General features: G+C 43.4%; 2 protein-coding genes and 1 non-coding gene across 7 annotated transcripts; 1 reads left to right on the top strand and 2 right to left on the bottom strand.

The window, feature by feature from the left end:
- Positions 1 to 448,029: 448,029 nt before the first annotated feature.
- Positions 448,030 to 922,109, bottom strand: SEMA5A (semaphorin 5A). 5 transcript variants are annotated; one of them, XM_042953245.1, is made up of 23 exons: positions 921,675 to 922,109; positions 813,794 to 813,872; positions 755,058 to 755,253; positions 708,543 to 708,642; positions 692,806 to 692,851; positions 625,555 to 625,617; positions 614,996 to 615,094; positions 613,372 to 613,585; positions 595,872 to 596,157; positions 592,667 to 592,802; positions 585,377 to 585,581; positions 555,335 to 555,542; positions 537,159 to 537,276; positions 526,494 to 526,675; positions 519,912 to 520,055; positions 509,807 to 509,954; positions 473,104 to 473,329; positions 469,638 to 469,856; positions 461,914 to 462,084; positions 460,238 to 460,393; positions 458,749 to 458,796; positions 454,183 to 454,394; positions 448,030 to 451,515 (listed from the first exon to the last, which is right to left on the bottom strand). In XM_042953245.1, exons 3-23 carry the CDS (start codon positions 755,176 to 755,178, stop codon positions 451,396 to 451,398), a joined length of 3,222 nt encoding a protein of 1,073 aa, XP_042809179.1. In that variant the 5' UTR covers positions 755,179 to 755,253; positions 813,794 to 813,872; positions 921,675 to 922,109; the 3' UTR covers positions 448,030 to 451,395. The 5 variants fall into 5 exon arrangements, with proteins under 5 accessions (XP_042809179.1, XP_042809206.1, XP_042809189.1 ...); XM_042953272.1 differs by having other exon boundaries at positions 458,749 to 458,793; XM_042953255.1 differs by lacking the exon at positions 921,675 to 922,109 and adding an exon at positions 921,408 to 921,453.
- Positions 922,110 to 925,018: 2,909 nt separating this feature from the next.
- Positions 925,019 to 925,089, top strand: LOC122203020. The gene has a single exon (XR_006195023.1). It is a non-coding gene; the product is annotated as a small nucleolar RNA SNORD123 (small nucleolar RNA).
- Positions 925,090 to 998,788: 73,699 nt separating this feature from the next.
- Positions 998,789 to 999,685, bottom strand: TAS2R1 (taste 2 receptor member 1). Its single transcript, XM_042908332.1, has one exon. It carries the CDS (start codon positions 999,683 to 999,685, stop codon positions 998,789 to 998,791), a length of 897 nt encoding a protein of 298 aa, XP_042764266.1.
- Positions 999,686 to 1,153,433: the final 153,748 nt, after the last annotated feature.

Genomic DNA, 1,153,433 nt, shown 5'->3' with positions numbered 1-1,153,433 from the left:
GAATTCAACAGCATATAAAAAGAATTATTCACCATGATCAAGTGGGATTCATTCCTGGGATGCAGGGCTGGTTCAACATTCGCAAATCAATCAACGTGATACATCACATTAATAAAAGAAAAGATAAGAACTGTATGATCCTGTCAATCGATGCAGAAATTTACATTTCAGAGAGAAAAGCATGTTAATGAGTAAACAAGTTGTGTGTATAATATACAGATGGATGACAGAGAGAGAGAAACTGGGGGTGATGAGTTGGAGCTCGTCTTCAATAGGATTGTCAAGAGAGATTTCTGAGTTCTCTGAGTCGATGCCATTTGAGCGAAGGTTAGAGTAAGAGAGCGAGCGAGCCTTGTCAAGACTTTAAGGTGAAACATTATAGAGATACGCTGTGCTGTTTGCTTCCTAACATCGGATGATATTCATAATTATGGAGACTTTGAACCCTGCATATACCACTACTGTATACTCTGTTTCTCTATCACTTTTTGATGCGGCTGGTGATTGCACACAGTTCTCTTTAAGCGCGTTGCCGATTCCTGTACATCCGTGACTGCTGGTCGAGGTTTTGTGAGCCACCGTGACTTCTTGGAGAAGATTGTCTTCCCGTCTGAGGCACGATTTGAACACTCTCCGGTCCTTTTTATTCCAAGTCCGAAACTAATGCCAGAAAGAAAATGCACACTCACACACATTTTTGCTTAAAATTCTAGGCCCTCTGTTAAACAGTTTTTGTGAATTATCTCCATTATTCTTCACAAACACCCTATGATGCATCTAGTATGAAAACTCTGAGATTTGGCTCTTTTCTCTCACCATTAGACAGGACTCCAGCCATACAGCAGTGACTAAAAGGCATCTCCTGTCTTTGGCTTTTTTTCTTGCGGTGTTCGTGACTGCTCCATGGGTTTTAGGGATGGCTGGCACATTTATTACGGATGCCTTTTAGAATGATGTGAAGCAGACATGCTTAGGAAAGATTTGGGTTTGGGAGGACAGTGTTTTGGCGAAATTAGTACTTACCTCCACCGGTCTCAGGGTAGATGGATGGCAACCGCCCAGAAGAATTCGTGTATTGAGAATGCCAAACTTACAAAGAGCAGGGTGGTAGCAGGAAGGAAGCCTGGGCAAACACAGCCTTCCAGGTCTTTCTACGGAACACGAGGCATAGGAAAAGAGCATCCTTCCCAGGAAGTCAGCCTTCTGGTGTTGGTGTGTTCCAGAAGATCACATCCAGGGATAAAATACCAGCATTTTGTTCTCTTGTGGATTACCGTCTGAGCTAAGATTTTTCTTCTAAATTTTCTTAAGGCCATAGAATTTTCTTCAAATTTCTTTTATTTCTTTCAGTTATAGTCTCATTTAGTTTTGTGACAGCACTGGTTGTTTTTATCCTAAAGAAAAAGTGTTTGTTTTTTTTTTTTTTTTAAAAAAACATTTGGGGAGGATACTTTTTTTTTTTATCATCATGACCATTATTAAGTGGCCACATAGACATATAACTGGCAAACCCCATAAATAACAGTGTCTTCCTTTATGCAATGTCGCAGGTTTGAATTTTATTCTCTTTGCTGACTTCCTAGAGATGTTTGAGCAAACAATAAATTCATTTAGCATGGATAGGTAGATATATGTGCTGTCACAGAACCTTCTTACCCAGTAAATTGCGACACTTAAATTAAAGACTTAATTCCACTCCCTTTACCTAATTGACCTTGATAACTCATGGTAATAGCAAATGATAGAGGTATCGATAGTGATTACGTTTAAAATATGGATCAGTTTGAAATAACTTAATTCAGTTCCATGTAATGGTCAGAGAGAGCCTCACACACGGAATCACATGACCTGTATTCATATCCTGCCTGATAAATGCTCACCCCTTCTGGGGCATCGGACAGGAATATTTTTCAAAGTCTGTAGGTTTCAGCATTCTCGTTTGTGAAATAAATCCTCAGCTTTTTTCCTGGCACCACTAAGAAAGCCTCACTCAGTGACTCAGCAGCCCTGTTACAATCATACCCACATCCTGCCAAAAATCATTCGAGGACACCTTTGAAAGATAGGTGAGAAACCAATACCATAGGTTGTCTTCAGGGAGAGGAATGTCAAGACTGGGAGGTAAGAGTGGACGGGCAATTTTTCACCGCATCCCATAAACCTTATCAATTTTGTCCACCTAAATTCACTACCTGTTATGGCAAATAAATAAAAAGCAAAATTATAAATAAGGAAAAGTGACCTGAGAGGGGAAAAAAAATCTTCCGTTGTGCTCTATTCTATGGTTACAGTGACTGGAAAAACACTTTACCAAAGCCCTAAGGGAAGAAAAAAATCATTAGATTTTTCATTTTTTTCCCCTTTACTACTCTCCAGTAGGGAGAAAGGCTAATGAGTAACACAATAGCCAGAAGGAGACTAGAAAAGTTGAATAATACATATTAAGCCTCTCAGCATTGGAGACTTGCCTCTCTTCAATATTTACTTGATCTGTATTTTGTATTTCAGCTGAGAACACTGGTAACTCTACAGCTAACACTTGAGACGCTGACATTTCGCACACACCTCGCGAAGACGTTCCATAAAACCTTCGCTTCCTCGGGTGTCACTGTGCTTTAACTGGACGGTCACTTCGTGCCAGACACTGTTCTACCTCCCGTTGGTAAAGACACTTGAAAACATTTAGTTATTTTTACAAAGATTTAAGGCATAAAATGACACAATTTGTCTTCAGGTCCTGGGAAGCAAAATCCAATGCAACACTAACATTTTTATCGCTTTGAGGAAATAGACACATTTGTAGGCATTTTGTGTGTTTTCAACAAGTAATCATGTTTGTTTGTTTTTTTCAAAGTATTTTGGAGGAAAGTGGTGTTTGCGCACTCTTTTGTGGAATTGACAGATGGTGGTATTGAGTGCACAGTATCTACTCTGGTCATTACTCATTCTGGCGCAGAGGCATGGAAATGTTTTGTTTTGTTAAGGCTAATTAATCTGTACTGATACTCACAGAAGTGAATATAGAAGAATCATATTTTAAAATGCACTTTAATTCTGGAAAAAATATCTTTTGCTATGGACGGTTAAACATATGTTTATGTAAATACAAAGAGTACAAAAGTTATAATACGTGAATTCTACTCCATGAATTTTTTCTTGTCTTTGTCCTTCTGTATTTCTTTGAAATTTCTAGTTGACGTACAATATTATAATAGTTTCCAATTCATAACGTGGCGACTTGACATTTGTATATATCACAAAATACCGTGTAGTTATTGTCTCTCACCGTACAAAGTTAGTACAACATTATTCACCGTATTCCCTCTGCTGTACTTTTCATCCTCATGACTTATTTATTTTATAACAGGAATATCTATTGTAAAAATATTCCTGAATATTAATATTTGTCTTTTACCAGTGTTTTCATTGACGTTCTTACTTTATTTTATTATGATGATTATGTCTTATGTAATTTATTGTCAAGTTGGCTAACATACTGCGTATACAGCGTGCTCTTGGTTTTGGGGGTATTTCCCATGATTCATCGCTTACGTGAAATTTTCTTAATTACGTGTGTACTGAGATTTAAACTTCAAAAAACAAAAAGCTTTGTTATGACATAAAAATTGAACTCCATAGGTTTACACCCAGACCCTCTGCAATCTCAATACCTCCCACTATTTTCTGAAAGTCACAAATCCACCCCACCTTTGGGAGAGGAACAAAGCATGGGCATCTAGTTCAGACCCAGACAAGATAAAGTGAACCTTTAGCTTTTAAAGAGTAGATGATCCTAGGTTCACAATTTAGATAAGATTTTTAAAGTATGATTTGAAGATGAGTATTTAGTGAGAAAATCTTAATGAATGCTGTCTCTTCTTTATGACCTTGGCTATCACCCCTGCCCAGCTGGAGATTCTCATTTTAATGAGGCAATATTGTATTTCTGAGCAGCAGGGCCCTGCTTTGAAACAGTTCTGCTCTCTTCTGAAAGCTCAAAGCTGCTTTCATGCAAGTGCTATTGATTAAGAAATTACTCTTTCAAATGAAGACCAAAAAAAAAAAGTTCCATAAGGGGCTTAGCATTGAGAAAGTTTAATTTTAAAGGAAAAATTCCTCCCTATCTCCATTCTTCCTGGATGTCCTGACTTTTAAGGCCCCTCCATTGTTCCAAACTTTGTGTCCAGTCACCATTTATTTTTTCTGAATCTGTAATTTGCATTTCATAAAGATAACAGGCAAAGGGCATGTCTGGCTTTCTGAATAATTAATCAAACCTTCCAATGGTTCATCTCAAAAGGCCAGGAGGGAATACGTATTCACGACAAAAATGGAAGAGTAGGCATGAAACGTACCGAGTTCTCTGTTATTCAGACACTTTCATGGATCACCTAAACTTGGAAGTTTATGTAACCCTAACCCAAGCCCACATCCTTACCCTAACACTTAACCCCTAACGCCTAACCCCTAATCCGAACCCAAACTCTTATCCTGAGACTAAATTCTGCTGCATAGTTTCGAGCTTGAATTATAGCTAGCTTTGTATCTGCTTCACAGAAGAACGGTTTAAGTGTTCTTTTTATAGTATAATATTCTATTGGTCATATACAAATGGCTTTTTCAAAGAATGGCCCCAACAAATATGGCATGAGACCATTTAGATTCCTACTCTACTTTGGTATGAACCATTATAGTTATTTTTAGATTCCGGAAACAAATAAATTATACAGTATTTATTTTTGAAACTTCTACAAGAGAAAACAGTGTATCTTACACATATTACATATATAAAAAATTTCATTCTGGGGCACCTGAGTGGTTCAGTTGGTTAAGTGTCTGACTTGAGCTCAGGTCATGATGTCGAGGTTCACAAATCCGTGCCCCTGTGTCAGGCTCTGTGCTGACAGCTCAGAGCCTGGAGCCTGCTTCAGATTCTGTGTCTCCCTCTCTCTCTGCCCCTCCCCAGCTCATGCTTTCTCTCCCTCTCTCTCTCTCTCTCTCTCTCAAAAATAAACATTAAAGGGGTGCCTGCGTGGCTCAGTCGGTTGGGCGTCCGACTTCGGCTCAGGTCATGATCTCACGGTCCATGAGTTCGAGCCCCGCGTCGGGCTCTGTGCTGACAGCTCAGAGCCTGAAGCCTGTTTCCGATTCTGTGTCTCCCTCTCTCTGCCCCTCCCCCGTTCATGCTCTGTCTCTCTCTGTCTCAAAAACAAATAAACGTTAAAAAAAAAATAAATAAACATTAAAAAATTTTGATTCCATTCTAACTTTGAAACATCCTTGAAATATGTTTGTCAAATTGTCCCTACTCCTTCCTTAATGTAAGGGTGATCCAAATGAAAATTAAGAAGTTTAATTCTCCTTCTTGGAAATAAGGAGACGTCTCCCCCTATTTTCTTAGATCAATTACTTAAGAAATCATATAACTGCAAGTCCTATCTTTGTCTCTTGGAAAGGCACATAAATCTTTTGAGAATCTAAGTAAGTTTCTTACCAGCTTTCTGACCCTGGACTTTCTTAAGGACCTGGGAGCCACCTCTTGGATGCAATTGTCTAGGAAGAGACGTGTCTACCTTCCAGATTCAGAGCTGAGGTAGGAACCAAATTGCTGAGCACCTCACCCCAAGTTGCAAAACCGCCTCCTGTCATAAGGAAATGAAAACTTGATTTTTCCTCTGGATGAAGCCAATTAAGTAACAGCTGTGGTCACCCCCAGTACCGAGTATATTTAGGATGAATTATGTGTGACAAATAGTACTGTGTACTTGAGGACTGTTGTTTATCTCGAGAACAAGTATGTCGTTGCCTGTGTCTGCTTGGTTATATGAAAGGGTGACATTCTTTCTTTGCAACCTCTTAGCAGATTACCTGTGATGTACATCGTATTGTGGTTTAACAGTAATTCAGTAATAAAACTTTTCCTTCTATGACCTTTAAGAAGACGGGTTTTGTATAGGTTGGAAGATTTATTTTTTAATGTTTATTTATTTTTGAGAGAGAGAGAGACAGAGACAGAGCGTGAGCAGGGGAGGAGCAGAGAGAGAGGAAGACACAGAATCTGAAGCAGGCTCCAGGCTCCAAGCTGTCAGCACAGAGCCTGATGCAGGGCTCGAACTCACAAACTGTGAGATCATGACCTGAGCCAAAGTCCAGCGCTCAACCAACTGAGCCACCCAGGTATCCGGGAGATTTTGTTTTTAATTACGGTTTCCCGACATTAACAATAATGATTCCCCCCCCCCCACCACCACCACATACAATTACACAATCCCCACAGAAATCGCCTGCCACAAACCTGGGTAATGAGGGAGGCAGGAGTTCGAGTACTGGGTCCCTGACTCCTGGAGTGGTGACCTTTGTTATCCCTCACGCTAATGTGACAGGGCCGAAGAGAGTGACGATCAGTAAACATGTGTATCCTACCCTGAGACTGTGCACATGTGGCCATGACTTGTCCCGATACCTAGTGGCCACTGGTGGCAAGATGTGTTCCTCCTCTCTGTTTCTGAGATGCTCACACGGAATGAGTTAAATATGAACGATTTTATGTACTTTTTTTTTTTTTTAATTTGTTAACTTTTTCCTTCCATGTAACACAATGTCCCCACTTGTTCTCAGTGGCGGTAATAATAATAATAAAAAAGACAAAACAAAGAAGCCCAAATGTTTTGTTTTGTTTTGTTTTGTTTTGGCAAATGTATCCCCCTTTTCTGTTTCGCGTGAAATCCCAACGAAAGTCGTCTGTGTGCACCTTCAGGATAAGGGCGATTCCTCATCTGGAACCAGAAATGACAATGTTCCCTGACAGGCAACCTGGACGTGTTAGGATGTGTTAGCCAGGGAGTTTGTCTCTCCCAGAATGGAAGGGAGAGAAATCTTACAAGTCATTATTTTAGGAAGTCTTAGCAAAGCAAGCACAGTCATTGAGCACAGTGAGAGACTATCTTCCTTTATTCTGTACCAGATTTGTTTTCTTTCTGTTTCTTTCCGCGGAAGTGAATAGGTTGATAGCTCCTTCTTTGGATTCAATTTTAAAGAACTTGCGTCCGCTTTTAAACATCTTAAGTCAGGCTCAATCATTAAAGCAGATGCTGACCACTCAGAGGCTGTCAGATGGAAACTACTTAAGGAAAAACTACTCACCCCATGGTGAGCCTAAGTCCTCCAGAGATGGAAATTTCTGGAAATATGTCTGGCACTAGCCCCTAATGTGCACTATTAAAATACTAAATAAAAATCATCTGTTTCTCTTAGGTTTGAATTTCACATATCATCAATTCAAAGAGGAGGTTGTTCTGAAATGCGTAGTCAGCTAGGAACGTTTAGGAAGAAATGCTTTATCCAGAGAATTCAATTATCTGTCATTTGGCTTTCAAAATACCTGGGTCCTAATAAATCCTAGCGTATATACTCTTAGAAGAATATGGCTGTTTGGAACTCTCTTACCTTTATAGAACCATCTGGTTCTGATTTTCCCATAGAACCTCAACAGAAAAAGAAATCTGAATGCTGTATCAACTCTGAGCCACTCTGCACTCAAACTTCTGAGAGATGTTATCGAGGGCTTTGGCCCCTTAAAAATAATAGAAAAATGGTTACAAACCCATTCCAGCTCCAAACTACCTCTCAGCAACGTGATATACAAATCTGTCCTTCCGGAAGCCCTGCTTTAGTGTTGCGATTTCGCTTTGGAGCACATTTATCAGAGACCATTTCTGATAAAGAGATGAGGTTTAACTTAGATCTGCAGTAAGAGGCTTAAAATTGGTTTTGTTGCCAGGCTCTCGGTTGTATTCTGCTCTGATGAAAAGATGGGAGAATAAAGTGCCGGTACACCTGTCCCTTTTTCTTCCAGGGGCCAGAGCTGGTGGGGTGGCAGTCCCATTCTGTTTGAAGAGCATCGTGCCCCTTCATCAACCATTGTGAATTCACTCGTCCATTCCACAAGTCAGCTAGGGATGGGGGTCCCAGGTCTGTACTAGTGCAGGGGGTGAGGATACAGCGATGGTATATGCATTGTTGACCTTGATAGTCTAGGGACCTTGAAGTCCAGAGAAGCAGAGCAGCGTGTGGGCCCGGGAAAGGGTACGTGGGAGATGGTGCACAGGGTCAGGGAGGAAAAACAGACAATAAAGCTACAGGGCACTGGTCAAGTAGAGGGGAGCACCGGGGAGAGGCGGGAGCAACGGATTCCATAGAGAAGGAACTTGTCACATTCAGCAGACAGCAAGAGGGCTCCTTGGAAGGAATAGAGGCTGCAGAAGGGTTAATAGTCTTAGGGGGCCTCAGAGGCTCAGTCATTTGGGAGTCCAACTTCGGCTCAGGTCACGATCTCACAGTTCGTGAGTTCGAGCCCCGCATCGGGCTCTGCGCTGACAGCTCAGAGCCCGGAGCCTGCTTCGGATTCTGTGTCTCCCTCTATCTCTGCCCCTCCCCCACTCAGCTCTGTCTCTGTCTCTCTGTCTCTCAAAAATAAATAAACATTAAAACATTTTTTAAATAGTCAGAAATAGGCAAAGGCCAGACCAGAAGGGCATTATGTGACATTCAAACCCCTATGTCCAGATGATGATTTGCTTTCTAGATGTTTGGCAAATAAGAGTGTACGTGTATTAACTTTAGCAATATGCCCTATTCATAGGTGATAATGAATAGTGATAACACCAATCTTTTAAAATGTCTGTAGTCCTTAAGACACTATGTGTGTTTACTCTACGCACATACAGTTGACCCCTCACAGCTAATAGTAATGCAGAATCACTGTATACGTGTATACGCCCTTACGTTGTGCATAGAGATATTACAAACACTAAATCCACACGAATTTCTTTTCCTTTTCCTTTCTTTTTAAACTAGACGTAAGACACTTGCTGTTTGTAAATCTGGGAACACAACACTCTTTTTTTTTTTTTCTTTTGCCTTGTTTGAAAAGCATGTTCTATGGCTGAATCCTAATTGGGAAACACCACTCATTTCACCTGAGGGCTTCTGATTCGTCTCAAGTCCACTTTCGTAACCACTGCCCTTTGATGGTGCAGCGAACCAGACTTGAGCGAAACGATGATAAGTAGGTCTCTGAGCCTGATTTGCGCTCCCCTGGCAACCCCAGGGCCCTTCCTAGGCAATATCTGATGGTCAACCCCACCTGCTCGCGGGACTGGACAGTGACGTCCCGTCCTGACCATTTGAACCAGCTGGGGGGCTTTTAATATCCGATCGAAAGCAAGAGAGAAAAAGTAAAAGTTTTTTTTTTTTTTTCCTTTTTTTTTGAGAATGATGTTCTCGGAACAGAAATACAGCAATTTGGGGAGACCAGTTAGCAAATGTAACCTCAAGCTCTACCATTGATCATTTCTGACCTGTAGCATCAAGTCTTTGTTAGAAAGCTGGCAGATGGAGTTCTTGAATTATGATTTACTTAAGCTAAGACCTAAAAGGAATTTTTAAAGGCATGGAAGCTAATAGCTTATGTATTGACCTATAGGGTACTGGATCAATGGAATTCACAACAAATTCACACTGAGCTTGCAAAAGCACATTGTGCTAAACAAGATTCATCCATCTCAATGTCTTGTTTTAAAATTTTTCATCTCAGGGCTCCTGGGCGGCTCAATTGGTTAGACGTCCGACTCTTGGTTTCAGCTCAGGTCCTGGTCTCCCGATTTCATGAGTTCGAACCCCACATAGGGCTCTTTGCAGACGGTGCAGATCCTGCTTGGGATTCTCTCTCTGTCTCCCTCTCTCGGTCCCTCCCCGACTCATACTGTCTCTGTCTCTCTCTCTCAAATAAATAAACTTAAAAAAATTTTTTAAATAAAAAAATAAAATGTTTCATCTCTTGGGGTGGCGCCTGGGTGGCTCAGCTGGTTAAGTGTTCAGTTCTTGATTCTGACTCAGGTCCCAGGGTCATGGGATCAAGCCCTGTGTTGGGCTCAGTGTGGAGCATGGTGAAGCATGCTTGGAATTCTCTCTCTCTCTCCCCCTCTCCCCAGCTCGTGGCCTCTCTCTCTCTCTCCAAAAATATTTTTTTCATCTCTCATCATTCAGGTGGCCTTTAATGAATAGCCTGAAATGACTTGGAGGCATAGAGATTGTAAATAATTAAAAAATAAAAAAAATAAAAAAACCTAGCTCTTTCCAAAGCTTTATTATAACTACTTATTTCTGATTGTTTAAAATAGATCATCTTGGTCATGCTAACTCTGAGTAAATTCATTAATTCATTTCAAGAATAAAAAAAAGTCTAGGGGCGCCTGGGTGGCTCAGTCGGTTGAGCATCCGACTTTGGCTCAGGTCACGATCTCACAGTCCGTGAGTTCAAGCCCCGCGTCGGGCTCTGTGCTGACAGCTCGGAGCCTGGAGCCTGCTTCGGATCCTGTGTCTCCCTCTCTCTCTGCACCTCCCCCACTCGTGCTCTGTCTCTCTCTCCTTCAAAAATATATAAACATTAACAAAAATTTTTAAAAAAAGAACAAAAAAAATCTGGAAGACAGTATCACTGCTACTGAGCAGATTGCTTATCACGCTTTTTAAAGATGGAAGAACACCGGACTAATAAATAACCAGCCACTGATACATTTCGTGTTGTTTTGTTAAAAATTCTATTTTATTTGAGTAACTATTTGAAATCAAGAGATAACCAGCCACTGATAACATTTCGTGTAGTTTTGTTAAAAATTCGATTTTATTTGAGTAACTATTTGGAATCAAGAGATAACAAGCCACTGATAACATTTCGTGTTGTTTTGTTAAAAATTCGATTTTATTTGAGTAACTATTTGAAATCAAGAGATAACCAGCCACTGGTAACATTTCGTGTTGTTTTGTTAAAAATTCGATTTTATTTGAGTAACTATTTGAAATCAAGAGATAACCAGCCACTGATAACATTTCGTGTTGTTTTGTTAAAAATTCAATTTTATTTGAGTAACTATTTGAAATCAAGAGATAACCAGCCACTGATACATTTCATGTTGTTTTGTTAAAAATTTGATTTTATTTGAGTAACTATTTGAAATCAAAGGTAAGAAGAGGATTTTGATGGAGATATTGGAAATTAAAGTATAATACTCATTTATTATTTCTATAAATGATCTCCCTTTCTCTTTGAAGTAATGGTGAAGAAGGACACAGTCAATGACAATCCTTTACAATTTCAATAATCCTTTACAACCTCCAGAGGCTGTTTAGGAGGGCCAGTTCAGATGTAAGTGTGTAAACGATACATTTTTAATAGTCTTCAATTGGGACTGTAACAATTAGGATGCAGTCAACGGCAGGCAACACGAACCCCAACAAACGGTGGCTGAATCCTAAGGATACGTTGTTTATCTCTCCAAAAGCTAAAGACAGGTGGTCCCTAGTATTAACTCTTCCACAGTGACAGGACTGTCACTGGTGGTCAGTATCTCCATGATTCTTTGGCTCTCCCTGTCATGATTCCAAGATGGCTGCCATGAAGCAAAGCATGATTTCTCATGTGGACATGTGTGGCAGGAAGCAGCATGGTTGGGTGCTAAGAGATTCTGCTGGTGACTAGGATGGAACGTGAGGCTCCCTGGCCTCTGTGGTTGGTGGCCAGCCAGCCAGGAAGGCATGGGAAAACCTGGTGTCTACCGTTCCTACAATGTGTGCATATGGAGACTTCTGGAAGGAAGCATGCTTTGGAAAACATTGAGCACACCACTATAGTGTGAATGGAATCAGCAAGTAGATCCCCAGAACTGTTAAAATAAACATGTTTCATGATTCTCTCTTTCTTCTCTGCTCTGCCCCCTGTTGGTAGGTCCTACTCCATCACCCTCAGAGTATACAATCCATTTGAAGGATGTTTGATGAATTTTTTCTGTCTCCAATATTTCCTGCTTTTAATGCTTGTTGCAGAAGCTTGGATATTACATGGATGAGGTCTCCCGTCACAGAGGCTGCATTTCCACCCACCTACCCAGCTCAGGGGAGGCCACTAGAGGCGTGGCTCTGGGTGGGCAAAGGCCAGGTGGCAGGATTAACCAGTCCTGAATTGGGGCAACAGATTAGATGCATCATTTGGGAGGAGAAAATGCATAGGTTCCTCTTGACTGAGGAAATTGATTTTCAGTGCTCCGCAACCCTTTTTTAGGACTTCATTACTTCTTTCCAAGATAATTGTCACAGACTCTTCACCAGTCAGTCTCACCCATCCTTCCTGCCTTCACAGGATATTGCAAACATCTACTGAAATAACATAAGACCGATGATTATCAGGTACCTTAAATGGCCTCCCATGTCTACAAGATTAAATCGAACCTCCTTTTCTGGCGGCGATATGCTTTTCCACTCTCTGGCTCCAACATGCAATTTCAGCCTTAGCTCCCATCACACTCCAGGCCAGCTGGTCTCACCATCCCCTTCCTGTCACCTGTCATTGTCCATCTGTTCCTCCGTCCTGGTTCCTGGAATGATAGCCACCATGGCCGGATGGAAAAAATCCTTTCCGTCGCATCGCAAGTGGGAAACTGCCCTTTTTTCTAGGTCCAACATGCGTTTTCATTTTCAGAGAATAATATTCTAGGTCCAACATGCATTTTCATTTTTCAGAGAATAGAATCCTAATTCTGGTTTGGGGAATGCTCAACCCCATCCCTCTACCATTTGGATCATGATTGATCGTGGTGAAGTCATTACCCTGCCAACAGGCAGTGTGGGGCCCAAGGCGGACTTGGGGACTCTTCCAGGGGTCTGTTCAGCAGGTGGCACCAGGGACAAACTGTGCTCCCCCACTGAGGTGAATCGCCCCAGTGGCAGGTGCCCCGATGTGACTCTGTTGATTTTCCTTTCACTGCGGCTGAGCCCAGCCTCTGGCCGCCTCCAGGCTCACCACCTTTCTGGGCTGGCAGTTTATTCTGTGAGCTGCCTCCCCCTCCACCTGTACAGCAGCTTGTCTTTGTCACATTTATTAGCCAGAGTGGATTTTCGTTTCATGTAAGCGAAGGCTCTGATCCCCTGTCTCCAAACGAGTTCTCGGGGAACTTTCCTTATTGTTCTGGACAGACATGCCTTCCCACTCTGCATGATTTGTGTGTGGCTCCTTCCACTTCCTCATTGTGGCCCTCCTTTGTGCACTTTATTGTCGTTTTCTGGCAAGGATGTGATCGATGTGCGTCTGTCAGAGACGGAAGCCACATCTCAGTCACTTCTGATCCACAGCAGCTGGTCACCACCATCGCTGCTCCGGAGCTCCTGGCAGAAGGATGAACACGGACAGCTTTTGCCAAGACTCGTGCTTTGATACATTTCCTCACGAGGTCATTTATTTCCTGAAAGCGCGGTGCCTTCACGAAGTACACATGTCAGTACGTCCATGGCTGCTGCGATGGATTACCACAAACTTTGTGGCTTAAAACAACACACAATACAGCGCTGAAGTCACGAGTCAGAAATCAGCCTCACTGGGCTAAAAGAAATGTGCCAGGAAGGCTGGTGTCTTCTAGAAGCTCGAGGGGAAAATCATTTCCCTGAATCTTCAGCTTCCGTGGCTGTATTCTCTGTTGCCCGAGCCCTTCTTCACCTCACTCCAACCTCTTGCTCAGTCACTAAGTCTCCTTCTTTCTATTCTGACCTACTAGTCTCCCTTTGACAAGGAGCCTTGTTGTTGTGTTGGACCCGCCCGGAGAATCCAAACTAATCTCCGTATCTCAAGATCTTTCACTTCATCCAACCTGCCAGGCTCCTTTTAACATGCAAGTTCATCTTCACAAGTTCAGAGATGAACAGGACCTAGTGATCTTTGGGGACTAACGTTCAGCTACCTCATGTGGAAGAGTAGGGCCAGAGGGATTCAGGGGAGGAGAGGGAGTCTGGGATCCAGGGAAACACAGACAGAAACAAAAATCAGGCCCCTAGAACCTGCCACACACACTTCCACTTATACTCCTTTGACAATAGCTTGGTATCATTGTCATGGCATCCCCATAAAGTGAGTGCTGTCACTATTATTATTTTACAGATGTCAAAACTCAGGCCCGAAGAGTGTAAGTTGCCCGAGATCGTGGAGCCAGCACTCCACATGGCTTCAATGTGAGTGACTTCTTCTCTGAAGAGTTTTCAGTACTTGTCCTGCTGTTCTGCAAATTATCAAATTCTCTGTCAACAAGGTGAGGCCCCTGTGAGCAGAGAGCCTGTTATTTATTTTGTAATCCTGTTGCCTAACCCATGTGTACCCATTCATATTGTAAGAAGCGGTTTTCATGTTACTGGCAGGAAGACCACCCATTCTGTCCCCAACAATGGGTTCCCAACCACCCCGTTGTGCAGAAGTCAGACATTAAGGCTGGGGTTATTGCCGCCATCTTGGACCATGAGGCTTAGAACCAAACCCCTGGGCTACAAGGCATCAAACATGAAAGAACATGATGGCAAAGTGCTCTACCAGCCCGGGATCACCTGTTGTAGGGCATTTATATGTGAGAGAAATTGCTGTCTTTTTAAAGCCATTTAATTTGGGTTCTGTCTTCCCAGAGGAGGAAACTTATCCTCACTGTAATGGAGGATAGGTTAGAAGAGGTGGGTGGGTGATTGAAGGAAATAGGAACTAAGCTGCGAGGTGTTTTTTGGTCATCTGGGAGAGTTCTTATTTTAATGGACTACCAATAATATTTTCACGATGGGCTCAGAATCAGAGCTTGATGAGATGATTCAGGGGGGACGATGAGTTTGGGACCACTTTAGAAGAGGGGTGGTCACATTGGTCACGGGACTGAGGTGCTGGTGCCGTAGCACAAATGAGAGACACGAGGACCGGGGCCCCCACGGCGTTCACGTGGAGAGAGGACACGGTCCCGAACCCAGTAATTTCTGAGGTAGAAACCCAGGACTGAGACAGGTAAAGGAGAAAGGACAGTCAGCTGTGAAGAAGATGTTCACACTGCAGTCAGGAGCCGCCTAGGGTTCCGCAGTGCAGGGATGAGTGACGGGCGTTGGGCAGGCTCTTTCCCTCTCTGCGGGGGCTGTTTGGCTGAACCGTGTCCCCTCAAATCCCTCCGTTGAATACCTCAGAATGTGACTCGATTTGGAGGTGGAGCCTTTCAAGAGGCCATTGAGGTAAAAGGAGGTCACTAGAGTAGACCCAGACTCAATTTGTCTGGCGTCCTCGTAAGAGGACATTAGGAGGCAGACACACAAAGGAAGACGAGCGTGAGAGGACTCATCTAACTGCAAGCGGAGGAGAGAGGCTTCAGAAGAAGCCAGCCTTGCCCACACCGGGATCTCGCTCAGATTTCCTGCATCTAGACTGGTGAGGACATAAATGCCTATTGTTTGAGCCACCCTGTCTCCGATCCTCTGTTACGACAGCCCTAGAGCTACACATTGAATGTTTGTGTCCTCCCCCAAAATTCGTATGTTGAAACCAAATACCCACTGTACTCTTATTTGGAGGTGAGGCCTTTGGGAGGTGATCAGACCACGAATAGGATTAATGCCCTTATAAACAGACCCCAGAGAGCACCCTTGCCTGTCTGCCATGGCAGCACACAGTGAAAAGATAAGCCATCCCTGAACCAGGAGTCAAGTCTTCACCAGACACCGAATCCGCGAGCACCTTGACCTTGGACTTCCAGGCTCCAGAACTGTAACAAGTAAATTTCTGTTGTTTACGAGCCACTAGTCTATGGCATTTTGGTACAGCAGCCCAGGCAGATTAAGGGGCCCAGCTAACGAATGCAGGGGCATAGTGTGTCCTTTAGAGAAACTCAGTCAAACCCCAATCGTCCCATTGGCCGAACTGGATGACATTGCGGAGACAGTTTGGGGAAGGTCACTGAAAAGACACAAACTCTGATGGATCCGTGAGCTGGCCCCGGGCACTGGGAGGCTCTTCGTCCCCCGCCCCTAGCCCTGGAATGTGGGTTCCGCTGGCCTTTTCTGTGCCCGGAATCTGCTCCAAGTTCTCAGCCCTGAGATAATGATGTGGCCTTGAGAACACCTCCCTGCACAGCATACGCGACTGAATCCAGTCAAGACCTCTTCATAAATGTTTGGGGCTTGGGGCTGCCCAAGATAAGCCTCAAATATCAGTTCCCTTTGCTTATTAAACTGTTCCCTGCCATCCTGGAGGGTCTGTTTCTGTCTTATGTGTCTCCCTGCCCTTTGAGTACAGGGTCCAACTTCAGATTACACCTGGGAAGCTCCCAAGGAACGTGGAAACCAACAGATGAAGACAGACGGCATAGCTCAGTGGTCACTGAGACACAAGGATTTCCCCCGCGTCATGACAAGTGTCCCTGGTTCAGGAACCCAAGGATTTCCAAAACCTTGGTCAGGGCTGGTTCACATTTGGTTTGGGCTTGGCCTGCAGGTAAAATTCCCATAGCTTGTGGGTCTGTACAGGCTCGATGACCAGCAAGTATAAAATACTTTTGTGTGTGTCTTTGTGTATCTCAAAAATAATAATAATAGACAATGCTTGTGATGGAACACAAGAGGCATTGCTCAAAACTAATCTATACGAAGCAAGCTTTTAAAATGCATTTTTTAAATGAATTTTTAAGATGTGGGTGCATAACTGTATAAGACTGTATTTTAAGTTCTCTGCAATGTAGTCCGATTAAGTGGTCTCATGTTACAAGGTCATGAAGGATGTTGTCACATATGTGCATAGCCAAGTTATCTTGAGGTTTTCGTTCTTTTTTTTTCCCTCTCTTTTTTTTTTCTCTCCTTAGGGAGGAGACTTCATAACAATCCTTTGCTCCTTTCATGAGTTCATATGAAAGGATGTAAAGCCATGCTTCCTTAGGCACCATTCTTCCAACAAAGTGGTTGGGGACAGTGTGAATAAGCATGCATTCCAAGGGGTGAGTTACAGTTAGCACGTCCAGGGACGGGCACTTCTCTCCTGTGTCATTGACTATTGGGTAGGAAGCACCAGGAGCAGGGTCTGAATGTGTGTCCTGATCCCAGAAACATCTAGAGGGACTTATTAGGCCTGAGTCCCTTAAGGTTTCCATTTATAGCAATGCAATACAAAGAAATACCCATTCTCTTGACGATAATACTGACAAACAGAAAATAGGCAACCTCTCAAGTTCTCCCTGGAGTAGCAGAGAGCGCCTCCAGACCTTGCTTGTAGGGTGTCTTGTGGTAAGTGACTTAGGCAAATACGCCCAACATCTGGTCCCTTTCTTCCCATTATAGCCTCACGTCTGTCTGTGAAAACCAGTGTCGTAAGCTTGCCAGACATTGGTGGATAAAACAATGGGGAATAAAACAAAGGGTTCTGCAAAATATCAGCTATAAAGTTTTCAGTGCGGACCCTGTGTCAGACAGCATTCCGGGCACTTTCCATGTGCTTTATTTTCATCAGCCAAGTGAGTATGAGTAGATCCATTTTACAGATGGAGACAGGATGACATAATTGGCAAAGGCACATTCTAAGTCAATATGCGCCCCCCCCCCATATGTCACAGCATCTAAGTGAGAATGGGGTGTTGGGGAATTAAGTGGCTAGTGGATATTGGGCCATCACGGTTGAATCATATGTGAATATGTGTTTAATCTTCTCTCTACCAGACTTGGGCCCCATTTTGGATGACAATTTACCACTTCCCTCTGCACACATGGTAGGAGCTCAAGGGACCCAGAGAAGGTCAAGCCATATTTAAGGATGAATGACTGTGTGAGTTTTCAATTCTCCTAACACCTCTCCTGAGAAGATTGCCTTATACAGCAACCTCTACCATGGAATGAGTCAAAATCTCTTTGCTCTTCTGTCTTGCACTGATTTACTCTTGTTTTCTTGACTCCCGTCCACAGTTGGCTGCTCTGTCTCCTTTATTCCAAGGCACCTGCCTTCCCGTCCTGACTTAACACTTGTGATAGTATTTGGGAAAGAGGGTGCCCCCTGTGTGCTTTCAAGCCCAAAAGTTGTCTGCAGAATCTTGGGCATCTGTTCCATGACCAGTCTCAACCCTCTTTGAAAGATGGCCAACACCATCTTTGTGACACAGGTCATGCAATCTTCAGAGCTCAGTGTCCCTTGTGTGATGTGATCTCTTGAAATCAGACATGGATGCTCCCTGACCTTCCAGGGGGGCACACATCAGGCCCCACTGAATTCTTTTTGCTTGTAAGAGTAACAGGTATGACCCATTTGGGGCCGTGTCCAGAGGGTCATTGGTGGTAAAACAGAAATGTTTTCTATGGGCAAGAGAGCTCACCATGGCGAAACAAAACAAAACAAAACAGAGCCTCTCCCCAAGAGTCCCATGACGACCCACCCGCCCAAGATGAGGGCTTGTCAGTAGACAAAGCAGTGTCTTCTTATACTTCCTTCACTTCCAGATCCTACCCCATGGACCTTCTGGACACAAACCAGCAGCAGCAGCCCCTGAAAAAGTAGCATGTGTCTGTCACAAGGAGCAATGCTAACCTTAGAAAGTAAAATCGAGTGGTGTCCGTTCAAGACTCAGCTTTAAGCTTGCTTACTGCCAACTCACTGATCTTCCGATGAAGAGGGTGTGTTTCTACCAACCATCTTTGCCAATGTTACTGGAAAATACAGAACGTTGTCAGGCTAAAGAGACTAAATAATGCCAAGAGGTGATGATAACTTACCTTTTAGACACAAAAGACTGAAATGAACCCAAGTGCTAATTTGGGATGGATTTTCCTGAGTTCTGTTATATACAAGCAGGTGAATTATGTACACACTGTATCATCGTGGAAGCCACTTGCTGGAGGAGCCCACAGGGGGTGGAGGGGGGTCACACAGTTACCCTGGAGAAGCCTGATGACTGGATTACATAGCTAGAACATTTGCAGGGGTAGAATCTCTTCCCGTTTGTGAATTATGTTATTTGTCACAGTCGTGCAGCTTTTCCTTTCAATATTCTTCTGGGATCACATTTGTTCTTTGGAATGTCCAGCTCATTTAGAGGCCCCTTGCCTCCTGTGCATGTAGCCTCAAAGGGCTGTGTCCCTGTGGCTTGGTTCAGTCCAAATGCTATTAACCATCCTTTTTTTAATTCCTTATTTCCCCTGCCCCTTTTCTTAAGTGCTCCTACAGTTTAGCATCCTTAGGCAACCAGGTTAATGAGGCACTTTGCTCCTGCAGATTACCTGGGTTGTAAGGAGAAGTTCTCTCACCTCCGTGGGGTTAATACCCCCTGTCGGCTTTCATATTAGGGTAGGAAATGTAGGGTTGAGGGCGGAGATCTGCCTCTGCTAGATCTAGAGGGAGCATTAAAGCAACTGGTGAGGACTTCTTTGTTTTGGTTCTGTGTTTCTTCAAAGGAGATCTGGCCCATGCCTGTGTGAGCTCCCAAGCTCCCTTAAATCCTGCCGGGGCAGGACAGAGCTCCCAAGCTCCCTTAAATCCTGCCTGGGCATCCTGGGGTCGGGGCAGGCCTCAGGAGCCATGACCTTAGCAGTGCACAGGGTCCCACAGATTCTGTAGCTGGCTCTGCCTGCAGTCCAGATCTAGGCAACCCCCCCAACCTTAGAATGAGTCCTAATTATTTCTTCCACCCTGACTTTGTACGAATCTTCGAGTTTCTCAGTGGCTTTCCCTCTGGAACTCATTTCTTGCTTTCTCAGGATTTCCATTTCCTTTGGGTGGCATGAGCTGGGAAGTTTGTACTCAGAATAATCTCAATTTTTTTTTTTAACATTTGTTCATTTCTGAGAGATAGAGAGAGACAGAGTGCAAGCAGGGAAGGGGCAGAGAGAGGGAGACGCAGAATCTGAAACAGGCTCCAGGCTCTGAGCTGTTAGCACAGAGCCCGATGCAGGGCCTGAACTCATGAACCGTGAGATCATGACCTGAGCTGAAGTCGGATGCCCAACCGACTAAGCCACCCAGGCACCCCTCATTGTCTACTTCACTAGTCTACTTCAGCTCCAGTAATGGGTCCTTCATTTATAGTGATTAATTTTTAATGCTGAAGATTAATATAAGAACCTGTTTAAACACTTGTCAGGAGCTAAGAAAAATAATTTAAAATAATTGATTCAAAGGCCTGCAGAGACACACACATCAGAGCCAGATGAGGCAGACATTCGGCCACTGATCTGAGGTGTGGCTCAGTCCTGAACACGTGGGGTGGATCGTCACCGTGAGACGTGCTTCAAAGGGCAATAAAATCCTGCGCCCAGAAGTCTGTTACATTCGGATGCTGCGGAGGTCACTGGTGTCTTACCTTAAAATTTCCACAGTTACCTGGTTAACTATGTTTTACCTGTGCAGAGTACTTTTTTTTTTTTTTTTTTTTTTTGAAGAGTGAGATAGAACTACATGGCCAAGATACAGGACTATTTTATTTTATTTTATTTTATTTTCTAATGTTTTTATTTATTTTAGAGAGACAGAGAGAGACGGATACAGAGAATTTGAAGCAGCTCCAGGCTCTGAGCTGTCAGCACAGAGCCCGCCGCGGGGCTTGAACTCATGAACTGTGAGATCGTGACTTGAGCCGAAGTCGGACGCTTAACTGACTGAGCCACCCAGGCGCCCCCAGGACTATTTTAGAAAAGAACAAGGCAGAAGTGTGTGGAGTTTGATTTTATGTTTGTAACAATTTTGAAAAGAAAAAAAGTCACATAGATTTGTAGTGGCAGGAAATATTGTTCTGAATGGAGACATTAGAAACCCAAGTGGTGGTTAGTTTTATGAAGAGATTTAACTTGGAGTTTTTATTCATTATAGTTTTTTGAGCTATTTGGACTTGCAATTGTCAGCACAGGTAACATTTTTATTAACATCAATATGGCTACTTAATGTATGCATCCAGGTCAAGGTTATGCTGATATAGCCCCGACATTTCCAGGGCTTCATATCACAGAAGTATACTTCTCAATCCCAGAACATATTCCCTGTGGGTTGGCAAGCGGTCTCAGCCCTCATCACGGAAATCCCGCTATGCAGACCATGTGACCCTCTCAGCCTGGTGGCAGAAGGAGAAAGCAGAGACTGGGATCAAGACGGACTCTTTGCTATGTAGCCAGGAAGAAGTGAGGAAGCACGACCCTCCTGCTCAACTTTCATTGGCCAGTGCTCCTTCCAAGACCCTACCCAATGCAAGGAGGCCTGAGAATTATAAATGCCCTTTAAATAACCTCCACCTTTAGAGACATCGCTATGTCAGATACATAGATATTGCCTCTGAGACTACAACAGATGGCATAAAAATGTTTCCCAGGAGGGGTGCCTGGGTGGCTCAGTCGGTTAAGCATCTGACTTCAGCTCAGGTCATGATCTTATGGTTTATGGGTTCGAGCCCCACATAGGACTCTGTACTGACAGCTCGGAGCCTGGAGCCTGCTTCGGATTCCGTGTCTCTCTCTCTCTCTGCCCCTCCCCTGCTAGTGCTCTGTCTCTCTCAAAAATAAATAAAAACATTAAAAAATTCCTTAAAAATGTTTCCCAGGAGGGCCTCTGAGAGCTGGCCTTTGCTGCTTATGGCTATGCAAGTGTTTCAGGTTCTATGTCCTGTTTACCTATTTCAGTGAGGATATCTCCATTTCATGTATGACTCCTCATGGCTACAAAACAGTTGCCACCTCTCTTGGGATCACATTCTTATGCTACGACATTAAAAGGTAGGATGAAAAGATATTTACTTACCATTCCCTACCCGCATATTAATAGAGGTTAGGTTCAACTGTATGCATCTAAAAACTAAATTTCATACTGGCTTAAATACACAGGAAATAATTTATCAGGTTGTTGGGAGCAGGGATGTTCTTACAGTTGTATGATTCTATCAGAGTCTAAGATTTCTTCCATTATTATGCTCTGTTAGCCCTCGACTGCACAGTCCATATGCTGGTTACTTGAGTAGTTACGTTGGCTTTCATACAAGCAGGGAGAAGAAAAGAGACTAATAAGAAAGAAACTGGTCTGTATGTGCTGTCTTTTGAGGGAGATTCCCAGGAGTTTCAACCATCTTCTTTGTTTATTTACCATTTTCCAGAACCCTGTGATATCATCCTATCTAGCTGGAAATACATTTATATAACTACATACTACCATAATGTTTGTGCAAGCTGCTTAAAAATATTATTTCTATTTCCTATTTTCAAACATTAACCTGGCCTTTAACTAGACAATTGTTGTGATATTTAGTGAAGCTGATTTCAGAATTGTACCTCTGTGTTTCTGTAGGACTTCTTTTTTAAGATTTTTTTAATGTTTATTTTTAAGAGAGAGAGAGAGACAGAGGGTAAGCAGGGGAGAGGCAGAAAGAGAGGGAGACACAGAATCTGAACCAGGCTCCAGGCTCTAACCTGTCAGCACAGAGCACGATGTGGGGCTCAAACTCACAAACCATGAGATCTTGACCTGAACCGAAGTCAGTTGCTCAACCGACTGAGCCACCCGGGTGCCAAATGTTCCTGCAGGACTTCCAATACTAACACTTACCAACAAGTACAGCTTTCAAAATAGAAATTCTCAAGATTTTTTGTCTTTACTCAACAGGAGACTATGGGGGAAGGGAAGGGGGAAAAAAGTTACAGAGAGAGAGGGAGGCAAACCAGAAGAGACTCTTAAGGACCGAGAACACACTGAGGGTTGATGGGGGGGTTGGGGGGGAGGGGAAAGTGGGTGATGGGCACTGAGGAGGGCACTTGTTGGGATGAGCACTGGGTGTTGTATGGAAACCAATTTGACACTAATTACATTTAAAAAATTCTCAAGATTTTAAATGATGAAGAATATATAAATTAACTTAGTTTTTTTGTTTGTTTGTTTTTTTGTTTTTGTTTGTTTGGGTTTTTTTTGGCCAACAAAGGTCTATCTATATCTAAAGCTCTGCCAGATGTTGCAAACAGAAGAACATCTTAATGCCATGTAGAGTGATTTCACTGAAGGTCACATTATGTCCTTTGTGTATCGAGTCCTACATGCTGCTCTCAGTATCATATTAAATGGTAATAATGAGATACTAGCTCATAATGTACTCAATAATAACAGTTGTCTTCACAGAAGATGAAGTGGGTTAAATAAATGGCTCTGGTAATGTTTAAAGAAATCCTATATACAGCCAAAGCAGTTAAGTCTGGAAATTCCTGATCATCAAATCGCAGTCATATCAACCAAACGTTTACTGAGTATTCTGAAGACAGCATCCATATACAGATAACAAATGCCAACGGTATAAAAGCTCCAGTTCATTGACTTCATGTCTCCAGTAACCTCTATCTTTTTTTTAAGCTTTCAATGTCAGGGGAGTTGGAATCAGCCTTCCAAGATATGTCTAAGATACTTGCTTTTCTCCTGGACTTTTCACCTAGTTCCACTGAGGAGCAAAGGAGGTAGAGAAAAGAAACCCTGACAGATGTCTGACATTATGTGCGCACTCATTTTTAAAAATTTGAGCCCAATTAAATCTAGTTATTGATTGGCCCAGGGGTCCTGGATCATAACGATTTTCCAGCCATGCATTTCTAACAGGACCAGGACAGTTTTTTTTCATGTTCGCTTTCAGAACAAAATGACACATAACAGAGAATGATTTAGCCTATAGAGTGAAAGTGTCCCCATTGGGTTTTATTTTCAATCATGAAAAAAAAAATTGAAATTTAACGTAGATCACTCACCCCAGATGTTTCTTTTCCAGCGGTTTGCGCTGAATAGAATTCAGACACTTTAGAGGGCAGTTGAATGTGATGATGGTCATGAACTCAACTTAAAAACCAATGATATATTTTTTTAAGTTTACTTAGTTATTTTGAGAGAAAGGGTGAGTGGGGGGAGGGGCAGAGAGAGGGAGAAAGAAAGAGAGAACCTCACGCAGGCTCCACGCTGCCAGTGCAGAGCCCGATGAGGGGCTCGATCTCACCAACCCGCGAGATCATGACCTGAGCCAAAATCAAGAGTCAGACGCTTAAGGGACTGAGCCACCCAGGCGCCCCGAGAAACTAATGATTATCAGTTGGAGTAAGAGATGCTTATCAGGAGACTTCACTGGCTGATACCCAAGGGACTGGGCTCCATGAGCACCGGAGGATGCTGGAAGCAGAAAGCCGTCATTCTGAAAGTCCCACGAAAGCAGCAGTGAGCCGCTGACCATAGCTGCTCATCGGTGGTTCTCCATTGGCAGCTACGCCGTTGGTCGTCTGTGCAGTGGACGTCCCAGACAGGACCGCCGCATGCTAATTAATTGTAGTGTCCCCAGAGTGGGACAAAGAGAACTCATCTGTCTCCTCGTAATGACGTGGCTCAGAAGCACTAATGGGACAGAAGTTTGGGGCCATCACTGCCCGGACCCCGTGGACTGAACGCAGGAAGGGGTGTCTCGCACAGCATGCATATGCCAGAGTAGGGACCCTCAGCTCAGGTCTCTCTGAGAGCGCGTGTTGTTGGGCGTGGCAGTGTGTCAAGGCCACATGGCCGTGATGTAGATGGTGAAAATAACCGGGGCCCCAGATGGGCATAGTCACAGCCAACTTACTATGAATCATGAGAAAATGCAAATGATAAAGTCCTGCAATTGAACTTTATAGATAATAAAACTTTATGCATCAAAAGACTGTCATTTTTTTTTAATTTCAGAGAGAGAGAGAGAACACAAGCAGGGGAGGGGCAGAGAGAGGGAGAGAGAGAGAAAGAGAGAGAGAGGAGAGCAGGCCCAGCACAGAGCGTGAGGTGGGGCTCAGTCCCATCACATTGGGATCACGACCTGAGCAGAAATCAAGAATCCAGAGCTCAATTGACTGAGCCACCCAGGCCCCAAACACCACCCCACCCCCCCCGCAAAAAGCTGTAATTTAAAAATATGTCTATTTTGGGCACCTGGGTGGCACATGCGGTTTGGCAACTGACTTTCGCTCAGGCCGTGATCTCACGGTTCATGGGTTCAAGCCCTGCGTCCCGCTCTGTGCTGACACCTCGGAGCCCGGAGCCCGCTTCGGATTCTGTGTCTCCTCCTCTCTCTGCCCTCCTCCGCTCATGCTCTGTCTCTCTCTGTCTCTCAAAAATAAATAAACATTAAAAAAAATTAATAAAATATGGCTATTTTACATTGAAGCCAGTTAAGGGACAGAAAAAGAGAATGAGCAAAGATTCTTAGTGTTGCCAGGGACTGGGTGTCCCTTGGATTCCTTCAATGGAAGAAGAAGGTTAGGATATGGGGTGGGGGGTTAGCGGTGGTGGTGATCCTAAGAACATAGGAGGAACCAGGAAACCTTGATGTCATGCCCAGACCCATCAGAAAGCCTCCACTATGGTGCACCAACAGCTTCCCCGCGACACTGGCCAGTTGTGCAGACAGAACGCAGAGGACTGAGGAACGTGGTTCGTGTATCACCACGGCCTCAGTCCCTTCTTAGAATCCAGCAGGGGCTCCCTTCTACCCGGAACAGAAGACACAGGACCTGCGTGATCTCAGTCGCCTGGAATCCTCTTCATGCCCTGGGCATGCACGCTTTCTCCTCCTGGCCACCCCACCACCTCCCAGCGAAGTTCCCTGTGCTGGAAACTTCCTCCCGAGTCAGCCCGAGGCCCCACCCTCGGTTCCCGGTTCGAGGATCTTCTCCTCCGGGATCCTGGCTACTCTGCGAAACCCTCCTTTCCCCGCGTTGTCACCATCCACAGTTCATGCCTAGCACACCTCTCGTCCTAGAATCTAGAATGTCGTCCTAGAGTTACCAGTAAGATTTTTCTTTTCCGTGAACCCGCCCCTGTGTAATCGGACAGTGCGGGCACAACGTGAAGGAAAACACAAAACAAAACAAGGACGAGAGCCGCCGGGGAAGGAGCAGGATGGCAGGCGGGTGTCATGCTGTCGGTGATACGGCAGGACTCTGCAGAAGGATGTGCCTTTAGCTGATGGGAGGGAATGAGGCTCGTTCGGGGCCTAACAGCTGCTTCTGGTGAGTGGCATCTGGGTAGATCGCTAAAGTGCAAAGCATAAAGTGAACGATGTTATCAGAAGTAATAGTTCTGCAGTAATTAAGAGGGAAAGGCCGTAACAGCCATTCCGTCCCGCGAAGCCTAGATTTAATAAAAACTTGCGTGCGCACAGTAGCAGTCAGGCTTTACGGTTATGCATTTATAGCCACTGAAAACATTACCGAGTAATTTCCCACAGAAAACAACTTTGTTTCTATGGGCCTGAAATGCTCTTCAAACCCCTTTCAAGCCACTGTTTTTATCATTTTATTTGTGTAACTTTTTCTTCCGCTGTCATTTCACATTTACGGAAACATTTCAAGATTAGTGCAGGGAACTTTTGTAAACTCTACTCAGCAGGCAGGAATTGTTTCCTTTGCCCCATTTGCTTTCCCTCTCTCTTATTGTCTCTCTCGCATATATACACACATACATCTAGGTTTTTTGGAACCCTTTGGGAGTGATGTGGGGACATTCTATATTCCCTTCTTGAACACCTCCGCTCGTCCTGATTCCCGGCCTGGCAGAGTCATCCAGACCTGATTCCTGAAGGCCCCTGGCCATGCACAGTACCCCCTGGCTGGACCCCCTGGTCCTTCCATGGACCTTTGTCACAGTCCGTGAGAGTACTAATCAATGCCCGAGATGATCAGCAGTCCAGACAGCCTCCTTCCTCCCTCCTCATGTGGTAGGGACCCACCCTCTGCTTCACAGCCAGGACATACCCCAGAGAGCATGGTGTGACTCCCTCTCTGCCACATGATTCAGAGGCAAGAGAGTCTCAAAGTGCCCAAGAGACAGATCCAGCTCAATGGACTTTTTCTTTTTAACGTGTATTTATTTTTTTGACAGAGAGAGAGAGAGAGAACGAGCATGAGCAAGGGAGGGGCAGAGGAAGAGGGAGACACAGAATCCGAAGCAGGTTCCAGGCTCTGAGCTGTCAGCACAGAGTCCCATGCGGGGCTCGAATCAACAAACCATGAGATCATGACCTGAGTCGAAGTGGGCGCTTAACCAACTGAGTCACCCAGGGGTCCCTCAATGGACTTATATTTTACGTCCCCTGGTGAAATCAATTATTCCCTTTGGACTTAAGACCTCTAGACCAGCAGAACCTCAAATGATAGCAGATGAGGCAGATAAGCCAACAGGGACTTCAGAGTAAGGAGCACCTGTTTCTCTATAAGGTAAAATACCAAACGTCAGGGTGTGCTGGTGCATGATGGCAATGAAACGCTCAGAGCACTGGACCCAAGAGAAAGGCACAGCTCTGAGTCGCAAAAGCCCCATGTCAAGCAGTGATTAAAATTAGGGCTGCCCTTTCTAGACAGAGAGATCAATACTAATGAGTGTAAGACTTGCCTTCCAGGGGGGAAACAAATGCAGCAGACGGCTTCCAGAAGACTACGTGGAACTGTGAAGGGCCCACGTGTGGGGTCGGCTGCATTCGTTGTCATGCTTACGCCCCGCAGGCCATCTTTAGAGCCGCACGTGAACAAAGTCAATCTGGAAACCCAGTGAATCGACCACAGGGAAGTTTAAAAGATTAGAGTTCTGTCGTTTCTAATTTTTAATCCCTCCGTTCACTTTTCATTTTCAGTAGAAACCTGTGTGTTTCTATTTACCAGGCAGAGTGGCCAAAAATGATCAAAAGTTCAGTAACAACGGTACTTTCTGAATTAAAAATGAGTAGAGCTTTATTGTCTTACAAAGACAAAGTATCAGGGAGTGTAATAGTGTGAACAGGTAGGCCTGAGAAAGAGGTGTGGAAATGTATGTGATGTAGGCCACACACCCAGGGGTCTTGAGAATTGCTACTTTTTTAATTGAATTTTTATGTATATAATTGTAGATTTGCATATGGTTGACAGAAGCAATACATAAATATCCCGGGAACCCTTGGCCCAGTTCCTCCCACCGGAGGAAACTGTCACAACCAAGATATTAAAAAAATAATAATTTTTTTAGGTTTATTTAGTTTTGAGAGAGAGACAGAGTGTGAATGGGGGAAAGGAAGAGAGAGACAGAGACATAGAGTCTGAAGCTGGCTCCAAGCCTGACGCAGGACCCGAACTCACGGACTGTGAGATCGTGACCTGAGCCGAAGTTGGACACTTAACCGACTGAGCCACCCAGGAGCCCCATCAACACTGATATAAATCACTGTTCTTATTTGGATCTCCTCAATTTTATATGTACTCCTGTGTGTGTGTGTGTGTGTGTGTGTGTGTGTGTGTTCATTTTATTTCTATACAATTTAATCATGTGTGCAATTTGTACTTCATTCTGAACGGTTCCATCATCCTGAGGACCTCTCAGGTTGTCCTTAGCAACCCCCACTCTGCCATCCCTCACCTGTGGCAATCACTGATCTATTTTCTGCTTCTAGAAGTTTGTCAGTTCAAAAATTGGACCTTGAGGGCAGCATGTTAAGTGAAATAAGCCAGTCAAAGAAAGACAAATACTGTCTGATTCCACTTCTGTGAGGTCTCTGCAATAGTCAGGTTCACAGAAACAGAAAACAAAATGGTGGTTGCCAGAAGCTGAAGAAGGGGAAATACACAGCCATTGTTTAATGGGTATAAAATTTCAGTTTTGCAAGATGAAAACGTTCTGGAGGCTGGGTGCACAGTAGCTTGAGCGTCCTTAACATTACACTTAGAAATGGATAACATGGTAAGTTTATGTTATGTGGATTTTTTTTTACCATGATTTAAAAAAAAAGAAAAAGAAAAAAATGACCAGTTAGCATACTTGTGTGGGTCTATTCCTGTGTTGTCTATGCAGCTCCGTTGACCTACGGGTGTTCCCCCCCACCAGGGACTACTGGTGATCACTATCTATGCAATGTCTTCAAATCATGGAGACTGATTCATCCCACTTTATTCTTTGTTGAGATGGTTTTAAGTATTCCATCGTTTGACATTGGGAAAAACAGAGACACAGGTCTTTACTTTTTATAGTCACACGACAGCCACACTGTTTTCCTTTGATTGCTCTGTGTGCATTAGCAGGACCTCACGTGCATGAGACATTCAGGAAATACCGTGTACGTTTTTCTCAGGCTTCACATCCTCGGCGGGGAGCACGTCGTACTCACTGAGCTGTCCCAGTGGGGAGGACCCTCAATGTTTGCTTTCTGTGGAGGGCAACGGTCGCAGCAGAGGCGAAGCTATGTGTTTGACCTCTGTCTCCACACAACGGCCAGTTGACAAGTTAGGCTTGACCATTTCCAAGTGATCTCTCCCGTCTTAGGGCAAACATAACGGCTCTACTCACAATGGCCAAGATATGGAAGCCACTGAAGTGTCTCAAACGGTGGATGGGTCAAGACAATGTGGAATGTAGGTAATGAGATACTAGTCAGCCTCAAAAATGAAGAAAATCCTGCCATTTGTGACAATGTGGGCAGACCCGGAGGTCTGGCACAACGTGCTGAGTGAGGTAAGCCAGACTAAAAAAGAAATTCTGCAAGGAGTCACTCATATGTGGAATCTAAGGCAAAGTCTAACGCATAGAAACAGAGTATACAAGTGGTCGCTAGCAGGTGCGGCTGGGGGAATTAGGGAGAGGTTGGCAAAAGAGCATGTATTTTCAGTTATCAGATGCATAAGATCAGAAAATCTAAGGCAAAACTTGGGGGCTGTAGTTGATGCTGCTGTATTATATAACTGAAATTTCCTAAAGAACATAAATGTTCTCACGCACTGCACGGTAAATATGCGAGGTGACGAGGGTGCTAATGAACTTGGGATTCTTGCACGACGTATACATTTATATAATCATCATGGTGTGCACTTTAAATATCTTGGAATTTTATTTGCCAATTATGCCACAATAAAGTTGAAAAGAGAAACCCAGAGATGGGAATTACACCAGAGGGCAATTGTAAATTAGTCCCTATGCTGGTGGAGGGGTGAGGCTTTCTATTTTCTTTTAATGTTTGTTTATTTATTTATTTTTATTTGGAGAGAGAGAGACAGACAGAGAGACAGACAAAGGGCAAGTGGAGGAAGGGCAGAGAGTGAGGGAGACACAGAATACAAAGCAGGCTCCAGGCTCTGAGCTGTCAGCACAGAGCCCGACGCGGGGCTGGAACCCACGAACCGTGAGATCATGACCTGAGCCAAAGTTGGACACTGAGCCAACTGAGCCACCCAGGTGCCCCTAGGCTTTCTATTTTTTAAGTTACATTTAGGGGCACCTGGGTGGCTTAGTTGGTTAAGTGTCTGACCCTTGATTTTGGTTCAGGTCATGATCTCACGGTTCATGAGATCCAGCCCCGGTGTCCGGCTCTGACCTGACAGTGTGGAGCCTGCTTGGGATTCTCTCTGTCCCTTCCCTGCTTGCTCACTCTCAAAATAAATAAATAAACATTAAAAAATAAATAAATAACAGTTACATTCAGACGTAGCCGTGAAAATCGCCTGGGTGGGGACACATGAGTAAGTTACTTTTAAAGTAACCTTATTCTCTGACTGAAGCCATCCCCTCGCTGCTTCCTGAAACTTGGAGGGTAGGTGACCCCATCTCCATTTTAGGAATTCCTTACCCTCCAATTTTCACCCTGTTTTTTTATCCCTCCAAAGTAAATAAATAAAAGCTAACACTTACCTTGGGTTTTCATATCAGTGTCCTGTCTTGTTTCCATCTGGATCCCGCCCAGCAGCTGATAGGGAAAGATGGCCACAAATCCAATGACTGAACCGAACAAATCCAAGATGAGAAACAGGAAGAAAAGATAAGGGTTCAGAATATATGTTTTCTGAGATTTCAGACTTTCTTCAGAAAAGAGAGCAGAGCAGTAATCTGTGCTGATTGGTAAAAGCGGTCCTCAGTTTTCACTGAAACCTTGGAGCGGCCACAACCTTACACATACTCACTGTCCTCATCAAAAAATGCAAACAGTTATCGTTTGGTCTAAGGGAAATACAGATCTATATTTTTATATGGAAAGTATAAAAAGCTCACTCTCATATTACTACTATTAATGGAAAGGTTCCTAAGCTTGAGACTGAGACCACTAGCGTCTCTTTCACGAGTAAAATATACACTTATTTCATTAGTAACTGAGCATATTTTATGTTCTAGGCACTGTTTCCGGCCCTAGACGTAGAGCAGTAACCAAGCAGATAAAAATTCTTGCCAGCACGCCACTTGCCTTGCCAGGTTATGTGCGGGAGTTAAAACCAAAGAGAGATATAAACATGAAATACCTTGTATTGGGGGTGGTAGCTATAAAGAGGAAAATGAAATTGGGAAGGGGATAGGATTGCGTGTGTTTGGGTAGGAGGATAAAACCCAAAGAACAGGCCAGGAAGGTATGACTTGAGAAGTCGGCACTGGAGCAAAGACTTGAAGGAGGAAAGGGAATGATGCGTAGGCGTCAGGAGGAAGATTTCTTCCAGAGGCAGGGAGCGGCCAGGGCCAGGAACATGTGTTGGAAGTGCATCCAGCTCAGTGAAGCGACGTCACTGAGGGCTCCAAGGTGAAGTGGTCCTCAGATGCCATTGTCAGGCCTTATTTTTATTCAGATCGAGGTAGAGACCATTGGTGGGTCTTAGTTTTGGGGAATAGACCACGGGGAGGAGGAACCGAAGAAGAGACACCAATCAGCCCGAAAAGGTGTGGCCATAATCCAATGACAGATGCTGGTGGCTTGGGCCAGGGTGGAAGCAGTGGAGACAGTGGTAGGTGGTCAGGTTCTCAATCCATTTGGAAGCTAGGGTTGGCAGGAGTGGATAACAGTTTGGGTGCTACAGCTGAGAAAAATCTGAGTGTTTAGGATGACACCAAGTGTTCAGGATGCCCGAGCCCCTGGATGAGTGGCATTCACAGGTATGGAAGGGCTAGAGCGAGGCAGGTTTTCTGAGGAAGACTGAGACTTCCATTTTGAATGTTTTATGCCTCAGCCATCCAGGAGAGGAGCCAAGCAAGCGGGTAGACTTGCAAATCTGGGGCTAAGGGGAGAGATTCCAGTTGGATATACGACCTTGGGAATCCTCAGAACATGCTGTAGGTGATACAGACTGTACTTTCCATGACTTTATTACAAGGCTGCCATGAATGATGACATAGGCCTCCGTAAAGAGAGGGTAGCAAGTTAGAAAGAAATAACACACGTCGTATTTCTTTCTAACTTGGGAGATATATTACATCTTCCCGGATTGCCTTGACTCCATCTCAGAATTTGGTTCTTTACCATGTTACATCCACACAATTCACTTTATGAGCCTTTGCGATGGAAATACATTTCTTTGAGGCGGATGTCATGTGTGAAAGACGAAGTGTGCCTCTGTATCATTTGGGCCAGAATATACTCCCCAGTAAGACTTAAAAGTCCCAGACTTCTGCTTCCACGTTTCCAAACTTCTCCGCCAAACTGCCCCTTTCCTTCCATCCATCAGGATACACATGGATAGGAGGAAAAGACAAGGAAGAGTCAGTTGGATAACTTGCCCACCACTTCCGAATGAAGACCAAACACGAAACTGCAAAACCATCCATCAAGCACCACGTTTCCTGTGAGAGGAGTGGAGGTAAGTCAATAAACGTGGGATGGACCTTCTCTCTCCTTTCCCATTCTCTCCCCTGTAACACCTCTTTCATCTGCTCAGTGACTCCTAAAGTCACTCGGCAGATCATCCAAGGACTTGAGCTGAAATTCGTGTCAGATAAGGTAGTGCTAGCTGTGGTAACAGGTAGTCCCCACACTTCAGCCATCGAATGATAAATAGTCTTTGAAGTTGGAGGTGGGAGTTTATGGATGCAGGCTGATTGAGGCTCTGAGTCTTAATTATGTGGTTTCTAAGGTCCCACTGGACACTATCATCCAACTAGGGGTTGGGAAAGAGAACACAGAGAGAACGGGCTGCTTTCAAACATCGCAGCCTGGACAGGATATAGTCCATTGATGAGAACTTTTGACATAGTTCTTCCAACAGCAGAGAGCATCCAAAGGTGGGGAGTAAGGAATGCTGAAGACACGGGGGGTAAAAGGACAGAACCCACCAGTGTACTGAGATGAAGAAGGTGGACAGGAGGTGAGCCAGCCAGGCCGCCATCTTGTGTGGGCGTTCTTATTCCAGGTAGAGGATTTGTAAACTGTATTCATTCCTTCACTGTGATCCCATTCGCAAGGAAGTAGAGTATGTTTCCTGCGTTTGAGGGTTTGGAGAAAGTACAGGGCAAGCGTCACAACTCAATGAAATAAATGTTGGCGTGGGGGTGGCTGGAAGGTTTGGCTGTGAAGCTGACTTTTCCACAGAACTTCCAAGTCTGTTTTCTGACTGCAAAGCATACTCAGAAGAAAAAGAGAGGTACAAATAAGAACGTGTTCTTTCTTCTATCTGTATAATTGGAAAATTGTTCCTATATTATCAAATTAGATTCCATTCCCCAAGCGACTAAGGGTCAGTCACAAGCAGACATTGAGGGCAACATTGAGCCTGGAAATGATTTTGAAAAGGCAACCAGAAGGTGCATGTGGATGAAATTCTGGTGAGTAAAAGTAGTTGTTTCTTTTAGATTTTTATATTTGTTTTCCTTGGATTTTCCATTTCCAATTAGCTTTATTGCATTTGATGGAATTATTAAATATTGTCTGATTCTTCTGATGTCCCAGCTTTCTTCCTTCTGGACCGTACAGCCTTTTGTTTGTTTGTTTTTTAACGTGTATTTATTTTTGAAAGAGAGACAGAGACAGAGAACACAAGAGGGGGAGGGGAAGAGAGAAAGGGAGACAGAATCAGAAGGAGGCTCCAGGCTCTAAGCTGTCAGCACAGAGCCCGATGCAGGGCTCGAACTCACGAGCCATGAGATCATGACCCGAGCTAAAGTCAGGTGCTCAACTGACTGAGCCACCCAGGTGCCCCTGGACCATACAGTCTTTTAAAGAGAATGAAGTGGGATATCTTCATGTTTTCTTATTACTACAATCCATGGGAAATTTGTTGTATGTAGAAATTGTTTTATAGATATGATGAATTTTACTGTTTTGGTAGGGTTTTTTTCTGTCTATTTAGAAAAAGGAGAGCTACTTTTATTTGATTTTAAATTTAATGAGACAGAGAGGTTGCCTTGAAACCAGCATTGGAAATATCTAAAGTTCGTGATAAACAGGTGAACTTCTCACCCCAAACCTTTAGAATCAAATTATCAGGGCTTAGAGTCCCAGCATCTATAGTTTAAAAGAATGTTTTCACCAGGTTTCCAGGAATTTCAAGCACACAGTGAAGTTAAAAACTACTCAAAACCCATGGGAATGACTGCAATTTTTAAAGTTCAGGTCACATTTTCGGGAAATCTGAGAAGCAAGTGTGTTATCTTTGCTAGCGTAAGGAACTGCATATGGCACTCATAAGTAGTAGGATTCACCACACAAGAACCTGCACCAGGATGTTACCAAGAGCTTAGTTCATTATTGTCCCAAGAGCCAAGATGTCTTTTAGCAGTTGAATGAATAAGCTAGTATATCTGTCCAAGGGGATGTTATCCAGCACCAAAGAGAAATAAGCCAGTAAGCCATGAGGAACATGGAGGGAATGCATATCACTAACTCAAAGAAGCCAACATGAAAAGGCTACATATCACATGATTCCAGCTATATGGCATTCTGGAAAAGGCAAAACCATGGAGACAGTAAAAATGCCAGTGGTTTGCCAGAGGTTGGGGGTGGGGACTAGGGATGAATAGTCATACCCAAGAGGATTCTGAGGCCAGTGAAGCTACTCCATCTGCTATCATAATAATGGGGACGTGCCATTATACATTTGTCCAAACCCATGGAATGTACAACACAAGAGTGGATTCTAATAAACCATGGACTCTGGGTGATTATGATGCGTCGATGTAGGTTCATCAGTTGTAACAAATGTACCCACTCTGGTGTGGGCTGCTGGTAATGGGGGTGGCTGTGCATGTGTGAGGGCAGTGGGTATGTGGGAAATTTCTGCACCTTCCTCTCAATTTTGCTGTGAACCTAAATGATCCAGTAATCGCACTACTGGGTACTTACCCCCAAAATACAAAAACATGAATTCAAAGGGATACCTGCATCGTTATGTTATAGCAGCATTATTTACAATAGCCAAATCTTGGAAGCAGCCCAAGTGCCCATTGACAGATGAGTGGATAGAAGAATGCAACCTAGTTAAGGTGTACAGAAGGCTTGCCCTTCACTGGGTGCTCTTCTCTGGCCGCCCAGCAGGGAGCAGACTTCGGTCTCATTTCCACATCCCTGTCTTGCTCACGGAGCCTTCTCAGACCCTAACGATCACAACCGTCCAAGATTTTTCATTGGCATCCAACTACTATTGGCCTGATATAAATGGGGATGACTGTGTATTTGCAGGCAGTCGGCGGTTTATGCAGAAGTGGATACTGTACACACATTTATAAGGTGCTATTATCTCCTCGAGCACCAGGAGCAGCCTCCCCCAAACGCCTAGATAAATCCGCAAGCATTCATTTCCACAGCTGAAGTTGAACATGTTCCAAGCTATGCTCTGGGACTAAATAAAGACTCCTGTCTGCCTGTGGAAAAGGCCTGGTGAGTTGGATAAAGCAGCTCAGAGCAAATAAAATTGGGGGAAAAAGCACTACTCTGTAGAGAGAACAGATAAACAAATTGAACACTTAAAAAGGAACCCAGAATGCTGCCCTGCTGGGCATTATAGAGGAAGAATTTTAGGAAGATGAAACCATTCTCTTAAGAAAATAGCAATACTTAGATGCTGTAGGTTAAGCCCTCACAGTTTTTGGGTTTTTTTGGTTTGGTTTTTCTTTTCTTTTTAGGATGCCAGTGCCTGACTTAAGCTTTGTTGCCTAATGCAACCATTTCAAAGAGGGCTGTCCCCAATAAACACACCGCCAGCCACACACTAGATAGAGAGCCAGGCTGCCTCTGCCACTGGGGTGACTTGGTTTTAGAGATTTTAGATGATTTTAATAACTGACCATTTGGACTGCTTGCTTTTTTCTCTTCCTGCACATTACATCCCCGCCCTTATATTTTCTTTAAAAATTTTTTTTTAATGTTTTATTTTGTATTTGAGAGAAAGAGAGACAGAGGACGAGCAGGGGAGGGGCAGAGAGATGTAGACAGAATCCGAAGCAGGCTCCAGGCTCCGAGCTGTCAGCACAGAGCCTCACGGGGCTCCAATTCACGAACCATGAGATCATGACCTGAGCCAAAGTCAGACACTTAACTGACTGAGCCCCCCAGGCTCCCCTCCGCTCTTATGCTCTCAATTCACAAATAAAGATTGAGCCCGTGAGAGCCTTGGCCCCAACTCTAGACCCCAATATTAAGCAGAACCCCAGACCCACCCTCCTTTCTACCTGTGACCTCACTATGTGGCCTCAAGGATACCAGATAATTTCCAGTATATCTCGTAAGTGATAAACGTTTATTTTTTTCAGTTTCCTGCTGGTCGTTGCTGAGGGCATCTTGCAATCATAACAGGAACCACGGGGGCTGGTCCAACCACAACACTGTTTACTTATAGGTTGAGACGAGCACACAACCAATGGTTGCTGAAAAAACAGAAAAGCAAAGAAAAAATGAGACTCGATTTCTCCCTCTTCGGTAATTGTAACAGAATAAGAGTAATGCGACCTCCAAATGGTGATTTAGCAGTTACACTGAAAGATAAAGATGAAAAAAGTCCAAAATAGCAGTGAGACAGGGCTCCCTAAATGCTACATTCTTCCTAGCTGCTGTCCAGATTAGCAAGCAAATGGTACCCTTATCGTTAGGGATGCTTTCGTAATCTCTGTGAACTCTGAACTGATGAAACAATTCTATAGAGGGAAGCATAGTCCTGTCCTTATTTAATAAATAGCGTGCCCTCTTTCTCCATATCTCTTCAAGGGAATCATGTATAATTTTATACCTCTCGTTCCCTGAATTAGTGGTTCCAGTGTGCAGTCCCCAGATCAACATCACTACGCGGGAACTTGTCCCAAAGGCAAACTCTGTGCCTCTGCCCCAGGCCATTTGAATGAGAAGCTCAGGAGGGTCTCTCAGCCATCTGTGTTAATAAGCCCCTGGGCGTTGCGGATACCTGCTCAAGGCCGAGAAGCATGGCCCTACATCATGTCCATTTTCTGCTTTCAAGTCTTTCTGAAGATTATGTAAGAAGAGGAATATCATAGAACAGGACTGGATGCATTATAATTCACACTTCTAAGGGTTGTTTGTTTGTTCGTTTTGCTAATTTGTCTGGAACTATAAAACCCCGGGCCACATTGACACCTTCTTCACTCCAGGAATATTAGTACTTACAGTCATGCCCTGGGAATTTCAAGGCAAAAAGAAACCATGGATGAAGAGCAAGAGGGAGTATTTCATTGACAATTGTCACGTTGCCACAAAATGAGATGATTTTAGAGGGCTTTTCTCTGGGGAATCACGTCTCCACTGAGAAGGAGGGCACAAGAGAGATCATGTTTAATACAACACAGGTTAAAGGATGAATTCACAGATCGGAGCCCTCTGTTTGGCCGGACTGGGATTGGAAAGTGGCTGGCAGACTAATGTTCTCATGGTGACGTTATATATATGTCTATTCACTACACTCTTCCTTGTTTAGTAATTTTAATTATTTCCCCCCTAATTTCCTACCTGTCAAGGGCCTGATATTTCTAGGGATTTTCCTCTCTTCTCCCCTCCCCCCATCATGTTTCAGTTTATTTCAGAATGTATAAAATATATAAAAATATATTTCAGTTTATTTAAGAATTTTTCAAAAGGACGCTTTTTGCACATTGTGAGAGCAGTTCAATTGAACGTCCTTTTAGAACGGAGATGTGGTTCATGTATCGCAAAGTTGCCCTTCCAATGCGTACCATTCGGTGCCAGCGTCACCACCACGTAACTGTAGAATGGATTTCCTTCTCGTTCTTTCCTGAGAATCAGGAGACGCTTCTTTAGGGTCCTCGTGGGAGAGCCTCAGAGAGTCGAGTGAAGCCGGGTCCACCCCCAAAGCCTGTGGGTGTCGCTTCACTGGAAGCAGTGAGTTAATGTGAAAAGCACAGGAGCATCGCTTAGATAATAACCCGAGTTATACTTGGCCTCTTGTTTCCTGTACTTGAGTGTAGAAATTCCAGGAACGTTTTGTCAACTGTTCGGCATGATGTTTCGGTCTTCTTTTGGTACAGAACTTCAGAGATTCAGAGAAATGCTAAACTCAGCTTCGCGGAAACAAGAGGAAAGATGAAGAGACCCCCCCCACGCTTGCCACCTTCTTCCAGATGTTGGTTATTAACTAGCTCTTATCAGACAAGAAGGCCACCAAGAAACAAAGGCACGTGGGGAAGGGAACTACCCTGAGGCCACGAGATCTGAGTCTGCAGCAGGGGAAGGGAGCCAGATTGCATCTCTCCGCTTCCTGACCCCCTCCCCCCCACCCTGCACGGCCCACATCCTTCTGGAACACAGAGCTGCAGATCCCTGCGAACCCCGGCTTCCCTCTCTTGGAGTTAAGACCCTGCCAAGTCTCATCTGACCAAATGGCTGTGAGCTTTGATCCTGCCTAATTGATTCGGGACCTCTTCTCTGAATCCAGATGAGGCAACCTCTCGGGGGAGCCCTACACCCAAAGTCCAGACTTCTGAGAGTTTCCCCAGTCCTCCTGGAGGCCGGGTGGCCAGACTCTGTCCGAGGGGTCCACCTGAGAAACTGAAACAGGGGGGAGATCCATTTTGATAAAACACAGAGCGAGGGGGTGTGGATGTCGGCATAAACGAATACAGAGAGATACAAACCATGGCCGGCCTCACCATCTGGTCTCAGAGGATAAGTAAGAGTAATTGCTTCAAGCTGTGTGATCAATCCACCAAGCTGCAAGGTCACCCCGGACATCAAAGAGGGCCAGGGCTTCTGAGGGAAGGCCAGGACATTCCGCATCCAAACCCTTTTTCCAAAACCACACGGAGCGCCTGACTGCTGCTGCCTTAGAGACATCCGAACCACGGGATCATGTCCTGTGCTTCTCTCGTGAGGGAACAGCAGACCGGGCTTGCTAATCTGCACAGCTCAGAGACCCCAAGGCCACCCCTGGGTCCCTAGTCCTTCTACACACACACACACACACACATACACACACACACACACAGTAACTATGTGAGAAGGTGGACATATTAATGAGCTTAACTGTAGTGTGTTTCACTGTGTATATGTGTACCAAACTATCATGCTGTACCCCTTAAATATATATAATTCTGATTTTAAAATTTTATCACACATTTATAAACACATTATATATGTTCAAATATATGCAATTTTTAATAGATTTAAAATGAGTCCAAAATGATGATCTCTTTGGCATCCCAAGTGACTTCAGAATATTTTTATTGGGACAAAGTAGCTTTTCCACAGGGCTGGTCTCATTTAATGTGTGTGCTATGAGCATTGTAAAATAATTTATTTTGGAATATTTTGCTCTGTCCTGTGCTGTTTTGAATTTGATACCTCAGGGGCTTTCAATCTGATTTGTTTCTTAAGTTTTAAAATCCACTAAAATTGAGGAAATAACAAAACCTTTTTGCGGCGGAAGATTATTGACAAATTAATCTCAGAGACTCCATTGAAGGCCTCTATTAAAAGCTTGAGGGGACTGGAGAAATTCACTTATATACTGAACATCAGAAATACCCCAGCAGGTCGGACTGATGGTCCAGCCAGCCAGGAGTGTGCCCATGTTGGACACCAGGATGGAAAGTCTGCGTCCCTATGCAACATATTATGGGGACGTCACGGCATTTCAACGCAATTCCCAAAAACGTTATTTTGATTTTCTGTTGAAGTTTAATTAATTGAACTGACAATAACTGTATTACAAAAGAAAGGAGTTCTTTGGAAAACTGAAATTTTAATGGGGAATTTTATTAAATACATCATCTTGATTTGCAACCTTATTATGAAATTTTAAAAATTCATATTCTACATTTGGATTGTCCATATGTTTCTTTAATAAGCTGCAATAAAAATAGAATTTAAAAGGAATGCAGCATCCCATCACTTTTATCTTTTACTTAATTAAACTTTCCTGGCTTGTTAAATCATATAATTCCAATCATACTGATCCCAGCGCGGGTGGTTTTTAAATTTTTTTTTCATTTGTTGAGCCCCGTTGTCTTTTTAATACGTTTTTTTTTGTTAATTGTTGAAAACTATTTAAGTGCTGCGTTTCATTCTAGTTTTATTTTATATACTTTCTTATTGTTTTATGACCAGCAGAAAGCTTAATTTATTGATATTGGTAGGGAAGTTTTATACAGGCAAAATAGAAGAGTGTAATTTAAATTGAACGCAAAATATAAACGTAACCATTCTAGACATCTAAGTAAGGAGGCACTATAATTACACCAATCTTTGGTCAATCTTGACCACCAGTGGGTGAAGTCAAGGAGATAAAGCCATCATCACAATTCAGAAAACCCAACTCCTATCCATGTACATAAACCCCACCCAGAACAGAAGTAGGTAACCCTTTCCTGGAATTTATACTTGCCAGTAATATTCCCTGGATAAACAATGGAATTACTCTAGGTAGTTCTACTTTTCAGAATTTTTTCAGAACTTTAACTTGTATTCTTGGTTATGGCGTGTGTGTGTGTGTGTGTGTGCACGTGGGTACGCGCAGGGATGAAATTCTTTGGGTTTAGGAAATGCACTTTCTTATGTAGGTATATACAGAGATTTGCCCGGCTCTATGTTTATGAACTGCAGAAGCTGAGGTTAAGTGGCTGCTTATAAATACTGTCCTAGTTGTCTTTAACCTGAACTGGAAATTCAAAAAGCTTATAAAAACACCAAGGTGACGAAGTGTCCCCAGAGTGAACGCCCCTTGCTTAGATTTCAGCAAAACTGCAATATGCCTCTTCCAAGTTGAATTTGTGCTTTAAGAAAAAGAACAACAGTAGTGCTGAGAAATTCTACTCGGCCCGGGAGGCTAGTGACGGGATATGGATCGCACCTCGCCAAGGCATCAGTTTGATTCAATCCAGAGTGGCAGTTTCTCGGGACATCTGCTGTCTGATTGCTCTTTTGTGGCCAGCAAATGAGGGAACCCAGATGTCCTTAGTTGAATAGAGATCCCTCATTTAAAAAGCCCCTAGTGCTTGGATGTCCCTTTATTCCCAAAATTCAGGTGCAAACGGACTGAGGACCGACTGCAAATCACTGAGAACCCTGTCTCCCCCCAGAAACGACATGTCCGGTGGTGGATGTGCTGGCCTAGAGGCTCCTCACGTGACCGGGGGGAGACACGCCTCACCTCTGAATGGCCCACGTCCCGGCTCTGTGGAGGTGAAGGGCATCATTCCTGCCCTGCTGGAGAGCAGATGAGTAGGAATCTGGGGAAAAGCCATCTCCGTTTTTATTTACTGGAGCTCTGTCAATCCAGACACACACGAGTGCTCTTTGGTGTTCTTCCAAAGAAATGCTTTCTCCTGAAACTGTCTTCCGTGGTCTCATCCAGTGAAGGAGATTACTTTGTGGTCACCTGTGTCAAGGCTATCAAGTCCCTCTTCCTAACAAAAGGGGGTTCAGATGCCAAGACCGGTGATGCTATCCACATGCACTAGGAGGTTATGCCAGGACTTAGGACTCACAGTTACTGATGCTTTCCCGGGAGGGCAGCACAGGCTCTCAGGCAGGTCTGGAGTAGGGCGAGGAAGCAGGAAAGGTAGTGGCCTTGGGGTGAACAGTGGTTATGGGGTGGGGACAGGGCAGCTGAGTCTCGTGTGTTTGAACTTCCTGGCAAGCCCAGCGTGGGTGTCATGGTTTCTCGTCGGTTTACCGACGATTTGGCGCAAGAGGGAAAGCAAGAGGGTGGAGCTTGAAAGCTTTCAGCAAACAACTGAGTCAGAAGTTTAGGATGATGGATATTAAAAGGCATCTAGTCTAGTTCTACTTTTTCTTTCCTAAAAAGTAGATTTCAGGGGTGCCTGGGTGGCTCATTCAGTTAAGCACCTCACTCTTGATTTTGTCTCAGGTCACGATCTCACAGTGTGTGGATCGAGCCCTGCGTTGGGCTTTGCCTCGCAGGTGCAGAGCCTGCTTGGGAATCTGTCCCTCCCTCTCTCTCTCTCTCTGCCCCTCCCCTGCTCTTTCTCTCTCAAAATAAATACAAATAAAATTTTGTTAAAAAGTAGATTTTACCACCATCATCTTGGAAAGCAATGACTCAGTCATAGCCACCCATATCGACATCCCCAGCAAGTAGTCTAGAACCTATAAATATGAGGAATGTTATTGATTGGGGCTGGGCTGGCAGACGTAACTATTCTGATAGGAATAGTAATGTGAAAAATTCCAAGAATTTCAATCCGTAAAAGCCAATATTCTTATCCCTGCAATGCAGGTGCAAGGGCCCTGAGGGAAGTTCTGGAAAAGGTCCCAAGAAAGGACGGACCTTCTGGGTGCCTGTGGTTATCAACTAAGTATAGAAAGGGATATTTAACACTGATATTACTTTGACATTTTGGCTACATATAGTATACTCGATTTATAAAGGTAATAGAGGCTTGTTCACAGGAATGCATAAGTAGTTTGCGGACATTTTTCATACATTTTCATATTAAAGTTTGGGTGAAGAAATCCCTGGTTTTTTAAAAAAAGGGGGTGTTTGGGGCACCCAGATAGCTTGGTTGGTTGAGTCCAACTCTTTTTAAAAAAAATTGTTAACATTTATTCATTTTTTGAGAGACAGAGAGAGAGAGAGAGAGAGTGTGAGTGGGGGAGGGTCAGCGAGAGGGAGACACGGAATCCGAAGCAGGCTCCAGGCTCTGACCTGTCAGCACAGAGACGGACACGGGGCTCGAACTCACTGATTGTGAGATCACGACCTGAGCTGAAGTCGGATACTTAACTGACTGAGCCACCCAGATGCCCCAAGAGTCCAATAATTCTTACAAAGTTGATTGGTAACTTTGTAAACATAGGGAGCTCCCCACCACAATGTACCCCCTAAACCCTTCTCCCCCAGATCATGTATATTCAACAGTTTTAGCTGTTATTTGTTAGTTTGTTTTGTTTTTTTGTTTTGTTTTGGTGTTTATTTCCAGGTCACTAAGAATTATGCTTATATCCTTGCTCTTTATCCTTTGGTTTTCAACCCAATCTGCCGACGCACCCTGTGACAGAAGCAATGGGCTCTCCTGCACACGTCCTCAAGCTGACCTTGCCTTTCCTGCATACACATATTCTCCTTGCTTTAATCTTTCAAATACGCTTGTGTCATAATTTTGCTTAGGTCGATATTTATTAGTACTTCCGTCACATTAGATGCCTGCTATTCATAGGTTTTTGTATAGTACATTTCAATTATTTTTTTCTTCTTGCGTATGATCTCATTTTCATCTCTCCCTTATGTGTTTATCACTTTTCTACCCCAGACTCTTCTTCCCTTGTATAAATCTGTGTTGCTATGTTCCAAGCCACTGTCAACTTCATGCTCCGAGCCCTCTGACCGGCTCCCGATCATCTGGACTGCTTCCTCTCTAGGTGTGCTGCCCAGGCCCCCGTCCTGGGACCCCCTTCCCCTCCCCCTAATGATGGACACCCTATTTCCTGAACTTCCTTGTCCATTCTTCCTATTTTCTTGGATTTTGTAGAGCATGTTTTCTAGTAGCTTCCTGGGACAAGGTGCAAGGGGCGTGAAACCTTTGAGAACGTGCCTGTCTGAAGTGTCTCGATTCCTCTCTTGCACCTGACACACAGTTTCCCTTGCTGCAGAAATCGAAGGTGATAATACTGTTTCCTCAGAACCTGGAAAGCATTCTTTTCTGTACCTTTAAGGGGTTTTTCGCTTCATTCTTTACAAAACCAAAGCAAAACAATGCTGTTTTCCTCTTTGTTGAAGCTTGTTGAGCTTCTCTTCGTTCTACTCCCAGTTCTGAAAATTCACAATGTCATCCCTGGTATGGTTCTATTTTCGGCTATTGTGCTTTGCAAGCCATGGTGCATTGAAATTGAGAAACTCTCATCTTTCAAGTCTGCACAGTTTTTTCTTAGTCGTCTTACTGATAGTTCTCGCCTGTTTTCTCTGTTCCTTCAGCCATCTTTAACTGAAAATCTAAAATTCTGTTTCACTCCTGATAATGTCTTTAGATCTAATTTGGGGATACCTTTAGAACTGGCCAGTGTATCTTAACTACGGTATAATATTGCACTGCATAAATATGTCTTATTTAATAATACATTAACAGACATTCAGACTGTTTCTCTTGTGAGTTTTTGGAAGCAGTGCTGCAGTGAATATTTTTGTGAGTCTGCTCTTGAGCCCATGTGCAGTTTCTGGAGTGTAGACCACAGCTGGGGTACAGAAAACACACATTGAAACGAGACGCCATGACTGTTTGGCTCCAGGGCAGCTCCAATTTATACCCTTATTTGCATTTCCTGACACCTCATCAATGCCAGATATTGTCGAACCTCTGAAATGTTGCCAAAATGATGGGTGAGACATTGTTTCTCAACTGAATTTGTGTGTATTCAATACCCATCAAAGTTGGAGATCTTTCCATCTATCAGACACGCAAGTTTCCTCATGTATGAATTGCCTATCCATTTGCCCGTGAGCTCTCAATGAAATTAAATTTCTGGATATGACAAAACGCATACCTCAAAATATGAAAACAGAACCAAATCTGAACTGCACAGGAAACACGTGATTTGTGCATGATGGCATTTTGCAATTAACAGGAAATATCCGGATTCCAGTGATACGTTTAAATAAAATGTGTTCATAAAAATTTCTATGTCACTTAATTATTTCAAAGAGAGAATGCTTTCCTGTTTTAAAATTAAAATGGCAAATGAGTCATCACATTGATTTACTTTTTACATGTTCATCTATTGACCATGTCTCAATCCTGCATGGGATACTGTTAACAAGTCTTGTTAGCAAGCTAATTTATTTTGAAAGTTATAAGCATAAATATATATGAAAAATTTTCTATCTTCAAAGTAGAAAAGAAAAATTCATAATAATCTCCCACCTAGGAAAATCGGTATTAATGTTTCATAGATATTTTCATTACTCTTTAGGTAAATATAAGCATCTTATATTTTAAATATGAATATTTGTACAGACCAGCGTGCCACAGTTTCCGCTCAATATAACAGGATGAAAACTTTTTCTACCCTGTCAAACATTATTTTGCAACAGCAATTTAAATGGCTGTAGAGTGTTCCATTATGTGGATGTGGGGCAATTTCTTTAAATAGTTCCTCACTTTTTTGTACACATGTCTCGCATTTGGATCACCACTCTCAGAAGCATGAAATAAAGACAGAAGTCATATCCTCATTCCTTACTGGAAAAACTACAGAACAATAGTAAAAGTCCCTCATGAGTGCCTAGTCTAGAATATTTTTTCATTCTTACTTTCTTCTATAATAGTCTCTGAATACCATTTTTATTTCCCATTCTCAAATTATTACAAAACTTTTATACCTTATTTTTCAAGGTTGACACATACATGCACACACACACACACACACACACACACACATTTTCTGGGTCCTTTGGTTGAAGGATTAATGTCCTAGTCAATGGGATCAAGTTTGGTGTGACAAGATACTCAAGACCTCTGGATGCTTTGTTTGGCCAATTTTGTGATCAATCAAGAACATGTTAATCTAGCTTGGTTTCCTTGCATAGTGATTTCAAAAAAAAAATTAATATCAACACTAATGTTCAATTGCATGAGATGGTGTCTTCATGAGTAATCCTTTGAACTTATCACCATATCACGGGGATTTCATATTGGCCCCTGGCTTACATGATTCAAGTGTCACATAGAGGGGGTAAGGAAATTAAACGTCGTTTCACAGTGAGGTGTCAAGATTATCACTGAAAACCCCCAGTGTCATAGTTTACTGAATCTAAAATGAGTATTTTCTCACATTTAACACTGCAAAATTAAGGTGATCCTACAACCAATTGTATTTTAATATGGTTATTGGCAATTTTGCTTTCTTGGTGCTACATAAAATAACAGCATATCTCGTACTTTATGGCTTCTTCCATTCTTTGACTAAGAGTCTATAGATAATGCAGTAAGTACCCTTTGGCATGGTTCCCAATGATTCCCACCTCCTGGTAGCCATACACTATGTAGCCCAGTCCCCTTGAGCCGGGGCTGGACTGAGTATATATAACACTGCCGAAGCTATTGGATCTCACTTCCAAAATTAGGTTATAAGGGTTATGAACTTTGTCTTGCCGGCACTCTGTCTCTGGTTGCTCGTGCATGGTCGTGTGGATGGAGAGGACAGCCTGACGAAGACCTGAGTGGCCTCTGGCCTGAATACATCAACAGCCTGAAGACAGTAGTAGCTTTGGAGGATGGCTGCATCTCTCAAATTAGAAATATCTAAATACCCACCAATGGTTGAATGACTATAACAATTTTGATGTTATATACAACAGCATACCCCACATCAATGGAAATGAGAGAATTAATTCCATGGAAGACAACATGGGTGCATCTCACAGATGTGATGCCGAGTGAAAAAAAGCCAGATATGAAAGAGCACACATGGACTGTTGAAGCAAGTAGGCAAAGCAAATCCATGGTGTTAGAAGCTGGGATAATCATTAACTCAGAGAGGAGAAAGGGGTTAAGAATGGAAATGTGCATAAAGAGTTTGTTCTGATGCTGGTAATATCATATTTCTTGATCTGCCTGGCAGTTATATGGTTGTGTTCATTTTGTGATAATTCAGAAACCTGAACATTTATTATTTGTGTAAATTTTTCTACGTTTTTTTTTTCCCTTTGTGTCTTTCTTATCACTGTGGAAAAAAAGAGAGAGCTGAATATCATGCACCAATTCTTACATGTTTTGGACCAAAACAGAGAAAGTTCTATAGAGTCCATTGGCCAGAACTTGTCTCAAGTCCCCATCTAATTGCATGAAGCTAAGGATTTTGGCCTTGAGTGTGCTCCACATAGAAAGAACTGGAAGTCATCAAACTGTAGTAATGTCTCCTCTATTAAGCTACTTTCTAAGGTCACCTGTCTGTTAAATGGCAGAGCCAGCATTTAAACCCAGGCATTTGGACTCTGGTATTTGGGAACCTAACATGCAGTGGACCACCTAAGAGGAAAAGTAGCTTGTTAAAAACTTATGTCACAGACACAGTACTCAAATCCAGGTGTCCCCATTCCATTCTAGTGCTCCTTCTACCTAGTTAGATACTTTTCTGACTTTTATTAATCAATTCATGTAATACACATAAACACTTTTTTAGGAAACTTTGTCTAGCAGATACTGTGTACCAGTCTTGGAGATTCACAATGTTTAGGAACAGTCCCTCCCTGAAGGATTCTATGGCTGAGAAGGACACATGGACACTAAAAGGAATTAAACTAAATGTGACACACATTTACTTGGGCCAACAGCTCCTAGAAACTGGACTAAAAAGTAGGGATTCAGCTATGGACAAGACATGAAGTATGTCCTCAAGGATCACCATTTTATGGAAGAGATAGAAAATGGAAAATAGAGGAAGAAGAAGAAGAAGAAGAAGAAGAAGAAGAAGAAGAAGAAGACAGAAGAGAAAGGGAAGAAGGAGAAGGAGAGAAGGAGAAGAGAAGAGAAGAGAAGAGAAGAGAAGAGAAGAGGAAAGAAAAGAAAAGAAAAGAAAAGAAAAGAAAAGAAAAGAAAGAAAAGAAAAGAAAAGAAAAGAAAAGAAAAGAAAAGAAAAGAAAAGAAAAGAAAAAGGCAAGCTGGGCTCATTGCAATATAATATTAAACATGTAAATGGCAAAACTGTGGGTGAACCAAGCTGGCCAACTAGGGCTTCAGAGAGAAGCTAAGATTTTTTTCTGGACTGATAAACATGAATAAAATTTGTAGGGAAGATAGGGGCACAAATGCCAAGAAGAAAATGCCATCTGTGAAAAATGCATGATGTGATCAAGAGACTGCTTGGCTCGGCGTGAAGTGCAGGGGTGGTCAGTGTGAGGGGATCTCAGCATGAAGGACATAAGGTTTTACAAACTAGAGGGCAGTCAGTAGTTAAGGGTAAGTGGAATTATCATGGACTTGGATTATGGTCAAGAGATAATTCAGAAACACAGTCTATTGTTGGAGTGAAAGAGGGAGGGACTCAGGGATGATGCAAGGTTTTGGCTTGAGCAAATGGGTGCCACTAACAGATGAAGGAAGGAGTAGTTGTAGAAATGGCCGTGGCTGTGGAGCCTGTTTTGGACTTAGTCTAAGTGGCCTGTGGAACATTTCAGAGGAGAGTCCATTATGACTCAGCTGTGGAGTAGTTTGTATATTTCTTGCATCCTTCTCTCTGCGTATTATCAAATTCTCTTTACTCTTTAATTTGTATCTACATAGAAGAGAAATTCAAGCAGAGATGTTTTTACAATACCCCCAAACTAAACAACCGCTAAGAAGACTTTATTGATGCTGAATGCTGCCCCTGAGACATTACTGTGAAATTAATTTGTAGAAGTTGAAAGGGAACTTGCCATTTTATTAAATTTCTTTCATATCTATCTTCAAATACAGGGTGAGACTTTTTTCTTGTTTGGGGTGGTCATTTGTCAACATTAAAACCTGTAAAACAGGACCACCAAATTGATTTACCAGCTTTTCTGTTTGTTTTTACCTTTGTGTTTTAATAGCATAATTGAGATATAATTTACATGTGCTATACAATTCACTCATTTAAAATATACAATGAAATGTTTCAATGCATTCACAGTGTTGTGTAACTATCACTAACATCTAACTTTAGAATATTTCAATAACCTGAAAGAAGCCTTGTACTCATTAGCAGTCTACCAGGTTCTCTTAATATTTCATTCAAATTGTACTCATTACTGTAATCACTTGTCCCATTATTAAAATATTTATTTTAAGAACAATGAAATAAGATATTATTCATTAATTCTATTAGTATAGGTTCTAGATTCACTAGCAAAAACTCATTAAAAATCAATGATCCAAACAAATAATAAAATGAAAGGCATAAATGCTAGCATACTGATAATTACATTAAAAGTAAATTATCTAGGGGCACCTGGATGGCTCAGTCAGTTAAGTGTCTCACTCTTGATTTCAGCTCAGGTCACGATCTCATGGTTCGTGAGTTTGAGCCCCACATCAGGCTCTCTGCTTGCAGTGCGGGCTCTGTCTGGGATTCTCTGTCTCCCCCTCTCTATGCCCTCTGCTCTTTCTCTCTCTTTCTCTCAAAACCAAATAAACTTTTTAAAGTAAATTATCTATACACACAGAAATTGTCAGAATGAATTGAACAAATGACCCAGTTGTAGGATTTCTATAAGAAGCTCACTTCAAATAGATCCATGTAAGAAAAAGAGAAAAAGATTTTTTTAAATGTTATACAAAAACAGATCAAACAAAAGCTGAAGTTCAGACTCATTAGACTTTAGAGAAAAAAATATTCCAAGAAGGAAAGGACATTCCGTGACAATGAAAGTGCTCTTCATTGAGAAGATCTAACCATACTAAAGGGTATGCACCAAACAACAGAGACATAAAACACACAAAGGAAAAACTAACAGAAATGAAAGAAGAAATAGATGAACTCACAATTATGTTTGTGCACATGAATAACTCTCCTCTCTGTAACTGATGTATGTAACTATCAGACTGAATATCAGAAAGTATACAGAAGAACTAACACCAGCACCAACAAATGGGATAAAACTGATATTTATAGAACCCTCCAATTAACATAAGCAGAACAATATCTCTTCCATGTGCCCAAGGGATAGTCACCAAGATATGCTTTATTTTGGGTCATAAAACAAATCTAAATGGGTTTTAATATTAGAAAACATAAAAATATGTTCTCTAACCATAATGTGATTTGATCAGATATCAGTACCAGAAAGATGAGAGGAAAACCAGCAGATGCTTGAAAAGTAAACAACATGCATCTAATTATCTCTGTGCCAAAGAGGAGGTCTCCAAGGAAATTTGAGAAGCATATTGAACTGAATGAAGATGAAAATACAAAATATCCCAATATGTGGAAAATAAATTTGGTTGTGCTAGACGGGAAAACTAATGCTCATGGACATGGAGAGGAGTCTGAAGTTGGTGACCTATCTTACTAGAAAAAAAGAATGTGAACAAAATAAGCCAAAAGTAAGACAGAAGTGAGTAAAAAATAAGAGCAGAAATCAATGAAAGTGAAAACAGAGAAGTGGAGAGAAATCAGTGAACCAAAACCAGACCTTTCAAAGGATCAGTAAAACTGATAACATGGCTAGCAGAACTGACAAGGAAAGAGAGAGAGCACCTAAGTTACAAACACTTGGAATGAAGAGGGACTATCACTCCTAATCTCACAGACTTTAAAAAGATACCAAGATAATACTATAAACAGCTCTATGTGCACAAATTAGATAACTGAAACAAGATAGACCAATCCCACAAGCAGCACAAACTACCCAAGCTCACCCAAGACAGAACAGATTATCTGAATAGTCCTCTGTTAATATAACAAAAATTTAATTAGTGGTTAAAAACCTTTTTTAAAAAAAGAAGAAATTAACAGGTTAGATGATTTCACTGGTAGAGCCTACCAAACTTTAGGGAAGGAATAACACTTCTATGTAATCTTTTCCTGAAAATAGAAACACACACACACACACACACACACTTCCAAAATTATTTTTTGAGTACAGTATTTTCCTGATGCCAAAACCAGGAAAAGACATTACTTTATTAAAAAGAAGTAAAATTATAGACAATATACCTCAAGAACATACACATAAAAATCTTCAACAAAATATTAGCAAACTAAATCTAAATCTATTGTCTATCTATCTATCTATCTAATCTAAAACTTGTTGGCACCAAGTAGGGGTTTATTCCTGAGACAAAGGCTAGGCCAATATTTACAAAAATACTCAATATAATTTACCATATTAATAGTCTAAAAGGGAAATACCACATGACCATATGAGTTGATGGAGAAAAAGTATTTGGCAAACTACAATATCTATTCATGATAAAAAAAAAAATCTCAGCAACAATCTAGAAGCGAAAGAGAATTTGCTCACCCTGATAAAGAGCATCCACAAAAAACTGGCAGCTTATATCACATGCATGTTTTAGGGTGTAGGTGACAAGGAAAAAGCTCTGGATGGTCAACACTCGATAGATGTGGCAGAAAGAAGAAGGAAAGAAAGAAAGAAAGAAAGAAAGAAAGAAAGAAAGAAAGAGAAAGAAACTTCAAATTGTAACCCCAAGTACAAAATAAATATTCATGAGTCCATACTAATATGAATAACTGAATAAATAAATTAGAGACAAGAGACCGATTTTACGTGCAGAAGAATGCCAAATGATTTATATAGATTCTCCATCCTCAAGAAGAGAGAACATAAACTCCATTCCTTACATATGGGCCGTGTGCAGTGACTTCCTGCCAAAGAGTACATTATGGGAAGTGAAGAGTAGAGTTACTTTACTGAGGAGAAACCTAAAAACATGATCTCCAACAGTGATCAAGGTCAAAATCAACAGTGATAAGTCATATTGGTAATATGCGCCCATGTTGATATGATGGCATAAAAATGACACTCAGCCTCTATGGTTTTCCTCCCCCAAATCCATAACCCCAGTTCAATCATTAGAAGAATACCAGAAACATTCAATCACAGGGACATTCTATAAAATACTTCACCAATACTCTTCGAAGTGGTCAAAGTCATCAAAATCAAGGAAAATCTGAGAAACTTTTATAGCCAAGCAAAGCCTTAGGAGAAGCAGCAACTAAGTGTACTGTCCGGGGTGGAATTCAAGAACAAAGTAGAAGGGCATTAGGTTAAAAACTAAGAAAATCTAAATAAAAGATAGGTTTAACTAACAATAAAATATCAATATTGATTAATCGCAACAAACGGTACTTAAGGTATTATTATTAATACCTTAAGTATTATAAGTATATAATATTATACTTATAAGTATAATATACTTAATTATAATATATACTTAATTATAATATATAATTATAAGTATAATGTACTTATAATTATAAGTATATTAATAAGGTATTATTAAGGTATTAATAATAGGGGAACTGGAACTGGCTGCAGGATATATGGGAGCTCTCTGTAATAGCTTCTCAAACTTCCGGTAAACAGAAAGCTGTTCCCCAAACTACAGCTGACTTAAAAATCAATTAATCCATTTTATGAGAATAAAATATCTTGTATGCTTAAAAATAATTTGACAAAATCCGACACCCATTTATGATAAAACCTCTCAGCAAAATTGGAACAGAAGAGAACTTTCTCAACCTGATAAAGGGCATATGTAAAAAACCCTACAACTAACATTACATTTAGTAATCAAATATTGAATGCCTTCTCACCACCACGACCAGCCACAAGACAAAATAGAGTTCTTACTTCTATTACACATAAACAACAACAACAAAAATGGACCAGAGATTTGAATAGACATTTCACAAAATAATCCATATGGATGGTCAATAAACACATTAAAAAATTATCAACTCCAATTGTCATCAGGGAAGCCTAAACTAAATCCATAATTTGATATAATCTCACACCCCAAAATGGCCACCACGAAGGCTAACCTTTAAAAGACTTCCGACACCAAATGTTGGTGAGGAATTGGGACGGCTGGGATTCTCATGCGATGCCAGGAAAAATGCAATGTGGTGCCATCACTTTGAAGTGTTCTGACATAGAACGCATTCGGACAGTCTCTTTAAAAGCCAAACACATACCTTTTCTATGACCCAGAGTTCTACTCCTATTTATTTATTCAAGATAAATAAAAAACAGGTTCACAAAAAGACTTGTCCCAGAATGCCCAGAGCAGCTTAATTTATAATAGCTGAAAACTGGAAAACATCCCTGGCGTCCTTCAGTAGATGAATGGTCAAACAAACGTGGGCATATTCATTCTTACAGTGAAACACCACTCTACAATAAACAGGAACAAATGTGTGAGACATGCAAAACAAGGATGAGTCACAAAAACACTCGGGGCACAAAGCCTAACACACAATAGAATATATAGTTTCATTCCATTTACATGAAATTCGACACAAGCCAGACCAATCTTGGTAAACAAATTTGAACAACGGTTGCCAAACTGAGTGAAGTAGGAGTGACTATTCTCTGGGGTGGGGGAAGGGTTGGGGAACTTTCCCTGGTAAGATTAATACTTCATATTTTGATAGGGGTTGGGTTTACAAGTGCATACAGTTGGGAAAACTCATCAATTGTACACTTCTTATCTGTGCCTTCCATGGTGTATATAATTTGCGTAGATCCTGTAAACGTTTCAATCGGATTAATGGCTACATACACAAGCATTTAAAAGATTGTGTGCTGATGTCTGCAACTTACTTTGAGGTGCTTCAGAAAACAGATTAAGTGATGAATATACAGAGACGGGTTTGTGGACATGTGAGAAAGCAAGTAGAATAAAATGATAAAGGTAAAATCTAGGTGGTGGCTACTTGGGTATTCATTGTAAATGTCTTTCAGTTTTCTGTGTTTTGAAAAGATTCGTAATAAACTCCTGAGAAAATTACAATTCTTTACACAATGTCATTTTCCCACCCAAACAGAAAATAGGCTGATGCAGAAGTCACTTTAAATCAGCTCACTCCATCTTAATAAGGTCACCGAGCTCATTGTTTGTCATTTTATAATTCTGTATTTTAGATTCATAACTTTCCTTATTTCTCCACACTGCCACAAGCCAACAATGAAATGTGTGCTCTTAACGACTCTGATATCCCAGGACACTTCAGGCTAGTAAACTGAATTGTCTAGAAGGCACCTGGGTGGCTCTGTCGGTTAAGCATCTGACTTCAGCTCAGGTCATGATGCCACGGTTCCAGCCCTGCATCAGGCTCTGTGCTGACAGCTCAGACCCTGGAGCCTGCTTCACATTCTATGTCTCCCTCTCTTTCTCCTCCCCTCCCCGACTCATTCTCATTCTCTCTCTCTCAACAATAAACACTAAAAAAATTATATATATAAAAAAAGAAGGCTCTTTTCATTGACTGATCTGTCTTTGTGTGCAATGTGCATATGGGGTTAGAACATACACACATCAATAATCTACCACGAGGAGATACATTTAATCATGGCCGCCAGGGGAGCAAAAGTGTTTACAAGGTCTGCTCCCAGCATGTTCCTCATTCACTGTAGGGTCTAGTAACAGGGGTCTCCCTCTCAAGGTCATGTTAACCCTGGCCCCACACAGACGCTCTAACCTGACAGGGTTAGTGGAATTAATCCGCATTTCTGATTTTTCTGAGCATGTCCTCAGGAGGCGCATTTGCATGGGCCCCGAGTAGCTGGGTTTTGGCTTATTTCTAGGAAGTGCGATGCTGTGGACAATAGCACCATTTGCCACTCAGCTGTGTGTCCGTCAACCTAACAACTGCTGTGAAGCTGTCTCAGTCCTGCCGAGAGCAGTGAGGCTGTAAGGAAAAAGAAATCAATTTAAAGCAACCAAAAAAGTCTACGGTTTTGCCAACGTTGTTGTAACAGAGTATTGGCGACCGAATGGTTTCAACCACAGAAATTTATTTTCCCAACGTTCTGGAGGCTGGAAGGCCACGATCGAGGTGTTTGTGGGTTGGTTTCTTCTGAGGCCTCTCTCCTTGGCTGTCTCCTCCTTGTATGTGCACATCGTCTTTCCTCTGTGCGTGTCTGTGTCCAAATCCTCTCTTCTTATGAAATCACCAATCACAGTGGATTAGGGCCCGTCCTCATGACCTCACTTGAACGTAATCATCTCTTTAAAGACACCATCTCCAAGAGCAGTTGCGTTCTTAGGTCCCAGCGATTAAGACTTCAATACCTGAATGGGGTGGGGGGTAGAGAGACACAGTTCCGCCCATAAAAAACAAAGTCCTTTTCCTCAAAATACTTGAAACTTTTGAGACAAGAATGTGTCACTTTGACGAACAGTACAGTGCCCAGGAAGCGGGCTCGCCGGCCATAGGTTATGCTCCCCCAGGAACACAGACGACTGCCCCAGGGGCCTTGCTGGTTGCATAGCTTGTTGGTTTCGGATCTATTTTTCTCTTGTCCTACGTGTCACAGGGCGCCAACAACAGGTTCTGTTGCCCGGGTTGCCTTGTTGTCTGGCTTCCCTTTCGGTTCGACCGATGGAAGGCACTGCCAGGAGACTGAAGAGGAGAAGAAATGGAGACCCCAGAGTATTTCTGTCCTCCCCCAACCCCGTTTCTGCCCCAGGTCATGCTTCCAGTCCTGGCCGCATCCGCCTTACCGCTCTAGATCCTGCTGGAAGCCCTTAGCACCATGGTTCCGAATTCGGCTGGGCTGCTCCAGTCTAGTGTTCCAGCTCATCAAGGTGTCCCTTGTTTTGGGTTACTGCCAACGCTACCTCTTCCCGTGGCCACAATTTAATGGCAGTTAAATCGCCACACGTAAATATATGCCTGTGGACCTTTCCATCACCTAAGCGACGAATCCTGTTTTAAAACTCCCTGAATTTAGAATAACCGGAGTGTTTCTTGCTCGAAGGTCTGGGCGGTGGCTCGAACACTCTATCAAACACTCACTCACTAATCAGGTGGAGGTCAGAGTCAGTGGAATTTGGGGACTTAGTGTGCAGGGAGCCATAGGGTATACGAGAGCCGGGTTTGATTATCTCTTGCTGTTAGAATATCCCCTTAAAACTCAATGGCTTAAAATACAATTATGTACAGATGGTTCTGCAGTGTGGGCAGGGCTTAGAGGGGAGAACCGTTCTCTGGTTTCATGGTGTCACCTGGGTGGTTCGATTGGTCTCTAGCATTTACTCCCAAGAGGGTCTTATTCATGTGGCCAGCAAGTTGGTTCTGGCTTTTGGCTTCTGATACCGGTGGGGACTTGTTTTTTCCTGTGTGTGCCGCCAGGGGAAGCGGAAGTCTGACCTGGTAGCTGGCTTGCCCAGGAGCAGGAGAGTGAAAGTTGTGAGACACTCTTAATACCTACGCATGCAAGTCCCAGAACCTCACTCTGCCGTGTTCTGTTGTTGAGAGCCTTCGAGGGCAGGGCAGGTTCCCAGGGAAGGGAAAAAACTCCCACCCTTTGAGGAGACAAGAAACTTGCAAAAGAACATATAGGAGGGGAGACAGCGTTGTGGCCCCTTTAATGCCATCTGCCACGTCGGGGAAGTCAGGCTTTAATACATTAATATATTTGCCATGCTCAGGTCGCCTGGGTGGCTCAGTCAGTTAGACATCTGACTCGATTTCAGCTCAGGTCATGAGCTCACCGTTCATGAGTTTGGGGCTCTGAGCTGGCAGCATGGAGGCTGCTTCGAATTCTGTCTCTCTCTCTCTCTCTGTCTCTCTGCCCCTCCCCTGCTTGCACTCTCTCAAGATAAATAAACATAGAAATATATATATATATGTAATATATTATATATATAATATAAATGTAATATATATAATATAAACATACAGAGCTGCAGACAAGCCGGTTAAACCAGGATACCAACAATTATTCTCCGGCTATAATTCTCCAGAGGCACATGAGCCTTCTTCCCACCCCCCCTCTCCTCCAACACCCCACTTGCTGGGCTCAGCAACACTTGGTCTCCACTTTTAAAAGTAGACATAGTTGCATCTTTGTTTCACCTTAACTTGTAAATATGGTAACTTGGACGTCTGAGCGCAGGGCTTTCTGTCTTCCCTCATCCTTCCATTACACTCTCTACTAGCTTTTGCTGCAGGCCAACAATATTGCCCTTTGGTGACTCATGCCTCAGCCATCTTTCTAATCAGGAGGGGTTATATCTTCCTAATATGTAACCGCTCATTGAATCCTAGGTCAGGCCAGGGGGCGGCGGGGGGAAGGGGTGTCCGAGTTCCCGAAAAGACACGGGTTATGTGGCATCACGTGCATTCTTGAGGGCAGTTGAGCCTCTAATGGTGAAGAGCGAGTGGCCCGCCCCACCATGAGCTCCTGAGCACCTGCCCCCCCACAGCCAAAGCAATAAAGACATCAACCACCAAATGAGAGAGGGAGAGAGGGAGATTGTTATTCAATTAGAATAGCCTTGCAAATTGGCCCCGAATTTCCTCAGGCTTCTAAACTTCCAAGAAGCTCAACTATACTCTTAAGATCATTATCAGCACCCTCTATTTCTCCTCTTTCACTTGGTGAAGGGAAGAAGCAGTGTCTGCCAACGGCTGAACTCCCTACAATATTCCCCACAATTCACCTCGGGCTTGTTGTACACGTGAAATCGTGTACAAATGAAAAGAGTCAAGATTTCTTGTGTCTCTTAGGAAAGACCACCCACAATGGGTGGAAGGTTTTAGAAATGGTGAACACGCACCATGGAGACAACACTTTTTCTTATTCTATAGTTTTGCTTCTTCTTTGTAGCCAGTCTTTGCCCCATCGTGAAACTGGTGATCTGGTGTTTTCACTTTGCCTGGCTTCTCATTGTTAAAGGAAAAAGAAGTGAGAGGAAAGAGGCCCTGGAAAGTAATCTTTATTACGTTGGCGAGCCAATCTGGTTACTTTACACATGCACACAAATGCACACACAAAGACACACAAGCATATATGCATGCATTTGTTTTCCTTTGCTCTCCTCTTTCAAAGAGTATTATTTTTTTTAATGTTTGTTCATTTTTGAGACAGAAAGAGACAGAGCATGAGCAGGGGAGGGGCAGAGAGAGAGGGAGCCACAGAATCCAGAGCAGGCTCCAGGCTCTGCGCTGTCAGCACAGAGCCCGGTGTGGGGCTCGAACCCACCAACCATGAGATCATGACCTGAGCCGAAGTTGGACACTTAACCAACTGAGCCACCCAGGCGCTTTCCCTGCTTCTTTCAAAGTTTAAATACCTTTGGTTATCCAATTTGTGTGCCTGGAGCCTCAGGTACATACACTGGGGAGGGAGGAAGGGAAACTGGGGTTCACACACCTGACAGTCTTCATTAGGCAGAATTGCTGATCACCCTGGGGAAGAGAGACCGAGAATAGCGTGGCTTAAGCAGCGGGACACAGACCGCTAGCATTTCAGAAGGGAAGGCAAGGAATTGGGCTAACGGACTGAGCTTCCCCTGGAGACAAAAGCAGCAAAGTGGAGTGACCCCTAATTCCCCCTCTGAGAGGATGAGGACCCAGCATTCACTTTGGGGGCCCTTGAACGGAGGCATGCAGAGATGGTTCCCCCAAATCCACAGTGCCTGGAAGAGAAGAGAAGGGAGAGAGTGACAGCAGAGCAAAGAACCTGGGCAGCTCAGTGGGTTGAGTGCCCTAACTGGCCGCAGGTCATGATCTCGAGGTTTGTTAGTTTGAGCCCCACATCGGGCTCACTGCTCAGAGCCCGCTGTGGATCCTCTGTCCCCCTCTCTCTGCCTCTCCCCACCTTGTACTCTCCCAGAAAGAAATATATATATTTTTTACATATAAATATATATAATATAATAAATATATAAATAATATATATAATATAAATATGATAATAAAATAAATAATATAATAAAATAATATATATATATATTTTTTTTTTTTAAGAAGCAAGAACAGACAAGATACTGCAGGTGCCTATGAGGTGGCAGAGGTGAGGCTGCGGGAGAGCAGGGAGCCCCGGGGTGGGGCAGGGCTGGGGCTTGTGTGGGGGGGTGCTGCCTGCAGCATCCACACAAAAGGATCAACTCTGCAGCCTGAGACAGAAACTGCTGGGGCTTGGGCAGCAGAGGTTGTCAGTAAATTATTACAAAATAGCGGCCTTCGTAGAGACATTGTGATAAAGCATATCAGGGGGTGCTTACAAATCCTCAAAGAGTTGCTGTCTGTTGTTTTGGAAATTGCTGCAAAACTGCAAAGGGAATACCCACAGGCTTACAAAGAGAAATGAAATTTGAATATCGTCACATTTTATGGTTAAAAAAAAAACACTACATTCATATGAAGCTTTACATTATTAATCTATTATTAATGAGGAAGATCATTTTAAAATTAATTGCCACGTTATCTGATACAGTAATTGACCGCCAAAACGGCTGTTTTGTTATGTGTACAAATCATGGATCCACGTTTGAGTGATTGTATTATATCCACAGGTTATAGGAAATGCAAGAGGGGCATTAAAACAGCATCATGAACATTTACCTTTAAAACTACATCAGTCAACACAAGAACTTGTACATGGATGCTTATGGCAGCTTTATTCACAACTGCCAAGACTTAGAAGTAACCAAGAGGTCCTTCAGCAGGAGACTCGATCAATGAGCTGTGGTTCATCCAGATGGTGGAATGTAGACGCTAAAAAGAAATGAGCTATCAACCCCTGAACAACATGGAGGAGACTTAAACGCATACTACTAAGAGGAGCCTTGAATGCATATTCCAGTGTGAAAAGGCCTCTCATTGTATGATTTCATCTATATGACATTCTGGGAAAGGAAAAACTATAGTTACAGTAAAAAGGTCAGTGGTTTCCAGGGGTCTGGGGGAGAAACGGGTAAACAGTTGGAGCACAGAAAATGTGGGACAGCGAAACAATTCTGTACGATACTGTCATGGCAGATACATGTCATCATACATTTGTCCAGACCCATAGAAAATACAATAATGAGCCCTATTGTTACGTACGGACTTTGAGTGATTATGATGTGTCAGTGCAGGTTCACTGATGGTGATGAACGCACCCCTCTGGTGGGTGACGTTGGTGGCAGGGAAGCTGTGCACGTGCGGGGTCTGGGGGTATATGGGAACATCCTGCTGAATTTTACTGTGAAGCCAAAACTGATACAATATATAATGTCTATTTAAAGAAATACATATCAAAACAATTCCATTCAAGCATGCAGCTCATTTATATGAGGAATTAAATATTTTTAGAAACATTATAAGAATCGACACCTTTACCTGTAGTAAAATGTATACTTCAACAAAATTCAGCAGAAATATATCCCAGTGTTGCCACAGTGTATACATCATGCTCTTCATTACAAAGTGCAAAGATTCTACTCAAAATTAAAATGTATCAGAAATTACTTGTGATCTTACTCTTGCCAAGAGCAAGTGATGTGGCTTTTGATCTTATCAATAGAAGATGAAGTTGCCGTGGGCTCACGTTTCAGTGATTTAGGATGTGAATTTTCAGACAAGTGAGTCATAGAAATCCTATGCTCAATCAAGATATCACATTAATGAGGTATTATTATTACTTATTATATAAAGTTATTACACTGGGAGAGTTTTTGCAATTTATGAGTTTGGGTCGTTACTCATGTATAAAATTACCCGTATTGTATTCCACTAATAATGTAATATTTCTAAGTAAAAAGGGTCTATTTCTTAGTACTTTTAACTTGACTTCTTTATCTGCTTTCTGAACAGTGGCCCACATTTTCATTTTCGCGTGAGCGCCACAAACTATGTAGCTGGTTCTGTTTATAGGGGTCCTAAATCCACAGAATATATGTATCTGCTTATCTCAAATGTATTTTATTTTCCTTTAGGAGGCACTTTTAAGCTTCTCAGCTTTCCTCACATTACTAATAACTTCTAATATTCTCTTTCAGATTAATTACTCAGAATCGATTGTAGAAGCTTGTAGAATAAACACGCCTAATGATTTGTAAACTTCCCCCAGCCTTCTGTGTGCTTTACTGTCTCTAATGGAAACTGTCACCATTTAATTTACTGGTTCATGTTTGTGACCATTTCTCTCTCTCGCGGTGAATACAAGAGCTCGAAGCCCATCACCCTGACATGAGTGTGGCCTAATTCCCAGTTTAAAGGTGAACTTGTAGAGGGGTGGTGCTGGGTCATCCCTAGGACTGGCTCTTGGGCTCCCCAAATGGGTTTTCCTCTGGAGTCTGTGGGCCCCAAACCTGAGAATTTCTCTAAATGCCACTTTGATGTTAGCTCTTCTCTGGCCTGCAACGGATGCTAGTTATGTGCCTTCTAGTTCACAATAGGCCTCCGCCATCTTTAGAACACGCCATTGTCCCTTCTGATTGTGAGAGACCCCGCCACAGCCTGGGTCAGCAACATGGCTCTTTTAGGGGGCTCAGGAAGAAAGTATATGGATAGGGTTCCACAACCAACCTTCCCGGGTGTGGGTTAATACAGAGTCTGATTAATTGCGGTTGTTATTATTTTAAGAGAAGGGAATAGATGCTCTGCTCTACGGTTTAGGGACTTCTTGAATGAGTGGCCATCTTGGAATCTAAAGTGCACTGTTGGGGGAGGAAGAGGGGTGGTACTAAGAGTGGATTGAGGGTGACACCTGGGTATCTCAGTCGGTGGAGCGTCAAACTCTTGATTTCAGCTCAGGTCATGATCTCAAGGTTTGTGGGTTCGAGCCCCACATCAGACTCTGCAGAGCAGGGCCTGCTGGGGATTCTCTCTCTCTCTCCCTGCCCCTCCTGTGCTTTCTCTTGAGGGATCTGAGTGTCTCCATAATCTCTCACTCATTCCCAACCATGGTCCTGAAAAAATAAACCTGCAATAGAAAAAATTTAAAAGGCACAGGATGTTTTCAGATGAGCATCCCTGGCCCATGCAGTAGTCCTTCCATGCAGACTACTGTCCTAAGCCCCTTCTATACAGAAATTCTAGAACAGTCCTGGGGAAGAGGACTGGCAGGAAGGTTGGGGGCAGATGGTGTTATTCCGCACAAGTATGGCTCCCTGGTGTTCTGTGATGTGGAACGTTCTGGGGCCAGGCCTGGGGGAGGAGACTGGCACCTCCTCCACCGTCCAACAGAGACGGAGGTCTCGACAGGATCATGCAATGTTTGCTCAGCATGAGGCTGGTCTTCCTCCCAGACATGATTTGGCAATCGGCTCACAGTTTTCTGTATTTTCCAAAGACATAACTGCCACTCTTTTCTTTGCACTGGATGATTAACTTCAGATGTTTAGCTAAGAAGTGCCAATGCCTTTCCTTTGACTACATACCATGCATAATTTATTTGTAACAAATCTCTCATATCATCTCTTATTATCTTGCTTGGCTTTGATTTATGACATAAGATGTACAACCATATCTTTTACTCAACTCTCTAAGCTGATGACAGTCTCCCCATTTAGTAATAATGTTAAGTCTTGGTTTCTTAAGAGAAAGTTTATTAAATGTGATCTAAATAAACAGGGATTGTTGGGCGATCCATTTTCTTCCTGTCGAGAGAGCGGACCAACCGTTTCTTCAGCATTCTGCCTCCAGGTAAAGGAGTTACGCCTCTGATTGGTCAGTTTGGGAGAGTAACTGCGCATGCTCAACCTCTCCTCCCCACCCCTTCTTTGTCTTGAGAACAGGCCAGCCGGGCTCCCCCAGCCCAATGCTGATAATAGATGGCAACATCTGTTTAATTCTGGAATTTAGCAAGCGCTCACATAACCAATGTCTTCCGATTCAGCCCCTATTGATAATGCAGCTTATAATTTACCCACTGTGTTGAATTTCTAAATAAAAAAAAAAAAATTCTCAACTTGTTCATGTAGGGGAGACATGTAGAGGGATGCTATTTGTGGGCTAGCCCAACGAGGGTTTTTTGGCTAATGCAGTCAGTCAAACCCCACCCCCCATTGCTGCTGAACTCTGTAATTGTCTCTTGAGTCAAGATTAATTTGACCTCCAATTGCTTAGTGTTCCTCAGGATTGTTTACATGGGAAATATGGTTTACCTATATCTTGAGAAATCCCTAAGGATGCTTCTAAGGCTAGTTAAATTTCTAGGCAATTTCTGGGCAATTCAGTTGTGAAGAATGTGCTCGTGTTGGCTGTGTAGCCTCTGGGTCTTTCCCACCTTCGGGGTTTCCGGCAGAAATTTACGATGAAGACCGCTATTTGTGGACTGGTGATTTCTGGGTTCAAGTGTGTGTGGTGACCCATACATCACCCCTACAGGGACACGCTCTGCTACTTGGAGATTGCCATTATTGTATTTCGTTCATCCCAGGATTTCAGAATTAATCCGTGCCTCATCTAAATGCAAAATAGGAGATAGGACTGCAAATGAGCAGGAAGCCAAGAGGAAAAAAAAAACAAAAACAAAAACAAAAACCCACAGCGACCCTAAGAAAGGGTGGGTTATGGAGATAAGCTTTTGATAAATTATAGAGCAGTCTCAGCAGTAACGTCACGATTAATGAATCACTTGCTGCCGTCCTGTTACTTTGTTTTTACTCTGAAAATGCGGTCCATCCATTGCCATTCAGAAGGTGCTCTTAGATTCTGGGGACTCGTGGGTGTAGAAAAACTCACCTCTGGGACTGACGCAAATAGAGATCTACACTTGAAGGAGCTCAGCCAGCGATAGGCAGAAGAAATTTCCCAGAGGCGATTTTCACTTCTGCTGATGAAACTAGGGTGTCTTTTAATCCAGCCAGGAGCACAAGGCGGTTTTTAAAATCTATGGCATTCTTGCATTCATTTCCCAGTGACGTGTCACTGACTACCACAACGTTACCATGACTTATCCGGACCCTCTGGTCAGCGTCTCCCCGGAGGAGGATGAGGAAGCCTGTTTGCCTGCGCTCTTATCTGGAGGCCTGACCGGGGAAGAGTCCTTGCCCGGCTCATTCAGGTCGGAAGGGTGCATCTCCGTATGAGTGAGGGCTCTGGCTTCCTAACAGGTGTTGAAGGGAGGCTGCCCCCAGTTTCTTTTCCTCATGGCCCTTTCTATGGGGAGTCAAGACACCGCCGTTTGCACCTTCAACAACGGAAAGATGGTTTCTATTTCCTCGCACGATCTCCAGTCCTTTTTTTAAGCACCTTCACCAGATTAAGTCAGAATCACTCAAGGTCATCTCCCTTTGGCTTACCTCAAAAAGTCAGCTAATCTGTGATCTTAATCATCCGCAAAATCCCACCACTTCTGCCCTAAGGTGTGACTTAAACAAGCGACTTAAATCTATTTGTTTTGCCAAATCACACAGTCTAATCAAAGAAGAGACATCCATCACATTCGTCATATTCTGTTGGTCAAAACCATGCCACTGTTTCTGCCACACTCAAGGGAAGGGAATTATCCAAGGGCATGAATCCTTGAGTGTCACCTTAGAATATATCTACCACAATTCTTTTTTTTTTTTTTTAAGTTTATTTATTTATTTTGGGAAAGAAAGAGAGAGAGAGAGCAAGAACAGGGGAGGGGCAGAGAGAGAGGGAGAAACAGAATCCTAAACAGGCTCCAAGCTGTCAGAAGAGCCTGATGAGGGGCTCAGACTCATGAATCATGAGATCATGACTTACGCTAAACCAAGAGTCGGATCCTTAACTGACTGAACCGCCGTATCTGTCACAGTTCTCAATAGTTTACCATATTTGTTATCTAGTGAATTCAATATATTTTAGAAAAAGAAAATTATGGTCTTCTCAGATGTACCCAGTCAGTTCCAGAGAAATGGGGATTTGACTACAGGACACTTTTACTGATTATCTGGACAAATAAATACTGCTTAAGTTTTCCTGGATTAATGGACATATATCCCTCCAGAGAGTCATTTTCTTCCAACCCGTTTCTGCTCACCAAATAACCTTGGAATGTATATTTTTGGTCTCCTGAATCAATGTCCCTAACACACGGAGGTGCTCTGAGGAAACTAATAATACCACTGGCCCTAATCCTGTTGTAAATGACTAAAGCGACACTCGTTTCTCTCCATCTTGAAAGTTTGTTGGGATACTCACTCCCTCCTTCTTGGTCAGTTGGGGTAAGCCAACATTTTTTTTTTCCCATGGAAACCTTATGAGGTGGGTTTGTTGTGTGGCCCTGCCTGGAGTGGCCCATGGGCTCTCCTCTTCAGCATCTCTCTGTCCCCACTACTGCCTCGTGCATTAACACTACCTTTGTTTTTTTCCGTCAACACAGATTCTGAATCCATATTCTTCCGTTAGGGTAAGGGTCTCCCAACATGGCCTTTTAGCAACGGAAACATCTCCTGTCATAGAACTGTTTCTAGGCTTTGATAAAGGAGATCGATCAGCATAAAGGCAGACACCCCCAAAGGAGGAGAAAAGTGACTGGGTCTGGCTTGAGAGCTGCATATCATTAAGACACCAGTGGACTATTTTCCTCCATCCGGCTCTGTTGTTCCCCTAAGAACAAGGGTGCCCTCCCCACCCCAGAGTTGCCACCCTTGTGAGTCATGGTAGCCTTGACTTGTGAGGTTTGGAAATGCTCCAAATGCTTCTCCGTTCATTCCATGGAAAAGCTCCTTCTAGAATTCATGACAATTTCAGGTTTGGTGGAAAGGGCTCAGTCTCTACATCCTGCACAGGGCACTGGTTGACTAACAAGAGCCTGGTTCCAGCTTTTTTGACCCGGAAGTCTTGGTTTCTGCCCCACCTACCCACATCGTTCGCTGGCCTAAGATTTGTGAGTGAGAAATGCAAATCATTTTAATGCCAATTCACCAGCTCCATTTCACCTTGGCCTCTGAGAGCCCAGCCCAAGCAGCTTCATCAGTAGTAAACTACATAACTTTCCCATCCAGTCCTATCTCCGTTCCTCAGGGTGGGAAAAGCTCTGGAAACCCGGCCTGCCTGATATGTCAGATAGGACCTTTCCTTCTCCAATCCATGGGCTTCAGTCTGCGGGTAAAATTTCTGTCATCCTTTCCCCTCTCATCTTCTCCTTTTAGTCATACTAATTAAATTTCCCTTGTGTTGAAGATAAATCTCTCTAGCCGTAGTTCTTGTTTAGGATTTCTTCCTTCCCTCATCGAGGGAAATACTTCCGATGGTACCCAATGCAGGAGGAACAGGCATTAAGCAGGATTCTTTCAGAAGTTTTTTTTTTTAAAGACTTTAAGAATATCATGAAGGTGTTCACTGACTTTTGCCCTTCATCTATGTTGCTAAGACATCATATTAAAATATCAAACATCCTGCAATATGCCATACTGACAATTGATGTCTTTCTGAATGCATAGGATTCTTAACATCTACGTTCATTTACAATGAAAAAAGAAATTTCATTTTCTACGACTAGATGAGATAAACGGTCAAAACCAAACACCAGGAACAAATTTCTATAAAGTAAGGATTTTCTAAGAGTTTTGAGATAAAACTAAGATCTCCCTACGACAAAATGCCCAACTCAAATAATGCAATATTGATTTCAATCAAGATAACTTTTTTGAAGGTCAAAGGGGAAAGTAGGCACAGAGCTACCTCCGGAAAGTATTATTTTCTCATTTTATTGAATGACATGAGAGAATGTCTTAGCCCATCCATCACAAAAAAATTTGGAAATTCTCCCTCTGCACTCAATCACAGTTAAATGAAAACTACATGAAACAAAGGGAAGAGCCAAATTCAATGACTGCCTATATTGAAATATTCACTTCTGTAATATTCTTTTCCAGAATACTCACTTCTGGATGCTTATAAAAGAAAGAAAAAGAAAGAAAAGGAAGGAAGAAAGAAAGACGGAAAGAAAGACAGAAAGAAAGAAAACACGATTGGCCCAAGTTCAGGAGACTTCCAGGAAAACACCATCATGCACTCTCACTGCGCAGGAGCTCTTCGGCGACTCTTGGGACACTAATCCTGAGGCACTAGTTCCCCAAATAGGTTGTGTTTGGGTATAGTTTTAATTTACTCTCACCTCACTTAGCATGAGAATTGAAATGCCACATATCTCTAAGTAATCATCTGAATTCAGGCTTTATTTTGTGCTTTGGAGTCTGACGGGTAAAGCATTCTCTGGTGCAGAAGATTCTGTGATTGCTGTTGTCTGGCAGAGGAGTCCATAATCAACCAAGCCATGTGCCATGTTCAAGGAAGCATGAATGCCAGCTCAGAACAGAAGAATTTATTAGATGGAGCAAAGAGTGAGCCTCTGTCTGCCAGAAGCTTCTGGTGAATTTTGTCCTTCGGACTCTGTTTTTGACAATTAATTTTTGACAATAAATATGTACTGGGCTTCCATTATTAAATATCTGCTACATTTCTACTGTGTTAATGGCTCCAAAGGGAACATAAGATATATTGATAAGACATACATAATGGTAACTGCAAAAATAATCCCAGAGATGGTGTAATAATGGCCACCTCTCTTCATTACTTTCCTTCTAGGTGTTAGGAACTCTTCTGGGTTCTTTCCAAATTATTGGGGAAACTGCAAGTTGGGTAATACCAGCCTTCTTTTAAAAATAAGAAAAGCAAGGCTCAGAGGAAACTTACCCAAATCTTCATGGATAATGTATGAACAAGAATGCATTTCATTATATTAATTACTATGATGATATTATCGACAGGTAGTTGGTATGAGTTATTAAGGCAAGTGGGATTATCTGATAATAAGAAGAGAATTTGGTGAATCAGAATGGAAAGATAGATTTGAATAAACTGGTTCATTTATTTTTTTTTTTTCAGGCTGAAATGGAATCGTTTCATTCTTGGGAGAATGTTTATCTAGCCATGGTCTTGGTAGGGAACATAGGTTACTTATATCTGCTAGACAAACTGCTTTCCACTGAACCGGATAAGAATGGGCAATTTTTATGTCTGTGAGTATGTTTTTTTTCTTTGTTTTAGGACACTTTCACTTTTTGGAATTAATGATTAAAAAGAAAAAAAAATGAAGATACAACCAACGGCAGAGCTCACTGTAGGTCATTTGCCAAAAGTCTAAGAGTGAACAAGGGAGTCATACTCCTTACACGTTATTTTCCTCAACTATAGAGAAGGGAAAATAATAGCTAATGTGTAATATGGGAAAATGTATAAGGTAATAAATGTACAGTACCACTGAGGTATATAGAAAGATAGAATTAGTAAATATTACTTTTAGAAGGGAAAATAAGTCTCTGGCTAATTGCCTTCAAATTCAATCATCGAAATAAAAGTCCTTGGATAGTTTCTTAATTCATCTTCCTGGCAAAAACCGTATCTAAAATAATTCCTCCAATACCCCTAAGACTGGTCACACTTTGTAGTCAGCTTTTCATCCTGTTCAAGTTTCAGCAAATACAGACTTCTCTAGAAATGTCTAGTATTGAAGAGTTTTGCTCTCAGTGGTGCTGTTTATCATCAACAAGTTTAATATTATTCACTCTTAGGAGTTCCTGGCAAGTAATAAATCACACACACACAGTTAAAACATGAAAAAGAACGAAGGCTTTTTAAGAGTTTTAGGGACCCAAGCAAAATGTAAACCTGTTTCCCACTGGAGTCTTTTCAGATTAGAAATAATTATTGGTGCCTTCTGGAAAAAAGTAGAATAAGGTTGCAGCATTCTGGTATCTCTTTCTACTCTTGCCTTCAAGCTGAAAGTGATGAGCGCTGTAAATAAAACTTTGGATCTTGGTTAATGGTTCTGGGAAAGAAAGCTTTGGTGCTGACCCAGACAGTTCTCAGTCAAATTTCTTTCTCATTAGGCAGGCACAATATCCCACTTGAATAGAATTAAATTCAGAGAGAAACTGGTCTTTCAGTTTTGCAGAGGAACAAACTCCAACTTAATGCCATGATGTTGATAATTTACAAGATGACATTTTTGTGGAAACTTTTATTAACGATTTTTTAACGACAACTTTGGCAAACAATCCTTAAATCCAGCAGAGCCCTTTAACTGATGGATTAGAATATTTTGTTACTTTGCAAAAAAAAAAAAAAACTTTAATAGCTGTTGAAATATTCCTTACCAATTCCATTGAAACTAGGAAGTACCATGCCCCCTCCCCCATCGCACCCCCCCCCCCCCATCTCACCAAGGAAACAGAAACAGAGTAGTCATTCTCAACTTCAAACTTGCATATGCCATATGATTGGGGAACTTTTCTGTATATTTGTTTTCTTCCATGAAGAATCCAAAATGTTAAGAATTGGGTAAAGAAAACCCATAAAGAAAGGACGTATTATAACTGATAGGATTGAAAAGTGTAGACCAGTTCTGCTTCTAGATGATTCTGGATTTTTCTGAGCTCCTAAAGATTTAGCTACCAGCTTGTACAGCCCAGAATCTTATCACACGTACATGTTAGGATTATGCTCTGAAACCAAACAGAGCAAAATCTCAAAGAGTGGACAAAAAGATTCCTAGAAGAATATTGTTGACTCTTGGTTTAGATCAGTAGTCAAGCTATCGAAAAACCAGCCTCTTCACTGTGTACTAGGATCCAGGAGGTCTGAAGTCCTGGTCTCAACACACCTAATTTTTATTTTATAAAATGAGACCAGCCTCAAAGATGCTTTGCAGTTTTATAGCATCACAGTGGAAAAACGTGCATGACTCTAGTGAGCTATTTCATCCAACACACGCTTGTTCAACATCTGCTACATAAAAGGCTGGACAACATAAGATTAAAACATTTCTGCTGCCTTCTAAAGCTTGTAGCACAGTGGACTCTGTTGCAAACTATCATTGGAAACCTTAGTCATTTTCTCAACTGCTACTCTTAGAATACATTAGCATTTCAGCTTATCGCTACGTTAAAATAAATTACTTTCTCAACTTTCTTTCCATGTATGTTACATTAACAAGCGAAATTTAAGAGGGTCGTTAATGTAAATTAACCAGATATCATAGCCAGGTTAGACATTATATATATGTGACTGAAAATTTAGGATTTATCACATCCCTCCACTATTGGGGGCTACTAAATAACCAAAATACTAAATAATTTGCATCTAGGAGACCACATGCTAGAGCAGGCAAATAAGAAAGATAACAAAACTACAAGCCTATAAATAAAGATCCCCTCACAATATGACTTCACAAAGGTAATCTGCTCTCTGATGGGAGGTGAGGACACCAATTATACAAGTCAAACCTACACCTCGGAGAAGAACCTGGAATCTGAGAAGCAGACCCAGAGTGTGTCTGGAATGTTCTTGCAAGAATGAATGAATCTCTTTTCCCTTCGTCCGTGGGCTATTCCAGAAATGTCACAGTTAATGCACACAGGTGGAGGTCAGCTCTTGTCCAACCAGATGAGCTCTATTCCCTGTGCTACTTTAAGAGGGTGCTGCCCTCCTGCCCACATGAAGCTTGGAGAGCAGCTGGAGAAAGGAAGAAGTATGTGAAATCTCTAAGATATAAATTACTATAAAGGATAATAATTTTGTTTCTTAAAAAAGAAAAACCAGTGATACAACATTACATTTTTTTTTTTTTAAGAAATATGTCTAGGCATTGTGTTGGTTGTCAATGACTTAATAAAATGGGAATGGAATAAAGTCCCTTCCAATGCTGACATTCTGCAGCTTGAAGATGAACCGGGTGCATTCAAACAGAAATGTTTATAAACCGACACTTGTAGAAGTGATTGGTTCCGTGTCTTCCCGTCTGCAAAATTTCTCTCTCTGTCCAGTTCCTCGGAGAGACTGGGAAATCAGAACTCATCTATCTCCAGAGGAGGACGTTTTCTCTACATTCTCTAAAGCTGCTGAACCACAACGGACTCCCAACTGGGTGAATAGTCAATAATCAATAAATCGATAATCAAATGAATGCTCTGGATGGTTAAATGACTGACATGATTCGTGGCAGTTTTAAAGCGGGCTGACTTCGCCAGGTGTTCCTCCAATATATGCAATACTTTTTGTAATTGTAAGATCATAGAAAATGTCCAGTAAGAGCCTCTATACTGTGTACGGCTTTCTCCAGGCAGGTGAAACTCGGGAGGCAGCCTTCCCTGCCGCTCTCCTGAGGTTCCTTGCAGCATTCCGCCTTAAGAGTTTGCAGAGAGCAGACATTCCAGGAATCCATGCGAATGCTGATGGAAGGAAAACAAGCTTCAGTCCTTAGCTCATTAAGCAATGTAATTTGGAAGTTGATAAGATCAAAATGGAGGTTAAGAGTAAGCCAGAGATGGAAAGGCACAGTTATATGCAGTCTGGAAACTGTCCACAACTTTCGTTTTTTTGTTTTGTTTTGTTTTGTTTTGTTTTTGAATGTTTCTTTGTTCTAATTAAAGTCATCAGTTTGGGGGCACCTGGGTGGCTCAGTGGGTTGAGCGTCGGACTTCAGCTCAGGTCATGATCTCATGGTTCTTGAATTTGGATCTGTGCTGAGAGCTCAGAGCCTGGAGCCTGCGTCAAATTCTGTGTCTCCTTCTCTCTCCGCCCCTCCCCTGCTCATTCTCTCTCTCTCTTTCTCTCTCTCTCAAAAATAAATAAACATTTTTTAAAAAGTCTATTTGAATTGCTGAATAGAAATAATCTAATTCTTTTTCCTTAATTTTAATTAATTAATTAATTTATTTATTTATTTATTTAAGAGAGAGGGGGAGGGGAGGAGCAAAGAGAGGGAGAGAGAGAATCCCAAGCATGCTCCACAATGTCAATGCAAAGCCCTATGAGGGTCTCGAACTCACAAACCGTGAGATCATGACCTGAGTGGAAATCAAGAGTCGAACGCTTAACTGACTGAGCCATTCAGCCGCCCTGAAATAGTCTAATTCTAAACCTATTTTTTTTAATAAAATTTTATTTTATTTTTATTTTTTTACCGTTTATTTATTTTTGAGATACGGAGCGTGAGTGGGGGAGGGACAGAGAGAGAGGGAGACAAAGAATCCGAACCAGGTTCCAGGCTCTGAGCTGTCAGCACAGAGCCTGATGCGGGGCTCGAACCCACAAACCACGAGATCATGACCCGAGCTGAAGTTGGACGCTTCACCGACTGAGCCACCCAGGTGCCCCGAAATAAATTTGTACTTTAAAATAGAATTCGATTTACGGAAAATTTGTGGAGATAGCGGAGTTCCCATATACACCATACCCAGTTTCTCCTGTTAATATCTTACGTTAGTAATGTACGCTTATCACCATTAATCAGTATTGATCATTTTATATGAGCTAAAGTCCATTTTGACCTAATGTCCTTTTTTCTGGTCCAGGATACCACAGTACATTTGTTTGTCCTTTCTCTTCAGGCTCTTCTTGGCTGTGACAATGCCTCAGTCATTTCCATCAAGTCATATCTATGGGGCATACTGATATCTTCACTATGTAGATGCGAATCCTGATCGCCTCCCTGAAGTCGTGTTTGTTAGTTCTGTATGGTAAAGTTACGCCTCTCCCATTTCCACACTATACTCTTTGAAAGGAGGTCACTATATGCAATCCTTACTCTGGAAGTGGGGAGTTAGGCCATTACCACCTTGAGTGGTGACATAAATTACTTGACATTTTTCTGAAAGGAAATTTATCTATTATCCGAATATTTTTTTCTTATACATTGATTTGTATCAGTATGGCCTCATGGATATTTAGTTTACATTTTGGGTTACAATGTAATACTTCTTAATGAATTGTGTTGCTTGAATCTTTCCATTTTTACCAGTTGGGAGTCATGTCGGCTGCCTCCTGTGTCTCTGATACGTTCTCATCACTGGGGGCTTTTTCAAGGCCTTCCTTCCTTACTGGCATTATCACATGCTCCAGAGTTATGCAGAATCAGAAAGTTTTCAAGTATCCTTTATTCTTTTTACCGGAGAATGATAGTAGAAAGCAAGATCTGGTTGATCAACCAGTAGATATGGTAATGGTGTCACATTTTGTAACCTGTAGGGACAGTATTTACATGCCAGACTCCACTAATTCCCAACATGATGAAGGTCATCGCCGCTTCGTCCCACCTATCAGGGAGATTGTATCACACATTTGTACACAACAGATACTTTTGTCACTGTCTACATTCTCTCCTGGATCTCCTGACCTCCTAAGGGAGTTTTTATAATTTTTTTAATGTTTATTTATTACTGAGAGGCAGAGAGAGACAGAGCATGAGCAGGGGAGGGGCAGAGAGAGGGGGAGACACAGAATGGGAAGCAGGCTCCAGGCTCTGAGCTGTCCGCACAGAGCCCGATGTGGGGCTCGAACTCACAAACGTGAGATCATGACCTGAGCTGAAGTCGGACGCTTAACTGACTGAGCCACCCAGGCGCGCCTCCTAAGGGACTTTTTAAAAACTGATATACATTAAGGTTACTCTGTGCTAGAACATTCTGACTTTTGACAAATGCAGAGTGTCATGTATCCACCATTAAAATATAACAGAACTGTTCACAGTACTAAAGTCCCTTGGGCTTCACCTAATCAACCCTTCCCCAGCCCCAAACTCCTGGCAACCACCGATCCATTTACCATATGATCTAGAACGTCATATAATAGAATGATATAGTATATAGCTATTTCAAATGAGCCGGGTTTTTTTGTTTGCAATATGCATAAGACACACCCACAGCATTGCATGGAGTGGAAGCTCATTCTTTTAAATCACTGGATACTATTCCATTGGTTTTTTTTTGTACCACATTCTGTTTATCCATTTATCTGATGAAGGACATCTTGGTTTCTTCCAGTTGGGGGTACTTATGAATAAAGCCACTATGAATATTAATGTGCTTGTTTTGTGAGGACATAAACTTTCAAATATTTTAGGTAAATACCTGACAGATCATATGACGTGATTATGCTTAGTTTTGTAAGAAACTAGCAAACTGTCTCCCAAAATGGCAGCACCGTGTTGCATTCTAACCAGAAATTGATGAGATTTCCTGTTTCTCTTTATTCTTGCCAATAATTGGTATTGTGGGTTTTTTTTTTTAACTTCAGCCATTATAATAGGTATATAGCACTATCTCGCTATGGTTTTAGTTTGCATTTCCCTAATGACAAATGATGTTAGCATCTTTTCATATGATTATTAAGATCAGTTTACTTTTTTTTTTTTAATTTTTTTTAACGTTTATTTATTTTTGAGACAGAGAGAGACAGAGAATGAACGGGGGAGGGGCAGAGAGAGAGGGAGACACAGAATCGGAAGCAGGCTCCAGGCTCCCAGCCATCAGCCTGTCACGGGGCGCGCCGAACTCACAGACCACGAGATCGTGACCTGAGTTGAAGTCGGACGCTTAACCAACTGAGCCACCCAGGTGCCCCAAGATCAGTTTACTTCTTTGGTAAGGTGTCTGTTCATGGTTTTGCTATATTTGGTTGGGTTAGTTGTTCTCTTGTTGAATTTTAGTAGTTCTTTATATATTTGAGGTGCAAATCTTTTTCTCATGTATGATTTTTATGAATATGTTTTTCACAGTCTCTAGATTGTTGTTTTATTCCTAACAGTGATTTTCCCTGAGAGAAATTTTGAACTCTAGTACTTTCAACGTATCAAATTTATCTTTCACAGTTGGTGTTTTAGTGTCATATCTAAAAATTCATCACCAAAACCAAGGTGGCCTAGAATTTCTCCTATGTTTTCTTCTAGAAGTTTTATAGCTTTGTATTTTACTTTTTGGTCTTTGGTCCATCATGAGCTAATTTTTGTGTATGGGGTAAGATCTGTGGCTAGTTTGTTTGCTTGTTTGTTGCACGTGTTAGTTGAAAAGATGATCTTTTCTCCATTAAATTGCTTTTATGCCTTTGTCAAAAAGCAGTTGACTATATTTGTGGGATCTATTTCTGGGCCTTAATTTATTCCTTTGATCTATGTCTATTCTTTATACTACGGTGCTATCTTGACTACTGTAGGTTTACAATAAGTCTTAAAATAGGATAGTGTGTGGCCTCCAGTATTTTGCTTTCAGTACCCTTTTGGCTATTCTAGGTCTTTTACCCTTCCTTATAAAGTTTTAGAACTAGCCAATATATACAATATATACAAAACAGCTTTCTGGGAGTTCATCTGGCATTACACTGAATCTATAGTTTAGGCTGGAAACAATTGCCATCTTCACAATATCAAATATTTTCACCTGTGAAGATAATATGTATCTCCATTTATTTAGATCTTCTTTCATTTATTTTATTGGTGTTTCCTAGATTTTTAGTGTACAGATGATGTACATATTTTGTTAGAATTATGTCTAAGTAGAGACATGTTGGTAGCTCAGTTGGTTAAGCATCTGACTCTTGTTTTTGGCTCGGGTAATTATCTCGTGGCTCCATGAGTTTGAGCCCCGGGTCAGACTCTGCACTGGCAGCACAGATCCGGCTTGGGATTCTCTCTCTCCCTCTCTCTCTCTTCCCCTCCCCCATTTGTGCTGTCTCTGTCTCTCTCAAAATAAATAAACCTAAAAATTTTTTTTTAAATAATTATGTCTAAGTATTTCTTTTCTTGGAAACTTACAAGTGCTACTACTTTTTTTAAAATTTCAGATTCTAGTTATTAATTGCTGGAAATCAATCAGCTTTTGTATATTGGATTTATATCCTGTGACCTTGCTACACTCACTTTTTAGTTCCAGGTTTCTTTTTCTTTCTTTTTTTTTTCTTTTGGTAGTTTTTTTCAGATCTCATTGCCAGTCTTAGAGGAATATATCCAGTTTCTCATAATTAAGTATGATATTATCCATTTTTTAAGTTATTCTTTATCTAGTTGAAGACGTTCCTCTTTAGTCTATATTTGCTGATAGTTGTTATAACAAGTGAGTATTGTTCTTTATTATTTGCTGAATAAAATTTGTTAATACTTTTGAGGACCATTTTATCCATATTCATGAGAGATATTATTTGGCAGTTTTCTTTTTTCATAATGTCTTCATCCAATTTCGTTATTAGAGTAACGCTGTACTTAGCTAGAAAGTGTTCCGCCTGCTTCTATTATTTTTTTGGAATAAATTGTGCAGGATTGGTATTATTTTGCCAAGTCTAAAGCCAAAAGCACTTGTCTGAGCTACTTTACTAGAAACCGTTGATGAGATGTATCAGATTTGTTTTCAGTGATACCAGATTCATAATGTATAAGAGTCACTCTTGGTTCTCATTTTCTGAAAGGATTTGAGGTTAGTAAGAGGAGAAAAGCAACTTCACATTCTCCCCTGGATTTTAGGAATGTGTTTATTTCAGGGAAAACTTACAGGGATTAGTCTACTTCACGTTCTGTAGTTCGGCACAGGAAGCAGGAAGTGAGGATAAGTGCTTAGCTAATACGTACTTCATACCTGAAAGGCAACAGTGAGCAGGTCACATTCTCTTGGGTCAAAACAGAGTGGCCTTTCATCCTGACGTACCCAGTACGGGCTTATTTTGCCTAATGTCCAACTTGTCCAATTTTGGCTTTGCCTTGGATTTTTCTTTTCTTATTTTTTTTTAGAGTGTTGTTAGTAGTTCTATGACAGTAAGTTGGGGTGTTTGAACCAGACTTCCACAATGTACATCCAGAGCATCCTTTGGCCATCATCCAAACGCCTCAGTAAACTTATTTGTCCTACAGTGACACTAAACATTTTTAAGACACAAGTCCTATAGGTGTTGGTTGTTTTTTTTTTTTTTTAATTTTTTTTTTAACGTTTATTTATTTTTGAGACAGAGAGAGACAGAGCATGAACAGGGGAGGGGCAGAGAGAGAGGGAGACACAGAATCGGAAGCAGGCTCCAGGCTCTGGGCCATCAGCCCAGAGCCCGACGCGGGGCTCGAACTCACGGACCGTGAGATTGTGACCTGAGCTGAAGTCGGACACTCAACCGACTAAGCCACCCAGGCTCCCAGGTGTTGGTTGTTTTTATTAAAACCTAATGAGAGTGGTGCCTGGGTGGCTCAGTCAGTTAAGCCCCTGACTGCAGCTCAGGTCATGATCTCACGGTTTGTGGGTTCAAGCCCCATCTCAGAGCCTGGAGTCTGCCTCAGATTCTGTGTCTCCCTCTCTCTCTCTGCCCCTCCCCCACTCATGCTCTGTCTGTCTCTCTCTCAAAAATAAATAAATATTTAAAAAATTTTTTTAAACCTAATTGGAAATATTTGATCAAATATTCAATTAAATAGTGGATCCAAAAAAACCATAAAATTTTATTTTTTTTAAATTTTCTTTTAAGTTTTTATTTAAGTTTCAGTTAACATACAGTCTTATGTTAGTTTCAGATGTACGATATAGTGATTCAACAACTCATCCATTACTCAGTGCTCATCACATGTGCCCTCCTTCATCCCCATCACCTATGTCACCCACCCCTCTCCCCACCTCTCCTCTGATAACCATCAGTGTGTTCTCTATAGTTGAGAGTCTGTTTCTTGGTTTGTCTCTCTCTTTTCTTCCCCTATGATATTTTGAAAAAAACATAAGCCTTTAAAGCTTTGAGTGAGTTCCAGTTGGGAGGGGGGGGAGCTTGCATTCAGAAAACATTTATCCCCACAAAAATAAGAGAAAAGCTAAAACATACAATAGGAATTCAAGTGTCCATAGCTTAATGTTTATGTTCTTAATCACACCTTGGAATATCTCACCTTGTGGGAAGAATCTTTTGGTGGTGTTCTCATTTTTAATTTGATATATTTATACTTTGTGTCACAACGGCACAATATTAAAATACCAGTGAATTTTCAGCGTCGAGATTTGACAAAACTTTCCAAAGAATCATAAAGACTAAACCTAGAACTCTGGAGAACTGAAGAAGCTATCAGTACATGGAAAATATTTATACATTTCACCTTAAAATATCTTAGTGTTGGGAATATTCTCCATTTAATGGACTAGGCTTTCAGGTGAACAGGTATGATAACACTTAGAGAAATCATATTTTCTCTATTATAAGCTTTATGGTCTATAGAAAAGAGTCAAAGTCGTCAACGATTTCAAAATTATTAACCACAATGTGGAATTGCAATTTCCAAGTTTCAATTTGGAAAATTAAAACTAATATGATTATGTTGATAAAACGTGCTTTCTCTTCCTCTCATATTCTAATTAAGCGCTCTTGATATTGTCAGCAACAAGTAATCTCATCAAATGGATCAGTTCTTCTCCTATTTCTCCGAAGCGACTTCTTCAGAAAATAAAACCCCAAATCACTGACATTATCTAATTGGCCCTGTTAATGACCTCTATCTACTGCTTCGTCTCCTACCACTTAGGTGTTTGCTCACTTTGCCCCACGTGTATTTTCTATTTCCCGAAATCCAACATGGCCTCCCATGTCCCGGTGCCTTCACACCTGCCCCCTACCCGATTGCTCCTCTGCCCTGCTCCACCCAGCCAACTCCCACTCGTCCTTCGTGCGTCAACTGATGTCGCTTTCCTCATTTCCCCGCATCTGAATTCCCTCAGACCATTATTGATTCTGATACAGTTTTCTAGTTTTACTTCACACAATTTATTCCCATCTTAGTTAATACATCGTGTGACTACGTGTTTCACATATTTTGCTTTTAGATGGAAAGTTCTACCGCGGCGCAAGAAGGAGTGAGAGGAGAGGCCACGCCAGCCTTGTTGACTGAAGACTTGAGAAGACCTGGGTGGGATTGCAGTCTCAGCAGTGTTCCCCGGGAAAGGAAACTCTTTTTGGCGCTGTTAGAATCACCGGCTCGTCAAAACCATGGGGAGGTTTCTACTTTCTGTTGGTTTCATCACTTCCTCTAAGGCCTTTCATCAGCCCCTCCAGAAGCTGATAGAATCCCGAATCTAAATCGGGAAAGTGTGACTGTTGACTGAACACCTAACTTACCTTCCAGACAATACGGATTGTATTCTCAATTTTGCTTTTAATTTCCTCTGTGGTCCTGAGCAAAGCAGCAGGTATTTCCAAATGCAAGTTCGTGTCTTTGGCAAACTGCTGCCTTAGCTCCCTGGGGAAATACATTATTATAATCTGTCTCAGATTTTTTAAAATGGTATTGAAAGGCTGAGCAATTACTTTCTAATGATGTAATATTGATCATAATGTGGCTACCTTATTGACCCAATGACATATCAATTATTGATGGAAATTGTCTGTAAAATTCCGATTCAATTAAACATAGCCGTCATCCCCTCATGGGAAGGTTGCATTCATCCTCAGGACTGCTCCCTGCTAACCAGTTTGAATATCCTGCCCCGTGCTGCTCTGTGAGTAGGTTGCTTTATAACTGAAAACCAGCCAGAGGATGATAGGCTTGATTCTAGAAGAAAGTAAACCACCCACTCTGATGCCTCACCAGATCTTTCCTAGGATGTGACAGGCACTGTAAAACATCGAACGCTTAAATGACTTCTTCCAAATACTTCGAAGAAAAACAAAAACTTGGCTGAAGGTACACCTTGTGTGTCCCCAAGTTCCTGTAGGCGCACAGTTCTTCTAGAATTGATAGAATATCGTGACTTAGCAAAATTGTATGCTAAGGAGATTGAGATTGGATAAAGCAGAGTACCTGATTTTATTTGTATTGTCTCATGGATTCAAGTTTGTTAACAGAAAATACAATGCCAGAAAATCATTGGTGTAATAAAAGAAAACAGGAAAAGCTAATGATATTATGGGTGTATAACCAAATTCATGGTAAAAAAAAAAAAATAATGTTCTCTTGACAGGAACTCTCTCATGCACCATGCAATTGACTTATTTCAATGTACAGAAAAGTCATGTATTTTCCTCAAATCACGTTAAACACTGGCTGGCAGTCTTCTTGAAGGCAATCAGGCTTTGCTAACAGTCTCTTCAAAGCGAGTTCATTAACACTCTTCCCAATGTTCTTTCTGCTTTTACTCCCTGCTGGCCACACTGCCACCCCCGCTTGTTGGAGAACTTGCCTTATGACAGCACTTCCTTTGTTTGTACCCACATCTGTACCAGTGACCCACTTTTGTGTCACAAACCGCCCCGAATTCTCATCATTCATAATCTTGTCGTCTCTGGTGGTCAGGAATTCAGGGGCAACTTGGTAGGGAACTTCTCCGCCTTGAAGTCTCTTGCGAGGCTCCAGCCAGGTGCCAGCTGGGGGTTGAAGTTGTTCGAAGGTGTGACTGGGGCTGGCGATCCCTCTTTCGAGATGTGTCCCTTACACCGCTATGAAATAGCTGTGCGCTACTGGCCAGGGACCTCCTTGGCTCTCCACAGAGGCCTCTCCGGGAGCTGCTTGAGTGTCCTTCCAGAACACCATATGGTTTCCCCCAGAGCGAGTGCTTTAAGATGGCAAGCAGTGTAAAAGGCTTCACTGCCTCCATAGAGCTTACGGGATGGCTGTGAGGCCCGCTGGGCATGGACTGTGGGAAGGCATGAGGACCGCACGAAAGGCCTGAAGAACACGCGAGATTTTCTATGGCTGCAGGTTATGCTTCTAGAAGTTCAGAAGAGTTCCGCCCAAGAAGGAGCAGGTGGTGGGAACAAACCTGCATGGGGCGGGGCGGGGGGGGGGGGTGGTGGGGGCGCTGTCGCTCAGAGGAGTGTGGTCAGATCTGCAGTTTGTGGGTGACTGACTCTGCCATGGAAATAAGGGGTGATCCACAGTCACGTTACTGGGTTGAGATGGGTGTGTCCGTGCACCTGTGTTTCTTAGTTTTGTTTGTTTGTTTTTTAATGTGAAATCTGAGTGCCAGTATTAAGTTTCACCCAATCTTCCCTAACGTTAACATCCTATACAACCGGGGCACATTTGCCACAACTAAAGAATTAACTAGCAGGGTGCATTACTATTCATTACAAGTCGGACTTTATTTGGATCTCACCAATTTTTTCACTCATGTCTTTTTCCTGTTCCAGGATTTAATCCAGAAAACCGCATTATATACATTATATACAGATAGTATAGTTTTGTTTTGTTTTTTTAATGTTTATTGATGTTTGAGAGAGAGAAAGACAGAGCGTGATCGGGGAAGGGGCAGAGAGAGAGGGAGACAAAGAATCCGATGCAAGCTCCAGGCTCTGAGCTGTCAGCACAGAGCCCGACGCCGGGCTCGAGCTCATGAAACGTGAGATCATGACCCGAGCCCGAGTCAGAGGCTTAACAGACTTAGCCACGCAGGAGCCCCAGAGACAGTATACGGTTTTGAAGTGTAGTATCCAAACCTGCCTGGAGGAGACCCGAATTGTCACTCTTACTCACGTGTAGGCGGAGGAGAAGGGGAGTGACTGATCAGAAATCGCTCCAGATGTAACCACTCCGAGGTCTGATACAGCCCTCATAGATTCTTTCCAAGTTCTCGTTCTTTCTCTCTCTCACTTCCTTTGTTAACACCTTACTAATCCATTCCTGAGGAAATCTGGTAGAGATGAAAGGAAGAGCTTTGTGCTGGTGTTTGTTGTTGTTGTTGTTGTTTTTTAATAAAAATGCAAAATAAGAAAAGTAAAGCCAGGGTTAAGCCCTGATATAAAGTTAACACACAAACACAGTTGATGAAAGGTGGGTTGAGAATATTATTCTTAGCAGCTTAAACAGAGCAGGAAATGGGAGCTGTTTTATAACGGCCCTAACTAAGAAAGAAAGATAGTTTACATAACAGAAACATGTCTACTTCCGGTACTTAAGATTCCTGCGACCCTTTTCTCCCAGGGGCTCAAAGGAGTGACTAAAGTGCTCTGGGAGATCTCTGCAGGTAATCCTGTTGAGTGCCCGTCTCAGCCTGTCTCTAACCACTGTAGAGGCTATACCGGCCCTTATGGTTCTTACGACCGCAAGATGACAAAAGTTTATTACTTTCAAGTCCTGGAAATTGCACAACACACCTGGGGCCCCATGCAGTGAGGTCATGGCAGGGGTGGGGGGTGGGGAGGAGGGCCTGGGGTTCTGCTTTTCTGGAGGGTTGCGGGTGGGGGCCCAGGGTTTCGTGGGCTTGCTCTTCATTAGCGAATTTAAAACTTAATGGGCAGTTCAAAGTGGAGGGAAGAGAAAGGATGAGTGGCCCACACGGTCATTTGTTAAAATTAACCACAATGCCTGAGACAAAGGAGCCTGATACGGGAGGCCTGGCTCTTTATCCAGGCCTGCGGCTGGCGGGGTTTATTCCAGACAGCCCTCTTTGAAGTGGGTGTCTTGACAGCCAAAAGTTTAAGTCAAGCCCTTGAGTTGCTTTACCTAAAAGGAAACTCGAGCAGTCAAGATTTACACTACAAACAGCTGACACGATTCCTCTGACCCTTTCTTCCAGGATAAAGGCACAGGGCAGTTCCGTGTATGGGGCACAGACAAGGGTCTAGTCAATGCGTTAGAGACTCAAAGCTCTGGTTGTCTCAGAGAACCGGGGATCCCCCTCAGATCTCTTCCGACGAGAGGTGTGCCAGCCCCTGGGACAAGCTGCACAGGCCACTTCATATCTCTGAGTCTCGGTCCACTCATCTGTTGGGGGTAACGATAGCTACCTTGCGCGGTGGCTCAGCAAGTTCGCATCGCATGCGTGTTGTGTTCTGTATTTCTCTGTGGCAGCTCTTGTCGGCGAGGCGGTGGCGGGGAGGGTCTTCACGGTCATGATGATGAGGGGTATCTCCGTTTTGTAGACTCGCGTGGGGCAATGAGTTCAAGGTGATGTTCTCCGGTACCCAGTGGAGAGCAGATAGTCGATGTTGTCCTTTTAATTTCGGGCCTCCTTATGGTTACTTGAGCTTGAAATGGCCTGGGCATCTTCTTTGGGAAGTGAGGACGCCCAGGCAGGGGAGGTGCCCATCCTCGGTGGTGGACAGGCAGGGACACGCCCATGCGTCCAAAATCTCCTGCTGGAAATCAATAGCTGCCCCTACTTATCTTCACTCTTAGGGTGCTATTAAATTATGATCAAGTTTCAGGTATTTCCTTAAGCCTCAAAAATAAGTTAGCCATTGTATTAACCATTTTTATTTGCCCATGTGAAACATGCTCAAAATTTCAACAGTTTACAAGGGTCATGGGTCTGCAAGTAAGCTGTGGTTACACCGACCTGGGCTCGGTTCGGCCGCGTCGTGTGCTCCCAACTTCCGGAATGTTTCGGGTATGCTTTCCCTGTCTCCATTCTGGAACACAGGTGGAATGGGGCAGGGGCTGCCGTAGCAGACACAGGTGGACAAAAGCCAAGTCAAACTTCGCAGGTGTGTTCAAAGCCTCATCCAGTCAGATTCACTAATGCCTCCTTGGCTTCTGTAAGCCACGTTGGCCAAGCCTACCATCCGTTGGGTGTAGAACTACACTCCACCACAGAGAAAGGCACGGCTGTGTTACCTCCGCAAACAATTCTACTGTGATGGGACAGGAGAGAATAGAGACACCAGGGAATCTGCCACGTCAGAGTATGGTTACGAGGTTGGATTCTGAACGACCGCTGTGATCAATGAGCAGTGAGCAGGAATCTGGGATTCTTTGTCTAGAAGCTCCCAACTCATCTGAAGCATTGTCTCTTTTATCAGCTAGACGGGGGTCCTCCAACATATGTACTGTGCCTGGTTTCCTCAAATCATCAACCATTTGACAGTAGTGTTACCCTTTTCAGGGTATTGGATTTCATCTTTTCAATTTAATTTTCTGTGGCTTGTTTCTGATGTGGCCTGTACGTGTCTGGGTGTACAAGTATACACATGTATTGGGGGGTTGGTGAGATGGTGTTGGGCAGCTACCTGACCTTCTGCTGAAGTAGGTACTAATAACATGATTCTCACGTTTTAAGGACCCGCTCAGTTTAAACCATCAGCAACCCACGGGTAGTGAAAACTCACCAGTGGATTTTGAAGCACCAACAAAACACAGATTAATGACCCAACCCTGTTCTCACGACCTTGAGCAAAGATGTACTACAGAACAATTATCAGGGGTAAAAAATGGAGAAGAAATGACCACTTGACTCAGTTCTAAAGCACATCAGATGCCAGTAAGCATAGAGTTGTCCCTATAATGTAATCTATGATAGTCTCTAGGTTAAAAGAATGAAACCATTTCTTCCATATCTAGTTCTCCATATTATATTTTAGATTATATTTGACCCAATAGACTGGCTTTCTAATTCCATTTACAGGAGTTTCCATTTACAACCTATTTCCCCACATCAGTTCTATAAAAAGCCCTACTTTACCAGGGCATCCGTAGGCATGATCACTCCCTAAAAATGTTACACATATTTGGGAAATTACTAAAACAAATTATTTGTTGTGAGTTCAGTCAGAAGATTCCATCAACTTCTCAAGGGCAGTCACCTATATTCTCTGGACCCAAGACTCTTTTCTTTGGGGTGCACCTTGGGAGATAGTTTTCTGTAGAGTAATAAGGGAAAGGCTTCTTTGAGGTACATGACTTTACCCCACCCCCACCCCCACTCATATACAGCTGAGGTGGTGACTAATCTCTAGTGAGGCTTCCCGTTGGGAAAGCAATGGATGCCCGGGCCTCGCGCGACTGACAGGGTCCACCCCACTCGCATGAGTATCTTATGGACGGAACTTCATTAGTGAGCAACAGTGTAGGGGAGAGGGAAGGAGCCTAGAACAGGATCCTCAACCACGGCCCATAGCCAGCAGGCATGATTCAGGTGGGTTCCCCAGGGGAAGGTTTGCCCCTTCACCTGCATTGCATTTGCTTCTGCTCCCAACAGACCTTGAAAGCCTCGTCGCTGAGCCTTACCTTTCTAGATTCGGCCACTGCCTCTTATAAACACAGTTACTTTGCAGACAGAATAGAAGCCCATGTTCCCCTCTGTACTTAAATTCTCCTTTCTGCTGCGTGCTTGAGCCCAAACAGTGAAAGATCTCATGGTGCAACTGTCTCAAAGTCAGACAACCAGGTAGAGTGAGGATGATTCTCTTGATCCCTACGAAATGAGCTATCACCATAGATGAAAGCCGCAGGAAATGCTTAACTGAACAAGATGAAGGTAGGTCAGGTAGAACATTCTACGCAGGAAACAGGGGTCGCACAGGTAGCTGGCGGACAAGGAAGGACAGCAAACAGCCCGTTCCCCAGCAGGCGGTACCGTGCTTGGCCCAGCCTCAGTGGTCTGTTTTTACATCGACGATAAATACAAAACACTGAAAATTTTCCAGCAGAAGCCTCAGGCTTACTCTGATGAATTTCGTCGGCAATGAAAGAATTCTATCTCTGAGTAAAATTTCTAGGCCACGTGTGAGGTGGTTTGCTAAAGAGTGCTATTGATCTTGATAAACTGTAATGTTCTAAAAAGGCAGGAAGGTATGGACAACAAGATCATGTCCCAGGTAATCAAGGCATGCAGAGACTGTCACGAAACTGGCAAATCGTGACACTTGGATGTGGATATGCAAACCCAGGCAATCTTCTGACTTTAGTAATCATAAACTGACAAGCAATTAAAGTAAGAGAAAACTTGACTCAATTAGGACTTTGACACGACTCAGAAACGTTCAAAAGCAACAGTTGCAAAACTAGCTGCACAAGAAATCACAGCCTTGGAAAAACAAGCCAATGTTTAAAACATACTTGTAGTACGTTGAAATTCAAACCATAATTCGGAATCTTAATGAAAAAGTATTTGTACGTGTGTTTCACCATCTGGAGAGTCATCCTGATCCCAATGGCCCCCATCACGCCCTCTGCTGGTGACCACTTTATACAGCGTCCGCTGTCTTGATTCTTCAGATCGCTGTCATTATGATGGTAATCGCCATAAAATAATGTATGCTCTATGCTGATATATTTATATATTCTTATGTATTTATATCGCATTCTCTACCTCAAACATAAACAGTTTCTCACATGGGATGAGGAAGAGAGAGAGAGAGATACAAAATGTGTGTATAATTTACAGCATTTTGAACATCCCCTCAGTCTACTTGAATACACACACCAAATAAATTATGAATTACACTTCAGATTGACTCTAATCTTTCTCAAATTGGGAATTTTACATGGAGCGAAACAAGTATCATTACTGTTCTGAGACGAGTATCAAGTTACACAAAAACTGCAGCCTTCCTGCTTGATGAAAATTAAAAAAATAAATACATATAAATACATATATATGTATATATATATAATACATATATATAACAAATATATATAATATGTACATATTATAATATGTACATATAATACACAATATGTATTATAATATGTGCATATATATTATAATATGTACATTATATGTACAAATATATATGTAATATGTACATATTATATAATACACATATATAACAAATATATATATGTACATATAATACGTACATATATATACATATATATGTATATATAATACGTACATATATATATACATATATATATGTGTATATATATACATATATATGTATATATATATATATATATATATATATATATATATATATATATAACAAATCTAGGTTAGGGAATCTAAACACACAAATTCAATATGAAATTCAAATTCAAATTTAAGTACCCCACATGATCATGTGTGTTTTTTTCTTCTTCTTTTCTTGAACTGCTGTGATGCATTTTGCAGAAATTCAGGGTTGCTGTTACCTCCATAAAAATAGTTGCCGACAATTATACCCCCACCAGCCAACACTACCGTGGAGTAAAGAAAATGTCAGACAGAAACTTCCAACACGTTCTGGGTGCAAGCACACGGAATCCATTTGTTGCTTGGTCCCACTTCCTGTCTCAGATGTAGAGGTGATGGAACTGGTGTCTGTGCTTCTGTGCATGTCACACTTCTGTGTCGGGGTTGGCCTCCTGCCCAGTAGCCGCCTTGTGGGTGTGATCCCAGCCCCGGCAGGCTGTGACACCCTCCTGCCAGTCTCTTGTTTTACCATTGTGTGAATCCTTACTGTTTCAGCTCTGTAATCTTATAATTTATAAAAGGCCATTGTGGTGTGGATTATTTCCAACGGCTAGGGTAGGACCCGAGACTTTTTTTTTTTTTTTTTTTTTTTTATTGGGACAGAGAGAGACAGAGCATGAACGGGGGAGGGGCAGAGAGAGAGAGAGGGAGACACAGAATCGGAAACAGGCTCCAGGCTCCGAGCCATCAGCCCAGCGCCTGACGCGGGGCTCAGAGCCTGACGCGGGGCTCGAACTCACGGACCGTGAGATCGTGACCTGGCTGAAGTCGGACGCTTAACCGACTGCGCCACCCAGGCGCCCCAAGGACCCGAGACTTTTTAACAAATGTCACTGTGGTTGGGTATTCTCCATCCCTCTGAATGATGTTTTTAATAAATAAGACCAGTGCTAGAGAACAGCCAGACCCTTCCCTGAGGGCATGGCGGGGGTTGGGGGTCAGGGAAGAAAGAAGGGACACGTGAAAGTACCAGGACACAATTTTTCCCCTTTGGAAGGTCTATCTAGAAGCTAGCTCTACGCAGTCTCTTGAACGTTATGAGGAAAAACAGATGAATTCAGTTCATAAATTGGTCTAAAAGACCATCTTCTAACCAGACTGAAAAAGGAGTTGGGCTTCCTTCTTAGTCTCACACTTGTGGAAAGTGGAACCATGCTTTTGGTCAGCATGTCCACTTGGGAGACACTTCTATTTAAAAAATATATATTTATTTATTTATTGAGAGAGAGAGAGAACTGGGGAGTGGGAGAGAGAGAGAGGGAGACACAGAATCTGAAGCAGGCTCCACACCGTTTGCGCAGAGCCCGATGCGGGGCTCGAACTCACAAACTGTGAGATCCTGACCTGAACTGAAACCAAGAGTCAGATGCTTAACCAGTTGAGCCACCCAGGTGCCCCTCCACTTGGCAGATACTTCTTATGGTCACACATTTTTTTTTGATGAGGTCACCGGCCATTTGGGACTGACTGCTCTGTTGCTCCCACCCTGCCAACAGGGCTGTGAATCAGAAGGACTGGAGGTTTCTTTGGACAATTTGGACTTTAACGCAATTGGGAAAATGGCCTCTTCATTTGGTCGTATTGTCCTCTGATGCTGCTAACACTAACACTTGATATAATTCTTAACGAGAACATTTGGTACAGCAATTATTAACAATCTTTGGTCAGAGTTGACATTGAGATCAAGTAAGAGGAAACAGAACCAATAGCAATTAGGGTCCATGTCAAATGCCACTAATCCAAAAGGAACAAACAATGAATTAAGTAAGAGATTTTAATCTAAGAAGTTGCAAAAGACCTGTCCCAAACTGTAGAATTTAAAAAAAAAAAAAAAAAAGGAAGAAGGAAGGAAGGAAGGCAGGAAAGAGGGGGAAAAGACCCTTTATAAGCCTTAGAGACCATCTGGTCACAAGGTTTATAGGTTTATTATACAACCATGAACTCCTGATTTCAGTTATTTGGAGATTTTGTGAAAACTTAACTGTACTTTAATCTTTCCTAAGCAGATATTTCCTATCTGTTTTCATTTCAACGCAAAGCAATATTGGCTCTGTTGCCATAGTACTTAATTTAGAGTGGGTGGTTTCATAAATCCATTAAGATTACAGGGGAAGGGAATCAATTTGGTTATTTTCTTCTTTGGGAAATTATAGCACACTGCAGTGATAATGAGATGCTCAGCCTTGAGTGGTCCTTACTCTCTATCCTGAGGGGCCAGCATTTTTTGAGAACTGTTTGCTTTATCTTACCATCCAGAAAAGGCTACCCTTATATGACTCCCAGAGGGAGAAGGCATTAGTTCTAAGGAAAGGAAGTGTAACTTATTCAGGGAAGGGAGGATTTCAATTTGTAGGTGTGTTAGGACACAGTGGGAATCAGCAGGAATGCTATTGACATTTTGGGAAGTACATTCTTCACGGCAGATTACTGTCCCTCACATTGTAGAACTTTTAGTAAACCTATCCCCCTTTCTAAAATAGCACATTGCGTCCCATTCAGGCATTATAACAACCAAAATACTTCTGCATATTTCCATATATCCCACAGAGGACCAGTGTGAACCATGCTTGGGATTAAGCTTCTTGGTAGGACCAGGCCATGTAGATCTTTTGACCATGTTGGTTTAGAACCTCTGGGAAAGGCATCTGAAGCCACGGGCTACATGCTATTTTATTTCAAATGGTCTCTACAGGTTCTTGCTCAATGTGTTTGGGTCAGCACAGGCCGTAATAAAGGTGTGGGGCCAACCGTAGACTACTCATTCTCAGTGAAGCCAAAATGGCACTTGGGAATATCTTGAGGGTGTCCATAAACAATGGTGGGAATGCCTAACTTTAATGGTTGTCACCTAACTATGAACTTCAAGGGAAAAACATTGTCCCATGGGGAACCTGAATAGACTTTGGTTGGCCCCAGAGGGCTTAGTAAGCAGGTGCACCTAAGACAAGGCCTTTTGGTTGAAATGCTTAAGGAGATAATCCCTTCTTCCCCATCTCACACCATGGGAGAGCTCAGCAATGCTCGTGACTGGGTGGGAAATTCTGCCTAATTCAGGAGTTCAGTATTAGAAGGCCCATTTTGCTATCCCAGCTAAGACATATTCTCCAGCAGCTCCTAACCCTGCCCTGTCCAGCAGCACGCTGACTGCATAGATAGTTGTACACAGTTACTGTTAGTCCATAAACTAACTGGGCTCAGTCTCCACCCCTGCAAGAGTCCTCTTTGGTGGGAAAGGCTGCAGGGTTGGGCGTGATCTCAAAGCTCCACCAGTCTCTGTGCTTATTATAGATTCACATTCTCTAATCCACGTAAACAATTGCGTATACTGTGTCATTCAATTAACCTAAAATGTACTCCAAAACTCTTGGGTTTTGAGGGCTAGCGAAACTCCTAGAAATGTTCCGGGGAACATTGTGGCTTCACAGAGGAAGGAATTAAACTAATGTCATTACGTAGGAAAGCATGAGAGTTTGCAGAGAATGCCAATGGTTTCATATTAAATTGTTTCCTTATAAAAGTGATTTCAAAGACTACAGATAACATCTGACATGAGACATAAAAGAGAGTTACAATGTGAGTTAAATATAAACTTCATGAGTTTATATTGCTTTATTTGTGTCCTTATATACCAGGTACACGGAAGGACCAAATCACGTTTTGGGAGAATAGCTGTGGAATTTGGTAATAAAGAGTTTTGTTTCACTGAATTGTTTGAGGCTATTCTGAGACGACTTTGGCTATAGTATTATCAATTTTACCTGTGATCCAGCTAAGAATGACGCCCCATTTGATGGCAGGATATGTATTTTCTGGAAGGCGGTCACACAGCTGGACAGTTGGTTTGGTCTGGGGCTGCTAGAGGGATAGGGATTAGTGTGTGCCTAAATTGGCCTTGGAACAGATGTAAGGGACCCTTTCAATCAATTGTCACCAATTTCCCACTTGCTCATATTGTCTTGGCCATATTAGCAATAGGAGTATAAATATTCACAGGGGTTCTTGGCTGGCTCAGTTGGGAGAGTATGTGGCTCTTGATCTTACGGTCCTGAGTCCAAGTTCCATGTTGGGTGTAGAGATTACGATAAATGAATCTACATATATGTATATAGAGAGATTCATAGTATTAGCTTTCATAATCAGTCAGCATGCAGTATTTCCTCTTCCTACTGATATTAGTAGTTATTATTATAGACTAGCAATTGTGAAACACAATTCAAAGGGTTTGCTTTCTAATCTACAGAAGAATAGTTTAAAAAAAAATCCAGAGTATAATTTCCAAGCCTCAGTTACAGCAATGTCTATAGAAGCATTATTGACAATAGCCAAATTATGGCAGCTCCTAATAAGAGCTTAAATGTCCATCAACCAATGGATAAAGAAGAGATGGTCAGTGGAATATTAGTCGGTGGTGAAAAAGGATGGAATTCTGCCATTTGCATCAATATGGATGGAACTGGAGTGTATTATGCTAAGCAAAATAAGTCAGAGAAAGACAAATATATGATTTCACTCATATGAGGAATTAAAAAAACACAACAGATGAACCTAGGGGAAGGGAAGGAATAATAAGATAAACAAAGAGGGAGGCAAACTATAAGCAACTCTTAAATACAGAGAACAAACTGAAGGTTGCTGGAGGGGTGTTGGGAGGGGGGATGGGTAAATGGGTGATGGACATTATGGAGGGCACTTGTTGGGATGAGCACTGGGTATTATATGTAAGTGATGAATCACTAAATTCTACTTGGGAAACCATTATTACACTATATATTAACTAACTTGACTTTAAATAAAATTTTAAAAATGTTTTCTCATGTTGTCTCATAGGCTAATCCTCCAGAATCCCACCAAGGATGGGATCTAGTGATCACTCTACACGACTGCTCTGAAACTTACACTTCCTGTTGATCAAAGTCACCCAGATCTAAGAGGCATCATCTTCCCTGGCATGGAAAGACAAACCCCAAGTGTCCCATGGAGACTTCTAGGTTCTGGACTGAGACCAGGCCCTGAGGGTTTAGTGCCATTGGAGTTTTGAGATGATGAGAGTGTGTTCCCGAAACAAAGACCTTTTTCTCACCATCCTCCAGGTGGTGCATTCTTTAACCTTTGCCTTGGAAAAAAAAAAATGAAAGCATGGATATTTCCGGTCTTCACAAAGAACAAGCTTCATGGGGCTCAGGGTGGGTGAGCCATCCCGAGGGGAAGCTTATGAAAAGCCCTTTAAGACAAGAAAATGCTAGTGAGGATTGCTCATTTCAGATGTGCGCAAATCCTTTATGAAATGGAAAAGACACAGAGAGTTTTTGCTAATGTATACAAATTAACACAAGGAGAAAATCATTTTGGATGTATGCCCCATTTAATCGTGGTGCCTTGTCTTAGTCTGCTCAGGGTAACCATAAGAGAATCCCACAGACTGGGGAGCTTAGACAACAGAAATCCATTTTCTTTCAATTCTGGAGTCTGGAAGTCCAGGATCTAGGTGCCAGCAGGCCTGGTTTGCCTGGTTTTCTCTTCTTGCCGTGTCCTCATGTGGCCCTTCCTCTGTGAGCACACACTCCTCGTGTCTCTTCCTCCTCTTATAATGACATTAGTCCTTACTGGCCTGGCCCTTAGTTCCTATTTAGCCTTAATTACATCTCTAATGGCTCTATTTCCAAATACAGTCAGGATGGGGATTGGGTTTCAACCTATGAATTTGGGGGGGGCACAATTCAGTCCATAATACCCCTCGTGCCAAGGCCTTTCTGCTTGTGCGATATGATGGGCTCACACTGAGCTGTGTCAGGCTGTGGGATTCACTCTCATTCATGCTCATGTAGGAACATTATGCCAAGTAGCAGATTAACAAGCTTGTATTTTTCTATCAGCCTCAGATGATCTGAGTTGTATAGGGGCTGACAGGAAATGTAATAAAACGAGATAGAGAAATAAATTCCAAGAGTAATTCTGAGCAAGTTAGCCATGTCATAGCATGTGGGTCAGAGCCCGGTATTAGCAGGGCTCTGAAATTGGAATCCCATATGGATCAATGAACTTCTCAGAGATGCCAATTCTGGTGCATGTGTCCAGAAGGCAGCACAGATGGAAGCTGTCCTTCTCAGAAACACCTTCTCAGAGCAACTGAGTTAGTGGAAGCTGATCCATCACACTACCTTAATAAAAACCAGAGGTATACGTCCTTGCAATGATAGATTAGTAACATCATATCTTTCTTCGGTTGAAAATTCCACTGGATCGTTTACAATGGGACAAATCTGTCACAGAGACAAACGTGGCATCCAGCTGTCTCTTTGTCTCTAGTTCTGCGTTCCAGTGGGACTTCGGGGTCAACCTGGCATCTCTCAGGGCTTAGTTCTACGCTAGATACGAGACAGGCTGCACGTAGTAGGTAGACTGTCCACATGCTCCATTACTCCCCGTCACCTGGTCCTTTACCATCATGGAGGGCTCAGGCCCTGGGGTCCCTCTACCCTTCTCTGCAAGTCCCTGCTGGATTCATTTCCTTCCCACTGGCGGTGTCTGCCTGACAAACTCCAACCTTGGAGGAGCCCCTTTCTCTCTCGGCACATGGACTGCTGAGCCCCTCTGAGAAACGGATTGATCTATATGGGATCCCGATTTCAGAGCCTCCTTAGTCCCAGGATCTGACCCATGGAGCTAAACGTGCCCATGACTTAAACTTGTTTCGACATACACTTGCAATTTTCTTCCTCATCTCAGGCTATTACCTTCCTAGTCAGTCCTTGTACAACTCAGGTGATCTGAGACCAATAGACAAATACAAGCTTGTTAACCTACTGCTCCTCATAATGTTCCTCCAGGAGCACAAATTAGACAGAATCCTACAGCCTGGTCCAGGCTTCCCCTCACTTCCAGTGTGGGAACATCATGTTGCACGGGCAGAAAGACTTGGCAGGATGGGCCGCCATTAAATGAACACACGTTAAAAATGGTGCCTACCGTTTTGTCTGTAGAAATGAATAAAAGTCCTCTGATTTTTTTTCAATCTCACAAAGGATTTGGAAACATGTGAAACAAGCAATTCTGCTTCAAGTTGTCTTTCTTTAAAAAAAATTAATGTTTATTTATTTTTGAGAGAGAGAGAGAGAGAGCATGAGCAGGAGAGGGACAGAGCGAGAAGGAGACACAGAATCTGAAGCAGGCTCCAGGCTCCGAGCTGGCAGCACAGAGACTTGATGCAGGGCTCGAACCCACGAACTGTGAGATCATGACCTGAGCCGACGTCCAAGGCTTAACTGCCTGAGCCACCCAGGGGCCCCTAAGTTATCTTTCTTTAAAGAGGTGTTCCATAAGGAAACCCCTAACCCCTGAGATGCCCCCCACTATGCTTACTCACCAACTCCATCACCACCACTGCGTATAACCTACTCTGCATAGCTGTTCAGTTTCTCTCTTCTCCTTCACAGGGAATCTATGTCCAAACATTTCCAATATCATCAAATCCTTGACGCCTCTGTTCCCTTCACTCTCGGCCCACAGAGAAAGCAGAAACCATCCAAAGTGAACACGTGCAGTTGCCCTTTCCCAAACCTTTCCTGTGTCTCTCCCTTCAGTTACATGGATCACGCATGTCTCCTGCCCTCTACAACCAATCCCTCCTTTGGGACTAGAGCCCATAATTGGTCCAGACTTATTTAACTTTAAAACTTCCTAATAATGCTATTAGAGTAAATGATTAGTACTTGAACAGCAGGATGAGAGATGCATACTTTTTGAGAATTTGGGTATGTTTTGGCAAATGGCTTACAGGTAATTCAGTTTACCCCACTCTGGCTGTGTCCTTATATGCTCCCTAATTCACTACGTGTGTTGCAATTAAAAAAAAAAATGCCTGCTCAATAAGGAGGAACTAATCTTTCATTGTTTAGAATTTGTAACAGTTTACCAGGGGTTCACTTTTTCCAAGGACTTATTGACCTTCATTGACTTTTTCTCTTCTGCCTCTTACAATCTTTGCCCCCTCTCCTCTCCTAGAACACTTTCTTAAAGTTCCACACTGGCAACGATAAGAGGTTGAAGCATATTAGAAACCAGACATTAACAATTATTCTGGGTTAATTATGTTCCAGGCATTGTGCTTAGTGTTTTTATTCTATTATCTTATCAATATAGTAATAACGAGCATAGCTGACATTTTTCCTCTTATCAGGTTTCCCCAGTGTGCGTATAATTGGCCCCCATACTGACCACTACTTGCTTTTCCAAGTTAATTTATACTAAATCTCCTTTTGTCTCATGAATGAACAAGTCAATGTTAAGAATGGTACGGACTTTCACGTGTCATGGCCAGCCAGCGTCTATTTTCTTGTCATCCTTGGTATGACTCATCTCACTGGCCAAATTAAAAATCTCTATGCGATTTCTGTGAACGTTATAGTCATTCAACACAACTTTTTCTTCTTCTTCTTCTTCTTCTTCTTCTTCTTCTTCTTCTTCTCCTTCTTCTTTTTTTTTTTTTTTTTTTTTTTATGGGACCAAATAGGCAATATGGTGTCTAAGGTTTACATAAATGTATCTATAGAACAGACCAGGCTGCCCTGTTGTGGAATCTTAGCGTTGCTCTAGAAACTGTGCCCCCTTGGGGAACACTGGGGTATGGCACTTTGCTAAAAACCAGCAGATGGTCTGCTCTGGGCGGTCTGCTGGCAGGCGTGGACACAGACCTCCAGCTCTGAGTATAACCAGAACTTTCTTTATTGGTTTGCAATACTCTGGGCCTTGGGTGCCTGCGTGGCTCAGTCGCTTAAGTGCCCGACTCCTGACTTCGGCTCAGGTCCCGATCTCCCGCTTGGTGGGATAGAGCTCTGCCTCAGGGAGTGCGCTGATGGCGTGGAGCCTGCTTGGGATTCTCTCTCTCCCTCTGCCTCTCTCTCTCCCTCTCTCTCTCTCAAAATAAATAAACATTTTTAAGAGATACACTGGGCCCTGACTGGCTAATAGGAGAGCAGACATACCAAAGGGTGACTGAAATCTTTGTAGATAGCATGAGTTTTGCCACTTGCAGAGTTAACAGTCAAGATCCCATCACCTGGGCAGTTTCTTCTTTCCCAGGGCCGGGTGTGGCCTTGGAGAAGGCCAGTCTCCTTCCGCCTCGGCTGTGGCTGCAGCACCTCGCCTTGCAAATATGTCCCCAGAACTGGGGTGGGAAGGGGAGTAGCAGGGATCTCACTGTGGGAATGGCTGTCCAGGCCCTGAATTTTAGTAACAGGGAGAAAGTCGCCCAGGGTGGGACGTGTGTCTTGACTCCCGTGGTTCAGTCCCCGAGTCCGTCTGAACCCACTTCTCTGGACCCTGAGGTGCCCACAGCCTCCAAGGACCCTGGCCTACACTGTCCCCAGCCCACAGTGTCCCCGGCCTGTAGTGTCCCAGTCCCGAGCCCTCCTGGTTCTCAGCCCGTCAGCCCTGCAGGGGGAGCTCTCTCCTTGAAGGTAGAAGCTTTGGGAAAAGGTGAAGAGCTCAGCCAGGCCCTGTGCCACCTCAGGCTCTCAGGGCTTTGTCTCTGCTGTGTCCTTTCAAAGAGCACACACTTCACCTAATTAATTTTTAATATTGCAACCTTACCTACTGCCATTTCAATAAAGGACCACGGCCAAACAACCTTTACAGGTAATGACTTTATCAGATAAAGTTGACTCATTTTCCTGTAAAGTTCAATTGTCAAATTCTATTGCAGCTCAAGGCTTTCAAATAGATTTTTTAATGGCCTCCTAGTTGTTTTTCCCTCTTACCTTGTGGAAAACTGCCTTGTGTGGAAAGGAAAGTTCCAGAAGAACTTCCCCACGTGAGGTGTTTACACAGCAGCAAGGGTCTGACCCTTCCATGTGCCAGGCCTGGCGCTAACCCCTGAGCCTCTGAATGGAAGAACGTAAAAGTGGAAGGTGTTAACCTCACACCGAGATAACCGTCACCGTTTGGAAATCGTGTATTAGAAATTACAATGACTGATGCTTATGGTGTTTATTTCTATAACTATATAAAAGGAGGAAACCCTCCAGTCCCAACCATTGTTGTTTATTCAGACCTAATACATTGAAACACTTCAAATTTGGAAATAATTGCATTTATGTAATCATTCTGTAAATATTTTTTTGAACACCTGCCTTGTGTAGTGGCACATCTTTGGGCAGTAGGGTAGTTTATCTTTGACCCACAGGATCACAGGTTCCAGCGCATTCCTGACCCCAGTGGGAACCAGCTCAGCCCTACAAGACTAATGGCCAGACCCTCACCCCCTCCTTACATCATGTGTCTGAAGTCAAACTCAGGTGCTCCTACCAGCCCCCATCTGCCAATTGTGTAGTCATTTCCTCTCTCAGTGTTAGGATTTCACATATGACCAGGATTTTCCTTCATGGGAGATCAACTGATCAACTGTAATTCAGCTTTTCCCTGCACTCCTGCTCTCTATATCCAGAGAATTCTTCATGTTCTCTTTTCCTTCTGTAATTTTGGCCCCTCCCATCACCCCAACACTTACCCTGCTACCAGGATCATTGCAGGGATCCTTTAATTACCCCCACCTCATCCTTATTCCTCCAGCTCTCCTCCCTGCCCATGCCCACCCCTCTCCCCTTACTTCTTAATCAGTCTATCCAACGTGCTGCAGTCCACTTGATCCCCTTTGATCATCAGGTTTAATGTCAACAGATTTAGGACCATTTACAACATGGCACCAACACTTATTTTTATCTTCCTTTCCTCACTCTTCCTTCCACCAAACCTCTGCTTCAGGCTCATTGATGAATCTGTGGCCCTTACAATATGCCAGGTGTTTCAGTCTGTTCTCTAGACTTTGGTGCCTTTCTCCTCCCATTATTTTTAAACTTAATCTTGTTCACACTTTAAAAGTTTATCCATCTTGAATAACCTTTATTTTCCAGCCCTCCATTGTTGTCCTCTTCTAACCTCTACATGATTGTCTGCCCCATTAACAGCCTTTTCAGTCATGCCCCTGTGTTTTTGTAGCTTCTGTAGAACCGCAGAGGAGAGTTCTGCATCATTGGGTGGTCTCAGACTGTCCTGTTTCCATCCAGGGCTGTGAAACTTAGTCTCCACTCATCATCATCACCGATTTATACTGCTTCATTAGCTTAGCATACATTTATTAGGCATTTATTGTGGGATAGTCACTCTGCTAGGTACTGGAGTTAAGAGTAAACACAGCAGATGTCCTGGTCCCAGGACACTCACAATGTAGTAACGACCACTCATATAAAAATAGGGTACAACTCAGCGAGGAAACAATTTAGCCAGGTGCTGTGGATCTGGCTTGGGTCTGACACATCTACGTTTAAATCTCTGAGCAGAGATCATTTATTATTTCTACCTCACTTAGTATCTGTGCACCGGTCCTTCCTCTGTAAGGTGAAATTAACAATACCTCTATTATAGGAAGGTTGTGAGGATGAGTGTGATAATCTTAGCCCAGCACCTGGCATTGTGTACAAACACAACAGTCGGTCCAGATTGTTACTATAACTCAGCCCGGGCACCAGGGAAACTGTCTGGGAGGGAGGCAGGGGATGTTTCCCACGTGATGATGGAGCCATTAGGGCAACAGGGTAAGATTTGAAGACTTAAGTACGCTGCTTTTCTCCATTGCAATTCTGAAAAAAAAAAATGCTGCTTGATGGAAGGATTTGATATAAAATATAAGAAAGAAAAAATGATGAATCAAAATTCAATTTCTGAACATTCAGTGTACTGGGGCATCTGGGTGGCTCAGTTGGTTGAGTGTCTGACTCTTGATTTTGGCTCAGGTCATGATCTCAGTTTCGTGAGAGCTCTGACAACGCAGAGCCTGCTTGGGATTCTCTCTCTCTCTCTCTCTCTCTCTCTCTGCCCCTCCTCCACTTGCACTCTCTCTGTCTCTCTCAAAATAAATAAATAAACTTAAAAAAAAAAGAAGGGAATTTTCCAAATCTCTGTGAAACTCCCCTTAGAAATATTAAGGAGTAAACTTGGATAATCCAATATACAGAACTTCCCTCTAGTTTGAAAACATACCGCTCTTCCCTCTTATGAGAGTAGAAGTCAAAGAGAAGTCTATGGTTCTCTGGCCAAAGAGTTGTAGAAAGGAGAGGGAGAGAAAGGGGTATCAGTTCTGTTTCTCTCACACCTGGAAAGACCAGGCAGGGAAGCCCCTCCTCCAGTGCTACATAATATGTGAGTTGAATATATGTCCTAGATCCTGGACTTTTGTAAGACAGAGAAATGGCGGGGCAGGGTGGGGGGGGGGGCACAGCCCTCAGAGACTGAGCACTTTCTGTCTGAACTAATTAATGAACTAATTAAGTTGTTGATAAGATGAAGATTTAAGCCTTTTGGTCACAGATTAAGTCTTTTGGGTGTGAGGCTTAACGGGACCACAGAGTACGCTATGGACAAAGAAAAATTAACATTTTTTGGCACATATTTTTCTTACCGGAATTTGTACCATCACTCCACGGGCAGACAGAGGTGAAAAATAGCATGATGCTTATGGGAAAACCATCAAAGGCAGGAGTGAGGCTGGTTGCGTCATCTCACACGGTCAAGTCAAATGTGTAAATCCTTAAGCGGCGACAAGAAGAGATTTACTGAGAATATGTGCTTTGGGCACCTGAATGCTGTGCTGAGTTGTATTTATGTTTATTTTACAACTTCTGTTGGCAATCCTAAAGTAAGAAAATAGGTTCCCGTGTCATCCTATCATGATTTGTCTCTTTTCTAATATTTTGCTTGATATTTTGTTTCTAGCCTGATGTATTTGAAGGCCAAGAGCACTGATGCACCATTTGAGGGGAACACAAGTTATAAGAAGGAAGGAGATAATTGTTCCCAAAGTTGGAGCCCTACCTCACACCACACATAAAATGAATCAAAGACCTAAATGGAAAATCTAAAACTATAAAACCCCTAGCAAAAGTATAACAGTAAATAGTTATGACCTTGCACCAGGCAGTCTTAGATATTACATCAAACCCACAAGAAACAAGAGAAAAAAAAATAGCTAAGTTAGACTTCATCAAAATTAAAAAACTTTGTGCTACAAATGACACCATTAAGAAAGTGAACAAACAATACAAAGAATGGGGGAATTACTTGCAAAACATATATCTATCTAATAAGGACTTGTACACAGAATATATAAAGAGCTCTTACAACTCAATAAAAGAGGCAAATGACTCATGTATACATAGGCAAATGATCTACATAGTTATTTCTTCGAGGAATGTATACAGATGGCCAATAAGCACATGAAAAAATGCTTGATGTTATTAGTCAACCGAGAAATAGGACCCAATCACAATTGAGTATTCTATCACTCCCCCTTGGATGTAGCAACACAAAACAAAACAACACAGATAATATCGAGTATTGATGAGGATGTGGAAAAACTGGGATTTTCCTACAAGGCTGGTGGAAATGTAAAATGTTGAAGCTACTCAGGGATATAGTCTGGAAGTTCCTCAAAAACATAAATAGACTTACCATATGACCCAAAGTTTCACTTCTAAATACATACCCAAGAGAAATGAAATATATGTTCACACAAAAATGTGTACGTGTAAGTTAACAGCAGGATTATTTAGAAGTGCCAAGAAGTGGAAGAAACCCAACTGCCCATCAAGTGCTAAGTGTAAAACTCAAATGTGGTAAATTCATAGAAAAGAATATCTTTCTGCAACAAAAAGAAATGAAGTCCTATGTATCTTCCAGCACGGATGAACTTTGAAAACATGCGAAGTGAAAAAAATCCGTAAGGCACAAGACGTACTGCTCACCCTATGATTTTCATGCCTGTAGCATGGCGGCCATTTCAACCACAATCGGTGATCAAATGGCATTATCGGTTTAGTTTTTACTTAACTGTGAGAACAAAGTACTACAGTGGACAAGATAAAGACTGCATTTGAATGCAGAGTGTGCAGATAGAAATAAAGAGGCAATGAAAGAAAGTCAAATTTTTCTCAGGACAATTGATCCTTTCTTAATTTAATTTAAAACAATGCCTACAGCTATGCTGATTTCTTATTATTCTGAATTTGAAACTCTCTCTTCCTCTACATTTTCCTCTCTTCCTCTACTCTTTGTGGATAAAACCTATAATTACTGGTTTTAATCCAAAAGCGATTGGGTCATACATTCTCATGAAAATCAAAGCAGAGTAAAATGACCACATTACAAAAATCTCTAATAGACAGGCGCAAGCTATCTTTTCTAAACTTTAGATATGAAGAGAAGGAACTTAGTGCAGGCATAAATGTTCGTATTTCCATGGACACCAGTCCACAAAACCTATTTGTCTAAATCAAATTGAATGATGGGCATGAGAGGTGTTCTTAATAAGCAGGCACGGAGTGAATTGAATTATCTATTCTGGATTTCCCATGAATATTTCTCATGGTATGTGGTCATGTCACCTTTATAGAGGTTAATAAAAAATTAAAGGGCTGGCCTCTGAAGCGTGAATCAGAGCAAAAGTCAGGTGCAGCAAGAAAATAATTCTGGGCAACTCAGGACACAGCAACTCCAAAGAAACTCTACTGGATTCTCAAGAGTGCATTCGCGTGGTGCATGTTCTATATTTGGCTTTTCCTAGCGTGAGCCCTTGAAAAGATACCAGCCACTCTGTCAACCTAGTGTCTCAGGTCCCCACGTTGAACAGTGGGCACAACTTCCCCAAGAGAACGTTCTCCAGCTCCTGGGACTGTCGGCATCCATTACCATGTCTTGGTGCCACACTTAGAAGGGGAAAGAAGGTGGCTGACATTGGCCTCCTTAAAATACCTGAAAAGTAACCACTTTTTGGGCTCATTTTGTAATTAAAGTCCCCCCACTTCTACCAAATTTACCCCAAATGGCAAATACATAAGCTCCGTTTCTCTCTGCTTCTTCATTACAAACATTATTTTTAAAAATGTTTCTTTCAATGTTTCTTACCTTCTTATCAGAAGGTAAGTTGCCTTTACCTTCTGATTCTTAACTCTGAAAGGCCTCAATGGGAACCATATTGTGACAGTTAATGTGTCGACCTGGCGGGGCCCTGGTGCCCAGATTTTGGACCCAACAGTAAGTATTGTGGATGTTTCTGCGAAGTTTTTTGTTTTTGTTTTTGTTTCGTGATACTAACATTTGAATCACTGGACTTTGAGTAGAGTAGGTTACTCTCAGTGAAATGGTGGGCTTTGGCAAATCAGTTGAACAATTTAAGAGAACAAAGACTGACTTTCCCAGCCAAGAAGGAATTCTATTAGTATAAGGCCTTTGGAATCGACCTGAAACTTTTTTCGGAGTCTCCAACCTGCAGGCTTGCCAAATATATTTTGGACTCTCCATGACAGAGTGAGCCAATTCCTAGAATAAATCTATCTATCTATCTATCATCTATCTACTATCTATCTATTGTCTATCTATCTATCTATCTATCTATCTATCTATCTATCTATCATCATCTGTCTATATCTATCATCTATCTATCATCTATCTACTATCTATCTATTGTCTGTCTATCTATCTATCTATCTATCTATCTATCATCATCTGTCTATATCTATCATCTATCTATCATCTATCTACTATCTATCTTCTATCTATCTATCTATCTATCTATCTATCTATCATCATCATCTATCTATATCTATCATCTATCTTCTATCTATCTATCTATCTATCTATCTATCTATCATCTATCTACTATCTATCTATTGTCTATCTATCTATCTATCTATCTATCTATCTATCATCATCTGTCTATATCTATCATCTATCATCTATCTACTATCTATCTTCTATCTATCTATCTATCTATCTATCAATCATCATCTATCTATATCTATCATCTATCTACTATCTATCTATCTATCTATCATCTAACTATCTATTCATCTATCTATCTATCTATCTACCCATCCTGTTTCTCTGGGAAATCCTGACGAATACACGTATGTCTTGTGTTTTCCTCCCTGTTTATCCTGTCTCTACCTCCTTCAATACCTCTGAGCCCTTAATGCCTCACTTTCTCTCGGAGCCTGGGAAATGCCGTCTCCCTGCAGAAGAGGAGGCTGCAGAAACCAGGCCACACGTTCACTATTCCTGCCCAGGAACCTGCTTCTCCCTGCTGTTTTTCATGACACCTGCCCATCCCTAGCTTGACTCCTTCTCCTGCGCTTCCCTCTCCACTTCTGCCCCCTGGAATCTATGTTCTTTATCTATTCCACTCCCCAGGCACTGTCCCTGGTGTGGGGCACATGGAGTTCAGTTCATTCTGGTCGGGACCAATTTAGGTCCACCTGAAACCAGCCCAGGTAGGTATTTGCTGTGAGCTCTTCCACTTTGCTTGCGTCCTGCTTGCTTAGGGGTTAGTGCCAGCTACCTCCTGCTTCGTAAGTCACTCAATGGGTCCTCATGCTCCTCTCCCATGACACTGTTCTGAAAAAGTCATGCTGCATGAGTGGTTTCCCAACCTGCTTCTCCAGCGTGTCCTTGGCGGTGGGCTGTAAGGGCCCTGGTGCTCCTCTGTTTCCGCGTGGAAGCGTATAAAATGACACTTCCGTGCTCTGCTTTGCAGCAAGTTATATTTTACACACTTCCCAGCCAAATCCCACGGTGATCCTGGACCTGCTCATTCTTCCCGGCCTGAGCCTTTTCTACAGCCACGATCTCAGCACTGGGGCGGGTGAGGCTTTCAGGCATCGATAACGGAACCCCCACTGACATTTTCCCAGTTTGGGATCCTAATTATCCCCGAAGCCTCCCCCTTAATATTGGTTTCTTTGCAGACACACAAATCTCAGCTCAGATACCTTGTGCCCAGGAATAAGATTCATGGTAATTAGGTTCTTAGGGATTAATTAATCCAACTGATAATTCTTGGAAGCTGGCCTCGTGTTTGTCTGCAAACTCCCCAGCCCGTGCCAGGAAACGTTTCCCTGCTGCTTCCCAGCCCCTCCTGTTTCCTGCACGTTTGGGAGAGAATCCGATGCACAAAGGGCAGCGTCCACTTTCTTCTCTGTTTGCTCTCCGTGCTCCGTGTTTTACCGTCCGGCGTCCACGCTTCTTCCTGGCACCCTCACCATTCCCTGCTCCAGTTGGCATAGCCATCCCCGTGGTCGATGCTGGGGAGAGGGTCTCTCGGTGTGTGGTTCCAAATGTCACAGCCGTGTTCTCTATGTCGTCACCAGCTCCGCAGAGCCTCCCAGCAGCCTCCACGGCACACAATCACCTGGCAGCTGGGGACCGCAAGGGACCGAAGCGACAGCATCTGAAGGATATTTCAAAACGAAGATGCCGAAACATGATTCTGAGGGGGAGGCTTCTCTCTCTGAGCGAGAGGCTGTTGTCCTGGGGGGCAGCGGTGGGCCGGGGCTGACCAATGACAGCTCAGCGCTGGTTGTTCAATATCCAAGAGGTTGGCAAGCTGGCTGTGATGTCACAGACCTCAGGTCCTGTCCACCCAAGTCTTAGATGGGGTCATCAGCTGTAGCAACCACCCCCACCCAAACACACACTGTTGTGATCACATGGTCTGAAAGCTGTTTACTGGCGTAACTGCCTTAGCTGAGTGACTGTGACCACCCCGGAGGCAGAAATCCCATTTTCTTTGCCTTTAAATGTGCACAGCCTTACTCTATGTCTGCATCTCACAGACCCTCATTAAGTGTTTCATCAAAAGCAGGGCGCCTGGGTGGCTCAGTTGGTTGAGCATCTGACTCTTGGTTTCGGCTCAGGTCACGATCTCATGGGTTCGTGGGTTTGAGCCCCGTGTCGGGCTCTGTGCCGACAGCGTGGAGTCTGCTTGGGATTCTCTCTCTCCCTCTCTCTCTGCCCCCACCTCTCTCAGAATAAATAAATAAAAAAAAATCTCATCAATGAAGAAGCATATAAAAACATAAGAAGAGAAAAAAAATGGTAGCAACGGAGCCCCTCATGCTGGGAAACAAGGAAAGACTGAGGAAATTCCAAGGGCACCTGTGAGCCCCAGCAACCCTAACGCAGGGAGAGCAATGGCTACTTCATCAGGAAAGAGGAGGAGAAACCTCCTGCAGGTTGGAAGAACCCAGCCCGTCTCTGCAACCAGGGAGGGACAGACTTCACCCAGTTTCAAGCTTCTTGCATGAGAAGAAATTGTGGGCTAAGTGAGGTTCATCTTAATCTGTCTGAAGTTGCTTTTATATCAGTTACACATGTTTAATTTAAGTGAGTCGGCCACCTTAAATTTCTTAATATCTGCAAGCAAAATGTATCATCAAGCAGGCCCATTTTGTTAAATGTAACCGGTTGCAAATTGATCGCAACTTTCAACTGTCTGGCCACGTGCTCATAGGTATTGACCACATCTTGTTGGGCAGGTCTACCTGTGCCATTACCTGTAGCCTGAGTGAACGATGGCCGGGGCGGGCCTGGGGTAGAGTGGTATCCTATCTGTGTAACTCTTTATCCTCCAGAAATTTCCTAGTTTTGTCTGCATCCTCCTTGGCTTACCACCTCTTGCCCTATCTGTACACCTGCTGTGCTGGGCTCCATTCCCTCTACAGGCTCTTAACTTTCACGGCCTGCCTCCCCCCTCCGCCCCCCACCGCACACATGCTCCGCCTGGCTTGCTGATAGCTGGTATTCAGATGATCAGTGCAAATTCTAGAAAAATTGCCATAACTATCTCCATTCAGTGGATGATAAAACTGAGGGAAAGACTCACCTCACTACCTATAGGGAGTCAGTGACAAAACCGGAAATGTTACTTTTAATCCTTCTACTCTGACACCTGTTTGTCGCCAGGTGCCCGCACGTCTCTCCATCCAGGCTACTAAACTCGAAACTTGCAGGACAAAGTCCCTCTCTCTGTGGATGGCAAAGAATCATTACTTCTTCAAAGTGACGCAAAACCCGTAAGCCTACATTGCTCAAGACCAGCCTTTGAAATAAATGAATTATAATTGTCTCTGTCTTTCTGGTCTAGAATGGCCAAAAACCATGAGGCGATTTTGTGAGAATATTTTTAAAAATCAGATATATCGGTATTTGTTATTCATCTTATGAAGGATTCTCTGTGGCTTCTCTCCAGCTCTTACATCTGTCTTTAACTGGATTGCGTATTTGGAACTAAATTATCATTGAGCAACGAGTTAGACTGATTATGATTTTTCACAACTGCATCTGAACAGAAATCAATTTGTACTCCACTGGCTATGGATGCGTACAAATGAATGGAGTCCAACCAGGGCCAGCCTAAGGCTGGGACCTCCTATTGGCGGAGTCCCACCTGCTTTTTGGGGTTGTATATTTTCTGCAAAGACCAAGGGATTTGGAGGTATAGTCTGTGGTTCAAAACAAAAATTTACATTAATGCATAGATTTGGGGATAGAAGCTCTAAGTCTTCTAAATAAGTGGTAAACGCAAATAGGCACACACATACAGTCTCGTGTACATAACTTCAGGCGCACAGCCTCCCCCCCACCACCCCGCCCCGGCACACACACACAGCCTCTCAGCTGGGTGCTTACACACGTATTCACATGCATAAACCCCATGCTGTTACACTGTGAAGGAACACTAAATTACAGTTATTATGAGAAACTAAAAAGAATACTAACGATAATCCTCAGGTAGGACAACAATACTAAAACAGGCTAAACCTGAGTTCAGGGGGACCTCTCTGCCCTGGCTTTAATCCTAGTGGACATGAACTTGGCAGGCCCAAGTTCATCTGGGAAGCTCTCACACTTATCTATAAGCTCCTTTGAAGACAAAACATAAATATGCCCTTTCCCCGCTTGTCCCTTTACCACAAATCTACATTTCACGTTAGAAAATAATCCGCCTTAATGGCTTCTCATGGGAGATATCTCTAGATTTATGCATTTATTGAGAGAGTAGGTCAAATGGAAATTTAATCTAATACACATTTAAGTGGAAAGAATAAGAACAGGCACATTCATTCTTTCTATTTATCTCCAAACCAGCTAGGCTGATGTTATTTTGAGATCTCTACAACTGAAGGTTTTTAAAAATATGAGTATGAAGTAAAATGGGGCTTGCATCATAATTTAATGTTCCTGCTAATGTGCTCCTTGATTCTAATCTACTATAAATTCATGGCAATTAAGTGGTGGAATTATGTAATGTGATTTTGCCTGTCTGAATCCATTATCATTTGTCCACAAGAAGCTGTCTGGCAAATACCAAGAATGTGTATCACTGACAGGCAAATAGATTTCCTTTCTCAGCGAAGTGTAATCTGTAATTTCAATTCATTATCTGGGAATGTAAGATCACATTAAATATATAGAAAATAATCTTCCTGGTCAGAAGCAGTCTAATTTTCACTCTCAAAATATGTCGAATCTCTACCACAATAACACTTTCTTTATCTTGAAAAGCAGAAAAAAGGTGCCAGTTTCATCGGATTCACCCCCTTGTATTGATTAGACCCTAGTGTGTGTCCTCCATTTGTCCACAAATCTCCAGAATTGAAACCAATAAAGCAGGCCACGCTGTTCCCTCTTTGTAGCACATCGGGCTGGACTTTGGGCCCCTTTCTCCTACCCCTCTCTTTGCCATGAGCACCAACATCCCAGAGACCATTAAACCCCAATACCTTACCAGTACCGAAAGCAGGTAAGTCAGCTCTTCAACATACCAGACTTCCATTCAGGCTACTTCTCTTCAGTTCTAGAATGCTCACGTGGAAAGAGACTTTTACAAAATCTGTCCACGGTCTTATTTACCACAGAAGAACACGGAGACCAAGAATCGGTAAAAGACTCGCTCCTGTGTGGAAACACAGCAGTATTGAGTATTTAGCATAATTTCCTTTCTTGGGCCTCCTCTTTATGGCTTAACCGACCAGCACATTCTACCTGTCCTTTGCCATTGTCCCTGCTGAATAGATAATCAGCACAAACCTTTCCACCTGAGGGCTGCCTACCTTGGGGAAGACCTCTGTGATCTCAGAGCGCGGTGACCAGTGGCACAGGGGACCTCTCGGCAGCCAGGGCTTGGGGCTGACCTTCCCCACGACGCCCCGGACTCAGCTCGCTCTGTCGTCTGCCCACCTGGAGCGGTTCCCATGCCCTGTTGGCCAGTCACTGTCCCCAGTGACACCCCCAAAGGGACACTCACACAAGCGTCTTGCTGAGGCCCCTGCTCACAGCTGCAGGCTTACATCCATCTTTTGCAAACCAAGGCTTCTCGAAGGAATCCCTTCAAAACTCTCCGCAACTAAACAAATGAGAGCCACAGGCACAACAGGCTCTCATCCCATTTCTTCATTCAGAGAATAATTATTGAGCAACTGCTGTATGCCGGGACTGGATTAGGCTCTGGGGATGGGCATGGTGGTGAACGGGGCAGACAGTCCTTCTGTCATAGGGGCGTGGAGGCAGCAGGTCACAAACTAGTCATTAAATAACAGTATAATTGCAGGGGTTGTACGTTTCTGGAGGAAACCGTCAAGATGAGGAAGAAAGACTGAGGGAGAAGACCCTGCATTTGGTGGAAATTTCTCCAACTCCAGCCACTCTCACTTTTGCTCATGAATCTCCTACCACAGTGGCCTCCATGGAGAACCTCAAATCCCCAAGGTCACGGCTGCCGGAGGGCTTTTGCTCTGTTTCTCATTTCCACAGTACTCCCCAGAAACCTCAAGGTCAGTTCTTCCTCATTTGGTTCTCAGGTTCCACGTGATCTCCTCAGAGAGCTGGGCCTCTGCTTCTCCACCCAGGTGCCCCTTGAGATCGAATCTTGATAGCTTCTACTCCCAGTTTCTGTCAAGATGTTTTAAAAAATTAGCTACTATTTGGGGCACCTGGTGGCTCAGTCTGTTGTGCAACAGACTCTCGATTTCAGCTCAGGTCATGATCTCTTGGTTGGTGAGAGAGAGCCCCATGTGGGGCTCTGTGCTGACAGTGTGAAACCTGCTTGCGATTCTCTCTCTCCCTCTCTCTCTGCTCCTCCCCATCTCTCTCTCTCTCTCTCTCTCTCTCTCTCTCTCTCTCAAAATAAATAAATAAATAAACATTAAAAAATGAACTTTTATCTAGTTCTAGTTTAAACTAGAATTTCAGCCAAGTTTGGATTAAAGATACCGAGATCTTATAATTTATTTTTGGACCACTAAGAACCATTAAAGAAACAGGGTGATGTTGTTATCCGGTCACGTTGAAGGGGAGCAGAGCCTACAACCCAGCCACTCTCCTAAGTAGATACCCTGGCAGACTTTGTACCCCTGCACAGGACCCATGCACAAGTTCATATGGGCACTGGGGAGGCAAAACCAAACAAAAATGGCAAGTGACCTAAATTATCAAATAGAAAAAAACCTTAGCATTTATTTCTTCATGTACAAAATTCTGTAGAGGAGTTGGTTAAAGCTAGCTATACACATCAACGTGAATAATGTCACAAATGCAGTACAGAACGAATAAAGCAAATCCCAAAAGAATATGTGTGTAAAACTCAAAAACCTTCAAAACATTGTATTTAGCTATATAAACCTACACAGATACATATTTTATGTGACTACCATGTACTGAAAATTAAACAGCAACACACACACACACACACACACACACACACACACACGCATACACATAAAATTCAGGATGATGGCTCCCTCTGGAGGCAGGAAGCTGGATAAGATTGGGGAGGTATACAGAGAGGGCACATCTTCCATATTGTGTCGTGCGGATGGTATGTGAGCCTGTGCTGTGTTATTGCATTATTTGCATATGTAATTTATTGAAATTATTTTTATTTAGGAAACATTTCACAATGAAAATGGGAACTGGAAAAAGAGAAACCGGTATAAGAGCTTTGAGAATACAAAATGCTGAGTTAACCCTTAAATTTGTGTAGCTAGATAAGGATATACAGAGACTGCATGTATCAGCTCTCATAACAAAATACATTAAATCTCTAGCTTCCCTATATCTGGTCTTTGGTTCATGTTGTTAATTAATTAATTTTTAAAAACATTTTATTTTTTTTTAAATCCTGTTTTTATTGTAACTTTTTGGTGTAAAAGCAATATTTTCTTTTAAATTGGGGTATCTTTGACATAGAATACTTTATTAGCTTCAGGGGTAGAACATGATTCATTATTTGTACACATTGCGCTCTGATCACACATTCATTATTTGTACACATTGCGATCAGTAAGTCTAGTTAACATCTGTCACCACAGAGAGTTAAAATTTTTTTTCTTGTGTTGAGACCTTGTAAGATTTACTCCCATAGCAACTTTGAAATATGCAAGACAGTATAATGAACTCTAGTCACCATACTGTACATTATACTGCCGTGACTTAGTTATAACTAGAAGTTTGTACCTTCACCCACTTCGCCCACCCTGTTCCCCCTTGCCTCTGGAAACCACCTTGTTTGTTGTATCTCTGATTCTTTATTAGAATTTTTAAGTTTTAGATCATATGATAGTTATCATTCTCTGTCTTATTTCACATAGCATAATGTCCTCAAGGCCCATCCATATTGTTATAAATGGCAAATTCCATTAGCTTATGGCTGAATAATATTCCATTAAATATATACACTATATTTTCTTTATCTTTCATCCATGTATCTTCTTATTAATGTTGAAATTCTTTCTATATCTATTACCAAAAAGGTGAAGAAATTGCCTGTAATATTGTAGTGTTAGTTTTAGTATTTTTTAAAAGTTTACTGATTTATTTTTAGAGAGGAGAGAAAGCAGGAGAGGGGTAGAGAGAGACAGAGAGAGACAGAGAGAGAGAGAGAGAGACAGAGAGAGAGAGAGAATCCAAAGCAGGCTCTGCACTGTGGACACAGATCCCAATGTGGAGCTCCAACCCCTGAATTGGGAGATCTAGACTGAGCCAAAGGCAAGAGTAGGAAGCTAACCGACTGAGCCATCCAGGCACGACCTTGTTTCAGTATTTCTAAAAACTGCGTTGAAGACTAGAACCGTTGACTTGTAACATCAAGGTTATGGTGCAATTTTGCAAAAACTTTTATCACAGAAAAGTGTATTTGTTCTCTTAAATGCATAAACCGCTTTGCTTTTGAGTTCATTTTGATCACCAACCTTCTAATTAAGTGGAGAGAATGGTTTCTCCACTCTAGTTAAAATGAATTCAATTAGCGTATTAACAGGCTTTCATATCTTTCAAAAATTTAGTTTTCAGAAATAAATAACTGGCTATCTCAGATTACCTGCAAAGTGAGTGCTAACTCTTGATCCTCTAGAGCTCATATCCAATATTTTCATGTTTATGTACTAGATTAGTTTCTTCTTGCCACCCCTCATTGGATGTAGGCATCACGAGAGGAAGCTTCTCCTACAACAAACTCTTCAAATAGCATCTAGCACCTGATAAACACCAGAATGAAAATCTCTTCAGAGATTTTCTAGGTACTGGAAATATCTCAAGGGAGTCAAGTAAAACCCAAGTCTGTGCTTGTCAAACACAGAGATTTAAAAAAAAAAACATTATCAATGCTGAAGTTTCAATGAATTCCCTGGTTCCTCTTGACCTTCCCCTTATGAGTAAAGGACGATGTTTCTGATATTCTTCATCTGAAGAACTGTAATTTTTCTATTAACTTTCTTTTTTTTTAGTTTATTTATTTATTTATTTTGAGAGAGAAAGACAGAGACAGAGAGAGAGAGGGCGAAAGAGACTTCCAAGCAGGCCCAACACTATCAGCAAGGAACCCTACACGGGGCTTGGACTCATGAACTGTGAGATCATGACCTGAGCAGAAACCAAGAGTCAGGTTCCCAACTGACAGAGCCACCCACACACCCCAATAACCACTAACTTTCTAAAGGGTCAATGACCATTATCACTGAGGCCAAATATCAAGCAGTATATTTTTATAGATGTTGCTACAGTAAGCCTACCCTCCTCACAAGTTATCTTATCAGTATTTTCCCATACATTTCTACTGATTTTCCTTGTGTGAATGCTTTCTGATTCTTTGTTACCAGGTTCAGAGGGGTCAGCACTAGCTCTTGAGTCACACCCACGCTTGGAAGATCTACCTTGCTTAGCCCCCAGTTCAGACGCTAACCCAATGAATGACCCGTGAGAGCTTTGAGAGAAAGAAGCAGAAGCTACCAGGGGTAAGAGAAATCACAAAGGACTCCCACAAAGGACATTAAAATAAATCAAAATAGACATCCCAAAATGCTTTTGGCAGACAAAATGGAAGGAGTTGCCATGGCTGAGCACAGCAGCTGGCCCTGGGGCTTTGAAGTCACTGAACAGGTAAACGAGCAGAAGGCGGATGGAAATGGTCACTACAGAAAGGGCTGAGCTTTTAAAATGGCAAGTTTAGAAGGGTCCGGGATGAGAAAGCAGATATTGGATAGACACTCATAAAACTGGCTAATGTCTACAATATGATAAGTTTGGACACATGTGTACACCATTACCACAATCAAGGTAATAAATGTATCATGGGTCTGTGCATGCGTCCAAACTCTCCAAAATGTATACATTAACTACGTGCACATTTTTTTGTATTCAACTGTATACCTCAAAGAAGCTGTGCAAAAGAAATTTGGATAAAAAGAACCTTCTTTACAATGAAAAAGACTCTACATTAATTATCATCCTCTTTTCCCATGGCAGGTTCGTCGAGAGTGACGGCATAGAGAGAAGGGAAGACTATGAGAGTTTCTCCTAGTGGAGGCGCTGAGGCTCCTGCAGGTGGATTAGACTGTATGGAAATAGTCTCAGGAACATCCACCTTACATTCAATAATTTTCTTGGCACTGATGATGAACATCCTTCTTTACGTTAAAAATTATGCATTTTAGTTGTAGAATTTTCATAGGATTTGACTCATTTAATAACAAAGAGCTGAATTGAATATACTAATTGTTAAAGGTTAAATTGTTTCCTCTTAAATTTATATTTTGAAGTCCTAAACTTTAGTACCTCAGAATGTGATCTTATTTGGTATAGCATCTTTCCAGAATCCAGTTAAAATGAAGTCATTAGGACAGGCCCTAATCTAGAAATTGTTCCTTAGAAGAAGGGGAAAGTTTGGGCACCTGGGTGGCTCAGTCCGTTAAGCGCTAGACGTCAGCTCAGGTCATGATCTTGTTGTGCCTGGGTTCGAGCCCCACATCAGGCTCTGTGCTGATAGCTCAGAGCCTGGAGCTTTCTTGCTCCAGGATTCTGTGTCTCCCTCTCCCTCTGCCCCTCCCCTGCTTGCGCTCTGTTTCTCTCTCTCTCAAAAATAAAAATAGACATTAAAAAAATGTTTTTAAAAAGAAGAAGGGGAAAGTTGATACAGGGAGAACCCAGGTGAACAAGACAATGAACATCTGCTAGCCAGGGAGAGAGAGGCCTGGAATAGATCCCTCACTCGCAACCCTCAGAAGGAATCTCTTCTGCCCAAATCTTACATTTAGACCTCTAGTCTCCAGAACTGTGAGACAAGAAAATTATATTGTTTAAGTCACTCGGTTGACAGTACTACCTCAAAAACTAATACACCAGTAATATTTTTTGCAGAAAGAACTTTGCTTCATAAAATTACACTTGTATAGGTTGTGATTTAAAGGGGCTATAATGAATTTTGAAGTACTTACCAAGTTCACATTGTGATCATTCTCTGAATACTCACACCTAGCAAATTAGGAGGCTTGCAATTTTGAACTGGTATTTCAAATATTTTTTTCTGGATTATGTTGTTACAATCCCCCCAAATGAAATACTTTGGTATAGACCTAACAAAATATGTATAAAATCTCTGTGAGGAAAACTACAAAACTCCAAGGCAAGAAATCAAAGGAGAATTAAGTAAATGCAGAGATAGTCCATGTGAATGGATAGAGCTCATGCTCACGCTCAGTATTGTCAAGATATGACGACTTGATCTATAGATTCAGGGCAATCCCAATCCAAATATCGGCAACAAATGGATATCCTTGGCAAATGGATTCTAAAGTTTATATGGAGAGGCAAAAGACTCAGAATATATAATATAATGTTGAAGGAGAAGAACAGATTTGGAGAATTGACACTACTCAATTTCAAGACTTACTATAGAGCTACAATAATCAAGACACATGATATTGGTGAAAGAATAGACAGATAGATTCCTGGAACAGAATAGAGAACCCAGAAATAGACCCAGGTAAATGTTGTCAGCTTGTCTTTGACAAAGGAAAACTAACTCAAAAGAGATCACAGTCTTAAATGTGATGCAAAAGAATAAAACTCCCAGAAGAGCACATAGGGTATGACATAGATTATCTTGAGTATGGCAAAGACTTTATAGGTACAACACCAAAGGCATGAGCCATGAAAAACTTACTTGGTAATCTGGACTTCATTAAAATTAAAAATAACGTCAAGAAAATGAGAAGATAAGCCACAATTAGGAAAAAAAAAAACACTGGCAAAAGACGTATCTGATAAAAGGCTGCTGTCCAAAATATACAAAGAACTCCTAAGACTCCATAATAAGAAAAAAAATCGATGAAAAAATGGGCCAAAGATCTTAACAAACACTTCACCAAAGAAACAGAAGGCAAATAAGCATTTGAAAAACTGCTCCACCTTCTATGTCATCAGTGAAGTGAAAAATAAAACAATAAGATGCTACCACACACCTATTAGAATGGCCCAAATCCAGGGGCGCCTGGGTGGCTCAGTAGGTTGAGCGTCTGACTTTGGCTCAGGTCATGATCTCACAGCTTGTGAGTTCGAGCCCCGCGTCAGGCTCTGCGCTGACAGCTTGGAGCCTGGAGCCTGCTTCAGATTCTGTGCCTCCCCCTCTCTCTGCCCCAACCCACTCGCTTTCTGTCTCTGTCTCTGTCTCTGTCAAAAATAAATAAATATTAGAAAAAAAAAGAATGGCCCAAATCCAGAACACTGACGGCACCAAATGCTTGTGAGAATGTGGAACAACAGGAACTCTCATTCGCTATTGGTGGACATGCAAAATGGTACCGAAACTTTGGAAAACATTTGAAAGTGTCTTAAAAAACCACACATACTCTTATATGATTCAGAAATCACGCTTCTTGGTATTTACCCAAAGGACTTGAAAACTTGTGTCCACACACATACCTATACTTGGATGTTTATAGTAACTTTATTCATAATTGTCCAACTCGGAAGTAACCAAGATGTCCTTCAGTAGGTGAGTGGATAAATACACTGTAATTCATCCAGACAATGGAATATAAGTCAGCGCTAAAAAGAAATGGGTCATGAAAAGACAGAAAGAAACCTGAAATGCATCGTATTATGTGAGAGAAGGCAATCAGAAAAGGCTACTTCGTGTATGATTCCAACTATATGACACTCTGGAAAAGTTAAAACTATGGTGACAGGAAAGATATCAGTGGTTGCCAGGAGTTGGAGGGGGGTTGGAAGGACGTATAAGGAGAGCACAGAGGATTTTCAGGACAGTGAAAATGCTCTGTGTGTTACCATCACGGTAGATACATGTCACTATACATTTGTCCAAACTCATGAATACACGACACCAGGAGTGAACCACAACGTAAACTATGGACTTTGATTGATTATGATGTATTAGTGTAAATTCATTAATTTATAACAAATGCACTTCTCTGGGGGAGAACGGGGGAGTTTATGCATTTGTGAGAGAGAAGGGCATAGGGGAAATCTGTACATATTCTCCCCACTTTTTCTGCAAAACTTACACTGATCCAAAAGAGTAAATTCTTAACAAAAAAATGCACTGAGAGGCTTGCTAAGTTGTTTGTCAATAAGAGTAAGACTGAATGGAATCACAGAAATTGTTTCCGAGTTGTGTTTTCAGTTGTTGTGACATTTGAAAATACCATATTTCATATTTTGCCCTTCGTACTTGCAATATTATGGTCAGTACGGAGGTTATTCATGGTCATGGCCATCAAACTGGATGTCTATGAGAATTCCCTTATTTTATAGTTGGCGTCTGTTTCTTCCATCTCTACAGTCTTGTTTGATAGAAATCTCTAATAGTAACGTTGGTTTCATCCACCGTCTCTTGAACGCTTGCTTGTGCAAAAGGTTTTGTATACTTCCGTTGCTAATTTCTGCTTCACTCTTGCCATTTCGATGTCTAGGGAAAGCAGTTTGAACTCCCGCTTTTCAGGATGAAATGTAAAACCTGAATCTGCCAGAATCCCCATAGGTCCTCTGACAACAACCCATTATATTTCTGTTTTGTGCAACTTTTATGTCTGACATATGTCGCCCATGCGTTAAAATACGTAATGTAGGTAGAGCAGCGGTCCTGCACCTGATATGTGGATTTTCATCCTGTGTTACTGCTACACTTTATGTGTTTCAAGATATATAACACACAAGCCTAATTTTATTTGTCAGTAGCTACTAATTGTTTGCATTCTACTGTCTATGCCTATAATTAATTATTTGTTTCAATAAAGCATAAATATCCTAAAGGTAGTCACTTATATACAGAGACATTCTACATATTATTCAATCACTTTAGCACTGGGAATGGCTATTAATACATTGAAGTGACTGAATGGAAATATACTTTTATAGTAATTGGGACTAATGTAAGATAGCATTAGATGCAAAGAACAAGCATGCTTAATGTAGTCCTACTTAAACAAATATGTGTGAATTTGCCTAGAAATATATTAATAGAGTGCATCTATTGGAAATGGAATTGGGGTGGTCTTTTCTACCTCTTTATGGTGTTCTGAATTAAGGAAGACATACCAAATCTACCATATACTATTTAGGGAACTCAACACCTAGAAGTTTTGCCGGGAAGTCAGCCCAAGAGAACAATCTCTGTTCTGCTACGTTTTTGAGAATTGTGATCTTTAGGATTCTTGCAACAGCTTCCTGGGGTTATATAGTGTTCCTAGGTTTCTTTTTCTAGACATAAATGGTCTTCTTCAAAGAGATTTTTAGCTCAAGCGTCTCAATAAACTTACTACAGCCATTTGAAAGCAAGTAAAACTCTTGAAAAGAGATCAACCTTCTGGAGTACAGATGCCAGCCACAGAAGTCTAAACAGGGTTAGAACGTGCTCTTAACTACCACTACTTGTGGATTGTATTCCCTCACCTAGCACAGAGCAGCTCTCAGCGTAGATCCACACGTTTTATTTTATATTTGAGTCACGTGAGTGTTCTATAAACTTCGTATCCTACTTAACACCATGCTGTCCGGTCGTCTGGAGCTATCCAACAGCACTGCGCTTTGGCTCAGGGTCTCCAGCTCTGCAGAACACTCTCCTTGTTCTGCTCTTACTTTGCAGTCACACCTGCCGGGAGGTAACAACCTGATTCTAGCCCCAGGGCCTCCTGAAAATCCTTTAATTATTCTGAGCCTCAGTGTCTATATTTGCACGATAGCACAACTATTTGATGGGAGTACAACTACGCGTTCCTAACACAGCTATATTCGTTAGATGCGTAATTCCCCTTTAAAGGTGAACATCTAAAGCCCTGAATGGAAATCTGCCTGATTCACTTGGAGAGCTGGGGCTGAAGCCTCACCCTCCTTCTCCTAACCTGGGGGTTTTGTAGCGTGCTATCTTGGCCCCTGACTTCTTGTGGAATATTTGGTACACAGCATAGTTGGTACTCCTTAGGGTGTTACGGAACCAGGCTGGAACGCTGGTGGAAAAACCAAGCGGCACTGGGAGATCTTGGTGGATCGGAGATTGATTTAACACCGGCAGGCTCAGAGGAGACCATTTCTCCAAAGATCTGAGCCCCGAAAGGTGGGGGGGGGGGGGTACTTTATAATTGCCAGCTTCCATCTCTATGGGGGTTTTCGCGCTCATGGCAAACAGGACGAGAAGAACCCAGAAGAGGGGTCTCCAACTTAGAGACCAGAGCTTGTTTTAGTCCCGTTGGCCATCTTATGGTGTAAAACTTTATTCGTTTTCCCAGCAAGGGTTCTATTCATTTTTATAAAATGTTGGCGACAGATTTGATTGAGTCTCCTTAAGAGCAGGTATAAGGATCGGACGATGAATCCTACTCAGACAGACTGCCCCCCTTCCCCATGACACAATGAGCCAGACACTTGGATAGAGTTTTCTCCCATTGTGTCTACATGTAAGCAGAGCAATTTTTACTGAAAGAAAACAGTGGCCACTTAGAACACAAGACGCACTAGCTGTGACTTTCCAACAGTATGAATAAATAAATGCTTCCTATTTTCATGGCAGTGATTATGCTATAGGTCATTTCAGCAATCCATGCATTTATGAATCTTCGATTCTTTATACTAATTAAATTCATGACTTTGCTTGATTTGCGTGGCCTTGCAGATGTTCTCACGCGCATTGGCTCTTGATTATCCTAAATTTCTTTGGCTTTTGCTATCAGTCGCAAAACGCAGTGCATTATCTTGTATTATTTTATCATTGATATGCATGGTTTGCCAGTTGACTTCTGTCTGAGTCTTATCACTGAAACTACACCAAAAATCTCTTCAGAAGCTTAAAGAGTCTAGAAGAACATCACTGTCTTCCACTGGTAAAAGCTTCTAAGCAAACCATCACCAATCTCACCATCTCACCTCGGTCACCCTTGAGGAGGATCGGGAAAAGCAGCCTGAATTTTCTTTATTGTAGTTCTTGTTCAGAAAATTCTTGGATTAATGTTAATAGAAGGCAACAAGCTCTTAGCAGAAGAAAATAAGGGATTGTTTCAGATCAGGTCACATAATATCCTGGGATAGGCTGAAACTATAATTAAGCCTAGATTTGTTGTTGGGCGGTGGGGGTGGAAATCGGCCCAATTTGGGCTTGTTTTGTTTTGTTTTCCTTCATCAATACTGGTGACCAAGATTGACTTCCTTTTTCTTTCAGCTTGACCTAAGTTAGGTGTGATTTTTCCTGATTCCAGGTCTGACTTCCGTTTTCCTAAAGCATTTACATTGAAAGACTGGCAGTTGCAAATTATTTCTCTGATTCTTTGAGATGTAAACCTTTTTTTAAAGTCTTCTGCCAGTTTTGCAATGCGGAACGCCTTTCTCAAGGACCTGGGACCAGATCCTTGAAACAGTTCTGCAGGATCATGCCCCAGACCCCTCTCTCACAGCCTCTGTGAGAGGGGAGGAGCCTAATTTAGGCAGGCTCCTAGTCCCAAGTTGTCAAATTACCTCCTCTAGAAGATAGAAGAAAGTCTCCATTTTGTTGGGTGCTTTGGAACATTTCCCAGTTTCCCCCTCTCCCACCCTTCCCAGAGACAACAGCCCTCATGAACCCAGGCACTGTTTCTGGTGTCACTGGGCAAGAGGAGAAAGAGAGGCAGCCTGCAGACCAAGGTGACAGGGATGGGTCCTGAGCAATGTCCACACCCTGCTGGGTCAGAAGAGAGGGACCCACTGCCCTGGCAGAGGGCAGGCTCCAAGGTGGTGCCTCCCCCGCTGGCGTCCCTCTTTTGTCTGCTGTTCTCCAAGGACCCTTTGAGTTGAGAGATGCATTGGGACGCTGTCCTTGTTGGAACAGCACCACCTAAAAACCTGCTTGCCCTGGGTCTGGGGCCTCGGGGTCCCTGTAGGGTCTAAGCAACCCCAATTCTTTGCAGGGGAGCCCAGTGTCTCTGAAACAAACAAATGAACAAACAAACAACAACAACAACAACAACAACAAAACATCTCCTGTGAAGGTATAGCTGGCTTCCTGTTGATTTGAATTTGGGCCAGTTGATTAATTAGGGACCAATGTTGAGATACTGTTCCTGGATTGACATCCAGTCGGGGATATTCTGCCTTTTAGAATGGATCTGAGGATGGGCCCAGATCCACAAAGTTCAGTTTAATATGTATCCTTATGTCAACCTTTGGATAATTCAAAACAATGGACAGCCTGCACTTTGCCTGCAGGCAGAACCCTAGGGGAGGCCAAGTGCCATCCCACATTTGTCCCACAGGGGTGAGTTCTGGGAGTACCAGGCTGGGACCAGGTCCCCTTATGATCCCGGGCTGTACTTCCTGCCCCTAGGCCTCTGTTCATCAGTCCCAAGGGTCATCCTGGAGTCCTGGCCCGAGAGAGACAGCTCCTGTGTTGGCAACACTGTGGCTTCCTCCTTCACTGATCTATTTCCAAGGCCTTAACATTCATCTATTGAGTCCTTTGAAGTTCATCCACCGCAGGCATTGGTGTGAGTCACAAGACACAACAGAAACACTTGAACAAAATTCTGTGTTTACAGCAGGATTTCCTGTTCTGTTCTCGGGATAAGCAGGGAAAGAAAAGAACTCTCACTTCCTCCACTTTGCTGCCTCCTCGACCCCACAGTGGGCATCTCTCACTTATCTCCCCTCAACTCCATGGGACAATCTCTGCCCCCGTGAGAGTTTTCTGGTGTCAGTTGATAAGGTTTTTGGGGTGACAGTGGGGTTCGAAGGGTCTAGAGCTGACAGCCAAGAAAGAATTCTCGAAGACATCTTTGGTGCAAAAAGGTGATTTTATTGAAGCAAGGGAACAGGACCTATGGGCAGGAAGAGCTGTCCCGGGGACCATGAGGAGAGACTGGTTTTATAATATGGAGCTGGGGGGAGGTAAAGTCCAGGGGAAGTTTCCAGTGAGATTTTCATATGCTAAGACTCCCAGGATACTGGAGGCCTAGCTATTGTCAAATCTGGGTTGTTTGCCCTCTAGCAAAGCATTAGCATTAAGACATAGGGAGTTCCTGGAGAAATGTTTTACTCTGCCGGCCTCAAGTATCTACCAATGGGTTGCAGGTTATAAGGAAACTTCCTTTTATCTGCCATTTCCTTCTGCCTTTGTTCCCACATCACTATGGAGGGGTGACAGAGACTTAGGTCCTACAGGTCTATGATCTCAATCAGTTAACCATTTGTTTTTCCCCTTTCCTTTGCTTTGGGGCAGCCAGGAGTGCCAAGGAATATCACATACATCCCACCTGGGGTTGGGGAGTGAGTGTTTGCAGCCTGTCAGCTTGCCTTATGCTCCCTCGTCACCAGTGCTGTGCTCCCACTCTGGTTAACTCACGCAAAGGGGAAATTTGTTATGACTCAAGGTGGCTGTGTAATCAGTTTTCAGAAGGTCCAGAGCCAGGGAACACAGGCGCCCTGGGAAATGAGACACATGGACAATACCTTTGGGGTGCAGAGTTTCCAATATTTTATCCTTGATTCTCTCTCCCAGCCAAGATTCAAGTTACAAAAGAGAGAGATTCTGATGGGCTTAGTGTGGGTCACATGCTAGCTCCCTTGATGGGGCCAGGGGTCAGGGAGAAGGCAGTTCGATAGATATTCTCATTGAATATGGTTTGGGGGAAATGGGGTTATCAGTTCTTCCCGATTTGTCTTAAAATTATCTCCTTTTATTCCTAAAAGCCCTATATCCTAAGAAAGCTTTCGGTTTCATGAAAAGTGGAGAAAGTCGTCCACCCTAAGGAGGGCTTAGGAAGACTGAGGCATTATTATAGAAGGCAGGGTGAACGTTGCACTGCCATGGCAGAATAAATTAGGTGTTTTTACTAGACTTATGGACAACCTTGGGCAAACCAAAAATGGCGAGTATTGACATCAACCCTTTTTTTATTTCAGTTTGAGTTTCTAGATTCTACTGGGCCACTAGAGTAGGAAATACGGGAGAGAATGAAAGCTCTAATATGTGGATCTGGTTTTCCATCCTTGTCTAGGAAGCCTGGAGTCCTTTTAAAGGAAGGGATTCATTAATTACACGGGAATGTCACGGCACTGTTATGGCCTCTTCCCTGGGGTCTTTCACTATGATGTTTTTTTCTGATTCCAAAACCAATGTTCTTCTGAAGCATGGGTTTGGGAAGGCAGGATGTACAAGTGGCATGTTGACCACAGTATTCTGCCATGGAATTCCGGCTATACAAGTTCTAGTTGAGCATTTATTCAATATAAAATTTTAAATAATTTTAAATATTTTTTAAATAAGTTGACTTTTAAAATAAATCACTTTTCAGTCCGGAAATTCCCGTGCCTCTGCACAGATGGCTGAGCTCTAGACCTCACCTCTGGGGGCGTGTGGTTGAGTGGCCCAGGTCACGGAAGCCATTTCTCCTGGGGTCAGTTAACTTTGCTTCTCTCCGCAGCCACAGCCTGCACTTCCCACTCCCTGCACACCTCCCTCCACTGAGTCTTCAGGAGTCCAGAGGAAAGAGTTTCCACGGGTCGCTGAAAATCTGCCACCTCTCCTGGGGACTTTATAGAACTCCCATTCTCCTTAGCGTAGTCTGTGAATGTGGACCGCTCCATATGTCCGTTGCATAATTAAGTGTATTTCTACACCATGATTAATACGTGACCAATGTTGAACGCTTCATCGACTCCACGTTTCATCCGAGCCCATTTCACGTGTATCTCCTATTTCATTAGAAAATTATATTCTAATAGGTACAATTGCAATAGCCACATTGGGGATACTTAAATCCCTGAGCGCTATTTTCATGAAGCCACATTTTTAAAAGCCACCTCTATGGTTGTTTTTTTTTTTTTTTCCTTTTTCAAGTTTTAACTTAAATTCCAGTTAGTTAACATATGGTGTAATACTAGTTTCAAATGTGAAATTTAGTGATTCGTCCCTTACATACAACAGCAAGGGCTCATCATAACAAGTGCATTCCCTAACACCCACCACCCATCTAGCCCATCCCCCACCCACTTCTCTCCATCAACCTTCAGTTTGTTCTCTACCTTTAAGAGTCTGTTTTCTGGTTCGCCCCTCTCTTTTCCCTTCCCCTTTTGTTCACCTGTTTTGTTTCTTAAATTTCACATAGGAACGAAATCATATGGTGTTTGTCTTTCTCTGACCGACTTATTTCACCTAGCATAGTACCCTCCAGGTCCATCCACGTGTATAAATTATGTATAGTATATATATCCACGTATCATAATTATATAAATTATCTTGCTCCAAGAAGATTTTGGAACGTAAGAACGGAAACATCCTTAGCGATTCCTTTTAGGCTTACAGGAATTCATTCATTTTTAGCTGAGTCCAGATGCTTCTTAGTTGCTGATGAAAATATTTACATTTTTCAATCCTAAAGACAGGCACATTCCACATTTGTAGGGGACGTCCCAATTTATATCATCTTCTGCATCAACAAAATTAACCAGCGGTTCCCATCGTTCAGCATTTGAGGCGCATCTCATGGACAACCTCTTGCAATAGAAATGGTTGAAGTTGGGGTTTTCGGGGACGATTGTCCCAACTTTTGTCTTGGGAGAAGACGATGGTCTTCTCTACGTGTCTTCCCAAGGAACTGAGGCAGAAGCTACAGCCATCGCTCTGCCTGAACGGCAAGTGGGTACAGCCGGCCTGATGATGAGCTGCAGCATGGAGGACGTACTCTTTTCTTTGCATTTTAGCGAACAAAGATTCATAACACAGTAAGAGTATACAGATCCAGCAATTAGCCCGCACGTTTCTGGGAGGCAGGTAGGTGCTCACGATATTACTTGGTACTGATATGCCCCGATTCGAGAGACCCCCCAAAAACAAACCACCAGAGTCCAGAGTCAAAGCCAAGCGGCAAGGGTCGTTTATTGCAAGTTCGAACCCGGTCCTCCGCGCACTCGTTGCCGGTGACGCTAAGAGGCCCCGAACAAGGATCTTACAGCTTCTTTTATAGACAGGCACAAACAAGTTAAGGATTTTTTGAGGTTACAGAGCTGTTATTGGTTGACATTTAAATTTGAACGCTCAGCAGAACTTGATTGGTTCCCGCCTTTATTTCAAACCACTCAGCAGAACTTGATTGGTTCCCGACTTTATGTCAGACTACAACCGGCACGCCCTGGCTGGTTTCGGGAATGGTGGGGGGGTGGGGGGGGTGGGGGGGGGAAGAGGTCTTTTCTTTGCAGTTGTGAGTACACCTGGTAATTTTTCTCTTAGTCTCTCAGTACCAGGGAGATACAACAAACATGTGGGACACGGTGCTTCGTGTTATGGGAGGAAGGTTGTCCTCCCCAAAAGAAATCGAAGCCCTGAACCCCAGAACCTGTGAATGTGACCTTATTTGGAAGCCGGATCCTTTCCGTTGTAATCAAGATGAGGCTTTTAGGGTGGGCCCTAATACAATACAACTGGTGTCCTTATAAGCAGAGGGAAACTCACTCACACACACACACACACACACACACACACACACACACAGACCTGGGATGACAGGCGGCAGGGATTAGGTCTGATAAAGCTACAAGCTAAGGACATTAACAGTACCCACCAGCACCTAAAAAAAGTCCAGGAAAGATTCTTCCCTACAGGGTTCAGAGGGAGTGTGGTCCTGCTGACATCTCGATTTTGGATGTCTAGCTTCAAGAACTGTAAGACAATAAGCTTCTCTCATTTAGGGCATCCGGCAGCCTAGGAATCTAATACACCTTCTCTTCAAAAACCACCATTACGCAGAGATTTGTCAGCCACCAGCTCCTTACTAGACACCGGGCTTATTTCTAGGGATGCAAACGCAAACACAATGTGGCAGATTTCTTGGAGAAGAGCGTATACGCTAACTATGTGGGTGTTTTGGCACAGCTAAATGATATGATAGCAGATGGAACCCCTAAAAGGCAGCCTTGATTTCCTGCGGTGGTAGTACACTGTAAAATAACGACTGAATTGTAACCCTCTTCAGACTGCAGGATATTTCAAAAAGATGCAGATTGATAACGATAAGTCCTAACAACGGAATGTTATGCAAACCGTAGTTTCAGCTCCCATATTTATTAAGGAACCATTTCTGGAGGTGGGTAGATTGAGGGTGGGGATCCTAAATCATTGCTTCTGTCCCTGCTCCTCTGTAATCTCCTGTAGGTCTCCAAAGGAGAAAAATCTTCTGCGAACTTTACTGCTGTCTGGTCTCAAGTCTATATTTCTTGGTGGTAATTGTTCTTGAGTTTTGCATAGCAGCTTTGTGAAACGACTCCTTTTTTAGTCAAAAGTGCAATGTGTTTGATCTTAGGAAGGCATTAGTGGTAACTGGTAAATCAGGATGTCTGCATTTAAAATTATGTTAAAGACAAGAGCATTTCCTATTCTCTGAGGCTTTTTAAAATTCCAACTATCAGTATGTTTAATTGGAAAGAGAATCTGAGGATAAATCAAACAGTGTAAGGCTTAAGAGATTCTGGCACTATTAAGAGTACGGCTTGAAAATTATTGCATGGATTCTTTTGTTTTTTTAAATTTCCCAGTGATGCTATGATACCTAGTTCACAATGAATCAGTCTTTGTACCATATGCTCTCATTACTTAATATTAACATCTGCCCTGGGGTCCTGTAAACTAACCATAAAATTTCCTTAAGGAATAAGAAAGGTTAGCCAGTTTTTCTTACCTCATTTTATGCAAATGAATTAAATGAAAAATGCTGAAAAAAATTAGGAAGGATATCTAATCAACTTCTATGTCATTCACTGAGCAAATTAAAATTTAACAATTGGAGATACTCTGTAACTACAGGGCATTGAACTACCTTCTTTCCTTCGTTCCTTCCTTCCTTCATTCCTTCCTTCATTTTTCCCTTCCTTTCTTCCTCTCTCTGTCTCCTGCATTCTTTCTTTCACAGTCAGATCTAGAAAACCTCAAAGAAGGAATGAGATATTATCCTCTTACACTCCTCTATTATAAAAGAGAAATATCAAGCCCAGAATAAAGTGACTTTTTATGATTATAAAAACAGTATATATATTTAAACTGACAGTGTCATTTTTAAATACGCTCTGAGATTTATTTGGGGTCACCCATGACATGCAGTATACTCAAATTTAAGAATGTGACATATAGTTTTCTAGAGACCTATAATAGAAGAAAATGTATTCTGAGAATTCTGCAGGAAAACTAAATTGCGGCTAAATGCATACTTTCATGTTTATAGTTAAAGCTATACTTAAAAAAAAAAATTGTGAGGCACCTGGGTGGCTCAGTCAGTTGAGTGTCCGACTTCAGCTCAGGTCATGATCTCACAGCTCAAGATTTCTAGCCTCGTGAGTTCTGGCCCCGCCTCGGGCTCTGTGCTGTTGGCTTAGAGCCTGGAGCCTGCTTCCGATTCTGTGTCTCCCTCTCTCTTTGCCCCTTCCCCACTCACGCTCTCTCTCTCTCTCTCTTTCTCTCTCTCTCTGTCTGTCTCTGTCTTTCAAAACTAAATAAACATTAAAAAATAAAAATAAATAAATAATAAATAAATAAATAAAAATGCAAATTGTATTTAATGTTGACCAGAGTGTATCAAATCAGTGGCATCATTATAGCCAACTCCTACACAAAATCCTGGGGACATGGATTCCAGGACGATGGAACATGGAATCCTGGGGACATGGAATCCAGACGATGTCTGCACAAGGCAGAGCTCCCCAGTGGGCAGGGGGAAGCTGTCAAGCTACATTTACCAAAAAGGGTGATAACATTGCCCTGCCCCATAACTCCATTGTCAAACACCATCTGACCCAAGCACAAGGACTGGTTCCTTTAAATTCTGGTCCCCTGTGGCATTTGACGATGGTGGCGTTCTCAGGGACTGATGTCACAGGAGTCATTTAAATTCTCACTTTTTCAATATGTGATGAGGGTACAATATCAATTTGTTACCAACTTCTATCAGAGCATATGCAGAACTCAGCAGCTTCTGCTTGTTTGTTCCTAGTCCTGAACATGACTTTTCAAGCTCAGAACAAGTTTCACATTTTGCAGAAACACAGAGGAGGGGCCACGACCCTTAACCTTCTAGGTCTCCCGTTCAGCATGACCCCTGGCAACATTGTTGGATCATTACATGCTCCTTTGGAATAACTACAAAATCAATTTAAAAGGTTGCAGCAGCATTTAACTTATGTAAAATATTTTTTGGTATCGCTAATATATAACATTGACATCTATCAAATGTTACAGATATTTTGAAGCATTCTTCTTGGCTTTGAGTTGTTTTATCCGTTTGATAAACCACTGAACTAAATGAGATACAAATCAGATGTGGAAAGAAGACAAGAAAGAAGAATTGGGATCTTAGTCAAAACAAAAGCATTTAACTTCATAAAAAATATACAATATGCTTACCTGGTAATTGGAAATGAACATCAGAGCAGTGTTTAAATAATATATTTGCTAGTTTACCACAATAATGTAGAGGTCAATAATTATTTTGGAGGATTTCTGTTATTAATATGATCCCTTAAAACCTCTTGCTAGGAAACAATAGTGTTCATTATGAAATTAAATAACTATGTAATCGTTGCTGGCTAAAACCAGTCTGAATTCATTGCACCTATAATTAAAGGAAATATTTCTTTTTTGGTTTGTTTACAGATTTTATTTAAGTGATAGTTAACATACAGTGTAATATTAGTTTTTAGGATTAGAATTTAGGGATTCCTCACTTACATACAACACCCAGTGCTCATCCCTAAATGTGCCCTCCTGAATGCCCATCACTCATTTAGCCCATCCCCCCACCTGCTACCCCTCCAGCAGCCCTCAGTTTGTTCTCTGTATTTAAAAGTCTCTTATGGTTTGCCTCCCCCTCTCTTTTCTTTTTCGTTCCCCTAGGTTCATCTGTTTTGTTTCTTGGATTCCACATATGAGTGAAATCATATGGTATTTGTTTTTCTCTGACTGATTTAATTTTGCTTAGCCTAATACACTCGAAATCCATCCACACTGTTGCAAATGGCAAGATTTCATTCTTTTTATAGCTGAGTAATATTCCATTATATATGGAATATATATATACACACACATATATACATATATATGTGCGTGTGTATATGTACACATATATATGTATATTTATGTATATATATGTGTGTGTGTGTGTATATATATATATACATATATATATATGAGAGAGAGAGAAAGAGAGATACAGATAATGTGGTATACATATAAACCACATCATCTTTATCCATTCATCAGTCTATGGACATTCGGGCTCTTTCCCTAATTTGGCTATTGTAGACGATGCTGCTCTAAATATCGGGTGCATGTGCCCCTTCAAATCAATATTTTTGTACCCTTTGGGTAAATACCTAGTAGTACAATTGCTGGGTCATAGAGGGAAATATTTCTAAGGAGATTCTGATTCATTAGTGTTAACTTTTACCTTAAACTATAGTCTTAAATAGATTGGCATGAATGAATACAGACAGTATTAATGAACATATGTCAAAGTGTATTCTCTAGTAAGTTACCTAACATCTATTAATATGTAAAATGGGGGTGAATAACTATGAGGGGTAAATGAGTCAATATGCTGGAGCAGTACTGGTTAGTATTGCTACTGACCAAAGTGTGTGTGTGTGTGTGTGTGTGTGTGTGTGTGCGTGCGCGTGTAGTGTGTGCAGGTTTTACATAAATAGGTTTGCACGCTCATTTTCACTTATTAACATACCATATGCATTTCCTCATCACTGCTACCTATGACCCTTCTGTTAATATCTTTGCGCAGAAATATTTTAAATTTGTCAAAAGCAGATTCTTAGATTTAGCTTCCCAAACAAAATTACTGGACCAAAAAACATATATATATGAAAAAAATTTAGGCACCTAACCATGTTGCCCCATCACATTAAAATTTTTTGTAACCGTATATATGCATTTCTCCTCTCCTTCACTGTGGTGAATATTATCTTAATTTTAACATTTCCCCTGTTTCTAAGTAGAACTCTCATTTTAATTTTCAGACGTTGAATATTTTCTCATCCATTTCGTAATTGCTGTATTATTTAGATGAATTTAATTCGGTCTTGGAAACACTGTGCTTTCTCAGTGTTGAGACAAAGGAAAATAATGAGTTGATCATGGAGGCACAGCTAATACACCGTCTAGGTCTGGATGTGGCTTAGGTCGAGTGTGCAGCGATTGGCCAATGTGGGTGAAGGGGCTGACCTGAGGGCACCTGCTCTCTCACGTCCCCTCCATCAGTGCATCCACACTGGGGTCAATGCCACTGACAGCTCTTTGATTGGGTGGTGGCCCACAGCTCTTTGATTGGCCCACAGTTTCTCTAGGGAGATAGCTACCTCATATTTACCTTAATTGAGTCTGTCTGGTGCCCATTCAAGTCCCAAGAAGTTGGACAAGAGGACAGACAAACTTAAATGGACCAGACATGTGTGTGGCCGGAGGTGGTCATCAGGTTACAAAATGACTGGACTTTGGCGGGTTCTCCTGAATGAAGCAGGGAGTTCTCGGAAGCCACCGAATAAAGTTGTGGGAATAAAGACCACCTAATGAGAAGAAACAAGGGGTCCTTATTCAGAGCTCCCTGGAGCAAGGGAGACCTCACCCTCACTTGCATTTGGCAGGGATGTTTTGTTGTTGTTGTTTCTTTGTTTGTTTTTATATAAATTGGACTTCATTGAAGTTAAACACTTGTGTGCATCAAAGGATATAATCAACAGAGTGAAATGGCAATCCACAGATTTTGGAGAAAACGTTTACAAATTATATACACACTCAACAACAACAAAATGACCCAAATTTAAAAAAGGGCAAAGCACTTAAATAGACGTTTCTCCAAAGAAGATCTACAAATAACCACTCAGCACATGATTTTATACGGAAAATAGGCAAGGTTGCCCGGATTGGAGGCTGGAGCTGGAGAAGGGCTAACCAGAAGCTGGGCATCCTGTGTGATTGGTGCTGGGTATGCGTTTGGCTTCCTGTGGTTGGTCCAAAGTTGGAAGTGGGACAAAAATCAGGGAGGCTGTCCTCTATTCATCAGGTCCTGGCCACTTGGAATCTGTTATTGCAGTGGTTATTATTTGTCTTCCTAGATAATTACTAGCAATAGTGGGCTGGCTTCCTGGGCTGGTTCCACACGTAGTGGGTGGGTTTCCTGGGTCGGTTACAAGAGTTTATGGCTCAGAGTTCTTTTTAAAAATTTTTTTTTAACGTTTATTTATTTTTGAGACAGAGAGAGACAGAGCGTGAACAGGGGAGGGTCAGAGAGAGGGAGACACAGAATCTGAAACAGGCTCCAGGCTCCGAGCTGTCAGCGCAGAGCCCGACGCGGGGCTCGAACTCACGGACCGTGAGATCGTGACCTGAGCCGAAGTCGGCCGCTTAACCGACTGAGCCACCCAGGCACCCCAACAGAGTTCTATCTCTGTACATGGTCTGGCTACACGGCCATTCAGTCCCATTCAGTGCCTTCAGTCCCTGAGCATGAAGTCAGTGGAGACTCCACAAGGGACAGGATTGGGGTCGGGCACGTATGTCAGACCCTGCGGGTGTCATCACTTTGTCTTCTGTTTGAAATGGCTTCTCCACGCAATGTTTGGGGCTCTTCACACTGAGAAGCTGAGATCCCAGAACTTCTCTCTCTCTCTAGCTTGGAAACCTGGCCCTGGAGAAGTAAATATGTCTCTGAGGAGAGATCTGTTTATTCAAATGCCGAATCTATTGACAGATTGAAAGGAAGGCACACAAATATTCTCTCCTTCCTTTGAGGAGTTTACTGATCAGGTTTTCATTCAAAACAACAACAAAATCTCAGTTCTCAGCCGAGCAGGCTCACCTCATTTCTAGCAAAATGAAATGAGTTGGTTTGTGAGTGCCGATTTACATTCCCCCACATCACCTGAATTCTTAATCCCATTACATATGTGATTAAGTGATTTTCCTCCAGACTGAGGAAAGAGTAGATCATGGCTCATCTCGTGGGTTCTCGTACCAATGTGCTTTGTCTCTATCACGGATGCTGAAGCTCACAAGTGTGGCATTCTGACAAAACGTTTGACCCCGTTCTTGATGATGCTCATTACTGGCTTGTTTTGTCTGGGTTTCTGTGAGCTGTGCCTGGACAGAAGGCATTGAAACACGGCTGAAGTTTGTGAGCCTGTGCGTGCAATCTGGCAGTGACCTAACGTTGACACCTCTGGGCCGGGATCCTGCTTTCAGGAATGTGATCAAAAAGAACATGCCAGCTGCATGCATTCCAGACTCCTATCAAACACCACGTATGAGTTGCTGAATAATTTTCACAGTCTCGACTCAACTGCATGATGGTTTGGTGTCTACACTGCCATCCTCCCTAGGACACAGTGTCTGTAAGTGTAACATCCACATGCCAGTTTGTGTAATTTGTGTGCAATTTGTGTTTTCTGAGGCTCAAGGCAATAGTCACGGTATTTGGGATGTGGCTAAATGAGATGTATTGATATCTTCCTCTGGGAAACCATCCAAAGTCACATTTCACATTTTCCCCTTAGATATATTGTTGGAAATTCATTGATCTGTGATATGTACACCAATTGTCAGTCTCTTTCCAAGGACTTTTCCCTGATCGGAATATTAATCTATTGAATAACTTCAGCCAGGAACCAGCTCCGAGAGGTGACATGAGAGGTGAAGCAAGAGGGCAAGAAACCTCATGGAAGAGACTCACATGGGGCAGGACCCAGTCTACATGCTTAGGGACCAGAGTGAGCAAAAGAAAAGGCATGAAATGAGTGCAAAGTTATTCTATAAAAATCAACAGGCGGATAGAAATATTCTGTGATGAAATCAATCATCAGGGCAAATGAGCAGAACTGAGTATTCCATTCATGTGATTCATTCAGATGTCAAATATCACCCATGTGTTGGGCACGTCTAGGCACTGTGAGGGATACACAGAAAAGACACACTAGCTGATTACAAAGAAAGTGCAAAGGTTTAAGGGGGGGAAGGAGAAACTTGTGTCCAAACCTTCTCTAAAAGCCAAGTTAAAAAAGTTGGAGAATGGGTAGCAAGACTTGTTTTAGGAGTCACCAAGTCAAGAATCCTACAAGGTCCTGGGAGAGGTGATATTTGAGACAGATCTTGAAGATGAGGTGAATTTCAATGGACAGGATAGGAGGAAGGGAACAGCCAGCATTCGAAAGACAAGGAATGGAATGAGCAGACGCCGAGTCAGAAAAGTGAAAGCTGGTCGAGATCGCCACGTTGTAGGTGATATGTAGGGTGTGGGTACAGGAAGATTCTCACCTGTCAAACATTTACGTGGCACCAATATTAGAATAGTCACACAGGACAGCTTTCATACCTCAACTGAAGCCATGCTATTTTTTTTTTATCCCAGTCCTTACTATTTGACTTTTATATTTTACACTCTTTTTGTTGTGGTCAAAACTTCGTACGTTGAAATGCACATCTTAACTTCGCAGATTGGTAAACGCATCTTCCCTGATACAGAACATTTCTGTCTTCTTAGAACTCTCCCTCCTGTTCTCTCTCAGTCAACCCCCACCAGGGGCAACCACCATTCTTACTTTTTCATCTTAGATTAGTTCTGTATGACTGTAAACATACCATGTGGACATTTCGTGACTTGCATGTTTCACTCAACATTTGTCTGTGAGATACGTGTGCGTGTGGTTTTGTGTACCAGAAGTGTTGTTTTCAAGGACTCAGTAACAATTCATTGAATTACGAAGCCCTCCTGCTGATGGGCGTTAGCGTTGTTCTCAGTTTGGGGGGGTATTATAAGTAATGCTGACAGGTATTCCTATACAAGGCACTCTGCAGAATATTCTCCAAATATTAGTATAAAGAGTGCGAGCTTTGTTCATGTTTTTGTGTGTATCTGTATCAGTTCATTTTTATCGATAAGTAGTGTGGAATTGTATAGAACACTACAACATTTTTAAATTAATTAATTTATTAATTTATTTTTGAGCACGCACGCACGAGAGAGAGAGGGGGAGAGAGAATGCATGAGTGGGGGAAGGGGAGAGAGAGGGAGAGAGACACCCCAATCTGGCTCCGCACTGTCGTCACAGAACCCGATGCGGGGCTCGATCTCACGAAGCATGAGACCATGACCTGAGCCGAAATCAAGAGTCAGACGCTTAACTGACTGAGCCACCCAGGTGCCCCAATATACCACAGCTTTTTAATCCCCTTATCAGTTGATGGACATTAGAGTTATTTCTGGTTGTTGTCTATAAAGATTGCAAATGTACATATACACATGTAATGCGGCTACCTGCTTTCATTTCTCCCAGGTAAATGTTGACGAGCAAAGTGTTTGGATCTCACACACATGTTTAACTTTGTAAGAAACTTCCAAATGGTTCGCCACACTGGCCGTGTCACTGGGCATTGCCACCGGCAATGCCCGAGAGTTCTAGTTGTTCCTTATCTTCACCAACACATGGAGTAGATCAATTCTAATTGTTCTTATTCTAACATTAGAGGTGGATTGTGCTACCTTACCGTGGTTTTAGTTTCTGTTTTCCCACAACTAATGATGCTGAGCACCTTTCAATATGCTTGTTGGCCATTCTCATCTGAAATATCTCGCCTATTTTGTAGCAATTGAGTTGGTTGTTTATCTTCTGATATATTTTTAAGTTTTTTTTAATGTTTATTTATTTTTTAGAGACAGAGAGAGACAGACCATGAGCAGGGGAGGGGCAGAGAGAGAAGGAGACACAGAATCCGAAGCAGGCTCCAGGCTGTGAGCTGTCAGCACAGAGCCCGACATGGGGTTCGAACCCACGAACCGTGAGACCGTGTCCTGAGCTGAAGTCAGACCCTTAACCGACTGAACCACCCAGGCGCCCTTCTTCTGATTTTTGAATAATGAAAATTCCTTCAGTGTATTCCTTCTGGATACAAGTTTTTTACCTCTTATGTGCTTCACGTATTTTCCTCCTAAACTCTGGCTGGCCTTTCTTTACGTAAAAGTAACTTACCAAGTGCAGAAGGGATTAGTTTTGACCAACAACAGTTTGCCTTCTAAAAAATGTTTATAATTGGTGCTTTTGGTAGACTTTCTAAGAAACTTTTGCCTAGTCCCGCGTGGCAAAGACATTCTTTTATGTTCCCTTTAAAATGTTTTTACTTTTTAGCTCTTACGTTTAAGTATCTGATCCATCTTGAGTTAGTTTTCAGACATATATCATGTGAGGTAAATTTTGTCCGTATAGATACAGCAGTGCCTCCTTTATTTGTGGGGGATGTGTTTCAGGACCCCCAGTGAATGCCTGAAACGATGGTTAGTAATAAATGCTAGATAGATAGATGATAGATCGATAGGTCGATAGATCGACAGAATGTTTTCTTCCTTATATATACTATCAATGATAAAATTTAATTTACACATTAGTCACACTAAGAGATAATCAACAATATCTAAAAATAGAACAGTTATAACAAATATAATAAAAGTCTTGTGAATGCAGCCTCTCTCTCTCTCTCTCTCTGAAAAAATCTTACCGTGCTGTCCTCCCTTCTTTTGGTGATGATGTGAGATGATCAAGTGCCCATGTGATGAGACGTAGTGAGGCAAATGATGCAGGCGCGGTGACGTGGCTTTAGGCTACTGGTGACCTTCTGACGGTACATGAGAAGTAGCTGCATCTGTCCCCCGGGGGGGGCGGTTGACTGCAGGTACTTGAAGCAGCAGAAAGTGAAATTCTGAACAAGGCAGGATTCCCTAGGCCACTGTTTTCATACCGCTTGTTAAGAAAACTTACCTTTGGGGCGCCTGGGTGGCTTGGTCGGTTAAGTGTCCGACTTCGGCTCAGGTCATGATCTCACGGTCCGTGGGTTCGAGCCCCGTGTCAGGGTCTGTGCTGACAGCTCAGAGCCTGGAGCCTGTTTCAGATTCTGTGTCTCCCTCTCTCTGTGACTCTCCCCCGTTCATGTTCTGTCTCTCTCTGTCTCAAAAATAAATAAACGTTAAAAAAAAAATTAAAAAAAAAAAAAAAGAAAACTTACCTTTTCCCCTTGAATATCTTTGAAACCTTTGGTCACAAACGACTGTCATACCAAGTGTGGATCTAGTTGCAGACGCTCGGTTTCTTCAACCCTTTTTATGATCCTTTCGCCTCCATAGGATTTTCACTGTTTCCTTCATCAGAGCAGCTCAGAATATGTGTCTTTCGATGATGAACGCTTTAAAACCTTTGCTCAGTGTCTCCATTCATTTATGATTGACTTCTCGGGTTCTCGATTTCTCTAAACGAACATATTCAGGTGGAATACGGACCTAAGTCTGTAGCCCTGAAGTTAACTTTTATAGATAATAGAATTTATTAATTATTTATCTGCCACTTTGAACGGTGTGAGATCGTATTATCTCTTTCGTTTGCTTTTTCTAAAATTAAGGAGTTCTTTGGCTCAGCATTTCTTACTGTTTTCTTAGGCCATTCATCGGTTTTAGTGTATAAACTCCAGAAGAAGTGCCTGGTGGCCCAGCCACTAGGTTGGAGTCAGGGACAAAATAGTGCTTGGGGCCGTGAGGAGGAGGGCGATGTCATTGCAGATAACCTAAAAAGCCTATCTGAGATCTGGATTGACCTCTGGTGGAAAACATTTTAGAACGAGACACGAGTGCTCAGGAAGAGACCTTGAGAAGGTCATCAACAGAGAGAGGCATCTTTTTGATGGTTAAGTTTATGTGTCCATTTGGAGGGTGTTTTGGGATGAGATTATCATATAAATAGGTGAACTTTGGAGAAAGAAGATTGTTCTCCATAACCTAATAATCTCAGGTGTCTCTCACTCAGCTGAAGGCCTGACTAGGACAAAAAAAGCAAGCTCCAGACTTTAACGGCACCATGGGCTCTCCCAGGTGTCTAGTCTGCCAACCTACACTTCAGATTGTGTGTGTGTGTGTGTGTGTGTGTGTGTGTGCGCCCGTGCACACGCGTGAGTCCTAGCGTAAATATGGTTGTCTGGAGAACACTAATATAGAACTTCCTAGATCTCCCTTCAAAGAAGGGTTTGCCGCCTCGCTGCAAAGACTGTACGTGGCAGAATGAGCTAGAGTCAGATCCTTCAGAACCCACCTCGGCTACAGGCAGCAACCTCACTCTGTGTCTGTCTTTGTGGGTAGTATCCCTGGAGACTGAACGGGGCAGGCGTATACTGGCCCGCCATCTTGGCCTGACGCACACTACTTGTGCCAGAATTCCTCACCGGGTTGACCGGGGCTTTGTTGATCCCTTTATACCCAATCCGCGACTTCTCCATTCCGGTCGTCGGTGTCAACCTGTAATTCTGATTTATACCTCGAACCTCAACCAAGCTCCTCATTCTGAAGAAATCAAACTAAGACAGAAACGTAAACGTGCCGCATGGAGTTTTCAAGTGGGACATTCAGTGAAATCCCCTTACTTCATTCATCTGTAACAACTTCACCACCAGCTCTTGCCACTAGTGCTTTGGGCAAATGACCTGTTCTTTTGAGGGAGGGGGCAGCTACATCCTGTCTTTGACACGGAAAGATGAATTGTATCTGTGGGCTCTAAGCCACCTTCCATGCTACTAGCTTTGACTCACTGACCAGCCAGGCTGCCAGACAGCCTCTCTGGGGCTGTGTTGCAAACTGTGCTGTAGATGTGGATTACATTTGGAGTCATCGTGGCCCTTTCACTGCTTTGACTTAAAATGCATGTGTTCTAAGATTGTCTAAGTGTTTGAGAACAAACGAACCAATGACAGACAAGGCATCAGTTTTCCTGTCAATGATTCACTGAATTATGGCAAAATGTCTCTTGGATCATGGATGCTGGATAGTTACCTTCTTTGTAATACACCCTTGTACCAGCCTGAACATGGACCATAGTGGAGAGGAAAAAAAGTCATGAGTAAGGCCAGCTTTGCTTGTGAAGATACACCCAAGGTGTCATCGTCTTGTGAGGTGCACATCTCTCCCCATGTTGCAATGATTTCATCACCATCTGCCCATCTGATTTCCTTGCCCCCCTCCCCCCAACACTTGAGTTCGACAGGTACTTGATGGGCCCCATTCTGGGAAACACCATTTCAAGTGGCGCTCCCACACCCCTCACCCTATACTCCCCATCAAAGGGGAGGGGAGACCAATGATAAGTCATGGTTGACAAAGGAATCAGAAACTTAAGGCTCCTATATGAGCATAGCAAGTTTCGAAAACACATTCTGTGACAACTTTAACAAGGAAATTTAATGCCAACTAGAGAATTAGTCCCAACCTTGAAGAACTTCCTCCTAGGTTTGTTTTTATAGTATATTGTTTTATTTTAATTCCCAAACCACTGATTGGGCAGCTCAAAAGAATTTCATTTTTGCTATTTTGGTGATGGGCTCTGAACAAAAGTTTGGATTAATTTCTGAAGGCATCTCTTTTGGAGTGATATGAGAGGAAGATCATAAAGAAATCACTTATCTTTGGATACAATGAGAATTCAAGGAGCATCATTGCCCAATACACTGGGCATCATTGGAGAGTATTTATTCGAGGCCCAGACTATAAACTCAAACGTCTGATTTGGGGGATCCAATAATTACTTTTCATTAGTTATTGAAAGGGCTAGGCCTCAGTGACACCCTGGATGTAAATAAAATATAAACAGGAGACATGAGGGACCCATTTTCCTGAACCCAATCCACTGCCCAAGACGTCCATTTTTTTGAAAAACAACAGAGGTTACATTTTTAAAGATTTAAGGCAGCAAGAAAAATGAAGAATAAATCACAATTTTGTGGCTCGGGAACTGTGAGGGGATAAAGCATTCTTGGATTTATAATTACAACCACATTCTCATATTTATTTCCATAGGTTAACGCTGGGTCCTGGAAATCATGACTTTTCACTCTCTTTTTAGTACTGTAGGGTATGTGCTAACATTTTTCACATTTTCACAGCTACTAATGACCTGCAAAGTATCTAATGTTTAGAGCAAATATATTTAATGATGCTGTAATGCACAGTGAGCCCCTGGTCTTCTTGTTTATAAATATTCATTTCCTCTCATTGTTCTTCAGGTTTGCTACCACAGGGCCAGAATATGGACAGTTGGTTTTCCAGTAATGAGGGGACCATCGATGCCTTTAGCATGTGCCTGTGGGGGAATGGAAATTGAAGGGTGGGAACTATCCTTCCCTTTCACGGAAAATCTTTCTCATCTAAAGTTATGATGCATGAAGAAATGGGTCTGGTGTTCTACACGACGAGGACACTCATGATGAGGTAGCAGGCAGCCCTGACACTCCTACTAAACTGTATTACCTACTAGAAGGTATGTGTCATTTTCAAATCAGCACTAACATTTGTATAAGGCTCTGCATCTGTGGTAGATAATTATGTGTCATTTTGAAAGGGCTTAGAGATGCCCAGATAGCTAGTGAAACATTCTTTCTGGGGCGTGTCTGTGAGGGGGTTTCAGGAGGAGACCAGCATTTGAATCAGCAGGCTGAGTAGAGATCACCGTCACCAGGGTGGGCATCAGCCGATCCGTTGAGAGCCTGATGGAAAAAATGGTGGGCAGAACAGTGACTCCACTCTCTCTGTTGAGCTAGGAAGGCCATCTTCTCCTGCCCCCGGACATCAGTGTTCTTGGTTCTTCAGCCTTCGAACTCTGATCAGGACTTACGTCATCCGCCCCCCTGATTCTCAGGCCTACGGGCTCTGATTGAATGTCGCGCTGTTGGTTCCCCTGGTGCTCGGGCCTTTGGACTTGAACTGAATGACACTACCAGCTTCTTGCTCATTCTCCAGCTTACACATGGCACAGGGTGGGACTTCTCAGCCTCCATGACCGTGTTAACCATTCCAAAAATAAAGTGCCTCCTATATGTGTGCATGTAAATATATATATTTTAATATGTATGTTAATATATACTTATATATGTAATTTGTTTTGTTTCTGTGGAAACCTTAACACAGTGTCTCACACCTTTTCCTACGTACCTGGCCTCCTTTGACTCCAGGGGCCGACACGGAGCAGGTCTCATTATTATCCCAACATTGAGGGGAGGAAATAGATCAGAGAACTTGGGAGCCTGTCCAAAGGAACTCAAGACCTCTGACTTCATGTGTGAAAACGCCCTCAACAGGCTTGGGAAGAGTTCCTTCTCCCACTGCTGTGACCAGCCCAGGCCAATAGCAAGCCATTGCTACCTTCCTCAGGGCAACGTTGTGGGGATGCAGGGTTTCTGCAGCAGGACCTCCAGCATCAGCCCTCAGGGTCTAGATAGAAGAGATGTTGACTCAGAAAGATAGGGTTTTAAGGAAAGCACTACAGTTATTCACAATGAATTAATGCCCTTGTTTTTCACTGCAAAGTTTTATTTTGTTTATCACAGTTTCCTTTTTATAAGGATATCAGTGGATGATTAGGGTGTGTTTCCTTTCCCTACTGAAATAAATACCACTGTTTGAAATTTTATTTTGTAATGAATAGCAACACATGAACTTTGATTTTTGGTATTACTTGTTAGAGCCCTAATTTTCTTGTGATATCAAGGAAGATTTGAAAACCTCAGTAGCACTAATTTTGGCTGGCTGTACTTGTTTGTGGGAAACTTCCTGGCTTATCTGTTCCTGCTCTGTTTACTCACCATGCTTATGTGTATTATTTTTCCTGGAGAATACTATTTGCCATGTAACCTGATACTTCATCCTGTGCCTGAAGGGTAACACCAGATCTCACACAGAGACAGAGACAGAGACAGAGACAGAGACAGAGACAGAGTTGAAATTGTTCTGTATGCCACGGACCCACATCTCCATTTCACCATGTATCAATTTTATTCCCATCTGCCCGGGTTTTGAGCCACCCCACCCAGTGTACCAAAGTTCAATAACTTCATGTAATCTATTTCTTTTGGACCTTATTTGCTTCTTGAATATATATATATGTATATATTATATACATATATATATATTCAAGAATATATATATATAAATATATATTATATATATATAATTATATATATATTTATATATAATTGTATATATTATTTATATATAATTATATATATTTTTTACATATATATTATATAATATATATTTATATATATATAAATATGTATATATATTTATATATAAATATTATATATTTATATATATATATAATTATAAAGAGAGAGAGAGAGAGAGGAAGAGAATCCCAAGCAGGCCCCACACTCTCAGCACAGAGCCCTATGCAGGGCTCTATCCCAAGAACCGTGAGATCAGGACCTGAGCCGAAATAAAATGTTGGACACTTAACTGACTAAGTCACCCAGGGGCCCCTGCCTCTTGGATATATCTAGTCCTTATGATAGTCATTGACTAATATACTTCTTTTTAATTAAAAATGAGTGAGGTAGGTAGAATGAAGCCCCCCTCCACCTTAAAGATCTCCATGCCAAAATGTCCAGAATTGGTGAGTATGTTATGTTACCTGGCAAAAGAAAATTAAGATCGCAAGTGAAATAATGTTGCTAAGAAGCTGATCTTAAAATAGGGCAATTCTCCTGGATCATCTTAGTGGACGCAGTGTAATCACACAGGCCTTCGAAAGCGGAAGAAGGCAGAACATGCATCAGAGAAGTGGGACAGTGAAAGGGAAGCGGGGAAAGTGACAGGACATGCCATCACCGGCTTTGGAGGTGGAGGAAGGGAGCTCTAAGTCTAGGATGTGGGCAGCCTGGAAAAGCCTGGAAGAGCCTGGAAGAGTGAGGAAGTGGGTTCTCTCTTGGAACCTCCAGGAAGAACCCATCCCAACTGACACCTTGATGTTCATTCAGTGAAACCCGCTGCAAACCTTTGACCTCCAAAATAGTAAGAAAATACATTTAACTTGTTTTCCGCTCCCCAGTCTGTGGTCATTTACTGAAGCAGCCATAGGAAAGTAACCCAACGAGGAAGCTAAAAGCACACGGAGATGGGGCCATTCATGATTAAACCAGAGCTTTCCAGTCCTGGGTTGGCATTGCTGCCTGTGAGTCTGTCCCGGGGAGACAGCAAGGGTACCGAGTCCGCGGGGACATGGGTTTGGGCACAGGTGCGCATCATGGGAACATGTGAGCAAAAGCCTTCAAATTAACCTGATCTTCTCTTAAAATGATATATAGTCCTTCTGTCTGTGTGTTTGTATGTGTGTGTGCATGGGTGCGTGTTCTGAAATTTCGTTTTGGCATCCGCGTATGTTTATAATAAACCAGGAGCCTAAAAGCCGAGAGTGCAGATGCTCTAAGATACCTTGTCTGGGCATTCCTGAGTGTCTCCCTCTTCGCAGGGCCAGCCCATCAATCTCTGAGTGTATATATTGCACAAACTTCACAGTGGATTTATCAGGCACATAAGGACAAAATCTGTAGTGTACTTTCTTCTTAGCTTTAAGGAATTGTTTTTTTTGGGGGGGGGTTTTGTGTGTGTGTGTGTGTGTGTGTGTGTGTGTTTGATTTCTGTTTTTTTCCTGTCTAACCACACACAGAGCTACAGACACAACTTCAGGCTCCTTTTCTGTGTTTCCCTCTTGATAAAACAACGACAACAACAACAACAACAACAACAAACCCACATATTTAAATAGAAAGCCTGAAGAAATTTACCAAGTCAATGTAATCATCTTTGCAACCTAAAATATGTGATAAATCAACTGTTTCTTCAAGCAATAAACGCATATGATTACGTAGAGAGAGTGGTAATTCCCTGACTTTTAAATCATTATGTTGAATTAAACCAGTGGGAAATATCTCCTGCCATATCTCCTGCCATAGTGTACTCTGTTTATAGTTTCACAGAAATTTAGCATTTTTTATGTTTGTTTAAAATAATTATTCTTGAAGTGCTCCATACACGTTCCATGTTCTGGAAACACTGCCTGTGTTTGTGTTGTTTTTAGTGAGCACGACAAGGACAGCATGCTGCTGTTGCCTACCCTGTATCTTTTATTTATTTTTTTTAAGTTTATTTATTTTGAGAGAGAGAGAGAGAGAGAGAGAAAGGCAGAGAGAGGGAGAGAGAGAATCCCAAGCAGACTCTGCACTGGCAGCTCAGAGCCCGACATGGGGCTTGAACTCACCAACCATAAGATCATGACCTGAGTGGAAACCAAGATTCGGGCACTTGATCAATGAGCCACCCAGCTACCCAACACAGTATCCTTTATTGAGCTAAGAAAGTATGAATGAGTCATATGATACTATACTTATGAATATTAATGAAACACAACATGATTGGTGACACCAATTTTTTTGAAATCTTTCAGAAACAAGTTTCGTCCTTAAACACTTGCTAGTATTCTTATGAAAATTAGTGAGAAACGTGTATAACCCCTTCACAGCAGATTGTAGTTCTGTGTGGACATCTTTTTAATAGTAACTTACTGGGATGTTGAGTTTTATTTTTATCATATACAAATGAGTGAATTCATTTTTCAGATATCCATACGATCCAGTGACATAAAGGAAATAAATGTATCGAGGATTTTAGAAATTTGTATGTTGTGGGGAAGAAGCTTAGGAATTCCCTGAGCTTGCACTAATGGGGGTTAACAAGGCATAAAGAAATAGAAAGCCACAGGATGTACGCATCCAAGATTAGGTAAAACAGATTAGGTAAATGGGGCAAAGTCCCCCAGTATAAGACAAAGGTATAGGAATAGGAAATCTCAGAATGGAAGCATCCAAGATGAGGTAAACAAGATTAGGTATTCAGGGCAGAAGTGCCCCCCAACTTAGTACAATAGCAGAAAGCTGCTTTCATAGGAAGGAAGGACCAAAATAGGTAAACAGGAAAACAGGGCTACAGACTACAGCAGGGTGAAGTTGCCTAATTAGCAAAAGAATGGTGCCTTGTTGACCCTGAGGTAGCCTGCTCTATCTTTCTTGTCCCCTAGAGCAGTTCAGGTAAATAGAGGTGGTGCCTCATGTTTGCTGTAAACAGCCTTCCACCCAGCACCAGAACCTTATTTTGTATTGACCCAAACCCCTAACCCCGCATGTCCCCCAAACCCCCTTTTCCCTGTGCCCATGAGTTAATGTTCATGGTTTCGTCATCTCTTTGTGCACGCCCAGCATGCTTGTAAGCCTTCTGATCCTAATAAAAACGGAACCTTTTTTTTAAAAGGTCCTTTAAAAAAGGACCCTTACTCGGGGCCCTCATCTCCACCCGGGCATTAGCCTCCGTCGCATTTCAATCCTGCATCCCACTCTCTTGCTGGACAAGAGAGAACTCCAGACCCAGAGTCTACAACAATATGTTACTAGACTTTAAGGACTGAATTGTGTCCCCACCTCCACTGCACTCCATATGTTGAAGACATAACCCCTTCAATCCTCAGACCATTTGGGGGACTAGGGGCTTTAAAGAGACAGTTGGGTTAGGTGAGGCCATGAGGGTGGGTCCTAACCCAATATGAATCTCTTCTTAAAAAAGAGATCAGGACACAGCCACTCACGGAGGAAGACAACACGAGGAGGGAGAAGATGGTCGTCTACATGCCTCCTGGAGAGGCCTCAGAGGAAAGAACTCTGTGGACACCTCCATCTCAGAGTGCCGGCCTCTGTAATGCCGAGAAAACACAGTTCTGTCGTTCAAATCTCCCAGTCTCTAGTGCTTTGCGAGGGCAGCCCTGGGACACTAACTCACTGGATCTGGCCCTCAAACACCAGCACCTGAGCTTCTCCAAAGGAAGCAGAGGATGAAATTTATAGTCTCAATAACTACCGTTTCTTCCAAGCAGTTTGCTGAGAACATTGGCAGCATAGACAATGATTTTGCAACCTGCGTATCAAATCGTGTCCCGAAACATTTTTAGAATTTTTAACTTACCCGTTCATATTTCGATTAATAGACCCTTGAAATGGAGTCCCTGGGTGGCTGCAGCTGTTTAAGCATCCAACTCTTGATGTCTGCTCAGGTTATGATATCATCGTTCGTGAGTTTGAGCCCACGTTGGGCTCTGTGCTGACAGCACGGAGCCTGCTTGGGATTCTCTCTCTCTCTCTTTCTGCCCCTCTTCCACTTGTATGAGCATGCACATTCTTGCTTCTCTCTCTCAAAATAAATAAATAAACTTTATATATATTATATATATATGTCATATATATAATATATATAATAATGTATATATATGTATTATATATAATATAATATGTTATATCAATATAATATGTATTATATATAATAATATATGTCATATATAATATATAAATATATTTATATAATATATAATATATTATTATATAATAAAATATAGTTATAATTATAAATATAAAATATATTATATAATAATAATTAATATATATAAAATATATATAATAATATATATAATATATATATTATATATAATATATGTATAATAATATATATAATATATATAATATATAAAATAATTAATATATTATATAATATATTATATAATAATAATTATTATATAATATAGTATATTATATTATAATTATGTAATAATATAATATATATAAATAAATAAAATATATAAAAATGTTACTTTTTTGTAATATATGTGTGTGTATATATATATCCTTGAAATACATTCAGAATTAATTAGAACTTACAGATGTATATATTTGACATGAATGTAGCTTACCACTGTTTTCCTTTACATTGCCTTTCCTGTATTACATTTTCTTAATTTGGTGGATCGCTTCTTTATCTTTTAGATTTCAAGTTTACATTTTTGTCCAACCTTTGGATTTCAGAAATGCGTCAGCAAGAATAATCTGGGGAAACCAGAATCACGGTTAGCTGTATCTTTGCAAGTGTTACATACCTGTTTATGGAGTTCTCATTTAAAGCAACATAGATGAGGGGCGCCTGGGTGGCTCAGCCGGTTAAGCGTCTGACATCAGCGCAGGTCATGATGTCACGGTTTGTGGGTTTGAGCCCTGCGTCAGGCCACAGAGCCCGGAGCCTACTTCAGATTCTGTGTCTCCCTCTCTCTGCCCCTCCCCTGTTTGTGCTCTCTTTCTCTCTCTCTCTCTCAAAAACGAATGAACACTAAAAAAAACTTAAAGTAACATAGATGAGGAGAGTTCCCACACTTACTTTTTCTTCGACTATGTTTTCTACATTTTCTAAATATAGATAATAAGATTTGCCACAGGACGCTAGAAATCACTGGAAAATTAAATGAGAGAAAGTAATAAATTGGAAAATGGCAGGAGTTGAGGGAAGTACATGTACTTTGGCATAAGCACTTCAAAACTAAGCCAATAACGGACAATAACTCTCAAAAGTTGCTTTCTTATTCTCGTTTGGAGGAGTATCAGCCTAGAATCTTTTATTTCTTCATTCTTTTCAAAATTCCTAGAACATTTTGGTCGTGTAGCTATTTTTACACATTGGGAAAGATTCTCTAAACAGTTGTTCATTGTCTCAAAAACAACCGGTTTTTAAATCATACAGATGTTTTTAGGGGGGAAAAACACAATAAATAGAGGCAAGACTGAATGTTAAATAACATATGCTACAAACACTGCAAACACATTTCACTGACTGTTGGCTTCCATTTTGTTGATCGTTTATCTGCTTGTTTTGGGCCATGGGGAAGAAGAGTAGTAAGTGTTAGTGTGCGATCGATTGCCTCCTTCAGGTAGGTTGTTAAATTTAGTCACGTCTGAGTTATACTCTTTTTCTGACCTTTAGAGTAATTTATAATCAATAGCTACCTAGAAGTTTTAAAAATCCTGAATATTTAGTGTATAACAACTTCAGTGTTCAGTCAATTAGCCATTTTACCCTGACCCATGGATAAATGAATTGTTAAAAAAAATACATACACACACACACACACACACACACACACACACACACGGATCACCTAGGTGTCTCAGTCGGTTAAGCGTCTGACTTCTGCTCAGGTCATGATCTCACAGGTCACGAGTTTAAGCCCCGTGTTGGGCTCTGTGCTAGCAGCTCAGAGCCTGGCGCCTGCTTTGGATTCTGTGTCTCCCTCTCTCTCTGCTCCTCTCCCACTCATGCTCTGTTTCTCCCTGTCTCAAACATAAATAAACATAATTTTTTTTTAAATTGTTACTCTGGTTTGGTCATCAGGCCTGTGAATGTGAGTTGTTTTCCCTTTAATGTGTTTCCATGAATTTCTAAAATGAGAAGGCTGCCATGTACCATTCCTTTCCCAGTAGTTTTTTTGACAGACAAAAATTAATTCTGTAGTTCCTTTGGTATTATGAAGGGCTGCTGTTACCATAGACTATGGCATTGGAAAAGTGGGCAATCCTGACGAAAATAATACATTTATAGGTGAATATGTGAAATGAAATAAAGGATTTTATTTAGTTTTAGTTTTCCGATGAACAAAAAGAAATCCGATGTATATAACTCTGAAGGATGATGTAGGATGCTTGGAAAGTTCTATGTTTGTCTTTAAATGTTGTCTTTTGCAATTCTGAGTTGCAATTTTGCTCTCAACTTGTATTCATTCATTCAATTATTTGTTTTGAACACCTACTATAGTCTTCTAAGTTCTCATAGTTTCCTTAAAATGTACCAGTTCCCAATGGGAACAATTTAAATGGAAGTAAGAGGAGTATCTGATCATCTGTCTAAACTTATTAGACTCTCTAAGTTGTCCTGATGGATTTGCGGATGTCCCAGCCAATTTGCCTCTTTTCATTTCCAACAGAGTCATGGAAAAGCTCCAAAATTGATTATAGATTAATATTGCCTCTTTTCATTTCCGACAGAGTCATGGAAAAGCTCCAATATTGATTATAGATTAATATCTTAGATTACAGGAAGGGACTCTAATTCAGTAAGGATATGGCAAAGTGTCTCAATCAGTATCTAATGTGAAGTGGTTTGTTTGTTTGTTTGCTTGTTTTTAGGATACCACCAAGACTTAGGGAATGAAAGAGACTTTTTAGACCCAAATGCATGTGAACTCTTCAGGACTGGAAAATAACAACCAGACAACAGTATTAGAGAGACAGATTTGATTTCCAAAGACAGAAGTATATAATTAGATCAGGAAAAGTTGGGCAGAGAAAGCGGAGCTGGAAATCGAGATTAGTTCTGTGTTTAGAGTAAAGATTTGATTTAATTGCTGATGTTTATTTATTTTTTCCTCTGTTGACATTTCTGGTCATAACCTAGCATGCATGTGGAATTAGCAAGATAGACTCGGTGTCTGCACTTAAATAAAGGATCCCATTGGAGAATCCAAGAAGGAAGAAAATAAATGTGGTCCAAGCATTTGTTTACAACATTTTTTTTCACTTAAATCTTCATTTTGTTAAAAAAACACATTATATTTATTTCTATATCGTTTGCCATATATTATTGTTGTCAGTAATTAAAAAGGAGAAAAGAAATGAAATAAAATAAATAGAGACATTCTTAAGACATCTTCGCATTCAAGGTTGACTTCCAAATCACTTTTTTAAATCCACATTTTATTTTACTTTTTATTTTATTTTATTGTGGTAAGAACACATAACTGGCAGTCTTCCCTCTTAACAAAGTTTCAAGTGTATATTATGCTATTGTTGGCTGTAAGACACAAGGCTGTTTTGCAGGTCTCTGCAATACATTCAACTCGCTTTAATTGAAATTCTATGTTCATTGATTACCAGCTGCCCTTTTCTCCTTTCCTCCCGTCTCTGGAAACTGCTATTCCACTCTTTGATTGTATGAATTTGACTATTTTAGATACCTTATGTAAGTGGAATCATGCCTTATTTGTCTTTCTATAACTGGTTTATTCCACTTAGCAGAATGTCCTCAAGGTTCGTCCATGTTATCACATAATGCAGAATTTCTTTTTGTAAAGGCTGAATACGATTCCGTTGTGTGTTGTATTAGAAAAAAACTACATTCTCTCCATCTAAGGGGGAAAAAATCCAGTTCTTTCCTCTTGTCTTCCCCTTCTGTGTGTCTCCTTTACTGCTCACACAAGATACTTCACCTCTGGATACCAAATATGTTCAGGTTTTTCCCAGACCAGGTAATTCTCTGTGACACCAGCTCGTTGTCATACAATGTAACTCAATTCTAACACTATCTATGTCGAGATAGTGTCAGATCCCATAGGTTAAGATTCGATCCCTTGAGGCTGCCCTCATTGTCCTTCAGATGTGCTAGAAGCGGGTCCCCAGGTTACCCACAACTTCTGTACAATTTGGCTACAAATAGGAGGTTCCCATGACCCCCTCCTCAAGTTTAATTAATCTGCTAGAGCCATTCACCGAATTCAAGGAATTCACTTACTTTCTCTTACCTGTTTATTAAAGGATACAGATGAACACCCAGAGGAAGGGATATATAGGGAGAGTTTAGGAGGCTATCAGTTACAGGAACTTCTGACCCCATGGAACTGGGGTGCATCACTCTCCCAGTGTGGATGTGTTCACCAATCTGGAAATCAGCCCCTCTGTCCTCTTTAAAGAAGCAGGGGGTGAGACTGAAAATTCCAAGCTTCTAATCATGGCTTAATCTTTCTGATGACCAAGGAGCCATCCCAGAGCCCACCCAGAGTTACCTCATGGAACCAAAAGATGCTTTTTGTAATCTGATCACTTAAGAACTCACAGGGGTTTTAGGACCTCTGTGCCAGGGAACTGGGGGCAGAGACCTATACATGTATTTTCTATTATCCCACATATGCATACACTGTATTTTCTTTATCTTTTCATCTATGGAAAGCCATTTAGGCTGTTTCCATTCTTGGATAGTATGAGTAGTGCTGTAATGAACATGGGAGTGCTAATATCTTTATGAGATTCTGATTTTAATTCTTTTGGAAAAGTACTTTGATGTAGGGTTGCGGGATCATGTGGTAGTTCTCTTTCCAACTTTTCGAGGAACCTCCACACTATTTTCCAAAATGGCTGCACCATTTGCATTCCCACCAACAGTGTACAAGGATCCCAATTTCTTTATGTCCTTGCCAACATTCGTGTCTTTTGGGGTTTTTGTTTTTGTTTTTGTTTTTGTTTTTTTTTATAATAGCCATCCTAACTTATCTGAGGTGATATCTCATTGTGATTTTGGACATTCAAGACCTGAAACCAAAACTCCTGATGAAAAGGACGGGGGGGGGGGGGGGATTTTCATGACATTGGTCTCAGTAATGGTTTCCTGAATAAGACACCAAAACACAGGCAACAAAAGCAAAAATAGACAATTGGGACTAGATCGGATTAAAAAGCTTCTGCACAGTGAAGGAAACAATCGACATTAAAAAAAAATTGTAGGTAGACTTTTCTTTCATCTCCAAAATATAGTTAATTACTCCTAAGGGAAATGTCGAGATGTATTTTACTATATCTAAGTGACTGCTTTATTTTTTTTAATATTTATTACACTTATTTATTTTTGAGAGACAGAGACAGGCAGAGCACAAGTGGGGGAAGGGCAGAGAGAGAGATCGAGGGAAACACAAAATTCCAAGCAGGCTCCAGGCTCCAGGCTCCGAGCTGCCAGCACAGAGCTCGACGCGGGGCTCCACTGCGGGCTCCACGCGGGCTCCACGCGGGGCTCCACGCGGGGCTCCACGCAGGGCTCGAACTCACAGATTGCGAGATCATGACCTGAGCTAGAGTCAGACACTAACTGACTGAGCCACCCAGGCACCCCACTAGGTGACTGCTTTAGATGAAGATATGAGATCATGGAGAAGAAAGAATAGTCAAAAACAGAAGAACTCAAGACATGTTTTGGGAGCCAAGAGTAGCTCTGTTGGTCTTAAGACTAAGTAAAATTAGGTATCCCTGGAGAAGGCTGGCCTGTAAAGGGGGCTGCAAGACAAATTGGGGAAGGTTTTCCATGTTAAGTCCATGAGTTTTTGTCAGTTATGGAAGCACTGAAAGTTTTTATTGGGAGACCTTCATTCATCCATCCACTCATTCCTTCCTTTGACAACTATTTGCTACACACTGGAACAAAGGGGAGAAAGTCATAGTTTCCGCCTGCTTGAAACTGAGTCATGCAGAGACAGGAAGGTGAATAAATAATCACAGTTCTGTGAGTTAGGTATTTAATAAAGGACGTGAATAGGAACCCCAAGTTCTGGGATGGGCTCATCCTGCAAGACCAAGTAAGTGCCCCGTGCATTGTGTGGGTTACCCTGTCTCCCCTGCTCCGTGTCCAATCACAAGTTCAATGTGAACATAGGCCCTGAAACAAATACCCTTGCTGTCCTCAGCTTACAGGTGAGGAAACACCACAAAGAAGTCAGACTTGCTGCCCAGGTTCAGGTAGCCCATCAACAGTGCAGACAGAACATGACACATGAATGTTCATGGTAGACCTCAGAGCCTACTGTGTTCATTCTTTCCTGGGAGAGTAAATTTCAGGTAAACTACAGAAGTTTAATGTTTACATGGAGGTTTTTGATTCCACAATGAAGTTCGCGAGGTGCTGATAAAGCTGTTGGACCGTTTTATGGCCATATATCCTAGAGCAGAGGTCAATGCCAATTCTTGGAGGAAGATGTTTAAAAAAAAGTTATCAGAATGGGTGATGAATTTTTTACCCAATATTCAATACCTCTTTTGTTTCTCGTGTTGTGTTTTAGACAAACTGAAATGCAATACTGTTGGAAAGATGAAAATTGCTTTTAACTCAATTATCTTTTTATCTCTGTCTGAAATACCTACAGTTTCTTAAGGGGTGCATACGTTTCTGGTGGAAGAAAGAGACATGTCTGTCAGGAAGAGGTCAGAGGGCTGCTAAAACTGCTGAGACCTGAAATTGGTCCAGAGTGTGGGTGCTGAGTCAGAGGGGCAAACATGGAACCTGATGGTCCAGGGGGAGAAGTTTTGGGTGTACAAAGAGCTGCTCATGAGTTATCCTGTTTATTCCTCATGATAACCCCACAAGGTATGGGGGTTGGTCATCTCTTTGTGACTGACCTGGACTGAAGAATTCTGAAGAACACAACCAGGCTTCTTGGCCAGGGAAGTGTGGCTCAGGAAGGGACATGGCAATTGGAGGCAGGGCCGTGGGGAAGGGCTTTTGGAAGGACGCCACTGGAGGGAACGTGCTGATGGCCAACGCTGCCTCACTGATGCAGGCTATACTGGACCTTCCCTGCGTGCCCAAGAGCTTCTAGTTGGAAAAACACTTGCATTTTTAGTTACCAGTTAGATGGTCTAATTACAAGAGTTTCAACATTCTTTTTGCAAAACAAAAACAAAAACAAAATGGATTACCGCTATTTTGATCGCATAATCTGTTGTGTCCCCAATCCCATCGGTGGCCTATTCTGAACTACAGGGTTAAAGAGTTTCCTCCATCAACCACACCATAGAAGGTGTTTTCTTGTTTGGGCCATACATTGGACGTAAACTCAATGTTTAAAGGCCAATATATATTTTAACAAGTCCGTAAATATAAACTCTGCCCAATACAGTGTCATATTGGCTTTAAGGAAAACAGTAGCATTCAATCAGTTTGGGATATGCTCTTTTTAAACATTGCTCTCTGTGGTGACCATCTGCATCAACCTGGCCAAGTTTTCATTGGCGCTGGGATATTTCTCTCAGGAACTGGACACCTGTGTATTTCTTGATTAAGCAAAGTCAAGATCAAAATAGGCTAAACAATATTGCGGGCGATTGTGAGGACATTTCTGTACCTAGTTACCCACGTCTCAATCACGTCTCATGCGGATTTTAGTATTCAAAGTAAAAGCTAGAAGTAAACATCCGCTCTGTGGAGCTCGGCTAGAGGTCACGCTGGTGGGAAGACACATCTGTGAGCCCCCCTTTGACTGGATTTCCAGGTGTCCTTTGATATGATGGGAGTCGGAGGTGGGGAAATGCAACTATGAAGAATCTTTTGAAAGTGGAGTTTTCTGTATTAAGATAAAGAACCAGCAAATCTTTTGTTTCATTAAACGGAGTATTATCATGAGTCAAATAGTTGCTAAATCGGAGTTTGAATTCCTGCTGAAGACCCGGGACACGTGAAGGCCATCCTTGGTTTTCTCCACGTTAGGGACATCTGGGGATATCCTGAGATTTGCAAACACTGCTGCAGACACACTGTCACCAGGAGGGGACAGGAGTTCGTCACCTGCTCCCCTTAGAAGGCAGCCTGTGCCCCAAGGGTCAGTGGGGCAGAACGGCGCACCTCTGTGGTGTTTTGTCTTCACAGGGGGCTCTCAGGTATGGTAGGTCAGTGGACACATAGCCTGTCTTTTGTTAATCTTCCCTAACTGTATACAGAACAGGGATCACCAGTACCTTTTACGAAGGCAAATACAAATTATGCTTGGATTAGTTTGAGCCACGGCTGAGAACAACAGGATTATTTGGTGGGAGATGGAGAAGGTGCCCCCATCTGTCAGTGCCGGATCATGGGAGGGCTTCAATTGTCATTGCATCTTCTTACCTTCTAGAAAGTTCTTTCTTCCATTTCATCCCAGATTGTATTTTTAAAAATTTTTTTAACGTTTATTCATTTTTTGATAGAGAGAGACAGAGCGTGAGTGGGGGAGGGGCAGAGAGAGAGGGAGTCACAGAATCCGAAGCAGGCTCCAGGCTCTGGACTGACAGCACAGAGCCCGAAGGCAGGCTCGAACTCACAGAGTGTGAGATCAGGACCTGAGCTGAAGTCAGATGCCCAACCGACTGAGCCACCCAGGCGCATCTCATCCCAGATTTTAAAAAAGCATCTGTTAGGTACCAATGGTTCCCCTTGTGTTTAAATCAGTCTTTCTGGAGTCTTTTTTTTCTTGTAGGGCTGAGTCACTGTTCTTCCAAAGACTGGAAAGCAACATGTGCACCGGAGAATTCTCTGTCTTTAGCAACAATACTTCCCTCTTCTTTTTCACCTACACTTTCCCTGCGAGACCTGTTCACAGAGCTGCTCCTTCGTCTTAGTAAAGTTTGCCCTTCCTGAAGACAAAGATCTGTCATCCCTGTCATGGTGTGGCAGGCCAGAGAGAGCTGTGATTTAGCACAGAGACACTGGCTGGTTGGGGCCAGAGAGCAGGCAGGGGGACCTCAGGAGCAAGCAGTGGGGCGACACTGCTCAGGAGTTGGAGGGAGATGCCTGCAGCAAAGGAGAAAAAGTGTCTTAACGTGCACTTTTTTCTGCATATAGGAAAGTGTTATTTTATGCGACCTTGACTCAGGAAGAAGGCAGGAGACTCCTCGATTCAGACGAAAGGTGATGTCAATGACATCGAGCACCATATTCTCTCTCTTCCTCAAACCACCTATATTATCAGATCTCCCCATCCCTATCCTGCTCATACAAGCCTTCCTTCTGGAATATTCTCTCCTACTTTACCAACTACTAACCTCTCTGCGATCTATCAGTGTTTGTGGAAGAGGGCACTATGATGTGCGTATTCAGAGCTAAGTGCTCACCTCTCATAAATCATGCAGAGGAGACAGAGGTTCCCAGTTAAGACGTCTATAGCAAAAATAGCACCAAGTTATGGGTGAGTTGGAGCTTTACTTCTTTCAGTGGGAATAGCGAAGATACAACACTGGTATTTATATTACACATGAAGTGTCAAAACACAGCAGTTTGGGACATCTCACGGGACCAGCAGCGTGGCAACCTGCGGTTGATATGATGTGACCTGACACGTGTTCAGCATGAGAGACATTGCCAGCATCTCTTCTCCCCCGGGGAAATGTGCGGACCCTCCCATCTGCCAACCAAAAAAGGTATTGCATTAAGACCAGGTGACCTTCCCCCACCTTCCAAGCTCTCCTGGGGTTGCAGACTCCACTGCTCCCAGAAGTGCCTGCACCAAGTAGAAAACAGGACGTCCTGCCTCTCAACCCACTCCGCAATGGAGACCTATGAACAGGACAGCCGGTGTTGAAGTCAGGATGCGTCAGCACGCATGGCCACACAACCAGCGGAAGCTGCACTGTGCGCAATCTGGTTTACTTTCAAAAGCTTCCTCCCCGGCGGCCAAGGCACTTTCCTCCCTCGTGCCCACTGGCCTTCAGTCTCTTCTGGGCATTTCTCCCCCAGCCAGATCATCTTTCCTCTGCAAAGAAGAGCAAAGAAACGAACAAGCAAAAACAAAGACCGAAACATCTCGCTCCCACTCATTTTCGTGGTATCAGTGGCCGAGAAGGTGCCCCATCTGAGGTCCTGCTCTTTGGAGAGTTCCTTCACAGCGGCTGTGACAGATATGTAAATAAGAAATAGCAGATGTTCTGGCGTGCTCTGCAGAGTCAGTTAAAATAACAAACATCAATGTATTTAACGTTTTTGTGTTTCAGAGCCTTGGAGGCAAGCCCTTTGAACTTCCTGGAAAAAGAAAATATACTAAGTTCCCAGCCAGGAACATGCGTGAACTACACTTTGCCTTAGAAGGGATTGCACCCTTTCCTGTAAATTTGGGTGGGAAAACAGGAATCGTGTGCACTTATTTAGATAAAGGTATAAAATACCCTTTCCCCCTCCCCCCACCTCCCCGCCACCAACTGACTGACATTCTTTGGGTTGATCAGTAAATGAGGTGAGATAAAACCAGGTTTTAACTTTAGATTCAACTCTGTAATTAGCTGAATTTTTCCTAAGCTGACTTGACTGTTGATCTATCTGACAGTCCTATAATCATTATTTCTGAAAGAGCTTTACTCACAAAGAATTGTCATCCATTACATGGAAAAAAAAATAAACAGATACCTATAATTTTGATCAAACACAAATATATAAAGCATTCTAAACAAAGTTTATGTTTCGTAGTACAAAGAGCATCTCTATTCCGTTTCTAACTGCCGAACTTGAAAGAATAATGGCTCGTGTAATTTAAAAATTTCCCCAACGAGAATGCAGCTATGTTTCTGTAGATATAAAGGCTCCTTCTACTTTCTGTAAATTTTATAAACATATTACAGGCCACCTTCCTTTCTCCAGAATTCAGACGTTTTACAGTATTTTTGACAGAATTCTTTTCACCGACAAGGAGAAAAGAAAAAGCATTGGAGCAGTGATTACAGGAGCTTTTATTTTGGCAGAGAGAACCGACGAAGACCATTGAGCTGTATGCTTTTGCAAATCTTCAAGTCCCCCTACAAGTGTCAGCCATAGATTCGTCCCCTGCTGCTGTTCGGAAGGTAAACATTATGCACAGTTGCACAGCGACGATTCTTCTTCTTTTCTCTTCATCTGTATTTGATTTCTCTTGGGCTGGAGATCCATAAGGAAGGTAGTATTCAAACGATTTCATGCATCCCACGTTTTAAAAAAATTCTTTTTAACATTTATTTATTTTTTGAGAAACAGAGAGAGAGACAGAGTGTGAGCAGGGAAGGGGCAGAGAGAGAGGGAGACACAGAATCCAAAACAGGCTCCAGGCTCCGAGCTGTCAGCACAGATCCCGACGCGGGGCTCGAACTCACGAACCGCAAGCTCATAACCTGAGCTGAAGGCTGACGCTCAACCGACTGAGCCACCCAGGCGCCCCTTTGCGTCCCACGTTTTAAAAATCTGTCGTAAGATCCACTTCTGTAATGGCGATTCAGTGACTCTCCAAAATCTGCTCCTTCGTGTAAGCAGCCAAAGCACTAACAATAATTGCCCAAACCCACATTTCAAAACCCTAAAGGTTAAGCAAACTCTTTTAAAATCGAAAAGGCTTTATTCTAGAAAATAGCTGGATATTGGTATCGACAGTGATATTCCTAATGATCTAGCTCACTGCATTCTTCTCACCCTCGTCTTAGGTTCGCGAAACTTCAGGATCGCCTTAAAAACCAACGCCCCGGGAAGCACAGTAGCAACAGTATTCTGGAAGCCACTCAAAGGGGCAGATCGAGTTTGGAGTTCCCCCAAATCCTATGCCATACAACTGTGACTATTTGACCTGTCTTTTCCCTGGATCCTTCCAACTGACAGACCCACTCCTGACCGAGAGTTCCGTTAGTATAAACAGTTTTTCCCCTGGGATTTTTTGACAATAGTTGTTAAACATTGCCACTGCCTAAGTTGGAGCAAACAAGAAATTGTTAGCCAAAAATTTAAAGGGAAAAATTGCAGAATGAGATATCCATAGGGACCCCGTAAAGGCCTCACATATTTCTGCGGAACTAGAAGTCACGTACATGGGAACAGCTGTCTGCATGCGTAGGGAAGACCTGAGAAGGCTCCGATCTCATATCTGTAACTTCTCTTGAGGCCCTGCACAAGTAGGAATTAAAGGGCAGGACAGAGCTGGGAACTGCCTGCTGGAGCGATTGAAGGCACATGCCCCAACAGGTGCACAGAGCTTTGCAGCAAAGGTGGGAGACTCACTGTTTCCAAGCGTGTATGGAAATTTCTACTGGATAATTGGGTGACCACAAAGCTTACTAAGTAGAGACTTAAGTTGTTACACACAATAAAGAATAGGGACCTTCCTGAATTAGTTTAGGAAAGTCAGTAAACAAACAAAATAGCAGTAACAACAGCACCAACAAACTCTTGGGAAAGGGAAGGATCTGATTTTCAGAGTTGCAAGATTATATTATTTAAAACATCCAATTTTCAACAATAGATTATGAGGTATGAAAAGAAATTAGAAATTGTCCCTGAGGATGCCCAGATGTTGGACTTACTAGACCAAGACTTTTATTGCCGTTTCGTGTTCAGAGAACCAGATGAAACTATGTCGAAAGAACTGAAGGAAGGTAGGAGCAAATGAAAATAATAGAAATCGGGGGGAGGGGTGGTAGTTGGAGAACCAAATAGAATTCTGGAGTAGAAAGTATATAAGGTAAAGCTCAAAAAAAGGAAATTGAAGTAAATACAAATAATGCAATAATAAAGCTAAAAAATAGAAAGAAATGAACTAGAGAATGGAAAACAGGAAAAAAAAATCAATGTAAGCAGAAGTTCATTTTTTGCAAAGATCAACAAAATGGATAGACCTTTTGCTAGCTTGATGAAGGAAAAAAAGACCCAAATTTCCAAATTCAAGAGTAAAAGAAGAGACTTTGCTCATGACCATTCAATAATTGTTAAAAAGATTATAAAGAAGGACTTTGAATAACTGTATTCCAACAATGCTTAAGTTGCATTTAAGTTAATTATCTCTATGAACCTTAAGTTCCATTACAAATATCTTTATAAGAGAGAGGCACACACACACACACACACACACACACACACACACACACAGAATGTCATGTGAAGACAGAGGCAAGAGTGATGTGGACACAAGCCAGAGCATGCCAATAGCCGCCAGAAATTTAGAAAACCATCAGGCAATTCCGCCAAAAGTTATACATACAGTTAGCACGCGACTGAGAAATACCATTCTTAGTTACATATGCAAGATAATTGAAGGCACAGGTCCACGCAGGTGCACAAGTGTTCGTAGCAACAGGATTCATAATAGCTTCAAATGGGAGCAACCCCAATGCCCATCAGTTGATAAATGGATAACCAAGAGGTGGTTTATACACACAATGAAATATTCAGCCATACAAAGCAGTGAAATTCTGACATATGCTACGACATGGATGAACCTTTAAAACGTTATGCTAAACCGAAGAGGCTAGATCCAACAAATTACATACTGTCTGATTCCAGTTATATGGAATGTCCAGAAAATGCAACCCTGTTAAGAGACAATAGCAGGTTACTGGGGGAGGGGCAACCAGGGACTGACTGCAAATAGGCTTGGGGTGACTTTAAGAGGAGATAAAAATGTTTAAGAAGTATCGACTCATTGGACTTTATTGGAATAGCGTAAGATAGGGTTTTCCTGTCCCAAAACTTACTTCGGGGTGTGTACAACAGATGTGCTGGGAAGGGCTGGAGAGGTTTCTGGCATCCGGAGGGCGTTACCTCCCACCAACATCTGTTGAAGTCCTACTCAAGCAAAACAGTAAAACAAAAACAAGAATGAAACTCAAGCTTACAAATTGTATTTTGGAAACTCCCAGATGAACATAAACAGAAGTCTAGTGTAGTCTCTAAATAATGTCATAGAGTACTGAGATGTGTGCGTGGTGTGTGTGTGTGTGTGTGTGTGTGTGAGAGAGAGAGAGAGAGAGAGAGAGAGAGAGATACACGTGGGGAAAAGGAATTTTCCCCTGAAGACTCAGACTTTGAGATTGGGAACTCCAAGCTGCCTGTGACATTGGGAATCTTTCTTGAGTTGTCCTTCATGATTTCTTCTTGTTGGACAAGAAGAAAGCGAGAGCTAAGCCGCCAGAGAAGACAGAGGAAAGGGGGAGGGTGGAGGACACACTTAGAAGGGGGAGGAGGGGGGTGGGCTCCTGGCCTTGGGGCAGTTAGAGACAAATGAGCCCCCTTCTCCTGCTTCCCACCTGCACACACCCCCAGGTAGACATGGCCTAAGCCAGGACCCTTTCCTTTCTTCCTTCCTCCCTCCCTCCCTTCCTCCCTTTCTTTCTTTCTTTCTTTCTTTCTTTCTTTCTTTCTTTCTTATTTTTCTTCCTTTCTTTCTTCCTTCCTTTCTTTTTTTTCTTTCTTTCTTTTCTTTCTTTTTCTTTCTTTCTTTCTTTTTTCTTTTCTTTTCCTCCTTCCTTCCTCTTTCTTTCTTTCTTTCTTTCTCTTTCTTTCTTTCTTTCTTTCTTTCTTTCTTTCTTTCTTTCAAAGTTTATTAACTTATTTTAAGACAGAGAGAGAGAGAGAGAGAGAGAAAGGTGACTGGGGGAGGGGCACAGGAGAGAGGGCAGATTGAGAATCCCAAGCAGGCTTCCCACCGGCCAACCCAGGGGCTCAAAGGCCTAATTATTGAGATCATGACCTGAGCCAAAGTGGCTTAACCAATTGAGCCACCCAGGCACCCCCAGGACACTTTGCATTACTGATCAAGATTATATTTTCACCTTCCAAGTTGGAGGCCTGGCCTCAGGAGTCCCACTCAGGACAGAACAGCCAGGAAGCCCCCAACGATGGTCCCTTGGAGATGTGCAGGATGGGTCCCGGGCTCCTGGCCCTGAACTGATGGTCCCTGAGTGGCTGCTACCGCTGTGTCGGGTGGTCGCAGTCTGGGCACCACTGGTCCACAGCCCCAGCCCAGGCCCCCCAACCCCTGCGGGGTCCAGGACCTGGAGCCCCAAGCTTAGAGGGAGCCTCCTCTCAAACATGAACACCCTCACCAGAGCCCCCCTCTTTGCAGGAAGAAGGGATACATTGGGCACCAGAGTCCCAGGACACCTGAGCTTCATTTGAGATCAGGGAGAGGGGAGGGCTGCATGCGGGGAGCTGTTTATTCTACTGGGCCTGGGTCCCTTCTTTGAAGTCACCTGCCCTGCCCCCCGTCCTTGGCTGCGGCATCCCACTCTGGCTCCCATCTTTGTGCTCCCCGCTCCGACAGGACCTCTGCCCTCTCCCTCATCAACCTGCGTCCCGAGGCCCCCAACCAGGACGCCCGATTTCTGCACGCAGCTCTCCCACTAAGGGTTTGCTCCTGCAGACGTTTGGTCTTCCCGGGGGTGGCCCAGCAGAGCTGAGGCTCTGGGACAGGTGTGCTGGCTGTGCCGTGGGAGCTGGGGGGACCCCCAGGAAGGCAGAGGCCCCCCAAGCCTCAGACCCCAAGTCTCCCAAGTCCTGGGCTCTTGTGTATCAGACAACATCGAAGCGTGGCCTCGTGCACACCGCCCTGATGCCCTTTCCACGTCCTGGGGTCCTGAACAATTCTGTGCACATAGAGCCGGTGAAGCTCTTACAAAATCAGTCATTAAAGTCCAAAATGAACAAACAAAACAAACTAACAACAAAAAGCTGCCTCTCTCACCTCACCTCCTGGGTCACTGATTTCAACTCCTGGGTTCCCGGCTGTCCACCGTAAAATGACAAAGTCCTTTATTCAGTGAGAGGAGGACATTGTTTAGATCCAAGATGACTGCTTACCTCCAGATCTGCTGCGTGTGTGTGTGTATGTTGCTCATTGCAGGCGGGAAACTTTTTTTTTCTTTATTTTTTTCCAATTGACAACGGTACCTCCATTTTCTACAATATGAAACAGCAGAACCTCCTGTCGCTTCTCGTCAATGACTCGGCAGAGGTTTAGTTACCAAGATCCCCGGTGTCTCTCCAGGCCTCAGTATGTGGGTGCACAGACCCCCAGGAAGATTTGGAACGTAATTACACTGCCTTTATTTAAAACATACGATAGTGTTAAAAGATACCTAAATATTTACCATAAATAAGCCATCAGGTGACTTGAGTGTTTTCTAGATTTCACTTTATGATAAGCATAGACATGTTCTCAGCTGGTTTTGTGGCCAGAGAATTGTAGATGACTTGGAAATGGTTGCCGAAACCCAATGTCTAATTCATGAAATGTACAAAGAGGGAGAAAAGGCCCTAGTAATTAAATCCCCTCTGAATCCTATGAATGGAGGCAGTAAACATTATCTTCAGCCTTATCAGCAGCCCAGCTGCCTGCTGTGGCCGACACATCTGTCACTCCTCTGTGACACAGAGCTTCTCCTGCCCCCTGGGTCTTTAATTGAAGAAAACCAACACTCCGAGCACCTATTGTTCATTAGGGGCTGGGAGCTGTCAGTCACCCCTTTTGGATTGTTTGGGTTCCTTCTAACCTTGTGCCTGTCCACGATTAGCTCACTTTTTATGCGTGTCAGCATTTCTCTTTAAATTTTCCCTTTGGTATTTGGAATTTGATTTCCTTAAATGGCAGAAAACAGGGAAACCCACTCATTCAAAATTTAATGACGGCAGACTAGTTTAGTGCAGTAGCTGGATGGATGGGCCCCACGAGAGACTGACTGGCTTCAAAATATGACCTGGACTTCCTAGCTGTGCAACCTTGAGAAAGTTACTTAATGTCTCTGTGACCGAAGGTTAATTTTACGCTTCACCTTGGCTGGGCTGTGATGCCAAGTTGTACGGTTAGACACCATTCTAGATATTGTTGTGAAGGTCATTTTAAGATGTGATTGACATTTAAGTCACTACACTGAATAGTGCCGAGGACCGTCCCCAATGTGGGTGGGCCTCGTCCAATCAGTTGAAGTCTTTAAAGGCAAAGGCTGATGTGTCCTGAGGAAGAGGGGACTCCACCTCAAGACTGCAACGTAGAAACCCTACCTGATTTTCCTCCCTAGTGCCCTGCAGCCTAGTAGCCTCCGATTTCAAACGTGTTAGCCCCAAAATAACAGGAGCAATTCCTGAAAATCTCTCTTTTCCCCTCTTCTTCTCCTCCTCTTCCCCCTCCTCCTCTTCCTCCTCCTCCTCCTCCTCTTTTTCTTCTTCTCCTTCCTCTCTCTCCCTCTCTCTCTGTCTTGCAAAGGCATACAAAAGAGTTGAAATCATTTGCTTCCATTTTATTTATTTATTTATTTTTTTAATTTTTTTAATGTTTATTTATTTTTGAGACAGAGAGAGACAGAGCATGAATGGGGGAGGCGCAGAGAGAGAGGGAGACACAGAATCGGAAGCAGGCTCCAGGCTCTGAGCCATCAGCCCAGAGCCTGACGCGGGGCTCGAACTCCGAACCGCGAGATCGTGACCTGAGCTGAAGTCGGACACTCAACCGACTGAGCCACCCAGGCACCCCAGCTTCCATTTTAAATTAAGGAATAAATTGGGAAGACCATACCAAGAGTTTCAGCTGCTATGTTTAAGGACACCTGGACACTGACTGCTCTCTCCACCAAATGGAGCTCTTATTTGGTAACTCGAGGGGCTCCCCACGTTTGCAGACCTCTTAAATGATGTGCATGGGTGTTTTGCGTAAGCTCCCCAGTGGGGATGGATGCCCCGAATAAAGGCACCCTTGCTGTGGCAACAACAGGACTTCCCAGATGTCACCAAACCCTCCCTGCTCCCACAGTGTCCCTCCTGAGTTCACCTCCATCAGGACCTCCATGGCCAAGGAAAGATGCCCTGAAATGTTGGGGGTGTTCCTCTACGCAGCCACCTCACTCCTGACGACGTTCCTTATTCTTTGCTAAGTGAAAAGCAAACGGTAAATTCACTGGGAAGATGGGAGGGAATGTCTCCTACCCTCACTTGCCCCCTCACCTCAAACCCCATTATTCCTTCCCAGAAGCAATGTAATGATATGCTGCCCTCATTTTAAAAACGGTCTTCTCTTATTCTTTTAGGTGTTTAAGTTTATTTATTTACTTTGAGAGAGAGAGTGACAGCGAGCCGGAGAGGGGCAGAGAGAGAGGGAGAGAGAGGATCCCAGGCAGGCTCCACACTCCCAGCATGGAGCCCAATGGGAGGCTTGAACTCACAAATCACAAGGTCATGACCTGAGCTGAAATCTAGAGTCAGTCGCTTAACTGACTGAGCCACCCAGGTGCCCTAAAAAACTGTCTTTGCTTATGCACGAAAACAAACATTTATGGGACGCAGGATACAGATATTCAAGATCTGATGAAACAAGAATGACCATAATCCTACCTCGAGACCTTGACATAGACAAGGGTTAATGATTTCATCCAGGCTATTGTGTATCCCCCTTTGCTCTCCCATTGCCTGCAGGTAAGTTGGGCTTTCTTCATAACTGAATTGATGAACACAGAAAATACAAATACGGAGTCTTCAGCATGCAGGTGGGACCAGAAGACAGAGTGAGAGGGGATGAGAAAGGGAGTCTAACACTTGAAGGGCTCTCAAGTGAAAGCCAGTGGAGGAAGCAGAAACCAAGGAGATACGGGGAAGATACTGATCAGATCAAGGGAAAGGTTGTCACGTGTCACCAGAATTAAAACCTGAAATGTGCTTTCAGTTCTCACAATAAACTGACACAACACAAATGGAGGGACACACGCAAGGGAAAAGAAATCGTATGAAATGTTCTGTGGCCGCCATCATAACGAAGATATGAGGTGAACAGGCTGATGTCATTGCCAGGACCCTTCAGAGAATCCAAGGCTGTTTGTGCATGACCAGGAACAAAGGATGAAATGATGTAGAAATCTCACAACTCACTAGTCTCTTCATTTTGCTGGTCTTAGCGTAACTGTCTCGTGCAGAAAGATGTAAGTAGCAGGCATTGCTTTCATAAGAACACTTCACCCAGATAGAATAGCAGAACCAACTCTGACGTGTTTCATTATTTTAATATGTGCTTTGGCAAAAATAAAGGCTGTTTTATGCAGGAAGTGGTCAGAATGGTAGTTCACACTAAAGTTGTAAAAATTAAAATATGTTCCAGCTATCTTTAAAAAGTGACAGCGTTACCCTACAAGCCACAACTTTATTGACACCTGACATTTATTTCAAGATACTTCAGCGATATTCGTAATAACGTGGTCGTAAGTTCAAAAATTTAGCGTGTTGTATTGAATTCCCCTAGCAATTTTGAGCCTAAGTATGAGCACAAATATTATAAACTTTCTCAAAGAAACCCAGTACAGAGTTTTCTACCAAATATAACATTGGTGGACTTCTTGTTGATATTTTCAACAAGTAAATGTGATTCATATGGCAAATTCAAGATCTCTATGTTACTATGTTTAAATCCAAGAATAAATAGTAATACAATTCCAACAAGAAATTTCTACTTAAGGATTAAAACAGGAAAAAATAGAATATTCAAAAAAATTTTGCAATGTTTATTTATTTTTAACAGAGAGAGAGAGAGAGACAGAGCATGAACAGGGGAAGGGCAGAGAGAGAGGGAGACAGAGAATCCAAAGCAGGCTCCAAGCTCTGAGCTGTCAGCACGGAGCCCCACGTGGGACTCGAACTCACAGACCGTGAGACCGTGACCTGAGGTGATGTTGGACTCTCAACCGACTGAGCCACCCAGGCGCCCCAGGAAAAAAATAGAGTATTTTAAAACTTGGGCTGACTATTTAAAATACTGAGCACTAAGAACCAAATATTTTAAAAATAATTTTAAGTATTTTTTATTAGGAAGTCTAAAAATCTCTAACATTGAGGATAATTTGCTGTAATGTAATCTATATTTGATAGCTATTGTGAATTTGGTAAAAAGAAGTTTAAAATGTATTTTAAATAAATTTTGGCAATATTCTGTAAGGTTGAAATTTTCATACCCTATGGCCCAGTGATTACATACATATATAAAATTTAGCTGATCTCACCAGGAGTTAAGAATATTCAAGAGGTTGTTCATAATAGGAAATAATCCAGATGGCAACGGGGTCATGGATTTACAGCACAGAATATTAAACAGTGCTGAAAAGGAATTTACAGTAGCTGTAAGCCATAGTGTGAATTAAATTTTGTAACAAGATCAAGGAACGAAAAAAGCAAGGATAGGAAGACCACATATGGTATGTTAGCTTTGTAACGATATTACACTAAATGATAACACAACTAAGCGATATTCCTTTAGGCAGACACACACGTGTGGCCAGAAAACAAAGTTTTTGAAGTTTACTCTTGGAAGAAGAGAAGCGTCTTTGGTGCCCCAACTGTACCGCCTCAGTCCAGCTTTAGTTGTAGCCAGATCTGTGTGAACACAGCCCCCTGTCTTTTAGGAGGACAATAGACGAAGCCTTCTGTATGCTTCTCTGTAGGTCCTAGTATAATCAAGTCCCTGCGACGTATAGCTGTGAGTTTCATAATTGACCCCTAAGACTCAATTTGGGTTGGTTGGCATGGGTTAGGAGTGGAATGGAAGGCGTGATCTTGTAAAGGAATAACCATTGACATAGTGTAAGAAGAAGAAAACAGTTCTGCAAGCAATAACTATCAAAAAAAGTTTACAAAATTTCTAAAAGGAATCCCAGCTGAGCATGCTGAGAGCTTTTTTTTTTTAAAAAATATATATTAAACTATGGAAAATCTGTCTATTCCCTGAATATATGGAGAGGTGTGTAATCTTCCCATCTGGGCAGACTCAAGAGTCAAAGAGCAATCCTGTACTAATTCTAATATAAAATCACCAAATTTTGATAAAAACTTTCCCAGGTGCACTTTTATTTATCTTGATAATCTAATTATAAATTCATCTGGAAAAAAATCTCCAAAATAATCAAAGACATGTAAAACAATAAGGGAATGTGTCTTACCAAGTATCAAGGTGCAGGATAAATCCAGGGTAATTAGAACATTTTAATATTGATGTAAAAATACATAAGCCAATCACTGAGACACAATAGATAATATTAAGAGATCATATAGATATGAAATAATTTCTCATAAAGGTGATATTCAAATCAGTGGTGGATAAAGGAATCACAAAAATAAATTTCAGAAACAATCAAGTGATAAACACAAAACAAACTTGTAAATGTATTATAGGAAAATTTTTTTAAATATATATTTTTTTAACATTGGTATAGGAAATAACCTTGCCAACAAATCACAAAATGAGAGTTTTTCCCTTTATGGCAAAAAGCATCATGGAAAAAAGGTAGATAGACACCATAAAAATATGCTTAAATGTGACAAAGTCATTGTAGAATTAAAATGTAAGCTTAACACTTAAGAAGCATTTGCTGCATGCACAGCAATAAAGGATTAATATTTAGATTATACTTAAAAATCTATAAATACTCAAAAAACACAAAAACCCAATTGACCAGGGCACCAAGGTTAGACGTAGGGAATTTAGAGAAGAGAAAATCCTAAGGATGTGTGAAAATCACATTGGGCTATAATTTTTCTCCCACAAGATTTTCAAGATTGAAAAATAAAAGGATGACACCATCTAATTTTGTTGACAATGTAGGGCAACAGTTACTGTCTTTTCACTAGGGCATGGAAAGGTCCAGTCTTCAAAGGACAGCTTGTCAGTATTTCCTGACATCCTCAACGTGCTTCACTCCTGACACATCGTTACTTCTCAGGATCAAATCCTTTTTAATTTTTTTTTAAGTTTATTGATTCATTTAGAGAGAGAGAGAGCGAGCGAGCAGGGAAGGGGCAGAGAGAGAGAGGGAGAGAGAGAATCCCAAGCAGGCTCCACGCTGTCAGCACAGAACTCGACTCGGGGCTCGAACTCATAATCTGTGACATCATGACCTGAGCCAACACCAAGAGTCAGATGCTTAACCGACTGAGCCACCCTCAGGATCAAATCTTAAAACATATTCACATGGGAAAAAGCAACAAGGTCACAAACCTTTTCTTATGTACCTGTTCACTTATTAAAACATGGGATGGGGTAGGGGCGGGAGCACCCCGACATTGGTCCTCTGGGGAATGGTTACCCTGCCCTGCATCACATGGCGAAGCTTCACTTAGCACATTGTCCTCATGGGGCAGCCCGACTCCAGTGCCAGTCTCCTCAAAGGCAACCCTGCTCAAGTGTGGTTTCTGTCTTTGAACTTTGCCAGTTTTTTCTTTGGCAGTTATATATACATATGCATACATACAAATTTATATGTGTCCACATAAGTGTATGCATATAATCATTTATGTATATACAAAGGATTATATATACATAATAATTTTGCTTTGTATATGGTTTTCGAAACACAAGACATGTTGCTAACTATATAGTCTAATAATTTGTATTTTTAGTTATTAATAGGTTGTGGAGATATTTCCTTAATAACCCATACCATTTTTTCTTATTTGTATTAATCTTGGTTTGAAAACTACTAATTGACCTTAAGGAGACTAACGGACTACAGGAGAATGATGCTGTGTGCATATGCGTATGAGTGTGTGTGTGCCAATTCACATGGATACACGCGCGTGTGTGTGCTTGCGTGCGTGTAGACGATTTTTCAAATGATAAACCGAACTTGAATTCCCCAGACGAACCCAAATTGGTCATATGTATTTTACTTTTTGTTCTTTTTTTATATTAAATAGAATTTACTGTCAAATTGGTTTCTTTTTAACTCGCTGACTTAGTTGGTTGATATTCTGTGCAGAATTTTTGTAATCACCTTCAAGAGAGAGAGTGGCCCGTGGGTTTCTTTTCTAGCACTGTTCTTCCTAGTATTAGCAGCCATATTGTAAACGCCACCTTTTTGTATATTCTTCATGATATAACAGAGGCTTATGCTTATTTACTATTCGATTTATTTGCCTGTTGCTTATTTGTGGCATAGTACTATTAGTATATATCATCATTAGATTTTACCTATACTAATATTAGTGTTAAGATTGATATTGGCCCTGGAATTCTTAGTTTGTGGAGGTAAGGTTATTTATGTTGCTTTAACCCTGAGCACAAAATCTTTGCTCTTGTGAGTTCCTTCCTTCTGTGTGGATTTAATGAGCTCTGTGTTACTGTCACAGCCAAAACATCACACGCTGCTTTGAACAATGGGGGCAAAGGTGGAAAATAATTACTATCTATTTTAAGCCTAGAGGTCTTTGGGTGATAATCGGAAGAGGAAAAGGCAAAACAGGGTAATGAGGGAAGGACTTTGCTCAGCAGGACTCTGGCTTAATTGATTTACCCCAGATTAACCTGGAAAGAGTTGAAATGGACTCAAAATGCTTATGTTCACACACACGTATGTTTAGTTGCTAAGCTCCTCATTGGAAATTTTGCTTTACCTCTGTAAATAACAAATCTAGTTATTTTATGATGATATTTTAATGATTTTCTATTTTTAGGAGAGAGAGAGAGAGAGCATGCGTGCACGTGCATGCACACAAGTGGGGGCGGGGACAGAGAGGGAGACAGAGGATCCAAAGCTGGTTCTGTGCTGACAGCAGAGAACAATGCGGGGCTTCAACTCAAGAACCGCTAGATCATGACCTGAGCTGAAGTCAGAAGCTTAACCAACTGAGCCACCCAGGTGCCCCTCAAATATAGTTATTTTTAATGAAGATGTTCTATAAACTTGCAGCCAAAGAAGAAAACATACTTACTTACTCATTTTAATCTATTTACTCTTTTATTTCACCAGATGATAAATATTGACAATCAAGATATAAAGAAAGAAATAAAATGGAGGCGAGATAATTCTACATTGGCATTGTTCCAGCAGTGATAATGGCACTTTCTTCTCCCTGCTTTGCCAAGATGCCTCATATGTGATTTTCAGTTATGCTTATTTTTTAAGTAGTATCTTTGTGACTGTTTCAGTTAGGACCCTGGAGAAGCAGTCAGTTTTAAAATCCCACGTATGTTTCCAAGATCCCTGAGTGATCAGGAGAAATATGAAGAGTGCTTTAGTAATTCCAAGGAAGGGAAAAATATTTAAACAACATATGAGCCCTGCAGAGAGATTTGTCATTGGGTTCGTGGATTTTTCTAGGAAACAACCTCCTGCATAGTTTACAACCCAAGACAGCATCAGAGTGAAGAGGGAAAGGAGTTATCATGATGTCTCAACGGGAGAGGCTCTGGGAAATCCAAGAGTGGGAAATCTCCAGATCTCTTTCCGTCTCTATCCCTGACCTGGACAACTTCTCTGCAGCACCTTCTTGTGTGCAGACCTCTTTATTGAACACACGTGCACAGCACACACTTCAAGGAACACATACAGGGCTGTGTGATGGGCCCTCTGTTGGTAGAAGAAGGGAAACGAGAGATGAGACGCACAGGTAATCCCAGAATCGCTTTTCTCACCGTGTCCCTTCACGAAGCCCTTGGAACTTTCCTAGCGTTGTTCTCTCCACGATGGGCGGGAATGATTAGTCTCACTGAATAAGATGTTTAGTCAAAATGACCTTATCTTAGAGAAGGTTGCACACTGTGATAATGTAATTTTTTTAAGTTTATTTATTTATTTTGAGAGAGAGAGAGAGAGAGTGCGAGCGCACAAGTGGGGGAGGGGCAGGAAGAGAGGGAGAGAGAGAGAAGCCGAAGCAGGCACCACATTATTAGCGCAGAGCCCGATGTGTGGCTCGAACCCACAAACCTCGAGAACATGACCTGAGCCGACGGCGTTGGGCACTTAAGCAACTGAGCCACCCAGGCACACAATAATATGAAGTTTAATTAGAATACACCAAATACACCTAAATTGACATCTCAAGTTGATGCTCTGATGTGTGGTTCCCAACCATTTCTTCTGAAGAACGGGTATTGGATCTTAAACTGGGCCTAAATCCAGGGATACACAAGTGCGCCTGGGGCTTCCTATGGGTTGGGGGTGTGTTTGGGAAGGGGAGCGTACTGATCCTAAACCAGAAAAAAAGATATCTCTACTTCCCTTCAACTACTGAGATGATTGTGGATTCATGCGCATGGGCTGCTGTAACAAAAAAGCATGGACCAGGTGGCTTAAACAATAAACAATTATTCTCACAGTCGCTTAAACAATGAACAATTATTCTCACAGTTCTGGACTCTGAGAAGTCCAATAACAAGGTGCTGGCAGGTCCAGAATTTGGTAAAGGCTCTCTTCCTGGTCCATAGACGGCCATCTTCTCATGTGACCTCAAGTGGCAGACAGAAGGAGAGAGGGCATGAGACTGATCTTGGTTTATGGTAGAGAAATTTGGCCTATCTTCTTTATTTTCTTTACAACTCCTGGACAGGGATAGCTGCTCTCTAACTCTTCTGACATATGAGTCCCAGATTTTGTAAAGACTACTCTACGCAGAGCATCACTTCTGGGCCAGGATGTGGCCATCTGCCTTCCTAAATGCCCTTAAATGACATCTAAGCTGCTGACAACCGTCACTCCTCACCATCCCCACCCCTGCAGAGAAGCACCTGTTTCCACACTACACGCGAAGCCCGATCCTCAATGCCCACTGGGCTGACCCAGGAGCAACTTTGGTGCCAACTCCTGCAGGCCCGCATGGACCATGCTGGGAGCTGTCTTCGGATGGCAATTATTCTTGGCTGCAGCCATGGCCCCATTAAAGCCAGGACTCTGGAGATGAAAAGTCCCAGATCCCATTATCAGTCCTTACTTCAAACATGAACTCTGGGTCTTGAAGGCTCTTCATGGGGTTTCCACAGCTTAATGACACCATTAGCATCTCCTACCTGAAGGCAGCACTAATTAAGGCACTAAGATGCACAGCCATATATTAGTTAATGGAGTTCATTTGCTGGTTTGCAAGAAACACAATTAATAAAATAAGTTGTGCGTGTCACGTTTTTTGGCAGGTCAGCTTTGAAGCGGTATCCGTTTGACTGATTTACTCTGAGTAAAATGAGAAAAAAATAGTTCATGCTGAACTATTCATAGGCAGAGGTGACGAACATATGTTTCTAATTCTGAGCTAAGAGAAAAGCAAAAATACACAAATTTAGCAAATCTTAGTTCTTGACAACCACTCACAGGGTATTTCAGCTAAGAAATGAGCATATGGCTCAGGGAATAAAAAAACTAGCTGGCGGGATGTGGAAATGAAGCTTCTAGGCTCAGTTTCGTGACCGTCATGAGGGCATTCTTTCTGAGATGGGGAGTGGGGTGGGGAATATTTTCTGTGGATTCTCCCATCAGTAAACAAATGTTTCTTATCCATGCAGGTGGGTTGCGTGGGGGTAGAATGGGCACCTTGTTACCTTACATCGCACTTCATGGCGGATGATTTTCACCAGGAGAGGATTAGGTCTCTTCGGACCTGCTGCATCTGGAAGTGATCAGGTGGTTAGAGTCGTTTCCGGTAAGTGCGATGGCAGAGGGGTGTGGATGACCTTCTGCCCTGTATGGAAGTGTCAGCTCAAAGTAGAGAAAGAGTTTGGCCACCATGCCTCTTGTTCAGCGGAAATTGTTTTATTATAGTTAGACAATGGGCAATTCATTTCATTTTTGGCACATCTGTGCCATCTGTGGGGCACATTTTTGGCACTAGCTGATAATGTTTTTATTCCTAAGCCTGAGCGCACACTAGTGGCTTTGCATTGTCATTTACAGATAGCACACGTTCTGAGCGTTTCTCTGATGACAGAGTCAGGCTCTGAGTTGCATGAGATCCTCAGCTGACCCCTGTTCACATTCAAGTTGGGGCATTGCTGGCCACGGGGAGGAGTCATAGTAACAGCCCTGGTGTTCCCACTGTCATCTCTTAAAGGGAAGCTGAGAGGGAGGGCTGGAGCGGAGATCACACAGAGGAGTTGGGGACCCACAGGGGTCATGACGCTTTGGCCTCAGCCTCTTGCTTGGTGACTCATCCTGTTGGTGCTACCTTAAGTATTGCCCTAGGGCTTGTCAGCCTCCACAGATCACAGTTCATCAAGCTACACACCCTTTCCTTCCAAGTAGCATCCTTTAAATGCCACCCGTCATCCCAAAGGTGAGGGGCAGGTATGTTCTTTTTTTTCTTTTCTAACATGCTAGCCCTTCTGAGACCCTGGGGAACTTTTATGAAGCTGTTTTATGCTCCTCTGGAGCTACAAGGGAACTCTCGTCAGAAGCTTATCTTCTTCCCTGGACCACTCATTGGAATGTATACCACGGGTTGGACACCGCTTTAACACAGTTTCTATAGAGTCTTTGCAGGTGGCTGGAGCTAGGCAATAGATCCCCAAAGGCCCTTTCGATCTGGCACTTACCTTTTCCAAAGTTTTCTGTGTCTCTGCAATTTGTTAGTTGAAAAATATTTTACTGGAATCTGCCACTCCATCCAGGCAGGAGCAGTCCCATTTTGTCTGCCTGGATGCCCTCTCAGATCCTTCTGTCCTGGCCTGTGCACACACTAACTTTAACAGAATTCCCTCCTGATCTGGAAGTCAACTGCTGTCTCTGTCTCTCGCCTGTATCGAGATGACCATAGGGAAGAAGAAACAAATATGTGGGTTCTTTTTTTTTTCTTTTTTGTGGGGATGTTATTGTTTCAAGTTTGTTTCGCCCGTGAAGATTGGACTAGCTGATATGAGTGATTCTACCATCGACAAGGTTAACTCTGCCAGCCATGTTGTGTAGACTTTCCCCTGACAGCTTGGCATATTTTGAGTTTTAAAGAAGTGCTCCTAGACGCGGGGTGGGTAGGAGATGAGAGGAAAGACAGAGCCTAGACCAGAGGGCCTGTGGCTTTCTCCAAGGGCCGAGTCTGGATCTGTCCCAGGTCCAACATAAGTGCACTGCCTACGTAAGAGGCGGCTGGTTAGTATGTGTGAGGTTAACCTCATTCCAACTGTCCACTGGATTACTTGGTTTGGAATGACTTTTGAGCTGGGGGGTTACTTGGTAGAGAGGTTGCAGCTTAAATGATACTTGATTTTCTATTGTTTGCTGTTCCCGAAGTGAGTAGTGGTCTCCCCTCAGGCTTGCAGGACAGGCTTCTTCCTGACGATGGTCAGCACACCTGCTGACTGGGGGTGCAGGCTGATTGTGCCCGTGAGGGAGTGCCTGGCTCCCTAGGGGAGGCTGGTGTGCTTTGACTCCAATGCAGACATGCAGATCCCCACTCATGGCTCACACAAGAGTTGAGACCTCCCTCGTAGGCAACAATAGCCTCCTACTTCCCGGGAGCAGGGAGGTAAACTTTCTAGTTCTGTCTCCCAGCTCCTCACAAGGCAGGAAGGATTCACTTTTCCTCAGACCTCCAATTACACAAATTCACCATAAGATGTGTCAGGCTTTATCTTAACTAACCCTAGGACTGAGCTTTCCAGATAAAAAAAAGGTGTGGAATTTGACCTATGTAGCTTTTCATAAACACATTCTCTCGAATAAAACAGCCTGCCATCTGACTTCTGGTCAGTGGCGTGAGGGGTCTTGTCTCACAAGTAGAACCGGAGTAGTTTGTGCTCCACAATGGACCTCAGGCTGTGTTACAGGATGTTTTTGCTGAAGACCCCGTCACCCCACCCCCACCCCATGTGCTCTGCAGATCTTTCCTCATCTGCCCAGAGCACTCTTCACCTCTTCCCGCCTGGGCCATGAATCTCCTTTGTGCGAGACAGCTGAACTGCTGACACAGTTTGCTGAGGAAAGTCCCCAGAAACCAAATTTGCGAGAATGATCTTCCCATCCATCAGCCTGGCCCTACAGATCATCCACGCTAAATGGCCTGGACAAACTTTGTTGGAATCTCTCACCAGCCCAAGGCACGCACCTTGAAAAACGAGCAAGAGAGAGGACTTCTACAGGCAATTGGTATTTCAAGGGGATTAGAGGCATGGCTGTGTTTCTCGTCCCCGTCCCCGCCAATAAAACTGACTCGCGATCTGTCACCTCTGTTTCATAGACAGGAGACTGGTGTCTGTAGTGGTAAACTTAAGTGCCCAGAGGTTCATGAGAGTATAAAATGCTTGTTGGTCTCTAAACAGGCTACTGCGGAAACGAACTGGCACTCTTGAACGTGGCAAGAGTTGATGGCTAACCCGCAGCCTTGAAGTACTCATCCTCATCCCAGGGAAACCAATCATGGCATAATTGAGCCACGGAGGTTGCTTTTAGGTCATCGAAAAAGTTGTCCCCTCTTCCCACACAGCAAGACCAAATCTTGTAGGAAAACACCTCTGCTTACAAAAATTCCCAGAGATTCTAGATGTAAAAATCAACTTCTGCTCTGCCTTTTGTATTTCAAAAGTATATACCTTGAAACAAGTCATCCTTCTGTAAGGATAGATACCTTGCCACATAAGCTATCTAAGTAGAAAAGTGACTTAATATCTGCTTCTGTATCTCTTCTATTGAAGATAAGTGAAATTCTGAAGAATAATTCCTGATAAAGGAATTATTAGAAGGTCTTCATGTGTCAGTAAATCTGGGGGATAGCTAAAGGCTCTTCCTTTAAGGATGTCTTGATTTCATCTCTTTTATGAGGTGTTTTTAAGGTTGTTAAAGTTGTGTTTGTGGGATATTGTCTCAAGGTTGCACCCTTAAATCACCTTTATTTAAAAATAGTTCCCTTGTCATTTTTTAGAATGATCATATGAATAACTTCATAGTGTGATAGTCTCACTAGGACGCGATAATGGAGAGGTAGAAATAAACTTCAATGCATACATCTGATGAAGAAGTTTATGTAAATGATGATAACAGTAGGTCTGTGAAGGATCAGGGGGAAATACTAGGTTTATTAGCAGTACTAAATCAATTAATTTAGCACTTTATTCAATGAAATGTAGTTGGGTTCAAGTATGTTGTGTTCACTACTGGGTATAAAAATATGGAGACCACGATCTGTGCCCAGAAGGAGCTCTTAGTTCAGCATTATTCAAACTCACCACTGGTGATATTTGGGACCAGGTAATTCTCTGCTGTGGTGGGGTGTGTCCTGTGCACTGTAGGATGTTCAACATCATCCCTAGCCTCCACCCCCTGGAGGCCAGTAGAATCTTCTCTCACAGTTGTGACAGCCAAACTTGTCTTCAGAGTATGCCAAATATCCCCTGGGAGGTCAAATCGTGGTTAAGAAGCACCGTCTGGTAGGAGAGAGAACTCGTTAAGGTCCATGAGATATGATAAATGTTGGGTGAGCACAGGGTATCTACTAGTCGCTGTGGACTAACCCCACACAAGGTCAAGGAGTCCAGAGTGGACTTGATGGCTTGTTTTGACGTTAGTTCATTCAGTAGGAATAGGCTAATTTTTTTTACTTAATCTGGTAGAAAATATGATACCTTTAAAGCTTTATTCTCAGTGAAGTGACAAGATAAATAACATTTTTACTATCAGCCAATTTCTCTATGTTCTGAGATTTGTAACTTGTTTATGACTTTCAGATGGGGAAAGATTTTTTTAAATATAGTCCTATATTTTTTCACAAGTATTCCACAGCTTTGTCGTTTATATTCATTCAACATATTCTATCTGAAGGGTTTTCTAACAGCTTTAGATTGAAGGATTAATCTAATTTTATTTTCTTCATACGATGAGCAAGTTTTCCCAACCTGGTGATCTCAATTCATGGTGTGTAGGCTCTAGACAGCCGTGGGTCACAATCCAGGTCCAATCTCCTCGCCTTTCATATTGGCCTATTTACCTATATCTTTGGGAGTGCCAGCCCCTGGCTTTGTAATATCTTTTATATAGAAGGATATGTCTTCTTCTTCTTTTTCAGAATTGGTCTATGAATACATAGAGATCTGTACTGTCATAAGTTTTAAAAGCTGCTCATTCCCCCATCCCCAAATGTGACTCATCCAGAGTCATGTTAAATTTTCTTGTTTAGTTTGGGAAGGATTGATATCTTAATGTTTGCCCTTGCCCCTTTTATATCCTCTTTTATTTCACTAATTGATTTAAAATATATTCTCTGGGGAGCCAGTATACCACGGGTAATTTCTGGCCATGTGATAATCTAATGTTTGTGCAACTAGTATCTTTTTTGTGTTTTTTTTAAATTTTTTTTAACATTTATTTATTTTTGAGACAGAGAGAGACAGAGCATGAATGGGGGAGGGTCACAGAGAGAAGGAGACACAGAAGCTGAAACAGGATCCAGGCTCTGAGCTGTCAGCACAGAGCCTGACGCGGGGCTCAAACTCACGGACCGCGAGATCGTGACCTGAGCCGAGTCGGACGCTCAGCCAACTGAGCCCCCCAGGCACCCCACATTTTTGTGTTTTCTAATTACGTTTTCTTCATCTTCTTAGATTTTTGATCTTCATAGTCACCTTGTACTCATATTTTATCATGAACCTTTCCATTGATTCTTCTGAGTTTTATACACATATTTCAGTATCTCCTGCAAAGAATGACACAATATTTGCCTGTTTTGTTCTCATCCTTATGTTATATGTTACTCACTAATGGTATCAAGTATAAATATCTACAAAATGGAAACCTTTATAGATTCAGTTATATGATAACTGAAAAGTAACAGTATAATTAAAGACAAAAGGAGGCAAGTGATCAACCAGGGATTTATATGTGTTATACAACTGACAAATAACTGTTATATAAAATGTCTTAGTACCTCCTAAAATCAACAGGGATAGAGCAACATGATCCAGTTGAATCTGAAAAGATAACATGACACATGTCTTGAAAAATCTGATTTACTTGATAAGTATGCTTATACGCTTATTAATGAGAAGATAAAAATAGCCCGTTAGGTCTCCCGTTGCTGAAGTTTTAAAAAGTTAGACACGACACATTGGCAATGAGAAATAATGAAATATGGCCTTTGGTAGCCACGTGGCTGGAAATGGAGAGTGTTATGCTAAGTGAAATAAGTCATACAGAGAAATACGGATACCATATGTTTTCACTCTTATGTGGATCTTGAGAAACTTAACAGAAGACCGTGGGGGGGGGGGAAGGGAAAAAAAAGTTAGAGAGGGAGGGAGCCAAACCATAAAAACTTAAAAACTGAGAATAAACTAAGGGTTGATGGGGGGTGGGAGGGAGGGGTGGGTGCGTGATGGGCATGGAGGAGGGCACCTGTTGGGACGAGCACTGGGTGTTGTATGGAAACCAACTTGACAATAAATTTCATATTAAAAAATTTAAAAACAAAGACAACTCTAAAATCAAAAAGAAAAAAAAGTTAGATACAAACTTTACTGGCAACATGGAAAACAAAGTTTTAGCAGGGGCCTAAAGTAATGCAGCAATCTTGAAGAAAAGTTCAAGCATGTAATCAACGGGGGGTATGTTTAACTCAGAGCCCAGTGGTTCTACCACCAACGTGCATATTCAAGAGGAGCTCTCAGTGAATAATTCATGAGCAGAGTGGAAGGAAAAGGAGTGATAAAGAATATCTGGTCTATAGCAGTGTGACTCCCCCAGTCAAAGCTGGGCACCTACCTGTTCACCTTCCCAGTGGAAATCTTACACAAGTTCAAAAGGACTTCTAAAGAATGCTAATCTCATCATTGTGTCTAATAATGAAAAGCAAAAAAGTCTAGACCTATCAGAGTAATGAACCAATAAATTGTGGTATATAAGTATCTTGAGAGATCATGGAATAGTCCAAAGTGGTATGTTATCTACATATCAATATAGCTTTATCTCAGAAGCAAATTTAGAATGAAAAATTCTGTGAGATTCTACATTTGTATAATATCCATGAACAACAGCACATTTTGCTCATTACTTACATATACATTAGTATCTTAGTCTGCTTGGGTTGACCTAACAAAATACCATAGATGGGGTGGCTCTAAACCACAGACATTTAATTTCTCTCTGTTCTGAAGGCTGCAAGTCTGAGATCAGTGTGCCCGCAAGGTCAGGTTCTGATGAGAGTTCTCTTCCTAGCTTGTGGATGGCCGTCGCCTTGCTGTGTGCTCAAATGGCCTTTCTTCCATGGATGAGTGTGACGAAGGAAAGATCTCTCTTCCTCTTCTTAGAAGGCCAACCCTCTACAGTTAGGACCCCACCATTATGACTTCATTTCACCTTGATTTCTTCAGGAAAACCAATGATCACATTGAGAGTTGGGGCTAAGCAGGAATTTGAGTGGGGGGACAAAATTCCATCCATAGAATGTAGTAAATTAGATTTATATTCATTTATTTTTCTTTTATGAAGACTTCTTATATAAACCTTTTATAGGAATGCTGGTTGTTTATATATAAGTACATAGTAAATGGGAAGTAGATTAGGATTAAATACACTTGAGTTGCTGTCCCTGTAGAAAGGAAAATAAAACTAAGATGCAGGGGTGCCTGGGTGGCTCAGTCAGTTGAGTGTCTGACTCTTGATTCTCTCAGGTCATGATCTTGGGATCCTGGGATGGAGCCCCTGCTGACAGTGATAATAACATAGAGCCGGCTTCAGATTCTCCTCCTCTCTCTCTCTGCCTCTCCCCTGCACTCTCTCTCTCAAAATAAATAAATAAGCTTCAAAAAATTAAGTTGCAGATGAAGGGACATAAAATAAGGCTATCCATGGACGGACTGATAGGCGACAGTGTATCTTATCCTGAAGTTTATAGTCGATAGCATACATTCAATTCTATACCGATGAGGACAAGCAGGTTACATACATGCAAGATTTGGGCCCATTTAGATGGGCCAAATCTTGTAATACTTGTGGGATTACAAGTATTATTACTGGGACAAATCCAGTAATACTTGTGACATTTGTAGCAGCTAATGACTTGATGACGATAAAATGTAGGTAAAATAAGAACGGCAATTCAGGCATTGCCACGTGTGATGTGACAGAGGCACACGCTTTCTTCCATCCAGGACCGTCCTTATCAGCATTTCAAATGACCTCCATATTTTCACATTCAATGGCTTCTTCCCTGTTTTCATCTTCAGTGTTTTGTTTTGGTTTTTTTTTGGGGGGGGAGGTTGTTTTGTTTGTTTGTTTGTTGACACGGCAGACCTCCTTCCCAAAATATTTTCTTCTCTTGCATTTCTGCCGCATAACACTTTCCTGGTATGCGTGTGTGGTCCAACCCCACGTCCGTATCTGTGTCCTCCCAGTCTCACCTGCTGGCTGTGTCCCTCTTCCAAACCTGCCTGGGGCCCCTGTTCTCTCTTCTGTCTTCACTTCTCTGCTTGCTTTCTCAGTGCCATGGTTTAAATCCATCTTATGCCCGTGACTCACAAATCAGTATCTACAGCCGCAACTTTCTCTGGATCCCCGGTGTTTCACAGACAACTGCGTGCCTGATAGCTCTCCTCCGATGTCAGATAAGACCATCATATTTAACATTTCCCATACACAGCTCTTGCTACATCCATCTAAACTACTAGAATCGGGGGACTTTCTCAGACTCCAAGCTTGGTTCCTCTTTCCTGACTCCACTTCTAACCCATGGGCAGCCTGTCTCATCCATTATGTCCTGAACCATCCATCTTTCTGCCTTCTGCCCGGCTGTCTCTCTGGACAGTTCTCTCCAACCCAGACTCCTGACTCGTAGTCAGGCTTCCATACCTGCCTCCTCTGTGGTCTCCCCTTCATGCAGTGCCCAGAATGACCTTCAAAAATGATCATCAGATAATATCATTCTCCAGTTTCGAAGCCCACCGGGGCTTCCGATCACATTTAGAATGATCAACAGTCTCTACCATGAAAGTTATGGGTCTGCATTAGTTGGCCACTGTCTGATGTTCTGACCTTTGTTCATTTAGGTCTCCGCTGATGTTAGGTTCCGGGCACACATGGCCCATCAGTGCACCATTGGGTGGTGTTCCCTCCTCTAATTCTTGCTGCCTGAAGGCATTTACCCTTCCAGGTCTACACAGGGGACTCTGGTCATCATTCAGTTCTCCGGCCGATCATTGCCTTGAAGAGAGGTCTTCTAAATAATCCAGTTGAGGGCAGGACCCTTACAGCCACGTTTCTACATCCAAGTTGCTGTTGCATTGCCTGAATTTTTTTATGTTTCTTCTTTCTTTCTTTCTTTCTTTCTTTCTTTCTTTCTTTCTTTCTTCTTCTTCTTCTTCTTCTTCTTCTTCTTCTTCTTCTTCTTCTCCTTTTTTTCCAATCACAGTCATATTGTTTACTTTGAAAAATTATTTGTGGTCTAGGGACGCCTGGGTGGCTCAGCCAGTTCAGTGTCCGACTTCAGCTCAGGTCATGATCTCACAGTTTGTGGGTTCGAGCCCCGTGTCAGGCTCTGTGCTGACAGCTCGGAGCCTAGAGCCTGCTTTGGACTCTGTGTCTCCCTCTCTCTCTGCCTCTCCCTTACTTGTGCTCTGTCTCTCTCTCTCTCTCAAAAATAAATAAAATGTAAAAAAAATAAAATAAAAGAAAATAAGAAGAAATTATTTGTGGTCTCTCTAATCCACTGAAATTAAATTTCACGGAGACAAGGACTGTGTTTTTGTTAATAGAACCCCATTGCTCACAATGGGTCCTATCACATGCAGACGCACGGAAAAGTGGATACATTTGAATGTTACTATGAACCAGACATGGATCAGAGTGTTACATTAAATCACCTACAGAGGAGAGAACTAAGAGCAGACATGTCCACTGGCTTGCTGTGTATATCGTACTACTAATAACAGGCAGGACTGGAATTTGAACCCAGTACATCTACACCCAGGGCCTACAGTCTTCATAGTATGCTGTTACTGTTCTTAAGTGTAATGACCTATGTTGAGTGAAAGAACAAGTAGAAAACTTATTCATATTGTTGTATTGTGTTATTTTAAGACTCAGCTCAGATTACCGAGTACCCTCAATGTTAAATGTTGGAGATTCTCCACCCAATGGAGTTGGGAATGGTACACATTTTATAATCAGCTCAAACCACAAAATCCATTGATAAAGTACTATGTATAGTAATTTTCCCATGAAAAATTAGAAACATTGAGTCCAGTGGGTTTATACCCACTGTCTCTCAATTTATCAGCCAAGATCCCAGAGCCCTGAGATCCTCTGCCTAGGTGTTTTAGGAATATTGTCCAGAGCATAGATTTTCTTTGGACATGATTATGTTGTCTCATGAAAGATAGTCTTCAAAGCTTCAAGTGGTGACAGTGTCTTAGTTGGGTGGTGAGCCAAGGCATAACTTATCCTCTTCCTTTCGTAAGATCAGCTCAGAACCCAAAATGGGGCATGTGTTTATGTTTCTCATGGTCACCAGCAACGTACCTTTCATGGTTACCGGTCATTACAAACAATCCCGACAGGCGGATGCGTGAATACCAACTTGCACCTTGTAGTTCATGATTTATGCCTTGCATATTAAGATGCATATTGTGTGGATCCCCTGTGGCCTTTCTGCTCTGCTTCATGGGTTTTCCTTGCTACGTGCATAATGGTGTGGAAGTCAGACAAAATGGCATTCCTGCTGACTCCTGAACTGTAACAAAATCCCTGTACAGCTGCTTATATTGGCATAAGTTTCCATTCTTTTTAGCCACCAGTTAATAACATGTATCATCACAATAAGACACTCCAGGTTTACAGAACCTATTTGAGACTGAGGCATAAGACTTCACCTTTACTGAAACAGCAATTTTCATCTTAAAGAATATTGGGAATATTGAAGTTTGAAAGCTCTCTTCAATGAGTTTTCGTGATTGTATAAAAAGGGGATTCTATTAGGCATAAATCTATCTCTGCAGACGCGTTTGCTTTTACTGAGCCTTGCCTTATTTCCGAGTATGTATTATTAATCCTTAAGACGAGGTTTATGGTTCCTTCTCTGTGTTGGGCTATTTCTGAAGGATGTCTCTGAAGTGAGATAAGGTTAATGAGAAAAAAAAATATCACCTGCAGCAGCTGAACGAGCGAAGGGACATAACCTCATGTCGATGATAATAACTTTTTTAAAGTATGACTAAGGAAAGAAAAACATTCTGGCGAGGTGCAGATAATACAACATGGGTGTGTCCCATTTGTGCCATGGACCTGTACTGTGAGGTTATTAATCCCTGCAGGGCTCACCAATAACTCAGACTTGGGAATAATCAAATTGAAGGTTTGTGGTTAATCTTTTCCTGTTCTGGGGAGGAAATGGGTGAAATTGAGGAAAGTGGACAAGGCCGCTCTCCTCTGTCCGATTTGAGACTCCAAGGCTCCATGGTGAATTGGGAAATGATCTGAAATATCAGGGTATGACCCATGGACACATACACATTTGGTCACAAACACAGCATAATGTATGGTGATGACCCGAATTTAGGATATGTAATAAACTCATGACCAAGGCCGGGGGATCTAAGAGAAGAGGAGACCATCACAGTGGGCTCCCTCATCTGCAGTACCCCAGTCTCTCCCCAGGCTACATACATGTGCGCTGTAGGATGGGAAGAGTCGTGAAGTCAGCACAACACCTCAAGAGAACCAGTAGGATTGGGTCTGCCCAGTTTCAATCATCATGAACAGGAATTCATGCTGAAATTGCAAATAGAGGGCACTGGAAAATGGACATCATGGAGAATAGGAGGGAACCACTTAGAAGGAAACTGAACTCAGACTTGGAAGGCAAATGCTCTTAATTGTTTCCAAATATGAAATTCAGTAAAATCATTTATATTAAAAGGAGCTTAAATAAGATAATAGCAAAATGAAATGCAAAGGGAGATTTCCAGAGGGAAAAATAAAATTAGATTTCAAACACCAGGATGATAGGCCGAATAATGAATGAGATCAAGGAAAAGGACAATCTTATGAAATATAAAATTACTAACCTAGACGAAAGATTTGCGATAATATAGGAACATATTTCCTATAAACATACAGGAAAACAAACTCAGAATGTGAATAATAAGGAAGATCTAAGGTATTTGTTGTTTCTAAATTATGAATCCCAGAAAATGAAACAGAGCTATACTTAAAGATAAATTAATTTTCTCTACAAATTCTGAAATACTGAATCAATAGGCCAGTTAATACCATCATGGTTTCTTGATGTAACACACTAAACACTGGCACATATTCAAGTTAAGCAATTAAAGTTCAAGGAAAAAAATTATTGATGCATCTGGGGAGACCATTAGTCTGGTCTCATTGTCTAGATTTCAACATTGCTCTAGGGGCCAAATCTATAAATTCCTGAGTGTGTGTGACTTGAGGACACTTTGTATGGCCAAGCCTGTAATAGCTCAGGAAGCGTTATTCTAGAAACCCTTGGAAAGGCAACACTAACTGAACAATGAAATCCATTCAGTTAGGGATAAAGCACAATAAATGTTTCAGAGATGGAGAAATCACAAAAGGATGGATTATAAATTCATTTCAAGATGGCATTAGAATATATTCACATGATACGGGCACCTGGGTGGCTCACTTGGTTAAGCGTCCAACTTCGGCTCAGGGCATGAACTCACAGTTCGTGAGTTCAAGCCCCATGTCGGGCTCTGTGCTGACAGTTCAGAGCCTGGAGCCTGCTTCAGATTCGTGTCTCCCTCTCTCTGTATTCCTCCCCAGTTCCCACTCTGTCCCTGTCTCTCTCTCTCTCTCTCTCAAAAATAAAGATTAAAAATTTTTTTAAAAAGAATATATTCACATGATATCTTAAAAAACAAAGAAAATAAAATTAACATTAACACTAAATTATATAGCATTTACAAAGCTAGAGACATTATCGCTATGGAATGAGATTGTTCAACAGTGATCACAGATCACTTCAATAATTGATTATATTAAACAAAGGAAAATGGAAGCCAACATGCCAAAAATATTCTAGATGTTGGGAGTATAAGTCTTTATGCTCATCTATTTAACTTCTAAAAGAGAAATAGAGATTTAGTTAGTTTCAGGAGGTCACTTAGCTTTATAAAAACTGATGTTAATATATAGATTTCTTAGAACAGGAGGGAGGGAATAGTCAGTGACAATTTCACAGCAATTGGAAATCACAAATAGCCAGGTTATAGGAATAAATGACCTTAAATATAGGCTTGGTCATGCGTATATGAATGACACGTGTCTGTGTAGAATGTAGAGGTGAAAGCTACTTTTTCTCAACTTTGCAACCAACCAGTTAAATTTGCCTGATTAGCGTGGGGGTGAGCCTTGCATCCTATGTCGTTACACAGTTTCTATTGATTTCTTTTGTGTTCCTTGTCAGGGTTGTTACGAAGCTTTGGGGGATATGAAAATAACACATAGGGCCCTGAGTTTTCCAAAATAACTGTATCCTGTAGCCAAATATTGCCACTATTAGGACCACTCATGGTCTGGTGAGTAAGAAAGAGAACAATATTTCCAGAAGTCCACAGTAAACTAACACTTTTTTATGTATTACCCACATATTTACCGGAATCCATTATTTTATTAATAGCAACCCATTTCTGAACCTGTTGAAATATTGAACTTGTTTTAAAACTTGGGTACCTCATGGGGCGCCTGGGTGGCTCAGTCAGTTAAGCGTCCGACTTCAGCTCAGGTCATGATCTCACGGTCCGTGAGTTCGAGCCCCGCGTTGGACTCTGGGCTGACAGCTCAGAGCCTGGAGCCTGCTTCGGATTCTGTGTCTCCCTTTCTCTCTCCCCCTCCCCTGCTCTTGTTCTGTCTCTTTCTGTCTCAAAAACAAATAAAAATATTTAATAAAAATAAAAATAGTAAATAAATAAGAAAGACTTGGGTACCTCCGTAGGATTGCCTCAAAACCAAATTAAGGGGCCATTAGTTACATTGGCCTCCATCAAGAGCTAGCATCTGGATCTAAAACCATCACTGCCCACCCAGCGGATGGAAGGCTGGTGTTCTTTCCAGCACTAGCCTCAAAACTACTGCTCTCTTTAAGTTTCCACTGAATTTGTTTAAATCACCTTGCATCTATTGAGGTATAAATATTTTGCAAAAACTCAGTTTTCTGTTACAAAAAAAAGACCGTGTTTTTTTTGCTTTCCCTTCCTAAATCCATTCTGGGAAATGAGTGAATCAGAGATAAACTTAAGGAATTTTGCTTCCCACCAGTTAAAAAGAACTTTTACACAAAGTTGCCTACCTTCAAGTATTACTGAGAGGGCTCAGTAGAGCTACACCAAGTAGGCACCGACCTCCGGCAGCTTTATCTTCCCGTCCTCCCATCTTTTTCCATCTCTCTCCAGTGACCCTGCATCCCGTCTCCAAGCTGAGGTTGGGTTGCTTCTAGGCCTTAGCTGCCGCCTATGGTACGCCAACCCAGTCACCTGAAAATGGGCTCCCAACATTCTTGGCGAGCTAAAGCAAATATTACACACTGAAGATTCTCCCCCGTTCTTTTCATCCCGTTTTAGTCCTCTTCCTTTTGTAAATTTCTGGAGCACTGAGTTGCCCTAGTGCCTCCCGCTTCTAGGTCATGTGCTACTTTCCATTTCCTGCTGCTTCCGGTGGCTTCTGTCTTAGCGGCGAGGCCACACCTAGCAGAGGGGAGGACCGGGGACCATGTGTTTCCTGGGTACCCGTACCCCTGAGCACTGCTGGGGCCGTCTGGGCACTAGCCGGTCTTCACATCGGCAGGACTTCAAGCTAACAGCTGCCACCCCGCTGAGACTCTAACAAGGCTGTCATCAAAATGCAGGAGATAAAATGTTAGCACCCAAAGCACGCAACTGTAGACGCTTGTTTTAGGTAACATGTGATCGGCTGTAGTCCTTGTTCACAAATTTGCAGCGCAAAAGAATTACCCAACGGTCTTGAATCAAGAACCCGTTCTCCTTTGGGAGGTGTCCTATTACATCTTGGAGGCAGGTGCATCACGTCCCCTTTAGAATCTGGTACTCAGCAAGGATGCAATTTTATATTTGTTTGTTTATAGATTCTGAGCATGGTTTATGAAGGAAGGGAGGGAAGTTGTCACAAAATATGAACAATCCCCCCCCCACCCGACAGGAAAAGGAAACAAAACAACCCCGGGGGGGGGCAGGGGGGATATGCCATGTGTATCATGGTAATGTCAGGTGTCTATAGTCTATAGTAAAAATGTTAAAATTCGCAACGTTTGTAAATGATGAGTCTTTTCACTTATTAGTCTCGGTTTTTCCTCCCTCAGGGAAATTTAATCTCACAGATTTGAATGGGAAACACACTTGGAAATAAAAAAAGACACCACTTTATCTTTCTCAGAAAAGCTGTCACTTGATTCTCTGCAGGAGGAAAAAAAAAAAAAAACTTGCATTAGTGCAGACCTGAGTTTGCAGGTGGCAAATGTTACCCTTTTAAAAAAGAAACGATTTTCAATTTTTAAATGGTATTCTAGAATTTTCTTAGGAAAAGACATTTTAAGTTTTTGAAAATAGCTTAGAAATTACAGCCGCCTAAAATCTTTAGAGCTTTTATTTCTGTGTTTTTCACCCGTTTCTAAGGACACAATAGGATTTGATCAACAGCAGTGATTTGTTAAGTGCCTACTGTGTGCCGAGTGATACGCTGCATGCTAGTGAACACTATCTGTCATCTTCCTGGGTGACAGACAATGAAACCTGCAGTCACTCGAACACGCCATCCGTCCTGTCATAACAGGAGAGGCACAGGGAAATGACAGATGTAAGGAGAGCCAACTCAGCCTGGTCTGGGGTCAGAGGAGGGGACCCTTATACAGGGACATTTAAGCTGAGACCTGAAGCAGGGGTGAAGGATGCAAGTGGGGAAAATTGTTCCAGGCGGAGGATGGGGCAAAGGTGAGAGAGAGAACATGGCGCCTTTGGGACATTTGCTTTGGGACAAATGAAGGAGGTGAGCAAGTTCGAACCCTGGAGAGGAAGAATAAGGGTTATGAGGGGGAGGAGGGGCCAGATCTGGACAACTTGAGAGCCAGGTGGGGTTTTGTTTGCTTGTTTGTTTGTTTGTATCTATTTTTTAATGTTTATTTTTGAGAGAGAAGAAGAGAGAGAGAGACTGCAAGAGAGAGAGAGAGGGAGGGAGGAAGGAAGGAAGGGAGGGAGGGAGGGGAAGGGGCAGAGAGAGATGGAGACACAGAATCCAAACTGGGCTCCAGGCTCTGACCTGTCAGCACAGAGTCCCACTGGGAGCTCGAACCCACGGACTGTGAGACCATGACCTGTGCCAAAATTGGATGCTTGACCGACTGAGGCACCCAGCCACTCTTAGAGCCAGGTGGTTTGTACATAATCTGCAGTGATGAGAGGCCATTAAAGAGCTTATGTACCATACTTACGCCTGCCCATAAAGTCCCTGTGGCTGTAGATTTTAGAGAGGCAGACCACAAGATAAGTCAGAGCTGGATCCATAGCCACGAAAAAGAGGATTATAGGTCCTCCTAGGAGTTGGATGGGGAAGATGGATAGATGCAAGAGATATTCCAGAAGTGGAGCCAACTATATTTGGTGATTGTCTGAGCTTTGACAGTGAGAGAGAAGGAGAATACCAGCATACCCTGTATCACTGTGCAGGTTGTGTATTGAGAAACTCGGGGGTTTCACTGCTATCTCATCTATAAGAAACACTCTTAGGGCACCTTGGGTAGCTCAGTTGATTGAGCTTCCAACTCTTTTTTTTTTTTAATGTTTATTTATTTTTGAGAGAGAGAGAGAGAGAAAGAGCACAAGCAGGGAAGGGGCAGAGAGAAAGGAGGACACAGAATCAGAAACAGGATCAGGCTCCGAGCTGTCAGCACAGAACCTGATGCAGACCTCAAACTCATGGACCGCCGAGATCATGACCTGAGCCGAAGTCTGTCGCTTAACCAACTGAGCCACCCAGGTGCCCCAAGCGTCCGACTCTTTATTTGGGCTCAGGTCATGATCTCAGGGTTATGGGATCAAGTCCCACCTTGGGCTCTGCGCGGAGTGTGGAGCCTGCTCGAGATTCTCTCTGTCTCTCTTCCTCTGCCCCTGTCCTCCACTAGTGTGCTCTCTCTCCCTCTTGCTCTCTCAAATTGAAAAAGAAAAAGAAAAAGAAAAAGGCTCTTGACGAAGTTGCGCAATACGGTAGAATGTGAGAACCCAGTAATGACAAGAGTGTCTTGATCTCTACCCTGGTGCCATTTATTATGACGTAGGAGGAAAACCAGAGTTTTGATAGGCAAGTGGCTCACGGTGGCAGTGATGAGGGGACATGAGGAGACGAATGTGAGCAGCTCACCTTTGACTGAATGGATGTCACTCGCACTTGTGTGTCTGCTCCTCAGGACAATGGCGTGACAAGGTGTTTGAGAAATCCTGCGTTTGGGTGATGATGAAAGCAAGAGAGTTTGCTGAGATTCGAGAGTGTGCTGTACGGACGGTCTAAAGAATCTGTGGGCTTTCAACATTTATTGTTAAGGGAGAAGCAAAGAATGAAGAGTTGGGGGTACGACCTAAGAGACCACGAAGACTAGTGACACAGGGTCCGTGGAAGAGAGGAAGGAAAGGGCAAAGTAGTGGCCTCATTGGGAAGAGGGGCAGAATCCAGGCCACAATGCCTTGAGGGTGGAGTGAAAAACACCAAAGTAGAGACAGGAAGTGTAGACCACTCTTTCCTGTGGTTTTGTTGAGGACATTAGGGCCACGAGGACAGCAGCAGAGGGAAAGTTAAGAGTAAAGGGCAGTTTTAAAAATGCGAGGCAGGAGTGCTATTCTTTCAGGAGGTTAAGCAAGCAAAATGGAAGCAATCAGCTTCCCTTCGAAGCAGAGGTATGCCGTTGTGCGTCATAAGAGTGTGTTCTCGCACATACTACTCACTTCTGTTTTGCTTGAGCTAGCTCAAGTCAAAAGGATGTGAGCTGATACAGAAAGATATTCAGGGAAGAAAATTTTCAGGAAACATCTGGAAAATTTATATGTTCCCTAATGCTATTACTATTTTGTCACTTTCTAGAGAAAGTTCTCTTTCCCTTTTCAATTTACCTGTTCAGTGGCTTAAAAAATTTTAATGTTAGTGGTAACAGGAAAATCAAATAGTGATGCATACATAAAGTAGGAAAGGAATATGAATCCTGCGCCAAATTAGTTATAGAAATCTTGAAGCTGAATTTCAAAGCAGTAGCTGGATTCATAAAAGAAAGCCTTCCTGCTATCCACCCCTAGCCTGGCAGCCAGAAGTCCATGTTGAAAATATTTAGGAGAGAATTTTCAAAATCCAAGTTTACAGCTCACTCTAAAACCTCTTAAATGCTACAAAAAATCTGAGATTGATAACCTGTATTTTTCAGGTTCATTGCTTTAACAAACTTGCAACACATCCTTCACAGGTAAATTAACCTTTCTGTTGTCTTAATTATTCAAGGTCTGAAAATCTAATGTAGTCTTACTGAGGGTTATGTGTTTTGCACATTTACACTTGAACTAAGGTGCACATATTAGGTATTCCCTGTTATGTTATTCTTTACAAGTTATTCTAGATTCGCTTGAATGTATCATTATCACTGATTTAAGTATTTAAATATTTTTTTAAATTACTGCTGTGGACTGAGTGGTATCCCTCTACTACTCCCAATTCATACGTTTAATTTTGCGATGGTATCTAGAGATGGGGCTTTGGGGGATTACTCAGGTGTGGATGAGGCCATCGGGGCCATATTAGTGCCCCTATATAGGAAGAGACACTGGAGAGCTTACTCTCCTTTGCTAGAAGACACCATCTGGAAGAGTTCTCACCAGAAGCCAGCCATGTTGGCACCCTGATATGGGGCTTCTGGCTCCCAGAACTATGGGAGATAATCCTCTGTTGAAGCCACCCGGTCTATGGTATTTTGTTATGAGAGCTTGAACAGAGTGATACGATTGTGAATCGTGTAGATAATCTGAACCCTAAATTAGGCTATAGGGATTTGTTATGTCCCTCTAGGTTGGGGGTTTGGGCACTATTGGCATTTTGGGTCCATACGTCTTTGTTAGGGGGCTACATTGCAGAGTATTTCACTATTCCTGGCTTCTACCCAGTAGATGAGAGTAGTATCCCCTTACCCCCAGTGGTGACAACCTAAAGTATCTCTAGACTTTGTTAAAGATTCCCTGGAAGGGAACGTCCTCCTGTCTCCTACACGAAGATGCACCTTCACCCCTGGCCAGGATGACTGCACTGTGTAATGTTTAAAGCAAAGATATTCACTTAGCTTAGTCTTAAATAATATTCTCTTCTCCCATCCATAAGCCCTGGTTAGTTCTAAACAACGAACACATTATTGTAGCTCAAGGAACTGTTATGAAATGCAAAAACATGAAACTTAAACATACTTATCAAAGCCAACACACACTTTTATTAACAACTTTATTAAAAACTTTTTAAAAAGTAGATGTAGAAATACAAATATATTTGTATGTGTTAAGCGCCTGCCAAAAAAGGATAGCTTCTTATGTTGTTCTTTTATCATGAAACGGGCTTAAATTTGAGAATCAATTTCTTTGTCTTCATGGTTGTTTTTGCTGCTTGGATTTTATAATTGTAATTATCCCCCTTCTCTCTGTATTGTGCTTTGAGAAAATCTAGATTGGTTTATTAATCTCTGTTCAGTTTCACTCAGTGTATAAACTTTTTCTCTAAAGATTTTGAGAATTAAGAGTATCTTTTGAGGAAATAAAAAAAAATGCAAAGTGTTTATAACGAGCATGTCAGCCTAAAAATCTCCTTAGAAAAATTCCAGTTATATGATATGGGGATTCTCAACCTTTGGCCCATGGGAAACCAAAAGGTGTTCATGAATGGACACATAGGGGTCTAAGTTCAATTCCACCCAAAGCCACGGGTGTGTAGGCACTTTCCACTGAAGAGGAATGGTTTTAATCAAATTCTCAAAAGCGTCCAACATGAAAATTAAAAACAAAACAAAAAACAAATAGCAACTGAGTTTAACAGTAATAAGAGTTTAGACACTAAATTTATCTTACAGTATTCTAGTCACATAAGCTTTTTCTCCTGTTTAATAGGAACTATTTTTGGGACACCTGGGTGGCTCAGTTAGTTAAGCATCTGACTCTTGATTTTGGCTCAGGTCATGGTCTCACAATTCATGAGCTCGAGCCCCATTTGTGTTTCTCTCTCTCTCTCTCTCTCTCTCTCTCTCTCAAAAACAAACAAACAAATAAATAAACTCTTAAAAAATAGAAACCGTTCCTACTTGTCATAAGGCATAACTAAAAGCATCATATTCTTGAGGAAATGAGATCTTAACATATTTATTCTTTCATCCTGTCAACATTGACTGGAACTCAATTGAAACCATGATGATCAGGATGGGTTCTCCTCATTCAGGAATAACAGATGGTTAATGTGTGAACACTTGGCAAACATCACCACCCACACAGTCTTCCCAGGCCAGGAGGGTGCTGGGTATTCTTCACCACGGTGAGCTTTGTCAGGGAGGACGAAACCTACCTACCTGCATCAGGAAGGAGAGATACACCTACCTGATGTCCCTCCAGACTATTCTCCACAGACTATCAGAGATCCTAACGTGCAAAGCTGATGATGATGGTCACCTGATTAAACAGTTTCCATGATTCTCAACCATATCGTCTCTATCTGCGTGTGCTCTAGGCAAGGGCTGATTTCCCTAAATGCACGTCATCCTTTGTATATAATTCTCTTCTATGAAATCAAGACCTGGTTCCTTCTCGCTATAAGTTTATGAGCACTTAAAAACAGCTGTCAACGTTTCGGGGAAATGGGAATGTTGAACCACATAAATACTGAGGCAGTAACTCAGATGCATAGCAAGGGAGTTTGCCAAGAGGAAAAAAAAAATCTACTATCAATGGTTCATATGCTGTGTGATTCTATTGATGTATCACTTTAAAAAATGACAAAATTACAGAGATGGATGACAGGAGAGTGGCCGTCAGGGGGTTGGAGTTTTAGGAAGCATATTGTTGTTAAAAGATAATACAGGGGGGGCGCCTGGGTGGCGCAGTCGGTTAAGCGTCTGACTTCAGCCAGGTCACGATCTCGCGGTCTGTGAGTTCGAGCCCCGCGTCAGGCTCTGGGCTGATGGCTCGGAGCCTGGAGCCTGTTTCTGATTCTGTGTCTCCCTCTCTCTCTGCCCCTCCCCCGTTCATGCTCTGTCTCTCTCTGTCCCAAAAATAAATAAAAAACGTTGAAAAAAAAAAATTAAAAAAAAAAAAAAAAAAAAAAAAAAAGATAATACAGGGAAGTTTCTTTGAGGTGATGCACTAGGTCTCTTTCTCTCTCTTGATTCTGGTGACCACTATTCAAATACATACGTATGCTAAAATCTTAGAGCTATATATCTTTACCTTTTCCTTCCCGCCTCACCTCCCCCTGAATGTGAGGGCATGTTAAAAACAAAACAAAACAAAACAAAACAACAAAAAACTGGTAAAATCTCAGTAACATCCGCACAGGGTTTGATAGTATCATACCAACCTCATCATTGTGGTTTTGACAATGCACTGTGGTTATATAAGAGATATTGTTGTGGAAATCTGGGTGAGGGTATGCAGGAACTCTCTGTACTCTTTTGGAAAACTTGTATGAGTCTTAAACTATTGCAAAATAAAGTTTTTAAAAAGATCGTTCCAAGAGGATCTCTTTTGCATTGCTGGTGGGAATGCAAACTGGTGCAGCCACTCTGGAAAAGAGTATGAAGCTTCCTCAAAAAATTAAAAATAGAACTACCCTATGACCCTGCAATTGTACTACTAGGTATTTACCCAAGGGATATAGGTGTGCCGTTTCGAAGGGACACATGCACCCCAATGTTTATAGCAGCGTTATCAACAGTAGCCAAATTATGGAAAGAGCCCAAATTTCCATCAATGGATGAATGGATAAAGAAGACTTGATATACATAGAGAGTATTACTTGGCAATCAAAAAGAATGAAATCTTGTCATTCATAACTACGTGGATGGAACTAGAGGGTATTATGCTAAGTGAAATTAGTCAGAGAAAGACTAATTGATTTCAAAAGACATATGATTTCACTCATATGAGGACTTTAAGAGACAAAACAGATGAACTTAAGGGAAGGGAAGCATAATAATATAAAAACAGGGAGGGGGACAAAACATAAGAGACTCTTAAATATGGAGAACAAACAGAGGGTTCCTGGAGGGGTGGTGGGAGGGGGGATGGGCTAAATGGGTAAGGGGCATTAAGGAATCTACTCCTGAAATCATTATTGCACTATATGCTAACTAATTTGGACGTAAATTAAAAAATAAAATAAAATAAAATAAGATTGTTCCAGAGCTAAGTAATGTCATTGGGATTTTACGACATTTAGTTAGTGATTTTAGTTACTGAAATTCTTACAATATTTCAGGAAACAGCAAAAATGAGTTAAAAATAGAAATCAAACAATTTTATGATTAGAAACTACTATTAGAATATTTTCAATAGTTAATTAAAGGAAGGGAGATTATAAATATTGTATTTATCCTCTCAAGGAATTAGCCAGGGAAAGAGTGTTTCCAATGAAAAGTAGTTGGGAAAGCTTTACAGATTATTTTATGACAACAGTGTATACAAAACTTTTGAAAAAAAGTAATTTTGAATAACCTGTGATTTCTCCTGTGAGATATTTCACAAGGAATTTCCACATCAGAATTGATGAAACTGTATCTAATTTCTTATTGATCGCAGGTCCCAAAGCAGTAATTCTGTATAATTAAACACTGTGAGATTACATGTTTGTTTTTTCAAGCCATTTTTTTTTTTCCGGAAGATTTTGCAATAACTCTTGCTCTCTCAAATGTATGCCTTCATCATTTATCACAAAGCTGCTGTATTCAATCAGCCCAGGGAACTTGAGGGTCTTCCATATGGTTCATTTTCAGTGTCTGTGTTGGTACATCCACCTGAGGGTCCATTAGCTGGGAAGCATCCAACATGTCTGCGTTTGGCATTTCAGTCACCTGAAGCACCACCTGTCATGCTAATGTGCTGGCATCCTTTCCTATCACAATCAGGTCACAAAGTCTTACTCTTCTTCATTAGTGTGAAGAGATACAAACTTCTCTTGAGATACAAAATTTCTTCAGTTGATGTTAAAGACCCTTACAAAAAGCACCTTAGTATGTGGCGGATGGAATAATAGAATCCGAGATTTCCTTCCAAGCCCTCAGAGACGCCATATTGGCCAGTAAATTATTTTTATTTCATAGAAACTGGCCCATTCTGTTCTTTATTTTTCTCCTGCAGTGCCTATGAAATTTTGTTTTGATACGTGAGGTGGCCAAGTTTGAAAGAAGTGAGACTATTTAATGCTAGTGCATAAGAAAACTCATTGTAAATAATTAGTGGATAAGGTGATGCATTTGTTATTGCCTAATTATTGGGAAAATTGCTCATTCCTTATTTTTACATTCTGGCTTTCTTATGCATTTTTTTGCAGGGCTACTCTCCAACTCCACGAAATGTCAGCATCATTACTGTGAAATTTTGCATATGAATGCAAAGCCTTTTTCTCTTGGCCCTCATCACCTGACAGAGTCTGTTCATGGCTCTACAACCCATAATAATTGCTTCTAATTGACAGGAAACAGTAGGATTTTCCCTCCTCCTAAAATTGAATCTAAGGTAATTTTTCATTCCCTGTGTTAGAACTGTTTGATATTCTCAACAAAATCTACTCATATTTAAGTAACAGAATCAAGGAGGCAAGATGTTTCTGTATGTACCATATATGACATAATATGTATGCTACCTTTGCATACATATGATCCTAGATTTTTTTCCTTAAATTAAGCATGCAATACAATGTATGAAAGCCTCCTGAAGCATACTAATCAATGTCAGTCAAAGGCACATTATTTCTGCAGAGTGCCTCTCAGTTGAGAGGGACATATTCATTCTCGCAGTGTTTCGTACCATCTGGACGTCTTACGAATCCAAATGTCTGCATTTGTTCTCCAAATGCAAGTACTCCCACAGTCGACAGAAAGGCAAGGCTGGTTTTGGGGGTAGGATGACAATCCCTGGCCCCATTCGCCTCTTTTACTAAAAGGGGGCTCTTACCAGCCCCTCCTCTACATTCGCTCACATTAGGCAGGACTTTTGGTGAAGGCTGAGCCTTAGGGAGAATGCACACGCTGGTCCCACTAAAACTAATGTTCACATTTCTGTGATGTTACCACCCGAGACTTCGTGGGAGGGAATTAAGGGAGCAGAGGGACACTGTCTTCTCAAAAGCCCGAAGGGGATTTCACGTGACTCACCAGAGGGCAGCATGAGGAGGATCCAGGGTATCAGCAGGGATGGCAGGAAGCAGGCACTCACTGAAGGAGGAGATGCCGAGGACAAGTATGAACAGATTTTGCTGTGATAATTAACACAGAACCTCAAGGCTTAGCACCGTCAAGTCTCACCCCTGGTCGGAACAGCTCCCCAGGGCATTTGTTGGCCCAATGATGCAGGCATTCTCCATCTTGTGATGCCAATACCTCAACATATGGCTTTGAAGGAAGACAGAGTGTCACTCAGCAGGTGTTATGTGTTCAGGCTCAGAAGGCACATGGGTCGTTGCCGCTCATATCAGATTGACCAGAATTAGTTGCATGTCCTTTCGTTTTATTTATTTATTTATTTATTTATTTATTTATGTATTTTGAAAGAGGGAGAGAGAGAGCGTGCAAGCAGGGGAGGGACACAGAGAGAGGGAGACACAGAAGCTGCAGCAGGCTCCAGGCTCCGAGCTGTCAGTGCAGAGCCCAACGTGGGGCTCGAACTCCCAAACTGTGCAATCATGACCTGAGCCCAAGTCGGTCACTCAACAAACTGAGCCACCCAGGTGCCCCCTTCGTGTCCTTTTCATATACAACTTTTAAAAAATTACTTACTGTTTGTGACCTAGAAACACCCAGATTATCAGTTTCAAGACTTCAAAACCGCGTGTCGGCATTGGATGATTCTGTCTGGTGGCTCTTGTATGGTTCCTTCTGGACTATTCTCCAATATTTAGCGATATTTTCTACTCATTGCCACCTGCCTATTTTTTACCTTTCAACAAAGTATACCCTCTTTACCAACAAGTATACGTGATTGGGCACAGAGATGGACATAAGGCCAAATGATTTCATGACTCATGTGCTTTTCCTAGCAATGATGGTATGAGCAATGGCAGATATGATCTTAAATGACTCCTCTTGGAACAAGACCTGGCCACCTTGTATCACAATTTTTAGTTGCTGATGCTGCTCGTTCAGGAAGTGAGATTTGAAGGGAAATTTGGCCTTAACACGTTGCCTGAATGAACAGGAAGCATTCCCTTATGAGTCCCACATGGCTTTCCAGGTTGGGGCTGCTTCTCACTGGACACACTCCTTTCTTCCTCCATTTCAAAGCAAGGGTCCAGTTAATTGGAACAGGATTTGATTCCCCTCTGATTCTTCTCTAATTCTGCTTATTATATCAGTGCTGTGGTGGGATGGGGGAAGATTGGGGAATGAGCTGGTGAGGAGCCTTGTGCCTGGTGCATAGAGATATCACATGTGTATCATGGACTCCACTGCTTTGTCTCATTTAGGGAGATAATTTAGGCAACGTTGTGGATTTTCTTCTGGGTAAGACTGGTTTTAGGATCCACCATTAATTTAATCAACTGTTGGCTGGGAGAAGAAATATACTACAAACAATATATCAATTATTAGGTACCATCCTAAATAAAAAAATATATTAAGTACTTTTAGAAAGTGTGTATTAGAATAAAGAATGTGCAATAGTGAAATGAGGACTCATTTTGATTCAAGATATATATATATATATATATATATATATATATATATACACTCAGATATACACTCAGATATATATATATATATACACACACACTCAAGATATATCTTGAGTGTGTGTATATATATATATATATATCTTGCATGTGTATATATATATATATCTTGCATATATATATATGTATCTTGCATATATATATATATATATATCTTGCATATATATATGTATCTTGCATATATATATATATATATATATATATATATATATATATCTTGAATATATATGCGTGTGTGTGTATATATATACACACACACGCATATATATTCAATACCTATCCACTATCTGAGTTCTGGCATTTCAGAGAAAAGGTATAAAAACATATCTAGGCAAGGCTGGCTACATAATTTGTAGGACCTAGTATGAGATAAAAAAGCAGGTTTCTTATTCAAGAAGCAGGGAAAAATATGTAAAGCACTAAAATGTCGGGTTTTTTAGTGCAATGTCATTCTAAGTAATGAAAATAAATTTTTAAATTGTTAGGAATTTTACTATTCATTTTCATATTATGTAATACCAGTTTTTAATGTAAATATAAAAACATTTAATTCATTTGTAAAGTCACCAACTTTATAGAATTCACACTACATGGCTCATACACACATGTGTGTTTTGATCTTACAGAAGAGGAGAGACCCTGCACAACATCAAATCACCTGCCTTTATGCTTTTGTTTTTACTTCCTGTGTGTACATTTTACCACCATTCTCTACTTTTGGTTCATTAAAGAATAAGGAAGGACTGAAAGGAAAAGCAACTACACATTATTCTATTTTTCTCTTTCTTTATCATCACTGTTAGCTTAAGTGGCTGACATGAGAAAGTAACATGGGTTAAAAAAAATCTTGGGGCACCTGGGAAGCTCAGTGGGTTAAGCGTCCCACTTGGGCTCAGGTCATGATCTTGTGGTTTGTGAGTTAGAGCCCCATGTCAGGCTCTCTGCTGACAGCCAGGAGCCTGGAACCTGCTTTGGATTCTGTGTCTCCCTCTCTCTCTCCCCCTCCCCTGCCTGTGCTCTGTCTCTCTCTCTGTCTCTCAAAAATAATTAAACATTAAACATTTTTTTAAAAATCTTTATTTTACCTCCTATATTTCTATTTTTGGAGACAATAATTGCTTGCTTCCCTGACTCTTTCCATCCTCAAAATAACTCTGTAGATTAGTCTAATTAGTTTTTCTCCCCCACAGATTGGAGAGGAGCAGAGTGAAAGAGAGAGAGAGGATCTTAAGCAGCCTCCACGCTCAGTGCAGCGCCCGATGCAGGGCTTGATCCCACAACCCTGGGATCGTGACCTGAGCTGAAATCAAGAGCTGGATGCTCAATTGAATGAGCCACCCAGGCGCCCTAGGTTGGTCTCATTCTTAAATGTAGTCCATTTCGGTCTTTGCTACTCCTTTCCTATGATCTCAGCTTGGTCCTAATTTTCCCCCTGCTGTGGTTGTAAGAATCTGCATCTGCGACCATCTGGCTCTAGTCTTATGCCTAATAAGTCCTTCACATTTTTTCTAAAATAATCCTTAGAAGACACAAATATAATCATGGAGTCTCCCCCACCGAGCCTACCGGAAGCTCCCTGAAGGACAGTCTTCCGACATGTCTCAGGAGGTCCCTTTTCTCTAACCTTATTGCTTACGGAGTCTGAGCCCATCCCTGTGACTCACCCACAGATACCAGTCCTGTCAAACTTCTCCGTGTTCCCTGGATATGCCAGACAGTTTAATTGCTTCCTGTCTCCCCATGGGTCTTCCCCATGCAGCGGCAGCTGAATTTCTAAAGCTCCGAGAGCTTCTTCCTCTAAGGGGACTTCCTAGGGTCTCATTATCCTCGGGAAGGATTGACCGCTTTTGGTGTTCCATACATCCACTGCTGGTGCTAGACCTGTGTGTGTGTGTGCACGGGAATGCACACATACAGCCTTTGTCCTAAGTAGACCAGATGCCCCAGATCTTGCTCATCCTGAGCCACTCATGCCAGTTAAGCTGCTGTCCGCGAGTAGGCACATAGCATCACCGAAGACTGGATAATTATCTGAGCCCTCTTTATCATAAACATTCATTACTACTCAGGAAAAAGAAACATGCCAGCTATTTTCAGGAGAAATTAAAGACAAAATAACTGTGAAATAAAACATGTGTAGACAAGATGTTGTTTTCATTCCTTAATTTTTTTTATTTTTTAATGTTTTATTTTTGAGAGAGAGAGAGAGAGAGAGCATGAATGGGGGGCTGGAGGCAGAGGGGGAGACACAGAGTCCGAAGCAGGCTCCAGGCTCTGAGCCATCAGCACAGAGCCCCACGCGGGGCTCGAATTCACATACCACGAGGTCATGACCTGAGCCGAAGTCAGTCGTTTAACCAACTGGGCCACCCAGGCACCCCTCCTTTTTTGATATAGATATATCCAGAAAAATATTGTGGGGCTATTTTCACTAGTCAGATAAATAAGGTAAAATGATTTGTATCTGTTTCAGATGAAGCCATCTATAATGTTTTTATTTTTTTCATTGTTCAGAGCTGGATGCTAAAATAAATACAATAATTTATTTCTGAGTTTGAATTGGAATACATCTACAGTATATGGAGAGTGATAAAAAATATAAGGGCATGAATGAGTTAATGTTTTCACTTGTGTGACCTCATACACATTTCATAAGGTAAAGTAATATATTTTTAATTTAAAAAGAATAAGAAGGTACACTTTTGGATATATATATATATATATATATATATATATATATATCACACACACACACACACACCAGAAAAGACAAAGAGGTGCTTTTAGCCACAAAGATATGAAACATGGAAATAAGAAAAGAATGAAAAAATTTAGAATTTTGTTAAGTAAACATAAAAGGCTGAAACTTATATTCAGTCTCCAGGCAAAAGGGAACTGGGTGGTTGGTGAAACTGAACCTAATGTATGTGATTAGGCAGCATGTGAGGTGTCCTCACTGAGTTCACTATAGGTAAATGCAGGTAAATATGACGGCTTACAAAAGCCTTGAGTTCATAAAGTAAGCATCTGAAAGAAGGTTTCACGTTTTGAAAATAGAGTAAAATCTGACAGCTGTTGGTGTTCAGGAATGCGATGATATTCAAAAAACAGTACAATCCACAGGCCCCACGCAATCTTCTTTAACACATACAGAGTCCTTGTGTTCTGATTATTGAATTAAATTGCAGTCTGCGATCGGTGTTAGCAAAGTAGCCTGACTCCATAGATTTCAGCTGAAGCACTGGAATGAGGCCTGCCAACCAGTTTCTCCAGAACACTCTTGATCCCATTGGGTTGGCTGGGTTGTCCTGTTTGTGGTTGAGTAGGATTCTGTGGTTACTTTCAGGATCAGAATGGGATTTACTTAACACTTAGAAAGGAGGATGTGGAAGGCGCTGGAAACCGCTAAGAACTAAGTATTTGCCATCTGTGTTCTAGGTCATTTCTAGTGTTATTTTTATGTATTAGTCCAAAACTATGTATTTTTTTAAAAAACTGCCTTATGAAACATGTATGAGATCACATAATATCAAGTATAGCGTATGAAACAAGGATTTGAACAGCAGACATCTGCAGAATGATGAATAAAATATTTTTAAAAATCAAAACTTAAGTGAGAGGGATTTTTCTGGCTGTGTATAAGATCTCTGATAACCATTAAAGAAACTGGAGCTTACTGAACAAGGGATTATAGCCAACTCATAATTCTACCATAAAGCTTTGACCAGGAAAACTTGAGTATTTTGATCTCAATATCTTAGATTGCCATATATTTCGAAGGGTACAAAAAAAAAAATAGGCAAGTCATTCTATAACAAATCGAGAAAACAAGAATGTAAATTAGGTTTAGTTTTCTTTATTTAATTGACATTTAACCTACAAGGGTGATCTATTTAATAGATATTTAAAGTGAAACCATCATATGATAATAGTTGGTAATATTCAGAATGGCTCTCATTTCTTAAAGTGAGCATATAGGTACAGATATGAAAAAACTGGAAAAATGACGTTAGAAAATACTGAACACAGGTCAATTAAATAGTATCTTGTAGCTAGGAATTTTGCTTTTAATATAAGCAAAACTCAAAGACATCTGGAAGGTTTTGAACAGAGGACTTGCATGATGTCATTAGGTCCCTGGAAGATCACTCTAGCTACTGAGCTGCCAGGAGGCTCCGGCAGTTGGAAACAAAGACCATTATTATTGTTACATGAGCCATTTCAGTAATTCACGTATGTAGTAATCGTGGCTTGACCTTGAATGATAGCAGGGAATGTGCTGAGAAGTGGTCATATTGTGGGTGTGTTGTGAAGATAGATCTGCCAAGGAATATTTCCTGAAAGATCGGATGTGGAGTGCTAGAGAAAGAGAGGAGCTGAAGATAAACATCAGACTTGTTTTCTTGGTCAAGTGGATGGCGTTACCACGAACAGAAATGGGGAAGGCAGGGAAGACATGGGGTATGATGGAGTTCCATTTTATACACTTAAGGTTAAAATGTATAGAAGATGTTCCAATGGAAATGTTGAGCACAGAGTCAGTGATGTGACCCTGGGAGTTGAGAGGGATGTGACCTAGTACACAGATGGTTTTTAAAGTCGGGAGAGTAGAGAAAATGTAGGGAGGGTCTGTTGATAGAAAAGCAAAGAGAACCAAAGACTTGGAACCTGGAGTTGCTCCAAATTAAACATCAAGGAGAGGGGCACCTGGGTGGCTCAGTCAGTTGGGCGCCCAACTTTGGCTTGGGTCATGATCTTGTGGTTCACGAGTTCGAGCCCCATGTCGGGCTCTGTGCTGACCACTCAGAACCTGGAAACTGCCTCAGATTCTGTGTCTCCCCCTCTCTGTCTGCACCTCCCCTGTTCATACTCTGTCTCTCTCCCAAAAATACACAAAACATTAAAAAAATCAAGGAGAAAGGATAAAGCATTAAGAGATACTGAATGAGAAAACTAAGGATGTGATGCCCTTAACATGATGCATTAAGGATGAAGGAATTATCAGCTAAGTCAAAAGTCGCCAAATAGTGTGAGGACTGAGAATTGATCCTTGGAGTTCACAAGATAGAGATTATGGCTGATTTTGGAGAACAGTTCCGGTGGAGTGGTCAGGCAAAGCTTACTTGGAGGGCATTAAAAAGACAATAAGAGCATGAGAATCCAAGGCAGCATGTATGGAAAATTCTTTGGAGGAATTTTGTTATCACGAGGAGCAAGGAAAGGGGCAAATGTTGGTGGGGAAGTAGAGTAGAGAGAACATTTATTAAGATGGGAGACAGGACACCGTGTTTGTGTAATAATGTGAATGATCCAGTAGAAAGAGAAACTTTGATGTGATAAAGGGGGCGAGGGGCACCTGGGTGGCTCAGTAAGTTAAGTGTTCCAACTCTTGATTTCAGCCAGGTCATGATCTCATGGTTCATGGGAGCTAAATAGGAGCTGTATGGTTTATATCTGTCATAGGAGGCTGGGGTATGTGGGTGCAGACGATGGTTGATGTGGGTGCAATTGCCATGGGTGTCTGTGAAGTTTCTCTTTCTATCAGCAAAGAGTCATGGTCATCTGCTGAGTCAATGTGGGAAAGAAGTGGGGCATTGGGCATAAGGCATGAAATGGTCACATGAGCATGGAAAAGTAAGCAGAAAAGGACGTGTAATCTGATCACCAGATAGCTCTGAGGACCCAGCTGATGTTGACGATCATGAACGAGAGAGAACACCAGCCAGGGCGTTCTTGCCTTTTTATCCAGCCCTGATCAATTGCATGGGTGCCGTTGCAGAGCAGAGCAGGGAGGAAGTTGCCAACAGAGCACCGAGCAAAGCAAGAAAGGAGCAAGAATGAACAAGTTGCATGACGCATTAAGAATAGAATTCTAGGGGCGCCTGGGTGGCTCAGTCGGTTAGGTGTCCGACTTCGGCTCGGGTCATGATCTCGCGGTCCGTGAATTCGAGCCCCACGTCGGGCTCTGTGCTGACAGCTCAGAGCCTGGAGCCTGTTTCGGATTCTGTGTCTCCCTCACTCTGACTCTCCCTCATTCATTCTCTGTCTCAAAAATAAATAAACGTTAAAAAAAAAATTAAAAAAAAAAGAATAGAATTCTACTGTCCTGGTTTACGATTATATGTTTAATATCATCCCTTGTTTTATTTCTTTCCCTTCAATCTTTTGGTCCTTTCAGAGTGGCATACTGTTCTTTTAGAGATGCCAAGCAGCTCTAGGAAAGAGACTGTCCTCTCTGAGAGTTTATTTGTGAAGATTTTATTTTTGTGTTAGTCTTCTCTATTTTCTCAGTAAATTGTTTTTCCTCATTTTCTTCAGCTAACTTAAAATAAGGCATGATGTCTCTGACCAAACTTGGTAGGTATTATCACAATGCACCTTGGATCTGTCCTGATACATGGTTGATAGCTAGATTCTCTTCAATCCACAGCTACAGAGAGCCAGATGCATAATCACGGCTCCCCATTCTTATTACCAATTTTTTTTTCACATACATTAATGGTAGTAGTTGTTATGTCTAATAGTCCCTGGGTCCTTTTGATATTGCTTTTAAATCACTGTTCCTGTTTCCAAGGGTAAGAAGCACCAGTCAGAGGCGTTAAACCACCCTGTTACCTGCTCAGAAAGCTCCTGTATGACAGAGGAGAGATTTTCTTTTTGCTCTGTTGATAATCACACTCTCTCTACAACCATTCTATAATATTTTTTTGTCTATAATTAGATTCACAATACCAAACCTTTAAGTTGGTACCACCCGCTGTGGTCTATGCTGACCACAGATCGCCGCTTTGGGGCCAACTTCTCAGCTCTTGGCCAGAGATAATGTGCTTGGCAGATGTCCTCTTGCTGCTTTCATAGTCAGAAGTACTCTTGAATCCTCTCTTATTCTGACTTTCACTGAGTAAGCATATGCTCATTTATCATTCTTTCCCAAATACTGAATAATGTCTTCCTATTATGTGGGATGCCACTTTTATTTTTCAAATTATGAATCATTCTTTTCAACCTTATTGCCTTGAGTGAGAATATTTATTCTATTTTTTTGTTGTTGCTCTTGCCAAATCAATGAGTCTCAGAATATAATGATAGCAATTATTTCTTCCCAAGTCTTCTGGACATCTGATCGTTTGGCTGCAGTGTGCATGGTGTTTCACTGTGTAACATAATTTTGCAGTAAAATGAGGATGTTTTGGCAAGATCACTATGGAAAAGCCAACAGGATTTTGAGCCTGTGTAGGTACCACTTGGTTTAAATTCTTGTCTAGTAATTTTAAATTTTGAGACTGAATGTTTAATTGGCGCATTATATCCAGACACAATGAACATAATGAAGCTATAATTAAAACTTAATTATAATGAAAACTCATTACAATTAAAAGAGGAAAACAGTCTGCACATTTATTTCAATGTTCTGTTGCATAAAATTTTAAATTATTTTTAGTTTTCACTTGAAGAATAGACTTTCCAAATGATGAGTAAACTTGAAGATCAATTGGACTTGAACTTTTTTAAAAGGAATTTCACATGTGTTTGTTTTTTGCTAGTTTTGCTGCCTGTTTCTTAGCTCTTGCTTTGAAAAAAAGTTTCTCCTGCTTCTTTGTTCCTCTCAGTCTCTGGGTTTATAACTTTGAAGTCAGGGGCTCTGACTCCCTTGAGCGTGAGCATCTGAAGTGAATACTAAACACGACCAAGACCTCGATACGCAAGAATCTCAAGAAGCTAACGTCAAAGATTTAATCTTCATACGTTCAAGTTAAGACCACACAAATGAACATGAAACAAAATGATATGTACTGTTCAAAATCACATCTGATCCCTCATGACTACCAAAACTACATAAGAAACATGCCTGCGATACAATGGTGTGATCATGTCCTTCTAGCCGGTTTCTCCAGGTTTTTTTGATGATAAAAATTAGGTCCAATTAGATTTACTTGTTCTTCTCATTCTTTCCTGTTTAACAAATTTCTCCGAATGTTGTTGCACAAAAATGCTCCTTTGCTATTCTCAGGGATTCCATTGCCCAGAGATTCAGGAAGTCCACAGTAGGGAGGACAGTCTCTGTCCTGAATATCTGTGGGCTGGGGGCACAGCCGAGAAGACCCTCGTGGCTGGGAGATGGGACACCTGGAGAGGGAGCTCACTTGCAGGATGGCCTCTACACCCACAGTTCTGACACCTGGGACTAGCATGACCTGAACGAAGGCCGGTACAACTGGGGACGTTTGTCTGAGCATACAATTGCGGCCTCTCCAGAGCACCTGTCTGGCTCAGTTGGTAGAACATGTGACTCTTGATTTCAGGGTCATGAGTTCAAGCCCCACATTGGGGATAGAGTTCCCTTAAAAACAAAAACAAAAAACAAACAAATGCAGCCTTTCCTCATGATTTGGGCTTCTCCCAACATAATAACTGGACTCTGGACTCTGGGAAAGAGCATGTTGAGGTGGGCCTCAGGAAAGAGCTTCCCAGTGGCACCAAGTAGAGGCTCCATGACGTTTTCTGACCTGGACTTAGAATTCACAGGTTCGATTCCATCCATCACACTCTGATGGTCACAGCAGACAGAAGCCCACTCCAGATTCAAGGGAAACAGACATAACTCCACCTCTTGCTGCGAAAAGCGACAAGGTCACCAGGTACAAGAGGATGTGGGAAGGGCAATAATGTTGCAGCCGCTCAGAAAATACCATCTACAGCACTCGAACATTTTTACCATTTGCTTTCACCTCCCGGTGTCTGTGGTCACGTGTATACAGAACACGCTGTGTGGTCACACGTATACAGAACACGCTGAAACACCACGTATCAAACCATGCCTATGAATATAGCACAAGTATGCTGCTCTCTGCCGTGATCCCTCTGAGGCTGCTACGTGCTACTTGACATATACTTGGCATATCTTCTGAAGTATTTATAAGAAGATCCATAATGAGTTATGCCCTGACAACACCTTTCTTGAGCAGGTCAACAACACATTTAGAGCAAAGTTGTAGCACTGGAGATGAAATTCATGGCCAAGGATCTTAGTTCCAGACAAAAAGTGGTGAGATAGCTTTTAAAGTGAAATGAAACTAGCATGCTAGAATTTATAAATATATATATATATTTTATATATTTATAAATGTATAAATAAATGGCGTGATCACCATTTATAAATATATATAAATATATAAAAATATAAATATATAAAAATATTTATAAATAGATAAATATATATAAATATAATATATTTATAAATATAATATATATAAATATATAAATAGTATATATTTATAAATATAACATATATTTATAAATATATGAAATATATTTATAAATATTTATAAATAAATATAAGTATGCAAATACATACTTATAAATATATATTTATATATGCTAGAATATATATGTAATATGTATATGATATATATATATATATCATATATATGTCATTATATATTAAGATACAAATCTCATGTAAATATGTAATTATATTATTAAGAGGGAACTTATATTATTAAGATATGTGATATTTTGTAATATTGGTGATATGTCAAAAAATCTATTATAAGAAAAATATTCACCATCCTGTTACAACATGTGTTTGCCAACTTCCATGTCCATATGCATGAAGAATTTGAGTACACAAGGGTGTCTGCTGAGAGCAATTTGCTTTGCTTAGCTTGTACTTTTTAGTGTACAACATAGAATTTTAAAAATATGTAACACACATTGGATCTCTGGAAACATACAGAATCCTACCGTGCTATCTAGTTTTTACCAAATAAAGTTCCCTTCCCCTTTTGGAAAAATTTTGTAGATCAAGTGAAGATATGCATGCAATTAACTTCATTGCCAAAATCTGATTTATCTGATAAAATAGATGACAAAAATATATTTATTGAGATTAAATTGCCCTTTAGGGTACCGAATAAAATAGTAGAATTGTACCTGCAATTGGCCTATTAAAATGTAAAGGGTAATAAGTAAACAACAACAGCAACAACAAAACTATTATAATTAGATACACTGATTACATCTAAGCCTAACTGAAAGCAATAAAATATTTTTTTATTTAAAAAAAAAATTTTTAACATTTATTTATTATTGAGAGAGAGAGAGAGAAAGAGACAGAGTGCGAGCAGGGGAGGGGCAGAGAGAGAGGGAGACACAGAATCCCAAGCAGGCTCCAGGTTCTGAGCTGTCAGCACAGAACCCAACATGGGGCTTGAACTCACGAACTGCGAGACCATGATCTGAGTCGAAGTCAGATGCTTAACCGACTGAGCTACCCAGGTGCTCCAATAAAATATTTTTTATGAAGGAAAAATTTATCACTTCTGGTATGACATCTTTACTGGAGATTAAAATTCATGTGGACATCGGAAGTGTCTAAAGACCACCTATCTTTTCGAAACTAATTATCCAAATAAAACTCTGACGTAGCACTTCTTCTTTTCAACTGGGTAGAGTCAAAAGTTACCTGGGCTGATCTCTCTTCATCTCTATTTTATTACTGTGTATACCATATGCCATAACATGGTATTACAGTTCATATACGTGTTACTGCCCTTGATTATTCATTGAGGTTAGGTTCATTCCTTGAAGATCTTTCCATCTCCAGTGTTTACCACCATGAATAACAATTTTCTATCAACAGGAACATTCACTCAAATATAATATTTGGTTGAATGAATGCACATTAACTCACTTCTGAATCTGCCACAAAAACTGCCCTCAGTTTTCTAAAAGTTTTTGTCTAGTAAAATTCACCTTATTAAGTAAATTCGCATCGTCCAATTAGATAACTCCATAAAAGCCACGTTTCAGGCATTTTGTAACGTAGGCTTGGAAATCCAGTGAGAATGGCTTTATAGAATCACAATGCTTCAAGGCTTTCAAAATGATATGGTCTTTACCTTTCATTAATAAGTGAGACAGCTGAAAATGTATCTCCTATATTCACATTTTCCTACGTGGACTCTTTGTTCACCTTGCTTTTTTGCACTAAGTACACACAGATGATTACACCACAAGACGGACAGTTGTTTTCAGTCATTGTCATGCCTTCCGAGTTCTCCACTGGAAGAATATACTGTTGTTCATGTCACACATGCACCTCCTTCTCACAGTTTTTGCTATTATGAATAGTGCTGCAATAAACAGCTTTATGTATACATCTTTCATTTTCCGTAAGCTTATCTTCGACGTAGATTCTCAAAGAAAGGATTGATCGCGTTCTAAATTGTGCTCTGTGTTTCAAACTCCTTTTCGTGGATAAAGACTCAGAAGTGGGATTGCCGGATAGTGCAGGTGCTGTATTTTTAGGTTTTTGAGGACTCTTCATACTGTGTTCTATACTGGCCGCACGGTCTAGCTTTCCCACCAATAGCGTGTCAGCGTTCCAGTTCCTCCACATCCTCATCAACATTTTTCCTTTCTTTTTATAAGAGCCATTCCTCACAGGATATAGTACGTGCCTTGTGACACTTGGCTGTTCTGTTGTATAACGCAAGTGTCTGATCGCGAAATCGAGAGGGGAAGAAGAACCAGGAAGTGAAGTGTCTTAAGGGTTTGGGATTCCATCGTGGGGGAGGGCAGTCTACCTATTTCCAATAGGTTGTACACCTATTGTTAACTAGACAGCACAGCTTTTATTTGGTATTTCTGAAAATGAATCCTCTCACTTACTTCTGATAACAGGCAAAAGGGAAATGTGGATACAATTACATGTCCTTAAAACCTGCAGCCCATCGCCAAATACTTGATGTTGGCAGCGTATAACATTCCTCCAGGAACTCCCAACTGTCTTCAGGTTAACGCGTTGCTAGAAGGAAAACCAACCTTAGCTTGACAATAACTAGGCCTCCAGGATCCGGAGAGTCTTTTTTAGCATATGATATTCCTTTTGGAAACTTCCCCTTGCCTTTACCTCCCCCAACTCCCAGGTATATGATCAGTCACTGTTCACAATCCCAGGGCAGCTCTTTCTGCCCCTGGGTTCTGTCCTCCTGCTTTAATAAAACCACCTTTTTGCACCGAAGGTGTCTCAAGAATTGTTTTTCTGCCATCAGCTTTGAACCCCAACATTTTCCGCATGACTAGCAACAACGACCCATGAACGATAACCAAGATTGGGCTCTGCATGTTTTCAATTGCCCGATCAATCCAGTTAGTGGCATTGCCTATCAGAGAAGAAGTTTATTAAGTCCATTTATGGGATAACAGGAACCTTGTATTTGAGCAGGTCTTTTGCAGGAAATAAACCAATGGGCTTCTCCATGCTTGAAACACAGCTCTGACACAGCTGTTTCCCACGATTTGTTTAACCCTTATTCACTTTGTTAGTCCTCATTTTCTCTGGAAATATATAAATAGATATAATTCATTGAGCATGCTACTGTTGTGCTTTTTGTTCCAATGTTCAGAAAAAGCTAAACTATCATCATGTTTTCAGTTAAAATCATAAATACCACTTTTTACTTTACTGGATATGTAGATACTTCTATGACTTCATTTTCTTTTTTTTTTTTTTTTTTTTTTTTTTTTTAATATATGAAATTTACTGTCAAATTGGTTTCCATACAACACCCAGTGCTCATCCCAAAAGGTGCCCTCCTCAATACCCATCACCCACCCTGCCCTCCCTCCCACCCCCCATCAACCCTCAGTCTGCTCTCAGCCCTTAACAGTCTCTTATGCTTTGGCTCTCTCCCACTCTAACCTCTTTTTTTTTTTTTTTTTTTTTTTTTCTCCTTCCCCTCCCCCATGGGTTTCTGTTATGTTTCTCAGGATCCACATAAGAGTGAAACCATATGGTATCTGTCTTTCTCTGTATGGCTTATTTCACTTAGCATCACACTCTCCAGTTCCATCCATGTTGCTACAAAAGGCCATATTTCATTTTTTCTCATTGCCACGTAGTATTCCATTGTGTATATAAACCACAATTTCTTTATCCATTCATCAGTTGATGGACATTTAGGCTCTTTCCATAATTTGGCTATTGTTGAGAGTGCCGCTATAAACATTGGGGTACAGGTGGCCCTATGCATCAGTACTCCTGTATCCCTTGGGTAAATTCCTAGCAGTGCTATTGCTGGGTCATAGGGTAGGTCTATTTTTAATTTTCTGAGGAACCTCCACACTGCTTTCCAGAGCAGCTGCACCAATTTGCATTCCCACCAACAGTGCAAGAGGGTTCCTGTTTCTCCACATCCTCTCCAGCATCTATAGTCTCCTGATTTCTTCATTTTGGCCACTCTGACTGGCGTGAGGTGATATCTGAGTGTGGTTTTGATTTGTATTTCCCTGATAAGGAGCGACGTTGAACATCTTTTCATGTGCCTGTTGGCCATCCGGATGTCTTCTTTAGAGAAGTGTCTATTCATGTTTTCTGCCCATTTCTTCACTGGGTTATTTGTTTTTCGGGTGTGGAGTTTGATGAGCTCTTTATAGATTTTGGATACTAGCCCTTTGTCCGATGTGTCATTTGCAAATATCTTTTCCCATTCCGTTGGTTGCCTTTTAGTTTTGTTGGTTGTTTCCTTTGCTGTGCAGAAGCTTTTTATCTTCATAAGGTCCCAGTAATTCACTTTTGCTTTTAATTCCCTTGCCTTTGGGGATGTGCCGAGTAAGAGATTGCTACGGCTGAGGTCAGAGAGGTCTTTTCCTGCTTTCTCCTCTAAGGTTTTGATGGTTTCCTGTCTCACATTCAGGTCCTTTATCCATTTTGAGTTTATTTTTGTGAATGGTGTGAGAAAGTGGTCTAGTTTCAACCTTCTGCATGTTGCTGTCCAGTTCTCCCAGCACCATTTGTTAAAGAGACTGTCTTTTTTCCATTGGATGTTCTTTCCTGCTTTGTCAAAGATGAGTTGGCCATACGTTTGTGGGTCTAGTTCTGGGGTTTCTATTCTATTCCATTGGTCTATGTGTCTGTTTTTATGCCAATACCATGCTGACTTGATGATGACAGCTTTGTAGTAGAGGCTAAAGTCTGGGATTGTGATGCCTCCTGCTTTGGTCTTCTTCTTCAAAATTACTTTGGCTATTCGGGGCCTTTTGTGGTTCCATATGAATTTTAGGATTGCTTGTTCTAGTTTCGAGAAGAATGCTGGTGCAATTTTGATTGGGATTGCATTGAATGTGTAGATAGTTTTGGGTAGTATTGACATTTTGACAATATTTATTCTTCCAATCCATGAGCAGGGAATGTCTTTCCATTTCTTTATATCTTCTTCAATTACCTGCATAAGCTTTCTATAGTTTTCAGCATACAGATCTTTTACATCTTTGGTTAGATTTATTCCTACAAACTGATTTTATTCTGCCTGCCTACAGCTCTTGGACTTTTTGTCCCCCCCCCAACGCTCCCCCCAAAAAAAACACATGCAAGAAGTAAGCCTGTTGGAATTAATTTCAGCTTATGATTAGTTATACATACATATATATATATATATATATATATATATATATATATATATATACATATATATCATATTATTTCACCATTTGAAATAGTTTAATTTTTATTTATTATCTGAACATTGAATTTTTTCCTACAGTAGGTATATAAAGTCAATATCCACAATATTAACAGCTCTGAATTAGCTAGCCTTACATTTGTATCAGTTATGGCTGGGTAGTATTTGTTCTCATAGCTAATAAAGCCATTACTTACGGGGGGTTCTTGGGTGGCTCAGTCAGTTAAACATCTGACTGTTGATCTCAGCTCAGGTCTCGATCTCAGGGTCCTGAGTTCAACCTCTGTGCTGGGGATAGAGCCTACTTAACACAAAAAGGAAAAAAAAATACTGTTACTTATAGACATTAATGACATATCACCTTTTATTTTTATGGTGTTCATCCTTGTTGTTGTTCTGTGGTTGTGGTTATGGTTTCTATCACTATTTTCCAAGTCATTGTGCCATTATGATCTATGAACACTGGCATGTGTTCATATGCCAGTGTCATGAACATTCTTTTTCATTCCATGAGTTAATAGCTTTCATTTTTAATTTTACCTCCTTTGGAATTGGAGAGATTTTTTGGTATTAGAAAGAAATGACCTTTCCATTAGAACAACTCAAAGGGAAGCATACTAAAATCAACACTATAACTAAGTTTCTTTAATTAGTACATTAGTCTCTATCCATGCTGATAAGTGAAGTAAAATTGCATTTTTCTGACCTTTAACAAAGGCATAGGAGAAAACTTCTTGCTTCATTAGAATTAAATACTTTGGTATGTACCAATATATTCAGTGGCTATTCAGAAAATTATGAAATTTTTATGACAACCGTTAATTGTATCTGAAAAAATTCTACCCTACACTGATGTGTCAGTATTCAACTGCAGAAACAGAAGAGACCGGAGATGCTAGATCGTTACCCCTGTTGCCATCATCATTATGAGATTCTTGTTTAGAATATCTTTAGTATCCAAATTAGTCTTTCCCAGCAGCAATAGTTTGAATATGCAACACCTGGCGTTTTCTTGCCGGTCACCTTGCTCATTGTCCTTTGTCCCGGGAAGGCTCCCGTCTTAGAATTCCAGAAGTTCTTTTACTGTGATAGCTTTAAGCATGGCTGTGAAGTCTTTGGAGCTCCTTCCATCAACAGCAGAGTCTAATTTCTCTTTCCTTGAATGTGGACACTTGTAATGAAAACAATGAAGCAAAATTAAAATTGCGTTACTTCTAAAGATAGGTGAGAAGAAATAATACTGCTTTTGCAAGGCACTCTCTCCCTCTTCAGATATGTGCTTAATTAGGCCAACATGGAAGCACTCGGCCTGCCCTAATGCCACCATGCATGAGAGGCCCCACAAGGAGGACATGTACAAGAGATGCCCCAAGTTCATCAGTGCCCTGCTGATTGTCTGAGTATCAACTGTCTTTAGCTCCTTCCAGCCCCGGGATTCAAGGCTGCCATAATTACTGCAACTTTAGCAGAGATGACACTATCCTCTCTTCCTTGTCCAAATTCCTGACCTACAGAATCTGTAAGCGTCAGAGATGATCATTATATGCCAGTAAGTGTTAATTTGTTTTGCAGTCGTAGAAATGGAAATTCCTCTAACATAGGTTCTTAGAAACCTTACCAGTCCATGGATACCACAGGTCCCTTTGCCCACTCTTTCTCCCATACCTTATTTTAAATCAATTTGCTGGCCCCTGGGTAGCTTAGTTGGTCAAATGCCCGAATCTTGGTTTTGGCCCAGGTCATGAACTCACGGTTCCTGGGTTCAGGCCCGCATTGGGCTCCATGCTGATCGTGTGAAGCCTGTTTGGGATTCTCTCTCTCTACCCCTCCTCTCTCTGTCTCTCTCTCTCTCTCTCTCTTCTCAAAATAAATAAATAAACTTTAAAAAGGAAAATAAATCAATTTTGTAATCAATAATGGCATAGTAAAGCACATATGTGAACATTAAAATAACTCCTATTTTAGAAGCTAAGTGTGAAGTTAATGGATTTTTTTCCTACGCTTTCAATGTGTTTAATTCCAATAAAATATAACTTTTGCTTACATTTTAAAAATAATTATTTCCTTTTCCTTTTTAGTCAATGATTGTGATGGGATAAAGTCCTTAAGTGTCTCCTGAGACAAATTTTATAAGCAAATCCTCCTTTCTAAGTTTATCCTTCCCTCATTATCCAGACAGGTGAATGTTCAGCAATGAGTACCAAGTGCTGTTGGATGTTTACAAAGGTGAGGAATGGCAGAGACTGCAGACCATTTGACATGGCTGGTGGTAGCCTTGGTGAGGCACCCTTAAATGAAATTTCCAGAGAACCAGTGGATTGAAGGATTAATAAGATAGGGAAAATTAAGGGAGGGAGCAGAGCTACATCAAGATTTTAGCCGCGAGGCTGAGAGGTAAAACCACAATTTTAAGCAAACAGGGAACCAAAAGAAAGCATTGATTTTTCATTTTGCTCTTTCTTAAGATGACGGGTCCTTGAGGATATTTACAGTTTTTATTGTAGGACTCAGTAGAGACAGGGGTTGGCAATATAGGACGTAGTAAAGACAGAAAAGAGATCAAGGTCCCTTGACTAAGGGTAAATGAACCTCCTATTGAAGGGTTTGGTCTAGACACCAGAAAGGGCATCCCTTTGGTTATAATAGGAAATGAGAGTAAATGTTATTAAATATCAACTAGAACGTTAAACCTAACTTGGCAAAAATATGAATCTTAAAGTATTGACAAAATGAAAGGAAATAAAGGACAATGTAGAGAATGTTTACCAAATTGGAGGACCTGCACTAGAAAAGTAAGGAATAAGATGGGAACAATTCCTATCTCCTGCTCTTCCAAGAGAAGACAAATACAAAGAAATAGAAATATGTAGGAAGCACAGCCTCCATGGCTCACCAGGAGGCCTTGCTGCAGAAAGGCCTTCTTTCTGCATCCCATCAGATGTCCTTCTTTCTTTTCTCCCGATGAAAGAAGCAAAAGGATGTTGGCATACCTTTACTGAATTCAAAGCCCCTCTATTCCAAGAATATAGTCCTACCTTCTCGACACGCCTCATACTTCTTTGACACAATGCAAATAGGTAAATCTTCTAAATGCAGTCACATTTGCCACTTTTTGTCAGGGCATATATAAAGATCGTCCACCTCACATCATCCATTTTATAGCTACGTAATGTACATTCTGTGAGTGAACCCACAAATCTATGAGTATAAGTAAAACATAAATGTAATATTTTCACTTGCATTCAATTGCTTTGACAAGTAAAGCTAATGGGTTAGTTTACGTTCCAAGAGAGTCTGTGGGGAGTGAACAAGTACAATAATAGAGTGACCTTTCAAAGCTGTTCCTACGGCGCATACAAATTCCTGCAGTATCTCTTTTCTAACTGGGTTTACCTCATCTCAAAAATATGATGGAAAACATGAGGTTCAAAACGTCTTTTTATTGTCTTCGCTCTGTGTTAAATTGTTACCAGAGTTGATTAAAAGCTCCAACACTAACAGAGAAGCCAAATCATGAAAATTTCACACTTGAGACTATCAGCATTTATGAGGCTCTGGTTTGGAAATACTCAGTTTTCCCAGCTTGCATTGTGCCATAGAAATAACTGTCCACCTCCACCAAATATCATTTGGACATTAGTATCTAAAGAAGTATTTGTTATCTAGATAGTCATTATTTTTCAAGCATAAAGTAAATAATGTTAGTAATTTTTTTTTTCTGGTGGTCTTTATTAATATTACATTTTATTTCTTTTTTTGTTTGTTTTGGTTATTTATTTACTTATTTATTTATTAAATTTACATCCAAATTGGGGCACCTGGGTGGCTCAGTCAGTTAAGCATCTGACTTCAGCCCAGGTCATGATCTCACAATTCATGAGTTCGAGCCCCGCGTCAGGCTCTGTGCTGACAGCTTGGAGCCTGGAGCCTGCTTCGGATTCTGTGTCTCCCTCTCTCTCTCTGCCCCTCCCCCAGCTCATGCTCATACTCTGTCTCTGTCAAAAATAAATAAACTTAAAAAAATTAAATTTACATCCAAATTAGTTAGCATATAGTGCAACAATGATTTCAGGGTAGACTCCTTAGTGCCCCTTACCCATTTAGGCCATCCCCCCTCCCACCACTCCTCCAGGAACCCTCTGTTTGTTCTCCATATTTATGTGTCTCTTCTGTTTTGTCCTCCTCCCTGTTTTTGTATTATTTTTGTTTCCCTTCCCTTAAGTTCATCTGGACTTTTGTCTCTTAAAGTCCTCATACGAGTGAAATCATATGATACTTGTCTTTCTCTGACTAATTTCACTTAGCATAATACCCTCCAGTTCCATCCACGTAACTGCAAATGGCAAGATTTCATTCTTTTTGATTGCCGAGTAATACTCCATTGTATATATATACCACATCTTCTTTATCCATTCATCTCTCAATGGACATTTGGGCTCTTTCCATACTTTGGCTATTGTTGATAGTGCTGCTATAAACATGGGGGTGCGTGTGTCCCTTCGAAACAGCACACCTGCATCCTGTGGATAAATGCCTAGTAGTGCAATTGCTGGGTCGTTGGGTAGTTCTATTTTTAGTTTTGTGAGGAACCTCCATACTGTTTTCCAGAGTGGCTGCACCAGCTTGCATTCCCATACATTTTATTTCTTAAAGTTATTCTGCATGAGTGACAGGAGTCTACTGAAGATCTAAGCCATGGTCCATACCAAAATTCCCAAGTATAAGTACTTTGTGAAGTAGAACTGTAGTTATCAGCATTTATCCGTACTCCCCCCATGTTACCCCTGACACACACACACACAATATTCGAGGAATAAAACAAAGATAAGGTGTAGAAAACTGTCGAAAAATGAACTCAAGTAAAAGGATGAGGTAATACCAGAAATTCAGGAGTCCCATGGACGTGCACGGTCTCGTAAAGGCAAGGTGGAAAAACATCAGAACAGGTGTAGTGGCTATTATTTGAGAGGTAAGGACTATTACCTGTGTGTGCAAAGGTAGCCAATCCATCTACAGGGTGCAGGATAGATAAGGCTCACCTACCATTAGAAGGTGGCACCATTGGAAGAGCCATTGGCTTTTCAAATAATTTGTTGTTACAATCAGCAATTCACTCAACTCTTTGAAGCTTAGTTTCTTTATCTACAGAATGCCAGGGATTGATTAGATATTTTAGAAGCTTCTAATATATATAAACCCACTTACATGTATATATATTTGACTTACTAAAATTTTTAGAATATTTGCCTCTGTTTATAAGGGATATTGGTCAGTGGATTTCTTTGCGCGAAATTTCTTTTTCTGGTTTGGATATCAGAAGATTTAGCATCATAGAATGAGTTGAGGAGCACTCCCTCCTTTCCAATTTTCTAGGATAGTTTGCATGGATTTAGTATTACATCTTCCTTAGGTGTTTCTTAGAATTTTCATTGAAGCCATCTGGACCTGGTGCTTATGGGAAGGATTTTAACCACAAATTCAACTCCTTTCATATGTAAAGTTCCACTCAATTTTTCATTTCTTCTCATATATGTTTGGTTATTTATTTAAGTAATTGTTCGATTTTATCTAAGCTAAAAAATTTATTGTTGCAAAATTAATTGTATTATTTCCTTAAAATTCTTTTGATACTTAAAGATTTTATAGTGATATCCCGTTTTTGAGTATTTTGATAATTCTTATCTTCTCTTTTCTGCCTACACTGTCTAGCTAGAAGTTTATCAATTTTATTGATATTCTTAAAGGACCAGATTGTTTATTTCATAGATGATTTCTTTTGTTTTCCTGTTATCCAATTCATTACTTTTGCTTTTTATCTTTATTATTTTTTCTATTTAGTTAAGTTTGATTTGTTTGATGTGATGTTTTCCTAGTTTCTTAAGGTAAAAGCTGAAGTCACAGATTTTAGGCCTTTCTCTTTTTCAATCAAGAATTTGTTAGTGTAAAATTCCCTATATATACTGCTTTAGCTGTGTTTTTATTTTCTTTCAGTACAAAATAATCTTTAATTTCCCTTTTGGTTCCTTTTTGCCTGGTGCGTTTTTCAGAAATATATTTAGGTTCCAAAGGTTTGGTGATATTTTTTCTGATGCTTTTCTGTTAGTATTTTACAATTTATTTTCGTTTGAGTTCTAAAGCATACTTTGTATCATTGAAATCCTTACAAATTTATTGATGCTTGATATTGGCTTACCACACGATTTATTTTGGTAAGTATTCTGTGTTCACTAAGACTGTATTCTAATGTATGTAATGTTCTAGAAATGTCAGTCAGTTCAAATTTGCTGCAAGTTTGGTCCTTGATTTTCGGCCTCCCTGGTCTATCAATTACTGGGGGATGGGTGTTGAAGTCTTTACTATAATTGTGTATGTGTTTCTCTCCTTTCTATGGCCCTGAAATTGGGTGTATGGATGTATAAATTATTGAGTCATCTTGATGATTAGACATCTGAAGGTAATCAGAAAAAGTGAACAGAAACCTATTATCTCAGTTGCCCTTGACTGAAGTTCAGCATATTTAAAAAGAAGGTGTTCCCTCTTGTTTTTTGTTTGTTTGTTTGTTTGTTGTTGTTGTTGTTTCCTGTTGAATTCCTTGAGTTCATAGAAACAAATTGATGATTATGGAGAAGCAATTTAAGTTTCTGGGGGAAGTCCTGAGGGCAGGTGGAGGAGTCAGCATAATGGGGAGGGTTCTCCTGAGAGTTGGGATGAAGAGGTTGTCCAGTGGCAGGGTGGCCAAAATGGGACCTTGCAGAGCCGAAATATCAAAGATGAAACTGGTATTATCTGTGGATGTATGACATAAATATTTCCCATATTGACTCCTCAAATCTACATTAAAGTCTGCTTTTATGTCAGTGCTCCCTGTTCAAATAGCATCTTTTTGCTCAGTTCAGAAAAGTTTTCAGTTTCAAGTCTGAGTCACCATGGTGATGCTGAGACGAGGCCCGTGTGCAAGAACGTGGTCAGTGTTGGCCATCACAATCGGGGTGCCTGAGAGTTTAAGATAATTTAGGAAGCTTTGGACTTTCCAAAACCATGGAATTTAGGTCTGGTGGCATTCACATCTGTCCCAGGTGGGAGACAAAATTTCGGCAAAGACAAAGATTTTTCATCATTAAACACGTTAGATTTGCCTTTTTCCGGAAGTGAGTACTATGAGAAAGAAATTTAATTTAACTTTTTTTAATTTAAAATAAAATTCCTACAAAATGTACTGCTTTCTATGCTCACTATAGGAAATCCCAAAGGTAAGGCATACCACTGGTGACATTGAATAATTTGCCATTTGTCTGGTCAGATGTTTTCTGGTTATAGTTTCGAGAACCACAATATATAGGTTTATACATTTATTACGCTAGGATTTCCACACATATGCCTACAATGACTCATAGGGTCATTTGAAGGAAATTTACATTTAGCCGAAGGAAGCCCTTAGAGCCTTTACTTACATGGTTTGAGTTTTCTTTACAGCTTTCCATATGCCCGGACTTTAACAATCTGTCACACAGATTAAAAAAAAAAATCATTTGCAATTGCCCAAATTTGCTTCAGCATGGAGAAAATCTACCCGGAAATGTTTGGAGAGAATTAAAATGCAAACCAGCATGTTAGGGCACACTGAGTATGAATTAAAGTATGCTACCTTCTTTAAATGGGAATTTTCTGAGGAACAGTGGAGCTCTTTTCTAAAGTCAGTAGTATTCACTGAGCTACAGGATCCTTGAGTCATTCAGGGCAGCATGTGGGGAGCTGCCAGGGGAAAATGGGAATGGGTGTGTTGCCAGCAGTGAAATGCCCCCTTGAGATGGAATAGCCTCAGAATAAAGGGTAAAATAAGTAAGAGCTACTAGTAACTTAGAGAAGTCTTGAAAAACTCTTCAAATTCAAAACCCATCATCCATTGGGGAATTGGGACTAGTTATGGACAATACAACTTTCCTGAATCTGAAATGTACAAATGAAGTTTAGAAACTGGCCAGACAAGGGGCATCCGGGTGGCTAAGTCGGTTACGTGTCCAACTCTTGATCTCCTCTCAGGTCCTGATTTCCATGGGTTGTGGCATTGAGCCCACGTGGGGCTCTGTGCTAATTGCGCAGAACCTGCTTAGAATTCTCTCTCCCCCTGTCTCTGCTCCTCCCCTACTCAAGCTCTCTCTCTCTCTCTTGCTCTCAAAATAAATCAATACACTTAAAATAAAGAGAAGACAAAAATTCCCAATTCCCAGAAACCGATATATGGGAAAGGTTAAGGCACTGGATTCATGCCTGCGGTAATACAGCTTCATTATTAGGCCCATTATGTCACTTCTCCGAGCATCGGTCCTTCATCTAGGAGACAGAGATAATGATGGTGCCTCCTGATGAGGTTGCCATAAGACTAATGAAACAAAATACGAGTGTAAAAATATGCAGAACTAATCACTGCTCAAAGCCAATGTTCAATAAATGTTTGCTCTTATGATGAGCCAATTCCTGACCAAAGGAAGAACCTTCAATACCTTCTCAACTGGCTATGTGTGTGTAAATGTATCCCTTCTTGCCAGTCCACATAGAGCGGGGATCGTTCAACAGTGCCTGGTTAGTGGACTTCATGGCTCGGATGAAGCGTGCTTTTCTCTGGCCGAAGTACATGATAAACTATCACTGTCATGTGATGGCAAGTTGTCAGTAAAATCTAAGGTTCATTTAACTCAGCTTTTGATTGATAGTCACATTTCAAAGTTCCCTAGTTTTCAGAAAGGCACCAGAAGCCACCCACCCCTGCACCTCCTGGAAGGGTGACCCTGGTCTCAGTGGGGTAGAAAAGTGCTCGATGACTACACCGGGGTTGACATGTTGGTGGTGGTTCTCGCCCTCTGCCAGCCCAGGTGACCTCCTCCTGGGCTTGGCCTTAGGACTTCCTGGGAGCCAAGGACAACTTGGGGTGAAAAGTCTGATTCCCAACTCTCTCATTTGTCTACACAGCACAGACGCTTTACGGGAGAGCTGAGTGCCAGCCCGCGCCTAGAAACGCTGTCCACATTCACAGGGGACATGTTTTTCACACCCTGCTCTTCTCAGGGTGCCATTTTTATCATTCATAATTCTCCACCTATATACAGGAAAGAAATACAAAATAATCGGAAGAGAAATATTATTTGCATCATTTGGGATTTCCAAACAAATCATTGAAGGAAGGAAGGAATAAATGAATTTGTCTCTGATCCACTGACACATTTCTGGCATTGAGGACAGTGCCTGGCACAAAAAAAAAACGAGCTCAAAACCACCACGTGCCTGAATCACTGGATAAGTGATGTGGTCTGAGCACAAGCCTAAGGGTAAGTGTAATGCCGGCCATTTCCCCACGATGACAGTGCTTTGAGGATCCAAAGGTGATTAAGACACGATCCCTGCCATCAAGCAATTAATTCTCCTGAATTACACTGTCCAAGCTGTGGTTTTAAATCACTGTCTTAAGTTGTCATTTACATACCAAAATTCCACCCACTGAAAATGTACCATTCAGTGAGTTTTAGAAAATTGAGGGAGTCACGCAATCTTTATAGCACAACTCAGTTTTAGGTTTCTTGTGTCTGTTTTTCAGCTAATCCCTATTGCTCACCAAACCCTTCGCCCGGATAACCACGAATTTGGTGGCTGTCTCTATAATTGTGCTGTGTCTCGACATTTCGTATTAGTAGAATTCTACAGTGGACAGTCTTTGTGACTGGCTTCTTTCCCTTAGCATAGTCTTGTGGAGGCACTTCTGTGTTGTTGCACGTATCACTAGTTTGTTCTGTTTTGTTGATGAGTAATTATAATGAGTAATTATAGCCTCCCTAGTGTGTATATAAGGGTATTTCATTGTGGCTTCAACTTGCATTTCCCAAGTGACTAATGATGGAGTACGTATTTTCATGTGCTTATTAGCTATTCTCATGTCGTCCTTTGTGAAATTATTTTCAAATATTTTACTTATTTTTTAACTTGACAAATTTTTTGAATTACAGTTATTGAATTGTAACAGGTCTTTATATATTCTGGCTATGCATTCTTTACCAGATGAATGAGTCGCAAATATTTTCTTCTAATTTGATGAAGCGCAGTTATCAGTATCATTTTATAGATAACGGCTTATAAGGCCACATCTAAAAAGTCCTTGCCTGTTCTGAGATACAATCAATTTCCTCCTGTTTTATTGTAGAAGCCAGGAAGTTTTAATCAGTTACAGTCCTGTAGCCATCAGTCGCCCCTTAAACTTTTGTCTTTTCTCTCATCTACCACTTGTTCTTTGACAATTCTTTCTCAGATTTTTGTAGCCCAAGAATGATTGGGATCCCTGTCTTTATTTTATTTTACTGATTGATTGATTGATTTTTTCCCTGTCTTTATTTTAAATAGAGCGACTGTTGCTGGAGACCAGCTCCAACAACCAGGGGTTCCCGAAGGAAGAACGGCGTCGGTGAAAATAAAACAAAACTGAAATAAAAAACTAGAAAATAAAAAACTAAAGTAAAAAACTAAAACTAAAATAAAAAAACTAAAATAAAAACAAAAAATAAAAATGGACACAGACAACGCAGTGGGTTGAACTGGCCGATTTATTGTAGCAAACGTGGCATTATTTATGCTAGTGATTTGCTTGCGGCATACGACATCTATGTTTTTCTAACATTACCTGATTTTGACAATGTTCCTATGTGTAAACAACCTTTAAGAAATAACATGGTGGGGGCGCCTGGGTGGCTTGGTCGGTTAAGCGTCCGACTTCGGCTCAGGTCATGATCTCATGGTCCGTGAGTTCGAGCCCCGCGTCGGGCTCTGTGCTGACAGCTCAGAGCCTGGAGCCCGTTTCAGATTCTGTGTCTCCCTCTCTCTCTGACCCTCCCCTGCTCATGCTCTGTCTCTCTCTGTCTCAAAAATAAATAAACGTTAAAAAAAAAAAAAAAAAAAGAAATAACATGGTGATTTTCCCCTAACTTTCCCTCATACCCTTTGATTATAGATTAATTTCTTACATTATTCCATTATGCATCTGCGCTTACCTATAATTATTAGTCTATAAAGCATTTGCTTTGCTGTTCTCGTGAAAGGCCCTCCATTTCTCAACACCTCAAGTGGAACAGTGACAGGGACACGACCTCCTAACCGCATGAGGCCAGAAGAACAATGTGTCTGCCTCGGTTCGAGGTGCCAGAAAGGGGCCGAAAAGGCCTTAGAAACCCATGCCTCATACATTCTCAGAGAGACAATGCACCGAGGAACCAATGAACAATTCTGTAGCTTAACAATTCTGTAGGTTCAGTCATCATCTGGAATGCCTCCGGGGGGCCAGGTGGGCCTAGGGGTTGAAGTCACCTGTGCCCAGAGATACACTCCTTAGTTGCCAGAGTAGGGCTTTCAAATCCATATGTCTCTCCTTTACAGGCCCTCTTTGCTGGCAAATGCATGAGGCTATCCTTCCTGCAAGAAGAGGAGTCTCCATAGGGGATGGCAAAGGCTAAACATAGGCCGCACAATCTCTTGCGGAACCTTATTTTCTTCCCTAACGGTTCTTTTCCCAGGGGGCCTGCCGAGGGCAATTCCCCGACTGACAGACGATACCCCAGGTACTTTTAAGGCCAAATTACCTCAAAGCCGGAGGACAAGAAGCTTCACTGTCGGGGGCCGCCCTGCAGTCACCAATCCGTCCACAGCCCGGGCCCTGCCACTCAGGCTGGGATAGCTCGGCTTCCAGCAAACTATCTTTCATTTTTGTTTGCTTCCTGTCTCTGTCATAGCGAGACATTTCCTTGACGCAGCGGCAGCCCCCACCATGTATGACAGCCAGGCTCCCCCCGGGGACCATAGACCGCAAAGGCACGTCTCCATTAATCTAGAAGAAACACATGTGGTATAAGCATTTATATATTATGGTGAGAACACTGAAGAGGTACTCCTTTAGGAAATTTCAAATGTACAATACAGTATTAACTGTTGTCCCCACGCAGTGCCTATAATCTCTATAATTTACTCCTCCCTCGTAACCAAACTTTTGTATTCTTTGGCCAACATCTCCCCATTTTCCCCACCCTCAACTTCTGGCAACCATAATTTTATCTCTGCTTTTATGGACTAAACTTTTTTATATTCCACACCTAAGTGGAATCCTGCAATATTTGTCTTTCTGCGTCTGGCTTATTTCACTCAGCCGAACGTCCTCCAGGTTCAGACGTGGAAACAAGGGGCCGTTGATGGATAAATGATACACACATGATCTGTGGTTTGAATTTAAAATATGCAGCAAGAAGCAAGGGGAAAGAGAGGCAAAGGAAAAGAGAGTGGGATGCAGGCATGGTGTCAGTAGTTCGGCTGAGCGGAGAGGGAGAGAACCAAGCTGTCAGGTGTGGGAGTGGCTGATTCCAGCAGGAAGCCCAAAATGAGCAAGGCAAGCCTCCATTTCCCCGATGCAAATGCACATCAGTCCCTATTCAGGTGCGTCAGTGACACGTGGGGTCGTTTTACTTCTGGAAAATCCCAAACAAAAGGCTCCAGAAACTTCACGGGCCCTGAGGCAGGGAAGGGCTCCGAGTGGAACAGTACTAGGCACTGAGTCAGAGTGGAGAGGTGTCTTCTGGGTTTTCTGTTCATTCTCCCCACGAGGACACCTCAACAGGGTCGGAACCCTGACTCCTCACAGGAGGCCTGCGACGTTCTTGGGTTTTCTCTTTCCTTCCGGCACTTCTACCTTTGCTGATGATGTCCTCGTTGATCAAAGTGACTCAGCAGAAGGAAGGTGTCTGTAACCAGCACTCCGTGCTCTACCCCAGAGACGCACAGGCATAATAGCCCGGGCTCACCAATAACTACATGAGCCACAGCTTGTAGCTGAGCGTCCCAGGTGGCTGACACGTGGAGCCAGATGGATTTTACTGGAGGGTGACCAGCTTAAGAATGACACAGCTTTCAGTCTGGAGGTGATAAGGTCAGTGCCTTATGCAGAGACACGGTTTACTTGGTTCATCCATTCTTCCCTGTGGAAATCTAGCACAGATCTGGCATACCTTACAAGCTACTTCTACGTTTCAGCAAAATGGAATATTCCATCATTTCAAGATCTTGGAAGAAAACCCACTGTTGCCCTCATCTATGAACAAGCCTCACAAGATTTTGTCAAATTACTCTGACGGTGGGTAAGAAGCACATCAGAATAAGCTTGGATTCTTAACACTGTAAAATTAAAATTAAAACTCTAAAAAGGTAGGAGTAGACATCTGTCTACATAAGCAATTCAAGGAGATTGGAAATATGGAATGAAGAGAAAAATTTTAAAACTGCCTTCATGTGCACCTGCTAATTTGAAATTTTACTTTGTTAAACAAAAACAAAATGACATATGGTTTTTTATTCAGGTAGAGAGAAGAACGTAGCAACGAGAAATAAAAAGGAATTACTGAAATAAATGTCCAAAGGCAGTGGGAACATGTGGTATCTTCCGATAGCCTGCAGTCGCTTCAAAGTAAATCTTAAGTTTTTGTAGAAGGAAGGGGAAATTAACATGCATATGGCAGGACTGGAGCACGTGATTTATTTGGGCATGTACCGACATTAGTCTTGCTTCCACAGGAGAGCTAAGACAAAGTCTACATAAGACCTTCAGAACTGGCACCTCTTTCTTCAAACTTGAATGTCTTTCTCAGACTTTCTGACGTACTTTCGAATACACATATAATAAATGACTTTCCCCAAAGTATTACAGCCCTGGGTATGGTAATTAGAGGGAAACAAATTGCAGTGGTCATTTAGTAAAATGATGAATTGGTCAGAACCAATGAGAGGCAGAAAACTCAACACTAAGACTGTGATGAATGGCTAAACGATGTAAAGCTTTTCTCTGAGATGCGGCTCGAGAAGAACTCGACTTCCAGCCACAACCGATAAACTCTTCAAGGTGGAACTGGGGATACACACGAGAGGTAGGGAGAGGTCTTTGTAAATTTTAATATATCATGTCAAGTACTTCATTCTATGGCAAAAAGAACATCGTTATTTCCTCAACAAATTGCACATATGTTTTTAAAAGTGTATCCTTGGGGCGCCTGGATGGCTCAGTCAGTTAATCCTCTCTTAATCTCGGTTCATGATTTCACAGTTTGTGAGTTCGAGCCCCTCATGGGGCTCTGCACTGATGGCAAGAAGCCTGCTTGGGATTATGTCTCTCTGTCTCTCTGCCCCTCCCCTTCTCTCTCTCTCAAAATAGATAAATAAACAACAACAACAATTCTTAATTGTATTCTTTTTCTTGTTTTTTTTTTTTTCTGGGAAATTACTTTTGACTTTTATTTTTTAAACACAATATCTTGTTTTAGGCTATATTTCAATTAATATTGTATATTAATATATCCATTAAATATATAGGAATATTAAATATAAATAAAATATATTTATTAACATTGAATGTTTTAGAATTTTATCATAACTTTACTTATATTTACTTATATTTAACTAACTTATATTTAACAAATATATCTTACTTATATTTACTTACTTATATTTAACTTACTTATATTTACTTACTTATATTTAACGTACTTATATTTAACAAATATATTTACTTATTTATATTTAACAAATATATCTAACTTACTTGTATTTAGCAAATATATCTTTATACCTTCCTTTATCTTCTAATTTTATGCCTTATTTTACTAAATGAATCACTTCTAATCAGTGAAAAGTTGAATTCTTAAAAATTCAATCTGTCTTTTTATTCCTTTTCTTAAAGTTTTTGTTTAAATTCCAGTTAACATACAATATAATATTAGTTGTAGGTGTACAATATAACGACTCAACACTTCCATACAAAACCCAGTGCTTGTCATGACAAGTGTGCCCCTTCATCCCATCACTTGTTTCACCCACTCCTCCCCCACCTCCCCTCTGGACACCATCAGTTTGTTCTCTATACAGTGAAGAGTCTGTTTTCTGGTTTGCCTCCCTCTCTTTTTTTCCCCCATGTTCACCTCTTTTATTTCTTAAATTCCATATATGAGTGAAATCATATAGTATTTGTCTTTTCTGACTTATTTTGCTTAGCATAGTACACTCTAGTTGCACCCATGTCCTTGCAAACGGCAAGATTTAATTGTTTTTAATGACTGGAGTGATATCCCATTATATATATATATTATATATATACATATATATAATGTGTGTTTATACTCCATTATATATATTCCATTATATATATATATATATATATATATATACACTCCATTATATATATATGTATATGTGTGTATATATATATATTCCATCATATACGTTTATATAAATCTCACATCTTATTTATCCATTCATCAGATGATGGGTACTTCAGCTTTTTCCAGAATTTGGCCAATGTTGACACTGCTGCTATAAACGTTGGGGTGCATGTACCTCTTTGGATTAGTGTTTTTGTATCCTTTGGGAAAATACCTGGTTCCTCAAAAAGTTAAAAATGGAACGACCCTACTTTTTTATTTTAAAGCAAAATGCCGTTCCTTGAGTTCTTATTCCTTGAGTTCCCTACTTCTTTAAAGTTTTAAAATGCATTAAATTCCTCCACATCCCAACACACAACTTCGGTGACTTTGCACCACGAAATCACTTTTAATCTTATCCAGTGGAAACCACATTAAGATCATTAAACAAAATAAGCTGACGGCACAAATTTCAAACATATTGTGAATCTAAAAGAGTTGGCTAATAAATGTGATTGTAAGAAGGGCAAAAATGCTATTTTTAGAGTGTTAGTTAAAATCTCAATTTTTTGTTCGATATTGACTCATATGCTGTCGTGAGATGCATCAGAAAACTCAGATGTTTATTCCCAAAAGGCGAAGTGACAATTTAGAACTTGGCCTGGAAAAAAATCAGAGGCTTTAAAATTTTGACATACCCTGTTTTTCTGTATTTTTATCTTCATTTACTCTCTCTTACTAGCTCTAGCTAGATCAGCTCATTTCTGATTGTCTATCATAGTTTCCCCACCACATACCGTAAACCATATGCCATAAAGCTCGTGACTTAGTGATCAACTAACTTCTACGCACATGCGTGTGGTAGTAAGTCAGAAATATCTACTGGCCTTCTAACATGTGCGACACAAAGACTAAGCACTCCCTCCCCCTCGCCCTCACTTTGAAATGGTAGCAGTGGTGGTAGTAATAGATAGCAATGTTATAATTCGATGCCAGTCTACGGCTGGGTTTGCCCAACTTCTTCCGAAAAGAGCTATGTAGTAATTATTTTCGACTCTGGGAGTCCATACGGTGTCATAGCAGCATCATGGCCCCTTCAGACAATGTAGAAATGGAGGGGTGTGGCTAGATTTGGCCCTTGGGCCACGGCGTGCCTACCCCCAGTCTAAGGCAATAACACAAAATTTGATGATACGTGGATGGCAACTTAATGTGTTCTGCAGCCGAAATGTGATTAAAAAAAAAAAACAGATAAGATCTCTGTCAAGATGATTCCTGGAGGCTTCTTAAAAAAAATAAAATAGTGTTACAATTGCTGCCTCAGAGCAACTGCTAAGCTTTAATAGTAATTGGAGAAAATATAGGTATTCCAGGTAAGAAGGCTCACTTGTTTACCAAATATTTTCTGGGCCTAGACTGAGCCAGATAAAGAGTCAGAGGCTAATAAACAAAGGTAATGTCTATCTGTGCTCTTGGGTAGATAACCAATACAAAGGAGTAGAAGGATCCAGCATGATCGCTCATCAACAAGGCCAATTGGACAAAGACACTGTTGGAACGGATACTAGAAAGACTAAGAAGCTAATATACCAAGACTATAATAAAAGCAAGAGCTGCTGTTCGTTAATTTCTGCAAGGATTATGAACTTTTCCCCAAGTCTGATGGCCCTGCGAGTTCCGAAGTTCATAATTTCCTTTGAACTGAGTGTAAGAGCTGACGTCTCACATAGCAATGCAACTATTAGGCCAAAGTATGATAGGATGTTTACATTTAGACAAATGTAATAATTGCCATACTGCTGATCATAGGCTGGCCTTTCACAACATCAGACCTCTGTAATTAGAAGAATTTATCAACACCTGTATTTCTTTTATATTTATCTTTCACTGTATATAGAAATACCACCTTACATAGAACGTTAGTATATGTATAAGTACATTATGGATAGCATCACTGCTCACCTGCTTTTATCTATCTATTATTTTGTAAGCATACAGAATTCTCTTCCTGTTAGGACTTTTCTGCAACCTAAATCCTCTCTTTCTTCTCACTAGTGGTGGGTATTTCTAAGTCCTGCTTTATGAGAGAAAAAAAAAAAAAAAAAAAAAGATGATCCTTTGCCCAGATTTCCATTCCTTTTGTTTCTTTGTTTTGTGTTTGATCAGTACAGTCATGGACTAGTAAACAAGCAGAGACATTTAAACAAGTTATTCTTTCCCTTCAAGTCATTTGAACTGATGCATGACCAGCCTGGAATTATCTTGATTTACCAGTACAGTATCTTTGGTGTTTCTCATAATTCTCCTACGAAAAGATGACATATGCCAATAGACTGGACTGAACTATTTTAGATACAAATATACCTGTATCCTTTCAAATAAGCATCATCATCCATTACCAATAGTACCTTCTGGGACTGAGAAGAGATTCAAGCTGATTCAAATCAATCTCTTTCACTTGTATCTATTTTAAACTGTAAAACTATGTGTGGGTAAAATTATCCACAGAAGCGACAGAGTAATAAAGACTAATATTTGAAAATGCATAGGAATTTAACTATTTGTACTCATTATTGAAGTAACTGAAAGTAAATTACATCAGCTGTCACTTACAAAAAGGTTCACGTCCCCACCTCCCCCAGGGTTACTGCGAAAAAAGCCATAGACATGCAGTGAATGTCAGCTCAAGCTCTGTGATTGAATAAAATATTATCAAAATTAATCTTCATTTAAAAGTAGAAATGTAGAGCCAATTTCCATGTCTCTTACTCATTTTTTTTCATGCTTATATGAAGAAAATGAAATTTTCTTAGCTTATTCAGGTAATTAATTATATCTAAATACGGATACCTTTAGATAAGTCCCCCAGAGATATTAAAAATGTTACCATACGCCACTATTTCTCATAGCTTTCTCTACTATGGCTATTATAACAAATGATCAAAAAGTAATTCAATGATTAATTTTAAACTTTTGAATTATGGCTCACAAATGAGATACTGGCTGGTGACTCAAGCAGCCTTGTTGATGAATGTTTAGGGTTTTGGGTGCCATAGTCTACATTTAAACTTTCCTTACCAAATATTCTTCTATAACATATTAAAAGCAACTCTGAAAAGATAAGAAACACGTGAACATCACACACAAGATAAAAGGGGCCTCGTGGCTCGGTCAGTTGAGCATCTGACTTCAGCTCGGGTCGTGATCTCCCGGTTTGTGAGTTTGAGCCTCGCATTGGGCTCGCTGCTGTCGGCACAGAGCCTGCTTCGGGATCTTCTGTCCCCCTATCTCTCTGTCCTCCCCTCACTCCCCACCCCCGCTCATGCTCTCTCTCTCAAAAATAAATAAACATTAAAAAAAAAAAGATAAAAAGGGGCCTAGACAACAAGGTAAAGGCCCTGATAAGCTATCAGCATTCTGATTTCACTACTTTTCTATGAACAAGAGTGAATAGTTCATTAAAACTCTGTTTTCAAGCAAAGTTGCCGGAGGATAGAGTTTCGGTTTTGCCCTGGATAATCTTTAGGAACTTACTTTACTTGGCATTTTATTTGGTCACTTTCCTGTCTTCAAGTCTAATCAAATGAAAGGCTTAAGTATCTGTAAGTTAAAAAAAAAAAAAATTGATATCCTTGGCCTCCTGAAATTAAAGGACCCAGGGAATTGGGAATTTTCAGAACTGACCATGGACCTATGAATGCTGACTCTACCCATAAGGATTTGTTCGGGCCTTCCGGTTATGCCGTAGGACTTTTAGGCAACGTGATCCTAGGAAGGGAGCCCTAGCTGGGTGACACGTGAATTCAACTTCATCCCGCGGCACCTCCCCTGGCAGGTGAACACTCTGTGGCTGGGAACGAGAAGATGCAGGATGCAGATGGTCGGGGAGGTCTTCAAGTCCTGAATCCTGTCATTTTCTCTTCCTAGCAACTTGCAGAAGGTGTGGAGGGTGGCAGACCCACAGAGGACGCTTGTCATACCAGTCCGTTACTCCCCAGCACCATAGCATCGTCCAGGGCCAGCCCCTCAGAACTGGAACTCTAGATGATGTATTTCCCAGGGCTGGGCGCGCCCAGAGCTGAGCTTCTCCCAGCACACCTTTCCATCCTGACCTGCCCCTGAGTCCAGGGTCTTCCTGACCACTCTGACGATGGGGCAGAATCAGTCGGGAAATGAGCCCCGTCATCCAGAGCAAGCGGGAAGGACCCAGAGCATGCTGACCCTTCCTGATGAAGTTAACGGTGCTGACTATTCCTGCCAAGCTCTGGCGTTGGGCAAGTCTAAATTTCATCTCTGTACTCTCAGAAAGGTCACTTCCTTATTGGGTATGATCTGGGAAAGCAAATAAATAAGGAGCACAGCACGAAGCAGGAAGGACAATGAAACACTGAATGCCCCCTATTTTACATTGTAAGACCAAATTCCAGTCAAGAGAACCAGAGACACATGAACCCACTGAGTGAAATCAAATTATGTGATTTACTCTTTGCATGTTAATCTTGATCTGGGGAGCAATTGCCTATGAGAAACTGGGAGCACTAATTCCTAATCAAACTTAGAATGAGGCTAAATGCACAGTACCACTCTTAACACTTCTGACTTTGCTAGAAAGATTGTATTTAGAACGCCCTATTAATTTGGAGCACTGCCCCATGGTGGTCAGCTGGGGTAAATAAATAAACCAGGTAAGCAGAATAATGGTTATAAGCGCTTCTCACCGGTGATTCTGTTTCACTGCCGAGAGAAATTTTCTAGTGAAAAACAGAGTTAATGAGCTACTGGGCTCATCTTGATACTCTCCATTCTCTGGAATAAGCTGAGAGGAAGGTAGTCAACCAGGCGGATTATCCCAATTTTACCGCCTCACTAATACTCAGCTGCCTGTTCCTGTCATGCGTCCTGGGCACCCCCTTTTTTTGCTTCATCCCTTCAACATTTTCACAGCTGGCACTCCTAGGCATGCCACTGAGCTCCCATCCTGTGTAGGAAAGAAACACACAACCACTTAAAATGGCGTTAAAGCAGGCAGCTCATCAAATTGTTTATCTTCCAGTTTTGGTCATTCCTCTTCCAACTCTCTGTCCCCTGGCCTCATCACGGTTGATGTGGGGCTTGTGTTTCCTCACACCAGCCCCAGCCGTGCCCCCTGTTGTCCTCATTAACCACCACTCCCCCTCCACCTTTGCCCAACTGTGAAAATTGTTGATCTGATGATCACGGTCTACTTTTTCGTACAGATGTAGGGGCTGGTCCAGTCACTCTTCGTGTGGCCTTGGACAAAGTAGTTAATCAAACTGTGTCTGAAGGAGACGATAATCCCAGTGTCTTGAGGTGGCTGAGAAGATGAAATGAGTCTGTGCGTGCAAAGAACTGACTTCTACCTGTATGTCATTGCCTATCATCGAGCGCTCCCTGTCCCTCCCCCCACCCAACAATGTGTTTTGCTCCTGCCTTTTCTGGGCATCCTTAACAACTTCATTGCTTCAATTTTATGCCTCCCTTCTATCTTGCAGGCTTTCTTTGAAACCTCAGCTCCCGCTGGCTTCTCAGTTCCTTGAACTTCTACAAAGATGATGGCTTCTAACTTTACAGCTGATTCTATTCTTCCCATAGTCCTCAATCTGTGTTGGCTTCATTCAGGGATGTCTCTAGGCAAAACCAGATTATATGATGTGGTTTTCATCGGCCTGAGTAGGTGCTGGTATGCACCTTAGTCCCTTAGTGCCCTCTTCTGTTGGTAGGCTCTCCTCCTCTTGGGCAAGAACACATGTTTTAACCTCCCTTGCTTATTAAAAATCTACCTGTAGTGGGAATCATTGGTTCATCTAGATTTCCTAGGTGAATGTTACCAAGCAGACAAGATGAAATTTGTTCTAGTAGATTACTCATGCTGAGGCATCAAAAGCAAGTGAAATTTCAGGAAAGATCAATATGATAAACTTTATTATAACCACTTGGGTAACTGGCATCTAATCAGAATTATATTCTTTTAAGTATGTTAGATATACCAAATCATGGTATTTGATTACAGGTAGCCTATGTATTATGTCACTTCTTATAGTATTTTTTCTTTCAATTAGAATTATATCTTGGGGTGCCTGGGTGGCTCAGTTGGTTAAGCATCCGACATTGGCTCAGGTGATAATCTCGTGTTTTGTGGGTTCGAGTGCCACATTGGGCTCTGTGTTGACAGGCAGCCTGCTTTAGATTCTCTGTCCCCCTCTCGCTCTCTCTGCCCCTCCCCCTCTGGTGTGTGCATGTGCTCTCTCTCTCTCTCTCTGTCTTTCTCTCTCAGAAATAATAAATGAATAAACTTGAAAAAAAATAAAAAAATAATTATATCTTATTGTCATGAGTTTTTCTTACTAATGTAGGAGGAGTCACCCTTCAGGAATAAACTAAAAAATACATAAATGATTACAAGTTTTAAAAGTGCTTTCTACTATTATCTGTATAAATATGTCGCTAATGCCATTAGTTGCTACATTAGGGCCAAAAAGTAACTTTATTTGAAATTTCTCAGAAATACAGTCTCTCCAGACATAAGCAACTTCTAAAAGCCAAATAATTACTATTGTCCAAAAGGTCTTTGATAATTTTTCTGCCCTTGCACAAAGGGCTATAAATAAATCTTATTCAACAGTCACAACACCCTAAGAATCATGAACACCTTCCACCATCGCTTAGAGGCCGTGAAGCAACACTCAGGCTGAAACAGCTGGCTGGTCCGGTTGTAGTAAAAGTTCATTAGGGTAGCACACATGGAAAAGAGAAGGCAAAATTGCCTTTTACTTTATCACAGAGACATATTTTATATGAACACACATCTTATTTTATAGATTGTGTGTATATCTTATAAGGTGTATTCCTACTTATCTGCTTTTGTTGGCTTTGAAAATAGATTCTATTATTTCATTGTATTTATGAACTGTTTCTACTTGGGAAAGTCACTAATTTCGGCACATTAATTCAAAATCCAGAATTTTATTATTTAGTCAACAGTTTTTATGTGAATTTTTTGGCTATCTCATCTATAGTTTTATCTTTCATAGGCACTTATTTGCAAATGATTCATTATCTGTTATTTTTCAATAGGCAGGTAGCATAGGCCCCTTTGCTTTTGGACAACCATTGTTTTTTTATAAACTCACTGGATTCTGGTTCTATCTATTATTTTTGCCACGTCAATTAAAAATGTGATTTGAGAAAATCTCATTGAGAGTTCCTCTTCACTCTTTCCAAGTTCTTTTTTTACTTCAAAGGAGTATTCTGTGAATTTGTAAGGTAATTCTCTTAAAATAATTAAGACTGTTCAAGAAAGAGATTTCACCTAAGTATTAGGATATAGCATAGTGCTTTACCTTATAAACATTCAAAACTAAGACAGGCTAAAATAAGAACGGTAAGTGGCCTTGTGTGTGCAAAGAATTTAAACTACGTGTGCGTGAGTTAAAGGTTCGGGCTATGAACCATTGAAATTAGGAGAAGTTGTTTAAGTACATAGCTTAGAGAAATATTCAAATTCAAATATGTATTGGTCTTGAAAAAGGACACAATTAAAAGTCAGCAGATGTGCTGGATATTAGGAGGGTGAACATTTTTATTTTACTTCGAAAACTGCTTTGAAATTTTCTAAAAACGTTGTGTTGTCTTTTAATTAGGTTAATGCTACAGGGGATAACCGATGCACCTAAAATGTTAGCAGCTCTCCATAGAAGTTGTTCATGCATTTCAGGGGCCGATCTGGATAATGGAGGCCACGCTACGCATTTTGGGTAGAAGAGGTTTAGTGTAAGAACTGGCATCTTACATGACTTCTGAAGACCAGGGAAGCCACCACAGGCATCTCAGGCAGCCTGATGCCCCCAAGGGGGTGTTTCTCAGACTCACCGGAAGCTGCAGAAGTTCTCAGGAATCTCTGAGAAGCTCCTGTCAACCGTCCCGTTCGGTCACAGTGAGGAGGGGCTCTGCGGAAGCTCCCCGGGGAGTCGCAATGAACCCTGCATCTGCCCAAGAGTCTGACTGCAGCCAGCTCTGGGGGTCACCGCTTCTCCTCCAATACTGTCTTCCCAAATCGTGTGCATGTTGTTTTGATGACAAACTCTAACCTGGACCCGGGCAAGGAAGGGAATGCTGTACCTCAGCAACACATAAATGGATGGCAGGCAACAGACGAGAATGCAGACCCACCTAACAGCGCAAGGGGGGTGTGAGCCATCCTGGTGGGTGTGCGGTTTTGTCCTTGGGAGAATGGAGATGATGCTCTGCGCCGCCTCCCCATTCACGTTCCATTGACGGGGACAGGTCACATGGCCCACCCGGCGGCAACAGAAGCTGCCTCTCCGAGGCCCCCCCTGGTATGCAAGGAAGAACATTAATATGGAGGAAAAGTCAGCCTCACAAATAAATTAGTCACAGGAAAGATTCAATTAACCTTCACAACTGAAAAAAAAATAATGTTGGATCCGGAATGTAACACGAAATCAGAGTTTATCGACATAAGGCATGGTGTTGACAGCTTAGATCTTCTTATTTGTTTATTTATATTTTTTATTTTATTCAAAAAAATTTTTAATGTTTATTCATTTTTGAGAGAGAGACAGACAGACAGACAGAGCATGAGCAGAGGAGGGGCAGAGAGAGAAGGAGATACAGAGTCGGAAGCAGGCTCCAGGCTCCGAGCTGTCAGTACAGAGCCCGAGGCGGGGCTCGAACCCACAAACCGTGAGATCGTGACCTGAACCAAAGTCAGATACTTAACCGACTGAGCTGCCCAGGTGCCCCATGAAATCATAGCTTATCAACATAAGGTGTAGTGCTGACAACTTAGATTTTCTTATTTACTGAGTGATTACTTGTCAATACCTTTGAAGCATGCTAGGTTTTTCCTAGGATACAAATATCAGTGGTAAAATAATTCCTAATTTTATTGTATGAAAGCACTGAACTAATGTATTAACTTTTCTCTACTGATGGTCACACTGATCCTTGTCCTGAAGTAAATGGTCACATCACTGGGAATTGGCAGAAAATCTGCATCTACTAAAATATGTTGAGGGATCCGAAGTTTTCTGGGAGAGTAATTTTTATATGAACATAGAGAAGATGCTTTTGAGTTTTACTCAATCACACATAGCATGCTTATGTAGATTTACAAATATATGCATTTTATAACCTTGTTTGGGCTAAAAAATAGTCTTGGTTTGGGGCGCCTGGTGGTGCAGTCAGTGAAACCTCCAACTCTTGACTTCGGCTCAGGTCATGATCTCAGGGTTTGTGAGTTCAAGCCCCAAGTCTGGGTCCACGCCGATGGCTGAGAGCCTGCTTGGTATTCTCTCTCCCTCTCTCTCTGCTCCTCCCCTGATGGCGCGCTCTCTCTCCCTCAAAATAAATAAATAAACAAAAAAAAATAGCCTTGCACTCAGGATTGTGAAAAAAAAACTAGAGGTTACCTGAATCTCTACAGGAAACTTGTAATATGCAAAGAGAAAACAAACACATTTATGTTTTCTGAAGCACTTTGTATTAAGTTCAGTCTGGAAGGTGATTTGAGGAATTCCTTAAAGTAGGAGCACGTTATACGTTTTACTCATCTAAATAAATCTCTCTGAATAACCTCTGAGTGAACGAATGAAGTGAATTATTTATGCCACGTGTTTACTTCTCTTACTCAACACCAGGCTCTTAAAATCAGCTATTTTCACTACAGGCACCTAACAGTATCTACCACATTCATTTTTGTGAATGAGTAAAAGTGGAAATTGCTGTCACGTGTGCTTGATCAGCCCTTTTCTTCTAAAATAAAAATGCTAATTCTCCGTGCAGAAGGATCTTAATTGGGCATGCATATCATAGCAATTCTCTTCCCTTGCACCCTAGCCCCCTTACGCTATTGAAGCTCTAATGAAATTCACATCATGTGTATTACCCAGTCCCCTACTCTCTCTTCTGTTGGCAACGTCACATGCATTTTTACTACAGAAAAAGAAAGTTACAAAGATAGAAATGCTGTGTTTCCCCCAAAGAGGCATTACTGTTTTAAAGGCACAAGAAGAGTTTCACTGTAAATATCTCCAGGTCAGCTGAGTTCTCACCCAAATAGATTTAACCATTATTAGCTGCCTGGATTATGGTTTCTTCAGGGGTTATCTGCAATTTGTTTAAAATTTGAGAACAATTAACAGAAACACCATACTATTCTAGGCAATAGTTATGGCTCTGACAAAGATCTTTTACAGATCATGTATTTTCAATCACTTTTCGTGCTCTAAAATAAGCTCAGCACAAAAGGTCTCACCTTGTAGATGCATCATCTAAAAATTGTAGGCAAAGTGTGTTTAAAAGTAAATGAAACCGCAAGAGAATAAAAGGCGTATTTCTGTATAATCTAAGGTTTAGAGTGGCCTTTTAATTTGGGCAAAGCAACTTTTCATGCATGGGGTTTTCAAGTATAATGCAGTTTGCAATGACCAGTGGAAGAGGCAGGTGCAGAATTTGTGAATACTCCTGTCAAGGACTATCTTCGCTTATAGGAAATTGGGAAGCACTGGGCACTGACACGTAGTTTTTGTATAGGAAACCGACAATGAAAGATAAAATAGAAATTGAGCGGAATTCAAAGGAGCATGAGATGTGTGTTGTGTATAGGCTTTGAGAGCAGGTGCCCTCTTCAGCCTTCTCAGAATTGTACTGCTGTTAGAATAGAATAGGGCTCCTGGGTGGCTCAGTCGGTGAAGCACCTGACTCTGATTTTGGCTCAGGGCATGACCTCACAGTCTGCAAGTTCAAGCCCCGCATCAGGCACTGTGCTGACAGTGCAGAGCCTGCTTGGCGTTCTCTCTCTCTCCCTCTCTCTCCCCGGCCCTCCTCTGCTCTCTCCCCCTCTCTCTGGCCCTCCCTCTCTCAAAATAAATACAATAAACTTAAAAAATTGTTTTAAAAAAAGGAATGAAAGTATTTTTTTAAAAAAGAAGAAGAAGAAGAATAGGGATGCCTGAGTGGCTCAGTGGGTTGAGCGTCCAACTTCAGCTCGGGTCATGATCTCGTGGTTCGTGGGTTCGAGCCGCACGACAGGCTCTGTGCTGACATCTTCGGATTCTGTGTCTCCCTCTCTCTGCTCCTCCCCGCTCATGCTCTGTCTGTCTGTCTCAAGAATAAATATACATTAAGAAAAAACCAGAATGGATTCCCTAGGGCACTTTCCATTGAGACTGGCAGGTACAGAGGCATTTTCTCAGGATAAGTGGTAGCATCTTTGGCGTGACTGAAAATGGTGCTAATCAGCTCTTTTTATAACAGCTGCATTCTTTTTGGTCAAGGAACAAATTCTGCATCTTAAAATCAATACCACATACGAAGTAAACTATATATATATATAATTGAGTGGGATTAATGTTGTTATTTTAATCTAAAATATAGCTGATAATGTTTTCTCTCACTGGCACACATGTTAATTTGGCACTAGGTCTCCATGACAAGGGAGGAGGTCAGTTCCCTGCTATGTGAGATATCTACACTTTTTCTCTAATTAACTACGGCAGAAAACATTGTTATGCAAGGTATGCAGGAATAATTAAGTCTTGTCATTTTATCTCACAGAGGACTAAACATTTTGAAGACTCAATTACATATTAATGAAGAAAATACAGATATTATTGAAAGGTATGCTATACCAGATCGTTGTACCTGTTAATCAAACACAGGAATTTGGTATTTGTCCACCAGGGAAATACCTTGCTTTATGCAGCCATGAAACATCACACAGAAAACAATAATGTCTTGATGAATCAATGAAAGTTGATGTTTTTATACTTCAAATCGCTGGCCTACTTTTTATTTACATTTGATAATATTTAAAACATCAATGATAGTTATGCTTCACTGTTATTATGCAAAACATAGTAGGCCAACTTTCTGTTCTTTGGTAGATTTTTAGACTAATGAAATAATAGCATAGCATTTATTATAGTCCTACATTTCCTACGGCAGTAAAACAAACTGGTGAAGTTTCTTACTTCAAAAGCCTCCAATGCAGGGGCACCCGGGTGGCTCAGTCGGTTGAGCATCTGGCTTTGGCTCAGGTCATGATCTCATGGTTCCTGGGTTTGAGCCCCGAGTCGGGCTCTGTGCTGACAGCTCAGAGCCTGGAGCCCGCTTCGGATTCTGTGTCTCCCTCTCTCTCTCCCCCGTCCCCGACTTGTGCTCTGTCTCTCTCACTCAAAAATAAGTAAACATTAAAAAAAATTTTTTAAAGCCATCAATTCAAATGACTGAAAGTCAACAGAAAAATCTAGATAGAATGTGCAACTCGGATTGTAAGTACTCCAGCAGACTCAATATCAGTATCATTTCCAGTCTGCATCAAAGCACTACTAACTAAACTTGACAAAAACCTCATATGCAAATAGATGAGCTATTCAGTGTTTACTTCCTCCTTTTGTGTGCATTCTACTTTCCGAAGTATATTGTTGTCAGTTCCTTAGTGTATTTGCATAAGAACCCTTTTTTTTTCATGAATTAAGGCAAATGTAAAATTCCTTAGGGACATTATGTTAAAAAACATCAGAGCCGTGTTAATACCTGGCAATAGAAGGGTTCAACCTGCGGGAACAATGGAGATTTCAGACAACTCTCCAATTTTGCCTGATGCTAAAATTTTTATGGATACTGGTGGGAGTTAACTTTCAAAAACACTATTTGTGTTTCTTTGCGTTTCAAATGTTTGCGTTTTCCATATTAATTCTATATGTTTTTGTCAGTTGACGATGTCATGCACTTATGGATGGCAGAATTTACATTCTTTTTTACAAAGAAGGGACCCACACTGACTTGGGATTGAGACCCATCTTTGTTAGCACACTACTGGTAAAGCCAAAAGGAAGGGATGCTGGGTAAGAGAATGAGAGAGAACACAGAGATACAAGGAGCCAGGAGACGACATGGCGGCATTGTGCCTTCACTTTTATTAACTTGAATGATAACCATCCCTTCCGGAGAGCACTCTGTCCGTGTTCTGATTGCTGCTTGCTTTTAAAACATCTAGAAATGTGGTTTTTCTCTTCCAACACCTGCATCAAATGACAGGGTTGGTGGTTGTTTTCTTTTTCCTCCAGAAAGTTAACTGTTTTCTTGTAATACCCAATTAGATTATTATTCCGACCCTTTAGAAGTGTGATTTCTGTGAGACAAGTTTTGCCTCTTAGAGACATTTGAAATAATATCTCCCAAATGGCTCTTATCTAAAGGGATGCCTACTCCATATTATTTGCTAACAGAGCTAAAATTTAGTTCTATTTTCAAAATCATCTCTTCAGAGACCAATCTTGCCATTGTAACAGTAAAATAAATGTATTTACTGAACCACCTTGAAGATGTTTAAATTCAAACCCAAACACACTGGTGAATTAAGCCATTATTTTCTATTTGTTTTCCTTATCAACAAATACACTGAAATGTTTGCTATGTTTCACGTGTTTTTGGAATTGTAGGTTTTTCAATATTTTCTCCTAAATCGGCCATATTATTTAATAATTATTTAGAATGGAATTTAGCAAACAGTTGATGTAGAAGGATCAGTCGAGAAGAAAAAACAGCTAAATTTCATACTGCCCCGACGTAAATTTCATGCTGACCCAGGTTTTTATGTTCAGATAAAGATGTGTCCTTTCATAAAATTCTCTTACATTTTGTCCTTTCTTCATTTTGTCAAACAGCTTTTTAAAAAAGTCTCTGTGGATAGTGTTGTTTGGGGGCCGTTAGCTATAAACTGCTTCAAATTATTTAAGTAAAAGTGATATAAATATACAAAAGTGACTGACATTGTAATAAATGGTTGGAATATAAATTTTTCAATTGGTGTCTCATTAGCGGCATTTTGTACTTTAACCTTCCATCCCCAAATGGGGCTGGGGGTTGTTGCATGACATGCGTGATATTTCATGCTCTATGCGCTGTCATGAGAGTTTGCTCTTTCTTTCTTTTTTCTTTAAAGTTTATTGATTTTTGAGAGAGAAAGAGAGACAGAGCATGAGACGGGGAGGGGCAGAGAGAGAGGGAGACACAGGATCCGAAGCAGGCTCCAGGCTCCGAGCTGTCAGCACAGAGCCTGACACGGGGCTTGGGCCCATGACCCGTGAGATCATGACCCGAGCCGAAGTCGGACATTTAACCGACTGAGCCACCCAAGTGCCCCTTGTTTGTTCTTTCTTTTAACTACCCCCCCTGCCCCCGACACCTTAGTGGCAAAATGAGAGAGGCATATATAATCTGTCTCTCTCGGACCCGAAGGAAACACTTTCTTCGGTCTACATATTTTTGAAATCTGGGACAATGTCAAAACACGACTTGCCTCACTGATTCATTTTTCAAGGCACACGTGAGGACAACCTCCCTTCCACACTGGGATGTTGTTTAGAGCTGTAGGGTCTCAAGAGGAGTGGTAATTAGACTATATGTTCGGGTAAGAAGATAAACATCCAATACAGTTGGTGTTTTCAAATGATTATTAATGTGTAAGTCTCTCGCCATCCATTTTTCTCAGGAAGTAATATTTTAAGTTCTCGCTAGTAAAGAATGATGCTTTTTTAGACGGGTATTTTATAGTTTTCCAAAATAAGGTCAGGAAACCATCTAACTGCCAAATACATTATACAATCATTACGCTCTAGAAATTCAGAGTAAAGATGATTTTTAGGAATACTTATTTACGATTTTCTGGTCATGACGTGTTATGTTCCCCAAGGTAGTATTTTACTGTGATGAGTTCAGAGACATGAAGTCACATTTGCTAGTGACTTACAAAGACTTACTTGGTTAGCTTCCAATTTTTCTCTTTTTCCTAGATAAAGATATTTTTAAGTCATCTTAGTTACAATTGCAGTTTATATGTAGTCTATGTGTAGTGCTCTGATCTTTCTACATCAGGTTCTGCATCCACTCTTAGTAACAAAACCTGACTTCAGAGGCCTGTACTCGTGAGGATTTATTCTCTCGCAATAAAGGGACATGAAGTCAGGTGTCCGGGGCTCAGAGAACAGCTCCACGAAGTTGACCAGGCTCCAAGGTACTTGAATCTTCCTCTGTACTTCAGCCTGTAGCACGAAGTCCTAGAACACCTCACGTACCAAAACGGCAGCCAGAACAGCAGCCATCTTGCCCTCACATCAACATTCCTGGCGGGAAGAACTCTGTCATCAGCATATTCCTCCATGTGGACACCGAGACAAATATTTATAGTGAAAATGAACATAATGTTGAAAACAGATTTCCTGCGCTAAGGTTCTTAAAGGAGTAATTAGATTAAAGGTAGAGGTTCCTGAGAAAATGATTTCACTTTATTAGAGGCAGATAGCTTTCCAGATTTAGGTTTGTAAACCTGGTATAGAGAATAGTGGTTTAACAAACCATCCCTGTGGTATTTTGAACACCCCCCCCCTTTTATTTATGAAACGTCAGACCTCCTATGTCAGTACTACCAAAAATGATAACGAACTAAGGATGGCCTACGGCACGGATGAGTAGTATGCGCACTCTTTCGTTAACGATCTATTGATTCCATTCAGCAATAAGAAAGTTCACCATTACTGATTGATGGTACATCGGCACCATTAAGAGCGGAGCATACCTACAGCCCTAGCAAACTGATTTATTCCTAAAGTTACATATTTATTCATAAGATTTATTAAGAACTTTACACCCATCTATATGCAGGGTATAAAGCTTATAGTGATTGGACTATTAAATTGCTATAAAGCGTCAACAACTCATAGAAATTAATTGTCTTTAATGGCCGTTGATTTCCCAATAAAGGCTTATGATGCACTTCAGCGTCTTGGTGAAATATGTAACTGTTAAAATGGATATTTTTGTAGTAGAGGTAATGATGTTCTCAGCAGCAGCGTTGTAAATTACTTGTGATTTGTAAGCATGTTTCTCCCCACATGCTTCTGCCACAAATACTTTATTAATGCATTAAATCTGCTATTAAAATAAAGTGACTAAATCACCCAAACAGTACGATCCCTTCAGTTATTCATCCCACTGACTATTTTGTACCAAGAGGAAAGTTAAATTAACACTCTGAAACTCATGGAAACCATGCCCCCAATGGTTTTTCATGTATTATAGTAAAAACGCCATGATACAAAGTGTGTGTTTTATGTATGGTGTAAATCTTGGATTCTCTGAAGGTTTGAGCTGTCAATTGCTTCATTGAGCCATTTGAAATCCACAACCCTTCTCAATATTTCCTTCATGAATTAACTGAGAAAAGATCTGGGAATTGCCTTCTTAATGTAGTTTGAGATTTTACTGCTTTGAAAAGGGATCGTAGTGAAGCCGTCAAGTCCAAAGAATTCTGCTCTTGGGTTGTCTTGCCTATAAGCAAATTCTATTTCATAAGATGCATGCTTAAGTGCTTTTAATGTTAATTGGGCCATGCAGTCAGTCAGTTAACATGTATTGACTTGATATTTGCCTCATGGGAGGGACAACGTCCGCATCTACACGGCATCTTCAGTATTGGTCTGAATTGTCATGATAAGCCCCACATCCAGGCCGATCTAAACATTTACTCCCTAATGACTTACACACACCTCTAGGGCAACGTTGGGGTATCCCTCACCCAGAAACCTCCATACCTCGCAACATAGCCATCCAGAAACTGCCATGATGCCACAGTTGTCTTAAATTACTCTGAATCACGTTTATCCAACTATATATTACATTTGCTATTGCGAGGGCATAAATTTGTATGTAAAGTTTGAAGTTCTGAAAATTATTATAATAGTTTATAAAATGGATTGTATTCCTTAATTCATGGGGTTCTCAGGGTCTTCATATAACATAATATTACACACAAACTGATGCTTGTCATGTCTGTGCTTTAGACGTTTCTACTTACCAAAGACCAAGTCTTCCGACAAGCCCAACATGCTCTTGGGTAGAGGGAGGAGAAAACAGATTTTAAGTGCTGGACAATAACTTGCCATTTTCCCTGACTTCTCACCCAACTTTGTCTTTGGCACTTGTCATGTTGAATGAAGACACTTGACATTAATTATACTTTTGTGATCTGTAACTCCTCTCGTTGGAAACAGCCAAGCACTTCAGCAGGTGAAATGGCACTAAGAAAATCTATGAGATCAGTTCATCTTTCTAGTGCTGCCCATTCAAATTCTAGTTCCTTTAGGAAATTTTTAAAAGGGACTTCATTGTCATTTCAGCACCAGGGTGCTGAAAGATTGTTCATTTCACAGAAAATAGAAGAAACGAAATTACATGTTTTCTTCAAGCCATTTTTAACAATGTCCTCCACGAGACCTTCCTGGTCCATCTGTGCTTTCGTGGCATCCTTACCAGACTCCCGGTGGGGTATCCTGCTATGGGATCATCTTGTTTGGTATCTGTCTCCAAACCAGGGTTATCATGTTATTTTTTGAGGGATTATTATATATTCATATTTACCTCTCCAAAATTTAGCATAATATTTGGAGTACAAAAAAGCAACCCACCCACACAGAACAAATAAAGACAAAGTTACTGCCACACAGTATATTTATATGCCTGATTTTAACTGATTGGCCAGTTGTCATTCCTAATTCAGTTTAGGTAAATTACTGTTTTTTTATTAATGCAGGACCGATGCAGATTTGTGCCTTTATATTCATATTTGGTGTGCAGTTCAATTCCGGTAGTGGCTGAGAATAGATACTAACAGGTTTCTGCTCTAGCCCAGCTCTGTGTACCTGAGCTTCTAATCTGTGTCTAAAGGTCTTTAAAGAGGAGAGGCAGTCTAGATAGGTTTCAGCGTGGCAGCCTTATTTCCTTCGGATCCTTGGCTTTAACGAGAAACGTTGTTTTCTTTTACTGTGTGTTACGTGCAAGGATGGGCGTGGAGTTTGCAATGTAAACTGAACTGTTGCCTCCCATTAATGACTTTATTAACACGGGATCCTTCATGCTTCTGAAATTAACGTCACTCTGTCATTACACACCACCCTTTTAATATCTTCCTGGAGTCCATTTTAAAGGTTTTTAAGGATCCTTGTGTTTATATTCGTAAACGGCTCTAGAGCATGCCTTCCCATGATACAAGTTCAGATTTTAATGCAGGCTTACATTAGTCTGGATAAGCTAGACTATGTTGAAGTAACGAATAAGCCCCCGTCTCAGTAGCTTAACCGAAGAGGGGTGGGTTTTTAGCTGGAGGAACACCTGCAGAGCTGTTCAGCTGGGGGGTCCGCTCCACCAAATCACTGGGGGACCTGAAGGGTCACTCGTATTCACCATCTTCCGGCCACGTTGCCCAGAACGTGAGACCTTTGCCATCACCCAGGCAGAGAGAAAGCATGGAGATCTTCCCCTGGCTCAAGCCGTGCCAGGCAAGGCAGCCAAAGGTCATGTCTTGTAGCTCGTTGGCCAAGACTAGGTACGTGGCTCAGCAAGAGGCTGTTGTGGGTCACCTTTCTCGTGCCTCAATGCGGAATTGCATAAGAATACACCGTAGTAACATCTAACGCATGTCTGTATTTGTCGTGCTCTGGTAGGGCCGTGATACAGCAGGGGAGCCCGCTTGTGGGATTTCTGTGAGGATCAAATAAGTTAATATGGGTAAAGGGAATAAGGTTGGACACACGGTGAGTACTATGACCTGTGTGCTTTTATCATTATTACACGAATTTAGTAGTACTCATAGTGGTAGTGAGAGTGGTTGAGATAGTTGCAATAGTCGCCTCTGCAATAGTAGGTCACAGCGTCGGCGACAACAGCAATCGTTGTAGTAACAGCACTCGGGGCGGGGGGGGGGGGGGGGTGGGGGGGGTGGGGACAAATAGCAGCAGTGGCAGCAGCCGTGGTGGTAGCATTGGAGATAGTGGGGATAGTAGTCTCAGGAGTGCGATTTCATTCCAGGCTGGCTCTGAGCTGACTCAAACTCGGGTTGCAATTCTGAAGCCCCTGCCTACCACCCCCCACCCCTCCCCCCCAATTTTCCCCTGCAGCCGCTGCACAGCTTCCGAATGCCGAGCTTGGAGGCCACGATGTAGCCAGAGTTCCAGACACACCTCAGGCACACAGCTCCGATTGCCATCTCCTCCATGTTGGAAACCTACCAAAAGCGACTCCTGAATGTTGGGCTTTGGTCTACCTAAAGCTCCTCACACACCCCACCTGTATGGGGTAAGAATTTTGCAGGTGCTTAGTGGGGTGGGGGTGGGGGCACATCAAGCAAAGTGCAAGCTTATCACTCCACACGTTTTTCTCTAGGGTTCTGTCCTCTCGAACCTAAATTGTCTACCATTTTGGTTCTCATGATGCCTTCTCATGATGCATAAAATCCTGAAAGAGCAATTCTTGAGGAGAAAGCCTTCACGCTAATGAGACTTTGACACATGTTGCCAAACTGCCCTTCACAAAGATTGAATCCATTCACTCTCCTACCAGAGGGTATGACATAAAGTGCATTTACTTGGGAAGTGATTATTTACTAGAGTGTCTTGCATCAAGATAGGCAATAAATGAAGACAAGCAAAATTGAAGAAGTGGTTTTATCTGTAAGAGAATTCTTCCATAAGTAGGAGGGGAACTGTAGTGGCAGAGAATTCTCTTGAGCTTAATGAGAGAAAATAAACTAATGGCTCTTCCTTGGTGAACTCTGAGCATTTTATACAGATGACTATAAATTTCCATGAGACGGCATATCAGAGATTAATGTCACAGAGAATTGATAACTTCACTCAATGGTGAGAAGAGATGTCTTTGCCTTTCTTTCTCCCAATTTGTGGGTACTTTTCTATCAAGGCGTAGATACTAGTTTACGTATCTTAATAGACTCGAAGTGAGTTGAGGTATGGGACTCTATCACTCTGCTTGCTGTTTACGTGTAACGTCACTTGATTCACTGTGGAGACTTAACGAAAGTGTGTTGAATGCGTATTTCCTGAAGTTTGGAGCAACACCCCCCCCAAAAAAAAATCTTTAACATAAACTATGACTCCATGTCTTTGGAGAGGAGCAAATAGGAGCCTCTTCTGTTGTCAAAACAATTCCTCTGTGCCTCTAAGGCACCGGGCTGCCTGGACCAGTCAACACAGGTCAACCCCGATTAAAGAAAGCCCTGCAATTCATTATCTCAATGATCTTGTTAAATACACTCTCTTCTATATTTCAGTTTCAGAATATCCTGCTAGTGCACCTAATATCCAAGAAAGGAGGAATTGTTATTTTTACAATATTACATCTCAGACTCAGAAGCTCTGGCACTCTCATGATTTATGCCGTGGTGTTACCAGGATCTATAAAGTGTAGACACAAGGACACAGACCATGCATGCCCCCTGTGGTGGAGTCTGGTGGTCTGAAGAAGTAGTTATAAGTACGTTCTACAGAGCAACGGAGCCCAAAGTATGCAGGAAACTATTCATCAAAATGACATCCCTTGAAACTTTCAAGTTACTGCATTTAATATTCTTGTGACCGTCATAATTTTAAAGGGCTTCAACTTCCCTTTTTTTATCAAACCAAAACTCTTTAAAATTCTCAACGACTGAGTGTTTCAAGGGATAAAGAGTCTCCTGAAATATAGGCATTTTGCAGATGATCAAACAGCGGCCAGCCTTAAGGGATGATCCCTTGCAAATAACTAACGTAACCATGTTGGGGGCCGATGGCTTCTGCCTCAATGACTCGGTCACTGTTTACACCTTTGCTAAACCAGGTAAAATTTAGTTACTGCTGCAAAGCACCACACCAGGTTAAAAAGTAAAATGGGACACCTTTAGCAAAAATATTTTTGGAACTTGTTAAATGCCAAGCTGTGAGCTGTACACAGTATACAGAATAAAAAGAAGTAAAAGAAATCGGGACATTGTAGTGTATAAAAAATGTTACTGAGAATATTGATGTATTTTCTGAGAAGCTGAGCATGGCTGTCCAAATGACTGAGATCTGTTACTTTTATATGAGTAGATAACATTTTCTTTGATTAATTTCAGTTACGTACGATATACACACCTTACTATATAAATGATTTTTAGTAGGAAGTGTCAGTGCATCAGTAATCATGGACAACTAGAATTGATCTATAAAGAACATTTCATTCATTTTTCGTGTTACTTCATCTATTACTAATATATTTATACTGTTGTGTGTCTTTTACTTTTATGAACCATTTGAAAATATTTTCAATATCGTGTCCTTCTCTCTGATTACTTCAGTGTGCATTTTCTAAGAACATAATGTTCTCATCCGTAACCACAGTATCGTTATCAACTTCAAAAAAGGTCATATTGACTTAATTTCATCTACTCTACATTCCATGTTCTAATTCCTTCATTTGCCCCCAAAGCATCATTTTTAGGATTCTGTTTTTCTCTGGGAAAGATCCAGTCTAGGATTATAAATTGCTTTTTGTCATCTCTCTTTCGACTCTTTTCATTTTTCAGATTCTTATTGTCTCTTGACTGATATTTGGAATACAGTCCAGGTAGTTTATAAATTTTTTTCTCAATTTGAGGGGGACCTGAGTGGTCCCGTCAGTTAAGTGTCCAACTTTTGCTCAGGTCCTGATCTCACGGTTTGTGGGTTCAAGCCCCGCATTGGGCTCTATGCTTATAGTACAAATCCTGCTTGGGATTCTCTCTCCCTCCCTGTCTCTCAGGCCCTCCCCCACTCACACTTTCTCTTTCTCTCAAAGTAAATATACAAAAAAAATTCTCAATTTGAGTTTGTCTGATATGTCTTTGTGACTTGTATGACCAGCTGGATCAGATGTGATGATATGCCCACGTTCGCACTGGTAATCCGAATTTTGTCCATCTGGCTGAGATCTTCTTTTTGTTCTCCAGTGTATATTTACTATTTTCCCCTCACTATTTCCACAGCAAGAAGCCTGGATTGTAATAACTCTTTCACATTTGCTCATTTACTCAATTCCACAATATACACAAAATAATTACAGAATCATTGTATCTGTCCAACCACAAAAAGAACCCTACTAATAAGAGGCGAGATTTGTTCGCACATGATTCAGGTGATGAGAAATCTTGGTTAATTTATGTTGGGTCACATTTTAATTATTTTATGTTTTTTTATTTATTTTTTTTAAATTTTTTAATGTTTATTTTTGAGAGACAGAGACAGAGACAGAGCATGAGAGTGAGCAGGAGAGGTGCAGAGAGAGGGGGAGACACAGAATCTGAAGCAGGCTCCAGGCTCCAAGCTGTCAGCACAGAGCCCAACGTGGGACTCAAAATCACAGACCATGAGATCATGACCTGAGCTGAAGTCGGACGCTCAACCGACTGAGCCACCCAGGCGCCCCTATTTTATGTTTTTTTTAAAGTTCACTTGTTTATTTTGAGAGAGAGAGCTTGTGTGCCCACAAGCAATCTAGGAGCAGAGAGACAGAGACAGAGAGACAGACAGACAGAGACTCCCAAGCAGGCTCCACACTGTCAGCATGAAGCCCCATGCAGGGCTCAAACTCATGAACCATGAGATCGTGACCTGCGCTGAAGTCAGAAGCTTAACTGACTGAGCCACTCGGGCGCCTCTGTTGGGTCACATTTTAAAGTAATTCTGATCATCTCTCCTCATTAGAAAACTGACACAAGCTTTAATTTTACAGATTCTATGTACTAGTTTTCTTTACTGTTCATCTTTACTACTTATTTTTAAAGTATTTAATCTCATTGCACCACATGTATCTTTGTAAACTGATAAGCCAACTGGCTACCTGTGTGTAACAAACCACACACACACACACACACACACACACACGTCATAAGAACCACTTAAAACAAGAACCATCGTTGGTTTGGCTCGTGATTCTGTGATTGAGCAATTTGGACCTGGCTCATTCTAATAACTCTCCTGGTCTTGGCTGGACTGGCTCACACACATCTGTGTTGAGCTACAGAGGTGGTCAGGTACGGGCCGGGCCAGATGATCTCATTTGTACGCTTGGGAGTTAGCTGTCGGCTGACCAATAAGAGGTGACCGGGGCAAGTATTCTTATCATCCAGCCGTGTAGTCAGAGGCTGATTAGGTGGAAGGGGCGATTTCCAAGAGAGTGAGCACAGTGTGCAAGATCTCTTGAGGGCTGGGTTTGGAACCAGCTCACCTTCATTGTACCCAATCCTGTTAGCCAAAGTATGCCATGAGACCAGGGCAGATTTGACGGGTAGAGAAGTACAGTCCACCTCTTGAAGAAGGGGGTGTGGAAAGCTACATGGCGGAGGGCACGAATGCAGAGAGACATGAAGAATTCTGGCCAATTTCACAATCTGCCACAGGCTCCTTAAGTCTTTTCAGGAAAGGATATGTCTTAAAACAAAACCAGACAGAAAGAAGCAAAAAGGTCATTTTGTATACTAGTGCAAATACATTGGTGGTTAAGAAAATGGATCTAAAAATCCACATGTGAATGAATTATGCTATTTTGGCTTTTTGATGTTTCCCTTGTCACTGTTTTTTATTGTCTTGGTTATGTAACACAAATACCAAAGAGGCTCATACCACCTAGGAGGGTCTATTTGAGGAGTGAGAGCCCCAGGAAAAGATTAAGTTTCAACTCTGATATTATCCGTATGTAAATTACCAAAAGAAAATGTCATCATTTTATCTGTGGGGGCATTGAAAAGATCTTTTAGTGATGATTGCATGAGATAATTCTAAGATTTTTTTTTCTTCACTTAAGATCTGTTTATATTCCTCTGTGATGTCTTTCACCTTCTGTTGTTGTCTCTCCCTCTCTCTCTCTCTCTCTCTCTAGCAGTTGATAGGTAAGGTAGATAAACAATGCCAAACACTGAGAGGGGACAGAGTTTTCAACTGTTTATTTCAAATATTTGATAAAGTAGCTGGGAAACTGTGAAGCACTCAATTTTTCCCTCCACCTTTATTGATATATATCTGACGTATAACATTATATAAGTTTAAACTACACAGTGTGATGATTTGACACATATACATAATGCAAAGTGATTACCATTATATGGCCGGTTAACACCTCTGTCACATTACAGAATTGCCATTTTTGCCTGCAGTGAGAACATTTAAGATACACTTTCTGAGCAACTTTCAGGTACAAAGAACTGTTGCCTGTAGGCACCATTATGTACATTAGATCCCCAGAACTTATCCATCTTACAACTGGAAGTTTGTACTGTTTGACCAATGGCTCCCCATCTCTCCAACCCTTCACCCTGGCAAATACCATTCTAGTCTCTGTTTCTACCAGTTCTGCTTTTTTAGATTCCATATAAAATCAGATTATATAGTATTTATTTTTCTCCATCTGGCTTATTTTGCTCAGCAGAATGCCCTCAAGGTCCGTCTAAGTTGTTGCAAATGGCAAGATTTCCTTTTTTTATGGCCGAATATTACTTCCAAAATAATAATACACACACACACACACACACACACACACCACATTTTCTTTATCAGTTCATCTATCCATAAGCAATTAGGTTATCTCCACGTCTAGGCTTTATGAATAATGTTGCAAGGAACATAGGAGTACAGACATTTTTCCAAGATAGTGATTTCATTTCCTTCAGATATAGAATCCTTCATAGGGAATTGTAGGATCATATGCTAATTCTATTTTTAATTTTTTGAGGAAGTGTATAGAATATTTTTGAAATCTGAATATATCTCTCATATATACATTAGATTTTTACATGGTTCCTGGTCTTATTCCATATTTTCTCCACTGGTACATAAGATATTCTTAAATCCTTCTAAATATAAAATGTTTTCTCTACTTCAATTGGTAAGTGTTCATTTAGTTCTTCCAGTTAAGAACTCATTAAACATGGTGATAAACACAAACAGAAGAAAGTAATCCTTTGCTTGGTGCGGTCAGTGGATACATATGGTCTATGTAAGTTTGTTGTTTTTTTTTAAACCCGGATACTTCCTTCTTCTAATTTCATGTGCTGAGGCTTTATAAGTCACCAGCTGAAAATTACACATCAAAAGTATTCCTTTGTTTAATATACCCGTTGCAGCCAGTTTCCTATTACGAAACTTGTTTATAAAATTAAAAAGACAAAGTACTTTCAAAAGGATATTTTCTTGGAAATCTTCCATATTTTGAAACAGTGGCATCTAGAACAAAACTACAAAGAATGAGAAGTCAAGAATGAGGGGTTTTTGAATTTTCTACTGGGTTTCAGTGTCACATTTTAAGCAGGTGACTTACGATCTTAAATCAAATATGACAATAACATGTATTTTGAAGATAGATACTTTATGTTAAAGTTCTGGGAGCTTTTTAAAGCTGCTCTCCCATTATTATAGACTGCAGAGGTGCTATTTTAACGTTACTGTGTGGTGATACACATGTTTTCAGACATCCAACTTAACTGCTATCCCAATGGAGATTCACTGAAGTTAAAAAGTTTTCCTGATGAATGCTAATTTCCTTACATTGTCTGTATTTCGTGAAAGTTATCCAGCCTACTTGAGACAATGTTAACTATTTTTAAGATAAAATGTCTTTCTGGGGCTATTTGGAGTGTCTCTACATATGGTTGTCAGTAGAATAAAAATAACAACTTTGACACAAAAATATCGATAAATGAGTCGATTCTCTGCTCTGCTTATACTTCCAATTTAAAAAATCCTGTTTTTTAAATCAAATGTAGTCAATGAATGTCGCTTCACAATCTAATTTATAAAATTAGGTCCTTGCCTGAAATCCCCACGTTAGACGCAACCCTCCTTCACTCCAAGTGTATGAGGTCTCAGGCATTGTCATCAAAGGGATGGTAGTCCTTGCTGGGGTAACGTGCCTGCATAGAAGGACAGGTACGTGGGCATCCCAAGCGAGAGGGAGAACAGCTCATTTGTCTTTCGCTGACAGTGAGAGGCAGTAATGCTAGGTTCATTCACATTACAGCCACCGACTCTGGGCCACCCAGGAAGTCCAAGTGACCAGATGAGTCACTGCCGCTCAGTTGTCAGACTGCAGAGACACTTTGTAATGAGACCGCATTTCCCATCGTGTTCCTTTGTGTGATGTCAATGATTTGGGTTCTTGGGGGTCCATGTGCCACTAACCAAGTCTAAATTCCTCTTCTTTGCTAGAACTGACACCTGGTGTCCCGAGGCTTGTGACACCCTCAGCCACCTATTGTGTTTCTAACTAGTGTAGAATGGGCAGTCAGTGTTTATGCATCTATATTATAGGACTATTTTATAGATTTCATGGTGATAGGTGCAGGCATTCAAAAGTGAAATGCTATTTCTTTGTGCTCTTTGAAGCCACTGCTACATCTAAGTGCTTGGAGAACATTTGAGGGCTCAATGTAATGTTTATACTCCCCATGTGTTCGCCCCCCAAAATGTGCATTAACTGATCCTATCAAAAGCTACACTCAAATATCTCACTATAAACTTTCTCCTTAATATTTACTTAGGTTTGCTTTTGGGCAGCTAATGAAACTACATTAGTTTGTCACTTTTATGTCACCATATCCCAGGAAATCAAAAAGGGAGGCAGTGAGAGAGGAATGGTAGAGAAATCCAGTCCGACCTCCAAAAAGATGATTTATTAAGGAACACGTTTAGAAAGATATCTGTTCTTTCCAGCTGGCGGGGAAGACAATCTGACTCAATTTCTAATAAAGTTTTCATGATTAATAAATCTGTTGCTAAATGAAAGTCGGTCAAAAGCAGGAATGTTTGCATTATCTTGATTTTTATACACTAAGATGCGCTAGATAATTTTAAATATAGTGAAAACATACCCTCTTTGCATTACCAGTGTCAAAAACATTGCCAGGTTAATTGCTTAAATTAAACAGAGCAAACATAATTCTCCCCTTCCTTAATGACTTGAAGATGTTGCTATGGAACTTAGGTTTGGTGACGTCTTGAGAGCTGTAGGCCTTTCAAATATGCCCCAGTTCTCATTAGCTTGTATTTACCTCTGCTCTTGAGCTACCTCAGCCCATATTCTCAACCTCCCCACCACCAAATTGAATCATCTAGTTATTGTGGACTTGCTTCCCACATCATCCCACTGGGCATGACCTTATCAAATGTAAGTTGATATAATCAATCTCAGTGGTATAATTATACAGCGGCATATGTTTGTTTTATTCTGATATCATGTGACTGCTGCCTCTGGCCATTCCAGATGTCAGGAGGACATTACAGTGGAGACATCAGGGGGCAGTTTGATGCTTTGGTCCAGGACTCACAGAAGAGGTCAAGGCTGGAGAAGTTACCAATAGAGAGACAGTATTTGATGCCCACACAGAAAGCATTCAAGTCATTGGAGAGCGTCTTAGTTCAGGCTACTGTAACAGAATACCATGGAATGAATGGCTGAAACAACAAGCATTTGTTTCTCACAGTTCTGGAGGCTGGAAGGCCGTGCTGGCCTGGAGCTGGTAATGGCCCCCTCCTGGTTCACAGACAGCTGACTTCTCATTCTATCTTCCCTTGGATAAGGAGAGCAGAAAAAGAGCAGACTGTCATGTCTTCTCTTAAATGGATACTAATCCCACCATGGGGACTCCACCCTCATGACACAATCACCTCCCCAGAGACCCGCTTCCTAATAATAGCATCACATTGGGAATTAGGATTTCAACACACGGATTCCAGAAGGACACATCCAGTCCAGAACAGATAAAATGTGATTTCCTACGAGAGAAGAAGGCCAGGTCTGAACCCCAGGTGACACAACCATGTAGAGGTTTTCTGAGGGGTTGGAGTAAGCAGAAAAGCCTCTTAGCATCTGGCCAGTGAAAACAGGGAAAACCAAGAGAAGAGGTCTCAAACAAGCCGAAAGAAGAAGTGGTTCAGGAGAGAAAATGAAGTCAAATGTTGAAGACACTGACCACTGGGTTTGGTAAGATGGTGATTAATGGAGACCTTGAAAGGGAGGAAGAAAATCTACTTGGGATTTGCTGACGAGCTAATGAGAAGTAGGAGGTTTAGATAGTTCAGAATAGCAAGGTAGACAAGCCTACTTCATGTTGGTGATGGCTGACAGCACAGAAAAAGAACAGTGGTTGCAGGATGTCATTGTGGAGAGGAATGTGCTATGGACTGAATATGTCCCCTGAAAATCTGTAGTCTGAAGACTTAATCAACAATATGATGGTATTAGGAGGTGGAGCCTCTGGGAGGGAATTAGTGAAGTAATTATGTGAAGTCATGAAGGTGGAGTCCCCATGATGTGATTAGTGCCCTTATAAGAAGAAAAAGATATGCCACAACTCTTCTCTCCCCCGTGTGGAGATATAGTGACAGGGTGGCCATCTGGAAGCCAGGAGGGACCCTCACCCAGAACTGAATCAGCTGGCATCTTAACCCTAGACTTTCCAAGCTCCAGAACTGTGAGAATAAGTATCTAGTGCTTAAGCCACCCAGTCTATGGTGTTTTGTTATTGCAGCCAGAGTTGACTAAGACGATGTTTATGGGCTTATTTTTAAGATGATATTTATATGAGGTGTTAGAGAGAGAAATATTGAGAATGTGGTAGAGAGGAAAAAATATAGAAAGCAAGTCTGAGTAGAAGAGGGAATCAGATCCACAAGAGAGCAGAAGCTTCTAGAAAACCTCCATTCTAACAGGTTTGGGGCACCATGTGTGAGAATTGATGCTGGTAGTTTTATACAGAGGAGAGTGGGAAAATGAGGTGGTTCTTACCTGGCCGTATCTTCATGATCCATAAAGCAGGAAGCACAGCCATCTGCCAGGACTGGAGGGAGGGAGACAGTGTCAGAAGTGTGAAAGGAGTAAAGGACATAGGACACAGGACACAAGAAAGTCCACTCACAAGGAAAATGTTGAACCGGCGGGCTATGTGGATGGTGCCTTTGAGATGCGTGGTTTTACATGTAAAGTGAAATCAGTCAGTGGGATTTTGTGACTTTTCTCTTTCTATTCACACGCATCTGCTGAGAAGGTAGATGGCTTGGTCCAATCCACACTGGTGATTACTGAGAATTTGCTACATGACTATCACAGAATGAGAAAAACGAGAAGTTGCTGCAGACATTTGTGAAGTGCTCATTGTGGCACCAGACCAGATCATCTGGGCTGGCCAAGGAGGAGCTTGGGATATGAGAGGGTGCCAGACAGCGACCACCATGGTAATGCCTGTGCAGTTTGAGGCAGCAGCTCTTGGGTATGTGAGCTGGGAAAACAGGAGGTGGGTGACAAAGTGTCATCATGATGCAGTTTCTAATGAGGACAATGGTTACAAATTTGCTGAGATGGAAACATTGGGAAAGAAGGTTGGATTTGAGAAGAGGAAGAAAGACATTGGGGTTTTGGAGGCCTCCCAAACCTTCCCACATCATGGCACACCTAGAAGAAAGACACCTCTGTGCACAGCACGCTGGATAAGCGGATGCCATCCTGAAGCCTGAGGAGGTCACCCGCTTGGCACGTCTGTGACATTCCAGTGCACCAAGGGACACCTTTTAGAAGCTCATCTATCTGGATGTTTACGTTGCCAACAATAAAGGTTACATGCTAGGAGGTACAAGATGACACGAAGGCAGTTGGTGCCTCACCATACAACCCTCCTCCCAGTTAGAAAAAAAGGCGAACATAAGAAATGAGAGGAAAGGTAGTGCTTATGGCTTTGCCACCTGCTTTTTCTTATCAACATGCTGCCTCTGAGAAGGTCTACTCTGGGGCGCCTGGGTGGCTCAGACGGTTAAGCGTCTGAATCTTGATTTCGGCTCAGGTCATGATTCCATGGTTTGTGAGGTGGGGCTCTGGGCTGACAGTGAAGAGCCTGCTCGGGATTGTCTCTCTCTCCCTCTGCCCCTCCCCAACATGCTTGGTCTCTCAAATCATGTTTTAAAAATGTTGTTTAATGTTTATTTTTGGGAAAGAGAGAGGGAGAGAGAGACAGGAGTGAGGGAGGGAGGGTCAGAGAGAGAGGGAGACACAGAATCTGAGGAAGGATCCAGGCTGTGAGCTGTCAGCACAGAGCTGGATGTGGGGCTCAAACTCAAGAACTTTGACATCATGGCCTGAGCTGAAGTCGGATGCTTAACCAACTGAGCCACCCATGTGCCCCTATAAATATTAAAGAAAAAAAAAGGTCTACTCTGGGGTGCCTGGGTGGTTCACTCGGTTGAGCATCCGACTTTGGCTCAGGTTGTGATCTCATGGTTCATGGCTTCAAGCCCCATGTGCGGCTCTGTGCTGACAGCTCGCAGCCTGGAGCCTGTTTCAGATTCTGTGTCTCCCTCTCTCTCTGTCCCTCCCCTCCCTGTGCTCTGTCTCTCTCTCTCAAAAATAAATAAGCATTTAAAAAAATTTTTTTAAAGGCCTACTGTGCTCTAAATGAAATTGTGTCTTCTTAAAAAAAAAATGTTTATTTATTTATTTATTTTGAGAGAGAGAAGGATTGAGAATCCCAAACAGACTCCACATTGTCAGCACAGAGCCCAACATGAGGCTCATCTCAGAACCATGAGACTGTGACCAGAGAGGAAACCAAGAGTTGGACGCCCAACCAACTGAGCCACCCAGGTGCCCCAACATTGTGCCTTTGATGTTTGAGGAAAAACAGCCAATTGTGTTCACTTCTACACCTCTCATCTATCTGGTGACCGACCCTGTCTTAAGTCAACCAGTGTCCTTCAAGAGCTTCCCTGGGTTCCTGCCGGGCTCCCACAAAGCCTTCCACCTTGTGCTCTATAGTGTGGACAGTGGCCCTGCTTCTCACACTGCTCTGCTGTCCTCTCTCCATTCCACACAGCCTCTCCCCATTGAGGTCTGCTCACCTTTGTGGGGGTTCCTCCTGGGAGGGACTAAAGAGGGTTTTAAGCCAGAAAAAGTGAAATCATTCTCCTGTAGGCATTGGTATTCTGTGTGACTGTAGACACACACAATGAAAATACCTACTATTATATTATAAAATATAGTATACTCTTCTTCTCATTAATTTACATGATTATAAACCTATCCCTCAGACGTATTTTCAGAAAATGTTAGTTGTAAGTTTTCCTAATATATTTCAGAGGCTAGAGGCCAAGTCTGGAAAGTATTTATTGTTGTCCACACCATCTCAGCGCCATCAGGCTGTGTGAAAAAGAGCCCGCGTTGACACGCAGTCAGGTGATATTCAACAAAAGCCAAAGAAAGAGTGTAAATGATCGTTGGGATGGATGCAGGTGGCATAATGGGACAAGGGAAGAGATGAGACTCACTTGGTCGTCCACTGATTGCATCGAGGGGCTTGGGTTGCATCCCCACGGTGTGAGACAGAAGGAACATCCTTGGATGTCAGTCATAGATCAGGTTCTCCGTCTACTTGATCTCTTCTGGGCCACCTGACATGTGCCAGGCTGCTCTCTTGTCCTGTTCTCTTGCCTGTAAAATAGGGGAAACTACATCCGCCTGAAGTGTTTGAATGTGGACTAAAGCAGATATTTTGGTGACAGGTCTAAAAGGGCCTTCAGTTAGGGGCGCCTGGGTGGCCCAGTCGTTTAAGCGTCTGACTTTGACTCAGGTCCATGGTCCCATGGTTCCTGGGTTTGAGTCCTGTGCTGGGCTCTGTGCTGACAGCTCGGAGCCTGGAGCCTGTTTCTGATTCTGTGTCTCCCTCTCTTTCTGCCCCTCCCCCACTCACGCTCTGTCTGTGTCTCAAAAATAAATAAATATTAAAAAAAAAGTAAAAAAGTAAAAGAGCATTCAGTTATCGCTCAATAAACATCCCTGTCCTAACACATGTTTCCAAGTTACTAGAATAATAACTACACTGGTATGTTTCTAGATAAGTCAGTATAGTACATTCCTCTGACCAGATCCACCCTTCCTCATAATCTCCTATAACCCTGTCAAATATTTATGGAAAGTAGTTTGCCTCTTTGTCTCCTCTCTTCTGTACACTATGTCTTAGTTTCTGTACCCTCCAACTCTCAATATTTTAGTTCAGCATTTATATTTCTGTGCTTATACAAATTGATTGAACAGGATGCACCCAACTCTGGGATGACAGATACTATGATAAATGCAGCCCTCCTTTCCAGGAATGCTTAAACTTCTCTGACTTCCCCCAAATAATTAAAACATGGGAATAAACTGACTGCCTCAGAGTAACAACACCATTTCTTAAGTTTATTTATTTATTTTGAGAGACAGCAAGAGAGCACAAGTGCGGGGGAGAGGAGGAGGGGGCAGAGAGAGAGAGAGAGAGAGAGAGAATCCCAAACAGACTCCAAGCTGTCAGCACAGAGCCTGATGCGGGGCTCGAACTCATGAACCGTGAGATCATGACTCGAGCCCAAATTGGATGCTTAACTGACTGAGCCCCTCAGGCCCAACAACACCATTTATTTATTGAACACTTTCAGTTTGTCACAAACTGGCTTCCTTAACCTATGCTGTGGACCCTCTTCTGTTACACCCATCCCACAAATAAAGAAACTTAGGTTACAGAGGATGAGGATCTGGGTCGTAAGTACATGCTTAGAGTGAAGACAGAAATTTAAGTTCATTCAAACCTTAGGCTCTGGTCACCGGGTGTAGATTCCAGAAAACATGAAGACTACATTAAGCTAGCCAAATGACAAAAAAGCAAACAAACCCTAAAAACCAAAAGCAAAAAGCTCTTGCACCCCTCATTTTATTTTACCCTAATAGCATGCATTTAGGGGTGTTTAAGATATCACATCTGCAATTTAGATCTGAGCACCCTGATAATATTGAGAAAAATTAGGAGGAAAACTGGGAAGAGCTGCATAAACGTTGTTCACATTAACTTGAAGTTATTCTTAGAAATCTGTAAAAGAGGTATATACTCACAGACAAGGATCACAGAGAGTTGTCTTGTGCAGCACCTAGACTTATTTTTTTTTTTTTACCAGTTAATATGATCCATTTCAGACATAGGAAAAGTTATCTTGGTTAATACTAATTTGACACTCTTACGAATGAGTTTTTGTTGTGTGGCCCCTGGGTAGCTCGGTCGGTTCAGCCTCAGACTTCAGCTCAGGTCACGATCTCATGGTTTGTGGGTTCGAGCCCCGTGTCAGGCTCTGTGCCTGCTTCGGATTCTGTGTCTCCCTCTCTCTGCACCTCCCCCTCCTGCTCACACTCCATTTCTCTCTCTCAAAAATAAATTAAAAACATTATTTTTTTTAATTTAACAAAAAACAATGAGTTTTTGTTGTTATATCTTCTGTCATTTCACAGCCAAAATCCACTTGGGTAATTTTATTATTATCATTTTTTTTAGCGTTTATTTATTTCTGAGAGAGAGAGAAAGAGAAAGAGAGAGAGAGAGTGAGAGAGAGGGAGGGAGGTTCACAGACAGAGAGGGAGACACAGAGTCCCAAGCAGGTTCCAGGCTCAGAGTCAGGCACAGAGTCCCAAGCAGGCTCCAGCTGTCAGCACAGAGTCCAACATGGGGCTCGAACTCACAGACCGCGAGATCATGACCTGAGCCGAAGTCGGACACTCAACTGACTGAGCCACCCAGGGGCCCCTATTTGGGTTATATTTTTAATGTGAGACCCTAAATAGGGGGCTCAATTAGTTTTACAACAGTGCACCCCATAATTGTCTGAATTTTTTTAAAGCCTTGTCTTCATTTAAACTCTCATTTAAATTTCATTATAAGAGATTGGATTCCAAAGTCACTTTTCATGAATGGAAGAAACAACTCGACTTTCCAGGTGTGTGGGATGTTTGTACTTTGACATTTAACTGACCAAAAAATAAACATTATCATGGGTAAGGTGCCAATCACCCTTGTCCATTTGCGTCCATTTTCATGGAAGATTTGGCTCAATCTGCCTACTCTGAAAAATGCTTTGTTGTCCATAGCGTATTGTTAGAGTGCCTTCTCAAAGTCAGAACTAATGCTGTGATATGCGTTTGCTCTGATTGAATGTATTATAATTTCCACCCAGCTTACTTTTAGCTTTGCAATGATTATCGTTATATCGTAAAGCCAAATAGCATAGACCATCTTCATCCACACAGTTTATAATCAAAGAGGAGTAATCATCCTTGATGGGAAAGGATGTCCCATTTCTCATTTCAATGTTAACCTTAGATAATCAGCCATGTTTCCTAGTTCATATTTGGATGGTACTGTCATCTATGTGTCTGAAGTTAAGAATGAGTGAATGGATGGATGGATGGATGGATGGATGGATGGATGGAATAAAAGATAAGGAAGCAATGCCTACCTCAGTTGTCCACCATAGAAGTATCATGCAATCATGATGTGTTTTCTACCTGATAACACAGCATACTTCTAGATGTGCACATACATGTACAAACGTACAGGAACCCTAGAGGATGTTATTCTTGCGTATATATGGGTGTATGTAATCATTTCGTAGGTACTGTTTTCTATTTCTCCATCAAATATTTCATTCATCTTTAATTCTTCTTATAACTGTTTATGTTCCATTGAAACTGCAATTGCCATCTCTACACAGTTCATCTTGGGCCCCTTGGCCGCGTCTGCCATGTTGGGGAATCTACCAGGAAGGTAAGTGGTGTTATAGACTCCCTGATCTCTTCTGCTCAACAGCCGCATTATCCCCCAGTTCACAGTGTATTTAATCTAATACGCAGACTCATGGGCCCTACTTTTGAAGGACACGTTTCTTTTAATCACCTTCCTCTTGGACACAAGACTCAATTATATTCCTAACTTACAGATGTTTTGTCCTTTGGTTACTCAGAGTGAGAGCGATCAGGGAGGAAGGCCCACACGAACAGAAATACTAAAAATTTGCAAATCTTATTTCTGTTCCTGGGTAACAGCTTTGCAAAGGATAATTCACTTGTGATGCTAATCATAGAAACAATTTATTTCCTTAATGAGTATTGTCACTGACTTCTAGTTGTAATGATTGTTATTAAAGTTGTAGCTCCTATTTTGTGTGCCTCGAGAGGTCCAGTTTTGTTTAAAATTTTCTTTATGGGGCGCCTGGGTGGCGCAGTCGGTTAAGCGTCCGACTTCAGCCAGGTCACGATCTCGCGGTCCGTGAGTTCGAGCCCCGCGTCAGGCTCTGGGCTGATGGCTCGGAGCCTGGAGCCTGTTTCCGATTCTGTGTCTCCCTCTCTCTCTGCCCCTCCCCCGTTCATGCTCTGTCTCTCTCTGTCCCAAAAATAAATAAAAAACGTTGAAAAAAAAAATTTAAAATTTTCTTTAATGTTTATTTATTTTTGAGACAGAGAAAGAGCATGAGCAGAGGAGGGGAGAGAGAGAGAGGGAGACACAGAACCCGAAGCAGGCTTCAGGCTCTGAGCTGTCAGCACAGAGCCTGACGCGGGGCTCGAACTTACAAGCTGAGATCATGACCTGAGCCTAAGTCAGATTCCCAACTGACTGAGCCACCCAGGCACCCCACGAGAGGTCCAGTTTCGTAAAAACTATTGGTGTTTTTCACTGGGAAATCTGTGCTTTATTATTCACTAGTGCGTGGACTTCTTTGCTTCATGATTAAGAATATATGTCATGTAAATCTAAGGCCTCTCCTCTGTCTTCTTCCCTCTCTGTGACTATGTTTCTCCACCCCTGTCTCTGTCCTCTTTCTCTACTTATTCTGACCTTCCAAATGCTTCTCCAACCACTGCTCTTAACCATAGCACTGCTCTTGGGCATGAAGCGTTCCCAGGTTAGGAATAAGGGAATAAATCCACTCCAAAGGACAAAAGACAGAAGGTTCTCTGAGAGGACAGAGAAAAGAGCAAGTTGGGCAATAGGGTACAGAAAAGAATGATGTGCTGCCTATGAGCCTAGTCAGATTTGGCAGTTCCTTATCTCTCTGCAGAACGGTGAACACTAGTCTACCCCAAGGTTAGAACCAAAAGTAGTCACCTTACACTGTCTTCAGGCAACAAGATCCCCAAAAGATAAAGCACAACTTTTTAACTTCCCCCAAGGTTAAAACATAGATCAAAGAAAGTGAGTCAATTTATTCAGGAAGAAGAGTCAAAAGCAATTATTTTCTTTATTAATATAAAAATGTTTATTTATCATACTATTTCTTGACTATTATGCATGAATCATGTTATTATTTTGGGGGGGGACACGAATGGGGGAGGGGCAGAGGGAGAGATATAGAAAGAGAGATACAGAGAGATAGAGAGAGAGAGAGAGAGAGAGAGAGAATGAGAGAGAGAGAGAGAGAGAGAGAGAGAGAGAGAATCCTAAGCAGGTTCCATGCTCGGCGCAGAGCCCAACACAGGGCTGAATTCCACGACCCTGGGATCATGACCCAAGCCCAAATCAAGAGTCTGGCACCCCACCAACTGAGCCTCCCGGGTTCCCCACATTAATCACATCATCAACCTAAGAATCCTTGTGCTTACAGTATAAAAGTCTTGTATAATATGCACAAAATGAAGTATAGTGAGTTTATAAACATATGTTTATGAGTTTGATATTTAACATTTTACAAATAAGGGTATGTGACATTTGCATAAGCACATAATTTTTTTGTAAATTACAGAATACATATCATAGGCTGCAACTGATATATTTACAATGCATCACATCCAGTTCCCATTTACATTTCTCTCGTCATCCTAGGACTTTGGTTTATGTAGCATGTTTTTTAAATTTTTTTTAATCTTTATTTATTTTTGAGAGAGAGACAGAGTGTGAGCAGGGGAGGAGCAGAGAGAGAGGGAGACACAGAATCTGAAGCAGGCTTCAGGCTCTGACCTCTCAGCACAGAGCCCAACGCAGGGCTTGAACTCATGAACTGTGAGATGTTTAACTCATACAGAGAGACCTTGAGAATGGTGAACACTATTCAGTCTTCAAGGACATTGAGCTTGGCTTGAGCATGCTGGGTTCTCATATCTGATATCACCATCAGTTAATGGTTAATTTGAAAAAGCGTATCTTAAGATGTAAGTAGACATTGGAACTTGTGTTATACTTGTACCCAGTGACGATTATGTGTAAAATGGCTCAGCCTTCAGGCATTTTCATATTATCTGGTGGGAATTTTTAACTCTGGCATTCACATGCAACAAGCTATTTGTTTTCTACTTCTATTGATGTCTTTGTTTTGGCTATGAAGTTTATGCTTCTACTGATTGATTTTTGTTTTGTTTTTATTCAAGTATAATTGCCATACGGCGTTGTATTTGTATCCGATGTACAATATAATGATTCACCAATTCTATACATTTCTCGGTGCTCATCAAGATAAGCGTACTGTTTGGGGGCCTGGATGGCTCAGTCAGTTCAGTGTCTGGCTCTTGATTTGGGGTCATGTGTTCGTGATCTCACCGTTTGTGAGTCTGAGCCCACATCAGGCTCCATGCTGACAGTGCAGAGCCTGCTTGGGATTCTTTCTCTCCCTCTCTCTCTCTGCCCCTCTCCCCCGTCAAAATAAATAAACAAATTTGAAAAAAAAGATAAGAGTATTGTTAATCTCCACCACCTATTTCGCTGATTCCCTCCACCTACCTCCCCTCTGACAACTACCAATTTATAGTCTGCATTTAAGAGTCTGTTTTTGTCTCTTTTTTCCATTGTTTGTTCATTTGTTTTGTTTCTTAAATCCCACGTAGGAATGAAATCATATGGTATTTGCCTTTCTCTGGCTTATTTCACTTAGCATTATGCCCTCTGAGTCCATTCATGTTGTTGCAAATGGCAAGATTTCGTTCTTTTTTATGACTGAGTAATATTCCATTATATCTATCACATATTCTTTACCCATTCATCTATCTGTAAACACTTGGGTTGCTCCCATATCCTGGCTATTGCAAATAATTCTTCAATAAATATACAATAAATATACAATAAATAAATATATAAATATACAGGTGCACATCTTTTTGAATTCGTGTCTCCATTTTCTTTGAATAAATACCCAGTAGTAGAATTACTGGATCATATATAATTCTACTTTTAGTTTTTTGAGGAAACTCTGCACTGTTTTCCACAGTGGATGTACTAGTTTGCATTCCCATTAAGAGTGCAGGAGGATTCCTTTTTCTCTGCATCCTTGCCAACCTTCCTTCTCTGCATCCTTGTTATTTCTTATCTTTTTGATTTTAGCCATTCTGACAGGTGTAAGCGATATCTCATTGTGGTTTTAGTTTGCATTTCTCTGGTGGCTGGCGATCTTGAACATCTTTTCATGTGTCTGTTGGATATCTGTAGGCTTTGGATTCAATAGGCTGTTAACATAAGGAATATTATTTTTCTCAAAAACAAAATTACTTTTCCACTTAAGATTTCTAATTGTACCTTTCAAACGTTTTTAATAGTTTTCTAAAGCTTATTTATTTATTTTGAGAGAGGGAGAGAGAGAGCATGACTTGGGGAGAGGCAGAAAGAGAAGGAGAGAAAGAAACCCAAGCAGGCTCCATGCTGTCAGTCCAGAGCCCTATTCAAGGCTCGATCTTACAAACCATGAGATCATGACCTGAGCCAATGTCAAGAATTGGAGACTCAACCAACTGAGCCACCCAGGTACTCCCCCTCCTTTTTAATGTAAATGATTGCTTGTATGAATGCATTCTTAGTAGAATTGGTCACTCTAGCCTTTGAAAGCTCAAGGATGTCAAGACACATGTCAAATATTGAATGGTTCCACAATGCAAAAACAGTCTCAGGGGCTGTTGGTCCCATGCTGAAGCATGCCATATGATGATGCTCCTTGAGTTATTACATTTGCTCTTTAGTTTTTCTTCTCCTCTGCATCCCCCTCCTCTTCCTCCTCCTTCTTCTCTCCACTGACATTTCCTGATGTCAAGCATATTTGCCTGTTGAGGGATCTCTCAATGGTATACCAGTTCTGTTCTGGGAAGCCACATGAGCAAACTAAAAGTACAGGAAGGAAGGAAGTTAGATCTAGCCTATCAGAAGAGGGCTCAGAGTACCGTGTATTTCCAGAAAGTAAGAAGGTACTCAAAAGTGAAACAACAACAACAACAACAACAACACTCATTGCCAAAGGAACATAGGAACCAATGAAAAGAGCTCCTAATGGCCAAAGCTGGAATAATTTGAGCAAGAAAAGAAGAAAGTAATGGAACATAACCCAAAGTATAAAATAAATATCCACAAGTATGCTTTAAGGTAAATAAATGATTGAGTAAATAACTAAATGAGAGAAAAGAGACAAGTCTCCCATGTAGAAAAATTTGTTGATCCTCTGCCTAAATAAATTATGTTGATCGTCTGCCCTATTTGAGATGGCACATAACTCCTGACTCCTTAGGTGAGGGTTTCACATAGTGACTTCCTTCCAAAGAGTAGTCTAGAAAGAGGCGGTGCAACAGTTACTTAACAGTAGAGAATCTGACAAACTCTATCAGTTGAATTAAGGCCAAACAGCCATAAGTAATTTGGTATTATATACCCTTGATATGATGGGATTAAGACGGTACTTTACCTCTGTGGTCTTTGTTCTAATAATTCATAACTCCTCTATAACCATGAGGAAAATATCAGACAAACCCACACTGAGGCTTATTGTGCAGATTACCTGACCAGTACTCCTTAAAACTATCAAGGTCATCAAAAAACAAAGAAAGCCTAAGAGACTGTCACAGACCAAAAAAAAAAAAAAAAAAAAAAAAGCCTAAAGAGTCATGACAGCTAAATATGGGATCGTAGATAGGGCCTTGGGAGAGAAAAAGACATTGGATGCAAAATAAGGAAAATTTTAAACAATTGTAAAATCTGCACGAAATCACTTCAGTGAGGAAGACTCTATTAATGCTGGTTCATCAGTGGTGATGGATCAATAGAAGGTATTAGCAATAGGCAAAATGAGGTTGGGATATACAGAAACCCTCGATACTATCCTTGCCCCTTTTGGTTAGTCTAAAACTATCTTAAAATAAAAAGTTTGTTATAAAAAAAAATCAACAGTTTATTTCATAATTGAGTATATTAAATCCCCTTATAATTTATTGGAGGTGTTATATGATCTGTCTCTTTAAATCAGTGGTTCCCAAACTCTAATCTGTGTGAAAGTCACCTACGTCTATTAGATTCTTACAAACAGTTGAGAATCTTGCTGTATGTTGGCTTTCCCTCCAATACCACCTATACCTGGATCCCTCACTGAGAGTTTCTAATTTATTTGCTCTGCTGTGCTGCTGGACAACAGGATTTTTAAACACTCCCTGGTGATTTCGATTATGTGTCCAAAGTTGGGAAACCTTTTTGTTTAATATTTAATATGGCAGATGTTAGCTCTGTTTCCCCCCTCAAAATGCAAATAGCTGACCAATTATATCAGCATCTCGAGAGAAGCTTGTTAAACATACAGCTTCCTGGTTTCTACTCCAGCAGTTGGGATAATGATCTCAAGATCTGGGGTCAAGAAATTCAAATTTAGCAGCAAATAACTCAGCGGCATGCAAATTTCAAATGGCTAGTAGTGTCTCATTATAAAAAGAGACGCAGGGAGGGAGAGAATGATTCTGGCCAGGATGAAAGTGGAGGGGGGCCAATGGGGAGCTTGAAGGAGTGAAGATAAGTTTTAAAGAGTGAGACAGAGAAGAAGAAGATGAGGGGAAAAAGCAAAGAAAACAAAATAAATGCTCCATCACCAGCTTTGTGATTACCCACTGGCCATGCATATTTTCAATATACTTTCTTATTAAATTCTCACAAAACCCCCTCTAGGTTGGTATTGTTTTACAGATGAGGGAGGAGACCCAGCGAGGGTTGGTAACTTGCCCTGAGAGAGTGTGAATACCCCAGAGCAGAGCACGCAGGGGGCAGGGGCAGGAGGGAGACATGTGAGGCCAGGGTTGCCTGCTCCCCAGGAGATGACAGCGGTGTAGATGATGCGGCTGCACAACTTGTATCACCGAAACCATAAAGCCACGGCAGACCCAGGGCATTTTCTGAGTCTGAGTCAGTGTTTCTATGGAGAGCTGCTCTTCTAAAGTCAACATACCCACTCAATAGTGCATTTTAATATCGAAATAGCATGCGTTTGTCTTGACCTTTCATTGGTGTCTTCCCTATGTTGTTGAGTATTTGCTCTCTGAAATAATGTTCTATGTGCTTTCAACCTGTTGCTATACCCTCCATTTTTCCAGGAGTTTCTACTGGAGGACCCGTCGAGAAGTGGGGTAATGGGGATCTGTACCCGGAAGAGGCCATAACCCAGTTCGAGGCCCCTAACACCTGGGACTGCCCATACATGATGTCGGCGTAGGTCTGCGTGGGTATGCATGTTTCAGGCTCCAGTGCCAAACTCCGAGAATCAGGAAATAATGTTGCTGAAAAGGCCACGCTATCAAATGGGAATATTGAGTGAGGCTGTAGGATATGTAGCCACAAGTGGCAGATGCAGAACATCAGAGAAAACACCTAATACCATTTGGGAATGTTACTGTGGTGGCACATGGTTTATGGAGGACGAGAGCTGTAGTCCCAGGTAGTTTATCTGCACAGAAAACAGGAAGAGGAACCCATGCTCTGAATCAGGCAGTATCGTTGGATGATGAGGAGGAGCCCCAGACGTTGAGGGGAAACGCTCTCTCCTCAAGGGCTATTGTTGCACCTGCTGTTTGAAGATGAGACAAGGGTCTTGACGCAGAGGGCAGAAGGGAGATTAATGGGCTGGCTGCCTGAATGACTTCAGAAGAGACTCTGTCACAAGGCACCAGAGAGTGAAAACCCTATGGTAGACATTAAGGTTTAATTCACTACATTCTGTGAAGTTGCTAATTGTTCACGTAGAAAGAAGTGAGTCTCCAAATGGAAAAAAAAAAAAAAAAAAAGCAAATCAGCAGATTGGGGAGCAAGGCAGGAAAAGAGAAATGAAAATAAAACTTCACAGAAATAGGAAATAGGAAATTTATATTTGTGGACATGTTTTCCAAAAACAATGGATGCTGGAGTGATTTCAGTTAGTTTTCTTTTTTCTTTTTCTTTCCTTTCCTTTCCTTTCCTTTCCTTTCCTTTTCTTTTCTTTCTTCTTGTTCTTCTTCTTCTTCTTCTTCTTCTTCTTCTTCTTTTGTTATTGTTTCCTACTACTTGCAAAACTGGTATGTTTCAGTTCACCCCTTTGAATATAGCAGTGTGTGACCTTGATTTTGAATTAAAGTTCTGGGAGTATATGACAATGATTGACAGCCATTTCCAGACTGCAGACCTGTGAACTGTTCCTTCATTAACAGTGTCAAAACAGGGGCGCCTGGGTGGCTCAGTCGGTTAAGCGTCCGACTTCGGCTCAGGTCATAATCTCGCGGTCCATGAGTTCGAGCCCCGCGTCGGGCTCTGTGCTGACAGCTCAGAGCCTGGAGCCTGTTTCAGATTCTGTGTCTCCTTCTCTCTGACCCTCCCCTGTTCAAGCTCTGTCTCTCTCTGTCTCAAAAATAAATAAACATTAAAAAAAACTGTGTCAAAACAGTAAGAGTTTTCTCCAGCTGATCTGGGTGCCATGGCAGAAATGGACAGGGGACATAACTTTGGGCACGCCCCCATTTAGAGGTCTAGTGTCATGGTATGTGCGTACCCTCTGCTGGGCCACTCGGGACAGCTTGCCCTGTGCCCACTGATAGACAAGCCTTGGGACTATCTTCCAAACCCAAATGACGAGATTCTTGTGTGTGTGTGTGTGTGTGTGTGTGTGTGTGTGTAAGAAAGATAGAGAGGGAGAGAGAGATTGACTCTAATTATCAGCTAATATCAAATGGATTTCTTCAAATTATCAGCCTCCATTTGACTTCCATTTTACACTGCCTTCAGTTGGTGACCTAGCAGTTCCTGGTTCCTGACATAAGACAGCATTAACTAAGTCACTGTGACAATTTGTTTAATATATTCAACAATGGGTTGAAATAACAGAAGTAATACCACTCACTAATCTAGTGATCTGCCAGCATTACCAGTAATGTGCTGTGTGGCTTGTCCATTTCTCTTGATGTATAAAAATATTTGAGAAAATAATATGAAATAATCACTTAGAAAATGCCACAAGCTATTTAATATTAGAATTTGTTCAGGTAACATTTTGACCATATGGTTAAAAATGATTTGGACCAAAAGGCCTCCAAGCCAATAGAATTACATTTAATTTGTTAAAGTAGGACCCTTTATTGTAAGTATTCATATTTAACATGCTCCATGGAATTTTGAACTTAAATTAGGTAATGTTAAACCCTAAATCATTTTAGAGATCAACCTTGTGTTTCTGTATTTTATGTTCTGAGAGGTCATTTTTTCATAATTAACTTTGCTGGGGTATAATTGATATACAAGAAACTGCACATATTTAAAGTATACAACCCAGTTAACCCAACATACATATGCACCTCCAAAATGAACCATAACCAGTCAGTAAACATATTCATCACCTCCAAAATTTTCCTCGTGCTCCTTTGTGTTTGTTTTCATTTTGCTTTCTGATTTATTTTTTGTGACTTATTAACATGAGATCTACTCTTTTAACAAAATCTTGTTTGTTATTGTACACAACATTGTACATCAAATCTTTGTGCTAATGTACACAACATCGTACATCAGATCTTTAGACTTTATTTATCTTACATGCTAGAAACTTTGCTCCCATGAGTAGAATCCCCCATTCACCTTCCCCTTAGCCCCTGGCAACCACCATTTCATTCTTTGTTTCTATGAACTTGGATGTCTCAGGTACCTCATACAGGTGCAATCATGCAGGATTGGTCTGTGACTGGTTTACTTCACTTAGCATAATGCCGTCCAGGGTCACCCTTGTTGTCATATATGGCAGGCGCTCCTCTTTTTAAGGGCTGAATAATATTTCATTGTATGTACATACCACATCTCTTTATCTCTTAACCCACAGATATCCATTTAGGTTGATTTCTTAAATATGACACCAAAGGCACAGGTGACTAAATAAATAAATAAATAAATAAATAAATAAATAAATAAACAAGCAGGACTGTGTCAAACTAAAAACGTTCCATGCAGCAAAGGGAACAATGAGTGGATCGAAAAGGCCACCTATGGAATGGGAGAAAATATTTGCAAACCATCTATATGATAAGGGAGTAATATCCAAAATATACAAGGAGCTACTACAACTCGAGGGAAAAAAATAATAACAAAACAAAACAAAAACAATCAATTAACCCAATCAAAAAATGGGCAAAGGACTTTAGTAGACATTTCTCCAAAGAAGACATACAGTTGGCTAACAGGTATAGGAAAAGGTTCTCACCATCACTAATTATCAAGGAGATGGAAATCAAAACCACAATGTAATATTGCTTCACACCTGTTAGAATGCCTATAATAAAAAAAAAAGTTAAGTGTTGGTAAAAATGTAGAGAAATTAAAGTCCTTGTATGCTATTGGTGTGAATGTAAAATGGTGCAGTCAGTATGGAAAAGAGTATGGAGGTTCCTCAAAAAATTAGAACTACCACCATGATCCAGAATCCCACTTCCAGGGATATCCCTAAAATAATTCAAATCAGGATTGCAAAGAGATCATCTGAACTTTCATGTTCATTGCAGCATCACTCACAACAGTCAGGTCTCCAGAAGATCTTGCCATCACATGAGTTCAACATACTTAAATCCGAACTCACAAGTTCATGACCAAACCAGCTCCTAGACCAACCTCCTATTGACCACAAATTTCCTGCCTGAATACCTCTCAGGTTCTCTCTTTCTCTCTCATCTGTCCCCTCCCCACTGCCCATTTGGACCCTGTTGGAGCAGGTAAGGATTCAGCCCAGATGCCAGCACCCGTAAGAGCTGGTCATAGTGGACAGGCAGAGAGGGATTGATGGTCGTATTCCTAGGGTGGTAACAAACTTGCTAGAAGGTCAGCACTATTGTGTATACTACAGGCGTATCTTTCATAGTCTTGGAGCAAGCATACTTAGGAGTCCATACTTCAGAGTCTGTTTCTTGGTATCTAGCTCTCTCTCTCTCTTTCCCTTTGCTCATTTGAATGGTTTCTTAAGTTCCACATATGAATGAAATCATATGGCATTTGTCTTTCTCTGTCTGACTTATTTTGCTTAGTGTTATACTTTCGAGCTCCATCCATGTCATTGTAAATGGCAAGATTTCATTCTTTTTATGGATGAATAATGATCCATAGTATATATACAACACCTTCTTAATCCATTCATGTCCATCAATTGATGGACACTTGAGATGCTTCCATATTTTACTATTGTAAATAATGCTACCATCAACATCGAGGTGTGTGTATCTCTTTGTATTCATGTTCTTGTATTCTTCGGGTAAACACCCAGTAGTGCAATTGTTGGATCATAGAGTATTTCTATTTTCAACTTTTTGAGAAACCTCCATACTGTTTTCCAGAGTGGCTGCACCAGTCTGCATTCCCACCAACAACGCAAGAAGTTTCCCCTTTCTCCACATCCTTGCCAGCATCTGTTGTTTCTTGTGTTGTTGGTTTTAGTCATTCGGACAAGTGTGAGGTAATAGCTCATTGTTGTTTTGATTTGTGTTTTCCTGATAGTAAGTGATAATGAGCACCTTTTCATTTGTCTGTTAGCCAACTGTATGCCTTTGGAGAAATGTCTGTTCATGATTTCTTCCCATTTTTAATTGAATTATTTCCTTTTTGGATATTGAGCTTGATAAGTTCCTTACAGATTTTGAATACTAATCCCTTATTGAATTCAATTGAACTTGAATTTATCTACGTATCTAGAAATCTATTCTATACCTATCTAGATATATCTAGAAAAAAGTTGCTATGGCTGATGTCAAAGAAGTTACTGTCTGTGTTCTTCTCTTACACTTAGGTATTTAATACATTTTGAATTTATTTTTCTGTATAATGTAAGAACGTGGTTCCCATTCTTTCTTTTGCATGTTGCTGCCCAGTTTTCCCAGCACCATTTGTTGAAGAGACTGTCCTTTTCCCATTGGATAATCTTTCTTGTTTTGTTGAAGATTAGTTGACCATATGGCTGTGGGTTTATTTCTGGATTTTCTGTTCTGTTCCATTGATCTTTGTGTCTATTTCTGTGCCGGTTTTGAATACTACAGCTTTGTAATATGACTTGAAGTCTGGAATTTTGATGCCTCCAACTTTGCTTTTTTTTCCCCCAAGATTACTTTGGCTATTTCAGGCCTTTTGTGATTACATACAAATTTAGAATTGCTTTTTCTAGTTCTGTGAAAAATGCTGTTGGTATTCTGATAGGGATTGCATTCAATGTGTAGATTGTTTGGGTAGTATAGACATTTTAACAGTGTTTGTAAAGCACAGGCTTTTTAGGAACAAGGAATAGAAACAAACCCAATCTGGCTATAGGAAACTGGTTATAATCACGAGGAATAAAGTTCTATATCGCACTGCGGAACTCATTATTGTAAAGTAAATCTCTCAGAAAATTTTTCATAACATGAATGACACCATAAATCATTTTTACAAATTCAAAACTGTAACATTTTACTCTCATAAAACCAGTGATCATGAAACTCTCTGTTTCACATATACTGAGAATCACCTCCCTGTCCATTTGTGATTGTGACTTAACCCAGATCATTCTTCATTGATAATACCAGGGCATTATCTTCATAGTTATTATCGCCTGCCTTGGGTGAAGAGAATGAAAGATGGTTCTAACCTCACCTAGCGGATTCAATACCACAGTTATTGACATAAGTTCACCACATTAGCCAGAGATTCTTTATCCAAACAAGAGCCAGGGTTGGAATCCTCTGAAAATGTGCTGAAGGACGGTAAGAGTTGCCATAATCTATGAAATAAATGGAACTTCTACACCCCTCCCAAGAAAGGCTGCCTCTGAATCGGTATTTGGGCATTTGTTGGATTATGTACAGTGTCACTGTGGAATAAAGAGTGTCCAAAGTATAAGAGAGGGGAGTCGGAGAAAAGAGGGTCAAGACACTTGGGGGGTAGAGGGTGTTGGACTCATTGGTCCTGGGACTCATTCGGTAATTTGTTCTACCGGTTAGTTATTTAGGGGAAAATGGAGAAATCTTTACTTCAATAGTTGCATTTCTTTTTAAATATGACTCAGTGATGAAAATAAATCAAATAAAATAACGTATTTTGTTTAAAATAGGTAAAATGTAATGTTCTCTCCCAGAATGATCCAAATATCTGTATATTGATATACTTATCTTGAGTGAAATGCCAGCTGACCTCATATAAATATAGGCTATACAGCCAATGACTCATGAAAGATTCTGAGTGATTACAGGTCTCCTTCTTTGTTTTATTCACACGGTAAAATCTCACTAAATGCTGAATAATTGGCAGAACCTGTGGACGGAGACCTTGAACTAAAAATCAATTCCACAGGTAATATTTTCTTTTTGCCGGAAGATTCCTCCACACTCCAGGTCCTGAATTGAGAGGAAGCTCTCAGAGGGAGATGTCAGTGTCCTCGAGAGGATTATTTACATTTCCAATATAGTCGGGGTTAAAAGGCCCTCAAAGAAAAACAGCATGTAATAACCTGGGCCCCAGGGGGCCCCATGGGAGGATGGCTGCCAGAGTTAGTTATTTGAAGAATGTAAGGCAAATACCACCCTGTCAATAATGCCCCGGCTCTTTCAGAAGATGAGTTGTGGGAGAATAAATCATAAATAGGTTTTCAGGTGTCAGTCAGGAAATAAGCTATTACTTCGTCCAAAGTGAAGCAGCTGGGGACAACAGACCAGAATATTGCAGGTCTGGATGCTTCTGTGAGCTCCGCAAACCATGACAACCGGGCCAGGGTGGGAGGAAAAATCATTCCTGAGGGTAAGTGGATCACAACAGGTTTTCCTCCTGAGCTCAGAATGCAGAGGCTGAGGCAGAAAGGGATCATCCACTTCCCTAACTCCATGCGTGACACCCCGGAGAATGTGACCGCTATTGAACGGAGGCTATTGAGCAGGTGCAGGGGTAGGGGGGCGCCGAGGGAGACCCTAATTCAAGCAGTGTCTTTTCCTGCCCTCGCTGGGCGAAACCTGGCAAATCACACGCTGCATAAAAAGCACCGATGAGAAGCTCTACCAAATGCTGCCGGCAAGCAAAAATTAAGAAACCGAAGTCCAGATATTTGAAAATAAAACACCTTCGGATAACTCTCACATAGAAGGTGCGTTATTTACTATTATAATAGGAGAGATATTTTTGAAATCCTAAAAGCTTTCATGATTTACCCATCATGTGATCTTAGGAACAAAAGGATGTGTGTGACAGAAGGTTTTTCCCTTCTGTCAGTTCTTTGGTTCTTATTTTTAAGTGGTATAAACACATTTAAAAAAAAAAAAACAAACTCTTGGGGGGCGCCTGGGTCCTCAGTCGGTTAAGTGTCTGACTTGACTTTGGCTCGGGTCATGGTCTCACAGTTTGTGAGATCGAGTCCCAAGCGGGCTCTGCACTGTCAGCACAGAGGCCGACTTGGGGCCCTCTCTCTCTCTACCTCTCTCTGCCCCTCCCCCTCTTGCACTCTCTCTTAAAATAAATAAATAAACACAAAAAAAAAACCCTCAGATCTGGATGTGTGTAAACACAAGTGGCCACGATCAGAATAAACCACATGGGGATTGAAACTCCACTGTGCTCTGCGACCTTCCTTCTATTACAATTTCTCTGTTTTTCTATTACAACTGCCACCAAAGTGGCAATCTGCCTGTTGAAGTTTACATGAACCAGTTTTAGGCGCGGTCAGGATTACTTCACAGTCCCTTAAAAAAATGCTTTTGAAATTCTTTTTTCTAGACCTTCTCAAACTGTGGCTACGATTCTGCACACCGTTCTGAAATGTGGGGTTTTCCCACACATTGAGAAATTCTTGGACTACCTGGGGGTCCTGCAATTCAACTCACTTGTGACACTATCTGCCTGTGGCTAGCACCAGATTCTACATGTCTTATGCCCCTCCCCCCTCCTTTTCAGATGCCAATCCCTCATCCAGGTCGTCACCTGTGCTCTGACCTACTAACTATAGATTGGAGGTTCCAATGCCCTCCTCTATGGATTCCATTAATTTGCTAGAGTGGCTCATATAACTCAGAGAAACACCTTACTTACTTGATTACTGGCTTATTTTTTTCAAATGTTTATTTATTTTTGAGAGGGAGAGAGAGACCACAAGCAGGGAGGAGTGGGAGGGGGCTCAGAATCCAAAGCAGGCTCCAGGCTCTGAGCTGTCAGCATACAGCCTGGCTTGGGGCTCGAAATCATGATTAGTGAGATCATGAGCCACCCAGGTGCCTCCAAGATTACTGGCTTATTATGAAAGAACTCAGGAACAATCAGATGCAAGAGAGGCGTAGAACAGGGGATGGTGAAAGGCTGTGGAGCTTCCGTGCGCCATGAACATGCAACTGTCTCCAAATCACAGGTTGGACAACCCAGAAGCTTTCTGAACCCTGTTCTTTTTGGGTTTATGGAGGCTTTGTTACCTAAGCACGATTAATTAAATCATGGACCCCTGGTGGTTGAGCTCAATCTCCAGCCCCTCCCCACTTGCCAGAGATCAGTGGGTAAGACTGAGCGCTCCTAGCCCTCCAGTCACATGGTTAATTCTCCTAGCCACCAGACCCCCACCCCTAGGTGCTTTCAAAAGTCACCTCATTAACATAAATTCAGGTGTGGTTGAAAGGCATTCATTACGAGTATAAAATCCAAGGGTTTTAGGAGTTTTGTGCCGGGAATGGGGACAAAGACCAATGCATATTTTTTTTTATTGTAAATCACAACATCACCGTGGTTTATATGTTTCTGTTGGTGCATCGCATATTCTCAGGTACCAGAATTCCATCAAATCCTTCTTTATCAAGTTGTGTTTTTAGCTCATTGAGAGTCTTCCCCCCGACCCCTGTATATAAAGAAAAAAAAAACTGTTCTTTTTAAATTGATAATATGTGTTGAAAGATCTTTTCGTAAAATAGGCCCTTAGATTCTTTGGTTAGTCTCTTGCAAAGTGAGATTATATGGCCTTGCTATTTTATTTTCCCTTTAAACGAAATATTCCTCAAGTGTGGGGAATTCTGTACACATTTATGTCACCCCTTGTTCCCAGAACTTTGGCATATAACTCAGTAATACTAAGCAGCTTGCCTAGTAATGTTAGCCAGTATATTTCTAGGAGTTCAATCTAACAGTCTTTCATTTGGCCATACTCCTAAATACTAAAATCAACAGTTGCTAAAATTTAGTCACAAAAGACTAAAACTAAAATCTAACAGTAAAATCTGACTACTGTTGGGTAAGTATCAATCTTTATGTGTATAAATGCAAAGAGAAACAGTATTTCTGATTTTCACTTTCAGTGTTCATCAGTATGAACAGAGAAAAAAGGATATGACTAAAGCAAAACAAAGCGATTAGGAGGTGAATGAATAAACAGATGTCTGTTGATTAGTTGGAAATCCGTTTCAGCGTTAGAATTAAACCGAAGCATTGGGAGACTATTTTCCACGTGTTTCTCAAGTTTCTGCAAGTCTGTGAACAGAAACAATAAATTACTTCATTCTGGACTATCTTCCCAAGACTGTTTGTGTAGCAAACAACTTGGGAAGATAGTGGAAGTTACTTACCAACTACAAAAATAAAGCGAGCATCTTCCTACAAACATAGAGAGGCATGTTCACTGCCTATTATAAAAGACTCAGGTTCCCTAAGTCCGGGATTCCTCTCCTTTGATGCAACACATGAGTGTGAAGACACCATCTGACCCTCCTTACATCTTCCCCTTGCAAGTGAAAAATACACGCTTGAGGTTATTTCATATTAAAAAAATAAAGGAACTGGAAAAATTTTAAAAGAGTATATAGCTAAGGAATTCAGCTAATGCAGTTATACTATGATTCCAAAGATAAGCAACTAAAGAGTCTTTCAGGAAGGTCATGGTTTTTAGAAATTTTGAGTTGACTGGCATTGAATTTCCTACTTCTTGAGGAGATATGCCTTCCGGTCTTTAAGCAGAGGCTACATGACCATGTGAAAGGATGGGATCTCTGCCTCTAGTGGCATTGGGTCAGCGAGTCCCAAGAGGCCTCCTTATACTCCTTTATTCTGTGGTTGGATGACCAGGCTATTAAGAATTCGGGAGTCTAAAGTCTCAGTGCTCAGACCAATCTGCTCTGCATATCCCATATTAAAGCACATTCAGCCACTGAAAACACTACAAGGACTCGCTGTTTTAAGGATGCTAGTAATGTGCCTGTGTTCCTTTCATGTCACTTTTCACAAAATCATCACTAATAATCTTTCTTTCCCTCTCTTCTAGATATATAATCGGAAACATATTTGTATTGAGAGGAAGGTCACTCAATGAAACGTGTCATATGCCATTGATCTGTGATTCTCTATCGGGGATTGTCCTTGTGGTTGTACAACTCAATGCATTTGTCAGAAATATATGAGAAAAGTAAATTCTACTATATGTTAATTAACACATAAAATGTTTAAAGGCTGTCTTCTAAAATTTCTCCCAGTTATTTTTTTTTAATACTTACTCATTTTTGAGAGAGAGAGAGAGAGAAATAGGAAGGGAGACACAGAATCCAAAGCAGGCTCCAGGCTCCAAGCTCTCAGCACAGAGCCCGATGCAAGGCCTGAACTCACAAACCGTGAGATCATGACATGAGCTGAAGTCTGGCACTTAGCCAACTGAGCCACCCAGTCACCCCCCAAAATTTCTCCCAGTTCTAATAATCTTTATTTAAAGGAAGAGTTTTCACTTCCCAGAAATTCCTACATTTTAATGGAAAATGCGTTTAAGGGTTTGTCTTTGGTATGACCCCAACCTACACAGGAGATCTTATTAATATTGAGAGAAGTCTGTGCCATATTATCGTGGGCTAAGGGTTTCAAATCCCAAATAGTTATGAAATTGGCTTTTAAAGGAATGATGTCACTTACTGAGTTGAAACATCTTCCCTAGGAGTTTGTAGAACTATGGCATCTTTACTCGATCCAGAATAACACCTTTATTTCCAGGAATCACTGTAAAGAGAAATTATGAAAATGTTACATTAAATAAGTCTTGGTATTTACCAGGCACCATGCAAAATGCCTCATGTGTATCGTGACTCTTAATCTTCACAAGAAACTTAATACTGAATACTATGTTATTTTCATCTCTTTTTTTTTTAAACAGAGGAATACAATAAATTTATTATGTGCGCGAGCATTTAACCAACTAATGGGCAGGAGTGAGGTTTGAACACTGGGCATCTCAAAAACTCACCTTCTCAACTAGATGCGGTTTGTCACACGTGTCTCCACTTTCCTCAGCTCCATTTAAATTGACTCTGAAACTCACTCAGATGCAGGATAAATTTCACAACCTTTGTGGAAACCAACAAGAGTCCACTCCTCTGTTAAGCATAGGATTCTACCAATGGGGTCTGGAAATACCACTATCTGTGACTCAACTCAGTGTTTAATTCCACGATTGTAGCTGCCCATTGGAAATAAGAAAACAAAGCACTATTTGGGAATGTGAGTATTCTCATCTTGTGTCTTTTGTGTGAGGTCTGGTGTCTCTGTGATTCTCCTAAAGGCAGATGTGCCGAGAGGCTTTTGACAGGTTCTAGGGCTGGGATGAGAAGTCTGAAGGGGTGAAAGGCAATGGAGATTTCTAGCTCTCATCCTCAGTGACTTTGAAGTTCGTGTGTTCTGATGCCATCACCCAGACAGTGGCTTCCCCTCGATTTTCCTGGTAGGGTGATTGACAACAGCAGGAGGTGACCCATTAGGCTGCCACAGGGTTCAGCCAGAGTTTTACTTCTATACATTAAATTTAATCAGAAGTCACTCTCCTTCTGTATCTGTCATATTAAATTATCTTAGATTTGAATAACTTATTCCTGGAAAAGTTGGCTATGAGTGGGTTGTGAACATCATATTTTTTTTTTCTGATCTATAGGCAAAGAAGTTCTGTTAATGATTCAGTGGGAGTGGGATGGGCTCTGACTTTGACTGTGAACCCTCCAGGTGGTGATGCTGTGCAGTGATGGAAAATGAAATTACTGACCTTGGGAATGAATCTGTGTTGCTATTAAGTCACTTTCATGCTATTGCTTTAGGAAGGTTCCAAAAAGTCTTCTTTGTGCATTTTCTATAGATTCCGTTCCTACCATTATAGTCCATTTTCCCTATAAAATCAGTGTCCATGTTGCTAGTCTTTAGGAAATTTAATTAAATACAGGTAAAGCTTTATTATCATTTTGTTTTCTTTTATAACAATCTGGCTTGTGAAGCAATAGAAAGGAAATATTCTCACTTAAGGAAAAAGAATAAAGTCACCCCAATCAATTCAATTTGTTAGTATCAAGGTTTAGGTGCAAGGGAAAGAAATGACTTAAAGTATTTTCCTTCTACAGAATTATGTCTGCGTGTCTCGTGGCCCTTCGATCAGACACTATCTAGAAACCAGACGCCACTCCAGAAAATGCGTTGCGTTTACTTTGGGGGTGGGGAGACTTCCCCGTGCTTAATTTGGAAATGCTGCACGCTACAGAGGTTCCGAACAGAACATGAAAATCAGAGGGCTGTGAAGCATGAGCTCCTCTCCCTCATTTATCACTGATTCTCGTCGCCATCGTTCTCTGACATTGAGCATCTGTTCAGGAGATCGTGGGTCCCAATGCGCCGCCCCCAGAGCTTTCCTGGAGGGACAGCTACAGGCCTGCATGAAGAGCGGCCGCAGTGAAGTCCTGGGGGTTTTCCTTTTTTTCAGCAGCTGCTGCCTGAGCGACCGTTGGCCCAACAACTTAGAAATAGAAAAAGTACAAAGTGATAATGCCACAAAACACAACTGTTAGCTGAGTCTCCTAAGACCCACAGTTTCACAACTTCGGTGGAGAACATTAACAGGGAGTTAATTAGCCATTGTTGTGACTGATAGTTAAGTTCACGATTTTTCTCTCTATGGGACTGATGTGCTATCTGGGCTCATCTGCAGAAGTTTAATGAGCAGAGGTTTCACGACAGCGTGAAAAATAAATCATATGTGATGAAAACCTATTACAAACATCCCAGTAATCATTCTGCAAACTGCCAGAGCCCAAACCACTAGAAGCCATCAACAGATAATAACCCTCCCCCCCCCCCCCCCCCCCAAAAAAAAGGATCCTTTGAGAGCTTCAGCTAAAATTCTGTATTTTAAAAAAGGGGACAGCTGTCACATTCCGACTAGGATCAGGAATCTTAGCAACACAAGGCAGGTGCAGGCACGAAGGGCAAGCGGGGGCTCACGGTCCCCAGGCTGAGGGGCGGGGGCGGGAGGAGGGTCCCAGGGCGGCCCCGCCCACGCAGGGACCCAGGACGCAGCCACACCCCCTCCAGGCACCTGCCGGATCCCTGAGCCAAGGCCTTGGCGTCTCCCACCTGCAGAGAGTCGCAAGGATCACGGAGGCGCTGACAACCTGCAGCGTCCTTGACACGCACCAGCACGAGCCTCGGGGAGCTCTTTGCGCTGGGTCTGCGCAGTGACCAGCGGCGAGGGCCTGACAACCAGGCCTGGACTCCAGCCTCCCGTGACCTAAGGTCAGCCCTGGCCGCTGGGATCCACAAGAGGCGGTGCAGGGTCGGAGCCCACCGGGCCACAGTCTCCGCACCGCCCCCGGGGTCCCCGTGTCGGGGGTCTGCCTTCCCAAGGGAGCCACCCTGGCTTTCTGCACCGCAGTTGTGACAGCTGCACCCTGACTGCGGACCCGTCGGCCAGGCTCCACAAGCCAGGCGACGGGTCTGCCCCGCAGGAAAGAAAAGACAGTTAGTGTTACCTTAGTTCTACCAGGTTCCAGAAAGTGAAAGACACTGGGTATGATTCCGCCTCTACCCCCCACTGCCGTCCTGAGACTTGAACTTTATTACCTGCCTCTGACCATAAAGGAAATGAGATTCTTGGACCAGCTTGTCCAAGGTCATTCACCTCAGAGCCCACAGCCGAAGGGACCCCCATCAAGATGCATCTGATCCCAAAGTCCGGGCCCTTCTACTGCCTCGTGTCGCCGTCTGGAAAACCCTGCTGAACGTCTGGTCCCCACCCCACCCCCCACCGAGACTTTTCCCCATTTCTCTAGAAGCAGACACTCTCCACCTGTGGACAACCTCACCCAATCCGTTCCCGCCCAGCGCACCAGATAGTCACGTTACCGAGAAAAAATAGAATAAAGCACAGTCAGGCAGGGGGTGACGACATTGTCTATGAGGGACAGAACCTGCGTTAAAATACTCAGTTCATCAACCCAAGGTTAAAGAAAATCAGAAAACTATGTTTTGCAAGTTAAGCACCAGACTTTAACTTGACTGCTTTAACCAGGCTTTAATTTGACCGCTCTGAACCCCTGGTCTTCTCAAGTATCTGTCCTTGGACTATTACTCTAGAAGAAGAGACAAGCTACGCATTAGAGGCATCTTGGATGATTCTGAGTAAATCCCTTATAATCATTCAAGAGCTACTGTCTGTATTGCGATTCTACAACGTTCTCGTGGGAAAGTTAATAGAGGCAGCTCCCCTGGTAGAGCGAAGAATAGGAGTCCCAAAGATGCACTCACTTCAGCAACCAAAATTATGTAGTGGCACAGGGAAACGTTTCCGCAGGGTGATTCAGGCAAACCCGTGAGAAAGCGGGGCGCTTGAGCCGCGCCATGAATCATGAGAGAAGTCACCACTGTGGATATTTGGGGCATACTTGGAGGAAAAGCATTTGTTTGCAAGGAACGGTGAGTGCAAAAGCCCTTAGACGGGAAGGAATTTGGCATGATTTAAGGCAGAAAGGAAGCCGGCAGCACTGGCTGGTGAAGGCAGGGTGGCATCCAAAGCATCAGGACGGGAGACGGAGGCAAGCCCGCGTGAGTCCTGTTAGACGGTGCAAAAAAGCCTGCCTCCTGTTCAACTGGCAGGGTGGGATCACAGCGGTGCGTCAGTTTCCATTTGCAGTTTAGGGAGGTAATGCTTCCTTCTGGACGGACTGTGGGTCTCAGGGAGGCAAGACTGGAGTTGCACGGAGACTTTAGGATGCTGGAAGAGACCCAGGCCCCACAGGCTGCTGGCCTGGACCAAGTCGTGAGCATTTGCAGTGTGACAAGTGGATGCGTGATGGACACATTCCAAATGCAGAGCCAACTAGAGGTGCGGCCGAAGCAGATGTGATGGGGCGCCGGAAAGAACCAAGGACCGCTGGGGTGTCAGGCCAGAGCAACTGGACTTTTGGTGTTCGCAGCCGAGATGGGAAGGTCTGCGGGGAGCAGACTTGAACGTGTGCCAGGTGGGGCTGGGGGAGGAGGGAAAAGAAAGCTGAAGTGCTGTAGGAAAGCAGGAGGGAAGGTAGCTTCCTTCCCTATTCGCGGCCTGCATTCCTCCACGAGGACGGCTGATGGACACCAGCTCTGATACACCCCTTGGACCCTGCCACCCTGCCCCGCTTCGGCAGCCACTTCCCACGTAGCCATCGTCTTCTTCCCACCCGAGCATCCAACTCTGGGCCTCCTGTTCCGCATCCCATGTTTCACGCAGCAGCGGGATCTTTTGAAAATGCAGATCGGATCCTATCGTGTTGCCCCTTAAAACCCTCCACCGGATATTGAGCCCAGTTTGGGTAAATGCCACTCCCTGGCTTATCAAGGACCCGCACGTCTGGTTCTGCACTTCATCTGCAGCCCTAGCACCCGCCCCTCTCCCACGGCCATCCGCCACAGGAACCTTCTTTTTCTTCTCAAAGAGCCCATTCTTAGGGCTTCGGAAATAACTGTTGCCTCTGCCTGATCTCTACATAGCTGGCCCCTTCCTGTTACTCACGTCCCAATTGAAATATTATTCTTCGGAGAAATTTTCTCTGTCCACACGGTATAAAGGGGCCACGGCGTCATATAACCCGATGGGAATTCTCATTCTTGTCATCATTACCGGCATGATTATTGAGAATTTGCTACTTCTGGGCCACCTCTCCCAAGTGGAATTAGAGTACGTGAAAAATGGCTCCGTTCTCTTTGATGGAGCTGGACAGTGTCTGACGCCCAGAAACTCAAAACGTATTTGAAGGAATTAATTGCTGTTTCCACCTTGCAGTTGCCCTTGGCGTGAAGCAGATGTTCGGTGAAGGTTTTGAAGGCTTGGGGGTTATTTTGCAATAAATGAAGGCAGGAAGCAAGAGACCAAATGGGACTCCAGAATCACCCGAGTGTCTCATGTCTCTTCACTGTATCGCTTGCGTAGACAGTAACAAGTAATTTTCTTAATCTTTCGATCAAAATACCGCTGTGATGGCTGTCGGCCGGGTACTCGGATATACCTAATGTTTTCCTTAAGTTTTGAATTCAGAGGCATTATCTCAGGGTTTTCAAACCCAATTTGTCACGTATTGTTAAAAATAGTCGCTAAGTGTATCGTTCCCCACGAATCAAAACCATTTGTCCCGTTTGCCTCCGAATGGAGACGAGTGCACCTGTCATCATCACAAGAAGCTTAGACTTCTCATCTACCGGAGGCATTTCCTTCTCTGCCGGGGAACGTTTCACGCTAAAAGATGGAGTCTCATTAAAAAGATAGCAGCCTTTTTGTAGATGGGCCGCAATATCAATCCATTTCAGAATAAGTACGTAAACGAGGTGGGTAACCTTCCTTTACCTCCCCAAGGAAGACAAAATGGTAGTTTGGTCTGAATAACAGAACCGGTTCTCACTAAACCAACCCTTTCTCCAATTGTCTCTGTTGCACTCATGCCCCAGTTGGTCCACATACAATCAGCCTGACTTTAATATGTTGCCACAGTTTGGGGGCTGATGGAGGAGAAAGGAAACGGTGCTGAAAATGTCATCACCCAACTGGGGCATCTGAGTCTAAGAGTGCAGTGAGGTGGCCAGCAGTCTCAGGGTAAGCATGGTTTATTATGCTGGAGCACTGATGGCTCTCAAAGTTTTGGATAAAATGTTAGGCACTGGGGGCGCCTGGGTGGCTCAGTCAGTTGGGCGACCGACTTCAGCTCAGGTCATGATCTCATGGTCTGTGAGTTTGAGCCCCGCATTGGGCTCTGTGCTGACGGCTCAGAGCCTGGAGCCTGCTTTGGATTCTGTGTCTCCCCCTCTCTCTGCCCCTCCCCTGCTCATGCTCAGTCTCTATCTCTCAATAATGAATAACCGTTAAAAAAATGTTAGGCAATTAAACTTACAAGTATTAAGAGCATCATCCTTTAAAATTAAAATGATACCAGGATGCTAACAAGCAGAAAGCATGTGTACACGAACTGATGTGACAAAAGATGGAACTGGAAAGAGAGATCCTTTAGGCATGAGGACAGCTTAGGTTATATCATCAGAACCTTGGAGTGTCCCCACTGCCATTCAGGTGCCACTGCTATCAGGGATTTGGGCAGAAAATTTTGAGAAGACCCAGGATGAATAAGACCACCTTCCTAGTGTCCCCACCCAAGTCCCAATACACATGATCCACTTTCCAGGCTGTTCTTTCTTCCCTGTCATGGCAAGACGCAAGTGACTCCTCCGTGGCCTGCTGAAAAACACTCCTTCAGGGAAATCTTCCCAGATGGCACCTATGTAAGGTGTCTGTCCCCTGTGTTATGAGCCTCTGAGACTTGTCTATCCCACTAACCTTCAGGATCCACTCTTCTAGCAGACTGTGAGCTCCTTGATGACCAGTTAGTAATTACTCACCTTTTTCTCCCTTCTGTCATGTTGCAGATTGTTCCTGCCCCCATATGATGTAAATTTCCTGCCCATCTTCCTTTCATTGACCCCATTTCCTCAGCCAAAGGTCTATTGTGTCTTTACCTTCCACTGTCCCTTACTTCCTGCTTACTGGCTTTTAAGCCAGGTACATAATACAAAACCCAAACAGTGCTCCCCTTCTGGTTTGGGGCTTTTGTCCCAAACCATGCCTCCTCTCTTAACATCTCATTCTTTATGTGGATTTAGAGGTGATATTTTTTAACGAAGGTGTGCTCCATAGAAGTGAACAAATCAGAGGGCTTTTACCGTGATTCTGCGAGAGTTACTGTTTTCATCGGTCCAGGACCGCTTTTTATGAGACAGGTCCAGCCTGTCTCAGGCTGATTCTTGACCCATGCAGGCAATGCAAATTCAGACTCTACAGCTCTGTATGGCAAGGGCTCGAAAGAGAATTTTTCAGAATTCAACTATTTACTGAGCACCTACGATGTGTGAGACACTGCTTTAGGTGCTGGATACAGCAGTGGAACAGAGTCAACAACCCTGTTCTCAGGGTGTCTAAATTTCCAGAGGGGAGTGGGTTGCTTACCGTGGAGGCACAGGAAGAGAGCAAGCTCTTTTGGGGAGGTGGTTTTCGCTGTACAATTAGATAGATAGCATTGAAAGATCCCAGATGTATGCCAGTGAGTCAGCTTTCGTTCCCTTTCTTGGGTGGACTCAAGCCCACAAAACCCGTTTCCCCCCATGAGATTTAGGATCTTATCCTTGGTGTGCCTGTATCCAGTTCCTACACCACCTTGCCTGAGTTCCCTAACACTTCCTGACCGTGGTATTTCCCTCGCTTTTAAGCTAGCTAATGTATTAAGGTCATTTTTGTTATGGTTTATTTAGTGCATCTCAGGGTGTCCATAAAGTCTGGAACAATAGATAATTTTTCATATTGATGATGTCCTAAATGATGCGTCTATATTAACCTATGTTTTCAGTCTTTAAGGACACATCTGTCTTCAGAAAGCAAGTTGTGATTCAACTCAGTCCACCCATCTACTGAGAACGCGTGCAAAATGCCTGCCATCTTCACGTATGGGTAATGCCTCCACCTTCCCATGTGTCACTGTAATAAATTGTTACTGTGGATTAATAGATAGACAAGGAAATGAGTCCCAGAGCCTGTCCCGGTGAAGCTCTACTGCCATACACAATGTAAGGAGCTGATATTTTCTCTTTCAAGGTTTGTGTCCTCTGAGCTCCCCCATTGTACGTTCTCTATTTTGTTGCGGTGTTTGTTCCGTCTCTGCCGCCTAAGCGTCCGTGTGGTGCGAGACCTGATCTGCTTTGCACTCCACTGAGTGCCTAACAGTGGGGTGCGCCCAGCATCTCCTCCCTCCATCTTTGATGAAGAGCATGACCATCTCCACAAAGGGAACGCCTTTCTTCCCCCTCTGTGGTTGCTGGTGGGACTGTTACCATGGGTGCTCTGCCCTCCATGACAACGGGAGGGGACACCTGAGCCAGCCTGGACCATCATACGGCAACGCGGTGGATGCTATTTCAGATACCGCTTCTGTGCAACAGCCAAAGCTTAGAGCCTTAAAACTACCTCATTTTATATTCAGTCTGTTCTGTGGGCTCATAGGCCAGTCTTCTCCTCTAAGTGGTGTGGGCTGGTGCCAACAGGTGTTCCCCCCGAGACCTCTTAGTCTCCTCACCTCTCAGTTCCTACCTCCTCAAGGCGATTTACATCCCTCAGGAATTCTCATGGCACCAGACTCCTTCCATCTTGCTGCCCTTCATCTTCTCCCACCCAAATGTTGGGCCACGCTGTTGCCATGGTGATATCTCTACTGCACAGATTTGATCGTGTCCCTGGCAGTACAGACTCCCACAAAGTCTCCCCTTAAACCCCAGAGTCAAGTCCAATATGGTGGCGTAGCACGGAAGAACCTACCTTCTGCTCATGCCCGTGGTCTCTTCCAATCTCACTCCCGACCACAGCTTCCCTCGCTTCCCCTGATCTTCGCCCACTCCGAAATTGCCCCAATTATCTAAGTGTAGGACTCTTTCTTTAGAGACAGAGTTTTGGGGCTTCTGATCGATTCCTTTTTTGTCATTTCATCCGACCCCACTGAGATCACTGGAAGGCTGGTGCCCGGGATGGGAGGGCGGTTGGTAAGGTTGAGGGGGGAGATGGGAAGGAAACTGAAAGGTGAAGAGTCATCCAAGATAAAAATGCATTCACACTTGGACTCAAAAATTGCACTTCTAGTCACTTAATAGTAGCTCCAAAATGATTTCATTGCAACATATTCCCGCACAGCAAAAATTGGAAATAACCTAAATATCTTTCCAGAAAAGACTGATTAAAAAATATTTTGTACACTTATGCAATGAAAGATAATCCCAGGCCCCTGCTCGGTCCATATGTAATGACAGCACTAAGAGAAAAATTATCTTATTGAAGATCATGAAGACAGAGGGAGTCTAAGCACCTGGGAACATGGCTTACAAGAGACTGTTACTATCTCTGCGTTGATTGGCATTTTATTTTTTGTCATCAGAAATACATATAAATACCATATAATTACATTTACATAATTTATAATTTATAAGATTGTATAAATATGTAATTTCTGGAACAAAGAGGTAGACCTCCGTTTAGATGTATCAGCAAATAAATTTAACTTCTGGGTTTGAGTGAGAAAACTTTCATCTTATAATAAAAATTCTCCATTTTCTCCCTTAGAGTGCTTTGTAGTTTCATTTTCTGCCTGCTTTCTGTTGCTAAGGTGCATGAAAAGTCTATGAAATACAATTAGCTATGTTTGAGGAGTTACTTTTATACTAAACTCTTGTTCTTACCCCCTTATAACTTCGTGGGGGAAAAATAGCCATCGGCCTAAAATTTCTCTGTTTTCAAGCCAACAATGAATTTTATTTGGAAAGCTTAAGGGGGAAAACACTCAGCTCCTTTCAATTATTAATATTTAAAGCAATGTAGTTCTTAATGCACTGAGAGAGAAAAAGAACATTCAAACACTTTTTGTTTATGGGTAATCTGAAAAGGTTTCCATTGAATTGCCCTCAAGTTGGCATGGCTGCCGTTGGAATTTTTTTTTTTTTTTTAACATTTTCTCTATTCGTACCCGCATCCAGGTGAGTAAAGTGAGTAGCTGCCTTCGCATAAGGGCCTCGTGCCTTTGTGGCCTTTCTGTATAAACATCAAATTCCATGTGGATCCACACAGTCTCCTCATGGAACCAATTTCAAGAGGAAAAGCGAATGCTGCCCAACTGAAAGAAGAGAGAAGGGGGCAGGGGAAAGAGAGACAGGGAAGGAGAGGGGGCGGGGAGAGAGAGAGAAGGAAGGTGAGAAGGAAGGGGAGAGAGAGGGAGAGGAGAACATTATATAAAAATATAGGAAATGCCTCACTGGTCTGCTGCCATAATTAAAGACAAACCTAAAGGGGCGTCTGGGTGGCTCAGTCGGTTAAGCATCTGACTTCGGCTCAGGTCATGATCTCATGGTTTGTGGGTTTGAGCCCCATGTTGGGCTCTGTGCTGACAGCTCAGAGCCTGGACCCTGCTTTGGATTCTGTGTTTTCCTCTCTCTCTGTCCCTCCCTGCTCATGCTCATGCTCTGTCACTCTCTCTCAGAAATAAATAAATATTAAAAGAAATTTAAGAAAAAATAATTAAGAGCAAACATAAAAAAATGACTTTTCATAAGGAAAGACTTCTACTGAAGTCAATTAGTTAAACGTTCTGACTCTTGATTTCTGCTCAGGTCATGACCCCAGCGTCGTGGGACAGAGCCCCATGTGGGGCTTAGGGCTAAGTATGGAGCCTGCTCGAGATTCTCTTTCTCTCTCTCTCTCTCTCTGTCTCTCCCTCCCTCTGCCTCTCAACACCCCCCCCATTCTCTCTCTCTAAAATAAATAAATACATAAATACATAAATACATAAATGCATACATATATAAAGATAAATAAAACTACTTCTAGTAGTGATTTCTGGAAGGAGCTGACTTAATTCTGGAGTGTAAACCCAGACAGTCAGGTTTTTCTTTAATGAAATGTTAGTGCCTGACTGAAGCTTTGATTGCCAGGCATTGACTTCAGAGAGGGCTGTCTGGAACAAACACACTGCCAGGCACAGGACTAGATAAAGATCAGGGCAGTCCCCCTCCCCACCACCTTGATCCCCCAGGCTCCTCTGTTTTAGACGTCTTGGCTGATTTCCATAACTGAAATTTTGGCCACTTGTTTTTTTGTCTTCCCATGCTTTAATTTTCTCTCTTATGATTTAAATTCACCAATAAAACATGAGTCTGGAGGCACCTGGGTGGCTCAGTCGGTTAAGCATCTGATTTCGGCTCACGTCATGATCTCGCAGTTTGTGAGTTCGAGCTCCGTGACGGGCTCTGTGCTGACAGCTCGGAGCCTGGACCCTGCTTCTGATTCTGTGTTTCCCCCGCTATCTGCCCCTTCCCTCTCTCTCAAAAATAAATAAACATTACGGGGCACCTGGGTGGCTCAGTCGGTTAAGCGTCCGACTTCAGCTCAGGTCACCATCTCGCGGTCCGTGAGTTCCAGCCCCGCGTAGGGCTCTGGGCTGATGGCTCAGAGCCTGGAGCCTGCTTCTGATTCTGTGCCTCCCTCTCTCTCTCTGACCCTCCCTCATTCATGCTCTGTCTCAGAAATAAATAAAATTTAAAAAATTTTTAATAAATAAATAAATAAATAAATAAACATTAAAAATTTAAAAAACAACAACATGAGTCTGCAGAAACCCTAGACTTCCACCTTCCACAGTGATCAAAGCAAACCCCCAGACCTACACTCTGTGTCTCTCCTACTCTCTACCCTCCCCCTCACTGTGTTGCCCCGGGTGTGTTGTGTAATTTCTGGGCCCCGTGAGTATTAAACTATTTCTTCCCCCAGCATCTCCTGATGGTTGTTGCTGAGGGCATCTCACCATGGTAAAAACCACAAGGACTGTCCAGCCACAACCATGGTTGTCGATAGGCTGAGATCAGCACCCAAGTTCTAAGAGCTTGAATTCCATCTTCCAATTTATCCTTGAAGCTGTATATAATCTTTAAGATGAGTGCAAAGTAACTCCTTTGCAAGTAGCTCTGAAAGACTGAAACGGGCAAAGAACATCTAACTATGACTGCCACAGGTTATTCCTTATTATTTTAGGTGGAAAACAAATTAAATTCTGCAGAACTGTACACAATACACAGAACAGTATTTACTATAATAACAAACAAAACATATCCCAGAGCAGCACTTCCTATGATATTGGAAAGGTTAAATGAAAAAAATCACTTAATCTCTTACATTATAAGATGCATAGTTAAAGCAAACCTATAAAGTGAAAATAGAAACTAAAAGAGAATTATTTAAGGCCTGTGCATGGGGAAGATAATCATTGGTAACTTCCTAGCTCCCAGGTACTTGTTTTAAACCATGAGCTAGAAGAACATCTGAAGTGACTTTTATAATCCATTTTTTATTATCCAATTCAAGTGCTCCTTAAAGTACAATTAGAAAATTATGAGAATGGAATCAGACACCATTATAGAATAAAGCTGATACCTAACTTCTAATTTACAGACTTTCAAACTTTTAACCTTCTGCCCTTTTTATTGATCAAAACTTGTATTCTTCACTAATCCATATGGACAAGCCATTGAGCTGCAATTTGTCATTGCTAAATACATCTGCAAATCCTTCTACCAGTTTCTCGTTGATGCACAGATGTAAGCCATGTGAACATCCGCTTTGAAACGTTCTGAATCAAATGTATCTCTCGATAACTAATCGGTGTATATACCTATATCTGCATCTGTATTTAGCGATTTCCCTGGACTTCTGCTTCCAGAAATATGGCACACCGACCATAACACAATTAGGTCTTGGATAAATTGAAATAAATACCCAATTTGAATGTATTCTGGAGCTCCTAGACGTAAGGCAAATATATTTAAAGAGCAAGAAGATATTTGAAATTTTAGGAAAACACATTCAGGCTGGGTTTGCCCTGAAAATATGTTGACCCCAGGTCTGGTTTTAGGAAATCAAGCCAGTACCTGTGAAAGGTCTAGAACTAAACCTCATACTCTTTCTGTCAGACACAGCGGCACACTGTGGCCCCTCGGTGCATTCCAAAATGAATAAACTCTATTTAAAGCCTTCAGATATCAAAATTACAACCATAATGTAAAGTGCTATGTGTAAAATATCTAAAAACTAAAATATGAAATCAAATATTAAGGAACGGATCAGCATGCCACGGAGCTGCTCAAGGTGTCAAAAGACAAATGTGCCCTCAAGTTCATCAAGAAAATGGTGGGAACACAAATCCATGCCAAGAGGAAGAGAGAGGAAGCCATGAGGAAAGCGGCAACCAAGAAGGACTGAGCCCCCTCCTCTTTGTAATAAAGCCTTCTTGGAGCTTGAAAATAAAAGAGGATAGAAGGATCACCTAACGAAACAATGCAAAGAATGACACCTTGGGTGCAAAAACAGAAGCCAAAAAACAGAGAACTATGTCACCAAAGTGCTGAGAGAAAATAAACCTCATCCTGGAACTGTCTATACAGTTAACACTGCCTTTTATTAATGAAGGTGAAATATATTTCAGATTATCAAAACCTGAAAAAAAATCACCACTTGTCAATCTTGATAAAGAGTTTTAAAGGAATTTTTTCCATAAATTTTCAGCTTTATTAAGGTATAGTTGACCCGAAGGAATTACATGCTCAAGGTGTAACTTGGGCATGTGTATGCCTTCAACACGTTCAAGGCATACAACTTGATGTGTTGATATATGTATACACTACGAAGGGATCGACACAATCAAGCTCATGAACATACCCATCACCTAAGTCAGTCACCATTTTCTTTCTCTGGTTTTCTTTATCAATTGATTTTCACCATTCCTTACTCTATTTATAAAAAGTCTTCATTTGGACTCAGTTATATTATGATTTATTTGTTCATTAAGGCTTTATTTTTTTAGAGCGGTATAAAATTCAAAGCAAAATTGAAGGGAGGGAATAGAGCTTTCCCGTATGCACCTTGCCCTCACACCTATGGAGCCCCTCCCATTATTAATATCTCCCACCAGAATGGTGTATTTGTTACAATGGATTAATCTATGGTGACACATCATTATCACCCAAAGTCCCTATTTGATTTTACAGTTCCCTCTCAGTGTTTTGCATTCTCTGGGTATAGACAAGTGTAAAATGACATTATCCATCATCATACTATCATACATGGTATTTCTGCCACCCGAAAAATCCTCTACATTCTGTATATTCATCCCTCTTCCCCAACCTCTAGCCTCTAAAACACACTCATCTTCCTACCATCTCCGTAGTTTTGACTTTCCCAGAATTTTATATAAGGCATACACGATGTAGCATTTTCAGACTGGTTTCTTTACTGGTAAATGCTGTTAAGATTCCGCCATGTCTTTTCATGCCTTGGTAGTCATTTCTTTTTAGTGCTAAATAATCTTCCCTTATCCAGATGTACAACCATTTCTTTTATCCATGCACCTACCGAAGGACATCTCGGTAGCTTCCAAGTTTTACCAATTATGAAAAAGGCAGCTATAAACATCTGTGTCCAGGTTTTTGTGTGCATATAAATTTGCAACAAATTTGGGTAGGTACCCAGGAGCGCAATTTCTGGATTGTATGGTAAGAGTATGTGTCGTTTTGGAAGAAACCACCCAGCTGTCTCCCAAGTGGTTGTACCGTTTTGCGTTTCCACCACCAGTGAATGAGTGTTCTGTTGCCCTCCATCTCTGCCAGCATTTGGTGTTGTCAGGGTTCTGGTTTTGGCCACGTAATAGGCGTATAGTGGTTCTCATTGTTTTAATATTAATTTTCCTAATGAACTATTACGTGGAGCATCTTTTCATATGCTTATTTTCTATCCTTATATCTCATTGGGTGAGATATCTGTTAAGGTCTCTGGCTCACTTTTAAATTGCGTTGTTTGCTTACTTACTGTTGGGTTCTAAAAGAGTCTCTCTTTTTTGTATATTTTGGATAATAGCCCTTTATCAGATGTGTCTTTTGTAAATATTTTCCTCCAAGTCTGTGGTTTGTCTTCTCATTGTCTTAACAGTATCTTTCACAGGCCAGAAGTTTTTCATTTTAATGAAGACCAGCTTATCAGTTATGTCTTTCATTTGGCTAAATGAAATGCTGTTGGTGCCGTGTCTAAAAGGCCATCACCCCGGAGCACCTGGGTGGCTCAGTCAGTTAAGAGTCTGACTCTTGGTTTCTGCTCAGGTCATGACCTCGCGGTTAGTGAGTTCAAGTCCCACATCAGGCTCCGTGCTGACAGTGCAGAGCCTCCTTGGGATTCTCTCTATCTCCCTCTCTCTCTCTGCCCCTCCCCTGCTCATGCTCTCAATCTCTCTCTCTCTCTCAAAAATAAATTTAAACATTTTTAAAAGCTAAAAAATAAATAAATAAAAAGGCCATCACCCTACCCAAGGTCATCAAGTTTTCTTCTATGTTATATTCTAGTTTTATAGATTTGCATTTTACATTTAAGTCTGTGATTCATTTTGAGTTCGTTTTTGTGAAGGGTGTAAGGTCTGGGTCTAGATTCATTTTTTTTTGCCTGTGGATGTCCACTTGTTCCATTTGTTGTCCATTTTGTGTCCATTGTGTTGTCTTTGCTCCTTTGTCAAAGACTAGTTGACTGTATTTATGAGGGTCTATTTCTAGGCTCTCTGTTCTGTGCCACTGATCTGTTTGTCAATTCTTGATTTGTCTCTTTGTCTATTTCTCTATCTGACCTATTTGTCTTTATCTTGATTACTGTAACTTTATAGTAAGTCTTGAAGTCAGGTGTCATCCGTCTTCCAAATACGTTCTTCTCTTTTAGTATTGTCTGGGCTATTCCGGGTCTTTTGCCTCTCCATATAAACTTAGAATCAGGGGCGCCTGGGTGGCTCAGTCGGTTGAGCGTCCGACTTCAGCTCAGGTCACGATCTCGCGGTCCGCGAGTTCGAGCCCTGCGTCGGGCTCTGGGCCGATGGCTCAGAGCCTGGAGCCTGCTTTCAGATTCCGTGTCTCCCTCTCTCTCTGCCCCTCCCCCGTTCATGCTGTGTCTCTCTCTGTCGCAAAAATAAATAAACGTTAAAAAAAATTAAAAAAAAAAAAAACAACTTAGAATCAGTTTGTCAGTACTCACAAAATAATATGGCTGGGAGCTTGGTTGGAATAACATGGAATCTGTAGGCCAGGTTGGGAAGCAGTGGCTGATGGAACCACGTAAGGCCTGCCTCTACCTCTTGCAGGGAGAGTCCTTTGGAACCAGCAGACTGGGGACTAGAGCAAAGGCGAGGACTGGGGCAAAGGTAGAGGGCTGCCTCAGGCTCTGGGGTGGTGGAAACAATGCCGGCAGGGAACGCCCTTGACCCTCGGGGCCTATGGCAGTCACGATCCTGGAAACCTCAGGGTTCCCTTGCTCAACATGCGTGGGCTTTTCTTCTCCCTATGTGCTCACTGTGAAGCTGAAGGTCCAGGCAGGGTGAGAGGGAGGTGCTAAGCCCACTCATGCATTTGTCTATTGGCTGGGCTCCCGGTCAAGCCTGTGATTCTACCTCTGGTCTCACGCTCAGAGCCGGGTGGGCACATAATGGGTGCGGATGAGGGGCAGCGGGGTGGCCCTTCTGCATTGGGCAGAGTCACAGTACTATTCCCAGGTGATGAGGTTTGGGGGAGAGACTGCAGGATTCTTGGAGTCTGGAGCCGATGACCAAGAAAGAATTCTTGAAGACGTCTTTGGTGCAAAAAGGTGATTTTATTAAAGCCCAGAGACAGGAACCTTGAGCAGAAAGAGCTGCCCAGGGACCATGAGAAACTGGTTTTATACTATGGAGTTGGGGGAGGTCAAGTCCAGGGGAAGTGTCCAGTGAGATTTTCCTATGCTAGTGGAGGCCTAGCTATTGTCAAGCTAAGGTGGTTTTCCCTCTAACAAAGCATTAACATTAAGACAGTAGGGAGTTCCTGGAGAAAAGTTTTACTCTGCAGGCCTCAAGTAGTTGTCAGGTTGCAGGGCTGACAGGTTATAAGGACATTTACTTCTATCTGCCATTTCCTTCTGCCTTTGTTTCCCCCCAAATCCTGCCTTTTGTTTGTCCAAAAAAGGAGACTTTTAGGCCCTCAGGACTATGATCTCAATCAGTTAGCCATTTGTTTTTCCCCTTTCCTTTGTTCTTGGGCAGCCAGGAGTGCCCGAGGAATATCACACATATCCCACCTGGGGCAGGGGTGTTTGAGGCCTGTAAGCTTGTCTTCTACTCCCTCATCAATAGGTGCCTGGACTAGGATGTTGGGGGGGTGGGGGTGGCAGGCGTTTGGCGCTGAGGATGCTGAAACCACCCCAGGTATCTGGGTTGCTGACCTCGGGAGACAACTGTGAGAGAAAATCTGGAAGAGCTTACGAAGTGGCCACCATCTCTGTGTTGAGGTGAGGGAAACACAATTCTAGAAAACATCCTACAACATAGGAGCAGACATCACCAATCATTCTTTTCACGGTGCTTGTGTCGATATGTAAATGAAACCCAGAATGAATCGCCTGTTGAAAAGCCGCTTTATTCTCCAAGGTTAATTCAGCTGTCTGTACATGGATAAGAAAGCAAGACTGGTTCTATCTTCACCTTTCCCCCTTTGGAGTTTTTTGTTGTTACCACGGCAACTTAGCCCACAAATTTGATGATAATTAAAAACTAATCAGGAGAGCATCTTCACCTACTGGAATCGGGAGATAAATCCCGAAAAGTCCAAAGAAAAGAAAAGTAGATACCAAGCCAGCAGCCAAAAGAAATAAAAACAGTCGGGCAACTTGCCGCATTAGGGAAACGTATTAATAAGACTTAGTTGTTCAAGGACTCACTAAGTTAATGCCGCAAAAATAAATGCTTGTCAACCACAATATGAATTAATAAAATGTTTTGACTCAACTCAAAAATATTGTCTGAGGTTCGGGATGTGGCACATTTTTGATTTACAAAAGTAAGAGGTCAGTATGCCATTAATTAATCTGTTGAAAGATACAGACATGGGAAGCTGGGTGGCTCAGTTGGTTAAGTATCTGACTCTCGAGTTCAGCTCACTGGTTCGTGAGTTCGAGCCCCGTGTTGACCTCCATGCTGATAGTATGGAACTTGCTTGGGACTCTCTCTCTCTCTGCCCCGTCCCCACTCATGCTCTCTCTACAAACAAACAAATAAACAAACTTAAAAAACAAAAGAAAGGTATAGATGAGTAGGTTGTAACCAAGGAAAAGTCCACATTCACTCTTGTTACTCTTTTTTTTAAATTTTTTTTTCAGTGTTTATTTATTTTTGAGAGACACAGCGTGAGTAGGAAAGGGCAGAGGGAGAGGGAGACACAGAAATTCAAAGCAGGCTCCAGGCTCTGAGCTGTCAGCACAGAGCCTGACGCGGGGCTCGAACCCACGCGGGGTGAGATCATGACCTGAGCAGAAGTCAGAGGCCCAACCAACTGAGCCACCCAGGCGCCCCCTTGTTACTCTTAATATCCAACTACTGTAGTGACTCAAGCCCCTTGTCTAAGAAAAGAAAAAAAGCAAACAAACCAAAACCCACACTTAACAATTTCTGGTGTGTGTGTGTGTGTGTGTTGCGTATAAATATACATCGGGACTTCACAACCTCACGCTGTCGATATTTGGGGCTGGATCATTCTTTGCTCTGGACTGCTGTCCTGTGGGATGTTTGGAAACACCATGGCCTCTACCCTGGAGACATAGCAGCATGCTCCTTCTAGAGCTGTGCGGACCCATCTGCCTGCAGATCTCATCCACTGAGACTACAGCCCTAGAACAATCTCCTTGACCTCATTTCGCTCGTCCTCCGCTCACACTTCAGTGGGGATGGGTTCCCTGCAAAAAGGTGTGGGTTTCCCCTCACGGCTGAGATGGTCACAGGCCAGGGAAAACGTCCCAAGACCGTGCCACGGGGGGCATCACGTCTCATAACGGCATATTTAAGAATTTTAAAACTCACCTGAAAGTTGGGGCCGTGTAGCCTCACACCATGTCTTGTATGTACCACGGGAGCTGGAAGTTGTCCTCACTGGACCGAGTTGGCTGTGATCTGCTGGGAATGAAGAATAACAGAGATTCTTGCTATGGAGAACCAGAGCTTACTTTTCGAAATTCAGCCAGCCTCTAGGAGACTGCTGATGAGAATATGAATTGATACAACTTCTCCGAAGGGTAATTTGGAAATACATGTGTCACAACTGCAAATGCATAAGCCCTCCGATCTACCAATTCCATAGAGCATTCTCTTAATATTCTTGCACACATGTAAAACAATGTATGTACGAAGGTTCTCAATAAAGCATCGATTTGCTTGTGATAGCACAATGTGAGAGCCAACCTACATAGTCTCAGCAGGACTGCTTAAGTAAACAGATTATATCCATAAAACATAAAGGTAACAAAATCACAGTTCAATGTATATCCGTTTATACTGTATGAATTTTAACATAAAGCAAATTCATCACCTGTATCACTTTTTCGCTTTCATTTTTGTTTCTCTTGTTTTGTTATGTCTGTTTTATTTATTTGTTTGTTTGCTGCAATTGGGGAGTTCTTTCCATATTCTGTTACAGGAATACATTTTGGAAATATTTTCTCCCAGTCCGTGGCCCTCTGTGCTTTTTATTTCATAAAACTCAGAGACCAGACGTGTTTAGTTGGTTGAACCAATGTTGTTCCTTTAATGGCTCATCCATACAGTGTTCCTGAGAAGAAATCTTTAACCCAAAGTCATCAAAATTCTTAAAAAAAATTTTTTTTAGGTTTATTTATTTTTGAGACAGACCCCAAGTCAGAGAGGGAGGCGCAGAATCCGAAGCAGATTCCAGGCTCTGAGCTGTGGGGCTCGAGTCCGTGAACCGTGAGATCATGACCTGAGCTAAAGTCAGACGCTTAACCGACTGAGCCACCCAGGCGCCTCGAGTCATCAAAATTCTATTCCATATTTTAATAAATTTTATAATTTCAGGTTTTACATTGAGGCCCCTGATCCAATTTTAGTTCATTTTTATGTAGTGTGAGGCATGAATACCCACTGATTCTTTAGCCATACTGTTTGCATCATATTTTGCAGTGATTGTTTTTGAGATTACAATATGCATCCTTGATTCTTCAAAGACTACTTAGAGTCCTACTCAAAGGACCCTCACAAATAATACCTTCACTTTTTGTAAATATAATAATCTGGGAACAATAGACTTTCATTTTAGCATGCCTGAATTTTTACGCTTCAGTTGCCATATACATTACATGTTCATATCAGATAAACTTCAAATACAATGTCATAGTTGTTGCTTTTATAGTTATGTGTTTTAAAGAAGTAGAGTGAAAAATTGATAATTTTACATGTATCATGTTCCCATGTTCAGTGTTATTTATGTTTTCTGGAACATTCAGGTTTTTATCTGGTTTTGCTTTTCTTTAGCCTGATGAAATTCCCTTTCACATTTCTTAGAACGTGGTTCTCCTGTTCATCATTTTGAATGAGATATAAGCCGCTTTTCGTATCTTCACTCCTCTGCATGGTATGTATGATTTTTTTCTGTCTACTTTCTATAGTTTACTTTGATCTTCATCAGTTTACCTATTTTGCCTCCAAGGTGATTAGTTTCCTTTTATTTATTCTGCTTGGGGACTGCTTTGCATCTTGAAAGTATAAATTTTGTATTTCACAAAAATAAGTTATTACTTCCCTGATTTTATTTTCTACTTCAGTTCTTCTCTTTCTGGAGCTGCAATGTTATCTACCTTGGACTGCTTGCCATTGTCACATGGAGCACTGTGGCTTTATTTATTTATTTTTGTTCAAACTTTTATCCATCTTTCTGTCTTCAAGTTGAATGATTTCTATTGATCCATCTCAAAGTTAACGGACTTTTTATTAATTCTCCTCCCAATCTGTTGTTAAGCCCATCTAGTGACTTTACTTCAGTTTTTGGTATTATTTGCTTCTCGAATTTCATTAGATTTTTCACGCTTTATCTTTCCCTACTGAAATTTCGTATTTGTTTCCTTATCGAGAGTATATTTTTCTTCAGTTCTTTGAATATTTTCCTTTAATTCTTTGAACACAATGGAAATAACCATAATAAACTTTCAGTGTCTCCACATTGATTTCCTATATGTTCATTCATTAAAATACATTTTCTTTATGTCCTTGAGTGTAGTTATAATATATGTCTTAAAATTTGTATTTGTTGAGGGGCCCCTGGGTGGCTCAGTCAGTTAAGCATCCAACTCTTAATTTCAGTTCAGGTCATGATCTCTCTCTCTCTCTTTCTCTCTCTCTCCCCAAAAATAAATAAATCTAAAATTTAAAAAAAATTGAATTCATCAATTTCAATGTCTGGGCCATGTCTAGTTTATTCTCCATCGACTGGCTTTTCTCTTTCCTATGAATTACTTTTTTTCTTTTATTATGTGTGTATTAGTTTTAAATCAGACCCCAGATATTGTGAATGATAGCTTGGGGAGATTGGATTCTGTTATATTCCTCTGAAGATTATTGATTTTATTTTCTCCTTAACAAGATTTTACCTCAGCTGGACTCAAACTCACTTCTGTCTCCCCTATAATTGTCAGAAACTAATATCTACTAAGTTCCTTTAGCATTTTCTGGGTTACTTGGAGTTTATTCTATACAAGTTCAATTAAGGGGACAACCAATGATTTGGTCAGATATTAGACAGAATTTGTTATTAACCCCCTCTTTGGCTAGCTTCTGTGTAGAATTTATCTTCTCACTTTCCAAATGTTGTGGTCTCCTCTTACTCCGTGCTCTGATTTGTCAACCAGTAAAACTGTATGTAGGTTTTTACTAGGACTTTAACACTCCACATGGGAACCACTCTGGTCTTCCTTCAGGCAATACGCTACAAACTGGAAACTTATCCAGTGTTATTATCTTCTTTGAAATGTCAGCTTCCTTCCTACTTGCTTTAGATTGTTCTTCCTTTATATTTTTTTCATTTTTTCCCCTAAGAGTTTATCATTTTGTTTGAGGGTGAGTTAGTCAAATATCAGCTACTCCGTTATTATCTGAGACAAAAATCTTTATGACATTTTATTTTTTATGGAAGAATATTCTACTACCAAGTGTATTAAAATAGTTTGTTTCAAGAAAGATAGTAAAGGAAGAGCAAATTGATGATTTCCCAGGGACAAATAATGTAGCAGTAGATTGCAATGATAATTTTGTAAACAGAATCGACTTTTTGTTCATCTAAATTTACTTCTGTGAAACATGACTCATGAATATTCCAAGTGTGTTTTGGGGTTTTTTTTTTGGGGGGGGGGGTTGGAAAATGGGTCTGTACTTCTTAAAAGTATATAGAGTGAGGGGCTAATGCTGGGAAATGTACAGCGACTGGAATAAGAATGAAGGTAAGTTTTTCAATAAATTCAAGAAAAGAGAATTAAAGAAAACAATTCTATTTATTTCAGCCCTCCATTGAATTTCTCATTTTGCATAAGCAATCACATAGAAAATTAATTTAATACATGATTAAAATTTTGAAATGTTTCTAATTGTTTTGTTCTTCACTGACTCCTTAAGTGCTTTACGATAATAAAATTCATGGTTATAAGTATCATTACTATGCATAAGATGAAAATAGGTGGGGTTTTTTGTGCTATCCAGAAATTGCATACTGTATTCCTAATCCACCTAAGGCAGTTATTAGAAATATGCCTGTACATTGTCAAAGTGTGTCTGCCTTGATATGACAGTAATTATTCTTCTCTCCTGTGACATAAGTTTTAAGTTTAGTCAATGGAATTTAAATGTAATAACTTCCAGATTCCCCCTATTCGATTAATACTTGGAAATATTTAAATTTATAAAGCAGAAAAAATTACCATTTCTTTTGGGAGGATGACAAATTCTTTTGACTTACCAAAATATAAAATCATGGTTAGGGCATGCATTTTATCTCAGAGAAATAATATATGTGGTATATTGTAGTCAATTTCTATTTACACAAAATTCTTTTTTAAAAAAATCAGGGGCTACATCATGGCATTTTGTATTCACAATGATGTTTGTAAGGCCCTGCAAAACCTTGACTCTTGGGTAAATCAGTGTTTCTCAACGTGCCAGTTCCCTCAGGGTCTCAATTAAATAAGATCTACTGAAAATGGGACTCAGACATAAATATTTTTACATTTTTCCATGAGGATGATATGCAGACAAGACTGATAATTACCGAAAAAGTTCAACAAATAGAGATGTGTATTGTACCTTGATTGTTAAGGTGTTTTTTCTGATAATCTTCATATGATGTACATAGCAACTATTCATCAGAAATGTAATCCCAACTCACTCTGAAAAAGTTTGTATTTGAAACTTATTTGTTTGACAGAATTAAGAAAATAACATTCAAAATTCAAGATTTAATATAGAATAATGGGGTAAAACTAGAATTCCGGAAGATATACAAGGGAATAAATGTAATCTCATTGAATCCTTCCAATAACATTATGAAGTGAATGACATTATTATTGCCATTTTACAGGCGAGAAAACCAAGGCACCAAGTAGTAAAGTAAGTTGCCCAAAGCCACAGGATAAGAAGGAGCTGAAAATGAACACAGACAGTCTGGCTTCAGAATCCCTGCTCCTACACTTACATCTATACTTTTCTATACTAATAGCAACATTTTTCAGTGAAAAATAATCTTCCTGGAACATCCATTCCAAAGATACCTCTCTTCTCTCTGAGCCTCATGACTCCTGAGCTGTTTTCTATCCCTACCTTTTAAGGAAACCAAGAGGAAAAGTTTTTACTTTTTTTCCTCAAAGACAGTGTCCCTAAAGTCATGGTTCTTCTCATTTCTATATTATAGTCTTTACCTATCTACCACGTGCACACGGTTCACCAAGAGCTCCTTGAAACACTTTCTACTCTTGGCCAACGTGAATGTGGCAAATGCTTCAGGTCCCCACCTATGTTCCCTCAGCACCCCCAGAACATACCTACAGCTTTGGAGGAGTATTTGGAGTTTCTAAATACACTCTGGTGTCATTCCTCATGGACCCATATCTTCTGCCTAAGGGCATTCCATGGGCACGGGAGCATCTAGATGTGCATAAAAGATGGGTGAGAAGTGATAGGTAGCATATGTTCCATAAAGCAATTCCTTGCCATCAAGTGATGGAGAAAAGTAGATAAGGACCCCAATGTCCTTGCTCCTCAGTGGGATAGTTTGGGTTGTGTGTTATAGGCTCGCCACTCATTAACTCCCCCCTTACTGGCTAACCTCCCTTTCCAGCATACTTTCCCTATTCCTTTTTGTGTTTCCTTGGATCACCTTCAGATAAATTGCATGCACCAAATTCTTGATTCAGGGTCATCTCTTGGGAAAACTCAAACCAAGAGGATGATAGAGCATTCTTCAACCTCTCTCCTCAGGCTCCTTTTTGTTTTTTTTCTCCACCTCCTAAGGAAGATCCACGTCCTCTGCTCATCACTTAGAGAATGGTATTCTCAGGAAGCTGCATGGATCCTACTCTCATCTCACTTCCAGAGGATCTCATCTTTTCCAGATCTTTTTTAAAAATATTTTTATTTATTTTTGAGAGACAGAGAGAGACAAAGCATGAGCAGGGAGGGTCAGACAGAGAGGAAACAGAGAATCCAAAGCAGGTTCCAGGCCCCAAGCTATCAGCACAGAGCCCTATGCGGGGCTCAAACTCACAAACTGTGAGATCATGACCTGAGCCAAAGTTGGAAGTCGGATGCTTAACCAGCTGAACCACCCAGGCGCCCCATTGTTTTTTCCAGATCTTAAATTGCCATCTTTATATTGATTGTTCCAAAATCATTAACTGTAGCTCACATACTTCTGTCATAGTCTATATACTGTTTTTATTCCACAGTATTCATCACACATCTACTCTTCTGCTAGCACCATTTCAGGCCATGAGTATAAGCTCTTCAAACACAGATCCTACTCAAGGAGCTCACGTCCTGGTTGGGAGAGATAAAACACGGACAGACAAAGTGTAACTGACACGATTAGTGAGCATAATGGAAATAAAATGGAAATTGTGTTAGAGATTCATGAAAACGAAGGAGAGCTTTAGCAAAGTTGGCCTGGGAAGGCCTTCTGCATACTGAACCCTAGAGATGAAACCTGAGTTCACACCTCCCCACTGAACTCCCTCATTAGGTGTCAGATTGCCTTCTTGAGAGCTCTGTGTCTGTCTGATTTGGAGGCTGCATTTTTCCCCAGTGACCTTACTTCTCTGAGGAATCTAAGAAGAGTTGTTAATCTTTCAGATTGGTCAGCTTCTCACTTATTGTTAAGGAGTAGTGACTTTCAATTGCATTACATACCAGACTAGAGACCAAAAATCTCCTATTCGGCTTTGACTTGTATGCTACATCATAGACCTATCTTTGTATAAGTAAAGGAAGGCAATTTATTATATGGACTCATTGTGTTTGAATATTGTTATTAAAGAGCCATGAGATACATATACAGGTTTCTTGGTTGTTTTTATTTTATTTTCTAGTATCCTGTATATGATTAAAAAAAACTATGCAATTTAGTATTTATCAGTCTTGGTATTGAATATATGTTCTGTTGAGCCCCGTATTATGCTTATAGCTGACACTGAAGAGTAACTCATAAGACTGTATCCAGTATCATATTATAAAAAAATATATAAATTACCTTTATCTTTTTTAGAGTCTTTATATACCTAGAGTCCCATAGCAGAATTGGAAGGTATAAAATCAGGGTCCCTTGGGGCAACTGGGTGGCTCAGTTGTTTGAGCGTCAGACTTCGGCTCAGGTCATGATCTCGCAGTTCATGAATTCGACCCCCACGTCAGGCTCTGTGCTGACAGCTTGGAGCCTGGAGCCTGCTTCAGATTCTGTGTCCCCCTCTTTCTCCGCCCCACCCCTGCTTGTGCTCTGTCTCTCTCTGTCTTTCAAAAATGAATAAACATAAAAAAAAATTTTAAATCTGGGTCCGTTTTGAAACTTGATTCTCTTTAAAATGCAGACTTTCTTCAAATTAGGCACCAAGTTAATAATCAGATATATTGATGAATAACTCTATGTTAATTTTAGAAAGAGGCTTAGCAAAGGAGGGCATTTCTTTAGGGAAATATTATATCTTTATGGATAGTGCCACGGTAGAGCCCGGTGTCCAAGAAAAGGGGAGAATTTTCCATACCGGGCCACTCTCAACTGTGGATTTAATTCAAGTCAAAAGAACTTCTCTGAAAAGGAAGTTCCCAATTGTACTGTCTCTTTAAAAGTTTTTGGCACATTTAACCACAACCTGAGTTGAAGTAATGTATCCAAAACACAAATGGTTTAAAAAAGAAAACCTTTGGTACAATATATAAAGAAATCAGAATAATGATTTATTTAGAGCATCTTAAAAGTGATGGCCATATGTGGGTACATAATTGTTGACCTCCCCTAAAACATCTTTGTACTTTAAAGACAAGATGCAAATCAATGTTCTCATTTTCAACCACCTCACTTTGCTATCTCTTTTCCTTGATTTTCTTCTTCTCTCTCTCTCTCTATCTCTCTCACGCACACACACACACACACACACACACACACACTAGAAAATCTAATCAAATTCATCTCCTTGTACGTCTTATATTAATTGTTCAAAAGTGGTAAAAAAAAGTTTATGTGGTGATCACTGAGTTATTTAGATAAAAATAAACATTTTCTAATTATATTGTGTTAAATTTAATTAAATTTATTTAATAATCTGATTTAATTATTTTGTGTCACTGTATAATTGACTATACAAGACGAATGCAATGCATTGATCACCTGAAGTCCTTAATTTGATCCTTCATATGGTGAATACATATGAAATATGACTTTTAAAATATTTAGGCTTGCATCATCCAAAAAAATTCAAACATTTTTAAATTTTTAATGTTTTAGTTTTTAATAACAATATTGAAATATATGTGACTATAGGAAGTTTAGGGTGAAATTCTTTATATTTATTCAAATTACAAAATTTTATATCACAAAAATATTTCACTAAAATATATTAAAGGATAAAATTATCTTTCTGGTTGATGCTACCCTTTAATGAATAAGCCACAAACTCTGTAAATGCAATTTAATATGCAAAACAAAAAATAGAATATTTGTTCACTTACATATATCAACATTTTTATCTCAGACTATTTTTGTATTTAGCTATATTTTGATTTCATTTTGGGCTATAAAGTCAGTTGTAATACCACTTAAAAAGAAACACACCATAAAATAACAATTGTTAGAGCACGAGCATTTAATAACTAAGAAAAGTTTCTGTGGAAATGCATATATTACTAAACTGAATACTTCTTTAGGTTCATGATGTGGACTTGTTGATGAGTTATTATTTATCACTGGGGAACACATCCAGAAAATTTCTCCTTAGTGACTTTTTCCTCACTAATTAATTACAGAGCTAAATGCTGATGCAGTTGGAATATTTCCTGCTTCCATATTTTTCCCCAAGGGTAGCTTACCGATACTTACAGTGTAATCATTCATTTAAATAGCTCGTATCACAAAATTCAAATTCAGACAGGACACACTGAGCTGCTCATCGTTATAGCTTGGTTGATTGATTGACACACGAAGTATGTGTCTTCAGAAAGGCTTTGAGGAAGTTCACACAAGATACACGGTGTAGTAAGGTTAAAGTATGATTGAGGGGCACCTGGGTGGCTTAGTCAGTTGAGCGTCTGACTCTTGATTTTGGCTCAGGTCAAGATCCCAAGGTCATGGGATTGAGCTCCACTTGGGGCTCCGCACTGAGTGTAGAGTCTGTTTGGGATTCTCTCTCTCTCTCTCTCTCTCCTTCTGCCCCTCCTCCCCACTCACATGTGTGCCCTCTATAAATAAATAAATAAATAAATAAATAAACTTAAAAAAAAAGAAAAAAATTCAGCTGGATCTAGGCAGCGGGCTATTCTATCACTTGTGTGTCCTTATGAGTCCCTCAGTCACACAGTATTAGTTAAACACCCATACTCTTTGAGGATTAAAAAAAAAAAAAAAGATTTATTGAAGTGAACCCAATCATCCAATCTATCTAGCTACATCGTGCTGAATGTTCTGGAATTTCAATTGTGGGCATTATGACCACCTGTGGGTCTGCACTGGGGGCAGCTTTGCATCTGGCAGACGTTCCACATGAGACCTCCTAACCATTCTTTTGGTATAACTCTTTATAGACTGTGGCGTTGCTTTTGAAAGTGAAGATGCTGTCTTCCTCATCACAAGCTCACAGAGAAGACAAAAGAAATGTCATCTGTGATACTATTATTGTGGGGGCTTGAAAAATGCCAACAGACATGCTGAAAAATTCTCTGGTGTCAGACAAGCGCGTGCTGGGCCTCCAAGATAAGTGCCCATAAACACTGTAAACAACACAGGAGAAAACCCACAGCTTGGGGCCAGCCCATTAGGTTATTCACTCTCTCACAGAGATTCAAATGGGGCTTAATCTAGGGTAATTTATGGCTACATACAACTCCTTGATTTGTCCTATTTGATAGCATAGAATCAATGAAATTATAATCAGAAATTGTGTGTGTGTGTGTGTGTGTGTGTGTGTGTGTTTTAAATAAAAGTTTCTGTTACTTTGGCAAACTTACTTGCTTCCTAAGTGTGTAGTTTTATGCCAGATCTCAAAAGAGACACAATGAAAATTTTCACAGGCTACACATTGTCCATCTTAACAAATCAGTGGCTGCCTTTTCCTTTTTCTAAAGCTGATAACATGAGTGGAGCCCAGAATCCTTCGTTAGACTTCTGGGTTTTCCCCACATTCTGTTCTGTTACTTCATGCTTGTAGACCCACCAGTCAATGGTTACCAGGTGCTTAGAATGTGCTAGACCAATGCTGCCCCCAAGCCATAAAACCTACCAGTACCCAACCCAAAGTAGGTGCTCATGGACCTCCAGGTCCATCAGGGATGAACAAGGAAGTAAATAAATAAACAGGGAAATAGTTAGAAACTATGATGTGTGCCATAAAAGCAATAAATATCTCTGAGACAGAGAATACAAGAGTGGGAGCCGTGGTGTGGAGTGAGCCACACAAGCCCCTTGCAGGTTGGGCTCCAGGCTGGGCTGGGTGTTCCCCAAAAGAGAAGGAAGCCAGAGGGAGATCTCAAGGGTTCAAGAAAAAGTGACTTCTATGATTCTGGGCTGGCAGCCTCTGACTCCTTCCCTCACACTGTGGCTGTGAAACCTGGGATCCGGGGCAGTAGGAGTGAACAAATATCAACAGTCGGTTTACCTCCCTTTTATCTGCATTTACAGTGCACTTGTTGCCTCCACGCATGCTCCAACCTGCTGTTTGTCTCTATTCTGGAAGAATTCACGGAGTCTGACCCGGGACCCATTTTACCTTTTAAGTCTTTTCTAAGGTGATGCCTCAGAGAACCCCATACATGAGTTCACCTAATGCAGGAGATATGCTGAAAAGACTTCAGCCCAACTTCCCCCTGTCAATGACACAGGAGCATCACAAGCCGGACTATGATGGGAAGCAGTCCAAAGACCATTGTCACCTCCAATGCTAGTATAACAAACCAAACAACGCATGGCCTGGGGCCATTCCCGAGATACTGCTCTATGGATGAAGATATATCATTGGTAACTGAGGATAAGCCACAATGTGGCTTCGAATCACAGGTGATCTAGGGTCATCAGTTCTGCTGTTACTCATACCTTGTCCTGAAATTTTAAGTGTGATATACACTTACGCCCACCACTGGTGGTGGTTATATTTTTACCATGAGTTTGTGTTATAGGAGGCATAATGGCCCTCAAAGATGTCCATGTCCTGATGCCTGGATCCTGAGAATGTCCCCTTACGTGGCAAACTGGGGACTTAGCAGATGTGATTATGTTAAGGACTTGAGATGGGGATATAATCCTGGATTTCCCAACTGGACCCCATCTAATCCAATGAGTCCGTGAAAATAGAGAGCCTTTCATGGCTGTGGTTGGAGAAATATGTGACCATAGGAAACAGGTCATGAAGATACGGTGTTGTAGGCTTTGAAGATGGAGAGATGGCATTTTGTATTTTTTTCATGAGGCAGTCAGTCAGGTCCCCAAAAGAGAGGACACGGGAAGATGCAGGAAAACAAAGTTTGTTCCACTCACAGATCCCGGAGAGACAGAGTCACTGAGCTCTGTTAGGGGCCACGTGCAGGGAGTACCAAGGGAACAGACTCACCCAACTGGTGGGGATCCCAGGGTGAGGACCCTTAGGCAAGTGCCTTCGCTGGGGTCAGCGTGAAGTACGCCAAGCATGAGAGGGTTTCCTGGTGTCTGGGAACAGTCACCAGGTCACAGGAGAAGGCAAAAGAGAATTGGAGGCAGGAGCCACTCTTACCACCTGGGAGCGCTGGTCACCTGGGAGGAGAATTCATAGTCTGTTTGTGGCGATACTGGGGCAGCAAGAAAATATGGAATTTTACAAATTATAATACAATGGACCTTGTGGGGCCACCATACCAATGATGCTGGTTAAGATGGATAACACTTGTCACCTGGGTTGTGGAGATGTTAAAGGTGATGGGGACAGCGTGACTCAGTCCCTGAAAGGCAAACTTTATTGAAGGTGACAAGTAGGAAGAGTCCTCTCAGGCACATGATAAGGGTTTGAACCTACTTTACAGTTTGTGGGAAAAAGCCCTAAGAAGAGGTCAGGCTCCTCCGGATTAAGAGAATCTGTGGAAGATTTGGTTCGTCATGAAAGACCTTTACCTGTTGGTCTATTCCTCGTCGTTAGGTCCGCACCTGCCCAGAGCTGTTAATGTATATGCAGCAGGAGGAGCCCTGAATGGCACAAAACTCTCCTTCCCTCACTAATAAATAGTCAAGAGCCAGTCTGTTACCCATGACTGGGTGGCTCCTGGGGACCCTGGCAAGGGTGGGAGCCATTTACAGAACCTCTCTGGGTCTTACCTTGTCAGCTTTAAGGTGGGCATAATGGATAGTGTCTCCCTTCTATTTTTACCGTAAGAATTAAACCAACTGATATTAGAATAATATCAGAATAATAGTGGGCATAGAGTTAGGACCAGTCGACCAGTGTTGCCATTTCTGTTTTTCTCCTGGTAATTACAGCTCCCGACAAGTATCTCGAAGGGAAAACTTTGGAAGAAAAACATAAGCAGCCAATTAAAAGGCATTGATTTGGATGCACACTACTTAGGGACAGAAAGAGCCTTGGGTACTATGTGATCCAAATTCCTCATTTTCTGAAACAAGGAGAAAAGTACTTGTTTTGTACCGAATGCCCTCAGTGAGTTAGCAGCATGGCCTGGCTAGAGTCAAGAATGGAACAGAGTGCTGGATCAATGCGCTTACTATGGCAATGTGACCTCTCTGTGTAGACTCTTCTGTCAGAATCCAAGTGGTGAATTTATTTGAAAACCATCAAAGAAAGTCAAGAGAATAGACCAAGTTGGCAAAATGTACATTCTAGAAGGATACTTTTGCTTATTTTTCTCTCCTATAACTCACTTCTTTTTTATTTTTAGTTTTCTGCCTGTGTTGGAAAGCAGGAAGAATTACTTATTATCAACTGTTGCACATTGTAAAGAGGCACTAACTTATTTATAAAAATCTCATAAATCTCAGCCTAGATACAGAAGGATCATCTAAGTTAGTTATCATCAAAATTTTTACCCTCCATGGCATTCCCACTTGTGACAGGTTTGTAAATGCCATGGGACGGAGACTCTCTTGTCGCGCATTGGGTTCAATGGATCTTTGAACTCTTCAGATAAGAAAGGCTTTTTTAAAAAAAATCTCTCAGACACCAGGACGCACACAAAGACAATTATGCTGAGAACACAGTTAGAATTGGACAGTCTGGTTCTCATGCTGGCCACTTACCAAGAGTGTTCTAAATAGAATGGGCAAGTAGTTACATGATGAGCATTCAGAGATGTATCAGAATTGCCCTTTAAAAGCCAGAGATTTCCTTTTGCCTTTAAGGACATAAAAATTTGCTTCCTGGGTACCTAGAAGCAGAGGACAGGAGGGAGGGAGGGCATGTGTGCAGAGATGGCTTTCCTGAGTAGGATTATCCTGGTAAGCTGGGGTTGATGAAAATGTATCTCTTACCCCAGACACACAAATCCCCAATGTTAAATTCCATCATTCCCAGGGCACAATACTTCTGTCCTTCCCAGGCCCTTGCTAAGGTGTTAAATGGCATCCATGCACACACTGTCCTGTCTGTCTGTTCCTCTCTCCTCGGCCAAACTTGGCTCAACCCCTTTTTGTTTGGTTGGCTTGGTTCATTCCTACTTGTTTCCTAACATCAAATTCAAGTATACGTCCTGCAAGACACCTCTGCTGACCCTTACTGGAGCGGGTTAGGGAGCCTCCTGTGTGAGACCCTGCTCAAGTGCTATCACGGCAACTGTTAGGTTGTGTCTTCATTGTCTTCTTATTCTTCTCTGGCTCCGAGCGGTGAGCTCCTAGAACACAGAAGCTGAGACTTCCATTTTTATCTCCCTGGCACAGAACACATATCCTGGAGCAAAATGGATCTCCAATTGATGTTTGGAGACTTTAATCAATGAAACTCCAGCCCTCCCTGTTCTCTGCCACCATCAGGGCATATGCTGGCTTCCATAGCAACCTTTTATTATCCACTCAGGAGAAAATATCAGAATTGGAGTGAGGGAGTGTCATGTTCTAAGGATCACACTCAATACACTGCAATGTATAATAAACAAAGGGGTGTTACTGGATGATTCTAACTAGTAGCAAGTGGCCTAGAAAGCATCTCATGCCAGATTATAATTTACAAGTATTGTCCCAATCTGGAGTTGATTAACCGGCACCCATGGGTCAGGAGGAAGAAAGTTCTGTAGAAAAGATATGTCCTCAAAACACATGAAGACAGGAACATAACCTGGGCTCACGTGAATGACTAACAGCTACATCTGTATCACTGAAACCCAATATTTCCCAACATTGTCCATGTTGAACACAGGGATAGCTAGAAGGGGTGAGAGAAGAAATCCAAGTTAAATGTTACAGTAAGGTAAGAGCATCCAACTAAAGCAAATATATACAGACCCCCTTCAAGGGAGGCTAAGTATCAAAGGGAAAAGGTATAGTAAATTAAAGAACCACTTACTGCTTCCATCAAATAAGTGTCCGAATTATTTGAGAGCCACATCTGCCCTGTTTTCCTGCTGAATTAGAAAGCTAGCACTCTTTACTTACATTGTAAACACAGATTACAGTCCTAGTTCACAGAGCTACAGTAGAAGCTGAGTAAAATAACGTGAAGAATTAACATCAAGAGAAATTTTACAAGATTAAATCCAAGTTAAAAAGAAACATTAGGGGCACCTGGGTGGCTCAGTCGGTTGAGCATCTGACTTTGGTTTAGGTCATGATCTTGCAGTTCATGTGCTCGAGTCCCGTGTCGGGCTCTGTGCTGACAGCTCAGAGCCTGGAGCCTGCTTCAGATTCTGTATCTCCTCCTCTCTCTGCCCCTCCCAACCTCATGCTCTGTCTCTCTCTGTCTCAAAAATAAACATTAAAAAAATTTTTAATAAACAAATAAAAATTAAAAGAAGCAACATTACATCTTTGTACCATGGTTATTCAAGTGAAATTTTTACATTTTCCTTTGAGTGCACCAAATGAACACACATGTGCAAGGATCCATCTTGTGCCGAGTTGTCTCCTGGGTGTTGAGTGTGTACAAAGAGCACCAACTGGAAGATGTTGACATCCTAAGAAAAAGCCAGATCCCATTGCAGGGGGTTAGAAACAATGCTGGCAAAGAGAGAGAGAGATGATGCCTTTTGAAACAAAATGCTTTATGTTGTGATAGATTTTTTTAAGTTTATTTGTTTATTGTGTGTGAGAGAGAGGGAGAGAGCAGGGGAGGGGCAGAGAGAGAGAGAGAGAGAGGGAGAGAGAGAGAATCCCAAGCAGGCTTCACATTGTCAGCATACAGCCCGATGTGGGACCTGAACTAATGAACCATGAGATCAAGACCTGAGCCAAAACCAAGAGTCAGATGCTTAACCAACTGAGCCACCCAGACACTCCCTTGTGATGGATTTTTAAACATGGACTTTTTCATGGAGGTCAGTACTGATGGCATCCCCCATAATAACTCAGTCTTGTAAAACCTGAGTACTTAACACACAATTCTCTTGTGGTGCATGTGCTCATCACCCTCTATGAGAGTGTGGTATGTAAGCTGGCCCCACATTTTACAGCAGAATCTGGGGAGAGGAGTTCAGGCAGGTCTGCATTGAATACTATGCAGTGATAGTGAGAAACAGTGAGGTATCCTGGTCCAGAGATCCACCTGAGAAAGACATCTGCAGGAAGCCCCTAGCGTGTTTGAACCAAGGCTGGTATGAGAAATGTCCATTGAGTCACTTCTCAGCCTTTTGGCTAAGATCAAGTGGAGAAATGGACATTGAGGGGCACCTGGGTGGCTCAGTCAGTTAAGCATCCCACTCCGGATTTTGGCTCAGGATATGATCTCACAGTTTGTGAGACCAAGCCCCATGCCAGTCTCTGGGCTGACAGTGTGGAGCCCTCTCTCTGCCCCTCCCTTGCTTGCATTCTCTCTGTCTCTTTCTCTGTCTCTGTCTCTGTCTCTCTCTCAAAATAAACAAACAAACAAACAAATAAACATTAGAAAAAAGAAACGGACATTGACAAGGGGTAAAGGATGATTAAAAGTGTCAAATATAAACAACCAGGGTGCAGTTGCACCTATATTGTTGCACTACTGTTCCTCCAGTAAAATCTGTGAGCAGGAAGTCTACACCTTATGGCTTTATGAGACTCACAGGAGGGAAGCCGGGTCACTCATAGTTGCATCGTCTTCCGACATATCCAGGACTTGCTTTCATTTGTTTCCAGGTGAGGTGAATCATAAGACTATCCCTTTTCTGCATTGGTGTCCCCATGGACCCTTGTCCAAACCAATGCGAGCAAAGATTTAATATCAGAGCAGTGACCAGCCTTCCATGAATGTGAGTGGCTAGCTCCTGGACAATGGCTGGGAGTACTATTGACTTGCACATCTATTTTTCAGTTTTTTATGCAAAAGTCATATAACATAACATAAAAGGCATCTAATTAAGCATAGTTTGTATTAACAGAAGGCATCATTCTACATGTAATAAAACTTGTGCCAGTGCCCTTGCAAGAATAGAGCCCATCAATAAAAGCCCATAATTTTCCTCTGAAATTACTGGGTAGAAAACAAAGTAAACATGAGAAAAAAAGGGGAGATATGAGAGAATACAATAATGTTTAGATTTTTGATTTATACATAATTATTTTTGTATGATGTTAGGTAGATATTTTTCCATTGGAATATGGAATTGGTCCAATATTTTTATTGAATAATAGATACATTATGAGATCTTCATAATATATGTATTAAATATTTTTATCCTATAAGCACTAAAAAAATTCATTGAAATATTTTATTAGAAGAGAGACCTGATTAAATTTACTCGTAAACCTACAATACTATCCCCCAGAGAGTACAGAAAGTGGATTAGAGGGTCAAGAATGCATATGTTATTGGATGAGACCATTTTCATGTTTCTCTTTGGCATTAAATATTCTATGTTAATATTAATTCTAATGTGGGAGTCTCAATCTTTTTTTCTTCTACATTAGTCACATGAAGTTGACCAAAAGTTACATTATGTGAAAATCCTTCAAAGAGTGGTATTAAATTTTCCAAAGATACAAGGAACAGCTCTGAGTTGGTAAGATATCAGAAATTCCAGGAGACCAACAACAAATTCAGTCAGGGTGTATTCAACAAATTCTGCATCCAACAGGGTATTTTTATTCTGTTTTGAATGTCTTTCAGGAGGCCGAGATTTCCAGAAAGTTTATGGGACAATTGCAATGACTATATTGCATTGTAGTCACCTTAGGAACTCCACGACCAGGTGATCTATAGAGGTCATCTGCCAAAACTAAGAATTTCAGTAAAGGTCATTTATTAAAAAGAATGAGTTTATTAAACCATTTATTAAAAAGAGTGGATGAACAAAGTTACTACTTTCACTGGACCAAACTCAAGGTGAGTGTGTTAGTCCTCAGATGTACATTCCTCTCGGTCAATCAATTATGATGTGGTGTTCTGGTTATTTACTGCCATGTAACAAATCATCCCCGAACTTACAGAATTAAAACGACGTATTCACGTCTCTCGTGGTTCTGGCACTTGATGGTTCATCTGGTCATCTCCTTCTTGGTGTCTCCATCACTTGAGGCAGGTCAAGGCTGAGACTTAGAGACAGCTGGAGCCCTCTTCACTCACATGCCTGGCATCAGATCTGGACCTGGGATGGCTGGAAAAGCCGGGGTAGACCAGGCCCCCCCGTCTCCGTGTGACAAAACACCTTGGCTTAGTAGTCTCAAGGTAAACAGATTTCTTACCTGGCACCTGGATTTCCCTAAAGCAAGTGGTCTGAGAAATCATAGCCAAAGTTCAAGAGGGTCATTTATGTTCCTTATACATAAGTCTCAAAAATCACACAGCATCACGAATCTCATATTCTCCTGGTTACACAGGCCAGCCAGATTCAATGTGGGAGGGGGCTACCTAAGCGTGTGCATACCAGGAGGTAGGGTTCATGGGGCCAACTGGGAGACTAGTTACCAGGAGGTTACATTGATGTACTGGGGGTAGTGATGGAGAGACGAGTATGTGACAATAAGGGACTTTAGGATTTTCAGCCCAATTCCTTTGAATAAGAGGGCTGTGTGTGACACAGCAGATCAGTGCTGTGATGGCTCATTGAGCAGACACTATACAGGAAGCCAACTTAATTAAGGAGAGAATTCACATATTATCATTATTTGTTGACTTTTGGAGAGGAAGCAGGACAGAGAGGAGCATGGGCACTGAGCATTGTTATTTCTTGCTCCCAGAAAAAGATTCAATAACTGAAATGTCTTTGCAGTCAGTAGGTTAAATTTACTAGATAGAAATTTCAGGAAGTTATTTATTGCCAGGAAATGAAGGACCAGACCAGTGCTTAGGACCTATTAGACCTCTGCATAGTCCCAGAAATCAGGGAAACTACTGACTGATTTATTTGGAAACCAGAAATATCACTTTGCCTCCATCACAGATAAGAAAGGTGTCTATTTGAGAAATCATAAAATGTGCTGCCTGATATAAATTATCCGTAACGAACAGACCTGTTTCTTCCCTTTGACCTTGTTCTTGATACAACTGGACGCAGGAATTGCTCCAGCAACTTCAAAAGCCCCGTGGCCTTGTACTAAATCCCAAGGGCATCTAAACCCTTATGATTATGAAGCTGAATGCCAAGAGCAAAAGAATGATTCCGAAAATGGTCTAAAAGCGCCTCCCTGTTAACTTGGCTGCCAGACAAACCAGTTCGTGTCCAGCAGAAGCTTTCAGGGCAGTGTGGCCGCTGTTGAGGAGCAAAAAGTGTCCCCAGGCCACAGTTTTAACCAGGAAAGAAACACGTCCCTGTGAAGGAATCACAGGCAGGAGAACCTCGTGGGCAGCAGGAACAGTGTCAGACCCTGGGGAAGGGCCAAGGAGCCCGGAGGCCCCGAGAGGAGCAGGAGGCCCCCTGCTGGAGGCCCCGAGAGGAGCAGGGGTTAGAGGCCCCGGGGTTGGGGGCGGGGGGGGAGCTCGGCCCTGGAGGCCCCCTCCCCACCACCGTCTGGGCCCTGGAGGGGGGACGCAGGTGTCGCCTGTCCCCTGAGGCCCCTGGAAGGCGGCATAAGCAGCAGGACCGGGGCAGTGTGACAAATGTCGCAGCAGGTAAAACCACCGAGGTGCCCTCCCGGGTGAGCGGGCTTCAGGGACAAGACTCGGGGCCTCAGGACCCGGTTGCAGACTCTTGGCGACTGAGAGCCTTGGGGGTGGGGGGGGGGGGGGACTCCGTCCGCGTGGCTGCATCCTCTGCAGAGCAAAGCGCGGGGTTCGGGCGTCCGCGACCTTCCGTGCGTTTGGCTGAGACCGCGGTGGATCGCGCAGCGTCACCAGACGAGTGTCCGCTTCGTTCACTCCTCGTTCCCTTAGGCCACGCCGGGTGACAGAGGTGACGCGGTGCAGCCCCGGGCCTCGAGCCGCCCCCACCACGCGAGGAAACAGGTGCGCGACCACCTTGCATGACGTGACCCGTTAAGGGCGGCCGAGGCTCGCCGTTCACGGGAAAACGCAACGAGCGCGGACGCGACAGTCACGGGGCCGCATCGCCGGGTTCCCGGGGCTCAGCGTCCACACCCACAGCCCCGTCGCGACGGGAGGCCGCCAATCGGCTCCCCCGCCGGGCGGCCAGGCTCGCGTGTCACCTCCTCCGCCCGCCGCGCACAGGCCCCGGGGTCCCGGCCAGACGCCGAGACGTCCGCGGGGCGCCCCCAGACGGAGACTTGCACACAAGCACGGCAGACGCCCCAAGCGACACGCAGCACGTCCCCAGACACTGCCTCGCGCGGCCCTGCACTCGGTCACCTCCTGGATGTGTGCGGTGCGCAGAGGAGGACAGCGGAGGTTCCCGGGGTTCAGCTCTTCGTCTCCGATCTTCTCAGCTGGTCAACGGCGCCCGTGAATGTCCCGTCCCGACTGTCGAGACAAAGGATGCCGACCCCTCCGTGGGCTTTGCTCAGCGAGTGATGACACGGGAGCTCGGGGACTGGCGCTAGGAGGGACATGGCTGGCGTGTCTGAAGCGCTTTCCAGGGAAAGCAGGGGCGCTGGCCCTCCGCCACCCCGTCCCTGCACACGCGTGTCTTGCCGACCCGTCACAGCGCCCCGCGAGCGGGAACAGTTACACGCAGCCCTGGCCCTTCAAAACGGACCACACGGTCCCCTGTGAACACAGCGTGCCCATCGTCTATCCTGCCCTTGCCCTTCAGCGCCTTCGTCTCGGCGGCCGCTCTGCCTTCCGCGTGGGTTCGCCGCCTCAGGGGCGGGACGGTCAGCCAGAGACCTTTGTGCAGGGAGATCTCTCCTCCCTGTCACTTCTTTCTTCAGCCCGTCCTTAGCCCCCCTCCCCGACTCTCGGAACACGTGGGGCTGATCACTCCAGGCCAACAACTTTCCAAGAGAAATGATTTGGAAAAAGTCTGTTGGCTAATTTTAGATCTGCTTCCATACACCTGTTAAAGCAACTTACATAACAGAATCAGCAGAAGAGCCCAGAAGGATTTCTGAATTTGCCGTTCCTGCTTTGCCCTGAAGGCACCTCCGTAATTGGGCGCTGAGAGCTGGTTTGAAAGTCCTAACCCGGCAGCCCAGCTGCATGATTTTCCCTGGCAGGCAGAACATTCCTCCTCCGCAGGGGAAGGTCTGCCTTGCACGGGGCACTTGGAAGGGCGGCCGTGGAGCAGGGGAGGACGGCCATCAGAGCCCCATTCTGCCAAATCTCTAGAGAAAATGAGCGGTGTCGGCTCACAGGTCCCAAGTCGGTTTCTTCCAACGGGAGAAGTAGGCATTCGCTCACCGAGAGAAGCCAACGGTGCCGTGACAAGGAAAGAGGATAGACGGCTGGACCGTTCCATGGATGAGAAGCTGGGGCAGGGAGTCAAGATCCAAGTCTTTGTCTTCAGGCTCTCAGCTCCAAATGTTCACGTTAAAAAATAAGGAAATCCCGTATAGATACATGCAAGAATTATTTGAGAAGATTGTCTTATTCCATGAGCGTCAACGATGACATTGGGAAGCTTGTTTTCTACCCACTTGAGACCCAGACTAAGAGCTGTCCGTGGTAACACCTCAGGCGCATGAGCTCCTGGGACAGGGAGGTTGAGCTACAGCCCCAGGCAAACGGGGATGGAGACATTGTCTCTGGTCCTTTCTGCAGCTCCATGCGGTGGCCCTGCTGCCATGGTGTTGGGGGATAACCCTACAAAGAGAAGAGACAGAACCAAATCAAGGGGCTTACCAGTTCCAGAAGCTGTGACCCCACACTCTTACTACAGGGTGTTGGCTGAATTTTCTTTCCTGAAAAATGCAAGTAATGCCTTTTATTCATACCAGTCCATGTGCCCTATCTATTGATATGGTTGATCCAACTGGAAGGATATTCCTCCTGATTTGTTTTCTTTTATGGATTTTCATTTATGTGACCTGCATGGTTTTGTTTTTTTTTTTAATTTTTTTTTCAACGTTTTTTATTTTTGGGACAGAGAGAGACAGAGCATGAACGGGGGAGGGGCAGAGAGAGAGCGAGACACAGAATCGGAAACAGGCTCCAGGTTCCGAGCCATCAGCCCAGAGCCCGACGCGGGGCTCGAACTCACGGACCGCGAGATCGTGACCCGGCTGAAGTCGGACGCTTAACCGACTGCGCCACCCAGGCGCCCCGTGACCTGCATGGTTTTAAGAGTAAACACAAAGCAAAGGGAAAATACCTGGTAATAGTGTAAAAGATATTTCGCTGTTAATTTCTAACACTTTAAGAAGCCAAGACATTTTCATTTCCAAGAACAGCCCCTGCGGCGGGGACTCTTGCCTGTGAGATTTTCCTACTGACTTAAACTAGAGACCTGGCAGGATTTTACAACCTCTTGATTGAAGGATGTGGGGGGAGAGTACAGTTCCCCATATTAATGACACCTCCGGACAATTATCTGGGTCACCGTGGAGGGCCTGTCTTAGTCTTTCTACAGGAACACCCACGGACAGGAGCTGGTTTTCCTCCAGCATCAGAGAAGCAACCCGATAATCTTCTCTGCTCGGCATGTGCCGCAAAGAATTGAGAAGGAAAGAAGGAAGACAGAAGCAAGAATTCACATGGGACATTATAGTATTTTTAATTATTAGGTCAAAATAGTCACATGGTGAAAATTGCTATATTTCTTAATGATGATCAGCCTTTGATCAAGTCCAATGAGAAATGCATCTCCTTCAATGAGTCTGAATCAAAGTGATTCCGTGTAAGCTGCTTTGATTTATTACTCATTGAAGAGAAACCAAGTTGCCAGTTCTGAGAAAATGCTGATATTGATCAATCAATGTCAAGTTTAGATTAAAAAAAAAAAGTCAGACTTCCAAAATGGTGTATTTAGGATTCACAGAATTTAGAGGAAGCAAAGGGCTTTTGGTGAAAACTAGGGCCAAATTTAAAAGTGTGCATCCTGTCTCGGTTGAAAAGATCTTATTTGGGGGGGGGGGGGGGGGGTAGGGTAGATGGAAAATGTAAGCACAGCATTATGTCAGCATACTAACACAGGGGCCGGAAAAATGAGGAAAAAGAGGAAAGATCGCTTTCAGATTGAAATATTAGGAGAGAAGACACATGAAGTGAAACAAAGCCACCTAACTGCCAGCTAATTAGCCATAAATTAAACTCCCATGTAAACAGAGGCACGCTTTTTAGGTAGAACAAAAAATAATATTTCTTGTGGGGCACCCGGGTGGCTCAGTCCGCTCAGGTCATGATCTCAAGGTCCGTGGGTTGGAGCCCCGTGTCGGGCTCTGCACTGACAGCTCGGAGCCTGGAGCCTGCTTCGGATTCTGTGTCTCCTTCTCTCTCTGCCCCTCCCTGCTTGCACACTGTCCCACTCTTTCTCAAAAATAAACAAATATTTTAAAAAAGAATATCTCTTGTATTACTCTGAATTACGGCAACCGTTTTAGTTTTTTGTTCTCTGCCTCCTTGTTATTTTGGATGACTTAATACTGGCTCTCTGTATTCTGAAACAAGTAGCTGAACTTAAAACCCGTGGTTGCATACCGCGTCCTTCCTACACTCAGAAAAGTGCCGCCATGGCGAATTCGCTACTCCCAAACACACCTTCATGCTGCTGCACTTTTTAGCCACGAATCGAAGATTGCTCGGTGGAAGATGGACCACACTGCTTAGATATTTCTATCAGTTTGGGATAAATGAAAAATAAAAACAATACGGGTATTGTATTCACTTTAGTGTTGCTGCCATGACAGATTACCACAGATGTAGAGGCTTAAAACAGAAAATGTATTGTCTCACAATTCTGACCAGAAATTTCTGGTCGGAAATCCACATGGTTTGGCTGATTCCTTTGCTCCTGTCCTCACAAGATGCCAGCACAGCTGTTCCTGCTGGAGGCCGAAAAGCATCCACTTTGGGACTCATGCTGGTTGATGGCAGAGTACGGTTCCAGGTGGAGGTGGCATTGTGGTCCCCATTTGCTCATTAGCTTCTGGCCAGAGGCTCTAGAAGATACTTGAATTCCCTGGCTCATGACCACCTTCATTTTCAAAGCCAAAGTCAAGTTCCTCCCGGGCTTGAAATCTCTCTGGCATTCCTGTCTACCTCAGCTGGAGAAAGTTCTCTGATTTTCAGGGCTCATGTGATATGATTGGGCCTAACTGGATGACCCAGGGTAACCACCCCATCTCAAGGTCCATAAATTTAAGTACATCTGGTAAATCGTTTTTGGGGGGGAAAAAGTGCATTTCTTCATTAAAAAAAAAAACGGAGAAGCTACGTCTTTACATAGGAATTATACACATTAACAAAGCATTTCTTATGGTTTTCTAAAACTTATTATAACAGGCTGCTATTTACCAATTAAATAGGTTAGAATTTTAAAGTTAAAATGAAATCTCTGAAACTACTGGATATGCTACACTTTTCCAAAAATAAATGAACCGAGAATATGAATATGGTTTGCGTTCACTAAGTTTATTGTTAGCTTTGTTGCTAGGAGTCCTTAGGATACAGCTTTATTGTGCCTTTTTGATCATGATACATTTCTTTAAAAACTGGTCAAGTTTTCCATATATATAGTTTTACATGATAGATTACAGTGCAATACTATTCTTGTTGCATAATTATAGGGATATTACAGAGACCAAGAGGACAGGGTAAGCAAAACAAATATAATCCTGAGCCATCTGAACAAGACGTGATATAACAAATTTACAGGTTTCAGAGATTGAGGCATAGACTTCTTCGTGGGGTCAATACTCTTTTTATTTCAGCAAGTTTTCAAATAATACAGAAAGTTTAAGAGTTGTCATAATATAAGTATCAGCCATTTGAGAACTAAATAATAGAATTTTGAGCTTAAATTATTTGGAGTTAGTTGATACTGAATTACATTGTTTAAATATTTTGGTCACAATATATGTCCCATATTGGTTCATTTGCTTATGCTTTTTACTCTATACATATGCATATTTTTATGTCTGCATTACATATAAAATACTGTGTATATATATATATATATATATATATGTATATGGCGTGTGAATAGATTAATGTATACATTTTAAAGGTATGAAATGCATTTCTCTTATCTGTATTGATTATTTCAATTTTTGGTGATTCGTTACTTTCTTCTTTCTACTGCTCTTGGATGTTTCTTTGCTGTTTTTTGTTTTAATGATTGGCAGTTATTATCTAAGTCACTAGTAAAACTTTTAAAGGCAGCTTCACTGGGGGAAGAATAATTTGCTCAATAAATATAAAGCAGATCTGGCTCTCTTACTCTATATATTTCCCCCTATAATATAGTGAACGATTTGAGGGCTTTTCCAAAATGTAACGTACATCTCAACCCCAACACTACAATTATGAATAGGGGAAATTAAAGTTACCAGTGGAAACTAAAATGATTATGGTTTGCATTTCATTTATCTTTACAGCGAATCACCTCATTTTTAAGGGCATTAACCTTTTGCATTCATATATACCAGAATCAAATATTTAACTTTCAATTTGCAAGCTAGGTTGATTTCTAAGAAACATGTTCTGATACGGTCCCTTGAGGATAGGTGGTTGTAAAACCCGGACCAGGTGCGAATCCACAGTGCTTCAGAAAGCTTCATTCCAAATCAATAACTAAGAGAGTAAGCACTTTTCTCAGGCAACAGAGAAAATATACCCAACCTCTCAAACTCTGAAGTGGTTTTCATTCCTCTAATAATTTGTCATGGTTAACATCAGAGAGGAGAAAACTTTGCTCACGTTAGTCCTCGTTTCTTTTTGCTTTTTAAGTTTATTTAATAGGGATAGCACGAGTGCGGAAGGGACAGAGAGAGGGAGAGAGAGAATCCCAAGCAGGCTCCACACCACCATCACAGAGCCCTATTTGGTGCTCAAACCCATGAACCTTGAGATCATGACCTGAGCCAAAACCAAGAGTCAGACGCTTAACCAACTGAACCACCCAGGTGACCCTAGTCCTCATTTCGAAGCAGTGAAATTCAGGTCACCACATTACCAATACTGATTATGTTCCTTTCTTCTTTTATAAAAAGTAACCTTGTTGTTAAACAACAGCTTGCGATTTCTTTTCAAAATAAAAGGCTGACTTTAACTAATTTGCCAAGGAATGTTTCTAGTGTAAGATAAATTTAGAACAAAATAAATTTGTTTTATTTCTTCCAACACATGGCTTAGCAAAGATGAAGACCTAAAAAGAGAAAATTACAGCACAAAATGTTATGTGAAAAAGAACCATGAAAAGAATCTGAGAGGAAATATTAAACATGAGAAAATCTGCCCTGAGCAAATACTGTACCTTGATGTCTTGATTTTTTAGCATTTCAATATCATTTGTAAAGATGTTCTACAAATTGCCTTTAATATTTTCAAAGGAATTCAATAGATTGAGGCAAAGTTGAGAGACCACCCACCAGTAGAAGCCATGGCACTCGGTGCTGGCACCAGAATCCACATCATGGCCTCAGGTTCTGAGTCTCTGCCCGGCCAAGGGTCCTCTCCTCGGACACACACACACGGGCGTGACATTAGCAAGCTGCAGCCACAGGCAAGTGACGCCACTCAGGGCAGGGTGAGGGCGGGGCTTGGGCTTCAACCTCGCTCCCAGAACTGAGGGCACACAAATCAGTGCGGTCGCGGTCCACACTGTTCTATCTCACCGTGACAGGCAGTGGGGTGATGGGGAGACCCAGGGGTTGGCGTCAGATGGGGCCCGAGCACACTGCACCTGTTCCCCTGCCTGGGCTCTGCACCAACTGGGGAGTGATGGGCAGATGCTTGATCGGCCATCACGCCCATTTCCGACAAAGTCTGGATGGGAGACACTGGCTTCTAGGAAAGAAGGCTAACGAACCCAGGAACCAGCGACTCTCCCTTCTCTGGCCCAGAACAAGGACAAGACCTGCGGGAGAGACACACTGGGGCAGACAGGTGCTCCCAAAGGGGACAGAGAACAGGATGGCACTGAGCCACTCAGATCATTCTTCCTAGAGTTTAGACCCAGCTCTTTCCTGGGCACAGTGAGGAGAGTGAAGAGAAGCCAGTAGTCACACAAAGGGAGCTCCTTTCCCAGGATGGAAGAATCCCAGGTGGCCAAGGCTCTGCCCCAAGGACAAGGTTTTAGAGTGGGACACCTCTGGCCTTGACTCTGGCCCCCAGACTTACTAGCCATATATGGTGGGCAAGCTGCCTAATTCTCATGCTGTGCTGTTCCTCATACACAAATGTAGATGCAGTTAAGCATGTGTATTATGTAAGATGAGATCAATACCTGGCACATTCTCAAGTAACAGAAACTAATATAAATATTGTCATTTTGAGCCAAATGCGTATTTGGTCAGTCATGTTTCATTGATAGTTATTCATTTATTAACATTGACTGGTTAGAGTTACAGCACACAGCCAGTCCACTCCCTCTGTCTGTAGTTATTCTGAAAGAAATCAAAACATCCTGGACAAGAATAGTGGAATATATATGATCAGATGTGAGCAAGGTGAAACCAGGATATAGCCAAATGCAAAGACCAGATGTTTTCCCACCCCCAAATTCATATGTCGACATCAGATTCCTAATGGAAAGGTATTAGGAGATGGGGTGTTCGGGAAGTGATTAGGTCCTGAGGGTGGGGCCCCTTGAATGGGATTAATACCATCATAAAAGAGACCTCAGGGAGCCCCCTCACTCCTCTCCCAAGGTGAAGACACAGCAAAAAGATGGCCATCTCTGAACCAGGAAGTGGTCTCCACCAGTGTCTTCGTCTTGGACTTCAGACCTTCACACTGTGAGGAATGAATTTCTGTTGTTTATAGTCTACCCAGTTTATGGTATTTTTGTTACAGCAGCCTACGTGGACTAAGATACCAGATTAAAAAAAAATCCTTCTGTCAACTTCACTGTCTTCATATGGCTCAGATTTGTTTACCTCTTTCCATTTTCCCACATACAGTGTTGGTGCAGGCACTTCTCAACTGTCCTCTGAAATAAGCTCCTGGTCACTGATCTATTTCCTTTAATTTCTACCCCAGCTAATTGAGAGCAGTTCTTCTAAAAATGCACATCAGTTCAAGGACTCCCTTTTGCCTCAATACAAAATCCAGGCTCTGCTTTGGATTGCAACTTTGTCAAACATAGTCACCTCCTGGAATCCTGGGCTCCAACTATCCTTGCCTTGAGGCTGGGTGGGTTTTCCCACTGTGCCCACCCTCTGGACCTTTGCAGCCTCTCATCTACACACTACACTCGTTTTCTGGCCTGACTTTTACTAGTTTTTCACATAAGTGAGTATCATCAGTCCTCAGATTAGACGTGACCTTCTCAGGAAAGCCTTCTTTGATCTCCCAAGGCTAGAATAAGCACCATTCAGGCCATAACCTCAGATTTCACATAATGTTATAACTCAATTTTTAGCTGCCTCTCCTACTGGACTGGATACTCCTCCACAACACAGAGCAAATTACTTCTTGAGTATTCTCACTGCGAAGCCCAAGGCATTTATTGTGTCTCAAATAAACATTTCTCCAATTGACTCAATGAATGAATGAATGAATGAATGAATGAGATGAGATGAAAGTACATGACATTGTGTCGGCGACTCTCCTCTGCTCATATTCAGTATTCCTATCATCCCAATCCCTGCCTTTCCCATGCCCCAGATGAGCCACTACAATCCTTTACATTCATTCCACACCTCCTTTTAATTAGCGGCACTCACTTCTTTATCTGGAATGACCAGGATAACACTCAAAATCAAGGTCACTATGAGACACGATGGTGCAATTAGTAGATTCTCAGTGTAAAGACTAAGACTTGTAGAATCCACTTGGGGAGTCCCTTTGAGAGCCTTTTTTCTTAGGGTTTCTTCTTCTTTGATTCTTTTCTTTGCGATCTTATGTTTGTTCTCATTCCTTATGACATCATACTCACCCCTCTCTTTTGGCTCTGCTAACTTCAACATCCCCTTGGCTCTTCTATATTGAGTTCTCAGGTAAAGCTGGCTCCCTCTGCACAAAACCGACGTCTGGCACTCTAGAAGGGACAGGCAGAATCCAGAGGAAAAAAGGAAACAAATCTAAGGCTTTGACCAGCATCTCACTCCCATGAGAAATTTGTTTTCCTTCTCCCCACTAAAGTGAGAAAAATATGGAGGACAGAAAGAACAGGTGTGCCTACGTGTGTGAAAGAAGGGAAAGATGAGTGGTTTTCATTCATGGAGCATTCTGTCCAGTTGACGACATTTGTGCACCTCACATCCAGTCTAGACTGGCCCATCAGGCCCAAGTCATCCATGCTGGGCTTCTTTATCTGAGACAAATGCCATACGTTAATTAACTATTTGTTCCATCTTCTCTGCTGGTTTCCTTCAGATCCTTGTAGAAGTTGGAGGCAGACAACTAGCAGATATTTTAAGAATCTCGCACCCCACCATTTTTTTTCATATAGTTCCAGGTAGACAATAGCATTGCTTCCGGACCAAGGCCAGTCCCTCTCTAGTACGTGTGACTTTATCTTACCTTACACCAGTAAGCATGACTTCGATTGCTTGTGTCTTCTTTCTCCTGCTTGAAGGCAAGCTCAATCCATCATCATCTCTGAAAGAAATCTGTCCAAATATTCCCATCAATTCTCCCTCTCATGTAGTTGACTTATCCCTGCTCTTCCCTTTACTTCCAAATGTCTATATAGAGCCGTCTAGAGCCGCTCAATCTAATTCCTTACCTCCCATTCATTGGCCAAGTTGCCAAGTCACCAAATTGGTTTCTTTGTTATTTTCCAGAAATTGCATTTGCTAAGCTAACAGTGGCCTGTAATTTGCCATATCCAATGAAACTGTTTTCCTTCCAAGAGACATTTTAAAGTCAGCTGTTAAAGTATGTTTTGGGAGCCCCTTGCCCTTTCACAATTATCACCAAGTCTCTGACACCTTTTCCTGGTAACACTTCTTCACAGTTCAGCTCTCCATAGTCTATATCTTCTTCTCCTCCCCACTCTCTCCCATTATCTGCTGTTAACTCAAAAGTCTGACAAGAGGCCCAATTTCTCAGTCCCCACGTTGTCTGCAGACACTACTATTCGTTCCTGTGTCTTTAGCTGCCAATGACAACTTTTAAATGTCCTTCAATGCTTTGACTTTTTTCTGGGACTTACATCCACATTTCCAAACTATATACAGAACAATTTCATGAAAACATCCTAAGGTGATTGAAATTTAAACTTCTAAAACCTGATCTCATTATCTATCTCTAAACACACTCATCCTGTATCCTTTATGGGACCAAGATGGTCTGGGTAATGATTTATTAATTATTTAAATCCACTACCATTTTCTATAGAGAAGATACTATAACGGGGGAGTTCTCATTGATCTACAAAACACTTTAGATGGCGTGAAGCTTAGTTTACCAATGAAAGCTGAGGTGACTTAAATGCTTGGCATAACAAGAATTGCAAGTCTCCAGGTCCTATCCCAGAGCAAGACAGTGAGGCATGAATGCAGGAGTGAGGAGGGAGAGAAAAGAGCAGTTAGAACAATGAAGTAGGGTCTACACTACTATTGTGAAAATAAGTTAGTAACAGATTGTGAGCGTTAGGGGAGCTAAAAGGAGACACAGGGCATCATAAGTTCTATCGCATGCAGTGGGCAAGGTGAGCCCACCCAGCTCTCCAGTAAAGCATCTTCTACCCACATTTATCAATAGCCTTAGATGGGTGAATAAAGTGTAAGCAATTGTTTCTTGGGTCTGGAATGATACGAGGACAACGATAGAAGGACCATCTTAAAATATAAAAGACAATCGAATTCACAGAAGTAATAATATATTGACAACAAACATGGGGCGAATGTAGACCCTGAGGTAAGTTTGGAGAGATATGGGAAGTCAGAATTACACAGTTGTTGGAAAGAGGGTTGGAATCATTTTTTTTCCCCTTCTGATTAGGAGGTCAGGAAAATTCCTCCAACAGTGAATTTCCTCAACTGCATTAATAACTTGATCATGATCAGCCGTCTGAACCACATTAGACTCTGGGATAATCATCATGAATTTCTCCCTCTCCCTCACCTTGGATTGCTCCTGGACTTGTTGGTTCTCATCCATTCTTCCCCTTCCTGCCCCCTACTCTCCATCATAGGGACCCCTGAAAGATGTATTTCCCATTATCCCATGACAGCTTTGTTCTGGCAGGATCTTGACAGTAGGAAGCTACAACAGGATATGGGAGGGTAACGGAAAGGGAGAAACCAGAAAGTTTCTTGCTCTCCCTCAATCTTTGATGGATCCTTTGGCAGTAGCTGTATCTCATCTGTGTGGCCAGACAGAATTGTGTGCTTTCCTCTGCCTTCGGGTGACCCCAACCCTGTCCCTGAGCCTCCAACCTGGGCAAGAGTAGCATCCTGTGTGGTTCATCTCTGGACGGCTTTACCGACTCCTTTGGGTTCTCAATGTTTCCAGAGTATGTTAAGCAGCATCGTTTTAATGGTCTCTGCTTTAAACATACAAAATAGTTTTCATTTTGTTGTTGTTGTTTTTTATTAGACCCTCACTGATAAATTACATGAGAACATGTGGCCAAACATCCCCAATGAGCCCTAATGAGAAATATACACTAGGGTTTCATTTTGGATGTTGTATTTCATTCAGCTGATAACATTCCTTGATTTTAATATTAGAAGGACATCTAAAATATTAAGTGCATAATCAGTTCTAAACAAGGGTACACCAAGGATAAAATAGCTATAGAATATAAAATGGCTTGTTAACACTTTGAACAAATCAGGGAAAGGCAAAAAAAAATCATTCATCCATTCATTTCTGCACGTACCCATTCGTTTGACAGACATTCACTGGCATGTTCCATGAATCAGATGTTCTCTTTTTTTCTATAGAGGAGGAATTAGAAGTGAGTGGATGGGGATAGAAAGCCATAAGCAACAAACCCGGCTTCTGCCTCTGAGGAGCTCAGATTCAATTGCAGGAGAAGAGGGTAAACAAATAATTACTGTAACTCCAACCAGCTTCTACAACGCCATATACATCTATGTCAGCTGAAGAAGGAAGGACCCCACAGTCATTTCTCATTAAAAACACAGAAATGTTATTTTTGAATAAGTCCTTATCTCCCATGAGTTTATTCTTAACTGAAAATCTGTTTTATCCTTCTTCTGCTTGACTTTTCGTTAGCTTGCTCGATGCTGGGTTTGATGCAAGCCTTGCCTTCTCACAGCTACTGGGGGACTGGCAGCCATGTTTTTGTGTTAATTTGATTGATCGTACAGGAAATAAAAACGTACTCTGCCAAAAATAGCAGAGCAGCAAGACAGCAAGACCTGTTTTTAAATCGACTACATTATATGTTTCTTCTTTCCAATTCACTGCATATTTCCCAAAGCAGAGATACATTTAAATTTGATATTCCATAGACTTACCCATGTACTACCCCAAACAATACTTCATTTAATTTAAAAGCCAACTGCCGTCTACGTTGTAACCCACATCTTTTATGAAATGTTACGGCGTAAAGCAAACCTTAACGAATCGCAGATTGTGAGTGATGTCGTGTGGATCACCTCAGCATCTGGAGTGTCACGGGAGAGCCAGAGAAATCTCCATGATCCGCAGCTCTGAGCAGAATTTAAAAGAAGGGGCACAGAAACATTTTTAGAAATCAATTATGTGGAAGATTGGATATACAAATGGACAATTCCAGACCATATAGGAAAATGGAACTCTGACCCATAATCTGCAGCAACCAGCCAGCAAATCAACTCATCTACACAACCAGGCCAGGAAGCCAGCCTGCTCTCTATGAGTCAGGCTTGTAAGAAGCCAGACCACTATCTCCAGGGACTGGTCCCCCAAACCAATCAATAACCCCTGTAACGATTGGCCAAATGGGGCCAGAACTTAGTTAATACCTGACAGCTTCCCTGATTTTTGTTCCTGCTTCTAACTTAAGACCAACAAGATAAAGCCAAATAGGTACCCTAACCAATCATAGAGGATGCCTGTGTCTGCTTAGCCCACCTCCAGGTGGGCTTTTCCCCTTTTTCCCCACTGTGCAACTGCCCACTCCTCTGCCTGCCAGGTCTCTGCTAAAAGACAAGTGATAGTGGCCGACTCCTTGGCTACAGTAAGCACTGAAGAGACAGCCTTTGCTTTTCTCATTAGGTTGATCTTTATCTCCACCTATAATTAGTCTGCTTTTATTCCATGTGCATTTATTCCACGTGTTTATTCCACATGCATTTAGTTGGCTACGTGAAGCATCACTGTGACGAACAATGCACTCGGGTTTCTAGAACCAGACTAATCATTGGAGCTTCACCAAGCCACTTCTGAGCCAGGTTCGGAAACTGCGTGTCAAGAGTTTTAATTCTAAACCTCAGTGCATCCAAGAAATCCATAAAACCGCTGTAAGAGAGTCCCTACCAAGGCCGATGCCATTTGGGCTAAGCAGAAATGTAGGTTCTGATGGGGACAAAAGCTATGAGCTAAAATCCGTGTGCCTGGAGGACCACTATGTCATAGAAAAGAGAATCGTGAACAACTCTAATTCCTCGGGAGGGTGGGCAGGACATCACCTGGGGACTGGGTCAGGAAGTTCCAGTTACAACAAGAGATGGTCAACTCGTAGCAGAGATCTAATACGGATTTTATAGCCTATAGCACGCACTTAAAAGAATGTGTGGCTTGAAGGGCAGGGTGGTCTGTTTTAGGATGCTCTGGAATACAAACATTGGCCCTTGAGTGTCGATGGAGAAAAAAATATACCTTTAACATTTAATGTATTAATATATTCAAAATATTTTAAATGCATGATTTAGGGTTGGTGTTAGACTGGATGATTTCTGGTCTTAAATGTCTCTAAAATTTTATGATTCTGCTCAGCTATAATTACTATACTGAGATAATAAAGTAACCAGATATTTGCGCTGCAAATCTCCCGACTAGCGTTTTCCCAAAACAAAACCAGGACAGTGTTTGGAATTCAGGGAAGAAGGTTGTCTCTCAACACTAAAGAGAACTTGCTTATTTTAAAAAAGCATGATGAATAAATCTAATGTTTTATCCTAGATGAGGTCCTGAAACAGAAAGGACATTAGGAAAAAAGTAAGAAAATCAAATAAAGTATGAATTTAAATTAACAATATATCATATTGGTTCCTTAGTTGGGACAAATATTCCACAGAATGCAACATGTTAACAATAGTGGATAGAGTGTAAGTATTCAGGAATTCTCCAAACTAACACTGTAACATTCTTTTTAAATCTAAAATTATTGTAAAAGTAGTGTTTATTTAAAAAAATTAATGCTCTTTAAAAATGCAAATGGCTGAAAGAATGTAAGTTTTAATTTTTTTCTCCTTCCCTGGGAATATTCAGGCAAGAACATAGGCAAAGGTATATCAGATCAGATATAGTATATCACATTCAAATCTAAATCTGCGAGTTGGGAAATACAAATAAAGTGAGCTTAGCTCATGCTATACAGACAATTAATTCACAGTAGTCTTCAATCTATTTAAGATAGAGTTAAGAATTGGAGCGCCTGGGTGGCCCAGTTGGTTAAGCATCAGACTTCAGCTCAGGTCATAATCTCACAGTTTGTGGGTTCGAGCCCCTTGTCAGGCTCTGTGCTGACAGTTCAGACCCTGGAGCCTGCTTCAGATTCTGTGTCCCGTCCCCCCTCTCTCTTCCCCTCCCCTTCTCTCTCTCTCTCTCTCTCTCTCAAAAATAAATAAACATTAAAAATTTTTTAAAAAAGAAAGTTTTAAGAATCAGTCGTTATCATGCTTTCAATCCCCAAATCATTTTCATTTACTGGGTTTTCCATTGCTCATGACCAATGTTAAGGTATGGGAGTAGAAATATTTGTTACGGAATGTATGAAATATTACAAAATGGGCAGGTTCTTTCATGGAATTTCACGTATGGATTTGGATTTCCTTTCTGAATAGGGTGGGAATTTAAGCTTTGAGTCGCCACTAAACAAGCCGTTGTAACCAAAGACTCTAGATAAAGGCTTGTTCTTTAATAAATAACCGCTAACAATATGCAGTTATCAAGTGATGACAAAGCAAAGTGTAGCATCTGCCGGCTCCACTGGATTAAACATCATGTTTTACTCAGCAGGATACTACTTTGAACAATTAGTTACCCATTATAAATTAAGCTTAATTAAAGGTTAAACACTAGAGAGAAAGGGGAAAGAAAACCAACAAAAATATTTGCAAGCATCTCAAGCATTGATGCTCCAACTATGGGTTGGATTAGGAACTCATCACAGAGACATTTTGATATACCAAAGTTAAATTACAGTAAACAATTAAATAAAGATGACTTATTTATGCATTATGAACTATATGTGTTTTTTTAAATGTTATCGAGGTATAACTGATATACCATAGACCACATATATCGAAACTGAAACAGGTGCATAAACATAAAACTATCACCACAATCAAGAGAGTGAAGATATACACCAAAGTTTAACAGTCCTCATGCCCTTCTGTAACTCCTTCCTCCCTTCAGCACTCTGATAACCAGGCAAACACTGACCTAGGTTTTGAATTTTCTGAAATTATATGTAGATAGATAGTGATGGATGGATGGATGGATGGATGGATGGATTGATAGACAGACAGACACACACACAGAGGACACACTTCTTTCACTCAGGGTATTTTATTACTTATCAATGTTGTTGTGTGTATCAATACAGTAGTTCATTCTTTTTGACCGTGGAGCAAATATTTCATGATATGGATATTCCAAAGTTTGTTTATCCGTTCACCTGTTCATCCAAATATCTGGATTGTTTCCAGTTTTTAACTATTGAAAATATAGCTTTGATGAGCATAGGATAGAAGTCTCTGCCTGAACGTAAGCTTTCACTTATGTTGTCTAAATACTTAGGAGTGCAATGGCTAGGTCCTATGACAGGGGAATGTTTAACAGGTAAGACATTGCTAAACTGTCCTCCAAAGTGATTGTGGCATTTTATGTGCTCCTCAGGAGTGCATGAGAGTTCCAGTTACTCTGCATCACCAACTACATTTTTGATAGGGCATCTTTTTACTTTTAGCCATTCAAACGGGTGCGTAGTGTATTTCACTATGGTTTCAATTTTCATTTCCCTAATCACTAATGAGGTTGAGAATTTTTCAAATGCATACTGGCTATCCATTTATCTATCTTCCTTTGTGACGTATCTTTTGAATTCCTTTGCCCATTTCATTGGTTGTTTGTTTCCTTACTATTGAGTTTCGAGAGTTCTTTATATATTCTGGATACAAGCACTGTATCAAATATGTGTCCTGCAAATACTTCTTTTCAATCTGCAGTGTCTGTCTTCATTCTTTTAATATTGCCTTTCAAAAACCAAAAGTTCTTAAATTGGATGAAGTAATCTTTATCCTTTTGTATACATATGAAAGAATAAATATATATACATACAAACATACATATATATGTGTATATACATTGTTGTTGTTTATTCGATTTTACCTGACATCTTCCTCAGTCTCCAGGAATGCTTAAGATCGCAAAAGACCAATCTCCTCCTCTTGAGGAGGTGGAGTGTATTTTTGCATGCATTTTTTTAAATTTTTTAAATATTTATTTTTGAGAGAGAGAGAGAGAAGAGGGAGAGCACTAACAGGGGAGGGGCAGAGAGAGAGAAGGAGATACAGAATTGAAAGCAGGCTCCAGGCTCCGTCTGAGCTGTCAGCACAGAGCCCAACGCGGGGCTCAAACTCATGAACCATGAGATCGTGACCTGAGCCAAAGTCAAGAGTCAGAGGCTTGACTGACTGAGCCAACCACGCACCCCAGAAGACAAACCCTACTGTATGCAGTGCTTTATTTATTTATTTTTTTGAGAGGGAGAGAGACAGAGCATGAGCTGGGGAGGGGCAGAGAGACAGAGGGCAACACAGAATCTGAAGCAGGCTCCAGGCTCTGCACGGTCAGTACAGAGCCTATGCCAGGCTTGAATTCACGAGCTGTGAGATCAGGACCTGAGCCGAAATCAGACACTTAACCGACTGAGCCACCCAGGCACCTCACATGCTTTCACTGTGGGCTGCATGTAGCATCTGCCTTCTTAGGAGTACAATTTTGAAAAAGGAAAAAAGAGTAACTTCAGAGTGTAGAGAGCTAACAAGCACTACCCCAGCCAGTCGATCAAAATTCACACCAATAGTGATTAGTCATGGCGATAGTCTACACCTGTGATAGGATGTGATGAAAATGGCACTTTGTCTGTTAATTGCAACAAATGCACCATGCTAATGTAAGAAGTTAATGACAAGGGAAATGGTGTGAGGCATATTGGAACTCTGTGTCCAATCTTCCACATTGTGCCTTCGATCTAAAGAGGTTCCATTTTCAAAACTATACTTAGAAAAAAAAATGTCTAAGGACTTGGATTTATGTAATACATTTAAGCTCTTCTTTGGATATAGATATTATAAATTGAAGGATCGTTTTCTATTTTTATTATAATATAAATTGGTCACCTTCTGCCATAAAACTGCTGATTATATATTTATAAGAGAGCAAATGTTCCCTTTACTGCTCCTTTGGTCCAAATGAGTTATTGTGAGAAGTCACTGAATACGATTTACAAAAGTAGATAAATATTTCACATCAAAGTCTTCCATGGCTTATAGAATTTTCTGTGCTTGAGTGGTTTCTAAGGATGAAATTCAAGTTGGAACAGATATTATAGTGAAATCTGAGTGAATTTTGAAGCGTTCCGAAGGATTGAAAACGGTTAGTGAAACAGAAGAAAAATGCCCCAGGAAATGCTAATGGCAGACATTTGGGCTGAAGGAAGAACGGGAGGCCCGTTGGCAGGTTGGATCTAGAGGCAGCCGTGAGGAGCACCATGAATGGGAAATGATTAACTGTAAAAGAAGGTGTGCTCTTTCTTCTAGCACTTAATTAAAAATTACTAGTTTGTATTTCCTTGGATAATGAATGCTGTGTAAAATATAACCAAATACTATACTAAATGCCTTTAATGGTATTCAATATTTTGACAGTTCTATGCTCATCACATGAACAGGATGTGAGGATTTAATTCTACAATTGCTATAAATTACACATTTGCTCTAAATCATTGCTGACAGAGTGGTGATAACAGGAAGAGATAGTATAAGGTGGCAGGTCAGATTCTGGTCTTGAGTCTACTTACTTGCTGTGGGATTTTAGGTGAGCCATTTAATCCTTGAGGTGCATTGTTCTGTTCTTCTGCAACTGAGGGGTAATCCAGTATCCGCCTCATAGGACCCTTTACCTATAAATGTCTGAAAACCTACTTTCTAGTGTTATTTATTCTTTTAAAAGTCAGATTTTTTTAGTTAAATCCAAGAAGAAAGGGCACACCTTTTACAGTTAATCATCATTCCTCATTTATGGCGCTCCTCACAGCTGCCTCCAGATCCATCCTTCTAACTGGCCTCCGGTCCTACAGCCCAGTGTCTGCCATTAGCATTTCCTGGGGCAGACCTGCTGGCAGCAAATTGTTCCCCCCTTTGTTAACCTGAACAGATCTTGATTTTTTCCTCATTTTCAGAGGATATTTTTGGCAGACAAACTTAGTTTTTAACATCTAGTACTAAAAAAAGTGTATTTCTGTTATCATCTGTGAAATCAGCAGTTATTTTTATCCTTGCATGCCTGTGAATAATGTGGCTTTTCTTCTCTGGCAGCACTCAAGGTCTTTCTTTGTTTTTTTGTTTTGTTTGTTTTTTTTTCTTTACCTTTGGTTTAAAGCATTTGGGTTATGGTGCATCTCGGTCCAGTCCTTCTGATATTTATTTTGCTTGAGTCTCGCTGAGATTCTTGCCCACATAAGTAAATTTTTTCATCAAATCTTGAAACGTTTTAACTATGATTTCTTCAAATATTTTTTGTGTTCCAATTTTATGCTCTTCTGAAGGACAATTATATGATAGCATCTACAACTTCCTGAGGATCTGATCACTCTTTTTCAATCTACTTCTCTTTTTTCTTCAAACTGGAAAATGTCTGTATTTAAATTTAAATTTTAATATTTTATATCTAAAAGTTTATTTACTTCAATGTATTAAATATTATAACAAATATTTAACATAAAAATTACATATCACATATATAAATATTATATATATATTACTTTATATACATTATTTATATATTATATATACAGGTGACCCTTGAGCAACAGGAGTTTTAACTGCATAGATCCACTTATACATGGATTTTTAAAATAAATACAGTACAATACTATAAATGTATTTTCTTTGATTTTCTCAATCATTTCTTTCTAGCCTACTTTATTGTAAGAATACAATACATAATACATGTAACCTACAAAATATGTGTTAACAGACTGCTTACATTATCAGTAGAGCCTTCAGTCAACAGTAGGCTATTAATAGTTAAGTTTTTAGGGAACCAAAAGGTATACATGTATTTTCTGCTGCACAGGGGTTGGCATCCCTGACCCCTGCATCATTCAAGAGCCAACTATATGCTACATAGATACTATAATATGTAATAAATATATATTATATTGCATATATAAATATAAAATATATAAATAATATATCATATTTTATATATTCGATTACTTTTAAAATATGTAAGTGTATAGACAATACATATTTATAGATGCAGTGTATAATATATGGTGTATACATATAAATTAATATAATATATATACCATGTATTATATATTATAACATATACTTGTTATGTGTTGTACATAATGTGTACATTATTGTATTGTATTGTACATAGTTACATTGTACATAGGTACATTGTACATAGGTACATAGGTACATTATATTGTACATAGTTGATGTGACACATAAGATACATATTAGAAATAAAACATGAATGTATGATATCTATATATCTTATATATTTAATATTTTCTATATTTGATGTATATAATTATTTATATTTATTTTATACCTATATAAATAGAGATGTTGTTAGGGAACAGTATGCATGCACGTATTTCTGGGATATTTTGCTTTTTTCTTTAACTGAGGGTCAGAAGCTGACTCTTTTTTTGAGTTTACTTATTTATATTGAGAGAGGGAGAGAGAGAGTGTATGCGAGCAGGGAAGGGGCAGATAGAGGGAGAGAGAATCCCAAGCAGGCTCCATGCTCATCATGGAGCTCCTTGCAGGGCTCAAACCCACAAACCGTGAGATCGTGACCTGAGCCGCAATCAAGAGTCTGTCACTTAACTGCCTCAGCCACCCAGGTGAATCAATTTTTGCTTAAATATCATAAATTGATCTATATTTTTCTATCTAGAAGACTCAGTTCCTCTATCTTTTGGCAGAATAAAACAGTTGTCACTGTCCTCCCTCAGTAGAATTTTATTTCCCCGATTTCCTGAACTCACACACGGCAACCTGACTGTCTTTGGCCAATGAAATGTGAAAGCGACAAGTTACACTTCCAGGCATCGCTCTATGAGGCGATGCATCCTTCATCATGTGCTCTGTTCTCTCTCTGCCTTGACGTCCATCAGTGTTCCAGAAAGCACAAGTGTCATCAGGCTGAGTTTGGCATGAAAATGACAACCATGAGAAGCAAAGATCTATGAGGATCTGAGGGAAAATAAACATTTGATATTTCAATCAATGAGGTGTGGGTGTCACTCGTTACTGTCGCAAAATTGGTTTATCCCGACCGAAACCACACATAGTATATGTATGTATGCATTACAATTTTAGAATAGTCCCTTTTAACAATATTCTCTTAGATTTGGGGGAAAATGGAATTAATCATATGATATCATTCAGAGTGATAGACATATTCAGATTATTGAAGTGTCCTTTTCAAGAGCATAATGTGTCTTTCTATTTATGTAAATCTTCTTATGTCACCAAAGAGGCATTTCAGTGTCTACTATAGCATAATTAATGTCAACCTTGTTCTAATGAAGAGTAACCTATTTTATCTTTAATCTATTAATAGTAGTATAATGAAATATTTTGCATAAATATTTGACATGACTTAATTAATCCCACATCACAAATGCATAAAGTAGGACTAGTAAATTGAAGATAATAATGGTCTTTAAATTCTTAATTACTGTCAAATAATATCTTAGAAAAATTACAGGAATTTACTCTCCCACTAGCAATATATTTATAACGGTAATTTAATGCAATCCTGCCACTAATACATTTTATCTTTTCTTCAGTAAAACATTCAGATGGATGACAGATAGACAGATAACATACATGCATTGTGAATGTTGGTGAAGACACCCACAAATAAATTAAAAAATGCATGCATATATACATATGTACACACACACATAGTTACACACATATATTTTAACCAAAAGAGTGAAATACCCAGACATGCACTCATACATATATTCACATACACATATGCATGCACACACATACAGGTTTTGACTATTCCTGAGCTAGAAATTATTATTTAGACCCTCTTGTTTTATCGGTACCCTCTAACTTGCCATACTCTGTAGTCTTTTGGAGTATTTTAATAAAAAACCCCGAACATGATAACATTTTACCCTTAAATTCTCCACAGTGGACTCTCTAACAGAAAAGAATGCATATCGTTATTGCCATCGACAAAATTATAATACTTCCTTAATGGAAAGAAGGCAATTAGCATGCCTGTGCATAAATCCTTGTAGGTGTATGATATAGTTTATCTTCATTCTCCAGATAAAAGTGGAATTGTGGGGCCATGGAACAAATGCATCCTCTCCTTTTATTTCATTTATTTTTGAGGGTGCTACATAATTCTCCAAGGTGTTTATATGTATTTATCAAACTGCTAATAGGAAATGATCATTCTTATTTCTTATTGAGATACATCCTAAAATTTAGCTATAACGCTGATTCTGCTTTCTCTAATTATTAACGCAACTGAGAATCATCTCATGTGTTTATTAATATTTTTGTGTTCTGCTTCGATTGTTTAGATCCTTTGCCACTGTTTTCTAAGATTTGTTTTCTTTTATTAATTTTTAAGGTACCTCTATATATTCTGAATACAAATCCTTTGCCATAAGTATTACAAATATTTTTTCTAATCTTTGTTTGACTTTTGCTAAAGTTTAATATCATATAGAAGTCATTTTCCACATTTTAATGCAATTTTTTCCTTTATGGTTCATGCCTTTTGTTTCCTGTACAAAAAGTATTCCATATTACAAGGTCATAAAGATAGTTTATGTATATTTTTAGCATTTTAAAATGTTGCTTTCACATTTAAGTCTTTAGCCTGTCTAAAATGCATTTAGAAAATTCCCCACCTGGATAGTCACTTTTCTCAAAATCACTTTTATTTTTCCCTAGGAACTTATTAAATTTATATATTATGTCAGATAAAATTAATGTCTTATTTGGATTATTCCCACATTTCTCCATTGTATTACTCTTCTTTCATTTTTTAAAAAATAACATCACAATTTTCTCCAGATGTTATTTCCACCTTTTTAAATTTTTTTATTCCTCAGTGACTGCGATAGACATTTCTACTTCTTACCCATACTCTCATTTTCTTCTCCAGACCCGTGGAAGGATTAAACTACCCCGCCTGGAAGTTAGCTGTGGATATATGTCTTGATTGGATCACTGAGGTGTAAGCGAAAGTGATGTGTGTCATTTCTAGATGGCAGCATTTAAGAACCAGTATCCCTTTTCCCAGGATCCTACAACAAACTCACAGCAACTGGGGATGTCTCATGTTACACATGGCAGCTACTGGGAGTGGATTCTCCATTCTCCAGCTTGGAATGTTGGTAGAAAAAGGGGTATCTAGGGTAGTTGACCTGGAGACAAAATCAGACTTAACAATGGACACTGAATCAGCACGAAAGAAGCCTTCTGGTATTAAAGTTCTGAGATCTGGGCATTCTGCGCCCTAATTTATTCTAAGCTGATTGATCCAGTACCTTCCTAGTAGATTGTTGATGTACACTATCATATCTATAGTAAAATTTTGTTTCTTTTTTGCATCCCCTACAACACTTATACTTCCCCCCAGTCTCCTTGTATTGAAAAGAGCCTCTTGTGCATTACCGCATATGCACTGAACATCCACTGGATAATGAGGGGATGGCAGGTGTCTTGGCTTGCTTCTCTGCTTAATGGAACGGCGAGTGAAGTATCTCCACACAGTACTACGTTTGCTGTAGGTCTTTAACAGCTGAATTTGTCAAGCAATAGAATTTCATTTTTATTTCTACCTTATTTGCTAAGATTTTTAAATCAAGAATGAGGCTAAATTTCATCAAACATCCCTTACAGCTGTATCATAAGACTTGGAATCTGGTGGTTCTTATTCAAGGTGGTTTTGTCTTCTAGATCCTTTCCATTTCCACGGAAAATTTAGAACGGACTTGAGAGTTTCAACAACAAAAATAGCAGCAGCAACATCGACAATTCCCACTGTGATTTTGAGTCCATAGATCTATGTGGGGGGAATCAATGGTAATGAATAACAATTCGGGATGTTTGGTGACTTCACTAGACATCATTAGTTCTGTATCAGAAGACAGTGGACGCTAGGATTTATGTGTTCTGTTTTGGTTTTGCTTTGTCCCCAGAGAAGATTATTCCTCTCCTATTAGGCAGCTATGATGAGGGGCTGACCTCAATTCAGTCAAGACCTGAAGTTGGTCTGAGCCAGCAGTAGCTTTAGAAATACTCAGTCCTTGTCTGGTTTCTACGATCCCTACTGTGAGCTCTGCTCTCACGTTTGCTGCAGGAGCCTCCCTCTGGAGGGACTTTGTCTCCTGGTCCTGGAAACAATGCAGCCCTTCCCCCTACCTTCCCTCACCAGCCCAACACTCAGCACATGCTCCCTGGAGCAAAGCAGCCTCCTCGAAGACCCCAGCAGCCCGCACAGCCTTGCCGACTCTGCCGGTTTCTTTTTCTCGCAGAATCCTGTGCTCTGAGCCAAGCGCCATGATGAATCCCTCCAAAAATTGTCAAATGCCCCCAGGAAGATAATGTCCAGGATCTCAGTCCACTAAGTGGGGGTGGGGGGGGTGTCTTCTCCATAGAGAATGTTAGTTTAACTACTCTTCTCTCTGAACCTCTTTCATCTTAAAAAATTTGACTTTTCTCTGGTTTATGCAGTTGGGAGGGGGAGGTTGTCACCATTTACTACATACCATTTAGAAGAGAAGGTTCTTACTACATTTTTTAATGAATTCTTTGGCAATTTTCAGGAATTCTTTTATGAGTGCTGGTATTTTAAGGTCTTCCTCTTCTTGAGCCAAATATGGTAATATTTTTATCCAAGAGACGTCTATTTATACTGTTACCCATTTATCCATTGAATCTCTTAATTCTATCAGCATAGAAATCTACATAGCTGTTTCCTATGATATCATCTTGTTACAAATTTAATCCATACTTTAATTTTTGTTATCTTAAATTAACCAGTGATTTATTTGTTCAAAAATATTAATCTCTGTCCATATTATTTTCAATTCACACTTCGTTTTCAGTGTTTATTTCATTTCATTGTTTTAACGTCTTTGATATCATTTTCTACCTTTTAAAATATCCCTATCTGTACAATATAGAGCAACAACTTCCTTCTTTTTTTTTAATAAATGCTTATTTATTTATTTTGAGAGAGAGAGAGTGCGCATGAGTGGGGAAAGGGCAGAAAGAGAGAGGGAGAGAGAGAGAATCCCACTCTGTGATGTGGGCTCAATCTCACAACCTTGGGATCATGGTCTGAGCTGAAATCAGGAGTCAGATGCTTACCCAACTGAGCCACCCCTAGAGTGACAATTTCTGCCCCAAATAACGTTTTAAACATTAAATGAGATACTAAGGTAAAGCCCGGAGCACAGGGCTTAGCCAATGTAATATCGCAGATTATAATGGTTTTATTAAAGCCCATCTTTGACCTGTTCTTTATGTGGATACATGTCATCCTCATTAGTCTTATCATTTTATAAGTGATAATTCAATCCTTAGTCCATTTCTGAAACTAAAAAAATATATAAACTCTTTCCCTAAACTGTGTAATTTATATTACATGCATATGCATAAAGAACAGAAAAGTTACAAGTAAGAGAAGCTTATGTTCGATTGTTCCTCTTGCAGGATCTCCCTGTGAACATCCTTCATGTGGCTCCTCCCTTCAGACCTCTGCTGTCTTCAGCTGGACTGAAGTTGCCTTTCCTCGCTCCTTGGCCCACCGTGTCCCAGCACCGTGTCCCAGCCTCTCTAAGGGGCTATCCCCTCGTGCCCCGCAGCCGGCTTTCTATTCATTATGATTTCCGGAGCTTGCTCACTTGTGTCCTTTCCTTACTCTTACCTTAGCAGGAGGACGTATTCCCTGTTTTACTTACACCACACGAAATGGCTTTTTGGATTATAAAACTTTATGAAAATTGTAGGTGTTCTTTTTCAAGCCATAACGAAATGTTGAAGTTGATTTCTGTCCCCTCGTGCAGGAGGTCTTCGGAAATGGAGGTCTTCACTCTTTATCAAGCCCCCAATCCCTAACCACATGCAAAATGTCCCTTCCTACTTTCATTGCCCCGGAAACCACCACTCTTACGCCCTCTTCCTCTGGGAAGGTGGGAACGTCCTGACCCTCTATGATAGACTAACCCCAGTTGTAAGCAGCTAGCCGAGCACACCATGCTGTCAGCTTACTCAACCTTCTCTGAGCTGTGTGCTTTCCCTTCTGGTCCCCTCACGTCCTTTTCCTACTCAGGATGCAGTTCTCCCTTCTTCGGGAATCCCGGAAATACCATGTTACCGGGTTCAGACATATCAGCTGCTGGAAGCCCTTCCCCACCCCAGCCAACCAGTCCCCGCTCCTTCATGCGAACGCCTCTGACGATCACACCTCTCCAGGGGATGCCAGCCACCTGGAAGAGAATCAGGATTTATGAATTCCCACTCTGCTCTTCTCCCAGGGGCTGAGGCCCCAGGTCACAGTCAGTCCTTGCTTCCCCACAACTTTCACTGCAGGGCTGCTGTGGGGGAGGACGGTGAAGACAGCCCTGTAACCTCAAGTCTGGTTTTCCCAACATTCCCCCACGCTTCGCAACACCCAGGCAGCACAGAAGGAACCCCCCCCTTGTGGATGCCACCCTTCCCTCCTATACATAGCAGCCGTGCAGACTCCTGGGGGCTACTGACCTCTGAATTTGCAACCCAAAGTCACCGGGGGGCACAGAGACCATTACGTCCTTATTGCAAAATGCCATGTTCAAGGTGGAGTCTATATTCCCTTCAGCCAGTATTGGGCCAGGAATGGATGCTCGGTCCTAAGTAGAGAAAAATCCATGCCTTCCTTTTCTCTTATCATGAGGCAACCATGTTCTCACGGAGCCAGCTTCCTGAAGGGTCAGACAATCAGGCAGAATATTACAGGTTGAAGAAAAGAAAAAGAATTCAGGGGCCGAAGATGATTCAAAGCTAGAGTGTAAACCTACCACCCTTCAGGACCTCACTGCCCAAATCCCTTCTCAGGACCAGGGTGCCCTTTTATCAGCTGGGACGGCAGCACGGGCATCTCAAGGACCCCACACATGAGCTTTGGACGAGGGGTGAGGGATAAAGGTAACCGGTGCACTCAGGCTGGAATGTTGCAATAAAGCAGCTGCAAGAAGCTCGGCCAAACATTCAGACCTTCTGTTTCCTCCCAGTACATCTTCCAGAAGGCCCGATAAGAGCAGCAACTTACAGGAGAGGGAAGCTTTCTTCTGACCCAGGTGAATTTATGGCTCACCTGGGCATTTGCTGAAGACACCACAAGAAGTGAACTAGTGTTCTCCTGCTTTCTGGTTTTAGCCACTGGTTGTTATTTAAGACATCTCAGCTCCACTTTGAACAGATACAATGGATGGCTTTCCAAGCTGCCATCATTAATCAAGACTTCTCCTTTGAACACCTGTTTCCCTGCAGCAGGATTATCATTAGAGTGTATCAGCCATAAGGAGACATCTTGTGCCCTAAACTAGAATGCTTCTGGAGAGCAGTCCTTCATGTCTTTGAGGGTTTGGAAAAACGAAATCTTTCCCTCCTTGGCATCTCCCTCTTCACGACCTTTCCAGAGTGAGGTGACTCTTGCGTATTTCCCTATTCCCCTGGAGAGCACAGTTGGCTGTTGACCATACGGAGTGACCGCAGTATAGCCCAGAGTCTCAACTTTCATCCCATCTATTAAAAAATAAGCATTTACCCTGTGTCTAGTCAGTTTGTTCAAGAGATCAATTTCTTCACCTTAAGTAAGAAACTTAAGAAACTTTTCAAAAGTTTCCAGACCCTAATCTCAGGGCAGAGAGAGGTACCGGGGTAAATATTGGGAATATCAGAGAAACTGAAATTCCTAGTTGAACCCTCATGCTTCACTTGTAAATGTCTTGTGAATTTTGTACCATGAGCTGTTATATACTCATTTTGTGGAACCCTCTTCAAGCAAAGTAAATTCTACTTGAAAATTCACTATCTTTATAGCTTCCTGTTCTCCCTGACATATGTGGGTCCCGTTCTTAAAATTAAAAGCGCATGGTCTTAGTTTTCTTTCTTGGGAATACCCCTTACTTGGAAGATCATGGCACGGGTTATCAGTCACTTACAGCTTAGTGTAAATGAGTTTGATAGATCTTTCCTAGGAGAGTGTTAGCAGACGAGAAAAGACAGTGCAGTTTTGAGGATGTGTCACACAGAATGAAGACAATGATATGAAGCCAACAGGAGAACCACCAAATGAACATGAAACAACACGTGTTCAATTGCTGTTTTAGGAATTAGTACTCAGGATGGAGATCTGGGCTTCCTGTCAAAGTAAGGCAATTTTAACAACTTCAACAGCAATAGTTCTTGTAATCATACAGATCACATTCCTAACCACAACTGGCAATAAAAAAACACTTTCCCTACCTAAAACAAGAAGTGATCTAATAGGAACCTGATAGGAATGACTGAGGCAAACACAAGGTCACCTGAGTATATTTCACAAGGTTGATACTAAGAACCCTATTCAAAAGTTCAGAGACGCCCAGGTGGCTCAGTCGGCTAAGCGTCTGACTTCAGCTCAGGTCATGATCTCACGGTCCGTGAGTTCGAGCCCCACGTCAGGCTCTGTGCTGACAGCTGGGAGCCTGGAGCCTGCTTCGGATTCTGTGTCTCCCTCTCTCTCTGCCCCTCCCCTGCTCATGCTCTGTCTCTCTCTGTCTCAAAAATAATAAAAACATTAAAAAATTTAAAAAAAAAAGTTCAGCCTGGAACTGTGTTCATGAAGAAAGGAACACGGAGCTTCTTTAAAGGATGTGGATATGTTTAGTAGCCACGTGTGGACAGTAACAGCATAATAGATGGATAGGGCTAGACAATATAAAGTTGTAGTGGAAGAAAGCTCATGACACATTTGGGAAAACAGCAATTTTTTAATAGACTTTATTTCCTAGAACAGTTTTAAGTCCATAGCAAACTGAGGCAGAAAGTACAGAGTTCCATAGATTCCTGTCCTCCCACACAAACAGCCTCGCCCATCATCAACACCCCCAACCAGGGTAGCCACTTTTGCTAGAACTGATGAACCTACACGGATGCATCTTAATCTTCCAGAATCCATAGGTTACATTAGGATTTACTTTTGGTGTTGTACATTCTAAAGGTTTTAACAAATGTATACTGACAGGTGTCCATCATTATAGTGTCATACAGAATAATTCCACTGCCCTAAAGGCCCTCTGTATTCTGCTTATTCATTCCTCCCCCAACCCAATCCCTGACGACCACTGATCTTTTTACTATCTTCAGTAAGTCTTCTTTTTTTAATGTTTATTTATTTATTCAGAGAGAGAAAGATAGAGAAAGGGGGAGAGAGAGAGGGAGGGAGAGCATGAGAAGAGGAGGGGCAGAGACAGAGGGAAAGAGAGAGAATCCCAAGCAGGTTCCATGCTGTCAACACAGAGCTCAGTGTGGGGTTTGATCTCATGAACCATGAGATCATGACCTGACCCAAAATCAAGAGTCAGATGCTTAACGGACTGAGTCACCCAGGTGCCCCATTCACTGATCTTTTTATTGCCTTTTCTAGAATGTCATATGGTTGTAATCAGACTGTGTGTAGCTTTTTCACTGAGTAATATGCATTTAGGTTTTCTCTGTGTCTTTTCATGGCTTGATAGCTCATTTCTTTAAAGTGCTGAATAAAATTCCACTGTCTGGATGTAGAGGGCTCTATCCACTCACCTATTCAAGGGCATCTTTTTTTATAGACCGGGTTTTTGGCCTTATATATAAAGCTGCTATAAACATCTGTGTGTGGGTTTTTGTATGCACATAGGATTTCATCTGGGTAAATACCGAGGATGATATTGCTGGATCATAAAGTAAAAGTATGTTTAGTTTTGTAAGAAACCACCAAGCTGTCTTTCAAAGTGGCCGGGCCATGTTCATTCTCACCATCTGTGGATGAGAGTTTCAGTTGCTTCACATCCTTGATAGCTTTTGGTGTGGTCTGTGTTTGGGATTTTCATCATTAAAACACAAATCACCCATTCTTAACTCAGCTGGAAATGTGTAGGAGAGTCGTGGGGGCTAAATGCATAAATTGAACCCAGACTGTAAATGGTCTTAACAGCCTTTCTAGAAAGACCCACTGTTCAATAGACACAAGATCTAACTGTTCTCCTCTCCTTTTTTCAGAAGTCAATATTTCTGGGTCATAAATAGAAAGAGGACAGTGTTTCTCTCACAGACTACCAGTATGGGGCTCTGGGCTTGCTTTCAGACCCACTTGCTCTCTCTCTCTGCACCTCCCAACCTGTCCCTACCCCTCACTTTTTCCACCCAGCCTCTCTCCACCCATTCCCTCCCCACCAGATCCCTTTTTGGCCCCTTGCTAAGCTTCTCACTGTTCCCAGCCTGATCTCATCCCACCTCTGTATGACCTCCCTGCACCTGCTGATCTGTCCCTATACTTCCCCACCCCCTCAACTGCAACTTCCCCACAAGGATAGAGGTGGTGCAGGAGGCTACTCCCCTGCATGTGTAAAGGGAGGGGCCCTCACTTGTCTTGACTTCTCTCCCTTTATGCCCTAAAACAGAACCCTACCGAAGGCTCCCAGGGGGTCAGGGCACACCCCAATTCCTAACCATGAATTTCTTCCTCTTCACATACCCATGGCTCTTGGAGAAAGGGCACTGCCTCAAGTCTATGGGGAATGGTCTTTACCCACCTTTCCGGAAATGGAACTCAAAACTCCCAGCGGTGGATTTGCCCAATAATCCATCCCCACTCCCAGAAGTCCACATCAAAGTCTGAGTCTAGAATGCCTTTTGCCAGGGCGCCTGGGAGGATCCGTTGGTTAAGCATCCAACTTCGGCTCAAGTCATGATCTCGTGGTTCATGAGTTCGAGCCCCGCGTCGGGCTCTGTGCTGACAGTTCGGAGCCTGGAGCCTGCTTTGGGTTCTGTGTCTCCCTCTCTCTCTGGCCCTTCCCCTCTTGAGCTCTGTCTGTCTGTCTGTCTCTCTCTCTCTCAAAAAAAAAAAAAAGTAAAAAAAATAAATTAGAATGCCCTTTGCCATCCCAGGGGCCAAGAATGTTCCAGGAAGAGTTTTGTTGCTTCCACTACAGAAAAAGTTCGCAAAGCTGCCAGGGATAATGACTGTCCACACTTCTCGGGTGCCACGTTCCCTTATCTCTGCTCACAACCAAGTGTGAGCTACAGCAGGTGTGTCCCTGTATGCCCCCGAGAGCTCAGAGGGTGAGAGATGAATTAGATTCACAGGCACACACACACACACACACGCACCCACGCAGATGCGCACAGACGGGCGCATTTTGACACACACCTGTCAAAAATGATTTTCAAAATAACAGAAACTGTTCTCTCACTTCTATAATCTTCCTGGCTATGACTCTGACGGTGGATCATTTTTCAAATTATTAAGTAAGTTACAAATTTATTTTCTTCATCCTATGCTATCACATTGTGCCTTCCTATCTGGCCAGGGATAAGAAGCAGGGCCATTTATTCATTATGGGTCCCTCTCTTACCTGCAAGGGGTGGCTGACTGCTCACCAACACTCACGTACCCTTGGCCTCTGTGGTGTTAGAGGAAACGGGGAGCCAATGCGAGTCTCTGATCCGGGAAGTGAAGTTACCACACTGGCATCAAACAAAGGCCGTGCCAGTTGAAATGTGCACTGGGGCTGCCGGGAGGGGGTCTAGAATGCCCTGTGACACAGGTCAGAACTAGTAGGAGAACCAGGGGGTCCGTGTGAGGTTGGGAAGGCTCCTTGTGGTTACAGGTGTTGGTGCTGGGGGGGGACAGGTTACAAGCACTGCCCCAGCTTGCTGTGGGGCATAGGACACCTGTGTGTGGCGATTTGTCCCCAGAGCAGACATTGGCTGCTGACGGCCGGTTCATCTGCATTTTCCCCTGCTGCCTGAGGGCCACCGGTTCCGGTCTGGGCAGTGGCTGTGAACCCCACTTCCATCTGGTGCGAAAGGTCCCCATCCCAGTGACACTGGTGTCCAGATGCTGATCCCTTCCTGGCGTTTCTAGCCACAGCTATTTCGTGACGCCCGGTACATCTGTTGATAGATGTGAAAGCAAACGTTGGCGTGCCTGCCCTGGTCTGCCTGGATCCGGGCCCCTACCCATTGGTTAGAGATCATGGCGTGGCTGGACAATAATTGAGGTCAGCAAGCCTCGCTGGCCAGTCATGCCGGGACAGTGGCTCTGACTTACATTTTCTCGTATAGACTTTAGCCTGCAAGAGGTCCCTGGGAACCCTGTGATCCCTGGGAACCATCCATATTCTCAGGGACCTCCTTTAGAGGATCCCCATCTATTTGAATAGTTCAAGCCTTTTGCTTGCAAGAAGCTAAATTACATTCTAGGAAAAACACATTTTTGAAAAGCAACGCTTTCTCGTTAGGTGGTCAGCTGAGGAAGGTAGCAAGTCTGTTCCGGGCTGGAAGGCACAGGAGCCAAGAACACAAATCCATTCAACCCCTGGAGTCACAGAGCTTGAGGCTCCGTTACCATGGAGACCGTCCACTTCTCTCCAGTGGTGCACCTGTGACAATTAAGATTAACTATTGCTATTGTACTTTTGGTCCTTGAATAGACATCACAGAGAATTTGTGTGAGGGAATTTACACAGTTCAAATCCATAGTGGGCTGCGGTATTCCCACATCCGGGCCCCACCCCCAGAAATTTCGGTTTACTTACTTGCTCTGTGATCTTCAGCCTGGACATCGGGACGATAGAAGCGTAGTCAGGATTATATAGCCCTGATGATCAGGCAAGGTGGGTGTTGAGCATCAGGCAGTCGTTCCCAACGTTCTTTCTCTCTTCTGGGACTTGGTTTGAAGACTGATTTTAAAAATAGTAAGGCAATTCTGTTCCCACGTAGTCTCCAGGTCTCCAATTAGCTTTGGATAAACGCAAAGTTCTCTGGGTGCAGTGGGATGATGTTTTCTGTCCTAGCACCTTTCTTTTGCCCAGGAACGCCCTTACTCCTTGCCAAGAAACGGGACCCCGAGGAAAGCCACCAACCCTGAGAAGTGAATGATGTCTCCAGGAGCCGTGAGGCCATCTGAGCCCTGGCCACAGAGCTGTGTTGTCCAGCGCTCGTGGTTTCTCAACTTGGAAACTCAACTTGTAAACTGCACCGCCATGAAGTTCCTTCCCAATCTGCGTTTCTGCCAACAGTCTAACGATGTCGTAGTCATTCCAGATATTGCCTTGCCCGCCTTCTCCCAGCACATTTCACAGCTGAACTTCCTTAAAGGGGGCTGGCAAGGAGCTCGGTCTGGCCACTGGCATACCAATGGAAGCGAAATAGCAAGACTGGGGGGTGGAAGCTGTAAGAACCACTGTGTGAACACATCCCAGCACACCTGCTGTAGAACCGTGATAACCTGTGCTGAGGGGAGTCTTCAGTTGGTGCGAACATCAGAGGATTACTCTGGGCACAGGGTCCTTGCCAATTCACACCGCGTAAGCCACAAAGAAACCTTAACTGTTTCCGACCACTGAGGTTTTGGATTTATTTCTTGTCAGAGCACCGCATAGCTTTTCTGACTGAAACAATAGATCCTAACTTCTGAAAATTCCATGAGGGCTTTTTGTTTTTTATGTATTTCTTTATTTTTAAGAGAGAGAGAGAGAGAGAGAGTATGAGTGGGGGAGGGACAGAGAGAGAGAGAGGGAGACCAGAATCCGAAGCAGGATCCAGGCTCCCAGCTGTCAGCACAGAGCCCGACGTGGGGCCTGAACTCGTGAACTGCGAGATCGTGACCTGAGCAGAAGTCAGACGCTTAACCGACTGAGCCCTCCAGGCCCCCTTCCATGAGGGCTTTTTAAATGCTTTGTGATCTATTGAGAATGACTTAGTCAAGTGTGTGACCGTCCTGCTCCTGATAGACTTACAAAAATGAAGATTGTCTTTCACGGGTGACAACTACAGAACATGTTTATGACTTCATTTGGCAATTTCCGGGATTTGGCCAGTGTGATCTACAGAGGCTAATGTGATCCAGAGATTTCTGATTCTGAAGCTAAATTTACAATGATGACCTTTACGGATTTTGATCCAAGTGACAGCTGTTAAGGACACAGCGTGAGCTCCCTCTGCAATTTAGTGGCCAACGGTTTGGACGTCCGAGACCACAGACCTTGTACGAGCAGCTTCAGAGGAAGTTAATTTCTCCCTCTGAGATTCAATGTTAATAGGTTTCACTGAATTCCATACCTGAGATTTGTTATTAGCTTATATTTGTGGCAATGAACTGGGTAGATGGCATTCAGCTGAGATCATATGCACAGAATTACATGAAAAATCGGAATATCAAGGTTCATTTAGCCCAGCTGCTTGCTAATGAAGACACATTACTAATGAAGAGATTTATTCTCTAACAGGAACTTCCACCTGAGCCTGCAAAAATCCAGAAAAGATGAGTCAACTCAAACAGAAACGGGAGGAATTACCCCCAGTTAAACATCAGTGAGGCATTTGCTGAACCCCAGATACCGCAAGGCAAGTTCGAAGGTTGAAGAGGAGAACTGAGCCCCCCTGCCCCCGGCTGATACCATTCTGGACTAACTTGAATTTGAAATTGCCAGTGTACTTTGCCCAGTGTTTCTGTCATTTTAAAATGTGTTTCCTTCTGTCTCTCCTCTTTGTTGATGCATTCCAAAATAGGGCATCGAAATGCCAAATAGTGCTCAAACTTCAGAAAAACAGCTGGGACGGCAGTGAACACATTCGGCAAAACTGTTCTCTTTCTTGTGCTGAAGATGCTAAAATACTGTCACCTGCCCGAGTGGAAGCAGAGCCTATAACTTGTCTGGTGGCTGAACGTGCGTCTTTTTACTTTCAACACACTCAGCGGGATGGAGCTGTGTTATAGAAACACGGAGAAAAATAGAGAAGAAACACAAGAATCTATTTTTGATATCCCAAGGGACCTTTCAAGAATAAGTACAACATAAAAAAGTAACAAAAATGGCAATCACCGGGGCTGTTCTATTTGAGGCAGAAATGCACACCACAGACAGGCCACCTGAGCCAAGGCGGAGAGACTGGTCCCGTAGGGAAGGCACAAGTGTCAGGAATTATGCTCAGCCCAAGGGCAGCGGATTGTGGACTCGCACACCTTTACAGGGTGGTCTGATGCCACTCACACACTGGGCTGTTATTCAAACAGGAATTGGTTGCAACTTCCTGAAAGTTTCCGTCAAAGGTTTTTTTTCTACACCTCAAACGTCGGCTCATTTGTTGCGCGTGCAGAGTTCTCCCGTCCGCCCCAGCCGAAGGTCAATGCCATTTTGGGTACTGATGTTCGCCCAGTTCATCATGGGCATTCTCTGTGTGCCTATGTGCTAGAACTGAGGCTAAAAAGCAAACAAGGTCAAGGCCTTTTTTTTTTTTTTAAGAGATAAATCTGGGTGGCCCTGTTCTCCTTGCGTTGGGAGCCCAGCATTGAAATAACATAGCTGGACCGGGTTATTTGGACTGAACAGACGGAAGCCAGCCACTGCTCACCCTTCCTGACAAGGCAGCTTGTCGAACCCTGGGAACATCTGCTGGTGATGTCACACGCAGGTGTCCCCTGCTCCCTGACCCTATGAACACGGGGAGCATCGGAGGAACTGACACTGTGCACCAGGAGATTGGGCGGGGGGAGACCAGGGCGCGGCAGGGACAATTCAGTTGTGTGTGTTCTTGTTCCGGGCACCTAAGGTCTCCCTGCAAACCTCAAGTTCCACCTGCACCACGTGCCCGTGCTGTTGGAAAGCAACCCCCACCCCAGCAAGGCCCAGGAGGGGCACAGAAGTAAACAACCACCCCAGGCAGCTTTCTGTCGCTCTGCAAGGAAAAGAGCGCTAACTTCCCCTGCGGCCTCCAGATGGCTTCACAGAGGGTGTGGTGGTTCGATGGGGCCCTGAAGGCCGAGCAGGATTCGCACAGATCCGGGAGAAGGAGTCCGGGACGAAGGCGGGGGCGCAGGGAGAGTGCGGGGTGTCTGGGTGCCGAGAAGCCCCGCAGGGTTTGGAGGTCGGTGCTCTCAACGGGTCACATCTGCCCAGATGGCGAAGGGCTCCCGGAGTGAACGACACCTGAATCAGGTGATGCCACGGCCCTCCTGGGAATACCCACGGCGGGAGGACAGTGGTCACTAGGCGGTCCCAGAACGTGGAGCCGAGGTGGACAAAGACCCGTTGGGATAGGACTTTGGCTTCGGGGTGGTTTTCCACCTCTCCCTCAACACTCTGCTTCCTCTAAAGGGGACAGTGTTCAGCTCCTAAGTACAGTACCCTTACAAACAGTATTAAGCACTCATTTATTTTTGCTTAATTATTTTTTAATGTGTATTTCTTTATTTTTGAGCAAGAGAGAAAGAAGGATCAGGGGAGGGGCAGAGAGAGGAGACAGAGAATCCCAAGCAGGCTTTGTGCTGCCAGCAGAGCCCAATGTGGGGCTCAAACTCACGAACCATGAGATCCCGACCTGAGAGGAAACCCAGAGTCCAACGCATAACCCACAGAGCCACCCAGGCGCCCCAAGCATTCATTTCTTTTAAAAGACCACATTTGACGAAACATTTCTCATAAATTTTGGTTGGCCTTTGATGTTAATGGCTGGGTGTCCCTTCTTCTCCTGCAGCACATGGTTTCGTGCTTTTTCTTCTGGAAGTTCCGGAGCTTGCAGAGAATAGGTTCAAAGTTGCCAGTGCCAAAGAAGAAAAGATGAGTTCTCTTTAAATTTTCTAAGAAAATTTAAACGCCAGCCATATGTGTTCAAATGCCAACTATATAATAATAATAATGTGACATTCTGCAAAGAATTGTCATGTTCTAGCAAGGCTTACTAATATCACTTCAGCAGAATAAAATCTGGGGGGAAAAAACTAGAAAGGTCATCCAACTGCTTCTGTATATATTCTGCTCAAAAACGTACAATACCATTGAGTCAGGTAGAATTTTTAATTTAACTAAAAATCTCTTTGGACTGTTGAGCAAAGGTTTTAAAGGTTTGAGGTTAGGTGAACATTATAAACTTAATAATGCAACTCAACTCGAAATGCCCTAGCTTCTGCTGATGGGAACATGAATTGGTAAAAAGGGCAGTTTTCACATCGAATTAAACGTGGAGTTAATGCTTATTATCTATCCTCTATCCAACTGCTTTCTTTTCTTGACACACAGTTCCCATTGACTTTCTCAAAAAACTGTTCCCAGCAGCTGGACGAGGTTCCAGGGAACATGACACAGTGGGTCTACAAAGCAGAAGGAGGGGGTGCCCACCAGAAGTCCCATCCAGCTACATTTCCATCCGGAAGGCAAAATGAAGACATGGTTAGTCAAACAAGAACAGTCAAGTTTTTGCAAACACATCTTCTCTAGAAGATATGTTAAAGAAATTCCTTCAAGTAGAAGGGAAATCATGCCACATGGAAACTTGTCTACATAAAGGAATGTAGAGCCTTAGAAATAGTAAACATATGAGAAAATTAAGAGATTTATTTTAATGTATTTAAAATACAATTAACAGTTAAAAAACAATTCTGAAAAACTTTTGTCTCAGGACACCTTTACCGTCTCAAAAATTACTAAGAATTGTTAATGTGGATTATATCCATCAAATTTGCCATCATAGAAATCCCAACGGACATGCATGTTAATACACATTAATGAAAACGTGTATTAATTTGTTTTAAAGTACCGACGATAAACCTGTGCTATGTTAACAAAAATAATATCTTTTTTAATAAAAATAACTGCATCTTCCAAAAAAGAAAAAAAAAGATAGTGAGCAGAGTGGCTTTGTTTTATATTTTTGCAAATCTTTTCAATGCCTCACTTAACGAAAGGCAGCTAAAGTATCAGAAGTGCTTTCACATTCATTCTGTTGCAATGCAACATAATACAGCCTCTGGAAAATTCTCCTTATGAAAATATGAAAGTGAAAACAGCAAGCGCTGATTTATAGCTATGAAAATAGTTTCAATCTGGTGGATATCCTAACAGGACCTGGTGGACCGCAGGGGACCCCAGGCTGCACTTTTGGAACCACTTGGTTAAACGAAACCTTGTGACAACCAGCTGGAAGGTTATAACATGTAGAAGGGAAACGCCCGAAAGCACTGGCAGGTTCACTGGAAGCAGGAAGCGCAGGTCAACGCATGGCTCACACACTACGTTTGAAATGGTCAAATATAATTAAGAACTAGCCCGTGACAATGACAGTATATACAGCACAACCACTAGAGCTATTATGAAAAGTAAATACATGAAACGGATGTAGTAAATTGTCCAAAAGTGGAGGAAAAAATAGAATATTACCTCGGACTCGCTTATTCTCAAAGGAGACAGGAAAAAAAGGAAGAAGGAAGCACGGACACGCGGCACGAATGGACGCCAGGTAGTAAGAAGACACACGTAAGCCCAACAACATCAGAGTGTATTACATGTAGAAGGTTCATGGTCAGTAATAAGAGCTTCCACCTTGAGAAGCTAGAAAAAAGCAAGTGTGGCCAAAATAAGTATGCGGAAGGACACAATAAAGAGTACAAACAATGAGGCAGAGACAGTAGAGAAAAATAAAGAAACCAGAAGCTGGATCTTAGAATATATGAATATAATGTATAAAACTCTCGCTATACTAGAGAAGGAAGAAAGAGAGCAAACACAAGGCTGAGTGCTGTCTTCTTCTGCTCAGGCCGCCATCACTAAACGACACAGGCAGAGGGATGAACCGACAGAAACATATTTCCTCCCAGTTCTGGAGGCTAGAAGTTGAGGGTCAGGGTCACATCAGGTTGGGTTTCTGGCAAGACCTCCCTTCCTGACCTGCAGGCAGCTACCTCCTCTCCGGGTGCTCATGGGACCTTTCCTCTGTGGGTGTGCACACAGTGACCTCTCTGATGTCTCCTCCTCTCCTTATAAGGACACCAGTTCTATGGGATTCAGGTCCCACACCTATGACTTTGTTTCATTGTGTACATATAGGCCCCATTTCCAACTATAGTCACATTGGGGCTATGGTTTCAACAGGAATTTTGGAAATACACAATTCAGTCGATAGCAATCACCATGAAAAATAAAAGAAGTTCTCAGAGACCCTACAGACAGTAGGAAGATACAAGGTAATACTATGAACAGATTTACTTATTTTTTTTTAATTTTTTCTTTTTTTTTTTACATTTATTTATTTTTGAGAGACAGAGAGAGACAGAGCACAAGTCAGGGAGGGGCAGAGAGAGGAGACAGAGAATCCCAAGCAGGATCCAGGCTCTGAGCTGTCAGCACAGAGCCTGACACGGGGCTCGAACTCACAAATCATGAGATCATGACCTGATCCAAAGTCAGACGCCTAACTGACTGAGCCACCCAGGCGCCCCCAGATTTACTTATTTAAACAGACCATCTAAATAGGTAGGTATGTTCCTCAAAAGATAAAAATAAGATTGACCCAAAAAAAGAATATTTGAATTGCCCTATATCTATTAAATACATTGAATTTGTAACTAAGAACATTTTTACAAAGACACAGCAGTCCCAGATGGCCTTACTGGTGAATCCCTCCAAACAGTTTACAAAAAATAATACCAATCTTACTCAATATTAAAAAAAATAAACTAACAAAACATCTACAAATCCTCTTATGAGACTGGTGTTATTACCCAAACCAGATAATATAAATAAATATAAATAGAATAGATCAATATAAATAAAGCTACCATTCTTAAGAACACAAAATCCCTTTACAAAATATTATTGTACAGTGAAACAAATACAGAAATACAGAAAAAACTTAATACCTCATGGCCAAATGAAGTTATCCCCAGGAATGTGAAGTTGATTTACCAATCAAAAACCAATTAAATTCTCTGTATGAGGGGTATATAGAAGGAAAACTATATGATCATGTTTACAATTTTAAAAATCCCTCCCCAAACTGGAACTAGAGGTGAACTATCTCACCTCAGTAAAGGTCACTTACAAAAAACAAAAAGCAAACACACACACACACACGCACACACACGCACACACACACACAAACACCTTATACCTAACATAATACAGAATTGTGGAAAAAGAAATACTTCCTCTCTAAGTTTGGGAATAAGTCAATTGGGACTGCTCTCACCAGGCTTGTTACACATCATATTGAAGACCTCAGCCATTGAAATAATGCAGGGAGAAGACCTTTTTAAAATATAGAATGCAAAAGAAGTAAAGTTGCCCTTATTCAGAAATGACACGAACTCTTCACCTAGAACAGCCTAAAGACTCACTTAAAAGCCGGCAGAACTCATGGGTGATGTTCGCACAGTCACAGGATCCAGTCAACACACACAATAATGATATTATACACAAAAAGACATTGTATATAGAGAGATACAAGAAAGTGTTTGAAAAAAGAAAGAAGTCATTCAGAATTACGTGAGAAACATGAAACAAGGACACCTATAATGAAGGTATTAAAGATCTATACACTGATCACTATAAATCATTGGTGAGAGAAATTAAAGAACTATGTAAATGAAAAGACAATATTTTCTCACTGGGTTGGAACGCTCAATATAGTCAAAATATCGATGCTCCACGAAGTGATCCATGGAGTCAAGGTAATTCCAAATCAAATTCTGACAGGTTGCTAAGGATATTTGATAAACTATTTCTTTGTTTAAGTTCATCTGTTTGTTTCTTTATAGAGAAAGCATGGGGGAGGGGCAGAGAGAAGGGGAGAGAGAATCCCAAGCAGGCTCCCTTGCTTTCAGTGCACAGCCCAATGATTAAAACTGGGAATAAGATTTTGTAAAGGTGTATATAGACAGGATTCTGTTTCCAAGCGGTCATTTTATTTGGCCTCAAATGGTATGCTACTGTATTTTATCGACCTGTAAGCATATTCCAGTCTTTCTAAGCATTAAATGGGCAATTCATATGTTCTCACACAGAAGGTAGATAAAAATCTTATCCTTGTTTGACTTCATTTTTTAAAAATGTTTATCTACATATTTTTGAGGGGGGAGAGGGACAGAGACACGGTCTTGAACTCATGAACCGTGAGATCATGACCTGAGCCAAAACCAACATTCAGATGCTTAAGTGACTGAGCCACTCAGGTGCCCCAGATAAACCATTTCTAAATGTGTGTGGAAATGCATATAAATTACAATATCCCAAACAATTTTTCAAAAAGGACTACCAAGCTGGACAACTTGCACGACTTTGTTTCGAGACTTATGATAGACTTAAAAGGCACTGGCGAGGGATCAGGAACGAGGCGGGTGAACCCACATGAAGCTGCATGTTAGCGATGAGGCAGCAGAAATTATGAAGGTTGAAAATCAGGATTCTAGAATTCAGGACGCAGCCAACGATAGACTGGGAATAGTAACAGATTGACGTGATGGCTGTGGCTCACCTGTGCTCACTGGGCTCCAGGCCGCGCCAAGTATGGTCGGGGGTGGAAATGCAGAGGCCCTGGCCCTGGACACCCGTGGGCTTTCATGCACCTAAACGTCCTTACTAATCTCTCATACCTCGCCTTTGGGGTCTTCCCAAAATTTTCTGACTTCTAAAGAGTTTCCTTTAAAAATTGCAGAGGCGTGTTTTCTGCATATAAAACAAACAAACAAACAAAAAACCCATAAAGGAAGAAAGTAGGATTTGGTTACTGAATAATAAGAACAAGCTCCGTAATATTCTTCCAAAACCATGAGTAGAGATATATGCACATGGGAGACAAATGTTCGATGACTATTTAGAAACCGGTTTGGACTTAGCTGTAGCGATAGAAGTCAAAATAGTAGTTGCCTTCAGGAAGGTACTGAGCAGGAGGGAGCACCCAGGAGCCTCCAGGGTGATAGGCATGTTCTCAGGGCACAAGTCCGTGAAAATACATAGAGTTTGTTGAGTTGCATCTTGACGATTAGTGTACTTCACCCTACACACGTCTGCCTCAATAAGAGAGCGAAAGCAAACGTTTGGTGGCATTTATCTTGCTGGGTATGCGGGTTGAGAGGAAATACAAAATTAAATTTGGAAATATTTTCTTTTCCTGGAGGAATCTTTCCTCTCTTAAATAGATCTAAACCTGGGGTAAGGAGCAGGCAGGCTTTGGTTCGTCACACTGCTCGGTGGTCATGCAGGATCCAATTTAATGAGAAGAGAAATAAAGTCATCCCTCATCAATGAAAGCCCCCCCACCCACCCAGGCCTGGAGCTCGGCTGAAAGGCAGCAGTGTGCCCAATGAGCATGCTGTGTCTGTCTTTATTTATGACAGCTACCCACTATCTTAACACAGGCATCCCACGTGCAGGTTGTATGCGCCGGCAGATTTTTAATCGCCAGGATCACTAGGGATCATTGGATGCCAGTTCTCTCTCTGAGAATCAGTCTTTCACCTTTAACTGATGCTGCATTCGAAAGAAATACTCAAAGCAGCAGCAAATTAAGGAAAACCAAAATCCACATCACTGCGAGGCTCTCTCCACAGAGATAGGTTTGTCTGTTCTCCTGTATTACGAAGCCAATGAACAATAGAACTAGTGAATTTGGCAGATCCGAATGGGACTGTGGATTATGATGACCGACTCAGGGAGAGCCCGCCTCGCTGGTATACCCTAGAGTAGGGAGATCCTGAGCTGTGGGAGCCAGTGGTCCTACAAGGACACGTGGTTAACAGTTCGGAGTGAGCAATGAACTGCTATTTCAAGACAAGCAAAATACTTAAAGAACAGAGGAAACTGACATGTCAGTGACTCAGCATAATAGGAAGTCGTTGCTTGCTCCCGGAGAGTACGATGGATGCGTTCAACCTCTTGTGGTCGTTCAGAGGCCCACACCGTTGGAAGCTCTGCCACCCGCAAGCGTCCCTGGGTCACACTGCAGTGGCGACCTCCCGGCTGACGGAGAAAGAGAAGGAGTGGATCGCCCGTCCGAGAGCTTTTAAGGGTCAGAACTGGAAGAAGCATAAATTACATCCGCCCACCTTCAGTTTGCTAGAAGCCAGTGTCCCCGTTTGAATAAAAAGGGGCCAGCAAAAATAGCTACGTTATGGACGAGGTGCATGAGTGTTTGGCGGCCAGAGAGCCGTCCCCACCAGAGACCTTCAAGTACTGTGTGAAATTCTTCACAAGACTCGCAATGCAGCTGAAGACCTTTCAGGGATCCGAACCAGAAAATGCTCACGCTGAACATCAAAAAAAAATCCAGTCATCATTAGATCAGATTGCGCGAAACAATCTGCCAGAGGGAGTCGTTTGGGGGATAAGATACTCTCCACTTTTAGGGAAGGGAAATAAGTGAAATGTAATAGGATGTGAATAGAGACAGAAAAGAGGGAGCAGATGCCAATATTTCCTAATCAGGGAGAGTTCTGAGTTCAGATGATGTTTAACGAATTTCTTTATTAGGATGTCTGAGCAGAAATTCTAAAATATGTACAAAATTTATTTTCAAGTGGCTGTTTTATTGAAATGTAATATACAGAAACTGCGCGAATCGTAAGGGTGCACATCAATGGATTTTCACAACAGGAAGGCCCCCCGCAACCAGCACCCATCAAGATAAAGTACATGGCCAGTGCCCCCCTCCCACAGCCTAAGCCCTCTTCTGCCCCACACAAATCACAATGCCAAATAAAGTTAACGGCTCTCTTGGCTCTATCTGCTACATGCCCCAGGCCGCTCTGCAGTTAGGTGTGGCCATATAACTGGGTGTCAGCCAATGGCATGTGTGTCTTAGGTCTGAATGTATAGTTTCCCATAGGAACCTCTCTCATTTGATCCTTCGGGCCCTTTCCCCCCATCACTAAGCAGGTGGATCTCAGAAATCGCACGTTCGAGACGGCAGAAGCACAAGATAAAAGGAGGCTAAGGTTTCTGAACCACCCGTTGAAGGAAAGCCTTCTGCCAATCGGGAATACCAGATATGGGATTCACATGAATGAGAAGTAGTTTTTTAATTCATGCTTGAGCTATATCTGTGTGCTTTCGTTTGCTCCAGCAGTGAGGGCCACCTTAACGAGCGTACCCGCCACCCCCTGACATCTCCCCTGTAGGTTTCAAAGGCTCCTCAAGTTTGGCAGGTCCAGAATTGAACCTGTTTCTCCTTCCTCGCCTTAATCTATTTCAGTTCACTCTGTATCAAATCCACCCACACACCTGGAAGTCAGCCCGGAGCCACTAGCCCCCTGGGGTTAGCCACTCCCCATTTTTGTGGATTCTTACCCCCGAGTATCTCTTGTGCCCATCTCCTTCTCTTGCCCCTCGTCCCCATTGCCTAGTGTGAGTCCTTAACATCTCTCATCTGAACCTCCTTGGTATTTCTGCTCTCTGATTGCTCGCTGTATCAGTCAGGGTCCTCCAGAGAAATAGAGCCAATGGGATATATATGGACACATAAGAGGATATTTATTATGAGAACTGACTTCTGTGATTATGGAGACTAAGATATGCCACCTGCATAGCCAGAGAATCAGGAAAGCCGGTTGTATAATTTAGGCTGAGAGTGAAGGAAGGAAGAGGGATCCCTGGTGCAGGACCCAAAGTCTGAAGTTCTAAGATCCAGGAGCCCTGGGGCGCCTGGGTGGCGCAGTCGGTTAAGCGTCCGACTTCAGCCAGGTCACGATCTCGCGGTCCGTGAGTTCGAGCCCCGCGTCAGGCTCTGGGCTGATGGCTCAGAGCCTGGAGCCTGCTTCCGATTCTGTGTCTCCCTCTCTCTCTGTCCCTCCCCCGTTCACGCTCTGTCTCTCTCTGTCCCAAAAATAAATAAATAAAAAAAAAAAAAAAAAAAAAAAAACGTTGGAAAAAAAAAAAAAAAAAAAAAGATCCAGGAGCCCTGATTCTGAGAGCAAGAGAAAATGGATATGCCAGCTCAAGAAAGAGAGAATTGTCCCTTCGTCAGCCATTTTATTCTAGCCGGGCTCTCAACAGATAGAAAGAGATCCACCCACAATAGTGAGGACACATCTTCACTGGGTCTGCTGATTCAAATGCCAATCTCTTCCTGAATCATCCTCACAGCCACACCCACGAAGAAGGTTCTACCAGCTGAGTGGGCATCCCTTAGCCCAGTCATTTGACACGTAAAATTAACCATCACACTGTCTATCAGAATATTCTTCCTATAATCAGAAACATAAATCAAGACAAACTTCAGAGACCCTCAGTGGCCCTCAATTTCCAAAACAAAGGCTGAGTATACAGGGCTTTTTATGATCCATGATTATTCTCCAAAGTTGTCTGTTTACACTTTTCACCCACCTTTCCCCATGCCTAACCCCCTACCACATCCTGTGACTCCTCAGGGCTAATGGACTTTGTCGGATGCCTCATGATGTGCATTTCCTGGAGGCTTTCCTTATTCTGTGTTCTCTGCTGGGCACAGTAGGCATCATGTTGTGAACTTCTGGGTAATCTACTCAGAGCTACCCATTACCATGATCTCCTTTCCTTAGAAGGAAGTCAGTGGTATTCAAATCATCTGCTTCCTGCCTTATTTTTAATTTTTTTGCTTCCTATTTTATTGCTTTAAGTTGATTTATTTCTTTTGAGAGAGGGCAAGGGAGGGACAGAGAGAAAGGGAGAGAGAGAATCCCAAGCAGGCTCCGCACTGAGAGCGTGGAACCCAACGTGGGGCTCGAATCCACGAACCGTGAGATTATGACATGAGCTGAAACCAAGACTTAGGTGCTTAACTGACTGAGCCACCCGGGTGCCCCTGCTTCTTATTTTTAAAGGATCTCTCTCTTCCTCCCTTCTTCCCTCCCTCCCTCCCTCTCTTTCTCTCTCTTCCTTCGTACTCTTTTCCTTGGCATGTTCCCTTTTCCCAGCATTTCTGATCCCGGAGTCCCATCCAGCTTCACTTTGCTTTGGATTCACACCCAAGCTATTCAAGCCACCATCCCAACTATGAGGTTCCATCTTTCTTCATTAATAATTCAGTTCACAGCAACCTGGCTTCCCTGTCTCTTTCATGCCCAAACATTTCCTTTGATTTCCTAACATAAACATTTTTTTAAACTGCCTATAGTCCTCACCATACATCATCTCTTTCATCCGTGTCATGGAAGACTTTAATTCCACCCTGAGCTCAATCCCAGCCGCAACGACTGAGCCCTCTCTGCGTCGGCTCGGGACGCTTGCTGAGGCTTCGCTTCGGTGGCTGGCCCCCAACAAAGACTCTCTCTCATGCCCCGTCCCTGACTCTCTAGGTGTCATGTCTGTGGGTCAAACAGCACCTGCGTCATAGAAAATGGGTACTGCAGCCCTCCGCTGGGCTCCAGCCACCAGGTGCCGAAACTCATCAGATCTCAAACGAAACCCACTTTGTCTCCCTGCCAATGTCCGCCACCTTCCACTCAGCTTTTCAAGCCCTAACACTTAAGCCTTCAACCTTCTTCCTCCTCCCCTCCCCCACATTCCTCTATGTCTCACATCTCTCTTGTCCTTCCGCCTCTGCCTCCATTCTTCACCACATGAGTCTCTGCCCAGATCACCTGTCTCCCAGACTACTACTTTTGTTTCCCTTCAACTCCCAAATGGCTGCCAGAAACATCTTTCTGATTTGAAGCTGGGGACTTCACCATTCTGTCTACAGTGTTCTGTTGGCTCTCTATTGAATGCAGGGTAAATATGGCGAATCTTAGAGTAGTTTGGGGGCATCCAACTAAGTAACAATACCAGTATTTGAGCCCTGTATTTGAATGATTCCCTGCTCTGCTCACCTTGTGTGTTCTACCCCAGAGGCCATCACAGTATTTTACCTTCATCTGAGCTCACCATGAGCATTCTCATATATCCTTCTGTCTAAAACCCTCCAAAAAATGTCTCTGGTGTTCCTTTTAAGTCTCCAAAACATTTTTTTAATGTTTATTTATTTTTGAGAGAGAGAGAAAGAGAGACAGAGCATGAACATGGGAGGAGCAGAGAGAGAGGGGGACACAGAATCCGAATCAGGATCCAGGCTCTGAGCTGTCAGCACAGAGCCCGACACTTTTCTCGAACTCACGAGCTGAAAGATCATGACCCGAGCTGAAGTCAGACGCTTAACTGACTAAGCCGACCAGGCACCCCTAAATCTCAAGAAATTTTTAAAGACGCAACTCAGATATCACCTGTGATGCCTTTTTATCTGTCATTTTTTGTAGAACTGTAGCACTTTATTAACATCCTTACTGTAAGCAATGACACATATACATATCTGTTTCACCTTCTAGAATATGATCTCTTCAAAATTAAGGACACCATATTATTTACCATTGTATTCTCAGTGCTTAGAATAGTGAAAAGAATATTACAAATTCTTTGTATACATTTGGCACTTCTATTTTGTGTTAAATTTTCGTATTGGAATTTAAGATGCTTCTAAAGCAAAGCCAAGAAAATTTGTATGATGTCATTATTAACTTGAAGAAAATGTTCTTTATTTACATTATTTTTTTAGGGTCCCTTTTTCCTCATAAAGGCTGTAAGGTAACAATCAGCACAAGATGCCTGACTACTGTGAACTCTGAGCTAATGGTTTCTGAATGAGATTTTAGGACATTAAAGTACTTTCTACCCTGAAACAAGATGACTGACGTATCAAAAGCACACACACAGCATTTGAAATTGAAAATTCAAGTCAAGTGAATCGCTTGAAATAAGCAGTAACTTAATCTATAGATAAATAATGGCATTGGTAATGGCAGTGTTAAATATAATTTTGTGTACTTTAAGTCCTTAGCTATCCACTTCATCAATATGGAGAAACCTATGACAAGTACAATGAAATCCAGTGAAGAGAAAACAGTAATAAAAAGAACAAAAGCAATGATAGTCAATTAAATCAGGTTCATGAGAAAACCATCTGAATATTCTTGCTAAGACTGACGGAGGAATGTATATAAGGAACAGCCAATCCCAGGCAATCTACAAAAGCAGAGACTCAACCCCAGGAGAATTTAGATGTAGTTTGTACACCAACCAGGAGAGAAAGAAAACCAGGCTGAGTCACAAGACCTTGAAATCTTATCCAAGTAGGATGTGAACGTTCCTTGCCTGGAAACCATCAGAACACATAAAACTAGATTTTTGCCAAGAATTCAAGTCTTGAGCTATAGATACCAAGCATTCAGCCTCTCGGTAGCCTATGTTATGAAGGAGAGAGCTTCATCATATCACCTTGTTTCTTCAACAAAAATGTACTGCTCTGAAAAGAAGTACAGAGAAAAATTCTTCAGCCTGAGCAACTGTACATTTTGTCTCCCTGCATAGTGTTGTCTTCCACTACTATTTCAACTAAGTCACATTTTCTTCCTAATCCTATGCTTGGACCCTCATCCACCAGGATGACATCTTTGCCAACACCTGTTGTTTCTTTTGTTGTTAATTTTAGCCATCCTGACAGGTGTGATGTGGTATCTCACTGTGGTTTTGATTTGTATTTCCCTGATGATGAGTGACACTAACCATCTTTTCATGTGTCTATTAGCCATCTGGATGTCTTCTTTGGAAAAATGTCTATTCATGCTTTCTGCCCATTTCTTCACTGGATTATCTGGTTTTTGAGTGTTAAGTTTCATAAGAGCTTTATAAATTTTGGGTACTAATCCTTTATCAGAGATGTCATTTGCAAATGTTTTCTTCCATTCTATAGGCTGCCTTTTAGCTTTGTTAATTGTTCCCTTCACTGTGCAGAAGTTTTTTATATTGACAAGTCCCAATAGTTCATTTTTTCTTTTGTTTCTCTTGCCTTTGGAGTCATGTGTAGTAGAAATTGCTATGGCCAATGTCAAAGAGATTGATGCCTATGTTCTCCTCTAGGATTTTGATGGTTTCCTGTCTTGTATTTAGATCTTTCATCCATTTTGAATTTATTTTTGTGTATGATGTAAGAAAGTGGTCCAGTTTCATTCTTCTGCATATCACCGTCCAGTTTTCCCAACACCATTTGTTGGAGAGACTGTCTTTTTCCCATTGGATACTCTTCCCTGCTTTGCTGAAGATTAATTGACCATATAGTTGCAGGTCCATTTCTGGGTTTTCTATTCTGTTCCATTGATCGATGTGTCTGTTTTTGTATAATAACCAGTATTATATAATTGAAAAGGTGTGCATTTCTTTTCTTCTATTAATAAGTATGATATTTTTCATCTTAGTAATTGAGTTTTTTGGGTAATTAGTTTTCAAAGAAAAGAACTGGTTTTGTATACACTATTTTAACTTGATTTTTAATTGACCTGAAGATTCTTCATTTGTTCCTTTTTAAGACTGCAGACTAATCTGCATCATTTTCTTAAATGAATCGCTACGATTTTCTGTTAGAAATCTTTACAATAGTTTTGTCCCGTAAGCAAGTGGCTCAGAATCCTCCATTATTAACTCTGTTGACTTGCTTCTTTTCCTTCAATTCATTCTTGCAGCTTCCTGGGGAATTTCTTACAACCAGTGGATGGATAAAGTGAAGACTCAAGCCTGGTTTACAAAGGGAGCTGCACAGTATTGTAACTGATAACACTTGGAAATCAAAGCTTCAGTATTACAGTCCCGCTTGGAGAATTTTCTTCTACCACTGTCTTTCAAGGTCACCTTTAAGTTTTGTGGGAGGCCCCCTCTCACTCTCACCTCTGCCCAGCAACAACCTACCTAGATATCCAGCAGCTTTGAGAACTTCTGTGTGTTTTCTTACGAACTGAGGCAGGAGGAGAGTCCTTGGGGCGCTGTGCAGTCAGTGTTCTAGTCAGTGGAAACCTTCTCAGAGAGAAGGACACATAGGGCATCCCCGAAGAACTTCCAGAAATAACTGGGGACACCTGGGAGGAAGGACTGCTACTCAATCATTAACACAGAAGGGATTTATTAATGCAAAGGCTACTTATTTCACACAACCATGTCACTGTTCCAAGAGTGGTTCCTGTGACCTCAGTTGAGATGGTTAGCACCATTCATACAGCTGGGCTTCACTTTCTCCTCACTTGGAGAAAGAGTGGAAACACAAATTGGCATAACCTTTCTAAAAAGCAATTTAAAAATGCAATCAAAAGCCTCAAATAAGTGACTGGGTGCGAACCCATAACTCCACTCATAGGAAATGTCTTAAGACATACTTTCACAGCTATTAATCTCAGCCTTGTTTGTACTAATGACACTGGGAAACCACCTCACTTCCCACAAGCAAGGATTTCACATTCTTGGCATGAATGTGACATGAATGAGGCCCCTTGACATGATGGGGAAGAATACCTAACAACTTATTGCGTGAAACATTTTCACAGAGTGTTAAGAGATGAAAAGCAGGTTAAAGAGCTCCCTATTTATAAAATGTGGATATATCTCCAATAATATACACATTCCTCACTGGAACAGACACATTCTAGATATGAATTTACCTTGACCGCACTAATTTATCATCATGATATTCTGCACGGTGACACATCCAATCAGGAACTCACTTCACTGCAGTAAGTACAGCAATGGGCTTACATCCATGGAATGAACTGGTCTTGTCCTATATCCCAGGACTTGGGAGCAATTGGACTAATTCAATGGTGGAGCGGTTAGCTGGGGCTCCTGTTATGGCAGCAATTTGAACACAATATACTAAGAGAACTGTGTCTGTCTTACAGGACGCAGTATTTTCTTTGAATCAGAGACCACTATATGATACTTTCTCCCCCACAGTCAGAATACATGAGTCTGGGAAGTCAGGGGTAGATTATGCCTCCTGCCAATGTTATTCCTAATAACTCACAAAAGTTTTACTTTCTGTCCCAGAGACATTGAGTTCTGCTAGTTTTGATGTCTTATTTCCCAAAAGACGCTGGTTATACCAAGAGAAACAACAATGGTTCATTGAATTGGAAAATGAGCCTGCCATCTGGACATTTTAGTCCTTTTATGCCATTGAACCAACAGAGATAAAAGGAGTTACTCTACTGGGTGAAATAATTGATTCTCATTATCCCTGCTACACAATGGCAGACAGGGAAGACTGTGTCTAGAACCCATAGGGATTCTCTGGGTTAACATCTAATACCACCATACTCAACTGTAAAAATTAATAGAAAACTGCATTAATCAATATGGTCGAACTTTTCAGTATCAGTACTATACAGGGATGAAAGTTCAAGGTGCCTGAATAGCTCAGTTGCGTAAGCAAGCATCCGACTCCTGATCTCATGGTCTGTGAATTCGAGCCATTTATCGGGCTCCATGCTGACAATGTGGAGCCTGCTTGACATTCCCTCCCTCTCTCTCTCTCTCTCTCTCTCTCCTTCTGACCCCTCCCCCATCAAAATAAATAAAAATTTTTTTTTAAAGAAAGTTTGGACCACTTCCCTAGATAGGGAACCCGGACAAGCTCCGATTATAGCTGAGGGCAAGAGAAATGTAAAATTATCAGTGGAAGGAAAAAGCCAGAGATAATCAACAACAGTTTCATGATCAATTTTAAAAATTAGGATTATCATATATTTCTATATTTTATCATACTATATGTGTTTGTTTTTTCTTTCTTCTTTCCATTTTTGTCCATTTTTATTTTTTATTTTTATGGATCAGTTCTTGGAGGTAACTTTACTGTCTTTAGTTGTCATCCTGAAAGAGGAGATTATTGGTCACAGATATACTCAAAGTTTCAGTCTTAGCCTTGGGGGTGGGGCGCTGAGGGTCTTCCAAGTTCCTTCCTTCCCTCAGCCCCAGAGTTAGTGGTTGCAATTCACATCTCTTATTCTTATATGGCTTAAGGTTCTCTTTACCCCTCTTAGAAGTCAATCCAGGGGCACCTGGGTGGCTCAGTCGGTTGAGCGTCTGACTTCGGCTCGGGTCATGATCTCGCAGTTTGTGAGTTTGAGCCCCGCGTCCGGCTCTGTGCTGACGGCTTGGAGCCTGAAGCCAGCTTCAAATTCTGTGTCTGCCTCTCTCTCTGCCCCTCCCCTGCTCATACTCTGCCTCTCTCTGTCTCTCAAAAATAAATAAATGTTAACAAAAATTTAGAAGTCAATCCAATTTCACCATTCCTCGTGGATGGATACAAGAGCACAGCATGCACAAAGAGATAGAGACATAAAAGCAGCGTTAGGGTTATGTCAGCAAAAATGCCACAGTAAGGGCTTCCAAAAGTTTTCCCTTCTAGAAAAGCAGGGAAAAATCCAGAAAAATGTGTCAAAATCAACTATTTCAAGAGTCTGAAATTAACTAACAGCTTGCAGTAACCCTGTGAGTGTTTGGGCCAGAAAAACAGCCAAATCTCAGGAAGAACAGTGCACTTTGTGGCACTTCGTACCTGCTCCCACCCCTGCTGCCCAGATCCACAACAGCCTTGGAAGATAAAATCCCAGCTCCCAGTACCAGAGGGAGCAGAGTGGGGCTGGGAATCTTTCAGAGCCTCACTCAAAATGGGCACCGTTACCTGTTACCTGATCTGAGTGGTGTTGCACTGGAAGAACCAGAGGTTCCAGGCAATTATGGGAATCTTTTTGCAATCCTTAGCTGACCGCTGAGATAACGGAATGAAGACTTGAGGAAAGATACAGACTTTACGGAAATAGATTTGAAAGTCAATAAACGATGCCACCACAAACAATGCCAGCAACACCAACAAACCTTGAAAAGGAGTGACAAACTGATTTCCAGAGTTGCCAAATTATATTATTTGAAATGTTCTATTTTAAACAAAAATGACATGGACAGAAACAAGAAAGTATTGCCCACAAACAAGAAAACCAGCAGCCAATAGACACCATCCCTGAGCAAGCCCAGGTATTGGCCTTTCTTGACAAACACTTTAAAGTAGCCATTGTAAACATTTTTTAAAGGACTTAAAGAAATTGTGTCTAAAGAAATAAAGGAAAGAATGGGGATATGTCTCTCCAAATACAGAAGGTCAATAATGAGATGGAAAATTCAAATGGAAATTCTTGAGCTGAAATTCAACAAGAACTGAGATTTTAAAAAGTCACTAGAAGGGCCGAGCAGAAGATGTGAGCAGGCAGAAGAAAGAATTGGCACGTTTGAGGATAGTTAACTTGAGAAACAGAAATTTAAAAAAAAAATTAATTGAAATAAACAGAACTTTAGACGCCATCAAACTTCAGACACCTATGGGACATCATCAAGCAGAGCAACATACGCACAATAGGAGCTGCAGAAAGGGCAGGAGAAAGGGGTGGAGAGGATATTGGAACAAATGATGGCCAACGGTCAGAAGACAAGTGTTGAGAGTGCACCTACCTAATCACTGAACACCTGCCTTTCTCTCTTTCCAGTGCCTGGGTATCAGTCTGTTAGACCAAGAACAAAATTCATCCCATGTGCATGTTGCCTTGCAAAACATGCAGTGGCAGAAAAGTCACATTTCTCTATTTCACTGAAGTTAAATCTGCTCAGCCCTTCACCTGCTGGTTATTGAGAAGTTCGGCCAATTCACTATTCATGTTCTTTGCCCTGATCCCTCCCTGTACAGGTTCTACAGAAACCCTGGTATGTGTTACCATAAGCTTGCTGACAGATTCTAAATCCACCATTGTTTCTTGAAGATATGGACACAGACGGAGTCTGTTCCATTACAATCAAGAACTTCACTCCTCTGCACCAACTATGGGCTTTTTTCACGGCCCCTGAGTATGTGAACTCCTCCCACACATCACAGCACCTGTCACCTCAGTGCACACCAGCACACTCAGTTCATGTCCCAAGTTCAGGATGGCCACGTTCCACATCCCGAATCAGGGCCACTTCTGCTACCTCAACGCTAAGCATGCATCTTGCTTCTAGAAAAATCCAGGATGGCCTTTAATGGACCTGAACCACCGAAGCTGTTCCCCACTGCCCACCCTCCACACCGCAGACCTTTAGAAACAAATGGAAGCCTTTAAATCATAAGACACGAGTCAGGGATAGTACTGCTTTATTATTCCCAGGAGAAGCCCCAGCTCTCCCAATACCGCCACCACCAGTGATTAAATAGCGTTAGTTGGTGTTCTTTCTTTTTGATACTTCACTCAGTCACATGCATATAGAGATGGCTGCATGTAGACGCATTTCATTTACCTCATGCCCAGCATCTATTTCTTCAGCTAGTCCTCATTACCAGAACGTTACTTTTATTCAGGCAGTCATGTTCAGGTGATTTATCAAAATGCGATTCTATCCATCACCTATTCATTCATCATCCACTCCTTTAACAACTCTTTCCATAGTCCTGACTAAGCCAAGTCAAGCAGGTTCAGCCCATCCCCATTGTCACTGTTTGGAGCTGGAGTGGAAACATGGCCGCCCTGGACCAGTGAAGCGCAAGGAATGTTTGCTGCTTGCTTCAGAGGCGACTCCTGTTTCTCTCCTGGGGAATGCCCAGAAGGAGCTCTTTCCATTCACAGGTTCGCAGGTATGAATGAGGAACCCTGGGTCCTCGGGTCCTAATGATCCTACCTTCAGGGAACCGACGCTGGCAGGAGCTGGACTGTGGTCCAGGGACTGGAGAGACAGAAGACCTGGCCTTCCCAGGAGTGAGCCTGGGGGCTTCCTGATTTCCTTGCTAAGCAGTTAGAGGTGGCTTTCTCCTTCTAATGGTTGATACCCACCCACCCCACTTGTGTCACAGGCCTCCGAGCTGAGAGAATCAGGGTGTTCTAATTAAAGGGACAATGTACTTTGATAAACAGAAGGGCCCAATGGACTAAGTCTAGGAAGTTTGCTCTAAATAGGAGACCTGCTTCCTGAGACCAGCTTGCCTTTTCATTACAGGCAAATTCATTATTTCCCCTGTCTGTGCTTTGACCCTTCCTCAGTGTTCACATTCATAGGGAAGAAAAATTCCACGGTCTTGGTGAACGTGCAAATGAATGTCAATACCGCCACAAAGTCAATTATAATTAAATTTATCATGCTTGGTCTGATTCATTATGGTAAGTTTTTACACAACTCTGAATTAATTCTAGACTAGAATTTTGGTTTCCAGCTCCTTCCCTTAAAGCACTAGTAACAGTGAGCCAGCGGCTGAGATTTAAAATGCATTTCATTGGGAAGCCAGCTAGAGGAGCTCCCCGACAGGACCAAGAGGAAGTGAAATAACTTGGCATTTTCATAGGCCTCTATCACATTGTATATCAGCAACATCTCTCTCTCTCTCTCTCTCTCTCTCTCTTTCTCTTTTTTTTTAATGTGGCTAAAACTCAGCTTCCCAATCGGTTGATCCTTGTCTGGTCATGTTTCTGACAAATTTCTTGAACTGGCCCATGTCTTCCCAAATTCATGGATGAAACCTCTCAACCTTCAGCAGAAAAACGTCAGGTCGCCATGCAGCTCAAAATACACAGCTCTTACTGGTTGGCAAGAGCCAGGGGCAAGCTGATGATCATCCTTCAGGCTCACGTGCCTCTACCCTATAACGGGAAAAAATGACCAATTTCAACATTCACGGGATCATATTTATAATACAGGCACCATGGCTGTCTCACAGTAGCTGTGTAATTGCTATGTGCGGTTCACCTTCTCTGCTACTCACAAACTTTCAAAACTAGCATCTACTCAGTCTAGTACCCAAGTAGGTCCTCAGCTTGGCTCCAGTGCAGGCCTTTAACTTCACCTTCAACTTTTCTCCTAAGTCCCCGCTGTCTCCAGAACCAACTCTGTACCATTTTCCGCTCCTTTTCCACCTCCAGCCAAGCTTCTGTTCTCACCATTCTCCCTCCCTGGCAAGCCCTCCCTCCTCTCAGGCTCATGGACCTTGACAAACCAGTTACCAGCCTGCTTCTTCATGAAGGCTCTTCCCTCCCATGCAGCAGTCCATTGGGCCTTTCTTCATTGTTGATCACTCGCTGTGAGTCCTTCCTCCTCGGCTGTCCGCACTCCTTCCTGTGGTCCCACCCTGTGGCTCAACTTTGGAGGTCTGTTTTCTCAATGACTACACACTAGGTTTCTTCACAGCAGGAAAGAACAATGTAATATTCTCTCTCTCACAGTTACCACAGGACCTTACGGTGTTTCTCTCTACTCATTAATGTTTTCATTCCTCAGCTATTCCCCAATAGGACAACAGACAAAGTAATTCATTCTCTCTCTCTCTCTCTCTCTCTCTCTCTCTCTCCTTTATTAATTGAGCAGGACATTCTTTATTAAACCTGGCAGAATTGAAGAAGACAACATTTTTCTTAACTTGGACCTCTATATTTAAGAACCACAAAATAAATTTCTAAGATCAAAATTGATAATTGGCTTCAGAATATATAGTTTCATTTTGAAACTATTTTCAAAATGATAAAAGAAACTGAGTTTTTTGTGATCCCTGGTATTTTGTGGGCATAATCATCTCACTGCGATGGCAAGCCCGGGTAAATGGGATAAACAGGGTAGGCTGGGGATCTAGAGCATCTGGTTTTAAACTAAGCTCTAATTGTGTGATTTGGGCAAGTTCCTTAATGCTGATGAGTCTCATGCCCTTAGCTCCAAACTGTGGTGATTATAATATGTATCTCCTGGGTTTGCTGTGGGCAAGAATCAAATGAGTGAACCCACCTGAAACCCTCAGAAACAGCCCTGCAGGTAGCAGGTGCTCAGTGATGTCAGCGCCCAACACTGTGCAATGACACGGAACCTCCACTAGGGGCCAAGTGACAGATGGCCTACCCCAAGGCTCTCAAGGAAACAGGATGGAAAGATCTGAAAGTGGGCACCTCCTGATATACGCAAAATGCCGCAGCTATCCACCAACGACAGCAAATAGGTTTCTAGAACAACGCAGATGGAAAATAATAAAATAATAAAACAACGTTACATTACCTTCAGGTGTATGACCTAGTGACTCCCACATCTATACATCATGCTCTGTCCACCACAAGTGCAGCTACCTCATGCAACACTGTTACTCTATTATTGACTATACTTTCTATGTTGTTCCTCTGTTCCCATGATGTATTCATTCCATAACCGGAAGCCTGTACCTCCCACTCCCCTTCACTCATTTTGCCCACCACCCCCAGCAACCATCACTTTGTTCTCTGTATTTATGGGTCTGTTTCCAGTTTTTGTTTGTTATGTTTTGTGTGTGGCTTGGATGGACTTAAAGGGTAAGTGAAATAAGTCAAGGAAAACCAAATACCACATGGTTTCATTTGCATGTGGAATCTAGAAAAATCAGTATATATTTTTAATTAGCAACATTATTCCTCCAGAAAACTCAGAAACTTATAATGAATGAAAAAACAAACTGCCGACTTTCCCTGTTAATTGTATTATCTAGTCTATACAACATAGTTTAGTAGGAAAATATTAACCTGGACTCTGAATCTACCTTGAAAACTAACTGAACACACGACCTTAAAAAAGGAATTTCCCATCAAGAAGCTCATTGTCTTTATTGAACACAACACAAATTAAGCAGATGCCTTTACCACCCCCGTGTATTTATTGAGAGTTTGGATTGGAATGCTTTACATGAAAGATGTGTGAGAACTTTGAACTACAATAGGTCTATCAGGAAGCTGAATTTACAGCAATGCATTTAAATTAAAATGTTCCTGGCAACAGATTTTCACTAGATCAACTGCTCAAAGTTTTAAACAGAGCAAAGTGTTATTACTTTAGTCCAGTTATGATGCTGGCTTTTTGGAATTCACATTCAAATCAAACCAGATAGTAGGATGAAATATGGCTTTTCCCTTTCAAGTCTCCTTAAGTTGGTTATTAATGAATCAATTTTGATTTGGGTGGTTTTATGTACAAATAAGACGCACAGCCATATATGTGCATGTCATGGCTCTCCTGAAAACCCATGGGAAAAAAACGACATATGCTTCTTTGAAAGCACATGAAGAGTGATCCAACAATTGTTTAAAAAGCAAAAAAAAAGAAAAAAAAAAGAATGCACGCGATTCGGGATCTTCCACTCTTCTTACTGTTTCCAGCTTCCCGTGCCCAGCAGGGTTTCCCTTCACAGCACACCAGAGTAGCCAGTGTTATGGTGGTGTAGTTGGTTCTCCTTACCTGCTGTGAGCAGGGGCCAAGAGGCAGGAGGTGACAAGAACCCAAAGAGAAGCAGTGTTGATCTGTGTCTTTCTGCTGCTCATGCTCTGTCCACGTTGACAGAAGTTGAGAAGAGTCGCCGTGCTGATGAAGACCTGTTTAGCAATCCTGACCTCTGTTGCCTCATCTATGACATGGGCATGATGGGACCATCCTTCACAGCACTGCCGTAAGGACTAAGGAGAATACACAGTGTCATGGGAATCCCATGTCTGGGTTCTCTTTCCTCTGCACCTCCCTGGACACGCACTGTCTGACTGCAGGTACCTGGTCTAGACAGGATGCCCAGATAGGAGGCACCAGAAGGTGCATCCGCCATGAAAAAAACGTGCTGTCTGTATCTGTGTTTTCCATCAGGGCTTCTTCCTTTTAAGTATTGCAGAGCATGTAAAGCACTGGGCAGAAGTGCCTTCCTGGGGTTTTGTCCAGAGTAAAACAGAACAGGGAGCAGTTCTGTCTGTCCCCACAGCAGGAGATAGAGAGTACAGGAGAGAATCAAGAGGGAAATGGAAAGAATTGTAATCCCCAGACACTTCCTTCTTCCATTAAAACCTCCCCAATGGTCAGTCCAAGTGGGATTATGGTTCCTCCTGGAAAGAAGAAATTGGAATGGATAAATGACTTTCCCAGAGTCACATAGACAGTATATGCTACTCCTGGTTGGCTGGCCTCAGACTAGATCTTTTGGAAGAACCTGCATCTCCCTGGAGAAAGAGGGGACCGGCCCACCTCCAGGCACCTGGTCACGTGGGTGAGATGAAGGTGGGCGTGGGGGGCTGGTTACTCTGTGGAGCACAAAGTTTTGGCTTGGGGAGACTATCTCCTTTGTTGGCATGGGCAAAGGATGTCTGTCTTCCTTGCTTCCTGTCAAGGTCTTTATCATTGTCATCAGTAGCTTGGAGCCAACAGAAGGTTGCCCAGCCCGTGTAGCTCAGAATGAATTGACAGGTGGCGCATCGGAGGGAAGGGTTTTGATGAAATGTGTCTCAGTCAGACCACTCACCTGGTAAAATGTTGCCTCCTTCACCATATGTCAGGCCTCAGTTTGCCAAAACATCTCTTGGCCAAAACAAGAACATGCCTTTACGTGAGAGATTCTTCCTCATTGTTGGAAAAGAATGAGAGAAATATTCATTTACTGAATTTGAAACTACAGAAAATGGGACAGAAAATTGGCCAATTTAATCAAATTTACTTGCACATTTATCACAGAACAACTAAATTTATTCTGGATATTGCAAGAGGATACTATTATAGGAAAATTTATTTTCTAGTTGAAACTACCTTCTACATAGAATGCATTTGTTGGCCGCAATGAAAGTCTTTCAAACCAAGAATATAGTGATTTGTAACTTCGCCAAATTCCGAAGTCCTGCTTTAGTGAGATGCAATCAGTCTCGATGTGGTTAGAACCTGAGCCTCAGAATGGTTTACAAATCAAACTGACAAGCGATTGTCTCATCCATATATTATTACTATTAAACATTTATAATTGAATTCTTGATTTAAATGTCTTTCAGTTACATGCATTGAGGAACACTTCTCGTAAATGGAGAAAAACACTAGACAATTTGGATCTTATGGCATACATGTTTTAATAGGTTTTCGGAACACTGTGAATTTGCAGAGGTGACATTTATAGCTTAACATAAATTCTGAGTATAATAAAATAAGATGTACGGCTTCGGAGTTTGTATACTTAAATATTAATCTAAGTTGCATGATACCAAGTAAACAGGAAGAGCAGATACCTGATACGTCCAGGGCTGCAAAGCCATGATACACAAAACATGAGACCCCTTCCGTAGAAGTCACAGGGAGACTGTGCTGACTACCTGGAGAGATGAGAGCAACAGTCTTTGTATTTTCAGGACAAAGAGGCAGTAATGGCACATAAAAATTACATGCGGAGCATATGCCCGGCACGGCGCTAAGGCATGTTGCATTTAATCTCCAGGAGTTCTCAGTGAAACAAAGGCAGACATCAGCAACAGTAGGAGAAGGCAACCAGAGACTTGGCTTAGTGAAATGGTATCAGACATGATTCCCTGCCATCCAGGAAGAAAAGAAAGAGTTTCTCGCTGGACAGCGTATCTATGTGCCAAAGAGTTTCAGTTATTCTGAGCAACCTGCGAATTAGTGAGGCATGGGCATAATGAATAAACAGAAAAAGCACTCAGGAGGAGAGAGAATTCAATAACACTGGATCATAAAACAAAGTTGAGGACTCCCTTGACTACACCCCAGCAAATGTCAAGTGTAGATCAAACACATGAAATTCTATCTCGTTATGGTGTCATATGTTCGGTTGGGTCAATGGTTAATTGGAGCCGAAGCTGAGGATATGTATTTTTTTAGGTTTATTTATTTATTTTGAGAGACAGCACGAGGGGAGGAGGGGCAGAGAGGGAGGAAGAGAGAGAATCCCAAGCAGGCTCCGTGCTGTCAGCACAGAGCCCAATATGAGGCTCAAACTCGCAAAACTGTGAGATCGTGGCCTCGGCCGAAACCAAGAGTCAGACGCTTTACTGACCGAGCCATTCAGGCACCCCCAGCCCCGTACCTGTATTTTAAGTTTCGGTCATCCGACGTTTGGGTGCGTGGCAGATGGAGGTTGTTTGGGGAGACAGGTAAACCGAACGTAGGTCTTGTGTGCACGCCTAAGGAGAGTCTGTACTGCGGGATTCCCTGGTATGTGAATTCTCAACATGAAATTTACATAGTGCTAAAATATTCAAAGTATCGGATGACTTTTTTAATCTCACAGCTTATCCCAGGAAAAAATGTGTTGGGATTTTCACTGAGGATATGACGCACTGATGTATAAAACCCTTGGCACACGCATCACCCGTGCTAGCAGATGCTGCATTTCTCACTGCTGCCTGCTCCCACGGGATGCAAAAGGTTATACTTAAGAGGGTCCTAAAAATTATTAATATTACCAAATCTTGACCCTTTAGAATATATATATCCTCTAAAAAAATATTTTGGGTGTTAAAATGAGAAATGTAATGGCTTACCCAAGAAAAATCACTTGTGTGATTATGTGAGTTAGAAAGTAAATCACATAGTAGCTATTTTTCCACAGCACCTTTTGTGTTTGGAAAAATAACTGACAGACCAACCATGGTTATTCAAACATAGATATTTGGCAGTTATTTTCTTCAACATAAAGTGAGACATTAGCTTCAAGGGAAACAGCTGACAATATTTGTTTCCCAGGATAGGATTTGAGCTTTCAAGTGAATATTCGAATTTTGGAAAAATTGTGTCTGCCATGGTAAGCTTGATAATTTCCCAATGTTTAAAACGTGTTCTTAGGAGATGGACAGTCGTATTAACAAACGTGATTGTTTGTGCTGTGTTCGTAACATGGCAACTATCAATGGATATCACACTCATTAACAAAAGCTGTTTGAGAAGATTTGTTAACTTGTGAGGAGCACGAAGAGGTCCTGAAATCCAAACAGTGGAAAATCTGGGTAGTACGCTCTCACAGGAAGACAGAAGAGGGTCGCTGGAAACTAAGCTTTGATCAGACCAACCAGAAGAGCAACAATTTTCTGAATTCAGTTTGGCTAAGGGTTTTCATCAGCACTGTAGTGAGGAAGAACTAGAAAGGCATATCATCACCAACAGTATCTTTTTCACATGGAGCCATTTTTTATATGAATACTATTGAATCAGTGTTACCTGTGCCCGAGGGAAGGCGTCCTCAGCGGGTGACATGGACTCAGTCTGGTCTGGGGGAGCCACACTGACCAGGGGCGTAGGTGACCTGGCAAACGGAAGCACAAATGTCAGGATAGGAGGTACCGATGCTGGCGTCCTGACTCTGCCGATAGCCGTTCTGTGACTTAGACGAGCTGTGCCAACACCAGTTTTCTGCCTTTATTATAGGATAATATCCGTACTTAATTCCTGGGGTTGTGGGACAATGAAATGCAATGCTCTGACAAGAGTACCTGAAATAGAGCGAAACACCATCGATGCTCTCTGTTGACAGCATTTTAGTGGCCAGAGTGAACCGAAGCAGAATCCATCTTCCTTACAGTGTGGTTGTCAAACTTGAATGTTTTGGCACCCTCAACAGGACACACCAGGCACCTCATAATCTGGTGCCCAGCTCTCTTTGAGCCTTCGCTCCCACCATACTATGGTATAAACAGACTTGGCGTATCCTCTGTCTGGCTGTTCCCGCTCCCCGGCTCATGCCCTTCCCCTCCTTCCTGGTTCCGTCCAGTTAAAATGGAGCAGCTGTATTAGTTCATCAGGAGCCTCACTTACAGCCAGAATCAGTGCCCCATCTTATAATCCATCACTGCCCCCCTGTGATTCCTTGGTTACATAATTGTTATAACGTGCGCCGTTATTATACCCGAACATGGCCGACATGGTACTTGACACACACATGACATTCTAGAACTATCCTTGCACCGCATTGAGAACGTTTTCTCAATAAAGTGGTATATTATTAGAGAAGAGAGAAACAAGATCATGTCTTGATAACAGTGTCATTGCTATTTAAAGGTGCCATGCCAAGCCACAAGACATTGCAACAAACTGTATTGCTTTTTTTGATTAATACAGGAAAATATTTGAATGCAGAGACATTTCACTCTTTTGATGCAAGTCCCGTGTAATGATGGAAGAAACAAGGAACAAATAGACTCTTAAAACATTAAACAAGCCCAGGCGCCCGGGTGGCTCAGTCAGTCGAGCGTCTGACTCTTGATTTCAGCTCAGGTCATGATTCCAAAGTCATGGGATCAAGCCTTGTGTCGGGCTCTACACTGAGCATGTAGCCTGCTTGAGATTCTCTCTCTCCCTCCCTCTGTTCCTCTCCCCCACTCTCTCTCTCTCTCTCTCAAATTAAACACACACACACACACATTAAATGAGCAATAATATTTATGTTTATGTACGCTTTCAAAAAGCATTTTCTGAATTTTGGTAACTTACAAAACTATTGCATTATGTCCAGTCCCTGAAATACCAGCAGTTCTTTGGAGGCCAGGTTTTGTATGTATAAAAAGATAAAAAACAAGTCAACCGAAGATGTGATGTGGTTGCCTTAATTCAACCTTGTTTTACTTCACATCAAAACCAATCATTCTTGGGCGCCTGGGTGGCTCGATTGGTTAAGCATTCAATTCGGCTCAGGTCATGATCTCACCGTTGGTGAGTTCAAGCCCCATGTCGGGCTCTGTGCTGACAGCTCGGAGCCTGGAGCCTGCTTCGGATTCTGTGTCTCCCTCTCTCTCTGCCCCTCCCCTGCTCTCTCTTTCTCTCTCCTTCTCAAAAATAAATAATAAAACATTTTTAAAAACCCCAATTATTCTCAATCAAGTAAAATATGATTTATCTTGTTTAATACGCAGGTAAACCAGTAGACACTGCTGAAAAATCCAGGGTCATATCTAGGGGACATGTAGAAATCAAGTGTTTTATGGGATCATTCTCTGATTCACCGTAAATGCATTTGGTTCAGCTGAACGATTCAGACACATGAAAGCTTATTCTCACAGGCCTGACATTATGTTGCTTATGACAATTTAGAAATCTGTATGGATTCTTTTGCACAACAGACCACACTGTCCTAGAAGGAAGTCACTACCCCTACATGGCTTTTGAACACTTGAGATGTCCCAGTTCAAACTGAAACGTACTTATAAGCATAAATGACACATGAGATTTAAAGACCAAATATGAAAAAAAGAGTGTATAATATCCCATATACTTTTTATACCGAACACATGTTGAAATTATTATCTTTGGATATATTGGGTTAAATAAATAAATATAAATAAATAAATAAATAAAATACAACATTAAATTTTTTTTAAAGGAGTAAATATGGGCTTTGGATGAAGTCACGGACACCTGTCTTCACATTCTAACCCTAACTTGTACAACCACTCGCAATTCCAGTCATTCCTCTGACTTGGTTTTCCTCATCTCTAACTGGAGATGCTTACTTCTTGCCTTGTTGAGGGAACTAAACGTGATACAATATTCAAAGGGCCCAGCAGAGCAATCATTGCTTTTTATTCTTTGTTTTTTCTGTTTTTTGAATGTCACGGACTTGTAGGATCTCAGACATTGTAGAGCCCAAATGGGTGACCCCACTTCCTTCCTTATTGATACATTTAGAATATGGTGCTGACATTGGAGGCAAAGGATGAATCAAAGAATGACCAGTATTTACTCATTTGCAGTCATTGCTGTAAAGAAAACTACTGGGCATGCACACAAATAAGCTGCATTTGGGACTTCTGTAAAATGGGTGTAATTGCCCATTTTTTCTTCACGGATATTTGGAAGACGCGAGAAACAAAGGCACTTTTAAATACACACACACACATACGTATGCACATGAAAGATATTGATTTTATTCTAAAAATCAAAGACAAATTATATTATAATGTAAACAAAAACTATGCAACAAACTATAAAAAATAACTTTTCATAATTTTCTATGGGTTCTCTTGAGGAGTCTAAAATATCATTATTGAGCGCTCATATCACGCATTCCATCAACCAACTATTTAGCCCACTCTACACTGGACTCAGTGAGAGGCAGGATATCCACCATTACTCTGCCTTCAGAGACAGGCAGAAAAGAGGAAGTTAACCAAAGAAGAGAAACATTTTTCGCAGTACGTTGTGGTAAGTCTTATAAACAGGCAGTTATGAAAAGTAATACTTGGTGTCGGGGCCCTGATTTTAGACGGGGGTCAGGACTGTTTCAGCCAGGACCATATTCACACTGAGCCGGACAGGATGGATGGGAGGGAAGCAGGAGGGGGAAGGGGTGATATAGGGAGGAGGAACAGAGGAAGAGGGGGTGTCAAGATGTGGGGGCAGTGAGAGGGCTGGGCTCAGCCGTGCATGGCCTTGAAGGGCACATGAGGGATTATTTATTTTAGCACACTTGCAGTGGGAATCCATGAAGAGTTCACAGTAGGGGACTGGCAGGATCCAGCCACGGGTTGACAAGGTCACTCTGGCTGCTTTGCCCAGAGCACCCAGGAGGGGAGCAGGTGGTTGAAGGTCAAATCAGGGAAGATGGCTTCCCGAATACCAGGTTTGAGAGAAGAAGGACAGCATCTCGCTGCTGGGAGGGGTCGGGGGAGGATGGCATTCTGACTACTGGGATAGGAGGAGGGAAGACCAGACCCAGAGGGAGGGAAGGAAGTAGTGGAGTGTGGATATATTTTGCAGGTAGAATGGCCAGGTTGGTTTGCTTAAACGGTAACAAACAGGCAGCACGGGTCACCTTCCTATATGGAGAAAGAAATGGTGTAAACAAGAGGAAATAACAAGAATCTTTGCAAAGAAAAGGTCTTGCTGGACTAATGCCTTTGAAAATTGTTTGCAAATATGTTTTGAAATGATTGGGTAACTCTCCATTTTCCTCATAGGAAAAAATAACAAAATCCTAGCAATTTTTCAAAAACAAATATCAGCAGAGTATTGGGCGATGCTAAGAGAGGTTATTGGTAATTATTGTACTCAATATTATCATTTCATTTATTCTACATTGAATTACAATCATCATAACTCTATCATAATCATTTTTATTGTATCAGGTTTTGTGATTATACTTCAGCTGCATTATCATATGTTTTCATTTGCTACTTAGACTTTTCTTTCCAATTTCCCTACATATATTTTATAGAGGTATTTATATGAAGTATCCCGTAGTCATATGATCCACACTTCTGTTGGTGTTTTTATCTTCTTTTCTTTTTTTTTTTTTATTTGCTTTCAGGGAAACACATTACAAGAGATGGCAGGTTTTTATAACCATTTTAAAGTAGGTGTTTGTAGGACAATGTTTCGATGTAATTTTGATAAAACAGTAATAGATCTATGACTAGTTTGCCAAGGAAGGGAGTGAGGAAAGAGTACTTTCCACTATAGATACATAAATCATATGCATAAATCACGCAGGATTTTAAAGTAAATTGACCAGCTAACAGCGTCTGCAATAAACGTCTTCAGGTTTTAGTCGTCATTGCATTTAAGCTTGTTATCTCCTCTGCATTATTAACATAAACCCAATTTTCTCTCCTCCAGGTTTATCTCTGTGCATGGTACTCCCTTTTGGGGAGCTGGACAGGGAGGAACGATGCCTAGTCTCTCATATGAGGTGCTTAAGCCACCCATAATTCCTCGTTCTCTTGGCGATTTTCTCCCAGTAAATGTTTCCATATACTCCTTCCTTTTCAACTCATCCTGCGGTTGATTCTTTCTGGAATGTATCTTTCATTCACCCAGGCACACATAAAAATAATTGACAGTTTAGTCTATGGCATCAATAACAGGACCACTGCTTCTATTTGGTGCCACAGAAGACGCTGCGTGTCACCCGATTCGCATGAAATGCATTCATAATAGCAGTAGAACTAGACAGGTTTTATATCCGTTTCATGTGTCTTAAGATCTTGAATTGTGGCCAGAACAGCAAATAATTAAGGATCACTTAACTCTGTGGAGATCAGTGGTTTCCTTTTTACCAAGAATTTCATGAACCCCCCTTAAGGTGCCAGCAATAAGTCTTCCCGATTCCCAAGAGCTTTAGTCCCTGACTTTGTTGGCACACTCAGCCCTCCCTGAGGGGCACTCTTGAGGAAGGAAGAACCAGAGAATGAATCATCTTGGTCTCTCTTTGATGTTTTCAGGCTGGTCAGAACCAAGAAAGCCTTAAGCCACTCTGCTTAGGATCAGGGACATCAAATGCGTTTATCTTCCCTCTGAGCCCTTTAAATTCATGTAACTTCAAATACTGGGGGTAAAAGTAGAGCATGTAGGGTAGCCTTGGCTCTATAGATAATATAAAATTACCACCCCCAAAAAAGATTTGCTTCTTCTCATTCTTTCATTCTCTCTGCGGAACAACACAAGTATAAGGAGACACTGAACATAGTTTGTCTTCCACTAAAGACAAAATTCTACTCAAGATACAAATTAAAAGTACAAACACACTCTGCATAATTCTAGAAAGGTGGTCTAGACCTTATCAGTCTCTCATTTTTATTTTATCCACCTAGCAGTGCTGTGAGGAAGGTCGATTGGTTGCTGGCTCTATTCCACAGATGAGGAAGATCAGACAGGAAAGTTGTGTGGTCTCCTAAAGAGCTGGAAGCTCAGAAGAGGCAGAGACGGATTCATACCTAGATGTCTGACTCCCAGTTATGCTCTCTTTCCACAGAAACTTGAGCCTCCTCACCACCCCTTACTCCCCATTGGTTCCCAGTGCTTTGGGGTAGGGGACTCACATAAATTCTGCTGGATTAAGGGATAAAGGTACATGACAATCACAAATTTATTTAAATGATATTAGTGCCTATATTCATTATCCAACTTTGTGCTGACTTGGCTAGGTTTCCAAGTTACCAGTGAATTTTCACTCTTCTGATAATTGTGGATGAACTTGTTGCAAGGCACCCCTCCCATTGAGAACAACTAGACACAAGGAGGTATGTGTTTGAAGGCTTCCAGAACTACCAAGACAACAGAAGGCAAAACCAGAAACAAAGTACAAATAATTACATTCACCATGAAGCATTATTTTCACCTGGTTCAGGAGCCAATCAGGTCACCAAAGCTGAGAGGTGAAGAAGTTGAACAAAGCTTCCAGAAGTCTCCTTGCATTACGAGACTAAAAATGGAGTTCATGTCTCAGCAGAGAAGAGAATGCCTGGCAGTTAACCAGGCATTCAGTGGAAATCCTTGAAAGGCTACATACATGAGGAAGAACAAACTGAAATGGACCAAATATCAGAATAATGAAGGCCAGCTTCTAATCTGTCAATCCCTCATCAGATTTCATTTTTGACTGGCTTCTGAACTACTAGGCTCTAAATTTTTAATTCACAAATGTCTCTAGGGGAAAAATGGTGCTTAATGATGATTTATCAGAAGTAAAAATAGAACCTCTTTAAGGGTGTGAGCAAATTATCTTTATAACATTTTAAAATATATATGGCATTAAATTAAAAATTACTTCAGAAACCAGAAGATAAGACCAAATGACAGAAAACAAAGAGAAGAAAAAAGAAAACAGAGACTCTTTAGAAATTCAAATATTGATATTAAAACTATCAGACACAAACTTTATATACATACACATACTAATATGATCAAGAAATTAGCTGGCAAAAATGGAGATTATCAACAGAGAAATTGAAGCCATAAAAATTAATCAAGGGGAAAAGAGAAAATTAAAAATACTATAAATATGGCACACTTGGGTGGCTCAGTCGGTTAAACGTCCACCTTTGGCTCAGGTCATGAACTCACAGTTAGTGAGTTCAAGCCCCACATTGGGCTCTGTGCTGACAGCACAGAGCCTGGAGCCTGCCTCAGATTCTATGTCTCCCTTTCTTTCTGCCCCACCCCTGCTTGGACTCTCTCTCTCAAAAGTAAATAAACATTTAAAAAAAGTTAAATCCTATAAATATAATTGAGAACATCACAGATTGATTTGACAACAGGATATTGAGAGCTGAAAAGAAGGTTATTAAACTGGAAGACAGATAAAAAAAATAGCTTTAAAAATGGGGAAAACAAAGTTAGGGGGATAATAGTCCCTTATAAAAACAAACAAAACCAAAACAAACAAACAAACAAACAAACAAACAAACAAAACCCTAATGCATGTTCCATTAGAGTCCCAGGAAGTAGTGAAGAAGGTTAATGGAGAAAACCAATAATAGGAAGAAATAAATGACAGGAACTTTCAAAATCTGAGAGGCACTATCAAACTCCAGATTCATGACATAAAATACATACCAAGTGGGGTGCCTGGGTGGCTCAGTCAGTTAAGCAACTGACTTTGGCTTAAGTCATGATCTCATGGTTTGTGAGTTTGAGACCCGTGTCAGGCTCTGTGCAGACAGCTCAGAGCCTGGAGCCTGCTTCAGATTCTGTGTCTCTCTCCCTCTCTCTCTGCCCCTCCCCCTGCTCACACTCTGTCTCTTTCTCTTTCAAAAATAAATAAACATTAAAATAAATAAATAAATAAATAAATAAATAAATAAAAAATGCCTACCAAGAAAACAATTACGAAGAAAAACACACATCAGCATAAACGTTTTTAAAATTTAAGACAAATAGGAAATTGTAAGAGCTGCCAGTGGAGGGGTGGAGGGCATAAAACCTTCAACGAGGACAAAAATTTTCACAGAAGACTTCCCACTGAAACAATGCAAGCCAGACAACTCGATAATAAGATCTTCAACTTGTTGAAATTAAATACATGCCAAACTAGAATTCCGCATCCATCTAAAATGCCATTCATTTTTAAAAGGCGAAAGATTTATGCGATCTGAAGAGAAACCAGAGTATAAAATGCCATTCATTTTTAAAAGGCAAAATAAAGAGACAAACAAAACTGATGGAATTTGTAAGCTTCATACTGAATAAAATTGCCCAGAAAATCTATATTTCACAGAGATACCAGTAAGAATAGAGCAACAGAAAGAATAAATATGTGGGAAAAAATGCTAAATGAACATTAATTTTCTAAAACAATGATAACGTTTTGAGTTTTAAGTATCTAACGTATTAAAATATATAGCAACAGTAGTAAAAAATATAAGAGGAAAGTAAATGGAAGTAAAATATTCTGAGTTCCTTGATGTATAGAAGCTGAAATCACACATTCACGTTGCAACTTCTATAGTTGTTCTCAACCAGGGATGATTTTTGCCTCTCAGAACATATAAATAGCTGTAGGCGTTTTTGGTTCACACCGCTGGAAGGAAGGTGGTTGCTTCTGGTATCTACTGGGTAGAAGCCAAGGAGACTGCAAAACATTCTGCATTGCAAATAACAGTCCCCTAAAACAAAAAGTTTTCAGCCCAAAATGTCGATAGTGCTGAGGCGGAGAGACCTGCTCTCTCTAGAGTTTCCACTAAAGATTGATTAGAAAAAACCTGATCATATGCATGTGCTATCACTTGGCCAAGTTTATACCTAGATTTACACCCAGCAGTAATGTGTGCCTATGTGCACCAAGAGATGCATATAGGAATGTTTTAGCAACATTATATGTGAAAGGGGAAAAAAAAACTCTGAAAATAACCCAAGTGGCCATCAGCAGTAGAATGTCTAAACAAAGTAAGTATGGTTTATTTATTCACACGGCAGAAAATTACACAGCGATGAGAATGGACAGAAAACAACAGGTATGAGTCTGATTAACACACAAAGCACAAGAGAGTACATCCTTCACTATTTTTTAATAAAGATTTCAAGAACCATCAAAGCTTAGCTACGACATGAGAAGTGAAGGTAGTGTTTTCCACCTCTGGGAACAGAAAAGGCACAGTGCCAGGGAAGGGCAGAGGGCAGTTTCTGCTTTGCTGCAAACGCTCTATTTCTGAATATGGGTGACACTTACACGGATGTGTTCACCTTACGACAATTCATTACATGGAATACCTGTGGTTTCTGCACTTTTCTGTACAGATGGTATACTCCAATTAAAAAAACAAGTAAAGATGTCTTTGAAAACTAGCAAGGAATGAAAATCTGAGGCCCCTGATTCCCAGAGTAGAACCTGTTGTCCTTTTCCAAAAGGCACAGCATTTGTACCATGCTGGAAATCCTGCTGCACCTGCTGGAAAGTTTGGATGTGTTTTCCCCCATAATGATACGTTATCTTTCCTGTGGTGCTGAGGGAAGAAGGAAGGGAAAGACGGAATGAAAAGAGATACGTGTGGGATTGCCTGGAGTGTGAAACGTGTAGTGGAAATTTCCCACCTGACTGGCTTAGCGCTGTGCTTATAAGGCAGTTAATTAGAATACTTTGGTGTCTGTTGAATAAAGTGCTTCAGAATTCAACTTATAAATTAGAACAGTATTGGGGCACCTGGGTGGCCCAGTAGGTTGAGCGTCGGACTCTTGATATTGGCTCAGGTTGTGATCTCAAGGTTGTGGGATTGAGCCCCACGTCAGGCTCCTTGCTGAGTGTAGAGCCTGCTTGAGATTCTCTCTCTCCCTCTCTCCCTCCCCTACCCCACTCACATGCTTGTGTGTGCACGCGAGCACTCTGTCTCTCTCAAAATAAATAAACATTAAAAAAATAAAATAAATTAGAATAATATTATTGATACTTAAAGCAATATTGGTATTACTCACTTATAAATTTACTTCCCTGGGAACAACATCCACAGTGCAAAAGTCAGTGGAAATGACTTTACAACTCATTAGCAACTGAATTAAATGATGAGAAATCAACCACTGAGATTTTTCTAGGAAGATATAAAATAGAAAATACATACAGGTTCCAGTATTTCTCACCAGGATATTATGAGTAATACTTTTATAAAGTTAGTTTTTTCCTTAACCTTTTAAACATCCTTCTCTCTGCCCTTTTTAAATGTGGGATCAAAATAACTGAAGCTGTTCCTCCAAATGAAAAGTAAAGATTGAACTACATTATTGTGAGTTTGTTCTTTTGCGTCTTTTTTTTTTTTTTTTTTTTTTTGGTCTCTTATGTATTTGTCCTATGAAACCCCTGGGCTTTATGAGTCAGGATAGAAATCAAACTCTACCAGTTTCTTACAAAAATAGTACGTGGGAAAATATACAACCGGTCGACACAGAAGCCATATCATATTCAGAGGACAGTTTCTTTGTATATTCGTTCAAAATCATTACTAAAATTGTGAATTTAAATAAATGGTGTCTTTTACAGTAAAGACGGCAAATATTTAGCAGAAGACGCCTTTTAGATTAAAATACACATCCCAGAATAAAATGAAATTTTATTCCCTTCTAGGCCATTTGAGTCTCTGAACTATAACAGACTCATTTTTCCATTCTCTCGATTATTTTCAGTATTTTTCCTTCTGCTAAAACTCTACCTCCATTTCTCCAGAAGCTCTTCTTTCTACCATCACTGGGAATTTAGCCATTATTGGATCTATGTTAGATTTTTATCAGCAGTCCATTACAGAATTGCTTTCATTTGTTTTCACCATTTTCTTCTTCTCTCCTATTGATTGGGAGCAGGTGCTCCTGGCTTAAGCTAAACTCCTCCCCAGGTATCCATCCTGCAGACCCATCTACACTGACACGCCCTCTGTTCTTGACAGCCTTGATCTAGCAATTATCTTCTTTCTGCCCTATCTTTAATCTCACCCTCTTTGTCCCTTCATCAGCATTAAAATGTCAATACTACCCAATGCAATCCCAGTCAAAATTGCACCAGCATTCTTCTCAGAGCTAGAACAAAGAATCCTAAAATTTGTATGGAACCACAAGAGACCCCAAATAGCCAAAGTAATGTTGAAAAAAGAAAACCAAAGCGGGAGGCATCGCAATCCCGGACTTTAGCCTCTACTACAAAGCTGTAATCATCAAGACAGTATGGTATTGGCACAAAAACAGACACATAGACCAATGGAATAGAATAGAGAACCCAGAATTGGGCCCACAAATATATGGCAACTAATTTTTGGTGAAGCAGGAAAGAGTATCCAATGGTGGGGGGGGGGGGGTGGGAGGAACAGTCTCTTTAGCAAATGGTGCTGGGAGTACTGGGCAGAGACATGCAGAAGAATGAACCTGGACCACTTTCTTACACTAGACACAAAAATAAACTCAAAACGGAAGAAAGACCTAAATGTGAGACAGGAAGCCATCAAAACCGTAGAGAAGAAAACAGGCAACAACCTCTTTAACCTCAGTTGTGGCAACTTCTTACTTGACATGTCTCCAAGGGCAAGGGAAATAAAAGCAAAAATGAACTATTGGGACCTCATCAAGATAAAAATTTTCTGCACTGCAAAGGAAACAATCAACAAAACTAAACGGCAACCGAGGGAATGGGAAAAGATATTTGCCAATGACATATCAGACAAAGGGTTAGTATCCAAAATCTATAAAGGGTTAGTATCCAAAATTTACCAAGCTCAACATCCAAAAAACAAATAATTTGGTGAAGAAATGGGCAAAAGACATGAATATACACTTTTCCAAAGAAGACATCCAGGTGGCCAACAGGCACATGAAAAGCTGTTCAACATCGTTCAGCATCAGGGAAATACAAATCAAAATCACATGAAGATACCACCTCACACCAGTCAGAGTGGCTAAAATGAACAACTGAGGAAACAACAGATGTTGGCGAGGGTGTGGAGAAACGGGAACCCTCTTGTACTGTTGGTGAGAATGCAAACTGGTACAGCCGCTCCAGAAAACAGTGTGAAGGTTCTTCAAAAAATTAAAGATAGAACTACTCTAAGACCAGCAATAGCACTACTAGGAATTTATCCAAAGGATACAGGAATGCTGATTCATAGGGGCACATGTACCCCAAGGTTTATAGCAGTGCTTTCAACAATAGCCAAAATTATGGAAAGAGCCCAAATGTCCATCAACTGATGGGTGGATAAAGAAGATGTGGTTTATATCTACAATGGAATACTACTTGCCAACGAGAAAGAATGAAATCTTGCCATTTGCAACAACGTGGATGGAACTGGAGGGTGTTATGCTAAATGAAATAAATCAGGCAGAGAAAGACAGATATCATATGTTTTCACTCATATGTGGAATTTGCAAAACTTAACAGAAGACCATGAGGGAGGGGAAGGGGAAAAATAGTAGCAAACAGAGAGGGAGAGAGGCAAACCATAAGAGACTCTTAAATACAGAGAACAAACTGAGGGTTGGAGCGGTGGGGGTGGGGGCAGAGGAGATGGGCATTGAGGAGGGCACTTGTTGGGATGCGCACTGGGTGTTGCGTGTAAGCGATGAATCATGGGATTCTACTCCCGAAACCAAAAGCACATTGTATACACTATGTTAGCTAACTTGACAATAAACGTTATTATAAATAAATAAATAAATAAATAAATAAATATGCTCAGGAGTCTCCTATCCTTAAAAAAAATGCCCTTGGTCCTATATATTCCTCCAGTTACCCACATGCTTCTCATTTCCCACCAAAAACTTGCCAGTGTTGATCCCCTTCCTTGCTTCAGCATTACTCCCAAATCACTCATACCTCTCTTTTCCCCCAACACACAGTTCACCCTGCCATACGTAAGGCCCTGGTGACTCTATGGAGCCCCAGTGAATGGGTCACATTATCTCCCACCCCGAACTTGATCCTTCTTTCCCAGCTTCACCAGGCTCTACCCAGCTGCTGAAGCCAGAAACCTAGCAAGGAGCGCCACCGAGATGGGAGTAATTATCATCTCCCTCTTTGGGTGCCTGTTCCTCATGGAATTCTGCTATGGGGTAAATGCCAAGCACATTTTTAAGGTTTTTAAAATACTTTGCCAGTTATCTCTGAAAATGTTGTGTCAGTTTATCATTCTCCTAGAAGTGTACAAAAGGGCTAAATTTGACATCAGGATATTTTAATTCTGTTTTGTCTTGATCCACATGGTGTGTGAGAAACGGTTTTCTTTGTTGTCTTTTCTTTTTCTTTTCTTTTCTTTTTTTCTTTTTCTTTTTTTGAATCACAGTACAACTTGATTCTTTCTCCACATAGCTATTGGCCCTTTGTGTTTGGGTGTTTGCATTTTTACCCTTGGTTGCTTCATTATTCTGTCAATTGCATATTGTTTTGTAAACACTCTAAAATTGATATGAATCTTTTGAATGTTTTGTTTACCAATGTAATATACCCAAATTATACACTGTTTTAAGTATATATATATACATATATACACACACACATACATAAAACTATATAAATATATATTTATATTCATATAAATAAATATAAAACTATATAAATATATATTTATATTTATATAAATAAATATATAACTATATATTTTATATATACACATATAGATAAATATATACATATACATATATATGCATATACATATATATATATACACATAAAATTAGCTCAGTGTATATTAGAACTTCATAATATTGTCCTTAAAAAATATTAGCATTACCTTAATCCCAGTTTTTGGGCTGGGTAGGCAGAAGTAGGGCCATGAATTATGGTCTTTCTCAGACTGTTTTACCGGTTCATTCTAGGACACTCTATTGCTTCTCAGTGAAGCTCAGAGTTATTGGTTATTGATTTCAGTCAGTCTTCGAGGCAAGGAGATTGTGGTCTCACTTTACAGTGAACTGGGAGGTGCTTCCAACCTCTCCCACTTGGGTGGACCTGTCCCTTTGATGAGTGTCCCTCTGTGCCTCCTGCTGGTCTCAGGTGGGGACAATATTGGATGGTGGGGGGCAGGCTGCAGAAATGAACAGCAGGGCCGTCGCATCAGCCCCCGGTGCCCAGGACAGTCTAACATTGACACTTCCTTTACAGTTACGTAATCTAAGTGCTAAGAAGCAATGATACGCAGAAATCTGCACTAAACAAGGGATAGTTTTCAGCTCTTGTCAGGTGGTTGCCCTCACCCCAGCTCCCTCCACCTGCTGTCTAGAAGAGGCCTCTGACCTCCAGCCTCCCTGCCTCCTCCCAGCCTCCCTGCCTCCACACTCCCTCCCAGTCCCTTACAAAGTCATCTGGGAAGTCTTCCTAAACCCTGACTTTGGTGCTATCACTCTTTATACCCCAAAGAACAAGAAGGATCGGTGTAGGAAACGTAGTGCCATGGTTGTGGTTATTCCACAAAGACAGTACTAGCTCCTTTCCCAAACTTTTAACGATAATAATTCCATGAACCCTCTCTTTTACACATGGGTTTTGAAGCATCTCAGGCCCCCACTAAAAGGCCTTCCGTCACCAGAGATGATTGCCTCCCTTTCGCAGACATGGCCCCCGGTCCCCACCCACCCGCCACTCCTAAAGGACCTCGCTGGCTCTGTCTTCACCATTTCCAGGGGTCCTGGCGCCTGACCAGGGCCTCACGCCTCAAGCCAGGAAGACCCTGTGTGTCCTTCCTCACACACCCAATGCTGCTTTTCCTCGAGCACCCCCATCCCCAATGACCCCACACACCCAGCACAGCTGTGACCCCGGACCCCAAATCAGAATCTAACAATGTCCCCCGGCCACTCTCCATGTGTGACAGAACACTTGTCCGTGTTTTATTAACTACTTGCCAGAAGGGCAGCTCTCGGCAGGCCCCCTCTTTTCCTATGTTCCTGGGTGCTCCAGGTCTGGGCAGCAGTCACAGAGGCAAAACTAGGTCCCCAACCCTGTCCCTCAGCCTCACGGATGACAGGTCACACAGCTGCCTCCTCGTCTCACCTGGAGTTTGGTCACCTGGGTGACCACCCCCTACTTGGATTCCCTCACGTCCCTCCTGGGTCCCCAGGTGGGATCCCATCTTCCTACATAGTCTGGCTTAGTCTGGACTCAGCCACTTGTGGCCCTGATCTACCCAAGAACCCACCCTGGAGCTCATGGCTTTCCAGGTGATGAATAAACACAAGCTTTATCTAGGTCACCCCCGCTGAGGCAGGGACCCTAGCCACAGGGTTTCTGAGAGCCCTAGAGCAGAAGGGGTTTGGTGGGGCCGCCTGCCTTCACTGAGCACCTCCTGTGTGTGGAAGAAGGCAGTAGCTTGAAGAAGCTGAAATCATAGGAGCATCCTTTCTCTGAGGCTCCTTCCTCTACACGACAATACAATTAGAAAACACAATCTGAGGAACGCCTGGATGGCTCAGTCGGTTAACGTTAAGCGTGTCTGACTTCAGCTCAAGTCATGATGTCACAGCTCATGCATTCGAGTCCCTCATCAGGCATTGGGCTCTGTGCTGACAGCTTGCAGCCTGGAGCCTGCTTTGGGTTCTTTGTCTCCCTCTCTATCTTCCCCTCCTCCAGTTGCATTCTCTCTCTCTCTCTCTCTCTCTCTCTCTCAAAAATAAAAACTTAAAAAAAATTTTTTTAAGAATAATAAGAAAGAAAGAACAATTTGAGCAACCGGAGAATCTAAGCTTTTATTTAGGATTCTGATCCAGCAAAGATGGCTTATTTCAGTGAGACGATACCACTTTCCTGAGTAGGGGTGTGCAAAAGCAAGCTGTCATTGCTATAAGTTCTAAATATCCCTAAGATTGGTGCGAACACTGTAGGCTTTCCTCTTCCTCAAATAAGAAGTCTAGGGGTGCAGTCTGGTTGCTCAGAGACCAGGGGTCCTTCTGACTGTCCATTCCAGCATGTGCCTTCCAGCGTAGGGGGACAGGACAGCCAGTTCACATTCTGGGCAAGGCAAACTGCAGATAGTTTTCTTCCCCTGAACTTTGGTGGCTCACTTTGGGCATTGTGCCTGACTGTCCAGATATGTGTCTCCGGCTCGCACAGGTAAGATGGATGAGTATTTTAGCTGGGAACATGTTACACACACCCCTCACTCCGGAAAAGAGGGTTTTGTTAATAACAAAGATGGGAATAATGAATACCAGGTAGGCAGAAGCAGTGATTGCCACAATGGGCTTACTTTCTTCCACCAAGTTGACAAAAATGGAACTCGTGCTGTTGTAAAATTTTATATTGCCTATGACACTATATTAAAAATATGAATACTGTTACATTGTTTGTGTGTGTCTGTGTCTGTGTCAGATAATTTGGCAAACCTCCAAGTTTATATTTAGTCAATGGACACCATGTAAAGAACGATATTCTTCGTTTTAGACCCTTCACACATGTAACATTTCCAAGGTAAGACATGTATTTCATTTCTGTTGTTCGCTAGCTCTTTATCTTTTTCAACCCTTAAACTTCTTATTTTGCTCATGTATTTCTCATGAACAGATGTGGAATTGTGATTCCAAGAGAAAAAGGAGAAACAAAATTCCCACTTTGCTACTCTACATCCTACCTCTTGAAGCCGCATACATGATTCTTAGCAAAGAGGAGGCAGGTATGAGTACAAAGGAAAAAGCAAATGGCAGAGTTATTCAATGTCTGATTCATGTTGTTTTGAGCATGGTGAAAATTGCTTAACTCATTCAGATACAGAAGGTGCTCTGATTAATTCTTATACAATTTTAGCACATGGAACACGAGTACAATATTTGGTTTATGAGTTAAGATATCACACATTTATAACAGTTTATATACATACAGATCAATTCGTAGTGACTTCTTCTGAAGGCTGATTAGATCAAACTGAGGAAGAAATTCTGTAATCATGCAGTTACTGTCAAAGAGGGTAATTGCCGAAATGGATAATTTAGGTAAAGATGGCCTCCATTTCAGGCCTCAGTTATCAATGTTCACTGGTCTTTATAATTTGTGTTTAAGAGGACAAAACAGAAAATGATTCAGTCTAACCACTTGACAATAAAGACAACTGCTAAGAATTTGAGTTCTTTCTGATTTGGGCATGTCCTTTCTTCTTTGATTTCCCTCAAAGAGAATGGGGAAAAGGTTTGCTGTTTTCCTCCAACATCTGTCTCACCAAGCTTACAATCGTAATAACCAGTGAGACTATTGAGACTATTATATCAAGAGAAGATAAGATGGGTGTGTGTGTGTGTGTGTGTGTGTGTGTGTGTGTTATAAAAAGTTAAATGCAACCAGAGGGAGTTTAAAGAAAAATTGAGTAGATAGCAATTACCCTACATCTATCTAGCTCTATGTTTCCTCCCTGACTTAGCTTCTAAGAAGTACCTATGGTCACATTTGGTTGCTTTCTTTCACGATGATTATTAAGATGTCCAGAATCTACTTTTCCTCAGATTATTTTTTACATTTTATCTGAGTTACCTTCCACTGCAAGTAATATAAATTGAATGAAGTGATTCAACCAATTACGTATTCTCCACAGGCAACAGAAGGGTAGAGGTATATACTCTGGATGGAAAGAGTATCTCCAAACTGAACTAGGGAACCATGTTCCTCCTACGTTTCTGATCTGTGATCCTTAATGTTTGACTTTCATCCTCATGCTCACAGAATGGCTGCTGTGCTTCTATGCATCACATCTGTATTTCAAGCAGCAAAAAGGAAAGGAAGAAAGGGCACAAAGAGTGTGATAGCTAAGTCTGACCCTTTCTATGAAAGAAAATAATGGCTTTCCCAGAAGTCCCACCACCCGCCAAAAATAGTCTGATTATTTCTTATTGGAGAAACTACATCACATGGTCACCACTGGGAAGAAGGGAGTCTGGAAAATTGAGATTATTAGCTGAACACAAGTCTGCTCAAGTAGCATAGGAGTTTCTTTAGAACTGGAAGAATGGTAGTAAATATTGGGTAAACCAATCAGTGTCTTCCACAGTTTCCTTTGTGGTTAGGGTATAGTTATATATTCATTGTTTACTTAAATAATTGATACTGGACATGGATTAATAACGCATAACTGGGGCACCTGGGTGGCTCAGTGAGTTAAGTGGCTGACTCTTGATTTTGGCTCAGATCATGATCCCAAGATCATGAGATCAAGCCCTACATCAGGCTCCGTACTGAGTGTGGAGCCTGCTTGGGATCCTCTCTCTCTCTCTCTCTCTCTCTCTCTCCCTCTCCCCCTTTACCCTTCTCCCCCACTTGTGCACTTGTGCTCTCTCTCTATTATATATATATATATATATATATATATATATATATATAGTACAGTATATGAAGATGTACAGTATATGGGTGTGTGTGTATATATATATATATATATATATATATATATATATATATATATAAATTCTCCAGGGTGCCTGGGTGGCTCAGTCAGTTAAACGTCTGACTCTTGGTTTTGGCTCAGGTCACAATCCCAGGGTCGTGGGACCGAGCCCCATGTCGGGCTCCCGCACTGAGAATGGAGCCTGCTTAAGATCATCTCTCTCCCTCTCTCTGCTCCTCCCCCACTTGCACATGCACATGCACTCTTCCTCTCTCTCCAAATAAATAAACATTAAAAGAATGAATCACTAATTACTTCATAGTGAAAGCTAAGATTCACAACACTTAGGGTATTGTGAAGGGGGAGCTGTGATCTGGAAAGCAACTCTCAAACAGGGACTGACTAGTCAGCAGGTGGGCGCCGGGAAAGGCCTCGATTCTCCGTCTGGGCTGTGATGACCGTGTTCCTCAGGTACTGTGGTGCAAGAGTGGGTGGGAAGATGGAAGGAAGGTGGCAGGGGCGAACTGAGAAAGAAGATGCACGAGAGTTGCCAGCTGGAGGGGAGAGATGTACAGTATATGGGTGTATATATCCACCCAGGAAGCAGGGCAGGGGGAGATGGGGAGACAGAGGTACCCACTGAAAAGGCCAGAACCCCTGATTTTAGTGATGCCTGATGCTATTTCTGCTCTGGGAGCCACTGAAGTCTCACTTCCCATGTTAAACTGCGTTCAGCAGGTACCTCTTCTCCCCCAGTTGCAAAATGGATAACCAGCCGTGCACATTTCCCTTTGAGGGATCCTTCTTTCGGCATACACGGTCCACCCCCAAAGGAGGGAAAAAGAACAAGTCAAGAGCAGCTCACACAAAAAATAAATGTGCACCGATTCACTAACACACAGTTCTCAGCCATCAGAGAACTATCCCTGCAGGTGTCTGCGTAGCTAATTTTGAAGTCATGATTTGGAAAAATGGATTCATTCTCTTTGCATCTGGAAAATGTGCTCACTTTCCTTTTATTGGACCTACTCATTTCGGTTGTTCTTTGTCAACGGAAGACAAATTAGGATTCTTCGGATAGTTGATATTGTCAGATCACAATTAAATAATTTTGCATCAGGAAAATTAGCGGAGCTTCAATCTCCGGTAAAACACAAGATCTTTCCTTCCCACGTCGGTCCTGATACGAACAGGTCACACGGCAGCTGTTGTCTAGGCCGGCACCACAACACAGATGACATCTTGAAAGAAACTCATTCTCTCCCACCTGGCTTGCTGTGAAGTCTTCTCCTCATTTTCCATCCCCCTTTGAGAAAGAACTCAGCTTTCTCGCTATGTCCTTACATGTAGTCACTTCAAATATAACCAACTTAGTCTATGTTTAAAACATCATTTTAAAAACTTTTATAATTTTTGGAATTCGTTGGTCATGTTTCACTCTGACAAGAAAAGCGTCTGATTATATGATGTATATATATATATATATTCCATATTCCATACATAAATTGCCAGTCTTATTCTTCAGAAAGTAATTTAGGAGCATCAGTTAAGGACAAGCACATTTATACATCTAGAAATAAATGTTGAATTCTCTTACGCCTTGAGTAATTTTCCAAAATTATTTTCCTTGTGTCTCAGGACTTTAAATCTGATGGAATGAGCCCCTTATGCCCTTCTTCCCGCACCTGTATCTACCAGGGAAAGTTTAAATTTCTGTTAATCGTCTCAAATGTACCACTGCCTCCTGGAGCATTTATTTCCGACCAGAACATTATACGCTCTCACCAAACTTCCCTCTCTGTTGGCACTTAGCACCCCTCGGATCCGAAAGCAACAGCTAATTTACAGGCCATATTGCTTCTGCTTCTAACTAGTTCTAGCACCAGATTTTAAGAACCGCTTAACTAAATTACTGTTGAAAATCATCAACCTTAAACTGACACTATTGGAACCAATTATTAAAACCACAGTCGGCGATTTGTCTTATTTTCTTTGGGGCTTCAAGAGGTAGAAAGGTTTGTGTGTTGATCATTCTCTGATCTTCTTTCCCACCGTGTGAAGGTCATATAGCTAGTCGGAGGTCATCTACATTGTTTCCGAGCTGGGACATCACTCTGATACAGGTGAAGACAGCCATATTCAGAGTGGAAATGTCCTACTTGGGGAATCATCTGGAATGTGTGTATCAAGGTCTCGTTTGCGTGATGCTTGAGAAATCTGTGAGCTCCAAGTGAACTTTTATTTGGGAGTCTGCCAAGAATGTGGCTATAAAGACATAGTTGTGGGGTTTCCAGCAATTATCTTTGGAAAATCTTTGGAAAAACAAGTAGGATCCAAGAGATTGGTAAAGCGTAGAAAAATACACATTTTTTTATGAACTATAAAGACATAGTTGTGGGGTTTCCAGCAATTATCTTTGGAAAATCTTTGGAAAAACAAGTAGGATCCAAGAGATTGGTAAAGCGTAGAAAAATACACATTTTTTTTATAAAAGGAAAAAATGGCTAGAAGGAAAATCTTCAAAAAATCTACACATAGATGTTCAAATTCACACGTAAAAATACTGGAATGAACTGTCAAAGACCCAATCTATTCATACTTTCAATATCATAGCGGACTCAGTTCAGAAATCCATGGAACTTTGTGACGAATGTGTCCAAGAAGCCCAAACCAATTTACTCCAACACACTGGACAAATATGGGAAAGTTTGTCCAGAAGAAACAGCAGACAGGACCCAGACACGTAGGAAAGTCATGGTTTCCTCTTATGGCTCCCTGTCCTGCTGAAAGTTACAAAGTTTGACCTTTAAGACTTAGAAAAGAAACACAAACCTACTGTAAAAGTAACCAATACTGCAAAGCCAATAAGTTGAGAATGTAAACTGGATAGGATTCCCATCCACTATTTACTAGGAACATCAACATTTGTCAAAATACAACTAATTTAAGAAGAGTTTCGCAGTAATGTCTGCAACGAAATCAAGCAAACACACACCCCATAAACTGTATTGTATTAATATAACTCTATTGGGACATCTTCTGGGATTTTAATGACTTAGTCAATTTGGGGCACCTGGGTGGCTCAGTTGGTTAAGGGTCCAACTTCAGCTCAGGTCATGATCTCACGGTTCATGTGTTCAAGCCCCCCATTGGGCTCTGTGCTGACAGCTCAGAGCCTGGAGCCTGCTTTGAATTCTGTGTCTCCCTCTCTCTCTTCCCCTCCCCCACTTGCACTCTGTCTCTCTCTCTCTCTCTTTCTCAAAAATAAATAAACATTTAAAAATATGTTGAAACAATGACTTAGTCATCTTCATTCATCTTATATTTTAGTCAATAATTCAATAACTTTGTCATTTTTATTATTATCAATAATATTGAAGCAATATTACTATCTGCCATTTCACATACAACTTAATCACAGTAATGATGCTGCCACAATTTCTGATTTTACAGATGAAGGATCCAAGACCTCATTAGTTCCTGTAAAATGTCCAAAATGTACATGGTGGGTGGTGGCAGGGATCAGAGTCAGGTGGGCTGACCCCAATCCAGGCTCTGCACACCTGTCTGTCCCTGCCTCTCAAGTCCCCATTGCCTATTTCCTGGGATTGAAGCACTGGGCAGTGTCTTGAAAGCAAGTTCTTTAACTCTACCCTTGTTGGGTATTGGACTTGCATAGTTGTAGAAAATCTGCCCTCTGAGAGTGTCCCCCTCTTAAGATGTGTGAATCAACTTTTATAGCAGGGATTCAAACTAAGCAAGTGATTGGTTGGTGGGAGAGGCCAAAGGGCAGAGAACATGGTACTGGGAATCAAGAGGTGGTGTCGTACCCCAGTGCTGACACTACCTGGCTGTCTAACCTTGGGAATATATTGAACCTTCTGGGACTAATTTTTACAAGATGAGCAGAGATTAGATGATCCCCAGGGCCCTTTAGCTCTTACAAAGTGAAGTTAATGAAGCATCTAAATAATGTGGCCCAGAGGGGAACGGAGCAGTGCTCAGTCATTGCTGGGCACATAGTAGCCTCCTCTGCTCGGTCCCGCAGGGGTCCAGGACATGAGCTCAGAGTTACCACAGCTCAGAAGCTGACCTCTGGCGGCTCCCACACATGGGCTGTGTCCTCCGACCCAAGAAGGTGAAGACAAATGTACCAGGTAGAAGAAAGGTTTTGCCCTCCTCCTCCCCACTCTTCCCCACAAGGGCTGTCCTTGTCTTTCACTGCAATGGCAAAGCATGATGTGTTAACTAAACGTCCACAAACTAAACTAAATGTCAGGTGGGTAACCAGCATGTGTGAGTTCCCCGGACCTAAGAAGATACAAGAGTGGAGAGGTCAGTATCCAAACACACACACACACACACACACACACACACTACCCAAGCATTCAAACACACTTCGATATCACTACTGCAATCAAAGAGAAGCCTTCTGAAATCCAGGTTGTTCTTGTGGGCAGGGACTTGTGACCCTAGATCTGATGTCTGCAGTAAAATCAATTGGTAAAACGGCTCAGTTAAAATTTTGCTCAAAGCACAGATAAGGAAGAAGATTCAGACTTTGAGGTATGTTTGTGAATGTTCCAAATAAGTACAATGTGAATAGATAATCTTGTACAAGATTGAAAAGGAAAAGTATTAGAATGGAAGAATAAAACTGGGCCATAACACTGATGGGTAATGAACTAAAAATTGGGTCATATGAATATTCTAATCAGATGAATTTTTTTTAATACTGTCACTGCTCCAGAATTCTAAGTTCTCAGAGGTTAAAATCCTTTGTTCTTACCTGATGAGAATGACCTACAATTGTTAAAAATGAAACACTAGTTGTGCCAAAATGGAATATCCCAACTCATGCAAACCCCGTGAGCATTTGACTCTATTCTGTGGCATGTTTACTGAGGACAACAAGATTGTTCACTTCCATAATTCATCTTTGTTTAAATTGTACAATAACCTGGCGATGTGTCAAAGATGATGAGGGATTATATTTACCATCATATTGAGGTGCAGTGCAAGTGTAGACCTGCAATTGGGATGTACCATCATGATCTCCCCCAGTCATTGTTTTGGAAGGAATAGCATTTGAAATCTGGACTTCAGCCTTTTCTTCTTGTCTATACCTTACCTCAGGAAAACATTATATTGGCTACTTGAATTCATACCAGTTTTCTACTGCAAATGGAAAAAGGAGACATAGAAAGAGGTAGGATTGTATCAGAGGTTGTCCAAATGCAGACAGAGACATGGGGGAGAATGCCATGCGAGTTTAGGGATTGGAGTGATGTATTTATTCCAATGTATTTACTCAAAGAATGAGTATTATTGTCAGAAAAGCACCCAAAGTAGCAAGGAGCAAAGGAGTGTTCCCTTACAGTTTTTGGAGGGAGGATGGCCATGCCAACACCTTGATTTCAGACTTTTACCTTCCAGAACTGTAAGACAATACATTTCTGTCGTGTTAAGCCACCCAGGATGTGGTGCTTTGTTGTGGCATCCTGGGAAACTAAAGCAGTGGGGAAGCACAAATGAACCTAATCTATACAATTGCCCAAAACATCACATTTGACATTGGCTGTCTTGATACGGTCTTTACTAACATTCCTTAACTCTCAAAAGTGACCCAACTTGGATGAAAGCATTAGAGACTTATTCAATGCTTTGCATCTAGCCAGCTTCAATTAATCTTGAATTTAAGTGCCCCCCTTCTTAAACCTGTGTGAGTGATGTGTAAGGAGAGTTAAGACATCAAGTGAACATCATCTTGGTATGAAGGGGTAAGTTTTTTAAATCTCTGTGGTAGAAGACAGGTATAGACCATGAACACTCAGTTGAAGTGTAGGAAGACTGGTTGCTTCAATTCTTAGTTCAGTTCACCTGCTTGTGAGTGGCCGAGCTCTCTAGAGACCCAGTAACCGTGAGCTGAAACTCAGATGAAGGGAAGAAGACTGGTTGAGTTCCCATTTTTGACAGCTTATAGGTGAGGGCAGGCTTCTGCCAGGGCCATGCTGGGCATCTAAAACTCAGAGAAAAACACAAGGTCTTGCGAGCTTGAGAAACAAGAAGACAGAGTCCAAAGCAAACATGGCAACAGGAAAGAGAGGAAGGAAATCCTGAGAAACCACAGTGGAGGTGCCACATTTCTGTGCATCAACTCTGCCCACATCCCTGGTTGATGCCTGACCTCCTCACGTGTAGCTCTATGTGTAGACTGAGTCAGCTCAGCTAAGAATAAAAGAACAGACCAAAGATTTCAAATGCTGCCTATTTCTGGGGAGACAGGAGGGAATTTGAATTTAGTCAAAACAAAGAAAATTAAATTAACAGTTTTGAGAGAAACATATGAAAATTCATAGTTGTTATGACGTCTCAGTCATAATATCCAGTATGCAATCCAGAATTTCCAGATGTACAGAGAAACCCATGCTCAAGGGAAAAGGCAACACACAGGGACGTTATTGCTTTCAGCAAAGAAAAGTGGCCGGAAGCAAAGCCTCAGCTAAAACCCTGGAACTCTCTGCCATGGAGCAGCTCGGCAGGGCCCTCAGGCTCCGAGTGCCCGGGACATCCTGCTTTCTCTTTGGGAGGGCCATGGTTCAAAGGCCCTTAAGTACCCCTGGTCATTTAACACATCATGCTTTGCCATTGCAGTGAAAGACAAGGACAGCCCTTGTGGGGAAGAGTGGGGAGGAGGAGGGCAAAACCTTTCTTCTACCTGGTACATTTGTCTTCACCTTCTTGGGTCGGAGGACACAGCCCATGTGTGGGAGCCGCCAGAGGTCAGCTTCTGAGCTGTGGTAACTCTGAGCTCATGTCCTGGACCCCTGCGGGACCGAGCAGAGGAGGCTACTATGTGCCCAGCAATGACTGAGCACTGCTCCGTTCCCCTCTGGGCCACATTATTTAGATGCTTCATTAACTTCACTTTGTAAGAGCTAAAGGGCCCTGGGGATCATCTAATCTCTGCTCATCTTGTAAAAATTAGTCCCAGAAGGTTCAATATATTCCCAAGGTTAGACAGCCAGGTAGTGTCAGCACTGGGGTACGACACCACCTCTTGATTCCCAGTACCATGTTCTCTGCCCTTTGGCCTCTCCCACCAACCAATCACTTGCTTAATATATTGAATGTAATGTTTATCACATGCCTACTAGGAACCAAGAACTGTCCTGGCGGATAGAGGTGCATTCATGATTGTGATAGAGGAGGTCTGTCCTCAATCTACATTTGCCCCTGTCTTAGAAGCTATACATATGCGACTTGGAAGCTGTCTGTCTCATTTAATCAGTGAATAAATACAGTATTATAATTTTCCCCTGCTATAAAGGAATTCCATTTGTTGGTATGCCTAATGTGTTATTCTGCTGCCTCTGTTTATCTAAAAGAAGTTAAATAAGGGGCATCTGGGTGGCTCAGCCCGTTAAGCATCGGACTCGTGATGTTGATTCAGGTCATGATCTCACACTTTGTGAGTTCAAGCCCCATGTGGGGCTCTGCACTGACAGTGCAAGATTCTCTCTCTCTCTGCCCCTCCACGGCCTGCCATCTCTCTCTCGCTCAAAAAATAAACACATAAACATAAAAGAATAGGAGAGGAAAGGAAAGAAAAAAAAAGAAGTTAAATAAAACTAAAAATTGCAAAGAAAGGTCCCTGTTAAACTTTAGCTGTAACTGGGCCTGCTTCTAGGCATTACTCCATTTATGCTGTACCTGTGAGTCACTTATTCATGGGACGTCTGACCCATAGGGGCAATATGAGTGAATTAATCCTCAAATGACTCTACCCTTTGGGCCTCCCATATGAGGACCTGGATATCATGGAGAAGAGATCAGTTGTCCCCAGTGTTCACTGTTTAAATTCCAGACCCACAGAATATGTCATCATAATAAATGTTTGCTTTACGCTGCTGAGTTCCAGAGTACTTGTTCCAAAATTTTAGTGACCATTCACAATTTCATGTCTTTATAATTCGCCTAATGTTGATTATTTTGGCCTTCACAACTCAGGACAAGAATATGAATTGCTACTTTTCTCCCAACATTTTCTTTTCTTTTTTTTAAGGTTACTTATTTATTTTGAGAGAAAGAGATGGGGCAGGGCAGAGAGAGGGAGAGAGAGAGAGAGAGAGAGAGAGAGAGAGAGAGAGAGAATCCCAAGCAGGCTCCATGCTGTCAGTGCAGAGCCCAACACGGAGCTCGAAGATCTCCAAACCAGAAGATCATGACCTGGGCTGAAATCGAGAGTCAGATGTTTAACAGACTGAGCCACCCAGGTGCCCCCATTTTCTTTTCATTAGAAAATCATGCAAGCACATATACACGTATTTGCTACTTAACTTTGGATAAGTAAATTACAGGCATGTTTTCATAGTCAGGATGTTCAGAATATTTTTTCCTTAAGATATATTATATGTATAAAATACAGGTGAGACAGAGAGAATGTTTTTCTCACACCTGCTCCGTCTTCCCCACAAGTCCAAGGTTTAATTGGACTCTGGTGTCTGTATAAGCACACGGAAATGTGCCCTCACTGCACTGATGCTCTGCCTCCATCCACGCATAAACTCTTGTCTTCAAAAGAAATAGAGTTCTAAGACTGAATCTAAGTAATTTCCATATCAACCAGAAATCATAAGGTATGTGGAAAGTGAATTCAAGTCGAAATACATAATCTTTTTTTTTAATTTATTTGAAAGTGGGCTTTTCTATGAATTCTAGAGTCATATAAAGACATTGCAGACTGCTTTTTGGATAGTCTTATTTCTATGAATAAATTAATATTTTTGGAGTCCTTTGGCATTTTTGTCATAATGCCCTTTATTCTGAAGGCAATTCAGTCACCCGAATGGCATCCCAAAGTGCATGACGGTGGTTACTTGTCAGCTGCTGTTCCTGGCTGTATCTTTTTCATATTTTCATTAGACTCAGATTTCTCTCTAATTCACTGACTTCGCATAATGTCCATTTGATTTCCTCATCTGAGTTGTCAAGTACGCATTTCTGTAGATGAGAACATGAGACACAGACTCTTTCAGAATAGACTTCAGGGGGTCGATTTTAGTGCTGTGCTAAAATCATGGTTCTTATGGGTTCTGCTGAGACCAATTTCGCTTTGCTGGCATCATACTTTACAAGAAACAGTGATATAAAATGAGATCTGGTTGAACACCTGGGGTGTCTAATCAGGGTGATAAAGATGGAGCGAGTCAACTTGCCCTTGGTGTTAACGAAGCCTGGACATTTAATTCCTCAGTTCGGGTGATGAACGTCTTTCTCTAAGGCCTAATAGTATCTCTCCTGTTGTGACTGGTTATGCCATTGTCTTCGCTGTGGGGAAAAAACATCCATTTTCCCTGCAAGTTGCCCATGTCAGTGTTGTGTCTCTCTTGAAAAGGGTTCTAAATTGTCTCCAACCTTCTGTGTATTCCTACCTGTTTTCTACTCCCATCTTTCTTTTGCGTCAATTAAAAACCATCTGGAGAATTCAAACAACATGACTATACGCCATCTTATCTAGGAAGAGGCAGGACACCGCCCACCATCAGGTAATACCCCTGACGACTCCATGGGGCGCATCTACAATGAGCTGGGTAAGGCCAGTTGTAGCAAACTGTCAACTTGCAAGGCGAGTATAACTCAAGCTGGTGTTGCCAGGGACTCTTATAATATGATTCCAAAGCATTGAATGGTAGATCACTAAAAGTGGAATCCTACTCTATTTATTCTATTTTTTTTTAATTTTTTAAATGTTTATTTTTGAGAGAGAGAGAGAGAGAGAGAGAGGGAGAGAGAGAGATACAGAATCCGAGGCAGGCTCCAGGCTCTGAACTGTCAGCACAGAGCCCGATGCAGGGCTTGAACCCATGAACCGTGAGATCATGACCTGAGCCAAAGTTGGACGCTTAACTGACTGAGCCACCCAGGCGCCCCAGCTTATTTCATTTTTAATCTAGCTTTCTGAGAAGACCTGTTGTGTCTTGTATTAGACACGTTAGATGTGAAGGAAATAAGAATAAGATAAAATCTTTTCATACAAACAGGGTCTAAGAGAGCAAAAAGTAGATGTCAACTAAAGAGTTAATAATGTACAGGTCAAAGCTCCCTTATATCACCCCCGTGCTTCAGACAGCTCTTTCATTTGCCTAAATTCTGTAGCAGTGTTGGTCTTGCATCTGAAGTGATGGGCATCTGTAATGGAAATGGGATGGAGGTCATCACAGGAGCTTGGGAAAAGGATTATCACTGGAGATAAAAGAAGCCAAACCAAAGGCATTGTATTAAAACCCAATTTAATATCTTAACATCAAGTCTATTCAAATATGCTCCCTTATTTTTAAGCATTCAATGTGTATTTCCCTCAAAGTGTTCTCATTCACCATCTGCTCCAAGACATCCATTGAGATGATCATTTCCCGGTGAGGAGGGACTATTCGTGTGATGACTTTCTGGAACTGTGGGGAGCATCCGTGTTTGACACTGGAACACGCAGGTGAAACTCTCTTCCTTACATGAAGTCTCAGGAAAGCTCATGGTGTGGTTAATCTCTTCTGATCAATTTTGCTGAAATCGGGAGATGTGAGGGAATGGTCTTCTCTCTCCTTCTACATGGCCCAGTGGGAAGTCAGCTGGCTGCCTCTCCTCTGCATCAAGCTAGCACTTTTTGCCATTCTCTCGGAACGTGTCAGTGTCTCTCTTGCATTCTTACATAAGCACGTAACGAATCGTGGCTGCTGGAGAGCAGAGTCTGTGCTCATCTCGGATCCCAAACAGCCCCTGTATGAATGTATCAATGCTTTGTCCGCAGTTGACTCCCCGCGGTGGCTTCTTGAATGTGAAAGGATTAGTTCCAGGATCCTCACAGATGCTTTTAATCCCCATCTGTACCCTTACCAGAGCAATAGCAGCCTAGGAACGGTTCCCTTGTATTTAATAAAATCTTTCCAAAACATGAAAAAAAATTTTTTTTTTTACTTGTCATAATACCCGATTGTGCAGTAAAGCTCTGCTCTCTGCTCTGTTGATAAAATATACTTTACCCAATCTACCAGCTTGTATTGGTGGCACGCTCTCCATTTCAGCACTCCTGGTTCTCTATGATACTGCAAACCCACGTCAGGTGCAGCAGAGCCCCATGAACTTGTGACGGCCCCAGGAGACAGGTGTATTGATACATCTCCATAATCCAGCCAGAAGATCAGCCTCGTCTACAGGCAACTAGGGTCAGAATAAAGACAGGGCTGAGTACAGGGCATCGGTATCTGTGGCTTCATGTGGTTTGGGGCACTTCAAGCCCTTGGCCTGGCTGAACAGAGAGGGGACCTTCTTGGGGACCTGGATGTCACCAGTAAGGGACAGCCGCATGGATCCTCACACATGCTAGGACAAAGACACACTCAGAAGACCTCATCCCAGGACGCTGAATGTAAGAAGGTGGGGTCCCAGCCCTGACTCTGGCCCAGTGAGGTCTGTGACCTGGAAAGTCACTTTGCCACTCCTGCCTCAGTTTCCCCAAGAGTGGAATGAGTGGGCTGTATCTAGATTAGCTCTAAAGGCAATGCCAGCTTTGGTACTTTGCTCATTCAAACATTAGGGACAAACAAAGGTCATCTTAAATCCAAGAGGTTTAGGACTGGAGAAGATGTCCCTCTGCGTAGGAAAAGAGCCACCTCAAGATGTGTGTGGCCACGGCTGCCAGTTTCTTGTGACCGAGAAGTTCGTAGATGAAAGTAAAGGGTCACATGACAGTGAGGAAGCAAAAGGCATAATGTCCCAGGATTTCTATTTTCCTCCAAAGATTTTAACAGAAGCCAAGGCCCATAGCTTTTATTCTCAAATCAGACAAAAGAGAGGGATGTTTCCCAAAGCAGCACAATCTGTTCTACCAAGTAGTTATTGAAATAAAGTTGGGAGTTTAATTTAGGGGAAGCTTCTTTTTTTTTTTTTATGAGACGAAAGGATTCTAGTTCACTTAAATGGCATCACCTCAAAATCCAAGAGAAAAGCTCCAAGGTGACAGAAATCAAAGAAGCATTATCAAAATATATTTATTGTATGTTTGGTCATTCTAAAGCATAGAAAGAGTTAACATTGATTTTGCTACAGATGTCACTCTTCCTAATGATTATGAAATTTTACAGCCTATAATGTGGAATTCAGTTTTCTTTAAAAATATAAATCCCTGGGCGCCTGGGTGGCTCAGTCGGTTAAGCGGCCAACTTCGTCTCAGGTCATGATCTCGCGGTCCGTGAGTTCAAGCCCCACGTCGGGCTCTGTGCTGACAGCTCAGAGCCTGAAGCCTGTTTCAGATTCTGTGTCTCCCTCTTTCTCTGACCCTCCCCTGTTCATGCTCTCTCTCTGTCTCAAAAATAAATAAATGTTAAAAAAAAAAACAAAAATATAAATCCCTAACACACACTATGTTTAAAATATAAGTGCTATTAAGCATATGATGCAGCTATTTATTTTGTAATATTCTATGATTCAATTACAGATGCAGTAGATTCTTACAAGGCACTTTGATGTTCAAGACATTGCTCAATGAGGTGATTTAAGGATGCTTGTTGCCACCTCGGTCTTTCTTCTGAATTATTACAATCTGTGAGAGATATCGCACACATATAACCACACATCTAGCCACAAAACAGGGCAGTGAGAGAAGACTGCAGATAATGGTGTTTCCTGGTCTACATCGTTTATTATTAAACATTAACTTTATGAATCTCTCTACAAATCTGTAGACGACAAAAGAGTGGATGATCGTGTTCCAAATTTACCAATGAAGATGTAAACTCTAGTCACCCGAGGGCAGAGTCATCAACTAAGAAATGCAGGGTTTTACTTGCTCCCAGGACACCAAGCCATACTTAACAGCTCCGAAGTGAGGATGGTTATTATATGCCCTGTCAAGATTATAGTAATCAGAGAAAGCTTTTGGTTTGAGTCAGAAGGAAGAGTTGTGAGTTATCTTAATGGAGGGGAGGGTATGGAACATTCCAGACGGAGGAAGAAGCATGAGCAAAAGGACACAGACGATAAAGTTTAAGGGGCTCCTCAGGTTACTTACAAGAAAACCACTGACCAATGTGTGAGGTACCTGTGAGGTACCTGGCGAGGAACAGTGGCAAAGAAGTATGGAAAGGAAGGTAGCATGTGTTGGATCTGGAATGTTAGGTGGAATTGGAGATGCAGATTTATTCCATGGAGATTGAGAATCACTGGGAACATTTCAGCGAGTGAGCAATCAAATGAGTGATCTGGGAGGCATAACTTGTAGAAGCGTAACTTGCATCTTGTAGATTCACCTTGAAATAATCTAGCTGGTGGACACAGGGGGAGTGAATTGGGAATTAATAGGCACGCAGGGTAAGAAACTCAACTGAGATCAAGTAGCAACCCAACACGAGCTCCACTTTTACATCCAGATGTCCGCCAAGTCTTAACCACTCCAGAGGTAAAGTTGGCCAGTCCCAGTTGGAGAAACTGGGTTTATCAAACATTTGCCTTTCCTGCTTAAACAAATAAGAAACCCATTTTTACACGTATTTTTAGATGTTGGATGAATATTCGATTTTACCTCTTCCTCTGACAGCTGAGGGTTCCACCAGAATTCTTCAAAGAGCTTTATTTGGTGTCATTTCAAGAATCCTGAAGTAGTGGGAGATATAAGAGGGCTTTCTTGATCCCCAAACTTTGACAGGCCTCGAAGTACTCATAATTCTCTAAACAATGGTATCAGATAAGATCTGACTTTTTCATTGTGCTGGCATTGCTGAATTTATTTTTTTATTCTGTGATTTCTTTAAAAAATAGGTCTTTGGGGGCGCCTGGGTGGCTTGGTCGGTTAGGTGTCCGACTTCAGCTCAGGTCACGATCTCGCGGTCTGCGAGTTCGAGCCCCGCGTCGGGCTCTGTGCTGACAGCTCAGAGCCTGGAGCCTGTTTCGGATTCTCTGTCTCCCTCTCTCTCTGCCCCTCCCCTGTTCACGCTCTGTCTCTCTCTGTCTCAAAAATAAACGTTAAAAAAAAAATTTAAAAAAAATGGGTCTTTGAAAGGAGGAATCTGACCTTTTTTTTGGGGGGGTGCAATATTTGGTAAATATTTTCACTATCAATCTTTGTATTTCCCTACCACTTGCTTCATTTTCACTTATTGTTCCTCTGTACCAAGTCTTGTCTTGCATTTCCATTTTGTTCTATATTAGGTCTGTTGAGCATATAAGGGAATGATCCATACATAGAGATAGAGGTGTTGGCCAAATAAGCCTCTATTCAAGTGCATCCCACGGACTGATGGTTGGAGGTCTGCAAGAATGGCAGCAAATTTGTGCAAAAGCGATCAGTCAGTAATGTTTGGGTCCCTCTGTCCCCATCCCCCCCACCAACCAAATATATGTGAGGACATTCTTTGTCTTATCACATCGTGAAAGACAACTTTGCTAACTGCATATTCTGAGGTCAGTTTGCCAGCTCGCCTATCCTATGGCTTCTACCTAGCCTGTATTCTTTGAAGAACCAAGACAGCATCCATCAGACCTTTGACAGAGTATAGCTTCATTTGTGTTCGTCATGTATTTGCCCACATCCAAGCCACAGCAGAACTCCTATTTCCCATATGACTTCTCAAAATAATCCTGGTGACTTACTACCCTGATAACTGGCAGTGGTTCACCAAGGAAGACTTACACTTATCATCGCCCTTGGGGAGGTATTTTGATATACAAAGGGTACATTTAAAAGGAACTCTGGAAAAAAGACAAAATGTGAAACAGCATGGCAAGCTCTCTCTGATTAGATGCTGAAGGCTCAAAAGAAATAAAGATGCCAGGAGAGTCTCCCTCAAAGATTCTGTAGGGGGAAAAAAAAAAACAAGAGAAATAGTTCACTGCTATTCAAGCCCTCTGAAATTACCCTCCATATCCGGCTGTGTCTTCGCCACCTACTCACAGCATCTCGGTCCCTCCTGCTCATCCTCTTGACCTTCTTGAAGTCGACATTCCCCTTCAGGATTCTGTGTGTGTTTGTACTTCTGAACAGGAAAAATCACATTGAATTATTTCCCCTTAACCTTTCTAGATCTATAGAAGGTGAACTCAAACCCTAGTTGAGAGAGGAGTTGTGGGCTTTAAAAAGTGTTTTCCTAACTTTAAAAAGTAACTCTGCCTGTTTCATGAAGACAGACGAATCAGTGACAGAATTCGGGATTTTGTTAGGTAACTATTGTTCTCGATTGTCATTATTGCACCAACTAGCTCCTCTCATCTTAGGCCCCGAGATAGGGAAAATGGTTAGAAGCAGCACAGTGGGACATGCCAGGAGAGGATTTAATCTGGATGTGCATACATCTAAAAATGGCATTAAAAAGGAAATGTATTGTGTAAGGCCATTTCTGAAGTCTTTCCCTTAAGTTCAGATTGGGCAAAGACACAAAATTATAAACGAAATAATGATGAATATCTTTTAAGATGGACTTCAGAAATATTTCAAACAATATTCTGGGGGTACAGAAAGAACTGAAGTAAAGACAGATGCGTTCCTTTTTAAAAGTGTTTAAATATTGGTAAGGCTTAAAAATAGAATTTGACATTGCCAACCTAGAAGACTTGGAACACTTGGATGAATATTTTCAAAAAGTCTTAGAAATTATTAGCAAATCATTGTCTGATAACACATTAGTATTCAAAATATATAAAAACTCCTAAAACTCAGCAATGAGATGACAAACAACCCAAGTCACAAATGGGCCAGGGACTTTAATAGACATTTCTCCAAGGAAAACATACAAATAGCTAATAAGGACATGGGAAGTTATTCTGCATCACTATGCGGGAAATAGAAATCAAAACTGCAGTAAGATACCACCCCACACGTATCGGGATAGCCATTATCCAAAATACAGAAATTAAGTATTGGTGTAGATATGGAGAAATCGGGACGCTGATGGCGTACTGCTGGAAATATAAAATAGGGCGGTCACTGTGGAAGACAGTATGGCATCTTCTCGAAAGAATTAAACAGCATTATCACATGATCCAGCAATAATTCTTCTAGCCACACGTCCAAAAGAATTGAAACCAGAGACTCAAGCAGAATGTCGTGCACCAGTATTCACCAGTATTATGTGCAATGATGAAAAGGTAGAAACAACCAAATGTCCGTTGACAGGTGAATGGATAAGCAAAATGTATATACATAAAATGGAACATTATTCAATCTCAAAAAGGAATGGAGTTATGACGTATGGCACAAAATAGATAGAACTTGAAAACATCAGTGAAATAAGCCAGACACAGGAGGATGAATATTACACGACTTGACTTATATTAGGTATCTAGAATAGTCAAATTTATAGAGAGAGAAAATAGAACAGTGGACACCGATGCGAGATCGTTGAGCTCAAGGGTCAAGAAAGAATTCTTGAGATGTTTTACGGAGCAAAAAGGTGCTTTTATTATAGCTTGGAGACAGGACCTGTGGGCCAAAAAAGCTGCATTGTGATTGTGAGGAATGACTGATTATATGGGGTTTTCTCTCTTATGGAAGCGAAGGTGATGTTAGGGCTCCAGGAAATTGAGTCTCTAGGTTCCTGGAGGTCTGACTATTATTGAAATTGTGTTGTTCTTGTAAATCTTTAAGATGGTTACAAACTGTAGTGGAGTTTCATGTTCTGCATGCCTGCGATCTTTATCAATTGACCATTTGTTTCTCCCCTTAGTTCTTACAATCATGTGAATGTACCTAATGACACCGAATTGAACACTCGGAAGGGATTAACTGGGTAAATTTTAGGTCGTGTATACTTTACCACAATCTCTTAAAAAAGACTTTTTTAAAACAGCCCTAGAAAATAAGCAAGCTAGGAAACAAAACAAATATAAAGCTTTATGTTTGTTTTCTTTTCTAGGTTGATATATATACATAATATATATGTTGTGTATATAAACATTATCTATATGTTATATATATAAACCTGGATGCCAAAATAAAAACAAGACCAGAAGGTCCTCTGCTCTTTAAGAATTAGGAGGCTGTGAATCAGGGTACTCATGGATATGATCATCACAAGGACTACAGGAAGGACTCGTGTCCCACATTGTCTAAGAAAGAGAGGACACAGAGATTCTATGCCAAAGAACACATCGGCACCCCCGGATTCCATGTCTATAATCCCACAACCTCACGTTGAATTGTTTATAAACGTAAGTGTAAAATAACATGACTTTCTGTTGGCATGAGTGCCTCTATATCTACCATCTATCTTGATCGGTGATGACTTAAAGCATCACTGATTTGTGCCTAGTCCTTAATTTATAAAAATGGCTTAATGAAGATACGCAGAGGTCAAAGCCATTGAGAGAAAAGTTTAGTGTTACCCACAGTTCCCCTAGAAGGGAGAAGCGTGCTTGCCATGCAGGGCCACCATGGGAAGCACCCGGAGACAGAGAGAAGAGAGGGGAAGGAAGCATAGACCAGAGCCTCTATTGGAGTTTCCATGAGAAAGGCAAGGCGGAGAAGAGTAAACAGTTTAGGATTTGCTAATTTTAGTGATTGCAACTGGCTGTAGATCATAGGGGCTGTCTTTAGTTGTCTAGTACCGGCACTGGGTGGATTCAGGGCAGGGACAATACTGGCTTGGTATATGAGTGTCCCATGTGGGAGGTGGTTGGGGGTGTGGACTTGGAAATGGGGGGGTCCACATATGAAAGGCAGGCTTACTTCCATGTTGTTTGCTGTCTCTAGGAATTAGGTAGCCCTGGGGGGGCGGTCAGCGACTCTCCACCCAGATGGCCCCCCAGAGATTTCCAAACATCATATCATATAGAAAACAAGACACATGATTAGCACAGTCAGATTCCTTAGAATTCTAAAATCACTCGAGGAGTGGAAATTTCTAACAGTCCTGTCTTTCTTCTTGACACAAACTGTAACTGTTATTTTGGGCTCATTATCAGATGAACACAGGGTCTCCTGAAGTACAGCCTCTATAAAATTTAATGAGTAGAGATCTACTCTGCAAAGGAAACAACGAACAACATGTACCGCAGAAGGACTCATTTTAGAATGTGCCAGAAAGCTCTCCTACACCTGGTCAAATTATAGCCAATCTAGATATCAATATAATGACATTATATATGATTCAAAATATAAACAAAGAATAAGTGATAGTCCCAGAAACCCTATAAGCAAGACTTCTCAGAACTAGGCAGAATGATTTCTAAAAGTCCTTAGAACACCAGACTGATTTTTTCCCAGATAATCATGACCATTCTCACTGCATAGCACATGAAATATTATACTCTGCTCTAGGGGGTGTGAGCTCAACAACACGGAAATCTCATAATTGTTATTATGGTTCTGAAATCTGATACATGCCCACTCCCATAACAGATACATGGGATACTTCCATACAAAATTCTAACTTAATATTGGTTGTGTATTTTAAAATGAAAAGAGATAATATCAGACTTATTCTGCAATAACACTCCCAATTCCCTTGTGGAATCAGGCCTTTATGAGATTACAGATCATCTCACATGGCTGAGCCTATGGCCTTCTCTGGGGTGTATTAAATTGTTAAGAATAAAAACGGTAAATATACACACGTAGTCTATGTGCTTTGGGAATAGTCCATGGCTTCAGAATCCTGCAGAAACAGTGTTCTTAACTTCCTTAGGCACCCCAGTGAAAACGGCCAAAAAAAGTAAGAATTAATTGATGTTTCAATAATAGCCCCAAAACTTATGCTCATAAACTAGACGTCCACAATGAAAAAAAAAAAAAAAAAAGGAAGAGGAAATAATTTAGCAGACCTCCATGCCAAACATGCCCTTTGGACTAAAAAGCTTTTTATAGAAAAGAAAGAGACATTCATGGAAAAACTGTAAAAGTGAGACACTGTCTATAATCATAATTTAAGGGATCGTCTCAGCAAATACTTCCAAATGGATTTCATAACAATTGCCTCCTTCCATGGGCTGTGGATACAGACTAGTCAAAATATATGTATTTTCTTAGATAGGTTGAAACAATCTCCTGTTTAAAAAAAAAAAAAAAAAAAAAAAGCCCTAGCACTCACAGTCGTTTAAAAATGATAATATATGGTGTCTTCTATTTAGGGAGTCTAGGTGCCTGGGCGGCTCAGTCTGTTGAGCATCCAACTCTTGGTTTCAGCTCAAGTCATGATCTTGTGGTTCATGAGACTGAGCCCCACATTGGGGCTCTGTGCTGTTACCTTGGGATTCTCTCTCTCCCTCTGTCTTTGTCCCTCCCCCACTCACGTGTGTGTTCTCTCTCTCTCTCTCTCTCTCTCTCAATCAATAAAATTTAAAAAAGAAAAAAAAAACTTATACTATCACCATACAGCGATAGACCGAAACATTTTCTAGGAAACTGATCTGTGATTTAGTCAAGGCTCCCTCTGCTTATCAGAAAATCCCTTGCCCTTATAACCCGAGAGCCTCTGCAAAAGTGGAATGAGCAAATAGATTCTTGAAACTAAAATTACTTAAACTCTCAGGCACCTTTGAAATCTCATTACCCAAAATACTACCCTTAGCTTTCATGGCCCTGCATCATTCCCCCTCAGGAATTTATTTAGTTTCCCTCTTTGAACTGATCATTGGCAGGCCCACGCCTAAAATCACCTCCCCTGACACTCCGTTCCTATATTTCACCGCTGATGTAGCTGAATGCTGCAAAGGAACACCCTGTATATTGAGTCTTCTCGTGGACTTTCACCGCGTGTTTTTCTTCACCAATCATTTAATTAGCCCCTAGGCGATCTCAAAGTAGATGATTTGATGTTCTGAAAAAGACATCAGAGAAGGGCTATCTTCTGACCCCACTGGTAAGGACCACACCCTATAATCATGCCTAGCATAATAGTAATTAAATTTGCAAGGAATTAATCTTTAAATGCACGTTTCCCAATTAAACCAATATCCCCCATTCTCAAATGACAAAAGTGAGAAGATTACAGCAATTAGTGATCTTGAACTGAGGTTCTCCAAGAAAGCCTGGAAGCAGATGTTCCATGGGGGTTTAATGATGACATAGGATCTTCAGAACAAGCAGACAACTGTATGAAGTCCGCAATTTCTGCCTAAGACTATCAGAGCAGATCCTCTCACATTCCTAGAGTCACTGTCACCTTCTCCTTTGTGTACTTCCTTTGGACATAAACTTGAAACCGTTTATGTTACACACGTTTGACTTAAATGACAGCAACTTACCGAAGGCTGTGTTTTACTGCAGACAATCACTACCCTAACTCTGAAATCCCGATTTCACAAGTTATTGCTAGCACACTCTTAAGAATTGTCAGCCACATCATTCCTTGCCAATTCTTAGGAAAATTCACATAACGGCCATAGTTTCAGGAAAGGCTATCAGAGTACATATTCATCAAGGATATTCTAATGATTAATTATTCTTAACAAATGGTAGACTGATTAACACTCAGGACAGGGTGGCTATAATTTTACTTATATAAAAACCATAACTCAACCTGATTGTGCAATTTTACCTATCTCTTACCATACTTTGATGGTTATTCATGGTGTTTTTCTTGTAATAAAATTACAAACCAAACTCCCAAAAGACTCCAACATTTGCAGCCACGTCTTTTGCCATAAAATGACAGAAATATAACAATGTATTCAGGCCTATGGGAAACTAGAGAATGACATAAAAATGTGTCTGCCACACCAAATGATCCAGTAATGTTTCAAAGGCAAATGCGGGGTGAAATGTTGGCCCACAAAGTATAAATCAGACATCTAGAAATGAAACCTTAACGCTGAGGACAATCAGCACCTCTGGTTATAATTTAGGACAAGAGATGACCTAAAAGGCAGATTCTGAATGAAAATCCTCTTGCCCTGGGGAAAACATGGAGTATCCTGCAACTATGATGACAAGTAATCACCAGAGAAGTTTTAATTTTTTTAGTTTTTTTTTTTAAGTTTATGCATTTATTTTGAGAGAGACAGAGTGATAGCATAGGGGAGGGAGAGAGCGAGAGAATCCCAAGCACCTTCCATGCTCAGTGCAGAGCCCAACACGGGGCTCCATCCCACAAACCATGAGATCGTGACCTGAGCCAAAATCAGTCGCTTAACCAACTGAGCCACCCAAGTGTCCCCACCAGAACCAGTTTCACATGCATCTCAGGGTCAGTGCCAACTCAGGGTCATGATGTCACTTTTTAAAGCCAGTCAACCAGGCACAGGATACATTTCTGAAAGTCCACCCACTGGCAGCACAAATCTGTCAGGAGCCACCCTCGTGAAAGCCCCTTGTCAGCCCCATATACACACCACTAAGTAACACGAATTACCGGGATCATAAAACCAAATACATGGCTTTGGGCTCCACCTTTCAAAGGCTACCAATCTCTTAACTTACACTCTTCTCCGAATCCTATAGGAGATTAACTCCTTGCTCTACCTGGAGTGATTGTTCCCACAAGCGTAGTTTTCTTTGACTTCAGAATGTAAAAGTTTGACTTCACTGAATGTGGCCCTCCTTCTTTGTCAATCTCATTTAAAGATCTCATAGATTGATTTAGCTTTTTATACGGAGGATGTTGCGCTCCTGCCTTCTTTTAGTTTTTATTTTTTTTTACTTTTTTTTAACGTTTATTTATTTTTGAGACAGAGCATGAATGGGGGAGGGTCAGAGAGAGAGGGAGACACAGAATCCGAAACAGGCTCCAGGCTCTGAGCAGTCACCACAGAGCCCGACACGGGGCTCAAACTCACGGACCGCAAGATCATGACCTGAGCCAAAGTCAGCTGCTTAACCGACTGAGCCACCCAGGTGCCCCATCCTGCCTTCTTTTAAATGTGCAGACAGTTAATGCAAGACAAGGAATGGTAGAGAACATGTCTACAAACTGGTGGATAGATCCCTCGAATGTTTTGAATTTCCCCAAGGAAAAACCATTCTCTTATTTAAGGGAAGGGGGAAAAAGCAATACAAAGGTACTGATTTTATTATAGAAGGTTCAGAAGCACTTGCCTGGATTTCTGTTAAGAGAAACAAGAAAGCAGACATGTCTCAGAACAGCCCTACCTTCAGGGTATTTCAGGTTAACATGCTGACCACCCTTAGTCCTTTTTGAGGTCTTGTCTTACACGGCTTTCTACACCTGAGCTTTGTGAGCTCAGAGTTTATCTGTCTTCCTTTACAGCTTGGCCTGAGTTTACATGAGGGAAAGGCAAATAGTAAACTTTAACATGCAAGAAGATGATTATATATTATATGATATCATATGTCCCAGATATTTTTTCCTAGAATAACCACTGCTTTTTAGATCTGAGAACACACAACACCTTGCCTTCCCCTCCATTTTCCCAACACACAAGTTATAGACAGGTAACTCATTCAAACTCTTACAGAACAGAAAAAACATATGACATTTAGACTCCTTTTGAAGGAAAGGTATCAAGGGAGCAACAGAGGATCATCTAGTAACTTGTGTTAAATACTCCTGGACCTTAATCTATTTGTTGTTTATAGACTCATACCTGCTTCTATAAAATGTGAAACACCAAAAGCAAAAGAAGAGATAATCTTATAATAACAAAGTACAAAGCACTTCCCATGGTGGGGTAAGAATTGAGAATCATTCACATGATGCACAAATGAAGACCCATTAATATGCTATTTCTTGTAAGTTAAAAGTAATATAGTCATAAAACATTTCCTTAAATGTTATTCAAATGTAATTTAAGTTTTAATACCGGCCATTTTCTCCTGATCTCTAAGTGATTCATAATTACTGATTATGTGATATGGGAACCAATGAGTCGGCTCTCTCTGTATTGGCATAATTTAAGAGATAGTAAATACATTTAATAATTTCAAAGGTTTCCTTAAATCCTGGTTAACATTCTTCCTTTTAAATTGCATTACTCCTTAGAGAATATGCTTCAGTATAGTTTTTCCCTCCAAACTCTATCATAACAGTTTGCTCAATTAAAACTAGAGCATCTAGAGCATAAGCTATTCCTAAAACTGTAGATGGAATAGGAAATATGCAGCTTGAATGGAAATACAAAGATACTACATATTCCTTGTTTATTGCAGGTTGACCTTCTTTGAGACCCCAAGTCCTGGTTGGCATTGAGTACAAGACTATGCATGATAGAGCCTTTAAAATTGATAGAAACAGAGGACACATCTTTCTGAGGAAATAAACAAATTACCATTGTGTGTAAGTTGTGTATTTCAGAAAGATGGTGTGTACTTTCTGTATCAGTTGGTGTCCTGAAATGAATCAGATATCACAATGACATGGGATATTTATAGTGATGTGTGCAAGGTTAAGTAAAGCCAAAAGAGATGCTTTAGCACCCTGAGTTTAACAACTGCAAGGACCTAAGACCAGACATATGTATTAGCCATGGGGAGAAAGCTGCTTCCAGAACTTAAAGAGGGACACCTAAATGAGGCAGTGACCTTCGGTGAAGGATCAAAGTCACTGTCTCCGCAGGGACTGGCAGGTAGGGAACCCTAGGAGCAACTATTCAAATCTTCTCCCAGATTATCATTTGCTCCATTGCACAAGTTCAGTTGGGAGCTTGAGGACAAGGGAGCCCATTCAAATAGTCCATAAACGTCAGCCCAAGAAGGCAAAGCACAGTGGGGAAACCAGGTTTGGGGGAGCATATGGGGGATTCCCAGCACACTAGCTCTGCTACGCTTAAAGAAACAGCAAGAAAGCCGCCTTTCCACTGAGGCTGTCTTCTCTGAAAGACCAGCTGCTCTCCCAGCCTTTGTACTGACCACACTGTGTTGTTTCTCTCTTGCTCAGTGTGAGTCACCGTGAACAGAAACACTATCTCATTATCCGTGTCTTCCTAACATCTGGCAGAATACCTGGTGTCAAGGGTGTACAATGAACGTTTGTTGATTGAACAAATGTATAATCTATTGGCATAACCATTTTTTGGTTGTTTTTTGGGTTTGTTAGTTTTTTGTTATTGTTGTTGTTGTTGTTTAGGTAGGCTCCACGCTCAATGTGGGACTTGAACTCACAACCCTGAGACCAAGAGCTGCATGCTCCACCAACTGAGACCCTGGCATAATCATAGTTTTCAATATTAATTTTATAAAAGAATTTCTCATTAAGTGGGGAAAAAATGCACATCGTGGAACTTGGTTCTTCCAGATATGTGACTAGCGCTGTGTTTACTTCAGGTGATAATCACAGTGTTTTCCTAAGATCCATTTCACAGGGCTTTCAGGATATTGTGTTTCCCTGTCATCCATTACTATTACACATCCTCAATCAGAGAGAATATCCTCATAAAATTTATCCATGATGAAGAAGCTCCAGGATTCCTATTTTCTCCTAAGTCCCGTCCAAGACCCTGTTTGTCCTTTGATCCTGGTCTGGTGCTGTGCCCCCCCGACTCATCACTAAACACAGAGTATACTCCTTCAATGGTCATCAGATTCATTTTTGACCAGTCTCTTCGAATCAAACTAACATTAAGGGAATTTTCAAGGAAATGCCCTAAGTGAACGATTGAAGGATCCAAGTCCATTGTCTGCACACTCAACTCTAGTAGTTTTTCCGGCTAAGCTGGGGTCTCCTACTCCTGGGCCTCAGGGCTCCTCTGTTCCTTCGTGGGTTTCTCCCAGAGAATTCTGAAGCCCTCTCTCTTTTATCCCCCTACCCGAGCATGTTTCCAGAGTGCCACTGGTTACTTGAAGTGGCTTTTTTATCAACATATTTCTTCCAAACAGACATAGCATGAAGCTCAGTCTGATGTAACTGCCAATGGCTATTTAATTTGCAGATGAAATAATAGCTTACATTTATCTAGTGCCAGCTTCTTTTTTCCAGTTAACTCATCTAATACTCATCAGCCACCCTATCCAATAGATGCAACTATTAACTCCATTTTTTGAGATGAGAAACTGCACATAATCAGTGAATTCCATCACAATGACACACATTGGCTTGGCCCAGCCTGAATCAATACCCAGCAAGAGGAATGAATGGGTGACCATGAACGTTGGTCCTAATCAGGACCCACTCCAGCTACTTGATCAGGAAACCCACTCTGCAACTGGGTAGGAGTGCAATGTAATTAATGCCGAGGAATGAACAAAAACATCTCATTTACAAGTGTCAGAGTGCTGTGGCTAGGAACCGACTGTGGGGCAGGTCTGCCTGGGTACAGATCCTGGTCGCCTCACTTACTAGCCATGTGACTTCAGTAAAGTTATTTAATGTCTTGGAGCTTCAATGTTTTTCATCTGAAAGTGAGGATTATAATGAGACATACCTCAGTAAGCGTGATGTAAGAATTAAATTAGCATATGTGAGTTAATATTGACAAACAACGTATCGCCTGGTACTGTGTAATTCCCAATTCAATTTTATTTACCACGCACATATATAACATTTATTGTCTCCGTTTGTTAAATGCTAAAGTGGAGATATAGCTTCAGGCTAGCAATAAAGCTTCTCAAACTTTCACATTTTAAGAGTCTCTAGTATTTCTCACAGAAAGGAAAAAAAATCACAAATGAGGGTCTTTGTCAGCCAAGTGGAAGATAGGTCAGGAGAGTACATTTTCATGCTACAAACTTGAAAGTCTTTAGCAAATGCTCTCCTGTTACATAACCTCATTTCCTACTCTTACAAGCCAGGAACTAGAAATGATTCCCATTTTAAAGATAAGAAAACTGGGGCTCCTGGGTGGCTCAGCTGGTTAAGCGTCGGACTCTTGGCTGCGGCTCAGGTCATGATCTCATGGCCTCATGGGTTCGAGTCCTGCATAGGGCTCTGTGCTGGCAGCACGGAGCCTGCTTGGGATTCTCTCTCTTCTCTCTCTCTCTGCGCCTCCCCTACTCATGCTATCTCTGTCTCAAAATAAATTTAAAAAAATCTTTGTTTAAAATAAATAAATAAATAAATACATACATACATACATACATACATACATACATAAAAAAGTAACAGTTCCAAAGGATCAGAAACTTCAAGTACTAGATACAGGACAAGATGGGAGTAACATCTGGTGTATTGGTTTCCTTGGGTCCATCTCTAGGCCAGAGATTGAAAACTAGTGTCCCACCAGCCATTTCAGCACTGAAGACATGTAGAGATGTTCTCTTTCTCGTGAGTGATTTTTATCTTTTTTTTTTTTTCAAAATTTTAAATCAGTTCATACTGAAAAATCAGGAATCCCAGGCTCTTTGCAAATAAACGTCATGTGATAGTTGTCTGGCAACACTGGTCTGTTTTCCTGCAAGATGACAACACGCAGAAGCCAAAGAGCAGCGCCCCCAGGTGATGGGAAAATGCTACTCAGTTTTGGTTCTGCTCCTTTTATACCCAGCCCACTTAACGGCCAAGGTAGGTAGATGTTCACACCTGGGCTAATCCACCTTATTCTGGGCTAATATCCCAAAACAGTCCAAAGACAGGGGGCTCCATCCACAGCCTCCCTATAGAAGGGAGGAAGGAGGTAAAAAGAGGGGAGCAAGCCTGGGTGCAGCTTGTAGGCAACTGTTGAAGAAACAGTGGGGATTGCCCACCTGGGTTTTGAAGGACACAGGGACCTTAGGAGAGGAAAGTTTGGGGACCCAGTGTGAGAAGGTCTGAGGCATGTGCTAAATGAGCCAGGAAACAGAGGGGCTAGAAAGATTGGGGTTTTACTGGGTTTTTTTTTCAATAATGAATCAGCTAAAAATAATAACTTCTAATAGTAACTGAGCATTTCTAGGTGTCAAACTCTTCTTGGAGGTTTACAGGCATTAGCTCATTGAATCCTCCCAAAAGATGTTATGATGCAGCTTATAGTTTTATCCCTTTCAATAAGGAAAATTTGAAAAATTTTAGGTGTTAGGAAAATTTGTCAAAATTATAGAGGTAGTAAAAAGAGGAAGGAAGGGAGGGAGGGAGGGAGGGAGGAAGGAACGAAGGAAAGGAGGAAGGAAGGAAGGAAGGAAGGAAGGAAGGAAGGAAGGAAGAAGGAAGGAAGGAAGGAAAGAAGGAAGGAAGGAGAAAAAGAGGAAAAAAAGAAAGAAAAAGTAAAAGAGGGCAGCTCTATCTTCTAACGGTTCTGCTGCACTGTGTGCCCCACCGTGGCTCCCTGCTACGCGGTGGCCTTTCTTATACCTCCAGGTAGCTCCAAAGTGAAAGGACAACACTAGTCACGTCTCTCCTTTCATTTAAAACCTACTCCATTTATCGTGGGTTCACCATATTTTACTTTGCTCCTTTGCCAGGCGAATCCTGGGAGAGAGCACTTGCCGAGGGCATCTGAGGAATTTGCAGAGGCAGAAGAGAAATCAGGCTGCGGGCAGCTACGCATGAGAGCGCACTTGGCTCCAGGTGTTCTCGAGTATCAGTGGCCCACGCGAGCCCTCAGTAGGATCCTTTCTTTTCCATTTGCATTCATGGTGCTCGATGTGGCAAAATAGGAGGTGGGGGGAGGTTCTGACGAGGGAGAAATAACATGGGAAGAGAACTCTGAGGAGTGAGGGACATCTGCTCACCCTGGGGTCTCCTCTGCTGGTTTAAGCCTACAAACAAGAGAGCTTCAGATGCTCCAGATCGCTGACGTGTCTGAAGGACTTTCTTGCTCGGGCTGCCGAGCAGCTAACCTTCTGCCCAGAGTTGCAGAGTGAAGCGCCAGGACAGAAGAGGCCCCTCGCCCCTCCCAGCCCCTGCCCTGCCGCAGACTGCAGCCTGGAGCTCCTACAGCTCTGAGACCTGCTGGGAATCTTCAGTGTTCTCATGAGATGGAGACAGACCGCAAGGACAGTCCTCCGGGGGCTTTGCAGGAAGAGAGCATAGGACAGCGGGGGGTTGTCCTGAGAGGAGGACAAAGGGATAGGCTCATTTATTTGGGGGACACGTGGAAGTCCTTGGAGGACTTCCAGAAATCACCGGGATGGGAAGGGTCTTTGGAGCAAAGGAGTGATGCACCATCACTAATATAGCAGGGATTCTGCAATTCAAAGCCTGCCAACTAGATAAATATTCCATCTGCTTGCACTGCCCCACGAGCGGTGCCTGTAATCTTTCAATCGAGACGGTTTGCACCAGTCAGGCACTGGGCCTCAGCTTCTCCCATTTAAGTATCTGTTTCTTTTTAGCGGCCCCCACAATTTTAGAAGGATTTCACCAAGGAGATTTGCTTTAAATGATCCCCCCCACCCCAGCACTAGTGAAGGTACTTGGAAACGGGATGGAAATATAACTCAGGGTAAATTTTCTGCAGGGCAATTTAGCGGGGCACCTGGGTGGCTCGGTCGGCTGAGCGTCCCACTTCGGCTCAGGTCATGATCTCGTGGTCTGTGAGTTCGAGCCCCGCGTCGGGCTCTGTGCCAACGGCTCGGAGCCCGGAGCCTGCTTCGGATTCTGTGTCTCCCTCTCTCTCTACCCCTCCCCCGCTCATGCTCTGTCTGTCTCTCTCTCTGTCAAAAATAAATAAACATTAAAAAAAAATTTAAAGGGCAATTTAGCAATCAAATCAGAAGCCTTCAATACGTGCCTAACTCTGACCCCGTAACTTCATTTACAAGAAATATCCTCAGCCATACTTACAAAGATACTCATCACAGCCTGGTTTCTAACAACACTTGGACACCGCCTAAGTTCCCCCAAACAGAGATCCTACATTTCTGACAGGGGAACTGGAAGCCAATTACCATGATGGAGACGCAAACAGCTTGCTGCCTGGGCCATATTCCCACTCAATGTTCAGAGAAGAAAAGTGGATGTGAAAAGTACTCGTATCCATATTTATAAAAATATTTGTTGACTCCTAATAAAATGAGCATTACATGTTAGCAATCACCTCTGGATGGCAGGTTTATTCCCCCAAAGAATCCTTCCTTTGTTTGGAATTGCAAGGTGCCAGGTAAAGACATTCTCCAACCTCTCTCGCACCTGGACGTTTCACCACAGGGGACGACGAGGCAGTGCGGCGGTGGTTCTCGGGAATCTTTTCATCCTCACCCCCTCACCGCTTCCTGTCTGGAGTAGAGACAGCACTTGAGTTGCCAGGACGGAAAAGACCACTTGCCAAGAAGAGCAGAAACATTTCAGACGCCAGTGCTGCAAACATTCGTGCACAGGTACTTGTGTGCACATCAACCTTCATTTCTCTGGGAATGTGGTCTCTGGCTGAAGTGGAAAATGTACACGTAATGAGAAATTATAAGAAAATGATAAATCATTCTCCCCAGAAGCTGTACCACTTTGCCTTCCCATACCGCACCCGTTGATGAAGGACTGGGGCTGAATCTGCTGGTGGCTAGTCCAAAGCTCTTTCTTCAAAATGACCCTCTCCTAAATTTACTTTTCAGGATATTCGTATGTCCTGTAATCCAACATTTTCACATAACTCTACTGCGTGAATGCCATAAAATGACCGACATTTGTTGTTATTTTAGTATATTTCCACGTGGAGTCACCCGCACCTTCTCATCTCCTACATCAGTGACTCAACATCATTTCTATCTTGTCCACATTGGAGAAATGCAGTGAGGCAAGCAGGTGGATGCCATGGCGGCTTTGCAGTCAGTGGCAAGCGAAACGTGGCGAGATCTAGCAGCTTCTGTGAGAGTTGGTAATTAATGTTCCTAAAACCTCAACTCACGGCTTCAATCTTTAGAAGATTTTTCTCCTTTGGGCTCCTGGGTGGCTCAGTCAGTTGAGCTCCCAAGTCTTCATTTCGATTCAGGTCATGATCTCACAGGTTCGTGGGTTCGAGCCCCACATCGGGTTCGGCTCTGCTGGGGCAGCCTGCTTGGGATTCTCTCTTTCTTCCTCTCTATATTCCCCTCTCCACGCAAGCACGCTCTCTCTCTCTCTCAAAAATAAATAAACATTAAAAAAAATATATATTTTTCTCCTAAAAGTCCTTAAAGTATCTTCTTAGTAGATGCTGAAAATTCCTCTATTCCATTTCTCATCAATTCATAATTCCCATGAGCCCAGCAGTGATCTTTCACAGGTGCTTGCCATTCTAGGTACTGGAATAGGTTCTGTGACCTTGGGCATTTCAAAACCATAACATAAAATCTCAGTGCCTTCAAGAAAATAACAACTTTTTTCTTTTTCTAATAAGGTACTTTGATTACTTTGGGCAAACATTTGGAAAAACATACAATGCACAAGATCAAGTTCTGTTTCTGAATAGGAGCCATTTTCCCCCTCATTTATCCCTGTTGATACAGCAGGCAGAACTTACTGAGCAAACAACAGCCTTGAAAAAGGCTACAATTATCTTCTAAGAAGTTCAAAGGGGTAAATTCCTAATAGAGAAACCATGCTTCTTTTTTTTTTTAAAACATGTTTCTATAGAACTATAGAAACATTAAATGATGCTTTGGTCACATTTAGGATAAGCTGATTTGTTTAACAAATAGACCTCACTCTGCATGATGGTTCAAACACCACGAAAGTTTAGTTGTTGTGCACATATACCCTTTCAGGTAAACACGCAGGTGTTGGGCTGTGGGGGTGGGAAAGGAACCGTTGATATGTCAACAACATGAATGACCCTCAAACTGGTCATGCTGGGTCTTTTAGGGCTCCTGGTGGCAACACCAATGCCTCAGCCAACATGTGACCTTCTAAGGACTCACAGCGTACCTTCAACTGGTACATGAGCGAGGCTGGGAGAGACTCATAGCAGTAGAGACACATAACATTTTCTTTTCTTTTTAGAATTTTTTAACGAAGCACGAGCAGGGGAGGGGCAGACAGAGAGGGAGATACAGAATCCGAAGCAGGTTTTAGGCTCCGAGCTGTCAGCACGGAGCCCGACATCGGGCTCAAACCCACGAACTGTGAGATCATGACCTGAGCCGAAGTGGGACGTTCACCCGACTGAGCCACCCAGGCGCCCAACACCTACCATTTTCCACTGTTCACGTTCCTGGCCATTTAAAGGCACTAGGATAGGGAAATAAGGCCCCTCCCTGGGTAGCCACTGTCTGGGGATGACTATGGTTGGGGAATGGCAGTCTTTGATGGACAGACAGTAATCCCTGTTGGACAAATTACTGTTCGAAGAATCTGTCATTTGTTTGGTTGATTTCTAGAATATACGGGGACATCAAGACAGGTCTTGGGATTTTTTGCCCCTAAATCTTTTCTTCTCTATTTTTTCCATACGTCTAATGGTTTCATTTTTATTAACCGTAAGCAATCTAGGCAAGATAGTATAAGCTGGTACCCGACAGTGTTTTTAGATCTCGCTAAAAGAGATCCCTTACTGTCTTTCTCTATTCCCATCTTCAGCCTTAGGTGAACATTAAATCCTCTCTATCTTTATGTGATGACTCTTAACTCTCATTAACTCTGGTTCTGTTTGCTGTATGTCCTCAGTTCTATCCTCTAATTACAGACTTCCTGCCAGTAATATCCAATTTATCATTTACCCTTTGAGATTTTTTTCCCGAAAATTACAGATTTTTTTTAATTTGATGATTTCTCTGAATTTCCCTCTTCTTTGTCCATCATGCCCCATTCTTGACTTAAAGATTCTACCCTATCTATTAACTTTTCAAGTATATTAAGCATACTTCTTTTTAAATCCTTCCTTGAGATTTAAAATAGCTGCAAACTAGAAATAACCCAAATGTTCACCAACCGAAGGCCGTATTCCTCATGGAGGGATGTTCTCTGTGTGCTTATGTTCTTTCTTTACCTTATGGGTTGGGGGGGAGCTGTTTCAGGGAGGTAACACTTCGTCTCTAGTTGTGGAAACCTTGTAGTGAGAAAGTTTTACATTTATCTCTGCCTGGCCCACAACATTTTATCAGTTCTGGACTAATATTTTTTTCCCCAGCAGCAATACTGAGATATATAAATAATACAAAATGAACTTCCAGGGTAAACTTTGATAATCTTTGACAAATAGATACATTAATGTAACCATAAAAGTCATTTCTATTACCCCTGAAATTTTCCTTGGAGATGATGTGCTCCCTACCCCAACGCCAGGCCCCCGGCAACCCCAAATCTGCTTTCTGTCACTATTATTTTGCCTTTTCTAGAATTTCATGTAAAGGGAAAAATAGATTGTGTAAAGTCCCTGTGTGTGTCTTGTTTGTTTCACTTAGTATAATGCTCTTGAAATTCATTTAATGTAGTCGTACGTATCCGTAGTTTCTATTCCTGAGCCATATTTCATTTTATAGATATACCACAATTTGTTTAACATTTGCTAGTTAGATGCTGGACATTTGGGCTGTTTTCACTGATTTGCCACTATGAACAAATGCCCACAAATCTTTGTATCGACAGATTTTCTCATTTCTTCTTGAGTAAATATCTAGGATGGATTTTTGGGCTTCATAATAAACATATGTTTAGTTGCATAAAAAATAACTGCCCAACTATTTTCCAATATGGCTATTCCATTTTGCATTTTCACCAGTTATGAAACAGTTTTCCTTGCTCCACATTCCAACCAATACATATTGCCAGTGTTTTAAATTTTAGACATGGCAGTGGCTGTGCAGGAGGATCTCCGTGTGGTCTTAATTTGCATGTCCTGGTCACTAAGATGTCGACTATTTTTCCACTATTTTTGTGAAAAAAATGTCTCTTGTGAAGTGCATGTGCAAATTCTGTGGCCTATTTGTTGTTGTATCTTGGCTTTAAATATTCTAGATACAAGTGACTCCTTAGATGTTTTTAGCACATCTTTTCTTCCGCAATGTGGCTTGCCTCTTTCATTTCATTGACCGTCTTTGAAATAGTAAGTTTTAAATTTTGACAAAGTGTCATTTATTACAGTTCTCTTTCACAGGCTCTGCTTTTTAATCCCAGAAATCTTTTGCCTAATTCAATGCCACAAAAAATTTTAGCCTAGAAGGTCTGTACTTTTAGCGTTTGCCTTTAGATCTGATATGTTTTGAGTCGGTTTATGTATAAAGTATAATTAAGTATTGTGGCTTATTTTTCTATACGGATATATCCAATTGTCCCTCAGTCATTTTTTGGAAAGGACTATACAAGTTTGTTTCATAGAAGACCTTAACTAGGAGTCTAATTCTGGACCTAAATAATATATTTCCATGTCCCTTCCTCCCTTCCACTCTGCTGCCCCAGGCACTGTATACTATTTTTACACATGTAATCAACATGTAACACATTGTTCCTATTTTTACTTTAAGCGGTCATTTATCTTTTAGAGAAATAACCAATACGAAAAATATCTTTCCTATTACCCATGCATTAATCATTTCCAGCCCTCAACATTGCTTTGTTTAGAACCATTTCCCCCAGCTGGTATCCTCTTTTCTTCTTTTTGAGGAACTTTCTTTAACATTTCCTGTAGTGAAGGTTTATTGGCAAGGGATTTCCTCATCTTTCACTTGCATGAAAAAGTGGTTTTTTTGCCTGTTTTTAAAACATATTTTCCCCATGCTAGAATTTTCAGTTGATGAAATTTCTTACCAGTAGTTCAGATGGGCCACTCCGTTCCCCTTGTTTGTATAGTTTCTGTCCAGAAGTCTGCTGTTCTCTTAGTTTGCTTCCTCTATCTAATGTCTTATTTTTCTCTAGGTGCTTTTAAGGTGTTGTCTTTATTCGTGGTTTTCAGAAATTTGGTTACGATGCTCCTTGTCATTTTCTTCAACTTTCTACTTCAAGAGGTTTGTCGATCTTCCTGACTATGTGGGTTTGTAATTTCCCTCAAAGGTGGTACATTTTTGGTCATTATTTTTTTCCCTTCTTTTCTTCTATTCTTTTCAGACAATGATTATGTATAAGTGAGACTATTTGATATGATGCACAAGCCACTGATGCTTTGTTTATTTTTCTAGTCTTGTTTCTCTCTTTTCCTCATTCTGGATGCCTTCTATTCACTAATCTTTTCTTCTGACACATTTTTTATTCCAGGTATTGTATTTTTCATATCTAGAAGTTTCATTTCTTTTTCATATGCTTATAATTACAGCTTGCATTACTTTCCTCATCAAGTATGTGCTTCCCTTTATATTCTTGAGCATTAAGGGTTATTTGTAGCTGCTGCTTTACTTTTCTTATCTGCTAATTTTATTACCTATCTCTGTAATTTGCAGGGCGATTGTTAATTAATTTATCATTCTCCTTGCTCTAAGTCATGCTGTCTTGCTTTTTTGCATGCTTGGCATTTTGCTAATGGGTGTTGAAATTTGTGAATCCGTGTTGTCTAATTTTGAATTTTATTTTGGTCCTGTATAGAGTAGTGGGACTGGTCCTGATCAATTGTATTATTTTAGGTTGGCTTAATCATTTTAGAATTTGCTTTTAAAATGTTGTGAGGGTGTGTACAGAGAAGATCTTATCATTACAGGCTGGCTCTAGGAATTTAGTTCTGTATTAGTCCTCACAGGGAATGGGTTCGTCTTTCTCATGGACAACCCCACACAGGCATGAGGTTCCTATGTGTGAGCACAGGCTGTTCCTCTTTACGTCGTGGATAAGGCTGCCTTCCTAGCTCTTGACTCTGTACAAGAGGTGCATTTCCAGTTGCTTCCAACACAAAAATACAGTCCTTGCAGAAACCCCTTCTTGTTCCAAGTGTGCCCCTCCACCTCTCCCCAAGGGTATCTACCCCCTCAATTAGAACATGCACAATCTTCCATTTTAACAAAACACTTAATTTAAGGGACATTAGGGATTTGGGTAGCACTTTCTGGATGGTAAAGTCTTAAGTATGGCAACCTCTTCTGTAAATTCATTGAATTTCCTCAGAAATACTCTTTGAGTATGTCCAGAGTGGGCAGCATGAAAATGGGGGATTTGGGACATACAGGTCACGCTATTCAGGTATTGTAAGAGCAACACAGAACAGCTTTTTCCAATGTAATGTAACAAACATGATAATTATCGTTTCAAAGAAGACTGAATATTGGCAATATTCCCTCTAATGAATCATTTGTGAGTTTCCTGTGTTAACCTGCTTAAGGCTGTCAAAATTTTGCAAGTAACAATGCCCAGTTACTGAAGTATGGATGTAGGAGTGAGACATACCTGGATTCCCCCCCTAAATCCCTTCCCCTCCATTGTTTCCAAGCATCTAATCCTTTTCTGTTCATTAGCCACATTGAACTTGGCAAGGCGGTGAGCTGTCACCCCTCAGGGTACTAGAAACAGATTCAAAGGGCATTGTCTCATTGTCTCACCAAGAGTAACCTTTACAAGCCCCAGAAACTTTTTATACAGTCCAACAATAGGAATTAGTGTTACCTAGGCCCCATTTTATATTTTACTGCACTGTTGAAACTTGTTTTCTGAAGAGCTTCCAGAAAATAGCCTGACTGCATTGGGAGGCTAAAGTCATGGGTTGGAAGATACACAAGACACTTGGCTAATTTTCTAGGCACTGAGCTCACCGCACATCCAGCTCCCCAGGTTATCAGGGGGACAGCTGCTGACTGCCAGGGACGGAGGGCCCCTCCTTAGGGAATGCCCCAGCCCTGCCCAGGGCCCTTCATTCCCTCCCCACCTCCCCTCTCTCCTTCTCTCTCTCTCTCTCTCTCTCTCTCTCTCTCTGTCTGAAATTGCAAATCCTCTTAACTCCGGCGTTGCCTCGGGGTCTGCGATGCACCACCCTTCCCAGCAGGGCCTCCCAGTCTGCGGGGTCCTTCCAGAGCTGACCGGGAGGGTCACCTTGGCCCTGGTAACAGCGCAGCAACAGCAGGTGTCCCCGCGCCTCAGCCATACCCGCCCCTTCACTGCCCTGCACCCGTGGTTGTTTTGGCTTAAAAAGAAACGAGCTGCCCAGCTGACAAGGGATAAAGCCGCTGGTCCACAGGGTGTAAGAGTCGTTTTTGTGATTTGACAAAGCTGCTCCCCCCCCAACTGCCCCCTTAGGGGCTCCTCCTGATCTGACTCCTCCTGGCTCCTCGCCCCCTGCCCACACACTCGCTGCTCCCTCAGACCCCCCCCACACACCCGGCCCCCAGCCTCACTGCACCGCCTGGGGCCCCAGGCGCCCTGCTTCCTCCCACCCTTCTCCTGCTTTGCCAGAAAAGTCCAACCACTGGTTTGTAGCCCCCCTCCCCGCATCCGCCCTTCATCTGAACCATCGCCGACTTTTCAGGTCAGCGGCCCATTCCCATCTCGGGGATCCCCCTGCGCCCTGACCCCCCCACCCCGCCCTCGCGGTCCCCGAGGCCGGCACAGAGGCCTCCGCACCCGGGCTCCCCCTCAGCCCCCCTGAGCACACGCGGCAGGTGGATGCCGCCCAGTAACGAATGCCCAACCCGCAGCTGACTCCGGCCTCGCAGCCTCGGTTCCACGTACCTTTCGGGAAAGACGCGGATTTTCAGAAAGGCGTCTTCCTAGGGGACTGCTCCCACCACACAGGAGATCCGGGTTTAGACCCGGCTGCTGCGAAAACGTCGGTTTGCGCTAAATTCTGTTGGTTCAAGTGGGTGCAGGTGCCTCCTCGGAGCGGGGGCAGCTGGACGAGGTCGGCGGCCGATGCAGCGAGTGGCCCCCAGTGTGTGAAGACGCGAACGCGGGGCGGAACACGGAGAAGGAGCAGCTCTGCCCTCAGGTGCTCCGTGACGCGCGGGGGCCCCATCTCCGCACAGACGGCGCCAAACCCGGGGACAGGGGTGTCGTGCCGGCCTCACCCACCTGTCACTTCCAGGAAGGGGCTCTCGGGACCCCCCCCCCCCCCCCGGGCAGTGATGGGTCGTCCGCTTCCGGACAGACCCTCCGATTCCTCGACTGCACGTGGCGAGCAGGTGCGGTTCTCCCGTGACTCCGGGGTTCACGCGCGTTCACACTCACGTGCGGCTGACAGGTGCACGTTCTCTGACCCGGGCCCTTCCGCGGGGAGGTCGGCAGCAGGTGGGCGGGAGCGGGTGCGCGTGCAGCTGAGGGCCACCCGTGGGTTCCCCATTCACACCCCGCCCGCTCGGAAGATGCTGCCGGGTGCTCCCGGGGTGCTCCTCAGGTGCTGCACACGTGCTCCATGGGTGCTCCTACGATGTGCAAGGGGCTCCTCGGGTGCTCCGCAGGGACTCGGGGTGCTCCAGGGTGCTCCTCTGATCTGCACAGGCTCCGCAAGTACTCGGGGTGCTCCGTGAGTGCTCCGGGGTGCTCCACAGGTACGCGGGGTGCTCCGGGGGTGCTCCTCCGATCTGCACAGCTGCTCCGTAGGTACTCGGGGTGCTCTGTGGGTGCTCCGTGGGTGCTCCGCAGATACGCGGGGTGCTCCGGGGGTGCTCCTCCGATTTGCACAGGTGCTTCGCAGGTACTCAGGGTGCTCCGTGGGTGCTCTGCAGGTGCTTCTCCGATCTGCACAGGTGCTCCGCAGGTATGCGGGGAGCCCCGTGAGTGCTCCGTGGGTGCTCCGCAGGTACTCGGGGTGCTCCCGGGGTGCTCCGGGGTGCTCCTCGGATCTGCACAGCTGCTCCGCAGGTACTTGGGGTGCTCCGTGAGTGCTCTGTGGGTGCTCCGCAGGTGCTCCTCCGATCTGCACAGGTGCTCTGCAGGTATTTAGAGTGCTCCTCTGATCTGCACACGTGCTCTGCAGGTGCTCCGCAGGTACGGGGGGTGCTCCCGGGGTGCTCCGGGGTGCTCCTCCGACCTGCACAGGTGCTCCGTGGGTGCTCCACAGGGCTGCTCAGGGCTTGCCCAGGCGCTCCCGCGCCGCTGCCACGTGTCGCCCAGGACAGCCGGAGCCCCGGGGCCGTGTTCACCGGCGGAGCCAACCCGCAGCCACATCACAGGAAGGGCCCGTTCTCCTCACCCGGGTCCGCCTCCCTCCCTCAATCCGGTAACGTCCGCCCCTCCACCTGCCGGGAGTTGGGCCGCCGCACACACCCCTCTGGGAAATCCAGCGGTGTCACCGAGGGTGCTGACGCTTGTTCCCTGGGCCCCAGGGCTCGGCGGACAGAGAGCTCTGGGTCCCACATACAAGCGGAGACAGCTTCCTGTGCCACTCATGTCACTCCGCACTGCGACAGCGAGCCTGGCTGAATTTCCGCTGAGGCTCGCACAGCTCTCACGGAGAAGGGCTCCTTGAAGCAGCACCCCAGCAGGGGTCTCGGCTCCAGGACTGGGGAAAGGCCACATGTACCCTGTGTCCCGTCTCCCTGCTTCCCACCCTCTCCTGCCAGCATCCCCATCCAGCCTCCCTGACACACGGCCAAGACTCCAATGCACCTCCACCTTTCCCTTAAAATACTCAAAAAAACGTATAAAGCCACACAGGGAACAGTTACACACAAGAGCCACGTGTTTATCTGCCGCCGAGGCCTCTGATCTCGTGGAGATTCAAGGTCAACATTCCATCCAACCCGTTCTCTACCTGGCCACCCCTACCTGGATCCCTCCCACCTGCACAGCCCCTTGGACTCTGTCCTGGCTTGTCTTGTGCCATCTCGGGGCCACCTGGTTTCTCACCACAGTGGGCCCAGGTCCCTGGGGCCTCCACCACTTTCCACAGCAGGAGCCAGCAGGGGGGGCCTCTGTGGCCCTGGACAGACTGCACACGGGAAGGACTTGGCCTCCTCTGGCCTCTCCCTGCTTGCACGTGGCTGTGAGCCCTTAGTTCAAAGGGCACAGGTGACAAGGGGGGGAGGGGAACCACAACAGAATAACTGGAAGAGAAAAATGGAAACTAAATTACTGCAGAAGTATTATCCAGGTTCCATTGTCCCTTTCAGAGAAGTCACTGAACCCCTTTCTAGACCCAGGATTCGGGGTCTTACCCACATTCCCACACTTTACCCCACAACCGCTCTCATTCTCCTAAAAAAACCTCATCTCCCAGGTTCCAGAAACTTGCCAAAGGCTGAGTGGCATCAGCCGTGCAGCTCGAAGCCAATGCCGCTATCCGTCTTCAGGTTGGTTCTGGATCTGGTTCTGTCCCGGAAGGGCAGAATGGCCTCAGCGCAGTGAGGGTCCGCATGCTTCCGTCTTGGCTGGCCACAGGTATCCAGACTTTTGATTCTTCTGTTGGTGCCTCTCCTTTGGACTGTATCACAACAACTAAAAACGCATGTTTACGTTTATTTTTATTTTCTAAGAAAGTCTCTTTTTCCGCCGCCCTTGAACACCAGCATTTGGCGAAGGCTACTTTACGCGTATGCTAGCGTGTGCAAGGAGAATCCCGCCGATGCTTTCGTCTGGCTGTGGGTGAGATGTGCTCCTTTCCTCTGCAGCTGACTTTGTGTTTTCACATCTTGTCTCTTACTTGCGGCCCCCTTCATCCCAGTAACACCCTTCTGGTAAATGCCACGACCCGTGCGGTCTGAATCTGGGAATACTTTGCAAATTTTCCCAATCGTGGTTACTGGAAAACTTTGGAACATACGAAACGGTGAAAACGCAAAGTAAAAAGGTCAAGTGAGAATTCGTACATCCTGACTATAAAATATGGTTTCATTGGCGGATTTTCCTCTCCTTTTTCGGAGCAGTTAGGTGAAGTGATGAGGACCTTAGTCCCCATGTTCTGAAGGGAAGTTCGGAGGCTGGATTTTAGGCTTTTTTGTTTTTCACCCCGAGGGACTTTCCGTCGCCATTTCTTTTGACGATAGAAAAGGAGAATAGAAATGAACACTCAAACCACCTGTCTTCAAAAAAAACCTTCTTTCTCTGGTTATCTCAAGGGCTGACAGCCCAAGCTAATTAGCAACCTTAGCTTCTGACCACAGAAACTCCATCTGTTCTGTAATTCTTGAACAAGTTAAAGTATCACACACTCTTTGTTTAAATAATTCATGCTAAAGGAGAATGTTACCTTAGGTATAAAGAAAGCCTTCCTTCCTAAGAGCTGTAAGAATGGTACGTGTTTGAACAGGTCTTTCTGTCACAATGCGAAGACAGGGGACAGCTTTCTTCGAACAGGTTATTCTCTCTTCCACAGAACAATCGAGAGTCTAAACGTTCCCCTTCCCACGGGCACCTCTCTACTAGATAATCATAACTTATTTACGTGTTGTGGAACTCTTAAACAGTCCCCCAGATATGCATCTGACCAAACTGATTCACTATTTCCCCATCATGGATGCGTACAAAAGCACATTTCCCCTCTTCCACCGCCATGGGATTAAAAAAAGTTTTTTTAACTGTGCTGTACAATTTCACTGTAACCGGGGTGCCTGGGTGGCTCAGTTGGTTAAGTGTCAGCCTGTGGTTCGTGAGTTCGAGCCCGGCGTCCGGCTCTCCACTGACAGCATGGAGCCTGCTTGGGATTCTCTCTCTCTCCCTGTCTCTGTCCTCCCCCGCTCATGTTCTCGTTCTCTCCCTCTCCTTCAAAATAAATAAATAAACTTAAAAAAATTAACCGTACAACAGCCCCAGGTGCCAGAGTGTTTCGTGAAATTCTTCATGTATTATCCACACGATTCTCTCACTCATAATAAAAGCAATGATAGCAATGACATATTTGTTGAGCAATTTGTATGTGTCCAGGCCTTATGCTACATGCTTTCCTTGTATTTGCTCAATGAATCGTCAAGGGAACCTTATGTTGTAGGTGCTCTTATTATCTCCATTTACAGGTGAGAACTTGAGGCACGAAGAAGTCAACAGCTCCGAAGTCACCAGCCACTAAAGGGCAGAGCTTCTGGGGGAGCCCAGCCCAACATCACCTCCCTGCCATCAGGGGTCCAGGTCTCCTGGAAGAGAACTGCATGTACATTTCGTTGTCCTCACCAACTCTGACTTCTCAACATCCAGCCCGGACCTCACACCTAGGGGCGTACAAGCGGGGGCTCCCGGGGCCTCACCTGCACGCGGCCGTGTGGTCTTCGAAAATGTGGTCAACGATTCCACTGCCGTGGAGATCCCTCCCCCATTCCGTTCTGGTTCCCTCTCTCTCCATCACATGTCTGCTTGTATCAGGAGGTGCCGAAGCGGCTGGCGGCATTTCTGGAAGGGGGTTCTGTCGGGCGACTGAGATGGGGATACATTCAGCTTGGGCTTGGAGACACGTGTGCACGAGGCTGGCAGTCACCTCCGTGTCACCTCCCTCTCTCGTGTCCTCCACGTGCCTGATGCAAAGGTGAGGGGTGAGAGGGCTGTCCTGGGCACAGCCCCTGAAGTCTGCCAGTAGTGGAGGAGAAAGATCCGGTCTGTGTAAGTAATCATCTGCTGTCTCAGCTCGCACAGAAATGAAAGTGGACAGAAGTGTTCCAAATTTGGAACCCTTGAGAAATTTTAGAAATGTTAGAAAATTTTAGAAATCAAATCCTAAAATTTCACCTGTGATTCCACATAACACACGTTACTGATAAAGATAAATCAACTTGGCTTAACAATTATTTTCTATTCTCACGATGGAGAAAGATATTCCAAGCGTTATTGTATGCTGGGTCCAAAGGCATGCAAGCAAGACATATGGGAAATTATTCTAGAATGGGTTGCCAGGTGATTAACACAAGCGCTCTGTTGTTGTTTTTCTTGACTTGATCAGATAAGCGGTTTCTATCTTTTTTTTTTTTAATTTGAAATTTGTCACGCTTTCTAAAATCTAAATAAATACTTTTTTTCACGTTTGATTTTGCACTGGGAATTTTGTCCTCCTTTCCTTTCAAAAGTCCCCTTTAAGTTATATAAGCTTCAGATGCTCTAAACGTGGGATCTGGGCTTAGGTATGTGCTTAAAAATGTTGTATTTTAGGGACGCCTGGGTGGCTCAGTCGGTTAAGCATCCGACTTCGGCTCAGGTCACGATCTCGCGGTCCCTGAGTTCGAGCCCCGCGTCGGGCCCTGGGCTGACGGCTCAGAGCCTGGAGCCTGCTTCCGATTCTGTGTCTCCCTCTCTCTGACCCTCCCCCGTTCATGCTCTGTCTCTCTCTGTCTCAAAAATAAATAAAACGTTAAAAAAATTTAAAAAAAATGTTGTATTTTACGGTGAGTTAAGCTTAAGTGACTACAAGTCCATGAAATATGTTTCTCCAAATTCATAGAGGAGCCCTTCTCGCTGTCATGCTTACGTGAGCGAGTGTGTGTTCCCTTTGTCCCTGCAGCAAACAGGAGCACGTCCTAGATTCAGAACAGAGACTTTCCAGCTGTCACGCATATCTGCGGGTGTGTGTAAACACCCACTAGTCTTCTCTCCGCAACCCGTCTACCCAGAAGACATCGCCTGGGCACCTTCTAGTGCTGGTGTGCAGCGGGCCACCAGGTAGAAACAAGAAAAAGGTAGGTGGTAGCCCCGTGGGGGCTCCTGGTGTAGAGGGGCCGTGAATTTCAGGATCACACAGAGAAAGCTATGGCAGCCACGAGGATCCTGGGGAAGAGAGGAGCCAGTGCTGAGGGGACCTGCCCCTTCCTCTTTGTTCCCGCGCATTCCCACACTGCCTTTCTCTCTTGTTCTGGAGGAAGTTTCTAATTCCTGGAGCCCAGACTGTCTGATTCTCCATCAGTCTGTCTGTCTATCAGGCACTGTCTCTTTCTCTCTGTACTCTTTTTACGGTCTCCCGCTACCTCTTCCTGTTTTCTTCCTCTCAGGCTGACCTTTGAAAGCACTTCACATGTTTTTAAACACCAGGCCTGTTTAGGGTTCAAGTGCTCAGACAGTTGTAGGAAAGTTTTGATCTAGCCATGGGCAACCTTGGCTTTGCTGTGTGACCTTAGGAATGTCACCAAATAATCTTCACTCCTAAAGGGACAATCACACCTCCTTCCACGAACCATACTCTGAAGATTCCATTCCTTAAAAGATATGCGTATGCACTTTGAAAGAGTTAAAAATCTATCATCTATTTATCATCTATCTATCCATCCATTATCTATCATCTATCCATCCATCCATCCATCCATCTACTTAACATCTAGCTATAATTATTATATTTAGTGTTATCGAGGACATGCAAATAATTTTTTGTTTTTTTCTTCTCAAATAATTTAAACAAAGGATGGTAAACTAGTTTGAGAAAATTAATATGTTTCACAAAAGTTTGGAAAAAATGTTTCAGAACACACGAACTTAATACTCTCAAGCTATTAAAATGTGAAGTATTCCAAAGGCCTGAACTCACGTCAAAGAACAAACTGTTGGGGAAATTAACCATAGGTGTTGGGCAACCCCATCGCTCCTGACCTGAGCTTCCCACAGCGGTGTGATTTTAGCCATGTTGTATTATGTTTCATGCACAGAGTCCCTCTCTCCCCTTGCATCGTGAACTTTCCGAGGGCAGAAAACTGAATGTTTTTCCCTATGTTTCATCACTGTTACTCCTGAACGAATAAAAGTCTGCATATTTGAATGGACTCAGTGGCCTCTCTTAACATACCTCAACCTAGGAGCTGTCCAGCGTCTTTTTCCAGTCTGGTCAATTATCTTGCTCTGGTTGCCATAACAAAATAGCATAGGCTGGGGGGTGGGGGTGGGGGGTTAAACAAAAGACATTCTTAAGGTCTGGAGGCCAGAAGTCCAAGATCAAGGTGCCAGCAAATTTGGCTTCTGGTGAGGACTCTCTTCCTGGCTGCCTGGCCACCTTGTCACCGTGTCCTCTCATGGCCTCTCCTCAGTGAATGTGCAGAGAGCGAGAGAGTTCTCTGGTGTCTCTTCTAATAGGAACCCTAATTCTGTGGGATTAGAGCCCCACAGTTATGAACTCGTTAATTATTTCCTTCCAGGAACCATCTCCTGATACAGTCTCACTGGAGGTGATGGCTTCAATAAATGAATTTGGGTGGGGGAGAAAGAAGCCTTCGGTCCATAACAGCTAAGTTGGCAGAATCAGACACAAGGTTGTATTTTCACATCAAGCTGAGACTTGCGATGTGTCTCCACCTCTACCGCTCCCGGGACTTTGCTGGTACAAGTTGTTTTTCAAATTCCCCCAGTTTTACTCAGGGCCAAAAACCACTCAGAGGCAGAGCCAGACATCGACCTCATCACGGACGGGGGTGGTCTTGCTCCCAACATTTGACATTTTTTCTATATCATTCTTTTCCAGTACAACCCTAGTCCTCTTCCTGTCTCTAACCACAGACACACATTCCCAGGTGCCACCATATGTCAGCCTTGGTGAGGTTGAAGCCGACAGCTTCTTCCGGGAGGTTGAACTGATGGGAGACTCCCCAGCCTGGCACACAGCTTAGAAGATGCCTTCCAAGAGCAATAACACATATGGTTATTTTGCAATCGCCTACGGGTTCCCTGGATTATGACCTACTGGGTTTCAGGGAGCCATTTTCTTCTTCTCCCTTGGTCCTTTCAGGCTTAAACACTTGGTGTCCTCAGCAGGTTTGACCACCTGAAACTTGTCCCCTCTCTCAGGTCATCGGAGAATGCAATGATACTGCCTGTCGTGCTGACACCTGTAACCTGTCACTGTTAACTATGTGCTCTAGGAACTGGCCATCCAGTCAGACATGGTTTCTTCCTCACAGACCTGTTTAAAATAAACAGTTTTCTTGTCTATCACTATGTGGATTGCATCTTCCTTAGTCTCTTGTGAGGGAGTTCACAAAAATCTTTTAAATCTAGAAAATGGTGTGTTCCCAAAAACATTATGTCTCCTGAGCTTCCCTCAGCCACTACGTCAGCGTCAGAAGTTCAGTGATATATTAATTTTAGAAAACTCAGCATTCTCAATGTTTCCACTTTATTACATCTGTGTTGGCTAAGATTTTACTTGGTTTTCTTTCTTGTTAGTTTTCTCTTGCTCCCCCTGGCATTAGAGGTCAAAACTAACCCGTCCACTGGACTCACGCTCATTTCAGACTCTCTTTTCTTCCAGTGTTCCATTCCTCGCTGAATTGGCAATTCTCAAACAAACAGCAACACCTTTGGATGCCCGTTTTCGAGATTTGTAGAACAACTCCCAGGGCATGCATGTTGGTCTTTAGAGTTTGTTCATCAAAGAACGTGTACACTAGATGGACATCTGGTCACCCAACATACACACAGCTGGTGTGTAACAACCCTGCTGTTAAGCTGAGTCATGGCCATAATGATGGGAACTTGTCCTGGAGTGAAGCTAAAGAAGGCCCTTTCGATTTCTTACCCAAGATATGACATTCCCATTTCACTCTGGAAACTGAAGTATTAGAGGCTGTTAAATTGGGAAATATCCATAAGCAAAGCTCCAATTACTTTCTCTGTGGTCCATGTGTCTTGAAGATGTATCCAGTAGACCGGAATTCCCATGTGGAGCTGCCTTAGGACAGCTGTGGGATCATGCAGTACCATCCCCCACGGCGATGTCATTCTCTGTCACACTGTGCCAGCACAACTGGAGGAGACCGAGGACCATACACACAGCATGCTGGACTGCTCAAGAAGGAGCTGCTGCCCACACCGCCTGAGCTGACAGCATTTGGACACAGGTCTCACAAGTTCTGAGGGGTAAAGGTGAATCCTCGGTCGGGCCCGCTCCTCCCCTTCTCCCAGGTTGGATTTCGGCTTCTAACCTTGCCAACAAAAGCACTGGCACCAGGCCCCGAGTGACGGTCGCAGCTTAGGGCTGACCAGGAAAGCACATCGAGGAGAGACAGAAGGAAGCTGATCCGCTTGGAAGGTTTCTGAGGGAGGCCACCCCAGAGAGGATGAGGCCTAATTTAGACTGTATCTCATGACCCCGGCAAACTGGAGAACCTTCTGGTGAGGGTGGTGCCACCTCACTGTCATCCCAGATCTTATGATTGATCATAACACAGCTCCCTGACTGAACCGACCTACTACAAGAACATTTGTTTATTTCAACGTGGGGGAATACAGAGGTGAGGGGGCAGGAAAGGGGAGGAAGCCAGAGGGGGAGGAGGGCGAGGATGGGGGACAAGAGAGGGAAGGACTGTGAGGTTTAAGGAGTGGACAATCCCTCAATGGTCACTGGGGAATCCTGAGGAGTGGCAATACACTCAGTGATATCTGGGAGCCTCAGTTCTGGGCATTCATCCAACATTTCTTTTATTCCTATCAGCTTATGCCTGTTGATAGGTCCTTCCCTGTGCAGCTCAGATATCTTGGCCCATCCCTTCCATTGCCCACCAGGATCAGCACTATCCTGCCTTAGTGCCCTTCCTTCTCAACTGATCAAAACTCCAAGGGAGATAAACAGCAAGCTTTCTTAAATTCTAAAGAACATAATATTCAATGGGGGGAGAAAAAAGAAAAAAACCAGGGCGCCTGGGTGGCTCAGTTGGTTAAAGGTCCGACTTCAGCTCAGGTCACAATCCTGCAGTTTGTGAGTTCAAGCCCGATGTCAAGCTCTGTGCTGACAGCTCAGAGTCTGGGACCTGCTTTGGATTCTGTGTCTCTGTCTCTCTCTCTGCCCCTCCCCCACTTGTGCTCTGTCTCTGTCTCTCAGAAATAAATAAACGTTAAAAAAATGTTTTTAAAGACTAGAAGGTATATAAATGACTTAGAACTACTGTTTATATAATGGGAAAAGACCAATATCTATTTTCACGTTTTTCTGGAACTGACAGACTAAATTTTTTTAGCAATTTTCTATGATGAATTGATGGTATTTGAAATGTTAGATAAAAATAGTGAATTGTGTTTCCCACAGTTTGATTTGATGACCAAAGTGGAAATCAAGATGAGAGGTACTTAGATTCTGAAGTATGGGCTGTGTTTTTGGACTTAGCTAATCAATTGGTGATAAATGTACAGCATCATCTAATTTCTGAATTCTGATTTTTTTTAACAAGTATGAAAATCAGCAGAGTTCATATCATCTTTATGATTTAGATATTTGTGCTCAGAGTCTTTAAACACAACAACCTCCTTTAAAAGCAAAATAACTACAGACCCTACAGAAATCCATCATGCCAGCCTGCACTGGATAGTACTTTATCTTGTTGTCAGCTGTTCGTGTATTTTGAGGAAAATAGACCTAAATAATCTCAACCCCCCCTTTTTTATTATCATTAAGGTGTAATAACTCAACACTTTAAAAACCTTTAGAAAAATTACCTAAAAGATGTAGAATTCTTACTTTGGGAACACAGGTACAATCTCCATTGTTCATTTCCATGTTTTGGTTTATAACTGAAACTGGTTACATTTGACTGGTTACAGTCAAATGGTTTGTACCATTGACATAAATTAGAAAAACAAAACAATTTATTGCTTTCTCGAAAAGCATTCAGAAGCAGGTATTACATTTTCCAGAAAGAAAAGCAGAGCAACTAAAAGTCTGTATGCACCGAATGAGATGAAAGAGTGATCCTTGGGCTGGTTTCTGTCCTTTGTTCATTCCCTACCTGCCTACCTTAGGAGGAAAAACAAACAAAAGATTCACTTAGAATCTTCACAGTCACCTTTTCCAATTTTCTCCTCTATCCAGGTTACCTCCTTTCCGAGTATACCAGATGTTCCAGCAAAATATTTGTAATTTACCCTTACTTTTCAATCTTTGTTAAGTGTCTGATTTAATGACTATTTCCAAAGAATTATGGCTTAATTCGTTGCAGGTATGGGCAACAACACACCTTACAAAAAGAGGAGAATGATAAGCCCAAACTGTATCACTTTTACACAAATCTTATTAGTTACTCAGCACAGTAATGTTCAGTTGTGGTGGGATGGTTCCCCATCAGCAGGCTAACCATTGCTAAAAAGAGGCTGTTTGGCTGTCTTCAAGCAGAATGAGCATTTTCCCTATTTATGGGACTCACTGGCTTAAAACACCAGGTCTCGTTTATCCAAACTCAGAAGGGATGGAACATGTGTCAATTAATTATGTTGTTGAATTATAACTGCCAAGATTTGTGGGAGGACACCTTCTTTTTCTTCTGAGAAAGGCCCACCAAGCCTGGACCTCATAATGTATTCTGGTCTCAGGAAAGGGACGAACCAGAAACAGATTATTTCCTTGGGGGCAGGTTGAAGATCTAGGAAGCTGGGCGAGGAGAAGGAAGGTAGGAAGCAAAGCCTATATGCGTGTCTCCCCTCCTCCATTTTCTAAGCAGATTTGGGGCCACCAAATCTTCAACACAAGTCGATGATGACCTCTTTGAAAGGGTGTATGTGCTGTGTCCTCCCTGACCTCGTGCATTTACCTCCTTATACTTCTGTCTCCACAGAAGACACAAGGCACTTGAGGGAACAGATCTTGACATGTACACCATCCGTCATTTCATCCCCCTCTTTGGGACCAATGGTGGAGCATCGTGTGATTTCCAATTGTGTGCAAACTTGCTAATGTCTTGTTCTGTCTTGTTTATCTTTAGATTATGTCTAGATTCTAGAATAAGAATGGGAAGGCCCCCTACATGCAGAATCAGGACACTGTTGAGGAGAGGGAGTTGGATAAATGTACACCATGAAACATTCTCTTAAAGAGCTCGTGGTTATTAAAGGTGATGACTGCGATTCTCAGCAGGAGTAAGAAATTCACTTAGTTTTTTTCCAGGTGAAGGGAAGTCTGAAGAGATTGAGGCTGGGGTGGAAAGCACTCCTGGTGGGGAGTTGCCAAGCCAGGTTTGAACCTGTGTCTCTGCTGCACCTGCTGGGGTCCTCAGGGCACCCTTTCCTCTCTGTCAAATGAGGGGACTTCACCACTTTCTCCTAAAGTTAACGTCACACTCAAAAACTCCACTTTTTCACAAAACTTAGATTCTTGGAACTTCTAGCGAGGAAAGAAACAGAGGAAGGGGGATAAAATTATCGAGGAAGTCACAAAGGAGAATGGTGTGTTTTGAGGTGCTGGGTGAAGGGGTCCTGTGAGCTGTAGGGTTGCCTTGAATCCACTTTCTGAAGGGCTGTTTGGGCATCGCTGCCTGGATACCTTCCTGACAGGATTTTCCTCGTGACTTGATGTGGCCGCCACCTTCCTTCTCTCAGGGAACGGCGAGGCATGTCGACCAGGGGACACATGATCTCAGAGGGCACACAGATCCTGTAAGGAGCATCTGTTAGCAGGAAACAGGGAGTGACAGCAATCGTGAGGTGAAGGCCTGGGAGGAAATTGAAGGGGAAGAGAACTGTGGTTGGGCATTTACTGTCCTCACCACTCCTAACTTTTCTGAGGAAAGATGGCTCCTGAAACCACTACCGTGATGAACAATTGACTCTTCCACAATCCCAAATTCAGCCCTTATCCATCACGATTGGAAAACAGTAATTCAGCAAAGCCTTCTCTGTCTCTACAGTGAGACTCATTTTCAAAACATTAATAGAAGCTTTTCAAACTAGAGATGACCACTATGTATTGTGTGAGGAATGATTTTACAAGGGTGACTTTTGGACTTTACTTATTCTGTTATGCCTTTGGTGGCTGGCCTTATGAACTCTGAACCAACCAAAACACACAATTGTTTATCAAATGCCGTCTTGTTTCGGTTCTGGCTCTGTGATTGCAGGGGTGAGGTGAGAGCTTCAAATGCTTCCTAAGAAAACTTATGCCAAGCTGATTAATGAGAGAATAGCCATGTTAGCTATTCATTTTATAAACAAAATCATACCCGCTGTAAAGATAAACCAAGTGTAATTCCAGGAAAATAATACTATTGTGGGTATTGTTTAAAAGATAATTTCCTTTACATTAAATAGCTATAGTCGTGTAGTCAGGAAGTTCAATCATTTCTGCTTATTCTTGACAAGCTGGGTGCCAGGAGACACTTTAAATGGAAATTTACATTATATATTTCAAATGGATCCAAAACAGTACTTTAAATCGTGTTTCAATCTTATTTTGTTAAGAATGAAGTAGACCCGGGCGCCTGGGTGGCTCAGTCGGTTAAGCGTCCGACTTCAGCTCAGGTCACGATCTCGCGGTCCGTGAGTTCGAGCCCCGCGTCGGGCTCTGGGCTGATGGCCCAGAGCCTGGAGCCTGCTTCCGGTTCTGTGTCTCCTTCTCTCTCTGCCCCTCCCCAGCTCATGCTGTGTCTCTCTCTGCCTCAAAATTAAATAAACGTTAAAAAAATTAAAAAAAAAAAAAAAGAATGAAGTAGACCCTAAAAAGAAAAGCTGGACACATAAGCACGTGTGAGATTGTGTAGAATGGATCTCTATAAACACGAAGATTCTAGAAAACAATCACAAGAAAGAAAATTGTGGCACAGCACTTGTTTATCTCCCTCGCTTTCTAAACTGACCGCCAAATGTAGGTTCTTTAAGGGATGCTTTAAAATTTTAATATTTCATAGAATAGAGATGCTTAGAATCCAACTGAATTGGTCGGGGATGGAGTCTGGGTGATATTTATTAAAACAAAAACAAAGCCCAAAACAAAAAAACTCCCCAGATAACGTGCAGCCAGAGCTGATAACCACTTTGTCAACGAGCTCAACGGGGGGAGAACAGACCTCCCAGAGAAGCTTTAAGAAATTCTTCTTCTGGGACTCTTTTAGCACTAACAGGCATCCAACCTTGCAATAGGAGCGAGGTCTTTTAAGCGTGCGGAGAGCCTGAGTGATCAGGGCAAATACAGATTTAAAAAACTTAGTAATTATTTCATCACCTGTGGTTAAGAACAGCTTAATCATTATAACATGCTTCACTATATATTTTTATTTTATTATGTTAATTTTGGCCTCCATACTAAATGGGCTTTTTCAGCGTTTTAGTCAATTAAAAATTATACATACATATGAAATTATACATGCTTTGTCTATACGTGTGTTTATTATGTATGTGCATGCATATATATACACGCATACAAACAGTTGGCTGTTGAACAATGTATGCGTGATTTTTATTTTTATTAATATGGAAAAGGACTGTAAATGTAAATTTTCTCTTATGATTTTCTTAATAACACTTTCTTATCTCGAGCTTACTTTGTTCTAAGAATAAAGTATATAATGCATACAACATAAAAAATACATGTGTTAGTCGACTTTCTGCTATTGGTAAGGTCAACAGTAAGCTATTAGTTGTTTTTTGCGGGGGGGGGAGGAGGGTCAAAAGTCATATGCGGATTTTCAACTGCTGACGTCAGTGTCCCTGACCCCTGTGTTGTTCAACTGTGTATTGAAAAGTTGAGAAAGAAAGAGGTAACAGGATCATGAATACTGAAATATGAAATGTGGCTTTCACTCAACAGAGTGGGCTTCCTGGGCCATGCATCTTCTGTGCTCATGCTAACTGACAGTCAGCAGTTCATTCTAGAAAAGTCTTGTTTTATGCAAGAAATAACGGAATATGGTGTGCTGGAGAGATGAATATAACTTAACAAATTAACCTTCCACAGGATCTGACACCAACTCCTAATAAATTAAAACCCTGATTGGCTTTCCTTGTCACATATGTCCCATTACCCATAGAAACATTGCTAACGCTTCTTGACTGTATCACAGAACCATCGTGAGGCTGGCGGGGCCAGTCTCGGCCACCACTCAAGACGCCTGAGGATCTGCAGAACAAACAGGAGCTTGATAGGGGATTTGTGCAGAAGGCTGTCCAGTCTCACTCTGATGGAACCCTCCAAGGAGCTGTCACGCCTTAGCACATCCGGGAGCACGGAGACTTTGCGGCTATGCGAAGAAGAATTGCACTAAACTGTTTCCTAAATGGTAGGATTTATTTCAATGCTCACATACAATTGCATGAGACAAACTATTTACATAAAACATAAGTACAAAAAATATAATACAATTTATACTGTACATAATCGGGATTCTCTTATTTCGTCCCCCAAAGTGTTGGCGGGTAGAGATGGGAGGGAGGGGATGCTATGGAAGGAAGATGACACTCTGAGCAACACCCAGGGTCATTCTTCCTGAATTTGTTTGAAAAAATAAAATGAATTGGTCTGGATGGTAGAAACTGGCAACTCACCGAGAGCAGTGAGTGAGCACGGCATTCTCCCTTCTGGAATAACAGCTCATTTTCTTATAAATATGTTTGCTTTCCTCAGCGTTGGGACTTGGAGGAGGTGTGAGTTGGTTTCTACTGATCGGTGGGTAACGACTCTTGAACGCAATGCACCTGTCAGGTGTCATTAAACAACATTCTTGGATACAGTGCCGGACAGCTCTCTCTCCAGTGAGCATTTAAGACCAACAGACTGATGAACAGAAAACATAAAAGTGAAGACTATTGGAAATTTGTATTCCACATTTCTAACGACAAGGTTTCAAAAGAAACCTTGAAAAACCAAATGTAAGGACTAAAAAAAAAGGGGGAGGTGGCACCCAAGAAACTGAAGACAGATCTGCAATCCATGAGGATTCCAACTGGGCAATCAAAACTCCGTTTTCTCATTCAAGGGAAGGGAAAGGCAACACTGTCTCATCTACAAAGCTCCATTATGATTCACACATATGGTCTTTTAAAAACTAAATTTAAGGTCAGTAACTATCTGCAAGTTTACCAAGGGCTGAAGTTGGCTTTGGTTGGAAAAGGTTCAGTGAAAAAAAACGAAACAATCCCAAGGAAGTTTATTTTGTATCACAAAACAGCAACAGCAAATTCGCACAGAATGAGGCATTTAACATTTCATAACGTCTTCAAAAGTCACATCAAGGGGCGTAACACGCAAGCTTCGTTACACGCTTTTGAAGAATCCTACAAGGGAGCAAGTTTGTGCATTTTCTTTGCAGATGATGGAGAGTTTCAGTGGTGACTGTAGGTGCCTGGGTTGAAGGTTCACACTGTGCTTTCCTTCAAAGTGCAGAAGTTAAAGTTTGATTTTGGCCAACAGTCATGGTATAAGAGAAAACACCTTCAGCAGAGAAAACACTGTTAACTTTCTTAACCCAAATTAAGGGTGACAACTTTGTGAACTTGTGAAGCAGTTTTGAAATTGCCTTAAAACACACACACACAATGTTCTAGGTGGTTCTCACTCCACTCACTGTATCTGTGCCAGCTGCCACGAGCCTGATTTTCCTGTACCTTGGACTTGCCTGAAAGGGGTCAGTAACAAAAACTCTAACTTCTATAGACACCACATCGGCATCCCCACTACAGACCAGACACTAAGGTGTTTTCACAGAAGATGTAAAATTAAGGTGATGTCACTTTCTGGAAGGCTGAGACCTGATTAACCTGAACTCTGAGCACACTTCTGCCCCTGTTCCGGTGCTGCATGCCCTACCCAGTGGGGGCAGACATGACACCCGACTAGGATGTGCTCCTTGGTCGTTTTCTATTCCTGAGTTCAAAGAGACAGGTAAGAATGATTTTCTTCAGAGTGTAGCCAGTCAGTCCTCTGCTTTGAATTGGAACCAACAATATCCAGATGGGAGGACAAATCACCATCTTAAACAAGGCACTGGCAACTTTGTATATAGAAAATGAAACTCTCTGCACTTAGGGAGGATGGCTAACAACGCTCTCTTCTTAGTGACATGACAGAAGGACTGTTTGGATTTTCCAGAATCCAGATTGGGCTCCCAGCCTGTATTTGTCTAGCATTTGAACCACCGTTCACCTAACATTTGGGCCACTTGGCCTTTCAACCAAAGCTAAAAAATAATAGGGTCGTGGTCAAACTACTGGCCTCAGATTTCTTACTAAACATGAAGCGATGGAGTGGGTGGTATTGCCAGCCCAGCATGGTGGTTTAAGAAACGCCACAGCGTGGTTTTCTCCCTCTCCTTTGTTCCTTTCAGGTTTTTAAATGCCCTTGACTAGTTATCCTCATCATGTCAATACAGTAAAACCTGTTTGCTTGAACAAAAATGGATTCTGACTCTGGTCATGGGTAATGAGCTTGATTGCTTTCTGTGGCAGAACTAATACGATCTTTTGCAAATACTATGAGACAGCTTCCGCTAGGAAATGAACATGCTGTCAGGCTCTGCTTTTGGTTTTGATGATGTTCTAAGTCCCTGTGCGGCATAAGCTATATTTTCAAGAGAAAACAATCCCTGTTCCTGATGCTTTCGTAATATAGACCAAATTTTTGATAATGTGACATATGGCATATGACATATGAAAAAACTTTGATTCATCTACTTCCCAAAACATGTATAACACACCCTTAATATAGTCCATAAAAAAGGAGTATAGAACAGTCATTACAGAAATTCCTGCCAATAATTCAACAATGCATCTTGTTCATTACTTGTCAGTTTCCAAAAGAGAAAAGCAAGGATTCCAACAAGGTATTTCCCTGTGTTTTATCAGGCTATCAAAACAGATAACATGAATACCTCGAGTCGGCGTTTGTAGAGTTACAAATCTCTTTAAATCAGTTCTTATTAATGACCTCAATAGGGGAGAGCAGCCGAAATAAATTCCATCATGGCTCCTGGCCTCCAAATCTTTTCTCTCACACGGGGATACACCATGCAATGACTGGCATTTCTTTTTGTGCATTTCTCAGGCCAAAGTGACTGTTACTTTATGTTCTTCCATTTCATTCCCATTGAGAGAAGCAAGGGCTCAGAATGGCTTTCTAGTTTCTGATAATCGTAGGTAATCAAACTTGCAATATTGTGTCAACGTATCATCAACAGGTCAACAAGAATTATCATGACATAATGGAGACATTAGAAGGGATGGATGTATGGGGTAAGCCAACGCGGTCTGAGAATTCCACTTTGCCCCATCCTATCCTGGAAAGCACAGCAGAGAGTTTGCATATGAGTTGATTCAAGGTAATCATTTTAGTCCCCGCCTTCATGAACATTGATTATTGGAGCTGGAGGCTTAGGGACAATCCTGTTCTGTGGAGCAGGGCTGCTTTGAGGCAGAAGCAGTTCACTGGATCCACCGCTGGTACCTGCTGCCCCTGGGGAGGTGCCCCAGAGCCCTCTTTTGAGACAGAAATGCGAAATTTGGAGTTGCCCCCAAATGCCACACAAGAAAACCCCACTGGAGTGTAAAAGACTTCCTGCCGGAGGTGGTGTGACAGTGCTGGGGAAATGTTCACGGTTTATTCGGAGAGCAAGTAATTATCATAGAGAAGCATAAAGATACGTGTGAATTCAAGGACTGGCAAGGAAAGCTGCACTTTGTGCATCAAACAGGTATTTGGACAACATGACTAGCTGAGTGCAGACTCCTACAGACTTCAAATAAAGTCTCTGATCTTCAGTTTCACCCACGTGTACCCCGGCAGGTGGCCCTGGGACGCGGCATCCCCCGTTGGGACTCTGTCACAGCTTGGAAGGCTCTGCCCAGCCAGTGCCACCGCAGCCTGGGGTGCAAATGCGCACCCTCCTGGGCCGGGGGCCCCCACGGCCTCACCCTTGTGCGGACAGAGCAGGACACGAGGGCGCCCGGGGCAGAACCCCCTGCGGTCTGCGCAGTGGATCCCCCCAGGGTCCTGGCTTCAGACCCACAGAGCCGGCGGGTCCGGGCTCTCCACCCGGGACATCCCTCCCACTCGGCCCGGAGCCGCCGGGTCCCCATCTTCCCACACCCCCCTACTTCCCGCCCTTTCCCACCTCCTCTTCTCTTTGGCATCGGCCCGCGAGGCAGTGGGGCCAGACCCCAGTCCCCCCGGGCACGCGGGCGGCCCCTTCCCGGGGACCGGGCTCCCCCCAGAGCAGGGACACCCCAGTGCCCCCGCCAGCCCCTGCACCTGCCCTGCACACGAGGCAGCGCCGGGGGTGAGCAGGCTCGGGGCATCCCTGGAGGAGGGGGTTCAGGGGACCCCACGGAAACGGGTCCCCGGCAAAGGGGGCAAACGTGCGGGGCAGCGCCCAGTCTGGTGACTGCGGGGCCTCCGTGGGACAGAGCCCACCCGGCCCCAGACTCCTCCGAAGTCCCAGTCCTGTGGCTCAGGGTGACATGGCCCGGGGCTCCTCACCTACACCGCCCCCCCCCCCCCCAACAGGAGGGGCCTGGGAAGGGCCCTGCTGTGCATCCTTCCTGTGGGAGGATGCAGCCCCCTGGTGACAGTCCCCTCTGGAGAAAGGACCCTGAGCAGCACCGCCCCTGGGACTCCCTTCCAAAGAATTTGAATGTGAGACTAAAAGCCAGTGTCCTAAGGAAAACCAGCCAAACTTCAACCGTATCCAGAAATAATCCTAGAGATTAAACTGGGATTAGTGTCATTTGAGGTTAGGTTCAGAGGGGGTGCAGCTTCAAAATATTAGTCTCTATCTGTGCTGCTTAGAAGGAAAGAAGGAAGGAAGGAAGGAAGGAAGGAAGGAAGGAAGGAAGGAAGGAGGGAGGGGGGGAGGAAGGAAAGAAGGAAAAAAACAGAAGAAAGGAAAAGAAGGAAAAGAAAAAGACAGAAGGAAACGGTCATTCAGAAACTTACAACAGGACCCACAGAGAGGGGAATCCCACACTCAGCCCCCAGGGAGGTTCCTTAGGGAGGAGGTCCCAGGGGAAGTGGTAAACACCACTGTAAAAACCCACCTGGGCTCACGCAACACAGGAGGTGTGAGGGGAGGCACAGACACATGAAAGCTAGAAAAGCAAGTTACTCCATAGCTGATGACAATACTTCGACTATATTTGAAATTATTCTAAACCAATTGAAACTCTGTGAAATAAGGAGAATGCGAGAGAGACAGAGGAGAGAGACAGAGAGAAAGAGAAGCCAGAATAATCTGTCTTTGAGGGGAGTGTCCGGGAACAAAAATGAGGGCCTTTCTTTGCAGTGATAAATCCAGGGTGTAGGCAATCGCCAACATGACAGTTCGGTGTGGAAGGTGGATGCTGTCACGGGCCACAGCATGACACTGACTGAAGTCCAGCCTCGACAGCATTGAGAAAGCATTTCCAATCAGGTCCACTGATGCTTTCTTGAAATTAGTATCCTCTTTCCTTAGGGAAATAAAATGACCTTTTAAGCTTAGAAAACACTCAGGGGAGGGATTCAAAAAACAACTATAACATGCTTCATAGTGAAGGCGTTTTTTCTTATAGAAAAGTGATAACACCGGTTGAAAATCTAGCTCTGGAACAAAGAGGAAACCATTGGACTGAATTTCACCTCCTGAGTATGGACTTTGGCTCTGTGCGTCCAGACAGAGTCGTCTCAAACAGCAGACAACAATGCAGGAGAGGCCACATGAACTCCCCACCAGAAAGACCCAGAATACCATTCACTTGCAATCTACCAGGCCTCTCTGAGACCACCTGCCATTTAAAATTGAATTTTAGTACAGTAGCTTCTGGAAGCCTGGGTACATGGGAGTATTTTCAATGCAACAATATTCATTAGTAAACATGGGATTTTTTTCCCCCCAACACTTTCTGAGATTGTTTCTTTACATGGGATAGGACAAAAACACGTGTGCTAATAAGTCTGTGTTCCTCAACGCCCGTGCTATACATCTTCGGAAACCGGAAGGTTCATTGAGCAAAAAGAACACATTTTACTGACCACTTAGGCATCAGATGAACAGTTTCAATCTTGTTCTTACTTTCGAAGACTAGTCAGTCAACTGCCATGTATTATTTATCAGTTGCTTATGAGTAATTTATCCCACCTTTTTTTTTTTTTCCTTTCTGGAGACCTCTATGAATAGTATTATAACACTCTGAAATGCTTAGCAGTGATCAATGCTCAGAACCACAGGGATCATTAAAAACCTCACATCCCTGCTTTCTCAAGGTACATCTTGAAATGCTGTTGCCTCCATGCAGGGAGAAGCGGGAGGGGGCAGGTAGGAAGGCAGCACTGAGACAGAAACCAAAGGCACCAGAACTGGACGTCTCCTCCTCACCTGACCCGGAGGCGGCAAATGACAGCTTGGGGGGCACTTTGCTATTTACAGCGCAGGGGTGAAGAAAGCCAGCTTTACACATCAGTAATGCTCTGGGAAGGGGATGATGGCCATACACTAGTTCTATCGGGAGATAGAAATTAGAAAGTTGCCTTTCATTAAAGGTCAGTTCTTTCAATCCTTTCCATAACATGGAAGATTAAAAAAAAAAAAAAAAAAAAGTCGGTTCCCATTACATTCCAGTATTTTTAATGCTTTCCCCCATTGGTGTCATGAATGTTTAAGATTTTTTCTTTGCGGGGACACAGAAGGTGTGGCGTCTATCCAAATGTTGAGCAAGTGCTGGTTTTACGGGTCGTCTCTTCAGGATGCTACTATGGACTGGACAGGGGCGGGGCTTCCAGACCAACCGCATGGCAAGGAGCTCCCTGGAATGCTGTGAAATCCAGGAGGGAGACTATGGCTAGCCTCGTAGCATCGCACGGAATGCTGGACCCTTCCTTGTGTTTGTGGCTCTGGTCTGTGAGTGCGCCTCCACCAGGGATAACACAGTAACTGCATTAAGACCAGGGGAAGCGTGTGTCATACCTCACACCATCACCTCCGCAGATACAAGCCGGGGTGAATCCCTGCCCTTCCCCCAGGCAAGAACCGTTCCAAGTCCAAACACGCAAGTTGCTTCCACGGATTCCACAGAATTATTCAGGTTGGGAAGACAGGGGGATCCAGGGTGCAGAACTCTATGGCCACATTCGTATTCTTCGTTTCATCAAATACTTACAGACCTAACACGCCTTATGGAGAATGGGGACTCTCGGCTGAAGTGTCTCTTTTGTTGGATTAAAACATCATAAAGATTTATGCCCCAGAGCAGGAAGACATTCCTATTTCTAAAGACTCCTTCCCATGTGGGTGGTACATTTAGTAAAAAACTCAAGAAATCAAGTGACTTGTTAGAAAAAAAATGGACTGAACACAGTAAAACAAAACAAAACAAAGCCTCACACCATGGCTCACTCAACAATGATCAAGCATTGAGACCAGATTTTCACGACATCATATTTAGATCTGTGTTGCTTTTAAGGATGTCTGTTTTTGGTAGCAATGGGAAACTCATGGCTTGAAATGCACTTGAAATGTATCCAAACTTCAACTCTGAAGTCTTGGAAACATGGGCAGTCATGGAGCACAGGCCTTGAGGAACTGGGGAATTACAAGAAGCCAAAAATATAACAACTATTAGTACTCGTCGTAATTGTTGAGATCTGTAAAGTAGGCATTAGAATAGGTTTTCCCAGTGAGATGAGGGTTGAAGTATTTGTTTCTTTCCTCTAGGATCAAGTTGTTTTTGTTAAATGCCTGTAAAAAGGAAAATGATTAAGGAAAAGATTTAAGAATACTCCATGGGCAGTATTTCATAAAAATAAAAAAGAATATAATGAGGGCACGATTATGCTGAATATGAACTCCCTGCTAAGGTTCCATTGTCTTAAAAGGTGTTTTCTCACTTATTTGCTTCCTCACGTTATTTGCCTTCCTGAAGACCTGCCTCGTAACTAGAATGAAGCTTGTGGTTTTTGATAAATAGATTTGGAGTATTCCAAACCTTCAAAAAACCTTAAACTCTAGTGACTTCAAATCAACACTTTGAATGTTGTGTAACTCTTTAAGCAGCATTCTAATTATCATGGATACGTAGGTGGAAAAGAGATTTCGAAGTAAATGCATGAAATTTCAAATGACTTCGTTGCTCATCATTCTCTACACTTGTTGAGCATGAGACGAGGAAACAGCCATTCTGAGTCACCCTCTGGGCATTTGCCAGCACGACAACCCTGCTCAGACCCAGCCAGGGTCTGCACGCCTACAAGAGGACCAGAGCTCCTGCCATAAGTTCCTGCTTTGAGCTGAGCCTGCAAAAAGTCAGTGACGTCTGCCCCAACCACCTTGTGAGTAACAGGTGCCTGCTACCCTCTCTCTGTCTCCTGCTCACTGCTGACCTGGGACGGGGGACTGCCCTTCCCCAGGCTCCTGGGATGTGTAAGTAATAAACCATGGGACTTGACTTCTTTTGGGCGAGTGTATTGAAACTGTGCCTTCAGTCAAAACAAGCCTGGGGTTTCCACTTCCCCAAAGTGGGAGCTCGGATGCAGAGGGAGCTGCCTGCCGATCCCATGGGGGTGGCCCGTGCCTCCTCACTCCACAGGTCAGAGTACGCATATTCTTAATTTGACACACCAGCTATGGGCCCCCTAACACAGGCTCCTGTAGCCACTTCTGACACAGATGCCCTTCCTTATTAAGTCATTAAAGGCACCTATACTTCCAAAATGCTAAACTATGCCAGGTGGAGTGCAAATATTGAAAAAAACTGAAATAAAGATGCAGGATGGTCGGCAGAGGCCAACTGTCCAGGACTGGTCTGGGCAAGGTATCAGAAGAAAGTTCCAGAAGGATCCTTAGCGCTACCCTGCTGCCCTCGCAGAAATGAAATTTCTTATTATCTCGAGTGGCTACTGGATCTTAAGTGAGAACAGAAGACCAGCTGAATTACCTTGAGACACTTGGAGTGACACACAAGTTGATAGGGTGGAATCACATTTAGAGGAGCCCCTCTCTGGGGTTCTGAAGGCTTGTTTGGAAGGTTCTGGCTCATAAAGGGAGCTCATGTTCCTTCTCATACCCCGGGATCTCCGCTCTGAGACATTGTGAGGGGCGTGTTAGGAGTGCCTGGTGCTTCATTCCCCAGCCCTAGCACGTGATTACTACAAGGTGCTGAAGGGTTCTGGATCCTGGGGGTAAGCAAGGCCCATGGGTAAAAGTCAGCTGGCTCTGTCTGTGTCCAAGTGCTAGAGAAGGGGGCCTTGTGGTAGGAGGGAAATAAGAGAGGGCACTGTGGATCCCAGGACACAAGCCCTTTCAATCACCTGAAGTTGTAAGTGCTGAAGATGTTCCATATTCCCACATGGGAAGGAAGTCAAAGGAATTTCAAAGGAAATCATAACAGAGAAAGAGTCTCCACGTGCTCCCTAAAAATGCTCACGGGAACCACCAACTTAACAGGAATATCAAAATGAGAATTTCGTTCCTTCACATGGGTGGTAGGGCACATTGGGTGAAGTAGACAAGAGTCCTTGATGTCCTTCCGGTTATACCCCCGACCTCCTGTATGTTATCTCATTTAAACCGTGCAACAAAGATATGACAGTACATATCGCTATACCCATTTTAAAAACGAAGAAACTGAGGTTCAAAGAAGTAACTAACTTGTATTCCAAAACCTGATGCACGATGCCTCAAATAAAGACCACGTTTATTTTGTCAGGCACTAGTCAAGACATAGGAGAAAATGGAGGCTCGGTGACTGTGAATGACTAGCATTAAGTTTACTCAGTTGGTGACTCATGAACTCAGCTCTTTCCGGTCCAAAGCGGATACCCTTTCCACTCTTTCTTCCTTCCTTAGAACTGGCCTCTATTTCTGGGTGGATCACTGAATTAATCACCCGCTGGGAAAATCTAACAGAACACTTCACCCCACACCAGCCACATAGCACTTTTGCAGCATGCAAAGCTGAAGAGACTTCATTATGCATACAAATTATTTGAAGATAATTTTTATAATAATGTGACAGTTTTTCTCAGGATCCCATCGGGGTGATTCCAGCAATGAACCTGTATATCGGATTACCCAACCCCGGTCCTCATTACCACTGTCTGGCAAGTACAGGCCCTCAGCCTGGAGCTCTTCTCTTTGACAAGACCTCTCTTTGAACATGGAAGGCACAGTGGAGGCAGAACTGGACAGTGGCCAATGACTCAGTATTTTCCAGCATTTTATTTGTTGCCGCTTCTGTGTCCTGTTTCTAACCCACTTCCCCATATAAGATGCCACCTCTTCTTGCAGGCAAAGGAAAGCTGAAAAGGCAGCTCATCATAAAGCACACCTATTACCTTACCCTCCCCTCCTTCACTCAAGCCACCGCCCCCGGGGTGCTGCTTGGCCATCTGTCTGCCGATCCCTTACCTTGATGGCTTCCACTGAGTCGTACTTGTCCAGTTTGTTAATATGGTTAGTTATGCTGGTGTTGAGAGGGGCGGGAGCAACAGGGTGGATGACGGTGGCGTCGTGGGACTGCTGCTGGTACCGCTGGCAGTAGGTGTAGACGAGTAGCGTAAGGAGGCAGCCCAAGATGGAGCTGCTCAGCCCCACGGCAATCATGTGGAACATGTTGAACTCTGGGAAGACAGCATCAGAAGTGACGCTACTTTGGAAAAGAACACGCTACTCAACAGCTCAACGCACTCGGATGAGGACAGAAAAGCAAAATGAAAGGCCCCTGACCAATTCCAAACTTCAAGAAATCACAGGACCTTCCTTTGAAATGTCACGGCCACCAAGACACTTCCCCCCAGGAAGTACAGCTTATTTTGCGTTAATGCTCTTATGGATTACAATCGGGTTTTTGGACATCACCTGAATACACTAGCAGAAGCATTTTTTTTTTTAAAGGCTTGTACAAGTCTGCTTGTCTGTTTCAAGTGTGGCATGATTTCTGGTCTATGGGGTTACTTGAGAACATGTTTTCCATGCTCCTTAACCGGTGGAGGATCCCTGCCTACGGCCTGGCTGTGTCCCACGAACAAAGTGAGAAAGCATTTACTGCTTCCAATTACTGCTCAAAATTACTGTATTTTGGAGACCCTGTAAAGAAAATGGTTTACACCAAGGAAATAAAGGATTTGTGCCAAAGGAATAAAATATGATCTTTTGATGGTCATGAAATAGCCCTCTTTTACATATTTTTGTTTGTGTTAAGTAGCATCTTTGGGTTATTTTCCTTGAGTTATAAATATAAGATGTAGAAAAAATGAGTGGACGTGGATTTCTGTCTCTAATACGTGATTGGCTCTAGGGACATCAAGGTAACATAATTAAGACCTTCGTAATGTCTGAGAAACAACCAAAAGAAATTACAGATGTTCATCATGTCTTGGTAAAACGCAGTACAAAAAAAGTTTCAAGACTTTCAGGGAATAAAGACATTTGAGTAATGCTCATGAAGCTGGACTTAGTGAAAATCAGGTGAAGGACAACACAACCTTAGTTTTTCTATGCTGTGTTGGCTCTATGTGGCCAACCTGTTGCCTGTGGGTTATTGGTCTCTGTCACCTGCATAGGGCACATCCCTAGGACTGCCTTTCAGCCACGGTGTCCCCCCATCCACCACCAGGGGGCGCAGTGTCACCCACGCTCTTCCCAGATCTGTCCATCCTGCACCCAAATAGAACCATGAGAATGCCTGCTAGGCACACTGCAGACACCAGGTGAGTCCGAGGGTGATAGCAAGAGGCCCCCAGGCTCACAGGGAGAGAAGACCTGCAAGTTTGTCCCCTGCACCCAGGCCCTGGGGTGTATGTCCCTCAACTACCCTGGCTCCTCCCTGAGGACTTTCAGAGTCACATTCACCTCGGCTGGGTCCACTCACTGAGGTGCCCTCACTGTCCCCACATCCTGACATCTCCCTCTAGGCTGTGCCCTTTGCTGCTCCCAGATGCTGCATTCTGGGGACCCCTGAGAGAGGGAGCTGCCTGCCCAAGTGAGCACAGAGCCTGGGTTCGCTGCGAGCCACAACCCACTCTCTCCTACCTGAATCCTAATGCAGGTGTCCAGTGTCTTGGGCACCAGGACCTGGATAATCCAGGCGGAAGTTACTAGAATATTCTACAAGTATCATCTACTCCCCAACACCCACCTGTTTTTCACTTTTTGATTCTTTGGTCAGTGGTTTAACAAAATGGAAGCAATTCATAAATCCCTGGCCTTTCCCGATTTTGTCTGGAGCCTCTAGAACTGGACACCCCCAAGCTGGGAAGGGTGGACAGAGCATCCGGGGAGCTTTCCACCACCAACCGCCCAAAATGTCTACTATAACGTTGAGGCTGTGCTCAAGGTAAGCAAGAGCGGGTCTCACATACGTTGCCATTGTTTTATGCTTTAGCCAATTGGACTCCCCAGGGTCAATGCCACCTACCGATAAAAGTACTGTCTGCTGCACTGATAACAGTTTATTGTAACATATGAAAGATGTATGATGCTTTCCATATGCAGATGCTTTGTCATCAGTCCAATGAATCATGCTTGCAGGTGCCTGGGGAGGGCTGGGGCCAGCTGACATCTTTATGAGGATTATATAGTCTTTGTGTCTCGTGCAACTAAAAATAGCTAAATTGAAATTTTTCAATAGGCCTGTGCTTTTCCGCATTGGAAAAAATAGTGCCTATTAAATCTCTTTTGAATTTGCTTAGCGTGGCTCTTTCCTTTGAATATGTTTTTTCCTGTTGTTTTTGGTCAGTAGTGTTGGAATAGAAACCCACTACCCAGTTGGCTCAACTGGCTGCTTTTCTGTACAAAATTTGATGGATCTTCCTTCAAATGGAAAAAAGACATCTATGTTGCCTCCTGAAACATCCCGAAACATTTTGCTAAGTAATTCCTTTTACCTCTCAGCCCTACACTCAGATCCATACGACCTCTTACTTGCCTAACCTGGTGGGTCAATGTTAGCAGCCTAAAGATCTAAAAACTCAGTTCTGAATATGATAAGATCTCTGTGACTTAATCAACCGCATGTCAAGGTTTGATCTTGGGTTGGGGAGCCAGTTCGCCCAGCTGACCCAGACACACAGAAGCAGCATTTTAGGATTGGGAGTGGGCTTTGCATCATGTTCTCCCAAGTGCTCAAGGCCCTTGAAGGTCTCCTGTATCCTAACCCAGAGAGGGCTGGCCAGGGAAAATGGTTTCTAAACCTGTGGCAGGCGTGGAGGGCCAGTCAACTCTGCAGAGGCAACTTCTGGTTGACTCCAGGTTCTGCCTTGGCCTTCCCAGAGGACAAGAATACTCCTCAAGAATTCTGGTTCACGGAATCTTGACCTACGCTGCCTCTGAAGGCAGCAGGCGCCCCCAGGCTCCGGGTCCAGAGTGTCCAAGAGTATTTGGAGCTGCTGTGGCTCCAGCCCCTGGACACAATCCTCCCAGACACTCACTGCCAGGATACTCTTCCTGTGGCGCTCTGGCCTTAAAGCTCACACTCAGATCCCACTGCCTGGGTCCACGCTCCGGCTCCGTTGCTGACTTCCTGGTGACCTTCACCCGTGGCCTCCTCTCTCTGACTCTCAGCAACCCTAATGCAGACGACAGTGCCTAGCTGCTATCCCTTTCCTAGAATTTGCAAAACCCAAATCTCTGGAACCTGATTTTTCCCCGCTCAGCTGGCAGCAAAGCATGACTTGACCTGACCCAGGCTGCTGCAGAACGGACTAGAGCTGCAGGGGGGAGTGTTAGCATTTTCACTTTGCGCGCATCTCACAACAGCATCATTAAAGAGACTGGTTACAGAATGTGGCCCCGGGCACTGCAGCGTGTTATGTAATAGACATTGCGGGCCCTGTATTACCCATCTGAAATCTGGTGAAGGCTGGATTCCGAAACCCTTTCCTATCTGCGAAGGTTTACATTAAGGAACTGTGGGCTGTGGCACCTCCATGAACACTCTCTTTGAGGATCAAATGGGACGCTTCTTGCCACTTAATTCAGTGACATGTAGTGACTGATCTTACAGCTATGATTATTTTTATGGGAGCTGGTATGTATTTATCTTCCAGCTGGATCAGTCTGTGAACCCACTGAACTCGTGTAGGTCAGACACCAGACCCTGCATTTCTCAGGCACTGGGGTCTTTTATGATGCGACTGTTGGTTCCAGAAGGGCTGGGGCTATCTGTGTCTCCATGATAAACTCGATGTCCCTCACAAAACTCCAAGAGTGGGTGGTCAGCAAAGATTATTGAATGAACAGATTGACAGCTACCTAAACAGAAAAACTGCGATGGTGGACTCTTAATTAACGTAGCTAATCACAGTAAGCACATTCCTAAAACACACCCACGAAGCTCCTGATTCCATATGAGCACAGAGACGAAAGCCTGTGGCTGAGCTGTCTGGGAGTCCCCTGATGGAATGGATTCTGGAAGGAATGGGTATTTGTAGGTCGCCAGCCACATGTATGAATATGCCATCTCGGTGTGGATATCGGGTCGGTTTAGCAAAGGTGGACGGACAGAGGGTGGGCTTTGATCAATGGACCGTCAACCCATCCTGCTCAGACAAGATAAACATAGACAGTAAAGTCTAAATTTATCATGAACTGGAACAAGAGATTGTGATTTATATCATTTGGGTCTGCAGAAAGTTTAAAAAATACCTCTAGAGGTGTAGGTATAACCTTACACCCCATTATAATTTTGTCGCTCCAGCGGCCTGGAGGTTTGAAGCTGGCTGCCATGGATTTGTGATGATCCCAGTCTAGCTACTGCACCTGAGAACCACTGATCCAGATGTCAAATATTGACTATTTGTAGTTACACTACCAAAGTGGAAGGGGTTTGGATCAAGAGTTTCTCCCGTCTGTTTTTCTTGGCCCAAACATCATATGAAACGTATGGGAAGAGAAATGATTAGAAAATAACGGAAATCAACGAAACACTAGTTTAAAAAAAAAGTTAAAAAACATTAGTTAAAAAGAGGAACTTACCCCCACACCTTTTCTCTTCTACACTACTGGATCTCGCCACAGATACTTCTGGAAAAAATTAAATCATGACGTTGGGTGTTGGGAAGGAAGCAAATATCAATGGTTCATTTACAAAATATCTAATGATTTCGAGTTTTATGTGAGTCCAAGTTCCAAAAGCTTGACTAATTGTTAAAAAAAAAAAAAACAAAACAAATCACATGTGTTTCTTTGTTCTAACCAACCTGAGCTGTACTTGGTCAAGGTCATCTAGATGGGGAACGAGTGAGATTCATTACCACAGAAAGAAAAGGCTATGGTCCTTTGGCTCGAAACCAAGGCACTAACTTCGAAATAAAGCCAAGTATGTGCTGGTTTTCCGCTACCATATATTCTGCCAGCTGTGAACCCCACAGCGTCTGCCTCGGTCTTCCCACCTCCGATCTCTGGTTGCATCAGAGCCAGTGTTGTCAAATTCCCTGCAGAGGGGGGGACTGATCCACTGGAGCTCGAAGAAAATTGCCATGACAAATAAAGTCCCCATTCAGAGCTCACTCATGCTCTTTGCCATGACACATACAAATACACAAATAAGATGCCAATGAGGGAACAGATCCCAAAAACGTTTTAACCCACAAGGATCAAGGATCAAACACCATGTCAGAAGACCGGAGACGTGATTCTTTCCTGGAACGAGAATTTTTCTCTGCGTAACAAGAATTAGCAACGTGTCTCTGGTTAAGAAGGAAAATGACACAATGCTTTCAGTTCTATACCATACATGATGGAAGTGCCATACAAGACTAACATTACTAATTTTCTGTAACATATGATTACCTTTTTCCGTAGCTGGAAGAAAACAAGGTAGTTACCTATTATTATCTTGAAACAGGTTGCTCTCTGCTTTGGTCTACATCAGTCCTAAGGCCCACAGTGGACATGTACAAAATGACTTACAAGTATCTAACACCGTGCTTACAGTGAACATGCGACAGATGATTTGTTACCATCGATAAGTAAACATCAATTTCACATGGAAAAGCCTACTGGCAAAGGGCCAGCTAATCTCTTCTCCAAGATGAGCCCCCTGGTACATTTCCATTTTCCCAACTATATCAAAGTTGCAAAAGAATTGTCCCCTTTTCTCTGTACAAACACCTGCACACAACATGACAGAAGCATTTAACCTGTTAAAATACCAAAATAATCTATTTTAATTTTTTTGAGCAGAATCTTCTCGCTGTGTTATAGTCAGTAAATTGTAAAAGACACTGTGCTAAAAAAACAAAACAAAAAAAAAAAAACAACTTAAAACTCATGGCCTAAATGCAACCCACCGTTATCTGTAAATCTATCGTCTAATTACCTTGAAAGGACAAGAATTGATAGGATCATCTCTGTTTCACCAAAAGCGACCTCCAAGGACAGCTAACACTCCCACCTATGACTCATCTCCTCTCTAAACAATGGAAATGATTTTGTTCACCCCGATAAGCATCTCTGCTCTTACCTGGGATGAAATTGGAATCAAACACACACGGCCGGCTCTCCGTGGTGTTTCCAGAACACTGGCTGCCCACAGGGAACAGAAGGATGCACTGGCGGGCACGGATCTGGACTCCAGACACGTCACACTCAGACCAGTCTGACCACTCCGACCAGCTCTCTGCAATGACCAGAAGGGGATGGGACAACACTGCCCACTGAGATCGATCGACCTGGAAGCACCACAGGTCACATACGTTACATTAAATTTTCATACTACAATTTTAACGGGTCTGGGTATAAATAAGATGGACAGGTAGCCTCTGGCCGCTCCAGTACATAAATTACACACGGGCACGGATAAAAGAGTTGGTATGCCTTTGATCAAAAATCAAATGTGCTTAAAACGCATTTTCTAGAACCCATGTTATTTTACTGCTTTCAACTCATTGTACTAGACACTCAGTAAGCTAATTCGTGAGGTCCAGCAGTGTAGACATGGGCAGTGGTCGGGGGAGAGAAATCAGCAGTGAGGACACCATTTTCCACCTGGCAATGCTCCCCAATGAAGGCCAGCCCTCAAAGGTTTTCCCGCAAAATTCCTACAGGCCTCAGAGCTCGAGCAAGAGAAATGACAATGTGTGAATGAGAAAGCCCTGGTTGCTGAAAGGGGTGTCGAATACTTTCGCTTCTGTTACAAAAACAACTGTGCAGAGTCAATATACCAAAGTCAGGCTGTACTTGAGGAAGAATTTATTTTATCCCGTGTTTACCGTTGCCTATGTGCGTAAGATCGGTGCACGAGTCTTGAGTTAAGGCCCCAAGCTGAGTGATAAAAGGTCACTTCACCCCGAAGTGGAAAATTTACTAGGATTTGTTAAATTCGCCCAGGCTTACGGATGTGTGAAAAGAGAGAGCAACCCTTATATTTTAAGTAAGGGGTTTAAAAATAAATAAATAAAAAAGAACTCTCCGTATTTTTTGAAACTATTAAACACATTAAAAAGACATGTTTCTATGCGGGTTGCTTTTTTCTTCTTTTTAGATTTAAGCATCATCTTTGCGTTACAGGGGAAGTTTGGAAATCAGACGTGTGCCTTGACTCACTGTAAAGACATGACATTTTTCCTCAAAAATGTGTCAAGCGCCAGGTTTGAGGATGACTGAGAATCTGGTTTCTAGGCACTGTTCTGTATAAATGGAACCTTCCAGAAAGATCTGGAGGAGCAAGTTAAAAACAAAAAAAGATGAGCATTTCAATGTCAAAGTTAGACTCAGAAGAGGGCGCCTCATTCATTCCTAGTGGGCCCTGTTGGGTGAGGAGGCTGTTACAGTGCACCCACTGGGCACCTGTGCTAGCCAGCCTCGGAGCTTGCCCACCCCTGCCCCCAGACCTGAGGCCGAGTCCTTCCAAGGGCTCTCCTTGCTCCCCACTCTGATTTTCAGATCCCACTACCAGGTTAAACCTTCTACTGAGACATTGTGATAACGAGTTTCTGTTACTCGTTGTGACACTCTTGACGTGGTGGCAGCTATTTTAATGCACAACAGTGGGATATAGTCAAGGATAACTGTGAGGGATGAGGTGCTCCTCTCTTTCAGGATTTGCTGTCGTGGGCTACCATCAATTTCACCGTTTCTACATCAATCAAGGGAAGAGGCGAGTCTGCCCAGAATCGCGCAAGCCTCCTGGCTGCTCACCGGGGCAGGGCTGCGTGTTGCAGAGAGCTTCCTCCGTATGGAGCCCCAGGCAGATGTCTCCTCCGTAGGCTGGGGCCGGGTTTGTGCACGAGCGGGTCCTCATGTAGTGTCCACCGCCACAGGTCGCCGAGCATTTTGACCAGGGAGACCAGCAAGACCACACGCCATCCACTGGGAAGGGACACAAAGGCATATGACTTCTGAACTCCTAATGTGACCAGCCTGATGCGGCCGCAGATAGAACGTGCATCGTGGGAGGACACCTGCACACGCCCCTGACCGCTCCCAGGTCTGTCTGGCCTCTTCCTCCTGGTGGCGAAACCAGTTTTGTGTATTTCTCCCTCTGCTTTCTCGGTTCCTCTTACTTGCTCTTTCAGGAAATGTTTCCAAGCATATAACAAGCAAGCACGAAGATAGCCGAGGAATGCTATGTACCCATAACAAAGTCCCAGTTCTGGGAAGGACCATTAACCACATTCCGTGGTCATTACTGGGAAGGCCAGGGAGCGCTCACCTTTGCTAACCACAGAGTGGAACTGCAGCCAAGGATCAGCAGTTGTGGACACAGGCTTCCTTACTAATTGCATTACGATGTGCTCCACGAGAGCGGGATAGAAAAGAGCTAACGGGTCCTGGCAGGAACTGTGAAGGATGCTTCTAGATGGGGGCATCAAACAACCCAACTAAGCATAAACCACCCTGCCTTGGAAGTGCACTGACAGGAGACCAAAGACAGGAATCCCCAAGATCTGCGGCCAGACTTCAGGATGCTAATGCAGGTGAGTTTTACACTAAGGGCGTGAGGCATAACTGGTTCCATGACTGCTGGTGACCCAGAGCATGACTCCCGTTCTCCCCAGGCCGGGCCCCTGATACCTGCCCATGGGCCTCCTGAACGCTGGGATCAGCGGCCCACCTGGCTCTGGGATCTCAGGCTTGCCTCGAGTTAGCTGAAGTTGCTAAAACAGACACCTCATCTGGCTTCGGTCTCTGCTACTGTCATATCTGACCCGAGACACAGAATCCGAAGGAGGCTCCAGGCTCTGAGCTGTCGGCACAGAGCCCGACGCGGGGGGCTTGAACCCACAGACCGTGAGATCGTGACCTGAGCTGCAGCCGGATGCTTAACCCACTGAGCCACCCAGGCCCACCCCCCCTCATTTTTACAATGAAAAAAACCAAAAGACAAAAAAACAAAACCATTTCAAACCAATTTTAAAACGAGTCTGTGACCTAACTGGGAACTTTGAGACTCAAAAGTCTATACATTTTACTTAATAGGCAGTAAGTTAGATTAGAGCCTAAGGGGGAACCCGTCAGATATATGTCACAGGCTGTGACACCAGCAAAAGGAGGCAGTCAGATGTTTGCCTATTTCAAAAATCCTCTCCCACATCCAATCTTACTGGGAGGATGCTTGCTGGCTGTTTTTCCCGGAGCTGAAGTTTGGTCTCTACCACATATACTTGCACACCCCCAAAAAGGGTGCCCATAAGTCGTAGTGCCTTAGAATGACAGGTGTCAAAGGTGTCAGAGTGTACACAGGAAAGTCTGGGGCTCAGAAGGGTCTACTGACTTGTTCTAGACGGTTCCAGAGCCCAATTTAGAACCAACCACGTGATCTGAGGATTCTTCACTTAAAAAAAAAATTAATGTTTATTTATTTTTGAAAGAAAGAAAGAGGCGGTGGGGGGGGGGCGGGGGGGGGGGAAGGGCAGAGAGAGAGAGACCTAGAATCCGAAGAAGGCTCCAGGCTCTGAGCTGTCAGCACAGAGCCTGACATGGGCTCAAACTCATGAACTGTGAGATCATGACCTGAGTCAAAGTCAGACGCTTAACCGACTGAGCCACCCAGGCGCCCCTTGTGGCTAATGATAGACCTGCTGACCAATGGCCAACATCACTCATTATCGGGGAAATGCCAATTCAAAACCACCATAAGGCATCCCCCCACCCCTGCCAGGATGGAGATTATAAAAAGAATGACAGACAGATAATAACGTTGGTGAGGATGTGGCGAAACTGGAACCCTTGCACGCTGCCGGTGCAAATGAAACCTGGGGCGGCCGCTGGGGAAAGCACTACGGAGGTTCCTCAAAAAATGAAAACCAGAGCTACTGTGTGATCCAGCAGTCCCGCTTCTGGGTATAGATATCCGAAAGAACTGAAATCAAGATTTCTAAAAGACACCTCCATTCCTATGTCCACTGCACCATCGTTCACAGACGCCAACACTATGTGCCTGTGTGGCACCGCGTCTGTAGTTAACGGTACCGTCTGGTGTTGTCCGAACAGTACTGTAGTAACAGTATCGTCTTTTAATAAAGGTTTGTTAAGTCTTTGTTATCTCACGTGGGTGGCTCTCACGTTAAATATTCTTACTCAAACACAAAAAAGGGTAAACACTTTAAAAAACAAACCAAACATCGAGTGCTTTCCTTCACAATCATTCTATGATCACGCAGGATCTAATGGTCACACACAGCAGGGAGCCAATAAGCTCCTATGTACAACCCACCTTGCGGTCTTTCAAACTGTTCGCTCCTATCCACATTTCAACCAGTACGTTAAGTATCATCTCATCTCGTCTAATAAAGGCTGCCCGCCCCCGCCCCCCACACCGACTGTCCGGTGGGGATCGTGAAAAACATCCCCCGGCCCAGGACTGTCGGTTGTTTGAGAGAGAGAGTGTCATTCTCGCTCAAAATGTGAGCAGTTTGGGGGCACATTAGTAACCGAACCCAGTTGCGAAACGTTCCCACTTGTCAGTTTAAACCACTAGATCACATCGTACCTCTACCAATTGCCACGGCAATTGCTTTGCTCCAAGGGATATTGAAGAGTTGGGGAAATAGATGCTCTCTGTACAAAAGGAAATCAAAGGACAATTCCAGCCACTTCATTCCATCAGGTAGTGGCCCTGGTCTGTAATTGTCCGATGCCCCCAGACCGATTCTACCCTGCTCCTCGCCCCCCACCACGTCATCCTCGTGCTTACGTTTCAAATCTCAACCTTCCTCTGGGGGCAGTGACACTGGGGAGAAGGGGGATGGTGCTTTACACCGGGTGAAAAATGACATTGAGTATGGAAATGCCATTTCACATTCGGAAGGCTAACGTGTTTCCAAAACAGAAATAACAGCCTATTAAAAAGCTCCATGACGTAGCCTTCACTGCCAGGGAGCATGCAGAACCTGGTTGGAAAACAGGAACTTGGAAGCCAAGAAAACCATACAAATGTAGACTCCGTGCTGAGCTGGGCTGAGCACATGAAATCTTCCTTTTCCGCTACATAAACCAGGCTGGACTAACAAAATAACTACACGAGTGGAAATAATAACTCGCTCAGTATTGCCCCCCCTGTCCTCACCGCCAGCCTTGGTGGGGGGGGTTGTATTCTAGAAATGTGGGACTGAAATGCAGAAGGGTTAGGGCGCAGAGGGAACGCGTGGGGAGCAGGCCTGGCAGGCTGAGCCCAGGACTCGGCACAGTGTGGGGTTTCACGTAACTTCTGTCCCGTCGCTAAAACTCCTGCGGGAATCTCCTCCTGGCCAAGAAAGACCAGCTCGTAGGAAGATCGGACAAATATACGAAAGCTCAGATCCCAGGTTTTTTGCAAGGAGCAAAGCAATCAATTGTAGGGAATTATTTTTGAGCCAATGGAATGTATGGATTAGGTCAACTTCATAGAAGAAGATGCCAATTCGTGTTGGCATCTACCTACTACAGTAACAGAAGAATGGTGGCCACGGGAAGTACAGTTACTAGTGATCTAAAGAGCAAAGCAAAATGGAATGATTAACGTCTGAGTGTCAGGCATCCTATGTGCTGTCAGAGATACAAAGCCCGACATTTACAGTTCTCCAGGACGTGGGCGTGTTTGACGTGGATTCCCCAGCGTCCGGAGGCCTGGGCCACACAGGCCGTCACTGTAGGACAGCTGTGCTCTAGACTCCTCCAAGGACCCCTGGGCAGAAGTTTCCTGCAACGGCTGCCCCTACTCCAATCCTCAGTGCTCCTTCTGGACAGAAGCTATGTCTCATGAGCCATTTTTGTCGCCTGTGGTTTATAGAACAAAGCGTGGACTCAAGGAATTCACGAAGAGAAAGGCAGAGTGTTCTAAGCTCATCACAGGTGTCTAACATGTTATCTATAGAACATACATCTGCCCCAACTCATCCCACTCAGGATCCTCCTCCCTCATACTTAAAGGTTTTCATAAATATACACAGAATCTTATTTTAATTTGAATAGTACTTAGTAACAAGGAACTACCTGTTGATTCTACCTTTGTAGGTCAAGATCTGGAATCCTCAGTTCTGAAATAAACGTGGATTGACAAAGGGAGTGAAGAAAGACCAAGCTACCGCTCAGTGTTGGAGGAAAATTACATAGGTGAAGTTACTACCAGACCAACCCACAGGAGGGGAGAAAGGATCATTTCAACACGATCACGACTTTACAACCTTATTGCAGTTTAGTATACAAATTGGAATTGGAGATCAAATTTTTCATTGACTGATTTAAAGGATTTTCCATTCATCTAGCCTTTGATTTTCAAATTTCATCATAATGAACAAACTTGTTTTTAAATAAGATACAGTGTCCATTTGTGGCTGTTCTTTATGGGCCCAATAGGACTAAGGATGAGTAAATTCACAGGGAGGAGAGTATCCTAAATGGGGTAAAAAATAGCCCTATTGCTGGATTTGCAGCTTGGCACCCACATCTCTGATCGCTTCCAATCCCCCCTTGCCAAGTTACATCCCGTCGTGTGTTCAGGAATTTTCTAGAAGGTGGGAGAGAGGATAGACATTTACCCAACTCAGTCGCCTGAACTTGCTCATTCCCAAGTGGAAAGTGACGGGGACCCCTCTGAATATTTCCACAACCCTCTGGAATGTTGGCTTTAAGAAAGAAAATGAGGACGGAGCTATTTCAAGACATTAGGGTTATGTGCACATGATACTGGCTTGGCCATCAAATCAACTGAAATACAAATAGCCCCCGAGTCATGTTAAGGGATGTGTCTGAGATGGGCTTGAGCCTTACATGCAAGGACCAGAGCGGCATTCAAATATTTGGAGGAGACTTGAAGCTCGTTGACAGTGATGAGGACTCATGTCTGGATCCTGGGGAGGCGTGGGTGGATGGAGGGATCCTGACATTCCCCTGCCGCCCTCCCTGTTCAGTTTATAACACGTATCCTAATCTGATGATGTCACCAACAAACTGTCTCCCAGCTCCAGGGAGGAATCTTACTCTCCCTGCTGGAGCTGTGGGAAAGAACTGGCTTTGTGACCTTTCCCACCCCCTCAACATCACTTGGTTGGGAGAACTGAGTGTCTGAAGGGAAAAGTCCCCTGAGGCTGGAGAAATACAGGAAGAGACAGCCTAAAAGGGGCTGAGCAGCCCTAGGAACAAGGGCATTATTGGGATTCTCAGCTACAAAGCTGAGAGCTATGTTATTTTCAGTTTAATGTACATTTATTCATCCAGCCATCCAGCCATCCAACTATTTATTCATCTACCAATCCACCCATCACCCATTCATCCCCCACCTATCCATCCATCCCTCATCTACCCATTATTCATCTGTCCATCCATCCACTTATCTATCCATCCACCAATTCACTCACCACCTATCCACCAATTCACCCAGCACCCATCCATCATCTATCCATCCATCTATTCGTCCACCACCCATCCATCTATTATCCATTCATCCATCTATTCATCTACCAATCCACCCATCACCCATTCATCCCCCACCTATCCATCCATCCATCCATCAAATATCCAATTCGTCTGTTCATCCATCCACCTATCCATCCATCCCTCATCTACCCATTATTCATGTCCATCCATCCACTTATCCATCCATCCGCCAATTCACCCAGCACCCATCCGTCTATTATCCACTCACCCATCTATTCATCTACCAATCCACCCATCATCCATTCATCCCCCACCTATCTATCCATCCATCATATATCCAATTCATCTGTCCATCCATCCACCTATCTATCCATCCAATTCACCCAGCACCCATCCGTTATCTATCCATCCACCTTTCGTCCATTCACCCATCCAACAAATGTTCACTGAGGTCTGCTGCAAGAGAGTTCCTTGCTTAAGGAACTAAGAAACTTATTTGTACCCACTGAAAAAGATGCTATGCTTGCAGGCTTCTGTATCTTTAAAATCACTGTACCTGGTGTTTGGAATCACCCTCCCTCACTCACCATCCCTGCTTGTCTATTTGGTCAACTCCTGTCTGTCCCTCAGGACCCAGTTCAGGGGCCACCTGATCGGGGTAGCTGCCATAATTCCAGCTCAATGGGTCCTCGGCTGATATAGTCACTACATCTGGTCATCAGCCCAATAGCCAGTGACCATACTGGGTTGACATCATTCCCAGGATGCCTCCTCACCGAACTCTAGGTTCTTTTCTGCCCGGGACCATATCACCATGCCCACGTATTCCCTGTGAATGGTGCACAGTGGGCTATCCAGAAATGTTTGCTGACAGAATTGAAGCAAAGAAGGAAGGGAGGGAGGTCAAGTAACCACGGGCTTGTTTTCTCATCGTTCCGTGAATGATCACTGAGAGCTCTTTCGTGGGTGCCAGGCTGATGCTGGGAGCCGGGGACACTGCAGGGAGTGGGTCCGTCATAGAATTCTCGGCTGTCCTGGAGCCTTCACTTGACAGACCCAAAGACAACACGCACAGCCGTCAACAGGGTTCGGGTGGCCGTGCGGCATCGATGGCAGACTCTGACCGCGGGAGCATCAGGTGGAAGCGAGTCAGGTGCCAGAGCCACATCCAGAGCTGTGGCAGTGGGGACACAGAGAGACTGGAGCGCTGACTAGGACAGACGGTGCACACAGCGTCCTGTCCTGGAGGAAGGAGGCTCTTCAGGCTCATTTATTAACCCTGTGATTTTCTGGGAGTTCGTGAAATGAGACGCCAGGTCTCAGGACACAGACAACACAGCTTCCGTCAGCCTCCAGGGGAGAAGAGTGTGTGTTTAGAGGACTGAACTCAGCACAGAGTGGAGGCCTGCTGACTGACTGATTTGGCTGGTTTGGCTGGCACCTGGTGGGTCATTCTCGATACCTGTCATTCTGGAAGAGGAGCCTGTGGTATGGGGGGGAGGGCGGTCCCGGGACGGCTGGGCCTATCAGTTTGGGAGGAGGTCAACCTCCCAGCTTCAAGGACACAACACATCTCTCCAGGCCATGATGGCAGGGCCGACTTCTCCATCAGGCATGATGCCTAGGGCCCAGGATTTTTATAGGGATTCACAAGAATGTTGTAGTTGCTTTTAAAATCAGGAGACATAGGGGCGCCTGGGTGGCTCAGTTAAGCATCCAACTTTTGGTTTCGGCTCAGGTCATGATCTCATGGTCAGCTCTGCACTGACAGCTCAGGGCCTGCTTAGGATTCCCTCTTCCTCTCTCTCTGCCCCTCCCACACTCATTCTTTCTCTCTCTTAAAATAAATAAACATTTAAAAATATCAGAAGAAATAAATGAATATAATCCAGCCTAGGTTATATGTGTCTTTACACCAATGCAGTTAGAAAATATAGTCTGTGAGTCTTTACATACATATAATCTCAAGCCTAAGGCTGGGGAAGCTAAACGAGCCTCCCTAAATCAGAAGGTCTTCTAAGGCCCTTGATTTTTCAGAAGTTTTCCAGATTACTCAATCCACTCACCTGGGCAGGGCAGAATGTTGCATTCCTGGTATTCCAGGGAGGGGCCCAGGCAAGGCAAGCCCCCATACTTGGGCTCGGGGTTGTTGCAAACCCGCTTCCGGTTCCGGATGCCCCTGCTGCAGTCGCGGCTGCACTGTGACCACGACGTCCAGGCCGACCACGCCCCATTGACGGTGTGGGCGGAGTATCTCCCGGCACGCAGGAAATCGCCAGAAAGGCCTGCCAAGGAAACGGCCCAAGTGTGATTCTATTAGAAGTCCTTAGAGGAAACACAGTGCAAACCTTCACTCAGCCTCGGCTGCCTGCTTCGTTTCTAGAACTACACTCTCAACATCGGTTGAATACTTCTGATGCTTCAAAAACCAAACAACTGGCGGCGAATGATAATCTCCAATCGCTGAAGCTTCTTTCTCTGCGTTTGCTATTGCATAGGATGCAACTGAGAACTAGATTTGTAAATGTGGTAACTTCCTTGGGTTTGTAGGTCACTTATTTTCCTGAGAAACTTCTTACAAAGAAAACACAACTTTCTCCCTTCCCTTGGGAATCCTGCAACAAAACCGGGCTGTCCAGGACCAGGCCATGCTCACCATTGGGGACATCCATCTGGACAAACGGAAGCACGATTCAGACATTTTTCTAAACCCGTTCCTCTATCCGTGAGCCTTTCCAAAGTGAATTAATGCTGGTGAAAGTCTCGGAAATAATTCAGAGTTAACTGCTTCGGAATCACAGGCCAGGGCGACAGGTGTCTGTCCAAGAACCAGGCAAGGGGTGGAGCGCCTGACCCGGAACTGAACACACCTGTGAATGAACTTGCCCAGTGGCACCCGCTCCCAAGCAGTTCACAGCACACTTACCAACAGGTGTGTTTTCCCAGGTACACATGTGGCGGTAAGGGCACAGCAGCGAGGAAATGTCTTGTTAAGAACAGGCTCTGCCTATGTACTGGGGTCCGGTCTGCTCTGAGCATTCTACACTTGGGAAGCCATTTAATTAGCCACAGTCAACATTCCTGCTTGCTTTGGTGAAAATGGCTGCTCGCTTACAATATTACAGATATTCAGTAATTCTCTCAAACGCTGGCGATGTGATGCGGGTTTTAACAAAAAACTCTGAGGATGCCACGCAGTTCCCGGGAGGTGTGACAAGGCAAATACACTCACAGCCCTGTTGCTAAGCTCCTCTGTTGTTAAAAACTCTGGCTCAGAAACCTAGGAAGGATGCTCTTTTGAGAAAATGGATTAGAAATGTCTTTCTGTAATGAACCGGTACTCTGTGCTTAATCAATACAGAAACAACAATGCACAGGCAAACCTCATTTTGGGCAATCAGAGGCAAAGAAGCCCGATTCTGTATTTTCAAGATGTCCATACCAAAACGTGTGGATGGTCATTAGAACCAGAAGCCCCTAAGACACAAGGCAGAGGAAGTACATTTTAAGGCTTGCTCAAGATATACTTTTGGAGGAAATATGGGATATTTTTTATAAATGTGTATCAAACTTGTTCTTAGTTTATATTACTATCATTGAAAACAAATATCAGCTATGGTTTTATATGCATCTGAGAATGAAAGGGTTAAAAAAATGTATGTTCAGAAAAGACAATGACATTCCTGTAGGGACACACTGCTATTCACTGTCTCTTTTTTACTTAGATGACATAAGAAATAAGAAAATTCACTGCCTGCTCTGAAATGAGAAAATAAGTGGATGACTCAGAGACAGCGTTGCCAGATTTTGCAAATAAAATAGAAGAACCCCTGTTAAATCCAAGTTTCAGATGAATTTGGATATTCAAATTGTAGCAATATTTTAGGGTAAGTATGTCCCAAATATTGCATGGGTCATACTTATCCGGAAAAGATTCATGGGGCATACTCATATTTTTAAAAATTCTGAAAAATATCTGAAATTCATCTTTAACTGGGGATTTTGTATTTTATGTCACAATGCTAAATGACATCACAGGATGATCCCTTGTGGAATGCAGATCTTTCAAATGGGTCCTCAGTTTTCTCTTGATATTCTATCATATATCTTTTCTTCTTACAGCAGGGTTTTACACAATTAATAAGAGTGAATATCATTTTGCTTGACTTTCTACATGTATGGGTGTTTGCTTTATGTAAATTGTAGACTTATTCACACAACATTTTTCACTAAAGCAGACTTTTTTTTTTTTTCAAGAAACAATGAACAGGCTTATATTTAGTTGGTGAACTACAGTGAGCAGGATGGTTTGAGGTCAGGAAATAATGTCAGAACGTACAATTATGTGTGGCTCTCAATGGCAACTGCCAAGCCTCCAGTCATGAAGGCTGGCAGATCCAAGATGTCCCTGCTGTTCAGAGGCTCCTGAAGGAGACAGGGACATTTGTGGCCAGTGTGCCACCAGTGGTCCTCACGTGGAGCCACTCGGGAGCCATTTCCCTCTGGTAATGAAGGAGGACGTTTATCACACCCCCATGAATTTATCCCATCCATGTCAGTCCAACATGGCGACTGCCTCAGTGGTTCATCAAGGCCACCCACCCTGGGTCTAAGGATCCTTCTCTAAAAGTGTCACTGACGGTGACTATGCTTTCTATGTTACATTCATGTTGGGAGAATGAGGTGGAATCATAAACACAGAAGCGCTGAGAAATGTTCCAGGTGCACGACATTACTATCACCGTCCTCATCACATCATGTTCTGAGAACCATCTGTGAACACCTATTTCCTTTCTAGAATTGGGCAAATTTTGTGAAAGTAGATGAGAAAGACAGAAGTGATGAATAAGGAAGCGGAAATGAAGCTCTTTGGGAAGGCCAGGCTCACCCCCTTTCCTGCAGTGGAGACAGCTGAGCTCCAGGGGGAGGAAGTGAGTTGTCAGAGGAGAGTAGCCCACTGAGCAGCGGGGCCAGGCGGAGGGTGCATCTTGTGGTCTCTCTTAGAGCTTTCCCTTCTGCTATTAATATGGTATTGAAGGGATTAAAAGGGCAGAGCAATTTCAGAGACTATTAAAGGATCCCCACAGGCCGAACTTTTTCGCAGAAAGATCCTTCTATAGACAGAAACACAGAGATGGTCTTTCTTTGTCTTTGTCCAGTTTGGGGATAATCAAAGGAAAAGCTTATCTGCAGCTTACATTTTAGTGCCAGAAGATTCATGGAAGACGACTGAGCCATCCTTGATATATTTTCTGATATTAAATAAATCCCCCCCCCCGCCGAAACTCTTCTGGATGTATTAAGAAGGCAGTGTTATTTTGAGGGCTGAGTTCACAGGACCACCTCAGTATAGAACTCTTTCCCATCAGTTTGCTACAAAAGGCATTTGTGCACTTGTGGGATCACTGTCGTAGACTGCTAAGGGGAAAATAATCAAAAGGAAAAGAGCCCCTTGCTCGCCTGTGACCTGAGAGATGGGGTCGCACGCGGGTCTGTGCAAGTTGGGTCGGTCCTGGGGGGTTGGCTGCTCACCGTCTGTAGAGCAGCCGCTGGTTCCGTCACTTGAACAGTATCGCATCTCGATTCTCTGTCTTCCCACTTCCAGCAGATTTGGATCAGGCAGGCGGGCTTTGCACGTGTAGCGAAATCGCTGCTCATAGTGGCCCCCGTTGTCCGAGATGTTGACGGGCGTCCAGGGCGTCCAGGGTGTGGTCTTCTTCAGCTCGGGGCACGGGTTGATATTGCAAGGCTGGTACTCCTGGGAGAGAAAGGGTGCGGCAGGTGCTTATCGTAGGGCATAAACTGGGTCCAGGGCTTCCTTCCCTTACTGAGAGACAGGGCTCTCTAAAACGTCACATCCTGACACCCACCGGCTACTCTACAAAGTGGAAAACACATTTTTGTTAAATTGGACATTTAAGAGGATGATCAGTGTTCAGGTCAACCACAGAAGGAATCTGCACAGGGGTGCCTGGGTGGCTCAGTCGGTTAAGCGTCCTACTCTTGATCTCGGCTTAGGTCACAATCTCAGATTGCCTAATGGAGCCCCACACCCGGCTCTGCGCTAACAGCACGGAGCCTTCTTGTGTTCTTTCTCTCTCTCTCTGCTCCTCCTCTGCTCATGTTCTCTCTCTCTCTCTCTCAAAATAAATAAACTTTAAAACAAGACAAGGAATCTGCACAGTTTATCCTGTGTCAACAAGGAGAATGAGACAGTAAGTGTAACCATACGTGAATAAGAATGGTGATCCCATAAAAACCATCTTCCATCTTTCATCTGATAAATAACCAAAACTGCTGACTATTCCAATGTTAAGCTTAGCTTTTAAAAAAAAAAAAAGCTTGAAGTTCAAATGATGGAACCAAAACTTTTCGTTTTTGGACAACATAATGCTCAATGAGATTTAGTGAGTATTTTAAGCTCTGGGATCACAGATTCTAAGCATAAGAGTAGTGGAGTATTTATTTATCCAAATAAAATACACAATATGTAATAACTTCTTTGCAAAAATATGTTATTTATTTATTTACTTACTTATTGAGAGAGAGCACAAGTGGCGGAGGGGCAGAGAGAGAGGGGGACAGAGGATCTTAAGCAGGCTCTGCAATGACAGCACAGAGCCCTACGTGGGGCTCCAACTCATGAACTGTGAGATCATGACCTGAGCAAAAGTTGGACGCTTAACCAACTGAGCCACCCAGGCGCCCCTGTAATAACTTCCACTGTGTAAGTTTCACAGCATTTCCCTCGTTGATACAACCATGGTATTTCTGCTTCTCCTCCCTTCCCTCACTACCAGACATCTCCCTTGTAAGCACAGGCGGGGCGTCCCAGTCATTGAGTAGGGTACAGATGAAGGTCTGGCAAACGGGGCATGGGGTGGGGTGGTGGGGGTGGAATTCAGGACTCCAATTATTAAAATTCTTAAAGATTTATTTGTCAAGAATTCTAAACAGAAGAAGCGCCACATAGGAGGGGTACAGGGTTTGACCTTGGACACAGCACTACCTCAATGTTCTTCCATTTCACGATAAAGCAAGTTTCATTTAACGATACTTAATGCACCCAGTTATGACCATACTTTAAAAATCATTTTTATCAATGTTAAACATATACATAAAGTAAGTGTTAAATAGCCCTCGAAGCTTTCTTATGAAAAAGAGAACCACTCTATCTTTTCCCTGTATCTTTTTTTTTAATGTTTGTTTATTTTTGAGAGAGAGAGAGTAGGGGTGGGGCAGAGAGAGAGGGAGACACAGAATCTGAAGCAGGCTCCGGGCTCTGAGATGTCAGCACGAGCCGACACAGGGTTCGAACTCATGAACCGAGAGATCGTGACCTGAGCCGAAGTCGGACACTTAACCAACTGAGCCACCCAGGTGCCCCTCCCCCATACCTTTGAGTATTTCCATATTTATCCCACAGATCTGACAACTAGAATATTCCAGGATTAGGCATTATCCATTCACTGTGTGCTACTGAAAAAAGAGGCTCTGGCCCTTTACTCCCTACCCCACCCTGGTGCCTGGAACATCCCCGTCTCCTGTTATCTGAATGCAGCTAGGCTGTAATTTTGGTTAGATCAAAATCCAGTGTTTTCACTTCCAACTTGGCGAATACCACCCACAACCGAGGGGGGTGGTACACTGACGGGTTGTTGCTTCTCATCCAGGTCCCTCACACACCAAGTGTGTTGGGGGCAGTTGTTTAGCATCTAGGAATCCACCATTAATTCATCCCCCCTCCAATCAGGGATTCCGGCCCAGGAAGACCTGTCTTTGTTGCTTCAGGCTTTGAAAGAATACTCCTTTAATACGACATCAGAGAGTTTCCGACAGGAGAGAGACTGGCCACGTGTGTCCACAAGGCCAGCTCGCTCTGGAAGCCTATTAAAACACCTATTTTGTCATGACTCGAATTGTTCTCACTGCTTTTCTTTACTCATAACCCATTTTTGAAAGAAGTTTAGAAGTGATACTCAGGAGTTCTTCGTGTCTGTGACATCATAGGCCTTCAGAGAATCTGGAAAGTGCTTCTCTGATTTAATACCTTCTGGCCATCCCCCCCGCCCCCCCCAATGCTGGTCCTTCTCATCTCCACACCAACACATCAGAAGACGGATGACTTCATTTCCCTTTGTTTATAGCATCTTTTATTACGGTATTATTTGGATGCTGCTCCAAAATGAAAAAATAGCCCCAAAGAATGCCATCAACCCAGTCATGTGAGAGACTAGACGGGACATGCGTGAGCCCTCCCGTTTTCTCTCGAAATGGAGGCCATAGGAGAGGAATACAATAAACCCTTGTCTGGGGTCTTCCAGGCTGACAGTGTGACAGCATTGCCATCCCCAAATTGAAAATGCCACACGCCACCGTCGTCCCCTTCATCACTCTGTGCCAGCCTGGCTGGGCAAGTGTCCGGGGCTCCTTGCTGAAACGGACTCAGCACATATGTGGTTTATGGACCCCTGCTTAAAAAAATGCAGGTGTTTAAGCCTTAGTAAGTTCGACGTCACCTATAAAACAGTAAGATCCCGGGGCGCCTGGGTGGCTCAGTCGGTTAAGCGGCTGACTTCGGCCCAGGTCATGATCTCGCGGTCCGTGAGTTTGAGCCCCACGTCGGGCTCTGTGCTAACAGCTCAGAGCCTGGAGCCTGTTTCGGATTCTGTGTCTCCCTCTCTCTGACCCTCCCCCGTTCATGCTTTGTCTCTCTCTGTCTCAAAAATAAATAAACGCTAAAAAAAAAAAAAAAAAAAAAGTAAGATCCCACATCTTAATAAACAAATATACAGGAGGCTCCCAATAACTCTTAGCTTCTGTACACTAGATATTTTATATTTCCTATGGAGGTGAAGTTTCCTTTTTGAAATATGTGACTAGCAAATATATTCAAAAGCTGGGCCAAGTAGCTGAGTTGGTCTCTGTGTGCTGGTGATATATTGAGCGGGGCAGGGGGTCACGTGCCCCAGGGGTGGCCCCAGCTCCAGAATAAAGATCAATTCGAGCTTCTTAGACCTGATCTCTGATAACCAAGTTTGTTCTTCTGTTCGCTGTCTCTTCATCGTACACAGTCTACCATGAGACTCAGAACTTCTCTTTCCACCTGCTTTTTGAGGTTTGATTATGATGCATTCATTTAACATATAGAATTATGACGTGCCAAGAAATAGTATGACCAGTCAGTTTTATATTAATGGCCAAAATCATAAAGTGATTGGATTCAAGGGGGAGTAGTTCTATGGTTCAGCTGAATATGTGCACTATGATTGGCTGAGGAACCCCGACAGTAACTACCCGACCCTGAACGGGATGTGAACAGCCTTACATTTGATGCTAAAAATAGAAATTGTTTTCCAAGACATTTCAGGGAGCTAATGACTATTATTTGCCACATAGGATTCTTGATATTCTGGTGGAAATCATCAGGTAACAATGGTTACTAAAATCAATCCCGCTTCTGGGTATATATCCGAAGAAACTGAAATCAGGGTCTTAGAGTGATGTCTACACTCCCATGTCTATTGCAGCATTACTCAAAGTAGCCAAGATATGGAGACAAACTAAGTGTGCAGCAAAGATGGATGGATACGTAAGATGTGGTATGCTGGGTGAACAGAACATGTAATATACAATACAATGGATAATACACAATATATACTATAATATATACTATTATTCAGCCATAAAACGGAAGAGACTCTCCCCACATAGCCAGGCTTTTATGCCTCCGGTTAGATTATTTGGGTCTTATGAGGCTTTCAAGGCTTATGGCCAGTGATAAAAGTTATCACTGGATAGACTTCATCCTAGAACATTCTATGGCCTTCATTAAGAACAAAGGAGGAACACAGTTACTAGGTTGTCAGCCATCCTATATTTAAATCTAATTCTTCTATAGACATACACAGGCAGTGTCATGATACTCCAGGCAACATGTGAAGGAACATAGATCCGAAGCTTGAAGGTCTTCCCCACGTTCTCCCATGACAAACCTTTCATGTGTATGTCACAAGGTGGTCATGAGGGTCAACTGAAACCATTAATACGCAAACGCCCTGTAAACCATGGGAAGCTACACGAATGTAAGATATTGTTATTACTCTATGGGGAAGCCAAAGTCTAACATGGATATTCTGTCCCATTTCACTTTTCTTGACTCCAAGCCACTGAGAAAGTCCTCAAGCAAAGAACTGATCCAAAACCTGAGTGTTGCTTTCTCTTTATCTCACCAAATGGTTTGGCCCAATATTACCACTTAGAACGGAGATCTCTTATTTGGTCCCTGAAAACTCCCTGCAATAAGGCTAAAGAAAGAGCAAATGATATTTTCTGTACAAAGAGAAGAAAGAGCAGATGGGAATATTCAGAGGGGACTCTCTCTTGCCACAGTTTAGCTTAGGCCCTCAGAAAATATTTGTTGATGTAGCTCCTTCAATTCCACTACCGTCGGCCAGTGTTCACAGCGATACCATAAACTTTAAGGGCGGTAATGTCAGCAAAGCCTCATCGAATAACAGCAAGTATGTTTGGGGAGAAAGTTGCTCTACCCAGCACCTAACTTTCGGCACCTCTGAGAGCAGAAGCCAGAGAGAGCAAGCTGGACCGCAGAACAAGCTGGACCACAGAAGCAAATGGTCGGTCGTGACTGAATCGATATTCTGAAGCCTCGTGGAGAAGGAAACAGTGCATAAGAGCCTTGTTTGGAGTCAAAACTCCTGTGCAACAATGATCTTCTGAAAACAAAATCCACCATTTTCTTTTTTCTTTTTTAATGTTTATTTATTTTTGAGACAGAGAGAGACAGAGCATGAACGGGGGAGAGTTAGAGAGAGAGGGAGACACAGAATCCAAAGCAGGCTCCAGGCTCTGAACTGTCGGCACAGAGCCCGACGCAGGGTTTGAACTCATGGACTGTGAGATCATGACCTGAGCTGAAGTCAGACGCTTAACCGACTGAGCCACCCAGGCGCCCTAAAATCCACCATTTTCAACAACTTGGATGGACCTTGAGGACATTATACTAAGTGAAATGAGTTGTACAGAGAAAGACAAATTCCGCATGATATCATTCTATGTTGAATCTAAAAAGTACAGACTCAGGGTGCCTGGGTGACTCAGACAGTTAAGTGTCCGACTCTCAATTTCGGCTCAGGTCAGGATCTCACAGTTTCGTGGGTTGGAGCCCCACATCAGGCTCTGCACTGACCCTGCAGAGTCTGCTTGGGATTCTCTCTCTCTTTCTCTCTCTCTCTCTCTCTGCCCCTCCCCTGTTCATGCTCTCTCTGCCTCTCTCAAAATAAATACATTGTTTTTAAAAATTATTAAAAAAATACAAAAATACAAAAGAGCAACATAGATATTGTGGTGATTGGAGAGATGGGTAAAATGGGGAGATACGCAAGGGTGCCAACTTCCAGTTATGAGGTTAACAAGTCTGGGGATCTAATGGATAACATGGCGATTATAGCTAATCACATTGTATCACATAACTGAAGGTGGCTAAGAAAGTAGATCTTAGACGTTGTCACCTCAAGACAGAAGTGGTAGCTATGTGATGGGATGGAGGCGGTAGTTTAATAGTATTATTTTTCAATAATAAACGTATCCCATCAACATGAGGTGCCTGTTCAACTTATACAAAGTTATGTTAGTTACTTCCAGAAAAAAAAATAAAGCTGGAAAAACATAAAAATCAATAAAGGAAACAGTTGATGCAAGGAAAAAATGTAAATAAATGGTCAAGCACAACTAAGAAAAATAAATCAAGAATGCTTACTAAAGCAATATTACACAATTCTCTAGATATGTTCCCCCACGTACTCTCTATCCCAGTCAACACTGAAAGAACCATTCACTTAATGTCTAGGAGGCACCTACAGAAATGGGCCCTCCCACCTGAATCGGCTTTTTGGTCATTCAGGCCACCATCACCTCAGCCTTGGTTCAAAGAATCAAAGCATGAATGTCATGGAAGTTTGTCTATTTCTATGCCTGCTTCCACCAACACACGGGAAGTTTGTCGTGTTTACTTTATATTACCGATCTTATTTATTTATTTATTTATTTTTTGGTGAGTGGATACATCATTTTAATCAATTCACAAATAAGTCCATTCTGAGGGACTATGAATAAGTTTGGGGAATACCTTTTGGTGGTTAAGACGGGCTCTGTGTATTGCTGTTCATTTTTCCTTTGAAAAACACTACAATATCTATATTCCATAGGTTGAAAGTAAAATAGATGGTGAGAATTCAAGCAAAATTTTGACAGCATATGCTCAGCCCAAAGTAAGAAAATTACCCTTAAAGTCATTTTATGAATAGCTGAAGATATGAACTAAATTTATTCTCATCTGGAATACGCACGGTTTTCATATGCATTTATCAAGTTTTCTTCCAACAACAAAGAGTGTCTTGCTGAGACAGAAAGCCATTCTGCACAACACAAATAAGGAAGAGATGCAGTCTGGCCTGCAAAGGGCCAATGCACCCAAGTTTGTGCACAGCAGGAGGTCTGTGATCCCCGACACCTGGGGCAAAGAGAACATAGATTGACGGGAAGTCCTGGAAATGAGCTCTATGGTACCCAGTAAGGAAGAGAAGTAAAAACGAGATGATGGAGTCAAAAGTCTGTGGCCACAGGATGACTTCTGCTTCTAACCAAGATGGAGTAACAGAAGTGGGATTAACCTTCTCACCGAAAAATAACTGAAAAATGTATGAAACAACAGTGCTTAAAACACTGGACACCAGGTAGTGAAGGACAGTGATTGCCAAGTGATGGGAAACATGAGGGAAGCCCCCCTACTGGCCCAGCCTACAACCTTGATGAGGCCTCCAGGCCGTGGTGGAGGAAGGAGAAGCCCAGGCACACAGATGAGGGATTGAGGAGACAAAGCTGAGAGGTGGAGGAAGCCAAAAGGCTGGGGTTCTCAGAAGGAGAGAGATGCACAATGAAAACTCCAGTATTATGCAGAGGTCCCACCTCAAGTACTCAGGTGGGTACAAATCAGTGAACCCATGTGAGGAAACCACACGGGTGGGGAAAGACCCACCTGCAAGGATCGAAGGGAACAGAGTACATCACTCACACAGGGCCAGACATAGTGTTCGCTCCTCAGAGCAAGAGTGGACAACCTTACGATTCCCTGGGCATCCGTTAGAGTAGCAAGCAGGGTCTTGCCTCCACAGTGGGAAAAATCACCCCAAACTCTGTTCTGATCTCAACAAACGAAGCCAAGAAAAAGCCAAATGATCATATTGGTTTCAAGTAACTTGATCATGTCCTAGAGGAGAGCATAATTTCAGGAACACAGAAGTGTCCCATACACAACAAGGAAAAAAAAATCACAATGCCTTGCACCTAATTTATAATGATCAGATACACAAGGAAGCTGCTGAAAAACACAAGCTATTATGAGGCGAAAGACCAGTCAAAAGACATTGGCACAGAAATGACACAGATGACAGAATTTGTAGTCAAGAACATTAAAACAGTTATGATAACTGTATTTCATGTGTTCAAGAAGCTAGAAGCAAGACTGAACATGTGAAGCAGAGACACGGAATATAAAAAGAAGAAATAAACTCAACTACACACACCATTTCCAGGAACATGAAAAGGAGGGATCACATCTCAAGTCATTCTCAGGTTGACTTTAATCTGATATCAGAACCAGACAAAGACATTACAAGAAATGAAAACTACATGTGAATATGTCACATGAACTTAGATGCAAAAATTCTTGATGATATTTTAATAAAAAAAACTCTAAACTGCATAAAAGGGTTATTTCTCGGGATTAAGTGGTAATGATGTCAGGCATGCAAGGTTGCATTAACATTTGACATGTGATCACTGTAATTCACCATTTATTAACAGTCTAGAAAGTAAACCTGTAAGATCATGTCAAAAGACGCAAATATATCACTTAATAAGATCCAACATTCATGCCATATAGGAACTCTCCAACAACTATGAAAATAAATAAATTTCCCACATCTGATAAAGGACATGTATTAAAAATATACAAAAGTGACACCTTACTTAATGGTTAAAGCCTGCGTGCTTTCTTACTAAGATCAGAAACAAGGCAAGGATATTTGCCTCTACCACTTCTAGTCAATTTTATACTGACAATTCTACTTTGTACAGCTAGGAAACAAAAAGAATTACAATTCATCTATAACGGAAAAAAAGAAGTAACTTTCTCTTTGTACACAAACATTGTGATTGTGTATGTAAAAAATACTGCAGAATCTACCATGAAGCTACCAGAAGTAACATTAATTTATCAAGGCTTCAGAATACAGGATCAATATAAAATATTAATTTCATTCCTATGTACTAGCAATGGGCAATCAGAAATTAAAAGAACGCCATTTACAGGTGCACTGGGTGGTTCAGTTGGTTAAACGTCAGACTTCGACTCAGGTCACGATCTTACGGTTCGTGGGTTCCAGCCCCACGTCAGGCTCTGTGCTGACAGCTCAGAGCCTGGAACCTGCTTCAGATTCTGTGTCTCCTTTTCTCTCTGCTTCTCTCTCTCTCTCTCTCTCTCTCAAAAATAAACATTAAAGAAATTTTAAAAAAAGAATGCCATTTACAGTAGCATCAAAAACATGAAACACTTAGAATACAGCTCACAAATTATGTCCGTGACTTGTACACTAAAGGAAACCAAATCCCTTAAATGATGCACCGAATCAATGCAATCTTAATCACAATTCTAGAAGGCTTTGGTGGGGTGAGGTAAAAATTGACAAGCTGGTTCTAAAATTCATACAGAAATAAAAAGTATCAGAATATTGAAAACATTTTGGGAAGGAAGAACAAAGCTGGAGGACGTCAACTTGACTTGAAGCCTCATAGAACTACAATAATCAACATGCCATGGTGTAAGGATCAAGATAGAACACTAAGCAAAGGAATTCGGCACTGGAAAGTCCAGAAATAGACTTGCATGTGTATAAATTATTCAGTTTTTAATTTTTTTTTCAACGTTTATTTATTTTTGGGACAGAGAGAGACAGAGCATGAACGGGGGAGGGACAGAGAGAGAGAGGGAGACACAGAATCGGAAACAGGCTCCAGGCTCTGAGCCATCAGCCCAGAGCCTGACGCGGGGCTCGAACTCACGGACCGTGAGATCGTGACCTGGCTGAAGTCGGACGCTTAACTGACTGCGCCACCCAGGTGCCCCTATTTATTCAGTTTTGATAAGGGAGCAAAAGCAATTAAACCTCCATATGTGATAAGAAGACCTTTAACCAATAACTTGCTCCCCCTTTGATAATAAAGTCCAATGGCTCATAGACCAATCATCTAAGACCATAAAACTTCTACAAGAAAACCTAGAAGAATCCCTCTGTGAGCTTCGGTTAAGCAAAGATTTCCTAGCTACAATGCCAAAAGCATCACTCCTGTAAGAAAAACAATGACAATTTGAATTATTCAAAATCAAGAACTTCTGTTCTGGAACAGACACCGTGAAGAGAAAGAGATGCGAGCCACACACTGAGAGAGAATATTTGCAAATCAAATCAAAGATTCATACCCATTACATATTTAAAAAGTGAAAATTCAACATTAAAAAAAAAGTTAATATAAAAATTGCCAAGTGATAGAAATAGACATCTCACAAGATTAGATAGATAGATGACCAAAAGAGCATATATAAAGATGCTCGACACCATTTGTTGGAAAAAAGGAAAATTAAAACCATAAGAAAACCACCACACACCATTAGAATGGCTAAATTAATCACAAACCCCAAACCTGACATCAACGCTGGTGAGCTCACAGAGCACCAGGACCCCCTCTCTTACCCCGCTGCTAGAAATGTAAAATGGCACCCTCCCTTTGAAACCATCTGACGCCTTCCTAAAAGATTAAACATACACTTACCATGTGACCTTGCCATCTTCTTCCCAGACATTTACCCAAGAGAAAAGAAAGTACATGTCCACACAAATGCTGGTACACAAATATTCTTAAAAGCTTTCTTGGTGATAGCCCAAAAGAGAAACAACCCACATGTCTGTCAGCAGGTGACTATCGAAACAGATCGTCTTCTATCCAGATAATGGACTGTTCCTCAGCAGTAAGAAGAAATGGACTGTTGACGTATATGGCATAGAGGGATCTGAAAATAGTGCCCAGTGACAGAAGCCAGCAGGATGAGTGACACTGTATAATTCCATTCATGTAAAATGATGGAAAATGAAAACTGTGGAGTCAGAAAGACCAGTGGTTACCTGGGATGGGCGACGTGTAGGAAGGCAGAGCTGCAGAAAGGGAAGGAGGAAACTTGGAGGTTGACAGACATGTTCATTATCTTGCCGGTGTCAATGGTCTCACGGATGTGCACAGTTACCAAAACTTGTCAAATTTTATACTCAAACGTGCAGTGTATCATATGCCAACCGTGCCTCAAGAAAACAATTAAAAATGATATGCCCACGGAAAAACAAATCTCTTTCTAATAAATGGTGGTTACCTTGCCGGTGAGAAGAGATATTCAAAACCCACTGCGCTTAGACATACTTGCACACATTAAAATTACAGCTCTATTTTTTTCATAACATTCATGCTGGAGCACTGGCGACTGAAATGCTTTATAAATGCAGAATGTGCACTATTAAGCCCCAATTGCCCATCATATATGCCTGCGAAATGCTACTTTCTATCCATAGCCAATGTGGCCACTACCTGTTAAAGCCTATATATGCACACGTATCAACTGCATGTTATTATCACCTTATTTTCCTTATAATAAGTTTCTTTAACTGCAGTGCATTTTCATGCTGGTATGGACTTTTGAACATGAAGGAGTTCAAGTCATCCTCCATGGCATTGAGAGAAGTTTTTGAATCACAGGATGGCTTGGTGGAAGACGAACTCAGCCCCAAGGTCAGCTTCTTATTGTCCAACCTTCCGCAAATCTGTAAACACTTGGAAAATGTCTTAGTGCATTCGGGCTGCTATAACAAAACACCACAGACTGGTTCAACAGAAATGTATTTCCCCCAGTTCTGGAGCCCGGGAGCCTAATGTTAGAGGGTTAGCATGGTTGGGCGAGGGCCTTCTTCTGGGTCACAAACTTCTCTTTGTGTTCTCACATGGCGGAAGGGGTGAGCTCACTGGGTACAATTTTATAAGGACACTAATCCCATCCATGAGGGTTCCACCTTCATGACCTAATCACCCCCAATGGCCTCACCTCCTAATACCATCACTTGGGTATTAGGTTTTCAACGCACGAATTCGGAGGGAGGTGGGGGTGTGGGACCCAAACAGTCAACCTGTAAAACATATCCCAACGAGTACCAAATCAGGGGTTACGAAGATGATCTCAAAATCCTAAACACATTTTGGAATCCATCGTCTTGCTTTGGATTAGCTCACTGACCCAAAATAATATTCAGCACATTACCTAAATCTGTTTCACAGAAGGTGACAAGATTTGATACTCAAAGCTACATGTCTACACCAGCTACTCTGAAAAGGCTGAGGAATTAGAGATGTGTATGAATATTCCTGATTTCTTTCCATTATCATTACTAGTCATTACAGGCTCATTGAAATGAAATGGAAACTTTTTTAAATGTGCAAGTGACATGATAATGTGAGTATTTTAAAGTAGGAAATTCCACTGTTCCAAGTACCTGCTTGCATGTCAGTGGGCTTCCTCTGAGTTAGCCACAGTTCTATAAACCTTTACTGTACCAGCTGCTGGCATGGGGTCTCCCCAGCCCGTACGTTTCTCAAGGGTAAAGCCTGGGGTCGATGTAACTTTCACCCTCACTGGGTGACTGGCGCCATCATTGGCTCTAACGGGGGAGAGGACTGGGCTGAACATCTCAGGGGCTTTCAAATGGGTGCATTCACTTTCAACAAATGGTCATCCCAAGTGTTTTTTTCGTTTCTTCTCTTTTCTTTTTTTAAGCACGGAAAAGCAAGCAAATATTCCTCTGCTGTCTTACTAAAAAAGATAAGTGTTTGTGTATGTGTTAGATTATATATGTGTGTACATATATAAAAATGGAGCTGGCTTTCCCCCTTACTTATTATTTTAGGCATTCTTTTTTATAACACAGTAGAAAGCCCAAGAGAATAAGAAAACCAGCGCTGTCGTTGGAAATCTTTATTATAGAGGCTGTGATTTGTGGGCACTCTATAAACTTACATCTCAAATGAGAAGATCCATTTATTTATTTTATTCTCTCACTAGAATGCCTTTAAATTCGTAGTCTCTGAGAGTGAACATCAAAAATTCAGACAGCTTTTTTTTTTTTTTTTTTTCGACAAATACTGTGCAATGAGAGGAAAAACTACTTTTAGCTAGAAGTGAAAACCTATCATCGGGGGAAATGTTTCCTTCCCAACTCGACAACTGAAATGGGTGACCTTGAGCAAAGGAGCCCACCCTTTCCTTCCACCCCTCCGCTTTTGCTGTAACACCTGCTATCTGCTTATTCACTTGGCAAAAATTCCTAAAGATATCTTACAAAGATCCCGAGCACTCAGTTCTCCTGTGCATTTCATCAGACGTGCAGGATTGTATCTTCGGGCCCCTGAGGAGAGTTGTCCTACTTGAAGGCTTAGGAACAGTTGGTCTGTTTTCCATTAGTCACCTGTACCCTGACACCTTGATTATGGTACAGCTATGATCTTAAGAGTACTGTGACAGCAAGCACCCCAAATTTCCATCACCTGGGTGTCATGCCCTGTGCAATGCCCTCCCCATGAACGTGGCTGGGTCTTGGGAAGATGATAGCTTCGTGGCTCTCTTGATGAGATTCCTCCTAATCTAAGACTTCCTTGTAGGGGACAGTAGAGAGATTGTCCTGCTGGCTTTGAAGAAGGTAGCTGCCATGCTGTGAGGGGGAATGTGGCTGGGACTTAACAATGTCCTCTAGCCAAAAGCCAGAACGAAAATGAGGATCTCAGTCTCCAAACTGCAAGGAACTAAATTCTACAAACAACCAGAGAGTCTGAAAGAGGCCCCCGAGCCTTGAAAATGTTTGCAGCTCTTGATTTCAACCTGCAACTCTGAGCAGTGGAGCTGGTTAAACTGGGCCCAGACTTCCCTCCCAAGGAACTGTGGCATAATTAATTGCGCTGATTTAAGCCACTAAATTGGTGCTCATTTGTTATACAGCAACAGAAAACTAACACACACTTATGTAATTATACGTTTGTTATTTGTACATAAGAGGGAATCTATTCCATGACCTGCCTTTTTTCTAATATGCCAAGGATTCAATGTAATAGACAATTCAAATGAAGTTGACTTTTCTTATCTCCAGCCTCTTAATCTGGTCTCCCTTGGGCAAAAAGATGAAAGGATTGGATTCCTTCATGGAAAGCTCATTATCTTCCTCCCATGATCTTCCAATTCTTTCTAATGAGAAAGTTTTGGCTAAAAATTTTAAAAAAGTGACCATTACTTATTATTAATAACACCTAGGAAAGTCAAGGTATTAATGAGAGACCTACAGATTATCTACTAAGGTTGAGGTTGGTTGTTACAATTCATGTCGTATTAAAGATGCCCAAGACCACCCAGAGTCAATTTTTAAAATTTAGTTTTACAGAATAGTGACAATATACACGTGTTGACAATCAAATTGTACTTCAACTTCACCAGTTTCACTAAAGCTGTAGATTTAATGGAAATCCACTATGCTTGACTGAAATATATTGGGTTAATGCCTTTTTCTTTAAGGACACAAGCAGAATTTAAAATGGCGCTGTATTCATTCCACAAACGAGCTTTCCCTCGAGTGTGTCTCAGTGGGATGCGGACAGGTGCCACCGAGACAGGCATCTGTTGCCAGGAAGGAGAGAAGCCATGGGTTCAACATAGTTAAATGGGGTTTCTTCAAACCAGGAGTGATCAGAGCTCGTTTTAGGGAACTGAACGAGACAGCACATTGGCAAACGCTGTCGGGGAGGAAGCTAGCTGGAACCACAAAAGTTCTCAAAGGTGAGAGCAATTTCATTGTTTATGACTGATTCTACAATCGACATCACTCATTCAAAACTGAAAATAGGGTGTATCATACGACTTATATGAGTCACCCCTCTCCTGCCAAACGTAACGAGGATTGGAAAGATTGCGGATGGAGTCTTATGTTCATTAAACCCTTGGCCCATTTGACTCCATGTTTGAATAGGGAAAGCCGTCTAAAAGATCCCCTTCCTTCAAGACTATTGGTGGGTGGCTTTCCAGTGAGCTCATGATGTAGAGGGAGCTGGCACGTCAGTAGTCATGCTTCTCAAGCAATTTCTTTTCTGAGTTTATTCATACGTGGGCTGGTCAGTTCTTACCGGGAAAGCCTCTTCACTCCCAAGTTTCCTGTGTGATAATCAGGAGAGGCCACCAGCTCCATCCAGCGGGCCTATTCCCTTCAGTCCCTTAAACTAGCACTTCAGCTAGAAACATATTGTCATGATTTGGGAATGTTAATGAGGTAATGTGTTTACAGTGGTTATCAGTGAGCCTGGCACGGGGGGCATCTTTAGTCTGCACAGAGGCCTGGGAATGAAGACAGAAAGCAGAACATGAAAATAGCAGGGGATCTCCAGGGGCGCCTGGGTGGCTCAGTTGGTTAAGCACCGGGCTCTTGATTTCGGGTCAGGTCACGATCTCATGGTATGTGAGATGGTGCCCGGCCTCAGGCTCCGTTGGTCAGAATACGGAACATGAAAATATTAGAGGAGCTCCAAAGTTGGTCACTAGCCATCTTGAGAAGTCGCCCTTTCTCAGAGCAGACGTGGCCACAATAACCCATAACTGTCCCAGCCAAGTCACGCTCAGGGGAATGGATTTCTCTAACTGGTAAAACAAGTTTAAATCTAACTTCCATCCAACTTTCCATGCATATGTATCATTTCACTCCCTCTGTAATGTGATCATCTAGTGGAAAAGTTTCTTCCAAATTTGCTCTTATCTGCGTTTACATAAAGCTGGCTTTTAATCAGTTTGTGTTCCTTAAATAATCAGCTAAGATTTCATGCTCTAAAAACTAGTAATAAGAACACTCGTTTAATCTAAAACCCTCACATCATGAATGATATATTTGGAACATTCACTGCTATGGCCAAAGCCCTTCTGTCATTTTATCTCACCAGTATGGGAACAGTTAGAACTCTTGGGTGTTGCGGCTTTCCAACCTGGGATCCCATCATTAATGGGTCCGGGAAACAGAAAACATGTTTTATCAGCATCTTTTGCTGATAATTTAAATCACAAGGGACTGCATTTTTTTTCTCTTCTTTTGGCCAATTTACTGTGGGAGGATAATTAATTCCTCAAATAAAGATCCTTAAATGACTTTCATTTTATAATTCAGATGGTTTAATTAGATTCCTGTTACCTCCTGACTATTTCCTGCCAGAACTTATGGTTAATGACCTATATATCTTACACCAAACATTTATAACATTTATATTTTTGAAATGAAGGGTCACAGTAATATTGCCCAAATGACATTTTCAACTAAGAACATAGTTATGAAAATAGAAGTATCATGTTATTCATCCATCCATCCATCCGCTCATCCATTCATCCATCTCTCAAAAATCACTGTCGGAGCAGTTAGTTACACCACATGCTAAGCTACGTCTTCAGGATTTCAGATGTTAGCAGTGAAAATAAACAGAGGAGGTCCAAAGGAGACATGTAGGATTATACACCCACACCAACTACGGGTCACGGGAGTTTACATGCAGCAGAAACTAACCAGAAATCACACAAGCATCTAGTAACTAAAGGCAGTGTGGTCAGTCCCACGGGCCACTCAGCGTGAGATTCTGCATGGGATTCCGCGTCGGACCGACTAGTCTCATCCTAAGGGTGCCGGCCTCGCAACCACAGCACCAGACGAGGGATGCACTCAACGCTCTAGTTGCCTTGAGCAACCAATTCTGGCTAAATTACCCATGCCTTCATGCTATAATGTCACTACTGATACAAAACAAAATGAAAACTCAAATGCAATCTTAGCTACTCGAAGAAAAGTTTCAAGTCTTGATCAGAGAAAATAAAAAGATCCACTAGTTGAAAAAGCTGTCAAAATATTGGGTATTTGTCCTTATTTTTTTTCTTAATACGGTTAAAAGTTTTTGTGCCCCAGTTTTATAAATGTTCAAAATATATGCACAGGGTCCCTACGTAATCCTAATGAAAAGAGTAAAGTGCTAGGAGGGCCTGTCCAGGACATGTGGCCACAATTGATGGCCGCTTTCATACCAAGACCTGCTTCCATTCCAAGACCCAAGGCCTGGGTGGGTTCTCTGTCCTCCATCATTGTTCTATTGCTTTTCCTCTCAAAGCTGGGAGCGGTATTAACAAGAAGCCTGCCAGTGTCCCAGCGAAAGAGATGCATTTCCAATCTGAGGATAAAAGCCTTGTCCTTTCCTGCTAGAATCACCATCCTAGTTCAGTAATATAATTATACAGTGGCTTTAATATGATCTTTCCCAACTAAACTATCACAAAAGTGAATATTCTGTCTAAATGAAGCGACAACATCATAAGACAATCATTTGTCCATGGCCGCTGTTTGATAGATTCATTTCTAAGATTTATAACTTTGTCTCTCAGATCTTAATTTAATGACTTAGTGATTTCTTAGGGGCTATAATTAAATCTACTTATTACTGACAATACCACTGATGGAGTACATTCTCTCTCTCTCTCTCTCTCTCTCTCTCTCTCTTTCTTTTTAACCACAGCCAAAAAACATTTCTTGCATCTACTTTTTTGTTGGTGTTATTGTCTATAACCTAAGTTTTAGGCCACAATTCTGCTACTTTATGCCCCACTTCTCATGAGTTTCTCTCTAATTCCATCTCTGTGACAGTGTGGACAAGAGAAGATCAAGCCTATTTGAGCAGGGATCAAGAGAATATTAACACTTTGTTGGGGCACCTGGGCGGCTCAGTCAATTAAGTGACCGACTCTTGGTTTCGGCTCAGGTCATGATCTCACAGCGTGTGACTTCGAGCCCCACATCGGGTTGTGTGCTGACAGTGTGGAGCCTGCTTCGGATTCTCTCTCTCTCCCTGCCCGTCCCCACTCACTCTCTCTGTCTCTTTCAAAATAAATAAATTGATTTAAAAAATTAAAAAAAAAAAAAAAGACATTCCAAGGACAGAGTCTTCGCCACAAGGCTGGACAGCAAAATCCCTGTGTTTCTCCTGCTTCCCAAACCTGGCCTTGATCTTGGCCACTAGGTCTAATGTGGCCTATTTTCCCACAAACGAGGACTTCAGTGGGATTAAATATTCAAGATGTTGAAACCAAACTTACAAGGTAAACTTAAACATTTCTAGACTCGAATATACTTAACACATGGCAATGATATAAAACTTTATTAATCTGGAAGTTTCCTATAAAAAATAGCTGTCCAAATCAGTGTTTGAAGACTAAACAGCACTGTGGATTTTCATCTACTTAAATATGATGAGAAAATTATTCTGCTGTAAATTCCTAAAATATAAAATGCTGATTGGATCGTGGAGTGGGTAGACTCCCAAATCCATATTTCTAACCACAAGTATTTCTAACCACAAGTATCCTAATGCATGCCGCATATCCATTTCCTAGTTTTTAGCCATACAAACCTTTCCCTTTTTTTGACACTATATAAAATATAAAGACTTTTACGGGGCATAAATATATTTTATATGAAAATATAAAAACTCATGATGGGAGGTCACTTATTTGGAAGCTACTTGAAAGTTATCTGAACCAACAAATGCAGTTACAACTGTCTCATTCTAGAAGGTTGCTTCTTTAATAACGAGTGTTTCTTATTCAAAGCCATCTTTCATGCCTATGGAGAATGCCCCAGTTAAAATATTTAGAATTCTGTACTGTGGATAACTTTAAAATTCATTTTTCTATTCTAGGAGACATTGCAAAATTTAAGCAAGAATATTGACTTCTCTGTGCTTCAATTTCTATTCATTTAGGCAAAAAATTCTATAGGTTGGCAGAATAGAAATGTCTGCTCTCCCTAAACATGACTAAAGTATCTCTAAGTTGCTGAATTTTCTTACAAATATAAGTATACAGAAAAAGAAAATAAGTGATCCGTTAGGGTAAATGTAGACATCTGAGTTTTCTTTTACTGTGACAGGAATAACTTTAGTTTTCTTCTTTTTTAACATTCCTCAGTATTAAAGGTTAGTTGGCTTTACTGCTTGATGAAATGTCCTGATCCATGTTTCGACAAAACATGTGAGGCAGGGGAGAGAGATGTGAAGCTTGTCCACACACATGGACAGGCAAGAATGACATCAGCAGGTGGAAGCCGAAATATTATTATAATTAAGATAGAGCTACAAATATAATATCTATAATTCCATAAAACTGCAACCAAATTAGTATGCAAGGGGATTCTAGTGTAAGAGATTTTATCCAGTGATTGGAACTGTCCACCCAGGACACGGAATCATCGGTGTTAATTGCATTTCTGTGGTTCCACATTACCCAAAGTTAAAAGCCAAAGTCCCCAGCTTTCCAGGTACTCAGAAACTCAGGCCAACTGCCTTGTCCCAACCCCTCGGCCCTGTGATCTGTCTTGAGGACCCAGCAGCATACGCTGTGGCTTCAGGCCCCTACGCCTTTGCTGCTGCTGCCTTCCCTGTAAGATGCTATTCTCCTAAATTTACCTGAAAATACTACTCTCTCCTTGGTGCAACCACTACACCCTGCCTTGGAAAGTGACGGACGAAGGACGCAGAACACAATGACCTGTGTGTCAGCACAGGGGGCTCTCTAATAGACTGTGAGATTTGTGAAGAGGGGGCTACCTATTTCTCGTTTTCCCCTTCCTCGCCCCGCAAGGACACCTGTCATTTGTCACACAGCGGGTGCTCAGCCAGCATCGGACCTCCCAGCACCCCCTCAGTCACACATGGCACTAACGGGCTCTACACATCAGGAAATAGGACAGTACCTGGGATTCTTTTTGATAACTTTTCCTCACTGGTGTCCAAAATCTTTAGAAATACTGGTGAACCTTCAAACCAATCAATAACATACAGACAGGTAATGATCGAGTGGCTATGGTTCCAGTGAGACAGGGGCCAGGAGCCCACCCAGCCAAGCACCCCTACCCCATTGCCACCTGCTGGGGCTCAGTATGGTGCCATTTGCCAAACACAGCAATGAGTGAATGTCACCCTCCATCTAATGACCAGTCATTAACTCATAGTGTCTGACCTTCGAGACACAAGTAAGAGAGCCGGCAAGAATACTTGGGATTAATTATTTCTATCCCTGACCTTACAACTTTTAATCTTTTTGCCTTGTTACACCAAATCGCCTCTGATCTCCAGTAGAATAGTGAACACTGGCAGGGCTGACAGGAGTTCTTAGCTTTTTCTTGACTTTAATGGAAAAGCTTCTAATCTCTCACCACAGAGTATGATGATATTTGCTATAACATTTTAATAGGTATTCTTCAGGTTATGGTTCTCCTGGAAGGTTAAAGCAGCTCTCATCCACGCTGTGTTGACTTTTATTTTAACTATTATGAGTGAATGCTGGATTTCATCAAACATTTCTTCTGCATCTAGAGAAATGGTTGTAACATTGTCCGTTAATCTTCATAACATAAAATGTCTTATTTACTAGATTCCCCACTTGATCACTGTCATATCCTGAAGACGCACATATGCGTATAAGTGAAATGTAAATATTTACACAGGTATAATTTATATTTATACTTAAAGCCCGACGAACTGACATTGGACAAGAAGGTACAGTAGGCAGGTCACACGCAGAGCCTGGCCGAGGGGGTGGGTGAGGGCTGAAATTCCACCCACATCCTCTCCTAAGCCATGAGCTTTGGCCCAGAAACGTCTATACTTAGAGGAAGAGGCATGGTTCTTTCCATAAAAACGTACTGGCTGCCGGCCAAAACCTGGGCTGTGGCACTGTGACCCCCAGAAGGGGAAACGTGCTCAGATTCACACAAAGGCACCTTCTAAGTGAGCGGCGATCCTGGCTCTCAACCATTTCGTCCTTTTTTTCCCTTTTCTTAACATTTGTTCGTTTTTGAGACACAGAGAGACACAGAGCATGGGTGGGGGAAGGGCAGAGAGACAGGGAGACACAGGATCCGAAGCAGGCTCCAGACTCCGAGCTGCCAGCACACAGCCCGACGCGGGGCTCGAACTCAGGGACCGCGAGATCATGACCTGACCTGAGGTCGGATGCTTAACTGACTGAGCCACCCAGGCTCTCAACCATTTCCAATCCTCAGAGCCGACACCATTTACCAAGCAGCTCAACCACTGGACGGGTCAGCCTGAGAGAAGTCGGGACAGAAGTCCTTGCTTTGAAACGCCCATGCGTCTCTGTCTATGCTGAGACTCCCCGCTACCTGCGAGCTGGCACCACTAGCTATGTAACCTCCAGTGCCTTTCCTCCTCTCGGGGGGGGGGGGGGTGGGCTGAGAAAGGGTGCCCAAATGTTTAAGTGAGGGTGAGAGACACGGATAAGATATTGAAGAAATGACTCTTCTCTGCATGCACACCAACGAATATGAGGACAGTTTCGGGCCTCTTGAGAGATCGCATCGTCTCTGCTTACTGGTACAAAATGTAACGGCTCTCCCTTGACCTGAAGGCCGCCAATGCATTTCACATCATTCACTGAGCAGCTACTCTGCACCGGGCACTGAGAAGGTGCTGAGGGTACAGCGGAGAGCCACAGAGACGGGCCATCTGCAAGCGGGAGCCTGGAATCTCGCAGCGCCCTCCACGAGGCAACCCCGTGTCAGCCGGTGGACAGACCCCAGTCAACAAGCATCAGTCTGCTCTTCTTTACCTGCAGGCTCACCAGTGATTTCATCCTGAGATCCTTACAGGACGTGACTTACAATTAAAAGCCATGCCCAGCCACCTGTTGGGATGAGCACTGGGTGCTCAACGTGACAATACATTTCATATATACATACATATATATATATATATATATATATATATATATATACACACACACACATATATATACATACAAATATACAAACCATGCCAAGCAAATATCTCTCCTCCCCTGAAATGCAAATAAAATGCCAGCAAAGTGCCAGGATTATAAAACTTTCTTTTGTAACACCAGGTCTTGCTATAAATATGTATGCGGAAATCTTGTCTTTTTTAACGTGAGTACTTATGCTGGAGATTAATTCAGATTCCTTGCAAACAAATGAGGCAAATGCAGTACATTTACAGTAAACTCGCAGCTGTACTTGGTGGGGCCTCCCTATGCAAATGTCAGCATAAAAGCAACAAACGGGGGTTCCGTATTTTGCTAAGGAACAAGCAGAAATGTCTGCTGGGAAAAAAGTTATAACTTCCATTAGTTACCTTTTTTTTTTTTTTTGCAAAGACTCAGGGAATAGGTACAAGTAAAACGGCAGAATTTTAAAAAATTAACAATTTGTATCAAGATGAAATAGGTTTCACTTGACCAGGCTCCTCTCATTATGCAGTGGCTTATGGGGCACATCTAAGAACAAGGTGATCTATGAGTGCCCAGGGTGGCAAGAGAGTGGGAGCCCAGAAGCCTGAGAAGATAATATAAAATATGTGCACCCAAGTAAAAGCTTGCCAAACTCCTTCACGAAGGCACACACATGGAAGCAACATCTCCGGAACATCCTCAGAAACTGTGGTTTACAAAATATGAGATCAAGCCCCATGGGCCAGAAATATTTCCACTGGCAGCTTACTGGATGGCAGGTGAAATGAGTCATCTGTTTCCATGAGATTCAAGTGGCAAAGGTGTTGGGTCCACAGGCAAATCTCTATCCTATAGTGTAAACCCTGAGGGCTCCTCAGTGGACATGGTGGGGGGCACTCTCCTAGTCCTCTGGACCAGAGGCAAGCCACCCTCCTATCACCCCCCAGAGCCCCATTCCCCCGAAAACACCAGATGCTCAGCCAATGCACAGCCAGATTCTCTTGTTGGAGGAAACCGCTGGGGTCCCTATTTGTACTCAAAGTCCCCTTGAACCCCGGTCTTCCTAAGTCTTAGTAACACTCAAATGACTTCTGCTAAAACAGTGATGTGGGGCTTTTCCCAGAGAAAGCCATCCCATATACAGAGGACTTACTGGTTCCTTCCATTCTCTGGACACCTGTAGCTTGGATTCATCTCTGGCACTTTCTACCTGAAGTCAATGCCATTTGGTTGCTAGCCTCTTTCTCCTCCCAGGCTGAGAGCTCTTGGGTTCCAGGACAGCAACGTACCCAGATTCACACTTCACCCAGCCCGCATCCCAAGTGCTGGCTCAAACCCACAGTCACGCGAGACTTGTTTGTTAAGGGGACAGAGCTGGACCAGACTTGGGTTGGTGTGTATGAAGTGCACCGAGGGAAATCAGACAACATCCGATTAGCGGGAAGGTTGATGGTCTGGAAAGGACCTAGGGTCACTACTACATTGAATTCCTATTTACAGAAGGGAGCTCAAATATTGGAATCTGTGCCACTTTAGGAAATTCAGATTTTCTTTTCTAATTAGTTGCTCTGCATTAGTTATATGTACTCACGTCTTGCCTGTGGGGATCTGATAAGGTCTTGGAAGGTCACTGCCAAGTATAATCTAATATCAAAACCAATTTTAATGAACTTCATACACTATTACTGCAGGCAAACTGGTTTTCAGTGCTCAACTTGACTCATTTAGAGCAGCCTTGTAAAGCTAATTAGAAAGAATTTGAAATAATTTAAGAATAAGAACAAGAAGTAAAATGTTCATCAGCAAACATCATGGGAGGAAAAATTCAATGTGAAGTAAAGGCAGTCCCACTGAGCTGTGAAGAATCTCTACGAAAGAGAAGACCAGCCACGAAATATGTTCTGCTGTGAACGACCGAGGGGAAACCACAGAGCAGACAAGGGCGATCAGATCCACAAGAATAATCACTTCATTTGAAAAGATGCTGACAATATTTCCCCAAGTTGCCACCACCTTAAAAAAAATTAATACACGAATTTAATAACTAGCTTTATCTACCCCCTGATCCTACACTCTGCTAGATACTGAGGATACAATCATGAATAAAGCACATATCGTGCCTGACTTTAAAGTCTTAAAATATCCTCCTTTTTGGTATTAGTTAGTTCAAAAACAAATTAGTTCATCTCACATTAGTGGGATGGGACTTTCCTCTTCGAAATAAGACTAAACCCAAGTTTATATAACATATTTTGGGGCAATGCTGACCTTAAATTTAAACTTTTAGGCTGAGGAACAAGCATCTACTCAGGTTGAACCAATGGCCGTGGGACAAGAATGTACTTCAGGATAAGGACCACACACAAACGTGCCCTCACATATTTGCATCCATAACATTATGTATGTATTGCAATTAGCCAGCTTCTATCTTTCAGATAGTAAAACCAACACGACTTTCTTTTTCACTGCAAGGAAACATAACTGGAAACGTGATGTAGCTGAAATGTCTGAAGTCACTGATGGAGTTGTGCTGTGGAAATACCAACCCACGAAAGTCAGTCCATCGCCAAGCTAAGCTCCCACTCCATGTCAGCCGGGCCAGATCCTGGCCACCCCTTGTGGGGCCCTTGAACCATCCTCTTGCCTCCTCTCGACCCTTTGGTTCTTCGTCATTGTTCCATTGGCATGTCTGACTTGGTCCTTATGTTCCAGCCATGGGATTTATAGTCTTCTTCCTGGGCTACGAAGTCAGCTCTTGGAGGTTAGGAATTTTATTGCACCTATCTGCGTATCTTCCCTAGTACCTAACGCGCTTCTTCACACCCGGTAGATAATCTTTTTTGCCAGTCAGATCTACAGATGAAAAGCTCCGAAAGTTCTACAAAGGATGGGATGGAGGACATGAATCGGTGACTGAAGTCGCTGGGAGTTTTCTTTTCTGCCACGTGTGAAACTATTTAGAAATTAACAATATCACAGCAGATTACACCAAGCATTAGAGAAATTAATTATCAAAGGAGACTCACGGAACAGGCGCAGATGGCAAGGCCTTATCACTAAAAGCCATTAGCAGTTGCGAGATAAGAGAGAGAAATCAATTAAAGAAGCCTCATAACGGAAACTGCCTGGCAAACATCAGAGGGTTCCTCTTGATGTCTGGATCCCATCTGCTTGCCCTGCTATTTTTGTCTCTTCCTCTTTTGAGAGGCTATGGTTTCACAGACGCAGAGCTTGGATAATTTTAAAAGGTAGATCCCCCAGCTTCCTTCTCTCCGCCATTGCCATTTCGTCCTCCCATACCATGACCCTGGAGTTCCTTCGAAGACTACTTCCGAATAGTCTCAAACGGGGCCAATTTCCCGGGACCAGGATAGAGTGGGAACAGATGTGGGAAATGTTTCACATCATGACAGAAGCACGACGCCAAATGGCAGTGTGTGGGATGTTACTTTCTCACGCAGCACGGCTTAGAAAATAATGCAAGAATGCGACACGGTACAAGCCAGTTCTACCAGAGCAAAACATTTAAGCTTTTTTTCCCCCCCTGACAACTTAAAAACTTTTTTTTAAATTTTATTTTAGAGCAAGAGAGTGCACGAGTGGGGGAGGGAGGCAGAGGGAGGGAGAGAGAATCCCATGCAAGCTCCAGGCTGAGCCTGGAGCCTCACCTGCGGCTCGATCCCACGACCCCGGCATCATAACCTGAGCCAGCATCGAGAGTCAGACGCTCAGCTGACTGAGTCACCCAGGCGTCCCTTTTCTGACAACTTCTGAAGGCTCCCACACATGTCCTGGTATTTCTATTTAAAATTGTTCAAGAAAAAATTTAAATGTTCACAGGAGCCCCTGACAGTCTTCCTTGTAGTCACATACAAGGGTTCTGACATGGGATCTAGTCCTTCAACATTTTAGGATGGCCAAAGGGACAACACTTGGGGAGGAAGGATCCCATGGCATCTGTGACAAAGTCAATGCTTTCAAACCATTTTTTCATGTTCCAATGCCTGTTGCTTCCTTCCCTCACTTACTTAATTACAAGTCGCTTTGAAAATTATTATGTATGTGAATTGTTTTAACAGCCAAAATTATACATTTAATAATTCCATTGAGGGCGCTCAGATACAAGTGATACAAAAGTGGGAAATGCAAATCTGAGGCAAAACACAAATTAAAACATATTGTTGGTATAATTAAACATGTCCGTTACTTCTCCAAAAGGAAGGGCTGCCTGCTGTGAGCCAGACCAAACGACAAGGCCGGTGTGATCAAAACTCAGTTTAAAATCCTCTGGCTGCATTTGTGGGCCCGTGACTACTCCTGCAACACACCCCCTCCCTGCTAGTGGAAACTGGAATCAAAGTACACTGTGAACAGCTACGTCCACACACGAGAATAAGGCAACGAGCAAACTGGTACGGAGACCATTTGGGGTTAAGCTTCACAAGTGAAGCCTTATTCCTAAGCCTTGACCAGGGACTGTGATTCCCTTATTCACCCTGCTATCCCCAGAAGCCATCACTGGGTAGAAGTTTAATATTCATTAAATCACGGTGGAATGAAAATGGGTAGGGGCGTCTGGGTGGCTCAGTCAGTTAAGCATCTGACTCTTGATTTCAGCTCAGGCCATGATCTCACGGTTTCTGAGTTGGGGCCCCGTGTCAGGCTCTGTGCTGACAGCGTGGAGTCTGCTTGGGATTCTCTCCCTCTCTCTCTCCCCCGCCCCCTCAAAATAAATAAATAAACTGGAAAAAAAAAAAAGAAAAGAAAATGGGTAAAAAACTCAAGCTGCTTACATTCTAATTACAACAGTGTGAGTTAGAGAAAACATCTATTACGACCGTGACGTACGTGGGTCTTGCCAACCTGAGTAAACCCAAAGAAGAACGCACGGCAAGAGACGCAATCAATTAAGTAAATGGCGAAAGCCTTTGAGCAGAGGAATTTCTCCCCAGGTTTTTGTTAGCTTGTTCATGAACTTGAGTGTAGAGCCTTTTAGAAAGGAGTCAGCTGAGGCAGTATGTCCACCTGTAAAGTGGAACCTGCAATGGGCCGGATCCCTGCTTCTCTCCAGCTCTTCCGTAAGTCAGCTGAGTAGACCCACAGGCTCAGATTGGGATGGTGGGGTGGATAGAATGTTCTACTCGTGCAGCCACAGAAACACAGCCCCGGAAACACAGCCCCGGCCTGTGCAGTAAGGTCTGCACTGAAATACAAACTTTCCAAAGTGGAGGCAGACGGAAGTATCCAAAGATGCAAATAAATGCAAGAGTCCATCCCCAATGCTACCAAATCTGTACCCTCCCCGCCCCCCGCCCACACTGGCCAGGAAGCCCTCAGCTCCCAATCAGAGGGACAGCATCAGAGCACATCATTTAGAGGCCAACTTGGCTGGACAATGCAGTTAGTTGCTTTTTAAAAACCACGAACAAGCAATGCTTGCTCATATTCCAAGAGAACATTCTCTTCAATTGCAGGACAAACGCTTAATGCAAGTAGACGCAGACAAGGCGAGCTACAGAAATTGACCGCACGGAAGGACACCACACTGACTCATCGACCCCGGAAGCTTTCTCTCTGGATAATCCATGATTAGCCCGAAAGCATCAGCAGGGCTATAGTCAAAGACTGGAGATGCATTTGGATAGGATGCATCAAACAGCTCGCTGACTGTTTTAGAGGAACTTCTATTAAGACTTTATGTTATACAGTCACATCTAAATTTTTTTTAATGCTTATTTATTTTTGAGAGTGAGAGACAGAGAGAGAGAGAGACAGGCAGAGCTCGAGTGGGGGAGGGCCAGAGACAGAGGGAGACACAGAATCCAAAGCAGGCTCCAGGCTCTGAGCTGTCAGCACAGACCCCGACACGGGGTTCCGACCCATGAACTGAGAGATCGTGACCTGAGCTGAAGTCAGACATTTAACCCACTGAGCGACCCAGGCGTCTCTACAGTCACATTTAATTACTCGTTTGGCAGCAGTTACAAATCTGGCATCATTTACAACGGAGACCTGGGTTTCCTATAGCTGAGGATTGCTACGCCTTTTAATGTCTGTTCTGGATGGAGTGAGTATTCACACAGACCTACAAAAGACCTTTGGACCCATGGCCATTTAATGGAAATTCTTAGGACTGGGACCAGGACGTTGTTTCCATATGTAAACTAAGTATCTTAATGTCAGGCATTGGAAAATCTTTATCACGGAATTCACTGGCAAACTCTAAAGAAAAAAAAATATGTATGTGCGTGTCTCCTTTATCTAAATCCCTTCTACAGCAGAAAATCTCTATTCCTAAAGCTTCTCCTTCCAATTAACTTTGCAATCACTGCATTTGAATTATTATAGGCGGAGACAAACCCGATTTTTTTGGAAAGTCAAAGAAATCTGTGCAACAGACTCTCCCAACACTATAAATAAAACATTTTTGTAAAATACTCCAGATCTCCATACCAATTGCCATTTCCAGAGGTTGTAGATGATAATTTATACGTCCTAGAAACAGACTTGATGGATTAATTCCTATAATCCATCATTTTTCTTTTCTCCCCATCTGCATCATGCACCATTCTTAAACTCGATCACTGAACTTCCAGCGCTAAATTTCAGAAAACTTACACTTCTGTGGCCACCCGCCAAACCACCTGATTTTGTGCACTGATACTAACTTCGTCAAAATGCTCAACTCTCTTGGAACAAAATATGGCATTTTTGCTCTGACAATCTTTCATATTTGCAAGCCTTTCACGGAGCTATCTCATAACAAAAGAAAGCAATTTTTGCATTCCCATGCTAATGAAGGTGTAATATCAAATTTCAGCTAGGGAGATCAATCATTTCTCTGGGGAAGGATGTTTGGAAATACAAGTGAATGCATTTTAGGAGCACAGCAAGATTTCATGCTGTGACCTTCTTCATGAAGAAGGTCAAGGTCCTTTGTTGAGCCTTTGTGGATCACATGAACATTTTAGATTTTTGAGAGAGAGAGAGAAAGAGAGAGAGAGAAAGAGAGAGAGCACGAGTGGGGGAGAGGCAGAGAGAGGGAGACACAGAATCCGAAGGAGGCTCCAGGCTCTGAGCTGTCAGCACAGAGCCCGACGCGGGGCTCGAACCCACGGACCGTGAGATCGTGACCTGAGCTGAAGTCGGACACTGAACTGACTGAGCCACCCAGGCACTCTGAGCATGCCTGTTAATATTGTGAAGTGGTCTTAAGAACAGGATAAGAAGGAGGAAGCCTCCCTCCCTCTCCATCCTTGAGGATCTGGGATTTGAGGGGCTTCCCAGGAGGAGGAGGAGGAGAGGCGGGAGCAGGCACACCAGTTAAGATGACTGTGACTCAAACCAGCTAAAGTCATAGGGCACTTGGATCTCACATATCAGACAGCCCCCAGCAAGGGGGTGGCGGTGGGGGTGGGGGCAAGGCAGACGGGCACATTGGTGCCCCCAGCTCTGCCTCTCTGCCACGCTACTGCAGTCCCTCTGCTCCGACCTGGTGACCCCCCCTCTGGCTGCCAGCAACTGGGGAGAAACCTTCCACCTCCTCCCACACGAGTCTCCAGAGGAGGAAAGGAGCCTCCCTTCCTGCGTCTTGTATTGACGGAATATAGAGACCTTTCCCAGGACCCCCTAACAGCTTTCCCCAAGGGAAGAACTGGTCCACATGATGGGAACCACTGAGCTAGATAAAAAACACCTGCTGGAAAACAAAGTGGAATCTGCCTCATCAGTAGCATCCACAGCCATCTGAGGTCTGGAAAGTTCCAGAGTCCACAGGACCCTGGAAGGCAGGGCTGAACCCCAATTAGTGGGCAGCCACATCCGAATTCCCATGCCCGCTAGCCTGGTATGCTCAGGATTTGGTTTCGCAAAGTCAGCCGTAGCGGGTACTTTTGGGGCCCACATTGTAGCCCCCACTCCGTGATCCCAGCTGCAGGCATGGTGGCGGCATCCACCGAGGGCGTGGCCTCACTTCCCGTGACTTTCTTTCCCCATTAAGGTCTTCTCGGAGGTCTCCGGGGACTACCGGGCTTGGGGGTGTGCAGCCCGGATCATCTCTCTGCCAAAGGGAGCTCAGGAGCCCTGCCGCTTCTGAGAGCCATTGTGCAGTCTTCTCAGCCATCCTGGAGGGACTCCGCCCGCTCTTCTCAGCAGCGACCTTGAAAACAAACCCTCGTACGGCTTTTCTCTTCTTCCCTCTAAGCCCCCCTCCTTCATCTCACCTGTTGCTGTAGATTCATCTCCAGAATAAACTATGTGATCGAGCTCTATTTTAAACAGAGCTCAGGCTTGCCCCCCTCAGCTCCCACCTCCATGGTGCGGAACACAAATCAAAGTGACGGGTGGCAGTCACCCCACGTATTTCAGAGGCTTTGAAGAACTTTGTCGTTTTCATGCACTCAGGTCAGGGCTCGGGGTGCCCTGCAGTCCCACATTTGGCACCCAGGCTTTGCACTGTCCTTCTACAGGGGCACTACTCACATTTTTAGATGATCTTTAACACCCCCTTAAAATTATGCAGTATACAACCTGCACAACTGTATACAGTGGTTTGGAGGATAGGTATTGGAGCGTGCACCTCCCCCAAGCATCTGGATATCTAGTCCTCCCCTAAGAATCTAGTCCCTCTGGACTATATGCACTCTCAAGAAGCCACCAAGGGTCATCTGTTGTTTTCAGTAAGTGATAGAGGAGGGCTTCTTTGAGCTTTAGCTTGAATGATTCACTTTATCAAATTCAGTCGGGCAAAACAGATTTCTATAAGCACATGGGTGTTTATGGTAACATCAGGAAAACTGCTTTTAAACTTTACCCTTCCAGATTATTTTTCAAATATCAGATAAGGCTACAGAATGCCGCTGGGACACATGCGGGTCATTGATACGAAAGCCTGGCCGGGAATCTGGCCGCCCCTCGTAGGAGCTGGGCCATCACGTCCCTTGGCGTCTGTCGTATCTCCATACCTATAAAATGGTTATTCTAACAATCATGCCACATCTCTGGTTCACTGGCAGGAGTAAATAATAAAACCCCTAAGAAGTTGTTCAAACAATGCCTGGCCTGTAGAAACGATCACGGTCATGACGAGGATGACGAGGATAGGAAATACCGTTTTTCTTTATGAAAGTTCTATATGCTTTCCGTTGAGCTGAAATCAACTATTTTACTTAATTTTATCGATTAAATTTTATATAAGAAAATTGTTTTTTTTTTTAGAATTATAAAATGGCATGTTCATAAACAATGGGCAAAACTAGGTGTATGTGCACGAGTTGTATATAGTTGTATATAAAACCGGTTGATATAACTAGCTAAAACTCTTGGTATCCCTTAGACGGGCCAACGGGCTTGGGGAAGGAAGCAAAGATTCCAGACTCCTCGATAAGCAGCCCACGCAGGGAGCCCAGGTGCGAGGTTGTAGGATACGGTCAGCGTCAGCAAATAAACGTGCGGGAATGGATCTCGGCCCAAAGTGAAGGAACCCCTTAACACACCTAACAGTGTAAACTGGCAACGTCCGAATACCTGCAGACTCGCCCACACGGGGCACACACAGCACACAGGGGCCAAAACCAAGGAAAAATGACAGAACAAGGGGAAAACCTCTCATGCACCTCCTCATAGAAACGTGCCTGTCTTCCATGGCAGAATCCGCATAACCACCGTTCAGAAATGGGGACACACTAAACACGAGCCCAAAGGACACTAACAAGCACCAACCAACAAGGAGAAACTTAAAACTACTCGCGCCCGTTCACAAGTTAGTTTCCTCTGCTTCACGTTTCTTGTCCGTTGTAGGCAGAGAGGACATGCGAGCTGTCCATTCGAACAGAAGCAGGTGCCCCTGCAAGGAGGTGCTGATTCTCGTGAAGATGTTCTAGTACTAAAAAATAAACAGGGCACTAGAGGGGATTTTATTCATTTAGGAGGAAAGGAGAGGAGTCTTTCCAATAAGTCTGTTTCAATCTACCTCGTTTTCCGGGTGGGGGGGTGAGATAAGCTTCTGCCAATTAATCTCACAGTTCTTGACCCAGGGTTTTCTGAGGAGGCCACAGCAACCGGACCTTTCCAGCACCTTAGTGCTGAGACGACCTGGACTGGGGTCTTTGCTTGGCCAAAGGCAGGGCTTCTGGTACGTAAATCGCTTTATCGGGGCCCGATGTTCTCATTTGGAAATAACCAAAGTGTGAGATGACAGTTTTCAAAACAGTTTCTTAACTCCTGTGCGCCACACAAAACTGAGGTATTACTGCCGTTATTTTCCTAGATCGCAACCTATTTAAACTTCCAATTGCCAGGTTTCACCTGCTCCTTAATTTATCTATAGTGCCATTATTTGACACAAACAATTTCCAGTATGTTCTATCAACTTTGATTAACCTTCACAGAATCCCTTTGACAGGGTGTATTGATCTTCATGCCTTTCTTCTTGACCTTCAGGGTCCTCCTTCGGCCGGCTCTTTTGTATCTAGGAAATACATGCTCTCCTCTGCTCCCTGCGGAGAGTATAAATCACAGCTTTTGGTCCATTGTTTTACACTTTCTATGATATTTCGGTAATAAATACAGCGCTGGCAGGCGCTAAGTCTGTTCCCGTCTTTGAATTATCTTTGTTGCTCCTGACCCTGTCTTCAGCTCTAATCTTTCACACCTCTGCTAAAACCTTTGAGGAAATTTTGAGTTACATTAACTTGAGAAGCAATTCTATTCATAGGACATAACGTCGCATGTCTTTCTTCCTTCCGTGTGTCGTAATCTTCGGCCCCAGCATAGAATTAAGACGTGCGTTAGATGTTTAGCTTCAGGTAACGTCCATGGTCATCGGAATCTCCTATGGATGCTCTCACGGTTGGGTGAGAGAACCTGATCACGGCTGATCAACAGAGACGGATACAACAGACACGTAAGGACAAAAGGTCCTCTTTCTTTGAAGATAGGCTTTGTACTAAATAAAAGTAAAGAAAAACAAGGTCCTATCATTTATCGTCTAACATCCGGCAAAGAAATCAGGCACACGGAGTCCTGTCGTTCTGTGTGTGTCAGCGGGCCCGTTCTCAAATGCTGCTACAGGAACCCACCAGCCACGCGCTACTGGCCAAGTTCACTCATCTTTCTCAAGTTGAGTCACCCACCTCCAAGTGAGGTACTAACGAAAACTGCCCTGCAGGAATACAGGGAGAATACACACAATACATTTTCATCGCTCTTAGTGTCGTTTATGGCACGCAGTAGGCGTTCAACAAGAGTTCCTTATTTTATTATGTAACACAGGACGTCAGCTGATCACAACATACCTAAATAACAACTCCGCTATGCTCGCTCATACTGTCATTTCAGTACTTTATTTGACATGACGAAGTTAGCATTCGTTTTTAAATATTTACGTATTTATTTTAGAGAGAGCTGAAGCGGGGAGGGGCAGAGAGAGAGGGAGACACAGAATCCGAAGCAGGCTCCAGGCTCGGAGCTGTCGGCACAGAGACCGACGCGGGGCTCGAACCCATGAACCGTGAGATCATGACCCGAGCTGAAGTCGGACGCTTCACCGACTGAGCCACGCAGGCGCCCCTGAAATTAGGATTTATGAGGACTCGATCTAACAATTATTACAGTTCCTAGTTATTATCCAAAAAAAGGCAAAAAATGAAATGAAAATAGGCCAAAGATAATTAGCCCCAAAATGGGTACTCTAAAATGGTCTGGCTAACTATTTTCAATTAAATAATTACAACTCTGAATTGTCAGGGCACTGATGTGATGTAGGCTTAAATCCTGGTGGTATAACTGCCCAGACACTGTCACCCCTCAGCCTACTTCTCACAGGTGGGATGGGAGAAGCCACCATAAAGGTGACAATTTCTCCTGGGGTCCCCGCCTCTCTGTAGACAGGCTCAGTACCCTCGGGCAGGTCCCCTACCTATGTAGTCTCATGTCCCTCGCCCATAAACATGACTGTAGTAAAGTCACATCGGCAGGGCTATCGTAAAAGAACCAGAGACAAACAGAAAGCATCTGGCTGTCAGCGGGTATGCAATAAATATCACTGTTTCTCCTTTCTCTGCACCACCATCCAGGGTTCCTGCGAGCATTTTACAAGATTTCAGTCTACCATAACATGCCTAAATAATAACTCCAGTATGTTTAATTATAGCTTCCTGTCAATAATTCACTTGAAGTTAACTGGTAAGTTAAAATTTGTAAGACTTGATATAATAATTACCATTATGGTTCCGAGATAGTATCTAAACAGGTTAGAAATAAAAGATAGCCATACCAGATATAATTAGTATAAGATAATAACATTATAGGGGTTAAGTGTCTGACTCTTTAAAACATTTTTTTAATGTTTTTATTTATTTTTGATAGAGAGAGAGAAAGAGCAGGAGCATGGGAGGGGCAGAGAGAGAGGGAGACACAGAATCAATCTGAAGCAGGCTCCAGGCTCTGAGCTGTCAGCACAGAGCCCAATGCGGGGCTCGAACTCATGAAGTGTGAGATCATGACCTGAGCTGAAGTCGGAAGCTTAACCAACTAAGCCACCCAGGTGCCCCCCCTTTTTTAAATTCTTTTTTTAAAGCGTCTGACTCTTGATTTGGGCTCAAGTCATGATCTCACAGCTCGTGGGTTTGAGCCCTACCCCTGCTTGGGATACTCTCTCTCTCTCCCCCTATCCCTGCCCCTGCCCTGTGTGCTCGCTCTCTCTCTCTCTCTCTCTCTCTCAAAATACATAAATAAACTATAAAAAAGAAAACGATACCTGTGCTTAACTGCTTTTACTCTATGAAAGACCTCCATAAAAAATGAACATACTCTGTGGCTCAAGATTTATAAACTATACCAAGAATAAGATCAACATGTTACTTTCAGTGACAATCACTTTTAAATAAATTTCTTAGAGATCTCGCTGATGGGATGCATTTTCTAAGCAATCCAACAAAACCCAGCCCCTCCTCCATGCCGCCTGCTTCTCAGGTGGCCACGGACTGCCATTACTGCCTTCGAAGAGTCAAGAACAAGAATAAGTGGGAAAAGCCACATGAAAAGAAAAATAAATGGTGTGCTTCTATCATAAAGGGGCAGACTGAACCACTGTGCCACAATGACCCTCTCCTGGAAGGACATGCCAAGAAGAAAAAACAAACAGCAAAAAAACAACCCAAAACTCAAAATACATAAGAACTGACGTTAGGCTCACTGGAAACACGTATGGCATTTTTCTGGATTTGAAAATTGATGTTATATTTGCTTCATAAACCTTAATTCTGTAAATTTGGATGCATAGCAATAAACACATGAACACTCGAAGAAGACTTTCAGTTTTTACATTTATAATCAGACGTATCACAGACACACACACACACACACACACACACTCCAGTGACTCCATAAGAAGTTTGCTACACTTTCCTTAATATAATTATTCCTTTCCTTAAACTCTTTATAATTTTTTCTTTAGTGTTTATTTATTTTTTGAGAGAGAGAGACAGAGCCTGAGAGGGGGAGGGGCAGAGAGAGACGGAGACACAGAATCCCAAGCAGGCTCCAGGCTCTGGGCTGTCAGCACAGAGCCCGATGCGGGGCTCGAACCCACGAACCCTGAGATCATGGCCTGAGCCGAAGTCGGATGCTCCACAGACTGAGCCACCCAGGCACCCTGCTTAAGCTCTTTATAAATGTGATTACTGAAGTCAATTTGCAATATGATAATGAATTGAAATGTTTACTGAGCTCATTATATTGAAAAGTTGTGGGATGTAAAGAGCAAGATGGACTCCAGGCCATCCCTCCCTGTGGTTTCCCAGCTGATAAGATAAACCCTGATTTGTGAGCAGAGATCCCAGCCTCAGAAACTGAGGCAGCAGAAACAGGAAATGATGTATTTCAGCAAAGAATAAAGCTACCTCATTTAAATTGTTTTCCTAAAATGAGGGAGTGTCCACAGATTTTCCTTTGACATTTTAACACATAATTTTTTAAGTTCCAGCGTTTGCAATATCAATAAATGCATCCTTTTCAACTGGCACTGAGATTCTTCCTGGCCAATATTTAGTTCAGGCCAACCTGGAAAGAAGTGCTTCTCTAATCAGTAACCGCTCCTATCAAAGTTACTGCAATATTTGCCAGTGTGAAGGGGAAGGCGTCTAACCGCAAATCCCAGTAATGGAAATCTCCCTGGGTTGGGCATATCTGAGAAGATGCTCATACCCTCTTCCTCTCCCTGAATTTTCCAAGGCTATCTGCAGGGTGTGGATTTTGCACGGCACAAAACAAGTTGTACCGCAGCACAATATAACATCCCTCAGCCTCATGAACCAAGGTTAGGAAAGCAATGCAAAGAACGACTGGAAAGATCAGCCAAACCGGACCTTCTGGGGCCGAACTTCTCCCCCAGAACATCCCCACCCACCACGTGCCCTCCGTGGTGCCAGCACCGGGGGAGGGCGAACGAGGTGGAAAACCAGCAGCCCTGAGCACTCAGTCATTCTTACACATGGCGCAAGAGAAAGCAATGATGGGTCTTTGGAAAGGTGCCCGCGCGAGTGGAATTTTATTAGAGAATGTAGAGTGCTAAAGGAAATATGACCTGCTAAGGCCGAAGAAAATCAAAACCATAGGTCGTCTTGTATTCCCTCTGAATCGGCACCATTGTGCTCTGACAACAGCTGCACAAAGTTTCCCAGCCCTCAGAGTGCCTCAGGTTGATCCTGCATCCTACACGTCGGTGTGGAGACCTTATGCCACTTTCCCCAACGAAATATCGTGGGCAGAGTCAAGCAGACGGAAGCTTTTGTCACAACTCAGAAATCAGAACTGAAAACACCCTAGGGCAGTTCATCCCATAAGTGAAGCTTTAATTCAAGAAGCCTCCCAGCTGCTACGACTTTCCAGTATTTCCGCCAAACATCAAACAGAGAAACTTAACACCATTCACGGCACCTAGTACATGCAGAGTATCTAGTGCCTGAGCACGTTGTGTTCGCAGAGCGTTTCCTGTTTGCAGATCTTCTAGTGTCTGTTGAAAATCGACTGTTTGCAGACTATCTGGTACGTGAGAGCATGTTATACCTGTGGAACATGTAATGTGTGCAAGCCATCCAGTGCCTAGACATGAGGTTTACAGAGCATGTGGTTTGCAGAACACCTAATGTTTGCAGCGCTTCGAGTGTGTGCAGAGCACCTAGCGGGTGCTGGCTCTGGACTCCCAGCGCTACGTCAGGGGCTGGGAACGAGGGCGACCATACTCACCACATTGCAGCCCGCGCAGTCAGGTCCGTTCTCGCAGGTCCTGCGGCGAGCCTGAATGCCGCCCCCGCACTGGGCTGTGCACCGTTCCCAAGGACCCCAGCCTGTCCAGAACATGTGTGGGGGGCACAGCAAATGCTCATTGCAGTATCTGTGGGGGGGAAACCAAGAGGAGAAGGAAACCGTTCAGCGCAACCTGAAGCCACGGGTCTCTCCGCTGTCCGTCCCTGCACCGGGGGGTCGGACACATGGGCATGCTCCGCGTGGGGGGGTTTCTGTGTGCGGAGTGGTCGCACGATAAAGGGGGCAGATGTGGGCTGGCCATGCTGTGTGCACACAGACGATGGGATGCACGGGAGACAATGAAGAAGATGCTAAACTCACAATGCAGGATGGATCTTCCTGTGCAGCCAATTAAAGGAAAAACAAACAAAACAAAACCCTTCAAATAGACACCCAAAAAATGAGAACACATAGAAAATATCTAGGTAGGGCATTTATCTTCTACGCACAAATACGGAAAGATAAAGGAGGCTACGGATACAAAGTCAGCAACACTGTGTTTGGAATTCAGTTCTCATTCTGGAATCGAATAAGGTTCCTAATCCTATTAATATAAGTAAAAGAAAAGTTAAAGCCTGATTTTAGTATGAAGCTTCATGCCCTCCATGCCTTAGGTCATTCTACTTTTAAATTTATTTGTAGACTCTCAAAATGATGCCAGACGACCTTACTTTAAAAAAAACCACCAGTTATCCCAGGATACTTGAATTATTATTTACAAATCCTGTTTATATATTCCCTACTTCACATACACATTCATATTGTCAGTTATCAGCCAATTGTACAAGGCCTTCTTTAGCCTTAGATGAGTCAGATTTCTCCTAAATCCTCAATTCTGCAAGTGAAATGAAGCAAAGCGAGGGAAAGAAATGAACAAATGAAAAACAAGAAGGTAACGGCCTGGCATTCTACAGGTTACGGCCTCCAGGGTGGAAGGGATTGCTTTAAACATGGTCAAACTTGGTCAAACACACACATATCTGGCAATTTAAAAGACTATTTCAATTCAGTACTCCGTCTACGGAGCAGAAATTTAGCTTCTAGAGGACAGTAGCGTGCACGTCCTCTTCTGACCTCCCTCTCCCCACCCCATCTGGATTCAGACGCAAGGCAGACACTCCCACCTGCGAGGCTAAGTCAGTCACCTGTGATGCCATCGTTATGAATAAATGCTTAATCCTGCAGGACACCACGCAGAGGGCATTACAAAGAGCGTTTCCACATGACAGGTGTTTACAACCTAAGATGAATACAGGGAAATGGACACAAGGCCACAACAGAAAATACGGTCTTTGTGAGTAGGAAATAAGGACAAGTTGTAGCTGGTTTCCAGAAACCAGGAAGAGTCATTTGGGGAGTGTAGTTTCCTGACAGCAGATGCTGACGATATTCAACTGGTTTCCCACCAAACCAGGAGAACTCTATGGAGAATGTAAAGGCTTCAGAAGCAGGTACAGACGAAAGGTAAAAGCCAGGCCAAGCAGACGGGAGTCCACAGGATGAGGCAAAGTGAGCAATGGCTGACATCCTGGGAAAGAACGGAATATAGAAATGGGAAGAGTTAAGTAAGAAAGGTCACTGGGGAGAAGACAACAGAAGAAGGTGACAGGACGTAGCAGCACCTACCTTCATGGGTGGGGAGGAAGAACTTGAAAATTTACTTACAAGGAATCAAAAAAGTTCCACAGAGCTTGAGAGACAAAACAGCACCGTCAGAGTTAGAGGGTGAAGACTGGTCTCCAGGGGTCGGTGTCTCATCCCATTGGTGGCCTGGAGCTCCCTGAGATTTAAGGAGCTTTCCATGCGTGAGTGTGGGGTCTCATCTCCAAGGAGCCCACCAGCAGGAAGAGCAGTGGGAGCAAATGCCACCCAGGAGAGTCTGGATTGCAATAGCGCAAGGGAGACATGTTCCAAGCCGGACAAACAAGATGGTGGTGGAAACAGAAAGGGACGGGGCACACTCGGGCTTGGTATAGTGGGGTGAAGGTGTGGCAGCTGTGTGAGCACAGAGAGAAACAGACAAACAGCACGGTCACGTGTCAGCCTCTCATTTGTGGGAACATGGAGGCATGCTTACTTCCGGCCAGAGAGAGCTGGTAAGTCGTGGCAGGAGAAGCCTCTGGAGGCAAGAACCAATGAGGTACATGCTTTAGCTTCTCTAAAGAGAAACTCTTCACATAGAAGAGTAGTCAGTGGAACTAAACAGCCCTCACTCTTTCTCCTCTTCTCAATTTTCGTTAGGTTTCCCTCTTCCAAAGTCATGGACACTCTTATGTGCAGGGGAGAAAGGAAAGCAATCTTCTAAGTAAGAGAGTGGGACCTCTAGGTAGGAGCACCGAAACAAAATTGAGGGCGCAACAGATTAAAAGATACAACAGATGAGAAGAATCTGGCCTCAGGAGGCATGTGCAAACAAACACACAGCCTTGCAGTAAGTAAAGCATCACGGCTACTCAGTGATCATTACCATAAGTGTTGGTACCTGGAATGTTCCAAGAGTGGGGAGCCATTCCAGAGCACGTCTGGAAGAAAAGAAAACTCACCACCTCAGAACCCTCAGCCCTGGATTCAAAACAGCCACGTGTACCTTCTCTCACTGTGCACAGATTGAGACGTAGAATTCCACCTCCCGTTTCCAAGCCAATTCATCAGCCTTTAAAAGGTATGGACTACCTGGGCTCCTTACCTTCTTTTTCGCTTTCAAACACAAAACGAGCAATAAACAGATAGGGAGAGCAAAGGAAAATCTTGCTAAATATGCTTATGAAACACTTGACTTTTCATAAGAAGAACAGCAAGGGAGTTACCATCTCCCCATGGCGAAATCCATCAGCGTGCACAAATACTTTCTCATATTTGCCTAGAGCGGGCCACCACTGAAAACACTCAGCATGTTAGCAGAGCTGAAGATGTACCGCAGGAGAGCCTGAAAACTCCACGTAGCATAGAACTTCTGACCCGTGTCAACACGTGATGTATTTGGCTGCATTTTAAAGTGGTCTACCAGGAGCCTTCCTTTTTTCTCTCTCTTGTTATGGCAGTCCCGAGAAAATAGCTATACCGGGATAGGTGACCGTGTCACCCACTGCAAGGGAGGTCAGAAGGGAAATAGAGATTGCTAAGCTAGCCAGCTCTGTCCCTTTTTGTCTGGGTTTTCACTCACAGATCCACCCGAAGGGAGTCTGCTCAGAGGCAAAGCCCTTAGAAGCCCCAAGCACTGGATTCTCTGCAACATCAAAGAAGTAGGGTCCCTCTGACCCCAACTAAGATGTGCTCCGGACAGAAGTGACTCTTGTTAAACCACCCACTGGGTTTCCAGTGTCTTTCCTGCTCACAAACAGCAACGGGGATCAGAAGTTAGTTGCTTGGATGACTCTGCTTGTTCAAAAAATTTTATTAATTTATGGATAAAATATCTCACAACGGACCAGCCAGTGGTTCCTAATTTCTCTAGTCCCCTACACACAGTTAGCTTTTGCCAAATAATAGCTGAACATTTTTGAGGTTTTACTGGCTCCCTGGATCTCTAGTATCATAAAGCATTGAAAGTCACAGATGCATTTCATGATGCATTAAAAATTAAGACTTTAATTTTTCCCATGACTGCTCATTCTCATTTTGCATTTAAAACTAAATTAATAACCCGGCAATATTTCTCTATAAATGATCAATTTTTCCACAGACCTAAGTCTCTGTGAAAAGAACTGCCTTTCATAGCCCCACATAGACTAGATTCTCAACACTGTATTGGTTCTTGTCATATCTTTTCATGGTACAAGTACATTCTGTTCTGGTTTGGTCTGTGGTAGTTTCTCCCTGCAACCTCTCACAGCCTGAACCAGTCAGAACCCTGTCCCAACCATGTTCTCCCTGCTTTGCTCTAAGTGACCGTCCCTTTGCTGGGCCATACTGGAACAATCAAATCTCTTGGCACAAGAAAAACTGCACATACACTGGGCCCCCGCCCCCATACTATTAACTTTTACTCCAGGAGAGAGCCAAGAGAACCCATTAGGGGAGGGGAATGACTTTTACAGAAGCAGTACTTTGGCTCATCACAGGACTAAGCAAACACACCCACAGAGATGAAGACAAATGTGATAAATAAAAATCTTATGGTAAAAAAATAATAATAAAAGCCATATAATAAGCTCCCATTGGTTCCTGGGATTCTTAATTTTGATAATGCGGTGGGCAGAGTCTACTGTGGTCCCCATGGTCTCACCTCCTGGAAATCACAGCTTGTGTGATCCACTCCCACTCAGTGTGTGTGCGCGCGCGCGCGTGTGTGTGTGTGTGTGTGTGTGTGCATGCCTGTGCGTGTACGTCAGGGATGGGGGGATCTGTGACTTGCTCCTAACCAACAGAATATGGCAAAAATGACAGGATATGACTTCCATGATTGAGCAACATAAGCCTGCAATGTCCCTGTTTTCAAGAAAACTCCCCCATCCTGCTTTGAGGAATTAAGCGGTTGGGCCTGAATGGCTTAGATGGTGAGGGATTCAGGGAGCTTCTGGCTCATGGCCTCGGCTGACAGCATCCAAGGAACTGAATGCTGCCAACAACCATAGGATTTGGGAAGCACATCTTCTCCAGTCAAGCCTCAGATGAGACCACAGCCACGGTCCACAGCACATTGCAGCCTTGCGAGATCCTGAAGCGAAGGACCCATGTCAACGTTGTCCAGGCTACAAACCCAGAAACTGTGAGACAATAAACACAGAGTGCTTCGGGCACTGAGTGAGTGCTAACACTGCTACGTAATGACCCCTAAGCAGACGTTCATACCCAGACATGCAATGCTACTGTTGAAAACACCTGAAAAATATGAACATGGCTTTGGGACCAGGGAATGGGTAGAAGCAAGGAGAATTTTGAAGAGCATGGTAGAGAGACTTGGAGGATGCTACCAGTGAGGCTTTAGAAGGAAAACAGGACAGGGGCGCCTCGGTGGCTCAGTCAGTTAAGTGTCCGACTTTGGCTCAGGTCATGATCTCGCGGTCTGTGAGTTCGAGCCCTGTGTCGGGCTCTGTGCTGACAGCTCAGAGCCTGGAGCCTGTTTCAGATTCTGTGTCTCCCTCTCTCTCTGACCCTCCCCTGTTCATGCTCTGTCTCTCTCTGTCTCAAAAATAAATAAATGTTTAAAAAAATTTAAAAAAAAAAGAAGGAAAACAGGACAAAGCACTAAAACGCAGCAACAAAACCAACCCAATTAGCAAATGGACAAAAAACTTGAAGAGACATTTCCAAAAGAGTAGACAAATGGCCGATAAGCACAGGAGAAGATGGTCCACGTCATAGTCCTTAGGGAAATGCAAATCAAAAGCACAAGGAGGTAATAATTACTTCATACCTACCAGGATGGCCATCAGGAAAGAAAAAGAAAGAAAAAAGAAAGTAACAAGTGCTGACGATGATGTGGAGAACCTGGAACCCTCACACTCTGCTGGTGGGGATGTACGTGGTGAAGCCACTATGGAAAACAGCTCCTTAAAAAACTAGGCAGAAGTACCATATGACCCCAAAACTTCACTTCCAGGTTATACACAAAAGAACTGAAACAGAGATGTGAACAGATACCCACACGCCAGCGTTCACTGCAGCATTATTCACAGTAGCCAAAAGGTGGAAATAACCCACCTGGCAATTGATGGGTAAAGAGATAAACACATTAGGATACAGCCATACGGTCGGGCGTTACTCAGCTTGCCGAGGGGAACGAAGGTCTGACACACGGTCCAGCATGCCTGAACCTTGAAAACGTGATGCTAAGTGAAATCAGCCAGACACAAGGGTGCAAATAGGAGATGATTCTCCTTACGTGAGATATCTCAAAGAGGCAAATTCATAGCGAAAGAACATAGATTAGAGGTTACCGGGGGCTGAGAGGAGGGGAAAAGGGGGAGTCACTGCTTAAAGGTTCCAGTATTAGGATGACGAAAAAGTTTTGGAAATAGTGTTTTAGTTACACATTACAGTAAATGCAATTAATGCCACTGAATCGAACACTTTAAAAAGGGCTAAATGGCAAATTTCATGTTAACTATATTTCACCACAACCAAAGTTGGAAAGAAAATAGGAGCCCGTGGTTGCAAACTGGGGGGAGGGAGGACCTTGTGAGGCAAGGCAGAAAGCTACCCAGGCTGTCGCTGCGGTTTCTATGGAAAGCGGGACACGTCAGCGTGAAGCGAGTTACACAGCCAAAGAAATTTCCAGGCAAAGTGTTGGAGGTGCTGCCTGGTTTCTTCTTGTCGCTTATGGCAAAACGTATGAGGAATGAAAAAAAAAAAAAAAATGAGGGAAGGAATAACAAACAAGAAGGGCCAGGGCAGAATGACTTTGGAAATTCTGAGTCTCTCCCGATGACAACCAATGCTAAAATTAAGAAATAGCTTCTGAGCACTGTCAGGAATGGTTGGCAGAGAGGGAAAATCCGCACGTGTGACGGTACAACCTTCTGCTAAAACCTCAGAAAGGCCAAAGGATCAGAGTGGTTTCAGTTACACGGGGGATGCTCTGAGGCGGTCAGGAGCAAGGGTGTGCCTCACAGATGGTCTCGATCATCAGCAGGCCCCAGGGTGTGGTCCCTCAGCCATTAGGAGGATCCCCAGCTGGAGAAGGGCTATCTCAAAACGATCTGTGGGTGTAGATTTGTTTACGAGAGTAAACCTCAAAGAAATCCACAGAAGACCCATAAGGGATATTTCCGCAGAAATACCAGCTTGCGCTGAAACGTACAGAGGAAAGTCCAAATGAAATGAATACTGGAATCCAGAATTCTACTGGCAGGAAACAGGTTGATAAAACTCCCCAGCCGCAAGCACATGCTAACCTTCATGAAAACGAAAAGATGATTCAGGAAGCAGCAACGAGAGCCCAGAAGGCAAAGCCAAGAACCGTGCAGAATTATGCACGGGCCTTGAAACTTAATCGAGCAACTCCCAACACATGTTTGGCTACATTTCAGAATTTCTATGGAGCAGTGATGCTCCTGCACTCTCATTCTCCTTCCCTTTTGAACAGAAATGTCTATAGCTGCTACCTTTCCCCTGTCCCCCCATCACACATTGGGTGGGCTGGTGGCGCAGCTATCTCGTCTCTGAGTTTAGAGGAACAACGGCCAGGGCGCCTCATTCATATTTGAGGCTGACTTAAACGATAAGGTTCTGGAATATTCAGAGATGATTTAATGGTATAAAACTTTTAGGGACCTTGGGAATTGGTGCAATACATTTTGCATATGGAAGGGCCACGGATGACTGAGGGACATATAACTGACTGTGGCAGATACTCCTAGGTGACCCCAATGATCCTTGCCTCCTGGTATTCATGCCCCGTGTAATGTCCCCTCTTGAGTATAGACAAGGTCTGTGACTGACTTCTAACCAACGGAATGTGGCAAGATGACGGCATGTCACTTTGCAATCGCACTGTGTAAGACCATCCTGATCATCCTGCCAGGAGACTTTCGTCCTTGCTGGATTTGAGGAAGACAGTGGCTGTGTTGGGAAAACTCGTTTGGCAAGGAACAGGGTCTCCATTTGACAGTCCACACAGGGCTAAATGCTGACAACCGAGCCCATGAGCGTACAAGTAGCTCTTTCCCCAGTCGGTGCCCAGATGAGACCACAGCTCTGGCTACATAGAGAACCCAGCTAAGTTATACTGAAACTCCTGACCCAGTAAGACTGTGAAGGAATAAATGTGTGTTGTTTTAAGCCACGCTCGGTTTTTGGAACTATGGTTACCCAGGAAGAGGAAACTAATGCAGAAAGAGACACCTGCATTTTGATAGTATTTACGTAGAGGTCCACTGCTTCATCCTTGTTGGCGCTTTCCACTTGGTTCTTGGTACTCAAGAGCATCATTTTCCAGTAAATTTTAGAAAAGAGAAACCGTGTCCACGCCTTCCAAGGTACATGTAAAAGATAAGGTCGGTTATTTCCTTTACCCAGTACTTCAGAAAAAATGATGCGAATATTTCTGAGATTTATGTTGCCATAAAGCTGCCATCCACATCCTAGACATTCTGATCCAATGAAGTCATTAACTCTAATCCTGGCCTTAACTTAGGGACTTTTCTGGGGGAAGCAATATATTCACTCGAGGCCACTCAGGGGTTCTTTAGGGTCGATGGTGTTGAGAGCAGAAGGGTGCAACGGTATAACCCGGTACATGCCTACTCATGTGTCTTTCATGGAGACCAGAGTCTCCCCGAGTTTTGAGTTTAGTTCTCAAATATGCGTAAGGGATGGTGTTCTCACAGGTGGAGAGGCCTCCCACCTAAGACAACAACCAGAAAATCTCAGAGCTGTTTGCCGGTGAAAACAAAGAAACTGACATCGTATGTACTCGTTTTTCTAGATTTCATTAGTCTCTTGATGGCTTGATTAGCCCCTAAGAAGGGCTGTTCAACAGGGAAGCTTCAATTTTACAGAGTCCCTGTTCTCACCATCCACACATTGACTAGGCAAATTCAAATAATCTTCCATTAACCAAATATGTCTTTTGCCCAAATGAGCAGGTTATTTTTTTTTCCGTAAAAAGGGAACATTTTAAGCGGCAGTCCCCCAAACACAGTCTTCCCTGAAAACATCGCTTTACCAACAATCGCGAAACGCATACAGAACACGCATACATGTTAGCCACAGAGTTAAATGGCAGCTTCCTTCCTGTGCGCTCAGCCTAGGAAAGGTGCCAACGGGAATAAGATTTGCAGGGGTGCTACGACTGGGGGGCAGCTTCACACTGATAAAGGTGACATTGCCTGGAAGGGCTGTATTATGTGACGGTGTATGGCATTTTAAAACTTCCAACCAGTTTTAAATCTTGTGAGGTTAGAGATAGCAGGGAGGCAACGCTCCCATAATCGGTCCTCCCGCTTATCAACTGGTGCTGGATGGGAAAAGGTAGGTTTGTATAAGACTATCTCGGGACTACTTCAGAAACAACCAACCTCACTTTGTGAAAATCATCTTTCCTTTTCCTCTGGGTCAAAAGGGATGAAAACTTAATTGGTGATTTCGGCACACAGCGACAAAAGAAAGGAACGATTCTCCCAGGTTGTTTTGAGGTGGTAATGAACGCCTCGCAGGGAACTATCTGTACAAGTAAACCTGTTGGTTTAGTCTACATAAATATTGATTGCGTAGCAAATAACCGCATGCAGTATTTTTATGAAAGGCTCACAGTGAACCCATATCGCCAGATACAGTCCTCACTGCATTTTCATTAAAAGGTATCGCAAGCCATTTTGTTTCACAGGGGTCAATGCAACACCCTTCTGTTAGTGTGGCAGAATAGGAATCCTGACTGACGTGAAATTCACCTGCTTGGATTTTCCCCAACAATCATGAACTAGAACGTACATTAAATATGCAAGAAAGAGCCAACCATCACAACTGTAGATTATATGAAGCCAAAGCCAAATGTCTGTTGCTACGAAAAGCTCCCCGAGGAGCTGAAGGCTTAGAGTCCACCCTGGAAAAGGATGCCACTCTGGGCTATAGAGCCGCCTCCCTGAGAGGATCGGTTAGTAGAGGGGCATGAGGTTATAAATGTACCCAGATCCTGAAGACGTCCTCACCCCGCTCCGGCTGCTTGACTTAGTTCTGATGCAAAACCCTACTGCATCTGACCACTGCCATCCGGACCTGGGGCCGTCTTAGGTCCTACCTGGAACCGCGGGTTTGGAGACTGGGTCTGGTTGGATTTTAACAAGAACGGATTTTCCCCAGCGGACTCTCTTTCTGAGTCCCCAGGGAGACCAGCACCGAGGTGCCCGCTGTCCCCACACCTCCGCTCCCTTGGGGACTGCTCAGCCAGTCAGCTGTGCAGGCACCAGGGTGGTAGTGAGGCGGTCGACACGGGGCTTTGATCAAAAGTGAACGATGTCGGGAAAGGAACAGGACGATCGGGCTCGACAGAAAGGGATGCCACATACAAGCTGAGCTCCGTCCCGACTAAAGCCGCAGGGGGTTGGGCCACACTGGAATGGCAGGCAGCGTGAGGATGGCGGTGTGGGGGCAGAGCGGTGCCTACCTCTCCTCGCGGTTCTGTCCCACGCACACCCGGCCCCCGTGCCGGGGGGTGGGGTTGCTGCAGGATCGCTGGCGCACCTGGAAGCCGATCCCACAGGTGGTGCTGCAGGGAGACCACGAGGTCCAGGGGGTCCAGCCTCCGTTCCTGGGGAGAGGAAGCAGCAGCGGGGTCACGGCGTCGAACTGGCGCAGTCCATCCCTGCGTGCACCCACCTCCAACTGACTTCCCGTGTCCGCCCCCCCTCACCCCCACCGTGGACCGCTGGCTTGCGGCTGGGAAGGGAAAGGGAACGGGAGCCATAGGACCCAACCGGATGGGCTGGGTCCCGGGAAATCGGGGTCCCTGGGAGACCTTCTCCTTGGTATCTGATTTCAGGGTCAAGGTTCGTTTTGTTTTCTTTTTGAGAGTGAAGCTTAAAGTGTGCTGTAAATAATTTAAAACGGGCTGTATTAGAAACTACTAATAAGTTTTAGTTAGGAAGACGTTAAACTAATGAAAAATAAGTTTGTTTTATTGAAAAGCAATTAGAGATGAATTCCTGAACCTCTAGGTTTTATACTTCTTTGACTTATACTATATAATTTATAATCTACAACAAGTGCACATTTGAACAAAATATCATCTAAAACTACCTATCATGCTTACTTTTAAAATCTATTAATAACGAAAATCAGTAATTCTCTTGATAGCATTCGCATTGATAAAGAACCCTGTAATATCCAAAGCTTTAAAACAAACTATTAAAAATGAAGGAAGCCAGGAACATCTGGGTGGCTCGGTCGGTTAAGTGTCTGACTCTTGATTTTGGTTCAGGTCATGATCTCACGGTTCATGACATCGAGCCCCATGTCGAGTTCTGCACTGACAGTGCATGGAGCCCGCTTGGGATTCGCGCTCTCTCTCTCTCTCTCTCTCTCTCTCTCTCTCCCTCTCTCTTTGCCTCTCCCCTGCTTGCACACACACACGCTCTCTCCCTCAAAATAAATACATAAATATAATAATTTTTTTTTTAATCCTGAAGGAAGTATACTTTAAATTCAGATTCTTGGCTATTTTCTTACAATTTGACAAAGATACAGAGAGTAGAAACAAGGAGTGCAAATTGCACATAACTCTATTTATGTTATTACATATATAATACGATAGGCTTATAAAATATAAAATAAAAATAAAATAAACAGCTTGTATAAAAGTGGTTTATAAAGTTAATTGCCACTGACAGCTAGAGGGATTTTTCTCTTTTGTTTAATATTGTACTTTTCCTTTGAAATGCCTGTGCTCAGCATGTTTGTAATTTAGATATCTCCCTTAGTAGTTAGTTCCTATTATTAAAGAACAAATTGTAGGCATTTTTAAGGATTTATTAAAACATTTTTAAGGATTTATTAAATCCTTAAATATTTGTTAAAATATCTGTTAAATCCAGAATCCAAACTCCCATGTGAACAGTCTACTGCATGTGGAATATATTTCTCTAATGACATATGCTTTCTATAGATAGGTTATCCTCATCGGATTTTTATTTCCACTGAAAACGACTGACGTTAATTGTTATTTTTCTTTATACATTCTTTTAAAAACATGCGGGTCCACTCCTGTGCCACTGAAGCTCAAGATATAAACGATAATCTGAATATATAATTTCTAAAATAATTTCAAGTGACAACTCCTCTGAGAAAACTCTTGGTATATTTCATAGTTCTCTATTTTCTGCAACTTCTTCATGATATAAATAAAATAGTGATGCTTTACTGCATAATATTATAAGAAATTGGCTTTATGATAATGTAACCAAGTAATCACAAAAAAAGACAGATCCTTCCAAGTTGCTCATAAGGGTAATTAGAATCTTATGCCCTGTTACCTACACAATGTTTTTTAAAAATCCAAATAATTCATTGGATTCTATACAAAAATGGCCATTTTAACATAAATAAAAGGATCTTTTTACTTCCAAAGTTTCTTCATATGTTAGCAAAATTGTCAGTGAAGGAAAACATTTCTTCCGAAATTGTTCGGAAATTCTCCATTTCCTAAACCTGTTAACAAACATGACATTTTGTGATATATTCTACTTACGATACAGGGGGCGCGTGGTATACAGAGAAGTGGGTAAATGGAAGTGGATATAAATAACAGAAATATAGCGAGTCAGGAAATACATGAGAGCAACCGTCTACGTGCACCCGGCTTTGCAGTCCTGGTCAATGTTGCTCTGAAGCACACGTTGTGGTACACACCCCCTAACCAGCACCAAGTAAGCATGGATCAGCTGATGAGCCATTTCGAGGGTGGAATCAGTCCAAAACGACCCACTCGTGCATTGAAAGCACCACTAAAATGGGTTCCATTCTTCAATTACTAAGCTGAAAATCACCGCTAATTACATTACAGGTCTGTTTAGAGGATGAGGGTCAACTGGAACCAATGCCAAAGAGATAGCCACAAACAAGCTGCGGTCATGCACTTGATGGTCCTTTCTTTCCCATTGAACAGTGTAAAAAAGAATATCCATCACTGATCATAATCTTCAAACAGTAACAGCTCTGTAACTTTTAGACAGCGTCTGCCATGCCTCGATGGAAACCACCTGAGTTTGGTGGAAAGAGCGCCCCGTGCAATGCCATGTGGACACGCCTCTGTTTTCCGTAACAACACAAATAGTCTAATCTGTGTAGCCCTGCGGTCTCCTACCAACCTCGTGGAGTGACCTGGGCTGGCCTGAGAAGGGGAGCGGAGGGCAGAACAAACCCTTGCACCTCTCCCTTCCTCCCCCAACAGCTTCTCCTCTTGGGCAGGAAGCGCCCTGGCGCTCTGGGCTCTCCTAGTGAGCGATCGCAGATCTGCAGTGTCAGGGATGACATAGAGGACTTGCCCAGAGGTTTCCGCGTTCCAGATACCCTCGTGGAAACAACATGATACTTCTTAGAAATACTGTAAATCAACAAGCAAGTGAGGAGGGAGCTTGGAGACTGATTTGAGAGGCCTTCCTGATGTTTGTTTTAAAATATAAGATGCTGCTGTGGTCACGGCACTGAAGGTGCAGGGGAGGGGAGCAAACTGACTATAGTGAAATAAACAATCTGGCAACAACAAATTAATAGGCAGGGGAAACAGGAAATCAACCCAGTGAATCATTGATGAAATCGTTCTCCTGGTTATTCGGTACCGGGATGTTAACTGAGTTGGGGTGTTCTGGGCTCAGGTCGACTAGAGAGCAGAACAGAGCTGTCTGGCAAGGACTTGGCTTCTTCCATCCCCCAGCTACCGTCAAAGCCCCCCCGGACTGCGGCCCTAGCCTCTCCAGCTGCTCAGGGTGCTAGGGGCTCAGAACTGCAGCTGAGAGGATCTAACCACCATCAAGGGCTGTCCCAGCTACGGGGCTCCCCGTGCATTCAGCTGAGTCCTTTTTCAGGGCTGCAGCCCACAGCAGTCCTCCCTTGGCCCTCTTTCCTTCCTGCCTGCCCTCACAGGTGTAGGCGCTTGGGACATTCCCCAGTCTCCATCCTGCACACAAGTCTCTGTGTCCTGACCAACCCAGGTCAGGCACAGGCTGTGTTTGCTCTTAGAGAAAAAGTTCCATAAAGGAAGGTATAGGTAAGAAAAATGGAAGGCTGTAGAAACCTATTTCATTTAGACGACAAACTCCTGTCAAGGATCCAGACCTTCCCTGGACCTTCTGCCTTCCTACTGGCTAGTTTTGTTTCTCTCTCTCTCCTCCCTCTCTCCATGGCTCCCTCTCTCCTTCCCTAAGAATTAGAATTCAGAAGTGACACGGTGTCATGAGGATGCACATTCAAACGTTTACTTTAATTGTAAAATGAAACCCTATTTTCCAGATCCATTGTCAGTCTGACTCGGCCCTGCTTTGAAAGTCTGGCTTAGCTAATTCCTTTATATCGTGGCTTTCATTTCATACGTTGAATGACCTCAATCTGTAGCTCCAAGGTGTTAAGAAAAAAAAAATATTTAAATGATGTGATGTGATAACAGCGTGTAATCAAAGACATACTTGCAAAATGTATTGAACTAGCAATATTTTGAATTTCCCAACACTTCCACTGAGTGAAACAAGGTGCCTATAAAGAATAACAGGTTTAACTGGAAGCCTCTGATCAGCCTTCTTAAAGGCTTTCTGATGCACTCTGCACACACTGAGGAAGGACTGGACAGTAGTGAGTAAGCAAAAATGGGGGTCTGCAGGTTAGGTGCTTGGCTATGTTTCGCTTCGAACAAAATTGAAGGCCAACATAAACAGGTTATCAACTGATAAAGGGCAATAACAGCAATCTTTGGCATGAGATCACCATGCTTTCGGCAGGTAACTTCGAAAGAATCCAGAGAACTGCGTGGAAATGCTATGATCTTATATTTCCATCTACTTACAGGAGTCATACCTGTCAGTACTTGTAGACAGAAAAATAAAAATGTAAGAATGGAATCGATGCTAAGCCCTCCCCAAATCGGTCAAGAAATTGCACTCGTGCCTAAAGAGGAAAAGTAGGTGGGAGTTTTAAAAAAATTGCCTGAAGGTAAGAATTGCCAGTGAGATCTCACATTTTAAGTGTGAAAAAAATATTTGTCAAAATGTGTAATATTCATGTATTTGAGATTCATCGTATGGCAATTTTCAAAACATATATTCAAAATATTTCATCATAAAGCCTATGGTTATCAGAAATACAAATTTTGTTTTTGAATTCCATGCATGTAATTTGTTATTCTGGTAGTTGCAGAGAAGCATGATATGGTGACCAGTGTAAGACTTTTCAACATAAAAACGTAATATGTTAGGATACGATTCTATAAGGGAAAGAGAATAAAAATAGGAAATTTAAGAAGGAAAACCGTAAATTCTCTGAATGTTAAATTAGAGCCTGTTCATCAATTTCTTAAAGGGGCAGGTGGCTATCAAATCACTAAAGCGTTTAGAGCCCATAACACATTTAAACAGGGACGTAACAGAAATCACATCTTTGCAACTACTAAAACTTTTTAAATATTTATGTATTTTGCGAGAGAAGGAGAGAGGAGCAGAGAGAGGGGAAGAATCCCAAGCAGACTCCACACTGTCAGCACAGAGCCAGATGCGGACGGGGCTCGATCTCACAAACGTGATCACGGACCTGAGCGGCAATCAAGAGTTGGATGCTCAACCCACTGAGCCACCCAAGCGCCCCACGAGTACTAAAACTTTTGATGAAAAACAATTAGATGCCGATCTACGAGTATTTGAGGGGCAATCTAGCGTATCAACGTTATTTGAGGGGGGCTGATGAGCGGCTGCTCATGAAGACCGCTGCTTCAGGAAACTCGAACTGTCCAAAGACCTACATACACGGTGAACGTGCCATGCACACGCGTGGGCACGTGAGCTCTGGCTGCGACCCCAGATCTTCCTTTCCAGCTCCAGGAATATCGACCCCACGGGCAGCCTCCGAAACTACCAGAACCGTCCCCCTCGTGCTCACGCCTCGGAGGAGGCTGCTGCAAAACAGCACCTGTCGTTTCCCGCACCTGCACGAGGGGACGCTTAGGACGTGGGCTACTGGGGATAATCTGCGTTCGATGCGGGAAGTGAGGTCAGGATTGGGCGAGCTGACGCTGCGTATGCACCTCTGACCTCGCACGGCCTGGGAGCGAGGCCGGGGGCTCTCTTGCCTGTAGCTTCTGCCTTGATGGCAGAGGCTGCATTTCTCCGGCCCGACTAAACGTCGCCAGAAGCATCACATCTGCTTCGTGAGCACCTCGGCGTGTGTCCATGTCAGCGTGCCTGAGGGACAGGGAGCTGCGACTCCATCATTTGCAAGGACTGGCTGTGTCACAGTTTTCTGGGTGTGGCCAAATCTGACTTCAGACTTGCTTTCATCCTCAGGAGGCACCTAATGGCCAGGGCAGGGTGGAGGGCCTATGGCACTCACGTGCCCCTAGCCACTGGGGTCCCTGATGCTGGCAAAGGAAATGGAGGCCCGCGAACAGCCGCCTGGATTAGGCCAGTTCACAACGAATGCATCGTGTTCTACCGGTAGGGGCTATTGGCCTACGTGTTCCAGAAAAGGACTTTGATTGCCATGGACGTTTCCCTCAAACAAGACAATAACATTGTGCACACTGCAAATACGTTTCCTAATCTCATGATGAACACATTAAACACGTTTAGATTTACAATCTCACTTATAATTTAAAATCTCCTCCCAGGGGCGCTCGGGTGGCTCAGTTAGGCGTTCAACCTCGGCTCAGGTCACGATCTCACGGTTCCTGGGTTCGAGCCCCGCGTCGGGCTCTGTGCTGACAGCTCCGAGCCTGGAGCCTGCTTCCGATTCCGGGTCTTCCTTGCCCCTCCCCCATTCACCCTCCATCTCTCAAAAATAAACATTAAAAAAATAAAAATAAATAAATAAAATAAGTAAAAAACTAAAACCACACCTCCTTCAGTAGATCACGTAACTTTTAAGTGGTAAGTGCACCTGTCCCTTGCCACCTCCCTCCCGAAAAAGGGAGATGCACACCGAAGACGACGTCCCCCCTGCTCTACGGTCCGCCCGCACACGGGGGAGGGCACCAGTGTCGGGGGGGACACACCTGGAGCAGTTGGCGATCTCCATGCGGGGGCCCTCGCACTCCCAGCCTCCGCACTGGGGGGCCGGGCTGTCGCAGGAGCGCGTGCGACACAGACAGGATCCCACGGCGCTGCCATCGGTGTGCGTGCAGGGCGTCCACGGAGACCACGCGCCGAAGTGCCCGTCCACGGTGAGATTCCTCGTCTAGGAAGCAGACACAAGAGAGGAGGTCAGGAAGGGTTAGGGCTGTAAACAGAGAGAAAAACTGAAAGGTCTCTCACAGTACAATCAGAGCACGTTGAGAATATTTTGATGTTAAAGTTCAAGAGGGATGAACAGGGAGGGATTTCAAAGTAAGGCGGCCGAGGTCATTGGTGGGGGCCGTGATGGAGAAGAAGGGAGGGGTGGAAGGGGGGGGAGGGGGCAACGGGGGAGGGGAGTGAAGGATGCCAAGGGCTTGGCCATCAGCCGACCACAGAATTGTCCACTAATGCGAGAAACCCAAAGAACGAGCAGAACTGGAGTGAGAAATCACAGATGTGCAACTCTGTTGAATTTTTATGTCCCGTAGAAGAAAGATTGGCCAATTCGTTTCATTTAAGACCTGGCCCAGCTCAAATGTCAGCCAGCGCAAACTGCCAACATTGAATTTTTGGCCTATTGAAGCAGCCGGGACTGTAGTAGCCGGTAGGCATATCCCGGTCACAGCCACACCGTAACCTGCCGGCAAGGAAGGGCCTGGCAGGAACCCGCTCCCGCGGGTCGGGGCAAGGAAGGGGCTCTGAGCACTGAGAGGGCTGTGCGGGCCTAGAAGGGGCCGTCCAACCAGCACGCCCGACCTGGGAAGGCCGCTGGGGACTGTGCCCGCTGCCGCCTGGCTGGACGGAGCTCCCCATGGACATGGACGACTGGACGACATCAGGTCACCTCTGACAATAGAGCCCAGGGTGGTCCGTGAGTCCTGGGACCGAGTCCTCAGTCACCCTGCAGGAAAAAGCAGCCTGACCCTGAACGGCCAGAAGGAGGCCTACAGTCCAGACCTCCTAACTTTAATATGGCAACGTCGGTATTTCTTAGCACGACACACGAAGAAGACGGAACGTGGCTGCGTTCTTTCACTTCTCCTCTGCTGCTCCCAGCTGCTCCTTCCTGCCCTACCCTAGTCGTGACACGTTTGAAGCCTCATCATCCACGCAAGACAGGACTCCACGGACGAGGCAGGTCGTTCTTTCCAGGCCACGAACTGTCCCTGTACCTCCCCATTTCAGAAAAGTGGCAGTGCCGTATTTTGCGCGTGAAAAGCACAGGTGAGCTTTACTTTTGTTCCGTCACTTCTCCAAGTACAGCAGGACGGAGTCCACATGAAACGTGTCCGCGTGCGCTGACGTGGCTGGTGTGTCACCTCCAACTGCCACAGTTTCACTTTCTGCCTCCCGCTTTCTTGTCAGCACTCTAACCTTTTATATACACTAGGTGGACGAAAATCCAGAATTCCCTACCATGCCGGGCTCTTTCCAGAAGAAGCAAAGAGGAGGGAATCGAGCTGGATTCGAGGTGACTCACTGGACCTGACCCAGAGTGACAGTGACAGTGAACACTCAAAGGCAGAATTTTCCCAAGAGGAAAAAGTCCCCATTTCCAAGGTCCATGACCAGCTTCGGTCAGGATAAAAATGCAGCTCGTACTCTGACCGTAAGTTTCCCTGGAGCCTTCAGTGTTTTCTCAGAGAACCGAGCCCCATATGACAAGCTGACTGAAGCCACTAATCACTCACACCAAAATGTTCTTAAAGCAGCAAAGGCCCTGCCACTTGGGAGTTCCCACGTCCCTCCACTACCACTGACCAGCTCACCCTCTTGCCTCGGCCCCAAAGGGCTCTCATGTAGGTAGGAAGGGATCAGTCATTGCCTTCACTTGATTTAACATGGAACCCAAGCTAACAAATCCCCTCACGGGCCATTAAATCCAAACAAACCCCCATGTGCCTTTTAATCCAAACCTGTAACTGTCCTCAGCCTTTCAGAGAGAGAGAGAAGAATGGGGTTATGGGGACTGGGTGAGGCAGAGCCTGGGGAAGGGCAGCCTGACAGGGCTGCAACCTAGGCTGGAAGACAGCAAGGAAGACATACCCCAGTGTCTCTGCTCCTGCCCAAGTCTCCCACTATCTAAACCCAAGCCTGGGTGGGGGGCAAGCTGGAAGTTGGGAAGGACAGGCCCATGGGGCAGAGAGTGGCTGGGGAAGGGGATGAAGGCCAGCACGGAGCACTGTCAGGAGACTTGACCCTCTGTGAGCCATCTGGTCCCTTCCTTTTGCCTCTCTTCTAAACGTCTATGTTTCTAAACCTCGTCTATGTTTCGCTGTCTAACATATGACGGAAATAGGCATGGAGACTGTTAGGGTCTCTCTAGCTACAGGAGGTTTGAGGAAACCTGGAACCCACAGAATATGGAGAAACTGAAGACTGGTGAGGCCAGGAGAAATCCACCGTGATCATGACAAAGGAATGATCCTGGAGACAGAAATCATCCAGAATGTTGAAAGAGGGCAGATTGTGATGGAAACATATTTAGACTTCACGGTCATGAGTCAAACCCACAACCAAGGTAAACGTCATGCGAACTAAATTCATCAGTAGGGTGATTAGAAGTGACATCAATACAGGGCAGATACAAGTGAGACAGAAACAGGCAGGCAGACAGACAGACAGACACGGAGAGGAGGAGTCAGAGTCATTGCCTGTTTCCTGACAACTTTGAGGTTCCTGTCCAATTCATGCGCTCTCTTGAAATTAATTTCCAGTCCTGGAGGGAATCTGAGAATCTGTTTCTTCAGCCCAAAGGGCAAGAACACCAACCAGGGTGGATGGGTTTTTATGAAAGAATCACTTTGAATAAAAGGGGTTTTGCATTCATCATGGGGATCATTCCTTACCATTCCGGGGAGACAGTAGGTAATTGTGGGAGGGCTGGGTTGGCATCACCAGCCGTGCCCTTAGCAGGAGGGTCTAAGGCTGTCATGGGAACCCCACTCACCTGGGCCAGTGTTGGGCCCACGAAAGAACATGTGACCAGATTCTGGTCAAGGAGACTCAAGAGGAGAGTGAAAGAGGAGTCCAAAAATGACTTTCCTGCAGATAAAAACAGAATATTCTCTCTCTCTCTGCTTCGGACACTGTTATGTGAGAATTCGCTGCTTGGTGCCCCTGTGGAGAAGCAGGCCAGGAAATAAGAGGGCTGCTCACCCACAGCCCCCCCAAACTGGGCATCAGAATCACTCCTGAAACTGCTGCTTCCCCATCGCTGGAGGATAGAACTGGTCCTTTGTAAGACCCTGTTCACAAGGAATTTAATTCTGGTTAGGCCTACGAGTTTTACAGAAAAAGCAAACGTAGATGTAAGAAAATTTTATAACATGCCAAAGATTGCCCGACTCACAATTTGGAGGGTATAATTGGAAATACTGGTCAGCATTCTTCTGTCCATGAGACCAGGGTTGTAAAACCTCAGCACTATTGACATTTGGGCTAGAGGATTCTTTGTCATGGGGGCTGCCCTGTGCATTCGTGATCTCCCTTGTCCACCCACTATAGATGCTAGTGGCCCCCCAGCCCTGGTTGTGACAACCAAAGTTTCTACGGACTTTGCTGGATGTCCCTGGGGGCAAAATCTCCCCCAGTTAAGAACCACTATTTCTCAAGGAGCTAAAAGTGAACTACCACATGGCCCGGCAATTCTACTTCTGGGTTTAGAGCTGAAGGAAAGCAAATCCCTACGCTGAAGAGTTAGTGGCACCCTCACAGTCACTTTAGCATGACTTGTGACAGCCAAGACACGGAAACGACCTATGTGTCCACTGAAGGATGAGTACGTAAAGAAAATGTGCTGTATATACCACTCTTTTATATAGTATATTTAAAAATATATAGGAGGTATCTCATACACCTCATATATGTATAATATATAATTCATATATATCTCATATATATATATCTCACATGTATATATCACACATACACACACACACATATATATATATATCATATGTATATAAAATACATGAATACTATTCAGCCATCAAAGAGAAGGAAATCTTTCCATGTGGAAAAACATAAATGGACCTTGAGGGCATTATGTTAAATGCAATAAGACAGAGAAAGATAGATACTCTATGATATCCGATACAAGTGAAATCTAAAAAGAACCCATATTCATAGAAAAAGGGGTAAGATTTGTGGCTGTCAGATGCGTCGAGTGGGGGAGAGAGGAACTAGGGGAAAGAAGGTCAAAAGGTACGAACTTTGGGGTGTCTGGGTGGCACAGTTAAGCATACAGCTCTTGGTTTAGGTGCAGGTCATGATCTCATGGTTTCTGAGTTTAAGCCTGGTATTGGGCTCCGTGTTACTGGTACAGAGCCTGCTTTGGATTCTCTCTCTCTCTCTCTCTCCCTCTCCACCTCTGCGTATCCTCTCTCTCCAAATAAATAAATAAACTTTTTTTTAAAAGGTACAAAGTTCCAGTTTTAAGATAAATATGTCTTGGACAGGTCATGTACGACATGATGGATAGAGTTCACACCGCTAGATGGGACATTTGAAAGTTGCTAAGGGAGGAGCTCCTTTTTTTCACAAGGGAAAAAAAAATTGGGGGGATATCTACATGAGATGATGGGTGTTAACTAAACTTTCTGTGGCGATCATTACACAATATATGCAAGCCAAGTCACTGTGTTGAACACTTTAACCTCACACGGTGCCGTGTAAAGCTGTATCAATTATATCTCAGTAAAACTCAAAGGGAAAGAAAGAACCCACCACACTAGACATCCTTTCGTTTCCCTGTTTGGGCGCTGGCATAAGATAACAGTCTTCAGGCAAAGAGGTGCCACACACATTCTCTTTCCAAATGTATGTGAGTAAAAGTTGAGCTAAGACGACAGAGAAAAAGAGGAAGAATTGGACACGAGTGACAGTAAATGAAAGAATGGAGTGGAATGAGGGAGAAAAAATTAGAAGAGTTATTGCAGTAAATATACACTGGAAAGCAAAAGGAACGGCCCTAGCCGGTCATTAGTAAGAGTAAATGGTGATGGCTTCGCAGGGGAAGAGTGGGGGTAGCTGCAGATGCTGAAGGGCAGATTTTCAATCCAGGACCCCTGCAGTTGGTTCCATTAACTTCTGGAGCAAGAAGAACTTGCAACACGCAGAAAAGCACGTGGGCAGTGGGTGGCTCTCTCACCCACTTCAACCACACACTCCTTTTGACGCTCAGTACATTCCTTTGAGGATCTGCCTAAGGAACAGATCCAGGAATAACGGGATGGGCTCTGCTGCTTCCCTTCTCCATACGAGCACGTCTTTTTGTATTTTGTTACTTTTCTTCAGAAATCAGAAATAAAGCTACCTAGAATATATTATCTGTGGTTGTGCTATCTCCAGGTTTCTGCCTAGCGACTTTCTCTTTGAAGTATGTGCTTCGTTTGATAAGATATTAATGACTAAACCATAGTAAAGCATATACCACACGTAGGTACTTCCGTGGATGCCAGGCATGTGACGAGTGATTTCTATGTGTTAACTCTGGAATCTTCACAAGGTCCTTTGTATCTACATCCCATTTTATAGACAGGGGAACTGAGGTTCAGTTTAGGCTCAATTTATTCAGAGTACTGGTTGTAAGGGACCCAAGAATCGGTGTAAACAAACTAATCAAGAGCCTGCGATCTTAGCCACTTCATTCTGTGATTCTAGATCCTTCCCTGATGAGAGTCTTGTGCAAACCAGCACTTACATTTTTATCCATAACTGTATAATAGCAAATTTCCCTTTACCTAGGAAATAATGGATTTCTAAGTGCTAGCTAAGTAAGATTCAATTTTTGCTAACAAGCATAACCTGTAATCCCACGTTTAAATCCCTCATGTTCAACTCATCCATTCCCAAGGAACCAAGCATGTAGATGCATTTGATGGGTACAGAAATCCATGGAGTATGCCTTTAAGTTCTTACTGTACTCCAACCATTATTCTCTTATAACTCAAGTGAACTCTTCTGTTTTCTACTGGGATGTTTTTTCAGAAGTCAAAAGATCTTCCTTCATGCATTTCCAAAGTTTCACGCACCTTTGGTCAGAGATGGTAACAAAACAGGATATTGGATCTGCCCCTTGGAACAGACTGTCTCCACGTTACATCAACTTAATTTCCCTAAGTCTCTCCCCATGAGTGAATTACACGAGGGAAGGAGAGCACCTTTGAAGAGGACTAAGCGGGAACGGCATGTGTCCTCTTAGTCACATAGACAAATAGGGACAGTCTTTATTGCCTCGGAGCCACAGGTCTTCCACTCGTGAAACGGAAGCGGTGATGCTTACCCCTGGGGTGATCATGCATATCCAATGAGATAATCCACTGAAATGGCCTAACACACCACTTAGCACATGGTGTAGACACACAATTAACCTTAGCTCCCTTTTCCTTCTTTTACAGTAGATTTCACTACAAAATTCAGAAACAATGCCTTACCGGCTATCTGAGCATAAGATGCAAGGTGACCACCGGGTCACCTGTCATTGGGTGAACCCATCAGCCACTGCTCTGGGGAGACGTTGACAGCTGGGAATGTCATTGTCTTGTAGATTGAGGATAATGTCAGAAGCACCGGATTCGAGTCCTGGTTTCTTTCCCAATGTAGTTTTAGAATCTTCTATCAACCCCTTCGACTCTGGTCCACGGTGCTGCTATGTAAACGGAAGGCTCTGGGTTCAGTCCGTGCTAAAGGATCTTTTTGCTCTAAAGGTGCTATTTACACAGTGTCCTGGGAAGAAGCTAGCTATTGCAAGCCATCGAGGTGCTTATTTAGTATACGTATTTTGCTGGTTATTGCACGATGTATTTTGGAACGGGGACTCATCGTATGATGTATACCGGGAACGAGGTACCCACAAAGAATGTGGACGGTGTTCGGGCATAAATAAAGCTCAGGGCGATTCTTAAGACTACACTATCCTCATCAAGCAACACTGCAAGTTGTGCAGGACATAAATAATATTCAAATGACTCCAGACCTGTAAATTTAGATCTTGCTCAAGCAGTTCAAATCTCTTAAACTGAGAATAATGTTTTCAATTGTAATTACGTAAGCCACCAGAAATTAATCGATATTGTCAGTCACTATTGCCTTGTCTCCTATACCACAGAGATCCATAAATGTTTTAAAATAGGGAGCTTTCAATAGAAAATAGGTCTTTTCTGGCACTAAGTCCCTGGGGAAACCCTGGGAGGGTTTCCCGGGGTCCAGCACCAAGTGGAACTCTCTAGAGAGCAGACGATCTGTCCGTGTTCTGAATGCAACACTGACTGGGGAACTCAGCTCTGCTACGTCATTGGTCTGAAATCTGTGAAGACTGACTGGGTAGTTTCCCACAGAGACTGGCATTACCCTCATTGTCGTCCACATTATGTGAGCTCCCCATAAAACCGTCTCCATTTTTAGTGTTCATTTTGGGTTTTTACATTGGATATAAGATGCTCTGGTCTCATTTGAAAACCACTCAGCTTATAGACCTTAATTTCTTTTGGATATAGACATGTAGATAAAAAAAGCTGTTTCACTGATTATAAGATTTTTTAGTATATGTGTGAGTATCTATCTATACACTATATATATATATATATACTGCTGTATATGTATACATATATATATATGTATCTATCCATACACTATATATATACTGATATATATATATATAAATATATAAATATCTATACAAATATTTATATATAGATATTTATATATCTATAAAGAGATATAAATATAAAGATATATAAATATATAAAATATAAAGATATACAAATATCTCTGAAATCAGTTTGTATCTTGCAGTCTATGGCAACATTTATTTTCTTAATAAAAACAACCAATGGTGTATCAGAAATGATGAAATACAGATTTAGCCAATAAAATTAAACCTTTCTTCTATTTTAGTCAAAAATTTACAAATAAAATAGGAGCAAAATTACATTTTAATAGCTTTTAAAAATACCTAAGACTTCTCTGTCATAATGCTAATACTCTTCATCTAGCTCATGTCTTTTTTTTTTTTAATTTTTTAATGTTTGTTTATTTTTGAGAGAGACCGAGCACAAGTGAGGGATGGACAGAGAGAGAGGGAGACAGGATCCAAAGCAGGCTCCAGTCTCTGAGCTGTCAGCACAGTGCCTGACATGGGGCTCGAACCCACAAACCATGAGATCATGACCTGAGCCAAAGTCAGATGCTTTAACCGACTAAGCCACCCAGGATTCCCTAGTTCATTTCTTTCTAAGAGACAGGTTTTTAGAAAGAGATGTACGATGACTATAGTTGTTAAAAACCAAAACTATAGACCTAAAATGGAATTTCTTATGCTAAGCCCCATGTCACCAAACTGAGATTTGACCTAATTACATACAGTGCTGGCTCTCCCAGAAAAGGAATCTTCAACCAATCAGGAAATGCCTGTGCAGCACTAGCCAGCTCATCTGACTGATAGACCCATGCCATCTACTAAGGAAAAGTAACTTTGCAATAAGCAACCTGCTTTTTTGCCTAGAATAACTTCCTTGTTCCCACTTATTTCTGTCTGTAAAAGTCTTTTGTTTTGTACGACTCCTCAGAGCTCCTTTCTATCTGCTGGGTTGGATGCTGCCTGATTTGAATTGAGTTCTGTTCAACAAACTCTTAAAACTCATATGCCTCAGTTTATCTTTTGACAAGTAGTTGGGTGTACGGGAGTTCTCATTCTGTATGGCAGCCTATCTAAATCAGACAACTGCACAGCTTCCTGTCCTGCCTTTTGCTCCAGGGGACATAACTTGCTGTCTGTTGTTGGAGGCTTTGCATATTCTTATCAAAAGTGTATGTATTATATATTATATATAGACATATATGTATGTATATATAGAGAGAGTCAGACAGACGGAGACAGAGAACAGGGATGGTTCTGTAAAGCGGAGATGTGAAGGGACAGCCCTCCCATCAGGGCAAGTCCGTATCACCCTGTGACCTTCTTTGAATTTGAAATAGAAACTGCGCTCTCAGCAGCAGTGACAACTTTCGTAACAACCCGCTGGCCACTTTTTAAATGTTAGGTCATCTCCATTTTTTTTTCCTGTAGAAATAGACAACGCATGTATTTGTTGTGAACCTAGTGGGTGACTGTGTCACGATTTTCCATTACATAATTAAGCATGTCTCAGATCTCCACGAAACCATGTGTTTTGGAGTGGAGGCCTTACCGCTTGAGCAGAACTGTTCCTGTAAGAACTGTTACTCCATTCTTCTGCCCTTTTTGCCATTAAAATGCTGGCTCATACATCTATGAGAAGATGCACCGATTCTTGGGGAGTACACGCCCATAATTGAGAACGACAGTTCAGATATTTCTGTTTTCTCCAGCTGCAAAGATTCAAGGTGAGCATCTCTGTGCTTTGAAAGTGTTATTCAGAAACGAGAAAGAACTCAGCACAAACACTGGCATTTTTGTAATCGATTTCAAGAAACAGTGAGAAAATTTGAGGCTAAACAGCCCGAAGGACTAGCGGCGAATTGATCTGTCAAGCTCTGCTCAGAGCCTGGATGTGGTGATCACACCTTTGCAGTAAAAGGCTTCTATCTCGTGCCCACATTTGGGACAGGATGCTGGTTTTACTAATCCTACCTTCCCCATGTCACTGCCTGGTTTTCTTCTTCCCCTGGAAGGAGAGGCTGCATGAATATGTGGTTTAGGTGATGGAAAGGGTAGGTCCCTTCATAGGAAACAGCGTGTCCAGATGCGTCGGACATCTGCGTCGGAAAAACAGCGTGGGCTTCCCGATACCGGAATGTGCCTCTTCTCTTCTCACCTCTGCCTTGCAGAGGTGCGCCCGAACTGACAGTCAGAGAGATCAGCAGCTATGTGACAGCACAGTGACTTCATCATTTTAAATATATGGAGGCTAACAGTTCCTGCTCATATTCTCTGAGGACAGAAAAAAGAATCTGAGATCACTGCATTTAGGGTTGTAAAGACAAAGGGAAAAAAAAATTAAGCTGGTTCTTACAAGTGAGGCCTCAAAGAGATAAATTGGCAAAGAAAAGTGTTTTCCTCCCTAGATTCAGAAAACCTAGCTCCAAATGGAAATGAGTTTCTCTTCCTTCTGTGGGTTCACAGCGGGAATGGCCATCGTGCTGTTTCTCCCAGACCTTCCCGGGACCCTGGGCAGGATCCAGAAGACTGTCCTGCCTGAAGTCCAATAGTAACATCCTTTACTTTATTTTTTCAAAAGCTCTACTTATCTCAGTTTCTAGAATTATAGCTCCCAAGGGAAATTGATGGGTGTGGAAGTCACTATTTTACTCATGCTAAAAAGGGCAAAATAGTCCACACCAATCTCTGGAGAGAAAATCCAAGAATGAGACAGAGATACTACATCCCATTTCCAAATCAACAGTGTTTTCTCTTCAAGTATTTCTCTGCAAAGCAGACAAAAAGCTTATGGCAACATCCCACGTGGCTCTGGTGGAAACTAAGAGCTGAATGAGTTGAGAGAGCACTGGGTGTGCGAGAAAGGTCCCAAATGCATGGCCACCACCGACGTGTGGGTTAGGATTTAAGACAGCTGAGTGCCCACGGGCAGGGCTTTCTGAGGCCGGGGAACACGCGCACTTACGGGACAGGTGGAGGTGCTCTGCTCCCATTGTGTCATGCTTAGGCTCTCCTCCAGGCTCGTGCATTTCTTCATCACCATGTCCCAGCCACAGTAAGGGTCCTGGGCCCCAATGCAGGCACTGCAAACACACACCCAAAGGTCAGCAGAGAGACAGCCTTACCCACTACAAGAGACATAAGCTTAGGCGAGTCTGGCCCTTAGGGATTGACATGGGAACTAGTTGCAAGAAACTAGATTTTAGCCTGCACACGAGAAAACAAGCCATCAACATACATCAGCAAGTATCTAATTAAATCAAGTGATTAATTTTGGTTGAAATATGTATACTTATCCTAAGATATAGGAGAAACAACTAAATGTGCCGCTGTGAGCTTTTTGGGGTCATGAATAAAGCTAGTCAGAATTTTGCAATGTTCAAAAGTACGAGATGTTGTTACCACTGTCACCATCATCACCACCATCACCATCATCGCCATTATCATCATGGTATGATGATATGGTATGATGGTATCACCACCACCATCACCATAATCACAATCATCACCACCACCACCACCATCATTATCATCATCACCATCATCACCACCACCATCACCATCATCAACACCACCATCATCATCACTACCATCACCATCATCATCATCATCATCATCATCACCATCACCACCACCATCATCACCACCACCATCATCATCATCACCATCATCACCACCATCACCATCACCATCATCATCACCATCATCACCATCACCATCATCATCACCATCACCAACTCATCACCATCACCACCACCATCATCACCACCACCATCACCATCATCACCACCATCATCATCATCATCATCACCATCACCAGCACCAGCACCAGCACCACCACCATCATGATCATCATCACCACCACCATCATCACTGTCATCATCCACCATCATCACCGTCATCGTCACCACCACCACCATCATCATCATCACCACCACCATCATCACCACCATCACCATCATCACCATCATCACCACCACCACCGTCACCATCATCATCACTACCACCATCACCATCATCAACACCACCATCATCATCATCACCATCACCACCACCACCATCACCATCACCACCACCATCACCAACACCACCATCATCATCACCATCACCAGCACCACCATCATCACCACCATCATCATCACTACCATCACCATCACCATCATCACCATCATCATCATCATCACCATCACCAGCACCAGCACCAGAACCACCACCATCATGATCATCATCACCACCACCATCATCACTGTCATCATCCACCATCATCACCGTCATTGTCACCACCACCATCATCATCATCACCACCACCATCATCACCACCATCATCATCATCATCATCATCACCATCATCACCACCATCACTAGCAGCACCATCACCATTAACACCACCATCATCATGACCACTATCATCACCACCACCACCATCACCATCATCAACATCACCATCATCATCATCACCATCACCACCACCATCATGATCATCATCACCACCACCATCATCACTGTCATCATCCACCATCATCACCGTCATTGTCACCACCACCATCATCATCATCACCACCACCATCATCACCACCATCATCATCATCATCATCATCACCATCATCACCACCATCACTAGCAGCACCATCACCATTAACACTACCATCATCATGACCACTATCATCACCACCACCACCATCACCATCATCAACATCACCATCATCATCATCACCATCACCACCACCACCATCACCACCACCATCACCAACATCATCCTCACCTTAGTTACAGATGTTATTTGTGGAACACTTACTATAAAATACCAAATTATATCATTTAGACATTTAACTCTAATGAGGGAGGTAGTATTATTTTTACCTACGGAGGAGAAAACTGAGGCACAGAAGATTTAAGAAATTGGCCCAAGTACAAGCAAATATACCTGAAACCTTCAACATGGTTAGTTTGAATTTAGTAAGTTAGGGAAGTCTTCCTTTTGGGTACCGTAACTTAAAAATGAATTAAAAATTTTGTCAATCAATAGTTGTTTAATGTAGCTCCAACTACAATATTTAATAAGTTATATCAGAACTATTATATACATCGTGGATATTGTATTTTAGCTTTGTCTCGATGAGAGAGTTCATACAGTACCAGGTACTGGGGCATCATTAGATGAAGATTTTGGCCCATATGTTATAAATACAAGAGAGGGTGTTCAGGGGCGGAGGGAAGCAGAGCGACAGTGATAGAGCCAAAATTATACAAAAGATGACCCCAGAGGCAAGCAGGGCATCGAACACTGGAGAATCCTGTCTCTTAAGGGACCAACAGGTCAGGCGTGCAGGAAATGGAAGCAAAGAAAGGCAAGGTAGTGCAGCAGGGAAGTGTTAATGTCTTCTTAGAGGTAAGGGGCCCCTTACAGCAGGAAGAATCTGTTAGAGGATTACCAATTAATCAGGAGTAGGACCAGAAATCATAGCATAACTATCAAATGTGGGCCAAGGAGGTGCTGTAAGTAATAGTAAATTGCTAATATTAATGATACAAAAGAAGCGTGATTAACACATCAAATACGTTAACCACATATGAAGCACTGCTCCAAGAACGTGACCTCTATTAGCTCATTCCGACCTCAGAGGACCTTACAAATACAACACCTCAATTAGCTACCACATTTATTTTAAATGAAATAAATGTAATCACTTTAAAAGGAGGAAACCAAAGCAGAGAAAGATGAAGCATAAGTCCCGCAGCAGGGGAAGATATCTCTAAAGACAATAAATCAAACAATAATGGTATAAAGCTATTATTTATTGTTGCTATGTAATATATATTTACCAGCCAAAGAAATTCAGAGACAAGTGGTTAAAACTGGTCCTCCTCACAGCAGGACTAGGTCATGGAAACGGGGGTGAAACAAGTGCCTATCGCCATAGCCTCCTTGGAACATGATCCTAAGTGCCTGTGCCCGTGTTAAAAAGTAAACCGAGGGACGTCAAAATTGTGAATCTGACTGCACCAGGCTAGGAGGTTCCCCTGACAGGAGCTAGGGGAGAGAATCCTCTAGAGGAGACTCAGCAGCAAACCAAGGAAATCATTTGATCGGCTATAGCTTAAGTGGTGGTCTTATTTGGAAAAGCCTGGTTGACTGAGATCGTTTGTTCCGAAGTCTCACTTTCTCAGATTCAAGTGCAGTTGACCCTGGCGTCGGTTTTGGTTTGCTTAGGTCAGCTGCCAAGGTTTTAAGGCGACTTCAGTCTAAGGGCCTTCTTATTTAATTACCTTAACAAGCACATAGTACTTTCATGTGAAAACTCCAACAGAACAGTTATCAAGGACAAAATATACGCTTTCCTTCCCCAGAAATAGGCACTATGCACACTTTCATATATTTGGGGGACATTTTCTCCGCACAAATACGTATTCACGTATGGATATGTCTACATATACATATATATTTTGTTGTTTTATATGTACAATTATATGTAACACACACAAAGGGGAGTATACACACAGCCTCCTGTCTGCTTTTTACACGTAAAAATACACTGTGACAGGGCGCCTGGATGTCTCAGTTAAGCAGCCGACTCTGGACTTTAGCTCAGGACATGATCCCAGGGCTGCAGGATCGAGCTCTGCGTCGGGCTCCGCTCTGAGATTCTCTCTCCCCTTCTCCTTCCACCCCTCTCCCCCCATCATACTCTCTCTCTCTCTAAAATAAAAAATAAAAAATTAAAAAATATACTTTGACATTTTCTTTTGTCAGTATATATAGCTCTACCTTATTCCTTATATGGCTGTGTAATATTCTGTTACCCAGAGGAACGAATATTTATTTAAATCCTTTAAAAGCAAGGCTGTAATGCACATCTTCATATGCATTTTTATAATATTTTTTTATGTTTATTTATTTTTTGAGAGAGAGAGAGACAGACAGACAGAGTGCAAGCAGGGGAAGAGACGAGAGAGAAAGAGACGCAGAATCCGAAGCAGGCTCCAGGCTCTGAGCCATCAGCACAGAGCCCAACGTGGGGCTAGAAGCCATGAACCACGAGATCATGACCTGAGCCGAAGTCGGACGTTCAACGGACTGAGCCACCCAGGTGCCCCTGTATGTATTTTCTACATGATAAGCTTCTATACGTGGAGCTATGAGATAGAAGTTATGGGTATTAATAATTTTGTACCAGTCAGCAATTTGAAGGGTAACTCTTTACCCTCTCTCTATTTCATACTGGATGCTATTTTTTTTTAACTTAGCCCTTTCTGATAGATCAAAACACTTTTCTACTCATCTGTTCTATTTACTCAGTTGTGAGATTAAGATTATGTGTGTGTGTGTGTGTGTGTGTGTGTGTGTGTGCGCACTTATGGATTATTGTATTTCTGTTCATGTAAATTTCCCATTTGTAACCAATTTCTCCTTTATGCTTCTTTTTGATTGACTAACTGGCTTCACTATTTTTATGCAGTCATTGCAAGTGATAATTTCTGTATTAGAAAATTAACCCTCTGTCCATAATGCTTCACATACTTTTCCTACTTGTCATTAGTATTTTTTTTTCTCAAGATACAGATGTTTTAAAATTTTATGCAGTAAAGTTTATATGAGTCTTTTTCTTCACAGCATCTTGATTTTGTGCATACTTTCAAAGAACTTCCATGCTTAAAAATCGTAAAAACATTTATGCAGGATTCCTTCTGGTCCTTTCATATTTGATCAGTCATTTCATTTGACTCCCTATCTGTGATCCACCAGAAATGTATTTCTGGTAAATCTCCTTTTCTCCCTCCTAAAAATCAAAACAAGTAACAATGACAAAAAACCACATATTTTTTTAAGCTAAACTTCTCAATCTCATACCAACACAAACAGGCCCAGGGCTGAGAAGTAACAACAAGGAAGCTGGGGATGTTTTGTTTCGTTTTGTTTTCCTTTTTCTATCAAATTCAGACAACCTCTTTTTTAAACACAAGTTTACAACACTAAGTGTGAGCACCAGCTTTTCGAAATCTCTAGTTCTTGAGGTCCGGGAATATAATCTTTTAATAACTTACTTTTTAAAACTAAAAAGTCATTTCAATGATCAGTTCCATAGAGTAGAATTTGCCCTGTATATAAAGCATATCCCAAATTTCTCAATTTTAAGAATTTATTTTAAAGACACACAATTGATTTAATAACTTTTTTTTAGGGAATAAGAAAGATGAGAATAAACCAAAGACTGTGTAAAAGACAAAGTGCATTTTTGTATCTACAAGGTAAGATATTTCACATATTGTCACTAAGCTCAGTGTAAGCAAATCAGCCCTCAGTAACATTGCCTGGGCAGATGTTTTGTAGGAAGTTTCTGGAAATCTGAAGACCCCTCAACTGTGAGACAGACCTGGACACAGGTGAGAATTGAGAACCTTTCTGCTTCCTGCTGCGACCTCCTGGCTGTGAAGGCGTGTTCTGACCCACAGTGTCCTAGTCTTACTGAACCAGCCATTTTGCCAGAATGCCATAGTATATATCACATGTCAGAATTCTGTCTGGGCACGATCCCATTTTCACAGTGGTGAGCAAACAGGAGGGAGCTACACTTACACAATTATTCAAAGGGCCTGAATTCCCTTTCATGTTTCTTTTTTTTTTTAATTTAATGTATATTTATTTTTGAGACGGAGAGAGACAGAGTGCAAGCAGGGGAGGGGTGGAGAGGGAGGCAGACACAGAATCTGAAACAGGCTCCAGGCTCTGAACTGTCAGCACAGAGCCTGACACGGGGCTCGAACCCACGGACCGCGAGATCATGACCTGAGCTGAAGTCGGACGCTCAACCGACTAAGGCACCCAGACACCCCTTTCATGTTTCTTACTAAAGCAACAGGACCATTAGACAAAATTCAAATTCTGAAAACAGGAAAATTCCACCAACTCCCTAACTTGGCCCTCTGGCCTCTCTTTGCAAATCTGCCTGCAGAAGTGAAACAAGGCCACAAGGTTACACGGGATATTTTAAGCTGTTTTAAATGAAAAGCCGCTTGTAAAAACATCTTTCTTCCGATAATGTTGATGGCTTGCCGCATTCTTAACATGCCACTTATCCTTTAAACTATTAAAACGCCTCTACAAGCACAAATGCCCCTTCATTAAAAATTCCATTTATATATAAATGTTTTCCTCAGTCAAAATATTTCATACCGTGGCAAAATTCTGATGAGCTCTACCTTTCCGCTAAAGTGTACTTTCAGAAAAACCAATCATCGTAACTTATTACTTTGGGAAGGTAGGTCTTTCAAAGACACCGCATGCAGGATCACAGATGTCTTATTAATGTGGCCATCTGAGGGTGGCTTTTCTTCACTTTGAAATGTTTTTTTGTGTGGATGATGAGTCTTTTTAATAGCAAATTTTCCTTACTTGGTTAATAACCTTAGATTATCCTCATTTGATATATTTCCTTGGTGTTAGAAAGTCTCTGATTTCAGAAAATATGTTGGTCAGAATCTTAAGGTTTAATTTAAAAACACATTTATGGAAAAGTACGTATAGAGCTAAATGTATATTCACAGACAGGCTTTAGTTCTTGGAGAAGGATAAACTACTCTCTTTTCCAAGACAGTGATATTAATATTTAACTAAACTCTTCCTTTATTTATTGATTCATTCTATTATATAATTTTTTATCAAATTAGCTAACATATAGTATATACAGTGTGCTCTTAGCTTTGGGGGTAGATTCCCATGATTCATCACTTACATACAACACCCAGCGCTCATCCCAACAAGTGCCCTCCTCAATGCCCATCTCCCATGTTCCCCTTCCCTGCCCCTCCATCAACCCTCAGTTTGTTCTTTCTATTTAAGAGTCTCTTATGGTTTGCCTCCCTCCCTCTCTGTAACTATTTTTTCCCCTTCCCTTCCCCCATGGTCTTCTGTTAAGTTTCTCAAGTTCCACACATGAGTGAAAATATATGGTATCTGCCTTTCTCTGACTGACTCATTTCATTTAGCAAAATACCTTCCAGTTCTATTCACGTTGTTGCAAATGGCAAGATTTTGTTCTTTTTCATTGTTGAGTCGTATTCCATTGTGTGTGTGTGTGTGTGTGTGTGTGTGTGTGTGTGTTTACACATCTTCTTTATCCATTCATCAGTTGATGGGCATTGGGGCTCTTTCCATAATTTGGCTACTGTTGATAACGCTGCTATAAACTTTGGGGTACATGTGCCCCTATGAATCAGCACTCTTGTATCCTCTGGATAAATTCCTAGTCGTGCAATTGCTGGGTCATAGGGTAATTCTATTTTTAAATTTCTGAGGAACCTCCACACTGTTTTCCAGAGGGGCTGCACCAGTTTGCATTCCCACCAACAGTGCAAGAGGGTTCCTCTTTCTCCACATCCTTGCCAACATCTGTTGTTTCCTCTAAACTCTTCCTTTAAATTTTAAAGTGTGCAGTTATGCTATTTGCTAATTTGAGTAATAGGGAAAAGAGGTGTATTCATTAAAATCTTCTCACTGTATTTCTAGAGAGTAGGAGCTACTTACTGAGTGTCATCTCTTGCATGTTAGATTATCTAAGTATCAATGACTTTATCTGACTTGTTACTGTTACACTAATAGTCATTAGATCAGCTTATTTTTGATCTTAAGAATTTTGGTCATATTAACAAAGTGCATTCATAAAACATGGGCTTTTAAAAGTGTCCCAATCATTCCTTCATTTGGTACATACTTAGGATCACCTAACATGAGTCAGACTGAAAATGGTGGGGGTGCCAGGGTCAGCAAAGCGGACGCAGTCACTGTACCCACAGAATTTATCATTCGGCAAAGGCAATAAACACTAATCGACTACACTGACATAGCAAGAACCATCAGCAAAGTAAAATCCCAAAGGAGAAGTCCTGTTTGGATGGAGGGGTCTGGGGTCAGGAAATACTTGACCTCGGTGGCATTTAAACTGAGACGGATAGAAGTGATCCATTTCACATAGCTTTGGAAAAACAGGACATTTGACAGCGAGGTGGATGGACACTTTGGTGGGAGGGCAATGGAGAATTTAAAGGAAGATAAATGGAGGCTAGACTTTGATTGGAGCTTGAGGAGTAGAATGGGCAGAGCCCAGAGCCCCGTTCAAAACAGCATTTCCCAGTAAGTGCTGCAAACTTTAAAATACTGGGCAAAAACCATGTGTCAAATACCAGTACTTACTTCTTTTTTTTTTTTTTTTTTTTTTTTATTTATTTTTGGGACAGAGAGAGACAGAGCATGAACGGGGGAGGGGCAGAGAGAGAGGGAGACACAGAATCGGAAACAGGCTCCAGGCTCTGAGCCATCAGCCCAGAGCCTGACGCGGGGCTCGAACTCACAGACCGCGAGATCGTGACCTGGCTGAAGTCGGACGCTTAACCGACTGCGCTACCCAGGCGCCCCAACCAGTACTTACTTCTATGATCATCATGATAGTAGTGGGATAGGTGGATTTCTCTGTTCATGAATGATCTTTACCTTAATTTCTAAAACAATCTGAAGTATCTTATTCCTAATGACCGATGTCATTATATACTTCAGAATCTGCTTTTAAGGTTGGCATGAAAAACACTGTCTTACTAGAAATAAGACTGAAAAAAAATTCTAATTAGACAATAAACTGCTTGAGGAATGCATTGTAAGACACCGACACGTCCTTCAGTTGGTAAATCCAGCTGGAACACATCTTTTCTCCAATGAGTACCTCGGTGAAATTGGAATGATAATAATCACCTCACAGGAAATGTTTTGAGGATTAAGTTACATCACGTAGTAAATAACAGAAAGTTATTTTGGGGGTGGAATACATACAGTTATTCCAATTAATCCCTAGACATCATTGCATATTATATGATATCGACTTCTGGGGTGTTTGAAAACACTCTATCCCAAAAATACTAAACGTGTAAATGCCGTGGGCTCTTTATTTAACCAGGCAATGTGGCACACCACAGTGTATTGTAGTAAGTGGTACAAAGTATTATTTTATTTTATTTTATTTTTTAATGTTTATTTTTGAGAGAGACAGAAACAGAGTGTGAGCAGGGGAGGGGCACAGAGAAAGGGAGACAGAATCCGAAGCAGGCTCCAGGCTCGGAGCTGTCAGCACAGAGCCCAACGTGGGGCTCGAACCCATACACTATGAGATCATGACCTGAGCCGAAGTCGGATGCTCGACCAACTGGGCCACCCAGGCGGCCCGGTACAAAGTATTTTAAATACACATTTGGATAGATTCACAACGATTTTTTTGACTACCTGGCATAATGCCATGTGTCGAAGACCCAAAGACCAGGAAGGAACCTGGGGTCTCGTGAAGGAGGAAGAACCCGTTCACGAACGTTGCATAACAACATAAGGAGGGTTAACTATTAAGTCAGAAGCTCAGACGGTGGGCGCTATGGGAGTCAGAGGAGGGAGAGGTCGGCCAGGAGAGTTCCAGGGAGATGTCATGTGTAGGCTGGCTCTTGAATGGAGCTGGAATTTAGACGAGTGAGAACAGCCTCCCTGGTTATGATGGCCCCAGGAAGGATGACAGTCATGTGCATGTGTCATGATCGGGAAGATAAGCAGAGCAGCATGGCTGGGCCACGGTTTCCTTAAGGCTCCCAGAAAGTATATGGATGTGAATAAAGCGTTGGGGTTTTGCTTAGGCAAGAAAAATGTGGTTGTACTGTATAGCGTGTGTCAAGTACCAAAAAATCTACTAGAAGATTAATTTCTAATTCCCAAGAAGAACTAAGACGGAACCACACTGTAATGGCATTTTTAAATTTAGGACACATGCCAAGTAAACAAAGATATAATTACTAGTAAAAATACACGTTTATACTCATTATGTATCACTTACTAAAGGCATTTAATAGGAATTCATGTTGCATGTTATGATTTGTAAATGAAATTAGTGGCCTAGAATTTCAATTAGTTACAAACTTCTAATACATCGAAAACCATTCCCTATTGACTTATCACTAAATGACATTGATTCAACACAAAGATGATTTTTTACATTTAAATTTGCTTTTAATATGAAATTAGAGTAATCAATATGTATTGCCAGTAATACTAAGTGGATGGTTTTTAATTAAAGTATTAGATGCATAGAACACTCAGATTTTCCTGAAAAATCTGTTTTAAAACTGAACAAGATTGGGAGCGCCTGGGTGGCTCAATCAGTTAAGTGTCCAACTTCGGCTCAGGTCATGATCTCGCGGTTCATGAGTTAGAGCCCCATCACGGGCTCTGTGCTGACAGCTCAGAGCCTGGAACCTGCTTCAGATTCTGTATCTCCCTGTCTCTCTTCTCCTCCCCTGATTGCACTCTGTCTCTTTCTCTCTGAAAAATAAATAAACATTTTTTTAAAAATTTAAAAAAATTGAATAAGATTGATACACATTTTACAGGGAAGCATTTTGGGAAAATTGACAGTAAAAAAGAAATAGTTGCAAGAGTAGAGGGTATCTGAAATAAGCAAGCCGAAAGTGCTTCTGGAATCTAGCAGTTGTGATCAACTTGGGACATCAGCTGTTTAGAAACTGTGCTCCCCTGGGTTACAATAATACGATCACATTAAAATATTTGACCAAGAAAGAGAAGAAAAAAAATGCACTCATACTCTTATGGTTGTGGAGGCAGCCCACGGCCTCTGCAACCATAAGAGTATGAGTACATCTCTGCAAGACGGCGTTCACCTACGTTCTTTGCTTTTGTGGTGGACCTGAACCAAAATGTGTGTGTATATCATTGCCGAAGGCGGACCTGCCCTAAAGCTAAGGAAACTTAAACTTCTTCACTTCGTGAAATTCCCTAAGGACCTGAGTTCGGTCTTAATCATTCTTCATAATTCGATATCCTTTTCCTTAGTGAGGACCACTACCGACCCATGTAAGCTTCAGACCTCACAAAACTACATTCCTCCTTGATTATTACAGAACAAACCGTAGTATGGTTTATGTTTTGTAAGTTACTAGTCAAGTTACCGTATGCTCTTGTTCTACGTAGCATATCTCGACTGTTCGTTTTCCAACCTGCCTTGGACCTGGGGATGTTAACCTGTGATTTCACTTAAAAAAAAAACAGTGTTTCGGCTCAAGCCCCTCTGATGGGGTGCTCTTCAGAATGATAATTAGATGTTGGCGAATGTACTTCGTCTTTTTCAACTATTTTTTCAAGCTATAACGAAGGCAGACACATACTGCTGTTTTCTTTCTTTCAGTTACTACCATATCACGCATAGATCTTCACAGACATCATTTAATAGCTTCAGAATAACCCATAGCGTGAGGATTGAATAAGTAGATTATAATTTGGTGATTAATTCTGTTAGTATTAGAAAGTTAGGATTGGAACACTGGTTGTCATTCAAAAATAGCTTAAAAAATAATTGGACAGGGAGGGCAGGCTCGAAGATCAGGTCCTAATATAATACAGGATCAGACTTGAACGATAAACTGATCTGGGGACAAAGTCTCAGGTAACACTGAGGCCCTGTGGCTCAAAGCCACAACAGATCTTCGGGAGCTTTTATTTATGCCAGAGTTACTCTTTAGACTCTGAGCCCCATGAGGACAGGGTCAGGGATACTTCTTCATCTGTCATCCCACGCTCAGGGGCTTGCTTGGTGCTTGGCACCTACTGAGATCAATAAATAGACTCTGAACGAATTAATGAAGGAAAGTACAGTCTTTAGAAGCTAATCCGAAGTCAATGCAGACCAAAACTCAAGGCGTTGAGATTTGGAAGATACTAAATTCATTTTGAAGGGAGGATATTTACTTTGTACGATGAGCACATGTCAAAATTCCTCCCGCTTGCTTATGTGATTCACAACTGAACGGCTAAAGTTGTCGGGCTGGGAGCCCTCAGGGGAATCCTGAAATTTCTCTCTATACATTGTGTGTCTCTCACCAAGCAGACGCTGTCTGCAGAAATATTTAATTAATAAAGGTGCCAACATATTAACTCCATGCCTCGAAACTTTGCCCTTCCAAGCAATGAGTGTCCTGCAGTAACCTAATCTCCATACTAATTTTCTTAATGAGTGTTAATTTCTTTAACTAAATGACATTACTACAAACTAGATGAATTAAGAATGGCTGGATACCCATTCACAAATGGAGCCAATCTCTTTCCCAATGCTTCCATCTTTCCCTCCAGTTTTACAAAGCAAAACGTCAAAGGCACCTCTCTTCTGTTTTATATGCAGACTAGGATTCTCCCGGCTTCCACCTTTTCTTTGCTCCCCAGTAAGTTCTTACACTAAAGCAAAAGTGAAACAATAAACACCTAAGGCCCAAGGCTTTCCATCCTTTAGCTAATGTCTTGCGTCACTACACCTTCCCGTAAAAGGAGTTTTAGTGTTTCACAAGAATGTAGGTTTACTTTAGAGATGACGAAGTAAAAGAGGGAGGAGGGGGAGAGGCAGCGTCCATTTGTAAATCGGGTAAGTGTTTACTGAGCCTGTGTTGGGCTGGGCACCATGCTGGAAGCTGCACAGACCCGGAAAGACAATGCCCGGCTTTGGCACCGGGTGTGATGGGCTGAATGAAGCCTGGAGTGCCATGCGGTGCTCAGACGTCTGGTCTCTGTTCTAGCCTTGACGATTCTCACGCTTTTCCCTCTGTGATTCGGACCAGTCCTCATCTATAAAACGTTAACCCTACAACAGGTTGACAAACGTCAACCCTACTTGACAGGTTTGTCTTACCCCACAATTGTGGTGGGTGTCAAATAAAAAAATAAACAATACGTGTCTGAAGAGAAGAAAGTGCCATGTTATCCAGAAAATATTAAGGTATAGAGTTAATTCATGCAATAATTTAGTAAATTTTACAGGTAATTTTATAAACCACAGTATATAATGATTGAAGGTACGTTGATTCATTCAAAAGGCATATATGAGAAAATCCGAAACCAGGAGTCAGCAAGTGATAGCCCATGGGCCAAGTCCAGCCTGGCACCTACAGTTTTCATGAAACACAGTGCAGGGCAACGCTGTGCCCCGGCACCCTGAGGACCTAAGCACAGCTGACCTAACTTTGGCGGGACGCTGAGTGATCGCCCCCATCGTGGCACACGGGAGGATGGGGAGGAGCTGTTACAAGGCCACTTGCCTCTCACTGCCTTCTGTCAGGGAGGCTGTCACGAGACTGCTTCTCATTGTCTCCCAGGTTCTAGTGAGGGTGAAGGCCTCATACCCCCCACCCTCACCCCCACTGAGGTACAGGTACAGGTTCTGAAACCGCTAAGCTGTAGCACGGCTGGTTGCTCTGCAACATGGCGCCCCGCTTCGATGTTGCGTGCCGATCCGTCCCTCTGCTGCGGCACCATCCAGTGGGACAAGGGGCATGGGTAGCTAACACCTTTTCCGCTCTTACTTTCCTTGTAACAGACGGCACCAAAAAGCGAATCCTTCCTTTGCCTGACGAATCCGCTAGCCTTGCTGACACACGGCCACGCTCACGCCGTATGGTCTGTGGCTGCTTCCGTGCTACCAGGGCAGGGTTGAGTAGCTGCAAGAGAGACTGTGCAGCCTGTGAAGCCTAAAGCATCTTCTCTCTGGTTCTTTACAGTTTGCTGCCCCACTGATCGAATGGCTGCACAATCCTTAAACTGACTTTCAAGTCTGAATCAAAGGCCTTCCCATCACAACTCGCCTTTCCTGAGGCTGAAGGGTGTCAATGAGCTGGGCCAAGTGGAAGGCCACAGTATTCCCTGCGGAAGGCTAACGGCCCAGGTCCTGTGATCACCCGTTCCTTCCTGAAGTACTGAGATGCGGACTCCCTCAGCTGTCCGCCACAGTCTGTCCCCCTTCAGGTGGCGGGTCATGACTTTACGCTCGTATTTACATGAGATTAAGGTAGTGCAGGTCTTGGCTGTTCCATCCTTTGTACCCTATAGAGACCTTTCCCGACTTCAAAGACCTCACGCTGCTTTGGGGGGACCTGACCTTGTGCCAAGTGCATAGGACGTGGCCCACGGGATGGCATCGGCTTACCTACCTTCCACTGTCACCCGCAGTACCCACATCCGGGCCCGTCAAGGTCCCCACATTCTTCAAAAGTCAGTCAGTGGTGATTCACTTTAGCAACCACATGCATATATATGGTAAATAAATCCTGGAGTACAAAAGGCTACACAAGAAAAGGAAAAATTTCTCTTGCACTTCACATGCGCAGAGGGAACCACCCTTTCTGATAAGTTGACTGTGTCATTCACATCATTTTCCCATGCTATTCACTAAATGGTTATGCAAAAAAAAAAAAAAAAAAAAAAAAAAAGTTAAAATCAAACAAAATCTTTTCGGTCATTTTTTTGAGGTTGAACTTGACTAAAATGTATTTTTTAAATATTGTTCTACCGAAATAACCTTCCGAGGAAAACAGTGACATCTCGTTAAAAACACAGTGCTGTTTGTTCCAAGTCACAATGGGCGCAGAGCTGGGAACACACGGGCAAATGGGGTGCCTGCGTGGCTCAGTTGGTTGGGCGTTCGACTTCGGCTCCGGTCATGATCTCAACGGCCCGTGAGTTCGAGCCCCACATCGGGCTCTGTGCTAACAGCTCAGAGCCTAGAGCCTGCTTCAGATTCTGTGTCTCCCTCTTTCCCTGCCCTTCCCCTGCTCATGCTCTGTCTCTCTCAGAAATAAATAAATATTAAAAAAATTTTAAAAAAATGAAAAAGGAACACACAGGCAAGCTCTTTTTTCAGCCTCCGCTGAGGCTCTGGGGTCATCTCTAGAAGTGGAGGTGGAAATTCACTGTAGAGAAAGCAAGGGGGTATCAAACTTCTGGGATGCTGGGTGTTGCCTGGTAACAAGTATAATAGACAAGAAAGAATGGGAAGGGGCCAGGGCTAAACTGTCATCAGCGGACACGTCTGAGTTCATGCCCTTCTCATTAGCTCCAGCGCTCAGAGACACACGTGATCGGTGCCATGGCGCAACTGGTTCCCACTGAAATCTGATCCTTGAGCTGAAGTCCTCATTGCCCCAGGGCAGCACAGTGAACCCAAGAGAAAGCCTGAGCCTTCGAGGCCAAGTCCCAGCCCTGAACCTGGGCTTCATATCACACGATGTACGTGGCCTTTGGGCAGGATCCAAAAATCGGAGCCACCGTTTCCTCCACTGAGAAATGGAGATGATGGGTGACTTAACTCTCGGGGTGTAATGGCTAAGAGAAATGATGAGGAGATCTAGGACAGTGCCAACGCGTGGAAGTGTATCAATATCAATTATAAACATTTTAGCAGACGTGAAACTGTGCACTGCCTTTGAAAAATAGACATTAAAAAATTTCTTAATGTGAATATGATTTGGAAGGAGACAGGTAATTTAGTTAAGCTCCGTTTCTCTTGCCAAACACTATAAAACTCATTTATGGAATTGATTTTTCTAATAACAAATGAAATTACTTATATTCTACTATGGAAAATATATTTAACAAAGAAATACTCAATCGTTACTCCATTGGTCGTCTGTTCCTACTCAATGTACTTCTTTGGGCATATGTCTAGAAAATTAAAATTGCTCGTCAAAAAACAAAACAAAACAAAACAAAACAACCTTCCCCCTAATTCACCAAAAAAGAAACTAGTCACGTAGATACTAGTGTCTGAAAAGTGGACAAAAAATGGAGGTTTTCTTGTCTTTCTGTGGGAAGGGGGTGGCAAAGAACACACTGGAAAGAATCCACAGAAACGCTTGGGTTTAAGTCTTCAGATTTTCTTCTCTCAGATGGAATACTTAAGGGTCAATCACAGTCTAACCCATTCTGAGTGTGGGGACACAGAAAAGCACAATCTATCAGTTTAGGATAAAGCTCTAATCTCTCGTGGCTCTTCTCTGAGAGGGTGGACAAGTACACAGCAGGAAGATTCTGCTCTGGATATAACTGTATAATCTTCTCCCAGGAACGTGATGAACACAGACGAGTGGCCTTGTCGAGGGAGCCGGGAACGCCCCCCGGGCTGCTGTGCGCAGTGGTGGCCAGCTCCTTTGGTTTTCTGATTGGGCTCCACAGGCAGCCACGCAGGAGACGAGGTGGGCGTGATGAGGCCTCGCTTCCCTGACTTGATGCAGAACTTAGCTTCCGATGTCGCACTTATACGAGGAGCCGGGCTATTGTAATCCCCACTCGATGAGGCAAAGCACCACGGAAAGGGTGCGGTGCCTCCTGCATCGCAAGCCATGAAGTCTCATTCTGGTCCCCCAAACACCCTACAGACAGCACAGGCCTGTGTCTTCCTGCGTGTTACCCTGTGTCACGCCCACGGAAGGCCGATAGAGCTCAGGGCTTCCTGGTTGGAAGACTGGCACCCTTCCAGGGGCATCCCAAGTTGTGACGTGCCTGTTGGCAAGACGCCAACCCTTCCCGTCACCCACTGACCGTCGGCAACTGGGCAGAATCATTCCTGCGCCAAGTTAGTCTTGCAGGAAACACAAATCAACAAATTTCAAGCAGCCAGTGGTTAACGTTATAAAAAGATAGCTGCTAATAAATATCACTATTTGTTATTATCGCTCACCATAGCATCGTTGTTGGGTAGAAAACCCTTTAATATTATTCCTCAACGCTCTGATACCAAAAGAGGCACCATGTAATATACTTCGTTGTCTAGAATCTTCTAGAAAGGAATCTTGTGGTGACTTTTATTATAACACAAAAACTCTCTTTCTACAAGGGGATACCCACCGTGTATGTTTATTTGTTTAAATTTAAATCCAAGACAGTTAACATACAGTGTAGCAATGGTTTCAGGAACAGAATTTAGTGACTCATCGCTTCTATGGAACACCCAGTGCTCATCCCAACAAGTGCCCTCCTTAACGGCCATCACCCAGCTAGCCCATCCCCCCACCCGCCTCCCCTCCAGCAACCCTCAGTTTGCTCTCTGTATTTAAGAGTCTCTTATGGTTTGTCTCCTTCTGTTTTTATCTTATCCTTCCGTCCCTTCCCCTACGTTCATCTGTTTCGTTTCTCAAATTCCACATAGGAGTGAAACCATACGGTATTTGCCTTTCTCTGACTGACTTATTCCACCCAGAATAATACACTCCAGTTCCATCCATGTTGCCGCAAATGCAAGATTTCATTCTTTTCGATCGCCGAGTAATATCCCGTTGTAATACATATGCCCAATCTTCTTTGTCCATTTTGTAAAGGGCCCTGAATTTTAAATGGTATACATTATACCGTTTAAATCTATAGCAATTTGCCTGTGTTGAATGTGAAAGTGAGGCCCAAGATACTTCAGTGACCAGGTCAAGAAATAGCACAGGCAGCCTGCATTGTGACTCCCGGTCTCTGAGCTCCAAAGCTCATGCCACGGGTCACCTGTTGGGGAGAGAATGACCTGTGTGTGGTACCTGTGAGTGATATACGCAAACAGTCCATTTCTACGCCAGATCTGCCACTACGTGCTACGTTGGGGGACGGAGTTACTGAGATCGCGGATCCCTAAGAACGTATGAGATTGTGATTTCCCCAAGGGCGATCTTTTGTTGCGGGGGCAGAGCAGTTACGCAACACTCCAACATTAAAGTGCTGGTCAAGCGTGTAGTGTGCACAGTACCTGACGGTCTCTTGAGCACTTTTCCAAACTGAGCGTCAAAGGCCACTGTGGTCCCCGTGGGCACCCCATGGCCAATGAGAGTTGAGTAGGAGCAAGGAAAGACGTGACGGCACTCGTGGTCCCCTGCGTCTGCAGGACTTCCTTCTCCTTCCCTCCTCCCAGCCTGTAGGGTCCTGGAGCCTCAGGAGAGAGCCGACACAGGGAGAACGGCCACCGGGGCGGGGTCCCACATCGCTCCTCCTCAGGGGATTAGCTCTGGGCCGACAGGACGCACTTGCTACCGCGCGCTGCCCGCTCCGTACGTATATTACATTACGCGTATCCCGATCAAAGCAAACTTGCACCGGCCCGATGCAGGAACACCAAAGATCTGGGTTATCCCGGGGGAATTTCTCTTAACCCTGGCTGATGCCTACAGGTGTCACCAATCGGCTCTCCGTCCGGAGGCACCAGGGGGTCGTTCTCTGCCCGCAAAGCGGTTTGCACCAGCACCCCGCGTCCTGGGACGGCGCGGGGCTCGCTAGGATGCCGAGGGCCGGGGCCCAGCCCGGGGCTGGCCTACCTGCGGGTTCGGTGGAACTGGCACCTCTTCAGCGGGATCTTGGCCACGTGCTCCTGCAGGCCCACGAACAGGGCGCTGCGGCTGTGGAGGAGCTGCAGGCTCCTGATGGGCTCCCCCCGCCGCTCGGGGAAGAGCTCGATCTCCTCCAGCAGGCAGCTGCCGGCAGCCGGGGCCAGGGGCGCCCGCACTTTCTTTATGGTGCCGTAACCTGTGAGGGCAACAGGGAAGGAGGCAAAGGGACAGCAGGTCAGCGGGCCTCGCCGGCCACCCAGCAGCGAAGCCGCCACGCGTCTCCAGCCCGGCCGCTCGCACGGCGTTCGAAAGCGCTGACGGGCGCGCTCGGTCCGGCCCGCATCTGACTCCGGCTCAGGGCCTGATCTCCCAGTTCACGGGTTCGAGCCCCGGGCCGGGCGCTGTGCCGACAGCTCAGAGCCCGGAGCCCGCTGCGTGGATTCTGTGTCTCCCTCTCTCTCTGCCCCTCCCCTGCTCCTGCTCTGTCTCATTCTCTGTCTCTGTCTCTCTCTCTGCCAAAAGTAAATAAAACATTAAAAACTTTTTAAAACAATGCTGACACCCGAATCCCACCCCGGACCTCTTCAATCGCCAGTGCCGGGTGCGGGGCAGGCACGCCGGCTGTGCCCCGGCTCTCAGCTACCGGGCAGCCAGCGGTGACGACCGCTCAGCCCCCTCAGCCTCGTCCACGTCCAAGTCCAGACACCCAGCGTGCAGTACAGCTACCTGTGGCTCCCAGTCGCCAGCTCTGCTCCGTCCCGTGGAAACCGTCAGGTGAGAGGAATCCTCAGGAGACTATCTCGGATTCCTAGTGTCCGAAAGAGGTGCTGACCTGCACCCCCTCCGCGCCCCCCACCCCCACCCCTGCAGGGCAGACACAACACACCCAGGGCAACAGCAAAGGATACCTCCTCTCCTTCCTGCCTGGGAAGTGCATCCTTCTCTGTCTCTCTTCCTCCTCTACCCGGAACACCTGCTTCCTCTTTCCGTCTAAAGCGTGCCCTTTGGGATGCCCTTCTCTGTCTCGCAGTCCCGAATTCTCCTCTCCTGGACAGTGGAACGTCTGTTTCTGGCCCGGTCTCTTCCCCACCCCAGGTTTTCCGGTCACTGCGTGTTTGTGCTCACCTACACCTAAGCGTGGCTGTAAGCACTGCCTGTGAATCAGGCATCTCCCCAGACCGGCTGCAAAGAGCACAGAGAGGAGGCCTCTTAGCCGGCGAGAGTCACAGCACGGCCAATAGCACGCATCAGGACACAGACCTGATATGTGTGCTAATGTCCCCGGCGTGCTTTGGCGAAGGCCCTGGTGCCAGCCTGCAAATCAGGGGGCGAGACAGCAAACCCACTAGAAGTACTCCCTAAAGCCATCATTAAGCTCCTCAAATCAACCCATCAGCATCCTGAGTCTCAAAACATTATAATTATCACCCTGAAAATACAGAAAATGAGGCTAAGAAGTTATTCCAAAACCAGGATTAAATCTTCGGCTTTGAGGCTTCCTATCAATCCATGAATCTCAAGAACAATTTGGACAGGAATATTTTCAGGTTTCCATTCCTATGGAAGTGCTCAGAGACTCAGAATATTTCTTTTAAAGAGAAAAGATATGCACAGACATATGTTACCCTGAATTTATTTTTAAAAGTCTATCTGAAACATCTCCAGTGAATACTTACTGATTACGAACTGACTTCATAATAACATATGCAGCCTTAGTAAACCAGGGCTTAATTTTATTTTGAGCTATCTGGATAAATGTGTTACTTCCGAAAAAGTTCAAGCATAAATGGAATTACGCTATACGTTGGGAAGATGAAAAACACAGTGCCTGTTTTTGAGGGAAGAGAGAGAGAGAGAGAGAGGGCACAAGCCTACACAACAGGGCCACAGACATTCTAACGAAGGAACATCTCACAGACTTAAGTGTGCAAGAAAACTTGTATGTCTTTACTGCAAAAGTCAACCTAATTTGGACCCGGTGACCGCAGTCCCCAGATGGTGGGAAATTCAACGTCAGTGACTCTGGGGTCTTCCTGGCCCACATAGAGAAAAGCGTCAACAACCATGCACAGCACCGAGGCACGGTGGGGACAGGATGGGAGCTTCAGGGAAGGTGACTTCAGTACAGAGATGTCTCAGCCACAATACCCTGAGAGGAAGTCCTCACCAGCAGATGGAAGTGCCAGCCTTCCCGTGGAGCAGTGACAGGCACGAGCCATCCTTTGGGACGTCATGACAACAGAAGATATCGTCCGAGCCAGAGGCCAGGAGGGGGTGCCAGGGACTGCCACCCCCCAGCGGGCAGCAAGGCGGGTAGGAGGGCTTAAGTGAGAGACCCTTGGGATGGAACAAGAATAGTTTATAGCAATGGAGGGAGGGGGTGGGGGTGGGGAGGGGGCAAAGGAGATGGGAGTCCAGCAGAAAAATCACCATCTTTGGACCGTTGTCACAGTATAGTCACGGGAAATGTGGATTACAGAACAAAAATGCTATTCAACAGTTGAACAAAGGCTCCTGCTGTTTATTATTTCTGCTGTTGATAGATTGCTAGTCTGAGAAACCCACCCAAAAGAATAATAGTTCAAATGTCAACATGCTCACATGCATGCTGAGTTTTTTTTAAATTTTTTAAATGTTTTTATTTATTTTGAGAGAGAGAGAAAGAGAGAAAGTAGGGGAGGGACAGAGATAGAGAGGGACAGAGGGTCTGAAGCCAGCTCTGTGCTGACAGCAGACAGCCCGATGCGGGGATGCGGGGCTTGAACTCACAAACCGTGAGATCGTGACCTGAGCTGAAGCTGGACGCTTAACCCACGGAGCCACGCTGGCACCCCAGGAACCCCTGCTTCTGTGAAGCTCTTCCTTCCCTGGCCTGCGCCTTGTTCTCGCTCCGGGCTCACACACCTGTTACCTTGGTGCGGAACGCCTTCCTAACCCAGAACACTCACCGTCCTCTCCTACGTCTGGAGGGAGCATCAGGACGCGTGTGCGTGTGCCTTGGATGCTCTGCACAAGGGGCCACCAGGGCAGTGAGTCGCCGTGGGCCGTGCATGGCCTGAGCCCTCGTCTCGGGCTCCCTCGCACCTCCACCTCTCCGCGCCCGAGTCACGGGGGGCACCTGGGGCTCTGGGGGCCCAGGAGCACCCCAGCCCCACACATACAGGTTCTCCGCTTAACATGGCTTCCCGGCTGGCTTCCTCTTTGTGTCTTTGCTCAGAAAGCTGGGAGTCTTCTCTCTCCCCTCCACACACAGCCAGGCAGACCCCTCCTCCTGGGGTGTCTAGGAGGCCCGGGTCAGGGCGTTCTGTCACCATTCGTCTTTCTGCCTGTTTTTCTCTGCCCATCCCCTCCCCCTACCAGGGGAAGCCCTCTCTTGGGGGCACGATCGGATCTCGTTCTTCCCATCTTCAAGGCCACGTTCTTTTCTTTTCCTTTTTTAAATGAACGGCTGAATATCATCGTGTGCCGAAACATTTTTATGGGGACGGAGAACACACTGTGTAAGTCTAAGGTGTACACATGCTGATTTGAGGCACTTCTATAATCATGTTACGGGGCAACATGATTACCCCGTAGCACAGCGTCCCCTAACACCTCTATCATGACACGTGATGTCATCCCAAACAGATACGTTTCGAAATACGAAATGACCCTGGAATTCCGAGGAATCTGTCTCTCCTTCGAGCACATTAGAACAAAGAAAAAGAAAACCTGGGTCATCCTGCATCCCAGAAAAGAGAAGGGACGGGCCGAAGGAGCGACGTCTCTAAATCCCACGACACTGATGTGACCCCGCTAGTTTCGGCAGATTTAATCAGGAGCTGCCACTGGAGTGGTGGGCGGCGAACAGACCCTCGACGCCGCCTCACGGTCCAGACGAATGTTCTCTCCCAGTTACTGGACACACTGGCCGAAGCACGGGTACAAGGATGTGGCAAAGCCATTGGTCTCTGTCCGAGGCAGAAAGGCAGAGCCTGGCCCATGAGAGAGACCACTGGGCAAACAACTATTTTGTTCAAAAAACAGGAAGACCCTGGTCGGTCCCAGAGAGCGCTTAATTTTTTGTTGCTGTTTCTGCTTTACAACATTTATTACGGTGTACTGACTCATCTCCTTGTTTTGTGGGTTTGTATGCTTGACCTTGAGCACCACGGGGAGAAGATACTATGTCAGTTCTGTCCTCTGACGTGTGCAAAGTGGCCATGGATATGGCCTGTGCAGAAGAATAAACACACACCAGGCGAGAGGCCCACTGATGGGTGAGGGACAGAATGGGAGAAAGAAGGGATGAGAATGTCATCATCCGTGCATCTGCTGGAAAAAATCCTGATTAATATTTTTTCCATTGTGGCCGTTAATGAGAGTTATGTTATCAGTCAGGGTGAAGGGCAAACAAGAAACATTATTTCCCCAACAGGCATAGATTTTAGCTGAAAGTGTCATAAACTAAATGGGAATGAAGAAAACCATTTTAATTGGTTTCATCTGATAAAATATTAACTCTGAAGATTTGCCATTAAAACTAAAACCACATATACCTTCGACACACTGAAAATTCAATACGCTACTCAAAGTGAGTTACGGGAGGGGGGGACAAAAACAAACAAACAAACAAACAAACAAACAAAACAGATGCCAGTGTCAAAAGTTCAGAAATAACAGAAGTAAAACCAATGACTCACCGAAGTAGAAATCAGTAAAAATTTACTGTGCACACACCAAAAGGACAGTGTGCAAACCAGGGCACTCGGACCATTACACGGTCTTGTTATAAAGCAGCTTATGTAGTGGGAAGGTAGTGACTTTCTTCTTCACAGTGATTGGTTATTACATTAGAATTTTCTTAAATAATAAGCCATTAGTTAGCAGTCACCTTATATCAACCTCGGGAAACAGTTCAAGTTTCCTTAGGATTTTCAGAGGCGTAAGCAAGAAGTGACCCAGGTCAAGTTAGCCTTGCAAAACAAGCAAATTAAGTTTTGTTTGTATGACTGAACTGGTTTTGTCTGCTTGGGGACTTTTCAAGATTAGTTTCCATTTGTCTTTTATTTTAACACAAGAAATACATACAACTTTCTCGATCATTCTTGGAAATTCAACAATCAGCAAGAAAAGAAAAATCTGGCACTTTCAGCCAGCTGTGGCTCAGGTCCCCAGGGAGCTAACAGCATATGCGCGCGCGCACACACACACACACACACACACACACACACACACACACGACTGGCACTGACTTGCCACAAACTCTCCTAATAGCTGCTTCTTCTGGCAAGTGTCAGCTACTCATTCTGTCATGGACCCCAATTTGAAAGTCACAGTTTTGTAGTTTACTCTCAAATGGAAAACTGTGCACACAGTGAGAGACAGAGCTCCTGCAGGATTTTGAAGGTCGGATCAAAGCTGATAGTATGGCTGTTATTTGCAAGACATGAATAGTCGTAATCACATGAAAATTTCATTAAACGTGGCACCAAGTAACTTACATTTGCCTCCTTTCAGCACAACAGACAGCATGCGTACACCCTAGGGGGTTACCAGATTAAATAAAGGATGCCCACTTAAATTTAAAGTTTAGATAAACCGTGAATAATTTTTTTTTCGTATTAGTATGTCCTCTTCAATAGTATTCATACTTTACCTGAAATTGAAATTTAAGTGGGCATCCTGTGTTTTCATTTGCTAACTCTGGCAACCCTGTTACACCCACATTTCGTCTGATCATCTCAGCAAGATAGTTAAGACGTAGCTGATACACGTGACTCCTGAATAGCACAGGTTTGAACTGACTAGGTTTACTTGCGTGTGGATTTCTTCCAGTAAATAACAGTACGATGAATATAATAAATATTGTATTTTCTCTTCCTTATGATACTTTTTAAAGTTTATTTTGAGAGAGAGAGAGAGAGACAGAGAGAGAGAGGGAAAGCAATAGCAGGTGGGAGAAGCAGAGAAGGAGAGAGAGAGAATCCCAAGCAGGCTCCACACTGTCCACATGGAGCCCGATGCGGGGCTTAAACTCACAGACTGCGAGATCATGACCAGAGCCGAAATCAAGAGTTTGCCACTTAGCCGACTGAGGCCCCTAGGGACCGCCCTTATGGTTTTTCATAGTAACATGTTCTTTCTTCTGGCTTCCCATATTGTAAGAATAAAACATACATTACATATAACATACAGAATATGTGTTAAGGACTGTTTATGTCATCGGTAAGGTTTCCAGTCAGTGGCAGGTCAGAAGTAGTTAACTTTTTGGGAAGTCAAAGTCACACTAGGCTTTTGAATGTGCAGGGTGTGGGCGCCCCCAGCCCCCTGTTATTCAAGGATCCAGCATATACGCGCGATTATTCTTACTTTCTAGATGAGAAAATGGGAGTTTCAGAGAGGAGAAGAATTAGTATGTATTTTTGATAAGCTGTATTTTCCAAGTCCTCTAAGGGATTCAGACATGAAGTAAGCTTTCACTTCAGTGCTGATGAATGAGATCAAAGATGGCAACAAATAATTCCAAAGTAAACATTAATTAAAAAGCTACTGCTAAAGAAGCAGTGTCATGCAGAAGAAGATGGCCATTGAGGAGGGCACTTGTTGGGATGAGCACTGGGTGTAGTATGTAAGCAATGAATCACAGGACTCTCCCCAAAACCAAGGGCATGCTGTATACGCTGTATGTGAGCCAACAATAAATCATATTAAAGGAAGAAGAAGAAGAAGAAGAAGAAGAAGGAGGAGGAGGAGGAGGAGGAGGAAGAGGAGGAGAAGGTAGTTTTACGTAGATTGTCTGCCTTCTCTTTTTATTCCATGACCTTGTCTGCAAGTCATAGGATCCTGACCAGTTGGGAGGTAACAAGAAGAGAGGCAACATTCTGATCCCATGGGAGCTGCTGCCTGATGCCCACTGGGGGGACACGCACAGGTGGCAGCTGCTTCAGAAGGCACGTGTTCCCCTGGGCACCAGGACCACCACGCCAACCTCCCATATGCACATGCTGACGTGGGTGCAGGGGAGCAAAAACAATGACTGACATGCCCAACCCTTTACGCGCCATCTGTCTAGGGAGGCATGCGGAGCCAAATTCAAGTACGTGCCTACAGATGAGCAGAAGCTGTAGATACACTTAAAAGGTGGTATTTCTGGCAACACGAGAAAGGGAAAACTACCCCAAGAAACAAGGACCACGCAAGGTACTGTCACCAGACCAGACCTCGCACAAACAAAGGGCTTCGCTGACATGCTTGCCAGAGGTAACGATAACGCTCCAGGGTATAAATCATCAGAATGTGCATCCAAACAATCCCTAATATTGATTCTTGCCGGTGACTAATGAAGCCACGGAAGACCAGAAGTGAGTCTGGTGGCGGGTAGAAAATGCAGGGGTGAAATTGGATTACTGTAATAACAGAGATATTCATTTCGACCTCCATATTCTGGGCCATTAGGAAAATGACCAAAGGAAAAAGCAAAGATTGTAAATAAAATGGCTTGGTGAGGTAAAGTTGGAACATCATCACAGGAAGGAATAATAAATTCAATTTTAAAATGAACGAGGGATTGCTGGGAGAAAATATTTATGCAATACTTATCAAAAAACAGGAGTGTAACTTGAAAAAGATATAAAGAAATTGCCCCAAAGAATAACAGGCACAAGAGGTGATCCATGAGGGGCATCTGGGCGGCTCCGTCGGTTAAGCGCCCGGCTCTGGATTTCGGCTCAGGTCATGATCTCATGGTTAGGGAGTTCGAGTCCCATGTCAGCCTCTGTGCTGAGAGCCCAGAGGCTGCTTGGGATTCTCTCTCCTTCTCTCTCTACCACTGCCCCACTTTCATGCATGCGCTCTCTCTCTCTCTCTCTCTCTCTCTCTCTCTCTGTCTCTCTCCCTCCCTATCTCTCTCAAACTAAATAAATAAACTTAAAAAAAAAAAAGAAATGATCCATGAAAGCCTGAATCTCGCTCCCTCAGCCTTCACCCCACAGGAACTGGGGTGGGTGCTCTACAGCAAACCAGCTATGGAGCAGTCCACGGGAAAAGTAAATGAAACAAGAACAAAAACAAACAAGAACAAATGTGTGTGTGTGTGTGTGTGTGTGTGTGTGTGTGTGTGTGTTTTAAGCAGGAAATAAACAAGTATTTTGGTTTCAAAGAAAAAAATATATATCCTTAGAGTGGAGTGTGGCAGTAAAGGAAGTTTCCAGGACAAATTCCTAGCGCATTTCCTGGGGACAAGATGACCTATTCATGGGACCTGGGGAGGCAGCCGAAATGATTTCAATCCCCAAAACCTTCCAACACTGACGCCTGCGAGTGGGAGCTGACAGAGTTTGTCTGGACCAACGCCCTCCAATGGCAATATATTACAGTCCACATAAGTACTTTGAAGTTTTTCTGGTATCTACCTAAAAAAAGGAAAACCGACAGGAAAACAGATGAATGAATTTTTATTACTTATTTGTATTTAACCCAATGTATCCAAATTATGATAGTATATAAAATTATAATATGTAATTAACATATTATTGAGATATTTTGCATTAAAACTTTTTTAATGTTTATTTTTGAGAGAGAGAGAGAGAGAGAGAGCACGAGTGAGGTGGGTGGGGGGGGTGCTGGTGCAGAGTGAGAGGGAGACACAGAATCCAAAGCAGGCTCCAGCCCCTGAGCTGTCAGCACAGAGCCCGATATGGGGCTCGAACTCGTGAACTGTGATTATCATGACCTGAGCTGAAGTCGGACGCCCGACCAACTGAGCCACTCCGGCGCCCTATTTTGCAATTTTTTATACTAAGTCTTCAAAATCCAAGTTCAACTGGGACCAGTCACCGTTCAGGTGCCCGGTAGCCATTTGGCACTGTAGCTATAGCCTTGGGCAGCCTGGGGATGCACAAGGCTCTCCTGGTGCTGTCCTGGAGAGCCAGGTGTCTGCCTGCCCCCCCAAGATAGTCAGTAAGTTCATGAGGGTTCACTTCATCCACAGTATGACAAGCTCTGTTGGGCTGCATTATACACTTTGAATCTTGCCATATGATTTCCCTTGAATAAAGGGTTCCCATCCACAGATATCTAAAAAAATCCCTGCACTGGAGCAATCGTTTCCTATTGTGGTAAGATAACCCAGGTCCCTAAAGGTTAACTAATGGCTCTGGGACTAAACCTGGCCCTTAACTCCTCATCTCCCCATTTGGCATCGCTCAGCTGACAACTTACCACAGGCAAGTGACAGATGTCCTGTGAGAGAGTATGCAATCACTGTCGGGTCAGGTCGGAAACCTATGGATTGCCACAAAGCAATCAAACCATTAGGGAAGGTTCTCCCTGCTCTTCGTTTGCTTGGTAGGGTTTTCCTTTCAACTAGGGGTCAAGCTCGTCCCTGTTCTTCTTTGGAGTGTAGTCTCTGTATCACTCTTCTGAGAAAATGAAGGACCCTGAGGACCTTCCAAACAGAAAGAGTATGGGTGACATCATCTTTTAGGATCTGCAATTCGAATAATCAATGTTACAGCTAATGCACAGAGGAAAAAAAGAAACTAACCAAACTTAAACTAGCAAGGAATGAGAAGCACAAGTGTACAGCTTCATGTGTAAATAGGGAAACGCTGGCCACCTTCACTTTCCTAATTCGGTCCATTTTCTGAATCCACATGGATTCAGACAAGTCCGTGTGGGAGAACGCGAGAGACCCCATTGATAGGGCCACCTCTCATTGCAATTGGCCTTCTACCATCATGTTTTCCGAATTAAAATTCCAAATGGTCACAGGATGTTAGAGATGGAAGGAACCTACAACAACACTGCGAATTTTGCAGGCGAGGAAATCAAAGCCCAGACAGGCTAAGTGAGTGCCAAAGTTCACTCTTGGGCCAGAGTTTAGAGCCTCTTCATACCAATCAAGTGCTGGTTAGTTTTGTCCTAAAAGTGTGGAAGGGATAATATGCAATGGCTGTAACGGTGCATCAGTATCAGCATGGCTGATGAGCTCCTAAAAGATCAGGGGGGCTGATAAGCGGTGTGTGAAGCGAGAGCAGTTAATCAAGACAAAGATTAAGCTATGATTTAGGGGTCTGTGCTTATCTTATCCTAGAATTCAGTCCACAGATAACTGATGTATAAGTGGTGCCAACCCCGGAACTGATCTGACTTCTCCATCAGGCTTTGGGCTCTCACTTCCAAGAGCTCAGGACACAAACAAGAGAATAATCTGACGAAAAGGGTTATCTTCAAAAAAGGGGGGTGCTTAAGGTGACAAGAGATATTTAAGCCAAAAAAATCTCACAGTAAAAATAAGACCCTGAAACCACTGTTTGCTGTAGGTCACGTTCACTCTGTGCAGTGTAAGCCCTACTACACATCACTCAGCTACGCTGGTTGAAAATTGGTCATATTTTTAACTTTGGGGGAAAATAACGGACGTTTTTGTAATTGTCAATGTTCACTTTTCTCACTAATAAGGACTGAATAGTTTTAATGAGATTCAATTTTGCGTCTTGATAGAGATGGAAAAGCCTAACCATCTCTCCTTTGCTATGAAAATGGGTCTTATAAGAAGATAGGGAGTATTGTGGGCTAAATTGTGTCCCCTCAATGTTCATGTTGAAGTCCTAATTCCTAACACCTCAGAACTTGACTATATTTGGAGACAGGGCCTTTAAAAAGGTAATTAACACACAACAGGTTGTATAGGGGGAGGTCCCTTCTCCAGGATGACTGGTGTTCTTGCAAGAAGAGAAAAATTAGGATGCAGACACGTGCATCCACATATGAGGACGAATCAGGAAGACGGCCGTCTGCATCCCAAGGAGAGGAGTCTCTGAATAAAACAACTTTGTCAACACCTTGACCTTGGACTTCCACCTCCAGAAATAAGTGGGCAGGGCTGGGGGGGTTGCACCTGGGTGGCTCAGTCAGTTAAGCATCTGACTTTGGCTCAGGACATGATCTCACGGTCCATGGGTTCGAGCCCCTCATCGGGCTCTGTGCTGACAGCTTGGAGCCTGAAGCCTGTTTCAGAATCTGTGTCTCCCTCTCTCTCTGCCCCTCCCCTGCTCACGCTCTCTCTCTCTCTCTTAAAGACAAAAATAAACATTAAGAAAGAAAGAAAGAAAGAAAGAAAGAAAGAAAGAAAGAGGAAAGAAGTTTCTGTTTGTTTAGTCCACCCAATCTGTGGAACTCGTTATCTTCGTTATGATGCAAGCTGGCACAGGGACTCCATGTCAAGAGTAGGATATACAAAAATAAAAAATAACAAAAAAAAACGGACTTTCGCCCTTCAGATAATTTGTTTAAAGCAATTTCAAAACTAGACCATGAGTTATTTTTCCACATTCCCTTAAGAGGTCATGATTGAAATTGAAATGCAAAGGCACTATAAATTATAGGTCTGACTTGTATGATCACAATGTAAGATTCATATTAGTTAGAGCCTAGTATTTTCAAATACTTCCATTTATTTCACTTAATCCCCTATACGTTTGATCCCGGGCTAGTAAAGCAGCAAGAGATGATATAGGACATGGAACATTGTGAAAAATGGATGCATTTTGATAAGCATTATAAAATAATTCACATAGACGGTGCTGTTACTCACGACCTTTACGCTAAAGGCTCTCCTGCTCTTTGGGGGAACATCAGAGAGAAGGGAATGAGCACTCAAGAATGAACTTTCAGGTACCTGAGGAAAAGGGCGCTGATTATAATGAATTTCTTTTTGAAGGATTTCTAGAACTTTAGTTTCACCAAAATTTCAAAAGTTTATGAAAATACACCTTTTCTTTTTTTTTTTTTTTAAGGAAAGAAGGCAGGAAGGAAGAAGGGAGGGAGAGAGGGAAGGAAAAGAAAAACGTGGGCAGCTCAGAACAGTTACTACTGCTGTAAATAAAAATGATCATTTTTGAATTTTCATGCTTGCATACGATCAGACAACCTTCTGCAATTCACTAAAGCCTGAACAATGAAACAATTAAGCTTAAAGTAAAATGCCTTATGCTCTACGTGTAGAGCGGCTTTAATTCGATGAATTTGAGAACACTGAACACTGAAAAAAGTGTCAGAGAAATGGATTCTTCTTAAGAACAGCAGCCTGGAGGCACCAGCCAGGCTCAGTCAGTTAAGCGCCCGGTTCGGCTCAGGTCATGATCTCGAGGTTCGTGAGTTTGAGCCCCGCATTGGGCTCTGTGCTGACAGCTCGGATTCTGTGTCTCCCTCTCTCTCTGCCCCTCCCGACTCCTGTTCCACCTCTCTCTCTCTCTCTCTCTCTCTCTCTCTCTCAAAAACAAACATTCAAAAACAATTAAAAAAAAAAAAAGAACAGCAGTCTGAAGCACTTCCAAAACACACAATAAATACATATTTCCTCTAAGGTACAAAAAAACTTAAAGGGTGGAGTTATACATAATTTTGTGTTTTGTAAAAAAAAAAAAAAGTCATAAAAAGCAAAGAAAGGGCTGGTTCAGACAAATGTGGAATAAAGATGCAGAGATTATTTATTGCAAACCATTGGATGGTTAAATGTAAGCCTGACTCCATTCTCCTCTTGTGACATCTCAACGTGTTATCGTATTTTAAGGGAGTGTTCATTAGTGAGCTTGCTGTGTGCTGAATCCAGTACAGAAATGAAACCCACGGAACGGACACAGGGCACTTCTGACAATGGTTACCTGCGACTGGGCTGGAGATTCACTGTGGACACTAAGACCACGAACCTGGAAAGCTAAATTACTGTCTTTCCAATTGTGCATTTGACTCTATTTGATTCTCTGCCACTGTTTCCAAGAGACGTTTTATTGTTTTGTCTCATCGACCCAGAGTTGCCGTGGAGTAAAAGAAAACCTTTTGTATTTGCATCCGTTACTGTTCCAACCATTATCAGTGAAGTAATGATGAAATGCCCTCTTCCACTCACTGGGCAGCATGTTGCCATAGCAACAGATCATTACATAAAGTTCATCAATTCAGCTGCTCATTATCCCAAAGTAGCAGACAGCTAATATGTTATGAAAGTTCTTTCTTTTAACTTGTAATTGGGCAAATGAATTAAACTGGTTTTGGCAGTGGGAGCTCAGCATTGCATTTATATAGTACAAGGGAATTTAAAGAGGAAAACAGGGCTTCGTGGTTACTATACACTTAAAATGGAGCTTTTGATTAACTCATTTTATCAGATTCAACTAATGCATTATTTTCTTTTTCCCAAGAATACGCTAGCCAGTTGAAGCCTCTTAGTCATAAATTGTATGCGACATTCTTCTACCCCTAAGTATTATTTTAAACCATATTCCCACATCTCGCCCTGGGTTGATAAGTTCCAGGGACAGTGGTCCTGGAGGACGTAGCTGGTCTTCGTCACTGTGATCTCGCTGGCATCTGCAACGGTGCCTGGCACACGGTAGGTGTTCGAGGAGAGCGCAGGGTTCAGAGTGTGGACCCTGGGGCCCCACGGCCCGGGTTAGACTCCCGACTCCAACACTTACAGGCCACCTGGCCAAGAGCAGGCCAGTCACCCTCTGCATCTCCTTCACCCTGGGGTCCAGCTCACAGGCTGGGGACCACGCGGTGAGCTTCTCTGTACAGAGGGCTTGAACGATGCCTGGCACGCGGGGCACATTACGTAAGAATCCGCTAGAATTATTGTCTTGCCACTTCCAGCTCGTGGATTATAAGCCCTACTCAAGTGTCGTCTAAACTGAACAGGCTCCTGCCTCTGTCCGTCCTCACCACACCCAAAGCTGGAGGGGAGATCCTACCTCTGAGCCAACAGCATCTACCGCCTTACAGAAAACCACACCAGACCACATACTCCTTTAAAGTATGCAAAATCATAGGCCGATGCTTATAGGAAGTTTATCACTGGAGTTTCTCGTGAATAAAAACAGTATTACATTTAAAATGAGAGCGATCAATCCAGCCCTCTGGGTGTCCTCTCAAAACTCCCCTCTGACCACACCACTTAAATCTAACTCTCATCTTCCCGCTAAGGAGGCAATTCAAGTTTCCAGAAGGAAATTACTCGCCTTAGATTTATTGTATCTAAATTACAAAACAGCCACCCGGCTGGCAGTGTCGGCCGCCCTTCTTTGACAGTCACCAGGCAGGAACACAGAGTCTAAATCACCCTGTCACCCCAGTGGTGAAATTTACACTGCGTCTGGTCCCATTAGTGTGAGCCGGGATGGTTGAGAAAAATCTATGCTAAGCACTTTTGTACTTTTGCAACATTAATTTAAAAGGGGAAAAAAAGAGAGCTCGCTACTCAATGGAATAAAAATTGTCATTTTTCTGAATTGCTACATTATACTAATTACGAACTCGTAGCTGATGCGTCAAGCTATTTGGTAGCTACAATTTTCATGCACTTTCTTCAGGCATGACCTTATCCATTCCTATGGCTTCAGAGCTGAGCTGAGGTCTCTATTACTGACCCAAACTTTTCTCTTTCGCTTCAAAAAAAGGATTTCCAACTACCAGACCGCCCCCATGCAACTGGAACTCGCCATATTCGAAACCCCGTCATGTCTCTTCCCCTTTGGCTCTAATCTGTTCATGCATCTGAAATCCTGAATTCATTTGTTAGGATAAGAATTTCAATGTGGCACATCCTATCTTTCAGCTTTATCTCCTGTCTCTCCACCCACAACTCCAGCGAATTTAAATTTCTCACCTTTCAAAAGCCCCCATATCTTTCTATAGCTTTCAGTTTTCCATATTCTGTGCCTCCTCTTAGGACGACCCACCCATCCTTCCCCACCAGGCAGCCATCTTATCTTTCGAGATGCGCTGACAGCTCGAGAAACATATTCCACCTGAGCATAGATGGGACTCTGTGAATGGAAGAGCAGGGATTTCTTAACAGAAGTTATGGGGACAAGTGTGGACCTCCAAAAGCATGAAACAGGGATGTGAGATAAGGAACCAAATATCTGAGGGGCAGGAAAGCCCTAGCTGGATCCAACGGGCAGGTGTAACATGTATTCTCAAATGTCCCCGCGTAGGGAAATGGGCTCTCCCCGTGACACTTCTGAGATCATAGGCCCCACACTGATGGGCAGATTCCAGAGCCCTTCAGCTTTCTGGCTTCCACGCTGACTTTCCAGTGTGGCTCTCCGAATCTTCCATGGGTTTAGTTTGTGATCTACGTGGCATCCCAGCCCAGTTCTCAATCACGAAGAAGGCAAATTATGAGTCCTAACAAAATACACTGTTTTTCCATAACTAAGACTTGACTATTTGAGAGACAGTCAAAGCCTAAAACCAGTTATACATTGAAGGCCATGGTGAGGGTCCCAATCAGACAGCAGGAAACACGGGACCGGGGGCGAGGGACAACAGGTTCTTGTCCGGAGATGGGGCAGGGCCAGCCTCAGGGTCCACGAGCAGCCCCCTGATTCCTGGAAGGGCCATGTGTCAGAGGACACAGGACAAAACCCAGACACTGGAGAAAAGACTGGATCACCGCTCGGGAGAGATGTCAAAGGCTCTGTCACTAAAACTAGGAGAGAGTCCAGAGCCAGGGTGAGATGAGCCGGCACTGAGCCTGCGTCTTCTTGCTCCCAGCATGCTCGGTGCCTAAGGCCCGGAAGGAATCTGAGGAACCCAGAGGTGAGGTGCGGGTTAAGGGCCCACCTTCAAAAGTTAGAGATTCCTGAAGACAAACTGCCAGGCGGATCACCACAGGACAGCAATTCAGGAAACACCAAGACAACTGGCTCTTATCCAGTCCACGCAGAAATAAACTAATGCTGAACACCAGTATTTAAAAAAATACCAACATTGTGCAATCTATAAAATTTCCAAAGGAAAGAAAAAAATTATTGTTTAACTCAAGGAGCAGCAATTCATTGTGAAGATGACCCAATTTATCAAGGACAAGTCAGGACCACTATTTTTCACATTGAACCAGTGATCTTTTGCTGAAGATCAGATTTTAAAAATTAATTAAGTGATGATATCAATGAGGACCATATCAATGAGGCTTCTACCTTGATAATTAATCTCTTTCAATACTGACGGTGAATTTTTAAATTATTTTTCCAAAATCCCATAAATGTATCTGAGTATTCAGACAATTAATTAGTGGAATATTTACTTTTTGGTACAAATAGGTGGAAACTGAGGCCTCTAAAACCTCCTATCTGTTCTGAGAGTGTGCAAACCAACTTCTACTGGCCTTAGGTCAGGGTCATTCTAAGGGACTCTTACTGACTGCAGACAACTCTTCAGTATTTTAGCCTCACATGGTAACAATGCTTCTCGCATACTTTCTAGGTGAAGAAACAAATTTTCCTTGAGCAAATTCTCCTTTCCTTTTTTCCAACTCAAGTTTCTTTCCTCAAATAAAAAAGATCATATATTCAATCAGTTTCATTATACCCAATTGGGAGCACAATAGTTAGACTAAAAACATGGGGTGCCTGTGTGGCTCAGTTGGTTAAGTGTCTGACTCTTGATTTTGGCTCATGTCATGATCTCACGGTCCGTGGGATTGAGCCCCACACTGGGCTCTGTGCTGACAGTGTGGAGCCTGCTTGGGGTTCTCTCTCTCCCTCTCAGTCTGCCCCTCCCCTGCTCACTCTTCCTCTCAAAATAAATAAACATTTTTTTTAAAAACAGACTAAAAACAGATGACAAGAACCGCCCTCCTGGACATTGTTTTAATCTCAAAATGCTTTAAAAGTTTCAAACTGAAGGGGTGCCTGGGGGGCTCAGTTGGCTAAACATCTGACTTCAGCTTGGGTCAGGTCATGATCTCACAGTTTGTGTGTTTGAGCCCCATGTCAGCTCTGTGCTGACAGTTCAGAGCTGGGAGCCTGCTTCAGATTATGTGTGTGTGTCTCTCCCTGCCCCTCCCCTGCTTGCGCGTGCTCTCTGCTCTCTCTCAAAAATAAACATTAATTTTTCTTTTTTAATTTCACACTGAGTTAAGCTTCTGTAGTCTTTAGAAATCCACAAAGTGATCGGTCAGAAATTTAACTAATTTGCATTGAATGCTCTTAAAGAGTGACACAAAACCAAAAGAAGAGGTTGTTTTTTGTTTGTTTTTTTCATATTTGGGGTAAAGTAATGACAGTGCGGGGGAGGGCTGGGTGATGAGAAGGATGGCTGGATGGACAGATGGACAGACAGGTTCTCACTTTCCACCTACCTGCACATTTGGCAATTATTATCATTTCCTAAGGCCATCCAAGGCAAAACGAGGGAAGGAACTTTTATTCCACATTGATTTTTCTTTGGCCTAGATGTGTAACTGCCTATGTAATTATCATTTCAGGTTTTCTCGACTTAGGGTTGGGTCGGTTCAGCTGTCTCCATTCTTCCTACAAGGTTCCATTAGTAACAGTCACGTCCTCAGCTTCTCTGAGCAAATACTTATTTTTTTAAGTTTTATTTTTTTTATTTTTTATATTAAATATAATTTATTGTCAACTTAGTTTCCCTACAACACCCAGTGCTCATCCCAGCAGGTGCCCTCCTCAATGCCCATCACCCACTTTCCCCTCTCCCCCCATAAACCCTCAGTTCATTCTCAGTATTTAAGAGTCTCTTATGGTTTGCCTTCCTCCCTCTCTGTAACTTTTTCCCCCTTCCTCTCCCCCATACTTATTTATTGAACAGGTAAGTCAAGTCAGGGAAGCACTGGCCCCTAAGGACATCAGCTTGGAACACCACCCCCTCCTTAACACCATGAGAATTATATGGTTCCTTGATAAGAACGCTGCAACATCTTTTTGTACGGGCAATTCTATTTAAAGACCGTAAAATACCTTATTTAAAAAGCAACCGTGTGCCCATCTCTCGTGTTTCAAAAGGAAAGAGGGATGAAAATTCTATAAGCCAACCAACAAGTGACCAGATTTTTCATCTCACTGTGAAACTATGCTATTTCTTGGAGGACAAAAATTAAAAGAAATTCTTCTGTTGACATCTCTGCAAATGACAAATACTGTTTCCTTCCATCCACCACAGGTTTGTTTGCAGACACGTGCACTGTCAGTAATTGCGCCACCGTATCAGGCTGTTCACTCAAATCGCAGTTGGCTGCAGACTTCCTGGTGGAAGGGAGTACGCTGCGTTAATCCGCCATGATGATCTGGGGACAGCCCACTTTTTCTAATGGCTTCCAGCGGGGACACTAATAGGTGTGCCTGGCTCCCTCTACCTGGGCGTTCTCTCACTCCTGGGTCCGTCAGATCCCTTTCACACCAAGGGATTCTTCTATCCACACTTCCTCTTTGGAAGGCTAACGTGCGAAGAAACGATGGGGTGTTTTTTCTTCCGGTCCCTCTGCTGTGTGACCGCTTCTGAACGAAAGCCTGTATATAATGTCCCTGTTAATGACATTTTCTCATGCAGTGGAGACTGTACCTAGTCCTTCCTAGTCCTTCTGAGGGCCTGCTATCTGCTTCTAGAATTTAATGACCTAGAGGCCAAGGCTTAAATCTGCTCAGCAGCGACTGGCCATCGCTGCTGGGCAAACATTGTCTCTACAGGTTAGCAAGGAGATGCTTGCGCAAAGACTGAAAAAGGGAGATTTTTAAAACCAAGGCGTAGACAACCCTACAAGGAATCTGACGGCCTGATCAGATGGGTCTCCGCTGTGGCCCAATGACCTGCCGCCTCTGCAAAGCCCCCGTGACCACGGCCATTGTGTTAGATGAAATCATTACAGAAAGATTTACTCTGAAGACAACATTCCTTTCAAGGGACAAAAGACGACCGACGGCACCCTGGCCATCTGAGTGGAACCCGAGTTTTCCTAGCGCACAGATTCAATTTGCTAACGTAACAGAAGCCAACCATTCCAGATTTTATAGTACTGACGACAATTTATTTTTTCTGATTGAACAGCGGAGACAATGGCCATGTTAGGCCCGTTGACAGCAATTTCACATATCTCTCTAATGCCCGCCTGCAGCGTGGATGCGCACCGGCATTCTAAACTTCTGTCCCTTGCCTTCTCAAAGGAAACACAAAACCTCATCCCGATCCTCTGTGCTCAGAGGTCCGCGTCAATTGCTTCTGGAGGGATTCCTGAAGGCTCCCCAGTGGTCTGGAACAACTGAGTCGGAGGTGGCACCCCCTGGGGGAGAGACACAGCCACCTCACCGCCTGCAGGGTGGCTGGAGGACTCTCCTGACATGTTGTGTGTTTGTCCCTCATGTCAGGAAAACAACACGCATCTAGGTCACGGTACAAAGAGAGGAAGGAGGAAAGAGCGAAGAGATACGGTACGTTGTTGATATCATTGCCTCGCAAAGTCTCCAGGGAGAAAGGGTTCCTCTGTTCCTGTGCAGCAGTGGAGACGTGGGGCATTGGGCAGACACCAGTAAAACCTCTTTGGGGTTTGACATCCTCTCCCACAGAAACGATCTAGGCATACTACCCAGATATCTGTAGAAACAGGAGGACAGTAGGTCTGGGAACGGGAGGCTATCGTACTTCAACTCTAGTAACGACCACGAAACCTTAACGAGATACGTCAAATGTGAGCATCAGTCGGGATTTATGTGAAGACATGGGGTGAGGAGAAATGGTGTGTATTTCTTCCGCCCACAGACCACAGCACTTTACTACTTGAGGCAACTTGCAATCAATGCTGATCATGTGCAACAAGCAAGAGGAAGAGTAGAAGACTCAGCAGGGTCTCTGACACGACAGGTGGGGGGAGAGAAGGCAGAGAAGAAAAGAGCAGGAAAATGGGCCACTCCGTAGATGCCGGGGCGGACTGCATCACATTTAGAGGAAACCGGGACAGCCACTAAGTGGTAGCATTGAACTTATTATTGTGTGGGTGGGGAGCTGGGCGTAAGCAACTAAAATTATTCGGAAAACATGTTTAAAAACAACACGTCTTAAAATACAAGAACGAACGCTCCTGTGTTTAGGAAAGCAAAACAATTAGTTGTTCTTAAGCCATTTTAAGTGGCTTGGCGTTTTTAAATTGTTTTCAACAGTACACTTTCCATTTTAATTGGGCTTCACATAAACTAATACAAAAATGCAAATTTTGTTCATTGAGTTCTGGTCATTGAGAAATGTCAGCGGAACAGGAGAAGGCCAGGCTACACACCTGACGTTTGGCTGCAAGGTCAGATGCAAAGTGGCCAAGTACCCTCAGGTGGATTAGTGTCCTGGGGCTGCTGAGATAGAATACCACATTCTGGATGGCTTAAGGTACAGAAACGTATTGACTCGCAGTCCTGAAGGCTGGAAGTCTGTACTCCCTGAGATTCTGGGCAAAATCCTTCCTTGTCTCTTCCCAGCTTCTGGTGGTGGCTGTCCATCATTGGTGCTCCTTGGCTTGTGGCTGTTCATTCCGGTCTCCGTCTGTGTGGTCACATCATTCTCCCTATGTGGGTCTTTCTCTTCCTCTTATAGGGATACCAGGCATATCTGATAAAGGGTCCACCTGACTCCTATGGGGCTTAATCTTAACTACTTGTACCTGCAAAGACCCTATTTCCCAGTAAGCTCACAGTCTGAGATAATGGTGGGTTGGGTGGGTTGGGACTTCACCGTGTCTTTTGGGAGGACACAATTTCACCCATAACGCCGGGTGGTTGGGATTTTCCTACACGGCTATTATTCCCTGCAGTTATTTTATCATTAAACTCAAAATTTGTTAAATTCTATCTGAGGAACACTCAAACTACAGAATGCTTCCTTCTAGCCTATGGGAACACCTTACACAAACAGACACACATAGAGCATGTTCAGATTAAGTTTGGATTTTTGATGTCCAACGAGAAGGACAGAATTAGGGGTGACTGTTGCAAAATCTTCCCAACAAAAGATGTGCACAACTTCACGCTTGCTCGTGACACCGACTGTAAATCGTGAGGGAGACAGTGGGTGATAATGGCCACAGAAATGAATGACTTAATTTTTAGTGCCCACAGGGATCTCCCTAGAGCCTCTCAAGTCTTGTGTACTTCAGTCCTAGGGACTGTTGGGGCCTGTCCTTCACTCAGCAGCGTCATGTTCCTCTCTACAAAAGGGGAACTGCAGGGCTTAAGAGAAGGTACTGGAAGGAACTGTACCCAGGGAGATAACGTCTGGAATGGGATTTTTGCATTTGCTAATAAGCTAGTCCCCAATCGTTACTCTTACAGGAGAAATTTCTAGAGTACGCAGAACATTGTTTCTTTCTCTGTTTTTTCTACAAGCTCAATTGGGATTTTCCTACACTGCTATTATTCCCTGCAATTATTTTATCATTACTGATTTCTGAATTTTAATAATGGTTGGTAGCAAGTAACAATAAATACATATTCTATATTCTATTCTATATTGAAAATATATTTGAAAGAGAAGAAAGGGAGGGTAGGATACAGCCACTCACTGGCTATATTTTCTCCACGGTACTCATGGAAAAGCCACAGGAAGCATGAGTGCTGGGGTCCCATCTGCATTGAGGCGTCTCCTTTCTCCTCCCTGGGGTTATTATCTGACCCCAACCTCTGGTGGCCCTCAGAATGTCACCCATTCAGTGACCCTTTCTCCTGCACAGTGGGCCTTCTCAGTGAGACGATTCCCATCAATAGCTGCAAACTTTCTAAAGTCAGATTCATGGAGTCTAATCTCTACCAAAAAGACTCAAAATGGCACTTTCTAAAACATGAAAGTCCTTGGAAGTGGAATTCTAGCCTCTACCTCCTACTTCCTAAAAACCATTAAACACAATGGATCCCACTTGTTTCCCTTACAAATGACTTGTTAACGCTGAAATCTGGCCTCCCTCCTTCCTTCTTTGTGCTGTACTTTTCCCCCAACCGACATTTAACCTAACCGTTTTGTGGTTTGTACCTCTCTCTGAAATACGAGCTTCTTCCTGGCTGGGAGTCTACTGTGTTCACAGCTCAACCCTCTCCAGGGAATCGGGGCCCCACATTTCCAGTTCTTCCTTCTTAGAAAAGGTTGTCAGCAATCACTGTCCTGCCCACAGCAAACAAATCAGGAGTTACTAGTGATCTTATCCATTTCCTCATCCTTACATACTTCCAGAACATACACTAAATCTGTTAACTTTTCTCCACAAAAATCCCCAAGAACAGTGTTTCTCAAATGTTTTTTCCTTTATCTCTCTGACAAGGAGACTCTTCACAGTTTTGGGTTTTTTTTTTCTGTACTTGTCCTCCAGCACAGGAAATTTTAATACTAAAGACTATATATACACTATATGTATTATATACAATATATATATATATATATATAGACTATATATACACCATATATATAAAGACTATATATACACTATATGTATATATATGCTACTGTATATATATAAATATAAATTATTATATAAATATAAGATTAATATAAATATAAAATTAATATAAATATAAATATATAAATATAAAATAAATATATAAATATAACATATATAAATATAAATATATATAATATATTATATATAAGTATATAATATATTATATATAATTAATCTGTAATTAATTATATATAATATATAAAAAATATAAATATAAAATAAAACATAAATATATAGTTATATATATATGTTTTTGCTTATGCAGTGCGTGTATATCTGTGCTTTGTGGATAAAGGTAAGATATTTTTGTCACTCAGGAATCAACGTCTGCCTCCTTAGGGGCAATATCGCCCCAGTTACAAGTGCATGCCTCAGTCTACCCCACCGCTGCCAGTCTGTTAGCCACTCCCGCCACACCCATCTCCTCCTGGACGTCGATTTTGAATTAAGTAGCCTTGAGCACAGACCAGTCTTCAATACACAACTGCAGTGAAATGACATGTCCCTATAACGATTGCTTTCGCATAACTGGCAAATCTTGCAGCAAAATTATACTGATGCTCTAGACCCAAATTCTCCCATTTCTATCCTCGGGGCTACCCTCCAATTCATTCTCCAGGAATTATGGACAGTGACAGCTGGAAATACTGATTGCTTCATGTTACTTCCTTTCTTTACAAAACGTTCAGTGTTAGGGGTGCCTGAATGGCTCAGTCGGTTAAGCGTCCGACTTCGGCTCAGGTCATGATCTCACGGTTCGTGAGTTCGAGCTCCGCGTCGGGCTCTGTGCTGACAGCTCGGAGCCTGGAGCCTGCTTCGGATTCTGTGTCTCCCTCTCTCTCTGCCCCTCCCCTGCTCATGCTCTGTCTCTCTCTCTCTTTCAAAAAATAAATAAACATTAAAAAAAATTAAACAACAAAAACAAAATGTTCAGTTTTATTATTCTTGAGTGATTATAGGTTGAAATCTGAGTAGCTCAACATGGTCTATAGAGCTCATCTCTTCTTCTATGTCTGCCTATGTTTGTAGCCATGCAGCTCTACGGGGTTGAGTGAAGTCTCCCTGACTCTGATTGCCTAGAAAACAGAGCGTGAAGCAGGCTTAAGAGTTAATGCATGATTAGGGGGACAACCCCAGGGCTGCGTGTGTGAAGGAAGAAAAGAAGAGTATATTGTACACCAGGAACTAATATTAAAAGAAAAAAAAAAGGAAGCAGGAAGGAATGGGAAGGAATGCCCTGTGAGGTGTCACCCTGGGGCCACTCCCTTACGTCAAGCTACAAAGAGACATGTGCCTGGCTACTTGCCTCGGACAGCCCACCGGAGGGGAAAAGAGAAGCGAAACTCATCAGCTCGTTTCTTCCCATGCCCCGCATCTCACTGGGTGAAGCTCACCTCACAGGGAGTTGAGCTCCCTGCCTTTCTGAGGGCATCTCCCCGTCCCTTTTGCACCTGCGTGAGAAGCGGGACCCCATGCGAGTGGCACGATGTCTCATCCAGGTCCGGAGGTGGCAGGGGGCGCCTGGCCACCAGCCAGTAGGCATCAGTTGGAAGAATCCCACGGTCCTGCCGGGAACCCATCAGCCATGGTGGTGGCTGAGACAGCGAATGGCTGAAGGCCCAGGATAAAGTAAGGCAAGAGAAGCTGAGCACACGCTCCGAGCGATGTCCAATTCACAGGCTTCTCTCAGCTGTCCCAGCATGCTGTGCTCCACGAACTCTCACAGCCCTTGCTTACCCTTACCGTCAGGTCCTATAGGGCATCTTCATTTCTCTTCATCCGAAATTAAAACGGATTCTCATCCCAACACCCATCCTTTCCCCATGACCTCTTTCCTGACGTTTCTCTTCTGATGTTTCTTCCTTTGGCTAGAAATCAAGGTTTTCTGTTTTTAAGGTAGGAATCACGGACACTGGATACCGTGAATCCTCCTTTACTTTTGAAGGAAAGATTATCCTAGAATAAAATCCTCGAGTCACATTTAATTTTCCTCCAGTTATTGTATACATCGCTGTGCTTGCAATCTGCTCTTCAGGCTTCCACTGCTCTGTTTTACTCTCCATTATTTCTCAAAGCTGCTCTATCAACTGTTTGGTGGAATCTAAGCAGGAACGGGTCTTGTCTGGGGCTTGTAAAAGAGACCCCTGGCATTATTTTTTCTCCTCAATAATTCTTTATCTTTGGGATTTAAAAATTAACCTGGCTCTATCCAGTGCTCATTTACTCTGAATCAATATTGCTGAAACTTGTTGTGCTTTGAAATTTTCAGACCCAATCTTCCTTTTTTTGTTTTTGGAGAAATCGTTCCTTGTAACTTTGCTGGCCCCTTGTCTAGACCACCAAGTTCTATTACAGATGATTTCTGACTTTTTTTTTTTTTTTTTGCCTGATAATGTTAATCGTTCTGTACTAGCTGGCTGCATCTTCAACATTTTCTGTCAAAGCAAGTACCAGATGTTCTCAGACGAGTTAGCAAATCGTAACAGTAGCTATTGAAAGGAACAGTGAACATATCCGTTAGGCTCATGTTGGGTCACAGATTTTATATCTGCATCACAAACAATTAGACACCAGTCACAGTGATGTCAGTGCCTAACCACAGACAGAGGTGAGATACATCTGTTATAGAGAGATTCTAGGTCAAAATTATTATTTCATCCAGAACTGCACGGCTTGAATATGGTCCAGAAATGGACAGCGTTAAGTTCACCTGGGAGCCTGTTAGAAATCCCAGCTTTCTGCATAAGGTAGAAACTTGTGGAATCCCTATGTTGTATACCTGAAACTAATGTAATATTGTGTGTTAACTGTACTTGAATAAAATATAATAAAAATAAAATTTTAAAAGTGAAATAAAATTTGTAATTTGATGTTAGTTCTCTTATCGGTCCAAATAATCCCAGCTCGCTATACTGAATCAGAATCAAGGTCTTACCCATTCTCAAGTGGAACAAACGCTGATTTAAAATAGTACTCTAGGGGCATCTGGGTGGCTCAGTGCCAACTCTTGCTTTCGGCTCAGGTCACGATTTCACGGTTCACGGGTTCAAGCTCCACGTGAGGATTGTCTCTCTCTGCTCCCCCACCCCCAAAGTAAATAAACAACAACAAAAATACAGTACTCTAGAAATAACAAGGGTCTGAATTAAGGGAATAAGTTTTGGAAAAGTAAAACGGATGGTTCACAGAGGGGGCAGAGGGTTTGAAACTCCAGGATGTGCTGCCTGAACAAGAACGAGAGAGAATATACAGGAACAGAAGCAGATCTGGGCAATAAAGATACACATTCAACTACAGACACACTGGAACTGAGGCAAGGTCAAAATACAAGGAATGTACTTCGTCCAGGAAGGGATGGTAGAACCCCTGAAACTAAATGGTATTTGCAGGGAGGCAGCATAGACTAGAACCACCGTGACAATGGGCAGGGCCTGAGTCATAGCCACACATGAGGGGCAAGCAGGAAAGACGGAATCCAGCAAAGGAATGCCACGGAGGCAGAAGTGCCAGAAACGATGGCATTCGCGGGTCAAGTAAGGAGGAGAGCCGCGGAACACATGAGTGGTCAACAGGGCTCTAATTTTATCTTTGCGGAGAGAAAGTGAGCAGCTGTGTGCACGTGAGACTCGGTCACTTAGCAAGTCCGGACGAACAACTTCTAAAGGAGTTGCCATATGCCAATTTGCCTCTTGCTCCGAGAAGCCCTTCAAAGAGGTAACTTATAAAACAGCAGCACAGTCATGGCCCAGATAATGCGCCTAGCCCTGCCTGGCTGGATCTTCAACAAGACAGAGACGCGAGCTATAGCTAAGAGACCAGGGCTTGTCTGGAGAAGGCCGGTGGACTCAGGGGGGCGGCGGGCAGCAGGGATGAGACATTCAAGCTGCGAGAAGTACCAGGAACCACCGTATGGCCAAGGTCTATTTCGCGTCGATTTTTAGATAATGCTGACAAATAAAATAAACCAACTTTCAAGTGGCCATTGGCGGGTTGTCTCCAATGCCTGTTAATTCAGGTAAAATCAAGGAGGGGCAGGGGGAGAAAATACACTTAGCACCAGACCTGGATTCCCAAACCCAAGATATCAAGTTGACTTGAGTAGCAAGTTAGGAAGCACTCTGCTTCATGTTCGCTAGTTGTCAGTGCTACCCTCATCCTCTACCAGGTGAGCATTTATGAATTCCTGGGTAAAGATCCAGAAGGTGCTGCAATGGACCTGGAAGGGCCCCAGCCACGTGTGCTCAGTATTAGCTTTAATATCAAAAAGGAGGGATGTTCCTGGTTTGCCTTGATGGGACTCTACTGGGAAGACATAAATAAAAGACCACATCAACATCAGCCTTTAGAATTTTAAGTCAAAATCTCTAATCTTTATCACCCCTACCTGTCAGGAACTGCTCGGCTCTTAGCAGGTTTAGTAAAAACAGACTCGCATTTTGGAATATTTTGTCTAATATTCCACTTATACATTTCAATTCCTTGGGAAAATAAAAGAAACCTGTATGTTGGATCATTAAAAATAATACCATTTAAAACTAAATTTTATTCTAAATTAAAACGTACAAAAGAAGGGATTAGTCAGTGCTATAAGAGATGCATGAAAAGATCCAGAACTTGCCTGAGACATGAAATTTGTAATTGATATTAGTCCTACGGTTAGAATTATCAAGCTAGTCTAAACAAACTTAAATACCATCTATGCATCTAGCCACCACTGGAACTGTCCGAGCATCTGCTCCAAATCCCTGCACATGGTTTGAGGACTGCTCATGTTAGGACCCCACGTAGCCCTGGTTATTTCTCTGTTGGAGGGGACCTTCACCCCCTGGAAAGTCCTCTTCTTTTGAGTTTAACAAAACCCGGACTAGTGAGACGTGGAAGCTGCAGGAGAGTTCTGTGGTGTGGCTTCTTCCCCCGTAACCTCAGCCTGTGGTTCCCGTTAGCGACATCTTGACGGATGCCATGACTGAATTTGTAAATTATAGATTAAAATCTGAATCAGGTGTGGAGAACAACAACAAAAAAAAAAGGAACCTCTGTAAGACACGTGCGCTGAATGGCACATGGTGCATTGTTAACGAGCCTCAGATTTGCAAACCTGGAGAGGGGACAACCCGGGTAGCTAGCAACCGAGTCCGGAGCTAATCCCCTAGCTGCCTTGTGGGAGGAGGTGGGAGGGGGTTCAGGGGAGAGCAGGAGCCCAATCAGGAGGTCACTCAAAACAGATAGGGGCAAGCAAGTTTCTAGAAAGATATACTCTTTAAAAAGCCACGGACGTTGACCATAATTTCATCTTAAATTCACAATTTACCCAAATTGATCTGTTGTGATTGGATTTAGATTCTGCGCAAGCTTATTGTCTGCAATAAAGATCTTCAAGGAGCACCTGGGTGGCTCGGTCAGTCCAGCGTCCGGCCCTTGATTTCGGCTCAGGTCGTGATCTCAGGGTTTCGTAGGTTCACGCCCCACATCGGGCTCTGCGTGCTGATAGGGCTGAGCCTGCCTGGGATTGTCTCTTTCTCTCTCTCTCTCTCTCTCTCTCTCTCTCTCTCTCTCTGCGCCTCCTCCACTCACACTCTTCCATCTCTCTCTCAAAATAAATAAGTAAACTTACAAAAATTTAAAAAAGATCTTCAAGTATTTTATTCCTGTGGGCAAGTTTTAAAAAGTGGTAGAAAAAGTGGCTCACTGCTAACGACTGAATGTGTGCGTCCTCCCAAAATTCATACTGAAGCCCTGATCTTCAAAGCAATGCTATTTCGAGGCGGGGCTTTTGGGAGGTCATTAGGCCGTGAGGGTGGAGCCTCCATAAATGGGATTAGCGCTCTTTTAAAGAGACACAACAGAGATGATCTGTTTCCAGCGTGTGAGGACACAGCAAGGAGTTGGTCATCTACGGAGACTGAATGAGGACGAGGACTCTCACCAGAAAACAAATTGGCTAGCACCTTGATCTTGAACTTCCAGCCTCCAGAAGGGTGAGAAGTAGATTTGTGGTTTAAGCCCTCCACCCCCACCCCATCTATGGTATTTTGTCACGGCAGCCTGAACTAAGACACCAGACACAATTAAAGGACAACGAGAGTGCCATCAGAAACCCTCAGAAGCTCGCTACAAATCATTATAAACACAAGGAAGCAAATCCCACCTTGTTAGGGCCTTGGTTGTGGAAAGGTCAGAATGCTTAGGCTGAGGCCCCTGTTCTGTACCGACCAGCCTCATCTCCCTTCGCCACCCCCACCCCCAGGTACGGATGAGGGACTCAACAGCCGCCTGGAGTTCCAAGATGACTCTATTCTCCGTGGCACCAACCAGAACACTTATGAAGAAACACTAGGGAAACTTCTGGAAAGGTCCAGTTCACTCATTCCTCAACCGGCCACACATCCAGCCCTCTGTGGGGCATTAAGGATAAAAATGGCAGAAACCAAGACTTGATTTCTTCTTATGCTCTAACGAGCAAGACACACACTGCAATGGTAATTCTGTCTCCTCTTAAAAAACACCACAAACTTGAACTCCCAATCCCTTAGGATACCATATCAATCCTCTCTCTTCCAAGCCTTATTCATCATGGGTGTTCCACCTAACTTCCTTCCTGCTCCTGACCATAGAGGCACTCATGGCCTCCTTTGTCAATCCCACAGTGACATCCCTGTCCTTACCTGACAACACAGGGGCACCGCCCCCAGCTGACCACTCCTGTACCTTCGCTGTTTCCCTCGTCCTGAAAGGCCAGGTCTTTCTCCTTAGTCAGCTTTCAGCTTAAATGTCACCTCCTGGGAGAGACCAACCCTCAACAGCCAAGGATGGGAGCCCCCCGCCTCTTGCTAGCCCATGGCTCTATTCATATTCACGGCATAAGCCAATCACTCTCTCGGTCCTTCCCCTCAGCGGCTGGCTGATGTTTGGTTGTCCCCAGGAGAGCAGGATGTTGCCAGTCTGTTCACCATCTGACTCATCAGTGCTCATACGAACCGCAAAATAGTAAAAATTCAATAAATGTTGGTGACTTCCCGAATAAAATCAACCAGTAGTGGGTATGAGATATTATAAACAACAAAGACAACAGAAACTGTGTTCTGTGAGAAAGGGGTCATTAGACAGGGCACTGGACAGAGGATGTAAGGATGGGGGCGGGCTCCGTGGTGAGGGGACTCTGCACGGGAGGACCTGAAGGCAAGGAAAAGCTGAACAGGTGTGCAGACTGAGACACGGTCACTGAGGCTGGTCTCAAGCACCCTTTCTGTGCCAGACGCCTGCCTCCAGTACCCAGTTACCTTGGAAACTAGACATGTCTAGCTGTCATCTATAATTTGATAGTGTTGCCGGTTTCTCTTCAAAGTATTTTGTTGTTTATGCCTCCAAACATATTCTTCAAAATTCTTCTATCTACATCCTACACCAGGAATATCTTGCGAGCACTGTTTGAATCCATTGAAAATCATTATGATAATCCCAGGATAATATTGCACCCAACAATGCCCTCCAATTGCATTGTCTTAAACTATACAAATGAAAATGGTCTTGCCAAGAAAAGCCTTATTTTATGAGCACTTAAGAAATGACAGTTAAGAAACCAGGCGCTGTCTTCCCAACTAAAATCATGGCCAATGTAATGTAAAAAGAGTGAAATTAAGTTTCCTACGAGAAACACAGAGGATGACGAAGACAAGGCTGGTTCGTGGGTTTTGTTGGGTGACAAAGAAGACCGACTTGCGGCTGGACGTAGAAATCTCAGGCTTAGGAAACTCTTCAGGGGAGGCGCCAACTCCTACCTGTGGCCAGATAGATGATGTGGACGAGCATGTCCCTGCCCTGCACCACGTCGACGGCCACGTGGGAAAAGCGGCTGTTGTCCTCCATGAAAGAGGGCACCGAGGTCACAGGCTGGACCACCTCGTGCATCAGGATGAACTTCTGAGCATCCTGCAGACTCCTTTCGGTCAGGTTCATGTACAGGCCCTGGTCCACCGTGCCACACTGCAAGGGAAAACAGGCCGTTACGGGGACCGGCCACCTGGACACGCACAGCTGATCCTGGCCACCCTGGAGGTAGGGGGAATCGGAAGGTTAAGAACGTCAGTGTGCAAACATGTGTGCTTCTCTGCTCTCTCCAAGGTCCCCCCTCCCTCGGGTCCCTCCCATTCTAGATTTGAACCCATCACATCTGGGGAGTCTCTCAACTCCATTACAGAAATATATGATCAGATGTTAAAAATTAATCCGGTAGAAATCAGTGCTGACTTTAATCTGAACGCATGGGAATGAAAACTCCCCATCACGTGTTGAAGTTACATAGAAGCTGTCTGGCCAAGCGCACACTACTGTATCTGCCTGTGAATCAGGTGCCAAAATTGAAAACACAGCGGTCGAGAACATCATATAGATCTATTACTATCCCTACTGGAACGGTGGGTCTATAAGCAAGATATGGATTCCACGGAGATAGAATTAGGCCATTTTAATCTGTCAATTAAGTAATATTATTCCAGTAAATTTCACATGGGTACAAGGTACTGGTGGCTTTATTGCCTTGTGCTCATTCTCTAAGCCAGAGGGAGGGAGGAAGGGAGAAGCGGAAAGAGGAGGGTAAAGGAAGAAACCAGGAAGAAGAAGGGAAGGAAAGAGATGTTGAGACAGAGAAGCCACCATGAACATGAATCTGGTATATAAAAGGGGGAAAAAATCAGGCCCGGCAATGCTGAGAAGGGAATCCAGAGCTGGGCTGTGGAGAGACGGGCAGGTACTGTGCAGCATGGTTTTGGGCAAGGATAAAGCAGACAGCGGGGGTGGGAAAGGGAGAAAAGCTTTCCTGGGGCAGAGCACACAATCAGAGAATCCCCACTGATCTTTCTCAACTCTTTCCGAAGCTTGAATCCTGGGACCAGCAAAGACTAACCCCCAGCAGAACTTCCCATAAGCAAGTTTGATAGAAACAGATTTCCCTGTCCATATCATCTGAGACTGCCGTTTATAACACGTCATTTCTAATACTTGGTTTTATCACAGGTTACAGGGGGAAAAGTGTAAGATGGAAACTGCTTTTTAAAAATAGATGAGGGGCGCCTGGGTGGCTCAGTCGGTTAAGTGTCCGACTTCAGCTCAGGTCATGATCTCCTGGTCCGTGGGTTCGCACCCCGCCTCGGGCTCTGCGCTGACAGCTCAGCGCCTGGAGCCTGCTTCCGATTCTGTGTCTCCCTCTCTCTGCTCCTCCCCCACCCATGCTCTGTCTTAAGAAAGAAAAAGAAAAAAGAAAATAAAAATAGGTGATAGTTTTTTGTAGCACTTGATAAAAATGCCCTACATGCTGTAAAATGATAAGCCGGTTGTAAAATTAGAGAGTGTCAGAGAGAAATGGATCTCGAGTCTTCTCCAATGTGCAATGTCCCATTTCCTTGCAGGGACAGCCCCTATGCCAGGCGATGGGTCCACAGGTGATGGGATCACGGCCAGGTGAAGGGCTCCGTGCTGCTGCCCCAGGAGCCATGCGGTCTCAAGTAAGACGCTGCTTCTCAGCCTCTGTCTCTACCTATAAAGTAGCTAGAAAAACACTCGCTCTATTCACTTCCCAGGGCAGTTGTGAGGCCAGCTGAGATCATCAGTGGAAGGCATTTGTAAATTAATTGAAAGTGCCTGTAGATGCCAAGGAACAAAACAGTGTGCCTGGCAGAGAAGCCATTCAACCAATGGCAAATCTGTCTTGTAGTAGGACAGCAATTCTATGGTGCACTGGGCTTCAGTGGCCAGAGGGAAATGCATGAATAAGTAAAGGAAGGAATCAATGGGTGAATACACAGGCAGCTGCTCATGGGACAGGGGGCTGTGCTAGGAGATTTCACATCGTCATCATATTTAACAGTAGCACTTAAGGGACAGGGACGTTGCCTGTTAACAAATGTGTTACAAAATGAAAGTCCTCTCCCAGACTCCGTCTGAGGTCTACCCAGGTGAGCTCTGGCTCTGAGAGTGACCTTGTGTTTGCCAGATTGCTCTTCCTGAAACCGATGACGGTGCTTAAGCATAGGTGGCACTTAGTTACCTACTTGTTGGGTGAAGTTTAACACACAGGTTTTGTGTCTTAGGCACAGTGTGTGGTTTTTGTTGTTGTTGTTGTTTTTTAACGCATCGCAGAAATCAGGAGTCATAACACAAAACTGAGGACGTTGTGCTGCCCTCGAGGAATCTGGGGGTCTGCGAGAGCCTGGGGGCCTCCTTGGACTAGAGCTGGGTAGTAGGACCACTGACCTCCCCTTATCATTTTTTTTTTTTACCCTGGACCCCATATCTTAAGTCATCAACCTGAACTGCCATTGTGATATCGTGACTCGTAAGAAATACATATTTGGTTTTTGTCCTCTTTCTAACACACAGCTTCTAAAACCATGGGAATTTTTTAAGTGTCAAGAGCAGTAAAGATGCCTTTTGTCATGTTAATGAGGCACCTCTGGGCCAGTTGGCTAGAGACCCAATCACATAATTAGAAGATAGGGAACTTTCAGCCCACCCCTGACCTCCAGGGAGGGGAGAGGGGATGGAGACAGAGTTCAATCACCAATAACCAATGATTCAATCAATCTTGCCTATGTAACGAAGCCTCCATAAAACCCCAAAAGGGACAGGGTTCAGATGGTTTCTGGGTTGGTGAACATGTGGAGATTTAGGGCTCAGAGAGGGCACGGAGTAGCTCTGTGCCTTTCCCCAGACCTTGCCTGGTGTATCGCCTCCAGAGTTAGGTCATTTCATAACAAACCAGTAATCTAGTCAATAAAATGTTTCTCTGAGTTCTGTTGAGCCCCACTAGCAAAGTAATTGAGCCCAGGGCAGCGATCATTGGAACTTTCCATTGGTAACCAGAGGTTCCGAAGCACAGGTGAGGAACTGGACTTCAGATCAGAACCTGAAGTGGCAAGAGGTGGGGCAGAAGGCTTGTAGAGCTGACCCTTGCACTTGTGAGATCCGATGCTCTCTCCTGGTAAATAGTGTCCGAATTGAGTCGAATGGTAGGACACCCAGACGGTGCTGGGAAATTACTTCACAGTACGGGAAAAACTACCACACATCGGAACTGGGTAACAACATCGTTGGCCAGGAACTAATTTTGAACTCTGCTCTACGACGTCTTGGTTTATTTTTCCAGCCTATAATAAATATCTCACCCAAGGATTCTTTCTCATATTTTGAAAGCTATTTAGATTTACAGTATATATTTATTGGGTCGTAAGTAACCCATCTAGCTCTCTAATGCGCTGCAAATTCTCTAGCTGTGCCTCACACACTGGGTTCCCGCAGGTGTCTCTGTGACACCTTGGGGACTCCGTGCAAGAGGGTAACAAGACAAATGTCACGGTCCTCAAGTGGGTTACAAACCACAATGGTTGTCTTGCTAACACTTCTGAAAGTAATAAAGACAGTCATTCGACTCATTTTTTTAATGCTATAATACTCGCATTTTTGTTTGTTGCAGAGACAATAGATCCCATCCTCTTTCCAGTTTGCTGGAGTTTTGCGCAGCTCCACAACCACCCGGCCTTGTGCTCAGAGTGCCCGATCTGATTGGCTCTCTTCTTCCCATCTTACTGCAAACGTGTGCTGTGTATCACAGGGTCCCGAGGACCTGGTCAACCCCTTCATTTGGCCCAAGAATGACCTCCTCATCTGTCTGACCACTTAAGGGTCTGTTTTCCATTTTAGCTCCATCATTTCTGATTGGTGGTTGTCAAAAACGCACAGAAAATTGCGGAGTCTGTTCACTGGGTCTGGATGGTGTTTCCTGTTACCGACCAATGCTGTTTTCCTAGTGAAGTTCAGGGCCAAGATGACTTGGACCGCAGGCTCTAATGGGGTAGGCTTCCGTAGAACTACTTACGGTGGTTTCTAGATTGCAACTATAAAAACGCTATCTTTTGCTGTTTTGTTATTGTTCTCAATTGAGGTTTCTGTATTACATCTTGCAAAATGATGCACTGTCCTTCCCGACCCATTCTTCTTCCTGAACCTGAATCACATTTCTGTTCCTCCAACTAACTTGCTACTTCTTATTATAAATGCTGCATAAAATTCCAAATGTCACTAGGCAAACAAGAATGGAAAAAATTGAACCACTTCTCACTGTTGGTTACTGCAAACATAACGACTAGTGGAAGGATCCTTAATTCAAAATGTATTCCCACCCTGTGCCAGCTACATGGTCTCATGAATATCAGTAAGGATGCCAATGCTATCATGGTTATCAAATACGATAAGCCAAAAGAAAACCATTGGTACATTTTTGTACCAGAAAATATACAAGGAATTGTCATCATCTAAAATTTGAGTTCCCCTGGGGCGCCTGGGTGGCTCAGTCGGTTGAGCGTCTGACTTCGGCTCAGGTCACGATCTCGCGGTTGACGAGTTCGAGCCCCGCGTCGGGCTCTGTGATGACAGCTCGGAGCCTGGAGCCTGTTTCGGATTCTGTGTCTCCCTCTCTCTCTGACCCTCCCCCGTTCATGCTCTGTCCCTCTCTGTCTCAAAAATAAATAAACATTAAAAAAAATTTAAATTTTAGTTCCCTGTAAATCTTAAATTCTACCCTAACAAGTTAAGCCCAGCTAAGCAAGCTTCCTGCCTGAAATGCATGTCACATTTGTGCAAGCTTCATCTGTTATGTGGCATGAACCTACTCCCATCTCATAAACGTGAGTAAGCCTCACCGTGTGACACTGGCATTATAAAACCAGAGGCCCGTGGCCTTAGGAAATGAGAGATTTTGCTGTGTGCTACAAATATGTTCAGACAAAAGGGCTAAAAGTTACCCACTGCCTGGAGGTGGTAAGGCATCAGGGGTTTATTAAGTCACGGTTCATTATGAAGACTTTTGCAATAGAAACATCAAGGCATTAAGAGTACACTGTAAATAAAGGGAGCATCTTCGTGAATTGCTTTTCACCTTCAGGACTTTACAAAGCACCTTCTTAAGAGGAATGATCTATTCCACCTTCAGGATTTTACGGAGGGCCTTCTTAAACAGTTACGCTGTACCCCATCATCTGAGGACAGGGAGAAATTCAGATGGAGACTCAACAAAGGGGCAAAGCGTCAGTGTTCAGTTGATAATGACATAAACCGTCTATGCCATGAGGAGCCGTGGTCACTTCAGGTTTGGTTCCCACTAAGCTGTTAGCCGCTTCACCTGTGATATGAATCTCTTTGTACTGAACCGGTACTGAATTTCCTGAGTAGCGGGGCTAGGGTGATACATATAAATTGGTCACTCGGTTTCCTGACTTCTAAAGCGTGGATGACGAGGCCTACCTTACAGAGCTGGGGAGAGGAGACAGCAGGGCAGGTATATAAAGCATTGACACAATGTGGGACCCCAGAAGGCACCCAGTGAATGGTCCCTAAGAGTCACCTTCTCCAACTACATTCTACAGTCAGCAAGGCACATTAATCAATATTACCAAAGTTTATTCCTAAAATATTCCTGTGCCTTCGTATCCCACTTTCCTCATCTTATTGATGAGAATGAGAGACAGAAGATGCTAACAGAATGCCCCAGTAAAGCATCAAAATGGGAAAGAGGTTGTAAAAACCACCCATCTGTCCCCAATCCCATGCTCTTAAATTACCAAAAATTTAATTAAAAAAAATTCTTTCAAAACAGTTACAATTGAACGGCCCCTGCCAAAGTCCAAGGAAAGTATAAAATAATTGAACCCTTTCTATACTCCTAGTTTTCTCAAAAGCCAAAAGTTTTAGGTGGTGGGATGATCAACCAGAACGTGGACGCCTGGGTACAGAACCCAGTTCTAACTCGGATTAGTTACGGTAACTAATGGTCTTTTAGCCAGAAGAGGGTGGGGCTTTGCATCTGAGGACTGGCGTTGAGATCTCAGCTCAGCGACTGATCAGCCAGTGTCCTTAGCCTGACTGAATCTCTGCATGGAGGCTCGGCACCCCTCTCTGTCTGCGGGAGAATTTGTCACTGATCCCAACACCGTTGCCAGCGGGCAACATGACGAGCACAGAGTCTTGAACGCGGTGGTACTAAAAATTACACGCACGATGACGACAATGATCGTATGAGCATCCGTGTCAGAAGGGGGGCCCTCGAGGGAAGCCTGATGCTGCGGTCTGAATGTTTGTGTCTCCCCCAATTGCATATGTTGAACCCCCAACCCTCAAGGTGGCTGTCTTTGGAGATAGGGCCTGGAAGGGAGTAATTAAGGTTCAGTGGGTTCACAAGGGTGGGGCCTTGATCCCACAGGATTAGGGTCTCCCCCCAGTCACTGTAGAAAGGCTACGTGAGGACACAGTCAGACGGTGGCCATTTTTAAGAGAGGAAGCGATTCACCAGAAACTGAATCAGCCAGAACCTTGATCTTGGACTTCCAGCCTCCAGAACTGTGACGAAACATACGTCTGTCATTCACGCCGCCCAGTCTGTGGTATTTTGTGATGGCCGCGTGAGCAGACTAATACATCTGCTGATGGACCAGACATGAGGAAATCACATTTCTTTTGGTCCCAGCTTCTTCTGAACATCGGAAGATGAGAGAAAATGACGTAGAGCCCCTTATAGCTCAAACATCCTGCAATTTTGTGATTCGTGAGCTAATGGCCACCACCTGCTCTGCTTCCCCCCAGCTGCATCATCACGTCCCACTCACCCCGACAGGAAATCTCCCCACGTTCACCAATTAGTGCTCTAATTCTGTTTGTGCGTCTCCACTGCTCTGTGCCCTGGGCTCCATTCACTACGGCGTCATTCATTAGGGATCAGAGCTTCTGGGGACACAGGGTCCGCCATCATTAGCACTAATTGAAGCTTGGCTTCCCAGCCTGCTGCTTTATTCTGGCCTTTTTCAGCTCAGCCTCGGCGTCCCAGCTGACAAAAGGCCCCTTTTCGGCCCGGGGCACCTCAGCTGACAAAAGGCCTCGGCCATATTCCGTGAGCCAGGCTGAGCGTGGGCACGTCCGTGAGGGTCAGGGGAGACCCCAGCTGCGTTGTGCACGTCCCAGCTTTACACTGTCCCAGGCTGTCTACACAAGAGGAATGAGTGCCTTCCCCACCCCCCTGAAATTACCTGGAAGTTGGGGTTGGGGTTGGGATACGGCAGCCAGGCGGAGCGCGAGTTCTCCTGGTACTTGAAGGGCCCGTTGAAGGCCTGGGAGATGGCACTCAGGTTGAAGACACACACGGCCGAGGCAGCGATGCTGTTCCTGGGGGGAGGGGGAGGGGGAGGGAAGAGAGAGGAAGGGGGGCAGGTCAGAGTCCTGTGGGGACCCCTAGCGCAGGCACCTTCCGGAGAACCTCAGGATCACAGTGTCCTAGGTCCCCCCCCCCCCCCACAGGGATGAAGCCGAAGCAGTGACTGATGTCACTCTGTGGTCTCCTTGTGGGAGAACAAACACTTGGGTGCAGAAACAAGACTATTTAGCGGTTATGACACTTCTAATCCTGCCGGATGGGATTAATTCACTCAGCCGCAACAAGAGGACAGAGGGTTGTAAAGAGCCGTATGTCAGGCCTTTTAAAAACAGGAGGAAAAAGACGTTCTCCTCCGGGGGCTGGAGCCTCTCAACGGTCCGGGTGGCTCTTGTCCCAACTGTTCATCTGGTTCTTTCAGACGGCGGCGGGCAAACTGTGGCTGCTGTTTCTTTTTGTTAGATCCCCAGAGAGCAGTGTCTGTTTGCAAGCCTTTCAAAAATAATCAACCGAAAGCATTTTGCAAAAAGTCCCTGTCAGAGACCCTTCATTTATGTACATTTTTTTTAATTCGAAAAGCATTTTAAGTCCGAAGGGTCAGAGAGAAAAATTTGACATGGCACCGACATAGGAAATCTCGAAACCTTAAATCAGAGTTCAGGCTCTGCCGAGACAGCTGTAAATGAGAGGCTCTCAGGAGTCCGGCGCCCTTTTGCTAACTGTGGAAACAGCAAAATATGGTCTGGTTAAAGAAATCTGCTTTTTTCGAGCACAGCTCGGGTTTTTGCTGTCTGTGAGCCACCATTTTTAGACACCCGGGAACACGATGGTAAAACCTTCAGCGACTCCACGCGGTAGTAAGTAGGCCATTTCCTGCAGCCCAGCTCATGGCCAAGGGGTGAGAAAACCACCCAGTCCTAGGGCAGAATGAGCGAGGGGAGTGACCTTCATCCCCACTCCCCAGTGCTAAGAGACCTTGATGAATATACAGAGGCAAAGCAAACGATGAGCAGCAACACCAGAGAGCTGAGCCACAGCGTGATGTACTCATCCACTGCTGGCTGCCCCCCATCATCATTTTCTTTCGGTTTGGAGCAAGTCTTGTCAAGAATGTGGTCATCTGTCCAGAAGGTAAGATCAAGGCTGAGACATGAGAACGAAGAGAGGCGGGGCGTATGGTGGAACTAGAAATGGATGGATCCGAAAGTTCTTCCCAAGACCTGGTGAGAGTAAGTGTTTGAGACAGAAAGGAGAGATCTAGCGATTCTACCTCTAATATAGATAGATAAATGATAGATAGATAGATAGATAGATAGACACATAGATGATAGATAGATAGATAGATAGATAGATAGAAGATGATAGATAGATAGATAGATAGATAGATAGATAGATAGATAGATAGTAGATGATAGATGATAGATAGATAGATAGATAGATAGATAGATAGATAGATAGATAGATAGATATAGATAGATGCTATATACTGGGTGATGTCCAATATGATGGACGCTTACAACACTAAACAAATCGTCTGGAATAGTCTGAAACTTATTTTTGCGAGTGTCTAAATTGACCATTGAACAGTCCAGACGCAGTATTTCCATAACTTTTTAAATTGTCTTTGCCCAGAGCCAGGGGAATGAACAGCTAAGTAAGCCCAGCTCCCATTGTGTGTAAAATTGATGTCAAGTCAGCAACTGAACATTCATCTTGTGCAGCCGACGCGATTTCTTAAACCGGGTTTTGGAAAGCAAATCAGCTTCAGAAACTATAAATTGATTTTTTAAAAGAAATGTATCAAGGAGGGAAAATAAGCTCTGGGGTTGAAAACCAGATTTACAATGAAGGTGGTCATGGTGGGGTGGGGGTGGGTGGGGCGCCATCCATTTCAGCCTTCTTCTAACTTCACGTCAGAAAGAAGACTCTTCACGGAGTAAATGTTATTATCGAGTGACTGTTAACACTTAAGCCCAGCAGGGGAGAGGACAGAGGGATAGAGTAACATGGAAGAAAGGAGCAGATCAAGGGGTTCTACACCAATTCCTGGGTAGGCATCCTCGATTCTCCCAGGACCCTGGGGTTTCCCTGGGATGCAGGACTCATCTAGATGCTGAAGCTGGGACGATCCCAGACAAGCTGGAATGGCTGGTCATCCCACACTCTTTATCAGCACTTTCAAACTGCCTTGATTCCATTTTTTCTGCATTAAGTTGCCAGAATGGAGACTCAAAGATAGTCCAAAGCAGAGTCCACACTGCGGACCACCGTTACCACTGAAAGGGGGCCCAGGGTCTGAGTATGAAAAGGGGATCTGTCACCCCCGGGGGCGGGATGTGATCCTGTTGAATCTTTCACCGCACACCAGCAAAGAATGGGAAATAGATGTGGGTCACGCTACAACTCCACCAGAGTAAGAGTGAACGAAAGATCAGGAAACTTCACATGCTTTCCCTTATCCAAAATTTATCAGTTCTGGAGCTAGGAGTATCACCTCCCACAAGAAAAACAAAAAGATGTTATCGTTTTTTTCAAGGATATTTTTAAAGTACAGTCATCATTTTAGAAAAGCCTGCCCAGGTTAGCCATCTCCTAGAACAACGGTTGAAAATGCAGCTACGGGAAAGTGACAATGTGCGTTTCACTTACGACCGGAGGTGTGGGCACGAAATATACTACTTAAAGATCAGACTCAGAAAACACTACCTTCATTGTGCCCAAGTGCGTAACTGCATGTGGAAAAAAAATGCGTCTAATATGTACCAGCATTTCAGACAGTGCCCAGAACACATCGGTGAATCAGGAAGGAGAAAATTACAGTCGGGTAACTTGATGCTACAATTACCTAAGGACAGACTGAAACTTTTTTTGCTTCACTTTATTTCCCGAATACCAAGTCTCAGAAATCACACTGTATTTGCATAATATTTAATTCATACTCAAACATTTATTTGGCCGTTGGCCCAGTAAAATAAGAAAGATTTCCTTTAAAGCAACTTTCCAACTTCTCAAAGGTCAAAGAACAGCAGACGCATGCACAATGGACAGAGGAGCAGGGAAAGAATTTTCTTCCAGTTACTTACACGTTGGTCGTAAAGATGCCATAGATCAGATCCAGCTCGGGCAGGAAGAAAGTGCTCTGCAGTTCGTTGTAGTAAAAGGGGACCTCCCCGGGCCGGGAGCAGTTCAGGCGAGCCTTCATGAACGTGGTCCAGGTGTCCTCCAGTAGGAACCGCCCCCCGATGTCATTCTTGCAGACCCGGGCAGCTCTGGAGAACACGGTTTTCCCACAGTCGTGCTCCACGGCATTTTCTCGGAAAAAGAAGTAGGTGAAATTTCCGATGTCATAAGATGACACGAAGTTTGGTTCTGGAGACAAGAGGGAAGAAGAAAAGTGTGAACATTCATATGGTATCTCTGTATGTCTTACCTCCTCAGTGTTTTTTCCAAGGACACGTGCTTTTGTGCAGACAATGCCTGGCTCCTAAGGGACGAACGAGAGCCCCATGAGCAGCTCGGTGACCTGTGCTAAGGACAGAACACTGTACGCAAGTCCTAATTGACAAGGAATCGCCCGCACGATTCCACACATAAGCATCCTGAGTTAACACAGCACCCAGTCACAGGACACTAATGCCATCAAAACTGGGCAGCAACTTTTGCAACAGACTTTTAAAGCAACATATACTAGTTTATTTGTATATCCTGACATGCTCTTCAGAAAGAGTGGGACGGGGTGCCTGGGTGGCTCTGTAGGTTGAACGTCTGTCTGACTTTGGCTCAGGTTATGATCTCACAGTTCCTGGGTTTGAGTCCCATGTCGGGCTCTGCGCTGACAACCTCAAAGGTCAAAGAACAGTAGACTCAGAGCCTGGAGCCTGCTTTGGACTCTGTGTCTCCCTCTGTCTCTCTGCCCCTCCCCTGCTTGTGCGCTTTCTCTCTTTCTCTCAAAAATAAATAAATAAATGTACAAAAAAAGAAAGAGTGGGAGAAAATGAGATGAAAAATATGCAATGCGATTCAGAACATAGGAGCACCATGGTACCCTGTTTGTGTACAAGACAACAAAATTCTTCGATCTTACTTGTACACGGGAGTATGACCGACATAATTTATGTGCTTTTTTAGCGAGAACTTTAAGATGGTTTTCATTCGTGAAAACGGAAATAAAAACTGAAACTATCAGCTTAGTGTCCTGAATTAGCTTTAGCAATTCCAGTTACTATGGTGACCATGTAACTGTGAGAATCGACTCTGATTTTCTCATTTCTGGGTTGCTGGAGAATCCATATAGAAGAGCAGAGTGTGTTGAGATGGGGTCACTGCCTTCCAGCTTCCTGGTCTCATAATTAGCTTAAAAATAGGGATTCAGAAAGGACAAAATTATGGCAGAACCTTTACTCAATCGCCAAGCTCATGAAGAGTTTAAGAATCCTATAGTTTGTCAACTGAATTTCATATTTACCATTCATAGTGTTATGTTCATAGCTTCTTGTTTGAGCCCATTGATGATAGAAATGATACCCTTTCAGACACGGACACACCTTAACATTTATCTTTATACAAATTCTAATAATCAAGTTTGATTCTTACTCTTTTTTTTTTCAATATATGAAATTTATTGTCAAATTGGTTCCCATACAACACCCAGGGCTCATCCCAAAAGGTGTCCTCCTCGATTCTTACTCTTTCCTCTATTGCTAGGAGCTTACTATTCAATCAGCCAGTGTCTCAATTTTATAGGGCCATTAAGATAATATGGCGATAAACCTTTGTGTTCAGAATAAATGGAAAGATACACACAACAACTGTATCCACAGGGACATATTTCAGGGACAATTAGTTTGGGGAGGGGGCAATTCAACTGGCCTTGGACTTTGCCAGATCCAATTAGATTGTTCCAGCAGACATGTTACTGGCACGACGACTAAAGTATGTTTGGCCACAAGACAACCCATTACTAGTAACGGTAAGACACACAGCAGGCCCACCTCCAATGTGAAATGAGGATACTGATTGAGAGGTGGCATTGACAACACTATCATCCTGTCCAGAAAGCTGTCACCAGTTTTCAAGTAACACATATATTGGATATCACCCCCGAATGTCTCACTTTAATTCAACTTTCCATTGTAGAGCTGTAACAATATTCTTTAAGTTGTGTAAGTTGTACATGCAACGTGTCCTCCTCCCCAGTCCATGATATTGTTAAGTCATTTAAGCACATGAAGTAACAGAGAACTCAAAAAGAACTGATTTTCATTTATAAACTGCCAAACATGCTATTATGTTACAGCTGCTTTAACCTGAAATGGATAGAAAGAAAACTGGACTGCATTACAATGTGGGAGATGGAACTCAGTTATATTGTCTGTACGGTATGCTTTAATACCGGAGAGAGATGCTCACAAAGCAGGAGGATACACATCTCTGACCGGTGTTCTGGGAACACACAGCAAAATATTGGGGAGCTTTTTGAATCTGTGTTCACCGAGCCTCCAAAAGAGAATTACTCATTGAAGGAGACCCCAAAAGCAAAGATATGGAACAAGTGCCAAACTGTATTTGGTTTCTGAAGAAAACATTCACCTATATGTTTAACTCGAAAGGGAAGACTAAATCGTTTCAGAACGCGCCCCGCACCCAGGCACTCCAACCAGGTGGTACAGTTTGATCGTTGTACTAAAAACAAACATAAAAAAACAACATCGTCCCGATCATCATCATCAACAACAAGGACCACAAAGCTTATCTAAAATGGAGAAAACAGGGGCGCCTCGGTGGCTCAGTCAGTTAAGCGTCTGACTCTTGGTTTCGGCTCAGGTCATGATCTCACGGCTCATGAGTTCAAGCCCTGCCTCGGGCTTTGCGCTGACGGTACGGAGCCTGCTTGGGATTCTCTCTCTCCCTCTCTCTCTGCCTCTTCCCTGCTCGTGCTTCCCCTCTCTCTCTCTCTCTCTCTCTCTCTTTCTCAAAATCAATAAATAAATAAACTTCAAAGATAAATAAAATGGAGAAAACAAAGAAAGAAGGTGGAGGACTGGATGTGTCCAGTCTAGGGCCACAGTTACTAACACAGGTGGATGAGGTTGGGCAAAGTCCACAGGATTTATGAGAACACCCTCACAGAGACCTACTCCTGCTACTGGGGAAAACAGAATGGAAACCAGAGTAAATGTCCCTAGGAAGACTTGAGCAAGAAAATGAGAAGAGACAAAGGTAAAAGTGATCTTTCATGGTTTCTTCCAGTCAAGGTTGAGTCTGTTAATTTTAAAAACAGCTACAGAATGCTAAGGCTCCCGTGCCAGGCTCTATGCTCGGTTCTTCACACTCCTCTGCTCATTCAACTCACAAAAACCATAGAGGTAGGTGCTGTGTTATTACTCATTGGTAATCTGTCCAAGCTCACACAACTAGCGATGGGCATGGGGTGGGGGGTTATGTCCTGGATCTGGACAGTCTGACCACAGAGCGTAGGCACTTACCATTATACTACACTGAAACAAACAAACAAACAAAAACAATGGGCTACGAGGGAATAATTGACTCTGCGTGAACCGCATTCAAGAATAAAAGTTAGCGTTCTGGAAAATGCTTTAGAAACCAAAGCGGGGAGCAGGTTTTCTCAGAAAGACAAATGCCCAGATGAAACTTACCCTGCAGCTATCAGGGACATCAGGAATGACACAGGGAAGGAAAAGCAGGAGGAAGGAGCCAACAATCCAAGGGCTTGTTAAGCAAGAATCCTGCTGGGAAGCGTTTGTCCGGCTCCAGAGAAGCTATTTCAGATGGCGCCACCACCGCCCCAGAGAGCCCGCGAGTGCCTGTTGGGGCATCGAGGCCACGTTCATAGTCTGCCCCACGGGACCACCTCACTCAGATTTCTGATCGAAGGGGAAGACTGGGTAACACCATGCAGACTGGCCCACAGCCTCCTCTTTCCACAGAGAACCTGCACCGTCTCTCCAAACCACCCTGAAACAATTCTGCAATAGGATGACAGAGCGCATTTTAGACAGAAACGCTCGAACGCGTTATTTCCCGCCGAGAAACTGGGGAAGAGCTTGTGTTCAATGTGTAGCAGACGCTGTTCTCTAACCCAGCACAGGCTGCGGGTCAATTTAGTCAGGGAGCTAAGCCACCCTCGGAGACGCATCCTGCCGTCCTGCAGTGGTCCTTCAGGACGGGGATGGGTCCCTGACTGTGTGAACTGCCGTCAGATCAGGAAGCCCCGTCTCCTGGAAAGCAGAGCCCTTTGAAACTCGGCCAGCATCCTGCTCCTTCTCCAAAGACAGTACAAAAGCAGGAATCGTTGTTAGACAGACAGCCACATCTCTCTCCCATTTGCAGATATCAATCTGGAGGCAGGGGATGTTTGAATCTCACCAGGCGCTGCAACAAGATGCACATTGTTTCCCTCCCATTATTTAAGTTCTGTCTCTTGTTAAAATGCAATTCACCACAAACCAGTGATCTGTCGCTCCTGAGTGAACTGAACAAGTCATAAATCAGGCTCTGCCTTCCTGTCTACAATGAGTGTGAGTGCGTGAAAGAGAGATCTGAGCGGTCCTTTATTCTTTACTGTCATTAGAGCTCTACACGAATAGTAGGTGTGCTGCTAATTCAGAAAAAAACCGACATGAGTATATGTCAGCTTACCATAAATCTATGCATGGAGAAGCTGGTTTTTTTCTCATGCTTAGAAAACATACTGAGTTACGGATTACAGAGCACGTTACAAAATCTGTCACGTCGCAAGAGGAGATATGGATCGTGATACCGGGACGTTCATTTTCTACATTTACTTATTAGTGGCCATGCAGATACGGGTAAGAGAAGAGATTCATAATAGAATAAACATGAGCAATGAGAAGAACAAAAGCTTCAACATTTTCGAGACGATCTGGACCATGTAAAATCAGATGCTGAACGTCAATATGGATCCTTCCCTTCTATATTCTTTCTATTGCAACACCTACTGCATCAGGCTGGAGGTGCCTCATGTTCAGGAGTGACCAGATCATTAGCAGTTTCTTCATACAGAAATATTTCTTGGGGCACCTGGGTGGCTCATTCAGTTAAGCGTCCGACTTCGGCTCAGGTCAAGATCTTGCGTTTCGTGAGTTCAAGCCCCGTGTCAAGCTCTGTGCCGACAGCTGAGCCTGGAACCTGCTTCAGATTCTGTGTCTCCTTCTCTCTCTGCCCCTCCCCCCACTCATGCCCTATCTCTGTCTCTCAAAAAAAAAGAAAAAAAGAAAAGAAATATTTGTCCACATTGACGAGAATGGATGTGGAAGACAGGAATTCTGATTTTCCAACTCTACAAAAATGTTACTAGAATCACAATCTATCATAAATCCTTTCTCAGTCAAAGGCCACCTTGCAATACACTTGCCCAAGGCAGACTAGAAAATGCCTGGGCATGGGGCTCATGTGGGTTGTGGCTCTACCCATCCCAGATTGAAACCCTGGGCTGGATCAAAGACATCTGGAATGCTCTTTCATCCTAGATGACAATTCAGGGCCCAAAAGACCTACTTCGCCATAAGGATTAAAGAGACTGGTATGTGGTAAGATCCCAATAAACGATGCCTACATCATTTCATCATTTACTTTTGATGTCCCTCTTAATAACTTATATTTAGTAGAACCTCACATAATGATAATGAATTATCAAACATGCAAATGCTAAGCTTACAGGTGATCAAAATGTAGGAAACGTAAAGCCATGTCGAGTTTTTAAAATAGCAAGCTATTCCACAAAAAGAAAAGTAGTGGAAACAATCTTTAGACGTGACATAGTGAGCCAGATATTTTTAATTCCCTGATTTTGGGGGGGTCAGTCACGACCCAAACCATTCTCATATATATATTCCTAAATCCCATACACTCTCTTACTAGGCACCTCTCCCTTTGTTACAGCTACATGAAAATGTGCTTCAGGGTGTTCCAGAGTAAACTAATTTCATCTAGGTATTTAGTAAGCATGGATAATTAAACTAAAATTAAATGAAATTAAGCACAGTGTGGTTTAAAAGCCACTGAGGTGCTAAAGCTTTCCCTAAGATTTCCAGTAAAAGACAGACAGATGGGCAGATAATACATGTCTGTCTGTGTATGTATGTGTGTATGTGTATCATGTACATGTATATACATACAGTATTGAGGCATATGTATATATGGCTCAACACTTCCACCTACTGGCTGTGTGAACTTAGCCAAGTTCTTTAACAGCACCCTGTTCCCTCCCTTTTAGAAAGGTGGTTAACAATGCCCAATATGTATCACTGGGGGAACCAAAGGCAATGCACATCCACTGCTTAGCGCCTAATGGCTAATCATCAAAATACAGATCACCATTTGCATCTGTAAATAAAAAATATAATAAATATATATGTACATACAAAATACATAAATTAATATTAACACACATATTGGTAAACATATCGCCAGTATTTATTGAACAAGCTCAATCACAAGCTTTGCATTCTGTATATCAAATCAGGGTCTTTGTTCCCACCAGCAGATTTGGCACGAAACACCGAGGTGCTATAGACAGAGCCTTGAATGCCAGCACTCCTCCATCACCAGGCACGTACCACCTACTGGGGGGACCGTGCCGGGCACTGGGTGCGAAGACGTGGTAAAGTGACAGATACAGCCCATGCCCTGGGGGACAGAGTGAAGAAACAAACAACACAGACCGACAAGTCATCACAAGGACGACAAGAACAATGGGGGTGAATTCAAGGGTCAGAAAGGAGAGGACCAGGGAAAAGGCAGAAGTCAGGCTGGGAGGGGACACCAGGCCAAGAGCTGGAGAGACAGCCACTGAGAGAAGACCCTCAGAGCGGCCAGGAACGGGATGGACCAGTGTTGGGATGAAGGAATCAGGAGACAGGAGAAGGGCCAGGACAGCAACCCCGCCAACCCAAACCCAGTTTGCATTTCAACTGCCACTGGAGAGGCACCGAGGGGTTTGAAAGAGAAGTTCATGACCCACTTTCCCGTGTGTGTCCCGTGGTGGCAGCGTGTCCTTGGTGGTCACTGGGAGCAAAGTGAGCCCCGGATCCCCAGCTCCTTCAGTCACTGAGCGCCTGGCAGGAGGAAAAACATTGCCTAAAACTAGAAACGTGGTTCCAGCAAACCTGATTCCTTCTTTCTTCCAGGGGAATATGACCTGCTGCAAATGTGTTATTTCTGTGGGTTTGTGGAGTCACACGAGAGCAGCTAATAGCACGGGGACCTGGGCCGTCTGTCCCCAAAGATCTGCTCCCTCCCCGTGAGCACGCACCCCGCCAGCCCAGGACTCTCGAGGAACTCTCCCCGGACAGCTGCACCCAGGATGCTCTTGGAACCCTCCCCGGACAGCTGCACCCAGGACTCTCCCGGAACTCTCCCTGGACATCTGCAGGGGCTTCCTTAACTGGCTCTGGTCTCCATGCTCTCGCTCCAAGGGACACAGACACCCTTGAGTGTTCTTCGCTCCGTTCCAAGCACCGAGCCCCCGCAGCCCTTCTCCTCGAAGCATCTGCCACATCACACGCTCCTAGGCTCGATTCGTTCAGACTGACTGTGCGAATATGGATTTCTGAACACTTTCCAAGCAGCAAGTTTCAATCTACCATGTTCATTTTCTCCTGATTATAGTCAAAGCGGCGGTTCGCTTCCCTTAGGAATGGATCCTTTCACCTGAAGAATCGGGAATGAAAACTTCGGAACTTTTAAAAACTGGAATATTAACTTGATTTTAAAGATCTTTGGGGCGCCTGGGTGGCTCAGTCGGTTAAGTGTCCGACTTCGGCTCAGGTCAAGATCTCACGGTTCGTGAGTTCGAGCCCCGCATCGGGCTCTGTGCGGACAGCTGGGAGCCTGGAGCCTGCTTCGGATTCTGTGTCTCCCTCTGTCTCTGCCCTTCCCCCACTCACACTGTCTCGCTCTCTCTGCCCCTCCCCAGCTCTCTCTCTCTCTCTCTCTCTCTCAAAAATAAACATTAAATAAAAAACAAAGATCTTAGAAATATTTTAATGCTTAATTGTAATGCTTAATAAAATAGTTTTAAAGAGAAAAACCGGTGAGAGCTCCCCGGAGGAAGACACCGGGCTGTAAGAGCGTGCAGTGAGAACGCGTATACTTGAATGACGGCATGGTCTTTGTCTCCTGAGCTGACACGGGCCAGGGCAGGGCAGAAACCCAGAGCACAGAGTCAACCATCCAATACGTAGCAGTGGATTATAAAAAGGTGAGAAGCCACTGAGTGCATACAAAGAGTTTAACAGAACAATATGGAGGCAGATTTGCCGAAATACACAGACCTGGGGATCTTATAAACAGGATGACAATATGACTTATGAGCCAAACGGGAGCACTTTTGAGAGGGACAGGGAGTGATGTTATAATCACGCCAGGAGTGATCCACGACTGTTGCAAGGAAACTGCTCATGATCTTAGACAATACAGTGAACCACCTTCCCGCCTGGTTACGTAAGCACTAGCATTTTCTGTACAATACATTGTATTCTCTGTAATGGGACGGAATTGCTCTGTGTGGATTTGTGTTTCGTTTAATGCAGGTCTCCATATGACTTAGCGTATACAGTTGGTGCCTTTGGCCAAAACGTACCTTGGCAGGGGAGAGAAGGGTTCCTTCATCCATTCTCTTCTGAAATGTGTACATTGGAAAGTCCAAATGACTGACTGGCAAATACAGAGCTGTCCCCACAAGATGGAAGGGATCCAGTGTTCCCCTACTTTCTGGCATTCAGCGCAGAGACCCATCAGAGCACGACACTGCTTTCAAAGAGCCGCAGAAGAACAGATTCCTTCATGTCACTTAAACTTTTGTGCCCATAAAAGACTGTCTGAAAATACGTCACAGACTCTTCTGCTTGAGTTTAATAATCCCCATTCACCTCATCTCCTTTCTTAAGTTTTTAGCAATCAGGAACCCCTCTCAACCTTCCTTGGGTCCTCCTATCCCTCTTGTGTGCATAAAAATGTGGACATCAGGAGAGACGCGGAGGCAGGTTTTGACGTTGGTGTTTCCTAGGGTGTAGACTAAATGTGGAGGGCAGAGGATGCCAGCTCTGGTGCGGGTCTGTTTTCAAATCCTGGCTCGTGGACACATCAACAGCGTGGCTCTGGTTCGGGGGGCTGGTCCCTCTGACCCCCCACTTGTTCCTCTGTAAAATACCAACAACGTCGTCTCCCTTCTACCTGACAAGTTACAGCCGCCGTAACCCCGTGAAGATAATCAACCCTTTGTGTTCACCACACTATTTCCAATATACCTGCACCCCACACGAGATGGACAATCGACCTGACGTCTCACCAGTTAGAAAAGGTGGCTCATCGCGCTGGGTCACATGTCACCTGACGGCTTGTGTGCTCTAATTGCGCTGGCTCACATGTCACCCTACTGCCCGTGTGCTCTAAGCCCACTACTCATCGTCCTCTAGCAGCTGCAACGTCACACGTTAGGTGACAGGCTTTAGCCAGATGCTTGCATAATATGAGGGTAGACTCTTGACTATACAATCGTGATTTCTGTTCTGGCTTTACTAAGCTTCTTTTCCTTGATAAAGACTTTACTGGGGCACCCGGGGGGCTCAGTTGGTTAAGCGTCCAACTTGGGCTCGGGTCATGATCTCACGGTTCATGAGTTCGAGCCCCGCGTCGGGGTCTGTGCTGACAGCTCGGAGCCTGGAGCCTGCCTCTGATTCTGTGTCTCCTTCTCTCTGCCCCTCCCCCGCTCGCGCTCTGTCTCCGTCTCTCAAAGATGAATAAACATTAAAAAAATAATTTAAAAAAAGACTTTACTTTTCCTACACAACTGTATTTCATCCCTAGGCTCCACTTGTCTTTTTTGGGCTTGTTCTGTGAACGCTGCTTCCATTTATGAATTTCCTGCTCAAGCAAATGTCGTCCATCCAGGGAGCCCCTAGAGCAGATGATTCACACCCTCAGGGACTCTGCTGTGGAGACGCTGCCAAAAGCAAACTCACTGTCCCCAGGACGAGCCCAAAAGAGTCACTCTGACCTGGCCATGCCTGGCTCTCGGAGACGCGGCATCTGGTCCCAGAATAAAGTGCTGAGGTCCTCTACAGGCACCTGTCTTCACGGTTAGGAGAAACAATTTCTCCTTGAGTTCGGCACAGAGGGGATTTTCTCCCTCCAAGTAGATTATCCTTAATCATTAGGAGGTTAATCATTGTATTTTAAGCACCTCAAACAGTCTATTTAATGGGTGGAGAACATCATTAAAGGACAGTATTTCAAACCAGGAAAAGTTAAAGCTGTTACAAAAAGTGTTTTGTTGGCTAGAAACATAAAAGCTCCTATGAAATGACATTGTTAAGATGGGAAGTCCTGTGAGGTCAGGCCCATCTGCTTCCACATGAGGTCATGGTTGGAATCCACAGAAACAGAAGGAGCTGCGGATCTCATCCGGGCAACCCCACAGACAGGCAAGCACCTCCCCCCAGAGAAGGACAACGCGAGGGTCACCGAGTGCTAATAAGATATGTCCCCGTAGGTGTCCATGCTGAGTTATTGAGGCTTATTTATTTGTTTGTTTGCTTTTGTGAGAGAGCGGGGGGGAGGGGCAGAGAGAGAGGGAGAGAGAGAAAATTCCAAGCAGGGTCCCCACTGTTCGTGCGGAGCCCAACTTGGGGCTTGATCCCAATACCCTGTGATCATGACTTGAGACGAACTCAAGAGTCTGATGTTCAGCCTACTGAGTCACCCAGGTGCTCCAAGGCTCATTTATGAATTAGTTTTTCCAAGTTCTTACCAAGGTTTTTTTTTTTCTGTATGAAAGCATATAGTTCCCTTGGAACCCACAAACTCAATTTCCATGCTATTAATTTCAAAATTTCATTTTCCCCCTTTTCATACGTTTACTGTTTCCCCAATTTCATTGCCAATTTCTTAAAGGCAAGTTTTACAGCTTCTCTATTTTAGTCATTGACCATTAAACATTTACCATCCTTCCTTACAGTAATCATTTAATAAGCGTTATTAACGATTAGTATTTTAATGCATCGAAGCTATTAAGATCTTTTTCTAAACACATAAATTTGTTCTAAGAGAGATTTGGGCACGAGGGGATAAATCTGATGTTGAAACTTACATTCATTACCACACACATAACTCAATGCTTCAAATTCCTCCAGAACACCATCCAATCGATCGCATTGCCTCTGACAACTGACTGAATAAATAATGGTTGAAAATGAGTGTCTAAATGAGAGACAAAGGAAGAGTTTTTTTTCAAATGTTTGGGACTGAATCAGTTTCAAACATACAAATCTATTTTTTTTTTTTTAAATTCTGGGTTACAAGTCGTACGGCATGTTCCCATGGGGTAACAACATCATTCCTATTTCTACTATTTTGAAACGCGCTTCTCTCCCAATCATTCAACAAATACTAACAGGGCATCAACTGTGTTTCCAGCACAAAGTGAGATACCCAGGGCACAAAGATGGCACACATATCATTCCTGCGCTTGAGCAATTCAGAAACTTGGGGGTGAGGGGTGGACGCAGAAGCCAACGACTCATCCAGTAATTCATTCATTTAAAAGATATTTATGGGTGTCGGGGCACCCAGGTGGCTCAGTCAGTTGAGGCTCTTGATTTTGGCTCAGGTCACGATCTCACAGTCGTGGGTCGTGAGATCAAGCCCGCGTCAGGCTCTGTGCTGAAGCCTGCTTAAGATTCTCTTTCCCCCTCTGCCCCTTCCTTGCTCTCTCGCTCTCAAATAAGAAAAAAAATTTACGGTGTTTACTATGTGCCAAGCACTGTTGAAAGCATGCAGGACACATCAGTGAACAAAACACATCAGCCCAGCCATTGGGGAACCTCCATTCTAGGGGAGGAAGGAGACAAGCACTAAACGGCATAAGAGTTAAGGATAAAAGCTGAGCATGATAAGGGGGACAAAGCGGGCAAGATGCGAGAGACCATCACTTCAAATAAAGTGATCGGGGGACGTCCCATAGAGAACCCCATCTGAGCAAAGACTGGAAGGAGCTAAGCCAGTTGGCCAGCTGGATCTTGGGGGGTAAAGAGCTTTCTAGATAGAACAGGAGCCAGCAAACTAGTCTTCCGGCCAATCCTACCCACTAACTATAAATAAAGTATTATGAGCACGCAGCCACCTGTGATCAGGTAAGCACTGGCAATGGCTGCGATGAGGACAGAACTGAAAAGCTCCAATGGGGACAAAGTTGACTGCAAAGCTTGAGATGCTTATTCTCTGGCTCTTCGCGGATCTCTGGGAAAGAGCAGAGAGCCAGCGGCACGTTGCAACATTTAAGAGGCCAAAACAGAGGGAGCAAGGGGTGGGAAGGAGTGAGGACACAGGAAACAGGAGGCCACGGGTTGGGCTTCGGCCTTCTCTGCAGGTGGAATGGGACCCTGTGGGTTTCCGGCAAGAGAATGTCCGAGAGCTTCAACACAGTCCTGCGTAATGCCAAGAAGGGATGGGAGGTCCAACCGAAACTCTAACTAGAGCTAAGAGGGGCCAGGATCTGGGAGGAGGCAAGGGAAGTGAGGAATGCATGGGTAGCGTGTGCAAAGGAATGTGGTGAGGAAGGCACGCCCTTCACACTTGCCCCTCAAGGACACCAACCGTGCACATGGAGGCAGTAGGAGGAGTCGGGGCAGAAAGAGCAGGTGCAGCCGGACCGCACAGGCTGCGAAAGAGAGAAGAGGCAAACCGGGTGAAAGTGTCCGTAGCCAGCCAGCTCCCCTGCTCCACGCCAGCCCTTGCTGAGAGAACGTCTCACCAGCCGGGACTTGTTGCAGAGGTGCAGGGGTACAGCTAAGACACCCCTTCATTGGGGTACACTCACAGTGTTGGGGGTGTAATAAGAAACTGTATCTGGAACTCTGGTATTTGATCCAAGGGGCTTAACTTGCTCAAGGAAAATTGCTGCAACTATGGCAGGTGCTTGTGCTAGGTCCCTGGGGACATTCGAGGCTTGGTGGGTCCTTACTCAGGGCTCCTTGTATCCTGGCAGGAAGTGAGCCTGGACAGCCCAATGTCACCATCTGGCTGAAGATAAACCCTGAAGCACAGAGGTTCCTGAGGGGCCGGGTGGCCAAACGTCCCTGGCCTGTTGCGCTCTGTCTACATGTCGTGAAATCCTAAAGAACATCCTTTGTGCCCGTGTGCTTAGACCGGAGCGTCAGTGCACTTGTTTCTGTTAAGGCTTCACTACAGTCCTTAGAGGGAATAGTTCCGACTCAGGATAAGCGAGATCCAATCCATTTCAGTATGCTGCCTAGGAGGGGGCACTCCTGCCCCAGAGATCATGGGATGGAGGAGAGAGGCACCGTGGACAGAGAAGGTGTAAGTGGACGCAAGGAAGAAACAGATGACAAACAGCTGTGCCTTCGGTAAAGCGAAGACAGCACTGTGTGCTTAGTCAAGGAGACTAAGGAGTGGGCAGAGGATGTACCCACCCCTAGCACAGACGGAGAGGTAGGACTCCCATCAGAAATAAGGTGCAGGAGCTTAAGATGTCAACATTCGAGCATTTCCTGATCAGGGCACCGTTAGAGCTTGAATAGGATCCGCCCTTCCCCCCAAAAAAGAAATGTTGGAAGTCTTCACCTTCAGTACCTGTAAATGCGATCTTACTTGGAAACGGGGTCATGATAGATAGGATTAGTTGAGATGAGGTCACACTGGAGTATGGGGGGCCCCCTAATCCAGTACGCCCGGTTCTTACATGAAGGTGGCCAAGTGAAGACGCAAAGATACACAGAGACAAGACCATGTGAACACAGAGGCAAAGACTGGAGTGATGTGATCCTAAGCCAGGGGATACCTGGGGCCACCAGAGCTGGAAGAGGCAAGGAAGGGTCCCCTCCCCGAGTCTTCGAAGACCACCAAGTTTTCCCAATATAAAGTAACTAGCTGAACTATGGAAAGGGCCCCGTCTGTGTGTGGGCAAGTGGTCCTGGGCACAAATTGATCCCCAGCACCGAATCTGAACACAAAAATTGTGCCGATCGTAGTTAATAGGTACTATCTATCTTCCACACCTCGCCTGCTGAGACCCTTCTCTCTCTCCAAGCAAAAATGTTGGCCCAAACCGAAGAATCTCTAAAACAAAGAAACGAGCTCTGGTTATCATCATATGTGAGTAGCTGTTAGTGGAGTGACCGTCTGAGATGTGTAAGTCATAAGCCCTGTTGCTTTACTTCTGTGAGTGACCATCACGAAACCGCATCTTCAGTCAAAAGGCCCCGGGATTCCCACGCCCCAAAGTGGGAGCTCGGATTTGGAGGGAGCTGCCTGCCGACCCCGCGTGAGAGGCTTGTGCCTCCTCAGCGGGCAGGTCGTGGTCTGTACATTCTCCCCCGAGCACACCAGCTCTGGGTTTCCCAGCACACCCGCTCACCACTCGTGCAAGTAAAGCCAAACCTCTGATCTCCATTTGTCCCCTCCGTGCCTTGATTCTCAATCAGCTGAAAACTCTGGAGAGGAATGGAAGAGCCTCACTGAACGGGTCCCTAAAATCACAACCGGAAATAGGACCCCTTCTTGATACGGCAGCACTAACTCTGTTTTCAGCTTGTTTGATAAAACGATGGAAGTCCTCCCTCGAGAGGAAGAAATCTAAGGCCACAGCAAAAACAAAAAACAAGAAAACAACAACGAAAAAAGGAAGGGGTAACAGGTACAGCAACGATCTCAAATGAAGAAGGAAAATCACTCTGAAACACAGTGGAAAAGAACTGAGACAAGGGTGTCTGGTCAAGAAGGAAGGAAAAGACAGGATGTAAAGTATGGATTCCAGGCAGGCCAGTGAGGACAGATGTCCCTGCATCCAGGCAGGCCAGTGAGGACAGATGTCCCTATATCCAGGCTCAGTGTGGGGACAGACGCAGAACTGTGTGCGGTTAAGGGCCAGAATCTATCCTGGATGAAAGGTCAGTCGGAGCAGAAAACCAGGGTCAACCAGGAGTAGAAACAATATCTTGGGGTTCAGTAGAAGGCGGCAGTGTCCCAACAGGACACAGGAGATGGAAGCAACACTCAACACGCAGGAACTCTCTGCTCTCTGCCCCGAGAGGGGGGGCCTTCCTTGGCGGTTGGGTGGGGGTGGGTGGAGCTGAGGGCAGCAGACCATTCGGTGTCCCGGGGACGAAGATGAGAAGGTGGGCCGAGGGACAGTTCCACCATGTTTACCTCGGACTTATTTTCCATCGCTGCAGTTGTTGGATTATATCACATATAAACAGCAGCACATTGGAGGAACCCAAAACATTACTCAGTATGCTCAACAAATAATGACGGCATGCCCACAGTGACTATGGTAAGCAGTTAGGTCCCCCACTGCCCTTCTCAGGTCAGCTGACGATCAGACAGAAAGGGTTCCGCACAGACATTGACAGAATCTGACCATCTGATCAGCCAGTGGGTATCTGAGTCACGTGCAAAGGAACAGCCAATGTTTGTAACTCATGCCGTGACCTGAATTATGTTTCCAGGATACTCTTCAGGGGGTCACTTTTGGGGGGAAGAAAAGAGAGACGGTAGATGGTATTCCTGATTACTTTTTGCTTTGTTTTGAACGAACTCTAATTACAGTGCCTTTGGTTGGGGGCAGGTAATTTTGATTTTTCACTGGAAACTTTGCTTGGCCAGAAAAATCAACAAATGACTAGAAAGAGGAACTTTAAGCTCCACAGATGAAAGCTTCAGGGCCTGAAGGGGACTGAAACCAGTTCAACAAAAATAATGTTAATGAAGAAAAGCTAGTTACGGCTTCAGTTTAGGAAAACAACTCATGTTGCCCTCCAGAAGCACATTACTGGAAACGCATTCAACTTACTGGAGAAAGTTGATGAGGACGTTCTCTTTTCTACAAGGGAGTTCTTCAAAGGCAAATTGATGGTTGGTTTGACTACATTATTTGGCAAAATGCTCGCATCCTGTTTGTGTACACATATACACATAAATACACATCAACAATGAGCCTGAGCCAGTGATTCTCAACCACAGGCACCACCCCGCCAAGAGAGATTTGGAAAGTTCTGGAACTTTCTTTATTGGCACAATGAGGTGGGGGGAGGGAATGCTATTGCATCTAGCGGGTATCAGCCAGAGATACTGAGAACCACCTTCTGATAACGAGGAAAGCCTCCCGCCACACACACATCAAAGAATTATCTGTTCCAAAACGTCAATAGTGCGGAGGTTGGGAAATTCTGGTCCCCATAATTTGCTTGTACTTGGCAAAAGGCCAGTAAATCTTCATAGAACTCGAAAGCTCAAAATAAGAAAAAGTATAATGGTAAGCTCAAGACTTCGTCTTCGTACAAACTGTCAGAGGGATGACAGGTGGTACATGGACCTATCCATTTAACACTGTGTGTGTGTGTGTGTGTGTGTGTGTGTGGTCACATTGACACATGAACATACACACATACAGAGGGATGAATTTCAGCTGGCACACATGAGGACATTGTACGAGGTCAACCTCTATTCAGATGGTTGGTAGCACCTTCTCTCTGCTTAGTGAGGAGGTGACCAACTTCTAGTCCAGGATTGAAAGGACATCTTCTAGGGTCTTCTAGGGGTTTCTGGTTTTGCAGAAAAGAAAAGAAAAGAAAAGAAAAGAAAAGAAAAGAAAAGAAAAGAAAAGAAAAGACACGACACAAGGAATACGGCCTCTTCTCCTACTGGATATCGTCATATCTGGATGCAGTGCCTGAAAATGGAGCACTGACTACCCATCCACCCCCAGCGGAGCCAGCCCGAGGACCACACGGAACACCGGACGGCAGAGACACATCAGTGACGAGGCTGGGGTGCTTACTGACTCTCGAGCCACTGAGGGAAGGAACTCTGAAGACACCTACCCCAAAGTTCTATTTGTGTGACTTGACAGCCTTTTTTCTGACACTGATCAAGCTCTTTGGAGCCACCTGTGGCCAAACGCATTCTCTTACACGGTGTCTGAAAATTCCATAAAATGCTTGTAACTCCCCCTTTTTACATTTATGATAAGTTAAGAAAGAATGTATATGGATGTACAGATATCTCTGATACAACATCAAATTTCCTGAATTTCAAACAATAGCCTAAAAAGCAGCCTAAGGGCCATGAATAGTCATGTCAACATTAGCCCCATTATTCTGGTCCACAGTGTTGACTGTATTTCTTCCCTCCTCCTACTACAGAGCCACATACAATGCCCTTCCACACAGATGTACAAAACAAGTTATATTTGGTTTCTTTAGAAAATGAAGAAACTGGCGCCTGGGTGACAGCTGAGCAACTGACTCCTGATTTTGGCTCCGGTCATGATCTCACAGTTCATGAGATCGAGCCTCACGTCGCGCTCTGTGCTGACAGTGCATGGAGGCTGTCGGGATTCATTCTCCCTCTCCCTCGCTCTCTGACGCTCTCGCTTTCTCTCTCTCAAAATAAATAAACATTTAAAAAAGAAAATGAAGAAATGGTTTGTCTTCAGAAGCTGTGAGTTTGCTTTCAAAGCACGAAATAACCAGGCATTACAGACGAAGGAGGTGGGGAATCAGCCGTGCCGGTAACACTCACCATTAAGCCATTTGGAGTTGTACTGTGCCGTGCGGAGAGGAGGTAAGATGCCCAGACTTCGGTAAATGGCAGGATCCCGTCCGGGAAAATCCATGGCTGTTGCAGCGTAGAGCTCCCCGCCGGCCGTGAGAAGAGCCGTGGAATTGTGCTGGGGACTGTAGGGACAGCGGGCCATGCCACTGATCTGATCATGGATTTCGGTCAGGTTGCTCAACTACAGGCAAGGGCAAGACAGAGGAAACCAATTATCGCTCGTGAAAGCCCTTTAATGGTGTTAATGGATTAGGTCCTCCTGAACTGCAAATAAGGCATGGTGCAACAAACTCTGGGGCTCAGGGTAAGACACGACAAATGTTCACACTCCCGTGCTGATGGCAACATCCGGCGAAGGACATGGACAGAGAATCTACCCGTCATCTCCCTCACTGTCCCCTCAGAGTGGCTGGACAGGGTGCCAGTGAATTCACAAATACCAAGTTAAGACTTCTGTGTGTGGGTTCTGTTTATAATGCATGGGCACTGCAGATCTTTCCACTTTAATGAAGCAAATTTCAGTATTTATATAAATAGAAACCACAATAAAGATTAAGCACAAATGTATCACTGTAAGTGAATTCAAACGTTATGAATAGCCCCAAACTGTGCTCACAGGTAAGGGTGCGTGCTATTTTGTACCCCATAGCCCCAATTTCCGAGACTCTACTATGTCAGTTTTCAGACAGACAACTCTGTGTCTTGCAGGCCATCGGCTGTGAACCCGGCTTCCCAGATGCTGGATTCCCAACCAATCACTGAACGAGAAAAGTTCCTAGGACAACAGGGACCAAAGGACAACCACCACATGGGGTAGATGTCAGGGTTACATAACCGAGTAGGTGCAAAGCGTTTAGAACGGGGTGTGATCCTCCTTGTCGTCCTCCCTATATTTCCAATAACTGAATGTTAGCTTGGAAATATTGCAGATGAATAAATTCAGGCTTGGAGAGGAGTCATGTGACCAGGAAATTAACATCATGGTAATTCTTCATTATGCTCCCTGTGGAACACCAGACCAATATCTCGAACTAGGAAGACTGCCCATGTGCTCTGACCTACAGGTGTAAGACACGGGTGCCGGAAATTCCTCTGTCACAGGACAGGTTGAAAGAAAAAGGAAAAGGACAGGTTGGAACTTCACTTTGCCTAGGGCTTCATTCGTTTGTTTGCTTGTTTTAATTTTTTTTGACGTTGCTCTCATCCAACTTGTAAATTCTATTTTCTTCCTTTGGATTATGGTTTTTAGGCCCTTTTATATACTTAGCAGTATCTCTATAATAAATCAAGATAAATAAAGAGCATGTTGAGGATTTGTGTTCAGGATCACTGGTGGGGACAGAGCTGATAGAAGCAGTTTAGAAACATATTTAAATTTAATTAAATAAGTTATAGTTATGTTCAGCTCTTTATATAATAGATGATGTGATTAGTAATCAATCAATACATTGAACATTGAGTTCGAAAAATATATTTTTTAATTAAAAAATGACTCCTTAGGGAATAGACATACATGTAAAACTACAGTTTTAATAGAATGTTTGGATTTTCCCAGTATTAAATTCTGTCAACGCTCAAAATGAACACCTACCGAGCGGTTGGTGCAGACAGGCGTGAAAGCATTGGTCCCACAGGTAAATAAACGGTCGCCACCCACCAAAAGCACCCGGATGTAGTTCTGACATTCCTCCTGAGAAGGAAAAAAAAAAAATCACAAGAAACATGTTACCAAGTCCTGAACACGAAAGGAATGGTTAATCTGAATATATTCTGATCGGCTAACAAATTAAATGATAATTAACCACTAAAGAGAAAAAGAAAACAAACAAAAAAAAAAACCTTTTAGATATTGACCAAAAAATGACAACAAAACTGTTAAATAATCTGACCTTCGTTACCTGCATACTACTTGTTCAATAGAAGACATTTATGAAGATAAATATACATTCAATTAAAAGCTCAAAGCATGTGTCTTCTGATGAATGTGGTTTCATTTCGAATTGTACCTGTTAATACTGCAAACCTTAAATCACCTTTGACATGTGTTAAGAGAATAAATAAAAGGAAGCTATGAGATACTGCTCATGAAACAGTGTCTTAGAAAACTTCTCCAGAACTTTGGAAAAAAAAAATGTTACAAATGCTTCTCCAAAGGGGTGGGTCACATGTGAAACTCTGGATACAAATTGCAACAAGTTTTACATCAAGTTTTCAAACCGTTGTTACATACGTGGTGAGAATCTATAAATATTTTTGATTTTTTATGCAAAAGTAAAAATGTAACTAATAAGGAAAGGATGCCCAGCAGAAACCCCACGCTGGGTGTTGACCGGGAGTTGAATATGTTTCGTGCTTGCAAAACATGCATAGAAAATCTGGGGCACGGTCATAATAGTGCATGGACTTCTGAGCTACAAAGCCCTTCATTCATTCAGCAAGCATTTACCGATTAGATATCCTCTGGCACACATGTGCCAGAGGTCACAATCTAAGCACTTAGCAGAAAATGAAAATACAGGGCCATAACAACTAATATAGAGCTATCCATAGAACAATGTTACTACCTGCGGAGGGGAGGGGAAGGGAAGAAATGTAGGAAGCCTTCCCAAGGGAGGTGACATCTAATGTAAGTTTTAAAGGAAGAATAGAATTCAGCGAGGCTTCCTGGAGGAAGCGCCATCTGACATTTGGAGGATTTTGCTGACCTAAGGGGGAAAAAAAGACACTCCAGGCAGTGGGAGGGGACCGTGGCAAGGCGCCGTGGCTAGACAAAGTGTGGCACTTTCATTGCAGATGGAAGAGGTAACACATAATCTGGGGAGCCAGACACGGGCCAGTTGTGCCTCACGAATGTGAATTTTACCCGGAAGGTGAAGGGACGCCTCGTGAGCTTGCACCGCTTGCAGTCTGACCTTGACCCAATGTTTGCGGTTGAAGGGCCACTCAGGAATCAATGTGGAAGCTGAACGTGAGATAGGGAGACTACCGTTCGGGAGGCAGGCCAGGAGGAAACAGCTTCCTTAATTGGGTCCCCGGTCATTCAGTGCCTGGACCGGGCGGAAGTGTGAAGGTGCAAAGCCAGGAGGCAGTGAGCCAACAGGACGTGGTGAGGAACCAACCGGGTGGACAGAACAGACGCTGCGCGATCCCAGGACGGTTTGAATCACGCGCTGCCCCACGTAAGAAGCCCTGCGTTTGTTGGCACAGCAATGCCCTCTCCGATCAAATGGAACCCCAATCTCCACGGGGTGTTGATTTGCTGTAACTCAGTCTGCTTGTTGGCCTGGTCACCATGACATTGAAAAGAGCTAAGTTTTGGGATCTCCTCTCTAAATGTAAAGTGAAATGTCAAGGGTAGGTAACTCTCCTAAGACCATTACTAGCAGTGGTAGCAAATGATCACCAGCTGCTAATCTGGACATCCCTTGAGGGGAAAAAAAAAATAGTGAAAGACCTAAGTTGAGTATCAGAAGAATTAAGGAGTATAAACAGGAGGCAGTAAATTGGGTAACTGAGAAAGGTATGTCAGACGGGGAAGAGGCTTGTTCTGTTCTGTTTTGTTTTTATGACTAAGGAAAGGGCAGAGAGTTCTAAAGGGAAAGAACAAAACAAGACTCCAAGGAGTCATGTGGTTATCCATTCCTAGGCTCAGGGACCACATGGAAGAGGCAGAGGAGGGGTGCAGGGGACTGCCCACATCAGACAGCACAGGGGCACGGGAGTGTGCAAAGACAAGCGTGAAAAACTGAAGCCTAAGCATGTCTGAGGGAGACTCCAAAAAACCAAACAAAAACAAAAACAAACAAACAGACAAACATAACTTTGGAGGACACGGGCTGAGAGGGTCTGATGCCCTCGCAGATGAAACAGACGCAAAACTGACACTGTAATCAATATGAGATGGAAAATTACAAACAATGGAGACAGGTGAGGATTTTATTTGTTCTTTGCTGTGCTTTTAGAATTCTTTCAAGAAGGAGTCTGTGGCCGTTTAAAGCAAGAGACTGACACAAGGTAGAATGTGCCAGAAGCAGTCCTACAGCCGTGAACACAGCCAAGGGTACGTTATTCCAAGATCCCGACTGAGAGATGATGCCTACAGACAGGGTGGAGAGAAAGCAACTGCCTCTAATCAATTATGGGAAGGGAAACAATCATGATAACAAATGGATGTTTATCTTTATCTTCCAAAAGAGAGACAAAGTGAAGAAAGGACTGGAGGTCATTATCATTCATGAAGGCCCATCACAGCCTTGATGAAGCAGGTTAGGGAATGGGATGACCAGCCTGCAGAAGTATGCCAGAGAGGCAGGACAAATCCAACTCCTAGTTTTTGTAAATCTTAGAAAAAAGCAAATGGTGGGGGTGGCGCCATATTATTTCAACTGGAACAGAGAATCGTAACAAGCCTGTTCCCGTAAGAATGTGAGAGGGTGCTTGGGGGCTCTACTGTCTCAGAATGGTCACGTGCCCGTGGGCTCCCCTGCTCAGTGAGGATGCAAGGCAGGAGGGAGAAAGATGTCAAGGACCAGGACGATCGGACATGGATGCCTGCACGGTCTTTTTCTCAAGGATGGAGGACAGACCCAGCCTTGCACTGTAAATGGGACCCGACGAGGGTAATGTTCTAGATGAGCTCAGGATCACGCTGGGATGCACCAGATGGAGGAGGAGAGGCGGAGGGAGGAGGAGGTTTGCATTATCACCAGCGAGGCTAGGACAAGGTCGTTTGCCCATTGTGTCCCATAAGAGGAATTTTTGGAGGCATGTGTACTTCTGTGTTTCTTCTTATGTGTCAAGAGCTGAACTCATTTGCCCAAAGTCTGGCTCAGCTCAGCTCAGCTCACAGCCTCCCTGCTTGAACTCCCTTAAAAGTGACTTCATGTTTAATTCACAGACTGATTCAGCTGATTCTAGGAGCAGGTTGGATGTGACCCTAAACAAATAATGCATTCAAGACAATTTTTTTAAGAGAAACTGGCATAAGTTCAGACAAAAGAGAAATGTAGAAAATACAGGAATGGAAGAAAGTAAAGGTACTTAGCCTTCTGAGCAGCAGATAAATTTAGGAATCAGAAAGTCAGAATTACCAAGGAAAGGAAATGGCCCGAGTGCCGGGCTCTCCGTAATCAATGTCCTGCTGCAGCCGAGCCTAAGACTCAAATTCTCCTGCGGAAAATCTCCTTCCCAGTGGATCGCCTCGTGGGTCACAGGTACACGCCTGGCCATTTCGTGGGTTATTTAAATGTTCTAGAAATACCGTTTGTTTTAAAGTGCAGGCTTGATGTAGAAGTCCTGTTAGGAGATCCTGTTACAGGTTTGTCTTGTAAATCGACTCATCTAAATTTCTTCGAGTTTCCTTTTCTCATCTAAGAATTGTTTCTTTTTATCCCATTTCTGTATTGCGAACGTGGTTTAAGGGAATTAAATGAATTCTGCTTTTCCAAGAAGCCACAGTGCTGATTTCCAAGGATGCTCGCAGCCTGCCACATGGCTTCTGTTGTTGATAAGGAGGGTCATCAATCTACACTTTGATAATAACACTTGAACATTAAGCAACCCATGTGTGCCTGTGATCCCACAGGCGGGTCAACCTGTCCTTTACTTCAAAGCAATTCTTATTTGAATTGAGAGCTGGGATGCATAGTTGCTGACCCACTGGAAGAGCTTTCAAGATGGCGGCAGGCCAATGCCCACTTGGTCTCAAGGACCTACGGCCCTGACCCCAGGACAGCAAACACACGGTTTAGGACCATTTTCTCAATGAATTAACTGGTTTTGCCTTACAGAGTTCATCATTTTTTCCCCAAGGGGTATGTTCTGCTTGAAGAAAGAACGTAACCGTGTAGAAAGATGACCTATAAACAGGGTGGATGTCTCAGCAATCCCCAGCCCACGGCAGGCCCATCGATACTAGGGGTGGAGGGTGAGGACTGGAGCCTGGCAGCATTTATGCTAATCACAGCGCTCCCACTGAAAGCAGAATGTCTCTCTTAGTGATGCATCACCTTTGCAAGCATCCAGAGTGCCAAAGAGTAATTGATAGTAACTGCACGTGCCTCTCATGTTCAATGTACATTTATTGAAAGTCACGATGACCAGTTGGATCTTGAGAAATTGCATCATCCAATCAGATGTGTGTGTGTGTGTGTGTGTGTGTATCCACACACACACACACACATACATGTGGGTATGAGACATATATGTAAAACATATGTGTATAAGATACACATTTATTATATATGTATATAGCTGCATACAGATTACAGAAGTTTAAAAGCTTATTTATTTTGAGAGAGAGAGAGAGAGAGAGAGCATGAGCAGGGGAGGGGCAGAGAGAAAGGGAGAGAGTCCCAAGCAGGCTCTGCACTGTGAGCACAGAGCCTGATGTGGAGCTTGATCTCACAAGCCATGAGATCACAACCTGAGCTGAAATCAAGAGTCGGGTGCTCAACCGAATGAGCCACCCAGGTGCCCAGAGAAATTTAAATAAATATATGGATGCCAACATATCTATATTTTTAAATCGAGATGTACATACCTATAAGCATATAGATATAAACAGACACATTTGTATATGGATATTAACATATCTATTGTATGCTACACAATACATAAGGTATTGACAAATGAAAGTGTATTTATTATGCATATATTTATATAATGCGACTGTTTGCAACTGAACTAACTCCACACAAAACTTGTTGGGGACACCTCAATTTAAAAAAACCCAAACTTGCTGCACAGGATCTATACAGGTTGTTAGCATCTCACCCAAAGAATCCTCAATTTTTGCAGCAATTATATGGAATAAATTCAGGTCTGTAGTGTGCTGCACGCTTTAGGTCAAGAATTCCAAATGCAGGTGCTTTGGGTGAAAAGGTCCAAGCGACCCCCACATGCCACCAGGCTCCTGAGCACGATGGTGTCATGTTTTCTTTCCTGTCCTTGCACAGCTGGAGAACGTGGCTAATAGAACCACAGGGGAACCACAGGAAGAACCATACACAGAGCCCTGGACTCCAATCAAAACTCTCCCACTAAGTAATCCTAGGAACTTGGTGTTCAAAGTACTGCGATGAGATCACGAGCAAGAAAACTGAGAATTATAAACTCCGGCTTGTACACCAAGCAGCTCCTGGCGCCCTCGACAAGCCCGTGCATTTCCTACAGGGCACGGCAGAAAGGGCTGCGGAGTGACTCCAGACAGACGAGGAACCCGTGTTAGGGCACGGGAGAACTGCCTGTTTGCGTTTAAAATAATATTTGTTTGATAGACATTTAAATAATTCTCGAAGCCAGTTTCTATACTGGCATTTGAGAAAGAAAGTAATACGACAGACTTTATTCTAAAAAATTTTAGAATACAGAAAAACGGGTTTTTCTTCCTTTTACTGCGTGAACACGTTTGAGTCGTTGTAGGTAACATCATGCTCTTTCCCCAAAGTGAGCTGAAAAAATCTTTAAGTTTATTTGAGAGAGAGAGAGAGAGCACAAGCAGGGGAGGGGCAGAGGGAGAGAGGGGGAGAAAGAGAGAATCCCAAGAAGGCTCTGTGCTGTCAGCTCAGAGCCAGATGAGGGGCTCGAACTTATGGAACCGTGAGATCATAACCTGAGCAGAAGTCAGATGCCTACCTGACGGAGCCACCCAGGCTCCCTGAAAATTTTCCAAGTACAACTGGACTCAAACCTCACAGAGAACTGGCGGCCACAGTGCCTGCTTTCTCTTCTAAATGGGCCTGAATCAAAGATTTGGTGACATTTTCTTGACCTCCGTCCATGAACGGTCAGTTGAACGGACTACATGTGAAATGGTGCCCGTGTGGGTCCCAGCAATACCGGGAGGCGGGGAAATGTGTCACCTTTCTTCTCCCCTGCCCTGTAGCCAGCTGAGGAATGTTCCCTGCAGGGCGGGGAGCGGGCCGGGGGAACACCGCCCCGCAGCTCAGCCCCCCTCCTCCGCGCCTGGCATGCCGGCTGTGTATACACCACGCTGCACAGACCACTGTTCTTAGGGGAGAGAGAAAACAAACATGCATTCACTCCAAATGGCTGGCATTTTTCTCATTTTCTAGATGTCACATTTTGCATTATTCTTTTCATTTTGGGGAGAAGGGAAACTTTGTAATTCTGTGTGAGTTGTCATAACACCGTGCACAAACAAAAAATACGAAATCGCTGAATTCTCATTTCTAAACTCAGGGCTATTGAGAAAAGCCTGAATTCCACTCCTCCAAATAGATGTTACAACAGGCCTCCTTCATCCATGAGGACACTTTCCAAGACCCCCAGTGGATGCCTGAAATCACGGTTAGTACCAAGCCCTGTCCATATATAGTATGAGTTTTCCTATACGGTCACAGCTGTGATAGAGTTTCATCTGGAAGCTAGGCACGGTGAGAGGTTACAGCAACAAATAGCAAAATACAACAATCATAATAATACACCGTAGTACAAGTTTTGTGAATGTGGGCTCTCGCTCTCTCTCCCTCAAAATATCTTACTGTGTTACAATCTCCCTTCTTCTGTGGATGGTGAGATGCCCACGTGATGAAAAGAAGGGAGGGGAGGGGCGCCTGGGTGGCTCAGCCGGTTCAGCGTCCAACTTCAACTCAGGTCACGATCTCACGGTTCGTGGGTTCGAGCCCCTCGTCGGGCTCTGTGCTGACAGCTCGGAGCCTGGAGCCTGCTTCCTATTCTCTGTCTCCCTCTCTCTCTGCCCCTCCCCCACTCTCTGTCCCTCTCAAAAATAATAAACGTTAAAAAACCTTAAACAGAAAAAGAAGAAGGGAGGTGAATGCCATAGGTGCTGTGACGGGGCGTGAGGCCACTACTGACCTTCTGATATATCACAAGGAGGACCCTTTGCTTCAGGACAACTGGCTGTGGGAGACAGAAACTGCCAGAAGCAAAACCGTGGACAAGGGGAAAGCTGTGGCTGAAGTGACTCTGTGAAAATGTTTTCTGATCTGGCCTCTTGAACTGTCAGAACAGGAACGGAAGTTTTGAGATGCCTGGGTGGCCCAGTTAGTTGAGCTGCCGACTCTCGATTTCAGCTCAGGTTGTGATCTCACGGTTCATGGGTTCCAGCCCTGTAGCTGGAACAGCTCGGAGCCTGCCTGGGATTCTCTCTCTCCCTCTCTCTGCCCTTCTCCCACTTGTGCATGCTCTAAATAATTAAATAAATAAATAAATAAATAAATAAATAAATAAATATTTTCAAAAAAGAGGCGGTCTCTCTTGGAAAAAAAAAAAAAAGAACAGAGAAATTTGGGTTGTCTGAGTCGTGAATTCAGGGACGAGCCTGGCTGCTCCTTTGCATAGGAAGTGTCCTACTTCCTTCTCGCCTGTGTCCAGCAGCTGGGCTCCAGGCTCTCACCCGATGGCTGCTGTGTCAGGTGTCACTTTAAGAAAGTACCAGAGGGCTCCCGTGCGGCCCAGTTTGGTTACCAGAGGGGCGCCCGGGTGGCTCCGCCAGTTAAGTGTCTGACTTTGACTCAGATCTCAGGATCTCACAGTTGGTGGGTTCGAGCCCTGGGTTGGGCTCTGTGCTGACAGCTCAGAACCCGGAGCCTGCTTCCGATTGTGTCCCCCTCCCTCTCTGCCCCTCCCCCGCTCTCTCTCTCTTTCTCAGAAATAAACATTAAAAAAAAAAAAGTACGAGTACTGCTAAATGAGAAAAATGAGCAAGTAAAGGAGGACGGAAAGGCTGGATGTCCCTCCTTCTGCTCTCCCCATCCAAAGATCCCCCCTCCAGGGCTGCTTTGGCTGGTGCCTCGACGCGCCCATCACGTTATTTTTCGCACGTGAACTTTTACTGCACACGGGTCGGCTACACAACCGAATTCCATCCCAGCTGAGCACAGGTTGTGCACAAGTGTGTTCGGGCCCATTAATACACTTAGTACAACGCACGAGAGCGTGCGATCTCCCCTCGAGTCCTGGCAGGTGAAACTCATCTTCATCTGTGTTAAGACAGTCTTAAAAAATGCCATCCACAAATGCCGTTTCAATCAATTTACAACTACTGAGAGGTGCCATTGTTTTTAACCTATTAAAACCAGAAACATAAGGAGCTTGAAGGTCTGGTTTTATTTGACAATGTTCCCTTCACTCACTTGTCTTCTGTGTTTCAGAAAACTCAGCCGAGGGTAGGAATGATTGATCCCTCATGTCAATCAAGTGCCCATCACCCAATGGAAGGAAAGATGGCCTTTCCCCTCTGTTTCTGATTGTCGCTTGCCTCATTTCCAACCTCATGAGCAAACAACCAAGTGGTCATAGCTTAAGGCAAAACATGGGTCAGTTTTGACTCAGCAGAAGCAGTTTTTCACTCTGAGTAGTAATGACCTGCTAGGAAAAGGCTACCACATTGATTCTTATAAAATTATTGACACATAGACTACAAGCAGGAAGAAACGTTGGCTACATTAATAATCCTTAAACACATAAGAAACACAAGGAGACTTATGGCCAAAGAAGAGAAGGACACTTGTTTTTTTTTTTTAATTTTTTAATGTTTATTTATTTTTCAGACAGAAAAAGACAGAGCATGAGCAGGGGAGGAGCAGAGACAGACAGACAGACAGACAGACAGACAGAATCCAAAGCAGACTCCAGGCTCTGAGCTGTCAGCACAGAGCCTGATGCAGGGCTTGAATCCATGGACCGTGGGATCATGACCTGAGTGGAAGTCGGATGCATAACTTAGTGAGCCACCCAGGTGCCCCTGGAAATTTCTGCCTTCTTTCTCTTTCTTCGTCTCCAAGCATTTCCCTGGCTAAGATTGCATTGTCTTCCTTCCCCTCTTCCTTCTTCCTGGTTATTCAAGTTTTGGAAAACCCAGTGATTAAGTTCGCTAAGACTGCCCTCCATGTCTGACTCTCAAAACCGTTAACTTGAAAGACAGAGAAATGGGCAATGCAAATGGGTAAAATAAAGTGCATAACAGTCTTATCCAAGTACAGACAGTGTGACGATCTTTTACCAGTGCTCACTCCATTCACCACATTTTCTCCAAGCTCTTGGCTCTGCGATCACATTGGCACAGGGAACCTTTCTTGCTGTTCTTTGTATATCTGTTCTTCTCTCTAACACAGAGTGTGATTCACATTGGAAAGGACCGTACTCCCATAAAGTAAGACCATCACTGTCAGAACGAGACATAATGAGCCCATGTACCAGCTGCAAGAGAATTTCCTCGAGATGATGCGGTGTAACTTTCTCAGAAACAGATTTCCTTGGAGGAAGGAACTCTGCTTTTATTGAGCCCGCCAACTGTGTGGAAGGAGGTCTACCCTGTGCACAGTTGCTCAAGAAACGCATTTCCAACCTTGGCTATAGACTGCTCTTTCCAGGGGCACCTGGATGGCTTAGTCAGGTAAGCATCGGACTCCTGATTTTGGCTCAGGTCATGATCTCCCGGTTCATGGGTTTGAGCCCTGCACTGGGGCTCCGCACTAACAGCGGGGAGCCTGCTTGGGATTCTCTCTCTGCCCCTCCCCTGCTTGTGTTCTCTCTCAAAATAAATAAATAAATAAATAAATAAATAAACAAACAAACAAACAAAAAAAACAAGCATTGTGTGTGTGTGTGTATGTGTGTGTGTGTGTGTGTGTGTGTGTGATATTCAACTGCTCTTTCCTTAGAAACTTGGGGATGCAAATTTTCATATGGAAAGAGAAGGAGGGGTGGGTAGCAGACAGAGAGAGAGAAGGAGTTTATTTTATACATAGGTTAAGATGAATTTATAAAGAAACCTCACAATTTCTGATGTAATAATTTTATTTATCAAATGGTCACTTTATGGAATTAGCTCTAAGATATGATGGGGGGGGAATCGAAATGTTACTTCAAACATTCAGGCCCATATTTTTCTGAATGATATTACGGCCAATTGATTTCATGTCACAGCCTAATGATTAATTGTGCAAATCCGATCGGATCTTATAGTCCAAATCCTTTTTGGAAACCGTGGTTAATCTTGATTTAAAAATTAAAGCTTTGAGAATCCACTGTACCTATACTTTGCATCTTGCTTGTTTCCAATTTCCATGGCACTATCATCAGGAATGGCCTTCATATTAAAATGCCCCACATATATTCCTTCCAACAGGTGGCCACACCCTTCCTTATGCACACGCTCCTTACCTTTGATTTGCCCTTACTGTAACAGGCCTTCTTGGTGACTTCGTCACAGCCCCACTCCACAGCCTGTAGGAAACACCAAAACGACAGCACTTGTTACGGTTTTGACTGAATAAACGGGAAAAAATAATAAGCCACCGGTACTCAGATAAGGAAATGTGGGCATACCGTGGAGCCAGGAAGAATTCACACTAAATCCACGAAATTCACTCATAGGGGCTTATACCTAGCTTTGAAATCAAAGCCTTTGAAAGGACTGGTCCCCTAAGCATTGGCATGTAAGCAGTAACAGTGTGATAGTTAGACCCATCACTGTAAGCAGGCAAGGAGTGGGTGTCACTTGAGTGAAACTGTCACTTGAGTGAAATCACAGGATAGATCCGCAGCATGCGGAAAAGCCAAGCCTCGAAACAAAATGATCTGAATACTCATTTGGACATTTGTGTTTTCTCTTAATAGTATGTCATTTATCAATATTCAAAGATAATGGGGCAAGGATGATTTTGCATATCCTTAGTCCCAAGATCCATATATAAATGATGAATAGTCAATAAAGCAAACAGCGCAGGCAAAGAACTACTTCACCTGATGCCAGTAATTTTCATACTGTTATCAGCTCTAACTAAACACTTAGAGCTGCAGCCCGTGGGCATTTTTCCCCAAACTTTCCAAATCGAACTCACAGTGATCAAATTGATACGCCTACTTTCACACGGCTGCCGACTCACAAAGGGAACCTGTGATTAGTTGAGATAGTATACAGTGTTGATTTCAGCGGAAGAAATGATGCCTGCACACGTTAACCATCTACATGCTGAGACTGTGAATCATTTCTTTGAACAGACTGAAGCATCTGAGTTGTTTATCTTTTGCCTTCCTGTCAGTTTGTGTTTCATCCTACTACGAGAGCTGGAATTTCCAGAGAATTTAGGATTTCTGAAGAACCAGTTAAATCATTATCAGGGAAAAAAATTTACGCAAGGGACAATTTTTTGTTAGTGTGAGCCAATGTGAGACAATATAGTAAACAAAGCCAAAAATAAGCTACTGTCCAATATTAGGAAGGAGAATAACGGCTTCAGTCTTTCTTCTAGAAAGGAGACATTTTTCAATTCTCCTAAACCTAGGAGAATAACAGAGTAATGGTAGCAGCATAATCTAGTATCGACTGTCCTCCAAAGAATGTTACATAACAGAGACTAAAGCACAAAACACTGCAACTTGTATAATTTATCTTTCTTGGCAAATATGAGTCCATAAGAAAAGTATTCTAAAGAGAACCCCCTCAGTGTCTTTCAAACAGAAACAATACTATAACTGTTTCCTCTTGTGTGGACTTAGAGATTTTTGTGGGTGTCAACATCTGATAAGAGAATTCGTTAATTCTTTCCGTGATTTCTTCCTGTTCATAATGTTTAAAGGCAGCAATAAAGTCACAGCTAGTCAGCATCTGATGCGAACAAATGACTTGAATTCCCTGCTAGGATGACAAATACTTCCGTGAAAAGAGAGGACACCTCCCGAGAAGAGAGAAGGGTTTCCTGAGCACTTGCAGATCTAGTGTTCCCATGAGGCTCACCTAAAATAAGTGATTACTATTACTCTGAGTGGACCTTTCTCAGATCTCTTTACAAAACTGACTTTGTTGTTTGCATTTAAATAAAGATATCCATATTTCTGCCCTTTGGTCAACTCAAAACAGAATCAACACACTACAACATGCTCTTCAGCAAAGCTGACCTTACTGCAACTTTGACTTCTTATCACCAAGGGGATTTAGTTATACAGTTACCAGGACAACCACACAATAAAAAGCTTTAGATAAAGAGGCCCTCCTAGGGGCTCTTGTTATCTAGTGATTTTGTTGAAAGTTAAATAGTCATTTCCTTTTCAGTAAACCTAAGACCTATGAGGAGCATGGTTAGTCCGAGGGTTGCAAGGATATTTATCAAATGCCATCAAAATTGTTCCAATCCTTCTGCCGGAATGGCAAACAAATAGTTTCCCCAGTCTGCCTAGTGCCCGAGTAGCCTTTGCGTTTTCAAGATAAATACTGGCCAAGGACTGGAAGGGGAAAGTAATAGAAAAAAGAGTGAGAGTTTTCAAAAATATGTCATGATTTTATCCAGTTTAGCCAGAAAGCGTACCTGCACCCACAAGCTGATTAGACCACTAGAAAATAGGATGAGTCTTACAGATTTTTCTGAAGACAGTTATTAAAAGTAGCAAAGTTACTTCCAAGGCATTTTCATTACAGTATAACCAGTTTTCCAATAATATTCAAATCCAGAATTAATTGAAGACCATGACTGTATAGCTTTTCTGTTGATTCGCTCCCTACCTGAACAGAGGACAGGAGAGACAGGATTTATGTTAGGAATGGACTGAGCTACCTCTTGTGAAGCTGGATAAGTATTGCCGGATGTCACAGGACTTATCAAAGAATACAGTGGGAAAACACGTCTTTTCCGGATTGGTCTAAAATCGAATGTTCCCGATTAATCCCAAGTGTCTTTCTATCCCCTCAGTGAACTAGAGGTTACCCATTTGACCACTTCACAGCTGGGGATGGTCGGGGGTGGGGGGGTGGGGGGGCAGGCAACAAAAACAAACAACCAAAAAAACCCACCACTTTAATTACAAAGAAATACAAGTATCAGTAGAATCCTCCGGGACCAGAGTGTACTTCTCGGAGTTACTCATTCTGTTTGAAATTAAATCATGTTTGGGGGCGCCTGGGTGGCTCAGTCGGTTAAGCGGCCGACTTCGGCTCAGGTCATGATCTCGCGGTCCGTGAGTTCGAGCCCCGCGTCGGGCTCTGTGCTGACAGCTCAGAGCCTGGAGCCTGTTTCAGATTCTGTGTCTCCCTCTCTCTGACCCTCCCCCATTCATGCTCTGTCTCTCTCTGTCTCAAAAATAAATAAACATTAAAAAAAAAAATTGAAATTAAATCATGTTTGAACCAAGTCATAACTTTCTTTCGTCCACAAGACTTATTCTAATCAATTAAATTCCTTTTAATCAAGCCTTCTCACTCTATCCTCAAAGAAGATTCTTTGTGATTCTTTCACGCATCATCATTTTGGAACAAACCCCACTGCTGATTTGCGAAGCCATCTTTCCAGCTGACTTCCTTTTAAGACACTTTCCCCATCCACACGAACCTATCTTTATGGCAGTCAAAACAACTGGGAAGGCATTTAACATCCTATGTTTCAGATCTCTGTATAACACTCATGATCTTCTTTCTTGAGTCTGGGTTTTTTTTTTTCTTCTTAAATCTAATTTTTATCATCTCTTGTCTTTTTCTATTGCACAATAGCCTCATAGAGAAAAAAACGTTAATTCTCTTTTCTGTTCTGCATTTAATCTTCATTATATTTTCTGGCAGCAGACAAGTAGCAGTAATATTGTGGTTACATGGATATCCACAAGCTATAGAGACTAGGCAAAGAGTGTGAGACATCTACTTCTTAAAAGACACGAAGCTTCCTGTTTATGGAATGTTTTTTTGTTTTGTGTTGTTTTGTCTGTAAATGCACGCCGATAACATCTGTGCCATTCAGCCACTTACAGATTTGCTTTATGTGCACACGTTCAATGTCTCTTTCATGTGATACGTGGTTAGTGAGCTCCGATGGAAGAGAAACAGACATATACAGGATATTTGCACACACCAGGTATTAGTTTATGATAAAATATAAGTGTCTTCCATCATCCGGACAGCACTTGCCAAACGTGAGAACTCCACAGTGGTCATTTCCATTGTAACAACAGCCATGTTCATCTCAGGCCCAGGGATACCCTGGAGCTCACAATATCATCAACTTTCAGGAAAGCCACAGTGCTACAGGCAGATGGAAAAGGAAATAGAATAGGTTTCCAGAAAATCATTTAATATCTGCAGAAATCCTGGGGATGTAAGGAAACGCGACACGGCACATACCTCACCATGATGCACATACACATGCTCAAGCTATGATAAACGGAGCTAGGATCTCAGGAGTAGATCCGATGTGGGAAAGAAAAAAGATTGGCTCTATGTACGTGTTACATACATATAAGTCCACAGTTCTCAGAAGTATATAAACAAAGCTGTGTATTATCACATTCCGCAGCGAGAGAAGTTAATTAGACAGGGACCAGCAAAGGCAGATACTTTTCATAAAAATGAAGAGAACAACATTCTAGGCAGATGGGCCACTACTCTTTCAGCAGATGGCTTTGCTAATTAGATACTGGCAAAAGATAACATTTAAAAAAACTAATTTAATTACACAGTGCCAAAAATTAACAACCACCTGAGGGCTTTACATATATATATATATATATATATATATATATATATATATATATGTACATATACACAATTGCATTCATATTCTTATGTCATGGATTTCTGTGAAATGCTGGAGAATGTTAAATCGTGGTGGCAGCTATAAACACATTGCCAGGGAATGTGAGACCATATCCTTGTTCAAAACAGAAGCGAAACACAAATGAGTTGGAACTTGAAATAACTGTGACTTTTACGTAACTCGAATAAAGTGTTATAATCCAGTTATCCTTAAGCGCAGACATGCTCACTAATTACCTTTAGTGGCCACACACGACAGGTTTACAAGTGGCACTAGAGATCGAATGGTGTGCCTCGAAAGACACGAGGTGCACATAGTTTAGTCGCTCTGGAAGGATCTGCTCAACATCCCTCTGTCTTTACTTCTTAGTGTCTATCGTATGTACATTTGCTTTTAATGCTAATTTCGGGTGCACTTGCATTTACGTCCACAGCAAGTATAAGCGAGTCTATTTCATTCTTCCTGCTGACCTCCACATCAGAGAACTCTAAGGGGACATTAGTCCTATTATCCAACTGCTGGGTTTCCATCCTCGTTACACTGACATCATCCAAAATTAGAGAAACACGTTACTTTAGAAATCCCATAAAAACGTGTTAGTACTATTTTTAAAAACCTTATATCGAAGCCCAAGATTTTCTTCCACATAAGAATACCAAATCAAACTTACTGTGGTAATTGCACAGCGGAGTTCCCAACTTGTTAAATGCTCGCTGGGCCTTCTGATTTTCGCTGGATCTTTCTAAACTGAGGGCTGTTTTGTAATTGAGTAGACAGTATATTAGATTCCTAGGGCTTTTATAACAAAGCACCGTGGCCTGGGTGGCTTAGCAACAGAAACTCACTCCCTCACGGTCCCCGAGGCTAGAAGTCTAAAATCAAAGTGACAGGAAGGGTCCTCCTTCTGGAGTCCCCAGGGGCCAGTCGGCTCCCTGCCCCTCTCACAGTCTCTGTCGGTGCCCGGTAGCCCTGGTGTTCCAGGCCTTGTGGAACCATCACGCCAGCTTCTGCCTCTGGTTGTCCAAATGCCCTCTTCCTATAAGGTGACTGTTCTTTGATTAAGGCCCACCCCCACTCTAAGAAAACCTCATTTTAGCTAATTACATCTTGCAAAGACTCTACCTCCAAATAAGGTCACCTTCTGAGAATCTGGGTGGACATGAATTCTGGAAGGATACTATTCAACCCGGCGCACAGAGGGTGACATGAAAGTAAGAGTCTGAGATTGACAACAGTACACAAATAAGGGTCATTGATTTTCTGGAAATTAGCTGCCAAATCCTAGGCAAAATATTGATAATAATTTACAAAACTCTTGCATTGCGCTAACTATATAGATCTGGGTATTTTTATACATTTTCTAAGTCTCTACAATTTTATGTGAGAGATAACATTACTAAATGTTCTGGATGAGGACGTCAGCTATATAACTTTCCAAGGCCACAAAAATGGTTAGTGGGACATCAAGATTTGAACTTGGTAACTTGGATTGAAGTCTGTGCTCTCCCATCATTGAAGTTGTTAGAGTAAGTGACCCTCATTACTGATTGTCATGGTTCCTGTGTCCCACAATGTAGAGAAATGCACGTCTCAATCACAGAAATTTGCGCACATCTAAGTTCAGAGCTGTTGCCATTCAGTAAATATTAACTAATCATAAAAGATATTGATTCCTTTGTCATGAGGCTATGGATTTTTAAAGCTTCTGGACCTATTGATGGTCCTAGTATTGATCTTAAGTGGGCCATGATTCACTAATGAAACTCTAAGGTCAACAACTGCATGGCCAAAATAAGACATAAAAATCTTAGGCTGGTTTTGTAAAATTAAACATCTTGAATATGAGAACACAGTCTATTCTTGACGACAACAGCAATGTTGTACTTTTGAAAATGAATACTGAGGAGTGCATGGGTGGCTCAGTCAGTTGAGCATCTGACTTTGGCTCAGGTCATGATCTCACGGTTCCTGAGTTCAAGCCCCACCTTGGGCTCTCCTCTGTCTCCCTCTCTCTATGCCCCTCCCCTACTTGTGCTCTCTCAAAAATAAAAATAAAACATTAGAAACAAATATTGAAATACTATCCTTCCTCTGCGATAGCCCTGCAAGGGTCCTTCATTCACCTAGAGTAAAAGTCAAAGCCATCTGGAACGTTCTGCCATATCCAATCACTTATTTTCTACCTCATTTCCTAGTGCCCTCTACCCCACACTCTGCTATGGGAGACATGGGTTCCTTGGTGTGGTCCTCAGACAATGCACACATGTTCCACTTTCTGGAACATTCTTCTTCTAGATACCTACCTAGCTAATGCCTGTGACTCCTGCATATATTTGTTCAAGTACTATCATCCTACTAGGGCCTTTCTAACAATGTATTTAGTAAAACTGCAATCTGCCTCATGAATCCCCACTAGAAGGCAAGCCACATTTGGGCAAACATCTTGCCCTCTTGGTTTTGTGACCTAGCACCTACAACAATGCCTCACATACGACAAGAACTCAAAAGACACTTGCTGAATAAATCAATGCATATAGAATTCCCTGTGCGTGCCCACAGCCTTGGAAGTGGCTCTAGGGAACCTTCATAGGGCCCCCCATGTGGAATGGGCACGTGAGGCTTTGGAGTCCTTGAGTTGGTTGGGCGAGCCCACAATGCACTGCACTTCTGCCGCTAAAGCCTCCCAAGGATTCCCCACCTAAGCACTTCACTTTGCCCTGACAGCAGGAAGAGGGCTATGAAGGAGGCCGCTCTGTAATGAAAAGCAGGAAGGACCAGAGCAGGATTTCTACACTTCTTCAGCAGGAGACTCATTTCTTTAAGTAAATCCTTAACGATAATCTCACTTTAAGTAAATTCTTACGCATGATCTCACATAAAAGACAGTAAAAGTGGCCTTTACCAAATTCATGTTATAAATGCCAGGATTACAGCATGAAATCATTAGTAAAATGTAAGAACAAATGACCACTGAGAGTCACAGCACTCGATATCCAATTATGTCCGTATTTTGTTTTGGTTTTCTCTTTTGAAATAATACTGATTTAGACACATTAAATAGTGATAAACAGGGCCACCTTTCAATGTCAGTTAACGTGGAGTATAACAAAAATAACAACTGTCACTTTATTCTATGTTCCCCAATAAACCAGGCAATCCAGGTAACATTATAATAAAAGTTAATTCATGGAGGGTTTCCAAAACCTTAACATTTTGTATATTATGTACACTGGTGTAAATGATTTTTAAACAATGGATTTAAAGCATAAGTAATGTATAAAATCCCTGAGCACCTCTAGAATCCTGGGGTTCCAGGAAGAATATCTGACATATTTGCTTTTAAGGCACCAGGTGCCTCTGATACCCAATTTAAATGCTGGGAATGGCCCAAGGAGGGAGAAAAACAAAGTAATAGAGGACAAGCTCTAATAATCCTACCCCTGAACTTGGATGAGCCCCACTGAGATGATTTTGTGAAAAAAAGTGATTAGGAATGAGTCCAATATCAAAGGACATTATAATACGTGGCATAATATTTTAAATTACGATAGTCAGACACTGAAGCATCAAACAATTATTATACTTCAAAAATGGTCCTATTAAAGTAGTACCGGAAGGTAAAACTGGCACAAGAAGTTGCTCTGGGTTTCAAGAAAATTATTTTCACGGATCCAAGTGGGACTGGTTTGAGAAAGGGCATATTGTGCAATTTGTTAGCCTAACCATAGTGGGGAAAAAATCCAATTACCAGAGGAAGGACTATTTTTATATACAAATTTCCTAAAGTATTAGTATATAAGAAACTCAATTCAAAGTCAATCAAGCATGGGATAAGAATTGCCATTAGAGTAGACCGACTTCCCAAGGACTTGCCTAATTCAACGGCTCCCAATGTTTGTTGGGAAAAAAAACTGTTGCTTCTAATGCTGTATTTTCTCTCCGTATTTTTTTTAAACATACATGATGTAGATGATGCCATTCAAGCATCACAGTATCTGTAATGTTCAACAGAAATCCTAATGTTCACTAGAAATTAGATACATCACACTCAAATTAAAATTAGATGTTATATCTGAAGTAACATTTATTCTGTGCCTGCAAAGAGGTGCCCCAAATGGAATGAGTTGATTATAGAAAGTCATGAAAACCATCAGACCAAGCTAAGTTTGTTCAGACTAGTTGAACACTTCTATGACAATGACATGAGGTGTTGCAAAATACAAATTAAAAATAAAATAAAATAAAATAAAAATAGGGAACGAGCAGTATATTGGCATGGGTACTTTGTCAGATAAGGACCAACTTTAGGGACAAACAACTTGCTATAACGAAGGTTGTCCTGGAAATGTCTTTGCAAGGCTAACTTTGTAGCATGGCTTTGACCAAAGCATGCTTACACAGGGTACTTGACGATTGGCAATCATATTCTAGAGCCATTGGGAAAAGTGAAGAGAGACAATTCTAGCCCAAATACAGGAATGAGTGCCCCGGCCATGTAATGAGATTTCGTTTGGAAATATAGTCAAAGGGTTCAAAGGGTTCAAAGGGAATGAATCTCACAAGCAATGTGAAATAGATGTAGAAAAAGACGCCAGCAATCACAGCATGAACACAAATGAAGATGCAGAGACACGATAATTCTTATACACCTTAAATACCGTTTGTGACTTTTGCGTATTAGATTTCTCTTGCTAGAACTGTAAGGTCACCAACATCTGGGTCAGCAGCTTTGGTCCCATTATTGTATATTCTGGCTGAAACCTAATGAAGACATTCTACATAAACTATCAGCTTAACAGCCAATATAGATTTAAATAGATGAGTGTTTGTTTTTAGTTTTCTATCAATTTGTTGTCTTTTTCTTCTGAAACTGGCTTCATGAAAGCAAACAACACTTCATACCTGATTACTGTCCTCTGCCGTTCTGAGTTAGATTGTGTGCACGAGATTCACTGGAGTACACAGGAGGCCCAGGTTATACATGCTTCCCGGGGAATTATTTTAGAGCCACTGATATAAACCACTCAGAATTTATTTATTATTCACATCGTAAATGCTCGTTTCCTGAGATGCAGCCCTACCACTACCAAGATTGACGTTATTTCCAGGTTCACAACATATCGATCTATTCACCAAATCTCAGGGTATATTGAGAACCCTTTTTATGAGCCTTACTCAGCATTTCCATAAATTTTTGTTTGCAGCTGAAAAAAATGAACATTAAAATTTGTTTTCCGGTGTGCATTTGGGCAGTTGCTTCTCTTTCTTGTTTTTTTTTTTTTAAACATTTTATTTATTTTTGAGACAGGGAGAGACAGAGCATGAACAGGGGAGGGTCAGAGAGAGGGAGGCACAGAATCCGAAACAGGCTCCAGGCTCCGAGCTGTCAGCACAGAGCCCGACGCGGGGCTCGAACTCACGGACCGCGAGATCATGACCTGAGCCGAAGTCGGCCGCTTAACCGACTGAGCCACCCAGGCGCCCCTCTCTTTCTTATTTTAAATAAAACGTGATACAGGACAATATACTTCTGTTCACGAAACATTATTTATAATGTGACCGCAATGTTAAAGGATACTTTGATGAGCATTATTGATATATTCATTTCCTAGTTCCTATTTAACATTCTCATAATTTTATGAATATCTGCAGGAGTGTATGAAATCGAACAATTTAGAGTTAAACTGCACTTTGTGAGTTTGCCATTTGCTTCCTCAAACATTTGTCTCTCTTCTCTAGTATCATCAGTTTACTTACCAGTGGAAAGTTCTAAAATGTTATCATAACTATTACTAAAATCTTAGATGAGACGGAGCTCCATCCAGTAAACGAGTCCCGAAATGTTTCAAGTATGAGAATAAGAGCATGTGGTTTTGGGGTTTTTTTGGTTTTTTTGTTTTTTGTTTTTTGGTTTTTTTGATATATGTAATGTCTCCGATATTTTATTTAAGAATGAAAATTTGGGGGTACAACTTTACAACAGATTGCGGTGAGCATCACTTATGCTCCCCCCTCCATTTGGTCCCTTCTCAGTAGGGTTTTTGCTATCCTACTAGGCAGAGCAGGTAATTAATTGCCACATGTTGTAACTTTACCCAACTTCCTGTGAAGGAATTGAGCTTTATGGCTCCAGGAGCATCCAGAAACACACATTTGCATGCGTTAGGAGGCGACATTGTGGTGCGCTGAATGGTGGCCCCACAAAAGACAGCCACATCCTATTCCCTAGAACCTGTGAATATTGCCTTATATGGGGAAAAAAAGGACTTTGCAGTGGGATTGCATTAAGAATCTCGAGATGGGGAAATTATCCTGGATTATTCGAAGGGCTCCTAAATGCAACAAAGTGTGCCCTGCCAAAGGAGGCAGAGGAGGACCTGACGTGCCCAGAGAAGGCAATGTGACCCCGAGGCAGATTGCAGTGACACAGCCACAAGTCAAGGAAGGCCAGCAGCCACCAGAATCTAGAAGAGGCAAAGAAGAGATTCTCCCCTAGAAGCGCAGCCTACGAGACACCTTGATCTTCCAGAATAATCATTTTGGACTCCCGGCCTCTAGGACTATGACAGAATAAATTTTTGTTGCTTTAAGTCACCAAGTTTGTGTTCATTTGTCCCAGCAGTGATACAAAATTAATATAGGCATACATATACATGAACCATACATATGCACACATATGCACACACACCCCTCCAGACAAATGATTTTAATGTCATCATATGGATAAATTCCCCTCCATGTTTCTGCCCAATATTGGAGCCGGTCCCTGTAAATATGAAAGATGTAGTTCCTGATATCAAGGAGCTGTTGAGGGGTGCATGCTGTCGTTTGGGGAACAGTGAAGGGGAACACCTGGCCCAGATATGGGGAGGGATGAATCAAGGGAAGTTCCCAAGGCAGCAGAGCTTGAGCTGGATTGTGAAGGGACTGACCCCTGAGTGAGTAGATGGAAGAGGGGGTGTTCGGGAAAAACAGGTGAAGCAGCCAGTTCAGAGCCTGGAATGATAAGAAAGTGTATGTGTGGGAGGAACTAAAAGTCACTAAGGTAGGGACTGGAGAGGGATGTGGGTTTACAGGCTGGCACGCAGCTCAAGATGGGACTCCCGATCCATGCCGAGTTCAGAGATTTTCACGAGCCAAGAAAAGTCATGGGTAAGTTGGTAAGATGCCAGCATGGTGAGATGAGTAACTGACGAAGACTTCTGGGGTGTGCTAAGGCCTGGGATGGAGAGCAGTGGGTGAACAGGAGATTGGTTTAGAGGCTGCTGCAGGCAACCGGCAGGCAGATGGTGACAGGCTGAGATAAGTAGGGACAACCAGATGACCACAGATGGAACGGGTAACCCGCTACTCAGCGGGAAGAACTCTCCTGCTGCAAAAGTAGATGCTGCGATGAGGGAGATGCCACATACCTGACTTGACAGCTGGGTGGACATCAGTGGCCCAAGTTTGTCTAATTTCTAATGGGAAACTCATTCCCACCCTTTGGGAATGGACTTTGTTGGACAGAGCACCATGCGTGATTCTGGAAGGCCTTCTTTCCAACCCATAAGTAGCTCTAATCTTACAAAAATAAAACTACCTTTACAACGCTGGTTGAAGAAAAACATAACAGGATAATAAACCTATTTCCAAAATAGCAAAGTAGTTGACAAAAAAAAAATTGTGGAATATTTAGACCACCACATTTCTGAACCAAATACACTTTTAGTTCATTGGTAATATCTTCTGGTTTTTCAAAAGTAACTGAAAAAAAAAAAAAAACAATCAACCAAGCAAACCATATTCATTACAGGAAAGATACTGCTAACAGTATAGGAATTCATACTAGTCTCGCACAGGAACTTCGCTTTTAAAGTCGTATGAGCATGACTTATTTGCTTGGGATTCTGTGTCCTAAATCAAACAAATATCTTCTATCTTAAGTAGAAGATATATGGTACAAACGGAAATGAAAAATGACGGGAAACTTATAACCCTTGACTTACATGACATTTAGCAAAGCTAAAGAAGTTGAAATTTGTAACTGGAAGAATACTAGAAAACACAAGAAAACAAGAAAAATTAAGCTTTCATATCGGTTAGGCTTAGATTTTCACCTACGTGAAAAATTCAGGAAGAAGTACGCTATTAAAAAGCTAATATTTATTCTGCCTCCAAACCAACCAAGTTCCAGAATTAATGCTTGAGTTTCAGGTATACTTGGGTCTCAATTATAATTCTCAATATCCACAGAGGAAATTTAATGCCATTTTTAGGGAACACTTTGGGTCTATGATATGTCAAGTGTTGACTTTGAATGAATTCACCACTGCCCACCTCTTGGATCAACATAGCGAGTTCAAGGAGACTGAACAGATAAACCTGTAATGCAGAAAGCTCTCACTCAATCTGGAGTTGACACAATGGTCCAAGCATAACTGATACATAGAGGAGAAAGGGAACAGCAGAAACCAGAAATCAGAAAATGTGAGACAGTAAATACCCTAAAAGAATACCAGAAGGATACATTAGGGAAAATATCCCAGAGTTCCTGATGGGGATGATGCCCAATGCTTTTCTGCCCAACACTACATCCATTACCTTCCCAATAACTACAAGAAACAGGCACTTGTATCAGGCTGACCCATACAGCAGGTGGCAGAGAAAAATGACTCACCAAACGTCACCAACCTATTAAATGGATGACACATGATTTGAACTGGGGTCGTCTGGTTTCAGCATCCATATGCTTTGACCCCATCTCTCAGTGAGTGGGGTGCCAGGACCTCCCAGACTCCTAATTCCTTCCTACCTCACCAGGGTCCTACTGAAAGAGTGAGTTGGCTTGCTTTGAACTTGTCAGAGGAAATAAAATACGTTGTTTTTCTTTCCAATAAATGGGAAAAGATCTTTGGTGGGGAAACGAGAAATAAAATGGTTTGTTTGGACAGATGATGTCTCTTCACTTGGTCACTACTGAGATTGTGACAAAACCATTAAGGTTTCAATGTGAATTCCATATGTACTCATTCGCTTGGATGTGTTGGTTGGCGAACTTCCTCCACAAGCCCGAGTTCTGAAAGGGCACAGAAAACACAAAAGTAGATGTACCTGAGAATAGCCCAGGACTCTGCAAGTCTGTGTAATTACCTAAACCCATGTGAAATTATATCAAAGGCAAGACAGGTGCACCCGGGTGGCTTAGTCAGTTAAGCGTCTGACTTTTGATTGCAGCTCAGGTCATGATCTCATGGTTCATGGGTTCCAGCCCCACATTGGGCTCCATGCTAACAGTGTGGAGCCTGCTTGGGATTCTCTCTCTCTCCCTTACTCTCTGCCCCTCCCCTGTTCATGTGTGTTCTCTCTTTCTCTCTCTCAAAATAAATGAATAAACTTAAAAAAAAAAAAAAGGCAAGACTAAGAGCATGTATGAGTGGACAAGTGTGGATACAGTCCCATCTTCCAGCACATTACATTGGGGTAAAGATTATTAAACTACATACAGGTAGTTTATTAACACACTGGGTTATATTCCCAAAGTGAGTTTACATGTTGGATTTGGGAAAATGAAAAAAAACACTATCCCGCGGAGATACCATAGAAGTTGATAAGCACCGAGGTCAACAGAGCCCAGTGTCCTGGATATGAGACAAAGGACCCAAGCATTATGCAGGCACAGCTAGGAAAACACACTGGAATTTCCAATCTGAGATTCTAAGACTCTATGTCCCTCCCATTCAAGTGAAAGGCTAATCCTTACCTCCCCATGGGCAACATGGAGGCCAACCCCTTCCTCTCATAGCACAGAGCAGGAGAACTCTAAGAAGGTTTGACAGACCATTGAAGGGACACTACCAGGGCCAGGGAAGACAAGGACAGGAATGGTGGCACCTAGAACACTCCTGAGTTCATACCCTTGTGGGGAACTAGCCCATCTTTTCTCCCAGTCTCAATTTCTCAACCCCAAACAATGTAAGGATTCCCATCGCTGTTGTCTTACTGGAGGATCCAGCCTTTGGGAGTCTCCCTAAATGGTCTCAAGGCTGAGATTATTTAGTAGTTCACTATTAAAGGGTGAAACCTAACATTCCTCCCAAAGTCATCACATAGGCCGTACAGAAGCACTGTGCTTTCACTGTAGTATTTTCTAGGACAGTCATACCCTAAGACCTCTAATACCTCTGAAATAAATCATGCTAACAGAGTTATCCTCACTTCCTAAGGCCTAGAGGTCTGATTATGCTGAATATTAAGAGAAGTAGATTTTTCTTCTTTGTTTCTCCAAATAAGATAACTTCCCCCCATGTACATCTAGATGTGCTCTCAAGGGCAACTGATTTAATGGACTATGATGATGGATAATTAGTCTCTTAATTATTTTCTTAGGATTGTTGTAGCTGTGAAAATCAAGCCACATACACATACATCCAAATAGCAATGAAACAATATTTAATTGCTTTTTAATTTAGAAATGATTTCTGGTTTTGAGAACTATCTCTGTTCCAGTGTCTTCAATCATTTTCTTTGTATACTCAAAGACCTTATCAGTCTATTTATAACTACGTTGATTGGCTTACCTTCTATGGTATTTTGACAAATGTCATTCATAATTAGTTAGGTTTGTGTTCATGCTAATACACAATCTGGGTGATTCGACCAACACATGATGCTTAATTACCCAATTTTAATTGAATCTTAAAAAATGGATGCAGCAAGTTCAAATGTGATCTACAAAATCTCAGAATCTCACCTTTTTTAGGCACCAGACTCTGGGCATTTCCAAAAGATTTCATCCCTAGGCCATCTCTGCCAATCTTTGTTTTTCCTTTAAATAAGGAGGAGTCTCAGGGAAAAGAAACTCTTAGCTTACAGAGTAACTTCTATATTCCCTTCACACCAGTGATCAACAAAAGTGTTATTGCATAATAATCCTAAGAGGACAAAGTAAAGTTTCTCCTCTGATGCCTGAAAACACGAAGGATGGTCATTGAAGCCTGTGTTTAATACTAATAAACTCACAATATATGAAATATGGGTAGAAACCCTACGTCATCCATATGTAATGATTTTTATCGGTTCCATGCCAAGGAAACACCCAAACCCAGGCGATGTTCATTATCTAGTTGATTTCTTTGTAATCCATCTTAACTGGTAAGTATACTCAACTAATCTTTACTGAGCACCTATTATAGGACAGAATTGGAGTTACAGTACGATCCTTTCTAAAGCCTCCTGCACTTTAGAAATTCTCGGCCTGACAAAAGTGAGAGAAAAGGGAGTAATTGGAACACAACTCGGGAAGTAAACGTACATGGTGTGAGAACACCGAGAAGGGAACACACCGGGTGACGAAGACGGGGAGCCACAGAAGGACACAGCCAAGCTGCCACGTGAGCAAAGGGGCACAGAGACTGGAGACTGTCCTGGCAGCTGCAAGGGGCACGTGCTTGCTAGACACAGGTAACCGCACGTGCAAGGTCTGTTAGGAGTGAAAAGCCACCTCGTGTTCACGGATCTGAGAGAGACGTGTGTGCGGAAGCCGGCGAGGAGCGGTGGGGGTCAGAGGGCTTCGAAGCTGGAAAGGGGGACAGGGACAGACCATGAAGCCTCTTATATGATGTCGTTTGAAAATAGGATGTTTTGCATTTAAGCCTTTTAAGCCCTAAGATGACATAGTACATTAAGACACAGCCACAGTTAGGGGCAGGGGAAACTGAGGCACGGGGCATTACAAACGACGGCTCGAGGTCAGCAAGCCCGTGCAGAATCGAAGACAGAACCATGATCAGATACACAGTTTCAAAAAACACGTGAGGAAAACGGATGGCACAAATGAGGAAATAAACAATTAATGAAAGAAGGTGAGCTCGCCTGCTCCCAGGGAGGAGAAACCAAAAGGCCAAAATCAAGATGTCCAGATAAGGCAGCATCAGTGGCAGAAACGGGCGGACCCTACCAGCGGAGGTACAGGAACCGCCGGTGGACACGGGAACCACCAAAGGCAGCACGCACTCTGGACAGAAGGTCGTGAGCTGGTCCCGTGAGGTCAGTTTGAGATGCTCCATTCAGACGGTGCTGGTGCGATGGAGAAGTATTCCACCGTCCAGGAAAGGAGCTGGGTTGGGGGTAAAGACAACGCACGCTTTCTCGTGACACTCATACTCATCTTTGCTTGGAAACAAAGGGCGTGCAGTGACCTAAGCGTGGCTCACGTGTGTCATTCTGGCTTTCGTTTTGCGCTTTTGAGGGAAGGGAATCAAACCAGAAGTCACAATAGCTCAATGATAAGCCTGCATTCCCCAAAGCTGGTTAACAGGCAGGGGCTGTGCCCAGGTGCCGGCTGTATTACAAGTCTCACGAAGGGTACCCCAAAACCCTTCGGTGAAACGCCCTTGTTCAGGGGAAGGCATGATCTGCTCTAACACACAGACATGTGGCTTGAGCCCCGTGACACTGAGGTCAAGGAAATTCAGCAGTGAACCACAAAGTGCCATGTCCATCGTGACCCTAGAGTCAACACCTGGCCTCAAAGAGGTTTCAATATGGCAGCAAAGCCAGAGAAGGACTCCTTCACCCGATAAGAAACAGAAAAAACCCTGCATCACCTCCTCACTGCAGCCTGTACTGAATACCTTCAAACTGCCCTATGGATGAAAGTCAGAACGCCTTTTCCTTCCAACAGGATACACGAAGCACGTACTAGCACACTGGAGAAACAGCCACAAAACTATTCTAAGGGGGCAAAGTAAAGCCCAGCACGCCCGGCAAACAGACTATATATTTCATAGACACATATGTATATATAATTTCATATACACACTCGTATATGTAATCTTTTCTCAGAGCAAATGAAATTTCACTGACAGCCCATCAAATGAAGTAACAGGTTCTGTGTTATACCTGAAAATGTCCATCAACACGGTCAGCTCCAAAACAAAACATGTGGTTTATATTAGAGACCGGGACTCCGCATGGCTCTAAAAAGTTAATTATAATTTCTCCTTGAGGCACAGGAGGCCAGTGAATAGTGTTTAGGATAAATGAAGCTCTCTAGCCCTTCCTTCCACCACGTTACCATAAGGCATTCAAGCACGAGAACCATCGGCATTGCATCCTGTGGCTGGCCATCACTTCCAGATGGTTCCCAGCGGCAACTTCAAGGGCCACGAATGGGATGTGTCGGCAAGGTTTACAAGTAGGGAATACACAAGGGTGAGCAGAGGGGGGGGGCCTCTGGACAGCTCTGCACACAGCGGCAGAGGCCCCCAGGAGGCAGACAGGTAGAGCCAATGGGCAGGGTGGTCACGGAGCCATCTCTGAGCCCAATGACCAGCTGCTGGCATTCGGAGCAAAACCGAGAGGCCTGCATTTATCGGATGCTCATTCAGGCTGAATACTGAAACATGGTTGAGGAGGAACACTGGGAGAAGAGTTGTCAGATGTCAGGTCGCTAAAATAAAATAGAAATATTCACGCTCCTTTGGAAGGAATCTCCACAGAAGTTACAAGTCTCACCCCCTTTCTCTTCAACTGGGTTCTCGAGTGCTAGTTCCAGGCAGAACTCAACACATTCATATCCATTCTTCAATTAGAAGGCTCGGCGAAGTGAAATCCTACTCTGTGATAAAAATCTTGGCTATTGGATTAAAAACGTACTGATCAAATGTACTGAGTCTCGGGGACGGTGCCTGGTTACCTAATGAAGACAGATAGGCAGGCAGGTAGGCTGCTGATCAAGGAGACGGGGAGACAGCGGGTCTGGCTGTCCGTCGGTCTTCTCCCCTCGCAGGCTCAAAGGCAACGTCGCAGGGTCCCTCTCTCCCGGTTCGTAAAGACAGTGCAAGTCCTGCTTCGGCCACCCTTGCGTTTACCTGGGGGCTCAGAGACCTGGGCAGAATCCTGGCTACATGGTTTCATTGAGTCTCTCTATTTCTCTCTCCCCCATCATTCCTCATTGCTTGATGGGTATAATAAACAGCAACCGCCCCAAGGGCTGTGTGAGCAACAAGGAGAATTTGTAAATGGCACCAAATATACAGTCTGCACACAGTAAGCCTGCAGAATTGTTAACCGTTTATTGATTTTAATTATTTTTTAAAACTCCCTTGTTAATCCCATCCTCATCCTCCAGGTATGTGTGTTTAGCTTGGAAATAGGGCTACAATGGAAGGGAGACAGGCAAACAGCTACTGGGCAAAAGGTTCATAATAACAAATGTTTCCACGTGTGTTGGCAGGATTTTTTTTTTTTTTTTTGCTCTAAGGGAGATTTGAAAATAAAATTTCATATAAATGTCTAAGGAATTCCAAATGTTTAGAAAAGCTGAATCCATTCATTCAGGAAAAAGAAAGATACAGATGTCTGCCAAAAAAAAAAAAAAAGAAAGAAAGAAAAGAAAGGAAAGGAAAAAAAAACCTAAAAACAAAACCTACAAAATCTGTTCAGAATGTTAAGTTGCTGATTGCGATATTTGGAAAAAGCTGGAGCAAAGAGTTCTGTGCATGAAGAAATTGTTGAGAATTTGTTATCAATGTGTGATTTCCTGAGAAAACATACTTGGTCTTTGTTCCCTCCCTCACTCCCAGTTCTGGACACAGAGCCCTGAAAACTCTTGGAATTTCGGAAGTGATAGGAACACACTTCTGATAGGAACGTGCTTGGTTATTCGTAACGAGGTCCTTTCAACCACACCTAAGTTTATGCTCATGACGTGACTGCTGGCAGGGGCCCAAGGATAGCTTCAGGATGGCGGCTGTCTCTCCAGAAAAGCAATCGCCAATGGGGATCAGGGGGTTGGAACTGACAACCCCACCTGTGAACTTCCAGGAGGGGGAAGAACGCTGAAAATGGAGTTCACTCATCAATAACCATGATCGGATTAATCGTGGTGATGTAATGAAACCCCCATAAATGTATTCCATGATGAGGGTCAGATAGCTTCTGGGTTGATAAACACATCGAGGCGCCAGGAGGGTAACTGGACCTACCACGCACCACCACCCGCATTACTTTGTCCCATGCATCTCTTTCACTTGGATGTCCCTGACTCACATCTTTTATAATACACGGGCGAATTTAAGTAAAGTGTTCTCCTGAGTTATATGAGCCATTTCTAGCAAATTATCGAGCCCAAGGAGGGGGTGGAGGGCAGCCGTGATTTAGAGCAGGTTGGTCAGAAGTGTAGGTGACAGTCTGGACTTGTGCCTGGCATCTGAAGCGAAGATCAGGCTTGGGGGACTGAGTTCTTAATCTGTGGGGTTTGAGGAATTCCGGGAAGCTAATGTCAGAATAAACTGAATTTTAGGACACGCAGCTGGTGTCCAGGGAGGTGGAGAATTAGTTGGTGTGGGGAAAACCCCCACGGATGTCAGAAGTGTTATAAGTAGAAACAGATCTGATGATAAAGGAATAAAACACTCCCTCCTCTTCCTATCTGTCCTGCCAGGGCCCCCGGAGCCATCAGGACATTTGAATACAGCCATTAACCTTTTTCTAGGACTTGAACTTAAGTTCTTGCAAAACAAAAGAAAACATGGTCTTTAATGGCTGTGACCCATACTAGTTCTTCATCATGGGATCACCTGGTAGAAATCCAACTATTCTCACTGATCACACGGGGATTGATAACCACCTGAGCTGCTCTAAAAGATGTCCGTCCAGGCCCACGTTGCCCCACTCACTTGGGTGTTTCTCTACATGCCTCCTTGCAGAAAGGGGCCGCAAGTGCTAGGACTTCTCTTCTCTCACACACACCCTCGCCTCATCTCTCCCCACCTCCCCTGCACAGACTGGTGAGAAGAATTTAGCTTGCGAATCTACTTTGGTTGTTGCCTTTAAACTGATCGGAAGATTAGAAACTCTCAAATGGTGGCTAGGTGCCGAGCATCTTTTTAGGAAATATGGACTCATCATGCAAGATGCAAACACACACAAGCCCAAGTCTGTTTGGGGGAATTATGTCAGAAGAATGGACAAAAACAAAACACATACCATCAAAACCGATCATTTCGGTTTCCATTTACGTCTATTAGTTCCTATGTAAAAGTATCTCTTATTTGCCCACACGTCTATAAGCCAAGAGGGATATGGCTTGTACAGCGTGAAGACAGATGACAGATAGAAATGGGGGCAGGGAAGGAGGGGAGGAAGAAAGGGAACAAAGGCCAGGAAGGAGAGAGCAGATGGGCACACTGAAGGCAGGAGGGGAGGCAGTGATGAACAGAAGTCAGAAAACCAACCACCCAGCCTCCAAGTGAAGGACACGTTGTGTTCTAATAATGCTCCAAGCAAATCCCAGAGCAGCCAAGCATCTGAAGTTAAAATATGGCCAGACATTCAGGGAACCACTTTCCAGGAAAATGAATTCAATTTGGGGTCAAATGAATCGGTGGAAAAGAGCACAGCCTATCGTTCTCAGCTTTGAGAGTCTAGGCTGGTCTGAAGCGTGACACCCTCGTGCCCACACTCCCTCTGAGCTCACCTGCGGGTATTGGCCGGCTGTTCCCCCAGTGGACCCTGGAGACCAAGGATGGGAAACACAACAGGAAGCGGAGCTCTAGGTTTATCACTTTGTATATCCCTGGTGGAGGACAAAGAAAGCTATCTTCCACTTAATAATGCGGATAGCTTGTTAACGACAGTGACAGCAAAGAACAGCTCCTCGAGGAGATGTCATGTGTGACCGGTTAGGTGGGGGGAGCTGGAGGAAGGGACGGTGGCAGGTGGCCAAGAATCAAGTATCTCCACCTACCCAGTAACTTATCCCTTATGTTGAGCCCCCCAAAAGGTGAACGAAGATGGTCTTTGATCTGAACTCCCTTCTATCTTACTCTCGGGATTTTTTGCTGCAATGTATATGCACTTTAATATTTAGGAGTAGAAACGTGGGGAAAGTATTAATATGGGAGCTGAGTGACTGAAACAATAAGCAACTGGCCCACTGGGATTACAAATGAGTGTATGTGTTCTTTCTCTCTCTCTTTCCTCTTTTTTTTTTTTTTTCTTTTTTCCTTTTCAGGCATGGCGGTGTAAGGTCTAAAATTAAAGCCTACGATTTTATGCTGCCTGGATACCTGGGGACCTGGGAGGGTCTCAAATGGTCCAACTGCTGGTTCCCCCCCTGATGTGTTACCAAGGCTAAGGCCCCCTAGACAAACGACCCTCCTTGTCACAAGACAAGGCACTGTCCCTGCTCCCCCAGCGCTGTCAGCCCCTGCAATTATTCAAGCGAGCCCAGTATGTCATGCTGCGGGGATCAGGGCACCCCAACCTCTTGATACTAGAAAAGCCGCACCCTCTGCCCAGTTCTTTGCTCTGAACCCCGTGTGGCCCTGCACGGCACGCAGTGTCCCCCTACACTGGGCTTTGAGACAAATGAACGGCTGTCATCCTGACTGTCCAGTGCCCGGTGCCCTGTGTCCCCACAATCCCGAGGCAGTGAGGCAGAGGACTTCCTCCCTCACCACGTAGGTGGACAGAAGGCAATTAAAATAGTCATCACCTCCTGGGTTACGTTAAACCAAATTCAAGTAAGCTGCCCCCTCCGCTTCCTTCCAGGCCCTCCCGGGACTGGTGTCTACCCACACTGAACGTCTGGGCTCCAGACACAGGAGCAGTACACGCTAGCCAGCTCCGCACCCCGCACCCGCTGGGAATGTCCGGCACTCAGCTGGCATGCCATGTTCTCGTGTCGAGGGCCCGGCATCTGAAAAATGCCGTTGGGGAGAAAGGCGGTGTTTTGCGGAGGAAGACCAAAGAGGAATTGCTAAGTGTTAACATTCCTGGCCCCACAACACCCTCTCCTTCCAAGCCTCTCCCACACCTTCGCCCACCACCACACAAAACAAAATCCATTTATCTCACACTTCCCAACCTGCTCTGGAACAAAGAACGTCAGTGCTCCTTCCACACTGCGTGCCTTCCAAATGCTGCTGACTCTGTGTCTGCCCAGAGGGCGTTTTAGGATCACAGGGATGGCATAAGTCTCCGAATACAGGTTGATGTTTCCAAGGAGAAAACATTCTTGTCCACGGTTTTGTGTTTCGTTTTGATGTTTCAGATAACATGACACGTCGGTGAGCCAGGGCACGTTCAAAGCACAAGAGTGTTTCTGTACTTTCCAGGTATCCTAGAAATAGAATCCACTGGCAAACTTCCACTCGTAAATACTATTAATAAAGGAGATGAAGAGAAACCTGATTTGGGGGGACATCCTGTTACTTGTGACAACCTCTAGAAGGCTACGATTCCCTAAACGACTATTACACATTTACGGTCTCTGTCAATATAATGACGTAATGCTTGGTTAAATAAGCCGTTGTTGTTTAGTGTAATTTTTGGCTGCAGTGGAAACTTTTATCAGGTCCCTTGAGGTTACACTAGAAAAAGCATATTTTATCTTTAAAACAACCTCTCCCTGTCCCTATGAGAAAGAATGGGGGAAGATTATAGCAATCGGATGATTGGAACCATTCTCTTTGGACGGGAGGACACAAGCATGATGAAATTAAGAATATCCTGATTTCTCCACAGTAATGAAGAGAATTTGACCTCGCCCAGAATGTCCACCAAATTCTAGCCTCCTCTGGAAAGATCATGCACATCTCATCATCATACCCCCAGTAATACAGCTGAACAAATTAATACAAATACAACCATATCAATACAATATTCACATGGACGTTTGGGAAGCTCTGGACATTGGAACAGTAAATTCAAACACTCCCAAGCATCAAAAGACTACAGAATAAAGAAAAGAGACTTCAATTATGGCCCCTTATGTAATTCTCAGAAAACTTCTTAAAAACCCCATTTTACAGGTTAGGAGCTTCGGGTGCAGAACAGAAAGTGAATGCCTCATTGAGTTCTACCCAGCTAGAAAGTGGCAGAATCAGGATGGATTCCCAAGTTGCTGGCTCAAAACACTGGGATCTGTCCCTGGACCTACATGTTTCAACTACAAATAGTGGATGAAGCTCTGATCTGGCTTTCATACTCAGAAAAGATTCGATTCTTATTTCATACAAACAAAGGGTGAACTGAGAATCCAACCACACCTCACAGGGGCTCTTTGGTTTGGAGAGACCCACGTGACACCAAATCTCACCTAAACACCCTCTATCTGCCAGAACTGTGGCTCTGTCTGCTTGATAAACCTGGTTGGTGGAAAACACCAATTTTGGGCGCCATCCATTGAGTCTTTGGCCCGCCTGAGTGCAGGAAGTTCTTTCTTAAACTGAGCTAACATCTATCATCCCATAACTTTTACCCGTTAGTTCTGGTTCTATGCCTTGGAGACACCAAGATAAATCCTTTGCCTTCTTCCACATTGTTGTACCTTTCTTGGTTATAAACCCCTAAATTGTCCCCCTGGGTCTTCCCCTCTCTAGACCAATGTATCCAAGTTCTTCTTCTTGTGTCTCAGACAATATGGCATCTGATTGTTCCGACTATTCTGGCCTCTTTCCTCTTCTTTATGATTGCCTATAACTCAAAAGTACAGAATTCAACTTAAATACTGAAAGACGATACAGGACCTGTTTTCTGAGATCTCCTTCATTATCATCTGGGGCTGGGACAGGCATGAGGGAAGTGGATAGGGGAACAGAAACAACACTCGCAAAAAGATTGGCACCTTTTTTAACCGACTGCTGAATACGTAGAGTTTCGCAGAATTTTCTTTACCCTTGTCTATATCTGCAATGTTCCACAATAAAAATTTATTTTAAAGTGTAGTTTCCAAAAACACGTATAATACTTGGGACATGATAGGGTTGATTAGAAAAAGGCTAAAGCATCACATTCGGTACCATGATATTGCACACTTATCTAATGAAAAATGATTACTTTTTTTAGAGCCACTGAAATCTCTTGCCTTGTGTTTTCTGAAACATCTCTGCTATTTCCCATTCTTGATTACCATAGTTGGCTTTTGTTGGTTTTTATTGCTGGTGGATTTCGCTTCCATTGTAGAGCTTATTGTTTTGCCCTCGGAAATATTATATTGGTAGATTTCATCTGTATAGAACCAATAGACGCTAAAACTGTCAATCAACTTATTCACTTGGGACTACCCACAAATATTTTTTAGCATATCCTCTACATCCTACCCTGAATCATCGACAAAAAAATACTGAGACAGGCTGAGACTCAAAACCTAGAGAATGAACTTGCAAAACATTTCCTGTGTGTGGAGGATGTTCACGGTCAGCAATTCAGTCTGGAAGGATGACCCACAACAAACAGTGATGAGATCACCCACCTGTTCATTGAGAAAAACCCAGAAAACGGGGCTGTGGAAGCTGCTCTCAGAGGAGGAAACATAAAGTTTATTTTTGCATGCTTTTTTTTTTTTCTTGCAATCAAGTTTGGAATTTGCTGGTAATGTGATGACATTGATACGGATGTAAAAGAAAAAAAACTGAATGATAATGGCATTAAAAATGCCACCTTAATAAATACTATTGTCCTGGAGCAGTGCGAGTTGATGTAGAGGTAAAACATATTGAATCCAGAAGTGAGAGAAAGAGATAATTGGATGTTAATAAAGAATTTATTTTCCTTCCGCTGTGACAAATTTCATTTACGTCGCACTTTACAAATAATCACCTTCAACACTTTAACAGATTGCTGCAATTTATCATGAATTTTTAAAACGCTACCTTGCATAGAGATAATTAATCAGCACCAACTGTTTGATTTGTAATTGCTTCATAATTTGGGGATAAATTATATTTATCTCTGTTTTAAACATCCTAATTTATTTTTGAAAGAGGTGTATTTCAATTTGTTGTAGAAATGATGACAGTTTCATGAAAAATAAGGCTAGAAGGAATACGACACTTGCATCATACCGTTATCTTCCGAGACTAAGTAAAAACACATTCCCCACCCCCCACCCCCCGGGTTGTAAGATCAGGTCTTTAGACTATAGAAACTACCAGAAGTGCATCCCTTGGAGTCATCACAGAAGGCCATATGGGGAGAAGACTGTACTGTACTGACAGAGTAACTGTTGGTTGGAAAGCCGAGAGCCTCGTGCCTCTAATCTGTTATTGCACTGAGTCACCCAAAGTCCCCACCTGCAACAAATTACTCAGACTAGAATCCCAGCCTCAATCAGAGACAGCATGGTGGCAGATGGAGGACAGGGGGCTAGCCAAGTAGATAACATATAAACGAGGGTTTAATCCAGGGCACCCGGGTGGCTTAGTCGGTTAAACATCCCACTTGGGCTCAGGTCACGATCTCACTGTTCGTGGGTTCGAGCCCCGCATCGGGCTCTGGGCTGACAGCTCAGAGCCTGGAGCCTGTTTCGGATTCTTTGTCTCCCTCTCTCTCTCTCTGCCCCTCCCCTGCTCACGCTCTGTCTCTGTCTCAAAAATGAATAAACATTAAAAAAGTTAAAAAAAAAACAAACCACGAGAGTTTAATACTATCTGTTGTAGGCATGGAAGCAATAAAAATAGATACAAATGCCAGAAACAACCTCTTGTGTCAGAGCTGTGACTCTTACCCGACTCAGTAACAAGACACTCGAGATGACTGTGGAATCCATAAAAGAACACAAATACAGTATTTGTGTTCTGGCTTTGCTGTTATTCGTTATGCAACCCTCAGCCAATCACCTAACCTGACTTAGTTTGCTCTTCTGGAAATATGGAAAAAAAATAATGCCCTAATTACCAAAAACTGGTGACATAAAGTTCCAAAGAGATGATACTGATGAAAATACTCTTGTTGGCACTAAAATAGAATAGAAACATTTCCATTATAATTATCTGTGAAATGGTGGCAAAAAAGAAAGCATAAAATATAGAATGTAAGATTTTGTATGATAAGCACTCATCTTAAGGTTTCTGTTAAAAGTGTATAGGATTTCTCAGTTACACCACTGACTTCTACTTATACGCTATAAAATTATAATGGTTTAAAAAGTAAGTATTAGTTCTAGGGGTCTTTTCTGACCCAGAAAACCAGTGTTATTAAGCCCCATCTGATAATGAGCCCCCTTTAGTGACCGCACAGAAAAGAGTCCCCATAGCAGGCCTGGGACTTAAAAGGGCCTGCTTGCAAAGTTGGCCTTGAGTTGGTATTGGGAGCTCGGATTTCAGGAGGGTTTCTACCATTCTCCATTATGACCGGCTCGCCATGCCTAAACTACTTATGTAACAAGGAGCTTTATGCTGAAACTTGCTTTGCTTCAAGAAGTCTGGAATTTTAGAAGGTTCCAGGCAGAGGGCACCGATGTGACCTGCCCTCTCTAAAAACCACGGGCGCTGAGTCCAATGAATTTCCCTGGTAGAGAGCACCACACACGTGTCGTCATGATTTGTCGCTGGAGGAATGAAGTTCATCCTCTGTGACTCCCCTGTGACAAGACTCTTGGAAATTTATACCTGCCTCTGGATGTCCCCTCAGGTGCCTTTTCCTTCTGCGGATGTGGCTTCATAGGCTTCACCATAAGAAAACACAGCCACGAGCACAACCATTTGTGGAGTCTTATGAATCCCTCTGGAGAAGTATGGAACCCGGGTAGTCTTGAAGGCCACCCCCTACCAACTCCAACACGGTAACTTCACAAATGTATACGGAAGGGAAAATCTTGAGAAATCAATGGCCAGACACCTGAGTAAGATTTTACAAGTTGATCTGAAGTAATAATATGTCTCTGGACTCTGGCCAGAACAGAGAGTGTGAGAGGTGGCAATGACAAGGTGGCAGCCGTGGCTGGTCAGATGCACAGGATTCCCTTCGGGAACACCTTCTCAGTGTGGCCCAAGGGCTGCCTGCCGTGGATCTCAGTGAGTACCTAGAGAACATCAGCCCGGACTCATTCTAGTCTGATAGAAAGGAGATTTCTCCAAGCCAACATTAGGCAACGTTGGTCTTATCTGGAACTTCTGGTTAGAAAGAAGATACTAGGAAAAGTGAAGTTGTCTGTAAATAAATAAATGAATGAAGAGCATGCGTGTCTGTGTTTATATCATTTAAAATCTCTTCGTCAACCTAACCCAGGTCCTTGCTGTTAGCTAACATGAACTGAGAGCTTCTAGAGACAATAAAAGCCACTTTGTATGGCTCATAGAAGCCTCACCATAACCTGCGAGACAGGTACCACGGTCATCCCCATTTTATAGATGAGGAAACTAAGAAACTAATACGACTGGAAAAAGATGGATTCTCAAATTTTAATTTCTAACGTGTAATGATTTTGGTAGACCGGTAAAATCAACAAAACTCAAAAGAAACAGACAATTATTGTACTGAACAGATTCTGTCCAAAAAAGATTTTCCCTACCATTCTCAATATATGTTTACACTCGTGACTCCAACTGGGGATGAAATGTCCTCCACCAAGGGACATTTGGCAATGCCCACAGAAAATTTTTGGTTTCCACACTGCCGAGGGGTGGCGGGGGTAGGGGGTACTGCTGGCATCTGATGGGCGGAGGCTGGGGATGTTGCCCAACATCTTAGAATGAATGTACAGACCAGTCCCACAATGGAGAATTATCCAGCCCCCAATGTCTACTACAGCAAACTTGAAAAACCCTCCTTTATATGAAAAGCTAATCTTACATCCATCTTATTTTATTGACTTTATCGATTTACTGATTGACAGAGTGGAGGGATACTGAGAACTATCCGGATTCTTACAGATCACAGACTTCCAGATCACCAAACGGATAAGGTAAATAGAGCCATGAAACCTGCCTGAAAGAGACCAAGAAATACCGCTGTCCCCGACAGGACAGAGACAGCTGTTTGACATCTGTCAGGTCATGACATGTCCCAGGAATACAGGGGACTGTCAAGGAAAAGGGGAGTTGGTTGGCTCATGTCTCATCTCCTTCCCACCGCAACACAAGAGCATCACTGAAATTCAGGTCAAACAAGGTTCACTCTCTGGAGCGGACTGATTAATGTCGAACACATATTTCAAAAATAATGACTACAAATAAAATGATGAAGACCCAACAAATAGCGAAAAGAAAAAAAAAAGGAAAGAAAAGAAGAAAAATGAGTAAGAAAAATGAAGCAAAGAGGAAGTAAAAACTGGAAAAATGAGCAGCCAGGATAGACACAAGCAGTGGGGACTCTGGACATGCTGTCAGGGGGCCTCGAATCTGTCCCTCAGGTTTTCAGTAATGGAGGGGAGGAGGCCCCAGGACCTCGTGAAGGCAGCAGCTGGACAGGCAGTGACGGCTTTGTCCCAAAACTTTCCATCAAATACACGTGCACAAAATGATACTCTCCTCCTCCCTGTGAAATGGATACTAAGGAAAATGAACAGGACACAGGACTTATTTATACTGAAATCCACTGAATTCGTTTAATGCCAGAAGTAGAATATAAGAAAAGGAACAGTGGAATCTTAAGTGGCATAGGTACACTGAGGCATTACCCATTTCCTGGAGGTCATATCTGACCACATAGAGAAAGGGATTTCTAACCAGACCAACTGCCATGTCACCAGAATGGCCTTGCTGAAATATACATCCCTTTGGGGTGCCTGGGTGGCTCAGTCTTTGGGCAGCCAACTCTTGACTTAGGCTCAGACCATGATATCACGGTCGTGGGATCGAGCCCCGCACCAGGCTCTGCGCAGAGTGTGGAACTTGCTTGAGATTCTCTCCCTCTGCTTCTCTCCCCCACTTATGCTCTCTGTCTCTCTCTCTCTCTCCAAAATAAAATAATTAAAATTAAAGTTAAAAAATAAAATACACATTCTATCATGCCACCCATGTGCCTTCCCATTCCAAAGCATAAAACCTGAAATCCTAGCGGGAGGCAGAATAGAGGCATCCGTGTCCTAACCCGTGGATCCAGTGACCGCATTATGTTACCTGGCACAGGAGGAATTTAGGTTGCAGACGAAATTAAGGTTGCTAATCAGTTGACCTTGAGATGGGGAGATTACCCTGGGTTACCCCGTGAGTCTGATGTCATCTCAAGGGTCCTTATAAGTGAAAGGGGAAGGCAGGAGAGTCTGAGAAAGAAAAGGAGGTGTGATGAGGAGAGCAGAGGTCAGATGGATGAGTGATGAAATTGGTATCTTTGAAGATGGAAGGGGGCCAGGAGCCATGCAGTGCAGGTGGCCTCATGAAGCTGAAAATGGCAAGGAGACAGACTTTCCCCTAGAACCTCCAAAAGGAACACAGCCTTGCCAATACCTTCATTTTAGCCCAGTCAGACCCATTTTGAACTTGTGATATCCACAAGGGTAGGGTAACAAATTTACATTGTTTTAAGCCAGTAAGTACACAGCAATTTGTTACAGCAGCAACAGAAAACTAACATGTTCCCCCTTCGGTTTTCTACTGCATTCTAACAAGTTGCTATGAACTTGAAGGCTTACAGCAATACCTACATGTTAGCTCACAGTTCTCTTGGGTCAGGAGTCCAGTTGTACATCGGCTGGGTCCTCCCTTAAGGAGCTCACCAGCCTGAAGTCAAGGTGTTGGCTAAGATGGAGATCTCTTTTGAGGCTGAGAATCCTCTTCCCAATTCACTGGTTGTGTCAAAATTCAGCTCTTGGTGGCTTTGGGACTGGGGCGCTCTGCTCCTAGGAGCTGCTCATCAGTCTCCGCCATGTGGCCCTCTCCACAACTTGGAAATTCACTTCTCCAAAATCAACAGCACGGCATCTTTGCCTGCCGAGGGTCTCTTCTAAGCATCCATACGATTAGGTCAAGTCCCCTAGAATAATCTCGGGCTTTGGTGAACTTATACTCCACGCATTAGTGTTCTTAATTACACCTGCAAAGTCCCTTTACTTCTGCCCCCTAAGGTAACCTCATCAAGGAAGTGAATCCCATCTTATCACCAGTTCTGCCAACACTCAACAACAGAGGATTAGACAGGGCGTGTCCACCAGGAGGCAGCGTCCTGGGGACCATGTTGGTATTCTGTCTCCCACACTCCCTGGTTGGGAAAGCTAAGTGATTTTTCAGCTTGCCCCTGCTAACTTATCCTTAACCAAATCCCCCAACGCAGGCCAGTTAGGGAGCTGTAGGCGCTGCCCTAAGCATGCTCATTGTCCCACAGAGCACACGTTACCTCAGCCATGCCCCCCTCTCTCCAGTGACTGCCCCCGTGTGGTTCCCCCAGCTCCTTCTTACTTGTCTAAAAGAATGCTCAAACTTCACTTCATCTTCACGGTCATAGTACCTAACACAGAACATGGGGCGCATGGAATTAATCACTACGCACCTCAGTGCACATGATCCATGGTTTTACTAAAAATACATGTATAATCAATTTGCCTGTATCAAATATGTTTTCCTGATTGAATGCTCCAATTCCAAATGAAAGCACATTGTAATGAATATCCAGCAATGCAATAATTTTCAGAGGACTATAAAACAGTAGCTAATATAGAATTCTGAAAGGAACGAATAGTGACATGGGGAAAGCAAAAGATCTTCATTTTCATAATATAAACTCAAACCTAGGTTTGCTTGCCTGAAAAGTATCAACATAGACACATCCGGAATGAATTATGTAGAGAAACCGGCCATGTGGGAGTTAACAATGAGCCAGCGAATAAGGAAAAGACGAGAATATAATTACTTCCATTCCGTTTTTATGACAGATTGGGCTGATTCAAATCCAACGCAATTTATCAATTATTTTTAACAATCACCAGCGATGGAATTTTTTTCTTCTTTATTTTCTCACTCAAGAACTCTTTCATAGGGTAAAATTTTGAGGGACCCGCAAATGGAAATCATGAGCTAGTGTGTGCCTAGAGTGTTTTTGCGTAAAATGAGCAACAGCTTTCTTATTTGTTCTTGCAGTTTTCAGCTGGAAGAAGCCTACCCAGCATAAGACGGATACGCTTTAATAAATAGCTCTCCTTGTGCCAACCGGCGGCACATTGCTTCAATTACAGTTCTACCCTGGCCCTGGGGGAGGGTAGGAGAGTCTTCACAGCCAGACCCCAGCCCTGGGAAAAGTGACAGTAGCACCAGAGGCAGGCACCCCCTTGACCAGCCAGATAAACCCTGCCAGTCTGGGGCAGTGGGCCCAGCAGGACAACCCCCAAAGCCTCCTGTTCTAATAATAACACCAAAGTAGAGGAAATGAGAGAGAACATCTGTAGCGCGTGCTAAATCCCTCACGCCTCCGACACGTTTCCCGTCCCCTCTCTCCGACTGGAACCACATACACATCACTGCGGGTACTGCTTCCTTCCATCCACTGTCTAGGATACCTTCTACTCTAGCAAGGATATTGGACATTTCTTGTTAGAAAGCGGTCCCGCCCACGAAATGCTTGCATTTCAGGAAACTGACCTAACTCCGCGGTGTGGCGTTTCCTTCTGTAAACCTGCTTGCAGGCAACTCTGAGCATCAGCCTCTGCTCTGGGAACCAGCCAAGACTGTGTCTCTGTGAGTCAGCCTGAAAGGCCAGAAAGGGCCCGGAGCCCTTCCTCCCCAAAGGAGCCCGGGATTAACAAGGAACTCTTGACTTAGTCTCTCGACGTACTAACATCCAAATTAAACACATCGTTTAATTCAAACTGTAGTTGCCCTAGTTAAAGTCATGAGTCATGAGACCCCAAAGCAACCGGGCTTGGTTCTTCTCTAAGTGAAACTTCCACATCAGCTCACAAGTCTCCACGACAGCTGTTTCCGGAGGCTGATCCGTCCCTCTGCCAAACAGCGGTTCAGGAGAGCAGAAGTTGGTGAAGAGCACATTCCCAGGGGGGTTCCAGAGCAACCTTCTCCCCCATGGAGGTGGCATGCTACAATGAGCCTTGACCCCAGCGCTCTGCTGGAAGCTGCTTCGTGGGGAACAGAAGAAATACCATCAAAAAATATGGATGCTTCCAAGAAATTGAGGCAAGAATTGAGGTACCTCGTCAATGGAGCTGCACGAAAAGTACCAATCGCTTTGCATAAAGCTTTCAGGAACACTAGGGTTTTGTTCCACCACTTCGACCAAATACAAATGATAAATTAAAGCCCTACAATTCCATCTGTAATGTTATAATAAAAATAAATCACAAGATTTCTTACGAGGCTGTATATGAAGACCTGTGAGTTACATGCAGGTGGGTCGCCGTCACCTGAGTGGGCCAACAGAGTCAAATTTTCAAATCGTTACAACGTTTAAAGCACTGATTTACCAAATACACGCGCTATACAAAATGGGTTTTCCTATCATTTTATTGATAACTATATTTCCCGCAGAATCTGGCGCTCACCCTGCCCTTCCATCCCTCCATCCAATATGTTAATAATCTCAGCAATCCTTCTGTGCTGCCTGATTCTGAATTCTTGCCAACTGCCTTCGGCGACACAGCAGACATCTGTGATCCTCTCCTCGGCTCAACATGCTCACTGCCTGAAAAGCACCCCTCCAAGGAGTGGCCCCAAAAGACATAGTCTTTTGTGGTCTGCCTCCTAGTCATAGCCAATTGGATGGACAGCGAACCCATTCCAGTCTGTTTTCATATAATCATTTATTTGTTTTTATAAAGGATTCTCCATTCTTAATTTCAAAATAATTTTTTTTTACATTTACTTATCTTTGAGAGACAGAGTGAGACAGAGCACAAACAGGGGAGTGGCAGGGAGAGGAGACCAGAATCTGAAGCAGGCTCCAGGCTCTGAGCAAGTGTTCAGCACAGAGCCCGATGTGGGACTTGAACCCACGAACCACGAGATCATGACCTGAGCTGAAGTCAGTCACCTAACCGACTGAGCCACCCAAGCGCCCCTTAAAGAATTTTTTAATGCAAGCTCTGTGCCCAACATGGGGCTTGAACTCACAACTCCAAGATCAAGAGTTGAGTGCTCTATCCACTGAGCCACCCAGGATCACCCATATAATCACTTCTTTTATAATCAGTTATTTTACTTACATTACATATTTTATCTCTTCCTCTCTTTACACACACACACACACACACACACACACACACACACACACACACAAACGAAAAGCAGTACATTGACCTCTGCAATATCTGAAGTCGGCACAGAAAGAAACAATACGTGATAAGACACAGGAGTCCCCTAAGGTCTGTCTCTGGCCAGGGCCCTCCTTCCTCGTGGCACCAGCTGACCTTGGACACGCCCCTCTTTGAACACATTCTCCTTTTTCAGCCGCACTCAAAACACTCACAACCAGATTCAGCCCTTTGCTTTTGCTCTTCATGAACCGCATACATGCAAGGAGACCACACGTGCCCTGGCCCAGCCAGCAGGTGCAGAAGATAAGGAACTTAGGGACGGATTGATCCATGTTCCTGTTCCCTCACTCACCTTGACTGCACACGAAGACAAGCAAATAGGCACACATGCACAAACACACAGGCACACATGTATACAACAACTAAGGGCATTCATTTTGGTATTAACGTAGACATCAGCATGATTTGGAAAATACCATCTGTAGCAAGAGTCGTTAGGGTCAGTCAGATACCTGTTAAGTGATGCCAACATCAGAAAAAGTATCAAATACTATTCTTAGGTTTCACACAACACACTAAATATTATTGGATTCAAAAAAACTAGACACTTAATTCTTTCATACATACATACTTCTTACAGCTGAGTATTTCTCTGTACGCTGTCACTATTTTTTTTCATTTTTTAACATTTATTATTAATATTTGAGAGAGGGAGAGAGAAAGAGAACATGCATGGGAGGAGCAGAAAGACAGGAAGACACAGAATCCGAAGCAGGCTCCAGGCTCCAACCTGTCAGCACAGAGCCTGAAGTAGGGTTCGAACTCATGAACCATGAGATCGTGACCTCCGTCAAAGTCGGATACTTAACCAACTGAGCCACCCCGGGGCCCCTGTAGACGGTAACTATTTTTAGATGACTATAACTAGAAGGTTTCTCTAAAGATAATTTAAAAGATGATGTACGTGTCGAAGATTTTATCATATCATCCATTGTAAGGATATATAATCCATCCACCTTTAAAAATTCTATACTTTTAAAAGAAATTACACCCATTTTCTTACATTGTGTTACTATCCTATGGGAATTGGCAGAGGACAACCAGCAGGCCAACCTGGCCCACCACCTATTATTATAAATGAGTTTTATTGGAACACAGCCACCTCTATTCATTTACATATTGTCTGTGGCTGGTCTGGCCCCACAAATGGCAGAGCCGAGTATTGGCACCAGAGATCACATGCCTGCAAAGCTTCAAAATTTCCTATCTGGTCCTTTGCTGATAAAAATTTGCTAACTCTTCCTCTAGTTAAATACAGCAAAGCAGTTTGAAAATCCTTTCCCTCAAACACCAACTTAAAAAAATTAAAATGCCATCATACTCAACCAAACTCAATTAAAAGATACAGATTCTGAAAATCTCTGTCTCTCTTCGAAACCATTGATGGGTAAAGAGCCTAAGAAGCAATATAAGACAAATTTAAAAGAAATACACGACACATTTATGGTGTTCTAAAATAGAATGAAAGGGGCATCTGGGTGGCTCAGTCAGTTGAGTGTCCGACTCTTGATTTTGGCTCAGGTCATGAGCTCATGGATGTGAGATTGAGCTCCATGCTGGGCGTGGAACCGGCTTGAGATTGTCTCTCTCCTTCTCTCCCCACCTCTCCCCCCCACTTGCTCTCTCTCTCAAATAAATAAATAAATAAATAAATAAATAAATAGAATTAAAGATACTTCCAAAGCCTAGGAAAATAAAAAAAATAAATTTATACGATGCTTTATTAAACAATGGTCCTACAGGATATAGTGTGTAATATCATCGTACAAGATAATTTGAGGAAGGCTTAACAAAAGGACTATGAACAAAGATGTGGGTGGGTGGAGGGAAACACAAGGGCCCCCAGTGCTACCTTGGGAAGTCTAGATGGACAATGGGAGAAGACTGGGACCATAAAGAGGGAGTCGGGTCACATGCATCTCTGTAATCTCAGTCTTCGGGTGGAGCTGACCTTTGACCAAGGGCCATGACCAATCTGAGGTTACCTTATGATTTCAAGTGAAGGGAATCATAATGCTGGTCCCTCTCTCTTCTCTCCTTCCTTCCTATGTGCCTTCTCCACTGGTCCCTTCCAACAGGACTCTTGAAGGCACAGGAACATGAAGCTGGGCCACGGGAGAAGGGGTAATTATATTAGAAGGCACAAGAGAGGATACCCAGCACAGGTACATGTTCTTTCAAGGGTAATGAAACAGGAGAAGATAAATGTGAATCCGTTCCCAATGCAGTTTATGTTTCTAGCAAGTACGGTCTCATGAATGAAATTCATTTTCTGAAAATCAAGGTTAAGACTGAGGGGGATTCTTTTTCCCAACATTAAACTAAATAACCAGTTTTACTGAAAACTGGTTGCATGATGAAGTGGCTAGAATTAAAAGGTAGGCTTGGTAAGAAAACAGTTAACCTAGCAGTAGCTAAATGCACAACGACATCTAATTCTTATGGTGTGATATTGAAAAGAGTAGAAATGACAAACAAAACAAGTGAAAAGCAGCAAAACATTTAATCATGTTCTCCAAATGAAGGCTTGTTCTCAAAAATTTTTTAAATTCAATGCCTTTTTGCTAGAAATAGAATCTTAACTGCAGTAATATTTTATTCAATTGTTTAAGCTGACGGGAAACCAATATCGTGGTATTCACAGAACACCTTCAATATGACTCTACCAGGATTTCTCAAAATGCTTTGCTTATATACACTTAATTGGTAAGACTTGGCATTTACTCCTATCAATGCATATTTCCTCATTTATATCTCATACACACATATAGCTGTGCATGTAGATACGTATATTTTTTATAAACTTTTTAATGTTTATTTTTGAGAGAGAGAGAGAGAGGAAGAGAGGGAGAGACAGAGCACAAGTGGATGATGGGCAGAGAGAGAGCGAGACAGAGAATCTGAAGCAGGCTCCAGGCTCTGAGCTGTCAGCACAGAGCCCAACGCAGGGCTCGAACCCACAAACTGCGAGATCATGACCTGAGCCAAAGTCGGACGCCCAACCGACTGAGTCACCCAGGTGCCCCAGATATGTATATTTTAATTACAGTTTTTAAAATAATGGCAGAAAAATGAGATGAAAGATATTGTAGAATAAATGTTTTATATTCTAATTGAACAAAAGGGGTTTTTTAATCCTAGCTTAATAATTTATGACATAGTGATAGAGTGATTTATGATACAGTGATCTGATACAGTGATACAGTGATTAGAGATTCTGTTTGTATATTCAGTTTATTTTGATTTTTAGTTTAAAAGTGTTACAACTAAAGTAGGCATCACGGATACATAAATCCAATTGCATCATTGATCGCTCTACTAAATTTTGATCTATTTTTTTTTCAAACCTATCTTCCAATTATGATGGTTTTTGTTGCTGTTGTTGTTGTTGTTGCTGTTGAAATTTGCCTAGCATATTTCCATAGTCACTGGTGTAAAAATCTCATGCTTTAAAACTTCTAGGAGTTTTAAAATGAACACAAAACATGCTGAAATCCTCCAGTTGGAAGTTTTATAACCAAGTTAAAAGTGCATGTGAAAATATCATTTAAAAATTTCAAATCTGAAGTTTAGATAAGGCATTATTACAGAGACATCTGTATTATTTTGAACAGCAAATTCATGTAAGGATGGAGATATTTTGAAGTGTCTGATTAAAAAAATTACTTTTCCACTGCAGGAGTTTTTTTGAAACACATATTCTGGGGCACCCGGGTGGCTCAGTCGGTTGAGCGTCCGACTTCGGCTCAGGTCACGATCTCGTGGTCTGTCAGTTCGAGCCCCTCCTCGGGCTCTGTGCTGACAGCTCGGAGCCTGGAGCCTGCTTCTGATTCTGTGACTCCCTCTCTCTCTGCTCCTCCCCGACTCATGCTCTGTCTCTCTCTGTCTCAGAAATAAACAAACATTAAAAAAAAAAGAAAGAAACACATATTCTATCTTACTCCTTCGTGAAATGAAATGAAATGGTTACTTTTTTCCCAAAAATACCTACCATTTATCATACCTTAAAAATTACAGAAAGTTCAGCAAATGTAGATCACTTCTCAAAAATTAAAAAAAAAGGATGCGAGACAGACACACATTCATACGTATGTGTGTATATACATATATATACACACAGCCATGTATTAAGTTTGATGAGTCCTTAATATTAAATTAATAGGACGATTTTTAAAATATGTTGCCACTAGATACCTAGAGAATCTCTATGAAACACAAAGTGATAGTCCCTCCCCCACTCCATTACAAAACACTATGAAGATCCTACCATATTAAATAACACAATGCAAAAATCCGATGTACTGGCACTTATATACCAAAATCTTTCCCCTTTTGTCCATGACTCCCTCAAGATACCCCAGAAACTGACTCTGACATGTGTCAGCAACTTGACATATTGAAAAAGTGAGGGCACCGGCATCGACTGCATATTAACACTAGTAAATTTTGTACTACGTTTTATATAAAAATAAGAGACACGGAAATTCTAGTATTTCTTCCCACCCATTTTTGCAATCACCGAAGATTCCCAGCATCAGAGTCACCTCCAGGTGTGTGTTACAAAGGAAGATTCTTCATCAAGGAGGTCAGAATCTACAGGAGGTGGAGTCACAGGACATGGGGCTTAAGCAAGGTCGGGGGAAGAGCCGACTACGCCCCTCAGATGGCACCCGAGGTACCCACCCTCGTTCTGTCAGGTGACTTGCCTGTCCCCTGTCCAGAGCTGGAGTCTAGTTCATCACCCCGAACCCTTACAGGCCCGGGACCATTCTGACCGATGCAATATGCAGAAGTGACCCTGTCCCTGCTAGTTCCATGCTCAGCCCCAACTGGACTGTCAGCCCGGCCTCCTAAACTTGAAGCCAGCCGCTGTGTAAGAAGGATAGCCCCGGAGGATAAAATGACAAGTGCAGAGACCAAGAGTTATATGGGAAGGGAAGGGGGGGGTGAGGGGGAGACAGAGAGGTCTGTAAAGATTTGTAAGGCTCGCAACTATAGCAATAAAATAATAATAGTGACATTCACGCAGTGTTTAACGATACACCAGGCTGCATTCACAGAGCGTTATCTGCATGAACTCATTTACTCATCAGGAAAACCTGAAGGGAGACATCATGATTATTCCCAAGAGGAAACGGAGACACAGTCTGTTTAAGGACCTCGTCCAAGGCCACACACATATAGGAAACGGAGGCAATGGGAACTGGAGAGCGTTTTCCAAAACCCTAATTCACTGCCTCTAGTTATCAATACACAAGTTGTAGACAGAATGCCAAATAACTAAATTGTGCCGAATGTACGGGAAGATGAACTACTCTAGAATTCCTCGTAAGTTTAAACAATCAGTTTTCCTGGTGCCTTGTTAAACAAAAACTAGCACGGGAAATAATATTTCCCCGATACCCCTAGAGAATAGAACGGGTTTTCAACTGTTTGTAGCGTCACGATTCATTCCGAACGAAAGCTAAAGTTGCTGCTGGTGTAGACGCGTGGTTGCCAGGTTGTCAGGTTCTCCTTCCGGGGCACACATGGAAATGTGGGGGGACATCTTTGTTGTCATCACTGAGGGGTGGGGACAATGAATTCTAGTGGGTAGAAGCCAAGGATACTGCTAAATATCCTACAACGCACAGGCAGCGCCCTTCAAAAAAAAAAAAAGATTATATGGCCCAAAATCAGGACGGTGTGAGAAACCCGGGTTAGGAAACGGTCAGAGCTGTGCCCCGTCTCCTCGATGGTCCCTGTCCGCGAGCATCTTCTCTCCGGGCCCTGAGCTCCTCCAGAGCCAGTTTATGTCCCACACCGGCAATTAATCACAGAGTGCCTGGGACAGCACTCTACTATCACCATGAATTTTCCAGGAGCATAAATCTTATCTTGTCAACCAGGACAGAAGCTTCCAGTGAGTTCTGAGGTCCCTTTCTTTCCTGGCAGAACGCAGTGCAAATGGTACCAGATATCTATTTGTCAATATGATTTACCTTATAATTTCCATTTCTTGAAAAATTTGAAATGAAAGACTCAAAGCGATCCAGGTAATTGCTTCCTCCTGAGACAACGTCTTCCTTAAATGTCTTTTATCTCTTAAGGGTTTACGACGCCGTCTTTTTCACCACCCCTTCCACAGGCCTATGAAAAACAAACTTCCTCTAATTTTAAGTTGCAGGAGAAAGTTATCACAAGAGAAACACAAAATCCAATTCGTGAACACTCAGTGCCAGCATTCTAGCTGCTTTTTACCTCACCGCATGGATGATCAGTGGTTGTGGCTTTTTTGTTGCAATAATAGCAAATTTAACACACGTCATCAAATTCTACACTGTTCTTGACCTTAGTTGGCCACCGTATGCATTTATATAATTTTTCTCTCATGTCTTCCTCTCTTGTACTATTCATTCATCTAATGTCTTTTCACTTTTCTTTCTCCTCCTTCTCTAAAATTCGGGTTTATTTAGACCAGTTAGCAATCTGCCGTATGCCTAGGTTAGCCCTGTGATAACCCAAATTAGTAATTAATCTTCAGGTGCAGGTGGAGAGGATATTAGTATTTTTTGCAAAAATCAATAAAGAAGTAAATAGAAAGATTAATGCTGTTGGTGTCTTATGTTAGCTCTATTCTGTTCTCTAAAGAGAAAACAAATGAAGAGCAATCAGTTCGTTTATTTGCAATTACACAATTACATCCTACATATTTCAGCCTCTCTGTCTTATCACCTGGTAGTACCTTTGCCAACAGAGATATAAGTGGTTTGAAAACATGTTGGCTTTTAATTAATCATATAATAGAAGGGAGAGGAGACACAAGAAAACGAAATGGGCAACAGAAGCTCAGATCACAGACAACAGTGGATAATCCCCAAATCTCGCCCATTTGTCTTTGAAATGTGGCCAGACAGAACCTGGGCTTCCTGCCACACATGGGTAATGAGAGACCCTCTGGCACATGATCGCCGCCCGGCTCATTTCCACGGCAGACACTCAGGGTTTGAGACTTGTAAGTGTCACGACTCTTTGGAGGTGCCTCACCAGGGGTACAAGCCTGACCACGTGCACCCTGCATCCCTTTGGAAACCTGCACATACCCAGGAACTTTCTCCCTCGACATCAGCACCTTTGCCCCAGACCGCGGCAATGGACTTGGCCTCAAAAGCCACAGTTCTGCCAGACATCAGGAGGTGAACACAAACTCACTTCCTTCCACTCTCTCCTGGATTCCTCCTGAGTTCCTCGCACAAGAGTTGACATTATGCCTCCTTCACATCAATACCTGTATTGGTGTCAGACTCCCTGCTTGGAATATCTGAACATCCCGTACTGTCCCCACACCTTGACAAAAAGTGCTCCGGAGATCCCCAACCAGCCTACCGGCTTAACCTCTTGGAACTCCAAACCCCGCACCCGACATTGGCTTCATCCAAGGACGCTGGACTCCTAAACACTTCACCCACAGAGCAGACAACCCACTCTTCCTTTACACTGAGAGGCCGAAATGCAGGAGTGGCTTCCCAGTGAGCCCATAGTCTACCCTGTTCCCAAACCTTACTGGTTCCACATTCACTCATTCATTCATTCATTCTCTCCATCACTCTCCCACTGGCTGTCTTCCTCCTGCCCGTCTGTCCTTTTCTACCCCCACCAAAAATTTAAACTGCCTTTTCAAATACCTACTGGACAGCTAACTGGATGCCTCACCATTAATCAAGGTCACCAGAGTCAGAGCAGAACTTCTTGTCTTCAATCTCCTCAACCCACCTAAACATCCACTCCTCAAAAAACCCCTCCCCCTGTTGCTCTCAACACATCTGTGATTAGATGCACTGATTTCACAGTCCATGCTTGGATCCTTCCCCACACAATATGACGTGTGCTCTCATCTCCCAGGGTTCATATTCAAAGCAGAGATCCCCTCACTCAGTAAGCATAGAAAGAATCTGGGGATTTCCATCTGTAAAAGCCTATTCAAGTGAACCTGATGATCTCTCAGATTCTAGAACCACTGTGTTTAAAAGTCAGTAAGCCTCTGGTCCAAACTCACATTTGTAATATTCATTCTACTGGAAAAGCCGTACAGAGAAATAACTTCGCTTTGTTAGTTAAAACCAGATATCTGGTTTTTCAGAATTACATGAACACAGCCAGAAATAAGAAACCAAGTCATTCATGGTGAATGTTTGGACTTCGTAATAAATTTTATGGTGGTCCAGATGGTGTATACAAGTTCCGAGGGTGAGCGATGGGGAAGGGAATGAGGAGGAGTTGCTGTCCTCTCCCACCTGCTCTTCAGTATCTACAGTAGAAGGTTAACAGCAGGAAGGCTGCAGCCAGCGAGTCTGAGGTCCATTCTGGAGTCCACCACAGTTAGAGATGTGTAACACGGACAAAGGATAAAGAAGGTGCCTATCAGCCAGGAGCCCTCATAAGATTCAATACATGCCCTGCGTGCTCTTTGTATACAGATACATTTATATATAATAATGTCACAATGTTGACTACGGTCACCATTACATCTCAGATTCGGGAAGATTCAACCTCCTTCCACTGATAAATATCTCCAGAAAATTACATTGCACGCATCTGAAACATCTGGCTGGAAATCAATGCACTCGTTCAAATAACACTCACTGCTTCCTTTGAATCTAAGTAGAATGAGCAGAAAATATAGTTTCTATTTGCCAAATACCAACTCTGATCAACCAGAGGAGCAAACAGATTACTAACTATCATCTAATGGATATTTTAATGTGATGAATGATAATGAAGGACTTGAAAACCTGAAATGCTACCATGTTAATTTAAAAAGGCATGTGTAATTGGGGCAAGAAAAGAGAACTGACTCCCACATGCAGTGAGGAGTGCAGTCTAAAAACATCAGTTATTTTAGAAGGTCAGGAAAAAAAGGTAGTAGTGCATAAAATGTAGAGTTAATATACTATCTGTACATCCATTTATAGGCTTATCATGCCTTCAAGGTTGATCTATGAATCTTCAAATACATTGGCTATTCTTATTTTTATTTATTTTTGAGAGACAGAGACAGAGGGCAAGCGGGGAGAGGCAGAGAGAGAGGGAAACACACAGAATCTGAAGCAGGCTGCAGGCTACACGCTGTCAGCCCTGATTAGCACAGAGCCCGACGTCGGGCTTGAACCCACGAACCGTGAGATCATGAGCGGAGCTGAAGTCAGATGCTTAACCGACTGAGCCACCCAGGAGCCCCAAATACCGCCTAGCTTTAAACAGCAGTGACAAAGTGAAGTTTGTCAAAAGCTGGTAAAATAGTTTTCTTTTTAAAATGGCTAATTGTGGTATATTTACACAGAGCTCTCCTAGCCTCAGGTGCATGTACATCCCGTGACACACCCTGTAACTACAAAATATGCATTTTGCATGAAAATAGAAGTCTCTGTGTTCTATTGGGAAAAAAATGTCCTTTCCCCAAATGCATTTCTTAAGAATTCATGTGTCTTTCTGGGAAAAATTCACTCCCACTCTGAACGGTATAGAGAAAAGCTAAAAATTTGGGCCCTGGATTTGACTTATGACCCACTAAAAGAATAAAAACAATTTAACTGGAATTTATAGAAAGACAACAGTGCTGCAGTAAAACGTTAAATAATTTCACCAACCATTCGCTTACAGCATACCTGCCATGTATGTGAGAGAGTTTTGTTCAAACTGAATCACCTTCTCCCCTCCTTCCCAATTTGCTTCAAGTACATACTATCTCTCCAAGTTTACTCATCTTCGGTTCATATAAACCCTTCCTGTGTCCTTGACCATGAGCAATGAGTTTGAGATTATATATTTGCTTCAGTCATGCTTCAAAATGATAAGCCCACTTTAATTATCATTCCCTTGGAGGGAAAAATCACCCATTATTAGAACTATACTTTTATCTATACATGCAAATCTAATTAAAAAAAAGCCATCAATGTGAAACCTCTATTTACTAGGGTAAATAAATTATAAGTTCTTTTCTGACTCAGGGAACACATCTACATTTATGGTTATGTGTATTTCCAATTTACACTCAGTTGCCAAAAGGCATCATATTATTATGTGCTTGGTCAGATCTTTATGATGCCTATTTGCTTAACTTTGTATTTTGTAACTTTTATGCCCAAGGTGAATTTAGCTACCTGTTTTTCTCTAATTACAAAAGGAAACGTGCCTTTTAGAAAGTCTTGGACCAAATATAAACGTAAAACATTATACAGAGAGTAACCTGGTCCAATGGTGCTATCTCATGATTTTTAAATTGCAGGATCAGCTTATGAAATAACACTTTCTGTGATACTTTATAATGTTTAAGTTTCAGGATTATTATGGACAGTAACAACACTGGGCAGGAAGAGAGATAGAGGGAGGGAAAGGCAGAGTATTTTCTATGTGTAAGACGTGCTCCAAACTGTGTGGGCTAAAACAAAACAAAACAAAACAAAACACAAAAACAAAAAAACATAAAAGCAGTCTTCTCTCCTCAGGGACTTTACATCGAGTTATGGCAGAAGCTTCAGGATCTCCCTCTGGAAGACAACGCGCCCGAAGCGACACATGATAGGAAAGAACAACGTGCAGTTAAAGTCTGGAGAAGACAACCAGTTGTCACTGATGGTCCATCAGGAGAAAAAGGAGAGTGTGGAAGAAAAAGATCACGAACAAGGTGGCACGATGGTCACCTTAGAAGATCGAACAACACCTGAATGTTGAAAAGTGACGAATGCAACTCAAAAATTTAAAAAAAAAAAAAAACCACACATACTTCTTTCTAAGTTCCAGGTCATCTACTAAAATGTTCCACAAAGAGAGGAAATACGCTTCCTTGCGGGGAAGCATACTCACACACATATAGAAGTGAAGAATCTATAGTTATGAACTTAAGTGACCAAGATGTCACCTATCATTAAAAATTATATTGATGGCAGGTGCCTGGGTGGCTCACTCGGTTGAGCGTCCGACCCTTGGTTTCTGCTCAGGTCATGATCCCAGGGTTGTGGCATGGAGCCCCACATTGGGCACTGTGCTGAGTGTGGAGCCTGCTTGGGATTCTCTCTCTCTCTCTCTCTCTCTCTCTCTCTCTCTCTCTCTCTCCCCACCCCATGCTCACATACACTCTCTCTCTCTAAAAAAAAAAAAAAAAAAAAAAGATATTGATGGTGTTAAAAGCCGAATAGTATCCCCCCAAAAAGATATGTTGAAATCCTAACCCGCAGTACATCAAAATATGATCATACTTGGAAATAAGGTGTTTACAGAGATAAAATAAGATGAAGTCCTTACGCTGGGTCCTAATCCAATAGGACAGGTGTCCTTATAAAAAAGAAAAAATTGGAAACTGAGACAGATGAGCACGGAGACAGCCAGGTGGCCGGAGTGACCTATCGCTGAGTTAGGGGACACCAAGGACCACTGGCCAACACCGGAGGCTGGAAGGGCGGGAAGGACCCTCCCCCAGTGACTTCAGTGAGCGCAGGCCTCTGCCCACCTGAATTTCTGATTCCTGGCCTCCAGGCCTGGGAGATAATACGTTTCTGCTGCTTAAAACCACTCCGTTTTTGCTCCTCTGTCACAGCAGCCTGGTTAGAATAAAAATGTCACAGCCTCATCTTTTTCTGAAGAGTTGTTCAACAGTCTTTCCTAAACAAACATGAATGTATAAATAATGAAAATGTTTACATAGTTTAATTTTCGAGTGCTGCCCTGATTCCATTTTATAAAGAATATTAAATGTGAGATCTGTTGTCTGTTTGGAATAGAATTTTGAACAAGGGGCCTAAAGGAAAATATCTGTGACTAAGGTTATTTTTCAAGACTGGGATAGTAGCTGACAATTTGAAGTCTCAAGACTAGAGAGGGACACCTTTGGTAAAGAAGGGAGGTAATACTCAAACACTTAAAATGGCCCCACTGTTTCTAAACTATTATCATAATATTTTAGTAATGAGCTCTCCCAGCCCTCACTGCTGCCCACTGTGGAATGAAGGCCATTAGCCTAAGTAAATGCTTCTCTTATGGAGCTATTAGGAGTGTGGGATCAACCAGTTAGCCATTTGGACGGGCTTGACAAGCCAAGCCCACAGTCAACTGGCCACTAAAGGCACACAGTGAGCGAGATTTGCTGCGCCCTCAATATTAATTAAACACCGAGAGCGAGCTTAACTGTTCAGAAGACGGGAGACTCCATAGCCATTGGACGTGCAAACCTTAGACTCTTAGAGCTGAAAGGGCCCTTGGAGATCATCTGTCCATCTGGTCTAATCCTGTTGGGATGGAAGAAAGCCAATGAGAAGAGCGGCAGGGGAGTGCGGAAGAAACGGCCTGGCAGGGAGGGGGACTATTAAAATAAAAGTGCCAGCATCTGATTTGGGGGAGTTTAGACAGACAGCAGAAGAATGAGAGCAGAAGAGACAGCAAGTGAGGACACAGGGCTCCAACGGGAGGAGCTCAAGCATGTTGGGGAACGATGAGTTAATGGCCAGCACGTCCCAGGGGCTTTCTCAGAGCTGGCCTCGTGTTTGCATCAACTTCCCGACCCTGCCTGGGTGTGGACTGGTAGAGCAGCGGGGGGAGGGCAGTGGGCGGGCAGGCTGGGCAGAAGAGTGTCACCGGTGACCCTCGTCACCTTGGCAGGGTTAGAATCAGATGCCACCACCTGTAACCACCCCTACAGGCACACCCTTAGGCAGAAACTCCTCATTTGTAAACAACTGTCACTCGAACAGGTTTGGGGAAGCAGGCCATAAATATGCAACGTCTTTCTCCGCCTTCCTAGCTGAAACCATAAAAAGAGAAAGAATATTCACAAGAAAAACTTGGCAGGGACGATTAGGAATGGACAAGAGCAACACTTCCTATTTTCTTTTTCCCTTACGGGGCAGGACCACGGGCGTCCTTGTGCAGCTGAAATACAACGGGGAGCTTCTGAAGCCCTTCGTCAGGGGCCTGGCTCCCAGGAGAACTGGAAGTTCCCCACGCTGTCATAGCCCCGAGTCACTACTGACGACATCCGAAATGGGAACAGAAAGAAAACTGCAGTCGCGCCCTCTCACTTCCCCCTACTTCCAAAGGCTCCTGTGCTCACCTGCCCCCGGGGTTTGGGGACACGGGTGGCACCTGCTGGCACAGCAGGGAGAGTCAGGCTGCGACCGCCTTGCGTGCCCCCCCCTCCCCGGAGGTGTGTTCCAGGATAGCACCGAGGCGGCGTGAGGACAAATTAAGCTCTCTGACATCATTAACCTCCTCGCCCATCTAAGGTCGCGTGCACTCACGAAAGGGGCACATGGGCAGATTACAGCTCCTTCCACGCGCCACAGCCCATTTGTTTTGTCAGAGGAAACCATTCCTTACGTTTCAGATTTGTGAAAGGCAGAGTTGATACTTGTCTCTGTTTTCTCTGATCTGTTCTCTTACCTCTTTGCCTTTTTGTCAGAAAACATTCATCACCATCATTGTGTGATGTGGGCTTAGAGCCACGCTTCTCAACTAGGGGTGATTTTGCAACCCCCCAGAGGGCGTTTGGCAATGTCTATAGACGTCTGTGGTGTCACGACCGGGGAGCAGGGTACTACTGGCACCCAGAGAATAGAAGCCAGGGCTGCTGCCTCGGTCCCACACTTTAGAATGCACGGGACAGCCCCCCACCCTCGCCCCAAAAAAGAATTATCTGACCTAAGTGTCAATAGTGTTATGGTTAAGAAACCCTCAGGCAGAGAAAAAGAGAAATAGTCGTTTCCTTTTTTTTTTTTTAATCATGCAGTCATAACACAAAGAAAACCTTCATGGCACCGCTAATAGGTAGAACCTCTTTGAAACAATGATGCAAAGGAAACAATCAACAAAACTAAAAGGCAACCAAGGGGCAAAGATATTTGCAAATGACATATCGGACAAAGGGCTAGTCTCCGAAATCTACAAAGAACTCACCAAACTCCACACCCAAAAAACAAATAATCCAGTGGAGAAATGAGCAGAAGACATGAATAGACGCTTCTCTAAAGAAGACATCCAGATGGCCAACAGGCACATGAAAAGAGGCTCAACATCACTCCTCATGAGGGAAATACAAATCAAAACCACACTCAGATATCACCTCACGCCGGTCAGAGTGGCCAAAATGAACAAATCAGGAGACTATAGATGCTGGAGAGGATGTGGAGAAACGGGAACCCTCTTGCACTGTTGGTGGGAATGCAAACTGATGCAGCCACTCTGGAAAACAGTGTGGAGGTTCCTCAAAAAATTAAAAATAGATCTACCCTATGACCCAGCAATAAGCACTGCCAGGAATATACCCAAGGATACAGGAGTGCTGATGTGTAGGGGCACCTGTACCCCAATGTTTATAGCAGCACTTTCAACAATAGCCAAATGATGGAAAGAGCCTAAATGTCCATCAACTGATGAATGGATAAAGAAACTGTGGTTTATACACACAATGGAATACTATGTGGCAATGAGAAAGAATGAAGTCTGGCCTTTTGTAGCAACGTAGATGGAACTGGAGAGTGTGATGCTAAGTGAAATAAGTCATCCAGAGAAAGACAGATACCATATGTTTTCACTCTTATGTGGCTCCTAAGAAACTTAACAGAAACCCATGGGGGAGGGGAAGGAAAAAAAAAAAAGAGAGAGAGGGAGCCAAACCATAAGAGACTCTTAAAGACTGAGAATAAACTGAGGGTTGATGAGGGGTGGGAGGGGGGGAGGGGGGGTGATGGGCATTGAGGAGGGTACCTGTTGGGACAAGCACTGGGTGTTGTATGGAAACCAATTTGACAATAAATTTCATATTAAATAAAATAAAATGAAACAATGATGCATCCACTTGAGAAGATTTTCTTCTCAAGAGTCCCCACATACCACCTGCACTGAGTTGAATGGTGGCCTTCCAAAAGATATATCCACCCAGAACCTGTGAACGTGACCTTACTTGGAGAAAGGATCTTTGCAAATCTAATTAAGGATCTCAAGTCAAGATCATCATAGATTACCCAGTGGGTCCTCAATCCAATGACAAGTATCCTTATAAGAAACAGGCAAGGGATATTTGAGACACTCTGACAGAGAGAAGGCTATACGAGGTTGCAGCACAGACTAGACCAAAAAGACAAGAACTCCTGAAGCTACCAGAAGCTGGAAGAGACAAAGACATATTCTCCCCTAGAAACTCTGACAAGAGTGTAGTCCTGCTGATACTTCGATTTCAGACCACTGGCCTCCAGAACTATAGGAGGATAAATTTTTATTTTTTAAGCCACCAAATTTGTAATAATAGTCATAGCAGACCCTAGGAAAACTAACACACTACTGAAAAGATAATTATGTCAGACTTGACTCGTATCCTTTCTAATGGACAAAGATACCTAGTTTAAATGTGACTTCCAAATATATTTTGTGAGATCTGTATTTACAAGCCAAACGTGTGTCTCATGATCTAAATGACTCCCTCAACCAATGATAACATTCATTTTTTAAACAGAAGAAAATCCCACTTGGGGTATGCATCAGACCCAACACTCAGGACAGCCTCTTCACCCAAAGGGTAGACAAATTTTAAGCAGCAAATTCATAAGCATCAGGAATCTCAAAATCAATATACACTGGCCCTCAAATCTGGCTTGAGAAGGTTTAATGTGAGCAGCAGACAGAAGCAAATTTATTGTAACTAAGCCCTTAGGACTGTCTTTGCGACAAATGATAAGAACTCAACTCCAATCAGTTTAAGCTAAAATTTTCAAATAGTTTATAACCGGAAAGCACAAGATGAGAAAACCAGATTGAAGCACAGGCTAGCCCAGAGGTTCAGAGCATGCCATAAGAATTCAACGGTGTCCATTCCTAGTTATGATGGGCTCTGTTGGGCCTTTTTCTTGGGCTGGTACCACACACTGACAAGAAGGACATAAGTAGCCTATGGTTAACATCATCCTTCAAGCTCATGACTGCAAAGAAAAGAGATCATCCCCACTTCTCTCAGGGCATGTTTCAAAGTCCCCTAAAGGCCACTAGTGAGCTGCACGTGGGTTGCTTTCAGAACCCTGGGCCACGGAGATGGGACACTCTTACTAGGCTTCCGGGGTCAGCAGCCCACTGGTGAGATCAGGGAAATGGAGGGCATTGTGTATTAATCCCCTGTGGCTGCTCTGATGACTTACCATCAACCCGGTAGCTTAAATCAATAGAACTTGAATCTCTCACAGTCTTGGAGGCCAGAAGTTAGAAACCAGTATTACTGGACCAAAATCAAGGTATCGGCAGAGCCACGCTCCCTGCAGAGGCGCTAGGAAAGAACCTTCTGTATCTCTTCCAGCTTCTGGTGGCTGCAGCATGCCTTAGCTTGTGGACACATCACTCCCACCTTCAAGGCCAGCCTCTTAAGTCTCTCTCTGCTCCATGTTCATATGGGTTTCTCCTCCGCAGGCATGTATAAAATATCACTCTACCCCCCTCCCAAAATAACACTTGAGAATACATTTAGGACTTGCTCACATAATCCAAGATAACTTCTCCATCCCAAGATTCTTAACCACAGTTTTGCCATATAAGGCAGCATTCACAGGTTCCGGGGATTAGGACGGACATCTTTGGGGGAGCCAATTTTTAAACTACCACACCGTGTCACCAGCAATACTGCCAGAATCGTAGAGAGTAGGGCTCTAAGAATCCCAGAAGGAAAAGAGAGAAGCGAGCAGTGACAGAAGCCCCTCGCACGTTAAAGCACGTCCTTGCTCTATTAACCCTGTTGCCGATTCTGTAGATACAAGAAAGCCGTCGCGTGTTTGAACCAACACGAAAGCCAAACTGAACCTCGTACCTGCTTTATCTTCACGGTGAGGCTATGCGGCGGACAGTGATGAAAACAGCATGTTTCATTTCAGGCTCATGTTCATTCATGCTCATGAACCTGGCTCATTCATGGCTGTTTCTCAGAGTAGAAGTGCAGTGATCACCAAGGCATGATCCTCGGCATCAAAGAGGCATCGACATTCCCATGATATGAATATTAGCCAATCTAGACAAAGTCAGTGTGCTTTAGATACTGAGACAGCTGCTGTAAAGCTCAGAAATCTTAAGTGCACCTGCTAGCATAGCAGGGAACTTTATGTATGAAAAAGAAGATATATACCCATTCTTTCAGTGTTTCTTTCTCCTCCTTGACTCAGACAAGGCTTAAGCAAAGAGAATGGGATGGGAATCCCTAACATACACTAATTATAATACAGAAAGAAGTTTTGAAACCAGGTTTAAATTTTTTTGGCTTTTGTTGTTTGTTTTCTTCATGAGTCTATTTAATTGATTAGCTTATGCTGTTACAAAAAAAAAAAAAGAAGAAGAAGCGTATAAGCATATATACAGCAAACAATCTGGAAAATTATGATAAAGCACAAAAAGAAAAATCCAAACCACCCACTACAAGGATATCACCACTGCTAACTTACGTATTCCAAATAATAAATTTAATTTATATGCTAAGAAGAAAAACAAGTTGAGATCAAGCTGAAGGAATGTCTGAACTTCCTATTTCTTTACTGAACTTACAAGCTCCAAAAAACATTCCTAAAGGTACCATTAAAAAAAAGTTTTAAACATGTAGATGATGAGGTCATCAGTGTAGCTGCTTAATTTCCAACCATGTTTCTTTAAAGAGAACATACCCATGTCCATGTAGGAAAACTCAGATTAGCAATTTAAGAAGAATCAGAAGAAAGAAAGAAAGAAAGAAAGAAAGAAAGAAAGAAAGAAAGAAAGAAAGAAAAAAAGAAACAATCATTTTCAAGTGTCTGTTGGCCATCTGGATGTCTTCTTTGGAAAAGTATCTATTCATGTCTTCTGCCCATTACTTAACTGGATTATTCATTTGGGGGGTGTTGAGTTGTATCAGTTCTTTGTATAGTTTGGATACTAACCCTTTACCCCATATGTTATTTGCAAATATCTTCTCCCCTTCCATAGGTTGCCTTTCACTTTTGTTGACTGTTTCCTTCTTGTGCAGAAGCTTTTTATTTTGATGAAGTCCCAATAGTTTATTTTTGCTTTTGTTTCCCTTGCCTCAGGAGACATATCTAGAAAGAAGTTGCTACGGCTGATATCAAACAGGTTATTGCCTGTGTTCTCTGCTAGAATTTTGATGGTTTCAGGTCCCACAGAGGAGGTGGGGGGCAGGGGCAGATGAGTAAAGCAAGTAATGGGGATAAAGCAGTGCATGTGTTGTGATGAGCCCTGGGTGCTGTATGGAATTGTGAAATCAATATATTGTACTCCTGAAACTAATATTACACTGCATGTTAGTTAACCGGAATTTAAATAAGAACTTACCTCTCCCCACCCCCCCAAAAACCTTGAAAATTACGAAGTTTAACAAGTCCTATATAAAATATTCTGGCGAGGAACAAATTTTGAACTATAAGCTTATTTTTATCATGATACTCAAAGAAACACAGAAGGGAGAAGATGAACATTTACCCAGCAAAATACCCCATTCATGAGACAAATAACTTGTTAGGGAAATATAAAACAAACACCATTGAAAATTGATTATATTGTGAACTATAAATAAATCCTAAGAAATTACACACAAATAAAGACCGGGGCTCTTATGTTCCACCCATATTTGTTGCTTTTGCTTTTTTATATTCAAAATCATCCGGTTTGTTTTATATTTGGAGCACCATTTGCTTGTATACTTATTATTTATCTTGGTTTCCCCATAGAATTTCTAATTGCATTTCTACTTTTCCTTTTGATAAAAATAATCTTCATGTAATTAACCACTTCTCAGTTGTTAACCTTGTGATTTGAATAAAAATATCTACTTTGTTCTTAAAGGCATTTTTATGGAACCCTCTAATTTCATTTTGCATAATTTGTGATGAGTTGTATATGTGAGACATCATATTTTTATTTCTATGAATTCTTTCTTGAACTGTTTTTTCCTTCCCATGGAAGTCTTCTCACACTTTATGAATACAATATCATATTTATACTATTTTTTAACTAAAGTTGAACATGCACTTAATTTATAAAGATATCCACAGAAGCTAAAACAAAAGACTCAAGTAAGCCCTCTATGTTGTGTCCATATTCTGTTCAAAGTAGGAATATTCAACTCTTTCACGGTCTATTTTGACATTTGTCTCCAAATCTCTAAATAAAATTATTTTACTGCTGTTTCTTGATTTTTTTTTCAGCTGAAAAATATCATTTACTGGCTCCTTCTTCAACCGATCCTCCTCGCATCAATACACATACCTTCTCTTGTCCCTGTTTTCTCAATACTGTTTTATCGTAATTCTGCTTGGATATTCAGCATTTACATATTTATGACTATGTCGATACTATTCACAGATGTGCCATAAAGTAAGAAATGTTTCTGAAAACAATTTTGTTTTTCTTGGAGTTAATAACAGTCTTGTCTTAGTTTGTTCAGGCTGCTATAACAAAATACCATAAACTGGGTCGTTTATAAAGCCCAGAAACTTATTCCTCACAGTTCTGGAGGCTAGCAAGTCCAAGATCAAGGTGCTGGCAGATTCGGTGTCTGGTGGGGATCTGCTCCCTGGCTCAGACAGTGCTTTTCTCTATAAGCTCACAGGGTAGAAGAGAGGTCTCTGGGGTCTCTTTTTTAAGGGCACTAATCTCGCTCATGAGGGCTCTCTCCACGTGACCTGTTCATCTCCCAAAGACCTCACGTTCAAACCAATCCCTTTGGAGGTTAAGTTCTTATATCTGAATTTGGAGGTGGGGGGGGGGGGCACAAACATTGTCTATAGCAGGGCCCTGGTTTCTTTTTCCACGTACTTACTACTGATTTGTTCCCAACGCCCAACTGTAAGTTTACATTTTCTCCAAACACATACTAACACCTCAGGTATTTATTCCATGATGGTTATTTTCCTGGAAAGACACCTTCTGACACTCTTCGACCTACTCCAACCTGCTCCTACAGCCTACGGCACAACCTTTCCACAATTGCCTCTCTTTGCCCTCATCAGATTTTTCTCCCTCTCTATGTCCTGTGGGAGCCTCTAGTGCAGGCCTGGCATATAAATGAGACACTGTTCAGATGGGTTCCTTCACGTCCCATCTCTCAGGCCCTGTTCACCTTTCTGGGAGATTTCATCAAATTTATTTTCTCGCTAACTGTTGACATCATTCTTTAATCATGTAGTAAAGACAATCTGTGAAAGGCCATTTTAATAGACCGAATATTTTATTGTCTTTGTTTAACGGATGCAGTATCTTCCCTGATTTCAGCAAACATTAGTGGTAACTTCCTGTCTCTATTTCCTCCAAGTTTCTCATCCAATTGGTTTTATCGCCTATTTTTCATCATGAGAAATGTAAAACAAAACAAAACAAAAAGAGCTGGGTACATGAATTGCTTTGTAGGCCAGGAGTTACTGGTGCCTATTTTTCCTGAGCATGAACACCACCCACAGGGGAAAGGAGCTGGGACTACACTACAGAGCCTTACATTTCGTGTCCTTTTTTTTTTTTTAATTGAAGATCTAAGCTCTTTCTAGGTACCCCAGTCCGATACATTTCTAGGTTTGTCATGTTCCAAACTCAAGCCTCTGTCTTCTTTCAGGGTGACACAGGCGCTGTCGTGCTGAGGTACAAAGTGAGGGAAGATCTGGAAATCTAACCCCTCCCTCCACTGCCTCCTACTATTTGCAGTTTCCACTGAAAAATCAGCTGTAAATCTTACTTCTACTCCACTGAGCATTATATGTCCTTTTCTCCCCACTATGGTTCATTTTTAAGGTGTTTCTCTTTGTCATTGGTTTTCAGGCTTTCAACCATTATGTGTCTAGATGTGGCTTTCTATTATTTATCATTCTTGGTGCTTGCTGAATGTCTAAATCTGGTGAATGATGTCTTCAATCATTTCTGTAAAGTGTCAGCAATAATTGCTAAGAATATAGTTACTACTTTGTTTTCTCTCTTTTCCTTTTGAGACTCAAATTATAGGGGAGATCGAATTTTGAACGCAACATGTGTCTCTCACTTTTAACATTTTTTCTGCTAATTCCTCTCCACGCCTCAGGCTAGATATTTTCCAGCAACTAAATTCCAGTTTACTATGCTAACTGGATCATCTGTGGGTTTCATTCTATTGCCTGAGTTTACCTAACTTATCTGTCACAGGGTTTTTGCCTTTTCACATTTCTGGAATATTTTGCTGCAAGCCAATTGCAGAGACTCTAAATGATGCTACTTCCACCAAGAAATATTCCTTCAGAGACGGTTGCTTTTTTCCTCTGTAAAGCAGATCTGGAGGGAAAGGGGGGTGAAGGTAGGGACTAAGCAGAGTCAGGGCTGAGGTGCAATCTGGAGAGATCCAATAAACTTCTGATTCATCTTTGTTTCTAGAGTGTGGACTCTCCAAGTTTTTAGGCAGTAACCTATCGGGTATTTAGTTCCTTGGTCCTTTAAACAAGTGGGAGATTCCTTCTACTCTGTTGTAGCTTAGATCTTCAGCCATAGGACTACCACATTTCGGCAAACATCTTCAGGGGAAGATTGGCCATGTGTTTGAGGCCCATCACATCTTTAATTTGTAGCTATGCTTCTGTGTGCGAGTGAACGTCTGCTGGTTTCTCTCCTTCTGACCAGCAATCTACTGGAGGTTCAACCTTTAGCTGAACCCACACTAGATTTACCTCCTTTCCCACTTTTCTTGCTCTTGCGAACTTGTAACATTTAAATATTGTCTCTGTTCTCAAAATAATGTGTCAGGAAAGAGCTGAGGTGATCATATTTACTGTATAGCTGTAATATTTTCCTGAATCCCACTGAATATGGTATTTGGAATCTCTTTAACGTCATATTGTATTCCTTGGACAATTACCATTTCATCCGAAGTAATTAGTTTTAGTTGTTTTATCTGGCTTTTACCACCATATTTTGGATTGTGGTATCCTCTGTTCTTAGATACTTCCAAATTTCCAAATAAAGGGTGCTTTGTATCCTTTAAAAAATGTCTTCAAATAGTTTGGTATATATAGATATCTATATATAGATACAGACATAGATATAGATATAGATGATAGAGATATAGATATGATTCCATTCCTAGTATTCATAGACTTTTAACTTTTACATATCTTTATCGTCATTTAAATGCTGTTTTAATGGGTGGAGTATCAGTATCACTGTGTCTCCACCTTTCTGAACCAGAAACTGATGGCTGTACTTTTCAGACTACTTTTGATTTCAATGCTCCTTTATCCAAACGATGATTAAAAATTTCCAGAAAAAAAATGTACGTATTTGGACTTCACTTCATACATACCCATACTTAATTTGTTATTAAGTAGAATGCATCTAATAGTGAATATCTGAGTGGGCAAATTACCTCGGTGCCTTCCAGAAAGCACGGAAACGATAAATGAGTATCCTCCAAAATTGAGAAACAGGGTTGAAAGTCAAGAATTAAACTGTACATTAGAGTGGGAGAGAGCCAAAGCATAAGATACTCTTAAAAACTGAGAACAAACTGAGGGTGGATGGGGGGTGGGAGGGAGGGGAGGGTGGGTGATGGGTATTGAGGAGGGCACCTTTTGGGATGAGCACTGGGTGTTGTATGGAAACCAATTTGACAATAAATTTCATGTATTGAAAAAAAAGAATTAAACTGTACGATCAGCCCATTTCAAGTGATAACAGAGACCATATTTTGTCAGTTGAAAGAGGCAAGCCCCTAGGCCAGTAAAAACTGATGCAAACTGGTGAAACATCGTGACCTAATAAAAAGGTTACATATAAACTCTAAAAGGTTGGCCATTATGGGGCACCTGGGTAGCTCAGTTGGTTGAGAATCAGATTCTTATTTTCAGCTCGGGTCATGATCCCAGGGTAGTGGGATCAAGTCCCACATCAGGCTCTGCACTGAGCATAGAACCTGCTTGGGACTCTGTCTCTCTCTGTCTCTCTCTGTCTCTCTCTCTCTCTCAATCTCCTTCTGCCTCTCCCCACCTTCTCTCAAATAAAAATAATAAAATAAATAAAATAAAATAAAATAAAATAAAATAAAATAAAATAAAATGTTAGCTATTCAAGAACAACAAACAGAGAGTTTGATAAACATATATTAAACAGGGGCAGTGTCCATCACAGCTCTACCTACATCACTCTACTGAACTGAATCACAGTTACCGAATAAATTCAGGATGCCAAATAGTTCATATGCTAAATAATCACCAAATCAGGGGATACCTGGGTGGTTTCAGTCGGTTAAGCGTCCAACTCTTGATTTCAGCTCAGGTCATGATCTCACAGTTCGTGAGTTGATCTCTACGTCAGGCTCTGTCCTAACTGTGGAGCCTGCTTGGGATTCTCTCTCCCCCCCTCTCTCTCTGTCCCTCCCCTGCTCGCTCTCTCTCTCTCTCTCTCTCTCTCTCAAAAAGAAATAAATAAATTTAATAAAAAACCTGTAAATTAACAAAAAAAAAAAAAAAAAAAAAAAGAATGACCAAATCAGGATTTTCAGTCCAGTCACTGTAGAGAATGGTAGGCCAATGTAATTCATGTGTTTTTCATTTATATTTCTCCCTTGCCATTCATTCTCAGTAAGCCCCTAGGTCACTGGGAGATTCTGCTTCCAGAATACATAATTTCTTACACAAACAAGAAATCCTTTACTTATCTCTGAAACAAAGGGTTCTTCTGGGATGGTGGCTTATCTATTTGTGTCAGCATCTGGGGAGAGGCGCACAAATAAGGAAAATGAAAGCAGGGCAGAGAATCTAAGCATGACCATCATTCAGCAGTCCTGTCAGGTGCTGGGGCCACTTCTGAAATAGAGGTAGAAATGCATTTTAGATAAATGAAAAGGACCCCTCCGTTTATCTAGCAGCCTACGATTGTCAGGCAGTATTTGCTGTTGGCTCACAGAAACTTCCTGACTTCATTTCGAGAAACTAAAGGATGCATACTCCTAAGAAAAATATTCATGCATCTTCAATTTCGTTTTTGAGGCTGCAAGTGGAGCAGAAATTCAGAAACGCATAGGGAAAGTCGTTAAGGACAAAGCCATGCACGATACAACAGAATGCATTCAACAATCAAGCAGACATACAAACATTTCACTTCGGTGGCAGGGGCAGGTCTTGGCAGGCCAGGTCTAGAGCATCAAGACAAGCCCAAGTAAAATACGCAAACACGCTGAGTGGCACACACACCGTAGTGGGCGCTCTCGGGGCCTCACCCGGCTCTCCTTGCACGACAGCGCACCTGTCACTGGCTGCCGTCAGCTTTGGCTGGTACTGGCTCGCGGATGCCCCCCTCTCTGCAAACCGCTCTTGGCTGATGAGCGCAACCTCGTTAGAAGACCCATGTGACCGGGGAGCCTGGGTGGCTCAGTCTGTTGAGATTCCGACTTCAGCTCAGGCCGTGATCTCACGGTTCATGAGTTCGAGCCCTACATCGGGCTCTCCGCTGACAGCTCAGAGCCTGCTTCAGATCCTCTGCTCCCTCCCTCTCTGCCTGCTCATGTGCTCGCGCGCGCTCTCTCGCCCTCTCAAAAATACATAAACATTTACAAAGATTTTTTTGAAAAAAAGACGACTGTGTGACCACCTTCCCCCAGATGCAAAAATCGGTAGCTAATGATGGAAGGACAAGGGGGGAACTGAGTATAAATCATCCCCCTTGCCTCAAAGGGGACCAACTGAGATCCTATCTAGTCTCCAGAATTCCCTTGGGATCAAGTTGACACTAGACTCCAGCTGAGAGCAAATTCCTGCCTAATTCTGTTCTCTGCTATCTTCCTCACTCCCCACCTGCCGAGAACACACCCTCCATACAGCACAAGCCTATGAATCCCCATCTCCGACTTCCAGGAAACCCAGTCTAACGTCCAGATATAAGTTCTAATGGTAAATTAACAGTTACACTCCCTGTCTGCCAGCTGTCTATACGCAGTATAGTAAGCAGTAGCAATGAGCACAGTGAGGCAGCCTGTCGGCTGGGGATTAAGAGACTGCCCTCTGGACCCAGACCCAGATCCAAATCTCAGCTCGGCTACGTACCAGCTGGGCGGTGTTGGTTAAATCGCAGAAACTCTCCAAACACCAACGCCTCCTCCATAAAATATTAAAAACATTACATAACTTCGGGGTGCCCGGGCGGCTCAGTTGGTGAAGCGTCTGACTCTTGATTTCAGCTCAGGTCACGATCTCACAGCCGTGAGACCGGCCCTGCTTCCGGCTCCGTGCCGGGTGTGGAGCCCTGCTTAAGATTCTCTCTCTCCCTTTCTCTCTGACCCTCTCCCACTCTCTCGCTCTTTCTCAAGAAAAAAAAAGGAAAAGAAAAAATCATGTAACTTCAACCTTAGTGACGTTGAGAGGCTCCCGTTGAGACAATGCGTGCGGAGGGCTGAGCACAGAGTGAGAGTGAGGGCCTGCTTTTGCCACAATGACAGAAGAGAAAGCAAGTCGAAGGATGGTGCACGTTAGGATTTTCATGCTGAATGGGCCTGCAGGGACCGTCCGGTCCACTCCTCCTCCAGCTCTCCTCTCCACAAGGCACCATGGAGAAGCTGAGGTCTGAGGAAGTTATGTGGTTTATTCAAAGTACCCTTGCTTTGTTTTCTACAGAGACGTTAGAAGCGTGAACAAATCTGTGTGCGTGAGAGAGAAAATGAGAATGACGTGGGTTGGGGGGGGTGGTGGATGGAGAACAGGGAACAGTAGGGGCACCCCCAGCGGCTAGGCCCGTGTTTCCCAGCACCCTCTGGGTGAAAATGCCAACACCTGCCAAGGTCTTAACGCCCCAGTTCTCTGCCTCTTCCTGGGCATGCGAACCACGCGTTCTGCCCCCTTGCAGTTGACTGAGGCCAGGTGACCTGGTGACGGCCGCTGGCATCTGGGCAGAGGGGAGGTGTGCCACTTCTGGGCATGGCCCATAGGATCTCCTTTGCGGGATTTTCCATTCTCCGTTCCACGCCGCCCCTGGAAATGTGGGTCGGAGATGGGGGCACATAAGGCAGAAATCCTGGGTTCAGGGCTCCCGCCGCCCCTACGGTGCACTGTAGTGCAAGTAATGAGGCTCCGTGTGCGTGTCCAGCCCCTAAGGACACGGGGCTGTTTGTCGACAGCAGTCAGCTCACCTTCACCAATACTCTGAAACTAGAACGCCTAAATCATCCTTATGAAATATGCATAAACGACTATAAATCCTCCGGGAAGTTATGAGAAAGGGAAAGTAAACGGGTAGATAAAACAGCACTCGACAGGGAGCGTTCACCAAGAGGGTGGCTGTGGGAGTTCAGAATTTAAGGACAAAGGTGACCAAATTCTTCGGTTTCCGACCGGGAAGACCTAGACTAGCAGACCGACTTAGGTCGAGGTCTGCTGGGACCATGAGACATTGCACGTGGACTCAAATTAGAACACATCCACCAGATACTGTCTGAAAAACTCGAAACACAAAACAGAAACAAAAATTTTCACTGCCTCATATTGCGTTCACTCATTCATTCAGGAAATGACACATCGAAAACTTCGTATGTACGAGGTGACAGAACAAACCCTTTCTAAAAGGGTCACTTAATAAATATTTTAGGCTTTTCAGGCAGGGCAGTCTCTGTGACAACCGGTCAACCCTGCTATGCAGCAGAAATAGACCGCATCTAAGAGACACTGGTGTGTGCGTGTTCCAATAAACTCTGTGAAGTAGAATCCCGGGTTGGCGGTATGCACGTGAACGGGCGTGGCCATGTTCCAAGGAAACTTTAACTATGAGCCACAAGGGCTGGTTTGCACACCCCTGAAAGGTTTTAGTAACGCTGATCTCTATGAGTCCTTCCACTTCTACAGTAGGATGATTTTAGGAACATGTTTGATAAAGAAAGGAAAACTAAAGTTTAGAAACCTGATTTCTGACGACTGCAGTAGGGACTGGTTTCTAACTGTCCAATATAAATATAAAATTTGATTGAAAAAAATCAGTCAATATGAATATCTCCTTTGAATAGTTATTCTAAATTATTAAGTAATACGTCATTCTTACACAGAATCCAAAACAGGCTCCAGGCTCTGACCCGTCAGCACGGAGCCCGACGTGGGGCTTGAACCCACAAAGTGTGAGATGATGACCTGAGCTGAAGTCAGATGCTTAACCAACTGAGCCACCCAGGAGCCCCAGTTGACTGAATTTATTTTTAAATTTAATCGCGTATTGACAAAAGGAAACAATTTAAACTCCAGAATTCCAGCAGCTTCTCTTAGAAATGGCCAAGTTTTCATACATGTGTTTGGTTCAGTATATGAAGAACTCTAAAGAGAAAACTTCCTTCAGCACATCAGAGATCTTACAGATTCAATCAAGTGATCTTAACATCACAGACTAGAAAAGCAGCTTCTTCAAAGTATATGGGAGTGAGACAGCAGTTACCCAACACAGGGTTTCAACCGTGGTGCCATTAGAACTCAGAGCCACCGTGGTCTTTGTGGAGTGGGGACAACCGACCCTACGCATTATGGGATGTTGAGCAGAATTCCTGGTTTCCACCCCACAGATGTGTCTCACCGTTCCCATCAGAGGTGAAAGCCAGAGGTTCTCAGCAGGTTCAGCAGCCCCCAGTTGAGAAACACTGGTTAAGATAATGTCAGGTTGAAAGTCAGTTCCCCAAACTTAAAGATCCAGGAAACAAAGTTAACATCTATGCTAACTTCCAACAGAAATCTCTACCGATATTGACCAGGTAGTCACACACTTAATGGTTTTTAACTGACAACTCATGGAGAGGCAGGTGGCAAATTGGAGCACAGATTTCGATTTTTCTGCTTATTCCAGCAGTTGTGAGTGAAAAACGGGCTGTGAATTCCTTTCCCTCGGTAACAAAACAATATGAAAATGGATTTGGAGCAATTCCCTCAAAGAATATTAGAAAGATGGGGAGCCTAAATGAGCTGCAGTCCCTTGTGCTCTTGGGATGCTGTTCAAGGAGCGTCTACCTCGGGCCATCCCAGGCATCACCCCAGAGGGGCAAATGTTGTCAATTAGTCTTGAGGCCAGCTGCGTTTCTGAATTTCTCAAAAACCTTCTTTGTTCTTAAAAAATAACTGCGGTGATCAAAGCAAGAAGGAAGGTGATCTGAAGAGTTGAATCTGGCTATCGTGACGAGACGTGCGAAACACTCACAACGGTGAGCAGCCACGTCTTCGATCGCCAAGCCTGACTGGCTTTCAAGATGTCATGGCTAAATTGCAGCACTCAGTGGCCACAGGGAAACTGATCACAGCCTCTGAGTGGAAAGATGCTTTCTAAATGATATCACATCGACGTCTGGTTCTCTCGACATTGATGAAAACCAGGTTTTCTTTCCTTAAATTAAAAGCAACTCTCGGTCTTGCACTTTAATACAGAAGGTATGCCTGTTTGAAAACGGTAACAAATATTCTGAGTACAGGCATTTTACCTCGTGGTACACCTATATGTGCATATTTCTGTGGTGATGCCAAGGCATTTTCCTCAAGCAGATAATGTTCATCCAGGGTAACAGAGAAAATGTGTCCGACCCAATCCTGGATCAAACCTTTACTGCTTTAGAAACCCCACCAGTGATGTCTCGCCCTAACTAGAGAGGCAAAGGGAAAGACTGCTTTGAATCCGGGTTCTGTCCAGCCTCCAGACTGCTTTCAGCATCTGGCTTATCAGGCAATCTGACCTGGCTGTGAGTTTTCCCATTCTGAGGCCACCCAACCGAACTCCATTTTCCTCACCAGCGGATCTCGGCACAGTTTCACGAGCCGAGTCACAAGGCATGGCCACGTCCGGATGGACGGTGTGCTGACTCCTGTGTGTAATGCCAGCAGCCTGTGTCTGGTCCTCCCTTCGCTGCTCAGGGGGAAACAAGACCTGCCTCCACTTCTCCTCTCACCAAACACCATAAATGGGGATCACCAGTCTGGGGACCATCTTGATCTGAGGAAGCGGGGACGGGGAGGGTGCACGGAGAGGTGTTCACTGTGCCCCTGTTATGGCCGGGGGCTGGGCTGGCTCCTGTCTGTACAGCAGGACGTTGAATTCAGGGATCATTCGTGGGAGACGGTCTCTAGAATTCTGTAACAACCAGCCAACAGAAGGAGAAAAAGGAATATCATCCAGCATCTTCTGTCGTGTTACTGATCCTAAAACACGATCGAGGCAAGGAGACGAATTCGGGGCAGAGGAAGAGTACAGAGCATTACTGAGCAGACAGGTGGCTGGCGGGTCAGAAAGGAGTGGATCGGAGTCGGCAGTCACCTGTATTGTCCTAGAAGTATGCTTTGGGGTGAGAGGGCACACACGTGTGTTTCTGGATGCCTCCTTCCGCAAGCGCCTCTCATGGCTCTAGTTTCTGGGTTGTGTTCCTTTCCTTCTCTTGAATTGAGGGATGAAAATATGAAGCTTACCTCCACCCCCTAATGCAGAGTTCAAAAAAGTTAAAGAGTGAACATATTACTCGAGACCAAGGCATTAAAACAGACATTTGTCTCGCATCTGCGGGTAATCTAATCTGATGACCCAACACCAAGGAGACAGAAATAGAACGTTCCTCATGACACACAGAGTGAATTTGCATGTGAATCAATGGGTGCTCGTCAGAAACCGAGGCTGTGAGGCTACGAAATGAATCAGAGGGTCACCTGCCCAAAGTGGCTCAGGATGAGTCACAAAGACAGTGTGTCTACCGGGGGGACTCAGGACCGGCAATCTTTTTCTAGATTAAGAAGAGCATGGGGCGAAAGTGTTTACCAGAGAGGACGGCAAAACTAAATGTTTGCTCAATGCTAGGAAAGAACCTCCAGGTGACAGGTTAGAAAGCTATAAGCAGCGTGACACTGACAGACAAGGTGGAGGCACCCCACGGCGATGGAGAGAGACAGGATCAACGCAGGCAGCCACCAGAGGTGGACCCTGCCGTCATGCAGAGAGGGGCAAGATCAAATGAAGCCTTGTCCGGTGTGAAACAAGGACTCTCGATGATTCTCAATACCGATGATCTCCACTCTGTGGCAAACTGTTTTCCCCCTCGCCTCAGCTTCCCCACCTTCCATGTTGAAACAATCACTTGTTATCTTTAGTGAGAGACGGAAGGAGGCAATTATTAGCCTGAAATGTTCAAATTAATCCAGCTGATCCTAGTAGAAACTAATATTTCTACGACACAACTGAAGGCTTCCGAGTCATAAATGCCTCTGTACGCATTCTCTACAACTGGAACATCCAACGGGGTAGCACTTGCCCTGGTGCTGTCTTGAACTGGTGCTCTCTATGTAAAACATGCATGAGATTTTACGGATTTAATCTTAAAAATGTAATATCTCACTGATTTCTTGAAATGAGTACGTATTGAAATAATATTTTTGATATGAGTCAAGACAAACGTATTATTAAAAATGATTCCCATTTCTTTGTACTTGTTTCAAAATGACTGAGAACCAGTTTCAACAAACTACCCGTGAGGCTCACATTATGTTTCTACTGGACGGTGCTGATTACACCACCAATATAGCCCTTTCTTTAGCTGTACACCTCTCTTTTTGGTCACCCTGGGAAATAGTCATTTAAATTACAAGAAATTAGTCATAGAAATCAAGAAGACAACTTTACTGAAGACATGTAAGAAAGAACAGTCTGCCAGCTTCATCACTCTCCATACAGAGTACACAGGAGGCTACCGAGCAGCACAACCACCGCAAAATGTGCATCTTGCACTGTTTTGCACCAACGGCAGAGTGATGTCTGACAGCTGGCACCAGGGCTGTGTCATCAAAGCCACCATTCAGAAAGTCACTGACTTCTTGCCGGGTCCCATGTCAGTAAACGTGCGCTCTCTCACCAAGGGGTCATGCTGATGGGTTTTCAACCAACAACCTCAACTTGAGTTCCACCAGAAGGCCGTCGCGATGACAGGAAACCATGATGGGAAAAGCAACTTGGTTCCCTCGCCCCCACAGCAACGTCATACACAGCGTCAATGGCAAATGCATCTGTTTATTCTAAAACGGCTAAATTTGCAAGGAAAACACACTGGGCTCTGGTAAACCCTTCACCGAAATTCCTGGGTTTGCCCATTAATTATTTTATCACATTTGCTTTATCACTCTTTCTGCATGCGTGTATTGTAATTTTTAAATGATTTCAGAAGTTAGAAAAATGATACCCTTTACTCCTCCTTATCTCAGGTTTGTCCAGAGAACAAGGTCATTCTCCTACATGATCACATTACAGTTATCAAAATCAGAAAATTACTATCAATACATTTCTGCTGTCTATTCTGAAGACGTTATAATGTTGCCAGTTGTCCCAATGGTGCCCTTTATAGAAGCAAGAAAAAACATTTTCTTCTCTTCCAAGATAGAAGTTGGATTGAGTGTTTCATTTGACTGCCATGCCATTTTTCCTCCTTGATGATGGACTAGCCCTTCATTCTTTACGTGCCCTTCATGACCTGGTGATTTTTGAAGAGTAGAGGCCAGTTTTTATAGAATGCCCCTCAGTTTTGGTTTGTGTTCTGGTTCCTCCTGATAAAACTGGTTGGAATAACAAGCATACCTTGCTGTGTCCTTCTCCATGCACTGAATCAGGACACGTTGACTAAGTTCTTTGTCCCATTACTTGGTTATGGTGAGAATGGCTGGGTTTCTTCACCATCAAGTCATAATTTTCCTCTTGTAATTAACAAATAGCACATAGGTAACTACTTGGAGACTTTACAAATATCTTGGCCATCATCAAAGTCTCAGCCATAAATTTTAACAGCCGTTGATCATTTTTGCCTGAATCAATTTTTAGTGTGATGGTAACCAAATGATGTCTTAATTAAATCATGCCTTCAATATCTGGCAGTTGGTATTTGACAGTAAGGAAGAATGGCCCCTCCTTCTGCCTCATTTGCTTATTCATTCATTTCTTTTCTGATGTTGGTATATTCTCGTTGATTCTTATTCACCGTGTTATAATCTGACCATCATTATTTAACAATCCATTGTCCCAGATTTCTTCAGTGAGCCCAACGTTCAGTTGGCACCTAGGTCCTTTGGACCTGCCCTCATCATTCTCTGAATATGTCCTGAATTCTGGAAACAACAAGACCTTCTAGGCTTCTCTGAGACTTTTGCCGCCCAGACCCTGGAACCGGCTACTTCTCCAAGAAACTAGTTCATTTTAGTGTGTGGTTAAAATTAGAAACCAAGAACTGTATATTAAATGTGCTCATTGCTACTACGATGGCACTCCTTCCAGAACCTTCCAGCCAACAAAACTAGGAAATAAGGAAATGAGAGAGCACGTACATGTAAACAAATATGTGCACACACATCTACACGCACCACTTTTTCCCACACACACATACACAATGCGGCAGACCGTCTATTACACCATGAGAGTCAAAATGGCATAATATATAGTTCCCACCTATTGAAAGATCTATATTTTTATAAAAGATTCTTCAAAATCAGAGTTTTAAAATGGTATTTTAGTTACACTGCTGATCATTCTGATTTCTTCTTAATACATTCACGATTTTCCCAACAAATCAACTCATACAAGGACTTATACACTAAAGAAAACCAAAACAAAACAAAGACGTATATGCTAAACTACAGTGGTAAGATCACTCATTGTCTGGTGTGATGAAATGATTACAATACTAAGTCATTATTTAGCATCATCACTTTTAAAAACAAACACAATTAACATTTGTTGACAAATTGCTATGGCTTCTTCCTTCTGCACATTTTACTCTATTTAATTTTGGCAGTGACAGCGTGGGGAGATAGTGCCTTGTGGCCGTTTCACAGATGAGGAAACCCACAGCTGCTGGGAGGAAGGGAGCTATATCACAAACCCAGGTCTATCGTCTTCAAAGCCCTTGCGTTTTTACCAAAATTAGCTTTGCTTGTGGGATTGGCTTATTTTGAAGCCCTGGTGAATGAAAGATAGGTCGAATATTAAACCCTAGCTGGGGTGCCTGGCTGGCTAGGTCAGTAGAGCATGCAGCTTCCGATGTTGGGGTTGTGAGTTTGAGCCCCACATTGGGCGCAGAGCTTACTTAAAAAAAAAACACCCTAGCTCCAAAGTTTCCTGGATGTTCACAAATCTCAGCATTACATGCAGAAGAAATTAACACAAACTCCTCTCCAACTACTTCTTAGGGCTCTAGTACAGGAGGGTGACATTACATTGAAGACCTTTTCCCAAGTTACACACGGCCCAGGAGTAGTTCTAGCATGTTCCATGGGGAGTTCCAGATAGTCGGTGAGAGAGATAGCCATGTCCTAACTCTCCCCTTGTCCAAGGAGACCATGGTTACCAGACCCTTCTAAAAGCCTGGAGGGCAACAGTGGGCCTTCGTGATTCACATCTGCCTCTAAAATAAACACTCTACTCAGGCAGAAGGATCTGTGTCCTTCTTCAAACTGTAAAAACAGAAGTACGTAAAGTGCATTTGTATCTATGGCCACTTACTCTTTTCTATACGTGGTTTTTTACCCCTATACTCATATTTATTTAATTATTAAAGGTAAAGAGGAAACAAAGATGTTTTCCTAAGGGAACTGACTTTTCCAAAACTATGATGGCTGAATGCAGCAAAATAAATAATCAATGGCCATTCTAACTGCAGGTGGGGGCGGAGTGGGTAAGGGCTCTCCCAGACATTGAGGGGATGTCCTCTGAATTATCTATCATGTGGTGAAGACTAAATCAGGACGATGCCCATGATAGGAAGGGAGGATGCACAGTAGGAAAAAAGGGCCAATCGGGAATTAAGGCAGGTGACGACTCATATCAGATAGGGTCCGCCAGCCTGACTCGCTGAGGAAGCGAATCTCTGCTCTGGCGTGATTAATACCTTTACACACATCTGTCTTCATTCTCTCAAACGGTAAGCTCATCGGGATGGAAAATGAAAGCTTGAGAAAGATAAATCGCACCTACCTGGATCAGAGACAAATCCTCAAGCTGTAACCTGAAGAGGTAGTTTCTACAAAACACAAAAGGAGAGGAGTTTTAATTTTAATAGATTCAAAAGATTACAGTTCATCAAAATTATGAGAACAAGGCAAAACAAAGCCATGATTTGGGGCTTTCCAAGAATGCGTGTAGCACAGTTGTCCTCACACCTCAGAATTCAGAGAGGCATTCAGTATGTCAGCACATTTGAGATTGGCACATTTGAGATTGGCAAGAGGGTTAAGAAATAAGGTGCATGCGTGTGTGTGTGTGTGTGTGTGTGTGTGTGTGACTACAGTGAATCTCAGTTATCAATGGACTCTCTTGATCCATGTGGAATGGACCAAAGGACACAGGCAGTCGATTCTGAAATGGAGTTTAAGTAAGAGAATACAAACCCATTCTATGAGTCTTCATTCTTATGGATCACCTACATTCACCATGATTTATAGTTACAACACATCCTGCTTTGGAATTCAACCACAGTCTGAGTATTACAGTGTTCTGTCTTGCTGGATGCATTTGGTGTGTACAAGTTTAGAAGCATCAACTCGTCGGCCCACAATCAAGGGTGTGAAAGAGTCCCCTCTGGCTGCCCAAGAGTGAGGCAAGAAATCAGAGAAAAGGAAAGGATCTGTCTTGACAATGAAGGGGAAGAACGATGAAATATGCAGTGGCGATCAGCACAGCGGGGGAGGGGGGGGGTGCAGAACACAAACATCAGCCACATTAGGCTTTGGACTCTACTGCTGTAGGTTTAGAAACAAATTGGCCTCCTCCTGCGAGTTGCTTTGGCCTCTGACTCAAATCATGAATGCCCCCTTAATGAGGAGCTGGTGCAGGGAGAGCCACGCTCCAGGGACTATGGAGGAGAAAGTTAGCCCAGGTGTAAACAGTAATGGCAGGAGACCTGGCACCCAACAGACAGACCCTACGAAGGCACGAGTGCGGGACGGGTCTCTAAGAAGCTATTGTCTTGGGGAGCCTGAGTGGCTCGGTCCGTTGAGCCTCTGACTTGATTTCAGCTCAGGTCATGATCCCAGGGTCCTGGGATGGAGCCCCATGTCCGGCTCGATGCTGAGCATGGCGCCTGCTTAAGATCTCCCTCTCTCTCCCTCTTCCCCTCTCCCCTGCTCTCACTCTCTCATATAATTTTAAAAAGAAGCTATCATTTTACATAATGGGCTGGCCCGACCAAGGTTATTTCCATGGAACTAAGCGATTAACAAGTTTCTCAACACCAGCAAGAAACTCAAGTAGATTATTTTCACTATTTGGAGAGATGGGTAGATGTCTGAACTGGACACATGCTGTCCTAGTGGAAGTGGTAAGTGACGGCCAAGTCAGGACAATGGGCATGACCTCGAGAGGACCAAGAAGCATCCCTACTGAGCGGCCAGACATGGGAAGACAAAGCCAATAGAGAGGCTGAGGGCTAGTAGCCTGTGCGCGCACACCGTTTGGAACAAGCAAAAGGATGAGCTCACTGGTAGAGCTGTCTCCGGCGTCCCCGGCATCGCCCCTTGGTCACTCTGCCGTCTTAGAGTCTGCCCCCCACCGCGAGCCACCGCCATCTTGCACGGCGTGGAAGTTGCCTCCTCCAAACCACTTAAGTGGCCTCTTCACCACACCCTTTCCAACGTCCAATTTAACCTATGAAATAATGCCAGAGAAGCTCCCAGAAAACACTGCGTGGCCCAGGCCACCTCCGCCACAAGGCCATTTGGGGAACACTTGCCCTCTCTTTTATGGCAGATGGATCAGAGCCCTCCGCGCAGACCCAGATTAAGGATGACTTTGACAAGGCAGTGCGACAGCAGGTCTATTTTTATTTAGTCGGGCAGCATGCGGAGGCCAGGTTTCCACCAGAAACATCTCCCTGCAGGGGGAGGAACGGGAGCCCAGCGCGCGCGGAAGAGGGTAGTTGAGCTGCCGAGGAAACACCACTGGAGGCTGCTGGCATTTGAAGATTTGCCAGCCTTCACCCGATGTGCCACAGAGGCCGGCGTGACTCCTCCCAGGGAAGTTAGCAATCTAGACACACGCACAGGTCAGTTTTCCAGATGAGAGGCTTACAGGTGGCACCACCGGCAATTACTGGCCACTCATCGCCTTCATGAGCACGATGGCTCCCTACCCTCACCCCCGCCTCCTAATTGGCTTCCTGCCTGCAGGATGCTGCCGGCCATCACCGCGCAGTGACCACGGGAGCCAGAAGGATACTTGTGCGAAAGCCAAAGCTGTGCCAGGACACAACCTTGTGAGGGAAGCTTAAGCACCCCATGCCTGGGTGCTCTCATCTGTAAAATGGGGCCCATACTCCTACCTCCGCCCTGCGGCTGTGGCGAGGGTTACCTCCAAGGAAAGCACTGATGGCTCCTGATTCCTTGCAAGCAGTCGATCAATCGTGGCCACACGCAGACAGTTTATGGAAAATACTGAAATTTCCAGCCACATTGCAATTCTCAGCAGATTCCCCATTGCACGGGAAAGGAACGAGAGCCGCTCTCCAGCCATTTCCAGTTTCCGGCGGAAGCCGGCCTGACTGTGTGTTCAGGTGCGTGGGGGCATTGTCTGCAGGGACAGTACAGCGCTATTGGGCTTTCAGATTTATAGCCTCGTGGTTCTGGGACCCAGTCACCACATTCTTCCACTCACTACCTCTTTTAAGAAAGACTTTTTCTGTAAATATTTCCAGTAAAAGAAATTGTTCATATTTTTAGTCAATTAATTACCTAAGGGGTCTGATGAGGTTGAAAGGCCACCTCTCTCTCAAGCCTCTCATACACCCACCCCCATCTCTCTCTATCTCTCTCTCTCACACACACCCACACACACACACACACACCCACATCTAAATCTGGGAACTTTCTAGAAAGGCACTTCTCATACACAAAGAGCTGGAAGTGCCTTCACAACACTGAGGAAAGAAGATGGTGGTGTCCACCATGCTCCATAGAGCTCCGGGCAGGACAACTGGAGAGAAAAGTTCAAAGTCCTCCATTTTGGGTCGGAGGACATACAGAGAATATTCTCGGAAACCCCTCAGTGCCCTTTTCAGGTGCCGTCCACGAGGGAAGGGTTATAGCATGAATGTTTGGATCTCCCCCAGATTCTTATGTTGAAACCCTAACCCCCAAAGGGGATGGTGTTAGGAGGCAAAGCTTTGGGGAGGTGATTAGGTCATGAGGGTGGCCGCCCTCGTACAAGAAGCTCCAGAAATGCTTCACCTCTTCGACCATGTGAGGACACAGGGAGACAGTGGCCAATCTGTAACCCAGAACCCAGCCATGCTCCCTGACCTTGGACTTCCATCCTCTAGAACCAGGAGATAGAAATCTCCGCTGTTTATAAGCCACCCAAGTCTGTAGAGTTCTGTTCTAGCGGCCCCAACAGACCAAGACAGGAAGACACGGGCTTATGATAAGAAACATGCCACGTTCTGGGGCCACATCTCCCCAAGCAAAAACTAACTCTGCTGAGGATCCTTTTTCTGCCTGGCACGTCCCAGTATGCAAAGGTGCCCCTCCCCGCCTCACCATTGCTGGTGAATTTCAACCTTGTACTTCTACTCCCCTGAATACCTGAGAGCTGTGGTGCCCTCACAACCATTTCATCAGCGATAAATCAGGGTGGTGGAGACATTCAACAGGTGAACAGAGAGGAAGGGGACAGAGAAAGAGCCACAGTGCTCAGGCTACCCATGCCAGCACCCCAGGGAAGAGAAGCATCAAAGGAGACCAAAACGTTTCCTTTGGTATGTTCTAGGTTACAAGATGCAAACTGGTGATTTTTAAAACCATCCTCTGTTTTTTTTTTTAACCTAAAAAAAAACCCCAAAGAACAGAGGATTCAAGAATTTTAAAGCTGAGCCATTCTTAGAGTGTTATCTACCTTCAATCTGTCCATGAGGAAACTTCTGCAAATAAAGAGGTGCAGGGTGATTTATTCAAGACTATTAGGATCAGATAAAGTCCCAACATTAGAATCAGAACCTCTCAGACCATGCTGTCCCTTGGCCCCTGTGCCACACGGCTTCACCAATCAGTCATCCCATGTCACTTTCCGAGTTTCATGGGCACACCCCCCCCAACACACGCACATACACAGAAACACACAGTAATAGTTCTTACAGCACAATTATTTTCTGTCTTCATTGTTCATTCGCAGGCACATTTACGTACCATTTTGAGACCATTCTGGTCTTAACACTACTAATGGCTGTCTTTTGATTCTAGGTAATTGATTCTCACCCCTGGGACTCATTTCTGACTGTGACATATGTCTCCCCATTAAGCGAACATGTTAACCCTACTGGTCTGGCTCATTAAATGGTGTCTCCTTTCTCCCTCCTTATTTCTCACAGTTTTTTTCCTGAAACTGCCTGCCCATACTTATTTTTTTTTAACTTTTTTAATGTTTATTCATTTTTGAGAGACAGAGCATGAGTAGGAGAGGGGCAGAGAGGGAGGGAGACACAGCATCCAAAGCAGGCTCTCAGTCTCCGAGCTGTCAGCCCAGAGCCCGATGCGGGGCTCAAACCCACGAGCCATGAGATCGTGACCTGAGCTGAAATTGGGTGCTTAACCAACTGAGCCACCCAGGCACCCCTGCCCATACTTAAGAGTGCCCATGTTTCTTCATTTATAACATGAGAGAGCTAAACTATACCATCTGTCAGTATTTTTAAGTAACACAAATCCCTAAAAGACTGTAACCCTTTTTAGATAGGAAATGGCCAAGGGAGTTGAATGAATTTGTGACCAATCTAATAAAAGACTTGTCGCCCTGACGTATTTCAACAAATTCCTGAGAAATACTTTTTTGAGTGTTTTTTATTTTTTTGCAACCAAGTACCATATTGCAAAATAATTTTAAATAAAAACTCAGCATGTAAAAGAGGAAGGATAGTTCTTCATTAATGAAAATTCATCCAACAAAGTACTCACACATAATATTTGTTCATCAAGTTGATTAAAGTGACTTAAAATTTTTGAAACTAGAATTACGGGAAATATGTATTGATAACCTTGTACAACCTTTGTGGTGGTTGGTTGGTTACATTTTTGTTGTTACTTTTTGTTTGATTTCAGAGACAAAGAATTGGTAAGGGCTTACAAATATTTGTTGAATACATGACTGTGATCTACACAAAATCCAGGTAGACAACTTAATGCCTTCTTGGACCTTTCCATATTAGAAATATATAATATGACACATCCCAGTATTCACTTTCTCTATCATGATTTTCAACGATTTTAAAAATGTTTTTAAGAAATGAAATATAAATGAAACATTTGTGGAATTCCCCAATCACCTCCCTGGAACTTGAGAATCTGACAAAACACAGTGTGGATTCTACTATTCTCAAATGCCTTTCCTCAAACTATTCGGTTCCAAGTATAGCTTGAAGTCCATTTTTGCTACTGGACAAATTCCAACACAGCTAGCAACAAGAGGGACCCGAAATCTCCCAAGACAGCTTGATCCATCACAGTTTGGGTCAGCGACCTACGAAGCTAAAGATTACAAAAGGAAAGAAAATCTTCTAAAGGGAATAAAAAATTGATATTCCCAGATGTTGGGCCACTCACACACTAAAGCAAGATCTATGGTCCTCTGTAAGTGGCTGTTCTCCGGGGCATTCCAGAAGGGGCAACCACTTTATCTTGCACTCGTGAGCACACCGAGGAGGGAAAACAATATATGTGAGGTTCACGAGAAAGGCTACCAACCTTTCCAACATGAAGGGGTAATGATTCTGGCTTCCAGCCAACAGGGAATGCTAACCAAATGTTTCATATTGGGTCAGTTTCTCTAGGAGGGCAAAGCTCTGAGCAACCCAAAGCATTTAAGTGGTCTCATTCATCATCATAACACCCTGGGAGATGTAAATAGGTAGTAATAAGGAATATCACCATTCTACAGGGACAAAGGCAGTGATGCAACAGGTTAAGGGATTAGAATTTTTTAGAATGCATCAGTGGTACAGCTTAGGAGAACTAGTCTGTATTTCCATTCCCCGCCCCCCCCCCCTCCATTCCAGAAGTACCAAGCAAGAGTTTACCACGCTGGAAAGGTTCAGTTTTACGATGATAGTAAATGAAAGTACGCGTTTTTCTTCCCTTGGTATGGATCTCCTTTTTTTTTTTTTCCAAATGTCTTGGAATAAAATTTGACATTGCTCATTCACATGTAATAACCGTATTACTTTTAGGAGTAATAATGTATGAGGGATACATAGATCCAACAGACTGAATAATTCAAATCACAAAGCCATTAAATTTGGCAGACAGAACTTGACAGTTTCTCCACTAGACATCTGAACGCGTTTTCTCCCTCCTCACTGGAGTTGATTTCTTATTGATTGTAGGATTGCATAACCCATTCCTGCGTCCTATCATATCCCCCAGTGGCCTATTAGCAACAAATCACTAAGCACAACAACATATCCTCTGAGGGAGCAGTGCGGGCCGTAATAGACGAAGTTCATTTGTGTCTTCACGTAAAGTAATAAAATTCAGCCAGCATTAAAGAAAAGGTTGAGCCATCATGAGCATATTAACTAAATGACTCATTTTATCTAGAGACACTATAAAACTTAACTCTGACCTCCATTAATTATGAAAGACACAGGTGTTTTAAAATGACATTCTCTTAGAATAACTCAATTGGTCTCTGATGAATATAGCTATAAAATCAAAGAAGAAAACTCCAGGTTCTTATTGAACACGGAAGTTAGAGGCTTGCTCATAACGGAGGAGGAGAAGGCCAAATAATTAAGACAGGCAGAGACGCATTTGGCACGAAAAGAAAATGGAGACAGAACGGCAAGCTAATCTATCAAGTGTGTTGTGAACAATGGGGGTAGTGACTTCTCTTTCTGTTTAATAGAAGTTCAGACCGTGGTCGATCATGAAACCATATGAACACAAAACACACACTGTGGAGCAGCTATCACCATTTGAGTAAATCTGAGAGCTGACGTCAACTGAAAGGCCCGTCTCACCTGTACCTGGGTCAGCTTCTTCCCACCCGATTTCTCTTTGCTGCAGGCCTCCCCCGTCATCAACAGGCGACTGCGCAGAGCTTGAAATAGCCACGCCCTCCATCACACCCACATTTTCCACTGCACTGACAGATCGGAATATTAAAATGTAAGTGTCTGATTTTGAAACTAAGGAAAAGTAACACCTGTATCCTTTAAGGCACAAGGTGTTTCTATAAAAAATTATTTTAATTATCTGAATGTCAATATTTAATGTATCAATCACATCAGTAACGTCAAAGCATCTGAAGATTTAATTTCATCCTGGAACCAATTCTGTAATTGCTGTTCCAGACATTTTCATAATGCTGGTTGACTCCAAACGGATTCCAGGAGCCTTTATTTTTTCTGCGGTTATAACCATTCCAACCATATCTCTTTCATATGTTTTATCCACAAGTTTTGGGGCATTTAATTAATTTTTTGAATCACCAAGCTATTGCAAATATATAACAACTATTTAGTTGGATCACATTTAGATCACAGTTTGCGAATAATACAGTCATGCTTATAAGCTACCTCTTCAGTCAAAATCTTTGCTACCCTCCTCTAAAATCATGACTATATGTACTTTGGGCTATGAAAATTTTAAGATAATTTTGACTTTATTATTGTTGATATTACCATATGTGTCCAGTACAAACTCCCCCAAAATTGTATTGGCTTCTATTATCCCATTCCTTATCCCCAAAAAGTTGTTTCAAACCTTTCGAAAGTCTTGGTTATTAAAAATGTTCCAAAAGAACACATCAGAACCAGGAATAAATCATTTTAATAGCACTCTTGTATGTTTAGACACCAAGATTGAAAGGCACAGAAATAGATGGAGAGCTTCTTGTTTTTTGCGAGTAAAATAAAATCACAAAGATGGATTCTGAGTGGGGTGCAATAATTAAGACCAACGCTGTTAGCAAACTGCAGCGATATAAAACCAGAAAAACCTTTTCCCATAAGCACATCTAGGGTCATAGTTATTAGTCAATATTGTTAATAATCACACCGGTAATTTAAATTTTATTATGCTCTAAATATTACTTGCTTTGAGGATTACAGACGATGACTTTTACTGCTCCAGATTTAACTCGCAACTCCTGCTTTTGTGGGTCCGCTGGGTATTTGACTTGTTCCCTCCTATTTTTCAGTTAATAGAGATCATATTTCATTTGAAAAAATACCAAGTGACCTATCTTAGGATTCCTTTAACCCTGTTTTCTTAGGAATGTCCACTCCTCAAGTGATCTCCATATACAATTCTTTTTCTGGGTTAGCTTCAGAGTTAGCAAAAGCCGAGCTGTTTTGTGTTTCAGTTTTGTTTTCATGTATCTTCAAATAATCCAAGAATTGCAGCTCAGTCCCCACATGCTCAGGGCTAGTTACGGCCATCACGGCAAGCCACGCTCCTGAGTCTTGCTCCAAATCTCCCCTTTGACTCTTGCCCTCTACCTTTCCATCTGGGGTCACCATCAATCACTGTCAAACTCAGCTCTGAAATATGTCTCAAATCTCTCCTCCCCATTTCCACCATCACTGCCTAAGTGTAAGTTCTTTCTACTGTCACCTGATCCACAGCCCCCAAGAGCTGTTCCTATCTCCAAATTGTTCAAATTCGAGCAGACTCTGCACACAATATGGAAGAAATATCTTCTTCAATGCAAATCTGAGCGTATAAATAGGCAGACTGAAAAATCTCCCAAGCTCCTAATGTCTTTAGCAGAAGCTCTCAAATTTGCCAGGCCAGGAGATCATCAGAAACTTGATTAAAGCAAAGATTCCAACGTTACTTCCAGAAAGTCTAACGCTGATGAGCTGGAGAGGCCTGGGCATCTGTGCTCTTGTGATGCCTCTTAGGCAACTCTCATGACGGCCAGAATTGGAATCACTGGTCTGGAAGATTAAGTCCACTCTGTTCCACAATCTGACCCCACCTAAAGCTCCTGCTTCACCTGCAATAACTCCCCCTCTCTGCCAACTGGTCACCAACTGGTCCAGTCAAGCTTAGCTCTTCTCAGCCTCATCGGGATCTCGGACTTTCCCCGAGGTATGGTCTTTCTGGCAAGAAGACTCTTCCATCTGCCAGACTCGTAATGTGTCTCCAAGGCTCACTTGAAAAAGCACCTTCTCCGTGCACCATGTTCACCCCCCAAAACCGTCATGTTTCTTTTTTCTTGGGGTCTTTCTAGGGCCCTTTACCCAGGCTTCCCTGGGAGAATTTAATTGCTTGTGTTCCCCCCACAACCATTAGGTCAAGAGTCAGCAAACTTGTCTTTAAGGGCCAGACAGCAAATGCTTTGCCTTCATGGATGGTCTCAGTTGATACAACTCATCTCTGTAGGTAAAGTTCAAAAGCAGCCCTAGGAAATATGCAACTGAATGGGTGTGGCTGTGCCCCAGGAAAACTTTATTTACAAAAACAGGAGACCAACGACGGAGCCTCAGCTTGCCAACCGGGCACTAGGTTTGTGCCAGGCTACGAAGTCTTCGTCAGGTAGAGACTAGGCTTCGTCTTTGTTTCCCCAGTGCCTTAGATACTTCCTGGCATAAAGTAGGTTCCATAAATATTTGATGAATGAAGAGTCATGAAAGGTAACTAAGTGAACTAATAAACTCTGATGGACCCTATGTGGGACTGGCTGGGAGCAAAGCTCTCAACGCTCCAACACCGTATAGCACACATATACACCCAAAGTAAAGAGGCTGATTAATTTTTATTACACTGCTTTGTTGACTCATTCATGCATTTTGGGAAAAAAAGGACTTTATAACTAAATAAATAACTATGCCGCTAGACTTATCTGCTCACCAGTTCCAGCAGAGAAGGAAAGTGTAGAGATTATTCTGTTTTTTACAACAGCAAAAGGAACACAGTGTGCAGAAGTCTTTCCCCCAAGAGTTTCTGTAGACCACCTGTTTGTTAAAAGCTCACACTCCTGGACCCTTTCCAGCTCACTGAATCAGCAGAGCTGGGAACAGGGGACAGAAGAAACTTCACTTTGAATGAACACACCCCCGCCCCCGGGGTACTTAGGTACGCTGATGTCTGGCAAATACTGGACAAAAGGTAACAAAGCCAGCAGAAAAGGAGTGGGACTTTTTAGCACAGATCAGGTTAATTAACCAAATGGACCCTATTGGAAGATTAATAGGTATGAGAAGGAGGAAGATAGGCAAAGAGAATCCTAAGAGAAACGCACATCTATAAATCGAGTGCCAACACTGAGAAGGAAAATGATAGAGAAGAGAAAATATTTAAACGATAAACTAACAGCTGAATAAAAAATTCCAGACCACGAGCAGGAATGAAAAGCACCATCCTTTCTTTTTTTTTTTTTTTTTTCATCACCAGCTGTTTTTCCTAAATCATAATTAATATAAATACAATGTAAACATCATTGCTACCCTGGGATTCTTTGCACTATGGGGGTCTATTCCTTTTGGATTCACTCCTAACTGCTGACTTGATTCCACTCACAGAAGTTACCTTCAATTGTGTATACTTGACTACAATGTATCCTTTGGAAAACAGAAGTTGTGGCTACTGGAAGCAGAATTGCCCATCTTATAAAAAATCTCCATTTTTCCTTTTAATCATACATTGCTTCCAAGAGATTAATTCTAAGGTAAAACTTTAAAATAAAAATAGCAATTATGAATAACCACCACCAAAAAAAAAAGAGTGAATAATATTGGTTCAATTAAAAAAAAAATGATTTTATGTGAATCTAAAATGCAGCTCTTTGTTCAGATCCAGCGACAAAATCATTTTGAAAGGAGGAACTTCTTCTAATTAAATAGAAGTCTTCCCGTGCATTCAATTGTGATCTTATGGGAACATATGCTTTGAATACTTAAAGCAAATTCCGCGCCACCATAACAAAAGCAAGTTCATCTTTCCTTTTTATCTTTATTTTTGCAGATTCAAACGAGGGGCAAAACAATGCTTGAAAATAACACACTAGGATTTTTCAAGACTAGTTTTTGTGACTGTGATCAATGAAGGTCAAGCTATGCCTTGGAAGCCCTAAGGTCTTAGTTTTAGTTTTTGTTTTCGGTAATAAACATGCTAATTAGAAATCTATAGTACCCGTTATAGAAACATGCATACGGAAATATCTTCCCCTCTGTGGAGACGGTTCACTGACTGTAATGGCAAAGCAAAGGGCTCCGTGCAAGGCACAAGACTCGGGGCTGGTCCTCAAGTCCGGGGCAAGAAGGCTCGTGCATTCCCATTTACCCTTCCTCTTGATATCTCCATAACGTTCCCATTTTGTAATGTAACTGCAATAGAATTAAAATTTGAAATTTCCAAGGTCATGAACTGCTGTGTTTGTCATCAAATTTGATTGCTACCTGACCCAAGCGTTGAGCCTATGGGCTTCAGTCCCACCAACCTTAATCACCAGCAGAGGGCTGGGCCTCCCTCACTCAAAGGTGCTCATGTGAAATTTTACGGGTGAGTGTTTTTACTAAAACATCATAGGTTATAGACTCTGCCTTTCAATTTATATACTTCTATTACACTGAAGCTGGTTAGAGAACAGTAAGGTGATCAGACATCCACTGAAAGACCAAGAAACACACAAAAAGAATGGAAGGAAACTCACATTCTCTTTGGTGAGAGACTCTTTCCGTTATGATTCTATGGCTTTATGCTTCATAAGAATATGGCTAATTTGCAGATGCCCTGATTATTATTTGTTTATAATCAAACACTGCGTTGTATGCGAACCAAGTTAGCTGCCATTGGGAATAACATTTGAATTTAGCACAGAATCACCTGTAGTCCTTCCAGTGAACCCGAAACACTAAAGACAGACAGATTCATTTGGAGAATAAAAGTATAATCATCTTCTTACATCTAGTTTTACAATCCTATCTGCCACAAAACTTACACTTACATCAACTTTGTGAACTGTTACTAGTATCAATAAAGTACCAATATTTTATACTTTATCTATACAAAATCTACACCAGGACATATTTCTTCACTTTGGAATTTTTCTTCTTATATATAAAATATCACGAGAATGGCTTTTTGTAGGTTTTTAGACAAAGATGTATATAAACCATTCATAAAATATTACCCCAATCGTATAAGGAAATAGAAATCAAATAGCATGGGGAAATAATTGAAAAGTTTAACTGTGATTATTTCTGAAATTGTGTTTCTTTCTTTATGCTTTAACTGCATTTTCCACATCTTCTGAAATGCAAATGCCTCAGCCTCATCTTTGAAAACACAAATATTATTTTAATTTTTAAAGAGCCTTGGGTAAAACAGGATACGAATGCCAATGCTTTCAAAATAGCATAAAAGATAACGTGCATCTTGGAAATAATAAATTCACGGATCTTTCCAGAAGTTCCACGAATTCAAGAATGCAGGCACCTTCTGGCACCACATAACCACAAATCGCTTAAAGAGAGGTTTTCTCTTTGCAGCACAATGAACTTCCTTTTTGTGGTGAGCAACAAAGAATCTTTAACTGAATTCAATTTCAGGAACATAAAGCATCACTGACATAAAGTGAAACCACCCAGTAAATGGCTTTACAATGCTGAGTGCTAACTCTAAGAAAACAGAAAGCCTATCACTGTATTTTTTTTCCACCACTCATATTTAAACCATTACAAATGTCCTAAATATGCACCTGCTCTCTAAACTTTTGCTCTGTCAAGCCCTCCCAAGCAGGAAGCTGAGGGCTGGGTTATTTTTAAAATGTTATAGCTGGCTCACACTCCCTCTCAAGCTTTCTGAGCCTAATCCCACCACCCAAGTTTCCTAGTAAAATTCCTATTCTCCTCGCTCAGCGATGTCTGCCTGAAGCGCACACGCGCACATATGCCGAAACCCGGAGACTTCCGCAGAGTCACCGTCCCGCTGCATGCTTACTGCGTGCCTGGTGCTGTGACAATCGCTTTTCATGGATTATTTTATTTAATCCTCGCAACAGCTGACAGGGGTAGGAATAATTATATCGATTCTAAACATGAGAAAATTAGATGTCTAACGCTGGCTCAAGAGCACGCAGCTGAGCAAGTCCATTCTATGTCTTTCCTTCTTTCTTGACTTGTTTATCGAAGGTCTCTGGCACCCAGGGTGCTGCTCTAGAACGGAAAATACAGCCCGTGTTCCTGGGGTCGCTTATCTGAAATTCAAATTCAACTGTGCCTCCTGGACTTGGATGTGCTGAAGTCTACTGGTCCTTTTGCTCCTGGTGACCACGACGTACCGTGCGCCAGGTTGACTCAGTGGCTAGTCTGATCCCGGCGTGGCTGGGCTGGGATGCGGTGACAGGAGATGGCAGCAGACTTTGAGGGACCCCGGGAAGGCCACCTCTAGGGACAGGCATCCCTGGGGACGATTCCCAGGCGCTGTCTCCCACCAGGGCAGGACCACAGGCTAGCTCTTCCCGATGCCAATTTGCTCGGTGGCTCCTCACATCCAGGAGGAGAACCCGTGTCATTGGCCAAAAGCCAAACGCCTGCGATGCGTGTGCCCGTGTGCCGTGCCGTCCCACTCGTGCGGCACCAGAAACGGCGGAGACTCTTCCCCGTCTCCTTTGCCAAAGTTCTTCAGGGTCAAATGGAGCATCCGAGACCCAGCGGTACCGACGGAGGTATTTGTACCTGGCCGCCTGGCAGGCATCGCCTTCCCCTCTGGCTAAGGGCGAGAGCTCACTTCCCCTAAGGGTTAGCTTTGCCACTCTCTTATGTCCTTGGAATAAATCTGCTGTGAACCCAACCCATCTTTCCCGGAGGGTCCTCCCGGATGCAGAGGAGGACATTTACGAACCAAATCCTCGGAGCAGATATGTCCCATCCACACATGTGTTTGAGCTTCTGCCAAAGGAGAAACTGTGCCACATTCTAGGGAAGGAAAGAGAAGACAGGCACATCCTCCACCATCCGGTAAGTCAGTATTTGGTCATGTGCGGGGGGGGGGGGGGGGGGGGGGGGGGGGGGTGACACCTGACAAAAAGTCACGCGGTAAGGGAAGAAATGAAGGCAGATGACAGGTGTGCTAACAGGACCACGCAGCGCAGGGGCTGGAGGAGCTCGGGCCCAGGGGAGGACCCTGGAGCCAGATCTCCTCACGACGCATCTTGAGTTCACCAAGTAAAGTTGGGGTGGGTGGGTAGCTGATGTTCCAGAAAAGCAAAGGAGTTTGTCACCAACTCCCCGGGGCAGGAAAGAGAACATTTGACAGTTGTGGGCAATTTAAATAACTCCACATGCCTGGACCACGAGAGAATGAAAAAGAGCGGAGTCCATGAGGGATGTGGGACCACAAGGCAGGGGGTGTGTTGGGCAACACCCAAGGTGCCAGCATTTACCCAACGGGGACTACCGAAGGGGGGCCTTTTAAAAAGATGATGTTGGCCAGGGTATGAAGAAAGAGGACAAAACCTGGAGGCCAGAGGACCAATTAAAAACCCTTGCGACATACGATCCAGGCTCCCAGTGAATACGCTTGATGGAAGTCGGCATCTGAAGTCCCCATGGATTCCCAATGTGCTGAAGGAACTAAAAGTAGACCAAATAAGCCCAACCAATCCATATTCACTGTCCGCTCAAAAATATCAAAAGGCATGCCGGTGACATGTTCAGTGCTAGGAGCTAAGCCAATCTCCGTGTCTCCATGTAAAGTTATGCCCGCACATCGCAATGTCTTCAAGGGCTGGGTGGTGCACAAGGTTTCCTTGAGATCTGAGAGCAAAAGGAACGGTTCTAGAAACGGTTCAGTGTTTATCTAGAGTATAAACCGGATTTAGCTTCACTCACGTATACATGGAAACTGCACATCCTCTCTCTTGCTATGAAAGGTATGTTTTATAATCTAGTAAATCTGATACATCACTCCAGTGCCCAAAGTGGTTTCCTTGAGTTCCAGAGAGAGTCCAAATCTACCAATGGCTTCTTTCTTCAAAGTTAATATTTTTCCTAAGAGACAGGTATGCATAGGTATGTTTTAGAAATTACCCTCAAAATACGTTGGCAGGATAAATTATTTGAACGGAAGGATTCTGTCTGTTCTCTAAAGAAGCACCGGTAAATTTGAGGGAAACGACTCAAGATCTGTTCTGATTGTGTTCTGGTAGCCTCGTCATCAGACCGCAACGTCAAATATTGACCTGGATCCAGGAGTTTGTGTACCTGAAGAGGGGAAATGTAACGGTTTCCTTGAATTCTCAATTGACTAGAAAATGGTCTAGTCAAGGTCACATTGGAATGGACATCCAAATCTCGACTCCAGAATTTTACTGAAGAGTGTACCGACAAGTTACGAACATGGTTTCTGGAGTCAAAACGCCTGGGTCTGACATCGGGGTCCAGCTTTTATTAGACATCATAAACATGACCAGACTCAATCCCCTCATCTCTAACACAGGGACGTTGACAATACCTACCTCTCAGCTTTCACAGGAAAAAAAGTAGATGAATTCATGTGAGAACAGTTCCTGGCACACGGGGAGCACCCAATAAATGCTGCCATGCAAAGCAGTCATCATCTTATTATTAGTAGCATCGTCAACAGCCCCTTATGCCGTATTTCCTTCTTAGAAGAAGCGTTACTTAGCACTCGTGAGCTACAGCAGAGAAGCTCACGTGTAACTGCACAGATGGAAAACGAAATCCAAAATTATCTGCGGTGGCAAAACGGAAGATCTCTCACCTTGCTCCTACAACAAGTTCTTTCTGTCCTGGGTCAAATGTTAACTGCGAGAAATCCACAGCATTCTTCGCTCTGAACTCCCGTAACCAGGGGCCAATTTCTAAACAGGAAAAATAAATAAATAAAAAGATACACATGAATGATCTTTCCTCCGGGGACTACAAAAGGTGTGCATCAGGTAGAAAACATGACATTGCAGAGAAGCTTGGAGGGCCCCCTGACGCGACCGTTCAGGGGCCACTGGCGGTTCCCATCAGAACGTGACACAGTCCACACCGAGCTTGTGTAAAACAGAGACGGCAGCCACCCAATAAAGAGCGAGCATCAGCGCTCGGGTGTGATTTATAAGCCAGATGTGCATTTCCCTTTGGGCGCTGGGCTGGGCGGAAAACCACCCAGCATTCACGCGCTTCACCCAGGGAAAACTGAACGCAAACAAAAGCACTTCCTGGGTGTCCTCCCTGGCAAGAACTGAAGACTTGAGGAAATCGCAAAGCCCTCCTTCGGACCCAGGACAAGCCCAGGCGCACCATCTGCCTTCCTTCAAAGTGGACGCTTCGTGTCCCTGCACTTTGGGTTTCCATCCTGGCCCCACGACCGGGCATGTTAAATACATTCAGCACTTTCTAGATGTGAAATCTAGTTACTTCTAGTTCTCATTGGCATTTTTTTTTCCCCTAAGGGAAATCAGGAAATAGCCACTCTTTAGAGACAGGTTTTTCACAAGACTGTTAAGTCCTATGACATGGCCTCCAGCCTAGAGTCTGATTATTGTAACACGACAGCTCTGAAGAGGGACAGAATGCTGCTTCACGAGCCATTTTTGCAACTTTTATGGGCACATTTCTGACACCAAAAAAAAAAAAAAAAAAAATGCTCAGTGAGTTGCCCTCTAGTTGTGCCTCACCTTAGCATTATTCCTGACACTTAGCCACGTTATCTGTCATTTTTTCTTGGATTTACTATTCTGAGTGATATCACACTGACTAAACAGGCACATGACAGATGCCACATCAACAAAGTTACAAAACAGATATAATATGGAAATATGCCCACATCCCATAATATGTCCCATACACAGGTCTTTGTTGATGTGATTGGGACGGATTATTTTCAAGAAATGGCTCCGCCTGATAAATACAGCAATTTTCTACTATCAGTTATTGGGGAAAAGGCCATAAACCAGAAGTTCTCCACCGCATAAAGGAAACCAGCGTTGACTTCTAGAGAGACCTGTCTTTGGGTTTTGAAATTTTAATGTGCATCTTGATCCTTTTTAGAAGTTTATTTCAATGTGTTCATTTTACAGCCAAATCATTAAAAAAAAAAAATTATAGCAAAGTATGTACAAGGCCCTGGAGCTATAAAAACTTGTTAATGAACGGTCTGTTCCAGAAGCTCACAATCCAGGTAGGGGGCAAACACTAGTATCTTCTTTAAGCAGAGTGTCTATGAACGCGAGGACTTTACAGGCATTTGTAATGTTACAAGAAGTACTCACACATAGAAAGGAGTGGAGACTGGGATTCTCGGTAAAAGAAAGGCGAGATCTGACCACATATTGACAGTGCAGACGAGTTCTAGAGGAGCAGAGCTACGTGGGATGCCACGGTGCCCCCAGGGCCAGAATCGGTGCTGCCCACCTGCTTGCCCATCAGTTCTCCGCTCCTGGGAGACAGAGCCGAAGGCTCTTACGTCTGCAAAGCTCACCTGGGTGCCTGCGGCACAGGGCGCAGGGCTCTGAATTCGTGAGGCAATGATCACCGTGTGGAATGGACGAGCAAGAATCGGCAAGTGATTTCAAGAGGAAAAGAGTTAAAAATGAAAGGGAAGAGGGGACAAAAGAGAAGAGGGAAAGGAAAAAGCAATGGTAATTCAAGAAACTACTGGGATGGTTAACTGAGCGGCATATTTAAATATAGCTCACAGGTCAACAAGTTCGGACACGGCTTCATGGGTGATAGAGAGGCTTTGAAAAGTCCTCAGGCAAGTACTTGACACATCAAAGCAGGCATCTTAGGAATGTGAATGGGCCGCTGGTGGGCAGGAAAGAGTAGAGAATGGGGGCAGGAATGTTAGCTTTTTAAAAGTACCACCAGGCACTTTAGGTAGTGGTTGTATGAATGCTGGTTGTCAAAATGCAGGAGGAACAATGGTGGGGGTGTCCTAGGGGCCTGATACCTAGCTGGAAGGCAACCAGCTGAAGATAACAAAATCCTTCCGACACAGAATTAAGCAGAAAACAATGGAGAGTAGCACACAGGCCTCAAGGGGTAAGGCCGGGTCTTGGAGAAAGATGATAGGTTCAGGTGAACTATGGAGAATGTCCTCTATGAAGAATGACCCCAGAGACATGGCGGAGCATGGCTACGACCCGGAAGTGCACGTAGAGCTGTTTTAATACAACAGCTTCATCACAGAGAGGAACCTGATGAGGAGACCTGCCAGGACTGGAGTTCCAGGCTCTTGAGTGCCCCTCCCAGGCTCTACGGATCAAAGCTCACAGCTGCCAGAGCTGAGCACACGTGTTGTACTCAAGGTGGTGACAACGAGTAGGTCACATGAGTCAAGAAGAGAGGGCCACGGGCTGACCTTTCTGTTAGAGTAGAAATGTAAGCCACATGTGGGGAGAGAGGACATGAAAAGACATCAGAAGAAAATCACCTCCCATGCATTAATCTCACCTCCCGTGAGCTCCCAAGAGCTCACCTCCCATTCATTAATCTCTCTTTTCAGTTAGACAAACAGGAAGGGTGTGGCCGACAGGGACCAGGGTGAAGAGACATACTTCAGGTTTTGGCTCCTATGCTGGGCAACAGGAAGGGCTACACTACTTCCTGAAATGTCCTCCAATAATAGAAGGAGGGATGCAGATATGGAAAAGCAAGCTAACGACATAAAGTTCCATCAAAATTGTTCCCTTTCCTTTATTTCAATTTCCAAAGAGCTGCCCCCTTGAAACAGTACATTTTTATGGTTAACATTAGATAAAAGTTGGATAATCTGCACATTCTCTTCTTTTTTGATTTTCCTGGGCATCCCTCCAGGTCTGGCTCTCTCAACTTTGCATGTCACCTGACTTCTATCTGACACAACACCATGAACTCCTGGGGAGAAAGCTAATGCATCAACCCGTCTCTAACTGAGAATGCGCCTGTCTCAGACACCTCTCCTCCCCGCTTTGCCATAAGATCAGAGGCTGGTGCCCTCTCCCCTGTGCCAAGATCAGTACCCCTTCCTCTGCTCATGCCAACTCTTCCCTCCTCTTTGGTCCCTTCTCTAAATCACCTCTTTTCTCCTCTAATATCTCCCGTGTTATCAGGCCCCTTCCCTTTGTCTGCAAGTACATGCAAAGTCCCTCATTTTGAAAAATCTTTTAAGGGGCACCTGCGTGGTTCAATAGGTTGAGCATCTGAGTCTTCATTTTGGCTCAGGTCATGGTGGGATCGAGCCCCACATTGGGATCCACACTGAGAGTGGAGCCTACTTGGGTTTTTCCGTATCTCTCCCTCTGCCCCTCTCCCCTGCTTGCTCTCTCTCTCTTAAATTAAAAATAACAATAACATTTACAAAAATATTTTTAAAAATTGTTATTATATTCTTTTATTATGACAGTGTCGAACACTCTGACAAAACGCATAGTAAACTCCCACATATAATTTGTCAGAAAAGGCAGTAGGCTTAGTTTCACATGTAAGTTTCAACAACCCCTTAAGGAACATGGAATCTCAACTTTATTGAACTTACTTCAGAGATTAGACAAAGAGGTAAAGCTTCCTAACATAGTTCCGAGGTGATTAGGATCCTGATAATCTTGCTAGTAAGGCTTCACAAAGACATGATGAGAAAGGAAAATCATGGGCCACCCTCGTTTAAAAGTATGGCTGAAAACACTGCTAAGGAAAGACATGTATTAGCAAATCACACACACGTGTATGCACGTGTGTGTGTGTGTGTGTGCACGCACACACACACACACCCACACCCACACACACACTGCTTCACATGGGACGGGGTCTACTCCAGAAACCCAAAGATGGATCGACAAGTTTAATGTCAGAAGTTCTATCAGTAGAATTTGCCACCACAGTAACAGAATTCAATACCAGCATCAAGAAATGATCAGTGCTGCTTTCTAAAGAATCAGAAAAGGAACAGTTACAGACACAGAAGTCTAAAAGAGCACAGTGTCAAGTAAGGCAGGTGAGGGCAGAGTCTGAACACGGGGCAAGTGGAGGCCAACGAGCTCAGCAGATGCCAAAGAAAGATGAGGGCAAGGGAAGCGAGCAGCGAACAGCACACAGCACGTGCTAGGTTGAGAGATAGCGTTGTTAACAACATCAACTTTAATATACGCTCACTTCTCCCAAATAATGGGTTCACCTTTTCCCTCCTATTTCTCTCTCCTGATTTTGCTAAAAAGAACACATAGGAACATCAGGATGAAAGGGAACTTAAATATAGCAGCCAACAGGACCACTGTTTGGAAGTTAAAAACACAAAACCTGTAACTTCAAATTTAATACTTTGTAGATAATTTTTAATATTTGATGGTAATCATTCAAGCTAATCCTTTGATTACACAAATGTGGCTATTAAAAAATGGCCCATCAATGACCTTCTACTGCAAAATTAGCTGCAGTGACACATATTTGCCTTCTCTTACCATTGCATAAGCACCCATATGATTGTTTTATAAATATTCTAATAAAACATATGATGATTTGATTTTAAAAAGAACCCAATATTACAATCTCAAGAACTAACTTTCATGAACATATGTCAGCATTAATCAATTTAGCCCAAATGATGACATATATAAACTAGAGACTAGCTTACAAATTCAAGCTAGTCACCAACCCCCACCCCCCACAACCAACCCTAGAAAATAGAAAACTTTGGAAACAAAATAAAAGTTACTATTAACACTCTAGAAGATATTGAAGGAAATCATGGTCATAAGCCAAGAAAACCTTTTAGAGCCTGATAAGTAAGAATCACAGGAGATTTTGGTGTTCAAGACTAGTCCTGGTCTGAAATCTGAAAACCAAACTGATGTCTCCTCCAGGGGTTAAAGCCTGCAGCACTCACTTTCCAGGGACCATGCTGACTAGCAGGCAAACACTGAGCAGTGAAACCTCCCAGGTCAAATAAAAGTGGCTCTGGGTGGCCTGTTCCATTCATCACTCTAAACTTCAGTCGATTAAGAAGCCCGGTAAGCAGGATTGAGAATCTTTTGGGGGGAACTTGAAACCCACATTGGAAAAACCCTAACATGTAGCTTCCTATGCAACATTTTTGTAAAGTAACAAGAAGGAAAAAATCAACATCCTCTTCACTTTGAAAATGAATTGATTCCCACTGTTATATACTCTTAAATAGAAACTGCCACCCACTCAGTTAATAAATAATACATTTATTGTTTCTGCTATTGTTATGAATAACCATGATCCACATGTCAGTTAAGATCTACAGAAAAAACCATTTCCATGGTCACCAGTTAGGTTTTATGATCCAAGGGTCTTGGTGTAACAAAAGGAGGAGAAAATGTCAATAACCATGCACTGATCTGCTTTACTGGTGCAAAGAACGGGGGTGCATGGGCGGCTCAGTCGGTTATTAAGCATCTGACTCGACTTCACCTCAGGCCATGATCCCAGAGTTCGTGCACTGCCAGCACAGAGCCTGCTTGGTATTCTCTATCTCTCACTCTCTCTCTGTCCCTCCTCTACTTGCTCACATGTGCACATGCTCTCTCTCTCTCAAAAATAAATAAATTAACATTAAGAAAAAAAGAATTACTTTATCGGAGCAAAGAACATTCTGGAATGACAAGGCAGGGATGATGCGAACAGAGTAGAATGGCAGGATTTCTCAGCAGTGTAAGTCACTCAGCTCTGGTGTGGGGGGACAGGACACTGTCCTAAAAACGCAAGGGCTGGGTCCTCCCCTCCCCCAGAAGGGCACTCCTGCCAGCTGGGCACCAGGAAAAGAAGGGCAGATGGTCCTATTGGCTGAGCATTCCAGAAGTTCTCCTTGCCGGACCTTCCCCACGTTGTGAAAGAAACCATCCTGCATCAGAGATGCCTATTACTCTTTAAAGGTGGCATGCATCCCCCTTCCAGGGACATCGTTTTCAGCTTCCGCCATTACACGCACCATTCTCAGCAACGCGATCAGAGCTGAAATATGATTGGAAAACAAAGGAGGAGAATTTTTAAGAAGCCCTGAGAACGGCAAGGCAGGTCAGTGCTCTGGACCGCTGCCACTGTTCTTCTTTTTCCTTTTCCTGCTTTCCCCAGGCATGTGCTTCCAACAACAGCCCGTCAGAGCAAGGTGAGCCTGCTTGACTCAGCAGCTCTCAGCACCTGGTGCTGGTTTTCAGCTACATGAGTCCTGCCTGAAATTCTTTAAGGGATCACAACAGATTTCAGTTCCAAAGCCTCATGTGTTTGTCGAATGGCAGGCTAAGGCAAAACACTTCACCAGGAAGAAAAGACCCAAATTCACAAATTCACAAACATTTATGCTTGTGGGGAAAAAATTACTATATTATATATATATATATGTATATATATATATATATACACACACACACACACACACACACACACATATATACACACACACATATATACACATGTATATATATATATACACGTGAGGTCAGGTGCTATATACACGTGTATATATATGTATACACACACACACACACACACACATCTATATACATCTCAGAACAACCAATGTCTCTTAGTAATGCTTTTTTTTGTTGTTACTATATATTATCAGTATTTACTTAATTTCTGGAATTATATTAGATACTTTTTCACACGTTAACAACTTCTTATTATATTTAATGTTTACAATCCTGTGAAGCCAGAGCTATACTCTTTCTTACAGAAATAAAACATGTAAAAATTACAAACTCTGAGTGTTTGAAAAGTCAAACAACTTGCCAAATGTAACATAAGTGGTAAGCGGCTAAGCTAAACCCAGGATGGGACTAAGGCCGTATTTCCATAAGGTCTGAATTAAAAATCAATTTTCCCAGGAATGTCTAAAGTGCATTAATCCTTAGCACCTAGTAATATATCAGCATGGATTAAATTATCAGAAACAGTAGTTGACGCCCACCAAAAGAGAGCAAAATTCGACAGAAAGGAAGAGATGGTAATTTTCATTTGAGGACAGGAATGTTCCAACCCAAGCTGCCCATTGGGCAGGGCACAGCTGGAAGAAGGAAGGTCCCAGAGAAAAGCAGAAAGAAACCAGGGTCCACCGCAGACAATAAGGCTACCGAAGGGAGAAGATCCCAACAGTAGACATCTATCTCCATCATTTCTTTCCAAGACAGGTCCTGGTTACATCAGCTAATGTGGAAATAGGCCAATACTCTCTGCCTTACTTTGGCTTTCTAGAAAAATTGAAAAGTATCAGGCCAATTTTGTTTCTCCAAATGTATAGACCTCAATTATTCTCACTAGAACTTCTATGTAGGACTCTGTAGAATCAACATGGTGTTGGCTATCCTGCAGTCCACCCCCTCCCCTTCCTTTAGTGGATAAAACTAAGGGCAAAGAGGTTGTATGACTGCACAAAGTTATACGCCAATGAAGGCAAAGTGAAAATCTGAAGCCCTGTGATTTCTTTGCCCATCTATTTTCTTCTCCATCACAGCACTAGAATATCCATCCAAGTGGGAATAATGGTAACATTTTAAGGGACTAAAATATCTATATCTAGATTTAGATCTCAATATATTCACCCATATATTAGGATGTGTATATATAAATACATGTGTTTATTCACACACACATATATACAGATACATAAATATGTATATTAAGTATATATTTACATGTATATTTATACCTAGATACAGACATACACAGTTCCACATATTTATATCCAGATATAGCCATCAATATGTTCATTCATATATATACATATATGTATACATACATATTTGCATAAAAGTATGTAAGAAATATAAATATATATATATATATATATATATATATATATATATATATATATATATAATGTATATAACATATACACTTAAAGATTATCTTAGAGGGAAAAATATCTCAAAAGCTTGCTATAGGAAATTATCAAAAGGTTCAACTGATGTGACTTTTTAAAAATAAAACAAAAATATTTAATAATAACCAATTAGGAAAAGTAAAATGCTTTTAGACCAGTGTTTAGACCAGCAGAAAGTATCCAATACACCAAGAAGACATAAGGCTCCTATCATTTACATTTTTATTGATAAACATCATACATAAAACACAGTCTTTTAAATACAAAGAGGGGTTTTTCCCATCATTTCTGTATTTAGTTGTGTATCTGCTCAACAGAGGTCAGGTGCTACATCAAGTCTCTTCATATGTTTCCTTCCCAATGACATTTTAAACACCTCATCTTTTTTTTCCCCACACGTTCACCATTGGAAAAATCCACTAACTGCAAGTTTTGCAAAATGTCTGTGCTCTGGAATAGGGTTCTTCTGAAATTCAGTGCTTCATCTTGGACAGCCTGCCTGGTAGATGTCTTAAGAATCCAAAAAGCTGGGGCGCCTGGGTGGCTCGGTCGGTTAAGCATCCGACTTCGGCTCAGGTCATGATCTCACGGCCTGTGAGTTCGAGCCCCGTGTCGGGCTCTGTGCTGACAGCTCGGAGCCTGGAGCCTGTTTCGGATTCTGCGTCTCCCTCTCTCTCTGCCCCCCCCCCCCCCCCCCCCCGTTCATGCTCTGCCTCTCTCTGTCTCAAAAATAAATAAACGTTAAAAAAAAAATTTTTTTTAAATAAATAAAAAAAAAGAAAAAGAATCCAAAAAGCGGTGATAGTGCACTTTTTACTTGAAGCATTCGCTGATGTGGGTCTTCTTAACTCAAACATAATTTGAAGCCACAGGTGGCATTTAAGCTATGTTTTACAGCCTGGAATCCACTGCATAATATATATGCACGATTTAAACAAGCATTAAATAATAGTCACAAATCTGTTAAATTACAGGAAGGAACACACATACTATTCCAGAAAAGGCAAGAGCAAACAGCCTGCCTCGGGAAGGTGGCTTTTAGATAAAGACTGGCAGCTGGCAGGCTGAGAGCATGCTCAGCACCTCAAAGAGATTCCTGTGGGACTTTCGGACATATTGTTTCTCAAAGTTAGATTACTGCAGAGTAATATACAACTAACAAAGTTTTCGTTTGTTTGTTTCTTTAAATGTTTATTTATTTTTGAGACAGAGCGCAAGCAGGGGAGGGACAGAGAGAGAGGGAGACACAGAATCCAAAGCAAGCTCCAGGCTCTGAGCTGTCAGCACAGAGCTCGACGTGGGGCTCGAACTCGTGAACTGTGAGATCATGACCCGAGCCGAAGTCACTTGCTTATTAACCAGCTGAGCCACACAGGCGCCCCTAACAAAGTTTTTTTTTATGTTTTTCCTGGATAGGTATCTTAAGAGAAATCTTTCGAGACACAATTTCAGTAGAATCAACTACCACCTCATAACCAATTGAAATGTACTCGCTTTCGGAATCAAGGGTGGGATTTGTGATTTCCACTGTTTCCCCAGGTTTTCATTTGTTTGTGTGGTTGCCTGGCTGTCTTAGGATCTTATTCAATCTCAGGATCTAAATGCCAGGGTTACGTGGGGCCCATGAAATTCTCAGTCATCCGAGGGTTACCTGAGACACACTTAGCAAGGTGTAAAGAGAAGGTTCTGGAATGTTGTCAGCAAACTGGTTTCCAAATCCGCCTGGCAGGCTGGCATTGCCTTCCCTTTTGTTTATAACTTTTAAGATCGTGGAAACCTAATTATTCCTGGGGGCTGCGGGTAAGAACCAAACCAATAAGAGACAGGTTTTTATTGCTGGATAACTCACACAAGAAGCAATTTCTATTCATCCATCCATCAAGGCAGATTTTTTTTTTCTAATTTAAAAGTTTATGCAAATGCATACGTAAACCAGGCAAGACCTTCAAACCCCCAGACTGTGACCAGCTTTGTCCTCCAGGCTGTGAAGTGTGTTTTGGGGCTGCCCTGCCCCTAAACTCGGTGTGGCTTTTCCTACAGGAAACTTTCCTGGTGCAGAAGGGTCTTAATTTTGCTTTGTGACCTGCAGCATATGACTATGGGCTATAAAATCTAATTGCAAAATCTTAATGTTGTGCCAGAGGACATTAAAAAGTAATTTCCTTCAGATTTATAACTTGAGAATTACAAATGATGTTAATGTGACTAAAAATATAAAAAATGAACTGTTTCTATTCAACGAGCACTTAGATGACTCCAGAAGTGGCCACATGCTTGCTGTGTAAGTAGTGATGACCAGAAGTCTGAAGGGTACAAAAAAAGCCATTTGTGCAAGCAAGTCTCCTTGCTTGAAGACATTCTAGTAAGTCCCCAGGGGGTCTCTTTGCCAAAGTACTGATTCTACCTACAGGTACTACAGGTAGAACGCGTTCCAAGACTGACCCAGATTTTACCAGGAACTTTAGGGTGAAGCATTAAGGACATATGCATCTAGACTATTGGGGCAACACAACTATTGATTTACGTAGTCAACGAATATTTCTTGAGTGCCTACTACATGGAAGAACCCACTTAGTACTGGCTCGGATACAAAGTTATGTAAGACAGACCTCTGCCTTCAAGACACTGATAATTTTGCTAAAAAGGGGAGATATACGCACAAGAGAGCTAAACTGAAGAAAAGAAACACTAGCTGGTCCCAAATAAAGTGTGATGAGTGTTCTAAGGCAGTGCTATCCAATGAAAATAAGAATGTGACCTACACATACGATGTTGAATTTTCCAGTCGCTACATTTAAAACTGCTAAGAAGTAGGTAAAATTAATTTTCGACAATATAGCTTATTTAACCCAGGATATCATTCCAATGTTATCAAAATAAAATTTATTGAAATATTTTGATTTCATGTGTACATTCTCAAACTTTGAAAACCAGTGCGAATTATAACTGATGCCCTTTTCCGCTTGGACTAGCCACAATTCAAGCAATCAACAGCCGGACATGGCCCGTGGCTTCGCTGCTGGACAGTGTGTATCTAATTTATTAAGAACGGGGTTTCCTTGGTCATACAGAGGCGTAGTTCTATTACTATTGAAAGACGAATTGATCCTGGGTTTCCTCAGAACCTACTGCCATTAACACTGTAACTGAATCAGGACTGAGCCTAATCGCTAATGAAAGTGACACAGTCCTTGGAATTAAGCTGATTTGGATTTGAACCCAGATGCAAAGCTTTTACTGGTGGGGGCTGTGAGGCTACCACCAACTGCCTCACCTGTCTGAACAAACTATGAAACAGAAGGAGAACATGAAAAGGAGAGTTTGTGTCGAAAAGAATGCATCAGCCAATTCCCATGAGGCATTTGGCAAAGCCCGAAGTCACGGGAGGGTCTCCAGAACCCTAGGTCCCCACCCTCACCACGATGGCAACATAGGGTGGTTTACACCTGCCTCACAAGACCACCGTGAAGAAGGCCCTACTACATCTTTGACAACATCCTGCTACGAGGCAGAATATCTGTCGTTCATTTTAGCTTCCTCTAGAATGACGTTCAATTTCATGTAAATCACAGTCTACCTGCGAAGGGTGTAAGGGTCCTGCAACATTTAGGAAGGCTGTTCATCACTGTTCAAAACCAACTGAACAGGTAACAAGCGAGAGATTATTCAGTAACCAGTTGACTCAGCAGGTCTGGAGTGTTCAAACCCTGCCTATTCCAAAGAAAAGCCTGACCCTCAACTGACTCCTGGAGATAATCTCAAAGACCTTGGAACATCATGCCTGATAAGATAAGAGTGCCTCTGTATATCTGGGGGCCTTGGGCCATGCCAGATAGTCCCTGCTAGCAATGTGTTCGATGGCAGGGACCTTTGACCGTGCTCTTGTGTGTGATACACCCGCACAATGATTTTCTCGGTCGGCAAGTTGCCATGGTCACAGCAAACTGCCATCGCCTGGCCGTCGGCCCCTCTCAAACTTACCTGCTCGTCACTTCTCTTCTGCTTCTCCCCCAACATAGACGCCTCAACTTTTCCTCAACCGGCTCCTCACCGAACTCGTTCTCACACCCCCACTTTGCTAACATGAGTCCATCCTTTCAAAATGATCCATCCTGCCCTCTAACAACTGTAAACAGGCTGGGAGCCACTAAAGAGAAGGGGGCAAGTTCCTTAGTATCTGTGCTCTACTATGTGTTACCATAGGCCTCAAATGAATCCGCACTGGTTATAACGTTGAACGTTCCAAGGCACAACGCGGTCCCAGAATCTACCTGCACCCTCCCTTAACTACCCGAGTGCTCTCCATCCCTCTGGCCCACCCATACTACCTGGATAATACCAACTGCTTGCCGATTGTGTTTATGTAGCAGTCACGAACCGTATTCTACTATTCTTGTAATTGTTTTACATGTGAATGAGTTTATATCCAAATATGGTTGTAAATTTATTAAAGAAAGAGAACTTTCAGATTTATGGAGTATAATTTTCAGTGTCTAGGCGCTAGAGCAGGGATTGACGAATGATGATCCATGGGCAAAATCAGGCCCATGGCCCTTGTCCATAAATAAATTCTTATGGAGCACGGCATTGCCCGGGTGTTTACCTATATTCTAGAGTTGTGTTTGTACAACATTGGCAGAGTTGAATCCAGATTGTCTGACTCCCAAGGTCTAAAATATCACTATCTTGCCCTGACCTCTGCTCTAGGGCATAGGGTAAGGGCTCAATAAACATGTATTACAGATAATTAAACACACTAAGCATAATTCTTTAGTAATAGAAAAAAATAATAACACACAGTCTCAAAGTGAGAAAGGACCTCAGGTCACACCTACTCAAATGCCTCATTTCAATAACGTGGAATCTGGAGTCCAGGAGAGCAAAGGGACCTACTGAAATTCACTCAGCCAGACATCACTGCAAATTAATCTAGAAAGACTCCCTGGTCACTCACCCTATATGATTGACCCTATATCACATGGCATCACCAAGCGTCAGCATTTCCGGGATGTTCTATTCCATTAGTGTTATATGGCTTTTAATACCTTTCAACTAAAACAAAAAAGGCATACAGAAAACCATTACCCAACTCGTAGGCAAAAGCTGAGCGTTCCACATAGAGCCACACAGAATCATTTGGAACCCCAGTTAATTACTATCTATCCATTTCCTCCAAGAGAAAAAGCAAACCTGGAAATCCAGCAGGACCTATTACCTATTAGCCGGTGCTAACTCCGATTCTATGAAACGTACAGCCCTCCCTCGCAGGCTCCTTTAGGTACCAATAGCCCCAAGTCACTCAAGATGATAGACCGGGAAAAAAAAGCAGGTTATAAACATGAAACCAAAACCGACATTTAGGGCCTAAAGTTTCTGTTTCCAGCCGAAACGGATTTCTTCTGCCTTGGCCCAACCTCTGCAGGAGACCTCTGCCCTCCACAGCGACCTCGACAAAGACAGGCTCACAGGGGTAGACGGTCAAGAGAGACAGAAAAATAAAGGCTGGTTTTCCTTTTGTTTCACCCATCGGGGTGCACTTTGAAAACCTGTGGTGGTTGTCATTTCCAGGTACTAACCTGGTCCCGATGCGACCGGGTGGTCAAACAGCTGCTCTGTTTCTCAGCCTTCAGCAAAGCCGCCATGAGGACTAGCTGAGAGCGGCCTTTGTGAATTCCCTGAAGTGAATTCAACGTCACTGCCCCGTTTCTAATCCTGTTTTCAATTTTTCTTGACAAGTTTATACACTCACTTCCTGAGGTATCCTACACAACTTCAGAGATTCTTCCTGCCCTGAGCCCAGTTTCCACGGCCAACGCTAATCACTTGCTTGACGCCATTATGTTTCTTCGCTGGACCATCTGCCACCAGGCTCATGATGGCCCTCCTTGTGCAGACGCTTATCGACTCTGTGCCCGGCCCTGTTCTCAGAACTAAAGACACGCAGGAAAATAAACGGAAAAGCTTCTCGCCCTCATTAGATGTATATTCTAGTGAGGAGGACGGGATCCATGAAGAAGAAATAAAAGTAGTAAGTTATTGCCGTGAGGTAAATAAAACAGGTGGATGTTTGAAGTATCGCTTGGAGTGACATTATAGCGTTTCCAGAGACGACCACTCCGCTGAGGTGACGCTGAAGCTGAGACTTGAATGACAGCACAAAGCCACACAGATGTGGGAGAAGTGCACTGCAGGACAGAGCCCTGTCTGGAAGAGGCCTGATGGCGGGCGGCGGGGGGGAGTGAACCAGAGTCATCGAGCAGCAGAAACAAGGCAGGTGTGTAGGGAGAGACAAGGTGAGGGGAGAGCTGAGAGGGAGGTAGGGAAAGTTCAGGTAGAGAGTCTGGCAGGTGAAGGTGAAAAAGTTTCGATTCTGTTCTATGGGAGAAATTGGAAAGCTCTTGCTGTAAAGGGCCACATAGTATTTTAGGCTCTGCAGGCCATACGGTGTCTGTCACAGCTACTCCACTCTGGTGCTGTTGTTCCAGACAAATATAAACTCATGGGTGTGGCTGGTTCCAACAAGACGATATTCACATTACGTGGACACGGGCCAGATGTGGCTGTGGGCTGCCACTGTCACCAGCCTCTCTTCCGTGGCACTAAGAAGCCAAGGTGTGTGGGGGGAAGGGGGAGGACATGAGCTACTTTGCACGTTTAAAAGCTCCTCTGGCTATTCTGTGGAGGAAGTGAATATGCCTCCTCAGCCTGAAGACACTGAGGGGCAAATGTAGTGTCTGCAACAAATTGGGGCTCATGGAAATGTGAGGAGTTAAGGAGGACACCCATTTTTTCCACTAGAGTCACTCAATCGATGGGGCCGTTTCTGAGATAGGAGAGACGGGAGGAAGAATAGGCTTGGGGTCTGGAGAACAATCCAGCAGTCCTTTGATGAACGCCTCAGTGGAGATCCCCAACGGAAGTCCCAGTGGAGATGGGAATAGGTGGTGGCAGAGGAGCTCTGAGGTCAAACTCAAGATACAAATTTGACAGACATCAACACATTGATCGCATTTGCTACACGTCTAATTGGGATATTAAAGGAAGCAGGTTAGAACAAGAAGAGAATGGTCCCCACAAGGAAAATCAGCAAAGAAGACTTGTAGGATGTTGCACAAAGGAACAAACAGATGCACGCAACAAGCAATGAAAAATTCCATTTTCTTCATCCCGAGGGCCATGCTATCCCTCTCCAATCATCTACAGCCCCTACAGTTCACCGCAGAATTTCACAGCTAACAGTCATGATGGTACCGGTCTGACAGCAAATTTGCCTATTTAGTCCCATCCCTGAGCCCAATGAGCCATTCATCTGCGTGTGTGCTTTGAAGTGTCCCCCCACTGGATAGTGTTTCTAGTCCCATAAATATAAATTCCAGTCCGCCCCTCTGCCTCCATTCTTTCTCTGGAAGAGACAGCCTTATAGCCCTCGTCAGGTCCCAGCCTCACTGAAGGTACCCTTCCTCTCCGTGGGCTCCCAGGAAAGACGGGGGCTCTGTTGGTGGGAATTAAACGGGTGGGTAACATCCTTTGCTAACCAGTTACTAGACAGCTGTTCTGATGTGCTTCTGCCTTCTGGTCAACCCACTGTAGGCGCAGGAGCAGGAAAAGAGGCCAGCGCACGTGTGTGTGGAGAAGCTTTAGCTTTGCCTGTCTGTGCCTCGGGGTGTGGAATGTAACAGATGTTACAGTAACTACAAGTTTATGCTGTACCAAAGGATGAAGGAGGCGGAGCGGGCTGGCTCTCTGGATTCCAAATCAGACAAAAAAGAAAAAAAGGCGGGGGGGGGGTGGGAAGTGGGGGACTTTGCACACAGTTACAAGAAAGTGCTAGCGGAAAAGAACCCCCACGGAGTTCAAAGGGACCTGTGTTTAATCAGACACAAAACAATTTTTATAGCCTCAGAAACCCACTTGATGTGCGAGGGAGCTGTACAGTTGGACGGTATTAGGCATTGCAGTCAGCATACATTTGTATTATCCTCTTTTCATCTGCAACTAGTGTTCAAGGAAATTCGCTGGGTAAAACAGATACCGAAGTGAATCAGCCCCATGAATTAACACCGCGATGAAAAGCAGATTCCTGTTATGAGCAAGATAACCAGGGGCCTATCAAACACAGGAGTCACCTGTTGATAGAGCAACTATCAAACTTCGTCCAGGGGTTCGAACGTGTGGCTTTTGCTTCGTCTCCTCTGATAAAGCTCTCACGTACCTGATGTGCCCCCCAAGCGGCCTCCTGAACACATCAATGAGCTCGACTTCAAGAAAAAGCCCTGAAACACGAGGCGATGATGGCTGGCAGGAAGCAGCATTCTGTCCTTCTGAAAAATCATCCTCCTTCCCGGGCCCACAGATTCGGGGTTCTGTCGATTCCCCACCTGAAGGTCACACGCGTGGCCAGATCTCCATCTCATTAATTATAACTGTTGGCAAGCCATTAAAAATCTCATTTCATTTTACCATTCACCCTCCTTTTAACTGACTTTTCATAATTATAATTCTATTTTTGATATACTAGACCTATTAAATTTAATGCCACACAGAGATTTGAGAACTCTGGAAGAAAAGACTAATGCTGGACGGTGTCCAGGAAAGGATGTGCAGTCCTTGCTTGGGAACGCGTAGGGGAAAATGGCAGCGTGCTCTATTTTCATGCGTAGAGAAAGGAAAGTCAAGTTAATTGCATATGGTCAGTATAATAATGCTGTCCTTCTGGAAGGGCTACAATTAGCGGGAATTGTTTTCACAAACAGGACGACCAAGCTGATGACTCCAGCCTGAGTTGGATCTTTTTTTGCTTCAACACTTATAAACATGTCTATTTTTGTTCTTCCCAAAACATAAACACGACTGTATTAGATGCCCAGGGAGAGGAGAGCCTGACAGTATCTTTATAAACTCTAAGAACGAATAGAGAACTCTTTTCAAAGAGCAAGTCTGTTAACAGGGCTGGGACGCCCAGGGAGGGCGGGAGGAACCGGTACCCCAGAAACGCATGCTTAGTTGGTGATGTCAAGAGACAAAGCATCTCTATTGACTGTCGGTAGCTTGTGCTGAAGGGACACACACAGAGGAGTAATCAACTGTCCGTTGTAGAGACGAGGTGATCGTTTGGACCCCTCATGCCTTAAAATATATAAGGCAATTATTATTGATGAATATTTAGGGGTAAATTTCTAATCTCACTTCTTTTACTAAAGTTGTTTAATTAATGTTGTTTGGACAAGAATTATAAGAATGCCTTTGCCAGTGCCGAAATTCAGTTATAGGAGGAACTATCAGGTTTTAATCCAACTGGATTGAAGACAGTGGATCATCCTGGAATATACTGCAGTCATACCTCCGCCCCAACCCCCGCCACACACACACACACACACACACACACACACACACACACACACACACCCGTTCATGGAATCCTGTGACTTCTACTTCTTTACTGCACTTCCCTCTTTCCCCTCTGCCATGACTTTGGTGGAAACCACCACTGTCTCTCACTGGCACCACTGCTTGCCTGGCTGAGCCAATAGTACTGCGCTCAGTGCCTCAGCCCTCCGCCGTCCCTTCCCCGTGACTCCGATCAGTATCCTTACATAAAACCTCAGCAAGACCATACCAAACTGTCTCCTCATCTCCGACTCCATCACCCTCTCTGCCATCCATCGTGCATGCACTTTGGACTCTGACTGTATCAGGGACTTTGAGCCAGTAACCATCCAGAGCTCCCTTTACCACCCCCCCGCCCCTTTCCTCACCTGGCACTCTGTTGCCTGCCCTTTGGTTACCAGCTACAGTACCTCCCCAGAAAGCTTCCATGAGCCTCCACAGACAAGATGAAGGACCCAAGCCATCAGGGGCATACAACGCACAAGCTTTACCCGATCAGAATCCATGATGCCACGTTCAGTTCGCCTATTCACACATCATCCTGCTTCCTGTATTCCCAATGCCTAGTATGAAGGCTAACACAAAGCAGCTACTGCCTCGATGAAAATGTATTTAAGGAAGGAGCAGATGCTGGTTGAAGGAATAACTGAAGGAATCAATGTTGGACACAAACATGAATGAATGAACATTAGTCTGTAGGTGCCAACTCCACAATGAAAGCAATGAAACTGGAATGCAATCCGAAGCTATGGATGTTAAACGAAAGTTCTTTCAACTACATTCCGGGCACCCTGCTCCTCTGCAGGATAATAAATACCCTTGGAATCTAGAAAAGGAGCCTCTTATTTGAGGCACTGAGGTACACCATGAGATTTGTTGCCTTAAAACTTTCGGATTCAAAGAGCAAAACATTGGCTCAGAGCCCTCTTGAAAATATGGCAGACAGCAGGGCTATGGGAAACTTCCGTTAACCTAGAAGGGGGAGCATAGACGTGTTGACTAGGGTACAACATGCTTCCCTTACCACTCAGTCCCCCAGATCCGCAGCTCAGCACCCAAACCACATACGCACGCACCCCCACATGCACACGTGCACGCACACACTGAGACACGCACATGTAGCAGAAGCAGCAAGTTACGGGATGCCTGGGTGGCTCAGTCAGTTATGCGTCCAACTTCGGCTCAGTTCATGATCTCATGGCTCGTGAGTTCGAGCCCCACATCGGGCTCTGTGCTGACAGCTCAGAGCCTGGAGCCTGCTACAGACTCTGTGTCTCCCTCTCTCTCTCTCTGCCCCTTCCCCGCTCACACTCGGTCTGTCTCTCAAAAATAAAAATAAACATTAAAAAAAAGTCACAGCTATGGGCTGTAACATTTTAGAACCTGGCCTTTGCAGCCTGACATGCCAGAAGTCTCGTCCCCACTCTGTTCCTTACTCACTATGGGCTTGCAGGTGAGATATCTCACTTCATTGGGTCTATTTCCTGGGCTATATAAAAAGGCACAGACATAGCCACTTTACAGAACTTCTATAAAAAGGCAGAGACAGAGCCACTTTGCAGAACTTCTATAAAAAGGCAGAGACATAGCCACTTTACAGAACTTCTATAAAAACTAAAAAACATGCTGTTTGTAAGGTACTCAGTAAATACTTGCTAGTTGTGAGGCATTATTGGAATTGAAGACTGCTCTATTTTGCTTTTCTCATAGCCTATCATGATTATCAGTGTTGCTTTCCTCCAACAGACTCCCTCTGAAACACAGTGGCCAGAGTGGGGTACTTCCCAACACATTCAGATAGAAGCTGAACTGGTGATAAGTTGACATCCATGGAATCTAAAAGGATTCCTTTCTCTCACAGAGGACATGACATAACTTTTATGCCTACAGTAATTATTCTCTACACCCAATTCTGTCCCTCCCTTTGAAAAATTCAAAATTGTATCAATTCCAACTTAGTCTTTGTATTTGGCTTGCTCAGCAAGGAGGGATCCACGTCAGCATAACTCAACCATTTTCTTGAGGACAAGGGAAAAAAAGCAAACAAGAAAAGCATGGTAAAAGTTACCCTTTGAGAGCAAAATGGCCACCCAGTTTCATTAGAACCACTGGGGTAGGGGAGGCAGAATGATCCGGAATCCAAGACTGTAATGATCTAAAAATTACTCCGTTGACAACATCTCATGATGGATTCTCCTAAGGCCATGCTAATAGATTGTAGGATTTTTGTTGTTCTCATTACATAGAAGGATAATTAGAGACTTTTTTTCATTTAGCGTTTAAATTCAAGACAAACAAGAATTTCAACTGTGCTACTATCTTCCAGCAATGGCCTGTGAGCTCTTCGGGCAGCGCAAAGAACGACTCATCAAACGAACCGTCAATCAGCTTTGTAGTGGGTCATCCTATCTCACCTGTAGTTTGGACATTAATCAGAAGTTAGCACCAAGTATGCGTACACACGCTGGGAGATAATGCGTAGGGTATTTATTATCCATCAGGATGGGATTTTGATTCTGTTAGCAACCCTGATAGAGTCCAGCAAGCAAGATCTTAAGAAGCTTGACAGATTGAATATATTTCAAAAGCGACAACATTTTAATAATCTAAATATCAGTAAAGGTGTTTCTCAAAATACATCTATTAATAAAATAAAGGTGACTACAACGAGAGGCTAGATTAAGTGCTAGAGACCCAATAAGGAACTCTCTCAATAGTATTCCTCCAAACAAAATTTTTATTATGTCCCATACCAAGCTTTTTATAACAAGACCACAGCTACAAAAAAAAAAAAAAAAAAAAAAGGAAGCTTTAGCAGATGCTCTTGAGGAATTTTATCTCACATGGTAATACAAATAATAAAACTGCAATGAAAATGATAACACTGTTGATGCTCTATGTATTGACTGCACACAATATTCGAAGTACTAAGCTAGGCAACAAGGCAGTTATTTTATATATACATTCCTGGATCTCTGAAAAAGCCCTGAAGGCACCTATTTTTATCCATGTATTCATGCAGGAAAACTAGAACTCTAGGAGCCAAAAGGCAATGGAGAGAAAAAGCACAAGTGATGAACACTCTTTATTTTTCAATTTTCTCTCTCAATCTATGATTTATCTTTATTTTTTTTTAACGTTTATTTATTTTTGGGACAGAGAGAGACAGAGCATGAATGGGGGAGGGGCAGAGAGAGAGGGAGACACAGAATCGGAAGCAGGCTCCAGGCTCTGAGCCATCAGCCCAGAGCCCGACGCGGGGCTCGAACTCACGAACCGCGAGATCGTGACCTGAGCTGAAGTCGGACGCTTAACCAACTGAGCCACCCAGGCACCCCCTATGATTTACCTTTAAATGCTTAATTTCTGTCATCTTCATTCCTATTGGGGATCGTAAGTTCTTTGAAAGTAGTGGATTCAATAGGAAGACATTCTCTCTGCCGACGTCTCTAAAGCCCATGTTTTGGGTACAACAAGGAATAAAACAGAAAGCTCACCCTCTAGAAACACAAGGCCATGCAGGATCATATACTTGGCTCCTTCAAAATAAAAGGATATATGGTTCTTCTAACAGAGAAAGGAGGGAAAACTATCAACCTCCGTTTTTTTCTGTGCTATAAGACTGAACCATTTATTTCTCACACGTTATGAATGCTAGATAAATACTTAAATTAATTTCTTACTCCGAATTCAAATAGGAATTAATCTAGTCTTCTCTATACACTACTTTCACACGGATTTCTTCAGATTTTTTTTTCCCAACTCATAATACTCTTTTCGCGACACGTGTTCTCCGTCTCATCTATCCTATGGCTTCTTGCTTTGGTGATATCAATTTTACTTGTGTATCTCCTATACACTTTCAAATCTGCTGAGGGCGAGGGGGGATGGGGCATCTGGGTGGCTCAGACAGTGAATCGTCTGACTCTTGGTTTTGGCTCAGGTCATGATCCCAAAGCTCCATGGGTTTGAGCTCCACATGGGGCTCTGTATTGACCGTGCAGAGCCTGCTTGGGATTCTCTCTCAGCCTCTCTCTCTTTCCCTCCCACGCTCTCTCTTTCTCTCTCTCAAAATAAATAAATAAACTTTAAAAAAATTAAAAAAACAAAATCTGTTGGGGGTTGGCCTATTATATGGATATAGGGGCTTGAATTACGCTTTCATTTTGTCTGTGGACTCCTAGGGCCACCCATCATCTCTTCGGTATGTATCTTTGACTCTGAACTCATCTTCGGCAAAAGTTATTCCTGCAAGAACCCATGACCTAGGAACCATGAGGCACTGCAAGACGGTAGGACCCGGAGGCCCTCTCAGAGTTAGAGGTTTGGCGTTTAGGAGCCCATCGTCAATTTCTTTGTTTGGGGCTCCTCTCTTGGAAGAACAGTACCCATTTCGATCCCTTATGAGAGCCCATAGAGCAGGCTCGGTGTTCCAATTTCTCCTCCAAGAGTCTGTTTCCACCCGTGGCCAGCCTTCCCTCTTCCGAGGGAGCTGATAAGTACTTCCCTCGGACTTCGTTCCACAGGTAGGACAGCTCACTGTGACTTTATGCAGGAAGCTGAGCTTTGGCTCTCCCAGCTCATCAGTTCTCAACACTCACGTCTCCCAACCTCAGGCATTTCCACTTGGATTCCAGACCTGGCTCCTCTTTTTGATACCTGTCCCCCTGGGCCTTTTCCTTTCTCGCTTTTGGGGCAGCTTTGTATTTTTAATGCCATTATACGATGGCGGGGGGTTTCTCCCATCAACTCAGTCCACTCTTTTGCTGAAAATCTTTGATAAGAACTGTCTTTTTTGTTTTCGTATCACTTCCTCGGTAACTAGGAATACTACCCCCAATGAACACACACAATTAGTCCGAATGCTATCCCAACATTTTCGTGTTGATAAATATTAACACTTTAAATCTTCAGGGGAGAGATATATAATTTTTAAGTCCTACTTTCTACTTAACATCTGACGTTTTAAAATAGAATTTAAACGACTAAGGTCGTTTAACCATTAATTAGGTCCAAAAAGAAAGAACATAAAAACCCAAGTGAACACACAGTTGTTCTACGCGCCCCATAGCTTTGGGGCCCAGCCCACACACTACCTAATCTCGTTACTAAGGCTCCATGCTAGCAGAATACCAAATGAGAGGCAATCTCGGTGGTTTTGAGCTGAGGTTGAAACAGAAACTCTTTAGTCTCCAACTCTCATCTTAATTTTTATGTGCAAAACCATCTGTAAATGCTTACAGGAGAGATGATGAGCTGTCCAGAAAGCATTCTTCACCTCACCTGGCTCACTGGGGAGGGCTCGGCAGCTTTCTCCGTGACGCCTGGTCATCTAGGCATGGTATTTGTGAATGCATCTCATCTTTTTATTTTGCACTTGTATTTATTTTAACATGGTTAGGAAACCCCACTAATGAAAGATTTGGGGACTCCATAGTACACTTCATTAGAGAAGGACTTTCCGTGAGATCTTATAATCACATTAGGTTCTTCAGGCAGCGTTTTGCGTGGTTATGTGGCCAAAGGAGTTTGGTCTCAGACTACAAAAGGCGTAAGTCCTTCCGATCTACACATGAACAAATATAGCACACAGGAAATCATTGCAAAGTGCTGATACAATCTCTTCAGTCTTACCCCTTCTGGAAATGGTTGCTGTCCCATCCATGCACAGTGGTCCGTTCATGTGCCACAGATGAAAAAAACAAACAGAGCAGTAAGGACAGATGTGGTTGCGTGCTGAATCTGCACTTAAAAATAGGGTTGCTACCCTCACCTACCACAGTAGGAGAGGGAGGTCACAATTACATGGTAGGGCAGGAAAAGGTCAAGAGCAAATTGCTGGGATGAGAGAAGTTCTAGAAGGTCACGTGGCTGGACTCGCTGGAGAGTAGCTCCAGCACCAGCAAATATTTTTGCTTGGCTTGAAGTCAGAGAAAGAGCTATTGCTCCATAATAGAATTACACATCCTTTGGGAGATATTCTTCTCTCACTTGGAGTGCGAAATTCTTGGCAACATCAACTGAAGTTTCACACAGGTAGGGAGGCAGAGGAAACCCAGAGCATTTGAGAAGTATAAAACATAGCGCCGACGGAATATCACCCAGCTATCATACCCCCGTCTCCCACCCCCACGCCAAGAGGGGTTACCTGGTTCTGGCCAAGAGATGTAGACCTACAAAGGGTCGCCGTTTGCTTGCAACAAACACAATCTTTAGTTCATGCAGGGGGATGACTGAATCAAAAAATAACATAGAATCAAAAGGCATCTCAGGAGCCAGGAAAACTGGGGTATATAGAGGTAGTCAGGAGGTGAGGCAGAACACGGCAAGGAGAAACAGTATCTCATTGGTTGCTTAAAAAAAAAAAGTTGCTTAAAAATACTGGGTGCTTGGGGCGCCTGGGTGGCTCAGTCGGTTAAGCGTCTGACTTCAGCTTAGGTCACGATCTCACGGTTTGTGAGTTCGAGCCCCACATTGGGCTCCGTGCTGACAGCTCGGAGCCTGGAGCCTGCTTCCGATTCTGTGTCTCCCCCTCTCTCTGCCCCTCCCTGGCTCATGTTCTCTCTCTGTCTCAAAAATACATAAACATTAAAATTTTTAAAAAAAATACTGGGTGCTCAGGTTTGGCTCAGGGGTAAGGGAAAGTCTTAAATAAGAACAGTAATGATAAACACGTGCAAAGTTCGGTATAACCTTCTCACTTTTTCTATCACTGCTGTGCACGTTAAATTTGCTCATAGCAGGCATCTTTAACAACCAACTATGTAAATTTATTATTTCCATATGTTCTTCCCTTTTTATCCCCTAAATTCCAAACATTGCTCTCAAGAGCTTTCAAAAGCTGAATTAAATCAGACAAGACATTGAACAATTCTGTGCAGACACTTTTGAGATTGAAGAATTTATATCTTATAAATGGTGTGAATAATACATTTGGCCCTTAATACAAACTTATTTTATAGCCTTGCATGAAATTCCTACTACATATCTATATCAGTCAGGCTTCACAGGTCTAGATGAATTTTTTTCATAAGAAATTTTCACTGCAGGAGAATTACTTATATTCACAAGAACAGCCTGATAGAATTTTAAAGCATTCCCAGTGAGAGTTGGCTTGTTTTTAATCATGCCCCTTAGGAAAAAAGGCTTAAGAGGTTTCAAATAAACAGCTTCTCAACATCAACTAGCAGTTAATCAGACCAAAGATAGAGATTAAAATTAAAGGAAGGATGAGTTCTTTTGTACCAGTTTTCATATTACATAATGATAATTTCCACAATATTACATGAGTCCTTTGACAACATGCTTAGTCATTCTCGAAGAGTCAAATTCCCATTGTCCATTTCAAGAGACACGAGAAAACACCCAGAGATCTTTCTACTCTCCCAGCCTCTCATGAATCATGTTTACATTTCAAGCTATTCAACAATGTTTTTTTTTTTAAATATGAGAAAATACAAAAATGAGAAATGCTTGCTCTTCTCCATGGTATCTCAGATTTGGTTGGGCACAATCTGCTCGGGGTAAGTTTTCTGTTTCTTATCAATAGACTACCGAGTTAGTTATTTAATCAAAAATGTAAGGAGTCCTCATTATTCAGAAAGATCCCCTGTGTGAATGAAGCACGAGATAGAGTATACGCTCTGTTTATCAAGCAGGGCTTTAAAATATAAAAAGAGAGACATATTCCATGAAGCATATATAAGAACATACATTTATGAATATTCATGGGGCAGTCACACCAGAACCAATTACACAGCTGTGCAGACAAGGTTAGCTGCTTTTTATTTCTTCCTTGCTAACAGAACACAATTTGGTTAAACAGGAAGGGCTGGGACGCAGTGAGGTCTCACATACAGCGTAAAATTTAAGAGGGCAGCAAAAAAAAGTTCAGTGATATAATATTTTAATCCAGTATTTTTGGCAGTCTAAAGTAATGCAAAAAAATCTGTGATGAACAAACTATCCACATTTGAAATTATGACAGTGGAGCCCCAGTAGGGTTCAGGAGGAAAGTAGGAAACCCGTTTTAATTTATAATCTGGAGAGTTTGTTCATCCTAGATATTTTTTGTCATTAATGTGTATTCTTTTTAAATATTGCATTATATACATATACATAGCGTATATATACATACATGCATACTGGATTGCGAGTAACTTGTTCTGCGAGTGTTCCAGAAGACGGGCAAACGTTTCTAATAAATTTTAACTTGATAAATGAGCCATGCCTTGCAATACAAGTAGTACATGATGCCAAACGTCACACGGTCACAACTGAGCCAATGGTTCTCTCTCTCTCTCGCTCTCGCTCTCTCACTCTATCATTGTGGGATTGTGGGTGATCATCTCTCATCCTTGGATGCTCGGTCTCAGGCCATGGTGTTTGGCAGAAATCAGTGATTAAGAACACTGGAAGGTGCCCACAACTGGCACTGGTGTCCTTTTTGTCACTTCAAAGCACCTACGGACAGTCCTTTGCTTTTCGATCCAAGAGTAAGCTTAGGAATGTTTTGCTTCATTCTAGGTCAGGATGCCTGCAGATGCAGACCCTTTCCTCTGCTGCCTTAATTCCAGTTATATTAAATACAGCATATAATGAGTTTTTTTAAATTTTTTTAATGTTTATTTATTTTTGAGAGAGAGAGAGAGAGAGAGAGAGACAGAACACGAACAGGGGAGGGGCAGAGAGAGATGAAGACACAAATCGAAACAGCCTCCAGGCTCCGAGCTGTCAGCACAGAGCCTGACGCGGGGCTCGAACTCAGATGCTGTGAGATCTTGACCTGAGCTGAAGTTGGAAACTTAACTGACCGAGCCACCCAGGTGCACCAACAAGGGTTTTTTAATACTCCACTGCAGTCAACAGCCATGCGAGTGTATACAACGGCCCCCACGCAGAAAAAAATTCCATTGAGCCAATAGATAGCAGTGATTCTGTTAGTGAGAGTGAAAGTCGTCCTACACAATAACCCTCCTCTCTCTTGTCCCCCTCACATGAGCCATGAAAATTTTCAAAAGTGAGTTCAGGTAATTTATTTTTCTTTATATTTTGTATTTTCTTTATTATTCTGTATTATATTCCAGTATTGTAACCATTTTTATACGAATATTTTTGGGTTGTAGAACGAATCATCTGAGTTTCCATTATTTTTTGTGGGGAAATTCGCTCTGACATGCGAGTGCTTTGGATTACAAGCATAGTTCCGAATGAAAAGCATGTTTGCAAACCAAGGTTTTACTGTGTGTGTATATATACTCACACACACACACACACACACCTACCTCTTATTTTTTATCTTCATTACTGACTTTTTGTACCTCTTAAAATTGCATCCAAGGTGAGTTCCTCGCCTCACCCCTGTTACCACACCTAATGGACTCAGGGATTAAATCATGATTTTTCCCATTGTCATTTGCAGGACACTTCCTTTCCCCTTGTGCCTGGGGCAGGCATGTGACACAGCTCTGACCACTTACATGTAAACAATTCTGCACAAGGTTTCCAGGGGAGATCTTGCTTTGGTAGTTGATTTCGGACATGAAACACATGAGCAAAGAGGTTGGCTCTCCTGCCTGACTCCCACTGCTGCCTAATTTTTTTTAAATATTTATTTATTTATTTACTTATTGAGAGAGAGAGAGAGAGAGAGAGAGAGAGAGAGAGAGCATGCAGGAGCGAGTGGAGGAGGAGCAGAGAGGGAGGGAGAGCCAGAATCCCAAGCAGGCTCCACACTGTCAGCGCAGAGCCCAACGTGAGGCTTGATCTCATGAACCGTGAGACCATGACCTGAGCCAAAATCTAGTCAGACGCTTAAACAACTGAGCCACCCAGGTGCCCGTGCTGCCTGACTCTGAGTGCTTCCAGCTGCATAAAAACAATGGGGCACCTGGGTGGCTCAGTAGGTTGAGCCACCGGCTTCGGCCCAGGTCACGATCTCACGGCTAGTGAGTCTGAGCCCCGCGTCGGGCTCTGTGCTGACCGCTCAGAGCCTGGAGCCCGCTTCGGATTCTGTGTCTCCCTCTCTCTCTGCCCCTCCCCGGCTCATGCTCTGTCTCTCTCTGTCTCAGAAATAAATAAACATGAAAAAAAAATTAAAAAAAAAAAAAAGCAAAAGCCAACTCCAGGAGATTGACGGAGAAAAATGATGGAGCCCAGGTCTTTGCTGACACTGGGGAGCTTCTGAGCCAGTCTGGACTGCCTGCTTCTGTACTTCTTGTCGGGCAACAATAAACAGCCTTGCAGTTTAAACCACTATTAGGTCGGTTATCTGTTGCTTGCAGCCAAGATGTTTCTAATTGATGTCATAAGCTTAATACACAGCTTTCAGAGTAAGAGTTTCTAAACTTCACTGCATTGATGACTTAAAATGTATATTAACATTTCACCTCTGAATTATCTGCTTCTAGGTAGCAAAAACACCCGCTAAATCTAGTGGAATATGAATCTAACCTTTTTATGTATCAATTAATTGTGGAAATGTATGAAAATGAAAGGTCAAACCATTCCTCACATAAAATTTATTAATGTTTCCCGCTACACGTTCGTGATAAAAATGCTCTCAATGTCAACAATGCCAATAGAAATCTCAATTTCTATTTAGTTCTTGCAATACAGAATTCTACTGTGTTATGGTTTGAGGATTAAGACAGGAGGGAGTTTTCTTGAAGAGATAAACCATGTCCCAAAGGCCCCTTGGTCTCCCCTGTTATCCTAGTTTAAAGAGTTATGAGTGTGGCAATGTCTTTGATGTAATAGCCCAATACACTCATTTTTCACTTAAAGAAATGGAGACCAAAAATGAAAGACACCAGGAGATTCCTTTTACATCAGAGAAGTAGCTGATAGCAGAAGTATAACAACTATACAGTTTTCCTCTTCTCGGTCCAGTTTTCTTAAAACATGAACCATGACCCTTTCCAAAAAACCGACTCAGATAGTATGTCAAGACACAAGAGCCTTTGAATAAACACAGGATCAACAGCCTACACCTACAGTTATTATACAGTACTAAAGGCCAAAGGTCCAAACATCACTATCTGACGTGGTAGTCACCACCAACAGATGACTATTTGTGTTTTAATTTTAACTCATTAAGTAAATTTAAATTTAAATTGGGTGAAATTAAAAACCCATCACTTCAGTTACACTAGTAACATTTCAGTCCTCAACAGCTCCACAGATGGCTAACGGCTACCATATTTGCCAGCCCAGAATAGAAGCATTTCTGTCATCACAGAAAATTCTATTGCACAGAGCTGCTTTATATTAGTGGGTCCTCTTATTACCCATTTCTTATTGTAGAAGTGGGAAAAAGCAATGACCGCGTATAGAAAATCAGCCTTCGAAAGGAAAATGAAGAGCTGCATGCTTGTATTACAACCCAAAGTACTAAATGTATGCCTCTCTTGTTTCTTCTCTATGGTTTTAATGGCTGCCAATCCCAAGAAGTGTTCTATCTCTTAAATTAAGACGTTACCTACAAATCAGCAATTTCCAGATACGATGGCATCTTCTCAAAGCACACACGAGTCAAAAATATTTTCCTCCAAAGATTACCATTGAGCGAAATACTATTTGAAAAAGAAGCTTTCTATGTGTATTACTCGTCTTCTATCAGGTTGACCTGGACTGTAGGGCTCTTATCTCTTAATATAACTTTGGTGAAACAAACTTTACTGGTTAAACAGTTTATGTAGTCAGTTTTTCATTAAAGACATGAATACCTTGGCTTGAATTTTAAGTACCTTTGCTGATGCATAGACACATATACATACATACATTTTATTAAATCTTGCATAATATATCATTCATAATTATCTTTCTCATTGTAAAGTTGTCACATAAAGTTTGGCCTTCGTGCTAAGCACCGTTTTGACAAACTCAAGCTATTTCTTAAGCAGTTGGATTACGAAACCCTACATTCTTGACCCGTCTGTGCTTCTCCATTAGAGTTGGAACTTATTTTTTTTTTAAATCAGCTTCACTGAGGTATAATTGAGACACAATAAATTTACTCATTCAAACTCAACGACTTTAAACAAATGTATGAACTCTGTCACCATCATAGAAAATACCTGCACCAGCTCACAGGTTTTCTCAGAAACGCTTGCAGTGAATTCTTTCGCCTGCCTTGTGCCAGACACCCATTAGTAAATATTCTGTTAATTTAGTTTTATCTTCCATAGAATGTCATACACTGAGCTAACACAGAATATGTAGTTTTTGGATCTGGCATCTTTCACTTAGCATAATACTTCCGAGATTCATCCATGGTCTCCACCAGTATTTTGTTTCTTTTTATTGCCCAGTAGTATCTATGTCACATAACCATTTTGTCCACTCCCACAGATAGACTTTTGGGTGGTTTTCAAGTCATGGCTAGTAAGAATGGAGCAGTTACGAAGCTTTGCGTCCAAATCTTTCTGTAGACATTATTCAGCTCTTCATTACCTTTGGGCAAATACCTACAGGCAGGTTTGCTGGGATTCGTGGTAAGTGTATGTTGAACTTTTGAAGAAACTCTGTTTTCCAAAGTGGCTTCACCCTCTTGTATTATCAACAGCCAAGTATAAGAGGTCAGGCTCTACCAAATCTTCGCCAATGCTTGGCACTATCAGTCTTTGAGTTGCAGCCGCTCTGTTGCGTGCGTAGAGGTACCACACCGTGGCTGTCGTTAGTATTTTTCGAATTGTCTAAATCTCTAGGCCGTTTTTTAAATTTCGGATTATTTTCCTATTAGATTGGAAGTTTCCTTATATGTGTTGGACACAAGACCATTACTGGATACACGTTTGGTAAGTATTTCCACATGACATCTGGCTTGCTTTACCGTATTCTCAAGCGTATCTCTGAAGAGCAAGTATTTTTAAATTTGATGTGGTCTAATTTATTTTTTTTAAACATACGTGCTTTTTGTCCTTTTTCTATCCTAATAAACCCTTGCCTAATTCAAGGTCTTAGAATTTTTTTTTCTTTAGAAAAAAAAATCCCCTATATCCCTTTAGAGGGATATAGAGAACGTGTGTGCACATGCATGTGACAGAGGGGAAGGGGCTGAGTGTGTGTGAGGAGAGAGACAGAGAGAGAGAGAGAGAGAGAGACAGAGAGAGAGAGAATGTTAAGCAGGCAGGCTCCACACTCAGCTTGGAGCCCAACGCAGTGCTTGATCCCATGACCCTGGGATCATGACCCGAGCCAAAATCAACAGTGGGACATTCAACCAACTAAGCCACCCAGGTGTCCCTCAGAAATTTTTCTTCATAAATTTCCTTCTAGAAATTTTATAATTATAGCTCTGAATTTTAGGTCAATGATCCATTTCAGCTAATCTTTGCATATGAGATATCTAATTTTTTCCAGCAACGTTTGTTGAAAGAACTATCATTTCATCATTAAATTACCATAGCTACTTTGTTGAAAATTAACTGACAATATATATGTATATCTATTTCTGGTCTTTGCTTTCTGTTACATTGATGTATATGTTTATCCTTGTGCAAACACCACACTGTCTTGAATTTAGGTATTGTCAGCCTTCCAACATTGTTATTTTTTTTCTCAAAACTGTTTCAGCTTCTCTAAATTCTTTGTTTCCATCTAAGTTTTAAACTATTTTTTGATTTACACAATAAAAGAACAATTAAGATTTTGATTAAATTTGCATGAACTTATAGATTGCAATGCATATAGCATAGCTGAATTGATATCTTAACAACACTGAATTTCTGAATGATGAATATTTATCTCCATTTGTTTAGGCCTTTTTAATTTTCTCATTAATGTTCTGTAGCTTTCAATTTTGCCTCCTGCATATATTTAGTTAAATGCATCCTTATTTCATATTTAAGATGCTACTATAAATGACAAAACTTAATTTCAATTTCTAATTATTAGTTGATAGTGTATCACAATGCAATTGAAAAATTTTTAAATCACTATATATCTTAAAATCATGAGTTCACTTATTTGTTCTAATAGTTCTTTTTAACATTTTAATTAGGATGTTCCACATAGATAATCTAATTTGCAAAAAAGAAAAAGAAAAAAAGAAATCAACTTAAATTCTTCCTTTCTAATCTGTATGTCATTTGTTTACATTACTTTTATTGTAATATGGTATTTATCTATTATTACCTTCCACAGTGGTTAGTACAGTGGTAACTAAAAGCACTAAAACTGAAAAGAGTAAACATCCTTGTGGAGAAAGGATTCAGCCTTTTCCCGTTAAGTATCATGTTATATTTACATATTTTTTAAGCTGCCTTTTGTCAGGTTATAGCAATACCTTCTACTCTGAGTTTTTACCATGAACACGTGTTAAACTTTATCAAATGATTCTTCTACATCTATTGAGATAGGTTTTTTTTTTTAACTTAGTCAATATATTGATTTACACTGATTTTCAAGTGTTAAACCTTAGAAATCCCACTTAATCTTGCATTTAGGGGATAAAACCCACTTGGATATGCTATATTATCCTTTTTACAAACTACCAGATTCAACTGCTAAAATGTTATTAAGGATTTTTGCACCTACATTTGTGAGAGATATTAATCTGTAGTTTTATATTTTGTAATGTCTTGTCTGGTTTTGGTAAAAGAGTAATGATGACTTCTTTAAAAAGCTGAAAAGCATACCATCCTGTGAGTGTCTTTTCTTCTTTCCCTTAAATATTTATCAAAATTCACTACTGAAGCCACCTGGGTTTGAAGTTTTCTTTGTTGTAAGATTTTTAACTATAAATTTAATTCCTTTAATGGATATTGAATTATTCAGGTTATCTGTTTCTTCTAGAGTGAACTTGGAAAGACTGAATCTTCAAAGTATTTGCCCATTTCATCTAAGTTATCAAGTTTACTGGCATAAACTTGTTCACTGTTTTCTATTACTATCCTCTTTTATTTCTGTAGGCTCTGTAGAGCTGTCTCCTCATTCATTCCCAACACTGACAAATATGTCTTCTCTCTTGTTCCTAACCAATCTGGTTAGAGATTTATTGATTTTGTTGATCTTTTAAAGTATTAGCTTCTAGTTTAACTGATCTTCATTATAATTTTCCACTTAACTGATTTATGCTCTTATCTTCATTTTCTTCTTCCTCCTGTTTACCATAGATTTATATTTGTACTTCCCTAAGATCTCAAAATCATTGATAACAGATCTTCCTCTATCTCTAATATAAGCAAACAATGTATAAATCCCCCCTAAGCTCTGTTTTAGCTGCACCCCACAAATTTAGATAAGGTGTGCTTTTGTCATCACTCAGATGAAAATATTTTAGAATTTCCCTCTTGATTTATTCTTTGATCTTTGAGTCAAAGACTTAAAGACTTAGAATTATATTGCTTAAATCCAACATAATTTTCCACATATCATTCTGTTATTGATTTTTAGTTTGATTCTTATGTGCTCAAAATCACATAGGCATGATTTCAATTGTTTTAAATGTACTGAGACATGATTTATGCTGATCTATATTTTGATTCCCCACCACAGCACTTTGCCTTGGAAACTACTTACAGTAAGCTGAGGCTATCACGGGACTCATCCGTCTCCTTTGTCTAAGTAATTACAATCTTGCTCTGCCCTCTGCCTATTGTCCATTGTCTGAAAAAATGTAGTTCCTAATATTTTGTCTGGTTTTCTTGTTGAAAGCAAGAGGGTAAATCAAATCCCATATTTCCATCATGGCTAATTGATAAAATCCTAAATATCATTTTTCATCTAAAAATAAAAATCGTCTGTTTATCAAATCTTGGTCAAACAAGAAATATATATTACAGAAGCTCTCTGATAATCTGTGTACAATTTCTAAAGTTAGTATTAGATGTTATGGTTAAATACTCTAACATGAAAGAAGAAGTCACACATTCATATATTTTGCTCTGGTTTGCATTTTTAGTCCCCAAACTAATTAATCTGGATTTCAGATTTATACATTGATTCATGAGTTTATCATCTAGTCTTTTGTTTCCCCACTATGAAATGGAGGGCTTATGCCATGCTGGGGCTTTGTCTTTGTAGATACACTTTTTAAAAGTAGGGCTGACCCTTTGAAATTAAGAAATAAAAGCATGCAAATAAGTTCTAAATTTTACTGAATTGTACTTATATTATTCTAGTCCATTTTTTAGAAACTCAGAATATGTTTAAATCTGACTTGAACCATTCATGTAATGATTTGAAATGTTCCCTTTGACTCCCAAATGAGAAGCTGTCAGCATACCTTTGCATTATCCAGTGAATAACATTAAAACCCAGAAAAAAAAGTCACAAAGACCAAATATTCAGATTTCTTGTTCACTTCATCACTGTTAGTTCCTCAAATTCCTGTGCCTCAGAGTTTTCAAACTTGCTCATAGTTAGGAGTGCTAAATGACTCCATTTAAGCTCAAAGGCAGGTAATTTTAATGTCAGATATAATGACAGCTGACATCACAGGTCTTTGTAATTTCATATGCACCCAAACACACACACAAACTCTCATTTCCCCTGCTCAATAATCCTACAAAGGTAGCATTATCGCCCCCATATTTTCAAGTGCTAATGGAGGCACAGAATTACTAACTTACCCAAAATCATACCATTACTAAGTTGCAGGACACAAACCCAAAATCCGGTCTCCTGAGGATACTGTTCTTTCTACTCAACAGCTGGCTAATACTGACCTCAACTAAGAGGGCCAGACTGACTTCGGAGATTTCTCCTTTTATATGTAGCAACCTCACACAATACTGTCTCTTAAATGTCACTAGGGCAATTCTTTCTTTGGCCACTATTCAAGGGATATTCGTATTCAAATTATGTGGCTTGCCCCACAGTCATCTGGAGTATTTGCCAGATACCCATCTGCCAAGTAATTCTGCTTAGGTAGACCCCAGTCTAGGCTTAGATTCTGGGGCCCTTCGGCACCTGAGGATTCCCCTCCTGACAATGTTAATATTGGCTTCCTGCTTTCTGACGTTCAGAGCCAAATCTCTAGTTTTTAGCCTGCTAGGCCACTGTGAAAGGAACTTTATGTTCACTTGACTCCTAGGGCATTTCTGAATGTTCCTTCTCCATCCTATTTGTTGTCTCATCTCTCCAAACTCTGTGTACTGAAGTACTCCACGGCTCACCCATTACACCTGTCCTTTTCTATGTATACTCTTTCCCTTACAGACCTCAGCCAGACTTACAGATTTAAATATATCTATATGTTAATAACTCCCAAATGTCTACCTCCAGTCAAGACTGCTCCCCAGGACCCCAGACCTGTGGACGCAACTATTTGACATTTCCACCTGAATGCCAAAGAAGCATCTCAAACTTAGCGTGCCCCAAACTGAGCTGCATTACTACTTCCAAAGGTGACTGTCTTATACTTTTTCTCATCTCCCTCACTCTTCCACCCTTTCAGTTGCTCAAGTCAAAATGCTTAGAGTCCCTCTTGCCTTCCACTTTCTCTTAACAGCACGTACACAATCTGAAAGGAACTACTTGGACTTGACTTCCAAAATAAGCTGTATCCAGAACACAACCACTGCTCCTTGTGTCTGCTGCTACCACCCTTGTCCAAGCCACCATGACCTCCAGCCTAGATTATTCACCAGCCCCAAAACTGGTCTCCCAATCCTACATCCCACCCATCCACCTGCAGTGGCAGCCAGCATGATTCTTCAAAGCCCTGTTAGATCACATCAATCCTCTACAACAAATCTCCCAGTGGCTTCCCATCTTACTCGAAACAAAAGCCAAGATTCTTAAAGGCCCTACAGGATCTGGTCCCTGTTATCCTTCTGACCTCACCTCCATTACTCTCCTCCAAGATTCACTCCGTGGGTCATTCTAGCCTCCCTGCTGTTACTCAAACCTGCCGAGCACGATCCCACCTCAGGGCCTTTGCACTTGTTCTCGTCTCTACTGAGAACACTCTTTCCTCAGTTATCCTCATGGTTTGCCCCTCACCTCCTTTAAGCCTAGACTCAGTGCTTTTTTTCATATGCATCATAATCCTTCCAGGAAAACAGAAACCACTCTAGGTAGCTCAAATACAGAAAATTCAACACAGGCAAATTATTATAAAGATAATGTGAGACCTGGGCAATCTGGGTGGTTCAGTCAGTTGAGTATCTGACTCTTGATTTCAGCTCAGTCACGATCCCAGGGCTGAGCCTGGCGTCTGCTTACGATTCTCACTCTCTCTCCTTCTGCCCTCTCCCCAACTCTCTCTCTCTCTCAAATAAAACAATAAATTTAAAAATGATTTTAAGAAAAGATAGTGAGAGACCTGAAAAAGCCCAAGGATGAAGGATCGGGCCCTGGGAAAGACAAAGGGAAGAACACGGGACCCACAGAGATGAGCAGCTCTAATGAGTCGGGCGGGAGCCCATAAGCCTGTATCCGCTGCAGCATCCTTGTCCAGCAGCTCTGACTCAAGTGGAAATTGCCAAAAAGCACTTCCTGCTACCAGGGTGGACTCACCTGACCCCTCAGCTGCACTCGGCTGCTGGGGGCATGAACGTGACCTTCCCCGTTGGCTCTCCAGCCTCTGCTGCCTCCTCCCATTCACACATCCCAACAGAAGCCCAGCTGGCATGGGAGCCCGAGAGAGGTTTCTGACTCCCTGACCAGTCACACAGAGCAGAATATAAAGGGGGCAAGGGTGTATCTGAGAGAGGACAGGTGACCGTCAGGCACACCTGGTTACCTTGATGAAATGGCAAGACCCCTCCCATATTTAGCTCACCCCGTATTTTTCCTCAGCCCTTATCATTACGTAACTCACTCCACGTTCTATCATCTTATTCCTGTCTGTCTCCCCTAAGAAAATGTAAACTCAGTGCCCACCAAGATTCCTACCTGTTGTGTTTCTTGGGGTAACCCCCATGACTGAAACCAGCCCATAAGAGGTACTCAGTAAATACAGATTAAATTATTGACGGGCTGGACCCCCGCTTTTATCTTCAAACAAACAGAAGCGAAAATACTGTGTGCTAACGCCAGGGAATTGAGGGGCAGAAAAATCAAAAATACAAAGGAGAATGACAATCACTGATCGTTAGTCTGGGAGCTACCATGAGCACCCACTGCCAGCCCGGCGTCGGGGTCCCACCTCATTGATTTTACTTAATAGGGTTTGTGGTCTTTCTGACGTGCAGCCAGAGGTGCCTTCAAGGGGGCAATGATCAAACAGCTTTACCACAACTTTGCTGCACAGCAGATTAGAGGAGTGTCTTCATTTCGACACGCACACAACGTCGCTACGCTCTTGATTGTGAGGGAGACCGAGTCCTGCCTGGTGCAACACAGGTGACGAGGCTGAGTCCACCCCTGAATCACAGGTCGGGGATGGGAAAGGAAAGGAGAAATGAAGGAATAACTCTTCCTAAAGCTAGGGTCTATTCATGGACCTTCTTTATTCAACACGAAGAAAGCTCCAGGAAATAGAAGGTTAATGTGATGTTTTAAATGAGTAAACAAACTAAATCTAGAACCCTGGATGTTGTCTTTTCCTTGTCATGTGGGCAACAGAAAAATTCAACACTGCTGTCTGCTGGCGTAGGCATAATGCTTCGTCTCTCCAGTGCGACCATGGTTGCTGACCCGGCCTTGATGTCAGAGTAAGACAGGAGAACCAATCCAAGAAAACTTCCACCTAATCCAAACTGTATCCACTCCACATTTACTCTTCAACTCCTCCTTCACACTTAAAATAAGGATAAGATTTTGGGGCACCTGGGTGGCTCAGTCTATTCAGCATCAGACTCTTGATTTCAGCTCAGGTCATGATCTCATGGTTCATGAGTTCAAGCTCATGTGTCTGCCCCTCTCCACCACTCTCAGAAATAAACATTAAAAAATAAAATAAAATAAAATAAAATAAAATAAAATAAAATAGAGGCGCCTGGGTGGCTCAGTCAGTTGAGCATCTGACTTCGGCTCAGGTCATGATCTCACGGTTCATGAGTTCAAGTCCCACCTCGGGCTCTGTGCTGACAGCTTGGAGCCTGGAGCCTGCTTCAGATTCTATGTCTCCCTCTCTCTCTGCCCCTCCCCTGCTCATGCTCTGTCTCTGTCTCTTTCTGTCTCAAAAATAAACATCGAAAAAAAAATTTTTAATAAAATTAAAATAAAATAAAATAATGATTAGATTTTTATCTACCTTCAGTGTGAGAACACATGAATTGTCCATTTAATGCTTAAAAAGACTAGACTATGCTTACAGATCAATAAAATACAGTAGCATACCATTTGAGGCCAAATAAAATGACTGCTTGGAATCAGAATCCTGACTATGCCTTTACAAAATCTTATTCCCAGTTTTAATGCTATCACATTGACCTACTCCACTTATAGAGTATTCCATCCGAAGCTTTAAAATAATAAAAAACTATTTCCCCACCTAGACAAATCAATCCAAAAGCTTGAAATCTTTTCTTGAGATACAATATAAATGTCCCGTTTTATAGATTATTTCATTAGTGGCCCTAGAACACAAAAATAATATGGAAATTATTAGCAATTCTGAAAACTCAATACATCATTTGCATGAGAGTCTAATCATTCTTTTTAAAAATAATACATACAACAGGGACCATCTCCAGTCTCGTCAGTCAAAGCTGAATAATGACATAAAAGTATGATGTAGGCATTGGAACAAATTCACCCACTGAGTGACGCATAGTGGTTTTACCCAGCGTTTTCTTCTAACACGTATGTGCGCTCATGAACGATCGTGATATACCTACATTAGAGAGTTGGCAAGTTGTGTATTTTTTAAATATTCCATCTTTCAGATGGCACAACTGGCAACAGAGTTTCAAATAAAAAGTGTATTCCCAAATGCAGCTTTTAATGCACAAAACAAGCAATGCGCCTGTACCACTGCTGTTTCACTTGCAAATAGGTTGGAATATTTTGCCCGTGTGATTGTGACAGTACATTATATGAACCATTCAGTCACACGCATGAGAACAAAAGTCAAATTATTTATGGAACAAAGAACGTTTAAGGATCCGTAACAACACTTTTCCTCCCCAAATAAACCCACAGGAGGATCACTCATATCCTGTTTGGAAACCAAAAAGAATCACACTTGGTTTATGTAAATTTTACATTTTACAAAGAGGACTGAATTCGAGGCAGATTTCAACAGTTAGCAGAGACTAGCTGTACCTAAGCTTTAATCAGATATTCATATGAAAATATTAAAAGGAAATATTAAAATGAATTTCACACAACCTATTTTTCAGGAAAATGAATTCTCCTAATTCTTCCTCGGAGAAAGTAGGCCACTGTCATACAATCACACACACTGATGATTTATAAAGGTCCAATGGCAGATCTGAGACTAGATGAACAGGGAGAAATACTAGAGGCAGCTTCAATCAAGATTTATATACTCAAAGACTGTGAAATCTCTAAAATCTTCTGGGAAACAGAAATCACCCACTATAGCCCTTCTGGTGGTGATGAGGGTCCTAAGTCCTAGAGAAGAGGTGCAATCCAGCCAGGGCCGTAACAACCACACGACTGTCCAGGGTTCAGACCCCAAAATGTCAAAACCCAGGGAAAAAAAATGGAGCACCGCGGGACAACGAGGAGTGAGGGGACATGTACGGAGCCATGGGATGTGCTTGGGGCCATAGGATACATGGAGCCATGGCACATAAATGATCCTTTGGCTCCCTTCTGGCATCCCCATCCTTGTGCCTTGGAGGGTAACTGAGGCTGCCCAGGTTATGCCATCCCCAGCCCCAAGGGAGCATGTGGCACACCAAGCAATGCAGAGGTCTCAGGAAATGTGAGGAAGCCACGGAGAGGGAAGTAACTGGCAGGACAACAGGCAGGAATGGCGGCTAATGGGGCAACAGGAAATGTGTACATGGCCACCTTACAGACTGGCAGAAAGACAGCCTCTCAGAGGTAGGAAGTGGCCGGGATTCTCAGTACGTTAAACATGAAGAAGAAGACAGTTACAAAGCACGTCTTATATTTTTATTGCCAGCCACAAGTCAATGCTTCTAACACACACACAAATTCAATGACATGCGTTTATACGATTCAAAAGAACAACACAGGATAGGTGAAAAGTATTCATTCTGTGGTATGAGAACAGAACCCAAGTTCAAAATCCTATGTTGTACCCTTTCAATCATGGTCCCTTCAATCACCTAAGACTACATGTGGAGATAAAGACAGTTGTTTAAACTCAAAGGCCAACGCCACACCCAGTCCTGTCCCGGGGTTGGCCAAAGCTGGAACCCCCATTTCGATTTCCTCAGATGCCCTTCCAAAGACCTGGGGCCAAACATTGCTAATCCAGTATCAAGCATTCATACAACACTTTCGTAAGTTCCAAAACAAATCTCCAGCCAATCGGTGAATCCGTAAGTAGGAGGACACTCAACGGGAACACCAAGGAGTCAGAGATGAAGATCTGAGGGGCCCGAGAGTGGAATTAACAATGCCTTGCCTGATTCGGCAGGCAGGAAGAATCTTAGTAATCACTAACACTGAGCACTACCAGCTAAGGCAGTGAAGAAAGGCTTCCAGATTAGTCATGATATCAAGGCTCCGAGGCAAAGAAAGCCTAAGTGCGGCATGACTCGCCCCACTGGTGGTCTTCCTCTGTGCATACTGTGAAATCGCTCCCCATAAACCAATTCCTATAAATGGAGCACACTCTAAATAGCAAGCGTGCTGGGTAAACTTTAATCAATAAACAAACAAAGGCAGAATATGGCACTATTGCCTTAAGTGGACATTAAACATTTAAAACTCATTTCAGAGATGGTTATGAGGCTCAGTAAGCATGCTGAGAAACATGCTGTCTTGAAGGGTCACTATTTTTTCCCTCTTTATTGGAACAGACATTTAAGCAAATGACAAGGACATAAGTGTAAAGGGTGTGTCTGCGAGGGGTCAGAGTGTTTTAGCAGCTCCTGAACAATCAAGGATAAATATTCCAGAACATGCAGTCAAGGGAGTAACCTTGCAAACACAGCAAGCTGTTAGAGCGTGTTGAGCAATGAACTCTGCTAGACAAGGGAAGCCCATGGTGGCAAATATTTCACCTAGGATGGGGAAAAACGAGATCCTGCCAGCATCTTCTGCCTACCCAGGTAAATCGAATCAAGGCTTCAATAAAACTTGCTTAGTTGTATTAAGACGTTACTGTAGCATCTGGTCTACTTCATGAGTAGCCTCTTGTGCAGAGCGCCTCCGAAGTAGAAGAGCATTAAATCATGAAATTTTAAGTGTACGCAGAAATCAAGATTTTCAAAGCCCGCATTATCCAGTCCTTCATGTATTTCTGCGGTATCAATGCTGCATCCGCTTTCTTAAATGATCTAGCAGAGTCGCACCTTACACAAGAGTGTTCATGCAGCCCAGCAGTGGCCACCTGCTAGGCTGTAACATGAGCCATTTCAAGGACTAGCGGGGCTCCTAACATCCCCCAGGGAATCTCTGGTGTATGTTTTGGTCAACAGTCTTGCCCCTTCTTCAGAGAAGCACTTCCTTCCTGAGGCTCCCGTGCTCTTGGCACATGGCCTGCTCACTCCTTCTCAGCCGAGACGGAGGTCCTCAGACACCCCCTCCCCTCCACCCCCCGACTTTCCTGCATCCTGGGTGCCCTAGACTCCCTCCCTCCAGACTCACCAGAGGTAGGGTCGGCTTCCTGTAAGCTGATCCCCCACCTGTGCCCAGTATCCTATCTCCTCCCACAGCCCTGGGGACTCTGTCTAATCAATTCTCCCCCTTCTCTCTTCAGCCTCTTCCTTCACCTGGCTTTTCCCCATCAGCACTTAAGGATGATTAAGCAATGCTCTCTTAAAAGCTGTCCCCTGCTCTCACATCCCTGGCGGCTGAGTCAATAACTGTCTCCTTTTATATCTACTTCTTCACCTCACATTTGTTTCTCTGCCCATCACCATTTAGTCTACTCCCCCAGCACGGTCCTGAAACCGCTCTGATAAATGCCATTTATTACAGTTGAATTGCGCTCCCCAAAAAGATACGTGGAAGCCCTAACCTTAGTACCTGCGAACGTGACCTTATTTGGACATAGGGTCTTTTCAGATATAACTTAGAAAGATGAGATCATGCTGGGTGAGGGTAAGCCCTAAATCCCATGTGACTAATGTCTTGGTAAAAAGAGCAGCAGGCGAAATGACAGAGCCCCATGAAGAGAAGGCCACGGGGTAGAGACTCAGAGACTCGAGTGATGCGTCCACAGGCCTAGGAACACCAAGGATCGTGGACAACTCCCAGAAGCTGAGAAGAGGCAAAGAAGGATTCTTGCCTAGAGCCCTCAGAGAAAGCATGGTCTACGGACACCTTAGGATTTTTTACTTCTAGCCTCCAGAACTGTAAGAGAAGGTATTTCTGTTGTTTGAAGCGACCCGGCTTATGGTATTTTGTTACAGGAGCCCTGGGAAGCCGAGACATAGATCATACTTTCAGTGCTACACACCCAGGAAGGTTCTGGGCAAACAAGGAGGACTTCGTCACTCTGCCCTCTGGCCCACATCTGCCTTGAACTCTTCATCATCAGATACTCGGATGGCCTCCTCCCTCTTGAAAAGCTCTCCTTTCTTGGATCCATTGAGGCCCTGCTCTCAACTAGACAACCCATTTGACGGCAGTAGGAACTCAGTTTTCTCAATCTAAAATCATCATTTTAGGGGCACCGGGGCTCAGTCAGTTAAGTGTCAGACTCTGGCTCAGGTCATGATCTCATGGTTCGTGGGTTTGAGCCCTGCTTCAGGCTCTGTGCTGATAGTGTGGAGCATGCCTGGGATCCACTCCCTCTCTCTCTCTCTCTGCCCTCCCCCACCACCACTCACTCTCTCTCTCTCTCTCTCTCTCCCTCCCTCCAAATACATAAACCCTAAATAAGTAAGTAAATAAATAAATAAATAAAAATAAAATCATCATTTTAAATTCCTGTTCTTCGTTACATATGGAATCAACAGCCAAGAACTTGTAAATCATACTCAGTACCTCCTTCTCCTTCCTGTCCCACATCCATTAAATCATCAACACATTGTTCACATTTCTAGAATTCACCTAATTCTTCTTTTTTTTAACGTCTTATTTATTCTTGAGAGGCACAGAGAGACAAAGCGCAAGTGGGGTAGAGGCAGAGAGAGAGGGAGACACAGAATGTGAAGCAGGCTCCAGGCTCTGAGCTGTCAGCACAAAGCCCAATACAGGGCTCGAACTCACGAACCACGAGATCATGACCTGAGCCAAAGTCAGATGCTTAACCAACTGAGCCACCCAGGTGCCCCTGGAATTCACCTAATTCTCTACATTTCTGCTACCACTCCCTGAGCTTACGTCCTCATGACCGCTCCCTCTGATCACGGCCGCAGCCTCAGGATGGGCTCTCCCTGCCGCATTTTGCCATCCTGAACAGGGAGCCGATCCAGATAAGGGGAATTTCTTAAGGGGCCTTCAGATGCCCGACAATATGGAAACCCTCCAACTACTTAGCCTCATCTCCCTCCACCTCCTTTCCATAACCTCAACTGAGATTTCATGGCTTCCTGTACAGAACGCCGGCCAGGACCCGCTAGGTTTCCCTTCCTCACTTGAGGGCTTCTGTACCTGCTGTTTTCCTCTTCCTGAGACACCTCTCCATTCATCAGATTCATAAACACCTTCTAACAATCATTTGGGACTCAGCTCTGCTGTTGACTCAACCCGGAAATCTTTAAGCACTCTCCCAAAGCCCGGGCTATCTGGTTCAGATGCCCCTCTCCTGGGCTCCCACAGCACCCACCAAAGATACCCATTAAGACCCTTAACAGATTATAATGCAATGTTCTTTTGCTTTATACTCTTAGAGATATTCTCAACCCTTGAAGGGAACTGTATTTTTTGCTCTATATCCTCAACATATAGCACAGACAATGCCTCGTAACAGGCACCTGTTAAATGTTTATTGAATGTTTGCTCCAAGTTAAAAAATTTTGCACAGAAATTAAAATTAGGTTGAGATGTCACTTAAGAACTATGGGATTAGTCCTAATCCCAAAGCCTGACGGTGCGCTCCACTGGAAAGGCTGGTGGGAAATAGATCCTCGTATCCAGGGCAACGAGAACACAATATGGCGTGATATTCATGGAAGGGAGTTGGGCAATATCTAGCAAAAACACAGGTGCATTCACCCTTTAACCTAGCAATGTCAATGCTAGGAATCTCTTCCAATGATACCCTTGCAAGGGATTAAGAGATGTTAGCAGGAGGCGTTACTCATTGTAACACCATCCACGACCACAGAGGACAGAAAATAACCTACACATCTCTCAGTAGGGAGTTGTTGAATACACTATGGTTCATCACACAGTGGACAGCTATGTGCCTGTGAAAATGAAAGACATAAAGTGCACGACTAAGGAAGGGACCCCAGGATACACCGCTGTGTCAAAAAATGCTAGGCAGAGAACAGAAGCATGGACCATAAAGCAAAAGGTGAGCTAAATGCAGAGAGAGGGAACAGGGCGGAGAAAACAAGTGAAGCCAGTTTCTCTAAATATTCACTGCCTCATTAATGAAACTTTGAAATACTACCTAATAATGTAAATTCTTCAAATTTCCAAAACTCAAAAGAGAAATTAAACACAGGACATCAACTGGGTGTTGAGTTGGGAACACAACCACGCAAGAGGAAATTATTTCAAGTGATCTCCCAGTAGCCACATTGCTTTAATTTCCCAATGAAACCTGTAGCCCGAGAACTACAAGAAGAGAGGCGGATGATCTCACAGCGTTTTCAGTGGTCAGACACGACTAGCGCTGCTTGAAAGTTGCTCTGAAAGGATGCAGTGTGTGTCTCAGGAAGAGGCAAGGGAACAATCACGTGGGCTGCAGAGACTCGGGATTCCGTGCATGGGAGCGAAAGACACAGACATAAGGTAGAAGGGGTTCAGAAAAAAGCCCTCTAGTCCTGCAGATGGGCTGGAGGTATCTGGAGGAAATTACAGTGCATTCTCAAAAAGTTTTCCTTAGCTCTGTACATAGGAAAAGACCTAACGCTAGGGACGGCCATGCTTAAAGGAGCCCAAAATGGCCGGTGCACAGGTCTACAGAAGGAAATGGCAGAGGGGGGGAAGCAACATCTCCTTGTCCCAGAGTCAGCAAGCTCTCAAAAGTGACCTTGGGTTGTGTCAGAGGAGCTCAGGAGCCAACTTTAAGAGGTTTCCATGGGCTTCAAATGCGATGATTTCACCAACCATAAGCATAAAAACTACAATTGCTTGAAATATTTCAAATGTTAAAATCCATGTATTAACGATTCTATATTTCCTATATGAGTGTGTCCTCAGGATATTCAAGCAGTTGATAAGGGAAGTTACTTTATACAGAAGTATTCTTGCCGTTAAATGAAGAAAGAATCATAAAATTAGGAAATCCCAGCTTCACACCCATGAACGAATTGGTAGATTTAGGCCGTGATCATCAGTGATTACCAATTTCACATTACCTGCCTCCCAAGAGAAGGACACCGCAGCATCCGTGACACGGGACAGACAGAAAGAGTCGACCCTGAATCTAAGCCGCCTCTGGATCCTACTCTGAATTTACACAAATATTCGGGACAGAAGAACATTTCAACACCAATGGGATGCACTTGGCCAAATCCAGACTGTGGGAAACTCTGCAGGATAAAGAGCTCCGATTTCTTTTGTAATTAATTTGCACGGGAAGCAAAACCACCACCGCAAAACAGTGCACAATTAGAAGAGTCTTAAGAGCCATACGAACCAATCGCTATGGATCGACTCCATTTAAACCCTGAGTCAATCCAACTGTTAACAAAAAAATGCATCAGCATTCATGAGACCATCAGGGATCTGGATCTCACGATACTCACTGGATATCAGATGACTTTATGGAATTGAGGTTTTTTTGCATTTTTTTTTTCTCAGATGGGATAATGGTGCTGAGAACTCCCTTTGTTTGACAGTTAAGAACTAAAATATTATAGATACAATTATACGATTTCTTGGATTTGCTTCAAAATAATTTGGCGGGTGTGAGGTAGAACACGTGTGGGGATTGGGAGAAAAATGGTGGGCCCGGAATTAATAAATGTTGGGTTACGGGGCACCTGGGTAGCTCAGTCAGATAAGCGTATGACTTCAGCTTAGGTCATGATCTTGCGGTCCGTGAGTTTGAGCCCCATGGTGGGCTGTGTGCTGACAGCTCGGAGACTGAAGCTTACTTCGAATTCTGTGTCTCCCTCTCTCTTTGTCCCTCCCCCACTCATACTCTGTCTCTCTCTCTCTGTCTCTCAAAAATGAATAAACATTAAAAACATTTTTTTAAATAAATAAAAATAAATGTTGGGTTGGTGTTCCTTAGACTATTCTTTCTATTTTTGCATATATTTGACATTTTTCATGATATAAAGTTTAAAACATAACAAACATAAAACTATTTACTGCATGAATTATTAAAATACAATGTCTCATTAATTAGAGTTGGCTTCATGATAGGACTGTAAGTTCCTTGAGGACAGGGACAAACACTAACCTACTTTTCATCCTGACTGTTTAGAGTGCCCAGAGTATAGAGAGCCTTAAATAAATTTTGATAAATAAAAGAACAAATGACTGAATTTTCACACTAATTAATTAATCCCACAGACCCATGGAGATACTTGAGACATGAAATCAATTCTGTCTGCCATGCGATGCCAGATAGAGACCACGGTGTAAGTTTTGTGTTAAGACTCAGGTTTTGTAGGGAGATGCTGAAGCGAAGAATTCTTTGCTTCAGATCACATTTTTATCCCCCGGTTTAAATGCCTAGGAGGCTCACAGCACCGTTAAGAAACGGTGGCCTCAACCATGGCCGTGGTAACTCCAATGCTGAATTCTTCCTGAAAGAGATAGTAGTGATCAGTTTCGGGACAGGAAATTCCTGCAGTGGGAGACTTTGTATTTTCGTTCGTATTTTAAACAATGTCTGGAACAAGAGTCACGGAGCGACAGAGCAAGACCCGCTGCTATTCCCGATCACTGAACACGGGATGTGCATTTAAGGGGCGCCCTTGCAGTCCGAGCGTGCCTGTCCCTCACCTTTATAGGAAATGACCGGGTGTTCCGCTCGCTGGCACTGAGATGCGTCCGTTTCTGGCTGGACGAGTCTCCACCACCCCAGGCTTGAGAACAGCCATGCAATGACACAGGTCCCCTTCATGGTGGGCAGAGGCGTGGGCTCCAGGTAGTTGTCTCCTAACCAGAAGTTCGTCCTCCTGTCATGTGGGGGAAGTGCCTAAAACACACAAAAGAGAACAATCCAATGAACGTGAGTTCGGGTTTTCTGGTGCGGGGGTCTTGTAGGAAAGCCTCATCACTACTTTTAAAAAAGGAGAGACTGTGTGGCTCAGTCTGTTAAGCGGTGGACTCTTGATTTCAGTTCAGGTAATGATCTCACGGTTCATGGGATCAAGCCCCACGTCGGGCTCCACACTGACAGTGTTTGGAGCCTGCTTGGGATTCTCTCTCTCTCTCCCTCTCTCTCTGATCCTTCCCCACTCTTGCTGGCTCTCTCTCAAAATAAATAAAACTAAAAAGAATTTTTAAAAAAGGGGAGAGCCTTCGAGTGCTTGGACAAACTGCCCTTTTCAGCTCATGAGTTCGAGCTCTGTGCTGACAGCTCGGAGCCTGGAGCCTGGAGCCTGCTTCAGATTCTGTGTCTCCCTCTCTCTCTGCCCTTAACCCCCTGGCATCCTGTCTCTGTCTCTCTCAAAAATAAATAAGCATTAAAAATTATCTTTTTTAAAAATGCAGCTTAATGTTTGTGATCGCTGATGGTTTTGCCCTTCCTCATCCCCTCGTGCTAGCAGGGATCTATGCGGGGAAACCCTAAGGAACCCTACCTTTCCCTTTTTGACATCCAAAGCCCTTGTTTCATAAGGCCACGACCACTGTCTTTTACCAACAACCCGACTAATATTATGCCACCCAACTCTTACAAACTGCCCATATTTGGTGAATTTATCCTTTGAAATTTATACACAACCTGCCTGCAGAGTTTCTGGCTGGAAATCAAGCGTGAATCAAATAAAAAAGTCCATAGTGAGCACCTACTGGGTGAAATGCAATTGCTACGCTGGGAGCTACGAGACTTTAAAGAATAGGCATAATTTTAAAGATTAATAAGCTTTAAAACAAGATAGGCTTGCAAAAATAACTGTAAGCTAAGCTGTTAGAAAACCATCGAAAGGAGCAGGGGTGCCATGGGACCTTGGAGGGAATGCCACAGCCATTTAGAGGACCCAAGGGTGGGTCCCGTGAGGAGTTTGTGTTTGAGCTTAATACTAAAGGATATGGAGGATTTCAACACATGCAGGTTTCTGGAAGTGCATTCCACGCCAAGGGAACAGGCATGCAGGGGTGCCCTCGAGGGGCAAGAGGAAGGAGGAGGTAATAACAGTTTGGGGAATGGTTTCCTGTACTTGAGCCAGACCCTGGGAGATCTAAAGGAGACTAGCGGGAAGCAGTTTAGACAGAAGGAGGTTGAGTTAAGATTTGGAAGGCACACTATACCAAGGTCTGAGGTCTCTATTTTTACTCAACAAGCTACCACGAGATAACAGCACAAGAAATACTTAAAACATTGTTCTTACAATAGTGTATGCAGGAAATTGGATAAAGAAGACCATGGAGGTAGAGAAGTTCATTTGAAACTATGGCAACTATTCGGAAGAGAAATAAATGAAGCTGTGACTTTGCGTGTTATGAGTGTGAGCAAACGCTCAGTGTGATGGGTAAGGGAAGTATGGCAAATTAAACATGGCCACGGCCCCTCCAACCTTCCTCCCATGAAAGCTAGGTTTTTCCCGTTCTCTTGAATCTGGATCGGCTCTGTGACTGTTTTGTTCACAAATTTAACTGAAGTGATGGCATGCTCATTTCCAAGCCCAGACCCGAAGAGACTGGCAATTTCCACTTCCTGTCTCTTAGAACACCTTCTCCGGGGTACTAAGAAAACAGATCAGAAGCCCATCTATCGGGAGACAGCCAGATTACAGAGACCACTTATAGGGACTCCTAGTGACATTTCCCACTGAGGCCAGCTTCCCAGCCATCCCCACCTGATATGTGAGTACAGCTGAAACTGAGTAACTTCAGTATCACAAGAGCAAAAGAATCACCCAACTGAGCCCTACCCAAATTCCTAACCCCCAAAGTACAGAATATAACAAAATGGCGGATGTTCTAATCTGCTACACTTGAGGGAAAAGAAAGCAAAGAGACACAAATAGGCGCCCCTCAGAGTGGTAATGCCCCTCATTTCAATAATAACCACTAGAGAACTAACTTTGTTCAGATGAGAATATGATCATTTAGTTTTGTATGTGTTGGGTATAGGATGCTGAGAGAATATTTCAGGCAATGGAGAAGATGGCTGAAAATCCAGGTCGGGTGCTCAGAAAGCAAAACAGGGATTCAGAGATAGCATACAATGTATGGAATGCTTTCTCTGACTGACATTATGGGAATGGCTAAGGTTCACCAGGGGAAAGCATGGAAGGAAAAGAAAAGGCTACAGAGAACTGTCTGCTGAGAATCGGTAATTTAACAAGTGACCCCACAAAGATACAAGAAGGAAAATAAAGATGGAGTACTGAGGGCACAGGGCCACATGGAAGTCCAGTTAGACTGGCGTATAGAAATTACACATTTTAAAAGGGGCTTGGTCAACTGTAACCTGAGGAGGCAGAGCAAAGACCATTAGCTTTATTTTTTCTTCAAGTTTTTATTTAAATTCTAGGTAGTTAACATACAGTGTAATAATAGTCCCAGGAGTAGAATTAGGAATTCATCACTTACAAAGAACACCCAGTGCTCATCACAATATGTGCCCTCCTTAGTACCCATCACCCATTTAGCCCATCCCCCACCCATCTCCCTCCATTGATTCTCAGTTTGTTCTCTATCATTAAGAGTTTCTTACAGTTTGTTTCCTCTCTTCTATTACCCCCCCTTCCCTTATGTTCATCTGTTTCGTTCCTTACGTTCCACATATGAGTGAAAGCATGTGATATTTGTCTTTCTCTGACTGACTTATTTCACTTCACAGAGTACACTCTAGCTCTATCCACATCATTGCAAATGGCAAGATTTCATTCTTTTTGATGGCTGAGTCGTAAAGACCATTCATCAGCTTTAGGAATGGATGCAGCAAAAATGGGACAGAACATACATGGCCACCTCGAAGGCCAGGTACCAAAAAAAAAAAAAAAAAAAAAAAAAAGAATCAATGAAATCACTAAGCACTGAAAGATCAAAGTTAGGAGAAGTCCAAGGTCAAGAAGACAGCCAAATATGGCTTCTTTTCCGGTAAGTGGTAGTAGAGAAGAAATTGTAGGTTTAAGAGGGAGTGGAGCTCTTAGGATAGAAGAAGATCCAGAAAATACTAAGGCGGCAAACTATTAGAATCCTAGTAAAGAAACTGGTTTTGAATGGAAAAAAAGGACCCTGGTCCTAAAAGTGTGCACATGAATATAGGGCGTGATGCCAAGAGAGAAAACATAAAGTTGATGGCACATGAAATTCACAGTCTCTTATCTTGAGTCCCATTCATTCAATGCTCCCCCTGGCAAAAATAGTCAAGCTGGGCAGAGAAAACAAGAGCTGGGACTCCAAATCATGATGAGGCTAGAGGATGCCTTCTTCAGGAGGGAGAAACCCTGAGCGTGAAGGCTCAGGAAGGAGTGGAGAAGTAAACGAGGAGCCAAGGGCACACCTGTCCGATGGGTCCATCGTCCCTGCCCAGGCACAGCACATGGTAATGGACAAGGAGTCACAGGTGTTATTTTTTCCCTGGGTTATAAAATCAAAAGTACGATTAATTGCATTCTTGGCAAAGGGGCATGGTCCACACAGTTGGGGGCTGCTGTAGAACTTCAGTCTAGACGTAAACACATGGCCCAGTCCATCGTTTCTTACCCTTTGGACCTGAGACTAGGAAGGAAATTTCACCAAACGAAGTATGTTAACACAGAAGAACACCCATCAGAGGTGTGTTTTAGACCTAATTTTGTTCTCTTCAGAACAAGGAGATCCGAAGCACTGGCACCAGCCCACTCAGGGAAGGCTACAGGTCCATTATCACTGCTCCGTGTCAGAGCAAATTGGCAACCGAGGTGCTCGAGCGGCTCAGTCGGTGAAGCAACCAACTCTTGATTGCGACTCGGGTCATGATCTCTCAGTTCGTGAGTTTGAGGCCCGAGTCAGGCTCTGTGCTGACAGTGTGGGGCCTGCTTGGGATTCTCTCTCTCTTTCTCCCTCTCTCTCTGCCCCTCCCTGCCCCCCCCCCCAAAATACATAAACTTAAAAAAAACCGGCAATGATAAAAATACCATGGGAAGGACAATGAACTTGCATGAGGTGCTAGCTCTGGGGCAGGTATGATGCGAAGCTCTTGCACCCATGCCTGGTGCCCAACAGGCACCGGAAGTGGTAGCTGTGACCCCTGTTCTCCCTCAGCAACACTCCATCACAGAGAGGGATTAGGGCACCGCCCTGCCTCGACCTCCGAGACCAAGCTCAGGCCAGCTAGGAGCTAAGAGCAAATGCTTCCCTGGCACATAGTTTTTCAGTGTGTCAGGCCCAAGCCAACACACAATCCCTTTCTGTTGACTGTGAAACACGTCCAGCAGACCCACGGCCAACCGGAACCGGCCTACGTCGAAGGCAGTCATCCCTCGCATCGCCAGGCTAACACGGTCCCCTCCTGAAGGAAAGGCAGAGAGAAATAACACAGTGCCTGGCACGTGTCTTCCCGGGGACTTGGAAAGTGACAATTAGGGAAGAGGGACACGTCCTTCCAAGCGCGAGAGCAGCTAAAAGGGGACGCGCAGCTCCACGGTAATGAGATGAAATTATATGTTTGCCACGGTAACCTAAGGAAAGCACATTTAATGAGAACGAGGTGATTTTTAGAAGTTTGTAATTTTCAGACTATAACATGTTACCTTTTTTCTCAAAATAAAGATACGGCCGTCCCGGTAAGACGCCAGGGAAGGGCATTCACAGTCTGTACTAAGACGGGGCTTCTCTGAGCAGGTCACCCTGCGAGGCTAATTCCTTGAATAGTCTTTTGCTCCAAACAGGCTTAGATCTCAACAGCAGGTCCCTCCATCCTGGATTCTGCAATTTTAACTTCTTCTGAATATAATAACGCTGTTGCCTCTTGGGGGGGGGGGGGGGAGGGCAGCATATTTATATCAGGGATTTTAGTGTTGCATCTCAGCACGACTGACAGTTATAGGCAGATAGTTATTTGTTCTGGTGGCTGCTCTGTGCACTTAGCAGCATCCCTGGCCTCCACTCACTCGATGTCGGCAGCGCCCCCCGACTCCACGTGCGCTGACTGAAATTGTCTCCGTTGCCAAATTGCCCCCGGTTGAGAACTTCTGGTTTATGTGGATCATGATCCCTCTCCTCTTTAGAAATTAAGCAAGCTGTCATCACCTGAAAGTTTATTTTAAAAATACACTTACATAAATCACCCAACTGACTTTGTATTGACTCCTTTCAGCAAAACTCCAAGAAAAATGAAAGCCATGTTAGTTACACCTAGTTGCTACGTTGGGGAAATGCATTAGGAAGGAATTTGCAGAGGATCAATTTCAATAAAAGTTGTTCTGATTTCATCCTAGCACCTCTGGAAAATTAAAAATATATTAGGTGATTGAATGCTAAACAAATGATTTTGCTAACCGGAAGAAGATTTAGCACAACAGGCTGATTTGGGCTTCAAAATAAAAACATTTTTGTCGCTTCTGCTTCCAAAGTCCCTGAAGCCTTCCTTTCAGTTTCCTGATGTGGGCGGAACTCTCTATAAGCTCGATCTAAATAAGCAAAACTCTGTATATAAGTGTTTGGGCAATAAATAACATTTCCCATTCACACCCACACTGCAAATGAAAAGGCTCCAGCGAACAAAAAACTAACTGTTCCTTTTGGTTTAAAAAAAAAAAAAATGCTGTCAGATAAAAAAGAAATCAAAAGAATGAAAGCTTACACAAAAAGTTTTGCTTAGGGAACAAAGTCTAACCAGTTATTAATAAAAACAGACCCAAAATAAGCTTAATGTACTTCTGTGCAGGGGAAACTGGGTTTCTTCTGGGTTTCAGACCTGCTGGAATATTTAGAAGGGGCCAGATCCACCGGCGCAATTCAGAATCCACAGAAACTCTCTGGCTTGGCTCCTTCCTGATGGCTTTCAGGACTTCCTTCGGAGACAGGACGAAGGAGGCAGGTAGGAACAAAGCCGGGGAGCTGATGGGGAGACTCAGGTAGCCAGGCCCACGCCTGCCTGCCTACAGCGCAATAGTCCGTATCAGAGGGCTGAGGTCAGTGTCAAGCATGTGCCTCTTAATTGTAAGAAGTCAGTCTACTGTGACATCTAAAACAGGGGCGCCTGAGTAGCTCACTCGGTTAAGTGCCGACTTTCAGCTCAGGTCATGTTCTGGCAGTTTGTGAGTTTGAGCTCCATGTGGGACTCTGCTGACAGCTCGGAGCCTGGAGCCTGCTTTGGATTCTGTGTCTCCCCCTTTCTCTGCCTCTCTCTCTCTCTCTCTCTCAAAAATAATTAAAAAAAAAAAAAACTTAAAAAAAAACCAACACAAACAGCACAACTGTAGGAGGGGATGGACAGACATCTCTTCTGCAAGGTCTGTGTGCATCGATCTTTCCACCTCTTGGCCCAATTCCACCGCATCAGATGAACTGCTCCCCCAGAGACTAAAGGCCCAGCCCAAACTGAAGGCAACATCCCACCATCCCGCACACTTCGGCACCACCAAACACGGCGTCCTTTGCGCAATTGTCAGCTGCTGCTGGGTAAACAGCCCTGCCCTGTTCAAAACCCCTGGTCTCGAACCACCCCCTGGAACATAGTTTTGTCTCTGGCAAAGCACAAGGGATGAACCGTTGGCGTGGAAATGGCCAGGGTCTTAGGGGGTGTCATCATTAACCCAGCCAGCCACACTGAAGGATGTCACCTGTGGTCAAGAGACGCCCCCCCCCCCCCCCGCCCCCAGCACAGGAGGGCCAAGATGATGAGGACAAGGTCCAGGACTCCTTCAATGCTTTCGAGAGAAAGTAGGGTGCCCTTTCACCAACAGGCTGTCGGCTAAATCCACGTCCACTCCTCCCACTGCGGAGGCTTCCCGTGGGCCTCTCTGGTCTAACCTGCATCCTCAGAGTACTAGTACTAGTACCTTTGCTGATGCCATGGGCCCCATGCCTGCTACCACACGGTTCTTCCGCTACCAAGGTTCAGGCTGGCTTTCCCTTTCCGCAGGCACACATGGGGGCCGCCCACACCAGCCCACGTGGCGGCCCCTTTCGGGGAACCGTGGGGTGCCAGTTACAGGACAGGCATCCTCATCACGTGCTGCGTGTATGGCCACATAGCCTGCCCTCGTTCCGAGTTTGATCTATTCTGTTATAAGCAAGCTACGGTCACGGTCCCAAGTTCATGCGTTCCAACATGCCAAATCAGCTGTCCGCGTCAATCAGGAATCACACAGCCAACGTACTCTTTGGCATTTAGAATTCACCCATCCCTTGCCCTGAGCAAACAACACTGTGAGGTGGTTTGTGCAGTCCCTTGGCACAAGAGACAGGAAATGAGTCAAGAACCCACTGAATTTGAGGAGGAAGGGGTGGGGAGGGGTGAAATCACTGCAGCTGAGAAGGCCAAGGCTCACCCGGGGTCAAGGATCCCACAAGCGAATGTTAAGACCAGCTGAGTGAGTGGGGGCCTGGCTCCTACAGGGCGCACCCGGTCTTCCTGCTCACACTGGTTTTACACTTGGGGCCACAAGTCCAAACAGCCTGGGCCACCCCCAGGAACATAGTTTTGCTTCCAGCAAATCACAAAGGATGAACCATGAGCGGGGAAACGGCCAGGGTCTTAGGAGGTATCATCGTTAACCCAGCCCGCCCCACTGAAGGATGTCACCTGTGGTCAAGAGACGGCCCTCCAACACAGCAGGGCAAAGAGGACGATGACACAGTCCAGGCACTTCCAGGTCATAGGTAAGAATGAGTTAAGCAAGTGAAGGTCTATCTCTAGATAATTCTCAAACGGGAGGAAGAGCAAAGTCTTAGGAAACACAGGAGGAGGACATCCCTCTGAATGGAGGGAGAAGACAGAAGCTACGGCTTCCGCAGGGGCTCAAATTACAGTGTTCAGAAAAGCAGGAATGAACGATCCAGGAATTCGAAGTGCGGGCCGTGTTCAGGGCTGGAAGGAGCGTATCTTGAATGAATCTGTGGTATCTCTTTACCATAGTATCAGATATTCAAGGCACTGAACAGGAAATGGGATTAAACGAAGAATCAATAAAACAATAACCTTACGTTAATGCACAGTGTTCGAGTAAATAGATGCTCCTGACCTTTTTCAAAACCAGTAACTGAACATTTTATTCTTTGGGAAATGAAGTGAAATTAAAGCTTTCTTGTTATTGTGTTGAGTCTATAAGGAGAATCAGGATGTTCCCCAAACATAACGCATCTTCTATTGTTACATACATTTTTTGTAAAAGTTGGATCCTTTTTATATTATTTTAACCCACGTAACTTTGCCAACTTTCATTCAAAAAAAGATTTAACATAAATGAATTAGAGAAACATTTTGGGAACGTGTTAATGAAAACACTGACTGCCCTTACGTACAGAGGGACCACTGGCTGCCACCTTCAGGTAACTGAATATGAAGTTGGCTCTGTTACTCATAGATTTTTATCATATCTGAACTAAGATGGAATTTTATGACTATACAAAATGACCTCATGATATACATTGGGAAAAACCAAACATTAAATGATTTTATACATTTCAGTAATGGTTCGGCTCCAGTGACCTTGTTTCATATCTGTCTTCAAAGGGAATTGTTATTACCGTTTTGCCTTTTCCCCCTTGTTTAGCTCCAGATCGCCTGGAGGAACCATAAAAATAAATGAAGTCCATTAGATAAAATTATTATTTACACAAAGGCAATATTAATTTTATCTGTCAGCAGGTTTTAAAACTAAGTGAAAGTTCACTCAATCTACTTCTGTGCTAGGTAAAGCAACCAGAGGCAAGAACGAAAGGAAAGGGAAAGGAAAGGAGAGGGGAGGGGAGGGGAGGGGAGGGAGAGGGGGAGGGGAGGGGAGGGGAGGGAGAGGGGAGGGGAGGGGAGGGGAGGGGAGGGGGAGGGAAGGGAAGGGAAGGGAAGGGAAGGGAAGGGAAGGGAAGGGAAGGGAAGGGAAGGGAAGGAAAGGAAAGAAGGAAGGAAGGAAGGAAGGAAGGAAGGAAGGAAGGAAGGAGAGAGAGAGAGAAAGGGAGAAAGAAAGGAAAGAAGGAAGGAAGGGGGAGGGAGGAAGGGAGGGAAAGAAAGAAAAGTAAAAGAAGGAAGGAAGGGAGAAAGAAGGAAAGAGAAAGAAAGAAAGAAAGAAAGAAAGAAAGAAAGAAAGAAAGAAAGAAAGAAAGAAAGAAAGGGGGAGGGAGGGAGGCAAGGGGGTAAAGAAGAAAAAATAATGGACCCTTCAAGGCAGCACAACTACATCAACAATTTCTAAAAGATTTATCCAGAGATATTTCCTCAAGGCAGGAAATTCATATGGACACAATAAGAAATCAAGTGAAAAATGACCCACAGTGGATCAACTATTCTTCACAGCTCCCATTGGTTTTTAGTTCAGCTAAGCAGGACTCGGGGCACCACTTTCTTCCTTGTTAACCAGAAGGCGCAACAGCTAAGGCAACATGCGACAGTACAACATAGTACACAACACACACACACACAACATGCAATAATACACAACCGTAGCAGGAGAGAAGGATCTGCCCTTGTGTTTTCATGATTGATCTTCACTCATCACCTCCTGACTGCCACCCTGGTGAATTCATGCAGCTGGGTATCTCCAGGGCATTCGTGCCCACTGACTTTTCCCTTCAAGATCTCCCCAAACCCCCACTTCCTTGGTTGCCTTAACACTCCAATCTCCCTATGTCCTTGTACATCCACAGTTCTGACTTCTCGGTCTTCCCTTTAAATGAAGGTGCATCCCAATCTCTGCCGAACGTTCATTTCTTCTCACCCTGCACATTCTCAGTGGCCTGTGTTGTCAAACCCACACAACTTTACACACCTTCTATAACCTAGTGACTTCCAAATCTAAAACTCTCTTTGAGACCTCTGTACATAATAAGGACACAAATCAAAATATATGTCTTCACATTGATAGGGCAGAGGTATCTCATCGAAAGGTGACCTGATTATCTGTCTTTACCAACTGTCTCCTTCATGTCTATTTCCTCTCACGGTTAACTACACCATTCACTCAGATACCCAGCCCATCATGAGGACTCACCTGCCATTTCTCCCTCCGTCATCTTCCCAAAGCCCCCTGACATTTTGTCACCGCATCCTGACAACCCTTCCCCATCCAGAGTCATGCCCCTCCACCCCACCGTAACCAACCCCCTCTATTTCTCACCTCTGAGACGTCAGATGTATCTTGACGGGTTCCCCTTCCTCCCGCTTCATCTTCAAGTTCACATTCCCCACCTGGCCCCACTGTACATCAACACTCATTTCTCTTATAGCCTTTATCACTGGAAGCCTCCGTTATCTGTGTCTCTGCCTCGTTCGAAACCAGGCTGTAGAAAATCTCAACCTCTGGACAATACAGGACAGAGTATGGATGAACAATCACTGCCTGAGAAATGACTTAATGGGAAGAAACGATGCGAATCCACACACACCCCTCTACCTTCCTTACAATATTTATGCCCCTATCAACATGCTGTTCACGTTCTCTTTTTGTCTGTGACTCCGCTCTTCGTTGTCACAGATGTTTTATTCCTCTATTAAAATTCTCTTAACATCTGGTCCAAATACAAGGATTCCCATGGTTTTGAGAAATGTCCTTTCTAAATGTCATAATTTTCCAATTAATGGTCAAAGGGATGAAGGGATTACTAGAGGCAGACCAGCTGAGAGAGGAAGTCTCCTGGGCCTAAAAGCACGAAAGCACATGGAAGATATAACCAAAGCGTGTGAGCCCTGAGGGGTTCGACTGAATTCCTCTGGAACGCCAGAATTCCTTGGAAGCACTTGAAAAGCCAAAGGACAGGAAAAGGAGGATATTATCATTTATAGAAGAAATGAATTCATCAAATTCATTTTCCTAGGGTGAAAAACCAACTGCTTTGAAATATTATCAGATACATTTACAGATAACGGGCTGCTGGTACACTTGGAAAAAATGAGCATTATTTAATGCAAAGGCTCCTGATTTGTTGCTTTCAGATTTTAGCTGGGAACGACCCTTGTGTATGATATCCACCAACAACTATTGGGCCCAATCGATCAGACATGTCATAGTTGATACATCTGAGTTTATTCAAAGCTGTCACCGTCTTCAGTATTAAAAAAAAACAAAAGCAAAAACGAACACACAGAAACAGCAGAACTTGAGAGCTCTGCAATAATACCTCCCCTTATCCATGGTTCCACTTTCCACAATTCCAGCTACCCATGGTCAGAAGCAAATGATCTTCCTTCTGACGTGTCGTCAGAAGGTCAAGAGCAGCCTACACTACATCACTGTGCCTATGGCATTCACATCACTGCATCTCATCACATGGGCATTTCACCACCTCACATTATCACAAGAAGAAGGCTGAGTACAGTACAAGGGATTTTGAGAGAGACCACATTCACATAACTTTTATTACAGTATGTTATTAGAATCATTCTTACTATTAGCTACTGTTGTTAATCTCTTACTATGCCTAATTTATAAACTGAATTTGCCATAGAAGTGGATTATAAAAACACAGGATATATGGAGTTCACTACTGTTTGTGGTTTCAGGCATCGACTGGGGGCCTTAGAACGTATCTGCAGAAGGAAGGGGGCACTACTCTAATTGCCATTTTGAGGGTCAGTTGATTAAACACAAGAAAAAGAAATCATCGCCAAAAGTAAAAAATACTGAGACATATATCAAAATCAAGGATTCCAGCGGCGCCTGGATGGCTCAGTTAAGTGTCTGACACTTGGTTTCGGCTCAGCTCATGATCTCATGGGTTTGTGAGTTCAAGCCCCGAGTCAGGCTTCATGCTGTCAGCACAAAGCCTGCCTGGGATTCTCTCTCTCTGTCTCTCTCTCTCTCTCTCTCTCTCAAAAAAAAAATAATAAATAATAATAATAAAAAAGATTCCACCAATCAGGGGAGCCGGGTGGCTCAGTCAGTTAAGCATCTGACTCCTGATCTCAGTTCAGGTCATGATCTCAAGGTTTGTGACGTCCAGCCCTAAGTCAAGCTCTTTGCTGACAGTGTAGAGCCTGCTTAGGATTCTCTCCCTCTCTCTCTGCCCCTACCTCCACTCGTCCATACACTATCTCTCTCCTCTCTCTCAAGATAAATAAATAAACATTTAAATATTTAAATATATATTTATATAAATACATACATATATATGAAAAAAAAATATATATATATATATATGTATATATGGAGAGAGAGAGAGAGAGAGAGAGAGGGAGAGGCACCTGGACGACTCAGTCAGCTAAGCATACTACCTCAGCTTAGGTCATGATCTCACCGTTCATGAGTTCAAGCCCAGCATCAGGCTCTGTGCTGACAGCTCAGAGCCTGAAGCCTGTTTCAGATTCTGTGTCTCTCTCTCTCTCTGCCCCTCCCCACTCACATTCTGTCTCTGTCTCTCAAAAATGAATAAATGTTAAAAAAATTTTTAAATATATATACATGCAAAGATTGTACCAATCAGAGAATAATAAAATTTAAGAGAAAGTTCTATGTTTATGTAGAGTTTAGTCTTTTTTCCCTGAAATAAACCTGTAAAATACGTATTATCAGTCTTTCCTATTCCACAGAGATGGAGACTCAAGGCGGCCCCACCGACAAATGGGAGAGCTAAAACTTTTCACAGGTGAGTCCTTGGCCTCAAAGCCCAGGGTCATCTTGCTATGCCAAAGATACCATCCCTGTCTTTCCCGTATTTCTGCACTGACTGCTTATTGACTAGGGATTGGGAGCCGTGGGAAACTTGGCTGAAGAAATCAGCCAGCTGACTTGGTGTGGGGCGTTGAGTATGCGTTTCCTTGGGGACAAAAATTGCACGAAATAACTGGCAGCAACATCGTTCACTGATCCTAGAGTCACGGACCTCACTGAGCAAGATTTAGCCCAGCCAACGATGAAAGCACTAGCCTCTGGACAACCTTCCCGGGGTCTTGTGTCATCCTCTGGCCGCCACCCTGCCCCCTCCTGGGGGGCTCACCCACCAGCTGGCGAGTCTCCGAGGTTCCTCCACCTGTCCCCCAAACTGCGACCTCTGTCTGCTTTGCACTTCTACTTGAGTGACAGAGAATTACCTGCAACCAAACGTGGACCAAAAGGAACACTGATTCTCGCCTTCCCCACATCTGCTTCCTGAATTCCCCGTCACTGCCAGAGGCATTTTGTTTTCTGTGATTTCCCCATAGAAGGCTGTGAGCCATCAGTGAACCCCGCGAATGGACCACACACCTGTCTTCCTCTCTCGCCTCCACAGCTGAAGTCCCAGGTTAAGCGACTTCATCTCTCACCTGGACTCAGCGGGAGCCTTCTCTAGTCGGTCTTGGGGCTTTTCACTCTTGCCCGCTCGAAAGTCCATACTCTATGTTGTAACCGGAGTGATCTTTGTAAAGAATACAAAAACGGCTTAGAAGCAGAGAGCACAATGGTGGTAGCCGGGGACCAGGGGTGGCGGGAGAAATAGGGAGATGTTGACCAAGGGGTACAAAGTTTCAGGCGTGCCTCGTGGCTCAGTGGGCTGAGCATCTGACTCTTGATTTCAGCTCAGGTCATAATCCCAGGGTCATGGGATCGAGCCCCACGTTGGGCTCTGCGCTGAGCCGGGGGCCTCCTCAATATTCTCTCTTTCTCCCTCTGCCCCCTCCCCTGTTCTCTTTCTCTCTCTCCCTCACTAAAAAATTAAATTAAATTAAATTAAATTAAATTAAATTAAATAATTTTTAAAAAGGGGTACAAAGTTTCAGTTAGGCAAAATGAATGCGCTGGGAGATCTCATGTACAAATGGTGGCTGTGTTAACAATACAGTATTGTATACTTGAAATTTGCTAGTAGAATAGATCTTAAATGTCCTCACCACACACACACACACACTAAGGTAGCTATGTAAGGTGATGTATGTGTCACTTAGCTTGATTGTGACAATCACTTCACAATATGTATATATATATATCTAAACATCACATTGAACATCACAAAAATATACAATTTCTGTCATTATATCTCAAAAAAGCTGGAAATAACAACTATAATAAAATATTTATGTATTTTTAAAGGAAAGTATGTAGCTGCCATAAAACTACATAAAAAGGAAAAAGAGTTAATCCGATTAGGTATTTTTTCCGTTTACAGCCCTGAAATACCTCCCTTCACAACCTCTCGAAAATGCACACCCTGGACACTAACCAAAAAGCAGCCATTTATGGTCGGCCCCACCCACTCCCCCCCACTCCAGCACCTTCCCCACACTCCTGTGCCCCGTGCTCAGGCCACACACGTGTATACACACACACACACACACACACACACACACACACACACTCACACGCACGACCTCCTCCTTTTACGCACCAAGCTCATGGCCTTTCGGACAACATCTGCTGGCATGTGAGCCCCGAGGCCCTTTCTCTAGGTCCTTCCCAACTGCCTCCTTCTCACTCAGATGTCACCCACTCAGAAAGGAGTCCCCCACCAGGCCAGCCAGAGCATCTGTGTCTTACTCTCCACCAGATTCTGGGATTTTTCTCTCCATGTCACCTAAAACTACCTGAAATCACTCCACCGACATATTTGTTTATGGCCTATTTAACCCACAAGGATATAAGCCTTGAGCCAAGCCTTAGTCTTGCTCATCTGATGTCCCCAGGGCCTAGAAGAGAGTATGACATAGAATATTACTGACTGACTGACTAGGTACTAGAGGGGATACAGACTAAGACAGTCTTTGTCCAAGTGATGGAAGACGTTGTTGTTTAGACCCACCTACTCTCTGCCAGTGCCACTGAATGGCTCTTACAGCAAGTTTCAGGAGAATTTCTGCGGAAAACTACAAGTTCACCGGCAGGAAATCAGCCTATTAGGGGAGATTTCACAATCACAAATCAATAAAGACCCTGAATCCGCTGCCACAAAAGCATCGAATGATTAGTACATAATGTGACACTATGAAATTCAGACATGCTGGGAACATATGGTTATTTTATTCTTCAGTTCATTAGCCTGAAATGCGGAAAGGTCCTTCGGGACGTGACAGGAAAGGTCTCCATGGTTGAAAAATAATCCCTAATTGTTTTGAATTCCTGTATTTCAAAATATCAAAAGCCAGGCGATGGTGGATAGATGTTCAGGAAAACACAAAAGGAACAATTTGGAAGCGTGAGTCCAGAAAAAGGACCGTCAGACTGCATCAGTTTGGCAAATCCCTCCCCAACAGGGAGGGGGGTTGGACAGGACTGCAGGAGGTCTGGCTGCCGGCTTCTGCCCTGCAAAAGGTTAAGGACTCTTCCTGCAGCGCTCCTCTGCCTAACATACCCCAGCCCTGCACTACGCACCCGCGTAGGGAGGCACATTGCGGAGAGCTTGGCACAAACCCAGAGCCCCTGGGTCCCAACTAGCTCCAACATGAGCCTCAAGTTCCATCATCTGTAACACGGAGATAAAAACCATGGCTTAAGATTACATGAGTTAATTTGAAATGATGTAGAGTTGTCCCTAGCTATTAGGAAACACTAAAAAACACCAAAAAAGTCTTAATAAATATGAACAAATAAGAACTATTTAAAAAAAGAAAAAGAAAAATGGGGGCCTGGGTGGCTTGGTCAGTGGAGTATCGGACTCCTGATTTCGGCTCAGGTCATGATCCCAGAGGCCAAGCTCAGGGTGGAGATTCTCTCTCTCTCTCTCCCGCTGCCCTCTCCCCTGCTCATGCTCTCTCTATATTTAAAAAATTAAAAATTAATTTAAAAAAAGATGAACGTTCTTTAAGTCTTGTAAAAGCGGAAGAGTGGGCTCAGTCAGAAGAGCAGGTGACTGTGGCTGTCGGGGTCATGAGTTCGAGCCCCACGTTGAGTAGAGAGATTACTCAAACAAGTTTAAGATAAAACCTTTAAAAAGTAAAACAGAATAAAATAATAATAAAAGAAAATAAAATGTACAATAAATAAAATCGCATGATTTCTATTTAAATGTTTGCAGGGACAAAGAAGCCAGCAGTCGTTCCGAAACAGTGGAGGTATTTTATACGTAGCTTGAAAATCCAACAAGCATTTATTTATTTATTTATTTATTTATTTATTTATTTATTTTTATTTATTTACTTATTTTATATAATTTAAAGTCAGTAAAAATATCCAGGTTTAAAATAAATGAGCAAGGTGAGATTAGCTTTATGGATTGACTCACGAGACTGGAGCCCTGAGGTGCATCCTTGGATTCTGACTGGCTGGATGCAGGGGGAGGACACCACGGGGAGAAGGGTAGCTGCAGGGCAGGGGCAGGGCAGGTTTAAAGGAGGGAGGGTTAGGAGGTAGAAACGGTGGCGGTGGCGGGGCAGGGGCCGACTTCCCAGAAGTATTCTCCACGCAGCCAGGAAACTCCCAGTGTCATTTCAAGCCCAGTGAGGAAGAGCCAGGCACGCGGGCATGAACCGTGAGTCAGTGACAGACATTTCTAAGACGCGGACCGCCCACTCCTCCCCTTTTGAGATTCCTCTCGGCCGGGGACAAAACCAAATTCACCCCTGCCTAAGGAAATGAAATCGGTTTTATCAGCCTTCCACCGATAAACCGTATTATGCCAAGCTCTCCGCTCACACTGCAGAGAAGCGCTCGGGAACGCGGGCCCTGACCAGTGCTCTCCCACCCCACACGGCCAGCCTGGCCTCCAGCCTCCGAGCTGCCACTTTAGCCTGGTGAATAACACGCCCCCGGCAATTCATCAGAGCACGGTTAACACGCCCGTTTGTTTCGTCCATAAGCGATGGATCGTGTTTCCGGTCGAGCGCGTAGAGGAAAGTGAAGTGCTTTCTCTAACATCCCAGGTGGGAGGCAAATCCGATGCTTAATCTCGCTGTCCCGGAAAATTCCTACGGTTCTCTCTGGTTACGACCACGGCCCCACAAAGAGCGGCTCGTTAGCGGCGGAGAGGAGGCTGCAGGTGGCGGGGCTGTGCTTTTATGCACAAACACTTCATTCTGGAAAATCAGACGTTCCGGGGCACAGAACCCCCGGTCTGAGGAAACCTTGTCACCGAGGAGCACGGACAGATCTACCTAGGTTGGTAACTAATCTCACAGATCACGACGACTGGCAAGTTGTGGAACAAAGCTGCTTACTTGAGAAGTCCGAAAAGAGTTGGTTCCTACCTGGTGGAATCCAGGGTTCTTTGACTGCCATTTTTAAAACACAAGCAGGAGGCAGTTGGTGGGAAATTTTAAGGGGCCTAAAAGTATTCATACACGGGCGCCTGGGTGGCTCAGTCGGTTAAGCACCGGCTTCGGCTCAGGTCATGATCTCACGGTTCGTGAGTTCGAGTCCCGTGTCGAGCTCTGTGCTGACAGCTCAGAGCCTGGAGCCTGCTTCGAATCTGTGTCTCCCTCTCTCTCTGCTCCTTCCCCACTCGTGTTCTGTCCCTGTCTTGCAAAAATAAATACACATTAAAAAAACTTTTCTCTTTAAAAAAAGCATTCATACGCTTTACCAGACATTCTCCAAAGGAATTCATCTTTTATGTCAACGAAGATTTACATTGAAATATGCTCCTCCTAGTCTGAGTGTTATGTGTTACAATCATGATTTGGAAGCTTAGAGAGAAGGAAATGGTTCTATACAAATTAACTATATCAGGAAGACAGGATATTATTTTTTAAACTTTTCTTAATGTTTATTCATTTTTGAGAGAGAAAGAAGGAGACACAGAATCCCAAGCAAGCTCCAGGCTCCGAGCTGTCAGCAAAGAACCTGATGCGGGGCTCGAACCCATAAACCCTGAGACTGTGACCTGAGCCAAAGTCGGACGCTTCACTGACAGAGCCACTCAGGTGCCCCAGACAGGGTATTAATTTTAAGAGAAAATTTAAGGCCATGAGAAATACTCAAGGTATATAATATTAAGTGTATTGGCAGAAAAATCAACTCTTGGGTATGGCATGTAAATAAATGCACACACCCGGAGGAAGGGTGCACCCACAATGCACGCTCACATGCTTGCACACACACACAAACATACTCTCGGAGTGAAACCGAAACATAGAGACACTAAAAGCCTGGTCTCCGTGTCTGACTGTACATTGGACACAAATCCCAACTCTGCCTCTTGCTGGCTGTGTGTCCTCTATTTCCATCTTCGGGTGGGCATAACCTTTGTGCCTTTCTCATAAGGTTTGTGAAGATGTACTGTTCTCATCGATGTGAAACACTTTGAACAATGCCAGGCCCACAGTCAGCGCTCAATAATTATGAGATATGACAATGTGGATCTTCATTGTTACGATCAGCCTCTGGAAGAAAATACACCCAATCGTTAGAACGTTCCGAGGTACGCGGCTCTGCGTGATTGCTTAATACTTTGGGGGATTGTTTCTGCAAGTTTGCTGCAAAGGGGAACGTGTGATTATTATCACCAGCAGAAAATTATACGTATTATTTGCTAAGAAAATGCTACAGAGAAGAGTCAAGAGGAATCGAGGATGTGAGCCCCCTCGCTGATTCATTTCCATCCCCCCAGGGCAGAAGAAGCTCTCTACCTATTAAGACCAGTCTTGACACTCTTGTTACACATAGTCATGCTTGAAAACACCAGCAAGAACAGGAGAGATGGGGTCAAAGACAGCCTCTAATTACTTTTAAAAGGCCCAGAATTCTTTTATCTGATCAGAGCTCGGGGGCCCTCAGGTTCAGGAACACCCTGTGGGATACGGGTGGTCCTATTCTAAGGGGAGAGCTGATCAGTGCTATAATCCCCAGAGAAAAATCAAATAGAACAAGATGCTATGCCCAGCTTCTCTAGAGCTAACTCCACATAGCCGATGACTTCACTCACAACAGGAAACCAGAATTTAAATTTCAATTTTTCACCTAAGCTACACACTGACTGAAGACACTTTGACCAAAGCAAGCACAGAACCAAACAAATCAAGAAAAACAAAATGATGCTCCGAAACTTAGAAAAAAATATGACATCAAAGGCCAGATCAAATGATGGGTGTCGGTGGGGGTCATCTATAACTTTCTTTTTATTTTTAATTTTTTTTAATGTTTATATATTTTTGAGAGAGAGACAGCACGAGCGGGCGGGGGAGGAGCAGAGAGAGAGGGAGACACAGAACCTGAAGCAGGTTCCAGGCTCTGAGCTGACAGCACAGAGACCGACGCGGGGCTCGAACTCACAGACCGTGAGATCATGACCTGAGCCAAAGACGGACACTTAGCCGGCTTAGCCACCCAGGCGCCCCTATAACTTTCTAAGTGGAACTCAGAGCTAAGGTGTGCAGAAGTGACATCGCCAGACTCTTCATTAATCTCGTGAGTTTCCTCTACATGCCATAGTCAACATAAAACACGATGAGCTCATGACCCTTCCAAAGCTTAGTTTATCATCCGACATTTTTCTCTGGTCGTTAATGGTGATTCTCACAGACCAGAACAGGAGAGGTTATGGAAAGAGGCCAGAGTGCAGACACATTGAGGAAACCATATCCTCACAGATGAGAGTCATGGTAGAGCAGAATCCAGCATGGCCTAGAATACCAAAGAACTCCAACTTAGGTGTGCCAGAGACCAACCCCTTAGCCTCCAGGTGAGAAGTCTCCCCAGTTTACCAAATTACCCACACAAATGTTACCATTTTTGCATGCAGTGACACGAAAACCTTTTGAAAAACTATGACAGCTTGAGAATCACAGACGTGGGTTCAATCCAGACAAGAAATGATGATTCAGAGAACTTAACCTTCTAGCCCACAGTTACTGTCAGTCTAGAAATCACTGCCAGAACTTGAATTCACTTGGGTTTGACTCAAAAACCACTGTGCAATCCCATGTCCCCAGTGCTTTAGGTTGAATGACAATTTTGCAACTATATTATACCAACACCAACAGAGAAAGCCCTACATTTTTTTTTAATGTTTATTTTTGAGAGAGAGAAAGAGAGGAGGGGAGGGGCAGAGAGAGAAGGAGACACAGAATCTGAAGCAGGATCCAGGCTCTGAGCCGTCAGCACGAGCCCGGCGCGGGGCTAGAACTCATGGACTGTGAGATCACGACCTGAGCCGAAGACGGACGCTTCATTGACTGAGCCACCCAGGTGCCCCAGAAAGCACCACAGTTTTAAACTTCATAAAGTGTAAGCTACATTTCAAACGTATGCTGCTACCAAAGATTTGTCTCTCTGTAAAAATTCCAGTGACACAGCAGTTCCAGTCCTAGGTATAAACCGAAGAAAAATAAAAATAGATGTCCACGTAAAACCTTGTACACAAATGGTAATAACAACACTATTTGTGATGGTCAAAAAAATCCGAAATGATCCAAATGCCCATCAATTAACAAGCGGTGAGTGAATCAAGAAGTGTGCTATACCCTACAATGTAATATTATTGAGCTAGAAAAAGGAACAAAGTGCTGCCACAGGTCACAACATGGATGAACCCTGAAAACATGAGGCTGAGGGAAAGAAACCAGCCACCAAAGGCCACATATCGGGCAACTGCATTTGTACGAAATGTTTCCAAGAGGCAAATCCATAGAGATGGAATCTAGATCAGTGGTTGCGTGGGGGTTAAGGAGAGAAGGGATGGGGAGTTTTGCTGACAGGTAGGCGTTTTATTTGGGGGGTGATGAAAATATTCTAAAATTAGATGGTGGCAGCTACACAACTCTGAGAATATGTGAAAAGCGCAGTAAACCTTAAAAGGGTGAATTTTATTGTATGTGAATTATATATCAAGTAAAGCTGCTATAAAAAGCTAATTCCAAATCCCAACTCAGGCTACCAGGTTCTTGGGATGATCGTTCCAGCAGCAGAAGCCAGAGGTCAAGAAGAAAGTTGGAATGCAGCCCATTCTGAAAGGGGACTTGGGTGGATCTTTTCAAGGAAAAAGGGTGTCAGCAGGGGCATTTGGTGATAGCAGCGACTGGGGGAGCCAGTGAGGAGAGAGCTCTTCATATACCAAGGTTTTCATTGGACAGGTTACCACTGGCCTGATATGGATGAAGGAGCAGGTGTGGATGAGCTACGGGTATATGTAAAAAGTAAAAGGGCCATCAAGAAACCAATGTGAAACTGACGTTCTTATTCAATGGCAGAGCTCAAAGCTAATTTTGGATTAAGTTTGTATTTTAATTCCAGTGTACTTAACATACGGTCTTATGTTAGTTTCAGGTGTACGATATAATGATTCAACAACTCATCCATCACTTAGTGCTCATCACATGTGCCGTCCTTCATCCCCATCACCTATGTCACCCACCCCTCCCCTCACCTCCCCTCTGGTAACCATCAGTGTGTTCTCTGAAAAGAGTCTGTTTCTTGGTTTGTCTCTCTCTCTCTTTTTTTTCCTCGTTTTATTTTTTAAATTCCATACGTGAGTGAAATCATATGGTAATTGTCTTTCCCTGACTGATTTATTTTGCTTACTATTCTACTCTCTAGCTCCATCCATGTTATTGCAAATGGCAAGATTTCATTCTTTATGGCTGAATAATATTCCATTGTATATATATACCACATTTTCTTTATCCAGTCAACACGATCAAGTGGGATTTATTCCCAGGACACAGGGTGTTTCAATATTAATATTCACAAATAGATCAATGTGATATATCACATCAATAAGAGAAAGGTCATGGTAATAGATGGCAGAAAAAGCATCTGACAAAGTACAACATTCACTCGTGATAAAAACCCTCAACAAACTAGGTTTAGAGGGAACTTACGTCAGCATAACAAAGGCCTTATATGAAAAACACACAGCAAACATCATACATAATGGGGGAAAATTGAGAGCTTTTCCTCTGCTTTTCCCCTACGGTCAGGAACACCACAGGGATGTCCACTCTCACCACTGGAAGAGTGGTAGCGGAAGTCTGAGCCACACAAGTCAGACAACAAAATGAAATAAAAGGCATCCAGGTTGGTAAGGAAGAAGTAAAACTTTCACTACACACAGAAAACCCCAAAAGACTCATTTAAAAACTACTAGAGCTGATAAATGAATTCAGTAAAGTCTCAGAATGCAAAATCAACATATAGAAATCTGTTGCATCTTTATATGCTAATAATGAAGCAGCAGAAAGAGAAATTAAGAAAACAACCCCATTTCCAATTGCACCAAAAGTAATAATGTACCTAAGAATAAACTTCACCGAAGAGGTCAAAGACCTGTACTCTGAAAACGATAAAACACTGATGAAAGAAATTGAAGATGATATAAAGAAACAGAAAGATATTTTATGCTCATGGATGGGAAGAAAAAATATTGTTAAAGTGTCTACACTACCCAAAGCAATCCACAAGTTTAATGCAATCCCTGTCAAAATACCAACAGCATGTGTGACAGAACTAGAAAAACCAATCCTAAAATTTGTATGGAGTCACAAAAAAGTCCCAAATAACCCAAAGCAATTTTGTAAAAGAAAAACAAAACTGGGGGCACCACAATTCAAGACTTCAAGTTATATTACAAAGATGTAGCAAGCGAAACAGTATGGTTCTGGCCAAAATTAGACACATGGATCAATAGAACAAAATAGAAAACCCAGAAATGAGTCTAAAGCAATTTCTGTTTTAAATGGACTAGTTACCCACATAGCTTGTTGCCACGTATATATTCATGAAGTATCTGACTCCATAATAACTTTAAATATCTTACACTATTTATAATGATTAATTACTATATAATTTATATGAGTTGTCATTATAAATTGCCTCAGAGTCTAAAGTATCTATAATGTACCTAATAATTTAAAATTTAAAAAATTTGGGGGCACCTGAATGGCTCAGTCAGTTAAGTGTCCAACTCTTGATTTTGGCTCAGGTCATGATCTCGTGGTTCATGGGTTCGAGCTCTGCGTCGGGCTCTATGCCAACAACACGGAGCCTTCTTGGGATTGTCTCTCTCTCGCTTCTCTCTGCCCCTTCCCCACTCGCAGTCTCTCTCTCTCCAAATAAATAAATAAACATTTTTTTAATTTTAAATAATTTTAAAACTCGCATTCACTTAAGAATTGTGTTGGTGGAGGTCTCCCCAAGCCCAAGAGCTCACTGTCATCTCCAACATACACTCCGTGCGTCAACCCTTCAACAGTCCCTAGGGACTCTGCACCTGCTTCTTCATTTAAACATATTGGGTAGAAATTTCCATTCCTTCCCGGTGTTTTTCCAGCGACAAGGCAATTAAATCAGAGAGCTAAAGGAAAGTCTTTCCAGTATTGGTCGTTCTCCAAAAGAAGAACAAGATCGAGGAGCCAGCGGGCAAGAGTTGGATGGATGAGAATCCATCAAAGCTGTGCCCAAATGCTTGGACACAGCGCTTCAATTACGTATAAATGACAAATGCTCTGATATGTTTGTTTGTTTGTTTGTTTGTTTGTTTGTTTGTTTGCGTGAAGCACTAAGTTCCATTCAAGACCCAGGATCTAGTGCCATGCGTCAGCCAAAGCGAATATTTTCCACCATGTCCACCCTCGATTATTTCTGGAATCTCAGAACTCTCCCAGGGGTCACAGGTCCACCTCCTGACGAAGCCTCGGTTGCACACCACCTGTGTAATGACCCGACGTCAGGGGTCCCTCAGGGTCCTCTGCCCTAACCCACACAGGAGGACCCCCAAAACACTCACATATTCATACAATTAATAAATGAGGTGATTTTGCGCATGGCCAAGGACTAGTTAGTTCCACTGCAAACATATAACCACGGAGCCAAAAACCACTGACAGCTAATCCCCTCCATCAACATTTCTCCCTAGGCTTTCTAGAAGTGGCACACCTCAACCTCACCCTCAATTTCAGAAGAGACGCTATGACTTTATCTCCAATTCCACCACGCGAAAAGGGGGTCATTCCACAGGTCCTTGGAGAGATTTCTGGAATCAGACAAAGGCGAGTTTGAATTCTGTCCTATTTTCTAGCTCGGTGACTCTGTAGAAGTATACTAACCTTTGCCAACTCTCTTTCCTCACCTACAAATAGTAGTACCAGCTACCTGTCCTTGTGAGGTCCTTATGAGGACCACATAAGCTCATTCTTTTCATGTCCCCAACACAGGCATGTATTAAGAGGCCACAAAATGGTACCTGTCGAATGCCTTTCTCTCCCTGCCCTGACCCGTGTCCTAGTTGAATATCCCTCGCTCGGTTCTCTCTTTTTTCCACCTATCTTCAACATGGCTTAACTGCTTCTGTCTGGACCCTCTGAACTTGATGCTGTGCACAGTCCCTGAGCATGGCCTGCAAGATGCAACACAATCTCAGGCATGATTTGGCATTTTGGCATCTATACACCCTTTTGCTCTTTATGCTCAGAATGCCTTGTCCAAAGCACAACTTTCCATCTATCCCTCCTGTCCTGTGAAGGTCCACCTCAAATGTACCTACAAAAGCTTTGTTATTTACCCATTCTCATCCCTCAGGAGAACTAACTCTGCCTTCAGCCTTGTACTCAAAACTCATGGTCTATAGCCTTCAGCATTCCATTCACAATGTGATAGAATTACTTATGCACTTAATTCCCTCAACACCACGCAAACCCGTGGGCAGAGACACTCTTACTGGCACACCTTTTCATCACAATATAGAGCGTAGATCTTAAACATTACGAAGACCCAGCCAATGTTTGAGGACTAAAGAGGAGATGCAGGAGGGGTGAAGAAACCCAGCTCCTCCATCAGGCTTTCTGAATTTAAGTCTCCGCATTAGCCCCTGCTGGCTGGGTGACTTTGGGAGAGTTGCTGGACTGCTCTACAGCTCAGCTGCCTCATTACAAAACCAAGATATTAATTGCACTTTCCCCGTGGGTTGCTGTGAATTTTAGAATATTGAATCCTTTACGTGCATCATCTCACTGACTAGCATGCAATGATTAACACATACCTGCTGTCACATTGTAATGAAAATTGGAACCTTTAATTTTAAGCCATCTCACACTCTGTTGAAAAATGGGCCAATCTCATTTGCCGAGTATTCCTTGTCAGTGTTCACAGGTTTAAGCCTTGGACACAAACAACTTAATAAAATAAAAAAAGAGAACGAGAGAAAAGAGAAACAGAAACTGTATACACATAGTTCTCCTCTTCTGCCACTGGATCTGCTCAGAAGCACAGCAAAGGGATGGTTATAAAACTCCATGGCGTCTGTATCCAAGTTCTAAGCCAGGCTCAGTGTCCTACCGGGAATCATTTTTAGAAGACATCCATGTGATTCCTATGTTAGTTTCCCCATCTGCGAAACCACAACTGTCTATTTCCCCAAACACTGGTGACGCATGCTTTTATTAGCCTGTCTGTCATGAGGTTAAGAAGAACATATTAATGATTTGTTTCTAATCAAAGTCATAGAGCCAAGTGGTTTCAACACAGAGTCTCCACTATGGTGTGTGTGTGTGCGTGTGTCTGTGTGTGTGTGTGTGCGTGTGTGTGTGTTTATCTGTATTTATATAAATATGGAAAGAGAAAAACAAGACTCAAATTACTGCTTGCGTGCCATAACTTTTTTAATGTTTATTTATTTATTTTGGGAAAGAGAGAGAGAGAGAGAGGAGTCTGCACAGTGGGAGAGATGCAAAGAGAGAGGGAGAGAGAGACAGAATCCCAAGCAGGCTCTGAACTGTCAGCGCAGAGCCCAAACCAGGCTCAGTCTCACAAACCATTCAGATCGTGACCTGAGCCAAAACCAAGAGTCGGACGCTTAACCAAACTGAGCCACACAGGGACATAAACCTTTAGGCCAAGTCTAAACCATTTATAAGACATGCTACCAGCTCCAAGTCTCTAAGGCTATATCACTACATTCGTATTTTACCAAATTATTTTGAAATATATTTGCAATGAGGGACGATTAGAAGGATCATTCCAGTGTCCCAGTGACACATAGTCTGAAGACAAATAATTTCCCCTTGTTGGGTAAGAAATCCTGATTTGACCAACCTCTGATAGCCAGTTCTTGAGGTCAGAGGAAGTAGCCAGGAATGAATGAACAAACACGAGGATCTTTCCAGGCGGACTGTCTCAGACAACCGCCAGAGGTTAAGTCATAAAGGCGCATCCTGGAATTGTGACCATAAGCCAACAAGCAATGAGCCGTTTTGCTGTCTCTTTCTTTGTGAACAGGTGCTAGATTCCAAAACAGCTTCTCCAGCTGCCCAAAGAAAGGGTGAAGATAAGATACCCAGCTCTCTGAGCGTGTTCTCGCCCAGTTTAATGAGAAACCACACGGTTTGAAAGCAACTTCAGAGTTACAGAATGCTAAGCAAGATATTCAGTATTTTCTCCCGCCATGAAACAACAGGCCCAAACAGCCAACTCTGGGAACGTCCCCTGAGACTGTGTTTGCACATGTCAGGAAGCAAAACAGGGTGTTCAAAACGCCCTGCTTCTTACAGTATTTCTATCCCTTCTGAGAATCCGAGTAACACAGAAATAATTTCACTGAAAAATGGGCCCACCCCACCTGCCCCCCTCCCAGGAGATCCAAAATTCCACAGGAATCCCACAGTTGGGGACCCGCCCTACATGCTCTCATGAAAGTCTCCCCTGCCATCCAGTAGCCACGAATTCTAATTCAGAGCCTGCCAAACTTAAGGCAGCACGTTTCTCCGTTTTAAGGAATAGCTAAAGTCAAGTTTTCAGAAGGCCCAGGAGAGTGATCCTGACGGGCCTGGGTCACCTTCATTCGCCCACACTGAACCGGAGGACTTCTTTTTAAATTCTTTTTTTTTTTAACGTTTATTTATTTTTGAGACAGAGAGAGACAGAGCATGAATGGGGGAGGGGCAGAGAGAGAGGGAGACACAGAATCGGATGCAGGCTCCAGGCTCTGAGCCGTCAGCCCAGAGCCTGACGCGGGGCTCGGACTCACGGACCGCGAGATCGTGACCTGAGCCGAAGTCGGACGCTTAACCGACTGAGCCACCCAGGCACCCCTGAACCGGAGGACTTCTAATAAAAGCCAGGGGGACGCTGGCAGAGAAATGGGAGCTGGGGAGACCTCAGGCCACTGTGGAAATGAAAACTTTGGCCAAGTTACTTGAGCTCGGTGAGGTGCCGTTTCTCTGTGGGTGAAATTAGGATATTCGCCACCCCCCCCACCCCTTGCTGGGTGATTTCAAGGAGAGAAAGAGCGGATACCTGCAGAAGGTCATCCAGGAACCCAGTGCACAGCAGACGGTCAATATTCATGAGTTTGTTTGCGCGGCATTTTAAAGGGGGGCCTTCAACTGCACTAGGTTCCCTCCCATATCCCTGTGACTCCTATCACTGAACTGACCACACGAAAGGCACGTGTCCCAGAAGAGAGGACACCAACTCAGCCGCCATCGGCACAGCACCACCTGTATGTCCCGCACTCCCATGAAAGGCCAGCCAGAGAAATGACCAAAAAATGGTGAAGAGCTGGGACTTGTCTTTACCTACAAAAAAAAAAAAAAAAAAGAACTCTGGGTTTCAATTCCCCATAATGATGCTAACACACGTCTCCTGCCTTACCTAGTCAAAGACATGGACACGGGACAACCTGATGGACAGACATCAAATAAACAGAACACGTTTCAAATGACACCACCAAATGACCTGTCTCCAAGGGCCCCACATGCCTGATGGCAAAATTTGTCCAAATGGAAATATTTTCCTAACGGCAGTTGTTTAGGCACCATTAAGTTTACCAAAGTCGTAAATATCTATTTATAATAGCATTAAGGGGTGCCTGGGTGGCTCAGTTGGTTAAGTGTCCTATTTGAGCTCAGGTCATGATCTCACAGTTCGTGGGTTCAAGCCCCACGTCGGGCTCTGTGCCGACAGCTGGGAGCCCGGAGCCTGCTTCGGATGCTGCATCTCCCTCTCTCTCTGCCCCTCCCCTGCTCACTCTCTGTCTCTCTCTCTCTCTCTCTCTCTCAAATATAAAATAAGACATTAAAAAAAATACCATAAGCTTAGAAAAATAAAAAGCTAGAAATAGTTTCTCAGACAAGAAACAAACTGTTTTGAGGTCAGTATTCAAAACCAGTGAGATTTAAATATGTTTCTGCTTTAGGAAAATAAAAGAGGAAACACTGCCTTTTCCCTTCAGTGAAAGGAATGATGAATATCAAGAAAATAATGTTTTGATTTATACAAATACATCAAGTATCAAATTTGAACGTTCAGTATTTACTGCATGTTTCAAGCGTGGATAGCACTAAACTACATTTTTAACATAATTCAAAGCAATTTCACACAGCAGTAAGGAGCTTAAAGCCAAATTTGGGGAAGAAACATACATAGAAGTTGCTGTGTAAGAAGTAATAAAAATACCATGTTGAGAAACACAGGATGTCTTGAGGGTTAAACCGGAAATATTTGCATCAGGAGAATGCACAGAAAAGATGCAAAAAGGAATTCACCCGACGCAAGTAGGTTTCTCGTAGTGTGCGGATTTCAAACAGGTCTTTGAGTCAATGCTCGATGGTGTGGTCATGGAACTCGGGAAACGGAAAGGAAGATTCCAGAATGAGGAGCATATATTCGATAAAGGTTCTCATGGAACAAACACTGTACACCCAGAGTTCCTCACTCTCACCATTACTGGCGTTAGGACGCCCATTCGTCCAAGTAAGGAACAAGTGATCTGTTGTTCTGGGAGCTGTCTGAGCACCAGAGGGTCCGAGCAGTACTGCTTACCTCTACTTAGGAGATCCCGGGAACACAAGACAATAGGTTTGCCAAAGAGATGTCTCTAGATGTTTTTTCAGTTTATTTATTTATTTTGAGACAGAGAGAGTGCAAGCGGGTAAGGGGCAGAGAGAGACGGAAGAATCCCAAGCAGGCTCCACCCTGTCAGCGCAGAGCCCAACGCGGGGCTCGATCCCACGAACCGTGAAATCACGACCTGAGCTGAAATCAAGAGTCAGGCACTTAACTGACTGAGCCACCCAGGCGCCCCCATGAAAATGCCTCTAGATATCGACAAATGTCCTGGGGTGGGGGAAGGGGGGAGCAGGTCACCCTCCCTCATATTGAGAATGACTGCTACATACAAAGTTACATGTCAAAGAAATATTGAGATACGACATAACAGAAGGACTGCGTGTAAAAAGGGAATGTCTGATTTCTTCTTCCATACTTTAGTGCTCTTGTCCACTTACTAAGTCAATATGATCCTATAAACTGGGGCGCCCGGGGGGCTCAGTCGGTTAAGCGTCCGACTTTGGCTCAGGTCATGATCTCGTGGTTCATGAGTTTGAGCCCCGCGTCGGGCTCTGTGCTGATGGCTCGGAGCCTGGAGCCTGCTTTGGATTCTGTGTCTCCAATCTCTCCGCCCCTCCCCCGCTCGCACTTGGTCTCTCTCAAAAATAAATAAAAACGTTAAAAAAAAAATTTAAAAATACGATCCTACAGATAGAAAGTGCTACACGTACCCATCAAAACCGTATCCCGAATCACCACCACACACAATTTCACCACAATGAAATGTGGGTTTTACAAATCACGTACATCATGGACACCAGATTAGGTGTGCCGCCGTTACCGCAGTAACAAGGACAGCATGGTTTGGTAAATAAAATGAGCGCTGCCAACGTTTGTAGGCAGAACCTTCAAAGACCTGAACAGGAACCCCAAATGTCTCATGAAAGTATACTTCGATCCCCTAGCGATCGGCGGCTTTTGTTCTGCCTGGAGAGGATGATGGACTGCCACGCCAGGTATGCACCTGCGGGCGAGGCTGTCTGATCTTCACGGGAGACGGCCACGAAGGATAGAGGGAAAGAAGGCTTCTTCAGTCCCTGCCTGCCTCCCGCTCCTCTTCCCGCCTTGCTGCTACATGGCTTCCTTTTCTTCAATTCCAAGAATGAACTGAGCCGCCTCTTACCAATCAGCAAAGCAGTCTATCAGATACCCTTGAGCTCCGGGTAAGGAATCCCCAGCACAAAATTCAACAAGGGGAGAAGGGAGAGTCTCCTGTCCTGCCCGCCATCACCACCACCCATCTCCACCATCAACCACCTCCTCCACCATCATCACCACCATTAACTGGAAGTCTCAATCCCACAGGGATGAGGGAATCCCCCCAACCCTGCACTGGGCTCCAGCATAATCTAACCCCTGCTCGGACAACTTTCTCAGCACCCAATTCCTCCCTACGCTGGAATTCTCTACTTCCAGAACGTCTACATTTCTCAAATTTGCTCAAATTGTTCTCTTGGCCTGAAACACCCACTGTACACAAATGTTTGGGTTACCATCTTATTAAGGCAAGCTGGAAACACATTGGACGTGAAGAAAACGAATACTGAAATTGCTTCCAAATTGCAGAGATGGCTGCATGTTGCAAAACAAGTTTTCCAATGGATAAGCATCCACTTAGTACTTAAGTCTTTTTAAATGTGCTTAATAGGTGCCAAGTGGGTGTTCTAAATATTTTACGATTATGAACTATCTTGCCTTTATAACAACCCAGTGAAACAGTTACTATTATTATTATCCTGGGTTTTTTTTTTTTGTACCAATAGACTTTATTTTCAAAGCAGCTTCATGTTTTCGTCAAAATCGAGGGGAAGGTACAGAAATTTCCTACAATGCCATCTGCCCACACACAAATGTATAATCTCCCCATCACCAACTTCCCCACCAGAGTGGCACGTTTGTTACAATCAATAAACCTACACCGACAACCATTATTACTCAAAGTTATTGTCCTCTTTTCACAGATAAGGAAACTGAGGCACAGGGACGTGAAGAAACGTGCCCAAGTACCCAGCATCACGTAAGTGGCAGAGCGGAGACTCGACCCTGGCAGCCATGTCTCTGGGTCTTTGAACCCTTCTACTCTGCAGCCGCTCCACACTGAAAACGGTTCCAAGGCAAATTTAACCTTTCAGTTGCATTTTTTTAAACAAATGTCAGAGTCAAACAGAGCTCCAGGAACATCCGGTTGCAGATTTTCAACCTTTTTCTAACAACAGACCACAGTTTTCAAAAGCCTTGATTCCAGCCCCCCCTTCTCTCTCAGAGAACTCTTGGGAAAACTCAGGGCCATCTTAAACACTGTTTTGAACACCACCCATTTTTTTTTTTTTTTACATTTATTTATTTTTGAGAAACAGAGTGAGACAAAGCGTGAGCGGCGGAGGGGCAGAGAGAGAAGGAGACACAGAATCCGAAGTAGGCTCCGGGCTCCGAGCTGTCAGCCCAGAGCCCGATGCGGGACTCGAACCCACGAACTGTGAGCTCATGACCTGAGCCGAAGTCGGATGCTCCACCGACTGAGCCCCCCGAGGCGCCCCATCAACACCACCCATGTTACTTCCACCTTCTCTTTTCACAGACTTAAAAGCTGAGGCCCCAGGAGGAAAAGTGGTCTGCCCCAGACCCCCGGAGCTGAAACCAGGATTCAAGAGTCTCGATACCAAACCAGCCACTCTTCAGTTAGACCTCAACACCTGGCTAATCACCAAATAAGCATTCTACACAAAAGTGCGGTTTAATGCCTACCAGTTTAGAAACGTGGCTGAAAACACAGGAAACTAATTCCCCAGGAAAGCCAAATGCTAATCATTCACCGAGACGTGCCTGTCTCTCAACCTGCATCCTTAGTGTGGAATCTGGGATCTGGGCTGCAGATCTGTGGCTTTCAAAGCCCTTTTCGGGCAAACCTGGGCAGCCAAGTTACTGGCCCAAATGGCAAAGGACAGAACAGCGTAACAAAAACACTGGTGATCTGAGTTCATGGCCCGGCAAGAAGGAAACCCCCGCGTCCCTCTGTCCAGCTGTCCAGCAGTCCAGCTGTGGCCTGTGCATGCACCCGGACCCTCCTTCTAGGCCCACAGCTGGGAAGGGACCTTTACCTGCGCGCAGAGACACAGAGACTCTTCAGCAGCAGCTCCGGAAGTGATTTATGGGTTGACCTTCAGATCTTCACATCATAAGCCTTTCCGTGACTAAGTTTCTCCCTGTGGAAAAGTGCACTTCCCTCCCCGAAGAGGTGCTGAGAAATTACTAAACACCCCTGGCCACGTGGGGAAAGTGCCAGGGAAGACAGGACAGGGGGCGGCTGGGTCATTACCAGATGGCTGCTGCTGACAGTTCGTGTAGCTGCTTGAGCCCAAGTCTCCAGGGAGAGACAAACTCAAGGAAAAACTGGTTTCAACATAGGAGTAAGGACCCCCCCCTCCCTGATTTCATATTGAGATAAAGTAGGACACTATAGCCTTTACTTAGGGTTTTTTTTTCTTTCTTATATCCAGGCATCATGTAATCCTCATAAAAAATTTTATGAATCTCCCTATGAAAATAATAATTCAATAGGAAAAAGCTCTTCCGGCTTTTGTTTTATCATGAGAATTTTTTAGCAACCATTAATTAAAAGCTAATGCTAGAAGTTGTATTTTCCAGTATCTTTCATTTGTTTTTATTAAATTGAAAATTGTGTAAATAACAGATAAGCACCCACATCTATAATAGGACAAGAAAAATCATACGATGTTGTAAGTCTATCATTAAGTAAAATAATAATAATAATAATAATAATAATAATAATAAGGAAAGCCAGAGAGACACTAATACCTTATTTAAAATATCGTTAAGTATAACTAATACATTTTATTTGACATGACGTGAGCTCCAAAGAGACAGGACTTTTCTTTATTCACTTTTTCAGAGCGTTTTGTTCCATTTTCCTAGCGTTGTTTTAATGTCTGATTTCCCTGAGAGGTCGGCCGTCAATCTCCCCGGGATTGGGATTTCCATTTCATTGGTCTTCAATTTTGCAAAGCATCCAGGCTATTCTCTTGAAAGATTATGAATAAGGAAACAAAACAGGCTACCAGTAAAGAAGAAACACATACAAGCTGCCTACATTTCCACAACAGAGCGTTCTGTACCTACCCACTATATTTATTCCTGAATTATAGCAAATGACAATTTCCATCTGGACTTTTTATTTCTTCATAGAGGCATTTCTCATTTCATCCTGTGATAATGTAAAAAACGACGTACACTGTGTAACCATAAATAAAATAGCTTACAGCACCACTCCAAACATTATTCTCAGCCTTCGTGCATACTAAGCTGCTCGCTCCAGTCCAGGCCAGAGAAACCGGGTCAGACAGCGGCACAACAGAACAGAAGGAATAACACGGGCGTGTCTCTCGCATGTTCCCTGTTATGCTGCTGATTATCTTGCGGGGCTCCAGAGTTTCATAAATCTTCTTAATTGGAGACGTCACTTAGCCTTGGGCTACGGCAGACAAATGAAAGACGAGTCTTTGTTGTGGACGTGGACTCTGTGCCTTATCTATTCCGTGGGTGTCCTCTGAGTGCAGCCACTTCGGGAGGGATGCACCTCCAGCCCACATCCAAGCAACATCAAGTGGAAACCACAGTGCGTCCCCCGCGGCACACCGATAAAAGTGCACCTGAGTCACACGCGTATCATTTCCAGCTAGAACAGGCCTGGGGCACTTCTCTTATGCGACCCACGGACTGACGGTCAAGTCATGTCGCCGCACCTTCCCCCACTGCTAGAAGGAAAGCTCATCCCCAGCCCAAAGAATTAAACTGTGCTGATGAATTACCCACAAGGAAGGAACAGAAGAAGGGAGAAATAAAATTAATCTTCTGCCCACCCAACAGAAAAACTTGATGTTAAATACGTGATCGTGATTAGAAAATATTATAACTTAGAGGAGGATAAGCAGAGGTTAATTGAGGCCAAATAATACTGTGACAATCGGTACTACAGCTTTCTTTTAGAATGAAATAGAAGATCTTAGCTAAACCCGCATAAGGTGTTCTCTAAAATGAAAGACTCCGTCTCCTTCAAGAAGAAAGGGGCTTGTCCCAGTAAACGATGGGCGGAAAATCAATCCTGTCCTGGGGGCGCCCAGGTGGCTCAGTCGGTTGAGCATCTGACTTCGGCTCAGGTCATGATCTCATGGCTCATGTGTTCAAGCTCCACATCGGGCTCTGTGCTGATAGCTCGGAGCCTGGAGCCTGCTTCGGATTCTGTGTCTCCCTCTCTCTCTGCCCCTCCCCTGCTCATGCTCTGTCTCTCTCCCTCTCAAATATGAATAAATGTTAAAAAAAATTTTTTTTAAAAATCAATCCTGTCCTGGATTCCAGGTGCCCTTTCCTTTACCCATCCCTTCTGCTTGTTCTAATTAAGCCCCACACAGAATTCATTATATGAAAAGAAAATGCAGTCTACCACTTCCCAGATTACTCTACATTTAAATGACTTACCTTTGGAATAGCTACCTTGACTGACTAGTAATATTCTTTACACTTTGTACCAAGAATGTCATATAAAAAAAAAATCCACTATGCACTGCTTTTATTGTAATCCCTCCATCACTTTACCATTGTTTCCTACACCGAAGAGTCCTCCTTGTTACTATTTTCTTGTATTCAAAAACATCGTGTCCAAAACACAGCATGTATACATCCATCCATCAGCAATCTCTGGTGTTTCACCAACAACGTCCACCATTCCATACAACCCACCACATAAAATGGATGTAAGAATGATTGTTGGCAGGAGGCAAAACAGAATCTGCATTCCCGGCCAGCCACCACAAGGTCAGGCAGTTAGGTCCTAGGTTCCTGGGAGTCAGCGTGAAGGGGACTTTGGGAATGATGGGCATGTCCCCGGGATAACGGGAAATAAATTATCCAGAGACAGAAGAATGGGCAAAGCTCTTCCCAAACCATCAGGGGAGTACTCTGGAGAAAGAGAAAGGGCATTACTCAAACATATATCATCTATGAATCTACGAAAGCAAGTGTGAAAGTATACACTAGACCTAGATGGGACTAACCAGACATAAGGAAGTTGGCTTAAGAAGAGGAAGAAGGAGTTCAACTGGCTTCTGAAACCTCAGACAGGACTTGGGAGGTTCAGGCAAAGAATATCCAAGATTTAAATGGCGTGCCTATAGTAGCGGGCAGAGTGGAGCTAGGACTCATACAAACGGGCTGGTACATGAAAAACCTTCCAGTACATTCAGTGGGACTTCATAATGAAGAAGCATAAGCCTTAAAGCATTAAGAACTGGAAAGAGTGACAAGACATGTTGCAGTGTGTGGCTGAAGGGGACAGAGAAGGGAAGTTAGAACCGAGGGCAAACATGAATTCACAAAATCACCGCATACACTGGAGAAACTAAATTGCTACGTATTGTCAGCCTGTTCAGTTTACGTAGTGACCTGGGAAGGGAAATGATAGCAGATGACCATTCCACAACGTTTTTGTTCTATGTGGACAGAAGCTGCACATGCTTAATAAAAGTCAAATGACACAACTATGTTTCTGAAACATTCCTGTACTCAGTTTCCCCAACAGTCTAGCATTGACAGAGTTTATCAATCTTTCTTTAAATGAATTTCCCCGCATGCAAGCATGATGCGTACTGAAATAAGGATGTAAAATCTCTAAAGTAAAACTCATCTGAAAAAAGTAGGAGAGAACATTTCCTAACTTTTTTTCTTTTTTGTAAATAAATTTTTTTACGTTTATTTATTCATTTTGAGAGAGACAGAAACAGCGTGAATGCGGGAGGGGCACAGAGAGAGGGAGAGAGAGAGAATCACAAGCAGGCTCCCAGCACTGTCAGCACAGGGCCCAACACGGGGCTCGAACTCACGAAACCTTAAGATCATGACCTGAGCCAAAACCAAGAGTTAGACCCTTAACTGACTGAGCCACCCAGGCATCCCCTAACATTTTTTTTTTCATCTAGTAGGACCCGATTCAAAATTATCATCTACTGTCTTTCTTTTTTAACTGTGTGAGAGCTAAAAGGATACCCAACTCTCTTGTCACAGTGAAATGAAAATTTATTATGTAATTAGTTTAGGAAAACACATATTACATGAATAAATAGACATCATTATAATCATCATATTTCACTGTAATAATATTTGAGACTTTAAGGGATATCATCAAATAAAATTAATTTCATTTACAATAAATGAAGCATAAGATACGGAAAACTTTACTCAGCTGCATTCAAGATCTAGCAATTCACTGTGAGTAAAAAAAAAATTACTTTCATCAAAGATAATAGTTTTTCTCTAGCTCTTTTGCTGATGCCTACCCAATATATTCTCTCTAAATGGGCATAAAATTTTAAAATGTCCCTCTGATTCGATTTTATAACACAGATCTCCATTCAGTGTTTGAAATATCATGGATCTTGCATAAATATTAAGATGGAAATATGTCCATTTTCAAATGTTTATAAGTCATTGGCTTCATAAATGCTTTTGCCATCTACTAACCATAACATAAGACCTTGGTAACATTCTTTACTAGAAATCTACACGCAAATGCACCAAGAAACTCATCCAAAAACCTCAGCAAAACCAATGATCTGTTCATTAGAAAAATTTATATATATATAAATATATATATTTATATATGTATAAATATATATACATATATAATTACATATATGTATGTGTATACATATATGTATATATACATGTGTGTGTGTGTGTGTATATATATATATATATATATACACATACACACCAGCCACAGGTAATCATTCACAACCAAGAGAAGAATTTTCATATGAATCAGGGAAGGGTTTTGAGTTAGCAGATCCTGAAATTAATCCCAGCTTTGTGATTGTACCTTGGGAAAGTTACATGACTTCTGTTTCTCAATTTTATCTGTTAAATGGGACTAAAACCTTGCAGGGTCTCCATCATGACCAACACAAGATTCAAAAACCACCTAGTACAGTGCCTGACACAAAGAAAGACTACTCTAAATAGTACACCACTTCACAGATGGCTGTTCGATAAATATGACACTGCTTCATAGATGAGTCTCAATCTTGTGTAACTCTTTACCACCCAAAGCTCAGTCAACTTGATAAAAACAGAGGAGAGCTGATCACCACGAGACAGGATGGATCTTTAAGCAGGTAGACATTGGACCCAAATGAATCTGTGACTTCTATTTTTCAAATGAGAAATCAACCACCACTTGATTTATCCAATAAGTGCTTCCCATAAGTGATTACTTTTAAGAAGCAGCTTTCAGAAAATGCCTTCTTTACACAGGATTTCATTACTGAATAACAAAAACCTTTGACCAGTACAGAGGAAGCTGTACCAACCATAAGAACTGGATTTCTCAGTGTCTAGGGTTCCTCACTTACTAGATGGGAGTGCTACATAATCCAGCGACGATGGTCACTGAACACAGACACCTTGCAGCTTCAGGGATGTCAAACGATGGAAGGAAAGGAATCCACACACTTTGTGACACACACAGAAAACAAATAAGGATCAAAAAAGTAATAATAAACCTAGAAGAGCTTAATTTAATGCAATGCATGTGTTGGAAGATGAAAAAATAGCATCTCGTTAACATTAATTGCATTAAATTCAGCATTTTTATAATACTTTTGTCCTCTTTTTTTCTTCCAGTTGGCAAGGTGTCAAAAGGGAATAAAGAGTCCTTCCAGATGGTTGGTCTAAGCAAATTGGGTGGAATTTCCCTTTAAGTAAAAAGGGAAATATATGCATTAGAAGCCCTGCAGAGCACCTATCGAATCAAAACGACTACTGTCTGCATCGTTCTAATTCACTCACTGGTTTATGGCCTCGCTCTATTTCAGGGAGTTTCTCAAATACACATTACATTCTGCAGTGCTAGAGCTGGGATCAGATCTCCAAGTTAGTTCAGAGATATACACTGTGAAATCTTCCCCCGCTAGGCAACTGTCTTCTTTGGATCACAGCTGAGAAAGTACAGCAGCAAAATAATAGTAATAATAATAATAATGATTTTTTAATTGCATTCTTTCAAGGGCAACTCTAAGGTATGCTTACTCAGCTCAATAAACAATGTGGGTTGGGGCACCTGGGTGGCTCCATCGGTGGAGCGTCCGACTTCGGCTCAGGTCATGATCTTGTGGCTCATGAGTTCGAGCCCTGCGTCGGGCTCTGTGCTGACAGCTCGGAGCCTGGAGCCTGCTTCGGATTCTGTGCCTCCTTCTCTCTCTGCCCCTCCCCCACTCCCACTCTCACTCTGTCTCTCAAAAATAAATAAATGTTAAAAAAAATTTTTTTTAATCAATGTGGGTTTCAGGGATAACACCATAAAGATTCACACTTTGTCCTTCCAAGCGTACATTTTACTCTAATCCTTGTGTTGTTTGGGAGAGCTACCAGTAAAAATTACGGAGACAGATGTGATGGTCGAGGGTCATCATATCGTAAATCAATTCTCAAAGCTCTTCTCTTGCCTGTAATTGGGGGATTGGATTTTATTTGTCCCAGTCTTTCACTCTAAAATCCAGGAGCACATATGGAGCACCCGGACGGTTCGGTCGGTTGAGTCTCCAACTCTTGATCTTGGCTCCGGTCAGGATCTCACAGTTCATGAGTTTGAGCCCTGCAGTGGGCTGTTCGCTGATGGCACAGAGTCTGCTTGGGATTCTCTCTTCTTCTCTCTCTCTCTGATCCTACCCCACCTGCGTGCTCTCTCTCTCTCTCTCTCTCTCTCTCTCTCAAAATAAATAAACATTTAAAAAATAAAAATAAAATCCAGGAGCACATAAATGAGGGGTAAAAGCTTGAATTGGAAATACAGGGGGTCAGGGAAGACAGAGATGGCGGCCGTGGCCATCCACTCCAACCCTTTTCTGATTACTGCTAACTACAGGATAAACCTCAAAGCCATTACTCATCAAAGGCAGGCCCCACGCTTCCCGGCACTTAGATCCAGGTGGAGGCGAGCCTCCAGCAGCCTCCACGAAAGAGACAGCAAACGCCACTGTGGCATCCTGCTTGCCAGCCTCCACTCAGGGCTATCTCCCTGGATGGAAGCTACTGGCATGAGGTCAGGAATCCTGTCAAAGGCAACATGGAAATAGCACTGCATCAGGTCCAAGGCCTGGCGTTCACAGATATGTGCTAACACAAGTACACACAGTGTTTTCGAGACTTGTATTTGTCCTGTTTCTAATTTAGTAGAGTGTGTTTTGACCAATAGTTCAAAATCAACGGCGCTGTTATGCCCTCTGCCTGGGAACATTTAGCAACGTCTGGAGACAATTTTGGCTGTCACAACTGGGGGACACTACTGACATCTAGCGAGTAGAGATTGGGGATCCTGATAAACATCCTGTAACACACAGGAAAGCCCCCCTACCCATCCCGCTAAAAAGAAAGAAACTATCCAATCCAAAACGTCAGTAGTGCTGAGAATGAGAAACTCCGCTTTAGACGGATTTTTTTTTTAAGATGCAATTAAGGGGTGCCTGGGTGGCTCAGTCGGTTAAGCGGCCGACTTCGGCTCAGGTCATGATCTCGCGGTCCGTGAGTTCGAGCCCCGTGTCGGGCTCTGTGCTGACCGCTCAGAGCCTGGAGCCTGTTTCAGATTCTGTGTCCCCCTCTCGCTGACCCTCCCCTGTTCATGCTCTGCCTCTCCCTGTCTCAAAAATAAATAAAAATGTTAAAAAAAAAAAAAGATGCAATTAAATAGCTTATGCATTGTAAAGAGGAAAAGAATTGCTAAGACCATTGCCGGATGTAATCATCAGCCCCCTCTCGAGATTCCAATCAAAGTCCCGCCACTTACTGGAAATTCCCGCTATGCAATAGGAAATGTCCTTTATCATCCACAGGTGACATCTGCTCTCCCGCGTCCACAAATACTGAGAGCGCACTAAACGGTAAGCCGCTAACCACTGAAACTTTTCTTAGCTCCTAAAACAGGAAGCCTGGTATAGTCATTGCACAACTTCCTAATTACTTTGTATACACTGTGCAGATTCACTCTTTCTTCTGCCACGTGAAATACAAGGGAGGCAATTTACATACCACGTTTCAACTCTCCGCTGTATTATTTTAAGATGCTGCTGCTTTTATTCTTTACCCGTAAGAAGTCACACTAGAATAAATAAAAACAGTTGGACACGATTCACAGACAAGTTTTTCAAAGAGCGCATTCTTAACATCATACGACTTCTAATTAAATATGCTACCCTACTGGATTGTGTATGCAGAACGTATTTCCCACTTCCACTTATGCATAACATCTGCTTTGTTAAAACTTTTTTTTTTTTTAATTTCGCACATAAATCTGTATTGATTCAAGTCTTAAGTGGGATCCCATTTTGTACATTGTTCTCCACTGATTCTGGTTATTCTTCAGCACTACCTGTAATTTGCAAAATAGCAATGGACCCTCGCTTCTTGTACCTTTCAAACATAAGGGGAGTAAGGATGACCAGTGAAGGTTCAGTTCACCTGATTACGTAACTGCATCCCTCCCTCTTGAGGCATCTTCCTTCACTCTCACACTATTTCTTAATCACCACCGATCCTGGGATCCACACATCCTGTGCCTACTAGCCATTCTGATTGATAATCTCATTTTTAAATTTATTAAACTTCTCCTATCTTGGCTCAGGCTTATGTCATAAGTTATCATTGACTGGGGGGGCTTAAACAACAAACATTTATTCTCACAGTTCTGGAGGCTAGGAAGTCCAAGATCAAGGTGTGAGCACATTTGGTGTCTGGTGAGGGTCTGTTTCTTGGTTCCCAGACTGCTGTCTTCACTCTGGGTTGTCCCACGGCAGACGGGGAAGAGAGGTGGTGAAGGAGAAAGCCATCTGTCTTGTGTTTCTTTTATAAGAACACTAATTCCATTTATGAGGGCTTGGCCATCATCTCCCCAAATCGCCTCCTCCCAACACCATCACATTGGGGGTTAGAAATTCAACATACGAACTTCACAAGGACACAAACGTTCAGTCCATTACACCTCCCATATGCAAGATAGAGAAAATAAGGGCACACTTTCCATCGTCCATGTTCCTTGCCTCTGTAACAATGTTATTTGGTTCCAGTGGGTAATTACCAGAACCCTTCCTATGACTGCAATCAATTTGCTTGCCATTTGCTAATAATTCCTGCCACCCAACAGGGGTGTTCTTTCTCCTTATCACACAACAACTGCCCCTATAGATGACATACACTGAGGCACACTAAGCTGTAATCTCCCTAGGAATGGGAACCCTTATATCTATGTCTTTATACACCAAAGAATACTAAACTAGCAGTAAACACAACTCCCGAAGTCAATGAGAACATGTAATGGGGTAGAAAGTCCCAGAGACTACCATTGGTGCTAAGAGGGACTCAGAGAGGTAACAAGCATCTTAACCATTCAGGATAAAGTAAGGACAAAGAGAATATTTAGCCTGGACGGCTCAGTCAGTTAAGCATCTGACTCTTGATTTCGGCTCAGGTCCCGATCTCAAGACTCATGAGTTCGAGACCCATGTCGGGCTCTGCACTGCCTGCTTGAGATTCCCTCTCTCCCTCTCTCCCTTTGCCCCTCCCCCTCTCGTGCTCTCTCTCTCTCTCTCTCTCTCAAAATAAACAAACTTAAAAAATAAAAAGGAACGTCTAGGGGCGCCTGGGTGGCACAGTCGGTTAAGCGTCCAACTTCAGCCAGGTCACGATCTCGCGGTCCGTGAGGTCGAGCCCCGCGTCAGGCTCTGGGCTGATGGCTCGGAGCCTGGAGCCTGTTTCCGATTCTGTGTCTCCCTCTCTCTCTGCCCCTCCCCCATTCATGCTCTGTCTCTCTCTGTCCCAAAAATAAATAAAAAACGTTGAAAAAAAAAAAAGGAACGTCTAGCCAGACTCTGTCTCACCTGGGAAGTAAGGACAGAGGCAGAGAAAGGACGGTGCAAAGTCCTCTGCATAGTTGTGCTAAGAGAGGAAAAAATACACCTCTGAGCTGAGGATCAAAGGGGCCAAGACAATGCCAGTCTTCAGATGATGACCCTCCAGCTGCCCCGATCCCTAAGCAACCTCGCCCGTCACTATGCCGACCCACGGGGTCACAGCAGACCACACGCCAGCCTGCCGGTGCCCTGACAGCAAGGATCCCTGTTCCCGGGGCCCACACGCACGCGACACGCAAGGGAGATTTACATGTCCGTAAGCGACACCCAAATGACTTCTGTTTGTTCACCTCGGGAGCCTTCCATGTCCTCAAGAATCTGCGTATGACAAGATATGGAAAAGCTCAACGAGACCTATACAGAACTGGCCAAATCAAATCAAGCTTTCAGAAGACAAAATCAGGAACAACTTTTGTGAGTCTGTAGTGTCACAGGGCGAAAAGCCAAGACTAGAATAGGTGCTTTCTGATGTGCCTCCCCAAAGCCCTATTCATACACCCGTAGCCAAACCACTGGCCCAGGATGTGCTCCGCGGGGGCCCCGGACACCACCCTGATTCCAGATGAGTTCTAATAAAGGAGGGCGTTCGTTCCGGGCAACACGATCCCCTTTCTCCTCGGTGCTATGTGCTGGTGCACACGCACGTGTTCCCTCGGGAACCACAGGCAAAGCACAGGAGCCCTTCGGATGGCGGAACTCATGGAAACTCATGGAAACCCTCACCTTTGCCACTGGTTCATGGGTATGACCCCATGCAAGTTATTCCTGCTCCGTTCAGCACCCCACCAATTTTCCTCCTTAGAGGTAACAGCGGTGGCCTTCGCCAGCACAGGGGTGCTGGGAGGCCGTATTATACTCAGTCCCTCTGTTTATACAACACCTCTTAAATCAAAACGTAGGCATTTACCAGTATAATTTACCTTAATTATAGTATTTGCCATCACCCATAATGCACAAGACAACTATGGAATTTGCACACATGGAAAAGGAAACTGGAACGGAGGCAGCATTTTTTTTTTTCACTTGTCCAGGGTTACTCCCATGCTGGAGAGAAGGGGAAATATTAAATATATCAACTACCGAAGGGCAGACTTAAGGATTTCTAATCCACTGCTAGTGAATGTTTATCTCCTAAGCAGAGGAAATTTAAAAGGAGAATGAATGTTATCAGAAGACAGTCAGAAAGGATTCCTCACATCAGGAAGCAATGGTCGGGGGAGTAGAGGGGTCTATATCCCTTGCATGAGTTACTTTAAGCCCTTGAAAGAAGTTCAAAGGCTCTCTGAGACTCTTACTTGTAACCAGACCTCTGCTAAGTCCAGAACAGTCAGGTTGGAATTCATGCCCCCAAATAGCCACACCTTCATACTTTTGCAAGCTCAGTGCCAATCAGGACCATTTTTTTTTAACTTATTTGTTTATTTTGAGAAAGACAGAGAGAGCGTGAGCAGGAGCAGAGAGAGAAGGAGAGAATCCCAAACAGGCTCTGCAGTGTCAGCACCGAGCCTGACTTGGGGCTTGAACTCACAAATTGCCAGATCATGCCCCGAGCCAAAACCAAGAGTCGAAACCAAGAATCGGTTGCTCAACCAACTTAGCCACCCAGGCGCCCCTCACAGGACCATTTTCTAGAAGCTGCTTCTCTTCTGCCTACATAACCATTATTAACAATCTAATAGACACGCTTCTAGATCTTTCTCCATTGTTCATCTCATCACGAACACATGTATATAGACTTGGAAGAGGGTCTTCCTGCTTTATAAAATAGGGCCTACTTTTCTCACTGAATATTATAAAAATCTCTTCAACTTAACCAGATTTAAATGAATCTTTACATGGATGCACCATATCTGAGGCATTCTTATAATCTAATCGATACACAGCCTTTAATTCTTGATATGTACTCAACATGCAAGTTGTTTTTTGAGTGTGTTTTGCGTTTTGGTTTTGATTTTGGGGGTTTTTTTGTTGGTTTTTTTTTTTGTTTTTTTTGTTTTTTTACAGGGGTCACTGAAAGCAAGCTACTATATAAACCCCCAATACACAGACCCTTCTCTATGTGTGCTGGCGTTTTTACTTTTGTAATGTGTATTCCCAGAAGTGGTACTACTGGGTCAAAGGGTTTGTATATTTATCGTAGGAACTGTCAGACTGCTTTCCCCAAAAATGTAAGCAATTCACATTTCTGTCAGGAATGGGTGTGAGTCCCCTTTATCAGCATCTCTACGAGTAGTGTTTTTATTTTTCCTTTCTCTCTCTCTCTTTTTTTTTTTTTTTTTGCCTGTCAGAAAAATGGCATTTCACTATCCTAACAGTCACGGATGGATCATCATTTCATGTACTTACTGGACATCAGAATTCACTCATATTTGGTCGCCTGTGTGGCTCAGTCAGTTAGGCATCTGACTTCAGCTCAAGTCATGATCACCTGGTCTGTGAGTTCAAGGCTTGGGCTGGGCTCTGTGCGGACAGCTCTGAGTCTGGAGCCTACTTCAGATTCTGCTTCTCCCTCTCTCTCTGCCCCTCCCCTACTCATGCTCTCCCTCTCAAATAAATAAACTTAAAAAAATTTTTTTTTAAATTGACTCATATTCGATTCCCTATTCATATCTTTGCCCATTCATTTGGAGGTTGTTCGAACCTGTATAGATTAGAGATCTATCACATGTGTTGCAAAATACTGTCTCTAGGTAATATTTGACTTGTTAGATTGTTTCTATTATCTTTTGGCATAGATTTTTCTTAATGACAACCAAATCACATTCTAGCTTTTCTGTTGCCAAAGAAGAGGAAGAAATAAGCAGAAAATTCCCAGTCTGCGGCTGCTAAAATTAATACTAGAGATCCAGTGAAATGTAAACTTGAAAAGAATCCAGTATAAATAAAATGACATGTCCAGAAATGCCTTCCTTCTTCACCATCAGCACAAAGGCTGTCCCTACCCTTCCCTGGCCGACAGGAACTCCATGGCACAGAAAGTCACTAACGTGGCTGGTCTGATGCCACGCGGTGGATGCCACGAATGGGCCACTCTGTAATTCCAAAATCTGGGCAAGGCATTGCCCAGAGAGCTTTCAGCTTCCAGTCCTACTCTGCGCTGACCGAAGAAGGGCTCCTCGGACAGAACACACAGGGATCCCACAGGATACGTTTCACCCAGAACCCGTCTCCAGCGTGGGGAGAATCCGGCACCCTGAGAGGGGAGCAGTGTGCTTGTGCCTATGAGACGGGGTGAATCTGGAGGGAGGACGGACTCTCTGTTCCTTTAAAAATGGTACATGGAATCTTTTTCTCCACCTTAGGGATAAAGCAAAAAGAAAGCTAACAATGGGTGTGCCCACCAAAGAACGCGGTTCTTTCATTTTCGTTAAGAGTTTTTGTTACCCGGTTCTGCCATCTCCCAGCATTTTGCGAGTGATCATGTCATGAGCTTTTCTGCTAGGTGGTAACGATCATTCCACCTGGCCCTCCCCGGCATCTTTCAGGGTCGCTGGCTTTTTGTATCCTGTTGAATTTTTATCAGACTAGGATGGCTATCGACAATAACAGGAGATGTTTTATGGTGTTTCTAATCCCAAAAATGGCGGAATAAAATTAGTCTTAAAACCGACAAGGGAACCCCTTTCACCTCCCTGACCCCATCCCAAAGCCTGGGTCAGCTATAAACCTTGTTATAACCTGAGGTGAGGTGTTCTCGGGCCTCACAGACAGCTGTGAGCAGTCATCAAAAGCCCTGATCAGTTGCGGTAAGTTCCACCTTGATCTTCTGCTGCCCTCCGTGAGCTCTGCCTCCCCCGTTTGAGAAGAGGCATCAGCACGACGCGTACACCTGAGATCTGGACACCACGGTGCAGCAGAGAAGGGAAACCACACATGAGAATTCAGGCTGACCGTGACGTAAGGTGCTGCGGGTTTGCTTCCGACCCCCAACCGACCTGTTCCAAATGGCACTCCTGAGAGGCGACTCTCCATCTCCAAATATAGCACTCATTTTAAAACTCGGATCTAGTATAGACCACAGTGCCTACAGCTGAAATGGCAATGCTGTACTGTAGACTTCGATTGGCTATGAGGGTAGATCCTAGGTTAAATATTCGGAAAAAAATTCAACAATAATAATAAAGGGGCCAGGGGGGTATTCGGGGAGGTCATGGGTATGTTGACGTCCCTAACGCTCGCAATGGCTTCACAAAGTCATCAACGTAGGTACATATACATTAGATACAGTCTTTTTATTGGCTTTTTGTCAGTCCATCGCACCTCAACAAAGTGAGATCTTGGGACACCCGGGTGGCTCAGTCGGTTGAGCGTCCGACTTCAGCTCCGGTCATGATCTCACGGTTCACGAGTTCAAGCCCCTCATCGGGCTCGCTGCTGTCAGCGCAGAGCCCGCTTCGGATCCTCTGTCCCCCTCTCTCTCTGCCCCTGTCCCACTTGTGCTCTCTCTCTCTCAAAAATAAACACTGAAAAATAAATGAACTTAAAAATGAGATCTCTTAGGTTATGTATGTGCTACTTTCTATACGTTGGCATTTGACCCGCGAAATGATCCACTGGCAAAAATAACTTACTCTTCAGTTGAGCTTATCTATTTTAACCATGGCTGGGTCACCGTGCCTTACAAGTTCGGTGTGTCCTTTCCACAGAGCTCTCAGTGCAGATGCTGGATGCTGACACCCATTCCTTCTCAGCGTCCAGCCCTGTATCCTGGTTTACGGGAGAAGACAGCTGCCTGAGGGAATCTTAATGGCCAGTGTCAATCTTATTTTCACTAACCACGAGAAGGGGGAGCTTTCAACTGTGCATTAATAAGCCAGATGCATTTCTCTCTGATAGAAAATCAAAGTTCTAAGCCACTGATAAAACTCTGATGACACCCTGGGCTTCACTGCTTTGATCCTCTAACAAAAGGTGTGAACGATGCGAGCGGGGTTCACTAAACTCCTCACCTGAAATCCAACACTGAGTGGCTCTCTGGCCTGCATCACTATTCCCTGTGTTATTAAGACCACGTCTGGTCTCCTACCCAGCACATTGTGAATGTTCACAGAGATTGATTCAGTCAACAGGTGTGCTGCCCGGAGCCAGAACTGAGGCCAAGAACACGAAATATGGCAGCAAAAATACTCGAAGGGCCTCTTAAATACTGACCTTTCACTAACCCAAGGTTCCCAGGAAAAAAAGATATAATAATTAAAAGAGCAGGAGGAGAAAACAGTAGGGCAGATTTTTATGTCAGAAGGTAGCATTTTGGTAACAAGGAAAACTGGCTAGATCGTGAAAACCCGCGTCTTGCCTGGCCCCGAGCCTCCCAAGACTCAACTGGGGAAGAGACCGCATTTACGAAAAACAGCCTGAACTGCTAATTGGAAGAAAGAAAGCAAACTAAAAGCTGACAAGAACTCCCATGGCAGACTTCACTGTAAGAACCCGACCTTATATTCTCTAGAACCAAAATGGCATTTGATGTTACAACAGTGGAGAATTCTGCTGCTAAGATGTGAAAAGAAATCTCTCTCAAGGGGAGAACTACCTTTGGGACTTTTTGTCACTTTTAAGATCACCCCCGAAGTATCAAAGCACTACACTATCCAGTGAAATACTATGAAGGGCTCTCCAAAGATGCTAGGACCCTCCCCACGGTCCTGTCTGCGGCACCCTCCGGGGTCCTAGGGGAGAGCCCTGGACTTTAATACTGTGGGTATGCCAATGATTCCCAACTATTATCTCTTGTTCCAATCATTCCCAGATAGTCCGGACTCACATAGCTATCTGCCCATTCTCTCCAACTGGATGACCAATGACACCTGTCAACCTAAAATTAACATGGCCCTAGGAGAATTCTTGTTTTTCCCTCTAAAACCTGTGCCTGCCCCCACCCCAGGACTTCTGTCTCAGTAAATGGCCCACCATCCACTGAATTTCTCATGTCCAAAATCCACATTCATTCTTAATTTTTCTTCCTCTCTCCCCCAATGCCCAAGCCATCAGAGTACCATTGACTCTGCTTCTAAAAACATGCCAAACCCATCTAGCGTTCTCCGTCTCCACCAATAACCCCCTGATCTGTGCCACCATCACGCCTTACTCAGTCACGTACAGTGACCTTCTAGCTGGTCTTCCAATGGTAACTGTAACAATTTTGAATGACAATTTAAAAACGCAAACAAGGGGTGCCTGGGTGCCTCAGTCAGTTCAGCGTCCGTCTCTTGATCTCAGCATGGGTCATGATCTCACGGTTCACGAGTTCAAGCACCTCGTTGGGCTCTGCACTGCAGTGTGGAGCCTGCTTGGGAGTCTCTCTCTCTCCCCCTCTCTCTCCGCCCCTCCCCTGCTCTCTCTTTCTCAAAAATAAATAAATACACTTGACAACAAATGTTTAAAAAAATGCAAACAAAATCATGACCCTCCAAGGTTTCTACCAAGGCCTCTCAATGCCCATAATGAACATCCATTTTGTGTCCTGCCCTATAAAGCCCTACACGCTCTAACTTTTGCCCACTGCTGCGATCAACCACAACACTCTCGCCTTCTCACTACACACAGGCCAATCCAAAGCTGTCCCCTACTCACTATCACATGAACCCATCCGAGTTCTCTGCACAGCACTTACCACTGCATGCCAGCCTTCTTACTTATTGTGATATAATTTTTGGTTATCGTCGAACTGTCCCACCTAAAATGTATATGCTCCATGACAACTGGGAGCCTGTCTTCTTTACTGGTGTATTTCCAATGCCTGAAACAGTCTTATCCGCTGTATGTGCTCAGTAAATGTCTGTTTGGTGATGAAGAGGTGGGACGGATACAGGTTATTTCACCTTGCCGCTTTCCTTGCCATTTTCAAGAAAAGGGGCTGGTGTTTTACGTCAATAATAGAAACATAATTTCCAATCAGACATTAATTGGGATGCCCGTGAGTCCTTGATGACCCCCACATTCAGGAAAAGATGCTTCAGGGACATTTGTTTATACAGATGTTTATCCATGAGGGATCTGTGTTTGAGATTAACCACCAATCATGTGTTTTCCGCAAGAAAATTACACAGTGAGAGTGGGTTCCAACCCTCAAAATATCCACTAGCTCAGTGAAATAAAACCAAGACACTATTTGCAGAAACCTATGGTAGCTTTAGTTTGCACTATTGAAAACAGGCGGGTTCTACTGCTTTACAATTCTTTTCCACAATATTCTGCAACGGGAGCTACCTCGGTGACCTTCACAAAATAAAGGGGGTGAAACTCACACTGAATGAAGAAGTGATATGTTATCCACTGGCTCTGCCATCCGGGTAACCTTGGCATGACCTAGGCAAGTTTCTTAACCTCTCTATGCCTCAGTTTTCTCATCTCTAAACCGGGGATAACATTAGAACCGGTTTTTGTATGGCTGTTAAGAAGATGAAATGATGTAAGTAGGGCAGTTATGCCAGTGTCTGGGATACAGGGAACACTCTAGTGATTGGAGCCGTATTATGAATTACTACCAGTGGTTCATATAATGTTTCATATTATGAAATGTTGGAGAAGCTTAGTTCAACTTGTATTGTCTTTGCTGCATTATGAAGGACTGTTAAATGGCTGCACTTGTGAACTCGTCCAAGCCTTCCTTCAGACCCAAACATGGCTGAGTACCAATGGCAGGGAGAGGTGTTCTAGGAATATTTACATTGTGCACTTTCTACATGCAGGGAACTGGCCTGGGCTCAGGCAAAGGAGAAGAAGCTACTCTAAACCAATCAAGTCTCCACAAACCATGCACTTGTGGGTAATGTTACTTGCACGTGTATCTATCCGACCAGGTACGATTTAAGAAAACAAAAATCACTTTGCAAATGCTCTGCCATGAGACAGTCTGTGAATAAGAAAACAAGAGGCGCTTGGGTGGCTCAGCCAGCTAAGCGTTCGACGCTTGGTTTCAGCTCAGGTCATGATATCATGGTTCATGGGTTCAAGTCCCACATCAGGCTCCATGCTGAGAGCAGGAGCCTGCTTGGGATTCTCTCTCTCCCTCTCTCTCCCTGTCCTTCCCTGTCTCATTCTCATTCTCTCTCTCTCTCTTTCAAAATAAATACAGAGTCAAAGCTAGAATATATATAAGACACTGATGCGCGGTTCACTGAAGATACTTTAGAATGAGCACTAATCAAGGAAGTATGTGGTCATTCACAAGCTTCACTCGTTCCTTCTTGTTTGGCGCCTACTGTATGCCTGGCCTGTGGATACATCCTATCTGATGCTCCCGGCTGTAAACACAATGGCAGCATGTTCAGGGATGGCTGATAAAAAAAAAGGTCGGTGACTGTCCACACTGTCCAGTGAAAAATGTGTGTGTGTGTGTGTCTGTGTGTGTGTGTGTGTGTACACGTGTGCGCCCACATCCACATGTGCTTGTAGGACCGAATTAGTGAAAGATCATTTATTCAAAAGAAGCTGAGTAGCCATGGTTTTCCTCTATTTGGTGGATACTTCACTAGCTCTCAATTACTTTACCAAAAATTCATAACTAAGCCATAAGGTTAGGCTACAGCACTCTGTTTTAGACATTTATTTCATGGATTGCAACCGTGACTTAGTGGCCTTTGTAAGTCGTAATAATAGTGTGATCTCTGTCTACATCTATATCTATAAACCTATATACCTATACATCTACATGTATATATCCGTGTCTATATCTGTATCTATGCCCGTCTATATCTATACCTCTATGTCCATACACTTACCTCTGTCTACGTACATCTTTCTAGAACTATGGCTTTATCTACATCTATCTATAAATACAATTATATATACACACATACATACATTCAGCTAACGCAGATTTGTGCTCCCAGCATGGCAGGGGCTCCATAAAAGACACATCAATGTTGTTTTTTGAACATGCACATTTCGATAACTAATTTACAGGAAACACGACTTCGGGGTTCTAAGCTTGGCTCAGCTCCATGACCTTCCAGTCATGCCATGCTGTGCTATTTTTACATTTAAGAATATGTACTCCTTGAAGATGATACTGATGAAATTCTCTGTGATACTGACAGGAGGCCCAAATGCTGAGTTTAAGAAATGTAAATGCCAGGAAGGAACTGACATCCGATCCTACCACGCGGGGGTGGGGAGCCACTGGTCTCGGTGCTATTTAACTACAGTCACCTTCTTTTTACGACATCTTCACACGTTATAGACAGCCATTAGGGAGAAGGAGACTTTGGAGAAGGATACAGTATGAATAATGTTCACCTATATTGGAAGATGGCAAAGACTACTCCGAAGGCAGTAGACCGGACTATTCAGGCTGGACAATTTTGGGACAGGCTAGAATGGCTTCAGCAAATCTAATTATTTAATTATTGTAAATTCATGAAACAAAACATCTTCAATGTAGCACATTTTTATTGCACTCTTAAGGACCATTAGAGTTAAGTTATGTTTTACAAAAACATTCAGTCTGAAATCACTTCATTAAATACCACATACGTAACGAGCGGTTATTGCGTGCCACAGTGTTAACTCCCGGGAAGATAAACACAATCAAGCCAATAAACACAGTCAGCTTCACAGTCTGGAGAGAAGACTATACATATACAAAAATAACACAGTGAATCCGACTTTAAACTGCCATTGTGGGGACATGCCCAAAAGTGCACGGACACAGAGGAAGTGCAACCTAATTCATTTGATCGTGGAGAGGCGACAGAGGTTCTAGAGAGGTAACAGGCGAACGGAGGAATAGTGAACTCGCAAATATTGATCCACCTGATGATACTGGGAAAATTATACCAAACATAGCAAACTCTATTTGGAAGTAGAGGGGAAATAATCCCATCCCTTCGTTGTGCAGACAAGCTCACAGACTTCCACGTCTGTGCCCAAATTAAAAAGAGAGTTTTTCTCACCCAGTTTGGAAAATCCCAAGAGATCTATCCATCTATCCACCCATCACCCATCCTCACCTCTACAAATCCATCCATTCAACAAATAATTATTGACAGGTTTTTACTTCCGGGGCTTTTCTCCATGCCTGGAGATGGACCAGTGATCAAGATAAGCAAAAATCAGGGGTGCCTGGGTGGCTCAGTCGGTTAAGCATCCAACTTCGGCTCAGGTCACGATCTCGCGGTCCGTGAGTCCGAGCCCTGCATCGGGCTCTGTGCTGACAGCTCAGAGCCTGAAGCCTGCTTCAGAATCTGACCCCCTCTCTCTCTGTCCCCTCCCCAGCTCATGCTCTGTCTCTCAAAAAATAAACGTTAAATTTTTTTTTTAAATAAGCAAATATCTCTGCCCTCATGGAGCTTACACTGGGGGGAGGGCAGGGGAGGGCAGAAATTATGCAAACGGGAAGGATGGTGAGAAAGAGGTGAGGCCAAAGCACTGAGCCCAGGACTCCTGTGGTTGGAGGGCAAGGGGATGAGAGTGGAGGAAAGAGGAAATGGCCAGACATGTTTAGGGATCGCACCAGAGAAACATGGTACCCGGAAACCAGATGAGCAAAATGCTTCAAGGAGGTGGGAGGGAATGCAGCTGACTGGCTGACTGCCAAGTGTGATGCTGTTCAAGTCTTGACCCTTAGGGTCAGCAACATGGCTGTAACTGGTGACCTGAAGAGGCAGTAGTGATGGAAGACTGAGCAGTCAACGTGGGTTCAAGAGGAACTGCAAACACAGGAATTAAGGACAAGAAATACAGGCAAGTGCTTTTAAGGGTTTTTCTGTTAAAACAAAGAAAGGAAAAGGAAAAGGAGAGAGAAAAAAGACAAGAGGAAAGAAAAGAAAAGAAAAGAAAAGAAAAGAAAAGAAAAGAAAAGAGAAAAGAAAAGAAAAGAAAAGAGAAAAGAAAAGAAAAGAAAAGAAAAGAAAGGAAAAAAAAGAAAAGGAAAAAAAAGAAAAGAAAAAAGAAAAGAAAAGAAAAAGAAAAAAAAGAAGAGAAAAGAAAAGAAAAGAAAAGAAAAGAAAAGAAAAGAAAAGAAAAAAGAAAAGAGACGTGGGTTGTAGCTGAGGAGAAATTAAGGTCACGGGTCATTTTTTTTTAAGGTGGTAGATGTGCCCATTCTTACTGGAAAGATCCAGCAGAAAGGGGAAAATAAACACTTATGATGCCGGAAAGAAAGGGAAGAATAATTTAAGTGTTATCCTGGAGTGGGAGAGAAGGAATGGGGTATTGGCGCCCCAGCTGGGGGCATGGCCTCAACTAGAATTAAGTCAGGGTGGCCACCAGGTGAGACGGGTGGTTGGCCAGCTTGAGAAGGTACCTTTCTTTCAGGCAGGAGGTGGCTTTCTATGGAGGAAGGAGGAGCATTTCTCAAAAGGAGCCTCTGAGCTATGAGCAAAGCAGTCACGTCCCACAAAAAAAAAAAAAAATAATTTTTCTAAGCTTGATAAAAACTTAGCTGTACCCACCTAATTTGTGAATGCTGGAAATATAAAATTGGATGACTATTCTTAGATCCTGTCATATAAAAATACAGTGGTATTTACTTCCCAGAATCTCCTGACCATCTTTCCATCCTTTGCTTTTGCTGCTTCGGTTTAACCAATAATGGGTACTGTCCAAACTTTAAGCAAAAGCAAATGAAGCAAAATGACTCTGATCCCTTTGTGGCCTGGAAGGCTAAAAAAGACACAAACACACATGAAAACCACATGAAAAGCTCCAGTGGATAAAACATGAACTGATTAGGTTTGCAGCCCCGAAGCTATAGAAGCCTCTCCAGTACGCTGATCTGGAGGCTGCAACGCAGGAAAACCCCAAGTCCCATGAAATTTAAAAATCCAAACACAGGGTCATATTTAGACCCTTAGGAAAGTTCCGCCAAAAAAGATCTTACGCACAGTTTAATCAAGGGGGCAGTATCCTTACATGCACATGTAAATCTTCAAATCCAAGCAATTAACCCCACACACATCTGCCCCTCTACTGGGTGTGTGAGAATGAACAGCACACGCAGGCCATCCCCATCCTGCCTCAAACACGAAGCAAAGGGAAAAAAATGGATCCTGAACTTGACCACACATCTGTGATTCACAAATATTTATAGTGGTCATAAAACCAGAACAAAACATACTTGGCAGGCACTCACCTACACAAACCAGGAAAAGGGCCAAAATCCCATACGAGAGAGAAAGCAAGGTTTCCCCTGCACCATAATGGGCATTCTGACGCATTCTAATGTGGAGAGTGGAGGCAGACAATTGACCCATCAGTGAACTTGGGACACTGCATGTGACCAAGCAAATCAGACCTGCACAAGCCTCTCCACATCACCTCCTGGAGATTTCTCCATCAGGCTGACAAGGCAACAGGACAGGAATAATAAGGAATGGAGTCCACAGCTTTAATATTTCTGATATTATTAAGAATGACAGGCTTAATCTCTCTCCTAAAATACAACCACTCAGCAGGTCTAAGCAAGTGATGCACCTGTGTAGGTGCATAGAAATGCACCACAAATAACACAAAATAAAATCCCAGTCAGCATGATGGCCCCAACTGAAACACTGAGAGCAGCTCAGTGAGCACGTTTGTTTTCCTATTCAGTCTTTTTCTCTCCTAGAACTCAGTCCAGTGTCTCACTGCCTGTTCCCACTCTCAAAGGCTGTCCTTTCACTTTCCTTATTTTACAGCCAAGAAATCTAGAACACCAGGAAAAGGAAAGCTAGAGACCTGAGTTGTCTCTGGATCCGTCTTTGGATCTGTCCAAAGCCAGGTTAGTCTCCATCACAAAAAGAGAAACCTAGCTAATCCTCTATCTTCTGGAACATACAAACCATGAAACCACTGTTGCAGGCACATGGAATTCACAATTAAGTTAATATTTTAGGTGAGTGCTCTAAACTCAACAAGTGAGGACACCATCCAATACGTACGTGATTCGACCAGCGCTGTCTGTCTTGCACTCAAAACACACAACATTTAATGCAAACCCCAGAAGTTAGGCACAAACAAGAAACAAGAGGAAAAGCACTGTGATGATGTCTTAATCATATCCAGCCTAATGCGTTAAGTTCTATTATATAAAAAGTACTGATACGGAGTTATTAAAAATATAGGTAAAAGCTGTATAACATCTCAAAATGCAAAACTAAACCTTTCCCTAACCAAAAGAGGATTAATAAAAGAAAGTATTTCAGACGTCTGACTGTAAACCTGATTTCTATTTGCAGGATGAAGCAATGTACAGCTGAGACCCCCTCGTTCATACAAAGATTTTAATTGAACATTTTCATTAGAGTAAAATTGGAGGTTGATTTTTGTCAGTGAAGAAAAAGAAAGGCAGGCTATAACTATGAGATAAATTACAAAGTGCAGGATCTATTTTTAAATAACTGACTGTTCTATGAATTCCAGGGATGAATATTTGTAGTAATAGCATGAGAAAGGAAAGGAAAAACCTTACTAAATCCCTAAGCACTGGATGGTGTCATTATGAAAAAATATATATATTTGACAATACTGAAATAAACTTCTTTAAATTTAAAATGATAAAGTCAACAAGCTAATGAAGTGGAAAAAAACTAATGACAAAGAGTTAGTATTCTTAAAAACAAATTCTGTTAAAATCTATAAGAAAAGGGCTGAATTTCAATAGCTAAACAAGCATAAAGACAAACAGTTCTCTCACATATGTATGTTCCCTCTCTCCTTCTTTCTCAAAGTAATGGCTAATTATCACACAATTAAAAAATAATCAGCCAAATAACATAATCAGTAAATAATGAATCATAGAAAAAGAAAGGAATACTATCGAATCGACACAAAAAAATTGATGATGACGCTCAGTGATAGAGAGGTTTTAGCAAAACAAACTCTCTCACATATTACTGGGGAAGTATTAATATCTACAACACTTTGCAAAGCCAATTGGCGATCTTATTAAAACTGCTTGGTTTTGAAACAGCCAACAGCAGCTATTCTGACCTAATGAATGATTGAACCTGGAGTTAAAAGAAAGCTTGACAAGAGTGGCTACTATTATTCATGAAGCATATACTTTATGTGCCCAACGTCTCGTCTTCACAATGTAGCTCATAGTGTGAGCTACACGCAGCTGGAAAGCAGGGTTAGAATCCGGGTGTATGAGTGTGTACTACCCCCCCCTTGGCATGATTGTCTCGGCACTGTCCGTGGGTTTATTAACCTAAAGTAATATATATGTCCAGCAAGAAAAGAAGCAGTAAATTGCATTACAGTGTCTTTACATGATAGAATATTATAATGCATTAAAATGAGATTTATTAACAATTTTTGGTAACAATGATACATCATCATATGCATATGATAGGAAAAGTGTATAACAAGTGAAAAAGCAATCATGAAAAATTTTATGTTTACTGTTATTTCAACTCTGTACATTCTTTATCAAAAACATACTGGGGCGCCTGGATGGCTCAGTTGGTTAAGCATCTGACTTCAGCTCAGTTCATGATCTCGCAGTAGAGTCCCATGTCGGGCTCTGGGCTGACAGCTCAGATCCTGGAGCCTGCTTCAGATTCTGTATCTCCCTCTCTCTCTGCCCCTCCCCCTGTCGTGCTCACTCTGTCTCTCTCTCTCTCAAAAATAAATATAAAAACTTTTATAGTATATATATAAAGACTGCATGAAACGACAACGGTGTTTGTCTTTGTCAAAGTCATTATGGGTGAAAATTTCCCTTTCTTTTACATAATTTCTTTTTTTTAATGTGTATTTATTTTTGAGAGAGAGACAGAGCGCAAGTGGAAAAGGAACAGAGAGAGAGGGAGACACAGAAACCGAAGCAGGCTCCAGGCTCCGAGCTGTCAGCACAGAGCCCAAAGCGAGGCTCAAACCCACAAAGTGTGAGATCATGACCTGAGCCAAAGTCGGACACTGAAGAGCCGCCCAGACGCCCCCCTTTTTACACAATTTTTATGATGAGCATTCACTTCTTCCTTTCTTTTTCATTCTTTATTTTTTTAGATTGTGAAAGTATAATACTCCTGAATAATTTTGAGAGTGAATGTGTGACTCAAAAAAAGGCAAGCATCCTCAAACCTAGAGATAATCCATTTAGAGTTTGATACATATTGATACATGTTCTAGTAGACTCTATAACACACATGTATTTATGTGCACAGATTGTGTGTGTGTGTGTGCGTGTGTGTGTGTGTAAGAGGAATGGAATTTTATTAAATATATTATTTTGCAACCTGATTTTTTCCAGTTAATAAGGCACCATTATATAGCTTTCTGTTATTATAATCTAAATGTACCTTTTTATATTATTGCTATTAAACTATTTGGTTCTCCCTTGCCCATGTTTTTTGATGATAACCAGTCCAATCGTCAGATAGGCCTTCAGGTGTCAGAAGTATCCTTCTGTAAGAAAAAGTTAGGTACGCAAAACACAGAACCATCTCGTGTGATGCGTGTGGCAAAGGAGATCGCCATGTTACCCCGCGATTTAACTATGTCAACTTTGTTCAAACTTGACTCTTACTAACATCTGGTTTTGCTCATAATAAAAGAGAAAGATTTGGTACCGGAGCACTTTTGAGCAACACAATTATCAGACAGCCCAAAATCATTGCATGTTTGCCCTAATAAGTATAAGCAAGAGTATGTTTAAGGGTACAAAATAAAAATGTCACATTGAGAAACAGTACAGACACCAAAAGAGGAAATGCTATCTGAACCTATTTCGTAAAAGAGCTATACGTTCTAGACTAACAAAATACACTGAAGGAACAATGTTTGTCAAGCCTGCTTTGAGCAAAGCTGTCGTCTAGGGGCTGGAATCACATTAATACACTTGGGTGGAGCACTGGACACTAAATGCACTTACTCTAAGGGGTAGGTTTTGCAGTTACAGTAGACTTCATTAAAAGTCACTTATTAAATCTGAGCATCCAAGCTAAATTCTGTTAAAGAACTCATACCTACTGGCCACTGAAACACACTCGTTCTCCCCAGTGGTGTGAGGTCTTTGAGCATTGTAAGTGTGCAGATCAGGGCTCAGGAAGCTACAGCCTGAGGGCCAAATCCAGCTCAGTGGTCTTTGTAAATAAGGTTTTACTAGAACATAGCCACACAGCCACATTTGCTCATTTACGTCTCGTCCGCAAATCCTAAAATATTCACTACGCCACCCTTTTAAGAAAAAGTTTGCCCTCTCCTGATTTAGATTGCTGTTTGAAAAACAAACTTCTTAATACTTATTGTGAGCTTTTCTTTTTTTTTTTTTTTTATGATTGTGGCCTTCTCCTTAAGGACAGGAGTATTTCTAGTAAGGGAAAAAATTAAAAAGCCTGTCTGCCTTATTCTCAGAAGGCATTGCCAGTTCTGTGAGGTAGTACTCTGTTAGGGTTAAGAACATGGGTTCAGGGGCGCCTGGGTGGCTCATTTGGTTAAGCCTCTAACTTCAGCTCAGGTCATGATCTCATGGTTTGTGGGTTCAAGTCATGTTGGGTTCTGCACTGACAGCACAGGGCCTGCTTGGGATTCTCTCTCTCCCTCTCTCTCTCTCTCTCTCTCTCTCTGCCCCGCCTTCTCTCTCTCTCTGTCTCTCTCTCTCTCTCTCTCTCAAAAATAAATAAATAAACATTTTTTAAAAAGAAAAAAAAAAAAAGAACACGGGCTCCAATTCCATCTCTACCTCTGACTACCTGTGAAATCTTGAGCAGATTACTTAACCTCTCCATGTCTCGGTTCCTTTCTGAAAGCGTGCTCGTTCACTGCCATTTTTAACAGCAGAGGCAAGTGTTGCCACGTCATAAGCTATCACACTCTCCATCTATACAACCATCGGTTTCCTCGTTTCCCATTGAGGTGTCTGACTTACCAAGGAGGGAAGGGGGGGAGCGTTTCCTCGATCATGTATCACACTAGGGATCCACAGCACCTGCACTCACACACCAGCACTGCAAAAAAGAAGAGAAAAAAAAATAGATCCCATGAGTCCATGTTACAGGAGGCTGTGGTCACCGTTTACCAATTCTAGAAAGTTCCATCAACGCCTTGCACAACCAGCGCAAGCTGCTTTAGCAGTGAAGACTGAAAGCAAAGCGACCCAGGACAGCTTGGAAATCACAACACCATGATCCTAGTCTAATATCCCACGCACCAATGGGTCTCTCTCTTCAGAAAATTAGAAATAAAAATTCAAATGCGGTCAACATATGCAAACAAGTCCCATGAAACGACCAAAAGGACCATCATTTCAAACCCGTGTGAATTACGTTAAGCATTGTGAACATCAGATTCAGATTGGTTGTGTGAATTTACCCACTTTACGGTGGCTCTTTCATCCCATTTTGGAGACGATATTGTACTTAAGTAATGCATTTGAAAAATAAGAGATAAAGGCAGAAGGTATAGAATAAACTATACCAAAAATCTGAGCTTCTATTTTTATTTACACGTTAATATATATGACGCACAATGTGAGACTTTATAAGGAAAAGAACTGTAAACCATAAAATCCAGTAATCTCATTCGACCAAGTAATCTCTACCCAAGCTCCTCGGTTTCATATTAAAATCCTAAAAACTTGAACTATGATGTGACAGACTAATGCAAGACACCAGCCTCCCTAGAACAATGTATGCCAGAAGTCGAAGAAACAGGTTACTTTCAATTTCTGGTTCATAAAGAAATATGTCCGTTTGTACCAAAGGATGCCTGTTACTTCAAATACTGCCCCTCATGGCCCCACGCTTACTCTGTTGTCCTAGTTCATGTGGTTTCTTTCTACTCTCCCAGCTCGTCAGCTCCTGGCTGCCATCAGCCTGGAACACACTGATGTTGCCTATCCCAATACATACCCTTGGGTAGCAGCTGAGAATAATTATGAGAAAAGGCAAGAACTTCCTGGAACATTCTGGAACATTCTGGCTATTCCTCTATGCAACGATTCCCACACTGTCTACTTCAGTAATTACCTAAAGACCATCTGCCTGCAGAAAATCAAATGAATTACAGCATCTGGAAGTTTGTAAAATTTTATATCTGGTGAAATCAGCCTTTTGGAAGTCCTGAGGTTCAGAGGCCAGAGGGTAGCCGGTGGCTAAGTGACACTGTCTCTCCATGAGGCTCCTTGCCTCCATGAGGTGCTTTCGGTTCGCTCACAGGAAGCAAAGGGGGCACATCCTAGGCGACACATTCAGAATTGCCCAGAAATGCGCGCACAGCGCAGGTGCGCTCCCACACTGCAGCACAGCCAAGCCCAGTGTGGTCCCGGCTGAGTGCTTGAAAGCCCATGACGTCATCCTTTGGAAAAGAGGAGGTACAGATGCGAATCCTTGAGGCCAAAAGAGGAGTAAGGGAGCTCTCCCCAAGGTGAGAAGGCATGCTCAGCCCAGGAAAAATTCCTAGGACTGGCCAATTCCTTTCTCCCACCCCAATAACATCTCCTTTGGGTGTGGCAACAGACACGTTAGTTGGAACTTCTTTATAAAACGGCATGTTTCAATACACCAACCTCTCCTCCGGCGCCCTAAAATCTGCTTTAAAATGAGCACCAACGTTTCTTTGTTTACGTCTTAATCAAGATTTAAGTGACAGGGTTGGACACAGCCACCCATTAATGCCAGGAATTCCTGGCAATTTCTATAGACCCGCGTGTGTCAGAATTAAACTTGCAACAGGGCTGGTAATTAGGTCTGGAGGCTGAGTTCTCCTATCCTCCCTCAGTGAGGTCACAAATTAGCTGATGTGGTCCCTCAGCTAGGACATCCAAGGGCCACGCCTGCGGAGGATGGCCAGCCTCTTAAGTGGCAAAAGACACGAAGGCCAAAAAGGACACCGTAAGAATTCAGAATCGACGCCACCAGATAAACAGTGCAGGGAGAGGACGTCCCTGCTCAATCCAGGCAGGGACAGCCACAGCATGGACGGCCGGAGACTCCAGCTCCAACTTTCTGGCTTCAAAATCCAGTCCCTTCCTTGTGAAAAGGCAACACTCAAGTGGCAAAACCCCTCACCGAGTTCACAGGGCTTGGTGTAAACACACCTCCCTTTGGAATCTGCGGCTTAAACTGGAAACCAGTTCCCGCAGCAGGATTTGGGGGCACACGCCCTGAAAGGGTCTTCCTATGCCCATGTTTCCGTCAATAGTGAAAATGACATTTCCCACCTTGGTGCCTGCCGGTCAGGTGAACAGCATGAGGACCTTCTACTCTGGAAGGTGAACCCTTGCCTGGGTGACTGCTTCTCCCTCTAAAGGCATACACCACATTCAGCACGGCACCCACACGTGCCGAGGAGTGTGGGCTCCGGAGAAGCCACGGAAACGAGGTAGTGTGAGTTTGCAAAGACCTAAGTTAAAGTCACGGACGATGGCTCAGTGGCTAAAGTAGGCTCCACAGCTAACGTGGGGCTCGAACTCACAACCCTGAGATCAAGAGGCGCGTGCTCCTTGGACTGAGCCAGCCAGGTGCCCCTCTCCCAGGAAGGTCATAAATTAACCGATGTATAAACCGGAAATCACTGACATATTTTCTGGAAAACTGCAAAGAAAGTCAAAAGGTAAAGAAACGACGATGCCCCAGAGGGTTGCCTCGGGCTAGAGGTCGGAATATTTTAAAGTGGATCTTTAACTGCCCATTAAACAAGAAACGGCTCATGTTTTATTAAAATATAAATGTCCCCATTTGACTCAATTCCATGTTATTCTTATTCTTTTCTCTTTTAGCTTAAGATCAACTTCAGTCAAAACGGCGTCCTGAGTCCTCTGCATCAGAGTTCTCAGCCTCACTCCAGAAACACCACCGCGTCACACACTTGTGCAAGAACTACCCGTGCAGCAGCCCGTGGTGATTCACAAACAACAAACCCCTCCTAGAAGTTGCACCCTGTAGCCACCTTCACAGGCTCTTAAAACGCTCTCTCCACTGAAATGCATAAATAAAACTTAAACATCAATTATAACTCACTAAGTGCCCATCAGCACACGGCTTTCTGCAAAAATATGCAACCTCCCCAGCCCGACCTAATCAGAATGAGGAAAAATGTAGATTTAAACATTCTTCTAGAAACCAAAGGTCAGCTGAGCGGTGGCCTTTCTTCTACAGATACATGAGAGAAATGAAAATTTCAGGCCAGTCTTAAAGGCTCAATTTAACAGTAAAATCACAAGACCTAAAATGAAAATGGATGAGACCACCTGGCATCATAAAGATATTTAATGGAGTCATGGAAAGAAAGCTCACTGGGTACTCAGGAAACCCATAAACTGTTGGACCAGGGGTTCTTCCCAACTTGCTAGAATTTTCCCAGTGGCCATAGGGCTCAACTAAGGAACATCTTGTATTCAGTCAATTAGTTAACTTCCATGTACAGCACAGCCCCATGGTAGTTAATGTATGGTAACAACTCCCAAGACCCGATTTAATTGGGGGTTTTTTTAGGTGGTAAAAAGACAAAGCAAGAACCAATTACGCACTCGGGAGCTCATCCTTGCCACATGATGCCGTGACACTCTGAAACTGGAGGACAGGAAGTTGCTTCCAGGCAGAAGAGCAAGGACAGCTTCCTGGAAGAAGAGATATGTGATCTGGGAAATAAGGGATATTCAAGGAGATGATGAAGCAGTTGGAGTGGGGGGTGCATTACAGGTGAAGCAGGCAGTAGATGAGACAGGGATCCCCAAGCATCCTCATACGGAACAAAGAACCATATGGCCAGAGCCATGCTGGGTTGAAGTGCCAATGTCTAGTACCACCAATGGGGCAGGGGGTGTGGATGGAAACTCCAACCATGGGGCCAGCAGATGGGAGTTTGCAACAGTGCTGACTGAACGGGGTCGGGGGAACAAAGCAAGTCAGCTAAGGTGGAGACACAGGACTAGAGCTGTGAGGACCACGGACAGAAAGCCGTCCTGTCCTCAGATTTGTGGAGGAAAACAAGAAAGCCAGCAGGAGAATGGGTTCCAAGTGGGACCCAAGGCGGAAGGGCAGGAAGGGAGAGCATCAGCAGGCCTGTGTGCAAGGCCACTCCCAAGCATGGCCGAGTTGGGAGGGAGACTTGAAGGAACCACTCCAAGGAACTCACAGAGTCGAAATGAAGCCAGTTAGGGAACGTCATCATGAGAAAAAGATAAGATTTCAGCCAAAGGAAGGGCGTCACCGAAAGCTCAGTGAAGAACCAGAAGGAGAGTAATTAGGAAGATCAATACGGCAGCTTCGTGGAGGGACACACAAGAAGAGGGGAAAGCAGCCGTCGCTGAGAATTCCACGTGGTAAAATACTAACTTAAAAAAAAAAACCCACACAATTATAAATCACAGACCATTTTCACAAAATATTACTTGTGTAGAGACAGTCTAGAAACTGTGTGGCAAATGAGAAATGAATGTCTTTGAATGTAAGACGGTAACGTCATCAATGAGAATCTGTGAATCGATGAATTAAAATACAGATTAAGTAAAGGATATTACTGTTGTTTGCTCACTGATCCAATGCCACTGGTTTCATAGGGAAGAACGCTCTGGGGAATCCACAGGCGGACGGGGATGGGGGCAGGAGGGAATCAAGGACTCTCTCTGTGCACACGGTGCCCCTTTCTGACACTGTTCCTAACTTTGCTGTTCCTGCACGAAGTCACCTCTGACCATCTCCACTGTTCGCCTCAAATACACGTGCCCCGTTGGCCAGTGCTCGGAGAAATCATCAGTGGACATTTAATGGGTAAAGAAAAATGCTGCCCGAAGCGAAGTCAGGCTCCTGCAGGCTGAGGGTTTGTCAGAAAGCCCCAGCCAAGGGGCGCCTGGGTGTCTCAGTCGGTTAAGTGGCCGACTTCGGCCCAGGTCATGATCTCACGGTCTGTGAGTTCGAGCCCCGCGTCGGGCTCTGTGCTGACGGCTCAGAGCCTGGAGCCTGTTTCGGATTCTGTGTCTCCCTCTCTCTGACCCTCCCCTGTTCATGCTCTGTCTCTCCCTGTCTCAAAAATAAATAAAAAAAATAAATAAATTAATTAAAAAAAAAAAAGAAAGCCCCAGCCAATAAGGAAAGAAAAGGAGGTACCAGCAGCAGGAACAGAGAAAAGAATTGAGGCAAACATGGCAGAGAGTGGGGACAGGAGACAGGGGACAGGGGAAGGAAGGACACATAGGAAAAGGAGAGGGGTGGGGGACGAACACACAAGAGGCAGCCGACAGACACCCGGCCACTCTGACAAGGTGCAGACACTGAAGGACATAAGCCACTGCAGGCAGCCTGGCCCCTGGCAGGAGGGAGGAGGACGGACCTCTGCTCCCAGCTGCACCCACTAGACTCCTAAGCAAAACTTCGAGCATTCAGGAAACCCTTGGGAAGAGGAAAAGCAAAGGCCCATACAGCAGGAGGTGATGAAGAAGGTATGTGGGGACAGTGGTGGCCTGTCCAGTCCCATCCCAAGTGTGTCTGACGGACAGCCCCCATCCTTGGGCTCCAGGCTGATGCCAGCTGGTGTTAGGGTCTGGCCAGTGGAGCGGGTTCATTTCGATCTCCCCAAATATAAGACTGTTGACTGCTTTACATTCAAGACAAGGTCAGGGCTCAAATTTTTATTTATTTTTTTTAATTTTTTTTTAACGTTTATTTATTTTTGAGACAGAGAGAGACAGAGCATGAACAGGGGAGGGTCAGAGAGAGGTAGACACAGAATCCGAAACAGGATCCAGGCTCTGAGCTGTCCGCACAGAGCCCAACGCGGGGCTCGAACTCCCGGACCGCGAGATCAAGACCTGAGCCGAAGTCGGCCGCTTAACCCACTGAGCCACCCAGGCGCCCCAGGGCTCAAATATTTAAAGTTAGTTGTTTTGCTTTCTTTTAAAGATAGGTCTGCTGGTCAGTTGACTATCACCACCTAAACTTTGAACGTTGTTTGCCATTACGATTTGTAAATGCTGAGAGCAGCATTAAAAAGTGTCCCAACTCAGGATTTTTCTCTTATTTTTATTTTTTGTAATGTTTTTAATTTATTTCTGCAAGACAGAGACAGGGGAGCAGCAGAGAGAGAGAGGGAGACACAGAATCTGAAGCAGGCTCCAGGCTCTGAGCGGTCAGCACAGAGCCCAACGCAGGGCTCGAACTCATGAGCCACAAGATCATGACCTGAGCTGAAGCTAGATGCTTAACCGACTGAGCCACCCGGGTGCCCCAGGATTTTCCCCTTTTTTGAAAGGTGTTCCTTCGGCCACAGGCTTGCATGCACTGGCCAGCGGATAGAATCTGTGCGGTCCCCCAGCCAAATTCTGCAATTGCCAACAGCATCTGAATTAAGCAGTGTTTTCATTAGCACGGCACCAGGGCAAACAGCCGTGGCTTTTGAAAGCCAGAGATCTTACACGTAAGTGTGCGACACAAACAATGCACAGAGAGGGGGAAAAAAAACCACTTAAATCAGGTGTTGAAAGCTGTAACTATACAGTAACACTTTACCCAAAAAGGGAACGGTTTTGCCTTCCTTTCCTTATAGGTATATATGGCCAACCAGACATTCTCCTACATCACAGCTGAGCACAGGATGTGCGGAAGAATGACAGGCATCAAGACAGAGTCACGCGGAAGGGTTCTGGGGCTCCAGGAATTCACCCTTTGGAGGGACTTTTCCCGAATCAGACATGATCTCATTAGTCACCAGGTGATTATTTTCTGTACAAATAATGCCGCATATTGATCCATACCGGCTACTAAAGAATCACTTTGAGGGTTATCTCAGGAGCATTTTTTTTTTATAATCTTGGGCAAGTCATTTAATGTTCCAGTCTCAATTTTATCATCCTTTTTTTTATAAATATAATGTATTGACACCTTGGTTGCCATACATGAGCATTCTTAAAAGACAAGTGCCCGGGGGCACCTGGGTGGCTCATTCGGTTAAGCTTCTGACTTCGGTTCGGGTCATGATCTCACGGTTCATGAGTTTGGGCCCTGCGTCAGGCTGTGTGCTGACAGCTCAGAGCCTAGAGCCTGCTTTGGATTCTGTATCTCTCTCTCTGTTTATCCATCCTCCTCTCTCTCTCTCTCTCTCTCTCTCTCTCTCTCTTAAAAATAAGTAAACATTAAAAAAAAAAAATTAAAAGACCAGTGCCAGATGTCACAATTTCCCTTTTGTAAACCCCTGGCTGTCTTAGGGCCAACATTTAGGAACACCTGGAGAGCAGCCCCAGCCATGGCTGGGGCTCCATGGACAGTGCATCGTCCCATGGGGACACCGGGCCTCACATCTGGGTCACTTCATGATGCAGTCACCTGGCTCTCAGACCAGCAGAGGAAAATCCTACCTTACCAAACAGAGGAGCAGGCACTTCCGAAAGTTGAGCCCAAAGACAAAGAGAAAACACTTCCATTTGGAGCTTTCACACCCAGACCCACTGAGACGGCTCCCTCCATCAGACAGGTGACAGTCACTGTGAAATGTGGTGGCCTGCAAACATTAAACACAGCTGAGGCTTGCAGAAAACGGACGGCAGAAGCTGGGATTTCATTTCTCAAAGCGTTGACTAATCTTAGCATCTGGGAAGAGAGCAACCCAATTGTCTTTCATTTGGTCTTTGTGCACAGTCATCCTTGGCTGAGTACTGAAAGCTGGTAGGAGCTGCTGACCCTGGAAGAGACAGATCGCGCCTCAGGGGCTGGAGTAAAGCTCGAGCAAAACACCTCCTATTCCCTAACTCCCACATCAGATGATGAGATGTATTCTGAGCCGCCAAGACACATGGGAACAGAGGGAGAGAAAGAGAGGGGGCAGAAACGACTTCTTATATTAAAGCAAATAAGTTGCCAAAAACTAAGGAACCGCTCGAAATGAGCAATTTCTAAAATCGGCTCTCTAAGGACACCACCATCTCTGAAGAGTGACTACTTTCTTCTTTCCGCCACCATGTGCCAAATTTCCAAAGGGCAGGCTCGCTTTTCATGCAGGCAATTTTGAAGGGCTTGCACAAGTGGATAATTTGCATGGGCAATTGGCCTCTCAGCTTTCATTTTGACAGCTAAATTGATCCATCCTTTGTAGACGAAAATCTCGCTACCCAGAAGGAGAAGGGGTGTCCGAGGCTTTTTGAAAAATGTGGTCTCTCAATTCCTACTTATTCAGAACAACGTACTCAATAAGACCTACCCTGTAAACAGTAGCTTGCGCACACAAAAGCCAGCCAAGATTCGACTCTAAATCTAAACTCAAGATTTAATTCTTAGATCAAAATTTAACTTTAAAAAAAGTATTTAGCTACTATTGTTACTTAACTTCTATTAAAGCAGACAGGAAGGGCTTGGGTTCTTAGATCAGCCCTTCGGTCGCTCCATAGGAAGAGGGAAATGTCTGCCCCAGATTAAGCCCATGACTAACTGACGCTAAAACCTTCCCAGCACAAAGCTGAACGTAGTCAAAGGCCTGCGGGAAAAGCATGGAGAAATGAGGGCTGTATATCCCTGGAAAGATGGCTGACCACAGAATTCACAAAGAACGGTTAGTGAAGTGGTAATGGGTTAAATCACTCAGAAAAATATTTTCCTAAAAAATAAGAACAGATGGCAGGATTTTGGAAACTTCTAGCCATAAAAGACACTCTCTCTCCAACTCAGTAGAGAGCAATGAAAAGATGTTCTCCTTCAGTTCAGGAAGGGCAATCAGATTACTACATGGGGTGCCTGGGTGGCTCAGGTGGTTGAACATCAGTTGGTTTCAGCTCGGGTCATGATCTCACGGTTTCATGGGATCAAGCCCCACGTAGGGCTCTGCACTGACAGTGCGGAGCCTGCTTGGGATTCTCTGTCTCTCTTCTCTCTCTCTCTCATAATAAATAAATAAACTTAAAAAAAAAAAAAAAGATCACTACAAACCAACGCAAGGCAATCCAACATGCACGTTGGTCTGTATCAGTTCTCGGTTTTCCACGACTTCATGTATTGTATGTACCTTGAGCCCAGGGCTGCTGTTCTACATGGCACAGGGTGATCCAGGCCAAGCACATTGTGTTTGGACTTGGAAGTCAGACAACGGTGTTGTTTTCTGGTTTCAACCCAGCAAATACTCTTGAGTCACTTCAACACCTTCGTCCCTCTCCAAAGACACGAAGAATACGAGACTTCTAAATCCTGCAGAACTTAGTCCCAATTACCTGTTGGGTCTTCCATTGTCAAAAGTGCTCACCGAGCCTGCACAAGGAAAACACGGCCCGTTTTGCATCGGCCAAGGTGCTCAGGGATGGGACTCATCCCACCTAAGGGTGTCTTTCATGTTTCTGAGACAACAGAGGGCTTAACAATCCTTGGGCGTGTTGCGTAACTAAAAATTTCATCCTGTTCTATGTGTCATCCTCTCAGTATAAATTACTGACAAAAATAAGAAATAGGCTACTACGCAGCGAACCAGATGGTGCCTTACCTTCCTCTGAACACTGTTGTGTTTAGAGGGTTTACACATGCGGGGGAATAAAAAGATCTTCTTTTTTTTACATTTGGCAATGAGTCATGTTGTCCATTTCAGCACAAACAGTACTGAAACGTCCTCCCCGTGAAGACGAGCCCAGCTCCCCTTATGTTTAAAAACAACTATGTCAGCTGCCTTAGATTAGTCATGAAGTGCCCTGCCCATCCTGCAGCGCCATCAAGGACACAATCGGAACAGATCGGACCCACTAAATGGTACCAGGAGGCCAGGCGCGTCCTGACGTGTAAGCCTGCCTCCTCTCTAAGAGGCAAGAAGCTTCTTTCGCTCTCTTTGCAAACACGCCCTTAAAATGCTCAGCCTCGGAGGCTGACTTAACGGTGGCCCCTCATTCCCTGCATCCGTCTCCAGATCCTTGTTGAGCGACTTACTACGGTATCAAACCTGGAGCTGCGGTGCTGAATAATCCTGGGAAGTTTCTGAGCTTACGGATTATGAAAGGAGCCGCAGTTAATCCCTCACCACCCCATTCGATAAAAGCCCATTCCATGGAAGCAACTGGAAGGGAGGCAAGACCATTTTGGAACGCGAACCACGTTTTACACAGAACGATGTGTCATCATTTTCCACGGACGCGCTCTGCCAGAAAATGTGCCAACGCAGGCTAGGTGCGTGGGACCAGGCCTGAGAGTGTCCGTCCTGCCCCCCACGGTGGGGCTGGGTTTGTGTTTCCTCTTCCTAAACCGTCAGGAAAACAACCCCCTCCTCTGTTCAAAGAACGGCATGAAACTGACCACTGGTGTTGGTTTGTTTAGTTCTTTCAATTTGACAAGCTGCTGGGGGCAGTAACTGCCCTCCTTGCGATTTGTATGGAGCTGATCTGAATCCAGAACTCTGTATTTCTTGCCCATCGGATTGAATCTGATTGGTTTCCCCTCATCACTCGAGCCAGAGGTGTTCCCGCATCCCTGCTGGCCCCCTGAAATCTACATGTGTCCTCGGTGTCCCCGTGTGATGTGACTGCCTCTGCTTTGTGAACGGGACACCCAGACCTGCCTCTGGTTACCTCCTATCACCCTCTGTTGTCTACCTGCTGGCCTCCCCGTGTCAGGGGCAGCCATTATGTCCTGTTCAACTATTCAACTTTGAATCCCCGTGGCCAGGCCCACATCAATGAGCACGTTCCAGAAGGCCATCTGATGACGTTTCCCTCTTTTTACTTCAGGGTGTGTGTAAATGTTAACAGACCAGGGGGATGACCTAAAGTCAGCTTCTAGAGATAGCCTTCCTGTTTGACGTCACCATTCCATCAATATCGCCCAGAGCAAGCTAAACCCGGACAGAACCGAGATGCTGCCTCCTCCCCTCCCAGGTCTAGGGCACGCCAGGCACTCAGCAGGTGCCCGGGGAGGAGTGCGTGGATGGGGGCTGTGCAGGACAGGAAGTCTTGAGGAGTCAAAATCCCACTTCCTGGCCCAGAGACACCCGGCTTGCCTCGATCCCATCTTCACTGAAAATAAACTTCTTTTTTTTGCGTCTCTTTAGAAGGTTTTCAAGTCTCAGAAGCAGCTTTCAGATGCTATTCTCACAGGTTCTGGGCCCCCGTCCGTACTCTTGTAAAACCCAAGTCTATTACAGGCTCTGCTGTGCAAACCGGCCGATGTCTCCCCTCTTCTGGCTTTATTAAGCCAGCCGGCATACACAAGGATCCTTCACAGGCTCCCTGGGGGAAGCCTCTTCCACCCCGAGAGGCTCTCCCCATGCTCACAGGTGTCCCCGCGGACAGATGGCTGCTCCAGTGAACAGTCACAGCAGGAGAGCAAGGCCAACCCAGTGGCCACCAGTGAGCACCCAGGAAAAGACTTGTCCCGGTAGTATAAACATCACCTTCGTGACTCTCAGGCAATTCCCTGAGTAAATCCATTTTTCATAAATACCAGGAGAATCACTAAGTAAAAGTCACTCCCATTTTTGAATGAATGATGTTCAGTTAAACTGAGTGTTTCCTCTGTCGCAATTCTGTAGTCACCGATTTGACAAACTCCAGTCTTGCATCCTGGGCTTCTGCTCTCTATAATCAGGGGCTTCGGGCACCTTCACAAGTGCAGCGTCTTGAAAGCTCCTGACCCTTGGCTGACTGCCTCACCCCTCCCCACCCACTCCTGTGTCCCTTCGCCCCAGGCAGCTGCCGAGAAGAAAAAAATTTAAAGGGGCTCCCTCCTCACCATCCAGCTGCCTACATCACACGTGGCTACGGAAAACGTGTATGTGCTCTGGCCAGAATGAACATGAAGTGATGATGTAATTCACCAATTAAAAACTTAAAAGCGTTTTAGGTAACTAAGCACCAGATAATCAATGCGTTCTTGGGAGCACGTTATGCTTGACTCCCAAATGCCCGTTTTAATCTCAACATTACATCTTTTGACTGTTAGTTCATGGTTATAATTCTGATTTACCACTTTTTACGCCTATGGAGGTGATGCTACTCCGTGAGAGTAGTAAGCCTAACACCTGAATCCAGAGCTCTGAGTCAAGATTCTGTAACTCTAGCCTAGAAGACAAGACAATTATGCAGAAAATAAAGTCCAGTGACAGCTGCACACAGACCTGCCCTTGCTTTGGGTTTTTTTCTTGTTTCAAACTATATAGACTCAAGGGTTGGACTAAGACACCCTTGTCCAGTCAGGCTCTCGTCCACGTCCGCTCCCCCGGACCAGCAGACATCCAGCATCTCAGCTGAGACCCTCCTTTGTCGCATCAGAGACATTACTACCCAACCAGGGACTGCCCTATCTGTGCACGCTCACTGTAGACGTCGGGGAAATTAAGCCATAAACAAAACCCCTCATGCGAATGGAAAGCTGAATGCATTATGGGGGAGGGAGAAGGCGATTTAAGACTTGTTGTTGTACTAGGAACAAAACGTCTTGTCCTGTTGGCCATTTCCTCCCTCGCGTGTTTCAGCGTGCCCTCGGAAGAAGGGGCATGGCTGGCTGTTGATTATCTACTGACAATTTCTCAAGTCGTGTGCCATTTCCAAAGATTACAGAAGAGCTGTAAATCAGAAACAGGACATGAGATTCTGGTGACAGCTGCTTTTCTCAATGCCTCCTAAAAGAAAACACCAAGCCATCATCTGATAAAATAGCACGGTATCAGTGCCATTCCTTGATAGGCCGGCCCCCCCCTCACCCCCTTCAGATTAGGTCTCTTCTCTTTTCTTATTCTGCGGTACACGGAGGTCTTTCCACAGAAGCTAAAAGGACACAAACCGGTTGTAACCACCCTAAGATTTTGAGAAAGGAGAGGGTCAGGAAGGGCCCAGATTTCATGACTTCCCTCTGCTGCGAACCTTGGGAAGTGCCAACTTCCAGACCATCTTTCTTCGCTCAGCCAGGGATGACAGACCAGAATTTACCTTTACAGCCAAGGTGGATCCAGCTGACCAGCAGGTAGGGACCATGGCTCTATCTGAACCACTCAGTAAAGGGGAAGAAAATAACAGTCATGATGGAAATCCAAGTCACTTAATGGTCTTCCCACTACGCCTAATCCATCGGGCTTCAAACCCTTACAGAAAGGACGGACGTAAGCTTTCCTCCCGCAGGACAGTCACGGAAACCGTCACTGCTCAGCCGATCTCTTCGTCGTGGCTGAAATCACCAGAGGGAGCCCCCTTCTCCTCAGTTCCAATTTGCCTTGACAGACACATGGCTGCCAAGGAGCCGCACGCATCCTTGAACCAGACGCTCGGCAGGAATTCCTAAGCCGACCTTGGCCGGCCAACGGAAGTCAGCAGCTTGGGGAGCAACAGCTGTGAACCTCAGCCAGCGTGGCCCCGCACCTGACCATACACAGTCTCGCAAGCAGAACGCGGGCCACCCCAGCTCCTCCTGACCCTGCGCCCAACAGCCCCCACCAGGGCCCGGAGGCCGGCGCAGTGTTGCCGGCAGGAGGTTTGACAACGATGCTAGAAGCAAAGTCATGGTGGGTGGGCTCCCTCGAATCAGGCCACGTCCTTGACCCCCGACCACATGAAACTCTCCTTCAGCTTCCAGCCATGCTCTCCTAAAGCAACTTTAAAGAGAAAACGGGAAGTAAAAGGTGAAACTGTAAGCTAACCATCGACGTTACGTGCTGTTCACACCTTGCTGGGCAGATGGGTAGATGTGCCTCTCGCCTCGCCCAGCTGGTTATTCAAGGTGCCATTTTTTACAAAAGCTTCAAAATCACTCCTCTCCTCCCTGTTCAACGAGGAAGTGCTGAAGTCTAGATATAATGATGCCAGACGGACAGGCAGGAAAGCTTCCAAAGGGACCTAATTCACCACCCAGAAAGAAGGAACAACCTGAGAGCAGCTCCAGAGGCCGTGGCATTTTCCATCACTTTCGCTGCAACCGCCAAAAACAGGGCAGCAGAAAATCCTGCTTCATCACCACAAGCTTAAAGATCGACTTTTGCACCTGCAAGATTCAGAGTACAAAAGAAGTCAGGTAACTCCAGACGTGACTTCTTTCTTGTGGTAACGGATATTTGTGAAAGAAAAAAAAAAAAAAAGAATTCCTCCTCTCTTCATTAGTCACAGATTCGATTTTTGTGAATTCACCCATCCGCTAAAATTTATTTGTAACCCCAAAATGTGTGGTGCCGCTGTCTGTGAGTTCAAAGCTAACGAATTAACTTAGGTGTCTCTAAACAGAAACACGCATAAAACAAGGTACTTTAGGGGTGCCTGGGTGGCTCAGTTGGTTAAGCCTCCAACTCTTGGTTTCAGCTCAGGTCATGATCTCATGATTTGTGGGTTCCAGCCCCGTGTCGGGCTCCACACTGACAGTGTGGAGTCTGCTTGGGATTTTCTCTCTCTCTCTTTCTCTTTCAAAATGAACAAACTTTAAAAAAAAACGAAAAACAAAAAGCAAGGTTCTTTAGTGGCGGGTTGATGGGGCCAATGTGACCAGAAGTTATCGGAGCCTAACCTTGATTGGCCCCTAGGAGTGACGGGTCGGTCTTGGCTGATTCAGTGTTCACGATGAACTTACAGAGCAGAGCACCATGAATGAGAAGGATGGACTGTAAACGAAGGACACGAGCAAAAACACCACCACAGTGTCCCCAGCTCTACCCGGGAATGTCAGGAGCTGACTGGAGTAAAGGTGGGCTGTGGGATTGTGTGCACGGACCGCGGATCACTTCGTGGAGAGAGATTAGGTCCAGGCAACAGGAACTTGAAAGACACGAGCTATCTGATCGTTCCTGAAAAGCAAAATGTTGCCGTCTTGCTCCCAAGGAGCACAGAGCACATGACTCACCACGCTAGCTGCGAGCCGTGCAACCTGGTGCCTGGCTGTCTGGCACCACCGTGGGCAGAGACCTTCCTGCAGTCATTCTGGAGTGAAAATTAGACCCCTCAGAAACCGAAATCTGGACAATTATCGGCCATCAGGGATGACAAGCTGGTGTCCAAGGTCACTTGCCGAATGAAGGCTCTGGCTTTGGATGGCAGGACTCTTCAGAGCTCCCGCTATGTAATATGAACCAGATCCCCATCTTCTGCAGCAGATAATGATCCTTGCTCCGGAGATTTAAGGGATGATTACAGTCTAAAGGGTTGATTGTGTCTCATTACACTTGTGACGATATATTCCCGACAACTGAGGCTATTAACTTGGACTTCCCAATCCCAGCACACGTCACACGTGGCCCCCTCTGACATGTTCCCATCCATCATCCATCAAATGTGAGGAAAGTGCGTCCTCACTGCACAGCACATAAAGGAGAAAGTTAAACTGGTACAGAAGAGTGAATACTGTTCTTTTCCAGTCCAGGAAGTCTTAATCGAACTGAGTCCCTTTTAGTACGCTGGGATCTTTAACAACAAAAGCAAAACGTGCAGTGTAATCCATATATGCCCGAGGATGAAAAGGGTCCAAAGCCCTTCCTTTCTTGTGTCCTGATGGCCTTCCGGCTCTTCACTAGCAACTTCTCCCCTTTCATTATAATCTTAGGAACGAGAACTACCACCTTCTGGAATTGTCTTCCTTTTAAACGACTTTCCTTCTTTCGTCAGGAAAAAGTGATGGGAACATGGCTCTCCTCTTCCACCTCTACACGGTCGGTCATCACAGAAAGTGAGCAAAAAATGACAGAAATGGTTCACATGTGTCTCCAGACTAAGAAAAGAAACTGATAAAGCATACTGTTTTCCAAGTTCCACCAGAGGAGTTTCTATCACGATCTCACAAAGATAAGTTGGCCAGCTCCACGAAGGCATTCTCAAAGACAAACAGAATAGTCTGGAAGAGCGATAAACCAAACCCGAGAGTTATGGATATGAGTCAGGCACCAACATTTTTATCCCACTAGCACCAGACGGGGCTTTCTCTTGCCTACGCCCCGAGGCTGTGAATACTGCAAACTAACCACACTTCTCACGGGGTTTCCTGGTTGGTTAGCGTACCGCTGGCTGATTTCTAGAGCAAGCACCAAGACGAGACGGGACGGCGAGGTGCCAACGGGAACAGGCCAGAACAGGAAAAAGGTTTCAAACTGCGATCAAGCAATCCTGTAATAAGAAATTGTGAGAATTTTTTTTTCAGATGACTATTCCATCTGGGTTTTCAGCCAAATCTGGCTCTAAAAATTCCCTGATCTCTTGGAATACTAGATGCTAAAAATAAGGATGTGTGTGTATATAAGTTAACTGGGAGCTTTGAAGAGATCCCGTGGCAACACGAAAGGGGGGCTTAGCGCTGCTAAGATTTTGGACTGAAAAGCAGAGAAACGGTCGGCATTTGACTAAAACTTACAGAAGACCCTTCTGGGAAGGGAGAGCAGGTCAGCAGGGGCCATATTATCTAGAGAGCCTGAAACGCATAAAGCACTTAAGGAAGGACATGATCAAAAGAGTCTGGTGATTATGCAGAGAAGGTGCTTACAAGCCTCTGTCTGCCAATTACAGCGGGAGCTGGCTCTTTGTTTCCCAGAAGCCAACAGTTACAGGACTTAGATTGGGGCATAAATTCTAATTAAAGTACATCTTTCTGGGTTCCCTGCAGAATTTCCACTCGCCGGCTTCATCTTTCAGCGGGACTGGAGCGCCTTACGACCCAGCCTGACAAAGAGCTGCTCTGTCCCTCGCCCAGCCTGGGAAGGAAGGTACACATCACGTGGCCCTCCTGCCTTTCTGGGAACTTTAATCTCTCTTCTGCAACTGGCTGCAAATAATTGCTTCTGTAAAGGCGAGCGTCAGGCTCCGGGTGCAGGTGAGAAGCAGGATTTGGCTGGGGAAAGGGACAGGGGTAATTGGAAGCAGACAACAAAACATAACAAAAGGAGAAAATCAAAAACCCTGACTTTCAGGGGAATTCAAGGAGCACATGGGGCGGAGAGAGGAAAAGGGGGAGAGAGGAACATTTCTGGGGAGCCGGCGGAGCATAACTGAGGACACCTGCAGCCTCGGGAGCTGACAAAAAACGCATGTGTCCCAGGTCTTGCCCCCCCCCCCCGCCCCGTCCCTCCAGCCTGGTCCTAAAGCTGCTGGACTTTACCCCAAACCACAAAAGGACAGGACGGGGGGCGAGAAGGAAGGTCTAAGCCGATCCAGCTGCAATAACAAATACGGAAGGGCCCGGCCACTAAAGCTTCGAAAAATAAACGTTGCGATTCAAAGTGAGGGCAAACCCAGTGCTGGGAAAACTTCAAGAAGCACCAGACCTCACCAGACATCATTTTGAAAACCGTTCGGAAACCGCCCTTCACTGAGGTGTTTAAATGACAACAGAGGACAGCCTCCCTGAAAAAGAACAGGATCAAAGAGAGGAATCCTCACAAGGACCCTGCTCCTCCAAGAGACTAAACTGGACTTTTATCTCCCCATGAAAACTTCCTCAGTCCTGAGTTCCCCTCTAAGCCCCTAGGACACCGAAAGCTTCTAGAGTCTTAATACTGTTACCCCTTCATTTGTCTAAACCAGTCCTAGCAAATTAGCCCAACTGTGAACCGATTTCAGGGCTTTTGTAAAAGAAGTGGTCTCCCTGTTTGTGCTCACACCTGCTGCTTGTGAGTTCAATTCCCAGAAGTGCAAGCTGTGGCCCAGAAGTTCCCAAGTCACTTAAAAGACACAGAACTTGTCCTCCATCCGGAACTGCTCCATGTGAGTAAATCTACAAGGGACTCCCTTTTTTTTTTATTTAACATTTATTCATTTTTTTGAGAGACAGAGAGAGACAGTACAAGCAGGGGAAGGACAGAGGGGCTCCAAAGCAGACTCTAGGCTCTGAGCTGTCCGCACAGAGCCCGACACGGGGCTTGAACTCACAAACAGTGAGATCATGACCTGAGCCGAGGTCGGACGCTTACCTCACTGAGCCACCCAGGCACCCCATGACTCCCTCTTTTTCAAGAAAGCTCCGAAAAAGGCTCCCCAAAGGGAAAGGGAGGGCACTGTGAGGTCAAGACATGTCACTACTTTCTATCCGTGTAGCACGGACTTTTTCTTTAATACACTCTCCTGAGTTTCTTCTGCGATAGAAGCGGGATAATAACAGGAACAAGTTTCCAGGAAAGTTGAGTTTTGAAAACAATGTGTGCCAAGTTCCTGGCTCCAAGGTGGTCCTCCACATGATTATCACTGTAACAAATGGAATGGTTTCTTACCCCAAAGGGGTCCCAACGGCCAAGGGTGAAGTTCATCTACTCTATGAGCCTACGTCTGCAACTTCACCTTCCTGGGCCTCCTGACTTAATTTATAAAATAAAGTCCATATGTCACATTATTTTCTTAAAATTTTTTTCAAGTTTATTTATTTTGAGAGAGAGAGAGAAGAGAGGGAGAGAGAGGATGAATGGTGGAGGGGCAGAGAGAGAGAGAGAGAGAGAGAGGGAATCCCAAGCAGGCTCCCCAATGTGGGTCTCCAACTCTGGAATCGCGAGATCATGACCTGAGCCGAAATCAAGTCAGACACTTAACCGACTGAGCCACTCAGGCGCCCCCAAATTATTTTCTTCAATGCCCATTTTTGGGGCAGAAAACCTACTTGTCTGGGAATCTGGTTTCTTCCTCTGTACTCTGCAACTGCAAAAGCTCATTCTATGCCTATCGTGACATCTTTTGTCTTCCTAGCAACTTTTCCAGAAAAAAAAAACAAAAACACTAAAAAACATCATCTTGATGCCCTCTGTAGTGTGTAAGGGCCACATGTCTTAAAAGAGTCACAGGACATGTTTTTCATATAAAGTACAAAGGAAATTTATTCTTTAAAAATCAGCATGCCCGGGGTGCCCGGGTGGCTCAGCTGGTTAAGCATCACACCCTTGGTATCAGCTCAGGTCATGATCTCAAGGTTCGTGAGTTCGAGTCCCATGTCACTCAGTGCGGGTGGTGCAGAGCCTGCTTGGGATTCTCTCTCTGTCCCTCTCTTTCTGCCCCTCTGCTGCTTGTGCTCTCTCTCTCTCTCTTTCTCTCTCTCTGACCTTCTCTCTCCCCCTTTCTCTCAAAATAAATAAATAAACTTAAAACAAATAAATAAATAAAGTAAAACTCAGCATGTCCCCTCTTTATTCGAGAGCGTTTTGCTAAATGTAAGGATCCAAAGACCTACTGGCAGATGGGTCCCCTTGCTTTTCCCTAGTGATGGTAGTTTTGTCCTAAATCTTCAAGTCTGCTACCTCTTAAAAATTGATCTGACCGCTTTTGCGGTCGTTCTCAAAATTTCAGAAGAATACAGAAAGTCTAAGCCTGAGGTAACTGCCTGAAACTAAGCGAGCAGGGGCCAACGACGCACAGGCCTCAAATTTTAAACTGGCCCGCTGTGTGAACACATCAATCATAAGTTGGTTTGTGAGCCACAGGTGGCAGGCACACGTCCACGCATGGTCAGCAAGCAAATTCGGGCAGCTTATGGTCAGGCTGCCCATGAAACCACTCACCCGGGCCCGTATGACGAGTCCACAAGCTGAAGCTCCGGGACGGATGAGGAAAGTCTCTGAAAAGGGCCAGATCTGTACGTTCAAAGCCAAATCGGCAGGATGCAAGGGAGGCCCTGAGCTGCCGTAGAGAGCAGAGCCAACTCCACAGAGCACCCACGAGCACCAATATTTGGGGGACCCAATGACCACTAAGGGGCAGGTGGAAGATCCCGCGAGGCTGGGGCAGGGAGTCCCAGAGACACACACGTTTTACAATCAAATCTGCGCCCACAGTGACGTCCTTTACAGCCTCAGAGGCCACTTTTGCCTGTACTTGAGAGAAGATAAGCTACGTTGGATGAAAACTGGCTCAGGGAATCTTTGCAAACTCAGCCCTTGATTTGATCTCTTCACAAGATAAAATATGGACCATGAAGATTTGTATCAATGCCAGTGGCAATAAATACACAGATCATAAGGCTACTCTCTAATATCCAATCTTATTCTTTAAGTCTGCCATAATTGCATGGTTTTCTTTAAAAAATTAGAAATGGGGCACCTGGGTGGCTCAATCGGTTAGGCATCCATCCGACTTTGGCTCAGGTAGTGATCTCAGGGTTCATGAGTTCAAGCCCCGCGTCAGGCTCGCTGCTGTCTGTGCGGAGCCTGCTTCAGATCCTCTGTCCCCCCCCTTCTCTCTGCCCCTCCCCTGTACTTTCTCTCTCTCTCTCTCTCCTCCCCTCTCCCTTTCTCAAAAACAAATAAAACCATAATTTTTTTTTTTAATTAGAAATGTCTCCCAGAAAGCTATTGATGGGCCCTGTTTCAGAGAGAATGGAAGGTAGTCCCCAGGATACCGGCCTCCACATGTTCATGTCCTTGCATGATGCCTCTCCCTAAGGGTAAGTGGGATCTGTGACTTGGTTCTATCAATGGAATACAGCAAAAGTGACAAGATATGAGTGATTACACAATTATATTATACAAGGTTTCAATACCCGCCTTCTGGAGATTCCTCCTCCCCAGCTGGCTTTGAAAAAGCCATGCTGGAGAAGTCCACACGAGAAGGAGGTGCAAGAAACCTCCAGCAAGAAAATAAAGCCCTCGGTCCTGCAACTACAAGGAAATGAATTCTGCCAACAACCCAAGTGAACCCAGAGGCATATCCTTACCCAGTCAAGCCTTCAGATGAAACCCCAACCCCAGGCAATTGCCCTTGATTGCAGCAGTACAGAGAACCCAGCTAACCCATATCCAGACCCCATACACACAGACCCAGTGACATAATAATAAATGTGTGCTCTCTTAAGTCACGAAGTTTGTTGTAATCTTTCAATATATTAATAGATAAGTCATACAGATCATTAAAACTCAAGCTGTTTATATAATGACACAAGTAATTTAATTTAAAATAAGCTTAGAGGCACCTGGGTGGGTCAGTCGGTTAAGCAACCGACTTTGGCTCAGGTCAGGTCGTGATCTCATGGTCTGTGAGTTTGAGCCCCACGTCGGGCTCTGTGCTGACAGCTCAGAGCCTGAAGCCTGCTTCAGATTGTGTCTCCCTCTCTCTCTGCCCCTCCCTGACTTGCACTCTTTCTCTCTCAAAAATAAAATTAAAATAATAACAAAAATTTTAATAAGCTTATATAATAGTTTATTCAATGGAACTTGTGTATCATAAACTATATATATATATATATATATATATATATATATATATATACACACACACATATATATATATATTAAATGCCCGACTTTAATAAGACTATTTTTAACTACAATATAAAATGAAGCATTACAGATGGCTCATTCGCATTTTCTGTTCACTATTCTGTGGTTCTCCAGATAGCAAGGCTTTAATCAAGTAAGAGGAAGAAAGTTGCCTAAGATCAAAATATCAACATTTGGTCATTAGTTACTAACCACAGATAGTTCAGTCATTAATTGACCTGTAATTATTATAACATGACCCATCAAATACTGTCAAAACTTATTTTCAAAATTCTGATACATCCTATAAATCATCCCTAGAACATGTACGAGGAGGTTGAGATTTTGATGTCAGCAATGGCATAACTGAAGCATCTGGGTGTTTGAACAGGCAGGAGCAAGGTATTGCTAAATTGTGTTATGTTAGCAGCTCAGGGTTAGAAAAACTATCAACAAATTCACAAGACTACAGTTATAAAACCATGAACCCAGTTATTTGTATTTTACACAGAACAAAGCCATTTATATTCAAGCAAACATCTCCCTATTTCAGCATATCCTACGGATTAAATATACTCCCAAACACGAAGCATTATGTAAAGGCAATAGTTAATTAGTGTCCCGTAAGAAAGTTCCACAGATTGGGTGGCTTAAACAACAGGAATTTTTTTCTCACTGTTAAGGAGGCTAGGATTCCAAGATCAATTAAGGTCCCTGGTGAGAATGCTCTTCCTGACTTACAGAGGAGGCCACTTTCTTGCTCTCTGGTGTCTCTTCTTACAAAGCCACTAACCCATCGTGAAGGGATCTTACCCTCATCACCTCCCAAAAGCCCCACCTTCAGATACCATCACATTGGGAGTCAGGGCTTCAACGTATAATTTGGGGAGGACACAAATCAATCCCTAGCAATACATATCAAACTATTTTTTAAAAGCATAATTATGAGTTACTTTAAGCACGATTGGTATGTTTACATAAATGAATTCTGTCTTCCATCAAAAATTCTAAAAATGCATGCTATATAGTATGTTACACATCCAAGTAGGAATATTTTGCTACGTATACAGAGCAAAATGTTTTCAATCACATCTCCATTTTGGGGGCAGGGGGGAAATGTTTTCCTCATCTTGACATGTTTATCAATTTGAAACAGAACCAAATGTTCCAAGTTTATATTTTCTGGCTCCTAGAAATGATAGAGTTCTTTGTTTCATAAAATTCATTCTGCTTTTGTCACTGAAAGTACACAACATAAGCAAATGAAAATAAATATAGTTAAGCCTTAAACAACACGGGGACTGGAGTGCCAACCCTGCCCCACCCCCAACAGCACAGCTGAAAATCCATATATAGCTTTCGATTCCCAAAAACTTAGCCACCAATAACCTCTGTTGACCAGAAGCCTTACTGATAATATGAACAATAGACATATTTTGTATGTTATATGTATCAGATACTTTAATCTTACATTAAAGAAAGCTAGAGAAAAGAAAATATTCCTAAGAAAATCACAAGGAAGGAAAAGACATGTAAAGGTTCTGCACGTTAAGTGGACCCTCACAATTCAAACCAAGGACCAACCACCCTATATTCAAGCCTTATATTCCTCTACTGATAAGAAACCAATAAGCCTTTGTAATCATGTTTTGAAAAATTTCAGCTTATTTATTGCTTTAAGACTTTGACTGCTTTCCACTATCTATTTTGCTATTCTCATAAAGAGTACGCTACAAATTACTCCTTCTATTTGCTGTCTTATATTTCCCTGAACTTTACTAAACAAGTAGCACTATGGCTTCTCTTTGGATCTCACCCCAAAGATGACTACATCATTTATTAACAGCATTTAGGAAAATGTTTATGTCTTTAGTCATGGGCATCTCCCGTCTATGCCATGCATTTAACATAGAAATTTCCTAGCACAGAAATCATATTTAAAAACTCTTAAGGGAGGGGTGCTCGGGTGGCTCAGTCGGTTGAGTGTCTGACTCCTGGTTTCAGCTCAGGTCATGATCCCAGGGTTGTGGGATGGAGTCCTGCATCAGGTTCCAGGCTGTGCATGGAGCCTGCTTAAGGCTCTTGGGGTGCCTGGGTGACTCAGTCTGGCTCAAGTCACAATCTCACGGCTCATGAGTTCAAGCCCCGCATTGGGCTATCTGCTGTCAGCACAGAGCCTGCTTGGGATCCTCTGTCTCTGTCTCTCTCTGCCCCTCCCCTGCTTGCTCCCTCTCTCTCTCTAATCAAATTACTTAATTAAACCCCTTATGGATGGGAGCATCAGGTTATGGAACTATTTGGGCAAATCAGGAAGAGCTCAACTAATGATGAGAAGGCTAAATCCTAAATGTTATTTCAAACTACCATTCTCCTTAAGGCTCATACAGAGAATGCTCACTCAGTATTCCAGAGTGTCCCAGAGGCGTGGAAGAAACAAAGGTTATCACTTAGACAAAGCAAAGGTAAGGACCCCGGGCCGGCTTAGCAGACACAGAATGGGATCACCTACAACAGTTGCACTCAGCCGCATGAAAACCTCAGCTTAGCCCCGTTACGACGAAGCGCCCCAGTAAAGCGAGATCTGTAACTGGAAATTGAAAAAGCAATTCTTAGCTGCCAGCTAATGGTGGACCCAACAGTACAAAGGCACGGAGAATAACGCTCTTCCAAGTAAACATCCATAATCACCTGGTTTTCACGGTAGAGTCAACGGCAGATCATCAATACCAGCTCAGAAACGCCACCACAATATCATTCTATCCCACCCTGCTACCGCCCTGCCTTGAAAGATACACCTGTACAAAGTGGTGTTAGTTACAGACACTTAACTGCATGGCTATACGTGGGGGATACCGTGCTGGTGCAGACTTTCATGGACTGCCTTTTTTTTTTTGTAATTTACGAAAAGATAAGTGCAGTCCCAATAGCTGAGTGTGCTTACATGCGCACACACATACACACCTGCATGTGATACTCAAATGCTTGGCATCTGCCACTCTATGTGCTACAAGTGACTTCCCTTCCATCCTATGATCTCCAAATTACACAAACCAGGAAACCAAAGACCAAAAAAAAAAAAAAAAAAAAAAAAAAACAACATACTGGGACTACAACACCATTTAAAATCACACACACACAACTGTTTTTATCATTCCTTTACAGATTCCCATTGTTATGATGGTTGCATTGCTACATATAATCTCGGCTTAAAGACTAGAGGCTGCTGGGGCGCCTGGGTGGCTCAGTTGGTTAAGGGTCTGATTTTGGCTCAGGTGAGTTCAAGCTCCACATCAGGCTCTGTACTGACAGCTTGGAGCCTGGAGCCTGCTTCAGATTCTGTGTCTCCCTCTCTCTCTGCCCTTCCCCTGCTCATGCTCTCTCTCTCTCTCTCTCTCTCTCTCTCTCTCTCTCTCCAAAATAAATCAACATTAAAGCTAAATATATATTAAAAAAAAAAAAAAGACTAGAAGCTGCTGTGACCAGCTTCACCTGCCTGACATTCCCCTACTCTAGTGCTGGGAGCATCTGTGCCCCAAGCCTCACAACTAATGCACGGTAAATTGTCCGAGTAATAATAAGGATGCACCTTACATCTGAGCTCTCACAAAGACTCATATTGTGGGGAACTCTCCTAATTTATTTTAAACAAGACAGTCTTATCTGGGAAAGACATAGCCTGAAAAAAAAGCAGAGAAAGGATCTCAAAGACGAAGCAAGGCTTCTGATAAAACCAACATTAAAAGCTCATTGAAACAACCAAAGGAAAGAGGGAGAATTTGAGGATATACTGCTTTGGAAAGATTTGCTTTATTTAGATACAGAAGAAAACAAAACCACACATAAACTTATGTTATTGCCTAAATAGTAAAGGTTGTCAACAGCCCCTTGAGGAAAGGGCAAGAGGGCAGGACAATATGATTAATAATAAAGCATGACTTTCCTAGCAAGTTAGGCTGGGTTTTGTTTTGTTTTGTTTTTTCTAAATTTAGCCCATTGCAATCATTCTGTAAAGAAAGATCGTTTATCCTGGGCATGAAGTAAACACAGTAGAGCTGCTATAAAAATAAAGCCACCAGAATCCAAACCATAAAAAAAAAAAGGAAAAAAAAAATAAAAACTCTGGGGCTAAAAACGGATACTCTCATTTTGCCTTCGAAATTATACGTTCAGCAGGTGCTCTGAGCCACCAAGGCCTCAGCTGCCAGTGCGGCCCTCCTCTGTCCCAAAGCGTCTTGCTCTCCTTCACCGGAGCCGCACCATAGGAAATGGCAACATATACTTAATACGCAGGTAGTAGATGCTGAGACCACCAAGGTCGTTCCAAACCAACAGATGTAACCACCAAACCCACACTGAGACACGTTCCCCACACAGCTGGGTTTGGAAAAGCGGTGCCCTCACCCCTCTCCCCTCTCCCCAGAACGAGTTTTCACTGAGTGCATCCTGTGACTTTGTTTCATGTTGCTGTTACTGGTTGTTAGTGATGCTACAGCGGGTTTTATCAACACTGGCAGCACCGACCTTTGGGGCCCGCTAATCTTCTGTTGTGGGGGCTGCCTGGGCACCGCAGGATGATTAGCGGAGTTGCCGGCCCAAGTCTGAGAGCCTGTGACACCCAGCACTGCCCCCCAACCTGTGAAAACAAAAATGTCTTTAGACACGGTCAAATGTCCCCTGGGAAGCAAGACTGCCCCTGGTTGAGTCACTAGCCTGGATCCACGCAGTGGTATAACTTTCAAAATGGAAGCATTGGAAAGTATAGGGTAAACCCACATGCTACCCTTGAACTCTCTCGGAGATCAAGAGTTACATGAAAAGAAGCAGGGGCCCGAACAGTATCTAAGCCCCCCTCTCTTCTAAAGAGTATATTCCCAACTGCTCCGAAAATCTCTGGAAAGGAACAGAAGACCCAGTTCATCGTGCTTGCCTCAGAAGAGGGATTATCATTTATACTTTTCTACTGTTTGCATTGTTTGCTACATGCATGAACGCCTTTTCAATCACTTTTGAAATCATTTTAGGGGCGCCTGGGTGGCGCAGTCGGTTGGGCGTCCGACTTCAGCCAGGTCACGATCTTGCGGTCTGTGAGTTCGAGCCCCGCATCAGGCTCTGGGCTGATGGCTCGGAGCCTGGAGCCTGTTTCCGATTCTGTGTCTCCCTCTCTCTCTGCCCCTCCCCCGTTCATGCTCTGTCTCTCTCTGTCCCAAAAATAAATAAAAAACGTTGAAAAAAAAAAATTAAAAAAAAAAAAAGAAATCATTTTAGTAACTTTAATATGCTTAAAAGTCTAGCATTCAATAGTTTCTGCCCCCCTCAAAAAAAAAAAAAAAAAAAAACCCTAGGATTATTCTTTCCCTTGCTTTATTCCATAGTCAATTTGGAGTTTAAATGGGGCTCTCCAAACCATTTGAACCTCCCAAGCCTCCACTGGGGGAGTTGGACCCAGGAACTCAATGGCATCGGGCCACCAGCAGCCTCAGTCCGGTGGAAATCAGGAGAAAATACAGAGCAGTGCTATAAGCCCCCAGGAATGATTGCTTGTGTGTGGTCATTTTAGCCCTGAAACAAGATCGTCAGGACTAATGCACTCAGGCCTCATTTCAAAGGGATGCTGGTGGCAAGTCCTACCCGTTGTTCTGCAGTCACCCGTGACCAGAGGTTTGCTGTGTCTTGTCTGTGTACAACAGTCTGGGGGGCAGGGGGGTCCACACTGCACGTGTTTCCTAATATTCTCCAAAAAACTGCCATTTGCATTCTTAGTCTCAGGATTACCAGGCCCACCATCTCTAAAGCTTTATGACCTGAGGTCATTTGGTTCTGCGTTCTGGTTCCCCATCCGAATCGCTATGGAAACGTCAAAATGTCCAGGAAACATCAAAGGGTCCCGGGTCCCTCTGGACCCGCTGAATGAGAATCCCCAGGTTGGGGCTTCAGAGTCTCGGGTTTCACAAGTTGCCAGGTGATTCCCATGAAACTTTCTGCTTATTGGTGAATTTCTTTGATTTGGGGGTTAAAATCAGAATCTTATATAAAATACAAGGCCTTTCCCAGGGGCTAAAATCTGATAATTTTCCCCAAAGTCTCTAAGTATCAATCTTGAAACAGGTGGGAGAAATTTACTCATCAAAAAAGGGGTGTTTCAGGGCACCCGGGTGGCTCAGTTGGCTTAGCGTCCGACTCTGGATTTCGGCCCAGGTCATGATCTCCCAGTTCATGGGATCGAGCTCCACATCGGGCTCTGTGCTGACAGCGCAAAGCCTGCTTCAGATTCTCTGTCCTCTCTCTCTGCCCTCCCCTGCTCAATCTCTCTCAAAATAAATAAATAAACTTCAAAAAGGGGTGGGGTGTTTCAACTACCCATTATGTGCCAAGATATACTCTATATACTCAATTATAATCCATGAAGCTCACTGCTATGGAGATATTTAATTACTTTATCCCATTTGGGGTCCTTGGGCAGAAGAACTAGTCATTGCCTGAAGTGCTAAGGTGAAACGTTCCGGAAGCGTGAAGAAGACCATTGAAGACAGTGGAGTGGGAACAAGAACCTGCAACAGCTTCCGTGAGAAGCTCAGTGTGGCTTCAATGCCCAGGACCCTAGAGGATCAAAGATGAGGTGACAAATTACAGTGGCTCCAGGCCATTGATCAAGAAGTCTTTACCTTTCCTCTTGGATTTACCACACTGTGGGCCCATTTCTTCCTTATCCAGGCACTTTCCTTAGAGCATTTACTTTAGAAAACTTACCATTGTGAATTCCTTCTCTGCCACTTTGAGATACAAGTCTTTTCCCAGCGTCTTGCCAGTTTTATAACCCAGGGTGGGTTTTCTCAAGGACCTGAGAGCCACCCCTTGAAAATGTAATCAAGGAAGATAGGGCTCCTGTCTCCTAGTCTCTGTGGGAGGAGGGAGCCCTTCTCTGATAAGCACCAATTAGCAAACACAGATGGCCCAATCCCACTGACCAGCCCCCTCCACCAACACCCTGCAGTATTTTCCCACTAGCTCACCCCAGTGCTTCAAACACTTCTACTGTTTTGTTGGAGCGGAAGTGAATTCAATCTCTCTCTTGACCCCTATTGCAATAGTCTTGACCCCTAAAGTCTTACTTAACTCTTGAGCCTCTCCAGGACAGTCGTCCCTTGACATTGTTGAAAGGACTTGCACCTAAGAAAAGTCAGTTTCTTACTTTATCTCAAGGGCAATGGGAAAGCAGTGAGATCTGAGAGCTCAGGATGAGTGGCTGTGTACAGACAGAACCTGGTTACCAGAGTGGAGATCACCTGGAAACCGGGATTAAACCAGTAAGAGAAGTCATGGGGCCAGTGAAAAAATTGTGCCTCAGGTTATCAATGTGTTTAAAGAGCATGGCTAGAATATTTGGAGTTGGGGGGGGGGGGGGGGGCGGTATTTATGAGACAGAATTTGGCAGCTAACTATCAGAAAAGTACGTGAAAGAAAGGGGAGCATTTAGAATGATTCCAAGATTTCTAGCTTGGGAAAGTAGGTGAAAGTATTTATAGGCAGAGATAAGGAAATCCAATTACCAAAGAGTCATTAAATGAATACAATCTGCTCTTATGTTACGATAAAGTGCTTATTTTCAATATTTATCATAAATATTTCAGAGTTAATGATCTGGGATTGGTCTCACCTGGGTAGATGGCTGATTCTTCTCATTCCTCCTCTTCCCACTCAGCATTAAATAAATTGGCATCCACCCCCGACAAGCATTTCTAAAATACTCTTCAAAGTCACTGCCAAGAGGGAGACTGTGTTTTCAGATCGCTGTGTCTCAGATTTATCACACGAGTGGGCAGATGTGAGGAGAAAGGAGAATGAGGTTTGGCAGACACAGTGCAGAGGTGCGTTTCACTGTTCTTAGTGGGCACCAAAGACAACAGGCAAAGGCATCCTCATCGGCGACGGTCCGCACCCAGCCCCTCCGCAGATGCCAAGTCTCGTACTTTCTATCTCATGAGCCAGCCACATGCACAAGAGGACCCCGACGCCACCAGCGGGGAAATGCGGCGCGAGGACTGTCCTGCGACCACACGAGCATTCGCCCGTTCCCGGAGGATGACTCTGGGCACTTTCCACTTCCACGGGTGGGAGCTTTAGAGCGCTGGCTGAGCGAGGCCAAGGTTCTATTCGGCCACGCAACTTGACAGAACTTCACAAGGAGCAGAGCGGGCACGTGTGGGAAAAGCGTGTTTCCCGGCACAGACTGGGGGGCTGTGAGCCTGGGTGGCTTTCCGCCTTGACAGAACTGGGTAAATATGAGCCAGCAGCCTCTGAGCCAGAATCAAGCCAAGGCAGGTAGCGGCCGATCCGTGCCTGGGGGTGGGAGCCAAGGTGGGCGGAGAGGTCCAGGCAGGTCTGAGCCCGACCGGCACAGCGTGGGTCTGGCGTCGTGCCTGCAGGAGGCTGGATCCTTGTACCGAATTACTAAATGCTACAAATAGGGGAACGGTGCCGAGGAAGGTTTTAAGGGTTTATTAGCAGCAACACCAGTCAGGGCACTAAAACTTCAAAGCCCTTTTACTAACGGAGTCCAACTAATCCTAACAACACCCTAGTGAGCTAGGTAAGCAAATAAGCATTATGACCCGCATTTTATGGTTAGCAGAGAGGTAAGAAGCTTTTTCGCTCCCGGCTACGGGAAGTTCAGCGTTACTCACATCTCTGGAACCACCAAGTCCAGATTCGAAACGGCAGGCTGGCCCTCGATCCACTGACTCATGCTGTTGCTTAAAACCCAGGGAGGGTCAGCGAAGGAGTCTTTCATTACCCGGAGTGAAACGTGTCATTAGATTTTATTTAAAATAAAGGAGCAGACATTGTTTTCTGCTGTAGCTTTAATAACAGTAAATGACAGTAATTCGGCCAAATTAGAAATGTCTGACTTGGGATGCTGGCTGGCCCTTGCACTCTTGGGATGAAGACTATCATTTTGCCAAACATCATCCAGCGCTGGGCCTCCTACCTGACATTCTCCCGCTTTCCATGGCAACCTGAAAAGTTTAGCTACGGAAACTGAACACTCTTTCGTGCGTTTTTAAAATCCTCCTTTAAATAAATTACAATATTTTTCAGAATACGTATCATGACAAATTCTGGAACATACAAAAAAGTAAAAAGAAAGTAAGAATACTGATTTCTCAGTGGTGGATGTAAACGATTCCCGGTAACCTTTGGAAGTACGTGCTACCTGTGAATTTTCATGCACATAAATAGGTTTCTATGACACAAATGTGGGGTTACTCTACCTACTTGCACCCAATTCCATCACATCCACCCATCACACCCCTAAATCTACATGAAAGTTGATGTGGGTGCTTGAGGACGAACCAGTTATGGGATGGAAAAACAATTGGGATGATTTCTTTTTGTTGTTGTTGTTAATGTTTTTTTTTTTATTTTTCTGAGACAGAGAGACAGAGAGACAGAGTGCGAGTCAGGGAGGGGCAGAGAGAGAGGGAGATACAGAATCCTAAGCCAGGCTCCAGGCTCCGAGCTGTCAGCACAGGGCCGGACACGGGGCTTGAACCCACAGACCGCAAGATCATGACCTGCAAAGCTGGATGTTTAAACGACTGAGCCAGTCGGGGGCCCCTGGGATGATTTCTCGATTGCTACACGACTGCATTTGTGGCTTTCCCTGTAGCAATGCCCGACCTGGAGGGAAATCTGAAGTCTAGCCGGGGGAAGATGCAAACAGATTTCCTCCGCCTCCATGTGCACAGCTACCCTCCCAAGGTTTCTGTATCACTGAGGGAGGGAAAGAGGGAGAGGACAGTGTGGCCTCTTCCCCCCCCAGTCCATAACCAGCAGAAAGATCGGCAATGCTTCAGTCTCAAAGTCAGTAACAATCGGAACGCTTGATTTAGAACTAGCTATGACTTTAGAAAATTCAAAAAAAAATTTTTTTTAATTTAAAAAAAAAGAAAATTCCAGAAGATTGTTGACAAAGTAACAGATCTCTGGGTCAATTAGAGTAACAAGCAAGAGGGAGCCTGGGTGGCTCAGTTGATTAAGCATCTGACTTCGGCTCAGGTCATGATCTCACGGTCTGTGGGTTCGAGCCCCGCATCGGGCTTTGTGTTGACAGCTCAGAGCCTGCAGCCTGCTTCCGATTCTGTGTCTCCCTCTCTCTCTGCCCTTCCCCTGCTCATGCTCTGTCTCTCTCTGTCTCAAAAAGAAATAAACATTAAAAAAAATTTTTTTAGAGAATAATAAGCGAGAGGTTTTTTTTGTAAATATCCAAAACATGCACCATAACTAAATTTTGTTAGTCATGTGTATAACACTGAATAACCGTTGCCATTAACCATTTTCTCAACCAGAAAGTCTATATGTATTTCCTTTACTAAGAGTAATGAAATATTTACCTGAATGTTATAGTCACAAGCAAACTCAGTTACTCAAAATTAAATGTTCTGTGGTACATTTTCACTTGCAATTTTGCTTGAAGGAAAAATGCAGAAAATTGGAAAAAAAGTAACAACTTGCTAGGCTGTGGAGCTCTTTACAGTATAAGATGCATAAAGAAATTGTTAAAAGTAGAGATATACATGTTTAATTTTTTTTTTTTTTTTAAGCAATCAACTCACTGACTTTGTCTCTCAAAATACATACAGCATGTCCTATGTTTTCTAAAGGCATCTGTCCTTTGGGAAATTTTTCTCTTGCTTTTTCTCTAAAAGCTTGGCAGTGTTTGGTTTTGTTTTTGCTTTTTGTTTTTCTTCTATCTGCCTCTTGACACTTTTGAGCACAGAAAAGACAACACAGAGTGCTCTGGAAGAGTTTTTTTTTGTTTTCATTTCTGTTCTTTTATGGCACCCCGATAGCATGACGTGACTCTGGAAATCAATTCTGTGCTGTGCGAACAGGTATAAAATGAAAAGTTCCTGCCCTGTGTTCAGAAAACTGTGTTAGTTCTATTGCGGCCGTCTTGCACTCTCCCCTGTGTCATTGTACAGGCACAGAAATACTCCCCAGCACGGTCTGGGGCAACAGCCAAAGGGAATTGTCTAAAACAGCAGATCCCTGGCGGGAGAAGAGGCTTGGGAGGTGATGAGGAAAGCAGCAATCAATCAATCAAATATAAAAGCCTGCACACGAATTCTTGCTTACTTACAGATACATATTTAATGTATGTTTCCATAGGTCTTTTTGTCTTCCTTATATAATCTGCTCATACCCACTGCAGAAAATTTATAAAAATACGCAGAAGAAAAAAAAATCATTCATAATCTGACTCCCAAGAGATGAATGATCACCATAATCATTTTCACACATTTCGTTCCGGCCTCTTAACCTATTCACAGTTATTTTTTAGAAATATATACAAGATACATATAAAATACACGAATTTACATAGAACGGTTGTTTACTAAAGAAGATATATATAAGATAGAATTCCATACATAGAGTAAAATCTGTGAATAGCAGAGTTTTTAGCAACTGCATAATGGCTCATGTTTTTTATGTGATATTATTCATTCGTTTCCTTAAAGCTAACCAGTTCTTTGCTCCATATTTTAAATTGTTCACTTTTTATGTGTTTTTTTCCTGTCCATTCCCATAATTAGCAAGTATGATAAAAGTCAGCAGGGAATAGAACTACCAGGTCACCTAGTCGTGAATGATTTAAAATAATAATAAACAGAACCTCAAAACTCTATTTGTAAGTAACAATTTTGCCAGCGAACTATACAGCTTTAATTAATACAACTCAGTGGCTGAATATGGAAATCAGTAGTAAGAATGAAGAATGCTAATGGACCAGTAGGCCCAGTGAGGACCAGTAAAACATCAGGGGGCCACGTCCTGGCTTTTGACTCTCGGGGGACAGACACTAGAGGACCAGACTGCCAAGATCAAATAGCCAGGTCAAGAAAGCGAGCGGACAAGTCATTAAGATTTGACCCTGAAACCGTGGCCAAACTTACAGTGCAGTATATAAACCGGGGAGAGAGGGTAAGAGGGTGAGAACAGAGAAGGAGACAGAAAATAGGAGAAGAGGAAGGAGGGAGAGGGTGTGGGGAAAGCATGAAAGCAGGAGTGGATGAAGCCAGCCACGGGGGGTGAGCTGGGGCACGTGGTGAGTATGGGACGTGCCGGGCCGGCCTGGGACACCCACAGACACCCCCGCCTGGACAGCTGGCAAGGGACAAGGTCATGAGCATCTGCCTACGGGTCCCCAGGACTCGACAGCCAGGGAGTGGAGAAGTGATACATTCTCATGGCCTGAGAGTAGGAGGTCAGATTAGAGGGCAGGAGCCCAGATGCTGGAAGCTGGAACAGCACAGCCAGGAATCGGGGATCAAACGACAGAGTGACAAACCCATCAGCGACACCAAGGAGTCCACAGGTGCTGGTGAAAAGCAGAGTCATTTTCCATAAACAGGCGATTGTTGATTAGGCAGCATGCAACATATATACCACGGACATCTGCCCTCAAAAAAAAAAAAAAAAAAAAAAATAGTAATAATACGCCAAAGAGCTTAAACACTAGAAAACCAGTGAGTGTGATAAAGCAGGTGCTAATGAAAAGCTGTGGACGTTGAGAGAAAGAAGGCGTCTCTCCCAAGTGAAGAGTCTGGCCCCTCGGGGCTGACTCCCATGGATCAGATGCCGTGAGCAGAAGTGACTTTCCACGGAGTCAGAGCAGCTCAGGGAAGGCCACGCTTGCACGCCGGGCCGGGGCCAAGTTCGGAAGCGGTGCCCACAGCAGGGCTGGGCCTGAGGGCAAGGTTAAACCAAAGCGTCTGTTGGCAAAGGGGTTCAGGGGCACAAGCCAGACAAACGAGGCCACCAGCTGTGACAGACACGAATCAAAGGCAAGGACGGACCTTCCCACCAGGAAACAGGAGTCTGATGATGGAGTATTAGGCCAAGTCTGAGAAGAACAGTCACTTTTTTTTTTTTTTTAAAGGTTCTGGTATTTCCTCTGAAAGTATCTATGTGTGTTTAAAAGATGTATCTACTGGGATGCCTGGGTAGCCCAGTCAGTTGAGAATCAGACTCTTGATTTCGGTGCAGATCATGAGCCCCGGGTCGTGGGATCAAGCCCCGTGTCAGGCTCTGTGCTGAGTACGGAGCCCGCTTGAGATTCTCTCTCTCTCTCTCTCTCTCTCTCTCTCTCTCTCTCTCTCTCTGCTGCTCTCCCCTGCTTGCACCTCCTCGAGTTCTCTCTCCCTCTCTCCCTCTGTCTCTCTAAAAAATAAACTTAAGGGCACCTGGGTGGCTCAACCGGTTAAGCGCCAGACTTCAATTCAGGTCATGATCTCACGGTTCGCCAGTTCAAGCCCCGTGTCGGGCTCTGTGCTGACAGCTCAGAGACTGGAGCCTGCTTCAGATTCTGTGTCTCCCTCTCTCTCTGTCCCTCACTCCGCTCACACTCTGTCTCTCTCTCAAAAATAATAAAAATTTTTAAAAAAGTTTTTAATAAAATTAAAAAATTAAAAAATAGCACCTGGGTGGTTCAGTCAGTTAAGCATCCAAGCTCAGCTCAGGACGTGATCTCGAGGTTCATGAGTTTGAGCCATGCTTTGGGCTCTGCGCTGACAGTGTGGAATCAGCTTGGGATTCTCTCTCTCTCCCTGTCCCTCTGCCCCTCCTCCACTTACACTTTCTCTCTCAAAATAACAAATAAACTTAAAATTTTTAATTTAACTGCACTTAAAATTTAAGAAAAGATGTGTTTGCTTGCTAAGTAATTAGGAAAGGAATATCCACCACGTGCAAGGAGAGGAATTAATCCTCTCCTACCTCCAAGTTAACTGGGATTAATAACCCTTTATCTCAGGACCGTTTCCATTATCGGGAGACAAATGCCTACTCCCCTCTGCGCCCTTTAATGCCATCCAGCCCTGCCTTCCTGCCCCTCCTCCGTTCTGGCCACCTCTCCCAGGCCACTGGATTCTGAAACACTGCAAGCCTTGTCCTCTCTCTGGGATCTCACATACTGGCACGCTCCCTCCTTCTTGTCCGGTTCGTCCTTTTTTATTCTTCGAGGCCACTTGAAAAGTCATCTCAGTTTTAAGATTATTCAAGTCTTTGTTACCTTCTCTGTTTTCTGTTTCCTCAACGAGTCTTTAAAAAAGAAAGGCCACATCGTTCTTACTTATCAAGATATCCCCAGTGCCTGTCTCAGAGCAGACCCCCTGTGAACACGTTCTCCGTGACGGCATCTCACACACAGAGAATGCATTTTGATGAAAAATGCAGCTTCTAAAATGACATTTCTTTTTCATAACACTCGAAACCATCGTCTTAGAACTATGCAAAAAGTAATACTCCTGCACAGTATCAAATGACTTTGTTCATATTTTAACCTGTCCTGAGCAACAAAGTAACTCAAGTCCCCAAAATGGGGTTAATCTGGCCAATGCTACAGTGTTGTTATCGTTGGTTTAAGTTTATCTGGAAGCTACTCTGTACAAGAAAAATGTCTCATTCATATTTGTGTTATTAGTGCCGAGGAAGGCACCTGGCGATTCATAGGTGCTCAGTTAATGTGTTTTCCATTAAAAGTTTTTTCATTTTAAATTAACATATGGTAGTTGTCGCTCAAAGTATAGGCTTACAGAAAGCGAGAAAACTTCCCTTCCATCCTCCAATACAATTCATCTCACAGAGGCAGCCGATGAGGACAGGTTGATGTATATTCTTTGATTTTCCACGCGCTTACGACCGAACATGCATATACACAAAGGGACTAGAGGCGCTGTTTCCTAACTCACTCAATATACTGTAAATAAGTTTGAGTATTTGCAAACATAGCTATGCTCCATGATTTTATTTAATCAGGTCTCTTCTTGTGGACACTTAGGTTTTTTCCACCATTAAAATTCAGGAAGCAATGAACATCCACCATTGCATCGTCAGGTGGGCATAAATACAGGATCAATTCCTAGAGGTGGGATCACCAAGCCAATTACTATTAGATACGTCTTAAGCCACCAAATGGCTGTTATAGACGTGAGCCCTTGCACACATTGGGGGTATCTATTTTTTCTAATCTTTGCCAATCTGATAGGTGAAAATCAGTTGATGGTTTAAACCACCTTCACAACGACTGAGGCTAAAACAGCTTTTCACCCCATCAGCTGCCTTTTGTGTTTCTAAGTAAAGAAGACTCTCTGAGGCACCCACGCCAAGCAAGAGGCTAAGTACCTGAGAGGGGATCTGAAGGGCCCTGCTCGGGAGGCTGTCCACGCGAAGCCCGAACCACCATCTTGAGTTGAACTGGCCTAACTCATCCCTAACCCGACCCAGGCTACTGGACAATACGCTTCATTATTTAGTGCATGTTCATCATTTCAGCTGACATAACCCTCCATTATTGCTTGCCATGACCTTTAATAAGACCAGGAGCACCTGGGTGGCTCAGTCGGTTAAGTGTCTGACTCTTGATTTCAGCTCAGGTCATGATCTCACGGTTTGAGAGTTCAAGCCCTGCATGGCACTCCATGCAGACAGCACAGAGCCTGACTGGGATTGTCTCTCTCCCTCTCTCTTTGCCTTTCCTGCTTGCTCTCTCTCTCAAAAAAAAAAAAAAAAAAAAGAAATTTTAAACATTTTTTTTTTTTAAAAGGCCAAATAAAAATACCAGTTGTCATTAGGAAGTAACATAGCTACTCCCCCCAGTGGTGCAAAGGGAGGACACAAAACAGAGGTGCTAAGCCAGGCTCTAGAGGGGCTGGACCCCTCTGCTGCTCATTCACTGTGAACACGGGACACGCGGCTTCCTGTTCCTGAGCCTCAGCCTCCTCATCTGTAGTAACATTGACCCTGCAGAAATGCCGCACGGGTAGGGATAATGTAAGCGCGGCCCTCGCGCCTTCTCGCACATACAGCGCAAAAATGGAAATGGTTATTACTGCTGGCATGAGGCAGGGCGTCCACGCAAAGCTGTAAACACCCCTCTGCGGGCAGCATTTCTCACTTCACAGCAGGAATCCAGAAGGAGTGGAACATCCGCTCTCTGTCCCCACCGTGAATCACGACTACTATCCAGCCATCTCAAGTGGCACTTCAGGTTGGGTGTCATCCTGGGGGCGGCCGGTCCCCCACTGGCGCTCCGTGCCCAGACCTGGACGGAACGTTCACGCTCACGCACCTCATCACCCCCAGTGCCTGCCCTGCACAGAGTATGGCCTGTCTCACAAAACACCTCCTAAGCGAAAGAATGAATGGCGTGCCCACGGGGAAGCTCTCCCACCGTGGCTCTTTTCCTTCCTCCTTTAGAATCTGTTTAAACCAAGGGTTCCCGTTGGGACGAGCACTGGGTGTTGCATGGAAACCAATTTGACAGTAAATCTCATATAAATAAAATAATAATAATAAATAAATAAACTAAGGGTTCCCAACCAGAGCACCATAGACGTTTGGAGTCTGAAAATTCTCTGTTAGACGGAGTTCGGCATCCTTGTCCTCTAACCACTACACCCCACTATTACACACCTTCCCACCAAGCTGTGATGACTACAGCAGGATCCAGACGTTACCGAAAACCAAAACAAAACAAAAAAATCACCCCCAGTTACGAACAGCTGGTTTCGACTGTAAGAAAACAGCCAAATGTATTTTTGGAATATACTTACTCCGTTCCTGATTCCAAAGCCGTTTTGAAAGCTGAGCGAATAATATAAGCCGTGAGTTAGCACAGTAAGTCATCAGGGATCTTTACAACTGATCGGAGAATATTAACTGCCTGGGGCAAATCCGTCATTAGCTGCTGCTGATCCGGAGGGGGACACCGCATTAATAATTCAATAAAGGAAAAGGCTGCAGGCAATAAAACCTTAGGGTTATTTATTTAGCCAATTAGATTCGTTTTCGGTGGCAACACTGCTTTTGTGAGTGTGAATAAACCATGTGTATTCTTCAGTTCATCAGGAAAACTGTACATCGCAAAACTGCTCCTCTGCCTCTCAGCTGCAAGGTGTGAGAGAGGAGTGGTCCTCCAGCCCGCGGAGGAGGGAAGAACCATCTCACGAGTGCGCAGACTCATAACTTACCTACCCACCTCGTGTGAAACAGACAGATGCATGACAAGTGTGTAAATTCACGTATTCAGCCCTCCGCTCCTTTCTAGCCTTCTATCCTCAATCCACGGCCAGACAGGGATGAATCACACCAGGTAAAATTTAGATCCACTGGCTGGTCGACAGGCACAGTTCATTACCGTTTAGCGATGAGCAATACTAACCATGAAGAGACTGAAAAATGCCGTATGAAACATACATCCGGTAGAATAAATGCAAGATCGTTCCTGTTTATGCTTTGCTCACAGTTTAGGGTAAGTTTATGTTTTGTTCACAGATCCTTGAAGGGGACCTTTTTTGGGGGGAGGGAGGTATTTTTGGCTTAGGTCACAATGTGAAATGTGTCCCTGTCACTCCCTGGTTGTCAATCCAGAATTATCTCTGAGCCCGACAGACCATGATGGGCAAATTGAAAATATCACTATGAAAAAGACTATCTATTTACGCCTACATAGTTCTGTTCATTGGGACAAACCACTGGAAATTCTGCAGATGTCTGCTTAAACTATTGGAGATTTAGAGATTTTTCTTTTTTTTTTTTTTTTTTGTTACTTACAACCTTAGCTTTTCCATTTCTAATCTATATTTCATTTCCTTTTCCCTTACTCTCTCTCCTGACCTCTTTTTTGATTCCACTCATTTGTTTAGAGGCCAGATTTAATAATAACAGAGGTGTGCATGCTCTAAGGTTCCAGAAGGCCAGATGTTTACAGAAACCGGGGGCTCACTGAAAGGCCACAGACAAGGCTCCAATGAGGAGACGTCTTTGATTGCTGACTGGTGCTCCCATCTAAACAAAGAGCATGGCCCTGCACAACCCCCACCCCACCCTCGTGAAGGATTCCTAATGCAGACATATCCATTTCAGCCTCCCTGGGGACGAGGGTCAGTCAAATGCCCCTGATAAAGGCGCAAAATGGAAAACCTATCTGCAAACCATTTTGTTTCACTGAAATTGAACTGATGCTTCAGTAAGCAAAACATAGAGCCTCTGCCCCTCCTGAAATTTCACTGACCCCCCCAAAATTACCTTTGTCAACCCAAACATCCTTTGCCATCGTCCTTTAACATGCTATGGTTGTGACGGCCACGGCCAGCGGCACACAGGCAGGTGCACATGACAAGTGCTGAACAGAGGCGGATGCTCCCTCCACTGTGGTCATGGATATACCCCCACCCGCAGAAGGTCCGGACCAGCTTGCCACGTTATGACACATGGCACCTGGGAAAAACATCTTAGCAATTCGACGCAATCACAGGGCCTCACGCCAGGGGAACTGGAGGTCCTCTAAGGCTCACAAGGAAAGAACTCAGGGCACAGACATTTTGGTTTCGGAAAGAGAACGATCAAGAGCACAATACACTACCTGAAGTGGGGATCCCTAGAGGTTAGCGTCCTGGATGAGAGGGAGGGAAGAGGAGAAAGAGCCCATCACGGCTGTCCAGTAATAAGCGACACGGACACTGGTCACTGGAAGGCCATGGGGGCATCCAGTGATGCACCGGCCAGTGTTTAATGACCGGATTTCAGGAGAGCCGATGTCCACGATGCGCCCACCATAGCCTGCTTCATTCAGGCCACCAGAGGATGTCACTGAACACAGAAATGGAAAGAGACACACACAGTGGGCAGGGGCCCTGAGACCCACTTCCCTTGTTTGGCGATTTGCTCCATAAGGGGCTTCACCTGGGCTTCAATGGGCTTATGATGATCATTTATTCTAGGGAATTAAATGGAGCCTCTTTCCTTTATCTCTCTCCATTTACCTTTGTAAAATTCTTAGGAATTTAAAAATTCATGAAGAGCACACATTCGCTTAAATCCCAGCTTCAAAGGACTGTTCATTATTTTTCCTGTTGTGACCCTATTGTATTAAACATTGCATGAAATTATCATGCCACTAATTTGGGTTCAGAAGCACTTTAGTTAACGGCATTTATTGACAAAAGGCGGTTCACCTTCTTATTCGGAGACTCCTAGGGTTCCCTCCACCTCCCCCTCCACCCTTTCTTCTCTCTCAGGTCCTCCTCCGCAACTCTGGTCCCCTCACCCCCTCCCTTTCTCCCTTTCCCTGCCCCCCCACCCCCTATCCCTCTCACACTCTTCTCTCAATATCTCAGGAAGGCAAACACCACCTACAACAAAAGCCTGAACAAAGCTCTGAGTGCAAAACAAACTTTGCAGGACCCTTGGAGACTTCTCAGTTTGTGCCAAAAACGAGTATCACGGCACAAAAGGGTTACACAGGCGAGTAAATTAGCAGCCACTTAAATAAAGGCAGCTGACAAATTGTGGGAAAAGCCTAAATGTCCATCAACTGATGAATGGATAAAGAAATTGTGGTTTATATACACAATGGAGTACTACGTGGCAATGAGAAGGAACGAAATATGGCCCTTTGTAGCAACGTGGATGGAACTGGAGAGTGTGATGCTAAGTGAAATAAGCCATACAGAGAAAGACAGATACCATATGTTTTCACTCTTATGTGGATCCTGAGAAACTTAACAGAAACCCATGGGGGAGGGGAAGGAAAAAAAAAAAAAAAGAGGTTAGAGTGGGAGAGAGCCAAAGCATAAGAGACTCTTAAAAACTGAGAACAAACTGAGGGTTGATGGGGGGTGGGAGGGAGGGGAAGGTGGGTGATGGGTATTGAGGAGGGCACCTTTTGGGATGAGCACTGGCTGTTGTATGGAAACCAATTTGACAATAAATTTCATATATTAAAAAAATTAAATATTTATAAAAAATAGATTTTCAAGTGAATGTGGTATTAAATCATTCAAAATGCATACTGAACAAAATAAAGAAATGACTTGTTTTCCTAAAATAAATAAATAAATAAATAAAGGCAGCTGAAAATGCTGCAGTAAGAATTCTGTGTCATTTCTCTCCTACCTCCTCGTTTCCCCTCGTCTTGGTGAGCACTAGCCAAGCCCTTACATTACATTCTTCTATATTAAAAGGTTCAGAGGAGAAAAGCAAATCAGATCCAATGACGCAAAATCTTCAGGTACAAAATGAGTGTCGTTTAAAGGAAAAAAAAAAAAAGCAGCTGCGAAGGGAACAGAGAGGAAAAAAAATATGAAAGATACAGATGATGTCAAGGGCGATTATGGCTTTTGGCTAATACAGACCAAGGTGCCCACATGTGCATACACGGATACAAAGTTAACAGGACTCTAAATCTGACAATTCCTGGAAGAAAACTCTTTATTCACAAAATCATATTCAGCAAGACAGGGGTCCTACAAGTACTGGATCAAAATTCTGTCACTTAAGAGTAATAAGGAAAAGAGAGACTCAAATTGTTCAACTGAAGAACTGAAAATCTGAAATTGTTGATATTCCCAGATTTTTCAGAGGAAAAAGGAACGGATTCACAACTTGAAACCATTCAAATGCAGGCAATTTTATAGGAAATCTTTTTTCAAGGATTAAGGCAAAGTATTTACTCCGTGTCCCTCTCCCCAATAAAAATGAAAGCCAGGGGCACCTGGATGGTTCAGACAGTTGATCATCTGACTCTTGATCTGGGCTCAGGTCAGGATCTCACGGTTTGTGAGATCGAGCCCACATCGGGCTCTGCAATGACAGGACAGACCTGCTTGGGATTCTCCCTCTCTCTCTCTCTCTCTCTCTCTCTCTCTCTCTCTCTGCCCCTCCCCTGCTTGCACTCTCTCTCAAAATAAATAAATAAACACTGAAAAGTAAATAAATAAAATAAAAATGAAAGTGACGGCTATGTTTATAGTTTTTATAGTCATTTGACAAATATGTCAACAAGAATTAGCCCCTAACATCATTTCTTTGGCCTCCCACAGTCAGGAAAATATACAAGATTCTGTATGCAATCTCTGTGTTAACACACTGCTTCTTATGTATCATCAGGAGGCTATAAGCAAACGGCTGACACAATCAATACTCGGTATCTTTGAAGTTAATAATATTAAACAGAAACACTAAAAGAACTGTCATCAAAGAGCATGATTTAATAATATTGCCGAAGAATTATTTTTAAATCCCAAGCAGAGCACTGGAAGTAAGTCAGCAGACTTTATGGTATCCCATTTGAACTGATCACGTTTATGTTCATACGCTGGTATGTTTACTGTTAGAAATTCATTTGTTCCCAGTTAGGTGTTATCTGAACCATTCATTCAGTTAATTATTGCTCTGGCCGGAACGCGTGCGTGCCCTCGTCCTCAGATTCATTTGTGGAAGCCTAACCCCCAGGGTGATGGTTCCAGGAGGCAGGGCCTTTTGAGGTGATCAGGTCCCGAGGCGGAGCCCTCAGGAATGGACTCAGGCCATATAAGAGAGGTTCCCATGAGATCGCTCACCCTCTCTCTGCCATTTGAGAAAACTAGTAAGGGCCGTCTATGAAGCAGAACTCGGGCCCTTGCCAGACACCAAATCGGCCAGCACCTTGAGCCTGGACTTCCCAGCCTCCGGGGCTGTTGAGAAATTTCTGTTGTTTGTAAGCCACCCAGTATGGTATGGCATTTTGCTGCGGCAGCACGAATGAACTAAGGTAATGAGGAAGTTGGCATTAAGAAAGCACCTTCTTGGTACTATGTGAGTGAATTCCAATTCCAGGTCAACTACTACCGTTACGTTTGATCCGGTTCTCAAGGTGGATGGTATCTGGTGCATCGGGAGCACGGGGGCTCGAGGGAGCCCATGCTTCTGGGTCTGTAAAGTATGGGTCGTTCTCTCCTCTGCCCCCACCCTCCACCATACACCCACCTCCACAGACAGTGTGGCTTCTCTTCACCAGACATCGTGCGTCGGGCTGCCAGGTTTAAATACAAGATGTGCACGGAATCTGAAGGGCAGACGAGCAGCCCAGAGCTTTTAAGGTCAAATGTAAATTTCAGACAAACAGTGGATACTGTCGGGAGGGGTAAGTGCAGGACAGATGTCCAGTGACACAAGTATGCACTGTTTACTTGAAGCGCAAATTCAAATGGGCATCCTGTATTTTTTCTGGCAACCCTAGGCTGAAGAGCCTGTGTGAACCCTCGTATCATCCAGGGTCCTGATCCTGGGTGGGACCCAAGATGGGCATCTGAGAACATGAACCTGCCCCCCCCCCTTCGCATCCCTGGACCCTGGAAATGATAAAGGGTGTGTGCATTTAAAAGAAATTATTGTGGGTCATCCGGGTGGCTCAGTTGGTAAAGGGTCCGACTCTTGATTTCGGCTCACAGTTCGTGAGTTCGAGCCCCGCATGGGGCTCTGTGCTGACAGCATGGAACCCGCTTGGGATTCTCTCTCTCTCCCTTTCTCTCTGCCCCTACCCTACTTGCGAGCTCACTCTCTCTCCAAATAAATAAGTAAACTGTAAAAAAAAGAAAAAAGAAAAGGAAAAGAAAAGAAAATGTTTCATGGAAGTGCTTGGAAGACACAGAGAAACTGCAACATGGACGGGAAATCCTGAGGAATCCCTGAAAGAAAGATCCCTGTCTAGCTCCCCTAGACAGAAGAAATCCCAGCTTCAGATATAAATGAAAAAGATGGCTGGGAAACCCCATTCAGAACTGCTAAACGATGGTGCCTGCTACCCCCATCCTGGGTCAGGCAGCAGGAGCACCTGCTCCCCGGATGGATCCAGCAGGGTGAGCACCAGGGCAGAAGCACCAGGGGTGCCCTGAATGACTGTGACACTTGGGAGGCACCAGGGACCTGCTGTGTGCCCACCCCACCCACCCCATCCTCCTCAGTCAATGAACTCCAACCATGAAAAGCACACATGCAGCCACAGGTAAAACACTGCAGCCTCTCAGGGTGACCTCATGACCAAGAGTAAACCAAAGTCAAGATCAGGAGACACCATGGGGTCTCTGGGTGGCTCAGTCAGTTCAGCATTTGACTCTTGATTTCAGCTCAGGTCATAATCTCACGGTTCATGGGTTCGAGCTCCACATTGGGCTCTGTGTGGACAGCACAGAGCCTTCTCAGGAGTCTCTCTCTCCCTTTCTCTCAGTCTCTCTCTCTCTCTCTCTCTGAAAATAAATAAATCAATAAACATTAAAAAAATCATTAAAGGTAATAAGGAACCAAAGAGCTACATGGCCCCTACACATTAATTCTTAGATATTTTCTATTTTTGCTGCCATCACGGGGAAAATCACATCATGTTGTTGTATATTAACCAGTTATTGCCGGGAAATAGAAAATTGTTGACTCTTGCATATTTACTTTGCAACTTGGGACCTGACTAAATTCTCATTTCTTCTAACACATAGAACTGATTAACTTGTGGTTAGGGGTCAAAGACAAGGATTGAGTTTACATTTTCCTATTTTCTTATCTCCCTTTTTTATCCAAAAAACTTCCAGTCCGGCACGGAAACAGCCAGCTTCCTTGTCTTTTTCCCACTGGTAGTGGAAAGAAACTGGCCACCGCCCACGTTTCACTCGTGGCCTAGGGTGGTTCTGTTCTGCCTCAGTGATGCAGGAATGCACCATCAAATGCTCTCCTGGGAGGCTATCTTATGCCCACTTGGGCTTGAATCGCCCGCTCTTACATGCTTCCTTTGACAGGCTAAACCAGCCCAGAAGGGCATCTGCACATGAACGGAAATCGAGCTGAAATAACCACACTCCTCGACCACACTGCCAGGGATTGTACATCCTGCGTGGGATGTGAGTGGTACTTAGACAATCACCCCAGATGCAGAATACGCTGCCTTTCCCAGGTAAGTCTGTTGTGAAAGACTATATTGGCCTATCATCTTTTTTTTTTCATTTTTTTAATGTTCATTTCTTTCTGAGAAAGAGAGAGACAGCGTGAGCAGGGGAAGGGCAGAGAGAGAGACACACACAGAACTCGAAGATGAACTGTCAGCACAGAGCCTGACGCGGAGCTCGAACCGTCGAACTACGAAATCATGACCTGAGCCGACATTGGACACTCAACCAACTGAGCCACCCGGGCGTCCCTGGCCTATCATCTTCTGATGTGACTATACTCTGCTCTGTCCGCAACATTATTCATGACTGCCCCCAGGTCCAGAAAATCAATGACTGATGTCACCCCTGGGTCTGCTGCCATTGTCCATGTAGGGCATATGTCGGCACACATCTGCGTTCGATGTCCCCTAGTGACTCAATTCCTAAACTGCCCTGGTCTACGCTCCCCGCCGTGTTGTCTGTGTGTCCCTGATCACCAGTATTTATTTACAACGTTTACTTGTTATATGCTGCGAACAAAATTTGCCCATCTCAGGGTCTTTTCTGCAAACCGAGAGATATTTAGGTCTATTCGAAAGCCACCATTTGTTTAAATGTTAGAAATCTATAAAATTCCTTCCCAACTGAGTACATTTTAGTATGAACTCTCCTCGTGGGTTCTTTGGCATTTTAACTCAACAGAGCCTTGTTCGCAAAAAGCGTCGTTTGAAATATTCACTGGTCGGTTAGTTGTTTTGATCGGTTTGGTTTCTGGTTGTTATTTTGCGTTCAGCTCCAGCGAGAAGTCACTTAATATTTTCATGATGATTACCCCACGCTGAACAACGTGAAATTTGGGGGGCGGGGCTCACACACTGTCTTCCCACAGGCTTTCCCGAGGTCCAGACAGGGAGGAGACACATACAGACATAACATCCAAACAGTGTCTGTCCATCAGAGGCTTCGACCCGGCTAGAAAAAACGAGATTTGAATGCAGAATTATGCGAACAACAATGGGTTTGCAGCGTCAGCCGCGACCGTAAGCTTTGATTGCCCAGGCATCCAACCTCAAAGAGAACTATCTCGGATAAACACGCTGCCAGCCACACAACTGGATTAAGAGTCAGGCCACCTCCTGATGGCAGCTCCTTTGTTTGAAAGAGATCAGGGTCGATTTTGATCACTATTTGTATCACTCATCATTTCTCTTCCTGCACTTTAAATTCCCCCTCTTTCATTTCAAATCCACCAATAGAAAGTGAGCCCGTGAGCCCCGAGGCCCCCACCCACCCTCAACCCCAATAAAAGCAGGCCCCCAGGCCTGTGTGCTCTCTGACCCGTGACCTCGCTGTGTGGCCCCGATTTCTGCCCCTAAGATATAAACCTCTATTTTTCAAAAGTTTCCTGATGGTTGATGCTGAAGGGTATCTTGCAAATCATAATGGGAGCCACAGGGCTGGTCTAGTCTTGGTTTGGAAAGGGGGAAATGACTGTGGATAGCTCCCAGGGCTAGGGGGGAGGATCAGGTGAGTGTCCCCAGGTACTTCTAGCTGATAGCATTATTACTATGGAGAGGCTGAGACAGGCACAAAACAGGTTTCTGTTACTTTTAAGGGAAATTGTTGGAAAAAAAAAAAAAAGCCAAAATGTTAGTTTTTTCATAAGACTTGTCTGGAGATGCCATTACACAAAATGGCAGGTGTTATGCTCGGCCCAGAATACAAGAGTTTCTTTAGTTTTAATTAAAACTAAAATTAAGTTTAATTAAGCGCAGGGGCGTCTGAGCGGCTCAGTCGGTTGAACGTCCGACTCTTGATTTTGGCTCAGGTCATGAGCTCACAGTTGATGGGATCAAGCCCAGAGTTGGGCTCTAAGCTGACCGTGGGGAGTCTGCTTGGGATTTTCTCTCTCCCTCTCTCTCTGCCCCTCCCCTGCTCATGCTCTCTCTCTTTCTCTCTCTCTCTCTCAAAATAAATACACCATTTTTTTTTTTTAAAAAACCTGTGTAAAAAGGAGCAAAACCCCAGCCTTTCATAAACCACATACCTGTGCTGGCCCTTCTAGGAGCCAGGCCAGGCCCTAGGTCAGGTGAGACAGAAGGTAATCGAGAAGGTGCCATTGGGGAGAGAACCAGGGGGATCCGCGGAGATTGCTGGTGACCGTATTTTGCCACCATGAGACAGAACGGGCTAGATACTGTGAGTATGTCTGGTCCATCATATCTAATTTGAATACCAGAAATTTTGAGGAAAACCACTCTTCAAATAACATGTCCAAAATCATTCAAACAGAATAAAAAAGTGAAGGAGGTATTTAACACTTAAGAAATGAAAGTGCCCTTGGAGCAGAGCCGGAAGGAGGGCAGATGCAGCTCCAAATGGGAAAAGTTGTGACCACCGCACGCTATCGACGAAAACGTTATTTCTAACACTATCACCTATCACGACTCAGAGCACAGATTTCTTTCTATCTAATAGCGTTACCTAAGTGATTATTTGCTTTTTATCCCCTGCCTCCAAGTCCCACTCAAGATTTCCAATTTTTAGCCATGGAATGTTGAATTTCAGCTACCAACACCTTACCCTCGCACGCTGTCAGGGGCACTTTCTTTCTCGCCGCATGATTGTGGAAAAGCTAAACAAGTGAGCAGTTGGCAGAGCCTATTTGAAATACATTTATGAGGAATCTGTAATTAAGGGAGGGAATGATCCTCACCGGCTCCCCAGACGAATTGAATTCTTTGGTTGGGACGATGTCCGTAGAATAATCCAACATATGTAAAATGTCTGAACGTATTTCTTCAAAGTAAGTGCACTTAACACAACTGTCAACTCTCTTCTGCTCGTTTGATAAAAAAGGAGCCACGTTTGCAATTTGAGAACATTAAGAGAGGCCCAGTTTGAATTCCTTCAAGGGCCCACACAGCAGAGAAGAGAAACAAGGCAAGTATAATAAGTCTTATTTAAACTGATGCCAGATTTGTCCGGCACAACCCCATCCTTCCACTGGAGCTTTGGGAGACTAGAAGCCAGATTTTTAGAAGCAAGTCAGATAAGAAAGTAGATCATTGGGGCGCCTGGGTGGCTCAGTTAAACGTCCGACTTCGGCTCAGGTCATGATCTCGCAGTCCGTGAGTTCGAGCCCCGCGTCAGGCTCTGTGCTGACAGCTCGGAGCCTGGAGCCTGTTTCAGATTCCAGGTCTCCCTCTTTCTCTCTCCTCCCCTGCTCATGCTCTGTCTCTCTCTTCTCAAAAATAAATAAACGTTAAAAAAAAATAAAAAAAAATAAAAAAAGTAGATCATTTTCTTCTTTCATGTGATCTATCATTAATTTCTCTGAATTACGGGGGAAAAACACCCAGTTAAACTAATTTCACGGTAAAATTGGGCTTGAGCATCAGTAGCTTTTATCTCAAAAGCGTTCATGAAAAGAGATGTATTGGGGTTCAGCAGGTGAGCATCCGACCCTTGATTTCGGCTCAAGTCATGATCCCGGCGTCATGGGATCCAGTCCTGTGCTGGGCTTGGAGCCTGCTTAAGATTCATTCTCTCTCTCTCTCTCTCTCTCTCTCTGCCCCTCCCCCACTCACACAAGAGTTCTCGCTCGCTCTCTAAAAATAAACATAAAAATGGGGCACCTGGGTGGCTCAGTTGGTTGACCGTCTGACTTCGGCTCGGGTCATGATCGCACGGCTCTGTGAGTTCGAGCCCCACATCGGGCTCTGTGCTGACGGCCTGGAGCCTGGAGCCCGCTTTGGATTCTGTGTCTCCCTCTCTCTGCCCCTAACTCACTCGCATTCTGTCTCTGTCTCTCTCAAAAATAAATAAACGTTAAAAACAAACATAAAAATAAATAAATAAGATATCTGAGACATAAGTAACTTCTTTCCTCTTACAGGGCACTATCCAGGCACTGTGCTCACGTGGGCCGGCGTGGCACAGAACGGCATGACGTGGAGCTCCAAAAACAGCCAGCTCGCGGGGACCTGCCACGGACACCAGATCCCACCACTGGCCACGGGGAGAATGCGGCCGGCTGTCCCACGGCTCCTCGGGGAGAGCCTGCCCAGAGAGGGCTGCGGTGGCCTGTGGGTGCCATACCCCCTGGCGGACAGTGTCCTTGACCATCACCTCCCCTGTCACCCCAGCCTTAGACCCTGACGTTCTTCAGCTCCCGTCCCAGAACAGGTAAGCGGCAGTCGGCCCGCCACCAAAACTCTCCTTGCCTGCTGTCGCCCACGCCTGCCTGTCCTTCTGTCCTCTTCCAGGTAAAGAGAGTGGAGCCAAGGCCCTGTCCCTTCTTCCTCAGCCTCGTGGGTGGCTTGGATGACCGCAGTGTCAGAACCTAGTGGCGGATAACAGGAGAGAAACCTAGGAGTCTTCTGTCCCCAGCCACTGCCACGCCATCGTCCTCAGGGCTCTGCCACACGTGGCCGTGTGGAAGCCTCCAGTTCAGCTTCGGTCAGAGGGGCTGCACTGGTATGACCCACTGCTATGCCTCCGTTTCCCCCACCTGAGAAGCCCATCACAGTACTCTGTCCACAGCAGATGTTCCACCTACATCAGGGCCCTTGAAGATCTTTCACATCTATATACCTAGATTGTACGTACAATTCAAAGTCACAAACGGATAGAAACACAGGTAATTGTGAAAGCAAGCAAAAGCTGACGAACAGACAATAAGCATTGTCAAAATTGTCTGATCGAATTGAGGTTGAGGGGCCAGGGGCACCTGGGTGGCTCCCCCGGTTGAGGGTCCAACTCTGGATTTCAGCTCAGGTCACGATCTCATGGTTCACGAGTTTGAGCCCCACACCGGTCAGCACAGAGCCCACTTGGGATTGTCTCTCTCTCCCTCTATCTCTGCCCCTACCCTACTTGCGCTCTCTCTCAAAATAAATAAATAAACTTAAAAATATTGTTTTAGAAAGTCAGGTTCAGATTTCTACCATCAACTTTCATGTTTTATTTTAATCGGCCCACCTTTAAATCGTCACTGCAAAAATAATGTTCACATTTAAAAAATGAACACAAAAAGAATTTTAAAAGGGAAGAAAAAAACTTATTGCCACTGTCATTTCACCCATCCGAAAAGGGCACACGGTGTCCTAAATTCTTATGGCTAAATTCGATGGTTCTGCAATCATGAGTAAAGAGCCTAATTCAGTGTATTTATTGAGAGAAGGAACCACAGTAAAATTAACTGATTGGCTATTAGTGGTCCTCAACTTCTAGAAAAACACTTGCCACGCTCTTCATTGGCAAATCCGTTACCAGTCTTCCTGGAATACAGACAAAAGGCACATAGAAGCATCTATCAAACCCATCAGTTCGTTTGGAAAGCTCATCCATCCATTCTACAGCTTTTTATGAAGAGTATCAGACACTTCTCAAGACACTGAGGACCCATTGGTAACAAGTCAGGTAAATATATCCACTCTCAAGGAGCTTATGTTCTTGTAAGGGAAAAAAGAATAAACAAGATAATAAGTGAATGTCGTAATAAGTTCGAAAGTGGTAAGTTCAATGGAGAACAGTAATTGCCTGTTGACCACTTTCTCTACGCAAGGCTTTGTGTACACGTTACCAAGGAGGCGTTATTGACAGCTTTTCTGGAAGAGAAAATTGAGGCGCAGGATGACGAAGAGACACGCTTAACTTCACACAAATGGGAAGTGCTGACGCAGGGATTCCAAGTCACATCTACAAAACGTCACACAGTGTTTGTCTAATCATTCTTCTACGGGACTCTTGGGCAATCCTGAAAGAGACCTCGTTAACTATCTGAGTGGGGACGCCAGGCTTCACGCTCACTGCAACGTGGGGAAGAAGTTCACACGTGGGAGTTGGACGCCACGTGGCCCCATGTCCACCGAACTCCCAACACTCAAGCTCTCCTCACCGTCTCCTTGTGTCTGCAACAGCCTAATTCCCTCTGCTTTGCATTTTTACAGAAATCCTTATTCATAAGAAAGTCACATTAAAGAGACTTCTGAAGGCATACCGTCATTCACAATGTCTAAAATGCGAGGTTAAAAAGATGCCCTTCAATAGGTGAATGGGGAAAGAAACTGTGATCCATCCAGACAGAGGCATATTATTCAGCACAAGAAGAAAATGAGCCGTCAAGCTGAAGAGACTCGAAGAAACCCTAAATGCACGTTACTAGGTGAAAGAATCCAATCTTCAAAGGCTACACGCTGTATGATCTAACTATAGTTGACGACACTCTGGAAGTGACAAAACTATAGAGATGATAAAAAGATTAGTGCTTCCCGGAGGTTAGGGGGGTATCGAAGAACAAATACGTGTAGCACAGAGGATGTTTTAGTGCAGCGAAATGATGTGCATAAAACTAAAATGACAGACGCATCATTACACATTGGTCAAAACCTAGCGAATGTGCAACACCAAAAGTGAGCCCTAATGTAGACCATAGACTTGGGGTGTTAATGAGATGTCAACATAAGTTCTTCCATTGTACCAATGTATCCCTCCTATGGGGGATCCTGATGGCAGGGGAGCCACTGGGGATGTAGGGGGGCCGAGGGGTAAGAGGGAATTCTGGACTTTGTGTGCAATTTTGCTGTGAGCCTAAAAAACAGAGTCTCTAAATTAATAAAAGTATATATAAACAAGCATTAAAAAGCATATTGTCATCACTTCTATTAGTGTTTATTCAGAAATTTACAAAATCACGGGCACCTGGATGGCTCAGTCAGTTGAGCGTCCGACTCTCGATTTAGACACCAATCGTGATCTCACAGTTGTGGGATTGAGCCTTGCATCAAGCTCTGTGCTGGGTGTGCAGCCTGCTTGGGATTCTCTCTCTCCCTCTCCTATTACCAGCCCCCTCCACACACTCTCTCTGTCTACAGAAACAATAAATGTATAAAACAAAAAAAGAAAGAAAGTCTCACGTATTTTTTTCAAGATGGCTTCCTCTCTACTTCCTCTCTACCTTCCTCTCGATCACATGCCTAGTTTGATTACTGCAAGAGTCCCCAAGAATGATGCCCTGGTAGCATTAATAATTAATTACTAACCTATTTATTTCTATGGGGAGAATGTCAGTACAGTCTATTTATAAAACAGAACTAACTAAAAGCCATGGAGACAAGGGAACAAGGAGAGAAAAATCTCATTAGGGCCTGACAGCCCTTGATAATGGGATTAAAGTTATTTTCCTCCAGACTACAAATATGCGAAGTCAAGTCGCTTTTGCTGTGTTCTCTCTTCTTAGAAATGTGGGCTATGTCCTTGCGTGGAACTTTCCCCATGCTACACTGTCTGTGGCTCACGGGAAACAACCGTGGAAAATGCTAACACGACGGCAGCTTTGACTCAGTGCCAGCATGAGGCCAGCACCCCACGAAAGGACACACACGCCAGAAGTGGCTCAGAACTGACCTTTATAGAGATGGAAATGTTTGAAAGAACGTTTTCTAGCAGTGAGCCAACAAATTATCCACTTGATTTCGTCTCCCACTGTGCCCAGGTTCAATGCAACAGATGCAGGGTTATCACACCTTTAACAAGTACAATCCATGGCTGGCATGTGCCAAATATTGGGCGTATTTTTAGTTAATTTTTTAACGTTTATTTATTTTTGAGAGAGATAAACAGCCAGCGCGCGCGAGGGAGAGGGGCAGAGAGAGAGGGAGACACAGAACCTGAAGGAGGCTCGAGGCTCCAGGCTCTGAGCTGTCGGCACAGCATCCAACGCAGAGGGAGGGGCAGAGAAAGGGGGGGACAGAGGATCTGAAGTGGGCTCTGAACTGACAGCAGAAAGCCCAGGGAGGGGCTTGAACTCCTGAACCATGAGATCATGACCGAGCCGAGGTCGGAAGCTCAATCGACTGAGCCACCCAGGAGCCCCTAGTTAATTTTTTTAATAAATACATGTTTAAAGAAATGACTTGGCCACGTTCATATCTGGATCTGTACTTCCGGATGTTCTCCATGAAGACTGAGCTTAATTATCCCCTTTTAATACAGTGCAGAACCTGCTTGGGATTCTCTACCCCTCTATCTGCCTCTCTCTCTCTCTCTCTCTCTCTCTCTCTCCCTCTCCCCCCTCTGCCCCTTCCCCACTCACACTCTCTCTCTCTTAAAAATAAATAAAACATTAAAAAAAGATTACCTCTCTCCCTCTGCCCCTCTCCCCCACTCACATTCCCAGTCTCTCTAAAATAAAAATAAATAAAAATAAAAACGGACAGTAACAGATAAGTGACAAATCAATCTATTTGAAGTTATTCTCAAGTCTCCCAGTTTAGCAATTTGTACTTCTTACCCAAACTCTACTTATAAGAGCTAGGAAATAAATTTTGAATGCAACTTTCTTAGTTTGTACCTCTGATTATATCTCTGCTAATGTGTAGAAGACACGTGACTTGGGGCACCTGGGTGGCTCAGGCAGTTAAGTGTCCGACTTCGGCTCAGGTCATGATCTCACGGTTCATGAGTCTCTCTGCTATCAGCGTAGAGCCTGCTTCGGATCCTCTGTCCCCCTCTCTCTCTGCCCCTCCCCTGCGCTCGCTCACTCACTCTCTCTCTCTCTCTCTCTCAAAAATAAACATTTTTTTTTAAATAGAAGATAAGTGACTTGTTATTTGATCACTAAAATGTAGTAATTATTTCTTACCAAGAACTTCCACCTTGCCAGTTCAAAAGCTACAGTATAAATACAAGTTGCAGAGATTCTTCTGAGTATTTACTGATGGTTTTCGCGGAGAATTTACGCCCAGGGTAAAATTAAGAAATGAACGTCAACGGTAAAGTGCAGAAGAAGGTCACACAAGAAATTAGAAGAAAGTACTTAGCCACCATCCTGCTGGCGTCTGGACCTTGGCTATGGAACGGACTGCGGAAGTTAGTGTCAGAGGTGCTTGCCTTGCACAGTGTGGGATAAGCTCACCCGTCTTAAGTAGTTCCTGATGGCATCTCACACCCTCCCATCAGCACCGTAGATTAGAAGGCCAACAGTCTCAGGGTACACAATTCTCCTTAAGGTGGGCAGGACGGTGTGACATCACCAATATGGGACCAATATGGGAGCAAAACCTAGCCATTTTGCAAAACTTCCCAAGTCCAGCTAAGGTTTGTAGTTGAGATATGCTTGCAAGCGTTTCAGAATCATTTTCTAAGAATACTCCTGGTTTTATTCTACTTAGCCTTTGAATCAATAGCATAATTAAACAGTTCCAAGTTTTTCTTTTTGCTACCAAGAATCTAGAATGCATTTATTCATCAATTCATTCAACAGACATTTATTCATCAATTCATTCAACAGACATTTATTTGCATGAACCTTCTAAGGAGCAAACATGGCAGTAGACGACTGGATATGAACATCCTCTGGATGTTCAAGGCCTAATAAGAAAATCAGAAAATATATATCCATTCATATGAATAAAAAGGAAATACATAATATGATGTAGTAGTAGGACAAGAAGAAAAGGGTGAGCTGTGTGAGGAGAACAAAGAAAGCAGTTAAGAAGTTAATTTTTCAAGGTGAGGAATAATTCGTTGCAAGAGGAGAAAAATGGACAAAGTCACAAACCTTTAAGATTCCGAGAACGGTCAACGGATGTATGCAAATGTATGTAAGTGTTGGTAAATAATCCACCATGGGTATCTCAGGCTTCTAAACATTTTAAGAGCAGAGACACTGATAACTTTTGCTCTGAACCATCTCTCCAAGGACGTTGGTATAACAACAGTCTTGGAAGACAGAGATAGTGTCAGATTTGATCACTGTCCCATGTAATAAAAGCTAATGTCTCTTTCTGGGGCACACACTGGTTGGGTTTGCATGCCCTCATTATATAAGATTTGGGTTTCTCAGCCATGACGTATATCCACTGCATGTACTAATTCACCTGGGCCCTCCAAGCCTATCCCATGGGGTCTGTAGGGCAGCAATAGGAGTCAACGCAAACACGATATTCAGGCCACTTACTGTGCTGTTAGAAACAAAGTCTTTTGTCTCTGAACCAAGAGTCTCATGGCTTCTGCCAGCATCCATGAAATTGTGGCAGATTAACCATTCACTTGCAAGTAGGGTCAAACCCCAGACCCTTCACAGTTTTTGACAGAAAGCAAGCGACTGCACCCCACGTCCACCAATTTCTTTATAGAAACTAAACAAAATACTGGCACTGGGGCTTCCTATCCACACGGGTGGCCCAACCGGCAAGAGAATCAGATTCTAACGCAAAACAGTTCTCCAGGCACTAGACTTTCCAACTGGTTTGAGAATGCAGTGTCTGCTATGGTGTCTTCATCTGTTGAGGTTTCTGTAACAAAATACCATAGATCAGGTGGCTTAGAAACAACAGGAATATTTTTCACCCACAATAGCGGGGTGAGAGCCCTCTTCCGGGTTACAGATTTCTCCCTGTATCCTTACATGGTAGAAGAGGCCAGGGACCTTTGCCAGATCCCTTTTATAAAAGCACTAATGACTTAGTGCTTCACAGGGGCTCCAGCCTCACGAGCTAATTACATCCCAAAGATCCCGCCTATCATCACCCTTATCACCCTTAGGGGTTAGGATTTCAACATACGAATCCTGGGCGGGGGGGGGGGGGGGGGGGGGGGGGGGGGGGGGGGGGTACGAACATTCAGACCACGGCATAAGGGATATAAAATTATTGAAAAGAGAAAAGAAATTGAGGATGAAAAAAACAATATTTCCTTTCTTCCGGGCACAGCAATATGTCACACGGACAGAGAGAAATCACGTTGACAAAATGAGGAAGTGCTGGTACACAAAAACGTGGGCTTTATTCTGGACGGTGTTCACTTGAACTCAATACATTCCTGTTGATACTTAAAAATGAAGTGATGTGGGTGTTCACTAACATTCTTGGTTTTCAAACCAAAATGCCAGAGCTGCCAATCTAGTTTTAAATGCATTTTCTACACATGTGCCCCAGAGTCTATCTACAAAAGCATCGTTTTTTATACCAAAGGAAGCCATCCAGTTTGAAGGAAGACAGCTCACGGAAAAATCCGAGAGGCCATTAAACAGACTCGCATCCTGTGACCGTCTTCACAACCACCTGGGGCTTTCTAAGAGATTCTGGTGGCTAAGTGGTTTCAACAGAGAGCTTTACAAGGGAGTGTCCCGGGCCTTCCTCTCTAGTGTTTCCTTTCGTAGCAAAAATAATGCCGATCCACACAGTTCCTCTAAGAGTCACATCAACAGGAGTGTCTTCAAAAGAGAAGCAGGAGGAGGTAAGAGGAGGTGTTCTGCTCCCACCCAGCACAGGAGCCCCCCAAACCACTCACCGCACAGTGTAGTTATGAGGACAGAGATGAGCAGACCCTGCCCAATGCATGACCCCAAGTGGGAGGGGCCAGCCTGAGCCAAACTGCCAAGTGCATTACTTCTCAAGTCATCTAATCAACATCTGGTCAAAATTCAGATTTTCCGCAACTCTGAAACCATGCCAAGTTTGGAAGAGGAAAGTCTCGAGGGAGAAATACGTAAACAAGACTTGGGAGATTATTCCCAAGATAGCTGTGCTTAATGAAAACGAATCTACCGCTGTGTCAAAAGTAAACTATGTGTGAAGACCACACCAGCTCCATCATCGTATCTTTTTCACAATTTTAAAGGCAGAAGAAAGAATTCTGACGCCAAACTTGCTCGGCGGCCCCCAATTCTTGCCCTGATAAACCCCACAGAGGTAAACATAAAATTTGGTTACTCTCAACTGACACAACGCAAATACTTTATTTGTTCACCAAAACATAGCAACAACTCATTCAATTAAACCATCTATGTCCATGTTCCTCTCAGTGAGAGAGGACAGTCAGGAAGAGAAAGACGGGATTTTTCCCAGATACCATCAGTGCTGGCGAAGGGAGAAGAAAGAATGAAAAAGGCTGAATTTAGCCTCCTGAACTTTTCTTGACAGAATTTGTTTTCTCCTGAAATGCCGAATATTCATTTGTTTCCTCATGGACGACGTGCTCCCTTCCCTCATCTACACACACCGGAATGGAAGCTTCAGGAAGAAGGTCAGCCATGGTAACCCCAGCATGCCCTAACATGGTGGGCACTAAATATCTCTCGAAAGAACATTTGAGCAAAAGTAAAGTCCGTTAACAAAGAATGTATAATTGCATGCTTTGATAAAATGCATGTTAGAAGAGGCTTAAGGGTAATATCATTATAGAAGTTTAGTCCATAAGGAAGCACCAGAAACGTCTACCTAGACTATCTACCAAGGCCATGACACCGTTTTGAAGCAGCTATGCCTCTCACACTGACGGTGCAGCGAATATAGCCAAGATAAATATTATTATATGCATTTTTCACATCGGACATGTCCCATTCAGCCCAGCTAGTAAGTGGCAGGGTCAAACTTGAAATTCAGAGACGTTAAAATCCGAAGCATAGGTTCTGTCCATTCAACACGCCAGCCTGCCTGCTAGAAGCCAAGCCAAAACCATTGTCCTGGAGTATTCGTTAAGTTACCTGAGGAAGGCTGGGTCTTGCACGAACTGCTTGCATCCTTCACTTTTTATTGTTAGGTATCCGTTTCCATAATTTACAGATCAGTCCATGAGGGCATCTGTAAAGCCCATAAAACCACACACGGTCTGCAACCAGCTACCAGGAAGGACAATATTCCAAGCAGCCTATTTGAGATAATCACTGCTCATTTGTGTTTTAATATGCATGAATAAAAAGGCCTTAAAATAGCCTTGCATACCAATCCAATATTTGTCTTTTAAATTAGTTAATCTGGTACGGTCTCCTAAATGCACTGCCTTATTAGAGAGTATCATATGGTACCATTTTGCTTTCCCCCTTTAGGTTAGCGTATTGGAGACTTATAGGGACATGATATTTCTCTCTGAAACACTTAGGAGCTAGCGAAGCCCGAATGATATAGAGACAATCAGCTTTCACACATGACGGAGAATGACGAGCTCCTAACGGTAACCAGCCTATATATATTTAACCAGCCTATATACATATATATGTGTGTGTGTGTGTGTGTGTGTGTGTATATACGTATAAATACGTGTGTGTATATATATATACACATACACACATATATATACGTGTATATGTGTGTATATATATATACATATATATACAGTGGTTTTGCGAGAAAAGCATCACCCTTGTTCATACCGCCTCAAAAATCATTATGCTCAAGTATCTTTTTATTTAAAACAGAAAGAGCCGTACGTATTTTGATGCCTGCTGCCTTCCCAGGATATTTTCAGACAGAGCCCACAACGTTTGGACGCCCTCACTTGGGAGTGGAGTCTGCCATAGCAGCAAGGACGGAGGAAGCAGCCAGAACGCAGCCATCTCAGTAACTGGGCGCACCTCACGATGTTTGAGACTTCGGGTCGAGGGGCCCAGGATACTCCGGTGACATGTGAAGGAAGGTTCATAACGTAGACTGTGTTTGCTAGTTTTCACCAGCGCTTTGAGACACGAGGCAAGCAAGCATGTTACAGGTGGTGACCCCATCTTCAAGAGACCCCAAAAGGATGTGCCGTTATCGTCTTCATTGTACAGAAGAGGAGCAGGGGCCACAAAAGTCCGTACCTTGCCCGGGGTCACACAGCTAAAAAGTGAGGAGCACTGATTCAGCCGTGAGCCTCTCTCTTCCAAGCTGCGGCTGCTCTCAACCACCGGGCTGATTTGCCTTCGTTAATTTCTCACTAAAACCACAGGAGGTAGACGTTGGACCCTCTTTCCTCATCTGACAGTGGCCAGCTTGACTCTTGGCTGGCGCCCAAAGGCAGATGCACTCTACTGTATTCTAACTCGATAAATTACACGCTAATTGTTGGGATCGCCAAGCAGGCAAAGCTGGACACAGGAATAATACAAAGAGGCCATCCGAAGTTAACTGCAGGGAGACGGAGGGACAACATACCCACTGAGGTCCCGTTAAGCCACCGTAGTACCTTGAACTCCAAATGGGAACCACCAGTAATGTTGACTGATCTGTCCCTTTGGCCACCTCAACAGAAAGAGAACGGCTGACTTTTAAATTATTGAGTCATTCTGCACCTTTAATGTCTCTATTGCTCAGACACATTTTTCTATTGACATCATAAAAAGCCTGACGTGTAACTTACATACCTGGAGAGAACCACTGCCTACCATTGTACTTTCCCCGGTATTCATGATCGCCTTATACGTGCAGTGGACTGCCCTGGATCCCTCAGCCCTGACCCCTCACTCAGGAATGAGCAGACACTGAACAGGTGAGGGATGCTCGCTCACGACGCCCAAGGCTCCTCCCAGCCATCCTTCCTTCCTCATGTGCGAGAGAGTGCTCAAGTTCCAAGGAGTTTTTAGACAGTTGTGTTCCAGGAAATAGATGCCTCACTGTGTTCTACGAGAGTGCTTCTTTCCCGTTAGGTCAGAGAGGGAAAGAGATGGGAAAGGAGGGAAAACAGGGGCAGGCGTCCATCTGGGTGAGGAGTGGGCTCTCGGGTTCTCTCACCCCGGTCGGGAACCAAGATGAGCGCCAGCAGCCCGCCTGAATCCCCACAGCCCGAGAAGCCAAGTGTCAGCCCTTAAACCAGAGAAGTCCTGGGCGCTGGGGAGCTGCTGGCCTGTCCTCGGCACTCCCGTACCTGCTTCTTGAATGTAGGCTGGCGTGATCTTTTTCTTGGGTTGGCCTTTCCTCTACAGTGAAGGGGTCAGGTCAAGATTCAGACAGGTTTGCAGGGAAATGGGGAAAGAAGAAGGCTTGGCCTGCTCTGGGATCTAGTCTCTAATCTAGCAACTTCAGAAGAAGTTGAGGACGGAAGGAGAAGAAGTAGAGGGGAATGAGGACTGGAGGGTAGAGGCTAAGTTGGGATTGGAGCAAAGGCCCAGTAAAGTGTTCCTGTACCTGGCCTTGGCTTTGGCTTCTATATTTCCTTCCAGATCCTGGCATATGGTAGATTCTCAGAAATAAGTGTCAAGCGTTCCTAAGCGTCTTGCTATCAACCAACACATCTTACAATGCTTATACAACATTAACCCTGATGAGATATCCATTCATTCAGAATTGAGAAACCACTTCCTGAAACTGGACGCAATTACTGCCCACAGAGAACAAATCCTGGGCCCACACTCAAAGATGTATTTGCTACCTTTATACCGAAGAGTTTCTGGAACAACAACAAAATTACAACGATACGTTTGAGGGCATCATTATCATAAATACACACGAAGATTCTAAAACACAGCAATGCCACCCTAGAGGAACACGACTTTCATTCACAATCCATCCATTTATTTTAAGAAAATTATAACAAACCCCGCCATATTTTATTTCAGTTCAGAAATAAATGTCAGAAGCCTTAGTACACTTTTCTGGAAGTTAAGACTTTTTTTTTTTTTTTTTTAAAGACAGAGTGGTTTTTATGCTTCAACTCTTTCCAGACTACTCTGTGGATTCTCACGGACTCACAGCCAGGATGCAGATGTGGGACTCAAAGGGTCTATTTCTCAGACACCAATATCACACCAGGGAGAACAACAGCCCGGAACAGTAGATGAGCATATATTCTCTGGAGCTGCTCATTTCTTATGGGTATGTCGTACAAGTACTATAATGACCAACTCTGTCCCAAAATACGTCTCAGGCCTGGGGCCATTATGACCTAAGCCTGGATGTTGGAGATAAGACTTGAACCATGAACATGAAAGGCAATGGTTTAGCATGCTTTTGGCTGGGCTGGATTCAGCAGCATTATCACATGTTTTTGTTTTGTATTTTGTTTTTGTTTTGTATATATGATTAACAATTACAGAACCCACTCTATCAACAGATAGATGAGTTACTGCAAGCTAAAAGAAATGTAACGAAAATGTATGCATGCTGCAATTATGATAATGCTACATCAAATGAGTAAATGCAAAACAGTGGGTGTAAACATAAGCACAGGAAAAGGTCCCAGCCCTTCCCTTGGGTAGGAAGGATGCTCACGCTTTTGTGATGCCATCTGGTGGGGAGCAAAGGAGCCAGAAGCAGTTGGTCACAAAAATGGATGACTGTCCCACCAACAAATACCACCAGGAGGTTTCCCAGGAATCCAAAGTGTCACTCACTGTTGGGGCGCCTATGTGGCTCAGTTGGTTGAGCCTCTGGCTTCAGCTCGGGTCATGATCTCAAGGTTTGTGGGTTCTAGCCCCGCATCGGGCTCTGTGCTGACAGCTCAGAGCCTGCAGCCTGCTTCAGATTCTGTGTCTCCCTTTCTCTCTGCCCCCTTCCCTGTTCACTGTCTCTATCTCTCAAAAATAAACAAACGTTAAAAAATTTTTTTTAGAAAGTGTCACTGCTCTTAAGATTTCACAAACCATTATGGGGCAACTGAAAAACAATTAGTGAAAACATCAATATTTTTATGTTGGCCCTTTATTCTCTTTCTATCCCCACCCAAGTCAACTTTCCATTACTAAAAAAAAGTCTCTTGTTAGTCATGCCCATTACTGAAAAACTGCCAAATAAAGAAAAAATGCAAGCAATGGATAGAAATGATGGGTGTATTTGGTAACGAATGCACCACAAAATCACAGAAATCGTACTATTAATAATGGCACGAAGAAGACTTGCCCCTTCGGAACATGAAGAATGGCTCATTGATCTAGTTATCTGGATATGTTCCCTTCTTTCCCCATTAAACTGCAACCTATTTGAAATCAGAGAAAGACCTCCTGTATTTCTGAATGTCAGTCAATGCCTTACGCACGGTAGGCCCTACAAATAAGCTCATGTAGGAGCATGAAGTTTGACCCCTGACATCTTTTCTCATGGTCCAGAATGGACACTTTGATTCATTAGTTTTTTTTTTTTTTTATTATTAGGAACAGAGAAACTACAGCGGCAAATAAACAACAACACCACAGTCATCGGTACACAAATACTGTCATTATCTTGCAAGCGTTTCGACGTAGTTACATATCATTAACTTCCATCCACTTATAACAAAAACCAAATTCCAAGTGGATGCTGGAGCAGGGAAGCTTCCATCACACAGTAGGGCAACAAGAAGAAATTGAGATAAGAAATGTAGAAAGAGTAAAAAGGCCAAAGCCAGTGGTGTCTGGAAAAAGGAAAGTTATATTTTACGGAAATAGGTATACGAATAAATGGCAAACAGTAACGAGAGAATGTATGGAATGTGGAGCTCATTAGCAAGCATCCATCTGTTACTCATGTTTTAATATCTTCTGTATCACCCTACAGCACCACGCATGCAATTAAGAAGAAACTGCGATTTTTTTAATAAGTTATTGTCAACAAGCCGACCACACAGAGCCAGTTGCAAATCACTAAGTTAATTTAGCACCAGTTTATACAGTTTTGATTAATCCTCAACTCGTTTTGTGTTATTAACAATACATTATTAAATGCGACACATGGTTCAGGCTCGATCATTTGTAAATTCCCCACATATTGATCATGACAGTGGGGCGGACTCCATCCCCCATGAGGCTTCCGAAGCGAATTCTTTCCAAATGATAAGGCAACTTCTGCTCCTAAGACACGTGTGAAGTGCCTTCTGGAAAAACACCAACTATCCCAAAGGTTTAATCACGGTAGCTCTTAATATACGCATCTCTCATCACTGTGCGCCTCGTTACACAACCAAAAATACTCATTTTCTCTCGGCTGATCCAGGCATCACCACTCTACCACCAGCGACTACACTGAGCTAATCCAGGCCAAGCCAGCACAGTGCCCCACAGAGATGTGCCCTGAGTAGAGGGCGCTAGATAAAATCCAAGACCCCCAGTTGAATTTGCGTATCAGATAAACAACGAACAATGTCTTAGCATAACTATATCCCTGCAACATTTGGGACGTACTTATACTAAAGTATTTGCTCTCTCTGGCAACCCTATGCACAGAGCTTTGGGCTGTGGCTGGGGCCTGGCTCTACCCACACTGCATTCATTTCAGAAAAGGAAAATGTTTGTGGTCTAGGGTCAAGTACACTTTCTCCCATCCCTTCTAAGCTGGATCTGTACTCCATAAGAATCTTTCATCAATGTCTTCAGAAGCTAAATTGTTCATTAAACATCACGCCAAATCCCTAGTAAGAGAATTGCCTATCCTTACCTTCATGAAAAAAGCCCCAGACACTGTTCTAATGGCCACTGTGTGAAGCTAGAATTTCTTACACTGATTTTCTTGAGATTTATGATGATATAATACAGAGTGCGGAAAAAATTAATTAGTAGCCTTCTATATAAGACAGGGTTTTTCCAATTAAAACACGTTTGATTCACAAAATATATTAGCAGCTTCATATAACTGTTGAAATGTTTGCTAACGCAACTTAAGCTCTAACCTTTTATTAGAATTTTAATAACATACCCTAGAAAAATAAAATCCAGGGGCGCCTGGGTGGCTCAGTCGGTTAAGCGTCTGACTTTGGCTCAGGTCATGATCTTGCGGTTTGTGAGTTTGAGCTCTGCTTCTGGCTCTGCTCTGACAGCTCACAGCCTGGAACCAGCTTCCGATTCTGTGTCTCCCTCTCTCTCTCTGCCCCTCCCCCACTCACACTCTGTCTTTCTCTTTCCCTCTCAAAAATAAATACACATTAAAAAAAGAAAGAGAAAGAAAATCCATGGATATTCACATTTTAAAATGTAGGAGGCTGAGATAAGAAATCTTAAATTTCTGATAAGTTATCTTTTACTCTAAAGATAATTATAGAAATACACATATGTGTGTCTGAATGAGAAAGTGTGTGTATATAAAATACTCTATTATAAAGTATATATACCCAGACACAGACACACACTCTTCTGGGTGCTTCTCTAAGTGCAGAATAAGAAAAGAAATACTAAGTGGGCAAAGGAAAGCATCCAAAAGCCAAACCGGGAATCGGGAGAGTTTGCCAACAGGAATAGACACACACTGAGGCTGCCTCCCTCTTCCTGCTGGGACACAGGCGCTCAGCTGCAGGAGAGGGGACACGGGAGCGGGCTTCCTGCACCCTTCAGAGGCCAAGCAGGCATAAAGACAAAAGCCACACACCGAAGATGGCTGAGAGAAAGCGAGAAGGAGCCTGGGTCCCAACAGTCGCCCAAGGGCACCCCACCAGCCCTGGACACACAGCATGCTACATGACAATAACACAGATCTTACTTGGCTGATCTGCCATGAATTGAGATTTCCAGTAGATGCAACTAAACATTTTCCAAACTGTTGCAAAAGGAAAACCTAAAGCTTTCTGTTAATCCACTGATAGAAAGCGTACGTGCACAATTTTTGGACTATTCAACCAGAATTACTAAACATGTAATGGAATTCAAGTACCTGCATTTTTTTTCAGGGCATCGGAACAGTACTTAAAATACTCCAAGCCACTACAGAAACCAAAGTAGACACATATCTAATCATGAGACCTCTGAGTCAACTCTCACTCTCTGGCCCTAAATACCTTTTTTACATAAAATGACAATATTGTGGAAGCATCGGAAGGGTCTGCGTTTAGGACTGAAGAAAAGGAATAACCCCACCCCCCTGCACGCCACACGGACCATTTTCCCTGGAGAATAGAGTTACTGCTCGGTAGCAGATACGATACGGGACAGGAACCATGTGCACACACACTTAGCATCTGATAAATAAAAGCAGAAGCAACCGCCTATGTGCAGCATAGACCAAGTTGTCCTTCTATTTGAGAATCATCCCCATTGAAATATGTGCGCGTCAGAAGAACCATTTGGCCCAAGGTAAGAATGCCTGGCTGTGCCAGCCGCGTTCCCGAGCGCACGGGATCTGAAGTTACAGAGACACGCACAGCGTGGTGAGCCTGCCAGGGCTGATGGCATCCCAGGAAAACCTCACGCCAGAAATAGCAGGGAGCCGGCCTGGCCTCCCTCACGGCCGTGAGTCCCTCTAAACACGCTGCCTCCTGGGCTTACAGAGTTTCCACGGCTTCCTCGAGGGTCAGCCGGCCTGCTCCTGCAAACGCGTGCTGGGCTTGGCACTTGGCGCCCTCCCAGCGAAACCGGAGCGCACGGTCCTGGTGGGGGGCCCTGCCCCGCAGCCCTCAACTGCAAAGTCACGTCTTTGAAATCGACCAGAGACCAGCGGCCGGAGGACACAGAGGCCACTCTATCGTGAAATGCCCCTCCCAAAGGGTTCAAACTGGGGGCAGACAGGAGGAAGAAGAAGGGGAGAGGGGAGAAGAAAGAAGCAAAGATGAGAGGGGGTAGGAAAGGGGGGGGGTGTCAGGGACCAGCAGATCTCGTTCAGGTCTTTGATTCCCCGCATGGTTTTCCAAAGGGACACTAGAACACTAAACCCCAACTCTATTCTCCAGGGCAGCAAAGTTTTCCTCCAGAGAAGGCATTTTTCTTGATCACTCTGCACTGTGCTTTGCATATGGTACGTTCCCCAAATAGCGATGACACAGGAGATACGTGAGTCACCGGGATAGAGCTGTCAGTGAAACGAAATAGCACATGTGGCCTTTCCAGTATTTATGAATCACTTTTTTTTAATGTTTATTTGTCTTAAGGAGAGAGAGAGAACATAAGCCAGGAAGGGGCAGAGACAGAGGGAGAGAGAATCCCAAGCAGGCTCTGCAATGCCAGTGCAGAGCCCGACATGGGGCTTGAACTCACAAACCATGAGATCATGACCTGAGCCGAAATCAAGAGTCAGGGAACCGACTGAGCCACCGGGGCGCACCCCCCCCCCCAACCTTCCCAGTAGTTAAAGAAACACAGAAGGTGAGCAAGAGAGAAAGAATTCAAAGCATTTTGAATGTTCTCACCCATTTGCAGGACTCACTGTGGGCAAGAGGGACACTCCCGGTCTCCACACCTCACAAAGAAGAGACTTTCCTGACACGGTGGCTGGTGCCCGTCTGAGGGAGAGCAGCCCTCCCCGACAGGCACCCCGAGATGGAGCTGGGGCAGAAGGGAGGGCTCCACACAGTAGGGAACACGGAAGGAGCCAGGTGCCCAGACACAGGTTATTCTTGGACGCTCACAGCAGTCTGTTCTGCTCCTGAGAGCTGGTGTCCTCAGAGACTACGTATTCCCAGGCAAAGCTCCCGGCAGGTGGATTGCAGAGCAAACACAGGAGCCAGGCACCCCAACACCTATGTTCCCTCCACTACCATATGCCTCTCAGCAGATTCCTAGACATCCCGGGGCTAAAACCTTGAATGCTGGGACATTCACATGAGGCCATCCCCATGCTTTTTAAGTATCATCCTAAAACCGTGTATATTTAAAACATATAATAACCAAACACATCCAACGCTGGACACCAAGTAATGGATGAAAGTAAGCACAAGGGTCCCACTCTTAAAATGACATCATTCTTGCCTCAAGATAGAAAAGTTCCTTGCCCGGACACCAGGGGTATTGTAAAACTGCTTGTTGTCACAGGACACAGATTAATTTCAGGTCACAGGTTTCTTCCAACCCCAACACTTGGCACCATTTAAGACAGCAGGTGTCCAGAGTTCCACCACGCACAGAGAAAGTGCCCAATCAATGACAGCTCATGCTAACTAGTAAGGATAGTAAGTGGGTACACATTATAAGTTGCAATCTTCCCCATGTTAATGTTATTAAACCACACACACACACACACACACACACACACACACACACACACATGCTTATTTTTCACAAATACACAGTTTCCACAAAAGGTGTTCATTTTAACAAACACCATACCCAACTGAGATATGCTGGGGCCTCTACTGTTTTCCAGAAACTTCTGCCAGCTCCAGAGATGCAATAGCAGCAGGCCAAAGTCCTCCTTCTCATGGAGGACGGATGCAGGAGAGGAAACAGAGAATAAACCAATAAATACACAGATACCTAATATAACAGTGGGTGGTAACAAGCAGGAAGAACAGAAGACAGTGAGGAGACAGAGTGACCTCAGACAGAGCAGTCAGCAGAATGTTCCTGAGCTGGTGATGTCGGGGCAGAACCTTCCTGAAGGGAAGGCAAAAGTCATGGGCATCACCTGGCAGTTGAAGGAAGAGCATGTTGTCAAGTGTGGCTGGAGGATGAAGCAAGGGAGAAAGTGGTCAATGAGGACAAAGAGGACCGAGGGCCAAGCCAGGTGACACTCTGTCATTGGTGGGTCCTGAGCAGAGACGCCATATGGCTACTGATACCATCAATGGATCACATTCAAGTGTCGACTGAATGATGAGGGGCTTTTTGTTGGATTTTTTTCATCCTATCTTCAGTTTTCAACCTATGACCTCCTCCAAAGACTTAAGACTTTCCTCCCTGTGTTCCTAACCCCCTATGCCTGGTGTAACAGCCTGATGCCCAAACATCTTCAGCATTCCTATACCCACATTGTCGATGGAAGTCAAAATCCATCACCTGGTAGTTTCTCCTGAACAAAAAACTGCAACAAAGTTCATAAGGCTGAAAAACTAAAAGCCTGAGTCAGCTTCACTGTTCCTCTTCTATTTGTGCAGAAAAAATACAACAGCTTGGGGAGCGGGGAAGTGTTCCGGAAACATCTAATATCACTACAATAATGACTAAACAGCTCACATGGCAGGCAGACAAAGGATGGGATGCCCCCTTCCCTCTTCCTCTCCCAGGTCCAGCTCTCATTTTATGAGTTCCCAAAGGACCAAATCATCTCGCTTTCAACAGAGAGCTCATTGGCTGTGGCTCACCCAATGAAGAAATCCATGTGGTGCAGGGGTGTTTTAATTATACTTCACATTTCTGTGACTCAAACTTTCAAATTACCACCTCACTCCATCAGTGATTTTCACTAATTACCAGGGGGAGAGCCCAGATACAGCCTCACTGTTTGGGGGAACAGGAAATAGTCTGCCAGATGGATCCCTGCCTCGTTTCCCCCTTGGGGAGAGGCATCAGGTTGTCAGAACTCTTTCTGATTACACAGTGGAGGCTGTTAAACCTCCTCCAGTCCACCGACTTCCCCGAAGCCCTTGGAGGAGAGTTACTTAATCGCCCTCTTCAGGAAGGCAGAGCAGCCATCATGCCGGTGCCCACACACACAAAGAGCCCCAGCACCTTGAGCCTGAAGACCCCAGAGAGGGAGAGTCTTGGCATATGGCACCCAAAATACCTCTGCCAGCAGACTTTCCCGACAGGAAGACCAGATTCCTAAAGCTAAGACAGCGGTCTATTTTCTAATTGTCGCAAGGAGATACAGCGCAAGCTCATGGATGGTTCGCGTGGTTTCTCTTCCACACTGTCTTTGACTTCCTACTTTATAATCGCAGTGATCAATGATAAGGAGAGTCTCCAAGTGAGCAGTCAGAAATTTGTCCTGGTAGATTAACTGTCACCCCAGCAGCTATTCTCTACATTCCTCAAGGACAGAGCCAGATGAAACATGCCAAAAATAACACCAAAAAGTATAAGTAGATATCAAGAGAAATGGGACCGTGGACAAGGGAAGGGGCTCTCAACCTCATGAGAAAATTTCGATTAAATGAACACATCTAACCAGAATAATTTACATGATGGCTACAGACAGAGGAAAGAATAGAAGGGACCAGATAATTCAGGCTTCCTTTTAGAATCATTTGAAGATGGAACTAGCACTAGACAGGGTCAATTTTAGTTGTAAAAATTTAATTTTCTATTAGCCGTGATGAGGAGACTCTTTTAGCAGACCACACGAATTGTTTTAGCTTTAAACCACTGGTTAGAAGGTGCACAAATTATCTGACTTCTCGGTTTGTTAGTGTCTACATTTAACTGCTATAAAATGTAATATAAAGTTCTAACAGTTTTTTTTTTTTTTAAACGAAACATCCATATGAAGGGTCTCCTTTTGAAAACTTTGGTTTGGGCCGCAAATAACTATCATGGGACATCTTACATGGTCCAATTTTTAGAGAGACCACTGTCAAGAGTCCCATTTAAGGAGGGGCCGGATTTAATGTACAACAAAGTGTACCCTCATGGGGCAGGGTTGAAAGTAAAGGCCCTGCTTCTCTTGCAGCATCAAAATAAGGGATGAGAGGCTGACAGGGGTGGGAAATCTCTGGGCGTGTTTGTTGTGCCCCTACTGATTGGGGCCAAATATGGCAAGCAGCCAGGCTGAGAAGGGGATGAGATCCGTTAAAGCGAAGGCTTTACAAGCCAAAGTCTATGGCAAGCTTCAGAACAGCAGGTCCCAAGTATGAGATCCTAGAACATAATCAGCCTCGATATCCATGAGTAGGCCATCACAATGAAGTCATGCCCCCCATTCCACACGCTGTCCCAGGATCATCATGGTTCCTACAGAAAGCCCCTCTCTGGGACTACACCGAAGCATGGGCTTGTGCCAAGAGATCGTTTAAAATTAAATAATTACCGGGTATTTGTTAAAAGCTGATCTTACTTTGAGTTTGCTACCACCGATAATGAAATGGGTGTCAATTCCTCACGGAACGAACAATGCCTATTCCTGTCAGAAACGGGATGAAGTTAGTGAGGGGACGAAGCTAGTGAGGTAGCATAGGTGCTACTTCACTAGAAATGAAATAATTGTAATGGCTTATGTGGGCACGTTCCACCACAATTAGCTCTAATTATGTTTTATCGCTGTAATAAAAGAGCACGTGCTCTCTTTGATCAGGGAGCAATGGCGCCTTCACCATTGCCCTGGAGTCACGGCTTTATATCTCCATTATCTTCGAGTCACTTTCAAGTCAAAGCCATCCCAGAATACTTGGTGCAGATTTACATGTAAACTAGTTCTAGAGAAAGAGCGCAAGCAGTCTTAGAAAGCAATGCCATCTGGCGCAGTATGACTTCTCGTTAACGGTTTATCTGAATGCCATCATCTTGTGTTGCCTACACGTGCCTTATTCACCTTCTTCAGGAACACATCCGCTCTCTTGTGAGACGTGCTTTTCCGTGACTTCTACACAATACGGCTACAGATGCTTATTACTTTTTGCAGGATGCACTCCTGAGGTCTTTCCTCATTTCTTGGCTTCCATATTTGATGCGATGCATGAAAATATTAAGTTCTCAGTAGGTCTGAGACAGAAGGAAACTGACCCCGGTAACTGCCATATGGTGACCCCGGCAGGATTCAGGTTCTATCCTAGATGTGTCCACCATGGAAAGTTGTTCTTGCAGCACAAAGGGAAACGTTAGAAAGGCAATATGGAGAAGCACTTCCAGAACAGGAGTATAAAGCCACGGTAACAAACGTGGAGAGATGAGCCACTGGGAGTGGGTCAAGTCTTAAAATCCAAAGATTTAAATTCAACCCCCTACCTCCAACACCGGCAACAATGAATACCCCTTCTCCAGTTTCTCACCTGGAACGGAGCATCACTTCTTCTAAAGATGAAGAAAGAAACCAGTGTCATATCCCTCTTCATCATGAAGCCCCCTCCTTTTGCCACATCCACCAGTCACCACATCCTGTACACTGAGCCTCCTACATTGCTGTTAAATGGACCTGCTTCCCTCTCTGCTGCCTCTACTAAAAGCCGCCATTGTATCAGGCTTGGATTTTTGAAGAGGTTCCCAAACTGGTCTGTCTGCATTCAATCTTGCCTTCCTCCAATCTACTCTCCAGGCTGCAAAAAGGGGTTTGTAAAACTCCCACAGATGCATGGGGCCTACACTAGCTAGAAAGAGAGTATCGAGTTCTTCACTGCCCCAAGCCTTCTTCCACCCTGGCCTTCCAACACACAGCTCTCTCCACTTGGAACATCCTCTTCCACCACCTCACCCAGGCCATCGCCTTCCCCAGGTGTGCATATAACAGCCTTCCTCTGTAAGGCCTTTCCTGAATGCCCCCGATTACCACCTCCCCTAGCTATATAGCCTAGAACCTTCTGGACTTTTCGTAGCCTCTTCCACTTCACTGAAGCCACTGTTATGACTTCCCATCTCCGCTGGCACAATGGAAGCTCAGTGAGATTCTATAGCCTAGAACATAATCAGCCTTGTTCTTGGTACTCAACCATGGTACATCAACCATGTTCTTGGTACATATTACAGAGTAAGAACTTAAGGATATGTGACAAATGGAAAGTGAATTACAATGAAGAACAAAGGTTCAAGATACAGTCTCACTGGCAACCCTAGAGGATGCCCACAACTCTGGGGGGACCAACAGTGAACAGAATGGCAATGAAACTGGTGCCTCAAAAAGAAAAGGGAAGCCTAGTAATCTGCAACCATGTATCAATCCTGGCCAAGCAGAGGGTATCAGGTGGGTTCAAGGAGAGGCCCACTATCACTCTCCAGAGGTGCAAAAGCAGGTGACCATGTAACTGAGGACATGAGAAATCGGATGGGACTTGAGAAGTCCACTTTTAGATCTCTTCCATGATCCACTAACATCCATTGCCTAATGCTTAGTAGGCATTCAACAGACAATTGTTTAATGAATGACTATTGGTTCTAGAGCCCTAGGATCCCTGCAGCACCGCAAAGTCAGTCCATTCACTTGGGCCCAAGGCCTTCTCATTCTAATATTCTATATTCTGCAAGAAGTCTCCGAATTTCACCTTAACACCTAGTTTCTGGGTAAGAGTAAAAGCAAATCACCAAACCATAAAAGACTCTCTTAAGGACTGAGAACAAACTAAGGGTACATGGGGGTGGGGAAGAGGGGAAAGTGAGTGATGGGCAGGGAAGAGGGCACTTGTTGGGATGAGCACTGGGTGTTGTATGGAAACCAATTTGACAACAAATTATATTTAAATAAATAAATAAATAAATAAATAAATAAATAAATAGGGAAAAAAGACTATAAGCAAATCAGCAGATCTCCCTAGATGGTTTCTTTCCACGTGATTCACTTCTTCATTCATTTAAGAAATGAATACACTATTACATAAGACAAGGTGCTTCCCATCATGGACCTCAGTGGAGAAGACAAAAAACAAATAACATGTAAACTAGAAAGAATATTATTTCAAATAGTGATCGGAAGGAGGAAAGAACAAAAGGGAGAGTTAGAAACAGCAGATTTCTCACTGGCATGGCAATGGGATCTTTACAATAGGACATCCAGGAAAAGACTCTCTGGGGAGGCAACAACCACAGGACCAGGATGATTAAGAAGAAAATTAATTCCACGGAATCTGGAAAGAACTTTAAAAGAAGCCTTTCGATTAGACTCCATACCATTTTACCCTCTTGGCCTCCGGCACAATGCCCAGCCCAAAACTCGCATTCATTCACTCATTCGATCTTCCATTCATTTGCTGTCTCATTCATTCCTTCCACAAAGGGTCATTGAGGATTTACAGGATGTCAAGCACTGTAGCTGAGGATAATAACATAATAAATGTCTGTTGCTTGATTTGGAAGCATTATGTGAACTTGAACACTTAAGTTCCCCAATATTGGACAGATTTTGCCCTACGAAATGGTGACTGCACGATTCATACATGGTGTTTTAATTCTGGATCGGTAAGCACAAACTATTGGGAGATAAATACCATGTTCTAGAAACTTGCTTTTTCAAGCCCTCTGCAACTGCTCATTTACACATGGTTACAAGATACTAGTATTTTCAGCTGCAAAGGGGTCTCATTTCTGGGTTATGGGCTGTTTTTAAGGAAATCTTTGTTATCCTTGCTCCATTGCAGCTAATGGTTGAATTAAATAAAATTGCACGTTCTTAAATGAATACTTCAGACCCTTCTTCCAACTTAATGCAAAATGTACAATATTTTACAGGTGTTGGTGTACATTAGAAGCCCTTCCAAGTTAGGATGATCTTTCCAATCCCTCAGGAGACAAATGCCGTAAAACAGAATTTCAGGTATCGGTTCAAGGAACCCAGTTATCCAAGCCTGAAACATATTTCTGGTGGCAATAATTACACACAAACACACAAAACTGCCAAGTAAACGGAATCGTAACCCATTCGGCCTACATGCCAATTCCAACAAACAGACGATCAGAAGTTGTTGTAGTCTTTAACCAATCAAACATCAGTCCACGCTCTGTAGCCACGAGTATCACATACTATCTTTCCTCATATCAATATTAAAATCTGGAAATATTCTGAGTTCTCTCAGTAGCCACTGGTGCCTCTTTAATTCATGAATTCATCCAAGCCTTTATGGAATTCATGTACAGGAAGTAATTATAATAGATTCCTTGACCCTTGGGGTGATGAACGTTATAGTTGTATTTCCCACTGTGCAACACACTCCTACGGATGGTCGAAAGTGTGTCACATTTGAGAGACTTCTGGTGTGGTAATAATGATTCATTCCTCTATGCCTCCATTACTCATTGTGATATATAATTGGAACAGGTCTTGTTTTGTTCTGTTCACACTAAATCAAGGAGATACCTTCTTTGAACAACAGAACTAACTTTTTTATCTGGCAGATTCAGGGGCCAATGTCAAGGGTGAAAACTATCTGACCCTGCAATGACTTGTGCAATATCATTTCTCCCTCTTCAGAATCTAAGGGAAATTAGCTTTGATGCACTGGAGACAACAGCCTGATGAAAGAACCGGGAAAGACCTAGCTTGGTAACCTGAAAATACTCTAGTCCTGTACCTGTGTCCCAAACCTAATCTAAAGACCAAGCTAAATCATCCTGCTAAGAACCAGGATCCACCAATTGGGGGGACAAATATGATGAACAACAGTACGCAGCACAAACGCAAACAATACCATCCTGTGTCACAATGTGGTTTCTCTTCCCATTTGCTCTTTTTTGCACAGACACCTTGTTCTCTCTTAGGCAGAGATGAAAGTTGGAAGAATCTGGAAACACGCTTCGTCGTATGGAGATGGATGAAGGCTAAGGGATACTCCTCAGTCTTAGATCTCTGGCATCAGAATCGGGGGAAGTCACAACTGTGGTTCCTAGAAGAAAACAGGAGCTGAAACAGCCCCCATCCGTCTCCCTAGTTTCACAGCTCAAGAGCAGAACCGATTCTTGTCAACACCACCCAAGAAATAAACAAGTGTGGAAAAAGTTTACTTTTATCTGACTTCAGCAAGATCAAAACACCTTCCTAATTACGCATTTCTTCTTCTATAAAATGATGCTTTAGGAACCGTTTCCGCATACCAAGTCTTTAAATCCTCCAAAGAATCCTGAGTGGAAGAAAGCAGACATTGCTACTTTGCGAATGAAGAAACGCAAGCTCAGTGCATCGAGGGGACTCGTCTCAAGTCATGCTGGTAGAAGTGATGAATCCTGATGAATCCAAAAGTAGAAAGCCTGGTCTTCTAATTCATAATCCAATGCTGCTTTTCTTTCTTTCTTTCTTTTTTCCTTTTTTTTTTTTCTTATTAGGCGTTCATAGTAACTGAGCAGTCTCAACGCACACACACAGAATAGATTTGAAAGTCAACAACATTCACGTTCAGTCCTGCTGCACTGGGTACAGTGTTCTGGAAAGATTTCAAGAAGAGCCTGGTCCCATGCCAGCAGGAGCAGTGTGATGCATTCTGCTTCTCCTTTTAAGGCAGGTATAAATTGAAGGAAGCCTTAGACACCATCTCTGTCCGTTCCACTCAAACCAAATCCTCTCACTGAAAGCACCAATTTGGTGTAGCTACAGATTATTTTAATCTATTTTTGCAAGTCATATAAACCAAACCTGAACAAATATGTTCCCCTGCATGCTCTTCCTGAATTTCAGTCAAAGTTTTTCAGTAATTAAACATTTTTCCTAGAGTGTTGTGAATCAAATAGTGTTCTATGCCAACGCAAGAAAAGCATTAACGAAAACAAAGAATAAAATGAAGCCAAGTTCAAGTAGTAAAAATGTTCTTATTTCATCAAAATGAGATGCAAAAGAAAAATATGCAAAATGAGGATTAAAGGGAGTTCGATGTTGTCAATGTGACAATGTGACGTCTCCCACTAAAATCTCTTCGGAAAATAAATCTCTCATCTTGAGAACGTGGAAGGAAGGAAGGGAGGGGAGGAAGGAAATGAAAGAAGAAGAGGAAGAAGAAGAAGAAGAAGAAGAAGAAGAAGAAGAAGAAGAAGAAGAAGAAGAAGGAGGAGGAGGAGGGGGAGGAGGAGGAGGGGGAGGAGGAGAGTGAGGGAGGAAAGGGAAAAGGAAGGAAGGAAGGAAGGAAATGAAAGAAGAAGAAGGAGGAGGAGGAGGGGAAAAGGGAGGAAGGGGGATAGGAAGGAAGGAAGGAATGAAGGAAGGAAAAGAAAGAAAAACAGAAAGAGAGAGAAAGAACAAGAAAAGGAAAAAATCACAGTCCCCTGGGTTAAAGGTGTGTTTTAGTAAACTTAAGGACTTTAACAATACACTCTTAACAATATTATTAAGCTAGAGAACTTCACTATCATTACAGTAAAAAATAAATAAATAAGCCAGAGAGAATTTTAGCACTCCATTTCATCCAAGAAGTTGTCAAGTCCTTGACATTCCATCAAATTTCTTTAAAAATAAACTTTTTCCCCCCTAAGATATCTTAATCAAGTCAAATCAAAACCATGCACATCCTATAGAGTCGTCTTGCAGAAAACGTTAGCCACCGAGAACACCTGCCTGCGCCTGGAAGGAAGAGAGGGAGCCGAGGACGGAAAGGCTGGGAAGGACATCACGCCCTCGGCGAAACTTACGACGTACAGCGAAGTGGCTATCCTCGCACAAAGCAGACGGTAGCGCACACAGCGGGGTCACAAAATGACGAGACAGTAAAGAATCACCAGGTCCATGTATTTCCACAGCTTTTCTAAACAATCCATCCTCCAGGGTCAACCTCTAAATTTTTCGCATCTTAATTCTGCCTTTATTGAATCCACTAAAGCTACTCCGGTTCCATGTAAGCCTGTCATACTTTTGCATATTAACTTCACTCGCAAAACCCACAGGCACTTAGGCCGAAACTCACTAGTTGCCGAGTGGCATGTCCATGTCCTGTAGAACAAATTCCTGCTGTAACAAACGACCAGAAACTCGGTGGCTTAAAACAACTCAGATTTCTTCCCTCGCACTTCTGGAGGTCAGAAATCTGAAAAGGGTTTCTCTGCCGTGACCCCGAGACCTTCACAGGGCCGCGCTCCTTCTGAAGGTTCTAGAAGAGAATCGTTTTCCTTGCCTCTCCGGCTTCCACAGCTGTGCTCTCGCGTCTTCCAGGCCAGCAGAACAGCATCTTCAAATCTCTCTGCCTCACCTCTCCTTCTCCTCTCTGTCGGTAGCAACTTTCACAGCCTCCCTCTTATCATTTATCAGGCCTCTTGTGACTGCAGCCAGAAGCCACGTGGAGAATCCAGGACAAACTCCCGTCTCAAGACTCTTCACTTCATCACATCCGCAGAGTACCATGCACGGGTTCCAGGGACTAGGACAGGACGGCTCTGAGGGCCACTATTCCGCCCACACAGCAGTGGATGTTTACTGGGCGACACCTATCACTCCAAACTACTCCCAGATCACCTTCACAAACGGATGTGTGCTTTCTAAGAATCCTTCATAACTAACAATCGGCTTCTTGAAGTCTCCGGTTAGTTTAAACTCCACTCAAACTTAAACTTTTGCCCTGTGTATTATGAAACTCTTGGAGAAAAGTTACAGGATGGGATCCCGTGATCCCTTCATTCTTGCAACAGAGATGTTAAAAAATTTAAAATCAGATTCCTCAAGATGTTTCTCTCTCCCAGCCTCCATTTCATATTTGGGTAACAGCAGCCAAAACCCTACAAGAAATTGGTCATATTAAGTAATTTCTATACATCCACTTTAGAAAAATAAAAGTTTACTAATTTAACATTAGCCTGTGCTGTCGACTAACTGATTAACCCACCGCCCAAAGACATTACAGGCACGGGATGTAAGAGTTAAACATAATCATCTGAACGTGATGTGATCATGGGGTATTTGGGGTATAAAATAAGCCACTGGACATTTGAGCTCAGACCCCTGGCTATCTTCCAGGTACTGCTGAGCTGATTAACATATTTCTAATTAATAGCTCAGCAAAAACAAATTTTCCCAGTTTTAAGTTATTTCAGCAAAGGTCACACCCTGGGAAGACACAGAAGGTCTGGAGCCGGTCCCCCACAGCTCAGGCTGATGGCTGAGCCTGTCCCACCCCCCAGCTCCTGAGGAGTGTCTGAAGGCCTGTGCCCACCACGCAGACTCTGTCCTTTCTCCATCCACCACCCCCCAGGATGCCCTTCTAGTTGAATTTATTCTGTTATCACAAATGCCCCTGCCCCTCCGATTGCTCTGACTGTCCTTGGTGACATGCTGTCCTGTAGCTGTGGTCCTCAGTTGTTTCTGGAATAAGCACTTCAGCTTTTCAACTCTGTTGAAAAGAGGCCAGAGGCCAGAAGATACACATTCTTCTACTCACAGTACCCGTTTCCTGCAGTTCTTGGAACAAAGGTGTCAGAGACAGAATCCAACTCAAGCTTCTGGCTCTTACCTGGACACCGAGTTATTAAATAACTGTCATTAGGTTAGGGGACAACTAACGGAAAGTATAAACAAAGTATACAGGGGCGCCTGGGTGGTTCAGTCGGTTAAGTGTCCAACTTCGGCTCTCTGGTGTCAGCACGGAGCACGGAGCCTGCTTCGGATCCTCTGTCCCCCTCTCTTTCTGCCCCTCCCCCGCTCCTGCTCTCTCAAAAATAAATAAACATTTAAAAATAAATAAATGAAGTATACGTGACAGTGATCAGAATAGAATTCCTTCCCAGCTGGCTGTATACGTTAGGACCCAGCCAGAGGGATGACGGCCACAAGGCTGCCGGCTGCCCATCCTTCTCCCGCACACCCCACAAAACGGACTCTTTCCTTCCTGCCCCCAACTTCCAAAGGATGGGCACCTGAAACTTAATGTCATCAGGAGATGTGCATCACGCATCATACACGTGAGGATACAATTTCAAAACCCACGAGTCCATCATGCAACTGAGCGGAAACTTCTTTAAGAGTCGACATAGGGCAGCTTTCGTGAAAGTACGAGTGTGTGCACGCTTTCCTTGAGGTCCTTAAGGTAAGTGTGAAAATTCATGCCTGACACCGTTACAGCAACGGGTGGCCCAGCAGACAAGCTGGGAGGGCGCGCGACGTTCCCAATTACTCCTAGATCATCTAGGAACGACACGCACAAAAGCGCTTTCAGCCGCCACCAAAATGGGCCAGACGGGTTTGATGACGGCCCTTGGCAGCCCAGGGGGCAGCACAGCTGACCAGAGAAGAACCCAGAAATAGTAGCTGTCAGGAAGGCGCTGCGGCTTTTCAGCTCGGATTCCTGAGCAGCAACCGATATGACAGACGCGGAAAAGAAAATACGTTAATGACCGTATGAAATCTGAAAATAAATTAATCACAGGAATGTCATTTCTTAGCGTGCCAAAAGAAAAGGCTGCTAAGAACCCAGCTGTGTCCCCTGGCACAGAGGCCCACAGTAAACCCCACTGTCCCCCCAGTGTCATCAGGGTGCCCCGCAGAACCGGTGACAGGGGTTCCATTCTCCCATTAATTCACGTGCTCCTTTCTCAGCTGCAGTTATTTGAGATTTGTCAAGTCGTTATAAAAACAATCTTTTTGTTCCCCTCAAACACAGGACTCATACATTCGGTTCAATTAACTGAACAAATCTACTAAACATTTACTCTGGGTAAAACACCGTGCACGACTCTGCAGATGGACGGTTGGGCTTCAGCCCGGCCTTCGAGATGGTGCACACACACACACACACACACACACACACCACACCTCACGTACACTTACCAGACACACATACCACATATACATACATACGTAACCAAACACTAATTGGAAAACGAATTCTGTGACATCTGTTGGTAAGTATCATGTTTTTTTCTAAATAAACAACAGCGAGATTCAGTGGAAACTTTGCCCAGCCTGCTTAACTAAATATCTGCGCAGGAGGAAAAAGGAAATTTCTCCAAGGTGTTGAACGGCTCTGGAGTTTCGTGCCGCATTTTCCTGGCCACTCAAAGTGGGGTCCCCAGACCCCTGCATCGGCATCATCTGGGAGCTCTTAGAGATGCAGACTCTCAGGTGTTGCCGTGGACTCGTGGATCAGGATCCACATCTTTACAGAACCCTCGGGTGTTCTCGTGGACCTTCAGGGAGGAGAAGCCGTGGGATAAAACCTGGCGTGCAACCGTGACCAAGAACAGTCACTTGTTGTGGTTCACTTTTTCAAACTATTGACGAAAATCAATTTCCACAACAAATGAGGCTAGCCCACCAATGACTGGGAATCCTTTGGCTAATAGAAGGTATATAATGGAACCAATCGGTGAAACGGTCAGTTTTTTGTGCATCGGTAAACCTCTCAAGTTTACAAAGCCTACTTTCCCAGGTCATTACAAAGAAAATAATGTCACAAAAGAGTCTAGGGGCTGCACCTTACCAATGAGCTGACTCCCTCCAATCTAGTGTCCTGTAACCATAGCAACTCAAATTTGCAGACTGAGCACACACACGCGCGAAAAAGCAAGCAAACTAACACAAAGGAGTTTTTCCCCTTCTGGTCACGGTTTGTGGTAGCCACAGGTGAGCAAGGTCAAGAAAGGCAAGGATCTGCATCATCACAGAAAAAAGAAACATACGCAGTAACTGTGGAAACCAGACACAAACTTCAGAAATGACCTGCAACCGGCAAAGGCCAAACCACTCCGTTTCAGTCACAGAAACATTAACTATGGGCAAATTCCCCAAAATAGCTGAATTTGTGGAAGACAGTAACACAAATGTTTTACCCAAGCATCATCACACGTTGTGTGGTTTGCAGTGGAATGGTTAAATTACATGCTGTAACGACTGGGTTATTTACATGTGCTCAGTCTAGATTTTCACGTACTCTGAGGATATACTGGCCCTGACTTGAGTCAGCTAATTCCTTAGGTGAAAGGCACATTCCCCATCAATTCCTGAAGGTCAGCAGGATGGCATCTCACCAATTGTCAAGACTGAAGAAATTCAGGTAACTTCTCAAATATCCAATTGACACCTAAGGAAGATGAAGGATTGCAACGATCCTGCCCATTTTATGTTTCCTAAGCCAGTCCTCTGTAGATTTCCTACGTAAAGATCCATATACATTTCCATGGTATTTACACAGAGAAAACAAAGTGGGAAAGCTTAAACCACTAACGACATCCACCCAGGTCCACGGCCATAGATGGCCTCCTCCCTTGGATATTTCCACAGAGTTTCCTGTTTATCCATTGGTCGCGGTCTCTCTCGCTTTCAGATCAGATATTGCCTACTCTTTTTTCAGAACAGTTTACACACTGCCTGAAGTTTAATGGATGCCCAAAAGGAGAAAATGACCACTCTGCTAAAAAGAGAGAGAGAGACAGAGAGAGAGAGAGAGAGAGAGATACTGAATCACAGCAGGAGGTAAAAACAATTTTAAATATGAGTCTCCATGATGTTTTTATAGCCCAGAATGACATGTTTATCTTTCACCTACTTTTTTTCATTCCACACGAGAGTAGAAAATATTTTTTGAGCTTGATAAATGAAAGCTCATTTGGGGGCAGCTGCTACTTGAATTACTACTCTCAGGGTTAAATTAATAACTATGGCATATTATAAGCACATAAATATAAGTTGAATTCCATTCTTCCTAGTGTATTTATGTGAGTTTTTGCTCACTTTGTGTGTTGGTCCTGGGTTTCCCTCCTTTCTCTGTAAAACATGTCACCGCTAATTATCACCGTGTTATTAGGCACTGACAGAGTGTGCAAATAAAAGCTGACATTGTCTGCACAGCCGTTCCTGGCCGTGGCTTTTTGTAAAGCAACCGTCCGACTTTCAACTCAAACCTAAAACGAACGCCAAGACGTTTCAAAGTCAAACGTTTGCATTCTACTTTGAGCATCACACGTTGTTGATGGGACTATCAACTAAAAAACTTGAAGTTTCAAGCTACTGTTTTACGTGGCATTAGGGAAGAATAACAGTCCTGAACTTCCCATTGTTCGACTCTGGGTCTGCAAAGTGAGAAAAAGTTTCCCATCACCAAAACGCAAGAAGAGCCTGAGCTAGCGGCTTGACCAAGCCAGTGTCGTTTTAGTTTGGTGCTAATTCCCTGATTTGCTCTTTTTTTTTCTCTAGCCACATAGTTAATGCTGAAACAAAGCCTTTTAGGGGTTTACCACTGAGCACTCTATGTCTTAGGAGAAGGAAAAAGTCTTTAGATACGTATCCAATGGCCATACATGCGCTGAAGGCAAGGACTAGCAAGCTGGAACTACAAACTACCACAAAACCCACACAATTAAGCTCTGCAACCATCAGGGGCTAAGACAGCGCGGACCACACTAAAACCGTACTAAGATCATAGTAAGAGCGCTAAAGCCACACACACTGAGACCATGCGAAGCCTGCTAAGACAGCTAGGGTCATGCTAAGACCAGCACAGGCTGGTTTTTCAGGCCTACGAATCTGAAGGCATTTCGGTGCCTTCTATGAGATCATCACGGCATTTTAATCCATCATTCATTACCTCGACCACATGACACCTTTCCTTCTACTCTAATGGTACGTTTCTGATGGATTCTGATGCGTTTCCCTGCTCGAAACCCGTTTTAACCCTCAGAGACAAGGTGCCTCTGCAAATACAGTCACAACGCATACAGGAACCGAGAGTTCAGACCTTTGTGAAGGAAAGTGCTGGAGATAAGTGGGGTGTCATCAAACCCCATGGCTGTAAAAACATAATCCCGTGAGATGGGGCGCCTGGGTGGCTCAGTCGGTTAAGCGGCCGACTTCGGCTCAGGTCATGATCTCGCAGCTCGTGACTTCGAGCCCCGCATCGGGCTCTGTGCTGACAGCTCAGAGCCTGGAGCCTGTTTCACATTCTGTGTCTCCCTCTCTCTGACCCTCCCCCGTTCATGCTCTGCCTCTGTCTCAAAAATAAATAAACGTTAAAAAAAAAAATTATAAATAAATAAATAAATAAATAAATAAAAACATAATCCCATGAGAAAAGATGGCAGAAAAAAACCAAGTGCTATGGGTGCCCATGAATGGTCCCCCAGGAAGGCCCAATCACCATGGCTTGGCACTGGTCTTCGTTCACCCCGTAATTGTAACCTCTGATGGTAGAGGACCATGGTCTAAATGCCGTGACTTTTCTTTCTGCAAATCATTCATTCATTTGCTTTCCATTCACTGCTTCCTGAGCACCTACTATGCGCCAGGCAGGTTTGAAAGGTCTGAGCATACAGGGGAGAAAGCAAGCTCCCTGCCTTCTTGGGGCCCACCCTCCAGGGAAGGAGACAGCCAGCAAACCCACAAACCTATGCAGGATGCCCGTGTGGATGAGCCCAAGGGGACACCGCAGGGCAAAGGGCAGCACAAGTGGGGTGGGGACGAGGCAAAGCAGGCACTGAGGTGGCCTCTGGACGCAGGGGACTCTGGACCCAGCACAGGGGGAAGGAGAGCCAGAGGGGCTCGGGAAGGGGAGGGGAGAGAGAGAGGCCAGAGCAGGGCGGGGCCCGCTTAGGACCTGTGGTGCCTCCAGTCTTTGGATTTACTGGTTATGCCACATTTACCCGACCTCGGCCAGGTGAATGAAGCCATTAAGTGGTGTTGACGGCAGGTCCCAACAAGGTGCCTTGGGAACGGCCCTTCGCCTGTGAGCTTCCTCCCCAAACCCATAAACTACAGTCTAGTCAGGGGAAAGACACGAGACAAACCCGAACCGAGCGACATTCCGCCAGCTCCCTGACCAGCACTCAACTGTCAAGGACGCCAAAACCAAGGACAAGACTGAGGAAGTGCACAGCCACGAGGAACCCAAGACAAGACAACGAAACGTCACGGGAGGATTCTAGACGGAATCCTGGAACGGAGAAAGGACGTGGAAAAGGCGGAACCTGAGGAAACGCACATACAGTCCAGCCCCTGGTCGATAACAGAGCATCGATGCCGGCTTCTCACTGTGCCCCACGGACCACACAGACGTAAGGCATGAACAGGGCAGGAGCACACACAGCACACAGGGACCCTCTGCTGTGTCTCAGCAACTTTTCTGTAAATCTAAAAGTACCCAAAGGTTTTTTTTAATTTATTTTCTTTAAAAATATACAAAGGTCCTCTGGCTAGGAATAATGGCTCTGGAATACAAAGTACAACAAAAATTGAGGATAAATATGCAACAACACCGGAGACTAATTATTCAGGATTTAACGCCTCTCTGCATATTCCTGCCAAGTGGTTTATCAATCCCATTAGAGGCCTCAAAGCCAGCCCATTCCACCTCTTTATAACTCTACGTGATTAAGGTTTATTTCTCTCACTGATCCTGGCTCTTCCCCTCGGGGCCACAAGTGACCAGAAAATCTCCCTGTTCCACGTCAACAATCCATCCAGTCTCGGGTGAGAAAGCTCTTCAACTCAAGTGTTCCTTTGCCTTGGCTGAGTTCTGAACTTCCCTGCACCAACAATGTGCGTCGCTGCTGTGTCCCTGACGTGTCCGTGGTTGTCACCTCTCCAAGGAGGGGGCCTGGCATCCTCCAGGGAAGAGGTGACAGGTGAGTCTGCCTGCATGATGACCCTGTACGGTCGCAGGTGTCTGAGGAGACGCTCAGGTAGCTGCAGCCACACCTGCCCCCGGGACTTCCTTCACCTTCCCTGGAAGTAGAGAGGACCCTGAGGGCTCCACCTGTTCCCTGAGGATCAAGACTACCTAGAGCCCCAGAACGCAGGCTCGGGCAGGCTCCCATCCTAAGAGGCCCCATCCCCATGGACAGAATCTCCCCTCAGACCTCACTTCTTCCCCCCCGCGGCGCCTTCCCGGCCTCACACAGGATCTCCATGCAAGGATTACTCCATGAAGGGTGCTGACAACTTCCGGGGAGAAAGGCAAGATCGGGCTGCCATAGTAAATGACCTCAGGCCGCTGGAGCATCCAGGTTGTAGGTCCAAAAGAGAAAATGGGGCAAAGACAATGGGCAGGCAGCAAATAAAGGGAGGCATGTCTCGAGTCTCCCAAACGGCTTTAATTCTCGGATTTCCCAAATGAACACCTTTAAAACTTTTTTTGTAATGTTTATTTATTTCTGAGACAGAGAGAGACAGAGCATGAGGGGGAGAGAGGCAGAGAGAGAGAGGGAGATCCAGAATCCGAAGCAGGTTCCAGGCTCTGAGCTGTCAGCACAGAGTCTGATGCAGGGCTCAAACTCACAAACAGTGAGATCATGACCTGAGCCAAACTCGGTCGCTCGACCCACTGAGCCACCCAGGTGCCCCCCCCCCCCCCCACCAATGAACAACTTCAACCTGGAAAGTTAAACCACACCTTGGTGGTTCATCGTAACTACGTAATTAATGATATTTAGCAAAAGTGGAATCTAAATTTGATCTCCAATAACTCGTCTTAACATAATTCAGCTTCTCCCTTTTATGTTTTGGTTGTAGAGATTCTACACAGTTCTTGAAGGAACAGGTCTTCAGCTGAAATCGAATTTACACAGCCTCCTGTGTAGTTTGGACGGATGCAGTGCCTAACACTATTTAAACGGCGGCTACTTGGAGGTAATTTTTTTCTTTTCCAAGCTATTATGCACACGCATATTTTGAGCTTAAGTAAGATAAAGATACAAACAGTTTTACAAGATAAAGCAATTAGTAAGCAATAAAGGTGATTTGATTTATAGAGCTAATACAAGAATGTTTAAAATCTATTATAAGCTGAAGAAATCTGTTCTTTATTTAGATAAAATGGGAATTAACTCTCCCACTCAAGAGGAAAATGAAATTGAAAAATGAAACATACGTAAGGGAACTGTGTAATCGCCAAACTGAGTCCCCACAAAGGACAATTACGATTTGAGTAGAAGAAGTAAATGTATTTTAAATGTCTAAATGTCACCTCCTTTTGCAGAACCTTATCTTATCACAGTCCCGTCAGAGATAGAGGCTCCCTTACTATCAGCTCTCCTAAAAGAAGGTGGTTTCAATTTCTAAAATGACCAAGTTAATCATGCTCACGAATCCCATAAAAATGCAGGAACTGCACACGTTTCTAGAGGGAGAAACCATCTGAGCATATTTTTTCAAATCTTAGCTCTGAGTGGAAGCATTCTGTATCATGTAAAATTGTTTACAAAACCTCAGAAATCAAAGCCATTAAGCACAATCTGAGTGCCTAAATTATTACACAAATGTATAAAAGGATACAAGGAGGGCCCAAAGGGAAGGGGGCATAGCTCTGTTCCTGCGGGGAGTTATCACTGATCTGTCATCATTGCTGCATCAAACCACCTGCTGGTGGACCCTCCTGTTGATCTGGAAGAAGCGGCTGCCGGGCAAACTGAAATCAGCAAATGATTATTAAGCACTCAAAAGCTTAACTCTCCACTCTGGGTCCAAAGCGAGTAACTCGGGACCATCCTTAGGGGCAGAATAGCTCCCTGTAGACTCTGCGGGCTTCTATCCGGATGCCAGCAAGGTGCCAACTTTGTATCACTGCCTTACGGACGCTGTGCTGGGCTGACTAGTGGAATGGTGCCCCCCCAAAATAATTCGTGTCTACCCACAACTTCAGAACGTTACATGATTTGGAAATAAGGTTTTTGCAGATGTCATTATTAGTTAAATTAAGATGAGGTCATTCCAGATTAGAGTGAACCCTAAGCCACCTACAATATCCTTCTAAAAAGAGACACAGAGATGATGCCACATGGTGAGACTAAGGTGGAGTCTGCAGTGATGCGTCTACAAAACAAGAACACCAAGACGGGGGGCAACCACCGGAAACTGGGAAGCGCCACGGAACAGATTCTCCCTCAGAGCCTCCAGAAGGAAGCAATCCTGCCCACACCCTGATTTCAGACCGTTGTGGGAGCCCTAGGAAACAAATACAGATGGCAACAACAGCCACAACAATAATAGTGAGCATCCCCTTGGCCACAGTATCAGGACTTAGCAAATCTCAACCGCTATTAACGTAATTACAAATATATACGTAAACACTTTTCAGGGTAACCAAGGGAATATTTAATAAACCATGAGTTTTGAGGGCACCTGGGTGACTCGGTAGAGCGGCCAACTTCAGCTCAGGTCATGACCTCACGGTTCTTGTGCTCTCTCAAAAATAAATAAACCATTTAAAAAATAAATAAACTATGAGTTTTCTTTCCGCGACGGGATTTTGAGTTTAGAGTTCTGCACTTCAAATACTTACTAAACACGTACGTACTGCATGACCAAAATATTTTAGGGTCTGACCTGGACCCCATGCAAGGATACCAAACACACAGAGAGGGAGAATAAGATACATGTAGATGTGTTTGGAGTAGAAATGAGACATTCAGATGATAATGAGATTCACAACAAGGCATACAATACATTACCTTGAATCACATCAAACAGGCAATAGTTGACCATTTTGGAAAGACAAAAATAGCTATTTCGTATGGTTTATGCCAAGGGTCAAAAACTATGGCCTGTGGGCCAAATCTGGCCCCCTACTTATTTGTGCAAATAAAGTTTTATCGGAACACAGCCATGCCACCCCTTTGCACGATGCCAATGGCTATTTTCATACTACGACAGCACAACTGAGTAGTGGTGACACAGACACGTGGACCTCAAAGCCTAAAATATTTGCCGTTTGACCATTTACAAGAAACCTTTGTGAACCCTTGATTTCACCTAATTTTTACATGAAATGACTGGCAGTGACAGCAAAGGCAAGAGAATTTCAGGAGCAGGTAAAATCGGTACAATGCATTCCCCGGGAGCCCAGATTTGAATTGGGACTTGACAAGGAGCTGGATTCTGAACCAGAAGGTACCGGGACTCTTTTTTTTTTTTTAACGTTTGTTTTTGAGAGAGAGAAAGCAAGCAGGGGGAGGGCAGAGAGAGGATCCAACACGTACTCTGCACTGACAGCAGCGAGCCTGATGCGAGGCTCAAATGAACTGTGAGATCATGACCTGAGCTGAAATCTCACGTTTAACCAACTGAGCCACCCAGGCGCCCCCAGAAGGTACCAGGAGTCTTCAAGCGAGGGCAACAGATAATAATGGTTGTGCTGGCTCTCGGGCTCCAAATGCCAGGAGCACCCCCAGGCACTGAGACAACCCAAAATGCCCCCCCCCTTATGTCCAGGCACTCTCTCTGCTGAGACTCATCAGGGAAGAGGAATGAGAAGGAGAAAAGTTTGATAAGGTTTTCAGAGAGGCTGAAATTCCATGTACAGCAGACTGAGAAAGGGCAGGGAGACAGTATGACAAGCATTATACCAGGAAGATGGAGTTCTAGACATGTGAAATAATTGAATCTAGAGCAAAAAAAAAAAAAAAAAAAAAAGATCGTACCGTTTGGAATATCTGTCCTGGTAGTCCTTTATAGGGCCATATTGTGAAGAAAATAATTATTCCAATGATTGCAGGAATTATAATTTTAAAAATTATGCAGAGCTCCAGAAAATTGGGAACCCCCGCGGGGTTATTAATAGCCAGAAAAGCAAGCAAAAGGAGCACTTCTTTCTCGTTAAAAGCCTCACACTTCATCCAAACCATGACCTCCTATACAACTTGTATTGTATGTTGAGTTGCAAAGTTCTTGCTACCAAATGCTTCCCAAGGCCATATAAGTACTGAAAGGAAGGGGGAATTTGCCTGGGTCAGGACAGTCCTCCTCTTCTCCACACACACCAATTAACTAACAACACAAACATTTAAGTTCAGGATTAAGCTAAAAAGCCACGTGGGATGCATGTGTATAAAACAATACGTAAACAGATATTTATGTGTTTGCATATCCGAGATTAAGGATACCTCAGACCCCATTTATGAGGGCCGTCCGGGAATAATACAGTTTACTGATTTTATCAAAACTAATTCATAGCATATACAAGTGTATTTAACTACATAAACCAGCATTCTGCGACCCTGTGAAGATGTCAGCTTACACGACAAGAATTATCCAGTTTAAAGAGACTGACCTAGAACGCAGTTGCTCCCGAGTTTCTAAAGGAAATACTGTCCGCCCTCAGTTAAGCTCCAAAGCCATTTCTTCCCTAAGAGTCATCAGTCTGGAAGCCCTGGAGTGGCTTGACTTCGAGTTAGAAGTTCTCGTCCCTGGTCCCTCCTCCCTCCACGCTGGTGGTCATCGATCAGGTGGCCAGGATTCTGGTCCTGTTTCAGCACATGGTCATATATCCGGCCACATGATCTGCGTCACCCCTGCTTAGCTTTATGTGACTATGTAACTACGCCAATAATGGACGCCAACCTACCACGCCGGGCTGGGAGTGACTACAGCTAGACAAGGCTCAAAAGCTCTTCACAGGCATTAGAAAAGATCATGGAGTTTTTAACTTCTCACATTCTTCCCCATGCTGGCAGGAGCCGCTGTCACAAAACCAACCGAAAATGGATGTCAATGCTATCGTTCTGGGGCTGGGATAGCCAGGGTTCAGAGGGACCCAGGCCACGCTGAGCCTGAGCCAGCTCAACCACCACCTCTAAGCCTCCCGGGCTGGACGGAGAGAGCATTTTCCAGTTCTGAGAGCCGGGAGGGGCTCCGTTGAGGGTGCCTGGGTGGAGGCAGGGGCGGGGGGCACCGAGGCCTTAGAAGGATGCAGCCAGCCGTGCACCCTCCTCAGGATGCAAGCCTTCCTTCAGCCCCTCCAGGCCACCCATGGGAGGAAGCCAGCCCGGAGGAGAAGGCCAGCCAGCCCGGAGGAGAAGGCCAGCAAGCCTGGGATGCAGTCCACGCAGCTGGACCTCCCGGGCCTGGAGAAGGCTCCAGAGAGGATCTACCGGGGAAAGCGGAAGATACCCAGCATCCACCGAGGAGAAATCACTAGCCTTTCTGTTCGTTTACCTTTTCCTAACATCAAGTGATATTTGCTTTTTTGGCAAAGTCAAGCAACAATTCCCAGCCCTGTTTTTATTTTGGGCCAATTTCCTTTTTCTTCCCACCTCCCTCCTACCGCTCTGTGTGGGCATTCGTGGGCAGGTGACCTGCCAGAGGAGCGGATGCAAGGGCCTTGCGCAATGTGCTCTGAAGTAGAGAAAGATGTTAACCCACACCTGGGCTTGGCAGGAGACTTTCTATTCACAACACAAACACGTCGCTATCACTGGAAAGTGCTCACTGTGGAGCGGGCGATTCACATGCATCCCCGGTCTCTAATCTTCAGAGAACCGCCTACCAGGCAGGAAGGGCTCTTACCGTTTTAGAACTGAGAAGAGCGTGGCACAGAGAGATTGAGACGCCCCTCAAATTCTCCTAGAACTGAGCTACAAAGCCAGCCACTCCGATCCCAAATCTACTCTGGTAACCGCGACATTCATGCTGCCTCATCATCATCCTGGAAAGAGCTACAGGACTTTGATATTTAAGGATATCCTGCAATGTTCATCGTGGAGCAAAAAAAAAAAAAAAAATGCATTTTGATGAAAAAAGAAAGATCGTTCATTCTGTAATTTGTAAGTTTGACATCCGCATGTTGTATCTGCTGAAGTATCCGTGTGTTTGCCTCCAAATCCTGTCGTTACAGAAACGACGTCAAGTATGATTGACCTTAGCAAGTGATTACACATGTCTTTTATTGGTTCCCATACACTGCACACGAGGAATGACGCGGCAGATGGGACTTTTCCACAGATGGCCTCCACACAATCTCCCGTCCCACATGTTCTGCTGCGTGCCTTGGCACTTGCCCGTCACTACGCACTCGATGTCTCCTACCCGGGGATCTGGGCGAGCCAGAGGGCTGTCGTGACCGCTGCAGCACGGCGGAAGTAGCCGGTGCCAGCTCTGGGCACGGCCTTAAACGGCCTGGAGTGTGTTTCCTGTCTGTGGAAGCCCATGCCTTCGGGTAAGGGGAGGGAAGGCACACGGAAGGACCCCCTGGCGCCAGACCTGTGAGTGAGCCCATCTTGAACATCCAGCTCTCGGAAGCCTCTGATGATGCCAGCCTACCTCCTTGTGTCATGTGATGTGACGGCCACCTCGTGAGAGACCCGGGGAGAACCACCCAGCTGAGCCCAGCCTCGTGAAAGACTGAGAGAGAGAGAGTAACAACTTAATGTCCTCGGCCACTAAGTTAGGGGATGATGCATCGCATAGCCACAGATCACGGAAACAAACAAATGTATCCATGTGCAATGATACGCACTGCATCGCCTACAGGTGAGGTGACCCTTGAACAACAACGGGTTTGAACAGCTTCTTTGGTTGACAACGACAGCACGGTTCTGTAAATATAGATTTCCCTTCCTTAGGATTTTCACGATAACCTTTTTCCTCTAGCTTACTTCATTGTAAGAATACGGTATGTAACATGTATACATATGGAACGTAGTAGTCAACTGTTCATGTTCTTGGTAAGGCTCCTGATCAATGGAAGGCCATCAGTAGTCAGGTTTGGGGGAATCAAAGTTTTAAGCACATTTTTGACTGTGTGGGGGGGCAGGGGTCACTGTCCCCAAGCCCCACCCCGTGTTTTCCGAAGGTTTATTGTATTTACTTCTGAGAAGAAAGATAAGAGGGGCCTCGAAATAAGTCTACGTGATTTGCCTCTGTTCCCAGGTATTAAATCAATTTCACAGGGGAGCCAGGCATCGATAGATTTCAGGAGGACCCAGTTCCAGAGGTCTGAAAAGCCTTTGTGATCAGGTAGCTCTCAGGACACAGTGGTTCTATGTGCAAGACTTGGCACTTCTGGAAGTCCCTAGAGAGAGGCAGAAGGGCAGCTTCTCCGAGTTCTGAGCCTGCCGTAGCTGTATCCAGCTGTATCCAGATCGTTGTGGCTATGGCAAGTCCTCCCCCCACCCCAGTTCTGAGAGCACCAGCAGCTGTCAGCCATCTCGCAGTCTGGGGACCACCTAAGGACAGCAGCCAGGCCCTGGGTGGGGAAAACTGCTTGCCTCGGTCTGCCACCCCGCTCTCACCGCTTCTGCCCCATGTTACTGAAACAAAGTCCGCACAGCCTTCTCGCTGGCAGCCAGGCTTCTCAGCAGCTTCCCCAGAGGTGAGGATGCCACTTGGCCGGCCCCAGGGGGCAGCTGGGGCCTCGCTCTCCCCCTGGCTGTTCCCCCACCTGCTGAACGGCTCCTTCCCAACAGCTTCAGGACATAGGACGGTGGCCTTTATTTCACGCTAAGTGACTGAACCGAAATTACCACTAATAAACTGCAATTAAAACAAAATAAAACATGCAAGCTCTGTATGCCAGGAATATTTCAGACACTGACCTCTAGGCCTCTGCCAATAGTGTTAAGCCATCTACTGAACTGGTGCCAGAATTTTTTTTTTTTTTTTCAAATTATAAACTAATGACATGCTTTCAAATACTGGCCTCCTCCTCTGCCTATCTCAATCCTTATAAAATTCCATGGGTATATTTGGAAGTAAGTAGGAAGTTAGCCTTCAATTATTCATGCGTCCTGTTTAAAACTCTTCACAAGAAGGGGAGGTGGGGACTGTGAACTGAAAGGTCTTTTGGGTTCCACCCTCTTTCTACTACTTCCGTACCCAGATCCTCACTGCTTTTACACTCTCTTGGGTCATGTGGAACAGAAGCCTTCAGAATAGTTATCCGGAACTTAAGCACCATGAAATGCAGAGGGTGTCATGTTCAAATAGACTCAGTAGAGCATCCATAACCTCTAAGGAGAAGGAAAGAGCTGGGAGGACAGACAGGTGCTGAAGGGCACAGAGGAACAGAAGGCAGACTCTTCACTCCCCTTGCTGCTCTTGACCTCTGCGTTCTCCAGCTTTGTCAGGTGCAACGGTTTCCAAACATGTGTATGCCAAGCACAGTTGGCAATCCGTTGCTGCACTGGGTTATACCCAGAAGGGACAGACCATGACAGCCCATGTGTTTAAAGAAAGAAAGGGGGGCAGGAGGGAGAGAGAGAGAGAGAGAGAGGGGAAGGAGAAGGGAGGGGAGGAGAGAAGAGAGGAGAGGAGAGGAAAAGGAAGGAAAGAAAGGGAAAGGGAGGAGAAGAAAACAAAGTCATGTGCACACAGGGCTGCAGGTGGTGACAGGAGAGTCCATATTCAGGAGCCACATTTCTTTACAGGTAGAGGATTTCACAGCTGCACATAAGGTGATATATAATTAAAACATAAACACATCTGTGCCAGTTAAACACCCAAAGGGAAACAACACACATAACTCGCAAATTCGTCATACCTGAAACACCACCCTGGCAAAAACAAACAAACAAAAACTTCCTTGGTAGTAATCTCTTGCTCCAAAGCCACTTGCCAAAATTCGTGTCCTGACAAGTCGCTGCTGGTTCAGGTTTACATAAAGGGACAAAACGGAAGGAAACAGAATGGAAGGGCGTTCATCCTTCCGGTTCACAGACACACGTGCAACGAGAGACGGCGGGTGGGCCCCGTTCGCACACCACTTGAGACACGTGGGCAGAGTGTGGCATCCAGCGTCACGTTCACCGTGGACCCATCACGCGCCGCAGACAAAGCAGCGGTCGGGACACGGAGGGCAGTTTGTGAGAGAGAAACGGCCCTCCTCCGGAAGCCCAGAGTCTGGGGATGTTGACCGACGCGCTGGAACCCCTGTAACAAGAAGCTTCTGCACATCGCAGGCGCTGCTCGGGGCGGGTGGGGGGGGGGGGGGGCTGGGCGTCTGAGCACACAGCAGGCGAGCGGAGTAGATGAGCACACAGTAGGCGAGCAGAGTAGATGAGCACACAGCAGGCGAGCGGAGTAGATGCGCACACAGTAGGCGAGCGGAGTAGATGAGCACACAGCAGGCGAGCGGAGTAGATGAGCACACAGCAGGCGAGCGGCGGTAGGTGATAGCGCAGTAGGCAAGCGGACCCGGGCGGGCAGGCTCCCCAGGGGCGGTCTCCGGCGGCCTTGTGACCAGACTGTTGCTGCAGCACCAATTCTCCGGTTCCATCCCGGGGCTCTTCCACTTCGGGAAAGGCTTATTTCCCTTTTCTGACTGCAAAGCGCATTAACCACGGGAAAAGGCAGCCCGGCGGCCAGGGTGGATGCTGCGAGTTTGTCCCTGTGAACACCGGGAAGCACACCGCACGCTGGCGGCCTTGGGAGGCACGGCGGTCAGCTTGTCCAACAGGGGTCCGGGCATCCAAGTTCCCTGACAGTCCCACGGGGGTGACCGTAAACTTCTCAAAGGTCCGGAAAGGAAGTCCGTGAACACCCGGATCCTTACTCACCTGGAAGCTCCTGATCTTCAGGCCCTCTCTACTCGAAGAGAACCTAGAGAACCTAGAGAACGAGTCTGAGGACACCACCGCCTCGCTGTAGGTGCTCTGAGAGAGCGGCTGTGCATCCTGGGCAGAGGGGACCGAATGCAGGTCCAGGCCTCCTGGGTGTGCACCTTCCAAACCTCCACTGCTCCCTTAGTCCCAGGAAGTGAGGCAACACGGCCAGGGCACAGACAAGCGCACTGTCCCCACTGTGCCCAGCCCCACTCCTCCACCTGCTATCACAGCCCTCCCGGATCAGGGTTCTGGACAATCCTCAGTGTCCGAATGAACCCGAAGCCTCGTTAAAGTTCTTGAAAATACACACCCAACAGAGCAGAAACCTCTGTCCTGTACACACTGTATTCCCAGGGCAGGGCTTGGGCTCTGGCACAAAGGAAGCTTCTGGTAATCATTTAGGTAACTACACAAGCTACCTTTCATCTGTCCAGCTCCTCTGGACTACACTAAAAAGAAATGGTCCACGTTATAATGGAACCCCTGTGTAAGCCCTTAAGAACATGATATGGGGGCGCCTGGGTGGCTCAGTCCGCTACTCGTCTGACTCTTGGTTTCGACTCAGGTCATGATCTCGTGGTTCGTGGGATCCAGGGATGGAGCCTGCTTGGGATTCTCCGTCTCCGTCTCTTTCTGCCTCTCTCTCTCCTCTCTCTCTCTGCTTCTGTCTCACTCAAAAATAAATACATAAACATTAAAGAAGAAGAAGAACATAATAAGTCACCATCTCTCTATGAAGGTTTAGAAAAATCCCTGCCTGGAGACAAACACTGGACAGCCTCCCCATGTTGCAAATTCTGGAAGTCTATGGAATGGTATTATCAGTTAGGAGGCCCTCCACATTCAACAGATAAGATGCTAGCATTCAACCAAATGCACTGCCCTTCCTTTGAATCAAGTCAACCTCCTGTCTGCCATGTCAGTTTGAACTAAGACAGAAAGGCTTGTCAGAATAAAACTGTTCAAAAGCAGCTCATCCTCTTGTAAATTGTGGATTACTTTACAAACAAACAAACAAGCAAACAAACAAACAAAAAAAACCCTTGGGGAAAAACAGTTATCAACCATCACTGCCAAGGACAACTGTAGGCTACATATATATTAAATAATGAAGTGTTTCTCTAGCCATAAGGAAGTGGAAATAGAATTCTTTCAAAGCAAACCGGTCATTTGACTCTGGCATGATTGGGGGCAACATGTGTAAGAGATCTTTTCAGGAGGGTAACTGCAGCTCTTCTTTTTACTACAGATGAAAGGTTACTGTGATAAGCGAGACTTTCAGCCTGAAAGGGTCCTCCTTTGACCTTCTGTTCATGTAAACAAAACAGGAGGGGGGAAGGAGGATCTCGGCTGTTCACCTCTGTACCCCTACCAATAACATAAACATAGCCGTCGGGTTTTTAACTGTCCTCATCATCAAGGCACTGTCATTTTCCAACAGGCTGAACCACTGCCAATCTGATCAGCGTCCACTCCGCCTAGCCCCGAATTCCATAGCTTCTGACCCCTTTGTTCACAGTGAGAGGTGATTCGTTTGTGATCTCCACACAATGATGTATTGTTTGACCAAAGCAATCAATCCTAACGTCAGATTCAGGTCGGCAATGCAAAGATGTGGAACAGGCACGTTGTCTGAGCCCTTGACACTGTGCTGTCCAAGATCCCGTGACTAATTTTGGATCCTTGGAAATTGGCCACCACAGGATACATTTGAATTTGCTAAAAATAGCCCCAGTGCCCCTCCAAACGTTCCAAATACTGTGGCAGCAAGAGAACCGTGCTCAAAGCTGGCTTACTCCCCTGGAGTGCAGTAAAGGGACAGAATTTCATGATATGGGATTTTTTGAGATCATCCATAAGATATTTTAAATAGACTTTTCACTTTAGAACTGACAGTTAAATAACTTAAAGCGAAAGATGATGAATATACAACCGAATGTCTTTGCGCTAAGTAGAAGCAAGCCATGTTGTATGCCGTAGATCAATAGAAAACAATTGATACTATTTTCAGAATACTCCCTGGGCCTCCACTCCACTTAAATGTGGAGCATTTAATTAAGTAAATCCAATTAATCATCTGGAAGCCAATGTGAGAAAAGGAAACAGCTAACAACCTCCCAATTGTTCAGAAAGGCAAAGCATTTCAAACATGTACATTTTACCGTTCCTTATGTACTCTAATTATGTCTTTATAAGAATTCCTTTAGCTTTCTACCAATTCCTAAAAATCTAAGGCCAAACTCTTTTACAGAAGTACACCTACAAAATCCTTTCCTCCCTACACATTGGAAGATACAAGGGACGGACCTGGTTGGCACTGGAGCTTGGCAGATGGACCTCCACGCGGGAACTTTGTCAACAGCTGACATAAGCTATAACATGTTCGTAACATACATATATTCATAAACTGTAACATGATCAGGCAAAATGGCTACTTGGCAGAAGTCAAAGTCGACCCCAAGAGCTAGATTTAAAAAGACACAGTAGCCCTTCCCTGACCAGCAACAAAGATAAACATGAGCGATCCCACACACTTTGAAATGAGCAGCCTTCCCAGAGGTGTTTCTTGTTTGTTTTCCTAAATGTACCCCTGCAGGCTTAACTAAACCAGGTGTTCAGTCAAAAGTGCAATTAAAGAAGAACCCCCAAAGGCCACTCGGGCCCCCCATATCAGTCCCCTAGCTGAGCCACTCACTGACTGCACTCTTTGTCCAGGCGTCTTGACTAGGATTTTACCAAGCCTCCAATCGTGGTCCTGTTCTCCCCACTTAGCACGTCCCCCAACAACCCCAAGGCAGGAAATCTGGTCCCCAAAGCCAGCTCTCGGGGGAACATACACTTTTAATTTAAACACAAAAACTTAAAAGCCCATCAAAAAACACTTACTTAGCGGCAAATCCTAAACTGCATTCGGGCCCATGAGCCACACACCAACGGGCTCTTCTGCAAATCACAAGCTCCCTGACAATGGGGAGGATCAGAGCTTTTGCGGCCTCAGACACAGGAGGAGGACAGAACAAGCCAGTGTGGCCTTTATTAAATCGAAAAGAGTAAGTGGAACCAACATTCTCTGGAGCTCAGAGGGGTCTCCATTACCCAGGATGATCCTTTCCTTTCTGTGCCCCTCCTTCATGTTGACCCCAAACTGACCCACCAATGGAGCCAGGGGTTCCAAAACGGGAGAAGTAGGCAGGGTGACACTTTGGAGCATTCTGGAAGCCGATCTGCACCTTACTGTGCTGTTCGAACCTACAATCCCTGGCTGAGAAGTCATGATGATTCTTTTCCCTCTGAAGAGAGAAGATCAAAGTAATCAGCCACTAAATTAAGAAACCTAGGATTTTCTGAGAGATTATCAAGAAACTCAGGGTCACAAATATGAAATGAAAAATGTTGATCTGGTCTTCTTCCCCAATTCACACCAAAGCCTACACTACTCCCTTCTAGCAACCAAAACAAACGAATAAAATACACTTTTAAATTGTGTCTGAATCTGCAGTGTGTGATTTTTGCTTATAACTTGCATTATAATACGAAAAAAGTCTCAGGGTGCTGGGGTGGCTCAGTCAGTTAAGCATCCCACTCTTGATTTCAGCTCGGGTCATGATCTCTCGGTTTGTTGAGTTCAAGCCCCATGTGGGGCTCTGCACTGACAGTGGCAGAGCCTGTTTGGGATTTTCTCTCTCTCCCTCCCTCTCCCTCTCTTCCCCTCCCCTGCCCTCTCTGTCTCTTCCTCTTTGTTTGCCCCTCCCCCACTCATGTTGTCTCTCTCTCTCTCTCTCTCTCTCTCTCAAAATAAACTTTAAAAAAGAAAAAAGAAAAAAGTCCCTTTAAATTTTATGTAGACCTAGGAAAATGCCCTTCTTCTCAAACAAAAACTTACAGTATGCTACTCTCAGTAACCCCTTCCCCATGCCTGTCAAGTTCATCTTCTCTCTGGTCATGGTCCAAGTTCAAAGCATTCACTTTCTTGAGCCTACCTCAGTAAACAATGTGTCAATAGATACTCTTTTAAAAACGGTCTTCAAGGTATTTTAATTGACAGGGTATCTGATCACTATGAAGACTGATGTTCCCCTCTATTGTTCTGCGGTTTATAACTTTAGCAACGAAAGTCCCAACCTTTACACTTACTCCACGAAGTTCTGCAGAAGAGAACCTACTGCACAGATGCCCGGGTCCGGGATGCAAGACGTGTGGGACCTCCGGGAGGCCCCTCAGCTGACGTCATCCCCAGGACACATGCCATCAGATCCCCACTGTGAATCCTCCCCAGGCTTTCCTCTGCACCAAGAGAAACCTCAACGAGATGGAAACCCAGCAGGTGGGCCTGGAGAAATTGTTCAAAGTTAAATAACATTTGCAGGCGTAAGCTTTTGAGTGAATGAATCTTTGCAATTCTTACTTGCCAGCTTGCAGTTTCCTGAATGATTTCTTTCCACGAGCTGGTGATAGGACCTAGGAGTTTCCATCACTGCTGGCAGACGGAGAGTAAATTTGGCTCCAGGCCTGACTCTGGAGTCGGCTCGGAAAGCGGAGACAGCCACGGTGCACTGGCTGGCCTTGCAGAGCTCTGCAAAGGGCTCCCCTCCCCACCCTCCCGCAGCCCCACACCCCTGAACACTGCACAGTTCCCATCCAAGGGCGGTATTTCTACATATAGAAAGTTGCGGGAAAACACTGGTTTAAGACGCGCGTTGAAAAAGAAAGCGACGGGATGGATAGGAAGAGTGGGAAATGTTTCCAACCCGAGCAAATGCGTTTAGGTATCCCCACCTGCTGGGCACCACCTTTAAGGTATGACTGGGAGACAAGGAAGTCAGAGAGAGATCCAAAGAGGCTTCAGGTCCCTTCCACCATGACGTGACTCGGGAATGGAGGCGTTCCTACTGCCCTGGAGCAAATGCTTCGAGCCGCATGTTTTTCCCAGCTTGGGAACACCATCCAACGTGCAGCAAATGTCGGGGTGTGACTTAACAGCCATCACATTCCTGTCACACCCTTAACCGACCTAGATGAGGTCCGACCTGTATGAGCCAACGCGAAGCACCACACGAACGAGACTCTGGGTGAGAGAACAGGTCTCGCACCGTCGTGGGGCATCAACAGGAACTCTGAAGCCCCTCGGCAAAGAGTCAGGTGCTGGAGACGCCAAACAGTATCAGACAGGACAAAACCTGGCAAACCCCTTTCACGTGGCGGGATGGACACTGCAACAGAGAAGGGAAGGCAAAGAGAGTGAGCCGGCTCTTATTAGAAACGATACGGTCAATTAGAAGACGTCACGAACTCAGCTTGGCTCAACGCTTTTCTGGTAAAGGAGGAACACGATAATTAAAAGGCTGCTGGATTAGTAAGAGAAAACTGAAAAAGCCATCAAAGGATATCTGAGGAACAGCCCTGTTGGAACAGAAAAGAAACCAGAGTCCAGCATTCACCTTCTCACACTGGGCATCTGCGCCCCTTACCCTGGACAGAGTTCAACATCTGGGCACTGGACCCTTGCTCTGAAAACATCATCTTCCTTTTCTATTTACAGCCTGGCAATACTAAACTTAAATCATGAAAATGCCTATCTTTACCTCCTAGCTCAAACTTTAGAGGAGTTTTCCTTTGCTCACAGGTTGGCAAACTTCCTCCGATTTTAAACTTCAGAAAAAGGACAGGAAGTAAGGTAAGGAGGTATCTGCCCATTAGCCTTACACAGCCCAGGGCTGGGAAGTGAACATTCCAGGCTGTTTCCTGGTTCCAAACTGCCAGAGTAAAGTTAGGATCCTATACGTCTTAGTGTTTAAAATCAATATTTGATGTTAACATCTGGATGCTTTCCAGAAAAGGAAATGGTTAGGAAAAAGTAAAAAATCATCAAAAGTAATAGTCTAATGCGTTTTCTCCACTGAGGACAATGTCTTCACGTAGTTCCTGACGTAACACTTCCTCTTATTTCATTATGATCAATTCTAGCTATCAGAGCCGATACAAATCAACAGTTCTCTAAAGGAGATCTTAAAGCAAGAGAACATCACATTGCTTCTTATTCCTGAGGTTTCAAAACTAAGTATCAGTCCTAGCAACATGGAAATTTCTCTAATCATGTAACCAATCTGTTTAACAGAATGCCTAACTAGTTATCCTTGAAATCTGGGGAATATTAGCTCATTGAAAATGAAAGAAAACCACCACTAAAAAATACCCACGTAACCAGTGTGTTATTGACCAATTTAAACCATCAAAAGTGACATCAAAAATAAAAATGTCACCCACCCCTTTGCCCTCTAATAAGCAAAAGGAAATACTAATGTAATCTCAAAAATAATTCCTTACCACTCACCAAAGATGAGTAATAATTTAGGATTGGTAATAGAAAAACATAGTCATTTTATAATTATTACTCTTAATTTGCATCTAGGCTGCAAGTTTGGGAGCGGGCAAATGTGGGGTAAGCCAATGAGAAATAACATTGGTAAGAAGTCAATCAAGCTATCGCACTAGGATTTGAAATTTGGTCAATCTCAGTTGTTGCCTGCAACTTCAAAGACTGAAGAAATTAAGCGTCGTTAGAAAATGCTTGTCGGAAACATCACAGGGCTGGATAAAAATACTTTATTGCTAATGGAGAGACGCACATGAGCTCTGAGGCCTGCAAGCTGCAGCCAGCTCTCGAAAAGCCATCCTGGGTGTATCTGGAGCTCGGACAGTCTGTGCCAAAGTAAACACTCCCATGGAAAGTCACCATGTGGAAACCAACTGGTGTGGAGAGAGTAAGGTGCCCGAGAGAGAGCCGAGGAAGCCCGTGGCAGGAGGCAGAGAGGATTTTAATGCCCTAAACAGATGGAAGTTGCAATAAACAAGAGGGAACAGCTAAAGACACACCCCCACCCAGAGACAACAGTCCAAGAGCAAGGAAATTACAGGCAATTCATATGTAGCTCTCCCCATAACCTAATTTCAGCTTGCGCTTTAACCGCAAAACTTGTCAAAGCAGAATAGAAAGAGCTAGAAGCGATGCTACGGCGACTCTTCTCTAAAAGGAGAAAAAAACAAAACAAAACACTCTGCTTTAAGTACTCAGGCTCTGGGCATTTAAAAAATCTGCACCCTGCCACTGGATCTGGCTGTTAGAAGTTGCCTGCCTCACCAGCCGCAGGAAAAGCCGTGCTAAGCACAGGTACCAGGACCCAGAAGCAGGCATCATTGAGGCTTTGCCCACCACAGGAAAGCAGCACTGTTTGTGAGCAGAGCAATTCTCCAGAGTTCCAGACCCTGCAGCTCTGACCAGGAGATGCTGTGTTTCCAAAGACTGCCTCCCCTCCACCCCCAGCTATGCCACATAATAAAACGGACAGAAGAACAATCCAGTCTAACGCATGACTGGGAACAGAGGGCACCAAACACACCCACGAGCTAGACTGGCTGGTGAGTTGAATTGAGTGATTTAATTCGGTTCTGTGGTCTCATCCCAAAACAACCTGGATTTGCTCATTTGCATAAAAGAGGTCACAATGGGGACACACTTCCCAGGAAGAGCCTCAGCGTCAAAGAAATGCCCATCACCTCAGCATCCTCCAGCCTCGGCACCAGCCTTTGTGAAACTCAGGGAAACACAGAATAGGACTGCCACTAAACGGCAAGATTTGTTTGGGCCGATGGCAGTTTAATTTTTTTTGTAATGTTTATTTTATTTTTGAGACAGAGACAGAGCATGAGCGGGGGAGGGGCAGAGAGAGAGAGAGGGAGACACAGAATCCCAAGCAGGCTCCAGGCTCTGAGCTGTCAGCACAGAGCCCAACGTGGGGCTCGAACTCACAGACCACAAGATCACGACCTGAGCCGAAGTCGGATGCTCAGCCGACTGAGCCACCCAAGGTGCCCTGGGCCAATCGCAGTTTAAGGCACTCAAATAGTAGAGATTATGTCACAGTTCCTTTTTTTCTTTTTAAACAACTTTTATTGAGATATAAGTTACATACTACAAAATTTACTCCTTGTAAGTGTACAATTCAATGGGTTTTAGTAAATGTACAGGGTAGGGTTGTAGGACTCTCCACAATCCAGTTTTAGAACATTTCCATCATCCCCAAAAGACCGGCCTGCCCATGGTCAGGCCCTCCCAAATCCCCATTCCCGGCCCCAGGCAACCACTAATCTGCATTCGGTCTTTATAGGCTTGCATTTTCTAGACATTTCATACAAACTGAATCATAGGATATGTGGTCTTCTGTGACTGGCCTCTTTCACTAAGCATAATGTTTTGAAGTTCACACACAGTACAGCATATATCAAGAATCCATTCATGTTATTGCCGAATAGTAGTCCATTGGATGGCTATACCACATTTTGTTTACCCACTCATTTGTTTTGGCTTATTAAATCTATAAATCCAACTAAGTGACCAGGCTTATTGGCCTATTCTCAGAAATAAGAAAGCTTGCCATATTTCTAAACTTAGTCTAGAATTCCTGAACTCTCTATAACGTATGAAGATACGTAACGAGGATTTCATGTTTCCTGGAATTTTTTTTTTTGGGGGGGTGCTATTTTTTTTTAATGTTTATTTATTTTTGAGAGAGACAGACAGAACACAAGCAGGGGTGGGGCAGAGACAGACAGAAACACAGAATCTGAAGGAGGCTCCAGGCTCTGAGCTGTTAGCACAGAGCCCAATGCAGGACTCGAACTCACGAACCGTGAAATCATGACCTCAGCCAAAGTCCAAAATGCTTAACAGAATGAGCCACCGAGGCGCCCCAGGAGTGCTATTTTAAATAAGTAAACAACATCTTTGAATTTCCATTTCTTATGTTTTAATACAGATGTCTTCAAACACATAAAGTGTCTTCATGCTAATTGCCAAGTCAAACTTCTCAGTCCCAGGTGCCCATCTCTCCTCCAGCTGAGACCATTCAGTGCCCCCTCAGGTCCCGGGTCCAAGGACCCCAACCTGCACTTCAGCAGCCGCAGTCTGACCAGCCCTGGACCCACACTCAGCAGGCAGGAGCCCAGCTTTCTTGGTTCTACCACTGCAGGCAAATTCAAGGACTTATTCCCTTGACCTGTCCTCTGAGTCATAACTTAGTTCTAGTGTGTTTAGTGTTACCATTCCTGAGGCTCCACCTTGGTTACCGAACACCCTCACCACGCTTGCAGAGATGCCCAAGCACACTTCCGGTCTCCTCCTCCCCTTCATCTTCTGGAGCACCTGTTTCTGTAAGGCTCCAAGGACACGACGCAGAGGTGGGATTCTGACCCAGACCCAGCACGGAGGCTTGGCCATCTCCAAGTCCCTCCACGTACTCCACTGGCCGACTCTGCACAGGGACCTCAACAGAGCCTCTATCACCGTCCGAGTCAGACAGGGACAATTTCACCACCGTCAACTGCTGCTGTCCACACCATCCCCTCCAGCTGCCCGCTCTGGCCGGGAATCCGGGGGCAGCACCGCAGACCCGTCTCCAGCACCAGCAGGCGGGCCTGTCCCCTTGGGACTCCTCCAGTGCCAGCGAGTGCTCCCTCTAAGGCTGACGCCTCTCCCAACTGCCCTGCCCGATTAGGCAAGCAGCTCTATTAAACCGTGGGCTTCTAGTAATTATGCTCCCCAGCTGCCCTAGAACTTTCTTAAAGTCAGGTCCACAGTTACAACACACAGGAATTTACACAGCAGACAGCTCAGAAGCAAATCCGTTATTTAGCTCATGCTGTATGTCAACGGACATTAACAATGGCTTAACTACCACATCTGCTGGCCCAAGGGAGTTTAATATCCAGAGCAATTATCTTTGCTTTGTACCACCAGTTACAAACACTGTTGTCAGCTTTATAATCGGTCGAGTTTTACAGCCGGTCTAAATCTCGGTCCTGTAAAAGGAATCCCAGAACCCAGTTGCGATTCTAAAATCCATGTGGTTGCAGGACGTCCAACCCCCCCTGGTCCCTGGCATCCGATGCGTTCTTTCAGCAAAAGGCTAGTGCGGTCCTGGCAGCCGGCACAGCTGCATCCTTGGTGGCTTCGGAAGCCCTCTCCCAGATGTGCCCCGTCTCCAGTTTTGTTACAGAAAGGGAAGTTCTTTGTGAGGAACTTTATCTAGAGTCAGTCTGGGAGGAATGCATTGCTTCCAGGAAGTTTAAGCCAAGCAGTAGCCATTTGATGCTTCTGCAGACAACTCAACAGAAACCGTGTAGCAGAATTTCTCTTCCTGCTTTTTTTGACTCTGCTTTTCTTTGCATAGGCACATCATAAATCGTTGTCAAATGTTGGGTGAATTTGAACTGATTGAAAGAGGCTCTATTTCCCGTGAACAATTTGTCCTTGCTCAGTCCTGATTGTCACTTGCCTAGAACTTATTTAATTTCACATCTCAGCAAATACAGTATCATTGCTCCAGGAGAGCTGGCTTCTGATACCGTCATTCTCCTGGTTATTTATCATACATATCTGTAATTGAATTACCCATTGCAGTAATGTGATCTACTCACAAATGTACATAAAAATGCAACATAACATACAACTGTTCCAACAGATACTTTCTCATCATCCCACAGAAGCACAGGATGGCCAATCCTAGAGATACAGTGACTAGTAAAGAATGAAAGACGGGAAGATAAAAGATTAGTGCCTTCACGGCCTTCCAGAAATAAAACATATTCACCCCCAGAAAAATGTATCCTCTTTCAGAATACGGTGGTTTTCAATATTCATCAGGAAACCAATTCTAGCACACGTGGGGGAGAAAAGAGAGCAAAGAGGGGAATGACTTTACTTTTTCCAAATGTAACAGTACTCTGCCAATATATTTTAAAACTCAGGAGAGAGACATAAAGTATGTCCATCTTTGCTCTTACCAGGCAACCATTTATCTTGAACAAAAAAAAAAAAAAAAAAAGAGAAAGAAAGAAAGAAAGAAAGAAAAAACAACAACAGAGGGAAAAGAAAAAGAAAGCAGCAATTCCTTTCAAAAAAAAAAATTGTTTTCTTGAGCCCACTGTTGGGTTAATCCTATTGTAAATGTCATGCCCCAGGTGAAATACAACTGGTCTTTGAAGCCGCCTGGATTCAAAACACTGAAATCCAGAGACAGGTTTCCTTAGCTCCACAACCTGTAGATGGCAAAGATCAATCGTGTGGATACCAGTACATTACAATAAACTACTTATGCTCCATCTTCTCTTGGATCAAATTTCCGCTTGCTTTACTCCGTTTGCCTTAAATTCCAAATCAAAACAAATTTTGGGTAGGCTCGTTGAAAGTGAAAAGTTGACTTGTGTATATGCTAGCTCACTTTAATTTTTTTTTTCTCCGTCTTGCTGTTAGGATTCGATTTCATATATCCAGATAACCAATACCTAGCAAATTCATCAAAGAAATAATATCGATATATTTATCAAGCATACCAAAAGCCGCTTCTTCAAACTGTTTCCCTACGAGCTATTCCTCAGCTGTCGAATTTACCATGATGATGCTACCACTTGGTGCAGGGATTAGAGACAGCAGATTGCCCCCTATCTACAGCAGATCATTTCTACAAGGCAGCAAGCAGGGTGATAAAAACTGGTAATTTTCGACAAAGCTTCTTCTTCTCAGTTTTAAAAGGTTGCTGGGAAACATATGTGAAAATGTCTGTGTTGTCAACAACAATACACAAAGTAGGACAAACAACTCAAAGCACTTACATATACTCATCTCAGGACTCAAGAAAATAGTTCACTTTCTCTGCATCAATTTGCAAATAGATGCAGGTGGGCAGAAATGTACAAGGTTCCACACCACACACTTTGCACTTGGGCAGAACTCAATTTGTTAGATGTTGTAATTTACATTTTAAAAATTATTTAACAGTAAACATAAAAATTTGTCACCTTGGTGTTATAATTATACCCTAAGCAATTTGTCTAAGTAACTATAGCAACAATTTCAGAAGCATTTTTAATACAACTTTGGTATAATTTTAGAATCAAGAATTATAGAGGATTTACCGCAGGATGCAGGACTCCTTTTCTCAAACACTGGTACATAAATTCTACTACAGAAGTGCCTTCCTAGACTCAGACATGTTCTAAACTAATTTGTTCTATCTTGCACACTGTATGATTGGCAATGCAAACCTTCTGAGATTATGTTCTTATCTCAGTTATTTCTAGAGTTCATAATTACTTGCTTAGGTGATGGACTGCCTTTTATACCTTTGGCTGGCCATTTAGCTAAGTTCTTTTTCACCCACTCCCACTTTCCTGTATGTTTCTCACAACCAAAGCCTGAATCTCAATGATCTTGTAACCCAAAAGAAAGACCAACGTTGGAGTCATTCAAAATACTTATCAAGCTAATAAAAATTATGCAATGATTCAGTTAAGCAGCTCTCTCCAACACCAAGAGCATTCAACATAGTCCCAAGGAGCTAGCATACAACAAAGAAAAGTTTTTCAGTTTTAACATCTGTCCCTGAATTAAGAGTTTCCAGTGACTTTCAAGCAAGAGGTCTTACTGCAAAACCACGGATGGGTCTTCAGAAGGTTTGTGAACCCTCTAAAACTTAAGTGAAAGCTTACTCTGATGCGCATATATTCATTATGGCCCCAGAGCTGAAAACTGTAACAGCCATTGCACTGTATGTTTCTATGTTCCGTTCTATCCAGACATGCTGAAGAAACAATTTTAAAAGGAAACGGCAGTGAAGAATGCAGGTTTATTTTTACCAAATTCTGAACATCTCAGAAACTGCTTTTGGACAGAGACAAGCTTTACCACCCAAGAGACCAAAGTCTTTGCTCCCAGCAGGGATCTCGCAGCTGTTTGCCATTAAAACAACCAAATAAGTTAGTGTAATTCCTAAAAGGCACAAAATGATTAGTACCATCCATCTTCTCCCTATTAAGGAAAGTATGCATAGACTAAAAGCATGTAAAAGCAGGTACCAGTTCATCACCCCTGGGTTCCATGAGCGCACAAATGATTAGTGTGAACTTTCAACACCGTGGATGAGCTTCTATTTTGTGGTAAGGTTTTTACAAGAAAGAAACTCAAGGAAAAAGAAATCTGTGTTCCAAGTGGCCCAAACAATTACATTTCAGACTGCTTTTTCTTTAAAAACAAAATGAAAAATGGTTGGGATAAAAAAAAAAAAAATTCCCTGTTTCCTCTGATACAAACACAGGCATAGACCAGAAAAGTTATTTGGGCGATACACGATTCCAGGTATTATCTCCCTGAACTGAAACTGGGAACTGGTCACTCAAAGGGGTGCATGATAAACATTAACCCCTCTTCAACTATAAAATTGGCACAATTAGCAATTAACTTAATCCTAATTACATGTGACAAGTCTTGCCTAGTAAAGACTGTTCTTTTCTTTCTGTGTCTACTTAGGAAAGACTAACTGTGGAATGAATAAACATATCTGCTGTTTCCAAACTTGGCCTTTATGACAGAGCTCTTTTCGATAAGCTTCGATAAGCTAACTGTGACATACGATTGCTTTTCTTGAAAGCAAGATGCCACAACCATGCATAACTCCTGACATTTTAACTAACATCCTCCAGAGGAACAGAACCTTGTCAGTACTAAACATACTGACAACACATTATTATTATTATTATTATTATTATTATTTATTTTTCTTTGAGTAAATAATCCCAAGAATGAAGACAGACGCATAGACAGAAGAGTTTGCAGGGATATGTTTGTCTCTGGAAGGAACCTTTCTCTAGACTTGTGTTTGGCAACCACCTTTCCTGTCGCTTCTCTTGCAAGGCTGACAGCTCCCTCTGGTTGAAGGATCAGCTCCCCCCCACCCTCCACTCCCAAGATCTGCCTAGTCCCCTTGTTTGTTGACTAGGACCCCCACCCACTCACCCAGAGTACCTGCTCTCAGCATCCTGTCTCCCTCTTCCAGTGCTCGCTCTCAGCGCCCCCTGCCGGCAATCCCCGGGACGCCGCAGGCGCAGGAAAGTTAAATCCCAACTCTGAGCCGCCGCATCCAGGTACAAAGCAAGGAAAAAGGGCGAGGAGGTAGACGCGCTTCCCGCCAAAGCCCCGGGAATCCGGATCTGACCGCGCTAGGCCGGGCACTGGGCACCGCGGGGAGGGAGCCCAGTCCACTCCTTGGCGACGGTTCCCCTGCACATCTCTGGAGGACCAGTTCCCTCCGGGGCCCAGATGTACCTCCGGCTCCGAAATCCTGAGCCAGGGGATGCGAAACCGTGGAGCCGCGAAGAAATGCCCGTGGAAAGGGACTCGCCTGGCGCTGCAAACCATCCGGCACTCCCGGGCCCCGGCAGCCCCAGCCTCATTCCCCCTCATTAAGCAAAGCGCTTGGCGGAGTTGAGCCCAAGTCCCACGGCCTCCCGGTCTCTCACACGCGCCGCAAAGCCCCCGTAACTCGACCGGGAAAAATCTGCCCCAGCCGGCGGGGCTGCGAAGCCCAAGCCCCCGGGACCCCAGCGCATCGCCCCCGACTACGCGAGCCCGGACGCGCGCCGGGTGCGCGCTCAGCCCCCCACTGCGCACCTTCCCTAGGTGGTGGGTAGGGGTCCCGCCTCGCCAACGCCAGATCGCCCGCCGCGTCGCTTCCGCTCCTTACCTCAACGCGCTCCGACCTCGGCAAAGACAGGGACACAAACTTCCAGCCCGTGCACTAGCCCAAGTGTGGGTGCCCCGCACGGATGGTCGTCCTAATCCTGTGCGCGCGGCCACCGGCTCTCCCCCGCCCAGCGCCTGCCAGACCGACCCCACCTGAGATCCACACGACCCACCCGCCGACCACTGCCGCCCCCGGGTCGCGGCCAGCAACGCTGCACGGTCGGGGCTGCGGCCACGGCCACGCGGGGACGGGGCGGGGGTCGCTCACCAGGTGCGAGGCGCGTTCCTCCTGCCAGTCATCCGGCGCCTGGGGCCCCGAGCAGCTCTGAGGGTCGTCTTCGGTGCCCGGCGAGGGAAGTCGAGGCAGCGGCCGCCTCAGCCCCGTTACCACTTGCCCAAACCCACCCGCCGCTCGCTGCGCTCCGGGCTGGGGGCGTCGGTTTGAGCGCCGGGCGCACGGTTCCGGGGCGCGCAGCCGGGCCGGGGGTGAGCAGGTTCGTGCTCAGCGGGGGCGACGGACCGGGAAAGGCAAAGTTGGGTGCCGGAGCCAGCTCTGCCAGGCAGCCACGGGTCGGAGAGGGGAGCCCCGCGGGAAGGGCCACACGGGCCGGGCCGCGCCTGCGGAGGGTGGGAGCCGCCGCCAGGCGAGGGCCGCGGCCGGCAGGGGGCTGCGGAGCCCACCCGCGGCGGGAGGACGCTGCGCGGGAGCGGGCTCAGCGAGAGCAGCCGCCGCCGGCGCCGCCTTCCCGGCGAGTAGAGAGGCGCGGGGCGCGCGGGCGGGGAGCTCGGGGCGGGAGCTCGGGGCCGCCTCGCCCCGCCCCCCGCCCCGCCCCGGCCCCGCCCCCGCCGCCGCGCCTCCTCCTCCCCTCCCCGCGCGGGTGAAACCCGAGCGCCCCACCCCGCGCCTGACCTCCCCGGGCCCCGCCCCCGCCGCTGCCCTTCCCGGGACGGGACCCCCTCCTCGCCCGCTTGCCCCCTGCACCCCAGCGGCCCCACTCCTTCCTCCCCGGTGCGAGTGCGCCCGAGCGTTGACTTTTCGGTGACTCCCTTTCCCCCGCCTCGCAGAGACCTTCCGTGGCTCCCCCGCCCCCCCATCCGGCCTCTGAGACGTGGCTCCTGGAGGCAGAGGGGGGGTGGGGGGAGGAGGTATAAAGGGCGGGAGACCTCGCGGGCCGAGACCCGAGACGTGGCGCGCCCACCCTGCCGGCCTCATCTCCAGGTACGTGCGCGTCCCCCGGCCGAATCTGGCCATATGGGGGGGTGGGCAGGGGCCGCCTGGGCCTCCGGGACTCCGAGTTTGTGATTTTGTTCGTTTTGTGTGACATCCACATGTGTGCTCTGAGCTGGAAACTGCTGAAAGACCGAGGGTTGCTTCGGGTTCCTGGAGGAGCTATTTTAGGGTGCACCTCCCGGCTAGCTCGGCTGAACTTCAGTGGAACGAAGTTAGAGAAATGAACAAATCCGACCAACCAAGGGAGGCAAGTCAGGGGGGTCCCCAGGGAGCCCCGCGGAAAAGAAAGCCTCGGATGGATAGAGTCAACTTGTCCAATTCTGGACCAAATGTTACTTGTTGCACTTTTGTCGGATCTTTCGGCCTTGCGGAGCAAGTGTAAAAGTGAAAAGATTCATGACTGGAAAGCATAGTACTTTTCAAAACGCCTAGAATTTGATACTTTGTTGCAAAACTTCCGTCTGGAACCCAGAGGGGTCGGGGGTCACTCTTCCCTCTGGATGGGGGTGGGGAACGGTATCTCTGGGCCCTGTTTATCCAGATCTCGGCCTCAGATGCCTCAGAAGGTGGCTTTGAAGTTTCCCTTGCATAAGGAAGTGCATGAATGCTCCCACCGCTGTCCCCTCTGCAGTGACATAGGATGCCCCTATGGCCCACATTCACGCAACCGCTACAGGGTCTGGTTCTCGGGATTTGTCTGAGGCGGAAGGGCCCGGTGTGCCCTAACTGTGCCAGTGAGCTCATCTCTAAAACAAAGAACACATCCCTGGCTGTGAGGCGTCGTGGCTCACGCAGTAGCCACGCAGATCCAAGAGGAGGACAATAGAAATAAATACAAAGTGACATTGATTTGTCTTTATAGTCCAGAAATATTTTTTATATAAAAGATAATTCTGAATTGCTTTTCATAAAAGCAATGCTGAAGGTTTCCGTGGAAGCTCAACCCAGCCCCAAATCTCCAGTTTCTCTCTCTCACTGTGGGTGCTCAAGGGCTCACTCGGATTTCCTGTAAGACATCCAGAGGAAATGTCAGTGTTGGAGGGCCTCTTTGAAGAAGGATTGTTTCCTGAGTTGTGCTGGGGGCACTCCGCCTGGTGCAGGGCAGCTGCCTGGCTCCTGGAGACTTAATGGAAAGCTTAACACTTCCTTCTGGGCTTGCCACGCAGGACACTTGCTCCTTCCTAACATTCCCATTGATTCTTCTGCCTACGTGGCACAAGGGCCTTGGAGCCCTCCCTGGGAGGAGGCTGGGCAAGGTCTAGCCTGGCTGTTCTGCTCCTGGGGAGTTGGCGGAAACGGAGGGACGACACTACCTTACGCCTGACCTTGCAGCCTTTGAGTGAGTGAGGGGACCTGTAGAGCCCCCAGCCATCAGGAAAAAGGGAGGCAGAAATGAGGACCCATGTGTTTAGCTAATCCTTGTCAGTGCGCCTCAACGTCATTACAGTTAAAGGCATGCACACTTTAAAAAAAAAATGCTTGGCATATAGAGAGTTAAGCACTGGGAAGAAAATAGCTTTCTACACCATACCCCAGGAGGGATCATAGCATCATGTTTAATATGTAACTTTATGTGTATGTGGGGCGGGAGTGGATTTTATATGCAATGTACGGGCTATAAGGAAGCAGTTAGAATATGTATATTTCATGATAATGAATTGCAAGCAAATTAATAATAAGAATGAGATAGTGCATCCTTAGTTTAAAGTGAAATGGACCCACACTGCTGGTGATTTCACCTTGTTACCTGGGGAAAGCTCCTTTACTTCTCTGAGCTAGTCTTTTCATCTGGAGCTTAAACCAACGTGCTGGTAAGTGTGTCCTCTGTTGGCATGAAGGAGATAGGAGGCGATGAAAGTGAGACCCTAGCCGGGGGTCCAGCACAGAGGTAGGCTCTTTTTTTTTTTTTTTTTTAAAGTTTATTTTGAGACAGAGCAGAGGAGGGGAAGAGAGAGAGGGAGAGAGGAAGAATTCCAAGCAGGCTCCACACTCATGAACTCCAAACTCGTGAACGGTGAGATCATGACCAGGGCAGAAACCAAGAGCCGGACGCTCAACCGACTGAGCCACCCAGGCGCTCCAGAAGTAGGCTCTTCACAAAGAAAATTATTTTAAAGAATCCACAGATGTTTCCTTTTTCCAAATGAAATTTCTGAGGTTTTTTTTTTTCTTTCTTTGAGAAGTCATTCCTCATTGAAGAACTACCTACATGAAGCTGCTTCTCATCGCACCGTAAAGCTAGAGGTGATAATTTCAAAACAAAACTGTTTAGTTCTCTTCTTTTCAGGATAAAATGAGAGCTCTCCTTGGACTGATTTTGATGAGCCATGCACATAATGTAAATAAAAAAATATATATATGAGAAACCTAGCCCAACACTTGGTGAAAATGATGAACCGTGGGGCGCTGATTTCATGTGACTTGAAAAACGCCATCCATTTCCTGATTCACCTTAATTTCTGTGTGGAGATGTGGGGGATCTCTTACGTCTCTGAAATAAGTAACCAGTGTTGTCTCCTCTTTGTGTCTCTCCCTTCCGACTGAATTCCAGCCATGTCGCTGCCCTGCCTCCTCTGTGGAGCGGAGCCCAGATCGCCACCCAGAAGAGGCGAAGATGTGGCCGTAGGTCAGGAACGCCCTCAAAGGGAAACCTGGATATTTGTGATCTTTACGCCGCGATGAGATAGTATGAATGTCATGAAAAACCTCCGTCCAGAAATCGTGGTCTCCAGGCGTCTGCATCGTCACTGGCTTTTCCTACAGAGGAGCCAGGGACAACATATCACAATCCTCAGCCACAGTGTTCTTGCACCCCGGTCTTCTTTCTTTTAGATCCATGGTTTTTAAGGATTCATTGAACTGCTGGATCATCTGATCAACCCCATCAGTGTTTCTTTGTTTGCAGATGGCCACATTTTGGTGAAAAGATAGGCCATTTTATGCCACGCTAGGATTGCCTAGTGCTCTTTGTTGTTCATGTATGTAAAGACCCGTGATTATGGCTACAGGTGATGCAGACTTAAGTTTTGAGAGGTGAGGCATCTCCGGGTCAGCAGAGCTTAGGGTGCCCTCAGCCCCTACTCAAGTCCCTGGAGCTTCACCAGAAACTCTTTAGGGTTCTTTTACCCAAGAAAGGCTCACCACCGCCCTTTATGTAGCAGCCCGCTCCCCTGTAAGCAGACCAGTTTTATTCAAGAACAGCAGCCCGGAAACCAGGACGCAATAGAAAGAAAATATGTCTGGCACATGTGAGAAGGAGCATACGTGGGCACCGTACAAGGGGCAGGTGCCTGGACCTCACATAGAAGGACTGGATCCTCTCTGTGGGCACCTGCTCTCAGCCCTCTGCCAGTCTGCGCCCTGGACACTCATCCTCTCCATTTCTCTAAGTTTCCACCCAAGTCCATCCAGAGCCTGCCCTGAGCTTCCCTTGTCTGGTCAGAGAAACATGCTTTGCCCCTGGCACCTGGGCGGTGGAGGTTGACCCAGCACAGCTTGACCTTCACACGACCCAGGTGAGTTCTTCTCTGGGAACGCCCTGGAATTAATTCCACAGGTGAAAAACACCTCATGGCTACATTCAGGGAGGCAGCCTACTTAAAGCCCACCTGCTAAGAGCCACTGCAAAAACTGAAGGATACAACAGCCCGAGCCTACGTTCAACGAGAAGTGCTCACTTAGTTTTCACTCAGAAAAGTTTAGTAATTCATCTTGCTTCCAGGAAGGGCCTGGTAACAAAAGACACTGCATATTACTTTAGTAAAACTTTTGCTTTTACTTCTGTGTATCCAGAGGACCAAAGTAGATTAGAGATCTGGAAGTATTTTTGCCTTTCCTTTATGGTTGAATTTCTACCAACCCAATTTCCATACAAAAAAAAAAAAAAGAAAAGAAAAAGTAAAAAATATCCATGCTCAAAACACCTGAAGTCATTTTTTTTTAATAAGTATAGTATGGGGAGAAGGAAAAAGCTAGGTTTAAAAGATTTTTGGGGGGGCGCCTGGGTGGCTCAGTCAGTTAAGCGTCCGACTTCAGCTCAGGTCACGATCTCGCGGTCCGCAAGTTCGAGCCCCGCGTCGGGCTCCAGGCTGATGGCTCAGGGCCTGGAGCTTGCTTCCGATTCTGTGTCTCCCTCTCTCTCTGCCCCTCCCCCGTTCATGCTGTGTCTCTCTCTGTCTCAAAACTAAATAAACGTTAAAAAAAAAATTTTTTTTTTTTAAAGATTTTTGGAATATCTAGAGGAAATACAGATGGTTTATAGCATGGAAATAAGCATCCGTATGGTTTCCTAAGTGGTATTTTCTGACATTGGGCCTTGTATGTATCTCGTGTCTACAAGCAAATAATTGCTATGCTGGAATCCATGTTCTTTTTATTCCTCTGTCTTTGGAAATAGAGCTTTGGGGGGAACTAAGTCCCTTTGGAAATATATTTTCAAAAATAATGTTAGTCCTACATAGATTTAGGAATAAAATACAAATTGGTCTGCCTCTTTAGTCCATCATTCAACGAGGAGATTAACTCATAATGACCTTGAGTTCAATGAAAAGAGTATCTACTAAGTGAAATTAAACCAATGGGCAAAGCGTCTCCTGAATCCTGCAGCAAATCAGTGGGAAGACGAGCTGTCAAGGGTCCTGTTGCCCATCTGTCAAGTCTCATTACAGACCCTTCCCTTCATTCCTATTGCTGTCGCCTTAATTCGGAATGTCAGCTTCTCTCACCGCGAATCCCACCACCTCATACTGGTCTCCCTGCGGCTCTCAGTCTATAGCGCACACCTCAGTGACCATCTTCAAACAGCAATCCAAATGGTCCTTAATAACAGAGACTTCCTTGATTTTATTTGAATTGCAAACTGCCCAGCTTAAAAAAGAAATCCCTGGAGCTAGGTGAGACCATGGAACTTAGCTGTGACAAATAAGATGTAAGTGGGTGCAGCTCCAAGTATGGCTTCATAAAAGGGGCCAACGATGAACACCGTGATTTTTCGTGCCTTTCCCTCTCCATGGGGATTTCTGCCTGGAGCTTGATTGTGGTAGCTGAAGTTCTAGCCACCATCCTGGACTGTAAGGTAACCTTGATGATACAAACCGTGAGACAAAGAGAGTAGAGCTAAAAAATAGAGCCTAAATGCCTGGTGACCCTATGGAACCCCCATGTCAGCCTAGAATAGCCTAGCTCCAAACCATAACATGAGAAAGAAATAACTTTCCCTTTTGTCTATCCAGCATTGTTTCTGTTCTGGATTTATCGGGTCCCTGCTGTCCTCCCTCCTCCCCTCCCTCATTCTTTGCTTTCCCTCTTTCAACCAGGATTGTTGCATACCATGTGCCCAGCATATGGCTCCACATTAGGAACAGAATAGAGAGAAACCGAGAAGATCCCTGTCCTTTCAGGACAAGCATCATCAACAAAATGGCATTTGAGCTGACATTTAAAGGATGATTAGTGACTTAAAGAGAAACGGGGTCATTCAGGGGAAGAGAGTGAGATCCAGGGAAGAGTGGAAATATTAACTTTAGAATTTAACTCAAACACACTTGTTAAAATGCCAGGGAGAGCAATAGTAATTGCAGAAGAACAGCAATGGGTACAATCTTATTAAACAGTAGAGAGGAAAAAAGATGAAATAAGGGAATTTGATCAATCCAGTAAAAGGCTGGAAAGAGAAGGAAGACAGAAATGGAAAAAAAATTGCAGAGTGGAAAGAACTAGTAGAAATTGGTAACCTCGTAACATTGCGTTATAGCAGAATGCAGAGAAATACGATGGGAAAAAATACATCAGGCAAATATCAGTCACAATAAAACTAGTTTACAAATCCCAATATCAGAAAACTGGATTCTAAAACAAAATTCTTTTTCAGTAAAAATATTCACCATTGAAAAAAATTCAGCTCATTAGGAAATACAAATATGTATGCAACTAACAAAATGGCTTCAAAATATAAAAGGTAGGGACACCTGGGTAGCTCAGTCAGTTAAGCACCTGACTCTATTTCAGCTCATGTCATGATCTCCCAGGTTTATGAGATCGAGCCCACATAAGGTCTGTGCTGACAGTGCAGAGCCTGCTTGGGATTCTCGCCCTTTCTCTCTCCCCCTCTGTCTTTCTCAGAATAAATAAACTTTAACAAAAACAAAATGAAAAAACAATAGAACACATATACATACATATATATATATATATATATATATGTATGTATGTGATGAAGCACAATCCTGCCACTAATTGATAAATCCAAGGGGAAAAATAGTATGAATTTAGATACCCTAAGAAAAGCAATTAGCAAAATTATTCTAATAGAAGTACTAAATACTCAGGCAAGATTTACAAAACTTAAGCAAGTCTGGGGCCACAAAGCAAGCCTCGGTGAATTTTGAATAATCTGCATCATGCGATTAGGTTACAAATTAATAATTTAAAAATAATTGAGAAAACTTACATTTGTCAGTTGTAAGCCACATTGCCAGTAGCATGTGTGACAAAGAAATGGTAATGGAAGTCAGGAAAATTCGTATGTTGTATGAAAATGGAACATTTAAAACTTACATAATGTAGCTAAAGTAGTATTTACAGAGAAATTTAGCCTTGAGCACTTTTATTAGGAAAGAAGTGCTGAAATTAACAAGACAAATGCCCAACTCATTAGGAACAAAGCAAGCCAAAGAACATAGTTATTAATATCACATATTAATAAGATAAACTACAAAGTTACAAGACAGCAAAACTAAGCTGTTTAAAAAATAATAAAATACCAATAAAATAAGCAAACATCTGGCAAGGTATATAATTCACTAGAAATTTAGCTTTAGGAAACTACAAAAGTGAAAATCCAAATACATTTATCACCAGTAAAGAAACTGAGTCAGTAAGCAAACAGCAAGTAAAATAAACAAGATGGATGATTTTCTAGGAAGATTCTACAAATATTCAAGGCACAATTAATCCCTATTTTATAAAAGTTATTCCAGTGTATGGAAAAATGATAGGCCAAACTCCCCCCAATTCAAGGATGTTTTATCATTAGAAAATATATCAATATAAATCACCTCTTCAGAATTAAGAAGAAAAACCATATGATCATTTCAATAGCTACTTAATGTACTTCTATGAAATTCAATGTACATTTGTCATTTAAGAAATACTTCTTGGCTTTTGGATTAGTAATACGAAGGAAGTTGCCCAATTTGATAGACTATCTTTCAAAAACAGAATCCACAAAAAAACTTGACATTTAATCATGAGAAGCTGGAGACGTTCAGTTGAAAAGAAATCCAAGACAAGCAAGCACATTTCTATCCTCCCATGTGACACTGAAACCATGATTGTAAAGGAAGAAACAAACTTAATCTCAAACAATAGAATTGTCTCCAGCGAAGCCACTTAAGAACATCTACAGATAAGTAATTAGAATAGAGAGAAAGTCTGCAAATTTGCTACAAAAAAATCTCAATGTATAAATCCATTTGGCTCCCATAAACCAGAAGCCAAGATAAGAAAATATAATATAGAAAAATTAACATTAACAAAAAAAAAATCGGTATGTTACCTAAGTAATTTTGGCAAGAGGTATGTTGGACCTCTGTGAAAACCTATAAAATTAAGTTTAAATATCTTAAAGAAAAAAATAAGATCTTCAAAAGTATCAAAATAAATTGATGCTATCCCATATCTGTGTGGAGTGATTCAGTATTTATAATGTCTTGAATATGAACTATTCATTCAGAAATATCCACGCTCCCCAAATTCATCCATAAATACAATGGAGATCCAATCAAAATTTCAACTGGCTACATGGAACTCAAGTAGACCCTAACAGTGGTAAGCAGAGCAAAGGCAAATGTCTAAGAGTGATTAAAGAATTTCTGCAGGGGTGTCAGGGTGGCTCAATCGGTTAAGTGTCCAACTCTTGATATCCGCTCAGGTCATGATCTCATGGTTCGTGAGTTCGAGCCCCACATCGGGCTTTGCACTAGCAGCACAGAGTCTGCTTGGGATTCTCTCTCTCCCTCTGTCTCTGCCCCTTCCCCTCTCATATGTGTTCTCTCTCTCCCTCTCTCTCCCTCTCCCTCTCTTCTCTCCCTCTCTCTCTCTCTCCCTCTCTTTCTCTCTCAAAATAAATTTTAAAATAAATAAACTTAAAAAAATAATTTCTGCAGAAAATGAACAAGGAAGGTAATCAATATTGTTCATAAAGCTACAGAAATTGAGGCATTGAGATATTGGCATGGGGACAAAGTGAGCAATGTAACAGAGGGCCCATGAACAGACCCACCTATATGCTATCTTTGATATGTTACAAAGGGGCCCACTGGGGAGAGGTGCCACTCAATAAATGAGTCTAAGACAGTTGAGGACCGTGATGTAAAAACACCGAACCAGATACCCACCTTAAGCCATTTACAGAAATAACTTCAAAGTAGATTAAAGCCAACACGAGAAACAAAACATCAAAACATTTAGGAAAATGTATAAGAAGCTATCTGTATGACCTCTGGGTGGGGAAGCAGTTCTCAAAATAAGATACAAAGAACAGCCACGCAGAAATGAAAAAAAATCAATATAGCAAACAACATTAAAGTTTAGAACTTCCATGTGATGAAATACAACTTAAGCTCAAGCCATAGCTGGCAGAAATTTCCGTGCATACAAATGACAAAAGATGGCAGACAGAATATGTTTTCAAAGTCCTACCAATCCACTGGAGAAGGAGGATTTGAGAGGAAACTGTGCAAACGAAGCAGGAAGCTTCCTCGATGGCCAATAAACAGAAGAATAGAATAAAACCTCCCTAATCGTGCTAGAAATGTAATTAAAAGAAGGTGGTGCCATGTCATACCAATCAGACTGACAGCAGTGAAAAAGTCTGGCAATACCAGCTGTCATCACATACTGGTCAGGGAAGCTATAGAGGTAGAAAATGGTACGATCACTTGGGAAGGCATTTTGGCCGCTCTTGTAACGTTGAAAATGGACACTCCATATAGCCCAGTTAGCAAAGTTGCAGAGGATATGTAGTATACTGCCAGTTTGTATAAAGTATTAAAACAAAAATAAATCGTATCTGTGTAATGTATGGATAAGTACACAGCAGTGAAATAGCACACAGAACTGATGGACACTAAATTCAGGTTGTTTATTCCTGGGCAGATGGGAGGGAGATCATGGGAAGATAAGGGTTGCCAACTTTATCTGTGCTTCTGTTTTCCATGAAAAAAGAAATAAGGTATGAAGCAAATATTGAACAAGGTTAAGGTTGGATAGAGTCGGTTCGGTGGGTGTTCATTAGATTATTATCCTTTCCCGTATGCTCATAAGATTTCATAATTCAATAAAAAAGTTTAATGGGATGGGAAGTAAGGAAGTAGAGACAGTAGGCAAAAGAAAGCTCATTAGAGCAGTTTTGTCCTGAAGAAGAACAAAGAAACTGGTAGCAGCTGGAGGGACATGAGCACACAGGGCTATTTTTAAAAGTGGGTCATTTCAAGCATATTTATACATTGACTGAAATACCTTCGTGGACAAAAAAATTGACGGTGTACTAGAGAAAGAAGGTGATTGTAGGAACAAAGGCCTCGGAAAGATAAGAGGCAGTAGAATTTGTGTTTGGAGAGAATAGGGGTTGTCTCAGCATTGTCCTGGGAAAGAGGACCATGCAGAGATGGAAGTTTTGTTCGTGCAGAGGAATGCCTGTCCCTCTAAGAACTTTTGTTTTCCGAACGATGTATAAGGTCAGATTCATATGAGGAGTAGGGAGAGGGCGTCAGCGTTGAGAAGAGAAGAGAAGGGAAGTTATGAAGCCAACGTCTCGGAAATCGAGAAAACAAACTTACTGGAATCTCCATGCTACATTGAATGACCAGCTGAGTCCTGTGGTCATCATCCTCAAATGAGCTCCATCCACATGCTGGGATTTTCTCCAGCAAAGTTCAGCAGCTCAGGCGCTGGTGCAGAGAAAGCCAAAGATTGGGTCCCACCAGGAGATGGTTTCCCCAGGCAACGGAAAAAGAGAGAAGCAGGAAGGCTGAGGATGTTCGCAAAGAAGTGACTTTAAGGGTAGTCATACAGTGTAAGCTAAGTAAAAGGACATGGGGACAAAAATAGAGATGGTGTCAGTGGACTGGAGAATAAGATGAGGTCAAGGAATCATTGCACTGGGAGCCTGGAGAAGGATCCCCAGAAGTTGTTATGGGGGGAGGGTAGGTTAAGGAGGTGCAGTGGTCCAAGATTTGTCCATGACAATGGGACCAGAGCTGGAGAAGTTTATGGCTGTGGCAGGTTATTGTAGGAGGGCAGGTGGGTCATGGAAGAAAGCCAGCCTCTTGGATGTGTGATGAATATAGAGATCAAAGTCACTAAGAGGAATCTTTAGTGAATGAGGTAGAGTGACACAGGAAGTTCGGGAGACAACCGTGGGGAAAAGGGGGCACTGCTGTGTTCATTTCAGTTTGAAAATGCGGTTCAGAGAGAACATGCCTCTAGGAAGCAGCTTGCAAACTAATAATCAGAGGAACCCAGAAGTGTCTGACTCCAAATTCTGTATTCTCTTTCCTGTACCAATCTCCTTATGCAAGTTTCGACACAGTAAACTTGAATAACTATACAATGGAATTTGATGTTAATCTTCCAGTACCTTCTCTGGACAGAGCTGGTCATCACGACCCTTAACTGATGTGACTAATCAGGAATATTTGGGGAGTTTTCTCACACACACAAGCCTAGGCTGACCCTGCACCTAGTGATCAGTCTCTAGGGGATGTGTGCAAACCTATGATTTTGAAAAAGCTCCCGAGATGAGTCTGATACACAGGTACTTAACAAGCATTAACCTCAGGTTATTGTCAGCACAAAAGCTCACCTGTCTTTAAAGCAGAAATGTTCTGATATTCCTGAGAAAGAAATGATCCAAGAGAACAAAGACTTAAGGGCCCAGTTGTGTTTTCCGATCCGTGTCTATGCTATGGCTCTTGTCCCAAGTACTCTATATAGCAACTCATTCCATATTAAGCTGTATTAAGAGATATGTTTTCCTGTTCAGAATCTTATGCTTTCACAGAACATTCTTAATATTTGCTTGTCTTGCTTAAAGATTCGCTAAAATATCAACTTTCACCAATAGATTTCTATAAGATGTTTTGCTTCTCTGTAAGATCTTCTGTAAAATGTTGCCAAGTTTATTCCTCTAGAGATGGCCAATCTTATGGGGATCTCTCTTTTGTCTGTCTGTTGGTCTCTCCCTTTCTCTCTCTCTCTCACACACACACACACACACACACACACACACACACACCTCTTCTCTTCTGCTAAGATCAGATTTTCCAGCTTTGTGCATCATCAAAGGGATAGCAACTGGGAGAAAATTTCCCACTGAGTAGCACCAAGAAAGGCCATTTTGACCACTGTTTACTTCCCTTCTATCCTTACTTCAACGAGCTCAACCAGCACAGACATGATTATTTAATTATGCCAGTATGAGAGCTACAATATTTATTTCACCTTTCCCTGCCCCCAGGAGATGATGTCATTCCAACTCGCCCCAGGAAAACATGTCAGGATCTTGGGCAGGTGAGGAAATGGCGTGCGGTTTTACCTTGTTCCTAAAAACTTGTGCTGCACCTTCCAACTTCCCCCAAGTTCAATCATGGTACATGGAGTAGGCTGGATTGTCTTCTGTTTCATTCCCTAGCTCCTTGTGCAGTGCACAGGACATGATTCATCCAAATGTGACGACTGCATCGGTGAAGTCACAGACATCTGAGGCTCAGGCAGTCCTCCGTGAAGTGGACTCCAACGTGCCATTTATGTCCTGCTAGAAGGCGTAGGTGGGATTCAGACAGCTCTGCTGGGGGTATTGGAGGCTGGATCCTCACCACCTGCACTGCTAGGCCAGGAATTGCAAACTTTGCCCATGAAGGCCAGGGTAGGAAATATTTAGGCTCTGTATAAACATGCGATCTCTGTTGCAATTCGAATACATAGACCAGTTGGGTTTCGATAACACTTCATTTACAGAAGCGGGGGTGGGGGGGTGGGGACATCGCCTCCCGCCCTGGGTTGGTCATTGAGACCTGCTCGAGACCGACGGTGGTAAACTTGAGGTTGCCTCAGAATCATCAGAAGGGCTCATTAGAACCAAGCTGGTGCCCAACACCCTCTTGAATTTTCTGATTCAGTAGGTCTTGAGTGAGGCCCAAGGCTCTCCATCTTCAGTCTGTCTCCAGGTGATTCTGGTACGCAGGGTTGGGGACCACACATTGAGAAACACTGCCCAGAGGAATATTAATACACGTAGCCTGCACGTCACATCTTGAAAGCAAATCAGAATTAATAGAACATGTTGCCATTCCTATGACTAAGTCCCTACCCTGTCCTTCTCCTTGCAGTCTTTATTCAGGAATTTTTGTTTTCTGGAACATCAGCTCTTTCAGACGGGGATTCTGAAGAATCCTGTCTTGTCATTCACAGTGCCCGGCATAGTGGCTTAGGTGCTCAAACATGTTTGCTTGGAGAATGAAAATAAAATGAATGGCTGTATTGCTGGGTTAGATTAGTTCCAACAATTTTAAAAATGTGATAAAAATACTAAGGATTTGGGTATATTGCTCTGACTCAAAGAATAACATTAACCCGTGGGGAAAAATCATTTGTATTGAACAGTAGCTCATTTTTTCCAGTTCACACATTTAAGGAAAATCTACATTTTGAAGATGGTCCTGAGTTTTGTCCCAGTCATATTAAATGTAGCCTATGTTGAGTTATGAGTCACCATCAGAAGAAACTCTTGCCTGTCAAGAGATTGTTCCTTCGAGATCGGGGACGAAAGGAGATTCAGGCTATAGGTTTCACAAAAGGCAGTACCAACCTAGGCAATAAATGATCTTACGGTGGAAAGATTGGGATCAGCCTGACTGGACATGTCCAGAAATAGCTAGAGCAGAGGACTGCCCGCCCGGACTGATTTCCCCCTCGGGGTAAATAGCCAGGTGTCGGGCGAGGACCAAGGCACGTACGAATCTCAATGCTTTGGTGGAACCATAGAGGCATCAGGGCCCCGTGGTTCCCTTGATTTAGAAAACCGGCTGGGAAATTAAAATGTCCTCCGAACGATTTGAATTGGGAAGAAGACAACCTCATTTAGTTTCAGAGCATGACTTTTCTCCCCGCCACACCCCCAATTCTGAGAGAACCCGACCACAGTAGCCGAATGTAAAGGCCACTTGCTGTCTGCAGTAGGCAGGCATCAGGGCTTTCCTGCGTCCAAATGTTCATTTCAACTGACAAAACACTCTCGGCACTTTAATTTTATTTCATAACGAACAGGCAAACTTAACTTCTAAGCATTTTTATTCCGAGTTTAATGGCTCACACTCCCGAGGTCGGCAAGCAGATGGAGTTGAAGACGAGAATGTATAATTGCAGATCATGAAACTGCAAAATTAATATTACTTTGTTAATGTCAAGATAAGATTTGAGAGCCAGAAGGGATTTTCAAGATCATTGATCTTAAGCCTCGTCACACACAGGAAGACAGTGAGGCGGAGGGATGGCGTGTCCTTCCCAGACTCACAGAGCCAGCAAGGGACAGAACTACGTGTGATGCCGCCTCCCGGCACCCAAGCCAGTCCTCCGGCTCCGGGGCTCCACTCTCCCCATTGACTCCTTTACAAGAAAGGGGCTCTCACTTTTCCTCTGCTGCTTTACCTTCCAGTGTACATGTATGGGAGAAAGAGCGAGAGAACGTGTGCACATCTGCGATGGTTATTTGGCTATACATTTTAATTTAGTGTGCCGTTTTGAAATATTTCAGAATTTACTTTGATGTGTTAACAGAACATCAAACAAAATCCCCGATGGCATTAATCAAGAATGACTTACCCCCACTACGTGTAGTAGTAATGAGGATCTGATTGGGCCGTATATGACAGAGACCCAAAATAACAGGCAGCAAAACCCCGGAGGTTTCCAGGTGTAGGGAAAAGCCAGAGAGCTGTCATGATTATAATACCTCACACATACGTCAGGGGCCTGGTTCCTTCTCTCCATAGCTCTGCAATTCTTAGAGGGCTTCCCATGTGTTCATGGGTTAGCATGGTTAACTACCACCCTAGACATTCTAGCCAGGAGGGAAGGGAGAGGAGAAAGGAGAAAGGGGGCGCACAATCCTTCCCTTGTGCCCATGCCCGGGAAGCTGCACCCACGTTTCCCTGATTGGAACTTAGTTAAGGGGTCAGACTTAGGTTCTGGGTACCACATGCCCAGCGAAACATAGTTTATAGCATTACATACTACAGAAGAAACAGTGGTTACTGCTTTCTGCCATAGTTGGCCACTCTGGCCATCCACATATCTGTGCCTACCCATCTTCTCACGTGAAGAACCCAGTACCCAAAGCAGGCAATCCCTAAGTCTCATATTGTGAGTTTGTGGCACCTACATGGCATGGTCCCCCACAGGGTTGGTCCCCTCAGGTTAGCTATAAACTAAAAGATAAGTTTCCTGCCCATTCATCACATCTAATATGTAATGGTGGGGCAGGAGCAGCAGACCTCAACGGAAAAAACGTCTCCCACTACTGATCAGCACGGGAGTTTTGACCTGCTCCATTTCCGAGCGGGGCCGGTTCACCCCTCCTTAGGCAACCTGGTGGTCCCCAGCTCCCAGGAGTTCACCATATTGATGCCTAAATGTCCATCAACTGATGAATGGATAAAGAAATTGTGGTTGATATACACAATGGAATACTACTTGGCAATGAGAAAGAATGAAATCCGGCCTTTTGTAGCAACGTGGATGGAACTGGAGAGTGTGATGCTAAGAGAAATATGTCATCCAGAGAAGCACAGATACCATACGTTTTCACTCTTATGTGGATCCTGAGAAACTTAACAGAAGACCATGGGGGGAGGGGAAGGAAGAAAAAAAGTTAGAGAGGGAGGGAGCCAAACCGTAAGAGACTCTTAAAGACTGAGAACAATCTGAGGGTTGATGGGGGGGGGGGGGGGTGGAAGGAGGGGAGGGTGGGTGATGGGCATTGAGGAGGGCACCTGTTGGGATGAGCACCGGGTGTTGTATGGAAACCAATTGGATAATAAATTTCATATTTACAAAAAAAGAAAAGTCTCCCAAAGAAAGACAAATAACAGCGACAGGGTCTTACTAGTTTATAAATCCTTCTGAAGAGCCTCTGCCCACGAGTGGCGTCACTTCCTTGGTCACCCTCCGGCAGACCTCTCTGGAAGAGCATCCTTGTCCATGGTCTCCCCTGGCCCCTGGCTTTGTCTGCTGAGAGCGCCCCGCTGCTCTCTCTGTGGTCCAGCTGGGACGTGCGCAACTTTCCACAGCGGGAGGCGGTGGGTCACCAGTCACATACTTATGCAGCCTTGCCTGGTGGCTTCGCTGGCAACAAAATTTCTCAAAAACTTAGCGGGGACTGCCACTTAAACCTTTAAAATTCAGCATTTTTCTTTCTTTGCCTCTGTGCTCTGCCAAAATCCCTTTCAAGTTCATGGGGACTAACTCGAGAGCGTCTGGAACAATAGCCTTGATGGGAAGGAAATTTCCTTCTGATGTCCCATTGTCTGACAGGAAGATTCTTATCTGGGGAACTCGAGAACAATCTCTGATTACCCTGCTCTGCCTCCCGCCTTGCGGTCCCAATGCGCCGCCTCCTGTCACCGGTTCAGTCTGGGGTAGAGTTTGGATTTATCAACCCTACAAAGTCCCAAGAGGACACTCCCTCCACTCGGTTGACGATATGGACGTGAGTCTGTTCCTCCTGAAGGAACGTGACTTAGCAGAGCTATGTTCCTTCCGTTTTTGTTTACCGTCTGGCTGACTTCGCTTTAATTCACCTCTTACGGGTCAGGTAGCAACCTGAATGCACCAACCTTCTGAATTTTCTGACCCTTTCCCCGTTGGTGATAGAATGTGTTCTGCCTCCCAAGATATTGTAGATGACCACACCCTGAATGTTTGGTCCACCCAGAACCAGGATCACCAGCTTCCCAGTCACTAAGATCTGTGTCTTCACCCACTATCAAAATGTTTCCTCTAGGGCTGCCTGGGTGGCTCAGTTGGTTAAGCACCAGACTCTTGATTTAGGCTCGGGTCATGATCCCAGGATCGTAGGATCGAGCCCCGCGCTGGGCTCCACGCTCAGCTTGGAGCCTGCTTAATATTCTCCCTCTCTCTCTTTCTCTCTCTCTCTCTCCCTCTGCCCCTCTCCCCAGCTCAAACTCTCTCTTTCTCTCTTTCTCAAAAAATAAAAAAGTTTCCTCTAAGCCAATGACATCCATTTTAGGTCCTCACAAAGCCAACGTTGTACCTCTAGTCTGGTCTATAGATTTCGGAGTGGGAGAGAGCATCCCAAGTGATGGTGACATGAGCCCAGAAGGAGTTTAGCTCCTTCTCACATAAGATCTGAACTGCTCCACGAGGCTCTGCTCCACAAGGCTCGTCAGGCACCCAGGCTCCTTCTTCCCTGTCGCTCTGCCATGCCTTGGCGATTGTCTTGCCTTCATGGTCCAACCTTTCTTACCACTATATCCACCAGTAATGTGGGAGAAAGAGGGACAATATGCCCTTGTTTGTTATGGCACAGCTGGGAGATTTCACCCATCCTTTCTGTTCAATCCCATTATTCAGAATTTAACCTCGAGAATAAACTCACTTTTCAGTATGGCTTGGTGCCCAGACAAAACTCCGGGTTTTTATTGCTATAGAAGGAGGGGAAGTCGGTATTGTGGGGCTTGAGTAGTCTCTGCCACATGGTAGAATCTGTTTAAGGTTAAGCATAAATATCCAGGAAATAACCTATAATTAGTTTATAGATGTAATTGCAGTGTGACTATGCTAAATCTCCCCTATCTAAAATATTGCTGGTATTACCACCGAGAACATTATGGGAAATTCCTTATCCAAACCTTTAGGGTGACCTGATCCTTTATTGTCATTTGAGTTTCCCTTTATTCCCAAACAGGGGGGATCTATGCTGGCTTCCATCAGACCAGGCTCTCATATCTGAAATGATACTGAATGAATAAATGTTTAGGTAACTGTTCAAAGTTCATATTTTGGATACATCCAGTTGAACTCATTTTTATTTTCAATGGATATAATTTTCATTGCTAGAATGTACATGATCTTTTTTATAAAAACAGTGAGCTTGTTTTCTGTTTTCCTCTGGGGCATCAGTCCCCTGGAGTATGCTAATTTTATTATCAGTGCCCTATTATTCTAGTGTAGTCTGAAGCTACTGTTTGTGTTTTTTGCTGGCTCATGCACATGGTAGATTGTTCCTTTTGTGATTCTTGAGTTTAGATTGTGAGTTTGTGCTCAGTGGGGTTTTATCTGTGAAAATCCCGAGTGCCTCAGATTAAAATGTGTCCCTTGGAAAGGGTGTTGGACATCCTAGGATTGAAACCAGACGGGGACTCCTTTGTTGTTGTTAAGTTCTTCCTTTGGGGATCCCAAACTTCAGGCAAAATCTGCATGGAAAAAAAATCTCATGGTTGTAATTTTTAAGCAAGGGGAGAGTTCATCTCACCATGAACCCAGGAGGAGACAGCTGTATTGTCTCTTTGCTAGGGAGTGGATGTTTTACATACTCTTTCAAGGAGAATGTAGACAATCCATAGGGCTGGTTTTCAGCGTGGAGGTGGGAGGAACAATTTTATCACATCGCCTTGCATGTCTCCAGGCCTTATTTTCTTTTTTATTTATTTTGTTTTTATTATATGAAATTTATTCTCAAGTTAGTTTCCATACAACACCCAGCGCTCATCCCAAAAGATGCCCTCTTCAATGCCCATCACCTACCCTCCCCTCCCTCCCACCCCCCATCAACCCTCAGTTTGTTCTCAGTTTTTAAGAGTCTTTTATGCTTTCGCTCTCTCTCCCACTCTAACCTCTTTTTTTTCTTTTTTTTCCTTATTTTCTGTGACGTCGAAATCTGAACCCTTGATCATTGGTTCCCAAGATAGGCACGCCCCACTGTTCCCTTCCCCAATTCACACAGTTAAACCAACAGAGTTTCTACTGCCTTTATTTTTAGTGCTTGGGAGTTTCCTTACTTTCTTGAGAGCTCAGCTGTGCAGTTTAGAGAACTTTATTTGTATCCAGAGTTTTCAGTATTCTATGGCGGGCGGGGTGGGGGGGAGCTTTAGACTACCTACTAGAGCATGTTTCCATAGGGAGAAGTCATGTCCTTATTTCAATCATGTAGAAGCAAACTAAGTTACATAGTGTCACCGAATAAACTGTAATGGAAACAACTGACGAAAAAGAAAATATTTGCAACATTTGTCACTGGCAAAGGCTTAGTGTGCTTGTATGGGCAAAGGCTTAGTGTACTTGTATAACCGGGGACATTTGGTTATTTTAACTGGATCCCACAGGGACATTTGGTTATTGTAACTGGATCCCAGCTGCCCCTAGGTAGAGACACTGGTTGTACACACCACCCCACCCCCACCCGTTTCTCCCCCCATCTCTGAACCTCAGCCAATTCTTGCATCCTAAGGATGGGCATCCACAGAGTTTACAGAATTGGCACTACTCTCTTCCTACCCTAGAGAAGACAGTTTTTCTGTTAAGTCCCAAGAGTATTCCTGACCACTGGTGGCAGCAGTGTGACTTTCTAGTATGGTGTCCTGATGGCAGGCGGGCAGGTCACCTGATGGGCAGGTGGGAGCCAGAGCAAGCTGGACAGAGAAAGTGAGAGAGCAGGCAGCGATCGCAGTTTGCCAGCTGGGATTATTGGCATGTGGGTCTCCCGGAAGTAATGGGGACCAGATTCTTTGGAGCCAGCTGGTGCCTGGCAATCAGCCTAGGGGTGACTGAACTGCCACCATTGACTGATTGGGTCCCCAAAGCTAAGGTGACTATAAACTGTCAAGACATGAATTATCTGGGTGATGCTCAACATATAGAGCACTTTAAGAACAAGACAGTCCCAAATAAAAGATGAATGAATGATGACTCCTGAAGGGAACAATAAAACAGATATCAAACATAACAATTAGTTTTGCCAAAAATTTAAAAAATAAAATAACAATGAGATATCACTTTCATCTGCCAAATTGACAAAGATTATCAAACGCATATTTTGCCCTCCAACTTGTCGGACGGATGGGCATGTACGTTTCTATTAATTTTACGAAGGCAAATACTTAGGAAGAGCTTTGGAAATGAAAATACCATTTCATTCTAAATTAGCTTAAAGAAATAATACGAGAGATTTATAAAAGTTGGGGACACAGACTGTCGCTGTGGCACTCTTATACACAGTAAAGAAATAAGAGCATCATACGTCTCTCGCAATAGAAGAATAATCAAATACATTTTATTCCAGCCATTACACAGCTATGATGGAGCCATCCAGATCTCACTTCCTTCTCAAAACCTATTTCACGACACAGAAAACTGTTTATGACAGAACTGTGACAGGCGAAAAGCATAGGTTGCAAACAACATATATCAAGGGCACAGTCTTAATTTTGTGTGTTTATACAAGTGCACATGAAAACTAATTGTCGATATGTGCACAGGTGAGTGATTATCACTTTCTCCTGTGTGAATTCCTCTATTTTCTAAAACTTTCACAATGAACACAGGTTATCTTTATGTTCACCTAAAAGGGCAGTAAGTGCTCTTGTTATGATTATGTGGTCTTTATCAGTTGGGTTTCTCTAGAGTTTTTACTCCCATTTTCCCTGAAGCACACGTCTGGAGAGGTGCTCGAGGGGAGGGCGGCCGCCACCGAGGAGGGTCCTTGGAAACCATGCTGGCTCTGGCTTTGAAGGAGCCCCACTCATGGTTGGGGTGTTGCCTGCATTGTCTTATGTCTCATCCTTGTTTTGTTTATTTTGTTTTTCTTTGCCTTTGTTCGGAGTTGTTCTGCTGGTTAGCAATTTCATCATGTGGCGTTTCCTATATATACGAGATTAAACCAGATGAGAGTGCTGACATTTAACAATTTTTCACTTCCACAGAAAGCACTTTCAACTGGTCTACCCACCTCAATTATATCTGTTCCCCATTTAGTGGAAAAATCGTTTTATTGACTGATTAGAAATTCTAGGTAACTGGTTGCCCCATGTAGGCAGTGGTGCTGGGCAGAGAGAGCTACATGGGCTTTGAGCAAGGCTTTCACATGAACACAGATTAGTTGAATTACACTGAGTAATAGTTTCCCACTAATCTAAATCATCAATTTAGAAGGTCCAGTTGGAGTACTGACGTTGAAATAGGCTTCATATATGTGAAAAGGAACCGCTTGGTCTGGCCTTTAATTTAGAAGAATAAGCCGAAAGAGAAAAAAAAGACAGCTTTTGCAATATTTTATGAACTGATTCGATTTGCAAGGCATTTCAAAATAAATTTTAAATCAAATGTTAAAAGCTACAGATGACTGTAAACAACATAAAAACAGAAAATGTTAGCAGTTGTTGGGCAACGATCAGCAAAATGGGTCAAGAAATTACTGCTTAATGTGATCTCCATCCTTTTAACAATGTGATGCCACCTTTAATCTTGGTTTGTGAAATGAAATTCTCAGGACGCCTGGGTGGCTCAGTCAGTTGGGTGTCCAACTTGGGCTCAGGTCATGACCTCACTGTTCAGAGTTCTAGCCTCATGTTGGGCTCTGTGCTGAGAGCTCAGAATCTGGAGCCTGTTTCGGATTCTGTCTGTCTGTCTCTCTCTCTCTCAAAAATAAATAAACATTAAAAAAAAAGAAATGAAATTCTCTGGGAACAAAGTGGTGATACAATGTATTCCTCTGGCAGGCGGCTGGGATGTACAAGTCTGAAATTCACAAGGGGAGTTGGGGAGGCTTCAGTTCCAAGATGCTTGGAAGGGATGAGAACTGGGTGGGGAAGAGCCAGTGCAGAGTGATCCCTGGGGCTCAGAAAGGTGGGGGGTGGGGCAGTGGAGTGGTGGGGAGGAGGCGTGGGGAGAAGTCAAAACCGGATGCAGGAGTGCCCAATGAGATAGGAGGAAAATTGGGATTTCTCAGTGTCCTGGAAGCCTGGAGAAGGAAGCAGGTCCAGGGAGAGACAGAAATCAGGTCCACTGATAACTGCCAAGAGGTCAGCTAAATGACAGTCGCCTGCTGGGTTTGCCCTTTTGTGTAGATGGCAGCAGCTTCACAGCAGAGGGGCAAGTGTCTGAGAGGAGGAGAGAGGAGAAATGGAAGGGTGTAGAGTATTTTTTAAAGTTTTCGGGCAGAGGGTCCCGGTCATGGCTGGAATCCTAACATTTGCAGACAGAACGAATAGAACCCACAGGCCCCCTTGAGTAAATATTTAAAATATAAATGCAACTAACAAGCTGTTAAGGAAAATATGCTCTTTCCTCACATCTTGAAAAAAAAAAAAGGTATTTTTGATGCAAAATGTTACCGTTAGAAGAAACAAAAGAAAGCCTATCCTGGGAATCTGTCTGAAGATTTTTCCTACGACACATGTGACCCTACAGTTTTCCCAGAATGAATCTCAAAAGTTGTCATTACAATGAAAATGCTGCTTGTGTTAACAACCTGCAAGGCCAGGTTTGTGTTTGATGCTAGACTCTGGGAGGAAGGGCAAGCTAGATGAATGGCAGGACCCATTGCAAATGAAACTGTGGGGCCCCATGTTCAAAAATGATTCAGAATTCCCAGATGTCGAGAGCAGGGCATTATGGCAAGTGCGGAGACAGTCTGAGTGCGTGGCTGTGTGAATGGGGGTGGCACAGCCCATTCCAGGGGGGCTCGGGGCTCGTGTGGTGCACCTGCCCCTGGCACCACAGTCCCACCCACACGTGGGGCAGAAGGGGAAGAAACTGAGGAGGTAAGGCTTGGAAGCTTCCAGCAAATACCAGCAAACATCAAATATGGAGTCAGATTTTTCATTCTAGTCTCTCGCCTCCTTCAAGCCCGATGCTTCCCTTTTAAAATCTCACCCCCTCTCCCCACACATCTAGTCAGCCAACTGTGCTCCACCTGCCCCCCCCCCGCCCCTCCCAGGACACCTATCTCCTTATAACAAACTATATATTTTACTTTTATTAGTAAAATAATGCTTTCACTAGAAAGTAAGCTCCCTAAGGACACGTGTGTTTATGTGTTTTGTCCTAAAAACAGTGCCTAGCTCGTATTCAGTGCTCAGTAATCTTTGGTTGTGGATGGATGGATAAAGCAGAATGTAACAGATCAGTCTTGATATGAGGGCTCCCTGGGAAAAAAATCCCCAACTGCAGAATATCTCATCTCCTCTTGAGCGTGAGCCTTAAATCCACGCGGGGAACGCGGCTCTCTCTGCGGTCCCCTTTAAAATGCAAACATTGCAAGGGCTGAACAGTATTTAACACTAAGGTTATGTCAGCATTTTACTGCTTTTGGCCCCAGACGGTAGAAAGATTCACAGAGCAAGCACTGGTGAAAATGTCGCCTTGACAGTCGAAAGCGGAAAAACAGCACACGTTAGGGGGTGGCTGAGCTGAAGAAAAGGCTACATCGTAAGGTTGGTTTCACCGAGGAGGTCAATCAGACTCCAGGCAGAGTGTGAGCTCTGGATGCTCAGGGAGTTCTCACTCTGACGGCTCGAGGGCGGGGGGAGGGTGGTCTCTAGGAAGGTCTGCTTCTCCAGGGACGCTGAGGTTCATGAGCTGTCCGGAGGGACCAGGATGCTTGCAAAGTGATGAGGGCTGGGGGCAGGTGGTGGTGGGAAAGAAGATGGCCGTTTAAGGGGAAAATGCCCGGGACCAGAAAGGAGGAGTCAGTGAAAGAGGACTTCAGCTGCCTCCACTTGGACCTTGAACTTCCTGGTTGGGCTCTCCTTTCCAGCTGGTCTCCAGGCTCAGGCACAAGACCCTGAGGGCAAGCCATCCCCTGCTGGGAACCGAAACCACTGGATCGAACAAGGAGCCAGCAAGGCCCTGCCAGTGATGGACTCCAACACAATGAAGGGTTTGACCTTCACTGCCCGCCTGCAGGTACCCACCCACCTTCGCCCCACGTGTTCCTTATACAACCTGCAAGTGTCTTCAGCACTTGGGAGACGGTCTTTGAGACCCTAGTCCCCTGTCTTCCTGGTGTTGGTGTCAGCCTCTCGGAAGTAAATTCCTTTCATGTTCCACCACCTCCCGTGTCTCTGCCCTTGGATTTCGTCAGCAACAAGTGGCCGAAGCGGGTCTATTTGCGAGCCTCGGAGTCGGGTGCCCTTGCACCCCGGTGCCCTGCCTACAACAGAGAAGCTCGAAACAGGTCTTTTCATTTCCGCTGAGTCATCTGAGCCTAATTAGGAGGCATGGACTTTGCAACTCACTTCAAGTTTATGGATATAATCAGCCTTGTGTCAGTGCATCTTCTTCTGGTGTCTGTGTTTATTAAGCGTCAGAAATAGGGGGAAAGCCAGATGAAGAGCTCCTTCCCCGATACCCACATTCTGTGGTTATCTCCGACCTTATGATCTACCAGAGTTGAGTTCTACCTACAGCTTTCATGGAACGGGGAACTCTTTGTGTTTCTTTATGGTTTGAATTCTAAGCCAAGATTATGTCTGACTTAGGGGTCTTCTCATAGCTGCCTGCCGGGGGAAGATAAAAGAGTGAATAATTGGAAAAGGGAAAAGAGAAAATAATATAAGTTAATCTACACTGTCCAGTACTCCAAGTTAAGAGTCGGTCTCTGTGTTTGACAGTCCTGATTCTGGAACTTGGAATTGCCTGAACTGGGATAAAAGCCTCAGTCTTTCACCACCTGCTCTGGATTCCGTTCGTGCCTGTCAGCCTTCTCCATGGTTTAGGGACATGGCTGTTCCTCAGTCTGGATACGAAATGGAAAGAGAGGGACTCCAGGGAGTTATCATTTCTACTTCTGAGCCTGAAACATATTAAGACAAAAAGCAAAAATCATTCATCATTGCCTGGAAATGATCGCAAAATTTCCCCTTAGACATTCAAGGTTACATAATTGGACAATTGTGCCATGCAGAATATGTCAGTCTTCTGTATCATCATAACATTGGCAGGAGGAGAGAACCTTCGGCAGACCATACCCAGCCACAACTGGGGAAACATTCCAAGGTCAGACTAAGGAGTTCTAAAAGATAACTGTAGCACTTGCTAAGAACCCGTCTGCATTTCGACAGCATTGGGGAGAGAAATAAAGTTCCAACACTGTGTAAATACTCACAACTCTTGTAAAGTATTAAAGAGATGCAGTGGCCCACCTCAGGGTGGGAAGAGGGCAAATTTTGCCCAGCGGTCCTGAACAGGACTTCACCTTTAGAAGTGTGAATAGTTCCTGTAGCGTTTTTCCTCCAGGATAACTCACTGTTTGTTTGTTGTTGTTGTTGTAGTTCATAGGTAACCAGATCAAGGAGAGTCGGATACAGAGCTGATGGAGAGACTACATGAAATCCTGGAGTCAGAGTGAACGGGACTTGGGGGGTATTTGCCTCTGCAAGAGGATGATGCATATTTTGTGCAGAGGGGGGTAAATGAATATATGTGACCAAGAGAGTGCACTGATAGCTGGTATTTTTGTTGCCAGCTATTGGCTCCTTTGTACTGTGGGAGTCCTCTGCCAGCTGCCTGTGTAAGCTGTAGGATGTAGGCTACATCTTCGCAGAAGCTTTAAGAGCCGTTGGATGTCTGCCTCACCTCCCTTGTTATTTCCCTTTGGCCATGACCGTGGCATGTCCCAAGGGAGGCTACTCCTCCAGCTTTGGTCCTAGAATGAAGATACACGAAGCTGACCCAGCAATGGCATCGAACGTGAGCGAGAGATAAACCAGAGATTTGGGGGTCGTTTCCGCAACAATCTATAGTGAAAATTGATGGATAGATTCTGTAATTATCCAACTCTTTGCATAGCTGATTATTCACATAAGGAGAGAACAGCCTGTGAAGCATCAGGTCAATACGGTCAAAGCTTTACATCAATTCAAGTTTTTAAAACATCTGAAAGATGAAAGTTTGGCAGCATGTAAACAAAACATTTGGATTACAGACTGAAATTTGGGCTGAGTTGATGATGTTGTCTTGCCCCTCCTTAAGATTGTTTGACTGTAATCATCATGTTAGGAGAATTCTTAATGTTTTCGAATTTAGGAGTATGTGAGTGATTAGAACTTGCTTGCACTCTGCCTAACTCTCATGTACGTTGCATGTGATTTTCTGACTTCTTCAGAGAGTAATCAACACTGACTTCTTCAAAGGTGAAGCAAACTTCAGAAGGGTTGTTAACTGAACATCTGCACCCTGGGAGTGGGCTGTCCAACCAAACCCGATTCAAATGCTATTTGATTTCTTTCCTGTTTAGTACAAGGTAGTTTTAGAAAGGAAAGATTGGTGTTCTTTTTTCTACTCCTCTTTTTTTCCCCAAATAAAAGTATGAAGACTTCAACAAGCTCCTCTTTTTTTTTTTTTTTTAAATCAGCGTTAAAACTAACATATTCAAAGTCATTTGTATAAATTGCGGGGAAGGTTGCTGCCTTCGTGTGATCAGTGGGCTCTGAACAGAAGTTTGATAAAGGCTCTCAGTGCGCCTATAACAGCATCAATAACCTTGGCCTTTGGGAAGAAAGGCTGGATGAGGACGGATTGGTGGTGGCTCCGGCCAGTCGGGCTCCCCCACTGCCAGTCGCGGAGGCTGATGTGTCTGCCCTCGGCAACACCGCCCCCATGCAATTAACAGACGCCACAACGAGAACAACTGTTCCTCGCCTCATTCAACACCATCATTCTGACCTTGCTGCTAACTTTTAATCACTTCAGTAACGCCACAAGCTGCCGTCTGGACTTTTTTTGGAGACATGCTGGAATGACAACATTTTCCAAATAATTATTCAAGATGTGATAAAATCCATAGTTTCGTTTTGCAAGTTTCAACATTTTTAATTGCAGGTGTTTGGAAAGTCAACATATATGAACGGAGTCCTGATAGTAAACAGGCATGTTTGAATCCCCTGAAGTCGATAGGAAAAATGTAAGCACACCGATACCTTATGGTCCCTTGAATATAGACATTGTATATTCTCTTAAGTATAAAACAGAAACCCACCATGCATTTACTGAAGTGGGTTTTGATCCGTGTATGTATATTATCAATCTATTTGTCTGTTTTATTAGGGCAATGCTGGCTGCTGTAACAAAGAAACCCAACATTTTGGTCGTTTAATATGATGGGATTTCTTTCTTGTTCATGTAACAATCTGATGAAAAATTCCTGGTCAGTAGGTAGTTTTTTTCTAGCTTGTGATTCAGAGACCTTAATACTTTCCATCTCGTGGGGCCACGAACCCTGGGAGCTCTGATAGTTCAAAGTATTGTTTCCAACCAGCAAAAGGGCAAGAAGACAGTTCAGAGGGCTCATGTGCCTCTAAGTACCCAGCTAAGAAGTGACACACATCACTTCCCTTCATATCTCAATCGGGAGAACTGGTTCATGGCCAGACCTGGGTATGAAGTTGATCTGGAAAACATTCTAAGTTGGGCAACCACCTACAAAAAAAATCTCCAAATTAAGTTGTGGAAGAAGGAGCACCATTTGGGGTTCATAGCTAGTTTTTGCTTCCATAGTCACCTTGTGAGAGAATATGTTTTTAAAGTTTCTTTCTCATATATTTAAGAACATTGGTCTTTTAATGTCAATGTTATGTCTATTCTGTTTCAAAATTCACGGGGCAACTTCTGCCAACAGCATTGAATTATTAATAATCTGACTCCATCTTCCTATACACAAAATTTGTATTTTGTATTGTTGTATACAAAAGCATTGTTGTATAACACTTGCTAATTAAAATCCATCTACTATCACTGGACCCACTTGGAGAGTTTCAGGCTACACTCATGATTTGGGGTTGAAGGTAACATGAAAATCACAAACTCCTTCTTTCAGATACCATAAAAATATTAAATCTGATGACTTCAGAAACTTATTCCCCCAGAAAGAATCTAGATAATTTCCAATGATCCCATTCATTCAGAAACATTTATTGTTGTACTCCTAGACGCCAGGCATGAAGACTCATTTTGTATTTCTGCTAGTGTAAAATATTTAATTTAGTTACCTGCAACTTTCGATGTAAATTTGTTAAGAATTTTCCAAAAGGAACTAAACTGCATTAACTGATTCTGTATCCCTCCCTCCAACATACTGACCTGGTTTTCCTTTTCCTCCAAACACCCTGGGCTTGTTGGTCAACCAGGGAGCTATTCTCCTGGAAGTGCTCTACTTAATAAAGTGTAAACATTAAGCTGATTTTCCTGGTGCGGGGCAGAGACTCATAGACTCAGAGAGCACACTCCTTACCCCCCTCCTCCCAACTCCTTGTGACTTCCACTCGCCCAAAAGATCTGGTTCTTCAGCCATTGAGGGAAGGAAAAGCCATGTTACTGAACAAAGGCCTCCTGTCATCATTCCTTGATCTTCCCATGGTGCCTGTCTCAGAGAGGGACACTTTGAGAAATGGAGTAAGACGTCCATACTAATGACTTGGTAATAAGTCAAATTGATTTCCACCTTTTTTGTTGTTGTTGTTTTCAGCCAAATTGCAGAAGAACTTAATTAAGTTGTCAGCTGATAAAACATTAAAAGTAATTTTTGATGATAGATTATAGTATGATTTCTGGAGGGTAGCTCTGAAGAATTCAAAGAATTGAGTGACATCGTTACAACAGTTTTCTTCCATTTCCATCTATTTGTGTGGATGAATTCTCTAAGCATTTGGACTTATAAAACAGAAAAATAGGAACAGAATTGAGACTGAATCTTTTTTTTTTTTTTGAGCCATAAGTGATTTTTTTCCTCCAGAGACATATAAACAAAAAGAAAAAATGGAAGAAAAAGAAAAAGAAAAAGGAGAAAAAATTACCCATCTCACTAAAGATCCATTTTTCCATAAAATGTTATGTTCTTTCTTATAATTATCAAAATTTGTGAGACATTTTCATTTTTGTTCCTTTATGCAATGGTAATTATTGTAATGATAACTAAATCCAGAAGTAATTATTCAAACTGTAGAGGAGGGTATTTAAAATATCACATGATATTTTAGAAAATTAAGTTTAAATACATGCCCATATTTATATTGTAGAGAAGTATAATGGAAATGCAAATTTAATGAGCAAAAGAAATGATATGAAACTTCTGTAAGAGAAGAGTTTGTTCATGTAGTTTAAAAATAGCTGATGGTGGATATTAAATCATTTTGGAATTTGGATTGCACTGGATATATTTAAAAGAGAAAATATTAAGGTTTTGCTTTTGGTTTCCAATATTTACAGGACATTTGAAACTATAGCCTTGTAATTACTTACATTTGTATTAAGACATTTGGATATTAATGTAAACAAGCATCAAAGGAAACATTCACGCGTTCATCATTCTTTCAGGAGAAACAGTTGAAGGTACCGGCCATGGTGCTGCTGTATTTCCACGTGCACATGGGACTAAAAGCACACAGTAGGGTGACATACGGATCCTCTAGCTCTCACTCAAAACTTCTGGGGCTGGAGATGCAGCTTATGTTACAAAGGTAAGATGGTACCTATTCCGTGGAATATGTAATATCCCGTGATGGGTTAACAACGGCCAAGACCCTTTGCCACTTCTCCCATTGAGAGATAGAGTCGGTTTCCCTCGTCCTCCAATCTGGGCTGGTATGTGACTGGTTTGGGCCACTAGCAGACAGTGTGAGTGGCACTGTAGACTCTGAGTCTGTTCCCTAGGAAAGCTTCAGCTTTCCTTCAATCCTCTGGAGTTCGGCCTCTCAAAATCCCACTATCATGTTGAAGGAGCCCGAAGGAGTCACATGGAGAAGGTTGTGGTGGAGACTTGATTCATCTCAGTGACAGGCCCAGCTCAGGCTTGGCTGCCAGCCATGTGAGTGAGCCATCTCAGAAGTCCCAGCCCAGGTGAGCCTCCAGATGGCCACAACTCACCAGGTGCACCAGGCGGGGCAAAAGAACCACCCAACTGAATCCATCAACGCTTTGTCTCATGGTGAGAGAGAGATCGTGAATGGTGGTTGTTGCCATCAGTTTAGGGGGTTCTCATTGCATAGCAAGAACTAACTGGTCTATGCCACCAGTGGGGTCTAGGGCAGCACCCTGTGACCAAACACATTAATATTTCTGAGGAAAAGTCTAGAAATAGTCACAATGTGGGATAATAGAGATTGTAAGTAGCCTCGCATCAGTTCATGTCAAGTGTTCGCTAACAAGTTCATTAGGTCATTTTGGTGGTGGTGTTGTTAGCCACATGAGTTATGAACAGAGTGGGTTTCGGGGAATCTTGGATTCTAGGCTTGTAGATGTATTCAACTCACATTGTGAATTTAAATCTGTTAGTTTAAAACCCAGCCTAGAATGCTCTGTTCTCCAGAAAGCTGTCGCTAAAACACCTCTCACACTTTCCCTGCAACTTTGCAGCCATAATGCACACTCAGAGGCACCTTTGCTTTTCATATTCGTACCTGTTCTTGTTGCCGCGCTAGATCACGAGCTGCCTCAAGGCAAGGAAGTCTTCTTCACCTCCTCTGTCCTTCTGGTAGTCCCAAACATCAGGCTTTGCACCCAAACACACCTACCAGGTAGAACTTGTCATTCTCAACTGTCCCAATGTCTCATCTTTACCATATTGTACATATCTATAATTATCCCCTGTTTGTAGGTGAAGAAACTGAGGTTCAGAAAGGTTAAATGAGTTTCCTGAAGTCACACAGCTAACAGATAACAATGCCTGGCTTGAAACCCAGGCAGGTGAGTTTCGCAGCAATAAAAATGTGGTCTGCATTTTGGGTTTACTTTTTTAAGCTTACTGATCTATTTTTTGTCATTTCTACACCCAACATGGGTCTTGAACTCACAACCCTGGGATCAAGAGTTGCAGGCTTACGGACTGAGCCAACCAGGTGCCCACGGTCTGCACTCTGGATAACCATGATCTGAGCTGCCTATCCCAACAGGTAGTCATTTCTCAAGTCAGAGGAGGTTATATATGAACTTGTGCTTTTCCCTACAAAATTGGCTACATTTCACAAATCTTTATAAAGCAGCAAAATACCGTGTCAGTTACTCAAGGTGATACAAAAACGATTGCGTATTCAGGAAAATCACTCAGAAGTCAAACACACAGATATAAAAATACATATTGCTCAATTAATTTTGTTGGATCATTGAATGAACAAACTGCCAGTTTGATTTCCCTGGCTCATCTCTGAAGGAGCTCACAATTCCCTCTATTAAGAAAATAAAACATGTATTTATTAAAGTGGGTGCTCTTATAAAAGCAGGACAGCCCGATGAGAGCACAAGGCAAAAGAATATAAGCTTTAATAACAATCAAAGTATACCCAAATAATGCTTATCGGATGTGTTTGACCAAAATATATTTTGTATACTTAGCTATCACGTTTCCTCTTTTCTCGGACACTCCAGACCTTCTTTCTCTCTCGATTCCAAGTCCCTTTCAATGCCGGGTTCCCTCCAAGGTTTCTCCTGCCCCTCTTCTTTCTGCTGGTTGTGTGTTTGTACCACCGACTCTTCAACCTGAACTGGTGACTGACCCTTTGTCCTCTTCTTCGAAACTTACTGGTTCAGAAATCTTCCCTCCTGGTGGGCAGTTTTCCATTTTATAACACTGCCTTCTACAGAATCCAGATTCTTTTTCTTGCAGCACACTGCTATTACGACATAGCACGTGGACGTTTCCAAAGTCCGTCGATGTACCTACAACGAATAACTGGGCTCCTTATTTGGGGAACAAACAAACTCTTGCAAAGACATCCTGCATTCCACTTGCTAAATCATGTAAAACAAGGTGATGCATCCGAATGATTAGTAATAATCACTCCGATGGAAACATCAGGCAGCTTGATCATTGATTTGGAGCAACATTCCCTTAGTATTTACATAGAAGTTATTAAAGGCTAGGTTTTACATTAATAAGGCTCAAATGCAGAAATAAGGTTAATGTTTGTATTTAAAAAAATTTTTTTTAATATTTATTTATTTTTGAGACAGGGAGAGATGGAGCATGAACAGGGGAGGGGCAGAGAGAGAGGGAGACACAGAATCGGAAACAGGCTCCAGGCTCCGAGCGGTCAGCACAGAGCCCGACGCGGGGCTCGAACTCACGGACCGCGAGATCATGACCTGAGCCGAAGTCGGACTGAGCCACCCTGGCGCCCCGATATTCGTATTTTCACATAGCTTCACTGTCAGTGCACGCTTCCCCACTTAAATGGTTAACACCGCGAGCATTGTCTTTAACGCACACTTAGGCTCCTGCCGAGGTCATATATTTAAATGGTATTGGTGATAAAATATGTTTTGCCTTCAAAGACTTATTTTTGAAATAAGAGAAGTTTTCAAATTTCAAAAAATATGCCCATTTGCTGCTCACTTTTATTGTACTAAAAAAAAAAACACCTGAAGGGTTGCTTGCTTCTAGATGGTCTCCTATTAAAGATGAGTTGTGTTGACAATAAAAATCACCCTGTCATTTGCAGCGGATCAGGATTTTCGCGGCTTGTCTGTGCCAGTGCTGTGAGCTGCTGGCGTGAGGGCTTCGCTCAGCGAGCACCCAGAAAGGTGAATAATAATTTCCACTTGGGGACGGTCACCTCCACCTCTACCCAGAGGTCGGGTCACAGCTGGGCCTCACTTTTCCCTTCTGCTTTCAGACAGCATGAGGCAGTCTCCCCAGTAAAGTTGCTCAGAAAATTCAGGTCCGTTTGTAGCTTGTTATCTGAGAAAGATCATGCATTTCCTTAAGGCGGTCGGCTCCCAAAGGCTGAAGGGACCGTAACCAGTTAACGGAAGTAATTAACCAGCCCTGGGCCCCCTCCGGCGCTGTTTGGGGATGTGGGCTGGGCCTCAGGGACCATGCTGAGCACACAAGGAGTGCATCAGGTCTCACAGGATGTCACCCGCTGCATTAGATGGCCCGTCATTCTGTGGTTGCTCTCTACTCGAGCTCAGCAAGGGTCATAAATTAATTGTACCAAGGTGCCAGGGGACAAAGGACAAGATCGCTTCACAGGCTGGAGATTGCACCTTGATGAAGTAGCTGACTGTGCTCACACTTCTTGGGCAGCTAGTTTATTAGGAGTATGTCTTCGTCCTCAAAGGCCGTTTGCTTTCTGCAGAGAGGGCTGAAAAGTCCTCTTACCCAGTCCCTGAATAAATGACCACGGGGAGGCTTGGGTGAACGTCACAAGGAGTCCAGGCGCTGTTTGTCATGTGGATGGAGAGGAATACGGGGTGCAAAAGCCTAGAGAGATGATTTCCTTCTTAGGCCTGGAAGTTTAGACTTTAACGGAATGAGCCAATCAATAATGACACTACCATTTTAGATGCTGCTTCCACTAAGATTAGGTCCCACTGCATGTACCGGGAGACCACACTGGCAGTGGTTTACATGAGATAGAAATGTTACTCGTCTCACCTATGAAAGCAGTCAGAGACGGGCAGTAAGGGCACACCTGGGACTGTTCTCCCAAATCTCTAAGACCCAGGATTTGTCTGGCCCACATCTCTGCTCTCCGTGGAGCACGTCCCATAACCTCAGCATCCTGCTGAATGCCAGAGCTCCAGCCATCACAGTCACAGTCCAGGGAGGAAGATCACCTTCCTCCATTTAGAGATACTTCCCGGAAATTGCACAAACATTCGACTTACATTTCCTTGGCCAAAATGCACGGCCACATTTAGTGTTGACGGACTTGGCCAAATAGCCACTTGGCTTGGTGGCAAAGTGACGAAAACGTTGGGGTTCTTATTACTAGAGACATGGGGAAGTGGACGCCGAGAGGCATCTAGGAATTTCCTGCTGCATATCATTCTATCGCCTTTCCGTGCAAACCACTTTTACTAGGACCTGCTTTTGGAGAACACTGTTCTTTTTCAAAGCAATCATATTATATAACCTTAGAAACAAAATAAATGAAGAACATTTGCCTATTCATTATGATGATATATAGAGTCACATCTTGGCTAGAAATTCTTTGAAATCCTATAAAATGCACTAATTATATATTGAATCATCAAGCTTATAAAAGAAGCTTGACTCCTATAAAGATAACCATGGAATGAAAATAAGATTCTCACTAAGCTATGTGGAGATACTTTCCATTATTGAAATTTATTTTGTTAAAAGAAATAGCAAAAAAATCTAGGAGAGAAAATTATATTTACCCATCTTGAAGTTCTAAAACTCAAACCGCTAAAGCCTTTTGTAGTAGCATTAAGAATCATGTCATGGAAGAAAATTTAACTTTATTTATTTGAAGGGGGCGTTACCTTTATTTCTCCAGTGCCCCCCACACCCCATTTACACACAAAATAAAAGTTTATATTTTGAATCCTAAATCTTTTTGCTAGGACAATTCCAACTACAGGACTCCATTTCCCTGGGTCATGCTGGTTCCATTTGTTTTTAAAGGGAAGTGTGTATTTTAGCCCCGGGAAGACAGGGATGATGGATAGTCTCAGACTAGAGGTCAGAAGACTGGTTTCTATTCTCAGCTTCCAGCATTGATTTGTGTGGCCACAGGCTACTTACTTAAAGTCTTTGGTTTTGTATCCATTTTCTACAAAGCTGGGCTACCTCCTTTTGATATCTACTCTTCACAGATGGTGAGTATTGGGGAATTCACTACGAAAGCCCTTGAGATCTTCGCATTCTGAATGCTGTCCATCCCAACGTTTCTTCTGTCGGTAATTCCTGTACATCACACAATCGGGTGCATCTGGAATGTTCTTTCTTGGCATGCCTTCCTCGGCCAGGACATCTGAAGTACAGTCTCAGCAGCTTCAGGACTTCAAGGAATTGTTTGGATACAGGTCCACTCAAATTTTAAGAAACCCGTTTTCACGCATGGGCTGCCAAAGCCTGGGGAGGCAGAGTTCTATGGACACTTTCCGTGGAGTTAGACAAGACCGAGAGAGTTCGACCGGAGCTCTGGGAAGTTCAATTCCAAATCTCAAACCTGGGTGGAGATGTGGAGGAGAAGCACCTGGGACTTTCCCCTGCTGGCACAGAGCAAGTATGAGCTCTTTCTTCTCATGTGGAACGGATCTCCTGCCCAGTTAAGCGTATGGTGGGATTGTCAATGGCCCTGTTGTCATAAAGATTGAAGATAAGACTAGTCATGTCAAAATAAACCAGCCTGCTAAGAACATTTCGGTTCTCCTGAAATGTTAAGACTTTCTATATTTCCTTGATTGGAAAACCAATTCTTTAAAATATTTTAAAAGTTCTGTAAAAAATGGGAACGTATGGAAGGCCGGCATGATAACTAACCTGCAGAGAACCTACAGTTGCTTGTGAAACAGACCATCGACTGTGCACAGGGTTCCTGGGAGTCTAAGTCCTGAGAACTATCATATTTGAGACCAGAATCAACGTCACTGTACATCGACTTGAGAGCCAGACAGACCTAGAGTAAGTCTTACCCTCCCCTTTTACCATTTGTGTGATTGTCAGCAAAAGGAAAGAAAGAAAGAAAAAGGGAAAAAAAAAATCTCTGTGAGCCTCAGTTTCCTCATCTGTAAAATGGAAATAATGTCCGTGTGCCAGGGTTGTGAGGGTTAAGGACTTAATGGGCAAGAATGCAGCAAGGCTTGAATATAACAAATCCTCCAAATGGGTATTTTCTTCGGGTTCAGAAGTTGTCTCAGCAGAAGCAGGAGGCGCCTTCTAAGCAGGTGGCACGACTTTACGCTCTTACCCGAACAACTTCGACTCCCTCCTTCCAGTTTCTGTAAAACACACATGTAGTCAAATAAAAGCCCCAGGTCTATCATCAGCGCAAACCTCATCAAGCCCAGACTGAGCCCAGACTTTGTCTCTTTCTTTGTTTTTTCTTTCTGGGTATTTGGAGTAACATCCTTATCTCATGGACGTTTAAAGAAAATGTTAAGGCAACCGTGGCTGGTGCTGAGGACACAGGACTCTGTAAAAGGGGGAGAAGAAACTACAGATGGGCCTGTGGCTTAGTTCTGCCACCTTGAGAAACCCGGGTAAAGGATCCCTGCAGTCTCGGAGCTTCAGGACTGCACGCGGGACTCAGAAGGGCCCCTGGACTTTGTGCCCTCCGAGCACCCTGCAGCTTTGTCCTAGTTCACTCACAAATGTCAATGTCAGCTCTAAGGAAGCCGGAGGCTGAGCTGTCCGGCTGACAACCGGAGCCCCTGAGTTGCTTCCTTTCCCCTCCTTGACATGCTGGCGGAGCCCAAGGATTTAAGAGTTAACGAACGTGCTTCGGAAAGCTACATCATCCCGTAGAAAAGCCCCTTGACATCCGCTCCAAGAACAGGAGTGGATTTCCCTGTGTTGTTCCTCCCAGATCCAGAAACCATGTTTTCCACGTTCTTCAGCTACGCATCATACTCTTCTTCTAAACGTGGAAATAGTTTCGCTGGGGAAAATACACAGATTCGTGGCAATTGTATAATCAAGCAGCTGGAAAGAGGGCACACGCCTCTGCCGGTCTTCTACCCACTTCCATTCTCTGCCTTCGCACAGCTCAGCTCAGAACAAGGCACATATGTCAGAGGCTGCGGAAGGAGCCGGAGCCTCCTTGTGCCAAAATTCCTTTTAGAATATTGGCAAAGATCTCAAATGTCAGTGGGTAGGAGAGCGACAGGGAGAGGTTTGTGGGTGCGTGTGTGTGAGAGAGGAATATGCCTGTTAGAGGAAGAACCGGTCCTCGGGCTCCTTTCGAGCCTGTTTCCGGGGTGGGGAATAACCCTCAACCCCCAAGGTGGCTCGCTGGCCCTCCCCATGTGAACGCGGCCTGTTGAGAATTCCCTCCGGGGTCAACCGACCTTGAGTTCACTTCTTCTAGAAGCTTTTGCGACTCCCGTGCTCCTCAAATAGCTGCCTCTCTACATGGTCTCAATTTCCCCTGCAAACTGGCTCCCCAGATGTCTTTCTCTTCACCTCCACGTGACAGATGCCTGTTTAATCACCAGCACATTTTCTGAATGTGTGCTGAACTCGTGCCCTTAGGCCACTAGCCCCTGTGGAATGCGTGTCCATGAGAAAATTGCCATTATCATTATTCTTTCCTGGCTGGAGGTGGGTGGGGGATAAAATAAGGCTCCCCTAGTCTGTAAGGAGCCTCGTGGATTGTCCTCCCTCCTGAGAAAGGTACAGGGATCAGAGAAGAACAGGAGGCAATGGAACATCTAGAGAAGGCATTTAAGAATGAAAGAGCTGTGGGGGTGCCTGGGTGGCTCTGTCGGTAAAGCGTCCGACTCTTGATTTCAGCTCAGGTCATGATCTCACGGTTAGTGGGGTCGAGCCCCACGCCAGGCTCTGGGCTGACAGCTCAGAGCCTGCCTGGGAGTCTCTCTCTCTCCCTCTCTCTCTCCACCCCTCCCCCGCTTGTGCTCTCTCTCTAAGTAAATAAATAAACATTTAAAAAAAGAATTCGAGAATTGCAATTTAATACAATAGTTCAGTGGAGAAAAGTGCCCTGGAGGGAGACAGATGATGCCTCTCTGAGGCTTACCCCCTGGGCAGCTGTGACTGAGTCAGGGAACTGTCCAGACCTCGGTTCCCTAACATGGAAAAAGGGGAACATAAAGTTCAGCGTGCAGATCTGTTGAAAGAATCACTAACTTAGTGCCTGGCACATAGTGGCCTAAATGGTGGCTGTCAATATCATTGCTGGACGGTGCATTTGGTGCAATTTTCTTTTAACATTAGCACTAAAAGTGGACAAAATTGAGGCAAACAAGTAAAATAATAATTATATACATCATCAGGGGATGTGTAATCTTTTGAAAGCATTTGAACGTATTTGCTAAGAGCTCCCAAAATAGGATCCATGCCATTTGAACCATGGCATCTTTTCCTGTGAATTTGTGTTAAGAAAATAATTTTAAAATGCGGTATGTTTCAGGGTGCCTGGGTGACTCAGTCGGTTGAGTGTCCGACTCTTGGTTTCAGCTCGGATCATGATCTCACGGTCCATGGGATCGAGTCCGCTGACAGCTTGGGATTCTCTCTCTCTCCCATTCTCTCTCTGCTCCTCCTCTGCTCTCTCTCTGTCTCTCTCTGTCTCTCAAAATATATAAATAGACTTAAAAAATGCAATATGTATCATGACTTTAATTTATGACGGTTAACCCGGTGCATGGTTAGAGGAATAAATCAGTGCATCAGAATATAGTCTAGACACGAGACCCACACTTCTGCAGTCACCTGGTATGTGCCCAAAAGTGACACTGCTATGCAGGAGAAAAAGATAACCTTTTTGATTGCTGGCACTGGGCCAACTGGATATCCATAGGGAAAAAATGATTCTCTAGCCTGATGTCACTCACACTACACACAAAAATCAATTACAGATGGAGTACAAGATAACAAATGCAAATAATAAAATAATAAATCTTTCCAAAGATACTACAGGAAAACGTATTCATGACTGTGGAGAAGGCTTAGATTTTTAATACATACGATATGCTAATCATAAAGAAAAAATGATAAATCGGCACATTAAAACGAAGAGCTTTGTATATCAAGACACCATTAACAGATTGCAAGGGAAACCCACCTATGGAATGACAGAACGTTTACAGAACATACATCAAAAAAAAAAAAAGACTTGTATCCACAATACGTAAAGAACTTCTCCAAATCATCAAGAAAGCAGACAGGCAACCCAAAGGGCGAATGGGCAAGAGACCTGAACAGGCACTTTACAAGGTTACTCCCAACGACAAGTAAACATATGACAAGACGCATAAGAGACAACAGGGAAAGGTGCGTGAAAATCACAATAAGGTATCACCCAAATCGTGATTCGTGATCTCAAACCTCAAACTCATGAGGACAAAAATCCCAAGGGTTGGAAAGGATATGGAACAAGTGAGGGCCTTGTAAATACCGCTGGTGGGAGCATAACTACTTTGGAGAGTGGCTGGACGTACCGTATACCCTGTGATCCAGCAACTCCACGGCAAGGCTGCGCACCCCGTAGGGTTGAACTTGTACGTTCATCGGTAGACATGTACAAAAGTGTCCATAGCAGCTGTGTTTGCAACTGCCCCGAGTGGAAACTACCCAACTGTGCGTCATTCTCCAGAGGAACGGATACATAAATTGCAGTATATGTGCGGGCAGTGCTAGGAGGCTATGTGATGAACCACTACGCCCACATGAACGTCCCAGACACAACATGGAGGAAAAGAAGCAGACACAGCAGGTAGAGGTAATCTGCTTTAAAGGTCAGGCAGGTGGGGCGCCTGGGTGACTCAGTCAGCTAAGTGTCTTGACTCTTGATCTCGGCTCAGGTCACGATCTCACAGTTTGTGAGTCTGAGCCCCTCGTTGGGCTCTGCACTGACAGTGGGGAGCCTGCTTGGGATTCTCTCTCTCCCCCTCTCTTTCGGCCCCTCCCTTGCTCATGCTGTCTCTCAAAAATAAATAAATGCACTTAAAAGAAAAGAAATTCAGGAAAGTAACTACTCTTGAGTAAAGAAAAGAGACCTGAGAGACCCTCTCTGTGCTGGTAATACTGTGTTTCTTCTGAGTATTGCTTACATGGTGTGTTCACTTTGGCAAAGTTCACTGATCTCTATCCTCATGATTTGAGGGCATTTCTGGGTGTGTGTTGTGCCTCAATGAAAAGTTTAGCCCCCCAACTGCAGTATGTGTGAAAACATATGTGCACATATCCCCACCCAATTTCCTTAATACCAGACTTGGGAAATAGCCCTCATGTCCTGTGATGGTTAATGTTATATGTCAATTTGGCTGGTTACGGGGCACCCAGATATTATTATTTTTTAATACTTATTTATTTTGAGCGAGAGAGAGAGGGAGGGAGGTAGAGAGATAGAGAGCAGGGCGGGGGGGGGGGGGGGGGGGGGGAAGAAAGAGAGAAAGAGTCCCAAGCAAGCTCTACACTCAGCACAGAGCCAGACACGGGGTTCGATCCCATGAACTGTGAGATCATGACCTGAGCCGAAATCAAGAGTCAGATACCCAACAAACTGAGCCACCCAAGCACCCCTGGTTCAACATTATTTCTGGGTGTGTCTATGAGGGTGTTTCTGCCTTAGATTAGCATTTGATTTGGTAAATGAGTGGACATCATCCAATCCATTGAGGGGCTGAGCAGAATAACAAGGCAAATGAAGAGAGAATTCTCTCTCTCCGCCTGATGTTTGGAGCTGGGACACAATCTTCTCCTGCCCTCAGACGGGGACTTCCATCATTAGCACCCTAGAAGGTTCTCTGGCCCTCAGACTCAGACTGGAGCCACACCACCAGCTTTCCCAAGTCACCAGCTTGCAGACCGCAGGACCGCTGAGCCTCCATAATCACATGAGCAAATTCCGTACAAAAAAATCTCCGTCTGTATCCATATTGTCTTTATCAACTATTGGCTCTGTTTCTCTGGAGATTCCTGACTACTACATTCCCGCATTAAATTTTCATGAGATCTAGAATAGCAATCCTGCCCTAAAATTTCTCACAGCCATTCTAGCTGCTACCCCACGTAAGACTTCGTTTTGGACGCCCTCTGCCCTACCCTGTTTTCCATTTGCAACTTGTCTATTGTCTCATCAAACAAGAAATCGACTAAACCCTATCTGCACTGCTGCTCTGTGGTAGATTGCCATCTGAACTGATGTCAGATGTCTCAGTCCCTCGTTCAGTTGAATCACAAACAGGTGTTGCTACCAGGAAAGCTGGGTGGCTCAGTCGGTTAAGCATCTGACTCCTGATTTTAGCTCTGGTCATGCGCTCACGGTTCGTGAGTTCAAGTCCCTTGTCAGGCTCTGCACTGACAACACAGAGCCTGCCTGCTTGGGATTTTGTCTCCCTCTCTCTCTCTCTGCCCTTCCCTTGTACTCTCTCCCTCTCTCAAAAGTAGATAAAGAAACATTAAAAAATGCAAATAGTTATTGATACCAATGTAACTTGGAAGTTGCTGATGGTCATTATTCTTCCATGGGAATCCAAAGAGACCAACACAACTCACCAATATTTCCAGTTGTGACTGGTGAGGCAGAAGACAGGATAGATTGGGCAATGTTGTAGAAACAGCCTAAAAACTCTCAGTGGCTAACTGACGAAGGTTATTCCTTGTCCATACTGCCCATTGTAGGCTCTGCTCGTTTGAATTCCTCAGGGATTCCATGCGTTCCCTGCTTCCGTCATCACAGATGAGGAAAGAAGGGACCAGGTGCTGGCTTTTAAAGCTTCCATCCAGAACACTTACATTTCACTGGCAAAGGCGAGTCACGCGGGTCTCCTCAAGGACGTTCTGTCCTTCACAGGAGGGGCGCTGAATAAGCATGGTGCAAACTGTGACAAGGGGGCAGATGGAGGGAATAGGGGAACGTAAGAGACTGACAACAATCACATCTATTTTTCATCAGGGATAGTTTGAGAGGGGAGTGCCTAAGTAACGAGGGAGAGGACGCACACCCAGTCAGCCAGGTCAGCGGAGTCAACCCTGGTCCTCAACGGGTGACTGTCCTCACCCTGGATAATAGCCCAGCCAGATAACAGTATTTGAATGAACTCTGCAAGTTCCAAGGGGCTTCTGGGGTGATCGACCATAACTTAGTTCCATTTTCTTCTGTTTGTCCAATGGAGTTCCTCAAAGAACACCTAGAGAAGAAATGACCTAATCAAAATGGTGGGAAATGATCTCTTGGTGGAGATGTGAGGGGTTTTGTGTATATCTTAGCTGAAAGATAAGAACAGTCAACGGCCATTAAGTAGGCGACTTGGTAATCTGTAAATAGTTTTCCTCGTTCTTCCGGGAGACAGAAAGAAATTATTTCTTTAATGGCAGAGCCACCTTAGGTCAAACCTTAGAAAAGGCTGACTTTGCATTTCGTTGTGTAAGGAGGTTGTGAGGTGTTAAGGTCCCGATAAATGTAGTATCCTTGAGTCAACTGCGGGTTTCTCCCCACCCCACCGCCAGCCAAATTGGGGAACAGGTAGCGAGGCTTTGCTCATTAGGTCACAGTCAACCTCTTCCTTACGCGGGGACTCCCCCGAGCATCTGCACGGCCTCTGCAGACCCATAAAGTTTAAAAGAAAACAAAAGAAAAATGAATGTTATCCTGCAGATGGTGTCTCAGTATAAGCTGTTAATTTTATCGGGTGAATTATTTTACCATAAACGTAAGTGTTTGCATTTTCTAGAAACCCTCATTTTGCCTAGGGATCTGATAGAGCTGCTGCTCAGCTCACCCCGCTCAGCTTGCGAAGGGAGAGAAATGACTGGAAATAGCTTTGCGTCTCCTCAAACGGGGCCCTTTCAGACTGTGAGGCCGAGCCTCTAATGAAAGGGTGGGTGCGGGCCCCAAACTCCAGGTGCAGAATCGTTTCTGATAAGATTAAAAGGATGTTTTCTCTACCAGGTACCATGCGCCCTGAACGTACTGTTTCCTAAACAAAGCGATTACGTGCCAAACGGTGCGATTTATCTCGTGGGAGCCCGGATACTTGCCTCGGAGTTCCTGTTGTAATGATCAGCTCTGGATTTTTCTCGGTAGTCTTTGCCTCTTTGTTTTCATCCCCATTTCAATATTCTTGCATCAGAAGGACTCAGAGGCTATGGCCCTGCTCAGGAATTAGCTTCCATTGTGAGTTCGTTGTCATTTTTTTTTTTAATCAAATCATACTACAATACAGACCTGTTAGCAAACTGTTTCAAGTTCGGTGAAATTTTTGTTTCATTCCTCCCATTGATTTAAAACCAAGATATTATTATATTGGTGCCTAATTATTGCTACAACAGTTTTCAGAATAAAATTGACCAAGTAAAATTTTTTACGGTACTAAAATAAAGGCAATACAGAATTGACCCTTTTGACCCTTTTTAAATACACAGTTCAGTGGCATAAAAGAAATTCGCCATGGTGTGCCAACTGTCACCTCTGTTTAGTTCCAGAATTTTACTAACTAAAATTGGACGTGTCTAACGGTTCAAAGAAATCTCATTTCCCAGGGAAAATGAATGTCTGAGGCCAAATCTTATCAAACAGTATTCTGTTGTTGTTGTTGTTGTTTGTTTGTTTTATGAGAATAACTTCTGGAGCATGAGGATAGGAAATCAGAGGGATTTTTGCTTTGGAAATCCCACGCACCACCCAAGTTCTACCACGTGCTCCGCTGAGGTGGTCTCTGGGATGACACCATCCCATTTGCCATGGAACTGCTACCTTGGCCCGGGGGGGACAGCCCAGAGCACTCTGTCCCATGCACAGAGTTAGAGCTAAAGAAACGACCTGCGTTAATGGACTGTTCTGGGGCTCCCTTTCCGGCTGCACCGCTGGCCACCCCATTCGTCACGAGGACGTGGAGTCATGGGGTGGCATCTCCCACAGCATGGAGAAGCTTGAGATTTTTGGTAAGAGCAGTTGCGAGAGTAAGAACTGAGTTTCACTCCTTTATTTAACCTGAAGGTTGTCCTAATTCCCCGCCAAAGAGTGCCACGAATTCTGCCTTCTGACACTCAACTGGGCTAAGACATCTGGATTTGCTTTCAGAGGGAAAAGGAGCAAGACAATGAAACAAGCATCTTCCCAAATGTAACCATTAGGTTCCTGAAATGATTTGGTCCTATTCCCCATCCCCCGCTCCCTGCAAACCCCTAATCAGATCACAGACCCACCCGGCTGCTTTCGAATATAAATGAAAACTTTTCATCTATACCAAAAAGTTAGACTTCTCTAATGTTCCAAACTACAACTTTAAACCCTCAATCAATCTTCTTAATGGACGTGAAAGCCAAAGAAACCTATGGTTAAATAATCTTTTTTTTTTTTGAGTGTTTTTTTTAAGTTTATTTATTTGAGAGAGAGAGAGAGTGGGCGAGGGGCAGAGAGAGAAGGAGAAAGAGAAGCCCAAGCAGACTCTGCTCTGTTAGCACAGAGCCTGACTCAGGGCTCGAGCTCATGAACCTTGAGATCATGACATGAACCCAAATCAAAAGCCAGACTCTTAACTGACTGAGCCACCCAGGCACCCCTCTGGAGTTTATATTTTTAAAAAGTATTATTGGGGCACACCTGGTTAGGAGTCCTGCTTTTGATTTCGGCTCAGGTCATGATCTCAAGTTTCGTGAGACTGACTCCTGCATTGGGCTCTGCACTGACAGAGTTGAGTCTGCTTGTGATTCTCTCTCTCCCTCTCTTTGCCCCTCACCCCCCGTGCTCTCTGTTTCTCTTTCTCAAAAATAAATAAATAAACATATAGATATATATATATATACCAAAAAAAAATATATATATATACCAAAAAATATATATATGTGTGTATATAAAGTCCAGAATTTTCTGGTAAAATGAACCCGTGTTTCCCCGTGATCAAAGCAGCATCTCCAGCCTCTCACTGCACAAGACCGTGAGCCTCACTGATTTCCCCCAGCACCTTGAGAACCACTGGGCAAAGAATAGTCTTCCCACGAATATCTGCTGGCTGAATAACGCCCTATAAAAGTCATTGTGGCAGGGGCACCTGGGTGGCTTAGTCGGTTGAGCGTCTGACTTCAGCTCGGGTCATGATCTCACAGCTCGTGAGTTCGAGCCCCGCGTCGGGCTTTGTGCTGACAGCTCAGAGCCTGGAGCCCCCTTTGGATTCTGTGTCTCCCTCTCTCTGCCCCTAACCCACTCGCATTCTGTCTCTGTCTCTCTCAAAAATAAACATTAAAAAAAAAAAATTAAAAAAAAAAAAAGAAAGTCAGTGTAGCAGTTGTTAATGACAACAACATATTCCAAGGATGGTGGTCGGGAGCAGGGGCACCTCAAGTACAGCTCCCACTAGCCTCTATGTCTGGTCTTAGGCTCACTCTCCTCTACTCACGACCCTCTGCCCTCTCGCAGCGGCTGGCTTCTCTACATCGAGTCTCTTCTCCTCCCTCCCATCATTCTTCTGTACCTGTCTCCAGACAGAACGTGTCCTTCCAGAACTCATGTGTTGAAACCTCACCCCAGTACGAGGATGGTTGGAGGTGGGGTCTTCCTGGACGTGATTTAGGTCAGGAGGGTGGAGCCCTTGTGAAAGGGGTTAGGTCCTTATAAGAGAGACCTCAGAGAGCTCCCTTGTCCCATCTGCCATGCAAGGACACAGCAAGAAGACAACCATCTGTGAATCAGGAATTGGGCCTTTACCAGACACTGAATCTGCCAACACCTTGACCTTGGACTTCCAGCCTCCGGACCTGTGAGACGAAACGGTCTGTTGTTAGAGCCGCCCAGGGCATGGTGTTTTGTTACGGCAGCCTGAATGGACTGAGACGTGCTTTTTTCTGTTCTCCCTCTTTTTACCCCTTCACTCATCCCCTTTGAGCTTTCTCTTCCTCTTCCTGTCATTTTCGATTTGCCTCTTCTCCCCTGCCCACCTTCTCCCTTCTTGGCCAAGCCCATGGAACTAAGCTTTATTTTAAGGTGGTCTTCTGATTTAAGTACCAGTCTCTCAGTTCTTAATTTTTCTCACGGAGCATTGGAATCTTACGGGCATTTGCACCGCAACAAAGGACAGATTAATTTTTTTTTAGTTGTGTGTGGCAAAAAAAAAAGAATAAACGTTCTCTGTGATGACAGGTGGCTCTTGAGAAGGTGAGGAGTGCCTGGCAGACTCCCCCGGACGCCCCGCTGCTTCTGCACACCGGAATAGCCTGGCAGTTTCTGTCTCACCTGAGCAGTAGCATCCAGAAAGCTGGCCAGTTCCCAAGTGATGGAAGCAAGTTACCCTACTGCCCACAGCTCCTACTTTATGAAGAAAAACAAAGGATCTGCGGGTGGTGTCTGACTTTATGTAGGGGATTAGGTAAGTGCCTTGCGAGGAATGAATCCTGTTATCCACTGCCTGCCTTTCCAACTCCAGTTTTCTGTCCAGTTATTGTTGGGGCAACACTCATTAAGTAGAGGGTATCAGTGTGTTCAGCAGAGTGCAATTCCTGAATTACTAGGTGAGGAGAAATCCCAAATTTATTTTTCAAATTAACAAAAATGAGTGTGATCTTTATTTCTGGTGTTTTCGATGGGACAGTCAATACTTACCTTTCTCCTTAATTTGAGTAACTGACAAAAGTCAGTTGACAAAAGTCAACAATGCCAGCATGGCTCTGTCATCACTGTCCTGTTGTGAGTTCATTGAAAGGAAAATTGTATAACGATGGAAAAGAATAACAGTCCGTCATTCCTACTTTCGAACCCTCGAGTCTTCAACTTCTCCGGATAAGTTAATTGAAGCAGATTCTTAGACAGAATATGAGGAAAATCATTTTGTGCTACCACCATAGACCTCCGTGCTGTTTCTTTTTAAAATTTGGAGAAGCGGAAGTTGTTAGCTTGTTTTCTTGGTCAACAGATTAATCTGCCTCCCCCGTGGGTCTCTGCTGTTTTTCCATTCACTCAGCTCATACGTTCCTTGGCACAGTGCTTTCCCCCTTCTGGATGCTCAAGAAATATGATTTGATGATAAGCCTGCCTGTGATTTCCAGATGCCTTTGTTTCCCTCCTGTTGATTCCTCAGTCTTGCCAGGGAAGGTAAGCTACTGTGTCATTAGGCAAAGACTCTTCTTCAATAAGCGTAGGTGGGTGAGTGAAGGTTGAATACCAAGAGAACAAAGGGGAAAGGAAATAGAGTACTTTGCCACTTGTACAACCTTTACTAACAATTTTCTTTTGAAGCTGTACGTTTATTACTTTCAAATAAAAAGCTTTGTTGAATAAAAATCTTCTTAAAATTGCCCTTAAGTGCGCCATTTTGTTCAAGACGAACCCATTAAACGTTTTCTTTAGTATAATGAAACCCCATACGCAGCGACTGGAAACATTTGTCCAAATGCTAAAAATTAGCCGTCAGCTTAGCGTGGACGAGCAAGCCAAAGAGTGGATGTATATTTACTAGGCTCTAAAGAGCTTATTTTTGTTTTGTTTTGATGCTAGGGAAAGGCAGGTGGCTCCAACCCAGGACAGTCCCTTTGTCTCCTCTGTATCAGCCTATTCAGCCTGGCTTTGTTCACATCCACCACAGCAATCCTGGCCGGACCAGCGACCGTGGGGATTCCTAGAACCAGACGACAACCTGCAGAGGAGAGTGGAAGAGCAGGGAAAGGTCAAGGACGGCATGAGTGGGGCACCCCGACAGCCATGGACCCGGCTAATGGGCCGTCATGTAAGGAAAGCTGGTCACGCGGCCTCCCGGCTCCAGCCACGAGAATCAAGGCTGCAGTTTTCAATTATATGGCTCAGGAGTTAGATGTTTACCTGCATTGTCGTCTGTGGGGTGCTGTAGCTTGTGACTTATTAAGGCAACAAAAGGATTGGCTGATGATGACTGAACCTTCGTATAGAATGAAAACTACCTACAGCTTACTGAGCGATCGACCCAAGTCTAACCATATTTCCAACAGGCTGAGTAACGTGGAAGGCCAGGATAACCTGATGGAGGACATTAATTCTTCTTCTCCAGTTATGAGAGGAAAAGAAGCTTATTTCCTTTTATCAAATGGCGAAGGGACTCCTGGAGGGAAAGAGCTGGACTCGTGCAGAAGTAGAGGGGTAAGGAAGGGGGAGCATGAGGAGAGGGGACCTACCCACAGAGCACGGGCGTCTCTGGGGCTGGGCAGGGGAGGTAGGACCGAGTTCTGCTGGGAGACCTGGACCCCAGGCAGCACCCCATCTGGAGGTCACCTACAGAGGGAGTCTGTGGTGGCTTGAGGACTTACCCCTGAGACCTGTGCCCTTTGAGGCTGCACAAAAGGTCCCAGTCACCAAATTCGTCGCAGGGAGCGGACGTTGCGAGGGGCAGTTTGCCCGCCTCTGGGTGGCCTATGGGGGCTGGCAGGCCATATGCGGCCCCAGCCTGTTTTTGTAAACTGAGTTTTGTTGGCACGTAGCCCGTCCTCTTGTTTGCACATTACCTACGACAGATTTCACACTGCAAGAGTGGAGAACAGACAGAGATGGCGAGGTCTAGAATATTTACTATCTGGATCTTTACTGAAAAAAAAAAAAAGAATGTGCTGACCCCGGAATTGTTAGCGTGGACGACGGGTTGAGACAGGGAGAGCACAGCCATTCCCATCCCAGACGGAAGCTGGGGGATCCAGGGTAAATTCTCAGGATCACTTAGTCCAGAACAAGGGAGGGATCAGCGATGACAACAGTACACAGTTCTTCGTCATCCCCCTTCTTGCCAGTTAGTTCTAATTTAAATATGAGATGGGATTTTATATTTCTAATACGATACACGCTTCAGAAATTAAATAATGTGATGTTTCTTGGGCTAATGCTCCGGACACACATTCATATCTGCTACATGCTGCATTCGTTTCCCACGGAGGGCATCGCAAATGACCCCAGACTTGGTGATTTCCAACAGTAGAAATCGATGATCTCGCAGTTTGGAGGTCAGAGGCGCCAAACCCATCTCGCCAGGCCCCAGTCGACGTGCTGGGAGGGCCGCGTTTCTTCGGAGGCAGAATCTGTTCTTTGCCTTCTAAAGGCCACCCACATTTCTCAGCTTGGGGCTTCTTCTTCGGCCTTCGCAGTCAGCGGGACCGCGTCTTCTCTCCTCTCTGGGTTCTGCTTCTATCGTCACAGCATCTTTGCCTCTGACCGCCACCACCACCCCCGGGTTCCCTCGGAAGGATCCTGTGATTACGTCGAAGCCACTCAGATATTCCAGGATAACCTCCCCGTTTCAAATTTTTTAAACTTAGTCACATCTGCAAAGTCCCTTTCACCAGGCAGAGGAGCACAAAGAACAGAGATTGGGAGTGGGCATCTCTGGGGCTCATATTCAGCCCAACGCCCACCACGCAGAACCCCAAGCATTTGACCGACCTTCCACTCAGTAAGGAATTGCGGAAAAGCCACGGAAGCTACAGGAAATGGGGCCGTGCTGGTCCCATCCCGTCTCTTCTTTTTCCTGAACTCATGTTCAGGAATGGGGTGAGTCGGGATGGCACAGGCGATCACTGGTTGGTGGCCTGAACCACCTGCCGAGCGACAGCAGCTCTGTCCTGCAGGAGGGTGAGGTCTCGGACAGCCTTGTTGTACAACTTTGAAGGGCCTGTCTGTCCTCTTTCTCCATGACTCCCTTTGTGCTCCTGGGGGGGCTTCCTTTTCCGTGTCCTGCTCCTCCCTGATCACATCTTTGGTGGCCCTGGAGAAGAATGCCTCTTTCTAGGGAAGCAGGTATAGTTTTAGAAGTGAAATTCTCGTGGTTGCAGGTTTAGAGACCAGGAAGTTGCTCTGGTGGGTTGGGGGGGTGGGGAGGTCAAATACTCAGAGGATGTTAATGACCAGACTCCAAATAGCTTTAGAACGTTTCCTTTAAAAAAAAAAAAAAAGTGTCTGGCCTGTTATGATCTAAATTGTGTTCCCTCCTCTCATGTGTTAAAATCCTAACTCCCAGGACCTCAGAATGTGACCGCGTTTGGGGTTGGGGCCTTTGAAGAGATGATTAAAGTCAAATGAAGCCGTATGGGTGGCCCCTCATTCAACATGACTGTTGTTCCCGAAAGAAGGGGAGATTAGGACACAGACAGGTACAGAGGGAAGACGGGGCAGAGGCACAGGAGGGAGGCGGCCATCCGCAAGCCAAGAAGGCCTCGGGAAACCGATCCTGCCGACACCTTGGTCTTGGATTCCCAGCCTCTAGGACTGGAGGGAAATAAGTTTCTGTCGTTTGAGTCATGGGTCTGTGGCGCTTTGCTGTGGCTGCTGTAGGAGTCAATGCGGGCTCCAGGCGGCAGAAGCTGTGGGAAGTAAGGGGGCATCGGTGGATCATTAGCAACCAAAGCTCACACGGCCCCGGGGCGCTGGCCCAGGAAAGGCATCTGGACCACCAGAGCAGCACCGGCCACAGAAGACAAGTTCCAGTCCTAGAAGCGGGGTGCAGGTGCCGCACGGTCACAAAGAGGAAGAGGATGCCACTGCCCTGAGCTGTGAAACAGAACAGGTACACTACCAGGAACTTTGAAAGTTGGAGCCTGAAGCCTCTTTGTAGGCAGAGTATCTCTGCCTTAAAAATAGCACCCAACGGGGGCCCCTCAGTGGCTAGTCAGTTAGGCATCCAACTCTGGATTTTGGCTCAGGTCGTGATCTCATGGTTCGTGGGATCGAGCCCCCCATTGGGATCCACACTGAGAAGGTAGAACCTGCTTGGGATTCACTCTCTCTCTCTCTCTCTCTCTCTCTCTCTGTCCCTTCCCCGCTTCCATGGACTCTCCCTGTCTCACTCTCAAAATAAATAAACATTAAAAACAACCACAGCACCCAACAATAAGACTGAGCAACACCTATGTCTGCTTGGCTTTGTCATGATGGACAATGGATTTCCCTCTGGGGTTACATAGGTTTCATCTTTCCTCCACCCAGTGCGTGTCCTGGAAAAGCCGTGCAATTCTGACAAGATGGAGAAAATAGGTTGTGTTTCCTTCCCCCTCTACCTAGACGCTTGTAAGAGCAGAAGCTGTCTAGTTACAAACGATCATATTTCCTTTGTGCCTTAATCCTCTCACATCCTGGTTGCAGTCCCTGTCCTGCTATTACTCTGTCCCAGATCCATGTTTGTCCGCGGTGCTCTATTTTCCACCCTGGTGCTCCTGTCCCTGGCAGGGCTAACAGAGAGCACCGTCCTCTTCTTTAAAGGTCTATCTCGTGGAAATATTTCTCTTCAATTGCTCTAGTACAAACCACGTCATCCAGCCCTACTCATGATTTCCCCGACCGCAGATTCTTTGTGGCAAACTTTAATTTTTTTCATTTCTCCTGTGATGTTCCACCCGGCTTCAAGCATGGAATGGATAATGGAAACAATGTTCACCTTTATTTTCCTCGCGCGACAGAACCGTAGTGGCTTGTAGCAATTGGCATCAAAAAGTGAAGGTACAATCAGACATTTGATTTAATCGGCGAAGAGGTGGCTGAAACAAGATGCAAGGCCAACTTTTGAACTAATATTGACACAGTGGTATAATCCAACAGTGATTCAGGGTACAGTTTTAAGCAGCCAGACAAGGAAATACTAACATTTGGGTTTTTGGTTTGTTTGTTTGTTTGTTTGTTTGTTTCGATCAAAGCTGGAAAAGTTTGGAGTGTTTTCTTAGCCAAGAGTCTTGGTGTAGTCAATGTATCACATTGATTGATTTGCGAATGTTGAACCAGCCTTGCAGTCGCTCCTCATCAGGGAAATACAAATCAAAACCACACTCAGATATCACCTCATGCCAGTCAGAGTGGCCAAAATGAACAAATCAGGAGACTGTAGATGCTGGAGAGGATGTGGAGAAACGGGAACCCTCTTGCACTGTTGGTGGGAATGCAAACCGGTGCAGCCGCTCTGGAAAACAGTGTGGAGGTTCCTCAAAAAATTAAAAATAGATCTACCCTATGACCCAGCAATAGCACTGCTAGGAATTTACCCAAGGGATACAGGAGTGCTGATGCATAGGGGCACTTGTACCCCAATGTTTATAACAGCCCTCTCAACAATAGCCAAATTATGGAAAGAACCTAAATGTCCATCAACTGATGAATGGATAAAGAAATTGTGGTTTATGTACACAATGGAATACTACGCGGCAATGAGAAAGAATGAAATATGGCCTTTTGTAGCAACATGGATGGAGAGTGTGATGCTAAGTGAAATAAGTCATACAGAGAAAGACAGAAACCATATGTTTTCACTCTTATGTGGATCCTGAGAAACTTAACAGAAGACCATGGGGGAGGAGAAGGAAAAAAAAAGAAAGAAAGAAGGAAAGAAGGAAAGAAAGAAAGAAAGGTTAGAGAGGGAGGGAGCCAAAACACAAGAGACTCTTAAAAACAGAACAAACTGAGGGTTGATGGGGGGTGGGAGGGAGGGGAGGGTGGGGGGTGGGTATTGAGGAGGGTACCTGTTGGGATGAACACTGGGTGTTGTATGGAAACCAACTTGACGATAAATTTCATATTAAAACAAACAAACAAAAAAAAAACAAAAACAAAAAGAAAGAGGTCTGCAAACCCATGAGCGACTTCTCTGTAGGAACACTGTATGACATTGACATTGCACTTCCTTCTAGCAACAGCTGTGCTTTTGGATATTGAAGGTGTATAAACTGCCTGGACTTCGTGTATAGGCTTCAACTGGTTAAGAAAGAAGAAGGAGGAGGAGGAGGAGGAGGACGAGAAGGAATGCATTCTGGACATTTCTTTGTTGCTGATCTGAGGACTAGACATCTGTAAGTAGCTTCTCTGGAAAATGTAGAGCAAAGAGCAGAGCCCGCTTAAGAACTATTAGGAGCGATTGGAAGAGTGTAGGTGGATAATGTGCCCCTGAGTAGGCAGATGAAGAGTTTTGAATCACTGATGATGCTGTTCAAAGACACCCAGAGACACCTATGACAGATCTGCTCGGCTGGTTGTCCTAAGCTGGTTCATTAGTAGCGTGAGGACATTGGAGACAGGGAACTGAATGAAGAGGCAGGTATGGAGAAAAGGGCCGGTGTAGTCACAGGACCAATAACGAAATCAGCTTCCTTTCATGTTTGAGTGACAGTAGTTCAACAGGAGCTAGATTCCATGGGAAAGGAGCTTGCAGAGAACTACAGAGGAAGCAAGGCTATTCAATACCGCACTCCGGCCGGTGGTCTTACAAACTAATGCCATGCATCATCCCTGCAATCCCTACTTACTGAAGGTCTCTGAGGTACAATCTCTGGGTTGATGTTGCCAGTGAATTAGACAGCGTCTCTCCCTTGTCCAGGCTGCTGTGACAAACTACGGCAGACTGGGTGGCTTATCAATAATAGAAATGTGTATTTCACAGTTCTGGAGGCTGGGAAGTCCAAGATCAAGGTGCCAGGCGCGAGTATAGTCAAGTTCTAGTTTGAGTCCTTTTCCCGGTTCACAGCTCGCAACTTCTCGCTGTGTCCCCACATGATGGAAGGAGCGAGGGATCTCTGTGGAGCCTCTTCTATAAGGGCACTAATCCCATACATGAGGGCTCTGCCTTCACGATTGCCCTTCACTGCATCCCAAAGCCCCACCTCCACATACTATCATGTTGGGGCGTTAGGATGTCAGCATATGAATTCGGGGTGGACACATACATTCAGACCAGTAGTACCTTTCCTTGTGGAGCTAACATTCTGGGAGGAGAGCAGGTGACCCTGCTGTAAAGCAGGTGGGGGGCTGGAGGACTGGTAGGGGGCAGAAGGAGGTAGAGTTTTCCATGAGTCCCGCTTCCCCAAGGCAGAACAGAGAGGACCTGGGGTCCCAGGTCTCGGCAGCGGAATCTCAAATGCTTCCTCACACACAGGCTCTGCTTTGCAGGGGAGCAGCCTAAGGAAGGAGGGTCCGATGGCATCCACTTCAGTAGTAGCATCTGGCTCCTGGGACAAGGGTGTTTGCCTGGCTGGTTCCTGGAACAGAAGTGACGTGGGACCCGGGGCAGCAGCAGGGGCGGTTGAGCCTTGTGGCAGTGCAAACTGTAACGTGCCCGACTCAGTGACAGCAAAGGTCCTGCTGCAGACCTGTTCCTGTGCGTGGTTTAGGGCACAGACCCTGGAGGCAGCGAGCTGATTTCTGCAGATGTCTCAAGGATACTGCGTGTTCCTCGGTCTACTCTTTTCTGCTAGATCCACCCTAATTAACTACTGTTCCTGGCAACTAATAACCTGGTCTGATCCTGGCTTACTATCCTTATTAAAACATGTCCCCAGAGTCTATATGCACACAAGCAATGATACATTTTTATGTTTAAGAATGGGACTCTGGTATATACACACCGGGTAGCTTAGACCCACTCTTTCCCGTTAACCACTCTGCAAGAATCCGTGGAATTGTATGTTTCACCATAATTTGCTGACCAGACCCCCTACTGATTTACATTTAAGAGATTTTCCTCTTTTGATTCTTGTAGGCAAGGTAGCAGTGAAAACCCTGACACATTTATCTTGACCAGTTCACGCTGTGATTTTTGTATAGATTCCTAGCAGTGAAATTGCTGGATTATCACATCTACATATCAACCATGTTAATATGTGAAACAAAATGATATTCTATTTTATTTATTTTTTACAGTTCTACTTGAGTGAGAGAGGGGGCACATGAGCAGGACGGAGGGGCAGAGGGAGACAGACTCTTATAGTGCAGAGCCGGACGCAGGGCTCGATCATATGACCCTGGGATCATGACCGGAGCTGAACTCAAGAGTTGGATACTCAACCAACTGAGGTACCCAAGCACCCTTACGGAGTTTTATTTTAAAAGGTTAGACTAACTCATTCTCCCACTACATATGCATGAAGATGCCAAGTTTTCCCATTGTCTCTAGCACTTGATGTGAATAGTCTTTTTAGACGTTGCCATTTTGAAAGGCAAACCGCACCTCATTTTAATTTATATTTTAAAGATTATCGGTGAGACTGAATATGTTTTCTCATGTTTACTGGTCATTTGTATTTTTCATCTGTGTTTTGCATATTCAGAGCCTTTGTCTATTTTCTCCTTTTTTATTTAAAAAATTGTTTTCATGTTGATTCATTTTTGAGAGACAGAGAGACACAGAGCGTGAGCGGGGGAGGGTCAGAGAGAGAGGGAGACACAGAATCCGAATTCTCAGGCTCCAGGCTCTGAGCTGTCAGCACAGACCCCTATGCGGGGCTCAAACCCATGAACTATAAGATCATGACCTGAGCCGAAGCCGGATGCTTAACTGACTGAGCCACCCACGCGCCCCATACTTTGTTATTATTCAGTAAAAATCACCTATATTCTATATTGCATATATGTATATAACATGTATGTTATACAGTATGCAATTTGTATGCATTTCTCTTGTATATAAAATTACCTTTTACTACACCCACTGTACAAAAATTTTATTCTACATTGGCTGAAATGATTCAATGTTAGGGAATTTAACAGTGTATTTTTAATTATATTAATAAATAATTTGAGTAAAGAATCATCTGATCCTGAAAAAAAATTTTTTTGATCTAATTGAGAAGAAAATGGTGTGATTAAAGACTTTAAGTAAAACACGATTTCAGATTAAATACTTCCGATAAAAATAAAAACTCCCTAAAATGACTTTTATTTTTATTTTTTTTTTTTTAATTTTTTTTTCAACGTTTTTAATTTATTTTTGGGACAGAGAGAGACAGAGCATGAACGGGGGAGGGGCAGAGAGAGAGGGAGACACAGAATCGGAAACAGGCTCCAGGTTCCGAGCCATCAGCCCAGAGTCTGACGCGGGGCTCGAACTCACGGACCGCGAGATCGTGACCTGGCTGAAGTCAGACGCTTAACCGACTGCGCCACCCAGGCGCCCCTAAAATGACTTTTAAATGATAACCAGAGATCACCATAAAACATGGTATGAAATTGTAAAATCCGAAAGGCATACCTATGGCAGCTGGAAACAAGACAAGCCCCGGGGTACCTTCTGCTAAAATTCAGTCTGGTTTGGGAGGGTTCAGCTAATGCAAGAAGACAGAAGCAAGTGAATGGTGTAAATTTTGGAAAAGAGGTGAAGGCACTTCCACTTTTGGCCGAGAATATGATTTTATACCTAGAAAACTCAGGAGGCTTAACTAAAAAGAAAATCTCTTCAAACTCATTTTTTAAAAAAACGCAAGCACATGAAGATGTCACTGGGTAAGATAAATATTTGAAAGCCTCAACAGCTTTCCTCACCACTAGTACAACATTTAGAAATTGAAATGGTAAAAGATTCCATTCATGACAGCTACTAAAACTATAGAATGACTAAAAATAAATTTATCAAGGAAGTCATAGGGCTAGAATACATCTTTCAATATTAATATTTTACAGAAGACATAAAGGAAGGCTTTCGTAAATGAAGACGTGCCACATCCCTGAATGGGAAGACTGAACATTGTAAATGCTTCTCAAACAAGTGCATATATTTCGTGCAACGCTAGTCAGAATTCCAATGGTTGCGTGTGAACATTGTTTTGGAATTGGACAAATTAACTGTACATTTTATATGGAAGGATAAGCTTGATAATTTCTGAGAATGCTTTGGAAAAGACTATTAAAAGGAGTTTATCTTCTAGATACTTAAATGTGTGTTAAAGCTACTCTAATCAAAACAATATGGCATGGGAATAGACAAATTGGGCAAAACAGAACCTAGGATCCAGAAACCAAATGAAAAATACTTGAGTTTTGATATATGATAGATGATACTTGGACAAAGGGCTGACAATTTAAACAAGAAAAAGGTATATATGTGCATTTATGCAAAAGTTTTCAATGATTTCAGGATGGATTAAAGATCTAGATGAAAGATAAAATCCATTTAATGACATAATAAGATACAGGAATTACGCTTTTGTGTGTTTTTTTTTAAGTTTTTTATTTATTTTGAGGTGAGGGTGCAGAGAAGGGAGAGAATTCCAAGCAGTGTCCACACTCGTTGCAGAGCCCAATGTGGGGTTTGATCTCACGACCACGGGATCATGATCTGAGCCAAAATCAAGAATCAGAAGCTCAACGGACTGACCCACTCAGGGACCCCTGCCTTTGTTTTTTAACCATTGAGTGGGGAAGGTGCTTCTAAGCAAGGCTGATAATTCAGATGCCACACAAAAACAAAACAAAACCAACCCCACGGTCTCTTCCATATTAATCCCATCACTTTACAGATTTGGATATAAAGCCTGTATGTGAGAGTAAGTAATTCATCCAATTTCACTCAACTCAGTAGAGGTAGAGAATAAAGTCCTTCTCAGGCGATCAGAATGTTTAACTGGTATAAAATATATCTTTTTCTTTTTTCTGGTGGTTGCTAAACTTTAATGAACATAAAAGTTACCCGAAGTACGTAACAAAACAGTTGCTTGGGCCCCCCGGTTTCCGGTTTAAAATAGGTTCGGTTAGGGCCCGAGAGGGTGCATCTCTAAGAAACTCACAGGTGATGCTCATGCTGCTGGCTGCAACTTTGTGGGAATGAAATCCTTCACGATAAAACTTCTCTATGTGAACAATAAGGGCGCCAATATATATATTAGCTTGGATGCCTCACTAAGCACCCATTTTATTCCAACTTATTTTAGAGATATATATGTGATGGGGCAGTGAAAACTTAGGCCTAGAGATGAGTAGGTAAGTACTAAGAATCAGGGCCAAACCCCTTCAGAAACAGAGCTATGAGGTCAGGCCGGGGCTACAGAAAAGCAGCATAATTAAGATATTTCATGTATGAAAAGAAAGTTAAATGACATCAATGACAATTCTCTTTGCCAGAAGTTCTCTTCTCCATAAAATCAATGAGAAAAGTGGCAAAAATGGTCAGAATGGACTTTTCCAGAGTCCTGGAAATTAACCAAAGGTGTGGAGGCACCTGAGGAGCTTATCAGAAAATCAGTGGCTACGTCCCAGGTCAGGGAGCTTGGTCGCATTTAGCTTGCCTTACTCCCTCCTCTGTTCTCCAGATCTACAACAACCATGTAAAGTGAAAGCCTGTGTTCCCAGGGCAACCAGCAGCCGCTGGAGGTAACAAACCAGAGCTGGGGCTTTTGCAAACACCAGTTCCGAAGGATTGTCACTATTTGACCGCTCCCATGGTTCCATGAAAGATCTTACTTGCAAGGCTATCTGTATTTGACCTTAGAGCTTGCCCTGTGCAAAAAGCCTTCTCCCCAAGGGGTATTTGTTGAAGACCAAGATAGGGACATGTTTAACTTTTAATTGCCTGAGGTGGTGGATGCAGTGAGGACACACTATAGACAAAGCAAACCTGAGAGGGAAAGGTGGGAAAAAGAGTTCACAGGGTCTTAGAAAAGCTCTGAGGTGTTCCTGGGAGTTTAGACGGCCATGCGTCTGTTAGAGCTGTGTACGTGCCCTGGGTTGTGGCAAGCTTGGATAAAAACTGGAGTGGGTCCTAAGTTCTCGCCTTCGGCTCACCTTGAAGCTTTGCACAGGCAGAAAGGGAAGGTAAAGGTAATATTGTCAACTGCCTGAGTGTTGAAGGATTGCCCCCAAACACATACAGAGCCCTCATCAAATGCTGGGGGACTTCCGGCTCCAGGAATTTGAGGAAATCTCTGTCCAGTCATTAGCTGACCACTAAGCTGAGTAGAGACTTCAGAAAAAGAACACAATTTGGGGGCCTGGGGGTGGTAGAATGAGTACAGAAAAGTCACTAAACAAACAAACAGTAACTACAACAAACAACAATAACAATAACAACAAGCCAGGATGAAGGCAGAAAAAGACCCTATTTTCAGAGTTGCTACATTATATGATTTTCAATGCCCGATTTTCAACAAAAAAGATTGCGGGACCTGCAAAGAAACAAAAAAGCTCGGTCCATACACAGGGCAGGGGGAGGAGGAAGTAATCAATAGCTACCGCGTCTGAGGAGGATCAGACGTTGGACTTCATTGTCAAAGACTTTACACATACTGTTTGAATACATCCAAAGAGCCAAAGAAGGCCACGTGTAAAGAACTGAAAGAAAGTAGGATGCCTCACCACATAGAGAATATCAATAAAGGAGTAGAAATAATTTTAAAAATCAAATAGAGATTTTGCAGTTCAACAGTCAAATAATTAGAATGAGAAATTCACTAGATGGCTCAACAGCAGATCTGAGCAGACAGAAGAAAGAAGAAATGAACTTGATGCTAACCAATTGAGATTATCCAGTCTGAGAAACATAGAGGGGGGGAAATGAAGAAAAATGAACAGAGTCTCAGAAACCTGTGGAAGCCGGTCACGATTCTCCACACGTGAATAAAGGAAATCTCAAAAGGAGTGGAAAGGGAGGAAGAGACAGAAGGGATGTTTGACTGAAGTAATAATGGCTGAAAACTCCCAAATTTTGATAAAAACCATTGGTCTCCACATCCAAGCAGCTCCATGAATTCCAAATAGGATACACTCAAGAGATCTACGCATACACAGCATCTTCAAACTGTCAAAAGTACAGACCAAGAGAGAATTTTGAAAGCAGCCAGAGAGAAGTGACTGATTTTGTACAAGCGATCCTAATTTATATTGACAGCCGATTTCTGGCCAGAAACCATGAATGGCAGATATTGGTGGTATGACATATTCAAAGCCCTGAGAGACATATACTGTCAACAATGAATTCTATATTTGGTGGGGGTCAGTTGGTTGAGTGTCCAACTCTTGATTTCAGCCCAGGTTGTGATTTCAGGGTTCGTGAGTTCAAGCCCCAAGTCATCAGCTCAGTGCTGACGGTGTAGAGCCTGCTTGGGATTCTCTGTATCCTGTCTCCTTCTCTCTCTGCCCCTCCCCTGCTTGCTGTCCCTCTCTCTCTCTCTCTCTCAAAAATAAATTAAAGAGACATTTTTTAACAAAAGAATTCTACATCTGGGAAAACTATCTTTCAGAAACACAGGAGGAAATAATATATTCTCATATTTTATTTTATTTTATGTTTAATGTTTTCATTTATTCATTTTTGGGGGGGGAGAGAGAGAGAGAGAGAGAGCACAAGCGGGGGAGGAGCAGAGAAACAAGGGGACAGAAGATCCGAGGTGGGCTCTGTGCTGACAGGGTGACAGCAGTGAGCCCGATCAGGGGCTCAGACTCACCAACGGTGAGATCATGACCTGAGCTGAAGTCAGACACTCAACCAACTGAACCAGCGAGGCACTCCTATTCTCATATTTAAAAATCAGAGACAATTCGTCCCTAACAGACCTCCCACAAGAAATACTAAATAGAGTCTTTGAGGCTGAAATTAAGGGCCACTAGGCAGCACTGTGAATCTACACAAAGAAATAAAAAGCACCGATAAAAGTAACAACATAGGTAAATAAACGACAGTGTAAAGGTATGTTTACTTTATGCCTTTTTCTCCTATCTAATTTAAGTGACACTAGCATAAAGAAATAATTATAAATGTGTGTTGATGGACACACAGTATATAGTCATACCTGTTTTATTGCACTTGGATATGATGGTGGTTTTTTTTTTTAATGTTTATTTATTTTTGAGGGAGAGAGAGAGACAGAGACAAGTGCAAGTGAGAGAGGGAGACACAGAACCCGAAGCAGGCTCCAGGCTCTGACCTGTCAGCACAGAGCCTGATGTGGGGCTCGAACCCATGCGCCGTGAGATCATGACTTGAGCCAAAGTCAGACATTTCACGGACTGAGCCACCCAGGCACCCCATGCGTTTTTTACAATTGAAAGTTTTTGGCAACCCCGAGTTGAGAAATTTCATCATACGTTTTTTCCAGTACCATTTGCTCATTTCAGGTCTCTGTCACATTTGGTAGTCCTCACAGTATTTCAAATTTTCTTCTTCTTCTTATTTTTGTTAGGTGACCTGTGATCAATGATTACAACTCACCGAAAGCTCAGGTAATGGTTAGTATTTTTTAGCAATAAAGTATTTTTTCAAAATTTTAATGTCTATTTTTGAGAGAGAGAGAGAGAGAGAGAGAGAGAGGCATGAGCGGGAAGGGGCAGAGAGAAGGAGACACAGAATCTGAAGTAGGCTCCAGGCTCCGAGCTGTCAGCCCAGAGCCCGACGTGGGGCTCGAACTCACAGACTGCGAGATCATGACCTGAGCTGAAGTCGGACGCTTAACCGACTGGGGCACCACCCAGGCGCCCCAATCAAGTATTTTTTAAATTAGGGTCTGTACATCTTTAAAGACATAATGCCATTGCACACTTAATAGACTATAGTATAGGGTAATCATGACTTTTATATACACTGGGAAACCAAAAAATTCATGTGACTCATTTTATTGCAATTTTTGCTTTGCTTTTTTTTTTTGTGGCAGTCTGGAACCAAACCCACGATATCTCTGAGGTCTGTCTGTACACAGATGTGATTTGTGATAATAACACCGCAGAGGACAGGGAGGGAAAGGCACTGTAGGAGAACAAGATCTTTGCGTACTATGGAAAGGAAATTGGTATTAGTCGGAACTAGCTTCTTATGTGTTAAGAGGTAAATTGTGTTTCCAGAACAACCACAATGAAAATAACTAAAGCATATATAGGTGAATAAATGGAAAGAGAATCCTAATGGTACCCTTAAGTATGCATATTTAACATCAAAGAAGGCGGTACTAGGGGAACAGATGAACAAAAAAAAAGACATCAAACGTATAAAAAACAAACAGGAAGATGGCAGATGTAAAAACAAAGTGAACCTTCTTGCCATGGTACAAGCAGTGAGAAGGGTTGATGCTGACCATGGACGGCCAGTCCCAGGACACCTGCTGTGGTGAGGAGGGATCGGGGGAAGGACACACGTGGGACACACCCAGAAGCACGACCACGGCGGTAAAGCCCTGTACCAACAAGCAGTCCAACTTGCTCCTTGTACGGGGTCCTGAGCTGTCCCTACCTGGTCCAAGCTTGGCTCCCACTCAGAGGTGGGCTGGCCGTGAGGAGAATAAAGCTTACACTGGCTGCGTCCCGCTCCCGGGATGCAGGGAGGATTCACATGCGTGACCCACATGCATGAAGCAGTGCTCCAGCCTGGGGGGGTCATGTTTACAGCCTGCTGGTGGGGGGATGTAGGAAAGGCCTGGGCGGGGGGGTTGGACAGCTGGACGTGCCCACCAGGCAGTGGCTGTGTGAGGCCACATCCAGAGAGATTGGGGGACGAAGGCTCCCAGGGCTTGGCTTGATCCTGCGCCCTTGCCAGTCCCTGGAAAGACCCAGGGTCTCTGACCGCTTCCCTGGTCTCTGCACAGCTCCCTAGTCCCACTGGGAGGACCCACGGAGCAAGGCACTGTGCGGAAAGCCACCATTGTGGCTTTATCCCTTATCAGAGGTGGTGGAGAGAAGCGTTTCTCAACCATCAATAATAAAAAACAAATTTCTGTCGACCTTGCTAGAGGAAAGATAGAATTAGTTTTCTATTCTCTCTGCAGAAAATGATATGACCAAATTATTTTCATAGGAGTAGGGCAGTAACAGAGACGAAAAACCCGCAGAAACGAGCCCTGCAGAGGTGCATCAGGCAGCCAATTACTGCCACTACGACTAATAACAATTCCATGTTATTTTTCTGGATTTTACGGTGTCTGTAACATTTGTCAGCTTTTTAGTCTGTACCTCTGTGCGGTTCTTTCTCTCATGTCATAAATGCTGGAGAAGCCGCCACCCCAGCTCAGCTGGTCTCTGCTGTGCCCACTTGCTCGCAGAGGCCATCGGGGTAGCTGCGGGACCGAGCAGGGCCCCCACCTCAGCAGAATCTTCCAGTCCATTGTCATGAAGTTGGTCAGGGAAGTCTCTCACAATTTGTAAAACTTGTCCCCTGTGGGCCTTGCCTCCTCTGTCACCAACAGAATTTGTGTCGCCCTCTTTTGATTTAATCAGTCTTGTCAGTAGACTTGTTTATTTTAGGATATTTTCTAAAATAAATATATATATGTGTGTGTGTATGTGTGTGTGTGTGTGTGTATGTGTGTATGTATACACACACATTTATATATATTTATATATGTTTAATATATATATTATTTATATGTGTTTAATATATATTTATATATTAAATATATATTTATATGTTAAACATATATAAATATACAATATATATTTACATATATAAATATACAATATATATTTATATATTATTTATATATGTTTAATATAAGTATATATATTAAACATACATAAATAAACATATTATTTATATATGTTTAATATATATTTATAAATATTAAACATATATAAATATACAAACAATATACATTGTTCCTGTTGATTTGGGTTTTTATCTTCTAGTTTCTTCATTTCTGCCACTGTTCCCTCTCTTTCCTTTCTCCCAATACATAGGAACCAGATATCCTTTCAGGAACCATGGAGCAGCAAAGAACAAGCCGAAGTCTCCCCCTCATGGAGCTTTTGTTCTGTTGGGAAAAGGTAATAAACACATGAATGAGTGAATGTATAAGTTATGGTATAAGGTATACAGTGACTGAGGTGCTAGGGGGAAATAACGCTGAATTATGGGACACAGAAGGATGGGGGAAGTTCCTGTTCTATGTGGGATGATCAGAAGAACCTTCTTCACAGAGGTGACATTTGAGCAGAGACCTGAATAAGCAAGGGAGAGAGCCAGACTGCATTTTCTGGGCAAAGAGAAGCACGTGCAAAGGCCCTGGGGTGGCCATAACCTTGGCATGTTAACTAGAGACAGCATGGAGGCCAGTGCCCTCAATGTAGACGAAGCAAAGAAAAGAGAGAGGGGGAAAGAATTCAGAGAGAATTCAGAGAAGGCTTACATTCACGGGACCTTATAAACTACAGAGAAAGTATGGATTTTATTCTGAATATGAAAGCAAGACAATGGAGGGATTTGCACAGGAGAGTGAGAAACCAGATGTACATATTTTAAAACAGCCGTGGGTGCACGATAGGCCTCTTTTGCTTTCAAGTCTCCTTCAGGGAACTTGTTTTTGGGGTGGAACCAAAAGCCTGAAGGAGCTGGATCCCACGGGGAACAGCTGGGCAGGAGTGAACGTGGCATGTGTGAGGGATAAAAACGAGAGAGAGAGAGAGAGAGAGAGAGTCCCATGGGAGCCAGGGGAATTCAGACCAAGGCCCAGCTTTGAACAAGGTAAGGCAGAAAGTCAGAAAGAGACCCATGAATAAATAAATCATCGCACATATATTGCCTTACTAGCAACGTTTTGGATTTAATGTCTTACGAACACGTAGGTCAACATAAATGCTTTTAATGCAAGCAGGAGTATCGCATTTAGGGTTTTCCACATGTTTGCTTCCATAAAAAACATCCCTGTCGCGTGGTTGGCGTGTATCACGACAGCCCCCGCCACCCCTGAGACGGCTGGTCACCCAGCACCGAATGTCCACGAAATGAGGCTCGTCGGGGACGCCGAACTCATTATCTGCTGCCACTGAGTTCTCAGCGCTGGGACCTTTAGGTCGGAGCCTCCGCGCTGACAGTCTCTAGGCACATCGCCAGCCGTTGGCCGAAACGCTGTCACAGCCCTGCCGCGTGCTGGACTCACGGCCACCCGCCTTGCTCTCCACCGCGGGCCGCCACAACCCTTCCATTTTGATTCAGCTTCCATTTGATTCACTGCTGTCCCCGTTTGCCTTTCGGTGATGACTTTTTCCTGGACTTTCTGGCTTTTTAATTCTTCTTTCGAGTCACCTACTTCACGCCTTTCGCCTCCTGCGCTGAGCGCACCTGTCTTTTTCTCGTCGCTTTCCAAGGTTCTGACTCTGCTGATCTTCATTCCGCTGTTATGTACGTCGGGATCGTTTCCTAATAGTCTGATGATTATCGTGGAGGCGTTTTCTGCAGAGAGAGTGTAAATTTTCATGTCATCGGGTCTGTGGCTTTTTTTCCTTCTGTTTACTTTCACGTTCTGCTCAGAGAGACCTCCCCTCCACCCCAAATTCCACCAACATGCAGTTTATCCTTCTCTTGGTGAAAGACTTATATTTGCATCTTAACCCAGCTGGCTGTCTTAGTCCCCAGAAACAAAATTTAAGACATCGTCACGCTACACGCGGGCTCTCCTGGTCACACTGACGACGTTCCTCGGCACACTCGCCCTCCTCGTGGGGTCCGAGTCCCCAGAGCAGTCACCCGGCGGCTCTGTTCGCAGGGCCAGCTCCACGGCGCCCATCAGATAAGGCTCTGTCCCTAAGCGCCTTTTCTGTGCGCCCTCCTCAGGGGGTGGGGCTGTCCCCAGGCCTGGAGTGGCCACAGATGGCCTCTCAGGGAGGGGACGGACGACAGCCCCGCCTGCCTGGCTTGACCTCTTCCTCCACGTGTCTAAAGAAATGATGGATGGCCGGGCTGGAGACACCCTTAACCCTTGGCAGGAGCCTGCCGGCACCCTTGGTGAACCTGGATGCAGACGCACAGACTCTGGAAGACGAGCTGAGAGTCTTCCCGCTCTGAGGTCGCCCCCACTGGGACCCTGCCCCCTAGAACCACTCAGATCGTCAGATAGTGTGGTCAGAGATTTAAGAACAGCATTCTCCTTAGGCAACTGGAAGGAAAAGATGATTCATCCACGGACATTGTATTTTTAATTTTATTTTATTTGAGAGAGAGAGAGAGAGAGAGAGAGAGAGAATCTAGAGCAGCCTCCACACTCAGCACGGAGCCCCACGGGGGCTCGACCCCATGACCCTGGGATCCTGACCTGTGCTGAAATCAGGAGTCGGATGCTAAACCGACTGAACCGCCCAGGTGCCCCTCATCCGTAGACTTCTTAATCCATGTGGAAAATTGCCCTTCTCTTGTGATTTGTCCCAACAGCACTGAGGTTTGTACCCACCAATTTATTAAACCCTACAACACCTCCAGATGCAGGGATGTACCCAGTGATGTGAGAAACAAAGGCGAAAGAAAAAAAAATAAATCTCCTTACATCTTACAGCCCGTGGACAAGTCCTTGAAACAGGCACTGTGACATTCCTCTAGGAGCTCAGCTGCCTCGATGATGACACTTTGCTCAGGGCAAAAGGCAATCGTAGCTTAACATTATCCCAACCCCCCAGGATCCTGTTAAGTCTACTTTAACATATAAAAATTCCTTTGGAAACTTCCTTTATCTCTACGCCCCCCACCGCAAGACATATGCTGGCAATCATACTCCAAGCTTACGGCCCCCTAATATACATCTCAAGGGTCTCATGACTCAGGTTTTACTAAATACACAGTAATCAATAACCTTTTCCTAACAGCAGCTAGCCCCTCAAGGTCCTGGAAACCTTGTTTCCAAAATACCTTAAAGACTTCCACTGTCCCTGACCCCCTCCCAACTTGAAGGTATATAATCAGTCGCCTGTCGAGGCCCCAGTGCAGCTCTTTCTGCCCACGGCTCCCGTCCCCGGGCCTTCATAAAACCACCTTTTTGCACCAAAGACGTCTCAAGAATTCTTCCTTGGCCGGTGGCTCCGAACCCCAGCGTTTACCACGTCACCCAGAACCACTGAGATGCCCCCACTTTGGGGGTCCCGCAGCTGCTGTTTAGAGACAACCCACAGAGGTTTGGAACCGGAAGCCGGAGAGGACACGTCCTGGGGTTATTTTCTGCTGCAAGAAAGACCAAAACCGGGTGAGTTTCAATCCGGTTCGAGTGACACAATTCACAGTCTTATCTGGAAGGTAATATTCACAGAAACTCAGTCAACGCTCAATTATTCAATCGAGCAGCACCCCGTCACTGACCACTTCTAAGCTATGAACTTGTTAATCCACGCACTTATCTGTCCATTTCCCCTTGCGGAGCAGCTCGGCAGGCCCCTCTAGCGCAGCTGTTCTCACCCAGGGGTGACCTTGTCCCCAGGGACAAGGGGGCGGCGTCGGCAGACATCTAATGGGCCAGGCTGGAGATGTTGCCAGACGTCCCACAGTGCACAGGTGTCGCCCCTACAGGTGGGCCGGCTTGTGTGGATGGTGTTGAGAGACCCGGTCTAGAACAATGAGGAGAAGGCACCCTCCACGTCCCCTTTCAGATTTTCTCCCAGTTTAATCCAAGACCGAAAGGTTGACCTGACCTGAGAAAAGCCGAGTGGTGGAGGCAAACAATGTGTGAGGCAGCGGGGGCCGGGGGCGGGGGGAGGGTGTCCTGGAAAATCAACTGTTATGAGGGCCGAGCAGCCCCCCCCCCCCCCCCCCCCCCCCCCCCCCCCCCCCCGGCCTGGGTCTTGTCATCCGTCCACACAGTGCGACTCCAGGGGGGACTTTTCAGCCTGTGGGTTGGGGTGCCGGGCGTCTCCTGGGCGCTAGAGGGCGCCAGCTCCCTGCCCCACTGGAGCAAAGGGGCGCACGGGTGGCTCCCTCCTCTCCTCTCCGCCTCCTTCCTCAGCTCCCATCTCTGGTCTTCTGCGAAGCAAACCTTCCCTGCACCCGACCTCCATTTCCACCTTCTTGCGCCGGTGGGCTCGGCCGCGCCTCGGTCATCATCCAGGAGTCTGTGCCGCACCGAGCACCGAGCACTGAGCACTTAGCCCTCAGCACCCCCAGGGGTCAGTGTTGCCGCCCAGCCCGTTGTTCCAGGGAGCGAGAAGCTCTGGCTTCAGACCGCGCCTGTGCCAGTCTCTCAGTCTCTGAGCCTCAGTTTCCTCATTTGTAGTGGGACCCATAACACCGGCCTTGGGTCCCAGTTTTCAAAATACTAGGATCAGGGCGCCTGGGTGTCTCAGTCCGTTGGACGTCTGACTCGCTTGCAGCTCAGACCATGATTTCACCGGGGTGAGATCAGCTGACAGCGAGGCGCCCACTTGGGGTTCTCTCTCCCTCTCTCTCTGCCCCTCCCCCCCTTCTCTCTCCCTCCAACTCAACCCCACCTGGGCTCTCCCTTGCTCTCTCGCAAATAAATATTCGTTGATTTAAAAAAATGTAAAAATAAAAAATAAGATATTAGGATCCAGCCAGGCAGTGTGCATCATCATCATGGGTATTTTAATATTAATTTCTAAAAAAAAAAAAAAAAAAAAAACCTATTAGAAGACAAGGTGTAATCATGGAATGTATTTGTGACGTCCCTCTGTTATTCCAGTAAAAACTTTGAAGCCCAGGTCTTCCTGTGCCTCGGCACCCCAAGGACCGTGCTCTGAGCGGGGGCTTTGGAATCCGATCTCCTGATCCTGGATCCCGACGGCTCAGGGGCGGTGGGCAAATCACGTTTCCCGGGGCCCCGTTTCCACATTTTGCAACGTAGGATGAAAATCAGGCAGCCTTTCACACTGCTGGGACAACGCAATAAAGTAACCTTTGGGACATGTGAGGGGTAGAGCCCCGCCCGTGTTCAGCGTGAGGTGCCCTGAGGCCTTCCCGGGCTCCAGGGAGGATAATCCAGAAGAACCACCTAGTGCCGGCCCCACCCAAGAGCCTTGTCTGCCGGCTGCCCTGAAGCTTCAGCCTCCGCTCCACCCCTCGGAGCATTTCTGTCACCTGGCAGCCAGCAGGCCCCGACAGGCTCTGTGCTCAGAGTGGTTCAGGAGAGTCCCGGGCCTGACAGCTGTCCTCTTTGCAGGACAGAGCAGATGCCCCACCAGCTCCCTTGGAAGGTGTCTAACCACTGACATGGGGTTGATCGACCAACATTCAAAGCTGGTTAGGTTCTGTGTCAGGGTCACAGGAAAAGGCTTATAAAACGAAGATGAAAAGCTAAAGTTACTCCATTATTACTTTATTTTATTTTAATTTTTTAAACTCTATTTATTTTTGAGAGAGAGAGAGAGAGAAAGACTGAGTGGGGGAGGAGCAGAGAGGGAGAGGGAGACAGAGAACCCGAAGCAGACTCCAGGCTCTGAGCTGTCAGCACAGAGCCCCATGTGGGGCTCGAACCCACAAACTGTAAGGTCATGACTGCGCTGTAGTTGGATTCTCAACCAACTGAGCCACCCAGATACCCCTATAATTATTTTGGAAGAGAGAGCTTTTCCAATTGAAGTCTTTCTATACCTATTAAATTAGTAAACATTAAAAAAAGATCTTAAATAGCAGTGCTGGTCAAGATATGTAAAAACCAGCAGATTTGTGTATTGCTAACTGCAGCCAATCCATGCAATCTCCTTAAAAAGCAATTTGCCAATGCATTTCATAGCTGCCGACCTAGGACTCCTACTTCTGAGAACTTTCCCTATGAAATTATGCAAAAAGTAGGATAGACAAGAATCACAAAGATACCTGTTAAACATTATTTATAATAGTAGAAATGAAATCACACTCAATGCTTCCCCAAATAAGGGCATAGAGAAGTAAAGTATATTAATTCATCTTTTAAACAAATATTTACCAAATGCCTTTATTTCTGGGCCCTGTGCTATATATCAGCTCAACAGTTATTAAAATGATAACTACAGCATAACAAGAAAATGCTTAACATCTTAAGGGAAATGAAATGTATTAAAATATCTCTTTGCCATGATTATAATGATATAAAATTAAATATTTTTATTCACAACATTTGAGTGGGAACATGGGCAAATCAAAATTGCTGATTTATTAAGAGGCTGAGTTTTGGATGACTTTCTTCTTCCTTATTTGTTATTCGATACTACTTTTTTTTTTTTTTTTTTTTGCAATAAGCAAGAAATCCAATTAGAAATGTAAATATCCCCATTCCTGCAGCCCAGCAAAAGAATCACTGGGTTTCTCCGTAGCTCACACTCTAGGTCTTTGGAAGGCTTAGCCCCATGGGCCTGAGGATCCTTCCCCCTAAAATCCTTGCTGGCTTGTCTGCACTGTTCTGCTTTTTTTTTTTTTTTTTTTTTTTTTTTTTTTAATTTTTGCTCTCTTAGATATGATTTAAAACCCCAAAGAGAACTCGCTTGGAGAGTGATTTCACAAGAGGTCCATTCATTCTGTTCCTGGAAAAACAGGGAGACATGTTGCTATTCATTCTTGGGATCCCGCTGGGAACTCTTTGTGGGGCCTGGCACTCAGCCTGCACCAGATAAGAGCACCTGAGGGCACATCCAGGAGATCTGGGTGTGACCCCTGTGATTTGCAGGGGTGTTTTGTGAAACAAAACGCAGAGCACAGAAAAAACAGAGTAGTATGTTTTCAGGTGAAATTGCCCAGCTGAGCTAGCCGAACTAAACTCTGGTCACATTCCTACTTGGGGGCAGAGGGGATGGCTGTCCCCCACAGCATGCTCCTGGAAGGGGCTCACCTGCACAGACACTGGTCCCATCCAGGAAGGCATTTTTATTTTTTAACATTCTGGAAGCATACCAGTCGTAATCAGCTTGTTCCCTCTGAATTAGCCACCAGTGATTGAATCGGTCTTCAAAATTCTCAACTACAGGCAATCAAGCACAACTTTGATGCCCTGAGGGGTTAGAATTTCTAGTCTCTGACAATTTTCCCCAAGCACCCTCTGCCCTTTAAGAAAGAAAGAAAGAAAACTGGAAAGGAAAGGAAAGGAAAGGAAAGGAAAGGAAAGGAAAGAAGGAAGGAAGGAAGGAAGGAAGGAAGGAAGGAAGGAAGGAAAAGAAAGAAAGAAAGACAGAAAGAAAGAAGAAAGAAAGAAAAAATAGAAAGAAAGGAAAGGAAGGAAGGAAGAAGGAAGGAAGGAAAAGAAAGAAAGAAAGAAGAAAGAAAGAAAAATAGAAAGGAAAGGAATGAAGGAAAAGAAAAAAGAAAGAAGAAAGAAAGAAAGAAAGAGAAAAAAGAAAGAAAAAGAAAAAGAGAGAGGGAGGAAGAAGAAAGTGAAATCTACTTTTGAGGTTTATTTGTGTTCGACCTTAGAATTCCACTGCATAGTGTTACATTCAATGGCCTGTAAATTTGAATGGCAATGATTTAGATTCTAAAGGTATCTAGATTCATGTTTGTCTACTAGCCCGAACGCAAGCTGATTCTAATAAGGAAGGCTGATTTAGAATTTAACAGTGAGTGAATTCCCAATGGAGACTGTCACCGTGTTTACCCACGGATGGCACCAGAACATAACTGTGGTAGTACTCCCAACCTCTGCCTCTTTCCTTTTATGATAGATTTTTAAAATCGTGGTAATATACATAACATTTACCATTCAAACCATTTTAAGCGTACAATTCAGTGGGACTGAGTACGTTCCCAGTGTTGTCTAACCATCACTGCTATTCTAGAACTTTTTAATCATCCCAGAGATTCTGTACCCATGAGCTCCCCAGCCCAGGCATCCTCTGTTCCACTTTCCATCTCTATAAATTTTGTCTTCTCTGCTGCCTCATCTAATCGGACTCACGTAGTATTGACCCTTTTGTGTCGGTCATCTTTCCCTTACAGTGTTTTCAGGGTTCACCCATTTTGAAGCATGTATCAGAACTCCATTCCCTTTCATGTCTGAACAACACTGTGTTGTAGGGATATTTTCATAAAACCACATTTCGTTTACCTGTTTATTTCTTCTTTTAAAGTTTATTTATTTACACTGGGAGAGAGAGAGAGCTCGCACAAGCAAGGGAAGAGCAGAGAGAGAGGGAGAGACAGAATCCCAAGCAGGCTCTGCACCGTCAGTGCAGAGACTGACTCAGGGCTCGATTTCATGAACGATGAGATCATGACCTGAGCCGAACTCAGGAGTCAGTTGTTTGGACAGCCTGAGCCGCCCAGGTGCCCCCTCGTTTACCGGTTCATCTGCTGATTGACACTTGGGTTATTTCTACTCTTTAGCTGTTGTGAGTAATGCCGCTATGAATATTGCTATACAGGCGTCCGCTTAAGCCTCTGTGTTCAATCTCTTGGGGATATTCCTAGGAATGGGATTGTTGGGCCATATGAAAATTCCATGTTTATCTTTTTGGGGAACCACCCAACTGTTTTGCACAGTGGAGTCCCCACTTGACCTGCCCGTTTGATAGAATTGCTTTTATTCCCAGATAGTTGCTGCCTGCCTCTCTGAGGGCATCTCCTGTCTCCCCCTCTTTCTATGGGTGTGGCCACTCGGCCATGGGGGTGGATACGGCGGAGCTTCAGAAGAACCACGGTGCACAGACTCGTGGCAACAGGGCTGCTGCAAGCGGGCGGCCATCACGGATCATACGTGAGAAGACACTTCCTCCAAACCCTGCGACTGATTGTGTGATCGATGACTAGCATGAAACATAAAACTGCCATTTCTGTGGGTCAAAAATGGTCCCATTTCAGCCCTTGGATACGGCTTAACAACTGAAAACACCAGCAGCAACAAGGCATTGATTCCACTGCCTCACTGACTCCTCTGCTCAAGTTTGGAATTATTCTCACCCCCACTTCTAAGAGGGGGAAACATGATGTTCAGGTTTTTCAAGACTGGATTTTAGCTATGACCCTCTGTTGTTCAACAGGTTCCTTCCCAGTGCACTCCCCTTCTGTCCCAAGGTGCTGCTGGAGATTCCTTGGGATAGAATGGATCTCGGTCCCCGTTGCTTGGGAGTTACATCGTTAGAGCTCACAGTTATGAACCTGGAACTTGGTTCAGTATGTGCTCTCCATTCTTAATATCCCTATTTCACAGATCAAGGAACAGAGGATCAGCTCATTACTGTGCCTACTGCATCGCACAGAAGTTACTTAAACGACCAGAATAGCAGGTGCAGTTTTAGCGAGAACAGAGGAAGCCAGCTTGTCAGTCTTGAAATGCAATGGTTTGCCTTGTGCATGGACTAATTCCCTATCTTTCAATGGTATTATACAAATCCACTGAGGCTCCCAATCTAAAATATTGTGCTCAAGGTTTCTTCTCTCCTTCCATAGAGCCTGTTTTCTGGATCTATCATCAACCAGTGCCATTAAGAACATCATGCTTCCGTGATCAAAAGCGTAAGTCTGTATTTCAAGAATTCCAAGTATGAGAGCAGAAAGCAGTGGGGAATGTGCTGGAGAATTTTATCATGAAACTGAGCTTCCTGACCGTATCTGATCAGTGTTCTCTGGAAGCCAATTGCCTAGGTCTTAAATGAAAAATAAAACATTAATTTATACTCACAAGCACAACATCTGCTTTCTAAATGAGTGGGTTTACAGCCAGAGGGCAACCCATACATTTAGTAATATAATATCCTATCCCACTGTTAGCCACTTATTTATTTTCCAAATCCTTTTCCACCTGCCTGTTTTCAGGAGAATCTGGCTTCCCCAGTGGTTCTGGAATTTAGGTCATTCAGACCATGCTTACCGAGCGCTGAGCCCAATTTAGCTACAGGACCTCACATATTCCCACATTCAAATTCTACCCAGTCATACATCAGCATGGACTTGCATTACTTACACAAATCTAGAAGAAGAGAGTTTAGTTACAAGAAGCTGAAGAATTCACCCAGGACCATGCATTTTAACCTCAAAAATAGAGAGTCACAATGTATCTTTTTCCTTAACAATGCTGAGTTTTAAACAAAACGAATTCTCAGCGCTCATTTTAAAAATGGACATATTTTCAGACATTTGAGTCATTTTATTTAATATTATTTATGCTGATGATCTTGTGGAAAACTGTTTAAAATAAAAACTAATAGGGGCACCTGGGTGGCTCAGTCGGTTAAGAGTCCGACTTCGGCTCAGGTCATGATCTTGCAGTTTGTGAGTTTGAGCCCCGCATCGGGCTCTGTCCTGACAGCTCAGAGCCTGGAGCCTCCTTCGGATTCTGTGTCTCCTCCTCTCTCTGCCCCTCCCCTGCTCACGCTCTGTCTCTCTCTGTCTCTTAATAATAAATAAACACTTAAAAAATAAAATGAAATAAACTAAAAACCAATAAAACACCAAAAAGAAAAAAGGAAACCCACACTTCATTGGTTTGAATATGTTTTAAATCACAGGAAACAATCACCAACTCCTGAGCCGCAGCCAGAATGATGAAGTAGATCCAGATGTCACAGATCTGAAGCCAAATGTTTACGTCACATCTTAAAAACAATCGGTATTGAGTCCCGTGAAGCTATGGAGCCATATATTAGGTACTTTCGTGTATCAAGGAAACAGAGGGTGATGCTGGCTTTATATAGAAAGGTAATGAAATAAATGTCCACAAGGTAACTGAATTTATGTTGACTCTCTCCCAAAGCCTAATGTTTTCAGTCCATTGAAGCCGATTTTTCCAGAACCTACCCTCTCCCCTGGCATAAAGGTTTCAGTTGAATCTGCAATGATTGGCAAAATAATATTTGTTTTAAAAAAAGAATATACCATTGAAACTAAGTTTGTGTTAATACAATCTCTAATCTGATTTCCAATCTCATACCCTAGTAAGACACTTTTTAAAACATGTGGGTCTCCCTGTCCCTGTTGTTTGGAGTTTTCTCCACTATGGGTGCCATCTGTCTGTAACATCTGTTATCCCATGGATTGCCAAAGTCGATTTGGATGATCTGCCTGGTTTCTTTCTCTTTTGGATATTTCTGACTACCTGACCCTCTTGTTACCCGAAGAGATGTCGGTCTATATGGACAAAAGTTGGTGTAACCATATTTCTAAAGCCTAAGATTTGAATATTCATAGTCTGATGAGTATGACTAATACCTAAGCATCCAACAGGGTGTTAAGGTCTATCTGCATGGGGCTCCTGGGTGGCTCAGTCAGTTGAGCATCTGACTGTGGCTCAGATCACAATCTGGCAGTTTGTGAGTTTGAGCCCCGCATCGGGCTCTGTGCTGACAGCTCAGAGCCTGGAGCCTACTTCAGATTCTGTGTCTCCCTCTCTCTCTGCCCCTCCCCTGCTGATGCTTTCTCTCTGTCTCTGTCTCTGTCTCTGTCTCTCTCTCTCTCTCTCTCAAAAATAAATAAACATTAAAAAAATTTTTTAAAAAGATCTGTCTGGAATGGGTGGTCATCAGTTTGAAGACCGGTAGACATTAAATGCTAATGTGCTCCTAGCACTTCCAGATTATTCTGTCTTCAACAGTTATTATATTTGAATGAGTGACTGAGAATTCGAAAGGCATTTGTGGGATATTTGGGTGACTCATTCAGTTGGGCATCTGACTTCGGCTCAGGTCATAACCTCGAAGTTCATGGGCTTGAGCCCTGCGTTGGGCTCTGTGCTGACAGTTCAGCCTGGAGCCTGCTTTGGATTCTCTGTCTCCCTCTCTCTCTGCTTCTCCCCTCCTTGTGCTCTGTCTCTCTCTCCCCCAAATAAATAAACATTAAAAAAAAGGCATTAGTAATTTGTGAGACTTTTTAAATTGTTGCATTTATTTTATTTTTTTTTTTTATTTCAAAGAGAGAAGGCATGAGCAGGGGAGAGGGGCAGAGAGCAAGATAGAATCTTAAGCAGGCTCCACACTCAATGAGGAACTTGACGTGGGGCTCAATCCCATGACCCTGAGATCATGGCCTAAGCCAAAATCAAGAATGGGACACTCAGGCAACTGAGCCACCCAGGCGCCCCTGTGTTTCAATATTCAAATTATTACGGTATCTATACTTACAAAAAGTATTTATATCAGCACCTTTTCAGTCAGTTACCATGTTTAGTCACTGGAAACCACAGAGAATCCTTGACCAAAGGAGTCAGTGTCAGCATGGGGAGTGGGACACGAGGTGGCAATCCTGGCATTCTGGTTTGGGGCTGCTTACCGAACCCCTATCTGAAATGGGATGAGGTACTATGCTGGCTCCCTTTTCAGTGAGAGCCTGCCTGGTAGCCGATCCTCCTTTGCTCTTGACCGAGCAGGGCCGCTGGATCTACTCTGGCGGGGAGGGGTGGGGGACCACGGGCAGGGGATGAAGGGCACATAGCACTGTGCCCTGTAGTTAACAGCCTTCTGGCCTGACCCATGGGCATGTGACCCCCAGCCAAGGCTCCCAGGGGCCACAATGGCCAGTCCACACCTATAGATGCAGGGGTAGGGTAGAGGAAGAGTCGGTACCTATACAGAGGCTAACCCCATGCTACCCAAGCTAGATGCCAGGACAGAAACAATTTGTCCAGGCTAAAGGTTCCAACCAAGGGCTGCTACAGAGGGATCAAAGGCTGAGTCTGTTTTACTTCTACAATGGAGCAGTTAGCGTTCTACACAATATCCATCAACGAGATAGCCAGGTGACGTTTCTGGAAGAAATAGTTCTAGGAGAGTAGATTGCAAAAACGTTTCTACAGAAAAGAGTATGCATCCTCTTTTCTAGAACTCCTTGGTAACGTTTAAGTATCCAAACAGTCTGACCTTAATATTCATCTCATTTACTAGCCTTCTGAAAGCAGAAGTTGCATGTAATGGAATCAGGATTTGGCATCAGAGGAAAAAAAAAATCACAAGAGAGTTTGTATATTTACATATTTCTCCCTGAATGTTTGAAACCGCCCCCACTCTCTCTCTATCCACCTGCCGGTATACACACCGTGATTCAAAGAGCCGGCATCCGCACTTGAGATGCACAGAAAATAAAAGTAACTCTTCACTGTCCCCTCTCAAAGCGGGAGAAATAATCACCTACAGGACACAACTGCTGTTCCCCGAGCTGGATGCCTGGGTGCACGATTAGTTATAAACCTTCCCACCTACTGGGACGAAGGAAAATAAAATAGCAGGAAGATGGAGACTGTTAATTTGCTCCTTGGTGGGGGGAAGTCTGAGATGCATACCCAAGTTCCCACACCCAAGAAGATAAATACTTTCCTGCAAAGACTTCTGTTATTTTAGTACAACCAAGCGTGCATGTCTTGGGCGAGGAAACCATCCTCTGAATCTCCATTCCTGGCAATTGGCCAACCCACACCTCAACAGGCTTTCCATCATCACACATGAGCTACAAGCTCTAGCCAAACTGGGGAACGTCTTTCATTTCACAGGAAGCAAAAGGGTTCCGAAGCTGTTTTAGAAATACCTATACATCTGAGCATCTAAAAACCATCAGTCACATAGCAAATGCATCTGTGACGTGAGGCGGACGGAGAAGCCCCCAGTCCACCCACCTACTGGTGTTGCTTCATTGGGAAGACATGCGATGTGGTAGGAGTTCTAATTTGGTACCATCGGTTGAAAAGGTCCCAAAGCCGAGCGCACAAATGCAAGATGAAACAGCTTTTCAAACTATTTTCTGGTCTGTGGGCCTGGTTAGGGGAAATGGAAAATTCAGGCCTGGGTTCCTCTTTCCTCCTCCATCTGCCTGCTCTTTTGGGCAGTTGATGGGACATGTCAACATGGCGTCTAGCATCTCAGCAGTGTGGCATCGGTGAGCAAGCTTACCAGGACAGAGAAGGCCAGCCTGTCCTCAGCTCTCTCTCAGATCGGACGACTCTAACAAACAGAGCAAAAATAATCTGCAAGTTAGACCCAAAAGGAGCAACCAGTCCTTTCAAGATCCATCATCTAGATGAGGCATCGGGCGCACGGGGACCCCACGGCATTCACACACCCTTCTGACATCACGAGTTCAAAAGTCCTTTTCTTTTTGTCTAAACTTTTTGAGAAAATTGCTGATTCACGTGCAGCTGTGAGAAATAATACAGATCGATCCCCTTACCACTTACCCAGTCTTTCCCAATCAGGTAACATCTTGCACCCTGATAGTACAGTATCACAATGAGGGTATTGACATTGATGCGATCCGCCAGTGTGCGTTGGGCTCTGAAAATCAATATAACCCTTTGAAAAAGGGGCAAAGCCATAAAAATGCCTCAGGTTAGACAAACAGTCCAAGCTTTGTGTAATTGTGAGCAGACTGCTTTGTTTGACTCAAGAAGGTATGGCAGGCATCGTCAGCTCGTGGAACTGCCAGTTCTCCGAATGGACCAAAGTTCTCTCTCACTGGCAGCACTGCCCATGGAGGAGGAACTTCTTCGCGTTTTGTTTCAGTTTAGGATTTCCCGAAATTAAGATAATAGAGTGTCCCGAAGGGTAGGACCCAAACACCAAGATACAGAACAGAAACATGAAGCTTCTGAGCTCAAAAATGTGAGAAGAGAGCAAAGCAGCCGTCATGTAGTGGGAGAGATAGAGGACCAAGAAGGACAGAATGGACAGAAGCGCACTCACATGGACACCTGTGCTACCGTCCCTGGTGCCCGTCGCTGTGTTTCTCATCTGCCAGGTATGTCTCCCCAGAGAAAACACCAGGAGCAGAGTAGAAATGAGGAAGATAACGAACGGCGGTGAAAACCTAGCAAGAAAGACAATCTGTAAATCAGATGTTTCTTTGATTTGAGTTGTTGCATTTGGGGAGAAAAGTCTCAACAAGCCTTCTTGGGAAAGAACCCACGTATGCTTGCTGTAGAAAACCAAAGGGACGGAGGCAAAAAGCAGAGACCCGATGATCAGCCATGGCACCAACTTGGATATCCTCATCTTCAACCAGAAGAAGAGTGGGTGAGCGATGGGGGAGATCTTGGCGCAGTAGAAAACGCCGAGCCATGTGGCCAGCCAAAGTCCCATTTCATTTACAAACATGAATACCGCAAAATTCTTAACAAGTGGAAGGAAGTCGATCAAGGAGAGAGTAACCAGATTAATGTAGAAGATAAATGACTGCAGACAAATCCTGGAAATTGCCAGGCAGGAAAGAAGGAGATCCAACGGAATCATCTTTCTCTGCTTGATCAACTCAATGCCATTCACAATCACAATGATGCCATTTGCAAAAACTCCGATGAGACATTGTATCACTGGAAGAAGAAAATGGATAATGAGGTAAAAGTCTAGCATTCTGAGAAGAAAAAAATCGGTTACTTTAAAAACTGATGTATTTATAGATTTTTGGACAGTGTAGATTATTCTAGTTTTCTATTTTTCTTCAACTAGGCTAGAAACCCTTTGGGGAACATGACTGACAAAAAAAGCAATGGGACAGGAAGGTGGCATACGTTTGTTTATATCACCGTTTTCTCAATTTGGTTCCGAGCCAGTCAAATAAGAAAGAGATACTCCAGCAATAATTTGCTTCTTGGCGATAGCTTTTGCATTTTCCAGATCTACTTAGCTTCGGACGTCGTCACAAGCAAATAGTGGAATCAGACACCTTCAGGGCTGGGAGAAGGGCTCCCGTACCACATAATCAGTGGAAACTCCTCAATCCTTCACCTCCACCATGAATATTGAATTGTGCCTGCAGGTGTAATTCTGCTTCGTGTTAGCGGGGCATTCTTTAAAAAGACATGACTCTGAGATGATCACTTCTGCTATAATGATGCAGAGTGGTCAGCACATAGGACTCCTGAGTAGTAGTTATCCAATATGCAATGGCTCAATGATTCAGGACCACTGAAAATGTAAAGCAGTTATATAATATATGGGATAAACAGAAAGCGTCAAAAAACATAGAGACAAAGGAATTAGGTGTACCCATATGTGTATACAATCAGTCAAAAGCCTAAAGGAAGGCAATGTACCACTGAGAGAATCACTTAGAACCATTCATACCCGTACCCATCTGCAGGATAACATAGGGTTGGAAACCTTTTCCCTGTTTTGTTTTTTTATCCAAAACTATGAGGTTTTTATGACATGATCTGGTTGTTCCAGGGGAAAAGTCATTTAGGAAGAGAGTACCCGATTCAGTTTGCTGTTCTAATTGTCGAACAGACTATTTTTGGAGAAATTAAATCAGCATTTATTAACATGCCTCCCGTACCAGGTGTTACACTAAGGCAGGTCCTCTCAATCTCCACACTATTGACATCGCGGGTTGGATGGTTCTTTGTTGGCGAGGGGCATAGCCCATGTGCTGTAAGATGCGTCTGCCAGCCAATGCCAGCAGCACACCCCACTCTCTAGGCAACCAGCGGCATTTCCAGACATTGCCAAATGCTCCCTGGGCGGCAAGACATTTTCCAGTGGAACGCCACGGTCCTAGATATCGAGGGGATGAAAGGGAACGGGACACGGTTTTCATCCTTAAGACGTTCGGAGACTGAGGGCAGAGCCCATCCCACGGACGGTGTGATCTACAACAAAGTCATGTGTTTGGATAATTCAGCAACTCCGTACCGGAGCATAAAGTGGGGAACAATTTATTGAAGCTTTTCCGACTCAGCACTTGACCATACAGTTCCCAGCAGGCGTCCTAATGAGGCATGTCTTTGTGGATACATTTCCCTTTGTCCAAAGGTGCCGTAAAGGATACTTAGCATGAATCTTGCTGGTAGAAAACATTAGTGGTGGGGATAAATCTCCTGGTTACTTTATCATTCTTCCCTGAATATGCAATGTCTGTGCAGTGTAGGACTCTTCTCTGTTCTTGTCACGGCTTCAGTGAGATAAAGGAAACAAACAGGAACATCATCAAAGGGGGCATCGAGGGAGCCAGATCCTGAAAATCTATGAAATGAATTCATAGATCCTGAAGATCTATGAAAATGGATCCGGATTCAAGCGTGACAAACAAGATGAATCTTGTTCCTCTCCATCAGGTGGGAAGAAAAATGTACTTAAAAAACACTTTCTGTTTGTCCGTTCTGACGGCTGGAAAAGCAAAAACAGAAGGGCCTCCAGCTACGAAACGATGAAGCCAAAAACTCTCAAAAGAGCAGCAACCCCTATTTCCCTGGTTCTCAGTCAAACCTCCGTGCTTCCGCCCTGTCACTTCGTGGCCTGTGAGACTCGGCTCTTTGAGGGCATATCTGGGCTTTCTCCTCACCCCCTACCCCACTCATTCCTTTGGTATTTGGTGCATGGTACTTTTGCGACGTAGAACCGGAGTCAGTTATATAAGGCTTTTCATAACAAAGGAAAAGAGAACTAAATGTTGTAAAGTCGTCTCGAGAGTTTCTGTTTTCTGCCGGTTCCTAGAGCCATCGGGTCATAGGACCCCCGTCTAACTCTTCCCTGTTGCCCCAATGTGGTGGCGACGTTTACGTACTGAGCCCTTCAGCATGGTTTGGGCACCTCAATATTGCAAAACAGTCATGGTGACACAAGGGAAAGGGTGGACAAAAGTTGATTCTGAGTCTAAAACAGCAGTCTGGTCTTCCAGCACTGACCGCAAACTAGCAGGTGCAGCTGAGGTGATGCACGGTCCACCAAAGACTTAAAGGGAATAACTCTGTCTAATTGTGTTTATTGGCTGCTGCTTGTCTGGTGGATTGAAGCTTCTTGAGGGGATATTCGGTCCTCAAATGTTCTCTTACAATTTTTGTTAGAACCAGCTTGGGGGCTAGAGGCAATCCTTCAACAGAGAGCTTCGGTTCTTGTAGGTCTTCTGATATGGAAATCCCATGGAGTAAAACATAAAGATTCATGAGGCTTAAGCTACATTTTTTTCATTAAATAATTTCCATCACCCATGTCTTCAGTGACCACGCACAAAGGCTGCTGACAAGGGCTGCCACCTCGCCCAAGACTGGCACTTCCTACACGGAAGGAAGGCAGAATAAAAGACGTCTATGCCTGGGAGCACAGCATTTGTGTGGCTGCTAAGCCGATGCCCCATTCAACCCCAGGAGGCGGCTGCTGTCAGTGCTGATGCGAAGCCCTCCGAGGTGGTGTTACCCAGCCTTCCCCCTAGATTCCACCACGTCCATCAAGATAACCGTGCCCTTGGTCATGCTCTTGTGTTAAGAGAGACTGAGCTAAGTATTTTAATGAGGAACCCAACAAACCCACGAAAGAAAAAAAAAAGGTCCTAAATACAGACCCCTCTGCGTCTTTTAAGCTGTTTGTTTCGGTGAGAAGGACACGTCAGAGAGTTTCTGGGTCTGAGATGAAAAACGTACACGTCTGGCCTCACCTGTCAGTCACTGGCTCGAGATGGTGACAGTTTTACATGGACAAATGGCTCGGAACAGATGGAACAAGTCCCGATGTGGAGAAATTCACATGATGATTACCCCGTATTACCCTGATTAAATCTGCTCACTCGCACTCATCTGTAATGAGCAATCATTAAAAGAGACAACACTAAATATTCTCGAGGTAACTGACAGGCGGAAAGAGTTGCTTATTTATATTCAAATCACTCAGCTCCTCAAAAGAAAGTGCGATTTTTTTTCACACGCAGTTAGATTGACAGCGGCGAGCTTTTCACCAGGTAGAAGGCTATAATGATCATCTTTCTGCCTTCCAGTAGCACACGGACATTTGCTCTGAGATTAGAGTCATCATGAAAGTGAGTGATGGTTTTAATACCTTTCCCAAGTGGGTGTTCCCACTTCATTACCAAGGGAACAATTCCTGCTCTAAGGAGCATGTGCATGTATTAACATTATTGTATATTTAATAAGATCGTTCAAATAAGAAAGAAATAGACCCGGGGCAAACCGGCGCAGACCTCCTTGCTGAATCTTCCCGGGAGCAGAGCTCAGTCCTTGTGAAGCCGATATGGAATTTACTGCATCTGAAATTCACAGCATTTTGGTCAGAAAGCTCCCGACTCTTTCAGACTACTCATTCTTTAAATCTATTCATTTGTTTCTCTCCCCTTAAATTTGCAGTTGATCTCCGGGACTAAAATTTTTGTGTTTAATATTCAGGTCACTCCCATTTACTTGTCCTTTCCCTTCCCCTGCATATCCTGGTCATATATTTCCATGCTTTTCCTTTACTCTTCTCAATATGCTGAAATTTATTTGCATGGCAGCAAATAGAATCATGGTACGATGTAATAATACATTGAATTCAGGTCCTACATGTAACGAACATTACAGACAAGAACCCCTTGTTAGTTACAATGTGGAAAAGGAAGCCAGAGATGCTTGCACACGAGTCCCTGGAATAATCTTGAGTCCTCACAATTTGGTCTTCAGCTGGAAAGTGAGCTGTGGAACTTCCAATTCTTCCCTCCCTTCTTCTTCCCCTGTTGTCTCCCCTACCTTCCTCTCTTTCTCCCTCTCCCTTCCTCCCTTTCTCCATATGTCAACACACATTTACTGTATGTGTTATGAAATGAGGCACTATTCCAGCATGGAATATGTAGTAATGCACAAGACAGTCAAAGTCTCTGTCATCTTGGAAATTACCTTTTGGTAATCTGCTGGGGAGGAGAAGAATTAGCGAGGAGAGAAAGAAATACTTCCGGGTAACATAGGGAGAGGTGCTATTTTAGAGAGCGTGCTCAGAGGAGGTAAACTTTCCCAGAGAGGAGGTGATGATCATTGGAAAGAGAACCGAATGAGAAAGGATTGTCTCTGGATGTCTGGGAGATGAACAGAGGGCAGGAGATGGTGATGCCCTCTTGAGTCAAAAAGAGAGAGAGAGAGAGAGAGAGAGAGAGCTTGAAGTGTTCTGGAAAAACAAAGGACCGAACTTTGCAGTTGCTGGAGAAGCATGAGCAAGGAGAAGAACCCAAAGTGAGGAGAGCAGAAGGGCAGAAATGGCCAGATTGTGGAGGACTGTGGGTCACAGTAAGAGCTAGATTGCATCCTCAGTGTGACAGGAAGCCATCATAAGGTTTGTGTGCATGTGTGTGTTAGTGGGAGGGTTTGTCATAATCAGATCTACGTCCAAAACATTTACTCTGGCTGTTGTAAAACCCCAGAACAACACTATTTACTCTGGATGACAGACTTGGGGGTCAGGAAAAGGAAAGAGCAGAGACAGGAAAACCAATCCAAAGGCTATTGCAGACCTAAGGCAAGGGATATTGTTGGCTTAAATAAGATCGGTGGCACAGAGTAGAAAGAGGTGTCTGGATTGGTAATATATTTTGAAGGTAGAACCAACAGGGATTTCAGATGGCTTTGATGGGGAAAGAGAAAAATAAGAATTACTCTTGGGTCATTGGCATGATCCACTCGTGAGTGATGGTGCCATTTTTCAAGAAGGGAGAGGTTGGACGAAGGTTCACATCAAGAGCTCTGTTGTGGACGTGTTCTGCCCGAGATGCCTGTTATAGGTTGGGGGATTATTAAGCAGTGGGTGAGAGATCTGGAATCTGGGGAGTTACAAAGCCTGGAAATACACATTTGGAATTCACCTGCGTATAGATGATGCTTAAAGTCACGAGACTGGTTAAGATCACGTAGGAAAGAGATTGCCAGTGGGGAGGTCTGAGCACTATAAATAAGAAACAGAACAGTTTGTGCATTCGTGTCACCCTTACTGTCCTGTCTGATGCCGTCTCTTTGTGGAAGGAAGCCTGATGAAAGCGGAATATGTGAGCCAACTCTTCCTTCCCTGAAGTCTACACTGCTAGTCGAGGTTTCCTAATCTCTTTATATACGGCTGATTCTATTTGCTGTTTCATTTAGAAATTTCACTTCTTTATTTATAACACAGACGGGTCTATTTGATAAATTTGATTATACATGTTATGCTGGGTTTATCAAGAAATCGTTAAGCTTTTCTTATTTTCTATGCACCGGAAAATTTAAATAACATGGGAATTATCTGTTTCTTGGGGGATGGAAAGTATTCACAGTGAAAGCATCTGAGGCCGGGGGCTTTTGGGAAGGGGCAAAATACTCACCATTTCTTTAGCCCTTAAAATGCTAAACAATTGGCAGACATTGTCTCTGTTTGCCCTTTTGACAACTCTGTGAAATCAATGTTCTCTCCACTTTAGAGATTATTAAATTGAGGTGCACAGGGGATTGGAAATTGCCCTCAGGCATGCAAGTAAAAAGTAACGTTTCCAAGATGTGGACCACAAGCTGACTTCAAATCCTATGTGTGTCCTTAACCATTCAGCACCACTGCTCCCTTGTTAACACTCGTAATAACGGTGAAGATTCCTTTCCGTGGTTTCACGTGAAGATTGGACAACTGCTTTTTTTGCCTGCCCAGCACACATCCCACCTGCCCCCCCACCCCCCACACCGCTGCCTTTACCCTGATTTTCTTTGGAAGAACCACCTCTCCTCCATTCTTGTTTATGTGCCTTATTTGGGACTCCCCATCTCCAAATCCAGAAATAGGCACATGAGCTAGGTGTGACAGCTAACATTTCCATTCACCTGACCAGGGATGATCCATTCAGGAATGAGCATGAGGCCCAAATTTGTCAAGTCAGAGGTAATCCCAGAACTTTTGCTTGGGCAGGCTGGGAAAAATGTCCCTCTCCCTCGAAGAGAGGATGTCTTTCTGGTGCTGTTGGCAGCCATTCTGCCACCACGAGAGGCAGACTTGAACCTGTCTAAGAACGGATTCTGCGCGGAGAGCAGCCATATTGAAAGAAGACAGAGCAAGACCAGGGCTCAGAACACTTCAGCCCCCGCAACCCAGCCTTCACTTCCTGTTGGCCTTGACATTGAAATGAACCCGTAAGTTTCCAGCTTTTGCTGAAGTGAGCTTTGGTCGCTTTGGGCGTCTTAGAATATAACAGCCGCGTGTTGTAGAGAAAGGCAGAGATGTTCTTTCCACTTTTCACATTGAGGCATTGGAGCCAGAGAAGTGATGTGCTCAAAGCCAGTCATTTAACAATATACCCAGGGCTTGAACCTGTGATCTCTAAATTAAAGTTGACTGCTCCCTTCATGGAACTCATGGTTGTCTCAGACATATTTGTAGAACTTTTTAGAAAAAAAATTACAGATTTCTTTTCTGGGGTTTCCCTTATACATTTAATTATTTCTTTCCCCTCACATACTTACTCTGAAAGCTCAGATTTTTATTGTGCTGTAAGAAGGGTTTGCAAGGCATAAGGTTACCATATGGGCATGAGAAGTTTCATTCATTCTGAACTGCACAGAATTTCCCTGGCACTCTATGCTGACTGGCTACACTCCATCCAGAAGATGTGCGGTCCAGTAGATTCTAATATGCATCCACATATATGCTGGTTGCAACCATTGGATTGGAGACACGGATGAAGAAGAGGCATATCTGGTTTTGAAATCCATTGTGTGCCATTTCTGCCCTGGTCCAATCTTGTATGGTTCTCTCTCATCCTAGGAGCCAAAGTCTTTGCTAAGACTGAGCATTCCAGGTTTTCATGAATAAAGTCTGTCTAGGACCTTGTTTCTCACCTCCTTGAGCCAACTTTCTCCAGATGTGATTTTCCAATTCCTAGAAGACCCAGATTGTTTTTCCTTGCTTTGTTTCCCCAGAAGCTGGGAACAGGCTTCATGGTTTAGGGATGTTGGCCCCATTCCCTGCATTCAGGAATAGATACATATGTAGGGATCTATATGGGGATGCCCTATAAGCACTGCTGACTGAGTAGCAACAAAAAAAATGAATATAGCTTCTTATCTTTAGAAAGATGTTGTTATGCAAAATTTACTATTACATAAACTTTATAACATTTTTTCCTACAGCAGAAAATATTATTCCATTTACCCACCATCAACTAATATTATTTTGTGGACATTTGTGGAACAAATGAGTAGGATGAAGAATAAGGTCTGTGACCAGGAAAGAAAATGAATCTCACTAATTCAGAGGATGTGAAAAAAACATGAACTTGGCTTTTGAAATTGAATACGGCAAATTTAATATAGAACCACATCATGCCAGATCTGCAAAGGATATTGGGGATTACTTGTGCCGACTCTTTATTGGATGAAAAACGAGAGAGTAGAATTTCAGAAAGGATGCATGATGCCCTATGCCTTGTTCCAGGGAATATTCAGATGTTGTGCATTTTAGAAGGAAAACTGTGGATTTTCTTCCCCTGGGGGTGACTAGTGCACCTTCCATGAGAGCATAAAATATGGTCTATTGATGGGACAGTGGTGCCTACGGGTCCTCCCAAGACATGTCTAATGGCCATGCTTTTGGGAAAAGCTGTGTAAACTCCACATACATGTATCTCCATCCCACTGCTGTTGATTGCAAAGGATATACACAGGAATTTGCAATCCTTCCTCGAAATGTGAGAAAAAGAAAGAATATCCAGCAATGGTACCTAAGGCTTTCTAGGTATTTGTGTATATATATAATTTTAGAGACAGAGCGCATGAGCAGGGGAGAGAGGCAGAGAGAGAGAGAAACAGAGAAAATCTTAAGCAGGCTTCATGCCCAGCACAGAGCCCAATGTGGGGTTTGAACCCATGAACCATGAGATCATGACACGAGCAGAAATCAAGAGTCAGACACTCAACCAACTGAGCCATCCAGGCATGCCTAGTCCAAAGTATTTTAAATTGCAATCATAATACATTAGAAAGGAAAACATAAAGGAAACCTTTTTTTTGAATTGTTAAATGTTTATTTATTTTTGAGAGAAAGAGAGAGAGAGAGAGAGAGAGAGCACCAGCAGGGAACGGGCAGAGAGAGGGAGACACAGAATCCGAAGCAGCCTCCAGGCTCTGAGCTGTCAGCCCAGAGCCCAATACAGGGCTTGAACTCTCAAACTGTGAGATCATGACCGGAGCCAAAGTCAGATGCTTAACCGACTGAGCCACCCAGGAGCTCCATAAAGGAAATCTTTAATTCCAATTTTCTGACATCACTAAGACTTATCTTTGTACACTTAAGGCTCCCTACATACATAGTAAGTGTTAATATAGAAGTGTCTTTTTATCAAATATTATCCTTCCTCAATTATCCACTAATCTGAAGGTTGTCTTGTTGTAATTAAATAGACAATACCGATTTTTAAAAAAAACGATCCTTTCTGCCCGGTATGAAACACAATTTAGATAATCACAGATTCTACTGTAGCAGAGGAAATTTGGATGATGTTAACAATTAAGCAATCAGGAGTAAGGTTTTTTCCTAGGTTCAGTGGACTCTCTTTTTTCTAGTTGTGACTTAACACGGTGATCTACACAACGTACTTCCTTCTCAGAATTCACACGATCACGAAATAGAAGCAATTTTGGCTATAGAAACAAGATGAGAGCAAATATATTCCAAGAGTAATTGTTCTCAGATACACTCAAAGTGCATCATGCTTTGATCTACAACAGAGAAAGTAAATATGACAGTGGAAACATGATGGTGTGGAGTGGGGGAGGAGGAGTGAACTGTCCAACGTGCTCTTAATTATATGGACTGATAATTAGTGCAGCTCAAATCTCTCACGTTGACCCAGATTGCTGGGGACAGGCACTGAGGCCTCGTTTGAGTTTCCCACCGCTTTAAAAACTGATCTACGAAAACTATTCTCATGCCTTTCTTTCTCCCAAATAATCTGTCGGATCCACATTAAGGTTGAACCGCCTTGTGGCATCATTTCGGCTGAGCTGAAGTGTGACAGGAAGAGGCCATAATCACGCCCCCTGTAAGGTTAGATGAAGTTCCCAATGCACTGAGCCTTGAGGGACATGAGGTGGTTACCTCAAGCAGAAGGATACCTCAGCTAAGTTTCCACCAGCCCCTCACTCCTAATATCGAGGGAGGGGTAGTAGGGAGGAATTGACACGTTGTTTACAAGGCAGAGTCCTGCCAAAGTGAAAACCTCAATTTCTTATGGCGCCCTTATCTCTTAAGGGACTGTATCATCATTTAGGAAGAATCGATACAACCCTCTATGCCCCGGGACACCTGGCAAACATTTGGATCTCAAACCAAATTCAGCCCCAGCAAGGCCACACGCTCACGTGGAGGGAGGGCGTAGCACCGGCACCCAGGCATTCCTGAAGGATCTCTTCAGCCCTTCTCCTCCAGAAAACCCCTTTTCCACCAGCTCACTCCCCCCGTGATGTAAAGCTCCTTCACCTCGTGTTCGGATAGGGAGTTAGATGTGAGGTCGGCGATTCCCGGCTGTTGAAAGAAAGCTCGAAATACTTGCTTCGCTCGGAGACTCATCGTCACCAAAGCACCTGACCCAAGCGGCGTAGAAACAACTTTACAATTCAAAGCCATCTTGAAGTCCCACTCGTTCATTTAGCAGACGTATCACGTATCTCGGCCACCCAGATCTTTGGCATTGCCGTTGTGCATCTGCCCACTGAATGAATACTTACCGGGCACCTAGTAGGACATCCTTTTATTCGTATGCATCACTGGTAATGCGTGGAAGCCGCAGAATGTTAAGAATGTTAATATGTCTACTGGAAGAACTATTCACAATTGCATTTGAAACACGTTATCTGCCACGATTTTTTTTTTTTTTTTTTTTTTTTTTGCCACAATTGGCAAATATTCTATGGACAAGTATAATGGTTAGCGAGAGTTGGAAGTATTTGTGAAAGATTTGTGGAGAATTTTGCTGACTCTAATTTTATGACCTCAGGCTCAAGGAGACTCCAGCTCCGGCTTCCCAAATACTCCTTGCTAATGGCTTCTCCATCACCTCTCTGGAATGTGACTTTATCAGCTTCTATTTTCTCAGTTTCCTATAATTCAATCAAAAGGCAGCAGTAACATGTCCTAGGGCGAGCTCTGTCTCAAATATGATTTTTAATGAAACACGAATATGCACACGCATGTTCCAGCAAGCTCTTCTGCACGATGCCAAAGTGTATTAAAAGTGAAACCACATTTACATTTGTTTTGCATTTGTTATTTAAGAGGTCAAAATATGCAAACCGCATCCACTCTTGTCAATACCTTCAAGCAAAAGAACATTTTATTGAAGTTAGATTCATGAGCAATAGAATAGCTAATATTCCTCATTTGGGGGGAAAAGGCCGCATTTTTAAACATAGTAGGCATTTATTTCTTATCTAAAACCGAGAAGACTTAACCAATGTGCATTTTGAAGCAGGTATAATGACCCGCACATAAATATGCAATTAAAAAAAGCAAACTTAATTATAAGCAGTTTATAGCTTCAATGGAAATGGTTATACAGTCTGCACTTGGTCCTGGAAATTTTTATATGAGAAATAAAATTAGTAATAGAGGAATAGAAGACATTTAGTGATTTCCAAGAAGGAGTTTTAGAGACAGCCAATTCTTACCCAAGATACACAAATAAAGAGGATAGCTCTAGGAAAATTTGTATTTTCTGAGCTAGATAATAGAAAGAAAATCTTCGCTAACATAGCTTAAGAATTACCATCTTATTATATAGATGCTAAACTCATTAATGGCTACCTTCACCAAAAGAAACTTATTTTTCCAAATCAAAAAAGTTGGGTTTTTGCCAAATCAGCACCCGTGTTTGCCCTGGAAAACACTGGGCAAAATGGTATGGAGAAAAAAAATAGCAAAATAAAAATTCAATGTGTGTGACGTACTTCCTGTGCACTACTGGCCATGTAGGGTAGATGGATACACCCAGATGTTTCTAGATCCTCTGTGGAGCTCCGGATATGTTACACTGGTGATTACATGCCTGTGGCTTCGCATGGGGTTTGCTGGGTACAGTGCACTGAGTCGCGGGGTGGACCCTCTGATGTACACAGGTGGCCCTCTCTGAAGCCTGCGATTCAGCATGCTCGGAGCACTCTTCCAGACCCGCGATTCGTGATTCGTGCCCTCTCCTGATTCAGATCAAGTATCACCTCACCGAAAAGGCCTTACCTGATTCCTCTGCCCATGCCACCGTCATTTCTTACCCCCTTCCCCTGCTTCATCTCCCTCCACCTTTTTTTTTTTCCGCTAACACTTCACTATTAGACATACTAATTTTCATTATCTGTTCTTCTTAGAATCTGAAATTCCATTAGAACAGAGGCCGTTTTCGTCCATTGATGCATCCCCAGTAACTAGATGGTGCTTGGTACATATAGGTGCTCAATAACCTTTGTTGAATGAATGCATAATTAAATGATGAAAATAAAAAATATATCCATTCATCAGTGACATTGTGGAAAGGTCCAATAGAGAGTGCAGCTTGCAGATTGGCTGGGAAACAATTCCCGTAATTTCTATTGTTTTGAACACTTAGGAAATATCAAGACTTCTGTGAGCTTCTGACAGACTTATAGTATGAGAAATGTCAAAAATTGTGTTGTGTGGTGGTGTGGAGACCAGACAAAAAGACTAAACATACTCCATCATCAGAACTATCAGACTGGTGTTCTCAAGATGGTCAACTGGGCAGCCAGAAGGAGGGACAATGTTAGCAGTTTCATATATACATCATTGAATTGATCTTCAATGGAACTATTGAATTTAATTAACATAAATCTGGGGAGAGACTTCTGTTTTATTTATTTTTTTACTGTGTATTTATTTTTGAGAGAAAGAGAGAGAGCACAGCGCGAGCAGGGGAGGGGCAGGAAGAGAGGGAGACACAGAATCCCAAGCAGGCTTCAGGCTCTGAGCTGTCGCCACAGAGCCCGACATGAGGCTCAAACTCACGAACCACAAGATCATGACCTGAGCTGAAGTCAGGTGCTTGACTGACTAAGCCACCCAGGCACCCCAAGATTTCTGTTTTAAACAGTGGAGCCAATCATTATCCCAATAGGTGCTGGTATGGAAGGAGATAAGGACTTGGGTTGGAGAAGGATGGACAAGCCAGGAACAGGCGATGAAAGCATTTTCAGTGGAAAAATGTGAAATAATTCAATAGCATGCGTGTTACTTAAAATCACCCAACGTGCTAAATTCTGATCTGACAAACAAAATACATTGGGAAGTGATACACATTCATGAAGATTTTTCCTGTCAACGTAGGCACATTTAAGAGAGAAATCTGTAACAAATCTTAAAGCCTCATTTTAAAAAGATTATAACCCAAACCCAAAGTTTGATGAATATATGAATAATGTCAGTACAGGCGAATTTGCAGCTCAATCCATTTGAGTAAGTGCAGCACCGACTCTGGGTAGTTGTCCAATGGCATCACGTCCATAAAAGACAATGTACATACTTTCATTAAAAAATTGCTAGGGCGTCTGGGTGGCTCAGTCGGTTGAGCGACTGACTTCGGCTCAGGTCATGATCTCACAGCTCATGAGTTCGAGCCCCGCGTCAGGCTCTGTGCTGACAGCTCGGAGCCTGGAGCCCGCTTCGGGTTCTGTGTCTCCCTCTCTCTGGCCCTAACCCACTCGCATTCTGTCTCAGTCTCTCTCAAAAAATAAATTAACATTAAAAAAATTTTTTTTTAATTGCTAAAAAATGTTAACCATATCTGAACTTCCAGCCAGTCCTAATCATGGATCAAAGATCACCGTAACAAATATAATAATGGGGAAAAAGTTAGAAATATGGTAAGAAACGCTAAGATGTTCCACGAAAGCATGAAGTGAGCAAATGCTGTTGGTAAATTGGCCCAGGTAGATTTGCCAGATATAGGGTGGCACGAACATCCCATTTACAAAAATGTGGTATCTGTGAAGTACAATAAAGTGAAGTATAATAAAGTGAAGTATGCCTGTGTAGGTTGTTTTTTGTTTTTTGTTTTTTTTACTTATTTTGAGAGAGCGAGTGCAAACACGGGTGGGGAAGGGGCAGAGAGAGAAAGAGAATCCCAAGCAGGCTCTGTGCTGTCAGCATAGAACCTGACGTGGGGCTCAATCTCACGAACCGTGAACCGAAATCAAGTCAGACGCTCAACCAGCTGAGCCACCCAGGCGTCCCTGTATGGGCCTCTCTTCACTAACACAGGTGAAGGTTTGAAGATGGAGAAGACTCCAGGGACCAGAAGTCAATTTATGACTCACTGAAGCTGGGGCTGGGGCTCAGTAGCCCTCTTCGCCCCCTCTATCCACTGCCACTCACCTCAGTACTAGAGCGTCTAGGATAGGAAAGTGGTCCAGCCACTGGAGATGAGCCCCTAGGGGTTGGGCTTCCATATTCCCAGCTGAGCAGTGGTGAAGATCAACTTTCCATCCCATCCCATCTCTGAACTCAGCAGTCATTACTGACTGTCACCATAAAAGTCACTCTTCCCCTGAATGTCAGGAGAAAATTTAGAGGTCTTTTATTAATGATGCAATCGATCTCCAGAACAAAACGTGGGTTAATTGATATAATTATATGTATATTCACATGACTATATATATCATGCTAAGGACACGGTGGGACCAATCATGTAGACATCATACCTCTCTGCTCCCCGTATGAAATATCTTTCCTACAGGATTGTAACTAGGAGTGTGGCAGATCTTACTTCCACAAGACGCTTATCAAATACGCCCTTGTAGTGGGACTCACCTGTAGCAGAGATCCCCAGTCCTCACAAATATCTGACCCCCTCCTCCTCTGGACACACAGCTGAACTACATTTCCCAGTGTCCCTTGCATTGTGTGTGTCACTGTGACAGAGTTCCCCCCAGTAGAATGTAACCAGGACCGATGAGTGCCACTCTGAGGCCTGTGCATAAAAACTACCCTAGGCACTGTCTTCACTCTCTTCTTCTTCTCCCCAATAGATACAGAGAGCTCCAAAGAGCTAGAGGAGAGTGGAGGGTGGGGCCACAAGATGGAAGGGTGTGGTTCCTTGACTGATTGTAGGAAGAAGATACCCCACCCACTGACCTGCCCTCACCAAGTTCACAGTGGATTAAAACATGAGTGAGAAATAAACTATTGCACAGAGCCACCTCCGTTTTGGGATTGCTTTTTTCACAGTTAATGTACCTTGACAAACTTAACGACCTTTGAGTGGTTTCTCAGAATCTGAATTTCCTGGGATCTTTTTTGTTTCATTTACTTTTTAAAAACGAATTTTAGGGGCCCCTGGGTGGCTCAGTCGGTTAAGCATCCGACTTCAGGTCAGGTCACGATCTCACAACTCATGAGATCGAGCCCCGCGTCGGGCTCGGCGCTGATAGCTCAGAGCCTGGAGCCTGTTTCAGATGCTGCGTCTCCCTCTCTCTCTGCCCCTAATCCACTCGCATCCTGTCTCTGTCTCTCTCAAAAATAATAAACTTTAAGAAAAATAAAAAAAAAAACGAATTTTAATTGTGCTAAGATATGCATAACTTAAAAGTTGACATTTTAACCACTTTTAAGGGTGCAGTTCAGTGGCATTAATTACACGCACTTTATTGTGCTGTCGTTCATCTCCAGAGCTTTTTACATCTTGCAAAGCTGAACCTCTGTCCCCGTTAAACACTATCTCCCCATCCGCACCACACCCTTGCCTCTGGCATGTATCATTCTATCTTCTGTCTCTCTGGACGAGAGACCATGGGCGAGTAGACTTATACAGTATTTAACCTTTATGACTGTGGTTGAAGTAAAAACGAACAAACCTCTTAGAATCTCTAAAAGTATGAAAGAGGGTTTTATTCAAGACCGAGGTAAGACAGCTGCCTGAGAAACATGTTCTTCTCTGAGAAACAGAGAAGAACGTGCTGCGGAGGATGAACGGTTTTTATAGGGTTATATATTTTTTATATCTGTAAGACCTCAAAAGATTACAGATTACCATATAGGCAGGAATCACAGGTTTTGCTGTAAAGGAGTGCAGGGAGAAGGAGCATTGATCGATGTCTCAGGGACAAGGTGGTTTTCCTTTAGACTAGTCCTTCACAAAGCAGAGGCACCATGCTTGTGTGAAGGGCCATAAATCAGGCTTTCGGTTTGCATAAAGTTTCTCTACAGTCATGCTGACTTAGGAAGAGACGTCAAATGGCTTCCCTTGTATGTCAGGCCTGTAGAGAGTCTTTCACTTGGCATATTTTCCGGGTTCATCCATGTCATTAGCATGTGTCAGAATTATCTAACTTTTTGAGGCTGAATGATATTTTGTATGTAGAGACCACATTTTGGTTCTATATTTATAATGCTGCTGCAAGTGTGGGTGTACGGACGGCTCTTGGAGAAACTACTTTCAGTCCTTTTAGGTATATATCCAGAAGTGGAATTGCTGGCTCATACGATAGTTCTATTTTTAAGTTTTTGAGGAGCGGCCATATTGTTTTTTGCAACAGCTGCGCCATTTTACACTCCCGCCAACATGGCACAAAAATTCCAATGTCTCTACAGTCCCACCCCTATTATTTTCTATTTGAATCTCCTGGGATCTTAACCTCCAGCACAAGTCAGGAAAAGAAACCTCAGGATATTGCATCAATTACTATCTGAAATTTTAATCACTACCTCTGAAAATTAGTCCAAAACTAAGAACGATTCCCAAATATTCAAAGTCCACTGTTCTTTCCCCGATGTGAACCACGATCACCTTTGCTCCTAAAATCCTGCTTATGGTTATGTAGTGATTTCTGAACGTGAAGGTGAGGTTACAGTTGGCTTTGTGGTTAGAAAATGATCTTCTGGTCACCCACCAGCTCTAGGCTGAGTCAGACAGATCAACGAGGTCACTTCAGTGGCGAGCCTTGAGAGCATTGAAACCATATCTGGAGCAGATTAACAAGAAATGTAAATTCCCCTCCAAAAATAGATCCTAAGAAGTTGAGAATGTTTAAAATTACTTTCCGTAAGAATTTCCATGCCTGAAGCTCTAATTGAAAGGACTCTTGAACTTCAGCTAGGTATGGAAGTAAAAAAAAAAAAAAACCACCCGTGTTGCATTTGCTGTGTAGGAATAATACCTAATGCCTTTAAAAGAAAACACGATTTGGGGTTGTTATTTTCTTGGGTAAAAATTTACAGAAGAATGGAACTATCTCAGTCTTATTCTCTATCCCCTTCATTATTCCTTGACTTATAAAAATCACATTTTGAGGACAACAATCCTGAATTTCAAGCAGGATTAAATGTATAAGAGTAGCCAGATATCTTTTAGAACACCAACAATAAAAGTAAACAGGATGGACTTTCGCTATCAGCTATTGAAATATGTTAGGAAGTGGGGCGCCTGGGTGGCTCAGTCGGTTGAGCATCCGACTTCAGCTCAGGTCACAATCTCACGGTTTGTGAGTTCGAGCCCCGAGTCAGGCTCTGGGCTGATGGCTCAGAGCCTGGAGCCTGCTTCCGATTCTGTGTCTCCCTCTCTCTCTGCCCCTCTCCCATTCATGCTCTGTCTCTCTCTGTCTCAAAAATAAATAAACATTAAAAAAAAAAAAAAAAAGAAAAAGAAATATGTTAGGAAGCAATCATCTAAAACTGAGTGATGCTGACTTCAGAAAAACCAGGGGACTAAATGGATAGTCCATACAAAGAAAAAAGTCTATAAATACATTCTGCCATTTAAAGCAACGGAGAGAGTATAGACAATTTCCTAGATATCGTTAAGTGGCTCACTGCCCCAGGTAAAATGAAGTTAGATTCCTCTTATTTTAGAATTTACATAGAAATTAGTTAAAGATGAAAGGAGTGTTGGTAAAAATGCAGAGCACCTGGAACCCTCCTATTTGGGTGGTGGGAGAGAAAATGATAGGGTTTCTCTAGACGAGTGTGTCAGCTTATTGTCAAGTTAAACATACACATAGTCCATGATCCAACAGTTCAATTCCTACCTATTTCCCCAGGAGAAATAAAGCACACGTCCACAAAAAGACTTATACAAAGAATGTGCATACCAGGTCTATTCATAATAGCCATAAACATAAAAGAAACCAAACGTCCACCAAGAGACATTTGGTTAAATGGATCACTACACTGAAGTGGAGCCATGCAAGGGATTATCATTCAGAATTAAAAGGAACAGGCTACGGCCACATGCAACAACGTGGATAAGTATCAAAACCATTACGTTGAGCGGAAAGAGCTAACATAGAGTGCCTAATGTATGATTGCGTTTATATAAGTTCTAGAATAAGCGAAATGAGTCTGTGGTGCTAGAAATCAGAACAGCGGTGGTCTGTGGTCAGGGCATGGGGTGTGGCTAGTCTTGACTAGAACAGGACATGAGGGTAGTTTCTGGGTTGAGGGAAATATTTTACCTCTAGATTGTAGTGGTGGTTACATGCATGGATTTGTCAAAACCCATCAAACTAGAAACCTTATATGACAATTACTTCTTCGTAAAATTACTAAATAGAGAAGGATTTAATATTTCAAGGAGAGACTGACAAGTATGATTACTTAATTTAAACTTCTGGTAGGATCAAAAAATTACAAACAATAATTCAAAGACGAGTAATGACCAGAAAGAAATCATTATGGGGGTGCCTGGATGGCTCAGTCAGTTGAGCATCCAACTGTTTTTTTTTTTTTTTAATTTTAAAAATATTTATTCATTTTTGAGAGAGAGAGATAGAGTGCTAGCAGGGGAGGGACAGAGAGAGAGGGAGACACAGAACCCGTAGCAGGCTCCAGGCTCTGAGCTGTCAGCACAGAGCCCCAGCTGGGACTCGAACCCACAAACCACGAGATCATGACCTGAGCCAAAGTCGCATGCTTTCTACTGGAACACGCATCCTGCTGCAGAACGTGCACTCTTCTTCCAACGACCACCATGGTAAGTTCCGCAAGGACGCTGCTACAGGCCGAGTGCCCAGCACACTGCCTGGGGCATGCAAGTAAATATTTCACGAACGTTTGAGACAGAGTGAGACCACATTTTTAAATTGGGAAAGATTAAAATGAAGAAAAATATCCAGTGTTGGCAAAGTTTAAACCTGTGGCATTTTTATCTACTTCTGGTAGACGCATAAACAGATATAAACTTTTCTGGAAGGTGATTTGGCAACATTTAATAGAAGCCATTAAAATGCTTACCATCTTGATCTAGTAATTCAGCCTTTAAGAATGTGTCCTAGGGGTGCCTGGGTGGCTCAGTCGGTTAAGCGTCCGACTTTAGCTCAGGTCATGATCTCACAGCTCGTGAGTTTGAGCCCGTGTTGGGCTCTGTGCTGACAGCTCGGAGCCTGGAGCCTCCTTCGGATTCTGTGTCTCCCTCTCTCTCTGCCCCTAACCCACTCACATTCTGTCTCTGTCTCTCTCAAAAATAAATAAACATTAAAAAAATTAAAAAAAAAAAGAATGTGTTCTAAGGAAATTATCAGGTAAGTATCTATGAATATTTGTGTAGATCTCATTGTTTATGGGTTATAAGATGAAAACATATTTTTTAAATACTTTAAGGAGTAATTAAATAAATCATATATTATATCGAAATACAATTCAATAATTAACAGTGATATATGATACCCTACAATTATTGATATTAAAAACTCGTTCACAATATGTTAGGTTTTTGAAGCCGGTTAAAAAGAAAAGTATAGTGCAATCCAATTTTAATTTAAAATATATACACAGAAAAGCCTGTAGAAACATACATCTAAAAAATTAATTGCTGTTTTCTCAGGGCCACAGAATTATGGGTGATTTTTTTTTCCTTTTGCTAATCTGGTGCTTTCCAGTTTTTATTTCAGTTAATGTGACTCATTTGTATAATTTTAAAGAATGAAAAACATTAACTATGTGCTTTGGAAGCTCTGTTATCGTAAATAGCTGGGCTTCACCTTGAAGTTCCAGTGAACTTTGGATTGCAATCAACAGCAGTTGGCTGAAGTCCACTCTTTTTGTAAAAAGTTCCATTTCCTTCTATCACAAATACGCCTGCTTGGATTGATCTCAACACTGATTGGCCTACAATTTTCCTCCTGATGTCGCTTTAGCCGGGCGAGAGACTGGGCTGATGTTCAGGTGTAGAGTTTCAAAGACAAAAGCGATCTGAAACACCCACCTCTTTGCCGTGGTGAAGAGACCAGAGACAGATGAAGTCAGTCATCCGGTCAAGGCCGTGGAACAGAGGAGCGGCCAGGACGCCAGCCTAGTCTTCCTGGTGCTGTGCCCTGGCCTCCTCTGTCTTCCTCCCGCACCGTGCAGGTGCTGAGCTCTCAGGAAATCAGAGCCAGTAGCAAAGACACTTCTACCTTCTCAGACAAAAGCCAAAACGACAGCAAACATTTAGAACGTGCTTCCTGCACAGGCGCCGTTCAAACACACGTTACGTGCATTGAGTCCGTGGACCCTCACAACAACCCTGGGAAGGAGGAATCATAACTAGGTCCATTTTACAGATGGGAAGCCTGAGTCTCGGGGAGGTTAGGCAATTTTCCCAAGGGTGTCCAGCCTGCAGTGGAATGGCCAAAATACGAAACTCAGGCAATCTGGCCGTCGAATCCGTGCTCTTAACTCTTAGAGCCGCGGCTCTCACACTTTCATGCACAGAAGGGTCACCCAAGAGCTTCCTTAGAATCATGTTCCGGACTGTGTCCTCAGGGAGTCTGATTCAGTAGATCGTGAGTGAGTACGTCTGTCACGTTCACAGGCGGTGCCGATGGCGCCAGTCTGGGGCCCGCACGTGAGCCGCGCTGCACACATTCTACGTGTTGCCATGAACTGCCACCAGTTCCTCCCTGGAATTAAATCTAGTAAACAATCAATAATGCATGAGTTACTCGCGGATCAAATTAATTTACCCCAAATGGCTTGCCATTGATATAGAAGTAATTGGTAGCAAAGTTGGCTGATAATCCAATTTAAAAATTGTTACTTATTCAACTCTATCGCCGCAAGTATGAGGCAACGTGTTCCCGTGACAAGCCTGCTGGGAGTCCGGGGCAATGGAAAACCGAGGAGTATCATTTACTGTAAAACCACCACAACAGCACAACACGGTCTTCTAATCACTAAAGCCTCATTTCCAGAAGTCACGAAAGACATGGTGTGAATATAGCATCCCACAGAACCTCACCCTCCCTGCGCTCTCCGTGTACATCTGCTTTTCCAGGAGAGGTTGCCTTGGATACAAGTATCCTTATGCCTGCAAAGTCTATCCCCTGTGGCAAATTAGCAAATCGGCATTCAGATTTAATAAATCTGTCTGTTATTAATTTTCCTGCGTGGCTCACACCCCCGAAGCTTGATTAACCTCCGTGAAAACTGATAAAACAAGTTCTTGGACTCTCTAAGTGGACAACTGAGTCCAGAGTCCCTGAACTCCTGCCCCAGGAAATGGAGAGGATCCCTCATTAACGACATGGGACCGCGGTGAAGGAGGTTGGTTTTGGAAAGGCCACGTCCACATCCCTGATGGTGACTCATGCCCAAGACCCAGACCAGCTGCCCTTTGGGAGGGGTGACACCACCACAGTTAATAACAGATTGCAGGCCGAAGCTTCCTTCACTTGGAACAGTCGGCCCACAGCAGTAGCACTGGGGCCGTTTCCTCTGGTCTTCTATCTGTGTGAGCGCCCTGAAGAGCTACCATGCTGTTGGCCAGTAGACGCAATCACATGACACGACTTGGCTCCCCAGCAGGTCTATCTGCTGCATGAGAAATTGGAGAATGGGGACATACTTAGTGATGGTCTCATAGTGCAACCATCCAAAGCTATTAGAAGGGAAAACACATGACATGAGCATTTTTGCTAGGTCCTAATGGGTCAGGCCCAATAGAAGATTTTTGCCTCACCACTGGATTTCCTTTGATATCACCCTGCCTCCAAATGAGATCCAAACAAGAGCCCCAAATGAACCCCCTTGCTGTGAACATCCTCCAATCCCCTACGCTCACCGTGAAAGAGGAGAATGTCTCTGGGTCAGGACCATTCCCCCACAGAGTCAGAAAAGGGAGCTGTGACGTCCTTTGGGCTGTCCCACTCTGCGAGGGGTAGGGGGGAGCCCAACTTCAAAACACAGATATACCCCGAGCCCCGGATTCACCAGTGAGTTTCTCGAGACTGGGACACGAACAGTGAACATTCATCTATGAAGGAGTCCCTAAACAGCCAAAAGTGGTGAAAAATACTTTTTAAGAATAAATAAGAGGTATTATGGAAAAGTCTGAAATATTTCTAAGTCAACTGATGAAATAGAAGGCCTAAATAAGAACCTCATTTGTCCTCACACAGAATGCACCCTAGCAATCACCGAGGTACATCGATTCTCTAATGTAGATTCACACCCCAGACTTGCCAGCCTGGGAAGGGAAACCCAGTGGTCTCGAGACGCTCAAGCATGTATGTGTAGTGACCCTACTGTGCCTCTCTGTAGGCTGTGGGGAGCAAATGATGGCTCCCAAGATGTCCACATCCTGATCCCTGGAACCCGCGAATATGTCACCTTACGTGGCAAAAGGGGCTTGACAGACACGATTAAGGTAACATATCTTGTGATGGGAATATTATCCGGATTATCTGAATAGGTCCAAACTAATTACATGAGTTTGTAAAGTTTGGAAGAAGGTGGCTGGGAGGTGAATCAGAGATGGCAATAAAAGAAGGATCGAGAAGCAGGGACAATGTCCAAGCATCTGAAAGAATCCTCTGGGAAGTCAAGACGGCTCCCACTTGATGGCCAGCAAGGCAATGGGGTTCTGGGTTTCACAACCACAATGACCTGAATTATGTCAACACCTAAACGAGCAAGGGGATGGGTTCTCTTCGGTGCCTCCAAAGAGGAACTCAACCTTTGACACCCATACTGCAGCCCACCGAGATCCACAAGTACATCTGAGCCCCAGAAATGGAGGATAGTGAATTTGTATAGTTTATTCTGCTGAGTTAATGGTCATTTGTTATGGCCACAATAGAATACATAGTTTTCAAGCAAATTTCCTTTTTTTTTTTTTTAGCGTTTTTAATTTTTATTTTGAGAGGGAAAGAGAGAGCAAATGGGTGAGGGGCAGAGAGAGGGAGAGAATGGATCCCAAGTGGACTCCATGCTCAGTGTGGAGTCCGATGCAGGGCTCATTCTCACAACCACGAGATCATGACCTGAGTTGAAATCAAGAGTCAGATGTTTAACCAACTGAGCCACCCAGGCGCCCCCACGGAAATTTCCTTTTTAATTGAAACTTTTCCACTTTAGACCTGGGTGGCTCAGTTGGTTAGGCATCGAACTCTTGACATCAGTTCAGGTCTTGATCTCAGGGTCTTGAGTTCAAGACTTGCATTGGGCTCTGTGCCCAGCATGGAGCCTGTTTTAAAAAACAGACCAACCAACCAACCAACAAACAAAAAAACAATGAAAAAATACTTTTCCACTTTAGCCGATCCTATTCTTTTTAGCCACAGACTCTGATCAGCCTGAACTCTGGTCCCTTCTTGTAAAGCAACCCTCTTCCTCAGATGAAATAATTCAGAAAGGTCTTTATAACTTTTTCTACTGAACTTGCTGTATTAAAAACATCAGTGGATTTCCATGCTCTATCTTAGCCCAAATGATTCCAGCTTGGCTAATCATAGCACTGTCAGTTAGGAGTGATGTAATCCTAACCTCCAAAAGGTGAATGAATGCTCTTTTCTGACCCTGAAGGTGTCTCAATCATGTCTGGCAAAGACTACATAGAATATTCTGGAATGCATCAAGGACAAAGAGGGAAAAACACAGATACTGATCTTCGAACCTCACAATCTGGTTTTAATATCATTTGTCTACAGAAGAATCAGCTATCAGACAATGATCTCCTCAAGTCCATTTTTAAAGACCACTTTAATCTAGCCATCTGCTAAAATTGTCTTGATAGAAATAAGGACAATTTCAGTGAACATCTGAATTTCTTTGTTTACAAAATAAAAACTGGATCACATTCTTGACCCAGGTTGCTGGTAAAATTAGTCTGATATATTCCCATATCCGTGTGTGTTTATATGTATATAACGCATGCACGGATTTATAGTATACATGCGTGTATAAATGCATGCATTGATGCATATGTCTGTGCATTTTTATTAACCACATGTGAACAACTGCGCACACACCGATGTTTACACACATATACGCGTAATCAGGATAAGCTAGTTTATGCTGCACCTGTTTTCCATTGCCACATACAAACCACACAAACTTTTAGTGACTCCAAACAACAAAACTTTATTCTCTGACTGTCCAACAGTTTTGGGGCCAAGCTGGCAGTTCTTCTGTGGGTTTCGCCTGAGATCATTCACGCAGTGCAGTCATCTGGGACCGAGTGGCCCAAGGCAGGCCTGTTCCCGTGCATGGAGGTGATGGTGGCCGCCAGCCAGGTCTCTCCCTGCACGTGGTCTCTCCCTAGGGACACTGGCCTCAAACGTGGTCTGAAGGCGGCACAAGGGTTGAGCAAGAGGCCTTTGCTCACAGCGCTCTCAGTGACACCGCTTAGTTTGCCCCCCTCAGTCTACTGATCAAAGCTAGTCAGACGTTCGGGGCGCCTGGGTGGCTCAGTCGGTTAAGTGTCTGACTCTCGATTTCAGCTCAGGTCATGATCTCACGGTTCGTGGTTGAGCCTCCCATGGTGCTCTGTGCTGACAGTGTGGAGCCTACTTGGGATTCTCTCTCCCTCCCTCTCTGCCCCTCCCCTGCTTGTTCTCTCTCTCTCTCTCTTTCAAAAAAAGTGCTAGTCATACGTCCAGCCCAGTTTCAGTGGGTAGAGGAGCAAAGTCTAGCCCTCGACGGGAAGAAGCAACAAGTCACATTGCAAAAGTGATGGAGGAATTTGTGGCGACTCTCATGATCTCGCAAAACCCCAAAAGGCAAAGTTTTGTTTTTCTTCAAGCTGCATGTCTGTCGCGGTCTGCTGGGGGCTCTGCACCACAGTGCTCCTCATTCAGAAATGCAGGTGGATGGATTTATTCCTCCACGCAGAGCATGCTGGGGTGGTTATCACAGCTGAGGTTATCCTAGCAGTGACGTGTTTTGTAGACAACGAAATGCTTCTCTCCGGGATTGGCATATGGTAACTCCCAACCAGCTCACTGTCCCAAGTAAGTTATATGGCCACACCTGACTTCGGGGCAGTGGGAGGTGAAGCCTTATCATGTGCCCAGAAAGAGGGGAATTCAAATCCTGAGCTATTTGTTACCAAACAGCACGGCATATATGCACCCTCTCCCGCACACACACATACACACACACCATCAATCTGTTAGTTCGACAGACACCTCAGATATTTGCTGCTACTCTCAGTGTTCTGAATATTGTATTTTCCAACTATACATCAGTAAAGAAAGAACAACTAGATAGGTTGTATTTTTGTCATTTCTATAAGAAATTTTCAGAGGAGGGCTAATTCTTTCTTGTTTGTTTCAGAGATAATAATTCAAATTGAATTTCCTTGCCAATATCAGATTAGCTTTGATTAGACCCAGAAGGGTTTTATCCACATCCTGAATCAAAAAAATATATTGCCATTTTGTAGTTAGAACATTACTATTTCTTTGGACGTAGAGCTTGGATTCCAAGGCAGTTCTCAGACACTCTGGCTCTTTCTCCTTCTGAGCCACAGCTACTCCTCACCTACTGAAAATTAAACGTTGTCAGGTGATTTGCTTTAGCCAAGGAAATTCCATTTTATATCTGCATACCACCCTACATTATAAAGCACCGTTATATAGATTAACTCATAACCAAGTTATAAAGACAATAATTGGAAATTAGCTTACTCTCATGTAAACGTTGCTAAATAAAGGTGACTCTGAAAACAATATCTGTGCTTATAAAAAAGAGGGTTTGGGAGAAGGTCAAATGAATAATCCTGAACCACTCAACTGCCAGTTGGAATTTTTGGATCCAACTAACAGCAATATTTTTTAAAAACTAAAATAAAGATAGAAAAATAGTTTATATTTTTAAATTGTACTGTTCTTCTTAAAATTTTCTTATTTTTCATGTTGGAATCTTTGTAAGTCTGTAATGGAGAAGGAGGAGAGGTTTATAAATTCCAGTTGCCTATAATGGCTCAACTTTCTGCAAAGATTTAAACTTTTCTGTTTTGCTTCTAAGAACAAGATTTCTGTTCATGTAGACTATCATGCTAATATTTACCTGACACCCAAATTAGAAAAACTTTTTTAACTGAAAATGCTACCCACAGAAATAAGCCACACTGGGCTTCCTGTCTTATTTTCTCTTGTCATTCCACGTTTGTGAAGGTAGATGCTGTTTCTCCATGGCTTTTAGGTAATAGTCCCCACAATGAGCTGAATGGTGACCCACAGAAAAGGCATTTCCAAGTCCTCACCTCCTCGGGACCTGTGAATGTGACCTTATTTGGATAAAGAGGCTTTGCAAACATAATTAAGTTGAGCATTTTTGTGATGAGATCATCTTGGATTACCCAGCCAGGTCTTAAATCCAATGGCCAGTGTCCTGATGAAAGAGAAGAGGACGAGGCCATGTGAGAACAGAGGCAAAGCCTGGAGTCATGGATCTACGAGCCACGGAGCAAGAAGGATCTCCAGCAGCCACCAGATGCTGGGAGAGTGGTGGGGTCTGGATGTCCCTGAGAGCCTCCAGCAGGAAACAAGCATGCCAACACCCCGATTTCCGACTTCTCACTGCCACAACCGTGAGAGAATAAATGTATGTGGTCTTAGGCCTGCCAATTTGGGATAATCTGTTGTGACAACCCTGGGAAATGAATACATTCCCTCCCATGTCACTGCTGATCGTCTCCCTCCCCCCCACTTTTGTATTGGCATTTCCCAAAAAGCCAGCAGAACTGTAATCTCTGAATTAACACCATTTAAAATTTTTTAAAAATGATTATTCATTTTTGAAAGAGAGAGAGAGAGCATACGTGAGCGGGGGAGAAGCAGAGAGAGAGAGAGAGAGAGAGAGAGAGAGAGAGAATCCCAAGCAGACTCCACACCATCAGTGCAGAGCCCTATGTGGTGCTCGAACTTATGTAATTGTGAGACCATAACCTGAATGGAAATCAAGAGTTGGACACTTACCGACTGAGCCACCCAGGTGCCCCTGAATTAACACTATTTAAAATCTCAGTGGTTTTGTTTCACAGGCTGGCTCCCTCTAAGTTCTGTAGAAAAGCAGATGTTATTGAATCCCATGCATGGATGTGAATGTGTGGCCCCCGCTGCCTTCAGATGCACTGATGTGCTTCACCCAGAGATATTTCAGCTCTAGGTGGCACTTACAAAGTAGATGGCACAGGGCTGAAATAAAAATGGGCCCAGTGTCGGTCCTGCCCCTGCCAGTCAGCTATATGAACATACGGGCTCTAAACCACTGTATACATTCTATACTGCTTTCCTTTTTTTTTTTTTTTTTTTTTTTGGCTCCTGTTGTATTTTTCAGGATTGCGAGTTGCCTCTGGAAGCTGCCACAGTCTGAGATCAGTTAATTTTCTTCTGCCTATTAAAATGCAAATTCATATTTCAATGCAAGGCGTGATGGATTTGCGTAAACCGTGGGGCTTTCTCCTCTCAAGTTTTAACTGGTTTAATTTTAATCTGGGCTGTCTATCAAAAATTTACCTGTCCCTCAAAGTGCAGTTTAAAATGCCACTTCTGTTCAGAGTTTCCGGGTTTCGCTCTTGACTCTGACAATGAATTATGTGCACCTGTGAAATGTGCCCACATTACTGAACTTCTATCATGTTCCGTGTACCACGTCAGAAGATCGTATCATGACTTAATTTAATCTTCAGGGAACACATCTAGGCTTAGCTCCTCTCCACGGATGAGGACACTGACTCGACAGAGTTCAGGAACTTGTCGGTCGTTGTACTAGGAAGCTGTCGCTGTGTAACAAAATTCCGTCCTAAAACGCTCATTTGTGGTCTAACGGTTCTTTGGTCCGAAGTCCAACATGGCGTGACTGGTTACTCTACTTAGGGTCTTACAAGGTTAGAATCAAGGTGTCGACTGGGCTCTGCTCCTTTCTGCAGGGCTGTGTGGAAGATTCTGTGTCCAAGCTCATCTTTGTCGTTGGCAGACGTAGGACTGAGGGACCTGTTTCCTTGACAATGGCCTCCTCCATCTCCAAGCCAGCAACAGCACCTTGCGTACCTCATGCTCTGACTCTCTTTGGCTTCCTCTTCTGCTTCTGCTTCCTGTGATTACTTTGGTTCCTCCTGGATAATCCCCGATAATCTCCCTGTTTTGAGGCCAACCAATGAGTAATCCTAAACACATCTCAAAGTCTCTTTTGCCGTGTAAGGTAACATATTCACAGGTTAATCCATACCCCATAAGAAACAACTTTATCACCTAGTGTACAAGCTTTCCATACAGTTTCTTTTGCTTTTAGTTTTACAGATTCTGCTCATTTCCAGAGTTACTTAAGTCAGCACCTTTCCCCTCGTTCCTTTTAATGAGGTTATTTCATTCATTTGTAATGTGTTCGGATTCTCTAGGTTCATTTTCTTTTCTTATGGGGCTCCCCCAACCTCTCAAGTGATTTTTTTTTAATTTGTGTATATCAAAGTTCATTCTTTGTCTTGTAAAATTCTATGAATTTTGACAAATGCCTACCGTTATGTATTCACCATTACAGGATTATACAGAATAGTTTTGTTGCCCTAAAACTCCTGTACCACATCCATGCATTCTTCCCTTCTTCTCATGTTGATATTATATACCCTTAATATTACGTGGCACTTTACATCTGTGGGCTTTGTCCCAATTAGCCCTAATTCCAGTCTTATCAGGAAAATCCCAATAGAGCAGTACTGCTCAAAATTGTCAAGCTCATAAAAAAATAAGGCGAGTCTCAGAAACTGTCAGGGCCAAGAGGAACCGAAGAAGACAAGACAATAAATCTAGTATATCCTGGAATAGAAGAAGGGCATTAGATACAAATGAAGGAAATATGACTAAGGTATGGATTTTGTTAAATAATAGAGTATCAACATCATTGCATAAATCGTAACAAGTGGACTATACTAATGTAAAATGTGAATAATAGGGGAAAGGGAATGTAGGATAAATGGGAATCCATTTATCTTCTTAATTTTTCTGTAAATCTAAAATTGTTGTCCGAAAATGAAGGTCTATTAAAAATTAAAATTAGATGCTGAAAATTCCCTTTCAGGTCTTAAATGGTCCCAGTTGCTGACGGGATAAAATCAACACTCCATCCTTAGCACTGAATACCAGCTCTTATTTTCTCCTCCTTCCAACTCCTGCTCCATTTCATGCTTGTGGGGGCTTCTCATGGCTCCTCAAACAGTTACAAGAAAGCGTCATGCCTGTCCAGAATTCTTCACCTTTCGACATTCCATTACCTCGGATCTTTCTTACAAATGGCTCGTCTCTGAAGATTCAACTCAGTTGTCCTCTCCACAGAGAAGTCTTCCCCGGCCTTTCCAAAGTAGACTGACCGGGAACCTCTTTTCTATGCAATATGGCAGCCTGCAAGTGCATACAGTCTGGTCCATTGCTTTGCCCCAGCTACTCAGTGTGGTCCAGGGACCAAGGGCATAGGAGTCGCCTGGGAGCTCATTAGAAATGCAGACCCTCACCTCACTCAAACCTGCAGCGTCAGAATCTGCATTTTAACAAGGTATCCAGTTGATTTGTAGCCATATTACATTTGGAAATGTTTGCGCACCGGGATTTAGTTCTCCCCAAGCCCTTAGCATGTAGTTCTCTGACATTTTTTAATTGTCTGTGTCTTTGCCAAGTTATGAAGTCACTGAGGACAGGGACCACGTTTCACTTGTTTGTTTTTTTTTTCCTTTATCTGCAATCTTTTCACAGTATCTGGGACATTCATGGGAACAAGAACCTAATGGACTCACGAAATGAGAGGCTGTGCTGGAAAGTTATATAAATTTTATAGGCTAATACCTAACACTCCATTTTTCCTTGCCAGAATTCAGAAATAACCGAGAGACAGGCAATGGTCAGGCAGATGATGTACAAAGCATCCCATTTATTGCTGATAAAGCTGATTTGGGAAAGCATGGCTTTGCTGTAAAGCTAAACAGCTGCTTTATACTTTGCCGAGAATTGGGCAGACATAAAGCTTATCTAGGCTTCCCTTTGGGGAGTGGGAATCTGCTCTTGTAAAACTTACGTCATGGAGGAAGAACAGAACTGTGTGGGGCTCTCTCTAGGCAGAGTCCAAAGAGAGCAGATACAGAGGTGCACCATCAACTTGCTCAGGGTCTGCTCCCAAATTCTCAGGCAGCCCTCCTCCGTCCTTCCTGTGGTGTATGAGTAGTAGGTTACCCTCATAAAATGATGAATTCCTCCACTGATAGCAGGAAATTCAGGGGGGTAAAGGAACAGGAACTAAGGGAGAAAAGAACAATACAGTACTTGAACTGTGATCTCAAAGAACTAAAATCTCAGGCGAAGAGGTCGGATACTGAAGACAGGGCTTGACTTGGCTGAATCTTACCTACTTTGGGATGAGACCTTCAGACCTGCCCCACTGAACCAAACTCGATCTGACCTGTCTCCCGTGGTTTCCAGGGGAGCTAGGCATGGTCTAAAATGCCCAGCTCAGCCTCCAGCCCCAATCAGCCATCAGGCCAGACCATACTGAATGGTATGGGGACTATCATTGTTTCAGCTCTTCTATGGGCTTGCTTTCCAGCATCTCTGCCTCTGTTGACCAGGAAATGACATAAAATGAAATATAATGGCACCTTTAATCCATTTAATAAGGATGAACTCTAAGAGACCAGAAATAATAAGCGGGATTTTGAGGGGACCAGGAACATGAAAAGACCCTTTAATGTAGACTCACACAAAATTACCAGAACTCAAATCCACATCATTTGAAGTATTACTTATTTTTTCAAGTATTACTTCTTACCACTGAATGAACAAAATTTGTTTTTCTCCCAAATCTTGGGCCATATGTGTTATAGTATAATACATATTATTAAAAATATACATGTATAATGTATATAATATAATAATAAATCATAACAATTCATATCATTAACTCGTCATTATAATCCTTAATCAGACAGAATACCACACTCTACAAGTCACCGAGTCTCTTGGAAATCCATTTAACACATATGATTTGTGTATGTGTATATATATGTGTATATTATCCTAAGAAATTAAGTTGATGATACTCAGTGATCACATGCATTTAAAAAAGACACAGACTAGGGGCCCCCGGGTGGCTCAGTTGGTTAAGCATCCAACTTCAGCTCAGGTCATGATCTCACGGTTCGTGGGTTTTCAAGCCCCATGTCGGGCTCTGTGCTGACAGCTCAGAGCCTGGAGCCTGCTTCAGATTCTGTGTCTCCCTCTCTCTCTGCCCCTCCCCCACTCACATTCTGTCTCTCTCTGTCTCTCAAAAATGAACAAACGTTAAAAAAAAAAAAAGACACAGCATAGTTTATGAACAGCCACAATTTTGGAAAGTTTGTTGATATAATAACCCAAGGGGAGCAGAACCTTCCTGAGTGAAACACAGGTGGCTTTTAACACAAGCCTAGCAGCAGTCCGATGTTCAGGAGGCGTCCAGGGATGGTTTCCTTCGGTTCTTTAAGAAAGAAACCTGTGTTAGCAATATAGGGTGTAAATGCTTAGCATTCATGACCATGTACCTTTAGCTACTGCCTGTGGCAGACATTACTAATTGATCACAGCAATCTTTTGCCTCCGCCTAGATGTAGCCTTCTCAACCCAGAGCTCCGGGCAGCCACAATTAATTGATTGGAGTTTGCGCACAAAATGAAAACTACCTAACATCCCAGAGCTGGGCCCTCCGTCTCTCACCCCCCTTTCCCGCACACAGCTGTGCGCATCTGCCTCAGCAGACTCCATCGTCACTGTCATCTTTCCGAACGTCTGCTCAAGGTCTGTGTCCTTTACTGTCATGTTGCCAGCATCTAGCCAAGTGGGTGCACATTTTGTTATAAAAATGGAAGAATGGGGGAAGGGTGGTGCTAAAAACTGAAGTGGGGATTAGAGGAGGAGAGCACGTCTGGGCAAAGCCCAGAATAAGTTCAGGTTTGGACTGAGTGAGTCCGAGGTATTGGCACATCATTTCCCTCCATCGTCGTCTATTGCAGTCTAGACCCCGGAGGACAGAGGCTTTGTGGAGTTCAGAACGGGCTGTGCAGGTCCTGGTTCCAGCCCAGTTCTCCACAGAGAAAAGAGTGGACGTTTGCTCTTTGAAAGGGATTAATTGGCCACGTTATACAACACTGCAGAAGCATAGAAAACATCCCATCTAGACGATAATATGTCTTGGGAGAACACTTTTGGAAAGCTATAGATACAATAATTTATATTTATATATACAGTATTTATAACATAGTTACACACATAATAATATGTAGCACAATAACGCATTATAATGTATTGTAGTGTATCATAAATGTATTTATAAAAGTAAAATCGGACAAAACATCCTTTGGATGCAAGTACCCTAGAATCACCAGCCCACGGTGATGGTTTACATATTTAATAATCGTGTCAAAGTCCTCTTGGATTCGTGATGTGGTTACACATTAACGACAGATCTTGAGGACTTTGTGTAGTGCCTGTGGGAACTACCCAGCCAGAGCTGATGGCTGTTGGTAAAATGACATATTCCCGTATAATTCATACTCCACAGTGCCAAGGAAGAAGCCTAGTTATTTCTAAAATTATTTTTACAAAAAACATAGTGCATTGTGTTATGTACACAATTAAATATTGGTAAGTAATGTAAGCAAAGGCAGATAAAACCATTTTGTGTCTTTTAAACTACAGTTGAATAAATCTATTTTGTAAGGTCTTCAATCCTTAGATTTATTTATTACCATCTCAAAAACAGCTAACTGTCCTAAATGCCAGAGTGTCATCAACATGACAAAGCTGTTGCCCCTGGGAAAAATCTAACTTTGAAAAATATATTATTCTTGAGGAAGGAAAAAAAAAAAATGTTGATCTAGCAGGAAGGGTGTTATCCTTCGGCATTTTCCAGAGACTTGGTCACCAGATGGGAGGTCCGGCCCAGGGTGAACTCTTTCCTAGTGACCATTAATTCCGAGAAATTCCTTGGGACATTCTTTGTCATGTAATTAATCACACACAAGGCCTGTAATCTGATGTTCAGTGTAGCTTTATTTACCAGAACGAGGGAGAGAGAGAGAGAGAGAAGAAAGAAAAAAGAAGAAAATTGAGGGGAGAAAATAAATCAAAAGAAAGGGTCCAACATAGGAGGAAATGGACAAATTGTATTTTATCCATGGAATAGAAACGACATGCTTGCTAAAATTTGCTTTTCAAAACCTTAATACTATGGAGGCATTCTCCTAATGAAATGTTAGCTTTTAAAATTAAAATGTATTTTTATTGCGATATAATTGGCATATAACATTACATAAATTTAAGGTATAAAATGGTATTGATTTATAGATTTATATATTGTAATATAATTACCAACGTATTGTTAAATAACACCTGTATCATGTCACATTCTTATTTCTTTTTTGTGCTGGGAACAATTAAGAGCTAGTCTCTTAGCAACTTTGAAGTTTATAATACAGAAGTGCTGACTGCTGTGCATTAGATTTTCAGAACTTAATTATCTACACGTTAGAGTGTTAATTTTTAAAAAAATGGTACATGTCAAATAATCCCAATTTTATTTTTAAAAATTTTAAATTTACATTTATTTATTTATTTTTGAGAGACAGAGGGAGACAGAGCACAAGCAGGGGAGGGACAGAGAGAGAGGAGACACACAATCCGAAGCAGACTCCAGGCTCTGAGTTATCACAGAGCCTGACGTGGGGCTCGAACTCACATACCGTGAGATCGTGACCTGAGCTGAAGTCAGACGCTTAACCGACGGAGCCACCCAGGCGCCCCAGTCCCAATTTTATTTTAAAATACGGATTACTGCAAATATGACTCTAAATATTAATAGTAACTATATCTTAGAAATAATACTTGTGGATTATCTTTATTTCCTACTATGTGTTTTCTTGTGTTTGTTATTATACTACATTCCCCTTCAAATTAACATGTCTTACTTTAAAGGTTTTATTTATTTACTTTGAGAGAGAGAGAGAGAGAGAGAGAGAGAATGCAGGCAAGTCGGGGAGGGGCAGAGAGGGTCCCAAGCAGACTCTACACTCAACACAGAGCTCAAAGCGGGGCTTGAATTCACAACCATGAAATCATGACCTGAGCCAAAATCAAGAGTTGGACATTTAACTGACTGAGCTACCCAGGCACCCCCATAGGTATTACTTTAAAAGTAAAATAACAAATGTTGTTATTTTCAAAACATCCAGTTACTTTTGCATGAGTTTTAAACACATGTGAAATATTCAATTAAAATTAAAAATTGTGATTATTTTGATAGATGACAGAAAGATAGCTTGAGTTATTAGTACATAATTCAAGTGTAGATCCTAATATGTGATATATTCTAATTAAGAGTCATTAACATATGATATATTTCACACGGGAACCACAGAACAAATGAAACTTGATTCGGTATGCCTATTTACAGAGTCTAGCATGTCCAATCAACTCTCTGAAGCTAACACGTTATAGTAACGGTCCATCACTAAAAATGAGCCTTAAAAACATAAATATTGACTGGTTCCCCTAAATTCTATCCATGACTTTATTACTTCTGCTAAATTATTGCCAGATATAACAAGAGCCGCCAGTGAAAAGGGGAACATGACGCTTTCACCCTGCTTGGGAGATGTTTTAGACTTTTAGGTACTGCTGGTGTTTACAATGCAATTTTATCCCATGATCTCCCTGTGAGTGAACCAGCCCCATGAGCAACCCCATGGTCAATAAGCCTGATTGATGGTCGTGGTGAATAGAAGGGCCAGGCAAAGCATGCTGTGTGCTCAGATGAAGATTTAAGGATCCACTGGCCTTTTCTTTCTACTCTCTGTCGTTCTATTCCTTCTGCCCACCGAAGAGTCAAAGACACCTGCGCCTGTTCCCCAGGCATCTTCAAGGGCCATGCACAGAACAAGACAGAAATGCTTATCTAATGGCAATAAGTTCTCCAGCTTCATCCACGGACTTTCTCTCAAGCTTCAAGAAGGTGGAGATTGTCATATCCCTCGTCACAGCTTTCTGCGGTGCCTGCAGGGATGTCCTGCCAGAAGCAGATCTTTAATTAGGGTTTGCTTTGTATAACTCTAATTGAATGAGTTGTTAATGAATAGAAAGCGGGAGTCCTTCCATCAACGGGAATCCATGGTAACTTCATGGGTAACTTGGGGCTGCACGTGCCAAGGTCCAATCCAAGAAGAGGCACCACGGGAAGATCCCTGGAGTCACTGACTTAATAGAATGGACTCTTGCATAGAGGAGAAAAGTACCGAAGACTATAAGGTGGCAAATTAGGTATTCTAGATGGAAGTTTTGATTCTATGGCGAGATAACTATGTTAAGTGATAATAATTAGCAATCAGTAGAAATCTAGGAACCCTTTAAACCACTGATGGGGTGACCTTTATGGAGCCTCAAAATTCCTGCCGTGGGCACAGGGTTGACTGATCCCTTCGGCAGGTTAAATGAAGACCTCTGTGGTTATAGGAAAATATTTTTTTTTCAGAAACAGAGGAATTCTTGAAGTCTACTGAATATAAGAGTCACTTGTTGGGCTTGTTGATATAAATAGAGATTCTCAATTATCCCTCAGAGATTCTGATTAAATAGATCTGGAACAAGGTTGGGATTTGCATTTTTGACAAGTACCATCGGTGGGTTAGATTCAGGTATTTCCAATGTATGTTGAGGAAGGCAGACAGAGGAAAGACTGATGGACACTGGTCTCAAATAGATGTCCACCTCCCCACACTCCTGTGAGCAACAGTGAGTCCCCAGTGTTCTGGATGGCTTCGTGTCCGCATCGTTATGATGGGGAAAACATGAACCGCCGTGGAGTTTGGGAACGTAAAGATCCTTGCCTAGTGGATGCTGCATGGGTCCTCCTTCCATCCAGTTCCCAAAGCCCATTTGCATCATCCCCTTTGTAAAGACCGTGGTTGTAGCAAAGCAAATCGGGGCAAGCACGAAGTTGGCGGCCTCTCCCACGTCAGTGGCTTCGTGTCTGGGGACTGGCTGCTTTGGTATTGGACACAAATGGTTTGAACTGGGCACTGGGAAAAAGTGCTCAGCAAAGATGGCCCTGACCATCAGCGAATCAGCACCACCTGCTTCTGCTAACACAGGACCCTTGAAAGCTTGATCTAACAAAGGAGCCCCAAGCAGTGGTTCCGGGACTTCTCTGAATAGACGACTTTGATTCTTGCCCATTAATTGACTTTTATCACCTCTATGGCTCTGCTCTGGCCTGGCTATTCTCTCTCTCTGTCTGTCTCTTGTCTACCATCTATCTGCTTATCCTGTGACCTTTAATGCTCTTTTCCATGTACCCAGCTAATCACTCCTATAAAGATATCCAGTGGGCTCCAAACGCCTGAGCAGTCCTTCCCCAAGCGAGATCCCCAGACCAGCAGCATCAGAATTACCCAGACAGGATGGAAATGCAAATTTGCCGGTTCCACCCAGACCTGCTGAATTCAAAACTCTTTCAGAGTTCCATAAGCCATCCATATGATGCGGATGTGGTTTCAAGATTGAAAACTATTGCCACAGGGAGTTAACATGTACCATAATCTATTTAAATTTATATATATATATATATATAAATGTATATAAGCTTTTTTTTTTCCACAGCTGGAACATTTATTTCATTCTTTTTGCTTCTTGGGCTTTCCTCTCACAGTTTTTGTTTTTATCATAATGTAATTCATTTTTTTGGCTTGAGAATCTTTTATTGGTTACGAGAGAGAGAGAGAGAGAGAGAGAGAGAGAAAGGGAGAAAGAGAGAGAGGGAGAGACAGAGAGAGAGACTCCCAGCTATCCCTCAGAGTTTTAAATAGATCTGGGAGGTCAAGGTTGAGATTTGCATTTTCAACAAGTACGATGAGTGACTTAGATGTAAGTATTTCCAATGTACACTGAAAAATGTGTGTATATATGTATATAATTATAATACATAATATTATATATAATATATTATATATATAGTATTGTTTGAAAATTTCTTCTAACTTTCTAAATATTACACATTTCTTCTAGCAAAGTTATTACAACTTCATTGTCACAATAAATAGCTGATAAAAGCAACATGATACAAATTTTGCTGTTTTTCAACAAAACCAAAATATTATTACTAATTTATTAATGAGCTGAATGAGCCTTTTTATTTTCACATGTCCTTTAATGAAGTAATCGTCAAGCTTACAAGAATGAGCTAGGAGTCGTGTTAAATGTTGAAAACTATCTTTGTACAAATAAATAAATAGGAATAGGAGTTTTGTTAAAACGCTTTCACTCAATTCATCAAAATTTGTCTAAATTATGTGATCAAAGTTATATAGTAATATAACATCGAAATTATTTTTAGTAACTTAAAAACATGATTAGACTTTCTTTAACTTTGCAAAAGGCAAAAAAATAGAATCCATCTAACTGGTAAAAGAATGTGTTACCATTATTAAAAACATTTTTGTAATTTCTGGAATATATACTCTAAAAATTTTTTACTAAGAATTATAATATGACTTCCCCGTGGAAGCACTTTGTTTTATTTGATATACTAAGAAACATTTGGGAAAATAAGATTTTGTGAGTTATATTGTAGTTTAATAGTTTTAAAATAAAATGTCTAGATCTAGGTATATGATTGCACAGGTTGTGCACTGTGCAATTTAAGGGGGTGACATTAGCAGAAACTCTAATATAAATGGCAGCCCTTGGATATACACAATGTGGTGGACCTCAAATGCTTAGGTCTTCTCAGATGCTATAAATATATTCTTATTAAAATTAAAGACGTAACTCAGTTTGTGGAAATAGTCTTTGTATTATCTAGTCATCGAAATGATTTCTCGTCAATCCAAGGAAGACAGCCTTCATTTCTGTCAGGGGAAAAAATGTCTGTCTTCATCTTCAGTCACAAGTGTTGCCATGCATCCCTTGACCAGCCCTCTACTTTTGAATTGTGAATTGGAGACAGAGAGATAAATCAGGCAGAGACATCTGCTGAGGTTGTCAACCGCATGGAATAAGCTACAATTTACTTCGCTTCCAATGCCTTTGCCCCTGTCATTCCGGGTTCATCCCCTGGAGCAAGCCATCCTTTTCCAACAAACAAGGGTTGGATGGGAAGTCACGAAAAACAAATGACTCTTCTCACCACCCACTCTAGCACGCGTCTGAATCCATATCATCCAAACCCAGGCCAAAGCCCCTCCCTCTAGCACCGCGGCTCGCTGTTTACAGAAGGATGTGCGACCCAGGCAGATAACCCAGTCCTGTGGGGGTTGGTGCACAGCAGAGAGTTGAGTGATGGCTCCCCCCAGAAAGACACAGCCACGTCCTAGTCTCTGGGGCCTGGGACTGTGACCTCGTTTGGAAAACGGGGTCTTCGCAGATGTAATGAAGCTAAGGATCTCAAGAAGAGATCATCCTGGAATATGCTGGTGGCCCCCAGATCCCGTCACAGCGTCTGTATAAGACACAAAGGGAGACAGATACGCAAGAGGCCGAGGAGAAAGGCCACGCGAAGGATCGCCTGGGGCTACCAAAGCTGGAAGAGGCCAGGAAGGATTCTCCACTAGAGACTTTGGAGGGAGTGTGGCCATACTGACACTTTGCATCAGACTTCTGGTCTCCAGAGCCGTGAGAGAATACATTTCTGTCGCTGTAAGCCACCCCGGTGTGGTTCCAACAGCCACTGGAAACAGATGCATGCTCCTGGACTTGAGCAAGGCTTGCCTGGGCCACTCACCCTAACTGTAGAGTGCTTGCTACCTCCGAGCATCTTGGAAGATTCCCGAGGGGTGAACGTGTGCCTTCAGTTTATAGTAGGACAGGGATAATTATGGCAGGAGAATCGGGATTGTGACACTGGCATGGCTCCTGAGGAGGTAGAGTGGGAGCCAGTGCTGGAGATGACTGGGCTGGGCCAGCGATCCGGGGGACGAACAGCTAGGACAGGTGACATGTTGAAATGTTTGTCACGCGGTGAAACGGGATGGGGTATGTGGTGCTTTATCTGAGTCTTAGTTTCTGATCCAGTGAGTAAGAACTGACTCAATTTAAACTTAAATGTCTGTAGAGTCTCCATCCCTTAAATAAGGAAGCTGAGAACCAGGTCGAGGCAGATCAGATGATGCTTTCCAGGGGGACAGACAGGGGCGAGGTGCAGCCTCCCCCCAACCCTACCCTGGATTCCAATGACCCTGCAGCCCCTCTTTTCTTTGTGGTTTCATTCAGGGGATCCATTCTCAGCAAGTCTGGGCTCTGTTCTCGGTTATTTTCATGAAGGGGAACCGTGGCCTTGGCTCTGGGCTGGTCTGTGTGGCCCCTTAGTTTACATGTCCCACTAAGCCTCGCTCTGGTGATAAACAAAGCTTGTGTTCCTTCCTCTGCTGCTGCCATGGAGCATGTGTGTCTAGTGCCTGTCAGAGTCCCCCTGGAAACTACTACCGGCCACGGGTGAACAACAGGTCAACTCAGAGGGAAAGTACGTACATAGGACTGCCTGGGAGCAGCACACGCCCTTCCTCCAGATTGATGGTTCTTCAAAACTGGGGTCACATACTGAGCTCAATGAAGTTATGGATCTTCGATGATGCATTACACAGGCACATTTTGGCATACAACTTTATAGAGTTCACAGACAATTCCCCCCAATGGAAGTCCATTCTTGTAAAACCCAGTGGTTCAAGATATTTTTATCCTATTAAAAATTTTTTAACGTTTGTTTATTTTTAAGAATGAGAGAGACAGAGCGTGAGCAGGGGAGGGGCAGAGAGAGAGGGAGACACAGAATCCGAAGCAGGCTCCAGGCTCCAAGCGGGTACCCCAGGTCCCAACGCGGGGCTCGAGCTCAGGAACTGCGAGATCATGACCGGAGCTGAAGTCAGCGCTTAACTGACTGAGCCCCCCAGGCGCTCCTAAATATTTTTATTCTTAAATTAAGCCAGACCATCAAAGATCCTGGTCACATACCTTAGTGGCCTATTAAGATGCTCACACCGAACCTCTCTGAGGTGTTATGCCATGTGCTTCCAGCAACGAATCCGGAACATAAGTGCTCTGTAATTTCTGGCTGAATTTGTGGTCGAACTGTCGTGGATTCTGTGCACGACACCGCAAGGCTCGGTCCTCACGAGACAATGAGAAGACTTTCTCTCAGGTCCGCGTCCTGGAACGAGCTATGCCTCCCTGGACCAAGTGTTTATGCTGTATGGACACCAAGAATTACATGACAAAATGTGTCCTCCTCCCCGAGTGTCACGGAACAGGCTTGCTTTGCAGCTCACCCCCTGTGGAGAAGCCTCATCCTGGCCCCTTCTTATATTTTCCTTCTTCCTGATTTTCTCCCTTGTTTGTTAAAAACCTTATTTATCAAGAAAGATGTTCACGGAGGACCTGTGAACATAGTGAAGGAAGATTCATTTCTCCCGCCTGTAGGGACTCCTCTTGATGAATTCAGAAGCCCTTTCTCTCCCCTTGTTTCTACGCACCCTGTTCTCCACTCGCTCACCACACCCGCCCCAACCACTTCCACGGGACAAGCGTTCAAGGACTGTCCCCCATGGGTGCAGGCCCGTCTGGAAATGAGCAAAGCACTCACAGAAGGTTTACAGAGAAGCAGAGGTGGCTGTCTGCCCTCAGCCTACCAAATGAAAAATAAACATGCCTCAATATCAGATCCATACATCGTGGATGACTGTTTAAGGCATTTGGCTTTTTACAGGCACTTTTAAATCTTCCTCAAAACTTTTTTTTTTTAATATAGAACCACAATAAAGAGGCAAGTACATTTCTTATATTTCTTCTTTAACTACTTTTCTTACCCAGTTATGGCACGACCTCTGGTAGGATGCTTTCTGTTCCCAAACTGAGTTTGCTAGCTACACTGCCTTTTAAAAAAAAGGTTTCATTACACAGTCAGCAGTTAGCCAACGCTTGGCTCCATTTGGAGACCGGTTCGTGTAGAGCGTTCGCTCTTAACACAGCAGTTTAAATAACATGGCCAGTTGTTAACGCTCGGCAACAATTTGGAATGTAATACATTTCACTAGAATTAAAGTCACTATTATAACTCAATAACCCTCACCTCCAAGAATCAGCCATAGTTTATCTTCAGATAAATTACTGGCTTTTTAATTTTTTCCCCTGAGAGGCATCCAATTTTAACAGAGCTGTTCCGGGTCTAGTGGGACTACCCAAGGGAAACCGCTGCTCAGTAATTCATGAGGGAAGAGTTCTAACTAATTAGGTTCCTTTGCCAAAATTAAGACACAAACGAATCACAAAATTGACCCTTTTGAGTGTAGCATCTAAGATGTCTGCAGCTGTTGACAAGAAGAAAGCCGGTGATAAATTATAGCAATTGGAGCAAACAAAATCAAACAAGGTTTTAATTCATAAAAATATGGAAGAGATTAAGATCAGATCAAAGGGAATTTCAGTAGTCGCGAATCAAACGAGAGAAGAACCACAAAGCGACTTCTTCTCGTTAGCTTCAGGGCAGCCAAACCAGGGTCTTGGAAACAACATTTGTTTTCCCCAAATAAAGGTAAAAGAATTAAAAAAAAATGATTCTGTTACTCTACTTGAAAAACAAAGGTTTTCTTCATTTTGGCTGCCAACATTTTAATAGGTGTCATCCTGTGTTTGAAGTATATTGCCTCCTCCTGACACCCGTGAATCGGTAAAAAGAAAATGTTAAAGGCCAATTTCTTTGTAATAGGTTTCTCTTGTTTGATGTCCATTTGCAATCTCTCTTATTCTCTCATTTTCAATCCAGTTTTGCAAGGGTGCCTGGGTGGTGCAGCCGGCTAAACATCTGGCTCTTGGTTTCGTCTCAGTTCATGACCTCACTGTTCCTGAGTTCGAGCCTCAGGTCAGGCTCTGCGCTGACAGCGCGGAGCCTGCTTGGGGTTCTGTCTCTGCCCCCCCATGAATAAATAAACTTAAAACAATAATAAAATAAAATAAATAAATCCAGTTTTGTAGGTCATCATGTTTGGTGAGAATGTCCCATCAGTTATAACATAAGTGTTCAAGAGGACAGTGTAAGAAAACGGACTTGAAAATCTGTAAAACAATTATTCCTTAACTCGTTCACATATATCGATTACTGAGGTTTATGTCAACCACTAATATCCCAAGGAGGTCATTCCAGGAGTTTTCCCTCTTTTTCCTCACTTTTCTCTAGAATTCACTGTATTGTCGATGTTCCATCATTTTATTTCACCTGTTCACCATTAAAGATCTTTTCTCAAGTCCATGATGTTGTTCAGAGTGTTAATTCTGGAATTCTAGAAGGAGACTAAGTACTTTGTAAAATACTCTCTAGCTCCAGTACATGACTAACAGTGTTGATTCTGGAGTTAAACTGGTTGGGGGATTCGCAGCACCCCGGTGCACCTGCTGTATGACTTAGGGAGGCCACTTCATATTTCCTTAGACACTTTCCTCATCTGGAAAGAGGAGGGAATCATATTATCCATCACACCGAGTGCATTCAAGAAAGCAATTCAGTAATTCATGCCTAGTGCTTAAAACTCGAAAGCTCTTAACAAAATCGCGGCTTTGGGTGCCATTAAAACTATAACCAGTGGTAACGTTATGATTGTTTCTTCGGTTGCCATCTTGCCATAGCCCGGAGAATGCCTCAAACCTTTCTCAGTAAAACAACTTTGATGGTACAGGGGAGCATGAAATCCCATAAACTAGGTCCAGGTCTGACCGAGCTGCACTTCTGTTTCTGGCATTGGGAAGACATTTGCACCAACCTCAAGGCAGGTAGAACTGGATTGAGATCCATTCAGGCCTAAGGAAAAAGTGGATGAACTTTCATATTCTCTGTAGAATTAACAAAGGAGGGTTGGGGCAAGATTGGCCTAGATGCTGGGTATTGAAACTCTGAAGGTCCAAAAATCTGGAGCACCCAAGGGGATGGCGGGTAAGGCCGTGTGGTATACAGAGACTCAAACTGAGGGAATGGCAGGTCTCCGTGACCATTGGAAGCAAAGACCCTCATGTGCAGCAGGACCTGGGAGAAAGCCCTCAGGGAGAGCAGGGGGAACACCATCTGGAAGACACAGGAGGGGACATACCTCAGTCAAATATTTACCACAACCATTAAAGCATAATTCAGGAAATGGAGTGGGAGGCAGGTAAAATAGGTAAGAAGCTAGAGAAGGTCATCTCTGAGGAACGACAAAGAAAGAAGTGTGAAGAGAAAGTCTTCAGGGAAAGGGACAGTGGATGAAATGAAGACACGTTACATGAAAACAATTTTAAGTGAGGTAAGTTAAAGCACACACTAGAGAAAGTAATAACTCACACTAACAGGTGGAAAGTAAAGTCATTTTATGGTGGATGAACCTAAGGGGGTTACTGGCAGTGCAGAAGAAAATATATGCAAGATTGAAAATAATAATTTAATGACAATAATGTGTTTTGAAAGTCTTGGAATGTATTACTAAAGGCAGAGAGAGAGAGAGAGAGAGAGTAAAACATTTGCATTTTTTCCCTATTACCTAGTGCAGTCAAGGTAAAGAAGAAATTTTATTATTACTTTTGAAAATAAAACAACTTTTCCAAACACTTCAAAATTATAAAATATTCTATATAATCATTGGTTAAAAATAGAGTGAAAAGCTTCAGCTACAAATACAATAACAAAATGAGAATAAAACATATAAAACACCAAAGCACAGAGCCAAGTATATAATCAGAGGAAAATTCACCACTTTAAATGTTTTCGTTATGAACGAGATAAAACAAAGGTAAGTGAACTGAGCCGTCAACCAAAGAAGCTCAAAAAGAGAAATAACCTGAAAAAGAAGAAAACAAAGAAGGGAAAGATGACAGGAAAGAGGAGGGAAGAAAATACAGCTGCAATGGAAATACTTGAAATCGAATTAAATCTAAAAACTGTCTGTAAGAAAACAAGACAATCTCTTGGAAGACAAACAAACAAATAGGAAAGTGAAAAGAGGAAATTGTCCCCCAAGACAAGGAAGATTTTCTTCAAGTTAAAATAATACTAGACTTGGGGGCACTTAGGTGGCTCAGTCATACATCCAACTCTTCCTTTTGGCTCGGGTCATGATCTCACAGGTTGTGGGATCAAGCTCCATGTTGGGCTCTGTGCTGACAATATGGAGCCTGCTTGGGATTCGCTCTCTCCCTCTCACTCTGCTCCTTCCCTGCTCACTCTCTCTTTATCTCTATCTCTAAAAATAAATAAAATAAACATTAAAAAAATAATACTAGACATTGATGGAAAAATTGAAGAAGAAACCAACAAATGGAAAAATATCTCATGTTTACTTACTGGAAGAATTAACATTGTGAGAACATCTGTATCACCCAAATGCAATCCCTATCAAAATTCCAATGGCATTTTTCACGGAAATGGAAAAAAAACTCCTAAAATTCATATGGAACCACAAAAGATCCCATATAGTGAAGGCAATCTTGAGAAAGAAGAACAAAGCAGGAAGTATCTCACTTCGTGATTACACACTGTACTTCGAAACTATAATGGGACATCTGGGTGGCTCAGTCGGTTGAGCGTCCAACTCGTGATTTTAGCTCAGGTCATGATCCCAGGGTCATGGGATCAAGCCCTGAGTTGGGCTCTGTGCTGAGCATGGAGCTTGCTTAAGATTCTCTCTCTCTCATAAAATAAGGTTGATCCCTCTAGTGCAAAGCAGGCCTAGTACTAGAAAATCTGTTAATATAATTTTGTACGTTAGGAAAACCAATATGAAAAACTAAGGATCCTACTATTTGCCAAAAACATTCATTGAATTTTATTAAACATAAACTCAGTAAACTACAAATTGAATACTTTCTTAGTATGATTTTTTTTACCATTTAATTTAATTTATTTTTTTTAATTTACATCCAAGTTAGTTAGCATATAGTTAGTTAGCAACAATGATTTCAGTAGATTTCTTAATGTCCCTTACCCATTTAGCCCATCCCCTCTCTCACAACCCCTCCCGTAACCCTCTGTTTCTTCTCCATATTTAAGAGTCTCTTATGTTTCATCCGCCTCCCTGTTTTTATGTTATTTTTGCTTCCCTTCCCTTATGTTCATCTGTTTTGTATCTTAAAGTCCTCTTGTAAGTGAAGTCATATGATATTTGTCTTTCCCTGACTGACTAATTTCGCTTAGCATAATACCCTTCAGTTCCATCCACATAGTTGCAAATGGCAAGATTTCTTTCTTTTTGATGGCCGAGTAATACTCCATTGTGTGTGTGTATATGTATGTATACATACCACATCTTCTTTATCCATCCATCCATCGATGGACATTTGGGCTCTTTCCATACTTTGGCTATTGTTGATAGTGCTGCTGCAAACGTTGGGGTGCATATGTCCCTTCGAAACAGCATACCTGTATCCCTTGGATAAATACCTAGTATTGCAATTGCTGGGTCGTAAGGTAGTTCTATTTTTAATTTTTTGAGGAACCTCCATACTGTTTTCCAGAGTGCCTGCACCAGTTTGCATTCCCACCAGCAGTGCAAAAGAGATCTTCTCTCTCCACATCTTCGCCAACATCTGTTGTTGCCTGAGTTGAAATGTTAGCCATTCTGACAGGTGTGAGGTGGTATCTCATTGAGGTTTTGATTTGTATTTCCCTGATGATGAGTGATGTGGAGCATTTTTTCACATGTCGGTTGGCCATCTGGATGTCTTCTTTGGAGAAATGTCTATTCATGTCTTTTGCCCATTTCTTCACTGGATTATTTGATTTTGGGGTGTTGCGTTTGATAAGTTCTTTATAGATTTTGGATACTAACCCTTTATCTGATATGTTGTCTGCAAATATCTTCTCCCATTCTGTCAGTTGACTTTTAGTTTTGCTGATTGTTTCCTTCACTGTGCACAAGCTTTTTATTTTGATGAGGTCCCAATAGTTCATTTTTGCTTTTGTTTCCCTTGCCTCCGGACATGTGCTGAGTAAAAAGTTGCTGCGTCCAAGGTCAAAGAGGTTTTTGCCTGCTTTCTCCTCGAGGATTTTGGTGACTTCTTGTCTTCCATTGAGGTCTTTCATCCATTTTGAGTTTCTTTTTGTGTATGGTTTAAGAAAGTGGTCCAGGTTTATTTTTCAGCATGTCGCCTACCATTTTCCCAGCACCATTTGCTGAAGAGACTGTCTTTATTCCATTGGATATTCTTTCCTGCTTTGTCAAAGATTAGCTGGTCATACATTTGTGGGTCCATTTCTGGGTTCTCTATTCTGTTCCATTGATGTGTCTGTTTTTGCGCCAGTATCATACTGTCTTGATGATTATAGTTTTGTAATACAGCTTGAAGTCCGGGATTGTGATGCCTCCTGCTTTGGTATTCTTTTTCAAGATTGCTTTGGCTATTCGGGGTCTTTTCTGGTTCCATACAAATTTTAAGATTGCTCTAGCTCTGTGAAGAATGCTGGTGTTATTTTGATAGGGATTGCATTGAATATGTAGATTGCTTTGGGTAGTATCGACATTTTAACAATATTTGTTCTTCCTATCCAGGAGCATGGAATCTTTTTCCATTTTTTTTGTGTCTCCTTCAATTGCTTTCATAAGCTTTCTATAATTTTCAGTGTATAGATTTTTCACCTCTTTGGTTGTATTTATTCTTAAGTATTTTATGATTTTTGGTGCTATTGTAAATGGGATCGATTCCTTGACTTCTCTTTCTGTTGCTTCATTGTTGGTGTGTAGGAATGCAATCGATTTCTGTACATTGATTTTATATCCTGCAACCTTGTAATTCATGGATCAGTTCTAGTATGATTTTTAAAAAGTTTCAAACCAATAGCTACCACACTTAATTTAATTTAATTTTTAAATTTTTTTTTTGAGAGAGAGAGAGAGAGAACACAAGCAGGAGAAGGTAGAGAAAGAGAGAGAGAAAGAATCTCAAGCAAGCTCCCCACTGTCAGCAAAGAGCCCGATGCAGGGCTCAATTTCATGAGCCATGAAATCATGACCTCAGCCAAAATCAAGAGTTGGATGTTAATGATTTTAAAATGCTACACATGTTCTGGTTAAAATCAGGAACATGATAATCATCACTGTTGTTATTTTATATAATTCTTAAAGTTCCGATTTATGCAATAAAATGTGGAACAAAAATAAAAATATAACCATTAAGAAGGATAAGGCAAAAGTTATTAAAAATTGCAAAAAAAAAGATTTAAAAATCCCCCCAAAAAAATCAATGAGTAAAAAATCGCAGAGAATAAGAAAATTCAGTAAAGTTGAACACTTAATTCTAACTCATGCCCCAGAAACATAAAAATCTAAATAGGTAGATATCTTGTTCTCAGCGCATTCATAACACTAAGCATCAAGGAATAACCTCATTAGGGAAAGATAATTTTATTGTGAAAAACAAAATATTTTTAAAAAACTAAAGGAGCACCATGCTATATTCATAGATAAGAACATGATGAATATTTTAATATATGCATTTTCTTCAGTGAATATGTAGTTCTAATGGAATTCTAATCAAAATCTGAATAGATTTTTTTCTTGGGACTTGAAAATATGATTCAAAACCTCCTGAAAATAAGCTCGTACAAATATCTTAGGTATATTCTATGTTAATAGTTTTCAAATGAATTATTTACCTTTGATTGCTCTAGCAATATTATAAAATAATATGCATACCATCCCCAAAGGTTTTCAATATTATATAAAAATTGGAATCCCAAAATTCCGGGTTAATCTTTTAAATGTTTGTATAAAAAAGCACCTTTCTGTAAAAGTGCAGTATTCAATTTTGTTATTAGTAAATTTGAGACAGATTTGTTCATTGACAGTTTAAAAATGTGCTGTCACGGGAAAACATAAAAAGGGGGAAGTAGGTACCTTTACGATATATATAAACACACCTGACAAGTCAGCAAATTTTGTTTTAACAGTCACAACAACACATTTTTTAGTAATAACACCCTGTGAAGGCAGAGAATATTCTGGAAATGCCGTGTGCTTACAGATATGGCCAGACTTCACAGACTTCATGGAAAAATACGATTTAAAAATTTTTTTCAAATAAAAATTAAAAGAAAAAGTTTGCATTTGTTCTTTGTCTTTGTGTTCCAAATTTATTTATCCTATCCCACGATATTTTAGTACATATAGTGAAAATGAAGTGACATCTGACTCTTTTTGCAGGCAAGGAGTTTTACAATACAAAAGACTTGACCACTTAAGAACTCAGCTGAAAGAAGGTTCTGGCTTACTTCAGTGTGCATAGCACTAAACTATAAGAATGTCAAGAAAAATTTCAGATGGTACAGTACAAAAGAGTAGATCAAAGTCAGGATCTTGAAGAGATATCTGCACTCCCACGTTAGTGCAGTATTATTCACAATAGGCAAGGTACAGAAACAATCCAAGTGTTCCTCATGAAGGAATGGATAAAGAAAATATACTTACAATGGAATACTACTCAACATTAAAAAAAGGAAATTGTGCCATATGAAACAACATGGATGGACCTGGAGAACATCGTGCTAAGTGAAATAAGACAGACACAGAAAGAAAAATACTGCATGATTCCACTTATATGAGGGAACTAAAATAAACTCTTAGAAGCAAAGAGTAGATTGGTAGTTGCCAGAGGATCGGGGACGGGGAGAATAGGGAATTGTTCAATGGGTATAAACTTTCGGCTACACAAATGAGTAAGTTCTAGAGATCCGCTGTATAAAATAGTTCCTGTAGGGGGTGCGAGATGGCTCAGCCAGTTAAGCATCCAATTCTTGACTTCTGCTCAGGTCACGATCTCACGGTTCATGAGTTTGAACCCCACATTGGGCTCTGCACTGGCGGCGAGGAGACTGCTTCAGATTCTCTCTCTCTCTCTCTCTCTCTCTCTGCCCCTCATCCATTCACGTGCACTCGGTCTCTCTCTCTCTCTCTGTCTCTCAAAATAAATAAATAGAAACATAAAAAAAAATAGTGCCCGTAGTTAAGGATGCTGTATTACATGCTTAAAATATTTGTATAAAGGGTAGGTCTCATGAGAAGTGCTCCTACCACCAAAAAAAGAGGGAGTGGTCATCAAGAAACTTTTGGAGGTGACAGATATGTTTATTACCTTGACTGTGCTGAGGCTTTCATGGGTGTGTGCATATGTCCAAGCTCATCCAATTGTATACATTAAATATGTGAAATTTTTGTATATCGATTATAGTTCAACAAAGCTCTTTTTTAAAAAAATAACACAGGCAAACTGTAAAGTCAAGGCATATGAAAAAAGACCAAGACATATGAAAAAAAAAATTTTGTTCTCACGGTTACCCACAAACTATAGAATAAACACAATGATTAGAAGCACCAAGTTCATGTAAATATCCTAAATGACCTAACGTATCCGTCCAATCAGAGGTGCGATTAACTCTATGGACCCAAATCAAAGTGATGAGGCTGAGAACCCATGGAATGAGCCAGTTCCCTTCAATGCTTTCATGCTCCCTTTAATATGCAGCTGATACAGCTTCCTGACTTTTAAGGATGGTTTACTTCTCTGGTGAAGATTTATATGAGTTGAATTGATACAATTCTGTTTTATTACTTGTGCCTAATGAATGCCCTTGAACCACTACTCAAAAACAGAGGCTCATACCAAATGCCAAAGTCAGATTCTATTACCAAAACTCACATGGTCTCAAGGATTCTGTTATTTTTTTTCCCCTGGCATCTAAAACTCTATATCCACTCCCCCTGTGGACCTCAATTACTTGTGGGAAAAACAAGTGCTGGGATGTTCAGCCATATTTGTGGGCAGTTGTGATAGGAAATTTGATGTAAGCTGACTGCCCATTGGCCACCTTGCCTTTCTTCTCTCTACAAGCCTGTATTCTTTTTTTTTTTAATTTTTTAACGTTTATTTATTTTTGACACAGAGAGAGACAGAGCATGAATGGGGGAGGGTCAGAGAGAGGGAGACACAGAATCCGAAACAGGCTCCAGGCTCTGAGCCATCAGCACAGAGCCCAACGCGGGGCTTGAACTCACAGACCGTGAGATCATGACCTGAGCCGAAGTCGGCCGCTTAACCGACTGAGCCACCCAGGCGCCCCAAGCCTGTATTCTTTTAATTGCAGCATGCTGCTTCTGGTTCTTGACAGTGCCCTCTACAAAGACATTGTTAGCTAAAGGCCGGTAGCATCTTTGAAGTAATAATTCACTTTTTTCTTATATCGACAAAAGTTTATAAGGGTCTCTGGGGCATCATCAGCCCAAAGAGGAAACACAACTCTGCACCCTTGACAGAAAAGAATCAGATAATTGTTTCAAAGTTCTTCAGAGAAAGAGGTCCCATTATTTCTCAGGTAACCTATTGCCGTGTCTTCTAAACTCTGAAAAAATTCTGGTGTTTAACCTAATCCCAATGTGTGAAAAACAGAGCTTCACTCTGCCTTAAACAAAAAAACGAATCCATAAAGTTCTAAGCACAATGAGATTTCCTCCCAACTTTTTTTTCTTCTTCTTCTCCTTCCCCTCCTCCCCCTCCTCCTCCTCCTCCTTCTTCTTTGAGAGAGAGAGAGAGAGAGAGAGTGCAGGGGAAGGGAAGAGAGAGAGAATCTCAAGGAAGCTCCATAATGTCAGCACAGATCCCAACATGGGTCTTGATCTCACGAACTCTGAGATCATGACCTGAGCCGAAATCAAGAGTCTAATGGTCAACCGACTGAGTCACCCAGGTGCCCCTGCATCATTGTCTTTTTCTTGAGATTCTAGGGATGGTGACATAGTTTGTTCCTGACTGTGTTTCCCCTCACACACACACACACACACACACAAACAACTAACAACTCTTTAAGAGTATGACACTACTGAGAGAATCCTAGAACACAGGGGTGAGGCCAAAGTAACCACTGCCTGCACCACAGAGACCGAGCCAGACTATTAGAAGGTAGGAGAAATGCCTACATACTGATCACCTTGCCCCTCCCCCCGGTCAGCACACCACCGGGCAGAGAGGTCTCCCCTGAGCCTTCAGTGCTTCTAGGGGGACAACAGGAACCCCGGCGTGGGGACAACCTGTTTCCCTTACCCGCATTGTGGATCTCTTTCCAGAAGCCCCTACTCTGATCTCCCACCACTGGGGTTGCAGGGGAAGCTGTAGGACTCAGCCACTGGGAACCTGAGTGTGACGGGGAGAGGGAGAGGAGCTCACAACAACCAGCACAATGGCACACAATCACAACTGAGCCAATGGTTCTTTCTCTGTCTCTGTCTCCGTTTGTCTCTCTCTCTTTCACCGCAAGATGGTGGATGATCGTCTCCCATTGGTGTTTGACACAAATCAGTGATTTTTCAGAACTTGGAAGGTGCCCACCACTGGCACTGGTATATGTCTTGTCACTTCAGAACACCTACGGACAGTCCTTTGCTTTTCCATCCAAGAGTAAGCTTAGGAATGCGTTGCTTCGTTCTAGGTCAGTGGATAGGTTCCTCGTTGAAGTTCGCGAAAAGAAAAAGATTCCATTGAGCCAATGGACAGCAGTGATTCCGTTAGTGATGATGAAAGTCATCCTACACAATAACCCGCCTCTCTCTTGTCTCCCTCAGGCCAGCCACGAAGGTTTTCAAAGGTAAGTGCAAGTTGATTTGTTTATTTTTCTTTATATTTTGTATTTCCTTTATTATTTTGTGTTATATTACAGTATTGTAATCACTTTTAGATGAATATTCTCGGGTTGTGGAGTGAATCATCCAAGTTTCCATTATTTCTTATGGGGAAATTCACTTTGATATACAAGTGCTTTGGATTGGAAGCATGTTTCTGGACCGAATTATGCTCACAAACCAAGTTTTTACTGTATACCCAATGGATTTTATCCAGTCATTTAAAAAAAAAAGAAAAGAAAATTCAACCATTTGAAACAACATGGATGGAACTTGAAGGGATTATGTTAAGTGAAATAAGTCAGACAGAGAAAGACAAATACTGTGTGTTCTCACTTGCGTGTGGAATCCGAAGAAATAAATAAGCAAACCAAAGAAAAAGAGATCAGACTGTATGTAGTTACCAAAGGTAAAGGGTGTGCGGAGGGAGAGTTGGAGGAAGGGAGTCAAAGGTAAAAATTCAGGTAAAGGATAAATAAGTAGTAGGGATGGACTAAGGATGTACAAAATCATACAACACGATGACTGCAGTTAACAGTGCTATGTGGCTTATCAAAAAGTGGTTAAGCAAGTAAATCCTAAGAGTTCTAATCACAAGAAGAAAATTTGTTCTCTTCTTTTCATTGTATCTATAGGAGACGGTATGTTAGCTGAATTTATTGTGTGATTCTTTCGTAATATCTATAAAACAATTATCCTGTATGCCTTAAACTTATATATGTATATGTGTGTGTGTGTGTGTGTGTGTGTGTGTGTATAGCTTTAAATAGATAGATAGATAGATGATAGATAGATAGATATAGATATATAGTCATATGTCATTATTCTCAATAAAACTGAGGGGGGAGGGCCCAAATTTCAGTCATCTTGTTCTTAAACAAGCAAGTAGTATGAGAATGTTCTAGACTCACTTCAACTCTTCCTGGGTTGTCTCTTGTGGATTTCTCAAAGAGCATTGCGTGAAATTATACAAATGTCTAAAAAGGCACTGAGGAATTTTTTTTCTCTTCCAAATTTTAAATTTTAGACAGATACTTGGAAGAAGAAATAAATCTTGGTATCTTTCATTTCCTGTCTCTGCCTATTTTTCTCTGAAAAAAAAAAAAAGGTGGTTTGACCACCATTCTTATTCTACAATTTATTTCTATTTATAGAAAATTGAGGCTTTTAACATCACCAGCCACACTGTCTGCTTCTGAAGAACCGTCGTGGCACCTCCCGCATTACAGATGAAGTGAGCCATGGTGGTGGAACATCTTTTTAAAAAATTCTTGCAATGATTTGAGCTTTTCCCACAAATTGGGTAATAAAGTTAAAAAAAAAAAAAAAAAAACAAGATTCTAAGTGAGTTCATTTTAAAAATGACCCTGATTCAGTATCTAGCTTATGTTTTCTACCATTGAAATGGAATCATTCGTCGCGTTCACAATTTTGAAATAATGAGGTTTCTGGACCAAAAACTATGTGTCCATTCCAGTACCCTTGTAGGCCCAATTTAACAAATGAAAATTGTGATCTCAGGCAAATGTAGAATCCAGCTACAGACCAGCCATAGCTATAAGGATATAGCTATATATGCCTCCTTGGTGATGTCCTTCATTATCTTTGTTCTTATTTTCAATTTGTGTACTTGGCCAGGAAGCAGTAGAAAAGACTGGGAGGGACATTCTAAGAAATTCAAATCTATATCACACAACTGCACAACAGACTTGGAATATAGCTTAGGAGTGGGCCTGAGCTGCCATCATAAAGTACCACAGACTCAATGGTTTCAACAACAGAAATTCATATTCTCACAATTCCAGGGGTGAGAAGTCCAAGAGCAAGGAAGTGGCTTCATGGTCTCTTCCGAGGCCTCCCCTTTTCTTGCAGATGGCCATCTCCTCCCTGTATCTTCTCGTGCCCTTCCCTCTGTACATGTCTGTGTATCGAATCTCCTCTTCTTATAAGGACATCAGTCACACTGGATTAGGACCCACCCAAATGATCTCATTTTTAACCTAGTTTTCTCTGCAAAGATCTTATTTCCAAATACTGTCACATTCTGGGGTGCTGGGGTTAGGGCTTCCACATATGAATTTGGGGCACATGCATAATTCAGTCCATAGAATATAGGAAGCATCAGCATTACAACATTTTTCAGAGGAACGATGAGGCTGCTCAATACTTTTGATATAGGTGAACATTACTGACCGATTAGTCTCTAAAAAGTAGAAATGGGAAAAACGAATTGCATTTCCTCACGTGCATGGGTGGCGAGCAATTCTTGCTGAAAGGGGTTACTATTTCATTGGCAATATGGCGGACATATCACATAGGGAGTCCCGTAATGGTATTCATCTGTTTCTTCCCTGAACTTTTCTTTGACTGAAATCCTTCTCTTTATATGTCTGGCAACAAGACGAATGGCAGATTTTCTGGGACTAGGTTGAATAACTTTGAGTTACTGCATGGAATAAACTACTTTTCTGGCAAGAAAAATGAAATGTGACGGAGTGACACTGGGTGTTCCAAAAGTCCTCCTCAATGCCTTATTCATGTTGCATATGAGCACAACCTGGTACAACGACGAGGAAAAAAAGATGCCTGTTTCTCCGAGGAGCAAGAAAACAATGATGATTGGCCACACACGAATGAAAGGAAATTGAAATGCTAGAAATTAGAATCAATGGTGCTTTGACAAATACTAATTTTGAAGCCTATCTGTAAGTATATCAACTCCTAATACTTTTGTAAAGTTATGTCTTCCTATATTGGAAAAAATTCTTCCCCAATTTATATTATAATGTGTTTGATCGGTTCCATGTGTTTTGAAAGAGCGGGAGACCTTTCCCAATAAATAAAACATTTCAGAAAACTTAAAGTTTTTTATAGAATGGACTATTTCCTTATTATAATTAAAGTCTCTTTTAGAGAGAGATGAATGTGACTTGCAGAGGGCAAAAGTGGCCAAAGGGTTACTTTACGTAGACAACAAAATGAAACGTAGATATCCCGTCTCAAGAAAAACACAGAGGCACAGAATTTACTGTTTGAGCTGTCTGTTTTTGGGTGGTCTCATTTCTCCATGCTAGACACGTGCAAGGCTATTTCCTTCCTCTTCCCTTTAAACCTTGAAATACTCTCCTGGTAAGAACCTACTTACTAAAGGCCCAAGAAGTGTCAAAAGCTTCTAAAAGTTTTGCATCTATAAGAGTAATAAAATGCATTCGTTCATTAAATATACATTTGGCTCTCGCTCTTCTGGGTATTGTGCTAGATTAGTGCTTCTCAACCAGGGGCAGTGCTCTCACCCCCATGCCAAGGGACATTTTGCCATGTCTGGAGACAGTTTGGGCTGTCACACTGAGGAGGAGGGTTTTCTACCAGCACCTAACAGGTACAGGTCGGAGATGTTGCGAAACATCCTACAATACACAGGACAGCCCTTCCCACAAAGAGTTATCTGGTCTAAACCTCCCATAGTGTCACAGGTGAACAACCTTGGAAATAAAAGGAAACTCATGATGAGTAGAAATTTATAAGTGCACATAAACTCACCCAGCTCAGTCCAGCCTAAATGGCCAATCAGAAGAACAATGAGTTACATAGTTATTATTTCAAGCCACTAAATTTGGGGGTGATTTGGTATGCAGAAATAGCTAACTGATACAAATTAGTCATTTAAAATCACCCAGAGGACAGCGCCCGGAATGACCTTGGGAAGCTACAAGAGAGGACGGTGGAAGAAAAGAGTGCCGGAGGAAGGCAGTTTTAAGAGGTAGTGGAAAGACAGACAGAGCAGGCAAAAGTGACGGATCCATCGGACAGAGGAAAAGAAATCAAGGGAGAACAAGCTGGGGGGAGGTCAACAGAGGAGAGAAAGAGAAGGGAAAGGGAAAGGAAAGTTTCAAGAAAGGAGGGAAAAAATAATCCAGTGCAAGAGGGAGGTCAGTAAGGAAGTGAAAGGGTCTACGGAGTACCTCCTTTAACGTTGTCACCTTGATGCAGAAACAAAGCTAGACTCTAGGACTTGGGCTTCAGCCGCATGGACCTGAAGACTTGGTTGGCCTCCTGAGAGAAGACGTCGGTAGAGACTTGGGCCTGTAGTCAATCAGTACCCATGATACCAGAATGAAGGGCACCCCTTCTGCCAGCAGTTAGAGGGCAGTTCCTTTGGGACTGGGCGACATCGAAAGGAGGAAATGGTACTGGCATTCTATCAGGTGCTATGGCTTATCTGTGGCACGGAGCTTTGTGATATGATACTGTTAGATAGAGTCATCGACTCTGGGACTTCCCCAACCAACATCCTCCAAAGAGAAGGCTGGGAAAAAATGAATGAACAAGTCTACAACAGTGATGAGTGCTTTAGAAATGGAGCTCATCACACTGGTCAGATTGTGCCACCAATAGCACAGTCACTTTAGGGGGCCCTCATTTCATACAGCAAGCATTTGGGGGAAGCAACAAGGGCCCCATGGAGACAAGAAGGGAACAACCAGGCAGAAGGGATCCAACCACGTATCACAAAGGGTCACCCGGCTCAGCCGGAGAAAGCAGACCAATCCTTGGACAGCGAGGATGGCCAGTCAGTGAGTAGAACTAACATGGCCACCAAGAAACCTTCCTTGGAACATGAAAGAACAAGGTCTTTGGGGAAACTTGGCATTAGTGTCATTCTCCAGGTGAAGGCTCAGAACCTTGCTGACACTGCGTCTGTGCCCCTAACTGCCCTACTTCAGGTTTGAGTGGATGAGGGAGCACGGCTGACCATTAGATTTTGTTCATATTTTTCAAAGATGACGTGTCTTCGCCACTGGATTAAATCCTTGCTCTGAGAACAACTGATATCCCATAAGACCAAGAATTAAGGGCCGGGAGATTCAACTTCACGTTAATGGAAACTGATTGCAAAGTGGTCAAAGTTACAAAGCTGATCTGTAGGAAAATCACACAAATACTCATTTTCCCTGAATTCCTAGCCTAGAAATTTTTTGACAGCACTATGCTCCATTTAGATTAAATACAAAATATTAATCGACACTGATGGGTGAGGAAATTAAGAGACAAAACAAATGCCATGATTCCCTAAACCTTCAAAAATCTGGGGGCTGAAAGTTGAATTCAGATCATAAGTGTTGAAGCCCTTGGGCCTAAGAGTGCTTTAGCTTTTTAGGTTATTCTTATACCAATTTTTGCTATTGCTGTTTCTTCCCTCAAAAACTTACCCCTCCCCAGAGTTATCTCCTTTTTTTTTTTTAAGAAGACCCTTGCTCTTTATCTACTTCCTGCAGCAACAGCTCCACTGAGAAAAAAAAAATTTAGATATTACAAATCTAATTTGGTAATGTGAAATAGATCCCATGAGCTGTAGGCTGGCTGTTCATGAACTGCACTGAGATTTAAATATTTAAATGTAAATAGTTAATACCCTGAAGGAGCAACAGAAGGCAATTCATGAGGAAGAAACCAAATACAATCAACTTAAAACTATAGACTTCTAAAGACGCAGAAGCATGCAGATTTCAAAAACGGAAGGGGAAACGTGGACAGAGGACAGGAAAAACTAGTCCACATGCACAAAAATTGGACAGGTGTCCAACTGAAACATAACTGAGGTTCGACCCAGTCTATAACTGAAATAATGCAAATGAAATTGCAGTTTGTGGGGGCACCTGGGTGGCTCAGTCAGTTGAGTGTCTGACTCTTGATTTTGGCTCAGGCCATGATGTTATAGTCATGGGATCGAGCCCCACGTCGTCTCTGCACTGGGTGGGGAGCCTGCTTAAGATTCTCTCCCCCCCTCTCCCTCTGTCCCTCTCCCTCACTCCTGCTCACGCTCTCTCTCAAAAAAAGCTGTAGTTTGTTTTTTGCCATCAGATCGCCAAAGGTCAAGACGTTAAATATCCCCGAGGAGCCAACCGGACGTTGGTTTTTGGTGGGAAGAAAACTATACAGTCAGGTTTTAAAACCCAAATAAACGTATAGGTGCTCTTACCGGTGAAACTTCAAAACAGAGTTGCTGCAAAAAAAAAAGGGAATATTTTAATGCACGCACACCTGTGCATGGAGAGACATCTGTATACGTTGAATACTTGTACACTAACACTGGGAAACCATTGAAAGTGGCTGTCCCTGGCTAGAAGATATAAAACAGGGAAGGTTGGGAACAGAGGCTGATTTCTAACTTTTACAGGTCCTGTTCTGACTTCCTGTGGGCATGCATACATCGCCTTCCTAATAACCAACTATTTAATGAAGAGAAGCCACACTGATTCAGAAATGTAAACTAAAAATGGCATTTGATTCCAACTGGTAGTATCTAAAAGCCCCGCACACCCTCCTAAACATCACTCTGGTCAACTTACTCTTGTGCCCGGGGCAGTCTAGGGGTCTAAGGTGACCAACTGCCCCCTCCCCCGTGTGCTGAGACCAAGGGGTTTCCAGGGGACTGGGCTTCCCATGCTAGAAAAGGACAGTCTGGAGGCATGAAGTCCACCCCACTGGGCCCAGTGAGATGCAGGGATGTAGGTGAGTTTCCTTTGGTGAGCTCTGAGGCCACATCCGAGTTGGAGGGAAGGAGCTGGTGAGCCCCTTGGCTCATTCTTAAGCCACGTTCTTCCCAAGTCGACTCTGTTAGAAACACGTGTAGCATTTTGACCTGTATCAGCACTCAGGCCTAGAAGGGGCGCCTGGGTGCCTCAGTCACTTAAGTGTCTGATGCTTCATTTCGGCTCAGGTCACGACCTCACTGTTCGTGGGTGCGAGCCCCTCTGTGCTGATGGCACACAGCCTGCTTGGGATTCTCTCTCTTTCTCTCTCTCTGCCCCTCCTCCATTCATGCTTGCTCTCTCTCTCTCCCCACCTGTCTATTAAATAAATACCAAAAAAACCCACCCCAACTTAGGCCCCGAAGATGAATGTTTGTCTTTACGTCTTCCCTGAACCACCGGTGTCCCCCCCACACCCACCCCCCTGCCAGCCAAATAATTCTGGTCCTTTCTGCTACAAACCTCACCTTTTTCCACGTTAACAGTTCGAATGTGGTTACCCCAGCCTGACAGGATGCCAAGATGACCCAGGGCCAGAGGGGATAAGGAAGCTGAGCTGTGCTCATACTGGACAACAGGAGAATTGGTGTGGCCTTCAAGACAAACAACCTAAAACCCTGGAGCCCAGGTCAGGCTCCACTGGGCCAAGTCATGCCCAAGAAGGAACCGTCAGGTAGATCTATGGGGGTGCTAAGAAACTCGTGGAGTCACAGATGGCTGGTTCATGGCTCCAAGGGCCATGGTTCTCATTGGCTTTGTTATATTCTGAGCAAAAGCCCAAGCACTGGTGGGGACCAGGCCAGTGACCCTTAGATGTGACGGCCATGTTCCATGCAACCAGGCAAGGCTTCAGGGAGAACCCCTTTTCTCATCAGAGACACGCCTTTGGAAGCAAAGTGTTAGTTGAGCCGGACAGCCGTGCATATCCAGTGCATCTGAGGTCAGAACAGGGCAGCAGGGAGAAGGCAGGTGGGAAAGCAGAGCTTGGGGCCATGTGGGTGCTCTGGACTCACCGTGCACCCAGAGGAGAACGGGAAGGCCAGTCCCAAGCCCTGGCTGTGGTGGGGAGGGGGCTGCAGTCTTGGCAAGACCTGGCTAAAGGACAGCTGGCCCTTCCATTAGGGGCAGATTTTGAGATATTAAACAATATTGTGTTTCTTGCCTGTGGGTATTTTCTTCACTCAGTTCCCCTCTTTGCCAAGGGTCTCCCCAGGCAAGCGGGTATTTATGAATCACTCTGCCTCGGGGGTGGGACGTGAGAGAGCGAAGGGCAGAACGACCCTAAGACCGTAAAGTTTCTTACCCTTAACAGGAATAGCTGCTCCAAAGCCATGAGAAGAATCCAGAGACAAAATATCCAAGACCTCGAGAGGAGGTCAAAATATCCTAGACCTCAAGCCTAGGGAAGGATTCCCTCCGGCTGGTGGTGGAGTTGGGGGCAGGAGTGAGGACACAGGAGCACAAGGAGAACAGAGGGACTTCCTCCCACCCAAGTGCACCCCAAATCCCAAGCTGAGCTTCCAGACACTGAGAAGAAACCATGATGGGGCATGTCTGGTCCCGTCATGCAGGATCCTAGACAGCCTCAAACATGCCCGTGCCCCAGGCAGGCTAAGGAGACCAGAGAGCCTGCTCACCCGGAGGAACCATGTAGGGCTAAGCGGGGCCGCACAGCCCCCGTGGAGCTCTTGGCCCAGCCCCCCGCCCCCTGAGCTTTTGCACTGTATAACGTTCTGGAACCAGGGCTGACTGTGGAGGGAAGCAATTGCAAACCGACTCAGATTAGCAGCAAAGACCCTGTCTAGACCCCATGGAACTTGCCGGTGCCAACCTCACTATTTGCTCCCAGCCAAACACCGCAGGACGCCGCTGTCTGCCTGGGGCTGCTGGAGGAGCTCCCTCATGGCGTCTCCATCTGAAACCCTATTTCTGGTGTCTGCTGACAATGAGGGACACAAAAGGCTCAACCATAAATATTCCGTCTTTGCGGTGTGGGCCTCTGCTAGGGCGTATTATCATTTGAAGGCAGCCCAGAAGACGGAAATAAACTTCAAAGTCCAAAGGGGAAGAAAGGACCCACGGGGGGACTCTTCAAATGAAAATAACTGGCCGACAGGCGCTCCGAGGTTTGCGGGCCACTTGGCTTCAAAGAGCGAGCAGGCAGTATGGACGGCAGGTGCTGCACGGCTACAGACGGGCCCTTTCCTGTGGTTCTCAAGTGAGAATCCTTAACATCCCGTGCCATGTGGCAGGTTCTGTTTTGCTCCCTTGATTTTCTTCTCTCCGACGTCGTCTTCCTCGGCAAAAATGTAGACAGCGATGTCTTCAAAAGCGATGCACCAAAGTAATGTGTACATGGAGGGGAAATGCCCTCATAAAGTGGCGTATGTCTCCCTTTCTGTATCGTTGACCTTCTTTTTTCCAGTCTAGCTTCTAAGTACGTTGATTACATGCTTTACCAGGATCTGTGACACGCGGTCTACATTGTGGCTCTATCCCCCTACACAGACAACTGGTCTTTTTTTCTTAGAGCCGTGACGGCTGCCTCTGTGCAGGCCTCATCGTTCCCCCCACCAATCACTTGTTTACTTCCTCGGCACACATTTGTTCGTGGCCTAACGTGTGCTAAGCGTGATGCCAGCGATGTTGGCCTCCTGCCCACAGCCTTGTGAGTAAGGTTGGGTCCTCCCGCCCCAGTCAAGCCCTTGGCTAACACCTTAACCCACACCAATAAGAAATCCCGAGCCAGAACCGTCCACCTAAGCTGCTCCCCAATTTCCCGATCCATAGACACTGGTAATAAATGTGTGTTGTTTTGAGCCACAAGATTTGGGGAATCATTTGCGATGCAGTGACGGATACCGAATTCACTTTGCATGAAAGGGTGCCATCTACAACCTCTAAATGGTCCCCACCACTTGGAGCAGAAGAGCTGGCATGGCAAGCAGATGAGTTTTGGCTACAGAGTCCTTGCAGGTATTTCGAACTGACGTTCCAAAATTGGGAGACGTCACATAAACATCAGAACATCTGGCCACACTAGTTCCACGTGTCTGTAGAGCACCATGAGCTGGGCCGGTGGCTTGGCTGCCCCCTTTACAAAACAGGCACCTTCCTGGGGAGCCTGGGTGGCCCAGGTGGCTAAATGTTTGACTTTGGCTCAGGTCATGATCTCATGGTTCGTGAGTTCTAGCCCTGCGTTGGGCTCTCCACTTTCAGTGCAGAACCTGCTTCAGATCTTCTGTCCCCCTCTCTCTCTGCCCCTACCCTGCTTGTGTGTACACTCTCTCTCCCTCTCTCGAAAATAAATATGGTACTCTCCAACGTATCAGGTTTCCTCCTCAACAGTAATAAGGGCATGCGATGGTTGCCGTTTTTATCCTTGCCCGCACCATTATTTGGTTATAACAGAGATATATTCTTGTGTATTCATGTCCCTACCAAAAGTGGGGGGGAAATAGACCAAAAGGGCTCTATTAAAAAAGAAATCGGGAAAACATCTTTCTTTATAAAAAAACAACATTCTCATGTGTTTGATATGTGTACAAAGTGTATAAGAAACATAAGCAGGTCTCAGTTCACTCATTTGTCTCACCTGCCTGGCCCCTTCAGACATGTGTGCTTATGACTCCAGACCTATAGGGCAGTGGTGGTTCATTGGCACAGTCTGGCTTTTCTGGAATCCAGCCCCAGACCATTAATTTCTCATGCTCACCCCTCCTTGACTCATCCCACTCAACACACCAGGATGGTTTCATGTGTCAACTTGGCTGGGCTTCGGTGTCCAATTGTTCAGTCAAACACTAATCTAGATGTTGCCGTGAAGGCATTTTTTAGATTTTTAGACTAACATTTAAATTGGTGGGCTTTGGGGCGCCTGGGTGACCCAGTCAGTTAAGCATCCGACTTCGACTCAGGTCATGATCTCACAGTTCGTGGGTTCAAGCCTTCCATCAGGCTCTGTGCGACAGCTCAGAGCCTGGAGGCTGCTTCACATTCCGTGTCTCCCTCTCTCCGCCCCCCCCCCCCCATTCGCACTCTTTCTCTCAAAAATAAATAAACTTTTAAAATTTTAAATTGGTGGGCTTTGAGTAATACAGATTGTTCTCCATAATGTGGATGGGCCTCATCCAATCAGTTGCAGGCCTAAAAAGCAAAGATTGAGGCTTTCTGAATAAGAAGGAATTTGGTCTTAAGACCCCAACCTGGAAACCTTGCCTGAGTTTCCAGACCACCTGGGCAGTCATGTAGAATTCAGATGCAACACTGTAACCTCAGCCCATATCAGCATTTCCTGCCTGCTGGCTTGTCCAATGAATTCATTTTCCAACCCCTACTTTGTGTGAATCAATTCTTTCTCTGTCTCTTTCAATCTCTCTGTCTCTCTGTCTCTCTCTCTCTCTCTCTCTCTCTATTCTATTTCAACACTATTTCACACTATTGTCAACTGCATTTTGTCCTGCCAAATTCATATGCTAAAATCTCATGCCCCATTCTGATGGTATTTGGAGATGGACCCTCTGTGAGGTAACTGGGGTTAGGTTATGTCATGAAGATGGGGCCTTCATGATGGGATCAGTGTCCTTATTAAAAGAGGAAGAGAGAGAGTGTGGAGATCTCTCTCTCCCCATAGGAGCACAGAAGAAAGGCCACGTGAGGGCATAGTGAGAGGGTGGCCATCTGAAACCCAAGGAGAGGGGCCTCACCGGACACTGATCCTGCTGGCACCTGGATCTTGGACTTCCAGTCTGCAGGACTGTGAAAACACATATTTCCGTTGTGTAAGCCACCCAGGTTGTGGCATTTGGTCATGGTAGTCCAAGCCAACTAACATACCCACTGGCCACGTTCCTTATGCTTTCGATTCTGTCTTCCGTGTCCTTGGCCATGCCCTCAGTCCTTGGTCATGCCATTCCCTTACACCCAGGACATCTTGTCCCATCTCACCCTCAACAATGCCAGTGCTTCCTCGAGGACTCGGCCAAGGCATCGCCTCGTCCGGGAGGCTTCTCATGACCATGCAGACTGGGATAGGTGGTCTTCCCCGACGATACTTGCTCCGCAGCCCCTCTCGATCCACGTGTTAAACTGCAGTATAATGGCCTCCTTTTATGTGGCCCACCAGAGCAGGACTATCTCTTATTCCGTCCAGTGAATGAATGAATAAGCAGATGAATTCGAACATGTTATTACTGAGGAGGACAAACAGACAGAATAATTTTAGACCAAGTAGTTTTATGGAATTATCATGTAAATCACTGCAGAATAGAATAAATGCTTTGTAATTTAGGGGGAAACAGAAGGATTTTCTGGGCTTCTGGCAAAGCTTTTTCCTAACTCAATCATTTCATGCACGGCTTTTGCGAGCCCATCTTCTGCTGGTCATAATTATGCGTCTCCCCCGCCCCCCACTGTTTTGAATTACTTTGTGCTAACACCAAAATTGTTCCACAGAGAGTCGGATTTATTTGCTGAAATGTGATGAGAAGTGGGATAAGAGACATACTTCACATGCGGCGTCCGTTGCTAGCACAGCTGTATTTCTGAGAAATACATTTCAGTCCCTTTGCTCCATTTCTCTTGTAATTTAATAACTGAAGTACAAAGCTCGTGAAAGCTGGGAATGTGTTGGAAGGTCAGTGAGGAAAAATGTGCGTGGTACAGTTAGGAGAGACAAGGGAGTTAAAATAACAGGGGAAATTGATCATTTAGGATCTTTCTGGCCAATGGTTTATGGCTAAATGTCTGTTTCGGCTGAAGACCAGGCACTGGCTTATATCCACCGAAGGGTGGAACAGATAACACATTCAGGATCTGAATTCCTTTTGTGCCTCTATGGGAAATATAATTACTTGTTTAAAAATTGTTTCATTTAAGACCAGTAGAGGGATGTCTGCATGCCCACATATCAAAGCAATGATGGTGGCTGCTTCTGCTCCTTGAACGACGGGCCGCCACATTGTTTTCTCGCCGAGCACAGAGCCTTTTATGTAGCACATGCCTAATGCCTCTGACAATGTCTTCCTCGTGCGCACAAATAGCTCTGTGTCAAAAATCGACATTCACGGAGGCGCCAGAAACGCAAACAGGTCCCTGGTGGTGGATGGGCTGATTTCCCTCCCGGAGGAGCAGTACCCTGCAATCTTTACTTGGTATCGCATCTATAAATGGGATGTAAATAGTAGCCCCACGGTTTCCAAGGAATCGACTGTTATCCACACCAGCGTTCACGACAGCAAACACGACATCACAACTGAACTCTGTAATCCACACTTTCAGGAGAAGGAGGCCTGGTTTAGTTTAACAGATGCCCCTGATGCCTGCCTAATCATCTGATACTGGGATGCAGCACAGAACACGGGATTCACAAGCAGTGCTCCAGCCCTGTCTGGGTTTAGCCTCACCAGATGTGTGACCTTGGGCACGATGGTCTGCTTCTCTGAACCCCGGAACCCTGCTCTGTCAAAAGGAGCAGATAAAAAATACCCTTGGAGGAAGAGTATGCAATGAGTTCAAGCATTTAGAATAGGAATTGGCACATAAGACATGATCACAAATGGTAAAGAGTGTTTGTAACTGACTAGGGTTGACACCACGGCCCCTGATTCAGGATTCTGGCTAAGACTTCAAACAAACAAGGAGAAGTCCCCTCCTGTTCCAGAATAAGGTTCGAAACAATTCCTTCAGGTCTTATTAAAAGACTGAAAAGCCAGGGGCACCTGGGTGGCTCAGTCAGTGAAGCGCCCGACTTAGGCCCAGGTCATAATTTCACGGTTTGTGGGTTCAAGCCTCGCGTCGGGATCTGTGCCAACAGCTCAGAGCCTGGACCCCGCTTCGGATTCTGTGTCTCCCTCTCTCTCTGCCCGTCCCCCACTCACACTCTGTCTCTATCTCTCAAAAATAAATAAACATTAAAAAATTAAAAAAAAATAAAAACTGAAAAGCCAACCTAACGACCAAATTGTGTCTCTAGCACAATCTATGCAATTTGTGTGCAAGTCCAACTTATATATCTCTATATATGTATATAATACAATATCACGTAATTATTATAACAGAATATAATGTACACGTATAGTATAAAATATATAATATTTATATACACAGATGCAGGTGCGTGAAGAAATGAGTTTATTGAAGGGAATGGGCCAAAAACAAGACTTGGCAGCCAGGGGCAGATTACTGTAGATTCTCCATCACAAGAAGGAAGTAGGGCGCTTGGCCACCCTCTCCAACTAAGGAAAAGCAGGCTTCGGCGGAGATAACAGAAAAAACTACACAACTTCAAGGGCAGGAGATTGGCGTCCTCCAGCCAAAGCACCTCATGCTGAGCAAACATGAAGGGGAGGCCTGGGAGAGCTAAATGTGTGTTTCTTGGGCTCTGAGGGTGTTGCCTGCTTCTCTCTTGAGACCTCTGAAAATGAGAGCTGGCTGGAGTGGTGCGCTTTTGGAGTGAGGGAGAAGCGACCCATTTGGGATCCCTGTGTGGGACCCCCTCAAGCCCCAAGCATGTAGAGAAGATGGCGAAGCCAGGCAGTTTGGAAGCACCCACCTGGTAGGGCAGCGTATGGGGGTGAGGGGTCCCGTCACCAGGAGGCGGTGGGTGGCATGCCATCAGAATGAAAGCAATGAGATGATTGCAAACTCCTCTAGAGTCCAGAGGTACGTTTGCAGAGATCTCTGTGGGGCTGCCAGACCACCACGGAGGCACCTCCCAAGGGAGCGCCAGCTTTGGGAGACACGATGAGGCAGACAGGACAGGTGGATCACAACTCTGCCCAGGATGGAAGACGTGGGCTGTTGCCTCCGGTTTGCCCCTCCCCTGTCCTGGGGTCGCGAGGAGAGGCAACCAGCCCTGGGGCTGGGAGCAGCTTTGCACCAGATGGGAGACTGAAGCTTTCAGCCTCACCAGACTTTTATGGCCTTGCGGGAAACCTTCTCCCCGAATGAGCTGAGGCATTGAGAAATCTGTATGGATCTGCCTGAGGTGTCTTCAATGGGTAGGGAAGCGAAGCCCCACAGAGCGATGTTAAAAATAGAAGTAGAAGAAAAATAAAGCCGTTTTCTGCTTCTATACTTTGAGTTCAGAGGCCATGATAAACCGGCCTCCAAATATGCATTATTATCATGGCAGCTCCCAAGTAGGGACAGGCACACCCAATGTCAAAGCTCAGAGACTTCTTTTATTGCCAACAGCCAAGGCGTGGTGAGGGGTGGGGGTGAGGGTTCTCTCTGGTACTTCTGTACCACCTATTTGTAACTATCACATTAAGTTAGACACAACCTAACTTAGGATGCCTGATTGTTACTAGATAGATTAGATATATATGTTATTTAGATATATACCATCTAAAAATATTAGAGTGAAACAAAACTCCAGGGACTGCAATCAAATTAAGTCAAATCCTTATTTCTACCCAGTCTATGTTTTATAGCTTTTGCTTACACTTCCTTCCTTCTTTTCCTCTTAATCACCGGAATGTGTGTTCCCTGATTTCTGCCCTCAAAATTTCTCCAGACAAACCTCTTTCTTTTAGGGGCACAGAACTTCTTCATCAGTTGAAATTGTACTCCTCTTTATTCCACAGTCTCTGAGCATACTCAGGTCTTTCTGTGACAGCCTCTGATGTGAGTTCTACCTCTAGATTTGCCTAGACAGCAAGCTTGTTAAAACACAACCTTCAGGGTTGGGCAAACAATGGCGGTCTGCTTGGGAACCTTGGCCTCCCTCCCAAAATAACCATGAAATCAATCAGGAAAACAAATGAAACTCAAAGGGACTCATGCCTTCAGCGCTACCAGGAGAGAGAGAAAACAGCAAGCTTTGGGTTACCTCGGGGGAGAGGGAAAAAGCACCAGATTCCCACACAGCTCCCATGCTTACTCGCTGCTACTAAGAGCCTCTGAATGCAGAAGAGCAGAGAGGGGAGGCTGGAAGGATTAGTAAAAAGAGCAGAGAGAACAGAGGGCTTAGGAGAACTACAGACAAAACCACCCCCCAGAAGGAGGAAGAGAAACCATCAACACAAAATCACTGAGCACCGGTCAGGAGCTGGAGATTCCTAGCTCTGCTGTGGAAAAACACTTGCAAGTGGGTGGGACCAGAAATGGTGGCCTGGAAGAAGCCTTACTTGTGGGGGAGACACTGATATGTAGAAAAAACATGGTACCCCTTGGAGATGAGGCAGTGAAAGGAAAGAAGCAAATGAGCCTCCTGCAAAATAACTGAACAAACGGAACAACATCTCTTATTCATCGGTGAGAAGCCTCGATGTTATCCAGATGTCAGTTCTCCCCGAGTTAGTTTATAAATGTAATGCAATTCCAATAAAAATTCTAAGGAGCTTTTTGATGGAGCTGGGCAAGTTAGAAAAATAAACACACAAGAATAGCCAGGAAAACACTGAGAAGGAAGAACTCGGTGGGTGGGGCAGGGAGGGAGGAGGAATAATTCCTACCACAGAGTAAAACATAATACAAATCCTATACAATTGAAACAGTGTGGTACTGGCACATGAACAGACAGAACAGTGGAGCAGAATACAAAGCAAAGAAAAAGATGCAAAACAGGCATCTCAAATCACTGACACAACCATAATCTCTTCGATAAATGATGTTGGGACAACTGGTTAGTCATTTGGAAGAAGATAAAATTAGATCCATTCCTCAAACCATACATACAAATAAACTCCAAATAGATCAGGGATCTAAACGTGTACACATCTCTGTGTGTATGTGTGTGTGTGTGTGTGTGTGTGTGTGTGTGTGTATAAAACATATATATGTATATATATATATATATATATATTAGAAGCAAACAGGGGTAAATTCTCCCATAATGTGGGTATAGTAGAAAGGCTTGCTAATTATGACTTGAAATTAAATGCAACCAAAGATTGACCGAAATTATGACTTGAAATTAAATGCAATCAAAGATTGACACATTTAACTACACAAAAATAAAATAAAATAAAAATTTGGGATGGCATAAATACAACATAAGCAAAGTCAAAAAATGACAAACGGAAAGAAAATATTTACAACATACATAGAAGATAAAAGATTCGTGTAACTAGTTTATTAAAAAACATGTGAAGGTGTAAAGTCCTCTATAGATTCAATGCAATCTCTATCAAAATCCTAATGGGAATTGCTACAGAAATAGAAAAAACAATCCTAAAATTTATACGAAACAACAAAAGACCTTGAGTAGCCAAATCAGTTTTGAGGAAAAAGAACAAAGCTGGAGGTATCACACTTCCTGATTTCAAAATATATTACAAATCAACTCAAATAGATTTGGTTTAAACAAAAGACCTGAATTTATCAATTTTTTAGAAGAAAACACAAGGAAAAATTTTTTTGACATTGGCCTTGGCAATGATTTTTTGGATATGGCACCAAGGTGCCAACAACAAAAGCAAAAATAAACAAGTGGGACTACATAAAAAGTTTTTGTCCAGCGAAGGAAATAATCAACAAATGGAAAGGTAACCTACAGAATGGGAGAAAATGTTTGTAAAGCGTATGTCTAATAAAGCTTTAATATGCAAAATATATAAGGAACCCTACAACTCAATAGCAAAAAAAAAAAAAAAAACCCAAGTAACTAAATTTTAAAATTGGGAAAGAAACTAGACATTTCTCCAAAGGAGACATGTCAATGGCCAACACATATGTGCTCAACGTCACTAATAGGGAAATGCAAATCAAAACCACAAGGAGATATTACCTCACGCTTGTCAGAATGGCTAGTATGACAGAGACAAGAGGTCTAAGAAGTGTTGGCGGGGATGTGGAGGAAAGAGAAGATACGCTGTTGGTGGGGATGTAAATTCATGCAGTCATTACGGGAAATAGTATGGAGAGTCCTCAAAAAATGCAAACTAGAGCCACAGTATGATCTCGCAATCCCCCTTCTAGCTATATATCCAGAGGAATTGACATCATAATCTTGAGGAGGTATCTGCTCCCCTATGATCATGGCAGTGTTGTCCACAATAGTCAAGACATGAAAGCAACCTAAATGTCTTCAATGGAAGAATGAATTAAAAATGTATTATGGACGGGGCACCCGGGTGGCTCAGTCAGTTAAGCATCCACCTTGCTCAGGTCATGATCTCATGGTTCCTGAGTTTGAGCCCCGCGTAGGGCTTTCTGCTGTCAGCACCGAGTCTGCTTCAGATCTTCTGTCCTCCTCTCTCTCTGCTCCTCCCCACCTTGCACACACTTGCTGTCTCTCAAAAATAAATAAAACATTCAAAATAAATTAATACAATGTATTATGGACATATAGTGGAATATTATTCAGGGTGTAAAAAGAAGAAAACCCTGTCATTTGTGACAACATCAATAAATGTGGAAGACATTATGCTAAGAGGGCCGGACACAAGAGGGCAGTAGGTTTATTACAGCAGTATAAAAAAAGCAATTCTGAAGTAGTTTAGATACATTATAAGACTGAGCAACTTAGGGGCACCTGGGTCGCTCAGTCGGTTGTGTCCCACTTCAGCTCCTGTCATGATCTCAAGGTTCATGAGTTCGAGCCCCGTGTCAGGCTCTGTGCTGATGGCTCAGAGCCTGGAGCCTGCTTCGGATTCTGTGAGTGTGTGTCTCTCTCTCTACCCTTCCTGCACTCACACTCTGTCTCTCTCTTAAAAGTAAACAGACATTAAAAAAGAAAAAAAAATTTAAAAAGACTGAGCAAGTTAGTAAATATGTCACTATTTTGGGGAGCCAGAATCCTCATTATGGAAGAAGTGACAGGTATATGAAGGAAATGGAGAAGGCAAGAAAGAACCTTATGGGGATGGATTGGAATTGGCAGTATTAGAGTGGACTGGGAACTCATATTTCAAAACTGCCTGTGTGTATGCGTATATACGTGCTTATAGGTGCTTCAATATATGTATATGTATGTATGTGTGTGGGTATATTTATATGTCTATGTAAGCACTGAAAGAGTCAAGCAGTAAGGACCCTCCACTACCAAAGAGCACATCGAGGGCCCAGAGGTTGGTCTCTAATACGATTTCCCACTAAAAGCAACCAGGACACCTTGGAGAAATGGCTAATTTCAGGTCTGTGGCAAGGTAGGTACAAGATAATCCCAGAGCATTCTGTTTGTCCAGAAACTAAGGAAGTTAAAAAAAAAAAAAAAAAAGATGGGACCTGTCACAAGGACAGAGGAGCCAATTGAAAGAGCTCCCACTGGCCTAATATGGAGTGTCTGAGCACTAAAATGATTAAGTACGGTAATGAATTATAAACCATTAAAAAGCCAGAAAATCATAGCATAATACATACATGAATAAATAATTGAATGAATAAATGAATGAATACGGGAGAACAGAGATCTCTTGCCGATGTTAGGGTGCTATGGGCTGCCAGTAAAGGGCATGCTGGGCCAGGGAAATCTGCAACCAACATGGTAAATATCTGATTGGACAACAGTCACCGATGGCTGTCTGATCATCAATGGTACTTACTCTAGGAGAAATTTTGTTGAGGAACAAGATAGTTTGGATAGTCTTAAAGTGTCTCCCCACGGACTGGTTATTTGTCGCAAGGGAGAAAGGAGCAGTTTTACAGTGGAAAAATGAGGCAACACCTCGAGCAGGTGACCAACGTTGACATCACCTGTGTGGAACAGACGGGCATACCATGTGCTTTGAGGTGTGATGTCTTAGCAGGACATTTTACCTGCTAAGAAGGTGGCTGAGAAGGCACCTCAGCCTAACCCAAGGACACATCAGGCAAGCATAAAATACGGAACATTCTGTTTAAAAAGTGAAGGGGAGGCCTGTATTCTTAAAAAAATTCAATACCATAGAAGGCGAAGAACTGTGGGACTGTTCCAGAATGCAGAAGGCTAAAGAGCCATGACAACTAAATGCAACACCTGATCCTGAATTGGACCCTGTGCTGGAGAGGGAAAATGTTATCGAGGACGTTGGTATTAGGTCAACCAACAAAATTGGGATACAGGCATTAGATCAGTTAAAAGTATGACATCAGTGTAAATCAATACTATAGAATCAATAATGTCCTGTGGTTATATAAAAAAAATTCCCTATTCTTAGGAAATACACACTGAAGTATTTAGTAGCAAAGGACCACTATACACACACACACACACACACACACACACACATACACACATATATATATACACATTCTTCAAATGGCTCAGAAAAATTTATGTGTGTGTATGTGTATACATATGGTGAAAGATAGTGTAAATGGATAAAAAACAAGTGAATCTGGGTAAAGAGTATGATTTTTGTTTTTGTAACCTTTGTGAATGTGAGATTATTTGCAAAGAACGTCATGGAAACGATGCCGTTCACTCTTCACTGCCTCGGATTCCTCACCTCGGATCCACCCGGCAATTCACTGTCACTGACCCTTCATCTTTACTTCACTGAAATCGATTCTGGTGAAAGGTCCCTGTGCATCCCTGAACAGAAAATCCAGCGGGAGTTCTTCAAATCTTTGTCTTGCTTGGGTGTCTGATAGAATTGGCCTCTTCTGGTCCCTTGCTTCTTAAAAATCAATACCTCCTTAACCTCCAACCGCTGTTCCTTCTCATCTTTATGACCACCTGCTTTAGCCTTCCTTTCTTTCCTTTTCCTCCTCTGCTCCTCCCGAGAATGTGTTTCCCAAGATTCTTTACTTGAGTCTCTCTCTCCTCAACATGTTCTCCCTGGGAATATTCTTCTATGTTCATGGCTCCAAATACTGCAAACTGGACAAGCGGTTAAATGGCTGATCGTTAAACACCGGTGAACCTGAGTGTATCACTTAGCTCTTGCTGAAGAAAAAATAACTACACGATCTCCGTAGCATTCAACTTAAAGCCTTTCCGCACATAGGTCTGTGTGTTGGCAGAGTTTGGCTCATCTCCATGGAGATTTACCCGACTTGGCCCTAAGCTGTGGGTTAGTTACAGGTCAGCTCTGTGTGCGGCTCATCCTCCGTGGAACAGCGAGGTAGCTGGACACATTCCTACGGCAAAGGCAGAGGACAAGAGAGCAAATGGAATTGTGTCATGTCTCTAGAGGCCCGGGCCCCAAACTGGCTCATTGGCATGTCTACTCACATCCCATTTGCCAAAAAAAAAATCACCGGGTCAAACTCCGAGTCCAGAGGCAGAGAAGGATGCTCTGTGTCCAGTGGGGAGAACTGCAAAGGCTCCCAGGAAAGAGTGGCTACAGGGAAGGGGTGACCCTGGAACCCTCTGGAGTTAAAATGTATGAACTCATTTGGAAAGTGTTTCAAATGGCTCTTGCCCCGGGTACATCACCCCTGAAATGATGCGGGCATGCTGGGCAGGAGCTGCTGGGGACCAGAGTTCCTCACGGCAGGGGGTGGGGGGAACCGGTGAGCACAGGTGTCAGGAAGGGAGCTGAGAGACGTTCCACCTGGAAGAGACATTAAGGGAGGCTTTTAGAAGAGGCTTTCCTGCTTCGGGACCAACAGCCAGAACCTCTGCATCTCTAAGGTTTTCAGATTTCTTCCCTCATCCAAATATTTCTGGGGAGCTTCCTGAGTGTCACATTACACATGGGGGGCTGCTGTGCCCACCTCTCCCGACGCTGTCATTCCATGTTCCCTTGGGCAGGGGCAGTTACTGCTGTGATGCCCTGGGACCTGTGGTTGCTCAGCTGGGACCTCCGTGCACCCCTCTTGCCTGCCATAGTTGGGAGGTGGGAACCAGGGGTATGTGAGGTTTTTCTGACCAATGAATCATCTGCTTATTTATATAACGAATTAAGCCTTTTTTTTTTTTTTTTTGGCAGGAATTCTCTGACAGGCTAGGAGCAGAGTCTATGCCAGCAAAGAGCAAAGGAGCTTTTCATAACGTGACTCTTTGGAGGTTCTCGTGGAAACAGCATGTCTGACACCAAGGCTCCATACGTTTTTAAATGCATTTGTTTTTTGAAATGGTCCAGAGGCAAACTGTAGATGAAATTGTACACAAAAGTGGGTTCCAAAACCAGAAGTGTGGAGGGGCTGTAAAGTACAGTGGCTCTGAAGTCAGGCTGGGCTACGACGCCTGTGATGCTGCCTACCTTTGTCACCCTAATTCTCCTGAGACTGCATTCTTTCATCTAGAAAATAAGACCCCAAGTTTGCAGAGTTCTAGAAGGATGAAACCGAAGACTATTAAAAGCTCCTACTGTCCGGACTAACCAGTATGCACTGAATAAATAAAATCTTTCAAAAAGTCAAACAAAAGATACCATCATCGGGGCGCCTGGGTGGCTCAGTCGGCTAGGCGGCCGACTTCGGCTCAGGTCATGATTTCACGGTCCGTGAGTTCAAGCCCCGCATCGGGCTCTGTGCTGACTGCTCGGAGCCTGGAGCCTGTTTCAGATTCTGTGTCTCCCTCTCTCTAACCCCCCCGCCCCCCACCACCGTTCATGCTATGTCTCTCTCTGTCTCAAAAATAAATAAACATTAAAAAAAAATTTTTTTTAATAGATACCATCATCATTATGTTTTGAGTGTTGCTGGATTTTTTCCCCCTTTCTTGCTTATCTTCTACAGATGTGTTACTCAACTTTGACAAATTTAGTTTTGAATATTTTCAGCTCACCCCTACAAAGGATAGTGAATGTTTCTAATTAATGGAGAATTTACACTCACTGGTTAAAGGCCTTCTCTTGCCCTGGGTAATTAGGGAATAGGGAATTGAAGGAGAAAGAACCAGGACATAATTGAAGATTTATCTAATAGGTCCCCAAAAAATGACTTCACAAAAGCTTTATGTATTTTTCAAGGAAAAAAAACCACAAACATTTCTACTGCTCTGCTATGCTGTCTTCAGCATATACGAAATAGTACCTGGTAAGGAACTGTAATAATCACAGTCAAAGATTGACCAGCTTCTGTGCTAGGAAGCCTCTAAAATGGCTCCCAAGGTCCCCACCTCTCTGCACACTCTTCTCCCCTTGTGGGTGGGCTGGGCAATCACTGGCTTTTAAAAAAAAAATTAATTTATTAATTTTGAGAGAGAGAGAGAAAGCAAGGGAGGGGCAGAGAGAGGGAGAAAGAGAGAATCCCGAGCAGGCTCCGCACTATCAGCACAGAACCCAACGCAGGGCTCAAACTCAGGAACCACGAGATATGACCTGAGCCAAGATCAAGAGTCAGATGCTTCATGGACTGAGCCATCTAGATTTCTTAGATCTTGGGAAGAGTTTCAACGGTTGGTTCTCCGTTGTTGCCACAAAGATTGTGCGGATTCTTTGTCAAACAACAGCTGAGCTATAGCTCCGAGGCTCTAAGATTTCACCGCCTAATCATCATGGGCCTCTAGTCTTTTCCTAAGGGGAGGGTACACTGGTCATCGCAGGCCTTCAGGAGACAAAATCTTATTACCCATCTTCCCATCGTGTCACATAGGCCAAGAGTTCATTTTTATGAACATAGAGCAATCAAATTGAAGAGGTGAGACCAGCCTGAACCCCAGCCATTCTTGTCCCGTATGGTCCAGCCACAGATGATTTCTCACACTAACATCACCACCACCACCAAGAGCAACAACAGAATGACCACCACGAAAACCACGAAAATCAACAAGAAAACCACCACCACTCTCACCACCACCACCACCACCACCACTAATTACTGCCACCAAAACTCAGCACAAAACCATCACCACAGTCTTCATCAGCAACAACAAAGCCACCATGGCCTCTATCAGCAACCCGCAGCCACAACAACAACACAATCACCACCGTAACCACCCCAACAGAACGATCACCATCCAACAACAACAAACCACCACTGACAATGAAACTGTCACATTTATTAGGTACCTTCTGAGTCAGGTGCTGTGCTAAGTGTGTAAGTGTTGTACATGGATTGTCGCCCTTACTCCCTACTTCCCGGGATCCTCTGAATGGCCCATCCTCTCAAGTTGTTAGGGGTTTGCACATTTCTGGCCTTTGCTACAATCCCGTAACTCTACCTTTCGCCAACCATGCTACTCACTTTGATTCTTGGGCAAACTCTACTCATCCTTTAAAACTTGACTCAAGCATTTTCTGAAATTCAACTTGGTGGCTGATTTCATTTGCATCTTTTGTTGGCCTCATGGTTAGAACCAAACTTGTGGTCTACCTCCCACCATGTGTAAGACTGCAGGGTACACCCGGTGACGCTCCCTCTGGCTCTATTTTCATTTCAGACCCTGACCCTTTATTTGGCTTTCGAAAAATGCCTCTTAGATATACCTAAATCTTTTATTATGCTGAAATATTACATTTTCTTTTTTTAAATTTTTTGATGTTTATTTATTTTTGACAGAGAGAGAGAGAGAGAGAGAGCACACGCATGCACACGCACGCGCACATGAGTGGGGGAGGGGCAGAGAGAGACACACACAGAATCTGAAGCAGCTCCAGGCTCTGAGCTGTCAGCACAGAGCCTGGCACGGGGCTCAAACCCACAAACGGGGAGATCATGACCTGAGCCGAAGTCAGACGCTCAACTGACTGAGCCACCCAGGTGCCCCCAAATATTACATCTTGTTAAGGCTTCTTCCTTTGCAATGAGACAGACCATGAATAAATGACTCAATGTGCAAAAAGAGATTTTTTCCAAATCGTTATTTCCAAAGGAAAAAATCGATTTTAAACTCTGCCCCATCATGTATGAACTAAAAATGTAGCATCAGCAAGATCTAGCGCTTTCTAGCGAGCCACTGAGGCAAATTCCATCCTTGTGCCAAATACAGGTAGTAACTGACAAGTCCCTGATACCACAGGGTCTGGATGAGTACAAGAATGACCTCATTTCTTCAACACAAATGACTTTTCCTCGAGAGAGTTTTACAAGCAAGTATTTTCTGTTAGTATGGCTTCAGGGCCAAATCCTAAGGGCATACCATGTGCAGCCACCTGGCTAGATGTTGGGGAAAAAAATTGGAAAACAGTTACTGAGAAACTTCTCCCAAAGGACTTTCCACTGATTGCAATGTAATTCTTCCAGAAGCAGTGATAAAAATCAATACGTTCAGAATTACGGGATCCTGCGAAGGTATATATGAAGCCCTGGGATTAGAGGAAGCTTTCTGTTGGGCAGTCCATTTTGCACACGACATGGTGCTTATGTGATTTGCTAGCGGGCAAGATCACGGGCCACCTGAGTCACCGAGCTGTCTAAACACGAGGCGTCCACAGTGATGGGGGGGGGGGGACCCCTTAGCAAAGGGGTAAACTAAGTGATGGAACTCGAAAATCTACTGGGAGATTTTCAATTTTAAAACTAGGACTTCTAAACACAGAAGATCAACACTAAGGATTCATCAGGCAAGTTTTCTTTGATAAGAAAGTGTTAATCTGCACAACGCATTCAAGACCTGTTTTCAGGCTGGTGTGCCTACTTAAGGGCAAAGTTTTTCATGCAAACCGTGAGCAGCTGAGGGACACATTTGCAATGTTTAAAACGGGATCTGCAAATTGCGTTGTTCCATCACTTCGGGAAGTATGACCCAATTGCCTCACATCAGTGGTAAAAGCAGTAATTTCAAATTCTGGACACAGCGATTCCTGAGCACCAAACGATACTCAAGAAACAGTGCAGACGCTTGGATAGCACGCTGGTGGCCTCACCTGCCTACCAGAGTGCCTTGTTTACACCCTATTATCAAGCTTGTCTCACCCAGGAGGCTCTTTTTCTTTTTTTCATCTCGAATTGCTAGCCTTAAAGAGAGGAGATATTGTGTTATATTCACCTTTGTTTTCTAAGGCCTTAGCACATTTCCATCAGAAAGTGGACATCAATAAAGGGTCATTTAATAGAGCTGATAAAAGAGAGAAACTATCTGTCTCAGATAATACTATTCAGCACTGACATCATCCCTCAACGTTTGCTTGGACCCTTCGAGAACCACGGAGACCAGATTGTGTGAGCTCAGATAAGTAATGTTATGGCAGAAAGCAGTGAGGTGCTTTGGGGTTTTACAAGTTGAGGTTCCAAGTAAAAAAGCCTGTCTACCCTCGCCACCCAGGAAAGACCAGTTTCCTCAGGATCGAGGGAGAAGAGCAGTCAGTGAAAGCCACTGGAACTACAATGCAGGAAGACCTGAGCAAAGGCTGGCATGGTGCTCTCCACAGACTGAGCCTCAGGGGTGCCTACAAAAATCCCTGAATGGGTGGGGGTGGGGGGGTTGAAACTGGATCCAGGTAGGGGCTAAGGAAGCAGCAAGACCCAGGGTAGAAATCCTCGCGTCCTGCTGAAAGGCCTAAAGCACCTTGTTGAATTCCCGGGGTTCTGGTGCAGAAACAGGAGAAGGCTCTGTGCACCCAAGCAAGGCACAGAAGTCACCTCCCACAGCCCCAGGGGCATGCCGCTGCCTAGTGTGTGCAGGAAGAGGCAGAAGGCATCCTGGGCACTGATGTAGGGTAGTCATTAGATCTACAGATGAGTCATGCAAAAATGGTGGACTGTGTACGGTGGGAGCGGCTGGAATGCAGGGACCAGAGACACAACAGGAGATCTTGAGAACCGGATAGGTTCTCCCCTGTCTTCTCTCGCGGTCCCCCTAGAGCTCAACTACAACTGCAGAAATGTTGGGGTAACCTCAAGCTGTTACACATTTCTACCACCTCAAAGGAAAGGAGTCACAAAGTTAAATTATCAAGGATAAAAAACAAAGAAATATTATTTCTTGCACAGGAGGCAGTGCCGAGTGAAATATACCCATATGGTGATAAGGACTGTGTTGTCTGAAATACACAAATGAAATATACAAATGACGTAAATACAAGTACACATCGAATCTGATCTGAGCGCAGCTTTCCTCGGTCTCCTAAGGGAGATGTTTAAAAACTAAGGGGGGAAATGAACAGAGTTCCAATATAGCATTCTGTTTACATAGTACTTTCACTACCTGAAAGCCAAGTACTTGTAGACAAAATAGTCCCACTTTGCCTAGACAGTCACTGCCAAGGAACACCATCATGTGTGTTCAAATATTCAAGGGAGAAAAAAGATCGGAACTCTTTAAGAAGTCTGGTGGAAATCAAGTGCGCACACAACTAATTGACTCGGATTTACAGAAGCTTGTGCTGCCAGCCCAGCCCCGTAGTGAAGGTGGGGTGGGGGCTGCTGGGAGGCAGGGGGTGAGGAACAGAGAAGCCCCTTCCCAGGAAGTGGAATCAGCACAGAGGTGGCCCATCAGAAAACCCTCTTGTACCCTTCCCAGCCCTGAGTGGTGAGACCTGAGGGGCCTTGTGATCTTCTCCCCTCTATACTGAGGAGAGCTCCCCGAACGTGGGCAGGAGACAGAGCAGTGCTGACCAACAAGACCAGACCAGGGCTCCCTGGTCAAGGAGGAGGAAACCAAGCATCCACCTGTATGCCACAGGTCTCACCACCTTGCTTTCCCTCTGACCCTCGCCGTTTTATCCCGTCTTAACAAAAAGTCACACAAAGGAAGCCAGGATGGACCCAGGTATGACCGACCCCCAGGCGAGGCTCGCCATGCACGTGTGCCTTTGTCCGGCAGGGACAGCCATTGGACACGGCAACAGGAGTGCCAAGAAAGAGGAACTCATCCCCTTGCCCGAGGGATAGCCTCACCCCGAGAGGCCCATGGTCTCCGACATCAGAGTGGTCACTCAACACTGAGGGTCTGTCCCAGGGGTGGTGCTGGCAGGCAGGGCAGCCTGGCCACTGACCTCTGACCACACACCAGCTTGGAGGAGGTAATGCCCACGGCCAGCTTTTTCTGCCTTTCTGACCATCTGTGACACCGCTTTGCCCTTAACGGGGCCCCCTATTTATACCTGGGCATGCCCCCTGGTGACACGCTACCACTGTCCTCCTTGCTGAGACTGTTTGAGAAGTTGTGAAGAAGTGTCTAGAAACCCAAACTCAGCAAAAGGCCCTTTCTTCCCTGGGAGGGAGACCAGTAGGTTAGTGTAAGTAAATCCAGGGATGGTTTGTGGCAAGTAGGTACACCGGCTGTCTCCAGTGTTGTTTTAAAGTCTAGCTTTACCAGTTCTTTTTAAAAGTTAGTGACGGGGACGCCTGGGTGGCTCAGTCAGTTGGGCGTCCGACTTCGGCTCAGGTCATGATCTCACGGTCCGTGAGTTCGAGCCCTGCGTCGGGCTCTGTGCTGACGGCTCGGAGCCTGGAGCCTGCTTCCGATTCTGTGTCTCCCTCTCTCTCTGACCCTTCCCCGTTCATGCTCTGTCTCTTTCTGTCTCAGAAATGAATAAACGTTAAAAAAATTTTTTTTAAATAAATAAATAAAAGTTAATGACAGTTGTTTGTTGTTTGAGAGCAAGACTGACCCTTCCATCCCGAACTGGACGGAAAGAGCAAGATTATCTGCCAACGTGGGGCTGACTCAGTGACCCCTCTGCCGAAAAGTGACAAGTGTGTCATGTTTTGAGTCACAGCTTATGGAGCGGAGTTAAGCTTCTGGGTTCACCCCTTTTCTCACTTTTCGTGGTGATACCCGGGGACACTGTCTTACAATTTTGTGTAATGAAATTGTGCCAAGTGTTCTCACGGTAGGCTGGTAGATCAAGGAGGCAGGAATTCAGAAGAGGAAATTCTAGGACAGGAAATTTGGAGGGTAAACATGTAAATACCAACTCCTTATTTTTCTTTTCTGAAAAAGGCATACTGGCTAATACACCCCTAGCTTATAATACAAAACCATAGTTTATAGTGGTAATGATCGCAATTCTTCTACGTGTGTCTTTAGATAGTAAATTTGCAAAAGATGTAAGGATGATTTCAGCGCATACGAATTCCAAATGTCCTGGTAACATGAAGACGAGGCTCAGGCAGAACCCAGAGAAAAATGAGAACTTACGCTCTTTCATCCAAGGTTTCGTTGCTCTACTCTCTGACGCTCGTAGTGAGTTTGGCAAGTAGACCCAGGGAAGATATTTATATCTTGGCTTTGCATAAAGGGAAATTAAGACAAAAGGTCCATCTTCAGCAAGATGACCTTTTGAAAATAAAGCACAAGACTGGTGTCAAATGTGTTCTCCCCGTAGCTACAGAGCAGCAAAGGCAGGCAGGTGCACTGCACCTGTGCTGATAAACAGATGTGATACAGACCACAGAGGGGGCTGGGAATAGGGCGGGGCCAGCAGTGAGGTGAAGGTGGGAAGGAAAACGCAAAGACAGGAGGCTGGCGTACCTTCGAGGATGCTGGTTTCAATAACTTGTGCGCCGTTGTACCATTTACTGAGATGGAAAAGATTGTTAAAAGAATGGATGGGTGGCTGGACGAATAAATACATATGTAAAGATAATAACAGTAAAGGAGAATAAGTCTTCAGGGTAAGAAATAATTCATTAGGCATATTTCTTCTATATCAGGCGGGGTTCTCCAGAGAAACAAATCAATAAGAGATATATCTGAGAATTAGCTTACATGACTATGGAGGCTGACAAGTTTGACATCTCAAGGGCAGGCCAGCAGGCTAGAAACCCAAGCAGAGATTTCCATCTTGAGGCAAAATTCCTCTTCCAAGAGCGTCCTTGGGGTTTTTTGTTTTTCTTCTTAAAATCTTCAACTGATTGGATGAGGCTCACCTACATTATTGAAAGTAATCACCTTTTACTAACAACCAGCGGATCATAGATGTTAATCACATCAAACATACAAAATGGCCTTCGCAGCATAACTTAATTAGGGTTTAATTAAACAATGGTATGTTAGCCTAGACAAAGTGACCCATAAAAAAACCACCACAGCTGTTAAAGGAAAATCCAATAGGACATTGGTTCCTCATGTATTGTTATTATAAATTTTCTATCAAATGTAAAGTTAGACAATCTAAACCAATCACAGGTACCATGTTTCCTTGTCAATTGGACTTCATAGAAAAAGACGTATCATTTTCCAAGCTTCCTACCATTTCCATTATAGCACATTCCCCCAATGATGAGCCCCAGCAACAAGGAACCTGATGGCACCAGGGCAGACAAGCCAGTCACTCTGGCACCGAGGGACTTAACCAATGAGGTTGATCATCAATGCTTTCCTCAAAAGATTCTTGATCTAAAGAGGGAAATGATAAAGGAAATTTTCCACTTTTTGTATTTGTGGGCCCTGCTCCTGGGATCCCAGGGAAGCTTCAACATTTACCAAGGTCAGAATCACTTACCTGAACTTCAAAGCATGGGCTCTATTTCTGCCCCGAGCATACATTGTACATCTGCTTCATTACCACATATCCTAAATGAAACATTTCAAACTAAAGATAAGAGTAAAAATCTCCCTAGGTTCTGTTCCCATACGTCTGGAAGCCAGCCACCTTGCACATACTAGAAGCATAAGGTAAAGTTTGTAATTTTCTGGCAAAGTCCTTCATCATGATGATTTGTAATTCTGGATGTAACAAAATACTTATATAACCTGGTATTAAGCATTCCTTCTCTGGAACACTCTTTTCTTTGTGAAGATTGTGTATCCCAGGTAGCTGTCCTCGTTGGACTCGAATAAAACTCTCTCTCTCTTTTTCTTTTTTTTTTTTAAGAAATTCAAAAAGTTTCATTCATTTTGCATGGACATAGCTCCAAGGCATTGTTTGAAAAAAAACCATTACCCTTTACCGATGGTATAACTCAAGGGTCAGCAAACTACAGTCACTGGGCCAAATTCTGACCACAGCCTATTGCTGTAAGTGAGGTTTTCTGGAACACAGCCACACTCCTTCATTTGGGCATTGTCTAGGTGGCTTTTTTTTCAATCAATTTTTTTAATGTTTATTTATTTTTGAGAGAGAGAGACAGACAGAGTGTGAGCAGGAGAGGGGCAGAGAGGGAGGGAGACACAGAATCCAAAGCAGGTTCCAGGCTCTGAGCTGTCAGCCCAGAGTCCAACTCGGGGCTCAAACCCACTAGCTGTGACATCATGACCTGAGCCCAAGTCAGATGCTTAACCGACTGGGCCTCCCAGGTGCCCCATACGGTGACTTTTGTGTGGCAACTGCAGAATCAAGTACTTGGGAAAGAGACCAAATGAAGCTCAGAGAGCAAAAATATTTACTATCTGGCCCTTTTCAGAAAATGTTTGTGGACTTATTCAAGCAAGGCAACTGTGCGGCACAGTGGAAAAGATTCAGGATTCAAGACAGTTGGTTAGTGGGTCTGAACCCAGTGAAGATCTGGGAAGATTTTGAAAAGAATAGTCTAACAGGATGTTTGAAAGAAGCCCAGAACATCTGCATGTGGCTTCAAAGCAGCTTTACCTTTGGCAACTGCTAGCTTGCTGCTCAAAAACTGAAGCTTGGGGCCTCTGGCACAGAAAACTGACCCCTAATAAATCTCACATGAAGGATGCTGAGATTTGCATGGGCAAGAAAATGGCATCTGGAAGGCAAACCATAGCCAAGTTGCTCAGTCTTGCGAATAGCGACCGGGCTCAGGTTTTCACCTCATTTTTTTTTTTTTTTTAACGTTTATTTATTTTTGGGACAGAGAGAGACAGAGCATGAACGGGGGAGGGGCAGAGAGAGAGGGAGACACAGAATCGGAAGCAGGCTCCAGGCTCTGAGCCATCAGCCCATAGCCCAATGCAGGGCTCGAACTCACGAACCACGAGATCGTGACCTGAGCCGAAGTCGGATGCTCAACCGACTGAGCCACCCAGGCACCCCTCACCTCGTTTTTAAGCAGCTTATCATCACCTCCAAAAAGGGAAAAACATAACCTTGAAAAAATTGCATTGTTAAATAAAAATTTTTTTAAACAATTGCGTTGCTTTTTTTTCCTGTTAAGAACATATAAATGAAGATTTAAACTTTAACAAAGTAGTTTTCCCACATACCTATTCCTAAGTTTCATCTACCACTCGATAGCTTGAAATATTTTGTCATACCAATGGATACGCCCCCCCACATCTCTCTTTTTCGGGGATAAATTTCGCTGAAATGAACTGACGTAACATCTCAATCCATTACCTTGTATGTGAAACCCAAATAGGGTTTGAGAACCGCTGTTGAGTATCAACTGAAAGGAATATTTGTGAGATGTTTTTTATCACCGAGGTGTAGGAAAAACATGATAACGCGGACACGCGACACATTAGAATTAATTTTTATAAAAGATAAAACACTCCACAGTGCGTGGCCAAATAAAACTGACTTTGGTCATTTATCTATCACGCATCGTACCCTTAGTATCTACCAGGTGCTAAGCTGTGTATCCAGCGTGCAAAATTCCTGATGCTCCCTGCCAGATTCCCCAGAGGGGCCTGCGGTTTTATTTCTGGCCTGTTCACTGGGTTCAAAACCACTAACTAACCTAACAAGGCAACTGGGACCGAAAGCCTGGCCTGCCTACCCCACCCAGTACACAAAGCCCAGGACGGCACAGGGGAAGATCATGCCCAGTGCGATCGTAACCCCTAACTTCCCACCAGATGGCTGACCCACGTCGCCCCGGCTGCCCTCATTCTTGTGAGTTAAAGAACATCGGGCATTCCACAACTCTGCCTTTTTCCTCCTTTCTATCTCCCTCTCCTCCTGCAAGACTTAAGTGTTTTTCTCTTCAGTGTCTGATTTGAGCAGTATAGTGTTTTGCTTCCCAGGAAGTGACTGCTTTTTCCAGAGTTACCACCATCCCATTTTCAGAGTTTGTAAGTCCAAGGGTGAGAAGCCCATCCACGCAGGGCCGGGCAGGAACTACAGCTGAGAACGAGAAACTGGTCTCTGTGTGCCCCTGGCTGGGGCAGGTAGATCTTCGTCCCTGGTAGCTGCCTTATTTCCTGATAAATGAACCAGAGAAGCAGAGGGAGCAGATGGGAAAGAGGAGGTCAAATAAAAGGACGTCCCCCGTCGTTCAAGTCCCTGGCTCCAAGCTCCCCTGAGGCCAACGTATATTTCTTAATTTGGGTCCCCAAATGGAACCTATTATTATTTTAATAATATCACATTTGTTTAGTCTAAAAAGAGAATGACTTCTGTCACTAGCCCACCTAGCAAGGGTTATTATATTATTCAAACTTACCATCCGTTTCTATTTCTTCAAGGGCACCAGCAAGGGTACAATTCATGCCAAGGTAGCGATATGGAATCACAGTTACAGTACTACCCTTAAACTTTGCCTTAAACTCTGATGCCCTGATTCAAAGGAAAGACTGATAAACCAAGTGTTAGCTGCAGTAGGCCCTCAGAGAACTAGTTTCAATGCAGATGGGTCTCTAGACCCTCAAATATCGCATTAGGCATCGCACTCCCTCTGAGCACATATGCCAAGGCTTGAGTTTAACTTTCTTTTCCCCTTGTGACACAGACAGAAGTTCCACCAGTAATTTCCATGCCAAGCTTCTGGAGAAAGCCAGTCTAATGTCATCATATTTTTCTAGCTATTTTAACTCAGTTAAAAAAAAAACACCAATTTTTTAAACCCCTATTTCTAGAAAAAGCTAGAAATGAGAAACACAGGAGACTGCCTTTAGCTCCTTCAGTAATGAAGCTTGATCGCTTTGCTCCCATATTCTTCTTTTCCCAGAGATCAACTGATATTCCCTTATTTGTAGAACACATGCCCCCTCGTCCTTCAGAGTTCAAATCCAGTTGCCTTTCCTCTGGTGCTTTTTTTTTTTAAACGTTTTATTTATTTTTGAAAGAGAGCATGAGCGGGGAAGGAGGGACAGCAAAAGAGAGAATCCCAGGCAGGCTCTGTACCACCAGCGTAGAGCCTGACACGGGGCTCAAACTCATCAACCGTGAGATCATGACCTGAACCGACTGAGCCAGCCAGGTGCCTCTCCTCTCATGCTTTTTCCCAGGAAAGTGGTATCTCTTACAGAGAACAGTGAGTGGCCTCCTGGCTCATCTGATCACAGGTGACTTCTTCTGCAGGTTGGGTGGTTAACATTTCCCTGAAGGGCATTACCTAACCTGCCCCAGGAGGGACTATTTATTGGACAGTGGGGAACCCAAACTAGATTCCAGATTCCTCATAATGAACACAACTAAGGATTAATAAATATCAATATTTTTTAAGTAGATACAATTGTAACGAGCCACATAAACCCATACCAGCATCCAAAGAACCGCTGGAATTCATTCTGTCATCCTTGGTGATACATGACCTTGTTACCTCTTAGTGGCTTCATCCATAAAAGGCCAGAAAGATGCCCAGTGATTCCTTAGTTATGGCGAAATTGATTCACGCAAAAATTTTGTGTAGGTGATACGAGCGTAAAGGTCTTTCGGTGCTTGAATCCCCTCCAGTGCCCCCCGCGTGCTCCTCCTTTCCAGGTCTGGTGGCAAAAGCTTTCCTGACTCCGAATCCACGAGCACTACTTGAATTCGGGGACTTTAGGATATCTCTAAATCAGGATGAGTCTCATAACCGAAGCCATGTCAGAGTTTAACTAGGAGCATTTTTTTTTCTTAGAAGTACATAAAATAATGGTGCCTTTTATAACCAGTGGCATTTTAGATTCTACGAAATACAGCGACTAAATGAGTCCTTCCAGAATTCAAGGTCTTTCTTAAAGCAGGTTAACTTTGCTATTGGCTTTAATTCCTATCTCAGTAGCTTTTCTCAAAATGTGCAGGAAATTGCACCTTGTGGACCTACCCATGGTGTTGAGAGGGACTGGAGAGGTCACCCAGCCCATGGTCCTCAGAGAGATCCCCTTGTTTACTAAGTTTGGGGAATGTTGTATCAAAGTTTTCTCAGTCACTTGATACGCTGAGATACAGTATGGGTTTGTCAATAAGGTGTTCTCATGTTTGGGATTTCCCTACCACCACGTCTTTTTCCTAGGACCAATCTGAAGGGGGATAGAAATACTGAGAAGATGAAGGCCAAGAGATGATGCAATCTGGCCCAAAGACCCAGATAACGAGTAACAAAGCCCACAGGTGCAGCTGGGGTCTACGAATCATAGTCCCAGTGTTCTTACCACACACACTATGTCATGCAACATTTTTCCATGAAACTAGTAAGGCACCATGGCATAGATACCTCTTTCGTAATGCACTTTAATAAGAATTTCAAAACTGACAACTTAATGGATCTTAAAGACGCATTTACACCGGAGATCAGCAACCACTCAAGTTGTGGAAGTGTTTGGTGCACGCGATATCCGTGGAATGGGTCGCCCGATTGCTGTCCAAGACCCAAGAGCAACTTTTGGAGCATCCGTGCCTTTCGGAGTAGGGGGAGATTAAGGGGCAGAAGCTAAGACACAGTCAGAGACACCTCCCGTTACTACAGATCCCTAGTGCCTTGAATCTGGCAAAACTTTTGAGGCATGCTACCCACCAGCGGGTTATTGCTGCCGGCTCTGCGACTCCTTCACTTCTGATTATGAAAATATCCTTATTACACTGCACTGCACCATAATCATTAGCATTTTTATTGTTTTCACTCAAAAGCTCCTAAGTTGTTTAGATAAGCACCATTAAACAAAAATCTGAGTAATTAGTTCTTTTGATGCATCTTGTGGCAGCAGAGGAACTCAAAGACATTTATTAACAATACACTCAGTCCCAGGTGGGACCTATTATAAACAGAGCTTAGCCACAAAGCAACCTGTCATTAAATCCGGAACGGGAATTAGGTACTTCTCTCTTCCCATGCCAGTCTTCATCAACCAGCCTCTGCCACTTGGGTAGGGTCATTATATCTTTCCCTCCACTGAAATACCACAAGTCACTGCTAATGCAGAGTCCCAGAGGGCGGCCAGAGACAACCACACACACTCACAGAACTCACAGAACTTGAAAATCAGAAGGAAATCTCAGGGATCGCCTACCTTTATCTCCTCATTTTACTCGTTGGAGAGAGAAATCCAAGTAAATTAAGAAGTTCCCCAAAAGCCCACAGATGGTCCGCGCGACCCACATCTTCCCTCTCTTGTCCCAGTGAATTCTGCAGCCCACAACCCTTCGGAGTGTCTCACGGAAACCAGTGCTTGGAAGCTGTCCACGGATTCTGGCCACTCTAAGTTACTGATCTACAACAAAACACCCACTCTTCCCCCAGAATGACAAATGTTGTGAATGTCGTATGCTGGCACTAGCATGCATTAAAATGAGGATGTCTGGGGGCGCCTGGGTGGCTCAGTTGATAGAGTGTCCGACTGCAGCTCAGGTCATGCTCTCATGGTTCCTGAGTTCGAGCCCCGCATCGGGCTCTGTGCTGACAGCTCAGAGCCTGGAGACTGCTTGGGATTGTGTGTCTCCCTCTGTCTCTGCTCCTCCCCTGCTCATGCGCGGCTCTCTCTCTCTCTCTCTCTCTCCCTCTCAAATAAACATTAAAAAAACAATGAAATGAGGATATTTGTGGGATCTTAGAAAATCACCAAAAGGAAGATTTACACGAAAAAAATAGCGATTTTTCTTTGTGTACGTTGGAAAACAGAACTAGGAGTTGATTGGCATCTAGGGCCAACAGGAGACCTTTGCTGTCATCTGTCCTTGCCAGCTCTAGGATCCCCAGCGAATGCCACACCTGTCGGGGTCTCCGTCCCACATCTGTGAAACAGGCCGACCAGTTTCTGACTTGAATGCAGTGGGGGAGGGCAGAAGCCAGCCAACCCACCCCTAACAGCTCCTCTGGCTCCAGATGCTTCTTTTGTCTTCAGATGCCCTCCCTCCGGTAGGCGGGATTTCTCTACAGAGCAAATGTCATCGTTAATGAGGCTTTCTCCCCTGTGTCATGTAACATATGGAAGCACAAACAAGATTTCAAAGAAAAGATTTCCTGTTAATTTCTCAGTGTTTTGCTCACATATGATGTCTGATGACTAGGCGTGGAACGAGGGGGGTCGCCTGCCTCACTCACTGGCTGAGAATCACCCTCCCGCAATTCTAGCCAGGTGCCACAGAGATAAACTCCTACCCGCCTGCCTCCTCCTGAAGCATCATGCAAATCACAGGCCTTGAGTCCTTCGCAAAACAACTCTACTCCCCGGGAAATATCCTTTCACTTAATCTCAGTCGCCCTAATGGAACATTTGCCTGTTCGGCCAACCACATGCTAACACAGAAAAAACACCAAGTTCTGTGGGGCAGGTATTTCAGAAGGGCCAAACGCCTTTGAATTTGACCCTAAGTTCCTAGGTTTTTTTCCACTTCTATAGCTAGGAAACACAACGTAAGGTTTCATGTAGATTAACAACAACAATAAAACTACGTGGGTTGTTTTATTTTCCATAGATGGACTTTATATTCTAATTCAAATTCCTGCTCTGCCAAGACTTGAAAAGGAAACTTTCATCCGTCTGGGGAGGCTTGGCTGATTCTCACCGGATGCCATTCACAGAAGAGGCTAAAAATGCTTTATCTGCCTGAAGCCCCAAATGGCAGGGGAGGAGAAAGCCCAAAAGATACATGAAAGATACGTGTCTAGATGAGACCTGAAAAGGAGAAGTCAGTGAGGTAGAGTCAGAGGGACAGAAAGCAAAATGCACTTGTGAGCATTGCCTGGGCCACATGATTCGCAAAACCAGGATCCCGGCAGGGACCACTCCGAAGCGAAAACCCACATTTGCTGATGCATGAAGGCAACAGGTAATACAGGAGAACACCCAAGCCCATTTCTTTTCCATTTTCTCCAACCAGACAATCCACACAAGAGACTGTACCTGCAAAAAGTTCCAGATTAACTTTTACCAACTGTGTTGTTCGTCTTGACTGTTAATTAGTGCCAGAGGCAATTCCCCCTTTTTCCTCTTCTCTCTCTCCCCGGATTTCCCCTCTGGATGCTAATGAAGTAAGAGATTTTAAGTTCCACAGTCTCCATTGAGACTTCTCTATTGGCAATAAGGAAAAAAACAAATTAACGTGAAGGATTTCTTGAGGGGAACAGTTTACAGTCAAACACCCACTGTTGACAAAACCATCACACCTGTCACTTCACGCCTCTCTGCCAACTGCATAATTATTGTCATTACCAGTAAGTCATGGAAAGATAAATGAGTGTGGATTATACAACACAAAATCGCATAAATATGAATATTTTACGAGACCTGAGCAGTGCCACAAATTAGACACGACATGGAATTGTCACTTGCTTCTAGAGGCTCTTAGGATCTCTCCCCCAGTTTAGGGGAAATCTAGAAAGATGTCCCGGGTGGATGTTACTAGAAGACAAGTGAGGACGAGAATATTCTCTTTGGAACTGACTTTAAAATACATTAAATTGCTAGTGTCTTTTTATGTTTAGGACATGCCGTTTCATTTTTACATTTTCCTAAGTGGAATGTAATTTCTAAAGAAAGCATTTTTGAGCCAACAGGGTTTAAAGCCAAACGCATTTAATTTGTTATCACCTACTATTCTGGATCATTCACATTTGAATACGTTGCAAAAATGTTAGACCAGACCGCTCTGCCCCCCAATTGCCTGTAATTCCTCCACCCTTGGTGACCTTACTTCTTCTTGTGCGCCCAAGGCCAGCTCAAGCCTGCACTGCTTTCTCCCACTTTTGGACTTCTTAAGCCAGGATCCTGGAAAATACACACTTCTGACACTTTTCAGATTCTATAAGATAGGACTATCAGACTCTTCCTGTCTGTATTAATTGTACATTTGCAATTTCCAAACTTCCACGGACGGTCTCCTTCTCAGTGTCCAAAACTGGGCTCAGAAGTCAGAGGCACTCCTTCAGTATGTGTAAGGAAAATTATTAAATTAAATCCCATGTTCCTTAGTGTCTACAGAAAATAAAATGGGAATAGAAGAATATTAGATAAAGCCCAGGTATTCCTTTCAGCAGGGTGGGATCACAACCCTGGAAACCAGACACATTCACACACACACAAAAAACAGTGTGTTCATTGAGACTTGCCAGCAGGGGCTGGGAATTACCTCCCTAATCAAGGGGATTATTGATTACAAGCTTGGGCGTATATTAAGAAGCAGCTGAATCTCACATGGTATCACTCGATTATCAGTTCCATGAGGGAAGAAAGTTTTGTCTGATTGTTCATAGTTATGTAGGCAGAATAATGATGTCCAAAGATGTCCACGTTCTAATCCCTGGAGTCTGGGACTATGTTAGTTTACATGCCAGTGAAAAAGGAAGCCCGGACACAATTTTTACCCCTAATTTCAAAATTCTGTGCTTATCGTGTTTAAATTCTCTATTTTTGACTCAGTTATCATTCCTTTTAAATACTTGTACAATGTCATGGTAAAGTTTCAGAGAAACTTCAAAATCTGTGAGTATACTAGATAAAAGATAAATCCACTTGTGTAAAGTTCAAAACTTTAAATTTCCATTCTTTCTAGGTTTCCATTCAAGAGATGAGACCAGAATGATAGAAGTTGCAAACATCGCCTTACAAGGAATGTTATCATACAAGGTTTGACGTGACACCAAATCATGGGCACGATAACATTTGTGTTAATGGAAACTCATTCCAGGTACAAACTAGAGAATGACTTGGTTGAAAAAGGCCGTGGGCAGACACTGTAGGAACTCTAGTGAGAGAGGCAGTGGCCTGGCGTTGGATAGTGCAGTGGGGTTGGAGAAAAGTGGATGAATCCTAGGAAAGAGTAGGTGTTATTGACAGGAATTGGTAACTAGAGCAGGGAGAGAAACAGTCAGTGGGGATCACAATGGCTTCGGGCAACAGGATGGATGATAACCATTCAGTAAAGCTCAGAGTGTGAGATATTGTGGTTGAGCATGAGATATGTAATCTCATATAAAATGAGTCCCGATTTGGAGATGTGTTTGCAATGGGGAGGGGATACTAAGTGACTGTTGGAGATAGAAATGATTAGATGTATCGGTCTGCATCCCAAGGGGGAGATTTTGTTAGCAACACAGATTTGGAAATCATCATCAATATATGAATGCAGATGGAGTTCGCTGAGTCTGACAACACCCACGGTAAGTGTATAGATTGAAAATTTAGGGACAAATTCCAAGAAAGATTATTTTTAAGGAGCATGACAGCAGAAGAATATACACACGAGACTAAGTCCATAGCCAGAGAGAAAGAAGACCAGGCAAATTCAGTGTTCTGAGAGCTAACAGAGAAGATTTCAAGATGGCGGGTATAATCCAAGGTGCCAAACGCTGCTGACAGGTGGAGCAAGGTGGAAGTGTGAGTGTTGGATTTTGCAAAACAGATACCATCAGGGACCTTAATGAGAGTATTTTTAGTGGACTGGTGGGGGCAGAGATCAGCCTAAAGTGTATTAAGGAAGGGTGAGGACAGGGTGAGGAAGTAGGGGAAACAAGTAAGTTGGACTAAAAAGAGAGAAGCAAGAAATGGAGTGGTAGAGAATTGTAAGAAAATTTGTTTTAAACAGAAGACAATGTTGATCCGAAGAGACCAGTGGAGAGGACAAAGCAGACGATTCAGATCATCAAGGAGGTAACTGGTGTCATGAGGTCCTTAAGGACTGGGATGAATCCAGAACAGGGTGGAGGGATGTGCTGTGGATGGTGGTATGAGACATGTCTTCCACTGTAATGGGAGGAAGGGAGGAAAGGAAGGATGCAGGCCGTTGCAGGTGAGTTTCTAGGTTGATGGAGGAAAATTGAGGCAGTTGCTCTTCTGCTGGCTTTTTATTCTTCTGTGAAGTAGAAGATGAAGTTATCTAAATGCTTAATTTTGAAAAGAGAGGTGTTCTAGCACATAAACCAAGTTTTTTAAAACAAGTCAATCCAAGGATCTCAGGTGATACCACCTCAGCGTTGGTTTGAAGTTGCAAAACCATAATCCAGCGATCTGAAGTAGTTTCAAAGGGGTTTCCAAACATATGTGGCGCTCAACATTATGGAAGAACTCAGCCATAATACTCAGAAAAAACTCTCAAACCCCTCCACTCCTCCACACATCTCCCACATCCACAGCTTCTCCAGAGCTTCTCAAATATCAGATGCTAAAAATGCGCCCCCATCCCCAGCCTGGCCCCACTTTCCTTATACCCTCCTCCCATATCCTGTTCTTCAGTTTTGTTTGAAGGTAAACTGAAGCTCTTGAATGAAATCTTTTCTCTCTCTCCCTAGTTCCCAAGCTTTCTTCTCTCAATCCATTCTCCAGATTCAAAGATCTGCATCACAAAAGATGCAGGAACAGGTCTGACAGACATAGAATTTTTCTTGGAAGACTGGTGTAGGAATGTAAAAAGAATGAACCAGGAGAAAGAACTCACAAGCTATTAAGTTGCGGCCACCACCTCATCAATACAAGAGCTGCTTTTGAAAAACGTGATGTCAACGTTGGAGAACGACCCGGCACAGTAATCCCCACTGGAGTGTAGACCCCTGTGCTGAAGGCTACTTCCAAAGAAGGCCAGGGGTTAAGTGGATAAAAGGGTGATCAATAACTCTGAAAAATTGATCGTGGCACAGTGCTGTGGCTGACACTGGGCAAAGTTCGAATTATTGATCACATACAGCATATGCACATTTTATGCATTAAATCCCCACGTACTGAAAGATTCCAAAAGGAATGAAGAAGATTATTGACCACACGACTCATTGGAGACTTGTGGTTACGTTGAGCCAGTAACAAAATCCCCTTGTGGGCTAATAAAGCTTAGCAAATCCACAGAGAAACAAGGAGATGCATTTCACTTCTCCATCCAGCCGTTGGAGGAATTATTGTCTCTGCACATTAACAGGAAGAACATCAAAAGGCCTCCCCAGCAAGTTCAGAGAGGTTGTCTTATCAGTCAAGTGCAAACAACAATAAAATCTCACTGGCTTAACACAACGGGAGCATTTCTTGTTCATGCAGAGTTATTAGTGGATCCAGTGACCCTTTGGGAGTCCTGTCCTCCACGTGGGGGCTCAGCCTTCCAACTGCTGTGAGCCTGAGTCTCCATAATGGCTGCTGCAGGGGAAGACCACACAAAGGGCTTCTGGGCTGGACATTGCCGTTTGCCCTTCCAGAGCCCTTCACCAGCATTCTCCAGCGTGTTCCCGAGTGGTGGAAGTCTGACCGATGTGATCTTGTCCTCGTTGCTCTTGACCAATGGAGAACACCCGCAGGAGATCTAAGGGCAGAACTGGAGTGGCTTCAGGTGTTACGCCCGCACTCAGTCTCCATGTTATTCCTGCTGTATCTCTCTTCTGAGGACCCAAGCTTGCTCTCTCTTTCCCTCTCTCTGTAGGTTCTGGTAACCGTCCTTCTCTTGTCTTTTATTTTATTATTTTTTAATGTTTATTTATTTATTTTGAGAGAAAGTGCACGCATGAGGAGGAGAGGGGCAGAGAGAGAGAGAGAGGGAGAGAGACAATCTCAAGCAGGCTCCACACCATCAGCACAGAGCCTGACTCGGGGCTCAGTGCCATGAACTGTGAGATCGTGACCTGAGCCAAAATCAAGAGTCAGACGCCTCACCGACTAAGCCACCCAGGCGCCCTTCTTCTCTTGCCTTTTAAAGCCTAGATGTCCTAAGCCCTCCCCAGTGTCACCAATCCTAGAGTGTACCACCATCCCCTGTTGATTTCTTAAAACCCAGCCCACCCCGTTATTAAACTCTTTTCCATTACCCAGATTTTAAATGCTTTTTTTTTTTCATGTGTATTTATTTTTGAGAGAGACAGAGCATGAGTGGGGGAGGGGCAGAGAGAGGTGGCAGACACAGTATATCCCAAGCAGTCTCCAGGATTTAAGCTTCCAGCACAGAGCCTGAAGCGGGGCTCAAACTCACAAGCCATGAGATCAGGACCTGAGCCGAAGTGGGACGCTTAACCACTGAGCCACCCAGGCGCCCCTCTATTACCCAGATTTTAAATGCTTGGGCCTGAAAATGGCCCTCATCGTGTCCACTTGAAATCATTGACCAGACAGGTCCCGCTTAACTCCTATGAGACTGGGAAGTTTAATCCACCCAATCACCCAAGAGAAAAAAGAACCCAATATTGGCGAAGACCAGAAGTCTCCATCACAAAGACCCAGCAATAGATGTAACACGATTTACGTGATAATTAGCGAGAAAATGGTCACTTTGCCACTTTCATCATTGGAAACAGCACATAACTCATCTCAATTCCTTTTCGGTGTGATTGCAGAGAGCTGGAGTACTTCCAAAAGCAGCGATCAAATGCAAAATTACCAAATTAACCCCCCCAATTGGCAATCAGATTGAGATAGCCGTTTCCTCTAGGTTAGAGAAGATTGCCCATTAGCTCTTTAGAAGAATAAGCAGGGCAGGTCACAGCCTGACGCGATATTGATCGGATGTGTCCTCACATACAAAATGCCATAGAGTAGCTTTCAGTGAGCTGTTATACAACTGTCACAGAGGGGCAGGAATACAATGCTATCTTTAAAACACGTTGTCTGCTGATTGATTAAAGCAACCCGACAGAGGTGAGCGAGACACCCAACTCTGAACAGTCCGGAAACGCTGAGGGTGCGCAGGGTGACAAGACTTGAGCTGGACTCAGAATGGCAGTCCACGCTCTGCAGTAACTGTCTCAGTGCCCCAGGCCACGTCAAGTCTGGTTCCTTACATATAGGTTGAGGCAACTGAATTAAGGGCTTTTTAACCTGAGATAGATGGATTACCTCATGAGTTCTGGTAAAATTTGGTAAACTTTGAAATATGTTGGCATATGTATTTTTTTTTTTTTTTACAGAAAGCATTCACAGGTTTCATAAGACACCAAAGCATCCTTTACCTGGCTCTCCTCTCAAGAAAAAGTTCACAAAGTTGGCTAGATGAGGTCTAGTGATCCTTCCACATCCAGCATTTGGTGATCCTGTGGTTATTTCTGGTCAATCTATTGTTTTGATGAGAATATATATTTTCATAGCGCAATGGAATTGTCTTAATATGGAGACTCATCATACCATTGGTGCTCAATACAGGTGTGTAAATCTGAATTTACATCTTGTTTTTCCTAATGTTTAAATATGCCCTTTTTGAAGGATACAGAAACATCTGATACAAATGATCATTTCTGAGTCCCTCGCTCACTCTACATGCCACATTTCCATTTGACCCCCAGGGACTCTATACAGAATAGGATATTAATAATAATCTCCTCCACAGGAAGGTAGAGAGCACATTTTAGTTAAGCAACTCAACTTTGAGCCAAGATCCTAAAATGCCTATTTTAATTTTCTTTTTTAGAGAGAGCAAGAGAGAGCATGGGTGGGGGAGAGGGGCTGAGGGAGAGAGAGAGAGAGAGAGAGAGAGAGAGAGACCTCTCGAGCAGGCTCTCCACTCAGTGCAGAGTCCAATGTGGGGCTCTATCCCACGAACCTGGGATCATGACCTGAGCCAAAATCAAGGGTCAGACACTCAACTGACTGAGTCACCCAGGCGCCCCTAAAATGCCTATTTTAATAACTAGCAATTGTTCTGCACAAACTCTTGTCCAAAGAACAAACTTTAAAATGGTTATGAGCAACTCTTAATGGACCAAACTTTCTAACGTCAATGTCCTAAGGTACCTAAACTGCCCGCTCTCAGCGTCACTGTCCAGTTGTTTTAATTAACCACAGGTTTAGTTTTACTTGCACACTAATTGGGTCCTTGACTAATTGTGCATTAAAGACGTGGCGGTACACTGCGGATGATCTTACAACGCCCTCACTTCTCCCAGCTTCAACCTGGGAAAGCTTAAGGTGTCAGAATATTACGGTTGGTAGTTTCCCATGGAAACAGAGGAAAGAGAATTCGGCTTAAAATGACTCCAACGCAGGATCAGGACCCACAGGCACACATTCGGGATTGGAAATCTCTTTTCAAACACTCTGTGGTGTTAGGTTAGGAACGCTTTCTATTCTGGCATTTTCAGAGTGTATTTGACATGAGGGTGAATACATCTTCAGTCTTGAGGGAGGGGTTGAATGTGCCGACTCTCACAACAGCAGGGGAGTCTGTGTCCCTGTCATTCGGTGTCCTGTCAGCCAAGGTTAGCTTTGGCAATGGCAGAAAATCAGTCCAGAGTGCACATAGCTCTACAGGCCACTTGCTTTTCTTTCACACCCTCTTCTCTCTGGCCTGGTTTTCTTCTCTGTTTTCCTACATCGGCCTTCGTGTTACAGCCTCAAGCCTTTCGCTTAACACAGATTTTTTTCTTTAAAGAAAAAAAAAGTTTATTTTGAGAGACAGCAAGTTGGGGAGGGGCAGAGAGAGAGAGAGAGAGAGAGAGAGAGAGAATCCCAAGCAGGCTCCACACTCAGCGTGGAGCCCAATATAGGGCTGGAGCTCACAACCGCGTGATCACAACCTGAGCTGTTACCAAGGGTCGGACGCTTAGCCCATTGAGCCACCTGGGAGCCCCCATTTTTTTTCTCTTGAACACAGAACTCCCACTGGGGAATTTTTAGCTAAGATGTGTATAAAATCTTGTTCAGTATTATCTTCCTGTAATTTCCGCCTTGGGTTGTTTTGATGAGCAAAGGGATTGGTCAGGTGGGTTAATTTCAAAGTTTATGATTCCTTACCCCGATCCTGAATGCCTCAAAAGCAGAATTATTGAAAAGGTGCTCCAGGCATGGACTAACTAGCAAATTCAGTGAGCTGCTCGGCATTGAGTGAGTGATACGAACCAGACAGAATCACCAGATTATGATTTAGGACACCAGAGTGCTCCGGTCTGGCCGCTTATTCCCTGTACGACCAGCCCATTACCCTGAAGCCCTTGTTTCCTTACAAAGGGTTAAAGGGTGATATTCCAAAAGGATCACTTTCAAACTCACAAATCATGACTGCTGTACAAATATTAAATGCACGTATTTAACTGAATCAAAGAAGAACGTGAAAAACAGATCTCTCTAAAACATCAAAAATACCGAAATGAATTTCTAATAGATGCAAAACTAGGCACAATATGTAATCTTTGTAACGAGGCTTGGATCATTTCGTTTTGCAGCGTAGAAATCAATTGTATCGCCACCGGACAAAATTAGTTTGCATTTCTGCTAGTTTTCCACAATTTACAGAGCTGCAGTATAGTCTAGTCAAAGACAATCAAAGGCACAACCCCTGTGGAACGAGCTAAACCTGAAGGATCCGCTAGACAATTTCCAAAATTCTGTTAAAACGACAATCTGTAATCTGCTGCCCATTTTCTTTCAAAAGTTTTTCCCAAGGAGCTTGCCCTGGAGATCATAAACACCATCCCCTAGAATTACGCTTGATCACAAAAATGCTGGTCTCTCTGGGTTTGGCCTGCTTATTTCTGCGAGTGTTGCAGGAATGCCAATTAACCATATATTTGCTTTGTAAATTGAGAACCACGCCATTCCGAGTTACTACCGAGGCCACGGAATTAAATTCTGTATGGACGTTTTCATAAGGAGATGGAATTTTATCTTTTAAAGCCTCTGTCATTTGCTATCCTCAAGCTAGGAAACCAGTTCCAAGAAACTGTCCACCAGATGTCACAGCACCTGCAAACACCGGTGAGTTCCACCCTTCAAGGGCTTTCGAACTTCCTAGGGCTCATGGTCTGCCAGGAAATGACCTCCTCACCATCTGCAAGGCCTGGACCCTAAGCCAAGTTAACCCCAAAAGATAACCTTTTTTCTTTAAAATTCGTTGTTATTCCTGATTAAACAGGAATTCTTTCCTTTCTTTTTTCTTTTTTTTAATGTTTATTTATTTATTTTGAGAGAGAGAGAGAAAGCAGGGGAGGGGCAGAGAGAGAGGGAGAGAGAGAATCCCAAGCAGGCTCCACGCGGACAGTGCAGAGCTCAACGTGGGGCTTGATCTCACTCGCGAACCATGAGATCATGACCTGAGTCCAAATCAAGAGTCAGATGCTTAACTTGCTGAGCTACCCAGGTGCCCCTAAACAAGAATTCTTTTCAAACATGACAATCCTTCAACGGCCTTGGTTACACAGTTCAATTATATTCTGGTCAAAAGGTGGCTAGATTTATATTAAACCTAGGTAAATAACTATTTTGCATGAGAAGTAAAGGGACTTGTTAAGAGTTGGTAAATTTGGGGGGGGGGGAATCAGTGAGAATCAGATATAATTTAAAAATGTTTCACTTCCTTTTACTAAAGCAGAGTCTACTTAACTGAATGTTCTTAGGAATGATTCAGAAAGAAAGACAAAGTGCTTCTTAACATATACATAAAAAAATAGAGCATTAACAAAACATCAAGAAAATTCCAAACAGCTAATCACAAAAAATTTCTGTCCTGGTTCCTTCGGTCTCTTGTTCTGCTGGATCATAGGTTACCAGCCTGCTTTTGGAAGCCATCTGCTTCCAGCCACGAAGAAACCAGGAGACGCTGTCTCAAATTGGTGGCACAGTTAGATAGTATCTATAGTATCTCCTCAGACACCTGTCCCCAAGTGTCTATACTTAGAAGCGTCTGCTATAGTCCTTTCCATGAGGATCTAAGACTAAAGGCAAAACTGTTGGCCTGTACCTTATGAGAAGGCCTCGGGCAAGCACTGGAACAAAACAAAAATTATCTGCAGATGACGAACACTTAATGATTGTGGTTAATTTACTGCTGTCATCAATAATATCAGAATGCAGCAGGATAAACTCCTTTTTGGAGTATAATGCATAATTATTTCATAAGGGTTTGATCAGTGTGGCCCCTGAGAGTGAAACCAACCCCCAGAGTCTTCTCATAGGGCATAGACTTTCTGAAATATTTATATTAATAACTCTGCACCTCAACAAATGCAAGCGAAGGCTAAACATCTCTTCTAATTTGATGACTTTCCCCCTGTAGCTCTTGCAATAGTGTTGAACTAATTTAAGAGATACCTAACACATTAAACAAACTTAATTATTTTGTATTTCTCTTTTTATATGGTAAAACGTAAATCTTTGTGATTGCTCTGGGCCTTTGGGAAATTTCCAAGACAGTTTTAGGTGTAAAAGATGTCCCGAAATTTTTCTTCTATTTTTTTCTAAATATAGGATCCAGTCTTGGTAAGGCAAAGTCAAAAGAGTTGTCAGAGGAGAGCTGGGACACTTGATTTTGGTTGGATCACAGGTGCTTGAGAACCAACTGCACGGTGACCTATTTAATCAAAGTGACAACAAAATATTTTGAAATACACATAAAAGGTAATACACTCATAAAGAACCTTAGCTCTTTCACAAGTAAGAGAGCTTTGTTCTTTGGATTTTTCTTTTAAACAATCAAGGACATAGTAAAGTCAACATAAAGCACAGAAAATTGTTCTGGTGGGCCCATGTTCTCTGCTATGTAGACAGATTTTACAGAAAGTACACATTTTTATCTTGTAAATAATGGTATTAATCTGCAAAGCAGTGAAATAAACCCAACAAAAATGAGCAAACTTAGCTAAAATTTTAACTTATTTTAAGCCTTCTTTTCAGATTCAGCTGTTATAAATCAAGGCAAATAAAATTTATTTTCCAGGTCTTGTCTTTTATGAAGCTCTTTTGCATTCTAGAACAAATGGACACTTTTATTAGAACAAAATTATTCTTTTTCCTTATAAAACAAAGCCACATATTCATTTGCATTTCTCTATCATTATTGTTTGTAGTATGGTCTCAACCACGTGTAGTTTTTTCTTTTTTTTCTTTTAATTTTTTGTTTTAGAGAGTGAGAGAGCATGTGAGTGGGGGAGAGGGGCAGAGGGAGAAAGAGAGAGACAGAGAGAGAGAAAATCTCAAGAAGGCTCCGCATTCAGCACTGAGCCCAATGTGAGGCTCGATCCCGACCCTGGGATTATGACCTGAGCCAAAATCAAGGGTCAGACACTCAACCGACTGAGCCACCCAGATGCCCCTCAACCATGTATATTAATTATAACATGGACCAATATGAAAATCTCCTACTTCACAGAGAAAACTAGAGGGTATGTGATTGAGAACTGTCCATCATTTTGCAATGTTTAGGCAGAATAACATAACTTATGTGGCACCTGGGTGGGTAAGTCAGTTAAGTGAGAGACTCTTGATTTTGGCTCAGGTCATGATCTCACGACCATGAGATCGAGCACTGTGTTAGGATCCACACTGAGTGTGGAGCCTGCTTGGGACTCTCTCTCTTCCTCTCTCTCTCTCTCTCTCTCTCTCTCTCTCTCTCTGTCTCTCCCCACTTGTGTCTTCTCTTTATTTCAAAATAAATAAATAAAATTAAAAAAGAAAAGAATAACATAGCTTGTGAGTATGTTTTACACATATTCTACAGCCACACCCATCCCTTTCGTACTTTTCTAAAGTGGCAAAAGTAAACCCATTCATTAACATGACCCAAAGATATAGACTCCTACAGCATATACAAACATGAACCTTAAAATTATGCTTACATACTAATATTTCAGGATTCCATATTACACAGAAAATATCAAGGTATCCAAGAATTATTGTTAATTAGCTCAATTTAATATTAGTTTAAGTCTTTAAGTTACCTGAAGACCTTGCAAATTATGTTTGAGCTGACACACTACAAAACATAATTACTATTGATATTAAAAGTTTGTTAGAATAATGACTCAATTTAGTTGAGCACAAATTACTTTTTGTAATCTTTAACAATGTGTAGAAGTATTGTTAACTTATTTGATCATAAAACCTTCATAATTTTAGGAAGATCAGACTGACTATTCTCATGAATAAGAAAAAATCAACCAAGTAAAATAACGTGTGTACTGACAAACCAGAAAAAACACAGATTAATTGACAAAAAAATATATTTGTTTATTTATTTATATTTTTTATTTTTTTAAATTTACAGCCAAATTAGTTAGCATCTAGTGCAACAATGATTCCAGGAGTAGATTCCTTAATGCCCCTTACCCACTTAGCCCATCCCCCCTCCCGCAACCCTTCCAGTAACCCTCAGTTTGGTCTCCATATTTATGAGTCTCTTCTGTTTTGTGCCCCTCCCTATTTTTATATGATTTTTGTTTCCCTTCCCTTACGTTCATCTGTTTTGTCTCTTAAAGTCCTCATATGAGTGAAGTCATATGATTTTTGTCTTTCTCTGACTAATTTCACTTAGCATAATACCCTCCAGTTCCATCCACAGAGTTGCAAATGGCAAGATTTCATTCTTTTTGATTGCCGAGGAATACTCCATTCTATATATATATATATATATATATATATATATATATATATATACCACATCTTCTTTATCCATTCATCCCTTGATGGATATCTGGGCTCTTTCCATACTTTGGCTATTGTTGATAGTGCTGCTATAAACATGGGGGTGCATATATCCCTTTGAAATAGCACACCTGTATCCCGTGGATAAATGCCTGGTAGTGCAATTGCTGGGTCATAGGGTAGTTGTATTTTTAGTTTCTTGAGGAACCTCCATACTGTTTTCCAGAGCGCCTGCCCACCAACAATGCAAAAGAGATCCTCTTTCTCCACATCCTTGCAACATCTGTTGTTGCCTGAGTTGTTAATGTTAGCCATTGTGACAGGTGTAAGGTGGTATCTCATTGTGATTTTGATTTGTATTTCCCTGATGATGAGTGATGTTGAGCATTTTTTCATGTGTCGATTGGCCATGTGGATGTCTTCTTTGGAGAAGTGTCTATTCATGTCTTTTGCCCATTTCTTCACTGGATTATTTGTTTTTTGGGTGTTGAAATTGATAAGTTCTTTATAGATTTTGGATACTAACCCTTTATCTGATATGTCGTTTGCAAATATTTTCTCCCATTCTATCAGTTGCCTTTTAGTTTTGCTGATTGTTTCCTTCGCTGTGCAGAAACTTTTTATTTTGATGAGGTCCTAGTAGTTCATTTCTGCTTTTGTTTCCCTTGCCTCCGGAGACGTGTTGAGTAAGAAGTTGCTGCGGGCAAGATCAAAGAGGTTTTGCCTGCTTTCTCCTCGAGGATTTTGATGGCTTCCTGTCTTACATTGAGGTCTTTCATCCATTTTGAGTTTCTCTTTGTGTATGGTGTAAGAAAGTAGTCCAGGTTCATTCTTTTGCATGTCGCTGTCCAGTTTTCCCAGCACCACTTGCTGAAGGAACTGTCTTTATTCCTTTGGATATTCTTTCCTGCTTTGTCAAAGATCAGTTGGCCATATGTTTGTGGGTCCATTTCTGGGTTCTCTATTCTGTTCCATTGATCTGAGTGTCTGTTCTTGTGCCAGTACCATACTGTCTTGATGATTACAACTTTGCAGTATAGCTTGAAGTCTGGGATTGTGATGCCTCCTGCTTTGGTTTTCTTTTTCAAGATCGCTTTGGCTATTCGGGGTCTTTTCTGGTTCCATACAAATTTTAGGATTGTTTGTTCTAGCTCTGTGAAGAATGCTGGTGTTATTTTGATAGGGATTGCATTGAATATGTAGATTGCTTTGGGTAGTATTGACATTTTAACAATATTTGTTCTTCCTATCCAGGAGCATGGAATCTTTTTCCATTTTTTTGTGTCTTCAATTTCTTTCATAAGCTTTCTATAGTTTTCAGTGTATAGATTTTTCACCTCTTTGGTTAGATTTATTCCTAAGTATTTTATCATTTTTTGTGCAACTGTAAATGGGATCGATTCCTTGATTTCTCTTTCTGTCATATCATTGTTGGTGTATAGGAATGCAACTGATTTCTGTGCATTGATTTTATATCCTGCAACTTTGCTGAATTCATGAATCAATTCTAGAAGTTTTTTGGTGGGATATTTTGGGTTTTCCATATAGAGTATCATGTCATCTGTGCAGAGTGAAAGTTTGACCTCCTCCTGGATGATTTGGATGCCTTTTATTTCTTTGTGTTGTCTGATTGCTGAGGCTAAGACTTCCAATACCATGTTGAATGACAGTGGTGAGAATGGACATCCCTGTCTTGTTCCTGACCTGAGGCGGAAAGCTCTCAATTTTTTCCCGTTGAGGATGATGTTAGCGTTGGGTCGTTCATAAATATGGCTTTTATGATCTCAAGGTATGCTCCTTCTATCCCTATTTTCTTCAGGGTTTTTATCAAGAAAGGATGCTGTATTTTGTCAAATGATTTCTCTGCATCTATTGAGAGGATCATATGGTTCTTGTCCTTTCTTTTATTGATGTGATGAATCACATTAATTGTTTTTGCAGATATTGAACCAGCCCTGCATCCCAGGTATAAATCCCACTTGGTCACAGTGAATAATGTTTTTAATGTATTGTTGGAGCCGGTTGGCTAATATCTTGTTGAGGATTTTTGCATCCATGTTCATCAGGGAAATTGGTTTATAGTTCTCCTTTTTTAGTGGGGTCTCTGTCTGGTTTTGGAATCAAGGTAGTGCTGGCTTCATAGAAAGAGTTTGGAAGTTTTCCTTCCATTTCTATTTTTTGGAACACCTTCAAGAGAATAGACTTATTTTTGAAAATCATAATGATTAAACCAGTCCTATTCAACAAAGCTTTATCTTAATTGTGTAAACTTGGGTTCTTAAAATGTTTCTGACCCAGCAGAATAATCACTTTAGCTGTAACTCTCTTAAATTATTAGAAATTCAATTTCATTACAAATCAAAACCACAATGAGATACCACCTCACACCTGTCAGAATGCCTAACATTAACAACTCAGGCGACAACAGATGTTGGCGAGGATACGGAGAAAGAGGATCTCTTTTGCACTGCTGGTGGGAATGCAAACTGGTGCAGGCACTCTGGAAAACAGTATGGAAGTTCCTCAAAAAATAAAAAATAGAACTACCCTATGACCCAGTAAATGCACTACTAGGTATTTATCCAAGGGACACAGGTATGCTGTTTCAAAGGGGCACAGGCACCCCAAAGTTTATAGCAGCACTATCAACAATAGCCAAAGTATGGAAAGAGCCCAAATGTCCATCGATGGGTGGATGGATAAAGAAGATGTGGTATGTGTGTGTCTGTGTGTGTGTGTGTGTGTGTGTGTATACACACACACATATATATACATATATATAAACACACACACATGATGGATTATTACTCGGCCATCAAAAAGAAAGAAATCTTGCCATTTGCAACTACGTGGATGGAACTGAAGGGTATTATGCCAAGTGAAATTAGTCAGGGAAAGACAAATATCATATGACTTCACTTATATGAGGACTTTAAGATGCAAAACAGATGAACATAAGGGAAGGGAACCAAAATAATATAAAAACAGGGAGGGGGACGAAACATAAGAGACTCTTAAATATGGAGAACAATCTGAGGGTTACTAGAGGGGTTGTGGGAGGGGGGGATGAGCTAAATGGATAAGGGACATTAAGGAATCTACTCCTGAAATCATTGTTGCACTATATGCTAACTGACTTGGATGTAAATTAAAAAAATAAAAGAAAAGAAAATAAAAGAAATTCAATTTCATTACTTTGGGCGAAGATTCAGAAATATTTTATTTATGTAAATTTATATTTATCTCAGTAAATGGTTAGAAGAGAGCTCTTTTACTATAAGACACATGATAACCTAATTTGTTAATATCCTCTGGAGATGGGGGGGTGGAAATCCTACTAATACCAGAGGAAAAAGCTTTTCTCAATTACATACACAGACACATGGACATGAAGACACATAGAGAATGTATAGCTTCAGTTCTACAATATCAGCCTCGGTTCTAAAGTAAATAGAGACACACAAACCTCTGTGGCCTTGGTCTCAAAGAGTTGTTCTCCTTCCCAGAAGTTTTTCCTTGATTCGAGCTTAGAATCGACAAACACAAAGGGTGAAAAAAAAAATTTCCTGTTGTCTGTCACCCAACAGAGAATAGTTCACTATACTCCACCTGTAAAAATCAACAAACCATAGATGGTAGAACCAAATTTCCAATCATTGCTGTCTCCAGTGGAGGGTAAATTAGCACCCACATGAACCATCTGTGTGAACCAGAAACAAAAAACACACAATCAGGGGAAAAAGAATAAAATAAGCGAAACAATAAATAAAGAAACAATAAACAATAAATAAATAAATATATAAACAATAAAATAAAAGTTAAAAATGTGAAAGTTTAAGTCACTTTGAACTCAGATGGGAAACTATGGTAAAACCCATACAGGCTTGAACAGTCCATGATGTGTAACTCTCTGGCAACAGTTTGTTAGGTAAATCTTCATATCTAACTGGCACCTCCAAACTAGTAAAGAATAATCCAAATGGAAAAATCATGACCCACATACAAATATAAACAGGTGTGAAAGATTTTGTTTTTCTCATCAGCTAATGAGGGAACTCTGATAATTAAGTCCCTATGCCTAGAATGTTCAGCTAGATTGGTGAACCATCAAATTCTGCACAGCTTTGTCTCATTATAGCTATTGGAATGAAGATGTCAAAGCAGACAGTGGTGACCTCATTCCTTTATTCTACTTGTGAAACATCATATCTATCACATACTCTTTGCAAATTCAAAAGTAATTAAACACATTCATTGTATAAAATTTGATTTTTTTAAATTTTTTTTAACGTTTATTTACTTTTGAGACAGAGAGAGACAGAGCATGAACGGGGGAGGGTCAGAGAGAAAGGGAGACACAGAATCTGAAATAGGCTCCAGGCTCTGAGCTGTCAGCACAGAGCCCGACGCGGGGCTCGAACTCACGGACCGCGAGATCATGACCTGAGCCGAAGTCGGACGCTCAACCGACTGAGCCACCCAGGCGCCCCTAAAATTTGATTTTTATAATTGTCAAAATATATTCAACATTTAATTGACTAAATAAATTGCATGATCAAGCCGAACACTCATCACCAATGTTCTGTAGTAATGCATCACTCTACTGGGAGGCTGAAATTGTGGACTCAGTTCCCAGCACCAACACTGACCAACTATTCACAGCCTATTCTAGGGGTCCAGTATCTCATTCATAAAATAAATGGTCAGGATGGATGACCTCTGAGGGCCTTTCTGGCTCCAAGGTCAATGGCAACAGTAAATCTTCATATCTACACGGCTTTTTGCCAACAAAAGGTCATCAGGCAACTGTATTATATTTGCCTGTGTGTTTATAAAATTAATATATTTCTGGCCCCCTCGACAGATACACCAAACAGAATTTGGGTGGGATCCAGGAATCTACATTTTAAATAAGCTCCACATTATTGTTATACAAACTGAAATTTGAAAATCTTTACTGTATGGATTTTTTTCCTGGAAAGAAAACAGTTATGACCAAAAAACAGTTATTGAATTGTTCTGGTAAATAGTACACTACTCAGTGCCTTCAAAGCAAAGGTCATCTAGAGGTGCCTTGGTGGCTCAGTCAGTTAAGCATCCAGCTTCTGCTCAGGTCATGATCTCATGGCTGGTGGGTTCGAACCCTGCATTGGGCTCTGTGCTGACAGCTCAGAGCCTGGAGCCTGCTTCGGGTTCTGTATCTCCATCTCTCTCTCTCTGCCCCTTCCCCACTCGTGCTCTGTCTCTCTTTCTCTCAAAAAATAAGAATAAACATTAAAAAAAAAGACAGTTGTGAATAAATGTGCATTTTCCTTTACTCATCTGCATTGCCTTTTACTTCCTTCTTTCTTATAAATGGTTTGAAGAAAATCAACAAAAACAAATTCTGTTTCTTTGAAAAGACCAATAAATATGATAAGCCCCTCACCAACACAAAAAAAGAGAAGACACAGATTTTCTAAATCAAAAATGAAAGAGATCATCACTACTGATCTCATGGACATTAAAAGGCTAGTAAAATAATACTATGAATAATTAAATGCCCACAAATTTTGTAACTTAAATGAAATGGAGCAGTTCCTTGAAAAACACAAACTACCAAGACTTATATGAGAAGTAGTTCGGATAAACATATATTTGTTCTTAAAAGCTAAAGTAATAATTCATAACCTTGCAAAACAGAAATCACCAGACTTTGATAGGTTCAGTGGTGAATTATACCAAGAACTTAAGAAAGAAATAATACTAATTCTCTAAAAAGTCTACCAGAAGAGAGAAGTAGAGTGAATACTTCCTAACTCATGCTATGAGGCCAGCATTACCATAATAGCAAAGCCAGACAAAGACATTACAAGAAAAAAATACTGCAGATCAATATCTCTCATAAACCCGGACTTAAAAATCTTCAGCAAAATAATAGCAAATAAAATCGAAAATCATATAAAAAGAATTTTACTCTGCAACCAAGTGGAAAACAGTTCAGGTATGCAAGGCTGTTTCAAAATTAAATAAATCAATCATTGTATGAGTACCTGGGTGGCTCAGTCGGTTGAGCATCCAATCTTGATTTTGGCTCAGGTCATGATCCCAGGGTCATGGGATCAAGCCCTGTGTCAGTCTCCATGCTGAGTGTGGAGTCTGCTTGAGATTCCATCTCTCTCCCTCTCTCTCTGTCTCTCTCTCTTCCTCTTTCTCTCTCCCCCTCTGTCCCTCTCCCCCACTTGCTCTCTCTCTCTCTCTCTAAAAAAAAAATAAATTAAAAATATTTTAAATCAATCATTGTAATCCACCACATCAGCAGATTAAAAAAGAAAAATCATGTCAGTTGAAACAGAAAAAGCATTTGACAAAATTAACATCCAGTCATGATAAAAACTCTCAGCACACTGAAAAGAGAGAGAAACTTCCTCAACTTTATTTTAAAACATTTCCAAAACAAAATGACAACAACAACAACAACAAAAAAAAAAACAGTAGCTAACATCACACTTAATGGTGAGAGCCTGGATGCTTTTCCTTTAATATCAGGGAAAAGATAAGATGTTCTTTCGCACCATTCGTATTCAACACCAAACTAGAAATACTAACTAGTGCAATAAGACAAGAAAAAGGAATAAGTTATATTTAATGTAAAGAAAGAAATAAAACTGTCTCTATTGACAGATGATATGATCCTCTATGTAGAAAATTCCAAAGAATCGACAAAATAACTCTTATAACTATTAAGAAAAAATAATAAGGTCATAGGATAGAAGATTAATACACAAAAGGCAATTGCTTTCTTTTAATTTTTTAAATGTTTAGTTACTTTTGAGAGAGACAGAGAGAGAGAAAGAGAGAGAGAATACGAGCTGGGGAGGGGCAGAGAGAAAGGGAGATACAGAATCTGAGGTAGGCTCCATCCAGGGTCTGAGCTGTCAGAACAGAGCCCGACACCGGGCTTGAACTCACAAACCATGAGATCATGACCTGAGCTGAAGTTGGACACTTAACCAACTGAACCACCCAGGTGTCCTGTCAATTGCTTTCTTTTAAATGCTTTCTCTTTGATTGTGGGAAAATGTTAATCCAAATAAAAGGGCATTGCCACTCTGAGAAGGTTGTGGCCAAATTGAGGAGAAAATATACCTTTTCCTGACAAATTAATACACCTTTAAAAGGAGTAGTGCAACATATGCTCTTTCTTTTTATATTCCTCATTTTAATGCTGGCTCAGCAAAGGGAAAATGGCCTAACTAAAAGTGATGGTCTTGATAGTTATACTTTAGTATCAGAAAAAAAAAAAAAAACCTTTACAGTTTCATGACGGAAAATAGGAATTTATACTTCCTTTATACAAATGGAAGACTTAAATCTCTATGCTACTTTAAAATTTCAGAGTAGAGAAAAAGTGTTAATACCTTTGCAAACTAATTTTGATAATTTTCCTCTTGCTTATGTATTCACTTTAATGAAGAACTATTTGCTATTTTCTCTAAACTCCCTCAGCCCTCTGAAATATTTTTACATAGGCTTTCACTGCCCTTTGTCTGTTATCTAGTGGACTGTGATTCTCTGTGCCTGCTCTCTGATGTGTGTGTGCGTCATCAAGCACAAGGGTTGCAAGTGTTGCGATAGTAATCACTACCCTGTTATTGAACAGCCAGTAATTGCTGCAATAAAACTAGGCATAAATGCTAGACCACATCTTATTCTGGCTCCATACAGTTTATGTTCATGAAAGCCACTTTACCTAGCTTTTTCTGGAGCTCCACTGAACAGTCTTCTGGAACCCTGAAATCTGACAAGGTTTCCAAATCCTGGGAAATCTCTCCTCTGGAGAGATATAACAGTGGAACCTGGATGACTGTTTTTTTAATTATTTTTTTTAGTGTTTATTTTTGAGAGGGAGAGAGAGAGAGAGAGAGAGAGAATCCAAAGCAGGCTCCAGGCTCTGAGCTGTCAGCACAGAACCCGATGTGGGGCTTGAACCCATGAACCTGGAGATCGTGACCTGAGCTGAAGTTGGACGCTCAACCAACTGAGCCACCCAGGCGCCCCAGAACCTGGATGATTTTAAGTGATGTTGCCTTTGGGCTGATTCATGTGGGTCCCCAAGAGCCTTGCACCATCTACCATCATGTCCCTGAATGCTCAGAGCCCTTGACAAGTGAAAAATATACAGCAGAGTGCCGCATCCTACTCTTCCATTATGAGAACGTGCAGACCCTGTCTCCAGCCCCACTTTGGTAACTATAGAAGAGTATCTTATCCAAACTCCTTCCTCCCTTACAGAGCAGGCTGAACCTGCCAACATTGGATCTTCAGCCTATCCAATACTCTGTTCTCCCACTGTTCACCCACCCACCTACACAGCCCCCCCAGACAAAAGAACCTTAAGAAACAGAATGCCTATTCAACGGAATTTCTGCATATAAAGGCACAAAACAGGATATTGTACCTTTTATATCTTTCGGGAGAGTCAAAGGACCCCAATCTTGGATTATTAAAATTACTAAAACCTGGTTTACATCACCACGTTCACAGGGGAAAAAATACTAGATTTCACAGCATTTCCAAGTAAAATATATTGCTGGTGATGCATCATTTCCCAACCAGAACAAAGACACCATTCGTGTGACTATGTGGGTGAGATCTGAGTACATCACAACATAGAGCTGGTAAGTTGTCCTGAAAACCTTCATTTTTCCCAAATGGGTTTCTATGTGAAAGGTTTGCAATGATCTGAATCTTTTCCTTTCGTTCCGCATTTTTAAAAGAGCACAAAAGCTGCTCACAAATGTAGGCTTGACACCTACTTGTTGGAATCCAGAGAAGAGAGGGTGACAAACTTCGCACCCCATGGGGAGAGGATCTCTTTCCAAAAACACCCTTCTGGGAATGGAGAATGATTTGTAATTTGTGAAAGTTCCTTGTTCCTAACCTTACTGTGGAAATAGTTCCTCGGGGATGAGAAGCTTTGTCTGAATTGGAAACGGAAAGAATTCTCTTCGGGGATTTCCTAGCCAAAAGAAAGAAAGAAAAAAAACATGTCCTATTGTCTTGTCTCAATGGAATATTCTTGCACAAATGTACACCAAGATAACAAAAGATAATATTCTGGGAAGTTTTTTTATACATAGTCAAATCATAGAAAAAATACATGAACGTGTAAAAACAGAAGGTAGTCACTGACATGGAAGTCTGAATTCACTTTGCTCTCCCTAAATAACACCTATATCAGAACCTTGCTTAAGCTTAACCTTTGGAGAATGTGTTTCGTAGGATTTAAAAATAAACTGAAGAACTAGAATGAAGAAAATCACAAAAAAGTGGTGTGAGAAATATTATATATAGATGAGGGAAAACAGCAACGCTAGCATTCATTCTATGACTCCATGAATCCCAACAAAAACCTAGAAGAGGAAACAAACAATCGGAAGTTATTGTCTATAAATGGACCAGATGTGCTGCAACATCTGAAAACCTACTCTCTGCCAAGGGGCAGAGCGGGAAGAGAAGCGAAGGCAAGAATCAGAACAAAGGAAAGCACGGGAAAGAGCAAAGTACCGCGAACCCCAGCGTACAGCTGACAATTAAAGCCAGGAAAACCACAGTGATGAGGCATTAGATTCTGCGAGGAAAAAAGGAGAAGGAAATAAACATAAAACAGACCATTTTCAAATGAATTGCTGTGCGCTCCTAACCCATCTAGAGGAGCATTGCATAGCTAGTAAAACAATATGGAAAATAAAAGCGAATGTTTGTAGAAGTTCAAAAAGCAAAACAATGCAAGAATCTAATTACTTTACAATTTAGGGAGGATGGAAGAGAAAGCACAAAAGATTGAAGAGAAAATTGAAATGACCTCCTGGCCTTTATCTTCCCTAGATTTCCTTTAGGGACGCTATTCAAAAATAAATTAAAAGGTTATGTGTTTAACCAGTCAGACAGGAAGGATAACAAGGGGCCTTGGGAACAGATGGATGATAGAAAAGCTACAGGAGGCGAAGTTAAGTTTTGGAAAATTAAATGAAAAATTCATCATATTTCTTCCCTAACTCCAGAAGGATTATAAATCACTTATGTACCTGGAATCTTCACAAATGTGTATCAATGTGGCAAGCACTTCTGTGTCCCCCTACAGGACTTACTTCTCACGTTTGTCACATCATTTTTCTTCGCTTTTTAAGGAAAATACTTGGTTCTATTGAAGCTTCAGAGATCACCTTTGAAAGTACCTTTCAGATTATAGTGCCCTGGTGGGAGTGGGGTTTTTTAGATTAAAATATTTTCTGGCTGGCATTTTTGAGCTGCTTCCAAAATCTTAACTAACATACTGTAAAGGCCACCTAGGAAGATGAAATTTGCACTTCCAAAAAAACTGCAACTCACAAGCAGCTTGTGACTTGGGTCTAGGAACAATTTCTGCTAAGAAAAAGGCAAATCTGAGAAGAATTAGCATTGTTCACTAACACGTACGTCCCCTACACATATAAACATGCATCCAAACATCGCCAGCCTCCAAGAAGACAGGAAGACACCAGATCATTTACATCCACTCTGTCGTAACTCAGAGAAGCATCTTGCATGATAAACAATTTCTCTACATGTATCACACAAGAGCACATGGCATGGAATCCAGTGATCCCAGTTTTAGAAACCACGCCTGGACAAGATGCTCAACGTCACTCATCATCAGGGAAATACACATCAAAACTACAATGAGACACCACCTCGTTCCTGTCAGAGTGGCTAAAATTAACAACTCAGGAAACAACAGATGTTGGCCAGGATGTAGAGAAACAGGAACCCTCTTGCACTGTTGTTTGGAATGCAAACTGGTGCAGCCACTCTGGAAAAGTGCGAAGGTTCCTCAAAAAATTAAAAATAGAACTACCCTGGGGCGCCTGGGTGGCTCAGTTGGTTGAGCGGCCGACTTCGGCTCAGGCCATGATCTCGCGGTCCCTGAGTTCAAGCCCCGCGTCGGGCTCCGTGCTGACAGCTCAGAGCCTGGAGCCTGTTTCAGATTCTGTGTCTCCCTCTCTCTGACCCTCCCCCGTTCATGCTCTGTCTCTCTCTGTCTCAAAAAAAAAAAATGAATAAACGTTAAAAAAATTTTTTTTAAATAAAAAAAAAAAATAGAACTACCCTATGACCCAGCACTAGCACCACTAGGTATTTTTCCAAAGGATACAGGAATGTTGATCTATAGGGGCACATGCACCCCGATGTTTATAGCAGTACTATCAACAATAGCCAAAGTATGGAAAGAGCCCAAATTCCCATCAACTGATGAACGGATAATGAAGATGTGGTTTATGTATACAATGGAATACTACTCGGCAAAGAGAAAGAATGAAATCTTGCCATTTGCAGCAGCGTGGAAGGAACTGGAAGGTATTATGCTAAGTGAAATAAGATGTCAGAGGGAGACAGATATCTCATATGTGGAATTTGAGAAATGTAACAGAAGATCATGGGGGAAGGGAAGAGGAAGAAATAGTTTCAAACAGAGAGGGAGGCAAACCATAAGAGACTTTCTTTTTTTGCTTGTTTTCTTTTTTTTAATTTTTTAAAAAATGTTTATTTATTTATTTTTGAGAGAGAGAGAGAGACAGATCATGAACAGGGAAGGGGCAGAGAGAGAGGGAGACACAGAATCCAAAGCAGGCTCCAGGCTCTGAGCTGTCAGCACAGAGCCCGACGCGGGGCTCGAACCCACAAACCGTGAGATCATGACCTGAGCCGAAGCCGGATGCTCAACCGACTGAGCCACCCAGGTGGCGTTCAAATACAGAGACTTTCAAATACAGAGAACAAACTGAAGGTTGATGGGGGGCAGGAGTGGGAGGAGAAGATGGGTGATGGGCATTGAGGAGGACACTCATTGGGATGAGCACAGGGTGTTGTATGTAAGTGATGATTCATGGGAATCTACCCCCCAAACCAAGAGCACACTGTATATGCACTGTATGTTTGCTAACTTGACAAGAAATTATAGTAAAAGAAACAAAAAAGAAAAGAAACCAGGCCTGGAGAAGGAGCCAGAGATTTATGCATATATTTGCTTATGGAACCTTTTGCAAATAAGAAGAAGGAAACTGTCAAGCACTGAGGAGTCACCAGCAAGGGAAATGTTAAGTAAATCACAATACAGCCACTAGGTTCCCTATAAAAGCCACGCCTTGGAAAAAATTAACAATGTGCAAACGTGCACAATATAATATCAAGTGATTGAAAAGTAGACTATGAAATTTATTAATGGTGTGAACCCAAATCCAAATATGTTAAAATAACACACACACACCTAGAAAAAGCCTGGTAGTCAATACATAAATGAGTTACTAGTGGGTGGCAGAAAATACAACTTTAATTCTACTCTACAGGCCATCAAAATTTCTCTAGAACAGCTTTTATAATAATAATAATAATAATAATAATAATAATAATATTTAATTATGTAAATAAAGCACAAAGGAAGTCCCCATCACCAGGCTCTGAGCAACACTGGGCTGGGACTGACACTATGACGTGTTCCTGAATTGACAGACACAAGTTCACTTCTGTTTTCTGAATCTCAGACAAGACTATATGCCCCCCTGGGTTGGGGTGAGATTTAGTGGGATAATTCAATTAAAATAACGTATTCTACGTGCCAAAGACAACTCTAGCACAAAGCAGGTAGGAAGAAATGCCAGCCGAATTTAAATACTTACAGTGGAGGTACTCCCTGATCGGTCAAAAAGAAACCAGCCTGTTCCAGATGAGGATTTCTGTCGCTACTTCTCCGCCAGCACAGGGATATGACATCCACACTGCCGATCTGTAGTGCCCCCTCCATTCGGAAGGTGCTTCCAAATGCAGGAAACAACCCTCCCTTTGACGGATGCCAGGCGCGGGAAGCATTGAAGAGATGCTTCGTGGTAGTGGGGGCAACAAGACACACGGAGATGAAAATAACGCAAGACGTAATACAAGAATAAACGATCCGGCACCCGATTCGCGAGCAAATTATCACATCGGTGCCTCCAGAATAAATTTAGAGCGTATCATTAAAGCTGTGTTTTCGTGTCCCACGAGGACACAGACTAGGTTACCCTAAGACAAAAGCATCAATGCGTCAAATGCACATACAGGTGGTCGAGGGCAACGAGAAATATGTTTTCATTGTGTCCTACTCATATTTTATCTGAATGCATTTCTTGTTGTCTGGTGTTCTGTGATCACACAGGGCTAAGCTATTCATAGCCAGAATGCTACTTGGCCTTTCAGGGTTATTCTTCATTGTTTCCAGATAAAACCGTTAAGCTTCATACAGGAATGCAGCACAAGAGCCAAAGATCCGTGTCATGTATTTTTTAGAGTAAATCATTATCATCCAACCAGAAAAGCAACATAATGGAATATTTCAATTTTGTCAGGGAAAATCTTCAACAAACTTAGATAATCTTGACAATATAGGAGTTTAGTATTTTTAATGCAAAAAAGTGTTAAGTAAAAGTTTACAAATGCTCACCTTAAATTCAAAATCAGCTTCTGTGTGAAGCCAAAACATGTAGGAAAGAATGATCTAGAATATTTTTGAAAATTTGCAGCTGGCCCAGGATGAAGAAGCAAGCAGGCCTCAGATCCTCCAGGCTGGGGATTTCCTCATGGGAAACAAAACAGAGATGTTGAAAGAAGGTAGGAGGCAGCCCATGATGTAGGATTTTTTTTTTTTTTCAGACAAGTCTGCTTTTCAGGCTGTTCTGAATCCCCCAAAGGATCCCAGGATCCACCTTGGTTGGATGGGTCTCATGACCCCTCATTAGACCATGATCAAGGATCAGTACCCATCCTTCAGCCTGCGGTGTCCCTATAACACAGCTGGCAGCTAAATATAAAACCGGGGTGTCAAGCTCTAGGGGGGCTAGACCTTGGACACTGTGGTTGACGCCTTCATCTGGGAGAGCCTGGGATGCCCTTCTGTCCGGGCAAACATTGACCCAGGGGGGTAGACTCAGATCGATGGCCCTTGCTGTCTGTTCCCAGAGTCATGAGACCACCAGAGAGGCAGTGCCAGCCAGGAGCTCACGCAGCCCTCTCCTGGTGTCCTCCCACCTCCTGGCTGCCCTCCCTTCGTGTCTTTTACTGAAATCCCCTCTTGTTGACCACTCAGGTTGGTGCTGCTCAGGCTCGGCCCACATCTCTCTCTCCTGTACCTCCTCCCACTCCCTCCCCACCAGTCTAAAGACCACCTGCATGGGGTGATGCCTCAGGCTGCCTCTCCAGCTCCAGCGGCTCCCCAGCTTCTTGGACTATATCCCACTGCCTACCTCAAAATGCATGGAAGTTTCTGGAAGGCATCCCTAACTTTTCATACTCAAAGCTAATAGTTTTCTCCTCCAAACTTGCTGCTTTCACTGCACTTCCTGTCTTGGCAGGTGGCACCACCATCCATCCACACGGTGGCGCAGACCTCGCGTCTTAATTTCTCACTCGGCCTCGCAGTCCACGTGTCACCCAGATCCTGCCAGTTCTGTCTCCAAAACGTCTCCTGCCCCTGCCCTCTCCACACCAGCTCTCCTCCTTCTCCCCTCATCCGAGCCCACGGAACAGCACACGGAGCTCCAGGCCTTGAATCTGGACCCAGGCTTGAATCTTGGCTCTATCTCTTATTGGCCGAGGTAGAGCTCCGTGCCTCGGTTTCCCCAGCTGCAACATGAAGAAAAGACTATTTCCCATCCCCTAGGTTATGGAAGCGCTTGCACAAGGCCATCCAGGCGCATAGCAAGCACTGTCTCCAGGGGCCTTGGTCTGAAGCGGGCTTCCAGATGGGCCCGTTTCTTCCTGCCCTTCACCGTCCACCCCCTGTGTGACAGCCAGGGTAAACCAACGTGAACCAGATCACACGGCTCCCTGCTTAACACCCTGTACTGGCTTCCACTTCTTACTGGAATCAAGTCCATACCCCTTGCTGGGGCCCGTGAACTTGGTCTCTCCGCACTGTCTCGGACCATCTGACTGCGTCTGCTGCGGGGCCTGCCTGGCTCACGACCCTCCCAGCACGCTCTCCCTCCTTCGCGTGTTTTCCTGCCCACGCCAGCTGCATCCATCCTTGGAGCCTGTCCCTCTGTCTGTCCAAATGTTTCACCTGTGGTCTTCACGAGGCCGGCTTCTTCCTGCGTCCAGGCCTCTGCGTAGATGTCCTTTGCTCAGAGGGACGTGCCTGGACTCTGCTATCCTGTCCCCGTCCCCGGCACTGTCTCTACATCTCTGCTGTGTGTTGTTGGGCTCAATCCCTCTCCCCTCCTTACAGCCTGCCGACTTTGAATCCCATGCCACCAACCGTATTCCCCACTGACGGGAGGCTGCCCACTCCTCCTGTCATTTCTAGAAGTTCTCTGCCGAAGTCAGAGTCACTCACCCAAACCACTCACTCCTGTTTCATTCCGGGCAGTTTTAATATTTCCAGGCACAGTGCATCCAGCCCAGGGCCTCTGGCTTGGCTCCCTGGCCCTCCCCTCCCAGCAGCTTCAGCCACCACCCGTCCTCCTTCCGTCCCTCCCCACCTTCCTTCTCGCCCACCCTTTCTCAGCTCCCTTCCTTGTGCGGTCGCTGCCATTTTTCTCTGCCTATATCCTCGACTCTCTTGCCCTCATGCTTTTTCATACTTGCTCAGCCACGCCACTGCTCTGAAATCCAGCCCTCTGCCAACTGGATGTAGCTGGGCAAAAACCACAGCACGTTGCCTGGTCTCGCCTGGAATTCATGATGGACAGGCTCCAGTGGACCATAGTGATGTCAAACATGTGATGTGTCAACCGTGGTTCACTCTCTCTCCCATTTCTCCTCGGTGACTATTTCCCCAGCTTTTCCTCTCTCCTCAGGCCCCCACAACCTCTTCTCCCCCTTTGCAGCTAGCGGCCTGGCCTTCTGCTTGACTGGGAAATTGCCCCCAACCACACCCCTCTTCCATCATGCATCTGTGTTTCCACAGATGCCTCCCATCTACTCACTGTCGGTCGCTGGGCCTCAGACTGTGGTCCTGGAACGGCAGCATCAGGGTCCACTGGGAACTTGGAAGAAATGCAAATCTATAGGTCACATCACAGGCCTAAAAACTCTGGGGTGGAGCCCCCAACTCTGTGTTTTAACAAGCCTTTGGGTGAATTCGGAGGCACTTGCAAATTTGACAACTGCTAGAGATAGAGCCACATTTCCATCAAAGGCCGACCTTCCTGCGTGCTTTGCCCCCCGACCTACTCAAGGGTGTTGCTCCAGCAGAGATCAAGGCCAACCTACACCCCTTTGGAGCCCTGCTCCAGCCAGGCCACCTTCCTGTCTTGTGTTCCCAACTCCATCCTTTCTATGAGTTCATTCCCATCCACATTGAAACCTGATGTCAGTCATCTCATCTTCCCCCCCACCCCCCACCCCCCCAAAAATCAATTGACCTCCAGGCAGGCATCGATGCTGCAGTCTGGAAGCAGAACTTCTTTGAAAAACCTCAGTGTCTGCTCTTAAGGCCTTCAACTGCTCAGACAAGGCCCACCCACTGTGTCAAGGGTAACTTCCTTCACTCAAGGTTTATCGATTTGACCACATCTACATCTAATCATATCTACAAAATCCTTCCTTCCTTTCTTTTATTTTTTTTTAAAGTAGCCTTCATGCCCAGCACGGAGCCCAGCGAGGGCCTTGAACTCACAACCCTGAGATCAAGACTTGAGCTGAGATCAAGAGTCAGACACTTAACCGACTGAGCCACCCAGGCACCCCTACAAAATACCTTCATAGCAATACCTTGTGAGTATTCGATGAAAACTAACGATCATACCATCCATTGCCATGACCCCCAAATTCATATTTTGCATCCAGGCCACATTCCTGAACCCAGACTTGTGCATCCACCTGCCTGCTCGGTACCTCCACTTGGATATCCAACACAAGGATCTCTTCGAGGCTGAATCTTACCGGCAGATTCCCTCTCATTTAGTGGCAACTCCATCCTTCCAGCCCCTGTTCTTAAAGCCTGTGAGTCTCTCCTTCACGCCCCATAATCAAGTCCTGTGGGCTCTCCCTTCTTCCCTATGCCCTCCTCGGCTTCCACCTCTGCCCCCGACCCCGTCACCTCTCCCCCGATTGCTGCAATAGCTTCTGAATCGGGGGCTCCCAATATGAACTCCTCCTCACGTGCAACCCAAGCTAGCCATCCCTTCGCTCTGGACCAGACTGCACCTCATGTGGAATCCGGAATAAGAGCCAAAGACCTCTGCGTGGCCCCCCAGACTTAACAGGAGCTGCCCCCTTTCCTCACTGACCCCACCGACCTCTCCCCTCCACGTGAGCCACTCTGACCACACTGAGCCCTGGTGTTCCTTAAATACGGCAGGTGCACTCCAGGGCTCAGACCCCAGAGTGTTCCCTCGGCCGGGGACGTTCTTCTCCAGGAACCCGCATGCTGACTTCCTCCCTCCTTCAAGTCTTTGCCTGAACGTCTTTTCTCACCAAGACTCCCTGAGCGTGTACGTCACCTGAACACGCTCCAGCACAGCCCCCCACCGTCCTCACCCTGCTCTAACTTCTCCTGGGGTTCACGGCCGTCTCGGCACCGTGTGTACCCGTTACAGCCGCTGTGTGTCTAGCTCTTCCCCATAGAACGCAGACAGATGTCTCTCGGCTCTTGACACGATGTCTCCCCCATGTGCAGAAGGACACGAGCACAAGTGGGCTGAGCGGGTCGTGTGTGACTGTGTCTTCTCCGCGCACTTGGTCCTGGTCTCTCTCTTGCACTTGGGTGTGAGCTCCTCGAGGACGAGCTGCCGTCCCTCTCACGCGGGCCCTCATACAGGCCCTGATGGCCGGCAGGCACCAATCTCTGTGGAGGCGTCAGGAGCTTGTCTTAGTCCATCCGTGCTGCTGTAACAAAACACTACGGCCCGCGGGGCTTACAAACAACTCACAGTCCTGGAGTCTGGATGCCCGAGATCGAGGCGCCAGCACGGTCCCGTGACGGCCCTCTTCTGAGTTACAAATGTCTCACTGTGTCCTTATATCACCCTTACAGAGGTGAGGGATCTTTCTAGGGCCTCTTTCATAAGGGCACCAATCCCGTTCATGAGGCTCCACCCTCGTGACCCAAGCACCTCTCAAAGACCCCACTTCCTACCACCGTCACCTGTGGGGTCAGGATTTCAGCACGGGAATTCCGGGGGGACATAGGCATTCGGACACTGGCATAGCTTCTCTGACCGACGGGGGTCTTCAGAGAGGAAAGGGGGGCCAGGTCCTACCACTTACACTATCCCATCACCCTCTTACCCCGGACACAGTGGGCTGGGCTTTGCTGGTTTCCGGAGGATTCCGAAATGAGCACAGTTTTCAACAACACCAGCTGACAGAGGACCCCGGCCCTGCCCGTCCCCCTTCACCACCGAATGACCACAAGAAGCTGACTTCTCCCAGGCAGGCATCCTGCATCCCAGACGGAATGGGAGAAGGTCCCCCCAGCTTAGTAATACCTGGCCTGAACACTCCGCCCTCGGACGAATCGGAGAAACCAGTCCGAGCCAAGCCAGGCATCACTTTAGAACTCCGGATCTATCCACCGCTCTGTCTCCAGTCACCGGGACCTTGGCTTTGTCACCCGTGCGCACATTCGCTGGAGACTAAACGTTCAGTGTGACAGAGTTCACGTCGCCCTCATCCGTGACCTCCACACACGCTGAAAGGCAATTAGGGTTTTGCTCTCCCTTCTAATGCCGGAACTCAGTGTTGCATCGTCAAGGAAAAAGATTCCTGCTTAGAAAAACACGGCCTTTGGGGGAAAGAGGGAGAGATTCTTATCTGGGAACGAATGGGGCAAAAGGGCTAGCATTTTACAAGCTTCGATCAAAGCCAGGACGAGCTCTCCGAATGAGGACAGCTGGGGAGGCAGGAACTTCCAAGCAAGGAGGTCACAGGCCCGACTGGCTCTCTGGGGGGGCGGGGGGGGGGGGTGCTGCTGGAGCTGACAGGCAGCAGGCGGTGGTGTGGTTTGCAGACTGCTCTCTCTCTCTCTCTCTCTCTCTCTCTCTCTCTCGTCCCTGCTGGCTGCGCAGGGGGCCTGTCCCGTCCTCATCAAAATCGCTGCAGCCCCCGCTGCCTTCTCCTTGTCTGCACCTGTTGGCTTCTCAGCACTTCATTAACTTTTAAATCCAGCCATTTAAATGCCCGCATTGGCCTAGCTCCCCTTTACCTAAAGGAATCATTAAGACACTGTGTCACTCCTCACACACTTAAACCCTCTCCCGCGGGCATCTGGAGAGGCAATCTTTTGTTTGCTCGTTTGTTTTCACCTCATCCAATGTATTTACTTTTTTATTTTTATTTTTTTATTTTTTTTAATGTGAAATTTATCGTCACATCGGTTTCCATTCAACACCCAGTGCTCATCCCAACAGGTGCCCTCCTCAATGATGATGCCGCTTTAACTCGGTGCCTGTGAAGCAAGGCAGTAATGTCCACTGACCAAGCCGGTTCTGGAAGCAGGAGCTGCCCCTAAGAGCCCTGGCCAGACTTGTTCCTTCCATGTTCCTTCCAGAACCAGATGGAAGCTCGGCTGCGGGGTGGGGGGGTGGGGGGGGGGGCAAGGTCCTAGTTGATGACCTTTGACGCTGCCCCCCCCCCAGAAAGTCCTTCCTCGTGTCTGTCTGCACTTCTCAAGCCCATACCCTCTCCTTGCATGAAGGCACTTCAAGTTACTGAATAACTTTTCAACCTGATTTCCTCTAGAGTAAAAGTATTTTGTACCTTTTTAACGTTATAAGACGATTCCATTTTTTTTCCTCTTGGTTATTTCTACCCCTTTAAAATGTGAAGACCAACACCGTATGTTATCAGATCAAAAAGTCCAGAATATTGTTCAAAGACACATAGCCAAGCGGGTGTAAACCTAGCCCCTGCAGCCAGACTGCCTGCATTCAAATTCCCAGCTCTGTCTCCTACTGGCTCTGTGGCTTCGGGCCAGTGGCTTAGCCTGTCTGTGCTTCAGTTTTAAACGTCTGTAAAATGAGGGTGATTACAGTATGTAAGGCATTAGCATATCATGAAGTTAAATAAGTTAATACATGTAAGAATATAGGTAGTACTGTTTTGTGCCACAGAAGAGTCTACTATGAACACTAGTTCTTAATTTTCTATAAATAAACATAATTTTGAGTCTGAGCATCTATCCAAACAGGCTCGCCAGAAACTTCCTTGCTCTGGTCTTCAGGGCTTGCTCTGGGGAAGGGAGAGCCCTTGACCCCCGGGGCTGTCAGTGGGTCCAGGTCTGTCCACACAGATTCCTGCTCAGTCTCAAGACCTCTCGAAGGTCCAAGGCTCCTGTGCCGGCTTGGGCCTCACTGCTCTGGCCAAGTTTCCCAAGAACCCACGTGCCAGGGCACACGTGCGACACCGTGGGCTGTGTGGTATCCTCAGCACCTAGCGTGAGGCTTGGAGAGAGCCCAGCACTCCATGCCCGCAAAGGAGAAATGAGGACACGGCCCGTGGGCGCAGCACAGGGTCCTAGCCGTGGGTTTGAGTGTCTGTGAAAAGGCCCCAACTCCAGATCTCCAGCCTGCCCTCGAGAAGCCAGGTCGGGTTTACTCGATAAGGTCAGTTTACAGGATACAAAATGCAGTCGTACTTTCAGAGTAGATGTAAAACTCCATCTTGGATACTGTAGCCGAAGCTTTAATGACATGGAAATATTTTGTTACATAAAAAAGTCAGGTTATAAAACACCATCAAGAATTGTGTCTATATTCAGTTCCCAGGACTGTGGTAACAAGGTGTCACGACGTTGTGATTTAGAACAGTGGAAGTTTATTCTTTCACAGTCCTGGAGGCCAGAAGTCCAAAATCAAGGTGTGTGCAGGGCCAAGGCCAAACTCCCTCTGAAGGCGCTGGGGGAGGGTCCTTCCTGCCCCTTCCAGCTCCTGGTGGTTCCAGTGACTGCCATTCCCTTGCTGTCCCAGCATCACGTCTGTCCTCGTCTTCATGTGGTGCCTCTTTGTGAGCATCTGTCTTCACGTGGGGACGTGTCACATTAACTAATTACATCGGCAATGACCTTATCTCCGAATAAGGTCACAGACTGGTGTACTGGAGGTTAGGACTTCAATGTATCTTTTTTGGGAGATATAATTCAGCCCATGACAGCCTCTCGTGTTGAATTAAAGAGCCTACATCTCGGGGTGCCTGGAGGGGCTCAGTCAGTTGAGAGTCCGACTTCGGCTCAGGTCATGATCTCTGGGTCGGTGAGTTTCGAGCCCCATGTCAGGCTCTGTGCTGACAGCTCAGGGCCTGGAGCCTGCTTCCGATTCTGTGTTTCCCTCTCTCTCTGCCCCTCCCCACACTCACTCTCCCTCCCTCTAAAATAAATAAACATTAAAAAAGAGTTAAAAAAAAAAAGAGCTACATCTTTTTCAACAATGACAAATGACTACATCTCTTTCTGAAAAACCACACACACACACACACACACACACACACACACACTTTTACCCGAAAGGGAGCTTTTCCTGCCCACCCTCGTCACCCACCCTAACACCTCGTGTTGAGTTGCCCCCTCCCCCCACCCCACCAGGCCAGCTAAGCTGAGGCCTGGAAGTGGGTGTCTGTCTGTCTGCCTCTACTTACTGGTTCCGGCACACATCTTCACAGGCATTTACTCATTATGTGAACGCCCATGTCCACACGGTTTTGTCACTTTAAAAAACAAACAAACAAACAAACAAACAAAAAGAGTATTTTCTATGCCTTTTCTGAATCTTGCTTTTCTCACACAGTAACATCCGGCAGAAGTTATCCGAGCTACCCAATGAGCCTCCAAATCACTATTTTTAATGGTTATATAATTTATATAATACATTCTGCAGTTTGGGCATTAGCTGAAAATTAACAGTGATTATCTTCAGATACTTGGAGACAGGAGCTCTCGTCCATCATCCTTGTTTATGTGAGGCTAGCATGCAACCTGAGATACGATGGCTGTTCAATAAGCATGCGTGTCTCTGCCTTGTGAGTGAAGCATTTTCCAGAAACTCTAACTCCAGTAGAACTGGTATCACATACATAATCTTATTGCTGCTTAAAAAGGACATTGACACAGGGCGCCTGGACGGCTCAGTGGTTGAGTGTCTGACTCTTGATTTCGGCTCAGGTCATGATCTCAGGGTCGTTGAGCTCCATGCTGAAGCTAGAGCCTGCTTAAGATTCCCTCTCTCCCTCTGCCCCTCTCCCCTGCTTGTGCTCTCTTTCTCTCTCTAAAATAAAAACAAAAATGAAGAAGCAGAAAAAGCCCAACACTGACATTTTCGGGTCCCAGAGACTAATGGTCAATGTTCTACATAAGTCACCATAGCAGCCCGACAGCATTAAATGCTTCTATAGCCAAGGACAGGGCTCTGAGGGGTGAGCACTAGCCCATGTAGCTTGCTGGTCAGATTCAGGATTCCAACCCTGATCTATTGATCTCCCAAAACCATCTCTCTCCTCCACATCTGTTTTCATAAGAGAAATAGCGTCTCTTTTGCTAGAATTCACTTGGAAAGCCTAGATGTGGTTGTTCCCGAACCACATCATGAGACTCCAAAGTCTCATGACCGTTAAAAACAGACAACGTGATGAAACAGACCAAAGGTTTACAGAATTTTAGCAACCCAGAGAACTGGTCTAACTCTCCTTTGCTTATTTAAAATTGGCGACTTGGCTTTCGAGTCAGATGTGTCACACAGGAGTGTCTAATTTCTTTTTGTCAATGTTTGTTTACTTATTTTCAGAGAAAGAGAGAAAGCGTGAGCAGGGGAGGGGTAGAGAGAGAGGGAGAGAAAGAATCTTAAGCAGACTCCGTGCTCAGTGCAGAGCTGGACAGGGGCTCAATCCCACGACCTTGAGATCATGACCTGAGCCAAAATCAAGACTCAGACGCTCAACCGACTGAGCCACCCAGGCACCCCAAAAGTCTAATTTCTAAGGACACAAGAGAAACAACTCACACATGGCAGGGCAGTAAATCATCGGGAGGTGAGTGGTAAGAGAGACAGAAGCTTGGGATTTCGGGCACTGAATGGGGGGAGGACAGCGGTGGCCTGTGAAATTATACCAGGACTCCGCCACTACTAGGAGTGCATTTTCTAGAAAGATTATTGGGAGCCTTTGACAAAAAAACCCATATGAAAGTATACTGCGGTATATGTTTTTTAATTGTCAATCAATTTATGCGTGACCGTGATGGTGCACAGAGTGATCAGGGAGAATCACAATGAGGAAGGGATGTGAATTTCAAAGGTAATTAAGTGGTGCCTAGAATTTACGTTTCTTACCCTCCTCAGATAGCGGACGGTAACGTGGTTCTGAGCCTGGGCTAAACACTGTGCCTGGGAAGTTATAAGAGTCCCGAGGTCTGCATCTTGACCACTTGGTACTGAATACACTGAGCGTTAAGCATCTCTAAAGCTCTGCATGTGACTTAGCGTCGGCAGGGGCTGAGACCCACATCGCTAGAAGATTCAATTGGAAGGGATTAAAACTGCTAACACTTAGAAGGGCTGTCTGTGCAATAAGATGAAATTGAGAATGAGAAGTAATTTCCTTATGTGGCAACACAGCCTTCTATGGGCTGTTCTCAGCCCTGGTCTTCAGCCTTCTCTCTGATTCTTCCCTGTACTTGCCTGCTGCAGAACCGAACTTTCCGCCACATACACCACACGTTTCTCCTCTGTTGCTTTGCTGATGCCTTCCCTCTTCCGGGAAACGCTCCCTAAATGACTCTTGCTGATTCTTGGCAATTCAACCTTAAAAGGCCCATCCCAGTGAAGCTTCCCTATGATCCCCTAAGGTGTGGACCCACTGGATTGCATTTAATGATCTGTTTCGGTGCCTGTGTCTCCACCGGACCTCAGCGAACACCATAAAAGCAGAGACTGCCCCATTCATTTTGGGTTCCCATCACCTAGGCCAGTCGCTGGAAATCACAGACGGCAAATGAGTAGGAGGTGAAGTCAGGAAGCAGGACGGCGTTACGCACCATGTATCGGTTACTCATTTATTATAATCTTGAGAAATGTACAGTCTTGGCAGGCATACACACATGCAAGAGAAAATTTGCTCTGTCGATGACAGCCCCCAAAAGCTTAAAAAAGAACACTATGGGGAAAAGGGGCAATGGAGAATGAGTCGCGTCTTATATGGCGTTTATAAATGTTTCCATTTTTCCTCTTTGCCCTCATTGTAGGAAGCCAAGTAACCTAAACGTAGCCTAGTAGCCACATTATTTTTCTGCAGCCTGATGGAAACAGAAGATACTCAGTTTCTACAAGTGGTTCTACAGAAGAAACCCTTCCCTCTGGGAGATTACAAGGCCCCGTAACACATCGCTGCAAACGTTTGCTGCCCACCGTAATCAATTTCTTGCAAGCTCAGTAGCCAAATGGCAGTGACACTTCAGAAATACCAGAACCTGGTAATTTATTCCTTGACTGTCTTCCCAGACAATTAAGGACCTAGCATCTCCTGTGTGCTAAGCAATCCTGGGGCTACTCTTTCCAGCAACTTCCACAAGAGACGCTGTCAGAACTCCTTACAAACAATCAAGTCTGAAAGAGGCCCCTGGAGAGTGTCTGCACTTGAGCAAATGGTGCAGATGCCAAAGAAGGGAGCAAACTTCTCCCGCCATGTGCAGCCCACGTTGTTAAAGATGGAGTTCTCGTCCAGGGTTTCTTGTGATTGTGTGGCCCTCTGCATTAGACTCTGCAGAATGACAGTAATTTGACCAAGAGTGCCTGGATGGCAGATGCTTTATGTACACTGTCAAGTTTAATGTGGTACAATCCAGGCGATTCTGCCGTGCCGGGCGTGTGGCAAGCCCGCGGAGGGCTGTCGACAGCCACACAGGGTGAGGAGGTGGCAGAATCGTGGGGTGATCAGCATTCAAAGGGAGCTAAGAGACCATCTCGTTCAGCCTCTTCATATTGCAGAGGAACTAAGATAGACCAGAGAGCACAATGGTTTCTTGTTGAAGAAACGTACGGAGAGGTACATGCATGCCCGATCCAAATGTGGGGCTTGAACCGGAGTCTTCTGCCTGCCTAATCTAAACTGGCTACTTGCACTGTCCAGACACACCTGCTGATTTTCAGAACTTCATTTGACTCTTCACCCTGCAGGCTACTTAAGGATGACCGATTGTATCAACTTGAGCAAGTGATGCTGAAGCTGTACAAATGGTCCGTATCTAGTCACTCCCACTCCGCATCCCTAATATGGCTCAAAGCCACCGAGTAATCCCTGCTGACATCCAGTTATGTTGTTGTCGCTCACCGAGTCTGGCCGACCCTTATCTTTGACCTAAAAATCCTTCAGAGTTAGTTCTTGGAATTTAAAGAGTTTCCAACAGGTATGGAGAGAAGCACTTCTATTAAGATCTTTGTCTCTTTAAAAAAAAAAAAAAAAGGAATAAAGGAGGAGATAGAAGCCAAAAGAAAACATAATTATAGTTCTATTTGTCTTGCCTTGCATCTCTGAGGGAAATGTGAATCTTTTGTACCAGTGGGTTAATTTCAGCTGAATGTCATTCAACTCATTCAAAGCTGGTAGGGTATTTTAGAGAAGAACAGAGAGGAAATTATAAGTAAAAAATAAAAATATTTTGCGTTCTAAAACTAGGATAAATTTTTCTGTAAGTTTTCTTCATCAAATAGAGACAAAATGAAGAAGAAAAGAAAAATAGAAGTGTGGCCTCGTTAATTATTGCTTGTCCAACCCATGCATAAGGGCCATGGTGTGGACACCACATGCATATACACACACACCTGTGTACCCTAAATCTCAATGTCTTATATGTACCATGATTTCATGATGATAACCTCTGTCCCCTCCTCCTCTAAAGTAAATAGAACAAAAACATGTTGGCAGACACAACCCTTCTGCCCAACTCCTCCCATCATCCCCATAACGTATCTATCATCTCAAAACAGTTGCCATCCATTTATAGTATCATGTTATCTGAAAATCATGAGAGTTTTACTTCTTCATTCTTATTTGGATGCCTTTTATTTCTTTTTCTTGTCTGATTGCTGCGGCTAGGGCTTCCAGTACTATGTTGAATAAAATGGTGAGAGTGGACATCACTTTTGTGTTCCTAACCTTAGGGGAAAAGCGCTCCTAAAACCCTAAAGACTCCAACCAAAAACTTCTAGAACTGATCATGAATTCAGTAAAGCTGAAGGATACAAGATCAATGTACAGAAATCTCTTGCATTTCTATGCACTAATTATGAAGCAGCAGAAAGAGAAATTAAGAAAACAATCCCATTTACAATTGCACCAAAAATAATAAAATATCTAAGAATAAACTTAACCAAAAAGGTGAAAGACCTCTACTCTGAAAAGTCTAAAACACGGATGAAAGAAATTGAAGATGACACAAAGAAATGGAAAGACATCCCATGCTCCTGGATAGGAAGAACAAATATTGTTAAAATGTCTGTACTACTCAAAGCAACCTACACTTTCAATGCAATCCCTATCAAAATACCAATAGCATTTTTACAGAACTAGAATGAGCAATCCTAAAATCTGTATGGCACCACAAAAGACACCAAATAGCCAAAGCAATCTTGAAAAAGAAAACCGAAGCTGGAGGCATCACAGTTCCAGACTTGAAGTTATATTGCAAAGCTGTGGTGATCAAAACAGTGTGGCATTGGCAGAAAAACAGACACACAGATCAACAGAACAGAATAGAAAACACAGAAATAAGCCAACAATTATACGGTCAATTCATCTTCAACGAAGGAAGCAAGAATATCCAATGGGAAAAGACGGTCTTTTATTTGTTTATTTACTTATTTATTTATAATTTAAGTTCAAGTTAATTAACTTGTAGTGTAGTACTGGTTTAGGAACAGAATTTAGTGATTCATCATGTACATATAATATCCCAAAAAAGACCATCTCTTTAACAAATGGTGTTGGGAAAACTGGACAGCAACGTGCAAAAAGGGTGAAGCTTTCTGACACCATACACAAAAATATTTTCAAAATGGATTAAGACCTAAATGTGAGACCTGAAACCATAAAAATTCTAGAAAACAACGCGGGCAGTAATTTCTTTGACATCAGCCCTAGTAACTTCTTTCTAGATAGGTTTCTTTTTTTTAAATTTTTTTTTAATGTTTCTTTATTTTTGAAGGAGAGAGAGACAGACTGTGGTGGGGGGGGGGGGGGCAGAGAGGGAGGGAGACACAGAATCTGAAGCAGGCTCCAGGCTCTGAGCTGTCAGCACAGAGCCCGATGCGGGGCTCGAACTCACAAACCGTGAGATCATGACCTGAGCCGAAGTCGGTCGCTCAACCGACTGAGCCACCCAGGCACCCCTAGATAGGTTTCTTAAGGCCAGGGAAACAAAAGCAAAAATAAACTATTGGAACTATATCAAAACAAAAAGCTTCTGCACAGCAAAGGAAACAATCAAAAACTAAAAGGCAACCTATGGAACAGGAGAAGATATTTGCAAATGACATATCTGATAAAGGTTAGTATTCAAAATATATAAAGAATTTATAAAACTCAACGCCCAAAAAACAAATATTCCAATTAAAAAATGGGCAGAAGACATGAACAGACATTTCTCCAAAGAATACATACAGATGGCCAACAGATATATGAAAAAATGTTCAACATCACTCATCATCAGAGAGATGCAAGTCAAAACCGCAATAAGACATCACCTCACACCTGTCACAATGGCTAAAATCAACAACATAAGAAACAACAAGTGTTGGTGAGGATGTGGAGAGAGGGGAACCCTCTTGCACTGTTGATGGGAATGAAAACTGGTACAGCCACTATGGAAAACAGTATGGAGGTTCCTCCAAAAATTAAAAATAGAACTGCCCTATGATCCAGTATTGCACTACTTGGTATTTACCCCCCAAAATACAAAAACAGTAGTTCAAAGGGATGCATGCACCCCTATGTTTATTGCAGAATTACTTACAGTAGCCAACTTATGGAAGCAGCCCAAGTGTCCACTGATAGATGAGTGGATAAAGAAGACATGGTATGTATATGCAATAGAATATTATTCAGCCATAAAATGAATGAAATCTTGCCGTTTTCAATAACATGGATGGAGCTAGAGAGTATTATGCTAAGCAAAATAAGTCAGTCAGAGAAAAGCAAATGCCATATGATTTTACTCACATGTAGACTTTAAGAAACAAAACAAATGAGCAAAGGAAAAAAAATGAGAGAGAAAGAGACAAACCAAGGAAGAGACTCTTAACTCTTGAGAACAAACTGATGGTTACCAGGAAGGAGGAGTCCAGGGGATGGATCAATGAGGTGATGGAGATTAAAAAGCACACTCATCATGACGAGCACTGAGTAATGTATAGAATTACTGAATCACTCTATGGTACTCATAAGCTGATATTACATTGTATGTTAACGGACTGGAATTTAAGTAAAAACTTTTAAAAATTTATTATAAATAAATAAATAAATTTTTAAAAATGAAATTATAACTTAAAAAAAAAAAGGGTGGCCATCCAAATAAAAAACAAAAAAAGAGCATGGACCTGTGAGCCAGGAGAGCTTGATCACAGGCAATTTTGCCTTAAAAAATGGCCCAATTGATTCCTTATTCAGAGGATACACCTACACATAGTCCCTTTCTTCATTAGGTAGCCTTGAAATGAACAAATCCTTTGACAGACTTCAGATCAAAATGCTGGAGAAAGGGGCACCCAAGTGATGAGTGTATGAACGGGACGAGACCCCCGCCCCAACACACACACCAAAATACAACATGGCGTCTCCACTGGAACCAGTGACTGGGTCACGATTCCAAGACAACACTGATTATAAGACACGCTTCTATCTTTCAAACGACTAAGAAAAATAATTTTGTAAGTGAAGCCGCCGCAGGATGCCTTAATGACGGTCCGGGTACTAGAGCCCTGTATGGTTCACACCAGTCTCTCCTTACTCTGAGCACCTTTATTCTCTCCTCAGGGATTGGGCAATGTCTCCTGCCTTTGCTCGCATTGGTTGCCCTGCACTAGGCAATCCTTCTGCATATCATATATCTCAGTACTAATTCCTTTTCACCTACTTCTTTTCTTAGATCCTTCTCTTGGTCAGCTTTCGGTAAGTTGTGCCATGGTGACAAACACCAGTTAAATCGCCGGGGCTTAAAACAGCAAAGGGTTTAGTTCTCGCTCCTGTTCAATGTGCTTTGCAGGTTGGCTGTGGCTCTGCTCCACAGGCCCTCATTCTGGGGTCCGGGCTGAGGGCAGGGCCCCTATCAGAGGCACGCCGTCCTCAGCGCAGAGGGGAAGAGAAACAGTAGACGGGTGGTGGTGGCTCCTGTGGCTTGTGCTGAGAAATACATATGTCACTCTACTCCCAGGCCATTAACTCATGCTCACGTGGCCAAGCGTGTCAGAATTGGGTGTGGGGTATGCTCCTCCCACAGATAGATACAGGAAGGAGGGGCCCTGGAGGGACAGGTCGAATGGAAGGGCAGTGGATATTTTAAACAGATGTTGCAATCTGTCGTTAAGCCTCTGATGGTCACTTTTCAGTAAGTGAGATAATCTAGTCATTCTACCAAAGAGCCATATGCGCTCTACCAACACACATTTATACCCTGCTGCTCTGTTTTCGTGCCTTTTTATTATAACTTTGTCTTTAAGGGAAAATTATATATAATTTTTGGAGATATTTTAAGTGTCATTTAAACTCAATCCTGTAGCTACAACACACTCATGACTTATCAAAGCGCCATCAATAAGACAGCCAGGACGAAGGCTAGGACTGAGTCTACCCACACACCGCACAGAGGCAACGGGAACCGCGTCTGCTATCTCCTGGTCAACAGCAAGCCTAAGCCGCCATTGTTTGCAAGATGCATTTCAACTGCACATTTGTTGAAATGTGGAAAAAATGTCTATTACAATCAATGAAATAGAGTACTTGTGCGTATATGTATGTGCATGTGAAATGAGACTGACTGATCAGTTCGATGTTCTACATCTTTGCTCCTCAAAGTGTGGCCTGCGGTTCACAGCTATTGATGCCCCCTGGGAGCTGGTTTAGCCATGCAAATTGCCGTCCCCAGCCAAGACCCACTGACTGGGAACATTAACAGGATCTTCAGGTGTTCCCCATGCCCATTTAAGCATGATAAGTAGTATTCTAAGTAACGTCGATGTCATAGCTGGTAAGTGCATCATAACAGAGTGAACACACAGGCATGCACGCGGGTCATGGAGACAATGGGCTGACACCCACTCCTTCCCTGCATGCTGGAGCTCCAGCCAATAGGGCAAGAGGGAAGAGTTATCTCATTCGGCAAGAGTGACAAGGACAGATTGGATATCTTAACCCTGGCCACAGTGAAAATCACCTGGAGAAGTTTTTTAACAATACTGAAGCCTGGGCCTCGCTCTCAGAGATTCATTTAGTTTGGGGCACTTGACTGATGTGTAACCTGGGTGGGGCTTCCCATTCAGGGGGCTGGGGGAGTGCAGTGGGGGGCGGAAGGGAGGTCTGTTTGTCAGCTGGGAGCAGAACTGGCAAGCTCTCCTGTGAGCTCCTGAGTCCTCACCTTCGCTCGGGCCACTGCATAAATAGGACCCAAATTAGGGGCAGGAAAGAGAAAGATGTGTTGCACAGGGTTTAGAGCTGATAGGAGCTAGGCTGATAGGACTGAGCAGCGGAATGAGGACTCGGGATTCGATCTGATTTCAAGTTCATGTGTAAACAGCCCGCGCACATGTGATACAAGGAAACCATACTAACTTAAAGTCCAAAGACCCGGATCATCTCTTCTTTAACCCTAAATAAAGTAGCTAAACGCCCCAAGCCTCAGTGCCCTGTTCTGTTAAATGGGCTTAAAAATGATACCAGCCTCCCTCCACACTTCATGGGATTCTGAGGTTTACAGAGATGCTCTTTATAAAATGAATCTTACTACGCAGAGACAAGGTGTGTTCATTTTTTGCGCACATTTTTAGAATGGTTTTTATTTTCTCTCCCTAAAGAGCTACAGATTATTTGTAATTTAAAATAGAATGCCTTTTATCTTATATCATTTGAAGGTAGGTAAACAAGCCAAAATCAGGAGTTTCAAACTGGGTTCCTTGAAGCACTGGGGTTTGCTAAATTTGGGCACCACAAAATATTTTTCAAGCACACCTGGGGGAGGGAGGTTGGTGATTTTTTATTTCCACACTTGAACCAACTTATGAGAGACTATGTCATCTGAATTTAGTTTGTCTTCTTCAACTTCCAAATTGGGTCTCCACCTTATGGGGACATATGAGGGTTTTTGTAAGGGAAGACTAAAATTACATCAGAAAATAAGCAGTAAAAATATTGCCACCAATGGGCAGGATTTTTGGAATGATATTTGTTTTGGTATTAGTATCATTTTTCTCTGAGGTCATTTAAGGATTTTTTTTCACTACATATGTATAATTGATGACATTTGTTTTTGTACAGGTAGTTAAAGCGGTATACTTTAAGAGAGTTTCATATATGTGCATGTCTCCACACATATGTATGTCGAGATATATGTGCATATGTGCATGAACATTCATATTCACACATAGTGATTTTGACGAGATGGTGAACCTCTGCCATTAAAAAAAAATTTTCCTTAATGTTTATTTATTTTTGACAGAGAGAGACAGAGTGACAGCAAGCATGAGTGGGGAGGGGCAGAGAGAGAGAGGGAGACCCAGAATCCGAAGCAGGCTCTAGGCTCCGAGCTGTCCGCGCAGAGCCCGACACGGGGCTCAAACCCACGGACCGCGAGATCGTGACCTGAGCTGAAGTCGGACACTCAACCAACTGAGCCCCACAGGCGCCCCTGACCCTCTGCCACTCTTAAAAGCCTCTTGGGTTGTCAGGGTCATAGATATAGAATGAGCCCATCTGTTTATCTGGGCATCTATAAACATCTGAGAGGGTGGCATTATTATTAAAACAAGTAGACCTTCTTGTTTTGTCTTGTTTTGTTTCAAAACAAGACCTTCTTGTTTTGAAAATGTAGACATATTCTACCTTTGAAATGTCTAACCATCCTGAGTTGGGTTACAAATGTTGGCAACCATCACCCAGACTTCTGAAGCGAAAAAAAAAAAAAAATCGCTTTCGCTGAAGCTACTGACAACAAGATAAAAAATTCATCCAAAATTTCATCCAAAAGGATAAAAAATTCAAAAGATAAGATGAACATTGGCTCCCCCATATTTCTTCGCTCAGGTGTCAATACTACGTCTCTGGGACGTTCCCTAATGACTACTCCTGCTTGGCAACGGAGGCGAAACGTGGCAGTGCTCATTAATCTCATGGGGAAAGTGGTATGTGTAATGAAAAAAGCATCTGTACATGAATCTTGACTTCTACTTTGGGAGATAAAGAATAGGGTTCACTGGGAGTAAGACGATGAACGCCCCTATATGATCTTTCCTCCTCCACCCAGTTCTACTTTTCATCTTTAAACTAGAGATATTCTGATACCATAAAAAAAAAAAAAATAGCCATTTTACCTCCAATCCAACTGTATGTTCTTGGAAGTTAAAGACCATCCCGCAGCTTATACTGAGAAGCTCAAACCTCTTCGCTGTGCTGGGGGGGGGATAGCAGAGCACAAGAAACTACCTTCATGAAACACACTTCCCTCCAGCCTGTGTCGAATACAGCGTGAGGGCAATCAAGAGACTGCAGAGGACTAAATCCTGAAAAGAGAGAACAGAAATAGAGCTCACCATTAAGAGTAGAGGCATTGTTTTTTTTTTTTTTTCCTTTGTAGGTTTTTTGGGGGGAGTCGTTGGGGGCTAAGGGATATGGGATATGTATTGAGCTACAGCTTAGAAATTAAGAGTTACATAAGGTAAGTAAAGATAAAAGGGAATAAAAGATTCATGTTAGGGAATTTTTGTTTTCAAAACAACTCAGTACTCTCTGTGGTGTTAAGGGATAATCAGAAAAAGGTAGTTCTTTCAACTCAAGTAACAAAGAGAAAACTAGGCTTTGATCACTTCAAAGGAAACCAAAGACTGCAAATGGGAAAACCTTAAGAACAGATGGAGAGGGAGAGTATGAGCTTGCGAGAGTGTAGTAGTAAAGTAAAGCAGCCCTCGAAAGACACGATAAAATAATCCCGAATACCATATATGCACCTGTGGTGTAGACAGTCTGCTGTGGTTCTCGGTGCAGGCTGTGAGCAAGCCTGCAGTCTGGGGGTGAGGAGCTCTTTGGCCTTTGGATGCACAATGTGGTCAGACAGACGAGAAACCAGATGCAACCCTGAGGGGGTGCAGGGTCTCATCAACTTAAGTCAGGGAATTTAAAGTTGTGAATGATCAGGTTGCTATTTTTAAAGACTGGGTAGGGAGACAGCATAAAACATCAGGAGGTATGAGAAGTAAGGCGTTGAGAGGTCCTATCTATCACCCTGTGAGCACATCATTCTGAATGTGGTGCCCAGATGCTGGGTCTGGGTCCAAACTTTGGGAACGAAAACTGGGTCTGGAGTCACATTCCAGAACTGTGCCTCAGATGCAAGCTGGCTCCCTCCGGACTACTGAGAAAACTTTGTAATCAGGAAGGTGAATCAAAAACTTAGAGATAATGAAGCCACTCTAACCCACAGTATTAATACTTTGGTGTAGAATTTAGGAATAAATGATGCAATCATCGTTTAACAAAATATGTGTCATGTTAAGTCACTAGAAACATACATGGGATTTCAGCACACTAGAGTATATGACACAGCAGCCCGGGGGTGTGATTTGAAATTCTCAGTTGATTGTAGACTTGTGGTTTTAGGTTGAAAGGAATAAGAGAATTTGATTAAGTTGGCAGAGAACCTGATTTATCCACCTATACATTTATAAGAGCTAAGTGCTTAGAAAGAATTCGCTTGCTGGGTTTGTAAGTCTGTCCTGACAGGAATTAGAGGCGCTTCAGACGTATTAAATTTTGAGAACAGAGTTTTTAAATGCTTAAGGGAATTTAACCGAGTTTCCGAGTTTCGTTGGTTGTTTATGTGAGTCTTATTTAACGTGAAGAGTTAAACAAATATTTTAAAAATTGCTTTTCAACTTTAAAAACTGAGCATTGGTTTATACAAAAATTATTTTAAATAGTTTTTTTGAGACAAAATCTTTACTGATTTTTTTCAATCTCAACTACTATATACCTCAAATAGACTCAGAAAGGCATCACATTTTGCTTTGAAAGCCAAGTAGGGTTGCTTTCTTTTCCTTCATAGCCATTTGAAGGGAGAAAGAATGATCTCAGTATTGCAGCGAATTTTAAAGCCCCTACCACCTTGAAGACTATCTTTTTTGGTGTAGTGTCTAGGTTGCAACCATTCAACTTACACTCAATAGTAATATAATGATATTTTTAGCAGTTGGGGGTTCTCAAAGCGTGTCCACTGGCATATCTAATCAGTGTTTTCTACAGCAACTGAAAGCAATTTGTACTCTGGGCCTTCTCAATGTCCACTCGAAATCTGAAGGCACAGCGCTTTACTTAATCATTGTCAAGTGTCCTTGGACTTCACAGCTAAGACTACTCCATTTCTAGAATTTTCCCCCTTGAGGCTAGAGAGAAAAATAATGGCTTCAAAGCTAAAAGCCCTTTAACACGAGAAGGGCTTAGCACGGTGCGTATACAAGGTGGGTGCTCCACACACATGGCCCCTATTCTTAGCACCCTAGCATCAAGCCTTCGTTGCCTTAGTCCTCCAGCAGAAAAACGTGGCCAAGACTGGGAGGCGGGAGCCCTGGGAAGATTTCACATGGCAACTTCAGAACTTAGAAGATGCAGCCTTTCCAGGGGTTCATGCATAACCCGCCTTCCCTGGTTATACTCAGCCATTGGAGGACTGACCCCAGACAGAGTGGGAACACTTTTTAGTCCCTTTCTTCACATTTCTCCCCTCTGGTTTCCCCTGTGCTCATCTGGGAACCCCACCCAGCCTGTCAGAGCCCCCAGGCTCTGTTTCAGGGACCATAACTTGATTCCTGTACCCAGTGGACAAGGGATGGGCCTCACGGGGAATCCTGACCTTGTGTGCCAAATTTAGGGTAAACGTAAGTAGCACCATTTATGGTGAGAGGATCCATAGCTGCCATCCTATTCGCAAATGATTCCACAGTTGGAAAGTTGGAGGTCAGGCATTGCAGGTACTTCCTCGTTCCACCCCACTGTCCAAATGTCCTCACCTCCTCACCTCTGTCCACCGCCTGGGATTCCCGTGAACCGACCCTGCGGGCAGGTAGACAAATCAGCCTCAACAGAGCTGTCGGGGGCTGCCTGGAACATCCGTGTTACTCTTCAAGAACCAGTGTCAACTTTACACAGCAAAGGAGGCAAACGTGAGGCGTGTCAGGCACGTTGACACAGACATCGAAGGTGTTTTCAGATGACAGGTTGAGTATTGCAGTGCAGTAGAATGACTGAATTTTGACAAGACCCCGTGGTAAGCACCCAGATGCCTGCCGACCTGATGATGCATCTTCCATGGCCCTCCACTCGGGACAAAACTCTTCACACAGACCCACTGCTCACACCCACCCATGTGCCCACCCAGCTGGCCACCCCCGCGGGGATGCAGGGATGTGTCACCTCACCCACCGCCTTGGGGAGAACTTCAGCTTCAGGGTAGGGAGGTGACGCCACCAGCCAGGCTCACACGTAGAACCTGATGCAGCCTCCTGTCTCTTCTGAGCAAGATGACCCAACTGTGGGTGTTACCCTGGAAGTCCTGCGTCCCAGGAGACCTCTCAGACCCTGAAATCTGGGATGGTTGTTTGCCCTACAAATAAAAAGCCCTAAATTTCCCTCTTGCATGGGAGTATTCCAAGCTCCATCCTTAACCAAGAGAAGGGAGGGGCCTAGAAGTCCTTGAAAACCGTGTCATTGGAAAACACACCAAAACCTCTGCGTGTGGAAGACTGTTGTTTCTTGCAAAAAATCGAAGTCTCCCTCCACCTGGGGCACACGACACTCATCCCCTGCGCGGTGGCAGACTCAGCTCTGGGGGACAGCCGGCTTTGATTCAAGCAGCATTTGGCTTCAAATCAGAGTTAAAGGAAAAGTTATTTCCCCTTCAGGCTGTCATGTTTTCATCCCCTTGTTTCCCATGACAATCCCCTCCTAGCCTATAGTTGTTTCCCTTCACGAGACTCTCCTTTGGGCAGACGTTGCATTTTATTTATCTATTTATTTTTTCACAGCGAGGCATCTTTATTCATGGCTGATGCGTCCCACTGATCCATGATAATGAAAAGATGGAATCCCCGCTTCCAACAGTGGATTAAAAGGATCCTCCAGAATTAGCCATGTGTAGGAATCTTTGATAAACGAAGCCAGCCAAATACAAGTTAGCTGCATCGAAGAGTGCATAATCTATTATTCTACTAAAAACACTGTTGTAGAAACCATTTCCAATGAACTCATCAATGCAAGACTGTTTTTTTTATATTTAATTAATAGACTGTTAGAATAAGAAACAAACCTCTTAATTTATCCAGCACGGTGTTTTCATGTTCCAGAAAAGGGAAGTGGATTCCAAAGTGAATTCCAAAGAGATTACATGCAACGGGGTCGCATCTTGTCATACAGCTGGGTACAGAACCTGATCCCCTGGCGTTCCTTCTGTTGTCACACTCTTTCTGATTCACGCCAGGTTAACAAAGGGCAATAACCCAAAGGATATGAGTTGTTCTCAAGGCTGGCTACACGTTTTTGTTCCCGAGCTAAAAGTTTTATTTTATTTATTTATTTATTTATTTATTCATATAGAACTTATTGTCAACTTAGCTAGCATATAGTGTATACGGTGTGCTCTTGGCTTCAGGAGTAGATACAGGAGTGCTGACTCACAGGGGCACAGGCACCCCAATGTTTATAGCAGCGCTATCAACAATAGCCAAATTGTGGAGAGAGCCCAAATATCCATCAACTGCTGAATGGATAAAGATGTGGTTTATGTATACAATGGAATACTACTCGGCAATGAGAAAGAGCGAAATCCTGCCATCTGCAACAACGTGGATGGAACTGGATGGTATTGTGCTAAGTGAAATAAGGCAGGCAGAGAAAGACAGATGCCATGTTTTCACTTATATGTGGAATTTGAGAAACGTAACAGAAGACCATGGGGGAAGGGAAGGGGGAAAAAATAGTTTTGAATAGAGAGGGAGGGAAACCGTAAGAGACTCTTAAATACAGAGAACAAACTGAGGGCTGAGTAGGGTGGGGGGAGAAGGGGTGATGGGCATTGAGGAGGGCACTTGTTGGGATGAGCACTGGGTGTTGTATGTAAGCGATGAACCATGGGAATCTACTCCAGACATTGTATTTTAAATGAAGCTAATGTGGCTGCAGTCACCGGCTAACATGGTTCCATTTATAGATGCCTCATCTAGGAGCCTTCAGCCCCCCGAGGGTCCCCCTCCAGGGCAGTACAGGAGTGGGCCCCACACCTGTCCCCTGAACTGTGCTTCCAGCCAGCCCCCTGACCCAGGGACATTTAGCAATGTCTGCAGACATCGTTGTCGCAACTAGGAGGTTTGCTACTCGTACCCAGCCGGTAGGGGTCCGGAATGCTGCTAAGACCCCTTGCAATGCACGCGACGGGCCCTCACAGCAAAGAATGTGGTGTCAGTCATGCTGAGGGGAACGAAGGGCTTCTCAGGCTGGTCCTTTAGCACTTACAGGGCTCCAAAGTCATGGCCCAACAACCACATGGGCCCAACAGCATGGCCCAAAGCGTGCACATTTATCACATTTTACAATGAAGATGCTTGCTGATTCCGAGGCTGAGAAAGCCACCTGCCTTTTAGAGAGAGCCAGAAGAGAATGTCACAAAGCAAAAAATTCTAGCCTGTGGGGGGACAACATCTCCCACCCACCCCAGGTATTAGGGAAAACTAGTGTCTGATAATGGCTGTTGACCGTGATTGTTGACAACGATGTTGGCGGTGTCGCTGATGATTCTGCAGCCCCTCTCTGCTGGAATTGTGTCAGACCCCGAGACCAGAAGAAAAACAGGCAGGAAGGAAGTTATAGAGGGCACAGGTTTTAGCACAGTACTGAACTTTCTTTGGGATGCTTTGCGAAGTCACTGCAAACAAACAAACAAACAAACAAACAAACGAAACCTGTTGGTACGTCCACACAATGACCCGTATGTAAATGTTCATAGCAGTGTTATTCAGAATAGCCAAAAAGTGGAAACAATCAAATGCCCATCAGCTGGCGAACAGGTAAACAAAATGCGGTCTGTCTGCACAATGGAATACTACTTGGTAATACAAAGGAAAAGTACGGACATGGGCTACCGCAGGGATGAACCTTGAAAACATTGTGTTAAGTAAACAAAGCTGGACAGAAAAGACCACATATTGTAAGATCCAGCAAACGCGAAGCGTCTTTTTTTTCTTTTTTTTACAAAAGGCAAATCTATAAAAATAGACTAGTGGCTGCCTAGAGTTGAAAGAGGGAACAAGACCAGAGATTTTAGACCAGACCTGTTGCCAATGGCACGAGGGTCTTTTGGGGTAGTGAAAATGTTCCAAAATCGGATTTGAAGACAACTGCACAAGTCAGTAAATTTACTAAAAGTCATTGAATTGTGCCTTTAAGGCAGGTGAATTTTATGGTATGTAAATTATACCTCACTAAAGCTCTTACCTAAAAATCTATTAGACTTGGAAGGATTTTTTTCCCTCTGGTATTTGGTAGAGAATGTTATAGAAAGAACACTTCACGGAGTGGGGGTGGTGGGGGCGGGGGAAGACATTACATCCTAGTCCAGATTCTATGTATAATTAACTGCATTACTGAAAACGAGGCGCTGATACGCTCCCGGACTGCTTTGCAAACTGTGACCTGACTGGGAGCCCTCAGGTACTTCCTGTCTCTCATGCTGTGAGATCTGGTTGACTGACTACTCATATTTCAATAGGAATTGACTCGTGGGCCTGCGTCATTGCTTTATAATAATCGCATCACCTCTGAAGTTCACTTCGCTTTATAGAGAGCGAGTGCCTGGGCCCATCTAAGTCCGGGACCATGTGCATAGCTGACGCACTCTCTCTCCCAAACTCACCCCGTAGCAATATCTCACGGAGACACAGAGGATGTCGCAACCAGGGAAGGGCCAGGGTGGGGTCCGTCCTCTGAGCTGCTCGATTCTCCAGTAGGTACGAAAACGCCCAAGGGGGCTTCTCTTCCCCTTCTAAGTCAGGCCATGGTGTCACTTCACCCACTTTGGACAACAGCCTGGCCGTTAGCATCCTAAACTCAGACCCCATTGCCTGCCAGGCTCATCGTACTTAGGGGATGACCAGTGAAGGTGCAGGCAGCAAGCAGGGTCAGCCTTGGAGAACCGCCACCTTTCCAAAGGATCGAGGAATACGGATGGCCCTCCTACCACTGTTCCATGCCCGTATGCTCAACAGGGAAGCAGAAGACGTCCACACCATGTATCTGGGGGAGTCCCCAGGCGGCACTGTTCCCACACTCACCGCGAAGTCTCACCAAGTGGGCCGGGACAGTAGAACTTCCATATGTAGCTCTACAGGTTGTTGCCAGCACAAGGAAGTCCAGTCAAGGGGATGGAGGAGGAACTGAAATCCATTCCATGTTCAGCTCACTAAGCTCAGTGCCCCCATGTAGGATGATGGCCGTGCAGAGGAGGGACACCTTTTCTAATTTGGAACCAAGGCACTGTATGGACCAGGGGGACCCCTGCACGCTGCTGCCTGTTGGGGGGGGGGGGCATCAGACCTCCCCTCATCTTCCTCTGGGCCCTCGGGAAGAACCGCTCCTGCCCTCTGCCCACAGTCTCCTCTCCAGCTGCCTCAGGGTGGGTGGTTGAGCGGGGCCCAGACACCTCCTGGTTGATCCAGTTCCCACCCCACTCCTCCCCACACACTACTCCATACCCTAGCGGCCCCCAAACCACTCTCTCTACCCCTCAGCCAAATACAAACCTCCTCATGTGAATGTTGTCAAGGAAACCAATGCCCCTTAGTCCAGCTGAGACCCCCCTCATACTGCAGAGGTGACTCAGGACTGGGCCCCCTCGTGATTTGAGGGCAGGGCACCTCGCCAGCCCTCGGTACACATCACCAATTCGTGTGATCCTTGCAAGGTCCTCACAGCATGGACCTTACTCTCCCTGTTTCACAGATGAGAAAACTGAGGCTCACTAAAGTCAAAGCCTCCCATACCCAGGGCGGTGGGTCTATGTGACTCAACCTCTGCCTTAGATTCCCTCGTATCCTCTCCCCTTTGCCTTTCAAAACCCACTCACACATGTCAGTACCTCGCCCGTGCTGCTCAGACGCTGAGTCGCCCGTGCTGACCTTCATAATCACCGTGGACAGAGGGGCCCCTCCTGCGGAGCCTGCTTTTGCCTCCCCCCTCTATGCACGTTCCTCTCACTGTGGGCTGCGCTCTAGTTACTTTTGGTGGGCATCTTTAAAATGATTCCGAATGATGCTAGAGACGAAATCTACTTTCATAGGAAGTGTTGGAAACCCAATTTTATTTTCCCGGCCCCTAAGTGTGAGCAGTTAGGAGCGTTCCGTGCATACTGCAAAGTTCCTTCTCACTATCTACAGCAAAGAGCATTGGTCTTCCTTCCTATCTCTTCTAGGTCCTTAAGAAAAGTGGGGGGGTCACCCCAACTCAAAATTTTTTCCAAAATGCTGCCACTTCCATTCCCAAATCTCCACTCATGTCATGCATAGCAAAAACTATTTCAGCAAGTATGATGACAATCACATCCCCCCATTCACCTAATGTGATGATCGTCCAAGGAGGGCTCCCTCGCAAGGAGAGACACCTGGCCAGGCTGTACCAAATCTGGAGCATGAGCTAAGAAGGCCCAAATGGAGGGTGTCATTAGACAGAGGGTCCAGCCTTTCTACCAGTGGGTGGCCAACATTTAGTATCAAGCGTGTTGTTTCAATGAGAGCAATGGACTAAGAAGAGATATACCCATCTGGAAACAACGAATTATTTCTTCGGCTGAAACAATCCATCTGTGTCTTCTTATACCGCGTTACTTCGCAAATCTTCCAAAATGACTTGCAACTCTGTCACTGCATTACTAAATTATGGGGCAGAATTCTCCCAATTAAGCATTTAAGTCAAAAAAAAAGAAAAGAGGAGAAAGGAAGAAACATCTCATGGCATCTTTTGCTAAACTTTAAAGAAACTGAAGATCTGTCCTTGCCAAACGGTGAGTGCTAGATCCTGAGGGCTGGCCCAGCTTCAGACGAGCTAACAGATGTTTGCTCTCAAGTACAGTTTCCTCTTAATGGCATTTTGAGGATATCATAAACTTCCTGACACAGTATTTCACTGGAAATGTTTTTTTTAAAAAAAGATTACTTTGTTTTCATAAAAAATCCAACAAGCATTTTGGATACGTTTTGGCGTATATGGCTCAGATGAGATTTAGCCCAAAAGGAAAGGTAGAAACTACCAAGGGGAGCACACGCACACAAACTTGGCTGGGAACCTTAAAACACACCTGCCTTCTTTCCCTCTTTTGGCCAGCCTCCTTCTGAGTATTCCCAGTATAGACCAGAGGATTGAACCAGGGAGGGATTCTGTCCCCAAATGGGTATATGGCAATGACTGAAGACATTTTCATTTGTCCCAACTGGGGATGCTAATGGCATCAAGCAGGTAGAGACCAGGGATGCTGTTCAATATCCTGCAGGGCACAGGACAGCCCCCAACAACTGAATTATCCAGCCCCAAATGTTAGCAGTACTGAGGTTGAGAGACCCTGGTATAGACAGAAGATAGTTTTGTCTACATTCAGATCATTGTGGATGAGACACGTTTTCTGCCTGTGCTGAGTTTACAGTCTACATGGGCAGACACACAAACACACGTTTCCAATGTAACATGGAAGTACTCTCCAGAACAAGGAGTGTCACTGGGGACTCCATCTTGTCAAGAACAAGGGGGAATATACTTGACACCATCAAGGATGAAGAAAGGCCTGGTAAGAGAATTGAGGCCTGCAGTGGATAAGTAAGAATTGGCCGAACTTAGGAGAGGGGAAGGGGCCAGCAGATGTGTGGGTACCTCCAAGCAGCTCTGCCTTACCAGGTGGAAAGCAAGGGAAGGGAGGGCCAACTCCTGCAGTACTTTGGATGGATGCCAAGCTTGGGCTTTGTCTGTCAGGTCATCTTGTGAGGGTCACAAGTCAAAGGTCATCACCCTGATCCCGGGTGGAGAATGAATACAAGGAGAATCTTGGAAGAGGACCAGGTGTGAATTTACTCCAGAAACTGGTCATGAGTGGTGGTTATGGAGGGAATGGATCAGAAACAAGAAATGGGAGGGTAAAATCTTGACAAGTTTGCGTGTAGGCAGTAAAGAAAGGGAAGGTTCTAGAATGACCTCCAAAATTCTAGCTTGGATGACTGGTATTTCCTGACTGCTGAGATTTCCTGACCTGTTGGTGCCTTGACCTCTTCACACCAGTGACCTTTCTCCCCTCCACTTGGGCCACCTACATAAATAGTCACTCATGCCTTGTCGTGGCCAGAAATTTCAATCAGAACTCTTGATTTCAATCCTCCATGATTTGACTTCCTCCTCCTCAGCTTCTAGAATATCTGCTCAGCTCTCTTGATGCACCAAAGCATCCAGTCTTTCTCAGGCTACCCCATCCAGTGACCCTCTGCACTCTTCACTTTTCTGCATATCTGGTTTAGAGTCCTTGATCCACTAATAAAAACCATCAGCTTGATCACACCCTCCAGTATTTTCTTCTCTCTCCTTTCATTATCAGTGCCTAGGAGTACCCTCATCCGTACACACGGTCGCTCTGTATTCCTTCCTTCAGCTGCATGGGAATCTACAATCGTCTCAAAACAAAAGGTTTGATTTTTAAAGAAAAAGCCACACACCTTAATCCTGGATGAAGCCAGCTATCTGGCGTGCCCACAATTGAACAACTAAAGTTACTAGATATACAATCAAGCTGACTCATGATCTCAAACCTTCCAAGGAGCCTCTCCCAATCATCCTTTTCATCTCTGTTCATCCCCTACTTTTATTATTGATTCACCTATGTGTGAAACACGTGTTGCCCAAAGGGTTGGTTTTGCCTTGGTCTCTGGGACGGAAAAAGCACACTTTTAGCATGCATGCTAGAGGACGCTAAGCCCCCACCCAATCTTCAAAGGACCCCGTTCTGTCTTCTGCTTCCATCATCCAAAGAAATTTCTCCCTCAACAAGGTCACCAAAGCCTTCATCTGCCAAATCCAGAGGAAGTGAATGAGATATTACTTGACTTCTCATTAGCATTTGACACATTCCCATCTCTGAAAACATTCTGCTCTCTTGGCTGCTATGAGTCCAGTATGGCAGGTTATGAAAGTTTCAGCCTGTGTGACTATGGAAATGTAACCATTCTTTTCTGCTTGTTTTGTGCTGCATGAAAGGGAGGAAATGCAAATGCCTCCCCTCAATTTTGGGGGAGGTTGGAAGTCTAGGTTTCCCTGCTCTCCGTGGAAAGGCAAACCGTCCATACCTTCACTTGCTCTGGCTCTAAGTTTAATGGGCCACGAAGAGTAAGAAGAAAGTACGTTTCCAAGTGTTAGTGGAGATAAGAAGGGTGGAGAGAGAGGAAGCACAAGGAACTAGTGGAGAGATAGGGAGGCAATGGAGAGACGGGCACCAGATGGGTCCCACCATAGGGAACAGCTGATATCTGGGAACCACTGAGAGGGGGGAAGAGCCATAATCCAGGCAGCGTTGGGAGAGTGAACCCGTCAGAAGCCCACGGTGGGGAGTGTTGCTTGAGTGCCAAGGGCATCAGCAAGAGTTGAGCCTTGACTGACAATCATCCAGGCTTCTTTCTATAGAGAATTTCCCATTACTTGCACATGGATCGGGTCCCTTTGTCTATACCTCACCAGAGAGAATTCCTCTCTGTCCATAGCAGCACCTTACGCATTGACTCACCTAGTCATGCCTCAAGAACGTGTCTTGTTCCCATTCCATGACACCACATATTTAAAAAGCTCCCCCCTATAAACCCAAAGCATGAAGTCTGGTCACAAAGTGGGACACAAGTGTCCTCCTCTTAAATGTAAAGATGAAGAGGGATAAAATATATAAGCTCAAGGGATACAAGCCAGGACAGGTGTTAGTGACCCTCTTCTTCTACTACCTCTTTTCCCATTCCGCTAACTTCACTGGATGCTTTTTCTCAGTCTCATTTGCTGGTTCTTCTCCTCTTCATCTGACCCTTATTGATGAGCCCCTCAAGACTCAGTCCTTTCTACTTCTTTTTATGCCAAAATAATCACATCCCTTACCATGTTTTTACATAACATCCATATTCTGATGATTTGAAACTGATACATTCAAACTTCACCTCCCCATTCCCAGTTGAGACATCTGACTACTTATTCAGTGTCCACATCTGCATATCCCAAACTTCTCGTGTCCAAGGTTACAGGGCTCTTATGACTTTCTCCTGCTTATCTCTCCACCCAAATATCCAGCCAGTCTCCCCTCAGTCTTCGAACACAACAGCCTCTGGGCCCTCTTTCAGTTCACAAACATGACATATCCTTTTTCGTCACAGGCCTTTTGCACATGTTACTGCTTCTGCCCAGAATGTTCCCTGCCCTACATTGCTTGCTCCTATAGTTACTACTTGAACTGTCATCCCTTGGAGGCACTTCCTCTGTCACTCTGTATCTAAAGCAGGACCTCCCTCTTGTTTTCTATGTATACACCCTCTGTAGTATTAATAACTATGGGCATTTATCTATAGTGTCCTTCACTGCCTACTGACCCATACAAGGGCAGTGACTATACTACTATTCCCAGCCCCTGGAAAACTACCTAATCCATAGAAGATGTGCACCAATTATCCTTTAAATGTATGAATGGTGGGGATTGTAGCTAAGATGGATATACAGGAGGAGAAGAAGTTGGAGAGCTGTAGGGAGGTCAGTAAAGGGATGAATTTCATTTTTAGATGTGTTGAGCTTGGGGAACCTAGAGAACAAATGGATGGATTGATAAGGAAATGACTGGATACGTAAGTGTAAAGGTAAGGGGGGTCAGAGATAAAGATATAGGTAGGGAGTCATCAAAATTCTGGCTGAAACCAGGAGCAAGAATGTGATGGCCCAGGCAAAGTCAGCAGAGAAAGGAGAACAGGGAGCCAAGAATAGAAAACCACCAAGAGGTACCTGTCACTCAGTCACCACCAAGTCCTCCTGCCCAAACTCTTCTGTCTTGTCTAGTGTATGGGTCAGGAACTTTAAATGTAGAAGAAATGCTGGAAGAAATAGCAATGGAGACCCTTCCTGCATTCTTTGCCCCATGCCTTCCTTTGACCCTGCAGCATTCCTACAGAATTGGACTGAGCCTCTGGGGTGTCTAAATGAACACACCTGTGTGTAAACTTCAGTAAAAGATGAGGGTAGATAGCGGAACTAAACACCTTTCAGGGCACTGAAGCTGCTTGCCAATGTTAGACTGCCATCAAAACTTTGGGAGAACCCCTTAGTTATCAGTCACCACGGCAGGCTCAGAGAATGAGTGGTGACCAAAACAAAAATGGTCACAGCCCACAGACTGTTCATGATTAGTGAGAGTGGGTCATGCGGACAAGGGCTGGTTAGTGGAGGCTGTGCTTTCCAGTACATTTCTTTCTCCTCCATTTTAGCTGGGCATATGGCTGCCCTGGCTGCCCAGATAGAAACTACATTTTTCAGCCTCCCTTGCAGTTTTGTGTGGACCTGGGCTAAAGTTTAACAAGATGAGAGCAGAAGTGAGGAATGCCATTACTGGTTGAATTGCATCACTCCCAAAATTCACATGTTGAAGTCATCATCCCCCGTACCTCAGCATGTGAACTTATTTGGAGATAGGGCCTTCATGGAGGTAAGCAAGTTAAGATGAGGTCATTAGGGTAGGCCCTTATCTGATATGACTGGTGTCTCAGAAAAAGAGAAACTTGGACACAAATGCATAGAGGGAAAATTATGAAGAGCTAGAAGAGAAGACATCCATCCATCTACAAGCCAATGAGAGATGTCTGCAGCAGATCCCTTGCTCATGGTCCTACGAAGGAACCAACCATGCCAGTGCCTTGATTTTGGACTTCTGGTCTCCAGAGCTGAGAAACAATACATTTCTATTGCTTAAACCACCCACTCTGTGGCCCTTTGTTGGAGCAGCCCTAGAAAACTTACTACCAGTTCCAGGTCATGACCCCAGAAAGGAAGGTGGGCAAACTTCCGGGCACACTTCCTTCTCTGCCCGCCGGGAGCAGCTATCTTGGATCTGGAGGTAGAAGCTGTGTATTGATTTGTCAGAGCTACACCATTGTTGACAGAGCACTGACCCCTAGACTGACCCCCTCTGGACTGTTACAGAAGAGAGTCTAACTTCTCTAAGCCACTATGTTTGGGGTCTCTTTGTTACAGCAGTTTAACCTATGTCCTCACTTACACATCTTGCACACAGGCCATGGCTAGCTGTAAACAGACTCACACACTGCTACCAAAGAAAAGCTTAAAAGTGAATTACACTTGACCTCTCATCGTTGTTATACATTATATATCATATTTATAGAGTTTAAAATGCATCCTGTCATATCCCTTTCTACCTCCTAAATCTCCAGGTTAGTTGATTTCATCAACTCCTACCTTGGTTTTCATGGTCACCTGCACTGCCCTTCCCATTTACAGATCACTCAAAACATCTCTTCCAAGATTTCTCCTTCTTATCCCTCAACCACAATGTTCCCTTTATTTCACTCCAGTCGGGTTTTCAAGTTCAAAATCCTTTCTGGAATTCAAGCCTGCCACTGCACTTTTTTTTTTTTCTTTTCAACCCAGGCATGATTGAATGTGACTCAGCCATCATCATTACAGGTAAGCACTTTCCCGAAGCACTTGTCCACCTCTGTTCTATGTCTTTTGCTTTGGAGTAAGATCCCCCTTGAAATTAGAGGGATTCTTCCTGAGGTAGCATTCAGAGGCAGTGGGATTTAGCTAGACATTTTTGGCCTTTTTTTTAATGTTGACATTAATATTCAGATCCATTGTTAAATAATATCTATATGCTTGGCTTTTCTTAATCTATAGAAGTACAAGAAAAAAGGTTAAAAAAAAATACTAGTACAAAATGCTAATTAAATTCTATCTTACTTTAAGGAAACTCCTTGGCAAGAATTTCTCTTATCTAAGCTAGAATGTATGAGTGAAAATATTGAACATCAAACATGGCTTGCTTCAGGGTTTTTATTATGATCCATTCCATTGTTCCTGACCTCTTTGTATGCAGATACCCTATGAAAGTTCAAATAGAGGATCTGTTCTACATTCCAGATAAAAATTAAAACTCACTGAAGCACTTATCTACAAATACAAACTAATCAGTCCTACATTCTTTTTTACTCTGGAATCAAGGGTAACATGGATACATTTGAACCATTCAACACTGACATAACATACCTCCCCTATGATCCATTTTTACTTGTGATATTTTAGTGTATTGATGGACTAAGCAGAAGAGAAAATATGGAAAAATCCTACTTCTTCCTCTGGCTTTGGTCAGAGAAAGAGCGTGTGACCTTGGGAAAAGAAAATATCCTTTCTCTGACTTTGATTCTTCATTTGCAAAACAGGGAAAGCAAAGTCCCATAATTTACTAATAAATTATCTCATTACTGAGTGTAAACACTGTTATTGTTTAGCATTTATTTCCGCAATCTGTCAGGACATTTTGAAATTTCTGCATGAAATATACAACTTAATGCACTGTTTCTCCTTCTCCCTTTTACGTGGCATGTCGGAGGAGGCGAGGCAGAATGGTGAACACATGGGCGATGTAAATGAAATGCTATTTAATTTATTTTGAAATGGATAAAAGGAAAGGTAATTAAGCTTCCTAAAAAAGACTTCCAAATAAACTTCCCTTAAAGAGGGACGGAAAAGGAGGTTGTAACTGATCAAAGTGGTACATCAGAGTCCTTGACTCTGGAGACAAAGGGCATATTGGGATACCACCAAAGAATGAATGCGATGTAATCCCAGGACATCACAGGATGGAAAAGAGGCACCAGAAGTATGGATAAGACGTTTGTCAACAACTATGAAACAAACTCCATCTCTGAAGCCTTTGGATGACATAACATTTGGCATAAGTGACTTCTCTTTCTCTCTCCCTTTCTCTCTTTCTTCTCCACGCACATACAATTGAATATACATACAGCTTATTTTTTGTTTAATGGTAAAAGACCAAGATGTCAGTTTAAAAACCACAAAAAAGAGACAGAAAGCTTTACACATCTGCAGACCCCTAGGGAAGGATTTCCTTCTGCGACATATGCATGCTGGAGAGGACAGCACAGGATCCACAGCAAGTATTAACGACATAAGTCTGTATCATTCGTTACTCCTTTGTAAATATAAACAACCAAACAAAAGGACCTTAGTAGAATAAGGACAACCACACATGTGAATAACCAACATCCCACATATATTGGTAGCTTATAGTCAGGTACAATTGCAAACTAGTTAGTAAACTCCCCAAAATGAACATGTGTTGGGGACAAACGTGTGTTTGTTCCAAAAATTGTCCACTCTTCATGAAACTCAAGCTAAAGGAAACTAATATTTATTTCTCAGGACTCTATAATTCCATTTCCTTTGAAATTATACATATGAGAAGGTATCACCCTGTCAGGGTCATTAATGTTCCTAAAAGGTACTCATCATAGAAACTGGCATTTTTATCCTTTTTTAATATACATATATGCTCCAACTAAGCAACAACCTGGACACATAGAGGAACTTTGCTTTAAGTTGATTGTGAAATTAACTCTTATGTGTCAATGGAGATGAATTGATCAGGGCGTATATTTCCTCTCTTAAGGATTATATGCCCTTTTTCTTTCTTTTTTTTTTGGGGGGGGGGGGGGCGGGGAGAACACATGTGTAGGGGAAGGGCAGAAAGAGAAGGAGAGAATCCCAAGCAGGCTCTACACTGACAGCACTGGGACTCAGTCCCACAAACTGTGAGATCCTGACCTCAGCTGCTATCAAGCGTTGGATGCTCAACTGATTGAGCCACCCAGGTGACCCTTAATTATATGTCTTTACTGTAAAACAAAATAATAAGTTTCCATAAAAAGTATCTTGTAATCTATAGTTTATCAGTTGTCCCTTGGCCCCTGCTTTGATTATTTGCTTTCCTCTTTTTCAACATGATCTTTATGAATATGTTGTCTTACTCAAGCACATTTAGTTTTGAAAAGATAGTATACCATGTTAATCTGCCCATAAAATAACATATTACTATGCAGGATAATCAATTACAATAGGGTTTTTACTCACTGCCTTTCAAACAAAGACAGTGAGGATCTGAAACATTCTATTGTTAAAATAAGGTTTTAAGAACTGAAATAAGCATAAAACAATGATCAAGAATGGAGCAGAATTAAAGAACAATATAAAACCCCTGCAATGAAAACAGCCTTGAGTCATGAATGAGCATAAATTGAAAAATCTATTGATTTTCTCTGTAGACATTTCTCAAGATAGTGTCATACTACCATAGATGAGAGATGCTTATCAGAACTAGTCAGAAATAATTCATCTCAGGGAGAAACATTTCATTATTAGGCGATGAGAAGCCTATAACTAGAGCTATTCTAATCGAGTTCTCTTGGTCTGTTAAAAGGTTTTTAGTAAAAGGTATCCACAAGTTTGCATGGGAACCAAGAAACAGCAAAGCAATTCATAATTTTAATAATAATATAACTGGTAATTTACACATTTTAAATATAATTTTCTCCCAAGCTCATCATAAGTCTTGAAGTCTAAATTAAAATACGCAAAATAAATGCTGAAATTGATATGCACCAAGATGATGGTAGTGCTTAACTTAGGGTGGATCTGACAAAGGATCAGTTTCATTTTATTCTCCCAAGCTTCCAAATTCTCTACAATCTAGCGTTAATAGTTTTATTTTTAAAATTTCAATATCAGAGGCGCCCGGGGGGCTTAGTCGGCTAAACGTCTGACTTCGGCTCAGGTCACGATCTCACGGTTCATGGGTTGGAGCCCTATGTCAGGCTCTGCCCTGACAGTGTGAAGGCTGTTTTGGATTCTCTCTCTGCCCCTCCCCCACTTATGCTCGCTCTCGCTCTCTCCCTCTCTCTCCCTCTCTCTCTGTCTCTCTCTCTATCTCTCTCAAAAATAAACATTTTTTAAAAATCTTCAGTAAAATTCTGAGGTCCACAAAAGCAAGCAGAACATCATGAAAATTACTTTCAACTCACAGGTCCCAAGCCAAAGGAACATGTCTTATTAAAACTCGCTGTGGATGAGCTTTAATATCTGTAAAAACATCCTCTTCTTCTGGAAAAATATACCCCAAACTGAAAACAGCGGTGGTCTCCATGGAGATGGGAGTGAGAGTGCATTTTACTTTCTCTTTTACACATATTTGTTCTGTGTTGCTTTATTTCTGTATTTCATCTACTAAAAAAAAAAAAGTTTCCTAGTTTCCTTGAAAAAGTTTGACTTTTTAGTGAAAATCCGACATGATCACAAATGCACACATTTTACAATTGCACAATAGGAACGTATACAGAAAAAAAATTAATCTTTAAAACTCTGCAAACTGAAAAAAGTTTAGGAAGTCACTGAGGTAACGAATGGGGGTTTCTTTCTGGAGTGATGGAAATGTTCCAGAATTAGAGAGTGGTGATGGTTGCCGAACCTTGTGCATATACTAAGAATTGTATTCTATGTGAATTGTATGTCAAAAAATAAACAAAAACAAAACAAAACCAGAAAGCACTGAGGAGGGAGCATTGATTTAGGGCTGAAATATCTGGAACTCTTCTCCTGTAACAACTGTGTCTCCCTTTGGCCTAGAGTAGATGATGAGGGGAGACACAGGATGCTTCAGACAAACCAGCAGAGGCCATTGTTCTCCCGAGGCTATCTTACCCAACAGTAGGACCTTTCTTCAAATCAAATTGCCCTGGCCATACTCAGGGGAGACTCTCAGGGAAGATATATTTTTACCTCACCAGGACAGGAAACGTCCTCACCAGCTCAGAGTTGGAGACATCTGAGAAACTGCCCCTGTGGCACGATCATCCCCAGCCTTTCATCATTATCTGTAGTTGCGGTGCTGCCTGGATCAGCTGACTTTTGCGGAATAAAGAGCCATCCCCAAATGTAGTGACTGAAAACAACTACTTATGTAGTTCGTGATTCCACAGGTCAGCCATTTGGGCTGAGGCTCAGCTGGGCTCACTCAGCATCCACGTTCAGTGGCCAGTCAGGTAGGTTAGCTGGCTATGAGCTGGGCTGATAGCGTGAGTGGGCCACACGTCCTTCTTCATCCAGTGGGCTAGCCCGACTTGCTCACACAGGGCAGCCTTCCGAGAGAACAAGGGAAGCATGCGAGGCCACTTCATCCACACTCTCTCCTGTTCAAATGGATTCCCAAGGTCAGCCCAGACCCAAGGGGTGGGGACACAGGCTCCACCTCTCGTGGAAAGAATCGTGGGGGTCACACTCTAAGATGCGGGATATAGGGAGGGGAATAATTGCGGTCACTTTTTAAGAACCCACTATACAGCTCTAGCAACAGAGAGTCCAAAATTTTGAACACAAGGAAATAAATATTCAAGAGCTCTCAATTCACAGAGCTGATCTTCCCAGAGGGACACGAGGACCATGATGATTTAATGACTTCCAAGTCATGTATCGTTCAAAGAGAAAGCATTTCCACTAGAGAAAACATCCCCACACGAACAGAAATGCATCTATATCCCTTACCACTGTGCGGCCCACTTCTCTTTAGAGCACCTCACCGTTTCATGTAGACAGAAGGGAGTTTGATTCTGACACCAGACAGACACCGGACTATTAGGGTGTTAGATGAAGGTCGCTGAGAGAGGTCTGGAGATGGTCAACAGACACTTGAAGACATTCAGTGAATTCAAGTCAAGGGAAAGTGCTGGGTTTATGGCTCTTAATGCAAAAAGCTCTTTATGTTCTTGTATTCTCTGTCCCTCAAAGAGGAGACCACCAGGTCAGGTCAGATGTTTTCTCAGATCCATCTTATGTTGCTTACTTTCATAGAGCGAGGGCAACTAACTGGGAAAACAAAGTGATAATCTCGAAATAGAGAAGACTTGAAGTTGCCAAACATCTCAGCGCATCAGAATCGTTCAGTAAACTCAGGGCGCCTGGGTGGCTCAGTCGGTTAAGCGTCCGACTTCTGCTCAGGTTATGATCTCACAGTTTGTGGGTTCGAGCCCCGCATCGGGCTCTTTGCTGACAGCTTGGAGCCTGGAGCTTGCTTCTCATTCTGTGTCTCCCTCTTTCTCTGCCCCTCCCCTGCTCACACCGTCTCTCTCTGTCTCTCAAAAATAAATAAGTGTAAAAAAAAATTTTTTTTAAAAGAATCGTTCAGTAAACTTATTACAAATACTACTTCTTGGACTCCACTCTCAGACATTATAATTCAGTAAGTTCGGGGGTTTAATAGGTGGGAAAACCTGTAATTTTAGCAAGTGTCCCAGTTTGTCTGGGCAAGTTTGGTTTTATTAAGGAAGAAACGGGGATAACCGTATCTGCTCCATCTGGCTTCAAGGGATGCACCAGTAGACATGGATGGATATAGCATGTTGGTCTAAGGTGCATTTAACCAGATCCCATGAGCCTGGCCAATCACAGAAAGGAAAACTCTGAAGTGGGCAAGGGTATATTGGGTGCATTCCTACCTTACCTTCCAGGGTCTCTCCTTTCAGTCTTTTGCCACTTACTGATTGTTTGTTAAAATCTAGGACATTCGTGTTAGCCCAAGTGTACTACAGGATTGCATACAAACCCCCCAAACCAGAATACTTACACAAGATAGAAAGTTATTTG

Source organism: Panthera leo, chromosome A1, assembly GCF_018350215.1.
Source record: "Panthera leo isolate Ple1 chromosome A1, P.leo_Ple1_pat1.1, whole genome shotgun sequence".
In the NCBI taxonomy this organism is placed as follows: domain Eukaryota; kingdom Metazoa; phylum Chordata; class Mammalia; order Carnivora; family Felidae; genus Panthera; species Panthera leo.
This window is presented reverse-complemented; position numbering and strand designations above follow the sequence as displayed.

Bases quoted from the DNA above. Each gene is read 5' to 3' on its own strand.
- TAS2R1 (XM_042908332.1), bottom strand. From the start codon at position 999,685: ATGCTAGACTTTTACCTCATTATCCATTTTCTTCTTCCAGTGATACAA.
- SEMA5A (XM_042953245.1), bottom strand. From the start codon at position 755,178: ATGAAGGGGACCTGTGTCATTGCATGGCTGTTCTCAAGCCTGGGGTGG. The intron at 585,582-592,666 runs GTAATTTCAGGG...TTTCCCTTGCAG, and splicing joins ACCCCAACCCCAACTTCCAG to TGTGGCACGGTGGACCAGGG. The intron at 537,277-555,334 runs GTAGGCCAGCCC...GTGTGTTTGCAG, and splicing joins CAGTTCCACCGAACCCGCAG to TGCCTGCATTGGGGCCCAGG.